Source organism: Triturus cristatus, chromosome 12 (assembly GCF_964204655.1).
Source record: "Triturus cristatus chromosome 12, aTriCri1.1, whole genome shotgun sequence".
NCBI classification, from domain to species: Eukaryota; Metazoa; Chordata; class Amphibia; order Caudata; family Salamandridae; genus Triturus; species Triturus cristatus.
Window position 1 is genome coordinate 302088046 of NC_140595.1, and position 882672 is coordinate 302970717.

At 47.1% G+C, this 882672-nt stretch overlaps 1 protein-coding gene and 1 long non-coding RNA gene across 8 annotated transcripts; one reads left to right on the forward strand and one right to left on the reverse strand.

The window, feature by feature from the left end:
* The first annotated feature begins 83220 nt into the window (after window positions 1-83220).
* Window positions 83221-849162, forward strand: LOC146775930 (receptor-interacting serine/threonine-protein kinase 2-like). 7 transcript variants are annotated; one of them, XR_014972009.1, is made up of 14 exons: window positions 83251-83503; window positions 471769-471934; window positions 511425-511578; window positions 537479-537634; window positions 541487-541635; window positions 649396-649445; window positions 659217-659384; window positions 662817-662902; window positions 665953-666024; window positions 680055-680223; window positions 695306-695497; window positions 757726-757787; window positions 769970-770121; window positions 846437-849162. XR_014972009.1 is itself a non-coding variant. In XM_085637723.1 (13 exons), the coding sequence occupies exons 3-13, from the start codon at window positions 471783-471785 to the stop codon at window positions 706830-706832; spliced, it is 1656 nt and encodes a 551-aa protein (XP_085493849.1). In that variant the 5' UTR covers window positions 83221-83503; window positions 150786-150873; window positions 471769-471782; the 3' UTR covers window positions 706833-709042. The 7 variants fall into 7 exon arrangements, 5 of the variants coding, with proteins under 5 accessions (XP_085493849.1, XP_085493851.1, XP_085493847.1 ...); XR_014972010.1 differs by lacking the exon at window positions 83251-83503 and adding an exon at window positions 409504-409602; XM_085637723.1 differs by lacking the exons at window positions 757726-757787; window positions 769970-770121; window positions 846437-849162 and adding exons at window positions 150786-150873; window positions 706525-709042 and having other exon boundaries at window positions 83221-83503.
* Window positions 716015-786871, reverse strand: LOC146775931 (uncharacterized). The gene is made up of 3 exons (XR_014972011.1): window positions 786824-786871; window positions 716198-716318; window positions 716015-716085 (listed from the first exon to the last, which is right to left on the reverse strand). It is a non-coding gene; the product is annotated as an uncharacterized LOC146775931 (long non-coding RNA).
* Window positions 849163-882672: the final 33510 nt, after the last annotated feature.

Genomic DNA, 882672 nt, shown 5'->3' on the forward strand with positions numbered 1-882672 from the left:
TTACTAGCATTGGCAAAGCCAATTGTGACTGGCAGTGTCGAGAGGTTGAGACGGAAGTGGGGGAGAGAATAGAACTAGGCACAAAGTGGCAGCAGTGCCCAGTGTCAGCAGAGGGAGGGAGAGAGGTAGGGAGAAGATCTAGAGCTATACATTCGCAGTAACAGCACAAATACTGAGGAGGACATGAGAGACCTGTGGGATAAGAAATGAAAAGGAAGAATCAGGACTTTAAATTCCGTCCAGTTCTAAAGGTCAAATGCCTACTGACCACAACAAGGAAAGAAAAAAATGGATTCTTCATGTCCACAGTGGAGTGAAAAGCAGCATAATCTTCATAATCAAGGGGTCGGGCAATTAAAAGAAAATGGAGGATGGCCATTGCTTCAAAAGCAGGGAATGGGAATAGAAATAGATAAAGACATCCAGACATGAGGAAGAGCCAGACCTAAAGTCCACTGTTGCCTATGTTTTAAACATGAGTTACAATTTTGTAAACCTTTTGGCTATCCCATTGCTAAGGGAAAAAAGGCAAAATGTCTGACCCTGCTAATATGATGTGTGCACACGTCACCAAAACCCAGCATGAATGCTTTTGATGGATACCTCTAACTGCAGATTTCTAACTTTTGAAATATCCCCCAGGCATCAGACTGAATTCGGAGAGTTTTCATAGGAATGCTCCTGTGTGCCACAAGGTTGTGCCATCCAACTCTTTATTGACTTCATACTGCCCTGGAAGTGACGCAATAGAGCGGCTTATAAACATCACCTTTGCCATTAGCGTCAGTTTGTTTCTTTCCATGCCTTTCAAAGCAGAACCGAAGCTCCACTTCTGAATTTGTCACTTTCCTGAGGATTTCTAAAGCTCCAGACAGTGCTAGGGGATAGTGCCCAACCCAAAACCCAGAGAGTTCAGGCTGTGCTGCGACTACAAGAAGCAGGTGAGGGTTACAAATCTGCACTTGGGTTCATCTTTGGAGCCTGGCCTTGACACAACTGAGTTGTACAATTAGATTAGTGCACGTTCATGCTCCCAAAGGCAATTCGAGACCAACAGGTAAAGCTGTATGTTGCTAAGAATAAGAAATAGGCGCTGCCTTTACATACATCCCGCTCCATGTCACGGGCCTGGACTCTGTACGGGACACAGGACTGTTCCTGCCACTGCGTGCACAAAGTTGTATAACAAGTCCAAGTCTTAAAGGAAAGTTAAAAAAGCGAAGCACCACTATCTCATCCTGCCACTATAACGCCAAGAAGTAGGTGTGAGGGTGTCAAGTTGTACATCACACTCCATTGAGGTTACCGGTCATGAAGTTGATTCCTCAGCTGCTCGTGACACCAGCCCTGCAGCAGATAGAGGCCTACAAAAATGGCATATTGCAGATATTCAGTAGTCTTCTGGCTTGGCCACCGGACCCAGTGATCCACAGAGACCTCCAGCTGAGTTACTACAAGTGGGTCATTCCCTTGTGTTGTATTTGTTACTTTTAAAGCGCAACTATCACTCCGTGGGAGTACCTTTGCCCTGAGCAGAATAGACGGGAAGTGCAGGATGGTGCTGCTGTCTCAGAATACTGGAGGGTTGGATAAGCGAGAAGCACAAAGAGTCCAGAGCTCCAAAGATCCGAGTTTTCAAGGATTTCCTGAAACAGGCTTCAGATTGGATGAGACTAAGATAACTGGGGAGTATAGCCCATGCTTTTACTCCAAAAACAGTTAGTAATCTACCCCCCTTAGTTTTAAATCTGAACGGTGTAGGTTTAGGAGATTAGCTGAGGAAGACCTAAGAGGGCATGTGGTGACATATGGCGTGAATCTTGATCTTAAGTATGCGAGTCCTGAGGCTCTGAAAGTGATGACGATTAACCTAAATAGCACTCTTTTGTGAATGGGTAGCCAGTGCAGTGTTTTAAAGCTGAGGAGCAACGTGGCAGTTTAAGCACTAGGCGGGCTGCCGCATGTCGAACGGTCTGAAGCTTTTTAAAGACTTCTTTATTGGCACCCACGTAAAGGCCATTACAGCATCTTGAGGTTATTAGGGCTGCAGTGACCATTTTTCTTGCTGTGGTTGGGAGAAGGTCAAAAAACCTTTTCAAGGATTTAATCAGCTGGAAACCCTTCCCAGCCACTGATAGTGCTTGAGGACGGAATGATAGTTGCGTTGAATTTTATCCCAAGATTGTTGACTAGTTCCACCGTTTTGAGGGGGGGTACTGGGTGGCCACCAGTGACTGGGGGTGAAAGTATTGGCCTTGCCTAGAAGCATGGTTTTTCTGTTTTGTGAGTTACACTTCAAGTGGTTTTGCTTCATCCAGTGTATGACCTCTGTGAGACCAAGTTGGAAATTTGGGAAACATCCTTTACCACGCAACCATTACAACGCGGTATGGTTACATCGTGGTTTTAACAACGCAAGTCGTTACACCAACTTGCACTGGAGGGCGCTGTAGGATAAGGAATAGTGTGAATTACTTTCCAACACCTTCCCTACTGTACGTAGACTGGAGTTGGAATAGTAATTCACACTATTCCTATGTCCAGCACCCTCCAACGCATGTCGATGTAACGACTTGCGTTGTTAAAACCGCGATGTAACATACCGCGTTGTAATGGTACGCGTTGTTACATCATACATCCTGGAAATTTTCTTCAGCATTGACAGCGATCGTCCGCATATGAGGTAGTATCGATTTTAAATGATGATATCCGTTCTAAGAGGGGGGCCATGTAGATGTTGAACAGCACTGGGCTTAATGTGGAACCCTGCGTAACACCTGTACGTAGTGGTTTCATGGCTGACTGGTAGTGACCAAGCATGGTTACTTGATGTCAGCCTGTCAATGATTTCAGCCAGGTCAGAACCAAATGGGAGATGCCATACGCTTTGAGGTGCTGTAACAAGATCTCATGAGAGATGGTGTCAAACGCAGCTGTCAAATCTAGCATTTCAGATTTCATTCAGGGCAAATGTAAGCCTCTCAGAGGTATGTAAAAGTGACGATTCTGTGGAGTGTAAAGGCCTGATACCTGATTGAGTCGGAAATAGCGTGTTAGTGTATTCCAGAAAAGTTATAAGTTGACTGACTATTTGTTCAGTGATTTTACTGAGACAAGGTAGTAGGGAGATAGGCCATAGTTTAGAAAGAGTGGTGGGGTCCGAAAATTGCTTTTTCTAGAGGGGGTTAACTTCCGTGATTTTTCCAGTCAAGGGGTACTTCAGCTAGTGAAAGTGAAGAGTTAATAATACTGTTGATGAATGGGTTCACAGTGTCAAAGATGGCGTGAAGGATCTTTGGGGGTCAAAGGGTGTTCCTGATTTGCAGGGAAGGATAGCTTGGCGAGATTGTTCCATATTAATCGTTTGAAAGGAGTGCAAGTAGTGCACCTTATTCTGGAATTCGGCTGCTAGTTCTGTGTTCGGGGAAGGTTTCCCCTTAAAATGGGTGTGGCTGTTTTGAATTCCCTGGCACCATCCGTCTCCTTAGGACATGCTACTGGGTTTATAATGACTCCTGTAGACTTCCACACTGGCCCCATGATCCGCACCAAGTCCAGACACCATTGCCAATCCCTTTGTCGGCTTGCGAACAGGTGTTTGCTCGAGCTTGACTGATGTCGCATATGAAATGACAAAAGCGCAACTAGTTGTCATGCAAACTGCCCCTAAACCTGTGTCCCTACCGTGTTGCAGCTACCAACAGAGGTGCCATTATATTTTAGATTCTAACTCTCAAGATATGGATGATCACGATGGTGAGATGGGGAGCTAAATCCTCCCCTCATTATACAGATGAGATCATATTCTTTGACTCACAAAACTCTGGTGGGCTTGACACCTCTCCAGAAACAAAGCTTGACTTGCCAATTCGGCCACCAATGGCGCAGGGTGCCTCATTCACAGTGGTGGTTTGGAGGACAACTGAAGTACTACAGTTACAGCTACTCTCCATTGACACCAAGACTAATGTTTTGACAGAAATTTGGCAGTCAGGATCTGCAGCATCTTAGCCCCTAATTCTGATTAATGATACCCTTACGGATATCCTGATGGTTACCTTGTCTAAACCATATATTCGTACCATGTGTTGGCTGCACATGATAGGCACTCTCCTGCCATCTAGTGTTGGACTCGGACTCTACAGCTTGTTTTTCTCAAGGAAATCTTTTATTGATGACATGACGTCATTTCCTCCTTTTTGAGAAAATGCACATGTTCAATGGCTCCATTGTTAAATTGATTTTTTTGTGCTGTCAGATTGCGCCCAGAGCTCTGTGCATTTTTGAAGCTGTTGCGACCTGTGGAAGAGTAACGGACTCGTAGCGTCTCCTACTGAAAGAATCCAGCACTGCCTCATCATCGTGCCATCTGATTCAAGTTTTGAATGACCGTTCTGATTCACCGTTTGGGTCGGCTTCAACTCAAGAGCCCCCTTGCACGTTCTGCTGAGAATGTTCAGCTCTGGGTGGTGAAAGGTAAAAAGACTTTTTCAGAAAGTGACCTTGATGCGGGGGCAAAATACGCCTACTGTGACCAAGACACCATCTGCAACCTCTGTTTGCCTGGGAGCACAACAAGCCGGACTGCGATGCCTGTGGCCTGTTAAAGAATAAGAACCTTATTCAACCGACGCCAACCTCATACCACGGAGATAGCAGCAGATGTTGAATTCTCTGCAGATAAAGAGCAGCAGCTTAAGATCGGCGAGGAGAAGGAAGAGTATGTTTCCATAGAGGGTGGTGTCAGCTTGTGCAGTCTGCACTGTGTCACTTCTGGTGACTCCGGGCCAACATGAGAAGGAAGACCAGGGCAAGTCATCGGTGTCCGCTGTAGAACTTTTGGAAAGACTTGTGGCATCATGATTGGGGCTATGGACAAAGACGACAACAAGGGCCTTGAGTACTGAAATGCTACCCCAACAACCCTCCTACCATGGCCTTGGTGCGCCACAGCCTTTGGGTTCTGGCCGACAAGAGTGTGTCTTGGAGCAGAGACACGACCGTGACTGCACTCTATCCCGATCGGGCTCCAAGCCGCAGTGGCAGACATGGAGGGGAGGGAGACAAAGCCCTCGCAACCGCTGCACCACTCTGTGGCAACAAAGCCATGGACACTTGCGCAGTCTATGGCGCGAACTAAACTTTCAACGCCACACCTTCCTTCGGGATCAACAGTTGTCACAGCTGACCAAACATACAGCGTTTACGGAGCATACAGTCAGACATGCCGACTCAGAAGAAACCATCAGCATCAATGGCATCGACCTCCCACGCTCCAGTAGAGCACAGGAAGAAAAAAGACTGATACGGACATGATGCCCAAGAAATGTAGAACCACAGCTACTACGGTATGGAGGGAAATTGTTTTGAAAACCTTCAAGAACTAATAGGGGAGGACAAATAAACGGAAAAAACTGGGTATTAAACTACCACAGCCTCTGTCAAAGAAGACGAGTATGGAGCATATGGCCACTAGTCCTATGAAACTTGACCTTACACCCCCCTCTTCATCCTAGATCACCATCATCCACACAATGCCTATGCTTATACAGGTAGCCCTAGTCATTATACTCATGACACTGACTCACAGGGAAGCCCTCCCCAAAGCCCAGTCCCTTGGGACGCATACGATGTAGTGCCACCGGACTACGACCTTGAGGTACCAGTCCCAGCTAAAGCCTCACTGCCTGACTATACTTCCTCCTATCATAGTGTCATTCAGTGTGCTGCTGAATACCATAAGACAGTGCAGACAGTGCTGCACGAAGGATAAACTCCTCAATCCTGCATAGGCATGCCTGGTTACGTACCTCCAGGTTCAAACCTGAGGTGCAAGAACACCTGCTTAATGTCGCATTTGATGGGGCGCTTTTCTTTGGGCTGGAAGTAGACTCCCAGTTGGAAAAAATAAAAAATGGAAGCAGAGACTACGAAATCCATGGAGGCACTGTGATCCACTGCACCACGTCAGCAGTCCTTTCGTATCTATCAGGGCAGAGGGACATCCAAAACTACCACCTCTGACACCCAGACATCTAAAGCAGCAGCAAACATATCGCCAGATGGGGGTAAAAGTTACTACAGAGGAGTGTTAGACTTGGCGTGTTTGGCTCCCGTTTTTGCTGGTTTAGTGTCTCTGTGCACTTTCTCGCTGCTGTTCAGTGTTAACCCCTTCAGTGCCCATGACGAGCTGGACTCGTCATGGGCTGCGGTGGCGCTGTGCCCATGACGAGTCCAGCTCGTCATGAACTCCGCCCGCTAATGCAAGGCGTGGCACTGGGCGGGGAAAGGGGCGGGCATGCAAGGGGTTAAAGTGCAAAACTCCTGTTGTTAATGGTTGTTTTGGATTGATGATTCCATGATTGGTTATTTGATTTACTAGTCAGTCCCTAGTACAGTGCACTGTGTGTGCCCAAGGCCTGTAAATCAAATGCTGCTAGTGGACTTGCAGCACTGGTTGTACCACCCACACAAGAAGCCCTTCAAAGGGAACTCGGGCCTGCCACTACAGTCTCTGTGTGCAGTCTAGTACTGCCATGTCGAATTGGCAAGTGCACCCACTTGCCAGGCCCTAACCTTCCCTCTTCTTACATGTGAGTCACTCCTAAGGCAGGCCCAATGTACCCCTGTGGGCAGTGTGCAGTGTATGTGAAAGCTAGGACATGCCCTTATGTGTGTGGCATGTCCTGATAGTGAAATACTGCCAATTCCTTTTTTCACTATTGAGAGGCTATCTGGCCCATAGGAAAGCATGAGAGTTAATTTATAACATCTTATAAACATAACTTCCCATTGGGACCAGATAGGAAAATAAAGTTTAGTATGCCTGAACTCCGAATCTAAAAATGCATCTTTTACATTCTGTTTGAAAATACCACTTTTAGAAAGTAGGTATTTTCTTGCTTAGCCATCCTGCGTGCCTCTGCTAGTATGTGTATTGACTGCTTGGCTTTGTAGAGACAGGGGCTGGGGATGTGCAGTGGCTCCAGAGAGTCTGGATGAGTCAGGGCTGGGCTGAATAGATCTGGGCTGCATTTAGAGTAGTGGGAGGAGATTTCCTTGCACCTGAATGGGCCAGGTCTGCTGTAGACCATGTTGTCTCCGCCTCCTGCTGGGAAGCTGGGCCAGAGAGGACCAAACTGGTTTGGATTAAGCACAGACTTTAGAAGACTGCCAAGAAAAAGAGCTGGAGATGCTGTGAGGAAGAACGACTACTTTGCTGAGTGCTTTGCTGTGTTGGTCTGCAGTGGCTGCTTCTGTCTTGGGCAGTGAAAGGACTGGACTGATCTTTCTGCTACTTCTTTGAGTTTCTCCAAGGACTTGAGATAGAGCTTGCCCCCTGTTCAAGAAGTCACAGGAACAGCAAAGACTTCAAGTTCTTCTGCCACCAGCACTGGGGACTGTGTGTTTTGTGCTTCAACAAAAGAAATGCAACCTGACAGTCAGTGAAGCTGCGTCCGGCTCCGTATCCTGTAGGCACCGCAGAGGGCACCGCCGCACTTTGCACCGCAACCCTGGTCTCACTGACGACACCACCTGACGCTGCCACCGAGCCCGTGCTTGCACTGTGACCTATGGGCACCACACTCCCCACTGCCTTGCTTCACGCCGTCGCCCTGGTATCCCTGATGATGATGCTCCAAGCCGACATAGATGCCGCTGCTTGCACCGTGGTTTGAGGGCACCACTCATAAGTTACACAACGCACCGTCCTCATCCCGCACCCCAGCCTTGGCCCGCCGGCACAATCGACTCCAGTTTGTTAGCCGACTACAGCACTTCCGCAACGACGACGCAGCTGCTTGCACCGTGACCTGCCAGCACCGCGAGGAGCACCGCATCACTCCACACCATAGCCCTGGTGTGTCCGACGCCGCTGGATGACCGTCACAGAGCCGCTGCCTGCACCTCGACCTGAGGAAATCTTACCGCAGACCCGATGCCTGCTGATGCTGGCACGCCAGCCTTCAACCACCAGGAGTTTGATATGCAACGTGTGTGACTTTAAAACCCGACGACTCCTGCACTGACCTCTGGAACAGACGCCTGCGGACGCCAGCCCTTCGGGGCTCATTGAGAGGTCACCGGCGCTCTACATTCCTAAAAGTACTGTTTTGTGGGTCTTGCCAACACGGTAGCTGGCCCCCAACGCCATGGTCAGCCAGAACTGTTTGAATTTGCTGTTCAGGACGCCGTGATAGCCCCAGACCGAGCTATCGACTTAAAGGAACTGTATTTCAAGTCTGTTTTGATTACTGAAGATTTCTGAGAACTGTATGGTGGATTTTTATCGTTTTTGGTCTTGTTTTGGAAATATAAAAATATTGGATATTTATCTAAACTGGTGTGGTGTCCTTTTGTAGTGTCTTCACTGTATTACTGTTGGTTATGTGCAAATGCTTTACACACTGCATCTAAGATAAGCCTGACTGCTCGTGCCAAGCTACCAAGGCAGTGAGCAGGGTTTATTTTAGAAGTGTAATTCCCTTATCCTGACTAGAAGGAAGGGTCCCTACTTAGACAAAGGTGCAAACCCTTGCCAACTAGAGAACCCCATTTCTAACAATGAGGCTTCGCGGGGGGGGGGGGATAGACCTGAGAGGCAGAGATACGGGAACTCCCGGGATGGGACCCTCCACCTCGAAACAATTACCCCCTACACATTACCCCTTGACACACAACACCTGTTGGGGGAAGTCTGCAACAGTTTCACCACCAGTGACCAGAAATAACTTCAGACCAGTGGGTACTTTGCATTGTCTGTCATGGGTACAGCTTAGAACGTACCTGCACAAACATTCCTGAAAAGGTGCCATAGAATCTTTTCCACACTATCATTTTGATAAGGGGGTATACTCCCTATTTTTTTTAATACCCATGAAAGGTGTGACACTTGGGTCGATACTTGAGCAATGCCCTCTTAATCGTTACAATGTGTCAGAGCACTTTCACATGGTGACATTACAGGATGTAATACCACAACTGCCAGAAGTCAACTTCATGACTGCGCTCTGCCTGAAGGATGCATCCTCTAATGTTCCAATTCACCCGGCACATCGCCGGTACCTTTGACTTGTGGTAAATGGATATCATTACCAGTTAAAAGTTCTGCAGTTTGAGAGTGATGGCAGCCCCAATAGTGTTTACCAAATGCCTAGCATTGGTGGCAGCCCACCTGAAAAGACACAACATTGATGTCTTCACGTATCTCGACAATTTGCTGATCAAGAGTTCAATGAGACAGAGGTACCTGTAGGATACACAGGCCACCATCAGGCTGTTATACAAATTAGGGTTCACAATAAATGCCACCAAATCACTTTTACAGCCTCTTCGGATTCAGCACTATCGGGGAACAATGCTCCATGCTGTATCAGCCACAGCACACACCAATGCCGGGTAGCGGACCTGGTATGCAAGATGCAGAAACAAGTCCACAACTAGGAACTCCACCCCTGAGCCCTCAACCTCTACTTCCAACAGGAGGGGGATATTTGATGTGGATCTGTTTGCCACCATAGAAAATGCAAAATGCCAAAGCTTCGCCTCAAGGTGCCACCATCCACAGTCCATGGGCAATGCTCTTTTGATGAAGTGGTCGGGTACATTTGCATATCCCCATCTCTCCCACCCATTCCCTGTCTTGCCAGGAAACTTGGACATCTCATTGGACATATCAAGATGAGTCTAGCAGCTCCCACCTGGGCGTGACAACCCTCTTAGAGTTGTCCCTAGTACCTCACGAGAGGCTCCCCAGCATCGCAAACTTTCTCACTCACAGCAAGCAGCGGCGGTGCGTCCATTGGGGTCGTTGCCCCCCCACCCCTGCCCGCAGCTCCCTCGGCGTCTCAGAACTTAGTTTACTTAAGTTCAGAGACGCCGAGGGTGGGGAGAACTGACAATGCATGTCAGTCAGCATGACGTCGGACCGTGGGCGGTCCGGCGTCATGTTGACTGACATGCATTGTTAGACAAGCCAGGGACAGGCAGCACAAGTGTGCATGAGTGGGCATGGTGAGCTAATTTTTAGCCCGTGCCCAGTCATGCGCACTTGTGTTTTCACTGCCTTGCGCATGCCCATTAGGAGCCCCTCTGTCTCCTAATGGGCAGGTGGTGGGCAATGCGTAAGCGGTGCCCTCAGCCAATCCAGGATTGGCTGAGGGGTTGCCACTCCAGTGCTGACCCTGTTTGAAGAGGGCAGAGGCACCAACGCGGACCAGGAGCAGAGGCGGTCAGGTAAGTTTTCGTTCCCTTGGCCCCCCGACCCCCCTCCTCCCCTCACAACCCCCCCTCGCGACTGCCTCCTCGCTCTTCGAAGAATGTTTTTGCGTGCATTGGAACATAAAATGCATACTGCGTGCGCGGCTCTGTATTCACAAACGTGGTCTTTTTAAACCATCCTGCTTTCGTTTTTTAATGATATAAGCAATGGGCATTAGGTCTCACTAGGCGCTATAGATAGATAGTTCATGATGTTCAATCGATTGTGAGATGTGCTCTGTCGTAAGTCACTGCTTGAGTCCAGTTCTCTTGCTGCTGGCAGCTGCCTCCCCCCTCCTTTGTTCCCCCTCTTCCCTCTTTGTCTCGCTCCTCCTCATGTAGTAAAAAACCAGTCTGAGACTTCAAGAAACAGGTATTACCTTCTCTTTCCTCCTTTCGTTTATTTGCTTCCTTGTGAAATGGATCCAAAAAAGAAAAACACTTGCTGGAGTGGAAACGTAGTCTTTTGCTGACATTTTTCAATTTCTAAGTGCAGCCTCAGGGTAGATTGAAATAAAACATTAAAAATATGAAAAATAACTAACTAAAGCAAGGTGGCCATATTGATTTATTCACACCTAAACACATTAGCACCACAGTACAGTGTTTGCCAGTGAAGCCCTACTTTTGTTGCCTCCTCGCTCTTTGAACAACCATGTTTTCCCTGGGTGGGAAAGCACACTATTCCTGGAGGTACTGAAATACCTGCTTGTTGGGTGCGTGCATTGGATAACAAAATGCATACTACGGCTCTGTATTCACAAACGTGGTCTTTTGAAACCATTCTGCTTTCGTTTTGTAATGATAAAAGCAATGGGCCTTAGGTCAGCTCCGTTACTCTCTCACGTTCCTTTCTGCACCCTCGTTCCCTTATGTAACTGTTTCCTACTCCTTCTATTCCCCGGTTAACTGACTTTTATCTCTTGCTCTGGGGGTGAAGGCCGATGATGAGAAATACGCCCCGGACCGCACGCCGGACCTTAAAAGAGTGGCAGCGCTAAGTGCCCACCACCTGCAATCACCAGTACATATTAGGCGCTATAGTAGAGTCTAGAGATAGTTCATCCGATTCTTGTGTGAGATGTACTCTGTCGTAACTACTTGTCATTTGCTATTACGGGGGAATGGAGGTGCGTAGACGGAGAAAGAGACTAGGGAGGAAGGGATACTGAGATGTAGGGAGGGATAGCAAGCAAGATGGATGTGACAGCAACAAGCTAGGAAGAGATAGCAAGAAAAAAGAGGAAGCAAGATAGGGAGAGAGGAGAGCATGGGGGGTTGTGAGACAATAGAAGGGGCAGCAAGAGACAGTCACCGGGCAGTGTCAGCAGCACCCAGCCAGTGACAGGAGGGGTGATGCTTAGATAGCGAAAGATAAAGGTAGGAAAGGATACTTAGATGATGGGAAAGTGAGAGTGTCACTGGAAGAGAGTGACTCCGATAGAGCAGCTTGCAGCCACTTAAAGGTGAAGGTGGTGAATTCTGGGAGAGAGATAGGTAAAGAGACTGTTCAGAGGCACTTTCACAATTGCTTTATTAACCTTCCTGCTTTCTCAAATTTGCTTGAAAATGCACCATTTTTCTTCTCTTTTTTCAAAATTTTCACGGGAAGAGAATCGCAACGAACGCCCCCTTATGGTGGTTCGGGCTCGCTCGCTACGCTCGCTCGCAACGGTGCAGTATACCAATCATTTTACGCCTCACCACTTTCAAATGTCACCAGCCGCCCCTGACAGCAAGAGCAGGGTCAGACATCCTAAACCCAAACTCAACATGGCTCCTGAAGTCGTAGAGTTTGGATACTTACAAATGCCTCCAGAGTGTATGGACATTTTAAGAGAGGCAAGACATCCAACCATGAGAGCTTTTTATGCAGCTAATTTGAAATGCTTTGTCCATTACTGTATAGCTGAGCACATTGACCCTTGTACGCCTACTGTACAACAGAAAGTGTGCTATTTGTTACACCTCCAAAAGTCACATCTACCATACACTTCCATACAACTGCGATTTGTGGCGATTGCGGCTTACCTGCAGAACAGCAAGCATCAGTCCCTTTTCCATATGCCAGTCATTAAGGCTTTCATGGAAGGGTTAAATGGAATAATTCCACCACTTGCACCACCGGTAGCCTTTGAAATTTCAATGTTCTTACAAGAATGATGTCCACACTCTTTCAACCACTGCATTCCTGTCCACTACAGTTCCTGTCTTGGAAAGGTTGCTTTCCTTGTAACTATCACCTCCCTAAGAAGAGTTAGCGAAGTACATGCGCTTACAGTAGCAGAACCTTATTTTCAGGTTTTTCAAAGTAAAGGCACGTCTACGAACAAACCCCAAATTTATTGCAAAGGTTGTTTCTCCTTTTGATATGAACCAAACACTTGATTTATCTGTTTTCTTTCCTAAGCCAGAGAGACTGTGGCAGAGAGTGCTTTATACACATAAAAGGGCATTCCTGTACTACAGTGATTGGACCACATCTTTTAGGAAAACTCAACAGCTTTTTGTTGCTTTCTCAAATCCAAGAAAGGGTAATGCCATTTCTAATGCGGGTATTGCACGGTGGATTGTGAAATGTATTCATATTTGCTACAATAAAGCCAAACAAACTTTCATCAGCAGTACCACACGCACACATGTTCTACTAGAAAGAAAGGTGCTTTAAGGGCTTTGTTAGGCAACATCCCATTAGCTGATATTTGTAAAGCAGCTACTTGACTCAATTGCCACACGTTCACTAAACACTATTGCATGGTTGTCCACGCAAGGCTGCAATATCTTGTGGGACTAACTGTCCTACAAATAATCAGGGATTTGTGAAGCGCACTACTTACCCGTAAGGGTCTCTCAAGGCACTGGTATGGAGGGGGGGGGGGGGGGGGGGGGGGATTTGAGCAGCTCAGTCTCATCCGAAGAGCCAGGACTTGAGGCTCTTCCGAATGCTTGAAGTGTAGGGGTATGTCTGATGCCGAGGGGGAGTTTGTTCCAGGTCTTGGCCTTGATGTAGGAGAAGGCTCTTCCTTCCGTTCTGGCTCTGTGGATGTGTGGGATTTCAGCCAGGGCAAGGTCGGTGGAGTGCAGGTTTCTCTTGGGAGATTCTTTTGTTGAGGTATTGTGGTCCGGTGTTGTGGAGGGATGAGTGAGCGGCTTAAAGGTCACTCTTTTTAACGGGAAGCCAGTGGAGGTCTCGTAGGTGCTAGGTGATGTGGTCTTGTCATGGGATGCCGAGGACGAGTCTGGCTGCGGTGTTATGGATAGTCTGGAGTTTGAGTAGAGATCCGTTGGTTCAGGCATAGAGGGTGTTCACGTAGTCGAGTCTGCTGGTTATGAGAGCATTGGTGATTGTGTTTCTGGAATCGGGGAATCCATTTGAAGGTCTTGTGTAGGATGCAGAGGGTGCTTAAACATGTGGAAGATACGGCATTGACCTCTGCATCATACTTGACCTAAGGAGTCTAGTATGCCGAGGTTGCAGGCGTTGTCCGTGGGTGTGGGAGGGCTGCTGAGGGCGGTGGGCCACCAGGTGTTGTACCATGCTGAGGTGGTGGATCCGAGGATGAGGACTGCTGTTTTCTCTGAGTTGAGCTTCAGGCAGCTGCTGCTCATCCAGTAAGCAACGTCTTTCATTCCTTCCTGGAAACTCTGTCTGGTTCCTTGGTGAGGGAGAGCATGAGCTGGCTGTCGTCGGCGTGGATACTATGCTGAGTCTGTGTTTTCTGTAGATGTTGAAGAGCATTGGGCTGAGCGAGGATCCTTGGGGTACTCCGCAGCTGATCTCTGTGGGTTCAGAGAGGAAGGGCAGGTGTCCAATTCTTTGGGTTCGGCCGATGAGGAAGGAGCAGATCCAGTCCAGTGCAGTACCCTGTATGCCGGCATTATGGAGTCTGATGGTTAGTGTGCGGCGGAAGATGGTGTTGAAGGCTGCTGAGGGATCTAGTAGAATGAGGGCAGCCGTGTGGCCTTGGTTGAAGGATGGTGTGGCTGTCATCCATGGTGGCTAGGAGGGTGGTCTCAGTGCTGTGGTTGCTGTGGAATCCGGGTTGAGAAGTGTTGAGGGTCGAGTTTGATTCGATGAAGTTTTTGAGCTGGTTGTTGATGAGCTGCTCTGTGACTTTGGCTGTGAAGGGGAGGAGAGAGATGGATCTGTAGTTCTTGAGGTCCGTTGGGTCTGCGGAGGGCTTCTTGAGGAGCGGCTTGACTTCTGCGCATTTCCAGTTGTCGGGGAATGTGCCTGATTCGAGGGTGCGGTTGATAGTTCGTTGTAGTTCGGGTGCTATAGCGGAGGCGGCTCTCTGGAAGATGTGCGGCAGGCAGGGGGTCAGTGGGGGCTCCTGAGTGTATGCTCGTCATGGTCTTAGCGTTGTCTTGTGTGGTGACAGGAGTCCAGGCGGTAATGGTAGGCTGGGTGTCGTTGCTGGTGGTGGGTATAGTGTCAGTGCCTTGGTTCAAACCACTGCACCATCTGATTCCTAGAGCCACTGTGAGGAGTACTGCTTTAGTGTGTTTGTAGAATGTGTATCTGCAACCAACATCTGCTACGAATGGAGTATGTTACTTACCTTGTAAGCATCTCTTTGTAGCGTGTAACGCTGCAGATTCACAAGCCCCCTCCCGCCTCCCTGGCAGGCATTTGCTGGTGTCAGATTTACGTGTTATATATTATACATGCAAATATGTACATTTGTTTTTAGTTTATTACACATCTGTTCATTCTTTTATATCTTCACTAGCACCATCCTCACCCACCATTATGAAGGGAAATAATTAACAATCCAACAATGAGGCCGTTGAACATGTGCATTCTCTCAAAGAGGAGGAGACTCAACGTAACTTCAGCAATAAAAGACTTCTTTGAGAAAAACAAGTTGTAGAGTCTGAGCCCAACACTAGATGGCAGGAGTGTGCATAGCATGTGAATCTACAGCACTACACGCTACGAATAGATGCTTACAAGGTAAATAATATACTCCTTTTGTCCGCCTGTCAACAGGTAGGTGTCTAGACATCATAGACAGACACCTGGAGACCCAGATTTTCTCAACAAGCATCCAAATTCAATGAGTCTTGTAGTCCAGGCCTCGACCAGTAGAGTGGATCCTAATTAATTCCTCTAAATAGGGACTTAAAAAGGATTTATGCTGTTGCCAGTTTTGCATTGTCTGTCAACACAATGTGTCTTTTTGGTTCTTTGGTCATTACATTCATGCCAGTGGGACATGGCCATTGAGATGTGCCAACAAGGTCTTCGGCTCTCTTTGGCCCAGATGATTCATGATGGGCCAGGCATGGCCAAATCTGTGATCCCCCTGAGGCGGGCATACCAAGGTTTGGCTTGGGAGGAAGGTTGGCACCAGTATGAGCCTTTGTCGATATGCCTGCATGAGGACCACTTGGTTCTCTAGTGATGTGCTGGCTTCCATGATGGATATTACCTTTGATGGGTACTGCCCTCTTAGGTGAAAAAATGGACTCTGCTGTGAAACACTTTAAAGATAGATGAACTACAGCACAATCATTGGGGCTTTTGGCTCCTAGAAAACTATTCCCATACCACATAAGAAAATGTAGCGACTACTCCAGAGGCCCTGTGTATAGACCAATACAGTCTTCACAACCAGTAATGCAGCAGGCAGCCCAGTCCTTTCAGTGCAACTGACACAGTCAACAAACAACGTGTGGGGCATCAGAGGCTCCAGTCTTTCAACTCCCTCTCCTGCTACACCAGCCAACAAACTGCTTGAGTTTGCACTTAATGGCTCATGCCCACCCAGTGGAAGACAGGATCGGACACTTCCTCCTGGTTTGGCATTCCATCACATCAAATAGATGAGACTTGCAAATTATTACAAATGGGTAAGCCAAACTTTTCTATTTTTCCCCCTCCTCCTCACCAGATACTCCCCCCACACCTGAATGGATTTAAGAGAAGCATCTGTCCAATCTCCTACAGGAGGTGCACTTGCTGCCCTCCAAAGGTGCAATAGGTGCAAAGATGCTATATAATAGGTACTGGACTCTGAGAAATGAAGAGTTGTTACTCTATTATCTAGTTCCGATAGGAGGGGGGCTTCTGGCTTATTTTGGACCTCTGTTGTCCCAATGTCTTCCTATGGAAGAACAGATTCAAGATGCTGACGTTACCCCAGATCCTCTCTTCTTTGGGCTTAGGCACCTTGGTGGTATCCCTGGACTTGCATGATCTGTATTTCCATATAACCGTACTGAAGTCCCTCAGGCATTACCTACAGTTCTAGGTGAACCAGGGTCATTTGGAGTTTACTGTGCTCCTCTTTGTCCTCACCAGTGCCCTTTAGGTGTCCACAAAAGTGATGGTGGTGGTCGCTGCCCACCTTCGGAGGTTGGGAGTTGCTGTTTTCCCATGCCTCGACAACTGGTTGCTGATGGCAGGCTTGCTGTAGTCCGTTGTAGACCACCTCTGGACAGTGGCGGAACTCTTTGACATTGTGGGGTTTCACCATAAATGAGCATAAGTATCACCTGAGTCCTTCTCAGAGGTTTCCATTCATTGGTATAATCCTCGATATGATTCAGGTCATGGCTTTCACTTCATAGCCACAAGTCAAGGACATTAGGGCTATGATCCTAATGTTTCTGGATCACTCCTAGATCTAAGTGAAGATGTTCCAAGGCTTCTTGGCCTCTGAGCCTTGTGCATCTTTGGCAACCACGCAAGGTGGCACATGTGAGCCTTACAATGAAATTGAAGTCCCAGTAGGCTCAGTACCAAGGCTGCCTGTCCGACAGCATCCACATCTTGGAGCGGGTAGCTCAAAGATCTGCATTGGTGTTGACTAACCATAGTTTTTCCTACCGCAGGCCACTCTTCCCAACCCACAAATTACATTGGTGACAGACACATCACTCTTGTGTTGAGGGAGTCGCCTGGAGGAGATGGAAATCAGATTAATCTAGTCTCCAGTGGAATGCCAGGTCCGCCTCAATATTCTGGAGCTGCATGCCATATGTCGGGCCCAGAGGGCCTTCCTGCCACCCATCAAGGGAGGCTAATGTAGGTTCTCACAGACCACACCAGTACTATGTAGTACTGCAGTTAGCATGGCAGAGTGGGGTCTTGGAGCCTGTGCCAGGGGGCTTTGGAACTGTGGAGGTGGCTGGAGTTCCAGGGCAACCTTTTGGTCGCATATCACCTGGTAGGGGTCCCTGAATGCCAGAGCAGACAAACTGCTCAGGTGTCCTCTTGCAGATCACAAGTGGTGGCTACATCCCTAAGTGGCACACGGTGTCTTCCACCATTAGGAGGCCATCAGTAGATCTTTTCTCTACTGCCGAAAACATGCAGTCTCAACTGTTTTGCATGCTAGAGTTTCCACATGTATACTTGTTAGGAGATTCAATCTTGTTACAATGGAACAAGGGACTCCTGTATGCCTTCACAACACTTCATCTTCTTCCCCGAGTTCTGACGAAGATCAGAATTGACTAGGCCTAAGTCATACTGGGCACTCCAGGCTGGGCCATGACAGGGTAGTACCTGGAATTCGGGAGCATGAGTCTCCAGGATACCACTCTGAGGACATCCTGTCTCAGCAATAGGCCAGGGTCCTTCCCCCGGGTCTACGTAATTTACACCTCAATGCATGAAAATTGACCATCTGTAATTGACTGCGTTTGATGTGCTCCCTGAGGCGGTGGATGTCCTCCATGCCGCCAGACCCCCATCCACAAAGCTCATTTATTTCGAGCTCTGGAACAAACCTGTGACCTGATGCAGTCCCGGAACTCAGACCCCTTACAGATTAAGCTGTTGAATGTTTTTTATCTGTGCTGTGTTTAGCCCAGCAAGGTCCTGCAGTGGGCACTATAAAAGGTTCAAAACAAAAGAAAGTATGTAGTTCCTTATAAGAGTCTTAAGCAGGAGAGGGAGCCAGGATAACTATTACTATGAACGTAGTCCAACTGATATTAAGGGGGGATAGGGAAATTCCCTTATTTGGAACTAGGGCCCTCACACACCCAGCCAGCTAGGTGTCATGCTTCATCATTGGGCCTGCTCCTCGTCGGGTCGGCGCTGCAATACCCGACGGGCACCCAATGTGGGGCTCTTTGGCGGAGAGCTTTTGTTCCACGCCGTATGGTGTAGTGGGGGTGAGGGGCCCAATGTGAGTAGATATAGTGATTAAGTGTGTGCAGTGATTAAAACAGGTAAGGGAATCCAATAAGAGACCTTTATTCAGATAGGATCCCTGCCTCATTAAAATGAAGGTCGAGTGGCGTATGTGTGACTGTGATAAATCAAGATATATACGCTCTACTCGTAATTATGCAGGTCAACATGTTTCTTGGCTTGCTCGTCAGGAGGATCGACTGGCAATTCTTCAGGACCAATTAACATACATCTGCACATCGTGGCGAGGTGGGTACACCTACCGCCCAAATAATCAGACAGTGGGAGAAGTGACCACAGCGATGGAGGACGACCTACAATTGTAGGAGTCAGACCTCAGCAGTTGCCGGCGGGTCAGAGGACACCTATCATGTAGTGTCCTGGTCAGCAAGGACTCCACCTGTGAGACCTACCCCTCTGCTGGTGAAACTTACTTACCGGACTGTTGATTCCTGATACACAAGAGTCGTTTTGGCAGGATTGCAAGTTGTTATACTCTAGCTGCAGACACACAGGAGACTCTATTTAGAGCTTGAACATATTGTTGGGAATGCGGAACCCATCGGGGTAATATTTTAACGTAGGCACCATCAGCCCCAGAAGGCGCACAGCGACTTGAAGCCCATGCAGGCCGAGACATTTGCCATTTAAAGGACTGCTCCCGACGTATCTGCATACTAACAGCCACAACCCGTGACCAAGGAGCATAGGAGCTCCGAAACGCGTAGGGTCGGCGATGAAATTCCGGATGTGTTCGCAGCTTGATTAATAAAGACTCTGATGTGAGGTTTGGAGTCTGCTTGCTTTCGTGTGCGCCTCTGTGCGTTGGGCAACTTTTGGATGAAAATATATATATATATATATATATATATATATATATATATATATATATATATATACACAAATCACAAAACAACACAATTTATAAGTTCCTTCTACCCACTTAATAGAAAATTGAACAGTGTTCGCATATTAAATAAAGGCAAACCACTGTGAGGTTGTCTTATATATGCACACAAGGTTATCACCCCTCTAAAGAGTTTAGTTCAAAATGTGCATTCAATCATAGAAAGTTTTGTCAATTACAGTTGGACTCCTCTTGTCAATAACTGTCGACGCAGACGCGTTTCAGCCTTCATTTAAATCTTGGCCTCCTCAGGGCAAGGGTGAGGAAACAAACTTGATGTACAAAGTCCAGATGCCCAGCAGTCAGAACAAAGTTCAACCCGTAAATAAATGTACAGGATGTATCACTTCACTGCCTACTTTAAATCCAATAATGACTGGTGGTACGCTAATTACTTTCTAAGTACCCACTGGAGGGCATACACTGCATTCCCACTCCTTCTGCCTCCACACGCGTGTAGTCACCAGTCTCTTAGCACTCTACCGGCACTGGACAATTTATCACTCTACCAGCGTTCTTTGCCCACCCCTCAAAAGAGAAGAGGCTCCAATGCCTGGGTTGTAAAAGAGTGCTAGAGTTTTGTATAGGGGTGGGCAGAACTCTCTCAGATCCCCTCCGCAGAGTCCCATAAAAACTCTACGAAATTCCAGTTTTTGCTCCAAGTGCTTCTAACACGCTGCAAAATCACGTTAGATGCTGCTGCTTCTTTGCTGCTGCTTGAGTAGATTTTCTACTCGAATGGCAGCTTTCTCACCACAAGCGGCAGCTTTCTCACTGTGAACGGTTGCCAATGCCTGCGTTGAGAAAATCTCGGTGGGTGCTGTCCTAGTGCCTGAAAATCACTTCAGGGGGGACACCAATTCTCACTTGCCAACTTGACGTTGGTGAGCCGCACGTGAGAAACTCCACTACGGAGCAGTTGGTGGAGTTTTGCTAGAACTGTGTAACACAGAGTGGACAAAACTCAGCGAATACTGCCAGCGGAGAGGAATTTATTACCCACCCCTACTTTCACATATATCGTACCAAAGATTGAGTGGACTATCTGCTTTTTGTGGGGTTCTCGAGAGCAACAAAGGGAAGGTGGTGCAGAAGAGGACCTTGTTAAGGTGGACAGTCCTCTGCATCAAGATCTGCTGTGCACTGGCCAACAATAAGCCCCTGGAAAGTCTCTCTGAGCCCATTACACCAGGGCTAAGGCTGATATCACTGTGTTGGCTTGAGGAATGCCTGTTGATGCTATCTGCCAAACTCCTACATGGGTGTCTGTGCAGAAGTTCACAAAGCACTATTTCCCTGCCAACCAGGTCCTTTGCAAAGGACAATTGCTGGTCACCCCCAACCCACCTTGAGGAGATGCTGTTATGGTTTATAGTTCATGAATAATCTCTGGATCCAGTCTGGGGAATGTTCCAAGAAAGAGAAATCTGCTGTTGGATAGAGTATCCACCAGCCAATCGTAGAGCAAAGACTTAAAAAAAAAATTGTGTAATAGTAAACGCATTCAGTAAAGAAAGGAGTGCCTGGCTGCAAAATGCAGCATTCAGACCCTCCAAAGTAGAAACAATTAAAAAAAAGGATAATTGGATGGGCGTGGAAAGTTGGGGTTAAGAGTCCACTCCAACAAGCAGTGGGGGAACAATGAAAGAAAGGAGGGGGGAGAGTCAGTGTTGTACTTAGTAAGGGGCAACAGATGACCTGGGTTGAAGATGGTGGGGAACGCAAGCAGGAAGAGGTCAGACGGGGAAAGACTCCTTTATGAGCGCAAAACTGAAAAGGCTCGTACCGTTGTTTAAGCACTTCTCAATTGTAACCTGTTCAAAAGCACTAGCACTTTGTTTTAGAACGGATAATCTGGTACTTTATCAGCCTGTGGCAAACTATATTCTGACTGCCTGGATTGTAATAAGAAGGCAACCTAAAGACCCCTCAAGCCTTTAAATAATTTTATCACCATCTCCCCCTACACAGGTGCTTTTTTAAATTTGAATTGATGCTGTATTACTAATGTAACTTCGGTGTGTATGTTCCAATGTATGAGTGTCTATGAGAGCACTCCATACTTTGATGTTTAGAAGGGCCGTTTTCTTTTCTCCTTTTAGTTAAACTAACTTGTTTCAGCTCAAAGTTTACTACCAACTGAATTGTAGTGATTTTAATGTTGTGATTTGTTTTTAAGGTCCATGTAAGTTTGGTCTTAATGTCGGTATATACATCATTGTACTGTCTTTACGGTTTCAAATGTCATGACATATATATGTTTTCAATAAACATACTGTAGAACATTGAATAAGTAATGAAATTGACGGGAAAGCTAACCGATATGACCAGAAATGGGTTGATCCAAAGCCCACTGTGAATATTCATATTCTACGCAATAGGTCTTTTGACAAAAGACGGCTAGAACCTGTCTATAGGAGACCTAAAGAGTACTCCCTAAGTATCAGGCATGTTTTTACATGAAATTATGACTGAAACCTAGAAACTGCCTTTCCAACCCCTAGTGTTGTCACAATAAATTTTCTATCCTGCCGCCTTTTTAGAAAATGGGGGTCATAGAACACCCATCACCCAAATGTAAACTCCCTGTGCCACCTTTTAGACGTGTGGAAGGGGCCAGCATTACAACAGCCCTTTTCCTCGTACAGAGAGTCGCTCCCATGTCTCTGCCGTGTACATGGAAAGCAATAAAGCAGCAGTAGGTTGTCCCATTATATCATGTGAAATCTCACCATAGGCCTTGTAACCTAATTTTCTTAAGTCTCTGTTTTCAAAAGTTACAGTCTAAATAAAGCATATGCAGAAGTTATTTCCCTTATTTATAAACAAAAATGTAATAACTGAAAAGTGCAAAGATCTATGTAAAATAAAATTTTGTAGTGGGTAGTCATACCTGGGCAATGCAAGCATACAAGTGAAGTAACATAATACAGTGACTTAAGTTATCCTAACTACTGATGCTATATTAACAGTGATACATACATTAGAATTTAAAGGCCTGTTTTCCATGTCGAACTTTTATGCATGAGATGTTTTTTCTCTCCCACTGCAGATGCTGTAACTTTCCAGAAGTCTTCTGTTAGTTAATGAATATGCATTTGTTAAGAATTAGACTACTGATAGTGAGTTTCTCATCAGGAGGAGAGGAGATGGCAGGAAATATTACTCATGGAAAGAACTGTCTGAACCGCAAGATGTGGACAAGTATCTTTTCATGGACTTGATTCTGTGCTCCGTTATGAAGACGTGAGAAACTAGGGAGTTTACCTGCTCCCAGGATTTTCTGAAATCCTATTGGATGCAGAGAACGAGGAGTGTGTCAATTGTTTCAACTTCAACTTTAGTAAATGTATAATAGAAAGTGTTCCTAGAGTAGGGACTCAGACTTTCTCTCTGCACTCTGGCTTCTAGCACTTGAGAGCACTCTGGACTCCTTTCCTGAGATCCATAGGATTACCTCTTGTCAGGAAAGAGTTCCCCCATTTGAGCCTTTATCCTTTTTATACGATGTCTACTGATTTATAGCTGAGAATACTTTCCAGATTAAGAATTTCTTTATTGCTTAAGTGCAAACGCTTTACGCTAATACATCATATTATCGCTTCAGAACTCTTCATTGGGATTCTGAACTGACCCCTTTTTTTTATCTTTGACTTAATTATGAAGTTGCCATCTTTATCCTGAATTTGGATTAGGGTAAGTCCTTAATGGAACACGCTTTCTGTATCATCTCTATTTTTTTTTTTCCATCTTTAGTGGTATGGTATTTTACCTTGTTTTGAAATATCGACTAATGGATTATTTGAACTTGTAATAATGATGACTAAAGACTAATATTTACTTAAGAAAACAAATTGAATTGTATTAGAATTGTCAATAAAACCCTTTAGCTCACACTAACCCTCTTATTTGATTATTTTGGAGCCCCAAATGGACTTCACTGTTCATGGTGTTTGATGGAGAAGATTGCTCCTTTTAGTTTCTCCTTGTTGACGAACAAAGGCCCATATGACTACTGGCGGGGGATCTTTAATTAATTCACACCCAAAGACTGAGATAGAAAGGTCCCAGCGCTGTCAAGTGGTAGCAGGAGGAAGCTTAATGTTGCATGAGATACAGGAGATGAAATAAATTGCCTAAGTTTAGAATTGACCATCTCCCTTAAGTCCAAAGCCTGGATTTGAAGACTGAAGGAGTTTGCAGTCCCGAAGATGGTTGCAGTAGTGGAGTTGTGAGCATCGCAATTGTTTTGTTGAGCTTTCAGTATTGTGTTGAAGTTATATGTCTTGTGTTTCGGTATAGTTTATGGTTTAGTTGTGCTTATGCGTTACGATGTGAATTAGTTGAATTATCGGACTCTGAGTAGTCCATGATCCAGAGATAAGCGAAGATAAGCTAGTTAAATAAGAAATATTGTGCTATTACTTGTCTGCTGAGGTTACGTGGTCTCAGTTCTTGAGGTAGTATAGGCTGCACAATTGCGATAGAGACTATAATAAATGTTTGTGAACGTACTAATAGTGATTCGTGTTACTAGAACCTATTGCACCAAGGGGAAACTATATCAGTCAAGGTGATTGCCTATTGGTCGAGAATTAGCCTTTGTGAATCTGTGAGAAAGTTGGAAGGTGTACTCCTAATTGTTTCATGTGTGAATTAACTACTTTGAATTCTTTAGTGGAGCAGACAAGAGTTGTTTGTTTATTGTGCTTGCTTAAAGTTGTGGAATTCCATGTATGTGAAAATTGGAAAGGAAAGTGAACTGCTGCGAGGAGTGAGAACTACGTCAGAGTGTGCAGCGCTGGGATAGGTCAATTGGTGCGAAGTGCCGTTCTGGGATTGGTTGGTGAATTATCAGGTGCTGTGATAGGCTCACGAAAAAGAAAATTGAGTTGGGGATCGGATGCGTATATTGATTTGTATGTGTTAGACGGCGACCTCAGAGGAGCCCGGGAAGGGAGTCCTGACTACCCTGAGACCCACCCTCAAGTATCGTAGCCGGGCACTGGCGGAAGACTCCTCAGGAGGAGAAGTCTCGTATCGAGGATCGTACTTCGGGCACCACACGACACAGAAACAACACACCGTGCGTTCTTAGGAACCAATCTTTATCAAGTAGGTTAGCACTGCAAATATGTACAAGGAGAGCGCGGGCTCAATGAGTCTCGGAAGGGATAGGGGGTAGCGGGACAGTCTTTGGCTCAAAAGTTCAAGGTAAGGAGGTACCCGGCGCACAGCTCACAATCCTCGAGCTGGGGGGTAGGTGGGTTGTCGTGGGGTCCGGCGGGACCAGTGGAGTCTGTGGAAGCCACGAGTCACTCAGCGGGCTCAGGTACAAGTTCGGAGGTCTTACGATCTTCAGGGAGCCGCGAGTCACTCAGCAGGGCTCAGGTACAAGTTCGGAGGTCTTACGATCTTCGGGGAGCCGCGAGTCACTCAGCAGGGCTCAGGTGCAAGTTCGGAGGTCTTACGATCTTCAGGGAGCCGCGAGTCACTCAGCAGGGCTCAGGTACAAGTTCGGAGGTCTTACGATCTTCAGGGAGCCGCGAGTCACTCAGCAGGGCTCAGGTAGTTCTAAGTTCCAGGAGCCGCGACCGCGTCAGCAGGCTCTCGTTGTTCCAGCGTCGAATCTGCCGGACAGTCCCAGAGCACCCCTTGTTATAGGTCGACCCCTCTTTGATGTCCGGGGTCTGTGCAGGCAGGGGTCTTGTCACCTGGGGGTCGCTTGTCGGGGATTTCTTGCCATTGTCTTTTGATCCCTTCAGGGCCGGGTCGGGAGGAGTCCCAGACACCCAGCAGGCGTGGAGCCAGCCTTCAGGGAGGCCGGAGGGCCGATCGAAACCCATCGTCCCAGGGGAGTTCAGAGGTGTGATAGAAACTGCTCCTCCCTCTCTCAACCCCTGGAAGCGTGATGTCCTCCAGCCGGAGTGGCGCCTCTAGGCCTGGGTCGCGCTGGGGCCGGGCGGCCATCTTGGTGCATGAAGTGGGCACGCGGGCCCGGGGTGGCCGGAAGGAGAGAGGCCATGGACGAGGGTGTCCGGGTTGAGTGCGTGTGTTCTGGTGGAAAGGCTTGGTGAGGCCGGGGGATTGGGGCCGCCGGCACCAGGTTAGGTGGTGTGGGGACCAGTAGAGCCATGTTACGAGGCCGGGTCCAACAGTATGGAACTTCAAACTGAACAAAAACAAGAAAAATTAATTGAATCGATATTTGTTTTTAATTGTTGAATTCCGTTTACCATGAAATGCTTTAAGGCCCTTAGAGAATTAATGAGAAGTGATGTGCCAGTTGCTGTTCGTGAGGGCGAAGGCTCCATCATAAGGTACACCAGATTGTCATATGGCGACAAATGTAGGGCTTCACACGTGTTTGGCTTTGGTAGTGGCACAAGATCTCTGAAAAAGAAGGCGCATTAAGGATTACACAATATGGTACCTTTGATTTAAAGATTATTGAAATTTAAGGGAAGAGCTGTATGAAATGAACCCGCCTCCTAGACCTATGCAGTATGAAGCATTACACGCTTGGGAGCACACTGCTTATACCAAGGAGAAACAAAGGTACCAGAATAGAGCATAGAGAGCAGTGCATCATTATGTGGATGCCAAATGGGGAAAAAAGAACAACAGAGAAGAAGGAAATGTGTAGTTGAGGGAGCTAGAATGTACCCAGCAATAATGACAGAAAAGTCTAAAAAGAATCAAAAGCCAGGAAATGAAGACGAGGAGTCCACAAGAAAAACTGATACTGATTCAGGGGATGACAGATGCTTTGTTCTCCTCATGTCCACCGCCATTTGTGGCTCCTGCATCAGGTTCAGAAAGTGCTACAACTGCTAGTGGTACAGTGGCTACAGCTCCTGCTGACCCGAATATAATTCAGATTGCAGGATCACACCCAACACTCTTGATTACAGCTGCAGCTGCTGAAGCAGCTACTACTTTAAATGCTCCAGGTCTTACAACTTCTGGTGTAACTGTTCCTGCACCAGTGTCACAAGTTGCATCAGCCCAGACATTAGCAATTCATGTTGCAACTGCACCAATCAATATTGCTCAGAATCTTGTTCCAGGAGCTGTAGGAGGATTTGCCGCAACCGGGTTATCCCGACATAACACAGATTGTTACCTTGACCCCACCCCAGTATTTTCATTTATTGAGAGGAGGAAGAAGGATTGTTTTGATAACCACAATTGCACAGAGAGAGACTGAACCATTTAATGATGGATTTGTTCCCCCATCGTTTGAAGAAACTTCTGATAATAAAGGAACAGGAGACATGGAGAGAGCACCCACTAGTCAAGAAAGGGCAAGACTACTGGATGTACCAAAATTGAAGGTGGAATTGGAAGACATTATTGGGGGATGTTTTGAAATTTCACATTTGAATCAATATCAGGAGAAAGAGCTGATAAACCTGAGCAAGGAAATCAAAAGATGTGCAGCTGCCACACACAATAAATTGGAATATGTGTCGTAATCCCGCAGTCTTTTTGTCCGCAGTGAATCACAACGCAGTCGTTATAACGACCGCTTTGTGATTCCGCATACCATTACTACTCAAGTCGTAACAACGACTTGAGGAGGGGGGCGCTGGATGTTGGAATAGTATAATTTACTATTCCAACTCCAGTCTGTGCGAACACTAGGGAAGGTGTTGGATTTTAAATCCAACACCCTCCCCCCCCCCCACAAGTCGTTGTTACAACTTGCGGAGTAATGGTATGCAGAATCACAACGCGGTCGTTGTAACGACCGCGTTGTGATTCCCAGCAGGCAAAAAGTTTAGCGGTAAACTTTGTTTACCAATACATTGACAGAAATTGCAGGTCAATGTGAGGTAGACCTCACTAGGAGTAGAAAGGTTTTAGAGCACCTTTAGATGATGAAGCAATTGTGACCATGTGATCCTCGGGAATGAGATTGCACATTGCTGAATTGGTGAAGTGACTTTGTAAATGTAATGACTTTGACAGATTGGAGAGCAAGTGGGCAAAGAACCAAGGGAAGAAAACGAAACAATCTGATACTACAGATAATAATGGTAAGTCACCACCAGTACCCCCCAGATGAACATCAGATTCTAACTTTCCCTTTTAGAGAGGTACCAGGTGGAGGATATGTTTCTAAACCATGGGTCTCTGTTCCATTAAATGAGGACAGTAAGTTCCTGTTCTCCTTTGTATTTAGAGATAGAGTATTGGCATGGTGCAGAGTTCCACAAGGGTATACCTAGAGCCCTTAAATCTTTAATCCAATCTTGAAAAATAATCTTTACACTTTATAACTGGCTAGCAATTCAGTTCTTGTATAGTACATGGATGACCTACTTGTGGAGTAAAGAACACAAGAAGCTTGTTAACAGGACACAATTGAGTTAGTGAATCATTCGGCTGAGAATGGAAATTTAGGGGTCCATTAGGATGTATGGCGGATCGCCACAGCCCGCATGGCGGTGGCGATCCACACTACATCCTTCCCCGCCCGCCACCCATTTCCCCCCGCTATATTAGTATGGCGGGGGGGACCCTGGCGGTCGGAAAGACCGTCTGCCGGTTTTCCGCCGGTAGGCAATCCGCCTGATTGCCTACCGGGTGGAAAAGCCAAGGAATATGGTGGCGGTGCCTTGCAGGCACCGCCATCCATATTTGGATGATGGCGGGGAATTGCCATTCCATGGCGGAGACTCCTCCATGGAAAGGCAGGCAGTTTTGGTGGCCCCCAGGGTGTTCGGGGGGTGGTGGGTGCACAGGGGGGGTACCTATGTCACCTTGTGCATGATAATGCTGGGAATGGAGGATGCCACTGCCGTGGTGGCATCCTAATTGCAGGTGCAGGACTGCCGCACCACTGGCGGCCGGTCCCAGCACCGCTAGGGTGGCGGGCGGACTTGGGCCTCATAGTGTCCAAGAGCAAGTTGTAGTACTGCCAAAAAGAGGTCCTGTATTTAGGACATATCATTGAAAAGGAAATTAGATGGATGTCAGAAGAGAGAATCACAGCAATTCTGAAAATGAATCCACCCAAAACACAGAGTGAGGTCAGTATGCTTTTGGGAATGGTGGGCTACTGTAGACAGTGTATACCCAATCCTTCTCTAGAGTCCACGTCTTTACTGTGGCTGATGCACAAGGATGTGGCTAATCTGTTTCCATGGGACGATACCTGATTACAGTAGAATGTTCGCTTTGTTATGCAGTGAGAGGGGGGCTGAGCTCTCTCAGTGCTTACTCAATTGCATGGAGACTCGAAGACCTGTGGCAAAGTTTTCAACTACTCTTGACCCTGTTGCTGCCTGACTGCCTAAAAGCAGTTAGTGTCAGTATTGGGAGAAGTGAGAGCATAGTTATGGGGCATCCTCTTACTGTGATGGTCCTTCATTCTGTCACTTGTACTATGACCCAATATTTGACAAACAGTAGACTTACAAAATACTGAATGTTCCGAAATATGCCCTGGAAGGTGGTTTATTTCTTTTATAAGGGTGCGCTACCTGGTCTGTACAGTTGATGAAGGCTTTTGCCAATTTTAAAAGTGGTAGAGAAAGGGTTCTGGATAGAAAAGGTGACCTACACCCCCTAATATGGTTACTTCAGGGTGGATTTGCTGCTGGGGCTAGAAGTGGGTTTGTGAGTGGTTGTATGGGTGTGTATGTCAGTGTGTTATGGGTCTCTGAGTGGGTCTCAACAAAATAGAGGGGGGGACCAGGAGCTAGTTATGGTCCAGTGACCGTGCAAAAATATAGTTGTTAAAAAAATTGTTTGGTAATTAATGTTTTGTATTTTAGTATTTATTTTATATGTATGTGTTGTATGTTTTTTTGTATAAGAATTGTTTGTATTTTTAATATATGTGTTGAATTTTTAGTAGTTATAAAAAAAGATTATTTGAATTTTGTTCCGTAGCGGTTGTGGGTTTATAGGGGAATAGGGTGGAAGTAATTTAATTCTATAAAATGTCTTGATTATTTTTTATTTATTATTGTTTGTTTAATTGAGATATTATAGTGTTTATTGTGTAAAGTAATTTATTATTAATTAATAATGGATTGTTAATTTAAATTAAAGAATTGGTAATTAATTATGGTAATTGTGTAATTCATTTTAGGGGTGTGTTGTGGTGGTTATAGGTGTTAAGGGTGGGGAGTAATTTATTTTTAATTGATTAATTAATAATTGGATGTTAATTAATTTTAATTAAATAATTGGTAATTAATTATGGTAATTGTGTAATTAACTTTAGGTGTTTGTTTTGGTGTGTATAGGAGTAAAAGGTGGGAAGTAATTTGTATTAAATTAATTAATATATAGTTAATGTTAATTATTTGATGTGTATTTTGGATAATTGTTTAATTTTTTGTCTGTTTTTACTTTTAAAGGGGTAAAAGGTGGGTATTAAATACATTTTAATTACTTTATTATTATTTGTTAAGAGTAATAGCTTTAATTTATAAATAAGTAATTGTGTTTTATTATTTTAGAGTTGAATTCAGGTGTGTGTTGTGGATATCATAGTGTTAAAGTGTCTGTAGTCAATTAATGATTATGAGTTTTTAATATTAATATTTTGTACATTCATTATAATGTTAGTTTTTAGAAAAATTGTATTAGAAATGTTGAAGTGTTTTGTTCTTGGTGTGGTGTTATAGGGTAAGAAATACAATAAATACATTTATTTATTAATTAATTTGTTTGTAAATATTTTCTAGTTTAAAAGAATTTTATTTTTTAAATGTATTTATTATGTGATATTGTATATTATTTTTAGTTTTTTTATATGTAATTATTATAATATTTGTAATTTTTATATATTTAATATATTTCATTTTCCATTTCTAAATATCATTTTTCATGACTTTTTAAATAATTTTAAATGTTTTTTTTTTGTTTTAACTGTTTGAGTTTGAATAGTGATTTGTGTCTCTTCGCTATCGAACACTTTCCCTACTGTTGCTCTCACTTGAGTGGGAAATGTAATTTTTACCCCTTCGCTATCCAACTCTTTCCCTACTGTTGCACTCACTAGAGTGGGAATAGTAATTTACACCCCTCCGCTATCCAACTCTTTCCCTACTGTTGCACTCACTGGAGTGGGAATAGTAATTTATACCCCTCCGCTATCCAACACATTCCCTACTGTTGCACTCTATGGAGGGGGAATAGTAATTTTTCCCCTTCACTACCCAACACTTTCCCTATTGTGGATCTCACTGGAGTGGGAATAGTAATTTTTACCCCTCCGCTATTCAACCCTTTCCCTACTGTTGCACTTAGTGGAGTTGGAATAGTAAATTCAATTATTTTGCTATCCAACACTTTCCCTACTGTTGCACTGATTGTAGTGAGAAATGTAAGTTTAAATATTTTCTAATTGTTTAATGTTTTACATTTTTGTAGGATTTTTTTTATATTTTAAATTATTGATATATATATTTGATTTGTATATAATATTTTTGGTTTAAAATAAATTGATAATAATAGTTTAATTATTTTAATGTAAATATATATGTATAAATTATTATGTTTGTGTGTTTTTTATTAAGTTTATTTGTTATACTTTGTTAAAATAAATATTACCTTTTTTGTTAAAACTAATATTAATATTTAATATATTTATTATATATTATTTTATGTATATATATATATATTTAAATCAATATTTTTTACACTGATCTTTTCATTTTATATTTTTGTACTTACCTGTGTAGGTATGGGAGCCGATATTTTTGTATTATATATTTTATTTTATATTTTTAACATTGATGTTTTTGTTTTCGATATTCTGTCAGTGAACCCCGACACAGCCATATGGATACTTATTCACCCATACAGCCCCTCTCAGATGCACTCACAAACCCATACAGCGATTCACCCACTCACTCATCCCTGCAGAGTCACAATCCCCCTCACCCACCCACACAGACACTCATACACCCATACAGGTACTCAGAAACCAATCAATAACCCATACAGCCACTCATGTACCTACTCACCAACCCATGCAGCCACTTACACACCAACTGACCAACTGACAGACTGATACAGATATTCACACAAATTAGGCACTCACCCATACATTCACTGAGACACGTATAATCACTTACTTATACAGTAAGTCACCCACCCTCAAATTATCCATACAGGCACTCATACACCCACTGATTCATCAATACACCTTGGTGTATATATATTTAACACTCATAAGCCTTTTAGAAATACCGTCACCGGATGATGTCATTGGTGATGTCATCAGTGATGTCATTTGAGATGTCATCAGTGATGTCACTGACCATGTCATGGATGATGTAATATGTGAGGTCATAGGCAGTGTATTTTTGGGGGCTCGGGTTATAGTTAGCTCAGCTAACTTTAACTGCTGAATTTCTCTGGTTTTGTATGAGTGAAATATCACCCTAACTATAATGTCCCCGTAACCTTTGGTTTTTCAGTCAATTTCTAAGGTTTTTTAAATGCTAATTCCTAACTATAACTTACCTGTAACCTTTGGTTCTTTCAATGAATTTCTATGATTTTTTAACTAGTAATCGTGTTTTCAGACTGGTAAAGAAAGGGGGTTGGGCCTCAAACCAGTTCTGAGGATTCCTGCTGTGTACTACTTACAGGAGGTGCCAGAAGGGCTTCTTGGCCCCCAAGTTCCCTCAGGAGTAAAGTGGACTTCATCCCTCAATCAGTAGTGCACCACGAGCTGCGTTGGCAGGGTAGTAGAGAAAGGGGGCATGCCCTCCGAACACTTCTTACCAATCCCACTGTATGGGACTTACTGGAGGTAACAGGAGGGGTAGTTGGCCCCTAAGGACGTCCTTGGGGCCCAACTACCCCTCCTGTTACCTCCAGTAAGTACCACACAGCGGAATTGCTGTGACATCGTAGGAGGCTACGTCCCCTTTCTCCACCACTCTGCAAACACGCCTCATGGCGCACTACTAGTAGGTGGATAAAGTCCCCTTGGCTAGTGAGGGTCCTTGGGGCCAACTACCTATCCTGCTGCCCAAACAAGTCCCACACAGTGGGCTTGCTGAAAGGTTTTTGGTGGTGACACCCTTTGTCCACCACTTTGCACACGCGCCTCCTGGCGCACGACTGGTTAGGGGATGAAGTCCCCTTGGCTCTTGAGGAACAAGTACTCCACTAGTTACCTCCAGAAAGCCCCACACAGTGGGTTTGCTGAAAGGATTTTGGTGGGCACACCCTCTTTCTCTTGAGGGTCCTTACATTTCTCAAAAACTACTGAACTGGTTTACACCAAATAAGCAAAAGGCACTTCCATGAACCGGCATCTACCTCCCTGTCAAATTTGGTGTAAGTCCATTCAGCGGTTCGGACTGTCAAAGTGGCTAAAAATTCCTATGGGAATTAACATTACAAATGCAACCTTATCTCTCCCTCCAAATTCTCAGTCCGCACTGCATGGATCACCCCCAAACTTTCCCAATCGAGAGTAGTACCCACTGTGACACTTTTTTGGCAAAATATCATAGTCAAACTACGCCAAAGTTATAGCCAAGTCAAAAAATGCTTTTCCTTTGGGAACTAGGTCCTAACTATGACTACCTACTGGCAATCGCCAGTAGGTAATACATACATATATATATATATATATATATATCTGTATATTTTTTTTTTAACCACAAAGAAATTTCGCTCGCACTCCAGGAGGTTTCTTTGAGGGTTTATTTAATCCAGTAGTTTACAACCATCACCAGTTACAAACCAACGCGTTTTGACCACATTGGTCTTGATCACGGTTAGCGGTGATCCACCTTTCGTGTCTCCAATTCAATTTCCATGATCTCCAGAATTAATCAATAAACATCCGTGAACCCGATATCCACCAATCATCAAAGAAAAATAACATCACTTAGATTAGACCACGAACAAGAAATATAGGGGACACTCATGGAAATTGAGTTAGAAACTTGTACGATGAATGTGTCGGCTTAAGTTAAACCATGAAATTTGTGATAAATATGTGTACATAAAAAATAAGAATACTGGCAATTAATTAATTGTTCAGATTAAGTTATACTCTGTTGTTTGTTTGTTTGTGTAGTGCGCTTTCAAATCCGTACAGTCTTTTCATTATTACTATGCTGCATCGTGCATGACGCTGTGGCTATATTTGCTCTAGAACTCAGAACCTGGTCATGTGACCAAGACCCTGAGAAAGGTCGAAATGCTTTGTTTTTGTGCCAATAAACCTTTAACTTTTTAAATCTCCATAATCTGAGTGGCTTGTTGTTTTCATTCAAATCAGCGTGAGGGAATACTGTTGCGATATATATATATATATATATATATATATAGATATATATATATATTATTTTTGTTTTATTTGTGAGTGGAATAGTAAATCTGAGCTCTCCAAAGTCCAACACTTTTCATGCTGTTGCTCAGGGGTGGAGAGAGAATAATACATTTGACCCATCCAATTCTAAATATGTTTTTTGATTTTTGTTATTAAACATTTCTTAACTTTTTTTGATTTTATTATTAATACACAGCCTGCAACACCACATAGTTTTCTTTATATGCCCTAAAGATTTGGGATGCATGAATGAATGAATGCATGAATGATGCACACCCAAGAGACATGCATAACCATTGTCAAAGCTAGTAAGTCAGGGGTTTAAGTGGCTATGCCGGAAAACAGGCATGAAAAAGTTATGTTTCCATAGACGTTGTTCTGGTGGTGGTATTTGTGGTGGTGGTAGTACTGGTGGTAATGGCATTAGTAGTGGTGGCAATATTGACAATAATGGTAGTGGCAATGGGATGTGCGGTGGTATGGTGGTATCGATATGGTAGTGGTATGGTTTCTGGCAGTGATATCAGTGGTGGGATATTGGTAGTCTGTGGTGATATTGCTGTTGTATTACTGGTGGTGGTCTTGGAACTGTTGGTAAGATATTGTTGCACAGAGTTTGGTGTTATTGTGGTGGTGCTATTGGTATTGTGGAGGCAGCATGGTATGGTGGTCAACGGTTTGTTGGTGGTACTATGCGTGGTATTATGGTGCATGGTATTTGTGGTGTATTGTTTTGGTGGTGGTCTTAGTTGAATTGGTTGTATAGCATTCATGTTAGTGGTGCAAATATTGGTAGTGCGGTATGGAATGCTTGAATCAATTTCAGACACTCGTCTCTATTCTGGCCACATCCTAGGGCATCTTTATTTTGCACCCCATGCTACATCAGTCTGGACCCGGCCATATGCAAATCATTTTTGACCCTCCTCCAATGGGAACTGTCCAGCCCGAACTGCCAGGCTAGGTCTTCCTTGAATCTGTATGCAAGCAACTCAAGACCGGTTTGCCCTTATTAAAGCTCATCTGTCTGGTATAACTTGGTTAGTATTGGTGTTGACATAGGTGGTGAATGTTATTGGTGGTGGTGTGATATTGAGATGGTGTTGCATTGGTGCCCACAGTTAATGAGTACAACACACACACACGCGCGCCAACTAGTTGTATTGTATCATAATTGCATTGATATAGAGTTTTTTCTACCGTTGATGAGGAGTAAAAGCGTTTTACAGAGAGTAGCATGCTTCTCCAGAGCCCATAGTTAGAGGTTATTTTAGTGGTAAATGGGTATTTGGTTTGGTCTTGTGCTGTCGGGGAAAGCATTCCATGCAATTACTTCAGTATCTTGTGGTAGATTAATTAACAAGGGTTTGATGTCCTCTTGAATAGGGTTGTGAGAAATGCAAATGATTACAGGGAAAAGTTGCAAGGATATGGTTAGCCCATTTCAAAGGACTGAGAGGCTGTGAACTGTGTAATGAGGTTTGGGCAAATAAGAAAAGCTTAGTATAACAGCAAGGAAAAAAGAGCAGGTGACTTCGAGTAGGACAAGAAGGAGAAGAACAGGCAAGAAAAAGAAGAAGAAGGCAGATAAGAAAAGGATATTTGAATAGGAAAGGAGAGGGAAACATTTTATAGTTGTCATTTGTATCTCACCAGTAAGGGTATTTTGGCGTGGTACCTGAAGTTCAATTATCCATGCAAGGTTTGAGGAATATTGGTTGAGGAGGCTTGTGGAAGTGCCATTCAGTTATAATCATGTAAGATATGGAGAGAAACAACATCATTTACATGTGAGATAATACTTTATTATGCACTTTTGATAAACAGTAGATTTGGTCCAAAAGTCTGTCCACTGATAGGATAAACTGTTTCAGTGTTTCACGTAAGGATAACAATAATACACTCAAAATCTCGTATCAAAACAGAACAGTATCTGCTAAGGAGCTGCAGCCTAGCTTTACCGACTTTAATAAAAGCCACTGTGGTCTTTAATATAGCCTGTTCAATGAGTCCTGGATGCCTGAACTTCTCAGAAGAACTCTGATCCTCTTGCTCGGTGCTAAACAGACAATTTATAAATGCTTAAGGGGTAAAAACATCTAGGTGACGATCACGATCCTGTAAAAACCGGGTACGAACCGTCGGACGGAGCATATTCTCCGTCCGACGCGTACCCGGTCGTCAAAATATACAACCATGGAATTACGATTCGCACGGAAACACCATTTCCGTACGAATCGTACAAAACCCCGACCGACGAAAATAAACATACAAATGCGATCCGGGAAAGCGCCGACGTGACGTCGGGACGCACGCAGCCTGCCATTCACGAACCAGGAATTACGATTCGCACCGACGTCATCCCGCACGGACAATATTTTCCGGCTGCCAAAAACTGCCGGGAAATCAGTACGACGCGAACAAGGAGTACCTGTACGCGACGGACAGACATGGACCCGAACCTACGTGTCATCCCGGCCCTCATAGCAGTCGACCTCCTCTACAGGTTCCGACGCAGACGCCGCAGAAGGTCAGAACAACAAAGGGAGGGGGAAAGGGGGGGGGGGGTGGCAGGACCAGGGGCAGGCCACAAAACCCCCACCAAAGTCACACAGCACACATGCCCTGGACATACCTGACCCTCAGGCCCTGGTCACTACGAGGGGGTGGGGGTGTGTCCAGCAAAGCCAGCGACGGCCACAACGGAAGTGCTTGACGACGCGAACCGGCAACACAACAATACAGGTACGTCCCGTACCCACGCCTTAAGAGCGTGGGTATGAGTCGTACCACGCCCACACCTACGTCACCCCAACAATGGCGGGACAGCTCGTACCCACGTGGCAAAGGCCTGGGTACGGCCCGCACAAGCATTCCACAGCTTGGGTACGGATATGTACGGACCGTACCCCCACCCGCGTATGCATGGAGCGTACCCCCCACCCCAACAGTGTAAGTACGACCCGTACCCTCACCCGCGTATGCATGGAGCGTACCCCCACCCGTATATGTACGACCCGTACCCTCACCCGCGTACGTATGGAGCGTACCCCCACCCCAACCGTGTATGTACGACCCGTACCCTCACCCGCGTACGTATGGAGCGTACCCCCATGCCAACAGTGTACGTACGGACCGTACCCCCACCCCGTATGCATGGAGCGTACCCCCCACCCCAACAGTGTAAGTACGACCCATACCCCACCCGCGTACGTATGGAGCGTACCCCCCATGCCAACAGTGTATGTACGTACCGTACCCCCACCCCAACAGTGTAAGTACGACCCGTACCCCACCCACGTACATATGGAGCGTACCCCCCACCCCAACAGTGTAAGTACGACCCGTACCCCCACCCGCGTATGCATGGAGCGTACCCCAACCCCAACAGTGTAAGTACGACCCGTACCCTCACCTGTGGACGTATGGAGCGTACCCCCCATGCCAACAGTGTACGTATGACCCGTACCCCCACCCGCGTATGCAAGGAGCATACCCCAACCCCAACAGTGTAAGTACGACCCGTACCCTCACCCGTGGACGTATGGAGCATACCCCCAACCCCAACAGTGTAAGTATGACCCGTACCCCCACCTCGTATGCATGGAGCGTACCCCAACAGTGTATGTACGTACCGTACCACCACCCCAACAGTGTAAGTACGACCCGTACCCCACCCACGTACGTATGGAGCGTACTCCCCCCCCCCCCAACAGTGTAAGTACGAACCGTACCCCCATGGAGCGAACCCACACATGTGTATGTTCTAAGCGTAGATATTGTTAAATAGGAGGGGTGTGTGCCTATCACTCCCAGCAGTGCCCAGACAGAGGAGGGGTGTGTGCAGAGTCCTCCCAGCAGTGCCCAGACACAGGAGGGGTGGGTGCAGAGTCCCCCCAGCAGTGCCCAGACACAGGAGGGGTGTGTGCAGAGTCCTCCCAGCAGTGCCCAGTGACAGGAGGGGTGGGTGCAGAGTCCTCCCAGCAGTGCCCAGACACAGGAGGGGTGGGTGTAGAGTCCCCCCCCAGCAGTGCCCAGACACAGGAGGGGTGGGTGCAGAGTCCTCCCAGCAGTGCCCAGCGACAGGAGGGGTGGGTGTAGAGTCCCCCCAGCAGTGCCCAGACGCAGGAGGGGTGGGTGCCTATCACTCCCAGCAGTGCCCAGACGCAGGAGGGGTGGGTGCCTATCACTCCCAGCAGTGCCCAGACAGAGGAGGGGTGTGTGCAGAGTCCTCCCAGCAGTGCCCAGACACAGGAGGGGTGTGTGCAGAGTCCTCCCAGCAGTGCCCAGACACAGGAGGGGTGGGTGTAGAGTCCCCCCAGCAGTGCCCAGACAGAGGAGGGGTGTGTGCAGAGTCCTCCCAGCAGTGCCCAGACACAGGAGGGGTGGGTGCCTATCACTCCCAGCAGTGCCCAGACAGAGGAGGGGTGTGTGCAGAGTCCTCCCAGCAGTGCCCAGAGACAGGAGGGGTGTGTGCAGAGTCCTCCCAGCAGTGCCCAGACGCAGGAGGGGTGGGTGCCTATCACTCCCAGCAGTGCCCAGACAGAGGAGGGGTGTGTGCAGAGTCCTCCCAGCAGTGCCCAGAGACAGGAGGGGTGTGTGCAGAGGCCTCACAGCAGTGCCCAGACACAGGAGGGGTGGGTGCAGAGTCCTCCCAGCAGTGCCCAGACACAGGAGGGGTGGGTGTAGAGTCCCCCCAGCAGTGCCCAGACACAGGAGGGGTGGGTGTAGAGTCCCCCCCAGCAGTGCCCAGACACAGGAGGGGTGGGTGCAGAGTCCTCCCAGCAGTGCCCAGCGGCAGGAGGGGTGGGTGTAGAGTCCCCCCAGCAGTGCCCAGACGCAGGAGGGGTGGGTGCCTATCACTCCCAGCAGTGCCCAGACGCAGGAGGGGTGGGTGCCTATCACTCCCAGCAGTGCCCAGACAGAGGAGGGGTGTGTGCAGAGTCCTCTCAGCAGTGCCCAGACACAGGAGGGGTGTGTGCAGAGTCCTCCCAGCAGTGCCCAGACACAGGAGGGGTGGGTGCAGAGTCCTCCCAGCAGTGCCCAGACACAGGAGGGGTGGGTGTAGAGTCCCCCCAGCAGTGCCCAGACAGAGGAGGGGTGTGTGCAGAGTCCTCCCAGCAGTGCCCAGACACAGGAGGGGTGGGTGCCTATCACTCCCAGCAGTGCCCAGACAGAGGAGGGGTGTGTGCAGAGTCCTCCCAGCAGTGCCCAGAGACAGGAGGGGTGTGTGCAGAGTCCTCCCAGCAGTGCCCAGACGCAGGAGGGGTGCGTGCCTATCACTCCCAGCAGTGCCCAGACAGAGGAGGGGTGTGTGCAGAGTCCTCCCAGCAGTGCCCAGAGACAGGAGGGGTGTGTGCAGAGGCCTCACAGCAGTGCCCAGACACAGGAGGGGTGGGTGCAGAGTCCTCCCAGCGGTGCCCAGACACAGGAGGGGTGGGTGTAGAGTCCCCCCAGCAGTGCCCAGACGCAGGAGGGGTGGGTGCCTATCACTCCCAGCAGTGCCCAAACGCAGGAGGGGTGGGTGCAGAGTCCTCCCAGCATTACCCATGGAAAAAAATAAGGGTGGAGTACCCACAGATCCAATTGCCACAATTGTCAGTCAGGTGCACAAAGACCCTGCAGTACATGTACCACATGTGTGCGAGGCTGGGAGTATACGCATGCATAGCGCCGAAAAGAAAACATGTCAGCATGAAGTCATGTCAATAGTCCACATACACAAGTACAATGACTACCAAGGATGCCACGAATGATGCAGGTGGAGACATCGCTCAGCATGCATGTGCAAAGTTGAAGGAGTCCGTCACACACCCAGCTAATGTTCACACAGCTCAGCGCTAAATATTGGGAACACCCTGCAGGGAAGATGTCCGGGTACACAGAGGAAGGAATACACCTTGGGACAATTTCACCATGCTGTAACTGCTTACATGAACAGAGAAACCTAGCTAACACTGTGTGATGGCACACAGATCCCAGGGTCCCCCCTATGACCAGCACACTACTACATTTCCCACACCCCCAACACATGAACACTACCCAAAACCATGTACCAGCCCCACCAACAGCAATACCAGCAAAGCAGTAGTGTTCCAAGAGGAAAAAAATAAATTGCTTTATTCAGCATGAACCAAAAAAGTCTTGTTTGTAGGAAGTTCAATATTTACAAAGCCCATAGGGCAGTCCAGAAGTCACAGCTGGATGGGGGACACAGTGGGATGCGTGTCCCCTAGCTTGCCTGCACAGTTAGATTCCGTCGTCTTCCACAGGGGTGAGGGCATCATGTGGGGGGGGGAAGAACCAGGCACTGCAGGGACAGGAGGGCGAAGGGTAGGCGTCGTGGGTGCAGGGATGGAGGACTCCACCACAGGGGTTGGGGCAGGGCCAAAGGCGGAGGCCAGGATCTCGCTGCACACCTTAGCAAGGTCCTCCAGGGAATCCCCTGCACCCGAAGGAACCACAGGCCCCAAGGAGGGGGGGTCAGAGGGATGGGTCGCAGCGCCACTGGGGGGGGGGTGTAGACAGGGGGGGGGGGAATCAACCACCCTGACCGGGGACTCCCTTGACCGCTTGCGGGGTGGTGTCACTGTGGGGCTCAGGGACAGAGCGGCCATGAAGGAGTCTTTGTGTGATATGTGGCCAGGAGAGCTGAGGGGAGGGGATTTGGAGGGAGTGGATTGGGTGGAATGCGGACTCCCACTCTGGCTGCGTGTCTTACGTTTGCCCCCCGACCCAGTGGGTGTGCCTACTTCACCCTGTGTGTGCGTGCCAGGAGGTGTGCGTATGACCTTCCCTGCTGGTGTGGTGCCTGTGTCTGTTGTGGTGTGTGCATGCGTACGTCTGGGTGTACGTGGGACAGGCATGGGAGTGGGAAGTGTGGATGGGGCAGGGGTAGGGGGTGGGACGTAGCGCTGCAGGAGACCCACTGCTGCAGTCAGTGTCGAGTCTATGGACCTCAGCAACTGCCGTTGGTCAGCCTGCGATGAAAAAATGCCCTCCAAGTATGCCTCCATGTTGTGCAGCACTTGGCTGTGGCCATGGAGGACATTAAGGATCGCAGCCTGACCAACCTGCAACTGCCGCTGGATGTCCACAGACTCGGCATTGGCGGCAGCAGTGGAGACAGGGGCAGGGGGTGCGGTGCATGGCAGGAAGGAGACATGTGGTGACCGTGGACGTTGGGAAGGGACACGAGCAAGTGGGAGGCGGCTGATGGCAATGGAGGGGGCGGGGTGCGATGTTGTGCCGCTGTCAGCTGGTGGTGCAGCCTCCGCCCACTCGGAGAGATCATCCTCAGACCCGTCCGCTTCATATTCGGTGGTGCCAGTGGACAGGTCCTCGGCCTCTCTCTCCTCCGCCTCTGTACCACTCAATGTGCCAGCCACGATGTCAACGCTGGCACTGGTGCTCGGTCCCTCCGCTCCGTCTGTGCTCATGTCTCCCTCCGTGTCCCCCGACGATGCTGTGGGCAAGGTGAAGAGACAGCAATTAATCACACACCTGTATACATATGTCACATGAGTCCAATCTACGTAGGTTACAGTGCATAGCCTGAAAAGTAAGACCAGTAACATCTACAAAACAAGGTACAGATGTAGGGCATGCAACACACAGTTGGTTGACCCACCATGCCAATGAAAATCCATGGAGAGCATGACACAATAGCAAATGACATGAAATGGAGTTTGACAGAGGAGCCAGGCCCTGGGGACAATCCAGCACTGCATCTGCACCACACAGCGTTGCCGACAATCGGGATGAGGAGGGACCAAATCCATGAGCTTGAGGCACATGCTGCATAGGTAATACTGAAAACATGCCCAACATGACTGGCTCACTGCACCTTTAGTGTATGTCCAGCCAAACATCACACACTGGCCAGAACTAGCAAGGAGATTTCAGGTTTTGACATGTAGGCTTGCCCCGCACCAACCACCCCCTACATGAGACAATCTGTTGAGACACAGGTGGCACGTACACCTCTTAGTCTGGGTGAAATACACAGGGGATGCATAAATGCAAGATTGGACGCCAAATACCCGAGGTGCGCCTGTCCAAATAATCATATACAAATGGCCAGCATCAGATGATTGTAACAAGACACACAGGCACTGGCCACTGTGACTATGAACAAGGAAAATCAGGTCAGGCTGTACAGTGGACACTTGTACTACATTTCACGTCAATATACATGGTGCCAGGGGACAATGGCACAGAGCACAACCTATGCTATAGACACTGAGAGTGTCCACGTTTTGTGATGACACACATGACACCTCGGAAAATATGCCCCAGGGGACAGTAGTGGCAACACAGCTCCATGGTCCTGAATGGGAATGACTGCAACACTCGCCACCATCCCTGCACTATGCGTATCGCACACTCATGCACATCATGTCACAGGCCACAACATAGGACATGTGCACTGTAAGGCATGACACTTGTGAGACTAACTCCCATGTCTGGACTCCGCATCAGTGCCAACTGACATGGAACCCACATGTACTGAACTGGACAGGGCACAGGCAAGGTCCCAAAACCGGTTACACACCACCCCCACACTTGATGCTACAGGCATAGTTCACGTGGAGAAAGTGCCAGCCTAGATAACCTTGTGAAGGAGTGACTACACACAGACCAGGGAACACATTGCAAGGAGGGGAAGGGAGGCAGGAGAGCACAGCTATACAGTGGGTAACTGGATCTGCACAGCACCTTTAAACCCTGGCAGTGTATCCATGCAACTGTGCACTTGCAAATGCTGGTGAAACACAACAAGCACACATGTACCTACCCCCTTCCTGCTGCTGCATCTCCTGTAAGCGCCTCTCCAAGTCTGGAAAGACCACCGGCAGCACACGCTTGTGGATGTGGCTCAGTCGGCGGCGCCCGCGGTTCTTATGGCTCTCAGGTGAGTCCCCCAGCAGGACCCGTGCGATCCTCCGCGTCCAGCACCGGATATCCTGCCAGCGTTTCCTCACCTGGGACAGCCGCCGCTTCCGACCATCCGCACTCCTCAGGGCGCTGACGGCGGTCAGCCATATCTGCTCCTTGGCAGAGGCGCCTACCTGTGAGGATGAACAAGTGACACTACATCAATACACCTGGCACATGTCACAGAGACACATATTAGAACACATTTGCTGTTTACAACAAGGCATAGTATGCATCCAACGCATTGCACCTTTGTCATAGGGACATGATCCTCTGGGGAAGGGCAAAAGCAGTACGTGCCATTGAAAGGACACAGGTGGAATGAGGGCAACTACACAATCAATGATCCAGGCTCACACTGTGCATCACAAGCTACACCAGGATAATGTGCAGCACCTCTAAGCAGTCACATGCCACAGGCCACTGACGCTACCGCAGCAGAGTACACAGACACACACAGGCACAGGACATTCACCTGCCATTGCCAAATGCAGCAACAAACCTCACTCTGCACATGTGCCACTAGACTGGGGGGGGCTCACAGGTGTGGGGCTGGCTCTGCACGTCAGACACACAGCACTGCTCCCTGCTCACATCACATGGCCAGGGTATATCCATCCCTCATGCAGCTGGGGTGCTACACTCCACATATGCACCCACCCACATGTCCAGGGTACGAACACATCATGTGGACACTCTCAGCACAGGTACACAGAACTAACACACATCTGTGGGTACAGTCACCTGTCACACTGGGCTGACCACATAATCACATGAGGACTGTAGAGGCAACATTCCCAGGAGGATAAGCCAGGCAGAATGTGGCATGCACCATGCAGTGATTGTCACAGTAAACACGATGCAAGTGAGGATGGCAGACATGCACCACTGCATGCTCTGGCTGGGAGACATCAGGCATTCCCCCCCTGGGACCCCCCCTACAGTACATAGCATGTGTGAGACACCTGGACACAATGCCAGAAGTCACAGTCACAAAAAAGGGACACAGTCTGTGCCAGTGGACTCTGCACTCACCTGATACCCTGAACGCCCATACAGCATGGGGTACTGTGGGAGGATCACATCCAGCAAAGCCAGGTTCTCCTCCAGGGTGAAGGGCTGTGACCTCTCCACAGACCTTGACATGGTTCCAGGGAATCAGTAGCAGCAGCTGGGTCGTGGAATCCAGAAATGTGCAGGCAAGTGCTCCCTCATGGGACCTGGCTGCCTTATATCTGCCTTGCTGGCCTGTTTCATGCACAGGAGTACAGAGTGATTGGTCACTCACATTTGCATCCTATGTTTCCTCCAATCCCTTCAAACCTAGCACAGTCAGTGGGTTCTTATTGTGTTTTTTTCTTCAGCATGATGTCAACCCCACAAACACATTGCAACAAAGTAGATTCTTTCCAACTGACTTCTGCTGTGCACCTTCCAGAATAAATTCAAACTTTCAACTTGGTCTCCATGACAACCAGCATGCATGTAGCCCTTAATACTTGTCCCTCATGTGTCCCCTATGTAATTTTGAGCTTCACACACAGGTACCCTAGGGCACCCCAAATGCATAGCAACGGCCCGTACAGGCGTGTGTACGGGCCATACCACTATGAGTACGCATACGCAAGAACACCCATAGTGGTACGGCCAGTACACGCGTGCGTACGTTCACTATCACTATGGGTGTCCTCGCGTATGGGTACTCGTAGTGGTACGGCCCGTACACACGCCTGTACGTTCACTATCACTATGGGTGTCCTCGCGTATGCGTACTCGTAGTGGTACGGCCCGTACACACGCCTGTACGTTCACTATCACTATGGGTGTCCTCGCGTATGCGTACTCGTAGTGGTATGGCCCGTACACACGCCTGTACGTTCACTATCACTATGGGTGTCCGCGCGTATGCGTACTCGTAGTGGTACGGCCCGAACACACGCCTGTATGCTCACTATCACTACGAGTACGCATACGCGAGGACACCCATAGTGATAGTGAGTGTACAGGCGTGTGTACGGGCCGTACCACTATGAGTACGCATACGCGAGGACACCCATAGTGATAGAGAGCGTACAGGCGTGTGTACGGGCCGTACCACTACGAGTACGCATACGCGAGGACACCCATAGTGATAGGGAGCGTACAGGCGTGTGTACGGGCCGTACCACTACGAGTACGCATACGCGAGGACACCCATAGTGATAGTGAGTGCACAGGCGTGTGTACGGGCCGTACCACTACGAGTACGCATACGCAAGGACACCCATAGTGATAGGGAGCGTACAGGCGTGTGTACGGGCCGTACCACTACGAGTACGCATACGCGAGGACACCCATAGTGATAGGGAGCGTACAGGCGTGTGTACGGGCCGTACCACTACGAGTACGCATACGCGAGGACACCCATAGTGATGGTGAGCGTACAGGCGTGTGTACGGTCCGTACCACCATGAGTACGCATACGCGAGAACACCCATAGTGGTACGGCCCGTACACACGCCTGTACGTTCACTATCACCATGGGTGTCCTCGCGTATGCGTACTCGTAGTGGTACGGCCCGTACACACGCCTGTACGCTCCCTATCACTATGGGTGTCCTCGCGTATGCGTACTCGTAGTGGTACGGCCCGTACACATGCCTGTACGTTCACTATCACCATGGGTGTCCTCGCGTATGCGTACTCGTAGTGGTACGGCCCGTACACACGCCTGTACACTCACTATCACTATGGGTGTCCTCGCGTATGCGTACTCATAGTGGTACGGACTGTACACATGCCTGTACGCTCACCATCACTATGGGTACACATACGGCAGCACTCCCATAGTGATACGGGAACGTACACAGGCCCTCTTAGCAGAAGTACGGTGGTTTTCACACATCACAGTGGTGACAGGCAGCACACAGGAAGGAATAGGGCTGACATACTTGTCCATGGATGGACATCAAGGCATTGTCTGGGCAGTACTACATGTGTGGGGCACAGGTGTGAAAGGCTGTGATGTGGCACATTACTCCTGAGTGGAGAAGGCACCAGATGTATGATGAGATGTGTACACATGTAATGTGTGACGGTGCAATGTGTGCCAGGCATGCCCTTGACTCCTTTGACATGTGTGCATGTCGTACTGCACACTTGGGATGAGCGTCACTGGCATGGCATGGACACCAACACACGGAAGTGTCCCCTGAGGCCCGGTACAGGGGTTACCACACCTGACATGTCACTACGCACGGTGCACGATGTGACTATGTCATGTATGTGTGGGGGGTTCCCATTAGGTTGAAGTTGGAGCTCCCTCAAAAGCTGCAGCCGTTGCAGCAACCAACATGTGTCTGTGTGTAGGTTGACATGGCACACTGTTCCGCACACCATGCCACATGTGGTATCGGATGTGAGGTGCGTATGTATGCATGGGACATGGAGTAGCGTAACAAGGACATGTCTGCATCCTCTCTATGAATGTGTGGTGAGTCATGACATGTACACCTTAATGGCAAGGTGTGTGGGCTGTCCTAGTGTAATGTCATGTGACCTGTGGCTCTAGTGTTCCGCTACCAGTCTCTGCAATCGACATCCTACTTCTGCTGATGTGTGGATGTATGTCACTCCTGTGTTGCGTCTGGCTGTTCACTTGCACTGGGACACAGCTAATCCCATGCCATGGCATGTGGAGGTTCACAATCTCCGTGTGTAGCTGGGTCTTGGTAGGAGTGTCACCTGGCAGCCATACGTGTCCAGGGCATGTGGCACATACCTGACTCCGTATGTAGCATATGTGTATAGACAGATTAACATGTGCTCAGTACAAAAAAATTGTTGTTGTGGTGCACTCACACTTCCTTGTCACTTCCAAATTACTGCAGAGCGCCGCCTCTTCCCCGACCAATTCCGGACTTGGCTGCCATGCGGGAGAATGACTGTATCCGGTGCTACCGCTTCCCCCAACCGTTGATTCTGGAGTTGACGGCGAGACTGGCACCACACCTGCAACCGCAGCACAGGTATCCTACGGCACTGACACCCAAGCTGAAGGTAATGGCAGCCCTACATTTTCTAGCCACGGGTACCTTTCAAAATACCATAGCTCATGTTGGTGGCATGTCCCAGAGCATGTTCTGCCGTGTGCTGCATGATTTCTTAGAGGCCATATTGATTCACCTGGATGACTTCATCCATTTTCCTACCCCAGAAATGTTGACTGGGGTCAAGCGTGGATTCTATGCCCTGGGAGGGATGCCCCATGTCATTGGGTCCATAGATGGGACACATGTGGCTTTGGTACCACCACAGGCACAGGAGGTAGCGTACCGGAATCGCAAGCACTACCACTCCATCAATGCCCTTGTGGTGTGTCTGCCCAACATGGTGATTTCACATGTCTGTGCTCGTTTTCCAGGATCAGCACACGATGCCTACATCATGAGGCGTAGCAGGGTGCCTGAAATGATGACGCAGCTGCGCAACGAACGAGCATGTGTTGTTGGTGGGTACACTCTGTCTGTCCTGTATTTTGCGTAGACTTCCAGCACGACCGCTTCTCCTGTCCTACTTATGTCCATGTGCTTTCCATGTAGGGGACGCTGGCTATCCCAACATGCCATGGCTGATCACACCTCTCCGCAACCCCATCACGCCGGCCCAGCTCCGCTACAACACCGCCCATGGCCGGACAAGGCGAGTGATAGAGAGGACGTTTGGCCTCCTGAAGAGCCGATTCCGATGCCTCCACAAGACCGGCGGCGCACTCCCATATGCCCCGGCGAAGGTCTGCAAAATCTTCATGGTCTGCTGCATGCTGCACAACATGGCAGTTGAGAAAGCTGTGCCACTCATCCTGGATCAAGATGACCAGGACCATCCACCCGTGGAGGACGAAGGGCTTGGCAATGGGGCTAGTGATGTGGAGGATGTGGAGCCGCAAGAGGACATCCGGACTCGGCTCATACGCGACTTCTTTGCTTAGTGGTGAGTACCAGTGTCTGAGTGTGCACGCATTGGTCCCCGTGTGGCATGTGTTGCGATGTGTGTCTCCACCTGCATGTATGGCATGTGAGTCAGAGGTGTGTGTGGATGTGTCACTGGAGTGATGGTGCCAGTGATGGGTGTATTTCCCCAGTCATAATTGTGACCTAGCATGTTGTCATCCATACATGTGTCGAGTACATGCACATGCAAGTGGCTGTGCTTTTTGTGGCTGACTTCTTGTGTGTCTCTCTTCCCCAGGTACTTGCGCATGCCGTCTGCTGCTTGCATTGTTGTGGCACTGCTATTCCTCATGGACACGTCATCGTGTGCTGACTCAGCGTTACAGGCACGGACACGTTTGGAAGTCTCCTTAGGGTAAGGGATGCATCAGGGGTGTATTGGGTGTGGCAGTTGTTCACGATGTATGCACACTGCCCCTGTCGATGTTTGGTTCCTCTGCAGACATGTTGCATCACCATGGTACACATTACATGCAGCTGTGTACACCTGAATAGATGGTCAGACTTGTTGACAGTCATCAGTGATGGGATTGTGGAATGTGATGATGGCATCAATGTGTGTAACACTGCCCTCGGACACATACGGTTTGCATTGGCTTGACATGGTGTGGGACTTCCACATCAGCGGATCAATGGTGTATGGCAGGCTCTCCGTGAGCAGCAGGGGGTGTTTAGCTGTTAGCCGACACTTGTGTGCCAGTTCCATGGCTATCACGCATTTGTGCTGCAGAAGGGGGGTGCCAGTGTTGGACCCACATGTTACTCCACATGAACTGTTCATGTGTACTTCGAGTTGCCTCTGCAATCCCAAATACATGACTAATAAAGGTGTCCCTATGCCTCCAAGGTGCCTCTTCTCAGTCAATGCTGGTGTGTTGCCACGGTGCATCCGGCATGTCTGGCATGGTTTTCCGTGATAGTGGCTATGTGTCTATGTGTAGAGTAGCAAGATGCAAGCTGTTTGTGTGGGATTAGACTGTGTATTGTGCATGATGTCCATGACTGTGTGGGTATTGTGACATGTGCCATCCCCATGCATCCAACGTTGGCCAGGCCACCATTCTCTGCATCCACCTGACTCAAGCTTGCAGGACATGTGTTAGAAAAGGTAGACGGACCGGGAGGGTCGGCCGGGGTCAGGAGGAGAGGTCTCCGGGGAGAACCGTCTCCAGCGATCGTACAGACAAGTAACTTCCCCCCCACAGACAGATACCACACACGGATAAGGTTCAGTGTTCTTTTATAAGCACTTCTTAAAGGTACGGTTGAATGGTACAAGGAGGTCTGGACTCAGGGGTCCCCTCGATTCGAGTCTCGCAAGGTAGGAAAGGGGGTAGCGGGACAGTCTGTTTACCAGTCAGGTAGTTCGGATGAGATGATGAGCTCACAATCCTCGAGCTTGGTGGTTAGGTGGTACGGGCCGCGGCAGCGCCAGCAGGCTCCGGTGATGATGGTCGTTACAACGGGCCGCGGCAGCGCCAGCAGGTCCCAGGAAGATGGTCGATGTACGGTCCGCGGCAGCGCCAGCAGGTCCCGGTGAAGATGGTTGTTACAACGGGCCGCGGCAGCGCCAGCAGGTCCCAGGAAGATGGTCGAGGTACGGTCCGCGGCAGCGCCAGCAGGTCCCGGTGAAGATGGTTGTTACAACGGGCCGCGGCAGCGCCAGCAGGTCCCAGGAAGATGGTCGAGGTACGGTCCGCGGCAGCGCCAGCAGGTCCCGGTGAAGATGGAGGTTGCAGAAGGCCGCGGCAGCGCCAGCAGGCAGAACGATGGATCACAAGAGCGGGCTACGGCAGCGCCAGTAGGCCGTCAAGGCTGAGTTCACTCGGTGTCTCTCGACTCCAGGATACAACTGCCTTCCTGCTCCGGAGCTGCCCCAGTTATAGGGCTGGTGCCCTTTGATGTCCGGACCCTCGCACTTGGAGGTCGGGGGGTCCGGGATGAAGGTGTCCAGACACCCAGCAGGGGGTGGAGCCAGTGCCTGGGGGAGCGGGGGGCGATCGGCACCTGGCGAGGGAGAGCCTTTGACACCTCGTTCTCCCATTGACCTGCCAAGTGATCCGCTCACCTCCTGGGTGGATGGTGGTGCCGGGATGTCGGGGCCGGCCAGGCCCGGGGTTGGGGTCGGGGTGAGGCCACGCGGCCGCGTGGTGCAGGGCCCAAGATGGAGGCTTGACCCGGCCGGGGAAGCCGGTGGGGCTAGACCCCGTGATGAGTAGTGGTCCGAGGGCAGAAGATCCGTCGGGAGACGGGGTACAGGTGCTTGTCGCGGGGGTATGCCTGGTGGGCCGGAGCTCGGGCCCTGTCGTGCGGGGAGGGAGCAAGCCCTCTGTGTGGCCTGTCCAACATGCGTCCCCCCAGCTGAAGGCGGGGAGAGTCACCCATCTTCTTGGGGACTCTCTCCGTCGAGGCGGAAAAAGCGGGACAGGCCATCCGCGTTGGCGTGGTCTTGGCCTGGTCGGTGCTCCACGGTGAAGTCCATTCCCTGCAGGGAAATGGACCAGCGCAAGAGTTTTGGGTTCTCCCCCCGCATCTGCATCAGCCATTGCAGGGGTCGATGGTCGGTTTGTACCCGGAAGTGGGTACCGAAGAGATAGGGTCGGAGCTTTTTGAGGGCCCACACTACTGCAAAGGCCTCCCTCTCGATGGTGCTCCAGCGCTGTTCTCGAGCCAGGAGGCGCCGACTGATGAAGGCCACCGGCTGGTCATGACCTTCGGGGTTCAACTGAGAGAGGACGGCCCCGATGCCGTGGTCGGAGGCGTCGGTCTGCACCACAAATTCCCGACTGTAATCGGGGGCCTGGAGCACAGGGGCGGTGCACAGGGCAGCCTTCAGCTTCTCGAAGGGCGCTTGACAATCAGGAGTCCATTCAATCCGCTTCGGGTGGTTCTTGGACGTGAGACCCGTGAGGGGCCCCACGATGCTGCCGTAGTTCTTCACGAACCGCCTGTAGTAGCCGGTGAGCCCCAAGAAGGCTCGGACCTCGGTCTGGGTGGCGGGGGGCTGCCAGGACTGGATGGCCGCAATCTTAAGTTGTAGGGGGGCCACCAGCCCGCTCCCCACTTGGTGCCCAAGGTAGGTCACAGACCCTTGGCCAATCTGGCACTTGCCGGCCTTAATGGTGAGGCCGGCCCGCTGGAGGGCTTGTAAGACCTCTTGGAGGTGACGGAGGTGGTCGGACCAGTGGCGGCTGTATACAGCGATATGTCCAGGTAGGCAGCACTGAACTCTTCGAGCCCCGCCAAGACCTGGTTCACAAGGCGTTGAAACGTGGCGGGGGCATTCTTCATGCCAAAGGGCATGACCTTGAATTGATAGTGGCCATCGGGGGTAGAGAAGGCTGACCGCTCCTGAGCCCTGGGTGTGAGGCCGATCTGCCAGTAGCCGGCTGTTAGGTCGAAGATACTAAGGTAGCGGGCGGCCCCCAGCCGGTCGATCAGCTCGTCTGCTCGGGGGATGGGATGAGCGTCGGTCCGGGTGACAGCGTTCAAGCCCCGGTAGTCGACGCAGAATCTCAGTTCAGGTGCGGTGCCGGGGGCAGCGGCTTTGGGAACCAATACAACCGGACTGGCCCAGGGACTGTCCGAGGGCTCGATGACCCCGATCGTGAGCATCTTGGCCACTTCCTCTTGTATGCAGGCCCGTACCCGATCTGGTACGCGGTAGGCCCGGTGTCGGACAGGGGGACTGTCCCCGGTGTCTACGTCGTGCAAACACCAAGGGGTGACCCCGGGGGTGAGGGAGAACAGGGCAGCGAATTGCATCAGGAGGTTCCGGCAGTCCTGGCGTTGCTCCGAAGTGAGGGCGTCAGAGAGCCGGACCCCGTCCACGGAGCCGTCGTTCTCCTGAGCCTTCAGAAGATCCGGGAGGGGTTCGGAGTCTTCCTCTGCCCCGCTGTCCGTAGCCATCAGGAGGCTGAGTTCTGAGCGCACAAAGTGTGGTTTGAGCCGGTTGGTGTGGAGGACCCGAAGGGGGTTCCGGGAGGTCCCCAGGTCGATGAGGTAAGTGACGGGGCTTTTGCGCTCGACCACTTTGAAGGGCCCCGTCCACTTATCTTGCAAGGCACATGGTTCGGTGGGGGACATCACCCATACCTGCTGACCAGGCTCGAATTCAACGGAGGAGGCGTTGTGATCATACCACCTCTTCATGTCCTCCTGGCTGGCCTCGAGGTTCACCTTGGCCATCTCCCTGAAGCGCCGGGTCTGGTTTCGTAGGGCCAGGATGTATTTGAAGACGTCTGGAGGGGTTGTTAGGGGGGCCATCTCCCAACCTTCCTTGACTAGGCTGAGGGGCCCTCGCACAGGGTGCCCGTACAGGAGTTCGAAAGGGCTAAAACCGAGGGACTTCTGGGGAACTTCCCGGTAGGCGAAGAGGAGGCACGGGAGTAGTACATCCCACTGGCGACGGAGGGGCTCTTCCAATCCCCCAATCATCCCCTTGAGAGTGCGGTTGAAACGCTCCACTAGTCCGTTCCCTTGGGGGTGATAGGGGGTCGTGAATCTGTAGGTGACCCCGCATTGTTGCCAGAGGGACTTCATGTATTTGGATATGAAATTTGTGCCTCGGTCGCTGACGACTTCTCTGGGGAAGCCTACCCGGGAGAAGATCCCCATGAGGGCCCGGCCAACCACCGGAGCTGTCACGGTCCGTAGGGGCACCGCCTCGGGGTAGCGGGTGGCATGGTCCACTAGCACTAAGATGAACCTGTGTCCTTGTGCCGTGCGGGGGTCCAGAGGCCCCACTATGTCTATCCCCACCCTCTCGAACGGGGTGGTGACCACAGGGAAGGGTTGCAGAGGGGCTTTCAGCTTCCGACCACTCTTCCCGCTGGCTTGGCATGTGGGGCAAGATCGGCAGTGGTTCAGGACGTCATTCCTCATTTTTGGCCAAAAAAAGTGAGTCACTAGGCGACTGTACGTTTTGTCCTGGCCCAGGTGTCCAGCCAGGGGGACATCGTGGGCTAAGTTGAGTAGAAAGTCTCTGAAGCGGAGAGGTACCACCAGAACCCGACCGGCCCCCAGCTCGGCGATTCGTTGCTCGCTGTAGAGCAGGTCGTTATCCCAGTAGACCCAGTGAGTTCCGGTGGCGTCCCCTGCGTTTTGGGCACTGGCTTGTTGGCGGAGTCCCTCGAGGGAGGGACAGGTCTTTTGTTCCTGGCGGAACTGTTCTTGGGTGGGCCCCCCTTCCTGACGCCACTGAGCCAGATCCGGAAGGTCCTGGGGTTGCGCGTCCTCTTCGGTCGTCGGGTCCGGGAGGCCGGCCTCGCCGTTGCCCTCTACTGGGGCGACCGGGGGCGGCGGTGCTGGCCATTCGGGTTCTTCTGATCGGGGGGCGGCACGGGCGGCCATGGACCGGGTGGTTATGCAGGCCCAGTCTGGGAGGCCCAGCATCCCCAGGTGCTCTCTTCTCTCGACGGTGGCCCACGGGGAACTCTCGAGATCATTCCCCAGGAGGCAGTCCACGGGGGCATCGTCCCGGACCGTCACTTTCAGCAGGCCGGAGACCCCTCCCCATTCGAATGGGACGCAGGCCATTTTACACATACTCTCAGAGTTATCTGCCGAGCGGACGGGGCAGAGAATGTTCGGCAGGATCTGCTCGGGCTTCACCAGGTGACAGCGGACGGCCGTCACACTGGCGCCGGTGTCACGCAGGGCCTCGGCCCTCTGTCCATTAATGGTCACCCACTGACCGTATTTCCTGGTGTTGGCGGGTAGGGGAGCCCGCGGGACCATGTCTCTTCCCCCTAAGCACGCCAGGACCATGGCGGCCGGTTCCCACCCTTGCTGGGCCGGCTCATACTCTTCGGGTTCCTCCGATAATCGCTCTTCCCCCAGGGCGGCGGCCGCTACCTGGCGGGGCTTGGGTGTTTGGTTTAGCGGGCAGCTCGGGTCATTGGCGTAGTGGCCTAGTCGCTGGCACCGGTGGCACGTGACGTTGGCTCGGAACCCGGGCCGCAACGGGGGGTTGCCCCGGCCGGCCGGGGGCGGGGTGCTGGCCACGGGTGTTGCTGGCAAGGCGTCTCTCCCTCGACCCTGGCCCCCTCCTCCTCCCCGAGGACGGTGCTGGCCTTGGCTGCTTCTGTTCTGGTCGTGTAGCCCTTTCCGGTTCACTCGGGTGCTTTCCCATCGGTCAGCTTCGGCGGCGAGCTGCCGGGGGTCAGTCAGCTTACTGTCGAGGAGGTGCTGCCTGAGCTCGACGAAACAGTTGTTTGACAGGTGCTCCCATACCATAAGGTTGAAGAGTTGGTCGTAGGTGGTGACCTGACTCCCCTTGATCCAACCCTCGAAGGCACGGCTGAAATAGTTCACATATTCTACCCAAGTTGTACCTGGGATCCGGGTGCAATCTCTGAACCTCTGGCGGTACATCTCGGGTGTGAGGCCGTAGCGGGTGAGGAGGGCAGCCTTCATGTGGTCGTAGGACGACATTTGGTGATCTGGGAGCTGCAGTAGGGCATCGCGACCCTCGTTGATAAACCTCCCCCAAAGTCCGGCTCCCCAATCACTCCGGTCGATCCGGTGGGAGGTCATGGCGATCTCATAGGCTTTAAACCATTGCTGTATGTCGTCTTCTCGGACATATTCGCGGACAACATCCTTGGGGATATGGACTTTTTTCTCAATTGGCCCCGGGGTGTGTGGTCGCTCAGGCACCCCCAGTTCCTTATTCTGTTTTCGCAGTTCTATCTCCGCTAGTCGGCGCTCGTGCTCGAGCGTTATTTTTTTCTCCTCCAGCTCTCTCTGTCTCTGCTTCTCTTCTCGTTCATCTCGGAGCCGCATGTGCTCGAGGTTGAGTTTCTGTTCAGCTAACTTGAGTTCCCCATCCATCTTGAGTCGTGCCATCTCCAACTCGTGTAATCTGATTCTGTCTCTTTCTCGGATCTCCTCCTGTGAGAGGCCCGTTCCCCGCTCCTCGGGAACCGTGGCGTTCCCCTCTGGTGTGATGCTGTTTTGGTCTGGTGCGACGCTGCTTTGGTCGGAGGGTCCTGCGACCCCAGTTTCTGTCCATGACTCAAGGGCGCGCTTTAGATCATCCTTGGTACTTAGGCCGGTGGTAGCAATGCCAAGTTCTATGCAAAATTGTCTCAGTTCGCGGTGGTTGTATTCCTCTAATTTCTCCATTTGGAATTTCTCGGTGGGGCTGCTATCTTTGGTCGACATCGTGTTTCTGTCGTGGGGTGAGCTACTCTCTGTACGATTACGCGTTGATTCGGATCGCGCCGCTGGCCACCAATGTTAGAAAAGGTAGACGGACCGGGAGGGTCGGCCGGGGTCAGGAGGAGAGGTCTCCGGGGAGAACCGTCTCCAGCGATCGTACAGACAAGTAACTTCCCCCCCACAGACAGATACCACACACGGATAAGGTTCAGTGTTCTTTTATAAGCACTTCTTAAAGGTACGGTTGAATGGTACAAGGAGGTCTGGACTCAGGGGTCCCCTCGATTCGAGTCTCGCAAGGTAGGAAAGGGGGTAGCGGGACAGTCTGTTTACCAGTCAGGTAGTTCGGATGAGATGATGAGCTCACAATCCTCGAGCTTGGTGGTTAGGTGGTACGGGCCGCGGCAGCGCCAGCAGGCTCCGGTGATGATGGTCGTTACAACGGGCCGCGGCAGCGCCAGCAGGTCCCAGGAAGATGGTCGATGTACGGTCCGCGGCAGCGCCAGCAGGTCCCGGTGAAGATGGTTGTTACAACGGGCCGCGGCAGCGCCAGCAGGTCCCAGGAAGATGGTCGAGGTACGGTCCGCGGCAGCGCCAGCAGGTCCCGGTGAAGATGGTTGTTACAACGGGCCGCGGCAGCGCCAGCAGGTCCCAGGAAGATGGTCGAGGTACGGTCCGCGGCAGCGCCAGCAGGTCCCGGTGAAGATGGAGGTTGCAGAAGGCCGCGGCAGCGCCAGCAGGCAGAACGATGGATCACAAGAGCGGGCTACGGCAGCGCCAGTAGGCCGTCAAGGCTGAGTTCACTCGGTGTCTCTCGACTCCAGGATACAACTGCCTTCCTGCTCCGGAGCTGCCCCAGTTATAGGGCTGGTGCCCTTTGATGTCCGGACCCTCGCACTTGGAGGTCGGGGGGTCCGGGATGAAGGTGTCCAGACACCCAGCAGGGGGTGGAGCCAGTGCCTGGGGGAGCGGGGGGCGATCGGCACCTGGCGAGGGAGAGCCTTTGACACCTCGTTCTCCCATTGACCTGCCAAGTGATCCGCTCACCTCCTGGGTGGATGGTGGTGCCGGGATGTCGGGGCCGGCCAGGCCCGGGGTTGGGGTCGGGGTGAGGCCACGCGGCCGCGTGGTGCAGGGCCCAAGATGGAGGCTTGACCCGGCCGGGGAAGCCGGTGGGGCTAGACCCCGTGATGAGTAGTGGTCCGAGGGCAGAAGATCCGTCGGGAGACGGGGTACAGGTGCTTGTCGCGGGGGTATGCCTGGTGGGCCGGAGCTCGGGCCCTGTCGTGCGGGGAGGGAGCAAGCCCTCTGTGTGGCCTGTCCAACAACATGGTTCTGCCACCTGTCTACACATACCTGGGTGCCCCCCAGGACACTCGACATGATCCCTGACCTCTGCGCATGACTGTTGCTGTACTCAATATGTCTGTCGGCACGGTTGTGCGGCCACCCCCTCAGCTGGTTGGGCCCATCACGGGTGTGTATGGTGCTCCATGTCTGTCTTGCCTAATACACTGTGACCCGTATGTCCTGTGCCAGACTCAGGCCCCAGGGTGTGGATGGTTGAAGTCAAAAGAGAACTCAGGCATGTTTAGACTTTACAAGACACATGTAAGGTAATAATGCAACCAGCAGGCATCTTCTCTTCATGGTGTGACTTTTTATTTTAGGGGGGGGGGGGGGTTTGACATGAGGAGCTTTCCGGGTGTGTGGAATCCAAAGTTCACTAGGGGAGTTGGTGTCCTTGCCATTAGAAATCCTCAGAGTCCATGCCACAGTCTTTGTCAACATTGGTCAGACAGTGACCAGCAAGGCCATGTGGCAGAGAATGTCTTTTGATGCTGTGCTGCTGTTGCTCCAGTGGGCCAGGTGCCAGGCCAGGTGTCCTGGGAGATGGTGCTGTAGCGCGGACCCTCACGTTCTTTTCCGTGGACGACCCGCCCTCCTGCGGGGACCCTCAGAAGCAGGCCGTGACGATGTTTGGGATGCTCCATCGGATGTTTCCTCCTCCTCCTCCTGATCCCTCCCTGTGGGTGGTGATGTTCTACGCCTTCTGGCACAGGGAGGGTTGCCCATGTTGTCGGCCATCCGACGGAGTGTACTGTGAATTCCCGTGAACACCGTCACGAGCTCAGCCTGTCTGTCCTCCATCCTCCGTTGGTGTTGCAGTAGACAGGCATGTTGCTCCGCATGTTGCTGGGCCTGCTGGGTCTTGATCTCATCGAGGGTCCCCTTCATATCGTTGAGGGTGGACACAACCTGGGCCATGCCCATGGTGTCCTGCCAGTATGTGTCCAGGATGTTTCGGACATGGGAAAATACCGGTTCCCCAGCCAACTGGTCAGGCTGGCGCCTCCGCCGTCCTCCACTCCCACCACCCCTGCCCACTTGCACCTGGCCTGCCCTTGTGGGCACATCGGGTCTCCGCGACCCCTGAGGGGTGGCATTGGCGTTGTCGCCTGCCTCCTCCTGGGTGCCCGGGACACCGTGTCCCTCCTGGCCAGCCTGGCTGCTTTGTGGTGGTGGGGCAGGGATCCTGGGTGTCTCCTGGGATGTGGCAGGAGTGGGGGTGGTGGTTGGCCCCGTTGTACCTGACGCAGGTGCTGCAGGTCGTTGGACACCAGAGGGGCCAGGTTGGTCGGGGTCGGGTTCGTCCACAGAGTGGTGAGAGTCGTCGCTGCCGGTGGCTCCTTCATCCCGCCGACCCGGGTCCTGTGAGTCTTCCCCCCCAGTGTTGGGGGGTGATCCACGACGTCGACCTGTGTGTGAGAGAGACAATGTTAATTTTGTTCCATGCAACATCCATGTTTCATTAGTTTCAAAGTTGGCACATTTCCTCTGGGAATTTGGATATGTCTTGCATTCCACTCACAGTGCACTTGTGCATGGGTATGCCCCTTGGGCACAGCTTTGGCGACTTTACCTATGTGTGGCACAGTCTTACTTGCTGCGTCAAGTGTGACTGCAGTCAGCAGTGGAGTGGGCAGGTGTGGCAAGCCGTGCATTGGCGCCTTCCGTGTGGCACTGTACGTGGGCACATGCAGTTGTTCCACACACTTATATGATGCAGGTAGCTGTCGTTGTGCTCGTGCACAGGTTGTGACATGGCCCTGTGTTTTGCCATGGAGGAGAGGGGGGGGGGCTGGCAGTGGCCACCCTTGTCTACATGCACGCAGTCCACCTGCTGACTGGCACACATTCCCACACACCACAAGGCTGATTTGCTCTCCCTGTGTCTCCATCCCTCTCTGTCCCCCTCTCCCTCCCTCTGTGTGTCAGCCTCCTCCCTCTGTCCGTCTTCCTTTGTCTCCCTCCCTCTCTGTCCCCCTCTCCCTCCCTCTGTGTGTCGGCCTCCTCCCTCTGTGTGTCTCCCTCCCTCTCTGTCCCCCTCTCCCTTCCTCTGTGTGTCAGCCTCCTCCCTCTGTCCGTCTCCCTGTGTCTCCCTCCGTCTCTGTCCCCCTCTCCCTCCCTCTGTGTGTCACCCTCTGTCACCTCAGCCCAGCTTACTGTGCACACACTGTTAGCAGATCTTTGAATGGGCCTTGGATTGTTGATGTGAGTTTGTTTCTGATCTCCAGGCACCCATTGGGTGTTGTGTCTGCTGTGGTGGTGTGTGCTGCCACTCTTTCACAGTGTTGGCTGTTCATTAGCTGCTGTCATGTGCAAGAACGTGCCTTCACCCCCATGTCTTAATGCAAGGCGTCCGCCATTTGCTGGCAAGTCTTTCCTGTGTGGGGACACACTGTTTGTCTGGCTGTGACCTAGGCCATATGGGCAGAGGGCATTGTTGTCTGCTTCTGAGTTGCACTATGTGATTTTTTGGGCCCACCCTCCCGCCATCCGGCTTACCGTGTCATGTGTTGGTGTCTTCTGTGGCCTGTGACTTGACATTGTCCAGCTGGGTGCATGGGGCATGGTGGCGCTAGTGGCATGTGCGTGTTCATGGAGTGTGGTTGAGTCATGCGATAGCTTGGGGTGGTTGCGTGCCTGTTTGTGAGTTTGGTTGTGGATGACGTTCCCCCCATGTGAGGTGCGTTGTTTGTGTACTCACCCGGGTCTCGGAGTCCTCCTAATCCGTCCACTGCCTCCACCGGCAGTATGGCCATCACCCTCTCCTCCCAGGGATGGTAGTGTACGGGTCTGCGGGACGGCCCTCCTGCAGTGACGTTGGCCTGGTTGTGTTCATCCGTCATCTTGGCTCGGACCCTCCTCCGCAGATCGTACCACCTGGCTTGGCATTCCTGCTTGTTCCTTCTGGTGTCCGCAACAGCATTCACAGCATCGACAATGGTCTGCCACATGGCTGTTTTTGCTGAAATGCTGGTCTGTCTGACCAATGTTCCAAAGAGGTGTGGCTCGACTCTGAGGATTTCATCGACAAGGACCTCCAACTCTCAGCTAGTGAACTTTGGATTCTTGTTAGTGGGCATGGTGAGGGGTGTGGATGGTGGGGGGGGGTGTGTGGATGGTTGTGGGTGTGTGGGTGTAGTTGTGCAGGTGTGTGTGTGAATGTGATGAGGCGGTGTTTGTGAAGGTGTGTGTGTGAAGGTGTGCAAGTGTAAGGTGTGGTAAAGGTTCTAGTATGGTGCTGTAGGTTGTCTGTGGGGTCTGGCAGCAGTGAGTCTGTTGCAAAGGCTCATGGTGTGTGTGTGTGGGCCCTTTTTATTGGTCCATTGGGGGGTGTGGCTGTGTTTGAACTTTGGGTGGGTGTGTTATAAGGAGTGGTGGTGTTTTGGGCCTCTGTTTGTATTTGGCAGTTGCAGGTCAGTGAATGTGTTGTTTTAGTGGTTGTTGGACATGTTTTGTGGCTTTGTGCCATTCGAATGGTGTATTCTTGTGTCGTTTTGGTTGGTCCTGGTTGTGTACGTGCGTTTTTAGCGTGTGTACGGTGTGTACATGGCCCATTTTGTTGTACAGTGCTGTCCTTGTGTGTGGCTTGGTACGACTCGTACATGCGGTTGTGATGTTGGGGCCTGGGGTGCGCTCCGTCCTTAGAATGTTGTGGTGGGGGTACGCTCCATGCATACGCGGGTGGGGGTACGACTCTAACGTACACGGGTGTAGATACACGGGGGTACGACACGAACGTAGAGGGGGGGTAGGACACTTACACTGGTGTAGATACACGGGGGGTACGACACGTACACGGGTGTACATACACGGGGGTATGACACGTACACGGGTGTACATACAGGGGGGGGTACGACACGTACAGGGGTGTACATACACGGGGGGTACGACACGTACACGGGTGTACATACACAGGGGGTACGACACATACAGGGGTGTACATACACGGGGGTACGACACGTACACGGGTGTACATACACGGGGGTACGACACGTACACGGGTGTACATTCACGGGGGTACGACACGTACACGGGTGTACATACAGGGGGGGTACGACACGTACAGGGGTGTACATACACGGGGGGTACGACACGTACACGGGTGTACATACACGGGGGTACAACACGTACAGGGGTGTACATACACGGGGGGTACGACACGTACACGGGTGTACATACACGGGGGTACGACACGTACAGGGGTGTACATACACGGGGGTACGACACGTACAGGGGTGTACATACACGGGGGTGTACATACACGGGGGGTGTACATACACGGGGGTACGACACGTACACGGGTGTACATACACGGGGGGTACGACACGTACACGGGTGTACATACACGGGGGTACGACACGTACACGGGTGTACATACACGGGGGGTACGACACGTACACGGGTGTACATACAGGGGGGGGTACGACACGTACAGGGGTGTACATACACGGGGGGTACGACACGTACACGGGTGTACATACAGGGCGGTACGACACGTACAGGGGTGTTGTACATACACGGGGGTACGACACGTACACGGGTGTACATACACGGGGGGTATGACACGTACACGGGTGTACATACAGGGGGGGTACGACACGTACAGGGGTGTACATACACGGGGGGTACGACACGTACACGGGTGTACATACACGGGGGGTACGACACGTACACGGGTGTACATACACGGGGGGTACGACACGTACACGGGTGTACATACATGGGTACGACACGTACAGGGGTGTACATACACAGGGGGTACGACACGTACACGGGTGTACATACACGGGGGTACGACACGTACAGGGGTGTACATACACGGGGGGTACGACACGTACAGGGGTGTACATACACGGGGGTGTACATACACAGGGGTGTACATACACGGGGGGTACGACACGTACACGGGTGTACATACACGGGGGGTACGACACGTACACGGGTGTACATACAGGGGGGGTACGACACGTACAGGGGTGTACATACAGGGGGGGTACGACACGTACAGGGGTGTACATACACGGGGGGTACGACACGTACACGGGTGTACATACACAGGGGGTACGACACGTACAGGGGTGTACATACACGGGGGGTACGACTTACACGGGGGGTACGACACGTACACGGGTGTACATACACGGGGGTACGACACGTACACGGGCGTACATACAGGGGGGGGTACGACACGTACAGGGGTGTACATACACGGGGGTACGACACGTACACGGGTGTACATACACGGGGGTACGACACGTACACGGGTGTACATTCACGGGGGTACGACACGTACACGGGTGTACATACAGGGGGGTACGACACGTACAGGGGTGTACATACACGGGGGTACGACACGTACACGGGTGTACATACACGGGGGGTACGACACGTACACGGGTGTACATACACGGGGGGGTACGACACGTACACGGGTGTACATACACGGGGGTACGACACGTACAGGGGTGTACATACACGGGGGGTACGACATGTACAGGGGTGTACATACACGGGGGTGTACATACACGGGGGTACGACACGTACACGGGTGTACATACACGGGGGTACGACACGTACACGGGTGTACATACAGGGGGGGTACGACACGTACAGGGGTGTACATACACGGGGGGTACGACACGTACACGGGTGTACATACACGGGGGTACGACACGTACACGGGTGTACATACACGGGGGTACGACACATACACGGGTGTACATACAGGGGGGTACGACACGTACAGGGGTGTACATACACGGGGGTACGACACGTACACGGGTGTACATACACGGGGGGTACAACACGTACACGGGTGTACATACACGGGGGTACGACACGTACAGGGGTGTACATACACGGGGGTACGACACGTACAGGGGTGTACATACACGGGGGTACGACACGTACAGGGGTGTACATACACGGGGGTGTACATACACGGGGGGTGTACATACACGGGGGGTACGACACGTACACGGGTGTACATACACGGGGGGTACGACACGTACACGGGTGTACATACACGCGGGTACGACACGGGTGTACATACACGGGGGGTACGACACGTACACGGGTGTACATACAGGGGGGGGTACGACACGTACAGGGGTGTACATACACGGGGGTACGACACGTACACGGGTGTACATACAGGGGGGTACGACACGTACAGGGGTGTACATACATGGGGGTACGACACGTACACGGGTGTACATACACGGGGGGTACGACACGTACATGGGTGTACATACAGGGGGGGTACGACACGTACAGGGGTGTACATACACGGGGGTACGACACGTACACGGGTGTACATACACGGGGGTACGACACGTACACGGGTGTACATACACGGGGGGTACGACACGTACACGGCTGTACATACATGGGTACGACACGTACAGGGGTGTACATACACAGGGGGTACGACACGTACACGGGTGTACATACACGGGGGTACGACACGTACAGGGGTGTACATACACGGGGGTACGACACGTACAGGGGTGTACATACACGGGGGTGTACATACACAGGGGTGTACATACACGGGGGTTACGACACGTACACGGGTGTACATACACGGGGGTACGACACGTACACGGGTGTACATACAGGGGGGGTACGACACGTACAGGGGTGTACATACACGGGGGTACGACACGTACACGGGTGTACATACACGGGGGGTACGACACGTACACGGGTGTACATACACGGGGGGTACGACACGTACACGGGTGTACATACAGGGGGGGTACGACACGTACAGGGGTGTACCTACACGGGGGGTACGACACGTACACGGGTGTACATACACGGGGGGTACGACACGTACACGGGTGTACATACACGGGGGGTACGACACGTACACAGGTGTACATACACGGGGGTACGACACGTACAGGGGTGTACATACACGGGGGTACGACACGTACAGGGGTGTACATACACGGGGGTGTACATACACGGGGGTGTACATACACGGGGGGTACGACACGTACAGGGGTGTACATACACAGGGGGTACGACACGTACACGGGTGTACATACACGGGGGTATGACACGTACACGGGTGTACATACACGGGGGGTACGACACGTACACGGGTGTACATACGGGGGGGGTACGACACGTACAGGGGTGTACATACACGGGGGGCACGACACGTACACGGGTGTACATACAGGGGGGTACGACACGTACAGGGGTGTACATACACGGGGGGTACGACATGTACAGGGGTGTACATACACGGGGGTGTACATACACGGGGGTACGACACGTACACGGGTGTACATACACGGGGGGTACGACACGTACACGGGTGTACATACAGGGGGGGTACGACACGTACAGGGGTGTACATACAAGGGGGGTACGACACGTACACGGGTGTACATACACGGGGGTACGACACGTACACGGGTGTACATACACGGGTGTACATACAGGGGGGTACGACACGTACAGGGGTGTACATACACGGGGGGTACGACACGTACACGGGTGTACATACACGGGGGGTACAACACGTACACGGGTGTACATACACGGGGGTACGACACGTACAGGGGTGTACATACACGGGGGTACGACACGTACAGGGGTGTACATACACGGGGGTGTACATACACGGGGGGTGTACATACACGGGGGGTACGACACGTACACGGGTGTACATACACGGGGGGTACGACACGTACACGGGTGTACATACACGGGGGTACGACACGGGTGTACATACACGGGGGGTACGACACGTACACGGGTGTACATACAGGGGGGGGTACGACACGTACAGGGGTGTACATACACGGGGGTACGACACGTACACGGGTGTACATACAGGGGGGTACGACACGTACAGGGGTGTACATGCATGGGGGTACGACACGTACACGGGTGTACATACACGGGGGGTACGACACGTACATGGGTGTACATACAGGGGGGGTACGACACGTACAGGGGTGTACATACACGGGGGTACGACACGTACACGGGTGTACATACACGGGGGTACGACACGTACACGGGTGTACATACACGGTGGGTACGACACGTACACGGGTGTACATACATGGGTACGACACGTACAGGGGTGTACATACACAGGGGGTACGACACGTACACGGGTGTACATACACGGGGGTACGACACGTACAGGGGTGTACATACACGGGGGGTACGACACGTACAGGGGTGTACATACACGGGGGTGTACATACACAGGGGTGTACATACACGGGGGTTACGACACGTACACGGGTGTACATACACGGGGGTACGACACGTACACGGGTGTACATACAGGGGGGGTACGACACGTACAGGGGTGTACATACACGGGGGTACGACACGTACATGGGTGTACATACACGGGGGGTACGACACGTACACGGGTGTACATACACGGGGGGGTACGACACGTACACGGGTGTACATACAGGGGGGGTACGACACGTACAGGGGTGTACCTACACGGGGGGTACGACACGTACACGGGTGTACATACACGGGGGGTACGACACGTACACGGGTGTACATACACGGGGGGTACGACACGTACACAGGTGTACATACACGGGGGTACGACACGTACAGGGGTGTACATACACGGGGGTACGACACGTACAGGGGTGTACATACACGGGGGTGTACATACACGGAGGTGTACATACACGGGGGTACGACACGTACAGGGGTGTACATACACAGGGGGTACGACACGTACACGGGTGTACATACACGGGGGTACGACACGTACACGGGTGTACATACACGGGGGGTACGACACGTACACGGGTGTACATACGGGGGGGGTACGACACGTACAGGGGTGTACATACACGGGGGGCACGACACGTACACGGGTGTACATACAGGGGGGTACGACACGTACAGGGGTGTACATACACGGGGGGTACGACACGTACACGGGTGTACATACACGGGGGTACGACACGTACACGGGTGTACATACAGGGGGGGGGTACGACACGTACAGGGGTGTACATACACGGGGGGTACGACACGTACACGGGTGTACATACACGGGGGGTACGACACGTACACGGGTGTACATACACGGGGGGTACGACACGTACAGGGGTGTACATACACGGGGGTACGACACATACACGGGGGTACGACACGTACAGGGGTGTACATACACGGGGGTACGACACGTACAGGGGTGTACATACACGGGGGTGTACATACACGGGGGGTGTACATACACGGGGGTACGACACGTACACGGGTGTACATACACGGGGGGTACGACACGTACACGGGTGTGCATACACGGGGGGTACGACACGTACACGGGTGTACATACAGGGGGGGGTACGACACGTACAGGGGTGTACATACACGGGGGGTACAACACGTACACGGGTGTACATACACGGGGGTACGACACGTACAGGGGTGTACATACACGGGGGGTACGACATGTACAGGGGTGTACATACACGGGGGTACGACACGTACAGGGGTGTACATACACGGGGGTGTACATACACGGGGGGTGTACATACACGGGGGTACGACACGTACAGGGGTGTACATACACGGGGGTACGACACGTACAGGGGTGTACATACACGGGGGTGTACATACACGGGGGGTGTACATACACGGGGGGTACGACACGTACACGGGTGTACATACACGGGGGGTACGACACGTACACGGGTGTACATACACGGGGGTACGACACGGGTGTACATACACGGGGGGGTACGACACGTACACGGGTGTACATACAGGGGGGGGTACGACACGTACAGGGGTGTACATACACGGGGGGTACGACACGTACACGGGTGTACATACAGGGGGGTACGACACGTACAGGGGTGTACATACATGGGGGTACGACACGTACACGGGTGTACATACACGGGGGGTACGACACTTACATGGGTGTACATACAGGGGGGTACGACACGTACAGGGGTGTACATACACGGGGGTACGACACGTACACGGGTGTACATACACGGGGGTACGACACGTACACGGGTGTACATACACGGGGGGTACGACACGTACACGGGTGTACATACATGGGTACGACACGTACAGGGGTATACATACACAGGGGGTACGACACGTACACGGGTGTACATACACGGGGGTACGACACGTACAGGGGTGTACATACACGGGGGGTACGACACGTACAGGGGTGTACATACACGGGGGTGTACATACACAGGGGTGTACATACACGGGGGTTACGACACGTACACGGGTGTACATACACGGGGGTACGACACGTACACGGGTGTACATACAGGGGGGTACGACACGTACAGGGGTGTACATACACGGGGGTACGACACGTACACAGGTGTACATACACGGGGGGTACGACACGTACACGGGTGTACATACACGGGGGGTACGACACGTACACGGGTGTACATACAGGGGGGGTACGACACGTACAGGGGTGTACCTACACGGGGGTACGACACGTACACGGGTGTACATACACGGGGGGTACGACACGTACACGGGTGTACATACACGGGGGGTACGACACGTACACAGGTGTACATACACGGGGGTACGACACGTACAGGGGTGTACATACACGGGGGTACGACACGTACAGGGGTGTACATACACGGGGGTGTACATACACGGGGGTGTACATACACGGGGGGTACGACACGTACAGGGGTGTACATACACAGGGGGTACGACACGTACACGGGTGTACATACACGGGGGTACGACACGTACACAGGTGTACATACACGGGGGGTACGACACGTACACGGGTGTACATACGGGGGGGTACGACACGTACAGGGGTGTACATACACGGGGGGCACGACACGTACACGGGTGTACATACAGGGGGGTACGACACGTACAGGGGTGTACATACACGGGGGGTACGACACGTACACGGGTGTACATACACGGGGGTACGACACGTACACGGGTGTACATACAGGGGGGGTACGACACGTACAGGGGTGTACATACACGGGGGTACGACACGTACACGGGGGTACGACACGTACAGGGGTGTACATACACGGGGGTACGACACGTACAGGGGTGTACATACACGGGGGTGTACATACACGGGGGGTGTACATACACGGGGGTACGACACGTACACGGGTGTACATACACGGGGGGTACGACACGTACACGGGTGTGCATACACGGGGGGTACGACACGTACACGGGTGTACATACAGGGGGGGGTACGACACGTACAGGGGTGTACATACACGGGGGTACGACACGTACACGGGTGTACATACACGGTGGTACGACACGTACAGGGGTGTACATACACGGGGGTACGACATGTACAGGGGTGTACATACACGGGGGGTGTACATACACGGGGGGTGTACATACACGGGGGTACGACTCGAACGTACGGGGGCTTGGGGGAGTGATGGGCGCGTATGCGGGCACATGTCTCCATGGTTGCTATGGGAGTTCGGTGCGGACGGTGTTTTTTCCATGCGGTTGTAACATCGGACGCACGGGATGGATCGTGATTCCGCGGTCGGACTTCACATTTCACATTTGTACGGTAAATCGTCCGTGGACGTGTCGGACACTTTTTCCGACCCGAGGACGTGTGGGGAATACTTCCCAATGCGATTCGTATGGACTTTTTGCCATGCGAATCGTAATTGGCAGTTTGTACGGCACTTGTACGATTCGTACGGTAAAAAGACCGGATACGAGTCGTGCGGGCTTTTTTTTTACCGGATCGTAATCGGCACCCTAGTCTTGTTCAGTACAGGGCTAAATAAATAGTCCAAATGAGATCATAATCAGCAGAAATCTTTACCCCCTAAATACTAAGGACCTTATTTATGAGCCCTTTACGCAGCTGTTGAGTCACTTTTTGTGATGCTGCCGAAGCTTAAAATATGTGCCACACTGCGCCATATTTAACAAAGTGACGCATCCAGGCAGCTGCGTCCCTTTGTAAACCCCTGTGCTACATTATACCTGCGACAGGTGTAATGTGTATAGGGTGGGCGTTCTGGGGCAGAAAATAAGTGTTACAGTGAAATCTAACTGCAACGCTTCCAGGACGCCACTACGCCAAATCCTTACATCTGCCTCACAGCAGGTGTAAGGACTGACGCAGGCCCTTTCACCATGTGAAAAGACACATTGCTGGAGTTGCGTCTGTTTTGAGACACACCCCAGCAATGCGCTACTTTCGCGCATACTAATACGGCAGGAATACTGACGTATCTGTAAATCATTGCGACATGGAGCGCCGTACAGTAAATACGGTGCATCCATGGTGTCGCAAGGAGGGCGCACTGAAAAGTGTTGCATCGCTCTTTTCACGCAGCGATGCAACACTTCTCATAAATGAGGCCCTAAACACCTGGATTGGCAGGCAAGTAGCTAGAAGGAACATTGCGAAGGAGCACCGGTATTGTATAATTCTTCAAACAGTACCTTGAATTGTGCTCCGAGGAACTAAATTGCTTCAGGATTCGAATGATGTTTCCAAATGAGAAAACGGAGGTATCAGTTCCGATTTTTTTCTTTTTTACAGGTATGATAAAATGTTCTTTGTAGCACACACAAGTTCGAAAGGGGACAATGGTCAGCCTTAGTGAGTGCCATGATCCACAGTGAAAGTATTTTAGAGGGACAGCTCGAAAGGAAGAGCTGCAGCAGGATGTGAGGGCAGAGGCTTGACAGATCTTGGACAAATGTATATGAATTCATGGAAATACCCGATATCTTCACATAAATTTTGCCATCTGCACTTAAGAAAAAATAGGTCTCTATGATGAGCATAGCGTAGCCTCTTTATTTTTTCAAGGAAGATGGCAATATTTGTGTGTGGCAAAACACACAAGATGATGGACGGAATGTTGCACATTGGCAAAACATTCACCCCCAGTCACAGATCTGGGTTTAATCCATCGTTATTTTGCTCACCACGCCACCCCAGTTCAGACATGGCCATATGCAAATCAGTCTTGACCCTGTGCCTCATGGGAACAGTCCAGCCCGAACTGCCAAGCCAATGTGCAACATTCCGTCCATCATCTTGTGTGTTTTGCTGTTCGCCCTATGTGGGAAGGGTATGCCAGACGTGGGTCCCATGCTCACTACGCCACTGGAGTCAAGCTATCCTGGCTGAAGAGGGGTGAAACCCCGAAACCGGTCTTTGGAAACTTAATTTCGGTCCAGGGAAGACATGGCTTGGCAGTTCGGGCTGGACTGTTCCCATGAGGCACAGGGTCAAGACTGATTTGCATATGGCCATATCTGAACTGGGGTGGCGTGGTGAGCAAAATAACGATGGATTAAACCCAGATCTGTGACTGGGGGTGAATGTTTTGCCAATGTGCAACATTCCATCCATCATCTTGTGTGTTTTAATATTTGTGTGTGACCAGGATGCTGGAATGGTTGCTGAATAGAAAGCCTGATAAATGACCAGCAATAAAGCTGGTGCTAAAATATTTTACAATTCATAATAAAACTTCATCGGGATACCATCATCACCTGTGGCATTTATTTTTAGATGGAAACAAGCACATTGCCTCAGTAAATTCTGCCAAGTTAACTTGTTTATAGAGATCAACGTGAGATTTCCCTCTGTTGTAGATTTGTTAAAAATATCTAGTAGGTCAAAGTGATTCAAGCACTAAAGTGTTTAAGGAGCGACCTGTCACCCTGAGGCAGAAAATGTCTGGTTTAAAATTCTGGACATATAATGCCAACTGCCCCCGTTTCTCAGGAATACATATCCCATTCACATTGGATCTTAGTATCCTAATTGAACCCAAAGGTGTCATACAGTCCAAATTGAAATTCTAAATTAGCTCTGTGAACGTAGCATTTAAAATTGATCATTTCAGTGTTTTCTGCAAAACGTATTCTTGAAAAGTGTGCTAGGTAACCGTTATTAAACTACCCCCTCATCCCAAACCCCTCCTACGAGTCCGCCCCTGTAGAACCCTGAAGCCCATGCAATCTTCATGCTGCAAGCGACCTGACAATTCTTGTCCCCAAACGCGCTACTCAATCCACGCGACGCAAGAGCGCATCCCTGAGAATAAAAGGCATAATACAAAAACAGCACAACAGAAGGAACCTGTTATATCCTGGCCAACTGTCGCTGGATGGAATCTGGAGCCCCACATTATGTTTCTCTAATAAAATCTACCTTAAACATCCTGCACGCGTGGCGGTCATGCTTAACCTGGAACATTATACAACCCTTGAATAAAAAAAAATAGTGAAATAAGGGTGTGATTTTTTTCCCCTCCGTTCCGCAACCCCCCGAACCAATGTCATGTACATTTATAATCAGGCCTCTAGCTTGCTTTGCCTGGTGTAAGGGGATTTTGGGAATTATTCCATGATCCAGAAAGATTATGTACCCGGTCTTTGGCCACCTGAGATGAAAGGTGAAGGTAAGTTCTTCCATCCATGATAACCTACAGTTTTGCTACATTTTGAAGCCAAACCTTTGTACCAAGCTTCTGCTATGGATCGAAAAATGTTTCGCTGACAACGAGTCTCTAGGATTCTTCACCATCTAGTGAACACTGAAATGGTATCTGCTGTGTCTGTGCTTGTTGGGTTGCAACCCTTTTAGTAACAGCTCTTGGAGCAGGAAATTCCTAATATAAGTTATGATGGGTTGGGGCTCTTTGTTATGGGGATTTATGTCAAGATGAAGTGATCCACATAGTTGTAGGTAACAAGTTTATTAACATTAGTTCCATATGACGTTAAAGGTGACACAGAGGGTAAGCCTAGGCCTACTTCCAAGGTACACCCAACTAGGAGAATGATGACTCTTGCTCAGTTTATCCTGGAGTGAGCTATCCCGACTGACCAATGTGAAACACATACAACAAACATTCCACCCCTTACGCGTTCTCAACACTGACATCACTCATGCAGGCACAGACAAAGGACTAAGGAAGAGAAAGGAAGGCAAGACACAATCATTTACTCTTAAGAGAAGTTGAAGTGCTACTCTGTTGAAGTCCCAGCAAGGAAGGTCGGTGAACGATTCAGACAACAATTTTGCAAAAAAAGTACCCTGACGATTGTCCACCTCTTTTACTTTGGGAATAGTTGACAGAGGTCCTTAAGATCCCTTATCTCTCTTTTGGAAGAGAAAATTGCTTCTGAGTGAGAGATTTGCAAAGTTTATGTCCATTTAGATGTCCTCGTAGATCACTTTGTCTTTCCTCTAATTCCTCCATCCTCTCAGCCATTTTATTACGTGAAGCGCCTAGAGAAGGCACTTGTTCAGGCAAGCAGATAAAATGTTTTTTGTGTGCTAGGCAGAGAGGTCTCACCTCTTTTTGTGTCACTGTGGTTTCATTAGTCATTTGTAGTGATACGTCTCGAACAAACTAGGAAATAGATTTAGCCTCTTTTTTTATAAACCAGTTGTATTGGTTTTAAAAGGAATACAGCAATACAATAAAAGAAAACCGTGAAATCCGGTCTAAGCCCCACTCCACCCCCACCCAACTACAGTTCGGTAATTGACACAGATGTCCCCACATCCCCAGGTGCAGTCCCCACCGAGGACGACAGGCCGTAGAACTCCCACCATTTTCCCCAGATTTTAAGGAATTTCCAAGGACAACTCCTGTCACTATAAATTGTTTCTTCTTGTTTAGCACACCAATACATGCCGGATCTACAGAATGTCAAACTGAGCGGCGTTGGCGATTTCCAGGATTTTGCAACGTCTCTTTTGGACACCAGACCCACCAGAGTCCTAGATTTATCCTCTTTAGGAGCAGAATACTAGACGTTAAACTTTCCACGTGGTATTCCTCTGCATCTAAGGACAAAGGAACCTCTAGCTAAAACAGAATTATCAAACGTGGGCTGCGTATCTAGTTTTAGGAATGAGATGTGTCCCTTACAAGCTTCTGTCTCAGGGCTGTGGACTTAGTGGGTAAGCGATGCTTGCACTGCCCCGAATGCAGATACAGATGCAGTTATAGACGGAGTTGTAGATTTAGCAAGGAACTATGGGGGAAAAGACAGAGCTAATGATTTGACCAAAGTGGTCACATCAACTGGTTATAACTGTAGTAGCAGTAGTTATAGTGGCAGTTGTGATGAGTAGAAAGTTACAGGGCATGGCCTTTAAGATACTGAGTAAGATCTCTGATTTGGGCTATACCTGTCAGTCAGCCTAGTAGCATTGACCAGAGTCTGAAGGGCTTTACCTCTGTTTTCATCTAGAATGATACCCCACCCCTGTCCTCATGTCAGTCAAGATATTAAAGAATTGGAATTCCAGAACGGAGAGTGCTCCAGTCTTGTGCCTCCCTTTGACTGACCTATCATGATGAGTCTGGCCCCTACCTCGGGATAGCAGATGTTGTGATCTTCCCCAAGAATCATTTGCCCTCATTTAGTTGAAGATCAAAGTCAGATGGTCCAGAAGAAGTAGCGCTATGCTGGGGCCTCTGTTTTCTCATTGTTTTTCTCAGCTTCCATGGTACCTTTCCTAGTATCTTGTTATAGCATGTTGGGTTGCAATTTCCAACCTTCGTCTCAGCTTCACTTCATCAGCACAAGTCCAGGTCAATGTCAGTGGGGGGGGGGGGGCATTGGTCATCATGCCGCTCACTCCTCAGTCCTCACCACTCATGCACACCCCTGCTTAACCTTGGCGATTGATCAAGAGGCTCCAGCATAGATGGGCCCACAAAGAGGCAAACAACAGGTATCCAGGTAGCAGATGGGAAGGTGAGAGGGTAGAGCAGAGTAACAAAGTGAGCTGGCTGGCTGTAGCAGCTAAATTAGATATTTCCAATAACCAGCAAAGTCCAGTAACAATGTCAGAGTAATTCAAATTCATCAAAATCAAACCTGTGAGTGCTCCAGAGGTTGACAGGACGGTCAGTGAGAAAGTTTGAATCAGTTTACAACGCTATTCAAACTGTAGCTGCTCCACAGGCCATGCTACGCCGTATTCAATGTCAACTTATGTCCAATCCCACATCGCGGATCAGTCACAGGTTAACCACAAGCTTGAGGCAAACCAGAAGGGCAGGATTTGGCGTTGAAGCTCAAGTGTAAGGGAGCTCGAGAGCTTCAAAGCTAGTGGCTGTCGCTGGCTTTCATGGTGGCCATCATGAAACCAATTGACCTTTCCACACCAAAGCTTCTGTCAAGTGGACATAGCTGCCGAACTTCATCTTGTGTATCTGATCTTTATGATGATGGGGCTCAGGGTGTTCATAATGATGGGTTGGGGATAGCTGGTTCTTAACCATTCTATTGAATTTCAGATAATTGTCAGTAGCTCTTATTTTTGCTGGAAGAGTTTCCCTGGTTTGGCAGCTGTACGAAGACAGTAGAGCCACTGATTCATTCTTCTTGCAAGGGGGAACAATTAAACATAGAGCTAGCCTGAGACATAAGTTCCTATTTTGGGAGTATTTGTTGATTTTCATCTGGCAGAATTTAGCTCCTTTGTAGTTTATTGCATTGTGAGTGATAAATAATAGTTTGAAAGAAGATCTTGCAACTGGTAGTCAATGGAGAGCCTTCAGGACATGGGAGATGTGTTTCTATATCTTTACAAGAAGCAGCAGTTGTACAGGTAATTTTTGAATTATCTGGAGTCTTTCCATAGTAGACAGTGAAAATCCATAATATAGTCCATTTGTCTAATCCAGTTTTGAATGTATGAGTAATTTTGTTGCCTGAAACTTCTGTAGAAACTCGATATGTGAAAAATTGTGATGAAGTGTCTTCATGGTGTGTAATACCAATTCAGTTTGTTCACTTCGGCACTCGCGGAGAGTACGAGGTCCATGAAAATCCTGAGATTTCATATCTTCTTAGATATTTTTGGTGGTGGATGTCCTAGTTTGTTCGGTGAGAGGAATAAACGATCGTCATATTTCCTTTCTCAACAAGTGAGTGCTTCAGTTTTGATGCATCCAATTTCAGATGGACCTCTCTCATCCAATGGTCTGTTTCTTTGAAACAGTTATTGAGTTTGGAGGTTCCTTTGTATTTAGGGTGTGCCAGTTTGAGTATTGTTTGTGTGTGTCCTCTGCATAAGTGTAGCAGGCAAGATTAACCCTGCTGGTTATCTCATGGTTTCATGCATATGTTGAAAAGGAGAGGTGAAATTATAGCTCCTTGGGAATTCCTTTTTTTGTGTTGTAAGGTGTTAATGAGAAGGGGGGCATATATATCATGTTAGCCCTGTACTGCAAATAAGAGGAAATCCAGGTGAGATTTATACCATCAATAATATTTTATTTTTTGAGTCTGAGAAGTAAGGTTTCAAGATGAATCATGTTGAAAACTGCCAGAAGGGAGCTGACCCAAAGCCCACTGTGTCTACTGTAAGCATTAGATCGGTCAACGCAGACCTACAAAGTAGAAAGCAGAGTTGGACTGCTCTATAGACCCTCTCTCTTAGTGGGCCTTGTTTCAGCTGCAGTGGCTGACACAACTGCAATAACTGCATGCCTGGATGTAAATTATGATGTATTTTATTCTGTCGGAGAGCGAGTGCAAGGTTGGTTGTGTTCAGACCAAAAGGAATTAGAAAGGACATTCTATGACAGGAAAAAATATAATGTGAAGAATATCATTAGCCACACTGGACCTTCACTTGTGCCATGAATAATCTCGGGGGAATCAATAATCAATAGACAATGCCAATGGCATACATCTTTTAAATATATTTAAGTTTATCAGACTTTACAGTCTGAATAATGTATGGCAAAGAAAAACACATAATTACCGAGAATAGAGTGGCAGTTTAAGTGAAAATATTTGTCACCCTAAAGCCAAGACAATTTAGGATTTTTCGAAGGAAAAACAGTATCCATTGCAGGTTTTTTTTATCTATCAAGCAGAATTTGGAATACGTAATGGATAAAGGAGGTTTTTGCGAATTTCAATACATTTAGGCAGTTTTTAAAAACAAAAATACAAGGGAGCGCTAGGTGGCGCCGGACCAGTATGGCCGCTTCGCGGTGAAGCTCCGGCCGTCGGACCCCACCAATCCTTCTTAGCCCATCCTAACCTGCCCTGGCCGGCTCCCTTTCGATTGTTCTGGTGCCCGGAGTCGCCCGGCTCCCCCTGAACTGACCTTGGGGCGAGTCTGCCCCCTCAGAGCTATGTGCGGAGTGGCTGCGTGTGCCCGACGTGCGGAGGCTGCTCTCCTGGTTCCCTGCCACGGGCGCGTGGCTACTCGAGCCCGCGGCGCCCACGAGGTGCTTAGGCCTGAGCGCCCAGGCGGCCGGGATGAGCTGCATCGGCGGATCCTGTGGGCCCCCCCCTCCGAGGTGACACCCGGGGCTTGTGCCCGACGACTGCCGTGAGGAGATGTGGGGGCTCCCCCGGGAGGCGAGGCCGTGCAGGGGGTCCGGTGGTGACGGCGACACTGGTGCAGTACCCGGCGGGCCGACCGGAGAAGTTGTGGGGGGCTGGATGTGGTGGGGAGGCCTTCCCCATCGGGCCGGAGGTCGGCGGTCTGGGGTTGGCTCCCTTCCTTCCCCCCCCACCTACCTTGCTGAACTTGCCCGGGCTGGCTGTGACCTGCTGCGACGTGGTGGTGGGTGAGGCGCCGCCTTGGAGACTCAGGCCGGCGGTCGGGGGGGGCTGACCATCCGTCTCCCTTCGCTCCCCCCCCTCACCCCCAGGCCCGAATTCATCGTCCTGTGTGAAGGGCTGAGCTACATCACTACAAGCTGGTGGAGTGCTATTTAGCGCAAGGGACTTTGTCCGATCTGCACGCCCTATCAACCCTCCGCCCCCACGCAGGGGTGCCCCGGCTCTGGGACTACGGGACCCGGCGGGCGCTTCCCTAGAATCGGCGCACGTTGGGGCCTCAGCGTTGGCAGTCTTGGTGGGGGCCCCATTTGCAGTGCCAGGGGACGCACCACTTCCCCCTGGGCCAACGGGATCGGAGGAGCTTGGTCGGAACCCGAGGCGCGACCTCCCACTGGCGCCAGTGCTGCTTGAGAGTGCATCCACACAGGCATTCTGTGTCCAGACCCTGGGAGGACCGCGGGCTGTGGTGGCATCGGACCCTCCAAGGGGAGGTCTGTGGTGCGGATGGCCATCCTGCGACCGCGGCTGGTGTGAGGAGACCTGGCCCCGACGGTGACGCCTGGGTGGCGCTCCTCCGGGAGGCACTTGGGGGTTGGTGATGAACAGCGGCTCCCGGGAGCTCATCGGCTGCCAGATTGGGCAGGCTGCGGAGCGCTACCCTACGAGGCTGGCGGAAGGTAGCCCTCTGACCGAGCGGAGGGTCCCATTGGCGTTTTCCCTGCCGCCTTTCGCCTCCCGAGTCCTGGCGGAGCGGTGGAGGTGGGTCCCGTGGTTCTTCGACTGGGTGCGGTGCCCCCGTGGCCCCAGGGGCTGCCGCCATGGGTAAGGACAGGGCGTCCAAACCGACACCCGCGGCCACCCAGACCAAGATTGACAAATTTACGACCTCTGAAAGGGGGCCGAGCCCCGCCGGGGAGGTGGCCCAAACCCCTGGCATGGATCTTGCTGCCATCCTGCAGGCCATCACGGCGTCTCGCTCCTCCCTGGAGGGTATGGTAGGAGAGGTGAAGGTTGACGTGGCCCTTATTCGGCAAGACCTACGCAACGCCACCACCCACATCTCTGAGGCCGAATCAAGAATCTCGACAGCTGAAGATGATATCCGCCAGCTGCAAGATCAAGTACGGGAGCTGACCACTCACTCTAAGGAACTGCATCGCCGGGTTGAAGATGCCGAAAACCGGGCCCGTCGCTGTAACCTTCGCCTGGTGGGCTTCCCGGAAGGGGCAGAGGCGAGCCGAGCGGACGACTTCTTGGAACGCTGGTTTAAATCTTGGATGCCGGCGGACAGCCTCTCGGCATGTTTTGTGGTGGAGAGGGCGAATCGGTCCCTGGCTCCCAGGCCCCCGGGGGCGCCCCCCCGTCCCTTTATCCTAAAGCTCCTTAACTACAGAGACAGAGATGCGATCCTCCGGGAGGCTCGACGCTCCGAGACCCTCAAGTATCAAAATCACACCATCATGATTTTCCCGGACTACACCCGAGAGGTCCAGGAGCTGCGGTGCTCTTACATGGAGGTAAAGCAGAAGATGCGATCCATGAGCCTCCAATATCAGCTGCAATTCCCAGCCCGCCTCCGAGTCATTTTCCAGCACAAGACTTTCTTCTTTGACACGCCACGAGTGGCCTGGACCTGGCTAACAGAGGAGTGCCCCCTGCACCGTCCTGGACAGAGGTCACCGGCGGGTGGGCAGGGGGGGCGGGAGGCGCCCCGATCATCGAGACCTCGGGGGCGGCGCCACCGCACGCTGCCCCGGAGGCGCAGTGGGGAAGAGGCGACTGTCACGCACTCCAGGGGGCGGCAGCACCGAGCGTCCGGGGCGTCCTTGGCCTCATCTGTGGCGCCTGCCATTCCTGCTGCTGCCAGGCGGCGGGCCGTCTCCCCCCGGCGGGCGGCCTCCGCGACCCGACCCGCCCCTCATGTGGACACTTCAGTTCTTTCCCGTAGCCCCGTCATCTGATTTTCCTCATCTGTTCTTGGTGGTCTGTCGGGGAGGGGAGGCTGGGACGTGATTCCTAGCCGAAGGAACTGGAGGTCGGGCCTCAGTGCTCCAATATGCTTAATGCTCTCGGCCAGGGCGGACGAATTAGGTGTGTTTTGATTTTCTAGGGGTCCACTGTCACTCAAGCCCGAGCGTTTTAGCTTGGTTGTTGTTACTAACTGCGACAGATGCTTCTGTTCTCGAAGTATAGGGTGGGGGGTGTGGGGTTGGGGTTGGGTTGGGGTTATTTTTTCCTCCTAGAGGGGTTCCTGTTGACAGAGGGTTCATTCCTCGTGGTTGTAATTCTAAGGCATCATGTAACGTTTGACCTGATCTCCTGTCCGACCGCTTCATGTTCCTCCTTTCAGAGGGCTCGCGCACCTACGCGCCCCTCGGCCCTGGTGGGGGAACGGGTCCCGCCGGGTGGGGGTTCCAGACACGCTTCCAGATTTACCCAATGCTTACGTGGCCACCTCCTCCTCATCCTGTCATGCATGCCCCTGATTGCCCCTATGGCGGACACGCCTGTGCCTAAGGCCGCCATGCGCGTGCTGTCCTGGAACGAAAACGGTCTGCTGGATCGTTTCAAACGTATGGCGGTCCTCAAAAATGCACAGCGTGCAGAGATTGATGTGCTCCTCTTTCAGGAGACCCACCTCTTAGGTAATAAATGTCCCTTTCTCGCCCGTTACGGCTATGATAGGGTCTGGCACTCGGGCTTTGCTAGGGGCTCCCGGGGGGTGGCTATCCTGCTCAAACGATCCTTTCCCTTTGTGCTGACCCAGGTTCACCTAGACCCCCAGGGAATGGCCGTCGCAGTTTGTGGCACTCTTGGGGGCCGGCCGCTCACTCTGCTGTCTCTCTATGCCACGCCGTCCCTGCTGCACACCGCCCTCTCCTACACCGCAGATCTACTCCCCAGACTTCCGGCGGGATCGCTTGTCCTTGGGGGAGACTTTAACGCTGTTTACACACCTCACCTGGACTCGACGGGTCCGATTTCCCTTACCAGAGCCGCTTGCGCGAAGCAACTATCGTGTTGGGCCGAGACCCAGGGCCTGTGCGACGTCTGGAGGATTTGGCACCCACGCAATCGCCAGTATACCCACACTTCGGCGGCGCACCATTCTCACGCCCGGATTGACCTACTCTTTGTCCCCTCTACCGAGTGTGCAGGGGTTCGCGACATCCGCATTCTGCCGAGGGGCCTCTCAGATCACTCGCCAGTGCTCCTCGCTTTTGGCCCGCCTCCCTTCACTGCTCACCCGACGTGGCGTCTGAACGCCTGGTTCCTTCAAGACAAAGCCTTTCGGAAGGTGGTGGAACGTGAGATTGGAGAATACTACTCTCACAACGTAGGCTCCGTCTCGTCTTCGGCTGTCCTCTGGGAGGCCGGTAAAGCGATTATCAGAGGGGCAGCTAAGGGGCATCTGCAACAACAGCGTCGACGACAACTCCAGCAGCTTACAGCGTGTGAAGCGCAGGCCCTGGAGCTTGAAGGGTGATGCCACTCGGGCGCGACGGCTGGCCTTTCTCCGAGAGGAGATACACATGCATTCTCTGGAGGCGGCGCGGACTCTTTGGCGTTCCTCGATGGCCCGAGTCTACGGATGGGGGGGGGGATAAGAACGGCACTCTGCTTCACGGGCTGGCTTCTTACCCTCGTGCAGGCCGGATTATTCCTGCCATCACAGACTCAGAGGGTGTGACCCACACGGTCTCGGTGGCTATAGCCCACACCATCGCTGATTACTACTCTCAGCTATACCAGGCGCGGGCTCCGGAGCTCTCTCTTGCTGAGCTGATGGGGGAAGGCGGGGCGGCCCTCGAGCGACTGGGGCGAGAGGCTTGTGAGACTTTGGACCTGCCCATTACCCTGCAGAAGGTTGTGACTGCAATCGGCCACTTGGCGCCTGGGAAAACCCCGGGCCCGGACGGCTTCCCGCAGGAATATTATGCCCATTTCCGTGAGACCCTGGCGCCGCGGCTTCTGGATCTTTTTGCGGAGGTGGTAGAGAAGGGCTCATTCCCGTGGGACACAGATACTGCCACTATAGTTGTCCTTCCGAAAACGCAGCCCCCGTCGCAGTCCTGCTCTGATTATAGGCCGATATCTCTCATTAACACCGAGCTTAAAGTGTACGCCACCATTCTTGCCCAGCGGCTGCGCCCGCTTCTCGTTTCGCTAGTCCACCCGGACCAATGCGGATTTATGCCGAACCGGGGAACGAGTAATAAAGTGGATAATGCCAAGGAATCGATACAAATACTATTCAAAACAGAGATAGTTTAGTTATCTCTTCTTAACCAAAGTATTATGGTGAACGAATCTAAATTTTAAAATCCAAGGTCAAAAGGTAATGCAGCACAATAATATATACACTGACAAATAAGTATCAAAAAACAATTGTCATTATTTATTTCTCATAATGTATATAAAGGAATTTTTTACATATATATACACACACATTTATATTCGACACCTTTTCTCTTGGCCCTACTAATCAAATAAGGATGCTTTAAACAATTTACCAAACCAGCATTCCTTTAAAAAGAAGATCACTCTCTTAAAGAGACTCAAAGGTTCATCCGTTTAACCATATATTTCTAGAGTACTCTTTGTATCTGTTTAAACATATTTGACTTCATATGGGTGTCTTCAGTTTGTATGTCGACGTGTTTCAGCCTGAACCTGGGAACGAGACACTGCCTGCGGTGCTTGCACCTGGCTCTGGCCCACCGGGAGCGCCTTTCCCCTTATCTGGCCCTTCTACTAGTGGACTTTGAGAGGGCCTTCGACTCGGTGGGCTGGGATTACCTTGGAGCTACCTTGGAGCGAATGGGGTTCGGCCCCCAGTTCCGCGCCATGGTTCGGGTTCTGTACGCGGACCCGCAGGCTCGGGTACTGGTTAATGGGACCTTGTCCCGCGCGTTTACCATAGGACGGAGGACTCGGCAGGGTTGCCCGCTCTCGCCCCTCCTCTTCGCCCTGGCGATGGAGCCCCTGGCTGCGCTGGTTTGGTCGGACCCTGCTCTCCATGGCTGGAGCTGGCCGGGTATGGTCCCCGATAAAATTGCTCTATATGCGGAAGATGTCCTTCTTTATCTCTCGGATCCGGCTGTCTCGGGGCCTCGGGTGCGCCGGACTCTCTGTCGGTTCGGGCAGGCGTCCGGTCTTAGCCTAAACTCCGGGAAATCTGTATTGGTTCCACTACACCCCTCGAGGGAATGTTTCGATTGGCAGTCGGACATCCCCATCCGGAGGCTATCCTTTAAATATTTGGGGATCTGGGTTACCCTACTCCCGGAACTTTGCTGGGCCCTTAACGTAGCCCCCGTGGTTAATAAGGCCAGATCCGACATGACAAAATGGCAATCACTCCCGTTGAACCCGCTGGGGAGGATCGCTCTTTATAAGATGATGATCCTCCCTAGGTTTTTATACATGCTGCAAAATACGCCCTGCTCCTTTCCCCGCCCTTGGTTTCGAGACCGAGACAAGACTGCGACCAAATTTCTCTGGGGTGGGGGGAGGCCCCGGTTGGCTTTAGACCGCTGCCGGGTTCCCTCTTATGATGGTGGCCTGAGCATGACAAATCTCTACCTGTACTATCTCGCGACGCGGCTGCTGGTGGTCCATGACTGGTTTTCGGGAGGCTGGGACGATCCGGCTTATAGACTGGAGGTGCGGCTCACCGGGTTCCCCTCTATTCAAGGCATGCTCTATGGAGCGTCAATCCCTTGGTCACTGCCGGAGGTCGTGCGGGCCCCCTTTTTGGCATGGCGTGCCGCCCTGCGGCACACCAGCTCGTCAAAGGTACTGACCCGGGTTACGCCACTCTGGCATGGCACGTGGCTGCGGGAGGTGTCGGGGCTTGACGGGTTCCGTGCCTGGGATCTTCTAGGGATCTCCTGTTTGGGAGATGTCTGGCGGGGGAGCCATATGTGCTCCTTCCAGGAGCTCCGGAGCCGGTTCTCTTTACATCCCACGCAATTCTATAGGTATCTCCAGCTACGCCACGTGATCCAGTCTCATGTACCCCTGGACTCCATACTCCCCGCCCATAGCCCGCCTGAGGCTCAGGTGATGCTGGGATGTTTGGGGAGGGGAGGCATATCCCGTATTTATCGGTCCCTGGTCAACAACACCCCGGTGGACTGGGACAGACTGAAGCAGCATTGGGAGGCCTGGGTGGGTCCCCTGGACGAACACGACGAGGGACGCCCTTATGGCTCCCAGGACGATCACCACATCGGCTAGACTGCGTCTTATTCAGCTTTACTATCTCCACACGGCTTACCTGACCCCGGAACGTCTGTTTCGAGCGGGCCTGTGCCAGGCGGCTTCCTGCGCTCGGTGCGGGGGGAGCCTGCCGACTTCTTTCATATGGTCTGGTCTTGCCCCCGCCTGGATAGCTTCTGGGCCGAGATTGAAACTGAACTAACTGAGGTCCTGGGGTGGGAGGTTCCCCATGACCCGCGACTAGCGCTGCTGGGGATCACGGATGGGCTGGATGGCTCCCGTAATGAGAAGTTCTTCCTAACTACGGCTATGGTGGTGGCCAAAAGGGATATCGCGGCCGCCTGGAAGCAGATGGACCCGCCCAGTGGGACTAAATGGAGGAGAGGGGTGGATTGGTGTGCTGCACAGGAACGGACATTGTACACGGCCCGGGGTTGCCCCGGGCTTCTAACCCACTGAATAATGAGCATCCCTCTGCACACCCCTGTTCCCGAATATAAAGCCAGGGGACCGCCAACACCTGTGCAGTGGCATTCCTCAGGACTTCCCTTGGCCCTACAATGTTATGTTGGGATGGGACATCCCATTTTGTAACTTTAGGGAGAGAACATGAGTGTAGCACCCTGTCACATATGGCTAAAGTGATTTGAACAACTACGCATGGGGAAGTGAATAAATAGGACCGGAGCCTCAACTTAGATGTCCACAAGTAAGAGGTGTTGGCTTGTTACTTATGTAAGTCCGTAGGGCCACGTTCTTACAACCTGACAAATTGGCAAAGAAGCGGGAAAACACCTGTGCACACTCGGCCTACCGTGCACTTCTTCCATTGTGGTAGCACCACCTGCTGGTCAGCGTGTCTTCCCAGTGTGGACTGTGCTCTTCACTCAATGTCTACAGTAGTCGAGCGGCTAGTAGAATGTTCGACTTCTTCAGTGGCCCCACTGCATGCGTGCATTGCCAGTCCTACAAGTATCACGTATCAGGCGTTAGACTAACGCATTACAGTGCGGTGGACGGCCACATCACTGCACTGAAATGCAAAGTCACGCATAAATGGGCTAGCGCCTTGCTGTTTGCCAAGCCGTAGTAGCGCTGATAATGCTGACCAAACGAAAGGAGTGGCAGCACTTGTGTCATGGGTGCCGCTCCCGCCAGGCTTGGCTTTAACTGCCGTAGTCGCTACTAACTTACTTGGCTGCAATTTATTAATTAATCATAATAAATGCCATAATGGATAAGATTTCCCGCCCGGCGTGGCATTCATTGTGACTGACGTCACGAGGCAGTACCTAAGTCGCGCGCCGTAGCACGTGCACGTTACGTCCTGCTGCCGCTGGCTGCGGTGAAGATGAGGAGGCCAGCATCATGGCTGAGCTGGTGCTGCTCGATGGTAAATTGAAATCAATGAGCCCGCGACTCGCGGGCCCCAGCGGCCGCAGGATCCCACGCTATGCAGCTCAGCTGTCCCTGCTGCTGTCTGATAGCCGGGCGGCTGGGGAACGTTTTTACCGCGGGAGGCGCAGCCCGCGACTCCGGAGACGGCCCGGGCGGCAGGCCTGGCTGTAAACAAGAATCGGCGTGGCTCACAAGTAAGTGTCTGTGAGACAGTGACAGACTCGGCACGTAAATGTTAATCTAATTTGCTTTAAATTAAGTGTTGCTGAGCGCGAACAGCTGCCTGCTGGTCAGTGTAGTTTTGCTCTATGTCACTGAGCACACGAGACCTGGGTTTGGCGCTGCAGCTTTTTTCTTATGTTGAAGTTGAGTTAGATGGTACTTACTGCTTTGTTAAAACTGCCCTCCCCATGCTCGGTGGCACTCCTCGGGCCATAAACGGTTCCCAAACGAGTTCGTACCTACACAGAGCTGCAGTGCTGGATGGCCAGCACCGTCAAGGATGAGGCCTGTCTGCAAGAGCTTTGAGGACACCCAGCCTATCTATGTAACAATCCTACGTGACTGCCACGAAAACAAGCATTGGCATAGCCAATAGGTCTCGCCTTTGGGACCTTATAAGTGTTTAGCCATGCAACACTTGATGTTGTTGCACCAAGGATATTGTGCTAGATAACTAAACACTTATAAGGTCCCAAAGGCGAGACCTATTGGCTATGCCAATGCTTGTTTGTTTTACTGCTGGGAATCGTGCCTCATGCATGGAGGTGATAACTGCTTATAATCTTGCATGGGGTGGCCACTAATGTAATCTTGATTTATCTGATTACTATTACAACACTAATGATAGTATTTGGGGATGATTTTCATTGAACATAGATAGCTCTTATGACAGAAAATGTTGGAGAATCCTGTCCTCTGCTAGCCTTCACAGCAGCAGTTGGACGTTACATCAATTACTCAATATAATTGGATTTGTTGCCGCAGATTGTGTGAAACCTTTGTGTGCGGAAAATGCAAAATTGATACAATATGCTGTACTGCAACACAAAAATAGATGTAGGGACCTTTAGAAAACGTCGCCCAAAAGTAAGAGGATTACCAGTTGACTACTTTCTGAAGTAGGAGAACCCATCAATAAAACGAAACAGCAGCACATCAGGTGAAGAAAATTGATATTCATTTATCTGCAAGGGATGACTTTTGCGGTAAACCTTACCTGTCAAACTTGACATCTTCACTGCTCCATGTCTTACTCTGAGTATTAACGTTTCAACTAAGAATGTTACAATTTGAACGTGAAACTCTGATGAACGTATCGCGTATGATGACGAAACCTTGCTGCAAGTTGGAAACAAACTCAGGTAGCCACACCTACCAAACACCAGTCTGGAAAACTGTTCTAGCCGTTTCACCACCTCCCAATAAACTCAGAGCCAACTAAAAATGCAACGCAAATTTCGCAGCACAAATAAAATCCACACTAACCCCCATGTTAAAACCACAAGAAAGTTGCCACAAGGCCTTCATTTTGGTAGCCGCTCGCAGCCCATGGCAACATTATATATGTAAAAAATAAACTGCATTGCCCATCACCAACAACCTACAATCAATTCATGAGCCCAGGATGCCGCAAGCTCTGGGGCACCGGCAAACTCTTGATCACAAACGGTCAGATATATTTACCAGAGGTTACAAACCGGCCTCTCCGTCTTCTTTTCCTCTGTATCCAGTGGAACACTGTAAACTACATAACGGCAATCGTCTTTTGGAAGCCTGTTGAAGTGCTTGAACGCATCGTCAACTTTATCACAATCGCTCACAAGCATCTCCTTTCCTTCGTCAAGGGTTACGGCACGTAGGTCTGGGCTTACTCGTAACATGATCGCCTTTTTCTTATTTGCATTGTCTTTTGTCGATGCTCCTCCATTCTTCACCTCATTGCGCGCGGCGATGACTGAATCATCTACAGAAATTCCGGAAGCCTACAAAAGTACAAACGTTGGTATTTTTTGGATACGGCAGAACTGTGCCCTGTCCCCACATGTCTTTTGATCTGTGCGATCCCTATAAGATCTCACCTATCAAAGCCCTTGGATTTCCAAAGGCTCCCTAATTTTTCGGAATTCCATAGAGGCGTAGCTAACGTCAGTTTACCGTCCCATCCCAAGTGTTTATTGGCCGCATGCCATATTTGAACTGCATGTGCAGTAGGGCCGGTCAACGGGAATCTGCCTGCCCTGGCATATCCATCGCATAACCGGGATCGTCCGGGTTGCAGTACATCCCGTGGTTAATCGCAGCCAGTTGGGCAGCCCAATAGTATTTCCTGATGTCAGGGAAACTAATCCCCCCCCCCCACCCCACCCCCCATCGTACCAGTTCAGGGTCAATTTGGTGAAGGCAATCCGGGGTCTGCCATCCCAAAGAAGTTTCCTCTGGAGGCTCTCAACCTCTTTAAATTAGGACCCCGGGACCGGATCTGTCGTGTTATGGAGCACGTACAAGAAACGTGGAAGTGCCATCATTTTAAAGAGGACCGCCCTCCCCAGCATAGAAAGAGGAAGGGACCTCCAACGTGCAACATCTGCTTTGAGTCGCTGCAAGGGTGGGTCCAGATTACAAGCAAAGCGCCGCCTTGGATCCAGGGACACATAAATCCCGAGGTATCAGAAGCCGTCAGTGGCGATTCTTATTGGGCAACCCGGCGGTATCGCCCGCGGTTCGGCTGCCAGCACATAAATTACAGACTTGGACCAATTAACTGTGTATCCGGAGTATCTACCAAATATAGCTAGGACGTCCAATAAGCAGATCAGTGACACCTTAGGAGTGGCAACGTAAAGCAGAACATCGTCCGCGTACAGGGAGATCTTGTCCTCCCAGTCATTGGTCCACCGCAACCCCCGAATAGATTGGTCTTGCCGAACCCAAGCTGCCAGCGGTTCGAGTGCCAGTGCAAAAAGAAGCAGCAACAGGGGCCAACCCTGACGCGTGCCTCTGCTCAGCTGGAAATCCTTGGACTTCCGGTTATTCACTACTACCCGGGCCATCGGATCAGAATATAAGAGACGGATCCAGCTGAGGAACACCGGGCCAAACCCGAATTTGCTCAATACTGCAAATAAATAAGGCCACTCAACCATGTCAAATGCCATGGTGGCATCCAACGAGACCAGGGCCGCCGCTTCCTGTATTGGCGACGCTCTACTCAGCACGCCGTGAAGGCGGCACAAGTTAAGGGCCGTATTGCGATGTGGCATAAAGCCCGATTGATCCGGGTGTACAAGAGTAGTGATCACCTTCCTTAATCTCGTGGCCAACAGCTTTGCCAGAATTTTAGGCTCCGCTTTCAGGAGCGATATAGGCCTGTAGGATCCGCGGTGTGTTTCAGGTTTACCCTCTTTACGTATGACGACGATATTGGCGACCCGCTGATCGTACGGAAGCGTTCCCTTATTTCTACTGTCCTCAAACATTGCACGGACGTATGGGGCGAGTTTATTCGCTGCCAACTTGTATAGTTCAACCGGGATACCGTTAGGACTCGTGGCCTTCCCGGAGCGCACCTCTCGGATCGCCTGCGCCACCTCCTCATCCGTCAATGGGGACTCCGTATATGCCCTGGTTTCATCCGAGATGATGGGGAGCTTTACGTTTTCCATCATTTCACTGTTGTCCTCTTCCGAATACGTCCCGGAGGCGCTATAGATCGTGCGGTAATAGTCAGCGAAAGCGATGGCCTGTGGCTCAGTAATAGGTTGCATATCCTCACCCTGTAGCTCGGGCACAAGACGCGAGGCCCATTCCCTCCTGTCCAGCCACGCTATCAGCTTCCCAGCCTTGTCCCCCAGTTCGGACACCCTGCTCTGGATCCTGCCGCACTGCGCCTGCGCCCTACTTTTAGCAATACTATTCAACTCTTCCTGCCTCAACTTCAACCGGTGGAGGCCATCTGGGGTCACTCCCTGAGCTATCTCTTCCTCTGACCTCAGCACCTCTTCCTCTGCTCGTACCAACTCGGCCTGCCCATCTCTCTTCTTCCCAGCTATGGCCGAGACCATCTCGCCCCTGATGACTCTTTTGTATGCCTCCCACAGGGTCTGCGCAGAGCCAACTGTGCCCCCGTTTTCTCGAAAGTAGGCTTCTGTGGCCTTAATGGCAGCTTTACGGATAATTGGATCAGTCAGATACCATGGGTTTATTGGGGCTATCTTGCCAGCTGCGAAGCTACCCATTCGAAGCCACACGGGGGAGTGACAGAGATACCTCGGCCCAAGTGACGGATCTCTTGAATGGTATGGGCCTGTGACTCCGGAACTAGGATGTAATCAATGCGTGACAGACTTTGATGCACGCTTGATACGTGTGTATATTGTGTCCCGTTGGGGTTGAGGGCACGCCACCCATCCACCATCCCCATTGTTTCCAGAAAGCCGGACAGCCACTTCTGAGAGGGCTGCAAGCCTCGCGGCGGGTGCCTGTCTACCTCCCCGGCCATCACCGCGTTGAAGTCTCCCCCCATTACTAGGTGCTGTGACTTTTAAGTGTTGCCTCAGCTGCCTGTCAGGCTGTCTTGCCCCAATTCAATACCCAGCTGTGCGCTGTCTGCCACCTCTAACTTGCATCATGGACGATCTGAAGTTCGCACTGAGCGTCTCCCTTTCACCACAAGGTAAGCTGGCTCGCGCTCATGCCCACCTATAATGTTTAGCATTTTATTTCTACTAGTGGGATGTACTGTTTAAAATGGAAATATTGGTATTTTGTAGCCTAAAATGCCTTTTTAATTAAGTTTGAAATATCATGTTGTAAAGGATCTAACACAGATCTAATCTGTCACGGGAAAGGGCCGTAAAAACTCCGTACTTTGCCAGATAGCCCTCTTTTTCTCATTTTCCCCCACCCCATGCTATCAGGGGCTACAAGAACCCAAGCTTTCCCCACCACAGTCAGACTCTTTACTACCCTTTCCATGCCATGGATGTTCTGCAGTGATCTCAGGGTTCTGCTAGCTCAAACTGATCACAGCGCTGTCATAATTCCTAAGATTCTGCTCTCTCCCTGACAGAATCTGGTCTTTCTTTTGTGTCTGGTGGTAGTGGTTAGAAGCAGGCACTCAAGGTCATGTGCATTGTCCATGCTGCTCGGTCTTTCCACCAGGGAGTTCGAATTCTTCTTTTCCACTCAGCATGCCCCTTGCCACCACTTTACTTCCGAAGTGCCGTTCTGTTTCTGGTGCTTTACAGCACTTTCACAGTTTCTCGTTGCTCAAATGGGTGTAATTACTGACATTTATATGTTTCCCCTTATTCATTGCTTGATTTTTAGGTCTCGCGCCTAGCGGTGCACTGCGTAGCGCGAGACATTTAGTAGGTGAAAAACGGGGAATCGAAGCTGACCTAGGAATCGCACATGCTCGTGCGTGTGCGATTCCTTTTGTGCTACTCGATTGGCCTTTGCGTGCGTCTTTTTATAAAAGTCTGCACGCAATTGGCCAAAGGCGGGCGCACTGCTCTGTCCATGGCCTATTGGTGTCTATTACGCGCTTGGTGCGCGTAATAGACACCAATAGGCCATGGCTCGCAGTGGCGCTTTCCCTGTCACTTGTTCTTTTCAGCAGCACACGCAGCAGTTTGCATCTCAGGGCAGACAATCGCGCCTTTTATTTCAACAATTAGCTATCACTTCAAGAGACGCGGCGCTGCCCGACAGGCACTTAAGAATGGTCTTGCAGGAAACGAACACTGAATTTTTTGGGACAAACTGAAAGAGAGGGGAAGAAAAAAAAATCGGAGCATAGAAATCACTGAAAATGCGTGTTCTAGTCAATTAGCCCATCTATCCTGCTTTATTCTCCGGAGCCAAACCAGACAAACCACAGAAGCAGTGTTCACACTTGTGGAAGATTAGTTTAAACTTTTTTTTTTTTTTTTTTAACCCCTTCCATGCCCATGACGGAACGGTTCCGTCATGAGCATCGGTTGCGCTGTGCTCATGACGGAACCGTTCCGTCATGGGCCCGCCCGCGCTCGAACCCTTCAGCACCGCGGGGGAATTCCCGCAGCGCTGAAGGGGTTAAGTCAGCCGCCTCAAAGGGAAACGGAGCTTGTTATAGGAAATGTCTGGGAGTTATTGAAACAAAAAGAAAATCACACCTCTCTTGTGTGTTTGTCAGTTTTTGGTTTTCCTGTCCAACCCCTCTTACCCTGAGCAAGGGTCCCCATTCAGAAAACACTTTGTTCCCTTTGAATTGGTGGCCGCGCTTCCTGGCCCGTGCCCAAGGTGTACCCGAGGTGCATGACAAGGAAGCGGCGCATGTATTTGCTCAACATAGTCGTTCGGGCCCGACCACAGGCTGTGACGCTTTATCTGGGCCCATGGCCGGGGAGCACAGACAAGGACGTGGGAGTGTGCGCATGCGCTGTGCCAAGAATCAAGTAAGCTAGAGGTTGTATGAAAGGCCCCTGTGGTGCACGGGGCCTTCATTCATGGGTACCCTGCTGAGCCTGTGAATCTATGATATGCCACCATCTCAGGGGCCACTCACGTAATTGTGAAGGCGGCCCATCTTTTATGCTTCAAGGGAGCATTTCAGGTTCATGAAGGTAAGGTGTTAAAGGGATGTGCATGCTCAGTAGAAAAGTAAATACTGAATTAAGACGTACAAATCTATTTGGTATATGGAACACTGGTTAATGCTGGGGAGTCAAAATCATCATAACGGAGTGGCAACCGGTTGGTTTAACTGTTCAAGAGAACGATTGAAGGGGCCATCCGATGAATGATGCCATAATATGTCTCAGAACCTCCTCAAACGAATACATATTCTAGAATGTTTATTAACTGTGATTTTTAAAGATGCAGGTCTTGGTAAAGACAACTGTTCTGTTCCTCCCACTGGCCAGTCTCTTTAATTACAAAGCCGGGTTAACGATGAATCCTTGTCAAGGAGCCATCATTATTCCACGCCATGGCATGGTGTCCATAAACCATCATGACCTGGCACCTTAGTCGTGGTGAACTATAGTTGACTGCATTGTTAATAGAAAGATGGTGCCTCTATGACATGTCATCAAGGATATTGTTTCCTGTCTTGGGCTTTCATGTGGCAACCTGCGTCATTCTGGATGGTGTGGCCTGCATTTGCTTCCTTTGACTTAATCAGAGTAACACGCCTATTACCAGTCATATGTGGTTGTAGTGCCCAGCGTCCATCATGACATGTAGTGGTCACCTTAACACATACACGCTTAGAGTTCCAGTTAGTGAGAAGAACACACCTCCACTGAATGGCCCTTTGTGTTGCCCTCCATGAGTAGAACCAGAGGTTTTAGTTCCTTCTCAAGCTCCCAGGCGTGCGCCTCACCAGAATGACCATCATTGTAAGTGCTTATTGGACACAGGTACACTTCCTCAGCAGAGTGAAGAGGGGTGTCTGGGATTTATTTAGAGTTCGGCCATTGACAACAATGTCCTTTTTTAATACAGTGGGTGGAGCCGCTGCGACTTTAGTGCAAATGTCCCGCATCTACCCAACTCTAAATGAGTCCCTCTGTTTTTTAAAGATTTAAAAACAAATGATTTTGAAAGGCGCTAAGCAATCATTTGACGGTTCAAATTATCTTCATTTGAGTCTTATTTTTACCGCAATATTTTAGAGGCAAAGTTGAATACCTCCAATCCTGAACCTCCTCTTCTCAATGAGACATACTTCCTGATTTTATCTGGATTTCATGGCTGCCTGTGAGTAACACTGCATCTCTTCTTTCTTTCAGTGCTGGATAAAAAACACTTTCACACTGGCAGTGCTACACTCAGAGCATTAATCAGCACACCTGATAAGCTGACCCTTACAGGCTGATCCTTGATATAAGAATGTACTTATGAATCCTCCCACAATGTGTGAAAACAAAAACTGTAAGCGCAGGACCGTGTCCTCAAACATGTTAAACGCACTGCCCCACACTGCACTTGATTTTCACATTTTCGACAATCAACTTTATTGATTTTAAGCTCAAACAAAGCAAAATTAACAGCACAAGACATTTGGACAATGCTACTAAGCACCACCACTGGTGTTAGCTGTGACTCTAGGCAAATAAATGGTTGAGAGCACATCCACGATGCATAAACAACACATTTGTGTAGATAAGTGAACTTTGGTTCGATTAGACCAGCTGATAGAACCATTTGCCCCAGATTTTATTGTATTTGGTTGAGCAGCCCCTGGCTTCGAATAAGGGTTTTTCCTTTGCGGCACACCAGTCCACTCCCCGGCTCCATCTGGCTATGCTGGGGGATTTAGCTTGCGCCCAGGTAGGTGCAATATCACTTTGGCCACCACAACTGCTGTCCCAAGGAAGAGCTTGTCTGATCAAGAACCGTCCGGGCCATCCACTACCCCCAGGATGAGACGCATGGGGTCATGGGGAACCTGCCAGCCCAGGACCTGTGTGAGTTCGGACTCTATAGCTGACCAATACAAGGCAAGATTAGGGCATGTCCAAATCATGTAGTAGAAGTCAGACGGGTCTTGGCCGCATCACGTGCAGTTTGGAGAGGGGCGAAACTCCGCCCTATGTAGGAGTTCTGGGGTGAGGTAGGCAGCATGCAAATAGTATGATTCAATTAGGCGAAGCCTGGCTGAAGTCGTGATCTGTTCATCATTTTAATGGTAAATGTCTTGATGTTTCAGCACAGTCTGGAATAATGTACCTGCAAATCTCCGAGGCACCTACAAACACAAATGTTCTAATTGTTTCATGCACAAAACCAATAATTACAAAAAAAAAAAAAGATTCCATTCAGTTACTAGTATAATGAAATAATTAACATTTTATGGTAATATGCATTGAGTCCAAATTCCTTTCTTCTGCAGTACTTTTTCTACAGCACAACCTCAAAAGAAATGCAAAACGCAAAGGTACTGAGTAGGATTTTTGACCAAGGCTTTGGCTTCCCTATCCCCCACCCTCTCCTTTCAAATTTTTTTTTTGAAAACATATTTTATTAATCGATTGCACAGGTGTTACAGGACCCTGAATATCGGGGTCGACGACAGATATGATTTTCACATTTTCAATCTCGTTGAACATACTTTATTTTACCAGTGTACAACAAAATAAAAGCAAACTTTAGAATACATGTTTTTATCTCTTCAAAATATTGCTTTACATTTAAAATTTGAGCTATAATGATCCACATTGTTGTATGGAACTGCATTTTAATTTTTATCTTTTTATCATGGAATAAACACCTTCATGCACGATGGACTCGATCCAAATCAGTATGCTCCATTGTCTATTATGCAGTCCTCATAATGTGGGTTTTCTAGCACAAGTTCCAAACTAGGGGTATTTGTCTCTTGCTCTTCTACAACTAAATTAAGAATGGTCTTGGTGTTTCCATTCTAAATTGGATGCCACCTTGGTGCTATTGATTTAAATTGGCAACAGTGAATGGTCTTCTGCTCATACGGGCTTCTTTATTAACTGTAAATTTCAGTACCTTCTAGTCCATTTCTTGTATTCGTTTCAATTGCTAAAGATCTTAAGTTACTGTGAGAAGTTGGCCTGGTATCTGCTGGTCACTAGTTAAAGTGGCCACCTTGCACCAGTACAATTTGACTCTTATGGTAGATAGGTTTAAGACAACCTTTTAAAGAAAGCTATCCTAGTGGTAGCTGTGGAGAGCAGCCTTCAGGCTAAGTCTCAGAGGAATGTTAAGCAGTTTGTTTTACCTTATAATCTCTTGAATCACTAAATGAAAGGACACCACACAGGTGTATATATATATATAAAATATATATGTATTTATTACTAGACACACTCTACTAATCTCTTTATGAGATTAGAAGTCAAGGACATATGCACCAATCAATGTTTCACAACAAATTAAGCACTTATATGGCTGGGGCCCTGGGGGGGGGGGGGGGGGGTACCAGACCATATACTAAAAAAGAGATCTAAGAAGAACGACTTGAGAAGGGAGAAGGCCTAAGGTCTTCAGAAGCGCTGGGGCATCACTAATCCACCCAAGGTAGGTAAGTAAAGGACCCACGGGAGACGCATGCAGTGTGAGAACACAGCCGCGGATCCCAATAGGCTTCAATGGAGCAAGTCGCGGTTGGAATTTTAAAGTTTGAGGATACTTCGGGAGAGTCTACAAGCAAGTCACTTACAGGGTAAGTAGTTCTAGAGCCAACACACACAGGAGCACCGGAGTACTCTAGTTACCTCACCCAGGGAAGCCGGATGCATAGGTGTCTTTTGGTGTCGGGTTGCGGCGTCGTTTTCAATGGGAGCCAAAGAAGATTTGCTGCTTGTGAAGACAGGAGAAGTGTCCGGTGGAATCCAAGGCTGGATTCAGAAGAAAGAAGACCTGAAAGCAGAGTAGACAGTGTTCAAAGTCACTTGCCAGTGACCCGGGGCCAAGAAGATAGTTGCCCACAGCAGTCGGGTGATTTCAGGTGATCACAGGTGTCTTGACTCTTCAGCCACGAAGTCCAGGAGGCGTTGACGACGACCAGGAGCTGGATTCGGAGTGTCCCACGAAGTCTGCAGCTTACTGAGGTGTCGGTAACCGGATTGGAGCCAACAAGCCTTGGCAAGAGCAAGTCTTGTGGAAAGTGAAGAAAGTCAGCGGTGCAGACCAGCAAGGTCTGAGGGACTCACCCAGCGAGGGTAAGTCAGGGCAGGCCTGGAGGAACCAGGGGAGCCCTTTGGTTCTGTAGAAAAGTCTTCTGGGACCCACAAGCCAACCGGCAAGGGATCGCGAAGACGCCTCAGGAGGATTCATTTCACAGGAGCCCAAGGTCACTCCGGACGATGTAGGCCACTGACTTTCGGCGGAAATCCTCCAGGAGACTTGGACCACACGTGGTCCAATGCACAAGTTCGTAGAACGTCGTGGAGGGATTGCACTCGACAATAGTGCACGGTACCCGGGTATTGCTGTTCCTCGTCACTCGTGGGGTCCACTCGCCTCAGTTTTGCTGGGGACTCACAGTGGCCGTCGAGAAGTCAGGAAATCCACTTCCGGGGCTGCAGGGACTTCGGACTTCGGCGGGAGCGGGAAAGTTTGCGACCGTTGATGCAAAGTTTTGGTGCCTGTCACTTCAAGGGAGATTCTTCAGTCTTCCACAGGTAGTGGAATGTCGAAGGTCCAGGATTCTTCGTCGGAGCGTCGTCCATGGATATCTAGTTTGCAATGGCAAGGGTTCCCTAACTTGTACTACAAGGAAGGGAGGGTCTAGCTCTATGACCACTCCTATGGAAGGGTGGCTACACCCACTTCCCTTTGTCCAGTTTCGCGCCAGAGCAGGGGCTAGTAGCCCCTGAACCGGTTTGAGCTGGCATATGCACAGAGGAGCCTACTGCTCCCCCAGTGCAAGACTTCAAAGCACTCTAGGAGTGCACCCACCCAGCCCAAATACACTAAATTCTGTCTGGAAGGTGGCTACACCTCCCTGTGACAGGATGCCTATTGTTGGGCCTCCTCCACTGCGAGTTTCGGTCAGCAGCAGGAGGGCAGCCCAGTGTCTGTGCTGGTGGCATCCATTTTGTGATGCCAGGGCTCTTCAGGATTCTACTGTGTTTCCACAGGGGGTACATGTCTATCCCTCTAGAAGGGTGGGATTTTACTCCCACACCAGTTACTGGTGTGGGGGTATGATTCCAAAGCGTTTGACACCAAACACAACATGTTTTGATGCAGCCATCCCAAAGTTAGCATTTACTGCTAGGTTATAATGCACTTAAGAGTATATGGTTTAACCGCATCCACAAACAGCTACAGAGAATGGACTCTGAGAGCTGCAGAGGGGCCCTGCTCAGGCAGAGGCACCCCCTCACATGGAAACAAAGCACCCTGACCTCAGGATTGTTAGGGCCTGCCTTAGGGGTGACTGATAGGTTTAGATGTGTGTGTATGGTGAGATTTAGGGAACCTATACCTCAGTGAGGAGTGCTAACATTTCCTCACCCAGGCTGCAGTAGCAGGCCTGTGGTGTCAAATTTACTCTGTTTCCCAGGGGTGGCCTAATACATGCTTCAGCCCCTGGTAGGCCTGTGAAGTACCTATGCCCTTGGTACCTAAGGTACCATATACCAGGGGCTCATAAGGTACCACAGTATCCAATCACTAGTGCATTTAATATGCACTCCAAGTTGTTTAGAGAGAGCAGAGAGGCTGGGGCCCTGATTAGCAGGGTCTCAGCCAGACTATAGCCAGAAACCAGTGTAAACATCAGAAAAAAAGTGGGGGCAACATAAGTGCAGATCCTACTCTCCTACAGTTACCTATTGCTTTGCATGTGGATCAAGTTCCTTTACTGCCGTCGCTAGATATCATTTTACATCCATTATTAGCTCTCCCTGCATCAAGGGTGTCATCCCTCATTTTGTAAAGGAGACGATTATCTTCCCACCCTTGTAAACAGTTGAGTTTGCATTACGCTATCTGGTCCACTGCCAAGCTTTCCGTTTCTGGCAAAGATTTTTCCAAGACACTGAGTGAGTCAGCTCCAAAGATATGTGGAGTGCTGAGTGACCCTCCACCCCCATCTGGGATCAAACCTCAGGGGTACACAATGGCCGCACTTGTGCCCGTTGGGAAGATGCGCCGAAGGCAGCAGCTCAGTCGTGCTTTACAAGCGTCCTCTGCACGTGGTGCCTCCCTCCCCACTCTGACTACTGCCATCCTTTTACTGCTTGCTAGTCGTGGGGAAGGTGTCCCTTGAGTCTCTACAGAGATATCTGCCGCTTTACGGTGTGCAGGAGAGAATATGGTTGTGTGCCTTTATTTGTAGCAGCATCTGGCTCTTGTACTATACCTCATCTTTTGATGACCTTATGTTCTGCTTATAGCCACCTCGTGCAACTAAGGCATGATAAATAAATTGAATTCAGAAAAGGTCCTTGGTATAGTAGAGGCACTCGGATTTTCAGGATCTTCTGTCGGAAGGCATGCAACACAGCGGAGCGTCGCAATATCACTGAAAGATTGATAAAGCCAACAGCTCACGTAACTGATATGTATTAGCTTTGCCAATGACTCCCCTCCTCTTTCCCGGGCTGCACCGCTGAGGCAGAGCTTGATGGCGGACGGCGTTTTTCTGATTGTATGGCTGCCCAGCGCTCTGAAGTGCAAGTTTGACCGGAGCGGAGCGGCTCTTTCCACCCTCGGTTTCGCGTCTGCAGCCATGGTGTGGTTTGCGTACGGTTTTGCGGAACGGTGTTGGAGAGGCCACTGGTTCACCTGAGACTCAGTGGTTTTCGTCCATCGGAACAGCTGCTCCTGGTGATTTGCAGTCCTATCTATGTTCAGGCAAGCAGAGTTGTGTGGACGGCGCTGAGTGGGGCTGGACGGCGATAGGAAGTGAAGCGGGCTGCACGTGCAGGGAGTACCGGTGGTGGGAAGGGAGCCACGGGAAGGATTGGGGTGCCGCTTGAGGCTCTAGTCTTTGTGGTTTCTTGGACGCTGCTGCTACACGCACGGGACCCGCTATGAGAAAGCCTCCCGGACTTTTACAACTCCTCAGCTGATCTGAGGCTTGCCTGGGTGTTCTGCGGGACTACGAGGACCAGGGGGCCAAGTAACATTGTCACCGGCCGCACCTGGGTCCTCTTCCCGCTCCACCCCTCTGTGGCCACGCCTCCTGCCTGAGAGGTATAACTTCAGTCTTCTCTTCCCGCAACGTGGGACGCGCGTGAAGACCGGGCCAAGACCGGGCCTGTTGTAGCCAGTTAGAGATCGGACTGGGCCCCCCCTTTTTGAACACACACCAGGCAAAGGAATCGCCAGGGGATAGGTCTGAGTTGTGCACATCATCTCTGACACGAATAGGTGGCCATGGCTGCAAGGGAAACTAGGAGCACTGCTGCAAGGTCTGGAGCCCAAACACTTTCTACTTTGGGGACTATGGACAACTTCATCATAAGGGCCAACTCTGTACTGGACAAAGAAATCACCACGCTAGAGAGGAGACTTTCACAGGGCTTAGCTGCATCGAAACGCTCCTCTCTGGGGGCTATTGCTAGTGCTTTATCGCCTATTCAGCAGGGTCTTCCGGTGAATGCCAGGGATTTGAGTTTAACACCTCCATTATTAGGGTTAGTTGGTGATGTTCAACCCTCAACTAACATTGTTATCCCTGACACACAAGGTGATTCCCAAAGCCCCCTCCTTGTCCCCTCCACCCAACCCCCACAGGGCCCTGTATTTAGGAATAAGACCCTAGAGGTAGGCCAACGCGAAGGTGCAATCAAGAAAAGGAAACAGTGCACCGAGGGTCTGGGGGGGAAAAAATCTAAAATCCCAAAACATGATAACCTCCAATCCTCAGGGAATATGAGCAAGGGACAAGGGAGGAACCCCCAGGTATTTAACACCAACCCAAGGGTAGAAGCTACTCCCCCACTGTCAAGCAGTCTCTCTGCAATTTCCAACGCTGACGGGGAAGTGCAATTGGGGGATAGAGACTTGAGCTCCACTATAGAATGCCTGATAGACTTCCTCGAAGCTAGATTAACACGGCTAGAGGCTAGACTAAGTGGTATTGAGGAGGGTATAAACGCTACTCGGCAAACCCTTATGGAATCTACCCAGGGGCTAGGTAAAGTAGAGGGCAGGTTGACTAGAATGGAGGATTTAATGAAAGATCTGGTAAAGGGTGTAGGGACACTGAAGGTACCGCAAAACAGCAGTGGTATCTGTTCAAAGTGCGCAGCTAGGGGAGATGTAGCTCCCGTAACATCATCCACCCACCCAACGAATCCATTCTATTCAGCCACTACTCTACCTACTACATCTGGTACCAACAATCTAGTCCCAAGTAATGACACACCACGGGGCATTCCAAACCCTTCCCCACCCCCCCCCCCCCCCCATCTATACCTCCCAGGGGGGACATTACCAACAAAATCTCTGTAATAGCTACCCCTGTTACCCAGATACAGGGACCTAATCTCCCGGTAAATCTGCCAAAGGGACCCAATCTATATCCTAGGGAGCAAGCCATGCAACCTTCAATGAAGATCCCTGATTCCAATTCCGCCAGGAGACCAGCCCATCTACCTCCAGGTGCCGCTCCTTATGTGGTAGTGCTTAGTGGTGTCCCTGAGCTTGCTGAGGGCTCCAATGAGACTCCCACTTCTATTAAAAATAAGACCATAGATTGGCTCAACAAATTTAGGCCCCTACCCCCGGGCATGCATAATGAGGTTATTTTGGCAAGGCGGGTTCCGTGGGTAGGAGAGTCAATCAAAAGGGGCACAGGGGACTGCGTCCTGGTTAATTTCAGAGACCCAAGAACAGTTGCCTACATCTGTAATTGGGTTGGGGGCTCACCACATACCACCATACAGACACTTCCCTTATCGGCCTTCTACCCTGACAAATTAGAGCGGTTTGCGGAGGGAGGCGACGAGGGTTGGTCATGGGTGGGCCCGAGAAAGTTGTACCAGGGGAGAAGAGTCTATCCCCAAGGGGAACCCCGGGGTATGAATAGATGGAACCAGCCAGCCTTGGGTCCGAATGGGGTCCCATTAACTCACTTTAATAGATTTGACTGCCTTGATGCTGTGGATTGACGGTATAATTCCAAAGGGGAGCACACTGTCTGTCCAACATTTGGGGGGGAGAGGAATACTGGGGTGGGTGGGTGCTCACCAAGAAAGGTCTCTTCGCCACGGGCTATCCTAGGCAGTGAACGCTCTGTCACTGGGGATTGGGCCCTCCCGGGGTCAGATCAAAGTATTCCTGCCGAGATTGCTACAAATACAGATAGGATTTCTAATGACCTCAGATCCTTATCTTGGAACATAGCGGGGTTACCCAATAAATTAGACTGTAGTGAATGGGCGGACTTCATTAAAAAATACGATATATGTATGTTCCAGGAGACATGGGCCAGAGAGAGTCACTGCTATGCTGGGTTTGCAACTTTTAATGTTTTAGCCACATGGGGAGGGAAGGGACGCCCGTCCGGTGGTCTGTCAATATGGGTTGGTTCTCATCTTGGCTGCAAGGCCGAGATTGTAGAAACCAACTCTCTGGATATTTTGTGTGTGGCCTTGTGTTGGCCCACTGGGATGGGTCTAACACTGGTAAATGTATATTCCAGACCGGTTGGAGTAGCGGGCATTTCAGGGACAATGGAGGACCTGGCTACATTTCTCGACTCTGTGTCTAGCTCAGTAACACTCTTTGTCGGAGGCGACTTTAACACTCAGTACGAACCACTCCCGGCTTATCTAGACGGGGTCAGTAGTGAGGAGGATGATCTCTGGGATATTCTAACTATTGCGGGTCCCCCGGTCAGGGCATGCTCACCACTTGTATCCCAAATAACAACTATGACCCTTGCAAACTCACTTAGAGCTTGCAACGGCAGGTTTAAAGGGGACATACCACCGCGACCAACTTTTAATAGACTAGGCCATGAGTCCCGGATAGATTGTATACTAACTAGATTACAGGATTGGAAACTAGTCAAAGAATTTAAAATAGTCCCCAGGCCGGATAGTGATCATAATGGCCTGTCCCTCTCCTTAGCAGCCGACGGATTCCTCAATGCTGTTGTGGTAGAAAACAGAGCATTGGTGACAAGTTTAATTATATCCAGTAATAGGCGAAGAATAAGGTGGGAAAAACTCTTGGAAAAACCAAATCGCATCCGGGCGATTTATGAGTTAGTGGCCCCAGCCCTCGAAAAGGTGGGAAGGCTTCTCCCACAATTGCCTTCGCCTTATGGATGCCGTTCTTTGGGGGATATTCATCTGACCCTGTGTAATAACCTTGCTGAGGTATTGAACCCGGTGGTTCGGGAGAGGAAAGCGAGGAGAGAAAGAGCCTCCTGGTTCAATGCCAGCTGCAGGAAAGCCAAGGCAGACCTTCTCCAGACACTCAAAAACAGGGAGGCCCATCTGGTTATTAGGGAAAAGCGGGCCGCTTATAAGGTCCTCCTTGAAAATGCCAAAATAGATTGGGACTGGGAGAACTGGTCAGAAATGACATCTGCTCTCAAAGTCAGAGATCCCAGGAAGTTCTGGCAAATAGTGAAACATGGCTCTGCTGAGCCTGCTCTGGCTATAGAGGCAAATAATGCGCCCGAAGCGTGGGAGGAACATTTTTCATCCCTCTATAGTGTAGCTGGGCTGGATCACCTGGGAACCGAGGCTGGAGAGATAGTGTCCCTAACCACTGGTAATTCCTCCATGATGGAAGATTTTAACTTGGAGGATTTGGAAATGCGACATGAGGTTAGAATCTGGGCCCCCTACTTCCTCGTACTTTTTAATGCCATTGTCCACGGTATGGCGGTTCCCTCTACTTGGCTGGGGGCAGAGATTGTCCCTATATTTAAAAGGGGTTCACCTCTGCTTCCAGCCAACTACAGACCGATCAGTCTGATAGACGTCCCCCAGAAGCTTTTCGCGAGGCTTCTGTTGGATCGACTTTCGGACTGGATCGAAGATAGGGAAATCTTGAGCCCCCTCCAGGCTGGGGTTCGACAAAAGGTCTCTACCATAGACCAGGTCTTCAGGCTGTCCCTCATATATTGGAAAACAATACAATTGGAGGGTGGCAGCCTCTATACTGTATTTGTGGACCTGAGGGCGGCCTTTGACCTGGTTCCACGTGGTAAGCTGTGGGAAGTGCTGGCTAGAGTGGGGGTACCAAGTGATCTATTGTCGATGATTATTCGACTTCACACCAACACCTATGCTCAAGTGAGGTGTGGTAAGCAGGGCGCCCTATCCAACAAGTTTCCCGTTGGCAGAGGGGTAAGACAGGGGTGCGTACTTGCACCGACCCTGTTCTGCCTCTTTGTCAATGGGGTCATTGACCACCTCAACGGGGTCCCTAATTCTGACGTCCCAAAGCTGGCAGGAAGGAGGGTTCCGGCAATTATGTTTGCGGATGATACCCTCCTCCTCTCCAAGTCTCCGATGGGAATCCAGCGTGTTCTGGATGGCTTTGTGGACTTCTGTAGAGAGCACGGACTGGAGATTAATACCACGAAGACCAAATTTATGGCCTTCAATCCCCCGCCTAGGTTCCACTGCATTCCCCGTATAGGGAACAATACGCTAGAACGGGTTAACACCTTTGAATATCTTGGTGTAACCCTCAATGAGAAAATGGGGTGGGGTCCGCATCAGGAGAAAGCAAAGCTAAAACTAGTACAACATGTGGGTGGGATATTAAGGCTGTTGGGGAAGAATAGGTCAACTCTTAAACCTATAGGCCCTCCGCTCCACATTTATAGGGCGCAAGCCAGAGGAGCCGTTATTTATGGCAGTGAATTATGGGGCCACAAAGTCTCGTCTTGCTTGGCAAAGGAGGAGAATAGGTTTCTCAGGTGCTTAGTAGCCCTCCCTCCAAGTACACCTTAAGTGCCACTAAGACTTGACTTAGGTATTAGACCCCTCGAAGAAGATCTGGCGCTCCGCCCTCTGATCTACTGGCATAGATTGTGGGCGGTGCCCGAATTGATCCATTATAGGCAGGGCTTGCAGGAAGTCCTTAGCCTTCCGAATTCGGGGAACATTGGTTGGCTCAAATTTGTAAGGAGTAGTCTGGTGGGTCTAGGCCTTGACACCCTATGGAATGATCCTCTAGATGCTTGCCCCAGGCTTCCAAAAAAGGCCCTCACTAAAATGTACTATGACTCGAAGGCTCCCACATTGCACCCCTGCACAACCCCTGGGACCCTCACGGAGCAATTTATTTGTATTAAAAATGCTTATAGCCTGGAACCAGCCCTGGACAATATACACCCAGTACTAATAAGGAAGCTGTATCTGCAATGGAGGCATGGGTCCCTGCCAATCCGTGCACTCACTAGTCACTGGATTGAGTCCGCACCTAGCACTTGCCCGGCATGCAGAGTAAGTGATGAAACTGAACTGCATATAATATTCTTTTGTCCGGGCTATAGTGAGGCGCGGAGAAAATGGATCATCCCCATTTGCAGGAACATGGGTTTTACTAGGTGTCATGAAGCCTTTAGAATCCTCAAGAGTGAAATGGCTGCCCATATTGTGTTTCCTGTGGCCACATTTCTGGGGGCTTTCTGGCATACAAGGAGACGGTACCTGAAAACGCTCACCTGATTCAATTTGTACTGGTTTAAACTGTATATGACTGTTGTAACGAGCGGCCATATAGATGTCCTGGTGTTCTAAATGTTTTAAATATTTTAAACCACTTTTTAACTAATTCTATGCATGTTTTTAAATATTTTTATAATAGTATAATTCTATGCATCTTTTATGGAGATATTCTCCGAAATAAAGTTTATTTGACTTGACTTGATATATTTTCTTAGCTGTTCGATTATGTGATATTGTTGGCAAATTACTTTATCTTATTTGTTTTAAAAAATAATTATCTCTGGGTTTTACTGTTTATTAGGCCAATGGATTGAAATTAATTTATTTATACTCTGTCCCTAATTTATGCTGCTACCTTGTTTTACTAATATTAATCATAACTTTGATCCTTTAACAGTGAAATCGTTATTGTCTTTGAAACACATTTTCCTCTGTCTGTATCTTCCTTTTTAACTTGTTCTAAATGTCTTCTGATGCATCATTTTATGGCTGATAGCCAGCCGAATAAAGATATTTTGACTGACTGATATCGATTACTGATCTGACCCACCAGACACTAGTCCAGAGGTGTACAAATGCAAACTTAATGGATCAATACTATATTGAAGAATGTCTATATGAGTCATATTCTCCTAAAGGAGTGTTTCATGGACGTTTTAACCCAGGGGCCATAGATTCCCCCAGAATCATGCTTTACACAACTTTTTAGGTCAAACCTGGAGTATGGCTTTGAAGCCCCACCAACTCTCCGCCAATATTTTTAATTGGCTTGTGTTATTGTCCTTCGTAAATGCTGGCTTCCGAGTCGTTATTAAGCTTGTTAGTCCCTACTTGGTAGCTCCTTGTCTGAATTTGCAACCTCCCGTGGCACCTGGCCCCTTTACTTCTGTTGCAACACGGTATGTGTTATTTAGTCTGTAAGCACTATTTTCTTTAATGGGTTTCTCGTACTGGAGGCACGACCTGCTTTCCTCGCCATGCGCACTTTGACTTTCAAGCAGCCCCAGACAATGGCGGCCACTTCTCTGAAGTGAAGTAGGTCTCGCATTTACAAGAGTTTGCGCTATTGCCATTGTAAATGACAATAGCTTAAACTCTCGTAAATGTGAGACCTGTTGCATTGCAAATGCTTGTTCTCTTGAGAAATTGTCACTCATAGTCATTCAAATGTTACTCATAATTACACTGAAATTATGAAAATGTCACACATTGCAATCTGAAACCTTGGCAGCTATGATCATTGGTTGGCACGTCACAGTCCTGCCAGGAGCACTGCAGCCACCCCCACTTACTCCGGCCGCCACAGGCTCCCCGCGTCCCCACCCTCGCTCTGAGGCCGCCAACAGCAATGCACTGCTGCAAGGTTCATGATGGTTTCTGTTCCAGGTCTACAACCTTTTGTCGTGGAGGGCTCCCCATAAGCACAGGCGGCTTGGTGGAAAGACTGGCTGGAGAGGCTTGAAACTTATTTTGCTGCAGTGAAACTTGACAATGACAGGAGACGTTCAATGCTTCTACATCTAGGGGGCTCCACCATTCACATACTGGGGCAGTTGGTGGTGGAAGACAGCTCATCATTCACATATAATACCCTGAAGCAAGCCCTCACTGGGCACTTCGAACCGCTAGTGAACCCTATTTACGAGCACTTACACACTACCTGACACTGGTGATGATATTCGGGTGCAGTATATACAGGGCTGCCTCTCAGTCAAGCTGAGGAAAAACATACTTCAGGTACCAGGGATGTCCATGGCTGACCTACTCTCAATGGGGCGGTCAGAGGAACTTTCGAGGGTGTGCGCTGTGCACATGGAGGCAGCTCTACAACGACAAGTAAAGGTTGAGCCTGTCGGAGAGGTGACACATGTGGGAGCAGAAAAGAAACCTGCTGCGTGTGCCATGGTGTGTTACATGTGTGGATGACCCTATCCCCTCGCAGGTCGTGCCCTTCCCAGGGAAAGAGGTGTTTTTATTGCAACAAACTAAATCATTTTGCTAAAGTATCCCGTTCATCAGCATCTCAAAAGTAACAAAAATCCATATCAATCAATGTTATGCAGACTCCGATCGTCCAAGATGATGATGAGACGGTACACATCATGCATGCAATGCAGCCAGGGGAGTACCCTCAATGACGCGTACCAAAGTGCACCATTCTGCTATAAGGTCACCAGATCCCTGCCCTGATCGGAGCTTCCGAAAATATTTTCGGTACAGTGAGTGTTACAAACTCTGTTGATGCAGCCAATTCTGCATCCCACTACCACCCAAGTGTATGTCTTTGGGTCGTTGACGCCGCTTCCATTGGCAGGGGTGTTCATGACAGAGATCTTGCATGAGTCACGGTCAGCATGGGCTAAGGTGTATGTTACAAAGAGTGCCTCTGGCACCCTGCTGAGGTGCTGGATGACGGAACAGCTACGCTTGGTGTTTGCCTTCAGTGTGCACCTGGGGAGCATAGACGATTTGTTTGCCGAGTTCTCACTGCTACTGAATTGCATTGGATGTCTGAAAGATCATTTTATACACCTCTACATCGATCAATCAAGCCAGCCGGTGGCACTAAGACATCACCGGGTGGCCTTCCATCTGTGCCCCAAGGTGGAGGATGAACTGAGAAAGCTAGAGCAAGTGGACATTATTGAGTGCATGGATGACCCCACACCCTGGGTGTCCCCGATTGTAGTTGCTTGTAAGCCTAAACAGTTGGGTGAGGTTAGAATCAGATTGGACATGCGTTTGCCCAACCTAACCATCTGGTGTGAGCGTCACCGGACACCCACCATAGAGGACATTGTTGCTGAAGTAAGTGGGTCGAGATGGTTTTCTAAGATGGACCTCAGAGCAGGCTACCATCAGCTGCTGTTGGCTCCGGAGACGGAGCCATTACAACATTTTCTACCCAGGTGGGTTTAAGGAGATACAAACGCCTCAGTTTCGGAGTGTCCAGCACAGCCAAAGTTTTTCAAGAAACTATCTGGAGAGTGTTGGCTGGACTGGAGGGGGTTATCAATGCCAGTGATGACATCCGAGTACACGTCCCAATTGTTAAAGAACATATTGACAGGGTGGAAGTGACAGTCAAGTGATTACTGGACAGTGGTCTCAACTTACATCGTGAGAAATGTGCCTTTCACGAGACGGAAATCCCTTTCTACGGCTACCGATTCCCTGAGACTGCGGTCATGCCTGATCCTGCAAAATTTCAAACCATTCAATCCGCTCCGGTGCCCTCCAGTATCACAGGTGTCCGCAGTTTCTTGGGGATGGTCACATACTGTGGCTGATTCATTCAAAATTCGACCACTTTCATGGCCCCACTTAGAGACTTCACCAAAACAAATGCTGTGTGGGGATGGGTGTCCACCAAGAGGAGGTGTTTCAAGCGACTAAAAATTCTCTATCTGCACACACCACTTGGGTTTATTTGGATCCTTGCAAGGATTCGGATTTGTTGGTTGATGCCAGCCTCATTGGACTGGGAGCAGTGTTATCTCAAAAACAAGATGATTGTGAGTGGGCTCCGGTGACGTATGCCAGTCATGCACTAACCGATACCAAACAGCGGAATTCTCATATTGAAAAAGAAGCCTTTGTGGTTCATTGGGAATGTCATCAAATGTGGGAACAGGATGCACACCTTTTCTTAAAGTTTTTCCAAAACTTGTTAACTGTTTCTTTCTTTGCGTGCAGACTGGTGAGTGCAATGCCCAAAAAGCACTCTTCGATCATAACACCATTACAATGGGGCGACTTCTCTCCCCAACCAATCGCACTGCTTAGTTATGCCTACCTAGGCAACATCTTCATAAACATATCCCTTTTTGTTCCAATTTTATACTTGTTCGTTTTACTTGTTATTCTTTTTTTCAATTTTTCTTATTTTCAACATCCCTTAAATTCCACACGCGGAAAGTGCTGGTTCCGAAGTTTCTGATGTTCCCACTGTGTCCATCTGGACCTCTTTGAAAGAACACGATTAGAGCATGCTTCATTCAGGGCAGCGTTTATTCACTAAAAACCCAATGCATTTCGTACATGAAAGCACTTCTTCAGTGGTCGCTACAATCAATAAAGAACAGTCATCAGTTAATACAATAACTATCACTACACACATTTTGCTTTATGCTCAACTGTTTCAATACATTATACCCAAACAGTCTTTTTTTAAAAAAAACGAAACCCCTCCTTTCTTTCAAACCAGCAACAGTTTACCCCTTACGCTCAAAACATGCCAATATCAAAACCCTCACTCCCTCCTGATTCTATCATTCACTCCCTTCATACTGGTACAGACCTCGTTCATCCCTGCTTCCTAACAGTCTCCATGCAGTGTATTTAGCTTAACAGCTCCCCTCCTCCCCTCTACTAACAAACCCTTTTCTAAACATACACCAAACATTGTGTAGCCTACCCATCAATCTCTTGTAACCCTCCACATCTTCCAATAAACATATCCTTGTTATTAGACCCACCATCGATCCATACGTTTGCCCTTATCAGCTTCTTCCCAGTACTTGGAAAATAGCATTTTCATTCCGCGTGTGTAATTTAAGCGATGTTGAAAATAAGAAAAATTGAAAAAAAGAATAACGAGTAAAACGAACGAGTTTAAAATTGGAACAAAAAGGATATGTTTATGAAGATGTTGCCTAGGTAGGCATAACTAAGCAGTGCGATTGGTTGGGGTGAGAAGTTGCCCCATTGTAATGGTGTCATTGGGGATGTCATTGGGGATGTCGCCATTTTCACTTATATCTGTATGGCCAAAAGTTTACCATTCACACGGACCAGAAACCCTTAATACCCCTTTTTAATGGATCATCTTCAAAACCACCTCCAAGGATTGAGAAGTGGATCCTCCAGTTACAAGAATACTGCTTCTCTGTAGTGTATTGACCAGGATCTAATAATCCAGCTGACTATTTATCCCGGCTTGCAAGATCGGCCATGTTCAGTGAGGCATCAGATGCGGTTAGTACTGGAATTGTTACGACATTTGCCCATTTCCCTGGATGATGTCCTAGCAGCGACGAAGTCCAATGACAGTCTCCAACTAGTTATTTTAGCGGTAGCATCAGGAAACTGGAGCATGCTCCCTCACAAGGTCCCATCGCACCGATGAATCTCATCTGACTTTGTCATTGTTACATAATGTCTGACACAAACTTGCTGTTGTCATGAAGGGTGTCTAATGAGAGGTCCTAGGTTAGTAAAATCTGCATTGTTTCAAAAACAGGTCGTAGATTTAGCTCACTCTGCCCATCAAGGGGTGGTAAAGGCGAATGTCCAGGCTATGAAGCAAGGCAAGGTTCCCTGGTTTGGATGACCGGGTTGAACGCACCGTGCGGGAATGTTCCATGTGTCAAGCTGCTGGTCCTGCTGGCCCACCTGCACCCCTCATTATGGAATCCATTCCATCCATTCACTGGTATAGAGCCAGTGTGGATTTTGGAAGTTTACCAGATGGTCGCCAAATGCTGGTGGTGATAGATGACTTTTCAAAATACCCTGAAGTGCAGATCCTAGAATCGACAACAGCATCCCAGACCATAGCCTGGCTAGAAAAAGTCATGGCCACTCATGGTCTGCTGAATGAGCTAAGGACAGTGTGATGGTTGCGACCATCTGACGGCGGCAGCGACCAATCCAATATGGCCGTCGCCGAGAAACCAGGAAGTGAAGTCAGCGGTCTAGCTGACTCGGGAAGACGGGCGGACGTGCCCACTACAAAGGACTGGTGGGAGGCGGAAGCGGTGTCAGGTGTGTCGGACTCAGATGTGAGAGAGGAGGACGCCACGCGACCAGGAGAAGAGGAAGAGTGTAGAGTGAATACCCCGGACCACAAGGAGGAAGAAGCCGACGTCGGTAGCAGAAGAGGAACAACGCGGGACCTGCCTACCGGTCGGGTGGAAGACGGGAAAGATAGCGACCGCTCGAGGAGCACTGCCCACAGGACCACTGTTCTCCCCAACGGCGAGGAGGCTGGTTCTCCCAACACCACGGCCCAGGAGGGTCGTGGGAGCAGGCAAGTGTCGAGCGCATGTACTATGCTAGTTAAGGGGCTGTGGGCACGCATAAAGGGCACCAGCGAATGAGCACAGTCGTTCCCTGCACACTAGGCACCTCACAAACAGTAGGGCTCTGGTGACGGTGCACACTTTCCCCTCCCTGTTTCTTGAGAGATAACAAAACAGATAGCCTGAGCCTTTCTTTCTCTTTATTTTTTAAAATCTTTTTTGGGTCCACGCTTGCCTGCCATTGTAAGAAGAAGGAACCTGGAGTACAGAGACCAGAGAAGCCTAAGTAGTGGATCCCACGAGCTACAAACCCTCCTTCCTATGCCTTTGCTATTTTTTTGTAAACTTTGAAAGGGTAGCCTCCACAGCCACGTGGCCACCAGAAAGATGGGGACAATACATTGCGCCATTGCTATCAGGGTAATTACAGGCCGCCTATCAAACTGCCAGCCCGGCCGGGGTCACTAGTTATGCGGACATAAAGGCCATCCTAGAACGTTTAGGTTGTGACCAGGAATACTATTGGTCCCGTTTCAGAAAGGAAAAATGGACTGTAGGTGATAATCCAAGGGCCCTCCTATTATCGAAAAAGGGATTTTGGGAATTGGTATGGGCATGGATCAAACAACACCCTAATCTATCAGTTACGGTAGCTGTGAACCTTGCTTGTGCATAGCACCGTTCTCCTGAGTGCAAAGCTCCTTCACATAGAACCCAAATGGGACCCCCAAAGATACAGAGCAAAATAACCACACCCTCCATAGAGCAGAGAGGTCAAGCCTTCTCACGGTCCCAACCCAAACTACCCCCTTCCGGTCTGGCCCCGCCTGGGCCACAGTGTTTTCACTGTGCCGAGTGGGGACACATAGCCCAACATTGCCTTTTCCGCCTTCCCCCTCAGGAGCCTATGGAGGTGGGGTACACTCGGGGGCGAGTAATGGTGACAGGAAAAACCCCAGAAAGGTACAGGAAAAGAATACACATAAACGGGAAACCGGTTCTAGCATTTTTAGACACAGGGTGTCATCATACAGTAGTCGATAGGACCCTAATACGTGAATCCCAAATAGTGGTAGATGAGTGTATACAAATAACTTGTGTTCATGGAGAAAAGAAGCTATACCCACTGGCCGAGGTTCTGTTAGATATAGAGGGTGAGTCACAATTAAGGAAGGTGGGTGTGGTACCAGACCTTCCTGAGTCTGTCCTGTTAGGAACAGACCTTCCTAGATTCCATGAATACTTAGACATACACTCCCTCCCCTCCTCCAGTGACATGGCTGAATAGCGCCCCTTTCCACAACAAAGAGATAGAGGGGGCGTCCCCTAAGGTGCCAAAAACACATAGGGAGAAACGAAGAGAACGGGCCATATATCTACAGATTAAGCCTGTCTTATCCACGCCGATCTTTGCCTCCTCAGAAACACCTCAAGTTTCCGAACAGCCCAAAGAGATGACCCCACGCTACAAAATGCATGGGAGCAGGTTCAGGAAGATCAACCGGATAAGGTAGGCCCCTTCTTTTGTGTGAAAAAGGGACTTCTATATAGGATATCACAAGAACGGGGTAACAGAAAGGAACAATTGCTAGTTCCACGTCCATTCAGAGAACAGGTGTTGTGTTTAGCTCACAGCCAGACTGGGGGTGGGCATTACGGTAAAGAGCACACCTTAAAATATTTATTGGCCAGGGGTATACCAGGAAGTAGCCAGGTACTGTGCTGCCTGCTCCCGTTGTCAGTTGGTTAATACCCCATCTATTCCCAAAGCCCCGCTCCAGTCCCTACCAATAATAGACATTCCATTCAAAAGAGTAGGGATGGACCTGGTGGGACCCCTAATCCCGTCTGCCCGGGGACACCAGTACATTTTAGTACTCGTAGATTACGCAACAAGATACCCAGAGGCTATACCCCTGTCTTCCACAACTACTACAGCAGTTGCCCATGCCATGGACACCTTCTTTTCTCGGTTGGGATTTCCCCATGAGTTGTTAACGGACCAGGGGACCCCGTTCATGTCCCGTTTAATGAAGCAGGTGTGTGCCATACTCAAAGTAAAGCAGATACGCACATCAGTCTACCATCCCCAAACAGACTGGTTGGTAGAGCGGTATAACCGCATGATAAAGACCATCTTAAGGAAGAGCATAGACAAGGCAGGAATGGATTGGGAATGACAACTACCCCTTGTCATGTTTGCTATCAGGACACATGAACAAAGATCAACGGGGTTTTCGCCTTTTGAGCTTCTGTTCGGAAGGCGTCCTAGAACTCTCCTAGACATGGCCGTAGAACAGTGGACAGAGGAAGAGGATGAAGGCAAACCACTGCTACAATATTCCGCTTCCCTGAAAGACACGTTGTCCTCCCTGTGGGAGGAAGTACATGTCAACATGGAAAGCGCACAAAACCGACAAAAACATCATTATGATCGTCATACTAAACTCAGGGAATTTAAACCCGGGGATCAGGTACCTTCTACCTAACTCCGAAAAAAAACTCCTAGCTACCTGGCAAGGCCCCTACAAAATACTGAGTAGAGTAACCCCTGTAACTTATAGAGTACACCAACGTTTCCCAAACAGTGGTCCGCGGACCCCCAGGGGTCCGCAGGACGGACTTGAGTGACTGCAGTCCTAGTGAAAAACGAAACGCCCATGCGCTCTCACAGCACAGAAGAGCTGTGAATGTTGGCGCAGGGGCGGCAAAACCATAATATAATCTGGCCAATCACCGTTCAGCTTTAGGTGCAAGCTGAAGGGTGATTGGTCTTTAGGCTTATTATTTTATTATTTACTTCTGCCATTACCAGACGTCGAGCTCGCACAGCAGTGCATGCGTTTTCTCTTGTGTTTGCGGCCAGCCCCAGAGCATTTTGCTACCATATGTCCCCTTTTGCCCTTAAAGCAGAGTGCAGCTGTGCCTCTTGTATCGAAGCTGAAGAGCATTCGAGCACCTCGAACCGGCAGGAGGGCTCTTCCTCTGGAACTGCATTTAGGTGTTTTATTTAAGTGCACGCATGCATATACAGTAAAAGTGCGCGCGCGTGCTTGTCTTTCCAGTTTTTTTTTTTTTTTTTTTTTTTTTTGAAAACCTTTATTGACAGTTCAATCAAGAACAAGTATGGGCCTACAACCCCCCGGGGCCGGCCGCTAAGCAATCAGAGCAAAAACAGGCAAGTGTAAACACAGGCAGCACTTCGGGGAGCAGAATCGTAATGCTAATACTGTGAACAAAGTAGGTAGGGCACCAGGAGAAAAAGGTTTTCATTTTATAATGAAACAAGGCAGAAGGATCAGGTGCCAGACAATTTTCAAACAGCAATTACAGGTATGCAGAGTAATAAACGTAAGCGATTTAAAGCAATCCATTAGGTCAATGGCGCAAACACAAGAACATCAGGATGGGGAAAAATGTCATAAGCAGTTGCGCCTGCAGTCCCACGCCAGAACTCCCGGAGAGCACCCCGGAAATTGTGGTACACACGGAGCGGCAACGAGTCATAGCAAAGGAGGTGTATCACGCTGATCCCAGAAAAGAAAAACAAAAAGAATCAGAGAAGAAAAAGGAGGCCATGGAAAAAGAGATAAAAGACTAAAGAATCCCCTCCCCCAACCCCCCACCCTGCACCTCTGCAGATGAGTACGGCCCCCCCCCCCCAGCAGTGTGCCTGTCACCCTGGAACCAGACCCGAAATATAGGAGAATAGGGAAAAAGAAGTAGGAAAAGAACCCCACCAGACGGGGGGGTAGAGAAAGTATTAATAAACTGGAGGAGGGCCTTCAAAACATACCCCCGGCTTCTCCCTCCCGCACGGTAAGTTTCCCCCAAAGTGAACAATAAACGGCACAAAATCTATCTTCTCAAAAATGGGGAGCATTATGCACCTATTATGCTGTTGGCTATGCCAGGAGAGCACGCAACCCCTGAGCCCGCCCGTCCACTAGATGACCACCCCTGAAGGATCAGCCTCATCCCTGACCACTCGTTGGGAGTCTGCCCATGCCTACCCCTCGACCCAGCACCATATCCGATGTTCCAAGGTAGAGGATTGTCCAAAAACGTCCGAGAAGTGACGCACACAGGTGGGGTGGAAGTCTCTGAGCATCAACACAGTCCGCAGCGTGGAGAAACAGGCTTCCCAGTGCTGCACAAGGATATGCACTGCACTCCAGGTCCAGGAAGGCAGAAGCAGCCAAAGCAGACAATAGTTGCTGGAGTTGTCTCTGGGTCGCAGGAGGGCACGTACGGGACGAGGCTACCACATCCCACTCAGGTCTAATGCCTCCGGGGCAGATCAAGTCCTCAGCTGGACGAACACACTGTAGCATACTGGCCGGAGTGTCCAGCCGTGCACTAACCTCAGGGGTGGCCGCCAAAGTGTCCTCCTGTGCGCAGTGTGGGTAGTCCCTGTGTACGTGCGGACAGGCGGGCCGCCACTGCCCCAACGCCGACGCCACACCGTCAAGCTTACTCCCCAAGACCCCGACACCATGAATCAAGGAGGAGTGAAGAGCACCAAGGGCCTCGAGGAGGTCGCTGTACCCCAGCACAGCTCTCTGCGATCGCGCCGCCACACTCCCGAAAGTCGCACTCTCACAATCCCGCTGCGGCCCAGCGGACAGGATGGTAGGCTTCATCGCAACAAGATGGCCGCCAAGTATGCCCGACCCTCACCGGGGCCGGGACCCCGGGACAAGCGTCTCGATGTCCACGTCGCCGGTGACCGGGTTCCGGGGGCAGGCGAAAAGTTATCCGTTGCGTGGTCACGGGCAACAGTCGTCCCCACTACGGACCAGCTCCCGTAAAAATTCGGGGGCGGCCCGCAATGATCAGGGCAGGATACGGGCGGCGGCCGGGCAGCTCACCATCAAAGGCAGGGGCAGCCACCGGAGGGTCTGAGAATTGCACCCCCGGGCATGCACTCGGTCCGCTACGCTTGACAGTAGAGACGACCCCGACGAAATGTAGGCCGAGTTTGGCACCGCTCCGGTGGACCGACTCCACCCAGTCACAACAGGCCGCTGTTGTTGAACTGCCACCCGGCCACGGCGTCCACTCGAGGTCCCGGCTCCAGGGCCGCACAGGCCGCAAAGTTCAAATGCACATTTCTCCAGCGATACCGCAGCCAGAAACCTCGGAGTCACACAGTCGGGTGCCTCTCTCCTTCAGAAACACGACCGCGTAGCACAGGTTAAGGATCTCGTGCAGGATATCCGTGCGGGATGCGGAGGTTCACGGAGCCGGGAGTCTACGCTGCCGTCCCGGTCGCCATCTTGGCTCCTCCCGTCTTTCCAGTTTTTATGTCAGCCTCCTGTAACGGCTGCCATTGTTTCAGATTGCCTATGTGTGACATTTTCAGAATTTCAATGAAGCGCACGCGTGATGCACCAAGAGCTTTTGGATGCAGTTTGTTACTTGTTGGTTCTGACCACTTCCGCGGTGGGTAGGCATGCTGCCAGTGCCTAGTACTTGCTGTTCTGAGCTCTCCCAGTCTCTTTGGTTTGCCAAAGCTGCCACCGATTTTGCCGCCACACTGCCTGCAACTACGCCTCCTTAACCTTAGGCTGCATGCAGCCCAGCACACACCACCCTCCCGCTATTTACAAATGCTGGTATTTATGGAGGAGCGCTGCTGGAGTGCTGGAGGCTAATCTGAGGCAGCAAGTATGGGGGAGCTTGCGGCTTACACAAACCTTTGTGACACTGACCCAGGGAATTTTGCTACCATATGTCCCCTTTTGCCCTGAAAGTGGAATTTCAACCGGCAGGTGGGCTCTTCTCCATCTGGAACTGCATGTGAGTGTTTTTTACAAGTATACGCCCGCATTTACAGTAAAAGCGCGTGTGTGCTTTAAAAATGTCTTTCCTTTTTATGTCGTCCTCATGTAAAATAGCTGCCAATGTTTCAGATTGCCCATGTGTGACGTTTTCATAATTTCAATGACATTTTGGGTGACATTCAAAGACTACAAGTGACACTTATTTGTGAGCAAAAATCAAGCAACTATAGAGCTGTTTATGTTTATTTTTGTCTCTGTGGCTGCTGCTGTGGAAAGACATGTGTATAGGTTATCGTTACTTGGCAGGTGGGTAAAAATGGATGCAGCCAGAATCAGCAGTAGGATTTTCGTGCTGCTGTCCAATTGCAAGCTTTCATACTCCGACATATCAAGCTCTTCTACTGTGTAGCCCTTGCGGATTGTTGTTGGCAGGGGACGGGGGCAGTGGGCCTCCTACCAGGAGAGGGTCATATCAGGTGCAACGCGCGGCCTCTCTGAAATATGCCTAAACTGCACTGCTCACCCCCGTGGTGGTAATATGTTGTTCTGCTGTCTGTGTCTTGTAAAAATTGCTTGGGGGTTCCCGGCCTCCTGTAGTGATTCAGTGGGCGTCCTCAGTAGTCAAAAGTTTGGGAACCACTGGAGTAGACGTCCCACATAAACAAAATGCGGGCCAAATATAACACGTAAATCTCCTTAAAGCCTGGGAGGAACCCATTACCGTAACCCCAGCCTCAGGAACCTCCATACATCACATCACCATAGCTAAACCTATAGAAGTGACCTTCACCCCACAAGGACGTAAAGAAGAGACCCACATACAGTTAGGACCCCAAGTGACGGAAGAACAGAGACACCAAATGTTATATCTCTGTGCTAAAAATTGCTCTGTCTTGTCAGGGACCCCAGGGAGAACAAATTTAGTGGAACACAACAGAATTACAAAAACAGCCCAACCAGTCAAGCTAAAGCCCCATCGCATCCCCGGGGCCAGGAGGCAGGCAGTGGATCGAGAAATACAAGACATGTTGGAGGCCGACATAATCGAGCCTTCTCATAGTGCTTGGTCATCCCCAGTCGTCCTTGTGCCAAAACCTGTTGGTAGCATTCGGTTTTGCATAGATTTCCGCCAGGTAAATTCTGTGTCAAAATTCGATGCCTACCCTATGTCAAGAGTGGACGATTTAATTGAACGTTTAGGAGAAGCCAGGGTGATGTCTACCATGAACCTAACAAAAGGCTATTGGCAAATCCCTTTAACCCCGGCAGCCAAAGAGAAAACTGTTTTCTCAACACCATCAGGCTTATGCCAGTTTAAAGTTCTGCCCTTTGGCCTCCATGGGGCCCCCGCTACTTTTCAGCGGTTGATGGATACCATATTAGCCCAGCATCAACGTTTTGCTGTTGCTTATCTAGATGACATTGTAGTGTACAGCCCCGACTGGGACACCCACCTAACCCATCTAGAAGCGGTGCTAAAACCATTAGAACAAGCAGGCCTTACACTCAATCCAAGGAAGACTACCTTCGGAACCAACCATATAGAGTACCTGGGTTATGATATCAGGGTAGGGTGTGTAAGACCACAAATTAACAAAATAGAGGCCATCTCAAAAATACCCCGACCCACCTGTAAGAAGGGTATCCGTTCCTTCCTTGGGTCGGTTGGCTATTATAGGAGATTCATACCGCGTTTCTCTGAAATCGCCAGTCCCCTCACCGATCTGCTTACAAAAACACACACAGGAAAAAACCTCCATTGGTTTGGTCCCCAAGAAGAAAGCTTCCAACGGCTGAAAAGAGCTCTGTGTACCGCCCCTGTCCTTGCCTGTCCTGACTTTCAGAAGACCTTAGTCCTCCAAACCGACGCCTCGGGAAGAGGCCTTGGGGCCGTACTATCCCAGCCAGATGAATCCGGAGATTTACGCCCCATCCTGTACCTCAGCAGAAAGCTATATCCCAGAGAAACCAAATATGCCACGATTGAAAAAGAGTGCCTTGCTCTTAAGTGGGCTGTGGAAGCCCTACAGTATTACCTTTTGGGACGCTCCTTCCTTTTACTGACCGACCATGCCCCTCTCACCTGGCTCTCATGCCACAAAGACTGACCCCAAGGTCTTAAGATGGTTTCTTTCCTTACAGCCCTTCACCTTTGAGGCCATACACATACGAGGGAAACTCCAAACGAATGTGGAATATCTCTCCCGGTTTCCTGTCCTTGAATGGCCCGACCGTCCATTCCTGGGGGTAAGGCAGTGTGATGGTTTGCGACCATCCGACGGCGGCGGCGACCAATCCAATATGGCCACCGCCTAGAAACCAGGAAGTGAAGTCAGCGGTCTAGCTGACTCGGGAAGACGGGTGGACGTGCCCGCTACAAAGGACTGGTGGGAGGCGGAAGCGGTGTCAGGTGTGTCAGACTCGGATGTGAGAGGAGGACGCCACACGACCAGGAGAAGAGTGGAGAGTGAATACCCCGGACCACGAGGAGGAAGAAACCAACGTCGGTAGCAGAAGAGGAACAACGCGGGACCTGCCTTCCGGTCGGGTGGAAGACGAGAAAGACAGTGACCGCTCGAGGAGAACTGCCCACGGGACCACTGTTCTCCCCAACGGCGAGGAGGCTGGGTCTCCCAACACCACGGCCCAGGAGGGTCATGGGAGCATGCAAGTGCAGAGCGCATGTACTATGCTAGTTAAGGGGCTGTGGGCACGCATAAAGGGCACCAGCGAATGAGCACAGACGTTCCCTGCACACTAGGCACCTCACAAACAGTAGGGCTCTGGTGACGGTGCACACTTTCCCCTCCCTGTTTCTTGAGATAACAAAACAGATAGCCTGAGCCTTTCTTTCTCTTTATTTTTTTAAATCTTTTTTGGGCCCACGCTTGCCTGCCATTGTAAGAAGAAGGAACCTGGAGTACAGAGACCAGAGAAGCCTAAGTAGTGGATCCCACGAGCTACAAACCCTCCTTCCTGTACCTTCCACAGACTGTTTTGTTTTATTCGATGTATGTGTGGATAACATACACGGAGCAATAAAGAAGGAGAGAATACATTACCTTAGTGTGTTAGGAATACTTACCAAGAGGGGGGGTGGGTGAGAAGCCCGCCTCATGGGAACCATAACAGACAGACAATGATCCCCCTTTTTCCTGCCAATAATTTGCCAAGAACGTGACCTCTAGACGGGTTCATCATCAGAAGATCACTCCCCGTTGGCCACAAGCGAGTGGGAAGGCAAAACGCTTTATGCAGACTTTGAATACAATTTTGCATTAGCTAATGGTCAGAACATGGAGGGTGCATTGTACTTTTTCCTCTGTGATTATCGTCTCACTCCGCATGCTACTATTGGATTGTCTCCCAGCACTTTATGCATAAACCGGATGGTAGGGGATACTACTCTTCGCGTTGAAGATACTTCTGCGATCCGTACCAAGGCTGCTGATGCATTACGCCAACGCGGTGCACAAAATGACCACACCTCAAGAAAGAGCTGGGCCTAGCACCAGGATCTCCAAACTGGTGGTTTGGTACTTGTAAAGAACAGACGTCCAGGAAGCAAGTTTATGGTACCATTTGAGATATAGCCATGGAGAGTGAGTGAGGTAAAAGGAACCATGGTCACCGCTCAAAAAAATGGTGAGACAATCACAAGAAACATATCGTTCTTTAAATTGTACAGGCAGCCTGATGCTGAACCAGAGGATGGTTGGGGTACTGCTCTAACGGATGAGGGTGGCAGTGACAAGAATCATGTCTGGGATTTTCAAGGTGGGGCCTCCATGGCATTCCCTTCACCTGATCAATGCGAGGACCTGTTCAAGCAGCCCAACTCCCCTGAATCCACAGGGACTGTCATGAGAGATGACAAAGGTGGAGGTGGATCTGAAAAACATGAGCCAAGTCACCCAGAGGCAAGGCATGGGAAGATATGACCTTCGCCGTCAAGGATTTTGTATTAAGTTAAGAATATTCCGTTATTCACTGTTAAGGTATCCTGTTACATCTGTGCACTCTGTAGCTCTTCATGCAATGGTGTTTTGATGTAGCCAGAGCATGGTTGTGCCTATAATTTCTATAGCTGTTTATTTCTAATGCAGGGTCTTACATGTTTTGTTTTTTATTTTGTGTTTGCATTTATTTTTTGTTCGTATGACTAAAGGAGGAATGTTACGTTGGGATCGGATATCCCATTTTGTAACTTGAGGGAAGAGACATGACTATAGCACCCCGTCACATATGGTTAAAGTGGTATGAGCCACTACGCACGGGGAAGTGAATAAATACGACCTGGGCCCTGAACTCAAAGTCCACAAGTACCAGTAAAAGGTGTCACCTCATTACTTATGCAAGTTGGTAGGGTCACGTTCTTACAACCCGACATACAACACCATTTGTGTTGGTAAGTTTGCTTTTGAAGAGGGAAGTGTGACTTTTGTCACGGGTGAAAAAGGAGGTGGCAAGTGCATCTACATAGATTTCGTTTACGGGTTTCAGTTGTGATGCCAGGCTTGCCCCTTGTGACCCTTAAGACTGCTTGTGAATACCCTGCCCTCAGAGATGACAAAAGCATTGTCAAGAGCAGAAGGTAAACAGCGCCCTGATAAGCATTCCGCAGCTCTCACTGGGACATTCCATTCAGCACTTTATACATTACTTCATAAAATGAAACGAACAAAAAAAAATCTTTATAAACTTTCTTCTATGCTTCATTATTGTGAATAAGAGAAAAACAAGCATTGGCAAAGCCAAAAAGTCTGCTCTTGGCAAGCTGGCTAGATGTATATTAGAAATAAAAAGAAAGTAAAAACCCATGCAGCCTTATCCTTGAAGTATGCATTTTACATTAAAAAATAATTGCATACGGTGTTAATAGAACTACATGATACCTTTCTAGCAGGGAAGTGTACTAACAATGGGTACAGAAAGCCCTTTTAGTTTTAAAGAACATCATCACAGGATGGCACAAAAATTGTACTATTGGCTCAGAATTCCTGTAAACTGAACACATAGTTTTAATACACAAGGATGACACCAAATAAAAAAGGATAAAGAACGGACAGAATAAAGATTGGAAAGAAAAGTAGTGGCAATCATCCCAGTCAATGAAGTGCCCTGTGTTTTTTAGGTGGTTGCACATATGTGATCAGGGAAATATCACCTTTCACAGAACTTGGCAGTTAATGGATGAAGGACACTACCCGCTGTTCCATGCTGTACCTACTTGTAGGTTGAAGCAAAATTTGAATGACTCGCACTGTCCAGTGGATGAAGGGATCTGACCCAAACACCCTTGATATATGCATATTTTTGTTGTTTTTATTAATGAACTTTTTCATCACGAGGGTGGCAAAACAGCTGAAGCTGTCACTAGCCCGCACATCCTAATGTGTTTGACGCAAGTATGATAGTTCCTTACAAGTGTAATGAAAAGGAATAAATCAAGCAATAACGTAGTTCATAATCATTATGTGGTTCATATTGATTACTACCAGTGTGCGTCACCACAATTGTTTTTTAAATCTGTTTTGTTGTGAGTCTCCCTGTAATTTATCAATGCATTTCTCTTCAAGTTTTGTAAGAGGCTTCGGTGACATCAGTTACTGTGATGTTATCAGGATAAAGGTCATATTGTCGTGTAGTTCCTTCAGAAAATATACAGGATCTGCGCGTTTAGACTACATACACTGTAGGATTGGTGTCAGAAGATCTCTGATCACTCCCAACAGGTATGTTGGCCCTTTTTGTACCAACTAGCTCTCAGTGCCACTAGACTCTCCTCTTACCAAGGAGAGAATAGTTCTTGAAACCATCAAACATGACAACCCTGAGGACAGTGGAAACAATATACAACCTTTCGCTCAGTCTCTCGTGCTTACTTAGTCTGTCTCAGAGAGATACACCAAATAGAACAGGCTGGGCATTTTCAATACCAAAAACAATGGTCCTTGACCAATTTGTTAATACAAGTGAGCCAAATGCTTCACTTAGTCAATTAATTTTATGATCTTGAGCTCAGAAACCAAAACTCTTTATAAAGGAAGGAGCTCACAATACTCAATATACAATTCAATCCAACAAAGAACAACATCCCACCTTGTTTAAATTATTATACATATTCATTTATTATTTAATAAGGCAGTACAAGGTTGCTCCAAGGGGAACGTGCGTCAAAGAAGAGTGATTAAAGGGTGAGTAGGTGAAACAAGGAATGGAAACATAGTGGTAAAGACATTCATTTAGTTTACAACAATGAGGATCGGTTGTAATTCACCGTCCAGTAGACCTGGTCACATTTCTCAATCACAGAAACATATTTTTATATTTCAAAAGACCCAACAAGTGGTCTAGCACGAAGGACTGTATGTGTGTCCCAGGTAATGAGGAGTAAGCGTCGACGTTTCGACCCGTCTTAAAGGCCTTTAGGAGATTTAGACCTTGACCGTGCGGATCTTCATCAGGACCAAGGGGGGGGGGGGGGGGGGCAACCTGACTGGGTGAAGATATTGATCAACCACCTAGAATGTTAAAACAAGGGGATGTAAGGATGTTGTCCTAATTAAAAACAAAACACTAAAAACACGTACGTCATAGTCAATCGTGTACCTGATTGAATTAAGAATTTCAATTCAATAGGGGTCACCAGGCTTCCAATGGATGGAGGACTGCGTGTCAAAGGTAGTTTTTCAGGCTGTAGGGGAGTTAATCCATGCTGTGGGGAATATCAAAGATGAAAGAATTCTAAGTATGGGCGGTGTAACCTACACGCACTATTACTGAAAGATTATGATGCCAGATACACCATCGGTGTAGAGTCACACAATATGTGTGCTTAATTAAACAAGTGACAAGAGCTAATGACAATGGACTAACGCTCATTAGTGTAGAGAGGAGCATATAGTCACACTGAACGCTAGCGCGTAATGTAAATAAACAATTTTTAGGAATTTACAGGCCAACCGATACTAATAACGTTAACGACATTCATTAGGTGAGTGGGAGAAACATCTTACCGCAACAGACGCTACTGTCTGGTTCGGGTCAGTCACTTGTATGAACGTGGCAACGAGGCGTATTGTTCACTCGAAGCTAAAAATAAATCGAATGATTGGGTTTGAAAAGAGCCTAGGAGTTAATTATATTAATCCCGGGGCTAAGAATGGAATTAATCTTACCAAGAGGCACAGTGTATGTGCTGGCTATTAGGGAGCGTCCGTCTCCGTCAAAGCTCCCGCTTGGTGTGAGCTTCGTCCGCGTCAGCGTACAATTACCGGGGCAACCGTCTACGTGTTAATGACGGTTACCGGGGAGTAGACAGAGTGGAAAGACTGACCGAAACTTACGGAAAGCCATGGAACTGGATACATAATTAATTATTGGATGGTGCAGTATTCAATAAATTCGGACAACATAGCCAAAAGGTAAATAAAAATTAAAAAATTACATGGAATTGTTATAATCATAGCATACTTAGTGAGAAGGAATACCACATATACTTATAAACAATCCATGTATCGGAGGACAACCACATATAGCAAATATGCGTGCAAACAGACAAAAATATGTAAACAATTAATTGACATATACATCAACATAAATTACAATAACAGTTGGTGCTCTACAGTTACAGACTAAGTGTTAGACCAGATTTGGTAAGCGGGACCATTATACCACAAGCTGCTGTGGCAGTCAGGATTGTTACAGGGTATCGAGAGTGAATAGCTGGCTAAATCAACAGTTCATAATGGAAACCTGTTTATTAATTTCCTCAAGTTCGTTAAGCCCTCTAGTTACAGTGTCTAGGGAATGGATCCATCTGCACTCACGTTTGTTCAGTATGTCTGAGAAGTTGCCCCCTCGAGGGTTTGGTTTTACCTTTTCCAATACCCACCACCTCAGGCTGTCAGCTTTGTGTTCGAACCTACCGAAGTGTTCCACCAAAGGAGCACCGGGTGTATTGCAACGGATACGACTGCAATGTTGCAGTATCCGACACTTCACTTTTTGGATAGTTTGGCCCACATACAGAAGTTCACATGGGCAAGCAATCACATAAATCACCCCAGATGTGTTACAGTTACTGTGTTCTTTAAGTGTGTGGGTTTGGTTGTTGTGTGTGAAGTGATTAATCGTTCTAGTCAGAACACAAGCTTTACATGAACCACATTTGTGGTGTCCCATAATGGGGGTACCCCATAAAGTGGTCTGTCCTGACATTTGATTAGTGGGTAGTAGGGATTTGATCAGGTAATCCCTGATATTTTTACCTTTTCTAAAGGCATGCAACGGGGTGGGTATACTGCCCAGTTCCTCCGCAACTAAGTACCAGTGCTGGTTAATGGCCTTTTTAATGACATTGCTCTTGGTGTTAAACGTTGTCACGCACACCAACCTTTCCTCATTGCTCTTTTCTTTAGATTTGGGAGTTAATAGGAATTCCCTGTGGTTATGCCAAGCCCGCTTCCGTGCCTTCTTCAAAAGCCTGATTGGGTAACCGCGGTCTATTAGTCTAGACAGTAGACCCGCAGATTCATCAAAAAAGTCTTCTTTTTTTGAACAGTTCCTCCGAATCCGGAGAAACTGTCCAAAGGGTAAATTGTCCCTAAGGTTCCGGGGGTGATGGCTTGAGTAACGTAATAGTGTGTTTCTTTCACTAACTTTCCTGAACAGTGTGGTGTATAATTTACCTGATTCAGGGTCACATTTAATAGTGATATCAAGAAAATCAATGCTTTCTCTGCTATAGTTCATGGTGAATTGAATATCTGGGGAACAAGTGTTTAGCCATTGGTGGAATTTTTTAAGATTCTCTTCTTCGCCTCGCCAGACAAATACAACATCGTCGATGTATCGACGCCATAGCTCTATGCAATTACTGTATGGATTTAGTTGGTTGAGGACATACCGATGTTCAAACTCACTCATGTAAATAATCGCCAAATTTGGAGCAAAGCTGGCCCCCATTGCCACGCTTTTCGTTTGTACAAAGAATTGGTCCAGGAAGGTAAAGTAATTTTGAGTCATAGCAATTTTTAGTAGATCCACAATGAATTCGGTAGGGACTTGGTGTGGTGCAGGTCTAGCATTAAGTACTAATTCAATGCACTGAAGGGCTGCCAGTTGTGGGATATTTGTGTAAAGGGCAGTTATGTCCATCGTCACTAGTAGATGGACATTCGGATCATAAGGGTATTCGTCCAACAGTTGTATCGTTTGCATGGTGTCCCTTAGATAGGTTGGGGTATGTTCCGCTATAGATTTTAGAAACACGTCAATGTACTTACATAGTGGTTCTAAAACTGAACCACAACCAGACACAATTGGCCTCCCTGGAGGATTTTGCATCCGTTTATGTATTTTAGGGAGGGTATAGATTGTGGGTAGTCTGGGGTGTTTGTTGTTTAAATAATCATGCTCCAACTTGTTTACATATCCGTTTTCCAGGGCAATTTTAGTAAGGCTGCTTATAGCCTTACTTATATCCTGTGTAGGGTCCTTACGTAATTTAACATAATTACCTTCAACAGTCAACTGGGAAATAATCTCTCTCTTGTAATCCTCGGTATTCTGTATAACAATGGCGCCACCCTTGTCAGCGGGTTTAATCACGATATTAAGATTACTTTTCAGTGTATCCAGGGCTGTGCGTTCTTGTTTACTTATATTGTATGGGACATATCGTCTATTAGATAGTATGGTGTCCACATCTTTCATTACAACTTGCTCATACGCTAAGAGTCTATGTGGCATCAGGGATGCCGGGGGGGTGAACTTAGAGGGTGGTCTCAGTCCACTGGCTGAAAAAGTAGGGTTACTTGGTGTTTTGAGGAAGTGGTATCTTAACCGTAACTTCCGGAAAAATTGGTGTAATTCGACTTTCAGGTTGAAATTGTTAGGCATATTGGTCGGGACAAAGGATAAACCCTTTTCAAGGATTCCTTGTTCATTTGGTGTAAGTAAATGGTCCGACAGATTAATAACAGGGTTATCATTTTTATGGATTACCATCTGTAATGCTGTCGTCGTGTTTGGATCTCGCCATGTGTTTCCTGTTGGAAGTGTGCCTGTCTCCTTGTTTGGCCTCTCCCTTGATTCCATGTCTGTCTGTTCCCCCTGGGTCTCCCCCAGGGGCGTCCCCGGCCTCGTTGGCCCCCCCATGGTTCCTCTGGTAAAAAAGGGGGCTGTTGAATGGACTGGTTAGGACCGGTCGTGGAGGGGCCTCCACTAGGTCCTGGGCGTTCAGTGTCACTCCCTGAACTACTGCCGAATGAGGAGCCAGAGAAGGTGGCGTATCTTCTGAAGCCGCTCCTGCCTCTACTTGAAAAGGTACCCTGCTGTTCCCTTATATAATAGCCTTCCTGTGTATAAGGGTAGGTGATCTTTTTATCATAGAACTTGATGTCCCTAGCCACTTTGTCCAGTTTAGTTGCCTGTGTGTATGTGTCAAATTCCTGAATAGTACGCTCTAGTCTTTCTAACGCTTCTTTAGCATTAACTAGAGCCCTGTCCTCAATAATCTCTTTTTTTAAATCAGTGATTTCCTTGGTTAGGCGTTGTACCTCTTCTACTGCTGTTTCTATCCCTAGCACCATCCAATGCCTTGAGCAGTTATTAGACACAAAGCTAAAATTCTCTTTAAATTTGGGATTGTCAAGAAAGATAGCGGGTTCATTTCTTACTTGGAGTCCCACAGGGATTACATTTGACTGAAGATATTTGGCCAGTGTGTGTCCATGTAATCTGGTCCTAATTAGTTTCTTCTCAAGACGTTCTAGTCTAGATATTTTTTCATTGAGTGTTAGATCAATCCCCGTACTGGCAATGCCTAGAAGGGTATTGCCTCCTTGTAACTGTAATAGTTTATCGATATAATCTTCACTGTTCGACAGTGTCTCCCTTTCCGACATAGTCCAGTTACTCAAGATTGGACACTTATTGGTATTGTGTGAATGATATGGACAAAACAATAATTTTAAACCAAATTTAGACAAATTAAACAAAGACACATAACAAATAAACAATTAAACCCTCGCAGGACTTGCCTGCACAAAGGTAGCCATTACAAAAATGGGGTAACCCATGGTTTGGGGACCTGGGTATAGACTTGATACCAAAAACAATGGTCCTTGACCAATTTGTTAATACAAGTGAGCCAAATGCTTCACTTAGTCAATTAATTTTATGATCTTGAGCTCAGAAACCAATTGATTGATCAATATCTTCACCCAGTCAGGTTGCCCCCCCCCCCCCCCCCCCCTTTGGTCCTGATGAAGATCCGCACGGTCAAGGTCTAAATCTCCTAAAGGCCTTTAAGACGGGTCGAAACGTCGACGCTTACTCCTTATTACCTGGGACACACATACAGTCCTTCGTGCTAGACCACTTGTTGGGTCTTTTGAAATATAAAAATATGTTTCTGTGATTGAGAAATGTGACCAGGTCTACTGGACGGTGAATTACAACCGATCCGCATTGTTGTAAACTAAATGAATGTCTTTACCACTATGTTTCCATTCCTTGTTTCACCTACTCACCCTTTAATCACTCTTCTTTGACGCACGTTCCCCTTGGAGCAACCTTGTACTGCCTTATTAAATAATAAATGAATATGTATAATTAAACAAGGTGGGATGTTGTTCTTTGTTGGATTGAATTGTATATTGAGTATTGTGAGCTCCTTCCTTTATAAAGAGTTTTGGTTTCTGAGCTCAAGATCATAAAATTAATTGACTACGTGAAGCATTTGGCTCACTTGTATTAACAAATTGGTCAAGGACCATTGTTTTTGGTATCAAGTCTATACCCAGGTCCCCAAACCATGGGTTACCCCATTTTTGTAATGGGCATTTTCAATAAGCATTTATTGAACAGTTATTCTGGTGTAGAATAGATGTGCTGCAACAACCATTATACAGTATAAGATATACATGATTAACAGTACTATAAATGTAAATGGATGGTATAATTCTACCATCTTACTAAAATCATAAATACAGTCCAGTATATAAACGCATGATAAAAGATGCATACTCCTGCGATGCCTCCCTAACTTGATATACCTAAATGTACCTAGCATGGGTGTAAGTGTTAAGCCAAGAATTCCTCTAGGATTTAGTCAACCCCATTACCTGAAATGTGAGACTGTGGAACCCTGTCCTGGTCTCGAGCTGATCACCCCGCGAGTGATGTTAGACCACTGCGTGCTGAGGTATTACCTGCAGGAACCGCCACGTTGCTGGTCAGTGTGTCGGCCTGGAAGTCTCTGTCTCCTCTGTCTATCTTAGCAAGATGTGATGTATATATACCCATGGGTCCTACCTTGCTGTATTACTGTGTCGGCCTAAGGATGACGTCGGGCATGAACTTTATACATAGATTTTATACAGGAGATAGTTGTCCTGCTGTGCTTCCGAGAATCCTCATGCATAATGTATGAGATTTCGAACTAGGGAAAACCCGCGTTCTGAATGCAGTGTAATATCTAGGTAAAAGGGCAGTCCCTGTAAACTGTGACAAGTATAATGTAAGGAGAGAATATAGGTGAAGGGCAATGAGTTTACAGAGGCTTATATTATGGTACCTATATGGAATATAACACCCACTCCTCTTCTGAATGGACGACATAGTTACATTCTAACCGTACTACAAGGTGCACTAGATACTTGTATGCAAAAATTAGTTAAAATTTTTTTAAAAAGTGTTAAGAAAAATATTAGAAATTGACACTTAAGCTATAGTTCTAATATGCCTGTAAGAATATACTGAGCTACTACAAGCATTTAGAAAGCCACACATGTGCAAAAGTAATGTCAATTTTGATATAGAGTTCTAATTTTCAGTTTTTATTTTCAAAAGCTGAATTTCTTCCCAGCACACGACGGGCCAAATGAGACAAATGTGTGTGTCCTGGCTGGTAGACGTAACATTCTCGTTGCTTGTTTCCGCAGTTGGCGGTCCCTGTAACACTTCGGAGTTTATGTTAATTGAGCACAGATGATTTTCCTTACTGACCACAGCCGGTGCTGGGGCAGCCTATGCGTCATCCAAGGCCTGGGTGTCAGAGGAGGAGCAGGTGCCTGTACCCACAGGTGCTGATACTACCTGCGGTGGCTCTAAGAATGCCGACATCAACGTGGGAATATGCACTGGACACTGCAGAACATGGGCCGTTATCGGGTCCAGTAAAGCATCAACGTCCGGTCGCGCATATGATGGGAGTGTCAGACAGAGATCCGACATGCATTCTTCTCCGCAAAACAGGCATCGGAGGACCGGTAAGATGCAGTCCATCCAGACTGGTCTAAACGACAAGAACCAAGAAGCACTTAGTTCCCTTGGGCGAGGTGTGCCTAGAAGTTGTACCATGCGATCACAGTATTTTTGCTCCAGGAGTACTGTTTCCATCTCCTTGGTGTCTGGGACATCCATTGCGTAGCAGAAACACAATAATCAGGATACCTGCTATTAAAAACAGGATTAGCGGCAGCCATCCACAAATACTTTCCAATATGGAGTTTATAAAGTTTAGGTTAACTCCGAGGACCGTCTGAAAGGTGCTTAACAGTCCAGAACCTATGTTCTTAAATAGGTGGACAATGCCTGTCGTATCTGACATGTTAAAGATACGGTTTACCATTTCTGCGAAATGGAAAGGGCAGTTTGTACGTATAAGTGCCTGTATCTCTGCTGAAGACCTTGCTACTTGGAGATCAAAAGTCTCTCGAGCTGCGGTTAGGGTCACGGACTTTTGTGTAAGCATGGCTTTCATTCTGCTCAAAGTTTCAAACCGTATTCGTGAAATATTTAATGAAGTCCATAGCGGCGCCTCCCTGAGTGTATGTGTTGGGGTAAACAATACTTGCATACAACAAGTAACCCTGGAACTCACAGTTACCAGATATGCAATGCCTGGATGCATCCCACAGCAACCTTGATTGTTCAGCATCAAGTAACTCCCATTTGAAAGTAGTCTGAATACACTGAGTCATCACGGCAGCTGGGGCACCCTCTAAGTGACAGGACAAGTTTGCTACTGAACCGTTACAGGCCCCATGAAGCATTATATCCTGGATATGAGTGATCCGCTTAAGGTATTCTCGCAGTTAGTACAGCTTAGAAACACTTCTTTTTCCCTACTCCGGCATCAAAATCTGTATTGCAATTTCCAAGATTCCTTGATGAATTTCCTACTCATTTCTTCATATCTGCCTGGCTGCGATTGTTCTATCAATCAGTCAAAGAATTTGTAGAGCGCACTACTCACCCGTGAGGGTCTCAAGGCGCGGGGAGGGAGCTGCTACTGCTCGAACAGCCAGGTCTTTAGTAGCCTCCTGAAGGTTAGTAGGTCTTGGGTCTGCCGTAGGAGGATGGGGAGGGTGTTCCATGTCTTGGCAGCGAGGTAGGAGAACGATCTGCCGCCGGAGGTCGCTCTTCGGATGCGGGGGATGGTGGCGAGGGTGCGGTTGGCGGAGTCGAGCTGGTGGTTCGGGGTGTAGAAGGTGAGTCGTCTGTTGAGGTATGCTGGTCCGGTGTCGTGGAGTGCCTTGTGTGTGTGCGTGAGGAGCTTGAAGGTGATCCTCTTGTTGATGGGCAGCCAGTGCTGGTCTCTCAGGTGGGGTGTGATGTGGCTGTGTCGAGGGATGTTGAGGATCAGGCGGTCCGAGGCGTTCTGTATGGGTTGCAGTTGTTTCAGCAGTTTGGCGGGGGCTCCCGTGTAGAGGGCGTTTCCGTAGTCCAGCCTGCTGCTGACGAGGGCCTGGGTGACCGTTTTTCTTGTGTCGGTGGGCATCCACCTGTAGATCTTGCGAAGCATGCGGAGGGTGTTGAAGCAGGAGGATGAGACGGCGTTGACTTGCTTGGTCATGGTGAGTGTTGAGTCGAGGACGAACCCCAGGTTGCGTGCGTGGTCGGTGGGCATTGGTGCTTCTCCCAGGGCGGTCGGCCACCAGGAGTCGTCCCAGGCTGAGGGGGTGGAGCCGAGGATGAGGACCTCCGCCTTGTCCGAGTTCAGCTTCAGACGGCTGTTCTTCATCCATTCGGCGACGGCTTTCATTCCTTCGTGGAGGTTAGTCTTGGCGGTGAGGGGGTCCTTGGTGAGGGAGAGGATCAGCTGTGTCGTGAGTGTCGGAGATGATGTTGAGGTCGTGCAGTCTGGCGATGTGGGCGAGCGGGCCATGTAGATGTTGAACAATGTCGGGCTGAGGGATGATCCTTGGGGTACATCGCAGATGATCTTGGAGGCTTCGGAACGGAGAGGGGGGATGCAGACGCTCTGGGTTCTGCCGGAGAGGAAGGAGGTGGTCCATTCCAGAGCCTTGTCTCGGATCCCTGCGTTGTGGAGGCGTGTGAGTAGGGTGCGGTGGCAGACCGTGTCGAAGGTGGCTGATAGGTCCAGGAGGATGAGGGCTGCGGTTCCGCCATTGTCCAGCAGGGCCCTGATGTCATCAGTGGCGGCGATGAGGGCAGTTTTGGTGCTGTGGTTGCTGCGGAACCCGGACTGGGACGGGTCCAGGATGTTGTTCTCCTCGAGGTAGCGGGTCAGCTGCTTGTTGACGGTTTTCTCGATGACCTTTGCCGGGAACTGGAGCAGGGAGATGGGCCGGAAGTTCTTAAGGTCCCTCGGATCTGCCTTGGGTTTCTTGAGCAAGGCGTTGTGTCGGGTTTCGCCATCCTTAAACCCCATTATGGACCCAGGCTCACCCCCGCAATCAGGCTCTCTCTCTCTTTCCCAGCTGCCAGACACCCACGCCAGTCCGGGATTCCCGACCCGACAATCCTCTTCAGTGGACTGGCCCTTTAATGTCGATGAAGAGGACGAAGAACACGCCCCTAAGGAGGAGGACGACGGCAATCACTGGCTGCTTAAAATGGAAGGGGCCGGCAAGCAGGTTGTCATCGACCGGAAGAAGGAAGGCGAAGAGATTTCACCGACCGGAGATGAAAGCAGAGCTTCTGCTGAGGAGTTCGGGATTTCCAAGGAAGGACAGGAGGACGCTGCACCCCGCCACGGCCCCGGAGGCTTTAACAGGTACGTGCCCATTCCGGGGGTTTGGGAGCGGGGAGGAGATACGAGGATCTGCGAGCAGGGCTGGGTCTCGTACTGGGTTGGGCTAGGCACTGTTCTGTGGAAGCCTATGGCCTGAGATGCCCGCTCTCCTTCCCTAGTGTCGGGTTCTTTCGCCTCGCCCTCATGCTATCGGGTGAACTCCCCTCACTACCCGTCCCTTAAACCATAGTGGCAACACTCGCCCTAATACCGGTTCCCTTTTCTTTTTTTTTTCATGTACCGCTCCTGGGGAGGATCTTACCTACAAGAGGAATCTGAGCGCCAAAGGTGGAAAAGTTAGAATGCCCTGACGATGACGCGAAGAGTATCGGAGGAAACACTAATTTCCCCAAGCTGACTTTGTTTATTTTGTATTACAAATAAAAGCTCGCAAGCAACAGACATTTGGTGCATGTGCTTTGGTGATCCTGCCGTATCATAACACGTTGATCTCGGCGTGCTTCCAGGTCTCCGGGAAGGTCGTGGTCTCGAAGGAGATGTTGATGGCCTTGCGGAGATGGGGTGCGATGGTTGCGCTGGCTTTGTTGAAGATGTGGTGTGGGCACGGGTCTGGCGGGGAGCCGGAGTGGATGGTGTTCATGATTTTGATGGTGTCGTTGTCATTGATGTTAGTCCAGGTGAGCAGGTGGTCATTGTGAGCAGTGGTCGTGGGGTCTGAGGTGTTGTGGTGATCTGGTTGTCGAAGCTGTCGTGGATGTATGTGATCTTGCCATGGAAGAAGGTGGCCAGGGATTTGCACAGGTCTTGCGATTGTGGGATGTCGTTGGTGTTGGAGCTGGGGTTGGAGAGTTCCTTCACGATGTTGAAGAGTTCTTTGCTGTTGTGTGCGTTGCTGTCGAGGCTGTCCTTGAAGGAGGTCCATTTGGCGGATCTGATGAGGTGATGGTGTTGGCGCATGGCGTTCTTGTGGGCTGCATAGTTCTCCGGTGTCTGTTTGCTGTGCCATGTCTTCTCTAGTCTTTGGCAGGTTTGGAGGTCCGTGCAGAACCAGCTGGCATTCTTGTTGGTGTGTCTGGTGGAGGGTTTCTTGATTGGGGCGAGGGTGTTGGCGCAGTCGTCGATCCATCGCCTGAGGTTGCTGGCAGCGGCGTCAGGGTTGGCGGGTGGACTTCGGGCGGTGTTTAGCTGGTCTTCAGTGATTTTGCTCCAGCAGCGGCAGGGGATCTGTTGGGTGTGGTGGTGTGTGGTGGGTTTCTGGAAGGTGAAGTGGATGCAGTGATGGTCGGTCCAGTGGAGTTCGGTGGTGTGGCTGAAGGAGACATGGGAAGACGTGGGAGCTTGCGGAGAAGATGGGATCAAGCGTGTGGCTGGCGGAGTGGGTGGGCGTTGTGACGAGCTGGCGGAGTCCGAGGTTGGTGAGGTTGTCGATCAGGGTGGTGGAGTTGGTGTCGTTGTTGTTCTCAAGGTGGAAGTTCAGGTCTCCGAGGAGGATGTAGTCTGTGGAGGTCATGGCGTTTGTGCTGACGAAGTTGGCGATTGAGTCGCTGAACTGAGGCCGGGGTCTGGGCGGTCTGTAGATCAGAGTTCCTATGAGGGTGGGGTTGGGATCAGTGTGGATCTGGAAGTGCAGGTGTTCAGCGGTGCTGAGGGTGTCGTCGGAGTTGGTCGAGACCTTGAGGGTGGACTTGTGGATGATGGCGATTACCCCTCCTATTCCGTTGGTGCGGTCTCTGCGGCAATATTAAAATTGAAATGATGTGACCGGAAGAGTTATGTGGCCATGGATTAACCATTCTGTGGACGGTGATTCTGCTACTGTGAAAGCTAATCTGTCCAGTTTTTCAATGCACAGCATTGTATACTTTGCTCCCCTCTGTGCCATTTCTTTCTCTTTTTCTGTCAGATTGTATGAGGAAAACAGAGACGTGCTGTTTATAAAACATCTTGGCACATAGAACGCAATTGTGATTGCCCGTGTTGTAGTATGGATAAGTCTTGTTATAGCATATCTATAGCAGATGATACAATGTTGCCCAGTAAATATATCCTGGATGTTAATATTATTAACCCATTATCAACCACTGCTAGAGTTTTCTCTCGATTAATTCGATCTATTTCTCGTAATCCTTCCGCGGCCTCCTGTTGTGAAATCTTTCAAATCTCATTGTAGACAGCATAATAGAAACGTTTGTGACGTGGTTTCCTAGGACCTAATAAAAATTTCCGTAGGTCCACATCCCCTGTAAGTAAGGATAAGTGTTGTTTCACCTGTGTGAGTGTTGAGGTTTGTAGCCAATCGAGACATAACTTCCCAACACTGTATGATGTCACTACCCCTGGGTGTTGTCTTAGTACATAACCTGGATCTGGCCTATTGATACTAAATCCTTCAGATTTACCCAAGAATCTTTCTTGACAGCTATTGGTGTCTACGGGTCAAACCAACCATTCCTTCCAATCGCGGTCTGATCTATTGTATTGTATGATGTCATCTATTGTAACCTCTTTTTGTGATGTTATGTTATCTTCAGTGTGTGATGGTGCTGAAACCCAAGGTGTGTTCAAATCTTTATTCCTTGCTAATCTAAGACAAATTGTTTGTTTCACTATTTCATTCAAAATCATTATTTGTTGAGGAATAAGGTATGCTCTAAATAGTGCCTCTGTTCCCTGGACCTGCCAGTCTCTAGTACCCCAGACAAATTTCAAGTCTATGGTGTCCTTCCAAAAGTCGAAACCTTGTTCAGACAGTGTGCTATAAAGGGAGCAGAATAAATCTGTTTGGTGTTTGTCAACCTATTTTTCTTTGCTGGTGTAGGTTCAACCATATAGTAATATGAGGCTGGGTATGAAGTGTTAAACCGTGAAAAATATGGACATTTTTGTGCAAATGTTTTTGAACTGCTTTTTGGCGGTGTCGGGCAATGTTCCCATTGGTGATATGTGAAAACATTCCAGATTTATGCAGAAAGTGATGACCATTTAAAAAAAAATAATGTTTAACACATTTTATTAAGCTTTGCAAATCTGTTATGTATATTACATGGAGCGGATTACATTTTCGGGTTTTTCACCTTCGTAAGGAAGTACACGTCTTTTCAATGTTCCAATCATAATATTACATTACAATATAGTGTCACGATATTCAGCATTTGTACCACCATCTCTAATGCAATTACATATCAAACACTATGTATATCAAGCATTAACAGTGTGTAAATTATCATTATAGAACTACCCACCCCCACTCCCCAATTACCAGCCCTATTAACATGAAACTAAAAAGAAACTCTGCAGCTGTGTTGTAAATAAAGTGATGACCATAATGTTGATCGCAATACATTTTTTTAAAGTCTGATGTGTCTAACATTTCATTATTAGAAAAAGCAGCAGATTTCTCTAAATCAGACAACATATTATTTACAGTGTCATAATCCCAATCATCGAAAAATATACTGGAGGTAATGATGTCACTCAATTATATTTTAAATAAATGTGGTATTTTTAAAAGTTCAGTCGGGCCAAATATATTGTAATCAAACTTGTCCCATCCTGTACCATAAGGTATAGGAACTGCTGTAATGTTCACTGACGATAGGTCTTTTCTTTCACAATGTGATGAGAGATGTCGTTTCAGAATTACATTCACTTTTTGTGCCGCCGAACTTTCTCGATGATAAGTTCCATTAATAAGCGTACTAAAGACAATTACTAGGCCTATCCAGAAAAGAAAGAAAAGTATTCCTGTAGATACCTAGAGTTTCACCCAAGGTGATGCCAGGTACGTTTTTTAAAGAAAGTTCATAAAATCTTAAAATTGCTGTAGACTATTCTTTTGGGCTGTCGTGTTTCTGGTTCGCTTAGATCTTACTAAAAGATGTCAAAGTCAATGAAATAGCCAGATGCAGTTCGATCAATTTTCAGTAGTAGATATCCGTGTGTGGTCGAATTGAAATTTGTCTTTCAGTTTTCTCACGTTGAACTTCAGTATCAAAAGGAACGAGTTCCATTGCATTGTTGCTTAGTCCTTCATTTTGTGCAGGTGACCCCTCAAACGTGATGATTCTTTCTGTTTGAACTTCTTGTATAGTTGTGATAGGAGGGTGTCTGTTACTCCGTTGTCCTCGTGGCCTACTACTCAGTATCGGCCACATAGTGTGATTTGATTAGGTCAATTGACACACATCGTTTCTCCTTTTTACCGGCAAGAGATGGCAGAAGTACTGTTCTTGTTCCTTCAACTTCCAGGACAGGTACAGGCTCTCTGTATGATGGTCCAAAATATTTTTTGTCTGCTATTTTCTCTCTGACCAGATCCCTGACTTTAGGGATCCAGACAGGTCTTGCCGTGGCACTTTTTACTTCCCCAGTGGCGTTCTTCTTTATGTTGACATTACTCTGTAGTGCCCTGGTTTCGTTCAGGTCCTGTAAAACAGCCAAACATTTATGGATGTCAAATGGTTTTTCATCTGCCACTGTGCCTTCACAATCAAGATCAGGTACCCACATTCTCGTCCCAAATAGGACCTCATAAGGAGTGACCCCCCCCTAGAGATCTTCTTAGCTGATTGTTTAAGGCCCTTTGGACTCCATACAGGTGTTTTACCCAATTCCCACCCGGGCCTAATACTCTAGCTGTTAAAGACTGCTTTAAGTCCCGGTTTTTCCTCTCCACAACCGAATTTCCCTCGGGATGGTACGGAGAGTGGTACCGCAATGCTACATCCGTAGCTTCCTTGTAAGCCCTAGAGCTAAATGCGGGGCCACAGTCCGAATGTAGTGACACCCATAGGAACCTAGAATCCACTGCAACCATGATATACTTGTAAGCTCGATCAGATTGTAAGGGGCCCAGTGGTCCAAATAAACACACGCGAGTGGTTTGTCTGATATTAGTAATGGTGTCTGTACTGGAGCCTTTCATCTGCTGGCAGATATCGTATTTCAAGACATAGTCCTTAGTCTGCTTTCTTAGTCCATGCCACCAGTGGCATTGTTTCAATAGAGAAACTGTTGCAGAAACCCCTGCATGTGCAGAGCCTATACCCTCGTGCTGCTACGATTAATCCTAACCTACGATCCATATTTGGTATTACTCTATCCCCCACTCCAGGAATTTGAGCAAATGAAATGTTTGCATCTAACTCGTAGGAGTACTTGAGAGGAAATCTTTTTGGTACTGCTGAGTTATTGCATGTGGCAATAATTGCAACCATTATCTCACAGTCTATCCTCGTTTTTGAACAAGTGATTGCAGCTACGGAAGTCGTGCGTACAGCCCCCTTTGCGGTTTCGTTAGCCAATGAATTCCCTTCCACGTGAACGCCATCACGTTGCTGACTCAGTGTGTGTATCACGTGAGCCCTTGGTAGTTTGTTTTTTAACTCCACTACCTGTTCCCATAGCATTTTGTGCCTAATTGTGCCACCTTTTGCATCTTTAAACCCATTCTGTCCAAAGTGATGTAAATATTCATTGTATGACTGTACACAGTAAAAAGAATCGCACACGATTAGTGTGGGGAATTCTCGATCCGTATTTACCAGTATTAGTGCTTTTAGTTCTGCCAGCTGCGCCATGCAGTCTCCAAGAGACTGTGTTTTTGTGCAATTCAGATTAAACTTTCCATCCTGCATACATCCTTTAACGATAGCACACACGGCGCTGTATTGCTGTTGTACCTGTATTCTACATCTGTTGCAGTGAGAGATTTAGCCCATTGTATCCATCTTGGATGTAAGGCTTTAGCGTTGGGAACGCTTGCCTTTGTCGCAGCCTCTAAGGCTGGATCCGGGGTACCGACTATTATACGTTTACAGGGCTCTTTCTTTAACTACAGCAGTCTGCACAGCTGTTAGTATTTCCTCAGTTGATGCAAAACGCATCTCAGCATTTGTGTACAATGCGATTTGTATGCTGTTGGTACTGTTTCACCTTCATTCTATGTTAAATAGGTGTACCCAGATTGACCCACAACTATTGGATCACCAGGTTGCGTACGTTTACGGGAGTTTTTAAGTGTTTTGAAGCTATCATGTCAGCTTGGTTTAACTCTTTCTGCTTATTCCAAAATGTATGTTCTGCCAAAGTTAAGGAATCACAGTATTGATTGTAAGTTTTTCAACGATTTTGGAGGTTGGTACAGCGCACACTTTTTTTAAAGAGTTAGCTGCCAGGCTTTTCCCTTCACTTGAAAGCTCATATCCTAGAAAAAGGACATTAAGGTGGGCTATTATTGATTTTTTTTTCAAAGTTGAATTTGTAGCCCTCAGAGGCAAATCCCCAAATTATGGTATTCACTCTGTTCAAGTGTTCCTCCAGGTCATCATCCGTTAGATAAATATCATCTACATAGGACAATGCCTCTTCATCCAAATTTTGAAGTAATTCAGTTGCTCTGGCTGAAAACAACTCCCGGCTGTTATACCCCTGGGGGAGTCAACAAAATTGCGGCTGAGACACTAGCGCTGAGAATGCTGTCAAATATCTGCTCTCAGGTGCCATATTTTGGCAAAAGAATCCATTTGAGATATCAATTGTTTTGTATTTTTTTCACACAATGTTATTCATTAATGCGGTACTGTGTGCATTTTGAACGGCAAACGTCTTCGTGTAAGTGTTTAAATGTCTGTAATGTAAAACTAAACGATATGAATTGTCTGGTTTTGATACTGGAAACAAACGGTTTTTCATTTGAGAGGTGCAAGTTTCAATCACTGTGGGCTTGGCTCTTTTTGGCTAAAGTTCCCTAAACTTCTTGCTTTTCCCCCTAGACCTTTTTTCTGACATGTGATGCCAACTTAGATGCTCTGGACACTTTGCCACTGCTAAACAGTGTCAAAGTGCAAGTGTTCCCTGTGTAAATTGTAATGGTGATTGGTTGTCCATTATTGGTACGTTTGCTTTACTAGTAAAGTCCCTAGTGAAGTGCACTATGTGTGCCAGGGCTAGTAATGCAAATGCTACTGGTGGGCCTGCAGCATTTATTGTGCCACCCACTCAAGTAGCCTTGGAAAGGGAACTCAGGCCTGCCATTGCAGGGCCTGCGCTCAGTTTCCTAAACTACCATGTTGTTCTGGTAAGTGCACGCGCTTACCAGACCTTGCCCTTCCCTTTCCATACACATCGGGCACCCCTATGGTAGGTCTAGGGTACCTCCTGGACAGGGTGCAGTGCATGTGAAAGGTGGGACATGTACCACGGTTGTAACATGTCCTGGCAGTGAAATAGTCTCAATTTCGTTTTCACTGCTGAAAGGCCATCTTGCCCATTAGACTAGAATGGGGAGGCTGTGTAATATGTTTTCCAGCCTATCCCCACAAAGGCTTAAGATGGAAAGGTGAAGTTTAGTATGCCTGAACTCACCCTTCATTAACACATCTTTTTATGAAGATGGTTTTTCCATTGTGTGTTTGTAAACCACTCTTTCAGAAGTGGCTCGGTTTTTGAGCTTTAAACATTTCTGTGTGTCTCTGCCTGGTTGTGGATTGACTGGCTGGATTTGAAAGCGATAGGATCTGGGGAATGTCTTAACCCGGTGGAGGAGGTGAGACAGCACAGGCTGACCTGCATCTGGTGTGTAGGAGGAGGAGTAGGCCTAGAGGTGAAGAGGCCTGGGTTGGTGCTATAAAACAATTGTCTCATCTCCTGCTGAGTGATTGAGAATCCAGACCCCCACTAATCAAAGGGAGGAGGTGTCACTGGTAGGGAGGCACCCAGAACTGGTTTGAGCAGGGGTCAGTGCCCCCTATAACACAAAGACTTCAAAGCCATTGAGGGGTATAACTATGCGAGCTGAAGACCCTGAACTTTGGAGAATGGCTTGATCAAGTGTGAACAAGACTGGAGCTACTTAGGGTATCAAGAGGAACCTTTGCCAAGGAAGAAACAACTGAAGAGACTGCTGGATAGGACTGCTCTTGCTGTGTGATCTGGGACTGGCATGCAGTTTGCTGTTTCAACTAAGGAAAGGCTGTAGGGACTTTGCTGTGTTCTGTGTCCTGAAGTAACTATCCCCAAGGTGCGCTGGCTCCCTGTTTGGAAACACAGGAACACAAAAGTTTCCAGAGAAGACTCTCAGATACGCCCTGGGTGTGTGTGCTCTGTCTAGCCTGAGTCCTTCGAGAGTATCGTCCTGTGAACGTGTGTACCGAGGAGCCAAGTAAGTGTCAGCGACGCTATGTGCGTTGCTTGGGGACAGCCTTAGACTTTCGTGTGGATTGGCCCGTGATCGTGCACACCAGAAGAGCGAGTGTGCCTCAGCAACGCTGTGCGCATGTGCTGTTCACAGCCTGAGACCCTCACTGGAGGTGCCCTGTGATCGGGGGCACCGGGAGATAAAGTGTGTCTCAAGCGATGTTGTGTGCGTGTACCTTCTACTGCCTGAGACCTGCGCAAGAGGTACCCTGTGATCGGGGGCACCGGAGGATAAAGTGTGTCTCAGCGACGCGGAGTGCGTTTTCTTTCTACTACCTGAGAACTGCGCAAGTTGTGCCTTGTGATCGTGGGTACAAGAATATCAAGTGTGTCTCAGCGACACCGCGTGTGTGTGTCGTGCGTAGCCTGAGACCCTCGTGAGGAGTTGTCTGGTTATCGTGCACCTGGAGTTCCCGTGAGTCTTGGTGACTCTGAGTGTGGTTGTAGTGTGCAGCCTGGGATCTTCCCATTGCCCGGAAAGTCAGAGATTGCATCGGAGGCCCAAGTCGCTGGACGAGGAGAGGAGAGTAGGTTCGCGCCCCCCATGTAACGTGTGTCGACTCCTAACGCAGGCTCGGCGGGATACGCTCTTGGTCTCTCTCTCTGTTCTGCAGCACGAGCCTCTGCTTTGACTCTGATTGAGGCCCGTGTGCCAAGAGAGTGGCAGCACCGGGGCGAGTGCGAAGCTGCATTTACTGTGTTCTATTTTACCCGTGTGGGGGGGGCAACTGTGTCCGGAGATTAACCGCAAGCCAGCACGAGTGGCGGAGAGACCTCCGGAGGCACCGTGAAGGGTATTGCATTACTTCTGCGTAGCGAAGTATCGGATGATTGAATAACGCATTGCTTTATTTCTGCACAACGGACTGCCTGTTTTGTCGTATTGCCCATTGTATTAGTTTGCCTAACAAATGCCTGATAGGTGTGTTACGCATTGCACTAGGTTTGCATAATGAACTGCCTGATAGATGTGTTACGCCTTGTCTTAATCCTGCATCACGATCTGCCGGATTGTCGTATTACACATTGCATTAGTGTTGCATACCGAACTGCCGGATATTTGAGTTCCGCATTGCATTAGTTTCGCATAACAAATTGCCTGATAACTGTATTATACGTTGCATTGCTTTTTCCTAACAAGAGTACCTGAAGGGGGACCGCACGCATTGCATTACGGGGGCATAGCAGTTTACAACGTTGTTGCTTTACGCATTGCATTACAGTGACAGTACTAATCTCCAGATTACCGTATTACGATCTGCATAATTCCTATGTTGTGAAGTACCTGACTGTGGCATATCGAACTGCATATTATGACATTAGGATTACATAGGATTGTTTAGTTTAGCTCAATAATAGGCCTGAGGAAACATTACGCCGACGCATATGTCGGTTTAGTATTGTGTGGTCGCATCGTATATCGTTTTATAAACATGTACTTGTTTTCTCTGAAACTCGTGTGGTGTCATCATTGGATTGCTGTGATCTTAATTGCAAATACTTTACACATTAAGCCTTGAAGATAAGCCTGGCTACTCGTGCCAAGCTACCAAGGGGATAGAGCGGGGGCTATCTGTGGAGGCGACCTGTCTTTTCCTTAATGTTGGGGCTCACGGGTCCCTGCTTGGCCTGCGGTACCTACCTCAGCCAATCCGGGATCTTGGGAATTCTAACAATCACCCTTTGATATTCAAGTTGATCTAAGATCTCCCTGACTTGTTTTTTAGCTTATTGCTTTATTGGATACTGACTTTGTGCAGTTGGAGTATTTTTTAGTGGAATAATGTGGTTGTTTGAATCCTCATCCCATCCAACATGGTTTTTATATAGTGCCGGGCATGGGCTACCGCCCTTTGTTATATTCCATATAGGTACCTGTTGTAATCTGGTAACATTGCAACCTTTCATCTATATTCTTCTCTACATTACATACATAACGGTTCTTAGGGACTGACCTTTTACCTAGATACAACACTGCATTCAGAACACAGGTTTTTCCCCTAGCTCGAATCTCATACATTATGCATGAGGCTTCTTGGAAGCACAGCAGGACTAACATCTCCTGTATAATATCTCTGTATACACTTCAGGGCGGATGTCATCCTTTAGGCCGACACAGTAACACAGCAAGGTAGGACCCCTGGGGAGACCTATGCGTTCAATACATCACGTCTTGCTTAGAAAGATAGAGGAAACTGAGCCTTCCGGCTGACACACAGACCATTGCTAGCTGGAGTGTCTGCATGCAGGAACCTCAATGTCTCTGGTCAAACATCCCTCCCAGGGTGTCCAACTCGAGACCAGGATGGGGTCCCATATTCCCTCATTCTCAGCTAATGGGGTTGACTAGATCCTAGAGAGATTCTTGGCATAACACCTACACAGATGATAGGTACATTTAGGTACATCTAGTTGAGTAAGAGTACGCATCTTTTATCATGCATTATATGTACTTGTATATATTCATGATTACCGCATTTGCCCTTGACTCTCTTGCCCCTGGATAGAGGGCTTTCTTGTTAGCTGACGCTCCCGCTGTCATCTTTGGTCACCCTCCCGCCGCCGCTGCTGGTCATCTTGCGGCTGCCCAGAGGAGGGAGACTACACTTCCCAGCCTGCCCTGCTTCCACCAGGAATTCGACACAGCTGACACCGCGCCCGGAGGCGCTTTAAATTCTAGGCAGCCCCGGAGGAGCGGGTTTAACCGCATTTGCCCTTGACTCTCTTGCCCCTGGATAGAGGGCTTTCTTGTTAGCTGACGCTCCCGCTGTCATCTATGGTCACCCTCCCGCCGCCGCTGCTGGTCATCTTGCGGCTTCCCAGAGGAGGGAGACTACACTTCCCAGCCTGCCCTGCTTCCACCAGGAATTCGACACAGCTCACACCGCGCCCGGAGGCGCTTTAAATTCCAGGCAGACTCCGCGTCGCGGAATCGCGCGCGGATTGTGCCGGGCAAAGGGCGGGCCCTCTGTGGCCCTCAGAGGCCAGAGGAGGCTGGGCTGGGCCTCCCCCCCCCCCCCCCCCCCTTCCCCCCTCGATCTGCAACCACGGCGAGGATGGACTGTTTGTACAAGACTCTAGTAAGCAAATCCACTTAAAGCTCTTCATTTGGCCTCCCTGATAATTGTTAAATGTATAATTACAGCTCTGTTTTAGACAGCACTATAGGCTAAGTGTGATCTGACTTGCAACCCATAATTGTTTAGCACGCATTATGACCTTGCCTGTCCCTAAAGAAAAGTCCTTGGTGGGAGGAGGAGTCAATCGAGGAACGTTAGACAATTATGTCATTAGGGCTACCACAGGAATATCGCACTTGCAGAGCGACGGGCCGAGAGACGCCATTCTGTTGAGCTTATTAGGAACAGACGTTCATCTCTGGGCCCGTTACAGCTAGCCATGTCACCGCATTGCAGCACGCTCTGCGAAAGCGAGAGTCTTGATGTTGCTTCTCTCTGTGACAATATACCGTTACTCCTCCGAGATAGAAACCCCCACCCGAGTCAAATAATGACTTGAGTATAAACCTTTCTGCTTCTTTTAGTAACACAATACCAGAGGCAAAAGTTCTGTCAGATACACTGTCACCAATTGTAGAGATTGTTAAAAAATCTAACACAATTCCGAAAACTCCTCGAGTACAGGGCCCACCACCGAAAAAAAGGAGAAAGAGGGGGAGTGGATTAAAGAGAAACAAGATCAATTTACCTAATTTTGGTAACTCTAAGAGCTCCTCATCTAATCCACCCACACTACCTACATCGGCTGTTCCATCACACTTCCCAATAATAGAAACATCGGGCACTGACCTAATGGGAAGTATTGAAAAACTGATTAGATCTCTCACATTGCCTTTACTAGAGAGACTAAAAAGAATAGCCCAACAATTGGGGAACTTAGAACAGGCAATTGGGGAAATTAAAGAGGGAACTAAGGATTTACTAAAGCCCCCGTTATTGCCCTTAACTATTGCATCAGCCCCAAACACCATTGTCCAAAAGGGAGCAAAATCCATGAGTCAAGTTAAATCAAAAACCCTGAACCCAATGTCCCCCCAAAAATCTCGGCAAAATGCAAAAATTTGAGAAAAAGAGGCTGAGGTAGGTGGGAAACCTAATTTTTCAGGAACTGCCCAAAAACCTAATGGCCATGAAGATTCTGCAAGGACATCCTTGCCTAAAAGGCATAATGTGGAACTGCCTCCGGTAGCGGCTCCGCTTGTGGTGGTCCTCACGGGAGTCCCAGTCCTAGAAGATGGGAAGAGAGAAGATCAAAGCCAGCTAAAAAATAAAGTCATATTTTGGCTTAGGCAGAACCGGCCTCTTTCTCCAAACGTAAATGGGGAAATTCTATACGTTAGGCGTCTTCCCTGGCTAGGACACAGAATAAAAGATATTATGGGGGATATTATTATAATAAATTTCAGAGATAAAAGGGCAGTTAAGACATGTTTTAAACTGGTTTCCCCTAAATGGCAGCAATGCAATCACAGCACGTGAATTGCCCTACTTTTACCCTAGAGCACTGATGACCTCTGAAATTAAATTGAGGCCCCCATTTCGAAATCAGGACGATTGCATTAGACCTTTACTCCAACATCAGGTCGTACACCCTAGGCCCCCCTTTAAACATCAAGTTGATTGCTTTAGGCACCCATCTCAACATCTGGACGAATGTTTTAGGCCTATATTTCTTCATCAGAAGGATCACTATAGACCCTTATATCAATATCAGAATGATGTTTTTGTGCCCTTACTTCAAAATCAGAATTACTGTTCTAGGCCCCCATCCCAGTCTCAGGTTGATCGCCTCAGCCCCTCACCTCAATATCAGAATGGTCACTTTAGGCCTCCATCTCAACATCAGGATGGCCGTTCTAGGTCCCTATTTCAATATCAGGATGACCGCTTCAGGCCCATATCCCAACATCAGGATGATTATTTCCTACCTCTCTATAATCGCTATGCGGCATTATCAGGTTTGGAGGGAGTGGACTGACTTGATTCTTGGGGTATAATAAAGGATGCTGCTGACAGTTCACAAAAGGTGCCTTCCACAAGCATAGAACTAAACACTAACTATACTATTCATGTCCCTTACGTCTCTCATCCAAGACGTAAACGGTCTCAGGTCACATTAACTGACCTGTGGGGCAAGTCCATAGCTCTGAATCAGGTCGAATCTATCCCTGTTTCTGAACAGGATCTAAATCCTAATCCTGTTACCGGATCCGTGTTAGATATGCAGGGACGTATAGGGGAGGAAAAAAAAACCCGTATTGCAGTTCTATTTTGAAACATAGCAGGCCAACGATCCAAGGTCACAAATGACGAATGGAGGGACTTTAGCTCTAAATTTGATATTATAGCGCTTCAAGAGACCTGGGCTATTGATGCGATACACATGGAGGGATTTAAAACTTATTTTACACCTGCCCAACCCTCCATTTCAGGTAGAGCGAAAGGAGGTCTAACAATTTATGTTTCAAACCTCCTCAATACAACGGAAGTAGTGCCCATAAATCTGGATTCTAATTTTCAGATTCTTAGGCTGAGTTTAAACAACAGGGACAGTTTCCTTATAGTGAACTTCTACAATAACCTTCCTGATGTCGAGGCAATGAATTTGGTATCCTTGATCCGGTCCATACTAATAACCAAAACAAGGAAGACAACTAATGAAGAGGTTACTATTTGGGGAGGGGATTTCAACCTGGGACCATGCCTTACTGGTAATAAGAATATCTGTGGTATCCAGGACGAATTTGAAAACCCCATTCCACACTTTAGACATTCCACCCTAGGTAATTATTTAAATGAAACCTTATTCGAGTTAGACCTGGTCCAGGCAAATACCCTGAATAATAAGAATTTAATATTTGCCCCTACTTTTCACGGGAGAGGATACCAAACAACTATAGATTACATCTTGGTCTCAAATGGTGAGAGGATTATAGATGCAGGATTCACTAGACACATAATTGTGCTAAGCGATCATTATCCTCTCAGCATTTCTCTGTCATTGTCCTATAAACCAAAGAGTGGCCTGGGTTCTATTTTATCACAAAATAATCTGGCATTAAGCAGATTAAATGGATATACGCTTAAATGGGGGAAAGTAGATCCTATGGAAATAACAAAGTTAGTGATAGCGAGGGCCTACCCCTCCATTATGAAATGCCTTACTCCAGATACTACACATACAGAAGTCATTGCCAACTTTGAATTGATCATTAAAGCGATCAATGAGGCTCTGTGGGTAGAAATAAAACATAAGTCAAAAAAGAGGAAGGGTTGGTTCAACCATGAGTGCATGGTTGCTTATTCTAATTTAAAAACTGCACTGAGAAAATTGGTGAGGATCCCACACGAGATAACATCATTAAGGAAAGCTTATAACTCTGCATTAAAAAACAGGAAAAAAGAACTAAAAAACCAACTCTGGGACCAACTCCATGAAACCTGCTCCCATAAAAACTCGACTGCTTTTTGGCAAGTGGTCAAGTCTCCCTTTTTAACTGACAATACTAATCATGCAAAGTTAGATTCAGCAATAGAAGAAAAGGAATGGGTTCTCCATTTTTCCAAGATTTTTTCAGTCGGTCTGGAGTCTGTTAAACCTCAGGACCCAAAACCTCAGAACTCTAATTCCCGGAACGTTTCAGATAGTGCCTATCCCATTGACCTACAGTTCTCATTGAAACAAACCGCCCAGGCTCTGAGTGCAAGCAAAAATGGGAAGGCACCGGGCCCAGATGGCGTCCCTATCGATTTTATTTAAAGCTCAAATGGACCTCTGGACCCCCCTTCTAACTAGAGTCCTGAACGCAACTTGTAATATAGGCTTACTGGTTTCATGGTCAAAATCCGTACTAGTTCCCATTTTTAAAAAAGGTGACCGGGAATCAGTAACCTACTATCGTCCAATCTCTCTCTTAGACTCCCTTGGAAAGGTGGCAGGTAGAGTCATTTTAGAGCAACTGCAAGATTGGGCGGATGATGGCAGGATTATTTCAGATTTACAGTACGGTTTTCGCCAGGGTCAGGTGGACCATGGAACAGGCCTTAAACCTCTCACTTCTGATAGATAAGTATGTTTACATTAAAGGAGGAGACCTGTACATGGTCTATGTGGATTTATCGTCCGCATTTGATTGCGTCTCCCACTCTTAAGCTTTGGACATTACTGGTTGACATGGGGGCTCCATTGAATTTGGTCAAGTTCATGAGGGAACTTTACTCAAATGCCGCTGCAAGAGTGCGTTATGGGGTGGGGGGGGAGTTGACGGAAGAGTTCCCAGTAGAAAAAGGGGTTCGGCAAGGGTGTGTCCTAGCCCCTTTCCTCTTTACACTGTATACTAATGGGCTGGAAAGAGAGATGATGAAGGGGTGCCAGGATCTTCCAATGGTGAACAATCGTCCAATACCTGCGCTCCTTTATGCAGACGATACCGTCATTTTAGCTCGTACCCCCGTGAACTTCAAAGGAATTTGGATAGATATTCCACATTTATGGCAGGCCTTGACCTGAAGATAAATATTAGTAAAACCTTTGTCATGAGGGCAAGTTCTGGCCACAAAAGCATAAGTAAAATGAGGGGTATCTATCTGAACCAAGAAAAAATAGCAACTACACAAAAATATTCCTATTTAGGCATAACAATAGATCACAAACTATCCTGGAAACCGGCTGTAGAAACGAGAACATTTATTTTCTTAAGAACATGTACAGCCCTTCTCAATTTTACCAGGAAGTTAGGAAATAGAGCTCCCCCTGAAATTATTGCAATCTATAAAGCGAAATGCTTATCTGTGGCTTTGTATGGGGCGGGTCTCTGGGGCTATGTGGGTATGGATAGCATTCAGAGAGTTGAAAATTCTTTTCTGAGGTTTCTTCTTGCAGTTCCTGGGAGTGCGGGCACCTTGGCTTGTCACATAGAGCTGGGTCTTGTACATGTGACTGACCTAGCCAAAGTTGAACCACTTTTATTATGGCGCAGGATTTGGACTTCGGATAAAGCAACCCTTACCCAGTCTATTCTATCCGACTGTCTAACCATGGACAATGTTTGTAGATCTAGGTGGTTGTGGTACATTGCGAGATTTTTTCACGACTTGGGTTGGGATAAATATTATCATAATCCCTCCTCAATACGTGAGGTTTCGAGGAAGGCCCTAAAAAAGAAAGGTCTCGCCCATCTTGAGGATCTGAGACTGATGAGTGAAGCCGCCAAACCTTCTGTTACCCACAGCTTAATGATACAATTGGTACCTACAATACAGCCGTACCTCACTTTTAATACCACAAGTTATGAGCGTTATCTATTGGTAAGATTTAGGATGAACTTCTTCCATCGAATGGTTGCATTTCCAGCGCGAAACAACTGGGCTAAAATGCTTTCTTGCTGTCCCTGTGATGACACTTCTTTACAATCGACTTTGCACACCATTTTTTTGTTGTAAATTCTATACTGAATCCAGGAAAAAATGGCTTATTCCGTTCCTGAGGCGTATTGGTTACAGACAATGTCGCCCAGCTTTACTTTTTTTACAGATGCTGGAGGGAGAGCAGCTGGTATTTATAGTAGTTAGCTTTCTTAAATGTATTGTTTGCCATCGTAGGAATTCAGATTAATATTGCACGGAGACCAGTTCTGAAATTTATTAATATAAATATGTAATGTCATTTTTAACTTTAATGGATTTAATATGCTGGTTGTGAATCGTCTAAACTAAGGATTAAATAGTTGGTTTGTATATGCCCTTTTCTGTTTTCTTGTAAAAGATTAGGTGGGGCCTCCATTTTTTTAAATTTTGTAAATATCACGTTTTTTATTGTACTTATGTATTTAGGTTCGGTATTTTTAATGTATGTTTTTATGTATGACTATCTTATTGTATGCTTTTATGATTTGCAATCAAAATCGAAATAAAGCAAGAATTGAATTGATTACTTCAGGATGGTAGAACTATACCATCCCTTTACTTTCGTAGTACTTCTAATCATATATCTTTGCTACTGTCTAATGGTTGTTGCAGCTCATCTATTCTACACTAGAGTAACAACTGTTCAATAAATTCTTATTGAAAATGCCCAGCCTGTTTATTCTGTGTATCTCTCTGAGACAAACTAAGTAAGCACGAGTGACTGAGTGAAAAGTAGTACATTGTTTCCATGATCTTGAGGGATCAGGGTTGTCATGCTCTGAGGTTGCTAGAATCTTTTCTCTCCTAGTGGCACTGTGAGCTAGCTGATACAGACAGGCTAACGTATCCGGTGGGGGTGCACGGAATCAGTCTGCCACCAGTCCCACAGTTTATCTATGTATGCAGATCCTGTATAGGTTTTATAGGAACTACCCGACACCACTCCTGCGCATATGTATATTTTAGATATTTGGGAACATGGTCGGAGAATGCTGGTAAAATTACTGTTTTTCCCCTAGGGCAATCCATGACGAATGCTGGCGGCCAATCTTGTTCAGCTAATAAAATGTCATAGCCAAACGGCAGGTTCTCCCAGAAGAGACCTCTAACTGTCCTGCATTTGTCCCCCTCCATTTGGAACATTGTTTTGTACAATTTATGTGGGACACTTACCCTAGTATCAGGCGTTTCCACCGTGATATAATCATTCAGGTCTGCTGTCACCAGAAATTCCATCAGGTTCTGGCGAGCTATTGTTACTTCTGCCGCACTGCCTAGCATTGTCAGAGCCCATTCAGTAGTCGAGTCCTCGGAATTCTGGGCATGTCTGATCTTTAAACCTGCAACCTTCTTCTATTTGAACTGTGGTTTTGGGTTGGCTTTATCTTCTTTTTTGGTAGTATATGAGCTTTCTGTTTGGCTCTGGACTTTGTACGCTCTTCTTTTCTGTCTGGCCGTCCTTCCCTCTCTGAGTTTTTCGATGAACCCTGAAAGGAACGAGAGGAACGTGTATCAGTATCCTGATACCTGTCAGGTTTCCTAATATTATCCCTATTCCTAAGGTTATACCTCCTTTCGGAGGGCTTCTGTGGAGGAGATCTATTTTCTTTAACTTTTTGTTTTTTGTTATTGTCCGACTTCTTTTTAGAAGAAGTAGGTGTCTGCTTGAAGGTCTCCTTGTCGGGATTACCCATCAGTTGTGGTTTTAACGCTTTTCCACCCAAACTGTCACTGCCTAATTCTGCATACGCAGTTTCAATTATTTTGAGTAGGCTGTGTTCCTTTTGTAAAGGACTGAACTCCCTTAGGCGTTGGCGGATAGCCACTGATGTTGCCTCCCTTTTAATATTTGCTAATATTATTTCTGATACCTGGGCATAGTTGCCCGGTAACTTCATCCCCAAGTTCGGGGCAGGCTCTGCTCTGTACTCATTTTGTATTTGTCTTAATATGTCTGGTATTACTGCTAATGACAGGATACCATGAGTTCTGGTATATATGACAGCGAAAACTGTACCCCACCAGGTACAATTCCCAATCTGTGGTGTTATCCCCATGGGCAAGCAGATTGTCAGCATTCTGTGTTTTTCATAAGGGCTAATATTCGGGAATACTGCTTCTAGCTGTGTTATTTTCTGAGCTATCCAGAATGGCATTTGTTTCCGTTTTGCGGGCATTTTACCCATTACTGCATGTAATGTTTGTGGTGTAATTTTAGTTGCTGTGTTTTGAACGTGAGCTGTATTTGTTGTTATCATCGCTGGCTGGACTGTAAGTGTCCTCATGACGTATTGCGTCATGTTTCTGTAAAGTTTTATTAGTTCTTTGTGAAGTATGAGTAAGTCTCCTCCTGGCATTGTTTCGATGTCAGGATGTGATGTGTAGGTTGCTAATATTGGCCGTGTTGTTCCTTCTCTTCCAAGCGTTCCGAGTCTTACTCTACCTCTTATGTGGGGTAGGGTGCCTTTAAACCAGTATAAGTGTTCCTGGTACGTGAGCGGAATCTCAATGTCGTCATACAGACAGTATTCCGCTGTTGCATCACCTTCTGTATAGAAGTGAAATGTTTTTGTTCTTGCTTTTGCTGCTTCGAATGTAACCCATGAATAAAATACCTCTGTTCTGTATGATTTGCGTGCCTCAATCACAAAGGATACTATGCCACCCCTAGGTGTTAGACCATGCGCAAGCAGTTTTAGGGTGACTGCAATTCTAATATTCTCTGCAATTTGAAATTGCATTTGCATCTTCCTCGTCATCTGTGAGGTGCAAGTTTTGCACAACTCCTCCCGCGTTATACGCATCTTCAGTCATTGTTTTAAGGAATAAGTATTTTCCAAGGTAACTAAGATAAGTTGTTTTGCACAATTTTAGGAACACTGTGTCCTTCAAGCTTGATTAACCAACAGCTAATAAATAAGATTTTTCACCTACTCAGCTGTGGTGGAGTTTAGCCTACCCACTCCAGACAATTCTTGTGTTTTGTGAGTAGCAATTTCTGAGAATAGCACGACTGAACTACTCAGACTCTACTGTTAAATAAGTACCCAACCAACTTTGGTGGCGCCATGTTGTGTAGTTCTTATAGAAAATATACAGGATCTGTACGTTTAGACAACATACACTGTAGGATTGGTGTCAGAAGAACTCTGATCACCCCCACCGGGTATGTTGGCCCTTTTTGTACCAACTAGCTCACAGTGCCACTGGAATCTCCTCTTACCAAGGAGATAATAGTTCTTGGCAACAATCGAACAGGACAACCCTGATCCCTCAGGACCGTGGAAACAATATACTACCTTTCGTTCAGTCTCTCGTGCTTACTTAGTCAGTCTCCGAGAGATACACCGAATAAAACAGGCTGGGCGTTTTCAATAAACATTTATTGAACAGTTGTTATTCTGGTGTAGAATAGATGTGCTGCAACAACCGTTAGACAGTATAAGATATAAATGATTAGCAGTACTATAAAGGTAAATGGATAGAATAATTCTACCATCTTCCTAAAATCATGAGTACAATCAAGTATATAAAACACTTGATAAAAGATGCGTACTCCTACCATGGCTCCTTAACTAGATGTACCTTGCATTGGTGTAGGTGTTAAGCCAAGAATTCCTCTAGGGTTTAGTCAACCCCATTACCTGAAATGTGAGACTGTGCGACCCTGTCCTGGTCTCAAGCTGATCACCCCGCGAGGGATGTTAGACCACTGCGAGCTGGAGTGTCTGCATGCAGGTGTGTCTCTGGTCCGTGTGTTAACCGGGAAATCTCTGTCTCCTCTGTCCATCTTAGCAAGCTGTGATGTATATATACCCATAGGTCTCCCCATGGGTCCTACCTTGCTGTATTACTGTGTCGGCCTAAGGATGATGTCTGGCATGAACTTTATACATCTATTTTTTTTTACAGGCGATGGTAGTCCTGCTGGGCTTCCGAGAATCCTCATGCGAACTAGGGAAAGCCGCGTTCTGACTGCAGTGTAATATCTTGGTAAAAGGTCAGTCCCTGTAAACTGTGACCAGTGAAATGTAGGGAGAGAATACAGGTGAAGGGTAATGAGTTTACCATGGCCTATATTATGGTACCTTTATGGAATATACCAATATGTCATCACTTTCTGGGATCCAGGGTCAAAGGTCACATTATGCCACTTCCTGTGATGTCAAGGGTATGCAGTGTCACTTCTCCTACCCCTGACTATTTTGGTGGACTATTGATGTGGATTCTGCACCAACAAAGAAATACATCAGGAATGGCATTAGTCTCCCACCATAACAAAGCATTCAAGTTAATTCCCAAAGAAGGATCAACAGCTGTGGTGTAACGCTTGCATGTGCAGAAATGAAAACATGAACACCAATGAATGGATTATCAAAAACTAACTCCCTGCCTTGGTGGGCTCATATTTATTATGGACCTGATGCATGACGCCAGGTTTAACCATGTCAAGAGCGTTCATAGGAGGGATAAGGTGAAACCTCAACTCATTTGTACTGAGGTGGTTTGCCTGAGGGACTCGCAGCACTACAATAGCCTACATGCAATACTCATGACATGCTAGTTTTTAACAATCAAACGGATGGGGGAATGTGGGTGGCGTTTGTACATATTAATGCTTTTTTAGGTCGAGCCTTGCAGCATGCATGCACTGCTCTACGAGGCATGCTGTATTCACTTCTAAGAGCTTTGACCATGCCCTCGCTGCTGATTGGTTAAAGTGTGTGTCCTTCTGAAAAGCTTGTATCTGTATGGTTGATTAGCATTATATGTCTCACCTTCTTGTGTCTTGCTCCTCCCCTAGAGTTTTGACCTATTACGATATCCTCACTGTGCAGTGCTTTTCCCTTTGTGTTTGCACACTTTTTGAAAATATTGCAGATTGCACATGCACTCTGCTCATGTTACACTGTCCGTACCCATACACTTCCCGCTCCATTTGTTCCACCCCTTCTCTCACACCTGCTTTCATGTCCTCCCATTCCCGCAAACTGTTGTTCCCTCTGCGCTACATCGTCATTCTTGGTTTGACAAAAATGCTGTTACAGCAAGCATGGCTGAAATCAGCATGCACGGACTGTGCACACATATAGCTATTACAAATACATTTATGTCATGTGAGTAGTGAATTAAGGCTTCCTAAAATAGAAGCAGTGCTTCTATAAAGGAAGTGCTCCCAGCTCACGGAGGGTCCCCAGGTGCACCATAGGAAACAATGCTCACCAAGCAGTACCGTTATTTCATTTTATACTGCGTGGCTTTTTAGTCATCACTGTGCTTCCATTGGGATTCTTCAGAATTGCAGTGTGCAGTACCTTATGTGGCCAATCGAGATCCCTTTGGAACTCCAGAGGAACACCTAGTAACAGCCTGTGGTACTGCATCCTTTTCACTCAAGCAGTGCCTATGTTGCAGAAGCAGTGCCTAATGCACACAAGCAGTGTTTGCACACAAGCAGGGTTCACTGCACGTGAATAGAGTTCCAAAGCTTACTGCACGCGAGCAGGGTGCATTCTTGGTACTTACTCTTAAAGTGTATCAAAACGGAAGAACAAGAAAACACGTGAGCTCTAGTATAGAAAGTCATGTGAGACACTGAGATTTCTGTTTTTTTGGGGGGGGCAGAATAGTTTGTTGAGATCAGTGGCAGGGGACCTGAGGCTGCTTGTGGTCCTGGTGCATCCTTTAATGAGCCTCTGATCTGCTGTGTGAAAGTAAGAATGTTAAAGACCTGGTGAACATCTGGTACCTCAGGTTCTGATGATTTTCAAACCCAACAAAGTGTTGCATTTTATAGCCAGTGTTTGCATATTTTGTGTTGTACTTCACACAGTGACTGTGGACATGATGCGTCGGTTTGCATCAGAAACTTTATTTGTGTATGGAGGTTGCAACATTTCTGGAGAGTACCTCAGCAGGCCTCAAATGTAACCTGTTATGCTGTTCATTGTGATAACAGTGAGAACTTTAGCATGAAGAGCAGAGATGGCCCTGCATGCCGTTCATCTATTTGTAGTCCACTCTGTAATGTAACAGACCATGCATCCTTTACCCAGCCACAGTTGGCGCCTCCAGCAGCCTGCCAACGTGCTCTTTTCTTTGGGAAAGACTCCCCTGCTCACTCAGGCACGCAGCGCCTGTTGGGCTCAAATGGCTTCAGCCCCAATCCCCCCCCCCCCCCCCATCCCCGGCGTGTGTGGCAGCCCAGACTGAGACAGCTTCCCAGGCACACAGACAGCCGCACCCGAGTACTTCTCGGGTCTTTAAAAGACCATTTACTTGTTAATGAGGCTTTGTTGTTTTGTGACCCCTTCTAGAGCCTCTACATCTCCACTCTGACTGTTACTGGTAGAATTCACCCCCCAAATTTTTTTCTTAGCCCCCCCCCTCCGAAATTTGGCTCTAGTTGCGCCTCTGCGCCCACTGTTGTTTTTGCTAACTGAGAGCCCCACCATGACTGCTGTCTTGCGTGGCCCATGTGTGGGAGAGAGTGCATCAAAGCGCTAAACTGCTAGCTCATTTGTTACATTAGTTCGCATTTGAGGAGGTTCGCAATTTTATGCTTTTTTTTGTTTTGTTTTTTAACTCATCACTATGCTTCCGATTGGATTCTTCAGGATTGCACGGTGTAGTACCTTATGTGGCAAATAAAGGTCCAGAAGAACACCTAGCAACAGCCTGTTGTACTGCATCCTTTTCCTGCTTCATGGATTTTCTTTTATTGCTTATGCTAGTGCTGGAAGTCCGAGACTCCCTTGTGTCCAGCGCAGTAGATCAGTTAGAAACCTATGCACCCGGGGGGGGCGTGGCTTGGACGGCAGAGCAGATGGCTGCCTAAGAAAGTCGCTCTGTCGGATCGGAGTTTTAAACAGTTAATCCGAGAGATCTACGCGAAGGAGAAACTTTCTAAGGGGTTTCAGGCGCATCGAAAACTACGAGCACTAACGAGGGCAGTAAATAAGAGGCCAGCAACCAGCCAATTGCTAAAAAATCGGCATAAACGAAAAGGAGGAAGGAGCATCACGATGGGCAGTAAAGATGGCGGATCATGGAGCGTGAAACTGAACACCCTTCGCATCTTCAAGGAAGCTGGATGGCGAGCTTGTAAATGTTGGAGAAAGCGCCTGCATAAGTCATCCAAAACAAGTAAGGCTTGTTAAACAGTCGAGTCAGCGTATGAGCCCTGCTATAACAGAGCGATTGCGTGGTGGAGAGAGAGACTGCAGCGGCGATAGAGAGCCCCCCAGACAGGCGCATGAACGAACAAGGTAGTGGACAACGTGGCGCATAATACCTAACGTACGGTGAGTCTGGGAAGCCCAGCACCCGCTTATGCATTGACATGGGGAGAAAGCATTGAAAATAAGAAAGCGAAAGCAGGTATGCACAAAATGGTGCGGACCCAGCGACCCGCAAGTAGTAAGACAAAAGAATCGAAAGCGGGAACTGCGAGTGGCAAAGAAGACGTCACAACAAATGAGGAATACGATGTGGGAGCACAGCGATGACCAACATACTCCGATTTCCCCCCCCCCCCCCGGTAGATATCTTGGGTGCCTGTAAGCAGTACGCAACCATGAAACAGCGAAGAGGTGCGGCGAGAAAAGACGGCGCTTAGAAGGGAGCGGTAGCGGGAACCTGCAGCAGCCGCGGTGGCAAAAGGAGGCAGTGCGGGACCAGGCTTGGGTGCAGGAGAACAAACGAGACGGCACAATAAAATCGCACACACCTAAGCTGCATGCCAGTCAAGCGAGATCTCGTAATTAGGGGGGTGAGTCTGTGATCAACAACAACTATATAGCGCAAGCCTGCCACAAACGAGAGGGTCATCGTGGAGGAGGAAAGAAGGTGAATGGTACGGCGAGCAGCTCGACAGGGGGTCTAACACTGAAGAGATGATGACGAGTGTCCTCACCTTTGCGCTCCCTTACGAATGGGCACGGAAACTCTTAACGATGCAGGCTCCTCTAAAAAACTCTCCCCACTAGCAGCAGACCTTCAATCCTGGAACTAAACAGAGAAGACAGGGGGTACCAAGATCTCCAGGTATTCTGCACTCCGCCTAACCACTGTGGTCGCTCAACATAGTGCAGAATAGTGTGCAACCCAGTGTGGGCACGGCTCAGAGACCCTAAAGGGGCAGGCCATCCAAAACGACCTGCTCCCGCCAGCCAGCGGTCCAGGGTCCACAACAGAGAAGAGAAGGGGTAACAAAACCTCAAGCAGGGTCTCTCTAATCAAATCAGTCTGCATTCCACCCATCAATTGCGGCTATCTCCTACTATCTACTGACGCTAAGTGAACACTTCTCAGGGAGGAGTGATAGAACCAACAATCTAGCAGACACCGAATGAAAATACAGAGCAAGAAAAGGAGTTTACAGGGTCTGACGTCCCCTCTTCTGAATAGCACCCAGTAGCAATAAGCAAGTAAGAGCGTCGCAAGCCCCACGTGGGGGAGCCACTAAACATCAGCCAAAAGGCAGAGAACAGGTAACCAAGAGCGGCCCAGCATCAGAACAATGTAACATCTAATCCCTCAGTGAGCCAACACAAATTTATTGTAAGTGCGTGATTCCCTTAGCCATAACCATGGCGGAACGAGAATCCAGACTACAACAGCAGCTGAAGAAGAACAAGGGAGATCCGATAATATCAGACTCACCCATTAAACAAAAGCCTGATATCAATATCACCCTGGAGATGATTTTGAAAAAATTAGCAGACGTCCATGACCTAGCCTAATCTACAAAGAACACCACTGATGCAATACAACTCGAGATCGTGGCAGCCGGAGCAGACCTACACACTGTCAACAACAGGCTCGCTGCAGATGAGCAGAGAATCAGCGACATTGAAGACGCTTCCCACAAATCAACACAGGAAACGAAGGTACTCATGAAAACCACCTTATCACTCCAGAAACAGACAGCGGAACTGGAAGACCTGAATCAGCGAGGGAACATCCTCATACTGGGTCTACCGGAGGGGAAAGAAGATCCAGCAGGCTCCTGTGTGACCTTTCTTGAGGATCTGATTCCCAAAATCACAAATTTAAAGTTTGACAAACCATTTGAGCTGGACAGAGCTCACAGAGTCCCCACTTTTAAGTCTGCTACAAGATACGCGGCCCGCCCTATCATCTGCAGACCGCTAAGGGCCCAACACACGGAGGCCATCTTCGACTTTGCTCGTAGAAACCACCAGATAACATGGAAAGGCAACAAGATCATCTTTATGCAGGATTGCTCAAAACCCACGGTCGACACCAGGAAAGGCTACCTTGCTGTGCGCGACATACTAAGGGCCAAAAACTTACAGTTCTCCTTTGTAGCTCCAGCCAAATTCAGGATAGTTGACTCCGGGAGGCAGCACTTCGTCAGCGACCCCAAGGACCTAGCGGCATACCTGGACGGCGCAACCGGGGTCCAGCAAAAGGAGAGCATCACCAGAACCGGCCTCCAGCTGAGCGCTGCTTACAGGTCCATTGTCAGGGGGCCATCCGGATCCGCAGCACTCTAAACACATCGACTACCTCCGAAGACCATCATACCTAAGACAGTTCATGCAACCTCTATCTACCTCAACGGACATTTCGGCTACCTCAGGGGGAGGGGCCCCAACGATAAACAATCCCCTACCTCGCAAGAGAGCCCAGCACCCGGCAGCAAAACTAACGAGCTACTTGCAACAGCAAGTCAACAACCTGGAGGCCCTCAACCACAAGATGATCCGTCGTATCCTTTTATATTTCAGACGTTATATATTTTTTTTCTTTTCTTTTTTTCCTTCAGACTATTTGAGGATATTTGCCGTTGAGCTCAGAAGATCAGAGTTTTTTCTATCAAGATACAGACTCAGGATACAGAGTCTAGCGAATTCTATAATCTCTCTTGGATATACACCTATATAAGCCACACGATAGCTACTCTCCGAGAGACGGGACGACGATCCTGTCGTTGCACGTCCAACATACGAGTTTGTGTAGTATGGAGGGAGGGAGGGGGGAACGGGGGTGGGGTGGTACCAGTACCACGGTCTCTTAGATGTTCTATACCTATCTTGTCTGCTTTCCTATCCTTTTTCACCACTTTAATCTCTATATCCTGGCGCGATCTGCCAGAGAGTTTATGTAGAAGTTCTGACACAGAAGCACACCCAAACATGCTAGGTACATTGTTCGCAGAGCACTGGGGAGACACCAAGACTGGTTTTTATGTACACTTGAATACAGCAGCCATGTTACACACTAGATGATGGCAGGGAGCAACACACTCAATCTAGCAGCAGACCTTGACATTGTGTCCCTTAATGTAATGGGCCTTAACCACCCCATTAAGCGCAGAAAGATCATAGACTACCTGGCCAAAACAAAAGGGGATATAATCTTACTACAAGAGACAAACTTTCCAGAGAAGATGCCAAGCTAGTGAGAGGTAATTGGATCTCACAGACGCCCTGTTCACCGGTCGTAAAAAAAAAAAAAGGGAGGTGTGATGACACTGGGATCCAAGAGATCCAACTTAACAATAGAATCACAATCCAACGATTGCGAGGGGAGGCTCCTGGTGACGCATCTGAGAAGGGGGGAGGAGTTAATCCATGTGGCTAATGTATACGGACCAAACACGGACGATCCGACATTCTGGGAGTAGGTGGCTCGGATGCTGGAGAGCTTCCCCCAAACTGATCTCATGGTGATGGCAGGGGACTTCAATATACCGTTAGACCACATAGTGGATAGACAATCCACCTGTTGTTTTCACCCGGCGAAATCACACGCAGCCCTTCGTAGTATCTGCTCCAAATACAATCTAAAAGATGCATGGCGCCTCCAACACCCGGACACAAGGGACTACACTTTCTACTCTAACCCTCACAATTCTTACACCAGGATAGACTACATATTAATATCTGGGTCCCATACACACCTAATCGAACATTCTGACATAGCCCCAAGGTTAGTGTCAGACCACTCATGTATCAGTCTAAAGTTGAGCGGTTGTCAAAACGAAGCCGTCCCCCGGAGATGGCGGTTTAAACAGTGAGGTGCTTTTAGACCCCGCGGACAAAAAAAAAGTTGAAGTAACTATAGTGGAATATCTCAGATTTAATGACTCCCCGGAAACCAGCCCCAATACTCTGTGGGATGCCCTGAAGGCGATGGTTAGGGGGTCAATAATTGACATTAAATCAAAAATAAACAAGAAAACAAACTCAAGAATAGAGCAGTTGGAGCGGGAGATTAAAAGTCTTGAATTATCCCATTCTAAGACCGTCAAGGATAATAGACTGCTAACTAGTTGAGGTACGAATACAATAAAATACCGAGTGAGAGGGCGGGGCTGTGGATCAATAAATACAAGGCCCTTAATCTGTGCGAGGCTAATAAGGCGGGAAAACTACTGGCCTCATACTTGAAGCACAAACTAAGCCAATTCACCGTCTCCTCCATCACTGACTCAAATAACAGAACCCACACAAAACACAAAGACATCCTTAAGACCTTTCAAGAGTTCTACCAGGAATTATACAAGAAAGATCAGAACCTCAATACAGAAGAATGTTCTAGATACCTCAATAGACTCGGCCTACCACAATTAAACACAGAGGAGATGCTCCGGCTAGGCCAAGAGATTAATCTCTCCGAAATCGAGCTGGCAGTCAAATCGCTGAAAGACAAAGCCCCGGGGCCAGACGGGTTCACTGCCGCCTTCTACAAGGTTTTCCTAAACCAATTGAAACCTGTTTTGAAACATGTATTTAATCTCGCTGCAGCCAATGGGGGGGGGGGGGGGGGGGGGGGTCTCCCATTCCATGTCAGAGGCTAACATTATAGTCATCCCCAAGGAAGGCAAAGACCACCTATCGCCAAAAAACTACAGACCCATATCCTTTATTAACGTGGACTGTAAAATATACACTAAAATACTGGCAGGCAGACTAAATTCCGCTCTCCCCAAGCTAATAAGCAGCTCACAGGTGGGCTTCTTACGCACACACATGTCCAATGACCATACACAACTTCTCTGCCATATCGTAGAGCCAAACTAGAACCAGCTGTGGCCATCACTTTAGACGCGGAGAAGGCCTTTGACAGAGTCTCCTGGGATTTCCTGGAACAGTGTATGCAGGCTTTCAGCCTAGGTAAGGGGTACATACGGATGGTGATGGCCATGTACCGGGCTTCATCATCCCGCATAGTGGTTAATGGGTCGTTCTCTGACCCTTTCACCTTACAACAGGGCACCAGACAAGGATGCCCACTGTCCCCTTCGCTTTTCCTTCTAGCACTAGAACCCCTCATTCAAGATATTAAACTAAACCAGAATATCAAGGGGGTAAATATCAATGACATTGAAATAAAAGTAGCCGCCTACGCTGACGATATTCTAATAGTAGCAGAACACCCGCAGTCCTCTATTGCTGGCCTGATGCACATGATAGCCGAATATTCAGGGCTCTCTGGGTATAAACTAAATAAGGACAAATCTGAATGTAAACCATTAAATATCCACTGCACGAGGGACAGTCTAGGAGGGTCGGGCCTATCCTGGCAAGCGGGCTACATCAAATACCTGGGCAGAAACTTTGGCAAAGACCTAATCGACACACTTCATCAGAACGAGAAAATATTGCTAGAGAAGATTAAGAAACTACTAGAATCATGGTCACCAAAATTCATAACATGGTGGGGTAGAATAGAAACCATCAAAATGATGATCACACCAATTGTCAACTATCTGATCAGTACGCTCCCACTTCTCCTCACAGACGACTTCCACAATAGATATTATGATCTCAGATATCCTATGGCGTGGAAAGAAAGCAAGGATTAGCATTAAAAAAAAATAAGACTGGAGAAAAAGCTGGGAGGAGTCAACCTTGCTGACTTCAAAACTTTCCTGTTAGCGTTTCTAGATAAACAAGGTTCTTACTGTGTAGCGCCGCCGGATGGCTACACACCGGTATGGCTGCAGGTGGAGAAAGCCTTACTAAACAATCTTGACCCCCCTCGCTCTCCTTACGACAAACAGATACCCCTACACCTCAAGGCCAATCTTTAAAAATACTAAAATAGCCCTACTAAAAGTAGATAAACAGCTAGAAAACAGCATTATTGGGTCGAAAAACGAGTCACTCTGGGTCAACAGCTGGATTCTACACAAAGGGAAAAGCATAACCCTGGAGCCTTGGATTGAGAAAGGGAACTGTTACCCCCTCCAGCTAGAAAACAAAGCCTACCCCATCACCTTCTCCGCCCTCAAAGAAAAACACAATCTAAATGGCATCGAATTTTATAACTTCCTAAAAATCAGATCAGCACTGTCCAAAACCAAATTTTCAGTCTCGCAACCATCAATCTTCCAGCTTGTATCCAAAATAAATAAGTTAGGTCACCAGGTCTCACACCTCTACAAACTCCTCCGCCCCAAATCCACCAAGCTTAACGACAAGACAGTCGCCTACTGGAACAACCAAAACAAAACCAATTTCAATGACCATGAGTGGGCCACAATGTGGGCATCAGCCTCACGTAATAAGATCTCCCCAGTGCTCTCACAAACTAAGTTCTGGTTGCTTCACAAGGCTTTCTGGACCCCGGTGCGATTACACTCACTAGGCCTCAGAGAGGAAGCAGTATGCTGGAACTGTAACAAAGAAAAAGGGGATATAGCACACCTTATCCTGTACTGCCCAGCTCTTAAAACATTCTGGGATGACATTTTTAGGTTCTTAAGTGAAATGTTTGTCTGCACTCTAAAAAAAAAAAAAAGAGTTCTCCACTATCACCACGGGTTTTATTAGCACTGAACTGAAGTCAGCAGATGACAGGGGCCTCTTGGACTTACTGCTGACAGCAGCGGTGAAAATGGTCCTCTCAAAATGGAAAGACACTTCTAAGACATCGTACAAAGGATGGTTCAACTGGATCACGCTGCTTAGGGGCGCAGACAACATGTCACTACAGAACTCACCCTGGAAACCGGCCTCCATAAGGATGTGGGGGTCCCTGGACACGTTCCTAGACTCTTTTGAGCCCCTATGAAAACGATGAAGGCCAAGAGAGGCGCTTCCGTCACCCCATGTGAAGTCCCATTCTAGCAAGACTATCAGGGGACCCTAAGGGTCCCATCCTCTGTCAGACGTACTGTGTAAGCAATTTAATTTTTGTGTGCCTGTCCTCAATCTCCTTTCACCCCCTTCTTCTCACCATCCTTTTCTTTATTCCTTTCCTTTTTTGACAGTAAAACAGGTAGGGAATGCATAGTGCCGTAAAGGCATGTAGGCAAAATACGATTCGATAAAAAGATGCAAACCCTGTTGCAGATTTATTAATGTGTACTTGTCTTAAAAATTTAACAATAAAAATTGTTGAAATACAAGAAAAAAGAAGCCTATGCACCCACTTTTTTCTGAATGCTCCTTTTGTTTGGTATAGCGACGCGTGCACCTATTTTCTAAATGATCACTCCACTGCAAACCAAAAAAAAGTAAAAAACATTGTCATTTAGAACCCCAATACCTCTAACCTTCACAAATGCGAGAACGGAGATGCAACTCTATGCAGTAACCACTAGAGGATGCTATTTGTTAAGTTGATTACAGGTTTTTGTCATCTGCTGCATACCAAGTGGTTACTCTAGTCTACAATGATCTATCGGGTTCTTTTCTTTTTCAAAGGATGGCTTTCAGTGATGCTGAAATTTGTTAGGTTGATACTGTCGGCAGTAGTGATGTAAATGTATTTTAATTTAAACTATTTTTACGTAAATGTGATGTTTCAGATGTTTAACCATGACCAAATAAATAGCGTGTGTTTATTTCTGGGCCTTTCACAAAATAACTTTTGCTTTCAAAGCATCAGAAGGCCCACTTTGTTTGTGGCAGGTGTTTCTGACTGCGTTTCTTCCTGCCCTGACTTGCTATTCACAAGATGGCGGTCCAGGACAGTAAAAAAGCACAATGTCCCTGATGACATGGGAGAAAACTCTTTGAAAGTTACAAAGAATTGATCCGTGGAAAGCCAGAATAAATCACAGTCCTCGGTTACTAGTTTAGGCTTCATTCAAATGCGTTGTATTTTGTTCTGCTCAATGTGCCACTCTAGAAAGGGAGAAATCATATGCAAATCAACCTGGGCCATGCTCCAACAAGAGCAGTGCAGGTGATAAATTGGCGGAGCTCCTGCCCCACCGCCCAAACTCGCAGTTCCCCACCTCACTTAGAGTTGGGGGACCATCTACGTTTGGGCCAGCAGAGCAGTGCTTAATTTGAGCCGGTGGTGGTTTCTGATGCTCCGCACTGGCATTTAATTGTCAACACTGGCACTTATGGCAGTCTGCCACATGATGGCCATGTTTGTCGCATTTAGAGAAAAGCATAACAATTGTTTATTAGTTCAGTATAAATTAAAAATGACTAATACCTGCCACCAAAGCCATTCTTGTAGCTTTGGAGGTCTGGAATAGTCAGAATTGTCACACTTGTAGGAGTGTGATGGTTAGTAGTTGTGTTTCTACTACAGTTTGCAACACTGGCAAGGGCAATGTGCAAGTGGAAGTGACCTCCTGAAGAGGATCCTGCCACTTATATCTTTACAAATTAAGCACTGCAGCAGAGCTTCAACTGGCTATGCCATTGGAAACATTTGCCCCAACAGTCCACCTACCACAGGACCACTAGGTCACATTGGCAGTCTCCTCCCTACTTATGACAGAGTAGCCATCATTGATTTCCCCTCCCATTCTGCTATGCAGGTCATGTCAGGCTCGGGCAGAGAAAACAAACAAATAATGCCCTTGATGCACAAGGAGAAAACACCCTGGCATAAGGGCGGTCTTTTGTTTCACTGCTCAGAGGTATAAACCCCCGTTTTATGCCTTTTGTTTCTTAAAAGCATCATAAAATGTTTAATGGGCTAAAAAACATATAAGACCTGCTCGTCTTTTCAGCTGTGTTTGCAGGGCATCCCCACATGGGATGTGGGAATCTCTACGTAGGGTGACTGGTCCGATCAGGAAGGTAAGCAGGCTGTCCACCAAACTTAAAACGAGCATTGGCAATGCCAATGGGTCTGGCTTTAGAGGAATGATGCATGGTAATGTTAAGCATTACACGTTAATAGCATGGGAATAGATATGTATTTCTGTGTTAGCAAAGAACTTCAGAATAAAATATTGGTGTCGGTTAACAGGTCAGGTGACTTTTGCACTATCAAGCCAGACCTTAAAATCCATGTAGGTTGATTACTGCCCTCCTCCCATCTGTGCTGCTGCCAGCAAAAAACAACATAATTTAGTTATCTGGGATGCATTAATAGCATTCCGTGCATTACTCTGTAAGTTCAAGCCTAGGCAGCTTGATATATATAAACAGAATGATCACAACTGCCTAGAGGACAAACACATTTTTGTGGAAGCAAACAACGTCTGCCCAATCAAAACATGTACTCTCAACATGTAGGCGGAGCCAAAGACCCTCTCTAGTGATGATCACATAATTGTCTGGCGACAATTGCATAGTCAAACCAGATCACATTGACCCTGCAAGTTTCATACAGATTAGGTCATATGCACATGTCACAAGTACATAGATTTGCTGATGAAGAGTCTGAAACATACAAGGGATCTCGTATAGACCAACAGTCTCAGACATGTAGTCCGAGAGAAACAGCCTGTCTCAAACACTTTCAGTCTTCCTGACACTCTCTCAAAGGCAGTAAATTTTACAGGAAAAGAATAAGGCAGACTGAATCCCGTACATGTGGAAACGGTTTCTCTGCATCACGCACACAAAACCACACTTTGGGGCTGATTACGATGGCGGACGGATTGGGACTGCCCGACATGCTGTAGGTGGTCCCATTGTAGGCATTACAATGCGACCGCCACCACGGCGGTTGCAATGCCTATATTTTGCATTGCAGTGGGTGCTGCTTACTGCAGCACCCGACGCAATGTAAAAACGAGACACTGCACATATCTCTACACTACGTAGCAGGCACCATGCAGTGCCTGACACGTGGTACAGGGATATGTAGGGGGCCACCATGGGTGTCCCCAACACCCAGAACCAAGAGCCAGGGGCGAAGGGTGGCCCGTTACAGGCCCACAATGTCCCTTTCAGCCATCGGTTTCATGGCGGGTAACCCGCCATGAAACGGCTGGCGGAAAGGGACATCGTAATCCCTACTGCGGTGCCTGGTAGGCACTGCCAGCATTGTAGGGACTACGAGCCCCTCCTCCGCACCGGCGGACTCAAGGAGCCCGGTGGATGCTTGGCGGTCGTTCTTTACGACCGCCACACGTCCGCCCGCCATCATAATATGGCAGGTGGAAAAGTTGGTTACAATGGCAGGGAGACCGCCACCGACATCCGCCATTGTAATCAGCCACATAGTCTCACTCAGTTTCATGCATGGATTGCCCCATATGTAGCTTAATACATATTCAGACAAGCAGATTCACACACACATATACATACAATTATGGTGCTATATAAACAGGGCTGGATTGGCTGTAGTGGGCACTGGGCATTTCCCCGGTGGGCCGCCAGGGTGGGGGCCGTTTTTGTTACCTGGCCGGTTTTGCCAGTCCCCTGTAACAAAAGCAGCTGCAAGATTTTAGACACGCAAACTGGGTGTGGCTAAAATACTAACTATTCTTAATGTTTTTTCACTCTTTCACCTTCCAGTAACTACATATACATACATATAAAACAACACATTGCTTAAATGAAAATTAATATGTCGATCAGTGGGAAATACAGTTTTGTACATTATGAAACCTCTATTAGTTAAGCCACTGCACCAAATCCTGGTTGATGCAATGTGAAATCGTGCCTTGTGTATGTTTAGTAGTACAAAGTCCCAGTCTGTGGCAGTAAGCACTGTGAACATGCAAGTCGTTATTTTAAACTTGCATTGCACACAGTATAAGACGGGCTGCTACAGAATGTGCAAAAAGGTTTAAGATAAAAAGTGTTTCCAAAATACAGATCTTTTGCAAGCAGTGCACACTTCACAGCTTAGCTTGTAGCTCCCTTACAATACCCCTCAAAAAGAATGAAGGTGTGTCATCGGGAAGCAATATTTTTGTTGGTAACCCTTTTAACAAGCATTTACAATGCAATAGGTCTCGCATTTACACAAGTTTGACCTTTTGGCTTTGTAAATGACAATGCCTTTAATTTATGTTTTGGTTTTTAAAACATAAATAAAAGGCATTGTCATTTACAATGTCAATAGCTTAAACTTGCGTAAATGTGAGACCTATTGCATTGCAAATGCTTGTTCTAGAGTGTTAATTCAGTGGACAAAAAAACACTTTGTTTGGGAGTCCAAGAATGTCGCTTCTTAAGCCCTCAGCTATCAATTGGGCTTTCATTTAACTCTGAATTTGAATGGAGCCGGCAGACCTTGCAAAATGGGGGTGACAAAATAATACTGAGGAGGTCGCCATAGTGTGGCAAGCCTATTGGGGTTACTCTTATCCTAAAGACCCTACTTGAGAACTGGGCAAGTCATCATACCGCAGCGGTGTGAGCTGCCTCGGAGACTCACAGAGACCTCCACCATTGTTGTGTTTGGCAATCTGTCAAAGAAAACCCCAACCACATCCAAACCCTTCAGCTATGTTCACAGTAGAACTACTGTACCAAAAGGGACTTTGCTGACTTCAAATATTTGTGGTGTTGGCAGGGGTACTATAGAAGCTGTCTTCACGCTTATCAGGTCAAGAAATCCTAATGGCATTCAAAAAGTTGACACAAATGAATCTATTCTCAGCTGTCATTTATTGAATTAAAGGGAAATTCCTGTTTTCTGATCACGATACTGACCCCTTGAAAGTTCTCTAAAAGTTACTTTGACATGAGCTCATTAAGTGGAGTGATCAACGATTGTCATGATGCAAGGGATTCAATCACCAACTCAATCCAGGATACTGCAAGAACCACCTGTGGGTGCAGAGGGCCTGGGACCACCCTATGAATCTGTGCAAATGGATCTGGAAATGGCAAAGATGCTAAGGGCTCTCTCTGGTAGCCCGTCATCCATGAGTGCAAAACATGGCCTCAAGAGCCCATTATTAGTCGCACACAGGTCTGACACCACACAAATCACGGATGAAGATTAGTTTGGTAGATCCACCCACGTGGGTAAGGAAGGGGTCTGATGGCAGAATATTCATGCTTCCAGGTGACGTGGTCAGTGAACCACGGGCACCGTAAGGGCAGGGGGCTCTGTCTATGCCCCACTTAGGTACATATTTCATAGTGCTGGTGCAGAGGTTCATGGGTGCCGCAGGAGCATGACGTGCCACGTCACATGCGCAGATAGGTTCTAACAATCTTGTGCCCATGTTTGCAAATGGTCATCAGAAACCCACCCACGACTGCAAAGGAGGCTTGCCTGGCCAACGCAGGAAAACCTTGTACCCTTGGCAGTGCCCGCGATAGTTAATGGGTGGAGGCTACGTAATATACTTTAACAAGGAGATTAGGATTTGGAGAACAAGATTCATATTTTTTTTTAACTTTATCATTGTCTGGTAAGCCACAGAAACATGCAAATAAACAACCCACTGGGTGGGCAAGATTGAGTAGTAAGAGTAGTGCATTAATGTATCCGGAAGAGCCATTAGAGGCAGTAACAGCGCTTAAGTGAGTCAATGAAATAAAGGAGAGGGTGAGATGGGGTGGTGGCGGTGACCTTGTCACATTTTAGAACGGTTATAACAGTATATGTGCGGATATGACAAATACAATAGGTGGCATAGACATAGTAGCCTCACAGGTCACTTGGGGCTCCAGAGACAGGAGGTAATTTCAGGGTGGCTGCCAAATGCCTTTAGGCCGAGCAGTGGGGGTTTGTAATACAGCATAGGTTTCACTGGTGGTATCACAACAGATCAGGCTGCTCAACCAAGCAGTAACGAGCGGGCAACATTTACTGTCCCAATGTAATGCAACCTTTCGCCTCACCAGCAGCAAAGCAATAGCAGTGAACTTAACAAGATTCATATGTAACCTAATTATGAATCACATGTGCGATAATTTATTGTTAATCTGCGAAGCCAATGGCAACTTTCAAAAGTGAAACCGTGCTCCAAGGAGTGAACTGAAACTCAAAGGCGTGACTTGAAGTTTCTGACATCAACCCCTGCTCAAAAAGAAATGGTCAGAATAAGTTAATTTTGTAGACAAGCAGAAAATGTATAAAATATGCTAGATCAGAGGGGATGCACCTGACCCCTCCCCTAATACATGCATACTGTGTATGGAAGGAGCATAGTCCCATTATGGCAACACACCCCACCCATCCCAAAACAGAGTATGCATGCATAAATAAATACACAAAACAACTTTTGTTTGGGAAAAATATTGCTGCCTATTCCATACAAAAGTATGCAATATGGTGGGTTATCTTACGGGCGATCCAAGGGCAGGCAGCTGTACCAACCTATGCTGCCCTGCCGCCTGATGAGCCAAGCACTGTGGAGAAACCAATCAGCGCTACCCTTATGGGGGTGATCCCCTTATTGGATCACGTGACACATTGGTCCCTTATTACTCACGCCCCTTTCAGGGCAGAGTGTAGCAAGGTAAACCCCCAGTTGTTCAGGCCCACAACCGCACGAAGGACTAACAGGGCGCCGACGTAGTTGTTCCAGGACCCGCCACATGAGGTTCCTGTGATTTGGCTCTGGCACCCCTATTGTGCTCTTGTAGAGGTAACCTTTCTGTACTCATATGCTTCCAGATCGCCCTGTAACTCCGCCACAGTTCTGGAGGTGGCCACAGTCGCCTAAAGAGCCCCCCACCAAAACAGTTCCTGTCTCACTGCAACCTGCAATTTCCCGGGCCTCCCTCATGTCCAGTAGGAACAAACGCAAGCCCACCTGTGCCAAATGCTCCCCAACTTTGTCAAATAACCTTTGGTGTTCGCCCGGCATGGCTCATGCCTGATGAAGCCAAAGCCCCTTGCTCTGCGAACTTGCGCATGGAGCGGTTTATTCTTCTCTGGGAATGTACCAAAACCTTGCATGAACTGCAAGAATGTGATGGCCTCCCAGGAGGGAGCTCTACTCTTAAACATCGCTATCTTCCTTCAAGCTGAAGTGGCTCCCACCTCCTGCAACCCGTAGTTGCAGTTCTTCTAGCCTTTCGTGCACCCTAACACCTGCTTCCCCAATTCATGGAACAGCAGCACACTTGCTTATAAGACTGCTTCCACAAGCAGCCTATATACTTGGCTATGCGGACTGGGCATTTCGTGCATCACTGAAGCGACCCGTAACCCGACCTGGGAGCAGAGTGCACCTACTTTGTTGAGGTTGACCAGACATGTGCACAGACCTCCTTGATTAATAAACCATGGCGAACAAGACTGTTTCTCGCATACCGCACACTATTGCAGTCACAACAACAATTTGGAGAGAACTTACGCCTACTACCAGACTTGCTTAACTAGCGCTCTATCACAGATACCAACATACCTAACCAGCTATGACCCCTGATGCTCTATAGGTCTTGCCCCCACTCTTTTTATGCATTTGCCTGCAATGTACCCTTCTGCCCTTGTATGGGCGGGAAAATACCTACAACATTGCGAAACCCACTGCACTCGCATTCTCAGGCAGTTCGGTGGGGTGGAGGGGTCCTTAGGATTGGTTCTGCTACATTGCCTGGCCTCCTAGCCCGCAAGCACCCTCGTCTGACAGCAGACTATCTGCTGTGTTGCCCATGCAATGTCCGCACTCTGGCGCAAGACGTCCCATTCTATACCTCTGCTAACAGACTACCTTCAGTGAGGCAAGGGTGAACGGTTGTATGTTATGCATCTGACCATAAGAACCTTGGTTTGCTTTAGCAGGGATCAAATTGTTGCATCTGTCACCCCCACAATAGTGGCATGTGCAGTTCTTTTGCATTCTACACTTCAGGGTGGGACTACATATCCCACGAGACCACGGAGTCGTGTGTATCTTACCAATGATCCTATTAAGATCTGAGGTTCCCAGTGTCAATTGGTGACTATCCAACTGGTGTGGATGGGTTGTTAACAATGCCTGGCAATAAGTGTACTACCTTTGACAAACCTCTCCTTACCGGCATCTATATCCATCTTACACATATTTACTGGTTTTTGCCACATGACACCCTTCTGGTTGGTGATAAGGAACCTCCTACCCCGCATAAGCTGACAGTCCCGTGTTGCCAATACACCACCTGTGTATCTTGAATCACCCTCCTGTATAATCCCCACAGAGTGTGGCAAGACCCATAATTTGCCTTCCCAAACAGAGAACCGAACAATGCCAGACTTGTGTTACAAACAGGTGAGTGTTCTAGATGTCCGTTCTTGAAATACAGGCTATGACAACTCCTGGGTGCCCTCACGCCGCGCTAAGATGCGTGCTAACCCATTCAACAGACTGCTCACTCGACGTCGTTACTGGACATTGCAGACAACCCTTTGCAAATAAGCCGATTTAAGAGTCATAAATGATTTCCTTGTCACTGTTGGCATGATCATTCTCGCTACTGAGGCTCATGAATAAGAATGCCGGGGAAAAGCAACTGTGCCACTCTTTTCGGCTCCCCCGCTGCATCGCACTCAGTCATGCATGCCGCAAGCACACAGAGGCAGGGCAGCCCGCCCCCAAGGCACTGCCCCTAGAATAATCGAACTCAATAACATTACTGAGGGTACGATCCCCACTATAGGGGGACATATTGGCTCATGTTGGCATCCGTCCAACACTGTGCTTATTCTGCACTGTGCACTAACCTTTCCCCATTACCATTTACGAGACAACCTGCTTGATTCCAGAAAGCCATTTTACCCTGAGGGCAAAGATTAAAACCTTAAACCTGATTGTGACTAGCTGGCACAGTAGACCATAATGCTGTGAAATTATGTAACAGCACCAGCTGGCTGATACCATGCTACAGGGATGCAGCTCCCTGCAACAGACCAGCACATAGGCGGCGAGCATGTCAGGAACCATGGCATCATACCTGTCCTGCACCCAGCGACAGGCTAACCAAAATATATACCAAGCGCAAGGCAGCAGGCGCACACAGCCCACCACTAGGAACGTTGCCCCTTCAGGGCACACAAGCAGGCCCACCCGGCGAGGGCATCGCCAGCATCACCAAACGACCTCAGAACCGGAGCGGCGCCCTTATACAAGTGCAAGCATGGTACCAAAAGCGAGGCCCAAGGTGCAGGGTAGCAATATCCTCTAGTGACCTAAATGCATGCGGCTGGCCCGTGGTGGGCTCCGTGTTTTCTGTGAAAACATGCTAAATCGATTCAACTAAAGGCTTCAACATGAGGCGCGGCAAAAGCATCGAGACAGCCTTTAAACGTAGACAACTCATGATACATCTTCGTCGGCAAATAGCTGGGCAATAGAGTCGCAGTGCCCTTTAGTGGCCTGGATGCACAGAAGCTGAGGCGCGGTGGGCTCCGTGCTAAAAGGCATTCTGAGAATGATCCCCGCTCTGTTCGTGCGAAACCGACATGCCACAGACTCTCTCAAGGCACGAGCACCCTATGGAAGCTGCCATCCTCCACCACCCGCAGCCACGGGTGCTTAGAATGGTGTGCAGCCCGACCAGTATCTGGCTGTTTCGTTCATTGCATCCAGGCATATAATATAGCAAGTAACATCATACCTCCAAGTCAGGACTGCTATCCTAGTCTATGGCTGCTAGTTGCATGACCAATAAGCAGCAACTCGAGATGGGCCGCAAACCTGACCTCAGCTAGAGCAGACCAGGGCCTTGACACGAGCTGGAACCCCCTAAACCCATCACCCCAGTTCGTCCGCTGTCCAGGTCACCCCGCGGCATGACCATGATGCAGCCGGAGGTGCCGAAAAAACCCGGGGCAAAGGTGATTAATTGCAGCACCAGTGTGTGGGCGGAGACACAACCCTGGTCTCACGCTTGCCCCATAACTGACATTTAAACGTGTTAAACAGCACTCGCTGTGAGGGCCGAATGAAAGAATCCGCTGTGACTTGCTCGTGCCTGAACGACCGTGTAACTAGCGGCGGTTCCACTGCCTGGAAAGAAGAACGATTAGAACGGAACATTCCACGGTGGCTTGGTATCACGCCGGCCCCCAACCCAGCTGGGCCCATCATCAACACTCACTGATTCAGCCGATTGCGCGGGCCGGTGGCCTCCGTCCGTCCTCCCGCTCGGTTCTTTGGCGATTTATCCGTAACCTTGGTGATAGAATGACAATGGTTATGTCCCCTTAAAGGTGTCGCCCGAGGCGCCCCCCTCTTTCTAGCGCACCATTGAATTAATTCTGAACCATGCCCCCTATCAACCCATGGTACCCCTACTCCCTACGTGCACACCCCACGTTGCTTGTCACTCCGAATACCTCTGTGAATCTGCTGCCCTGTCTTGCTGGTTGCCTTGCCTTCGGCAGAGGGCCTGCTCTCGCTGCCTTAATGATAATTCTGAGGGTGGCAAAGACAGTATATGTTGTTACACATTTGCAGCATCCTGGACATCTTCCAGTGTCATACACCGCAAGGCAGCACCACAGTAAACGTGTTTGACACAAAACTATGGGAGGTGGGACCACGAGACCACACTAGGCCGCCGTGTGCATGCACATAGGGTTGCAGTGGGGAGGGGGGTGTTCAAGGGTGCGCTACCTATTCGACACATTCATTTTAAATGACTTTTTTTTTTTTAAGACTGCAAGAACCTTTCTTTTTCTCTAATGAGAAAGAAGGTTCCAGTAAAATCTGGTGGCCAGATTAAGGAAGTATCTATAAGGCGCTTGTGTGTTGTGCATGAAGGGTGCCGTGTGCACGCACCTGGGTTGAAGGGGCGGGGGGATGAGTGAGCGCTGCCTACTCAAAACATTCTGCAGAAACGTGAGGTATCGCCAATTGGCCCACCCCGCTTGTCTTGCCCCAATGCCTCACGTTTACTCTCCGAGAACGAACCCTTAGTCTTACCCCGTATGTGCTATCATTGCCGCAGTGCAAAGCCAGGCAAAAGTCACTGAAATCATTCCATGCATCCCTTTACCGAAGGAACAAACACCATCAGTCTATCAGACCACATGTACTTTTTTTTTTTTTATTGGCCGAGAGCGCCAGACGTGCAGGGAGTGACCTAATTTGTAGTGTGGAGTGCCGTGTCTGATTTTATCAGCTTTATGTTTCCTGGTCCGTCCCACCCACCGGTGGGAACCTACATCAGGCATTACAACATATAGAAATCAGCAGACCCCTGTAATTGTTGCGTGTCGGGGGGGCGCGCAATGCCAGCTCACACACGCGCACACACCCTCGTGCTACAGACATTGCAAGGAATGACATAAAAATTGAATAACTACACTCCAAATTTGAAACGCAACACTAATTTCCAGATGTAATTCGCTGAGTGGCACAAACACAATGTATTTTGAGAGAGAATTTTACAGGAGCTGTAATAATTCCGCCTGGTGCCACCATTCTGTTTCTTGGCAGCGTGGCCTATATTCAGCAGACCTAAACATCTGGAATGTATGTCACACGAAACGAGAGCACGTCTTAGTATATATTGTGTATATTCATCTTTCACAATATATTTGCTATTCATCTTTTTGTGCATTAATCACTCGTTTAAATCTCCTAAGTAGTGCGTTGTTTTACATAGCAAAGTTATCATTGCTTACTCCTTTAATTGTCGGCAGAAACACCGGGGATCGAACACATCACCTTGAGAGTAAGAGTCTCAGACCTGAACCATTATGCTACAGTGACGCTGCTGGTGATGAATGCAGAAACGTCCATGCCGTCCCCTGCGCAAGCTCACGCAGACCCTGCAAGCTGCTGCCCGAATTTGCCCATCACACTCGTGTGTGTGTGCGTGTGTGTGTGCGCAATGCCTACTCATTAAAATCTAACCCAACGAAGGCAGGAACCCCGAAGCGGCAGAAATGTGGAAAATAAAAACCACAAGCATACGGATGTTCTACATAAGATAATTACTTGCAGACGGCAAGAACCTTCCTTTTGTCTCTAATGAGGAAGCAGGTTCCCGTAGAAACTGGTGGCCAGACTCGGGACGAATCTAGCAAGCGCTTGTGTGTTGTGCACGAGACTGTGCAATGCGATCGCAACATGTGCATGTAAACAAATCCGACCATAGTCAAGACGAACACTGTCGCGCTACGCTTTCCCCCCCACATTGCATGTCCCTTAAAAACGCTAATGGAGTAACATTGAGGCGCCAGCGCCGCAGGCAAGCGCCGCGACCGCTGCGGGAAACCGCACAGTGACCCGTCTGGTGCTAGTGGTGAGGGAGGAGGGTGCAAGCGCTAACTGCCGCTGGCCCGCTTGACCCGTCGCGGGGAGCCATGAGCCACTGCAACCGGTCTGTTGTTGGGGGGGGGGGGGAATAACGCTACCCACTGCAGGCCCGCTCGCCCGCCCCCGGGGGGGCCCATGTTCTACGTCTCCCCACATTGGAGCCTCTGCAGCCCCCTATCCGGGGGTGCAAACCAGGGCCACCGCGCGCCCTAAATTACAACGCCACTGTACAGGATGCCCTCCTGTAAGACCCCCCCAGACCTGACCGCGCTGTAGTAACGACGTCGTCGCGCTCTTCCGCTGTAGGAGGGATGGAGGGGGCTCTGTGACCCCACTTCGAGGGTGGGGGTGGGCACTATAACTTTGACCCTTCGAGTCATCTACTGTCGGCATCGGCATAACAGGGGAGGGAGGGGGTGGTGGCCGTGGGCCGTTGCTACGTCCCCCCGAGCCGTCCACCAAATGCCCCCCCGGAGGACACAACACCTCCCCACACGGGACTACCAACCTATGCTGGCCGAAATTATTGCTGCAGGCAAATACATGCCACCTTAGCCTGCGCCAGGCACACCCCATCGGGAGTCTAAGGAGGCTCATCCTGCTGTCTCTACTAGGGACGCCCGTGCGATGAGGGCAGATGCCAACACCCTTACATCCCGCCACCCCACTAGCTCCAGCCCGGCTCTTAGGCCTACCGCTGAATCGGACCGGCACATGCCGCACCTGCAGCAAGTTTTGGGACCGGGTGGGGGGGGGAGGGGGGACATCTGCTTGCACTCACCTTGCACACGCGACCTAGGATCAGGATAGGTGCCTGCAAGACCGATGGCACGACGCGACCCTCTGATCTGGATTTCCGCAGCACGACCAGCTGGCATGATCAGACGACGGCGTGTCCGGCGCAAAGAGGTCGCCAAGATGGCCGGGGGAGGCATAAATACTTCCCCACTTCCTCCGTGTGCCGGAAGTGACGCATCTGGTAAGGGGACTCCTCCTCGAGTCCCCCATTATTAGTGGGGGTGGGGGAAGTGCCCAAATGGGACTAAAGGGGCCCCCTGTTTAGGGTGGCCCCCTGCGGGGGCCGCGTGCAGCCGCAAGAATCTTGCTAAGCCATTCATTCTCTTCTAATAGGTTCTGACTAGCCCCGAGCAGAGTGCTCTCCTGTGCCACAGCAGCATTCCTACTTCCATCCCACTCTGAAATGTGATGCCTGCAGGCTACAGCACAGAGCCGCCGCCCCAAAGGGGGACCAGGCCTACCAATCGATCACCGACCTCGAATGTATACCCGCTCTCTCCCGTGACACCTGGGATAACTAGGAAGAGAGAGAGCAAATGCCCGGGGTGGTGAATGACACTCTTGCCACATCAATGGGATCGTTTATGACACGCTCCGCTGAGATCCTTAACATAAGATTATACACATTTACTATAGCATTCACATTATACAAATTTACTATTGTATTCACTAGTTTTACAGTGCTTCAACCCATGTTACCTGCAGTGGTAGAGCGCTTAATTTTTCTGGGTCCTTGCGTGACTATCTCACGCAGTCCAGGGTTTTGCTCTACATTCTGGGACTTCAAGCCTTGTAGTGTAAGCTTTTCCATTGTGATAAACAAGTCCCAGAATTCAAAGCAAAAACAGAATGAATGCGCTACTCCTACGTAGACCCGGAAAAATTAAGAGTTTTAAACCGCGCTCCGCAGAACTGCTGAAGGTTAACTATTGTGTTCTGGTTCAATAACGGGAAACACAAAAGATCGCAATACAACAGGAACAGTCAGCAAAGGGAGTGGCTCTGACTTCTTAAAATAGGTGAGGTTCCCGCTCCAACTAAGCGCGACCCCAATCCTGCCGGAGTCGGGTGCATGCACACAAAGTACAATCCCTCAGGGACACAGTAAAAAATATAATTTTGGATCCGTTCATTTTCTGCATTCTGAATTTCACAATCAATTCCATGAGAGAGGCAATCTTTTAGATACCGGTCATAAGTAGGAAAGTTCTGTAATGGGAGACACAGGAGTACCAGACAGACTACAAAGAGTAAAAGCAGCATGTAATAAAAAAGGCAGTCAAGGTGATGGGATGTTCTAGGTCATGATACACATTCCTTAAGTCTACAGGCACGGGGTTCTCAGAATTTTAGCACACCCATGTCTCGGGTGGTTAAGCTGAAATTAAAAGATGTGGTACAGTGACAGAACTAAGAACCTGACAAGCACTGGTGGAAAGCACCAGAGGGTATTTGACATACAGTCAAGCAGTCTGAAAGATTGTGTCTTACTGTATTAATCCAAGTTGGTAAGATATCTTGCACACAAAGGACACTGGGTGGCTCAAGTATCTGGCAGGTAAAGCAAGTTGCGGTGTCCATTAACTAGCAGAATAAATAAGCTGCCCAAAAAGGAGGTTCATAGCGTTGAAAGGCGAGGCGATGTGTCGGTGGAAAGAGCTGCACAGCGATGGGAGACAGCCTCTGTCTTAACTGTGTGATTACGGTGGACTGAGAGCCCCACCTACCCATCCATTGCCACGAGCTGAAATTGTCTAACTGATCAAAAGCATTTGCGGGTGAGGGTTGCTTGGAGCAACACGCATGCGCGCTCCAACCCAGTGCCTCACACCCTGTTGTTGTGGAATCGGCATGGAAGGGGTTTTGAGGCAGCATCGGCTGCCCTGAAAAGACCGGGATCGTAGTGTGTGCACGTAATAAAAGCCTAATAAAAGCAAGATGCGGGACCCTATTCTTAAGGCGTCCCGTATTGCAAACATAAATATATATATATTTGTTAAATTAACCCGCATTTTAAAAAGATCGCTGGCGCCATTACGGATGTGCCTTGCTATAAGAAAATAAAAACATACAATGTTCAAAGAAACAGAACGTTGTGGGATCCCGCATTTAAAAAAGACGCGCAGGGGCCATTACCGATGTGCCGCGTTATAAGGAAAAAAAACAATGTTAATACAGACAGCACGTCTTGCATGCTTCTGGAGCTAAATAAACCAGCGCGGTCCCGAAAGTGAAGAGGACCGCGCTGCAGCCAGAGCATGGGGATCTCTTGTCTTAATGGGGCCATGTGTTTCTAATTAGAAACACATGGCCCCATAAAGATAAGAAAGTGCTTTGCGACAGCAGCAAAGCAGGTGACCCAGTCCGGCTTGGAGGCGAAAGGGCGTCAACCAAAAGCCCTAATTTCCAATGGCAGGCACCGTTTAGCATAAACGGTGACGCCAGCCAATGGAAATGAGGGACGGGGCTTCAAGCCCTCTACTGAAACTCCTCATTCACAATAAATCTCGCCGAAGCGAGCAGCGCTTTGTGCTGCAACGCCACGCGAGACCTAAAAATGAATAAATGTGAGTTACCAGGAAGCTTCCAGTGATTCCATTAGTTAAAGCCAATGCCACTACAAGGCGCTCTTTACATTTGCAGATTGCGCATTTTTGCACATTTACACTTCTTTCAGGCAAGCAGGCACACTGCTAAGAAGGCTTGTTTAGCTGTCTGTCCTTCCCTCCGTTTCATAGCTCAGGAGGCTCCCTGAATGGCACTTTAGCTGAAGCTTTTCAACTCCCGGAATTAACCGGGACAGTTTACTTTTGACAACAAGTAGAGGAACTCTTTTGGTGAAATTAAAAAAAATAAGGGCACGCCGTGCCCCTCGGATCCCCCCCACTTCGACCACTGCACATGCTGTCACGTGTACAGTACGTAGCGGGTCTCGTGCATTCAGTGAGTCTTGTACACTGATAATTTTGCACAGTCTCACACAGGCACTTAGCCTCATAGGCAGCGAGTATAAGACATGCTGACTTTCATGTGCAGAGTCTACAAACGTCAGGGCGTGTCACAGAAAGATTGGACACAAAGATGCTGGTTTAATGCGTTTTTAATGAGCCATGTCTGATATCAGCGTTTTAAACTCTGAGTATTTTAAAACAGTTTGGTTTTTTGCATAGTATATCCATACCCTTTCGTTGACCTGCCAACCTTGTAATTATTTTCACCATATGATCCTACAGGGTAGGAGCAGGGCCGTAGCCAGAAGTATATGTTTCGAGGGATATGTCCCACAGTAGTGTCCACATATTAAATATGGGTACTGAGGGTGCATTCTATGCCAGGTATATGTAGGAAAAACAGTACAGTATGAACACTTTTTGATACTTTTTTCATTATTGGTGTAGTTCTATATAGAGGGGAATGATGTATACTATAAGACACTGGAAATTTCCTACAACCCACATTTAAATCCTGTCAATTAGAATGGATTTAAAATAGGGGTGTGTAACACTGCAGAGTTCGTTGACTTGCAACTTTGTGTATTTTCTAAACTTTTGAAGGTTTGTGAAATGGAAAGCTTATTTCTTAATAAAAATAAGTGGCCTTCGGCTGGGATCTTTCCCTACCCCACTTATCTCGGGTGCTGTACGTCCAGCTTCCACACTCAGCAGGGCCGGCTTTAGGGCAGTGCGACTGGTGCGGCCACACTGGGTGCTGACCTGTGGAGGGGCGCCGACCTCAGGGGGTGCGCTGTGTTTATCAATAGCTTATGATTGGAGAGATGAGGGGCACTTTTACCCGTTGGTAGTCAGAGAATCCGAAGAGGCGGTCATTGGGTGCCGGGGCGCCAAAAATGGTTGTCGCACCTGGTGCCACCAGCGCTAAAGCCGGCCCTGACACTCAGTACTTTTTGCTGGAGGAGGTTCTACCTTGGGCACTCAGGGGAGCATCACTCCTGGATGGCTCAAACAGATAAATCTCACATCGGACGACTTAGAATACTTCATCTGCAAGGCGATGTACCTAATCTTTCTCCTCTTTCTCTGTCCTACCCTCTCCTTTTCCAGAGCAGCTTTTCTCTGTTTTCTCCTTAGTTTTCAATTGTTTTTCTCTTTCTCTGACTAGCCCCCTTCTCTACGTCTCTCTCCTCACAATCTTCTCTACATGTCACTCTCCTCACAATATCCTCTTCATGTAGTCTTGTTATACTTCTTTGATATACCCAGTGAGTGTGTTAGGTGTAAGGTTCAGAGTGATTGATGGAAAAGAAAGGTGTTTGTAAGAGGCTCTGCAGGAAGTGAAAAGCATTTTAAACAATCCTGGTCATCAGTATGCAATGTAGGCGTGCAATTACAATGCATTCTACTTTTGAGGTGGTGGGTATGTAAATTTGTAAAATTGTCATTTAATATATTGTCCACAGCAACTGATGGCAAGGCAGTCCTCTCGCAAAGAGTAAAGCCTTTACTCTTTGCGAGCGGACTGCCGTGCCATAAGTTGCTGTGGACAATCCTGTTTTCGGGGTACATTCTTATCATGGATCTGTACCTCCATTTTTGACCATCATCCGGAGTATCTAACCTCTATTGACTGACCATTTGTTATTTACATACAGAGGCTTCAGCCTTTTAGAGCAAGATACCTTTGGGGCATTCAGCGGGTCTATTGGTAACCCGTGATTGACCAAGACTACCAGTTGCATACTTTATATAGTTTATTTAGATCAACGGGAAATCCACAGGACAACCTTAGGAAACTTCATACGCAGTTTGATGCACTTCTGTGCTCTATCGTTATTCGAATCTACTGTTGCCATATTCCCATACCGCCTTGACAAAGTCTGAGTACAGACGAAACACGTGTCGGCTAGATAGTGTGCTGGGAATCTTTTAAAAAGAACCAATAAAGACAAAGATCTGAAAATTGTTTAGCTTGGTTTGGACTGTCTGTTGGTTTTGAACAATACTGATTGAATTTAATTTTTCAAAATCAGTTGGACCAATATATGAATTTTGTTTGTGTTTTGAATTCATCCTAAACTAGTGTTGGACAGATTAATATACATAATGGTGTGCTGCAAAAAGCTTATATGTGTTTTAGATATTAAACGGTATTGCAAGTCCTGTAGCACCGCTCAGTAGAACAGTATTTTTGATCCACACTACTGATCTTTAGAGTGTGTGCAGACCTCTGCAGCGGGCACATTAACCTAACAAACCAACTATGCTCCTGTAAAGAAAATAAAGATCTTGAGAGGAGATACATTATTGCACTTGGCTATATTTCACACCCAGTCAGTGCCCCTGGAAAGGCTGAAAGCTGGAACAATGTTAGTCAAATGCAAGTTGTACATATTTTGTGGTGGCTCTGCCTCATTCCAACAGGCTAATCAAGGATAATCTGTTATAAGAATCTGGAGATTTCCTGATTGGACATTGCTTCTGGAAGGCTTCTAGGGTTGGGATTGTGACAGCCACTTATGTACCAGGAATAGGAAAGGTCATGAAATCTGCTGGCTTGAGGACCACATGACTTGATGTCCCGCACATTTATACAATCTTTCCACACTGCAATCTCTTGTTTGTCCTTCATTATACAAAAGGTGAGGGAGAGTTCAGCTAATGCCCGTTGAACTCTCGCCCTCTTAGCGGTGACTGCTAAGTAGTGTTTGCTTTGTGTCTGTCAGCTCTGATAGCTTCACGTGGAGATCGTTGGATACCTCGGAGTTGGTTAGTTGCAAAAAGGGTTGCACCTCTTTATCGTCACAATTCTGTCTGCTATTATAGCACAGAAGGTTGATTTGATCAAGTGAGGGAAGGAAAGGATGGGGACAGCGGGGAGGGAGACCTGTAAACATAAGCACACAATTTAGACAACTGTAACTATGCGTATTCTAACTACTGTGAATTATTCTAGGTAAATCGCTACATACATCTCTAGTACCTGTAAAAGAAAATAACACCGGATTTCATTATCATCATGAGTAGCTTAGGGTTCTTTCTCTTTCTTTAGTCATGGAATGCAGTCACCTTTCAAGACATAAAACGTAGGGCAGCGTAAGCATACTATAATGAGGGAATAACATATCAGTGCTTCAACAGAGGAGGGCGCATAACTCTCATACCCACCCTAGACTTCAGGGTGCTGTGCTTCACAGGGAGCTCCAAGCCTCTTTCTAATGCCCCCTGTTACTTAAAACACAAAAGGTGTATATATACTGAATAACACAGAACAAACAGATTCTCGCAGTGTAATGCCAGTAGTTGTGGGAAAATCTCAAAGGATAGGAATCAACTAAACATTCTTTGTGATTAGATATCTCTGCCGTTTCTCAACGTGGCTTCGGCATACTTTACAAATGTTAGCAGTATACATTTGCCGGTTCGAATCCTGGCTTTGGCTCTTAGTGCTTCCCCCAGAATCCCTGGTACACCAACTTCACCCTGTTCTTATAGTTAAGCGCACTCTACAATATTTGAGTTTGGGCCGTTTCTGTCACGGCTGTTATCTATCACTCAAATTCACGGCTGTTATCTATCACTCAAATCCCTCACTCATTAAGGTTCACCGTAACACTCCTTGTTACTGTAGTTCCAGCACACTAGAAGCAATGCTCGTTCTCCCCCAGCTATGTGATTAGTATGGTATCTCTCAATCCAATAAGCGCAACACCCACGCCATTCACTTCACCGCCGTGGGATGTTGTTAGCATTCAAATACCACCCTCACCCGAAATACCTTTAGGTAGCGTAGTTTTGGTGCATGTGCACCCTTACCCAACGCGGACCAAACTCGAGCAAGGGAACCGGAGCCCAGCGACAATCAGGATTCAAAAGGAATATCCGGCATAGTCTGGTTCCTCGGAACCTCCTTTACGGGCGTGTGACGCCGGAACAAGCGTCATGACGCCTCATGCGTGCCGCATTGCCCGCCGGGAAGTGTAGTTTCATGCCGACGGACGATGACGAGACGCGCTGACAACGTTCCTCACCGGCAATCGTAACAGTGTCATTAAAACTAGAGCGGTCCTTTCGGGAACTGCTATTGAAGGCATTGGATCCCTGAAGGAAGGATAACAGCTGAGAAACTGTTATTGTCCTTGCTGAGAAGTACTCCATCTGTCCTATTACAACTGTGGCTATCAGGCATAGTGTTACTGGTATTGCATCCGTAATTATACTAGCCCAGCTTGGAGGTACTGGTAATTTCCCCTTAAGACTTAAGAGCAGCCCTGTTAGAAAGTGCCCATAGCTCTTCCTCTTGCCATCAGTTTGATCATCGCTATTCAGACACCTGAAGCTGGGATGGGGGATTGATGCCTTAGCTCTATAATCCTTAGCCTATATGAGACCGATTAGAACAATTCTAAATGCTCAGTTATCCATGTAGTACTTTGTACCACTCTGTTTCTAAACACCCAGTGACCCAAATCTCAAAGTTGTTTGCGAATTTAAGTTCAACCTAAATGTGCAAATCTCTTGATTTATGTCAGCAGTGTATTAAAAAACCGTGCCTTTCCACTGGTTAATCGATTTACTGAAGCATAATATCACTCCAAGATGGCATAATGTTGTTCAGGAGTGTATCCTATGACAGGGGCAGGGAATTGGTGTTTGAGGATGTGGGTGCCAAGGAAATGTTTCAGCTCACTCATTTTTGAAAATGTACAAATGTTTTTGCAAACCATTCTCACTCTGACAAATAAGTTAGAGATTTACTTTTATAGAGGGCAGGAAACCATCATTTTCGAAGGTGGTCATGGGCATATAACGCCCCTCAAATCAGGTGGCATGTGGGATGTGGGCATGGGTTTCTTCAAGAGAAAATATATTTTCCTGGTGGAAAAAACACAACCATTAAAGGCAGTTGCAAATATAAGTTGCTTCTCATAAAAATGCAGACCAGTTTTTGAGTCAGTACTTTTTATTTTGGTTGGTGCCCAGCCAGAAGAGACTAGCACTTATGCATGGAGCCAATATGAAACTTATGCTGGACAGCACGACTAAGTCCTCAGGTGAGGCGCTGCCTGCCATGTCTTGGGAGGATTGAAAACCCAGCATGGATTTTGCGGATGTGGAGACCCTACACTCGAGCAGGAAACCTACTACTTGTAAGGGTCTTCAGGTTAGCATTCAACATGTAAGGAGTGGTGACACCGTGTGGCGCAAGTGACGCCTTCTAAGTTTACAAGTATTGAAGCCTTTGTGTTTAACTCATCAACTACTAAAGGATCAAACTTGATTTTTTAGCTCTTCTTTTGAGTTTGTGTGCTTTGTAACCATCATAGTAACCTCTTTTTCTTCTGCTGTGCTTTTAATTGTTTTTAATTCATGGGAACTGTGCTGCATCTAATGCTGAAATTGCCCATCTCTACCTATCCCAATGTTCGAGAGGTGACTAATAAAACAAAACCTCCAGCCCCACCAACACAACCACCTCCACCACATCTTCGACCCACCTCAGGATGCTAAACACTGCCTCCTGGTAGTCACGATTTTAAATCTCAAAAGTACACTGATGTAGTATGATGTATTCCTTTGTGTTCAAGTGGGAGCAGTTTAGTAACTCTTTGATTCTTATTATCTGATAGCAGGTGTAAAGTCTGGCAGATTTAACATTCAGAATAAATCGAAAGCCTCAGTTAAAAATAAGTCTTTGTTGTTTGATGTTCCTGTTTGCAGGAAGATTGAATCCTACAATTGATGGGTATTTGAAGGGGATGGTGTGAGCTGCACAATGTGGCACAAGAATGATCATGATTTTGGTGTAGATGAGGCCCATTTTGGCTCCTCCAAGATTTAATATCTGGTAGGCAGTCTGTCAATATGGAGGTATTACTCACAGCCTGCCGGATTGGGGATCCATATAGTGATTCCTTGTCCTTCTGTGCACGCTTGTAAGTAAAAGGAGGAACCTTTAGAACAATTAGGGCTCCTGGAAACATAGGGCACCCTGATATGTCAGCATTAGAAATGCTCCCAACATAATGCCACCTACAGATCAGTACTAAAGAGACGGTCAGCTTAAATTGGCTAATAGAGGTTTCTCTGGTTTCCATAAATACATCCCTTAATTCCTCACGCATGCTCCGTACTTAAGGAACCCTTACTTTACAGGGCACCATCTAAACTCTGGTGGAGTGGGGGGCATCTGACAATGGGGCAAAGGAGACCACATTATCGCAAAGAGGATCAATGACACCCCTAAAATTAAGGCTAAAAGACATCCTCATAAGTGTGTTTGAGAGAAAAAAAGCAACTCAACATTGACACTGGTTCAATTTGATCTGCCTCTCTGATGAGCCTTCCAAAGGTAACCTTGCATGTTAAGATGAAAGCAAAAGCGGCCTACATTGAATTATCGATTTGTAGGGTAGGGTTGCAGTGTAGTGTTGTGACAGTCACTTTTGTGTGACGATCAGGAAAGTTTACACCAGGTGGTTGCAGGAGTAATTCAGTAGGGATGAAAAGCTGGGGTAGTGCGTCAGGGCCTAAATCCAAGATGGAGTCTAGAAAAAGTAATAGGTGACCAACGATAAAAGTCACTCACAATTAGGGCTTTCTATGGAGAATGAACTTTGAGTTTCTAAATTGATGTTAAGCTTGTTGAGTGGCATCAACTTAACTTTGATATCAGAAACCCCTCACCAGGAGAATCTTGAAGAGAGTAGCTAAAGTGTCTACTGTTTGCAGGGATCTGAGTTGACACGAAAACGTAACCATGACACCCAGCGCTAGTGCCATTTGTTAAGGCACTTGAAGGACTGAGCTGGAATAGTCCAGCCCAGCTAGTTCCTGGCGTCCATTGGTCCATAGTGTGTGTCAGAAGGAAGCGTAGCAATGCACACTAGTCAAACAAGAGATAACCATAAATGTTATTGTGGACAGCAAGTGGACTGATGCAGCCTTGCCAAGTGCATACATCTGTGTTATACTAAAGCATAAAAGTAAAATCCCCACATCACTGGCAGGATAAGGGATTATCCCACAAAAGTGTGGCACAGGTCTCATGAGAGAAAGTGGAGATGACTCTGCATTGCCCGCTCTGTTGCTTGCAGGTTACAACTAGGTCTTGGGTTATGAAGCCAAAACTTGCAAGATGCTCCTTCTGCCTTCATTCACCTGCAGTATCGACCTGAAAACTGTGCTCACTCCGCTCCCCTTCTTTTTGCACAGTTTAGTAATTACAATTACTGGCAAAGGGCCCATGTACGTGGGCTGCCCACCTTCCAAAGTACCTTAGACAGCGATTGTCTTAACAACACTCATTCTTAACCTGCGGTCCTCAGACCCCTGGGGGTCTGTAACACCTACTCAGGGGGTCTGGGACTGCCTAGAAAAGGAAACAATATTAGCAGATTAAGAAAGTACAAATGCATCAAAAAGGAACATTTTAAATTTTAAAATGCTCTGTGTGATGGAATTTGAAATTAGAGGCTAAAAATTAAGTTGCTATCCTAACCTTGAATTGTGGGAGCAGTTCAAGTACAGAAAATTGAATCTAGTATGGATGATTTGCGGCCCATATTGAAGCACTGGTAAATGTCGACAAAAAGAGAACATGAATTTGGAGTTAAAAAGACAAAATGGTATGCTGAAGACCAGCATATAAATTTGTCTTTTAGAAAAAAACTCAATTTTGAAATGCTCCAACTTTCCCAATTACAATTTAAAGATGCTTTTGTTTGTGAAATAAGACATTTCATAATTTGCGTTTCTGATGTACACTTGTTTCTGTATTTTTCTGAAATGTTTTGAGGTTCAAAAGATAAATTGCTACGGTGGGGGGTCATGAATTCCAGTAGTGATGGGGGGGAGGGGGGGTGACTACAGAAGTCAACAGGTTAAGAACCGCTGCTTTAGAAAGCAGAGAGCCCAGTGGAACACGTTCAACCTTCCTGTCCCGCCCACAGATCATTCACTGGCCCAAGGAAGTTCAAGTCCTCAGCCAGAGCTCTGTAAATCTAATCACATAATAAATTGCAAATCAGTCCAAATCCAGAGATTAGCTTCTCTTCCAGATGGGAGAGACCTCGGACCTGGACCAGCTGAGAGTCCCTACCTCAGTTTACCAAACACCCTGTCTGGAGCTTTTGTTTCCACCTGGTACCTCCCATGCAGCTTGAATGTCTCAGGTTAAGAAATCAAGGAGATGCGTCTCCCGCTGATTTGCTGGCATGGTGAAAAGGGGAGTCAGTGGGCGTGAAACTTCAGTTTGATCAATGTTTTTTTATTATCTGATTTTGGACGATGGATACATGTTGTTGCCTGATGGCTCTTACTGTTCATTCCTGCCTAGGAGGCTGGTTGCGAAACAACTTGAGGCCAATGGTAAATGTAGTATATAGGGCCACAAAGATATGCAAAGCCTCAGGGTAAGGGCAAAAGGAGACATTCATGTTCTATTTCATTTGAATCACTAAAATGATGTCCATCCCTCCTACTTATTCACAAAACAAATGAGATGACAGCGAAAATGAAGTAGGCATTAAGTGATCTTAAGGGGAAGAGAATAAAAATCAAATCCTCACAAATCTTGAAAAACTCTTGTAATTCCGTAGTTTCATCCCTCGCCTCCTAGAGCAGTCTTTGACTTGTACATATAGCACAAGCCCACCATGTGACAGTAAGTCAGCAAGTGATCTAGTGCCAAAGCCAGGATGAAATTTATCCAGACAGGTGCATGTTGGCTTCCCCTTTGATTGGTTCGGAGAAACCGTGGAGAGATTTTAGATTCAATGTATGAGGCGGGCCGCATAGTGCGCTCCATAGCACCAGTAGTCAGTTACAAAGATAGCCAGCCCTACAGATGTTGTTGTTTCCAGAGCATTATATTGCACCAAAGGGCACAATTTAAGAAGGACATCTACTTTCTTTGATGTAAATGATTATTGTACTCTCAATAAAGTATCACTCAAAGTGCGACGAATTGTAAATTAGAGTGCCACACATAACACACTGAAAACATGGAAATGTCACTCTTAAGCAAACTGAAGATTTGAAGTTAAAGGCAGATAGCAAAGCAGAAAGAGGACTGAACCAGGACTGGAAATTATGCTCAGAGCTAGCTGGTAATCTCATAGACTAAGCATGAATAAAAACTGATACAGGCTGCTACGCCTGGTCTAACACAAAATACAGGTCACTGAATGAGACAAGCAAGCATAAGTCGCAGCAGAACTGCAGACCAAATCAGCCTTGGAAAATCCAGGACTGATAGCCTTATATTGTACTGGACACGCAATGGGTGGGCGAGCCGGATGCTCTGCAGGGATATTTTGGTGGTGGGTGGGGGAATTACTCTATCAAGCAAATTTGAAAACAGCCCACTCTGCATTATGACTCTGCCTTCTTCCCAGGAGCAGGATTCAACTGCAGCAGCAAGATTGCCCCATGTTGTAGCAGCTGATAACCCCATCACACCCCGGATACGGACACCGACTAATCTGATAAATGAACTGATGATACAGAAAGTGACTAAGTGGACTCCATGCGCAGCATCGTGCTGAGCCGAGCTTGCGACACAACGATATGACAGAAAAATGTGAGCTAGGCAGATAGAGAGCAGAAATATACTATGCACTATGAGCTAGGCTAGGCAGACAGAGAGCAGATATACACTCTACACTATGAGCTAGGCAGACCAAGAACAAAAACACACTATGCACTATGAGCTAGGCAGACAGAGAGCAGAAATACACTGCACTATGAGCTAGGCAGACAAAGAACAAAAATACACTCTGCACTATGAGCTAGGCAGACAAAGATTTGATCGATTGATTTGATTTGTGAATTTATAAAGCGCACGATTGCCCATGGGCGTCTTGGCGCTGTGTAGATGTAAAGCAGGATTCTACCGAGAATGATGTTCTAACAGGAGTTGAACAGCCAGGTTTGTACCTCTTTCCTGAATGCGAATAGAGATTGATTGTCTATTTTTGATTGAAATAGGTAGAAGGTTCCAGACCTTGGCTGCCTGTAGCAGGAAACTTCTCTCCCCAGCCCCCCCCCCCCCCCACCTGACTTGAATTTCGGCACCTGAATCCGTTTTGCTTGGCTAGATCTCAGGCTTCTGGACGGCTCATACTGTTTCAAGTGTGTTTTTAAAAAATTGGATCCTATCCCATGGAGGGCTTTGTAGGCCAGACAGACGGACTTGAATTTTATCCTTTTTTTTAATAGGTAGCCAATGGAGGGTTCCTAATCTGTGTGCAACTGGATCAAATCTGGGAATGTCCAGCCTAGCTGCAGCGTTTTGTAGGCGCTGTCGTTTTGCTAGATGCTGGGTCTGTATCCCAGCATATAAGGCATTCCCGTAATCTAGCCTAGATAAGGCCAATGCTGTTACTAACGTTTTACATGAATCTTGGGGAATGAACGGCAGTAGTTTTTTTTAATCATTTTGAGAATATACCATGTTGTGGAGGACAATTTATTTGTCTGAGCATTAAACGATAGTTTGTTATCCAGTATCACTCCTAGGTTTCTAACTTTGTTCACTGGGGATGGGCAGTCGCCTAAGCTGTCTAGCCACCATTCTGGGGACCGGATTTTTATGTCTGTCCCAAGCAGCATGATTTCGGTTTTATCACCGTTTAGTTTTAGGCGATTGCACTGCATCCAGTGATTAATCTGTCTCATGCAATTATTAAATTTGCCTGTTGTCTCTTCGACGTTGTTTGAGACTTATACCACAATTTGGGTGTCGTCTGCATAGGAGACTAGTAAGAAACCACAGTTCCTTATTATAGCCGCTAATGGTGCCACATAAATATTTAAAAGAGTGGGGTTTAAAGAAGACCCCTGGGGTACGCCGCATGGCGAGTTAAAAGGTTTGGATTTAGCCTCTTCTAGCTCCACTGTAAAAGTTCTATCAGACAAATATGAGGCTAGCAGCTTGAGTGCTGTCGCATGAACTCTGACTTTGGCTAGTCGGGTCAGGAGTGTATCATGGTCTACCGTGTCGAAGGCTGCTGATAGGTCTAATAGAATCAAGGCGGCCTTCCCTCCAGGGTCCAGTACACTCCTGAGTTCCTCTACAGCCATGAGCAGAGCTGTTTCCGTTCCATGTCCCTCTCGGAATCTGTACTGTGAGTAAATGGGGCATTCACAGCGGAAAGCAATTGTGACAATTGCTTGTTCATTCGTTTTTCCAGTACTTTTGCTGCAAAAGGAATTCTCGCAATTGGACTGTAATTCCCGGGTTCCTGCGCGTCCAGATTTGGTTTCTTCAAAAATGGCAGTACTGAGGCTGTTTTCCAGGCATCTGGGAAGCAGCTGGATTTTATTATCTGTGTAAAAACTAGTGCTAGTTGATCACTCAGTAGATCAGGAAACAGGTTCATCACCTTAGGTGGGCACGGGTCCGTTAGGCCCCCGGACTTAGTTGTCATTACCACCTGTGTAATCTGTTCCACAGATGGTGGCAGAAAGTGGAACCGAGAGTTGAAGATTCGGGGGGACGGTCCCTGTTTAGGTTCTGAGCATGACTGTGGGGAAATATACTTGTCGATCGTTTTAAAAGACTCCTAAACAGAAGTAACTTTGTCTACAAAGAATTGACCTAACCTGTTGCATAGTTCATTGCTACTGACTATCTGTTTATTAGTATTGAGTTTTGTTAATGTGTTTACCGTGATGAAAAGTTCCTTGCTGGAATTCTTGGCCTCATTTATTTTCCGTATAAAATAATTACTTTTTTCTTCTAAAATAAGTTTTTTGTAAGTTGTCAGGGAGGTTTTATATTCATCTTTCAGCTGTTCATAGTTAGTCCTCCATTTCCTTTCCGCCCTTCTACAATTTTGTTTTTGTGCCTTCAGTATGTCAGTGAACCATGGTTGTGATGGAGTTTTCCTCCTGGAGGTGATTTTCTTCAGCAGGACTACTAATTTGATGGCTGAATTTACCCAACTGAAAATTGGGTTGGCGGCTATGTTGCTGTCTAACTCTAGCTCAGGAATAGTCAAAGAGACAAAGAACAAAAACTCACTATGCACTATGAGCTAGGCAGACAAAGAGCAGACCTATACTGCGCACTTTGTTTCGAGGTTTCTAACAGATTTCTGGAATACAAAGCAGAAGCAGGCAGAATGGAACCGGCGTGAGAAGTATGGAGAGAATGAGTTTACGACAGCAATGCAGGCCATCATTGGTGAACCACAGCAAGTCACTGAGGTTAATGACTCCCCAAGGCACCATTGAAACCACAGGGATGTTAAGAATTTGTTTTTTCAAAGGTGTTGGCTAATAGGCTGTTGGTTTTAGGAATGCTTCAACCGAGCGATCATGGAATAATCCTACTCTCCAAAGTCTAACATAGCTCCCAGAGGCATTCATTCTCTGCTTTCTAAAATCATTTTTTTCTCCTTTAGAAAACTTGCACCAGTTAAAATATTGGGTGCAGAGTAGAAACATGTCTGTGCCTCAGGAGAAAGTAAGCATATCTGATGGATCAGTTCCTTGCTGGATCCTGCATGATGTGGATGTGGCATAAAAGCACTAGTTATCTCCGTTACTGGTTAGACTGGCGACCCCAGGGGTAGCTTATGCGGGAGCTGAGTAGCCAGTGTTACCAAGTCAGTAATATGGAAAGTTTAGGATTGGCAGTTTTACCCACCTAAAATACTGTCATGAAGAACAGATTCTCAGGAATGTACTTCTGTGCCTACAGTTCACTCATTGCATGAAACGCTTGTGAGCTGCTGTCCCGCCTGGATTGCTTCAACACTTCCTATTGAGGCGTGCCCAAAATGGATTTAAAAGGCTTCAAAGGATCCAGAATCAATCTGTTAGCGCACTCTTGACTCTCAGGAAATCAGACACACACCATGCCACCTAGTATCAGCTCCATTTTGAGCAGCAAGTCAGGTTTATGTTACAGGGGGACCATCTTCAAAGCTTACAGGAACAGCAGGGCGTTGAAACCATGGTCCAGCATTAGGTCCTCCTGGAACTTATTTCCAGTAGGTCAAGTGAGATAGCACCCTAAATTGAGATGCTAAACACAAATAGGTAGTACTATTGGAGTGCGCGTCAGCTGCAGTCTGGCTGGAATATTCCAGAACACTCTTACTTCTCACACTTAGACGCATCCCTGCAGGCTGTCAATCAAGTGGGCAAACTGCAGACACTATCACAATTGATGCAGACACAACCGTGTAATCTCATTCATCCTGAGCATGTTCCTCCCAATTTCCTGAGTACACACGAAGTGTCACTGCGCTAAGGCTCTCAAACAGGACATCTAGTCTGCGTGCACAGTTAAGGCATTTTTATCCGGTAGGGAAAGAAGTCCCTGCAATTGTTAATGCCAAATTTGTGGCTTCTTTGGTATATAGAGCAAAAATAAGAATTACATACCTTCCACGACACTTAGGACTCTGTCGCCTCACTTGGAATCCATTCTATTCTTCCAAGCATGCCAAAGTATTCCTATAGACATCAATACGATCGCTCACTTTGCCACACTTCAACCTCCACAAAGTTGCTCATCTCTATTGACTTCGATGGGATCACTTACCACAACACTGACTCGTCCTCTTGGTAGACTCAATAGATTGACAGTTATGCAAGCAATGCAGGCTCTGGAGGCCTGCTTAGCCCAGGATTGCAATTAGAAACTCTAGCTTTCTAACACTCTTCCTGTACATATGTAGGTTCCTCCTGTGCTTAATTTGAGCCAGTGGTTTCCGGTGCTTGGCACTGGCATTTAATTGTCAACACAAAGTGGCGCTGTCTGAGATTACCACAACAGTCAATTATTAATTTAATATACATTAAAAATGACTATTACCTATGGCCCAAGCCATTCCTATTTCTTTGGGGACCTGAAATAGTCCAAATTGTCACAATTTTAGGGGTGCAATGGTTCGTATTTGTGTCAATTCTGTCATTGGCAGCATGGCAGGGGCAATGTGTGGTGCAAGCTGCAATGGCCTCCTGACGAGGTCCCTGGCACGTATTTTTTTGTTTGTATTATTACAAATTAAGCACTTAGTTCCTCTCACCAAGACAGCAAAAAGGGAGTTGTAAAATGTTGCAGACCATGACGAAACCCTGTGCAATATCTGGATTCTTGTGATGGCTCACAGGAAGTTTCATTAGCAGCCACAGCACGGGGAAGCTTTAAAGAAACATTCAAGGGTCATGTTAAAACATTGCAGGTCGAAGGGTACACTCACTTGTGTTCTGTTGACGGTATGTTGACAGAATTCCTCAACATAGCATAGGCCCTCCCTCTGCCATCCCCAAGTACCACAGTATTATATCACACAAAAAGAAACATATTCTATTTGTGTTTTTCTTTTAGCTCTGATGGGAGATAAATCATAAAAGCTAAATTGCGTTAAGTTGCTATTAATGCAATAAAATTCCAGGTACGATAGTGGCCTACGGTAAAAGATGTTCTTAATGGGAAGTAATGTCGGAATGTGTTTTTTGAATGATGCATATTTAGAATAAACTCTTTATTTGTAATTCTGCCTTATCATTACCTTATTGCACTTTTATCCTCTCATTTTCGTAGCCCCTTAGTTCCACATCTACAGGGCTCACCGGTACACCATCCATAGCTGCCAAGTAGGTTTACGCCACGTGTCTATTTTGTGTAGTCTTGAGCTTTCATCTGTCAGCACTTCGGACAAGTGCTGTGTTGCAGGTTGAACCCATTACATTGAGACAAGTGTTGTGTTGCATGTTGCCCCATTAGATTGGCACAAGCACTGTGTTGCATGTGGCACTCATTACATTAGACGAGAGCTGTGTTGCATGTGGCACTCATTACATTGTACGATAACTGTGTTGCATGTGGCACTCATTACATTGGACGAGAACTGTGTTGCATGTTGCACCCATTACACTGGGACAAGCGCTGTGTTGCTTGTAGCACCCATTACACTGTGACAAGCCCTGTGTTGCATGTGACTCTAATTTAATTGGACGAGAGCTGTGTAGCATGTTGCACCCATTATCTTTGGACAAGTGCAGTGTCGTATGTAGCACCCATTACATTGGCACAAGCGCTGTGTTGCATGTGGCACTCTTACATTGGGACAAGCGCTGTGTTGCATGTGGCACTCTTACATTGGGACAAGCGCTGTGTTGCATGTAGCACCCATGACATCGGGACAAGTGCTGTGTTGCATGTTGCACCCATTACTTTGGGACAAGCGCTGTCGCATGTAGCACCCATTACATTGGGACGAGAGATCTGCCGCATGTTGCACCCATTACATTGGGACAAGTGCTGTGTTGCATGTTGCTCCCATTACATCCGAACAAGTGCTGTGTTGCTTGTAGCACCCATTACATTGGGACCTGGGTACTCGCAAACATTTCCCTGGGGGCTGCAAAGTACTCCCTCCTGGTAGGTCGCTCCCCCTCCACGCAGCTCCGACTGTGTGCCCCTGCTGCCGCTGCCGACTCGCTGGTAAGTGTCCTTTGGCTTCTGTGCCACTGCTCCCCCTCTCTGTGACCCATTTCTGTGCTCTGTGCCACTCGTTTTTTTCCCCCCTTTTGTGCCCCTTTGCCTGTGTGCCCCGTTTTTGGGCTCTTTGCCACTCGTTTCCCCCCCCTTTTTGTGCCCCTTTTGCCTTCTGTACCACTCATTTTCCCCTCTTGTTCCCCATTTTGCTTTCTGTTCCACTGCTTCCCCGCCGCTGTGCCACCTGCGGCCCCGCCCCCTGCCCACTCGCTGCTCCCGCCTCCCAGCTGCTCATCCCTCCCACCTCCCCATATATACCGGACGCTGCGCAGCTGACGCGCCGCTGGCATGCCACTGGCGCGCCTAAGGCAAGCCCGTCTGCGCCCGTCCGCGCCTGGACCACGCCCAGCGCCAGAACCCCTGGACCCCGCAAACGCCACGATACCAGACTCCGCTACGACGCCAGCACCCTCCATGCACTCAACGCCGGCCGAAACCACACCTGCTTCCAGGCCGCCCCGAAACGGACCCACGGACCCTTCTCCTGCCGCACCTGCAGCTTCACCTGCAACAGAACCACCAAACCTCCAAGGACAGGACCCAACCACCTACGCTGCATACTCCTCAACACCCGCTCCGCACGCAAACACGCCGTCGAGCTCTGGGATCTGCTCGACACCTCTGCCCCAGACGTGGCCTTCCTGACTGAGACCTGGTGGAACGACTCCTCGTCGCCCGACATCGCCATAGCCATCCCGGACCGCTACAAGATCACCCGCAGGGATCGCGCCAACGGAATCTGAGGAGGAATAGCCATCGTCCACAAGTCCACCCTCAACACCGCCGAACACCTGCACTTCCGGATCCACACCGACCCCAACACCACCCTCCGAGGAACACTCATCTACAGACCTCCCGGACCCCGGGCTCAGTTCAGCGACTCCTTCGCCGACCTTGCCAGCACCCACGCCCTCGCCTCCACGGACTACATCCTCCTCGGGGACCTGAACTTCCACCTCGAGAACAACAATGACGCCAACTCCGCCACCCTGATCGACAACCTCGGCTTCAGACAACTAGTCACCGCACCCACCCACGCCGCCAGCCACACGCTGGACCCCATCTTCTCCACAAGCACCCACGTCTCCTTCGACCACACCACCGAACTCCACTGGACCGACCACCGCTGCATCCATTTCACCTTCAAGAAACCAACCACGCACCACCGCACCCAACAGCTGCCTCCTGGCTGTTGGAGCAAAGTCACCGAAGACCGGCTGATCACCACCCTTGCCCAGAACCCACCCACCAACCCAGACGCTGCAGCCCGCAACCTCAAACAGTGGATCGACGACTGCGCCAACACCCTCACCCCGCTCAAGAAACCCTCCAACAACCACGCCAGCAAGAGAGCCACCTGGTTCACCAACAAGCTCCAGACCTCCAAACACGCATGCCGGAAACTGGAGAAGAAATGGCTCCACGAACGCACACCAGACAACCACGCAGCCCACAAGGACGCCACCCGCAGACATCACCACCTCATCAGATTAGCCAAGAGATCCTCCTTCAAAGACCGCCTGGATAACAACGCACACAACAGCAAAGAACTCTTCAGCATCGTAAAGGAACTCTCCAACCCCAGCGCCAACGCCAACGACATCCCGCCCTCACAAGAACTATGCGACTCACTAGCCACCTTCTTCCACCGCAAGATCGCTGACATCCACGACCGCTTCAACACCACGACCGCCCCGACTACACCAGACTCCACCTCCCCCGTGAACACCACCAGCACCAACCACCTGACACGAACTACATCCTCATCGGGGACCTGAACTTCCACCACTCAGGGTCCCCGTCAAACCCGTGCCCACACCACGTATTCAACAAAGCAGACGCAGCCATCGCACCCCAACTGCGGAAGGTCATCAACATCTCCTTTGAAACAGCGACATTCCCGGAAAGCTGGAAACACGCCGAAATCAACGCCCTCCTCAAGAATCCCAAGGCGGACCCCAAGGACCTCAAGAACTTCCGGCCCGTCTCCCTGCTCCCGTTCCCGGCAAAGGTCATCGGGAAAATCGTCAACATACAATCGGCCCGCCACCTCGAAGACAACAACATCTTGGACCCGTCCCAGTCTGGATTCAGATGAAACCACAGCACCGAGACAGCCCTCATCGCCGTCACAGACTACATCAGGCGCCAACTAGACAACGGCGAAACAGCCCTCATCCTCCTGGACCTGTCAGCCGCCTTCGACACGGTTTGCCATCGCACCCTAAAGACACACCTCCAAGAAGCCGGAATCCTAGAGAAGGCCCTCGACTGGACCACGTCCTTCCTCTCCGACAGAACCCAGAGCGTCCGCCTCCCACCCTCCGATCCGAAGCCACCGACATCATCTGCGGCGTCCCCCAGGGCTCATCCCTCAGCCCGACGCTGTTCAACGTCTACATGGCCCCCCTCGCACAAGTGGCCCGCCATCACGACCTCAGCATCATCTCCTACGCCGACGACACCCACCTCAACCTCTCCCTCACCAAGGACCCACACACCGCCAAAACCAACCTCCACGAGGGAATGAAGGCCGTCGCCGACTGGATGAGGAGCAGCCGTCTGAACCTGAACTCTGACAAGAAGGAGGCCCTCATCCTCGGACCCACCCCCACAGCCTGGGACAACTCCTGGTGGCCGACCACACTGGGAACAGCACCAACACCCACCGACCATGCACGCAACCTAGGATTCATCCTCGATTCCTCCCTCTCCATGTCTAAACAGGTCAACGCCGTCTCCTCCTCCTGCTACAACACCCTCCGCATGCTACGCAGGATCTACAAGTGGATCCCGACCGAAACAAGAAGAACGGTGACACAGGCCCTCGTCAGCAGCAGACTGGACTACGGCAACGCACTCTACGCAGGAATCCCAGCCAAACACCTACGACGACTACAGCGCATCCAAAACGCCTCCGCCCGACTGATCCTCAGCGTCCCCCGCTGCAGCCACATCACCCCCCACCTGAGAGACCTACACTGGCTCCCCGTCAACAAGAGGATCACCTTCAAGCTCCTCACCCACGCACACAAAGCACTCCACAACGCCGGACCAGCCTACCTGAACAGCAGACTCAGCTTCTACACCCCCACCCGCCAGCTCCGCTCCGCCAGCCTCTCCCTCGCCGCTGTCCCCCGCATCCAACGAACGACCTCCGGCGGCAGATCCTTCTCCTACTTCGCCGCCAAGACCTGGAACACCCTCCCTGCCCAACTACGGCAGACCCAAGACCTACTCGCCTTCAGAAGACTCCTCAAGACCTGGCTCTTCGAGCAGTAGCGGCACCCCTCTCCCCTCAGCGCCTTGAGACCCTCACGGGTAAGTAGCGCGCTCTACAAGTACTCTGATTGATTGACTGTCTCTGGCATGCCCGAGGGCCACACTGATGTCAGCAATGCGAGGGTTGGGTGATAAAACTTGGGCGTCTGGGGACGCGCATCAGATGTATAGTGTTGACAACGAACTGAGCCTTCACGTGATTTCTGTCTGCCGCCAATGCTCTAGTCTCATGTACCAAGAATTAAAGTCAAAGCATTGACTTCAAATGCAAAACGTTAAAGGGAAAGAGATATTCATCTGGTGGCTGAATTACAAAATGTGAAACCAGAAAACCTGGTTATCAGTCCTGGCTTCTCCACTTGACGATATTGTGTGATCCTAGGCAATTGGTTAATTTAACTTTGCCTTCTATTATTTCAATACCACATATGAGAGCTCCTTAAAATATATACGTTCAGGATCTGTGCTGTCCAAAACGTTCTCTTGTGTTTTATTTAATAAACTATAATGTTGTTCCAATTATATAACAACTAAGGCCACACACAAGGTGCACCTGACAAATGACTTGCCTCTTGGTTCACTAATGGCACTGTTTTCAGAATGGGGGCAGCATGAATGTTTCCAAGATCATGTTTGAAAACTATCACTGGTAATAAATGCCTCTCAATGCAGTGATAGAATCTGATCTACTAAGGTAAAACGCTCATGCATGTTAATAAAATGCACTTTTTTGAAGTTTTTAGAGTTTATTATGTTTTTACATGTTTAGTGCAAGATTTCTTTAACACTAAAGGTGTTTCTAAAGATAAGCTGTCTAGGACACCTTCTTTTCTTCTTTACCGTTACTTTAGGTAACGTGTAAATAAAGTATGTTTTTTCACAGCTTTCTGAATGTTCTTGCTCCTTGTCAAGTGAACAGCAGTCCAGTGCTGCTGTTCACCAGTGGGACGTAATTAAAGGTCAGGCCGCATGTGGCCGCCGGACTGTACTTTGAGTGTCCCTGCATTGGGACAAGCGCTGTGTTGCATGTTGCAAACATTACAGTGGGATAAGTGCTGTGTCGTATGTAGCACCCATTACATTGGGGCAAGTGCTCTGTCGTATGTAGCACTGATTACATAGGAACAAGTGCTCTGTCGTATGTAGCACTGATTACATTGGGACTAGCAGTGGGTGAATTTACGTTTTAGTTCAGTCAGCTGAAGCAAGTCCCAGTGCAAATCCTCACTTTTCAGACAATCTGCTTCTACCTACAATGGGCTAAGAAATTAGTCAAACTGTAATCAGTAATTATGCAGTGGGTATAGATATCTGCAAAATTAACAGTCCGCTTGCAAATTCTTGTAAGGTCTGTTCTGATTGGGTACGGGCCTAATTAATAAGGATTGGGATTTTTTGTCCATCACCAGACTTTGAGCAAGAGAGAGAACAAGCATTTACAATGCAATGGTCTTGGCATTGTTAAAGTTTGAGCTATTGGCATTGTTCATGACAATATTTTTGTTTATCTTTTTGTTTTTAAAACATTTAAAGAAACGGCATTGTTATTTACAATGTCAATAGCTTAATCACTCTCAAATGCGAGACCTATTGCATTTGCACCCACACACACAGCCACACACACAAAGCCACCCACACACACAGAGCCACCCACAGAGCCACTCACATAGAGCAACCCACACACAAATAGAGCCACCCACAGAGCCACCTACACACACACACACACACACACACACACACACACACACACACACACACACACACACACACACACGAAGTAGCCCACTGACCTATTTACATTATGTGTACTTTGTGATCTGCATGGTACATGTTCTTTGCTGCAGGCACATTAACCCTATGTGCTACCTTTCCAGGAGTCAAAACTTCCACTAGACAAAACTCCGATCTCTCTCTAGGAAGAACATTAAACACCAGAGTCATCATGACATTTTTATTGTTGCCGAAAATTGCTGGAGGCCTGGAAGGAGGCAGCAAGCGCTTTTAAAACCTTAATTTACTTGCAAACATAATGTCTCCCCCCAAAGTCAGCGCACGGTCACACCGGTTGCACTGCCCTAGAGCTGGCCCTTCTCAAGGGTCCTGTGACCTCAGTGACAGTCACTGTTGTTCTTGGCTGTGCTGCTTCATAGGCCTGCTAGCAAGACTGGAGGTGAACTTCAGTATGGATTGTGGTGGACAAACCTTGAAGGTTAACCGAGACTTGCCAGTGCTAGGGTCCACCTGCTGGTGCTAAGACACCAGCGCTTCTAAGGTCTAGCATGGGATTGTGCTCTCTCAGTAGAGTCGTCTGGTGGACTGGTTATTAAGGCTGAACCTGGTTCCCCATTTCCAAATTCAGCAGCTCTGGCCATAGTGCCACATCGTCTCCCCCACTGAACACCATACTGTCCCACTGAGGAAAAACTCACACCGCCTTCAACTACAACCCAATTGCTGCCGGCTATAAACACCTGGATGAGGCTCAATTTAAATGACGCAATAGACAAGAGCAATATGCGGCCTACAGAAAAAAGTAACATCATCCTGGAAAAAGCAAACACTCATAGGGGAATGCACAATTTAGCAAACCATGTGAAATGTAAGCAGGAACAACATTGTTACCTTAACGCTTTTACACTCACTATTCAGAAATCAGTGAGTGCTTTTGCCTGAAAGGGGCCTTGAATGGTCCCATTTCAATGTCCATTGCTGATATCCTTACAAAACGTTAGCAGTATGGTAAAAGACCACATCCCTGGGCGCAGAGCCGCAGTACACATTTTGTTTTCCAATCCACACTTTGCAGTACCTCCAGGATTGGTGCACTAGTTGCAAGCCCCGGGAAAACAAAGACAAGGAAAAAAAAAAAATAGCGCTTCACTGGCAAACTCTGTAAAAGTGGCGCTAATGTGTTTGGGTGTGAATAAAATCAATCTGGCCAGTTTGCTACCACTGTCTTACTTTATTTAGTCATTTTTCATATTTTTAACGTTTTATTCCAGATGCTGCACCTTAGAATTAAAATACGACATTTCCAGCAAAAATGATTTTCTTTTTTGGATCCATTTTCACAGGGGAGCAAATAAAAGAAAGTAGAGGAAAGAGAGTGAGAACCCCATCTTGAAGTCAAGGTTTTCAGTGAGAGAAGAACTGCCGAGCTAGCAGGAGAGAGGCCTCAGCTTGTACACAGAGCTGCTGTGCCTGAAAGTCGTCTTCGCAGGCATCCCGACAACTCAAAAGATGGCCCCACAACTCGGTGATCAGAGGCAGGCAACCTCGCACTGCCTTCGCCCTCCCCCTGCGCCCTGCTGGGTGTCACCCCATGTGAGGGTGTCACTCGGTGCGGTCTGCACCCCCCGCACCCCCATAGTGACGCCGCTGTGTCCAGGATCCGTGGGAGGGAAGGTAGAAGTTAGTTCAATAGTTTATAACATCCCGCGCCCAAGCTCTGCACGAAGCCTGCCCCACCACATCTCCCTGCTTCCTATTCCCTTGGGGAGGGAAAAACGGCGTCTCTGGGGTGATGTCACCGACCGTGCGGGGCCAGGCAGACCCAGGCAGGTAGATACACTTTTGCACAAACAGGAATTGCCTGTTCTCGGAGCTCCGACTGTCCCTACTTGTCACCGTCTCTGCCAGGTAAGGTGCTGGCGCCTGTGTTTATAGTCAGGGGAATTGTAACAACAAAGCACCGAGACGTGGGGGATCAAAGCTCTAGAAGACTTATGAGAGGGTGGGAGAGGACAAGTGAGGAAAAGGAACGAGGAGCTAGCGATGTGGAGGGCATGCCGTAGATTCAGGGAGAAGGTTGGAAGTGGGCAGGAGGGGAGATGGGGAAATGGGGGGAGTGGGGGGATTGGGCCAGGCGAGGGGGAGGAGACAGAAGGTGAGATTTGTGGTGACGGGGCGAGTGAGGTGGAGATAGGAGAGACGGGTGGGGGAGGCAGAATGAGGGAGACCGTAACAAGGAGGAGAGATAGAGAAACAGACAGGTGGGGGAGGGAGACAAATAGAAGGAATTGATAAAGGCGGCAGGGAGGTGGTCATTGGAAAAAAAGGCAGAAAGGGGCGATGCGGTCAAGAATGGAAGAGAGTGAGGGGCAGCGAAGCGAAGGAGCAAGTGTGAGAGATGAAACCGGGTGGAAGGCTCGAGCACTATGTAAATGACAAGAATGGAAGAGAGCGAGGGGCAGCGAAGCGAAGTAGCAAGTGTGAGAGACGAAACCGGGTGGAAGGCTCGAGCACTATGTAAATGACAAGAATGGAAGAGAGCGAGGGGCAGCGAAGCGAAGGAGCAAGTGTGAGAGACGAAACCGTGTGGAAGGCTCGAGCACTATGTAAATGAAAATAATACTGTTCTGTAGTGGCATACGGTTCTGAGCAGCAGCTACATTAGCACACACTGCAGCAAGGAAGAGGCGACCCCACGTCCCGCTCCGTTCCGACCGCGCACAAAATGGCCGAACCTTCCGACGATAAAAAAAAAAAAAAAAAAAAAAAAAAACGCCCACCACGCGTAAAAGGGGCAGGGAGTAAAAAATTAGAAAGAAGCGAAAAAACACGCCCCCGAATCCGAAAAAAAGACGGGGCTTGTAATGACGGACAAATCTCGTCTCCAATGGCTGACCAGCATTTAAGAGGCCAGCCAATGGAGAAGAGGGGCGGGTTCAAGCCCCACTTCTGAAAAACATTAAATCTCGCGAGCGAGACTGCGCAAGAGCAGCCTTCGCTAGCCGAGACCTAAAAAGGCATAAAAGGCATGAGGAAGGATTAAGAAAAAGATCACAAGTAGCAAAGGGAGAAAGCAGCGCTGGAAAGGGACCAGCAGGAGTAAGATAAAGAGACAGGTAGTCTACGGTGGTGGAATCACAACCTAAGAAAAACAGACATATTTTTCGTCATCAGATTTTGACCCAGAGAAAGAGAGACAGAAAGACAGAAAAGGAAGGAGAAGGTGAGCGAAGGAAAAACGATTGACAAATGGAGGAAGCAGAGATGAAAAAGATGGAAACGAAGTGGCTAGAGTGAGATAAAGAAAGAGGACTTGTAAGATGGTGGAATCAAGAAGAGACAGCCTCGGTATTCGACAAACCTGGCATTTGTCAGCACAGGCTGTAGGCAGTGGCGGCTCGCGGGGCAGTGGAGGGGCAGGGTGGGGGGGAGGGGGGTAGTGGAGTCCGACATCCCAGCGTCCAGAGTAAGGTAAGTAATTAAATAAATAAAACAATTTACCTTGCGCGTGCTGCTTCGCCGAGTTGGCGATGCAAGGCTCGCAAGGTAAATTGTTTCATTTATTTATTTACTTACCTTACTCCTGTCCGTCGTATGTCAGACTTCACTACCCCCCCCACCCTGCACCTCCCCCGCCTCACCCCCAAAACCCCGCAGCACTCCCTCGGCGAGCCGCCACTGGCTGTAGGTACCTAAGAAAAACTTTGGGCCCTTGCACTTATTTTTACCTTTTTTTTAATTGAACAATGATTTTATTTCGGAATACCTTAAAAATTGCAACTACAGTGGGTGGTTCTATCTTTAATCGTTTAGCTTAAGTATTCGAAGAGTACACACAGTCACTATGCAGTAGCACAGACCCAACAAGAGCCCATTTACACAGCACTCACTCTTTTCCCACCACCACACTTTAAGTGCTGCCACCCAATACTGGATAAGTAAGCGCACCATTCTGGCCTCCCACGCATGACATCATATTACTTTACACATAGGCTGCACTGTAAACACAGCATCCTTCCAACCATGTACTTCATCGCTGTGTGGCGTGCTGTGCATGTGACAGTGCGCTCCGGTGCCTCGCTAGGGGTAAGCGGCGCTATACACATGCAATTACATATGGAGTCGTCTGTGCCCAATCCACTCCTCATTTCACTGTTTATATTCCCTTGAGGAGCGTCAATCTGCTGCTCCTTCAGTTCTGCAAGATGCAAACATTATTCAATCTTTTTCAAAGGTGGAGGCACCAACATGCAGCACTGAATCCCCCGATATGACTTATTTTATAGCAGGATCCGAAAGAGGAAACGCCAGTTTCCTTGGTGGTTCAGTCCACATCACTTTTCAGCTGAGCTTCCGGCTCACTTGCATTACTGTAACTCGTGTACAGAAATAAACCAAGCCTGATACGTGGACACCACGAGTACCACACAGCAGCACGACTCCTCTCTGGAATCAAGAACCGGGGACATGTACTGCACATAGCAGACACAACAGTGCTCGTTAAGAGTCCTCTCCTGGTCCCCCATCCTAACTGATGGTCCCTGGCTGGCTGACTCTCCACCCATGTCTGGAGACGCGCTGCTAAAAATGATTACATTAAGTACAGTGAGATGGCGCCCAGTGCCAAGGATGCTCTAGACAAAAGCCAACTCGATTGGCTTAGCCAATGCTTGTATTTATCCACACTGGCATGAATGCAGCAAAAGAAGTATTCAAGTCAAACCTCAAAGTCCCAACTTCTCTGTGCTTCATATGCGCCTTTGGTTGCAAGTATTTACACAGACACCCTTTTCTGGGAACTAAGACTTCTTTTTCGTGATCAGACTTAAACTCAGAGCAAGACAGGAAAAGGCAGAAAAGGGAGCAAGAAAGTGGGAAATAAAGATTGGAAAACAGTGATAAAAAGAGATAGGAGGGATGAAAAAAGCCAGGTCTGGTGCCGGATGGGAACTATCTTCACCATTTTAAGGCTCTCCGTGCATTTAGGTGACCTCCTAGCCGTTCCATAAGGATTTGCCACAACCACAACTCCATTCAGTTAATTTACCCCATAATGCACGCCAGGGCGCATGACTTGGTACCCATTTTCCCTCTCACTGATTTTTAGGTCTCGCCTGACCCAGCGCATGCGCTGGTCTGGCGAGACTTATTGAGAGGGCTCCAAAAAGTGCTACCAGGCCAGCCTAGAGCTACAGTGCATGTGCGCGGGCGCGCGCGCCACTTTTACCGCGATTACTTTAACTTTCGCGGCTTTATGCTTGATCGCGATAGCGATCACTTTCGCGGCCGCACGGCCGCTTGACATAGCCAATAGGTCTCGCTGTTTTGGGACCTTATAAGCATTTAGTTATGCAACTGTTGCTTGTCTAAACACTTATAAGGTCCCAAAGGCGAGACCTATTGGCTATGCCAATGCTTGTTGACCTTGCAAATGATGCCTAAGATCAAAACGTCCAGTAGACAGTCTAGGTTCCCTCTTATTAACTAGGGTGTGCGGAATTCATATAATTTGCTTTTGCGTAACTATGCAAAATTCCACAAAAATTAAGTGAAATTATGCAAAATTGCGAAACTGTTATTTTGCGGGAATTCTTTTAGCAAAGATGCATTTCACGCTAAAAATTTGCACAAAATAACACAAGTGCTGGAATAACACAAACGTGACGGGAATTTCACATAACTAGCATAACGCAAAATTCACAAGATTGTGCAAGATTTCAATTAACCAAGTGGCAGTATTGCGGATTTACAACATTGTACCCAGGCCATTTTACTGGAAGCCCAGCCATCTGCTTTGTGCATATACACGAGTAGTCACTGATGTTGTGTTCTCACTGTGTGTCACTCGTGGTCCTGAGCACCATATTCGCATCTTCTTGAATATTGTATAGATTGTTGATGATTATAAATGTGTTTACTGACTAGCTTTTCTTTTTCATTGCATTGTCAATTTTGCTATCAAATCCTTTGCTTCTTTGCACATTAGACCAAGGGCCAGATCTAACACTTATTCACGCAGTACAGTGAAGCAGCCGCAAATGCTGTGCTGTGCTGCACTGTGTGAAAAGGAGAGAGGATGAGAGCGCCATGTTTACAGAAATATGGCCCTCTTCCCCCGTTCTCTAGCGCCAGCGTTGAAATCTGCTGCCGTGCGCCACAGAGACACCTTTGAATTGAATTGAATTGAATGTGGATTTGTAAAGCGCGATTGCTGCCCCAGGGGCGTCCAAGCGCTAGGTGTACATATGTGATCGTTGAGGAGGTAGTCAGGATCAGGGAGACTGTGTGAACAACAAGGTCTTCAGTTGTTTACGAAATGATAGCAGGTCAGGGTCAGAGCGAAGTTGCAGAGGGAGAGAATTCCATAGCTTGGAGGCATTTAGGGAGAACATCCTTCCTCCGGTTCTGGCTCTTTTAACTTTGGGCATTGAGGCCAAGAAGGCCTCCGTAGATCGGAGATTCCTGCTAGGGTGGTAATGGGTAACTAGACTGCCGCTAATTGCTGGGCTCTTGTTCCAGAAGGCTTGGTGGGAGATGCATAATGCCTTAAATGCAACTCTGTTTCACCGGGAGCCAATGCAGTCTTTTTAATCCGAGCCTGATTGACTGTCTGCGTGGGGTCTGTAGCAGGGTTCTAGCTGCACAGTTCTGTACCAGTTGAAGCTTCCGCAAGATAGATTCGGGGGAACCCAGGTAAAGGGCGTTATTGAAGTCTAACCGGGATTGAATCAGACCCTGTATTGCTACTTGTTTCGCTTCCATCGGCAGGAGGGGCAGGACTTTCCTCACTGTTCTAAGTAAGCCAAAACACGTGGCAGACAGCTTGGTGGCTTGGGTGGTGAACGAGAGATTTTTGTCTAACCAGACTCCCAAGCTTTTTACACTTTCCTTCGGGGTTGGTGGAGGACCTAAACAGGACGGCCAGAGGGAGATGAATGGCACTGGCGAAGATGGGCCCAAGAGCATAAGCTCCGTTTTGTCTCCGTTGAGCTTTAAAGATGAGGCTGTCATCTATTCCTTAACATTCTGTAGGCATTTCATAAGGCCTGTTGTTGTGTGCCTGTTACCCTCCTGCGCCAGAGACACCACTAGCTGGGTATCATCTGCGTATGATATGATCTTGATACCGAACTGTTGGACGACCCCAGCCAGTGGTTTCATATATATGTTGAACAACGCAGGGCTCAGAGAGGAACCTTGTGGCACCCCGCAGCTCAGTGATTTGCTGGCTGACACTGTGTCACCATCAAAGATTTGGAATGTTCTGTTGCTCAAGAAGGAATTGAGCCACTAAGTGCATTTCCTGTTATTCCGATCTTCGATAAACGGTTCAGCAGAGTGGAATAGCTGACCGTGTCGAAGGCCGCACTTAGGTCGAGGAGGATCACTGCCACTGAACCACCTTGGTCCAGTATCCTCCGTGACTCTCCGAAACCGCTAACAGTGCGGTTTCGGTTCCGTGCCTAGGTCTAAACCCTGTCTGAGAAACATCCAGTAACAAGTGGTTTTCAAGAAATTTTATTAACTGGATGTTTATGTGTTTCTCAAGAATTTTGCTTGCCCAGGGGAGCAGTGAGATTGGGCGGTAGTTGGCGTGGTCTTCCGGGTCTAAACTGGGCTTTTTAAGCAAAGCCCGTACCATGGCTCTTTTCCATCCTGTGGGCACAGTACATGCTGAAATTGAGGAGTTTAACAGCTCCAGTACCACGGGTAGGGTAACCTGGCTAGCCTGCATCATAACATCTGGTGGTGCTGGGTCGAGTGGAGAGCCAGATTTGATTTGCCGGGCCAGATGGTTAAGGGTATCCAGATCTAAGGGGAGAAAATGTTCTAGGGTAGGTTGGTCTGGGAGAGTTGTGTTTCAGTGGTGCCTGGACAGCTGTTATTGGAGTTACATCTACTGTTGGAAAGGAGGAGTAGATCTTGGTAACCTTTTTATGGAAAAAGTCCGCTAGCTCATTACATTGTGCTTGTGTTTTAGCTAAGGATGGAGCGGAGTTATTCACTTTTGTCAGGCTTTTTACCAAGTGGAAGATTTCCTTTGGTTTGGATTTGGCTTCCATAATTTTAGCCAAAAAATAGGCGGTTTGAGCCGTCCTAATCTCGTCTTTGTAAGCCTTGATTGCCTCCTTGTATTGGGACTTTTTCTCAGGTAGAAAGTCTAGGCGCCATGCTCTCTCATGTTTCCTACATAAGTGTTTTTTTGCTCTTAAGATATCTGAAAACCAGGGGGCTGATTTGTGCAGTCTTTTCGATATGGATTTCCGAAAAGGTAAGGTGGCGTCCAAAGATTTTGTGATCCAACCCTCATATTCCTGGTTTGCTATGTTGGGGTCTGTAGGGTGGGGTGGGCAGGTGGATTCTAAGTTGCTTATCCAAACCTTAGTGGGTAATTTCGCCCAGTTCCTTGTCAATTTGAGTTGGGGGGTGGACAGGGGGGTTTTATCGGTAAACCAGGTGAAAGGTATTAAGGAGTGATCAGTCCAAAGAAGGGCAATGGGTTGACTGACCAGCAGCTCCATGCAATTGCTAAAAATCGGGTCTAGTAGATGGCCCTTTTCATGAGTGGGGGCTGAGACGTGCTGAATTAATTGCAATGCTGCTAGGTCATCTATTAGTTCCAAAGCAGTGTGGTCTGTGGGGCTGTCAAAGTGAAAGTTAAGATCTCCCAGGAGAGTATGGTTGGCTGTTGACATGATGCGTTCGGCTATAATGTTCGGGAGAAGTCTATGGAACATTTTTGCCGGCTCTGGGGGGCGATATATCAGGGTGCCTGAGAAGGAAATATTTGAGGAGAAGTCGATAGTGAATGCTAGACTTTCACACTCGGGGATTGCTTCAGAGGTAGTACGACAACGATACTGACCCTTTAGTATGATAGCCAGGCCTCCTCCTCTCCCTTCCGACCGGTCTAGCCTGTGGATTTGATATCCAGGGGGTAGAGCTGTGACTAGGTACGGCTCAGAGTGGGAGGTGAGCCATGTCTCCGTCAGGAATATGGCGTCCGGTTTCCGCTCTTCTAACAGCAGGGCAATTTCCGTGCTGTGTTTCGGAAGGGACCTACAGTTGAACAGGTACATACAATATTTCTGGGTTGTGTCTGTCGGGATTTTGGTGTTGAAGGGATGTTTACAGGCCGGGCAGCGGGGAGGGAGTTTATCTGGTGGGAATCTGTGGGTGCAGCGTGCCACAGCTGCGGTACCGATGCTGTGGATATTCGCTGGACTATAGGTCCTTAGCTGGGAGGTATGGAGACCAGGGTTTATGGCCCCGGGTCCTGTATGGTCGCGGACGGGCGCAGACGGGCTTGCCTTTGGCGCGCCTTCTGCGCGCAAGCGGCGCGCCCACTGCGCGCGTCCGCTGCGCTGCCGTTGGTAGCACATCGCTTAAGGTGAGTGGGAGGGGGCGTGGCCGAGCATCAGTGGGCGTGTCCAGGAGCGAGGGGCTTCCCTGGAATGGCGCCAACACTGCAGAATGCGAAGTCTCAAGTTTTTCAAGGTACACGTTATCACATACAGAGTTTAAAAACAACTTAAATTGTTAAAAAGATCACCCGCTCCCGGCTTCCGCCTCAGGAGCACTATCTGTCACCAATACGCGCTGGGCAACGGCGCGATTTATATAGTGTGGGAGGGGGCGTGGCCGAGCATCAGTGGGCGTGTCCAGGAGCGAGGGGCTTCCCTGGAATGGCGCCAACACCGCAGAATGCGAAGTCTCAAGTTTTTCAAGGTACACGTTATCACATACAGAGTTTAAAAACAACTTAAAATTGTTAAAAAGATCACCCGCTCCCGGCTTCCGCCTCAGGAGCACTATCTGTCACCAATACGCGCTGGGCAACGGCGCGATTTATATAGTGTGGGAGGGGGCGTGGCCGAGCATCAGTGGGCGTGTCCAGGAGCGAGGGGCTTCCCTGGAATGGCGCCAACACCGCAGAATGCGAAGTATCAAGTTTTTCACGGTACATGTTATCACATACAGAGTTTAAAAACAACTTAAAATTGTTAAAAAGATCACCCGCTCCCGGCTTCCGCCTCAGGAGCACTATCTGTCATCTATGAGTCATAGTGCAAGGGTGTCTCTGAGAGTGTAGCATGGGTTTTGGCCTGGAAGGATAGCCTTCCACTACAAAATGCCACTCTTACACTAACTTTAACCCTTTTCTCTCTTTGTATGTGTGCTGTAAAGTGCAGCACAAGTACAAAGTCGGAAAAGGAAGGAGAAATGGAAGCTTTTCTCCTTACTTGCGCCTACTTCAAAAGGGCGCAGCTTTCTGGCGCTAAACCCTGTCTACTTTATTTAGTAAATAGGGTTTAGTGACCGAAACTTTGGGTGGTTGCATGGGAACGCCCATGCATCACCCATGGCCACCCCCCCCTCCACCTTGGCCCTAAGTAATCCTTGCGCTGCTCCATGTTACTTTAACGTTATTTCCTGTGCTGAACACATTTAGCGCTGGAAAGTAAATAGGAAAAAAAGATTTTGCGTGGGTTTGCGTCACTTTTGTGACGCAAACACGGCTTAAAATCTTAGTAAAGCTCCCCCGAGACTATAAAGAACCACTGTTATGAATGCACAAAGAGTGAGCTAGCGTTGCAGAAGGCGTAGGGTGGTGGAAGAAAGAGGCATGAGATACATTTACCACCAGGCCGCCTTGGCATTCAGCAGCACCGGCGATGGACTTCTAAGAAACAATTTGGACATACACTAATATTTGAGAAATGAACCACTGCACTTCCTTACTCCATGGAATATCCTGGGGATTCCCAGCACCGGGTTTTTAGAGAAAAGCAGAGACTGTATTTATGATTCCTACCAATCCCGGAAACACCATTACAAAAAAACATTGATCTACAAACCGAGTGCATTGTGTTGATTGTAGGTCACGCTGAAGGGTGGGAACACAAACGATGCTTGAACTTCTAGATAAAAAATCGCATAATTTCCTGTCTGTGCCCTTGAACGCCACTGGTTATCTTCCATGCTGTAAATTGTGGTACTGGCCCCTTAACAACGTTATCTTGCACACACACCCTCTTGTACATTCCAGGGTCCATGAAGCGAGCATTTCCAAGCTGGTCTCATCCAAGGGTCATCATTCAGTACTTCTGATTCTCACTCCATGGCTGTTGCTCTTACTATTTTATTATATTCATACACAGCTGTAAAAAAGCAATTATTTTTTAGCCTATCATCAAGTCATGACTGATGAGTCAGTGTTGTTGGACTTATAGGCTCGTTCAATTTATCATGTGATTTCCGGGTGACGCGGCATAGCGTGATGGTTTCAAGTATTAATGGTGATGTAAGGGACTGAAAGCACAGGCTGGGAGGTTCCAAGTGGCTGCTCATGTGCCCCTTTACCACAGAGTGTTGGCGATGGATATAACTTGTGAGTAAAAAGCTTTTACAAACAGCCCTGCTCAGAAATAGGAGCTCAGGCTGCATGTGGAGCAAAATCAAGATTTAAAAGAAAGTTGGAACTTTGTGAATGTTAGACCTGCCCTATTTAGCATTCGCGAGTTTAACTTAGCCGATCAGTAGCAGCCTCTTTTTATAAAGTAATTTTTATTGAGTTTTACAAAAACGAAACAAACAAAACATTTAGTGCACATCAGCATAACCTGAATTTAAAGGGCCCACAATTTCGTCTACTACTTGCTTCAACTCAGTCGGCAGTGTATATCTGCACACACTGAACTTTCTATTTTGGGGGAGGGCCAAGAGGCAGTTCAGTATTTGCTCGAACCCAGAGTTCCTTTGTAGTTGCACTCCTTCTCCATTAGTCTATTTCTGTTCTCGCACTTCATTACCGCCAATCATCTATCATTCAAATGTAGTAAAACCCGAATTACGCCATCTATAGCCCCCAAACTTTATGAAACTTACAAAAGCAGTGCGTGCTCTGTAGACTGCACTCTCCGCCCCGTGCACTGGTCTAGTCCTATGCACGATTTTTCCTGTGTTGGATAGAGTGCATTTCGCTATTCATGCGCTATCTCATTTGCCAACCTACTGATGGGCATTTCAGGTACGCACAAGATCCCACACTGTGGCATTAGCAGCCACTCATCTAGGCACTGAAGCCAGCATGTCCTTCACCCCTATGCAGTTCCATATGGCATGGACCAAAGTGCCCAAGCCCCTCCAACATTTCATGCAGCGATCATCTGTGTAACAAAGCGTCCAAGTACCTCCAACATTTCATGCAGCGACCATCTGAGGACCAAAGCATCCAAGCCCCTCCAACATTTGATGAAGCAATCATCTGTGGTCCAAAGCGTCCATGTCCCTCCAACATTTGATGTAGCAGTCATCTGTGGACCAAAGCGTCCAAGCCCCTCCAACATTTGATGTAGCAGTCATCTGTGGACCAAAGCGTCCAAGCCCCTCCAACATTTGATGCAGAAGTCATCTGTGGACCAAAGCGTCCAAGCCCCTCCAACATTTGATGCAGCGAACATCTGTGGACCAAAGCGTCCAAGCCCCTCCAACATTTGATGAAGCAATTATCTGTGGTCCAAAGCGTCCATGTCCCTCCAACATTTGATGCAGCAATCATCTGTGGACCAAAGCGTCCAAGCCCCTCCAACATTTGATGCAGCGATCATCTGTGTAGCAAAGTGCCCCAGCCTCTCCAACATTTGATCATCTGTGGACCAAAGTGCCCAAGTCCCTCCAACATTTGATGCGGAGATCACCTGAAATGACCCAGGTTCTCTGTAGCCCGATTCTGTGATAATATGCCCTAGGCTGGCCTTTACAGCTACATTTGGGGTGCATCAAGGCTGACTCCCAGTCTTTAACTTATAATGGTCCTATGTCCCTCTCCAATTTTCCCTAGGGTCCACTAAAGAGTCAAGCATGTTATTCAGTAGGGTTTTGTCGAAAGCTGATATGGATTCCTTCATGAGTAGTTCCTCCGGGACTCTCCTTTCCACCGGGCAGTTTCAGGCAGAGTATCCCAGTCCATTACGTTTATGGCTGCGGTTTCTCTGAGCTGTGTGTTTCGAAATTCCACCGTTGGAGAGAGCTCGTACTCTTTCCTTAGTTGTGGGATTGAAGTTCTCCTCTGCCTGCTATACCCCGAGCTTGGAGATATCCCCCTCTGATCAGCTATTTATAAAGTAAAAAGCATCCTTTATGTCCATATGAGAAGAAGAAGCATAAATAACACTCATTGCTACCTTTCAGTTTCCTTTGTGAACACTACGTAGAGTCCATGCTTATTTTGAGTCGTGGTTGCAGGTGGATTTATTTTTCATCATCAGACTTTGATCCAGAATAAGAGAGAAAACGGCAAAAAAGAGAGAAGGGAAGCAAAGAGAGACTAAAAAAGGGAGAAAACGGGAAACAGCAATGAAAAAGACCCTACAAGAGTGAGACTAAGCAGCAGAGGAAGTAAGTTAGTGGAAGAAAGAGACAAGAAGTAATATCAAGACTGTGTGCAGATTTGGTATTGGGCAACCCAGGCATTGGACAGTTGTGCTGGCTGTCATCTTAGATCATTTGGGCCCTGACTCCTATTCTTTTGCAAATTAAGTACTGTGTAGAGCACATACTCCAGAACCATTAGAGGGTGTTCTAAGCAGAAATGAGTCTACACTTGACAGTGTTCTCTCATTTCAAGCAGACACGCTCTTTTTCAGGGAAATATCTCAAGTGGCCAGTAATTGACCCTGAATTCTCAATATTGCAGGTGTCGGTAATTCGTGGGAGCGAAAGTGGGACATTACTTCTGATTGCGGATTACTGGACCCATTGGGATTAACAAGCTCCTTTTAAATGGCTAGTAATTTTTTTTAAGGCACAAAAAACATTAAGGTGCACTCAGTTACCTTTATAACAAGCGGTGTCGTATACTATCATTTGTATTATGCAATTATGGGTTCAATGAGATCAAAACAGTCAATAGTACCAAGGATCTAAGAAAATATAGTATCACATATGTATTATTCACAATATCAACATGTTACTTGTCTCCTGATTTTTCAAGTTGTTTGACATGGACTGGTAATAAAAGCTGAACCTATGCATTAAAGAACACATTATTTAAATAAATAACAACATGAGCATGCCCTTCAAGACTCAAAGTGTTGAACAGGTGAAAAAACATCCCATGGAAGGTGGCAAGTTTGTAAACGTAAGAGAGACTTCAAATGGATTTTAAGATCATCAAGTAAATTCCCATTTTTGAAGAAAAATGATCGCAAGTTATTGCTTTTCTGTAAACTTCATCTTTAATTTACTTGTATTTTACTCACACACAGCAGCTTAAATGACGTTCCTGTAGATAAACTTTAAGCAATTGATTTCAAGTTTGGTGGGTGGAGGCCACAAAGGCGGGGGGTGTTGGCCAGATTTTGACACGCCCACCATGTTGGCAGTTTATTTGTTGTTGCAGATTACTGTAATCTGCATACTGCAGTGTCTATGTGTGGAAAAACTCAGAGGCCGCTGTTCTTTTGGCCCTTATGACAATCTCATGACGGCTGGCTCAAGACTTGCCATGGCCCTGCTTTCATCACTCTTACCCTCCACACCTACCTCCTGAGAGTCTGCCCGCTTAACACTGAGCCCAAGAAACCTCTGGTGACTCCAGCCTCCATGACTCCAGCCACTGTTTCTCCCCTTTGAATCAGCACTTCTGCTGTTGTCACATGTTTCCGCTGCTTTGACCCTGAAACTTACGTTACCATTCCTGGATCGCTTGTGGCCACCAGAGACAGTTTGCAGGGACTCCCTGTTTCAGGATACACCATTACCGAAAGGAGGAGGTATATGAGACAAGCCCTCTTGCTCTATAAAGTGCTTTTTCACCAGCATGTACGCTGGATGTCAGAAGGTGCTTGCAGGGGCTTCCTGTCCCAGGATACACCAGTACTTAAAAGAGGAGCTAGAGGAGGTGGACCCCTCTGTTTGCCACGTGCTGTAACGCGCTATCGCACCACAGGCTGCGCCAGACCTAGGAGACAGATTGCACGGATTCCCTGTCCCAGGATACACCATTGCTGGAAGGAGGAAGCAAACTCCTCGGTTTGCCACACCTTATAGAGCACTTTCTTACCATGCACTGCAGACCTGACAACTTGTGAAACGTTTTCACTGTGTGAGGAGGGGCGGGGCATTGAAGGGATCGGGGCTTAGTGCAGAGTGCATCACTTTTAAATTCCCCACCTACCAGCCCTTCCTCTCCACCCACAAAAAAACCACCCCCAGCCAACACCAAAAATAAAGCAGCCGCTGATGTACTGGTGAGGTTTCACACCTCGTAATGGACATTGGCTGAGCAGAGCCTCCAAACAATCAGCTGGAAACAAGCTATCTGCAGGGGTTTACAGCTAATTGTATTCACAGTGTGTGATATCAACTCCTCACCAGCTGAAACTGTGATGGGAGCTGAAATCATGCGACACTAAATGGCACTGTGTGAGTTGAAGGTATGCAGCTACGTGGGACACCAAAGGCAGTTTGGAGGGACTCCCTGTCCCAGGATATACGACTGCTGAAAGAAGGATGCTGAGGAGGCAGACCCTTCTGTTTGCCAAGTGCTATAAAGCATTTTCACACCACCCACTGCGCGGGCTGTGCCTGGGCAAATGCCTGTTCTCGCCATTCATCGGTAGGAAGAGGCAGGGCAGGGCCGCCCCTCTTGGCTTCAGGTTGGACTGTTCTAACTGGCACTCTAAGTGGTTTTTATTGACTATAAATCTTCACTGATTAAGTGTCTGTTTTTCCTATTAAACTGGCTGCATATATTTACTGATTTATTCGGGTGACGTGGTTCGGTGCTCAGACAGGGAGTGGGAGAAGGTGCATGTTCTCCACACAGGCTGTGCAATACAGCCAGTGGAGAACATGCTTTGTGCGCATGATGGTTTGGCCGGCCTAAGATGGACGGCCAAACCGTCATGCGCACTTATTGTGCAGCAACCACTCCTCCTCCCTCTGGCGTAATGGCAGCCCAGCCCTAACCTGGCTGTAAGCTCAATACTAAAAATAAAATTATAATATCGTTCAGTTATTATCATTTATTTTTCCTTTGCACTGCTCTCGGAGCAATGTAATAGGTCTCACATTTTGGAGAGTTCAAGCTCTTGGCATTGTAAATGACAATGTCTTTAAGCTATGTGTTTTAGTTTGGAGTGGAGTGGATGTATGTGGTGTGGAGTGGAATTATGTGGGTTGTATCGAAATTGTTATTAATGGAATTGTGTGGAGGGAATTGTGTGGTGTTGAGTGTATTTGTGTAGTGGAATTGTGTGGCATGGGCAATAGATAGGGGTGAGAGCTGCACAGAATAGATAGAAAGGAAGATAGAGAGAGAGAGATAGGTAGTTTGTGTATGAAGTAGTGAATGGACTTGAGACAGAGGAGCAGAAAGAGTGTGAGACAGAGAGAAAGAAGGGAAGAGCATGCCACAGATCCTAAATAGGGAGGGTCTGTGTACGCAGAAGACACCATAAGAAGAGGGGGAGAGTGTGGGTTTGAGGGAGGAAAACCTTGAAAAAGCAGGGAAAAGAAACTGTGCTAAGTATGTGTGCAGTATAGAAAGGAGATAGGGAGTGTAAAGGAGAAGGGAGAAATAAGAGGGGGAAGTGGGATTTTGAGATGAGGGGGTAGTGGCAGTGTGAGGGAGAGAAGAGAGGGGCTGATGATGTGTGGGGGAGAGTTGACAGGGTTGGTGGAAGTGCAAGGGAGAGGTGTGTTGAATTAGAATTGTTTGTTGTGGAATTGTGTGGTGTGGTGTCAAGTAGTGTAGTGGAAATATATGGTATGTCAGTGACATACCTTTGAATGTTGTTTCTTAGAATGACTACTCATCTATGCTCAAAATGGCAACCATGTGTTTTCTACTGCTACTTATTTTTGTACTTTCACTTATAACCAAATTCCCTCATTGTGCAGGGAAGGACTTTATAGAGTAAAGCTTCTCTCCCTTCTTGAATGCATTTCCACCTACTTTTTGAGCACTGTCGAAAGGGCTGGGCCATGTGCCGTAACCATACTAGTGTGCCTATTATATAAGCATGGAGCTCTTACTTTAAAAGCGAAGATATAGACATCAAGAGGCCACACTCACAATAACACACTTGATCATGTAGCAGAAAATACTAATGGGTTGCTTACTACACAGGTGAGAAATACTTTGCATTGCAAATAGTAATGCATCAGTGTTGTATTACAGAACAAATTTGAAAATAAAAGCATTTACGTAGGTTACAGGTACAGTTTCTAATTTGTAACAGGCGCTTATGTTTATGAGAGAATGGGTGAACTGGAATGTACACATAGAAAGCTCTGCACTCTGTGAAAATACATTGTACACAATCCCATGAAAAACTGTGCATTTCACATCTGTATATGTTCCAGGGTTTTTAATGCTCTACGCCATCTGAGCTAACCTTTTCCCTCTAGTGAAGCACCATCTACAAACAACGGCACTCACAGCCCCTCCTCGCCCGCCCTAGTGCCGTTTGCAGGCAGACTTTGCAAGAAAAGCATGGCTTTACTCGTCATGGCTCCTTCACCATGATAACGGCCCTCCCTCCACCTGGGCTAACCGCAGACATATCTTGGGCTGTGCGTCTAGCTCCTTTACGACAGACTACACATCCATCACTGTTTACGGATGCTTCGCTGATTAGCGACATTGAAACTAGAATCAGCGGTGCCCAATCAGGGTATTAGTGATGGATGTTCAACTTTCTCGTGACTGGCTACTTCATTGCTAAACTCACAGTAACGAACTAAGACATACGAGATAAGAGCTATGTTTATCTTGCCTGTGTCCAATCATGGCATAGAGATAAGAGATGGCTGGAGACTCGTAGCGTCCAATCAAAACTAATATAGTCTGTCCACCATCAGTAATGGATAGTGCAATCCATCATATGCAGTGCACTATAACTGCAATTATATTTGTGAGGCGTTAAAATATGTATGATTCATTGTAACCCAAGCAGCAAAGAATAAAAACATAACACAGCGTGTTTCTCTAGCTTCCATTAACCCAGTGGTATAGCACACGCTAAACAGTGGCTTTGAGGGTGATTGTGAGAAGGTCTTTATAGATCAATACCCCATTGGCAGGCAGATAAGAGGCAACATTTGACACAGTGTTGATGAGGGAGTAGGTGACCATGTGTGCTGATGAAGAACAAGGCTGACCAGATGGAGACGAAGCGCGTTCACAAGGAAAGGCGGCAGCACTGAGGAGTTGATCAAGTGAAGCGTCAGGGACAGGGACACCTCACAGTAACAGTATGTAGGAAGATGTGGTATCCGATGGCACAAACTTAGCTGTGAAGAATGAACGAGGCACACAATTCAAATGTAGCCGCACGTACAAAGCCTGGTAGAGGAGCACATCAGAGCTGAAGGGCGACCGCCAGGAGGGTTCCAAGAGAGGCGATTAGGGCTCTCCCTCAAGGCCTTCTTTTGCATTCTTTTTCTTTGCAAGAAGACTTTGATGATGGGACTGGACTTTTAACAAGACCATGGCGTAATTTACAGGGACAAAACTCCATCTGTCAGATGCGGGCCCTCACCTGGTCGCAACAGAGCTCTGGCTCTTCCCCAGTTATCCCCTTCAAAATCAAGCAGTGCAGCCCACCGCACTCCCCGTCCCACATGCACGGATTGCTATCCAAAGTGAGCCGCAGGTTTCAGATCAGGGGCCTGTTGGACCGCCGTTTACCGGCCTTGTCCCTCAGCCGCATGAGCAACCCATGATATGCCAGGAATTCCCATTGCTGCTGTCCACCGCCTGCCGCCATCATACTCCAGGCACCTACAAGGAGTCTGTAAACACCACTCGAGCAGCTGGGACAATACCAGGACCAGTGACACTAGGCGGGTGCATCACAAACCTGCGTCTAACGTGACAAAGAGATGTCACAGAGCCCTGCAGGAAGGGTACGATGTAGTCAGTGTATGTGAACATGACGGCCATATTTGAATGATAGCATTTTTAATTTGTCCCGAGAAAACTACATATTCAGAAAAAACAAACTCACATTTTACGTTGCCAGACGTCATAATTAAAACCAAGCTAAAGCTTCTATTTTTATTAAACAAAATAACTTAAGAATGTAGTTTGTGTTACAGTATACCAATTGCATTCTAAATGTGATTGGAATATGTTTTATATTTTATTTAATCGGGACAATTATATTTGAATTACGAAATTCTGAAATGCTTGCCGCCTTTGGCAACAATTTAATTAAACGGTACTAGTTCTGTTCACTTTTAGCAACTGATCTTAGCCAAACCAAACACACTGATGCCTATGCGTATGGAGAAAGGAGTGGTGTAACATCTAGATCTTCCGACTTCGGAAATGGGGAACCGGGTTTGAGTCTCGATAAAAAAACAACAATTTAAATACATGATGATTGAGCGAAAGGGAATGTAGAATGCCGATAGAAATACGTTTATTAGCAGTACAAATAAACTCGTTGGGTGAAGAAAAGTCAACATTTCGAAAACACGGACAGAAACCAAATTTTAAAAAGTGCGCTTACACAAACCTACCTGCACAAAAAGGGCAAGCCTACAAGTAATAGGAGCGTGCTCCATGGGAGGGGTTTACACACAAAAGAGGGGGACATATAACCCACATTGACCACAGAGAAGCAAGCTTTTGTGAAGGACACACAAAGCAACAAATTAAAAGGAAGGGACCAGCTGTAAGCCTACAGAGTAGATACAGCATGTCTCGAAGATACAGCGCATGCACCGCCTAGTTGAGACCCAAACATGGTGTAGTGGAGGCAGCGTTTTAGATACATACATTGCTATGTTAGCATAAGCGCCTTAGATGTTAGAAACGCCATCTTGCCAGTTTTGCTGCTTTTGCACACGACACTGCAGATACATGTTATTATTTGAAAACTGCTTGCTTGCCTTTTCTTCACATGAGAACTGTCTGTTGTTCACATCCCTAGACGTGCACTACGACCTTGGTCTGAACATTGTGTGCAGAAACAGTCTGAGCCACCAAACAATGTATGTTTTTGAGTTAAGATTGATCGGCCCACGCTCTAGCCATAACACGCACACAGCTGCAAATATCTGAAAGTCGATGGCCTTTAATATTGCAGTTTGCATGCATTAGACACACATTCTAGAGAAGAACTTTTCCAGGCGCAGAGCAAAGCTGATCCTGTGATGTGATTCACCTAAGCTGATCTTTACGGTATGTGGTTCCCCATTCAAACCTAGAGACCTTCTATTAGTATAATAATACTAGCTTACTAGCGAAGGGAGGGTGGTTGTATTCCACTACCATTTGTAATATGATTTCTCCCTTCATTTTCTATGGTATTGTAACAATGCTGATGGTTTTAATTTTAATCATTTGTCTGCTTACGTTAACCAAAGTACTGCATCTTAGGACACGTAGTTTATAAAATAAACATTTTAAACTTTACCGTGTCTCTGATTACTCTTGTTGTGGACTGATATGAGAATAATAACGAACAGGTATTTCTGATTCCCACCATTCCTGAGAGTACTCTAAAGTCGCATGTTCTGGGTTGTCTAATCATTGGTAGCTTCTATATGGTATGAAGAGCGAATGACACACTAATGCTGGTCGGATAGGGGTTCTGGGTACTGAGGAGTTTTTGGTACACCGCAATTCACTGAGGTCCTGGTTCCCTGCGCATAGTTCTGTGCATGAGCAGAGTCCCTGCAACATGGCGCACCTAACGTGTGGTCTTCTGATTTGAAACGCCTTAGTAGTGCTTATATTCATCCACGACACCCTCACTCTTGTGTCCGGATAGCGGGAGTGACGGTTTTGACCTACCTATTAGTACGATAGGTTCACTCAAGCTTGTTAATTAAAAAGGTTTTTATATTTCTGAACCCTTGTGCTACTGTAATATCCATTGTTGTTCACCTCTGTGTCCTTATGGCGGTCGATATTGCAGCGCATAGCCGGACACCTCTGCGGCGTCATTTGACGCAGTTTGGGGTGCCGGACGATGGGATCGCCGTTATTTTTGTGAGGAGTGCCGATGCGTCTTATCCCTACGAGTTGTTTTACTCTTGGGTGACTATGCCGGCGGTGAATGCGGATGATGATACGTTTCACTCCTATACTCCCACGCGGCTCCCAGCAAACTATATGCCATATAGGACGCAAGAAATTCCTATTTCAGCTTGGCAGCATCGCATTTGGTGCAATTGCGCCCTTTCCCATGCGGTTACACCGGTTAGAATGGGCCCTTTGTCAATTCCAGGGGCCACTTGGCCGGTGCTGGCCGGATTTACACCTCATCCTCGTTATTTGAATGTTGCGGTGGATGAGTTGCGTGTCCTCCATACAGCCCTGTTTACTGTGTATCGGGCTTTAGTGCAATACGTTTCTCGCAATGTGCAGGTGGGGACACCTGCTTTTGCGGGACAGCCACCTGACCAGGCCGGGGTTGTTATTAGACCCGTCATGGTTAATTCGGTAATGGGCAAGCGCCCCCAGAATAAGGACGATTTGCCTTATTGGCGTGCTGAGAAATTTGACCAGCTGGAAGCAGAATTTCCGCACTCTACTCCTGTGGAGAAACACAGGATTCTCACCATTAGTTTGCAAAAAGACTTGGTCCCGGAGGTGTCCGATTGTGACTGGGGTAAGGTTTTTGCAGCGGTCTACTCGAAGTGCTTCGGCACCCCATCTATGGCCGTGCTTCCCTCCGTCATCAAACATGTTCAAGATCAACACGGTCCGGAGGCGGCGGTCGAGTTGGGAATGCGGCTTGTTTGTCGGTGTGCGCGATGTAGTTGCCACTCTCGTCCTTGGTAATCTCAAGGGAGATGCAATACACTTTCAAGTGGCTAATGGCTTAGCCCGCGTCGACAAACTCGATAAGCCCCGAGAATTGCCTAAAATTATTGCGGAAGCTTATAGAACTATTGGCCGGAGTAGTTTAGGGATTAAGCCGACTATTGTCATTCCTGATTTACAACAGCAAACTAAGGTGAGTTTGTCTGTCAAAGACGATAGTCCAACTTTTCCTAAACAAAATTGGCGAACAAAGAAACGGGGAAAGCAGCAACAGAAACAGGGGTCTCATCCTGCATCTCCGGTACAGGCGACTGGTGAACGCACATCCGATTTGCGCGATCGCTCTAGTATTAGGTCACCTGATAGATTTCAGGTTACTGAACAACGTTCTCCTCGTTCTTCACAGGAAACATCGGTCTCACAGTCCGGTGGCAGAGAACGTGGCAAAGGTCGGGGTGCCCAACAAGGACGTGAGCACCCCCGTCAGCCTGACGGTAAAGGCAAGCAGGATGATTTTGCACGTCAACGCCCCCCGTTTCAGAAGAAGAAAGTTGCTGTGCTATCAGCAAGGTATGCCACAGATAGTGAGAACGCAGCTTCGGAACCTAACATGGGCACTAACACTGCTCGACAGCGCAGCGGAGGTTACAGTAGTGCGGCAAGCACTGCGTCCATATCTGGAGGCGACAGCAACTGACACGTTCATTACTGTAGAAACTGCTGACACTAGAGTTTCTCCCCCTGACAGACTATGACATAGTTCTCTTAATTGAATGTGACATACAACGTACAATACAAGGGATTTTTTGGGATAATCTTACCTCTTCCTATGACATTCTCTTAGCAGAGGCGGACTGGCCCCTGGCTTTCATTTTGGATGCTCCAAGGGGGGAGGAGGTTATCCTCCCGTCCTTTGCGCACACTGTGCCAAAGGTTTGCCGAAGAGTGGGCTCAGGTGCTTGCTCCGGCGTTGTACCGTACTTGGGTTGGGTGGGATAAATTGTCTCCAAGCCATGAGATTCCTTTACGGTTCATGCCCCAGCCGCAGCACCAATATCTCATGCGCCGCAAAGCTAGATCTCACGTCGCAGAAATCTTCGAGCAATTGGAATATCAGGGTGTTATTGAAACATGTGTGTCACCAATGAATAATCCTTTATTCACTGTAACGAAGCCTGATGGGTTGTACCGTCTAGTTTTGGATTACCGGCATTTGAACTCTCATTGTCTGACGTGTGCTGTACAGAATACCCACAGTTCTGCCCTCGTTGATAGTCTCGTGCGTAAAAGGTTTAAGACCACACTTGACGTATCCAATGGCTTTTACAGCATTAGTAGTCAGTGGACAGCGTTTACTTCCGGCGGCAAACAAAAAACAGTTTAAGAGATTAGCCATGGGCTATAAAAACAGCCCTAGTGTCTTTGCCGCAAGTGTTGTCTCTCTGTTAGAGAGCATTGACCCTGATGCGTACTCGTATGTTGATGATATCTATCTCACAAACGACTAGTTGTGGTCGCATCTGTGTCGCGTTGATCGCATCATTGTTATGTTTGCAGACTTCGGTTACAAATTCAACTTTGCGAAGTCTCACATTGCAGAGTATACAGTGTTGTTTTTGGGCTACGAGCTCAACAATGAGGGTCGAGGGGGAGGAGCCAAGATGGCGACCGGGACGGCAGCGTAGACTCCCGGCTCCGTGAACCTCCGCATCCCGCACGGATATCCTGCAAGAGATCCTCAGTCTGCGCTATGCGATCGTGTTTGTGAATGAGAGTGGCACCCGATCGTGTGACTCCGAGGTTTCTGGCTGCGGTACCGCCGGAGAAATGTGCATTTGAACTTTGCGGCCCGTGCAGCCCTGGAGCCTGGACCTCGAGTGGACGCCTTGGCCGGGTGGCAGTTCAACAACAGCGGCCTGTGGTGACTGGGTGGAGTCGGTCCACCGGAGCGGTGCTAACCTCGGCCTGCATTTCGCCGTGGTCGCTCCCACTGCTAAGCGTAGCGGCCCGAGGGCATGCCCGGGGGTGCAATTCTCAGATTCCCCGGTGATTGCCCCTGCCTTTGACGGTGAGCTGCCCGGACGCCGCCCGTAGCTCGCCCTGATCCTTGCGGGCTGGCCCGTGGTGGGGACGACTGTTGCCCGTGACCACGCAACGGATACATTTTTGCCTGCCCCCGGAACCCTGTCTCCAGCGACGTGGACCTCGAGGCGCTTGTCCCTGGGTCCCGGCCCCAATACGGGTCGGGCCTCTCCGGCGGCCATCTTGTTGCGATGCAGCCTACCATCCTGTCCATTGGGTCGCAGCAGGACTGGGAGTGTGGGACTTTTGGGAGTGTGGCGGAGCGCTCGCGGAGAGCTGTGCTGGGGTACGGCGACCTCCTAGAGGCCCTTGGTGCCCTTCATTTCTCCTTGGTTCGTGGCGTCGGGGTCTTGAGGAGTAAGCTCGATGGTGTGGCATCAGCGTTGGGACAGTGGCGGCCTGCCTGTCCTCAGGTACACAGGGACTTCCCACACTGCACACAGGAGGACAATGTCGCGGCCACCCCTGCGATTAGTGCACAGCTGGACACTCCGGACAGTATGCTACCGTGTGATCGGCTGGCTGAGGGTTTGATCTGTTCCGGAGGTATTGGACCTGAGTGGGAGGTGGTGGCCTCGTCCCGTGCACGGCCTCCGGCGACCCAGGGACAATTCCAGCAACAGTTGTCTACTTTGGCTGATTCCGCCTTCCTGGACCTTGTGTGCAGTGCAGATCCTGGGGCAGCACTGGGAAAGACGTCCCTCCATGATGCGGACTGTGTTGGTACTCAGAGACTTCCACCCCACCTGTGTGCGTCGCTTCCCGGTCGTTTTTGGACACTTCTTTACCTGGGAACATCGGACATGGCGCTGGGTCGAGGGGTAGGCATGGGCAGAATTGCAAAGAGAGGTCAAGGATAAGGCTGATCCTTCGGGGGTGGTCATCTAGTAGACGGGCGGACTCAGGGGTTGCGTACTCTCATGACATAGCTATTAGCATATTAGGTGCATATATGCTCCCCATCTCTCTTTGATATGGTCGCTTTTGTGCTGCTTATTGTTTGCTGTGGGGAGACCTCACCGTGCGGGAGGGAGAAGCCGGGGGTATGTTTTGAAGGCCCTCCTCCAGTTTATTATACTTTCTCTACCCCCCCGTCTGGTGGGGTTCTTTTCTTACTCCTTTTTCCCTGTTTCTTCTATATTTCGGGTCTAGTTCCAGGGCGACAGGCACACTGCTGGGGGGGGGGGGCCATACTCATTTGCAGAGGTGCAGGGTGGGGGGTTGGGGGAGGGGATTCTTTAGTCTTTCATCTCTTTTTCCATGGCCTCCTTTTTCTTCTCTGCTTCTTCTTGTTTTTTCTTTTCTGGGATCAGCGTGGTACACCTCCTTTGTTGTGAATCGTTGCCTTTTCATCTGTGCCACAGTTTCCGGGGTGTTCTCCGGGCGTTAGGGCGGGGGCCTGCAGGCGCAATTGTTTATGATATTCTTCCCCATCCTGAATTTCCTGGGTCTGCGCCATTGATCCAATAGATTGCTGTTTATTGCTTACGTCTATTATTCTGCCTGCCTCTTATCGCTGTTGGGAAATTGTTTGGCACCTGATCCTACTGTCTCGTTCCATTATAAAATGAAAAACCCTTTTTCTCCTGGTGTCCTACCTGTGCTGCTCACTGGCCGGACTATACTAGCATGAAGATTCTGCTCTCCGAGGTGCCGCCTGTGTTCACATTTGATTTTTTATTGTTCTGATTGCTTAGCGGCCGGCCCCGGGGGGTTGTAGGCCCATACTTGTTATTGATTGAAATGTCAATAAAGGTTTTTCAAAAAAAAAAAAAAAAAACAAAAAAAAAAAAAACAATGAGGGTCGAGGGTTAGCTCCTCACTTTCTGGATAAGTGCGCATGCTTGCGTGCTCCTACAATACTGAAAAAATTACAGTCTTTGCTGGGCTTTCTGAATTTCGGTCGTACTTACATTCCCGATTATGCCCAGCGTATCAAGCCGCTATATTTCTTGGTACAACCTACTTTTTCCAAATCGAGCTGGCTGCCAGAGCATTCAGCTATTTTGCAATCTTTGCAGGCTGATCTTCTTGCTTCGAAATACTTACTGACACGTGATAACCACACTAACCTGGTAATAAGAATTGTGCCGGGCGCAGTGGGTTTCACGTACTTAACGTTCAATGAGGGCGACACCGTCCCCATTGCCTACAAATCACACCTGTACACTTCGGCTGAACTGCGCTTTTCCACAGTCGAAAAAGTTTTGACTGCAGTGCAGGTGGCGATTCTTAAAGAACGAGCACTGTCGCAAGGAAAACGCATGTTGGTGGTTACTCCATATCCTGCCCTAGAGGCAGTAACGCAGGGCAGTGTACCTAATTCTAAAGCTTTGCATCCACATTGGATACAATGGGCCACTTCTTTGACATCGCCAGATGTCACCTATATCTTTGATGCCTCATTACAGACTCAGGAGTACTTGCAGTATGAATTTGTTCATCCGGCTCCTCTGTCTTTGCGTCCGCTTGAAGATTACCCTTGTGTCATTTACACTGACGGTTCTGCGCAACCGGCGACGGGAATGAAGCATGCCTATTCAGCAGCCTGCGCAATTGTGGCGGGTACTTTCGTGAATGGAGAATTCAAGTCTGATGTCGTGCATATGCAGTCATTGGGTGATTGTACCGCACAGTTGGCAGAGCTTCGTGCTCTGGTGCTTGCACTGGAGTTTGCTGATCCTCGGGTTACTCTCGGGTCAGTCTTTTAACGGCAATCTGTTCTTTTGGTCTCAAAATGAATATCGTGATTCCAAAGGTAGCACAATCAAGCATAAAATGCTTTGGGTTTGAGTAGCAGAACTTAAACAGCATCTGCCTCTCGTGAATGTAATTCACACTCTTGGTCACCAGCGAGTTGGTGTCTACGCTGTCGGCAACAGCTTAGCTGACGAGGCAGCGAAAACAGCAGTGGCGACATATCTAGTAGCAGCAGTTACAAGATCCAAAAGTAAGATCGATGATGACATCTTGGCAGCTATAGCTGCTACAGAGAAGGGAAGTTATTACCCGAGAGGTTTCCCTTTTCGGTACCATTTACACTTAAGTCCTGATAACGTCCCGTATGTGAGAATTAACGATGTTGGTGACAGATTGATTCCCAACGCGGACTGCAGACCTTCCTTGATAACAGCGGCTCACGAGGGTATGGCCTCTGCCCATGCCGGCGTTTCAGCTACTGTTGCCCTCTTACAACAGCATTACTGGTCGCACGGGTTGTATAAACAGGCTCGCACTTATGTTCTTGATTGTGACATTTGCCAGAAGATTAAACCTTCGACTGCTGCGCGCCCACCACATAGTTGTACATATCTAATAAACCACTTGGGTGTGTTTATTTAGATCACTGCGTTCCTTTCTCCGCTGATACTGCGTATAAGTATATCTTAGTTGCAGTGGATTCGTGCACACGTTCTCTTTGGGTATGGCCACAAAGGAGTGCTGATGCTCGTACTGTCATAAGGGATTTGTGTGTCTTTGTGGGAATTTTTGCGTGTGGTAACTTTTATTCTAATCAGGGCCCTGCGTTCTCCTCTAAGGCGTTCAAAGAAGCCATGAAATCTTTGGGGGTCCAAGTCAAATTTTCGTCTCCATACCGGCCTGAGGGTAATAGTGTAGTGGAGGGAATGAACCGTGACTTAAAGCAATCCCTGACAGCCAGGGTTTTAGGCACTGGCCGGAACTGGTTAGCCCATCTGTATAACGTGCAACGTGCACTTAATAATCTCCCTAGAAGGTCTCTGGGTGGGCGGACCCCATACATGATGCTCTTTGGCATAAAAATGTTTGTCCCGGACCTTGATGGTCTAGACATGGCGGCGTCAGCCGCACCCTTTGACGTAGATGATCACTGTGCTGTATTGCAGAATCTACAATAGACCAGAGACAGTCTCGCAAAAGAACACTTGCCGTCCACATCTGATGCTGCGCTTCAGATTCCGGTAGTCAGTTGGCTACCTCGAGTTGGAGACCTGGTCCGTGAGAAGGTGGAGAACAAGGAGTTCGGCCCCTCTTATCGTGCCCCGGTTCCAGTGCTTGGCGTGCAAGGTACAAGAACAGTCATTTTACCTCCACTTCCTGGTCGCAAGGATAACCGGTACATCTCCATTGACAATGTCAAACTACAGCGAGTGGCCGATTCTTCTTAGTATGACTCCAGCGGTTTCTTGCCCTGCGATGCTGAGAAATTCTGTTTTGGCTCCGGCTTCTACCACCTTGCCAGATGTTGCCATCGAGATGCATACAGTTACTAATCCTTTGTTGCCACCACCGGCTGGTGGTCCACCTGAAGATACAGAGTATGCTTATCCCGCAGATGTATCATTGCCTGTTTTACAATCAACAGCAGTTAACCAGTCCCGTTTCTCCTTTGACACTAACTCTATGACCTCCAGTGCTCCATCGAAAGTTTCTATTTTTGCTCTTTGGTTTAAAAGACATTTTTTAATTCCCCCTTGCACTTACATTTGGCTGGTGCTCACATGCATTTTTTTGTATGTCCATTGGATTCGTGGTGGTATTTTTTCGTCTTATAAATGGACACTACCTGAAGGAAAGATCTACAATTAGACTAATTGATGGAACTTTGGACCCCCACACCTCATCACACATCATGAAGAGGGAACAGACTTTTGTGAATATTACTGCCTGGCCTGTGTTAGATGGGATTGTGTGGGATGCTGTTAAATTTTAAATTCATGGACCCACTGAGATTATTAATGTTCCGAATGTTCTTTGTGTTTCTATGGGTGATGTTGTAAAACAAAACATCCGCTCTGATGATCGGGACGTTCAGGCCATATAGGCATTATTTTCTGATTTGAAATATTATGCCGCCTTTAAAGCTGAAGATTTGTATTTAGACACTGCTAATTATGGGGGAACTGTTTTGCTATCAACATTATGGCAGTCATTTCCTACATAAGGCCAATACATGTCGAAATTTTGTAAATTATACGCAATGGGAACATTGTCCGATGCCAATTCAAGGCAGCTCCAACACACTGGTGAACAAATTTGCATATTGTACAGATTTCAGTGTTTCAAAACCTGCCGCCTTTTATTTTAAAGTGGCAGCGAAGGCTTCCTCGAAGCTTAGGCTGACACACACTAAATTATTGTATTCCAAATCCTTTATGGATGAATTGGCTATCGAGGAGTATGACCTGTGGAAAGCTACTATTGATCTTAAATCTGTTTGGGGGTCCCAAGAAATGGCAGGTGCAAGGGACTGAGGCTCTGCATCGTGCTTGCCTTATTCCAAACCACATGTTATTTTTGAATTCTACTATTTTTCAGACCACCTGCTTTGGATTGGCTACTTCTAAAAAGCTGAATTCTCCCTCTATTCCAGATCTGGGTGCTTATCCAAATTGGGATTATCATACAGATCTGTCCCTTGATGCGTTGCAGTCATACATTACTAATACATCCTTCAATATTTTCAAATTACATTCGGAAGGATGGTTAACTTGGCAGACAAGTTCAGATTCCTGTCAACATCGTTTTCTGGGTCTGCAACCTGGGTATACGCAGGTTCGCGTAGACCCCCGCTTTGAATCTTCCCATTCAGTAACTACCTACTCTGTAGGGAAGTTATGTCAGACCTGGCTGCAACATTCCACCTTGGCATCTGTTAAACTTAATTTATCTAAATTACATGACAAAATAGATCTGAATGATTTTGTTAAGGGTCCTGTAGGTGGCAGGTCCAAAAGATGGGTGTATGCTGTTTATAAGGAAGTTTGCAAATTATCGCAAAATGAAGCGGCTTGCAGATTGAGAGCCATTGATCAAGCCTATTTGGAAAAAGTACTAGCTGTTATCAATAATAGCATTAACACCCTTTCTTCCAGAATTTACACATTAGATAATATGGTTTCATCTGTTGTTGATATTGTGCAGGATGATATGTCTGTTTTGTATCATGGTCAAAATCAATTGCGTTCTATAATGCAGTTTGCATGGACTTTGCAAACATTAAAGGCTGGGAAAGTCCCCTGGGACTACATGAATACTTCGTCTTTATTCCTTCCCTTTAATCCTACTGCGAAACAACAATTCATGTCCATGAAAGATGCAACATACTCATTTCTACATATTGAAAAGTTAGAACCTTTGCCTTTCTCTGTGGCCGAATTGAACTCCGCTGTGTGGCTTATCCACGGATTAATCACATTACCATTTCCTTTGTTTAAGTTCAGTTCGTGCATGAAACATTATGCCCTAGGCAGGTATGAACCGTTGGGTACGGCTTTCCTGCATGAGGTTTGGTCACTTCCATTTACATATAGGTGCATGAGAGAAGGTAAAGAAGTTTATTTGAAGGGTGAGGAATGCACTTCCACACCTGATCAGTCTGTAGTCTGTAGGCACATCCAATTACATGGCACGTGCAATGTCCAGGCACCTAATTTAGCATGTGTCCTGAAAGGGATTCCAGTGCCAGCTATTACACCCTCTTTCACATTGCTAGCTAACGGTAGTTATTTACTTTTAAATAACGAGGCTTGCTGCGGGATGCTAGTGGGAATTCCCTACATTGTGACTGCATCACAGAGAGTAGTCTGCTGTAAAAATGTCCTTTTCCCACCCCTGCATGGGCGGCTGGATGTATCCATCTGGCCTTCCATTCCAATTCCATTCCAACCTTGAAAGCAAAGTTCAACAAGATGAGCAGAATAAGGGCTCTATTGTCTCAAAAAGAAGTCGCCCTGACTTCATCCCGTGAAACATTTGTCCTTCACGTAGCAAACACCCGCACAGAGGTGCATGCGCTTTTAAATACTGACCTCCCACTGCATTTCGGTGCCCTTATTCAAACTATATTTAATGCCTCGTCCACAACTGGCTTGGCGCATTTTTTCAAAATTGTGGGCTCCGGCCTCGTGACCGCCTTCCAAACTATTTTTGGTGTGATACCGGCATTTTTTAATTCAATTTTTTCCAGCGTCTTTGGCGGGCTCCCGTTGATTCTCGCCCTCACGGCTGGTGTGCTGTTGTTGGTCTGCTTACTGCGCAATGGCTGCACAATTTGTGTCACACGACAGCCTATCCAGGCTGCTCCATCTTCGTAACCGGATGCTTGAATATTATGGAACATTACCACTGGCAACCCTGAGTATAGCCTATGGATTGTCCTTCCGGTTTTCCTACTTTATTTGTGTGCAGCCTGTTTTTCATTGCCTAGATTGTCCTTTCGAATGGGCTCTGGATTTGTGCTTGTCAAACTCTGTGTCTCCTGCCCCCGATTATGATCGACTGATGAGTCCCTTAGTGGCTCATGAGTTGGACTGTTCTGGTGTCAGGATTATGGCCTGTGGAGCGGCACATGGAGTCCTAGGGAATTGGGACATCTTTACGGCAGCGTATGACTTCTTGGCAAGAAGTTATCTTGAAGAACACGCCAGTTGTCCTCTGATTGTGCTAGAGGCTCCAGTTGTCGAGGAACATGTATGTTCGTTTACCTTGTTAGACTGGATGGCGGAAACTTTTACAGAACATTCCAATGACTTCCTCTTGGAAGCTGTCGCTACTTACTGTGCTTACACGTTGATGGATTAACTTGGATGTCGTTCAACTTTCCTTGTACGACCCACACATTTTTTTTTTTTTTTTTGATTCGACATTTCGGCTCGCTGAGCCTTTGCAAGATGTTACGATTTTCCATTTCCTTTTTTTTCTCCTTCATTTTGGTTTTTTTTACCTTTTTTTTTTCAAACTTTCACTCCCCTTTATTTGGATTTCCAATACATGCACTTGGTTCCGCTCTGTTGAACTTGAACTCTGCGTTCTTTTAATTGTATCCCTAATAGTTCGTGGTCCGATCAAGGGAGGGTGTAGTGGAGGCAGCGTTTTAGATAAATACATTGCTATGTTAGCATAAGCGCCTTAGATGTTAGAAACGCCATCTTGCCAGTTTTGCTGCTTTTGCACACGACACTGCAGATACATGTTATTATTTGAAAACTGCTTGCTTGCCTTTTCTTCACATGAGAACTGTCTGTTGTTCACATCCCTAGACGTGCACTGCGACTTTGGTCTGAACATTGTGTGCAGAAACAATCTGAGCCACCAAACCATGTATGTTTTTGAGTTCAGGTTGATCGGCCCACGCTCTAGCCATAACACGCACACAGCTGCAAATATCTGAAAGTCGAGAGCCTTTAATATTGCAGTTTGCATGCATTAGACACACATTCTGGAGAAGAACTTTTCCAGGCGCAGAGCAAAGCTGATCCTGTGATGTGATTCACCTAAGCTGATCTTTACGGTATGGGGTTCCCCATTCAAACCTAGAGACCTTCTATTAGTATAATCTTACTAGCGAAGGGAGGATGGTTGTATTCCACTATCATTTGTAATATGATTTCTCCCTTCATTTTCTATGGTATTATAACAATGCTGATGGTTTTAATTTTAATCATTTGTCTGCTTATGTTAACCAAAGCATCTTAGGACATTTATAAAATAAACATTTTAAACTTTACTGTGTCTCTGATTACTCTTGTTGTGGACTGATATGAGAATAATAACGAACAGGTATTTCTGATTCCCACCTTTCCTGAGAGTACTCTAAAGTCGCATGTTGTGGGTTGTCTAATCATCGGTTGCTTCTATATGGTATGAAGAGCGAATGACACACTGATGCTGGTCGGATAGGGGTTCTGGGTACTGAGGTGAGTTTTTGGTACACCGCAATTCACTGAGGTCCTGGTTCCCTGCGCATAGGTCTGTGCATGAGCAGAATCCCTGCAACAATGGGAGAGTGGAAAGACGTAAATACCTGTCTGGGGCAGGCAAAGTTAAAAAACTGCATGACATGCAGCTGAAAATTGCACCTTAAATGAGCTAGACCGTCTTACTGAAGAAGATGAATGCCTTCTTAATGCATAGGGAGATAAACAACGCCCAAAAGGCATATTAACCTCTTCTGTGCCCATGACGAGATAGTCTCGTCATGGGCACAGCGCAACCGTGCTCCATGACGAGACTATCTCGTCATGAACCCCGCCCGCTAATGTAACGCCCGGCACAGGAGGGGGAAAGGGCGGGGCACTGAAGGGGTTAAGGCCCACCAAGCATTTTTTTAAGTAAGCTATATTCCATCAAGGTACCAAAATGTCAGAGGTTACAAATGTTCACCCACATTATACAGCCCCTAACCAGACTACAGGGACAATGACAAACACAACAGAGAAGGGTCCCATACTCCGCATGTTCATCTGGTCCCACATATAATTTGACTAAATAGGTATAAGCTGCTGACGAGTTATGAGGGCAGTGACACAGAGTTAGCAGCTCAAAACATGGTTTATAAGGAGGCACAGCCGCAGCTCGCAGGGGTGGTAGGATACCGTGAGAGCCCAGAAGAGAAAATTGATGGTATGAGAAAGAGAACTAAAGGGGAATTGTTCTGGCACTTACTAACACACTAACGGATAGTGAAACAGCAAGTAACCCTGTTTTAAAACTTTTCCCCAAGACTGAATCCACCCATAGGTACTCCGATGTGCAAATTTGTCCCACCCTCAAATGCCCAGGCTCTGCAAAAATTCTATGACAGAAAGGCTAGAGAATATAAATCAAAATTGCGAAACAAAACCCAATACTTTACAAACACTTATGATGATTGACCAGATGTATCCATAGCTAGAGTTTCCAACATGACTGAATGGGGAGGGATCTCCAATTGATAAGAATTTCTAATAGCATTACCAACAAGTCCTTCAGGAGGACGTAAAGTAGGGAAAAATATAAGCTCTACACGGTAGAGAAATGGGAATGACCAGAAAGAAACTACTTGGAACAAGGGTGGGGTTATGTATATGACAATCATTGCTTCACCCCTACTTGCATGTAATCTGTGAATCTTTGAAAACCAAAGCTATCTGCCATATTTTTTTTTTTTTTTTTTTTTTTTTTTAAAACTTTATTTGTGCATAGTAAAAGAACAAATACGGGCCTACAACCATCAGGCCGGCCACAATACGGTTGAGCACAGAGACAAACAATACATCCCCTGTGCGTCAAGGTCAAGATTAGCAACGATTCAGGATTCATACACTGGAGGGATCCTTGACACCGGGGGAAGGAGAAGTGAAGGTTAATTTTAAGGTTTTCAAAAAAAAAATTTTTATCGAGGAAAAAAAAGGCAGTAAAGGATAGAAACAAGGAGATTCGAGTCCGCAAGTCGGCTTCATACACTGGAGGGCAGCAGCATCATTAAAACAGCCATAGAAAATCTCATACAGTAAGGCGATGCAGTTAGATAACAGGATCATCACAGTAGTAAATACGCACCCCCTAAAAGCCGCCCCCACTCAATCCACCCCACACCCGGACCCCGAATCGAAACAAGTATAGCGCAGAGACATGAAAGAAAGAGGCCCATAGAACTAAAAAGAAACAGTAAATTACCCCCCCACCCTACACCAATGCGGAGGCTATGGCCTACCCCCCCCCCCAGCATAGTGCCTGTCGCCCAATGAACCCGAAATATAGACAAGAGAGAAAGTAGGAATAGAGTAAAGAAACTAAGAGAAGAAAGAAGAAAGGAGGTGGGGAGGAGCCCACGTATCCTCGGAGCGCCCGACACCACCGGCCAACCAATCCTCCACACACTGAAATCCCACTACACCCAAAGGCGGTCGTGTGAAGATAGCATGTAACACCAAGGCAAAGAAGGCAGACAGATCGCGACGAGTGCGCACAACATATGTAGACAATTCCAGTCCCAGTCCAGCCCGGCCGTGAAGCCATGATGATAGAGAGTAATCTAGCCCTGGCCCGATCGCGGGCGTACGATTAGACCCGCCCCCTCGTGAATGCCCCGCATCCCGAACAGACAAAGACAATATGGCCACTTGGGAGAAGATGGAGAAGTAGAGTCACAAAATGGCCGCCGATCATCTATGGAGGTCCCCTTGCACACCATATAAAATCCAGACCTGGCTTGTAAAGTACATGAGTTCCACATAAAAGGAGCCGTAGGCCACCGTGAACGGTTCCTCGAGGTCGCCAGGTGTAGTTCAGCTGGAAACTCCTGCGGGCACGGTGAGGCAGGCAACAACAAAGCAGGCAGCAATGACCGGGGAAACAAAGTGTCTGCCATTGAGCAGGAGAGCGATTGATCCTGAGCGCCGGGAAAGCCAAATGAAGACACCAGTGTAGCACCGTTATACCCAGTCGGTGCTTCCCCGCAGGAGGACCACAGCACTGGCAGACTCACGTCTTGTTGATCACAAACGGGGCGCTCACGGCCCGCAGCAGACAGTGTAGAGTCGAACCGCTCACTCAGCGTTTGCAAGCCGACACACAATTGCAGACGAAAGTCCCGCAGGGCAGCCAGAACGGAGCCGTATGTCAGCGGAAGCTGCGTCCCCACAACGGCAGCAATCCGGGACGGCACTGGGGAGCTGGAGTCTGGTAGAGGGAGGGCGAAGCGGGCAGCGGGCGAGACCGGAGCATCACCCCCCAGCAGCGAGCAGGCAATCAGCGCCATGTTTTACCGTTGAACGGTACCGTGGCCAGGGGGGGGATCGTGACAAGGAGGCAATTCCCAACAGGTCTGCGCCGCAACAGGTGAAAGCCAGCAGGCGCTTCCCCTCCCTCGGGCTCTCTTTGCAGCCGACTAGACCATAGAAGAAGGGGGTCTGCAGCCTTCCACAGCGTGGTCCACAGAGCGGGGTAGGAGACCCGCCACACCGGGGCTTACCCTCTAGCTCCAGCCCGTCAGGTGCAGGGTACAGGAGGTGTCCGGGCGTCTCTCTCCCGGCTCTTCTGGCGACCGTACGTGGCGTGAGGCGGGATCGGGACCTCGGGCTCAGATTTGCACCAGCGGGTCCGGTGACTGCAACGCTTCCAGAGGGCCGGCCGAGGCCACAGTAGAGCAAGGGTCCAGGGCGGAGAACAAAGGCACCAAGAACTCCGGCATCCGGGCGGGCTAAGACTTCGGGAAAGCGACGGCGCAGTCAGCGCGTCGTCGCACGCGTTGCACCTCGAAAATCGGCAAGGATAGGAATCAGGATGATAGTCCGAGGCCAAGGGCCGACGGAGCCGGGCGCTCAAGCGACTGCTCCGGTCGCCATCTTGGCTCCTCCTTGCTATCTGCCATATTAAACATGTTTGTAAATGTTGATCAGTAATTCAAGAGGATATACCACAGAATTGCGGTGCTCATTCTCCTCCGAGCCGAAAGATTACATCGAGCTAACTTTACCTAACTAAGCCTTAGCAGGTTGAGCTGATCACATTAGACCACTGCACCATCCGAGTAATGATCTAAAAATTGGATTTAGGAAGTCTTTACTATAAATGGAGAAAAGATATGATAAACTTGTGGAATATATTATGGATTAAAAATGGATTATTGGATGAAAAAAGGATTCCTCTATACATTCTTACTTTGCTGTGCGACGTGTGTTTGGAACGTAATGCATGCTCCACTTGTTTTGAAATCATGTAAAAGAACATACCATAACGCTAGTGTGGTCGTGGAGGAGGGAGATATATCCAGTTTTACAATAATGCAGATTTTAAGCAGTATGATCTGTTCCTCTTACTTATAAATTCCAAGGAATCTCATTGCATGTGAATTGTTAAATCACAATACATGTGTTGTAGATTTTACACATACTCAATTACACAAATCCCGATGTACACATACCTATGGGCTACTGCCACTTGTGTGTATTTGACAAATATTTACCGTTTGTGGGTGTGGTCCAGATTATTACCCTTGTAGCAATTTTTCTTTCTTCGAAAACAATGGCCTGTAAATGGCACAATGGATTCATAAGGTTTCTGGCAATCATCCGGTTTCTTTCCAGCTCATACATACATCAACCATAGCTTATTGTTTATGTAATCTTGCAGAAGTTTACTGTGAAACCATGTTCGGGGCATGAGCAAGCAGGGCCTGCTTGGGGGTGGGGGGTGGGGGAGTGTGGGGGGTGAGGTTGTTTGCCTCTGATGTCCCAGTGTCCATCCTCTTGTGGCTCATAATCTAAGTGAAATACATCCCCTTTAGCGCTTAACTCTCGGTGGTATCGATGGCAAGTAGTGACCGGCTTCTCAGGGAAGTAATGTGAGGGTTACTTGAGCTCATAACTCGTCAGTCTCACAACAGCATAATTAATGAATCTCCAAACCAGTGCTTTATTTTTCAAGAAAGAAAAGTATGTTAATGCGCACCAGAATGAAATATGACACACAAGCATAGACAAAGCACTATTTAGTGTCCTGAGCGCTAAACTCTGGCTGCGCCTCTATCCACTATCTCTTCCTGGCCCCCCCCTTCTGGTCTAGGCAGTTCTCCTCAGGGACTAAGGCAATAGTGTGATTAAGGCTCGTGTGTAGATCTCCACCTCTCTATTTTAGGCTCAGTCTCTCACAGTTGTAAGCGCAATTCATATTCAGTTTGTTTGCTCAGTTCTTACTACCCGCGTTGGATTAGTAATTTTGGCCAACTGCCGCACTTCGTTGCAGCGAGCCTGCCCCTTCCTTCCTCTGGGAAGCTGGCTGTCACTCAAATATCGGCTCTGGTTCCACAACAGTCCTAACTTCTTTGGATATAGAGGCCTTGAAACTAGAGCAACAAGTGGGTTTCTGGTGAAAGCAATGGTAGATTTGTAGCTACCATGTGCACTTTAGGAACCAGTCTGGATAGTTCTCTTTTTAAGTGTCCTTTTCAGGCGGCTTTCCAGGCACAGCCTTTGTGCACAGTAAAGCTTCTCTCAGCAGGGTAGTCTTCTGCCTGGAGCTCTCATTACAGAGGCACAAAGAGGTGTGAGATTGTTGCACCTGGCTGTCGTCAGCCAAACAAATAAATATCAGGGATAGAGAAAAGGCTGGTCCTTACCACAATAATAGTCGCATACAGCCTGATTTGGGATTTGTGTGCCAGTTAGAATCCGCCCCTCACTGTTTTTTGTGAGTGAAGCTTACATAGCAGTGGGGGGCGCTAGCGAGCCTGGAGCAAGATGGCTGCGCCGTAATGTATCTCTGCTGGTCGAGCTGTCTATCCGTTAATTATCCGAACATATTGGCGCCATCCGTGGCCACAAACGACTGCTACCTGCTATTGAAGTGCTGTGGACTGCACTGGTACAAAAATTGGCGCACTCCGCTTGCTCTGCCCCCAAGAATCCGAGTCTGTACTAGCGGCCCGCGCGGGAGCTAAAATGGCGGCTGATGGAGGATCCGACTAACGACTCCGCCGGGGGAAGGCCCTGCACTGCCTGGTAGTGGGCGATAAGCTGAAGTATTGCTGCGGGCCAGGTACTCACGTGAAGACGACTGCTGGTGGTTCCCCTGGGCCGTGAGGTGGTCGCTGTGTCGTGCCTCGTGGTGGCTGACGGCCCCGGCGACATACCTCCCAGGGCCGGGTGCCGCTGCTATCTGCCTGCTGCTGGGACCTGAGTTACAACAAACAAATGATGGACGGAATGCTGACAATGCAGACATTCTCCCCCAGTCAAGAGATCTGGGTTAAATCCATCGTTCTTTTGCCCACTACACCACCCCAGTTTAGACATGGCCATATGCAAATCAGTCTTGACCCTGTGCCTCATGGGAACAGTCCAGCCCGAACTGCCAAGCCATGTCTTCCCTGGACCGGAATCAAGCATCCTAGGACCGGTTTCTGGCTATCAGCCGTCATCAGCCAGGATAGCTTGACTCCAGTGGCGTAGTGAGCACGGGTCCCACGTCTGGGAATACCCATCCCACTTAGGGCGAAAAGCGTTACAACAAACAAATGATGGACGGAATGCTGACAATGCAGACATTCTCCCCCAGTCAAGAGATCTGGGTTAAATCCATCGTTCTTTTGCCCACTACACCACCCCAGTTTAGACATGGCCATATGCAAATCAGTCTTGACCCTGTGCCTCATGGGAACAGTCCAGCCCGAACTGCCAAGCCATGTCTTCCCTGGACCGGAATCAAGCATCCTAGGACCGGTTTCTGGCTATCAGCCGTCATCAGCCAGGATAGCTTGACTCCAGTGGCGTAGTGAGCACGGGTCCCACGTCTGGGAATACCCATCCCACTTAGGGCGAAAAGCGTTACAACAAACAAATGATGGACGGAATGCTGACAATGCAGACATTCTCCCCCAGTCAAGAGATCTGGGTTAAATCCATCGTTCTTTTGCCCACTACACCACCCCAGTTTAGACATGGCCATATGCAAATCAGTCTTGACCCTGTGCCTCATGGGAACAGTCCAGCCCGAACTGCCAAGCCATGTCTTCCCTGGACCGGAATCAAGCATCCTAGGACCGGTTTCTGGCTATCAGCCGTCATCAGCCAGGATAGCTTGACTCCAGTGGCGTAGTGAGCACGGGTCCCACGTCTGGGAATACCCATCCCACTTAGGGCGAAAAGCGTTACAACAAACAAATGATGGACGGAATGCTGACAATGCAGACATTCTCCCCCAGTCAAGAGATCTGGGTTAAATCCATCGTTCTTTTGCCCACTACACCACCCCAGTTTAGACATGGCCATATGCAAATCAGTCTTGACCCTGTGCCTCATGGGAACAGTCCAGCCCGAACTGCCAAGCCATGTCTTCCCTGGACCGGAATCAAGCATCCTAGGACCGGTTTCTGGCTATCAGCCGTCATCAGCCAGGATAGCTTGACTCCAGTGGCGTAGTGAGCACGGGTCCCACGTCTGGGAATACCCATCCCACTTAGGGCGAAAAGCGTTACAACAAACAAATGATGGACGGAATGCTGACAATGCAGACATTCTCCCCCAGTCAAGAGATCTGGGTTAAATCCATCGTTCTTTTGCCCACTACACCACCCCAGTTTAGACATGGCCATATGCAAATCAGTCTTGACCCTGTGCCTCATGGGAACAGTCCAGCCCGAACTGCCAAGCCATGTCTTCCCTGGACCGGAATCAAGCATCCTAGGACCGGTTTCTGGCTATCAGCCGTCATCAGCCAGGATAGCTTGACTCCAGTGGCGTAGTGAGCACGGGTCCCACGTCTGGGAATACCCATCCCACTTAGGGCGAAAAGCGTTACAACAAACAAATGATGGACGGAATGCTGACAATGCAGACATTCTCCCCCAGTCAAGAGATCTGGGTTAAATCCATCGTTCTTTTGCCCACTACACCACCCCAGTTTAGACATGGCCATATGCAAATCAGTCTTGACCCTGTGCCTCATGGGAACAGTCCAGCCCGAACTGCCAAGCCATGTCTTCCCTGGACCGGAATCAAGCATCCTAGGACCGGTTTCTGGCTATCAGCCGTCATCAGCCAGGATAGCTTGACTCCAGTGGCGTAGTGAGCACGGGTCCCACGTCTGGGAATACCCATCCCACTTAGGGCGAAAAGCGTTACAACAAACAAATGATGGACGGAATGCTGACAATGCAGACATTCTCCCCCAGTCAAGAGATCTGGGTTAAATCCATCGTTCTTTTGCCCACTACACCACCCCAGTTTAGACATGGCCATATGCAAATCAGTCTTGACCCTGTGCCTCATGGGAACAGTCCAGCCCGAACTGCCAAGCCATGTCTTCCCTGGACCGGAATCAAGCATCCTAGGACCGGTTTCTGGCTATCAGCCGTCATCAGCCAGGATAGCTTGACTCCAGTGGCGTAGTGAGCACGGGTCCCACGTCTGGGAATACCCATCCCACTTAGGGCGAAAAGCGTTACAACAAACAAATGATGGACGGAATGCTGACAATGCAGACATTCTCCCCCAGTCAAGAGATCTGGGTTAAATCCATCGTTCTTTTGCCCACTACACCACCCCAGTTTAGACATGGCCATATGCAAATCAGTCTTGACCCTGTGCCTCATGGGAACAGTCCAGCCCTAACTGCCAAGCCATGTCTTCCCTGGACCGGAATCAAGCATCCTAGGACCGGTTTCTGGCTATCAGCCGTCATCAGCCAGGATAGCTTGACTCCAGTGGCGTAGTGAGCACGTGTCCCACGTCTGGGAATACCCATCCCACTTAGGGCGAAAAGCGTTACAACAAACAAATGATGGATGGAATGCTGACAATGCAGACATTCTCCCCCAGTCAAGAGATCTGGGTTAAATCCATCGTTCTTTTGCCCACTACACCACCCCAGTTTAGACATGGCCATATGCAAATCAGTCTTGACCCTGTGCCTCATGGGAACAGTCCAGCCCGAACTGCCGCGGGACCCCTACGTTGGATGGCGCAGCGGGGATCTCGCCTGCAGACCTGAGTGGTGTTGAGGAGTCGGAAGCCCCCGTTGCGGTGAGTTCCTGGCTGGCCTGGCGGCGTCCTGGTGGGGCGGAGTGCTGGCTGCTGTAACGCGCTGGGAGCAGGCCGCCCGAGGAGGACTGCGCCGCTCTCTAGGCCCTGCTTACGGGGCTCCCTGCGGCCGCTGGCGAGGCCTTAGACGGCCGGAGGGGACCTAGAGGCATCTGAGTCCCGGCTGCGGCGAACACTGATGGGGAGCCTGGCTCCGGACACTGGTAAGTGAGCGCTGGTGGGGGCATCTGGGGCGCGTCTCACTCGTTGCGCGGCGGTGGACAGTGTGGCCTGGGGGACCCCCTGGACTTCTTGAGGCCTGCTGGAAGACGTATAGTGTACTTGGCCATCCAGGAGAGTGCACCCTGAGCAGAGCGACGATTGAGTTGCCCCTGTGGGGTTATGTGGCCCCTAGTGCAGTACCTGGGCAGTTGCTGATCGCTGATCGGGCCGGATGATCGCTGTCCTGATCGGGGTTGTGTAGGCTGGGTCACCATTACACCCTCTACTCCCTGATTCCTTGGGGGAAATTAGCTTGCTCAGGCACTGGCGCTTAGCTGTATCTCTGCCCTAGTGTATAGCGTGGCTGCAGGTGCTGATTGCTGGTTCCTTCTGCAACTGCTCTCCTTACCTGACTGTGGGAAACTACAGCATGGGTCGTACGGATAAACAGCAGAGTAAGCTTCAGTTTGAGGCTAAAACAAGTACCAAAGCTCCTACACCTGCCGCCCCTAGCTCGGAATCGGAGCCGGAGCAGGGACCGACTGCACAGCTGGAGCGCATGATGCTAAGTATGCAGCAAAGCCTCCAAACCATAGATGCAAAAATCGATGGTTTAAATCTCCGAATGGACAGTATGGCCTCGAGGCTAGATAAGCATGGTGCGCAAATTGCGGAGGCAGAAACCCGCATTTCAGCGGCGGAGGACCGGATGGAGGTGGTGGGTACCTCATGTGCCACTATGGAGAAAGTACTTGAAGTCATAAAGGCTAAAAGTGAGGATATTGAAGCTCGTTCCCGAAGGAATAACCTGCGCATTATTGGGGTGGCCGAAACTACCAACACTGGTCCCATGGAACTGTATGTTGAGTCGATGCTCACGGCACTGCTGGGCGCTGAACATTTTTCGAAGGTGTTTATCGTAGAGCGCGCTCACCGCTCCCTGGCCCCTAGACCCATCCCAGGAGCCCCGCCACGACCGATAATTGCCAGGCTCCTTAATTATATGGATAGATATGTGGCTCTCCGCCTGGCCAGGGAGAAGGGGAGGCTTGACTATCAGGGAATGAAAATAGAACCGTTCCCTGACTTCACCATAGCAGTGCAGCAGGCTCGACGTGAGTTTCAGGCTGTGAAGAAAAAGCTGCAATCTCTTCAAATTCCCTATGCTATGCTCTACCCGGCTCGCCTGAGGATACAGCACGATGGGAAGGTGCGGATCTTTACGACCCCAAAGGAGGCACTGCAATATGCCCGTTGGTTGGAGCGGCAGGAGTCGGCAGGCAGGAAAAATTGACATTCTGACTCAGATGACTGAATGTGAGGCTCTAGGTTATCCGGGCCACCTATTGCTATCCTGCCTGGCATTCTTCTGGCTCCTAACTCTGTATGTTGGCTAATGTGACATTTCCACTTTGTGTGTGCCATGCTTGATAGCTGCTGCTCGGGGGTGCTGGCATGGGGGCTTGTTTAGAATGCTATTCTACACCTAATGATAGTACCAGATAGATATGGTTACATTTTGCATTTTTGTGTAATCCACGAGGTGGGTGCCAATTTTCCTTTAGCTTGACCCACCCCGCCTATGCGGGGGGGCCCAGGAGCCTCTAGTGACGCCTGAAATGGGAATTCCCCGCAAAGTTTTGGGTATATGTTGGTGCCAGGTTGGCGCCTTTGTTGGGGCACTGTATTTTTTTGCTCTCAATCTATTATGTGTTAGGAAAATACGATTGTTCTGTTTTCGTTTGGTTCATGCAAGGGACTGTATGTGGCAATGTTTATTGGCCACAGTCGGGGGATGGGGTGGTTGGGGGATCTATGACTCAATGTGTTGGCTGGGTGCAGATTCTAATGTTGCATGCTATATGGTGCCGCGAATGTGGCTGTTGTCCAGTTGCCTTACTATGTCCCAGAGTACGCTGCTATGGTAGTTAACAACAGGTCAAACCTTACTTGGTTGAGCTGGAATGTCCGGGGACTTAACAATGCTAAGAAAGTGCGGCAGGTACTAGCCTATCTAGACAGGCATAATGTGCAGGTCGCACTGCTGCAGGAGACGCATCTCACGCAGCAGTCCGCCTCGAAGGTCGCCACTGGGTGGGCAGGTGTGAGGCTGGCTGCGTCCTACTCCTCGTACGCTCGGGGGGGGTCATGATACTGGTAAAAAAAAAAATTCCCTATACGCCTGTCCAGGTGGATGTCGATACAGAGGGCCGGTACATTATAGCTCAGGGTACGCTCTATAATACACCTTTAGCTATTGTTAATATATATGGTCCAAATACGTATGATCCCGCCTTTTTTGACACTCTGTGGGGTAAACTTTCCAGTATCTCCTGTGAGACCATTATTTGTGGCGGGGACTTCAATGTGGTGCTTGACCCTGCGCTGGACAGAAAAACAACAGTAGTATATCCCTCCCGAAGGGCCACCGGCGTAGTACGTGAGGGAATGAGATCATTGGGGCTTGTTGATATCTGGAGGCAGCGGCATCCTCAAGCTATGGAGGGAACATGTCATTCGTATGCGCTGCAGGCTTGGTCCCGTATTGACTATTGGCTGGGAACGCCGGATATTAGTAGTTGGGTTGTACAGATAAGGCATTTACCTAGAACATTGTCTGATCATTCTCCAGTGACTCTAGATATGATGCTGCCCTCTCGAATCCCACCTCCCTTCCAGTTGCGCTTACAGTCCTCCTCCCTTCTTGATCCGGTGTTTGCGGAAGGGGTTCGTAAGGCTATAGCGGATTACTTCGCAGTAAATACAGGGTCAGTTACGACTATGGGGGCATTATGGGAAGCCTTTAAGGTGACCATTCGGGGGGAATGTATAGGTTTGCAGGCTGGAGTCTTGAAGTCTCTCCGTCGCACCATGGGGGTACTGGAGAAGGAGCTGGGAGATCTGGAACATTTATATAGTGTCCGGCCTAGTCCGACCGTCTTGGCGCCAATAAAGGAATTTTTTTTAGCATATAATGACACTGCAGAGCAAGAGGTTAGGCATCTCTCCAGGCGCAGTAAGGTGCGCTATTACGGTGAGGGTGGACGGCCGGGGAGGACACTTGCTGCCCGCATCCTTGATCCGCATCGTAGGACACCGATCGTGCAGGTGATTAAGGTTGATGAAGACGTGCGGCATGATGCTGACGGTATTATGCGGGCGTTCTCTGACTATTACACTGAAATGTATGATCACCGGCCTACGGCTAGCCCTGATGAACTAGAACAATATCTAGATGATATCTCGCTGGTGTGGCTGTCGCGCAGACAGCAAGAGTTTCTGATGCACCGCCTAACACTGGGGGAAATACAAGATGCTATTAAAGCACTACCTGGTGGTAAGGCAGCTGGAACTGACGGGCTGCCAGCTGAATTTTATAAAGAGTATGCGGACCAGTTAGCACCATGTCTGCTACAGCTCTATGAGGAAGCCTACGAGACCCAATGTTTGCCACTGACCCTACGGGAGGCACTGGTGGTCGCCCTTTTGAAGCCTGACAAACCACCTGATCAATGCGACTCGTACCGCCCGTTGTCCCTAATAAACACTGATGGTAAAATACTGGCAAAGGTATTGGCCACGAGGCTCCAACTTCTCCTTCCGGTTATGGTGCTCCCGGACCAGTCGGGGTTCGTTCCCACTCGCTCCACGTCCCACAACTTACGTACCATATTCGCGGTCATGCATGTGTTAAAGCCCACACTTCCGGCAGTGGCAGTGCTACTTGACGCTGCAAAAGCGTTCGATTCTATAGCATGGTCCTATATGATTGCGGTCCTCCATCGTATGGGCGTCCCCGTTTGTGTTCACGAATTGGATTCGATTGTTGTATACTAAGCCGGAAGCCAGAGTTAGAATTAACGGTCACCTCTCTGACAAATTTACGATTCACCGGGGTACTCGGCAGGGATGCCCGCTGTCGCCCCTGCTATTTGCGCTTGTACTGGAGCCTCTGGCCTGCATAATACGGCAAAGGCACGCTGCGTCGGCATTGCTCTTTTTTCAGCGACCGCTTGCTGTCTCCATGTACGCGGATGACATGGTGCTGTATGTTCGTGAGCCAGCGCAGTATCTGGTGCCGCTTATTCGTGAATATATTCGGTTTGAACGCTTCTCTGGCCTTGGAATCAACTGGTCCAAGTCCACTGTATTGTCTCTCACTGATAGCACCCGGCCCTTCGATATGGAGTACCCGTTGGTGTGGGGTTCGGAGGCTGTTAAATATTTAGGAATATGGCTGCATAGGGATCGGCAGACGGTCATTCAAGCAAATTTTGGCACAGCTGTTACCAGACTGTAGGAGCAGGTGACTCGTTGGATTAAGCTGCCGTTCTCCTTTGCGGATCGCATAGCATTGGTGAAAATGATAGTGCTCCTGCGCTTTCTATATTACTTTTGTAACATCCCGGTGCGTCTTAACAACTTTTTTGGCTCTCTTCGATCCCTCTTGATCACACTGGCGTGGGGAGGGAAGAAACCCCGCCGTCGGTGGGAAAAGCTTACATTACCATATGACCAGGGTGGGTTTGCGGCGCCGGATTTCTATCTCTACTACCTCTGTGCACAGGCACAGTACGCCTATTACTGGCAGCATGACCCTGCATTCATCCCGCATGTGGCTGTGGAGGCGGGTGCAGTCCATCCTCTACCCCAGAAGGCAATGATTGTAAACACGCATACGGTATATGAGAAGGGAGAATTTGACACGGTGCAGACTACCTCAAGCGCCTGGCGGGCGTTGGGGCAGCGTGCGGGTAAATTACCGCTCTATGCTCCAAGCATGCCATTGCTCCATCACTCTGACCTCTCGGTAACCCAAGAGACTGGTACGCTGCAACACTGGCGGAGATGGGACTTGGCGTCATGGCGGACGTGTTCCCTGGGGGCCAGTTTATAACCTCAGTAGACCTGGCGGCCCGTGGTGAGGTCTCGGCCATGCAGCTCTTTGTGTATATTAGATTGCGCTCTGCCATGCGTGTGTTTAATCCACACTTCCCTTCTGAACCGCCGACTCTTGGGGCACTGCAGCTTTATACGGCCACCTCTAGAGCCCAGCTGGTGACAAGGCTCTATAAGGCGTCCCAGCGTGACAGGGTCTCTGTGGGGACTACGGCCCTGGACAATTGGAATATGGTGCTCCCGGAACCCCTCACGGAGGATGACTGGCTGGATGGCTGCAGTTTGACGGGCCGCTTGATGCCGAATGGCAACCTGCGCTTGGTGCATTTTAAGTATCTGCATCAGTACTATACACCGGCGCAGTTGTTTAAATTTGGGCTCCGACAGTCTGATGCGTGTAAGCGATGTGGTGCGTCTGGGGCAGGGTTTTATCATCTGGCATGGGAATGTCCTAAGATATGTGCTTATTGGGGTGAAGTTGTGAGAGTGCTCGGTCTGATGATTGAGGAGCTACTGGACTGTCCTCCACGGCTGTGTCTGCTGGGCGTTGGGACTAAGGTGCACCCTTCTAATAAAAAACTCGTATCCATTGCATTGCTCATGGCTAAGCGAAGAATCTCTCTCTGTTGGGAGAGCCGATTAGCTCCTACAGCAAAAATGTGGCTGCAAGACTTAGCATATTGCCGGGACCAGCTTACCTGCTATGCGGAGGAGCTGCCGGCAGCCTCGAGGCCACGGGACATCTGGAAACCACTTACATCCTATCTGTTGTCGATTACTGATGTTTGATGTCTAGACTGTAGTTGTTGTGCTGCCCTGTTCATCTTCACTCTGTAGGTTGCTGCCCGACTTTCTGGTCTTGTAATTCTAGGACTGATTGAGGACATGATTTTGCGACAATGTAAGTTCACTGCGGCACCGCTTATTGCTTTACTCATTGTATTGATGCCATGAATCTGCCAACTTGCATAATTTTGTATTGTATCTGAAATAAATGAATAAAGTTTTGAAGAAAAAAAAAAGCTTACATAGCAGTGAGGAAATAGTGCAAGGTGGCTTGCTTCCTTTAGTGTACCTACTTTATGAGGGACGTGTGCTGTTAATACGGGCAATAACACCAACAAATAGGCACTACAGGCTGTAGCTGTGCCTGGAAATGTCAGATGCAGTGGCAGTGTGGTTGTGTGCTGTGGCTGAGCATTGATGGTTGCACTGGCAATTGGAGGCTAGGACATGTTCCTGCAGATGTTGCACTGGGTACTGAAATCAGGGTGTGCATATTGATATGTTCTGCTCTATACAGCCTTAGCATTCCTCATTCCGTGAGAGAAGTTCTACGCGTTCGGTATCAATGTATAAGACTCTAAAATTTTAACATTATTTGTATCGTTTACTAAAGTATGTATTAGAAATAGTAGAGGATTTATACTTCCTAAATTCGCATTCAGATTATCATATAACGTCATTAACATTTTTCATATAATCGATTTGTTCCGAATTCCAGATGTTTAAAATATTGTGAGAAGGGAGCAGTGTTGTTGAACGCATAGTCATTCACTCGTTGAGCCTTGAGTATTTTTGGTTGTGATTCCATGTGACTGTATCTGGCATTTAATGTTTGCACATGGGTAGGTAATGGGTGCACTCTAAATATATTATGACACCATAATAGTTAAAATATTTTTCATAACGAAAATAGACATGTATGTAGTTTAGCAAATGTTGTGAAATTGTATTAATCTTGCAATTAGTGTAGGGTTCTTAACTCTAATAGTGTAATTCAGGTTGTGTCATTGGGGTCAAATGTCATGTGACATCACTTGCTGGATAGACATCAGGTCTTATGGTGTTACTTCCTGTGATGTCATGCGGTCAACTGGTGTGTGATGCCATTTCCGCTAACCCTGGTATTTTGGTGAATTAATATCCATGGGAAGTGATCGAATGAACCTATAATGATCAGCATGCTTTACAATATAGTGAAGGGAATAGACCTCAGATTTCTGGATTGCGAAATCCCAAATTCGCATTACTTTGACTAGTCACAAATAACCACATATGTGTTAAAATTGACAAGAAAAAGAAATGACTATAAGACCATAGTAAGAATCTGTTCAAATGTATGAGAATACCTAGATTGACGAAATACAAATCTCCATAGTTCACTTAGATCTGTTATACTCTCTGATGATAGTTGTTCAGATTGGAGGTTCTGGTGTCTGGGGTGTCCTTTAAATCCTTGATTTTGGGGAGTTAGGGAGCTAGTAGCCAATGGGTAGCTAGTCCCTGCAGCTAGTCCACCCCTAAGGTGCCCACATCCGGGGGTGCAGGTCACCTTTTCCAGCTAGAAGCCTCTATTCTGCCATTCCTAAAGATGATCGAAATCAAATTGTGGTGTACAGAGCAGGCTGCTCACCCTGGAGGTGTGGCTAGCCTTCTGGGGGTTGAGAAAGTACCAGCACGGCCTGCAGAAATACAATTACTTCTATTAAAATCTGGCTTATGGATAATTTGCACACAATGACCTCTATACGGGTTGACCGAGAAAAAAGAAGGGTGGTGTTACACATGGATGGAAGGTGTAGGAAAGTACCCTTTTTGTATGGTAATCGCCCACTCCCAATCTTTGCTCCAAATGCTGATGGTTATGACTCTGATAGTTCACTGAAGTCTGCTGCTGTGACCCCAGTGCCTATGCTCTCTCCCAAAACTGTTATGTTCAACTTGGTAATCCCAAATTGACAAAGACGTTACCCCCTTTATAAGTCCCTAGTATACGGTACCTGAGGTTCTCAGAGAATAGGTGGTAAAGTGGACCCCAGGGCTGTAGCATGGTTTTGTTCCACCCTGGGTAACCCAAGCAAACTGCTGACAGCAGGTCTGCCATTGCAGACTGCAAAAGTGGTGCAAACTACTCAAACTCGACTGGGCCCTCACCATGTTGCCAGGGTGAAATGCACTATCTTTAATATATGTCAGGCACCCCTAAGGTAGGCCTCCCCAGCCCAGGAGGCAAGGTCCAGTATATTAAAGGTGAGGACATATAAGTGCAAGCCTATATGTCCCTATAGTGGCGTTCCCCACTGGAAACTACTATGTGTGAGTAGTCCATACGATAAGATGGGCTGCCACCCCGACATTCTCGGGGATGACAGTTCCATTATGGTACTGCTAAAATATGTCATGTTTGGTATCAAACAATGTGTTGTCTCACCCATGCCACAAAGGTTGTGATCTGGGTGATGTGGCATGCACTCAGGTGGTGATCTTAGAGGTTGCCTCTGCTTCCTGTGCTCTGGCTGGGAAGCCCATGCTTTTCCCTGCCTGCTGCCACCAAGGCAGGATTTTGACCTCCTGACAGGCAGTGTGATCACTCCCAGGAGTCAGGAACAAAGGATGGGCATGAAGGAGGTCACGTCTCCCTCCTCCCAAGTAGGTTGGTAAAATATGCATCAGGGCTAACTCCCAGTGGAGGAAACAGCCCTCCCCCTGCCCTAGGCACAATTGCACCCAGACAGGTGGAAAATTAGCTATGCAAGGAGGTGTACACCCCTAGAAGGCTAGCCACACCGCCAGGGTGAGCAGCCTGGTCTGTATACCACAATTTGATTTCTGCCATCTTTAGGAATGTCAGAATCGAGGCTTCTGAGTAGAAAAGGTGGCCTACCCCAGGATTTTGGCACCTTAGGGGTGGACTAGCTACAGGGACTAGCTACCCATTGGCAACTAGCTCCCTCACCCCTAACTCCCCGAAATCTAGGATTTAAAGGACACTCCTGACATCAGAACCTCCAATCTGAACAACTAACCTCAAAGAAGGACCAAGAATAGACCTGTGTTGCCCGCAGTAGGACTTTGCATGATATTCTATTCATTTCGACGTCTAAATAATACAAAAATACACTTGATTTTTATAAATTGGTGTCGGATTTCTATTGAGTTATGTCCATTACTTATCGTCCATGTTGGTTCTCTTAAATGCTTAACACATGTTCCTCTGGTAAAGCCTAACTTCTCTTTGCCCCTTTACTAGGAACGAGCTAAGGATTTATTGGTGTGAATCCAAGGACCAACTTTAGGGTGTTGTGATAGTATTACATGGTGAGGTCTTACCCCCACACCACATAATACTCCACATTCCTGCAGAATGATTAGAAATGGAGACAAACATTTACAAAATGCTGATGCTGGTTGACAATTATTGTTGTAGTGGCTAACCGAAGCAAACTGATAGAACTAAAATCCCTTCTGGATCTGGATACTTACAAAACCGGTGAGCAGTTGTTTACATCTTTATCGGTGACATGGAGAGTACTGCATAACACTAAGCAGCAGCTACTCATGAAAAATTACTTCAGAAGGCATGACTGATAGACTACATTATCTTCGTAGTAGGATTTTTAAAAGCTTCTGTGAAATCGAGGGCCTGTATGGATGTGTAGATAGTGGATGTTTAAGGTTTTATCGGTTTAGCTGATATTGTGCATTGTTCCAACTGGAGGTCATGCTCTTGCGGTACTTTACATACGAAGGCCCCGAACAAATTAGGGTGGGGCTTTGATCTAAAATTGATGCTCAGTACCGTTGCATCCATCGGAGGAATCTGCGTTTGACATTATTGTCACAAGTTCAGATCTTGCGGGTCCCCTCGGCCGTTCCTCCTTCGAGGTCGATAAAATTAGTATCATTGAGTTGATTAGCAATAAACATATGTTATGTTATGCAGCGCCAAGGTACCCTTGTGGGTGAAAGGGCGCTTTACAAAAGCACGTTGTGTGTGTGTGTGTGTTTTTCTGATGTTTAACCAAACACCTTGCAAATGAGGCAGAAATGGCATGCTTTGGTATGCAAGTCTCTATTTCCACATGACATACAAGGACTGCACACCTAAGTCATACACTGTCAGTAGCTCTGAGAACCCCAAGGGCCGAACTGGAATCTCAAAGTTACCCTGGGAAATATTTTTACTCCAGGGTCATATTGCACCAACGATGAGGTCGATCCTCTTCAAGGGGGCAAATCCGGAACATTTGAACTTTTTAACGGGGTTAATTGGTTCAATTAACAGCACGGGTGTCCGAATATATTGATTAAAATTGATAGCTGTCAGAAGTTGTTCTGAATACCCCCCCAGAAGAAACTCCTGAACTATTTTTGTCCCCTTCACGTGAAATAGGCTCTTCTGCGCATTGGGGCAGTGCAGTTTCCCCTAATCTGCCTCTTCCATATTACCCCCTTTTTCTGCAGTGAAAAGAAATATTGCAGGCCTGTGGCACTGGTTAGTGGTAAAGGTGCGGGGTTTATCGTATCCACTCGTGCGTCATATTTTTCATTTGTATTCTCGGTGGCGGATGTGGTTTCACACTGTGGACACAAACACCCCTCATGCCGCAGGACCTGGTGTACCAGCGGAGGAGGCCGACTAGTTTGGGCAGGTTGTATGAAATGATGAAAATCCATTTTCAGTCAGCCAGTGCAGGTTTCTTAACTCTGAACCAGGTAAACTGGTTCCTACCTAACCGAGGGCCGCCCGGCAGTGTTGCCAGATTTTTAGACCCGTCCCAAGCCCAAAGCCGCTCAAATATAAGCCCAAAATAAGCCCAATCAGACCAGTTCCAGCCCAAAAACCAGCCCAAATTAGCAAGTCTCCAATTATGCACAAATTGTCATCAGAAACAATTTTAACGACAAATATAGATTCTATTCAATATACAGATGGTGGGAGGGTGTTAACTGGGCACCTGCCTTAATGCTATCAATTTTTAAGACCAGTTCTCACTGCGACTTCTAAGAGCCCCTGAGCTCCACTCTGCCTATTGCTTAAAGATTCAGCCCCCCCCCGAAATCAGCTCCAGTTCGAGCGGCAAACAGTGTGCGTCAGTGCGCGCCTTGGCATCAGCAACGTGGTGAAGCACGGAGTGTCAGATCCATGCCAGGACAGTGGTAAACAGACGCACGCGGTGCTGCCAGCAGGTGCGTGCGAGGTTGGGTGGCCCCTGCACGACCGTTTTCGAAGCTGGGCTGGCCTACGAACAACCGATGTGGTCAGTTTTGGTTTGGGTGTTAAAACACTCTCTTTACCTACGTCAACTTCCTGGCATCTATCAATATTCATCACTTCCTACAAATAGGGTGACAAACTGGCATGGGTGCAAATTCAGGACGGTGAGAGTAAAAATTCATGACAAAGGGTCAAAATTCAGGACAAAAATTCAGGACGGGAGGTCAAAATTCAGGACAAAACTTCGGGACAAAAGGTACGTTTTACAGACACATCAAAGGTGGTCGCGTAATAGTGTATAAGTAATTCCATCTATATCCAAACATTCATCCACTTGAAAACGTACGTATCTTTCCATCCATCATTTCACTCATCCATCCCTCCATCCACACTTTCACTCATCCATTCATCCACCCTTTCACCCTATCCATCTGTACACTCATCCATCCACTCTTCCACCCAACCATCTACTCATCCATCCAGCCATTTATCCACTCACCCATCCAGCCATCTTTTCACTTACTCATCCATCCACCCAGTTACTCATCCTACCACCCAGTCCCCTTTTAAGTCATCCATTCATCCTCCCTTTCTCTCTTCTTTGACCCGTTCACTTAGCCATCCTTCCTTTCTTCGATCCACCCATACTTCAACTCATCCACTCATGAATCCATCCATTGACCCTATCACTCATCCATCCATTCACTCATCCATCCATCCTTTCGCTCATTATCCATCTATTCACCCTTTCATTCATCTATTCACCCTTTCGCTAATCCATCCAGCCATCCACCCATCCCTTCACGTACTCACTCGCCCACCTTTTCCTCTTAATTATGAGCTGAGCCTTTGTCTGCAGAGTTGCAGACAGAAGAGGCCCATCAAGAATTTCGCCCTTGCTGTCTTCCTAAAGCAAGGGGTGGGGTGGGGGAGGGTTCACTATGCACCTGCACATAGGCAATCTGAAAAAGTGGAAGTCATGAGTAATGCTTGATGCACAGTACCAGGCCATGAGGGGATTGTGACATGGTGTTTCCAGGGCTTTAAGCGGGATGAAAAAACTGGGGGTCTCTCCAAGGGGCGTGTCTGATGTAATTAATGGTGTTGCTTAAAACAACTAAGCTAAAAATCTGTGCTTAGCATTGTGTGTCACCGGACTGGTATTTTGCCTCTTCTGTCATTGCATCCAGATATATATCAGAACAAGTAACGTTACACCTACAACAAGCCAGAACCATTTGGTTTGTTAATGGTTGTTAGTTTCATAAAATAAAAATGCAGCAACCATGGCTTAATTAAATATAATATTGAAACTGCACTTTTCTAAAATGATGAGACGGAAAGAATTCCCTGCCCCAATCTCCACTCTGTCTATTGCTCAGCACCCCCCCCAAAGAAAATTCTTACACCCCCCCCGCGAAATTTGGCTCTAGTTGCGCCTCTGACTCACTCACCTGAGGTCGGGGCGGGCGTCGAAGTCCGGACTCAGCAACTGGCCTGGGTGACCACCAGTGGACCACAGTGGGCGGCAGAAGCAGGGACACCACGTGGGTCCGACTCTAGTCCGACTCCTCATGATGATGATTGATGAGCTGTGGTGTCCTGCCATCCACCGTTGAGCCGAGCCGAAAGTAAGAGCCGATGTAACGAAAAAGTTATTAACCATTTGGATAACTAAATGCCAATGAATAGAGGGTACGACGGAGGCTAACAAAGGGGGATACGCGGGGCACAGGCCTAGGTCTTCACGACAGTGACACACGCCTGAGAGAGGTGCAAGCTGCTTGTTTCATACGTGACCGTCAGTCAGCCTGTCAGGCTGAGGTCACGCACCGTGACGCACACGCACGCAGGGGCGGGCCAAAAAAAGATTCCCAGGGCCGTCATTGGTAGCGTTTTCGCACGCTACTGGATTGACGGCCCTGGGTGACCCTCACATTGGCCTGCGTACTCACGCGACGGACTCCTCGTGGTCGGCGCCCGCCCAGGCCACAAAATTGCGCACAACCTTCCAAATCTAGCCCAAAAAGTAGCCCCCCGCCAGGCATGGTTTTTTCCCTCACAGCTGGGAAAAAAGTTGCCCAATTGTGCGGGAAATAGCCCAATCTGGCAACATTGCCGCCCGGGGGAAATGGTTCCTCCGCGGACCTCTGTCCTTAAGCAGGAGAGTGCTTCCGGTTACCCGGTAAGCACTCTTATGACGTCTTTCGTCGCTTTCCTTTGAAGGTTGTTCATGAGTAGCAAGGGTCATTGGGTCACCTTGGAGAATGTCCCACCCACCGGAACAATGTGCGTGTTGCTTTGCCTCACAATTATTGCTTAGGGGAACTGTACCCATTACTTTTAATTCATAATTAAGGCCCACAGTTATCCGATTTTACGGATTTGTATAGATAAGTACAAACAGAAAACAATCTATTTTCCTGTCTATTTTTAAATATGGAAAAATACAGGAAATAGGTTTTCAGCTGGATGATTATCACTGCTGTCAATCATGTTTGCTAGGTCAATAGCCGTGCAGAATGACAGGCAGGGAAGTTAAACAAGCATTGCGATAGCCAACAATAGGTCTCGCTTTTGGGACCTTATACGTTTTTAGCCATGCAACAGTTGATGTTATTGCACCAAGGATATTGTGCTGCATAACTAATTACATATAAGGTCCCAAAAGCGAGACCTATTGGCTATGCCAATGCTTGTTTATTGTTGTCTTGCATCCGTGGCAGAGTCCACCATGAAACAAATAGCCACACATTCTCTTACCTGCTCGGTTTCTCCTCGCAGCACGATCTGATAAGCAGCTGCAGGGGCCAGGAAAGGTGGATCAGGATAACCAAACATTTTTTCTCCAGTACTGAGTAGAAAAGTAAATATCCATGCAGCAGAACAGAAGTCAAAGGTTACCTGATGCCAAAGAAAGGATTTGTACCCTTCGCCATGTCCCTATTGTACCTGCACAAGTGGGCGGGGACAAAGCCCACCTTCCTAAAAGGAGATGCATGATTGGGGGTGCCTGTGAGAAAGAGCCCATGCCCAATAACGCAACTTCTAAAATAGGAACAAAAACAACGTTCAGAGGAACGTTTTAAATTAAAGTGGCCATTTTCTATTGGCCTTCATGCAGTCTCTACGAGGGCCAAGGTTCATGTTTGGGTGGGCCCGGCGCACCCTCTAGAACCGGGCCTGTGATTAAGGCTCCCAGTTTTCCATTGTTTGATTTTTTTTAAAGATAAATACATACAGAAAATGTGTTTCGTGTCTGTATTTATCAGACCTTGCCTAGTGACTCATGTATAGATGTTGGGTCTGCGAACAAACCGCTGCAGCCTCTGCAGGTAAGAGTGGTGGGCGGTGGGGCTGGGTGGGGGGATTTTGACTGATGACGTTGAGGGAAAATTAATCATTTATTTAATTTTCTCTCGCCGTCGTCTGTCAAAATCGCCCCACCGCCTTACCTACACGGCTGTCACTGCGAATAAATGCTATTGCTTGTCTATGCCACTGCTTGTCAATGCCAAATTTCCGGTGGATCCGTCCCTTACCATTTGACGTGATGTTTCAGTAAAATGTCTACCTCTTCGGTCTACCTCTTTGATTTTAATCTCCCACTGCGGAGAAACGATCACAACATGCAAACTTTTAGTTTTATTTCGGAAAACAGTGTGCCCAAGTCTAGTGCATAACCTCATTTTAAAAGTGTTTTGTGGCGTCTCAAAAGTAGTGCATCTTTATTTGGCAGCGAATTATTTAAAATGCGAAGGTTTTTTTAAGTTGGGAAAGGAGCGTTTTAAGCACATTACCATTCGCTCCTTATTAATCTGTGATGGAATTACACTTTCTACTGGTACAACCATTAGCGTTTTTTTTACGCTTTCTTTTGTAACAATGTTCATCTTCTCGCTTTGCGCAATAAACAGACTACGCTGATGTCTTTAAGCATAAAAGGCCACCCCGAGGGATGGGTGCGCCCGCTAATGACTCCCCCCCCCCCCCCCCACCCCTCCAAAGTACCGCCAACCCCCGCAGCCCGTCCTAAACTGGCACGCTTCGCCAACCCTACCCCCAACCCTAAAACTGCAGGGTGGGTGGGTATCCTTCTTCTCAAAAACCCCACCCGATGGTGCCGAGCGCAGGAAGAGGAAGTCGCCTTCCTCCCTTGTGCTCTTAGACCCATCCACTAACTCCACCCTCTGACCCTGCCTGGTCCTCCCCTGCGCGAAAGACCCCGGGGGAAGACTAGTCTGCGACTCTGCTTCCCCCGGGGCCCAGCATCTCGCAATAAACAGACCACGCTGATGTGTTTAAGTATAAAAGGCCATTTATTAGGACCAGGCTGCATAACAATAAACAATAACCAAAACAACATCACATCAATAACAAACCCCCACATCACTCTTCATCCCTTCACTCCTTTCACCCACTCCAAACTCACATTTCCTACCACTCCATGCCCCTTCCGTTCCTCATCCATTTCCACAAATCTCCTAGCATCCTCTCCAATATCATCTGGGATTCCACTCATGCCTCCATCTCCCCCACCTCGTTCACTCTTTCCCCCCCCCCCCCCCGAGGGATGGGTGCGCCCGCTAATGACTCCCCCCACACCTCCAAAGTACCGCCAACCAGGTAACCCCCTTTAGGGCGGTTACCTGCCCCCCCCCCCCCCCGGACTCGGACCATGCAGCTCACGTCCCCACCTACTCAAGCATCCCTGCGACACCAAATATCCTCATTCCAGAGCTTGCTGACCACATCTCTCATCTCCATCATATAATACGCATTTCCCAATCTTGAAAGATGCACTCCGTCATCCCTAAACAGTAGCGGTTCCTCCAGTCGCAGTCCAACGTGAGCAATAACCTGAATGTCCTTTTCCCCACAAAAAACTTGCATCGCTCTGTTAAGATTCCGTCGTGCTTTTTCAACACCCCCATGTTTGATGGCACCCCTCCATACTCTATTAGGAACAAATTCAGTCCAGGCAATGCAAGTCCCTGCCAGCCTGTGCTTCAAAACCTCCAAGTCTCTTTGCATCAGCTGTATGAGCTCCGAACCCGACAGCCGAACCAAATCGTTCTCTCCCAAATGGATGATCAGCAGATCAGGGCATCCTTTCTGTGAGACCATCTTCGTGAGCCAGGGCAATAGTGCCCCCCATCGGCTCCCCCCCACTTTTCCCCACCAGTGCATCTCATGAAGTTGTCCTTTGAGTCCCAGGTTAACATGTTGCTCCGCATACTTTGAAGCCCAATGAACGAAGGAATGCCCCACAATCCAAGTGATTTCTTGGCCCCAGGTCCACCCACGCAACCTACGGGAGAAAAATATGTTAGAAACACAGTTTAAACCAGCCACCCATTCCCCTGACGCCTAGCACCTGGCCCCCAAACTCCTCACTTCCGAACATACCGCTCACAGCACCGAGACTTCCACCTCCCAATCTGCCGAATCCTATCCCAGGACCAACCCAGCCGGGCCGCCGCTGTCGACGCCACAATGCGGAACGAGTGAGTCCCAAAACCTGCCGGCTCCAAACCTAGGCGCCTCAATGCCATACGCAGCACAGCCAACAACTGCCCCGCAGTCACCCTTGCACCTGACATGTGACAAAATCTCACCATTCACCACCTGCGTGAAAAGCACAAACGATCTCCATTCATCACCAGGCACACACCCCCACAACCATTCTCACACAACCAAACCCACTTACCCCGCCCCAACTGATCTGTTTTGGACTGACCCAACCAAATCCCCAGGTGCCCCTCATCCAAACTGATCTCATACCGTCTACCAGGCACTGCCCTCGTAACCAACAACTCTGATACCTGAAAAGCCCCAAAAAACATCCATATCATGCACAAACGGAAAATTCGGACCTCAAACTGATCATAACCACAAAGTGGCAGAACCTCAACCAACCTGACCAACAGTTCAAACGTAATCGCTTCCCGCAATACCCTTCCCCCCCATCCTCTCCCTGCCCCAACCTCTGAGCACCCTACTTACAATCACATCTTTCGTGGGGTCAAAACCAAAAAACAAGCAACAATAGAACGACACCCCTGCCAATTTCCCCGATAGTCATGGACGTCAGCCCCTTGTCAATGCAATACAAATTGCAACACTCCTTGTTCCAGTGCCGAGCGATCTCCAAAAGGCGAATCCCCGCACCAGCCCATAAATGATCCAAACTCAGCCCACGCCAGTCTGTAGCTCCGTCTGGTGGTATCAGCAGTAGAGTTCTCTACCAGGCCTATCACCTTCACGCCCCCAAGGCCCAGTTGCCGTCCGGCAGCTCGGTCTTGCACAGATCCACTCCTGGTGCCAATCGCCGGAACCACTGCCTTTGCGAACAAGACAAAGCATCCGCAATGTCATTATTCGCTCCAGGGACATGCTTGGCTCGCAAGACCACATTCAGTCTTAAACATTTCAACATGAAACTCCTCAGCAAGCGCTGCACTCTCAGATCCCTTGCCCTCTGTCGGTTGACCAACTCGACCACAGTCATGTTATCCACATGGAACAACACCGATCTGTTCTGAAACTCAGGTCCCCACACTTCCAGAGCCACCAACAAGGGAAAGAATTCTAGAAAGGCAGTGCTCCTCCCTTGCTTCACCCAGGGAGCCGGCCAGTCCTCAGTGCACCACCTGCCATCCCAGAAAATCCCAAAGCCAGCTGCCCCGGCTGCATCAGAGTAAATTTGAACTTGCAAAACCATCTTCTCGTCCACAAAGTCCAGGGACCACCCCATTGAAATCAGTCAAGAAGGTCAGCCAGGTCCTCAAATCCGCCCGTACCCCCATGGAGATCCGGACCCTCTGGTGTGGTAGAACTGCCCCAGACATGGCCATGCCGAGCCTCCTACAAAACGTCCGACAAGCCCGGACATCCAGCCCTGACCACCCTGCACGCAAAGTTCAAGAAACCCAGCAGCTGTTGCACCGCCCTCAACGCAATCCTCTTCTCACCGATCACCCACAAGAGGCATGCCTGTATCTCCGTCACTTTCGTGGCAGGGAGCCGAGCTGTCCACTGAATGGAATCCAGCTCATTGCCCAAGATTGTCACAGTACAGCACGGCCCACATGTCTTTTGGGGGGCCAAAGGGACTCCAAACTGCAGCGACATTTCCTGGAAACGTGACGGGGCCCTGCCACAATCCCCAGAGTGTGCGTTTCCTAGAAAGAAGAAGTCATCCAGATAGTGAGTGACATCCTGATGCCCACTAAGCTGCATAAAGGTCCACTGCAAGAATGTGCTAAACAGCTCGAACAGTGCACAGGAAATCGCACATCCCATGGGCAAAACCTTGACCACATAGATAGCCCCTCCGAACTGCATCCCCAGTAGAGAGAAATCCGTGGGGTGTTTAGGCAGCAGGCGGAAAGCCCACTTCACATCACATTTTGCCAGTTCCGCCCCCGGCCCACACACCCCCAAAAGGCGGATTGCATCACCCACCGACGCGTAAAGCACCCTTGAATCCGCCTCCGCAATGAAGTCGTTCACAGACTGACCTTCGGGCCAAGAAAGGTGATGTATCATGCGAAACTCACCCTCCTCCTTTTTCGGCACCACCCCCAGCGTGGAGATGATCAAATCATCTGTCGGCCAGTCATAAAATGGGCCCGCATTCCGCCCTTCATCCACCTCCTTCTGTAGATTGGCCGCCACCACACCCGGCAATTCCTTGGCAGATTTTAGATTGTCGGCCCACCTCCTCAACCTGGGACCTTGATAGCCCACCCGGAAGCCCTCAGTAAAACCCCACTGAATCTTCAAAGCTGCTTCCCTGTCCGGATAACAGGAGAGCCACGGGGCCATTGCCTCCACCTTAACCGGTGTAGGCGCCCTTCTGTCCAGCCTGACCCCTACCTTTCTCGTTTCTCCACTGCTCTGAAGGGGTGACCAGGGTAAGGCATAGTGTAAGGGCGTACTTCCCTCCACATTTGGAGCATTCATGCTTGAACTTGCACGGATACCGTGAACAGTAGCCCCTGTTATAGCTCCAACAGGCCCCGGTATTGTAACTGCCTGGCTTGGCGGCCTGACCTGCGCTACCTGTACTGGTGGCATTCCCCCCCGCCCCGCTTTGGGCGGGACGCGGCTGTAAAGACCGATACGTGACCGGCAAACTGCTAGCCGTGTGAGTCGACGCTGAGGAATGCATTGACGCCATCCACTGCATCCACAATTCCTGATCCACCTCCCCCAATGCTTGTCCAGATTCGCACTAACCCTAGCCCTAAACTCCTTGTCGTAACTTAGCCAGGCGAACCCCCCGAATTGCATTTGGGCCTTCCTGATAATGTCCATGTACTTCAGCAACGCTATGACCCTGTCCAGATGTTTCTCGCAGTATATGCTAGCGTAAATGAGAAACGCCGAAGTCCAGTTTTCCATGTTCACAGGGACCCTGGGCCGCCTAGTCAACTCCCATTCCTCCTCCTTCGAACCCTCCTTCGCCTGCACCTCCCTATGTAGCAACTTAAAAAATCCACATATTCGTGTTTCCAGATTCTACTCTTAATTTTGTCTGACAGATGCAATCCCAATGGCATGGCCAAGCCCATATAGGGCAACTTCTGCTGATGTTTGTCCTCCGACTTGTCCCCTTTGTCATCCTTTCCGTCCCCCTTGTCTGTCTGCACCCCCGCCGTAGACACTGACTTACTTCCTACCTGTTTATCCACCAGCGTGGGCCTGCCCTTCGGCACCCCACTAACCTCCCTCACTGATCCCTCTCCCACCCCTATTGACCTACACGCCTGCTTCCTACCCCCTTTTGGGCCCCCGTCCCAAGCTGCCCACCAAGACCCCTCACCTGCTAGCGATGAGTGCCGCTCTCTGGGATGTCCTCTGGAGGTGGAAGCCTTGGGTGTCTCCGCCTTCTCCTTCCCTGATGGTTGCCGCAGAACCTGCAATACACCAAGGTCTCTGTTGCTCTTCCCCCTACCCGGTCCATCATAGTCATCCCTCACCACCCCGTCCTCAAGCTCCTCACTCATCGTAATCCAACTCAGGCTCAGGCTCCAGCTCCACAGGCGCCCACAACACCTCTCTCACCGCTCTTTTCACACCCTTGCCACTCACTGCACTCGGCCCACCGCCCACCGCCACACACGACACCATGCTAGTCTGAGGGGCCAACTCCCTGCCAAGATCCACGCCACTCCCCCCCCCCCCCCCCCCCCCCCCCAGAACCACAGCCCCCTGCGCCCCGACCCACACCCCGCCGGTACCGGGGTAGATACCCTGGACCCCCTGGAGAGGTCAGTGGGAGCGTCCTCCCATTGCCCCATGTCCCCAACTGCCTCCCCAAGGCCCGCTCCAGTCACCCCTGTCTCCGCATGTGGCCCCCCCCACCCCCCTCCTCTACCAAGCCTGTCCCCACTGACACCTGCACTGCACTGGGCCCGCCCTCCCCCCGCCTCACCTGCTCTGCAAGGGTCACTGGACTGTGTTAGCAGCTCCCCAGTGATAGCCCCCGAGGTCGCCCCCCCCCCCCGCCCCGTGAATTCAAGTGGTGGGAATCGTAGTCGAGGAGGCAGGCTCTTCCGCCGGCCCCCGCGAGCAGTCACCGTGCGTTACTCGCCCCTCCTCCTGCCATGCGCGTTAGTCGCTGGCCGCAGCGGCTCCTCCTGGCATGCAATTACTGACGCCGCCACCCCTGCAGAAGCCGCCCGCGGAGCCCTTTCAAACCCCACCCATGCCTCCCCAAGCACACCGGGCTGGATGAGATCTTCCCGCCCGCGCGCCCCAGCACTAACAAGGCCCACCTCACCTCCTCGGCCGACGCGCCTGCCATAATGTCCCCGCCACCACGCAGCTCGAGATGCCCAGAAACCACCGATCTGTGGTTCACGCCGCTACGGACGGACTTTCTCTCCGCTCCAATACGACCTCACTCTCCTGACTGCCTCACTACTCCTTCGCAAAAACCCCACCCGATGGTGCCGAGCGCAGGAAGAGGAAGTCGCCTTCCTCCCCTGCGCTCTTATACCCACCCCCTGACCCTGCTTGGTCCTCCCCTGCGCGAAAGACCCCGGGGGAAGACTAGTCTGCGACTCTGCTTCCCCCGGGCCCAGCATTGCCTGTTTATTATTTCCCCATGTCAAAAAACGCTAAAACTTAAAAGCTTTTATTTCTGTTTTTACAATAATAAGATGTCCGTGTCTTTACTCTGTGTGTCTGCTGTCCTCGGCCACTGTAGAGAAACTCATAAAACATAAAAGCGTTTCATTCTAGTTCTGCAAACAGTGTGCCCGAGCCTAGTGCAGAACTATGTTTTTGTGGCATCTGAAAGGTAGCACGGCTTTCTTTCGCAAGTATTTATTTGTGTTATAAAGTGATTTTGGGAAGGGAGGGCTGTAACGGAGAGGGACCCGCAGAACAACAGGAAAGTATGGAATGGTGGGCCCCCATACCGTTCTCACCTCCTCTTGTTCCCCCACAGCAAAACGAGGAGCTTCCCTCTCCTACGAGTACGGGACGATTGAAAGGAGGAGACGAGCCCTTTAAGTGGAACAGTGACGTGTACAGGGACACACCCCTGTATGACGCAGCGGAACCCGGAACAACAAAAGGAGGAGAAACGAGACAGCGGAGGGACGGCGTTTCCTGGAGGAGCGGAGGTGAAGACTGGAGCATCGGAGGATTGGAGAGCGGAGCAGAGCGGAGTCGTGGAGGAGTGACCAGCGGAGGAGAAGAGTGGAGTCGTGGAGGAGTGACCAGCGGAGGAGAAGAGCGGAGTCGTGGAGGAGTGACCAGCGGAGGAGAAGAGCGGGGTACCCGGGACGAGAGCGAGGAGGCCGGTGGAAGATTCGGAGAGAAGGTCTGCAGCCGACCAGGAGGTCCAGGATCCCGCGCAGCGCCCAGCCACGTTCCCAGGGGAGGAGCGTGGCTAGGACAGGTACGGGACCGGGTAGCGGGTTGGATAAAGGGAGGGGAGAGCCCGTATACCTAGCCGCTGTACCTAACGCTTTGTATATAATCCCCTGCATCCCCCTCCCTTGTTGTGAAATACACACCAGCACAAAGAGCAGTGTTTGCAGTTTGGGCACGAGTGCACAGTTTAGGGTGTTTCCTCACTCCCTGGTCCCGGTCTCAGGCGGAACTTATACCGAAGGGTACCCTGACCGTTGTCCTTGTCTGTTTCTTTATCTTTTGGGGCCAGGACCTTCCCGGTGAGAAACTTATCCCCGACCCCCACGACGTCCCAAGAACGAGAGACCAAGATCCAAGGAGGGTTCGAAGACCCCAACCCCACCAGGAGCCACGGATCCCGCCGTGTGGCCCAGAGAAAGACTCACCAGTAGATTGAAAAAGAGATATATTTCAATAAAACCTCGTTTGCAACGTACCCGTGTTCCATCTGTCCCTGACCCACTGCCACAAGCGCCTAGGCATATTGTGCTTGAGTTGAGTGCACACACATTTTAAATAAGTTTTAGTGGCATCTCCAAGGCTGCCAACAGGGTCACCAAAGTCAGCAGACACAGAGGCATGCTGGGCTCTTGGGAGGTTGCACCACCACATCTTGAGCCCTGTATAAACAAAGAAGGCAGTCACATTTAACTTTCCCAATAGAGCATACTGAGACAACGCTTGCCTCATTCAACACAGCCCCTAAGGCGTGAACTCAAGCTGCCTTAAATCACCATGCCCACCTCCCTCAGCAGAGCCCATCTTGAAACTTCAAAGCAGTCAGAAATCCAACCGCCCGAAGCTTGAGTCATCTCAAGACTCGACTGCTCTTGCAGGAGATGCAGAAATAACTGTTGCATGCCAATCAACACTGTTTTAGCCAGTTTTAGGTTTTTTTTTTTTTTTTTTTTTGAAAAACCTTTATTAGTCCGTAACAGAGTACACAGCTTCTTGCCTACAACCATGTTACCAGGCCGGCAGCAACAACCTGCAGTTCAATAGACATATAGCACTTGTTAGACAGGAGCAATACATGAACACAGCATGTCGCCTACAACCCACATGGGCCGGCCGCGGAGTAATACATTTAAGCTGTTGATGGAGACATACATTGGCAATGATGACAGCAAGGAGTACTCGACCAGTGACTATGTGAGATTTTGTTTTTCATTTTATCATAACCAACTGTGAACTCCCATGAGAACTGTGCTCCCCCAGTGCGTGTCCACCATACTTAGTATGTGGCGTAAGGAACTGTCCAATGCAGGGCCATGATATGAGGTGTCCCCATTGCTGGGTACAGGCCATGCACGGTGTGATGTTGCTGCTGCACTGAACTGACCCAACCAATGACCTGGGAGGAGATATCCATGATGCAATTAGTAAACGTGAATTGGTGCTACACCCGACAATGCCACCTAGCATGCGCTGTGGTGGGGCAGACTGTATGGTGTCCCAAATCCGGGGAAATGTCTGCCTCACACTCCCCCCACCCATGCAGCCGGCGCATAGAATGCAATCATGCCAGCAAGTGTGTACCCCGTCCGGGCATACAGGGAGTGCCCCACATACCCCACGCGGGGAGGAAAGGAAGAAGAAAGGGGGTCGAGGAAATTAATCTGTCACCGTAGTCAATGAGGGAGGATCAGAACAAGGCGTGGTGGATGAGTTAACTCTCTCTACATTCCCGGTCCCGCCCCACTCAGAATCGCCCTCACTCCGAGCCCGCAGGAGGTAAGTGACGAGGGGCCCTCAGAGGTCCTTGGGCCGCGACTTGGGGGGCAAGAGGTCCGCGTACTGGTGAAGTCTTTCCTGCCATGTGGACATCGTGCTCAGCCAGACCTTGAATTTAGGCGCTCGCCCTCGTCCCCATCTGCACGCCACGTGTCGTTTTGCCAACAGAAGTCCCAAAGCAAAGAATTTCCGATGTGCCTTTAGTGCCGGATGCGACCGGCCCAGTAGGGCAAGCGCAAGGCAAGGCGCGGTGACCACCCCGATCATGTCGGATAGGGCCGCGAAGACCTCTTCCCAATAAGTGGCAACGGCTGGGCACGTCCAGGCCAGATGCAGGAAGTCAGCGCCCAATCTCCTGCACCTCACACAGCGGTCGTCATCTCTCAGTCCGAATCGACAGTTTGGCAGGGGTATAGTAGAGGCGGTGCAAAAATTTAAAAGGAACTAATCTAAGTCGCACGTTACCCGTCACTGCAGTGGTATGAGAACAACTCTCCTCCCACTGTTCGTCTGACATTGGGGCCCCCAGGTCACTGTCCCAGTCCGCCCGTGCTCTGAGGGAGGAGGGCGACGGAGCCGCCCGTGCATGGGCATACAACATGGAGACCACATGTTTCGGAGTGTCCGCCTGCAACAGAGCATGAAGAGGCGCCAAGACATCGGGCTCATCCGGGAAATTAGGTGTGACCGCCTTTATATTTTGCCGCAGCCGAACGTAAAGAAACGTTTCCATCACCGACGGGGAATTCTCGCCAAAAAAGTGCGCCGCAGTGCGGAAACTCCCCTGGTGATATAGGTCACCCCATGTGCAGATCGCGAGTCGTGTGAGCATTTTGCGACCAAGTTCCTCTCGGGCAACACTCAGTCTAGGGTCATGAGCTAGGACCATACGTGGAGAGTATAGGAATTTAACCTCCATATGTTCCGCAATGCGTTTCCAGGCCCTTACCGTGCAGTCAATCGTAGTGGGGTCACGATCTCCCATTCGGACCTCCGAATAAAGATATCCTGAAGGTTGCTCAGGCCTCATATACCCATCTTCCACCGCCAGGTGCGCCATAAAGGGTGGGGGGTGGAACCAATAGGCAGCAAAGTGTCCTTGGGGACAGTCGTAGTAGCGTTGAAAGTTAAGCACATCAAACCCTCCCTGGTGGTAAGGCAACATGAGGGTCCGCAGCCCGATTCTGGCCTGTTTCCCGCCCCAGACCAGACGCGACAATTGGGAGTTAAGGGCCCTGAAGAAATAGGGCCCCGGGCTATATGGTATGTTGGTAAAAAGGTATAGCAATTTGGGAAGAACCACCATCTTAATCAGGGAAATACGCCCTGCCATTGACAGCGGTAAATGGATCCATTTAGTGACATTCTCAGTAATTTTGTCTAGTGCCGTCCCGTAATTAGCCCTGATAAGGGATTCCCGATTTCTGGTCACTCTGATGCCCAGGTATTTAATCTCCTCTGATTCCCACACCAAGGGGTAGTCTAGCGGGAACTGTAGGGTCTTGTCCGTCAGGGGGAATAAGGCCGACTTCGCCCAGTTTATCTGAATCCCAGCTATGGCTCCGAATTTGGTTATTTCACGCAGCAACGGGTTCAGATTTTCTTGCGGCTTATGCACATAAAAGGTTATGTCATCCGCATATAGTGCAATAAGCAGTTGGCGCTCTGGGTAGATAAGAGAGCGATGGTTGTGGTGCTGCCGGAGTTTGGCCGCCAAGGGTTCAATCGCGATGGCGAACAGTACCGGAGAGAGGGGGCACCCCTGTCTGGTACCCCTGCGGATGACAAAAGGGGCAGAACGGGCACCATTGAGTAAGACAGCAGCCTGGGGTCTACAATACAACAGCCGGATCCAATTCAGGAAGCTGAAGGGAATGCCCATCCTCTCCAGCAGCGCCAAAAGGTAATCCCATTCCAGGGAATCAAACGCTTTAGTGGCGTCTAGGAAAACCGCAGCGGCCTCACACTGAGGGTTGATATCCTGCAGCACAGCCTGTAACGTGCGCAGATTGTGTGCAGTCGCCCGATTTGGGACAAACCCCGCCTGATCCGGAAGGACTAGGCGCTCCATCAGGAGATTAAGGCGCGTGGCCAGTACTTTTGCTAATATTTTAATATCCGCATTCAGCAAGGACAGAGGCCTGTACAAATCGCATTGTTCTGGTGGCTTCCCCGGTTTCAGCAGCGACGTGATAAGGGCTTCGCGCATTGTAGCTGATAGGGATCCCTCCTCTAGTGCGGTGTAGTATACGTGTTTCAGCACCGGGGCCAGGACGTGGATGAAAGCCTTGTAAAAGTCGATCGGTAACCCGTCCGATCCCAGTGCTTTGCCCGACGTCGTGGACATTATAGCTTCTTTTATTTCATCTAGTTCGATTTCGTGGTGGAGAAATTTCTGCTGAGAAGGGCCCAGCCAGGCTATGGCAGTATCGTCGAGATATTCCTGTAGGTTGATCGGTGTTGTCCTGTGTGTAGTGTAGAGTCTGGTGTAATGATCAGTGAGGACACGAAGCTGATCTGGGAAGTTGCGCTGCGGAACGCCTTGCTCGTCTAGCAGGGAGGCTACGTAATTTCGGTACCTAGGGGGGCGAGCAGCTGCGGCTAACTCCTTGCCGGGTCTATCCCCTTCACCGTATATCCGCGTGACAAACGGTTTCCCCAGGAACTTGCTTTCCTTATCCGCCGCTTCAGTATATTCGTTCATTTTCTCTCTGAGCTGCGCTGCCGCTACAGCCTCCCGCGGGTGCTGCGTCAGTTCGCCCTCCAAGCGACGTATCTCAGCCTCTAGTTTGCGCAGATCCCCGCGCAAGGATCTAAGGACCCCTCCCCCTTTAGCTATACACCAGCCTCTCACAGTAACTTTGAAGGCTTCCCATACCGTGGTAATGCTGGACACCGAATCTACATTGCATTAAAAAAACTCCCGCATGTCCTGCTCCAGTTCCGCCCTGAAGGCCGAATCCGTGTGATGCGCCGGGTTAAGGCGCCAGCTCATATAAGGGGATAACGCAACGGGGATGCGTAGTGAAAGGAGGACTGGTGAGTGGTCCGAGAATGTGCGGGCGAGATGAAGTGTCCGAGCCACCCATGGGGATAGACCCGCTGACAGAAATATGTAATCTATGCGTGCCCATGTGGAGTGCACCGCAGAGTAGTGAGTACCCTGTCGAAGCGAGGGGTGTGAATGCCTCCATGCATCGACCATGTGATGTTCATCAACTATGCCTGACAGTGTGCGTTGTGTCTGCGATGCCTGAGGGTGTGACCTGTCCGCAGCGGGCCGAAGCGCGGTATTAAAATCGCCCCCTATTATGACATGAGCAACTCCCAAGGTTTGGATCTTCCCCCACAGTGTAAGAAATGGACCCGGGTCATCCGTGTTGGGGCCATAGGAATAGGCAAAAAGTATCGTGTGTGAGTGCAGCTTCCCCCAAACCAAACAGTACCTGCCATCAGAGTCCACCTCAGTCCCCGCAGGTATAAATCCCACCCCCGTCGTACCAAAATCGCAACACCTCTAGCATAGTTCGAGTAGGATGAAAACGCTCTACATGAATCTCAGTGGGATGCAAATAAGGGGGACCCACCCGGTAAAAGATGCGTCTCTTGAAGCATGGCGATAGACACACCCTGCCTGTCCAGATACCCCAGGACCTGTCTCTTCTTCCTCGGGTTGTTCAACCCTCTAACGTTCCAGGATACAAGCTGGAATTGCATAGTAGGCCGAGGGTCAACTACGTCCCCCATTCACCTAGACACAGATATCCATGGCATACAATCATAGCATATAAAGACGTGTAGCACACAATGCCACTAACCAAACAAACTCCCCTAACAACCGCCGCCCCCTCCCAACTCCATGTACATGGTGCTGCTGAGTCAAAGATCTCTGAAACAAGTCGGAGTTGGCTCCCACCCACACCGGCAAACCCTACTAGCCAGGTACATAGCTCACACCCTGCCCCTCCCGCCCCAAACGATATCAACCCTAATAACAAAGAGGAAAAAACTAATGCCCCCCCCCCTACTAAGGGAGGGGGTGTATAGGGGTTCTCCCATCGGGGGACAATGACTAAGAGCGCCAAGCCTGCCCACCACCTCTCTACTTACACCCACTAGGAACCAGATATACTCCTAGTATCACAATGCGGGACAGAGGCGGGTGACCGGGCACATATTGTAAGACATATCAGTTCATCTGACATCCGATCTAAACATTATAAATGCCTCACCGGGATACACTGCTAGTTAGTCCAAGTACGCTCAGCAGCGGTGGTCGCTCAAGTCTGGGGCTCCATCCCGTCACGATCAGTCCTGCTGTGCCATCGGCGAGGACTTCCCAGAGCGCCTCCCTCCCGTTCCAGCACCGGCTACTTCCTTCTTATGATGCTTGAGGAAGTCTTCCACTTGCTGTGGGGTTTGAAAAAAATGCAGCCGGCCCTGATGAGAGATTTACAGCTTCGCGGGATAAAGCATGGCGTAGGGAAGCTCCAGGGTCTGCAGTTTCTTTTTTACCCCGGCGAACTTCCGTCTGGCTTCCTGTACCGAGGCAGTGAAATCGGGGAAAAAGGATAATGTGGCGTTCCCATACACCACTGTGCCAATCTCTCGCGCACGTCTCAGCACCGCATCCCTGTCTCTGTAGGTAAGGAAGCGCGCAATGACGGGTCGCGGCGGAGCACCCGGCGGGGGGCGGGCGGCCAAGGATCTATGGGCCCTTTCCACGATGAGGTGTGAGGAGAATGATTCCTTCCCAAACAGTTCGACGACAAGGTTCTCGATGAAGACCTCCATTTTCCCCGTGTTGGTGGACTCCGCAAGTCCCAGGACGCGGATGTTATTGCGACGGGACCTCGCTTCTAAATCCTCATTCTTGTCCGCAATGATTTTGAGGAGCCTGTCCATTTGGGTTACCTGCTTGTCGGTAGAAGTGGCACCGTCCTCCAGGGTAGAGATTCTTTCCTCCGTCTCCTTAATGCGAGTGTCGTGGTGCTCCAACTTAGCAACAACACTGTCCAATCGGGTATTGATGGTGTCTATTTTTGAGTCTATAGATGACAGGCTGTGCTTCATGCTCACTAATAGAGACTTCCATTCCTCGTCCTGGGCACTAGCGGCAGGCGGATCGCCCCCCGACTCCGACGCCGTCCCGGGATTCTTCTTTGTCTCGAACGGCAGCTTGGCCTGCCTAGCATCGCTGCGACCCATGGCCTGATTCGCTCCCTCCGGCGCTCCGACCCCTCCGGAAGCCCAGGCGGCGGGAGGAGCTCTCCAAAACCGGGGCAGGCTCAGACCAACCCGGAGACGCAGGTCACGGACGGCGGCGCGAGGGGTGGCGCTGCATTGCCCCCGTCTGTCGAGCGAGTGTAAGCAGGCAGTATCAGGCAGTTCCCGCCGAGCCCGACCTCTTTAGCACAAGGGCGACTTCACCTGCGCCAGGGCAACAGCGATCCCGTGCCGCAGGGCAAGGCACGCAGCAAGTTGGGCCCACTCCCCCTCCAGACGGCTCCGTCACGGAATCACGAGGCGGGCAGACCCATGACACCCCCGCCGTACTTCAGCACCCCCGCGTTGGGGGCCAGCCGCACCAGCAGCCGCGACGCGTCGTCCGGCCAGGGGCCGCAATAGGGAGATGGCCAGGAGGCAGGGGGAGGGAGGTCGCGTCCAGAGGCCCGGCCGGGCCCCGCCCGTCCACCTCCACAGTAATCCTAGGGAGAAGCCGCTCCTCCAATTCGCCCCGCACCTCCAGGGCTGTTGGCTCGCAGTGTGTCAAAACCTCGCCGGAGTTCCAGCTTAGGGAGGGTCGGCAGATGGCTCCCGAATCTCCGCCGGGCAGGCCGCACCACGCAGGGAGCTCCTCCCCTCCCCCACGCGGGCCGCAGGCAGCACGATAGCACCCCTCCGGGGCAGAGTGGACCAATTGAGGGGGAACTGCACACAGTCTGGTGGTACTTTCAGACGGCCACGTCAGCAGCGGGCAAATTTGGCAGCCTCCAGGCCCCCGCAGTACCTTTCAGCCAGCGCCGGGGCGGGACCGTCCGGATTGCCGGGCCGCGGCCGATCGCGCTCTCTCCTCCTCCCATGCACCAGGGCGAATCCTACCGTCGGGGGCTCCACAGGCTCTGTCCTCCCTGCAGTGTCTTCGCGCTTCCCACCGGCGCTCCGCTCACCGTCCGGGGCGATGCCCCCGCAACCTCGCCCAGGCCGCAAAAGCCTTGGAGTTTCTTGACGGGACGACGCTCCGCCCCCGCCGGCCTCACCACAACCGCTCTTCCCGCCCAGGAGTACATCCGCCGGTTTCCCCGCAGTTCGCCAGAGTATATCGGCACCGCTGCAATCCACGGATGTTCAGGCGTCCAGTGCAGGGCTCAGAAGTCAGGACAGAGTGATCAGGATGCCCTTAAGGATAGGAATAATGCCCGGTCGGGCGAGAGCCTTGCTACAGCGCGGCCATCTTGGCTTGGCGCCACCTAGCGCCCCCAGCCAGTTTTAGGTTTGTAAGATGACAGGAGTGAGAATGTGGCTAAACGGCCAGAGCGGCCGACTTTGAAGCTGGGGAACCAGGTTCCAGTTTGGCGGGAGGTTCAAACATCCTGTGATTCTGGGCAAATCACTTAATCTCCCCGTCCCTAAAAATGAATGTGTCCGACTGTAAAGCAACTTGTGCTCCTGTAAAGCACTCTGATACCTTCGGGTCGAGTTTGCAGCTAAATAAAACTGCACAAAACATTGTTTAATCTCCCATGAAGGCTGTTTCCTCAGCACTGCTGTAGACAGACAACAAGCATTCAACTCCACATAATTCAACACAACGCCACATAATTCCACAACACACAATTCAGCTCCACACCACACAAAATATTTACACTCCACATAACACCACTCAACAGTGAACACCACATAATTCAACTCACTCTAATTACACACTACTCAATACCACATAAATACACCCCACATAAATCAATTCTATGCCACATAACAACAATCCACATAAATATACTCCACACCATGCCACTTAATTCCACTCAACATAATTTCACTCAACACCACACTGTTCCATGCCACACTATTCCACTCCACACAAATACATTCCACACAACAAATTTAAACACCAAACCACATAGGGAGAGGTGTGGTGCAGCAGCTGCAGCGGCTACAGCGGCTGACTCCAGAGTGCGGGGCTCATGGTTCAATCGCCGGTGGCAGCTCGTTACCGTGTGACTCTGGGCAATAATCTCCCCAATGGCCCGAGTGCCTTGAGACCGTTGGGGGTGATTAGCTTGCGCTTTACAAATACCGGTTTTAAGATTTTCATTTTTATTATTCCACTCCACAACACAATTCCAGTTCATATTGCATCACATCCAATTCGCAACACATAAATCCTCATCATACCACAAAATTTAACAGTACACCACATAATTAAACTTCACTACATAACACTCCACAACACAAAATACAATTCCACATAATTACAATCCCACTCCGCATATTTCCAATACACTCAAAAATACATAATTACTACCCACAGATTACCACTGCACACTATGCCATATAATTCCACTACACGAATCCACTCCATACAATTCCACGCCACACAATGCCACAACTGACAATTCCAATCCAACCCACATAATACCACTACACACTACGTACATCCACTCTGCTCCATACACATAGGTAAGATACATGTACATCTCAAATAGCTCTAACTCTTTCTTTTTTTAAATTTATTTTAAAACCCAAATACACAGATATGGTGCTTAGCTCCAACCATTTCTTCTTTTTCGTCAGTAAAAAGGCAAAGCTATCCACACAGTTCCCCGGCACATAATTCAACACTACACACTTCCAATCCACACCACATATTCTACACCAACCACATCATACAACACAACTACACAACACACCACATACATCAAATCCACCCCACACAATTCTACATCATGCCACAAAATTCAAAAGCACACCACATAACACAAAATACCATTCCACATAATTACACTCCATAACACACAATCCCACTCCACATAGTTCCAGTACACTCAATACCACATAATTAAAATACAAAAGTAACAAACTAATCTAATCCACATAATTCCACTACATACCACATACATACACTCCATAACACTTAGGTAAGAGACATGGTCATTTGCAATGCCAATAGATCTAACTCAAACAATTCCAATGCTTGTTATGCGTGTCAGCTTAAATATGCCTTCCTATGACATGACTCAACACTTCCTGCTCAACGGTTAGCCCCAAAGCATTCTTTTAAGCACAAGCTTCAGCAGAATAAACACTGGCTCTATGCCCATTCAGGCCTTCTGCCTCATTTTGCTGGGCAAGAGAACAGAAGCGGTCTCAAAGGAGAAGGCTTATTTATTTGTAAATTATTTTGAACAGCGACTTTAAAGGCACAGCATCAAACTATCATGGATTTTTTGTGAAGTATTATGACTCGTAAAATAACAAAGTCCCTCACCCCCACATTTGTGTCCTCTGCTCTCAGGTCATGCAGTTAGAAAAGACAAGAATAATACTAGCCCTACATAGCAACAGAAATGCGTAGGTTTTTTTTTTCTGCTTGATCTATCCCAGAAGACATTTGCACCAAGTTTGTTTACAGAAGTTCAAGGCAGTTAGCTGAAGTACTCACACAGCATGCTAAGTAAAAGGCATACCTACAGTTCAATATGGCAGTCCCAGTTCCAAACAAAGAATTATCGGTCACTTTCTTTTTAAGTTCAAAAAGTGAGTTTATTGAGAGAAATTAAGGTAGTAATACAAAGGATATTATAACAACAAAAAATCACATAATATAAAGCCAACTCAAACTAAGAAGAAGAGAGAAATAAAAAAAAAGGTAAATAAATGTATGTCTGTTTAGCATAGCATTAAGAGAAACATAACAGTGACATGCAAATTGATCGGTGTGAATAAAAGAGATACAATTTATATCGAGATCATAATACAGAATGAAAATTTTTTATTTAATATAATATTAACATGAGAAAAGTCATGGAGGTTTAGAAACTTCTTGTTGCACGGGATTTAGGGACATGGAATGGCTTGTGTTAAAAGGATATATTTAGATTGGAAAGATGTAGGCAGGTCAAAAAAGACTACTAGCTTGTAAGAAAGACATAATCTCACCTTGTACATACAATTGATGTAACCAAATTAAACCTTGTTGCCTCCAGGATTTCCAATATAAAGGTTTGCAATGTATCAATATCATGTTGTTGTGCCTTATGGTGGAATTGAAAAGAGAATTCCAATCCATAAGGTCTGATGTTGAAGTAGGTTGTAGGATTTTGGATGTATGTTTAATTACAGGAGTGGATAGAGATTGTGGCTTGCGAGAGAAACATAGGTATGCTTGGAATGAAAAAGGGGAGATGAAAGATTGTTCAAGTTTAGCCCAGCGAGGACAAGTCACGAGAGACTCCGAGAACCATCTCGACACCTGACGAAGTAAGATAGACTTTTGGTATGTAGGGAAATCAGGGAAATTAACACCACCTTCCGACTTTGGGCGAATCAATTTTGATAAGGACATACGTGATTTTTTATTACTCCATAAAAATGAGGACAGAATAGTTAATTTACGTAAATATTTTTAAGGGAATAGAAACTGGAATATTGGAGATTGTATAAAGAATTATAGGGGATAACATCTTTATGGTATCTAAACGGCCCCACCAAGATATGTCTAGAGGTTGACACTTAGTGGTTAGAGAGGATAATCTCTGTATACAGTTCTCCATACAGCGTAACATTGTACCTGGAAAAGAAGGAGTAAACTGTAAGCCTAAGTACTTAATATGTTGGTGGCTCCATGCGAAACCTGAGATAGTAAAGTCAGCTTTGAAATTATATTTTGTTAAAGGTAAAATTTCACATTTGTCTTTATTCATTTTATATCCAGAGATAGCTGCAAAGGAATCAACCTCTTGTAGGAAAGCGGGGAGAGAGGACTGAGGTTGAGAAAGAAATAATTAAATATCATCTACATAAGCCGGCAATTTGATTTGGGTATCCTTAAAATCGAAACCATGGATATCCTTATTTTGACGTAGTCTTAACAAAAAAGGTTCTAAGGCTAAATTGAAAAGAAACAGGGATAGTGGACAGCCTTGTCGGACACCCCTACCTAAATTGAAATAAGAAGATGTACCACAATTTGCACACACTGCCGTTCGTGGACTGGAGTATCAAATTGATATTAAAGAAATAATTTTAGGTCCAAAGTCAAACCACTTGTGTGTGAAAAAGGTAGGACCTTCAATTCTATCAAATGCTTTTTCTGCAGCTAAAGCTATTGCTGCTAAGGAGTGTGGGACGTGAGAGGATTTGGACAGGATATAAAAAAATAAACGAGTATTTTCTGTGATGAGGCGTCCTTTGACCAATCCAGATTGTCCCTTTCCTAATAATTCAGGCAAGTGGGATTCCAAACATAAGGCCAGCGTTATGGAAACATTTTTGTAATCGATATTGACTAGGGAAATGGGTCTATAATTTTTACAATATCTTAGGTCTTTACCGTCTTTAGCAATAAGACAGATTAGGGCTTTAGGAAAAGGAGCCAAAAGATTCACCTGATTGCAAAAAAGTATTTAAGAGATTATGCAGTTTGGGAAGTAGTAAATGTGCGAAGTGTGTAAAAAACTCAATAGTGAATCCGTCTGGACCTGGAGCTTTATCTTTCTTGAGTGTTTGTAAAGCGGTAAGGAGTTCTTTTTGTGATAATTCAGATTCTAAGAGTGTAAGGTCCGGTCGTACATCAAAAGGTTGTTGAATCTCGGCTAGAAATTGAGAAATTTGATGTTCTGAGGGAGGAATTTCTGATGTATATAATGTTTTGTAAAATTGGAGAAACTCATTTAAAATATCATTACCTTTAAATTTCATTGTATGATGTTCATCCATAATAGATTCTATATTGAGTTTGTTATGCTTGACCTTCAAATAATTAGCTATTACTTTACCAGCTTTATTCTGACTTCCATAAAATTTAGCACCAGATTTTAATAAAGAAGTAGAAGCATTGTTAGTCGTTTCCTTATTAAACAGAAATTTAGTATTTATAAGTTCTGACAAGCAAACTTTCTTCTTGGAAGAATAATACGAATGCTCCAATCTCTTTATCCTAGCCAGAAGGGTTTTAGTGAGCTCCTGTGATTTTTTTTTTTAAAACGTTTTTTAGAAACCTACCCAACAATAAAATCTCTAGCTGTTGCTTTGAAAGTGTCCCACACCACATGAAACGGCAAGGTATCAGATTGATTCAGGAAAAAATATTAATTAAAGAAGGAGATAAAGGAGGATGTAAATGTTGAATCTAAAAGCAGAGCATTATTGAAACGCCTTTCCTAGATGTATTGGGTTTCTGTAAAATGTCCAGTTGGATGGTAGTAGGAGCAAGGTCGAATATTAGAATATATCCAATGTCCGACGCCATCAGCAATTGAGATATGTTATGTGATATAAAAAAATAATCTATTTAGTCACTGAGTATGATGTGCCAGAGAGTGAGAGGTGTATTCCCGTAATGTGGAATTACAAAGTCTCCAAGCATCTATAAGCTTGTGTTGTTTAATAGTTTATGTGAAAAGTATGAGTTTTATGAGAGATAAAGGAGACTGATGAATTACGATCCAAAAAGGATCAAAGACTTGATTGCAATCGCCTGTAAGAATAAAGTTGTAATCAATACAATGTGTAATTTGTTGAGCCAAGGATGTCCAAAAAGAGGAGTCCCCAGCAGTAGGTGCATAAATATTAAGTAAAGAGATCGGAGCATTCCCATCAGCAGTTTAACAAACAACCATCTACCATCTTTATCGGAACATTGTGATAGCAATTTAACAGGAAGTGATTTACGACAAAGAGTGAGAACTCCATTGTGTTTGCCATCACCTGGGGAAAAAAAGACCTCCCCCACCTAACCTCTCCTTAATTTTTATTGATTTATCAGCCGTTAAATGAGGTTCTTGTAGACCAGCTATATCTGCCCCCAATTTAACTAGATGTGTTGGAACTCTGTCTTTTAATAGGTGAATGTAAACCTCCGACATTCCACAAGACAAGTTTTAAGGACATAAGGCGAATATGAAGATAAATAAAGAACAACAATCAAAGCAAATCATTGGACAACATAGAGCATACCGAAGAACAAACCGACTATGTGCAAAGGGAAACAGACAAAGTGGGAAAATAAGGAAGGGAGAAATAAAAATCCAAGTGTACAAGGGACCTTTGAGATACGAAGAAACAACAAAAAAATGAATATCTGAATGAGAAAAGAGTAAGATAAAGATAGAGCGGAAGATAAAGAAAAAAATGTAAGAAAATTACAATGGTATAGAAAAAGAAACATACCTAGAAACTTACAAGTAATCCAAGACATATTAAAGGTGTGGGGAGGTGAGGCCACATGGAACAATGACGTGTCCAGACTCTATGTGGGAAGGCGGGAAAGAGAGCAGAACCAACGATTATTGAAACACAAGGGAAGTACAACACGGAGACATAACCTGTAGGGGAGAAAAAGGTGGTTAATTGATAAACAAAGATACTGAAAAAATAATGTCATCAACTATTTGTAAACAAAAAAAGTTATTAACAATTTAAAGCAAGTGTCAAAAACAAAGGCATGTCAAACCCTGAGGCATCTATGTGTTATGCGATGAGGAAATGTCCATGAAATCTGCGTGTTAAGAATTACGGAAGCTTTTCAGTTTCACTGGGTCTTCATATGTGCTAATCTTATTGTTGATGGTCACCTTAAACAGGCATGGGTGAAAGAGGCCATAACGTGTACCTATCGAACGAAGCTGCGGTCTCATTGTTAGGAACTCCTTGTGTCTATCCGTGGTGGGTTTTGAGTAATCCTGAGAGAAGAACAGGAAGTTACCTAACCATATAATGTGGTTGATTGCTCTGGCAGCTGATAGGATCTTGATCAAGTCAGTGTATTCCAGGAAAGCATAGGATTATCCCTCTCGGTTTCCTTACAGTGAATGAAGATGCTGCCAGTGCAGGGCCCAGTCGATTAGCCCTCTGAATGTTGAGATGAGTATCCTCTGGTAAATTCTGAACTTTTGGGAAAAAGGATTTGAAGAGAGTAATCGGATTTGTGCCCTCCAAGCCTTCGGGTAATCCATATATGCGAAGGTTGTTTCTTATATTCTTATTTTCAAGATTTTCAACCTGCTTTTGTAGTGCTGACACTTGATAATAGAGGAACACCGAGATTCATTATTTTGTTCCATTGTAGTGACTCTGTCTTCCAAGCTTGACCATCTATCAGTTAGGCTTTGCAATTTAGAATTAGTTTCCTCAACAAATGGGCGCAGGCCCTGATCTCTTCTAATAATAGATCCAACGAGACTGAAGAGGGTTGTTTAGGTGGAGAAGGAGGGTCTTTCTTCAAACGTTAACGCAACACTTTATTAACACCAGAAGCATTAGTAGTGACAGATGTCAAAGTCCCCTTAGGCGAAACATCACTTGAGTCTTCCATTGAAAGACAATTAGAAGGAAATTTGAAGCGAGTTGAAAACTTGCGTGCCAGGGGCGTTGATGGAGAGAACATCTTGGTTAATTTGCCCATGCACCTGAGCAAAGTTGTAACAACAAGTATAGCAACACCAGCAAATATAAAGTTCTTTATTTGACGTGTTGTTCACCAATGCAAAAATACCACCTCAACACACTGTAAATGAGTATATATTTGAAGAAAACATACCATTACAGATGCGTCAAGGAAGGCTGAAAACAATTCATTCCATAGCAGGCAGTCTCTTGTTGGTGTGGTCTTAATAATACATCACAAAATAGAAATGAAGTAGGGCAAAAGATTAGAAGGATTATAGTCTTCGTGCAGGAAAATGAGAAAAGCTGGTGTAAGCTTTGCGAGGCATGCCCAACCATTCAAATCCCGGTACACACCCAGGGGGCCCCCTGCCCATAGGGTTATTTAAACCACGCTGCCCAATGAGCGCCTTGTGATTTCCCAGGCTTACCGCTGCCTTCTCAATGTCCCTCCCCCGTTAGGAGTTTGTCGGGGGCCCCTTTCCGGTCCGGCTTCACCTCCCTGGCCCGCGTGCTTTCTGATCAAAAAATGACATCACGCCAGTCCCTGAACCTGTGTTGAAATGTATCATTCTCATACAAGAATTGCAAAATGAATCTAGTCATAGGCCTTAGCGTTTGAATGTCTGACCTTATTTCGCCCTGCTCCCTGACTGACACCTAGCTTAATTCCACTTCCCTCTGTTTCTCACATTAGCCCATTGCCACACAAGGTTGGTAAATCTTAAACTGTCTGCCCATTTTGAATAATTTCGCAGAGCTCCGAAGGCACCTTTATTTCACCGAGTACCATAGAATGCCCGCTGAAACAGAAACCAGTTTAATGAACTTTATTCTGTTTTTTTTCAGCTTACAAAACTTGTTTACTCAGTTTTTTATTCGAGTGTACTCATTGCGACTTGCATTGGTTTTTATTCACTTCAAATAAAGATTTGACAAAAGATTTCAGAAACCAGTTTATAATCCTCCCACCAGTGAAGAGGAACTTGCAGCGTGAGCCTCTGACAGCATTTCACCATTCCGTGGCACACCCAATGTCTGTGGTTTAGGGGATTTTGATGAACAGGCGCAAAACACGTGCAGCGACATTTCCTCTTCTCTTTTCTAGATCATCTCAAATATGCGGCAAACAACATGTCAATTTGGCAATAAAATATTTATAGAGTAGGAGGTTCGACTTGTATTCTATTATTTCATTCTTTCTGCAACTCCCTTCATAATTAAAATATTTTATATTCAAAGTTTTTTTTCTATTACATGTTGGTGAAAATCCATACATAGCATTTGATGCTTGAATCTCTAAAACCATCTTACTGTGATTTTAATTAACATAGAAGCCTATTAGGGACTTTTATTTCGCTCGAAAAATCAAAGTTCGTTATAGAATCCTGCACATCTCTAATCCCGCAGCCCTATCTAATCGAGGCTCTGAAAATAGAACTATAATATAGGTGTATGAGGTTTCGCTTCCGGCTGCTTCCAATAGCAGCCATCAGAGCCACCAGGGAAACTGATCATAAACACATGCAGATGCTGTTGGATGTGTGGAGGCAAGCAGGAGTCTAGATTGCATTTACTCTGGATTTTCCCAAGAATTAAAAATACCCTCATCATATTACTTAGGCCAATCTTCATACATTCGCACAATTTCAGAAGCTGTAAAATTATGTGGGCGATGTACTGGCAAAAGTATTGACACATTTAATAGAACTTGTACTGAGCAAATTAGAAGAAACTCTGATGGTGCACGTCCCGATCTGCAGTGGATCAGGATGGACCCGATGATGAAGCATGCTATCAAGGGGTAGCCCTGGTGGGTGAGGGTTTTACAAGAAAAACATTGTTTTTTTCTGATACAGGAGAGTTGTTAAATTATATTTACTGTGTTCTCTGTTTTTGATATAATACGTTTGATTAAAGAGGACGAACCCGGGACAATCCTCCTGCTCCCCCTCTTTTATTTGGATACGGTATCAGGAAAGAAGATTTACAGGCGTCCTATAGTAGCATGCAAGAATGCTTATGTTTAAATTATGAATAGTTAACTTGTAAATATTTATATAATCTATTTATTTTTAATGAATGATGTTCAACTTTAACTAAAACTATCTTTTTTTCTGGTTGTAACATTTATTGTGATGATTTTAAGTAATCATCAATACTTTTTTCATCATTATTATTATTTTGAAAATTAACAATTTGTGATGGGTTTGTAAATAATACAAACTTATACAAGCTCAGTATTGTCACATTTTGCACTAACAGATTAACTGTCAGCATTGTGACCTTAACTTTTCAATAAGTGAGTGGCGTGGCCAGGCAACATGGCCAACAGGACGTGAGCCCCTAAGCTCCCAGCCAGTCCATTGAATTAATCCTCTTTAATCCTGCAGAATCCTGTTTACAACTCGAAAAATGAAGCCGTCCCAGAGACACTGACATTGTGTGGTGCCTGAATCCTGCTGACTCCAGACGGGAGGCAGCTTTTGAGGGTCCAGGACTGAGCGAGTGGAGCCGGCCACGCTGGTGAAACGGTTGAGGCCTACGCCGCACGGCAAGTTGTAGAGCCACGGCCTCCCGTAGTGGACATCAATAGACGCCTGGCCCACACAACGGATCTGCCCATCAGTGAGAGGTCCACCAGTGGACGCTCCACTTGCCCCCGCAACTGCCCTTGGGCTCAACCAGTGGCAGACGAGGAGGTGAGGGAGCCCGCAGGGGTGATGCCACTGCCCAGAGTCTGCAGTGGGCATCGGTGCTTGAGGTGTGACCCGGGTCCCCACCCTGCCCGCAGCACGGCAATAGCAGCACCTGATTGGGCAGAGGCCACTGGTGCGGGAGTGCCGGCATTCTCCTGGGGATCAGTAGGCCTGCCATTTCCACCATGAAGGACACTGCGGCCCTTAGAGGAGCGGCCTCAAGGGTTGTGAGGCGACTATCCTGCTTCACCCGCAGCTAGCAGCCAGTGGGGGGGCCGAAGACGCTGCCAGTGGTGCCCCCTTTTGGTTGAATTACGGACTTGATGGTTCGGGGGCACACGGTGCTGTAACATGTCCTGCAAGCCAGTGGGGGCTTCCTGAGCTCTCGCCATCATTTTCACAAGCCCGTAGGTCACAAGCCTGCTAGTGGCCCTGGTGCAGCGTGCTGCGTGGGCGCTTCTGCTGCGGATTAGACTGCGGCCCTGAGGCAGACTGCCCCACATTCATAACAGTACAGCTCCAGGAACTATGCTACAACATTTGCCCCAGGATCACGGGCTAGGCTGGACTTGGTGGCACGGTCCTATGAGGAGCGGCGTGGGGTACTTGGCTGCACCCAAGGTTATCCTGTGGTAGCATTAATGCACCCCCCCGGATAGTGATTGGGAGCCTGATCCTGACGGTGCCTCCTGGCTGGACATCCCTGACTGGGTTCCAATCACGCCTCCTGTTTGGGCCAGGTGGGGACACTTGCACGTCTGCTCACTGACTCCCTACTGACTGCCAGGGTGTCAGTCGCCTGGGGGAGGGCCTTTCTTGCTGCCTTAGTGGCTCAGTGTGGTCGTGCGTGCGCCACCTGATGAACTGACTGTAGAGTTCCCATGGGGGCCCAGGTGCTGGCGCTTGTAAAAGCTTTTGCCAGGCACCGGAGATGTTGCCGGACACTGTTGCGGCCTGAACTCTGTAGGTGCGCCCTGGATCACTGGGTGCCCTCTCCCTCGAGCACGCATCAGGACATCCAGTAGCGTGCTCTGCTCCACTTTTGCCCCGAACAGGGCCTCCTCGTCCCATCCAGAGTGACACTACAAGGGTTGTGGTGATGACACCATTGTGGCGACCTGGACAGCGAGGAGCACTTCTGGTGTGAATATGGGGGTAGATGGTGATTTGGTGGAACCCCTCATAGAGTTGCGTGTTGGGTTGTCTTGACGACCCCGACAGCTGTGGATAGTCGGCTGCCCGGAGCTGGTGATTCTGCAGGAGTGTTGGTCGTTGCTTTGCGCTCCTGGCGGTATAGGTGGTGCGAGCTTTGTCTGTGGCCTGGAGGGTGGGAGACCACTCCTCTCGGTGCATCATGGGCAAGAACAAGCCAGCTCGCTCAAATCCAGCGAACACCATAACCCAATATACCACACCGCGACGCCACATCCAAAGAATAATGCCGCAAATAGGACCGAATGATGTGGGGGAAGCACTGAAGGGGGATGTAGAGCCCTCCCATGCTGATTTATTGTCTGCTATTCAAGGCATCAGAACTGCACTAGAACATGAAATGGAGGCAGTGTCGATTGATGTTAATCTGTTGCGTGCAGACCTGCATAAAGTTGCAGTCAAAGTCACAACAGTGGAGGGTAACATTGCAGACCTGCAGGGAGAGGTGGTTGCACTCAAACGTCAAATAGCCCAGATGACGAAGGGCACGAAGGAACTGGATCGACTAGCAAAGGATGCGAAACACCGCTCCCGGTGTAGTAACATCCGCGTCCTGGGGTTTCCAGAGAGAGTGGATGGGGCTCCACTGAAAAGATCCTGGAGGACTGGGTGTGCACTGAACTCAACTTGCCGAGCCTTTCTGAATACTTTGTGGTGGGAAGGGCGCAGAGAGCTTTGGTGCCACCTCTGCCACGGGGGCCTCCCTGTGGTCGCCGAATTCCTCCACTATCGTGACAGGATCTGCATCCTTAAAGCGGCCCGTGTAGGGCCAGCCCCACTCTTTGGCAAAAGTAAGAAAACCATCTATCTGGACTACACTAAGCAGATGCAGGAGCAGCACAAGTCCTTTCTTGGAGTCAATCAGAAATTGAGGGCACTCCAACTTCAGTACATGTACTGTACCCAGCAAAACTGAAGTTCCTAGCGCAAGAGAAGGCACATTTCTTCGACAATCCGATGAAGGTGTGGGAATGGTTAGAAATCCGAGGAGAGATGAGGCTTCCTCACTCTGGACAAAGCCAAAAACGAAACCGGGGTGTCGACATGCTGCCAGCGACAGAGGGAACTGAATCGAGGGCCTCAAGTTCTACGCTAGACTTCATGCCTGACACTCTGGTGGTTGCCCCGGTGGTGGGGAGTCCTGAGTAGGACAGTGGATACTGTTATCCTTCCGTTGTTATGATTGTGCGCCATGCTCACGGCTTGGGGTGAGACTGGTGGAGGACGCCTTTAGTGAAGCGGGACGCGTTTGCCGTTACGAAGATGATGCGATAAACATTAGTTGATGCCTTACCTTTTAGAAACACGACTACAAGCGCTGAATCTACTACACTTCATGCGCTACTGAGTACAAGTTTATAGCACACCAGAACATTTTTACCGGGTTGCATGTTTTCCAACCACTCTAAAACCCAACTTTGACGCACCGTCTGCAAGAGATTTATTGGTGCCATTAGAGGTTCTTTTAAGTCTCGTCTTATACACGATAAAATGGAAAGTCTACACTGATATTGTGTACTGCCGATCCTCTGAAATATTAGAGGCTTTCGAGGAATATTTTCATCCACTGCTCTAGAAATACTTTGTGAGCCTTGAAAAAGTCATTTTAAAAGACGAACCACGTGTCGGCTGTCTGCTTCTACAATACATACTTCGAGTCAACTGAATCAAGACTCTTAAAGATTTTCTACTTTGTGTTAAATTGCTATGAACATTTGCTCTATATTACTTATATTGTGCCAATGTGGGTTTATTAAAATCATTCTGACTACAAGGTGCAGTCATATACTTATAAGTGGCTGTGCTCTGTAATTTGTATATATCTATATTATGTATGGGGAAGTTTTCTTCATATAAGACAACACTGATTAATGGCACAGTGTTTTACATAGAGCACGCAAAAATAATTCTTTATCCCTGAAATACTGTGGGAAGATTTTTACGGAGGTCTTTCTTTGCCACTGCCATTTTTTCTAGACATGGGGCAGAGAATGACTACCTCCTGTGCTGCTGGGATGCCTGGCATCGTTGTGCTGCCCGCAGGAACATGATAGCCTGCAAATTTGAACATGCTGTGGGTGTCTGGACAAGGTACTGCCGCACTTGAAGGAGTATGACAGGCCAGGAAGCTGACCAGTGGAGTGAGTTCACCAGTATCTGTTGGACTGACTGGGATGCTGTGCCTACTAAAAGGCTATTGCGAATGAAATCAAACTATGAGTATAACAGACTGATTGTTATTCAATGTGAAGAAACAGTGGAACATTTGGGCCCGTGGACTATGTGTGAAGCAGTGCTGACAAATACTTCTGAAAATAAATACATTTCCCTTATACAGGATCCAAAGTCCCTTCTAAAGGGAAATATTACGTGTTTCTACAATTAAGGAGAAATTTCAATTTTTTCATGTAATGAGGGCTATGTCACTGAATGACAATCATTGGAATATACCACAGACGCTGTGTGAATACCAACGATTCAGGAATAAAGTTCTGCACCCAGAAAACAGCACAGTTATCTGATGTTTTAAGTTTATGCTATTTGTCAACATTTTACTGTGAACCACTTTTCTTGCACTACAAGGTGAAGATTGGGGATCTAGATAGTTAACTAAACTTACTAACCAAATGTGATCTTACTAGTTACTTTAAAAAAGCAAGGTCTAAAGTCTATATGAAGTGTCCTATGGTTAATGATGACCCTGGTCTCCTCATTCGCCTGTCGAGTGCGGACTGAGAAGGCCCAGCCACCAGCCTCTTAGGAAAGGAAGGCGCTACCACAGGATTTAGTGAGCCTGGGCAAAGAGATCTTGATGGTTCATGCGGTTGTACTAGTCATAGCATGTATATGTGCAACCTTGCAATATGAGTGATATGTACACTTCACAGTAGATACTGTGATAACACAAGATGCAGGGTACGACCATACCCTCGTCTTGACAGGATTGGAGAGGTTACACAGACTGAAGAAAGGTCGAAGAAAGAAGGCTTGTGATTATCTGGATCACCTTTAACCAAAACAAGTAAAGAAGTATATTCTCAATACCGCACAGACCCGTGCCGCATGAGTCAATCCAACATTGAGTAAATCATTGTTCCAAAGCCTTGTCAGTCTTGACCTATGTCCTATTGTGTTATGGTTTACCCATTGTGACTCCTATCGTGTCATCACTGCCCACCAGCCATACTTTAAATGTTTCTGCCAGAACATCCTAAGCATAGTCCATCAAGACGAGGATTTATCATAAGATATCAGAAGTGAGGATGAGCTGAACCAAAGACATCACATAGTTTGAAGACAAAATGTACAAAACAAACGAGCTATGAATGATACCACGTGAAAGAGGAATTGAACTTGAAGAGAAAGGCTGCAGTGGGACTGAATAAACCAAAACTGACCAAAATTGGTCTGCGGTGTGCCTTAAAACACTATTTGTGTCACCGTTCTTTGCGATTATTTTACATTTATTATAGTCTAAATCAGACTCTTAGTCCTTATAGGAAAGAGCCTAAAACGTGGAGGGTATTCAGAAAGGAGTAAGGGAGCCTAGCAGGAAGTGGACAACCCTAATGACCTCATCAAAACCATAACAGGATGTCTTATGTGCACTGGTGAATGGGGATCCGTATTCTGGCCACCAGATCTTGCAGGTGTTGGACGCAGGATTAAACCCTGGGACACTCTACAGGTCGTAGGAGACAGGATAGACTTCGAAAAATCTAGATGTACCACTTGGGTATTTTGTAAAATGAAGAAAGATTTGTTGATGAATTGATGGAACAGGTCAAATGTATTCTTCAGTACCTCATCATCAAACCTCATCAGTTCTCTTTCTACCACTATGCACCAGTTGGCAAGAGGCACCACATGCAAATGTTATAGGAAGAGAAACTACAGTACCTTGAAAGTAGGGAGGAAAAGGAAGGGAATGTGCCATCATAATGAACGTATGTTTGAGAAGAAATATTAAAATGTTGCAAAAATGTTACAAAGAACTGTTATATTCCCTAGTTCGGCCCATGTAGCGAGGCAGCTTATTCCTTACATTTGTGCTAGGAAATAACATTTCAGCTGTGACCTTTTGCACACATTTGCATGCACGACAATGTTGGATTAGTTTCTCTGAAACTACTTTGTTTTCACATCCAAATTTACACAACATTATCACGATACCTTGAACATCATGTACTAGGCCTCTCTACGCACTAGGTACAAAAGTCGTCCTATCTTCATCCACGAGGCAACAGTGCTATCCACATATTCATAACATCACCAGTCTAGTCCACACATCATGGAGGCTGCTTTTATTATAGATAATAGGCATCCTGATAGATTGGGAGAGGAGGCACTTCTGCTGACACCGAAGGACCCTGCATGATGAGTAATTGCCATGCACCGGTCTGACATTCCATGAGGGGTGTCTAACTGGAGACCAAGACGGGGTCCTTCACTCTCTCCTTTCAGGTAATGGGTTTGGATGGTCCCTAGGGGGGATTCGTGGCTCTAGGTACACTTAGCGTAGGGTCCTCATCGTAGGAGTACATTAGATTACCATACTGCATATATGCCTGCATATATTCATTGCTTCCGCACCATGGTAGAAATGTATCTACTATTTATTCTCTTGGTGCATGTAACCTCTTTTATTAGGTCTCGCCTGTCGAAAGCAGCGCATGCGCTGCCCTAGCCAGGAGAGCACCTTTTGGAATCAATTCTGCGAGGGCTCTCATGCACGTGTCTGCAATGGACAAAGATGGCTGCTCTCGCCATTTGGCCATTGCAAACAGCATGCGCGTGTCCGTGGACAGTCCCACGCCATTTTGTTGCCATAGCAACAAAATGCAGCTTTGCGTGTTTTTTTTGTTTTTTTTTTAATGTCAGTCCCCCCGGGTCACAAGCAGGCATCCACTTCTGTCTTTTTGCTGAGATCAGCTGTCCTCACAGAAGTGGATGCCTGCTTGTGCCCCGGGGGAACTGTGGCTGCTCTCGCCATTTGTCCATTGCAAACAGCATGCGCGTGTTCGTGGGACTGTGGACAGTCCCACGCCATTTTGTTGCCATAGCAACAAAATGCCGCTTTGCGTGTTTTCTTTTTTTTTTTTATGTCAGTCCCCCCGGGGCACAAGCAGGCATCCACTTCTGTCTTTTTGCTGAGATCAACTGTCCTCACAGAAGTGGATGCCTGCTTGTGCCCTGGGGGAACTGCAGAACAGCCGTTAGCATTTGCAATGCAATAGGTCTCTCATTTATGCGAGTTTGAGCTATTGACATTGCAAATGACAGTGCCTTTTATTTACGTTTCAAAAACGAAAACAAGAATAAAAGGCATTGCCATTTTCAATGTCAATAGCTCAAACTTGTGTAAATGCGAGACCTATTGCATTGCAAATGCTTGTTTGCTTCTGTCTCCTAATCATTGCATCACACATATTTTATGCAAGAATAACGTTGGTTCAATAAATAGTATTGAAAACGTCCCACTGTTTATTCTCTGTATATTTCTCTGAGAACAAGTGAGCACAAAGTGACTGAGCAAAAGATTCTGTACTGTTTCCTCGATTCGTGCGGAGTCAGGGTTGTCATGTTCAGTGGTTGCCAGAAACCGTTCGCACCCTGGTAGGTTAGGGAGGCTTACAGTGGCACTGTGAGCTAGCTAGTCTATAGGCCAATGCATCCTGCGGGGTGTCCTAAATCAGTCTAGGCACCAAGCCCTTAGTTTATGTTGTCTAATCAATGCGCAGATCCTATGGATTAGTAGGTACTACACGACAGAACATCGGGCCTGATTTAGAGTTTGACTGATTGGCCTGATTTAGAGTTTGACTGATTCATACTCCGTCACAAACATGATGGATAGCTCGCCTGCCTTAATACAAGTGTATTAGGATATAAGGCTCTTGTAATAAGGCGGGTGGGATATCCGTCAAGTTTGTAACAGAGTATGCAACTGCTTAACTCTAAATCAGGCCCATATACTGTAAATTGTTAGAATGTACATCACTGTGAGATTATAGATTGTAAAACAATTGCCAGAATGGACATTGACCCATAGGCTAATCCAGCATAGCTTCACATGTACTGATGGGCGATACCTACAAGGCAGCTTATGTTACAATTTGTATTGAAATGATATACAGTCTATTATGTACATTAAATATATGCACAAGATTGTTCTTAATGTAAGTAGTTCTGACTGACAGGCAAATGCAGTTAAAGTGATCTTCCGAAAATAAATCCAAAAGACAGTGAATGGACAAGGCGACAGGGACAGTGACAGGCAAACTGCATCTCCACAGACTTAACCATGTTCCTATATGAATGATTTGTAGAACTTATGTGACCTGTATTCTCCAGCCAGGTGCCTTTTGCTTACTACCACGAAGATTCTTTTGGCGGATACATCCACCTGAGGTACTCTGACGTTCTATGTCCTGAACAGACCCACGGATATATATTGCCATTTAAAATCGAAACATTATCAACTAGTTATAGGACTGAGCTATTGTTGTTCCGGAGAGCTCGCCTCTTTTTATTCCTCAACTGAAATTAGAATCGGCCTTCAGCATTTCTGTTATGCTGTCATGTATACTTCACCAACATTTCAGAGCCTTTCAGCAGCCAGACTGTCCAGTGAAAAAGCACCAGAATGGCAGCGACAGCACACATTGTAATCCAGTGCTAGCCGGTAACCCCGTTACTGGCCCCCACTTGATTAACACAGGACTCATAATGAGGACCTAGGAGTCCTCTTTGGACCTTACCTGAAACAATCAGAAAAAATCATGTCAAGCATCATTTGATTCTTGATGGATGGAGTGAGGAAGGAGTTTGAAATTAAATGAGGTGTGCCATTATTCTACCTGAAACTCCAGTCAATGCATTCCTTGCAGCAGTGTTTCACGTTAGAGTAATTACACGATACATGAGAAACTTAGAGGGGTCACCCAAGCATGGACACCCTCCCAAGGTGGAGAAGGGTCACTCAAGCATGGACACCCTCCCAAGGTGGAGAAGGGTCACTCAAGCATGGACACCCTCCCACAGTGGAGAGGGCACTCAAGCATGGACACCATCCCACAGTGGCAGCATGCACATGCTCCCATAGTGGCAGCATGGGCAACCTCCCACAGTGGAGGAAAGTTACTCAAGCATGGACACATTCCTACAGTGGAGAAAAGTTACTCAAGCATGGACACCCTCCCACAGTGGAAGCATGGACACCCTCCCACAGTGGAAAAGGTTCTCAAGCATTGGACACCCTCCTACAGTGGAAGCATGGGCAACCTCCCACAGTGGGGGAAAGTTACTCAAGCATGGACACATTCCTACAGTGGAGAAAAGTTACTCAAGCATGGACACCCTCCCACAGTGGAAGCATGGATACCCTCCCACAGTGGAAGCATGGATACCCTCCCACAGTGGAAGCATGGACACCCTCCCACAGTGGAGAAAGGTCACTGAAGCATGGACACCCTCCCACATTGGAAGCAAGAACACCCTCCCACAGTGGAAGCATGGACACCCTCCCACAGTGGAAGTATGGACACCCTCCCACAGTGGAGAGAGGTCACTCAAGCATGGACACTCTCCCACAGTGGACGCATGGACATCCTCCCACAGTGGCGAGAGGTCACTCAAGCATGGACACCCTCCCACAGTGGAGAGGTCACTCAAGGATGGACCCCCTCTCACAGTGGAGATAGATCACTGAAGCATGGACACCCTCCCTCAGTGGAAGCATGGACACCCTCCCACAGCGGAGAGCGGTCACTGAAGCATGGACATCCTCCCACAGTGGAGAGAGGTCACCCAAGCATGGACACCCTCTCACAGAGGAAGCATGGACACCCTCCCACAGAGGAGAGAGGTCACTAAAGCATGGACACCCTCCCACAGTGGACGCATGGACACCCTCCCACAGTGGAAGCATGGACACCCTCCCACAGTGGAAGCAAGGACACCCTCCCACAGTGGAGATAGGTCACTGAAGCATGGACACCCTCCCACAGTGGAAGCATGGACACCCTCCAACAGTGGCGAGGTCACTCAAGCATGGACACCCTCTCACAGCGGAAGCATGGACACCCTCCCACAGTGGAGAGAAGTCACCCAAGCATGGACACCCTCTCACAGTGGAAGCATGGACACCCTCCCACAGAGGAGAGAGGTCACTGAAGCATGGACACCCTCCCACAGTGAAAGCATGGACACCCTCCCTCAGTGGAAGCATGGACACCCTCCCACAGCGGAGAGAGGTCACTGAAGCATGGGCACCCTCCCACAGTGGAGAGAGGTCACTGAAGCATGGACACCCTCCCACAGTGGAGAGAGGTCACTAAAGCATGGACACCCCCTCGCAGTGGAAGCATGGACACCCTCCCACAGTGGAGAGAAGTCACCCAAGCATGGACACCCTCTCACAGTGGAAGCATGGACACCCTCTCACAGTGGAAGCATGGACACCCTCTCACAGTGGAAGCATGGACACCCTCTCACAGTGGAAGCATGGACACCCTCCCACAGTGGAAGCATGGACACCCTCCCACAGTGGAAGCATGGAAACCCTCCCACAGTGAAAGCATGGACACCCTCCTACAGTGGAAGCATGGACACCCTCCCATAGTGGAGAGAGGTCACTGAAGCATGGACACCCTCCCACAGTGGAGAGAGGTCACTCAAGAGTGGACGCTCTCCCACAGTGGACGCATGGACACCCTCCCACAGTGGAGAGAGGTCACTCAAGCATGGACACCCTCCCACAGTGGAGAGAGGTCACTCAAGCATGGACACCCTCCCACAGTGGAGAGAGGTCACTAAAGCATGGACACCCTCTCATAGTGGAAGCATGGACACCCTCCCACAGTGGAGAGAAGTCATCCAAGCATGGACACCCTCTCACAGTGGAAGCATGGACATCCTCCCACTGTAGAGAGAGGTCACTAAAGCATGGACACCCTCCCACAGTGGATGCATGGACACCCTCCCACAGTGGAAGCAAGGACACCCTCTAGCATGGCACCCTCCCACAGTAGAAGCATGGCACCCTCCCACAGTGCAAAGAGGTCACTCAAGCATGGGCACCCTCCCACAGTGGAGAGAGGTCACTCCAGCATGGACACCCTCCCACAGTGGGAGAATGGGCACCCTCCCACAGTAGAAGCATGGACACCCTCTCCCAGTGGAGAGAGGTCACTCAAGCATGGACACCCTCCCACAGTGGAGAGAGGTCACTCAAGCATGGACACCCTCCCATAGTGGAAGCATGGACACCCTCCCACTGTGGAGAGAGGTCACTAAAGCATGGACACCCTCCCACAGTGGACGCATGGACACCCTCCCACAGTGGAAGCAAGGACACCCTCTAGCATGGCACCCTCCCACAGTGGAAGCATGGCACCCTCCCACAGTGCAAAGAGGTCACTCAAGCATGGGCACCCTCCCACAGTGGAGAGAGATCACTCATGCATGGACACCCTCCCACAGTGGGAGCATGGGCACCCTCCCACAGTAGAAGCATGGACACCCTCTCCCAGTGGAGAGAGGTCACTCAAGCATGGACACCCTCCCAAAGTGGAGAGAGGTCACTCAAGCATGGACACCCTGATGATCATTTATAATTTTCATGTATAGTGTAGTTTTGTTGCAAAACATTTATATAAAAATGTAGAACACAAAAGGCTTTAGAAAGAGAAAACCTCTGGCCCTAAACTCGCATTTCCCATAATCTGCGTATGCATTTGTGAGTTCTTCTTAGTTTCTCTTTTATTTTTTTACTTCCGGATTCGGGGTGTGTGAGCCTCACTGCGATCGAGACAACTCAGCACTGACTTTAGGGGCTTTCTGCATTGTGATATCTGGCAATAAATAGCTCACCCAACTGGGATGAAATCTCGCAGAAAAATTGTGCAATTTTCCCGATGGATTGTTTCTCAAGTTTATTCCTGGACGTGGAGAAAGAAAAGAATGCATTTTAGTTGATAATTAACCACAGACTCGATTTCTAACTATGTTGTTGGGAAGTTAGTTCAGGTCTGGTCACCTGGTTATGTCCACTGCCAAAATAACAGATCTATATATGCAAAGACAAAAACACACTGAACCACAGCATGTGGTCTGACTAAAATTGCGTCATTTTACAGTCTCTTTTATATCACAAGGGGTCAATAACAGGTTAGAGTCAGTCAGAAACTGGCACTGTCAAGCTTCCTGGAAAATCTCAATGATTCACCGCTATAATCAAGAACAGACAAACAACAAGGCCGTCTCTGGGTATTGTGGCTCCATTGGTAATGGTTGATTGTGCCCGTCACTTTTGTTTTTAATGGCATGCAAAGTGCGTTGCTTACCTTCTTTCAAAATGTCCCCCGATTCCTTCCCTGCACACTGTTTCTGTCAATGGAAGAAAGAGCTTCTCTCACTACCAGCTTGATGTTGTCAGATACTGCAGGCCATTGGTGATGCCCGTGGATGCCAACACGCCCCTGAACACGCTCACAGCTACTGAGTGGGTGTATGAGTAATAAACATGATTTGTAGAAGTCAGATCCGACCAAAGCTCTGCACCTCAACCCTGACCAGCCTGATTCTAGCCTCTACTAGTTGTATACTTTGCACCACACATAGCTTAGCATATCCCTTTAAATCCTGACTTGCAGCTTCCTACTTCCTACATTTTTTAATATTTGGACATGCGCACTGTTGAGCATATTTCAATTCTGTTTTGGATAATCTCTTTATCTATTATAAGAATATGTAGATTGAGCTCTTTTATGATGCATCCGCCCTGGCCTGGAGCAGTGTGGCTACCCACACACCTCAGGGACCCACACACACTTTCCCACTGAACCTCCACTGTGACATGCACGCACTACTTTCTTTCCTAGGACAAGGATTGCCTACCATGCATCTCAATCCTGACCTTCAGTACAACTTGCTACTCCAGTACTGCAGCCCACGCACAGCTATACCAAAGCACTTCAAACCTAAATGGTGGCACCCACACTATTCCAGTAGTCAAAACAACGACCAGCTCTGCCAGTGCTGTTGTAGTTGTATCAAGGCACCTCAGACCTCACCTGCAACTTCCTTGCATTTTTACTACTGGGTCCCACGTGCAGTTCTTCTACAGCACCTTAATCTGAATGTGTAACATCTACTTTTCCAGTATTGAGACCCAAAGACAACACTGACCTCTGTTAAAATGGACCTCACTGCTGTCTGTAAATGCGCCTCCATATGTCTGCAACCTTTTGAGGACAACAGCCCTTCTATCTACGTGGCTGCAGCATCCTTAGTATTGCAAGAGCTCGGTCCTGCAAAATTCGATAACTATCATATGTTTCTGCTTGACTATTGCAGCCAGTACCTGCCATGTTTTCTTGCTCATGCTAACTCTGTTAACCGGAAGTGCCTGCCTCTTCTCTGAGACGAGAAGCACCCCTTGCAACTGAGGTGAGGATTCTAAATTTTCTCCAGTCCCAGTCTCTACGTGCTTGTATGGTAGTGAAACTCTAATGTGTGTGCTCTGTCTCGCTTCGGGGAACTCGATTCCACTGCTCAGGTGCTGGGGGATTTCTTGTTGTGACCCGCAGACTTTATTCTTAAATCATTTTTAGATTCAACTGAAACTAGACGCTGAAGTTTTCTTCCACAGTACACACAACTCTACCAATAAAAGCTTCATCCGACCTGCAACACGCCTTTTATTCCTACAATGGGAATACACAAACCTGGTAAGGCGCCTCTGTCCTTACCTTTAGCATCCCCTGTTCAGACAGAGGTGGAGTGGCCATTTATTGCACTGGGCAAATCCCACGGGGCTGGGGATCATTAAATCCACTTTTATAAAGTGGCAGGCTCCTCCTGCTAGGTCTGCAAGCACTTCACTTATCCACATTTCTGTGTCTTAGGTACCACAGTTTGGTCGGCCCATGCTGGCATGCTGGCAACTCGGCCTTTTGGCTCATCGGTTGCCCTAAGACATCACCAGGCAGCCTGAGCTGAAGCACCGTTCTCACTCGGTATCAATCAAGGTCTGTGTATTTTCTAAAAATACAATAATTAATTTGAATTAAAAAAAATCACATTCTGTGTAATGTTGAGCCCTCGCTTGGTGCCCACTACTCAGATGCCAGGGCTGGCACTGTCAGTCAGCAAGCAGCAGCTCACATGTCGCTGGGTGCTTCAGTTCTATGCCCAGGCTAGCTGCTCGATTGAAGCCACCAGTATGTACCAGTCAGCTGTTCCCTGGAGAACAGAGGATCATTGTGGGAGCGCTGCCTGGATGAAAGTGTGACAACAGGAGACGCCCACCCGAACAGACCATGTGGCAACTAGCATTTTAAATAATCTGGAATCTCTGAAAGAGAGGTAGGTCCTCTCTACATATCTTCTATGGGACTCTGCACTAACTCTACTGTAGTGTAGGGACAGGTAGATATGGCCCCGATGAATGCCTAAGACATTTTGGCTAAAAACTATAGGCAGGAACATGCTGGCATGATAATATTACCAATTAAGTGACGCATATAGGTCATTATAACCACATATGCCTCCTGATAATACTTGTTGGTGTGTTTTTTAACTTTGAAACTGGGTCTAAGTATTTTATTCAGAAAAAAAAATTACAAATTTAAGAACTCACCCAGTCATGTTCCCTCCTGAGGTTGAGTTCGCCTGTGGTAGTACCATCTTACTAGGGTGGGATGAGGTGGCAAATGATAAAGCATGTCACATTATATGAGTGAGCCTACCTCCTCCAATTCTTAGAATTGCCCTCTTTATGGGAGTTAGAGTGGTAGTAGGTAGCTGTGAAAACATTAGTGCATATTTGCTTGTGAACAACTGGTTTTAAGCAACAACAGGGTGAAACACCTATTCTCAATTGGCCTTTTATGGTATGTATGGGGAGAGGATGTGGTCTAATGGCTAGAGTGGTCGATCTCGAAGCTGGGGAACCGGGTTCGAGTCTCGGCAGGGCTGCTCAAAATCCTGTGTTTCTGGATAAATCTCTTAATCTCCTCGTGCCTAACAAAATGAATGTGTATGCCTGCAATGCAACTGGTGCTCATATAAAGCACTCTGATACCTTTGGTTCACGTTTGTGCTATATAAAACTCCCCAACCCCCCCCAAAAAAGTGATTAGTTCTACAGTAGTGCAACTCATTTATTACAAAATGCTGTTCACTAACCTAAGGGTGGAAACCTATGCATCTCCTATCTTTGCTGTGCTAAGATGTCTGCCATGGCGGCAGAGATCTCCACGCTGGTAAGACTAGGTTTTACTAGTAAATATGGGAGGAACAAGAAAGAGTGGCTGGAAAATGGGTAATACTTACTAAAAAATAGGAGGGTTTCAGGGATAAGTAAGGAGGGGTTTTGGGGTAGACAGGCTAGTTCAAACACCCGGTTACGCTCCGCGGCTACTGTAGAGTGCGGCACACTGCATATTTCAGCATGCATGGGACCTGCAGGCTCAGAGTGATGAACCACACTCCCCCAAAAGGTTGCCGGTGATGCATTGACAGCAGAGTAAGAACTGTTGTACATACACTGGGCCATTAGGTAAGAGAAGATATATACTCCACCTGTTGATTCTTGATAAATGGAGATGTTGAAACAAAAAGAGGTTTAAGATTCTTACTCCGCTCTGAGGACATCTATTCATTGCAGGTCTTTATGACAAGGAGCAATCAGGAAGTACTATTTATTTCTATGGGGCGGCATGCAAATAAATGGTCCTGCTTAAGTTTGTCAGACCAGTGAGTCACAAAGCTGTGGGGATTCTATCTTTGTTGTGCCCAATGCCCTATGCACTCCAGTTTTTTGTTTCTGTTTTCCGGCTTACTTGGCGATTGTCTTTAATTTGTGTTTGCTTCATTTTTATGTGTTTTGTATTGGTTATTTTTTTCTTATAGTATTTTCTTTGGTTGAGTATTTTTATGCTGTGCGCTTTTTCCTCTCTCAGGTACCATCTTTACATCTTGGCTCCTTTTCTTCTGATATTCTTTTGGGTACCATTACATATCATTACCTAGCATCTCCTTTCTGTCATTTAATCACTGATTACTATGGAGGAAAGCGCTGAGGTTGCTGGGGACGTTAGCCCCTATCATTCTTTCTCCATACTTCAGGGTAAGGTTTGAGAGGTCCGATCTGTCATTAACACATCCATCCCCTAAAGTGTAATCCAATTGCTAGTTACAGACTACACTTCTAAAGTAATCCCGCTCTAAAGGTGACAAAACAGAAGTACATTGACATTAGCCCATCCTTGAAGTTAGGCAAGTGCCACACATAGACACTCGCAGGTACTGCAACATACACTCATGGAAATTAAACGAGGCAAGGACTTACAGTAATACCCCACAGAAAAGAATGTTAAAAAAATGCATTGTATTGTGCCTCTCAATGTGTGTTTAAAAAAAAAAAAAATATGTATATATATCAAGCTCAGCTTTGCACCGTATATTTCGGATCACTCTCAGACGGATGCTTTTCCCGTGGTGGTGCCCCCATGTAATATCACGGCTCCAAACTCTCGCAATCTCCTTTGAAAAGAGTGTAGCACTCACGGGGAAAGTTTCACGCTGTTAATTTATTGCCACAACAACGCGTTTCGCAAACTCCTTCTTCAGTGTCTACCATCCGCACTGAGAGGAGCCATTTAAATCATGGTTTGTCATCCGACATAGACATAGAAAAGAGGTCTTTTGAGCCTGCAATCGATGCACCATCTTTGAGCGGTGAATCCGCCCACATATTAACACACAAACAAATCCTACTTAATATCATGAATTGGTCGGTGATATTTACAAATCTTCAATAGATTGAAATTGTTATGCACAATTGTATTGCTGACTCAAAGTAGATACTGTCAGAATTGACGTTTGCATATTGAGACCATGCTATGAACATCATTACACAATTCATGATTACGCCTTGAATCGGCATCTGCCGCTACAATCCTTGCATTCTATTGCCCCAACAGTTCATCAATATCTCGCCATGTATTGGCATATAGTTCTAGTCTATGTACATGCAAATTTAAAAAAGGAATATTACAGAATTTGGGATCGATTAAACAGAACATACTTAGTTACTTTCAATGTTTTATTTTCCCAGGTGCTCATATAACTCTTCCCCACTATTAAGGCCATTTGGTACCTTAGTTTGTAAGTCAATAATATAGCGGGATTCTAACCTCCGCAATGTCTGTACTCTGTCTCCCCCCCTGGGATCAATAGGTACATGATCTATACTGAAATATTGCAACAACTCCCTGTTGCTTTGGTGTTTAATGGAGAAGTGCCTGTCGACTGGATAGTTAAAGTCTTTATTTGTAATGGCGCGTAGATGTTCTAGGACACGTATCTTCACACTATGTATGGTACTGCCTATGTATCTGAGCCCACGTGGGCATATCAGACAGTAGACCGTATGTGTTGTGTGGCATGTCATTTGAACCTGTGGCTGCTGTGAGTGCACAGATTTCTGGGGCCATCTGTTCTTAATTAGCGTGGCCGCGCCTGCTTCTTTATCTTTGTTCACTCTCTCTCCCCTGCCTCTCTCACCCGCGCCCTCCCTTGTTAACCGTCTCCACCTAACCAAGTTTGAGGCCTGTTGATCACTGCCAATAATAATCACTTAACTCCCCGTGCCTACCCTGGTTTTATTTGTTTACATTAATTTTTATAACTTTACCGGTGCACATTATCAATTCACATTATAACAGGGGCTGCTCTCTACACACACCATATAAACAAGAGCTCTCTCCGAGCACATGCTGCCTCTCTTCTCAAGTTATAAGAAGGATGAAACTTAAGTCAGCCCTGCTTTAATTTGAACCTGTGACTGCTGTGTGCGGACAGATTTCTGGGGCCATCTGTTTTTGTGGCTTGTTGATCTCTGCCAATAACTGCTACATATCTAGCAGCTGCACTAAAAATAATGGTATTTTGTCAAAAGTATCTGTTAGCATGTATTTTAGTATAATACATTAAAACAGTGGCTACGCACACCATCTAAACAAGTGCTCTCTCCTAGCACATGCTGCCTCTCTTCTCAAGTTATAGGACAGATGAAACTTGGAGTCAGCCCTGATTTCATTTGAACCTGTAGCTGCTGCGTGTGCATAGATTTCTGGGGCCATCTACAATAACAACACAAGTGCACAATACTGAAACATATCAATATATGGATATTAGCAATGAACTTCTAATAGACTGGTTTATGATCAATTCAGATGTGGAAGACTTATCCGATGCACTTATGCCATATTTACCGCAGGCATGTGAAGTAATATTTTGCAATGGCATTATTACAAAAATATTAAAAGATATTGCAACAACACAGGAGGAGCCTAGCGCTTGACCAAGATGGCCGCGTGAGCTTAGAGCTCCCGAGACCCTCGCGCCCTCCGTCGACTATCCTGTCCCTAATCCTGATGGTATGCATGGCACCGTGTTGCTGAGTTGTCAGGGAGGCGATTGATGCTACCCGCGGTTGGATCGCCCATCGGGAACCGGACTTATGACTGGCGAAAGATTGCGGCCTAACTCCCGGAGATGCCAGGGGCTAGAGTTGGCAGGATGCCCGACTCCTAGTTGATCAACAACGGCCTGGTGAGGTGTGAACTGTCGGACGGAGGCCCTCGCTCTTTCACTTTCGGTTTCGTTTCCTTTGTCTGCCCGGACACTGTAGTGCTCTGGGTGGCTTTATAACCCCGGGGACGCTCGGTGGGCTACTTTGGCAGCACAAGGCGGACCTGCTCACTCTTTATACCTCTCTCTGAGAGGGGACGGTCTTCACTGCATTGGACTGCCTGGAGTCCATTATGTCGGGCAAGGCAGAAGGAGATCGGCTGAAGACTAAGTCCACCAGGCGGGGAACGTATTCCCAAGTCAACAGTATGGACCGCTACGCCCTCCTGAAGACATCGCCGAGTGGATCGAGCCAGGCGCCGGATGCCCAGAAGGAGGACTCGCCTGGGACACCGGAGCTCTCCCTGCAGGATATCATGGGCGCGCTTGATGGGATGTAGACCTCGATGGGGAGGCAATTCGAGGCCCTGGCGCATAAGGTGGACGCCATCCTGGTGGATGTCAACTTGATCCGCTCGGACCTGGGCAAGACAAACGAACGCGTTAAGGACCTGGACCACAGGACCACGGGCCTCACTGATGAGGTCGCGGATCTGCAGAACGAGGTCCGGAAGCTGAGGGCCGAGAGTGACCTCGCCGCCCGCCGGCTGGAGGACTTCGAGAGCCGGTCCAGGCGCAACAACGTGCGCGTCATCGGGGTCCCGGAGTCCTCGGATGAGGCTTCGGTGGACCTGCTTGTGGAAGATTTGGTCCTCAATCATCTGAAGCCTAAGGGCCTTGGAAAGTTTTTTGCGGTGGAAAGGGCCCATAGGGTGCCGGGCGGACGGCCCAAGGCGGGTGCCCCGCCGCGGCCGATTGTCGCCCGGCTCTTTCATTTTCGAGATCGGGACGCTATCCTGCAAGCTTCGAGGGTGACGGGCCCAGTTCCCTTCCAGAATGCGTCGGTGAATTTTTATCCGGACTTCACCCAGCAGGTGCAGAGACAGAGACAGAGCTTCCTGGGGGTGAAGCGAAGACTTCGGGAGCGGGACCTAAAGTATGCCATGCTTTTCCCCGCCAGACTACGGGTGGTGCATGAAGATCGGACATTCATTTTTGACTCTCCTGTTATGGCCGACGAATGGCTGGACGCTTTGCCCCGGCGACGGACCGGGGACGACACAGCTGAGCATGGAGACAGTGGCCGGGATGGACAGGGCTGATATCTCAAAGCCGGCCTGACTTGATTTGACCATATTTGAAGATTTGAACAGAGTGCAGTAACTGTGGAGGGTTGCGGGAGGACGAGGGGTGCTCTTTTCCTCCCTTAGGGTACTTTTTGTAGATTTTTGTTTTTGTAGGGCGACAGGCACACTGCAAGTTGGGGGAGCTTTTTAAGCTGCAGCAGGGGTGCAGGGTGGGGGGAGTTATGGGGAGTTTGAGTTTGTTGTTGGGGGGTTTATTTCTGCAAGGCATGATGATTATCCTCAGGGCTGTTCCATGGTGGCGCCTTGGGTGTGGGGTGGGCCTCTTTCCGTTTGAGGATAGGGGGTAGAGGCCTCAGTGTTATAAGCTGGAATGTTAATGGTTTGGGGGATCACATTAAGAGGGGGATAGTTTTGCAATTTCTGAAACGCTCAATGCCAGACGTTGTACTGCTGCAGGAGACGCATCTCATAGGCAATACGTGCTATGCCCTGAATAGGAAGGGGTATAAATTCATTGCACACTCGGGATTCTCTTCTGGGTCCAGGGGTGTGGGCATCCTCGTTAGAGCATCGCTGCCTTTTGAGGTGGACTCCACCATTGTTGACGATAGGGGGAGGTTTGTGGCGGTGGCGGGGCGGTGGGAAGGAAGGACTTTGGTTTTGGTTTCGGTTTATGTCCCGCCGGCCCTGCAGGCCGCCACATTTGCTGAATTGGGCAGGGCTTTGCTGACTCTCCCGGGGGGCATGCTGGTAGTGGGAGGGGATTTCAACGCTGTGGGTTCCGGACTGCTGGATAGATTCCCGCCCAGGGACACAGGGGGGGCTCAGAAATGGCTTCCAGACCTCCTAGACACGTTTGGCCTGATAGACTGCTGGAGGCTCCGGCACCCCACACAGAGTCAATACACGTTTCACTCCGGTGCGCATGGTAGCCTCTCCAGGATTGACTACCTGCTCACTCTGGCCGCACATGCCTCGTTGATATCCGAGGCGAGGCACATGGCACGTGGTATCTCTGATCACTCGCCAGTGTGGATCCGGCTGGATCTCGGTCGGGAGGGAGGAGGGAGGGTAGCCCCCATTAACCCATGGTATTTCCGAGACCCCAAGATGCGCAGCGCCCTGGTAAATAAGGTAGATAATTACTTTAAGGACAATCTGGGAACCGTGGACTCGGCGATCTCGCTGTGGGAAGCTTTTAAGACCGTGCTTCGGGGGGAGGCCCTCTCCCTGGTGGTGACTGCCAAGAATCGGAGGGATTGCGAAGTGCGGCAAGTGGAGGAGGAGATTGCGGCCCTTGAGGGGGATATGGAGGAGGAGGAGGTCACAGAGTCCTCATTGCATGAGCTTTGCTTGAAGCAGGCGGAGTATAGGGACCTGGTGACGGACGCCGCCAAGACCCTCAGCAGGGAACAACAGGGCCGTCTGTATGATGTTGGAGATAAGGCAGGGAAACTCCTGGCGTGGCTGGACAGGAAGGAACGGGTCAATAGAGTGGTGCCAGAGTTGATTGGAGAGGGGGGAGAGGCGATTGTGGAACCTGAAGGGATTGTGGAGTGTTTCGCGGAGTATTTTCATAGGGTTTATTCCTCTGTGTCGGACAGGCCGCCCGAAGACTCGTCTGATCTCCTCCGTGATATCGAGTTGCCCTGCCTCTCTGACATAGATAGGGACGATTTGGATGGCGACATCACGGTTGACGAGGTGGCGGGGGCGATTCGCGCGTTGAATTCGGGTAAGGCCTCTGGACCGAACGGACTGCCGATCGATCTGTACAAACTGTTCCCGGATAGGGTCGCCCCTCACCTGCGCGCCATGTTTTTGGAGGCGCGGGGAGATGGGATCCTTCCGTTGGATCAGCGCCTGGCGTCGATCGTGGTCATACACAAAGAGGGTAAACCCCGAGATAGATGCGCCTCCTATCGGCCCATTTCACTCCTCAACGCCGAGCCGAAAATTCTGGCCAAACTCCTGGCTACCCGTCTGATTAGGGTACTTGGCGATCTGGTCCACCCGGATCAATCTGGCTTTATCCCGCACCGAAACACAGCATTGAACCTTAGGCGTCTTCATGGCGTCATCGCCAGGGCGGGCACGCTGCGTGAACCGGCTGTCGTGGCATCTCTTGATGCCACGATGGCCTTTGACACGGTGGAGTGGGCATACTTATGGGCCGTGCTGGCCAAGTTTGGTTTCGGTCGCGGGTTTGTGAGTTGGGTCCGGTTGCTGTACGAGGGGCCACTAGCGAATGTTGTGGTGAATGGTCGGGCATCTACTCCGTTTCAGCTTGGTAGGGGTACTCGGCAGGGCTGCCCCCTGTCGCCTCTGTTGTTCGCCCTCGCCCTTGAACCGTTGGCTGCGTGGATACGTTGGCACCCGGATATACGGGGCCTTCGGTGGTCGCCTGATCACGAGGACCGTATTTCGCTTTATGCCGATGATATCCTGCTGTATCTTGCCTCACCAAAGAAGTCACTTATAGTGGTCTGTGACGTACTCGCATCGTTCGGTAGGAACTCGGGGCTGGTGATTAATTGGGGCAAATCGTACTTGTACGTTCTTAGTGGCGAGGTCCCACCGATCCCTAGAACATGTTCGATACAGGTTGCCCAGCAAGGTTTTGTGTATTTGGGGATTTTTATATCCATGGATCCTGTTGTGCGCTATGAGAGGAACCTGCTCCCCCCCTTGGCACGTTTGAGGCGAGATGTTGAAGGTTGGCGGAGGCTGCCGCTCTCCCTTGTTGGGCGTGCAGCCCTGTTCAAAATGATGTCTCTTCCCCGCTTCCTCTACGCCCTCCAGAACACCTTGGACTGGGTACCGGCCAAATACTTTCGGGAGGTCGAAGGCCTCCAAAGGACGTTGCTGTGGGACGGGCGGCCGCGAATAGCTATTTCAAAGTTGACGCTCCCATGGTACGATGGGGGCATTACGCTCCCAGACATCCGACGGTACTATTGGGCCACGCAGCTGAGCGCGATCAACCATGGGTTTTACGGCCCTGCCCTCAGCCCTGGGTATGCCATGGATAGGTGGCTGCTGCGCGGCGGCAACTACTACAGGGCGTTGTATTCGCGGTCCCTAGACTCGTCCCTCACGGGGCCCACAGGTGTGGCGGTGCGCGTATGGAAGATGGCGACCGACTCGCTGGGCTGGAAGGATAGGCTAACCCTCGCTACCCCACTGTTTGAATCGGAAAGGCTGGGAAGACTCTGGCATACGAAGGGCTTTGATAAGTGGGATCTGATAGGTATATCCAAGGTGGGGGGATGTGCTGCATAAGGGGAGGGTGAAGTCTTTCGAGGAGTTGCAGACTGAGTTTGAGCTAGGGCCTTCAGAGTATTTCAGGTATACCCAGCTGCGTCACGCCCTCCGATCAGTCCTCGTGGAGGGTGAGAAGGTGCCGGAGTCCTCTCCCCTTGAGGACCGAGTCCTTGATGGTCATATGCCCGAGAGCACGATTTCGCTCACATATAAGAAGTTGATAAACGTCCGGGCAGACTTGCTATTGGGGCTGAGAGAACAGTGGACCAGGGATGGCCTCGAGTTGGATAATGAGGACTGGCAGTCAGCGGTTTCTTTGCCTAAGGAGGTTGCGATCCCGTCGCGTCTGAGGCTGGTGCAGCTTAAAATACTGCACCGGGTGTATGTTACCGGGCCAAGGCTGGTCCACATGGGATTCTCGGAGGATGGCCTGTGCAGAAGGGGATGTGGTATGGTGGGTACTTTCCTGCACATTATTTGGGAATGTAGTGTCATTGTGGAGTTCTGGAGGAGAGTCCATGCAGTTATGGGGGAGGTGACGGGCATTGTGGTACAGCCGGAGGCGCGGTGTTGCCTCCTGAACGTCTGGGGGCCCACTGATCTCGATGAGGCGCAGACCCAATGGGTGACTCTGGGTAACATGGTAGCTAAAAGGGATATCGCGCGATTGTGGGGCTCCTCGGGACCCCCTACACTGACCGCGTGGAAGGAGAACATGGATTGGAGCATGTTTAGGGAGAAGACGGTCTACTGCTCTAGAGGTCGCCCCCGGAAGTGGCATGCCATCTGGGGGCGGTGGAACCAATACAGGGGGGGAATATGTCTTGCCCCGGACCTGGAACCTCCCGAGGCACAGCTTTCCCCCTGACCTACCTTCCAGCACAATTTGGTTTTGGTAACCGCTCTGGGCCTCTGCTGTTCCCCTTCTTCCTCCGCACACAGTCTTATACTTAGTAGATGAGTGGGGTCCTGCCTCCCCTGGGGGCTTTCGCCATGGGATTTCAATGTTCTGCCTTGCTGGGGTTTGTTGTGTGTTTTTTCTGTGTTTATTTAAAATTGGACCTTTGCATTATTCATCGTACTGTATCGGGGACACATTACTGTATTTAACTTGCAATGCTGCCGAACCTTCGGGCTGTCGGCTGAATAGCTGTGTCCTGCATTTCGAAATAAAGGTTTTAAAAAAAAAAAAAAAAAAAAAAAAAAGATATTGCAACAGAATGAATATATTTCTAAAACATGTATAAATGTACATCATAAATATTTTTTTCCCACTCCTCTTACTTTAACCCCTTGTGTGCCCCGCCCTTTCCACGCCCTCTGCCGGGCGTTTCATTAGCGGGCGGGGCTCATGACGAGATAGTCTCGTCATGGGCACAGCGCAACCGCGGCCCATGACGAGACCATCTCGTCATGGGCACTCAAGGGGTTAAAGTACTCAAAATGTTAACTGAAAATTCTTGCAATAAAGGTTAAACTAACAAACATTTGTCAGTTATTCCTGGACATACCATTGCCAATATCTTTGGTTACGTACTTATAAGGTGCCAAAAAAACACAACACATATTAGCAATGCCCATAGCTCAAAAATAACATCCAAACTACCAAGCTCTAATTGGGTGTGTTATGTATGCTAAAAAAAATATTACTGCACATTGCTCAGAAGGTACTTTTTGTATTTTTAGCCTTCAGGCTACTTTAGCATTAAAACTAATTGTAAAGCTGTTCCACATTTGCTTTTTAAGCAAAAAAGCTAGAACAAGGTTTTTCAGTAGCACACAATTCATTACTTTTTAGTAGTGTTTAGAAACATAGCTATGCTACAAAAACATTGCCATAGTCTTTCAGAACATAAAAGTATTAAGTTATGCAGCACAATATCCTTGGTGCAACAACATCAACTGTTGCATGGCTAAACACTTATAAGGTCCCAAAGGCGAGACCTATTGGCTATGCCAATGCTTGTTCACTGTGTTCTTGGTATACAGCAATTAATTTGGTAAAATCTAAAGAGTGAATAATGGATATCAAGTATCTCCGAAATGGGAAAAAAGTATGGAGTTTAGAATCAGTGGTTTTTTGCACATCTCCGAATTTGTGGGTACCCATAGTAGCATGTAAATTGGAGGGCATTTTTCAAAACGGCTTCTTTTGTACACACTGGCTTACATTTGGACGGCAGAAATGCATAGAAAGTCAAATTGGTAGTAACACGTGTTCTACTATTCTGTGTTTCCCAAAGTCTCCTCATATAAATGCTACCTTGCTTGTGTGGGTAGGCCTAGTGCCCATGACAGGAAACTGGCCAAAATTCACAGTTGACATATCACATTTTTCCAGTGAAAACTGACCCTTTTTTGCAATGTGACTAGCTGTGGATTTTGGACCCTAGCTCAGCCGGTACCTAGAGAAAACTAGCAAACCTGTACATTTTTGAAAACTAGACACCCAGGGAAATCCAGGATGGGGTGATGTGTGTGACTCTCACCATGTTCTGTAACCCAGAATCCCTTGCAAAAAAAACCTCACATTTTCCTCACATTTCTGTGATGGAAAGTTCTGGAATCTGCGAGAGCCACAAACTTCCAGCCACCCAGCAGTTCTCCAAGTCTCCCGATAAAAATGGTACCACACTTGTGTGGGTAGGCCAAGTGCCTGCGATAGGAAATGAAAAATTTCCTAGTAGGCACGAAGGAAAGTTTCAATTCTATTAAGGACTCGGAGGCGAGGATTATGCTCTGCTTTCTTTATTTTCCAGCACCAGCGGCTTTAACATTTATAACAAAAAACTCTCTTTCCCAGACACACAAGGGAAAGGGACAGTCCAAAGGTCATCCAATCAGTGTCCGCTCCTGTGATGAAGACCCAGGGACTGCTGGAATAGCTCCTCTTTCTTGACTGCGAACCATGTAACTGTTAACGCCGTCCATTAGTCCGTTTTAGCTGGTTCTGATCCTGAAAGAAGTGAAAGGGTAATAAATGAATCCACTCTTAACCCAAAATATCACCAGCAATCCAAGTGAGAGAACATCATCAGAATAATTACACTAAACACCCAGTACAAGAACGTGGTCAGTACTTATACCTTACGAAGTGTTGATCCGTAGGTTAGGGTGGGAAAATCCTCAGGAACTCCGGGTGGGAATAATCCTCTTCTCAAAGTCCTTAATAGAATTGAAACTTTCCTTCGTGTCTACTAGGAAATTTTTCATTCTATGGCAGGACCGGAGGCGAGGATTATGCCCGTTCAAAGCTTGTTCACCACCAGGGAAGCCATGTCAACGACTGGTTTAAAATAAAACCTTTTAACCATCAAATCCGATGATCAGTCAGCGGCATTGATGATATCCTCTAGGTGTGCCCCTAGGGAAAAAGCTTTGGAGACCATCGCTCCTCTCACAGAATGTGCACCGAAGTGCGAGACGTCAATGCCTGCTTCCCGCATGACCCATCTTATCCATCTTGCAATGGTGGGAGACACAGCCTTGAAGGGTTTCCTGAGCGAAATAAGTAATTGAGTTACTCCGTGGGGATGGTATTCACTTGTCTTGCCCTCATAGGCCTTAAGGCAATGCACCATACATAATTTTGGGTGATTGTCAAAAGCCGGATACGAGATACCCTAGAATCAGTTTTAGTGCGTCGTGAAATGTGGAAGGTAACCCCGAGAGGGGTAAAAACCCGGCCATGAAGGTCGAGGGCCCGCACGTCAGAGACTCTCCGACAAGAGACCAAGCATAGAAGCATGGCTAACTTCACTGAAAGCTCCTTGCGGGACAAATATCGGTTGGCCGACCAAGACTTGAAAAGATGTAACACTTTGTTCATATCCCACAACTGTGAGTATCTGGGCAAAGGAGGAAGGGACAAACGGATACCTCTCATTAATTTACAAACAAAAGGATGTTCACTCACGGCGTTGCCTTGCACCGGGTCATGCCCTGCTGAGATCGCTGATCTGTAAGAATTAATGGTACGGTAAGCTAAGCCGTCCGTGACCAAAGTAGCCAGGAAATTCAAGACAGGTACCACTTCGCACCCCACGGGATCTTGGTGTCGGTTAAGGCACCAACCCACCCATTGAGACTAAGCAGAACGGTATCGTTTGTTGGTGCCAGCGGCCCATGCTGCTGCCAAGATGTTCTGAGCGTCTTCTGCTAAGCTGCCGAGTCATGAGTGGCATGCGATTCTGAAGAACCAGCGTGTGAGGCTCCCCTCGGATATCCCTTAGAATCATCTGATCGAGGGGTAGGAGGATTGGAGAATCCTAAGAAAGTTTCAGTAGAACCGGAAACCACACTTGCGACCTCCAATATGGTGTGATCAGCACCACCCTCGCCCGTTGGCTGCAAGGCGCATAATCATGGCAAATGGGGGGGAAGGCATAGCCCATCTCCTGTGACCAATCCTGCCTGAAAGCGTCCGTGGCGGCCGCTAGGGGATCCGGCTTCCAGCTGTAAAACTTGGAAAGTTGATGGTCCAGGCTAGAGGCAAACAGATCCACGGAGAAGGGGCCCCAAAGAGCGTGGAGTCTCCGAAAGACTTTGGGATGTAATTGCCAAAGGCTTACATCCAACCATTCCTGAGAGCACTAATCCGCTACCACATTGGACTCTCTCGGTAGGTATTCCGCTGAGAGGAAGACACTGTTCTCCATACAAAAGGTCCACAACTCCTTGGCCAGGTCCGCAAGCACCTTGGACTTCATGCCCCCCAGGTGATTTATATATCGGACCGCAGACACAGTGTCCATCTTGAGGAGGACATGGCAACTGATCTTGTCTTTCGTCCAGCATTTGATGGCGAAAGAACCGGCCAGGAGTTCTAAGTAATTGATGTAAAGGCGCTGCTCGTCTGCGGACCATTTTCCTCCTGTAAAGGAGGCTCCGCAACGTGCCCCCCATCCGGACTTGCTGCCGTCCGATTCGGTCACGATGTCCGGTGCCGAGCTGAAAATGGATATCCCGTTCCAGGCCTCCATGTGGTCTAACCACCACAGCATTTCCATTCTCGCCTCGTCTGTGAGGGGAACTGACTGAGAGTACTGCAGGCCCTTCCTGAGGTGCATAGCTTTCAACCGCTGCAGGGCTCTGGAAAAATGGCCTGGATTGATGACGATAGTAGACCCACCACTCTGGCCACCCTGTCTGAGGGAGGTGATTGGTCGAGCCAGGGTGCGCCTGAGCTCCTGGCGAATCTTGGAGATCTTCCTGGAGGGAAGGCTCGGCGTCTTCTGGACCGAGTCTATAACGAAGCCGAGAACCGTCGTCTGTTGGGCAGGAGTTAAGAGGGATTTCTTTCCGTTGATGACAAAACCAAGATCTTGCAAAAGATTCACTGTCGTGCGGAGCTGCTCCGTAAGTAAGGTTGGGGATTGAGCCAAAAGGAGAATATCGTCGATGTAAACTACGAGGCGGAAGCCCCGGACTCCGAGGAACTCCACCACTGGTTTGAGAACCTTGGTGAAGCACCATGGGGCGGAGGAGAGGCCGAAAGGCAGAGTGGTAAACTCGTAGGCCTGTCCTTTCCACAGGAACTGAAGGAACCGACGATGAGGGAAAAAAAACTGGGACTGAGAGATAAGCGTCCTTCAGGTCGAGGCGTACCATCCAGTCGTTGGGACGCAGGAGATTGCGCAGCAAGTGTATTCCCTCCATTTTGAAATGGCGTTACACCAACCAGCTGTTGAACTCCTTCAAATTGATGACAGGGCGTTGCCCTCCGTCTGTTTTGTCTACTAAGAAGATATTGCTCACAAAACCGTCTGAGTGGAGGAAGGAGCGCACAATCGCTCCTTTGCGGAGAAGATCGCGAACCTCTTCGTCCACCAGAGCAGTCTGAGCGGTCGTGAACACTAGTGGCCGAGGTCGAAACTCCTGTTTTGGGTTCCCGTAAAATTCCTATGTGGAACCCTCTGATAGTCTGAAGGACCCATGAGTCTGAAGTAATGGCCTCCCAGTTGTGGGCGAACAAAGCCAGTCGGCCTCCCACCCGTAAATGGGGGTAAGGGGAAAGTCTCACCTTGTTGATTCTAGAAGTGGCCTCTGCCTCCCCCTCTAGCGCCTCTGCCGTTCTTTCTTGAGCGGAAGAACTTCTGTCTGGGCTGTTTGTTGGGTTTGCTGAAACCTTTGTTAGGAGCTTGCCATGACCGGCCCCGCCAAAAACCTTTGGTTGGAAGACTCTCTTGATTGAGGGCTGCGCCCTGTCTAGAGTGGTAAACGTGGCAACAAACTTCGTGAGCTCCTTCACGATGGGCTCCTCGATTTAAGCCCTCCATTGACAACTGCGCCTGCCTCCGAGGAGGCCAAGTCCCCTAGCTTCGGGTCCACCTTGAGGAGCAAAGAGCGTCTCCTCTCAGCTGAGAGTGCGCAGTTCGCATTCCCCCAAAAAACGATGGCCTGTTGTGCCCAACCTGAAATGGATTCTGGGGAGAGGTTGCCAGAGATCTTAGCTTCCTCAGCAAGGTCTAAAATTTTGGTGAGGGGGCCGCAGGCGTCCAGGAGTTTGTCTTGACAAGCTTTCCAGGACCTATCTATCCCCTTTTTGGGATCGCGGATGTATTTCTGTAGAAACGTGGTCATCCTGGGGTCAATCTCAGGGGTGATAGCTACTTTGCCCGGTAGAGCGGGGCGAGGACACTCCACCCGTAAACAGGCCCTAACCTCCTTCTCTAGGGGCTTTCTCATGCAGCTGGTGACTAACTGCGCCACTCGGTCGCTCGGGGACCAGACCGATGAGCGGGGGTGCACCAGGTCTTCGGGGACAAGCATGTCCGGAGACGCCTCCACTATATTTTGGGGAGGCTGCCAAGATCCAGAAGGGCCCGGTTCCTCTAGGGATTCCACAGGGGAATCCTCACCCTCGTCCTCTCCTTCCTCGGGGAAAAGGGGGGATCCCTCATCTAGAGGATCGGTCGGCGCCGTGGGAGGGCGCGCTAAAAAGGCCCGAGTAAGGCGCTCAAAAACTCCTACATCAACTGATGGTGTTGCTTTCCTCTTAGGAGGGCGCGTGGGGGGTTTGCGCTCGCCAGAAGCATAAGCATAGGCTACTTTCATCATGCGCCTTTCAAAGGGACCCATAGCCGCCGCAACAGCCTGGTGGATGGAGGCGTCCACCGCGTCGCAAAAGTAGTCATCTACCGGGAGAACCTGAAGGGTCTCTTCTTCCTGATAGTCTCCCTCCATGGCAGCAGTAGCTGACAGGGTAAGTAATAGACCGATTGGTCAAACTTTTGGTGAACCTGAAGTTCTAAATGTCAATGGGGAACATCCCAATTTATTTTGGCCTGCTGAAGCTAGGATTGACAGGTAACCAACCCGGGGCCCAACACCCACTGGCTAAAGGGGGCTGAGGAGAGCACCTGGGCCGGGTCCCCTGTTTTGGTGATGACAGCCTAAATTAAGAAAAGGGCTCACTGTGCCAAGGTTCCGACCCAGAGGGCATCAGGCTGCAAATTCTGACCCGTTTGTATATCGAGTGTCAGGCTCCAGGCGAGAGGGCTTTGCGCTCGGCGGGGAACGTAACTGACAGGAATTTCCTGACGGAAACGGCTCCCGTCGAGCAGTGAAGTGCGCGTCGCTCTTTTCCGGCGCCTTCTGGCGGCCGCGCGCGATACCGCAATCCCTTAGTGCAAAGCCGCGAAAGGAGCGATGAGAGACACTCCCGCGGCAGAGTGCCAACTAAAGCACTGAGACACGCTCGTATGAGCGCTACTACCACTAAAGTCAACAACACACTTTAGGCATACAAAACACCATAACAGTGATGAGTAATGGAAAGACAACTTAACTGCCGGTGAGCAGGAAAAGAAAGAGGAGCTATCCCAGCAGTCCCCTGGGCTTCATCACAGGAGCGGACGCTGATTGGATGACCTTTGGACAGTCCCTTTCCCTTGTGTGGCTGGGAAAGAGAGGTTTTTGTTATAAATGTTAAAGCTGCTGGTGCTGGAAAATAAAGAAAGCAGAGCATATTACTCGCCTCCGGTCCTGCCATAGAATGGCCCAAAATATACTGTGGATGCTTCAAAATTATCGATGAAAAAATAGCCTTGGTTTTGCAAGGAAGTCACCTGTGTTTTTGGTTCCAGACTCGGCGGGCATCTAGGGAAACTTACCAAACGGAGGCATTTCTGAAAACTAGACACCCAGGGGAGTCCAGGGAGGTGTGGCCTGCATTGATTCCCCAAAGTTTTCCTACCCAGAATCACCTGCAAACTAAATCTTTGCTAAAAAAACATATTTTCCTGTCATTTCTGAGTGGGAAAGTTGTGAGATCACCAGGCCAATACAAATTTCCTACCACCCAGTGTTCCTCCAGGTCGCCCGATTAAAAATGCTACCTCACTTGTGTGGGTGGGCGAAGACCCGCAACAGGGTAGGACCCAAAACGTATTTTGGAGACATCAAAATGATCTGTCACAAAACGACCTGCTTTAGCAAGGGGGTCACCTGCATGTTTGGTCCTGGACTCGGCGCCATCTAGGGAAATCTACCAAACCCAGACAGTTCTGAAAACTAGACACCCGGGAGAGTCAAGGAAGGTGTGGCTTGCATGGATCACCCAAAGTTTTCCTACCTAGAATCCCCTGCAAACTTCAAATTTAGCTACAAAAAAAATCACATTTTCCTTATACTTCTGTCTGGGATCAGTGGGCTGGCACACATTTCCTATTCCCCAGCATTCCCCTTGGCCTCCCGATAAAAATGATACCTCACTTGTGTGGGTGTCCAATGCAGAGTTAGCCTAAAAACGTATATAAAAAAAAATAGCGCTTAGAGCTTGCTGTGCTATCCCCTCAATCTTTGTTTTTGGCCCTTCCAAGTCCCAGGCCCTTGGCCCACCCACACAAGTGAGGTATCATTTTGCTCAGGAGACTGAGGGGAATGCTGGGTGGTAGGAAATATGTGCCGGTGAGGTGATCACACACAGAAATCTGAGAAAAATTAGATTTCTTTTTGCTAAATATGAGGTTTGCAGGGGATTCTGGATAAGAAAATGTTGGAGCATCTGTGTAAGCCACACATCCTTGGACTCCCCCTGGTGTCTAGTTTTCAGAAATGTCTGGGTTTGGTAGGTTTCCCTAGATGGCCGCCGAGCCCGGGACGAAAAACACTGGTGCTCCCTTGCAAAACCAGGTTGTTTTGTGATCAATTAGTTTTGGGCCCTTCCCTGTAGCAGGAACTTGGCCCTTCCACACAAGTGGGGTACCATTTTTATTGGGAGACCTGGGGGAACGCTGGGTGGTAGGAAATCTGTGTCAGCTCAGTGATTCCATATCTCTCCCACACAGAAATGTGAGGAAAATATGTTTTTTTAGCAAAAATGTAGTTTGCAGGGGATTCTGGGTAAGAAAACTTTGGGGAACGCAAGCCACACCTCCCTGGACCCCCTGGGGTGTCTAGTTTTCAGAAATGTCTGGGTAGGTTTCTGTAGATGGCCACCGAGGTCGGGACCAAAAACAAAGGTGCCCCTTTGTAAAACTAGTTTTTTTTTTTTGATAGATAATTTTGATGTCTCCACAATACGTTTTGGGCCCTTCCCTGTCGTGGGTACTTGACCCAGCCACACAAGTGAGGTAGAATTTTTATTGAGAGATGTCTTGGAATGCTGGGTGGGAGAAAATTTGTGTCGGCTTGGTGATCCCACAAATAGTTTTTTTAAATTTGAGGTTTGCAGGGAATACTGGGTAAGAAAACTTTGGAGCATCCATGCAAGCCACACATCCTTGGACTCCCCGAGGTGACTACTTTTCAGAAATGTCTGGATTTGGTTGTTTCCCTAGATGGTCGCCGAACCCGGGACCAAAAACGCAGGTCGTTTTGTGATAGATTATTTTGATGTCTCCGCAATACGTTTAGGGCCCTTCCTTGTCACAGGCACGTGACCCACCCACACAAGTGAGGTACCTTTTTTGTCAGGAGACCTGTGGGAACACTGGGTGGTAGGAAATTTGTGTCAGCCCAGGGATCCCACATCTTTCTCACACAGAATTGTGAGTAGAATGTGATGTTTTTAGCTTAATTTGTTGTTTGCAGGGGATTCTGGGTAAGAAACCATTGGGGGATCCATACAAGCCACACCTCACTGGACTCCACCGGATATATAGTTTTCAGAAATGTCTGGGTTTGGTAGGTTTCCCTAGATGGCCGCCAAGCCCGGGACCAAAAACTCAGGTGCCCCCCTTGCAAAGCAAGGTCGTTTTGTGATAGACAATTTTGATGTCTACACAATATGTTTAGGGCCCTTTCCTGTCACAGGCTCAGGCACGTGGCCCACCCATACAAGTGAGGTAACAAGTGAGATAACAATTTTATCGGGAGACCTGGGGGAACGCTGGATGGTATGAAATCAGCCCAGTGATCCCACAGCTTTCCCACACAGAAATGTTATGAAAATGTAAAATGATAGCTAAATGTTATGTTTGCAAGGGATTCGGGGTATAAAAACATTGAGGGATCCACACAAGCTACACCTCCCTGGACTCCCCGGGTGTGTGGTTTTCAGAAATATCTGGGATTGGTAGGTTTCCCTAGACGGTCGCCAAGCCCGGGACTAAAACGCAGTAGCCTCCTTTGCAAAAACAGGTTGTTTTGTTTCCAGGCTTGGCTGCCATCTAGGCAAACCTACCAAAACCAGACATTTATGAAAACTAGACACCTAAGGGTGTTCAGGGAGGTGTGGTTGGGTGGATCCCCCAAAGTTTTCTTACCCAGAGTCCCCTGCTAACGTCAAGTTTAGCTTAAAAAAATCAAATTTTCCTCACATTTTTGAGTGGGATCAGCAGGTCGACACAAATTTCCTACCACCCAACGTTCCCCTCTGTTTCTCGATAAAAACAATACCTCACTTGTGTAGGTGCCCAAAGCAGAGTCAGCCTAAAAACATATGAAATGAAAAACTGGGGGGAATCAAAGCGTGTCCATAAGGGCAGGTTTATTAATATATTTTTAGGCTGACTCTGCTTTGGGCACCCACACAAGTGAGGTATCCCTTTTATCGGGAGACCTGTGGATACGCTGGGTGGTAGGAAATTTGTGTCAGCTGGTGATCCCACATCTTTCCCACACAGAATTGTGAGTAGAATGTACTGTTTTTAGCTAAATGTAAGGTTTGCAGTGCAGTCTGGGTAAGAAAACACTGGGGATCCACACAAGCCACACAGCCAGCCAAGCAACAGTCTGCCCACACCACAGCCAATGCCAGTCCACGCACACTACCAGGCAAGCACTATCTATGCATACCGCCAGCCAAGCACCATCCAACGCACTCCGCCAGCCAAGCAAAAGTCCACACACACTGCCATCAAAATGCCAGTACACACACAGCCAGACAAACGGCAGTACATGCAAACCGTCAGCCGAACTGCGGTTCACACACACAAACTTTCCTTGCTACCTAGTGGTTTGTGCCCCCCTTGGGGGCAGATGAACCTAAATATATCGCGGATCTGCCCCCATGGGGGGCAGTAACTGCTAAAATGTGTGCCTAAAAAAAGGGGGAGTGACCCTTGACTATGGGGCCGCTCCCTGGCATGCCCATAAACATATCCCTAGTGCCTAGTGGCATTTCTGTCCCCACCCGGGTGGGAGATCGGATGTAATAATCACCATCTGCCCCCCGGGGGTCAAACAGACTGTGCCCATTTTATTGGGAGGGTAGGGGCATCGGCATGCCCATTCTGGGCAGCCCCACCCGACACAAAGTAAAAATAGTCCCTGGTGTCTAGTGAGCTTTCTGCCCCACCACCCAGGGGCCAGATCGGGCGAATTGCCCCATTTGCCCCCGGGAGGAGCAGAAAGACTGTGCCAATGTTTTGGGGGGGGGTGGGGGGCATTAGCATGTCCATTCTGGGAAGTCTCCACCCCTCTTTTATAAAAAAAAAAAAAAAATCTCTGGTGTCTAGTGGGCTTTCTGACCCCCGGGGGGGGGGCAGATCGAGAGTAATCACTCCCATCTGACTCTTTGGGGGCAGAAAGACTGTCCCTTTTGTGTTTGGGGGCGGGGGCATTGGCATGCCCATTTTAGGCAGCCCACCCCTATCATTCAAAACAATATAATCCCTGATTATGGGGGTAATAACCTCCATATGCCCCCCCCCCCCCAGGGGTGGCATAAAGACTTTTATTATTAGGGTCCTGGGTAGTGGGGACATTGGCATGCCCACTGTAGACTGCCCACACCCTTCTTTTATGAAATACAATACTCCCTGGTGCCTAGTGGGCTTTCTGTCTCCCCCCCCCCCCCGGGGGCAGATGGGGTCTAATACCCCATATGCACCCCGGGAGGGCAGAAGCCGGTCCCTTTTGTTTATGGGGGTGTGGGGGCATTAGCATGCCCATTTTGGGCAGCCCCCACCCCTAATGTTTAAAAAACAAAAAACCAATCTGGTGCCCTCAGGGTGAGCAGAAAGACTGAATATGCTCATTGAAATATTGGGGAGCAAAGGCCCTTGTCCAATGGTCCGCTTCCCCCTCACTTGTGTATAGTGGTGGATCCCTGGTTGGGGATCGCCCTCCTGCAGCGATCCCAAAGCAGGGATCCACTGTGGAAGGGTACCGTGGAAAGGGGCGATTCTCCCCTTTCCAACGATACTTCTCCTATGTGTTTCGCTGCTCGGAGGGCTAAGATAGACCCGCGAGCACCGAAGCAGTGAAAGTGAAATGAGCTGATTGGCTCATTTAACTTTCAATTTTAGTGTAGCGCCGATCGTTATCACACTGAAAAATAAAATGCCTCGGGAGGTTATGAATGGCATATACAAAAACGGTAATATGTGGGAACGGATAGAATCGTGACTCTGCTCATGAAAATATTAATTTCTCTTCCAAACAATTCAGCAGTATGGCTGCAATACTTATTAGTCAGTAACAGTCCATAGCGTAGGTAGTCCAGTACAGATACACACAGAAGGGAACAAAGAGCCCTCGAAAAACAATGCTGTGTATTACAATCTTGAATTAGTTAGACGCTATTATGCTGAATCTTACTCCTCCAAATCCAGAAAGTGGACACATTTCTGCCCATTTATTCAGGCCTCTTCAGGACAAGGGAAGAAGAAAAAGAACATGGAACACAGCTAAATAGTGTCAGACTGCACCCAGAAGTCCATTATCGCTCTCTCGATCAAATTAGGTGCCTCGTTGTCCGCCTCTTGGGGTGGACCTGGGTCGCCCACTGTAAGTCCGCCCAATGACCCTCAAGTGGGAAAACGCATGCTGCACAGGGGAAAAGTGTCAAGTTCGAGCTACAATCCTGCCCGTCTATCTTACTGGGTCCGCGGGAGTCCAAAGGAAAAACCTCTTGCTGGTGAATCGCATAGAGCTGGGAGGTTGGGGAAGCTCTTCCCAAGCTCCCAAGGCTCAAAACAAAGAAGGCAATCCCTCTGCCGTTTACAGAAGAGGGATTTGGTGGTTGTGTGCAGAGGACGGAATGGTTCCGTCCTCGGCACACAAGCACTGTGGCGCATGACGGAAACTATTCTGTCCTGCGCACCAAACTGGTTAAAAAATCAGGTTTTAGCTGTTAAAGAATTCAGGGGGTCGAAATTAATCTGGTTAAGCTCGGGCAAGGTACCATCATATGGGTACGGATGCCCACATTGTTACAGAACACCACACAATGGGAGGCGTAGCTATGCAATCAAGAGGTATTTATTGGTATTGGCCCACTGATACGGTCCACAAAGCAGGAGTGGGCTCCGAAGTCCATCTCGGATTGCGTCGTCTTCTCACGAGTGTTAACTTCCCCTTGTTCGTTCAGCTCTTCTTCTACGCTCTTCTCTGGTGTCGAGCTTCCCCTCGGGAAAAGCAAAAGGGAGAGGCTGTAAGTGTCTTTATTGCCTTCCGCCGCTCTGAACAATCCTGTAACATTCCCTGAAAGGCTGAATGATAGCTGGATAGGGACTCAACTTGTTGTTTCACTCAAAATAAGAAAAGACCAGGGGTGGCAGGCAGAAAGTAAAGCAAGCTAACTGAAAAAGGGGCGTGAGGTGAGTGTGGGGACTGTTAGCCTTTACGTGACTCCTACGTCGCTAGTTATCCGGCCCTGGGTTCCTCACCTCCCCCGGGCCGGTCCTGAACCTAGCCCAACCCCAGATGCTGCCCTTAAGGCCAACAAAAGGAATCTCTGTCCCTCCCTTCGCTATGCCGTACAGACCCTTCTACAGGCCAGTGAAGTAAGCGTGGGTGAAAACCCACCCACCCATTAAACGCCCAGTCGTTCGGGTCACTTGCCTGAAGCTGTGGGCTTTCAACAGAGTCACGGCGGCCTCGTCCGAAGCGCCTTCCTCTGGGGAAATGTCCACCACTTGCCCGCTGCTCTCTTCCTCACCTGTCGTCTGCTGCCTCAGCCCTCACTTCCTCGTCTCTCGTCCGTTCTGTGGCCACAGCATTCGTTCCTCCAGCTCCTGCTGCTTTGTTGTTCATCCCGCTTCTTCTCCCATGCCATCGAACGCCGTCTTCTCCACTGCTAGCGTACTTGAGGCCATCTCCGGGTCTGGCTGAGGGCCAGGGCTCTGCTCCTCCGTGGACGCAAAACACACCTCTGTGGTACCCCTGGGGCACCGGCAGTCATCCTCCGAGGGCACCTTGTCAGACAAATGTACACATTTTATTAGAGTTAAGAGTGATTAGAGGAACAACTTCCAGCTTTGCGAAGGCATTGATAAATTAGAAAATAAAGGGCCACATGTATCAATATTAGAAATCGTGATTACTTTATTGAGCTTTTCTGAGAATCGCAATTAGGTAATCGCTATTCCTAATGTATGAAACTCCATGAGTTTCATTTTACGATTCCAAGTGGGTCGCAAACCAACCTACCTCATGAATATTAATGAGGTAGGTCGCAATTTGCAACCTAATGGGAATCGCTAAAATTACGGGGATGGTGGACTGCTAACCCTGGTGAGTGAGGGGACTCAAGAGACATTTTTCCCTTCAAACTTTGTTTTTTTCTGACTCCAACTGAGCAAGAAAACTTTTTCTATAGCTAGGTTCTTTATTCCGACACTTAGGATATTTTTGGTTCATGATTGATACAGGAGGTTGGACCTAGCCTTTCTTTCCCTCTGTCTCCCCCCCCCCCCCCCCCTTTTCTGTTTTTTTTTTTCAGCAGACTACCATGTCTGTGATTGCTTTTCAATAAAGCAATATATTTTTTTTAATGCTGCCCAACTACCTTAAAGGAAAACGGGTTGGGTTTAAAAAAGAAAAAGTTTTCTTTTAATTTTTTTAAGAGTAGACAGTGGTCCAAAGGGGAAGTGGTACCTTGGGGACCCCTTACCATTTACAAATGGGTTACCAACTACTTGAAGTAGGTGGTAAAAAGCGAATGTTTTGCAACAGCATTTCGGTGACAAAACATTTCTACATACCGCTGCGATTCAGTATTGGAAAGGGACGCCCTGAACAAGTCCCTTCCTAATACTGAATCGGTATGTATTCCAAATTGCGATTCAGTAACATGTTACCGAATTGCAACTTGGAATTCATACATACCAAAATTATTTTACTGGTCACAAACGACACGATTCTGTGAATCGGGCCGTTTGCAACTGGTAAAATGCATGATACATGTGGCCCAAAAAGTCTTTAACCATTAAAAGTCTAATTAACCAGAATCATGAGAAAGTGAGAGTCTCACAAGCCTTGAGTATAAGAACAAGAAAGGGCCTGTAAGCCATAGAAAACCGCGAGTAGTCAATTGCACGTGGCACCAATGAGAAGAGCACCACAGATAAAACAAGACTCTTCCTTAAATGTAAACCTTCGAAAGTGTGTGTGTGTGTCAGTGTGTTTGTGTCAGTGTGCCAACCCTCTTACCATTATTATCCCGTGGACCTTTTTTGCCGACAGAGGTAAAGAGAGTTAGCATTTAATCAAACATTCTAATTAACAGGGACACCCATTTGGCTACACAATAAGGACCAGGAAACAGTGACCATAGTTAAGAAGGTTTATTACAAGTTAGCAGTCAGGTTAAAGTAAACAAATCTCAATAGAAATTCTGTAAAGATACAGAATAACAACTGGATAACCCAGCCTCCTAAAGAAGTTCAGGCATACTAGAATAAGGGAGACAAGAATTTCAGTCACAGCAATACAAAAGATCAGTAACAGAATTCGTTGCTCAGAGAAGAGTTTCTGTTTCTCTCTTCTATACATGGGTGAAGGCTCAAACCATCTATATTAAAAGTCTAAACTAGAGAGGATGGTTTCAAACCTAAAAGGATCTCCAGTTTGGGGAAATGCAGAAGATTAGGAAAATACGGGAAAGTACAGGAAGGTGTCCGCATTTTAGAAGATCGGTCAAGACTCTTCTTGGGACAGGGAATTGAGTGCTAGCTAAGGGTGAGTGAAGCATTCTGCTCCTCCGGCAGAGTGCGCAAAGTTTTGCCCACTTCGCGCTGCGCACAGAGTGCGGAGTTTCAAAATAATTTGCTAAGGGACGTGGAGTAGATTTATTTTCTCTCGCTCAGCTCGCCATTGGTAAGTTGGCGAGCACTCGCGAGAAATAATCGGGCACTAGACCTCCTCTCAGTGAGATTTTTCATTGCGAGCGGTCATGGCAGGTTGCGACCACTCTCATTGATAAATCTGCCATTCTTGTTGAGGACGCTGCTGCTCAAGTAGAATGTCTACTTAAGGGGCAGAAAGCAGCAGCATCCTCAGGCGCGATGCATAGTGCCATTAGCGATGATTCTAAAGCATGGAGCAAACTCCGGGTGCTAAAAATCAGTGTGAGCAGCGCAACTCAACAGACTTCGCTGCTGGCAGAACTCCGCTGAGTAAAACTCTGCAAACTCTGTCCAGGCTTAGTGCTAGCCTAAGCCACACTCGGCGAGTGTGAAAGGGGAAACATAGAGGTCTAAACCTCTCACAGTCTAAAGGAAATTAGTGTATCCTCAGACAGTGTGAACACCAGATATTACTGTGAAATTCTCCAAAGCAACACCCCTCTGTTTTCATCACCAGGGGCTCCATTGTCCTTTCCATTCTCACAACGTGAGCTGCAACATTCACCAAATATCCCAGGCCAAACCTGGGAACGATATTATCCTTGATTACCTGTGAGCCTTTGCAACATTAATAAATGGAAACTTTCAGTTGACGCTGTGCCGCTCCATGTTCCATGTCAAGGTCTTCTTCCCAGGCTCTCTCTATCGCTAATGCACTGTTTCACCTAATCCCAAACTAACAAACCAAGAGAATGTACCTGCAAGGAAAAGACACACAAGCAGAAAATAGAATGCAGCATTTCATACAGAAAGAAGTACGGGCCTAGTTATCACAAGTTTAATGTATTAAATCAGTGGTGCATATTTAATATATGTGTGCACATTCAACCACAAATAAATGTAAAATGTCATTACATTAGTTTCATAGTACACGTGTAGTGCTACATGCACTCATATGTATTGGGATCATATGATGACCTTTGACTACCAGTATTGTAATTAAATCTCTGTGTTTTAACTTACTCCATCTTAAATGTACAACATAATTTTTTGTGCACTTGCATTTTGACTTGTGATTTCATTTCTTATCTCCTTACAGCTTCAGAGTAGGATAGTTTACTTTCTCCTGAGCACAGAGCAAAACAGCCTGGCTTGAACGTGAGGATGTGTGTTTGAAAGCATGAGAGAAATGTGTGGAATGTGCTTTTCTGTCTGGGAGTCCAAACACCGTGGTTTGGCCGGCTTTTGCCTTGACCTTGGAACAGACCGGTTTGTTCAGTTTTGGTTTTGCAATGCATGCAGGGAGAGGGAACTTCTAGAAGTCTCCATCCGTGTTGGTAAAAAGTATTACAATTTCACGTTTTAGTAACACTTCTTTACTTGAACATGTAAAACTGGATTCTTTGGCTAAAGCTTCACATTTTAATAGGATCTCAGAAATAATCAAGAGTTGGCTCGCCTGAATCTTAAACCCAAGTTACTCACTAATTCATAGGACTGGTCTTAACCATATGGTAATTATCAGCTTCCTTGTTACATATTTTGGACAAATAACTAATGTATCTATTTTCATTTAAGCGCTCTTCATAGGAATTCAAAGAATCTAGACATTAGAAAAAGTGATCTTTCCTCAGATGCTCGGGATTTACAGTTTCTGGTTCTTTTAGCCTAGGTAGCTCCAATGTTGGTAAGTGCTTTTCTTACATACTCTTATGTGGCTCCATAATACATTTGACCAAGTTTCTAAGCTGACTTTCTGGTCTGGGAGACTTAGGGCACCGACTTTTGCATCCTGTCTCATTTTCTGATGCGGCCTATGTACTAATAGTTTACATCGTAAAATGCCTAAATGTTAATTAGGCAGCTCACTATTTGTGACCCCCCCCCTTCCAATGATTGACTACAAGCACAGGGATGGTGGCCAGTAAGGCACAGCAGGCTACCATCCCACTTTTTGTCTTCCCAAATGGAACACTTTCTTTTCAAAGCAGACCATTTTTAGGTCTCGCCTGACCCAGCGCATGCGCTGGTATGGCGAGACTTATTGAGAGGGCTCCAAAAAGTGCTACCAGGCCAGCCTAGAGCTACAGTGCATGTGCGCGGGCGCACGCGTCGCGCTTGACCGCGATTCCTTTCAGTTTCGCGGCCCCCCGGCTGCTTTGATGTTTGATCGCGGTCACTTTCACTTTCGCAGCCACACGGCCGCTTGGCATAGCCAATAGGTCTCGCTTTTGGGACCTTATAAGTAATTAGTTATGCAACTGTTGCATGGCTAAACACTTATAAGGTCCCAAAGGCGAGAACTATTGGCTATGCCAATGCTTGTCCTTAAAGCAAACGGTGCTGCTTTTTAAAAAAACGGTTTTCAGTTTGGGAACACTTTTGCAGGAGCAGTTAGTGGTCCCCTGGAACCCTGCATAATCCCCCCAGGGTCACCCTGACACTATCTACAAAGAGAAAAGTGTTCAAGGTAACACCTTCCCTTCTGCGAATCAATTACCACCTTCTTTGAGGTGTTGGTGACTGATAAACAGTTAGCGATCACAATTGTGGTTGCAAAGCATTGCTATATGCCACACCGAACTGCAATTAGGCGGGGACACCACTTTCATGCCCAAGTTAGTGTTTGCCAAAGTTATTTTCCCTGAGTCGGCATGACATCTTTTCATCGACTTTAAATCTGCATTCAACAGAGTTGACAGGGGGAAACTCTAGCAGAAACTCGCTCTCCTTAACATCTCGGGGAGCACGCTCAGGACCCTGCAAATCCTCCGCCATGAAACATGGGTCAGAATAAAAATTTGAGGTGGTTCACGCCTGTCTAGGCCTATAATCACTTCGCAAGGCCTTAAGCAAGGTTGCGTCCTTGCACCCACATCATTCAACTGTCTTTATCTGACCTAACCCCGGCTCTGAATGCTGCCAACTCCCCCCCCACCAAAATTGGGGGGTTTCCATCTCTCAAACTCACTGTATGAAGATGATTTGGTTCTTATCAGCAAAACCAGTGTCGGCTTGCAACGCCTTTTGGATGCCACATCTGCTTTTTCAATCAGAAATGGCTTGTGGATCAACAAGAAGAAAACAAAGACTCTTGTGGAAGGAGGTGCCAGAGCACAAAAACTGAAGTGGTTTCTGGAGCAGGAGAAACTGGGGTCAACCAAATGCTTCAAGTACCTAGGAGTCCACTTCAATGACGGCTGCAGATATATGACCCAGATGAATTAAATAAAGAAGAAAGGCATTGCACTATCATTCGCCCTTAGATCTGTATACACAAAACTAAAAGGACATGCACTCAAGCCTATTCCCCAAGTAGCCCAAGCAAAGATTCTACCAACCCTAGCCTATGGAAGTGAGGCTCTTAAAAGGCAGGACAGTTCGCCTCTTGACAGAACGCTTGTGAAGATCTATAGAACAATCTTTCAGCTTCTCTTTCACACATCACCAGCTCAAATAAGATTAGAATTTGGCATATGCAGGCAGGACCTTGCGATAAGCTGTCACAAGCTCAGGGCTGCAAAAGAAGGGACTCCACCATCTATAGACTGAACTAGAAATAAAGCAGAGGTCGGTGGGTAAGTGCTACCTGCCCCAAGCTCTGAGCACGTTTAGTTTAACAACCACTTGGGAACCAACTATCACCCATCAATAATTCAAAAGGGTGGCAAAAATCAACACAAACCAGTTTTCACAAATAGAAGACAAGGCCCGCCTTTCTCTCCGTAAACATGGCTGGATGACGTTGCACACCTACAAACTCCTGAAACCACAGTCCTATCTAAATGAACTTTACAATGACTGGTCAAAGGCACAATTCATGAAATTGAGGATGGGGATAATCCCGATCCTAATTTATTATCCAGTCTGGAAAAGGGCTGTTGACCAATGTGTCGGCTCTGCAAACAAAATAAGAGGCCTTAATACATGTACTGTGCGTGTGCCCCTCCCTTCTGGTGGACAGGAGGGAGCTGTTACGAAAAGGGTGGGTTTCCAGGTAGATAAGATCCTGCAGGGTAGCAGTGCTGGCCTGTCGCGACCCATCCACTATTATTCTAAACTGTTCTTTGGTGACATTTTTTGATCGTTTCTCAAAAAATGTTGAGGCCTCAGATCATGCAGCTGAAGGGCTTGGAGGCGATTAGGCTGTTAACACGCCTGGTACTGGACCCTTGAACGCACCTTTTGTCTTAATGTACTTTTTCTGAATGCACTTTTCTCTGAAACAGTGTTTAATAGGTGCAGGCTGACACCATTTGGCCAGGGCGCTTAGACGTCTAGATAGAGCACAAACCCCGGCAGCAGTGATAAAGAATACACTTTTAAATTATCTTAGTCACAGCATTTTACTCACACCTGCTTTTAATGTTTACAGCATAAGGTTATTTTTAAACATTCCAGCCAAATTAACGTCATTTTATTATTGATTCGACCTGCTCCCTCGCTAAGGTGCTAATATTTCCAGCTTTTTACGCATGTGTTTTACAATGTAATACCTCTTTAAATTATGTAATTTTGGATACAATGTGATTTTATTCATTTGAAACTTTGCAAGGGTTTTTTACTAGTCAAGCAATAAGGTTTACTTACTACAATAAAGGAACTTGTACAGCGAATGAGGACTGCCAGCAGACCACAAACTAAATATTTCGGTCTGTCTCTCACACTTCCTCATCTATCACCCCACCACAGTCTGCGTCCCATAACACGAAACCGCACCTCAGTGGTCATCCGGCATGGCATGGAAACCCTTCCTGCATAGGCTTAAAGCAAAGACCGCACACTTCGAACCACACACCAAATATGGTGTAGCATGCTAGCCGTGTGGAGAACCACTTCAGCGCCACATGCAGGTGTGGGAGTCGCTGTACCAATGCTACAACACAATACAATACTATAATTAAGAGACAAAAGGAGGGACTGACGAGGCCGTTTTCCACTCACAAGGGAATGGGAGGTCCAGTAGGAACAAGGGCCCCTAGTACAATAATAACAAAGGATGTTCCTATAGTTCCTCAAAGATAGAGTAATATCAACGCGAAGGCTGAGGTGGATTAATGCACCATATAGACCTTAAGGAAAATCCATATGTCGGATTTAAATGCCCTCACACACCCTTGCAGGTGTCATGCTTCATCATTTGGGCTGCTCCTCGCCGGGCCGGCGGTGCAATGCCTAGCGGGCTCCCTAAAAGGGGCACTTTAGCGGAGATCTTCTATCCGACTGCCGTATAGGTGAAGTGCGGGTGTGGGGCCTGGTTAATGTAGATATAGAGCAGTGAGATTAAAATAAGGTTAGGAGTGTCTGGTGAAAGTGAGTTTTATTCTGATGGCCTCCTATCTTAATTTAAAAACGTGTGTACATGGCACTTATACGAGTGTAATGTCTCCTGTTAAGGTGGCATGTAATTTACAAAAGTTGGTGAACATGTTTCTCGCTTGGAGTAGTTATACTCGCGATTCTTCAGGACCTTAATGGAAAAAAACTATCTACATTCAACAGCCTACTTAGGTTAGGGTTATGTCAATCTACGTATTTACGTCCAGACTAAATACCTGTTTGTGTCAGGAGCTACCTGAAAAGGAGAAAAGGTATGGTCAAACAAATATACAGGTGCTTTTGATAAAAACAATTGGTAAAGCCTTCAGTGTGACACACACTCTATAACTTGAATTAAAAGTGGTGCGGTGTCGCAACATACGTCACAGTTGTTAAAGAGCCGCAGTGGTGTATCCATCGGTGAGCTAAAGTGACTACTCACCGATGTGGAACATCTATAAAAAGCAGCACACATCCGTGCATGAGTGACTCACCCTAATCAGTCACTATCCTATCCAGTACCCAGGGCATAGGTACCCCAGAGGCCTCCCATGGGCTAAAGCATGTATTATGCCACTGTGAGGCGGCGACCTCCGTAGACCCCCTTCCCCTCCTACCGTTGCACCTGACATCGCACCAACCCGTCTTTCACAGGCAGGGAGAGAAAGAGTTAATCCCTGCCACTGCCTCTTGCTCACAGGGAGGAGTCCCGTCAGACGGATGCAGGAACCAATGGGACAACAGGAAGGCGGGACTAGTGGAGTACGAAAGCACCCCGGAAGAACAGCCCGGGGTGCCTGCACCAGAAGGAGGAGGAGAGTGGAATAGCGAGGAGAGGAGACAGACGGAGAACAAGAGTAACGAGGACTGCGGAAGACAACCAGAAGAGACGAGCAAGGAGACCAGCCCCGGCGCTTCTCACGGGAAGGAGGAAGAAGCAGAGCTCTGGTCCGAAGAGTGGTGTACACCCCGGTAGACGCTGACGAGCCGCCGCAACTCTGGAGGGTTGCGGCTCCCGCGGTACGTGACACGGGAAAGGGGGGAGGAAGAACGGGGTGGGTTATAGGAGGGCAGTTTTCTTTTTATTTTTCTTATTTCTGCCGCTTTCGTATCCTCCTCTGCCCCCCTGTGGTCTTGGCACGATCTGGCCGTTACCAGCCGGTCTTCCGAACGGACACAACGGGTGCATCCTACTGGGGTTAAGGGTTTACATTCCACAGAGAAACGAAACCAAATAACTTACCGCCCTTCTGTCTTTGTCTTTCCCGAGGCTGCTGGGGTGTGTATCCACTACAAGCCGGACCGCCAGTAAGAATCAACCCTGCGAACAACCCCACAGAGGAAAGGAAGTCTCCGAGGATATCCTGCTGATCAACAGACAGATTGCCTATAACTGTGTTTTTTGTTTTACTTTAATAAATCCTATCACCATTGATCCCCAAATTCGGCCTCCTCGGTTTTTCTTTCGCCCATACCTCTCACACATGGTGTCAGAAGTGGGATCTGAAAGCATGTAGGCCGCAATCCAGAAAATGGCGGAAGGACAAGAAAAGTTGGGCCGTGTGATGGAGAAGTTCCTGGCTGTGGTTGAGGAAGATAGAGAGAAACTCCATAAGTCCATAACAGAACAAAATCAGCCCCAAGAGGCCATCATGAAAAGGTTAGCCGACACAATGGGTCAATCAAGAAGTCACGCCACTTTGCCCTCGGTCGTCCTCCAAAAATATGTGAGCGGAGAGGACCCTGATTTTTTCTTTGCCAATTTCGAGAGAATGGCTAGGGCAGCGGGATGGGCTGTCGATAAATGGGGCCAATACCTGGGACCGTTATTAACAGGAGACCTACAAGCTGCGTATCAAGCTGCCAATCCCCTAGGTCTTACACCATATGAGGAGGTAAAGAAAACCATGTTGGAAAGACTCGGGATAGACGATGAGACCTGTCGTATATGGCTCCGACAAGTGAAAGAAGGCCCCCAAGAGACCCCTAGAACCCTGTCCTATCGAATACGGGATCTTGCTGATCGATGGTTAAAACCCTTGACGGCCACTAAAGAGGAAATCATGGAGAAAATGTATCTAGAACAACTTTTGTCCTCACTACACCCGCCCGTACAGAAGTGGGTACGACAACATACCAACCTGACTTTTGACCGAGCTGTAGAGATAGCAGGAGCATACAGTAGGGCACAAGACCTCCAACGAGGAAGAGATGAGCATTCCTGGAAACATGCTACTGGGGGACCCTCTAAAACCACTAAGCCAGTGGGCACCCGAAGACAGGATACCGTTACCCTCTTACCTGGTCCAGCACCTGCTCCTCTGAGACCCCAACCCCAATCAGGACCCCAATGTTTCTCCTGTGGAGGGTTTGGACACATAGCCAGGATGTGCCCCCAAAAAGAAGAGTTCGTGACAGGGAGCAGCGCACTCCTGCTTATTCAGATGATGACTGAAATTAAATCTCTAATGACTTAGGTGCTGCAGTGATATGCTCGCTGTCAATCGGGCATAAACTTGATGAGGGAAACAAACTGACCATGAGGTAGTTGTCACTGCGCACAATGCTGGGGGTAGCTAAGACCCTAGTTTGTTAGTCACCTTAGCTGGTGTAAAATGATCAAACAAATCAGTTGAGTTGAAAAGACATATATTAGTTCATATATGTAAAGTATAAGTACACATATACTTGTGGGTCATTTCATAAACACAAACTCATCATTTGTACTGTATACATAAGCAAGTACAATTGGATCAGTAAACAAACGCATTACATTTTGATTCATTAAATTGAATACATGAGAGAGTGAAGATGAGCCCAATGCATTTCGGGACAGGCACGTCCCTTCGTCAGGGGCAGTCTAAAAGCAAAGATAATGGTAAACATTACTGAGCTGAAACATTTTTGATACTCGGAGAAAACCATAAATTTGTGAATAAATAAACTGTTGGTCTCACTCTATTGGTGATTACCGCATGCCACTATGTATGGGAGTATAACAATGAAATTTGGAAAAGAACAAGTCGTAGAAACAACGTCACCAGGAAAAAAGGGAATACACCGTGGTGGTGGGAGTTAATTAATATCTTGCAAGAAATGTGGGGAAAAGGAAGATACAGGGATAAATCATAACGAGGTGGACTCACCTCATGTAATGAACAGTAAAGGATCTCGAATGAGAGTAGGAAACAAACCAGCCGATACGCTGTTACGAGAAAACACAACGGCGGGGAGTGAATGACAAAGGTAATGGTCCAAAGTGTAAACGAACTCAAAGAGGTAGTATAACCTCACTTACCCGCAACTGTGGTAGTGAAGGGCACGAAAATATTAAACTAAAAAAACAAGAGGTACATGGTTAAAAGATGAGGGGATAATGGGAGGATAATGCATAAACAAAGAGCGGAGCTACATAAATAATAGGAGGGAACAAGCCTGACAACTTACTTGGTTTTTCGAAAAGCAGTTGGAACGCGAACCGAGGTGGCAGTAAACGACCGGTATCTAGGTCGGTACTGAGAAGATCAGCAAGTCCCGTTTAATACAGCTAGAAACGGAAGTAAGGATGCAAAGCGTGACGTCCGGGTAAGCCTGAAAATGGAAACAGGACTGGCGAATGTCGCCATGTTGGAGAGATGAAAAAACTCAATCTGATGTCCGGGTCAGCTTGAAAATGGAAACGAGACTGGCGTATGTCGCCATGTTGAAGAGATGAAAGGAACACAATATGACGGTAAACACTAAAAGATAACGAAAAATCGTTATGCCCCAGATAACATGCAGGTGAACGGAAAAAATGATAACTTATAGATAGTATGAAGAGTAAAGTGAAAAAATGATGAAATGATAAAATAATAAAAACGAAAGATATGGGGTGAAACTATCTCAAACCGATGTGGGGCGACGGGGCCTAAACAAAAAAAGATAAGACAAATGGGTAAGCAAACGTACGGAAAAAGGAGAACAAATAAATAAGACTGTGCAGCTGGGATTGAAGACTGGCATACATAAATATCAGAATGAGAAAAAACGAACAGGGAACACCATGAGTTCTGGAAAAATAGGGTTAGTGTAGCTATAGTGGGGGAATAGTAGCTGCTAGGTAAAAGCAACCGGACAGGGAGATGTGATAAAGAGAGAATGTGGTAAGAGAAAAATAAGGTAAACGTAAAGATATGGGGGATAAAATAAAAAGAGGAAATTATGAGGGTTACTTAGAAAGGATTTTTATAAGAAACATGACATATCCAGACGATCCTTGAGACCAAACGGGGTCATGGTATGGTGTTTTTGAATCCAAAAAATTTCTTTGCATAGTAGCATGTTAGTGGCATCTACCCCTGGTCGAACATTAATTGTCTCGATGATTTGAAAACGAAGTTGTGAAATCGTGTGATTAGCCTCAGTCCAATGGGTTGCAAGACTTGACGTGGTGTTCTTATGTCTGATCCTGGATTTGTGTTCAGTTATGCGGGTTTTGATTTTACGCTCGGTCTTTCCTACGTATGCTTTTCCGCAAGGACATTTGATACAATAGATGACATTAGCTGTGTTGCAGTCACTGGTATGGTTAAGCTGTATCTTGGTTCCAGACGAAGGATGGGTGAGGATATTCCCTGTAATAACGTTGTTACAGTGAACACATGATAGACATCTTCTTGTCCCATGGTGTGTACTTGATTTCTTGGTGACTGCAGAAGGTTTCAAGAGCGAACGTAGATTTTGACCTCTGCTGTACGCAAACAAAGGTTTGCTTTGAAATAAATCATGAAAGTCCTCCTCTTGTTGGAGGAGTTCCCAACGAGAGTTGATAATGTTCTTGATTTTAGTGGATATGGTTGAAAATTTACTCACAAATACCAACCTTTGTTGGGGTATACGTGGTTGTTGTATGAGGAGTTCTTGACGTTGTTTACCCATGGCTTTTGTTAGACAATTAGTCAGCACTTCCTGGGGATAACCTCTTGCTAAAAAGCGTTTGGAAGTTTCAAGTAGTTCACAAAGGCAATTTTCAGTGTCCGAGCAAATTCTGCGTATCCTGATAAACTGGGATAGAGGCAAATTCCTGATGAGACCATAAGGATGGAAGCTAGAGAAGGCTAGTAGACTATTGCGGTCTGTGGGTTTGTGGTAAACGGTGGTCTTGAATTGATTGAAAGCTGTTTTGTCAACTTGAACATCGAGGTAATGTATGGTGTCTTCATGGATAAGATATGTAAGTTGAATATGTGGGTTAATGCTGTTGAGGGACTCAATCATTGTGTTGAATGAAGATATGGTGTCATTCCAAATGAGGAAGATGTCGTCGATGTAACGGTAATAGAGAATAATCTTGGACCACCAGGTGGGGTTGGCAATGATGTTGTCCTGTTCATATTGCGACATGTAGATATTGGCATATGCCGGCGCTCCGGAAAAACCCATCGATGTTCCAGTGAGTTGTGCATAGAATTGGTGTTGATATTCAAAGTAACTGTTATGCAGACAAAACTTGAGAAGTTGAAGAATGAGAATTTTCTCGTTGTCAATGTCTTCCATCTGAAGAAGAGCCCATTCTACCGCGTCAAGACCTGCTGCATGTGGAATCGAAGTGTAGAGAGCTGTGACATTGATTGTGCAGAGATAAATGGTGCATTGGGGATCAATCTCCACTTGTTGTAAAACCTGAAGAAAGTGGGTCGTATCCTTTAAGTATGTACACCATTTCTGAACAAACTGTTGTAAATAGTAATCCAGAAATTTCCCGACAGGGTCAAAAATGGAGCCACAGCCGGACACAATTGGGCGGAAAGGTGGATCATTAGGGTCCTTATGTATTTTTGGGATCATGTACAACTGAGGCCTTCGTGGGTTGGTGGTCATAAAGTTAAGACGTGTGGCGTCATTGATCCATTCATTGTCGCATGCTGTCTTGAGTAGTTTCTTGAGCATGTCTTGAAGTTCAGCTGTGGGATCACATGGAAGTAGCATGTACGTGTTGGTGTCTGAAACGTGTGATGATACTTTAATGTTGTAATACTCAGTGTCCATGACCACTATGGCCCCTCCCTTATCAGCTGGTTGCATGGTAATCAGTGAATTGTTTGCCAAATTCTGGATGATGTTACGATCGTACTTGGAGATATTACTGTAGTTCTTGGGTCGATAATTAAGTTTTTCAAGGTCTTTTTTGACTAAAGTCTCAAAAGTGTCCAATGTCTTATGTGAAGTTGGAGGCATAAATGTACTTTTAGGTTTAAATTGCTGCTGGGTTGGTTCACGTTCTTGATGGTCAGAAATCACGACATTGTTGAAAAACTGTTTCAATCGGATAGTGCGCATGAATTTAAAGAATTCACCCTGTGTCTGAAGGAAAGTGGTGTGGGATGTTGGTACAAATGACAGTCCACGTCCAAGAAGAGCCTTTTCTTGATTACTGAGTGTATATGACGAAATGTTAATCACTAGATTACTGTTTTCCCACTGCGTAAGGATTTTCCGCCTACTTCCTTTCCCTCTGCATGTTTTTCGTGTTGCATTTGTTTGGATTGGTCTGGAAGGGCCGGTGGACGCCCATGATCCATAGCTTGGGTTAAAAAAGTAGGGGGGGAAGATGTTGTGCCTGTTGGTGTGGTGGCAGTTGAAGTAGAGGGTCCAGCTTGTTGTGAAAGTATTACAGCTGATGCAGGTGTACGACCAACGGTGGTGTCTTTGTCTGAAACCAGACTCTCATCGGATGATGTAGGTGTTTTCTTGTTATCAAACCGTTTTCGGGTGTAGATTTCAGCCCAGCTGTACACCTCATTCAACTTGTAGTCAATCGTGTCACGCCTGTATTTGCGTAATTTTCCTTCTTGTAGTTCTCTTTCATATTTGTCAAGTTTCTGGTTAAGGACTTCTAGTTGCAGTTTCCAAGAATCAGTTTCCATACGTAACTGTAGCTCACTCTTGAGAGAATATATTTCCACCTCAAGATCTTTTATGGTTTTAGATAATTCCTCAATGATCAACAGTATTAGGTCCAAAGAGCATTTATTAAGAATAGCGTACCATTTATCCATGAAACTGGTGTTTAGATGAAAACGAAATAGCATAGGTTTAATAGCAAGGCGTAACCCTCTTGGTATCCTCTTTGCTTTGTGGTATTGAACAAGAGTTGACGCGTGCAGTTTTTGGTTAAGCTGTCTCCTTGTTATGAATTCAAGTTGACGTAGTTGCTGAGTAATGGATCCTCCATGAGTATCGGTAGTTTTCACTTCTTGGATAAGTGCGTAAATTTCAGTGGCTTCGTCCGAGGTATAGGCTTTGATATTTGCTCTATTGTCCGTGATGTTCGTGATAGTGTCAAAAGACATGTTTAGTGAATGGGTGCTGCTGCTGAGACAGAGCGATTAAATTCGTGACCGGGAGCAGCGCACTCCTGCTTATTCAGATGATGACTGAAATTAAATCTCTAATGACTTAGGTGCTGCAGTGATATGCTCGCTGTCAATCGGGCATAAAGTCGATGAGGGAAACAAACTGACCATGATGATGAATACAGGCCCCAGCTAGGCCCGCAAGACACAAGGGTTCGCTCTCCTGTAACGGAATCTATAAGGAAGTTGGCACGGAAACTGCAAAGTACAAAAACAACGTTTATTAACCCTTAAGGGTGGTCCTACAATCCACACAACACTCTTCAGTATTGCATGGAGTAGCACAAAGAACATTCGTACACAGTCCCCTTTTATACACAACAGAGGGGCTCATAAGTGGGTGGATACAACATGAGGCCGAAGAACATTACCATTTATGGTCATTCTCAATACTGAATCAATACATGGGCGGAGCCAACACACTCTTTGAGCCCGCGAAAACACATGGTCAAGCAAGGCTAATTATAACAGATGTGGTCAAGTCTGGGCATGCGCCAGACGGACAAGAGAGCTATTTATAAACTGTTACTAGGCAGATTACAGGAGCAACTAACACAGAGGTCGGACTCTCCTCGTGACGAACACATGGCAGCATGTCAATACAAAATGGAGTCCGGACTTCGGTCAACATAACGAAGAAAACATGATCTAAAGGGAAAGCATTAATGTCTTCAGTAAATGCTTAATCACATTCTGCCTTAATTTACAACAGACGACCCTTTCAGCATTTACTGAAGACATCCGGCTTCCAAGAATAATCATCATATATGTCAATTATCATCATTCCTTTAACCTCTTTAGCTAGACCCTTTTGGTGAGCAACATCGGCAACAGCTTTCTTATCTGGAATGCAGAATGAAATGCATACAGAACAGCACAATGGTCCACATTGAATACACATACAGAAAAGGAACAGAACTGCTATAATAATGCAGAGACCAGTTAAGACCTTCCATCCCCAGGCAGTAACCAACGCCCAAAACCATCCAGAAAAGGACCAAGTGCCGTTTTCTGTGTGGATTTCAGCTGCTATTTTATGCAGCTTGTTAATGGCGTTATAAACGGATGGCGTATGATCAGGGATGAACACACAGCAGCTACTTACAATAATTTTACAGGCTCCTCCTCGATCAGCTAGCATTACATCTAATACCATACGATTCTGCAATGCAACAATCCTAGTTATTTGTAACTCTTCCGTAAGATTCCCAAGAGCAGCAGCAGTCTGATTTGTCACAGCTTCTACCACTCTTGTCAATCTTCGGATCTTCCTACTATTCAAAGCAGCTCCAACAAAGAAAAACAGTCCTAGGTTAAAATCAATATACTGTTGCAAGCTGGTATCGGTTTGATCCACATCATCAATTGATAGAGTACGTTTATACCTATTTACAGTCACATTATTCAACAATTTCAAATCCTTATGATATGACGCAGGTGCTAAGAATACAGGAGGTAATAGGAATGATACATAGCATACCCCAGACCACCCAGCCGGCAAACGGTAATAACCTTTATTTCCACACACAAAGTAGGTATTATGGGACGCTAGGAAGGTACTGTTATTCAACCCGTCAATGTTCAATACGGTTATGCAATCACTGACACCAACAGGGATAAAACCCACACTCTGGACACACAAGTCCGCTTGAGCTTGTGCTACTTGGATTACGAATTTGTCCTTCCCCACAGTGTCTCTGGTGTTCGTGAAGATATAGGGAATGGATTCATTGTCCGGTCGGTACTCTTCCCATTCCCAAATTGTCCCATTTGCTTGTGGATATCCATTTTTGTCCTGATGACATTCTTTATTGAGTCTGAAAAGCAATCGTCCCACTGTCGGTTTCCGAGTGGCAAACAGCAAAGTGTACCATGCTCTACACGAGCCATTATGAGAGAAAGGAAGTGGTATGAATGGCGTACCTCCTTTCTTCTGATGGGCTGGCATCATCCCACATATCCAACAGTTCGTAGCGTTCGTAGCAACATGGGTGTGATGCAGCATCTGAATGAAAGTGTTATTCAAATAGGATTGTCGATGCTTCAACTCTTGATATGGCAATGTATAAAAGTAGTGCTCCGCAGGCACTGGAGTCGTCAACACAAGTGTCTTTCGAGCAGGAGTTGCCTCCTCCACAAACCATGTGGTTATCCCAACAATAGCTACGGTTAGCATGAACCCCAACGCACAAAGAATTTTCTTCTTCTCCATGTCAAAGGAAACAATACCCTGATATCTTCCTGAAACTAAAAAGGTCTGTCAGAACTCTTCCCCTTGGGCAGCGGTTGATTTCTTCACCAGCGGGCCAAGACGGGTGTCACTACACTAATGCAGGGCTGATCCCCCCCCCTTGCCTCATCGGCTCTCCGTTTCACTAACCCAAGGGCCGTTCTGACAGTATGTCCCGGTACTGGAAACCTCACTTCCTTGGTCGCAGATGATATCGCCTTCCTCCAGAAGTCGTGTGGTCCGGAAAGAGCTCCTCAGTGTCTCGTGGCTCAGCAGCACGGCCTGTCTCTGCTGCTAGGATTTCTCGTTGATCGGTCAGCACGGCAGACTCCACCAATCCGGGCGGTACCTTTCGACAGTGTAAGGAATGGATCCAATTCTTCCTGTTCGAGACTCGCACTGCCGTCCTTGTTGCAAGGAGGACTTGCTCAGGTCCGACCCATCTCGGCTCCAAACTGTTCGTTCTGTCGAAGACCTTCACCATGACATGATCCCCAGGCCGGAGACCATGTCCTTCGCCGGTAGACCGATCAGGGAGCGCCTCTCGGACCTGTTGATGAATAGAAACCAAATTATCCGTTAACTGTGCCAGATAATCGCTCATCATTACACAAGGTACATCACACACTGCCTTAGGCCTTGGTGGACCCCAAATATTCATTGGGCGTCCAAATACGATTTCATATGGCGTAAGGCCAGTTCGAGAGTGTGGCACCGACCTAATTGACAATAACGCCAGTGGCAGGGCGTCTGGCCAAGTCAAAGATGTTGAAGCTTGGATTTTGGCGATCTTAAGCTTCAGTGTACCATTATACTTCTCGACTAGTCCTGCAGACTGAGGGTGGAACACGGCGTGGAACTTCTGAGTGATGCCTAGGCCCTTCAAGACATACTTTATAACATCCGCTACAAAGTGAGGGCCATTATCACTCCACAGAAGTCTACAGACGCCGTATCGAGGAAAAAACTCTTTCAGCAATAGCTTCGCTGTAGTCATTGCAGTATTGTCTTTCGTAGGGTACGCCTCAACCCATTTACTGAAGGCGCAGACCACTACTAGAACATACTTCAAATTGTTACAGCGCTCAAGCTGGATGTAGTCCATCTGCAGAACCTCAAAGGGTGCAGTGGGCGTCGCAAATCCTCCTGCTGGAGTTCGAGTGCCTTTCCCTGGGTTATACTTCAGACAGATCATACAGGTCTGCACCACCCTCTTTGCTGTGCTAGCAATCTCTGGATGCTCCCAGACTTGGGTAAGCAATTTCACAATTGCGGAAGCTCCAACATGTGCTAGCCCATGTGCCATCTGAACCATAGGTTGTACGAAAGCCGTGGGTAACTTCCATCTATCCATCTGTTTATTTCTCCAACAACCCTCATCATCCAACTCTCCCTCGCTAGCCCATTGCTCCCGCTCTTTATCAGAAGCGGTCCTTTGCATTTCTCGCACTTCCTCCTTCGCATCACGCCATCTTTCCACCTGTGACTTTACTACATACATGGCAGCGCCGGGCTGCATCGCAGTCTCCCGTGCTACCCGGTCTGCTAACGCATTCCCTTCTCCAACTTTATCAACTACTTTCCTATGGGCACTACACTTAACAATGGCAATTTTCTTCGGGTATGTCAATGCGGTTAAGAGATTGTGGACTAACTCCCCATGCATTATCTGTACCCCATGTGACGTTAAGAACCCTCTCTCCTTCCAGAGTAGGCCGAAATCGTGCGCTACTCCGAAGGCATAGCGGCTATCTGTGTAAACATTCACACACAATCCTGTACTGAGCTCACATGCTCGTGTTAAGGCTATCAGTTCCGCTGCTTGAGCTGATTTCTGTGGTATGCGTGCTGTCTCCACTATCGTGTGTAATGTGGTAATTGCATACGCTGCTGAAGTCGTACCATCTGGTAGCTTCAGGCATGATCCGTCTACCCACAACTCTCCATCTACATCTGAAAAGGGCGTATCCTGGAGATCAATACGACCCTTTGTTTGTTCCTCAGTCACAAGAATACAGTCATGCGCTTTCTGTGCCTCAGGCTGGGTCTCGGGGTATGGCAACAATGTGGCCGGGTTTAATGTCACGCACCTCTTTAACGTAATATGAGGAGCCAAAAGCCTCAGCTCATATCCCGTTAAACGGGCACTGGTCAAATGCTGCGTCTTTGTTTGATTAAGCAGGGCATCCACAGCATGGGGAACTAACACCAACAATTTATGGGACAACACAATTCCTTCACTTTGGCGTATTGACACAGCTGTCGCCGCTACCGAGCGAAAACACCCTGGTAATGCTCGGGCGACAGGATCAAGCACAGCCGAAAAGTATGCACAAGGGCGCTGCTTGTCGCCGTGCATCTGTACTAAGACTGACAATGCACATCCATCTTTCTCATGCACATACAACGAAAAGGGTTTTGTATAATCAGGGGTCCCTAACACTGGTGCTGAACAAAGGGCCTGTCGCAGTTGCTGAAAAGCAGCATCACACTCATCTGACCAAGGGATTGGGATAGGCGTGTCTCTTGTCAAAAGAGCTAGTAATGGCTTAGCTATGTGTGAAAACCCCAATATCCACTGTCTACAAAAAGAAACCAGGCCCAAAAATGCACGCACATCCTTCTGCGTGGATGGTCTCGGTGTGTCCAAAATTACTTGGATACGATCTGGTGTGAGTGCACGCCCCTCCTTAGACAAAAGGTGACCTAAATAAGTCACCTTTGGTCTACAGAATTGCAATTTCTTCCTAGATACTTTATGATTGTGGGAGGCTAAAAAGGAAAGTAAGGATAGCGTGCTTTTCTCACACAACTCCAGGGTGTCAGCCGCCAACAAGATGTCGTCGACATATTGAATGAGGGCGACCCCCTCGAGTAAAACAAAGGAATCCAACTGTCGTTTCAAAGCCTGACTGTAAATACTAGGGCTTTCTGTATAGCCTTGGGGAATTCTACAAAAACGATAAGATCTATTGTTTAATGTGAACCCAAAAAGAAATCGGCTATCAGGGTGAATGGGAATGGAAAAGAAGGCATTCTTCAAATCAATCACTGAAAACATGGTCGCCGTAGGCGGGACCAAGGTAAGCAACGTCGAGATATCGGAAACCACCGGGTACTGAGGTATCACGATCTTGTTTACCTCCCTCAAATCAATTATGAACCGATAGACCTTTGCATCCGTGTCCTTTTTCAAAATTGGGAGAATCGGACTGTTACAGATATTATAGGGAACTTCTTCCACTACCCCTACTGCGATCAAATCTTGCACAATCTGTATGAGAGCTTCCTCGCCCTCCTGGGAAATACGATACTGCGGGAGGCGTGGTAACACCGCCCCCTCCTGGACACTAATGTGGACCGGAGGAATCACCATTTGTCCCACATCTGTGTCCGAAGTCGCCCATAAAGCTCGGGGGAGGGTAGCCAACAACGCATCCTCTGATATCGTACACATCCGCCCAGACCTGGGATAGTTGTCATTTAAGATCACCCTCACACCCTCAGGGGAGCAGCGGATTGTAGCCCTAAAGTACTTTAACATATCAAGGCCCATAATGTTATCCGGTGTATATGGAGCAAGCAGAAACGGACAGGGCGCAGAAAAAGAATCAACCTTAAATGTAAGGGGCTGTGAAAGAGGGCTTCGGGAGAGTGTACCGTCAAACCCTACCGATGTAACTATTGAGCCGGATGGGGGAGCCCCCGGAACCAAGTACCTAGACAATGCACTACGTGTCGCTCCTGTATCCACTAGGAACTGATCAGTAGAACCTAAAACCTCAGCCGATACATAAGGACCCGTCTGATCGACCGGCACCTCAACTGATTCGGACCCCCATCCAACGCATTCCTATGCATGCTGAGAATCATGATATCCCGATTGATCGATGTCCGATACATGATACTGGTGCTGGCGATCAAAAACATTTGAGCCATCTCGGTGCCGCCCGGCAGTATCGAAACGGACATTATCGTTAGAATTCCCTCTAAAGTTCGAGAAGCCCCCTCTACCTCTCGGGCCACCCGGAGTGTGCCCCTGACGCGAAGCACGCAACGCTGGGCAATCCCTGGCCCAATGGCCCAACTGCTTGCAGTACGCACACTGGTTCCTATTCAAATCAGATCGGCCCGAAGGGGGACCATAAGATCCGCCCCTTCCTCTATTATTATTACCCCGTCGGGGCGGGCCATATACTTGTGCTAACATCACCTTGGTTTTGAGATCTTTCGATTTCTTCTCCTCCTGGCCCTTCGCCTCGTGCTCCTGACGCTCATAATACTGAGCGATAGTCAGAAGGGCCGTCGGTGTCGCGGAGGACCAAGAACTTTCACTCGCTTTTAACCGGGCCGCAACTGCCGGTAGCAGATTAGCCACATATTTGTCCGCGAAAAGGTGGCGGCCCGTGTCGTCAGTAAGCGACTGGCCACTAAAATCATGAAACGTCTCCTCAAAGCGCGTAAAGAAGTCCGCAACTGACTCGTCAACTTTCTGTTTACATGCAGCTAACATATTCCAGTCAATCTTTTTAGGGGGGATAATCGTCTTCAACTTAGCCACAATAGCCGCAGGGAGATCTAAAATATTCTGGGGTGGTTTCTGTGCGGGCTTCCGTTCCCTATCCTCATCCTCAAGGTCGGACCACCGGGCCTTGAAGGCAACCGCATCATCTACCTTTCGGACAGAGCGCCACGTATCCGGCGGTAGGATAAGGCCAAAGAACAGGTCTATATCCGCTAAGGTCATAATGCAAGAATTCAAGGCCCCCTCGACTTCTTCATAGAAGGCCGCTGGATTCTTGCGGGGGTCAGGCAATGCATTCTTTAACGCCATAACATCGGCCCTATGCCATGGAGTATAAACCCAATTATATACGAAATATCCCCTTGCATCGGCGGAGTTAATATCCGAGCTAGTCCCTGCTCCCTTAGGAGGAACATACAAAGGCGCCGCCTCTCGCATTGGTTTAGCATGCACTATGTCATCCTTATCTGACTGGGAGGTAGATGGGTAGCCCCCTGCTGCAGACGAATCCGACTGCTTCTCCTCCTCCGTTTGTTGGCGTGCTTTCTCTCTAAGGGCCAGCACCTCGTCCCGCAAAGCGAACAGCCGCCGAGCCGCCTCAGGAGCCTTAGGGGGAGAAAAAACACCATTACGTAATGCTCCGGCATCCGAAGACACTTCGTCAGGCTCAAGGACACTAGAATATTTTCGGAAAGCAGCAATTACTTCATCCGCGAAATGAGACAGAAAATACACCCTCTCTCTATCTTGCCACGACCCCCAAGTATGGAACAACTCCTCCTTAGACATCTTGCCCTTAAGTGCACGGAGGGAAAGTTTCCGAAGCTCAGCCATATGCTTGGCCGATAACATGGACCGTGTGTCTACCTTACCCGAAGCCGGGCCAGAATCTTGCGGCCGCGGAGCGGATGCGCCAACATAAGGGGGCGGAGAGCGATCTAGTAAATAAAAATCATCATCAGGATTATTAAGGACAGGATAAAGTGGCTGACGAACAACATATTGACCCGAAACTTGGAGCCTACGCTCTTTCTCTTGTCTGTCCGTTTGCTCTTTGTCCTCCCGGCGCTTCGCCTCCTGTGCTCGCACATGATCATTCTTTCGTTGCTCCTTATCAAACAGCGCTTTCTCACGTTTCTCTCGCTCACGCACTTCCTTCACCCATAATCGCACACACTCAAACATATCCTGACGAGCACGTCGCTTACACATACACTGTTCCACATACTCAATTTTACGTATATCAAACGATCCATACAAAGGCCATCGCAACTCAGGATCCTTCTTCGTGTATTTCCTCCATAACGTGCTGTACATTATGGAAGAAAGACCATGCTTCACGTACATATCCCTATTAGGAGTCCCCTCTGGGGGAGCTGGAGCAGATTCCTCGAGGTTCAACCGGTTACCAAAACAGCAGCACCACTTACGGAGTGCGCTGAAAGCAGGCATGCTCAGAAATAATGCAAAATATGCAATATTATAAGGAAAAATGGCACTTAATCGTTGCGCCGTTCAAAGTTTACACAACTCTGGAGAAATCTCTCCACATTGCCTGCCTATATGTGTTGCAACGCATATATTTTCACAAAGACAAATTCAAAATATGACTAGTCATCATCAATCAAACTCAAATAGCCATCCCAGGCTTCAAAAACTCGGAGCAAGTACCGTACAACGGTTCTTACCAATCAAGAGTCCAGGTTCCAACTGCCAAGCTCCACAATCGCCCAAACGGCTCTCACGGCAGGACCGACAGAAGAGGTCTCAGTCGATGACCGGCGCCACCCAGACGGTCAGCTCGGAAGGGAAGGAAGAAAAACCTCGGGATGCCAGGGCTAAGACGCCGCTGGCAGTGATCACGTCCCCGGCCAAACTCCTCACCTTCGTCGCGACCAGTCCTTCGAGCATCCGAGTCGCCGATGAGCCCCACGTGACGGGCGCCAATTGATGAATACAGGCCCCAGCTAGGCCCGCAAGACACAAGGGTTCGCTCTCCTGTAACGGAATCTATAAGGAAGTTGGCACGGAAACTGCAAAGTACAAAAACAACGTTTATTAACCCTTAAGGGTGGTCCTACAATCCACACAACACTCTTCAGTATTGCATGGAGTAGCACAAAGAACATTCGTACACAGTCCCCTTTTATACACAACAGAGGGGCTCATAAGTGGGTGGATACAACATGAGGCCGAAGAACATTACCATTTATGGTCATTCTCAATACTGAATCAATACATGGGCGGAGCCAACACACTCTTTGAGCCCGCGAAAACACATGGTCAAGCAAGGCTAATTATAACAGATGTGGTCAAGTCTGGGCATGCGCCAGACGGACAAGAGAGCTATTTATAAACTGTTACTAGGCAGATTACAGGAGCAACTAACACAGAGGTCGGACTCTCCTCGTGACGAACACATGGCAGCATGTCAATACAAAATGGAGTCCGGACTTCGGTCAACATAACGAAGAAAACATGATCTAAAGGGAAAGCATTAATGTCTTCAGTAAATGCTTAATCACATTCTGCCTTAATTTACAACAATGAGGTAGTTGTCACTGCGCACAATGCTGGCGGTAGCTAAGACCCTAGTTTGTTAGTCACCTTAGCTGGTGTAAAATGATCAAACAAATCAGTTGAGTTGAAAAGACATATATTAGTTCATATATGTAAAGTATAAGTACACATATACTTGTGGGTCATTTCATAAACACAAACTCATCATTTGTACTGTATACATAAGCAAGTACAATTGGATCAGTAAACAAACGCATTACATTTTGATTCATTAAATAGAATACATGAGAGCCCATGGACATTGGTCTCACCCGTTCATACTACTGTAATCCGACGGAAAAGAGATCGCCTTACTACCGTACTGTAAGGGTCAACGGGGAACAACGACAAGCCCTGATGGACACTGGTTGCTTACAGAGCGTGATACAACCCTCCGCTGTTCTGGGAGGAGTAAGACATACCACTGGATTGGTAAACATACAGTGTGTGCATGGGGGTAAAAAGCATTATCCTACCACAGAAGTACAGATCCAACACGGTCCTGATTATAACCCAGTACCTTTAAAAGTAGGATTAATAGCCAATCTACCCGAGTCATTGGTGTTAGGCTCCGACTACCCCTATCTGTCTAAAGCTGTACCAGATATGTCGTCGGAACAGGAAGAATGGTGCCTAAGTGCTCCTTTCTCTACAGAAGACCGCTTGGTACCAACTCAAGAGAAACCCAAGAAGAGTGGGAAACAAAAGAAAAGAGAGAAAAGAGACTGGAATCGTGTCGCACTCACGCGGACCAAAGAGGATGCCATGTGGCAATATGACCGAGGATTCTTCTCGGCACAAAGAGAGGATCCAACCTTGAGGGAGGCTTTGAATAAGGCCACGGACGAAGAAGACCCTGATCACGTAGGTCCTCAGTTTATCACAAAAAAGGGGTTACTATACAGGAAGGGAGGAAAGAACCAACCCCTACAGCTGCTGGTCCCGCTATCCTATAGGGAAAAAGTAATGTTTCTGGCCCATAGACATCTCCTAGGTGGTCATTTTGGAGAAGAGAAGACCGAAAAAGCAATCTTGGACCATTTCTTCTGGCCTGGTATCTACCAACAAGTCCGGAGGTTTTGTAAGGAGTGCCCAATTTGTCAGAAACACAGTAGACATGCATCCCCCAGAGTACCTTTACGGCCCTTACCCATTATTAGCGAACCCTTTTCTCGTGTGGGTATGGACATTATAGGGCCCCTACTCCCCTCCAAGAGCGGCTGTAGATTTGTGTTAGTATTGGTGGATTACGCCACTCATTTCCCTGAAGCAGTCGCCCTACGTCATCCCAATGCTATACATATCGCTAAAGCTATAATCAATATTTTTTCTAGAGTCGGTTTCCCCTGAGAAATTATAACGGACCAGGGAACCCCTTTTATATCCAATCTGATGAAACAGGTCTGTCTTCAGCTAAACATTAAACAAATACGCACAGCTGCCTATCATCCGCAAACCGATGGGTTAGTAGAAAGGTATAATGCCACTCTTAAGAACACCCTGAAAAAGTTATTGGACTTGGAGGCTCGCCGGTGGGAGGACATGTTGCCCCTAGCCCTCTTTGCCATCCGGTGTAAACCACAGAAGTACTGGGTATTCCCCATTTGAGTTACTATATGGCCGTCCACCCCGTACCCTATTAGATATGGCAAGAGTGGAATGGGAGGATGTCCCAGAAGGGACTAAACCCCTCCATGAGTATGTCCTGAATCTGAAAACCCACTTACAGGAGATCCGTTCTATATGTAAAACACATATGGAACATGCCCAAGAAACGCAGAAACAACATAATGACAGAAACACCCGAGAAATATCCCTGAAGGTTGGCGAGTATGCCCTGCTTATGATCCCTTCCTCAGACCACAAACTTTTAGGGCAGTGGCAAGGACCTTTTCAAGTTGTTGAGAAGGTGACCCCTGTAACTTATCGACTTGAGATGGATCCCACCAGAAAAACCAATACTCAGGTCTTTGACATGAACTTGTTAAAGAAATGGGAAGGAGAGATACCTCACCCGGTAGGCCTGGTCAGAAACGCCCCCCCCCTCTTATTCAGTAAGTCTGGATCCCGATTTAACAGAGACCCAGATAAGCGCACTCCATGCAATGTTGGGACCGTTACAAGAAGTATTTTCCACTGTTCCTGGACATACCTCCCTGATTGAACATTCCAATAACACCATACCAAGGAAAAGAGTGAAATTACGCCCATATCGACTTCCAGAGTCCCGCAGGCAGGCTGTTGAGAGAGAGGTGCAACAGATGTTACATATGGGAGTCATAGAACCATCAACCAGGGAATGGAATTCTCCCATTGTCCTAGTGCCAAAGCCGGATGGATCCATCAGCTTTTGCATCGATTTCAGGGAGGTGAACAAAATTTCACAGTTCGATGCCTACCCCTTGCCACGGGTAGACGAAATGATAGAGAAGTTAGGCAAGGCTTGTTACATAAGTACGTTAGATCTCAGTAAAGGGTACTGGCAGGTGCCGCTAAGAAAACAAGACAGGGAGAAGACCGCTTTCTCCACCTCTGGAGGTTTATACCACTTTACTGTCCTACCCTTTGGGTTACACGGGGCCCCCGCCACATTTCAACGATTAATGAACATGGTACTGAGACCCTATGCTGACTTCGCAGCAGCGTATATTGACGATATCGTCATATATAGCCCAACGTGGGAACAACATCTTCACCATCTCACTACTGTTATCCAAACTCTAAAAGACAGTGGTCTAACCATTAACCCTGCCAAGAGCAAACTAGCAGCTAGGTCAGTGAAATATTTAGGATATCTTCCTGGGGAAGGCCTCATTAAACCCCAAAATGAAAAGGTACTTGCCATTGCCAATATTCCGTTCCCCAAGACAAAAAAAGATCTCCGAGCGTTCCTGGGTATATTGGGTTACTATAGAGGGTTTATCCCTGATTTCTCCCATAAGGCAGCTCCCTTGACAGATCTTTTACAGAAAAATGTAAACACCGAGAAGGTGTTACGCCATCTCTCGAGCCACCAGGTATCTGCTTTTCAAAGTCTAAAAACAGCTATCACTTCTAAACCGGTTTTGTTGAGTCCTGATTACAGTAAACCCTTCATCTTACAAACCGATGCGTCCAATCAGGGACTAGGTGCTGTATTATCCCAGATAGACGACCTGGGTCAGGAGAAACCCATATTGTACATCAGCAGAAAGCTCTTTCCCAGAGAAACCAAATACGCAGTAATAGAGAAGGAAGCTTTAGCGATAAAATGGGCCATAGACACCCTTCGTTATTATCTAGAAGGGAGGGAGTTCACTTTATATACAGACCATGCTCCCCTAGAATGGCTTTCGCGTAATAAAGGCCACAACGATAGAATCATGAGATGGTTCTTCGCCTTACAGCCTTTCCGATTTACCACTCTCCATCGCAAAGGGAAGGAACAATCCAATGCTGACTTTCTATCCCGTTATCCCCTCAAACCTTTTCTTGCTGGCAAGAAAGTTAGGGTAGGGGAATGTGAGGCGGCGACCTCCGTAGACCCCCTTCCCCTCCTACCGTTGCACCTGACTCCGCACCAACCCGTCTTTCACAGGCAGGGAGAGTTAGAGTTCATCCCTGCCACTGCCTCTTGCTCACAGGGAGGAGTCCCGTCAGACGGATGCAGGAACCAATGGGACAACAGGAAGGCGGGACTAGTGGAGTGCGAAAGCACCCCGGAAGAACAGCCCGGGGTGCCTGCACCAGAAGGAGGAGGAGAGTGGAATAGCGAGGAGAGGAGACAGACGGAGAACAAGAGTAACGAGGACTGCGGAAGACAACCAGAAGAGATGAGCGAGGAGACCAGCCCCGGCGCTTCTCACGGGAAGGAGGAAGAAGCAGAGCTCTGGTCCGAAGAGTGGTGGACACCCCGGTAGACGCTGACGAGCCGCCGCACCTCTGGAGGGTTGCGGCTCCCGCGGTACATGACACGGGAAAGGGGGGAGGAAGAACGGGGTGGGTGATAGGAGGGCAGGGTAATCGGGGCACTGTATATAGTACTTGCACGCACAACGTCTTTTCTTTACACTTCACAGTTAAAGCTCCAGTGTCTATGAATATCGAGCACCATTCTGCATTTTCCTTTCTTTTGAGCACGTGTCAACCTTCCTGGGGTACTCCCACCAAGTCCAAACAACCTTCATAAAACTGCTCTGTTTGAGCGTCCTGAGTCTTCGTTAGTTTTCTTTTTCTTTTTCTTATTTCTGCCGCTTTCGTATCCTCCTCTGCCCCCCTGTTGTCTTGGCACGATTTGGCCGTTACCAGCCGGTCTTCCGAACGGACACAACGGGTGCATCCTACTGCGGTGAAGGGTTCACATTCCACAGAGAAACGAAACCAAATAACTTACCGCCCTTCTGTCTTTGTCTTTCCCGAGGCTGCTGGGGAATGTATCCACTACAAGCCGGACCGCCAGTAAGAATCAACCCTGCGAACAACCCCACAGAGGAAAGGAAGTCTCCGAGGATATCCTGCTAATCAACAGACAGATTACCTATAACTGTGTTTTTTGTTTTACTTTAATAAATCCTATCCCCGAATTCGGCCTCCTCGGTTTTTCTTTCGCCCATCCCTCTCACAGCCACCCATGAGAGGCCATGCAAATTGGCACTACAGGCCTGCCATTGCAGCCTGTGTAAGTCGGTGCATGCACCACTTACTTAAGATATAGGTTTATTATATCTGTGGCTCACTACACTTAAAACCTATAAGTCACCCCTATAGCGGGCCTGTACAATCCTGAGGGCAGGGTGTGTGGTTCTCAATGAGAGGGTGCCCTTGCACGAGCAGGACACCCCTGCAGCCTACGGAGTCCATTCTCCCGGGTTGTCAGTGAAGCAGCCACATACATATATAGAGGGGTATTACGCGACCGCGTGATGATTAATCCTAAAACGGCTGAAACAAACCCTATCGTGTTTGGTGTCAAACATGTTGGAATCATACCCCAGTGTAGGAGGTATGATTCCACCCCTCAGAAACGTCCATCGCGGTGCCCCTGGTGTTCCCAGTACCAACCTTATCGTCCTTAACAGCAAAAAATGGTTGCTGCCGACCAGAGACATTTCTGCCCTCCTGCTGCCAAGCCAGGCTCAAGCAGGGGAAGGAAGAACAATAGGCATCCTGTCACAGGGAGGTGTGACCACCTCCCAGACAGGATTTAGTGTTTTAAGACTGGGTGGGTGCGCTTGCCAGCGACCAAAAGTCTGCATGAGGGGCACATTTGGTGTCCCTACGCATAGTCCAGTTCAAACCAGTCCTGGGAGCCATTGGCTCCCGCTCTGGTGTGAAACTGGACAAAGGACATGGGAGTAACCTCCCCCCTGTCCAGACCCTTCCCTGCGAGGGTCCCCTGAATCTTTCCAACCCTCTCCCATGGGTACTTAAGGGCTTCCCTGGCTGTAGGACCTTAGATTAGTCATGGACAAGATTCAGAACTGAAACCACTTCACTTCAACCGTCTGGACACTCTGGAATGAGCTGGACTTCGTTTGGGCCTGACTTCGTCTCTCTCTGTTTGCTGCATTGTCTGTGCTCGTGCACCATACAGGATCTGTGCAGGACCTGTGGAGCATCAAGGACAACTGCAAATAATCTCCATTGGAGGAAAGGAGTCACTCCCCTGCATTCGCAGGCACCTAATCACTGCTGACCGGTCCGCTGATCCTGAGCTCCTACAGACTCCGAATGGTCCAGCAACACAGGAGGTGAGTTTCTACGTCCCTCAAGGCCGAGATGCCCTCTTACAGAGTTTGAGGCCAGTATCCCTCGTAGGGGCTGCAAAACCCAAACCCCTGTGCTCTGCATTCATGTGCAAGTGCATGTGCTGTTGACAACTCTTTAACTAGTGCATTGGGCTCCGAGTAGCCCCAACCTCTGGCACCATTTCCTACCAAGATCTTCGATCTCCTCGCACTGAGTGCTCCGTGGCCTGTTTGGTAAAATTGCTCGAGGTCCTCTCGCGAATCCTGTGCCTTTGGCCTGTGGGTCCATTTGAGGGTTGACTTTGCTTTTCTTGGGCTCCCTTGGTTGCTCCAGGCTTGCCCTGACCCCTGTGTTTGGTGAGTCTCCTGGAGCTTGCTGATGTGAACCGTACTCTGCTTTGACTTCCTGTGTGGGTTGCTGTTTCCAAGGCTTGTTGGTGCTCCCGCTGGACACTGACCCCTCAGCACTCGACATCCTTTGTGGGACAGCTCACATCCAGCTCCTGCTTGTCCTCAACATCGCCTGGTCCCAGCAGCTGCAGAATCAAGAGCACCGTCATCTCACCTGAAGCACCGGACATCGGTGGGCATTTGCCTACTGAGCCCCTGGTCACTCCTAATTGACCCAGACTCTGTCCCCTCTGCTCTCATGTACTCCTCAACAAGAATCCACATTTGGATTCCAACTGACATTTTTCTCCTTACCAGCAGCGGCACTTTCTCGAAGTCCTCCATTAGGTTCGACGGCAGTTTCCGACACCACTTCATCCCCATGCACACAGCTTCCCTAGGTTATGTAACTTGGGTACTTCAGTTTCCATGGGTTGGGTGGCTCTCCAACCTCCTGTCTTCCACAGGGTTTCTTCGAAGTCCACTGGGAAGGGTCCCTAAACTTTAAAATTCCAACGCGACTTGCGCATAGACTTGTATGGAGCACGCAGTCGTGTTCTCACACTGCACACGTCCTCCGTGGGGTCCCTCTCGACATCGTCCTGACTTAAATCGTCGTTCTTATACCACCTTCCTAATATATGGTTTGGTCCCCCCCCCTCCCCCGGGGTCCACTGCTTATAGGTGCTATTTACTGACATTTCTGTGCTTAAGTATTGTGTGCTTTGTGATTGTCGCTGTGTAGGAGATACTGTGTCATACTAGATAGTGTTATATTAATAAATACATATTTTTATAACTACTGTGTGGTTCTCCTTCAATTTAAACAATACTATAAGGTTGCATTCAAGCAAAACAATCTGCTTTACATTCTTTCAAGACCAAGCCTGGAGGCTGCTCTCCACAGCTACCACTTGGATAGCTTTCTACGGTTATCTTGGAATGGTGCAAGGTGCCCACTTTAATTAGTGGACATCATATACCAGGCCAACTTCTCACAGTTAGCAAGGCATGCCTGACCAGAAAAGTATATTTGGCAATCATGTATTTGGTTGCATTTCTAAAATGGTAACAGAATTTAACTGCAATGTTTAAATATGTTTTGTGTTAAAATAAGTCAAGGTGTATTTCAACATTGCCAACATTTTTGGGAAAAATTCTGAGGGGGCTCTGTTGAACTTTACTTTTTCAGTGTGGGGCACAGCATTAAAAAGTTTGAAGACCACTGGTCTAGGGCATACAGTATGATAGCAAGACATGTTGAAACCCAAATTGTTCCAAGAGTGCGGCATTTCAAATAAAAGTGACATAAGTTATTTGAGGGAAAAGAGATGCACCGGAAGAAGGGCAGGGCGAATAAACTGATTGCATATGGGGATTATTGGATTTGTGCAGAAACGTGCAGAGACAAAAGGAGGTCATAGAAGTACCAACAAGGTTTTATTTTATTTAATAGCTTCCTTGTTTCTCGTTTATTTACTTTTATAGGGATTATAGGGAGCAGCTTTATGAATGACTTTCAACTGAAGCCAAAGATAATTTCTGTGTTGCCTGCTTGATTTCCGGATGTTGCCTTGTATTTTACATGGGGTGAAAAAATATAAAAAGTACCCATTATGATAATTTTAGTTCTCAGCGATGACCATTCAAAATACTGAGTGAAAAAACAAAAAAACTGGAAATACTTGTTCTATTAAGTTTGATCTCTTTAACAGCGCACACGCCATTGTCCAAAGGCATCAATGTGCTAGAGAAAAGACACAACACAATTGCTTATCAATGCTTTTGAAACAAAAAGGTTTTCAGCATACAGCGTAAAATCAAAGACAACGGTGCCTTTCATTCCTCCATTAGAAGAGCGCTCCAGAAGAGGAATACTAGAGAGGAAATGTGTCTTCATCCAATGTAGGTTTTGCGAAAGTGAAGTACTTGCAGGAGGAAGGAATCACTGCATCTGAATTTCTTGCCAGAGGCATACCGATTTAGTTGAGAGCTGACAATAGTTGGAGATGTACCACACAAAACTATAGAGGCAATGCAAGGCACTTTGAAATTGACTTGAATGTGGATTGAGTACCAGAGTAAGATCTCAAGATGTGGTTGGCTTTCCAAAGCATGGCGCCTCAAGAACTCTACAAGTAGTCAGTTTCTGGTTCACTTGGAGCTTTTGAATCAGGTAATTTGGTAGGCCCAAGTAGAGTGTGTTGAAAAAGAACAAGTCAGTATATCCAACGGGAGCAAATACAGCAACACACATTAGTCTTCTATGGTCAAATAATGAAGAATTTGTCTCAATCTCAAATGCTGCAGAGCACGGGTTGAAATGAGAAGTGAAATCTGGAGTGCATGGCTTGAGTCTGCATCAAAAATTATCCCCAAATTTCTGACTTTGTAGGCAGAGGCAGATCAGCCTCCCGTATTCTCAGTCCAGATATAATTAATGATGGTCACATTGCTTCACCTCAGCGATCATTAATGCTGTTTTATTGGAGTTCAATTTTAGCCATTTATCATCCATCCAGCCCCTAACTTGCAACAAGCAAGATTGCTTATGAAACCCTCCCTCTGCAGAAAGAAAGATGGCAAATTAGGTAGCATCAACTTTACTGCAAAACTTACATTTAGCGGAGAATGAAGTTCATCAAAGGTTCCATAGGGTGAGAGGTAATACTTAGCACTGTGGAACCCCAAAGTTTAAAGTATATGCGTTGTTGACATAAAGAGAGAATCACTGAATCTGAATTTCCTTTTAAAAAGAGAGCAGTCAGGGTGGTGCCGTGTCAGTAAAGCCTATTCTCAGAGAATAATCATAATGCAGAAGCCTTAAACATCGGTCTCTCTCAAGTTTCATCCTGGATGAATGTTTATTCGCCTAAAGCTAAATGGGGATATGATGGAGGTTCTGCTAGTGGGCAACCTCTACTCTCCTTTGAGGACTTCATCTATGGCCTGCGACCATGGACAATATTCCTACCTGTGATCATAAACGTAGGCACCTGGCTTGATGACAAGCTATTCATGAGCCATCAGATTAACAAGGTTGCTGCCACCTGCTTTGGCAGTCTTAAATGGCTCAGGAAACATCTTGTCTGTCTTCCTGTTTCAGCTAAGAGAACTGTAGTCCAGGCTTTGCTTATTTCCAGGATGGACTATATTAATATCCTTTACCTAGGTGTCTTAAAATCTTTGCTTCAGAGGCTTCAAATAGTGAAAAAAAAACACTGCACGTCTCCTACTTAACCCCCCTAAATTTCATTCCACAGCCAGCCTGCTTCATGACCTACACTGGCTGCCAATTGAACACCATGTACAATTCAAAGCTTTATGCTACATGCATAAATACCTTTCCAACTCTTGGCCTTTGTATGTGAGTTCTTTAGTATCTTTGTACTCACCCAAGCGCTCTTTGCCCTTAAGCAACCTCGAGTTGGCTGTGATTCTAAGAGTAAGGATATCCCGCCAAGGAGGTCAAGCATTTTGTTATCTGGGCCCTAAACTCTGGAATGCCCTGCCACTGACTTTGAGAGCCTGTCGTTCGTTCTCAGCCGTCCGTAAATTGCTAAAAACGTGGCTGTTCTAAATCCTCGGATAGGAAATTTGATCTGACACGTGTTACCATGATGAGCTTAGCGCTGAAAAACCTTTTTGAGGTATCTATGATCTTCATAAATTGTGTATAATAATAACAGTAATAATAATAAGGGTCAAAAAGCTTGGTAAATGGTATTAAATGTTGCTGAAAAATCTAAAAGGATCAATGAACCGAAAGAGTCTGCACCCACCTCTTCCTCAGATTATCTAGAGAAGCAGCAGGCAAAGCCTCCATGCTAAAATTAGTACCAAAACCTGATTGATGGCAGTCAAGACCCGACGGCTCGAAGAACTTTCATTAATGGACTGCGACATGATTCTAAAGAACATTTGCACAGACCAGAAGTAATGAAATTGGGCGAAAATTGGAGAATTCATCAATATTGGTTTTGGACTTCTTTAGTACAGGGATGACATGTTTAAATTATTCAGGAATCACAGTGAAGGTCAATGAGGGATTCGATATTTGTTTAATAAGTTATAGGATCACTAGGATGAGTTGCTTAAAGATGAATGTAGGACAAGTATTCCAAGGTGCTCCAGACTTTAAGCCAGCATGAGCAATTTTGTAAGTGATTCATGATAAGAACCCATAAATGTGGAAAATGTATCAACAGAGAACTATTCCTTACATCACTAGCTTTTTCATGTATAGTTTAAGCTGTCAAGTTTGAATTCTGATAAGTAGAAAGTGTATTGAATGTGCACTCTTAAACCTCCAATTAAATGAAACTCTCACCATTAAGCTTTTAGACACAAACATGTCATCCTGAAAAGGTAAAAACAAAATCCCTCTTGATTGCTAGCTGTTATCATTTGCACATGAAGTAGAGAGTAAAAGAAGCAAAGAAAGTCCTCGGGGTCAACAGTTTCATTTCATTCTTTGAAATCTAGAAGAGGAGTGTGGGGCTTTCACTAGTGCAACATGTTTTGTTAAGACAGATGTTAGGACTTCTCAGAGCTGAAGGACTTTTGCTATTTTAGGATGACTAAGAAAGATAATAAGGGATTCTGGGTTAGATAGGAACACGGCTGACCTACAGGTCCTAAGATCAGAAGGCCTGTAACCTTCCTCTAACCGCAGCTTCACACTTGCCTGGTACCAGCCCCGCTAGGGCGTGAGGCAGGAATTCTGCCAGCTTTTGTTTCCAGGAGCTTGCCTGCATTTGGGAGTACTCAGGAGGCAGAAAGATGACTTGGCACAGGAAAGTTTGCCTGAAATTGGCTTCTCCTTTGCAATAGGCAGTAGCCAAAATCTAATATTAGAAGTAAGCACTGCCACTTTGCACCAGGAGACCCTAATTAGATGGAGGACTCTAATCAGAGACCCTCACCACAAATCAGACGCATAGTAGGCAGTGTCTGTCCTACCTCCATGTTCTAATCAAAAGATGGAGGACAATAACTCTAGTCTTTCTGATGGTCCTCCTCATCTCAATGTAATATTGTCTGTGTTACCATATGATTGCTAATACCAATTCAGTAGCTGACCCATCGTCAACGGGAAAGGCATGTAATATTTGATAGAGAGTGTAGATCCTTAGAGGGCACAGATTCTGGTTACACCAGCCCGCTTAACTGAGCTCTAAGCACACAGTCCTGCAATGACCGAAGAGGTCTGCCAAACATTGATGGTTCTAGGGGACTGTAAAATGGCCAAAACTGCAGGACTCTAGGCACTCTACAAATGCTACTATACAGTCCCGGTTAAGTAGTAAAATGCAGTATTTGTAAAAGTGGTGGATATTCCGCTTCTGGCATTACTGGGGTATTCTAAGCCTCTCCCTAAGGCGCTAAGACGACTGGTGGACATGGCGACGCTACTGGCCAGAAGATGCGTTGCGATCTGCTGGCTTCGTGGTCCGTCGCCTACGATAGTTCAGTGGTCAAAAGATATGCTGTACTGTTGCACCCAGACTGAAACCTACAGTGAGCTATTACCCCCCGTAACAGATCGAAGAACTTTTGGGCCCTATATATGACGAGTAGGACGACCACAGTGGACATCGAATCCGAAGACGCTCGCCCTCCACGACGCTCTGCCTCCCCTTACCAGGAGTCCTCCCTCTAAGACCTCATCTGACACCTGCAGGCCCTACCGACCGCCCGACTTCGACCATAACCGCCTTGACAGGGGAGATGGGTTTTCCAACTGTTTGACGAGATGTCTCCTTTTTCTCTAACATGGCACCGCACTGTTTATTCCTGAATGTCTCATGATGCATATTTCATTCGAAATACGTCACTGTCTTTTGTTTGTTATGTAAAAAATTTAATAAACATATTAACAAACAAAAAAAGAGTGGTGGATATCAAAGAACTCCAAGTAACCAAATTACACTTTTCCTGTTGCCATAGGTTTGCTTAGGTATTCATGTTGCAGCCCCTTAACTTTCATTCTCAAGGTTAGCAAGAGTATCCTTAATTAAAATGTGTTAAATTTAACATGTTTCCTTTTTTCCATGTTTTTTTTTTCCATATTTATAAATAAATATTAGAGTACCGTGATTTCGACCTGTATCCTATTAAATGTACTCCTTTTTATTTTTTTAGACACTTTGACACTTGTTTTAACACAGCTTTTAGAAGAACCTCGAAAAGGTAAGCCTATAGAGTCACTGAAGAATCATTGGCTCACTTTTTAGATGTGCCAGTCAGGCTTGAGATTTCCTTTACCCAAGGGGCCCTCAGCAAATCTGGGCGCCAATGGGCGATGAGTACCAGGAGGGGAAATCACTGCAGAGGCAGCTGTACCCTAATGAATGGACAGGCAACACCTGTCCGCCATATCTTCTGTTGTATCTCACCTAAATATATCAGGTATCTAATGACAATTTCCAAATACAGAAAAATCACAAGAAACCTCTACATTCTAGCTCTGGTGCTAATCCCAATCTGGATGCGTACCCCTGACTCCCCCAAATCAGAGTTATGAGTTTGTGTCCATTATAGTCAGTGCAGGCTTTTGCCCACATGACGTTTGACACTTAAAATCTGACCCAAGTTGTGCAGGCAAGTAGTGCAATTTCTTTCAGGCTCCTGTGGGGTTTCACCGGTCTGGCTTAGTGATTCAAATGAGCAGATCTACTCTAGAAGTATCACTGCAAAGGTGTTCATGTTAAACTTCACAGAAACCGAGATGTTCATAAAGAGCAGCAAAGTTCAACATTGAACTTTTCGAGTAAGACTGTTTTATTGCTCAGCTGGGTTTCCCCATCAGGAGACGTCTGGATGAAGAAGTGTTTGCCCAGTGTTCGTGAATTAGGATAGTAGTTATCTCTATTAGTATAGCTCACAGTTTTTTCTTGGCAAAAAGCCTGTTCTTGGGAATTTAGAAAGCCATTTAATTCCAGGTGCACGTTTAGTGTAGTGACTTTGCACCCACAATTTGCAATACCTTGGTGTGTGGTAATTTTCAATTTTGCAATTACTGCACCATTCATTCCAAATGTCAAACCTCGGGTTGGAGGATAACACACTAAGGGGCCGATTATGATGCAGCCCCGAAAGGCTCCAACCGATGGTCGGAGCCTTTCTGGGCTGCATCTAGCCTTTACGGGCTGCATCACGGTTTACTTTCCGATGGCTGCATTACAATGCCGGCGGTCGGAAACTAACCTGGCCGGTCATTCCGGCTGGCTTCCGTCAGGCTCAAGGATACCGTCGTCCAGTCGGAGACCGGTCCGTAATTTCAAAGGGTTGTCTTTCCGCCCTTGGGATTATGATGCACTGTTTCCGGCAAGGTTTCCATGCCAGCCTTTCTGACATGGAAACCCTGTCAAAGTGTGTTTGGGGGCCCCTAGCAGGGGCACCGCCTCCAGTTGGGGCCAAGGGTGCTCCTATGGTGCCCCTCTGTTAATCCCTGAACCCCGTGGCAGGCACCTTGAGGGCCTATTTGACCATTTGGGCTTGCATGCCTTTTCGCCTCATAAGAATTTTACACTTTCAAGTTTCAGTTCACTTGTATTCAGTCAAAGTACTTTATGTTGGTAATTACAGGTATATCTGTTATCAGCAATCAACCAGAGAATTCTTCTACTCGTAGTGCATGGCTGCTATGTTGAATTGTTAGAGAGTACCTAATGCTTGATCCAAAAGGCCCTTTAATATCTCAAATGTATATAACGGGTGAGCCTTATCAGCCTAAGTCAATTGTGTTACTATTCGCCCAACTAGGCGATCCTTGCCAAACACAAGCACGCATGGGCAGTAATCAACTCTTACCAGCTGACCTCTCTTCCGCCATACCTAGCTTGTACACTTTCCCTGTACCTAAAACAGAGATTCCTGGCACTTAGAGTGGGTGAGTAGGACCCTTTGCAACATCTCCCCCTTTTGTGGCGCCCATCAGACGAGCTTGCGTGTAGAGGCTGTGGGGAATCAGTCGAGTTTCTGGAGCATGTTGTATGTGTCTGCCCAGCACTGATGGACCTGCGTAGATCAAAATTGAGGCCTGAGTGGAACAAACTGGGAGTCCGGTCCTGTAGGCAAGGCATCATCACAGCACTGAATCCGGAAAACACGGCCCTGAACATCAGCTTCACAATCTTTGTTCATCTTTGTTCATCTTGCATATAGTAAATCCAAGCAGCAATTGGTCACTCGGAAAATGTAGGTTCTGCATTAAAATGAGGAAACAGTCACTGGCAGACATAACAACTGTACATTTTTGAAGTAGTTTTTGCCGTATTTTAGTTCTCTGACTCAGTAACCTGGTGACTCATCTCAGTTTCACAAAATCGAATCACTTCCTAAGTCAACAGTACAACTTTGGGCTGATACTCCACCTGACCTAGTTTTATTTCATGTGCGACTTTAAATACATGTTCTATATTAAAAGACTGTGGGCCAGATGTACGACTATTTTTTGCGGTCCCAAAGGGGCATTTGGCCCATTTGGGATGGGACCGCAAAAAATGGATGCACAATGTACTAACCCTATTCGGCGAGTCGCTAATCTATTAGCGACTCACAAAATAGGGTTAGCGACTCGCTATTAGGAAGGGGAGTGCCAAGAGCGTCACTTCCCAATAGCGAGTGCAAATGCCATATATGAGTGTTTTGCAAAAAAACTTGCAGCAAGTAGGTAGTAAACCATTTGCAAACCGAAGCGGTCCCCAATGGGTGCGCAAATATTTTTCAAGAGCAGGCAGTGGTCCCGACCACTGCCTGCCCTTAAAAAATGAAACAGAAAAACGATGCATTTAAAAAAGAAACTGCTTTATTGACAAAGCAGTCCCAGACCTGGTGGTCTGCTGACCACAGCAGGCCACCATCCCTGGGAGTACTAGCCGTTCCCAATATTCATGTAGCCATTCCCAATATTCATGAGGCATGCAATTTGCGACCCCATTGGGAATCGCAAACAGTGTCTGAGACACTGTTGTACATTAAATTTTGCGACTCTCAAATTGTGACTCGCAATTTACGAGTCGCAAAATGTAATGGTCTTACATCTGGCCTCTAGTTCCTACAATAATAGTAGAACCTTGTTAATGGGACTATGAAACTCTAAGTTGTGAGGCTGAGGAAAAGATGTAACATCAACGTTTTGCTATTGATCACTGTAACTCTGAATTTTACATTAAAACTAGGGCAGCATAACATAGAGTAGACTAAATCCAATTTAGATCATCCATTTATTAATTTATGGACGAATCGTTGGATAACATGGTCCTAAGCATCTCAGCTGTTTAAAATGTCCTGACTTTTCACGAACTTGTACTCCCTCTTGCACCATGTTGCACTTATTCCCGTTTGGTGGCTATCTTCTTTTTAGAAGGGACTTTTACTTTTATTAAATGTAATTATTAATATAATTTCACTTTGTGCTAGCACACAAACGATGGCCACCTTGTTGCAGAAGAGAACTTGTATCTAATAACTTACTTTTATTGATTGTGATGGGAGCAGCTCAGTGGAAAACGTTTGAACAATTTTTTAGGTTCCTACAGAGATTGTAATGATTTAATCAAACAAAGTACTATTATTATAAACGTATCGATGCATAACCCAAGCCCCCTAGACCGTTCAAATTGAGTGGTTATAAAAAGTCTCGTGCCTAAGAAACTTGATGAAACAGTAATACCATACTACTATCTGATCCTTTTTTGGTGACCCTTATGAGGCTCCCATGCGATGCCAAATGGTCCTAGTGGATATCTATACAGGTCTACTGGTCTATTGATCCTTAGGCATAAGGGGGGGGGGCATGAGTTTTAAAGTGCTCTGGCATGAAGAAATAGACTAAAATAGGTGTACAGTACTTTTAATCTGATATTTAATAGTAATTCATGTGAAACTCCCAGTAGGAACCCATTAATTAATTAATTAAATACATAGCAGGGTTCACAGGTCTATTGATCACAACAAGACATTACAGAGAGTGAGTTGTTAAGTGCCTTGTGCTTAGGATACTCAATGAGGTTATGAGATGCTTTTAAGCTGATCTTTTTCTTTATGAAACTCGCATATTATACCTGTTGATCCTCATAGATACATAACCAGATCTACCGGTCTGATGATCTTAAGTCATAACTGAGCGTGAGGTGTTGGTTTCCCTCTTCCTAGATGGATAACTGCCAGGTCCAAAAATGTCAGTAATCTTGGCACAAGCTGCAGTTCCACCCCACACAGGCATTCGCCAAGGGCGGCCACGATTGTTCTTACACCCAGTCAACAAAGCATAGATGCAAAGGTTTTCTTCTGTGGGACAATAAGAACAGGCAGAGGCCAACTATATGTGGCAGTCATTCTGATCACCTTCCACACCCTCTGCAGCAAGCACAGCCGTCCATATTCTTCGAGGGTTGGAGAGACTTTAAGGGTATAAACAGAAATCAACATCTTACGAATTTGTTTTGTGTAGATTGTTTGAAGTTTGCAAACAAATATGGTTGCGGTGGCAGCAAAGTGAAGGATGTCAATAGTACCTGAACTCTTGATAGCTTTGTGTGAGCCTCTGGGATTTTCCTAAATGAGAGGCTCTTAGCAGCGGAATTAGCTAATCCTTCGATATGATTGTAATCTGGTCTTTTCTCATGATTCTCTCCTAGCTATATCTTTTAGGATTTTAACCAACTACAGTGTACCATTCTGGAATGAGTTTTGGGAAACTCTGTTAGCTCTTTTCATATCAAACTTCTGTGTCTCATCGATGCTCATTTATCACTCTCAAGCAGTAATTCATAAAATGTAGATCAGCAAGCACTGTCATATCTATTAGTCCGAACTCCAGCCTGAGTTAACACATCGGCAAGGAGAATATCACCCTAATTGTTCCTCAGTATAGTCTATCTAGGTCGGTATAAAGCTATGGGCTCCACATCGGAGACCCATATAAGAGGGGAGGGGCAAATTTGACTCCAAATATATACAGGATGAAGGTACCTTTTTGTCTCTTTAGCTTTTTAAGAATTTTCCTCAAACATTCATGCGCACTTTGCATGCTCTCCACTCAGGCTGCATTACAACCTGGGTGGAGAACATGCCCAGGTCTTCAGTCCCTGTCTGAGCCCCGACCAATAACAATGCTGCATTGCAGTATTGTGATTGGCTCAGAAGAGCCTGGCAGCCTGGGTGCTTCCTGTTCCGGTGGAGGGAGGGACGAGGAGGAGAGACGCGGAGAGGAGGAGAGTGGTATTTACTTTTTCTTTCCCCTTCCCGTCTGCCCTGTCGCACCACACGCCCCGCCCTCCACCCCTGATCTGTGGCAGCCGCCGCTGCCGTTGTCAAACTTTAAGATCACAGGAACAGCCCAGATCGTAAAGATGCTATCTAATCTCTCAATGACACGTTCTTGAGTGATAAATGAGAGATCTTTTTGGGGACTGGCAGTTGATAGCACTTGCACTTTAGCTTGATCGGGTGTCATGCCCTTATCAGAAAAGATATGGCCAAAGAATTTTAACTGTCTTGTGGAACTCACATTTCACGGCATTCAAAGTTAAACCAGCATCAGTGAGCAGCTGACACACTTGGGTGAGAGTGTTGTCATGCTCCTTCTGTGTATCTCCAAAATCCAATATTTCATCACTGTAATTGAAAGCATTTATGACAGGATGTATGATACGTTGAATGACATGGAATAGCTCTGCAGCTGATGACACAACAAAACTTAAGTCTCTTGTAACAGAACAGACCAACATGTGTAAAAAAGGTTGTAATGTACATTCAATTCTCCTCAAGTTCCATGATGATATCCTTTATTCAGATCCAGGCGAGAGAATACCTTCACACCATTCAATTATGTCACCATGTCAGCAATGTACAGACCTGGATTCGTTCTCTTTCAATCGCCTTGTTCGCTTGATGCATATCCACACAGATGCTTACAGCACCTTCGCCGTCCTTTTTGGGTACTAACACTATAAGAGAAACCCATACAGTTGGGCCAGTGGAATGCTCAATAATATTGTGCTTGAGTAAAGATTCAAGTTCTTTTTCTACAGCTTCCTGGAAGTGAAAGGCAATCCGTCGGTATCTTTGAGCAAAAGACAGATGTCCTTATTAATGTGTAATTGGACTTTCATAGTTATGAGTTTTCCCAACCCATGAAACAACAAAGAGAATTGACTTACTATTTCATGATGAGCATTCATGTTATAGTTCACATATATCAGTCCCATGTCAGCAGCTGTGCTCAAGATGAGTAAACGGGCACTTGACACCGTACCTTGTTGTACATGAATTTGGAGCTTGTACTTTTGTTTTCTTATGCTTCATCGCTGCTACAAATTAGCCTTGACTTTTGAGTGACGTCGATGCAGCCCACGTATACACTTGAATTTTCCATGGTGTAAGTCGGGCAAGAGAGACAGTTCATTATATTTCTCCTCAGAAATATTTATTGACGCACCACTATCAATAATGAAAGATATTGAACAACCATTGAATTTTAGTGTGATCTTCGAACAATGTTTGAATGACTTTGGTGCTTTGTTATGTCGATTTCTCTTAGACTGGTGTTTTTCCTCACAGGCGGCCAGTCCAACATATGCATGCTTCTCTGAGGTTAACATCGACATGGCACAACTATCTACTCTGCTTTCACTTCATATTGATATGGAGGAACTGTTTCACAAAGATTTAAATGTCAATCAACTTCGTGGTGTCGATTTGCCTCAGCTGATGTGGTCGCTTGGCCTTATGGGCGTGCGTCGAACGTCGTTTCTGTAGCATTCAGGCGGCAATTTTGTCTTCACGCCGTGCCACACTTATTTTCCTTTGCCTTGTACACCATTACAAGTGCTCCTTTCAACAGCCTTTGCAGATCTGCCCAATGGTGGTACATTTACCTTTGTGTGGAAATAAATATTTGCACCTGAAGCACAACTTCTTTTTTCTGTAGAGAATTCACTTGGTGTCCCTTGGCTGTGTGCTTTGGCTTATTTCTCACATTCATGACTGACTCACTCTGGGCACCTTCGACTTCCATGTCAGCAGCTTGTCAATCAGCACGCTCTTTAACCCTGGCAGCCATGAGAACTCATTCCAGACTCAGAGTTTTTCTCAGCATTTGTCATTTAAATGAATCTGACAAGCATCCGTCAAACACTTTGAGGGCTATAGTTCCCTCATCATTAAATTTGTTGAACTTAGTGTTTGATGAGCGTATCCAGTCTCTCAACAGAATTATCGTTGATCTCACTAGCTTTCTGTCGTTCTTGACTGAAGATGTGCCTTGCGTAATCTGCATTTGGCATTGGAATGAACTTGAGATTCAAGGCTGCTTTGATTTGACTGTATGTAGTTTTGTCAGCTCATAGCATTTTGTTCATTACTTCTTTTACACCTTCACCAGCAAGATTCTTAAGGTACTTTATAATCTTCTTGTTATCTGCTTCTTCAGTCACATCAATGAAATCATTAAATGCCTCTACCAAGCAGTCCATCTGTCACTAATATTGAACTCTGTGGCGGTATCGAATGTCGGTGGTGGTTTCAAGAGGGAGGCAGCATTGTAACCATTGGAAAAACTTACTGATGTGGAGAGTATAGTTCTTTCCTATGCTGCTTGGTGATCTTGTTAATGCAAACCCTCTCTGAGGCCTTGCAAATGTGCTGGCCTCTGGATCATCTTTGATAATGACAGGAAAAGGGACCCCTATCTTGTTCTCCATTGGAGAAGCAAACTGTCACAATTCCAATTGCTGTTCTCGGCTTTCTGCACTTCGGAATCCTTTGATGTTGCTCTGAGCCCCACTTGGCAGCTTTGATGGGGTGCCGCTAAGGATATGGATGGCTCTGTCAGCACAACCCTTGGTGCTTTCTTTGGGGTTACTCCCTCCAGCGCTGTAGTATGATGATTCTCTTTACTCAGTACTGGTAAGCAGAGTACTGTTTCTTGTATCACTTTGCCCTTCAGCATCTCTTTGTGCTTTCTGACACCTGGTTGATCTCTGCCTCACATTGCTTCTGTTTGCAGTGTTAATGTGCACTTTGTGGCTCTTTCAAACCTGGTTGCATCCACCTATAGCGTTATCACTCCGTATGGATGTATGGCTTTCAGTTGCACAGTAGTGCAGTACCTCTTTGTGCGGCCTTCCCAGCAGGTTCCCTGCCACTGATGTGTAAACTTCTCAGTGAAGCTTTCATTAACTTCAAATGCTTATGGAACTGGGGCTGCGCTTCGACTCCACATACACTAAATATTGAGTCCTCACTACGACGGAGGCACACGTGGCATGCAAGAGCAGTTTGCTGGACCAATATCAAGCTCTCTGGGAGAGCACTATCTTTGGATTACTTATTCCCTATCACGTCATCCCTTGACCAGGAACTCACCAATGACTACACAACACACAGAGCTTATTATAATTTGTCTTTATTCTTCTGCATGTAACCATGAACTCAACATTCTACACCTGCATTCACTTGACTGTGCTCTAATGTTTACATCACAGTTCTACAGAGTCCATCAGGAGCCACAAAGGTTCTGGTGTAGCACAAAATTGCCCACCCTTTAAACGTCACAAATACTTAATAGATAAATGACATGAAAGTGCATTTAGAACGTTTCTTGTGTGGTTCAATAATTAATGTATGGGGGTGTGGCTTGGCAGCCAGACATGGCGGACGTGTGCTAAGTGAGCTTCGTCCAGCCCACCGATCATCCGGCGACTATCCTTCCTTCCCCGTATGCTGTGTCCCCCAGCAGCGTATCCTATCCTGCCGCAGCGTCCCTGATATCGTCCCGAGGTTCATCCGGGAGCTAGCGGTGTCTGGAGGGAGCCGGGAGCGTGGTGCCCGGGAGCGGCCTAGCAGGCAGAAGAGGAGCCGGGGCGCTGTGGTTGGTACAACCGGCGCCGGCCCATAGCCGCACGACGCGGCGGAGGCACTTCGCCGCCAGCAGAGGTCCGAGCGAGCCGGAGCGGGTGCCAGGGGAGGCCCAGTGAATCTGCAGCAGCCCGGGGGCACGGACGTCGGCGGGGTCTCGGCGGCCTGTTCGGGCCGCGCGGGTAAGGAGCTGGATCTGGACCCGGTGACGGAGCGGGCGGCAGGCTTTGCTGGCGCTGGTCGTCCCGGCTTGCGGGTCCAGGTCGGAGGTGGCGCTTCCCCCCCCCCCCCACCCCTTAGCGGACATCACTCGTGTGGGGGACCGGCGGAGCAGTCGGCCCGCAGGGGTGGGACGCTGCCCGCGTGATCTTGGGCCCTACGGTGCTGAGGCCTGCCTCCCTGGTGGGGGCCTTGAGGTGGTGTGGCCCCCCCTATCTTTTTCTCCCCCCCCCCTCGGAACGCCCAGCAGTGGGGGGGATCGGCGGTGCAATCGGCCCGCGGGAAGAGGGGTGTGCGCTTTCTTCTGGGAGTGGGGGCTGGCGTGCCCATCACATCGGCGGTCGGGCGGACCGCGGGGACACGCCCGTGGATTTTGGGCCACCCTGGGCCTTCCGGCGACCGGGTAGGGGATCGGCGGCCAAGGCGGGCCGCGGGGAGTAGGGATCGGTTTCCTCCCCCCCCCCCTCTGCAGCACTGGGAGATGCGGGGCACTGGTGGCTCTTGAATCCGGCGGGGCCCTGGCGGTGACGGCCTGGTAGGGACATTGTGAGGCTCGGGGGTGCTGAGGCTCGCACATCAAAGAGGGGCGCTCTGTCCTTGCCGGAGGGGAGTGGAGGCTGGGCACCAGTGTCGCGTATGCGCCAGGAGGCGGAACTGTCGGCGAGCTCCCCCACTATGATCACGGAGACCGAGCGTTGATAGTGGCTCCATAGCCATATTGCGGTGGGGGGCTGCCGGAGTGGTAGGGCCCTCGAAGAGTGGTTGGACAAGGGGGAGCGGACGTGCTTAAGGTGCGAATCCCTTTCGGCGGCACAGTCGGGCCGCGGGAGCGTGTGGTATCCGCGCCTGGGCCTGGTCGGCCTCATCCTGGTGCGAGGCGGGGCCGCGAGCGCCGCCATGACGAGAGATAAAGGAGGGAGTGGATCGGGCAAGCAGGGCCCCATAGACAAGTTTACGGGCCCGTGAGTGGGGGCGTCCGGGGGCTCGGCCGGGGCCGTCCCGGATAATGCAGCCCTCCTTGCGGCCATCACCCAGTCCAGGGACATGCTGGACGCGAAGATAGGGGCGGTTGATGCAGACGTTATGCTGTTAAGGCAGGACCTGCGCTCGGCGGTGACCCGCATTACAGAGGCTGAATCCCGGATCTCCGGGGTGGAAGACGACGTTACCACGTTGAAGCAGAGGGTCGCTAAACTGGAAACTGCTCAGAAGGGACTTGCACTCCGCGTGGAAGATGCGGAAGGACGGGCACGACGCAACAACCTCCGGTTTGTTGGCTTTCCCGAGGGCTGCGAGGCGGGCAGCACAGAACGCTTCTTGTCGCAGTGGCTTGAGAGCTGGCTTCCCCCTGAGGCCATGTCCCGATACTTTGTGGTGGAACGGGCTCACAGAGCGCTAGTGCAGAAGCCACCGGTGGGGGCTCATCCGCGGCCCATCATAGCCAAGCTCTTGAACTACCTGGACCGGGATGCTATCCTAAAGCACGCTAGGGCACAGGACTCCCTGCACTACAACAATGCTCGCATCCTGATATTCCCGGATTACACGCGGCTGGTGCAGCAGCAGCGCCAATCTTTCACCGCGGCGAAGGCCCGCCTGCGGGAACTCAAACTTCCATATGCCTTGCTGTATCCGGCGCGTCTCCGGGTGGTGTTCCGCTCCCGCACCCACTTCTTTGATACCCCGGAGGAAGTGTTTAAATGGACGGATAAGACGTTGGGGGTGAGGCCTCATTCCCCGCCGGGTGGGAAGTCTGACTCGTCGTCGAGCGGGAGGGCGAGGAGGGGTCCTCAGGGGCTACACATGAAACGCAACAGGCGCTCTAGGTCCCGGAGGCGCTCCCGATCCAGTGGCGCCGCCCCCCGGGGGGACCCGGGGCCGGGGAGCCAGGCTCCCGAACCCTAATGTAGAATGTGGATGGGGCGACGTGGGGATGTTGTGACTGTCTGCATACGGATGGGTCTCCCAGCCAGGACACTGGGGATGGGGGATTTCCAGTACGGATATGGGCTGTGAGTTGGGGATCCATTGGTCAGGGCGGGCTACATTCCACTGTTGGGGATGGGGTCCGGTCTCACCGCGACAGATACTTCATGGTTCTTTGAGGTATGGGGTGGGGGGTTTGTTGGGATGGGGTTGTTTTAATTTTCAGATTGCACTTCCGGTAGATGCTAGTCTCTTACCTTTGCATTGTCGCGCTTCCCAACCTGCTAGGCTGAGGTCCATGTTCTATCATGACAGGCACGCCACAGGATAGCCACCTAAGGCCGGGAAGTCTCTGGATTATCAGTTGGAATGTAAGGGGGGCCCTTGATAAAATCAAGCGTGGGGCGTTACTCCACCAGGCGAAAAGGGCTGGGGCGGATGTCTTACTACTCCAGGAAACGCATCTCCTAGGGACAAAGGCCCTATGCTTGCAGAGGTATGGCTTTCGGCATGTCTTCCATTCTGGCTTCACACGGGGCTCGAGAGGGGTGGCGATTTTAATACACCGAAGGGTACCATATACACATATGTGACAGTGGGGCGATCCACAAGGGCGGTACCTGTTTATATGGGGCAGAGTTGGGGAGGATCACCTAACTCTGGGTAGTGTCTATGCGCCCCCTCCATTGCAGTGGAACCTGGTGGAGAGGCTGCACACCCTGCACGCAGATTTGCCGGATGGGTTATCGGTTGTGGGTGGGGACTGGAATGATGTGATGGACATGGCCAAAGACGGGTCTCGAACAGGGGGTAACCCCGGGACTGGCGCCCCCACGAAACTACACTCGCTAGTTATGGGACTGGACTGGATAGACGTGTGGAGGCGAAAACATGGCGATCAGCGGGGCTATACATACCTCTCTGCGGTGCACCACTCGCTATCCCGGATCAACTACATCTTTGTCCCACGGACGGAGGTGGATAGGGTGATGGCGGCGAAGATATTGCCCTGTGGCCTGTCGGATCACTCCCCGATATCCATTGAGATACGTATCGGTCGTGGTAGGCCACAGTTTCGTTGGAGATTGTCCACATGGACCCTGCATAATGCAGAATATGGGGCCCACATGAGTGAGGCAATTGCTGGGTATTTATCGGCCAATGAGGGATCGGTTGCTAGCGCCGCGAGTCTGTGGGAGGCTATGAAGCCCACCCTACTGGGAGTTGATATATCGTGGTGTGCGGCGGCCCGAAGACAGCGTAGGGAGGCATTGGTTCAAGCGGAGGCGACGATGGAGGAGCTCGAGCGTCGGTGCCATGGGGACGGGAGGGAGCGAACCGTGCGGCAACTGTTGTATGCGCAGCAGACATCGGCTGCCCTGTTGCTAGATGAGGCGCGGCAAGTCTGGCTGGCGACACGCAGCCGAGTGTATCAATGGGGGGACAAGTCTAGTAAGATGCTGCACCGTCTCTGTCAGGGCGCCTTCCATGCCCAGGAGCTGCCGGGTATTCGAGACTCGGCAGGGCGGCCGATCACGGATCCCCCAGTACAAACAACAATGGTCCTCAAATAGTTGGGGTATTGATTAGATAAATATAGTTCAGAATCGATACTATATTCCAGAAGTCCAGCCGGACAACCGATTTAATTATTCAAGATAAAGAATGCATACATATAAGAAAAAAATACACGTGGGACACAGTCCTGTGTCCAAATAGAGCAAAAACATTAACAAAACAAACCAGGCATTTCAGGCACGACAGAAAGTGGAGCTTATTAGAATATCCAGTGTTATAAGCTTTTACAAAGCAGCTAGTGCACTTTTTCAACACAATGGAATAACGTGCATGCTATTTTAGGGGGGGGGTCGACGACGTTTCGATCCTTTTAGAAGAGTACCAGGATCATCATCAGGACTTAGATGCGTACATGCCTGATTGTAAACGAAATTGCCTGTAATTGTGAGAGAGCAAAAACCATTCAATGACGGGGGCAACTGCGGTGAGGGCTCACAGTTGTGAGCTAAGGGGCGAATGCACGGTCGAGACGATCAGTGAATGTTCGCCGGTAGCAGATGGGTAGATCCGCTAGACGTGGGTTATCACTCGGTTCACTGTAACCCTCAGGACCTGGCTGGATCCCGTGCATTGTCACACCGCCTCCATCCTCAGCATCGCTTGGATTTTCCTTTTTTTTTAAATATTGGAATATCAACACCCACGTCTAGCGGATCTACCTATCTGCTGCCTGTACGCCCCGCGGGAATGCCTACCAAGTGCCACTATAGACCAGTTTCTTGCGGACCTACCTCCAATTGGGGTGTCCGACGAGGTGAGGGACCAGCTGGAGGCCCCTCTGACCGACGAGGAGCTGGGGGTGGCGTTGGGGGAGCTCAACCCGGGCAAGGCCCCGGGACCCAATGGGTTTCCCTGCGAATTCTTCCGCTGGTATCGCGCGCAAGTGGTCCTGTATTATCGGGCGGTGGTCGAGGAGGCCAGAGATAGGGGGGCACTCCCGGCGGACTGGCGACACACCGAAATTGTGGTTTTCCACAAGCCGGGTCGACCTCCGGACCAGCATGCCTCCTATCGCCCCATATCACTTTTAAATGTGGAGGCTAAAATATTGGCGAAAGCATTGGTGAACCGTCTCTTGCCACATATCACCACCTTAGTACATCCGGACCAGGCGGGATTCATGCCCCAGCGGGCAACCAGACATAACATACGTAGGGCGCAAGTGGCAGTAGCAGCCATACAAAAGACGGGACAGCCGGCGGCCTTGCTACTGGCGGACATGGATGGAGCGTTTGACTCCCTCAGCTGGGTTTATCTATTCGCATTGCTCCGTAGACTTAATCTGGGTCCCCGGTTTCTTTCGTACATAACGCTCCTCTACACGGGGCTCACAGCGGCGGTGCGAGTAGCGTGGGCGACTTCTCCTGCTTTCTCCATGGGACGTGGAACGAGGCAGGGGTGCCCCTTGTCCCCATATCTTTTCGCTCTTGCTATGGAGCCGCTGGCTAGGTGGATACGCATGGACGCGCAGGTACGGGGATTTGAATGGGCCATGGGCCTGTCCGATCGGATTGCGCTATATGCGGACGATGTTCTCCTTTTTCTTACGGACGTGAACAAGACTGGGCCGCTGCTTCTGCGCATCATGCAGGTTTTCGGGGAAACTTCAGGTTTATATATGAACCCTCGCAAGTCCACCTTGTGGGCGCTGGGTGAGCGCACAAAAATGGGTGCGTGGGCTTCCTTGGTCCAGTCGGCGGTGGGGGGACTGAAGTATTTGGGGGTGTTCTTGACGGCTGTACCGGCGGTTTCCTGGGAGCGCAATGTGGCCCCTGTATGGGAGCGCGTCCGCGCCGATATCAAAATCTGGTCTCGTATGCCTTTGACCTTGTATGGGCGGTCGGCAATATTTAAAATGGTGGCGCTCCCTCGGCTCCTATATCAGTTGCAGAACCACCCGTACAGGATTCAACCCGGTTGGTTCAGACAGGTGAACTCGGCGCTAGGGCAATTCCTGTGGGAGAGGGGTAAGGTGCGCGTGGCTATGCGGACGTGCTTCCTGTCCACCTACTGTGGAGGGCTGGCGACCTCGGATATTCTCTCATACTATCAAGCATCACATCTTCTAGTCCTTAACGAGTGGTGGTATGGGGACCGGGGAGACCCAGCGTATGCGCTAGAACGGCTGCTTATGGGACGCCACACGCTGCACACGCTCCTCTACTCGGCGTCATTGAGGGGCGCGCTGCCCCCGGTCACGCAGGTAGTTTTTCACATCTGGAGGCAGGCCTTGCGCCGTATGGGATGGTGGCGGACCTTGACGCGGGAGACTCCCCTGTGGCACAATGGGCGCTTACCCCAATTGGTGGCACTACAGGGCTTTAAGGGATGGGATGATGTTGGCATTTCCACGCTGGGGGATGTAATGAGAGGGACGACCCTTAAATCTTTCCATGAGCTACAGAGGGAGTTCCATATGCCTCATGAGCAATTTTTTAGATACCTCCAGCTCAGGGACGCCCTGTCGACCGAACTGGTGGGACTGGAATCGCTTCCCGACTTCAGCCCATTGGAGGCGAAAGTCATGGGGGATCTACCGGATAAAAAAATCTCCAGGATTTATCAATCCCTTGTGACACATAGCTCCTCCACACTGATCAAACTTCGGGGGGACTGGGAGGCGGATGTGGGTGCCCTGGAGGAGGAGGATTGGAGGGAGGCGCTGGCCGCCCCGCGGGGTGCTGCTATAGCCATGAAGCTCCGGTTGGTTCAATTTAAATACCTGCACCGGGTGTACTTTACGAGGGCGCGGCTGTGGCGGGCGGGACTGATTGCTTCCCCGGAGTGCCTGAGGTGTGGCAGGGAAGAGGGCACATTCTTTCACACTATATGGCAGTGCGCATCCCTTGATCGATTCTGGAGGGGAGTGTTGGCGTGTCTCTCGGAGGTGCTGGGGTGGGGGCTCCCCCGCTCGCCACGGCTGGCTCTACTTCATGTCATGGACGATATAGGGGGCAACATATACAAACGTCATCTTCTGTTTCTGGGACTCACCCTGGCCAAGCGAGATATTGCTAGGGAGTGGAAGGCAGCACGAGCCCCTTCCATGATGAGATGGAAAAACGGCCTGGACTTCTGTATGGGGCTGGAGCGGCCCGTGTTCGAGGCCAGGGGGTGCCCACGCAAGCACTATAAGATATGGAAAAAATGGGCAGATTACCGAGGAATCGAACTGGCACCCCCCGTAGAGAGGGAGATAGATCCATAGGGGCAGCTGTGCATGGACATTGGTGGTCATGGAGGAGTTGCGTAGGGGCGCGTGTGATGCGAGGGGAGTGCGGGATGGACCGAAGGGGGAGAGTAAGACTGGCTGTAGGAAGTGCGATCTTTGGGGGGTTGGGGGTAGGGGGGGCGTTGGGGTGGGATTTGGGGGGACTTAAAATACACAAGTGTCTCTTGCCTGTATGTACCTGTATGAAGAATATGGCAGATGTCTCTGGGTTACAGGGCTCTGCATGGTGATGGCTATATTAACACAATAAAATCTGTTGTTAAAAATATAATTAATGTATGTGTTGCACTTGACGTCATTATTAAAGAGTGTGTTCACTGTAGGATTAGAGGATACTCATATGTGTTTCACTATAACTGACTGATATGTTGTTTGAAGTCTTGATGAAATAAACCGTCCTTGCGGAGTAGATAATGTACTTACTATAAAGATGAAATTTGACTTTCACAATGTGTGTTTTAAAACCTTGGCTATCAAACTCGTTGGATGCACTTTAATATTAAGCGACAAGTGGGTGATAATGACAGTATATATACCTAGTCTTCCTTGTGTATGTGGCAGTCTCTATGATGACTTCCTTTGCCTGATGTTTGTATTTTTTAAGATCTTTCTTTTATGGTCATATTTGTATATGCCGAATAAAAATTATTATTATTACCTTGAATATTATTTATTGATTAGCAAACTAAATAGAATCATCCCAAAGTTTATGTAATGTGTGCATTAATGTTACACATACATTTCATTTAAATTTAGTTCCTAGCCCTACCTACACATGATTATTTTAAAAGATTTACTGTATGTTACATATACTGTGACTCTAATGCAGTAGAAACTTATATTAATTTGTGTTTAAATGTGCACAAGCATATTAAATGTGCACCATTGAGTTAATGTTTTAACTTGTCCTGACTAGGCCTGTATTTCATCATGCTGCACAAATACTGTTTTCCATTTTCTGCTAGTGTGACATTTCTTGCAGGTATTCACATGAATTGTTAGTTTGAGATTAGATACATTGCTTTACTAGAAATAGAAGGGAAAGCCTGAGAAGAAGACCTCCACGAAAGTACTTAAAGAGCCAGGGTGCCAGCTGAAAAGCCTACTCAGCAATGTTGCAATCTAACCTGTGCATGATAAGGAGATGTTGTTCCCATGTCCAGGGTGAGATATTTCCCTGACGTTGCAGTGTTTAACATGAGAAATAGACCAGAAGAATGGACCCTCTGATGATGCGTACAAAGAGGTGTTACCCAGAAGACTCTTGTTAGTTATAATTTAGGGGCTAATTCAGAGTCTGGCAGTCCATGGACCGCCAGACACACAGGGCGCGGCGGCAGTCTTTTGACTGCCCTATTACAGCTGGGGTGGTCAGGCCACCCTGGGACTGCCGTAACCGCCAGATATGAGAGATCCCTGGTGCTGGCGCCGTGATCTTAAGGCCACAATATGGTTGGCGGACCAGGTGGTCCCGCAGAGAGGAAACAAAGGGGGCCCTATAGGGCCCCTTGTTGCCTCTGGGCCTGAGGAGGCATGCAGGGGGGGCACATGTTGTGCCACCCTGTGTGCATGCACTCCAGTACCTGCACGGTGTGGACTACAGCAGTCGATGCCGTGCAGATACTGATTTTGATGTTCCCATTGCAGTGCCTAGTTCAAAGACACTGCCGTGGGAACACCAAAGAACCACCCACGAGACCAAGAAATAAACTCTTAATCTGGCAGGCGGTTCAATCACAGAGCTGGCGGAGCGGGCGGTCCCCCTCCCGCATTGCCAAACTCGTAATCAAGCCCTTAGTGTTCACGCCGTTTGAGATTCTGATTGTTTTTGACATCCCTTCGGAGACTTTTCCGTGAATGGTTAGAACATTTTGAGAGGTTCAGAGATCTAAGCTGACCTTTGATTCTTTCTTAAGTGTAGTTTAGGATAACGGTTAATTCCTGACCCTTAGACTCTTGACCGAGCTTCTGAAATGCTGACACCTTCCCTACTTATTTTTCCCCGCCTAGATCTTATTTCCTTTATAGAGATGCCTGATCTGATTTTGAGATTGTTTAGATTTTTAGAACCATCCTTTTAGCTGGAACTTTACTTTAGGTGATTTAAATGTATCCATGTATAGACAACAAAACTTGGAACTCTTCTCTGAGCATCAAATACTTCATTTAATCTTTTGTATTTCTGTGGCTGGTTTGCTTGTTTGCCTAATATTGATCAACCCCATTTTTTTTCCGTAGGTTGGGCCTGCCTGTTGCTATTTCGGACTTCTATCGCATGGTGGTAACAGTTGTGTATTATAACTTGATTTTAAATTGGTAATTTACCTTCTTAACCCTAGCTACTGATTCCTGGTCCTCCATTGTGTAGCCAAATGGTTTGCACTCTTAATTGAATTTGATTGATGTCAATGCTAACTCCCATCACCTCTCAGTCGAACAAAAAGGCCCATTGGAGGACCAATGGTAAGCAAGTGGGCCTAGAAAATGCTGTATCAAACCTGATAGCACGTCGGATGGTTCTCCACTGCTGTGAGGGAGATAGGGTGTCCTATTCTGAAATTGACCAAGTCCAGTTCAAACCCCAGAAGCCCATGGTTCGGTTGAAGGATTGATGGCCTTCCAAAGGTTTGGAACGTCTTGTAGCAGTGAAGGAGTGTGAGTATTAATAGGGTTGTGCGTTGCAATTGCTCATGCTTAGATTCGGTATTTTGCAGTGGCTATGTGGTGATGATATAAGTGGATGTGTGAATGTGGAGCTTAATGCAGAGAAGCTGGAGTGGTTATCGGGTCCCTCGTGGTCTAAGATCCCGGGATAAAAAGACGAAAGACAAGTTACAATGTAGAAGGCATTGGATGTAGTTGTCTGCTGTGTTGTGGCGCTGGTTGTGATACGTCATTGGTAGCATTATTGAGATAGGGACTTTATCTTTGTGTGATTGTGAGATGTGGTTGGAATAGTTGATCTCAGTGCACAGGGAAGAATTGTATCAATCCGACTGAGATCCCTCTGGTCGAGGTTTCACTTGAAGTGAATGTTAGAATAGATCAGAAAGTATTGTTCCGAATTGCCTCTTGTGTTTATGAATAATCTTTAATTTCTTAGAGGAGTAGACCAAGTTAATTGTTGAAACGGCTTGCACTTTTTGCATAAATTGCTTAAAGAATGCACTTGTGAAAACTGTAAAGAAGCGTGAGCAGGTAGTGAGTTTGACGGCACAGTCCTATTGGTTGAATACGTCATAGAGAGCTGCACTAGTATTGGTTGTGATCGCTGAACAGAGAATTGTGGATGGAGAATCATTTCCTGAGTTTAATGGTTTGTCATTTGTGAATATCGTATATTTTGATTGAAAATGAAATTCTTTAAAGCATTACAAAGCATAGTAAAGGGAGATGTGATTGTGCTCGTTAGAAAAGGAAAAACAGGAATCACCCGTAGGTCCACCAAGTCATATTTGGCGATAGATGTGGGTCTTCACACATGTGTTTGGCTCGCACATGGCATAAGCTCACTGAGAAGGTTGGTGCACTGACATTTCTTCATTATGGAACATTTAATTTGAGAATCATTGAACATTTAAGGAGGACGCAGTATGAAATGAAATCTACACAATATGAAGCACTTGATGCTTGGGAGCATACAGCCCATCTTAGAGAAAGAAAGATTTCAAGGAAGCCATACACACTTGTGCGGATGCTAGCTGGGATGTATAACATAAATCTTAGAGAACTGACATAATTGAGGGAGCTAGACTATATCCTGCATTAATGAGAGAAGAAGAATTGAAAGGTAAGCACAAGGATAAGAAAAAGAAGAAACAGGCGACACGGAGAACATAGCTGAGGACAGTGACAGCGACTTCAATGAGGATTTTATAACTGAATTACTGTTACCGTCCACCTCCATACAATGTCACCCAGACTGGTGGAATGGATAATGTACCTATGAGTGAGACTTTTGATGTGCCTACAGCACAATTCAATATGAACTCTGATCCGATGGGAGAGAATTCAGTAGGACAGCTCCTTTGACTTCACATGCTCTAAATGCCCCAGATTTATTGACTGTTCCTGTTACAATTGGTATTGTAGTTCCTTTGTTTAAACCTGGAGTAGCAGGGAATACTATACATACTTTGGCTGTTCCTACTGGAATGAATGCTATAGCTAGCAATCAGTGGGCTTGACAGTGAGACACACTCCTCAGAATCCTATGATTCTGACAGAAGGGAATACCCCAGGTGCAGTCAAGCTAATAGGGACCCGCAAGAAGCTGGCACAGGACTTGTTTGGCCTGAAGGACACGCATGATGAAAACCATCCACTCCGGATCTCCGACCGACCCATGCCCCCACCATGTCTTCAACAAGGCCGCCTCTACCATCGCACCCCACCTCCGAGACATCATCACCGCCTCCTTCGATACAGCCACCTTCCCGGAGAGCTGGAAGCACGCCGAGCTCAGCGCACTACTGAAGAAACCAACTGCGGACCCGACCGACCTCAAGAACTTCCGCCCTATCTCGCTCCTTCCATTCCCTGCCAAAGTCCTCGAGAAGGTCGTCAACAAGCAGCTGGCCGCCTTCCTCGAGGCGAACGGATCCCTCGACCCATCGCAATCTGGATTCAGAGCCAACCACAGCACCGAGACCGCCCTCATCGCAGCCACCGACGACATCCGAGCCCTGCTCGACAAAGGTGAAACAGCGGCACTCCTCCTCCTTGACCTCTCCGCAGCATTTGACACTGTCTGCCACCGCACCCTAGTCCAACGCCTCAACGACACCGGCATCCAGGGGATTGCTCTGGAATGGATCATCTCATACCTCTCCGGCAGAACACAGAGAGTACGCCTCCCTCCGTTCCGCTCTGAGGCCACCGAAGTCATCTGCGGCGTCCCGCAAGGATCATCGCTCAGCCCCACTCTCTTCAACATCTACATGAAACCCCTCGCTGCCATCGCACGCCAACACAACCTCAACATCATTTCCTACGCCGATGACACCCAGCTGATTCTCTCCCTCACCAGAGACCCCGACACCGCCAAAGCCGACCTACACGAAGGGATGAAAGATGTCGCCAAATGGATGAACATCAGCCGCCTGAAGTTGAACACGGACAAGACAGAAGTCCTCATCCTGGGACCGTCGCCCTCCGCATGGGACGACTCCTGGTGGCCCCCGGCCCTGGGCACCGCACCCAAGCCAACAGACCACGCACGCAACTTGGGCGTCATCCTGGACTCCTCCCTATCGATGACCAGACAAGTCAACGCCGTCTCCTCATCTTGCTTCCACAACCTCCGCATGCTCCGCAAGATTTTCAGATGGATCCCGACCGAGACCAGGAAGACTGTCACCCAGGCCCTCATCACCAGCAGACTAGACTACGGAAACACCCTCTACGCCGGTACAACAGCCAAGCTTCAGAAAAGACTTCAGCGTATCCAGAACGCCTCCGCCCGTCTCATCCTGGACGCCCCCCGACGCAGCCACATCTCGAGCCACCTGAGAGACCTGCACTGGCTCCCTGTCAACAAGAGGATCACGTTCAGACTCCTCACCCACGCACACAAATCCCTCCACGACCTGGGCCCAAGGTACCTCAATGACCGCCTGACCTTCTACACGCCCACCCGACAGCTACGATCCGCGAACCTCGCCCTCGCCGTCGTCCCTCGCATCCAGAGAGCCACCGCCGGAGGAAGATCCTTCTCCTACCTGGCGGCTAAGACATGGAACTCCCTGCCCGTCCACCTGCGGCTGACCCAGGACCACCTCGCCTTCAGGAAACAGCTCAAGACCTGGCTGTTCGAGCAGTAGCAGACCCCCTCCCCCAAGCGCCTTGAGACCCTTCCGGGTGAGTAGTGCGCGATTCAAATTCCTTGATTGATTGATTGATTGATAGAGTCAACAGTTGAGCTCGATTAACAAATATGAAACGTGTCCATTTGTATATCAGTTCAAAAGTTGCATTGTACACTACAATAAAGGCAACGTCATTGGAATTATGTGGGATAAAAAGACCAAATTTAGAAGCAGATTTGACTACATTATGCAACAAAATGCTGCTCATTATGTGATAATATCACTGTTAGACCTGTCAGCCTTAGGGTGGTCTTCCTGCAAACCTCTTGCCTGCTTGCTACCAATTTTGCTGACTTCGTTGTTGGCCTTAGGACTGTGCAATTCACCACTGCTAACCAGTGCTAAAGTGCTTGTGCTCACTCCCCATTACATGGTTTGATAGACATATACTTTATTAGCATTTAGCATACTCGTATGTTCGATGGAAAGATATATACCCAGGGCCTGTTTATTAAATGCTACCAGTGAGTCTGCAGCACTTATTGGGCTACCCACCTAAGTAGCACTCTAAAACTTGTCCCAGGCCAGCCATTGCAGCCTTAATACAGACACTGCCATGTCGACTTGCCATTTAAAACCCCTTGCTAAGCCTTACACTCCCCTTTTATTACATAAATGTCACCCCTAAGGTAAGCCTAAAGTAGCCCATAGGGCAGAGTGCTGTGTAAAGAAAAGGTAGGACATATACTTTTACGTTTTGCTTGTCCTGATAGAGAAAAACTCCCAAATTCGTTTTTCACTGCTGTGAGGCCTACCCCTTTTATAGGATAACATTTGGGATTCTACATCTCTATTTTCAAATCTGGTAACATCCTCATTCAAGCCTCTGAAAAACACCACACCATCTTTGAACACCATTACAGCACCTTATCCTACCTTCTATAGAAATTTCCCTCTAACCTCCCAATCACAGGTGGACCTCCTGCCCTCTCTCTCTCTCCTACTTCCATCCCTCCTCTCACTGACACTTCAACCGCCGTGGATGTCTCCGAATGCCAGACGCACAATTTTCCTCTCACGTCAATAACCGTCCCTCCTTCCGAGTCTACTGCAGCCCCCTCTGCCACCCAAACTCTCCCACCTCCTCTTGATTCTTTATCCTCCTTACTCTAATTCCCCCCTTTCATCTTCTCCTTCCTCCCAACTCCCTAAATTCGATCTCCTTTCGGCCCAACTACTGACTACAATTCCTCCCTCTCCTAACAACCCTCCCCCTTAACCAGGATGTCTGCCCTCCTCACTCTCCCCACGCACCCTAACCTCCCCTTGACTCTCAACAAGCTCCAGTGAATCTCCTTTCTGTCCTCCATCCCCTCCCTTCGTCAATCTACTGGAACACCCCTCTCCACCCCCCACCTGGGCTCCCACCCCACCCTCACCCCAGACCTCCCATCCAGACTATCTCGGAACACTCTCCTCTCCCCCCGACCTCCCTTTCCCCGTCCCTATCTCTCTTATAACACAGACACTTTTTTACATAGAACGCCATCTCGCTAACCTGTCGCATCACTCAGGAAAGACGTCCATTCCCTCTCCGCACTTAACAGCCCGACCTTTCTATTTCCCTGGGCTCTGTCCAAACCAACACCTCATTCAACCAACAATGTAAAACTATCCCCCTCTGTAACGATACAGATAGTACATCCCACGCCTGAAGCCATCTCCCCTCTCCTGATCTGTGTCCTCGGTCACTCTTTCCCCCATAACTCTCTGATTAAAGACCCTCCTGTCCCCCACGCATCCATCCCTGTGATCCTTGGAACTAACAGAAGGCCAACCTCCCCAGCTTCACCCAGGCTGCCTCCGCAACTTACCACTATCCATTCTATCCCCCCTCCCAAAACCAATCCTAAACCCCTTACCTGCATGCTGGTTAACTACCGCTCTGCTGCTTGTCATGCGATCGAAATATCGGAAACTATCCTTAGTGAAACCATTGACATCGCCTTTCTAACTGAAATTTGGCTCAATGATCTTCTTTCTCAATCCTCGCTTTCCAATTCTAAAAACCTCTTCCTCGGGGACTTAAACCTTTATTGGAACAAAAAGGATGATCCTATGGTTAACCTCCTGATTCTGACCCCACCAAACTTGAGAAAAAAAATAATGCTTCCTGGCATCACTTTCATCCAGTCACTGAGCGTGAAGTCCTCAACGTCATTGCCAGACTTAAACCATCCTCTCACTCCAGAGACCCTCTCCCTGCCAACCTTGTTCAAGATTTAAAATGCATCATTGCCCCTTTTTGGACCTCTATCATCAACTCCTTTGCCACGGACTGTGTCCCCGTTTCCCTCTAACTTGGACAAATCACTCCCATCCTCATAAATCCTGCTGCCGATTCTAATGACCTAAATAATCTTCGGCCTATCTCTAACCTTCCTCTTCTCGCTAAAGCCCTTGAAAAATGTGCCATGCGCCAATTAGACACACGCATTGACACATTCAATCTGTTGGACCCTTTTCAATCAGGTTTCAGAAAGGGCTGTAGTACGGAAACGGCCATGCTCAATATAATTGATGACATCCATCACTCCCTCGACAAGGACGAGTCCTCCCTTCTCATTCTCCTTGATCTCTCTGCTGCTTTTGAGACTGTGAACCACTCTACTTTACTTAACACCCTTAAAGATCGCTTTGGCCTCAACGGTTCAGTTCTCAAATGGTTCTCCTCCTTTCTCCAACACAGAACCCAGCAAATTAAAATTCACAACTGCCTTTCTAAACCAGTGCCTGTCTAGCTGGGTGTCCCCCAGGGCTCTATTCTCTCTCCCTCTCTTTTCAACCTCTTTATGGAACCCCTCACCCTTATTCTTAAGCATACAGGAATCAAGTATCACCTCTACACTGATGACACTCAACTTTATCACAAGATTCAATCCCGCTCTGACGTGCTACACTTCAATGACGCCTTGACTAAGATTCAATCCTGGTTCCACTACAAGCACCTCAAACTCAACCCAAAGAAAATTATTCTTTTCTCCCCTAAAAACAGCTCGCTCCCCATCCAATCCTGGATCTCGGACCTTACAGCTCTCAACTGCTCTCTCACCATATCCAATTCAGTTAAATCCCTCGGAATTAACATTGACCAAAACCTTTCTCTTATCTCCCACATAAAAAACTCTCCATCACCTCAAGAAATTAAAACTCTTCATTCCTGCTGATGACTTTAGATCAGCTGTCCAATCACTGGTCCTGTCTAAAATAGACTATGGTAACGCCATTCTCTCTGGAACACCTAAAGTCCATTTAGCCCCAATCAAATCTGTTCTTAACCTCGCTGTTAAGCTCATTACCGACCTCAAACGGTTCGATCACATCTCCCCTACCCTTAAAGCCCTCAATTGGCTTCCCATTGAAGGCAGATCTACCTACAAGACAGCTTGCATTACGCACAAAGCCCTGCATCAACACACCCCGCTGTACCTCGCAGATAAACTCCTCAAAGCGGGCTGCTCTTGAACACTGAGGAGCTCAAACACTCTCGTTCTTGTCCCTCCTCTGTTAATCAAGAAATCCACTCAATCACGCTCCTTCTCCGGAAATGCGCCTACCATCTGAATGCACTCCCTAAAGAACTTTGTTGCAACCCCTCCTACTTCAGCCTCAAAAAAGACCTCAAACTACACCTTCACGGCAAATTCTGGGGTCCTTAACCCCTTCTCTGGGCTCATAGCTCAACCCGGTTTCCTACTGTTTAGGATCCCCCCTTATGATATCCCGACGCCCTTTCTCCACCCCCTTTTCCACTTCTTACTTTTCTTCTCTCTCTATCTCACTAATCCCTTTCACAGGCCCTGCCTGACATACTTGGTATGTCCTCCCCCCCCCTCTCCCTCACAGCCTAACATCATTCTTACATCCCGCCCCCCTCTTCTCTATCCCCCCCCTTCTCCACGACAGCCTCTCTTCTCTTGACTTGCTGTTGACTATCGCAATTTGTTGTAACCAGATCGTATAAATTGAGCTGTTATCTATTGTTTTAATTGGACTTGAATGCTACCTTATTGTATTTTTTTTTGTTGCTATTTTTTATATCTACTCATTAGACCCATGTAAAGCGCTCTGATACCTTTGGGTCCAGCCAGCACTATATAAAACCTTTAAAATAAAATTAAAATAAATAAATAAATTCTTTATTACATTTAATAAGCTTTAATTTCTAATTGGGAGGCTGTAGATCTTTTTTTTTTTTTTTTTTTTTTAAAGTATTTATTGCAACCGTTACAAAAATTACATTCCATATACAAAGGATTGAAAGTACTTGCAGAGATGGAAATTTAAATTAGACCTTATTCATATATAAAAAAATCAGATATACAATAACTACATTTGAAAACAAACAGGCAATCACGGGGACCATTGAAACTATAACTAGACATAATATACTCATAAATTTCTGTTATTATTCCTCCAATTTTCAATCGGCTTCCAAACCATCTTGCCTAAGGCTCTCGCCTTTTTACCTTTACAGGCAAAAATAGCCTTCTCCTGGTTATACATAGCCAACAGCCTAGTTAACCAGACCTGGAAGTTGGGGGGATCTGAGTCCTTCCAACGGGCTGTTAGAATTATTCTATAAATCGCTGTCCCCAGGAACAAACACATTCCTTCTCTCTTTGTGTGACCGAGTGTGTTATCATAGCCCAGCATGTATAGAGTGGGGGATTCAGATATTAAATGCCCAAACACTTCCCGCCAAAAACCAGTTATCAAATTTCTTAGAGAAGTAAGTTTACTACATTCATAAAGCATGTGGAGTAGATGTGCCCCACTTTTTCCACACCTCGGGCATTCTGAATTTGCCCGTTTTCCCCAAGAGTAGAGCTTAGCTGGTGTAAAATAGAGATCATATATGGTCTTATATAACTGAGCTTTCAAGTTGGACGAAACAAATACTTTCATTGAAAGGTATAGGGACATATCGATGTCAACGTTGGGGTTATTTAAATTGCTTGACCATCTCTTTTCCGTGTTTTCCAGATCATCCTGGCAGTTTTCAATTAGAATTCCATACAACGTGCCAATCCTAGTTGTAGATTTGGCCAAACATGCAAATATAGGAATATTAATCAGAGAGATCAATACTCTTTAATTTTAAGATTGTATTAATCTGGATAAATTTAAATATATTGTTATCCGGGATATTGAATTTACCTTGCAGGGCTTGAAATCTATTAATATTGCATGGTAGCAAAAAATCCCCTATCGTTAGGACTCCCAGGTGTTCCCATCTTCTAGCCATACTGTCGTATATGTGAGTTGGTAAAGCTGTAGAGTGCCACAGAGAAATATACTTATTATATTTGGGTATATTAAGATGACGCATTATTTTCCTCCAGATACCCCAAGCACTAATTATGATCTTAAACTTAGTTTTCTTGTAGTAGGAGGGTTCCAACTGTTTTACTAGGAGACCGTGAGCCTTATCTCCTATGAGGAGCTCATAGATTGACGGTATATATTTATCCCCTATTTCTTCTTCGGGTATTTTAACGAAGAATAGCGTCGTCATCTGATGGATCATGGTGGCCCACAAATAAAATTTCAAATTCGGAACAGAAAGGCCCCCTCTCCTAATTGGTAAAGAAAGATAGCGGATTGACCTCCTTATTTTCCCATACCCCCAGATAAATCTAACCATCTGGGATTCCATGGCCTTAATGATTTTATCGTCTACTAGTAGCGGAATTGCACGAAATAAATATAAAACCCTGGGTAGTATATTCATTTTGAGGAAATTCCCTCTTCCAATAATTGAAAGATGTAGACTATCAATTCTTTTTAAGTCGTTCTTAATTTTTTGGAGAAGAGGGTCGTAGTTTATATTAATTATTTCCTCTATTTTTGAGGATATCCGAACTCCTAAGTAGATTGCACTATCAACTCTTCTTGGGTCAGCAAATTGGGTATTATGAGTACATATGACCATTGTTTTATCTCTATTTAGAGAGTATCCAGAGAAGCGGCCGAAGACTTGAGTAATTTGTTCAATTGTCGATAAGGCCTTAACAGGGTGAGATGTTATTATAGCCACGTCATCGGCATAAGCGAGGACTTTAGTGTCAAATGGGCCTATTGTAACGGGTTTGATAGACTCTGTTTTTAACAGTTTCAGAATTAGGGGATTTATATAAAGGGCGAAGAGAATCGGAGAACATGGGCACCCTTGACGAGTCCCTCGAGATATGTCTAGATACCCTGACTCGAGACCCATTGCCAGAACCCTCGCCTTTGGTGTAAAATACATAGCCTTGATGGATTTCATGAGACATGGACCGATTTTGTTTTGTTCGAGTACCGCCCATAAAAATGCCCATGAAACCCTATCGAAAGCTTTTTCCGCATCTAGGAGGATCATCGACATCCGGGCGCCCGAGACACCCACAGCCTCAAACAGAGCAATAGATATAATATAATTGATGACATCCATCACTCCCTCGACAAGGACGAGTCCTCCCTTCTCATTCTCCTTGATCTCTCTGCTGCTTTTGAGACTGTGAACCACTCTACTTTACTTAACACCCTTAAAGATCGCTTTGGCCTCAACGGTTCAGTTCTCAAATGGTTCTCCTCCTTTCTCCAACACAGAACCCAGCAAATTAAAATTCACAACTGCCTTTCTAAACCAGTGCCTGTCTAGCTGGGTGTCCCCCAGGGCTCTATTCTCTCTCCCTCTCTTTTCAACCTCTTTATGGAACCCCTCACCCTTATTCTTAAGCATACAGGAATCAAGTATCACCTCTACACTGATGACACTCAACTTTATCACAAGATTCAATCCCGCTCTGACGTGCTACACTTCAATGACGCCTTGACTAAGATTCAATCCTGGTTCCACTACAAGCACCTCAAACTCAACCCAAAGAAAATTATTCTTTTCTCCCCTAAAAACAGCTCGCTCCCCATCCAATCCTGGATCTCGGACCTTACAGCTCTCAACTGCTCTCTCACCATATCCAATTCAGTTAAATCCCTCGGAATTAACATTGACCAAAACCTTTCTCTTATCTCCCACATAAAAAACTCTCCATCACCTCAAGAAATTAAAACTCTTCATTCCTGCTGATGACTTTAGATCAGCTGTCCAATCACTGGTCCTGTCTAAAATAGATTATGGTAACGCCATTCTCTCTGGAACACCTAAAGTCCATTTAGCCCCAATCAAATCTGTTCTTAACCTCGCTGTTAAGCTCATTACCGACCTCAAACGGTTCGATCACATCTCCCCTACCCTTAAAGCCCTCAATTGGCTTCCCATTGAAGGCAGATCTACCTACAAGACAGCTTGCATTACGCACAAAGCCCTGCATCCACACACCCCGCTGTACTTCGCAGATAAACTCCTCAAAGCGGGCTGCTCTTGAACACTGAGGAGCTCAAACACTCTCGTTCTTGTCCCTCCTCTGTTAATCAAGAAATCCACTCAATCACGCTCCTTCTCCGGAAATGCGCCTACCATCTGAATGCACTCCCTAAAGAACTTTGTTGCAACCCCTCCTACTTCAGCCTCAAAAAAGACCTCAAACTACACCTTCACGGCAAATTCTGGGGTCCTTAACCCCTTCTCTGGGCTCATAGCTCAACCCGGTTTCCTACTGTTTAGGATCCCCCCTTATGATATCCCGACGCCCTTTCTCCACCCCCTTTTCCACTTCTTACTTTTCTTCTCTCTCTATCTCACTAATCCCTTTCACAGGCCCTGCCTGACATACTTGGTATGTCCTCCCCCCCCTCTCCCTCACAGCCTAACATCATTCTTACATCCCGCCCCCCTCTTCTCTATCCCCCCCTTCTCCACGACAGCCTCTCTTCTCTTGACTTGCTGTTGACTATCGCAATTTGTTGTAACCAGATCGTATAAATTGAGCTGTTATCTATTGTTTTAATTGGACTTGAATGCTACCTTATTGTATTTTTTTTTGTTGCTATTTTTTATATCTACTCATTAGACCCATGTAAAGCGCTCTGATACCTTTGGGTCCAGCCAGCACTATATAAAACCTTTAAAATAAAATTAAAATAAATAAATAAATTCTTTATTACATTTAATAAGCTTTAATTTCTAATTGGGAGGCTGTAGATCTATCATGTTTAGAACTCCCGTTTTTATGGTATTTATTTTTTTGACATTTCCATCTGTATTTATCCATATTTTTTTTGTGCTAATTTTATCTGAATATATCCATATTTATTTTGGATTTTGTGGAAAAATGAAGCTGAAATTAGTATATTTCCACGTTTATTTAACCAATAAATATGCACTCATGCTTAAATGCCTGCCAGATTTCAGTGATATGAACACCGGCAGAAGATAAATCAATACACTTATATGAAAATATGCACATTTCAGTATCAACCTTGTGCATATCTACTGGTGTTAAAGCCTCTATACTAAAATTCTTTTCTTTTTTAACTCCCTCACCTATCAATTCACACAGCTATTGGCCTGACAGTCATGGCAGACAGTATTTAGAATTACTCAAAAAGCAACCCAATTTCCGTTGTTATCCACATTTAAAAATAGATACAGACAAGAAAATAAATGTTTTCTGCCTTGATTTATCTGTAAAAATCAGTAAAAACGGAAAACTGGGAGCTTTAATCATGTTTAATACCTATGGAATTGTAATGAATGGCAAAGTCTGATTTATCATTACAATTTTGGATATGCCACTTTTAGAACGTTTACAAAACCGTGATGGAAGAAATGCTTGAATAAATCTCAGCCTGTTGTAATATTTTGCACACCATGCCACCTCAGTTTGGACCCAGCTATATATAAACCAGTCTTGATCCTGCTCCAATAGGAACAGTCAAGCCCAACTGCCAATCCAGGTCCTCACTGAACTGGGATACAAGTAACCCAAGACCAATTTTGCCCTAGTTATGGGGTCATTAGCCGGGTACAGCAGAAGTCTTCCCCACTTCAAAGGCACCACTGGGAATAAAAACTGAATCTCAGACCCTACCACTTCAGTACACTTCTGAACTGTGGATACCCTACAAAGAAGGACTGCTGTGCCACTAAAAGACTGCAACTCTGCTGGACTGCCACTCTGGATGAATTGCTTTCTTGCTGTGCTAGGTCCGGAAGTAGGGGACCAACATGGAGTCCCCAGGTCAAGAAGGGTACAGCGCCAATATGGGAAACTATTCCTTGTCCACTACGAAGCCCCCCCGGGCCACTCAGAGTATTATAGGTCTGGGACTGCTATGAGTTTTCCTTTCGGGGATCCTAAGTGAGAAATTTGGTGCCCTGTTCACCCATGTCAGATCTCTGCGAGTCATTCTCAGTCCCAGAGGATTCCAGGGTTCCCAGGCCAGGCCATGCCAGCAGTGCGACCCCATTCTCTTCCAGGGGATCCTCATCAATAGTCATAAGCACTGAATATTCCCGCCCATGTGCGGGGACCCCGGAAATAATAAAAATTATATATGAAGAACATATATATACAGCTCTGTATATGTATAAACATATATTATTTTTTCCCAAGCAAATGCAACCCCCATAGAAGGCTAAACAATGTAGATACAATTATCCAATAATGCACCATAGGTATAAAAATACACCTAAATCTCCTTTTTTTTTTTTAATGAGGTAACAAACTCATGATAAAGGAAAAAAGAACATTGTGCAAAACACAGATCCACCAAACATTGTTAGCCTGCAGGCTGCATTGCAATACAATATCATAGAGACTGAAAAGCCTTGTACAGGTAAAAACTGGCACCGTGCCTTTAAGGCAGCCCTGACTCCAATATCCCATCATGCCTCAGGGGTGACAGTTGGGTCAGTTGTTCTTTCCGGCTCCTTCTGTCAGGACCCTGGAATTCAGCTCTCTTCGTTTTGACTTTTCAGTCAAGAATTGTTACTTTTCTAATAATTTTTTGGGCTTTCTCTGGTTAAAGTCTGTCAGGGAAGCGTATACCTGTGTTTTCTGACTAAATTTAACAACTTTTTCTGTCAGAAAAATGCCTTCTTTATTCATGCCGTGTCCATCCTGTGGCAAAAAGAAGGCCTCTTCAGACACACACGAGGTGTGTATCGTCTGCCTACCAGATTCTCACTCTCCTGCATCCTGTCGTCACTGCAAGGACCTTTCAAAGAGGACTTTGAAAGAGAGAGAGAGAATTAGGCTTTATGGCCTTTCGGAGCGGTCGACGTCGAAGCAGCTGGTCCCTGTCTGTTCTCCATCTGCGTCGTGCTCGGCGTCAAACTCCAGCGGCGGGATCGTCGCTGAGAGGTGAGGAGTCCAGGGGGAGTCATGCTTCCAAACGAAAGTCCACGTCGACGCTCGATCCGGCGGCGAAGCGCATTTGTTCGTCGTCGGCAACTTCGACGTCAAGAAAACATCCTTCAACGTCGAAGGAGGCTCATCGCCGATCAACGTCGAGAAAACATCGTTCGACGTCAAGACATCGCTCAACGTCAAAATCGACACCAAGAGAGAAGTTGACGTCGCAGGAAGAGCACAGGCGTTCGACGTCGAAATCTACATTGACGTCGAGGCAAAGATCGGTGTCAAAAGATCCTGCAAGATCTTCGACGTCGAGACAGGATTCGCCGTCAAGGGAAAGACGATCTTCTTCGAAGGTGCTGACGACGTCGAGGCAAAGATCATCGTCGCAACATTCGACGTCGAGGCGGGTGCCTCGGTCGGAGTCGACGTCGAGGCGGGTGCCTCGGTCGGAGTCGACGTCGAGGCGGGTGCCTCCGTCGGAGTCGACGTCGAGGCGGGTGCCTCCGTCGGAGTCGGCGTCGAGGCGGGTGCCTCCGTCGGAGTCGGCGTCGAGGCGGGTGCCTCCGTCGGAGTCGGCGTCGAGGCGGGTGCCTCCGACGGAGTCGGCGTCGAGGCAGGCGTGTCCGCCGTCTAAGGTCTCCAGATCTTCGGAGAAGATGGGGACGTCGAGGCGAGATTCCCCGTTGGGTTCTAGACCTCCAGGCAGGACACATCGCCGGTGATCCATTCGGCGTCGAAGTCCAGGTCTCCGGTGATAGGCCTATCACCGTCGAGACGGTCCCCCGTAGTGGGATACCAGGAGACGTCACACATTCGTCTGACTCTTAAGAAAATATCAAGACGCAAATCTCCTCATAGGGTGATATATACCACATCGGAGCACGGTTCATCACGTCCGATCTCAATTTCACCTTCAGTCTCTCAAGGCTCAAGATCAAGATCCAGATCACCGGAGGTGTTGGGTTACTCTCCAGTTCCTCCAGTGGAGCATACATCTCAAGACGAGGGCCATGCTCCACCTCAGAGCCCCGTCGGGGAAATGCCTCCGAACACTTCCATGATTCAGGCAGTTAAGGATTCCTTAACAAGACTAAGGACTCTGGATCAACCATCAAGACCAGCAAGATCCCATTCTCGAGAAAGAGAATTGCAAGGGCGCTCACGCTCGCCCAGAAGGCGATCCAGGTCTACCTCTCATAGGAGAGAGTCAATCAGATCGGGGAGAAGGTGACGGAGGTCTCCTTCATCTTCCTTGTCAAGCCGTTCGTCCAGAAGGGATTACTCACCCACACTCACAGATACTCCACCATCTAGAGTGTCGCCAGTGGACGACATAACCACCTTTCAAGATGTGTTGTGCAGAGGGGCGACTAAGTTGAACATTCCCATGCCTGTTCAAGAAACCACCTCTTCTGTCATCTTTGAGACCCTTCATGAGAGAGCGGTGTCTCGTCCATTGTTGCCTTTAGTCCCTGGGTTGCTTAAACCAGTAATGGACATCTTCCTAACGCCAGCAACTATCAAATCTGATCCTCTATTTCTCAAGGCGGACCCTCCACTGGACTCTGTGATCACAGCTGCTGCCAGAAAAACTCACTCAGTGGTGTCATCATCCACAGTGCCGCCGGATAAGGACAGTAAATCGCAAGACTCTTGGGGGAGAAGAGTATGTGGCTCGGCGGCCTCGAGTCTGAAAGTGGCTAGTGCCTCAGCGCTTCTGGGGCGCTACGACAGATCACTATGGGATTCCCTGCAGCGATTTATAGAAAAAGTGCCTTCCGAAGACAGAAAGGACTTTGAAGAGATCCTACACGAGGGCAGCCTAGTTTCAAACCAAGTGATCAGCGCAGCAGCGGATGGAGCAACGTTGGCAGCGCACTCATATGCTCACAGGATTTCCGCCAGAAGATCCTCTTGGCTGAGGCTGACGGCCTTGAAACCTGAAGCACAGGCAAGAATTCTGAATCTGCCTTTCTCGGGTAGTTCGCTTTTCGGTTCTCATGCGGACGTCGAAATGGCTCGGATGAAGTCAGAACTCGAGACCATGAAAGCCGTGGGCCTAGAGAAACGGAAAGAATTCCGTCGCCGTAGGGGAACCGACGGGCGTAGCTACCAGCAGAGGGTCCAAACCCCTCACTGGCAGAAAAACCAAGATCAACAAGGGCAAAAGAAACCGCAATTTCAGTCCCGTAGATCATCCAGGGGACGTGGAAATAACCGCCAAGCCGGCGGTGGAAACAAGGCTCAAGGAAAGCAATGAGAGCCTGCTTCCTCCAATGCCGTCCACCGCTCCGGTGGGAGGAAGTATTGCAAACCATCTCCCAGAGTGGCAATCCATCACAAAGGACAAGTGGGTTCTGAATATACTGCGACATGGATACTCGCTTCGTTTCCGGAGCCCTCCTCCCTCGATCCACCCTGTACAATCATCTCAACACCTCAAGTTGTTAAGAGAAGAAGTAGCGACCCTTCTGCTCAAATCAGCAATAGAAAAAGTCCCCAGGGCGCAGAGAGGAAGAGGAGTCTACTCCAGATATTTTCTAATCCAAAAAAGAAATACAAAAGCAGAGTTCAGACCCATCTTGGACTTACGGACACTAAACAAGCATATCAAAAGAGAAAAGTTTCGCATGCTTGCGCTTCACCAGATATATACGCATCTCCGGCAAGGCGATTGGATCTGCTCGCTGGATCTGCAAGATGCGTACTTTCATGTTCCCATCGTACAGAGTCTTCGGAAATTCCTAAGGTTCGTGGTGGGGACCTCTCACTATCAATTCAAGGTCCTACCTTTTGGCCTGAAATCGGCCCCTCGAGTATTTACAAAATGCATGGCAGTAGTAGCGGCTGCACTGAGGCGCGCAGGAGTCTTCGTCTATCCCTATCTAGACGATTGGCTGATAAAAGGACCATCGCCTCAGAGTGTACACTCACAGCTGGAACGCTGCCTGAACCTGTGTCACAGATTGGGGCTCAGGGTGAACTTCAAGAAATCCAACTTCACACCAGCCCAAAGGATACACTACCTCGGTGCAACTATAGACTCCGCAGTAGGAAAAGTGTTTCCTTCGGAGGAGAGACGGTCATCCCTGATCCACAAAGGAAAGCAGTTTATGACCAACAAGCTGTCTACAGCGCGACAGATTTAGTCTCTGCTAGGGGCCATGGCATCCTGCATATTCCTGGTGCCCAATGCCAGGTTGAGGATGCGTCCTCTCCAACAAAATCTGGAGGACAAATGGGACCAAAGGAATTCACTGTGGGAGGAACCAGTCTGTCTTTCCTCAGCGGCCAGGCAGTCAATCAAGTGGTGGTTGAAGCCACTCAATCTACAGGTGGGGCTTCCTTTTCATCAAGAACCCCCATCTCAGACGCTGATCACCGACGCATCCCTGCAGGGTTGGGGTGCGCATCTGGGATCCCTACAGACTCGAGGACTGTGGTCCAGCAGCGAAAGGTTGTACCACATCAACATGCTAGATCTCAGGGTTGTCCACCTTGCCCTCAAAGCATTCCTGCCCGCTATCAGGACGAGTCCCATTCTAGTACAAACAGACAATACCACCACAATGTACTACCTGAACAAACAGGGGGGTACTCGATCCAGGACGCTCTCGCTGGAGGCTCAGTCCCTGTGGCACTGGAGCCTAGCAAGGAACATTTCAATAAAGGCGGTGCACCTGCCAGGAGAGCTCAACGTAAAAGCGGACTTGCTCAGTCGTCATTTTCAAGATCCACACAACTGGGTACTCTACGACGATGTGCTAGAGGGCATCTTCAAAGAGTGGGGACGTCCGCAAATAGATCTCTTCGCGGACGAACACAACGCGAAATGCCGAGGCTTCGCCTCAAGATACCATCGACCAGGATCCATAGGGAATGCCCTTTTGATCGATTGGTCAATGACATTTGTGTACGCCTTTCCGCCACTCCCTCTGATCCCCAAGGTGGTGACCAAGCTGCAACACTTGTCTGCCAAGATGATCCTCATAGCACCCGACTGGCCGAGGCAGTGGTGGTACACGGATCTCCTCCACATGTCGATCCGACCTCACAAGCGCCTGCCGTGCAGACCGGACTTGTTAACCAAGATGCAGGGGAAGATTTACCATCCCAGTCTTCCCTCGCTGAGCTTAACAGCATGGCTCCTGAAGTCCTCCAGTATGGCCATTTAAACCTTCCCCAGGAGTGTATGACCATACTGAAGGAGGCTAGGAGGCCTTCTACGAGACACTCTTATTTCTGTAAGTGGAAGAGGTTTTATGTATGGTGTATGCAACATCAGTATAACCCTAAAAAATGTCAGGAGGAAGTGATTTTGCCTTATCGCCTTCACTTAGTCAGAGTGGGGTTGAAATTTTCATCCATTAAAGTTCACCTAGCGGCCATTACAGCATATAGGCGCTCCCCTTCGCAGCAGTCATTCTTCAAGCTGCAGGTGGTTAAGGATTTTTTGCAGGGGCTCAAAAAGGTTTACCCCCCCAGTAAGGCCTCCCTCGCCTTCTTGGGAGCTGAACTTGGTTCTGTCAAAACTTATGAGTTCACCTTTCGAGCCCATACATAAAGCTACTTTGCAGCACCTTACGTGGAAAACAGCTTTTTTAATAGCTATCACTTCAGCACGTAGGGTGAGTGAAATACAGGCCCTCTGTTCTAAAGAGCCCTACACAATTTTTCATCTGAATAGGGTAGTGATGAGAACTCATCCATCTTTTACCAAAGATGGTGTCAGATTTTCATGTTAATCAGACTATCTCCTTACCTACCTTTTTTCCCAACCCCTCATCGCCAGCTGAGAGGGCGTTGCACTCTTTAGATGTTAAGCGTGTTCTAAAGTTCTACCTAGATAGGACTAAGGCTGTCAGGAAGGCTGACCACTTATTTGTTAACTATGGTGCTGTCCGCACAGGTTTTGCTGCATCTAAACGTTCCATTGCTAGGTGGATTGTGTCGGCCATTAAATTGGCTTATCAGCTGGCGCAGAAGCCACTGGTCGCTCGACCTAAAGCGCACTCCACAAGAGGAAAGGCGGCTACTGCTGCTTTTCTCAATAATGTCCCACTCTCCGAGATCTGCAAGGCAGCCACTTGGAGATCTGTTCACACATTTACGAGGCATTATTGTCTGGACTCGGACACCAGAGCAGACACTCAAGTAGGACAAGCCTCCTTGAGGAATCTGTTCAATAACTGAATTTGTCAAAGGTTTATTACTCCATGTATAGTGAAATTCTCGGTTGCCTGCAGGTGGAAGGTGGGCTTGCTATTCTATTCAGTGCTTATGACTATTGATGAGGATCCCCTGGAAGAGAAGGATAAGTTACTTACCTGTAATCCTAGTTCTCTTCCAGGGGTATCCTCATCAAAGTCATAAGCAACCCACCCGCCTCCCCAGGCAATTATGAGGAGTGTACGATTTAACATGGAGGAAATTTATCTTTGTGTGTAGGACTACAGTCCCGCAAAGAAGAACTGACCCAACTGTCACCCCTGAGGCATGATGGGATATTGGAGTCAGGGCTGCCTAAAAGGCACGGTGCCAGTTTTTACCTGTACAAGGCTTTTCAGTCTCTATGGTATTGTATTGCAATGCAGCCTGCAGGCTAACAATGTTTGGTGGATCTGTGTTTTGCACAGTGTTCTTTTTTCCTTTATCATGAGTTTGTTACCTCATTAAAAAAAAAAAAAAAAAAAAAAAAAGATTTAGGTGTATTTTTATACCTATGGTGCATTATTGGATAATTGTATCTACATTGTTTAGCCTTCTATGGGGGCTGCATTTGCTTGGGAAAAAATAATATATGTTTATACATATACAGAGCTGTATATATATGTTCTTCATATATAATTTTTATTATTTCCGGGGTCCCCGCACATGGGCGGGAATATTCAGTGCTTATGACTTTGATGAGGATACCCCTGGAAGAGAACTAGGATTACAGGTAAGTAACTTATCCTTCTCCTCCACAATCGGTGGAGATGTGCCCGATTCAGGGCCCCCGGGTCTTTCGCAACCCCCACCACTCTACTTCTGATCAAGTGAGATTCCTCAACTCCACTGCCCATCCCCAGGCTCTAAAGAAGTGAGCACGGGAGTCATGGACAACTTTCAAGGTGGCTGGAAACATCAGCCTATATTTGAAGTTCATGGCCCTCAACTTTTGTTTAACCTCGTTGAAAGATTTCCGCTTCTGCTGCACCAATCCCGAATAGTACAGAAATATCATGATGTGTGTGGATTGATGCATAAGGTCTACTGCCTCCCGTGCCTCAGGAGTATTGCACCTCGGTCTCTGAAATTAGGGGTCAGTGCTATCATGGGTCGCAGTTCAGCGCCCGGCAGAGGTCTGCGTCAGTGGGCATGCTCCAAGATGAACCAGGGGAAAGATTAGCTGAGACCCAAGATCGAAGCCAAGTTTTCAAGAATTTCAAAGAGTACGCATCTTTCGAGCCCTCCAGGAACCCCAAGAGCATAGGTTATTCCACCTAGCTCTATTTTCCTCATCCTCTGATCTGGCCTCAAGGTGTTTTGTCAAGAGCCTCAACTTTGAGACTGTGGTTTTAAGTGTGACTATTTCATCCTCCAGGATGGAGATTCTGCTTCGGCCTCAGTGACCGGGTCTGAGTAGAGTGACGTTCATTCTCAACCCTCCAAATCTCACTTCCACTGTTTTCCTTGAGGCCTGAATGGCCTGTAGGATGGCACCAGTATCCGTTTTATCTGTCGCGGGGTGCCCCATGGCCTGTTCTGATGAAGCCCCTTCAGTTGCAACCGGAGGGGTGGTTAATCTGTCTATTTTCAATTGGTCCTGTGTTATTGGGCTCCAGTGTGCTACGGTTGACGCCTGACCCGGGGACACTGACTCACTGGTCAGAGGTGGCAGGAGGCGCTGGCGGGCACAGTGCAGGAGGTTTACAGGCACCATGGAGAGGAGTCACTTGCTCTCCCTGTTCTCTGCTCTCCCAGGGCACAAGTCCTAAAAAAGAAGTGGGGGGACTCACCAAGTTAGGCAGAATGGGCGTGACATCACAGCGTGTGACATCACAGGAAGTGACATGCATGTTCAGTTGGTATAGCAGGAGTACACTTGAATATATTAAAAGATTTAACAAGTAATATTTTGATCAGTACTGAAGCCTGTGGCATACTAAACTTGGCACCAAGAAGAAAGCAGTAAACACATTGCAATAAAGATGCTAGAAACTTCAATTGTGAACTATAAAATGTATTAATCTATCCAAGATAGCACCATTGTTTACACCAACCCTTACGAACACTGATCAGTATGAGAAAAAAATGCAAGTTGCACACTGTATTTGATATTCCGAGCATGGCGGGGGGAAGAAAAGTCTGATGAGATGGGACACCAACAAGATTTATGTCAGCAGTGCAAGCTACTGCAGTCCTTTAAGAACAGTTCCAAAACACTACAAACTCCCTTCCAGTGTTGCCAGATTTTTAGAATACTCTCTAGCCCAAAGCAAACCAAAGGGAGCCCAATATTGCTACTCTAAAGGAGGAGCTTTGACACTGACATGCAAGCATTAAATGAAGATTGTTGCTAGACCATCTTAAAGAGGTGGTGGTACAAAGAATGTCTGCCCCTGCTAACTGCTTCTTTTGTCTGTAGCGAGTCCTCGCAGCAGCCCTGTCAAGTTTCTCAGGTCCATGAGTGGTGGTGCTCCAGTCCAAGGTTTTTGTTGGGGGATATTGACTTATAGTCTTGTTTATTCCATATAAAACAGGCCTACAAGTCCCAAAATTCAAAGACAAAACCTGAACTGGATCAGCACATCAGGCACACACCTGGTAAACTATGTCACAGGGAGCACCGGAAAATGGAGCAGTGCAAAGTAGCTTACCAAGGATGGTGCAAGCCAAGGAAATTGTCCCTGGGACAGTTGGGGTAGTACAATACAGTAATTATCAAGCATCAATGGGCCATTCAGAGCTTTGGGTTCTCGTGACACTGCGCCTTCTGCACCAATTGTAGCTACGCCCCTGGAAGTACCCCCTTTGTTATCCACATGACTTAGTCACCGTCAGGTGAGTAACAGGCTGTAACTCATCCCAAGAAATTCTATTTTACCTTTAGTGTTAAAACTTGCAAAACGTGCCTAACAGTAGCATTTGGTGCAATTGGCGGCACCAGTTCTGGCACTTAGACAGGCATTTCTCCAAAAGCCAACCTATCAAGATTTTCAAGTAGCTTGGAACCAGACTCCCAATTTCTTTAACCTCAGTAAGGCATTTTACCTCTATGTGTATTTCAATCAAACTGAGTAAATATGAATAGAATTTAACAAACTGATGGATGACTGGCCAGTGTGTTAATCCAGCAACACTTTCATGCATAACAGATCAAGGGTTCCAGTGCCAACAAAGTAATGCATTTTAAAATGGGTCATAGCGACAAGTTATCGCTGGGTGTGAACAGTTTATCATTAACCTGAGAATTGTGCATAGAAGCTTCTGCAAGTGCAGGTGAATAACAGAGGCGGGTTGTTGTGGAACACTGCATGGCAAAGCTGCTCTTTTAAGTGCTTCCGTCACACTTCAAACAGGGTGGCTCTGCACTGACTGAGAATGTTACCAACAATATTTTCCAGCTCAATATCCTGAAACTAGCACAAAGTAATTTAAAAAATATTCCAGTATTTGGTAACCCGAACAAATCAACATTTCCTTGCAGGTCACAAGTCCTAAAAAAAAAAAAAGAAGTGGGGGGGACTTACCAAGTCAGGCAGTATGCAAGTGACATCATGGCACATGACATCACAGTGCGTGACATCCTGGCGTGTAACATTGCGTGTGGCGTCACAGGAAGTGGCATCACAACCCATGACCTCATAGGAAGTGACATCAGATCTGAAGACCTCACATGTGTTTAGCAGGTCTATCATGAGTACATTTGAGCGTGTTACAATATTTATCAAATTAGATTTTGCATTGGGGTTGTGGCAAAATATTGATTTAACCCCGAGGCAAAATCTGGGCCTCAACTAATACATTTATTTTTTAAAACCCTGTCACAAAAAAAATTGACAACAAGGAGAAACGTGGCAGTAAATTTGTTCTGTTTGATTGGTTGCAATGTCTATATTTTAAAATATCTTATGGGGTTGAGGCACCTGCTGCAGAGATCTTTGTATGCCAGTTATATTTCAGGGAATAATAATGATAGTAAGATAACTCTGGAGGATAACGTATTTGCTGGACAGAGCTTTGTTTTGCCTAGTCCTAGTTTTTAATCAAATTAGCATAGAGGGTTAATATGTCTCCTGCAAAGCACATTGTGCAACATGCAGATGACAGATTTTTATTTTATGTAAATGGGTAAGAGGGTTACTGCTTTTAAGACAGAGATCCTTGTGTTACTTCCAGTACATACATTGTAATCCTTCAATATAGCACAGTGAGTGTAGGAGAGTAGGGTCTGCTATCCTATGGTCACCCCAAATGTTTGCTTTTTGCTTCACTGGTTTTTGACATATTGAGGCTGTGGGCCTGCCAATCAGACCCCCACCCTGCTGTTCTCTCTACTAAATTGACACTATGCACTATAGGTGCATAACCAATTGGAATTGGATCACCCTGTGAGCCCCTGTACCAGTGTACACTAGGTACCCAGGGCATTGGTGTATCTAAGGCCTACCAGGGGCTGAAGCATGTATTGTGCCACCCCTGGCCTGGCCTAGCAATTTGACACAACTGGCTGATCACTCAGCTGGGGTAAGTTGGTGTAACCACCTCTTACTTAGGTGTAATATACCTATACCTAACCTTAAATGGGACACATGTTAACCTATAAGTCACTTCTATGGCAGGCCTTAACAATCCTGAAGGCAGAGTGCTTGGTTCCATGTGAGATGGTGCTCTGGCATGAGCTGAGCCTGTCTGCAGTGGTCGGAACAACTTCCTTCTACCGTTTCCAGATATCGCCATACCATATACTCTTAAGTGCATTATGAACCTCGCGGTTAAATGCTATCTTTGGTTTGGCTTTATCAAAACATGTCGAGTAAGGTGTCATACGAATTGGAATACTAACCCCTCGCCAATTCTGGCGACGGGGTTAGCATTCCACCCTTCTAGAGGGACACGACATGTACAGTACCTGAAACCCGGGTAAAATCAGACATAGCCTCAGCTCCACAAAATGGACGCTGCCACCACAGACACAAGTCTGCCCTCCTGCTGCTGGGAGTCCTTCCAGCTTGGGAGACGTGGACAAAGGGTTTCCTGCCAGGGGAGGTGCGTGCACCACCCCAGACAGGATTTTGTGTATTGGTCAGGTAGGGCTTGAATGGAATCAGACATGCCTGAGGCTCACAAGGAGCCTCGGTGCATATGCCAGTTCAAACCGGTCCTGGGGCACACCAGCTCCAGACCTGGGGCGAGCTGGACAAAGGATTGGGGGTGTAACCACCCCCCTTCCTGGTCCCACCCTTAGGGAGGGACCTAGCAGGTAGTCCGGCCCCTAGAATCCGCTTAAAGGTAGGAGCTGTGTCCTAAGACTTCAGACATCCTGGAATCAACTTACTACAAAGAAGAAGACGGGAACTTCGACGCTCTGCTGCACAGAGGACAGAAGGAAATCTCCCCTATGGTCAGGGAGTGACCATCTTGCTAACGCAAGCACCATCCAGCAACTCGACGTCTGCTTTGCCGCCGCCTCCTGCCGGAGCCCGAGCCCAGAGACTGAAAAGACCTGGAACTCCAGACCTCTCACCGCCTGATCCACAGTCCCTGCAAAGAAGGAACCCGTGGAGGCACCGAGACATGTGGAGCCAGCCATCTTGAAAAGACACTCGACAAGCTGCAAGCGCGACAACAGAGGCTCCCTCCAAGTTGTGCTTTGGGTCCTGAGAAGCCCAACATCCGAGCAGCATCTGCACCAAAGGTGAGCCCTCCAGCATCTCCACGATCTGCGTGGGGCCCCTCTGCACTTTGCATCTCGACGCGCCTGCCCGGTCTCTGGCCCGTCGGCTAGTGGCCATTTTGGCGAACTAACTTGAAAACTACGACGCTGGTCTGGTTGCTCCAGACTGGCCCCTGCTTCCCTCCAAAGGAGCAGCCCCTCTGACCTTGCTGGTCAGAGTAAACAGCTTTCTTCACTTCCTACGACTCCTGCTTTTGCCAAGGCTTGTTTGCTTCCTGCGAGTCGCCGACACCGCCGACAGCGAGAGCCTGCGTGGGACAGCTCGTGAACCGACTCCTGGACGTCGTTGACCTTCAGGGACCACGTGGCTGCAGAGACAAGCTACACCTCTTCACCTGTTTGCACCCGACATCGCCTGGTACCTACCTGGTGCCACGCCGGTCACTGGCTAGTGACTGTGAACACTGTCCCCTCTGCTTTCAGGTCTTCTACAACTCCGATCCACCTTTGGATCCACTGCATCTCTTCTGGACCGACCACCTGCAGCATCTTTGTCATCAGGCTCCATTGAACAGATAGACGAAACCCGACGTACTTCGAGACCTATGCACCCGCTTCCTGTGGGTGAGGTAAAGCTGGCACTCCGGTGCCCAAGTGTAGAGAAACATCTCTAGTGTCTGTGTTTTAAGTCTTAAGTTCGTAGTCCATCCAGAAGACCCTTCTAGCAGTAACTTTTGAACTTTTACGCACCCATTGAAAACCTATGGGAGCCCGCGTGTAACTTTCCTCACTGCACACGCGACCCGTGGACCTCCTGGTCACTAACTGAATTTAGCTCCTTGTAGGCCCAGCGATTCTAGAGGCCCTAGGCCTTTTCCCTTTCCTATTCGTGGTACTTATACCACTATTTTAGTATATGGTTTGATCGGCCACCAGGGCCTATCCATATAAAGTGCAACTTCTGTATATTGTAATACTTTCTTGTTTAACGATTTGTGCTCCTGTGCTCATAAAGAGTCTAGGGGATACTTTGAGTAATAAATACATATATATTTTGAATATATATCTGTGTGGTGTCCTTTCATTGGTATAAAGGGGGGGTTACATATGGTAAAACAGCTTGCTTAACACGCTTTAACGAGTTTAGCCTCAAAGACTGCTTAGCCTACGCTACCACTAGGGCAGCTAGTCCGAAAAGGTTGACTTACAACCACACCATAAGGGTTGCTTGGCATGGTACAAGGTGGTCACTTTAATTAGTGAACAGCATATACCAGGCCAACTTCTCACAGTGAGGTATGAAGTATATATGGCTCTTACACTGTATAGCCATCACTGTATGATGTAACGCATCCTTTATATTGATGTACACACATTTGATTTATTGTTAGTGTATAATCTCTTAGGGCCCGGTTTATGAATCCGGTGGTCCAAGGACCGCCAGTATCGTGGTAGCGATTGTGGCAGTCTTGTGACTGCCACAATATGACCCCAGTCGTCCTGCCGCTGTGGGATGCCGAATTCGCCAGGAAACCACCTTTCCCTGTCGGTGCCCCGGCAGTCAAGAGGCATCAATATGCTTGACGAGACCAACCCGGTCCCACCAAGCATATTATGACTCATCACAACAACTGATTTTATGGAGGTCTTTTCTCCATGAAAACAGTGGCGGTGAGGAAAGAAAGGGCCCCTGCAGGGCCCCCTTGTGCCTCACGCCTTGTAGATGCACACAGAGTTGGCACATCTTTCGAGACCATGCCGTGCTGAAACTTCCTTTGACGTTTCCATTGCGGTGCCTATTTTATAGGCACTGCCGTGGGAACCCCAAAGCAAAAAATGCCCACCAATGACAAAGAAAAACTCATTATAGGGTGGGCGGTGCTCACACAGGTTGTGCAACAGTGGGGCGGTCCGGGCGCATTTTTATTTGTGTAAATAATGGGGCGACCAACACGTGACATTCTTAGAGTGTATGCATATCTCTTATGTACAGGAACTGAACAAAAGCATTTCTCTCTTAAGTACCTGTGAAGTGACAATATGTGAGCCTTTGTTTCCCCTCCATTGTATCTAGGTGTGAGGCTCCTGATAGCTCACAGCCAGGATACGCCAACAAAAAGAAGCCTACTGGCCCCTTAACTTCGCCTTTTGTTATGGGCGAAGCTGGATCTGATAAGCCTGTTCCCCGCCTGCTAGGAACAAAAGCAGTCAACGTACAGGTGCTGCTGAAATTGTCTCAGTGTCAGAACATTACACCGGGACGAGTTCAGCATATTTCTGTGAAATCCGGGAGAAGTAGGAAAGGAATGTGGCATTCCATTGAAGTGGCCATCTTTGCAGCAAGGTAGACGGCATCTACCATCTGGAAATAGTGGGGAGACAATGTCTGCCCTCGACTCGAGCCCTGTTCTCTCCTGACCCCCCTACCTAGATTTTACTAGCCTTAGCCTACGTCAACTGCACAGCCTGTCTGCTACTGCAGCAGCCCAATGTTCCCCTGTCCAGCCCACCCAAAGTAATTTGAAGACACTCAAGAAAAGTGCTCAGCTTGGCACACACACTCCCCAGGTACTTCTGGACTGCAAGTCTAGTCAGGTGAGTCACCCACACTCACTCTCTCTCTGCACTGACATTATCATTCAATCAATCAATAATAGCATTTAGAAAGTGCACGAAATACCCATGAGGATCTCAAGGCACTACGGGGGTGGAGGGAGAATGCTGCTACTGTTCGCAGTGCCATGACTTGAGGAGTCTTCTGAAGGTCAGTAGGTCTTGGGTGTAGGAGAGTAGGGTCTGCAATCCTATGATCACCCAGATTTTTTGCTTTTGCTTCATTGGTTTACGACATTCCCCGGCTGTGGGCCTGCCAATCAGACCCACAGCCTAGCTGTTCTCTCTCGAAATTAACCCACATGTACATTAGGTGCATCCACTAATTGGAACTGGGCCGCCTTATCAGTCCCTGTATCAGCATACCACAGGTATCCAGGGCATCGGTGTACCCAGGGCCTACCAGGGGCTGCAGCATGTATTATGCCACCCCTGGATGGCCGCCCAAATCTGACACAACTGGCTGCACGACAGCTGGGGCAAGGTGGTGTAATCACCCGTTGCTGTAGGTGTAGTATTCCTATACCTAACCCTAAAATAGACGCATGGATTCCTGTCAGTCACTCCTATGGCAGGCCTTATCAAAAGGCAGAGTGCTGGGAATCATGTGAGATGGTGCTCTGGCACGAGCTGAGCCCGTCGACGGCTTGCGGAACCAAATCCTAATAGCCGTTCCATGGTGACGCGGGCCAACTACCTTAAAGTGCATTATAATCCTCGCGGTTATTTGCTAACTTTGGCATCGCATCACCCAAACATGTCGAGTAAGGTGTCATACGAATTGGAATACGAACCCCTCGCCAGTTCTGGCAACGGGGTTAGCATTCCACCCTTCTAGAGGGACACGACATGGAAGTAACCTTGAACCCCGGTTAAAGTTGACTCAAGCCTCAGCATCACAAAATGGATGCTGCCACCAGACACAAGTCTGACCTCCTGCTGCTGGAAGACCTTCCAGCGAGGGGAGCTTGGACAAAGGGTTTCCTGTCGAGGGCGGTGTTAGCACCATCCCAGACAGGGTTTGTGTATTCCAGGTAGGCAGGGCTGAAAGGAAGGTGATTGCAAGTGGCACCCCGGTGCTCACTGTGCATAGCCCGGCTCAAACCAGTTTCGGGGGCACACCAGCCCCTGAGCTGGGGCGAAGCCGGACAAAGGATAGGGGTGTAACCACCCCCCTCCTGGTCCCACCCATAGGTAGGACCTAGTCACGGGCCAGCCCCTTTTTCCTAGAATAAAGGTGGGAGCGGGTCCCCTTCCCAAATTGGATAATTCTGAATCTTGAACTACTTTCCACGAAAGGAACTCTTGACTATTTCTGAAGACTCTCCCTTGTGGCTAAGGAGTAGCCACCCTGCACCAGCAGGCACCACCTAAGCGCTTGCGGTTTGCTGTACGTCTCTCCCCCGGATCAAGACTGCCCAGCTCGACGAGACCCGGGTTCCCTGCCATCTCTGACCTCTACCTACATCATCAGCCCAGCTGAGATTCGTAGGTGTGACGAGACCTGCGGGACCGGCCATCTTCAGAACGTGCACGACGCTTATCTAGCACGCCCACCGAGGGACCCTCGAGTGAGTGCACCTAGGGTTTGAGAAGCCCTAACCCTGAGCGGCTCCAGCACCGAAGTCTGCCTCCCCAGCATCCATGAGATCTGCGTGGGGGCCCTTCTGTCCTTGTTGCTCACCGTGTTGTCCGGCCACTCGCCGACCGGCTTGTGGCCCTCTTCACGACGCACCACGACAGACTTTCATCACTGGTCTGGTTGCTCCAGACTGGCTCTTGCTCCCCTTCAACAGAGGAGTACCTCGGACCCTCCTGGTCCACTCCCGACGCCATCTTGACTCCACCGCGTGGGTTTGCCACTGCCAAGACCTGCTGCCCCATTCCTGGGCCCAGCATCATCGACCGCAGACACCTTCGTGGGACAGCTCGCCCTCCATCCTGGTCGCCGCCGCGCCTCCTGGTCCGAGGAACAGCCGAGTCCGACGTCATCCACTCACCTGGTCGAGGTGACTTCAGCCGGTACCTTCCTGGTACCCACACGATCGCTGGCTAGCGGTTGAGAACTGAGTCCCCTCTGCTTTCAGGTTTTCTTCATCACCGATCCAGGCTTGGATCTCTCTGAACATCAACACTGGTCGCCTGCCAGCAACTTCTTCTTTCAGGCTCCTGAGACTACAACGAGGACTCCCGACATCTTGCTGAACCCCACGCAGCCGCAGCCTCTGGGCTAGGTAACTCGAGCATCTCGGTGCTCCATCGTAGGTTCACTCTACAAGTGTCCAGTTCCTTTTTCGTTTAGTCCCACTGATCGGATTCCTCCGGAATCAGTAACTTTAAACTATCTAACCTTTCCCATTCCACTTGCAGTGTAAATGGTTTCGTGCCCTTCGGGCATTTGTGTAAATTGTGCAACCAGAAGTATTTTCATAAGAGTTTTGTAGTGTGCTTAGCTCCCTGACTCATAAAGAGCCAGGGTAGTCTTGTTATAAATAAATATCCTTTATTTTCATAACAACTTGTGTGGTGTCCTTTCACTTGGCGTTCAAGGGGTATATGTGATGGTAAACAGCTGGCTTAACACGCCCTCTAGAGTTTAGCCTGAAGACTGCTCTTGTCCACGCTACTAGGATAGCTGGTCTATAAGGTTGACTTACAACCAATCATCAATAAGGGTCGTTTGGAATGATACACAGTGATCACTAGAATAGTGAGCACTACATATCAGGCCAACTTCTCACATTGGTGAGCAGCGGTTGGGATTTGAGCTTGCTGTTGTTTTACCACACACGTATCCTAAGAATATCAAGTTGAAAGATCACATAAGTACCCAGGTACATATAACTTAACTTAGAATACTCTGAGTTCTACTGAATCAGCTGTTATAGTGAAACAGGGACTAGCACACCCTGACTATAACTCTTAGCAAGGGATCAGTAGAGAAACACATAGTGTAGGTAGGTGCCTCACTTACACCTCACTAGAAAGCATGTCGGTCCACGGAGAGTCCGCAGAGACTCCCTTAGTGGTCATCGACCCTCCACAGGTCGTGTCACGATATGCAGCTCTTAGCTTCACGGAGATGAGACAGCTGTGTGCCTCCAGGAAGCTAAACCAGGGTTCTAACCCTACCATCGCATTTCTGATAGGTCTCTTAGAGACTTACGATGCTAGGAGGTCCTCTAACACAGGCCCCCCTAATGCTGATGGGAACATGCCTCCCTTAGAGGGAACCCTTGGTGACCCTGACCTCGACCTCAATGGTGAGGAGGAAGAGGAAGAAGAGTTAGAAGGGGACGAGGCAGACGGAGGTCCCGTAGTAGTCAGTAGGCTCACAAGGACCAACTTAAGCAGGCATGAGAATGGAACTGGGGGAGCCCCGGGCCCACGCTTAAGCAGGCTTAACCTTGGGAACGGACGAGTTAGGTCTCTCTCGAGAGGCTCTAACAGATCTGTTCGAACACATGTTTCTCAGGCATCTTCTCAGAGAGGGATGACGTCCCCGCAGAGAAGGGAGCACGAAGCGAAGATGAGGGAAGTCAATCTGAGGATCGAGCGGGAAGAACTTGCCCTCGCCAAAGAAAGACTTGCCTTGGCCCGAGAGCAGAAATTGAGTGGGTTAGATCCCACTGGTGGCAGCATTCTCATTAGAGAGAAAGACAGGGGTATAGACACTAGACACCTGAGTAAAATAGTGCCCCCCTTTAAGCAAGGGGACGACATCCACAAGTGGATAACTGCCTTGGAGAGGGCTTGCACTGTCCAGTGCGTCCCCCCAAGTCAGTTGGCAGCTATACTGTGGCTCTCCTTTGAAGGTAAAGGATGATACAAGCTCCTCACTACGAGAGCTGAGGATGCCAACAACTACCAAGTCCTGAAGAATACACTGATTGATGGGTTCGGCTTAACCACCGAGCAGTACCGGGTGCTGTTCAGGGACACCCCGAAAATTCAGTCTCCGGATTGGGCTGACTTTGTCGATTGTGCCACTAAGGCTTTAGAAGGTTGGTTGCTGGGTAGCAAGGTTTCTGATTATACAGGATTGTACAATCTTATCATGAGAGAACAGATTTTAAACAACTGTCAGAACCAATTGTTGCATCAGCACCTTGTCGACTCGGAGCTGACCTCTCCCCAAGAATTGGGAAAGAAGGCAGACAGATGGGTCAGAACAAGGGTCAAGCAGAACCAGACTCAGAACCAGGGTGGTCAGAAGAAAGCAGACCAAAAGGGTAGTAACAAGAACGAACAAAATGACCAGAAGTCTTCGACAGGCCCCCAACAAACCAAAGAGGGTGGGGGTCAGGCTTCACAGCAGAAAATGAAGACTCCAGAAGGCCAGTCAAAAAGGTGGTGCCAATACTGTAAAAGTAAGACTCACTGGTTTAGTGAGTGCACCAAGAAAGGAGGGCAAACTCCTGCCACTGCAGCCCCTAAGGCACCTGCACCCCCTAGTACAGTCAGCAGTGGTAGTGCGCCTCCCAAGGCATTAGTTGGGTTAACCTTGGGAACTGAGGGGAGTGACGACTTAGTTGGCACACTCACTCAGGCCGTCCTTGTCTGTACAGGGGATATGGATATGTCCCCTGATGCCAGTCCCAATACTTTGGGCAAATACAGGCAGACGCCTTTGATCAATTGAAAAGTGGCTCAGGCCTACAGGGACACTTGTGCCAGTGTCACCATGGTGACGCCTAACTTTGTGGACCCTGGACAGATCATGCTAGGTACCGATTACCTAGTGACCAATGCCAGCAATGTCACTACCAATCACAGTATGGCAGTTGTTGATTTCTCCTGGGGAGGGGTAAGTGGCCCGAAGAAAGTTGTGGTTAGTTCAGACCTCCCCGTAGAATGTCTGTTGGGCAATGATTTGGAAACGTCACAATGGTCAGAAGTGGAGCAGAGGACTCACATGGAAATGTTAGGCTTGCCAGCACATGTCCGTGCTGTGACCAGGTCACAAGCCAAAAGATGCCCCACTGAACAGGTGCTGGATCCTGGAAGAACGGACCAGACACCATCCAAGAAAAGGAGCAGTAAGGGTAAGGCCTCGCCTTCCCCCTTGCCCCAGGTCGTGGATCAAGTCTCTGAGGAGGCTGACCTTAAGGAACTGAGGGAAACTGAGCCACAAGAGCTTGAACCTGGTCAGGTTGAGTTTCTGGGCTCAGGGGGACCCTCTAGGGAAGACCTGGGGAAGGCACAGTTCGACTGCCCCTCACTTGAACCCCTCAGACAGCAGGCTGCTGCTGAGGCTGCAGGGAACGCCACAGGTACCCACAAAGTGTACTGGGACGATGGACTCCTGTACTCCGAGGCAAGAGACCCCAAGCCTGGCGCGACCAGGAGGCTGGTCGTCCCCTTGTCTCTGAGAGGTTTCCTCCTTACCTTGGCCCACGAGATTCCCCTTGCAGGTCACTTAGGCCAGAATAAGACTTGGGACAGAATTGTTCCACACTTTCACTGGCCCCACATGTCCGAAGATACGAAGGAGTTTTGCCGCTCCTGTGTCACTTGCCAAGCCAGTGGTAAGTCAGGTGGCACGACAAAGGCCCCCCTCATACCACTGCCGGTGGTGGGGGTACCCTTTGAACGAGTGGGGATCGACATTGTCGGACCAATGGAACCCCAGACAGCATCAGGGCACAAGTTTATACTGGTGGTGGTGGACCACGCCACCAGGTATCCTGAAGCTATTCCCCTTAGGACCACTACAGCACCTGTTGTGGCACGAGCCCTAGTTGGAGTGTTCTCCAGAGTGGGCTTCCCTAAGGAGGTCGTCTCCGACAGAGGTGCAAACTTCATGTCGGGATATCTGACTGCTATGTGGAAGGAGTGCGGTGTCAACTACAAATTCACCACACCCTATCACCCACAGTGCAATGGGCTTGTTGAGAGATTCAACAGGACCCTAAAAGGGATGATTCATGGGCTACCTGAAAAGCTTCGGCGGAGATGGGATGTCCTGATACCCTGCCTCTTGTTCGCCTACAGAGAGGTCCCGCAGAAGGGGGTTGGCTACAGCCCTTTTGAACTTCTGTTCGGACATCCTGTAAGGGGACCCCTTTGTTTGGTAAAGGAAGGATGGGAGAGACCTCTCAAAAAGCCGGCATCAAACATTGTGGACTATGTGCTCGGTCTCCGCTCACGGATGGCTGAGTACATGGAAAAGGCATCTAAAAACCTTGAGGCGAGCCAAGAATTACAAAAAGCTTTACACGACCAAAAGGCTGTCCTGACTGTGTATCAGCCTGGGCAGAAGGTGTGGGTGCTGGAGCCAGTGGCCCCAGCAGCACTCAAAGACAAATGGTCTGGGCCCCACACGATCATTGAGCAAAAGGGAGAGGTCACCTACTTGGTAGACCTGGGAACTCCCCGGAGCCCCCACCGGGTGCTCCATGTAAACAGGCTCAAGGCATATGTCGACAGGGAGGGCATGGGCTTGCTCATGGCCACAGATGAGGGACAGGAGGAGGAGAGTGACCCTCTCCCGGACCTGCTCTCTCAGAACCCTGACGATGGGTCAGTAGATGGTGTTGTCTTTTGTGGCAGCCTCTCTGGACATCAACAACAGGATTGTAAACAGGTTCTTCAATCCTTCCGACATATGTTCTCTCTGACACCCAGTCAGACCAATTGGTGTACCCATGAGGTCGACACTGGGGACAGTCTGCCCGTAAAGAGTAAAATCTATCGACAGCCTGATCATGTCAGAGACTGCATCAAGACTGAGGTGCAGAAAATGTTGGAGCTGGGAGTCATTGAGCCCTCGGACAGCCCCTGGGCTAGTCCAGTAGTTCTCGTACCAAAACCTCACACCCAGGGCGGTAAGAAAGAGATGAGGTTTTGCGTGGACTACAGAGGCCTCAATGCAGTCACTAAGACTGACGCCCACCCGATACCAAGAGCAGATGAACTTATAGACCGGTTGGCTTCGGCCAACTACTTAAGTACATTTGACCTGACAGCTGGGTATTGGCAAATCAGGTTAGCTGAGGAGGCCAAGCCCAAAACAGCATTTTCTACCCCGGGTGGGCATTATCAGTTCGTGGTAATGCCCTTTGGTTTGAAAAATGCACCTGCCACCTTCCAAAGGCTGGTGAATCAAGTTCTCACCGGGTTGGACGACTTCTGCGCGGCGTATCTGGACGATATCGCTGTCTTTAGCTCCACCTGGGAGGATCACCTGGTCCACCTGAGGAAAGTGTTAGAGGCTCTGCAGAAGGCAGGCCTCACTATCAAGGCCACTAAGTGCCAGATAGGGCAGACGCAGGTTGTATACCTGGGCCACCTGGTAGGTGGAGGCCAGGTTCAGCCATTGGAGAGCAAAATACAGGCCATCCAGGACTGGGCTCCTCCAACCACCCAGACTCAGGTTCGAGCTTTCTTGGGCCTGACTGGTTATTACCGGAAATTTGTCAGAAATTATGGATCCATTGTGACCCCGCTAAACGATCTGACAAGTAAGAAGATGCCAAAAAAAGTTCAGTGGACAGCCAGCTGTCAAAAGGCATTCGATGACCTAAAGCAGGCCATGTGCACAGCACCTATCCTTTAAGAGTCCAGACTACTCCAAAACATTCATTGTCCAAACAGACGCTTCGGAGTTGGGTGTGGGAGCTGTTCTATCTCAGCTGAATTTTGATGGTCATGACCAGCCCATAGCTTTCATTAGCAGGAGGCTGACCCCCAGAGAGAAGAATTGGTCAGCTATTGAGAGGGAGGCCTTTGCTGTGGTTTGGGCCCTGAAGAAGTTGAGGCCATACTTGTTTGGCACTCACTTCAAGATTCAGACCGACCATAAGCCCCTCTTGTGGCTAAATCAAATGAAGGGTGAAAACCCCAAACTACTTAGGTGGTCCATTTCCCTACAGGGGATGGACTTCACAGTGGAGCATAGACCTGGCACTGATCATGGCAATGCAGATGGGCTCTCCAGGTATTTCCACTTAGAGCAAGAAGACTCACCTGGTCAAGGTTAGCTTATTGTCCCAAAGTTTGGGGGGGGGGGGGGTCATGTAGGAGAGTAGGGTCTGCAATCCTATGATCACCCAGATTTTTTGCTTTTGCTTCATTGGTTTACGACTTTCCCCGGCTGTGGGCCTGCCAATCAGACCCACAGCCTAGCTGTTCTCTCTCGAAATTAACCCACATGTACATTAGGTGCATCCACTAATTGGAACTGGGCCGCCTAATCAGTCCCTGTATCAGCATACCACAGGTATCCAGGGCAGCGGTGTACCCAGGGCCTACCAGGGGCTGCAGCATGTATTATGCCACCCCTGGATGGCCGCCCAAATCTGACACAACTGGCTGCACGACAGCTGGGGCAAGGTGGTGTAATCACCCGTTGCTGTAGGTGTAGTATTCCTATACCTAACCCTAAAATGGACGCATGGATTCCTGTCAGTCACTCCTAAGGCAGGCCTTATCAATCCTGAAGGCAGAGTGCTGGGAATCATGTGAGATGGTGCTCTGGCGCGAGCTGAGCCCGTCGACGGCTTGCGGAACCAAATCCTAATAGCCGTTCCATGGTGACGCGGGCCAACTACCTTAAAGTGCATTATAATCCTCGCGGTTATTTGCTAACTTTGGCATCGCATCACCCAAACATGTCGAGTAAGGTGTCATACGAATTGGAATACGAACCCCTCGCCAGTTCTGGCGACGGGGTTAGCATTCCACCCTTCTAGAGGGACACGACATGGAAGTAACCTTGAACCCCGGTTAAAGTTGACTCAAGCCTCAGCATCACAAAATGGATGCTGCCACCAGACACAAGTCTGACCTCCTGCTGCTGGAAGACCTTCCAGCGAGGGGAGCTTGGACAAAGGGTTTCCTGTCGAGGGCGGTGTTAGCACCATCCCAGACAGGGTTTGTGTATCCCAGGTAGGCAGGGCTGAAAGGAAGGTGATTGCAAGTGGCACCCCGGTGCTCACTGTGCATAGCCCGGCTCAAACCAGTTTCGGGGGCACACCAGCCCCTGAGCTGGGGCGAAGCCGGACAAAGGATAGGGGTGTAACCACCCCCCTCCTGGTCCCACCCATAGGTAGGACCTAGTCACGGGCCAGCCCCTTTTTCCTAGAATAAAGGTGGGAGCGGGTCCCCTTCCCAAATTGGATAATTCTGAATCTTGAACTACTTTCCACGAAAGGAACTCTTGACTATTTCTGAAGACTCTCCCTTGTGGCTAAGGAGTAGCCACCCTGCACCAGCAGGCACCACCTAAGCGCTTGCGGTTTGCTGTACGTCTCTCCCCCGGATCAAGACTGCCCAGCTCGACGAGACCCGGGTTCCCTGCCATCTCTGACCTCTACCTACATCATCAGCCCAGCTGAGATTCGTAGGTGTGACGAGACCTGCGGGACCGGCCATCTTCAGAACCTGCACGACGCTTATCTAGCACGCCCACCGAGGGACCCTCGAGTGAGTGCACCTAGGGTTTGAGAAGCCCTAACCCTGAGCGGCTCCAGCACCGAAGTCTGCCTCCCCAGCATCCACGAGATCTGCGTGGGGGCCCTTCTGCTCCTTGTTGCTCACCGCGTTGTCCGGCCACTCGCCGACCGGCTTGTGGCCCTCTTCACGACGCACCACGACAGACTTTCATCACTGGTCTGGTTGCTCCAGACTGGCTCTTGCTCCCCTTCAACAGAGGAGTACCTCGGACCCTCCTGGTCCACTCCCGACGCCATCTTGACTCCACCGCGTGGGTTTGCCACTGCCAAGACCTGCTGCCCCATTCCTGGGCCCAGCATCATCGACAGCAGACACCTTCGTGGGACAGCTCGCCTTCCATCCTGGTCGCCGCCGCGCCTCCTGGTCCGAGGAACAGCCGAGTCCGACGTCATCCACTCACCTGGTCGAGGTGACTTCAGCCGGTACCTTCCTGGTACCCACACGATCGCTGGCTAGCGGTTGAGAACTGAGTCCCCTCTGCTTTCAGGTTTTCTTCATCACCGATCCAGGCTTGGATCTCTCTGAACATCAACACTGGTCGCCTGCCAGCAACTTCTTCTTTCAGGCTCCTGAGACTACAACGAGGACTCCAGACATCTTGCTGAACCCCACGCAGCCGCAGTTTCTGGGCTAGGTAACTCGAGCATCTCGGTGCTCCATCGTAGGTTCACTCTACAAGTGTCCAGTTCCTTTTTCGTTTAGTCCCACTGATCGGATTCCTCCGGAATCAGTAACTTTAAACTATCTAACCTTTCCCATTCCACTTGCAGTGTAAATGGTTTCGTGCCCTTCGGGCATTTGTGTAAATTGTGCAACCAGAAGTATTTTCATAAGAGTTTTGTAGTGTGCTTAGCTCCCTGACTCATAAAGAGCCAGGGTAGTCTTGTTATAAATAAATATCCTTTATTTTCATAACAACTTGTGTGGTGTCCTTTCACTTGGCGTTCAAGGGGTATATGTGATGGTAAACAGCTGGCTTAACACGCCCTCTAGAGTTTAGCCTGAAGACTGCTCTTGTCCACGCTACTAGGATAGCTGGTCTATAAGGTTGATTTACAACCAATCATCAATAAGGGTCATTTGGAATGATACACAGTGATCACTAGAATAGTGAGCACTACATATCAGGCCAACTTCTCACATTGGGTCTGCCGTAGGAGGATGGGGAGGGTGTTCCATGTCTTGGCGGCGAGGTGGGAGAATGATCTGCCGCCGGCGGTCACTCTTCGGATGTGGGGGACAGTGGCGAGGGTGCGGTCTGCGGAGCGGAGCGGAGCTGGCGGGTGGGGGTGTAGAAGCTGAGTCGGCTGTTGAGGTACGCTGGTCTAGTGTTGTGGAGTGCCTTGTGTGCGTGGGTGAGGAGCTTGAAGGTTATCCCCTTGTTGACAGGGAGCCAGTGCAGGTCTCTCAGATGTGGTGTGATGTGGCTGCGGCGAGGGATGTCGAGGATCAGGCGTGCGGTGGCGTTCTGGATGCGTTGGAGCCGTTTCAGGAGTTTGGCCGAGGCTCCTGCATAGAGGGCATTTCCGTAGTCTAGTCTGCTGCTGACGAGGGCCTGGGTAACCGTCCTAGTTTCGGTGGGGATCCACTTGTAGATCATGCGGAGCATGCGGAGGGTGTTGAAGCAGGAGGAGGAGACAGTGTTGACCTGCTTTGTCATGGAGAGGGACGAGTCGAGGATGACCCCTAGGTTGTGTGTGTGGTCGGTGGGTGTTGGAGTTGTTCCTATTGCAGTCGGCCACCAGGAGTCGTCCCAGGCCGAAGGGGTGGATCCGAGGATGAGGACCTTCGTCTTGTCCGATTTCAGCTTCAGTCGGCTGTTCCTCATCCATTCGGCGACGGCCTTCATTCCTTCGTTAGCTTGTCTGATCTCTTTAGCATGTGCATTAAACTACTAGGCCGCCATACCAATTAGTTACACTGATAACCAGAGGCATGGCAGATACACAGTTCCACATAGAGAATACATGTGTGGTACACACAGGAAGTTGTCAGGCTTGCAACGAAAGCTTCTGTTTTCACATATGTTAAAAAAAAAAAAAGAATTGCATAACGAAAATAGAAAGCCGATTAAAGGACCACTTCTCTACCCCTTGAATCAACATACTACATGTACCTTAGAGTTCATCTTTCATGTTTGTAAAGGGTGTGTGCTTTTACTTGCGAGAAAATGTCACTGTTAAGTGTCAAATTTGGTCACTTAATGTCACTCATAAGTGCCCTAAAATCATGGAAATGCCACACATAAGCAATCTTAAAACTTGGCAGCCATGACCCCCGGGGCAACTGGTCCAGGAACCAGTATCCGTGCCACATCCACGCGAGCGGGCCGGCCCGTTCTCCACGGCTCGCCACAGCGTGGACCACCCGCTTGAGTAGAGGCCGTCGCCCCAGGCTTCAGGCTGTCCCTGGGCAGTCTTCATGGCTTCCGGGCCACATCCACTGCACCGGATTCAGTAGGATTTAAAGGAGGTGCAATGAACTCCTCTAAAAAGCGCCGGCCGTGGCGTCCGCCCCCTGTCTGGGCAAATATGTCAACTTTATGTCCAAGTTTAACACCCAAATTCAGCAATAAGCATCGTAAAACAGACCCATCAACCTTTGCAAATGGCCTTCCAAAGCACTGCAATACGTGCAGCTGCGTTTTTAGTACCTTTTTAATATTTTTTTTTAAAGAAAATTTGGTCAAAATCTGCAGATTATGCAGCAGACGATGAATCATCTGGCAAACTTGTCAAATCCATAATTGTGCTGGAAACTCCCAAATGTCATAATTCCAGTGGCCCTGGATACAGGGCACAACACTGCTGCTGACTTCAGTGAATGAATTGACCCCAAAATAAATGCACGAGGCACTGGAAACACACTGCGAATAATGAACACCAAACCTCCTAGCTTTAAAGACATGCTGCGGAAACTCAAGAGTGATGTCGTAATCTAAAGGGAAGGAAATAAACGGCTGCAATGCGGTGAGGGGAGAGTTAAACTGAAAGGGGAATTTTATGCGAAGCAACCAATTAAATCAAGGAAAACAAGCCTGACTCACCCTAGCGTGGCCCTGCTGCCAGGGAGCCAGCCGTGGCACTGTCGCGAGTAAACGTGCACGCAGCAGCTCCAGACTTGAGGTAAGCCTGTAAACGCTTTTTTAAAGCAGACGTTTTAAGCTGATTCACTATAAACACGTTGTAGAAATGCCCGAGTAGCACAAGGCTACGGTGTGTGTTAGTTACAGGAATGACAGGCACATGACTCGAGAGTGAAAGTGAAAGAGATGTGAATGGGCGTTTTTTTAGCAGATCAACGGATTCTTTCCGTTTTCTGAAGTTCAGTGTTTTGTGAAATTTCAGGTATACAGGAGGTATTATTATGTGTTCCATAGTAACATTATCTCATAGAAAGGGTACCGGGATGAAATGATTTGATAAAAAAAGTTGAACCATGCAGTATCGTATTGCTGTCCCCTCATTTCTTTCACCTGATTTTTGTGTTTTTTTTCTCCTTTAGTCATATTGATTTTTTAAGTATGTTTTATGTGTGTTAGGCCATGTTATATCATGTTAGACGTGTTCGTATAGCTCTGCAACTCTCTTCAGCATGGCTTCGAACGCTAAATGATGGAGAAATCACGTGTATCCACTGTACCATACATACCGTTAATATAAACGTACGTAAAAAAAAAAGTCCTCTAGGCCATATTTAGAAATAATTAGGAATATTAGTGAATAATAAATTACTTTTCTATAGTGGGTGTAATATGACACAAACATTTGAACACTGTATTATGAAAAGATATTTGTGGAAGTGGTAATATATAACAGGACTATTTGTGGCTATTTAAGAAGACAGAGTGCAGTTGAGGTACAACGTTGCCATAACACTTCAATTCCAGGTTACTATAACATTGAAATAGCACAACAATAAAAAATATGCAACACATTATAACAAAAAAGGAAACAAACCAACAGCCCTATGAAAAAACAACACTAAGCAGCAATAGAATACAAAATACAACACTGCATGTCAACACAAGGCAGCAACACGAGAATAATACAAAAACACTAAACAACACAAATAACAAATTTACAAATGTGCTGTGTTGGGTGCCTTCATGTTTGTTTTGTTCAAGTGTTTCAGTGTGGTGTTATTGTGCTAGGTTGTGCTTCTGTTCTGCTTATTGTGTTGCCTTGTAGCACATTGTTGTTCTGGTCAAAAAGAGTGCTGGTATGTTATTGTGGCTTTTTCTGTTACTGTATTTATTGTGGTGGTGTATTGTGTAGTGTTATTTGGGGTTTTACACTGTGTTTTTGTTGTTCTGCTTTGTTGTGTCACTATTTTGTGATATGTTTTAGGTTATCTTGCTGTGTTGGTATGGTGATGTGATGTGTTGACTTTTTGTGCTGCATATTGTTGCACCGGTGCTATTTGGGCTGTTTTTGTGTTGTGTGTTTGGCTTGCAATGCTGGCTTGTATTGTTGTAATGGAGTTGTTATGTTGAGCACTTTTATGTTTTTGTGTGATGTCATTTTGCCTTGTGTTACCCTACTGTGCTGTATTGTATTTTAGAAACGTCAAATAAAAGGGGATGCAATTTTAGCCAAAAGCAGCACATGCCTTTCAAAATCCTGAGACAAACCACAATTTACCAATGTCTAAGGTTGTCACATACTGCTGCTCCAGCTCTTCAACTGTACAACGCACCAGTCGGGTCAAAACTGAGATAGGAGATAAGTTCTGGAACTGGCCTAGCGCCTTGAGACCCTCGCGGGTTTGCTTTACCAACCCTGATTGATTGAATACCCCGGGAAGCTATAAATTGGGGTCAAGGTGTGGTAGAGGGAAATGTATGGAGTCACGTGGGACAGAGCTTGAAAAAGTAGAGTCTGACGGTCAACTTTTACATTTATTTACAAAAATCTGCCGCAACGAAATTGCCAACAAGGACATATGTGTGTAAATCTGAGCTACATCACTTAATTGGTCACAAAGAGGCTGGATTTTAAAATATTTTACAGGGCAGCGATCACTTTGTGCCCAACAATTTTCATGAGATTATAATAGCAGTAAGATAACTCTAGTAGTCAACACAGTTCTGGGAGAGTTCTGTGTGTTTTTTCAGTCACAGTTTTGACTCATAATGTAGCACAAAGGGTTAATGTACCTGCTGCAAAGCATATTGTGCAACATGGAGATCACATATTTGAATTTTATTTAGGTAGGTAAGTGGTGTGCTGATTATGACATTCAGATAATTTCAATACTTCCAGTTCATAAGCTACAAGCCTTCAAAATAGCACAGTGATTTATTTACCTGCAAAAAGGAGCTTCATGCAAACTGCAAATAAGTGGTTAGGATCCTTATTGTGTTTTTCTTTTCCTGTTGTTATTCTAAGATTGCAATGAGGGCGATAAAGTCTTGTTAATACAGACAAGGTCAATAACTGTGTTTTATATCCTGATTCTGTGTTTCTCCCGACTATTGACTCTTAACATATAGGGCCTTATTACGATGTCAGGCGGACGCGGGAAAGGAACCGCCCCACCATAGGTCAGCGGTTCTGACATCCAAGTTTGGATGCGACCACCCATAGAAACATCCATTTTACAATGGAAGCTTGTGTGGCGGGCAGAAAAGGCCCCAGCACAATCTTCCATTGTAAAATGGATGTTTTCAAACATCCCTGTATTGTATTGCAGGCTTGTTTAGGGGGCACAATAGGTGCCCCCCAGGCCCCATTATGGAGGGCCAGGAGGGAAGGGGCCATGCTAGGGGTCCCCTTTGTTGCTTTTCGACAGCCTTTCCATGTCGGAAAGGCCAACATGGAATGGCTGTTGGAAACCAACATCTTAATCTCGACGGGGTAGCTGCCGTCATTAAGGGATTATGAAGTGTTTCTAATGCACCGACGCGCTCCTTGAGCCCGACGGTCCCTATGCCTGCTGCCTATGACCGCACGCATTGTAATGCGTCGATCGGAGTGCAGCAGCAGATGGTGGTCGGAACCGACGAGCCGTTGGGTGCAGTCGGACAGCCATTGTAATCAGGCCTATAATGTCTACAAGTATGAATGGTATGTGATTCCTATACCTTAGAACCCTCATTATCATATGTAACATTCCTGTACAGTGCTTTACAGACTTGTATGATTAGTTGTACCTCTGTAGGTGATGTAATACACTCTGACACCCTTTACTGGGATGAGTATCACTATGAAAGAATTAAATAAAATATTACTAAGTACTACACTAAGTCAATATTTGTGTAATTTCTCCTATAGACCGATAAATCTAGCATTTTTGCAGCGCAAGCACATCTCTTACATAGGAAGTTGAACAAAGTTAAACATCTGCCTCCAGTAGTTTCTCTTAAGTACTTGTAAAGTGAAAACGAGCTGTCCACCTTTGTTTCCTTCCATTGCAAGTCTAGGTGTTTGGTTCCAGATGGCTCCCACTCAGGATGATACTTGAACAAAAGTAGGGCTGATGGCTATTTATATCAGGCTTTTGTTTTTAGCCCAGCTGGATGTTAAAATATGAAAGATCCCTCACTGCCTGCAGGTTGCAGCTCTGAACGGAATACAGGCAACGTGCAGACGCTGCTGAATTATGTGCACAAATTATTCATGTTTCCCTGGGCCCAGAAATAGCTGCCGGAACTGGGATTCCGTGGCATTTCCCAACTTTCCAGGATTGGCAGAGGCATCTCCCTACCTTTCAGGATTGGTATAGGTATCTCCATACTTTCCAGGATTGGCAGAGGCAATTACTTAAATTACATTCAGAATAGGAAGATTAGGTTTATGGGTGGTTTTGGCTAAATAGTACTACTACAGTGGATACTGTTTAATTTGTGAATTATCCAAATATGTTCCCTGCTACTTTGAATAATCAGTGTATCTCGTCTTGACCTCAAAGTAAGATACATCTTCCACATTTTGCTCAGTTCGCACACGTTTTTTCAAAAAATTAAGCCAGTTTTCCTTAAAGGAAAACAGGATGTGTTTCTAAAACAAAAATAAAGTTTTCTTTTCATTATTTAATTGTAGCCAGTGGTCCGTTAGACTGCTGCCGGCTCTTAAAAAACATTTTGCATACATTCACAAATGGGAGGGGGTCCCCAAGGGACTCCTTCCCATTTGCGAATGGGTTACCACCAACTTCAAAATGTGAATGCTTTGCGACCGCATTTCGGTTGCAAAACATTATTACATACCACTGTGAGTCGCTATTAGGAAGGAACGCCCTTAACACGCCCCTTCCTAATATCGAATTGCTAACCCATTTTGCGATTCTGTAATAGGTTACTGAATCACAAAATGGGCCTTTGCACATTGAAAAATTATTTTTTCCTGTTGCAAACAGCCCTATTCTGTGAATTGGGCCATTTGCGACATGAAAAAAGCTACATGCATGTGACTCCTAGTTATCTAAGACCCTTTAATAGCATTACAATGTCACATATTCAGAGTCAGAAAGTCCTTTCTGCCCCAATTCACGTTTCACACTGACCAGCCCTTTACTCTTTTAGGGACCCCTTTAAATTATTTTCTCGAGGATCTAGGACAGTCAGTTGTGTCCAGTGGGAAATTAGTTGTAAATACATTAAAATGTTAATTCCTAGATTGAAAAGATTTGCAACTTCGGTGTGTTTTCTAAAACTAAATGTTGTTCTTTTATTCATAATGATACTATCCAATCAATCAATGAACATCTTGATCAAACTTGGAACAGCCAACAAGTGTTTTGAGCTAACCCTCTTTTTTAGGGTTGTAAATACATGTTAAAAACATCTAATAACAAATGATACACTCCAAGAGTTTCACCTCTCCTACACAATGTATAAACAATAACTATTAAGTACACTGTACAGTGAAATGAGAGGAAACCATCAAATTTTTGGCAATTCTCATTCTAGACGTAAAAAGGAGCCAGTTATTTATGTTTCCAGAATAGCTATAGCCCTGCGACTAAATCTAAATACATTTCCCATATTGCAACCCTGAAATCAACATTATTAGGTGAAATTGAACCACTTTGTTCAGTTATAACTCATCTACTATGAATCGGGAAGACCGTTTCTATCTATATATCAATAGTACTAAACCTATGGCGAAACAGAGCACGCACTTGGTAATCAAAGAATCAATCAATGGGACTACTTACATTTTATGAGTTCGTATTTGTAGATACGATGATGAACCTTTCTGAATTTTAAGATAATACATTCCCTTGTTATACAAAAAATAGCTATATAATCCATGTTAAAATTGATTTATTCTTAAATTATATGACTACTTTATTGCTGTCGCAAATTAGTGACATTGTCCACCTCCTATCCTACAGTTTAATTGTAATCAATGCAACTCAATTGCAAGTTTGAGTAACTAATATATTCATGTTGTATCCAATTATTGAGGTTCACTGACAAAATATTGGCTTTGAAAATACCCCTATACCAAAATATTGTGATCAAAATATCGATGTAAAAAATATCGTCATCCCAGCCTTAAAATGGCAAGTTCAAAAATATAGAAAAAAATATCATTGTCAGTATTGTTGCATTAAATATTGTGTTTTAAATATATATGAATTTAATTATATATTAAATAGTAACATTTATTTAATAAAAAAATTGATTTAATATATATTTCAACAAATAAAACAAATACACTGTAAAAAGAAGTTAGACACATTTTGATATATATTTACATATATCTGGTTAAAAACTATTAAACAAAAAATTTCAATTTATATTATGTCAGAATTTTTTAAATAATGTAATATAAAAAATAACTATTAACAAAGAAATACATATACACCAATTACGTAAAATATTTAAAAAACAACCATTTTAAATCAAATAAAAAAGTAAACAACTTACATTTCTTGCAGTGTTATAAAAATATTCTACCTATTAAAATCATGAATAATTATAAAGTTTATAAATATTATCATTTTAAATAAGCACAAACATACTATAAATTGTAACAATATAAAACATATGATATAATTTTATAATTAATACCTATACTATTCCCACAAAAATGTATACAAAAGTAAGCAAATTCTTCTGCTTAAGATGTATAAACTTTACCACTCCCACTTCACACAACGCAACAGTAGGAAAACTGTTACATCATACAGGGGTAAAATTGACTATTCCAACTCCAGTCAGTGGCACAGTGGGGAAAGTGTTGGATTATGGAGGGGTACATTTTACTATTCCCACTCCAGTCATGGACAGTAAGGAAAGTGTTGAATTGCGGATGCGTAAAATTTACTATTCTCACTCCAGTCAGTGCAACAGTACGAAAAGTGTTGGATTACGGAGGGGTAAAATTTACTATTCCTACTCCAATGAGTGCAACAGTAGGGAAAGTGTTGGATTGTGGAGGGGTCAAATTTACTTTTTCCACTCCAATGAGTGCAACAGTAGGTAAAGTGTTGGATGGAGATGGGGTAAAATGTACTATTCCCACTCCAGTCAGTGCAACATTAGAAACAAACCAATTCTGTTCAACACAATACAATTATTTTAGAAAAGAAAACAAATAAAAATATAAATATGTAAAAAAAAAAAGTATATATTTTATATTAAAAATAAAATAAATACGTATAACAATGTTGAATACACATCATAAATAACTACACATATCATTATAATTAAAATAAAAAATATCCTTCAAATAACTAATTTGATTTAAAAATTATTTATTAACAAAACAATTTATCAAATAATTTTATTTTAGTTACTTCCAACCATATATCCCTACATTACTCACAACCTGCTCTTAAAACGTAACTTTAAAAAACAAATTATTACACTATTAACATAAATATCAATAAGCTAAATATAATTAATTAAAAATGTATTATGACTAAATTATAATTAATTTTCTTCCCACAATATTCCCCCACAAAACACAGAACACACTCCTAAAATGTAACTTAATTACTCCATTAACATAATTACTTATCAATTTAATAAATAATATCAATTAAAAAATTTAATGAATTTACTTCCCACCCTAATACCCTACAAAACCCACACCTTAGATTTTAATGAAAAAATGTAATTACACAATTAACATAATTAATGATCAATGAAATAATTATCAATTAAAAATGTAATATTACTTATAATTAATTTACTTCCCAACCCGTACCCCTATAAACCCCACAACTTGCAGCTAAAATTAAAAATAATAATAAATAATTACACATCTATTAATATTTTTATGAATATTTATTTATTGATTTTCTTTAGAACATCCATACCGTCCATTTTCAGTCGGACTATACAACATCAAGTCACTGCCGTGCTAATATACAAAGCTGTGACGACTGTAGGAAGAGCGTGAACGTGATAATGCCACATAATACAGAGCTAGGACATACCTTGGAGTAATTGAGTGACTAATGTGGAAATGCATGCAAGCGGTACATATCAAGAAATATTACAACCAACAACCAAGAAAAAAAGGGGGGGACCATAATAATGTTCGACGTGTATCCATAGTGTTATGGTATCCATAGTGTTACGAGTGGGAGGTTAGGAACCAATGATGTGTATGCACAGGGTGTCCATGTAGGGTAGCAGCACTGGAGAATGACACAATTAACATATTTAACAAGTAAACAGGTAGGGGCTGATTACGATTAGTGTTGCAAAAAACCTCTGACCTCCGGTGTGGTCGCATACTCCAATTTCTCTATGCTGCTGTAAACCGTCATAGCACAAGCTCCCATAGAGAATTGGGAGATTGTGTTAATCCCTCTACACCGTGTGGCAGGCACCTCAAGGTGCCTGCCACACGGTGCAGGGATTACCAGGGGGCTCGGCCCCCAACCATAGGCCGTAAAGAGAAGGGGGCCCTGCTAGGAGCTCCCAATCTTGCTATCCTACAAGATTTCCATGTCGGAAAGCCCGGCATGGAAAGCCTGTCGGAAACCGAGCATCATAATCCCTACGGCGGAAACGCCGTCCATAGGGATTACTGTCCGTTCTACGACGGAGCCCGTCGGAATCCAACTGGAATGACTGGTCGATTTTTATTCCGACTGCTTAAATTGTAATGAGGCGGCTGTAATAGTATTCCGCGATGAGGCCCTTAATATTAATTATTTAGAATTAATTTACTTCCCACCCTGTACACATATAAATCCCACAACCTGCACACAAAAAAAAATAAAAACATATTTACAAAATTAACATAATTAGTTATCAATTCAAAAATACTATTAACTAATTATCATTTAATAACAATTAAATTACTTCACATCCTTTACCCCCATAAACCCCACACCACCTAAAATTTTAATTATATATTTTTTTAATTGCACAATTAACATTATTAATTACCAATAAAATAAATAATATTAAATAAAAACGAATGTATAATTTATTATAAATAAATTACTTCCCAACCTGTACCCCTATAAACCTACCACCTGCTACTGTACTAAAAATCGCAAAAAATAGCTACATTACATTTCACAACTACTAAAAATTTAACTATATTAAAAAGATAAACAATAATTAAAAAATTCACATCATTTACATTTATAATACAGTACATACCAATAATTAAAAAACTATATTATAAACCACTATATTTTTGTAAACAATACGAATGACTTCGATATTTTAAAAATCGGTGCTCCTTCCCTTAAAATGGATATTCTTAACAACAAAATTCTTGCAGACGATATTTCCATATCATGATATTCTGTAGTCGATATTTTGGTATGACGATATTTTAACTTCAATATTTTGTCTGAATACCAATTATTAACTCAACTTATTTTACGTTTACTGGATTCCAATTATAATCGTCCCAAGTAGCAGGAGAATTTATATATAAGAACATATTCACATCTTTATTCTAACTATTTGTGGGCCACAGCCCGTGGATCAAAGTTACTATTTGAAGGTATGCAGAACATACATTGTCTAGGTCTGGTCCATATGTAGCCTTTGGTATAATAATTGTTAATGTTCCTATTGGGTGCAAAAATTCGAAGTCTGAATCATAAAATATATAATGAGAGCTGATTATAGGCAATATCCAACAAGTTCCCTGTTCCAGATTGGCTGAGGTGGCCCCTGATGAAGACATTGTGTGGTTATGACAAAACTTTAAGTGCTATATGAGGCTTCCAGCAGTCAAAGTATTATACAGGGCATGGAGACCCACTTGGTAGTTTTTTCCAGGTGGGTCTTAAATAAAAAGCTATCCAGAAATCACTCCTGCAGATTTCAGAAAGAGACTGTACAGTTTTCAAGGGTCTTGAGTCAACTCTCTAGTACTCTTGCGGAAGTGTTCCAGGCAGCTCTAGGCAAAGAAGGCGCTATATGATGATGAAGCAAGATGCACAGTCCTGGACTGACCATTGGTATGTCCTTTTTAGTTCATTTGTATTGGTGCTAAGAACATGCTAGTAACCTTCAATTCCCTTTGAAACGCTGGATGTTCTAATATGCCTGGGTTCCTATTAGGCAGTGTAGTGTCTTTTTAAATGTTTCTATTCTGAGTGGTTTCATTTTGAGTGTAACTTTGTGAAACGTCGTTTAAAAATGCTCTTTACTTAATTCTTTGTACTTCCAGTCAATATATTTATGGTCGGAAAGTCTCTGCCTCACCAATTCACATTTTGCGCTGACCAGCTCTTTCCTCCACTACGAACCCCTTTTCAGTAATTTTCTCCAGGATCTAGGGCAGTCACGTGGTCACAGGGCAGACCACGGAGTAACTACCATTTACGACTAATATCCTTGGGCCTTGGCATCTTCTGCACTGTGCACTTTGTGATATATTGCTGTTTGGAGCTACAAAGAGAGAATGATCAAAACCATTTGGGCTTACTTTAAACGTGGGTAAAGATTTGCAAATTAAATATAATAGAACACAAAGTAAAAAAACTTAAGAAAGGTCACTGTTCAGTCAGGGTTATATATTTTGAAAAGTATAGGTCTTTGTTTAAAGCATGCAAATATATACATTATATATGAAATCAGAAAGTGGCAGCAACTTCAGGAATCAAAACACACCCCAAACATTATTGTAGCACTTACAGACCTTAGTGCTATTTCCATTTAACATAGTCAGGTGCACTACACTTTAGTTCTTACAAACTCATTCGGTGAGTTGCAGGTTCTAGAGAATCTGCCTCAGTGTTTCTTCAGGGCAATGTCCTAATATCACAGTGGTCCTGGGCCTAAACACAGTAGTTCGGTGGACCTCAGTAAATACTTTGACACCCATGCTAAACTCAACAACCCACCATCCGAAAGGTAATGTGGATCCCCACTGAAATTGGAAAGTAAGTGCTGGCTGGCATCAGGTGCACTTGACAGTGAGTCTGGTTACTGGACTGTCAAGTATGCTAGGGCTTAGTGTAACAAGGAGTTACCGGAGGCAATGTAGAAGAAGAGCTGAGTCTCTAACTGGTCTCCCAAACGTACTAGTTACCAAGGTCTCTAGGAAAAAGAATGCAACCTAAAAGTTCATATCTAAGAGTGTCAAAGTCTTTATAATTTTGTATATCAAAAAGATTCTAGCCTCAGTTATAATTTTGAGGTTTGGCAGAAAAGTAATGAGTACTGAAACAAACAATCACTTCAAATTATAATAAGTTGGAATTGTATGTCATGGAATAATTGATGCACCATTTCAGAATGTAATTCAGCCAGTTCTAGCTGGCAGAGCATTCCACAGATGTCTTTGGTGAAATGGGGTAAAACTGTTGGATTCAGGAATGGGCAGTACAAGACTCTACCATCTCAAATAACTTCTAAAACCATTTTTTTTACATAGCACACAATCACTCATACTACACAGTCTCTTTAAACATAAGACCTGATACTATGAACCAGTGCTTATCAGTGGCTTGCTATTGGGTGAATAGCCAGGTTTTTAAGAATGTTCTAAGAACGAGGTGATTGGAATCCATTTTCAGTTATTTTGGTACAGAGACGCAACAGAGGGCAACTGCAGCCTCTCACCACTTATTGTGCCTGGTGGTGACTTCCTTATTTGCCCTGGACTTTATCCTTATCTTCCCAACCCCTTTTTTGTGTTTCTTGAAAACTGTTCAATTTCAACTGGTTTTGTGAACAAACCATGTATCAGCACCAATGTGATTTTAGATCTATTAATTGTACCCCGGTATAAAGCGGTCTGAACTGCTATGAATAATTAGCCAACAATTGCTGTTATCCTACTTGAAATAATCTTCATAGTATGTGTTACATCCTCAGTTAAGTTAAGGTATCAGAAAATACAATCTGTATTTCCAGGTTCTTTTCTTTGCTTGGAAAGCATCTTCTAAATAGTTAATTCCCAAAGCATAATTTTTGAATGCCCTTCTGTGAAGTGGCACTTTGAATGTAGTGTGGAAATACATTGTAGAGACAGGAATAGGGAAAGGTCCTAAGAATGCTTAGGTATTAGGCACCTCCCAACTGCTTGTATTGTGTTCTTTCTTTGAGTCACTTTCTCTACACTCATGACATTCAAACATCTCTCTCTCAGTCTCAATATCTAAAACCAGCCAATGGAAATCTGATCTAATTCTTTGTTTGGTTTTGCTCACCCCTAGATGTCCTTCATTGATAAATCTATCCCTCATGCTCACAGGAGCAAGCAAACATTTGCCTCTGAATACCAATCCATTGTGAACAGAAAGTTCATTCCGGACCATCCAAAACGGGCACGTTTCTCCACTAAGTTTGTTTCCAACAGACCACCTATTCACAGTGTATGGAATAATGGACATCAAAATGTCATCCTTCTTTACTTCAGATTATATGCTTCCTCACTGATGGTCCCATCCATTACAACCCAAACACTCATCCCATATAGTATCATCCAAATTTTCACACTCACCATCTGTTACGAATCTGGACATGCAGTCCAAGCTGGACAAGTAGTGCAGTTTTGTACTCCTGGAACATACTCTGCTGAGACTGGGAATTCTTGTAGCTCCACAACCCACTTGCGAATCCTTGGCCAAAACACTATCCAGCCCTTTTGTCCAGAAAATCTCCCTTAGAGGTTTGTGGTCTGTTCCCACTGTGAAAGTTCTGCCCCATAAGAAATACTTTAGTTAGTTTATCGCACAGCACACTGCCAAGGCCTCTTTCTCAATTATGGAGTAATTGTGTTCGGCCCCTTTCAGTCACGTGATGCACACGCAATTGTGCCCATCTCATGATTATCAATCTAAAGTAGAACTGCCCCAACCCTTTGTTGCTGGCATCCATAACCATCTTGGTAAGCCTGTGTGTGTTGAAGGCATTTAGGTTGGCGACATTCTGTTATTCACTTTTTATGGTATCTAACTCCTTCTGATACTCATCACTCCAAATGAATTCCCTCCCTTTCCTGCACCTACTCCGCTTCACCAAAGTTTTACTGGCCATATTGTTTATGAATTTAAACCCTCTCAGGCAGTAATGGTATAGCCCAAATAGGAGATTTCAGTCTTGCCAAACAAAATATTTTCAACATTTAACATCAGGCCGACTTCCCTTAACTTGCGCAATATAGTAAAAACATTTCTATTGTGCTCCTCTAAATTGTTTCCATAAATGAGTACATTATCTTGGAAATATTGCATCCCTTCCAACTTTTCAAGTACTGAAACCATTAGCCTCTAGAACACCAAAGTTGCTGACACAAGGCCGAAAGGAATCGTCAAAAATGTGAATGCCCCCATAGGTGTTAAAAAAGCAGTAAGATGCTGTGAATGAGGATGTAATTTGATGTGATATACATATGCGAGATCTAGTGTAGTAAAACATTTTGCATCACAAATTGTAGACCTCATTTCCAAAATGTTTGGTAATTGAAATTTATCACATATAAACGAATGGCACCTGTCTGTTTCTTTGCCACCACTACAGGTGTTAACCACTCTGTGGCCTCCACTGGGTTATAATGCATTTTATCTTCAATCTCTTCAACTCCTTGTGTACATCCTACTGCACACTTTGAGGAATTTTCCTGACCCTGGCCGAGACTGACACATCCCTCGTCTGAATTTGATGTAATGAAGTTATTCCCTGATGCACCTCAGTTTTTTTAGAGAATACCCCCGGAAACTCACTTGCAATATCAGCACATCCCTTTGGTATTTGCCTGACTCGTACTTGAAGATGCGCATTGGGGTCTAAATAAATGCCCAACTCTTTCCTCTGAGGCCACCCCAGGATGTTATCACCCTTGTAAGCCACATATACTTGAGCCGGAATAATGCGCTCTCTATACTCCACAGTGCTTATAAAATAGCCTTGCATCTTTATTTCTTGACCTCCATTACCCCCTGGCCTGACATCCATACGGCAAAGACTTGTGTCAGGGACCTCTTTGCTAAAAACACCATCATCTATAATGTTAAGCCTCAAGCAAGACTGAAACAGCATATTACCTTCTACACTGTCCACTTTGATTATCTGCCAGATTGTTAGGTGCTTTGGTATTCACAATCCACAACACATTTAAATAATTTCTGTGTTTGACTTAAAATTCTTCACCACTCCACACAATTTCTTGGTGTTACATGCTAAATTGGTGCCGATAGTTGCAGGTGGTGGGTGTAGGAAGGTGGATATCTGACTATGGTTACCCCCAACATTTTGCCTAGTGTCTAGCTGGTTTTTCGACTTAGTTGGCCTGAGATCCTGCCATTCAGGGTCTCAGGCTGTCTGCTCTCTCTGTAAAATGGACTCCATGTACCCTAGGTACATAACCAATTGGTAAGGATCACCTTATTGGACCCTGTACAGTGTACCCTAGGTACCCAGGGCATAGGTGTACCCTAGGCCTCCCAGGGGCTGCAGCATGTATTATGCCACCCCTGGTCTGGCCTTCCAATCAGACACAACTGGCTGATCACTCAGCTGGGGCAAGGTTGTGTAATCACCCCTTGCTTAGATATAGTATACCTATATCTACCCTTATATATAGACACATGTGTACCTATCAGCCACTCCTATGGCAGGCCTTAACAATCCTGGAGTGCTTGGTAACATGTGAGATGGTGCTCTAGCATGAGCTGAGCCTGTCTGCAGCTTTCGGAACCATGTCCTTATAGCTGTTCTATGATATAGCCTACCATATACTCTTAAAGTGCCTTATAATCTTAAACGGTTATGGTAACTATGGTTGGGCTGTATCAAAACATGTCGTGTAAGGTGTCTAACACTTTGGAATAATACCCCCATACCATTTCTGGTGATGAGGATATTATTCCCCCCTTCTAGAGGGAGAGACATGTTAAAATCCTACTTTGCTGTGTAACCTCTGACCAAAGCCTCAGCATCACAAAATGGATGCTGCTGCCACAGACACAAGTCTGACCTCCTGCTGCTGGGAGTGATCCCAGCCAGGGAGGCCTGGACAATAGGTTTCCTGCTTGGGGAGGTGCTAGCACCTCCCCAGACAGCCTTTAGTGTATTGGGGCAGGGTGGGCTGAAAGGAATGAGACATGCCTGGGGCACACAAGGTGTTCCTTGCATAGTCCAGTTCAAACCGGCGCTGGGGCACTCCAGCCCCAGCTCTGGCGCGAAACTGGACAAAGGGAAGTGGGTGTAACCACCCCCTCCCAGGTCCCACACATAAGGCGTGACCTAGCAGGTATCCCAGCCCCCCAGATTAGTATAAGAGTGGGAGTTGGGCCTCAAGACTTTAGATTATCCTGAACCTGCAAAACTGAACAGAAACTCTGGACCTTCGACATTCGACGAAAGAAGAAGACTGAAGAATCTCCCTTGTAGCCAAGGAGTGGCTACCCTGTGCAAACAGGCACCATCAAGTGACTACCCTTTGCTTTGTGAAACGTTCGACGAGGAACCGACTGCAGAGCCCGACCAGAGCCTTGATTTCCAGACTTCTCCGACCCTCATCCACATCTGCAGCAGAGCTGAGATCCGTGGAGGCGACGAGCGACGTGGGACCGGCTACCTGGGAAAAGTGGCTAGTAACTTACAGCGCAGCTTCTGAGGTACCCTCGAAGTTGTGCACCGGGGATTGAGAAGCCCCAACCCCAAGCACCATCTGCACCGAAGACCAGCCCCCCACACTCCACGAGTCCTGCGTGGGGCCCTTCAGCATTTTCCTGCTTGCCGCGTCTGTCCGGTTGCTTGCCCGCTGGCTAGTGGCCTTTGTGACGACGCTCCCTGAAATCTTCTGCGCTGGTTTGGCTCCTCCAGACTGGCTCCCGCTTCTCTGCAAAGAAGAAGCACCCCAGACCTTCCTGGTCTGCACCAGAAGCAAGTCCCTTGTTCTTCGTGGGTTCCGCTTGCCAAGGCTTGGTGAGTCCTAGTCCAACTTCGACGCCGCCGACAGCAAGAGCCTTCGTGGGACAGCTCGCCTCCTGGTCCTGGTCGTCCTCGACGCTTCCTGGTCCTCCTGGCTGCAGCGACAAGCTTCACCTTCACCTGCAACTCTTCACGACATCGCCTGGTTCCTTCCTGGTTCCACGCGGTCACTGGCTAGTGACCTTGACTCTGTCCCCTCTGCTTGCAGGTTTCTTCTCTTCTTGATCCCAGGCTTGGGATCCACCGGACACTCTCTCCTGACTGCCTGTCAGCATCTTTCTTCAGGCACCCATAGGAGTCGACGACGAAAACGACGCATCTTCACCCCTATGCACCCGCAGCCTGTGGGCTAGGTAACTTGGGTACTCCGGTGCTCATCAGGATAGTGACTATCCTAGTGTCTAGTTTTCAAGTCTCAACTTCCTAGCTACTCCGGAAGTGTCCTAAATCTATCTATTTCTAAACTGTAACATTGCTATTGACTTTTACGCATTACGCGTGAGTGTTTCCACTCTGCACACGAATCCCGTGGGCCTCCCACTTCCTAACTAACGCTAGTGTAGTGTAGCCCCAGCGATTCCCTAGGCCTAGGCCTATTCTATTTCCGTGACAGTGGTTCTTATACCACTTATTTAGTATATGGTTTGCGTGGCCCCTAGGGCCTAACTGTATTACTTACCTGTGTGACTTACTGTATGCATTAATAAGACTGTGTTGTACTTACCTCTAAACTCATAAAGAGTGCTGAGGGTTTGCTTAGAATAAATACACTTTATTTTATATATATATCTGTTGTGGTGTCCTTTCATTTGGTATTCAAGGGATTATATATGGTATCACAGCTGGCTTCACATGCCATTCAGAGTTTAGCCTAAGACTGCTCTTGTCCATGCTACCACTAGGATAGCTGGTCTATAAGGTTGACTTTACAACCAATCACCATAAGGGTATTTGGACTGATATAAGGTGTACACTATAACTAGTGACATCATACATCAGGCCAACTTCTCACATTGGTGAGCAGCGGTTGGGATCTGAGCTTGCTGTTGTAATACCATTGTAATCTTGAGATACTAAATTGAAAGATCACACAGATATTGTCTAGGTACATATAACATAGTTTATAATACTTAAGTCCTACTGGACTTAGTAGTGGTAGGTTGAAGGGAGTAACACACCCTGACTACAACTACTAGAGAGGTTTAGTAGAAACAACTAGTGTAGGTAGGTGCACACACCACACCCTCACTAGATCATGCCTCTGGGAGAAGATCAAGTAGATGCTCTCTCAGGAGGGGCAGGTCTGCAGAAGACCCCCTCTAGGTATGATACCTTAACATTCCAGGAGATGAGACAATTGTGTACCTCCAGAGGAATAAAACAGGGTGCAAACCCTACCCTTAGACAGCTAGTGGAGCTTCTGGAGGCCTATGATGCTGAAAGAGCTGCCAGGGATGGTGCCATAGCTGTAGATAAGGGTCTACCCACCACAGATGAGTCAGATGGGACTTCAGAGGAAGAGGTAGACAGCCAGGGCCAAGTAGGAAGACTTAGCCAGGCTAACCTAAGTTTACATGGGAGTTTGCATGGGGTCCCCCCATACAGACCCCCAAGTAGGCTTTCACAGAGAAGCAGGAGGGACAGATCCCCTTGAAGGGAATCCATCCACTCCCATGTCTCTAGCATCTCTAATGCTTCCTCTCACAGGGGAATGACTTCACCTGAGAGAAAGGAGCATAAAGCCAGGATGAGGGAAGCTAATCTGAGGATTCAGAGGGAAGAAATTGCCCTTGCCAAAGAGAAGCTTGCTCTGGCTAGAGAGCAAAAATTGTGTGGGTCAGAACCCACTGGTGGCAGCAACATTCCTAGAGATAGGGATAGGTCTTATGACCATAGAAACCTAAGCAAGATAGTCCCCCCATATCAGAATGGGGATGACATCCACAAATGGATGACTGCTTTGGAGAGGGCCTGCAAAGTACAGCAGGTACCCCAAAGTCAGTGGGCAGCTATCTTGTGGCTCTCCTTTTCTGACAAAGGTAGAGACAAGCTCCTCACAGTCAGTGATGAGGATGCAAACAATTACAAAGTCCTGAAGAGTGCTCTGATAGATGGGTTTGGCTTAACCACTGAGCAATATAGGTTGTTGTTCAGAGACACCCAGAAGACACAGACACAGGACTGGTCTGATTTTGTGGATTGTGCCACTAAGGCTTTGGAAGGTTGGTTAACTGGCAGCAAGGTGCAGGACTATACAGGATTGTACAACTTGATTATGAGGGAGCAGATCCTTAGTAATTGTCAGAACCAGCTTCTCCATCAACACCTGGTAGACTCAGATTTGACCTCTCCCCAAGAATTGGGAAAGAGGGCAGATAAATGGGTCAGGACCAGGATTAGGCCTAAAAATCAGGGTGGTGACCAAAAGAAAGATACCACCAAGCCTCAAGAGAAGGGTGGGGATAAAGCAAAAGAGAAATCTTCCTCAGGGCCCCAAAACTCCACACAGGGTGGTGGGTCCCAAGCTCCCTCCTCTACCACAGTTAAAAAGCCTTACTGCCATGTGTGTAAAACACCTGGGCATTGGAAAACTGACAGCAGTTGTCCACAGGCTAAAAACAAAACTGTTCCTCCAACTACTCCTGTCACACCACCTATTACTGTCAGCAGTAATCCCCCAGGTGGTGGGAGTGCCCCCAAAAATTTGGTTGGGTTTTCTTGGGGAACACAGGGGGATCCTGGCTTAGCCAATTCCCCTACAGCAGCTACTCTTGTCTGTGATGGTGGCATGGGGTTTGCCAACTTCACTGCCTGTCCCAACACTTTGGGTAGGTACAGACAGGAACCCTACATCAATGGTAGAAAAGCTGAGGCCTACAGAGACACTGGAGCTAGCATCACTATGGTGGCCCATAGGCTAGTTCCCTCTGAGCAGCTTTTGCCTGGTTTCTCATACCAGGTAACTAACATTGATGGCAAACAGAACAGTCATCCCATGGCAGAGGTATGTCTCAGCTGGGGAGGTGTCACTGGCCCTAAAAGGGTGGCAGTGTCTCCAACCTTGCCTGTGGACTGCTTACTGGGGAATGACTTAGAACTCTCAGCTTGGGCTGGAGTTGAACAAGACACCCATTCTAAAATGGTAGGCCTTTCCGAAAAGGGTAGTGGGGTTGTGCCAGTCACAACCCCTGTCCAAGTAGCTTTCCTCCCTGAAAAGGTTGGAAGGGCAGTGGTAGCCACAGCCCAGGCACAGACAGACTTCCCTGTAGAAATTGGCAGAGCTGTGACAGTCACAGCTCAAACACAAACTGAGTGCCTTCCTGAAAAGGTTGGCAAGGCTGTAATGGTCTCAGCCCATACTCAGACTGATATAGGTGTAGTGAAGCCTGAAACTATGGATCACTCCACACAAACAGAGAGTAGTGGGGAGGAAGAAAAGTCTCCCTCCCCCCAGACATTAGGAAAAGGTCAGCCTCCTCAGGGATCTGACCTCACCCCTGGTGAAGGAACTGCCCCAGAGGTAGTCAGGCCTGGCCTGGCAGAGCCTCTGATGTCAGTGGCCCCTTCCAAGGTGGGACCCAGTCTGGTGCAGGTAGCCTGCCTCTCTCTACCCTGCCTCAGTCAGCCCAGGGCTGCAGAGGTCAGGGAGGCCAGTGGACCCCAAGAGGGCCCCTGTCCACAAGAACCCCCCCTTCAAAAGAATGAGGATTGCCTGGTTAGTTGCCCTAGCCAGGTGATGGGGAAAAACATTCCTGAGGGATCTCCTTCACAGGTAGTTAGGGACCTCCCCCAGAGGGATTCTGTTGGGCACAGGCAAACATGGGACCTTAGGGCCCCAAACCTGACCTGTCCCTCCAGTAAGCCCACAAAAGGGACCCAGCCTCCAGCTTTAGGTAGCCAGAGGCTGACCCTGAGAGCACAGTGCAACTCAGTTAGGGAAAGAAAGGCATCCATGGTGGAGGATGATTGGAGGAAGCTGAGGCCTCACTTTGGGGACACTCACTTCAGTACTCCATCTCAACACCAGCCTTTTACTTTGCCAAGACACACCAAAGGTAGAGATTCCCTATGGTGGAGACCCTATGATATCTTTAGGATGAGGGATTGCTTAGTGGACCATGAGACAGGGGGTAACCATGCCAGTGCTGGTTCTTCCTTATATGGCCACTCAGGCAATAGAGGCTTACCTTGTCAAGGCCAGCCTTATCTCCTTTCGTTTGGGGGGGGGTTGTGTAGGAAGGTGGATATCTGACTATGGTTACCCCCAACTTTTTGCCTAGTGTCTAGCTGGTTTTTCGACTTAGTTGGCCTGAGATCCTGCCATTCAGGGTCTCAGGCTGTCTGCTCTCTCTGTAAAATGGACTCCATGTACCCTAGGTACATAACCAATTGGTAAGGATCACCTTATTGGACCCTGTACAGTGTACCCTAGGTACCCAGGGCATAGGTGTACCCTAGGCCTCCCAGGGGCTGCAGCATGTATTATGCCACCCCTGGTCTGGCCTTCCAATCAGACACAACTGGCTGATCACTCAGCTGGGGCAAGGTCGTGTAATCACCCCTTGCTTAGGTGTAGTATTCCTATACCTACCTTATATATAGACACATGTGTACCTATCAGTCACTCCTATGGCAGGCCTTAACAATCCTGGAGGCAGAGTGCTTGGTAACATGTGAGATGGTGCTCTAGCATGAGCTGAGCCTGTCTGCAGCTTTCGGAACCATGTCCTTATAGCTGTTCTATGATATAGCCTACCATATACTCTTAAAGTGCCTTATAATCTTAAACGGTTATGGTAACTATGGTTGGGCTGTATCAAAACATGTCGTGTAAGGTGTCTAACACTTTGGAATAATACCCCCATACCATTTCTGGTGATGAGGATATTATTCCCCCCTTCTAGAGGGAGAGACATGTTAAAATCCTACTTTGCTGTGTAACCTCTGACCAAAGCCTCAGCATCACAAAATGGATGCTGCTGCCACAGACACAAGTCTGACCTCCTGCTGCTGGGAGTGATCCCAGCCAGGGAGGCCTGGACAATAGGTTTCCTGCTTGGGGAGGTGCTAGCACCTCCCCAGACAGCCTTTAGTGTATTGGGGCAGGGTGGGCTGAAAGGAATGAGACATGCCTGGGGCACACAAGGTGTTCCTTGCATAGTCCAGTTCAAACCGGCGCTGGGGCACTCCAGCCCCAGCTCTGGCGCGAAACTGGACAAAGGGAAGTGGGTGTAACCACCCCCTCCCAGGTCCCACCCATAAGGCGTGACCTAGCAGGTATCCCAGCCCCCCAGATTAGTATAAGAGTGGGAGTTGGGCCTCAAGACTTTAGATTATCCTGAACCTGCAAAACTGAACAGAAACTCTGGACCTTCGACATTCGACGAAAGAAGAAGACTGAAGAATCTCCCTTGTAGCCAAGGAGTGGCTACCCTGTGCAAACAGGCACCATCAAGTGACTACCCTTTGCTTTGTGAAACGTTCGACGAGGAACCGACTGCAGAGCCCGACCAGAGCCTTGATTTCCAGACTTCTCCGACCCTCATCCACATCTGCAGCAGAGCTGAGATCCGTGGAGGCGACGAGCGACGTGGGACCGGCTACCTGGGAAAAGTGGCTAGTAACTTACAGCGCAGCTTCTGAGGTACCCTCGAAGTTGTGCACCGGGGATTGAGAAGCCCCAACCCCAAGCACCATCTGCACCGAAGACCAGCCCCCCACACTCCACGAGTCCTGCGTGGGGCCCTTCAGCATTTTCCTGCTTGCCGCGTCTGTCCGGTTGCTTGCCCGCTGGCTAGTGGCCTTTGTGACGACGCTCCCTGAAATCTTCTGCGCTGGTTTGGCTCCTCCAGACTGGCTCCCGCTTCTCTGCAAAGAAGAAGCACCCCAGACCTTCCTGGTCTGCACCAGAAGCAAGTCCCTTGTTCTTCGTGGGTTCCGCTTGCCAAGGCTTGGTGAGTCCTAGTCCAACTTCGACGCCGCCGACAGCAAGAGCCTTCGTGGGACAGCTCGCCTCCTGGTCCTGGTCGTCCTCGACGCTTCCTGGTCCTCCTGGCTGCAGCGACAAGCTTCACCTTCACCTGCAACTCTTCACGACATCGCCTGGTTCCTTCCTGGTTCCACGTGGTCACTGGCTAGTGACCTTGACTCTGTCCCCTCTGCTTGCAGGTTTCTTCTCTTCTTGATCCCAGGCTTGGGATCCACCGGACACTCTCTCCTGACTGCCTGTCAGCATCTTTCTTCAGGCACCCATAGGAGTCGACGACGAAAACGACGCATCTTCACCCCTATGCACCCGCAGCCTGTGGGCTAGGTAACTTGGGTACTCCGGTGCTCATCAGGATAGTGACTATCCTAGTGTCTAGTTTTCAAGTCTCAACTTCCTAGCTACTCCGGAAGTGTCCTAAATCTATCTATTTCTAAACTGTAACATTGCTATTGACTTTTACGCATTACGCGTGAGTGTTTCCACTCTGCACACGAATCCCGTGGGCCTCCCACTTCCTAACTAACGCTAGTGTAGTGTAGCCCCAGCGATTCCCTAGGCCTAGGCCTATTCTATTTCCGTGACAGTGGTTCTTATACCACTTATTTAGTATATGGTTTGCGTGGCCCCTAGGGCCTAACTGTATTACTTACCTGTGTGACTTACTGTATGCATTAATAAGACTGTGTTGTACTTACCTCTAAACTCATAAAGAGTGCTGAGGGTTTGCTTAGAATAAATACACTTTATTTTATATATATATCTGTTGTGGTGTCCTTTCATTTGGTATTCAAGGGATTATATATGGTATCACAGCTGGCTTCACATGCCATTCAGAGTTTAGCCTAAGACTGCTCTTGTCCATGCTACCACTAGGATAGCTGGTCTATAAGGTTGACTTTACAACCAATCACCATAAGGGTATTTGGACTGATATAAGGTGTACACTATAACTAGTGACATCATACATCAGGCCAACTTCTCACAGTGGGCACCCATTTCTACCGCTAAATATAATAATTCTCCCCACTGTATATTGCACTGGAGTAAGAATAGTGACTCTAACCCATGCCACCAAAAACTTACACATTTCCCAATGTTGGTTGAAAGGGAGTTTGAATAGGATATATGACTCTGTTTCCTTGAAAATATATGCACGTTCCTCAATGTTTATTGGGTTGTTAAACTGGATTTACAGTAGTGCATGTAACCCCCAAAAATATGTATTCTCCCCAGTGTTTGTACAGCTGGTGTTAAAATAATTAATATGATCCCTTACCCACCCAAATACGGGCGCATTCTCCAATATTTGTGGAATTAGAGTTAGAGTAGAAAACCCTCTCCAATTTAAGCATTTCCCCAATGTTTGCTGGTCTGGAGTAAGAATAGTAAATGTAACCACCTGACCCTAATGTTTCTCACCTTCCTCAATCTTTGTTAGACTGGAGATAAATAAAGTAATATATGCCCGCCTCAAATATTTAAACTTTCCTGACGTTTGTTGGTTAGGAGGCAGATAGTAAATCTGACCCCCCATTTTCCCCAATGTTTTTTCGACTAGATTTAGAATAGAAAATCGACATTCCAGTTAATGCAATTTCACCAGTGTTTGCTGGACTGGAGTTAGAATAGTAAATATGGACACCAAAAAAAAAACATATGCACTATTCCTAATTATAAAATAATTTACATTATTGTTTGTTAAATACATTACTAATATCAAGAGTATTATTATGCCTGTGCATAAAAAAGGTTGCAAAAAAAACCCCGGCAACTATAGGCAAATTGCCCTCTTGGACATAGTTGGGGAAATGTTTGCAAGGAGTTTATTAGAGCATCTGTAGTTGTGGTCCTGTGACAAAAATATTAGCCCCTTTGAGCAGTCAGGTTTTAGACCTAATTTTCCGGTTGCAGATGACAGTGCTTTGTTTAAGATTGTTTTAGTTAATTAAGTAGTTGTAAAGAGTCAAACTGTGTACTCAGCTATTATTGACTACTTAACAGCCTTGTGGACACACTAACATGGTGTTGAAAATTGGTGACATTCGGTATACCAACGAACGTATTTTTTTTTTTTGCCGAGTTTTGTATAGCGCGAACATGACCCGAATCGGGTATCAGAGTGCTTTTACATAGCACCAGTTACGTTACATGAGGACACACATTCATTTTTGGTAGGCACGGGGAGATTAAGTGATTTGCCCAGAATCACAGGATGTTTAGCGTCACTGCCGAGACTCGAACCCAGTTCCCCAGGTTCTAGGTCGACCGCCCTAGCCGTTAGGCCAACACCTCTCCCCAATCTTTACTCAACTTAGTGCACAATTTTATTAGGGGGGAAACAAAGGTTTGTCACCATTTATCAAGACACAGAATGTACTGAAACAAGGTTGTCTATTAGTCCCACCGTTTGTTTTCTTTATATCTGTATTATTTACCAACACAATTTACGAATTTGAAGACTTTCCCACCAAAAATAGGATCCAAACCATTATACATCCTATTGTATGCTGATGATGTGGTTCTGTTTGACAGAACATGGATAGGCCCTCAACATGATTTGATGGCGTTGAATAACTGTTCCCAGAAGCATTTTTTAAAGACCAACACATCCGAAACAAACATTTTAGCATTTAGGGCAGTGTTTAAGATTTTGACTTCTGTGGATCCCCACTTAGGGCTCGATTACGATCCCGTTCGGAAGAGCTCCGAATTGGATTCGGGTTTGCCGAATTTGATTATGAACCCTTGTTTCTGACCAAATCGTACCCAGTTCTGAATGACCCATTATGATGCCTGGAAACCGTTAGGGCTGTCCGAATTGGTTCCAAAAGGCATTCTGACAGGTCGAGCCTTTCGGATCCGATTCGTTCAGCTCTATGGACACGGTTTCCGAGCGAGCAATTACAAAGACCGATTCAGGCAGACGTTCGAATTCGGTTTCCTGAAATCAAACGGCTGTCGAAATCTGTCTTTGGGGGCCTGTATCAGGTCCCCCTTCACCGGGCCCTCCAAATCTGTCCCGTGGGGGTACCCAAGGGACCCTCGTTTCCAACCATGCATAGTGTGGCAGGCACCATGGGCTGCTCGCCACAGGGTGCACGATTCTCCCCAACCACCCCTTTCTTCAATGGGAGCCTGTGTTCTCTTTCTTAACACAGGCTTCCATTGAAGTCAATGAGAGTCCGACTGATTTGTATCTGGAAGTATCCGGATGCATCCAAATTGCTCGGTCAGACTCTCCCGATCCGAGTCCGGAAAGCATTCCGGAACTGAATCGGTCAGAATGCTTTCTGGACGAGATCTTAATCGTACTGAAAGCTAAGGGCCCCCAACTAAGGGGCCGATTATAATGTTGGCCTCCAAACAGCTTTCGGTTCGTCTGAATCCGATTCGGAAGCCGTGTTTCTGGCACACTTGGAAACATTTCCGACCGACCGATTATGATGGTCGGAAACAGTTTGGACTGTCCGAACAGCATTCGCAGACACTGTGACGGTCTGAGCCGACTCGTGATCTCTACAGGCCACGTTTCCGACCGAGCGATTATGATGTTGAATTCGGACAGCCTTTCCGACTCGGTTTGTCCGACATGGATCGGCTGTCGGAGTCTGACTTTGGGGACCCGTAGCAGGTCCCTCTACACCCGAAGGTCTCCGGATGGGGTCCGGGGTACCCATGGGTCTCCTCTTTCCAACCATGCACAATGTGGCAGGCACCATGGGGTTCCCACCACAGGGTGGAAGGTTCTCCGTGCCCGCCCCTTTTTAGGTCTCACCTAGCGACACAGCGCATGCGGACGAGATCTATTGTTGTCGGTTTCTTGGCCGAAGGGGGACAGGACATGTGTACGTGTATGGAAGACAGGAGATGTGCACGTGTATGGCTCGCGGCGTTATCACAACGCCTGCTCGCACCATACACATGTCCTGTCCGGACACGGATGAGAGTGTTGAACGGTAAAGGTCAGCTGTGGGAGTGCGTGCACAAGCAGCGCATGGCTCCGCAAGTGTTGAGTTGGCCACACACATGAGTGCTTGCTTGTGGGCACTGGTGTGCCCGAGTTGTGTTTGGACGCCACTGTGGGAACGCCGTGTTTGTGCGTGCAAGGTGAAGATAACTGCCCAGGGTCACACAGTTTGGTGAAGCTGGGATTGAAACCACATTCTTTAAGGAAAGGGCTCGCAACTCTTTTTTGTCCGGCCCCCACAAAAGCTTCTCACTGGCCCGCTGACACTGGCCACCCCACCGGATGGATAATTGACCTACATTGGGCCCTTTTCACGTCACCTTAGATATTAACTGGTGAAGCTGAGCTTAAGGCCCAGTGACTGCAGCCCATTCCCCGTTAACTAGCAGGGCTCGGCAGATGTTTGTTTCGTTTGGGGTCGGTGGGAAGAGTGTCCACTGAAGACTGCTGGTGGGGAGTAAGTCATCTCTGTCCCTCTCCTGCGCAGGGCCAGGCCTGACCCCCGCCTCCGTGACCACCCACGCAGGCTGGGGATGCGCTGACCCCCAGCAACGGGGGTCTCCCGCGCACAGGCCCTGCGCCTGGTCCGGACATTGTTCTTTTGTTGTCCACATAAAGCCTGCTGAAAAGAGCAGCAATTCTTTGGCCGAGGCCTTTGATGGACACAATACATGTTCGTCCCTCCTCCTCCTTTCTCAGTCGAGGGATCTCATTTCACCTCAGATAACGAGAGTAGCAGCTTTTCACCAATGAATGAGTGGCTTCCAGGAAACGCGCTACTTCCTAAAAGAGAAGTGTGCACCCATTTATCATTCCTCACAGCAACCTATTTACCTTTCTTCATGTTCATTTCTCTTTCCCTTGGTCTTTCTCCGTGGAATTATTATCTCTGTCTAGCTTTCATGATGCTTTATTTTCCATACTATTACAATGTTCTTTCCCGTTCTTTGGCTTTTTTGCTCTCCGTGTTTCTTTTCCACTCAATCTGTTACTGCCAGTGTATCCCGGTCTTTTGCGTTTCTCTTCTCCTCTTTCATGTATTTCTTTCTGCTTTATCAGTGTGTCATGTCCTGCTTCCTTTTCTCTCTATATATTCCGATTCTCTTTCATTTGCAAGTCTTTTTTTCATCCCCTATGTGTTTCTGTTTCTCTTGTCCTACCCGTTTGTTTTTCTCTACTCACTTGAATTGTGTGTGTACATCTCTCCTCCTGTCTTCATTAGTATGCCCTAGCTTTTTAGAATTTTCCTCGTTTTACCCTACTTCATCTTATTGTATTTCTCTCTCACTCCTGGTCTCTCTCGGAATATTTCTTTCCGTCATCCCTCCCCTCTCCCACGCCTCCTTCCAGGAGTCCGTCGCTATTTGTGGTTAATATTTATGACATAACTTGTAAAGGCCAGAGAACAAATAAAATGGCTCTAACTGAAGAGTGCTTGTGGGGGAAATAACAGGATATGTGCTCGGTGGGCCACAAAATAATCTTCTAGTAAAGGAAATAGAGGCATGCCGAACCGCGGCCAAACAATGAGACACCATGAACTGTGAATTGTGCAATGTAATATAATTTATGATTAGGAGTTGAATTTCTTTCTTAGCTGTGCGGCCAGGCATCAAGTGAAGTGTCACTTGTTTTTGTTACTGTGCAGTTTGGGCCATACATGAGGTAGCTGTGCTTTACTCACTGCTAAGCAATAAATGCAGGTCAAAAGGGATGTTCACGTAAGTGAACACACGCAGACAGAACAAGCATTTGCAATGCAATAGGTCTCGCATTTATGCAAATTTGAGCTATTAACCTCTTCTGTGCCCATGACGAGATAGTCTCGTCATGGAGCACGGTCGCGCTGTGCCCATGACGAGACTATCTCGTCAGGAAACCCGCCCACTAAGGAAACGCCCGGCACAGGAGGGGGAAAGGGCGTGGCACCGAAGGGGTTAACATTGCAAATGACCATGCTTTTTATTTTTGTTTTCATTTTTACAACATAAATAAAAGGCATTGTCATTTACAATGCCAATAGCTCAAACTTGCGTAAATGCGAGACCTATTGCATTGCAAATGCTTGTTTCAATGGGAGCCTGTGTTGTCGGCCGAAACACAGGCTCCCATTGAAGTCAATGGGAGTCTGACCAAACAGTGTTCGTAAACATTGTCATCGGTCAGTCGGAAACCCCGAACCCGAATCGGTCAGAAACCATTCGAAAACCGAGTCGGTCGGAATGCTTTCCAACCGACATCGTAATCGGGCCCCTAAGTCATTATTGGAATCCGGAGACCGACTTAAGCAAATTCAATAATTTGACCCGCAAAACAATACTCAAAATTGCAGAAACAAGCATTCATCAAACAAATACACAAATGATTAAATATTTTATTTAAATCACAAACATAAAAAATAATCGAAATGTTCACTTTAGTGGGAAGGTTGGAGCCTTTTTCTAAATTTAATGGTGGTTGCCCATCATTCATACTATGTTCTGTTTGATGCACTTACACCTCTCCCACTAATCAATCTGATGATATTAACTTAATTTTAAGCCTTCAATTACAAATTCCTTCACTTTCACAGAATGTTTTGAATCTATATACAATTTAATAGTCTTTTAATAATATTTAATTTTATAAGCAGTCACGGACCCCCCTGGATAGACATCACAGACCCGAGGGGTCCCCTGACCACAGGTTAAGATCCACAGATTTAGGGGGAAAAAACAAAGTAAATTATACAATTGGACCTTGGGACAAGTAAAGCTTGAAGCAGTAAAAATATACACATATTTGGGTAAAATTAATGTAGAGCAACTTGAGTAATAAATTTCACTTTACCGAACTAAGGATTACGGCCCTGGCTCACTCTGGTGCCTTCATTAGTAATATAGCTCACTGAGGAGAAGACATTTTGATCATCTATAAAGTCTTTATAAAAAAAAAAAATATCCTTCCCTAAGTTATGCATAGAAACTAATCCAAATTAGAAACAGTATTTTTAAAATGTTAATGTAGGAAAGATTATACACAAATTTTGTGCTCTAAAATTAGCAATGCCTGCCTACGTATTGCGATTAGAACTTGGATTATCTGGGTAATCTATCCAAACCGTTTCTAAAGTCATAATCATCACTTTCTATATTGGATCCATATAAAATACAGATCATAAAAGTCTAGGATGTTCTCCATAACTAGTCAATAAATTAATGATTCAAACCATATCGAATAAAGGAAGCTGTTGAACAGCATATAAAAGGATCATAAAGTCTCTTTAAAAATGAAGTGCTACACGGCATTGTTTAAAATTAAAACGTCTTAAAATTGGAAGGATAAATCTTGTACGTTCTTCTTTGTAAAAACCACAGAATAAAACTATATGGAGGTCAGACTGCTTTGAAACCTTATCGCAGGGGCAAGGAGACCGATCAGAATGGCTGAACTTCTTTGGGGGAAAGCCCAACATCAGAGGGATTAAATTAATTCGGAACCTCATTAAGGTGTATCTGTGCTGTGGTATTTTAATGGTTCCTAAATAAGAATGCTCCCCCACTGGAATAGAAGGTATTTGTTGATAAAATGCAACTCATTTCTTTGCGCGGTTAACTTCATGATGGTCAAGGGCAGCCTTGTTTAGGTAGATATTCTTTAGTTCAAGCTTTGAGATCTTCCGGCATGCTCTAGGGTCATCAAACAATTCCCTTAGCCCAAGTGCGGTCTAGATTTAGAGAAGTGAAACAATGCCCTTGAAGAATCTGTCTTCCAGTTTTTGGAGTTGATCTGCAGGCACCATGCCCCACACACCTGCCCATAAGAGACGGCGGATACTGTCTTTGCTTGATAGATATTTTTGATTACTTTGAGAGGTTTAGATCCCAGCTTTTTGGCGAAGCCCAAGATTGCTCCCAGACTCCTCTCCATCAGTAAGGCCCTATTCTCTACCATGGTTGACCAAGATTGTTTTTTGTCAAACATAACCCCAAGGTATGAGAAGGACTCTGCCACCTCCAATTTTCGTGTGCCAATATGGAAGTGGGGTGTTCTTTTAAATGTAGGTGCCCCTGTTATTAGAATGAAGGATTTGGATTAATTAACCCTCAGGTCCAAAGAGGACATGAAGGCCGCATATTCCTTTATGAAGTACTGGAGGTCCAACCCTGTTCTGGTGATTAAGACTGCATCATCCACGTATACCAGTATTGGTACTTTAAGGTTATCAAAAACAGGAACATCTGGTGTTGACCCCCTAAGGGCTGCCTCAACTCCATTTGTGTAAATTGAGAACAAAAAAAGGGGCGAGGACGCACCCTTGTCTTACCCCTCTAGTGATCTGAAATGGGCGCGTACATACCCTGTTTTTGCCATAAGGGACAGAAGCTGTTGCACTGGCACACAGCTGGCGAATTAAATTTATTGTTGCCACCTTGATCCCATAGTCTCCATTAAATTCCATAATTTAGAATGAGTCGCAGAGTCGAATGCAGGAGTGAGGTCCATAAATGCCATACAAGTTAGGCCTCCCTTTGCTCTGGAATATTAATCTATTGTCAAGCTTCGATTGAGGCACTGGTCTATTGTGCCGCTCCCGTTGTGAAAACCATGCAGCACTTTGATCAATATATTCTTCTCCCTGGCCCACTCCTCCGTCCTGTGTAACAATAAATGGCCCATAAGCTTTGTGGTAGTATCCAGCAAAGAGATGGATCTGTAGTTGTCGGGGTTCTCTTTATCACCCTTTTTAAAAACCGATATAATTATGCTAGACTTCCACAATGCTAGGGGACCATTTCTTGCTATTGCATTAAGCACATTTGTTAGCAGGGGCGCCCACAGGTCCTGGTATACTAAGAAAAGATCGATGGGAACCCCATCTGGTCCCTGGGCCTTCCTGCCAATACATTTCCCTAGCCCAGATTTTATCTCATCAAGCGTAAATGTTAGGTTATCCGTCAAGGGAAGAGTCATGGGGGGTATTCTGAAGATACGCTATCTGCTGAGCCGAATACCTGCTCAAAAAAAGGCCACCCAAGCTTCTTTGCTCACATGGCTGCCCAACGTGGGATCCTCAGGATTTTTTAAAAGAGGCATGTTGATTACCTTCCAAACATCAATACTGCTTTTAGTGATAGCTGCGTTTTCTATGTTTTACCATGCCTCTTCCCTCAGGACTCTTTCCCTTGACTTACTTGCTTCTAAATAGTTTTCCAGAGGGACGAGATGAGGGCTCTGTTTTGCGGTCGTGCTGTAAGTGCTTTATGCAGTGCTTTTAAGGATTGTGTGCAAGTGTGAGCGAACAGTCGATTTGTTGGAGCCATAGTTTTCGATTTAGGGCGGGTCAGGGCCTTTTTAACTTCCATCAAGGAAGTCCACAAAATATGCTTAAGTCATAGGATGGCTATTCTGCATACTATGTGCTCATGAAGGATCCCTAAGAGCACATTTGTATGAGGATTTGGTAAGGGACCTTTGTAAGAGCAAATGATATTTACCTCAAATTTACAATTTGCAATAATATTAAATTGCTTGAAGTGTGGACCCTAAGCTGTTTGTAATTATGCCTGAAAACTCAAATTACAGGACTGAGTTACAATCTAGATGCAGAATATTGTGGAAAAATAAATTGTACAAAACATTTTTTGTAAACATACCATTTAGTCATGTCCAGCCTTTTCTTTTGTCTTTTGTCAAACGAAAAGTAAGGCGAATAATAATGATAATATATAGGAAAGCTGGTTCTGAAATGCTTGAGAGGTAGGGCAAACATGAGACTTTCTCAAATGCGATCTCTGTCATTGAGCAAACCAAGATTTGTTTCACATTTTGCAATTATGTCCGTCACTGTCTGATTACAAAGATGGTATCTAGGTCCAAACGTTTTGAAATATAATATTAATGTGTTTAATGCATTGATTAATCTTGTATTGAAACTTCTGAATGAGCAAATATGCTCTAATGGGTTCATGTTTTTTAAGAGCTTTTCAAAAATATTTGAAAGATGTACATTTTAGTACAATTGGATTAACAGATAGGTTTACTTTTTTAATCTATTTATTAATTGTTGTATTGTTGTTTTATATTGACATTTGTTATGGTCTAAATCAATTAAATTAAATCTTGAACTAATAATGTCATATTTGTTACTTAGCAAAAAATTATTTGTACTGGCATAAACCATAAATTGCAATTTATATATTATGTTTCCATAGATTTCCTGTAGTAAAATTAATTACATTTTTATGTATTTAAAAAAACGTTTTTTATAAAATATGGTGCTTGGACTTTGTCTCCTTTGACATATAACATATAAAAACAGGTGGTTTCATTTGTTTTGCATTTTTTAAATTAATATAACTTGTTTTTAATGTTTTATAGATTATATAATGTTATATATAACTATATGTTATATATAACTTTTCCCCAAATATGTAGTTTTTTTAAAATTAAATATATGCACTTTCTTATATGTTTGTGGGAAAGCCAAGCAAGAATATTGACCATGACCTGCAAAATAACTTAACAAACATCTTTCCATAAGAACATTAATAAAATTCATATTAATCTTATTTAAATTATACCTATTTGCTTAAATAGTTAAATGTGATTTAAACAAAATAATTTTTATAAATTAGTTATAGTAAGAAATATAAATAATATTAACCTCTAAAATACTATACAACTTCATATTTATTATTACTAAATAGAGGCTAAAATTGCACCCAAAAATAAAACTACTCATTGAATTAAAAAAAACAATTAATTTAAAAAGCTATATATCAATTAAGTGTATTACAAATCTAATACATGATTGAATTAATTATAATATATTTACAAAACTATTATGAATGTGAAAGTATTTCAAATTTATAAATAATTGTTTTAAAAGTACTACATCCAAAACCTTAAAAAAAGACACGTCTATACAAAACAAATAAAAATAGTAATGAAAATTAGAAATGTATATCTACTCAATACTAAGAAATTGTGATTAGCATGTTTTCAAATATTAATTCATATATTGTAAACCAAAATACCCACGCAGTCCCACAATAAATCCCTCACCGAATTTAGAGACCACAAACAATTTATGAATTAATTAATCATGAAAAGAATGAATATTTTTTCAATTATCGGAAATAATAAAAGCAATAAATATTATTTGATATATATTTTATAAAACACTCCTAACCCCCAAAAACCCCACATCCCAAAATAAATTAAAGAACTTAAAATAATGAAAAGTGTAAAAAATATTTACAAATTGAAAATTGAGCAATACAATGATAATTTGTTATAGATTAATATATGTTATGTATGTTAACACTACCCATCTACTTCTCCCATAAATACCATAAGCTAAAATAAAATGTACTATCAAAAATCAAAAGAAATAAAAAAAATGTATTGTACAATTATTTAAAATTGTTACAACATAGATCCATTTCTTTTTTCAAGGTAGGTATACTAGTTAAAATGTAAAAACATTGGGAGAGCAAGATCAATGTACTTTACAAATATGGCGGCCTTCATTTGCATTTACAACTTCATGATGTGCAAGAAACAGTGATCAAGTGCTAGTTTGGTTTAAAATCATAGAGCATTCTTGTATAACTAATAAAGACGTCTGTATATTCTTGATGTAGTGGCCATCAAACTAGCATGAATGCTGATTGTTTAGGACACTGGTAGCACTTCTTGAGTAGCTGGGGTTAGGCCTTCACACCTCCAGGGGTTGCTACTTATTTTAGGTCAGCTTCTACAATTTTCTATAATTTTACGAAGTGGCAAATCATTCTTATGCCCTTCAGGTCGAAGCAAGCTAGTATTGCTATCCTGCATGTGCTTCGCTCCTCTCTATGACTTCTCCTTAAATCTTTGTGGATGCATACTAGATGAATTAGGTCCTCTCTCACCATCCCACACAGTCTGCATGTTGCATTTTCAGTCGGTTTCAGCCATACTGACGTGTGATCAAGTGAGGGAAGGTTCCTAAAGAATGCCACTTGAACTTTTGTTTCAGATGGAAAGTGAAACCTTCCTCAAAATATGGTTGTGGTGATAGAGTTTGGTATTTCTGTATTAGCATCCAGGTGCGACGACGCTTTGAAAATGTGATCTTGTCTTCTTGCAGAGATTGTGCATCCATTAATTTGTTTTATGCGCCCTTAAAAATCTAGTATGTGCACGAAAGTTCCCAGAGAAGTTTGATTTTTAATTTAGCCAATGAGTTGTTACGAGTAGACGTTTGCTCGTGAGTTGTCTGCACTGTTGCTTATTTCCTGTCATAAGTGTTAGGGATTTTCCAATTGTGGTTTTTAGTCTATATCACATTTTCTCAAATACACACTACCTGGCTACAGTTTGTTTTGCAAGACCAGATTCAACCGGGGACGCATTTTTAAGGAGGGCAAAGATGTATCTGAAAGTTTTAGCTACTGTGAGGTTCAAGACCTTTGCATCCCCCCCCCCCTCCCCACACACAAAGTGCCTTGCTGCAATATGTCAGTGTAGGAAGCAATTTCGCAGACCTAACTTTCAGCATTTAGAGAAGAGAAGGCCCCTTCAGGGTTTTGTGACGTGCTTGGAATGTAGTCATCAATGCCAGTCCTTTTGTTGTTACTTGGTGTAATTGAGATGTGAAAAGGTCTGTCGAGTCAAATAGAACTCCAAGATACTTGTATTCCTACACTAATTCAACCATTGTTGTGGGTGTTTTTGTTTCTTGCCCACACATCCATCCCCTTCGTCATAGCCAGGTTTATTTCGATTCCATTTTCTTGAGAATACATAGCTAAGGAATTTATCAATCTTGGGAGGCCAACTTTGCTTTTGCTTATTAGGATTAAGTCATTTGCATATAGCAGATTAGATAGCTGGTATGTGCCTAGTTTTGGAGAATGGGAGTTTGCCCTGTTCAGTTGTGAAGTCATGTCTGCTAAGCAGAGATTAAGTAGTTTAGGTGCCAACACGCAACACTGCTTTGGACCTGTGTGCACTTTCATTTTACTTGATGAGCATGTCCCATCTTTAATTTTGATCCTTACTCAGGTGTTGGTGTACAACTGTTAAATGTGTTTTAGCAGCAGATGTGTTACGTTCCAGCTAGCTAGTGTGGCCAACAGCTCCTCTCACTGCACCCAGTGAAATGCGGCTTTAAAGTCTACAAACCGGAGCTATAGTTGTTAGTTTCCTCACCTGTTGGTCTGTAACGAGTGAGGGCGCTAGAATGTTCGTGGAAGTACCTACTCCTTGACTGAGGCCTGTTTGATTTATCAGTATTATCTCTTGTTCATTTGCCCAGGTTGACAGGTCTTTCAGCAGTAGATTGGCACACTATTTGGCCTTATTGTCCAACAGGAGATCAGTCTGTAGTTTTTTGGTTGTGCCTTGCCTCCTCCTTTGTAAATTGGATTCATCACGACCCTCTACATGAGTCCAGTATCACTTCTTTTTTAGGACAAAGTTGTAAACTGTAGTTAGTTGCTCTGCCCAGAACTCTGGATTTGTCTTGCAGATTACTTATGTTTCTCCATTTGACCCTGGTACTCCATCTCTACAGCCTCCCTTGATAGGTTTTAGGATTTTACTCACTGGATAAAGGCTGGTACTTAGAGCTCAACTGTGCACCTGCTCTGGGCTTTGGTGCACTGTGATCGCCTATTCTGTTTGTAGACTGGTTGCTTCTATACTCATTGACTGTCCATCTCTCCAGGTGTTACCTTGTTCTTGAGTGCACACATGTATGCTAAAGTGTTTTCTTAGGAACTTTACTCAGCCGTATTTTGGGATGTTTGAGGTGTTTAGGATGTTGGGGCTTTGGCCCATACTGCTGATTGTAACACAGAACTTCTTTGAGTTTACATTTCTGCATGACTGAAGCAACTTTGCCCAGGAGGAAGCTTCCTTCTGTTCCATTTCCTCCCGGATTAGTTTCCTATAGTTCCTGTAAGTGTTTTCTTAGATCTTTGTTTTGCAGGTTCTTTCGTAGGTATCTTCTTACTCTATTTAATTCTTCTTTGGCCAGTTGTCCTGATTTGATAGAACTTTGTTCGTTTTTACAAGGATCGTTTTTACGTCAGTAGTTATACTAGTTGAAACTGTTGACATTTTGATTAATTGCTCTAGGAAATCCTTCCAGTTCGGTAGCAGGGTGAGCTCTGTGTGCATCTGTTTTCTGCTGCTTTCTCTAGCAACGTTATTTTATTTTCAGACCAGTTTAGTTGTTTGTAATCTACTGTATAGGTTGTATGATAAATGGGGCTGCTGTACCCATAACACTTTTAGCGATCTGTAACTCTATTCTCTAGGGAAGGTGATCATGTTCACATATTTGTTGTACCAAGAATGTTGTTATGCACCTAAAAAGGGGTAAAGATGAAATTGTATAGTCTGTTATTGAATGTGTTGCATTTGAGTAGTGAGCTGTCCTCGAGGTGAGTCAGCTGGAAATCTATCATTCAGTTTTCTTAGACCCAGCTGGATTACGTCTGTTGCAAGGCATGTCCCTTTTTAATCAATTCGAGTTGTATAGTACCTTCCCATTGGTTGGCCATTCTGTTTGGTCTTGAATTACTTGTTGTTCATCTTCCAGTGATGTGTAGATTAGGTTCCTATTGACGTCCCCAGAGATTACAAAGTCAATTAAGTCCAGTTGTTTTTATAGATCAGCTAATAATGTTACTAATTTCTCTGTTAAAATGAATTTTGTATTCTGATTTGTTATGTTATGTTATGTTATGTTAATGGTTTTTGTACCGCGCACAGCTGCCCCAGCAAAGGATGTATGTATATGTTTATCAGTGCAAGACCAGCTTCATCTTCACGGTTCTAGTTTCACAATAGTACCACCCAAATTTCAGGGTCCTCAAGTGGCCTACTTTCATATTTAGGCTGAGTTGATGCAGTAACATAGGGTGACAAGCCTCTCTTTATACATCCTTTCCATTCCATTCCTGTTTGTGGGCTGGGTTTGTGAATTCTGTGAAACCTAAATTGGTATTGGTGTTATGAACCAAGTTTCATAAAGCAGAATTTTATGATACCCCTTCCAATATCTTGTTAAATCTATATTGTGTATTTTATTCGAGAGGCCTCCAATGTTCCATGAGCAGATTAGGAACTGGGTATGTATATTATTGGAGGCAGGTTCACATATGATCTTGTTTCAATTGCCGGGTTTTATTTGCAAAGCTGCTGGTAACCATCCCCAGTCCAAGTTGTTTTCACTATAATCATTGGATACGTTGTGAACCCCTTGTTGTGTTGAACATGTTGCTGTAATTGTTTTCCTTACTTCATTCCAGAGCACAGAGTAAACCATACTCCCTTTGGGACACATTAATTTCCCTTCGGGTGCTGGCCAGACTTCCAGAGGGTGCGTATAGCCATAGTCCGGTGTCTTGTAGTGGGTTAGTTTTAAAGCCAGTTGTTTGAGTTTTGTCCCCACTGTCAGGATTTTCCTAGCGACCCTTGCTCTAGCCAATGTCACTAAGTTAGCACTGTATTGTTTGCCTTCTTGTGGGGGCTGGAACTAAATTGTTTCAACATAGCTCGAAGATAACATGGAATGTACAGTCTAACTTCACTGTTCGAAAACTGTGTATGATATACGATGTGTGAAATATGAAAATGGCAATAAAAATATTTTAAAAAAAAAAAACATAGCTCGAAGATATGTTTATTGGTATTTCCTTTGATTTCAGTATGTCTTAGAATATTTACTCAGTTTAGCATGTGTGGCATCCCCATGACCAATATTCTGGAACTAGCTGAGTGTTCCTTCCTGGCCCTGCCTCCTGAGTCTCTTCTAATACCTAGTTATCCTGCACTATTTGACTGTTCGTTGTCCCTTGAGAGATTTCATGCTTATTGTGATGTTACTACCCTCCTTGGCATTCAGTGGAGGAAAGGGATGTTCTGTTTGATTTACCCTTTTATTATTGGAAGGAATAGTGGATCTCTCTGCAAGAAGAAAAGAAGTTCAACAAATCACAGGAGTCGATCTCTCTGCGAGATCCACTCCTGTGATTTGTTGAACTTCTTTGGACATTTCCTGCAAACATACTCCGTTCTTTTCTTCTTCACTGTTGCTATCCGTTCTAGGCCTTCTTTAAAGACTGAAACCATCGTTAGTGCCTGGTATTTAGCCACTATGGGATTAGATTTCTTATGTCTTGCTTTTCTTTGTCTTTTTTAATGCCGTTTTGTCAAGCCCTCAGTCTGGGTCTCCTGTGGTGGAATTGTACCTGAATTGTTTTGTGTGGTGGTTGCTGTTTTTAGGTTTGAAACTACTTTAGATTTGAGTTGTAAAGCGATGAGTATCTGCTTTTACGCAATGTAAACGTGATCCATTGTTTCCATTGACCAGTAACTGATCATTAGTTATGGCGGGTTTTCAAGCGTTTGCGCTTTTACTGATTCTTTGTACTCTGTGAATGGCTCTAACTCAGGATGGTGGGATGGCCCTTTTGGGCCTTTGTTTTTCTGCTGTGGTTGTAATTCCCTATTTGCATCTGGGTTCATTTCTATCAAGTGCTTATTCCCGCAAGCCTGGAAAGAGCTGGGCAGGTCTAATTTTACCTATGTGACTATTGTGTTTAGAACTACTGAAACGTTGCTGCGTTTATGTATAATTGGTGGGCATATACAGTTTGCTTCCTGAATCTTCGAGCTGCCCTGCACCCATTTTACCACGTTTCTCAGCTCACTCAGTTCGCTGTCTGTCCTGATACAGATACTGCCAACATGTTTAGCAAATCTACTTGCACGTCTAGTTTTTTAGATTGAGTAAGTGCATCCACCATTGATGGAAGCTTTTTAATAGAATTGCCCAAGTTTCTGCTACACTATGCTCTAGTTTTTGTGGGCCACTTGTGGTTGTATTCTTTGTTTATCATCTGCCTCTGTGGTTGTTGAGTCGCTTATCCGTACCTTCCTGTTTCTGTCTGTGGCAGGTGTTCCTTCCCACCCTATCAGACTTCTCCTCCTTCTTGAGTTAGTGTCCATATTCCTCGTCCTGCGTTCAACGATATTAGTAGTGGTTCCATGTGGTTGTAGCTGTCCTTCGTGACTGGAGCTCTTTGTGCTCTCCCTTTGTATGCTGCTAAGCACTGCTTACTAGCACTGCTGATTAGCTAGTTTCATAGACTGATCTCTGTGTAGTCTATTGGACCCAGGTGCCTTTGCATCCGACAACGGCGGGCTTCCCATATCCATGTAAGTTTGCTCTTTATAAGTTCTGGTTGAGGTATTTTGTGCGTGTTACAACTGCTCTGTGGTAGAGTTATAACTTCAGTTGGGTGACTGCCCACTCTCTTTGGGATCCCACAAGGTGTTGTAGATTGCCCCATCTTTATAGCTTGGTATATCATTTACACTTGAGGACATTGGTTGTGTGAGACCTGCTCTTTCATCTGCCTTTTGAGACAGTGATGGAAAAGATAAATCCATGTCCATCTTAAAACTGGCGTTTTGTGTAAGCTCTGATTGTTGTTTAAACATTTGCAGCAGTGAACAAGTTAGCTCTGTTTTTGGCTGCGTGACTGTTCCGTGCCATTCATGCTCAGACTTGTATCCTTATGCTGTCTTTTCCGTTTGGTTAGACTTAATTTTGGCATCGCTCTGGTACTTCCTGACCCCATCATGTTTGTTGATGGGGATTTAGTTCATGTAGAGCTGTTTTTGCTACAGGAGCTACAAGGATTTTCCATGGAGATACTTGAAATGACTCTTACACTTCCTTGCTCCTCTAACGGCCAGGCACTACCCTTCTGTGCTCTGTTCTCTTTTCATTCATATTCTGGCACAACTGCCGCCTCGTTCAGTCTTCTCCACCCCAATTGCTCCTTAATTGTTGTTGATGGAAGCGTGGGGTAGGATACTGTGGTGGGCTCTAGTGGATAATAATGACTGTTGCTGATGGGTCCACCTAGACCCCAGCTTGGTCATACCTGCAAATAAAAGTAGTAAGCCTGGGGTGATGGCTGTGGTTGCTGCTGCAAGTTCCTTGTTTTAAAGCATACTCAATCAATACACTCCCTTCTGCTCCTCTGGGCTACTCCTCTTCTCGGTTTCCAGCTTGTGGCCGGGTCTGCTGAATACCCCAGCTGTGCAGGGCGGGGATTGGATCATCCCTTGATAGCCCTTTACGAGCCTGCAGCACTTTCTGCTCCTCCAGGATGGAGAGGAGCAGGGGAACTCTCCACCCCACGAGCCATAGGAGATGGAATAGGCAACGGTCACAATCGCTGTGCTCGCGGCCGTGCCGTGCCGTTTCAGTCTCTAAATTAGCTGGTTTTGAGTTAGCCGAGGCTCAACCCTTTCGCTGTGGTACCTATCGCTCCATGGCATGCATCCCTCGCCACCCAAGCTTCCCCGTGATCCAGGGCTTCCAGGCACCACGCTAGACCGTGCTGCGCCTCCTTCTCCTTTGTGGTAGAAGCACTGATTGCGCTGGGTTTCCAGAGTCCGAACCAGAGCATCTGACCTCTGGACAAGCTTCTGCTTCCAGGTTCCAGCTGAATAGGTCTGAAACGTATTCTAAATAACTAATCTTTTAAACAAAGAATTAACAACTAAAAATGTAAAAATTTCAAATATTAATCAATTAATATTCATTTATAAATGATTAAAAACTGAACCCACCCACTCTTCCAGTGAGCACAGCAAACTGACAAAACAATCAGCCATTGCAATAGTTTTGTTATTTAAATAACTAAAAATGTAATTAAGTTAAAAATAATTAAAGAAATGAAGACATAAAACAACACATTAAAACAATATAATGAAAATGATGCAAATTATATTGTAAACTTCATATTATTGTAGCAAACTAAAAAAACAGATATATTTATGTTTGATATTATTGTCAACGATATTTTTCAAGCCATGGTATTTTGAACACAATATTATGGTCAGACAATATGTTAGTCAATATTATTGTCAAACACAGTTGTTGAAGTAGGTCCCCAGAGCAATAGCTAGAAGGTAAAAGATTTGGGTGATCACTTCACAGCGCGTCCTGCTTGACGCATTTTCCAGTCCAAGGCTTATTCTGTCAGCCTAACACATTCTGAGTATTGTAGTCTTTGTTCGTTTCTATTAAAATAATTGGATTGACATGCCTGAGAAAAAGGGTTTTTAGGTGAAAAATGCACAATTTGAAACAGTGTTCAGGATGGCATGGAGTAAGACGGTTACCTTCGAAAAGACTGGATTTAGGAAAGTGAGATACTCGATTATCAAGGGTGCTAAAATAGTCAAGGAGTCTTTAATGCCATGGATTGGCAAAGGTGCAATGGTTTGTATTTTCTTATGGTCAAATTGTGAGCATGCTGTGTACTTTCCCTAATATGATCTGGAGACCACCAGTGAAGCAGTTAGAAAGTTGTTTGCTTAAAATTGCCCCTTCAAGGATATTCTTGGGTGAGTGATATTTATAAAAATTTCTCATACTGTTGCGATTAAGATGGTTAATTCAGGAGAGCGCTAGGTGGCGCTAGCCAAGATGGCCGCGCCGAGGTAGAGCTCTGCGATGCCTGACCCCTCGCATCCGTTCTGATCCTGTTGCTGCTGTCCTGGGTGCACTCCGACCCCTGATATCTGCTGCGGAGCTGTAACCCCACCCTCGCTGCAACTTTGGGCCGTGTCCGAGCCTTGGGGGCTGAGTTCTGCCGCCTGAGAGCGGCACCGTTGCTGAGGCGCGTTTTCGGCCGGTTCTTCGGCCGGCAGCGCCTGCTACGAGCGCCCGCGGCGTCACACGTGTGACGTGGGCCGCCGTCTGCTGGCGACTGGACTGAGGCGGAGGACGCCCGCAGAGACGAACTTTGGCTTGGAGCGCGCTGCGGGTGAGTCGGTGGGGGGGGCGACGGCTTCTACGCGCCTCCCCGGACCACCCCGGCCCCGATCGGCGGGCGGGCCGGCCCGGGTGCTGAGAGCCTAAGTGACCGGGACCGGGCCCGGCTTGGTGATTCCCGCCTCCTTGCGCGTCGTAGCGCCTTGGCCTGTGGGCCGGTGTGCCCTTCTCTGCCCCTCCTGCCCTCCGCTCTGCTTGCCAGGTGGGGATTTGCTGCTGGCGGGGGGGGAAGCTTGGCCCTTCCTGGATCTCCCGACGGGGACGCTACGCTGGACTGTTCCGCCTGGTGCCATTTGTTCGACACTGCTGCTGAGGGGACCCCCCCCCCTCGCCCACGGAGCTGTGTCAGGGCTGGAAAGGGGCGCCCTGCGACATCTACGCCCCGGGAAGGATCGAGCTGTGGGTCCCGTGCTGGGGAATAGCGGAGCTCCGAGCTGCAGGACTGCCCCAACGGGCTGGGGCCGTGTGCGGCGCTGGTGTGGCCCGTGTGTGGCGCTGGTGTGGCCCGTGTGTCGCAGCTAGCCTGGGGGCCCTGGTTCGGGGGCTGAGCCGTGAGGACCCACCATGGGCAAAGAAAAAGGCCCGAGGCAGCCGGCGGCATCCCACCAAACGAAGATTGACCGCTACGCGACCCCCGACCCCCCGGGGGCCAGCGGGGGGGCAGCGCCCGCCCCCAACAACGACCTGGCCACCATCCTCCACGCAATCGATGCATCTCGCACCTCTCTGGAAGGGATGGTTGGGGAGGTGAAGGTTGACGTCGCGCTTCTGCGGCAGGATCTCCGCAACGCCACGGCCCGCATCACGGAGGCGGAATCGCGGATCTCCGCGACGGAGGACGACATCCATCAATTGCAGGACCAGGTCCGGGAGCTCACGACCCACTCCAAGGAACTGCACAGGCGGGCGGAGGATGCCGAAAATCGCGCCCGCCGCAACAACCTTCGCCTGGTGGGCTTTCCGGAGGGGATCGAGTCGGGCCGGGCCGACGACTTCCTAGAGGCCTGGTTTAAATCCTGGATGCCGGCGGGCAGCTTGTCTACCTGGTTCGTGGTGGAGAGGGCGCATCGATCGCTGGCGTCCAAGCCTCCGGTGGGGGCCCCCCCACGTCCCTTTATTCTTCGGATCCTTAACTTCCGGGACAGAGATGCCATTCTGCGGGAGGCTCGGGTGAGTGGCAAACTGGCATATAACAACCACACCATTATGATTTTCCCGGATTACACCCGGGAGGTCCAAGAGCAACGCCGCTCATATACGGAGGTGAAGCAAAAGCTGCGCTCCCTGGGCCTTCAGTACCAGCTCCAGTTCCCGGCCCGCCTCCGACTTGTCTTTCAGGGTAAGACGCTGTTCTTCGACACCCCCAGGGCGGCCTGGACATGGCTTAACGAGGAGAGGCCCCTGCGACAGCTGGACGGGGGGCAGTCCGTTGCGGGCCCCGGGTGCCCTGTGGTGGCTGGGTCCCAGCGGCCGCGGCGCGGGAAGCGCACACGCTCCCGGCAGCGGCGGGGCGCCGCCATCGCCAAGGTCCGGTCAGCGAGCGCTTCTGGCAGACCAATGAGAGACTCTTCCGCCTCTTCCGAAGCCTCCTCCCGGGCGGCCGGGGGATCCCGCCGCCGAGCATCGCCTGGGCCAGCCGGGTCTCCGACCCCCCTCATCACGCGCATTGACTCATCGGACCTTTCCCGTAGTCCCGCTATATGACTTTCCCCTTGTTTCTCGCAGCTGCGGGGAAGGTGACTGCCTTGCCCGAGGGCGGGGGTGGGGGGCTCCACCATATTATACCTCCCAGTACCAGCCCAGGTCAGAACAATGTCATCCGTACTTCAGGAGGGGTCCACTACGCTCTTTATACCCGAGCACCCGAGCTTGGGGTCTTGTGACTGTTAGTTTGGTTCGGGCGACAGATGCTTCTGGTTTCGAAGTGTAGGGTGGGGGGTGGGGGGTTGGGGTTTGGTGTTTGTTTGGGGTCTCTCTTTATGAGACTGTTTTGTTTAGGTTTGCATTGTTGTTCGCTGAGCCTCTCATACAGCGCTGCGCGGCGCCCGGCGTCGTATCCCTTCATCCCGCTCTTCCTGTGCACTCTACTGCCGCTCACCTTTAACCACCGTCCGACCACTTCCCCTGGTGGAGCCCAACGGCCCCTCCGGGGCTTGCGCGCCCCGCGCCCCATCCCGCTGGCGCCCGGGTCCCCGGGTGTCCCCCCGGCGCTCCCTGCCTGCCCCCTTCCCAGCGCGCTTCTTTCTCACTGCTGCCATGGCTGAGTTAGCTCCCAAAGCCCAGGTGCGCATCCTGTCCTGGAATGTGAATGGCCTGCTGGACCGACTTAAGCGCACTGTCGCTCTCAAATACGCCCAGCGCGTGGGCGCTGACGTGATCCTGCTTCAGGAAACCCACCTCCTTGGTGAGAACTGCCCCTTTCTGGCGCGCTTCGGATACGACCGGGTGTGGCACTCCGGGTTCTCGCGCGGGTCGCGTGGGGTTGCGGTCCTCCTGCGCCGTTCCTTTCCCTTCGTGTTGGCCCGGGTGGTCCACGACTCCCAGGGGAGGGGGGTTGCGGTTACCGGCACGCTTGAAGGCCGACCTCTCAGCCTCTTGTCACTCTATGTGCCGCCCACAGGGCTGTCCTCGGCCTTGGCTCTGGCTGCGTCCTGGCTCGCGTCTTTTCCGCCCGGCACTGTTGTCATTGGAGGGGATTTCAATGCCGTTTCGGCCCCACACCTCGACTCTTCGGGCCCGGTCTCGGACTCCCGCACGGCACGGGCGAGGCAGCTGGCCGGGTGGGCGGAAGCTCAGGGACTCTGCGACGCGTGGCGGCTCTGGCACCCACACGCGCAACAATACACACACACCTCAGCCGCCCACCACTCTCAGGCACGTATCGACGCGATCTTTGTCCCCCCGGCCGACTGCCCGGGTATCCAAGACGTCCGTATCCTTCCCCGGGGGATATCCGACCATTCACCGCTTTTATTGGGCTTGGGCCCCCCGCCTCACGGGGCTCGCCAAATGTGGCGCTTCAATGCATGGTTCCTGCAGGACAAAACGCTCCGTAAGGAGGTGGGATCCGCGCTGGCCCTCTATTTTGGCGATAATGACGGATCGGTCTCCTCGGCGGGCACCCTCTGGGAGGCCTGTAAGGCCACGGTTCGGGGGGTTGCCAAGGCGCAGGTGGTGAAACATCGCCAGACACAGCTGCAGCGGCTCACGGCCTGCGAGGCTCAGGCACTGCGTCTGGAACAATCGGTTTCTGACTCCGGGGATCCGGCCGAGGCCCGGCAGCTACGGCTCCTACGCGAGGAGATTCGTCAGCGGTCGCTTGACGCGGCTAAACTTCTCTGGCAATCCTCGGTGGCGCGGGTATATGGCTGGGGCGACAAAAATGGGGCGCTCCTGCACCGACTGGTCACTTATCCCAGGGCATCGCGCATCATCCCGGCGGTGACCGACTCGGGGGGCACGCTTCAGTCCTCGTCCGTGGCTATAGCAGACGCTTTCGCTCAGTACTATTCACAACTCTACCGGGCTAGAGCTTCGGATCTGCCTTTGGCGTCATTGCTCACCGCTGGTAATTTACGCCTTCCCCGGCTGCGGCCCAGTGATTGGGAGAGTCTGGAGGTTCCCATCTCTCCTGAAGAGATCGGAGACGCGATAGGGCGCACCTCCGCCGGGAAAACACCGGGTCCGGACGGGTTCCCACAGGAATTTTATGCCACTTACAAGGAACACTTGGTTCCGCGGCTGGGTGCCCTATATGCGGAGGCGATTGAAAGAGGTTCCTTCCCGCCGGAGGCCGACGTCGCCACGATTGTGGTCCTGCCTAAGTCCACTCCACCGCCCAGGGACAGGTCGGCCTACCGGCCGATCTCTCTGATCAATACCGATATCAAACTGTATGCGGCGGTTCTGGCCCAGCGCCTGCGGCCCCTCCTGTCGTGCCTGGTGCACCCGGATCAATGCGGCTTTATGCCGGATCGGGGCACCCGCCACTGCCTCCGCCGCCTCCACGTAGCTCTGGCACACCGCCATCGCATATCTCCCTACCTCACTCTCTTGCTCGCCGACTTCGAGAAAGCCTTCGATTCGGTGGGATGGCCCTACCTGTTCGACGTATTAGCCCATATGGGCTTCGGTCCCAAGTTTGTTGGGATGGTGCAGGTTCTGTACGCGCGCCCTCGCGCTAGAGTGTTGGTTAACGGGGCGCTGTCGAGAGCGTTCCCGATAGGTCGGGGCACGCGGCAGGGGTGCCCACTCTCACCCCTTCTTTTTGCGCTCGCAATGGAGCCCCTTGCTGCCCTAATCAGAGCTGACCCTCTCATTCGGGGATGGGAATGGCCGGGCCTTGAGGCGGACAAGATCGCCCTTTATGCGGACGACGTTCTGCTGTACCTTGGCGACCCAGCGCGTTCGGGCCCTCGAGCTCTCCATATCTTGGGCCGCTTCGCCCGCGCCTCTGGCCTCCGCCTCAATTCGCACAAGTCGTTCCTCGTACCCCTTCACCCCTCCCGGGAATGCTTCGACTGGCAGACCACGATTCCCCTCCGCCGGCTGTCCTTCAAGTATCTGGGCATCGGGGTCTCCCTCCTCCCGGAATTGAGCTGGGCGCTCAACGTGGCCCCTTTGGTCAAGAGAGCCAAGGCGGACCTTACTCGGTGGCATTCTCTCCCGCTGAACCCGCTGGGGAGAGTGGCGCTCTACAAAATGATGATCCTCCCCCGGTTTCTGTATATTTTGCAGAACACTCCGGTGTCCTTTCCGAGGTCGTGGTTTCGTGAGTTGGACGGGATGGCCACCAGGTTCCTCTGGGGTGGGAAGAGGCCACGGTTGGCCTTGCCGATCTGCCGCATCCCCACCTTTGATGGGGGGCTGGGCATGACCAACCTCTACCTTTACTATCTGGCCACCCGGCTTCTGGTCATTCATGACTGGTTTGGGGGGGGATGGTCCGATCCGGCCTACAGGGTGGAACTGGAGGCCTTGGGTCTCCCCAGTGTTCAGGACCGCATGTACGGCGCCCCGATTCCCACCTCCTGCCCCGATATCACCAAGGCGGTCTTCCTGGCTTGGCGGGCAGCACTCCGCCACACCGGGTGGACCGGGAAGCTGACGCGCGCCACCCCTCTCTGGCATGGGACATGGTTACGGGAGGTTGCGGGGTTGGAGGGTTTTGACCCGTGGGACTTGCTCGGCATCTCCCAGTTGGGAGATGTATGGCGGGGGGCGCGCATGTGCTCGTACTCGGAACTGCAGGCGCGTTTTTCTCTCCACCCATCCCAATTCTATAGGTACCTTCAATTGAGACACGCCATAAGGGCCCACACCCCGCTTGACATCCGGCTGCCGGACCATAGCCCCCCGGAGGCGCAGGTCCTGATGGGTAACCTAGGAAGGGGAGGCATATCCAGAATATATCGTTCCCTTGTTAACAATACCCCTGTGCCCCAGGAGAGTCTGAAGGAGCGCTGGGAGGAATGGGTGGGTCCTCTGGACGAGATCGATTGGCGGGAAGCCCTTATGGCTCCCAGGCTAGTGACGGCCTCCGCCAAACTTAGGCTCATTCAAATCTACTACCTGCACACGGCCTACCTTACACCAGCGCGCCTGCGCCGCGCGGGCCTCTCCACCGACGCAGCTTGCCCTCGCTGTAGCTTTGACCCGGCTGACTTCCTCCATATGGTATGGTCCTGCCCGGAACTGGAGGGGTATTGGCGTGGTATAGAGACTGACTTGACGGAGGTCCTGGGGTGGGAGGTACCGCACGACCCCAAACACATCCTACTGGGTATCACTGATGGCCTGGATGGCACACGCGCCGAAAAAGTGTTTCTCATGACTGCGTTAATGGTGGCAAAAAGGGACATTGCGGCAGCATGGAAACAGCCGCAGCCGCCTAGTCTGACCAGGTGGAGCGCGGGGGTGGACTGGTGTGCGGCGCAGGAGCGGACTCTTTACCAGGCTCGGGGCTGCCACAAAAAGTATCGCAGGGTTTGGGGGAAATGGTTAGGGAATGTATTGTGATTGGTAGGGTGGGGTGGGGCGAAAGGGGGGGGTGGTTCGGGGGTGGGGGGGCGGGGAAGGGGATTGATTCCCAGATGGGATTAATGTATAAGGTTGATCTGAAAGGCTCACTGTTTTTGTTGCACAAGAAAACAATAAAAACTTGTTTATCAAAAAGATGGTTAATTCAATTATTAAAAAATCGAAATCTGTAACCAGAATAGACATTTGGGAAAGGTTCTGTGAGTACAATACAGCTATTCTTCAAAGGGCAAATGTTTACAGAATGCCGCTTTTTGCCTTTGTCCTCTGGCATCTCTACACAGGCTTAATCATAAATAGATCTGACCAGTGCCCTAAGTGCTAAAGTAACAGCATTGGTATTTGGACACATATGATTAGGGCATGCCCATTTCAGAAAGAATACTGGTGGTTAATCTTCCAACACAAAGGCGTATGTTTAGGATGGGAAATGTCTCAGTAACTTTTTCCACAATTATTAGGGAGTTTTAGGCATATTATAACTTTTTCAACAGAAGAAGGTTAAGCGGTTGTTTGTTTCTATGCTAGTTGCTAGATCTATAATTACAGGTTTATGGAAAGCAAACAAACCACAAAATTTTGAAATATGGTTTAATATTAGAGAACAAGTTAGAAAAAAGACCTATACATTGGGAAATAAGCCCTTGTTTGTCTTTCAAAAGATTTAGGGCATGTTCTCACAATATAATATTATTTCAAAGGGAGCATGAATTGTGAGGCTTAATTAAGCACTTTAACCATGGATTTGAACCTTTAATCTGTTGCAGTTGCATTAAAGAAAGGAATCAAATGCGATAATTGTAAAGTGATATTTTTATTAATTACTTTTGGTAAAGAAATCATTTTTTATATCTACTTGAAGTGGAGGACTTTAGAATTTTTTTTGCTAATAAATTAATTAAAAATAAATCTGAATGTGACCCACAGCAAGAGAAAAAAAGGTCTCAAGGAAAGATATGGAAGCAGTGACAATGGGAGAAATTCGAGATGAAAATAACCTTCAAGAATGAGGTAACGAGATAGTAAGGTGCCGATTAGGATCCTGGAAAAAATTTCCCCAACCGAATTGAATCTGGACTTTTTTCCGTACAAATGGTAAAAGCACCGTACAAACTGCCAATTACGATTTGTATGGGAAAAAGTCCATACAAATCGCATTGGGAAAATTCCCCCACACGTCCTCGGGTCGGGAAAAGTCTCCGACAGGTCCCCGGACATTTTTACGTGCAAATGGGAAAACTGAAGTTCCAATGCGCAATTACGATCCGTCCCATCCGTCCGATTGTACAACTGTATGGAAAAAAGACCATCCGGAGCGAACTCCCATAGCAACCATGGAGATGTCCAAACAAGTGCCTGGTACGCGCCGTACCCGTACCCCCCCCCCCCCGCCCCCCGTATGTTCGCGCCGTACCCCCAGCCCCCCCCCGTGGATGGGCGCGCCGTACCCCCAGCCCCCCGTATGTACGGAGTGTACCCCCGTACCCCCCAGGCCCATATGTACGGAGCGTACCCCCACCCCCATATGTACGGTGCGGACCCCCATACGGGGGGCTGGGGGGTACGGAGGTACGCTCCGTACATACGGGGGGCTGGGGGGTACGCTCCGTACATGCGGGGGGCTGGGGGGTACGCTCCGTACATGCGGGGGGCTGGGGGGTACGGGGGTACGCTCCGTACATACGGGGGGCTGCGGGGTACGCTCCGTACACGCTGGGGGCTGGGGGGTATGGGGGTACGCTCCGTACATATGGGGGGCTGGGGGGTACGGGGGTACGCTCCGTACATATGGGGGGCTGGGGGGTACGCTCCGTACATATGGGGGGCTGGGGGGGTACGCTCCGTACATGCAGGGGGCTGGGGGGTATGGGGGTACGCTCCGTACATATGGGGGGCTGGGGGGTACGCTCCGTACATGCGGGGGGCTGGGGGGTACGGGGGTACGCTCCGTACATATGGGGGGCTGGGGGGTACGCTCCGTACATACGGGGGGCGGGGGGGGTACGGCGCGTACCGGGCCCCCTAATCAGCTCGCATCGCTGCGTACTTAGCTTTTCCGGCACTTTTTAGGTGCCGTAAAAATTTTCCCATCCGGACTGCAGTCGGTGCGAATCGTAATTGCTGGTACGTAAAAACATGCCTAACTCCGTCCAGACGTCACGTCCGCGGTGTCCCAGATCACATTTGTATGTATTTTTCTGTCGGTTGGTCTTTTTTCCGAATCGTACGGGACTGGTGTTTCCGAACGTATCGTAATTGCATGTTTGTAAAGTTTTACAACCCGGTACGAGTCGGACGGAGAAAAAGCTCCGACCCACGGTTTGTACCGGGTTTTTCCAGGATCGTAATCGGCCCCTAAGTGTACAGTGGTGGAAGGAAGAGGCATGAGTTGGAAACAAGACTAGGCAGGTTTTGTATTCAGCACCCCTGCCATTTGGCAGCACTGAGCTCCTAACAAAAAGTTAGGCCCCTGTACTTTTCTTTTTTGTCCCATTACTGCCACTGTTCTTTATTGATTACAAGTACAGGTTCAGAGTGGTATCTTGCTTTTGTCGCCCACTGTTTAAGGTTCAACTTTCGGTTGTGTTTGGATACTGGTGCCGATGTGAATATTGAATGGAACGTTGTCACTTAAATGTTCACTTCTGTAGATTTGGATCCACTCCAGCAGTCTGATAGGATACAAGCGAGAGACATGGGGAACCAAACCTGAAAGTAAACAAAACAGAGAAAGAAAAGCAAAGATAGGCGACAAAGGTTTCACAATAATCCTTTTATAAAGCAAACACAGAGCAATAGAAGGTGACATATATGATCGCGGACACGGAGTACAGACACAGGAATTGCCTCTATATTACTGTGTTATAAAGTGCGATCTTCGTGCTCGTGAAAAGTGCATACTTATGAGCACTGAATTCATTTTGGACAGCAGCGTGATCTTGTCACACTACCCTCTGGTGAAAACAAGCTGCTTCAATTGTAGTGTTTTGTATTGGTATTTACATAGGGTTTTAGCGTAGTGAAACTCCATTCCCTTTCACGTCTTGGCTTCTCTTGCACGACTAAAAGAAAATGGAATAGGATTTGGCACTCAATCCAGAGGAATTGGTAGATAAGGGACAAGTACTGACAAGTACTGACCAAGCAGGGTGTGAAATAGAAGCACTCTGCAGATGACAAGGGAGAAGCATGGTTCATTGAGTTGGTGAAAAGCATTGCAAAAACTGTGGGAGAAGCACTGGACAGAATGTGTGTGGGAGAACCATGGTTCATAGGGTTGGTGAGTATTGTATGGGGCAGAGAAGAAGTGTACCTAGACAAAGTGGGAAAAGGACATTTAAATGAGTTGGTGAGTATAATTGTACTGAGTGTGTGTGTAAGAGGTGCTATACAAACTTTGAGAGAGGCACAGTTACATTAGTTGGCCAGGCGAATTGTGCAGTGAAGGGGTTGAATAAGGGAAAATAGCTGATCTGGCGGTAATTGAGGGGTGAGTGAGAACTACGGCCTGAGGCAAGCAGTATGTAGGAGAGAAGCGCTGTGCAGATGGTGCGGAGAGGCACTGTTCAATGAGTTGATTAGAAGTATTGTACTTAAAAGTGTGATACGCACTGCACAGACTGTGTGTGGGAAAATATCTGTTCATTGATTTGCCTAGAAGCATTGTGTAGGAAAAAGCGCTACACAGACTGTGTGTAGGATAAACACTGTTCAATGAGTTGGTGAGAAGCGCTTTATAGACCTCATGAGAGCCACATGGTACTGATTTTGAGAATCACAGTGCAGATTAAAAAAAAAGTGGGAGAAGCATGGGTCATTTAATTGGTGAAAGGCACTGTGCAGACTGTGTGTGTAAGAAACACTGTTCAGTGAGTTGGTTAGAAGCATTTTACAGACTGTCTGGGAGACGTACTGAGCATTGCAGTGGCGGCTGGTATCTACGGGGAGCGGGGAGGAGGACCCGCATACGCATATATTAATGTGTAAAAAACTCACCTGAACCTACGTCCTTGGTACTCCGCTCCAGAACTCTTCTTAGGAACTTGATGCAGTGCAGGCACCAATCCTGATGCTGCTCTCATGTTGAGAGAGCAGCGGCCTGATTGGAGGGAGCGGCCTCAATCGCCTCTCCTGAGGACACTGAAGCTCTACACTTACTCTAACTCAGCTGTCTTAAGACAGCTGGGTTGTAGATTTCAAAGTGTGCATGTGTGGCTGGCCATCACAAGATGGCTGTCCAAAGGGACATGTGCACTTTGAAAAGAGCACAATCAGCCCACCCTCCTCCCTGCTGCTGTCATTCAGCAGCGGCCCACCCCGTCCTGACACTCCGTTCATGACGGGAGGATGAAAAATATAATGGTAATGGATTTCCATTTTATTTTTCTTCTTTGTGGGTAATATAAGTGGGGCGACGCTCCTCTGCTCGAACGGAGGATCTGTCCCTGGAGCATTGTACAGACTGTGTAGGAGAAGCACTGGACAGACTATGTGAAGGAGCAACACTGTTCAGTGAGTTGGTTAGAAGCATTGTACGGACTATGTGGAAAAGATATTGTGCAGGTACCAGAGCACGGAGTCAAATATCCAGATTTCCAGGTGATAGGCTTTTTTAGATGCCTGAGGAATAAAGACGAGTTAAAATCATCCAAAACTTCAATTTACAGTGTATCCTATTTGGCCACACAGTGCGGACTCAAAAGTCGATAATTGGGGTCTAAGTATATGTTTATTACAAGTGCAAAGCCAAGCTTATGTACACTAATCTCAGGAATATGTTATAAGAATTCAGAATCACTACTGGCAGCCCGAATCGTCAAACAAAGTTTAGTCTTAATAACATAAACATACAAGGAATTCAGTTATAGCAATACAGAAGATGAGGAACAAGATCTGGTGATCAGTATATAATTTGGGGTCCTCTTGTCTCTGCATGAGTAAATCTAAATTTCCTTAACTAAACCTGAAATAAGTGGTATGACGGGGAAACCCTAATTAGCTCCAATAAAGTAGGAAGGTGTCAGCATTGTGGAGCCTGCAGTAGAAATTCCCCCAAAATTTTGAGTATTGCATATCATAAAGCCACACTACAGAATTATACCAAAAAGGTCTGTAGCTCTCAGAGTCTAAAAAAAATCTGACTAAAACTAAGGTGTAACCACCAATTAAAACTCCACAGAACATTAGAGAATCCCACATTATGGTTCCGATTCCGATCCTGTGAAACCCGGGCACAAATGGTCGTACGGAGCGTTTGCTCCGTACGACTCGTACCCGGGAATTCCACCGTACAAACCAGCAAGTACGATTCGTACAGAAATACCATTTCCGTACAAATCGTAAAAAACACTGTGCGGCTAAAAAATACATACAATTCCGATCCTGGACAGCGCGTACGCGACGTCCGCATGGAGTCAGGCAGCGTGTTACAGACCAGCATGTACGATTCGTACCCACAGCACTCCGCTATATTTTTACGGGAGCCAAAAAGTGCCGGAAAAGCTAAGTACGCCACGATGCACAAGGAAAAGGTGGCCCGGTATGCGCCATACCCCCACCCCCGTATGTACGTGCCGTACCCCCAGCCCCCCGTATGTACGTGCCGTACCCCCAGCCCCCCGTATGTACACGCCGTACCCCCAGCCCCCGTATGTACGCGCCGTACACCCAGCCCCCCCGTATGTACGCGCCGTACCCCCAGCCCCCCCGTATGTACGCGCCGTACCCCCAGCCCCCCCGTATGTACGCGCCGTACCCCCAGCGCTACGCAGAGCTAATTTGATCTCACAGGCCAAATCTCATTGGATGTATGCAGTTTTGACGGTTGCATATATTCTGGATCAAAAATAAACTGTTGGGATTGTCCCCTTGGGAACCTTTGGCCACTAACCTAATCTGGTGAATTTCCCTTGCTTTGAAGAATTGCTGGCGGTCCGTTTTTATAAAGATCATATGCATAAACATTTTACAGTGTAACCTCACCCTACCATCCCTGTCTTCCACTCATTCAACCTGTCTTTCTGGGGAAGGGTCTAATTTCATTCCCCTCCTCCTTTTCAGTTCTGTTGTACTTATCAACTCTACCACCTCCCCATCCCATGACAATAGCTCTACCCTACTACTTCTTCACCACCCACCTCTCTCTAACTCACCCTAATCCTAAGCAAGTGTGGTGCTCCAGCCAACTGGAGAGGCCCTTGCAACAACAGCCTCTGGTACTGTGTACAACTATGGTTACAAGGATATAACTGTTGCCATGTTCTTGTTGTGTTACCACTCAACGCCCTCGAAGGAACTTGTACCCAGAATCATTACTACAGGAATACCTGTGCATAACATTTGCACTCTGAGGCTGATTATGAAGTTTGTGGATCCGACCCACCAACATCTGCCCCTGCGGTCTGCTCGCCGCATCATAATGCAGCGGGCAGAGGCATCAGGCGAATGGACAATCCTTGGCGCTGAAGACTGGCTCAAGGAGCCCATCTGTGAGTCGGAAAGAGCACATATTCCCTAAATGACTGTGGGATTATGTAGGTTTCCGACAGCCATTCCATTTCGGCCTTCCGACATGGAAAGGCTGTTGGAAAGCGACAATGGGCCCCCTTTTCCCCCGCCTTCCTCTGTGGGGTCTGGGGCCACCTATGGTGCCCCCCTTAACATCCTTGCACTGTGTGACAGGCATCGCATGCTGCCTGCCACACGATGCGGGGATGTTTAAAAACATCCATTCTACAATGTAAGCTTGTGTGGCAGGCCTTTTCCACCGCCTCACAAGCTTCCATTGTAGAATTAATGTTTCCAACTGCCCCATGGGCAGTCACATCCACATCAGGCGGTCGGAACCACCGGCCTATGGTCGGGCAGTTCATCGTAATCGGGCCCTCTGTGTTTAAAGTGTAGTATTTAGCTGCATGACAGGATAAGAGTACTTTTTAAATTCACTATTTAAAGGTTTTTATACACTTTATTGATTTCAAAGTTTACACTCCACACCACCATCCTGAATAAGTCTTGGGCTGTTCGACTTTACTACCATGAGAGTCAACTGCTAAAGTGGTGTTCTTGGCGCTCAGTTGTGAGTAATATAACTCCCCCGAACACCAGTGGTAAAAAGTCCTCCATTGGTACAGTTAGAGCCCATTAACCCCTGAATGCCCTGGAAACCCCAAAAGGCTTCGCACAGCTGGTGAACTTTGTGATTTACAAACATTCTAATTATATTATACTAGGGCTCCCGGTTTTAAGGTATTTATTGTTTTAAAATTTGTTATGTGTATTTGTAGAATGCACTATCACCCGCAAGGGTATCTTGGCACTGAGCAGGTGAGTGTGCCTAGCCATCTCTATGGTAGATTGGTTAATCGAAAAGATCATTTCCTTTTGTATTTATCCACATTTATATTTTGTCCCTCTTATTGTTAGTGATCCATAAATATTTTGTGTTTTGAGAATAAATGGAGTCGTAAACTAGTATGAAGTAGCAGAATATAATAAAACACCATACCCACATATAAATATTAGCATTATATCCAATATATGTGCCTGTATTTAAGGGAATCTCCTCTTGTTTTTTAACTTCCCATGCTGTCTATTTGCATGGAGAGTCATTCACAGGAAGCACAATTTTCAGTATTTTTCCACTTTTAACAATAAATACAGACATAAAGCAATGTGTGTTCTGTCTGTATGTATCTGTAAAAATCAGTAAAAACTGAAAACTTGGAGCCTTAGTTGCAAAATATCACCTTTTGCCATACTATGCATTATTAAGTCGGCAATTGAGGCCTTACAATGACATTCTGGAATCCTTCATTTTAGTTTGCACTTTCCCCATCCTTTTTTCTAACCTTTATTTAGTTTTATATTTCTACTCCTTTCCTACAATGATGGCACACAACTTTATCAATAAGTCACAAAGAGCACAACTTAGTACTATGCCCTTTATAACTGTCAGACTGCATTGGGTTCTTGAAAGGCCACATGTATACTGTCCATCAAGGCAAAATTTTCTACCAACCAACGTTGGGGAAAGCAACGGGGTCGGCAGAAGCATCACAGGGAGCCAGAGGGAAGCAACACAGAGGGCATGGGTGAGGAAAGGTAAGCAACAGGCAAGAGAGCAACATGGAACAAGCTTGGGAGAATCACACAGTCAAGGAGGTAACAGAGGAGTCTGGTGGTGGGGAGTAGAAGCAATGGGCAAGAGAGGATGACTTGAGTAGAGGGAAGCAACACGGATGACGGAGGAAGGCAATGGACCAGAGAGCAACATGGGGTGGGCGGTGAACAAGCACATCAGCAAGAAAACAACAGAAGGTAGAAGTACACTAACGCAAGCGCAACATGGAGGGGGGGAGAGAAACACACAGATGATAAAGAGCAACACCGTGTGCAGGGGGGCAGAAGTATGTGATGGAGGCAGATGGGTTAGCAGTAAAGAAAATAGTAGTGCTTGAAGAGCAACAGCGGAATGATGATAACCAGCCAATAAAAAGTGATAGTAGAGAGACAATGCTCCATGGGAGGGACAAGCAGAAGACTTACAATGTGGGAAACAAATAAGTAGCAGGCAAATGAGAGTGACAGAAAGGCAAACCAATAGTAAGCAATGGGTGAGCTCCAAGCCCCAGTATGTTCTTGGTAAGTCCACAATATGCCTCTCAACAGATAGGGCATGTGCTGGCTTCTAGGTGAGGCCTAGAAATGACTTTTGGGCTTCATTTACAAAATATGGCCAGCACATTCTAAAATGACTTGGTTCTAGTCCAAGGACATCCAACGTAGGTACCGGAGGTTTTAATCAGTGCTCGAATTTCAGGATATTCACGTGATAAATGTCTCTCTTTAAAAAGAAATGCTAACTCACTATTTTGCAAAACGTTTTCGCATCCTCAACATTAAGCTAGCTAGTGCCTTGTGCTGAATCAGAGCGGTGTGCTTTAACTACACAAATTCACACATTCATGCAACATACAATTTGCTTTGCAGTATTTGGTGATGGATGTGTGAAAGATTTTCAAAGGGGTAGGGGACAATTTGTGCAATATACATAGTGTTGTTTGTAGTCTGGAATATGCGGTTCATAGTACTGCACCAAGAACTGAAAATTGACTGTTATTGACCAAGCAGGGTTTGACTTCGTCTTTCTATGGAGCTTGGCTGCTATGTATATTTGAATGACTATCCACCAGGAACAGGAAGATTGTGATGGTTTACACGTGGTAGAGGTAGTTTTTATTATTGGTAGGAGTTAATTGTTCTTGTCAATGAGAGGGCGATGAAACATTCAGTGGTTCATAAGCTCAAACGCTGCAACTGCAGTGGGTGCATTTGTACATTGTAAAGCTGTGGAAATCTATGAAGTGATAAATGAAGCCCATTCTATATGTTTAGGGAGCTCCTTTGCATCATTGTGGCTTTTGATATCCCAGGGAAGACCTCTCTTCATAAAGCAAGCTTATTCAGCTTCTGCAATTAAACACCCAAAGCTGCGTACTCTTGCAGAACAGAAACATAGACAATGCTATCTGCCTGTGAAAGGCTTGTCAGTATATTCACCACATCTAGAAATAGACTTTCGGGAATGGGCAGGGCTTGTCTGTGCAAAGGAAGTCATTGCAAAACCAAGGCTGGGTCTCAGTTTCTCTAATTAGAGCTTCCAGGAAGCATTCATGTTGACCTCTGAGTAATGCACTACTCCAGGTCATACCACCAGATGTGGTACCGACTGTTCATATTGTCTCCCTATACTGCCTATATAGTTTAGGATGCAGTTCATATTGTCTCCCTATAGTGCCTATAAATCTTAGGTGCTAGGGGTTGAGCAACAGTTACTCAGTTCTGGTCAGTGCATCAAAACGTCATTTATTTTTTTTATTTTGAATTATTTGAGCACAGAAGCATTTTGCATAAGTCAATGTCAGGTTGAATACATATGCAGTGATGGTAGATGTTTGGCAAATTTGACAAGGGCAATGGAACTACATGTATGTGGCAGTTTGCTCATATATCACAAATGTGCAGAAATCAACCTGGATCGGGGGTGTTGTTCCACACAAGAAGTTTTTAGATGTTATGTTGCTCTACTACGAGGAGGTGAACTCTGAGTGCAGTCTTGAACTTATGGATGAAGGAGTCTGTTAAAAGCGAGTTCCAATGAGGAGCCGCAGTAAGGCGAAGGATCGGCCCTGGCTCGATGCGAGACCGGGAGGTTTGGAAGTGAACAATTGATTTTGATTGTTGGCCTCTAGTTATGTATTAACTCAATAACTACTGTAAATCTGCAGGACTCAGGACACTTATGTGTCATTAAAACTCTTCCTACAATATACATGGTATAGAATAATTTACCTTTATCAATCATGGTATATTGTGGTAAGGCTTTCAGTTCACTGCATACATTAATTACATTTTGCACAATAAGAAAGACATATTCCTGATAGGCAGAAGATTAAACTCTGAGTCCAAAGTTGACCGTACTAAAGTCAGTAAGACAGTCTCTCATAAGTCTGCCCATTCCCTTTACTTCATTGTGCCAGCCTGGTATCACTCATTGATGTGTCTCTTCAATCTACCGTTGGCACCTCTGGAAATGTGTGATATAATTGTGTAATGATGTTTGACGATGAATGTGGATTAGCAAAATGCCTACATGCCAATGTGGCGAACTCCGAGAGCAAAGACAACTGAGGCATTTGAATGGGGGAATCGAGGGAGGAAGTGAAGATCCCTTCAAGTACAATCAAATCCTAAGCTGTTTGAAGAACGGCTTCCACATTTTTCACCAGCATTGGCACGGCATTCAGAGGGCCAGATACCCTAATCTACGGAGGAAGGAGATACTGTCAGTGCCCTATATCTTATGACCAGTTGTAAAGCAATAATGTTGGAAAAAGTTATGAGATGGATGAGGTACCAGCTTGGTTCTAACTGAGGGTAGGCTCACAAGGTTAATAGCAATGGCTTAGGACCTGATTCACAAAGGTAAACCTACACTTTTGTGTAAGTTTAGGATTGTTTGCTACTCACAAAGGCCTTTTATTAGTAGTATCTTTACAACTGCAGATTCTATACACATAAAGAGATAGGACGGTCCTACTACTAGTAAAATATCTTTGTGAATAGCAAACAATCCTAAACTTGCCCGAAAACATTTGTTTACCTTTCTGTATCAGCCCCTTAGTTTAAATCCTCTCAAGTATCCTATAAACCCACCCCCTTAACATCACACTTACATCCTATTTTAGATATTATGCCTGGTGCTTAGAAAATACTTCTAGAGTCTGTGATCCCCTATTTAAGAATTAGCTCTGGAGTAAACTTTTCTTCACTGGGTAACAAACGCTTTCATAAGTGAAGAGACGGGGTCACACTAGACTTTACCCCATTGCAGCACATTTCAGATGTTAATGTTCTTTCAGCCACCGGTACCGAGCAGTGGTGGGCGCTGCATATCTAGGGTGGTAGGGCAAGCTAATGTGGAGGCAGGAGGGTTGGGTAATAATGTAAAATAAAAGAAGAATTGCCTTCCGCTCCGCTCCCGTTGACCCTCCCGACCGCCTTGTTGCTTCTCTTGTCCGGCCCGGATGTGGATGGGCCTCAGGGCACAGGCTCCCTCACCCAATCCAGACGCTGCTCTCATAGCATGAGAGCAGCACCAGGATTGGTCTGAGTGGCCTCGTTTGCTGCTCAGACAGTGCTCTTGGAGCCTGTGGTTTTTCTCCAACCTGGCTGTGCAACACAGCTGGATTGGAGAAACATAAGTGCACATGACTGTTTGGCCACGCTTAGACCGCCGGCCAAACAGTCATGCGCACTTATAAGTGCACACTACTTTTTCTCCCTGCCATGTCCGGCCCTGCTCTGCCCTATACCTATTGCGCGGTTCAGACAGCAATAAATAAAATGATAATAACATTGTGTTATCATTTTAATATGATCTGCTGGCTCTGGGCAGTGGGGCGATGCTACTCCACCATTACGGAGGAGCCGCCCCTGGTAGCAACCGATCTTTTGAGTTGACATTTGATCATTTACACGGTAAATAAATAAAGCAAGGAAATAGCCAAAGTCTTTTTTCCATTATTACACAAGTCTTGTTTTTGCAGGAAGCCATACTATCAGGCAGGCCTAATGAATACATGAGGTGTACACTGATATACAGAGCCCTGCATACTAGTAAAATGACCTGTGAGACACAGAGAAGTGTTATGTATTGCTTAAGAATGCAAACCTCAAATAAAGACTCAGTCATTGGATTCATTACCCCACAGCAGCACGCCTGACTTCTTCTGCCTTTCTTCCCTCCTTCTCCTGCAGAAAGAGTAGGCTAAATGGCACAGCAACAGTGGGTCGCATATATTTTAAAGATGCCCCAGAATCTGTGACCTTTGGGGCACAATCTTTTAAACTGTGAGCTCCAGCACTGATTTTGCCCACACCTTTTTAATGTCTACTGAACTGGAGCGAATACAATGGTCTGATTACAAGTTGGGTAATACATTTCATTCACATGCACACTCCTGTTTACATGGAATCACAATTCAGCAATTTAATGTTAAACACGGAACCCCAATAGTTTTTCCCTAATAAATTTCAACAGGTCAAACATCCCTGAAGAAAACTTTCAGTAACTTTACATACATACAGAAATCGGAGTGGAAAATCCCAGTTCCACATGCAATTCCTCCTTCTCTAGAGGAACTCAGAATAGAAAGTATTTACCGAACCACATAAATATTGCACTCGTCGGTATCTGAATTAACAGGGTGAATAAATAACTCACTCATTCCTGGTTCCCTTGTGATTAGAGCTTTAGATGTGTCCTCTGTGCTGTTCTGGTCAGATGGCACATGGGTCTTTGCCTAACCTGTTCAAAAGGCTCCTTCCTGTTTGTGATTTATGGCAGATTGCGGCTGTGGAATACTCCCCCTCTCCTTATATGGCTTGTTGCCCATGGTAAAATGCACATATCTCTTGCATGAAAATCAGTGTGGATAAGAAATCTTCCAGAAAATGTGCATGACTTTGGGTTAACTGATCTTCATCAGAATATCTATGGGATTCCAAGGCCTAATGTGGCTAGGATGTGGAAATGGCAATTGGGGGGCATGTGCACACATTTCAATGTATTTTGTAAATAGATAACAGTGGCCCTTGTGCATCCTTGATGAGTTGGGTCTTGAAATGTTCCAGGGTAGTCTTTTTCAGTGAATGCAACATAGCATGACTATAAAATAGTACCTTACCTTATTTTACTTTGACTTCCTGTTATTCTTTTTCTCCGATGACCTCATTGTATAATCCTGCTATGTGTAATTTTGAAAACCTAAAAACTTAAGTTGGTACAAAAGAACACTCGTACAGACTTACTCCTAAAACTGCAGCAGGTTGACATGTGTAACTCTCCTCTTTCATTTCTAAATGAATAATCCCCAAATAGTTCACAAAGGAAGCAGCTTGTTACTTAATACTTATCTGTGGTTAGTTACAGCTGACATGTGTTTCGCTCGTATATGTATTGACATGAACTTTTTCAGAGCAAGTACTGTCTTGATAATACATCAGGCAAGCAGGCCCAAGCACAGTGCAAGACCAATGTATCTTACTAGAACATGTGCAGTAATGTCGGTCAGATGTAGTCTAACAATGCAGTCAGCAAAAGCTGTACAATCTGCTTGTTTGCTTTGCCGGTTCTAACCTGGATTCCATTGACAGAATCACAAACATTTTTGCTGTGCATTTTCATGTTCTCGCTGGTAAGGTAAGGCAGTGCTTGGTGCAAACATCTTTTACCACTGTATTATGAAAGCAGTTTTCTGGAAATGGCAATGTGTGACAAATGTTTTTATTTATTTATTGTGTGGATCTTGTTGTGTTAGTGAAGTTTTCTGTTGTTTTTTGTGTTGCTGTCTTTTTTTGTTGTATTGCTGCAATGTCTGTTATGTTTTAATAAGTATTTATGTTGCTTTGTGCATGCTATTTTGTTATGTTGTTTACTTTACTTATGTCAATAAATGCTCAACTGCAGCGTTTCTTAACCTTTTAACTTCTTTGGAGCCCTACTGAATCATTGCTGGAATCAATTCTTGAAATAACTAGTTTATATCAAAATCAAATATAGAAAAAGTTTTCACATTTCCAATTTTCCTTCTTTATTTGTATATACTTTATAAATTTGAAAATATTAATTGTAATATTATTTTGATTTGTTAAACCATTGCCGATCCTCCTTACTTAGCCTCGCGGACCACCAAAGATGCTCTTACCACAAGTTAAGATCAACCGTTTACTACATTTATAGCCAAAAGCAGCATGTGCCTTTAATGTTCCAAAGACAAGCAACCATATAACCTGTCTTAAGTGGTGAGATAGTATAGTGCTGCTGTAATTCTTCAACTATTTAGAACAACAGTAAGCCCTAAACTTGTCTCTTAAATTAGCACTTGCAGTGTTCACTTTATATGATATGGCCCCAATTTTCAGACACTATTTCGGAAATTGCTCTGGTTTATGTTTTGTATCTAGTAGTACCAGTCCTCTCTGTTATGTCCATTAGGAGTAGTCCGGTATAACAGCTGCTATCTCAGCCTTTCACTACAACTGCCTTGCCCCAGTGGCCTCGAGAATCATGACACCAAGTCAGGAATAGCAATTAGCAATCTAGGACCCATGTTTCGCCGCTGGAGTTTGTACTTCATTTCCTCGCCTTGCCCCTCCGCAGCAAATACAAAGCAGTTGAGGGACTAACGATAGGGTAAGCGAGCAACCTTTTATGTCTTCTGAAGTTTAACGGGGCTATGATGTAATTTCTGCTACTCCATGCTTTTCAGTGAGTCCACCTCCATGCCATCCTCCTTCCAAACTGGTTCCACTTGGTGTCACTGATCAACAGAGAGTGTGATTTTCATTCTTGTATCTCAAAAAGCTATTTTCCAAGGCAGTGAAGTGTATTAGCCTCAACAGGCATACATTTTTATTTTGCAAAAATTGCTTTGAAAAACAATTCTTGCTACACAAGTTTCCTTCCAGTTACTGTCTTCTATATATAAATGTCCATGTTTTCTCACCCATATCTCCAACTGAATTTTCATTCAATTAGTGGTCTAACATGTACAACTTTTTCTTTGCTTTTCAGGCCAAAAAGCAGAAATGTCTGCCCCCCTTCCAGTAATTCCGCAAGAGTGTTTGGAACAGTTTCGCCTGATCACTACTGGCCGCGGATTTTGCATCAAAGCCTTTTTGCGACCTCAAGATGCCGAAGTCTCTCTGAAGCTGCTGACCAGACATACTGTGACAGAAAAGTAGGTGGAAGAGGATGGCTGGAGTGGGAAACATTGTTTACAACACATGCCATACATCGCATGCCATTACAAAGCGGTCGTTACAACGACCGCGTTGTTATATCACATACCATTACAATGCAAGTCGTTACAGCGACTTGCTGTAGGGGGCAGCAGGTGTTGGATTTAAAATCCAACACCTTCCCTACTGTTGCACAGACTGGAGTTGGAATAGTAAATTATACTATTCCAAAATCCAGCACTCACCCTACACCAAGTTGTTGTAATGACTTGCGTTGTAATGGTATGCGATGTAACAACGCGGTCGTTGTAATGACAGCGTTGTAATGGCATGCGATGTAGCGCATGCGTTGTAACGTGGCCTATTCGGCTGGAGTGAGTGTGCTGCACATTTACCAAAATTGGAAGGGCTAAAGAGACCAGCTGCAGTTCCTTGCGTGCTTTTGTGGTGTGTCTGTGTGAGGTCTTTCTTCTTGATAGATGTGTAGTTTCAGCTATATTTCTAGATGTTGTTGTCCCCATTCTTGTAAAAAATCATAACAATTATATTTACTGATCTAGAGATGAATTTGTACTCAAGGTATGTGGTTACAATGCAACATATTTCTGCTTTTTTCTCCTTTTACAAATAATTATTTGTTTCTAGTCCTTCCTCATTTAAGAAGGGAACAAGTTTTATTAAGTTAGAGCTGTCCTGTGCTCGGAGGCTAGTGGAAATGGAAAAAAATAGGTATTGCTCGGCAGTGAGCTTATGATAATTTGTTTAGAAACTTTGTTTAATCAACCTTTTCCATTGGCCTTTCATTTCTAAATGTTACTGTGCAAAGCATTTTTAAGTTTTCCGTACTCTTCTCTGTTTATTTTTCACTGGGATAGTTTCATGCCTGATTCTCCATAAGGGGATAGGGAAAATTAACTTGAGTGATCTCAATAAAACGGTTGTCTTTAGAGACCACATCCTCATGATAACTCTTAATTAAACTCAATGTAATGGATCTCAATAAAACAGTTCTCAATAAAATGATTATTGATTTCAATAAGCAGGTTAACTTTAAAGACTTAGGGCCTAATCTTGATCTTGGTGGATGGGATACTTTGTCAGAAACGTGATGGATATCCCGTCCGCTGTATTAAAAGTGCATTATATCATATGGCACCTGCAATACGACAGATAAGAAATTCGTCACATTTGTGATGGAGTATCCTATCCATCAAGATTTAAATCAGACCTTGCATCCTCATTAAAGCTCCTAGGTAGACTTCAACCACTTTATTGTGATATGGAAAAGGGCAGAGGAGAGAATTATGAGGACAGCTGTCAGAAACCCTTTCAGAGGGCCACAGGACGCATATGGGTGACTGGGCCCATCTGTGGTCGTTGCGGTCTTTTACTCCTGATATCCTGGGGCCCAACCTACAATGGATTCTGTTCAACTGAATCAAGTACACCTTCTGCACTTGACTCTCAGTGATAGCCCTGGTCGAGCAGTGGATGTAGATGCAGGTCAGTGAACACGACTCATGACTCAAAGTGCAAACAGTATGAACAATAAATCAATGTCCAGTCAAATACTTGCTGTTATACCAAGTATTTTTTTTTTTAACTCTGCACATGGAAAGGTATACAGCAACAGTATAATCCCCCTTGAGGTCAGGGCTCTAGTAGTTATTGGGCAAATCCCTGTCCCACAGTCCTTCAGGTAAGCTGGTAATATTCTCCATTCACTGGTGGCTGAGTCCGAAGAATGCTAACTATTAGGCTGTACTCAAGAGTTTCCTTTTGAACTCAGAATTTAGTAAAAAAGTGTCTATGGTGCTGCAGCATCTTTTGTAGCAAGTTGAGTCCCCTGGGGACCGACTGGCCCAGTTCACATCTTACCCGTTTTTGCAGCTTAGAAAAATTCAGCAGTGCAGCAGGTGCCCTCAGTGCGAGGACCCGCGAGTCCTGCTTGGTTCAAACACTTCGGGTTGCTCGTAGTGCACACGGCAGCAACTAGTGGCTGGGTTCTCTTTCCTGAGCGGCGCTGCCAGAGTCCTTCTCAGTTGTCAGAGCATCTACCACTTTGCGAATACGCGGTAAGTTATCTTAACCCAGCCGGAGGGGGTGATCCTCTACAGTTCCTGACTGGAGCCCAACAAGAGTGCGTTATCGTCTAGGTGTCCACAGTAGTCCTCAGTGGTCAGTCAGGTGCCGTTTCTTCACAGTGTGGATCCAACCCACTCAACATAGCCTCACTCTCTCCTTTGGGTAGCGACCAAATCCCTCTGCAATGTTGGCACCAAAAGCCCCTCTTGGCGTACGCGGTTGCTCCTTTACTTGACAGCATGGATGCAGTCTACCTTGCTGCAAGATCCCCGCCAAGATGGTTATGAGTCTTGCCGCTTCTGGCAGTAGTAACTTTACGGGTGTCCCCTCTGGCATACGGGGTCACCGCATCATAGCAGTACAGGTCTTTCTAGTCCCATTTGGTGCTTTTCTCATGGCTCAGTCTCTGAAAGCCCTCTCCTGGCATACGGGGATCACTGAGCTGACACTACACACAGGCAATGACCCGATCGGTGCACAGCCTCATTCCTCCCTCAAGGAATCCTCTCGAAGGGATCCCCACTGGACCTCGCTCCCACCAACGTTCTCCTCTTTCCCATAGGGCAGACTGGTCTTGGCAAGCTGGTAAGAAGCTGGTGATCCAGGCTCCAGGGTAGGTGATCTTGGTGTCGTGGGTGATGTCCCCTTACCCAGCAGGGAGACCAGCAGGCCTTTGCCCCCTGTCCTGGTTACAGGCAGAGGTTTTGTATGAGCTTCCCTTCAGCACACAGCCCTTCTGGCTGCTTGGCAGATGACCAAAATTCGGGGTCTCAACCTCCCCTTTTATAGACACCAGATGTGATTTAGAGTCTGAGTCTTTGAAGTTTTATTTTGGGGTTCTGCTTCTTTTGAAGGGTACATGTCTCTATTTCTTCTTTCCTCCTTAAAGGATGTCTGTCATAGCAGGCAAGTCTTTGAAGCCGAGTATCCCACAACACAATTCATGGGAGTGGCCAGATTTCGCGCCTGAATGTCGATCACAGTGATATGTGTATCAAGAGGTTAATCCCAGCCCCCACCCCTCCTCTTTATGATTTCCTTATCAGCTCCATCTCCTTTTCCGAGATGTGTTCATGCGCCTTCCTTGTGATCTATCAGTAAATCCAAGAGCAGTCTTTTGAAGTGTAAAGAAAGTCTCCTTTTCACTCCAGTGTGTGTCCCACGCAGCTCACAGGAATACAGGAATACAGCAATACTCAAATCTGTGAGGGGGAATTGCTCTCCTCCTAATTTCTTCACCGAAGAGGCCTGGGCTTCCCAAAATGGAACCCAGGGTCCTCCATGTAATGTGCTATTGCAGGCACACTTACTACTCATTGTACATTCACAAAACATAGTGCCACAGAATGCCCTTATCTCATATTACCCCTGTCGATGAGTTTCTCTTCAGGTTACAAACCACTACTAAAGCATATTTAAAGAGGTGTTATTGTTATTTTTACATGTTTTACTTTCTTTATCCATTAGAGAAACCCATTCCCAGAGTGCTTTTAACTGCATACGGCATGGCTCTGATCCGTCATCCCATACTGTTACACACTTGCTCTGACTGGGAACTGTAGACTATAGGTTAGTTACCCAGTGCATTGAATCCACTTCAGTCACTCGAGTGTAGAGACACATACTCGCGGGCGTAACCATCTTGCCTTCTTACTACAGATTGGAATTTATTCCCTGCCACTCCTGTGACGACTTATGCTCCAGTATCCCTTGTAAATATCTCCTCATTCATCCTATCTTTAAATGCTTTATTTCAGCCAAAGGCCATAAAAGGTTTAATATTAATACATAATTCATAAAATAATCTAAAATATATCCAGCCGTATGTTACATGATTTCCATAAAAAGATCAGACGATTATAATAAAACAATTTCATCCAATTAAAAGGTTTTTTGAAGTATATAAAAAGGGTACATGTCTAGTTATTTGTCCAATCCAAGGTGGGTCCCACAGTCACAGATATCTTAAACTTTCTTACATCACAGTTTTATCCCCATTCGCTTCCTTATTAGACCCACTATAAACAGGTATCTAGATGATGCAAATATAACGTGAGGTAGGGTGCTTGTTGTCAATACCCTCAGTGCCTCCTGGTGCTTTCTTAATCCCAGCGAGTTACATAGTGGTCAAATCCATTTGCTCCTTGCCCTGTCATATGCTGGGCAGAAAAACAGAACATGTGCAACATTTTCACTGTTATTTGTAGACCCTAAAGTGTGTCTAGTGCATAGAATACAGGAGCGATCTTCCTTGCCCCCCCCCCCCCCCCAATTTACTGGGTAACTCTTATTCTGTAGTATGTTGTATCTTAGCTTTAGGTACAAAATTCTTGCTAAATACGGTTGTACCTGATCAAGGAAATACTCTTGATTCGGGCTTGGCTTAATAGTAAGGAAATCAGTTGTTAACCTTCCTAATCTTGGATCGCAATGGAGTACATTCAATATGTATTGCCAGTAAATACCCTTCAGGTTGCCTCTACAGCTTGACATTAAACTGTGTGGGTTGGTCCAGTACAATTCAAGACCTAGTTCTATAAGCCATTTCCGGACAAATCTTAACCATGGGAAGGTAAGACATGTGTCAATAGCCAATAGTTCGCGGGCACCTTCTCTATATACTAGTGGTTCCGGCGTTGTCCATAGCCGTATCCAGTAGAGCAATGGGCGTAGGGTTGCAAGATGCCCTATACGCTTCAGGTTTAGGTCTTGGAATACTGGGACAAGTGGCGCTGATTGGGGTAACCTCAGTACTATCCTTGCAAATTTATTTTCCCCAATTATCAGTTGTTTAGTATCACTTGTATCCCTTAACTCTGATCCATACAATGCTGCTGACTGGACCTTACATATGTATATCTCAAGTGCTGGTGTCACAGATTTACTTGTAGCTGAGCTATGTTTATTGAAGTTTGCCGCCAAGCCTTGGGCTAACATTAAAGCTGAGTGGCTAATTTGCTGATTCCAGGCTAATTTTGTGTCCAGTAGTATACCCAAGTAAGTAAAATTAGTGGCATATTCTCTTCTCTGGTTACTCAGCACAAGGTTTTTTTTTAAGCCCTTTTGTGGGTTAATGGCCATGTTCTTGGTTTTATTTGCATTTATTTCTAGCCCTTTTCTATCCAATATCTATTAAAACAATTCAGCATATTTTGTAGCCCCTTCATGGTCTGTGATATCAGAATAGTGTTGTCTGCAAAGAGCAACGCCGGTACCAAACTCCCATTTAGCTTTGGTGGGTCATTTGCATGATCTTGTAAATAATCTACCACCTTGTTAATATAGAGGGAAAACAGGGTGGCACCAAGTACGCAACCCTGTCTCAGTCCTCTCTCTATTGGGATTGGCTTCGTAAGTTCCCCATTCATACTCTAGTGAACTCTAGCATAATTACCATTATGTGGGCACCTTGTTTTTCAAGTGACTCCCATAGTAAACTTCTGGGTACGAGGTCAAAAGCTGCTCTCGGATCGACAAATGCCACATAGATGTGCCCCTTCCTGATTTGAACAGATTTCCAAATAATACACAAGAGTCTAAAAACCTGGTCTGTTGTGCTAGCATCGGGCCTGAATCCTGCCTGATATGGGGTCAGTATGCTATTAGTCTCTATCTAATTGTTGAGCCTGTTCAGTAGCTGCCTGGCATACATTTTGTGTTGTACGTCTATCAGGCTAATTGGCCTGTAGTTCTCGGCTCTTTTCATCCTATCAATTGGGCAGGTTAGTTGAGCATCTGATTTAGCCAATTAAATATCACCCAAACAAGATTCAACCATCATACCAATAGATTCTGATTTTTTTTGACAAGTTTTCAGTGCACCACCAGGTCAGTTAAATACCCCAGATGCAAGTTTCTGCCCACCAGGACTCATGACAGTGATTGGAAATCTCCCCAGCATATGGTGCGTTCATCATCTCCTTTAACATCAAACTAACCACCAGTACCACTACCACAATAACAAAGACTGGCAAAACATTTTACAGAAAGATGAACCATTTCTATCAATAGCTAATCAAAGATTTCAATGCCTCTACATTGCAGAATCACTCAGATTTAAAGGCACTGAGAGCATTTAGCTGAATCTTGGTACAGAAATGTAATAAATTGAAGTATGCTACTGACAAACTCCACTTCCAGCACCACTGTAGTATTTACAAATCTGTCATGAAAAATACATCAAGCCTTTACTACTCATTTTAAATGGTCAAAGCAAGATGCTTATCTCAGGAACACCACAATGTCCTCTTTGAGGCCTACAACCCAGAATGCACCACAATAAAATATTGCGCACTCAAGCTGTGATGCCTTTGCAAACTGCCATGTTACTCAAGCCAAGTGACTACCGAAGCCAATACCACAGAATTAAGTTGTCTGTCAGCCTTTGTCAGACCACTAAACACAAAAAGGCTTTTACTGAAAAATAGTAGAACTTGTCTACCTTCAAGAAATCATCCCTAACCCATGTGATGGAACTGTGTTCCACTGTGGCAGAGGCTGTGACAAAGGAAACAAAGCTGCCCTGATCTCCATCTGGAAACACATGAAGATGAGAGTCAACAAAATGGAGATGCCGCTACATTATTTCTGGAACAGTCCGTCGCTTTTGATACATTCCTCCAACCCACCTTACCGTAGACGATACCTGCATGATAGTATCGCTCTCCTCTTCTCTTTTTCTCTGACAGATCAAGTATCATCTTGCTCCCACTGTACATGTCAACTCCCATTCTCATGGGCTATAGTGTGGCTAAGATTCCATCCTCCTCCTCTACTCTTCAATGTTGATCACTGCCTATTACTGGACCTTATCACAGCACTTAACATAACTACTCATATTTAGACTCTTGGCCTAGACCAGTACTCAAAAGTGGTGAATCAATGGATGCTAATGAACAATCTGAAATTGAATCCATCTACAGCTGAGATCGTCACCTACAGGAAATGGTGACATTACCACTCTTGTGGAACTTGGTCCTCCAATCACCCATTTTGTTTGGAATAATTAGCTTCTATTATTATAAAATCTGTTTATTAGCATTTTGTTAATATAGACACAGCATAAATCATAAATGGAACATCTCACAGGCAATGAGTCTGGTACTCGGAGGAGTCTCCGCCAATTGTGAATGCGGTGAACCACAGGATCTATCGCCACTACGATGTGTGGAGTAATGCAAACTGATAAGTGTCAGGGCCACCGCCCGCAGGTAAACAGATTCATGGAACAACAAAAAGGGGAAAAACAGGTTAAACAACAGAAGCCCAACAGAACAACAGCAGCAGGTTCGATCTTTGACCACACGACCCTCAGGATACCTCCCCCCAGTCAACCCCCTCCCCCGGCCCGGCACCCCATGCCCCGTTACATATCGTTCCATTAAGGGCAATTGTCATTGTCCGCACATCCGCCCGGCTCGGCTAAGACCTCCCCGCCAATCCCCAGAGTGGGTCTCCCAGTCTCGCCTCCCCTCCAGGAAGTGGCTCCGCAGTATGTGTCCCACAGAGTCCCAGGGCATCCCCATCCAGCTGCATCAGGGCCTGTAAGTGTACGTCCCATTGATTCGCTATGGGTGTGCGTCTGAGGCCTAACGTTTCCTCCCGCAAGAGAGCCGTACCCTCCGCCCCCGCCCACACCAGCAGGGAACTCCGCCACGCCTGCGCCCGGGGGGGCTCAGCCGCCTTCCAGCGCTTAGTGATTAACCGCTTCGCCACAATTAGGCCCAGGTCAAGGAAACGACAGGCAACCTTCGTGGGGGGAGTTCTACGAAACAAGTGTAACAGACAGGCCGGCCAGTCCCGCCGCGCCAGCGGACCGACGCAAGTACATAACGCTCCGTGCACCGTCCGCCAGTATGAGTCGAGCGCTGGACAGCTCCATAACATGTGCACCAGTCCAGCATCCAGAGCCTTGCAGCGTGGGCATTCAGCGTCCGCCCGGTGGAAATAGCGATTGATGGAGTCGGGAGTGAGATATGCTCTGTGCAGTATGAAGTACTGGATTTGGCGAAACCGCAGGTTCCTGGGGACCCGTGTGGGCCCCCATAGCGTATCCCTCCATTCCTTGTCGGTCATGGGGCGGTCCAGATCCACTTCCCATTTACCCCGCAACGGAGACCGGTCCGTCGCCACCTGCGTGCGCAAGGAGGCCGCGAACCAACGAATCATTTGACTGCCCCGACCCATGAAATGGAGGTACTGCATCATGAGATGTTGTGCCGGTTCCTCCTGAAGAGCACCTCACCGACTCGTCAGCGTCGCGATTAGCGACCGGTGACGGAGGAACTGACCGGCCGCTAACCCCGTCTCCTCCGCCAGTTGAGCGAACGGTATAAGCGCACCATCGTAGTAGAGGTCCCCCAGCGTACAGATGTCCGCCGCGTGCCAGTCCGCAAGCTCCGTCGAGCGCAATATCCCTCGACCGCTAGGTGAACCCTCAATCGGTATGGCAGGGGCGTATGGGGTATGCGACCGAGTCAAGTAGAGGGCACGCCGATAGCACCTACAGGCCACCGCCACTAGAAGGGGGCCCGGCTTGACCACTCTGGCCGTCGGGTGGAACAACGCGACAATATCCGTCAGGGGGAGTGGTGGCTCCATGGATGCCGTGTCATCCCTCTCCCTGTCGGCCAACCACCTGGCCACCCATTGCAGCTGTGCTGCTAGGTAATAGTGCGCAAAGCAGGGCATCGCGAGTCCCCCCTGACCCGTGGGGAGGTACAGCTTAGAGAGCGCCACTCTGTGGCGTGCGTTGCCCCATACAAAATCCCGAAGGGAGCGCTCCAAGGCGGCGAAGAAGGACGCTGGAATGTAGGTCGGCAGATTAGCAAAATAGTAGAGGAGTCTGGGCAGGGCTACCATTTTGACCAGTGCAATGCGGCCCGTGACCGCAAGGGGGAGGGTGCCCCAGAAGTGCATCTGGGCCCTGATCGCCGTCACCGCCCTGCCCAAGTTACCCTCCACCAAGTCAGCTGGTCGCCGATACACCTGGATGCCCAGGTAACGGAAGGTGTCCGGCTGCCACCGGACAGACACACCCCCCAACTGAAACCGGGGATCCAGCGCATCATCACAGAACGGGTAGAGACACGATTTGGCTGCGTTCACCCTTAACCCGGAAAGCGTTGCAAATTCCGTGAGAACCCGCTCAAGGTCCCCTGAAATATTCGCCACGTCCCGCACGAAGATCAAGAGGTCGTCTGCGTATAAGGAGACCTGTTGGGTGGTGTCGCCCATTGGAATGCCGTCCGTCAACACCCTCCGCAGGGTGGCCGCTAAGGGCTCTATGGCAAGCGCAAAAAGGAGGGGTGAGAGGGGGCACCCCTGCCTGGTACCTCGGCCAACCGAGATGGCCTCGGAAATATACGGGCCAGTTCTCACCCGGACCACAGGGTTCTTGTAGAGGAGCGCAGCCATTTGCAGAAACCCAAGGCCTAGTCCGTAATGCGATAGTGCTGCCACCAGATAGCCCCACTCCAGGCAATCGAAGGCTTTTTCGAGGTCTAACACTAGACAGCCCGCCCGTGGCCAATGCTGTGCACCGTGTGCGGCAACACGGAAGAACCGGCGGAGATTAAGCGAAGTGCTGCGCTTCGGCACGAACCCATTCTGGTCCCTGTGCACCAGCACAGACACAGTGGGGGCCAGCCGCTCCGCTAGGACCTTGGCCAGGATCTTGTAATCGGTGTTGAGGAGGGCAAGGGGGCGATAGGACCCGAGATTAGTAGGATCACGCCCCGGCTTGGGTAAAGAGATCAGGTAGGCCTCCCTCATGGAGGCGGGCAGGGTGGCCTCCTCAAGGGCTGAGATATAACGCATGCAGACGGGGCACCAGAGACTCCCGATATGCTTTGTAGTATTCTGCCGGGAGGCCATCCGGCCCAGGCGCCCTGCCAGAGGCCAGTGAGGCCACCGCGTCCCCTATCTCCTCCAGAGTGAGGGGACCCTCCAGTGTTTCCTGGTGGGCATCCGGAATTGTGGGGAGGCCGGCGGCCCCCAGAAACAGGTCAAGATCCTGTGCCTGCCGGCGCCCCACTGAGGTGTACAGGTCTTTGTAGTGTGCCGTGAGTATCTGGTGGATCTCCCGCTGCGTGTGCACCAGCGTACCGTCCAACCCGCGGATGGAGGCTATTGGCGCATAGCCCGATTCCTGTCAGATCAGCCAGGCCAGCAATCGCCCCGCCCTGTCCGATGTGGCGTGGACCCGTGCCGAATGGGCAGCGTAGTTGTGGCAGCGCAACCTCTCCAACAGCTCAGCATGGCGTGCCCGGAGCCGGGCCAGCCTAGTCGAGTCACGTCCACCACCCTCGCCATGACGTTCGCATGCCAGTAGCCGAGTTTCCAGGGCGGTGAGTAGCAACATAAGCTGCTTACGGATATTCCCTGTCGCCCCCAGGCAGTGTCCCCGCATGGCCGATTTGTGCGCGTCCCACTCTGTCAACGTGCTCTCCGCCGTGCCCTCATTGAGGTCAAATAACTGTTCGACCGCTGTGCCGAGCGAGGCCCGGAACTCCGCGTCCTCAAGAGCAGCCGGTTGCAAGCGCCAAGTGGGAATGGGGGGGTCTCCCCGGGTCCCAGCAGAGACGCAGTCTAAGAGGATTGTGGTCAGAATGAGTCCGGCCCAGGTAATCCGCCTGGATTATCAAAGGGTCCAGCGACGGAGAGCTCACCACCCTGTCGAGGCGGACGTGAAGATCATGTACCGCAGAATAATATGAATAGAGCCGGTCAGTGGGATGTAAGATGCGCCAGACGTCATGAAGGGCCCACCGCGACAACCAATCAGTAAGGTTCCTCGCGTTCGAGACTGCCTGTGTGCTACGGAGTGGCGGGTAGGATCTATCAAGGCTCGTGTCCAGCACGGCATTAAAGTCCCCACCTAGCAACCAGGGAAGACCCACATACGGGGTCAAGGCCACCGAGAGGCGATCAAGGAACGACGGTTGGTCAACGTTCGGGGCATAGACAGATCCTAGGAGCACAGGGTGCCCGTTGAGCCGCCCCCGCACCAGAGTGTATCGACCAGCAGGGTCAAGCACCATCTCGGAGCATGTGAAGGGTGTGCCTGCCCGTACCCAAACCAGTGTACCCCGAGCATGCGCGGAATATGTGGTCCCGAAAAGCTGTCCTCTCCACCGGGCGCGCAGCCTGTCCAGTTCCGGCCGTGTCATGTGCGTCTCTTGGAGAAGGGCCACCCCTATCTTGTGCCTCTGGAGATAGGCAAAAACAGAATATCGGCGGGCCGGTGTGTGCATGCCCCTAATGTTCCAAGTGACTATTGCAGTGTCAGCCATCGGTGTAGAGTGCGGACAACACTAGGCCCATCGGCCGAAGCGGGCCGGTCGGGGGAAGGGGGGGAAAATAAGACCAGGAGGACCGCTACCCAGACCGCCTGCTGCAAGAACATGATGTGTGAGGGAACTGCAGAACACTGCAGAATGTAAAGAGGCAAAAGTAAAGATAATGTTAACAAAAGGAACTCCATAACCGCAGGGGCGAACCCCAGAACCGGGCATTCGTCCAAACATGTAAGGCTCAATCGCCTGTGAACTACCAGATCAGAGATGGGTTTACGAGGGGCTAAAGAGCAATACCGTTGGTCTTGGCCTGCAAGAGCCCCATGTTACCCCCGTCAGGGCCTCGTGTGCCTGTAGGGCTGCCAATCGCCCAACCTCTCCCCAGAGGAGTGTGTGTAGAGATCGCCATCTCCCCGCTCCCTCGCAACCAGAACAAGCCCGAAACCCCAGCCCGTGTGCAAGGGGACCCGCGCTGCCCCTCCAGCCCCGCGACCCCCGCAGCACCCCAACCTGCTCACTCATGGAAGCATACAGGGCCCCAAAAGTCACAGTCCAGGGGACAACAGAGGCAGAAAGCTTCCCCCCCCCCCCCCCAAGAGTAGTTCGGAGCAACCCACCCAACACCCCGGGGTACCTGCAGTGGACACAGTGCAATCAAACAAGAGTTCACCCCAGAATGTCGGCTGTCTGGGGGGTCACCTCTGGCAACACCTGGTCTTCTGGAATCAGGATGGACGGGGAGGAGGACAGGTCAGTCTCAGTGTCACTGTGAATGCGAGCCGCCACGTCCCCCTGGCTGCTCACAGACCCCAGAGTGGCCACCGCCTCCAGAGCCTCCAGCCGCTCCACACGCATCCTCTCCGGACTCGGCGCCACCGGGGGACTCGGCCCCATCCCACCACGTCGGTCCCTCTGTCTCCGCCGTCTCAGCCTCTTCTCCCTACGCACCACAGGTCCCGGGCCCGCGGGCCGGGGGCCACCATGTTGGCCCGTTTCCTCCAGCCAGTCCCAGACATCGGACGGGGCATCGAAAAATCGTGTCTCATCTTTCGTGACCACCCGGAGGCGCGATGGGAACAGCAGCGAGTATTGGATGTGCAGTTCACGGAGCCGGTGCTTCACCTCCAGGTAGTTGCTCCTCCACTTCTGAACAGTCGCAGTGTAGTCCGGGAACAACATCACCAGGCCCCCCCCTATTGTAAGGGCACCCATCTTCCGCGTTTCCCGGAGGATCACGTCCCGGTCCCGGTAGTTGAGGAGGCGAAACAGGAAAGGACGCGGCCGGGCTCCAGGGACAGGCTTCCGCATCGGCACTCTGTGCGCCCGTTCCACCACAAACTGCGGGGAGAGCACTCCGGGGGGCAGGATGTCCCGCAACCAGTCCTCAACAAACTGCTCTGGTCGCCGCCCTTCCTCGCCCTCCACCAGGCCCACGACTCGTATGTTCTGGCGCCGAGAGCGGCCCTCCGCATCCTCCGCACGGTCCTCAAGGGTGTTAACGCGGTCGATCAGGTCCTGCAAGGTGGCAGAGTGATTGCGCACTATCGGCTGCACGTCCTGTAGCGCCTGGTTGTGACCGGCAACGGTGTCCGCCAGCCTGCGATGGTCGGCGTGGAGCAGGGTGAAGTCAACCGTGACTTTGTCGATCTGGGACTCCAGTGAGGTGCGGGTTTGTTCCAGCGTATTGCCCAGCCGGTCGACCGCTGCCAGCATGGCGTCCATTTTGGCCTCCAGGGTCGATGCAGGCGGCGCCACGGTCCCAGCAGGGCGCCCCGGCGTCGCGTCAGGGCCGCCGCCCTCAGTCTGGTCTCAGCCTGCTTGTTCCGAAGCCGCCCCATGGCCAGCTGCTGCGCCGATGGCATTCAGAGGGCTCAGTGGTGCACGAGGCCGATCGGGGCTCCAATTACCACCAGGCGCCGTTATCGAAGGGGGTCCAGTCCCACTGCCACGAGTCGGGCCAACGCCAGGGGTGTCAGGGCGCAGGGCAGCGCCGCCGGCGGGGGAGGTGCGCCGCGAGCTGTGGGCAACCAGTAGCCAAGGTCCCCCAGGCCGCACTTCGCCAGGTCCGCAGCAGCCACTCCCCCGCGTCCAGCAGCAGGCAAGCGGTCAGTCCCCCGGATGCCGCATCCCGATCCCGGCCTATCGGTGCGAGTAGTAGGGCCACAGCGCGGCCGCCAGGGTCGCCTCCGCCACCACAGTGATCCGCTTCGCCCCCAAGGGGCAGCAGTCGGGCGCTCGCCAGGGGCCCGTCCACAGCCTCACACCCAGAGAGGGGCCCTCCACACCAGGTCACTCACCGGGCCCCTGGGCGGCGCAGGCGTCATGTCCGCCTCCAGTGCCTCCGGCCGCTATGTCCTCCACCACCGTCCACCGCGGCAGGCTCCTGCTGACTTGGGGTGCTGGGACTGGCAGGATCACAGCGTATGTGGTCATCAGCACAGCGCAGGCGATTTAGCAGGTGTCAGACGCACCGTCACTCCAGGGGGTCACTCGCGGGTCCTCAGTCCTCCCGCCGACGGTCCGCACCTCGACGCGCGGCCCAGCCGCCTCGTGGCAGGCCGCGGCGTGGGGTGATGTTCGCGGCCGGACGCCGCTTCCAGCGCTCTCCGCACTGTTCACCGGTCAGGTCCCCCAAGGGGGCGGCACGCAGGCTGAGGCCGCCCCCGCCGCCACTGTTCGTCTCACCGGGCGCCGGGGCCCCACTGGCAGGAATAGGCAGCCCTGGCAGCCCCGCAGCACACTCCGGGCAGGAGAACCAAAGGAGAACGGCTCCGTTGCTCGGGAGCTTCACTCAGGCACAGCCATCTTGGCCGCGCGCTCTCTAGCGCCCCCCTTGGAATAATTAGCTTCTATAGGAGAATATGGGACTTAGGATCATATCAATTGGTTCTACAGCCCAAAGCAACCCAATACTGATATAAACAAACAGCTTCTTTTGTTTTTTTACACATAGTCCCTAATTCTGAGTTGAGCAGAGCCAGATTCCTCGTTTTACCAGGTTCAGGGCATTTTCCACCACGAGGTGGAATTTGTCTGTGGACATGGCCCTGAAATGTGCCAAAGGATCAGACAAATTGTTCTCTCCTTCTAGGGCGGAAAACTTGTGATTTTCGGCCACGGGAATGGTGGTGTAAGAGGATCGGCTGGGGGAGAAACTGATTGAAATCACTAAATCTGTCCCAGTATCTCCCCTTTTAATTACTGATCATCACATAATTAGGGCCTACATGCTGGATGTGGTGCATAGAAACACTTAAAAAAAAAAAAAAAAAAAGCTACAAAAATACTTTTCACCGTAACTGATCAAAACTCAATTGCCAACAGAAATAACTAGCAAAGAAGAACAGGTTGGTCCCTATATAATAGAAAAAACTTTTATAACGTTCAAGTTGAAACAGGATTATAGCTGTGTTAGATATTGTCTTTTTTTTTTTTTTATAAAGGAGGATTCGCTAAGGCAAAGGTAAACATTTTTTAAGCAACAGTTCATGTTTTTACAAGCTCTTGATCAGGCTCTGGCACAGTGTCATAGCCCACATTCCCAATTCCTTAAAAGTTACCTGAATGTGACACTTTCAGTAGGGGCCCATCTCAAGCTTTGTTAGCCAGTTTGGTATGCTTTTTTTTTTTTTTTTTAGAATTAATAATAATTTGGCTGCTCTGTTTTTTACTTTCTGGAGTTTCTTTATTTATTTTCTATACTATTTTGTTTGCGGTGCAATGAATTGGGTATTTAAGTAGCCCTGCTTAGGTAAAGCTAGTGAAAACGCAAGGTCTAGTGTTAGGACCTGAGTGAGAAATTGTAAGCATTTATCTAAAAATAGTAACTGTCAGTGGACTCTTTCTGAGATGGCATTGCTTTGTGATTTGAATGCTAGGTGTGAAATTCTAGATTAATAATTGTGGGGGAACCAAGTATTGAATTTCTCACAATTAGTAAACCACAATGTAATGAGAATACCTTGGCTTAATCTCTGGTAGCAATGTATTTGGTACATGGCATGTATGGGATTTAAGAAACAGTATCAGATTAGTCATTTAACTTACGCTGATGACCTTGCCATTTGTTCGCAAACACCAACAGGAGTTCAGAATCAGCTGAATGCTTTAAATAAATGTAATCAAATAAACGGCTCAACAGTTAACATTACAAAGACAAAAATCCTTTTATTTGGGAAGACAACGAGGAAACTTAACTGGGAGCTAGGCCAACAATTAATTGATTCTGTAGATACCCATTATTATCTAGGCTTTACACTCTATACAACACCTCTACACTTATAAACATTTGATCTAAATCATCCATGGTAACTAAAGCCTTAAAAATGTTTGCACAATTATATGGCAGTCCAGCAATTCGACAGTTTGAGCCTTGAATGCCAAACTTGTCCCTGATTTGACCTATGCATCCTTTGCACTCAATAAAAAGAGTCTTGGTAAACTGGAAACTATTTCTATACAAAATGTGATATCTGTATTCAGTCTTCGACCCTTCATTCGATAATCGCTTAGAGCTCTATCTTCCATCTATTACATTGTTTCATTCATCCCAATTAATTAACTATTTTTGTGAATGTGCTATCTCAAAATAATATTCGACGAAGGGCACAATCTATCAGGATCTCATAATACATTTTTCGATTCTTCCTCATTTTCAGTTACTGATTTTGTCGCTTCAATTAAAGAACATAATTTACTTTCAATTGAAGATCTACTGGAAATGTCAAAATCCAGTAGGAAACATGTAATCAGAAAAGGATTACTTGACTCATTTCCAATGCGGGACATGGTGGATGCGTCCTTTTGAAAGCATTCAGGGTCCTTCAGTAGTTCTACTTTCAGCCCAGACAGCAGTATATTAATTCCAACCTGGAGGTTGCAGTAAAACATTTTTAAGATTTAGTTTTTTTTATTTTCCTCTGAAACAGTCTGCGGCCTCCTGGAATGCACGTCTTCAACCAACATGCCCATTCTTTAATCCAGCAGATTAATCTTTAATACAGATTTTATGTATTTGCCCTGAGGTGTGCATTGTATACAGTAAACATATGCTATTGACCTTTAGGAAACTTGCTTCGTACAATAAAAGAAGCTACACAGGCATTCTTTTATCTGCAAACAATAATTTTATTGGGAACTTGACAACGTTTCTGGATATAGTCTGTATATGATAGACTTAAATCAGCAGACTACAGCTACCAGGAAGTTAGAGTTATGACCAATTAGGGCATGACAATTGCCTTTGAAAATGGTGTCAAGCATGGCTTATATCAAAACGTGTGGGTTCCCTCTCTTACTTCACATGCTTACGATCTGTCTTTATTTATTGTTTCCATTTTAACATTAATATAAGGAAATAATATGTATTTGTTTTGAGATTTTAAGTATTTGAGGCATTTATTCAAATTAATTTCTAAAATTGACACAATTGTAAAAATATTAGGTACTTGTTTAAGAACCTAATATTGTTCTTTGCCCAGAGGCACCGGAGACACTGAAGGAGCTGAGAAGGGCTGGGACACTGTGGACTGCCCCCAACAGTCTAGGCTGTTTCACCTGAGGCAACATCTGCCCCCTCACACCTGTGAGTGATTCCCCCTCCAGCCCCAATGCTGGTCCATGACTGACTGCTCGCCTTAGAAAGAGGACTACGGATGTATCTACGCCAGCCATCTTTGATTGGGCTGTGTTCCCATTCAGCCTTTCTTATCCCAGCGTGACCCACCCTGGTTAGGACAATTTTCCTAGGCATAATGAGGGAAATCCTGATCTCAGGGTGCACACAATAGTTGGTGGAAAGAGTTGGTGGTTTATTTTGTGCTTGCACCACTTAGGCGAACCGAGCTGACTTGTCCCACTCTACGTGTGATACTCCTGGACTGAGGAAGATTATAACTTCTGTTCACCAACTGACTTGTGACTCCAGCTTTTTTGTTTTTTGCCCTCCCCATTTGTGTTTTTGGCTGCCTCTGTCCTTTAGGAAGGGGAAAGTGTAAGGCTGTAACCAACCCACCTACACCACCAATGAGCACTTTTCTTTATGGGCTCCTTCAACTTGTTGTAGGTGTAATAAGTAAGAACATTGAACTTGTAGAACCACGTTTCTCTCTCACAACTGATTCACCAGCCCAAACTACTTGCCTTTCATTAAACTATTTGCCATCATCATCAGAGGCGCCTGTGCGATCAGTCCGCTTCCCTGCAGCTGGGGCTTTTTGTCACTGTGTCTGCACCTTGTGTATCAATGTCCTGCTTGCAAACCAGCTTTGCTTGCACACTAGCTAGGAGTCTTTCAGCGAAAACAAAGAGTCAACTGTCAGACCAAAGAGTAATTGGTTACCTTCTCTTGCTGGTCAGCAGGATTCTGCTGGATGTAGTGTGGCTCATTTTGTAGACACAGAAGGGTATTGTGTGGGAAAGTAACTGTCATCTTGGAGGCCAAGTTAAAATCCATTTACGACCTTTGGGTAGGTATTGAGGCTAAACTTTCTAAACTGAATTCAGTTGTATTCCCTCTCACTTCTGTCCCTTCCCAGACTGTTGAGCCTGGATTTGGAGGTGTAGCTTCTCCCAATTGTAACATGTGGTGGGTAGCCCTAGTTCTACATCCATCCCGCCTCTCGATGAAGGGGAACTGAGACCTATTCTCAACAATGCACATACTCCATTTCGATTGCACAGTGATGGCCCAGTGGGTGGGAGGGGATGGGCGATGGAGAATGGGGTAATTATGAAATTGACTCAGCAGGGACCATGCCTCCCCCTGAGGCATGTACATATGTTGGAGTGTGCTCAAACGTCCTGAGCTGGGCCCCAAATAGTATTGCATCTCCCACCCTGTTAAAAATCAAGGTCCTACACTGGCTCATCACTAATGTAGATTTTTCTTTTTCTGTTGTGTCTGATATTGTGATGGTTCGCAGGTAACAGAACCAAGGCATCCAACTATTGCCCAGGGGTTGTTGTTAAAGTGTGCCCAAATGTTGGTAAACCAGGGCACTATTAAACCCCTTTTATTGTGTTACTTTTATTGTCACCAGCAATCAAAGTCTTTGAATCCAGTGCATCATCCTAGGGTGTCCCCTTCTGTATTCCCACAGCAAATCACTTTTTGGCATTCAGTAGTTTCCCAGAGACTGATTGGCTTGTTCATGCCCATAAAACCCACATTTTTCTGCACCATCTACCTCCCATTGTTGTAAGTTGGTGATTAAGCTTCCAAAACTGATTGCTAGCAAATCCATTGTTACCCATCATCCTGGATCGCTGATGTTAAAATCTCTATTGATTTCTGGGATCCAGACTAGCCCATACGCTAATAACTTGCCAGCAATCACAGCTGTCTTAGCGGACCCTTCATTAGTCAATATAGACATAGCAGGGACACCGCCTGTCCCATTCCCAATGCACTTAAATACTACAACTATTCTAAATTGTGTCGCTGGGATTATGTCAAAATTAGAGGATTTGGAGTGGGGTCAATGTATTGACGGACAAAGGATTAGTCTTTTCCAGGCACATGGGCATTAGAAAATGTTTATAGACATGTATTTCAGCGCTACTGCATCCCTGCTGTAAGTTCAACAGTAGAGCGTCCATCAGGTGGTTTGCTTGTTTGGCTGAATTTTACTTTGATTTGTGTTGTAATGGAGTTGTCTTTTTTGTAGCCTGACATCCAAGGGCTGATAATAACCCCTTCCATAGGATTACCTCTTTCTAACTAGCATCTATAACAGGAGTTCCAGTGACCAGAGGAATCTCCAGCTATTCACTCTGTGGATGCGATCCACGCTTCACATATCAGGTCCGATTTTGTCATTGTTGCAGGTGACCTGAATTTAACCTATGAACCAAATAGCATTACCCAGGATTTGTGTTCTAATGAAGATGCATTGTTGAGTATTTCTGAGTTGACATCCACTGTGAGGAGGCACCTATTTAGCGTTGCCCTCCAAATTGTTGACCTAACTCTTACACACAGCATTAAGTGGCCGCCCCTTCTGCTGCCACTCCTGTTCCAACGTTCTTGAGAGGGATGTACTTCAGTCATAATGATTAAATTCTTCTTGACATCAAGATATGGAGATTTATGTGGTACATAGTAATGGTATGTAGTGGTGAGAGTGACCATAACTCACTGATTTTAACTGTCTGGGACTTGCTACCATGTGCCATGTTGACACCTATCCAGCCAACCGAAAACAAGCTGGCGGTGACTAACAACTGTAGGAATGCTGTATGCTCCTTTTCCAGAGCGGCACCTCTTTAGTACCCCTTTGGCTAGATCTTGAACTCAAATGTGTTCCAGAGCTGGCTGGATTAAGGCCTATATTCTTTTGGTTCATACATGGGCTATTAAGAGCAACAACCATATTGAGATACCCTTATAGATATCTTGAACTGACATAGTACTCAGAAAATCCACTGGTTGATTCATGTCAGAGTCCTTACGAGATTTGGAGTTATTGTAATGATCCTGCCTCTATTTCGACATTCAATGCAGGTGTGGTCAAATCAAGGTGCTGGGCACCATTTGGTATTGTAGTGAGTCATCTAGTTCCATGGGCAGCCATATAAAGTTTTTACTCTTGCATAAAAATATGCCTAGATGTCAAGAATTCTTAGGCTTCAATCGCCCTGCACATGCAAAATCCCTTTTTTGGGCAATTCGGGTTCTGCATTTTGACCATTGCTACTTTCACCTCAACATAGTCATTTTCGCAGGATGACTATTTGGTGTCCAGCATGCAGGCTTGCCGATGAGAACAAAAAAACATTTTATTATTTTTTGTGTAAGGTACCCTAAACCAAGATTTAGGTGGTTTGTGTCTATGTGTCATCTTTAGGATCTGACGGACCATGTAAATGTGCTTTAAATTTGCAAAAGTCATTCTACTGGGGTGAAAGCGATTGCAGTTTCAAAATTTCTGTATGCAGCATGGCTAATTAGACACAAAACAATAGCCACCTCACTTGTTAGCAATGGAATTTAGTGCTTTGCGGGCAAGCACAACTTATATTATTTTGGTCTCAATTTTGCTGATGATTATGGCTGTCTAGCAAGATGATATTGGCTTACTGTATTTTTTTCTTAATAGCACTATGAATAAATACTTTTTATGAAATGTTTAGTAATTTTATATGGATGACTTTTTTTTGTTGAGCTTGAATTTGTTTTAACTTGTTGCTCATTTATAGTATACGTTTTATTTTGTCAACGTATTTTATATTTTGTGTGATAGAATTTTGTAGGATGAGTTTTAAGTTTGTACCTGTCGATGAACTATTATGTTTAATCTGTCAAAATAAACAATGAAAGGTATACACATTTGAGTACAATAAGTACCATCACCAGGTTAGAAGTTAAATCTGCGAGTTGAATATTCCTTAACGCACATAATTCTTCATCTGCAACATAACAAATACACATTAATATTATGCGTTTAACTTCCGGAAATTGCCTTCACTTCCCCATCACTGGTAATACTAAAACAATATATGCAAATCAAGTGAAGTAAACTAAGTCTCTACGATCAGGTTTCTAATTCTAAAAGGAGGACTCTAGTATAGATGTCCTAAATATAAAAAAGATGGCTTCAATGTATAGTTTGTGTGCACACTAATAAGACTCTGGTATTGAGTTCATAATTATAAACAAGATCACTCTACTATACAGTTTGTAATCCAAACTAGATGATTCCACAATAGAGTTCACATAACATGATCTCTCCAGTAGAGTATTCATAATCCAAGATAAGATGTCTTCAGCACAGCGTTCAGATAATAGTTTAAATACTTCTATAAAATGGCTAGTATCCATTTGTATACCAAATCCTGTTTCACTTACTCCTGGCAAAAAGGGTTTCAGCTGCAGTAACTATTTAATCGATTGCATAGCAAGGAATGTCATGACAAATTAGGAACTTACTCAGTGGATCAAGATTTCCACCTCCACTGAAAATCTCGAGAGAGTCCTGTGGTATCCTTTGAAATGTAGACTATATTAGTTCCTATTATATTCTTTACGTAGATGTCACAACCAGAATGGCTCAATCCAGCTAGTGCCCACATTCTGCATTCACCTTTAATCTCCTTTGCAGCAGAGAACTCTAGTGCCTTTGAAGTTCAGAGGATTATGTCTCCACCTTTGACCAGCACACACAGATGAGCACTGACATGGATCCTGATAGAAACCAATTTGGTAAAATTACCAACCGGTCAATTCAATTCAATTCATCAACTTTATTCGATTTTAAATAAATTAGACCATAAAAGCACATCAAAACAAGATGCATGTAAAATACAATACAACAAAAGTCCCATTTCATTAAAAATCCATATTATAAAACAATTTAATTTCAAATCCGGTTACATATTCATCAGTACCTCATTTTGCTCACCCCCACTAAAATTCAATACATGCAATCGAAGATATGTGAACAGGAGAGTAAAAACCTCAAAACTGGGTCCGCCATACATTCCTATTCTACTCTCTTGTATTGTTACACATTTTGAAATTTCCCATATGAAGAGACAGATGATTTATCAACTCATATAATTTGATCCCTGTCCATTGTCATACAGAATTCTTTGTCATCATATTAAAAATGTTTTTCCCGGCATAAAAGACACTCAATGAAAAGGATGACATTCTTATATAAATATCAATGGTGGGCAAAGGCTGTAAAAAAGATACCCTGGACGGCATTGGGTGAACAGTAAGGGCTTTAGAAGGCTTAAAATTTAGTGTTTCCTCCACTTTTTGTAAAATTTACAAAAGAGTACAAAATGCATTGTACTCTGTGTCAAGGTACAATCACAAAGGCATTTACATAGATTTGAAGACCAGTCATTAGGTTCGGGGAAGCTAACCATGCAGTGTCCATTCTGAAGCATGTCAAAATCTATCTATGCTTTTGATTCGAGAAAACTCTCCGGTATTACTGCATATCATAGCTAGTTACGGTAAACTGATTCCTTAAAACAGAGGGCTTTAAAAATTGGGTAGATAACCTTATATTCTCTAAGTGCATTATACAATCGGTTTTTAAATCTTTTAAACTAATTTCTACTAAGGATTCAGAGTTGGTAAAATAGTCTGGATGCCCCAGATCCTGACAAAAACGCTGTATATATGTCAACCATGGCATGCTTGTGTATAGGGTTGATTTCAAACAATCCTCTATGATAGAGCAGTTTAGGGCTATATATTAAGATGTCCAGACTTTGTGCCACAGTAGAATAGGTTGTATCTTAAGTAAATCAGTGAGAAACTGTACTCCCAGCGCTGCATGGCACACGAACGTGGGACCACATTTAGGTGTGGCAAGCAAATACCTCAGAAACTCGTTTTCCGCAATTTGTAATGCCGTACAATTTGCCTGACACCTTCTAGTGTTTTACTGACACATTTAGCTTTATAAATTGTGAGCTTCTCTCGAGGGGGGTTTGAACCTAATCTGGTGGCAAATTTTTGTAGAGCCATACAGGCGCTTATAAATAATAATGCCCCAGTCTTAATGGCGTGTTTCCAAGTGCCATCCTTGTCAAATAAAATCCCCAGATACAAGAAGTTATTAGTGGATTCTATAATGGTATCCAGGATTTTAATGGCACGGCAATTACCAATTTTCCTGCTGCACTTCATTATGAATGTTTTAGTTTGATTCACTTTCAAATCGAGGTCCAGACTATAGACGACGAAATCATTAAGTACAGACTGCATCACAATAGGGTTGTGGGGCATTAAAACAATGTCATCCACGTAAAGGAGAGCAGGGACGGGGCGATGACATACCTGAGCGAGATCTTTGGTATGTAAGGTCAGAGCAGTACCTACATTATTTATACAAAGCGAAAAGAGAAAGGGTGAAAGAACACAGCCCTGTGTCGCCCCTATCTCTACACTGAAAGGCTGCGTACATTTGCCCCTAATCCCATATCTGACCCTGGCTTTTGTACCTGTGTACAAGTCCCTCAAAAAGGAGATGATCGAAGACTCCACTCCCATGTTGACCATAATTTCCCATAACTTTGAGTGATGGACGCAGCCAAAGGCGGAGGACAGGTCTACAAAACCCAGGTATAAATTCCCACCCTTGATGTTGGTATATTTCCCCAATACCATGCTCAAGTTTAGGCTCTTTTCTATAGTCCCAACTCCGGTACGAAACCCGTATTGGAGATCAGACAGAATATCCCTAGATTTAGCCCACTCTTGGAGCCTATTTAACATAATTCGGCCTGCTATCTTCACTATTGAGTCAAGCAATAAAATTGGCCTATAGCAGGCAGGGTTATATCGGTCACCTTTTTTATAGATTGATACTATTATAGATTCTCCCTAAGAGGGGAGAAAGTCTGAGTTACAACAAGCCCTTAAAACAACGGTTAAGATAGGTCCCCACAAAGCAGTATTGACCTTATACAAGTCTACAGCATTTATTGTGTTGTTGACTTCCTCTAAGCTAAACAGTGTAACACTGGTGGATTGTCTAAGAACCATATTGTCATTAGATGTAAATGCCTGGCCCGGGTCAGATTTGAGGATAGGTGCAGAATAAATGCTGGAGGACTGTTTAATCCAGTCACCCTTCGGTATTGCAATCACAATCCCTTGGCCAACATTCTCTCTCAGTGCTGCAGAGTTGACTGCCTTCAAAAATGCGTTATTATGGTTATTAGCATTTGCATTGCATAAGGCATCCCATGCCTCTTCTCTTAACCGTATTTTCTTTTGTTTCAACGTCTGTTGATAGGCGTGTCTACAGGACTGGACCTCAGCTCTGCACCTAGGAGTTTTGTGTAATGCCCCCTTAAGCCTCTTGTTAGCCTGGGTGCATGGTGGATTGAACCAACCACTTCTTCCTTTATTAGTTTTCGAGGTGGAGTGGAGGCTCTCCTTCACAGCCTGCATGATAGTCAAAAAGGCATTAATGATCTCCTTTGGTTGTGAAGTATCGTCTAAGCAGATCTCAAAGGCTTCCCCCATATTACAGATTCATTTTTTCAAAAACCCCTTAAGGGTGATCTGTTGCCTCCGCAGGTATTAGCCATTGAGAATAGCTAACTCGAGTTCTCCAGTATGAGCCAAACCGGGCCGATCAGTCTATTATAATGAAGATACATTGAATGGTTGAAAACAAGAATAAAATGACAGGAATTGGGAGAAAATAAATTGGAGATAAGTCTGTTTGACGAAAGTTGTCAAAAAAACACCCATAGGAACAATGTTAGACCATGTGCATTATCAAAACCATCTACCAGAGGCCACTATTGCATCTGGAACAAGAAAAGGTTACCAGTGAACTGTTCTACCTCAGAGAGGCCGAGAGGGCAGGACAAAGTAATTTACATTTCAGGCGGTACATTCCAATGCTTCAGATTTTCCTGGCACTACTAGTAGGCTTCTGCCGCAGCTCTAGGTGGGACATTGGCCTCTCTATCACTGCTTCATTGTGCAGCCAACAACCCAAATTTCTTCACATGTTGGATAACCTCCTTCTGGTCAGCGCTCAAGTGCCCACACAGATGGTGGAGGTTTGCTAATTTGTAATCACAATTTGGCAGTGGGAGGCAGGTTGATTTACTCACTCCAGTCTGGGCACCCACTTAGTTCCCACTGGTCTGCTGGTATTTCTTGCAAGGTGCCCTTCTTTAGCCTTCCCAGGACTCTGGTAGAATGTCATGACCTCAGTCCTCTTCCCAGCAGACACAGCAATGTGCCCTCTTCTTTACTTCTGCTGTCCCTTGTATTCTGAGGAGGTGGTGGTTCACTTGCCCAAACCAAGCTACGTGTTCAGTACTCCCTAGTCTTATCGAAAAGCAATCACAGGGTCTTTGCGGTGGGAATCTTTCAAAATGACAATAAACCAGCTCATTATGTGTGGTGCTGGGAAGTCCATCCGAGGGACTGTCGTATCAAAATGAGAGAAGTACACCAAATGTTCAGACCCCTTCCTGGTCTTTGTATTACTGTCTTCTGTTGCTGTGCAATTTCTTCTCCTATATTCAAACATCAGTGGCTGTGAATGACCTGTAATTAACTCTGTGTTTTCAAGCCAGCAAGCCAAGAAAATTCCCTTCCCTTAGGAATTTTTTTTCACACCGTACAATCCAAGCTAATCCCTGTAACGTCAGTGAAGAAGAGTAAGTCTAGTCAATCAAGTTTCAATAAAAAGTTTATTTGTAGCCTATTTTACGAAAATATATAATTACTGCTGAATTAGGTTTTTGTTAAACTTTGTAAGGGTGCAACGATGAAGTCTGTAGCAATTTCCTAAGCGGATTTGTGATAAATATGACTTTTATTCTCAAGTACGGTCTTACCACGGCAAGAGCTATTTTAGCATATGCAGTGGAATTAGTAGGTATGCCTCACTTTTGCACATTATGCACTTAAACCTTGTAGGCCTTGAGGTACAACCTACAGGTGGCTTAGCTAATGTCAAATGTAGCATGTTTTTTATATGCCCAAAAAGTTTCTTGTGACGTGGGGCTAGCCACTGCAGTTCAAAGCTGCAACGGCAGGCCTGAACAAATATTTTTAAAGTCAGTCATGTGGGTGGTATAAATATACACTGCAGCCAAAATGTGACATGTAACTTTTATTAACAAAAGGAGGAAAGAGAGATATTTTAAAAGGTATGAAGTTGGTTCGTCCGCCCAAACAGCAGTATGCACACAACAAAGTACAGGGCACCCACTGACGTTTTCTTTATTTGCGGAGAGTTCTGATTCAGAGCAAAGGTTGATATGTGATAATTTTGCCTCAAGCGACTGAGATTAACCTCGCTCGTATGTTTTCCTAAAAATGGACCGCTACCCTCACTCACTTCCAGTGGCATACTTCATCATCTGGTGCTTCCACATTACGACCATCCTGTTAGTGCATAGTGGGCCCCCGTAGGAGCTCTTAGCTGGGTTACAGATTAGGGTATTGTTGAGTATGGCCAAATGATGACTTAAAGATTTTTGCTCTAAAAGATGTGTACTGGAATATTCTTAACCCGTAACCCTCCCTATTGGCATGGGTGGTAGCTTAATAGATCCCGAAAATGTAAAATGCTTGAACAGTGATCACAATCAACTGTTTTTTTTTATTTTTCCTAACCCCCCACTCAGACCCATAGGTAAAAGCAGTGTCCTAATAGAGGTTGCGCAGTGCAGACCGCTAGCTTTGTGGTCAGCATGTTTCTGCCCACTATCAAGGCTCACAGACGGTCAGGTGTTTTCTTCTTTACTGATCCATACCCTATGCTCACCCTATTAAATCCTAATTGGGAAAGTGTCAAAAGTAATAGGGAAAGATAAGGGAAAAGGTACACCTGTATTTCAAGGTGAAGGAACAGGCTGTTGGGACCCCACTGGCCACGTGTAAGTCCAGGTGTATATATATGAGCCATGATATTCGCTAGAACATTTAGCCTGAAACATGTACACAAAAAAGTGACCTGTGAATAAATGTTTCCATCTACCTCGAACTAGGATTTGTGCACACTCCTGTAGAACTTGCAACCAGTTTGTCAGGCTGGCTATCCCTAAAGAGTGTTACATCAGGATAAAAAGACACTTAAAATGGATATTCACAAATAGATGGTTCTGATCACAATGTGGGACCTTTAAATGTTTAAGACAAGCAAAAATGTGGTACTCTCCCACATTCATTAAAAGCACTTTTTCTGAGAGGAACTATGATCAGAATCCTTGTAACTTGTGATCAGTCATATTATGACTAGGCATCTATGTAACAAAATGCATACACATTTGGTTAATGAACCCTGTATTCTGATTATGTCAAATATTCAGACCTAAAGTATTTATCGTTAAACCCCCAAGAAGGATGAGGATGACGGACAGCGAAATTAAGGTTCAACAATCCTATTACTAATTGACTCTTTGGTACTTTTATATTGAACAAGCACTTGCAATGCAAAAGGTCTCGCATTATTAAAAGTTTTAGCTATTGGCGTTGCACATTATAATGCAACCCCAATACCTCAAGCTTTCAGTAATGCGAGACCTATTGCATTGCAAATGCTTGTTATTACTTGCAGTTCATAAAGCGAGCAGTGAGCAGGCATCAAAGACTGCAAGTAAACTGCAGGCCATGGGTTGAAAAACGTATTTATTTTCCTCAGTCTTTTATGATAAGGCTACTAAAAAGGTATCTTTGGGTAGTAATAAGAGAACGCCAAGCACTATGCTACGTTTTAAATCCTGACTTTGTGTTTTCCCTTGCCATACAATCGTGGCTCCTAATCCCAAACATTGAAGCCGATGTGTGACTTCTAACCCTGGAAACCCTTATCGTCTTATGTATCACCCTGTACATTGATTTACATTACACAGTTGCATGATTTACTGTCAATGTATAATGTATACGTGTGATGTAAAGTGCTCTGACACCTTGCAGTGGGATGGTAAGCGCTATAAAAATATTAAATAAAACAAATTAGCGAGTGCCATTTAAATTGTTGTTCGTGTAAACACTGCATGTGACACTCTTACAGCGCATGCATAGCTCTTTCACAGGGGGTTGCACAAAGTCAGAAACCGGACTCCAAATGTCTTAAGTTTCTCTTAAGTACTCGTGAGGTGATAGCAAGCTGTGTGGGTTTGTTTCACAGGGTGCATTGGCACCTATGTGTAAGGCTGCAGATAGCTCCCAAACAGGACTGTACTGCAAAAAAAGAGGGCTGATGGCCCTTTAAATTGCCCTTCGTTTTGGGCCCAAGACAGAAGAGGTCGTAAAAAGCCACCTTATTGCCAGGCAGAGAACGTGCGGAGGCAGCTGAATTGTGTCTACTTGTTGGCAAATAACACCGAGACCATGTCAGCAAATTTCACTGGGGCCAAACGGATCCCCGATCTGGTTGACTAATCTCTGCTGGACCGGGGATCTGGTGGGTTCCGCCTTCATTCCAGCTCTGATGAACCTCCATAGTTGTTTAGAGATCCCTCTTCCCACCTACACATTCCCTCTGCAACTGAAGAGACCCCTCACACAAGCCCATTCTGCCCAGTTCTACCCTATGTACATGGCCTTTGGCATCTATTACATTTATTTTATTTATTTTGAAAGTTTTATATAGCGCTAGTTCGACCTGTGGTGTTCTTTCCTGTGAAGTTCGATGGTGTCCTTGTGTATGGAGTGTGTTTGGTGTTGTGGTCTGTGAATTACTATGACGTGCTATGTTTACGTCCCAATGATCGCTGAAATGTACTTTCCCATCCACGTAGTGTGTTTGTGTGCTTTTGGGAGGGTGTTGATAAGCTGTTCGGTCTGCATACAGCTGTGGCGTGTTCATTCAAGCTGTAAAGCCCACCACGCTGACAGCCCGAGGTTTGTTTGTGGCTTCTCGTCCTATGCGTGTTCCCTTGTGTAGCTGGGAGTGTCCGGTGCGGGCTGCTCAGCGCTAGAATAGAGCCTGCCAGATGAAACCCCATCCAGGCGGCGGATCTCCCCTCCCTGCTTCCCCCCCCTCGTACCATCCTGCTATGCTCTGCTACCTCAAATCACCACTGACAACTTCTGTTGGGTGCCTGAAAAGGTCGCAGTTTATTCATATCACAAAAACTTTATACAATTGTAACGCATTGTTCATGGTTATGTACATGTTGCATGGTTATTCTTTGCCCCTGCTTTATCAATCACCTGGGAGGGGAGGGAACCCTGCTTCCGGGTTTAGGCTTCAGCTTGCTACCGATTGGGCGGGTCTCCGTTTGGACCTGTCCGGGCCGCAAGTGCCGTCCCGCTCGCCCTGTGTCCTTACATGGGCCCTCCCTTCTCCCAGAGGCCCCTGCCGGCTGGCATCCCAAGGGCCTTTCTTGTGTATCTACTTTAATTTCTTGTGACTGGGTCCTTTGTTCTTGTCTCCTTCTGAGCCCCTGCCGTGAGGCATCCCAAGGGTCATGGGGAGAGCATTGTCTCTAATCCTTGTTGGCGGCGTGCCGCCCTTTTGGCTCCCTCAGCGCCCCTGCCGTGCGGCATCCCCAAGGCACTGCGAGAGCCTCTCATCTATCTTCTAATGGGTTCTCCCCTTTCTTTTGTTAATTTAGTCTGTCTAGCTCCGCTACCCTCCACCTTGCAGCTGCGACGCCCGACTCTTAGGTGTGGGTGGGTGGGATTCTTCTTTGTTCGCCCTTGGCCCGGGGGGGGGATTTGTGATCACTAGCCCGGTGACCCCCCTTTTATTCCCCCCCCCTGGCCCCTGAGCTCGACCCCTGATTGGGGGGGGGCTCGCTCGCGCCTCCGGGGCCAATCCTGGCCCCCGTCGGCCTAGCCTTTATTCAAATGCTTGAAAGGGGGTGGCCGGGGGAGGGGCGCCGCCCCCGGACGGCGTTTTGCCCGGGCCCCTATTGGGTCCGGCTTCGCCTACCCGGCCCGGGTTCTAACCCCATCCAGGCGGCGGATCTCCCCTCCCTGCTTCCCCCCCCTCGTACCATCCTGCTATGCTCTGCTACCTCAAATCACCACTGACAACTTCTGTTGGGTGCCTGAAAAGGTCGCAGTTTATTCATATCACAAAAACTTTCTACAATTGTAACGCATTGTTCATGGTTATGTACATGTTGCATGGTTATTCTTTGCCCCAGCTTTATCAATCACCTGGGAGGGGAGGGAACCCTGCTTCCGGGTTTAGGCTTCAGCTTGCTACCGATTGGGCGGGTCTCCGTTTGGACCTGTCCGGGCCGCAAGTGCCGTCCCGCTCGCCCTGTGTCCTTACATGGGCCCTCCCTTCTCCCAGAGGCCCCTGCCGGCTGGCATCCCAAGGGCCTTTCTTGTGTATCTACTTTAATTTCTTGTGACTGGGTCCTTTGTTCTTGTCTCCTTCTGAGCCCCTGCCGTGAGGCATCCCAAGGGTCATGGGGAGAGCATTGTCTCTAATCCTTGTTGGCGGCGTGCCGCCCTTTTGGCTCCCTCAGCGCCCCTGCCGTGCGGCATCCCCAAGGCACTGCGAGAGCCTCTCATCTATCTTCTAATGGGTTCTCCCCTTTCTTTTGTTAATTTAGTCTGTCTAGCTCCGCCATGCTCCCTATGGTTTCTCGATCAGAGGGAGCTCCCCCCTAGCCGACTCCTACCCCGCCTGACTGTCATAGGAAACCCCTCTGCTCCAGAACCCCCACAATGTTCAGCAGGAACATATCCATCCCCACCCCTGTGAGGTGAACTCCGTCTTCGCTGTGATACCCCGGGGATCTTAAGTTTATGAACCCATGACGTACGAAACCCCAGCCATTCGCCTTACATACTTTTGCCATGGTAATATTGAGTTTCTTCCTAGACTTTTCCACCGCCCCCAGGTCGATTGCCCCCCGCCAGGTGTTCCGCACTATGATTTCCGAAAAAATTATGTCCGCGGGGCGTGTCATTCGTGCTAGTGCTGTGAGGCCCTTCTGCATGTCTTCCAGGAGTGCCTTTCGCCCCATTGCTGCCAAGTCATTCCCGCCCAAGTGGACCACCACTGCATCTGGCTTGCTGCCCCGCTGTCGAGCCTCCCGCGCCATGGCCAGCAGCTCTCCCCATCTCATCCCGGGGCGCCCCCACCATTCTATGTCGGTGTCCCGTAGCCAGATGCCGCCAAAGTCCCGTCTAGCCGCTGCCCACCGCTGTGCCCGCGTAACGTACGAGTGCCCCACGATCCACACCTTCTTGCGTGCAGCGCCCGAGTCTAGAAGAGAGGAGGGGGAGGGGGGGGCCTTAGAATATTGCTGGGCGTATGTAACGCTTGTATGCGCCGGACGCCCACCGCCCTATCCCCTTAATAGCGCCCCCCCCCATGCCCAGCCCTGCCGCCGTCGTGGCCGCCCCAATCCTAAATGAGTGCGATCCATATTCCCGTGCGGGGAGACCCAAAGCTTCTAACGCCTTCCTCATTACTGCTATAAACTGAAAGCGGCTGAGGAAAGATCCATCTCTGTGTTGAAATAGCGGCCCCGTCGTTCCCTGCTTGCTTTCTAGGTGCCTCTTTAGTAGACATACCGGGCAATGCTCTGCATTGTCCGTGCAGTGCAGTCTGGTCCATACTCCCTTGCCCGTCTGGTCCGTCTTGGACCTTCTTAGCAGTATGTCCATGTGTCCATCCTGCATGACCACCCCTTCTCTTTGTATGCATGCTGCTCCTGCGTCCACCACTGAGGGGGCTACCACCTCGCTGACCCTATATGCCCCGAAGAATGCTACTGCAAAAGCTGCCCGGAACAGCTTGACTTCATGCCTCGAGGAGCATATCCCGGCCAGGGCCCCCAGCATCGCCTGAAGTAATCTGAAGTGGATGGGGCGCCTTGCGTCCTCTGGTGCCCGCTGTAACCTACCCCACCCTTTCATGGCCATGCGGCATTCAAATGCCCCTGTTTGGTCGGCCTGCCCTGCCAATTTCGTGTAATATGCTACCGCACTTAAATGCGCTTGTGCCCAGGATTTTGATTTCCCCTCCTTGAAGGCCCAGTCTATGAAATCCAGGATGTCCCTTTTCCCGGCCCATTGCCCCCTCTGTAGACCAGTTTTGGCCCTGAACGTTTCCCAGCACCTCCGTTCGTCTTTGGGGCCAGTGCATTCTCCAGCAACCATCTCCAACCGCTTCCACCCATGCCCACGCTTCCTCCGGCATCGGGGTCATCTTCATGTCTGCGCCCGGGGCCAGCTTCCTGAATCTTTCCCACTGGAAACGAGAAATAGCATCTGCCACTAAGTTTTCCACGCCCGGAATGTGCCTGGCCCTTATTGCAATGTTCCCTCTCAACTGGCAGCCCACTAACTTCCTCAGCAAGGCTGCTACTGCTGGGCAACGCGCCGCTCCTGTATTGATTGCCTGCACCACTGCGTGGTTGTCTGACCACAAAGTTATCTGTCTATTCGCTAGTTGGGGGGCCCAGATGTGGAAGGCTACCACTATGGGAAAAAGTTCTAGTAGTGATATGTTCGAGGTTAGCCCTGTTGCGTGCCAAGCCTCCGGCCATGCCCCTGCCGACCACGCCGTCCCCAGGAGGGCCCCGAAGCCGTACCCCCCTGCTGCATCAGTGTAGAGTTCTAACTCACTGGCAGGAGCCCAAGGGGCCCGCCAGCTCAGGGTGCCGTTGAAATCTGTTAAACTCTCCCATTGGACCAAGTCGTCCCACACTCCCTGTGTAATGCGAACCCTGTAGTGTCTCTGTGCCAAGCCCCTCGTAAGCCAGGCTATCCGCCGGGCAAATGCGCGCCCTGCGGGGATTACTCTCATGGCGAAATTCAGTTTCCCCAGTAGCTGTTGCAGCTCTCCCAGAGTCGCCTTCTTCTGTTGCCCCAATCTACGTATGTCGCTGAGCATGTCCGCTACCTTGTCGGTTGGCAGCTTGCATGTCCCTGCCACTGAGTCCAGTTCTATCCCCAGGAACGTTAGCTTCGTTGTGGGACCCTCGGTTTTCTCGTGGGCTAACGGGATGCGGAGCTCCTGCGTCAATGCCCTGAAACTAGTGAGGAGGTTGGCGCAGTCCTCCGTGTCTGCCCTACCCACGAACAAGAAGTCGTCCAGGTAGTGGACCGGCCCCCCTTTCGGCGTCTGCTGGCCCAGTTCCCACTCTAGGAAACTGCTAAAGGCTTCGAAATATGCACATGAGATTGAGCAGCCCATGGGGAGGCACTTATCGTAATAGTAGCCCCCCTCCAGTCTACAGCCCAACAAATGATAGCTGTCTGGGTGCACCGGTAGTAGTCTAAACGCTGATTCTATATCAGACTTGGCCATGAGGGCCCCCGCCCCTTCCTGTCTAACCAGGTCCACTGCATCGTCGACCGAGGCATAGGCCACCGAGCATGCTCCCTGTTCCAACCAGTCATTGACTGACTCCCCCTCCGGGTATGATAGGTGATGAATCAAGCGGAATTTGCCTGGCTCCTTCTTGGGGACTAATCCCAGCGGGGATATCACCATGTCCTCTAGCGGCGGAGTAGGGAAAGGGCCCGCCACCCGGCCCAACCCAACCTCCTTTTCCACCTTTTGCTTTGCTGCCTCTGGGTTGTCTTTGACTGACTTCAAATTATTGCTCTCCCGCGCCCCCCTAGGGCCGCAATATGGGATGGGGAAACCTCGCGTAAACCCTTCCGCCAATAATTTCCTGTCTGCTTGTTTGTGGTACCTGTTTAACATTTGCAATAGCCTGCCTGCTTTTATGGGTGTAGGGAGCGCCTGTCCTCCGCCCCCTTTTTCCCCGGCCCCCCCGTTGGGGCCTGCTTCTCATTTCTTTGGTTCTGCCTTTGGTTTCTCTGCTGCTTGCCCTGTGTGTCGCCGGCATCGTATCGCAGGGTGGTTCCCCCCGCATGACCCGCATTCATGCTTGAACTTGCATGCGGCCCCCCACCTGCACTCATCCTTGTCAAACTTCCAGCACGCCTTGTTGGACTTCGTGGCTGGTTGTCCCCTTCCCTTGGGATCCTTCCCGTACCCTTACTCCCGTAGGGGCGAAAATTAGTCTCTTTCACCCCCACCCCTTCCCTGGCTGCAACCATGTGTTTGGAATAGCCCTCCATGTCTTGGCAGTCCCAGCCTATCGTTGGCCATACCTGCATTTTTTCCCTGAAACCCTCATCGTACTGTAGCCATGCATTCCCTTGGAACTGCTGCTGCGCCTCGTGCACCTTCTGTTCATATAGGATCAGCGACGCTGCGCTCTGCCGGAATTTTTCAATAAAAACGCACGCTAATGTCCTAAAGGCTTTTAACCAGTTTTCTATGCTTCTGTCCACCCTGGGTTTCCTGGGGCCCCTCCTGTCTTCGTCTTTCCTGTCTTGTGTGGTGAGATCCAAGCCTGCCTGCCTCACCTCGAGCAGGGAAAATATGTCTATAAATTCCTTCCTCCAGATTCTCTCCTTTACCGGGAGTGGGATGAGGTTTGCCAGACCCAGTAACCTCGTTGTTGTGGGAGGGTCGCTTGGGGATGGGCGCATATACTCGCTTGCTGGCTTGCCCTCGCCTACCCCGGCTGTGGCTGCGCCCTCCCCCGTCATGGCCCCTGCGTGCCCCTGTTGCGCTTGCTCCGCCTCTGCCCCCTCTCCTTGGCTGCCCCCTGGGGGCTCCTCGTCCGCCCTCCCGGCTGCCTGTGGCCCTTGTTTGGCCGCTCTGTCCCCCGCAAGACTCCTTGTTGGCCCCCCTGCGGTCCAAGGTGCATTCCCCGGGAATGGGACCCCACTTCCTGGCCATTGCCACCAGGGCACCCAGGGTGGGGGTTGCATCGCCCCCCCCGGCCAGGCCTCCCCCAGGCCCGCGCCTGCTTGCCAGGGAGATTGCGTGTGCCACGGCCCCCTTACTGTCGCGCTGTGATCAATACCTGTCTCAGCCTGTGGCCCCTTTCTGCTTTGTGGCCCCAGCCCCCCTGGCTGCCCCCGAGCGCTGCGTGGTAGTCCATGCTTACCCAGGGTGCTCTTCGTAGGTCCCTCCTGCGGGGCCGCCGTGTTGGCCACAGACCCCTCGCCCTCGCTGCCATCGTCCGAGTCCGAGCTGCACACCTGTACCGCTGCTGGTTGGGTCTTCCTCCTGGATGCTTGAGACGGGGTTCCCTCGTTGTTTGCCCGTGTTTTGCTCCTGTGGGGGGGCGCCGTGTTGGCTGCAGACCCCCCCTTTTTTGCTCTCTTTGGTGGGGGTGGCGATGTGGAAACCTGGCCTTGTCGTCTCCCTTTCCCAGGGGGGGCTTCTTTGATCTGCTGTTCCATCCAGCTCATGCCCTTCAGCGCCACCAGTGCCCTTGCCTGTTCCAGCATGTCCAGTAGATCCTCGTCCAGATCGTCCTCCTTGCGCTTCCCTGTGTCTGGTTTCCTCGTGGCTGGCTGCTCCTGCAGTTCCCTGAAGCGGGCCGGGGGCTGCTTCTTCCTTCCTGTTGCCCCTTTCCTGCTTGCCATCCTCCGTCCCGGTTCTCCTCTCCTTTCGCGCTGAGGCAGCTTGTTTTTCAATCTGCCGCGTACTGCCCCTTTAAGGGGGCGCGCCCTTCACTAGCGCGCTCCCCTCCGCTGGGTGTAACTGACAAAGCGGAAACGTTTGCAAATCAACGTGTGGGCGGGAAGCTGCCTGGGATGTTGGGGGATGCCGTGCAGCTCGCGGCTGATGTTCGCCCTGTTTCCGCTGCTCCCGGGGCTCCCTCGGTGCCAGATGCCAGCCGCTGTGTCCTCTCCGTGGCCGTCGCTGCCTTTCCCCGCTGCCTGCGATGGGAGCGGCCCCGTTCCTCTGCTTTCCTGCTGGTGGGGACTCGTTGATCGGAGGCTGACGAAAGCTCGTGTCCGAAGCCCCCCGGGCCTCGGCGAAGCGTAGGCTGATTCTCTGCTGGATCCTCCGAATGTTCCACTCGCTTGGATTTTTAGGCGCCAAAAATCCGTTCGCCGCTGCCGGTCGCCTCCAGGTAAGCCCGCGCCGATTCTTCTTTGTTCGCCCTTGGCCCGGGGGGGGATTTGTGATCACTAGCCCGGTGACCCCCCCTTTTATTCCCCCCCCTGGCCCCTGAGCTCGACCCCTGATTGGGGGGGCTCGCTCGCGCCTCCGGGGCCATTCCTGGCCCCCGTCGGCCTAGCCTTTATTCAAATGCTTGAAAGGGGGTGGCCGGGGGAGGGGCGCCGCCCCCGGACGGCGTTTTGCCCGGGCCCCTATTGGGTCCGGCTTCGCCTACCCGGCCCGGGTTCTGAGATGTGCCTCGGAGGGGCAGGAGAACGTGTGAGGGAGAGAAGGAACTCGTGAGAGAAAGAGGGGGCAGAGAGAGGAGAAGGGTGCAGGGAGGGAGGGGCAGGGCAACGAGTGAGGGAGAGAAGGAACTTGTGAGAGAATGAGGGGGAAGAGAGAAGAGAAGAGGGCAGGGAGGGAGGGTCAGGGCAACGAGTGAGGGAGAGAAGGAACTTGTGAGAGAATGAGGGGGAAGAGAGAGGAGAAGAGGGCAGGGAGGGAGGGTCAGGGCAACAAGTGAGGGAGAGAAGGAACTGCTTAGAGAATGAGGGTGAGAGAGAGAGGAGAAGAGCGCAGGGAGGGAAGGGCAGGGCAACGAGTGAGGGAGGGAAGGGACTCGTGAGAGAATGAGGGGGCAGAGAGAGGAAAAGAGGGCAGGGAGGGAGGGGCAGGGTAATGAGTGAGGAAGAAAATGAACTTGTGAGATAATGAGGGAGACCGAGAGAGAAGAGATCAGGGGGGAGGGGCAGGACAACGAGTGAGGGAGAGAAGGGACTCGTGAGAGAATGAGGGGGGCAGAAGGAGGAAAAGAGGGCAGGTAGGGAGGGACAAGCGGGCCCAAAAATGCAGGCAGTAAGTCAGAGTGGGTCCAGGCTCTGTCCAGGGAGATGACGTCTTTCCTCCCAAGTACATGGGACGCAGCGCTATGGCTTCCAGGCGCTGTGATCAGCATCTTCGGTGATCCTTGCCCAAGACACAGATGTTCTGCACACATTTTACCCTTGCTTTTTCTCCTGAGCGAGTCTCGGTTGACGCTCCCTACATGCAGGTAACGGCCCACTGGCTTAAGTGCTCGCCGCTATCTCCTACTGTGACAAGTAAGTCGCCACTTCGAATCTCGGCAGGACCCACTCTTACATCCGATTGGTTGGGAGTGACTGTTTTTATCTAGAGCACATGGATGTATTAAAGCAAAGAAAACGTTATGGATGTAGTTATTGCCTAAATTATAGCGCCGTTCCAAGCCCCTGCAATGCAGAGGTCACTTTGCACCGGCAAGCTGACGTCAGAGGACCCTGCCTAGTTCATACTGTGCAGGGTTCAGCGTGTGCAGGGTTCAGCGACACCGGGTGAATTTAGGGAGATCAGAGTTTGGAATATGGTCCATAAATAAATAAATCAAACATTTATAAAAGGCAGCAACTCACCGATGAGCATCTCGAGGCGCTGCCTGGTGTATCTTTACGTTTCACCACAGGCGCAGAGACGGCTCCAGCAGCACCTCCCCAGCCCCTTCCGTGCTGAAATGAAACCAGTGGTGTGTGCGCACCACAGAGGACCGGGGGCGGGAATCGAAAGCAGTGGTGCGCGCGCACCACAGAGGAGCGGGGTCGAGGGAGTCTGTCGCCTGTGCCGCACTGATGCGCGTGATAGACACCGGTGGAAATGGGCGGAGATGCGCCCGCCTTTGCCCAATTGTGTGCCTTATTTTTGTAAAAAATCAGGCGAAACCCAATGGCAGCCGGCGAAAGCCTGATCACACGCACGAGCGTGTGAGCAGCTCTCAGAACCCCGTACAAGAGGTCTCGCACTGCGTGAGCAATGCTGCGCACTGCAACGCTAGGCACGAGACGTAAAAAGGACTTATCAGTTAGTTCCATTTTGTGAGAAAGGGGGCACTCTAAGCTGTGATTCGGTGCATGAAGTGCAATATAAAAGGAAGATTATTCAACTTCAATTCAGTGTTGCAGTGGTGCCTATTTTTGTTACAAGATAATGCTGATAATGGTATTGGCAGAGTGTTTGCATCATTTGCATCCAATGCTTTATTGAAAGTATCATAATAACACATTCAACAAACATTGGCAAAGGCAACAGGATGGGAAGAATTGCATTTTCAGTTATTAGCCAGAGCTTAAGACCTACTGACTGTTGCTCATGCTACTGGGTGTGCTGAATTTGTATTTCAACAGCAGCCTAGTGGCGGGATCATGGGAATTGCTGCATGCTTTGAATCTTATCAGAATCCTGGTAACTGAATGTGAATGTAAAATATGCAAAATGCGCTTCCTTCTAATGACAATTTTGGTGATTTCACAAAATATTGGGGGAAAAAAAATTGCGTGGACAAAAATTAATGTCAAGAATATCGAGGAGAAAAATATAATGAAGTTGAGTTTCTATGGGTAGGCAAACTTTACACTTAACTCCACATATATATACCGTGACAATATATGTATATCTTCAAGGTACTTTAATCGTGGAGTTAAGAATAGTAAATCTATACTTACCTTGTTGCACTTACCTTCTCCATAATGCGATCCTTATTATTTTTTACATGATATTCTGTCCACACGATCCTTGTTTCCTCCATATTCTGTCACACAACCGACAATTTTGAAAGAAATGGTTCGTTGGCATCCCTAGTAATTATTTTGTTGTGCTGTAAGGTGAACCAATGTATCTCACGCCAATAGGATTGCTTTTTGCATACAATGCATGTTTTAGACCAAGGAATGTGACACGTGAAAGTGAAATAGTCCCTCTGAATTTCAGTGGAAGTATCCACAAAGAGGAAGGAAACATCCAAACGGCTAAAAGCATGACGATGAGACTAAAATACTCATCGGGGCTGATGCAACATGTGGTTGACCATGCCCCACACATGCTGGCCCATATTTAGCATTGGCTGACCTAAAGCCTTGAACTTAGGAGGTTGGCTTTGCCACACCTAAAGATGGCACAGCTGTCATTGCAGCCACAGTCCGTGCAGGTAACAGCGCGGGGGGGAGGGTGTATTTCGAGGGACGATGCTGAGGGAAAATTAAATAAGTAAGTAATTTTCCCTTGTCATCGTCCATCGGAATCCCCCCACACTGCTACACTGCTGTAACCTGCACTGACCGAGGCTGCGTCATTGAAAAATTGACATCAATGATCATTGTGACGTGGGCTCTTTTTAACAAAATAGTGTGATTCTTTTCCACTTCGTTTTTGGGACAGAATCTCATACATCCTTTCTACATCTTTTTCTCTTCCCCAGTAGTCTTTCCCTGTGACTCTTCTCACCTTCTTCTCCCAATATTCCTTTTGTATCACTCTGCTCTCTCCTCTTTTATGTCCTCCAAGGTCAATATGCTGTTGGACATCTAACAGCAGTACCGCTATCAGCTTTTCATATGCAGGTCTGTGTGCTGCAAGTCTCCTTTGTATTTAAGTGCTTCTTTTTCCTGCAGATTTTCACCATGTAAGACAATTCTCATTATCGAGTTTAGTTGTCATTTCTGAATTTCAGCTGTGTAGATTAGCCACACGTGGTTTTGTCATTGACAATCCATTTTGATACCATAATCCAGTTAAAGTATACCCTTAAAATACAATCATTGCAATGTAATGATTCAAGCATCTTCATAGACTATAACGTACAAAATATCTGACTCCTTTCTCACTTGTATTTATTTTGATGTCATTATCTGGTTTCCTCACAGTGATTTGCAGGAGCTGCTGAAAGAAGTGGCAAGAGCTCGGTGTATTCAGCCCGAACGAGTCCTGCATGTGATCGGTTTCTACCAGTTCCAGGGATTGTGTGGACTCCTCACAAAATGGATGCCTGTTGGATCCCTGCACTCTCTCATACACCAGGTACACACATCATACCAAAAAGTAGCAAACCTCATGGTGTATTAACTTGCTGAGGTTGGGGCAAGGGCAGGAGGTGGGCTCATCGTTCTTTTGAATTGCATCGTATCAGATTGTTTGACCACACATAGAAGTGCAGAGGTTCTGTCTGAAGGATGGTGACTTGGAGTAAAATGTAACATCTTCACCAGTGATGTCATGTAGGTCAGTACAGTATGAATGCACCTACATCATATATATTCTGCTTACAGTTATATTTACATACAGTTTATTCCATAGAGTTTACAGGTTGCACTCCAGGGTTTCTACCTACAAGCCGCTCTTGTCCAAGCTCCCATTTTATCATTCATACCTTCCCATAGGCTCAGCCAGCCTGTAACGCTGTACCTGTTGACCGTTGTGTGCTTTCTACATGTCTCTTTCAGTTTGTGATATGCAACATTGTAAGCTCATTCGCTCTTACGCCTGATCAGGGGCTGGATGAAACAATGGTGAGATGAATGATATGGTGATGTTTTCATGCAAAAGCCTTGATGCTTTGGACACTGAAGCTCTCTACAGTAAGAGCATGCCATTATTCAGGGGCTCTAAAAAGCAACCTGTTATCACCCTATGGTGTGATTCTAGCACGTGAAACACCATGTTGAACTTGGCCTGCAGAGCAAACGGTTTATTTTAAAGCATAAAGTCAATCTTTTGTTCCAGGCAATAGTTATTTCCCTGCTCTAAGGGTTTGCCCATCCACTCCCAGATGAGGACCAATCCTTTCCGCTGTTCTCAATATATGTTGCAACCTTCCTCTATTCCTGTGGTGTGGGGGTGGATCTCTAGTCTCCTTGGCATTTCCCTCTCCACTGAAACCTGTGGTCTCCGCCTGCACTGCTGGTGCCTGTCTGTTTTCTCATCAAACCACCCTGTGCATTTCAGTTTCAATGTGTGTATCATTTTTCTGCTTCAGTCCTGCTCTGTGTGCTGCTGAGCAGAGCATCACTTCTGTTCCAAGTCTAGTCAAAATAAACTTTATTCGGCGGATTAGAGCCATAAAAGTGCAGCATAAAACAGCAAATCAGCATAAAGCATCATATAAATCCATTAGCAATTCATGTCTTAATGTGCTTAAAATCCATTAAAATATTGTGCAAAAGAAGGATAAAAAAACACTTTTGTGACTGTAATGTTACATTGAGTGATGATGAGCGTAAACATACTACCAACTTGTTCAGAGGGGTTAACTCTGCATCATCCTATTCCTATGTCTAATCACCCCCAATTAAGAAGTTTGCTTCCCCGACACAGATTATAGGAGAGCCTAGCATTTGTAGAAAAACCAGGGCTGGCCTTACTTGCACAAAATGTTGACCCCTTAACAGGGGAAGAATGTATTTTCTGCGCAGGGGTTCATAATGAGAGCAGAAGAACATAATAGGTAGAGTGTCTTGCTCTGAGAAGTTGTCACATGTACACGGATTTGCTGAGTCCGGTTTAAAATAGCCTTTAGGAAAGGCCAGTAACCAGGGAACGATGTTCAAACAAAATCTTGTTAGAACTAAAAGATGGTAAGCTTTATTTATGTATGTTAAATATGGTTGCATCTGCTGGCCCATGCTCAATGTGACATACTTTCTGACCGAAAGCTTAAATAGTTATTTTTCCTCCCTTAAATATTGGCATCTATCTAAGAACTTCAGTTTAACCGCTCTAATGGCAGGCTTGGTCAAGGGGGTAGGAGACATGAACAAGTCGGCACAGCCGAGGATCTCAGTCTGGTCTTTAATGTATTTGAGCCATGGAACATTTAATGTCTTCTTCAAGGCTAAACAATCCTAAATTATCAGTTGGTTTAAGTTTGGGGTCGATTGAGCCCAAATTCTCAGCCAGTGGAGAAGTGGAGCAACCGCGATCATGTCTGAAATATAGCCCACTCCCAACTCCTCATGTAGGTTAAAAATTGGGGTGGATGCCGGGACAGAAAGAAGTTTGCACAGGAAAATATTTTCTGCCCCTTGTATTTCTTTCACATCCTTAAAGCCCCAAATATATCTACCATAAGTGGTCATGGGGATGCACTTAGCATTATAGACCTTTAAAATCACAGGGAACGGCTTGGAGCCTATTCTTTTTGAGAAATCTAGGGTTGCTCCTGCTGCTCTAGCTAAAACGTTCTTTTTAAGTGTGCGTTGTACACACCACGAATACTGGTCGTCAAAGAGCACCCCTAGGTATGGGAAGGTAGACACTTCAGTCCCCTTACAGTAAAATTATGCCTTTGCTGTCCTCCTAGAGCCTATTGTCATGGCATGTGATTTTTTTAAATCCAGGGAGTCCATAAAATCTATTAAACAATTTAAAAGTAGTTGCAGCCCCCTAGCGGTTCTGGATACTAGAACCGCGTCGTCAGCATACAGGAGTGCTGGAATCAATTTGGTGCCGGCTCTTGGTATGTCTTTGCAGCAAGTTGCCAAGGAGTCCCCTAATTTCTTAATATAGAGGGTGAACAGCAGAGGGGCCAGTATGCATCCCTGCCGCACCCCTCTTTTTACCACCCAAGAGTCGGTCAGACTGCCGTCTTCGTTGAAGCGTACTGCGGCCGTAGTATTGTCATGGGCAGTAGCCAGGAGATCAGATCAGCATCTAGCCCCATTTCCTGAAGAATCACCCACAGCTTGGACCTGTTGACTAGATCAAAGGCCGAGGAGAGGTCCATGAAGGCCAAATGCAGATCCCCCTCCTCCCCCGGCGACAGTATACTTCCCTATCACCCAGGTGTAGGTTAAGGCACTGGTCCGAAGTCCCCCCTCCCCGGCCTAAACCCATACTGGAGGTCCGAGACGATGTTGGTGCTGTCAAGCCAGACTGTTATGTGCTCCAGGACTACTTTGCCCATGATTTTGGCCGAGGAATCAAGAAGCGAAATGGGCCTATAGCATGCTGGATCATCCCTGGCACCTTTTTTAAAAATGGGGATGATCACCGCCTTTGCCCATGACAAGGGAAAACCAGATGTACAGGCTGCATTAAAAACATGGGTTAAAATCATGGCCCAAACTTTTGGATCTGCCTTATAAAAGTCGGCCGGTACTCCATCGGGCCGGGCGCTTTTCCTCCTGAAGTTGTGATGATAGCTTTGTATACCTCATCTGTGTTAAAAACAAGCGGGCAACCTGCTAGTCCGGGAACGGTTTGTCCCACGGAGTTCTCAAGATTATCATCACTATAGATTTTGCCAAAGTGCTGGATACTTATCTCTGCGGGAACTAAACACTCTGTGCAGGAGTTGGGTGAATCATCAAAGAGAGGGCTATTGACAACAGACCAAAATTTGGAACTGTTTGCCAGCACGCTGACTTGGCTAAGCTCCTCCCAGGCAATCTCCCTCAGTTGTTTTTTCTCAGCCTGTACTTCAAGTTTGTATGCCTTTCTGCAATTTTTAACTAAAAGAAACCACCCTCAGTTTTTGCTTAAGAGCCTGCATAAGCTCCTTATGGGTAGTCATACAGGTTACCATCAAACCATCTTTTCAGCTTCAGGCGCCTTGCTCTAGTCGTGGTAGATAGGTTAGAGGCAACCCGTTTAGTGATTGACTCAAAGGCATCCAAGATAGAACTGGCATGAGATTCCTGATCTAAACACACCTTAAGCTCAAGTAGTATACAGATTATCCATTAAACTTTCAGGGGTGATCATGTCCCACCTCACTCTACGTGCTTGATCTTTAGGTTTGATGTTTATGTTGGTAAGTTAACTAGCAATCCTACCCTTAAAAGGGGCTCGTAAATAGAGATTCAGTGTCAAAGGGTTATGATTACTAAACAGATTCTGGGTAACACTTAAGTTTCCTACAGCAGATATTAGCGGGGAAGATACCAATATGTGGTCAATTACACTTTGACAGCCATGGCCAATATAGGTAGCTACAGGTACAGGCCTGTCTGATTGTTGTAGGCAGTTCAAGTTATGGGCTGATAGAATACCTTCTAAAAAGATACCAGACGGGGAATGTTCAAAATGGTTTTGCCCCTGCAGACCAACCTCCTCCTCTAACAATGCCGAACAGTTAAAAGGGCAAGTACGAGTGTTAAGTCTCCCAGGATTAGCGTATTATGGTAGCCTTCAGTGCTTTCCCCATAAGCCACTAAAAAGCCCCCCAATGCCATTAGGTGCTCAGTCTCATTAGTCCTCGTAAAAGAGTTGTAGAAATTGACCACAAGAAGTGTGGGTAGGTTCTTTCCTGTCAGTTCTACAGCTAACACATGGGGTGACCAGACATCAATCAAACTGGTGTTATTGGAAAGTTTAAGACTAAACAGCAAAATAAGACCCCCCCCCCCCCCCTCCACTGGCTCTGCCCATGCTTGACTTTATAGAGGGTTTCCAGAATGATATAAAGCCATCCAAAAAGAAGTGGTCAGTGGGCTCCCATGTTTCTTGTAATGTTATAATATGGTGGGTGGTCACAAAACGTAGCCAAGCAGTATCACCCTTTTTTTACCTTAGCCCAGCTATGTTCCATGAAAGAACTTTCAACCTAGCTTGATCAGTTATAGAGTCAATGGGACCAGATTTTACTCGGTTAGCCCATGTTGACTGTAATGGAGGGCAGGATGTGGTGGAAATATAGGGACCAGTATCAGAGTCGAGTATTTCCGCTTCCATTAAATGCTGAGAGTTTTCAATGTGGGCAGGTACCGCCGCGAGAGATGGTAGTCAATCTTGCGTATCCAGACCTGAGAGAGCTTCAAACCTATTCACGGAATAAACAGAAGGGGACGCATTAAAGCCTGGCCCATTGTGGGGTTTAGAAAAATAGCCAAGAGGTAAGGGGCAAATGTTAATATTTATAGGAGGTTCGAGCTCACGGGCGCGTGGTGCGGGCGTCGGCGGCTGTGACGGCCGCTAGGGAGCCTGGGACCTGTGGTGCTGTCCCGCTCCTTCCGTCCCCAGCAGTGGCAGCAAACTGCAAAGTTGCAGGGCTTCCCGTGCTGCGGGAGCCCTGTAATGCTTTTAAAGCGCCTCCGGGCGCGTGGTGCGGGCGTCGGCAGCTGTGTCGGCCGGTAGGGAGCCTGGGACCTGTGGTCCTGGCCCGCTCCTCCTGTCCCCAGCAGTGGCAGCAAACGGCAAAGTTGCAGTGCTTCTGTTCCATGGCCAGACACTATGGTTGCACACACTGTTTCTGGGCTGCTGAGGAAACTGGTGCGTGCACCGTTGTACGCTTCACTATCAACTATGCATATTGCGTCCGTTCCAACAATTCCATCTACAATACTGGAGGCTGGATACCAAACATGCACAGTGGTGATTCCACACATGCTCAGTTGATGAGTTACTCCTTTTTAGCTGTTTCCTCTCTGCTTTAGCACCTTTTTGGAGGGAAGTTCTTGTTGTCCACTAAAAAGACTCAAGTGTTTTCATTCCTAGCTCTGCAACTGTTGCTGAAAGTTGCCAAGGAGCCTATTGGTAATGGGCAAGGGCTGTTTCCTGACTTACCTCTGAAGTGTCTATTTCATGCTTGGTTTATTCCTGCTTTTTTTTAAACAATGCATGCCCTGCTCTGTATGTATATTCTGAGTGGAGCAGATAAGAACACCTCGAGAGTTCCTGCCTGTCATATCAGTAATGATGCATAAGATGCTGAAAGTTATAATTTAAGCCAGTGGTTCTTATCCTTTTGACATCTGTGGAACCCACTTAATAAGTACTGGAATCCTGGCACCACCACCGAATCGTTATTACAATCTGGGACCCCCACTGAGCCCTTATTGGAATCTGGGGACCTCATCCCAAACAATTTTAATGATTTGACCTGCAAAACAATGCACAAAATTATGGAAACAAGCATTCATCAAACAAATCAAAAAATATGAAAAATAAACATTTTAATGGGAAGGTTGGTGCATTTCTAAATTCATTTGAGGCCACCTATTGTCCATACTGCATTCTGTTTAATGCACATGCACTGCTCCCCGAATCATCATGAGGTTACCAACCTAATTTTGAGCCTCCTATTTCAAATCCTTCACATTTACAGGACGGGTTAACCTCTTTAGTGTTACAATTTTCTTCTTTATTTATATACACTTAATTCATCTATTAATATTATTTAATTCTCTAAGCTGTCCAGGACCCCTGAGTCGGTGTCGTGGACCAGGGGTCCCAAGAGCAAAGTTAAAGGACGGCTGGTGTAAGCATAACATTGTAAAAATTGATCTTGACAACTAGGAGATTATACAGGAACTTCCTCAAGGTTGAAATATGGTCTCATTTTGACAGGTCGAAGATCAGGATGACAGTAAAGTGTTGAGCTTGTTTAGGAACCTCTCAGTCCCTCATGAGTGCCCCAGTAATGCAGCCAATAATCCCCCTCCACCAGAAGTTATTGATAGCACTAGTAACAGTAAATCTGGAGGTAATGAGGGAGTTACCAACCGATTACAAATGGCACCCTGTTCGTCCCTCTAGAAATAAGCAATTCCCTGAGAAATTGGTAATTCCAGTCTAGAATCCTTGGTTATTCCTTATTTCCTCCCAGTATTTCAGACAGACACTCCACCTGCTGGTGGGTGGCATATAAAGTCTCTGGGTGAGAGACATGAGAACGCCTGCTTTACCACAGATCTCATACTTCTAATGGGACCTGTGACACCCATTACTTTTTCCACCTGAATTAAAAAGCCACATCTGAATGAGCCACACTCCTCCAGTGCTACCTCTACCCTCAGACATGAATTTGGCTTCTGGCCACCTGAAGCATACATCCTCACTCATACAGAGGCATACCAGTGTATAGCAATTGCCAGGTAAAAGTATTTTACACACAGTATACAGAGGGGAGTCCTTACTAGACAATGGTTGTGTGAAAAGAGAAAGTGTGAACTTGCTCCCTCAAAACGTATACGCTTACACCTACCAGGGATCCACGTCTCAAATAATCCAATCCCTAGAGACCACCCTTGTCTCGGTTCAACCCCACTGTATTGTTTCTGCAAAGATGCTGGCTTGGGAGAATCTTCTCAAAGGGGCGCTTCGTTCTTCTGTCTTGAATTTCAGTCCAGAGTAGCGATGCCAAGTGCATCTCATCTGAGGTGTGAGTTTCAATCGCAGTCTGATCTCATCAATGCCGCAAGGTGCTTGATGTTCACCCGCACAGTCCTCTGGCCGTCTGATTCAACTAAACTATTTCTTGTGGTATTGTTCTCCAAAGTGTTTTCCTTCCTTTGTCTCCATTCTGATTTAAGCTCCATCCCTGTACCTTTCCCTTTCCTGCATACCCCATAGCCTAACAAGGACACCTGAAAGCATGGAGTCTCTGAAAAGAAAGCAGTCCAATATTTAAAGTAATAGCATCACCAAGTGTCTAGCTGATCTGTGATCCACTAACTCCCTCTTTATTGAGCATCCTTGTTGATATGCCTGGTCTGCATCTCCCAGCACTGCTGTGTGCTGCAATCTTTGTTGGGTTCATGTGTGATCAGGGAAGCAAGGTCATCATCACTCCCATTAACTTTGAGAATCTCTGATGGGCTAGTGGTACCACCTTACTAGCTGAGTGTTTACTCCAGCAGTGTTGACGCTTCTTTACGGTCTGCCTCCATACTTTTGCTGAAAGCTAGTTTGCTTAGCTCTGTCTTTTAACTCTCGCTTCGAGGTGCCCCTGTCCTTTCTATATTGCTCTCTTTATTACTCTATATGCCTACTGCCCTCTCACTGAGGATATAAAAAAATCCCACAACATTGTTCTCATGCGCTTATTTGTGCTGCAGCTTGCCCCCGCTGTGTATTCACCCACAGGGGTGCAGGCTGTGTCTCCGATGGGCAGGGGTGAAGTCCTCCCTCCTCGAAACTCTGTTTGCATCCACCTCCAAGCTTCAGCCTCAATCTTTGGTGTGTGTTACATCTGATTAACTTGCTGGTCCTCCCTTCTGTATTCCTGATTTGGCTCTGCGTGCGATGCAGACCATGTCTGAGCAGAGGACTGGGTTGTAAGCCGGTATTTCCTTGACTCATAGAATAAGTCATGCTGTGCAGGACATAAAACGACCACACAATCACACTTTAAATAACATTTTAAGATGCTCAAACCCAGTAGCCTATGGCACTAGTAATACAGCAGCCGGGACATCGGCCACACTCTAAATAAGTATCCTGTCTGCCAAACTCTAAATAAGATCCAATATTTTTGGTTTGGGTATGTATTTTGGTTGAAAGTTCCTCTTTGGGTGAGGATTAGCCTTTTGATTGGTAGAGTCAACACTTGCTCTCTACCTTTATAGGCTGCATCCGCCATCTCCTTTGAAAGTATTTCTAGATCAGCAAAGGCTAGGATACACATGCTGCTGCCACCTTCATCGAAGCCTCACTAATTTGCAGTCGGTTCTTTTAAAAGATACAGATTGGATGAAAGGACGCTGCAATAAAAATGTGGTCTCTGTGGAAGTTTCACAGTTGTTCTGTAACAATAAAGTCAGGAGTAAGATACAGATACGCTCAGTAAAAGCTTGTGACGCTATAATCTCATGTTTGACAGCAGCGGTCCGTGTAGGTAAGTGCGGTGGGGATATCGACGGATGGCGGAATAGGAATTATATATTTATTTAGTTTCCCCTATTCGTCGTCTGTCAACTTTACCCCCCTCCCGCCCTGCCCCACTGAGCCACCACGCTTACCTGCACAGACCGCCACTGATATTTAATACTAGTCCTGGTCATCTGGCGACATCCTGGAATGCTTTGGTCTGAGTATTGTTACCGTATGCACTATGCAATGTAGTTTCCCTATGAGATGAATACATTCTTCTTGTCCTAGATTTGATGAACAGGACATTTAATTGTTATGAAATTTAACTGTACACAAAGATATTTTAAAGCATACAACTGCAATGGTGAATACTTAAAGCTCAAGTGAAACAATGAAATGCACTCGCCGGGTTGTTATTAGTAACATCTTTAGCAGGTCTGCCAGAGTTGTGTTATCTACATACACTTGGACTGGCTGAGAGTGACGCAGATGACATGGCATTTCTGGTTGGGCTGTTCCTTGTGGGGGTGTGACACAGAGATTTTGAGGTGGTCTTTTTTTTGGCAGTGGCATGCATGACTTAAAATATGGAACCTTTGGGCGGTCCAAGGGAAATACAGCATACGCACTTACTGCCTCTTCCTTTTCTACTGACCAACTACCTGATTGCCACCCCCATAGGGTTGATCATAGTATGGATGTAGGGGATTATCCAAAATAAATTATGTTTGGCGTGTCAACGTGTATAAATTATGAACCAGAGTGACTTATTATCTCCCATCCAATCCTCCCGCCCCACCACAGGGACGCATGTGTCCCTTTATTGCTGGTCTAGTTTAATTTCGGATTTTCCTTCTAATAATTAACAATTCGCACATGGGCCCAGATCCTGAATATAGGTGCCATTTACCGTACTTCATAAATAACGAAAACCTGGCAACCATTATCGGGTGCATCTACCTAACTCGGAATTTCGACTCATTGATAATCAGGGTTATATATATATCTTCAAGGGATTTTACAGGTTTGGTTATACACTGTGCTTATTTTGTGGACCTACACTACCTTTACGATTAAATCAAAACAAATAATACAAAATAAAAAAGATGTGAATCTACTGACTACCCGTGGGAACTTTTCAAGTTGAAGATTAATTTTAGCATTAATGTTTATTACTTTCTTTTTTCATTACTTTCTATACGGAAATAATTAATGTGTGCGACACAAAACAGCTGGAAACTCAACTGGGCCAAATGTTAAGACGTTCCACACACCAGCAGAGGCTCTGAAAATCTCACTATGGTGGATAGAAAGTCTGTACACAAATGCACACTGTAACATCCCATTGAGATGTCTTAACACACAGACTTAAATTGAGTTTAAAAAAGCAAAACCTGTTTTATACTCTGAGCAAAATAAAATTGATGACGGGGATCGTGGGAAAGGAGTGGATAAAAAAACATTACGGTTTTGATTATAGTTTTCTTTTCAGGAACGTCATTTCAATTTGTTTTGTAAATGATGCTCAATAACCCTTTTTTATAAACCTCTTTATACCGCATTTAGGGTCTTTATAAGTGTTGTAAAATATCAAATGTTATTACTCAGGTTAATGGAACACAGTGTACAGACCTTGAAGGGATGGAAGGCGGATCCTTCCTTGATGAACTTCCACAGATATGTAATATAGTGCTATCAGCTATGAGCTTATGAATATGGACTGAAAAGCAAGAAGCAACAGTGGGGCGCCCTGGCAGTCATTTTTGGGGACCAGAACAGGAAGGGGTGGGAGCACACTGCTTCACCTCCCAGCACAGTTCGCCCCTTAGCATTATGGTAAATGCAGTTCTTAGTACATGCTTACTTGAGATTTTACTGAAGTGTTCCACCAAAGTTGGTGCAGGTTAGTGCTGTAAATCTCTAGACACGTGTTTCTGGATTTTATCTGTCCTCAGTAGAGATAAAAACAAATTTTATATGGGGTTGCTGAGCAGGCTGCCACAACCCTTACAGATCTTAGTACCTCTTACAGGCGCACAGGTGCATCTCAACAAGCTTGTCAGCTCAATGGCTCAAGGGAGCCTTTTCAAAACAGAAAGGGGTGGGGGCACACTGCTTCACCTCCCAGCACAGTTCGCCCTTTAGCATTATGGTAAATGCAGTTCTTAGTACATGCTTACTTGAGATTTTACTGGAGCGTTCCACCAAAGTTGGTTGGGGACCAGCACTTATTTGTCCTCTTCAGACATTTCTCAAGAGCAAAATAGGAAAAAAACACATAAAGAAGGAAGAAGAAACGATGGGAACCTCGACATTGTTGGAAAAAGCAGGAACACACAAGAGAGGGATAAAGGACTAAGGAGTGTCTGTCAGTGGATTACCGAGGCCTGGGGTGGATTCAGTACTACGCATCCTTGGTATTCTGGGTGGCGGTGCCACCGCTGGCTTCTGAGCAGAGTTTTGGGCAGCAACACTCTTCTTTTACAGATTAAGCGCTGCATATCACCGACCTGAGCAGTTCATGTCATGGTGTGCAGTTAGGTTGAGCGTGTAGTGCTGTGTCCTGTCCGCTGCTAACAACATAGAGCCTATAGGCCACATATAAATATTTATATAAAGAAAATTCAAGGAACCTTTTGCTTGAGTGACCTTTGTTAAGAGTCTACACCAGAATGTATTTATACACATAAACGAGAATGCATAGTAAATAAAACGACCAGCATTGTCTCTCTCCCTAGAACAGGGAAGGGTCGAATACTACAAATATTCATTTGTAAACAGACTTCATCTTGATGTACAGTAGACGTGTCTGCAGGACAGTTGGTGCTCCTCTCAATGTTTACACCAGTGACCCACCCCCCACACACACAAGCACTTTTACACTCTGTGTCCCTTATCTCTCAGTTCCTCTGTCTCTCAGTCTCTCGCTCTCTCTCGCTCTCGCTCTCTCGCTGTCTCTCTCTCTCTTACTTTAACTACAGCTCCAAAACAATTCTCGAACCCTTTCACATAGGCTGGAGGCAGACCTAGAAACAGATACGTTACTGGCTGACTAATCCTTTTGTAGACTGTTGCAAACCAATATAAAACCTCTAATAGATAAATAACTTCAACATCACTGGTTTAGAGTTGGATAGCAATGGACGCGGATCCGTTGGTGGATTTACCTGCACAGTCGGAATGATATGGTGGTCGACATTCCACGCACAGGTTCCCCTCTCTATTTAGCATTTACTCCAGATATCTCTGGGTTTCCTCCTACCACCCAGCTCTAAACCCCTATATCAGATGCCAGATTGAGGCTGGTGTCCTCTTTGCGGGCCCAGACTAGTGGCATTGCTGTTAAACAGCCAATTCCTTCTACCAACATCCTAGATTCAAAGTTTGGAATGTGGTATCACGCACCCAATGCTTATTTCTTATGAGACAAAGGAGGGAGCGCCATTCCTCAAACACCTGAAATGTTCTCTCTATATGGTCGAGGTCCATGTGTCCCACTTGTACCAGACTGGCATACCCTCCGGGGCTTCCTATAGTGGGAGCCCTTCCCATATTGGCCGTTTCTGCTCCAGCACGCTGTTATTTGCTACTTTTGAGAGAAAGATTATGCCTTTCATACTCACTGTGTGAAGCATGAGCATGCTCACACAATACTTCTGTGGCTCAAATTCCTGCAGCGAGGCAAGGAGCACAACAGGGGACTCCATCCCCCGACATTCAACGCAGCAGGAGCCGCAACCAACGCGACGAGCGCCCGGAGGCGCATTTAAAAACATCCTAGGGCTCTCGCGGTGCGGGCCGTGGTGGGCGTGCCCAGGCCACGCCCGTCAGCGGCCAAAAGAGGCCGGGCTGGGCCACGTCCCTGAGAGGTGCTGCAAGCCTCCAAGATTTAGGACGCTATCTCTGCCTGCTCTGAGTCGGGGACTCTTTCTGCTGCCTGACACTCTGGTGGGCCTTTTATCTTTGCCACCTGCTAAGTTTCTTGAGGTTGGGGAGCCCGCCCCATTCGTACCAATACTCTCCCTACCTGGGGTCTGCACCCACCATCAAAGCTTGTGACTGGAGGCACCCAAAGACACCCTGCACTTTCTTCTCTTGATTACGGATCACCCGTATATGGACAAAGGTACTGTTTCAGCATAACATCAGACTGCTAATAAGTGACTGTAACCATTGCACAAAGTGACATAGTGTGTATAGTAACCCCTCCGCATAACACTTTCTGAGAGAAATAGTTCTATAATGGGGAAACGTAAGTGTAACGAGGAGGGCTCAAAGGTCGCCACAAAAACAAGCATTGACATAGCCAATAGGTCTCGCCTTTGGGACATGTTGCGTAACTAAATACTTATAAGGTCCCAAAGGCGAAACCTTTTGGCTATGCCAATGCTTGTTTCCAATGCTATCTCTTCCACTGAGAGGTGCGTGGAGGAAAATGACTCTTATATCTCCGGACAGTGAAATAATAAGCAGCGCAAATAGAAATGGGATTAAAGTGCTCTTTGTGGAGCCGGCTCCTATCTCTCTGATAGCAATCACAGCCAGAAAAGAATAATTCTCTTTCAGTGGCAGAACGAGATGTCTGCGCTGACTTTTCGAGGTACATTTTTCAGGTTATACATCAGCAGTGCTGTAGACAGACAAATGCCTTAGAAGAAAGGAAAAGAAAAAAATGAAGATTGAAGCACAGGAAAGAGCAAAACCAGGACAGAGTAAATCCCTCCCTAGAGAGGAGGGGCTCACTGTATACTTAGAGAATGGGTGGACGACATCCATATATCAACCTCTAAGTTTTCAAAGGAATGAAAGAAATGAACACATGGGTAGGTGGGGGAGGTGAAGTTAAGAAGTAGATGAGTTCTTTGGCTCCCTCGCGCTCCGATTTCAGCACACTTGAGACAGTCTGCTCTCACTGCTGAGCTCTAAAGATTAAGTAGCAACCTAGAGTGGGCAGAGCGGGCGTGTGCCCAGTTTCGACAGGAGAAAGGCTCGTGCATGGCATGGCACGCCGGGGCATACTCACCAAGGCCGAGTCCTGGCGCGAGGCTACAAAACAATGGTGCAATCCAGCAAAGAGGGTTTGAGCCGGCGCTACACACTGGGCGCTGGGGTAAAGAGCAACAGGTGCAGCCATGCGGCTGCTAAAGGAATGTGAGGTATGCAGCTGGCACCTGGCCGCGCTGCTGCTCGCTCCCGAGCTCCCTAGGCCAGAGGAGAGAGAAGGTGGGACATGCACCCACCTTTTGCCAATTGCGTGCTGTCTTTCTTAGAAAGACGCACGCAAAGACCAATAGCGAGTGAGCAAAAGAAAAAGCACACGCATGAGCGTGTGGTCTAAGTTGAAAGTCCTTACTGGAAGCCTCGCAGAGCCGCGCATGTGTGCTGGCTCAGGCGCGACCTAAAAAGGGCAAAGAAATGCAAAAAGGCTTCAAGTCCCAGGGAAGGGGGTGGGGGAGAAGGGGTGTTGGACCGAATAGATATTTTATTATTTATTTATAAAGTTTTATAAAGTGCGAACATGACCCTTGCGGGTATCAGAGTGCTGTACACACGGCGAGTACATGAATAAACTCTGTACAATAGAAGTCAACACAGTGGCCCCATAATGAGGACACAATCAAGATCAGGGACCTGGTAGTGGGCTACACTAGATCCAATTTTCCTAGGTGTAAAATATTTCCTGCAGCATTTAGCAAAACAAACAAAAGTGAACATGACACAACATAATATAATAATTGACAAACATGCGGGGAGAGGGCCCACAGGTATAAAACAATTAACAACCAAACCTAAAATCATGGAGAACAAAAGTTGGGATAAATGTATGGTCAGTCAGCAAGAGGACGTAAAAAGGGACACGATGCAGGATCACTCAGGAAAATCAGTTTGGCTTGTTTCTTGAAATAGGCAGTGGAAGGATTAGCTCTAATCTCAGTAGGCAGAGCGTTCCAGATTCTTGATGCCAGTCCGGAGAAAGCACCTTTGTACGTACTTTTCTTCTTGAAGCTGCAAAAGATCTGGTGTAATGTGGTCGTGTTTTTTGGAGCCTGTGATGAGCCTGGCCGAGGCGATGAGAGTAGCTCCGAGAGGGTCCAAGCTTGCTTTAGGCAACCCCGCAAGGGTCACCAGACCATATTCAAGGCGTGATATCAATAGGGATTGTACTGCAGGTTGTAAGTCTTTGGTCGGAAGGAAAGGTTTGATTTTCTTGAGGGGGTTAAGATGAAAGTTTGCACCCCTAGTACTGGCACTGATGTGAGCTTGCATGTTAAGTAATTTGTTTAAGGTAATGCCTAATGATTTAGCGGAATCAACCACGAGAGGGGTGCAGTTAAGGGCTGTGAGTTGCTTTAGCCAGTCCAGGGTAGGTGCAGAGTGATTGTGGGGGTCAATCAGCAGGAATTCAGTTTTGAGGATGTTTAACAGCAGATGGTTCTGGGCTAACCATTGTTGAGTTTGCGTGAGAGCCCCATTTAGAATTTTAATGTCATCAAGCAAGGAGATCTTCAGGTAAAGTTGCGTGGCATCCGCATACATGTGGTAGAGAATGTTAGACTGGTTTAGAATGACAGTGAGTGGTTCCATAATAAGGTTGAAGAGCGTGGGCGAGCGTGCGGATCCTTGCGGAACTCCAATCATGGCCTGGGTACTGGAAGCAAGGGGCTGGTTTAGTTTGATCCTTTGAGTGCAGTTGTGTAAGAAAGAGGTAAACCACTTTAGGACCGGACTCACTAAACCCATCCTCCGTTGTAGAAGATTAATCAGTGTTTCATGTTTGATGGTGTCGAAAGCAGAGGACAGGTCCAGCAGGATCAGAAGACAAGGGACATTCTGATCAAGAGATTTCAGCGCATCATCCAGAATGTGCGTTAGTGCAGTTTCAGTGCTATGCCCTGCTCTGAAACCAGATGGATAGAGCTCCAGAAGTTGAAATTTCTCTGTATGGTTGCAGAGTTACTTGTGGACGCATTTTTTGAGAAGTTTGGCTAATGTCATGATGTTAGTGATAGGTCTGAAACTGTTGGGATCAGATAGATCCGAGTTGGGCTTCTTAGGGATGGAAGTGACTTGCCCAATTTTGAGGCAAAAAGGTATGCTCCCCTACAGAAGAGATTCATGAATAATCCGCGACCACAGAGGTAGAATTGCCAAGTTAAGGTCTTTAAAAAAGTTAGCAGGAAGCGGATCATTGAAGTGGTTGGCCGGTTTTAGAGTTGCCATCTTGTGGCGTAATTCTGTGTAATATGGCTGGATAAAGGAATTCAAGGGGGAACCTCCGAGAGAAAAGGATACTGCAGAGGGAACTAACCACTCCTCTGGAGAAGTGGTGAGGATTGGGGCGGGGGCCATGGGAGTGACCAGTAGGAGCTCAAGTTCAATTTTCCTAGCTTTTTCTGAGAAGTGCACTGTGAATTCCTCCTCGCTAGGAAGTGGAGTCACGGAGGACAGGTTTGGTTTGGAAGTGTGGTTAGTTTGCTGTTTGATGATTTCAAATAGCATCTTGGGTCTGTTTGAGGTGCCGTCCAGTTGCACTCTGAAGTGGTCGGTTTTAGCGATGCTGATTTTTTTATTGTAAGCGCTTCTCATTTTCCTTAGCTGAAAGAGGCTGGTGGTGGAAGGGTCGTTTCTCCAGAATCTGTCTAAAAGCCTAAGTTTGTGGTGTTCGTCATTTAGGGAACCATTAAACTAAGGTTTTGATTGTTTGAGGGGAATTCTTTTAAGTTGTTTTGGCGCAATGGTGTCAAAGATATTTGTCATAGTACTAATGTAATGATCCGAAAGATCATCCAGGTTAGTCATGTTAGGTGGAGGCTGAAGTCTGTTCATGGTGATGGAAGTAAGAGCATTGATGTTTACGTCTCTCATGTTGCGAGACCATTGTTTCGCTTTAAGTGTTTGACCCTTTCTGCTAGTTGACTTTTCCAGTATGTGGAAGGCAATTTGATGATGACCCGACCAGTCGCAAGGTAGGATGTCCTTCAGTTGCATGAGATTGTCTCTAGCAATAATGAGGTCAAGGGTGGCGCCTTTGATGTGTGTGGGTCCCTTACAGAACTGAGAGAAGTTGAGATCTGCCAGGAAAGTCTTAAAGGAGTTGACTGAGAGATCATTGGTGTCATTCCAGTTGAGGTTAAAGTCTCCCAGGAAGATATGGTATGGCTGATCAGAACATGAGCTAATGAGCTCCATGATTTTCTCTATGAAGATCAAATTGTCACCAGGAGGATGGTAAATTGTGTGGAGCACAAAGACAATCTTGCCCTTATTCCACATTTCTGTCATTAGTAGTTCACAGGAAGATGGCGGAGCCTTCTGCAATTGCTTTACGGTTAGGCTGGAGTGATGAATGCAAGCAATCCCCCCCACCCCCTCCCGATTTTCCATGGACGATCACCTCGGATAATGGCATAGTCAGGCAGTACTAAATGTCCAGAACAGGGGAGGAGGCATCGTTGAGCCATGTTTCCGTGAGTATCAGTAAGTCAAGATCTTGCGCTAAGATGAGTGCCGAAATGTCAGCAGCATGTTTCACAGCTGATCTGTAATTAAGCAGCATAGCATTAATGTGAGGGGAGGTGTTAATCTCTTCAATATGAACAGTATTTATTTGTCGAAGATTTTCATTATTAACTGATCTAGAGTTAACCCTGGGTTCACTGTCAGGGTCAGTGGAAATAACTGGGATGTTGATAATGGAGCTAGAGAAGGTGACAGACCCCGAGCTACTATACGAGAATATAAGAGCGTGAATGTCTTCCTCCGACAGCTGAGGATGAAAGCTACGAGGTCTGTAGTGATGGTTGGACAGAGGCCTAGAGATCCACCTGGGACTAGATGTGGATCGGAAAAAGTATGCTTCATCCCCACCCCTGCATATTCTAGGAGTGTAGCAATGCCCATTCACAAGTGGAGGGTGTAGATTCCATATCCTCTCCATCTTCATGGAGAACTGTAGAAAGGACTGCATGAACTCTGACAATTAGGAGGTCAAGCTTGAGGTCAGCGAACTTCTCCAGGTAAGGCCCATTAAGGTACTCCTCCGCAGCCCTAGTAAAGGACGAAGGATGGGAGCCCGAAGCTTGTGGGTAACTGGACGGTACCGTGGGACCCTTACCGCAGTTACAAGGGGGGCTAGAGTTCCGCTCGATCGTGGGTTTGTCCTCAACCAAAGATGGACTATCAGCAAGAGATGAAGCAAGCGGGAGTTGTGCCAAACCCGGGTAGGGTTTTGTAGCCGGCATGTTGGTTTCAAGGCAGACAATAGGAGACGCACAGGAGGTAGACACGGGTGTCAAAGGGTAATGTGGAGAAGGACCCGCAGCTAGGTCCAGCACCCTGAAGGTGGTAGTGCCTGAAACTGGGGAAAGAGAGATAGGGTTATCATGGTTGGAGGTGTAGGGGGCGTGGTCTACAACTCTTTTCTTGTTGGTGCTAATGGGTCGACCAGTGTGTAGGGCCGGAGACACGACAATAGACGTCCGGTAGGGGAGAGGAAGAGAATTCCTAGGTGCAATCCCTGGGTGGCCATCACATAGATCGGGGCTCCCAGAGCCCAGTGGGGTAATAATCATAGTGTCCGTGATCGAGGAGTGCGTGCATTATTGATAGAATGTGAGGGCCTCCTCGATTCTCCAACACTCGTTGCGCAGCCACATGGTAGGCCTGCTCATAACATCTGCCAAGGGCGCATTCCATCAATATTTAATAAAGCAAAAGTAAAGAAGCTGTCTGCGTCAAAACTTTGCCACGTAGTGTCTAACAATGAGGCAACAGAGGTAGTAGAGGAGTAAGAGCCTATTGATAAACTCTCAGGTTTTCCCTGTAGTAATAGTTTTGCCCCCGTTATGGACAATAATGATGCCTTAGATAGACGCAATGACCTGATCAAAGAGGGTAATGAGGTGACATCAGTAAGTGCCACAATAGATCTTATACAGAGGGGGGGGGGGTCTACACTGTCTGATCAAGCAGAGTATGTCAACATAGAAGCAGCCCATGTCAAAGTAAGTCCCACCATGTACACTAGTTCCTTGAATAATCCGCTTGCAGGGCAGATAGCTAATTTAGTGGATGAAATTCGAGTACTTAAGGCAGCCGTGGGTAGCCTCTCAGAATCTTTCAGTAAAGTACTTAATGAAGTCCAATCAAAGTCTTAAGTCCCCCCCCCCATCTTAAAACATAAGCAGGACCCAAAAGACAGTCCTCATTTCCCACAGATGATAAATAAAGATAATTTCTCTGGGTGGAAGCAGATAATACACTCAACTAATGTTCCCCGGCTACCACCTGAGGCAAGTAGAGAGGTCGAGGCAACCCTAGTTAATAAAGCCATCCACTGGATCCGACAAGTGAGAGGGTGTCGATCCATAATGAGGGAGGACATCGTAAGGGTGAAAAGGTATTCATCAATAGGATCTGAAACAGATACCATTGCCCTCACACTAACACACCATGACTTAGTAGAAAACCTGGTAGCTTTTGATCTCCGGACCCAACATCTTTTTATCACTGCAATCAAGTTTAAATACAATTGCACTAATAAGATCAATGACCCACCCTGCAAACTCTCCAACGATCCCCAGTCTTTTAGGTCCACACTAGGCGAGGTAGATTGAAGGTGTCTCCCCCCCACCCTCTGCTGGTAGTCCTCAAGCCCCTAAAATTACTCAAGATATTGAGCATACTATACCTTGCCCCAATGGTATATTCCAAATGCCAACAAGCTTCGGCAACAGTAACGGGCATACATCAGATCATGCCTCAGGTCCATTAATTCCCACGGCTGGACAGAGGCTGGATACCGATGTAACAACTCGTAATCTTAGTCTAATATCCTGAAATATTGCCGGTCCGAGGCACAGGGGTGATGACCCTGATTGGAACAACTTTATAGAGGAATTTGATATCTGTGCCTTCCAGGAAACATGGGCCATAGAGCCTATCTACCATCCTGGATACCTCAATTTTAATGTTCCTGCAACCAAAGGAGTAAGAGGCCGGCCATCGGGGGGACTCACACTGTGGGTCGGACAGGATATCGGTTTAAAAATGTCCTCAAGACATCCAGTAACGACATTCTTGCAATTAGGCTTGTGTGTGACCAATATGGCCCCATAGACCTTTACGATGTGTATGCAAGAGGCCACAGTGGAGGGCGGAAATCTGACACTATTCTGGCATTAGGCGCTCTCTTAGAAACTCCCTCAGGGGCTACTCATGTAGTTATAGTTGGGGACCTAAACACAACATTCGAACCCTTTGATAACGAGGATAATGATGTGACAAGAGAGCAGGATAAACAGTGGGGCATTCCACTATTGGAACTTGCACCTATGAAACGCTGGGCTGAGTCCAAATGAAAGCTTTCTGCTTAGAACGTGTTTTTTGGGCAGCAAATGTTAGAACAGCTTTGGATAGACTTGGTGCAAACACATTCAACAGTGGACACCACGCTAGCCGTATTGACTATGTTCTTGTTAGTTTGAACTTATGGCATACTCTTGAGGACATGGTAGTGAAAGACCGCATGAAGAGTGATCATGAGCCACTGTGTTGGATAGTTAGCATACAACCTCTATCGTGGTCGGATCACTCTGCAATACACTGTCGCCTAAAGCTCCCTCTAACAACTAGGTGGCTTCGGGAAAGGTCAGGCATATCTAAATCACGCCCTTGGAAATTCATCCAAAAGAGTGATCTGGTAACTGCCCTGGAGAAGAACCCCCAGGAGGTGACCTCTGACTCTAACTCCTCAACCAGAAATGTTGAAAGCTGGCTTAGTTCAGCAGTAAACACGCTAGCCGCGAAAACCACTAAACACCCCCTTAACAAACGTGTTACTTCACCTTGGTATTCGACTGACCTCCGGCAAATAAAAGTAACCTGTCAACGTAGGGAGCGTATCTGGAGATCAGACTACAGTGCTGATCATAAAAAAGACTGTAATAGCACCTTAGAAGAATATAAGGCAGCCATAAAACACACCAAATCTGTCTACTTTACTGCAAAAATCCTGGAGGCGAAGAACTCCTCCAAGGAGTTGTTCAAAACTGTGACGGCACTATCAAAATGTCCGTGTGACAGAGTATTTTTGCTGGACCAAACTCTTGTGGAACAAATGGCCATTTGTTTTCAAAGCAAAGTTGAAACGGTATATGATGGGCTAGCTACTACAGTATGTGTCCCGGAAATTAACAGTGCAGACTCTTTGGATAACCTGACATCACTGCATAGGTTGTCACGTTTTTCCGCTCTGGAGGTGGATAAAGTTGCCAACCTGCTGCTACATACCAAGTAGGGCTCACCTCTGGACCCATGTCCCCCTCATATATTACTTCTGGTATCGGAAGAAGTAAGTTTTTCCTTGACCCCCCTACTAAATGAGATCATTAGTTCCGGGGAATTTCCATCTTCTTGGAAAAAGGCATGTATCAGGCCCATTCTAAAAAAGGCCTCCTTAGACCCCTCAGAGGCAAAACATTATCGCCCAATCTCCTGCCTTCCACTACCATCAAAAATCTTGGAGAAAGCAGCCATGAATCTAGAACTGACAGAATACCTGGATAACAATAACATTCTTGACTCCACTCAACATGGTTTCCGTTCCCGGCATTCTACTGAGTCAGCTTTAATCATGGCTACAGAAGAGATCCGTAAAGTGATGGACGGGGGAGGCAGAGCTGCACACATCCTGCTCGATCTGACCGCAGCTTTTGGTACCGTAAATCATGCGGTATTGCTGCAGCGACTGAGGGAAGCAGGTATTGAAGATGTGGCTCTGACACAACTTACATCATTCTTAACATCTCAAAAACAACTGATCCACTGGAATGGCCTGCAATCAGGAATCTTCCACCTCCCATGTGGAATCCCACAGGGTTCGGCCTTGTCTCAGACACTATTTAATTTATATGTCAGAACCCTGGCACAAGTAATTAAAGAACATGGCATTAAGTTGGTGTCGTACGCCGACGACACTCAACTAGTGGTATCGGTGGCACAAAGTGTGGGGCTAACAGCGGACAGGTTTCGTAATTGCCTCACAGATATGATGGCATGGATGAACTCAAACTTTTTAAAGATTAGCACCGAAAGAACGAGGTCCTAGAGTTTGGTCAACTATCATCAGTATGGAGCCAGGCCTGGTGGCTTCCTGAGGCTGGCAATTGTCCAGTCCCTGTGCCCAAGGCCAGGAACCTTGGATTTGTGCTTGACAAGGACCTCAAACTTGCCTCACAAATAAATCAAGTTTCCTCTGCATGCTTTTTCACATTAAAAGTCCTGCGGAAAATCTTGGCATTCATTCCTTTGTCAGGAAAACAGTGGTCGGAGCTCTGGTTTTGTCCAGAGTCGACTATTGCAATGCCCTGTATTTAGGGGTTGACAAGGGACAGATCACGAAACTTCAATCGCTTCAAAATGCAGTGGCACAGGTTCTGCTTGGGTTACTTAAATACCACCCCACGTCAGCGGTGATCAAGCAGCTACATTGGCTACCAGTCCATCGGAGAGTGAATTTTAAAGCCCTATGCCTATTGCATAAGGCTATATTTGGAGGAGGGGCTGTGGATATTCAAACCCTGTTTTCTCCATCCCAACGCTGTCTTAGGTCTGCCAACAAAGGATTGGTATGTGTTCCTAGAATAAAAAGAGCTAGATGGAGAGGAAAGGGTTTCTCTTACCAAGCATCCATCTTATGGAACTCCCTCCCCGTGACTATCCAGTTAGAATCCAACAGGTCCTTATTCAGGAAACTGATAAAACCCTGGCTCTTTTCAAGTTCTTAAAGATCCATTAGCTGCCTGCATCATACTCACCCAGCGCCGAGATGCCTCGGCAAAAGTGCGCTTTATAAGCTCTTCCTTCAGTCAGTCAGTGCTCTAGGTTTACAATTAGGGACACAAGGCCACAAGCACGGTATGATGCAGAACACACGACTAGCGGCCTTCAGCCAACAAATAACATGCGGAGAGTAAAATGGTCTATGATCTTAGAGCGCCCCGAAATTCTGTCATCCATTGCTAATGAGCTGGGAAAAACTGTAAATGTGATGGTGTCACTCAGTGATAATCAACAACTATCAAATGATTTTATCCAACTGCATGATACCTTATTTGTAAAAATTAGGTCGCACTTTCAAAGACCAATCCATACTAGAACAAGGGTATTAAAAGCAAAAGATCACTGGTATAACACCGGATGTAGACTTGCCCATGGGGTCCTCAGTAAGGCTTCAAGTCTGGAGATGTGGCCAGAGTGCGAGCTGCTAGGGCTATGTATAAGAAGGCCACTCTCTCTGCCAAGAAAGCCTGGGATGAGGATAGGTGGATGGAACTAAAACGTGCCTGCGGGACTAAAAACTCACAACAGCTCTGGCACTTGGTTAAATGGGGGAGTGGTGTAGTGGCTCCACCCCCACAAAACCACGTTGGTTCAAAAGTGTGGATTAGATATTTTTCTGCCCGATATGCAAGCGATGAGGCAGAGGCTTATGGCCCTGGCCTGACATACTTTTCTGCAAACGATAATGTATTTGATGAGGCAGATGTAGATGCGGCCCTAAATTCATTAACAGATGGTCAAGCCCCAGGGTTAGACTGTTTTCTTGCTGATATCTTTCTCCAGAACAGGCCTAAATGGTCCCAATATATACTTTATTAGCGAATGCTATTGCCCACGGCGCTCCCATCCCGGATACCTGGCGTGGGGGCCGAGATAATCCCTATTTACAAAAAAGGAGACAAATCGATGCCCGCCAACTATAGGCCAATAAGCCTTATAGATTCCATACAAAAGGTGGTAGCTCGGCTGTTGCTGGCCAAGATCCATGTATGGATGGAAGATAATTCTATCATCAGCCACCTTCAGGCCCGCTTTCGGGCTGATAGAAGCACAATTGATCAAGTCTTTCGCTTTGTCGCTCTCATTGGCGAACAGTAGTGCTTGGTAAGGGCAGCATGTATGCTGGATTTGTCGATTTGAAAACAGCTTTTGACCTAGTCCCACGGCTCAAACTATGGGAGGTACTGAAAGTAATGGGGATGCCTCAGGACCTACTCTCCCTTATAATCCGCCTTCACGAGGCAATTTTGCACAGATTTGTTGGGGTGCACAGGGTGTTAAGACAGATCCCTTCCCTGTGTGTAAGGGTGTCCAACAGGGTTGTGTGCTAGCCCCCACCCTTTTTTCTCTTTTTATCAATGGTGTGGCAAATTTTCTGGCTGCCACCAATATTGATGCTCCAATTTTAGCAGGTAGAAAGATTCAGATTTTAATGTTCGCAGACGATACTTTGATAATTTCTTAAACACCAAATGGCCTACAACTTGTTCTGCGGAAATGAGGAATCTTGTCACCTACGAGGCCTACAAATTAATGCAGATAAGACAAAGTTCATGACTTTTAACCAGCATCGCTCTTTCAAGGGCAGCATATTTATGGAAGGGTTCCCACTTGAGCAGGTTGACTCATTCACTTACTTAGGCACTAAAGCATAGACAGCTAGCGGGCATTTTAAGAAAGGAATTTAGAACTTCATATCTACAATATCAAGGTGATGAGCTCGGCACTATATGGTGCCGAGCTGTGGGGTTTAGGAAATCTTTCGCAGCTAACGGTTGCAGAAAATACATTCCTCCGAGCATTAACTAGTCTACCGCAAAGTACACCAATTGTTCCTTTAAGGAGTGATTTTGGCAGAAATGCTATAGCAGACCTCGCTAGACTCTGGCCAATTTTGTACTGGCGTAGGCTATGGAGTACGCCAGAACTGAAAGTATATGCTGAAGGTCTAAGGGACGTTATAGAAAAAGATCAATTCCATAAGATCAGCTGGCTGAGAAATCTTAAGGTTCTGTTTTATGGAATTGGCCGTGCTCCTCTGTGGGATAGCCCCAACGATTCTTTGTTTCAGACGTAGGACAAGCTCAAAGAAATATACTGGGAGCTGGTTGCATCTGAAGAGAGTAGGTGCCACGGTTCTACTTCACTCACAGGATTTTTCCTACAGATTAAATCTCACCCAAACCTTGAGCCATTCTGGGATGCTATCACAAAGCCACTGGATCGGAAACTCTACTCCCAATTTAGATTGGGGACCCTTCCTATAAAGTGTTTCACATCCAAATGGTCCACATTAAAGAGCAATAAATGTAATACATGTAGAGATCAGGTAGAAACCCTATCACATGCATTGTTTGTGTGTCCTGCATATGCAGCCCCGCGCAAAACGTGGCTATCGCAACCTGTAGGAATATGGGCACAAGATTGTGTAGCATAGCCCTCCGTATTCTTTGCACAGATCCATTACTTAGGTATGCCATTCCGGTAGCAAAGTTTCTAAAATGGATGTGGCTAATCCGTAAACAGCAAACCGTGTTTGAAAACTGATAATTGGTGCCCATCTACAACCTTGTATGCATATTAGGACAACTGCGAATAGTGGGTTCCAACATGCCTAATCGTGCTGCAAAAGTGATTCTCTAGGGCCCTTATGCATATACTGTTTTATGCACTTTTATCAATGAACTAAATGTCTGAATGTATTTAGTCTTTTGAAGATGGCTTTCTACCTTTTGTATAAGAATTTTTTTATTCATGTTTTACCTGTATACTGTTTTTAACTTTTTTCATTGCTATGCTTTTATTATATGTATTGTCGAATAAAGCAATTAATGATTGAATACTTCTGTGCTGTTTCAATTCAGTTCTGTCAGCACCAGCCAAACCTTAAGCTCCAGTCTATCTGCTTTGGACACAGACCACAATGAGACCAAATGCATCACCCATTTTGTAAAATCCCTTGGAACATACACAGGATTTCACCAGGTGAAGACATAAACAAATTTGGAGCATCTGCCAGACACCCCATGTAGCTACAGGCACTCATACTGACACCTACCAATGTCATATTTCAAGTAGGGACATGTCCAGCACCTCTAAACAGACGTTGCACCATCTTGTTTGTGCTCCTATGACTCTGTACCACAATCACTAAACTCCAAAGCTGCATCTTTGCTGCGGCGCCCAACCTCTACATCGGTTGCCCTGGGTAAGCTATAGAAACTGTGAGGTGTGAATTTACTTGACGGAGCAGTCCAGTGAATGATGTCACATCATTAAGCTAATGGACCTTCTACAGCCCTTATTGTTGTGGTAATAAATGATGTAATCTTTGATAAAAAGAACTATGCTTTTAATTATCACTGGATGACCTTTCAAAAGTATTGAATAGCTGTACAACAATGAAAAATGATGAGTGCATGGAATAGAAAATTTGTTCTGTGAACGTTGTTACCCCAAGAACTGCATTCAGCAACCCAAGAAGAACAAATTGGCATGCTTTTATGGAATCTGACGCTGAATGAAAATGTGTTATTTCTACATTTTCTAGCCTGATGTTTACCCAGAGCTGCCATTATGCGTGATCACAAGGATCCTCTCAGATGTGGCGGAGGGACTATGCCATCTGCACAGCCTTCGACCTCCGCTTCTCCACCAGGGCCTCAAACCATCAAATATCCTCCTGGATGCAACATATAGAGCCAAGGTAAGTCTGTGTTTTCGATCTTGTGTTGACATTAACTTGCAGGCATTAATCCCTTCCTCAGCCCTCTTCCCCTGAGGCAACTGACTGTTGTCCGGTCCTTGGCACATCCATGTAACATTGTAAACAATAATGTGAGTCGCAGGCAGACTTTCAAGTTGACACATTTCTCTGTAGTTTTCATTACTAGTTCTAGTTCTCAATAAAGTCGTAGTTGTTTTGCAGTGTTTTTACCAACCTACTTTGATTGTGCTTCATGGCTATATTAGCAAAAGTTTTGACTTTGTTGTTCCGCCATTCCTGGGTTTGCACGCATTGCTTCAGGCAGTGTACACTGTGGCAACTTTCTATGAGCTTTGGCAGCCTTTAAAGGCACATTGCTTTGCCTTTCTGCAAGATAATTACCTAGAATGAAGTATGTAACTTTCAATGATTTAAAGTTCTGTCACACCTGCTCTGATTGGTGAGAATGGATTATATATAAATTCTTAGCACCATCAACTGAGAGACCTTAGAAGGGGATCATGGAGGCCTCGGGCAGCAAAGAGAAACCCTACCCTGCCACTAACATTGTTTTCAACTTTCAATGCTTTGTGGGGAGTGGTTGCCCTTAAGGATACATTTGTTATTTTATTTCATTTGTCGAGATCTGCTTACGTGCAGCATCGCCTCTTCTGCTGGGCTCCAGCTTTCTTTCTTTATCCGTACACATGTCCAAAGTGTTTTTGTTTTAAAGTTACACCCTGTGCACCATTTGTGACTGGTCTAACACATTACAGACCTCGTTTTCCTTCCTTTGACCAATGAACATCCTTATGACAGTGATCAAATGTGCTGCAAACAAGGAGCCTGTTGTATGAAAAGGAAGGTCGCAAATAGTGGATGCAAATTGCATTCCTACTTTTTGCAATCTGTCATTTTGGGAAGTGACCTATATTACTAATAAGTTGTGTCATAAAACGTACAGTCTCAGGGTTTTGCAGAAAGACCCACCCAGTAATTATTTACTAGACAGGCTCCTATTTTTGACACCCTGTTATTGGCTACGAGCACAGGGATGGTGGCCTGCAAGAAAGAGCAGATCACTATCCCTGGTGTTCTCATTCCCATACGTGATTTTTTTAAGCAGCCAAAATAAAATGTTAATATTTAGGAAGTCGCCAGAGGCTACTATACATAATTCAAAATGTGGAAGCTGCTTCTCTTCTCTGATACAGTTGCCGCCTCCGGTGAGGTCTCATTAAGTGTTCAATAGTTTTCAACCACAATTGCAGTCACAAGCCATTGATATGTCATTACGAATAACCAATGCGAAAGGACGCTACTTTCACGCCCCTCCCAATTCTGATTCAAAATGACTCACAAACCCCGTTTCGTGATCAGGAAATGGCTTTCTGAATTACAAAGGAGTGTAGTACACCGTAAAAAACACATTTGATGGTCACATGGTCCTCCAGGCATTCAATCAGACGGGATATGCTTCTGAAAGGCTCTCCTGCTGAAGGAGTTGGTCCCATGAGCGCTGTCACTTTCCAGGCATTGTAACTACTTTAATGCATTTACTATTAAAGTAGTTACATTTTCTGACCATCTGGCTGAGCTCCTGAAAGTAACCGTGTTGGGTGTTGGTTGACTTTCCTTTTTTCGCCTGCAAACCCACTCTGATTTAGCTCCAAGGGTGGAAACAAACCAATGATTGATTAATGGCAGTTTGCAAAGGGAACTCGAGCACAAAGGTTCAATCAGTAAAACAATAGGCCCTTGGTCATCATCAGGACAAAAAGGGGTTTAGGTGAGCAAGAGCATCAATAGTACATAGAATTTTTTTCGTAATTCAGAAAAGAGACTGGAGGCCCAAGCGAATTGGGCATAGTCAAACAGGTGTAAGCTGTAGCCACCTGAGATCTGCCGGTGTCCGCTACTAGAAGGTGTCCGCATCAGTCGGGAAGCCACCAGAGAGACAGTAAACCCTGATTTTCATTTGTGATACAAAGTGGCATTGAGAAGTCTTGCCATAAAGGACAGATCAAAGTGTCAATATATATGGTCACTATAGTTGAGGTTAGCTGTGGTTTCTAAATTTCCTGTTAGATTCAGCAACTTTTTTCCCCACAGCATTATGGAAGATGTGCATTTTTGTTTTTTGATTCTGAAGTTTTTAGAATCAGGATTGAAGATGTGCATATAATTCTCCACGCTTTAAATCCAATCCCATGCTATATTTCAACAGTATTCTCCGTTCATGTTCTGAGCATTAACTGTATACAGATAGTCAACACAGTGTGTAGCATGATCTTATACTGAAACTGTTAGGTGCTTTATTAATGTCCCATTGGAAGGAGGTTCTTAAACTGGCAAATCTATGGAGTTGTTGCCAGAAACTTAGCCTTTTGATTGATTGTGACCATTAGAAAATCTAAACCCGGACACGAAACAAATTACACATGGCTACTAAAATTACAAAACTAAATTATCTGAATACAAAGACTGTCTTTGTGTGTATTATTTTGGATGACTTGAAAAATGACAAGTAGTCTGTGTTGCGTGTGTCTCCTTCCCTAAATAAAGGTTCCCATTGCAGTTATAGCTTCTTCTAAAACACATGACTTCGTTCAAGCATCCTTTTTTAAGCATTAATATCATGCGTAATTCACGTGGACAGTATAGGCTGAATTGCTATTTCCCTAGCCTATTACTGTAAACAATCCCTGATCATGAGTAGGTAGGCTGTTTTTACGAAGTTATTTTTTTAATGAAAATTTCAGTGGTTTGTGATAAACCAAAGCAAATTATATTTTATATTCTAGTGTTTACTCGAACCGCAACACATGATATTAACTGAGCTGCGTGAGGTGCATTCAGACTACAATATTATATATAATTTGCGTTATGAAGTAATCCTTGCTGCAGTCTGGGCGAAACGGCAACATATGCAAGATATGTTAGGCTTAGGTTATTTGAAAAATATTTAGTGCGGCCTAAATTTTGACTTTTAAGGAGCAGAGATGTTAAAACATTGTAAGATGATAGACTGAGTGGCACCTAGATGAACACAAATATGAGTCAACCCTGCCCAACCAGAACCTGTGACCTGCAGATCACACATTAGCCTCTGTAGCAAGTACATCACTACACCATCTTACCACCATTTGACCATTAAGTACCAATCAATCAGTCAATCAAAACAAGCTTTATTGGATGTAAAATATGAATCATATAAGCACATTTGATCACAAATTATTGCAAACAGTGAATCACATAAATATATATTTTTTTTTAAATAGGATAAGTATCATGTATTAAAAGTCAGGTTCATATTCCACATTATTTTCCTAAATTTCCATTAAGCACCAGCTGTCACAGAAGGCACTTCATTCTGCTACATTGTCCTACTGGGGTGGTAATCTGTGACCTCCAGAGTACACAGACATATCTGCAGCAGTTACAGAAACTCACTAAATGCCCTTACTGAGATGGGAATCTAGAACCTTTGAATTACCTACAGCAGTCGCAGTAATGCACTTCAGGATCTTTCTGGGATTATATGTGTGTTCTGGTGGTTACACAGAAATAGCTGCAGTACTAGCATAACCCGATGACCTACCTTACCAGAAAGGAGATCTTTGCTATTATATGGATATGTACTCTATTCTATTTTATTCAGGCAAGCAAAAGACAGAATGTATAAAATAGAGGTTGAGCAATGATTGGATAATCCCTGACCAAGAGTTCAGTTTTGTCTTTGTATGTGTGTTTCCATTAGTAGATCATCAGCAAAAATATATTGAAGTGTGGTTCCTAGAATGTCAGTGGTGCTTCGCAAACAAAGATCTTTCTTTCTATACCCAAATCTAGATTATGGATTATGGTCTAGCACACTGGCGAAAGCAGAACTTGAGATCAGTCTCGCTAACTTCCATCAATGCTGAGACCTCCGACTTGGTGTACATCTCTCCGGAGACACTCCGAGGAGATAGTCCCACAACTGCGGGTGATGTCTACAGGTAAGAAGTTTCACTGTAGTTTAAATATAGCACCGCAAAGGTTGCATGGAGTCATTTCACGTCGAACACTGTCAGGCTCATTTGAACCCATGCAGTAAAATTGGGGCTTAAACTTGCCTGTCTCGTCTCCAGTTAGGCTATGATCCCACTGAGGTTTTGACGTCAGATTTACACATAGGCCAAACATTGTGCATTTTTATGCATGCAGTGACCACCAGCTAGAAGCCATAGGTTTCTGTGACCATAGATCTCAAGGAAGGATCTTTTGGACTCAGCACTTAAGAGGTCTAGTGTTAAACCAATGCAAACACCATTTGCAGTTGATTCACTGGCGTAACGAAACTCGAGGGGGCCTCCCTGCAAGACACGTGGAGGGGCCCCCTCCGGGCTCAAACAGGAGCTCTGCAGCCCGAGTGCTGTGCTGAGGGGGCCCCCTGGAGCTTGGGGGCCCCCCGCACCGCGGGGGCTGCGGGGGCCTGTGTTACGCCCCTGAGTTGATTTAACACTGCATCACAGGACTAAGTGACCCTGTCAATATGAAGCTTACAGAGATGCATGTTGGCACCACAAACAGTAGATTTTAGGTTTCTGGGGTGTTTTATAAAGTGCAAAAATGATACAAGGGTATCAGAGCGCTGTACATATGATAGATAAACATAAATGAAGAGCTGATAGGTAAAAAGAACATCTAATAAAACAAATCACAACTTTTAAGAACCCCAGTAAGACATGGTATGTATTAAAAGAGTTACTAATAGACAATCTGCAATCTTTATGAGTCATTGGAATAGGTTCCCCAGAGTAGTTTTTCATTATTCTGCTTTGCGTCAGTTCCATTCCAGTAACCCGGGGACATTTTTTGTGTGGGTTCCACTGGGATGGATGCGCTTCAGTCCTGTATTGGTATTCTAGTCATTGTAGCGGCCAATGCATCCAGGACATGGACTCATCAAGATTTTTAAGAGAGGAACCTCTTCATTAGGATCTTTTTCACCTCTTTTTGAAGATGTGGGTCGATGGGTTAGACCGAACGTTGGGTGGTAAGGAGTTCCAAATCTTTGGCACCGAACCAGATAAGTACCGTGCGTAGGGTGTTTTCTTATTTAATCTGGGGGCTCTAGCCTGAGAGAGTTTGCGCTTTTGAGTGGTCGTAGGTGGGTCTGAGCAGCAGCAGGTGTATCATCTGCACCACACACATTAAATCTGAAGGGTCAGGATGGGTGAGTGTGGCAATTAACCCTGATGGCAATGCACCACCTTCCCTCTCTCAGACCTAGGTTTCTGATTCCTGGATCACTGTGGCTACTTGTAGGACTCCCACTTTCCAGACTATAACTAGGATAGTTCCTTTTTCTTATATTTCTTAGTGCTGCATGCATAAACAGAAAAGAGGGCTTCCCTTCCTCAAATTTATCTGAGAGCCAATCAACTTGATTTCTTCCTATATAGATGCAGTTGAATTTGGTAAAGATATTATGCGTTGTAATCGAGTGCCTGCAACAACATAAATATTTTAATAAATGAGTGCTTCCATCAGCATGAGTAATATTCATGCTTTTTGGGTAAGCATTGTGTAATACTTACTTGTCTTCTGGGTTGCTCTATAATGATGTTGAAATGACAAAACAGATTAAGCATTAATGATGCAAACATTAAATAATCTATGTAGCTTAAATAACACATTTAATAAAACAGTAAACACATTTAATAAATATTCATGACTCCACACTGGATACTTAAAATCTCCTATCTAAAATAAAATGAAATCTAAAATAAACTCTGCAGTTCTAGTTACAATAAACGTTTAAATAAATAGATGGCTCATCTTTACAATGCAGTTGGAATTGTGATGTCATTCAGTTTGTCAACAGTATTAATATATTGGTTTTGAAAACAAATGCCTGGTAGGGCCTCAGTGGCATTTCTTCTAAATAAGTTCAAGTGAAATTATGAATGCAGTTTCGATGCAACTTTTAAACAATTCGGAAAGCTTAGCTTTGTTTGTTTGTTGTACTAATTAAACATTCCCTTTCTTTCAAAATTCAAGGATTAATCTATTCAAATATATATTTCAGCTTAGAGCACATATAATATGCTGCCTTATAGCCCAGTTACTGCTTCACTAATGAAAATCAAATTAAGGCTCTAGCTGCGTATAAAAGGGGCATTTGGATGCCCTGCGTTTGACTAGGCAGTACGGTATTTTCACCCTCCTGAGGCGGATGCCGGGAGATCTCTCTATCACTTTATTTTGCATTTTAAAAATTGTATGTGCAATTTTGACTACTGCGTGATCTATTGCGTGATATTATAAGATGTTATCTCTATTTTGGTGACATCCGCTAAGACCATGTAGAGGCTTCCCCCCCCCCCCCTCGCTGCTTGGCCACTCTCAGCCGAGTATCGACGCTGAGAGACCGGGTTCGGGTGGCCGAGTCTTTGACGGCGGCCATATTGGGTGTGGGTTCTTGCTGGGACGCGCTCTAGCTGCGCATAAAAAAGGACGGTCCTGTCTCCGCGCAGCGGACGCGCCGTATCTGCGCCGGAATCGTGCCAGAGTCCACCCCGTCTGCGCCCGTCAGCGCTAAGGAGGCGCCTTACGCCAGGGTTAGTGTGCCTCATAAACCTGCCGGCGGCCCGTACATGAGAGAGGAGTTACTTAGTATTCGGCAGCCGTCCTTATTCTGTGAGTACTCTTCTCATGACCCGTTGTGTGGCCCCTTTCTGTGCCCTTGTGGCAATTTTGCCCTTAGCTCCCCTACCCCTATTAGAGCATTAAGTGAGCCCCCTCCCAAGGTATCCCCGCCCAGTGATCCTCCGGCTCCACGGGATCTTAAAATTTGGAATCTCAACGTTAGGTCACTGATCAAACATCATTCGGCAATCCATGACCTTATTGTAGTGGAGGCTCCTGATATTTTCTTCATGACCGAAACTTGGCTTCATGATGAGGCCGTTGTGGAACTGAATTTAGCAATCCCTCCAGAATACTCTATTTTCACTCATAATCGTAATTCCAGGGGTAGGGGTATTGCAGTGGTAGTTAAATCAGGCTACCCTTGTATTTGGAAGAAATTAGTTATGGATGGTTGCCAGAGTGCGCATTATTGTATTACGGTTAATCATCACCTTACCCTCTCTGGGCTTCTGATTTACAGGCCCCCTGGCAACGACATCGCCTTCAGAAAAGCTCTTCCAGAAATAGTGAGCTCTCTTGCGATAGGATCGGCCAATTTTACTGTCCTTGGTGATCTCAACCTCCACTTTGACCTTTGCCACACCCCTGTTATCAGTAGTACTCTTGCAGATTTAGAGGCATTGCAGTTAAGTCAGGTGGTCACCCACCCCACGCATGTGGGTGGACACATTCTGGACCCTATATTTACTAACCTGCCAGTGGCTAATGTTTTGCCGCCGATTCCGGTAGCTTGGTCAGATCATTTTTTAGTGGAATTGAACCTTGTGATCAGAAACCCCCCTTCTAAAAACTTAGATAGATCTGTTTTTAAACGTCCTTGGAAGAAACTTAAGCTTGAGGATTTTCATCGGGTACTTAGCGAATACCCGCTGGGCCCTTTTAACGACGTCGAATCTGGCTATGATCTCTTCTGTGAGTGGGTCACCCGGGCACTTGACTCTCTGATCCCTGCTACATGGAGTAAAAGACGGTCTTTTGAACCCAGTCCATGGTATGATAGTGCACTATTGCTCTTAAAAAAATCATGTAAACAAGCGGAAAGAGACTGGCGTAAATCTTATGCTGTTGAGAAAAAAATATTGTACCTCGCTAAAACAAAAACCTATCATAGAGCCATATGTAGAGCTCGTGCAGACTACTATTCCCAGGAGTTCAAACGCAGCCCTAATCCTGCGAAGCTGATTTTTAAAGTTCTTAAAGATCTAACCGCTAAAAGAGCTTCAGCAGCTGAGATATGCTCAGTGTCCCATTGTGATGAGCTTGCCACCTTTTTCCTGGAAAAGGTACATACTATCTATCGCTCTTTTCCTAATATCATCCCTCAGTGTGAGGACCTGAGGCGTAATTCTACTACAAATGTGGCTTTGGCCACACTTCCTGGAATCTCGGCGGTAGAGTTTGATAGGCTGGCGGCTAAAGTTAAATCCGGGTCCCCTGCCGACCCGCTTAGACCTGCGCAGCTCAGAGAACCACCTGCTTTGTTTCCCCCCTGTGCGCCAACTCATCAATCTTTCGCTATCTTCAGGGATAGTACCTACTCAGTGGAAACAAGCCTATGTCACTCCTATCTTGAAGAAACCCGCCTTGGACCCCCTTAAACTGGAGAACTATCGCCCGATTTCTCTTCTCCCATGGGCCGCCAAGGTTACGGAGGCTCATGCTAATGGAATCCTGACTCAACACCTTCAGACTGCTAATATCCTGGATTCCTCCCAGAATGGTTTTCGGGCAGGTCAGAGCACGGAGACTGCTCTCCTTGCGATGACGGAACATCTGCGCTCCGCGCTTGATTCCGGTCAAACTGCGGCACTGGTGTTACTCGACCTTAGTGCCGCGTTTGACACGGTCTCACACGCGATATTACTGCAGCGACTGGGTGAAGCAGGTGTCTCTGGCTTGGCACTTGAATGGTTTCGGTCATTTCTAGCAGGTCGCTCATTCCGGGTCGCTACACCTCCATTTGAGTCTAAACCCTATTTCATCGAGCAGGGAGTGCCTCAGGGGTCGGCACTTAGCCCCACGTTGTTCAATCTGTACGTGTAGCCGCTGGCTGTGGTAGCCAAGCAGTGGGGCCTGACTATGGTTTCCTATGCGGACGACACGCAGCTGGCGGTTGCACTTAATGGGGACTCCGACTCTGAGGCACTTAGCTTCAGGGAGGGTCTGACAGCAGTGGCCGGCTGGATGACGGCTAACTGCTTACAACTCAATGCCAAGAAAACGGAGGTCCTTATTGTTGGTAAGCTGAGCAACCTCTGGGGTGCTCAGTGGTGGCCCCCAGAGCTGGGTTCAGCCCCTATTCCGGTACCCGAGGTTAAAAACTTGGGTGTCTGGTTATACTCCGCCCTGAGTTTCTGTGGACACACTAAAAAAGTGGCTGCTACTTGCTTTGGTGTACTGCGTGGGCTTAGGCCAGCCCTGAAATTTTTTGACGCCCCCACTAGACAGCTGATAATTCAGGCCACCATACTCTCGCGGCTTGACTATGCGAGCTCGCTCCTGTTGGGGGCCAATCAGGCGGAAGTTATCCGGATGCAGCGCGTACAGAATGGGGCGGCCAGAGCCTTGGTGGGCTTACCTAGGTTTTGCTCTGCGAAGGAAACTATCCGGAAACTCCACTGGCTGCCCATGGCTCAAAGGATTGAGTTTAAGACTCTGTCTTTCCTTCAAGATTCTTAAGCTGTCATCCCCCCTGATTTTAGAGCATCTTCTCACCCCCTATGTCCCCTCTTGTTCTTTGAGGTCATTGGGTCAAAATCTAGCAGTAGTTCCACGGTTCAAACGCTGCAGAGCGGGAGGGCGTTCCTTCCGCTATCTGGCGGCTAGGCTTTGGAACTCATTACCAGCCCACATTCGCGCCCTGGATGATTTGCTTACGTTCAGGAGGGTTATTAAAACCTGAACAAAAAGAACCGTACGGCTGACCAATGTTGAGCACATCAAATCCAAAATCAATATACAAATTCTCAGTAGGTGCAAGAACACGTCCAGAGCGAGATGTACTTATGCTCTACTGGAAACCAGATATACAAACTTTTTTACAAAAGGACGGTGCACCAAAGAAAAGTCTTTTCAAATACACCAATTGTTGTTCTTTTATTCTTAGTCAACTTTTAAAGATATCAGACTCAGCCAACGCGTTTCGTTCTTTACGAACTTCGTCAGGGCTGTGAATAAATACAAATACAAACATATATATGTATAAAAACACATTATGTACAACATAAAACACAACAGACTACTACATTATTTCTATTACATAAAAATATGACGTTACTATACATTTCTATACAAATGATAAAAACTGAAGAAAAAACAAAAGAGAACCTATAACATGAATTTCACGTATAGAAATATCACAGACATTATTCAATATTCCGACATATTAGTCAAATATACATACAAAACAAGAGTTAAAACTTTCAAACCACCACATGTCTATCCTGCCTGAGTATATATATAATCCGATACCCAAGGAAGAAAATCCAGTTTAATATTTGTGTCAAAAAACCTCATCTGTAAATGACCTATTAGGTTTATGATGAAAAAAGTCTATTGTAAATACTAAATATCTGAGGTTAATATGATTACCACCCGTATTAAGAAAAGTTTCATGTGCCAATTCTTACCATAAATTTTGTTTTAGAAACGACCTCCAGAAATTTCAAAAGGTGGTCAACTTCCAATTTGTATGCTTGTTCATAAGAAATGTCATGTGACCTGGTAAGGGTGAATTGTGAAATTAATATAACCACTTTTGGGCATGACAGATTGGAATAAAAGGAAAAGCGCGAATAGCAAGATATTTCCATAGAAAAACGAGAATCATCTTACCTCTCCAAGTAGCTGAAAGGTGTATATATAGTTAGGATCCTATGTACACCACCGGTTAGTTCAACTAGAGATCGGACTCTTAGTTTAGTCCATAGATAGCGTAAAAAATGAATCAACACTGTTGTTGTGTATTTAAGACCGAAACGGAGAATATCATAAACACCCATTCTCAATCTCCTATCATATCACGAACACCCATTTTCAATCTCATATCATAACATTAATATTCTGACCCACTACTAACTGATTAACCATGTGAAAGTAGTCAGATACTATGCATTTATGAAAGTAAGAGGGGCTATTAATTGCGACAGCCAATCTCTCCCACCATGCGTTTTTCTACAACCTAAAAACCGATACTATCGTATAACATATTTGTCTGTTAGAAACAGCAAAGACAAAAAACCGGGTTCCTAGTATTTTTAACAGAGCGGTAACACGCAACATATTATAGACTAAAAGTATTTCTTTTTGCATTTTCCATCTTTATAAGATTCCTCTGATGTTATACTAAAAGGAAGAAAAGCCGTTGGTTATTACTAATAATAAATAAGCCGAGCAGAGTTGCTATGATCGAAATGTACAATGGATAGATTCACCCCATATTACCTCCAAGATGTCACCTAATTCCCTGCCATGAAGATCAAACTATGTCTGTAAGTCGACTAACAGCGGTACTTATCGCGTAAAAAGACATGACCCCGATAATTTGCACAGAGCACCTATCTCAACCGTTTAGCATAGGAATATTGCGTTAATGTTCTGTCCCCGATAATTTGCACACAACACCTGTATCATCCGTTTAGCATAGAAATATCGCGTTAGTGTTCTATCCTCCGTCCCAAAGATATCACGTTAGTTTTCAGTCCTCTAAGTAAACGACACAATTCTCGTTTTACCTTAGCAACGGGCGCTTCCTCGAGTTAGCGGCGAAACCATGCTTCATTGGTCGAGCCTCTTAAATAAGGCCACCCCTCATGTCACGTGTAATGTCTGTCCGTTGGGCAAAAATAAAACTCTTGCTTTTTGCTTCAACAGTTCGAGACAGTTTATGATTGAGAACTTTATAAACTGTAATACGACTTATGTGGTGTACGTTCTGGGGTGTAGATGCGGCATCATTTATGTCGGTAGTACCATCCGTAGCTTAAAACTCAGAATTCAGGAACATAGAAGGGCAATAAAAACTAATGACACCAGACATCCGATTACCAACCATTATGCCAGGGAACATCCCGAGGACATAAGCTTTTGGTTTCATGCTATCGAGCATGTTCCAACACCTAAGAGAGGTGGCAACAGGGATCTGTTGCTAAGACAGAAAGAATCCAAATGGATCTGTCGTCTGAGAGCAACCAGCCTGGGCCACAACACGGATGGGGAAATGCATTATTTACTATGAGTAATGATACCTGGGGGCTATAATGATTAATACACTGGGTCCCCTTAAAAGCTATCTGGAATTCTTATTTACCCTTGGAACATATAATACCCTTGTCAACAATGTACTATACATCTAGGGCAATGTGGTATATACTATTTATGTGGTTTTGATACCACATTACATTATATTCTGGCCAATATGAGTCTCTTCACACCTTCTTGTATCACTAGACTCGACTTCTCTCTATGGCTGCATCTTTCTTACTTCATATTCGAGCAAATCCTAGTACATACTGGCGGTCATCGTATCAAAAGTCTTCTTGGTATACCAACTCGCTTATTCTGTTCACATGCCTGTCCAATGAAGACCTTTTAAGAATGACCATATGCCTTTGTATATTCCGCTTATCTCTCTATTTTTGGCTGACACTTGGCTTTATTATGTCTGTTTTTCCCCTTCTTTTTAAGTGGTGTTCTTCCACCTATTGTAAAAGGAAAATGCATAGAAACATAAAATAATATGTACCGAACCCGGCTGGGTATGGTAGTAATGTTTCTAAACGGTACGTGTCTATTTAGACAAGCGATACACATTATCTCTCCTAAATTTTATTCCACAATGAACAATCCTCATATTGAATTCACAATTATTATTTATGAAATTGATTGTTTAAGCCGATTATCAGTCTATGGGTGGGCCCAATATTCCAACGTGTAATCGTTTTGAGGTACTCTCTTTATTGGATTTGTGTGATTGACAGAAGGATGGTATTCGTGGGGGGGACGAGTTATCCCCTGTTCAGGTTTCTCTAGTAGAAAATCAACCTCCCGCATCTTCTGTATGTACTAATGTTAGTCACCCGATTGTTGATAATTGCAAGGGGGGATCAATTAAAATGTTAACGTGGATTATTGCGGGCTTACGCTCCAAGAGAGACAATACACCCTGGATAAGTTTTCTGAATGATTATGACATTCTGGCATTTCAAGAGACCTGGGAAACCGAATGTGATTTCTGGTTAGACGGTTATACGTCTTATTTTGTTCCAGCAATAAAATCAGCATCTGGGAGGGCTATAGGGGGTTTAATGGTTTTGCTTTCGGTGAAGCTAAAAGGAACAGTTAGCAGGATAACTTGCCCACGAAATACTTTTCTTATATTGGAGTTTAAACTCGCCAATAATACAAAACTATTACTGATAAATTGCTATAATTCTCAGCAAGGGGATTCACCAAATGCTCACTTGTTATGGCTGGCTGACTTTTTAAAAACTTATACTTTGAAGCAAACCACTTTTTGTCATTATATTTTGTTAGGAGATTTTAATGTACATTTATGTAGTCATAATTGCTGCTTAAACGATATTGATGGGCCAGGTTTGACATCCCTTCAACATTTTGAGCATTCAAGTAAGGGGGAAGCCTTGGAAAAACTTCTATCCGAAAATCTGCTATTTGATCCAGGCTTCTATGATCAAAATTCACGGGTTCCCACCTTTATTGGAAGGGATAGTAACACAATAATTGACTACATATTTCTTTCTTCTGGTCTTTTAAAATATGTATGTTTTTATAATGCTATACAGTCTATTTTTAGCGACCATAATCCAGTGGTAATTGAATTGTTAGATGGTTTTTCCTTTCTAAATATTTTAACCCTACATACGACGGCCACTGAAGTTAAGGCAAAGGATCAGGGGAGGAGGCTAAACTGGTCTAAGGTAATTCCGGAGGAGTTTTTCAAATCAATCAGGCTCGAGGCGGCCCTGGATTTGGAAATCTGTGGTGACCAACACTCCACGGGGAAGAAAGTAATTTCCTCGTTTGAAGTTATCTGCTCCATAGTGGCAAAGGACCTAACCAGTAAGAGTAGACCAGCCCCCAAGAATGTAGTTGCTGGCTGGTTTGATCACAATTGTACCAAAGCTCATAATAATCTCAGAAAGGGCTTCAGGCTTGTCCGAGGAATAAAATCCTGGTGTCGCAGTTAAGAAGCGACTATAAAAAAGCACTGCTGGTCCGGAAAAAAGAAATTAAACAAAATGCATGGGCCGATCTTATGGATAAAGCAACCTTAAAAGATAGTGCGAAATTTTGGTCAATTATCAATACCCCTCTTTTTTCCAACATTAAAAATGGCATGTTGGAAACTAATATAGCAGAGGAGGACTGGTTGAGTCATTTTTAAAACATATATGGTAGCCACCTCGACTTAGAAACCTTTGCTGGGCTCGCCCTGGGTTCCACCATTATACCAGTCAGGTTTTACATAGGAGAGGTTATTAAAGCGATTGAAGACTCCGCAGGAAAGAAGGCTCCTGGCCCTGACGGAGTCCCCACCGATTTGTATAAGGCCAATCCGGTGTTTTGGGCCAATATACTAACTAACGTATTTAATACCTCGGCTAGTGTGGGTTTCCCTAAATCCTGGTCTCGTTCCATTATAATACCGGTGTTCAAGAAAGGCCAAAGGGCTGACCCTAGATGCTACAGGCCCATATCCCTGATAGACTCCTCCATAAAAATCCTGGGGAAGGTTATACTTGCTAGGATTACGAAGTGGGCCTCGGATAATAACATCCTGTCAGACGCACAATACGGTTTTAGAGTCGGCCGGAGCACGGAGGATCAGTGTTTGAACCTCCTATTAATAACAGCAAAATATACTAGGGCGGCCGGGGGCTCCATTTATTTGGGATTTATGGATTTGTCCACGGCCTTTGATCTTGTAAACAGGTCAAAGCTGTGGACAATGCTCCTGGAGAAGGGACTTGATCCACCACTTGTGTATTTCCTTTCAGAGCTACACAAAGATCTGAACGCATCGATAAGGATGTCGACTGATGGGAAGTGTACGTCTAGTTTTAAGTCCAGCAGAGGGGTTCGACAGGGATGCATTTTAGCTCCCATGTTGTTCACCTTATACATAAATGACTTGGAGCAAAACCTGCTGGCAGCAACGCAGGACATTCCGCGTATGGGAGGTACCCCGATTCCGGTCCTCCTATACGCGGATGATGCTGTCCTGCTTGGCCAGGACCCCCCTGGCACTGCAAAGACTGTTGGACTCATTTGGGGACTTTATGCATAACCTGGATTTGGTGGTTAACAACGGCAAATCACATGTTATGGCGTTAGGGCAAGCAAAAAATAAAGTTAAGCCTTTTTTCTGCAAGGGAGCTGAAATCTCAAGAGTGAAGGTATTCACTTACTTGGGAGTAGTCTTTGATGATAAAGGCTCATGGACCCCTCAGCTCTCAATAAAGGTAAACGCCGCGAGAAATTCATCTGCGGCAGTACTTGGGTTTGCAAAGAGGCTGGGAGGAAAGCCGACAGAGGCAATACTAACAGTCTATAAAGCTAAAACTATTTCCATTGTAAGGTATGGGGCGTCAATCTGGGGTTACATTAAACACGACGTGATCCAAACGGAGGAAAATAAATTTTTGCGCTCTCTCCTTGGCCTCCCTCAATCAACCGCTTCTTATTCAGTCCATTTGGAACTCGGGATTGGTTACATAGCAGATATGATCAAATTAGCCCCTCTGCTGCTATGGATTAAAATATGGCTAAACCCGAATCTTACTTTAAATCGTAAAATCCTAAAGGACTGTACTCGACTCGACAACATGAATAAAATTAAATGGTTGTCTAATATAGAGTCGTTATCTGCCTACATTGGGAGACCTGAAATCTTTTTTAACCCAGAAACTTTATGTAAGGCAGATCTTGAGTGGGTAAAAACTAATTTTAAGAAATTAAGGGAGGCCGAGCGGGAAGAAGATGAACATCGTAAACCCTCTGTTAGGGGACATGTCCTGGTATCCCAGTCTTCAGGGTTGTCATTTTACCTTACAATAGTTTCCAATCCTTTTCATAGATGGCTGTTGACCAAACTGCGGTTTAACCAAATACATATAGTACTATGGGATGTGGTTGGTTGGAATAGATTAGAAGATGTTGCCCCGTGCAAGTGTGACGACTTTTCTCCGCAAGACACTACGCACTTTATGCTCTTTTGCCCATTTTTTAAATACGCCAGGAAAAAGTATATTATTCCTTTGTTAAAAAGTAGGAATTTTACACAGTATAAGCCTGCTTTATTGTTTTTAAGCTTGCTCGAGTGTCCATTAATCATGTTTTGTGTTGCCAGCTTTTTAGTAGCAGCTGTCAGAGAAAGGAGGGTTAGATTAAAATTATTACAAGATGTGGACCCCATCTAACATTAGGTAACTGAACCTGCACGAAGTAATTAAGATGATTATGGTCGACCATTAAATTTTTTAACTGGAATGTTTTTATTTATATTTGTGATTTGTAAGATTTTATATATATACTTGTGTAGCACACTTTTATGATTTTAACTAATCGAATAAAGTGGTTTTGACTTGACTTGACTTGATTGTTTAATTTAAGACCGAGTTGAACCAGGTATGAAATTACACTGACATCATTTATTGTTATATGTTGTTTTTGCTCGCAAATGTCGCTTATTTATTATGAGAGGCGTCTACATTAGTCCTCTCGAATTAATCTTACCTCATACACCTTTTGTAAATAAAAAAAAAATGGGCTTCATTTTTAGCCTAGATAAAACGTTATACTCATTTGGTGATTAGAAAGCCCTATCGGTTTATCAAACCCGTACACCATTCCAAAATGGCGCCTATATATTCGGGAACTCGGTTTCAATATCGTAACATTATTCCAAATGCTTCCGGGTTCTCTCACGTGACATGAGGGGTGGCCTTATTTAAGAGGCTCGACCAATGAAGCATGGTTTCGCCGCTAACTCGAGGAAGCGCCCGTTGCTAAGGTAAAACGAGAATTGTGTCGTTTACTTAGAGGACTGAAAACTAACGTGATATCTTTGGGACGGAGGATAGAACACTAACGCGATATTTCTATGCTAAACGGATGATACAGGTGTTGTGTGCAAATTATCGGGGACAGAACATTAACGCAATATTCCTATGCTAAACGGTTGAGATAGGTGCTCTGTGCAAATTATCGGGGTCATGTCTTTTTACGCGATAAGTACCGCTGTTAGTCGACTTACAGACATAGTTTGATCTTCATGGCAGGGAATTAGGTGACATCTTGGAGGTAATATGGGGTGAATCTATCCATTGTACATTTCGATCATAGCAACTCTGCTCGGCTTATATATTATTAGTAATAACCGACGGCTTTTCTTCCTTTTAGTATAACATCAGAGGAATCTTATAAAGATGGAAAATGCAAAAAGAAATACTTTTAGTCTATAATATGTTGCGTGTTACCGCTCTGTTAAAAATACTAGGAACCCGGTTTTTTGTCTTTGCTGTTTCTAACAGACAAATATGTTATACGATAGTATCGGTTTTTAGGTTGTAGAAAAACGCATGGTGGGAGACATTGGCTGTCGCAATTAAAAGCCCCTCTTACTTTCATAAATGCATAGTATCTGACTACTTTCACATGGTTAATCCGTTAGTAGTGGGTCAGAATATTAATGTTATGATATGAGATTGAAAATGGGTGTTCGTGATATGATAGGAGATTGAGAATGGGTGTTTATGATATTCTCCGTTTCGTTTTTAGAAAAATGGAGCCCACACATTGGTCTTAAATATACAACAGTGTTGATTCATTTTTTACGCTATCTATGGACTAAACTAAGAGTCCGATCTCTAGTTGAACTAACCGGTGGTGTACATAGGATCCTAACTATATATACACCTTTCAGCTACTTGGAGAGGTAAGATGATTCTCGTTTTTCTATGGAAATATCTTGCTATTCGCGCTTTTCCTTTTATTCCAATCTGTCATGCCCAAAAGTGGTTATATTAATTTCACAATTCACCCTTACCAGGTCACATGACATTTCTTATGAACAAGCATACAAATTGGAAGTTGACCACCTTTTGAAATTTCTGGAGGTCGTTTCTAAAACACAATTTATGGTAAGAATTGGCACATGAAACTTTTCTTAATACGGGTGGTAATCATATTACCCTCAGATATTTAGTATTTACAATAGACTTTTTTCATCATAAACCTAATAGGTCATTTACAGATGAGGTTTTTTGACACATAAATATTAAACTGGATTTTCTGACGAAGTTCGTTAAGAACGAAACGCGTTGGCTGAGTCTGATATCTCTAAAAGTTGACTAAGAATAAAAGAACAACAATTGGAGTATTTGAAAAGACTTTTCTTTGGTGCACCGTCCTTTTGTAAAAAAGGGTTATTAAAACCTATCTTTTCCCCCCTGGATCTTAATTTACTGCATAGGACCTTCTTACCCTGCCCTGCTGCTTCTTTTTTCTGGTTTTTTCTTTCTCTCTGTTTTATGTATTTTCCTTCTGCCAGTCAGAGCGCCGGGACGCCCCTTTGCTGGGGCAGCTGTGCGCTATAGAAGAACAGTTAACATAACATAACATGACCTATTACATTGCCTGTAGGAGTGTTCAAGCTTGTTCTTTGCGAGGAACTGAAAACTCTTGTTTGGAAATGGGGTTTATGTTTATCCTGGGAGCTTCTGTTCTCCAAAACACTGATATAGGTCTTTCTTTAGCTTGGTCAGTAAACCCTTCTCTTCTTAATGGGAAAATAAACCACACTGAAGTGCCTGCTTCCTGTTTCCTTTATTGGAGAAGCTGTGTCTTTTCATTTTTCTTTCTCAGGACTGGTTTTAGAAACATCTTTGACTCTCCATGTCAGCATCTACCAAACGTCTGCCTCATCTATTCAGCCTTTTTCAGACTGTCCAGCCCCTCTCCTGATTCTCTTCTGCTGCCTCCACATCCAGCCTCCAACCCACACAGAGGGCTCACATCATGAGACATTCACTTCAGATCAGACCACTATAAGGATCTGAGGCATTCTCCGCAAGGCTGGCGAGCTTCTCGTGTGAATGGAAACGCCACATTCAAGACATGAGATACTCAGTAAATACTGAACTAATAATAATGATGTTGACACTTGCCTGTTCTCTAAATAAATTGTATGATCTAAACCTACATTTCAGATCTATCATAAATGTACCATTTAAATCACAGCTTGGTTACAGTGACATAGTAAGCACGATGGGTTGGAGTGCTAACCCGAGCGATTGCCGGTGGTTAGACTTATTGCAAGAAGCCTCCCATCACCTTTTATGTGTTTAATGTACCACCCTAAGTGCATGGGTATGCCCAGATGTGGGTCCCATGCTCACTGTGTCACTGGAAACAAGGTGTACCCGGCTGCTGAGCCCATAACTAGTACGAAGCCGGTCCTGGGTTGCTTGTGTTCAGGGAGTAACTGGCTTGGCGGTTCGGGTTGAACTGTTCTCATGAGGAACAGGGTCAAGACTTATTTGCATATGGCTGGGTCCAAACAGGGGTGGCATGTTGAAAAAAAGAACAATGGTTTGGAATGCTACCCCGAACTATTTCCAGTGGTTAGACTTATTGCAAGCAGCCTGCCATCACCTTTTGTGTGTTTCAAGTTCAGACTTAAGAATTAATCATTATATATGGGAATTCAGTGGCTCTCTATAAAGATGTCCATCACATCTGCTGTTATTTTGACAGTGCTTTTGTATATTTTGGTGCAGTGTGCTTTATAAAATATAAATAAATAGCAGGGCAAGTGCTCTGGATTGATGTTCAAGATCAGACGGGACATTCAATAGTAGTTTTCATTTTCAAATTCATATCTAAACAATAAACAAAAAAGGTAGCACCTCACGTAATCAATCCAATCAAAAAGAAAATGCCCAACAAGCTAAATTTTTCTACAGCATTTCTTTTCCTCTTCAATTAAAATTCAGTTTCAAAGTAAACTTCATCCCCAATTGCATGAGTTAAATGTTACATTCTGCAACCTATGTTCTATATTATAGTAATGGGCCAATTCATGGAACTGTAGACTACAGCTAACAAGTGTTTCACAGTGTGCAATGCCACTTTCGTAAGGCAAATCACTAATGTATTGAGAATTCTGAGAGGCGCTTTAACATAATCATAAATTATGAAGTTGACAGATTGGCTGGGACAGTGTAGAGGGACTCAGATTCCACTGTACTAGTGGAATTAGCGGGGCACTCAGCCTTACTACATCTGGGGCCCTATCACAGGTAGGGTGCACTTTTCCTTCAAATAGGAGCACCATGCACAAACAGAGAAAGTGAACCTTATTATGGTAAATGCGCTGCCCACAGGGTATCGCAAACTCACCCCCTACCTGGGGGGCTGCTGATTCAAGTGAAATATGGAGAGACTGCTTCAAAGCTGCTCTGTGTTTCACTATTCAGGCGGCAACTCACCTGCATTTTGAGGAGGGGAGGAAAATCCTCTCGCAGGCGGGTGCAAGGAGTAACTGCACTCTCCTGCCAGGAGATGTCTCGGGGACCCATAGGAACCCCATTTCCTCCTCCAGAGGGCTGTCAGAAGGGCATGCACTGACAGTGCACCAACTTTTTGTGCCTCACTTTGAACGCGCATGCTAAAAGCCTCTTTGCCTCTGTGCCCATGTCCATAATACAGTGTGGGCACAGAGGTAAAGAGAGTCCCTCATTTGTATGGAAAGAGGCCAAACAACGCCTGCGACCCATTCTGTATTAGCAAAGTGTCCTGGGGGCGCATCAAGCGGGTGCGCATGCTTGTAGGGGCCCCATGGCACTTTCTATAATGAGGCCACTGGTGGTTGGAATACTTACTGGCACCTTCCACGTATGATACTACCATTATTAAGAGAGATAACTCTTATCGATAATGGCGGTGGGACTAAAAAGAATGGCGGCCAGTGGCATGTGCTGATTGATTGCCTGGCAATTGAAGGACGGAGTGGATAGTTTACAAGAGAATATTGTCTATCATTTAAACTAGAATAGGGGTTCTCTCCACTCTGACTTCACCATAAGGGAAGCAAACAAAATTGCCCTCTGGGGCAGGCAATGTCTTTAGTGCATTTCAAGAGATGAATGCTAATGAAAAAGGTCCTGGACCTGAAGGGTAATATTTGAGCCAAACAGAGGTCCCTTGCTGACTATCTCATGATGCTGAAGGAGTGTCGGCTCATATGAAAGAGAGGTGCAGGAGTCCTATGAGAATCATTATTTGAAGTTGGATACAAAGTGATCTAACTAATCATCTTGTTTTGTAAAAGGAATGAAGTCAACATGCATAGCATCAATTAAGAGGCCTCTAGGACAGATGTTTCTGTAGATGACATGATTGCACTTGTATTCATGGACTACAACAAGTCCTTTTACCAGTCCTTCATTGGCTGGAGAAGGAAGTAATCAACTGCAGTATGTGAAGACATCCAGATCCAATGTGACCCTGCTGAACTTTCTAAGACATGTTTTGTGAAGGATGGTAAATGGCTGTTGGATTTATTTGTGGAGGTCAAGAAGGTGGTAAAACTGCCAGAAGAATTGAGGCAAGTTATGACAACGCTGCTAAACAAGGAGTGGAATCCCATAAAGAACATCCCTTCCATCCCCATTTTCCTGCTGAATATGATGTCAAAATCCCCTCTGAAAAGATTACTGTCTGTGATTACTGCTCTCGTATACCTGGATTAATCTTAACTCATGCCATGGAGCTTCAGAATAGAAAATGTGCATATTTGCCATGGCCGGTGTAGAGGAGTGGAAGACATACTGTATGTTTTGTCCTTCGATGCAGAGAAGGGGTGTGACTCCATCCAGAGGTCCTTTCTTCTCACCATCCTTGAGAACATCAGCTGTTAACCTGAATGTAGAGTGTGGATGGGTTTTCATTACACTGACCATGCATCTTCTCTGAAGATTAATGGGGTTTTCTCTGCAATCAAGCTCAGGAGAGGGACCAGATAGGGTTGCTCACTCTTCCTTGCTGTTATTTGCACTCGCCCTCAAGATCATTGTCTGCTGGGTCAAATGTTGTCTGCTCATCAAGGTCTTTGTTTGGGAAAGAAGCAACAATGAGAACCGTATTACACTTTATGGCAACCTAACAGTTAATGTAGTGGATCTCTGGCATTCTCTTTCTAGTCTGATGTGCATCCTTTTAGAACTGTACTACATTCCAGGTCCTGCATAAAGTAGTTAAAATGTCTTGTTGCAGATTGGTGAATACTAGCTTAGCCTGGTGCATAGATTGGGTTTATGAGTACAATGGAAAGGTTTTTCATGTGCAGGAATGTAAATCATGTGATGCCAAAGACAGATTCTAGAGCGTAATCTGCAAATATTGCTTGACAACTCCAGATGTAACGTCCGGTACTGTCAAACTGCATCTCCAATTCAAAATGGTTTCTCTCCTAAGGATTAATTATATTGGGCAAATTTTGCGCTGTATACATTAGGCGTTCTTTCAATCAGCATGCTGAGGAACTTATTGCTGGGTTGGGAAGCATTGCAGATATCCATAGCTTAGTGGATATGTATATGAGAGAGGTACCTTCCTCTCACATATCGGGTGTTATTGGGCCAAGAATTTAATGTATATCCCAGTTGAGGAACCCCTAGTTAAACTTTACAGATTTGCCATCAGCAACACCACTTGATAGTAACACCTAAACGGTGGTGGCAGGTATGCTGCAAAATCCCCACAGGCCAGTAAATGTATTATTAGGATTTGGAGGGAGCCATGGATATAGATGGCTGGAACAGTAGGTTGACCAAGGTGACGGTCAGGCAATGACGGAGGTAGCTGACTAGGAAGGTTTTAAAAGACAGGACGCCGTCTGGGGGACAAGTGTGGACGATGTGCTTTGAAGCTGTTTGATCAACTTAGGTCAAAATATGATCTGCATATGGGGAGATATTCAGGCGGCTGCAGGTTCAATGCATATTTCTCAGTACAAGCTTAACAGACCTACCTGATAATGCTGTCTTAAGGTGAGAATTTTGACCAACTTGCTATCGGACCGACATCCAATATTTACAAAACAACTGACTGTTTTGGTAACCTAAAAGAATAATGAGAGTGGGACCTTGAGGACCCAGATTATCCTGATTGGGAGGAGGCCTCCTATACCGGAGGGAAGTGGCCGTTCAGGCTAGCCTTCAACCAACTGAGATTTGGGTGAAATCTCATCCAAGAATCTCACTGAAGATTTTGTGTCAGGCCTATTGCAATAGTACTAGAGTTAATGGTATGGTGTTTTTGCAATAGGGTGGATGACACCTTTCTCCAAACCATAGGAATGGGATCACCATTGAATTCAGGTCTTCTGAAAGGGTGGACATTGAGCTTACCTCAATACTGGAGATAGATGGCTCTTTCACACAAGTCTTGGGTGACCTTCAACACTGGCTTTAAAACCATCATTTTGTAACACTTTGAGACCTGCAGGCTGCCTGTGGTACGCTCTCCTATGAGATTCTCCTGCAGGCTGACCAGGATGTTCGAGGTTAGGCCTTGCTATGGTTCATATCTTTCTCTACATGGTTATGCTGATACCTTCTGCTCTACCCGGCATAGTACAGTAATAGATTTTATATTAGCCTCAGCCATATTGGTAGGAGCGTTTAGCAATATAGATGTTGAATCCTCGGGCTTCAGTGACCATGCAGCTCTAACTTGGATTATGAAATGGCGAGGTATTCACAGTACTAACCTCTCGCATATAAAGCCAGTCATATAAAAAAAGAATGGGATAACACTTAAGTGGGAGGGCATTGATAAGACTGTCCTTATTCCCCAGGTTGTATCTAGTAGAATGAAGGAAATAGTTATTTGTTTAGACGCAAATCAGGACCCTCAGCCCACGATAGAGGCCTTTGAAAGTGTTACTAAATAGATTGGAGGCATGGGCTTTGGTAAATAACTTCCTAATCCAGGCACAATATGGATTTAGAAAAGGTAGAGGGATCCAAGATCAGTGCCTGAATCCGAGCTTGCTTATAGCGAAGTACACCCAAGCTAAGTAAGGCAATCTCTACCTGGCCTTTATGGACCTTAGCACAGCCTTCAACTGTGTATCTTACTCATATTTATGGAAGATAATGAGGGACACGGGGATAGATAATTGAATAATTAACTTCATAAGACAACTGTATGTGAGGAGTGAAGCTTGCGTAAGGTATGGCTCCCAGGGTGAATGCACCAGATGGTTCCGAGTTACAAGAGGTGTTCGCCAAGGGTGTGTTCTCGCCCCCTTTCTGTTCTCACTTTACACTAATGGGGTGGAGTTCCGAATGACTTAAATCTACTTCAGATGTACCCAGAATAAATAAGACGCGCATTCCAATTTCATTGTATGCAGATGATGCTGTGTTAATGGCACGCACAGGAAGATCACTTCAGAAATTGTTGAATAATTATGTGGAATTCATGAAAAGTCTGGACCTTCACACAAATGAATCTAAGTCATTTGTATTAATCACAGGAAAAAAGCAGAAACACCCCCCTGCTTTCTTTATTTTGAACCGTAAAGTGGCACAAACAGATCTATTCTCCTATTTAGGGGTCACCTTTGACTGCCGAGCATCTTGGGGGAACTTGGTGGTGAATCGAGAGATGTTGTTGGAAAAGAGTACTAATGCAATACGCTATTTATAAAAATAAATGGGAACAAGAAACCCAGCTATTGTAAAGAAAGTCTATGGGGCCAAATCTAGCGCAGTAGCAGCGTATGGTGCTGGAGTGTGGGGCCATGTTAAAGTAAAGGATCTACAAGTAATAGAGGATAGTTTTTTAAATCTATGTTGGGTCTCCCCAGTAGCTGTCCCACTTTCAAATTACATCATGAGCTAAATATCCCCTATATAACTGATGAGATCAAGGTAGCCCCTTTCCTTCTCTGGCACTCAGTATGGTCCAGAGATACTGTCCTGCTTTCCCAACAAATAAATAACTGATTGTTTAGCCATGGAACATACTGAGAATATTCTATGGTTAAAATACTTGAAAAATATCCTATACTCCTTAGACTCTGGGAGGTTGTTTGAGTCACCGGGAAATTGTGTATCTGTTTCAAAAAAGATTTTAAAAACTTGGTTTTTTGCCATTTCCAATGATGCGAGAATGAATACACTTTATAATAAACCTACTATAAGGGAATATTTGGAGGGCCCACTGCAGGTTGAAGGGATACCCTTCTTTTGGAGTTTGTTACAATCCCTCGGCACAGATTTGTTCTGTTACGATTCCGCCTAAATTATATCCTGTGTATGCTGGGCTACCTAGCTGGTATTTATTCCAGTAATGATCTCCCGTGCTGCCCTTGCGATAATTTCTCGCCACAAACTGATTTGCACATCTTCTTCTTTTGTAAATTTTATTGTAACCACCGTAAAAGGTTTTTAATTCCTCCTTTACGCAAATTAGATTTTAGACAATGTCGCCCTGTGTTGCACTTTTTACGAATGTTGTCTGATCCTTTAATCTGTTTTAGCGTCGCCTCATTTTTATGTGCGTCTCTGAGAACAAGGAAATTGACCAATTGCTGATATGAATTGTCTGTTTTTTTTAAGAAATGTTATCTGTGATGTACATTGGCGGCTGGTGACATTTGAAACTGGTGTGGCGTAAAATGATTGTCATACTGCACCGTTGCGTGCGAGGGTAGCGAGCGAGCTCGAACAGCCTAAGGGGGGATGCTAAAGCAGAGGAAAACCAGAAGTGGAGGCAGCAGTCACGGGCACAAGCTAGGCACCCTTCTGCTTAGGTGAGCAGGAAGAGTAACAGACTAGTTTATTTACTATCAAATGGGGAGCAGGCTCCCAGGAATTATAGGGAGACTTTCTGACGGTCCTCCACTAGAGGTCAGCAGTGTCTAATCAATGAGAACCGATAAGCCGCGTATAGATCATAGTGAGTTTGACAGGAGACAAAGATTCCCAGGTTCCTCCAATATAAACAAGTGAATGGTTAGTGTAAGCTCCCTTCACTCTAGAAAACCCCCTTAACCTGTATTTTCCTAGATCAACCATTAGAACCAGTCAGAGAACATTCCGGAAGAACCGACTTTGCAAGATAAGTGGCATGGATGACGGAACGGAAGGCAGACCCGGATCTGCATTGGTTCCCGCCTGAAAATCACATGTATGAGAGACTTCAACCCCAGAGGAGCTGCCCTAGCTGCGCAGTCTGAGAAGACCTTTCACACAGATGAGGTTAAGTGTACCTATGCGGATAAACTAAGGTACAAAGGAGCTAGAGTGTAGTGTTTTTATTGGAGAGCCGGATCAGCAGTTTCAGGACTTGTGAGATGTGTCCTGCTTTCTTTTTGCTTGTGATTGGCGGCGCTGCGGAGTTAAGCGCCACTTCTAAGGGCGGGAGTCTTGGTTTAGGAAGTCCAGTAGGGTGACCAGAATTGTAAAGCTAAACAAGCGGGAGCGGCAGGGAGTGTGTGCTGCAAAGTCACCTCTGTTGTTCTGCTTGCCTGAGGCATGGGAGAGATCGGGGAATTTACAATTTGGACTGTTGAACTGCATGAGAAGGGGGAGGGGCTAAAGTCAACATAGACAACGGGGGACTCGAACATAAATGAGAATGCAGCGATCAGGGAGTGGATGTCTAACAAAACACAAACAGTGCGACTCTGTGCGGTGGCAGTCATGCTGATTATAATATGAATATACTCCTTGGAAAATGCAAGGGCAGCATCTGTAAAGCGAGCGCAGTGATGAACGGTAGTTGTGTGCGCGTGCGTACACAAAGTGATCGCGGGGGAAAAATGCTACCGCCGGCCACAGCTTGCAGTGTATGTGCGCGAGTGGTGCGAGCGCAGCAGTAATCACGCCATATGGCGCCTATGCTCAAGCGTGCGCCCGCGCACATGCACTGCAAGATGTGGCCAGCGGTAGCATTTTTTGAAGCCCTTACTTAAAGTCTCGACAGACCAGCGCGAGCGCTGGGTCAGGCGAGACCTAAAAAGCAGTCTGTGTACTTTGTCACCAGAACCCCTACCGTGATGGAGCATACATATCACTGAAAAAATATAATTTTTCTCTCTCCCCACACTCTCACACACACACACACGCAAACACCACACGCACACACTGCACTTCGAAAATTAAAGAGTTTGAGGCATATGAGCTGCAGATCACACACTAGCATAGTAGATCGCCATCTGAGATAAGTGACTCCTCCCTTGGACAATAGTGCACATGGGCATCAACTCCATCGTTGGCTTATTTTCCGCCATTGGGTTCGGATGCAACTTTTCCGCTCCGGTTGGAAATCTCAATTCCAAGCTTCTCAAAGCGCATAAATTCCAGAAAAACCATCGAAACACCTTCATCTTCGACATCGATTTCATCGGTTCGATTCCGGACGTCGACGCGGGCCGCTGGGCCAATCCACGCCGTAAGGCCTACGGCTCATGGAAAGGACGCCTTTCAAAAAATGCCCCCAGTGTGGAGCAAAATTTCCATACAGTAACCATCACGAGGTCTGCAACCTGTGTCTATCACCTGAACACGACGAGTCCAGCTGTCCAGCCTGTGCATCCTTTCGATCCAACAAGACCATTCGAGATCGAAGGGCTAGAAGACACATCATGGCACAGAGACCAGCTCCGCAACAAGAGGACATCTTTGATGAAGGCCTCGATGTCCCAGAAGAAGATTCCGAGGAACTCGAAATCATCTCCGAGGCAGAGGACTCAGACGACCTCATCACTCCTGGGCAACGTGTGAGTACTACTGCCCCTGCCCCAACCCCTCCAAAACCAAAGGCAGTGGTTAAGACTTCGCCTGTTGGCCCCAGTCGAGACCGAAAGCATCCTTCAGAAGCCCTGCCTCCGGGCACGACTCCGAAGAAACAACACAAGCCTTCCGGTAGCTCGGGACCGAGCAAACCGCATGTCCTTGTCCCACCGGCACCTTCGGCACCGAAGCCAAAAGAACACGCGGTGCCGAAATCGGCTCCGAAGCCTTCCACCTCCAAATCGGCCCCGAAAACGCCAAGGCCCATAGATAAGCCGGCGTCGAAGGTTCCCAAGCCTAAAGATCCAGCTTCGCCTCCGAAACTAACATCGTCGGAACCGAAACAAATGGCTAAGGACTCCGATACACCTCCTAAAGCCAAAACCTACACAAATCAACCAAAACCTCGCTTGGAACCGAAAAAATCTGCACCGAAAACTGTTACCGAGGAACAAGAACTGTTTCACCCAGATCCCATCGATCCAAGGCAGAAAAAGATTTATATCAACCCAAAAACTGGACATGTCACCGCTGTGCCAAGTAAGAAACGAAAACTGGACACACCATCTGCTCCAGTTCCTGTACACAAGAAGAACATCGCCTATGCCCCCTTCATCTCCTATACTGCCTTCTAACCCACCTCCTCTGCCTACACCACCCTTATCTGTAACTTCTCCACCACATACACCGCCTCCGGATGATGATGATGATGATGACCTAGGGGTGGGGGTGATCCTAATGACCCGTTCACGGATCCAGATACCTCACCACTTGATGATTGGGGATTCCCTATCCCAACAGACCTGCCAGACCCACAGCCATATCCCTCAAAACCATCTCGCCCAGATGATCACCTGGGGTTTGGCCAATTATTAAATAGAGAAGCACTTTATCATGTCGTTACAATGCACTCCGACGCACCAGAAGAAGATTTCCTCTTAGATACTTTTGAACAATCTCAAAAGTCAGTGCAAATACTACCTATGATCAAAGGAGTCATTAAGCTTGCCCCTGAAGTATTTAACCTCTTTGGCGCTCATGACGAGTCTAGCTCGTCATGAGGCACAGTGGAGCTGTGCTCATGACGAGCTGGGCTCGTCATAACCGTTGCGGCCCGCCCACGCGCGGTTGATTCCCCGCCAATGGAAGCACACGAGCACAGCGCCACTGCCGCCGGGAGAATTACCCCCGCGTGGAAGGGGTTAAAGACCCCGTCCGTGCCAGGGTTCTTAACCCTAGAATAGAAAATAAATATAGGCCTGCCCCTGAAGATCCTACTTACATCAAAGAACAGTTGCCTTTGGATTTTTTGGTCGTTTCCAATGCTAGGAAACCCGCCAACACCCAGACCTCCGGAAATGCACCACCCCCGGACAAAGAATCCAAACTGCTAGAAGCTTCTGGCAAAAGAGTAGCAGCACAAGACGCTAATCACTGGCGTATTGCCAACACCCAAGCACTACTGGCACGATATGACAGGGCACACTTCGACCCGTTAAAAAATCTCTTACAACATCTGTCTGAACAGTATAAAACTCAGGCAGATGACCTTATCCAAGAGGGCAAGCTAATTTCAAATGCGTCAATTAAATGTGCACTTCACGCCGCAGACACTGCCTCTAGAGTAATTAACACCAGTGTGCTCCTTAGACGACATGCCTGGCTACGCATTTCAGGCTTTAAGCCAGAGGTACAAACTACCATACTCAGTCAACCATTCAACCAAGAACAGCTATTTGGGCCAGCTGTAGACACTGCCCTTGAAAAAATGAAAAAGGACACCGAGACTGCTAAGTCCATGGGAGCAATACAGTCTCCACAAACACATGGCTCCTTTCGGCGTTCCTCCTACAGAAGAGCCTCCAAAAATATGGGCGCAGACACCTCGTCTACATTCAAAGCCACTACACAAACATCCCCCAGTAGAGGATATTTTAGAGGCAGATACAGAGGGAACAACAACAAGGGACGCGTCGAGGTAATAACACTCACACCTCCCCTGCCACAAAACCGTGACTTTCCTCCGCTCCCCCCAAGACCATTCCACTCCAGTGGGGGGCAGAATAACACAGTTCCTACCTGTCTGGAACTCCATCACAACAGACAAGTGGATAAGACAAATTATCGAGTATGGTTACTGCCTGGAACCTACTGCTACCCCCCACACATACCACCCAAACAGCGTCCAATGTCCCCAGACCATCTTACGTTCCTCAAAAAAGAAGTTCTCTCACTGCTTCAAAAGCACGCAATAGAACCAGTCCCCTTAGAGCATCAAGGAACAGGGGTATACTCACTCTACTTCCTAATCCCCAAAAAAGACGGGACTCTAAGACCAATACTCGACCTCAGACCCCTAAATCTGTCTATACACTCAGATCATTTCCATATGATCACTCTTCAACAAGTGCTCCCACTGCTGCAACAAGGCGATTTCCTTGCCACACTAGATCTCAAGGACGCCTACTTCCACATTCTCATACATCCTGCTCACAGGAAGTATCTAAGGTTTGTGGTGGACGGACAACACTACCAGTTCACGGTCCTTCCATTCGGAGTAACTACCGTGCCCAGAGTATTCACAAAATGTCTTGCAGTAGTAGCAGCACATCTCAGAAGACAACAAATTCATGTCTTCCCGTATCTAGACGACTGGTTAATAAAAGCCAACTCATTAGAACAATGTGTTCTACACACTCACCAAACCATCCAACTATTACACAACTTGGGGTTCACTATCAACTATCCCAAGTCTCATCTCCAACCCTCTCATATACACCAATATCTAGGAGCTAACATAAACACCTCCACAGCCCTAGCATATCCCAGCCCAGCCAGGATAGCCAGTATACAAGCTCTTATCACAACATTTCAAAACCCACACTCTCTTCCAGCCAGAGTGTTCATGCAGCTCATAGGCATGATGGCATCTTGCATCTTCATTGTGCCTTATGCAAGACTTAAAATGCGTCCCTTACAGGAATGTCTAGCACGTCAGTGGAACCAGGCTCACGGACAACTCACAGATCTGGTGTTGGTGGACAGCCGCACACAACGCTCTCTACAGTGGTGGAACATAACAAACTTGTCCAAAGGGCGGCGGTTCCTAGAGCCTCTTCCACAGATAGTGCTGACAACAGATGCATCACTCACAGAATGGGGAGCCCATCTCCTCGGACACACCACTCAGGGCAAATGGACCACTCAACAGAAAGTGCTCCATATCAATTACCTAGAACTGCTAGCAGTATTCCTAGCACTAAAATCCTTCCAACTACAGGTACAGAACAAGGCTGTCCTCATCCGGACTGACAACATGACAGTCATGTATTGTATATAAAAACAAGGAGGCACACATTGTCTGCAGCTGTCCCACCTCGCACAGAACATTTGGAGATTGGCCATTCCTCAAAACATATATCTACTTGCAGAACACCTTCCAGGGGTTCACAATCAAATTGCCGATCTGTTAAGTCGACAAACACAACAGATCCACGAATGGGAACTACATCCCCAAGTTCTACTGCCCTTTTTCCAAAAATGGGGCCAACCAGACATAGATCTGTTCTCCACACACGAAAACGCAAAATGCCCAACCTTCGCCGCCAGGTTTCCCCACCCGGAGTCAAAGGGCAATGCGATATGGATGAACTGGTCAGGCAGATTTGCGTACGCTTTTCCACCTCTCCCACTCATTCCACTAGTAGTACGCAAGCTCAGGCAGCAGTCTCTCAAACTGATCCTAGTAGCTCCCACATGGGCACGCCAGCCGTGGTACACAACACTACTGGAACTCTCTAGTTCCACACCAAAAACTGCATCTCTCCCCGTCCTTAATAACCCAGAACCATGGAGAGATCAGACATCCAGATCCAGGTCAAATGAATCTGGCGATCTGGCTCCTGAAGTCCTAGAGTTTGGTTACCTTAACCTGCCACCAGACTGCATGAATGTTATAAAAGAAGCCAGAAGACCTACTACTGGAGCTTGCTATGCTGCAAAATGGAAAAGATTTGCCATTTACTGCACTAACAATTATATACACCCATGGATGCATCCATCCAGAACATCATGTGCTACTTACTACACTTGCAAAGATGTAATTTAGCACACTCCTCCATATGTCTCCACCTAGCAGCATTAGCAGCTTACTTACAAAATGGACAGCACTTGTCACTCTTTAGAGTCCCTGCGATCAAAGCCTTCATGGAAGGACTTAAAAGAATTATTCCTCCCAGATTACCACCCTCTCCAGTGTGGAATCTAAACATTGTCCTTACTAAGCTCATGGGACCCCCACTTGAACCTCTGCATAAATGCGAACTACAGTTCCTCACATGAAAAGTAGCTTTCCTTAAGGCAATCACATCCCTCAGAAGGGTAAGTGAAATCCAGGCTTTAACCATACAAAAACCATTCTTAAAATTACACCGTAGCAAAGTGGTTCTTAGGACAAATCCAAAATTCCTTCCAAACGTCATATCTCCTTTTCATCTTAACCAATCCGTAGAGTTACCAGTGTTCTTTCCAAACCCAGACTCTGTAGCGGAAAGAGCTCTTCATACCTTAGATGTTAAAAGAGCCCTTCTTTACTACATTGACAAAACCAAATCATTCCGCAAAACAAAACAATTGTTTGTAGCTTTCTCTCCACCACATAAGCACAACCTCAGTTCCAAATCTGGGATTGCTAGGTGGATAGTTAAATGTATCCAAATATGCTACCAGAAAGCTAAACGCACACTAACCGTTCCCCCTAGAGCGCATTCCACATGCAAAATAAGGGCTTCCATGGCATTCTTAGGGAACATTCCCTTAGAAGACATTTGTAAGGCAGCCACATGGTCTACAACACACACCTTCACTAAACACTATTGTGTTGACGTGCAAGCAAAGCAACAAGCTTCTGTGGGCCAAGCTGTCCTTAAACCTTTATTTCAAACTGCTGCAACCGATACAGGTGACCACCGCTAGTGGAGATACTGGTATATAGTCTATGCTAGTGTGTGATCTGCAGCTCATATGCCTCGAACGGAATATGCTACTTACAGTATGCATCTGTTCTTGGCATGTAGAGCTGCAGATCCACACACGCCCACCCACCTCCCCGGGACCTGTATCTGTTCCAGCATTATCTTACTTAGATATCACACATGGACATCTCTCTTCTACTAACTCCATCACTTCCCATCATGGCGAAAAACAATCTAACAATAGAGTTGATGCCCATGTGCAAGGGAGGAGTCACCTATCTCGTGACCACAAAGACTTCTTCCAAGACAACAACAACGTGCAAGCATCTGATCCCAACACCAGATGGCGATCTACTATGCTAGTGTGTGGATCTGCAGCTCTACATGCCAGGAACAGATGCATACTGGTAAGTAGCATATTCCTTTAACTAAATCATAATTGCAGAATAAAAACAATGCTCATTCGTAAACAAGATTGAGAAAGTGAACCACAGTGCACCATCTAAACCAGAGTGCCATAACCCTCTGACATCACAATATATGTCTTGTTTCCTATAACCCTGACACCACAATGTTCTGTTCCATGACCCATCACGCTTGGACAGCACAATGGTCTCTTCACATCACATGACTCTCCACCCTCTGACATCACTGGTGCAGGAACACGCTGGCCGGATTCAGTTTATCCACGTGAACATTGCCTTAGTTGCACGTTCTTATCTATTATATCCCTACAATTTTGGATGGCATTCCACTTTTTGTCCATGTCAAAATACTTCCATGCATAGAGACTCACATGGGACAGTGAGTATTGGCAAAGCAATGTTCTCCCCTTTCAATGCCATTACCTGGCCCTTTGCTTTGCCTGTGTTTTATTGGTAACGCTGTTCCGCATTTGGCAAAAACAAAAAAAATGCATGTTTGCTGATATGGAACAGCATCACCACAAACAAAAAAAGCTTATATAAGCTATATATGTGCACATGCGTCACCATCCATGCACACACTGCGTTATGATGCTTCGGCTATTTATTTTTTTTACTTTTAATTTACTTTTTCAAGATGGCAGATGCCAAGTTTGGAGTGGTGCAACATTTTTTTAAATAAGTGTGGAAGCGCACTAAAAGAAAAAGGAGTGACCTAGTAAAAAATTGCAGCTATCAGACCTTCAAAAAATGTTTTCATAAAAAGAAAAAGAAAAGAAAATGTGTTGTGAGGGAAAGGGAGCACAGGAGGCATTTGCAAAAGGGAGGGTGGGAAAGGAACAGGTAGTGGGGGAACAAGGGACACATTGATGACGAGCTGGAGAGACTAAGGCACAGAGAGAGAAAGAGAGGAAGATAGAGAGGGAATGGGAGAGACGTTAGTTAGGCTGTGAGGAAAGGGCCTCGGAAAGCAAAGGGTCCCATTTATATACCATGTGAGGAATAAAGAAAACATGGCTGGTAAGTGATATTTTAATTTAATTCTGTTATCTTTTAGCGCACAGATGCTTGTATCCATACAGAATTGAATATTGGCTCTGTAAAAGAACACACTCTTAATGCTCTCCTAAGTAATACTTTAGAAAATGCGTATGGCTCTATCAATGCCCTTGTAATAAAAGGCAGACGTCATATACGGTACTGTAATAGTGCTTTGAAGGAGAGACATTTTCCCAAAAAGATTTATCACTCGCCGAAAGCTTTGAGAATTATTAAATACCTTCTTACAGAGCACATAAAACAAAAGGCAGACACAATTTAAATTTATAACTTTAGGACTTGACTTTTCAAGCCATTATAGCTGTAAAGTTTTGAAGCATTAAACTGTAATTTTAATGAGTTACAGTTTAATGCTTCAAAACTTTACAGCTATAATTTAGTGATGCCCGTGTATCTTTTGTAGGAGCAATCCAAATTCCTTGCAATAATTCTGGCTGTACAAAAAGCCGTGGGCACAATATTAGCTTGGTAAATGGCAAAGCAAAGTTCTATGTTTCCAATGCCATTTAACATTTGTCAACCCTCTGAATAATGTTACATTATGATGTTAACAATTTCAAGCTTCTGTGTGCCCCCCTCCTCCAGTAAGCACAGCTTACATTTTTAGCATTTCACGGTAGCGTTTTTTTACCACAGTTTTGTTTTTTATTATCTGGTCGGCCTCATAACAGAAGGAGAATTCCTTCAGGTTTGTGCTCGCGACAAAGGTCATTTTCTCACAATATGACTTAAGGGAGGAAGTAGCCCACGAAGAGCGCTGTAACCCAGAAATATCTAATGAAATAAATCTACCCGCCAGCCCACTGCGAGCCTGATTGTGTTTTTGCAAACAGGATGTGGTGGGTAAAGCGCGGCTAGGCCCACTGCAGTAATTGGGGTCCGTGGGGTTGAGCACCCGCACCGAGCTGTGGGGCCTGCCAGCGCTTCTACGCCACGTATCCTGGGTGGTATTCAAGCAGCCCATTGACTGCTAGGTTTGGATTTACACACTGTTTGCAATTAGAAGTGTCATAATGACACTTTTAATTGCAGTGACACACGGCGGACGGCATGACACGACAGGCGGTGGGGGGTTGTGGAAATGGGGTTGTCGTGGAGGGGATGGGGGGAAGGCGGGAAGGGTTTAATTTAAAAAAAATCATTTTAAACTTACCGTCCTGCGCCACCTCAGCTTCCCGCCGTCCGGTCCTGCATTTTCCATGTCCGGCTGCAGCTTTACTCGCGATCATGAAAGGCAGCCTCCCTCCCTTCGCCAATCACAACGCTGCAATGGCAGCATTGTGATTGGTGAGGCACATCGGAGCGCGCCCCACCTGAGCCATTTTCTCACATAGAGAAAAAGAGAAAGTGGGGGGTCCTGCTCGTCGGTGGGGGGAGTGGCTTACCCACTGTTATGGGTAATGACTGTTTGGTTGGCCCCAGGGCCGACCAAACAGTCAGTACCCACAATAGTGGGCAAGCCACTTCCCCCTGCACTCGAGCAGGACCGGCCACCCCCAACCAGGAACTTCTGCTTTCTCGCCGTGCGAGAAGGCAGAAACATAAATGGTAGTTATTACCATTTATGTTTCTGCCTTCTCGCACTGCGAGAAAGCAGTGGGGCGACGCCCCCACGCCCCAACGGGGGAGCCACCACTGGTGATGTATGTCTGTAACTTTTATGATTAATATTGTATTAATCAAATAAAGTAACTTTGAATTTGACATGTAATTAGTGTTGAGGTTAGGAGAGTTGCAACAAATGCAGGCTAAATTTCAACCTTGTTTGACTACTGTTAATAAATGGATGAGGGTTTCTGACGTAGATAGGGACGACCTAGATGGTGATATAACGGTTGATGAAGTAGCGGGTGCTATTCGGGCGTTGAACTCGGGTAAGGCCTCCGGTCCGAATGGTTTGCCTATTGAATTGTACAAGCTTTGTCCGGATAAGGTCGCTCCTCACCTGCGCGCCATGTTCGTGGAGGCGCGGGTGAATGGGTCTCTGCCGCTTGATCAACGACTGGCAACCATAGTGGTGATACATAAGGACGGTAAGCCTCGGGACAAGTGTAGTTCCTATCGGCCGATATCGCTTCTTAATGCTGAGCCGAAAATCCTCGCTAAGATCCTGGCGAACCGCTTGGTCCGGGTGCTTGAGGATTTGATCCACCCGGACCAATCGGGCTTCATTCCGCATCGTAACACTGCATTAAACCTTAGGCGTCTCCATGGGGTGATTGCTAGGGCGGGCACGCTGCGGGAGCCGGCTATTGTGGCGTCTCTTGACGCCACGATGGCGTTTGATACGGTGGAGTGGGCATACCTGTGGGCTGTGCTAGCCAAGTTCGGCTTCGGGCCTGGTTTTGTGGACTGGGTGAGGTTGCTTTACGAGGGTCCCCTTGCTAGTGTTGTGGTAAACGGGAGGGCGTCCAAGCCGTTCAAGCTTGGGAGGGGCACCCGGCAGGGTTGCCCCCTGTCGCCTTTGTTGTTCGCCCTTGCTCTTGAACCGCTGGCGGCGTGGATACGATGGCATCCGAGTATACGTGGGCTTCGATGGTCGCCCGACCACGAGGACCGTATCTCACTTTACGCCGACGATATCCTATTATACCTCGCCTCGCCCCAGAAGTCTCTCATAGTGGTTTGCGACGTTTTGACTTCTTTTGGTAGGAACTCGGGCCTTGTTATCAATTGGGGAAAGTCATATCTGTATGTTTTGTGTGGCGATGTTCCGCCTGTCCCCCGAAACTGTTCGATCCAGATCGCCCAGCAGGGCTTCCGGTATCTAGGGATTTACATCTCCACTGACTCCATCTTGCGATATGAGAAGAATCTGCTCTCCCCCCTGGCGCGTCTGCGGCGGGATGCGGCGGGCTGGCGGCGGTTGCCGCTCTCCCTCCTCGAGCGCGCCGCGTTGTTTAAAATGATGTCTCTTCCCCGTTTACTCTATGCCTTGCAGAATACCCTTGAATGGGTCCCGACTAGTTACTTTCGAGAGGTCGAGAGCCTCCAGCGTTCGCTATTGTGGGACGGGCGGCCGCGCATAGCGATCGCTAAGTTGACGCTCCCGTGGTACGACGGTGGTATTGCGCTTCCGGACATTCGAAGATACTACTGGGCCACCCAGTTGTGCGCGATTAATCATGGCGTCTATGGCTCGGCATTGAGCCCCGGCTATGCCATGGATCGGTGGTTACTGCGTGGCGGTAATTACCACAGAGCTTTGTACTCGAAGTCGTTGGACTCATCCCTTACGGGGCCCACTGGGGTGGCGGTGCGGGTGTGGAAGTTGGCGACGGACTCCCTGGGTTGGGGGGGCAGGCTTACCCTCGCTACCCCGTTGTTTGATTCTGATATCCTGGGGAAGCTTTGGCATACAAAAGGGTTCGAGAAATGGGATTTGATCGGTATCTCCAGGGTCGGAGACTTGCTGGCTCAGGGCAGGGTGAAGTCCTTTGAGGAGCTGCAGAAGGAGTATGAGCTGGGGAGCACTGAGTTTTTCCGCTATGCCCAGGTGCGTCACGCCTTGCGGTCGGTCCTCGTAGAAGGTGAGAAGGTGCCTGAGTCCTCTCCGTTGGAGGACCGAATTCTGGATGGCCATATGCCGGAGAGCGCGATCTCTCTCATCTATAAGAAGCTGATTAATGTCCGGGCTGACCTTCTTCGGGGGTTGCGGGATCAATGGACTAGGGATGGCCTCGAACTGGATGACGAAGACTGGCAATATGCAGTTTCTTCTCCTAGGGAGGTTGCGATTCCGTCGCGTCTGCGGCTGGTGCAGCTCAAAATACTCCATCGAGTCTACGTGACAGGTCCTAGGTTGGTCCGTATGGGTTTCTCTGAGGAGGATTTATGTAAGCGAGGCTGCGGCATGGTGGGTACCTTCTTACATATCATTTGGGAATGCGCCGTGATCGTGGAGTTTTGGAGGCGAGTCCATGCAGTGATGGGGGAGGTGACGGGCATTGTCATGCAGCCGGAGGCGCGGTGTTGTCTCTTGAACGTCTGGGGTCCTACCGATCTTGATGACGCACAGACTCAGTGGGTGACCCTGGGGAACATGGTGGCTAAGCGGGACATCGCGCGCCTGTGGGGCTCTGCTGGGCCTCCTGCGCTGGCAGCGTGGAAGGAAAATATGGATTGGAGCATGCTCAGGGAAAAGACAGTGTATTGTGCTAGAGGGCGCCCACGGAAATGGCATGCAGTATGGGGGCGATGGAACCACTACAGGGGGGACATATGTCTGCCCCCTGATCCGGATCCGCCCGAGGAGCAACTTTCCCCTTGACATTCTTTCCGGCTATGTATTTATTGTTGATGACTGATTGCCTTTTATGAGTCTCTGCTTTCCCCCTCCCTCCTCTCATTATAGCGTTGTTTCTGGTGGACGAAATGGGACTAGCTCCCCCTGATGGGCACCCATCATGTGCATTCGAAGCTTATCGCCTTGCTAGTGTTTGGTTTGTGTTTGTGTTTATTTAAAACTGAACCTTTTCTGATTCTCCTTTCAGTGCAGTGCGAACGCTTTTCTGTGTTGCTCAACTTAAGCTGCCGAACCTCCGGGTTGTCGGCTGAATAGCTGTGTTCCGGATTTACTGAATAAAGGTTATTACAAAATAAATAAATAAACAAATAAATAAATAAATGGATGAGGGAAAACGGGCTGCAACTGAGCACTGATAAAACCAAAGGTTTTGTTAATTGGCAACAGCCCAGATATATCTGATCTAACTTGTGGAGGCCAAGTAATGTAGGATTTGCTTACGGCACACCCAACACAGTGAGAAATATAGGTGTTATATAAGATCCCAAATTGACAATGACTTCTTAGAAGAATAAATCCCCCTGGATCTCCGTTCCTTAAAATCCTGAGAGAAATCTTCCTGTTGCTTCAGGGTGACTGTTGAAAATTAGAGGTTCAGGCTGCTGTTCCTTCTCACCTGGAATACGGAAACTAGCTTTGACCTTAGTCTTCCCAAATATTCAAGCACTATAATGCAGACAATTCAGAACATGTCCGCAAGATTAATTTAGGTCTTACATAGGAAAGACTGTCTCACAACACCTCACTGACCTGCACTGGCTCCCTGTTATGAGCCATTTTGAATGGGGCTGCTCTCCCAAGCAAGAAGCGAGGTAGTTTCTGACCATGCAGGACATCTAATCTGAGGTTGTAAGATAGTATTTTCGTTTTGTTTAATATATTTTTATTCGGCAAATATAGCCATAAAAATACCACAATACAGCGTACAGTTAAAAATGCAAATTATACAAAAAGTGCAACCATAAAAACTGTATTAAACACAATAAAATCCTATTACAGCATATGGTAGGAGCAGTACCTTTCTATTAAAATTGCTCTTAATTCATAACCAAATAGGGAAAGGGTCACATATTCATTAAATATACATTTTAGCATGCATACGGACTTCCAGAGCTCCAAAATGACCTCAAGGGGTGGGTAAAATCACATTTCTGCCCCATAACCCATTTTAGATTATATTACCAATTCATTGAAAGACTCCTGTATTGCAGTTAAAAATCTTCCTATTGCACATGCCACATTTAAAAAAAAAAATCATATTTATCATCAAGCTGAGAGCTTGATCCCTATTATCAATTTTATAGGCAATAAGAAGAGGTTTTAAAAATTCCTTCCGTTCTTCTAGAAACCTCAAACAGTCCAGCAAAATATGTAGGCCACTGCAATTTACTTGTCGTCCACATGTACACAGACCCTGTTTATTAGTCATTGCAGTTTTTATCTTCCTATCTGCATTACATGGGTTCAGGCCAACTCTAAATTTCAAAAACACATTTCTAAGCTTAGGATTAGGCATGGTCTCGATATAGGGGAACATATGGTCATTAGTCCACCTGTTTACCAAGAACTGGGTGGACGATTTTCTCCCTAGGTAACATAAATCTTCTCGAGCCTTAGTGTTGATAATAGCACATAGCACCTGTTTTGGAATCTACTGCCCTGATTTCCATTGATCTGGTTCTAAAGAAAGTTTAGCACACAATTTATCTAACTTGGGATGCACAGTTATGTTCACTTTTCTCTATTTCTCTTCCACAAATGTTTGATATTTTAGGGGTCCCTTCTCTGTTCAGTCTCGGCCAGAAGTTCAATGTAGCTTGCATTCCCTATAAGTTCCAGGCTGTAAGTTGACATTCTACTCTCACCGCCTGTATCATAATTGATGGAGGGAGAGCAAGGAGCTGTTTCACACATTTACCTTCCTCTAAATTCGAATCTAATTTGCCACCTAAAAATAGAACCTCTGCACCATATTGGAATTGGTGGCGGACCATTGCATTGAAAGTTGATAGAACTGGCCGCAGGGAAGGGCCTCCATACTATTGCTTAAATTGTTTAAGGCCCCATACTGAGAAAAGAGCATTTGATTTTAATGACTGTATGTGATCCCTCCAATTTAACTTGCTGTCGAACCACATACCCAAGTATTTATATTTGTCCACCACTTCGACTCTGACCTCTGCCAGTTGCCAGTAAAAAGAACTCTTTCTTTTTCCCAGCACCATTATTCTAGTCTTTTCTAAATTGACCGTGAGGCGTTTCTTTAAACAATAATCGTAAAAAATGGGCAATTTATTTTTGCAAACCCAGCTCTGTCATGTCTGTTAGCACTAGATCGTCAGCGTATAGCAGACATGATATATAAGTCCCCCCCCATCTTAGGGCTTAAACCACCAGCCTTACTTGATATGTTTGGTAGGTCGGAAAAGAACAAAGATAATAACAGTGGGGCCAAGACACAACCCTGGCGCAATCCATTCTTTATCTGAATTTTCTTAGATTGTGTTCCAAGGGTATCCAAAATTACCCTGGCCCGATTCAGTGAGTGCATTTCCTGAATTAGTGAGTACTGTTTTATTGATTCCAAGCTTCACCAGCATATTCCACAGTAGTCTGCAATCTACTAAATCGAAGGCTGCTCGGAAATCGACAAAACAGAAAAAACTACCTCGCAATTCAGTTGTCTCTTTTGCCATTGCCCATAAACTAAGGCAATGGTCTATTGTTGAATGGCCCTGCTTTGAACCCACCTTGCTCAATCAGTATCAGATTGTACTGTTCTACCCAGGTCTTTAATACGCCTCACAATATCTTAGAGAATACTTTCTCCCCCACATCCAGCAGACTTACAAGGCGATAATTCTGGGGCTGTGTGGCGTCCTCTTTTTTATACATTGGTCTAACAATAGCCCCTTTCCAACTTTCTGGTAAAATTCCGGAAGTTAAAATATTTTGGAAGGTCACATTTAAAAAGCTTGCCCACCAGTCAGTGTTATTTTTTAATATAATTGCTGGTAGGTTATCTGCCCCTGCGGCTTTAGTTAGTTTTAACGATCGGATGGTTTCTCTTATATTTTGAAAAGAGAAGTACTGCTTTAATTCTTCCACATCATGGACCTTATTTCCAAGGTCTTATCCATCCTCTTACTATTATACAGGTTACTCATGGTTAACCCAATCATCTTCTCCCACTAAACACCGCATTTCCCCTTGTATGTTTCCCTTTCTTACCAATCACCAGAATAATCTTATATTGTTTGTGCTTATCACTTCTAACATTGTTTGGCAATTTTTGGACATATATTCTATTTTCCTTTCCTTCAACTTATTTTTATACACAGGTTTTGCCACACAGAGACTCTCCATTGTTTCCTTATCCTGTCTTTTTCTAAGCTGTCTTTCCCATGTTCATGCCCTCAATTTTAAGCTCCTACACTCATTATTCAACCAACCATTTGTGTTCTCTCTTTTCTTGGGTGCAGGCCCTGATTTTACATGCATCCGTAAACAATTTATCACCTGCTCAATTACCTGGTCGTACCATGTTAGGACTTTCTTTCTTTTCTCCAGATTACCAAAGGACGTATAATCAATCATCAGGTCATTGACCAATTTCAGGCAGTCCTCGGTGTTATGGGTGGTTATGCGTCGAGGGTATTCTATCTGTAGAGGGACCAATCTTTCTCTTTCTGACTCTTGTTCTATCCTAATTAATAGTTGTAGGGGCAATACCTCAAAAACAGTATTTGTCGATTATGGTCTAGGAAGATTAGGAAGTGGTTTTATTTAGAAGCCTACGTTTTGCACATAAAGCCCATTACAAGCAGAGACCCATATATTTGCCAACAAACTTTGTTGATTATTGCCCTCCACATAAGGCATGCTTGATAAACGTAGCCTGTTTGTAGCCTGTTCGTTTGTCAACATGCATGGGCCCTGAATGGGGTATTGTGCACTGGAGTGAAAGTATGTAGGCGGGCTCGCCTGGCCTCAATTCACTACTTTACAAGCCCCTAACGCCACTGAAGTGTCAGTTTTTCTGACGCTCCAGGGACGTTGCTCTCTACCCCATATTTAGAAAGTAGCATTAAGCCACTTAACGTGGCTTAATGCCACCTTGTAAATAAGCCCCATACTGCAGCAGTCTACTGCGGCAAAGGGGCGGTCAATGGGTGTTGCTGTGGGTGTTCCACTGCAACACCCATTGCTTTTTGACACTGCCCCATATTTACAAGGATGGGGCAGTGCCAAAAAGAAGGCCAGGTAAAACCTGGTCTTAGGATGGCGATATGAGGAGAAATTATTTATTTCTCCTCGTATTTTGCTATTTCTATGCAGCACACATAGAAACAGCAAATCACCTTTCAAGACTGTTTATGTACAGGAAGGTGTCCCTTCCTGCACATAAACAATCGCTCCTGCAGTACAGACACCCTTGAAACATGGTGCAAGGGTGCCTGCGCTAGGCAGCTTTTTTTAAGCCCGCGCTAGGGGAAACACAGGGGTGCGCCGTATTTTTGTAAATACGGCGCATCCCTGCATTTTAAAAATGTCGGAGTGCGACATTACCGATTGTGGCGTAACACCTCGCTCCGACATTTTCTTCTAAATATCCTTTTTTGTGTGTTGTGACTACGTACCTGATTTGGACCTCCCCCTGCAAGTTCACACTCCGATATGCCTATTGTATACTGTGTGTGCGTTTTAGTTGAAAACTATTTTAAGAAAAATAGAATGATTAGAAGGCCTTATCATTTCTGTTATGCTGAGTAGGCCCTTTGCTTCATGCAACCTGAAACGAGCATTGACAAAGTCAATAGCTCTTGCTTGGCAAACTAGTGTTATGGTTTTAATTAAAGGCCTGAGTCACAAAAGTAAAAGAAAAAAAATCATTACAACACCTAAACATGGCGGTTTACACTTGCAATAAAAATCTGAAATTTAAAAAAATATAGACATTGCATAAACCTTTTTATTAAAGATTATGGTTGCTTCTTAGCAGGCAATTGCACTTAGAAGCGGTATAGAACGCCTTTTCAGTTTTATTGCCTCGCTGGAAAATAAAATTGTATTGATGCAAAGAATGAGAACTACAGGCTTTGAATTACTGTAAGCTAAAGACATAGTGGCATATTTACACGGCCATTGCGCCACATGAAAGTCATTTTTAGCATCGTTCCTGTGGCGCAATGCCCTGCTCTGTATCAACAAAGTGGTGTTAAGCCACTTTGTAAATATGGTACCCTTTCATGCAGGTGTCTGTTTGAAAGGGGCTTGCAATGGGTGTTGTTGTGGGCGTTCCACCACAACACCCATTGCTTTTTGAAGCAGGCCCAGATTTACAAAGATCGGTATATCTGAACAGCACCAAAAGCTAAGGCCAGGCAAGAGCAGGCGTCAGAATTGCGAAACTAGGCGAAATACTTTTATTTCTCCTTGTCTTTGCTTTTTCTATGTGTGCTGTGTTCTGCAGCACACATATAAAGCGCAAAACGCCATAAACGATTGTTTATGTGCAGAAAGGTGCCCCTTCCTGCACATCAACAGTCCACAACAATCATTAAATAATGACGAATTGCTACATCTATGTGTGCTGCATTCCGCAGCATACATAGAAGTAACAAATCACCATTATTGATTGTTTATGTGCAGGAAGGGACACCATCTGGAGTAACGCAGCGCTGCGATCTGTGCTGCGTTGTGTTACTCCAGATTTATCAAACCGTGAGGGCCACGCAAAGTGGGCTTGCGTGTCTTGATAAATCTTACTTTAGTGCTGCGTCTCCCTTGCATGGCATAAGGGTGGCGTAACACATTGATAAATAGGCCCCACCCACAGTGTTTCCTCCTCGGAAATATTTTGGGGAGACTTGGGTCCCTATTCAAGCTTTTTTTGAGTCGCAGAGATGTGGACTCCTATCTGCCTTCCATCTTGTCAGTTCAAGGCATGCCAGCAGGTGCCTACTACTGCCCTCTAGCATTCCACCCAATAAGCATATCGCTAGGAGCAGTGCTTTAAATGGGCCGGTACTCACCGGTACTGAGTACTGGCACTTCTTAGATTTATCACTCGGAGTACCGGCACTTCTCTACTGCCGAGAAGAGTACCGGTACTCATGAAACGCTGGCGGCCTTTTTTTGATAGCTAAGGCACTTCTATAGACCTGCGCCGAGCCCAGCTGAACAATTAAGCGTGGGCTCATTTGCATACCATCTCGGTGTTCACAGACATCGAGGCAGCTCAGTGATAGCGTAATTAAGAAAGCCATGGGAGGTAACCAGGTTCAAATAGCTTTAAAGCGTACCGATTCTTTTGTTAAGTGTCTGCTTATGTTTGCTTGCCTGTGATTGTTGAGAAAAATGAGAGAACGGGGGGAGGGGGGGGAGACAATAGAGACACTCTTGGAAGTTATATTAGCGGAAATGTGTGGAATGTTTTGTTGGTGCATGTCTGCTTGTTTCTTTCTGTGTCACTCGAGAACAGCAAAAATGTATGTTGCACATTTTACAAAACAACGAAAAGTTGAAATATCGCCGCGTTTGGGTTTCCTGTTTTTTGTTATAAGTCAACAAACCTGCTTTGTTCATTGAAAGACATTTCCCATGTGTTTTGGTATGTGCTGCAAGTAGTATCGAAGTCAGTAAGTATCGGCATGTCTTGCCCTAAGCCCCGCCACCAAGCCCCGCCCACTCGCCACATTTAAATGAGTGCCTGCACTATTTTGCCCCCATTTAAAGCACTGGCTAGGAGGGTAAGGCCGATCCCACAGTATTAAGAACTTTCCTTTCCTATTTGTTAAGTTAAACAGACGTTTTCTTTCCCAGCTCCGTATCAGTCTCCCTCTTCTGTGCTTCTGGAGGCAGGCGCGCAACACCCATTGGGCTCACCGGGCTTCAGCCCCCCCCGTCATGTGCGTCAGCCCGGCTGAGATAGCCTCGCGGGCTGGCGTCCGTCTGATTGCAGCCGCACCCGAGTACTTAACAGGTCTTTAAAAGACCATTTACTCGTTAATGAGGCTTTTGTTGTGTGTTCACCCCTTCTTACAGCCACTCTCCCTATGGCTGGAAGACTTAGCCCCCCCGAAATCTTTTTCAGCCCCCCCCCCGAAATCTTTTTCAGCCCCCCCCGAAATTTTGCTCTAGTTGCCCGCCTGTCTGGAGGGGTCCACTAATGGTTTCCCGAATTGCCTACGATGCCAGGGGTGCCTGTAACGCCAGGTGATACACATGACGCCATTGTGCCTGCTTGGTAATGTAGCACTCTTCAGCCTGTGTGCTGTTGCTGCCACCTACCGTCCAACGCATGCCATGTCTCCTATTTACTGTAAATAGTGTGTTTTATATATTATGAATGAAGCCCCAGAGCATAAGGAAATATATATTTTTATTCGTACTGTAGGCTGGACAGACTTATTCTGTGAACACAACTCCAGGCAGTACATGGTCACTAAACCTCATGCGACATATTGACTGAAAAGGGATTGTACCCAGTACAACACAGAACTGCATCATAAGGCTAGTTAGTGTAAGTGGATGGAGTTCAAGATATTAACTCTATACTTACCCTATGATTTAGTGGGAGGTGAAGTAGTGGGTGTCATATTTTGAAGGTCAGCATTGTCAATCTTGCTATAGTGACCTCCAGCCTTCTGAGTTGACATCAGTACTTTACAAATAGTCATATTAATTCAAATTCAGACTCCGCATGGAAACTAAAAGATGGTGTGGTACTAACCATGTTTCATTTAAAGTGTCGCTGCCTCTTTTTATCCTAAGAAGAGCTTACTACTAAAAACCAGCCGTTGCTCGATGCTATTATCTCTGCAGTGCACGTTTTTAATATCTAAAACCGTCTTATTAAAATCCACCTTACACTCTGTTGATTTTAATTGCCACACTGCGAGTAAAACAAGAACTCCTCTCAATCTAACGCTCTATATTTGTTCTTCATTTATATATTTATACTTTATAAATGTAATGCACGTGATAAAGTGTTTTAATGAATGTCAGTTCGGCCACTTGGCTACTTCTATGCGGCAGGTGTTTAATGTGCCCATGCGTTTTTCGTCCCGGCTACCAATTCATTTACTTAATCCTCGTGAAGATCTGCTTACTATTGTTCTTTGACACTCTTTTTATTCTGGCCATGCCCAATCTTCTCCGTTCAGCTCAGCATGGCTGTGCTCACTTAATATTATCATATTCCAATCAGCAATCCAGTGGTCCTTAACCTGTTGCCCCGGAACCCCTGGGGGTCCGTGATCCCTACGCAGTGGGTCCGCGACTGCTTAGAAAATGAAATCATTTTAACAGAATAATGAAGTGTATGTAGATCAGTAGGCAAAATGAAAAATTACGTTTTAAAAGTTAAACAAATATGAAGGATTTTGCAATTGGAGGCTGAAAGTTAAGTTGGTGTCCTCAGATTGATTCCTAGGAGCAGTGCAAATGCATCAAACAGAATTTAGTTGAGTGTAGAAAGGCCCCAACCTCCCCATTAAATTGAAAACTTAGGGTTTTTTTCATTTGAGAGTTGAATAAAATATTTCATTTGTGTATTTGTTTTTTATGAATGCCTGTTGCTATATTTTTGTGTATTGTTGTGAGGGTCAGATGATCCAAATTGGTTAAGGCGAGGGGGGGGCAACCTTCCAGTAGTGACTCAGTGGAGGTTCCTGGATTCCAGTGATTCAGTGGGGGTCCCTGGAATCCAGTGATTACTCAGTGGGTGTCTACTGAAATCAAAACGTAAAGAACCACTGTTCTAAACTATAGAAAGCTGATATTCAAAAGAAGTACCTATGGTTAGAATTAATTTTATTCATGTATTGCCGAATCCCCATAACTAATCATAATAATAAATAAATCTTTATTCGGGAGCAAATGCAACCATAAAAGATACAATCTTACAGTAGAAAAAAACATCATTACAAATCCAATTAAAATATGAAGATAAAACGTCATTCATAGGCACTGGTGATTAAAAAAGGGTAAGAAAAAGCAGTGCTAAAACATAGTTGGCCATTTAATGGTCAATCAGGTCTAGATCATCTGGACCAGTAGGCGGCCCACAGGAAACTTGTCATTGCACAGAGCGTGAGTTCATACGGCAACCGCTGTAGATACATAACCGCCACTCTGGCTTGCCTAAACTTCAGGCTCCTTAAAAGGGGGTAAAGAAATAGCATTCTTGGGAGGGTAAAATATTTACACAGACGGACAAAATGTAACGTGTCCTGTGGAGTCCTAAAGTCGCAGCCACAGGGTCCTCTCGTCTTTGGGAGGACAAAACCAGACGGGGATGCCAAAAGGTGGTGGTGAAGGTTAAACCTAAAACGGGTGACTAAAATCCAATCAGTTGCACTAGAAAGGGTAGAGAGGTAATGTTCCCTCCCCTGGACTGTCTTTAACAAGGCATGCGCCCTCACTGTTGGTTTCCAGAGTTCGGTTTTTCATGGAGGGCAGAAGTATATTTGAAATATAGATCTTTTATAATGTTAAGACTCTGAGGCCTTACAGTGTCACATAAGAGGAAAAGATCTGGCCTACCTAGGGCAAAAAAAGACTCCTTTACATATCGTGTCCAGGGAATTTTGGAAGCATGCTCTAATGAAGGGCAGTCTGAGATAATCAGACAATGTAGGTCCTTGTTGTCCCTAGACCAAATTTTTACCCAACACAATAGAGGCTTAACTGTCACCTGGTTGGCAAAAAAAATAAATCACACCCAGCTCTTCGTGCACTACATAGGTGGGGGTACTTTGAGGGACCTGCAAGATCCGACGCAATAACTTGTATTGGGCGACCTGTAACTTATGTGTTGCAATATACCCCCATACTTCACTACCATGTAGCACCTTTGAGGTGCATATACACTGGTATAATTTTAAAATCACCTCTGGTAGCCAAAATCCCAATCTATAGGCATAGCTGGCGATGGTGCCTATAGATTTGTTCAGATCGCTCAGCTTGCCCTCTAATAATGTTTTCCAATTTAATTTTTCGTCAGACCCCGGGGGCCAACTTCGAAACTGTATGACTTTGTAAAGTTGACTGACCGGTCCAGTCTATCCATAAAAACAGCGAACCCGTCAATTAAAACCTGAAGTCTCAGTGCTGTACGAGCCATAAGCACTGTGTCGTCAGCATATAGTAAGACTGGCAAAGATCTCCTGCCGACTCTGGGGCAATCAGACTGTAAAACAAGGAGGGCAGCTTCTAAACCATTGATGTAAATGGTGAATAAAAAAGGCGCTAAAATTCAACCTTTGCGAACCCCCTGAGTGCAATTGAAGTGTTCAATGAGGCCCGCCCCCGAGAGGATCTTACTGCCGCTGTCGTGCGGGCGTGAAGGCTAGTAGGGATGCAATGGAGGGATCAGCGCCCAAAGTGGTCAATATGTCCCACAACTTCTTCCGGTTGACCCGATCAAAGGCGGACGTAAGGTCCATAAAAGCTCAAAACAACCCTCCCGGTTGGGCAACCGTGTATTTATTTATTAATAAGTAGAGATTGAGACATTGGTCGATAGTTGACTTGCCCGGGCAAAAGCCGAACTGGACCTCAGATATTGTTTAATTAGCGTCCACCCATGACAAGAGTCTAGTTAAAAGGACCTGACCCAACACCTTGACTATGGCATCAATAAGGGAAATAGGACGGTAACAGTGCGGGTTGTCTTTATTCCCCTTTTTAGAAATAGGAATAATGGTGGCAGTGGACCAGGAGGGTAACATCTCTTTCTTCGCTGCTACATTTAATACCAGTGTCAGGACCGGGGCACAAACTTCAATGTTGTCCTGGAAGAGATCTGGGGGGATCCCATCAGGGCTTGGTGCCTTGTTCTGAGACAAAGACTCAATGTCCATGTCAACTTCTCCAGCGAAAAGGTAACTGGTGTGACTGCCGGGCTAGGCGCAATATCCATATGAGACCCTTCAAGAAGGCCAAAATGATATACTCTATCGAAATGGGTGACCCACTGTTCTTGGGTGATATGATGACATAGGACAGATCTTGATGGCTCAGAGAAGCAGGGGGTATTAATCTGCTAAAAGAGTGTAGAATTTCTCAATTCGACAGCTTTGAGTAGATCAGCCCATGCCTGTTACTGTAGTTGATCCCTCCGTTCTTTCAGGGCCCCTTTATAGTTTCAACGGCAATTTGCCACCCATTCCCTGTCACGAGGCGAATGTTTCAGGGCTTTCTTCAGATGCCTTAGGGCCCAGGAGCACTCAGAGTCAAACCATGAAGGTTGAGCCGGGCGATGCTCAACCACAGGGGTTGATAATAGCCCAGAAACCAACTGAGCGATGGAGGCAAAAGAACTTAAAACCTCCTCACCAGGCGTTAAAAAGTCCAAGCAGGTAAGTATTTCCTGCTGGCAATCAGCAAAAAGGCTATGATTAAAAACCTTAGCATCTATGTGCGACCAGCATAAGTGCCTCCCCTGGTCAGTAGGGGTAAGGCTCCCTCGGGCTTTCATGGGCCCTCCGGTTGGTTCCCTACCCCCTCCATGGACAGGGTCAGAGGGTTATGGTCACTGTAGGGGCTATGTAAAATATTGAAGGAAACAAGAGGACAACCCATGCAAGCAGATACAAAAATGAAGGCCATAATTGTGTTGGATCCCCTTCCTTTATATGTCAGGGGTATATGAGGATTAGACCAGGTTATCAACTGATATATGGTAAAAACCAAACTGCGTGTGTAAGAAGATATTTATCTCCTCCCCTTCCGTGGTTAGCTCCAGCTGCAACTCCTCTGAAATCAGGCAAGGTAATCTGTTAGGTGACAGGTGTAAAGAATTTGGGCACGGGTGACAATTATAACCCCCTGCCAGGATAAGATTCACAATCCCGAGGCCCCCTCCTTTAATGAGTCTTAGGCACTACTTAAGGCTAAAGGATTAGAGGTCCGGCCCGGCCCCCTATTTGCGTTATAGAAATTAATTACTACCATGGGGAGAGCTCTCCCAATGTGCAATTTTACGCCCTGGAACACATGGAAGTCCCACTTCATGATCTGCATGAAGTCCCAGCACTCGAGAGCTACAAAAACAATAAGACCACCCCCTCGCTCTGCCCGCACTAGAGCCCATCGCTGGGCAGAAGATGGTCTTGTACCCCTCTAGAAAAAAATATTCTTGGATTCCCATGTCTCTTGCAAACAAATAATGTTAAATGACTTAATAAACTGTAACCACCTTTCGTCTGTGAACTTGAAGGATAAGCCTGCTACATTCCAAGAGATGAGTCTTAAGTCCTTCCCGGATCTGTTGGTGAAGCCCTCAGTGGAAGTTATGGTGGAGGGTGACGAATATGGGGCTCCCGTGGACTGTGAGTTGCTCGGGGGGTGCACTAAAATTGAGGGATGTGAAGGAGGATGGATTGGTTTTAATGGGGATAAATCCCTGACATTCTCCATGCTCTTAGGTAATAAGCCCAGTTGGCCCGAATGAGTGCGTTTCTCTTCTGCCTTAAGGAGTCAGTCCAGATCATTAAGATCCGCGTGTGGAGCGTAACGATTTGATAGCGACTGATGGGCCCCCGCTCTGTTAACTATGCACCCACTGCCAAGATGCTGTTCTACACTAGAGGGGCCCATAGGGGGCCTATAAAAAACGCTCCGTGTTAGTGGTTTTATGCAGGTACCTGGGGGTACAATTTAGATACTCCACACAAAGTTTTTCGTGGCAATTCACAATATCTAACACTGATAATAATACAATCGTCCCCTAATATTTTCCTAGCGGGCCCTATCTATGAGTCAGTCCGAGCGATCAAGATGTCTTTGTAGTCCCAACCAGTATAACTTGCGTGTATACTTAACCAGTGTGAGACTTTATTAATCAGTTGGTCAGTGGTTTCCAGATTGTGTGGTGAGCCCAGGAACCCCTGTCAAAATGACAGTGTAAGGGGAGCACGCTGGGGTACAGTAATCACTGGGAGAGGAGAGTCAGTGATCATCTGACCACCAGTACAAGCTACGCCTGCCACATTAGGAGCCAAGGGAAGAAATTTGGTAGGGGCTGGTCCTTCGATGTTAAAGTGGTGGTTACATACCCTGAAAAGGTATTCTGACGTGGTACGGCCTGGGACCTGAGGTAACCAGTACCACGCTGACTACTACTACTACAACTAAGGAGATTGATGGAAGGCGCATCAGTAGTTGTAACTTGGGCCTGCGGGGTTAAGGAATAAGGAATTTTGTCTGTGAGGCTCAAGTTTGTCCATTTTACTTGACAGATCCCTGGAAACTGCCTCCAAGTTGTTGAGTCTGACCCAAAGAGGGGCCAGTAAGGGTGGCTGTAATTTTTTGTAGTACAGGAGCCATGTGGGCCGCCATATCCTCAGGGCTGTTTCTCTCATACATGCCTGCAGACCCCTTCCGTGTGGTTGAAACTTCATCTGTCTTTTTAGCCTTTCGTTTCCGTTTGGGGGCTCATCACATCAGTATTTGGGGAGGAAAGAAGAAGGGGCGTAGATGTCGAAGGGCCAGTGGAGAGGGCCACAGCCAGGGCAGGATTAAGTGGGGAACCCAGAGAGATTGGATTGGAGGCGACTATGTCCAAACCCTGAACAATAGGAGCAGTCATCGATGAGACATCTGTGGGCAAAGACCTGGAGCTTCCACATCCACTGAGAGTCGCCTTTCAGCCCAGTCAATTTCTTTGGAAATGGTCCCCCACTGCTTTTGACAAGAACATGTCAATGGTTGAGCGGGATTGGCCCATGAGTCTCGTAGTGGGTAGGGCATTCCTCTTCTCTATGATGGCAAAAATTACAGTATAGAAGTTTTTACAAGGCCCCATGGAAACGGCCACAAGCCCACTGTAATAGGATAAAAGAGCAGCAAAGTAGTTACTTACTACGCATGTATCCTGGACCTCCCTAGATGCGAGCTGGTGCTGCGAATGCTAGCCTGGAGGTTGAAACGCTGATCTGAACACGAAGGTCGACTAACTAAGAGGTTAGGCCGAGCCTCGGCCAGCCACGTCCCACGCAGCAGGAACGCCCCCGCTGTTGAAAAGGCTCCTCCGGGCGCAGGCAGGTATGCTGGCGGCTTCCCAGTCTCAAATGAAGCTGTGGCCTGTAGTTCTGCAGCAAGCAAAGCGCAACTAGTAGCATTCTTCCATGGTGCTCTACGCTGTATTGCATTGTATTTTCATTTCCATTGATCTAGCAGTTCATACCCCTGGCAAGGCTTTCAAGTGTATTAGAGGATGAGGAGTACTTAGGTATAAGAATGTTGAATTGCAGTGTGGCCTATGGGGGAAGTGCTTTGGAGCTTTTGTCCTGATATCGGTCACTGCACCTAAGTGAGTAATGGAGTGAACAGAAGTGAGTAATAGAACACAAACTTTAAATGAACTTATTGTGTTTGGTTGCACAGGTGTGAATTATGAGTGTGGTTTGCGTGCGAGATAGTTGCTCATGGGGTCATGGCTACCATACGTGAGGGTGGATAGGTTTTGATTCTTGATTGGGAATAGTCTGGGATCATCTAATGTCCACACTTGTCTTGTGAGCAACAGAATCTGTTTAGTGGTCATTGTGATTCTTTTATTTATTTTATTCATGTATTTATATGATCCAGTCTACACTCTAAATGATCTGTAGGCAGCTAGCCTAAAAAAGAATAAAACAATAAGAAAAGGTTATAAGTCTCTATTCAGAAATGAGAGCCTTGAAAAAGCAAATTGGGTTTTCACTGCTCTTATACCATCACAACAAAAACATTCATGAAGGCTCTGCTTCCTAAAAGCAAATGAGTCTCCAATACACCTGTAAGAAAAAAACAAAGACCCCTAGTGGATATACATGTATTCAGAAAGGATCTGAAATAAATGACAAAAACACTGCGCACAGATAACCAGACAACCTCCAAATACACTAAGGGCCAGATGTACAACCAATTTTTGCGCTCGCAAATGGCAAGTCGGCCCGTTTACAACCACAAAATAGGTCTGCCCTATGTACGAACCCTATTTTGCGAGTCCGTAACCTATTACTGACTCGCAAAATAGGGTTTGGGACTCGCAATTAGAGGGACGTGCCGAAGGCATCCTTTCCTAATAGTGACTCGCACTTCAATGTAAGATTGTTTTACGGACGTAAAACACTCGCAGTTTACCACCCATTTCAAATAGGTGGTAACCCACTCGCAAACAGGACCCATGGACCACTGGTTACTCTTAAAAAGTGAAACAGTAACGTTTCATTTTTCTGTTTTTTGAATGCATTCCGTTTTCCTTTAAGGAAAACGGGCTACATTAAAAAAAACTGCTCTATTTAAAAAGCAGTCACAGACCTGGTTGTCTGCTGACCCCACCATCCCTGAGAGTGCTAGCCATTCCTAATGGAGGCGCAAATTGCACCTGCCTCATGAATATTAATGAGGCAGGCAATTTGCGACCCCCCCCATTAGGAATCGCAGAGTGTCTGAGACACTGTTGTACATTCCTATTTGCAAGACGCAAAACAACGCAATTTGCGACTCGCAAATTGGTAGGGTTGGACATCTGGCCCTAAATGTCAACTGCACTTCACATGGAAAAAACAAATAAATATTTATAAATAATTTCTTAACAAAATTGTGAAGAATTGACAACTGAAAAATCCCCGTTATAACAGTTTAAATAAAAATCTTCCTTCGTTTACAAGCACTTTAATATCCTTTTACTACCTTCAGAAAATAGTGTGTTATTGATATTAACCTTTTATGGGACACCAATATATGACTTGAAATTGAGGATGGGTAGCTGTTAACATGGAGTTATTTTATGTCCAGGGCTTTCGAGTGACCGTATGTTACCTATGATGTCACACAGATCTACTAATCGAAAAATATTCCTGTTGTTGACAGCTACCCATCTACAACTCCACCAAATTCATTTTTCTGATTTGTTTAACTGACAACAGGCATCTGTTAACCCAGCCAAAATGAATGCATGTTCTCTATTGAAGCCGTTAAATGATTTTCTGTTTTGCTGCGAAATCTTATTTGAGCATGAGTCAGCATGTGCAGTTGAATCATTAGTTTTCTGAAGATGTTCCTGAAATTTTACATCTTTATTTGTATTTCTAACCCAGGGCACATGATCTGAAGTTTTCCATTGTTCATCAACTTTATTCGGTCAAATGACCATAAAAGCACAATGAAAAAAAAGTTAAGAAAGTATGCTGTTGATTTTAATAGATATGCTAAATCAGACTTTAATTTCGTCACTGTTTTTAATGTCGTTCTTGTTAGCCATTCACACATTTAACTGTACAAGTGGGTGTCTTAAAGACTCGCCTCCTTTTTACTACCTCAGCACTATTCATTAGTACACACAACCACTGTTCCAAGACCCTTATGATAAAGAACAAACAACTGCACAAGCTCATAATGAGCTACCATTCTTCATTTCAAACTTGCATTATAAATATATTTTCATGTTTTATGTAAGTTCATTCCCTCTTGCCAAATACCTTCTCATTATTGATGTATATAAATCCTTTAGCAAGTCTGCTGCATCAGATGGGGGCAAAGATGTTCATGTATGTGAATGACACACTACTCCTTTGTCACCAAAAATCATGACAGACTCAATTTTTTTCAACCAACTTGATCACTCTGGATTGGAGGTCAGCAAATTATCGCAAATTATCTGAAACTTGACCCCACTAATACAGAGGTGCTTGTGACATTCCCCCAAATAACCATAGATGACCGTTATTCGTGTGCCCCCAGGCCCCTGTGTCTGCCAGTGTATGTATTCTACATATAGACATTGATTCCGACAGTGGTCTGACGACCCATGTTTCAACAATCACTAACACTTGTTTCTTTCGATTATACACACAGCTTTAATCAGGCACTTCCTTAAAAAAGACCTCAGGTCAGATCCTAGTGGTCAATGCTTTGATTCAATTTAGAATTACCCTTGGAAATACTATTTTCTTATCTGCTCCAAAGAAACTGATCTCTCATTTCCACTTAATACAATATACAGCCAAACGTCTTTGATGAGCCAATCTTATAGACTCTGAGGAACCCTCACTGTTTACCAGTTCTCAAGGGTATTGTGTCTTCAAGGTGATAACTATCGTCCACAAAGCTATACAAGCACTCCATTGTTCCTTGCAAAAAAAGTGCCTGGTACAATCTGTCAAAACTACTATTTTCAGACCTAACGTTTCGCCTACAGCCATCTAGAGTTCGTAATGCAATAAAGATAGCTTTTTCCTTTGCAGCTACTAGAACTTGAAATCTCCTTCCCCTTAAAATCCATAGTCAATCTTATTTTACCTTCTTTAGGAAATCCCTTAGGACATAACTTTTTAACCAGTAAATTGGATTCATTGTGCTCTTTCTGCCGTTTCTGTCTCACAGGACCAAGATAGATCTGGTGTATGATGTGCTCTATAAATCCCCTAACCAAAGCCATTGCTATTTAACTGTATGGGCCAAAATATCAAATACGATCAGAAATTTCCTCTCTTAGTTTAGTTTCTGTGTTTGAAACAAATGTATGACTTCCTTGACTTCACACATCCTTCCACGAGTACTAGCACACATAAACATATACTCTTTCAAAAACATAGCTTAGGCATATTTTCAACTCATAACTGGAATGCATCAATGCAATGGAACAGCTTTTCCCGTTCCTCCACAGCAAACGTTTCCCCTCGTATTTTGTTGATGTACCCTCCCATTCCCCGTCCGATTTGTTCCTGCCATTTTACAGTCTTTAACAGTTTTCCCTACCTGTAAGCAGTTCACCAATAACAGTCAACTTACAAGTTTGGGGTTGTTCATCTAATTTTGCTGCCGTACACCTACATCCCACCCTTGTTAGCTGATTTGCTCATGAATACAATTATACCATATTTGAGTCATTTTGTGCTTAGAAAGATCCATTTAGAAATCAAAATTCTATTTTTATATGAATCACAGACTCAAATTTTCAGTGCAAATAGATTTGTGAATTACCACTTTTTTGTTCTAAGACGACCCATTGATCAGATGTGATAGAATTACACTTGTCTATCTCAAAAATTCTACTCTCAATTGCCTGTCCAACATCATTTACTATGGTATTTCCATCTGAGTAAAGCTTACTCTGTTTGCATTACTTGCTACTGTATTACTGCAAACTTACTATACCTGCCTCATAAATCTCAAACACTCCTGCATAACCGTTCCTTGCAGTCTAACAAGGTCTAACCTTCTTTAGCCTGTCTATTCACCCCACAGTACATTTGCATAAAATCATGCTAATGATCACTCTAATTTGCTTAATCTAACCCAAAGAAACTAAAGGATGTAACAGTTTACTGAGAGCACAGACTAATCCCTGTAACCAATAGTTACTAATAACCACTGGATTAACAACTAACATTAGGTTTCGAAGTAGCTTAGTACCTGGCATAAAGCACTTTGTTTCATCAGGTGTAGTAATGCTATATAAATTATATTACAATTCAAAATACTATGTTCGAGGCATATGAGCTGCAGATTGTACACTTTGCATAGATCGCCATCTGGTGTTGGGCCCGGATGTTTGCAGTTTGTTTTTGTTCTTTGGACAGTCTTTGGAAGTCACGAGTTCGGTGACTCCTCCTTCGGTCCGTACTGCGCATGGGCTTCGGCTCCATCCTCAGATTGTTTTTTTCCGCCATCGGGCTCGGATGTGATACTTCGTGCTCCGGCTTCGAACTTTTCCGGTTCCAGCCTCGATGGAAAATCCTCGTTCATCGAGTTTCTTCATCTTCTTCATCTCTCGTAGAGGCACTTTCTCGATTCCACACATCGGCACCGGCCTTCGGGCCCTCCTCGACTCCGGTCCCGGCCGATGGAAAGGACTCCGTTCAAAAAGTGCCCAAAATGTGGGTCTAAATTTCCCCACACCGACCTCCATCAGGTGTGTAACCTTTGCCTCTCTCCAGAACACGAGGCCAGAGACTGCCCCGCTTGCAAGTCTTTTCGATCAAAAAAGACCATCCGGGATCGTAGAGCTCGACGCACCATGGCGCACTCATCGACCGCGGCTCCACCGGACATCTTCAGAGACGACACCGGAGCTTCGGGGCAACAACACACCGAGCAGGAGGAAGACATCGTCAGCGCTTCCGAGGCCGACGACTCTGACCGGGAGGACATCACACCGGCGCAGAGGGTCGTGAGTACTCTACCCCCTCCCACCCCCGCGCCCATATCCAAAGAGACTCAGGTTACACCTTCGCCTCCGGGCCTAGGGAAAACCAAACATGCAGCTTCTATCACCCCACCTTCGGGCCCGGTGTCGAAGCATCACAAGTCTCACGGCAGCTCGGGCTCGAGCCAGTCTACTCCTGGTGCCGATAAACACCGTTCGGCACCGAAGAAAGTGACGCCCAGCTCGACTCCGAAGCCACCGGTGCCGAAGCCTGGACTCTCGGTGCCGACGAAACACAAGCATAAATCCCTCGGCACCGACACTCCTGCGTCGAAGCCTACCTCGACGCCGAAAAAAACGGAGGTTCCAAAAAAGCATGGTGCAGAGAAACCACCCAAGTCTTCTGCTCCGAAAACATCGGCGCCAGTGGACGATTCAGCGCCAACGGAACTTTTCACACCTGATCCTTCTCAAAAAACCTTATCAAAGGATCCAAAGACTGGGCTATTGATTTTGTCTATCAAGAAAAGACGTCTTGACACACCAGCTCCTCCTCCACCGCCCAAACGGAAGGACTCTGCCACATCTCCTCTCAGAGTGCCCTCCCCACCACCTCCTCCACCTCCTCCACCTCTTCCACCTCCTCTCCCTCCCAGGTCTCCGCCACCCTTGCCTCATCACTCCCCCACCCCGTCCCCAGAACCGGATTACGGGGATCCAGATTATGATCCAGCGGACGCCCCCGATGGACCCCACACCCCCAGGGACCCCAGACCCATGGGAGGATTACCAAAACCCTGACATACCAGATGTGCCTCAAGATGACCTCTACCCATCCAGGCCATCTCCCCCGGAGGACTCACTAGGGTTTCACCACTTAGTGCAGAGAGCAGCACACTATCATGGGGTGGAACTACATAGCGAACCAGTGGAAGACGACTTCTTACTGGATACATTTGATATTCAGGATAAATCCACAGCCATTTTGCCCATGCTTAAGGGCGTTACCAAACATGCTGCAGAGGTGTTCAAAGACCCTGTCAGGGCCAGGGTCTTAAACCCCAGAATAGAAAAAAAGTACAAAGTACAAAGCATCACCCACAGATCCTACATACATTAAAGGCCCTGCTCCTTTAGATTCCTTGGTTGTGTCCACCGCTAGAAAGCGGTCCAACTCCCAGTCCTCAGGTGAGGCCCCACCGCCAGATAAGGAATCAAAACTCTTAGATGCGTCTGGTAAACGCACTGCCTCGCAAGCCGCAAACATCTGGCGCATTGCGAATACACAGGCGCTACTTGCGCGTTATGACAGAGCACACTACGATGAGCTTGAGGCTCTTATGCAACACCTCCCTGAGAAACACAAACGTAAAGCTCATGACCTAATACAGGAGGGAAAGCTCATTACTAACACCTCCATTAAATGTGCCCTCGATGCAGCGGACACTGCTTCTAGAGCTATAAATACTAGTGTCCTGCTTCACCGTCATGCCTGGCTCAGGATCTCAGGGTTTAAGCCGGAAGTCCAGGCATCCATACTAAATCACCCCTTTGACCAACAACACCTATTTGGGCCAAAGGTGGACGAAGCATTAGAAAAAATGAAAAAGGACACGGACACAGCAAAGTCTATGGGGGCATTACAATCCCAAACCCCTAGACGCTCCTTTCGACGCTCGTCCTTTCGTAGCACAGGCAGAGGCTACTCCACCGATAGCGCCTCTACCTCCTACAAGTCCCCTCCTCAAAATACCTTCTCAAAGGGCTACCAAAGAGGTGGATACAGGGGCAACAACAATAAGGGCAGGGGCAAAACCAACACCACCCGTTCTGCCACACCGCCCGCACAATGACTTCCCCTCGCTCCCCCCAGACCATCCCACTCCGGTCGGGGGCAGACTACGACACTTTATTCACGCCTGGGAGTCCATAACATCGGACAAATGGGTGACCCAAATTATTCGGTCAGGGTACTGTCTCGAGCTAACATCTACCCCACCCAATATCCCACCAAGGCACCGTCCAATGTCACGGGAACATTCCACACTGCTCAAACAGGAGGTGATCTCCCTCCTCCAAAAACACGCTATAGAGCAGGTCCCCGTCAATCAGCAAAATTTAGGGGTCTACTCTCTGTATTTTCTAATACCGAAAAAAGACGGGACCCTGCGGCCCATTCTGGACCTCCGGCCTCTAAATGCATACATACATTCAGACCATTTCCACATGGTCACCCTACAACAAGTCCTCCCACTCCTCTGTCAGGGAGACTTTCTCACTACCTTGGATCTGAAAGACGCATACTTTCATATTCCAATACACCCTTCTCACAGGAAGTACCTCAGGTTTGTGGTGGACGGTCAGCATTACCAATTCACGGTTCTCCCCTTCGGGGTCACCACCGCACCACGGGTGTTTACCAAATGCCTAGCGGTCGTAGCAGCACACCTCAGACGTCAACATATTCACGTCTTCCCTTACTTAGACGACTGGCTGATAAAAGCCGCGTCCTACGACCAATGTGTGCAACATACAAACAGCACCATCCAACTGCTCCACCAGCTAGGCTTCACGGTGAACTACCAAAAGTCCCACCTCATACCATCTCACACAAAGCAATATCTCGGGGCCACTATAGACACCTCCAAAGGTATAGCCTATCCCAATTCAGCCAGGATCGCAAGCATACAAGCCTTGCGCCAAACGTTCATTGCTCAGCACTCTATCCCAGCAAGAGTGTTCATGAAGCTAATAGGGATGATGGCATCTTGCATTTTCATAGTGCCCCATGCAAGACTCCACATGCGTCCACTCCAAGGGTGCCTAGCACGACAGTGGAACCAGGCCCAGGGACAGCTGACGGATCTGGTGTTGGTGGACGGCCGCACCCATCACTCTCTGCAGTGGTGGAACACCACAAACCTTTCCAAAGGGCGGCCGTTCCTGGACCCGGTTCCTCAGGTGATCCTAACAGCGGACGCATCGCTCTCCGGCTGGGGAGCGCACCTCCTACACCTCACAATGCAAGGTCTATGGACGCCACAGCAAAAATCGCTCCACATCAACCATCTGGAGCTATTGGCGATCTTTCTAGCCCTAAAATCCTTTCAGAAACACATTTCAGCCAAAGCAGTCCTCATTCGCACAGACAATATGACTGCAATGTATTATATTCAAAAACAGGGGGGGACATACTCTCCCCAGCTCTCCCGCTTAGCACAGAGCATATGGAGATGGGCAATTCCACAAAACATCTTTCTCCTGGCACAGCACGTCCCAGGCATACAAAACACCATGGCAGATCTACTCCGCAGACAAACGCAACAAATACACGAATGGGAACTGCATCCACAAGTCCTTCGCCCATTCTTCCACAAGTGGGGCATCCTCAGATAGACCTCTTCGCCACCCACGAAAACAAAAAATGCCCAAGCTTCGCCGCCAGATACCCACACCCATTGTCCAAAGGCAATGCGATATGGATGAACTGGTCAGGCAGATTTGCATACGCCTTTCCACCTCTCCCACTAATTCCATTAGTGGTCAGGAAACTGCAACAGCACTCCCTGACGCTCATTCTGGTAGCCCCAACATGGGCCAGGCAGCTGTGGTACACCACACTATTACAGCTATCAGTGGTACCACATCAAAAACTGCACCTGTCCCCATGCCTCCTTACTCAGAACCATGGAGAAATCAGCTCAGCTCAACCTTGCGATCTGGCTCCTGAAATCTTAGAATTTGGGTACCTTAACCTTCCCCCTGACTGCATGAATATTATCAAGGAAGCCAGACGTCCTACCACTCGAGCATGTTATGCCGCAAAGTGGAAGAGATTTGTTGTTTACTGCCGTAACAATGCAATCAACCCTTTAGATGCATCCATACAACACATTATATGCTATCTACTCCATCTTCAAAGGTGTAACCTGGCATATTCTTCCATACGCCTACACCTAGCAGCGATTGCTGCTTACCTGCAAAACAGACAGCATTTATCACTGTTCAGGGTGCCCGCTATTAAAGCCTTTATGGAAGGCCTTAAACGCATAATTCCACCCAGGGCAACACCTTCTCCAGTATGGAATCTAAATGTAGTTCTTACAAGGCTAATGGTTCCGCCCTTCGACCCACTGCATAAATGTGAGCTACAGTTCCTCACCTGGAAAACAGCTTTTCTAGTAGCTATCACTTCCCTTAGAAGGGTTAGTGAAATACAAGCGTTCACTATACAGGAACCCTTCTTACAAATACATCACAGCAAAGTGATACTTCGTACGAATCCAAAATTTCTGCCCACGGTCATTTCCCCCTTCCATCTCAATCAATCGGTGGAATTACCTGTTTTTTTCTCGCAACCTCAATCAGTTGCGGAAAGGGCTCTACATACACTTGATGTTAAGAGGGCTTTACTGTACCACATACAAAGAACGCAACCTTTCAGGAAGACTAAACAATTGTTTGTCTCCTTCTCTCCACCGCATAAAGGCAACCCCATCTCTAAATCAGGGATAGCTAGGTGGATTGTAAAGTGCATACAAATTTGCTATCAAAAGGCAAAAAGAACATTATTTGTTCCACCTAAAGCCCACTCTACAAGAAAGTTAGGGGCTTCTATGGCTTTTCTAGGGAACATACCCTTAGATGACATCTGCAAAGCAGCCACATGGTCAACACCGCACACCTTCACAAAACATTACTGTGTAGACGTGCACTCCAAGCAACAAGCTAGTGTGGGCCAGGCTGTACTAAAGACACTATTTCAAACCGCTGCAACGGATACCGGTGGTCGCCGCTAAGGTTGGGTACTGCTATATAATCTATGCAAAGTGTACAATCTGCAGCTCATATGCCTCGAACGGAATATGCTACTTACCAGTATGCATCTGTTCTTGGCATGTAGAGCTGCAGAGTTGTACACGCCCACCCGCCTCCCCGGCTACCTGTATCCGTTCCAGTCTATCTTATTTAGATACAACACACATGGGTTTCTCACTGTTATTACTACGCTCCATCATTTCCCTGCTGGCGAAAAACAATCTGAGGATGGAGCCGAAGCCCATGCGCAGTACGGACCGAAGGAGGAGTCACCGAACTCGTGACTTCCAAAGACTGTCCAAAGAACAAAAACAAACTGCAAACATCCGGGCCCAACACCAGATGGCGATCTATGCAAAGTGTACAACTCTGCAGCTCTACATGCCAAGAACAGATGCATACTGGTAAGTAGCATATTCCTTCCCCTGGGGGGGACTAAAGCTAGTTATTCTATAGGTATAAAATAAACAGGCAATCTAGTTCCCTCTCTCTTAAAACACGTAAAACATGTCTCTAAAATGTATTGCTTTAATATTACCAGTAGACTGAATTTTGTATGTTATATAGGACTTATATAGTTCAAAATTGATATACAAAATTAACAGGTGTATATGATATATACACAATAGCCCGTCACATAACTATGAAAGCTGCACATTACATAGAAAATCTCATTATATTATATCACAAAGGCAGTCTCACAATGTTAAATTGAATAATAAATTATTTATTAACAATAAAGGTGATGGTTATAGAAATCTTCACTGTGATTAATGCTTGTACAGTAGAAAGCCACAGCTGGTCTCAAAATCTTTAGAAAACACTTTAATGCACCTATTGACTGGGAGCCTATTGACTAGGAGCCTTGCTATATTGAATAACACACTGTCGCTATGTTTTACAACCAAAGCACTTAACGTTCAATACGTCCAGCACAAAGCCATCTTTAACAATGGGTAATGAAGTCTATTGACATATGGGATACAACTTATGAAAATATTGTTTATTATTTATTGACTATATTTATTATTTCGATTCAGTTAGTTATTTGGAGCCTAGTTGTAGCTGGGTGGTAATGGAAAACCTCCCCTTTCTGGTAGAAAGTGGTAAACGTATAGCAGCATCCACTGGCAGAATTAGTTTTGCTAAATATCAATAGTATGGTGAAGGACATTTTGTTGGGTGATTCTCCTCCATATTTAGTTATTGTCCAGAAATGTGAGGATGATCTGTTGTTATTTAAGCCTTGGAGTGAAATTCTACCGTGACAACTCCTGCATCAAATATTTAGAAATAATTTGTCGTCTTGCATGTCTTAAATGAGATACATTCAACCTCCTCTAAATACCTTTTGATATATTTTACACAAAAGGTGTACAAATGTTTCTTATTATACAGAAATAAAACAATGTTATGATCTTTGGTAGTCATAACTTTCTAAGACAAACTTACTTGAATGACATGAAACTGAAAAAATAAGAATGTAATGCATTTTAATCACTAATGACTCAAGAGTTAATAACATAGATGCAACGATAAACGATTCTTGTGTGAAAACGGAGAGTAAATAATAATTCACTATCCACAGCTTGTTATTAGTCCAGGCTTATTTTCGACAAACACATCAATATAATGATAACGTTTTAAAATAATGCAGAGCCCAAGTTTTCTTGCAGTATGGAATGAAAGTTGTTTCTAAAAGCAATCATGTTTTACATGCAAATTAAACATTTTACTTATATTAAGTATGTGAAAACCACACAGTTCGAGGCATGTGAGCTGTAGATCACATGCTTTGCATTTCCCGCCATCTAGTGTGGGTCCGGATGTTTGCACTTTGTTTTTGTTCGAAGAAGTCTTTTCCAGTCACGAGGTCGGTGACTCCTCCTTTCGGTGATAGTGCGCAAGAGCATCGGCTCCATTGTTAGATTGTTTTTTACCGCCATCAGGTTCGGATGTGAATTGCTACGCTCCGGTTCGGTACTGTTTCTCGGGTTCCCTTCGCCACGCAATCCACTACCCTCGGCGGTATTGTCTCTCTATCGCGTTTCCCATTCTCTGCGTATCGTTTCAACTCAAAGATCTTCGATTGGAAAACTCGTGGAGGGCCGTTGGGCCTACCCACGCCGGGCTTGTCGATGGAACGGACTCCATTCAAGCTCTGTCCCGGGTGTCACGCTAAGTTTCCGCGCACCGACCTGCACGAAGTGTGCAACGTCGGTTTGTCCCCGGAATACGATGAAAAAGACTGCAACTCGTGGCGATCGTTTAGATCAAAGAAGACTCTTCGTGACCGTCGGGCTCGACGTCACGAGATGCAAAACCAAGGCAGCTCCATACCGGACATCTTCGGCTAAGATTCCGACCGTGAAGAATCACAAGCTCAAGGAGCCGAGGAAGAAGAACACATCCCTGTGTTCGAAGCCGACTCCGACATGGAAGAAGAGGAGCAAGTTACACTGCGTCAGCGTACCGTGAGTACAGAAATCCCCTTGTCCCAACAACACAAGACAAAAAAGGCACCAGTCCTTCCTCTGTCTGCGGGCCAAGGTTGGCACCGACAAAAAGTTTCGAGCACCCCGCCCGCGGGCCCGGCGCCGAAACACAAAGAGAAGACTTCCAGCTCAAGACGGATTAGGGCCCATACCGGTGCCAAACCGAAATCCTCGGCGCCGAAATCCAAGCATGTCCTGGTCCACGTTCCATCTTTGTTGAAGACTAAATCTTCGGTACAGAAGAGTCCGGAGCCGAAACTTTCGACCCCGAAAACGACAAGTATGGATAAAAAGACAACACTAAAAGAACCTCGGTCCGAAATTCCTCCTTCGAATCTGAAACAGAAAGAGCTGGTTATTAACCCAGATACTGGAAATATTCATGCCAAACTGCCTGAAAAAAGGAAACTTAGCCAACAAGATGAGCACCACATGCACCTGAAGAAAAGGAATGTGGGTACTAATCCTTAACCACCTTATGTTCCACCTCCTTCACCTACTAATCCTCTACTACTTATCACACCCACTAATTCACCACCGCCACTATCAACTGACCCACAGGATGAAGGGGATGAGGATAGGCCACAAGATGTCGACCCATGGGAGGATTATGACACTGACCCACACACAGATACTGACCCGGACTTATACCCATCCAGGCCATCACCACCTGACGACAATATAGGCTACATTGAGCTTCTTAACAGGGCTACCCATTACCATGGGGTAGAACTACATAAGGAGGTTTTAAAGGAGTACTTCTTATTGAGACCCTTAATTACTCTAAAAAAAAAATACATACACTGCCAATGCTTAAGGGGATGCTTAAACATGTAGATGAGGATTTCAACGATTCTGTAAGGGTAAGAATCATCACGCCCAGGGTTGAAAAGAAATATAAACCAGCACATACTGACCAGGCCTACATCAAGGGTCAGCTGCCCTTAGACTCTCTTGTGGTTTCTAATGCTCGCAAGAGAGCTAACTCACAGACCACAGGTGAGGCCCCTCCTCCTGACAAGGAGTCCAAGTTAATTGATGCCTCTGGCAAAAGGGTAGCCTAACAAGCAGCTAATCACTGGCGCATTGCCAATGCTCAGGCTTTGTTGGCCAGATATGATGGGGCTCATTACGATTAGTTAAAAAAACATATGCAATTTCTACCTGATGAGCATAAATCTAAAGCAAATGATCTTGTCCAGGAGGGCAAACTTATCACCAATACCTCCATGAAGTGCACCCTAGATGCAGCAGACACAGCAGTGCGTGCAATAAACACCAGCGTACTGCTACACAGACATGCATGGTTGATAGTTTCAGGGTTCAAACATGAGGTACAGGCCTCCATTCTCAACCAGCCATTTGACAAGGAACACCTCTTTGGTCCAGCAGTTGACATCGCACTGGAAAAGATGACGAAAGACACTGAAGGCGCAAAGTCCATGGGGGCTTTGCAGTTACCTGTGAATGGGGTTCCTTTCGACGCTCCTTTGACAGGGTTGGCTCCAAAAATATTTCCACATAAAATCCCTCCTCCTCTTACAAGGGCAACAACCAGTCGCCCTCATCAAAAGCTTTTTTCCTAGGAGGTTTTAGAGGAAACAATGGTAAGGGAAGAGGCAGAGGCAACTCCACACGCACTTCCCCCACAAACAGCAAGCAGTGACTTCCTTCTGCTACCCCCGATCATTCCACTTCTGTCGGGGGACGTCTCTCCCAGTTTCTCCCTGTCTGGAATTCAATCACCTCAGACAAATGGGTTTTACAAATTATCCAATATGGTTACTGCCTGGAACTTACAGACACTCTCCCAAACATTCCTCTAAGATCACACACAGTGTCACAGTATCATCTTACCCTTCTAAAGCAAGAAGTTCTCTCTCTGCTAGAGAAAGGGGCTATAGAACCAGTTCCATTAAAATATCAAGGGGGCGGGGTATACTCCCTTTACTTCTTGATTCTCAAGGACGACTCTCTCAGGCCTATACTAGTCCTCAGAGAACTAAATCTATACATTCAGTCAGACCACTTTCACATGGTCACACTCCAGCAAGTGCTCCCGTTCCTTCAACAAGGCAACTTTCTGTCCACTCTGAACTTAATGGACGCCTATTTCCATATCATAATACATCCTGCTCAGCACAGGTACCTTAGGTTCCTAATAGCAAGACAGCACTATCAGTTCAAAGTGCTCCCATTCGGAGTAACTACCGCACCCAGAATTTTCACCAAGTGCCTGGTAGTAGTCGCAGCTCATCTTCGAAGACAACACATTCACGGCTAACCATATTTGGACGACTGGCTCATAAAAGCCAGCATGCAAGAAAGCTGTGCAGTTGCTTCACAATCTTGTATTCATAGTAAACCTGTCCAAGTCCCATCTATAGCCATCCAACACACAGGAGTACCTGAGAGCCACAATAAATACACAAAAGGCTTTGGTCTACCCCAATCCAGCCAGAACCTGCAACATGCAGACTCTACTCGGTCAGTTTCGGCCTCAACACTCATTGCCAGCTCGAGTGTTCATGCAGTTACTAGGGATGATAGCGTCTTGCATACTTGTAGTCCCTTACGCAGGACTTCACATGTGTCCCCTTCAGGAGTGCTTAGCACGTCAGTGGAACCAGGCTCAGGGTCTGTTATCAGATCTTGTGTTGGTGGACAGCCGCACCCATCGCTCTCTGCAGTGGTGGAATACACAAAACCTATCAAAAGGGCAGCCCTTCATCGACCCGGTTCCACAGATAGTGCTAACAGGAGACGCATCGCTCACTGGTTGGGGAGCTCATCTCCAGATGCATACAATTCAGGGCATGTGGACCCTGCATCAAAAGCAGTTTCACATAAATCATCTAGAGCTTCTAGCGATTTTTCTAGCGCTCAAAGTGTTTCAAGTTCATCTAGAAGGCAAAGCTGTCCAGATCCCTACAGACAACATGACAGCAATGTACTACATACAAAAACAGGGGGGACACACTCTCCAGCTGTCACAACTAGCACAGAACATCTGGAGATGGGCCATATGTCACAAAATGTATCTCCTTGCAGAACACCTTCCAGGAGTAAACAATCAGATTGCAGATCTGCTCAGTCGTCAAAGGCAACAGATCCTCAAATGGGAACTCCACTCTCAAGTTCTCCTCTCATTCTTCCAAATGTGGAGTTTTTCCAGACATAGATCTATTCACCACAAACCTAAACGCAAAATGCCCAAGCTTTGCATCCAGACATCCACACCCATTGTCCAAGAGCAATGGAATATGGATGGATTGGTCAGGGGTATTTGCCTACGCTTTTCCACCTTTAACACTCATTCCATTAGTGGTTCGGAAGCTCAGACAGGCATCCCTGACACTGATCCTAGTTGCTCCCACATGAACTCGACAACCCTGGTTCACAACCCTGTTGGAGCTCTCAGTAGTTCCTCATCAAAAACTACACCTCACGTCCAATCTTCTCACTCAGAACCGTGGAGAGATAAGACATCCAGATCCCAGTGATCTCAACCTTGGGATCAATCACCTGAAATTTAAGAGTTTGGCTACCTTAATCTTCCGCCAGACTGCATGAACATTAGGTTAGGCATCCTACCACAAGAGCATGCTATGCAGCAAGGGGGAAGCAATTTGTAATATACTGCAATAACAATCAAATCAATCCGCTAGACTCTTCAGTTCAAAACATTATTTGCTATTTACTACACCTGCAGCGTTCCAACTGAGCGTACTCTTCCATACGCTTACATCTTGCTGCAATAGCTGCATACCTACAGAACAGACATCTGTCTCTCTTTAGAGTGCCTGTCATAAAAGCCTTTACGGAGGGACTTAAAAGAATAATTCCTTCTAGACTTCCACCTGCTCCAGTATGGGATCTCAACATTGTCCTCACCAGACTAATGGGTCCACCCTTTGAGCCATTGCATAGATGTGAACTGCAGTTTCTTACTTGGAAAGTAGCTTTCCTCTTAGCTATCACATCACTGGGGAGAGTGGGTGAGCTTCAGGCACTAAGCATAGAATAACCATTCTTACAAGTACACCAAAACAAAGTGATTCTTCGCACTAACCCAAAATTCTTACCAAAGGTCATTTCTGCCTTTCATATCAGCCAATGTGTTGAGTAACCTGTGTTCATCCCTCAACCAGATTATGTAGAAGAATGTGCTCTGCACACTTTAGATGTGAAAAGAGCACTCCTCTATTATGTTGAAAGGACCAAACCTTTCCGCAACACAAAACAACTATTTGTCGCTTTTGCTCCACCACATAAAGGCAATCCAATATCAAAATCAGGCATTGCAAGGTGGATAGTCAATTGCATCCAGACATGCTATGCAAAAGCCAAATGAATACTAACAATTCCCCTTAGAGCACACTCCAAATGCAAACTAGTTGCTTCTATGGCATTCTTAGGGAATATACCCATAGATGACATCTGCAAAGCTGCAACATTCACAAAACAGTATTGTGTAGATGTGTTAGTAAGACATCAAGCTAGTGTGGGCCAAGCAGATTTACACACACTATTTCAGCCAACTGCAACAGCTAGAGGTTAGCCACTGCTTTGGGAGATAACTGCTGTATAGTCTATGCAAAGCATGTGATCTACAGCTCACATGCCTCAAATGGAAAATGCTAATTACCCAGAATGCATCTGTTCTTGGCATGTAGAGCTGTAGATTCACATGCACCCACCCGCCTCCCCGGGTACCTATACCTGTTGCAGTAATATCTTACTTGGATACATATTGTGAGAAGTTGGCCTGGCATATGCTGTCCCCTAGTTATAGGGGACACCTTGTACCAGTCCAATTCGACTCTTATGGTGATAGGTTAAAGACAACCTTTAAAGAAAGCTATCCTAGTGGTAGCTGTGGAGAGCAGCCTTCAGGCTAAGTCTTGAAGGAGTGTTAAGCTTATTGTTTTACCATAGATAACCTCTTGAATAACCAAATGAAAGAGTAGTCCACACAGGTATATATATAAAATATATGTATTCATTCTAGGAATAACCCCACTAGTCTCTATGAGGCTAGAGGTGAAGATACAATTCAAACAAGCATTGATAGTTACAATAAATAGCACTGGAATCACAGGGCCCCAGGGGGGGACCAAACCATATATCAAAAAAGTGGTATAAGAACCACGACAATTCTACAGACAATGCCTAGGGCATTTAGGGTCGCTGGCCCCTTGTGAAACCACCCAAGGTAGTGAGGAAGGGGACCCACAGGAGACACGTGCAGTGGCTAAAGCTACTGTCGGGATCTCTATTAAAGCCTATGGAGAATGTCGCGGTTGAATTTTACAAGTTTAAAAACACTTCTAGCAGGAGTTCAAGTTCAAGAATTTAGAGTTAAGCTTTTGAAGGGCCCACACCCACGAGAGTACCGAGAGTACCGAGGTACCACTGTTACCTGCCCCAGGGAAGGTCGTTTTCGATGTCGGGTCGCAGGCTGATTTTCAATGGCAAAACGTGAAGAACTGCTGCTAGCCAAAAGCGTTGTCGTGAAGAATGAAAATGTAGATCTTGTAGAGAAGGACCTGAAAGCAGAGGGGACAGAGACTGGGTCACGCCACAGTGACCAGGGGGCTCAAGAGAAGGAGCCCTTCAATGTCGGGTGCTTCCAGGTGGAAGAGGTGTAGCTTGGATCGTCAGCCACGGGGTCCAGGAGGCATCAAGGAAGGCCACCTTCTGGAGGGCAACTGTCCCACGAAGGATGAGGGTCGCTGCGGTGTTAGTGTCCGGATTGGATCCACTAAGCCTTGGCAACCGCAACCCACGCAAGAAACACAAAACTGCTACTGGTGCAGACCCACGAGGTCTGAGCGAGGTCTCCAGCGAGGAGACTGAAGAGCAGGCCTGGAGCAACCAGGGGAACTCTTGGAATCGAAGATTGACCTCCGCTAGGGCCCACAAGTCGAGAGACAAGGGACCGTGGGAGGCAGCAATTTGGTGTGCGTAAAGATGCGCCCACGGCTCGCCGGAGCGGGCTAGGGCGTCGGTCTTTGGCACAGATGATGCTGAGAGGTTGGCTCAATAATGGGATAAAGCACAACTTCCCCACTCGTCGGGGTCGGGTGCTGTGCAAGAGGTGGCCGGTGTCCTGGGGTATTGGGGATCTCGGCACCCACGAGGTCCACGGTGCTGAGTTTGCTGTGCACACTCACTGGCCTCTGGGATGCTTGGAAACCCACCTCAAGGTAGGAAAGAGTCGTCGATATCCATAGGAGCAGCGAGGTTCCAACCGGGTCACTTGCAGTGTTTCAGGTGCCTGCCAAGCAGGGGGGTAACTCCTTTACCCCAAGGGAGATTTCTTCAGGTAGCTGTGCGGCAGCAAGTCGAAGTTCAAGTCTGTGAAGTTCAAGAATAATCTGAGGCTCTGGGGACCCTGTATTCACCTTTATCCAAAAATTAGGGGAGTGTCCAGATCAGAGCCCACCAATGAGAGTTCAGGCGGGAAAGGGTGGCTACACCCTCTCCCCTTTGTGTGGTTTCCCGCCTGGGCAGGGTACAGGATGCCCCTGAACCGGTTTGAGGCGGTGTATGCAGAAGTAGGCACTGGAGAAGCCTATGTGCAAGTCTGAAAGACATCCTATGGTGCACCCACCCAGTTCCAATCCACATAGTCTGTCTGGGGAGGTGGGAGCACCTCCCTGCAACAAGATCCCTATTGTCCAGCTGCCGTGGCTTGAGTTCTGTCCAGCAACTAGCAGCCAGAGTCGTGTGGGTGGCGGGTAGCATCCATTTTGTACTACGTGTGCATTTTTAATTTGGTGTCTAAATTCTGCCCTTTTTCCCATATCGCCCCTCTAGCATGGGGGAATCATGCCCTCAGTCCCATGGCTGGATTGGGGGTATGATTCCTACATGTTTGACACCAAACATGATATGGTTCTGTGTAGCCATTCTCAAGTTATCACGCTATCGCGATTTACTTATAATGCGGTTAGGAGTATATGGTATGGCTACACTACAAACAACCCAGCAATGGTTTTACGAAGGTTGCAGAGGGGCCCTACTCGGGTAGGGGTCCCCCCTCACACATATCTCAGCACCCTGCCTTGTAGGATTAGCAAGGCCTGCTTTAGGGGTGACCTATGAGGATATATGTGTTGTATTAAGTGGGATACAGGATACCTATATCCCTGTAAGGAGTGAAAGCACCACCTTACCCAGACTACAGTAGTGGTCTGGTGGTGTCATTTGGTATGGCTGTCCCAGGGGTGGCACAATAAGTGCTGCAGCCCCTGGTAGGCCTCTGAGGAACCCATGCCCTGGGTACCATCTACAAGGGGCTGACAGGGTGTCCTCAGTATCCAATTGGTATGTACCTAGGGTACTCACATCAGTTTTAGGGAGGAAGCAGATAGGCTGGGGTCCTGGTTAGCAGGATCCCAGCCAGACTAGTCAAAAACCATTCAAATACCAGGCAAAAAGTTGGGGGCAACCATATAGTCAGATTCCACCTTCCTACACATATATACATGGACATCTCTTACTACTCTTACTAACTCCATTATCATCCTCTGTGGCAAACAATCTAACAATGAAGCCGATGCCCATGCGCACTATCACCGAAAGGAGGAGTCACCTACCTTGTGACTGGAAAATACTTTTTCGAACAAAAACAAAGTGCAAACACCCGGACCCAACGCTAGATGGCGGGCTATGCAAAACATGTGAATCTACAGCTCTACATGCCAAGAACAGATGCATACTGGGTAAGTAGCATTTTCTTTTTTCTTCTTTCTCTTTTTTAGCCCAATTTATTTTTCCTAAGGACAAAAGCTTTACCCTACACACACAGAACATTTCGGATGTGTACTTCCCAGGGCCCAATTTACAAAGCATGGTTTGAAAATGTACTCTTGGTTAAGTGTACATTTGCATTTCATTTCTGACTATCATGGAATGCACAGACTATTCCAGAACTCACAGATTCCAGTAATATTTATTGAATTATTTGTAAATTGCATTTTACTCCAATGCATAACTGTGCTGTCATACTAATAATTATGAATGTATGCTTGCAAATTTGAGTTTCGTCATTCACAAAGTTAAGTTTGTAGTTGTACATTTTGTTATACCCATCACAAAGTGGGTCGGGCACAAATAACTTTGTGAATTGGGTCTGACCATATTGAAATATTTTTGTGGGGAGTAATTCTACCAGTGTTTTTGAATTTCGGCATACCTTTTGTGGGTAGGTCATAAATTTTTCCTGTGTCCAAATAGTGCTTAATTTGTACCGGTGGTTGCAGTAAGAGGGCACCGGCACTCATTTTTAAGGATCTAGACTTATTCTTCCTCATCATACTATAACCTAGAGTAAGATAGATAAATGGCAGAAAATAGAGAAGGAATTGAAATATGAAAAACAGTGACAAAGGAGTGAAAACAACCCAAAAAACAGAAAGATAAAAAACAGTATGTGAAGGATGGTGGAAGAAAGAGACAGGAGGTGGAATTCAACTAGACAGCCATGGCACGCAACGGTCCAAGCATTTGGCAGCAGTGGCTCCTAAGAAAACCTTTGGGCCCTTGCACTTAAGTTCATTTGAAGAATAAATAAGCACTATACCAACCTCCTCCCGCTGCCACCAGTAACTCTCCTCACCTTTGACAGCAGCTTTTGCGTCCCTACTGTAGGAGTTCCTAAAATCTGCTTTAATGTTGAATTTATCGTCTTGGTAAGAAGGGACATGAAGAAGACATGTGGAGTATCTTCGGTGCTGGAGATCACTCTTTGTGGATTACTTACGGTGCTCAAGACCCTTGTATATCTGTGAAGCAGTTGGTCTACAGAACATCCTAGGTACACCTCACCAGCGTTTATGCAGAATGAACCCACCATTTTACATTATGTCACTGGCTATAAATGGTAATTCTAAAATTCCACTTATCCTAATTTTGTGAATCAAAATGTGTAATTTAGAAAAGTCTGCAGTGTTTAATTTGTGCTGTCGGTTTTAAGTGGTGGGTAGTGGCCCTCCTGTTTGGGGACCAGGACTTTTTTTCATTATCAGGCATTGCTCTGGGTCTGGATCAAGAGAAAGAAAGGCAGAAAATTTGAAAAACAAGAAGATCGAGAAAAACTGACAAAGGGCAAAAGCAGGAAGTGAGATGAAGAGACAGGAAGTGTTTGGTGATGGAAGAAAGAGGCATGAAGTGGAGTCCAGACTAGGCAGCAGCAGCTGCCAATGGATGTTAGAAAACCTCTGGGCTCCTTCACTTATATTTTATCAAACTAGGCACAGGAATAGTGCTTTGTAGATTTTGTGCCCCAGGCCAGAGCCATATTATCAAAATGAACTGAGGGCGCTTTTTGTGCCCCAGAGTATTGTGGTAACAGAGAAGAGGCCGCAGATGCTTTTCTTGCCCTTACCATACTACAGATTGTGACGGCACACATGTAGCCCCAGCGCAACCTTAAAGGGGGGGGTGCAAAAAAGGAAACACACTGCCGGTGGGGCAGAAGCTGTCAGGAGACATTCTGTGACAGTGCCCCACAAAGAGGTGATGTGAAGTCTCTGTGGCCCTCAAGGAAAGGAAAGAACCCATCCCCCAGACATCCCCCATGTAGGCAGGTGCAGTCATTCACCTCACCCGCCTGCAAGGGGATCTCTGCCCCACTTCCTAATGCCGGATCGGTTGCTGCCTGTCTAATGAAAGGCAGATCGGTGGATTCAGTCAGCAGGCCCTCCTTTCACTAACCAATGGAGTCCTTTGTTTCTAATGAATGGTATGTGACTGCTCCTAGGCATCCCACTGATGTGGAGATGGCACTGTGTTTATCTTGTCCTGAAGTCGTGTGAAATGAGAAGAATGTGCACTGCGGTCGCCATGTTTTAACCGGGCACATAAACAGGAAACCTATTTATTAAAGCCTTAAAGCCTGGAGTGAAGTATGTGCAGCTCTCCCATTGGATTACCGATTAACACTAACTTGGCCTTTCTTTAAATAGCTGCGTTCTGTCTGTGGTTAATCATGTGAGAGGACAAGCTGGAACATTGTTTTCTCACCACTTCAGCCCGTTCAAGTTAATATCATCATTAATTTACTCTCAGATTTATTTTCAGACTGTTAGCTCTGATAATTTTTTTAATGGGGTTGCACAGTTCAAGAAAGCAAAACAACTAAGTTTACTAACTACTTTAAGTGACTTTCAGTGAGCAGCAGGGCTCATTAGGCGACTTGCGCTGAGAGCTTGAACGGTCAAAGAAAAATTGCTTGAGCGTGTTTTAGAAAATGTGCGTTGGATATTAGTGAATGTAACTAATAATGATATGTGAACCTGAAATAAAATCTGTTTCCTGTAAACGACTTTTCTTTTTTTAGGTAATTTGCAATCATTGCAAAGAGGTTGCAAGTTGCACTGTCTATTTAGTCTCATGATCTCTATGGATGTCTCAGGGGTACCGCAGGGATCGAGTCCAGTCTGACTCTCTTTAATGCCTATATGGCTCCACTGATTAAGCTGATATCGCCCTTTAATATTGATACCATCTAATATGCGGATGATACGCAGCTTATCTTGGTGCTGGAGAATAACACCACACAGGCAGACGAAAATCTCCGCAAATGCCTTACTGCAACTTTCAGCTGGATGAATGCAAACCACCTTAAGTGTAATTCTGAAAAAACGGAAATTCTAGCCCTAGGCCAAGAACACTTTTTTTCACCCAAATGTTGGTGGCCAGCAAACACCACCCCTTCTCCAAACACAGTAAATGTGGTCAGGAATTTGGGAATTAAATTTGACACCACTCTGTCATTCAAACAGCAATCCCTGGCAGTTGCTGGAACTTGCTTCCATATTATAAAAACTCTAAAGACATTTTTTGACCTGATTCCCTTTTCAGCAAGGCAAACAGTGGCCCATAGCCCTTATTACATCGAAGCTAGACTACTGTAAAATAGTCTCTATGTAGGGACTAAAAAGTCAGTCCTGCATAGGCTACAAATGGTTCAGCATGCTGCAGCTCGACTAGTACTGAGGTGGCCCAGGAAGTCATCTGCATTGGCGGCTCTAAATACACTTCACTGGCTGCCAATTCACAAACGCGTTCTTTTTAAGGTCCTCCTCATTACTTTTAGGGCTTTCCACTCCCTGGGCCCTCAATATCTTCACACCCGCTTTAAGCGATACATTCCTTCCCGAAGTTTAAGATCATCAAAGGCCAATCTGCTAAAAATACCAGCTTTCAGATTGGCAACGAGGGGAGGAAAATCACTCACAGTGTTAGGCTCAATGGCATGGAACAAACTTCCTCCACAGCTTCACCAGATTACATCTGAGTTCCATTTCAGGAAAGTCCCAAAAAAAAACTGGATTTTCAGCTCATCTGACTCTCTTTGCAAAACTCTGATCTGAGGTCCCGCTCAGACTATTAGCAGTCAACCAGATTTCTGAGTTCCCATCTCTGGTTTCCGTTTAGCGCCATGATGCTCCTTGGAGTGACAGTTTGCGCCCTACAAATGGATTATTACATTACATTACATTACATTATCTCTATCTAATTTTGTTCATTTGCCTCTTTAGCAGTGCTTAATTTGAGCTGGTGCTTTCCGGTGCTCAGCACCGGCACATAAGTGCCAACACCGGTGCTTATGACAGTCTCCCAAATGCTGGCGCTGACTGTCTAATTTACAAATGAGTACAACAGTTGTTTATTAAATCAGTATACATTTAAAATGGCTAATACCTGCCACTCAAGCCATTCTTATAGCTCTGGGGCCTGGAATAGTCTGAAGTGTCACATTTGTTGGAATGTGATGCTTAGTAGTTGTGTTGGTGCTCTCTGTGGCAGAGATGGCAGGGGCAATGGGTAGTGCAAGTTGCAGAGGCCTTTTGGTGAGGGTCCTGGCATTTATGTTTTTTTACAAACTAGGCACTGCTCCGTAGAATTCCTTCCTCAGAATGGCTGCAAAAACTGATTTAAAACTGCTTGCCTCTCCAGGTCTCTGCACTAGCTGTACCTTTTTAAAAGGATCTTCATGAAATTCCTCTCAGGAAATGATACATTGATCTTTATAGGTCTGTTGTAGGAAGTCACAGAGGGTAGGCTGTGGTGTGAGGTGGGGGATATACTCTCGATATGACATGTAATTGAGGTTCCCAACCTCCCCATACCGGGTGCTCCTCAGAGGGGAACCATTTTAAGTAAGAGAATCATTACTGTCTAACTGTAGGGAAGCCTGAGTGGCAAGACAGATCCCCAGAGAAAATGCCTGGTGTGTGTCTCTAACAAAATATTAAGCCAATTGTTTAAAAAAAAAAAAAATAACCAAAGAACCTTTGAAACCCGCACCAAATTAGGTAAAAAAGATAAATATTTCATTTGAAAAGGAGAAAGATAAATGGCCATGCAACCTCTTGTCACATGTTTCTAGATTGTTTAAGTACACCTCTTTGCCTTGTAGCATCACACTAGCCCACATACAACAAGATAGCGGTGTCTGCATCCCTGATGCAGGGGTTTAACAAGTACTTAATTTGTAAAAAAAAAAAGAAAAAAATAAGTGCCGAGGCCCTTGTCAAGAGGTCACTGCAGCTTGGAACGAACCATTGCCCCTGCCAGCGTTGCCAATGACAGTACTAACACAACTACTGCCATCACTGACATACAATTGTGACAACTCTGTCAGGCCGCCAAAGCTATAAGATTGCATAGGGCAGCAGGTACCCATCATTCTTAATGCATATTGACTTAATAAACAACTTTTGTTGTGCTAATCTCTGAATGAAACAAACAACTCCACCATGTGGCAGACTGTCATAAGTGCCGGTGTTGGCAATTAAGTGCCAGTGCAGAGCACTGCGACCGACTGGCTCAGATTAAGCACTGGGTTTAAGGGAGGCCTCCGCAGCCCCTACAGTGTGGGGGATGGGTAACACCTAATGTCAGTGGGGACCCCGAGTAGTCCTAGTTTACCGGCTCCAAAGAACTACAAACATTATCTCAGTGAGGCCTCTGGTGTGGCTGTAGCAGGGGTGGAAAATGTGACGGTATAAGGGTTTTCACCACAGCCCTAGTTATTAAGAAAAAACAAAAAAACGTAGCGTAGATTTCAGTCTAACAAAGCAGGACTCAAATGCACTTGTTCACCTAAATGAAGGAGAGATAGAAGGCCGAAGTGAAAGTGGGAGAGACAGAGGTTGACGCAGGATAGGTAGAGAAAGAGTTGAGAGAATGGGCGAGATAGAGTTGAAGGCAGGACTAATTTGTACTGATGAGTGAAGGTGGGCATCTCCAGCACTCATTTCAGGGGACCAAAAAACTATTTGGCACATTCTATAGTATACTGCTCCCGATCTCCAAATCAGCAAGAGAAATCAAATTGTCAATCCCTCCTTTGTGTTCACTTAGGGCATTGAAACAGAAGAGGGACCACCAATACAGTGATCATTCACCATTCATTGTATTGGCAGCTCCTCTATTTCAACAAACCATAATGGGAGTAGAAGCCTGCCTCCAATATTGTGGGCAACTGCACTGTTTAACAAATTAAGCAATGGGTGGAGATAAGCAGCAAACCTGAAGAGAGAGAGAGTAAACTAATACTGGAGATGAAGGTCCACAGAAACTTAAGATATATAGAGGCAAGTGCAAGACTGGTTAGTTACAGATGTGAACGGACGAGAAGGAGAGGAGTGAGGGAGTCCTGTAAAAGTTTGAGAATGACAGATAAAAATCTCATTGTGAATGACAATTGAAAGAGATGGATGTAATAAAAGGACATAGATGGAGTTAAGAGGGTAACTGGAAAAGGGAGGAGAAGAGGATGAAGTGGAGTAAAACTGAATGATGCTAATGATGCAGCGGAAGCGTTGGGGGATTTTCGTCAGCTCACTTATCCACACCAACCACTATATACTAATCGGAAACGTAACTCTAATGACGGGCCCATAAGTCATTATCAGTCAGTTAGTAATATCAAAGGTCCTCCAATGAATCTTTGGTAGAGCTTAAAGGGACTAAATAATGACAGACGGAATGCTATTTCTCCGCGAGGACCTACAATGAAGAAATAAGCTAAACATTTGTCTTTATAAACATGTCCAAATAACTCAGTATCTCAGTAATGAAGACAAACACTATTCGTATCTATTAGTTTTTCTTATTTCATAAAATTAATGGTCAATCACAAATACAAATCAGAATGTCATTCATGAAACATCAGAATATCAGGTATAGAGGAGTAAGAGAGGGAGAGAAAAAACATCTGCGAAACACAGCTCAATTATGAAAATGAATCACTAATGCACAGCATGCAATTAGTCTGAAAAGCTAACCCCACGCCCGTTAGGGTATTGCGAGAGGAGCATCGCCAGCCGATGATGTGCAAAGTCTCTAGGAAAGTCTCTTAGGATTTGCAGGATTCGCCAGCCAGAGAATCAGGAATCAGCACGGCATTCAGCAAACCACGAACGCAGGGTCAGGTCACCATTCTTGTGAACGAGCCGAGGAACACTTTACTGCAGGAATCTTTATAGTACGTGTGAGAAGTTGGCCTGCCATATGCTGTCCACTAGTTATAGGGGACACCTTGCACCAGTCCAATTCGACTCTTAAGGTGATAGGTTAAAAGACAACCTTTAAAGAAAGCTATCCTAGTGGTAGCTGTGGAGAGCAGCCTTCAGGCTAAGTCTTGAAGGAGTGTTAAGCTTATTGTTTTACCATGGATAACCTCTTGAATGACCAACTGAAAGAGTAGTCCACAAAGGTATATATTCAAAATATATGTATTTATTCCAAGAACAAATCCCACTAGTCTCTTGAAAGGCTGGAGGTAAAGATACAATTCAATAGAGCATTTATAATCACAATAACTAGCACTGGAATCACAAGGCCCCAGGGGGGGACCAAACCATATATTAAAAAAGTGGTAGAAGAACCACGACAGTTCTGCAGACAGTGCCTAGGGCACTTAGGATCGCTGGCCCCTTACGAAACCACCCAAGGTAGTGAGGAAGGGGACCCACGGGAAGCGTGTGCAGTGGTGAAACTAGTCGGGTTCCCTGTTAAACCTTATGGGAAATGTCGCCTGTGGAAATTGCAGGAATCTAGACACTTCAAGCAGGAGTTCAAGTTCAGGAGTTTTAAGTTAAGCTCTCGGAGGGCCCACACCCACGATAGTACCGAGGTACCACTGTTACCTGCCCCAGGGAAGCCGGGTGCATAGGTCGTTTTCGGTGTTGAGTCGATGTCTCGTTTTCTATGGAAAAACGTGAAGAACTGCTGCTTGCGAGAAGCGTTGTCGATGTCGTGCAGGTTGAAGATGTAGATCTTGAAGGAAAGGACCTGAAAGCAGAGGGGACAGAGTCTGGGTCACTAGCCAGTGACCAGGGGCCTCAGGAGAAATGTCAGGTGCTTCCAGGTCGAAGACGGGTAACTTGGATCAGCAGCCACGAGGTCCAAGAGGCATCAAGGAAGACCAGCTGCTGGAGGGCAACTGTCCCACGAAGGATGAAGGCCGCTGCGGTGTTAGTGTCCGGATTGGATCCACTAAGCCTTGGCAACTGCAACCCTCGCCAGGATAAAGAAACAGCTACGGTGCAGACCCACGAGGTCTGAGCGAGGTCTCCAGTGGGGAGACTGTAGAGCAGGCCTGGAGCAACTAGGGGAGCCCTTGAAAGTGCAGATTGACCTCCGCCAGGGCCCACCAGTCGAGAGACAAGGGACCGCGGGAGGCAGCAATTTGGAGTGCGTAAAGATGCGCCCACGGGTCGCCGGAGCGGGCTGGTGCGTCGTTCTTTGGCACAGGTGATGCTGAGAGGTTGGCTCAATGATGGGCCAAAGCACAACTTCCCAGCTCATCGGGTTCGTGTGCTGGGCAAGAGGTGGCCGGTGTCCTGGGGTATTGGGTATCTCGGCACCCACGGGGTCCACGGTGCTCAGCGTTGCTGTGCACACTCACTGGCCTCTGGGATGCTTGGGAACCCACCTCAGGGTAGGCAGCAGCCTTCGATGTCCGTAGGAGCTGTGGAATGCCAACCGGGTCACTTGCAGTATTTCAGGTGCCTGCCAAGCAGGGGGGTAACTCCTTTACCCCAAGGGAGATTTCTTCCGTCAGCTGAGCGGCAGCTCGTCGAAGTTTCAAGTCTTTGAAGCAGAGTTCTCGTCCAAGATTAATCTGAGGCTCTGGGGACCCTGCACCCACCTTTATCCAGGGATTAGGGGAGTGTCTAAATCAGAGCCCACCAATGGGAGTTCAGGCGGGAAAGGGTGGCTACACCCTCTCCCCTTTGTGTGTTTCCCACCAGGGCAGGGGACAGGATGCCCCTGAACCGGTCTGAGGCGGTGTATGCAGAAGTAGGCACTGGAGAAGCCTACCTGCAAGTCTGAAAGGCATCCTAAGGTGCACCCACCCAGTTCCAATCCACATAGTCTGTCTGGGGAGGTGGGGACACCTCCCTGCAACAAGATCCCTATTGTCCTGCTGCCGTGGCTGGAGTTCTGCCCAGCAACAGGCAGCCAGAATCGTGTGGGTGGCGGGTAGCATCCATTTTGTACTACGTGCGCTCTTTTAAATTGGTGTCTAAAATCTGCCGCTTTTACCATATCACCCCTCTAGCAGGGGGAATCATGCCCTTTCTCCCATGACTGGATTGGGGGTATGATTCCAAGATGTTTGACACCAAACACGACATGGTTCTGTGCAGCCATTCTCAAGTTAGCATCCTATCGCGATTGATTATAATGCGCTTAAGAGTATATGGTATGGCTGCACTACAAACAACCTTGTATTCGTTTTAACGAAAGTTGCAGAGGGGCCCTACTCAGGTAGGGGTTCCCCCTCACACATATCTCAGCACCCTGCCTTGTAGGATTAGCAAGGCCTGCCTTAGGGGTGACTTATGAGGATATATGTGTTGTATTTAAGTGGGACACAGGATACCTATATCCCTGTAAGGGGTGCAAGCACCGCCTTACCCACACTACAGTAGTGGTCTGGTGGTGTCAGTTTGTATGGCTGTCCCAGGGGTGGCACAATGAGTGCTTTAGCCCCTGGTAGGCCTCTGAGGGACCCATGCCCTGGGTACCTAGGGTACCATCTACAAGGGGCTCATAGGGTATCCTCAGTATTCAATTGGTATGTACTTAGGGTACTCGCATCAGTTTAGAGAAGAAGCAGATAGGCTGGGGTCCTGGATAGCAGGGCCACAGCCAGGTCAGAACATCAGCAAAAAGTTGGGGGCAACTATGCAGTCGATGTCAATCTCCTACAGTACGCTAGTTCCTTTCTTCTGTTAATATGTTGCATTCTCTCTCTTCAATAAGTCTCTCTATTGGTTATTCATGATGGTGTGATAGTCTACTGACAGTGACTTTACTACTGTTTTCTAAACATGCTTTGTCTAAATATTGTATAATTTCCAAGAAGAGAAAAAGAACCTGGCTATAAATGTATTTAAACTTTTAAATAGTTACATTCATGTCATCTACAACCCTCGCCTAGACAGGAAAAACTCTAAAAGACTTATTCACAAACAGGCAAAATATCTGTACTCTAAGGAAGCATTTGTAACAATTGAAGGACAGGAACACAGAAAAGCACATCCTCTAACAATTCTAAGGCCTACATTATTTTAGCAAAACAGAGAATAATTTCTAAAACCCTACACTACTTTCATGAAGAATAAAGCTTTTTCTTTTGTCGTTTATTTTTCTGCAGCTAGGAAGACAGAATAACATTCAGTTAGCATTATTCTCATTACTTTGGATAACAAAATCAAATTGTCTTGCCTTGTGCACATTTCACGTGTTGTACACTCTTGTATTATACGTTAGTAAATCCCCTCATGTTATTAAAGCATACATTTGGGTGAATTACATCAAGCAGAGTTTATTTACAAAAATGGTGCTCCATCAATCCGTCATCTGATGGTATCCCGAACCATCACAATAACCCTTATCAGATTACTATCTGATAACATAATTTTAGAATGCAGAGTCCATTGTTCGCGTCTCTTTTAAACTAACACCCTCTAAATCTTTCATGACACTATAATAAACACCCTTTCGATCCTCCATTTCTATTTCTTCTCTCTTCCTTTTTCTTGCCCTTCGTTTAGCATCTTTAGTTTTATTTTTGCAACATTTATAAAGCAAAAATACCATTAGTACCCCAGTAGCAACAGCAACTATTGTTGTTAGTATCCTCCCTAATAAGCTGTTACCAAATGTTGAAAAACAATTACTTATAGGAGAGAAACCCTTTTCGGACCCGCAAGATATCGCAGACGCGTTCGCGGCATATTATCGCGGGGTGTATAGTACAGCGGGTACGTTTACAGAGGCGGACAATAGGGAGATGATCAGAGATATCCAGTTACCCATCTTATCAGGCGAAAATAGAGACTAATTGGAATCCCCGTTCACAGATGATGAGGTGGCACAAGCCATCAGAGGAATACATTCCGGGAAAGCCTCGGGGCCCAATGGCATTCCTATAGAGCTTTATAAATTGAGGTCCAATAGAATCACTCCATTTCTTCGTTCTAATTGAAGAAAGCAAGGAGAGGGGGCAACTTCCCTATGATCAGCGGGTGGCCAACATAGTGGTTATATACATGGAAGGCAAGCCCAAGACAAGCTGCTCGTCATATAGACCTATCTCGTTGCTAAACGTAGAACCCAAAGTCCTGGCAAATCTGCTGGCAACAAGATTGGCTAAAGTCATCACCACCTTGATCCATTCAGATAAGTCGGGCTTTATGCCACATTGAAATACAGCCCTCAATCTGCGACGGCTGCACAGAGTTCAGGGTAGGACTCCAACAATTCAGGAGCCGGCGGCGTTGGTATCATTGGACACCAATATGGCATTCGATATGGTCGAGTGGCCCTATCTTTTCGCAGTGTTGGACAAACTGGGTTTCGGCCTGGAATTCACGGACTGGATACGCCTCCTGTATTCTACTCCGATGGCCCGAGTGGTAGTGAACAACCGCAGGTCCCCGATTTCCATCTGAGAAGGGGCATCAGACAGGGTTGTCCCCTGTCCCCACTCCTTTTTGCCCTGGCCTTGGAGCCAATGGCAGCGTGGGTCCGACAGGACCATTCTATACGTGGACTGCAATGGTCATTGGAATGGGAAGACAAAATCTCACTTTATGCAGATGACATTCTGCTCTATCTCATTAACCCGAGGGTGTCCCAGACCTGTTTTTTGGACGTGTTGGCGATTTTCGGGAGGCATAATTGGTCCAAATCGGTGCTCTATGTCCTTAGGGGTGACCCGCCGGTCGTTCCAGACACTTGCCCAATACAGATTGCGCATGAAGGCTTTAGGTACCTTGGCATCTACATAACACTGGACCCGAAACTCTGCTACACTAACAATCTGAGCCCTCCTTGTCGAAATTTAGGAATGACGTGGCGCGCTGGAAAGCTCTCCCGCTCTCTATGCTGGGCAGAGCGGTACTTTTTAAAATGAAGGTTCTGCCCCGGTTTTTATACGCGCTCCAGAGCGCGATGGATCCGGTCCCTGCGTCTTACTTTAGGGAAATAGAGGCCCTTCCGAGGCAGCTGCTTTGCGATGGTAAACCCTGCATAGCGTTTTCTAAACTCACACTCCCCTGGTATGATGGGGGAATAGGATTGCCCGACTTAAGGAAATATTACTGGGCTTCCCAGTTGGCGGCTGTTAATCACTGGATATACGGGCGGCCAAATGACCCTGGATTCGCTATGGACCGATGGCAGCTACCGGGAGGAGACTATACCAGAGCACTATATGCCGGGCCCCGCAGATTTCCACTTACAGTGCCCACGGCACATGCTGTCCAGGTGTGGCATGTGGTTAACAGACACCTTAAATGGGAAGGGAAGTTCACACTGGCCACCCCGCTTTGGAGCTCAGAGAGGTTGGGAAGTCTCTGGAAGTCCAAGGGGTTTGATAAGTGGGACCTTATAGGGATCACGCACATAAGAGACATTTGGAAGGAGGGCACAATACACAAATTTGACTCCCTTAAGTTGCAGTATAAATTGAACGATAGTGAGCACTTTCGTTACCTTCAGGTCCGACATGCATTGCTTACACACATCCCCAGGGGCACAACGCTCACAGACGCTTCTCCCCTAGAGGACAGGGTGTTAGACGGCCATCTTCCTGAGAAAACCATCTCTCTGATTTATAAGAAACTGATAAATAACATGGAGGATCCGTTAATTAACATACGACACCACTGGAATGACGACGGTCTAGAGCTAGACGATTGAGGACTGGCAGGTGGCGGTCTCTTCCCCGCGAGTGGTGGCAATCCAGATGAGGCTGAGACTGGTGCAACTTACGATACTTCACAGGTCATATGACACAGGGCCCTGCCTGGTCCGGATGGGTCGTTCAGAGAGTGGAGAGTGCAGAAGGGGATGTGGGGAACTAGGGACATTCACTCATATACTGTGGCACTGCCAAAGCATACAAGCGTATTGGGGAGAGATACCCCACACGCTGAGGGCGGTCCTGGGGATAGACTTGCAGCCAGAGGCCCGCAGGTGCATCCTGAATGTCTGGGAGCCCACAGACCTGAACATGCATAAAACACAATGGGCAAAGTTGGCATTCATGATAGCGAAGCATAATATTGCCCAGCTGTGGGGGGATAGCCAGTCACCCCGGATTGAGAAATGGGCAGAAGACCTGGACTGGTGTATGTTTCGGGAGAGGTCAGGCCAGGGGGTGCCCAGGGAAGTGGGGCGGGGTCTGGGAGGCTTGGAATCACTATAGGGGAGATATCTGTGCCCCACCAGCCCGTCAAGAAGAAGCTGAAGTGCGCGAGTCCCCTTGATCCACCAACTTCTACAACTGTGTAATATTTTCAAATGTATGGAATGTCATTGAGAAACATTGGGAATCTATGAGTATGTCACTGGATGTGTTTCTTTGTTGGCTGAACTGTTTAATAAAAAGTAATTTTTTTAAAAAAAAGAAGAGAAACCCTTATCAACTTTCTCTCAAGCACCAGCAACCTTCAGTTTTGCTAAATCATCATGCAAATGAGTAATGTTGCTGATATATCCCTCTAGATCTCTACTCTTATCTGGAATATATGTGCAACATTGTTGAATTTTCAGCATACTACAGACTCTGCCCTCTTTTGCCAATAATACATCTAGGGCAAGTCTATTTTTTAAAACAATGGTCCTCATAGCAACCATTTCTGTGTCAATCATTAAAAATCCACCAGCAGTATCCATTGATCGACCAACCACTGTAGACAATTTTCTATTCTTTTGTGAATTTAGAATCTCCTCAACTGAAGGTATCAATGCTCCAAAAATATCTCCCACAATTTCTGCAGCACTCAAACCCCTTTTACTCTGTTAAACTTTTTTCATTGGTTCCATGTTTATCACCAACGTGGTAAATCTTTGGAATGACTATACCCATATAGCAACACCCATACCAATGTGGTGGCAACCTATAGTAGGCATTTTTCCCACACACATAATAGATTCCAGGAAATACAGGATCAGTACCACCTCTTAATCCCCAGCCCCCTGCTAGAAGGAAAGTATGTTCACATTCACTGGAACCAATGATATGATTAATATAGTCAGTCTAGCAAAGCATTCCCCTATGAGGCCAATCCAGAGTAATTGCAGCATAAGTCTCACCCTGCTTGTAATTACTGTCTTTATGTGCCCGTGGTGGTTCTCTACTTTTCTGCTCTGTAGCTCTTTGTTTAAAATTCCTATGTCTATCTTCTACTGTATTAATTAATTCTATTTCTACATTATGCAATTTACAAGTCAGATTATTTCGATGTGCATATACTGTCTATTGTTTTAGTAGAATGGAAAAAATCTCACATGTACTCGGCATTCCTAGCACTATACACTATATTCATATTCTTTCCAATAGGAACTTCTGAAAATACTAAGTTGTAATTTGAGTAAAGATATTGAAACATCTCCTTGCCATAAAATAAATTTGTAAGTAATCCACATGAAATACCATGTTAGGGGAAGGTGATGGTAAGTCACCCCCTCAGACGCAGATGTAGGTAACTGCATGCACACAACAATCTCTCGCATCCATTGTATCCACGTATTCATACAAAAGTTTAGTAAAGACATTTAGTGAAAAATCATTGATTGATTTGTCTAAGTGTAGAACACTACCAGTTAATTCCTTAATATTAGTCTCTGGATCTTCTTTCAGATCACTTTTAGTATTCATTTTTTATTAGTATCATTCACTACATTAAAAAACATAACATATGGTACTACAGATGTAAATACCAACCATGCAAACATTGTTAACATAACACATGCAAGACAAACATTAAGACATCTTTGCCTAAACATGCCTTTATTCCGTTTCCCAGTCTCAATTCTAGTTCTATCCATTCTAAAGAATCAAAAATTAGTCAAGAATTTCAAAAATGGAATACAAAATTACTAAACTAAATGTTGCACGACTAGTAAATTACTAAACTAAATTTTGCTAGACTAGTTTTAGGCTATTCACCCCACACCTTTTAGAGCCTGCAGCTCTCCTTCAATTCTTTTCCTTCAGCTTTTGCTTCTCCTTCAGCTTTTGCTTCTAGAACCTTTCAGAGTTCATTTATTTTTATAAACCTCCTCTCTCTCTTTTTTGCACCCTTTTCAGAAAAACAATTCACTTAGGGTGGCTGTAGGAGCAACTGCTTTTTGAGCAAAATTCAAGAAATTCTTTTTCCGAATCATTTGTTGAAGTAGTCACCACATATGTTCATTTAGGTGCTGTGTACTTTTTATTTGGTACTTTAATTCTTTTTGTTCTTCGCACTTGCTCTTCTTCCTGTTCCATCTCACTTTGTTCAGATTGACTAGATATCTCAATTACCCTTTCTGGAACCTTTTTATTTAGAATGTATTTGACTCGTTTTTATTCCTTTCGGCCACTTGTCTCCTTTCTTTGTTCTTTTTCCATTTTCATTGTCAATGTCAATTGCAATTGATTCAGTCTTTTCTTTTGATGAATCCCTTTTCCTTTTTTCTTTGTTGTTGCTTATAGGGATCACTTTGTTCTAAGCATTGACAATTACAGCATCATTTTAATCAGTCCCAGTAACTTGTGCCCACTCTTCCTGATTCTCAACTCGCCCTGGAACATTTCTTTGTTCTCGTGGTTCTTCTACAGCAAGTTCTTCACTTTCAGATGGACTTGGGACTCTTCTGGTGTGACTTTCTTGTATCCAATTCAACAAGCCTCCACACTTAACAGCAGTCGTCATAACCAGTATTACTTGATAGGGACTATGCCATCATGGTTCTAGGCAAGACTTCCTCACATGGTTTTTCACAAGCACCCAGTCCTCTGGGCATAGGTCATGTCCCTGTTCTTTCTGTGTTGTTGTTGCAACTTCTTCAACCTGGTGAGACACCGAACGTACCACGTCAGCCAATCCTTTGCAATAATCCAGTACCAAATCATCAGTAATGTTCATTAATTGATTTGCTGGGTACTGTCGGCTGTCTCATAGCCCTGCCCATCACAATTTCTTGTGGGGACAGTCCTGTTCTTTTGTGTGAGATACTTCTTTAGCTCATCAACACCAATGGCAGTGCATCAGGCCATTTCAGTGTTGTGGATGCACAAACCTTAGCCAATCTAGATTTTTTTGTGCCGTTCATCTGTTCAGCCGCACCTGAAGCCTCAGGTCGGTAGGCACAGTGCAACTTCTACTCTATTTGTAATGCTGCACAAATCATCCAAATTATTTCATTATTGAAGTGCGTTCCCCTATCAGATTCCAAAGAGACTGGGAAACCGATTCTAGGTATTATCTCTCTAAGAAGCAATTTAGCAACTGTTAAACTATCATTGCGTCTTGTTGGATATGCCTCAACCCAACGAGAAAACAGACAAACAACTTCAAGAACGTATTTTAGTCCCTGGCAAGGAGGCATCTCGATAAAATCAAGTTGCATCCTTGTAAATGACCTGCAGCTTTGCCAATCCGTCCCATACTAACCACTGTTTCCCTCCATGCATTTTGTTGCTGACAAACAATACATCTTTGACAGAGACTTTCTGCAATAACCCTGAATTTAGGGTTAAACCACGCTTGGCGAAACAATCCTATCATATCATTGCATCTCTACCTATGTGTGTGGGACCTTGGTAGACCCTTTCTATCTGTGATAACAGACTGTCTGGCATTACTGGTCTCCCATCTGTGTAGGTCCACATTTCATCCTCTGATCTGCATACACATCCTGAGTTTATCCATCCATTTTTCTCTGAATCACTTGCTTCATCCTGCAGTTCTCTCACCTCATCCCAAGTTTCAACAGATGAGAACATCAACCTGCATCCTGTTTGGCCAATTTGTTCACTTTGTTCCACGTTAATTGAATATGTATTTAAAGCACAAAATTGTGCAATCCCATCAGAATATTTGTTACCCAGTGTGATATACTCGCAACCGGACCTATGTGCTGATCATTTCACCACCCCAATTTGTTTCGGCAATTGTAGTGCCATCAGTAGATCTTTTACACACTCTCCATTTCGTATTGGTGAACCCGAAGAGGTCAAATATCCACTTTGAGACCACAGCTGCCCAAAATCGTAGACCACCCCAAAGCCATACTGGCTACCAGTGTATATTGTTACTCTCATTCGTCTTGCTAAGCAACATGCTCTAGTAAGAGCCACTAGCTCAGCCACTTGTGCAGAACTCACTCTCTTCAACCATGATGCTTCAATCACGTTTGTCACTGTGAAAATTGTATAAGTAGCTCTCAAACATCCTTCTGAATCTCTTAGGCACGATCAATCCGCAAACAAAAATACATCAGGCTCAGTCAGTGGAGTATCTTTGATATCAGGCCTTGGTTTGGTACACAACTCCGTCACATCCAGGCAATCATGATCAACTTCATCCAAAACCACTTCACAGCCTGGTGTTGGTAACAATGTAGCTGGATTCAAAGACGTACATCTTGCTATTGTTACATTCTCAGCTCCCAATATCACTTGTATGTAGTTTAACTGACTGCTTGTAAGATGCTGTGTGCGAGTTCGTGTTAACAAAATCTCAACTGAATGTGGCACATACACTTTCAAAGCATGTACCATTACAATCAACTCACTCTGTTCAAGACTCACACAAGTAGCAGCAACAGCATTTAAACATCCCGGTAAGGCTGCAGCGACTGGATCCAATGTGGCAGAAAAATATGCCACGAGCCTTCGTGCTGTTCCGTGAGTATGAGTTAGAGCTGACAGTACCCAACCATCACGTTCATTGCAGAACAATTCAAACTCTTCGTCAAAATATGGAATTCCTAATACTGGGGCTCGACATAAGGTGTCTCGCAACTCCCAAAAAATGTTCATGCCTTCCACATCTAAATGTATTGTATCTGTCACATCTTTGTGTGTCAATCTCTGTAATGGTTTGGCGATCAGTGAAAAATTAATCCACTGCTGCAATATCCAACCATTCCCAAACACATTCGAACTTCTTTCTGTATTTTTGGCGGATTCATTCGCATAATAGCATTGATCCGATCTTGAGAAACGTTCCGAATTCCCTTTTCAATTATATGGCCTAGACAAAGAACTTCTTTTTTACAGAATTGTAATTTTGCCGGTGACACCTTATGCCCAGCTACTGCCTAATGGTTCAGTAGAGCAATTGTATCTGTCACACAGTCTTCTCTTGTTTTCAATGTCACCAAAAGGTCATCGATATATTGAACCAGAACTGAGTCTTGAGACATTACCGATGACTCCAAATATTTCTTCAATATCTGATTGAAGATTGTGGGGCTTTCTGTGTACCCTTGAGGAATTCCACACCATGCCAAAACACAGTTCCCAAACCAGAATGCAAATAAATATTGGCTATCTGGATATAAGGGTATTGAGAAAAATGTTGAAACAGATTGATTACCGAGAACTACTCTGCATCACATGGGATTTGATATAGGATCACATCTGGGTTCGGTACAAATTGACTACAAGGTATAACAATTTTGGTCACCTTTCTCAGGTCCTGTACAATCCTATATTTCCCATTCAGTTTGCGAATTCCCATTATAGGTGAATTGCATGGACTTCTTTAATATTCCTTGCTCAATCAGCATTTTAATCACAGATGTTAACACCTGCAATTGTCTCAGGACTCATTTTGTATTGTGGTGTTTTTGGAAATTCTGCATCTGGCTTTACTGTTATTTGAATCGGTGCAACTCCTTTCATCAATCCAATATCTTTTCATGACAAATCGCACACATGAGACAACACTGTATCTCTCAACTCAACAGGCAAATCATTTGCTGTAAACAATGCATTCACTTCTATTCCCTGTCTTGACATTTTGAAAATCACATGCTCGTACTTCGTGTGAAATGCTATTCCATCTGGAGTACAATAAAAGGAACAGTTCATTTTACACAATAAGTCCCTTCCTGACAAATAAACCGGACTAGTGTCACACACAACAAACTTGTGTAGTTCTTGGAAATTGCCTATTTGAATCTTCATCGGTTTTGTCACTGGTGTTTTAATTAATTTGTTCGCAACTCCTACAACTTGGATACTTTCCCCAGAGAGGGGTAGGTTTGGGATTTCCACAGTTCACACAGTGGAACGGGTAGCACAAATATCTGTGAGGAATGTAATGGCGTTACCATCAACCTTGCCATCCACATAGGGACCTGACTGATCTACCTCTAGAGATGCCCCAAGAACTCACTCCTCCTCCCCCCCCCCCCCCCCCCCCCCCCCCCACCCCCAGGCACCATCATTGTGATGTATCTGAATCATTTTCTTCTTACTTCATCAAATATTGTGAAGCCACCTGCACATTTGAATTCACTTGACCATTGGTATGAAAACCCACATTTTAATTGTACCTTTGTATTTGACCATTCACATCCTGATTTGGCATTGGAGGTTGTGGTATTTGCAAACCATCTCCTCTATTATTTGATACCTTCATTTGTAAATTCTGATTTTTGCATCTGACTCATCTGTGCTTGATTCCTCTGTGCCTGATTCATCGTCACCTGATAACCCTGATTCTGATTCTGCATTTGTATTTGGTCAAAATCTTCTGCTTGTCCTGTATTATTTGACTGACTCTTACACTTGCGTTGCCAGTGTCCAAATTTACCGCAAATATGACCAGGATACTTCTTTTTCAATTCTTCTTTACCTTTGAAATTATCTCTACCTCTTCCTTGACCCATCGGGATCATTTGCGTCACAGTATTGCCATTTGAAACTACACCTTTCATTCCAGTAGTAGTCTGACCATTTCCCTGATAATCATCTGATGAATCAACACTCAAATAACCCCCCTTCTGTGCTGCTTTCACCAGAGCCAACATTAATTTCTCCTTCAATTTTCTGTGTCTCATCTCTGTCATCTCCACAATATTTTGCATAACAAAGTATTTCGTCGATCGATTTACTCTGCCAACAAATCAAATGCTGCTGAATCATGGCACTTATTTCAGGTCTCAATCCATACACAAGTCTCTCATATCTTTCTCTGTGATATTTTCTATACCACTGTACTGTTTAAATACTTGAAGCCTCTCATAATATGTGTGCACTGATTCTTTCAATTCTTGAGTAGTTCTATCTATTTTCACCCAATCTGTTTCTTTCGGAGAAATCTTCCCCTTCAAATATGTAATGACCTGATTATATTTTTTCATAACTTTTTCTGAAGGTGCTCCTGTTTTTGGATCTCTTAGATACTCTTTTCGGTCAATCGACAGCAGTTTTATACTCAATCCACAAATCTGCTAGGACTTCAATATCAAAAAGACCTTCCAAATCAACCCAAAGAACTTTTGAAACTTTCACAAATCTTTCTACTTGTCTGTACCATTCAATAGGCTTTTCGCTCAACCTAGTGAAATCATTCGCAAATGACAATATGTCCTGTCTTGACCATGGAACGTGCACAAAACCACCTCCTGGTACCTCTCTCATTGGGTATGTTGTAACCGCATCCTCTGGTACTGCCTCTTTTTCTGCTCTCACACTGGATACAATGGCAAAGCAGCTTTCGCTGACACACTCACTTCAGCCTTCTTTTTTGCCCATCTGTCTTAACTCTCCCAAACGTCTTAATGTGGAAATCAATTCTGTAATCTGTAATCGTCTCCCAGATACATTTGAGTTCTCCAAATCTTTGTCTTTTCAATATCAACTCCATACATTTGTGCAACTTCAGCAAAAGTCTCATGCAAGCTTCTTGCTTTTCTCGTAATGTTTTTCCACAAGAATAACAACTCATCTTCCTGATATTTACTCAGTCTTTCTGGACTAATTGTACCTGCAATCATTTCTTCCAAATCTCCTTTCAATTTATTCACATCTATGTATGCATCTTTATTTTGACCACTACAACCAGGAGCTATCTCTCTAATCCAATCATCTCATTCTTCTGGCGATGGACCTAATGATCTCTGTACATTTTCACTTATTGACCTATTAGGTGTCTGTATATTCATTCTTCTCTTAACTTGCATCAATCTCTTTGGGTCAAGATTTATAGTTCGTTTTGGTGTCTCATTCCTTTCGGAAACATCAGTCAATTGTTACACCTGTCCTACACTCACATTTATTTTTATTTGTTTCTGTATGTGAAAATTCATTACTCCTTCCTGGAACAGTTAAGGCATGTACTCGAGTGAGTTCTTGCCAATCATTATACACTGGAACTATTGGACCGATTGTCACTGGAACTGACAAAATATCTGGGTTCGTTATCGATTTCATCCTCACTACTTCTTCTCTATTTACACTCTGAATCTGACTCACAACCTCAGGTGATCTGTTTATTGCTTCTTCAATTTGAATTAAAGAGGCGTTTGGTGAAACAATCAAAACGCTTGTATTTGTAATTGTATTAATCTGTTCTTCTTGATAAGGCGAAGGTCTGTTCATCAGTGATTCATTTGGGAAATTTTCATCAAACTCATCTATACTATTATTTATATTAGTATCCTTCTCTTGTGACTCAATGTTTTTCTTTTTCTCTTTATTTATGCCTCCTTCAGTCGACTCAATCTCTCTAACTGGAAACATCCTAGTTCCTTCAACAGTGTCTCTCCTCCACAGTTTTTTCTGAGCATCCCATTTTGCTTCTGAATACCTACTCAGTGTTTTGTATCTATTCTGTTGTCTGTCTCCCTCTCTTTTATATGCTTCGTAATCCCACTCTTCAAGAGCTTCATACTGCATAGATCTTGGATTTGGACTTAAATTATTCATTCATCTTCTTACATTTTCTAAAATGTTAGTATTACATTTGCTTGAAATGCCACATTACCATCTTGTTCTGTATATTTCATCCAATTTTCTACCCAAGTACAAGTATGGTATTCCCTTTCTATCGCCATAAATGATGCCGGCATTCCTTTAGGAGCTATAGAAACTCTTCTAATTACTATTGGCTGATCTTTACTAAAGAATGTTTTCAACAATTTATTTATCTTCATGTTATCTTTTTAAATCTGTAAAGTCCGTATTAGTAAACTGCCTTCCGTATTGTGTTTCTCTGCTTCCAATCAATGTTATTTTACGCTGTCCAATTTCAGCGCGACTCACACCAACTAACCTATAGCAGTGCGGCACTTTTGGTGACGTTTACTCACCACTGACCAATACCAGCACGGCTTTTTGTTACGTCAGTTTTACACCTTCTACTGACCCTCCCTTTACAAAGTCAGTGTCAATGTCTTTTCAAATCTTTGACAACAATAACGAATACATAAACACAGCTTGTCTGTGCCACTAAAAGAAATACAAAAGTATTTTCATGTACTCTAAGAAATTTCTACACTCCAGCACAATCTCGACCAGCGCAATTATGCCCTCTTACAAATGCATAATTCTCTGGACTTCCACAGTTGTGCCTCTGAAGTGACCCAAATAAATCTCCACTACTTCATTCAGCAAAAGTTCTCTGTGCAGTAACTGTCAGTTCAACAACCACCTAGTACCACATCAACAGCAGACAACACACATAAAGCTTATTGTATGCCACACTAAGACAGCCCTTAGGCTTATTCTGAGATCTCAGGCCTATGAGCGACCCGATAATTCCATTGAGATTCAACAAACCTCAACGTGACATAAAGGTACAAACTCACATATATCATAAATCTGTTTTAAATCTGTCCTGTCTTCAAACTCCACCTCTTCATTACCTAGTATTTTAGTCTAAACTAACCACCCGATGCAACTACCAAAAACTGATGCAGCGAATGCTTTGGGGGATTTTTGTCAGTTCACCTATACACACCAACCACTATATACTAATCAGAAAGGTAACTCTAATGATGGGCCCATAAGCCATTATCACTCCGTTAACAATATCAAAGGTTCTTTGATGAATCTTTGGTAGAACTAAAAGGGACTAAATAATGAAAGTCGGAATGCTATTTCTCCACGAGGACCTACAATTAAGAAATACGTGAAACATTTGTCATTATAAACATGTCCAAATTACTCAGTATCTCAGTAATGAAGACAAATACTGTGACCTCGGGAGATACAGCCCACTCAGCTAGACCACTGGCGATGCTCCTTGATGAGATCCGCCAGATCTCCCTGGATTCGGCGAAGATGCTCTGGCGCTCCTCCGTGGCACGTGTCTACGGATGGGGCGATAAAAATGGTAAGCTGCTTCATAATCTGGTCTCCTACCCGAGAGTTGATAGAATTATTACTGAAATCCGGGACGCTGCTGGCACCCACCACTATACCTCGGTGGCTATCGCCCAAGCCTTCGCGGGCTACTATTCTCAGCTTTATTCTGCCCGCCCCCCTGGGGCCTCCCTAGCCTACCTGCTGAATGGAACCAGTGCCCATCTCCCTTGCTTACCCCAGACCGCCTCGGTGGACCTTGATCTTCCCCTCACTCCTGAGGAGATCTAAGGCGCTATCTCCCTCCTCACCTCTGGGAAGATGCCAGGGCCCAATGGTTTTCCGCAGGAATATTATGCGACTAACCGCGATGTATTGGTCCCTCATCTGGTCGACCTCTTTCAACATGTGGTAGAGATGGGCTCTTTTCCCCCTGAGACTGATGTAGCCACCGTAGTGGTTATTCCAAAAACCCAACCACCTTACCCTTCCGATATCTCTCATCAACACTGAAATGAAAATCTTCACTACTGTGTTGGCGCAGCGTCTTCGCCCCTTGCTGCATGAGCTGATCCATCTGGACCAGTGCGGTTTCATGCCCGCTCGTGACACTCTGTACTGTAAACGGCACCTCCAACTTGCCCTAGCCCATCGCCACCTGCTCACCCCTTAATTGGCCCTGCTGCTAATAGACTGTGAGAAGGCCTTTGATACGGTGGATTGGGGCTACTTGGAGGATGTACTGGCCACGATTGGCTTCGGCCCCCACTTCCGACGCCTCATCCGAGTCCTAAGGCAAGGGTCCTGACCAACGGCGCCTTCGCAGAAGCATTCCCCATCCACAGAGGCACCCGTCAGGGATGCCCTCTCTCGCCGCTTTTATTCGTGCTGGCGTGCCTCATATGCAGTGACCCTCAAATCCGAGGGTGGTCCTGGGTCCCCCACCAGATTGACAAAATTGCCCTCTACGCGGACGATGTTCTGCTTTTCCTGGCTGACCCGGAGACCACCGGCCTGCGCTGTCTGGAGGTGCTTCGGACCTTTGAGACAGCCTCGGGTCTGCGCCTAAACCCGGCAAAATGCACCTTGGTTCCCCTCCACCCCTCGAGGGCCTGCTTTGATTGGCAGTCCTCTATCCCCCTGCGGAGACAATCATTTAAATATCTGTGGATTTGGATAACCTTACTTCCCGAATTAGAGTGGGCTCTTAACCTCACGCCCCTGGTCACGGAAGCCAAATCCGACCTTAAGCGTTGGCAGTCCCTCCCGCTTCACCCCCTGGGCAGAGGCGCACTTTTTAAAATGATGATCCTCCCCCGTTTTTTATACATCCTTCAAAATATCACTTTCCATCTCCCGGGTAGCTGGTTCCATGAGTTTGACGGGGTACTTACCAAGTTTCTGTGGGGGAATGGGAGACCACGTATGGCCTTGACCCGCTGTCGGAAACCACCTTTTGATGGGGGTATGGGGGTGACCAACCTGCACCTCTACTACCTGGCCGCCCCAATCATTGTCATCCATGACTGGTTTGCTGGAGGCTGGTCTGATCCTGCTTACGGGACTGAGCTCAGAACTATGGACTTCCCACAGATTTTATCCTACCTGTACGGGACCCCTATTCCGCTGACCTTCCACCAATCACCAGAGCGGTCCTAACAGCCTAGCGCTCTGCTTTGCTTCACACGCTATGGGATAGGAAACTCATTCGACACGTGCCTTTGTGGCATGGTACATGGCGGCGAGACGTTTCGGCTCTCCCAGGATTCCAACAATGGGATCGGATAGGGATTACACTCCTTGGGGATGTCTGGGTAGGAGGTCACATTCAGGCCTTCTCTGACCTGCAACAACGCTACTCCCTTCTCCCTACTCAATTCTACAAATATTTGCAACTTCGTCACGCCCTTACTACACATGTCCCACCTGGCACCTCAATCCCTGAATTTAATCCGTTGGAGGCTCAGATCATGATGGGCAATCTGGGTAAAGGGGGAGTGTCGCTCCCTAGTGAATAATGGCCCTATCACCTTAGATGCGCTACGAGCCCGCTGGGAGGGATGGGTGGGTCCCCTTCAGGAGGCAGATTGGTGAGACGCCCTGATGGCTCCCGAAACTCTGACGTCCTCCTCTAAACTACGCCTCATCCAGCTGTACTACCTCCACACTGCATATCTTACCCCCGCATGCCTACACAGGGCGGGTCTACGCTCCTCACCGGATTGCACACGTTACAGCCAGTCCCGACCGATTTTTTTCCACATGGTCTGGCAATACTCCGTTCTCACCTCCTTCTGGGCGGGTATAGAAACTGAACTCACATACACTCTTGGGTGTCGGGTCCCACACGATCCCATCCGTCTCCTCCTAGGGGTATTTGATGGCTTGGACGGTTCTCGAGCCGACAAGTGTTTCTTGGGCACGGCACTGGCGGTGGCCAAACGAGACATAGCGGCGGCGTGGTCACAGGCAAAGCCTCCAACTGTACGTAAATGGTGCCGGGGGTGGACTGGTGCGTGGCCCAAAAGGAACCTCTCTTTGAAGCCCGGGGCAGCCCTTAAAAGTTTGAAAAGGTATGGGGCAAATGGCTAAACATACTGGGTTGACCTTTACGCTGATTTCCTGCTTGATTTGTTGCTTTATTTCCTCGTACAAGGGCCTTCAAGGGCCTTGTATTTCGAATGACCCCCCTACTATCTGTTGATGATGGACGTTGATGTATCGTCCACCTTTTCGCTGTCTTCCTGTGTTTTTGTTCTTATAAATGCCAATAAAATTGATTATCAAAAAAATAAAGACAAACACTATTCTTTTTTATTAGTTTTTCTTGGCATTTCATAACATAAGTGGTCAAGCACAAATACAAATTAGAATGCCATTATCTGGTTCATAAAGATACAGAATAGATCCACAATAATCATAACTGTTCATTCATGAAACATCAGAATATCAGGTATAGAGGAGTAAGAGAGAGAGAAAAAAACATCAGCGAAACACAGTTCACTTACGAAAATGAATCACTAATGCACAGCGTGCAATTAGTCAGAAAAGCTAACCCCACGCCCGTTAGGGTATTGCGAGAGGAGCATCGCCAGCCGATGATGTGCAAAGTCTCTAGGAAAGTCTCAGGATTTGCAGGATTCACCAGCCAGAGAATCAGGAATCAGCACGGCATTCAGCAAACCACGAACGCAGGTTCAGGTCACCAATCTTGTGAACGAGCCGAGGAACACTTTACTACAGGAATCTTTATAGTACGCTAGTTCCTTTCTTCGGTTAATATGTTGCATTCTCTCTCTTCTGCAAGCCTCTCTATTGCTTATTCACATGGTGTGAAAGTTTACTGACAGTGACTTTACTACTATCTTCTAAACACTCTTTGTCTACATATTGTATAATTTCCAAGAGAGGAAGAAGAAAAGAACCTGGCTACAAATGTATTTAAACATTGAAATAGTTATATTCATGTCATCTACAAACTTTGCCTAGACAGGAAAAACTCTAAAAGACTTATTCAGAAACAGGCAAAATATCTGTACTCTAAGGAAGCATTTGTAACATTTGAAGGACTGGAGCACGGAAAAGCACATCCTCTAACAATTCTAAGGCCTACATTATTTTAGCAAAACAGAGAATAATTTCTAAAAACCTACACTACTTTCACGAAGAATAAAGCTTTTTCTTTTGCCGTTTATTTTTCTGCAGTTAGGAAGACAGAATAACATTCAGTCAGCATTATTCTCATTACTTTTGCTAAGAAAATCAAACTGTCTTGCCTTGTGCACATTTCACGTGTTGTACATGTTAGTACTTCCACTCATGTTATTAAAGCATGTATTTGGGTGAATTACATCGAGTAGATCTTATTTACAAAAATCATGCTCCATCACTAATGAGAATGAAAGAAGCAGATTGCAACAGTGGAGGTGATGGGGGGGCATAAATATGTTGTTGAGAGTAGAAGTGGTGAACGAATGAGTAAATGAATGATAAGAGGAGAAAAATTAATTGGGGAATGAGAGCTATAATTGCAAACCTAGTAATCTGGGGTAGCCATGGAAAAGTGGAAGAGATAACTGTGGCAGATAGAAAGGACTGGTCACAAGGGGTACTGCTGTGTTGTAAACGTATGTTTCAACAACTGAAAGGTGGCTGTTTTTGCATACTGTCAGCTATGATATGCATACAGCCCTATTCCTTAGTCCTGAGATCTTTGTGTTGCCAAGTATTTCTCCTTTCTAAGCACTTTAAAGCATATGCTTCACTATGGAGCTTGGTCCACCTCTCTCAAACAGATATTGAACATGTTTCCACTTTAGAATCAATAATTTTTATTATTGCGTGGCCGCAAAGAAGCAAATACACAGCTTAGCTGCCTACATCAGAGCGCCGGCAGAGCGAAAACTACTTAGAATGACACAGCGTTTAGGTCTACATCCCTGAGGACGACCTCGCGATGATGTCAGGCCATAGTTAGTCAGTAAGGCGCCAAGCGAGATTGCCACTTTTATAATAAATAGTAACAAAGAAACAAACCCCCTTCCCTCAACCCTCCCCCACCCTCCCTCCGCATCAGTTCGAATCTAGTAAGGCCAGTTCATTCTTGTCGCCGACCATTGGTCAGACAACTAGGAAGTCAATTCATGGATGCACCAGGCGGTTCCAGAGGAATGAGACACAAAACTTGCAGATACTGCGGTCACGTGACTTCTCTCATATCTTTGGTAAGAATCTGCAAAAAAAGAGCCCACAGTTTTGTGAAGTCCTTGCCTTTCCCATCTACACTCAGCGATAACCGCTCCATTGCTTAGAGTTGCCAAAGCTTCTGAATCCAATCTCGGGAGTCTGGCATCGTCAGCGATCGCCCAACGTGCTAGGAGCACCCGTCGCGCTGCCAACAATGCCATGGCTATTTGCTTACCCTTCAGTGATTTCAGCGTAACAAATGTAGGATGGGGACACCTAACAAGGTGTGCTCGGGAGTACGTGGCAGAGTAATCTGAAATGCTGCAGCAATGTCATCAATGATTGCTGTCCAATAGCGCACCAGTTTGGGTCAGCGCCAAAGTAAATGCACCCTTGTGCCAACATGACCACACCCCCACCATCAGAGGTCTGACTTAGAGCTGTCCCAACTCTTAACGCGCACTGGAGTATAATACCAATGAGTAACCACCTTATAGGCAGATTCCGCCCTTGCCGTGTTGGAGGCAGTATGGTGCGTTCTGTAAAAAATGTGTTCCCACTCTTTGTGCGATAAGGGCCTCCCTCGGTCAGTTTTCCATCTGACTTGCGCTTTTGTGCGGTGTCTCTTCGCTGGAGTAGTGATCATGGCATAAAGTTCAAAGATGAGTTTACTATCGCCTTTTTTACACCCCAGCCATTTTTCAAAGGACATCAGGGGGCTAGACATTAGAGCGAAATTCTCCGGCCGCGTAACCCAATGTACGACCTGCGAATAATGGAAGACATCGGACTCAGGCAAATCATAATCCCTACGCAGCTGGGGAAAGGTAATCACGCCCCTGAAGTCAAACAGGGCACCCACCCTTTTGCAAACCCCTCCCGCCACCGTTGAAAAATCTGGGATGCGCATCCTGGCTGAAAGTCGGGGTTCTCTACGATGGGGGACAGAGGGGAAGGGAAAGTAGTCCACCCTTTCGGGCCCGCTAATCGGTCCCAAACTTTCACAGTCAGGGAGGTAACCGGAGAGGAGTACAGCCTCCACGCTCTATGCCGGTGCGGAAGCCACAGTTCCCGCCATATGTTCTAACCCGCTACCGTCTGGTCCATAAAATTCCAGTGCTTGCTGGATAGAGGTCTGTTCCATTCCGTGATGAAACGGAGACATGTTGCCTGATAATAGGCGCTCACCATCGGGAAGCCGAGCCCTCCCTGCGCTTTCGGGGAAGTCACATGCGCAAATGCGAGACGTGGTTTCTTATTGTCCCATAAGAACTTATTAAGAAGTCCCTGCAGTTTGCAAAGCGCACCTGTTGGCGGGCTCAAAGAAAGCATTTGGAAGATGTAGAGGATGCGCGGTAACACCGTCATCTTCACTGCCGCCAACCTGCCATACCACGCCAGTTTGAGACGCGACCAGGCTGCCAGTGCCTTGGTCGTCTGCTCCAACAACAGGGAGTAATTAAGAGTGGCCGTCCTAGCAATGGAAGAGGTCAGACGAATGCCCAGGTAGGTAATATCCGTGAACACCCACTGGAATTCAAAATCTTGTTGGAGATCCTATATCTCAGTCTCTGGAATAGAAAGATTGAGGGTTTAGCGATTTTGTGAGGTTGACCTTAAACCCCGCTACATTTCCAAAGGTAGAGAGCTCTTTAGTCAAGTACCGCAGTGTCGTTTGGGGTTGTGTGAGTGAGAGGATGACATCATCAGCGTACATACTAATTTTATGAACATCAGCTCCAAACTTCAGGCCCGCAATGTCAGGGTTGGAACGGACGCGTTGAGCAAAAGGCTCCATGTAGAACGCAAATAAGAGAGGGGACAAGGGGCGACTTGCAGCCGTTGACCCTCACCGCCGCCCTGGGGGAGGCGTAGAAACAACGAACCCAACGGATGAAATTAACTCCAAATCCGAATGTACGTAGCACCGCGAATAAATACTTACAATCGACCCGATCAAAAGCCTTCTCCGCATCTATAGAGAGCAGAAAGGCCGGAGTATGTGATCGATGAATAAGATCAATGAGGTGCAATAGTCTCTTAGTATTATCCCCCCCTGCCTCATCGGGATAAAGCCGATGTTATCCATGAGGGGATTAAGTCGGGAGGCTAACACACCCGCAAACAACTTTGTGTCAATATTAAGGAGCGAGATCGGTCAGTACGATCCACACTCCTCTGGATCTTTCCTGGGTTTTAGAATTACAGAGATTGCCGCCTCAGACATGGAAGGCGTCACCTCCCCAGTGTCTAGGAAAGAATTAAAAAGCTTTGTTAAAAAGGGGGCCAGCTCCACACAAAATAGCTTGTAGAACAGGGCTGAAAAGCCATCGGGCCCAGAGACTTAGCCACTTTGAGCTGCGCTATTGCCGATATCACCTCTTCGAGACGAATAGGGGAGTCCAAATCGTCAACCGATGGTTTGAGTAAGGGGGTGATATTACAGGAGGCCAAATATTCCCCTGGGTCATGCAAAGGGATGTCCTCCTTCGAATAAAGGCGTTGGTAAAACTGACAAAGTATCGGCAATCAGGGCATCCGTGGTATGTTCTACTGCATTCTGACCCCGTATGGCAGGGATTGCGGTCATCTGTGCCTGCGCCCGTAATCTATGAGCGAGCATCCTCCCAGATTTATCCCCACTGAGGTAGAATTTGTGCCGGAGCCGTAGGAGCGCATGCTCGGCCCTATCCAGATCCAGATGTTTCAGCATACGGCGCCGCGTTTCCAATTCCCTCCACACACTCGGGGCCCCCGTGCGCTTGTGAACTGCCTCTAATTCACCAACCTCCTTTTCTAGCTCAGCTCGCTTTCTTTTATGAAGTTGTGCGAAAGATGCCGCAACCATGATAAACTCCCCCCGTACTACTAGCTTCAAGGCCTCCCAAACTGACGCGAGGGGTGCGTCACCCTGATCATTCTCTGCGATGTAATGTTTTATAATGTCCCGAATCTGTTGAATGACGTCGCCCGAGTGAAGGAGGGAATCACGAAGGCGCCAGCCTGGAGGAGTAGAACGCACGCAGGAAGTTGGACTGAAATGAGGGCATCGAGGAGTAATATCCGCAATGCACAAGTGAGGGAAAAGAGATGAAGAGGCTAGAAAGTGGTCAAGACGCGCATATGTTTTGTGTGCCGCTGAAAAGTATGTGTAGTCGCGCTCCTTCGGGTGCTGCATTCGCCACACATCACACATTCCGCAATCAGAGAGCCATTGTTTCCCAGCTCGGGACAATGCCCTAGTCTGTTTGGATCGCTGCACTGACCTATCCAACTCCGGACCCATCACCACATTTAGGTCTCGCCCAATCAGAAGCGCCGAATCAGGAGATGCAAGAGTCTCCGACAGGGCTAAGCGCAAAAAGGGTTCTTGTCGCTCATTTGGGGCATATAAGGACCCAAGCGTAAAATGCATATCTCCCCGTTGCACCCTGACTGCCAAGAAACGACCCTTCAGTTCTGCTACCGTAGAAACTAATTTGTATTGTGAACGTGCACTAAAGAGGATCACCACCCCATTTTGTTTGGACTGGCCCGAAGACCAAAACTGTTGTGGGAAGTGCCTATCCCTCATACACTTGGTGTCTTTAGGCAAAAGGTGGGTTTCTTGTAGCAAACAAATATCCCCCCAGCATTTTCTAAAAGGGAGAGTATTGCCAACCGCTTGACAGGACTATTCAGCCCCCGTACATTCAAGCTGACAATGTTCAGGTCCCTACTCATCGGCACAGTGAAGGAGGGAATATCCATGTACCGACCCCATACCACCGGGATCAACTCTAATGAAGGTCATTCCCCCAAACCTCCCCTATCACGTTTGTGAACTGATGCGGAGCCCCAAAAGAACACCCCAAAATATCCCCTGTCAACAGCATGAAAAAAGCTTGAAAAAGACATAACAGAAAGAAAACAAGAAAACATGACAAAAGTTTGATGTAGTGATCAATATCCACTATCACACTGATGGCAAGGGGAAGGCAACACCGTGTACTGTCGAGGGCCCCCCTCCCTCCGGCGGCAATAGTAGTATTCAGAGGAATGCCAAGCACTTCAAGGTGTCGCGGGGGTGTCTGTAACCTGTGCAACCGAAGAGAGGGCTTCTTCTCTTTCCAGCTTCCTAGCAGCCATGTCAGGGGCAGGGCTCGGCATCTTCCCCCCAACTCGCTGCCAGTCAGAGAAGCGACGTCGTCTGCGGGTGAGCGGTGAAGTATCTTCTGCCTCGAATGGGGGCCCCTCCAATCCCAACTTGTCATACGCCTCCGCAAGGGATCGGATTTGAAGCAATTTGCCTTGATGCTTGAAGATGAGGCAGAACGGATGGCCCCCGGAGTAAGGTGATTGGTAATAGGTTTAAAGTCTCTGCATTTAAGCAGTGTGGAAGCCGCTAAGTCTTGATAAAGCCTAGGCTGGTGGCCGCGGAATTGCACTGGGTGGAGATCTCTAGCCCTGCGCAGGATACTCTCCTTCAGTTGGAAATTATGTACACAGACGAGTATGTCTGGAGGGGGGCCTTAGCACTACACGGAAGGCCTACACGGTGGACACGGTCCATTTGTATCTCTCGCACCCCGTCATCCCCAAGAATCTGCAGGAATAAGGCTTGAACATAGGCACGGAGATCATCACCCTCACCCTTCCACTTAACCGCCCGGATCCGGATGTTATTACGCCTGGAGTGATTCTCCAAGTCCTCCGCTTGGGCTTGCAATTCTATGTTCTGCTCCCGGAGGCGCAGCATCTCCTGCTGCAGCTGATGGAGATCATCCTCCCTGCTTAGGTCGTGCTCCTCCAACGTCGCCACTCTGTCCCCAATTCCATCAACATCACGCCGAAATTCACGCAGATCCGCAGAAAGCTGTGAACGGAGGTCCTGAATGTCCTCCTTGATAGTGTTGAAGAGCTCGATCATAAAGGCCTTAGTCGCCGGTGCATCCCCCTCATCCACCAGTGCCAATCCAGCGGCAGTTTGTGGAGCGGCGTGTCCTGCTGTTTTCTGTAGAAGATCTTTCAGAGGCTTGTCTCTCTTTCCCCTGGTCAGTGACATAGTGATCACAGGCGAACGCCGCGGGACATTCACGTGCCCCTTTCCACGAAGACGGGTAGCAGGCCAGAACACACACGACCACCAAGACCACTGCAACAAGTCCAACGACCTTCTTCAGTATACTGCGGCGCGCAGGAGGGCACACCCCCGCAGCTCCTCACCACCGGCCTGCTCTACTTACACACTCCCTGCTGTCCGCCGGTCCCGGGCAGCACCGCTCACCCCCAGCAGCACGCCCACCGGTCTGTCAGTGGAGGATTGACACGGGGAGTATTGTGAAGCAGCAAGCAGCCAGGTCCAGAGGCCTGCACAGGAGACAGCACCCCCGAAGAGCTAGGGCCACAAGAACTACCACCTCACTACCAGCGCCTTCAGGGACCAGCACCGGCAGGAGGACAGGGCGCTGCAGCCACCTAGTCACTGATGCACAGCCTGCCCCGCGACCTCTGACACAACAAGGGAGCAGCAGATAGGGTCCACCCGGGCAATGACTCGCTGCACACACGTGCTATTGTCCAGTGGGAGGCATAGGTGTATCATCAGGCACTCAATGCACCATCAAAAGCATTGGCTTCTGAGTTCAGGAGAGAGGTGGCAATAAAAGTGCTCATGGGAACATGCATAAATCACCATGCAGGCTGACACCAACAGACATTCCCCTTCCTGGGGACAGGCTTCCCGGCTGCGCCACTCCCGTTAAACCCAGCCGCTACTGTGAGACCAGCGCGCAGCACAGGCAACGCTACAGCACTCCCCCTTTATGCTCCCAGGCACCAGCAGTAGCCACGACCGGGCCGCCTCACCATCTGCCGATCAGCGGACTGAGCCTTGCCTCCGTATCGAGCGCTCCACACTCCCAGCTCGCCGCCTCTCACCTGTGGGTCTCCTGAGGGATTGCCGCTACAATCACGCTGCCGCTCTCAGCCGCCTCACAAGCTCAGGACCCCTCGTGACGATCCGGGATTCGGGGCAGGAACTTTCCCGCAGCCCGGGTACAGGCCCTTGGTACGAGGCTCTGCCGGCCGCCATCTTCTGGGAAGATCGAGTGGGTCGTCCCCGGGCCTCCTTAAAATGGCGCCGCCTCCGGATCGCGTCCCACCGCGATTATGCCAATTCTGCCCCCAGCCGGTGCAGCAAGAGTCACAGCGGGGGGTACCTGCGAGCGCCCCGTAGAGCTCCAGCGCCGGCAGCCCCAGGGAGCAAGGCTGTCTACTCCTCAGCTCAGCGGCCCGACCGGCTGGCCGGCTCCCCCCAGGCCGCAGCTACACCGGGGCCGGGAAAGCTCCGATCTGCAGGAAAAGGCTCCAGAATCTCAAACGGAGCCCGCCACCGAGTCCAGGACACCGTCGCTATGCAGCGCATCCGCCGGTAAGTGCAGATGGGTACCAGAACGAACGATAAAACAAAGCTAAGTCGTGGTGGCGCCGGAGGCATAGGGACCCGCGTCCTATCTCGCCGCCATCTTAGCCACGCCCCCCCATGTTTCCACTTTACAGGTACTCCTTTCACTTCTCCAAAGAGACGTCATGCATTTTGAAAGAGCGTGTGCTAATTTTGCCACATAAAGCATCAGCATTCCCCATGTGGCAGAATTTGGGGAATTTTGCCATAAAACCTCAAAAGAAATTCTTGAGATTACACTGCAATTTAAATTTCAGTGTGGCCAATGTTGTTGTACATAACTTGCATGGAAATGTGTGCTGTGGTAGTGCAGCGTGTCATGCCGATAACTGCAACCCAGGGGCGTAACGTTTTACAGTCACTAACCACCGACCCCTGAGTAGGCCCAGGCATGATAAGCAGCTAGGTGGCCCTTAGGATTTTACAAACTAAACCAGCCTCCCTCTGGTTTTTGCAGTTTCAAGATTTTACATGATTTTCTGGTTTTAAAGAAGGTGTAATATTCCTATATAATCAGGGCCTGTTTAATATGTGGGAAATGTTTTATGCTTTGAGAGTTTTAATATATGATTATTTTTTATTTAAATGCTACTATTTTTAATTAGATTATACTCGTTTTTAGTTAATGAATGTTTTACCTTTTGATTGCCTGTATGTTAAAAGTTATTTTATGTATCTCTTTATGGTATCACAGAAACCAAAATAAAGAGTAATATAATGATGATAAGCAGCCAGAGCACACTTCAGTAGTACCGCTAATACACTGAGCATCACTGTATGAATTGAGCAGGAACCTTGATTTAGTGTTTAACACATTGACCGTTATGTTAAGAGTAGCACATATGACATTTTGAACAGCATACTGACATATTTGAAAAGCATGCATACATATTGTTAGTACTCTGTAATCTTTTTATCGTGTGTATAAATTTGTCGACATTCAAATAAAATATTAGCACATTTGCTACTGTTATACTAGGCTATGAAATTCTGATGATAGTTTATTTTCTGCTTTACACATTGTGATGGCCTAAGGACTACAAGAGGACAGTAATGGGCACACAATCAGAAATACTGCATCTTCTGTGGTACAAATCTTTATTTTTTATGCATCCAGTGTTTTTATTGGCTACCCAATTTTCTGAAAGAAACCGATGTGATTTGTTGATACAGCGAAATATAGCTTATGGGTGCAGTGGCCCACACTGATATAATGACACGCCATGAGCCCCTCCTCCGAACAATCTGTAACACCTAAGAATTATTAGAGATTGCTTTTCTTAAATTATGTGGTATAGAGCACAGTTGGGCACTATTTTTTTCTAGATGTTCTTGAAAAGGGAGCCATCTCTGCCCCATTCCTTTGATGGGACGGGTGCTTACTCATTAGGACATGGTTATAGGATTTATTCCTCAACTACACATTGGATCACCTTTAAGCAATCCCTATTTTGGCACACTAGGCAACCAAGGTAGCGCTAGCTACTGTGATCTACCAAGGATCACTGAATTTGGGGAATTGCCCAAACCCAAGTCTCCTGCGACCTTTACTACAAGGAAAATCTCCCGCCAAACAGAAAGTGTTTCTTTACCAGTTACACATGGGCCCACCACACAGGGTGAACCATGGCTCTGTGAAAAGTAAAATACAGATTGAAGATGGAAGGAAACCCAGTTTTCATTCATTTCTGCACACCCCTCACAAAGGAAGCCCCTGAAGATATTATTCTTAATAGAGGTCTTGATATAAGTTTTTGTAATGATCAGTACCTAAACCTCCATTTTGTATATCAGTAATACCAAAAACATTTCTGATATGGAAATGATTTACTTACCTGTCTCAGAGATGGCAAAATCAGTTACAGGAACACGGGCCGATTGTCCTTATGGACATCACTCGGGGCTCCACTTTCCTTATTTTCTGCCATATTTTTATTACACTAATAGTGAATAATAATACATTATTCTCTATTAGTGTAATAAAAATGATGTACAGTTAGCTGGAAGATAACTCTCCCTGTCAGCTGAGGTAAGCAAAAAATGTTTTCAAATGTATATTGTGTGCGTGTTTGCAGGTGAGATTGTGTTTATATGTGAGACAGTGCGTGTATGCGTGTGTGAGTGTGTGTGTATGTGTAAGCATGTGTGTGTGAGTGAAAGTAAACTTCAAATGGGGTGTGATTTCGCCTCCACTACCCCAGGCATTTTAGTGAATTGACGTCCATGAAATTACTACTGGAATCAGGTGTGGTGTTTCCAATTTCCACAATAATTCTGCAATCCCGGTATCTCTCAGAATACATCCTGAAATTACACAAACCTGTGGTATCTTTAATTTTGGCGGCAGTAATACTCTTAGGATATTTGAGCAAACTTGCATTGGAGGTCATGAGTCACACGTTGTTACTGTAACATTGTCAGAATATTCCAAATACATCATTATTTGTATGTCCCTCCCTTCTCTTGCATAGATTTCCATTATGCGCTGCCAAGACAATATGGGAGCATCTGCTATTTTATGCCCGCACCTCCTTGCCATTAAGAAATTAAGTGTGTTTTACATTCTGGAGAGCAGCCAAATTTCTGTAGGCTCTATGAATAGCAACAGTCTCACACAGCAAACTGTCTCTGTCCTATTTGGCTGAGCACACTATCTGGCTGAGAAAAGATGAAACATTCTAGCGACATTTTCAGAGAAATATGTTGTTTTTAGCTATATATGTACTCATCTGTGTCAATGTTTGGCAACAAAACGCATGAGTCGGATTCCCAAAACCGATGAAAATATGCTAATCAGCTGGTTTTAGACTAGAACTCTGACACATGATCTGACCAAGCCCTAATGCATGGAATGTGCCCAGGCCACGCATAAGCTCCAAATGTGCTCCAAGCAGCAGTCTGCTTAGTGAAAGCTTCTCTGCTTTCAAGGACTGGGTTACTGCTGCAGATCACACCTGAAAAGTCCAGCTCGTGGCTTCTCGCAGATGCCATTTTAGCTCACAGCTTTCTTAGAACATGCGGGCTTATCCTGTTTTCCAAGAATTGCCTCCCACAGCACTACTAGACGAGCAGAGAGGGCTTGGAGGAAAACCTATGGGGCTGATCTAAAAGCTGCATACGCCAAGTCCGTTAAGCTCTACCATCGAGCTATCTGCCGAGCCCGTGCGGCTTTTTATGCCATCGAATTCCGGAACAGTCCGAATCCGTCAAAAGCTATCTTTAAGGCCGTAAAAGATCTTACAGTGAAGCGGACTACCTCTACGACCGTGAGCTCCCTTTCCCATTGTGAATCCCTTGCATCTTACTTCTTGGGGAAGGTCCAAGCTATATATAGGACATTCCCTAGCATGGGGTTCACTGAGGAAAGTATAAATGGGGTCCATCATCAGACTACACTGCTTGTTTTCCCCCCCCTTACCTTGGATGGTTTTGACAAACTTGCGTTGCAAGTCAAATCTGGGTCCCCATCCGATCCAGTAAGGCCTGCTCTCTTCCGAGATCAAGCTTTTATGGGGCGTACAGCCGTATGCTCCCTTGTCAACCTCTCCTTGGAAACGGGAACTGTTCCATCTAAGTGGAAACAAGCTGTGGTGTCCCCGATCATCAAAAAGCCCACCCTGGACCCTTCCAAGCCTGAGAGCTATCGCCCCATCTCGTTGTTACCCTGGCCAGCCAAGATCACGGAGGCCCACGTCAACCTGGCCCTGTCTGAACATCTGACTCGGACCAATGCCCTCGACCCCACACAAAACGGATTCCGTGCTGGGCACAGTACGGAAACTGCGCTACTTGTGATGGTGGAACATCTCCGGGCAAGGTTGGATGCTGGTCAAACGGCGGCGCTTATTTTGTTAGATCTTAGCGCCGCCTTTGATACGGTAGACCACAGCATCCTCCTGCGTCGGCTCGAGGAGACTGGCATTGGCGGTCTGGTGTTGCAATGGTTCCGCTCCTTTTTAGATGACCGCTCCTTCTGTGTTGCCATCCCTCCCTTCAAGTCCAACTACCAACCACTGGCCATGGGGGTTCCGCAAGGGTCCTCGCTGAGTCCCACGTTGTTTAATCTTTACGTGAGACCGCTGGCGGATGTCGCTAGGCAGTGGGGCCTTACTTTGGTCTCATATGCTAACGACACTCAGCTGGCGGTTACTCTCAGTGGGGATGCGGAGATTGAGGCCCCCAGGTTTCAGTCCGGACTGAAGGCGGTGGCTAGTTGGCTGACAGGCAACTGCCTTCAGCTAAACGCCACTAAAACAGAGGTGATGGTCGTCGGGAAGGGAGTGGAGCTGTGGGGTGACCACTGGTGGCCCTCAGAGTTGGGACCTACTCCGATCCCGGTATCGGAAGTGAAAAATCTGGGGGTATGGCTGGATGCGGGCCTCTCCTTTGTAGGCCATACTAAAAGAACCGCGGCCTGTTGTTTTGGTCTCCTGAGGGGCTTGAGACCTGTTCTCAAGTTCTTTGACGCCCCGACCAGGCAGCTGGTGATCCAGGCTACTATCATCTCCCGCCTGGATTACGCCAGCTCTCTCCTGGCCGGGGCTAACCAGGCTGAACTAACCCGCTTACAACGGGTTCAGAATGCTGCGGCGAGGGCGATTGTTGGCTTGCCCAGATTCTGCTCAGTTACAGGTGTCCTTCGCTCCCTACACTGGCTTCCGGTTAGGAAGCGCATCCTCTTCAAGGTATTGTGCCTTGCTTTTAAAATCTTGCGAGGTACAGGCCCGGAAATCCTGTCGAGTTGTCTGTCTTTCTATGTCCCTGCCCGTAGCCTTCGCTCTCAGGGTCTGGCCCTTGCGGTGGTTCCCAGATTTAGGCTTAGCTGCATGGGAGGCCGCTCGTTTAGGGTAATGGCTGCGTCAGCATGGAACTCCTTGCCTGTTGAAATCCGCGTGCTGGAGGACCTTCTGACCTTTCGGAGGGCTATAAAAACCTTCTTGTTTTAGCTGTCTCTTAGTATCTGTTTTTAGCCTGTGGTTGTGTTACGTGCTACCTTGTCTCTGCGCCAGGACGCTCCTTGGCTGGAGTATCTGTGCGCACAATAAATAGTCGTAACATAACATAACATAACATAACATACTAGGGAACAAGACACATTGTGTTTGTAGCAAAGGCCTGATCTGATTTTGATTTTGATGTGAATATGACTCTCTGCACAGTTTTAAGTCACCATACACCTACCTGGAAGTCATAATTTAAAGCTAAACTGCAGTGCCATAATTGATCCATTTACTTTCTTTTCTCCTCAGCTTTGGGATGACAAGTTGGGAGGCATTAAGCCGAAAGAAGCCTTATGAAGGTAATGCTGTTTTGTGAATGGATTTGTATGTCTTGAATCTTTTCAGCTGGGTGCTGCTTTTCTTTAGGTTCCTGTTTGTTACCCCCTGAGGAGGGCCCTCGCACTGCTTCACATCATAAACAGTCTGTTCATTTAACATTTATTCTCATCGACTTATGTTACACAAGAAGGCACAAGCAGGGCCGAAGAGGAAAACGCCCTGACAAAAATGTTCCAACCGGCTCGACACTGAAGCAGGCATTGACTAGAGTGGGGCCACAGAGACATGATTAGGTCTTGGGAGCCCAATCTGCACATATATCAAATCAAACAGTATTTGTATAGTGCTACATTTACCTGTGAGGCATGCAGCCTACCGGGAAAATGGCAGAGCTGCAGAACGGCCAGGTAACCAGTTTAGTTCACAAAGCTGCTCCTTGAACCGAAGTTGTATTTAATTTTCTTATTTATGTTTGTAGAATCAGATTGCTGTCTTGAAACTGGCTAAGTGCACCACAGCACGATTGGTGGCAAAGGAATTAGTATCTCATGTTGTGAAGCAGACTCGGGAAGCCATCAGTGAGGTTATCACAGTGCGACAAGTTTTTAAGTCTATTCATAAAGCTGTCAGCATTTCCAACATTAGTTTATATGGCTGCCAGGAGACAAATGGGTTTGCAGGAGCTGGAAGCATGCTTGGATCCTAGATACTCCTCCTTTGGGGGCCGTCTCCTGTTTGCACATCACAGAACTAGTGCAGATCCTCCTAATATATTAGGAGACTTTCAGTGTTTTGCAGAATAGTGTAATAATTGAATCTGATAGACGTCTAGCCGCAGATTCCTTAACTTAGAATATCCCCAGGCATCAGACTGGATCCGGAAAATTATCCGCAGCAGCACCTCTGCGCGCCGGGGGGCAGCGCCGCCCGGCTCCGCCCTGACGTCGTCTACAGACAGGACGTCAGCTGAGCCATATATGCCCCTCACGCTGACGTCGTCTTCTTCTTTTCCGCGTCCCAGCGCGGATCCTGGAAAACCAGCCTGATTTTTGGGCCTTTTCGACACCCACAGGTGTCGTGGGAACAGTGTGCAATGCCTTCCGGCTTTAAGGTTTGTGAAGCCGGTGCGCGTCAGATGTCTGGCACTGACCCGCACCTCATCTGTATGTGGTGCCTCGGCGTGCACCACGACTCCAAGGACTGTGACGCCTGTCAGAGGATGAAACCGAAGTCCTTGAGGGAGCGTCGCATGAAATTGCTGGCCGCACGGATGTCCTCTCGGGATCGGGCTCGTTCCCGAGGTCGCTCCCGCGACCGCCGTGCAACAACAGGTAGGCGTAAGCACAGGCGTCGCTTACGGAGATCTTCACCTAATGTTCTTGCCGCCGCCGCCCATTCCTCTCGCACTGTGCCGGGTAAGGGTGCACGGTAGCCTCATCCTCAGTATCCAAACTTTCCGGGTGTTGGGGCAACGCGTGCCCAAATGGAGGCTTATACAAAGGCACTACAGGCTGGCTTTGAGTCGCCCCTTCTCCCTGGTGTGCCTTTGAGTCCCACAGAGGTAGCAGGCACTCATGCCGGGTCTTCGTCTGCGGATGTTTCCCCGGCTGTGTGCGTCGACCCCAATTCCGGAGCCGACGCAACGCCACCGAGTCAGGACCCAGAGCACAGCCCTCCCCATCTGTCAGCGCATAGCCCTGTGCGGCTTCCTGCGCCGACGGAGGCGGCGACGCCAGGGTCGACGCCGGGTACTACACCAGGCTCGCCGCTGGCCCAGGCATCTCGTGCTCCCTCCAGGCAGGTTGCACTGGGATCGACGTCGGTCGGCCTCCCGGTTGCGTCCTCTGTGGAGTTCGTCGACATCCAGGTGACTATGATACAGCGTCGATAGATTCCGCTTCCCTTGGTTGTTGCTCCCCCGACTCCTCAGGCGGCGATAGGTCTCCAACACGGCATCTGTTAACGCCAGTACTACCATTTACGCCTCCTCATTTGGAACCTGATGCTTCCCTGGACTCCCCGGATCAAGGAGCCAGGGTGCAAGTACCCTGTGTTGCCTGGCCTTCGGGTCAGTCTCCGGCTCCTCCACTCCTCGTGTAGTGGCAGGATTAGCCTTCAACCGTCTCCTACTGACGGTTTGTATTCACCTACACGGATGGCAACTGAATCTAGTGCTGTCTTCACGCGCGCTATTCATGGGGCGGGTGCTGTACTCGGCTTTCAGCCTTCTGTTGTGCCTCTACTTTTTGATCCTTTATTGGATCTGCTCTATTTGGAGCCTATTGAAGTAGAACATCTGCTGCCCTTCGAGGACTCTCTACTTGACATCCTGCGTGGCACATGGTCAAGACCCTCTTCTGGTGACCCTGTTGATCGGGCTATTGCTTGTAGGCACCGCCCTGCTCCGGGTGATCCTCTTTGTCTGTCTCTTCACCCAACAGCTCAGGGCCTGGTTGTTCAGGTGGCTTTTGATTTACAGTCTTCACCCTCTTTGCCATTGTTACCTCCCACCAGGGAGTCTAGGTGGCTGAATGATTGTGGTCGCCGGCTTTTCGCCTCTGCCAGCGCAAGCGTCCGGTCTTTAAATACAGCCTGTGTGTTTGCACATGCATCCACCGCTCTTTGGTACTCAGTTGCAAACCTTCTCCCTTCTGTTTCAGAAGGGCCATGGGCAGAATTGCTTACTCTTCTGCTGCATGGCAGGAGCATGGCACAATTCTCCCTTCGGCCTTCCCTTGATGCAACTGACTCTGGGACGGGTCCTTGCTCGCGCTGTGGCTTTACACCGCCATGCTTGGCTGCGCGACAGTCGCTTCCCTGATCATATTCAGGATGCCCTCAGAGATCTGTCGTTCAATGGGGTGGATCTTTTTGACCGCCACGTGTATTCGGCGGTCTCCCGTCTCTTGTCCGGGCTGCCATAAATCTTGGTGTCCTTTTACAGCACCCAACCTAATGTACTGGTTAGTTTTAGTGCCGGTTACTGTTCCTGGCTGGTTAGCCATTTCTATGTTTGTTCAGTACAGCCGTTTGGCTGCTTCTCTTGTTTTTCAGTCCTCCGACTCTGTGCTTAGCCCAAGAGGATACCCCTACCGGGGATTAGCCTTACCCTATGTGGGGTATTTGCTGGCATTACGTTCTGCCTTTACCTTGGTACGCTCCTATGGAGTCTACCCGTGGACATCCTGCTGGGTGCCACTTGTTTATTCCTACAGTGATCCTTGTACCGCATTGCTCTATTGCATGTCTGGGTTGGTCCGTCTGTGGTGCATCGGAACCTGGCATAGGTTCCATGCCGTGCGGTGTCTATCTCGCACGCCTTGCGGGACACCTTGTTGTCGCAGCTTTTTCACAACTGACACCCTATTTGCCGCTGTGCGGCTTGCTTATTGGTGCAATTTGGACGAACAGCCCCTTCTGGGCTTGTCCTCCAAGGTAGTGGATTAGCAGATGTTCTCTGCTGTGCGTGGTCATGGCCTCCTTCTGGCCACTTATTCTACAGCGGTTTCCATAATCCCTGCTGTTTCCGTACGGGGGTTTCCACGCTTTTGCTTGGGTACATGCTGTGCACTCTCAAAGGGGCGTGTTCTCCTTGGAATACTCGCTTCTTTGGGTCCGGAACCTTTACATTTGTCCTCACTTTTTCCACTGTCGTGACTAGTTTTTTCCCCTACTCTGTCTTGCAGGGGACTGTTGTTCCTCTCGGACAAGGGGCATGGTTTACTTATTGACATTGTTCTACTCAGTTTCCACATGACAGCGAGTCATTTCAGCATACTCTAGACTCTTGTTGGGTCACGTTTTCATGGTTTTAACGTTTTTCCTCCTGCTCTATATCTGCTCTGTGTTCTTACCAGGCGGATCTGTGCAGGCTCTTTTATTCATGCAGTGTCTGTGGTTCTTGGCCCGGTTTTGCTTGTTCCGCCAGCTCTTAAGCAGTGTCCGGCTTGTTTGGTGCCCCTTTTTGGGGCCGTTGCCTTCTTGCTGTTGTGTGCTTTTGGGCTGCTCACGCTCTGCTTCAGGAGGTCCTTGCTTACTTTGTGTGGTTCCAGCATCCACACGGTATGCTTAGCTACCTTCTGGTAGGCTTAGGTGCCTTCCAGGCTTCGCTCTTATTCGTTGAGGCTTGACTGCTTGTCATCCGCCACAGCCGGTAGGGTTCAGTCGCAGACCCGCCTCCTCCATGGGTATGGCTTTGGTATCTATTCTAAGTTAAGGAATCTGCAGCTAGACGTCTCTATCAGATGAACGAGTTACTTACCTTCGGTAACGATGTATCTGGTAGAGACATAGTCTAGCCGCAGATTCCTTAACGCCCGCCCGTCCTACCTGTTCTGCGAGGACCTTTTCAGGTTGGGGCGTTCTATACTCGCCTCCCTTAGGGTGGCTTGCCCTTTTGCAAAGTGATATTCTCTCACTCCAACACATACTGCTTCGTTCTGTTTCTCTGCTCCATTCCGCCCATTCTCAAGATTAGGCGATATGTTTTGTACGGTGTGAAATCTATTCACGCTTTTTCCCGCCATCCCGCTCTCCCCTTCTCCATTGCCTTGTGGTCTTTGCCACCCCTGCGGCCTTTTACTTCAGATCTATTGGCTCTGTACATTTAGGGGTCTTGTATTGGGGTTGCAACGTCTCTTTCTGGTGACGTCTTGTGGTGACCTCTCCTTAATCTTGTGTTCCGGACTTGTTCTCCTTCACGGTTTTAATTTCTGGATGCGGACTTTCTATCCTCTTCCAGGCTGTTTTTCCACATCCTTGTCTCCCTTTAACGTTGATTGCGCCTTCGCTCTTGCGGTGTGGCTCTTCAGAGCACTGCTCTGTCTCACCTGTCATTTTTTTCTATTTATTTCATCATTTTTGCACATTGTTCCCATGTTCTCACAGTTTTTTGGTGATGGCTCTGCGTTCTGACGCGGGAACGTTTCTCCGACGAAAACTGATGGCAGCGCTCCGGGAGGGGCATATATGGCTCCGCTGACGTCATATCCATGGCGGACTTCAGGGCGGAGCCTGGTGGTGCTGCCCCCCGGCACACAGAGTTGCAGCTGCGTAAAATTTTCCGGATCCAATCTGACGTCTGGGGATATTCTAAGTTAAGGAATCTGTGGCTAGACTATGTTTCTACCAGATACATTGTTACCGAAGGTAAGTAACTCGTTCATTACTATGTTTAACACTCTTGTTCCTGTACAATTCCTAGTCAGTTGGCCACTACAGTAACAATAAAGCAAGCACTGATTACAAATCACAATGGAAAGCAGTCAGTGCTGGGATACCGCTAACAAGAAGGTTGTGTTGCTTTGCATCAACTAATTAAGCGTGTCAGCTCATCCTGTTGGGGATAGAGTTCCAAATACAGAGACAGAAAGAGCACAGGGCCTCATCTTGATGGCGGTGGGACCGCCACCGTCAGGCCATTGGTCCCACCACCATCCGACACCTCTTGATCGCCCGCCACATTACAATGGCGGGCGATGGTAGGCGGTCGGAGAGACCGACTGCCACGGATCTGACAGGCTCAAGAAGCCCGTGGGTGGGACTTGTATCCCTACAACAGTGGTGTTGCCTGCTCAGGCACCGTCGTAGGGATTACAATGTCCCTTTCCACTGGCCGCTTCATGGCGGTTAACCTGCCATGAAAAGGCAGGCAGAAAGGGACTTTGGGAGCCCCTAGCAGGCCTCTTCCCCTCTTGCTCTCGACCTTGGGTTCTAGTGCCCCCCTACACATCTCTGCACCATGTGGCAGGCACCGCAGGGATATGCAAAATGTGTATTTTCTGTACTGCAGCATGTGCTTGCAGCCTGCGGCACACGCCAGAATACAAAACATACACATTGCGACCGCCTTCAAGGCGGTCACATTGTAATCCCAATGGCGGGTCCGCCAGCAGCTAGTCCTGTAGTCCCATCCCCGATAGGATGCGACCACCATCATAATCTACAGAGTTAGTCTTACAAATCATTATTGGAAAAATCTAACTTGAACCTCCCATATAAAAGGGTTCATTTAAATGCTGGCAAGGAAAATAAGGTAAACCAACACAACTCAATGTCTTTTTATTTTAATTGAGGGACAAGGTTTAAGCAATACGGTAAAACTCAAAGAAAGTGTATAACTTCTCCACCAGAATGTAGGTTCGCTTACCCCTTACTCCTATTAGGTACAGAGATTGGGCCTGGGTGGTGAATTCCACTCCGTTCGCAGAGTTTGCGGAGCTTTACCCGCTGCGCGGAGGACATGTAGTTCCATAGTGTTCATTCCTCTCTCGCAAACATCAAGTTGGCAAGCGAGGAAAATCCACCTCCCGGCAAAATTTCTCAATGCAGGTGCTCGGATTTCTCAATGCGGGTGGTTATGGATGGTCGCAACCACTTGCGTTGAGAAACCTTTTGTTCGTGTTAAGAAAGCTGCCGCTCGAGTAGAAAATCTACTTAAGCAGCAGCAAAGCAGCAACGCCCTCTTGCGCTCGCCTGGTGCCATTTGTGCTGATTTTACAGCGCAGGACTAACACCCGGCAATGAAAATCAACGCAAAATGATCAAACGCACTCTGCTGCTTGAAGAACTCCACGTAGCGCGGCAGAGTTTTTTGGTCTACGCAGAACTCAGCGAGCCCCACCCAGGCCTAATAGAGATTGTCTGAGAGCTTTACTGACCATCCAGATTATCAGTATATTTATTCAATGCCTACTTCACAGACTTTCAGGCTGAAATTTGGAAATGTACTGTACTCATTTAGGCTTACACCGACATTTTCAAGAGATCTCAGTCCTACCTGGAAATTTGAACAAATGTTGGGAATTCTACACCATTTTTGCAGAAAGAGGTCCTGGTTCAAAGGGGGAGCAACCAGCAGGGATCCCTAAGGGCAGCACACTGTTTGCTGCTGAGCTGAGCTAAACAGAATCTCATCTGCCCCAGCGGCGTTGCAGATAGTGCGAATCTCTACATAAAGCATAGGAACCACAAATGTAGCGTAATTTGACATTAACCAATTTAAAGCAGTTGTCCCATATTGCCACACTCTAAAATTCATCTTTGAGTTTTTTAAGAGCAAGTTTAATGCAAACAATTTTAGTCACTCTGGAACTATCACATTATGGAGTTAATCTTTTTTTAGTAGATGCATGTGCATGATCGGTATTTGACACAGTTGAGGTATTTGCACATTGACAGGTTGACACTTCAGCTGTAGTGGTAAAGCAGGTGCAAACACTGTTTGCACTGATTTAGCACATTCAGCAATTATGAGTTAAGCTCAAATTGCACTCATTAGGTTCTTACAAGGTTTTCACCACCATATTCTACATGGGCCTATTTTACAAATAGGGTGCATTTTCTTTGAAATAGGTGTACTGGGCGCAGGCAGGGAAATTGTGCCCTATTATGATGAATACACTTCCCTGAGGGCAGCCGCATACTTCCCGGGGGGCAGCACTTTCAAGTGAAATCCAGAGCAGCTGCTTCATAACTGCTCTGTGTTTCATAGTGCAGGCGGCAACCCACCTGCACTTTGAAGATCCCTTTGCAGCAGGTGCAGTAAGTGAATATACCCACCTGCTGGGGGATGTGTGGGCAATCTATAGGACCTCCTTTCACCCCTCAAGAGGGCTGCCTTCAGGGGGTGCACAGTCAGTGCATCTCCTAAGGGCATTCTTGCCTCTATGCCTGCGTCTGTAGTACGGCGCAGGCATAGAGGCAAAGAGATTCCCTCAATTGCATGGGGGAACTTCACATGCAAATGAGGGAATGTCCTCTCACAATAGCGCTAGCTCTACATGTGCACCAGCTCTATCAGTATTAAGATCGGGCCATCTGTGGCTCCTTATGTAATACCAGAGTGCCCTGAGGGCACAAAAAGGGGTGCGCTCACACCTGTAGCGCTCGTAGGGCACTTTCCGTAATATGACCCATGGTTGTAATTTCCCAGGCAAAGCTGTGTGTAAAGAGTAACCGCTCCCCTAAAATAGGGGCAGTTACTATTTGCACACATTATTGCTTATGCATGTTTAACATAACTACAAATATCACCATTACCCTAGTGCAAATGTTATTAATGCCGGATATTTGTACTTCTCTGTAAATTACATCATTCAAATACTTCTGTGAATCAGGTCCTCAGTTTTTTTTGCTCCAGGATCAATGATCCTAACTTGGTCCACCAACGAAGAAATCCTTAATCTGAACTTTATTTTATTTACTTTTTTCATTGGGAACTTTTAGCAAGCGTGAAACAAGACCTCAAGAAATGTACAAAATGTAGAGGTTTAGAAACGATCCCATGGCTACATATAACAAAAATAAATCTTAAGTATTTTTCCATCAATAAAGCTGATAATAATACCAAAGTATTTCTGTTGCTCAAGGAAGGTATAATCTTTGGGAATTGGTCTATAGATCATCAGCCAGAGCAACTGGGTTGGACATTATTCTATAATGTGATTTCAGTGGAACTAAGAACAATAACAGGATAGTGTGTGTTATTGTGGATTATTCTGGAAAGAAGTGGTTTTGTCTTGTAAGAACAGGATGGATAATTTGGACGTTATAGTCCCATGAATGAAGTTACAAAGTGGTTGAAAGTCCCAATATGCCATAATGACTGTTACAATATATATATTAACTGTGAAGCCTGCACACTCTGCAGTCTTTGGTGTGAAGGCCCCACAGTTCCGAATTACAGAAGCTGCTGCCTGGCCGCACCATTATGCTGAGTCGCTGTTCAAACGCATTCCAAAGTGGATGTATTATGCTTTAATAGGGAGCGTTTCTCCACACACATCAGTGACTTCTTAATCGGACTAATACGTGTTTCCATTAGACAGCATGCCAGACTGAGCTGCCATCCACGGGTGGGATAAGTGTAGATCAAGCAAGAGCTGGCCTCTTTTTTGGTGCTGCTCTTGTCAAGAGAGTTTTCTAGAGGGCATGAAGGGTCTTCGGGACTACATCCACCCTTGTAGGAACACCTGTGTCCCCCATTAAGGTTGCACATCCTGCTGAAGTAGTAGATGAGGCCACTGCTCTGTCCATATGCACAGAGTAGTCTAGAGCTTAGCCAGTGTGTGCAAGGCCACACAGCCTGGTAAAGCAGGATGGGGTCAAGGTGACTTACCCCTTAAACACTCAGTCAAATAACACTTATGGCAGAGAGTGCCTTTTCATGTTATATAAATAAGACTAAAAGACCTTAAGGCAGACAGCACTGTGCATCTGGAGATCCCTTTGCCTTCCGTGACCTCTGTTCCACCTAGAACCAGAGACACCGCTTTTGAAGGATCACTACCATATCTGAATCTGTTTCTTTTCTACCTGTCTACATGAAGTTGTCTCAATGCCTCATCAGGCTGAGAAGTGAAATGTCCCGATGAGACCCAGTCCCATTATGGACTCTTAAGGCCAGATTTAGATTTCGGGGTACGGTTTACTCTGTCACAACAGTGATGCATATCCAGTTTGCCGAAGTCGAAATCCCCTAGGAAATGATGGCATTTAGATTTCGGCAGACGGGTTGCTCCGTCACAACGGTGATGTATATCCCGTCCGCCGAAATCAAAATCCCATAGGAAATTATGGCATTTAGATTTCGACGGACAGGATATATGTCACAGTTGAAATCTAAATCAGGCCCTTAATGATCACAAATAATCCCCATGTCAATAATGTTTGCAGTAATATACTGATATTATGCAATTCTAAGCTCCCATTTTCCTAAAAGAACTGACCAATCTTTGTTCATCATAATGTTATCCCTTAAAAAACATACATTTCCCACCATTACGTTTTAGGCAAGACAACAATGCTGAAGGTTCTAACAGGAGTCAGCAACGGACTCCGCCCCGGAACTGATGAAGAGTTTATCGCCATACCAAGCACCATCCCCCAGCGACACAGTCTGGTGCAGCTCATCAATCTGTGTTGGCACAGCGACCCGGATATTAGGCCTGCTATCACTGGTAAGTCAAGAAACATATCGACATTAAAAGTCATAAAACACTACTTCGTCATATTGTCTTTAGACATTAAGAAATGCAGCATTTGGCATACCGTATGTTTAGTACATATTAAGTCACCTTCTCCTTCATGTGTAATAGTAGCCTGTGGGTTTGCAAGATCTGGGCTGACACCGGTCCTCCTGTTGTCATCTTTTGATAGTGCTTTGATTGCGGTCCAATGCACTTTAGAAATACTAAAATAGAAAATAGAAAAGTTATGAGTTGCTGCTATGCATTGTTGCTGTCAAAAACCTCCTTATTCTGTAAACAGAGATGGGCATTCGAGGCACAATCGACCAGTGCTACGATTGTTATGCTTCTACATTTGCCATTTCATATATCACACTGAGTAGAGGCATATCAATCAGTTACTGTCCTGGAAGAGTCTTGGGCTTCCAGCGGTTTTACAGACAGAAAATCCTTACACTATGTATAAAAATGAAGGGCCTCATATATGAAAATGCAACACTTCTCACGGCGCCCTCCTTGCGACACCATTGATGCACCGTATTTACTGGACGGCGCTCCCTGTCTCAAGATTTGACAGATGCGTCAGGAATCCTGATGTATCTGTCTGCACAAAACTCACGCATTGCTGGAGTTGTCTCATAAGCATGGCGCAACTCCAACAATGCATGGGGGAGGCCTATACCCATTTCACTGCGTCACCCTTACGCCTGCTATGAGGCAGGCGTAAGGTTTTGACACAGTGGCGTCCTAGAAGCACCACTTCTACGAGGTTTTTTTGCGGGGGAACACCCACCCTGCATTCATTATACCTGACGCAGGTATATTGTGGCGCAGGGGTTTACAAAGTGACGCATCTGCCTAGATGCATCACTTTGTAAATATGGAGCAACGTGGCGCCTTATTAAACCTGACGGTGCGTCAACAGAGTGACGGACCAGAGGCATAAAAGGGCTTATAAATAAGTCCCGAAATCATTATGACAATGAAAAGCTACAGAATTTATGACTGGTCCATTCTATACTCGTTTGGGTTGAACCATGCCTATGTGTTCTTGCATTTTCTTCCTACCCGCAACCATCCTCTTTTTCTACTTCGCATTCCATTTTAAAACGTTTGACTCCTGTCCCCCTCCTCTTTCTGGCTGGCTGCTCTGAGCTTTCTAGACTGCGGGCTCATTCCTACCATACTTTCTACAGAGTATGCAACAAGATTGCACAATCTCCGATTACTTTTAAACTTGTTTTCCAGAAGTCTTGTTTTCTCAAAAACCAGACGACCCACCCAGAACTGCCTTCCTTTGTGGCAATGCTTTCAAAAATCTCATTATAATATTTTATTGGAGTTCTAGCTCATTATTTTACAAGTGTCTTGGACGTTTGACCACATTGACTGCTTTTTGTTTCTTTTTTAAATTCATTACCGATTGCATGCGATTTCTAAATTTGTGTTTTTAACCTTCAGTGCACTGCTATTTGAGTTGCTGTCCCAAGTTGTGGTGTTGAATAACTTGTTTCAACAAACAAATGCAAATATTTTTCTCTAAGGCCGTAGCAGTGAACAAAATCGTTAATATATCTTTCCTCGTGAGGTTACAGAGTTCGAAATATTAGTCTTCCGTGTTCAGATCCAAAGACTTGTTACCTTTCATACTTGACCTTCGTGGAATTTTAAAATAACATTTTTACTGTCTTTAGAATGTAATTTACAGAAGGGTACTTATCCTGTTCTGACTTTCCTACTGACTACTCAAACATTGTTGAGCACCAATCACGGCTCCTTAAGGCCTCTTTTTTTAACCAAAGATTCCTATAAAAGCCAAGTTCACTTTTAAACAGTCTGATGCCATGAATAACAAGTTCTTTTGTGCTGAGGTTGCCCACACTGATTCATCTAAAACCCGCAGCACCATTGTAGGGAGGGATGCCCAGCTCACCATCAGACTCCTCATTCTAAATGCCAGATTGCACAGTGTGAAGAATAAGCAGACAGCCCTCTGTCTCTGCAGATGTTATTTGTGGAATAAAACCTCACAAAACAAAAACAGCTTTTGTTCTATGCTCCATCTCTTAAGTTATTCCCTGTGAAGAGCTCTTTACACAACAGTTGCTTCATGAGCAAATTGCAATGTTATCCTCCTCTTCAGACATATCTGTAAGTGTGCTGTTTTGAGACTGAAAGTAAATTACTTGAAGTTCTTGTGATGTTGGATCCATATACTTTTAATCTCTAGTAGATGTTTCTCTAATTTTTGTATTTCTTTTTCTTTTTTTTTTCCGCGTTTTACAAAACTGTGATACCACTCCCATTTCTTTCTGTTCATTGACAACCATTAGTCGGCTGGCATGCAAATGCGCAGTCTTCTCTGTACATATAGGATTGTCTCAGATTCCTACTCCGTTATGTAAAATTCTGCGCTTTACTTTGGGTATTGTGTTCAGCTCACCGATACTCTCCACGAGTTTCTTTACACTCGACCCACTTATTGCTGACTCTGCTTTATTTATGGCCACAGCCAATGTCTTTCATCATCACTCTGGCAACATAAGCCTCTACAACCTCCTCTGAAAATTGATGGGAGTAGTAAATGTTATGCCTCTGCACAATAAGGCACAGTGAGGTATAAAAGTGTGACTTTAAGCTCTTCTTTGACACCAGTCCTTCTCCCCTTTGGGTGAACGTGATCAAGGTGTTGAGTTCCTTCGTTTCCCAGTACATTCTAGAGCAAGGCCTGTTTCCGAACTGCTGAACATAGATTCTCCTACATTGGCACTAAGGACATTTCAAAGCTGATGATCCACCAATTCCATTTCACTTGCATATTCATAAAGGCGCTAGGAAACGGACACACTACTTATTTAAAAAGATAAAAGATAGTTCAAGGTGGCACGCCCTCCATAGTGTAAATGGCACACATATGTATGGAGAACGTGTGTGGTGAACATGGTCAACAGCCCTTTAGCCAAACAGACCTCAATTGCGAAAATTGATTTTATTTCATGTTCTGCGTAATCAAGACTCAAACTATGGGGGCTGCTAAAGGTAACTTCCCGTTCTCTTCCATGTACATTATTGAGAGTAAATTAAGACTGTATATCATTTTTTAAAAAACTTTCTGCATACTTGCATTCAGTAAAACCCTGGACTCTTGAGGATATTGAATGCAGTGTCCCAAAAAACTACTGAAAAGGTTTGATGGAGTTTGTCAGGAGGGGGCAAAGTCAAAGCAAAACTTCTCTCATAGTTAGGATCTTGGCTGTGCATGAACATGGAAGCCACTATTGCCAAATATTTGGTATGTGTAATACTTTCTAACTACTGTAACTGTTGTGAAGAGGATGTGTTTTGATGAAACATGCGTTTTTAAGATTCAAGAGGACCACTTATCAGCATGTCCTGCATTTAAAATCTGTTTTTCTTACCTAGAGTGTGTGTATGCGCTGCAAAGAATCTTGGATAGTTTTCCCAAAGAAATGGTTTCCAGTGCAGTGTATAATCTGATGCAAGCAAAGGTAGGTGATATGCATATGTAGTTATGCAGTTCGCTAATTCATGTGCAGTCAGACTGGTTTGCAGGGAGCACGCTTATAAATAATTATAATAGCAGTGGTGTATTTATAATTTCTCTGATTTACTTCTATGAAGTTGTCCTTGCAACTGTGAAGTGGGTGCCTGAAGCCCTTGTGCAAGGAGAAATCATGTGTACTGATTCAAAATGATAGAAGCTAGGGAGCAGCCTTTCCAGAGTATATTGGTATTTACACACTGAAAGACAGCATAGGAGTGCATAATTGAGTTTGGCTGGGATTGGATTGATACTTTGAACTTCCTTAATTTTATGGCTGGAGGAAATAGGACAGGATGGAAATATGCCTGTGGCTAGAGGAAAGAGGCCATGGCGGAAATAAATATGGAACCCAAGATAGGGCAAACAAATGTGACATGCTACTTATACCATGTACAATCATGCAGTTTTGATGCAGAGGAAGTCTTTTGTCAGAGCCTTCTTCCACTATAAAATCTGGTCACAAAAACTTCAAAACGAGGACAAATCTGTTTGTATGACTAACAAGAGCCACATCTCATAGAGGATTTTATTTTGAAAGAGAAAGTAAAAGACAAAAGACACACATTATATTTTTTTATGAATCGGGAAGAAAAGTGTCGCCGTAAACTGTTACGTCCCAAACAGTACTAAAGGATTTGTGAGAGGCCCATTTTGGCTGCGTCCTTCTTCGAAGAAGAGGCAGGCGCAACCAAGAAAATTAGAAGTCTTAACTTGTATGTAAGGTAAGAGATACTGGAATAAGACTTTGGCCTCTTCTGTGCCGAAAACTAAGGGCAGGGAAACTGGGACAGATGTATATCCTAATAAGTCCGGCTACACATCCACAAGAGGAGCCGTTTAAGAAACGTACATGGATCATCTAGCAGAATGGAGGCAGTAAAAGGAGACCATTCAGCTCTTACCAATAGGTTCTTCCTTCCTAGATAGCCTCACTTTTTCCACTGTGCAAGGGCAATTTCTGATTGTGCCTTAAGGTGGCAGAAGTACTTGGAAGCTTGAGAGGGTGACAGAAGATATGTGTATGTGTGACGGCAGAAGTGATTTGATTTCAGTATGGGTAATCTGATGCCAAGTGCTGTTTCCTCATTCGGGCTTGATCCCTAGTTGTCCCCAGTCCTGCTTCCCTGTACCAGATCTTCGATAATGTTGAACCATGGATGAATAGATTATGCCATACTCAATGCCCCTCCGGGTTGGTGCTTCTAGAGCCTATTTCATGATGGTCACAGCGGAGCCGAAGGCATTCAAATATATTAATAAACCCCATTCCACCTACTGCCAACAACGGAGCCCATTACTTGGTTACCTACTATAAAACCTCAATGTATCTCTCTACCTCGCAGCTAACAACATCGAGAGCCACTACTGGTAGCAGCAGTAGTGGTGGTGCGGGGAAAGGGGGTTTAAATATATATATATTTTTTTAAATAAGCTTACCTGCCAGCTGCCGCTTCTCCCCCGTCCTCCTCTTCTACAATCGACGTAGGAAGCACCCAGGCTTTTAGATTCACCTAGCCAATCACTACACTGCTGATAGCAGCGTGATGATTGGTCTGAGCGCCGTGGTTCGGCGCTCATATGGGGACTGGAAGCCTGGGCATATTCTCCACCCAGTTGTGAACATGTCAAGTGTGCATGACGGTTTGGCAGGCCCAAGATGACTCTCCAAACGGTAATGCGCACTTAGAGAGTGCCCATCCTCCCCCAGATCTGTGGGCAGTCCAGCCCGCCCCGCCTCTAGAGAGGAGTACTAAAAAAATTAAATGATAATAACATGCCGTAATTATTATTTTACTTATCCTGTGGAGCGACGCTCCTCCGCCTTAACAGAGGAGCCTCCCCTGGTCACTACATAAGGAATACCATCCTTTTACTGGCCACAGTAAAGCCTATTCCATAACTGCCCACTGTAGAACATGGTTCTCAAAGTTTTGCTTAGAAATACTTCGAGGTTCCAAAGATCTCTTGGTTCTTGATGCAATATTTCAGGAGCCAGAAATAAAATATAATATCAGAACACAAAAAGGCTAATAATTTAAATGCGTGAGACGAGACACCTCTTAAACCATAAGTGGTGGTGAGCCTTTTCGGAATCAATGTTTTGTAAAGTGGGAGCCTCCTTTTCAATGGGTGATTACGAATGGGCCTGAAAAGTGTGAGTTATTTACCACACCTGACAAATTCCAACAGATCAAGGTTTGGAATTTACTGGGTGTGGTGAATACCTCCTAATCCGACTTTTTCTCTGGAATGAGAGGAAGTATATGTAGAATTCTCCACTGAATTTTGAATGTATCGGAATTGAGCGCATGTTTCTACTCTGTAAATTTTGGCGGGTTTAACCTGTCAGAATTTAACCAGGGAAAATTGCTGGGAAGTGGTGTTTATTCCAAACCTTAGAATTTTAATTCCTACTCAAACTCCTGTTTAAAAAGTAATTTGACCACGCATACTTGTAATGAAGGCCAAAGTCTCTTAATTTCGGGCTACACTCTGTGTTTCTGAAGATAAATTAACTTTCAAAACTATGGTATGCCAATTTGTGCCATCAGAAAAAATTTAAAACAGCTCATTGTATTAAGCTACTTGCTCAAGTTCCAATAGAGTGACCATCACATTCCACGTCCTCACAGACACTTTTTGCAGTCCCTAACTTGTTACATGCAAATCACTGCTTTTCGCTGTGTTGGTCTAATTAGTTCAATAGTCAGTTCTGTGGATGCAAACCAAAACTACAATATCCAGAATGCATTAGGTTGCCACACCAAAGAGGCATTTGGAAGTAGTGAACACGCTAACGTGGAATGAGGGGGTCAACCTAGGACCAGACATGTTGCTGCTTTGTGGTAATCATTCGAATGTGCTGTACAAAATATTAACCTTTTTAATTCTGAAGCACGTTTAATGAACCACTCACCCTTAACAGACTTTTCTATTAATTGTTTGTTTTCTCCATGAATGAGTTGTGAATTTATTAACTTGTTTGTCTTCTAGGACAAAGCAGTGAATGCCTGCAAAGCCTCAGCAGACCCTCACTCTGTGCAGATTGATATCCATAATTTAGCAGTGAGTCTTTTTTGTAAGAACGATTGTTGTTGCCTTTAATTCATAAGCCTTTGTTTGCTTAGATGATTAACGTATTTCTTGTGTCAAATGAGATCTTAAAGGATGTCAGTGCCTATATGCATGGATGCTACTGCTTACTTAAATGACACCATAGATATACATATACATACAATTTACAGTTAAAATAAATGACATCATGGGTGATACCACATGTCATTACATTTCACATAGCTGTTGACATGTCACTTAAATCTATTTTATAATGCTCTGTGTGGGAAGCAAGTCTCCCAGAGCAATTGTTCTTTGTTTGTTTTAGTCTACGTGAAACGAAGACTTACTGTGGCCCCTTTGTCTATAAATATAATTGTTGGCGCTGTGGAGATATGCAGCTCCAGCAGTGTGTGTTGTATGTAAACTATTGTGTGATTGTACAGTGTACTGCGAGAGGATGCTTCTGCCCTTCTGTGAAACAAACGCAAGGAATATTCTGTTTCATGTGCAGGAGTGTGCTACTGTGTATACGTAGTTTTTCAGAGTAAAGAGCTGAGCTCAGCAGATCCATACCACATTGTGTGTTTTTTTAGTTATGCATAAGGACATACTTCAGTCACTCCTGTAACTGGCTACGTTGACAACTTATGTTGTATTGGAGCAACATTGGCGCAAAGTCTACAGTCAGGAGAGAAAATTACTTGCAGGACATTGGTCTCTATGACTGGTGAGTAGAGTTTGGAGTCGAAGGAAGTCTGTGTGCCTACAGTATGGTGAAGAGAATCACAGCAGGTATCTGCACCAGTTCAGCAGACACACTTCAACCGTCCAGTTTCACTGCCGGAACCCAGCTACCGCTTCAGTCACCTTTGCCATTGACCCTGTACAACGCTCCGTTGGCTTTTTTGTTAGGTTAGCGCTATGATACATAGATACATACATGCAGGCATTCATAAGTACGTATACACGTCTGGTCAGACGAGTCCTTCTGTACTGCCTGATTGCTCTATAGGCCAATCCAACCCTATCAACGTTCCGTGTTTATTTAAATTTGGAATCTTTTTTTAATAACCACTTGCAGTGTTGGACTTGCATGTTGGGCACTTTGTCGCTCTGAGTCTGCCTTGTTGACAGGTCGCCTAACCAGTCTTTCCTCCCTTTACACAGGCAAGCCGCTCAAGAAATACAAACGTTGTGTACACCCTCTTCACAATGGGTGTTTTTCCATTCACCTTCACTTAAATGCCATGATGAGATCTTTTAGACATCTTGCTCTACCCACACTAGATTACAAGGGAGATTCTTTCTCAGAAATTCATATATACACTGTTAATGCCACAGACTGACTTTTATCCGGAATCCTCTCACAATGCATTCACTCAAAGTGATTGCTGCCCATGTCACACACAGCAGATACATGTCTTTATGTAATGCCTTCAGTTTTAGACACAGTAAAATTACTAACTGTAATCATGCACTAGGCCTACAGTTATGTAGGTTTGAGAGAAAGATTGATGAGAGGCAGCTCACACAATCTGTAAGTTACAGTGCACACAAAGTAAAGTTCTTTCCGCAGACGTTGTGAGTTTAGTTGTGAATCTTTATTTTCAAATAGTCCTTTGTACACATGTAGAAAACAGCCAACGCATTTCACCTTACACAAGGGCTTCTTCAGGGCAAAGGTAAAGTGGCCAGATTCATGTATCAGATTGTAAAATCCATCAGTAGGTGTTATTGCGAAAGGTCCCAGTTTAGTGGACGTTGTTTCCACACATGAGGCCTAAAATCATTAATGAGTACCCACGTATCCTCAGTCCAATAGGAATGAACATCGTCCACGATGGCGAAGAGCTAGGTCTTAAAGGAATTGTTAAGCCTTCAGTGTAACCGGGCAGAGAACTAGTATCATTCCGCGTGTGTAGTCGGAAGACATGTCCGGCAGCAGCAGCAGTAGCCTTTAAGACCTAGCACTTTGTGTGGAAACAACGTCTGTTATGCATATTGAGCTGAGACCTTGCACCACACTAACCTCCCCTACTGTCACATCCCAGGCCCTGAATGCACGTCCCTTGCCCCATTAGAAGTGGAGCTGTTGCCTTTGTTCCCTCATTACATTGATCCAAAAGAGGAGCAGGCCAGGGTTCTTGTTCCCCTGTGAAGTTGATCCAAATTTCTGAGTCCAGCGCAAAGCAAGATATGTGCTTACAGCGGACAGTTATCTGCTGTATGACAATAAAACTAGCCGTAACTTCATGCCCTTAACAACATTATTGTCAAAAATAGATTGATTTACGAACAATGAGTGTTAAAAACGTTAAGGCTAGGCATGTCTGCGATTTAGTTCCTCTCATTTCAAGTTTAACTTAATCTTGCTTTCCTCGAGAGTTAGCTATTTAATCATGTTGTGTTTTTTGTATCTTTTCTGTGCATACCTTGAACCGTGTCAGGTGTTTATGAGGGGCTTTGATTGAGAGCTTGCACACTGAAGCCAAAGCAAAATGCCTGTCAGTGGGTTGGCCTCTGGTCATGTATTCCAGTTGTAATTACAGCTCTGTGAAAATGTGTGTGAAGGGGGTGCAAAGATGGCAAAATATTTACAGGGCAAACGCAAAAGGAAACAAATCGTTTAAATGTGATTGAGTGCAGTGTATGTTTGGAAGTGATGTAGTGAGGTAGATGCGAGGAAGTGCATTCGGGGAAGAGTGAAAAGAGGGTGCTGAAGAGAAAATACAGGTGGTTGAAGATGTGCAGATGGACGAGATGTGCAGAGAAAAAGGACAGACATATCTAACATAAAGCACACATAACTGAAGGACAAAACTCCTTCCACAGGCCTCAATACTATTGAAATTTCAGAACTGAAACATTTTGAAGGTATTTATAACAAATCCTTGTTGTTATTCATTTATCTTAAACAGCTAACAACCATTGACAAAGTCAATCGTATTGACAGGTTTTAGGTGTAGATCAGTTGTTGTGTTATATATCTTGATGCAATTACATCTCAGAGAGAACCAAAATACCAGTCAGGTAGCACACTGTAGGAATCACAGAAATGTATTTTACTTGTTCCCTTTTAGAGGGCCCCCACATTTTTCATCCCACTTAAAAACCTGCCTTCACATATTTGATCTACTGAGCTACTGATTGCAGTCAGCAACTGTGGGTCCTAACCGACGCCTGGTTAGAGCATTTTCTTCCGAAGTTGATGCTGCATGCAGTATAAGGCACTGGCAGGCACACGCTTTAAAAGGCTGAAGTTGTTGCGTTGTACAATTTGCAGATTACAGTAACTGTTGAACAAATTAATGCAGTAAGATGCACTACAGTTTTTAATGTGTTTAAAATTTCAAGACTATTCGTTCCCACTGCTTTAAAAGCCTTGCTTTAGACCCAGTCTGGACCCCACGTTTGTACATTAGGCTTGCTTGCGTCGCCCACTGCATAAAAGTCATACCAAACTTTTACGCCAACCACTTTCAAATGTTACCAGTCACCACCGATATGTACGGCTCTGGGTTGTAAAACAACTCCTTTATTTTGCGCATATTATACAAGAAGTCTGTCTTTTGCTACACTTATGGGTTTTAGGCGTAGTACAAGGACTAGAGTGTGGTGAACTTGCTTTCTTCCTGTTCCTGTAATATCTTGATTGTGGAACCCACTTTACAACTCCAGCATTTGTTCTGTTGTTCCTAACTCATGTATGCAATGGAATTAAGCACACAAACAATCACACAGAATGAATTCATTTTGTAATTCAATACTTTTAAGTCACAACACAGGCTATTCATATTGTCGGGATCGGAATTTGATGAATCCAGTGCAATCTCTTATCTTCACTACTAGAAATGAACCCCTACCTAGCTTGGAGCGTGAAATAATACCCCACGGCGAAAAGAGGGAGAAAGAGAGGAAAGGACACCACTCGCAGGTGTGTGTGTATGTATGAGTATTTTTTGGCGTGCGTGCAGTGAATCGGTCTGTGTGTATTTGCTTGTGAGAGTCCATATGTAGGGGTGAGTGTGAGTATATGTGTGGCCCACCCCACCCTTTAGGGACATTAGTGGTCGTCACTGGTCAGGCCTCTTAAAAATTGATACAAGAGCATGAAACCAGTTCTATGTGTCTGGTATTGGTAGTTTAAACATACACAACAGAATGAAGAAAAAGCACAAAACTGCACTGTAAGTTTCTATCCCATACAACTGGAAATCTTAGAACCTACCACTCATCCCACCTCAGACGTTCTGAGGAGCATCCAGGCCAACCAGGATTCCTCCTAACTACTCTAGGAGGAAGAACGGAGTTCAGCATTGAGGACAGGAAAGGCCCTCGAGATGATCTAGTGAGAGCTAGAGCTCCCTGCTAAGTGAGGACACCAGCTGCTGCCTCTTCCACTGTGTTTCCGCCCTCTTATCCAGAACACTTCAAAAACACCTCAGGGCCCCCGCTGCGCGGGTGCCACTCGCAGGGAGACTTACTTGTTGTCTACGGGGGCGATAGCGCAAAGGACTGCGAGGACCAGCAGCCCTCCAACTCACAGCTGCTGCCTCTTCCACTGTGTCTCCGCCCTCTTATCCAGAACACTTCAAAAACGCCTCGCGGCCCCGCTGCGCGGGTGCCACTCGCAGGGAGACATACTTGTTGTCTACTGGGGCGATAGCGCAAAGGACTGCGAGGACCACCAGCCCTCCAACTTACAGCTGCTGCCTCTTCCACTGTGTCTCCGCCCTCTTATCCAGAACACTTCAAAAACGCCTCGCGGCCCCCGATGCGCGGGAGCCACTCGCAGGGAGACTTACTTGTTGTCTACTGGGGCGATAGCGCAAAGGTCTGCGAGGACCAGCAGCCCTCCAACTTACAGCTGCTGCCTCTTCCACTGTGTCTCCGCCCTCTTATCCAGAACACTTCAAAAACGCCTCGCGGCCCCCGATGTGCGGGAGCCACTCGCAGGGAGACTTACTTGTTGTCTACTGGGGCGATAGCGCAAAGGTCTGCGAGGACCAGCAGCCCTCCAACTCACAGCTGCTGCCTCTTCCACTGTGTCTCCGCCCTCTTATCCAGAACACTTCAAAAACGCCGCGCGGGCGCCACTCGCAGGGAGACTTACTTGTTGTCTACTGGGGCGATAGCGCAAAGGACTGCGAGGACCAGCAGTCCTCCAACTCACAGCTGCTGCCTCTTCCACTGTGTCTCCGCCCCACAACCTAGGTTGACTATCACGTGTGCATAGTAACGCAGCGCGGGACGCAGCGCGGGCGAAGCCCGGGCCAAGGGCGGGTCCGTTCTAGCCTGTTACAGACCGTTTAATACCGGACCGGGCCATTTCTCTTGGTTGTGTGCAGCATTTTCTCTTGGCCATCTTTTTCTGACCTTGTAGCCCCAGGGGTCCATTGACATAACTCATATAGAAAATGTCGACTAGGGAGACTAGAAGCAAAGCCCATTCGTCCAGTATATCAATGGCGGGTACTCTGGATTGCTTCTTGCTGAGAGCTAATTCTTTGATTTCAAATGAGATCACTATCCTGGAAAGGCGTCTCTCGTAGGGCATTGACAATGCTAAAAGATCGTCTCTTGGTCATATAGCTAATGCAAGAACACCTGATAGGCATATTACGCTGTCTGAGTCTGCATCGCTTAATGATTGTTTAGAGGCAACTATGTCACAGGACCCTGCGTGTCCCCTTGGTGATAATACTGACCCTCTCATTCTTTCTAATAGTCCTAACCCTGTGCCTGTATCTAATCGATCGCTCGCTAGGGGACCAGAAATTATTCGTAAGCAAGCCCGAGCCAACAGGGAGGGGGCCGTATCTAAACGGAAGCGGGGAGTGCAGGCTGTGGGTGGTAAAAAGTCAAGGGTAGCTGCTGCATCCCACACAAATTCCTTGGGAGGGGCAAAAGCTAAGGTGACTCTCACTGCAGCAAATGATCCTGACATTCCATCGGCCATTCTTTCTACACAGAGCTCCCCGGTAGATTACCCTCCTAATATGATCAATAGTGATATTACCCAGGTAAGGGTAGACCCTCAAATTCAAGTTCTCGAAGGTCTCCTGAAATCTCTTTTGAACCCCTTTTTTGCCAGACTTAATCAAATAGATTTTAGGCTGGCAAATATAGAAAGGGCTATTGAGCCTAGGTCAGAACTGCCACATAGCCTGCTGACTACGGGAAGGGGCAGGGCTGTTCCTGTATTAACCGAGAGTCTACCCAATTCTGCTTCTTCAGAAAGTATCTTAGACCCGGCAAACCCCCCTCCCCGCACACAGGCTGTTTCAAAAGTGAATAAGCACTTCGTCCCTCCCTCTATTCTTAAGGTGGCGGATAAGCCCATTGTGGACATAGAGCAAGAAATCCAGGAGGCTAATGATTTAAGGAAGGATCAAATACTAAACCTCCCTCCGGAAGCAGCGCCACTGGTAGTTGTCCTAGCTGGAGTTCCCAAACTTTCTAACACAAGAGAAGAATCATTTCCTTCATTAAAGAACAAAGTTGTTAGTTGGCTAAACAAGCACAGACCCCTTCCCCCAAAATTTTCTGGTGAGATTATGATGGTCAGAAGAGTTGCATGGCTGGGATTATCTAAGAAAAGCATCAGTGGAGACTGTGTTGTTGTAAATTTTAGGGATCCTGGAGCAGTTTCTTTTATTCTCAGATGCCCCTATTTAGAGGAAGACTCCCTAATTCTGACTCTTCCATTGGCTTTTTTCTACCCTCCACACGACAGGCATTTCGATGAGGTTCCGCAAGTAGGGTGGACGAGGGCGGGTGCTAGAAGCCACTTGAGAGGGGCCACGAATAATTTCCACCATCTAAGCACGACTTTGCACCCTCAGGATTATAATAGGTTTAGTTGTCTGAGTGAGATAGACTGACTAACTACTAACCCTGACCCACCCAGCCAGTTGCTGGTTGGTGTCATGGATACTATGAAAACCATCAACACTGACCCTAGAGTTACATTAGCGAGTAAGGGTGGTACTGAGGGGTTGGATGTCCCCAAGAGAATATTAACTAGAGTCTCTCCTCCCAAAACATTCTTAGGCGAATGCAATGGGATCCCCGATAACGGTCTGCGGGTTGGAAATCCAACAATCATTGAACCTATTGTGGACCCATTCCCGGAAGTCCCACCTCTCCCTCCACCACTGACAATATTGTCGTGGAACCTAGCAGGGATTGGTAATAAACTAATGTGCCCCGAATGGGGCCTGTTTATAGACAAGAACGATATATGCCTTTTTCAAGAAACCTGGGCAAGGGACGAACATCACCGGAGTGGCTTAGTTTCATTTTCGATCCCAGCCAGGTGGGGGGCAGGGGTAGACCATCTGGGGGATTGACAATTTGGGTCCGTACCCACCTGGGTTGTCAGGCCATGGTTGTGGACACGACATCCCACGATGTGCAGTGTGTGATTCTGGTATGGCCTAATGATTTTCGCCTCGCTCTGATTAATGTCTATTCCAGACCGGTGAATATCACAGCGGAGTCTGCCACTATTGACAAGCTCTCTACATTTTTAAATACTGTTCCCCAAGGCTCTACCCTCCTAATAGGACGAGATTTTAATTGCCATTTCGAACCGCTCCCGGGTTTGATAGATGGTGATATCCAGGAGGAGGATGACTACTGGGCAATACCCCCAGTCGTGGGTATGCCACCTAGGTCATGGACCCCTCTTGCGGTTCAAATTACGGCTCTAACTCTAAAGTTCTCGATTAGGGCATGCAACGGCCGTTTTAAATCAGACGTCCCTACCAAGTGCACTTTCAACAAACCGGGCAGAGAGTCTAGGCTGGATTATATATTTTTTGAGAGTTGTGCTTGGGGAATGGTCGTAGATTTTAGGGTAGAATCAAGAGAAGATAGTGACCATAACCCACTGATTCTTCAGTTGCTATCCCCGGGGAACTTTGTTGCCCCATGTATTGAGAATAAGGACTCAGATACAGGTTGCCATTTATCCAGTAATAGGCGCAGGGTGAGGTGGGAAAAACTAGTTAACCACCCCGTGTTATTACCTGAACTTTATGAGAAGGTAATCCCGGTTCTGGAAGCCGTAGGTTCCCTACCATTGCATGATCCCACTCCAGAAATGTATAAAAAATTTGAGGAGTTAAATTTGGAGCTAAATGCTATTTTGGCTAATGTTTTAAATCCTATAGTGCCTAAAGATAGTAGGAGCCGTAACACACCCACTTGGTATAATACTGCTTGTAGGAAATTAAAAACAGAACTCCTTGAACCTGTTAAGTCTAATAATAATAAGGCGCTAATTAGACAAAAACGTTGGGAATATAAGCAACTAATTGACCATGCTAAGTCTGAGTGGGATAGCGACAATTGGGATAATTTAATTGAGGCACTCAAAACAAAAGATTCTCGTAAGTTTTGGCAACTTGTTAATACGGGCTCGTCTAAACCTTTACCAGCGATAGCTCCCAACATCGCTGTTAGTGTTTGGGAAGGCCATTTTTCCTCCCTTTATGGTAGTGATCCGCCCACTAATGGCATGGCTCAGGAGCTAAAATCGGTCAAATTTACAACTGTTCATCATGGGGATGATTTTGGGGAACAGGAAGTTTTTGATATTCTTTCTAGTCTTCCTGCCGGTAAAGCGCCTGGCTTGGATAAACTTCCTGGTGACCTCTTTAAAAATGAACCGATGGTTTGGGCTCCTTACCTGACGGCGTTATTCAATGCAGTACAGAAGGGCATGGCAATACCCAGCACTTGGTTGGGAGCGGAAATAGTTCCAATCTTTAAGAAGGGCTCCCCTTTACTCCCGGTTAATTATAGGCCTATAAGCCTTATAGATGTCCCCCAAAAAATGTTTGCAAGGCTGATTCTAGAGCGCCTTAGGGATTGGATAGAGGAGTTCTCTATTCTGAGTCCCTATCAGGCAGGGTTTAGGAAGAATGTCTCAACTATGGACCAAATCTTCCGCCTTACGATGTTATTCTGGAAAGTTGTAAAAGTGGAGGGCGGTTCCTTGTACACTGTATTCGTGGATTTACGTGCGGCCTTCAATTTGGTTCCTAGATCAAAATTGTGGTCTGTACTATTTCAATTGGGCATCCCTGTCTCCTTATTAAACGTGATAATTTGACTACATAAGGGAAATTTTGCGCAAGTAAGGTGTGGGAAGAATGGGGCTTTAACATCCAGATTCTCCGTTGACAAGGGATTCAGACAGGGGTGTGTGTTGGCTCCAACCCTTTTCTGCCTCTATGTCAACGGAGCCTTCTCACATCTAAATAAGGTCATTGACAACGACGCCCCTAAACTTGCTGGTAATGGGGTCCCAGCGATAATGTTCGCAGACGACACTCTGCTACTCTCCGATGGGTTTACAGCGAGTGCTGGATGGCTTTGAGCTGTTCTGTTTGGAACAGGGGTTAGAAATAAACACCCTTAAAACCAAATTTATGATCTTTAATCCACCAACCACGACACGCCCAAATCCGTGTATAGGGGGAATCCCATTGGAAAGGGTCCATACTTTTGAGTATTTGGGGCTCACTTTAAATGAAACAATGACGTGGGCCCCACATCAAACGAAGGCCCAACTGAAATTAGTCCAAGCAACTGGGGGGATTATGAAACTTTTTAATAGATCAAGCGCAAAGCCGACTGGTCCACCCCTTGAAATATACAAACTACAGGCAAGGGGTGGAGTAGTCTATGGAGCTGAACTCTGGGGAACTAAATGTCGCCCGGAGATCTTATCTATAGAAACTAAGTTCCTAAGGCAATCGCTAGCCCTTCCTTCTAGTACTCCCTTACTTCCATTGAGACTTGATCTGGGCCGTTAGACCCATAGATGGAGTTCTTGGTCTCAAACCTTTAACATTCTGGCGGAGGATCTGGACCACTCCAGAGCTCCAGGTGTATAGAAATGAACTCATTGAAGTTTTGAGTCTACCCAATGTAGGGAAACATCCTTGGCTTAGCTATGTGAAGAAAGAACTAGGAGCTTTAGGTCTTCCACAACTTTGGTCAGACCCGGCCACAACATGTTTTAGTGTCTCCCGCAAGCATCTTATTAACTCTTATTATGAATCCAAACTAGCAGTTCTTATTTGTAAATCTCAATCTCTTATTTTAACACATACTTTCTTAAATTTTAAAGACTTCTATCACTTTGAGGAGGCTTTGAGTGAGATTAGACCCCACTTTGCTAGAAAACTCTATTTACAGTGGAGATACGGCACAGTAAGAGCTTTTACTAGCAAATGGTTGCCACTATCCCCTAAAAATTGTCCTGGCTGCGACGCAGATCAAGAAACTGAATTACACATATTATTTTTCTGTCCCGCCTATAAAAAGTCCAGGAAGTGTTGGATTGTGCCTGTTTGTAGGAATTTGGGGTTTATGCTCTGTATGCATGCCTATCGAGTACTTAAAACAGACTTATCTACCCCAATAGTTTTTGCCGTATCATCATTTCTCGCATCAATGTGGAGGAAAAGAAGATTTTGTGTAACCACTGTTTAAAGTTTTATGCACCTAGTCTGTTTCAATAATGTCCCCAGTTCGGCTTTTAGTTCATAGTTCCCACGGAGGTATTTTGTACTGACTACTACTATTGACATGTGCACAGGCATTGGTTATTCCTGGTTGTTGGAAGTTTATGGTTTTTGTTCTTTTTTTTTTTTATTTTATTTTTATGGTGTGTATATATATGTTTTAATATTTGTGTATTTTTTGTGAAATTGTATGTACTTTTATGACCATTGGTCGAAATAAAGATTGAGAAGAAGAAGAATATGAATATAGCCTCAAGTTTTTGTAGTTTTTGTATCTTCTTTAATCAGATGATAAATAATAGTCCGTGTGTGTGTGTGTGTGTGTGTGTGTGTGTGTGTGTGTGTGTGTGCGTGTGTGTGTGTGTGTATATATATATATTCACTGAAAAAACCATAGGTTTCACACATGTTATAGTTAGCGGAAATTTTACTGATAAAAAACCAATGAAATTCCCCCGTTATAGTTAGTGCAGGCAACTATAACTCACGCGACCGCAATCCTCTGCTGATGCTAATAATGTATTTAGACACTTATTTGCCCATGTCTTCTTCCATACATTTTTAGCTATACATATATTACAAATATTTTTTTTTCATAAAGACACCTATGTCATCAGCAGAAGATTGCGGTCGCGTGAGTTATAGTTGCCTGCACTAACTATAACGGGGGAATTTCATTGGTTTTTTATCAGTAAAATTTCCGCTAACTATAACATGTGTGAAACCTATGGTTTTTTCAGTGAATTTGCAAGGTTTTTTAAATGCTAATTCCTAACTATAACGTGTGTGAAACCTATGGTTTTTTCAGTGAATTTGTACGGTTTTTTAAATGCTAAGTTACTTTACGCCATTCGTGGCGTGCGCGCCCACTTAACGCAGTTCGTTCCGTGCGCGCACGGTAAGCACGCGGTGCGCTTCGCGCACCGCGCGCCCACTTTACGCAGTTAGTGCCGTGCACGCACGGTGGGCGCGCGGTGCGCTATGCGCACCGCGTGCCCACGTTACGCTAGATGGGCCATGTACGCACGATGCGCTTTGCGCACCGTGCGCACATGGAGGACATATGATGCACTTCGTTTTGAAAGGTAATATTTTAATTTTTCGTAATTTTTATAAGCCATGCACAAATGGTGCCCTTCGGGCACCATTTGCACACGGGGTGGACAGAGTGTGGATAATTTTTTTTTTTTTTTAAATATTATATGTTTATCTCATCTGTTTAAAGCCATGCACAATTGTTGGCCTTCGGCCACCAATTGCACACGGGGTGGGGAGAGTGTGGATAATTTTTTGTTTTATATAATTTTTTAACATACGCGTACGGTAAGTGTAATCGGCGAAATTAGCGAGAAAAAAAAAATTCCGTTTTTGGCCTTGGGGGATCTTTGGGGACTCCCTCAACATGGCTATGTGTGTGGGAGCTGTCTAAACAGCCCCTTTACATGTTTTTGTGCTTTGTATTTTCATCATCACTCTCAGTGCGAGAGAGAAAATGGCGGCCGCCGCTTCCTGGTTTCGGCCGATTCGAATGTTTACTAAGATCTAAGAGCCAATCAGAATCGCGCTCGCGCACGCCACCGTACGCGTACGGTAAGCGTACCGTAAGCGCACCGTAAGCTGGCTCAGATATATATATTGATTTAAAGGCTATTTTCTCAGAATCTACTGAACAGATTTACACCAAACCTACAAAAGGCACTTCCTTGACCTGAGGACTACCTCTCTGCCAAATTTCAAGTAATTCTGTTCAGCCGTTCGGGCTGTAGCCCTGTCTAAAGGTCCTATGGAAAAATACATGGGAAAAACGCGTTTTGGGACCCCCCTTTTATCTCAGCCCCCGCTTGACGAATCCCCCCGAGACTTTCAGGGTAGGAGCGGAGCGTAGCGCCCCACCTATTTTGAAAAATTCGCGAGGATTCATCGACCGGCGCCAAAGTTATTCAAAATAGAATGTTGCGGATTTCCTATGGAAACGTGGTCCTAACTATAACTACCTACTGGCGACCGCCAGTAGGTGATATATATATATATATATATATATATATATATATATAGCAGTTATGAGATGCAGATGCAAGTATGGCAGTGTTAGAAATGCAGCAGTTTTTGTGAACATTACAGGACGGAGAATCATTATTAATTGTTGAAAAGGTGGCACTGTGTGTCCATCTAGTAATTTTTCAAAAGTTCACATATGTTTTTAGAGTTACTGCAGAAATTATTAATGTTATTTGTTTGTCAAATTCTATGCATTTAATGTAATTTAATGAGAAGCGAGGCCACCCAGCGTGTATAGCACACATACTCCAAAGTCCTTATTCACAGTGCACATTGGTACTAAAAAGTAATGGCTTGAAAATGGGGATACATTTCAGGCATTAGTAGTTTGATTTTCAATTTGTTTTGCATGATTTCGATCTCCCGGGGTGGCAGGTTTACATATTCCCACAAGGCAGTGATAGTTGAAAGTCATTAATATTAAGGTTCATCCACCAGAGTATTGGAGGTTTCCAGACAAAAATGGCTCTATCCACTTAAGGAAGTGCCATGTTTTGAAGAAACATTTTTGTGAGAAATCTGCCAGTATTAGTGCTGGGGGAGATATCACCAGTATATGCAGAGATATCCCCAAAGCAGAGTACACTGATAGTGTCCACCACATAGCAGTCTCTCTAAAAATATGGGAGTATGTCCGAGTTTGCTGAGTGCACCATTCCTATCATTTTCGGAAGATCACCCACCATTTCTATTGCCAGCTTTCATTGAGTCCTTGACAGACAACAATCTGCCTAAAATGGGCTGCTGTTCCCAAACAACAGACAGAGTTACTTCGATGGTGAAGCCAGTGCTGTCTCTGTTGGCAGCATGTCTACCACATAGGCAACCCTAAATAATGCAGTAATACCTCTGGAGATGCAAACACTAAATTCACCATTTTGTTTCTGGGCTTGCCTTCCCAGTTCCCTTCAAAAACAGGCTCTTGGTGCTAATGCTTCCTATTTTTTCAGTCCGCAATTGATTAATTTTGAAAGAATTATAAGCCAACTAGGAAAGAATTTATGAACAAATGAATTGTCAAAGTTATAGTCATGACCTTAAAATTCCTCTTTATGTAAACATGCCATTAATATTACCAAAAGAATATGAATATGCCCACAGATCCCCTGAAGAATGACAGGCAAAAGGGAGTCACCTCATTTTATCTCAAAGTTCAGGTACTTTACCCAGCAATGGGTCTTTTTGAATTATAAGAGACATAAAATATTGTCTGGGTATAAAATGATTCACATTCAAACCAGTAACAATTTGTATGAGTTGGCAAAAGTCAGTGTGCTGCTAAATGGATGGTGATTTATTATTCCGGCAAAAGGAATGGTGACAACCGCCACACATTTTTACCATGACGATTCTGACTTCAGAAACTCACGACGACACATTGAGGAATCAATATTGTAAAAAGTGGATTTTAATTTAGAAATGTGTTCTTTTTGATTAAAGATCTCCTATGGCCAGGCAAGCAGCAAGGTGATGCTCAAGCCAAAACCAGAATTCCGGGGTCGAAGCATGACCGTCATACCTTTGGTTGACCAAGAATACAGAATACTTGAAAATGAAATCTCATTGGGGAGGACAAGTAATTTATTTCCGCAGACTGAAAAGAGACACGGTAAGAAGAGATTCTGAACAATGTACAAAGGCTTCAAATATTGCAGCCTTTAGGAAGCAATGATTGGAGAACCCTATCCCAAACACATTTAACCAATAGCAGGCTATATGTAGAGCATTAGTCTAGGGATGGGCATTGGCAAAGGGAGCTACTAAATCTTGATTCCTGGTGGAGATATCAAACGTAGCAGTAGGGTGAAGGAGGATTTGAGGGGGAAACATGGAGGAAGAGGGAGATGGAAGGTGTAGCATATGGATTGGAGGGTATGGTCTACAACTGAAGTTGAAGAGTAGAGTTTAGTCCAAGTACAGTTTGAATAAATGGTTTGGTTCTTAGTTGTTTGGGTAACAAGTTTCATAAACAGCTTGCAATTTTACTATATACATTGGCCATCTCTGTGACATTTGTGCTTTTTGGGCTTCACCACCACAGGTGGGCACTCCTGTTCTCTAGGGTTCGTGGTTCTACAAATGTTAGATTCATCTGAGGCACCATTCCCAAAATGTGGGCCCTGGTGCTGTTGTAGTAGCAGTAAAACTGAGGGGTTAATGGTTTGTAGGTTTCAGCCCATAAACCTTTATCGGAGAGGCAACCAGTCCTCTCTTTTATCAGCCCACCCAGGATATTGCGGAATTAGTCAATTTAGAGGCACAAAAACAGGAATTTAGCAGCACAAAAACTGAAATTTGAAACAGCAAATTTTCTTTTTCTCTAAAGACCGAGTTCTTTCTTATATATTTTTTTATTATTGCCTCCAGCGGGTCCCGCCGCATGCTTACAAGTGGCTGGCCAGAATTCTGTCTTTTTTTTTTTTTTTTTTTTTTTTTTTTTTTTTTGAAAACCTTTATTTCGAAATTCAGGACACAGCTATTCAGCCGACAGCCCGAAGGTTTGGCAGCATTGCAAGTTAGATACAGTAATGTGTCCCGGATACAGTACGATGAGTAATGCAAAGGTCCAATTTTAAATAAACACAGAAAAAACACACAACAAACCCCAGCAAGGCAGAACATTGAATTCCCATGGCGAAAGCCCCCAGGGGAGGCAGGACCCCACTCATCTACTAAGTATAAGACTGTGTGCGGAGGAAGAAGGGGAACAGCAGAGGCCCAGAACGGGTACCAAAACCAAACTGTGCTGGAAGGTAGGTCAGGGGGAAAGCTGTTCCTCGGGAGGTTCCAGATCCGGGGCAAGACATATTCCCCCCCTGTATTGGTTCCACCGCCCCCAGATGGCATGCCACTTCCGGGGGCGACCTCTAGAGCAGTAGACCGTCTTCTCCCTAAACATGCTCCAATCCATGTTCTCCTTCCACGCGGTCAGTGTAGGGGGTCCCGAGGAGCCCCATAATCGCGCGATATCCCTTTTAGCTACCATGTTACCCAGAGTCACCCATTGGGTCTGTGCCTCATCGAGATCAGTGGGCCCCCAAACGTTCAGGAGGCAACACCGCGCCTCCGGCTGTACCACAATGCCCGTCACCTCCCCCATAACTGCATGGACTCTCCTCCAGAACTCCACAATGACACCACATTCCCAAATGATGTGCAGGAAAGTACCCACCATACCACATCCCCTTCTGCACAGGCCATCCTCCGAGAATCCCATGTGGACCAGCCTTGGCCCCGTAACATACACCCGGTGCAGTATTTTAAGCTGCACCAGCCTCAGACGCGACGGGATCGCAACCTCCTTAGGCGAAGAAACCGCTGACTGCCAGTCCTCATTATCCAACTCGAGGCCATCCCTGGTCCACTGTTCTCTCAGCCCCAATAGCAAGTCTGCCCGGACGTTTATCAACTTCTTATATATGAGCGAAATCGTGCTCTCGGGCATATGACCATCAAGGACTCGGTCCTCAAGGGGAGAGGACTCCGGCACCTTCTCACCCTCCACTAGGACTGATCGGAGGGCGTGACGCAGCTGGATATACCTAAAATACTCTGAAGGCCCTAGCTCAAACTCAGTCTGCAACTCCTCGAAAGACTTCACCCTCCCCTTATGCAGCACATCCCCCACCTTGGATATACCTATCAGATCCCACTTATCAAAGCCCTTCGTATGCCAGAGTCTTCCCAACCTTTCCGATTCAAACAATGGGGTAGCGAGGGTTAGCCTATCCTTCCAGCCCAGCGAGTCGGTCGCCATCTTCCATACGCGCACCGCCACACCTGTGGGCCCCGTGAGGGACGAGTCTAGGGACCGCGAATACAACGCCCTGTAGTAGTTGCCGCCGCGCAGCAGTCACCTATCCATGGCATACCCAGGGCTGAGGGCAGGGCCGTAAAACCCATGGTTGATCGCGCTCAACTGCGTGGCCCAATAGTACCGTCGGATGTCTGGGAGCGCAATGCCCCCATCGTACCATGGGAGCGTCAACTTTGAAATAGCTATTCGCGGCCGCCCATCCCACAGCAACGTCCTTTGGAGGCCTTCGACCTCCCGAAAGTATTTGGCCGGTACCCAGTCCAAGGTGTTCTGGAGGGCGTAGATGAAGCGGGGAAGAGACATCATTTTGAACAGGGCCGCACGCCCAACAAGGGAGAGCGGCAGCCTCCGCCAACCTTCAACATCTCTCCTCAAGCGTGCCAAGGGGGGGAGCAGGTTCCTCTCATAGCGCACAACAGGATCCATGGATATAAAAATCCCCAAATACACAAAACCTTGCTGGGCAACCTGTATCGAACATGTTCTAGGGATCGGTGGGACCTCGCCACTAAGAACGTACAAGTATGATTTGCCCCAATTAATCACAAGCCCCGAGTTCCTACCGAACGATGCGAGTACGTCACAGACCACTATAAGTGACTTCTTTGGTGAGGCAAGATACAGCAGGATATCGTCGGCATAAAGCGAAATACGGTCCTCGTGATCAGGCGACCACCGAAGGCCCCGTATATCCGGGTGCCAACGTATCCACGCAGCCAACGGTTCAAGGGCGAGGGCGAACAACAGAGGCGACAGGGGGCAGCCCTGCCGAGTACCCCTTCCAAGCTGAAACGGAGCAGATGCCCGACCATTCACCACAACATTCGCTAGTGGCCCCTTGTACAGCAACCGGACCCAACTCACAAACCCGCGACCGAAACCAAACTTGGCCAGCACGGCCCATAAATATGCCCACTTCACCGTGTCAAAGGCCATCGTGGCATCGAGAGATGCCACAACAGCCGGTTCACGCAGCGTGCCCGCCCTGGCGATGACGCCATGAAGACGCCTAAGGTTCAATGCTGTGTTTCGGTGCGGGATAAAGCCAGATTGATCCGGGTGGACCAGATCGCCAAGTACCCTAATCAGACGGGTAGCCAGGAGTTTGGCCAGAATTTTCGGCTCAGCGTTGAGGAGTGAAATGGGCCGATAGGAGGCGCATCTATCTCGGGGTTTACCCTCTTTGTGTATGACCACGATCGACGCCAGCCGCTGATCCAACGGAAGGATCCCATCTCCCCGCGCCTCCAAAAACATGGCGCGCAGGTGAGGGGCGACCCTATCCGGGAACAGTTTGTACAGATCGATCGGCAGTCCGTTCGGTCCAGAGGCCTTACCCGAATTCAACGCGCGAATCGCCCCCGCCACCTCGTCAACCGTGATGTCGCCATCCAAATCGTCCCTATCTATGTCAGAGAGGCAGGGCAACTCGATATCACGGAGGAGATCAGACGAGTCTTCGGGCGGCCTGTCCGACACAGAGGAATAAACCCTATGAAAATACTCCGCGAAACACTCCACAATCCCCTTCAGGCTCCACAATCGCCTCTCCCCCCTCTCCAATCAACTCTGGCACCACTCTATTGACCCGTTCCTTCCTGTCCAGCCACGCCAGGAGTTTCCCTGCCTTATCTCCAACATCATACAGACGGCCCTGTTGTTCCCTGCTGAGGGTCTTGGCGGCGTCCGTCACCAGGTCCCTATACTCCGCCTGCTTCAAGCAAAGCTCATGCAATGAGGACTCTGTGACCTCCTCCTCCATATCCCCCTCAAGGGCCGCAATCTCCTCCTCCACTTGCCGCACTTCACAATCCCTCCGATTCTTGGCAGTCACCACCAGGGAGAGGGCCTCCCCCCGAAGCACGGTCTTAAAAGCTTCCCACAGCGAGATCGCCGAGTCCACGGATCCCAGATTGTCCTTAAAGTAATTATCTACCTTCTTTACCAGGGCGCTGCGCATCTTGGAGTCTCGGAAATACCAAGGGTTAATGGGGGCCATCCTCCCTCCCGACCGAGATCCAGCCGGATCCACACTGGCGAGTGATCAGAGATACCACGTGCCATGTGCCTCGCCTCGGATATCAACGAGGCATGTGCGGCCAGAGTGAGCAGGTAGTCAATCCTGGAGAGGCTACCATGCGCCCCGGAGTGAAACGTGTATTGACTCTGTGTGGGGTGCCGGAGCCTCCAGCAGTCTATCAGGCCAAACGTGTCTAGGAGGTCTGGAAGCCATTTCTGTGCCCCCCCTGTGTCCCTGGGCGGGTATCTATCCAGCAGTCCGGAACCCACAGCGTTGAAATCCCCTCCCACTACCAGCATGCCCCCCGGGAGAGTCAGCAAAGCCCTGCCCAATTCAGCAAATGTGGCGGCCTGCAGGGCCGGCGGGACATAAACCGAAACCAAAACCAAAGTCCTTCCTTCCCACCGCCCCGCCACCGCCACAAACCTCCCCCTATCGTCAACAATGGTGGAGTCCACCTCAAAAGGCAGCGATGCTCTAACGAGGATGCCCACACCCCTGGACCCAGAAGAGAATCCCGAGTGTGCAATGAATTTATACCCCTTCCTATTCAGGGCATAGCACGTATTGCCTATGAGGTGCGTCTCCTGCAGCAGTACAACGTCTGGCATTGAGCGTTTCAGAAATTGCAAAACAATCCCCCTCTTAATGCGATCCCCCAAACCATTAACATTCCAGCTTATAACACTTAGTCCTCTACCCCCCATCCTCAAACGGAAAGAGGCCCATCCCACACCCGAGGCGCCACCATGGAACAGCCCTGAGGATAATCATCATGCCTTGCAGAAATAAACCCCCCAAGAACAAACTCAAACTCCCCATAACTCCCCCCACCCTGCACCCCTGCTGCAGCTTAAAAAGCCCCCCCAACTTGCAGTGTGCCTGTCGCCCTACAAAAACAAAAATCTACAAAAAGTACCCTAAGGGAGGAAAAGAGCACCCCTCGTCCTCCCGCAACCCTCCACAGTTACTGCACTCTGTTCAAATCTTCAAATATGGTCAAATCAAGTCAGGCCGGCTTTGAGTTATCAGCTCTGTCCATCCCGGCCACTGTCTCCATGCTCAGCTGTGTCGTCCCCGGTCCGTCGCCGGGGCAAAGCGTCCAGCCATTCGTCGGCCATAACAGGAGAGTCAAAAAAGAATGTCCGATCTTCATGCACCACCCGTAGTCTGGCGGGGAAAAGCATGGCATACTTTAGGTCCCGCTCCCGAAGCCTTCGCTTCACCCCCAGGAAGCTCTGTCGCTGTCTCTGCACCTGCTGGGTAAAGTCCGGATAAAAATTCACCGACGCATTCTGGAAGGGGACTGGGCCCGTCACCCTCGAAGCTTGCAGGATAGCGTCCCGATCTCGAAAATGAAAGAGCCGGGCGACAATCGGCCGCGGCGGGGCACCCGCCTTGGGCCGTCCGCCCGGCACCCTATGGGCCCTTTCCACCGCAAAAAACTTTCCAAGGCCCTTAGGCTTCAGATGATTGAGAACCAAATCTTCCACAAGCAGGTCCGCCGAAGCCTCATCCGATGACTCCGGGACCCCGATTACGCGCACGTTGTTACGCCTGGACCGGCTCTCGAAGTCCTCCAACCGGCGGGCGGCGAGGTCACTCTCGGCCCTCAGCTTCCGGACCTCGTTCTGCAGATCCGCAACCTCATCAGTGAGGCCCGTGGTCTTATGGTCCCGGTCCTTAACGCGTTCGTTTGTCTTGCCCAGGTCCGAGCGGATCAAGTTGACATCCACCAGGATGGCGTCCACCTTATGCGCCAGGGCCTCGAATTGCCTCCCCATCGAGGTCTGCATCCCATCAAGCGCGCCCATGACATCCTGCAGGGAGAGCTCCGGGGTCCCAGGCGAGTCCTCCTTCTGGGCATCCGGCGCCTGGCTCGATCCACTCGGCGATGTCTTCAGGAGGGCGTAGCGGTCCATACTGTTGACTTGGGAATACGTTCCCCGCCTGGTGGACTTAGTCTTCAGCCGATCTCCTTCTGCCTTGCCCGACATAATGGACTCCAGGCAGTCCAATGCAGTGAGGACCGTCCCCTCTCAGAGAGAGGTATAAAGAGTGAGCAGGTCCGCCTTGTTCTGCCAAACTAGCCCACCGAGCGTCCCTGGGGTTATAGAGCCACCCAGAGCACTACAGTGTCCGGGCAGACAAAGGGAACGAAACCGAAAGTGAAAGAGCGAGGGCCTCCGTCCGACAGTTCACACCTCACCAGGCCGTTGTTGATCAACTAGGAGTCGGGCATCCTGCCAACTCTAGCCCCTGGCATCTCCGGGAGTTAGGCCGCAATCTTTCGCCAGTCATAAGTCCGGTTCCCGATGGGCGATCCGACCGCGGGTAGCATCAATCGCCTCCCTGACAACTCAGCAACACGGTGCCATGCATACCATCAGGATTAGAGACAGGATAGTCGACGGAGGGCGCGAGGGTCTCGGGAGCTCTAAGCTCACGCGGCCATCTTGGTCAAGCGCTAGGCTCCTCCCCAGAATTCTGTCTTTTTAAAAAAAAGAATTGTATAGTGCCTATGCAGGTCCTGCCCCATGCCCACGGGCGGCAGGGCTGAATTCTTTCTTTTTTTAGAAAAAATAAATAGTACCCCAGCGGGTCCTGCCACATACCTACGGGCGGCGCCCCAAATTCTTTCTTTGTTTTTAAATAGTGCCCCTGCAATCACACTATCCACTTCCAGACTGTGGATGGTGGGAGTGCTGAGGGCAGGGGAAGAGGAGCAGAGAAACTGCATATCTTGCTGGGCCAGAACAAAGCTTACTTGCCATTTGGTGTCCCTCTCCGAGCAGCAGCAGTGTTCTCCAGGCACCTTCAGGCAGAGGGATGCAACGCAGCAGGTGCGTAAACAAACACTTCTCCTGCTCACTGACTCCCTCCTTTTATTTGAGTCAGTGGTCAACGCTGGGACAATAAAAGGGATTTCGCAGGTACTTTTGTAAAAAGTGCAGCCTTTTTACAAAACTGCTGATTTCACAATTTTTTTGCAAATCGTGAAATCCTAAAGGGTCTGTTTTATGTCTATGACAGTTATTACCTATGGTCCGGCTGTCCATGGGGCGTCTATGAAGCAATGGCCTCAGTTAGTAATGCAGTCTTCTCGAGGCACAACTCTGCAAATGCAGATTGAGCAAGGAGAGCTAGCAGAGCACATAGTTCACTCTTCACAGTACCAAGTTCAGACCATGTACACCTTGTCGCTGTGCACAAATTTGGGAAGGCCAGAAATTCATTGTTCACAAGCCTGCCCAAATCTGCAGGTGTAACAATACCACACTGCATATATGTAGGCTATGAAGTCTTTAATAATCACAATAGGTAGTAAAGGTGGTAAAATCTTTCTCAGCGTCTAAACATTGGAGCACTTAACAACAAATGGCGCATCAAAACTCCTCCTGAATCCTATCAGCACAACTGTTTTGCCTAAATGTAGCTGTCCACTGGTGCACTAGGAAGTGAAATGGAAAACATACATGAACAATGTGCTCTAACTGGCAGTACAGATAGAAAATGTTAATAACTTACAGTCCCATACAGGTCCATGTCTTACAGAATGTGGACACCCTGGCGGTACGGACATGAGTCTGTTAAGGAAGTATTCTTTTCTTTTTTTTATAATGGGTCTGTTATGGGCTGTGATTTTATGGTGGTTGTGGTTATTATGCTCACATTGCATGGGAGAATTATAAGCTAGTGGTAGTATTGTTGCAGGTAAATGGAGGCAAAGATCAAGCTTGGAACAATTATGTATTGGTATGGGACACTGGTTACTGAAGTCACTTGAAAATTACCACTCAGTCAATCAATCAAGTCGTAGTGGAGAGGTGTGGCTCACTAGTTAGAGGCGGCAGACCCGTAAGCAGAGAATCGGCCAGGGACCAGGGTTCAATTCCCGACGCGGCAGGGTCGTGGACCAGGGTCAAAACGGACTCGATAATTCTCGCCTCGGTACCTACTCTAACCAGGAACACACTCGGCAACTCTGGGCATTAAGCTTGCCTCATCTCTACAACGGCCCCCCACAGACGCCGGGGATGCCTGGTTTCACCTTGGAGATACCCAGAAAGGGACCATCTCACAGGGATAGCCAGGACGGGTTCCCCAGCGGTCTACAGGGCCGGGACGCCCCGTTGCTGGGGCAGCTGTGCGCTTTACAAGTCTACAACATTTACATTTACATTTACATTTGTAGAGCATGCTCTAGTCACCCAAGAGGGTATTCAGACACTTGCTGTGGGTCTTCAGTCAAAGAGACAGTTCATGAGCCCTTTACTGAAATCGGTCAACGATGGCGAGATGCCGAGGGACAAGGTGTTTCAGGTTTTGGCAGCGAGATAGGAGTAAGCGCATCCTCCGGCGCTGTAGGGACATATGCGGGGATCTGTGCGAGGGTGAGGTATGCGAAGAGGAGGTTTCTGGGGGAGTCGTTGAAAGTGAAGGCAGTGGTTCATGTAGGTGGGTCCTTATTCGTGGAGGGATTTGTAGATGTGGGTCAGGAGCTTGAAGTGGTATCTCTTCTGGACCCAGAGTCAGTGGAGATCTTTCAGGTGCTGGATAATGTGGGTTCTCTTGGGCAGGTTGAGAATCCGTCTAGTGGCTGGATTCTGGATCGTCTGGAGTCTTTGCATGAGGTCGGTGATGGTGCCTGCATAGAGTATGTTGTTGTAGTTCAGTCTGTTGGTGATGAGGGCCTGTGTTACCATCTTCCTGCTGCTGGTGGAGAGCCACTTGAAGAGCCTGCGGAGCGCGTGGAAGCAGGCTGAGGGGACAGCGTTGACCTGGCGTTTGATGGAGAGTTTGCTGTTGAGGATGATGCTGAGTTTGCCGGCATGGTCTTTTGGCGTGGGGGTGAGTCTGAGTTCCGACGGCCACCAGGAGTCTTTCCAGAGGGCGGTGTGTTTGCCGAAGATGAAAATTTCGGTCTTGTCCATGTTGAGCTTCAGGCAGTTTTACTTCATCCAGGCTGAGATATTCTTCATACTGTTGTGAAAGTTTGTCTTCATCAAGGTGGGGTCGGCTGAGAGCGAGAAGATGAGCTGGGTATTGTTGGCGTATGAGATGATACTGATGTTGTGCAATCTGACAATGTCTGCGAGTGGTGTCATGTCACTGATTGGACAGTGTGGAGATCTAGCAAATTTGCTTGTGCTTGCTGTTGGTACTAACCTTAATTAGGGCCCTTTGCGGCGAGATGGGGTACTTAGGGACCAATTACAAATATTTGGCCATTGAGCTCAACCTCTCTTTGTAACTGGCTAGGAACCCTATCCTTTTATCACCAATGCTTTCCGGACAATGAGCCTTAAAATACGTTGTTCCCCTCTTGCATTTCCCAAAGATTATTTGTATTGTAACCTTTTGCTTTAGAAAATAGAATTTAATTGTTATCAGGCTTTTGCTAATGTGACTAATCCTAGTGTGCAGTAAAATACACAGTTTTGCCCTCACGTTTTAATATTTTACTTGGAGGAGAATCCGCTCCTAAACACTATGTGAAGTTGTCCTGAAGACCCTATAATGCCTGATCAAGATTTCTTCCATTTTCTTTCAATAGTTCAAGATTAACGGTACAAAATGATAGCTATGTTATATGTATCAGTGAATTTATAGTGCTTTGATAGGTGGTACTTCATATTATAACTGGTTTCACATGAAATCATCAGTAGTTGCATCTGCCTCAAATTTATCATGTTGTAATTACTAAACCGATTCAAAACTTTATTCAGTGTTGAAAAATGTCATCTCTTTTGCTATCTCCTCTAAACTTCTTCATGCCACCCTGGGAACAAGCAAGCATCCTACTGCCTACCTAAAATGGAAAAAATAACCCCTTCCCCTAAAGAGTTCCTTAAAAGGACCACATCAACCTAGATAGCGCCTGCTTTGTCATCTGGGAGGTAATACACCTTGTTTCTTGTCATTGAATTATACTTCGTACTTACTTTTAAAGTGACATCTGGGACTTTGACATTTCTGCTTTCTCTCTCTCCTCCCCTTCAACCTGTTGCTATTGGGATAGAATTTAGTTTTTAGTTGGGCTGGCGGCTTTACTCAATCAAAGGCACCACACAAGTTGATAAAGAAGGACCCTTTCCAACATCTCCTATGCAGTTTCCCCAATTGTAACAGTGATCACCCCTGATGGACAGCTCCCATACCTCCTGGGAAGCCAGTCCAATTTATTAGCAAATTCTAACTACCCAATCAAATCTTCAAATATCTGCCACATTTGCTTTACAAAAGGTAATTTCCTAGTCTAGGACCGAAATCGTTCAATTACATACTTGGATGTTAAGGGTCCTAATTTTAAAGAAAAAAGTTATAGTGCCCCTGCTAAGAATCATCAAAGAGGAAAGCAATCACAATGACACACCTATCCCGCACTCTCCTTTCTCGACTAGATGTTATAATTTTTGTTTGTTTTTTTGCAGTATTTTGCTCATTGTTATTAGTCTCCTCAAAGGGGTGTGTCCTGTTTATTATCACTTCATTTTTAATTTCAGTACAAATCTCAATGTACAGCAGCTATTGTACGACAGTATGAAAATTTCCTTTGGCCGACAAAGTCATAAATTCTAGCCTTCCGAAGTGGCAATTGCTACCCATATGCTTTAACGGTTTACCAAAGAAGACTGTATTGTCCGCCTTAACCTTTATGTATACTGCCCTCATGCTGTCTTAAGTTCACATTACTCTGCTTCATTGCAAGGAAACAGGCTTTTTGCATTTTTTCAGATTTCCCCCCACTTTTTGCCCCCATTTGGATTACTATCTGCGGGTTTTTCGACTCAGAGGGTGCCCTGAGGCCTGCTAACCAGACCTTAGTGCCAGTGTTCTTATCAGTTACTAAATATATGTTTAATTTTTGGCATGTCCTACTGTTATGCAAATAGTGAACTATATGCCCAGTTGCAACCCTCAGCTTCTCCACCATTTGATATTTGTTAACCCTTCAGGTCCTATTTATTGGCACAAACATCTGCGAGTTCACAAACTGATCCTGCGTCTTCTTTGGACACGGAAGAAAATGAGTAGTGAGGAAACCATAGATAAATGTATGTTAGACTAAGAGGGACAATAACAGATGTTGACAATTTCTTTTTGCCTACTATGTACTAATCGGACCATAATTGCATTGTTGTGTTTATTGAGAAAATATAAATAACGATTTTATAAAACTAAATATACCAGGGTACCAAGATCATGTAAGACTGTCCACCCAGAGCTGCAGCACTGTTTGTGACAAATGACAAAATGGCTCCCATCCTGCTACTGCCGACTAGAGGGGAAGTTGTCACACTGCCAGTTCCACTTTGCCATTACCAATAATTGCATAGCAACCACTTCCCTTAATATATGTAAATCTCCCCTAAGGAAGGCCTATAGAGCCCTAATGCAGGGAGCTGTATATTAATAAGTAGGACACGTATTTTATATGTCTTGGCGTCAAAACCCCTAAAGTTGTCATTTTGCTTGCAAAAGTAAGTAGCCCCATTAGCTAACACAGGGTTACTGAGGTAGTTCAGTGAGGTGGTAGAAAGGGTGGTCGAGAATGTGTGTAAAAAGGAGCAGCTATATTGGAGCAGTGTCCTTACTGTAGGATGAAAAGCAGTCCTAGTAGAGAAGCATCAATGGAAACGGATCGGATTACTAGTAAATCTTGTTTCCAGAGTAAGCAGTCCCATGTGGTCTGTGGGAGAAGCGTCCTTTGGAAGTCTGTTAATCCGCCTCAGCCTGGCTAACTTCTGAATGGGACTACCTACCTAGGTACTGTACAGTATCAAATTAATTGCGAAATTAAACCGGACCTGAAACCCAGATCAAATTTTATGTCACTATTAAAGTGAAGAAACTTTTAGAAAGTTACCATTCTGTGACCCAGCAGGTCCAGTTGCCCCAAATGGGCTCTGGCCCACAGACCGCTTCTGCCCCCATGGGGAGTAGTGTGACTGACTCCCAGGCTTGGACACAGTAGCAGCCCACTGCAGGGAGAGGCACACTAGAATCTTTGGTCTGGTTGGAAATCACCCAGAAAAACCCTGGAGGTACGTTTGGTTGTCTTTTCAAGGACTACATCCATCAAATGTCGGCTAGTGAGCTATGGGCCCTCAACCCCAGCCGGGTAGCATTCAAAATTGCCATCAAAAAATGTGTGAGAATAAGTTCTCTCATAATGGATAAGGCACTCTTTACCAAACGTAGTCATGCTTGGGCTCTTGTAAATTCTTACAGACGGCTAGCCCCTGCAACTTATCTGTCTTGCACATATTCACTCTACTTAAAACGTAGCTTTATGGCAATCAGGATGGGTGACTGGCGTTTTTTGCAAGATCTGCCCCCCTGGCGACGTATGGCGGAGAATGTAATCTGCAGAGGGTGCGGCAAGACAGCAGAAACCCTCTTACATGTAGTTTGTCTTTGTCCAGCTTTTAATTCCCAACGCAGGTGCAAACTTAAAGCAGAGTGGAATAGGATGGGTGTTCGGACATGTAGGCAAGCCATTATTGTGGCTCTGAACCCTGAAAACAAAGACTTAAACCTGGGTTTAATAACTTTTATTCAACAAGTATATCGTAACTTTATGCAAAACAGGATTTGTTAATAAAAAATTTAGAGAAGAAGAAATGAAATGTCTATCATGCTCTGCAAAGTGATAGATCAACACATCTAATCCCATTCCACAGAACACTGCCTTGTTTTTAATATGTATGTTGTATTTTTATAGTCCGCGTAACATATAACAGTGTATCGTATCTTAAAACAGTTGGTTTTCTTTTTTAACTGTGAATTTTGTAAATTCTTTTAAAGATATCTGTGTTATATCTAAATAAAGATTATTATTATTATTAGGTGTTACCTCCCCCTTGCAGGAAGCCACTCAGGGTGTTAGCACAAAAGACGAGCTTCAAAAGCGAAGTCTCCTTTGGTGGGCAAATGGCGATAACAGTCCTGAGGGGCTTCCCTTTGTTTGAGTAGACAGCCTGGAGACCGAGACAGAGAGGGAAGACCAGTGTCAAAACCGGTTTTTAAGTGGGCGTGTAGCCCTTAGATGGCGACAACTCTAGGCTGGGCTACCAAGCTAATCACAGTTGAGAAAAGGTTCAGACATCTTGAGAGTGGCCAGAATAGTGCATTCTGTGATTGCCGGATGCCACACATCACTGGAAAGTTGTCACCAAGAGGGAGGGGACTTGGTAGCCCATGGCTAGTGACCACATTGTCCCCTCATGGCCCTTTCCTGGGATAAATATGGCACCCCTGTCCTCAGATCATATCGGTACAAGGACAGAAGAAGGACTACCCTGTAGCCCCTTGGACCGCACAAAGAGAAGCTGCACCGTCTGATGGACTGCACCTGCTGCACCTTGGGCTAGTGAAGTTAGGACTGCACCTGTGGCTCCTGGCTCGGGTCAAAGTCGCTCCCTAGTCCCAGACCGAAGCAGTGACTCCAAGGGTCAGTTGGCTGGCCACCTGGAACAACACCAGGGACATTGAAGAAGCCCAAACCACCAAGTTGCTAGCCACCATAGAAGATTTGCTGCTACCTGATGCTAGGCACCCAAAGAGACCGATCCTCAATGGCCAAAATTTGCACCCAAGTCAACCAGACCTGGAAGTGCTGTCAGAGTCCAGATTAGTCGCCCAAGAGGACACTAGGCCCCACTAAATGATTTTGCTGTGAACGGAAACTGGTAGCCCAGCTGCAGCTGGCCTTCTACAGTCTTGAAGCGGACTTTGTGGGACCCCGACTTCTGTGGCCAAAGTCACCCAACAAGACCCATGGGCCGAGAAATCACCACAAAGACATCCCTGTTGACCTCACAGCAACCGTAGCATCCTTGATAATTTTTTCATCCTGTATCCTCAGCATCAGGACCACTCCATTATTGTCTATGGTGGTTGGACTGTAAAGGCTGTAACTGAACTGGAAAATGCTCTGGTGGCTGGGTTACTGTCCAAATCTTCCCCATTAGCCCCCAGACCTTCTTCCCATCGGATTTGGTCACCCAAACCAGAACGGAGTAGCCGAATTAACTGTTGCAAACTTTTGAAAAGTTTGCAAACTTTAAATTGACCAATGCTTGTTTGTGGTTGAACTACAAAATGATAAAACCTTTAAAAATCTGCATCTCTGGAACCGTCTGGTGGATTTTGCTCATCCAGGACTCTACAAATTCCTAACACTATAATCTATTTTTGTAAATTGATGTTGTGTTTCTTTTGTGTTGTGTGGCTTTCTTATTTCGTTGTTGGGTACTTTTAAATGCTTTAAACTAACCTCCTGTGTGCAAGCCCTGCTGCCTGAAGCCATAGCTACCCTGGGTTGAGCTTAAGGTTGTTCAAATGAGCCTGACTGGACCCAAGACAGTGTTTGTGAGTGTATTCCACTGTAAGGCTAAACAGCCATTACATATATTACACCCAAATCCTCACAATCATCATCATGCTGTTAGTGTCTCAAACGGAATTCCTGTTTAACAATTCTACTCGAATTATGGAATTTTAAGGATCTTTTCTAAAATTACTTCTGCACTACCAGCCAAATTTGAAACTATGTTGTGGATTAATGCCCTGAATATTTGCTAACTTGCTTGGTTGAATTTAACCAAAATTAGAGCATTAGATGTCACACCTATATCTTCAGACGTTTGGGCAGCTGTTTTATGAAGTATCCCCCTTAATTGAAACAACCTAGGGAGGCTATAACCTCCACAGGTTTCTCCAATTTTGCAGGTTGTCTGCTTTGTCATTGTCACTGTACCATCAACATATAGGCATCAGTATGTTATGTAATATTGTGTGTACGTTTCTCAGGCTATTGGGCTTATACATTTTTTGTTCCTGTTCTAGGTAGTTCAGTGCCTTGCAGTCGAGGGCCAGCACTACAGGCGTCTTTTTCCACTCCTCCTACTAGCATTTGTAGGACAGGCCACGCGGAAGCAGTTACATGTGGGAGGAGCACAGGGACTGCCGAGCTTCCTGGGTCCAGGCGTATGGTTCAACAAAACGGTTCAAGCAATCAGCACTCGGAGACTTCTACAGGTCAGTCTTAAACCAGCTGTTCATAAAAGTACGCTGCCAAGATGAACGGCCACCTTTGTGTTTGAGGTGCCTAGGATAAGGAAAGGCACCTGATGTTGTTACCACACTGGATTTAGAGACACATATGCAGGTTCTTTACTGAGAATCTCATTTTGCCTTGAACATATATTTATCAAATAGTTAGTAAATAGAAAAAAAAACAAGGAGTCAGTCAAACATGAGTGGAAATAAGAAAAGCATAGATGTCATTTCGATTGGCGACTTCGACCTGACACTCTGGAAGACCAAGTGTTCCGTGCTACTATAGGATCGGCCATCGACGACTACTTTAGGACTAACACTAATACAGCATCATCGCTGCTGGTTGAGTGGGATGCCTTTAAGCCGGTAGTCAGGGGGCGCTGCATAGGGGAGGTGGTGGGAATGCGCAAAGTGCTGCTGCAGGACGTGCTTAAGGCAGAACAGGCAGTGCTTGAGTCTGAGAGGGAGCGTCCGGAACGCCAGGCGGAGTTGCTGGAAGCTCGGGAAGAACTAGCAGTGCAAATAGAGAGGCTGCGATGCTTTGATTTTAAGGCCTACTCGGACAAGGCGTTTGTGGAACGCGATAAGGCTGGGGCATTGCTAGCCTGGTTGGCCAATCCGGCGCACAGGGGGACAATGATACTGGAATTGAGAGACCAAGGGGATGAGGTGCTGTACTCCCAAAAGGGCATCAACGACTGTTTCCTACAGTATTATACCGGAGTAGGTTTGGTACCTGGACTCCCGGGTGACGAGGAGTTTCTAGAGCAGGCTGGACTGTCCGCAGCGCCATAAAGCATATGGCCAGAAACAAAACGCCGGGCACTGATGGGCTTCCCGTTAAATTTTATGCAGCCTACGTAGACGTATTGACTCCCTGTTTGGTGCCGCTCTACAATAAGGCACGGCAGGAAGGTGCCCTAACTGCCTCCACCCGTGAGGCCCTTATCGTCCCCCTCCTCAAGCCAGGCAGGCCTGCCTGGGACCGCACTTCGTATAGGCCTTTAGCGATGCTTAATCTTGACTACAAGATTTTAAGCCGAATTCTAGCCAGTCGTTTGATGCCCCATATGACGAGCCTGATCCACACGGATCAAGCTGGTTTTATTCCTTCTAGAAATACCGCGATTAATGTGCGCCGTCTTCTGCGTATTTTGGGGTTCGACTCATATGACAAAGATGAGGCCTGCATTTTTGCGATCGATATTGAAAAGGCATTTGATAGCCTGGAGTGGCCCTATCTTTTTAACGTCCTGCGGGAATTTGGTTTGGGTGACTGCTTTGTACAGTGAACGCAGATGCTCTACAGTGCTTCCACTGCCAGAGTGAGGACGGGGGGCCTGATTTCTGCTGCCTTCACAGTTGCTCGGGGGACGAGGCATGGGTGCCCGTTGTCCCCTTTACTGTTTGCTCGGGCGATGGAGCCCATGGCTGCCCACGCCCGGTCGGGGCAGTACTTCCCGGGACTTTTGGTTGAGGGGCGAATGCAGCATATAGCATTATATGCGGACGATCTCCTCATGTTCCTGCCAGACGCTGGAGATGCTCTGCGGGGTGCGAGGGCCCTAATGGAGACCTTGGGGAGGGTGGCAGGACTCCGGGTGAATTGGACAAAGTCGTGCTTGTTTCCTGTTAGACCTGACAGGGTAGACCGTCCGAGTGCAGGAGACGTTCCGTGGGAAGGTCGGTGTTTGCCGTACTTGGGGACTCAAATCTATCATGATCCAGGAGATCTTATAGAGAGTAACGTGGGGCGGGCGGTGAGCGGAGCAAGGGACTACTTTTCTTTTGGGGGGACCCTTCCTCTTTCGGTTGCGGGCCGGGTGGCATTGGTGAAGATGGTCGTACTGCCCTGGTTTCTTTTAGGCCTGGGCTAAAATTCCATTCCGTCGCGGAAATTGCGATAATTTGACATTTTGGCGTTCCACGGAGAGCGCGAAAATGTCAAAATTTCCGCAATCCGCATTTTACCGGAAATGTTTTGCTTGCTCGCGCTGTAAAATAATACATTCTCGTGTGCGTGCGATCGCCTTACCTGAATCCCCGCGTTCGCTGACAAGTTTTCCCGATCCGGTCGCGTTCTCCATGAGATGTTGGATTGTTGGTAGCCATTTGCGCTGTCTCGGGACAGTTTGCGCCCGCAGTGACGTCATTCGTCGCGCGATCACGTCTTAATTCATGCGATCATGCACCGCGAGACAAGTGAAAACAAGATGGCCGCGCCCGCGAGCAACCACATGGGTAAGTTGGCAAGCCGCGACCATGCAGAAAATACCGCGAACGGGCGGGGATAAAACTTCCGCATCTTTGCGATATTTCCGCGTGTTTGCGGAGATTTTTAACATTTTCGCGATAATTTGCAAAAGTGAATTTCGCAAATTCCGCCCAACCCATAGTTTCTTTATTATTTTGAGACACTTCCTGTTTGGATTCCAGTTAAAATTTTTGCCCAGCTTAACACTTTGATTACGGGCTTTATTTGGGGAACTGGGAGACGGAGAGTAGCCCTGACCACTCTCCAGAGGCCCAGGGAGGAGGGAGGCCTTGCGCTACCTGACTTGGAGGCCTATTACCATGCTGCACAGCTTCAATGGTTTACGAAGTGGGTGGCGGGCCATATCCGGTGCCCGGAGGAACAGAGGAACAAGATGGGTCGGACCCGAACTGGCATCACTTTTCCTGCGTGTTGTTATGGGTCCCGCTGAGAGGTGTCTTACTGCGGCCGGATTTACGTGCAGTGAGCCAGTGTTGGACACGTTTGGCCAGGAGGACACATGTCAAGACTCCGTATGCGCCCGAGATCCCGCTGCGGATGTGTGAGGCGCTGCCCCACAGGGGGACTGGAGTCAATTGTTGGCCTGGGAGGAGGCAGGGGTTATGGCGCTCGGGGACCTCTATGAGGACGGTAACCTTCTAACTTTTATTGATCTTAGAGAACGACATGATCTCCCGCGAGGGGACTTTCTCTTCCACGCGGCTTTGACGGCGGCTGTCAGAAAGCACTGGGGAGGGGGACTATTGGAGCCAGCTACGTCTCTCGCATGTCAATATGTGGTGATGGCCGCGGGAACCTTTAAAGCGGTGACCTGTCTATACCGCCGAATCACCCGTGATCTGCGGCAGCCCCTGACGGCGTTGCGCCTCAAGTGGGAGGCAGGTCTGGGGGAGCCCATTGCAGACAGACCTTGGGAGATGAGTGTAGAACGGCCGTGAAATGCTCTTGGAATGCGCGCTTCCAGCTCATTCAGTTCTATGTTTTTCATAGGGCCTACCTCACACCTGGTAAGATTGCTGAATATTATATTTTGGGGTGGATGCCACTTGTCCCCGGTGTGCCCAGGTTGGGGCAAGTTTTCTCCACATGTTTTGGGAATGTCCGTGGGTGGGAGACTTCTGGAGAGGGGTGATGGCTGTCCTGCTGGCTGTGACGCAGAGGGAGATATCTGTTACTCCGGGGGTCTGCTTGTTACATTGGTTCCCCCACACAGCAAAAACTAAGATTACCAGCAGGTTCATTGACCTAGGGTTGGTCTTAGCTAAGAGAGATATTACTTCCCACTGGAAAGCGAGGCAGGGGCCTAACCTAGTGCTATGGAATAAAGAGTTAGTGAAGTGGGCAGAAATCGAGGGGAACTATAGGCTCTGCATGGCTCAGCGTAATGGGACTGAAGTCCTTGGAAATGGCCCGGGCATAGGTGGCACTCCTGGACCTGGTCAAACACCCTGCTTTGGATGAGGAGGATGCACTGGAGGGGAGGGGCGTGGAGGGGGCCCCTTGAACGACCTTCCTGCCTGTGGGAGTATGATGAGCACTGCGATCCCTATGAGTGTAGCGGGAGGCTTCCCCCTGGGTCTCAGGCACCTGTGCTACCCGGACCTTCGAGGGAGGGAGACTGATAGGTGGTGCGGGAGATTTGACTGCCTTCTGGCTGCTGTTGTATCTGGCGACATGCTTGGGTGGGTGGTTGGGGTAGAGGGGCTTTGTTGGGGGTGTTAGGTGTGGGAGGGGAGGGAGGTGATCAGGAGTTCTTCTTGTAGCTTCACACATCGGACTGCATCAACCCTGTTGACGGGCTGAGCTGCAGCACCAGTATCTGGGGGGGCTGGGTATGACATTGTGCCTTGATTGTCATATTATCTATAGTACTGTATGCTGACTTTCTCCCCTTTCATCTCGGGGACCACAGACTTGAATGTATGTGCTCTGAAACTCAATAAAATTCTGTTTTAAAAAACAAAATAGGTGTAATTTCGAATAGCATGCTTTTAAAGATGATATATTAACAATGAATAGGTCAATAACCACATTCTTGTGTCTTCTTGCCAAAATGTCCAATACAAAGACAAGTAATTGCATTAAAAACATTTGTGATCCATATTCAAGAATTGTCAGGCTTATGCCAGGGAAATCTATGATTCTCATACATCTCCATCTCTAAGATTCACATAATTCCAATGGGCCAGTAATCCTTCTTAAGAAATGACAAATTCCGCTGATACCTCAAACTCGACAGCATTTGCATTGAACCGCAGGTTATTTGTAATGGGATTATCACGCCATTCGCTTTTTTATGTTGGAGTATTGCAGTAGAGGGGTCTTGGGATCCTAATGTTCCAATAATGTTTTATGGTACTTCTGTAATTATCCGCAGTGAGGGCATGATCCTCATCCCTCATAAAATGGATGGATTCCAAATTTTTTGGTAGAGTGGGCATAATTAAATAGAAATTGGGAATAAACAGTTTAATACATGTAATTTATATATTTAGGTTTTAAAAAATAATCACCATTTTCATACACACTTATATCCAGGAAAAATGACTTGTAAAGAGGCCGATGACTTGATGATGAAAAACATTTATTTGTGCTTGTTTCTTTGTATGTGTGGCAAAGTAGCCCAAAGCAGAACAGCCAACACATATTTCGTCCTGTCACAGCAGACAAGCCTGGGGCCTTTTCAAGGCTGAAAAATACCATTCATAGATACAAACTGAAATGACAATTACTTAAACATAAGTGAAAATAAAATAAAGATTAAAATGTAGTTAGACAATGTAAATGCCAGGGTACTGCTGCACAATCAGTTTGAAGTGAAGCCTGTTTATACCCCAAAAAATGAAACCGCACTGCAAACCTAGGTGCCTCGCGGAGTCCACGGACGAAGGGCTTGTTATGCGGTGAGTGGATGTTCTGTGTCTTTCGTGCGCAGGTGGCAGCCGCGGCACCGGAGGCGGATTGTGCCCTCGCATCCCTGATCTCTGCCTACCCTGCAGTCAATCCTGCGTGGCACTGAGGGACTACCCCCACGCTCCTGGCCTCTTCTATGAGACGGGCTGCTTTGGGCTGAGTGATTCGAGGGGAATCCAGAGCCTTTATGTACCCTCCGCTTTTGGTAAATCAGCACCCCTGGCCCTACTGACCACATGGCTCATGCCTACTGTCCATGAGGTCTACCCCCAAGATTGCTGATAAGGGTCTTCTCGCTGGCTGGTGGTGAACCGCCCCTACGCTGCGGACCCTTGCCTGACCACTGAATTATCTATGATGCTGCTCACTGCTTACCCAGTTTGGAGTGCCTGAGCCATACGCATCCATCTCATCGACGTACTTAGCCTTCTGCTAGACTCTTGCGCATATCAGCTGCTCTCCTAGGGGATATTGGCAGACTGGAGATTGTGTCACCTTTTCATCCTACACAGGACGTAGTATTGACTGAGTGCAGCAGATATATAATGGGGGCAGTGACACCAAACAACGACAACTCTCTTTTGACCCCGCTAGAACCCGAGGTGAGGTGGCACTGAGATCCCCATGGAGAACGCAACTGGTTCATCTACGACTGAGGCCCCATTCTGAAGGGCCTCGGCACTCCTGGCTGAATTGAATTTGGGGTTTAAATCTACAGATTCCCATTTGGATGCACTTGCTGCCCGCCTGGATGGTATGCATGAACGTATGGATGGCCATGAAACGCGCCTAGATGTTGGAGACCAACGTGTCTCCTACATTGTAGACACCAGTGCTATCACACTTAAATGCCTTCAGAAGGTGGAAAAGCTCCTTAAAGCATTGGCTGCTAATTTTGGAAGGGCGCTCTCGACGAAATAATATCCGCATCGCTGGAGTTGCAGGTCAACCAACACTGGCCACATGAACACTTATGTGGAAAATCTACTTTGTGAATTGTTCGGTGAGGAATCGTTTTCCTCTGTGTTTGCGGGTGAGGGCCCACAGATCCACGGGGACTAGAACAGTCCCGGGTGCGCAGCCCCGCCTCATCATCGCAAGGCTGCTTAACTTCCATGACTGTGGCACAGCACTCCGCCTTGCCCGTGAAAGCAGGCCGCTGCAATATCACAGCATATCCTTTTTTCCTGACTTCACTCTCTTAGTGCATAAGTGCTGCCGCATGCATGCTTCAGAGGGCAAATGTGCGCTATGCAATGCTATACCCAGCCCGCCTATGTGTCCAGGTGGACGGCAAGCAGCACACCATCGATAATCCTGCAGACGTCGTCACCTTCTGTAAACAGCATGGCATTGGGATCAGGACACCAGCCGGCGGATCGCCAACCTCTGCACCAACACAGGCCGCAGAGGACCCAAAGTTCTATCTCCGTTGTTGACAAAAACTATGGCGAGCTTGGAGCACTCTGACCTCTGTTCTGGGACTCTTTTCTGACTAGCCTCTCCTGCCGGGAACACTGACTTGTCACTAACTGCTCCATCAGTCGGCAGGTTGTTCTACACTGTGTTCAGATTAAATTCCATTGGCATTCTTCTTAGTGTTGTTTTGCACCTTGGAGATTTCCACTCTACTGATTTTTCCTTTTTTTCTGGGATATTGACGAGTTTCGCCTGCTACTGCCTGTTTGTGATTTAGTGGTGGGGGGTGGGGATCTTGTTTTTCATAAGGTTCTATTGCGTTTTCTTTCTTTTACAAGGGCTTCACTATGATACACGCCATACATTTCTTTCATTCTGATGCACGTGGACTAATGCTCATTTACCTGGTTATATATGGCCCCAAGGGATAGAGGTACTGGGACACTAGCCTTGTGATGCGTGATGTGGAATGTGAGGGGTTTAACGAACTGGCGCAAAAGGAGGCAGGTTTTGGCATATCTCTCCAGACATTAGATCCAGTTGACTTTTTTACGAGAGACCCAATGCACCCTAACCGCCTTCAGTCGATATGCATACACCTGGGGGCATCACCGATTAAACCCAGACTGTCTACTCATGGGCGGAGACTTTAATCTAATCCTTTCCCCCCTCTCAAGATACCACTGGCACGGGCCTGGTGTCCAAACCTCATGTGACACAGGCGTTTGCCGCTATCCTGAAATCCTACCATCTTACTGATGCTTGGTACTCCAGACATCCCCAAGACAGGGGCTAAACCTTTTACTCATGCATATTGTCCTGTATTGACCACTGGTACCCCATCCCGACCTGCTACTTATGACTACTGAAGTTGACCATTAACCACACACCCTGTCTGATCACTCCCCGATCTTGCTGACCCTACAGCTCCAGGCTGCAACGTCCTCCATGATGGCCTGGCACTTCCCAACTAATGCCTTACACAATGAGGTGTTTCGAGTTGAGGTCCGCGACGCAATTACAGAGTATTTCAAGCTGAATACAGGAACTGTTGAACGCCACTCAATCCTTTAAGGCCTATGTTAGGGGGATTTGCTTTGCCAAACATGTGGGAGTGCTTCGCTGAACCCAGCTCTTCACCAGAACTACATAGACGCACTGTGTTGCTGTATGAGTTCCAGGACCTGGCTCATCGTGAAGTACTGTACCTGAGCAAATTTTGGAAAGCACAGCTCTATGAGGAGGGTTAGTGGCCTGGGTGTACGATGGCCAATCTACTCCGACCGGCATATCAGAGCTTCTATATCACTTGTCTACAGCATGACAGTTTGCTCGATACAGATAGTACTAGCATATCATCTGCCTTCCTTTCCCTATTACACTCCGTTATACATGTCCCGCTATACGGCTAACAATGATACACTTGCCAGTTACCTAGCGGAAGTGGCGATGGTATAGTTGGACGGGACTCACCGGAAATTTCTGACCAAGCCCATTTCTTATGAAGTGATTTCGCAAGCTATAGATGCCCTAGGTGGCGCTCGTACCACTGGGATTGACGGTTTCAAAGGCGACTTCTATAAAGCCTACAAGCAGCTGCTGGTTCCTCACTTGCTAGAAGTATACGCGGAATCTTTTGAGCAAGGTTTTCTCCACCCTCACACTTTGAGAGGCCGTGGTAACCCTCTTACTTAAGCCTGGCAAGTCACCACAATTATGCGCACCCTACAGGCCCCTTTCACTTTTGAACCATGACAGGATACTTGCTAAGGTCCGTGCCACATGACTCTCCCTACTCATGGGAAGTAGAATTTCTCCTTTACAATCCGGTTTTGTCCCAAATCGTTCCAATTTACACACAGTCTTTGCTGTTATTAACCAGATCACTCCTGATCTCACCGCTTTTCTTGAGTGGCCGTTTCTGCATGCCACTTTGTGCAAGCTGGGTAGAACCAAAAGATTTTGTGATCTTATTCAGCTGCCCTACGCGGAACCATCGGCCAGTCTTAGAATTAATGGTACATTGACTAAACAATTTGCATTGACACGAGGCACCAGACACCCTGTCACCTTTACTCTTCATAATCGCAATGGACTCCCTGGTTCGCCATTTTCAGGAAAAGCACTTGACTTGCGGACTAAGGTTTAATTGAGGCACTCTATTGGCCTCTATATGCCGACAATAATATGCTATTCATTGGGATCCCAAAACTAAACTTTCTTCTCTCCTCTGTGAGATCGTCCGATTTGGGGGGTGTTCTGGACTCACTATTAACTGGGGTAAATCAGAAATGTTCCCATTGACTGATGCCACGGTGCCTTGTTCTCTCAAGTTCTGCCTACAATGGAGCACTGGCTCCCCGAAATACCTGGGAATATATCTGCACAGGAGCAGTCCAGAAGTCATTCGCTTGAACTATGGCTCTGCAATGGATCAACTGTCCTCCCAAATTGACCACTGGACTAAGCTCCCTCTCTCCATTGCCAGCAGAATCGCCATTATAGAAATGGTAGTGTTACCCCTTTTTTTATATCTCTTTATCAACATTCCTATAGCCTTTAATACCAGCATTTTGCTACCCTGCAAAGCATGCTCATACGACTGATTTGGGCAGGCAAACATCAGAGAATTAGCTGGCATACGCTGACTCTACCTTACGCCCATGGGGGTTTTGGAGTCCCGGATTTTTATTTATACTATCTCATAGCCCAGACACACTTTGTGTACTATTGGTACCACCCTGATGCATGCTTGAAATATCTAAACCCGGAATGGACTCAGGCCGGTCCACTCGCACTCCCCACGATCATACCACTTGGTTTGGCCAGGAACCCATCGTACATACAGACGTTACCCACGACATTTTGGGCCTGGACCAGACTCCAGAGCTATATGAGCTTTCATTTCTTATACTCCCCTCATATCCCCCTACCTAACAACCCTTGGCTGTCGGTGACCGGGGAATTGCTAACGCGGCGGGCACTGTCTGCATGTCAGCTCCATCTACAGGATGACCTTTTCAGCAATGCCTCTTTGTGCTTTGTGTCTTTCTATGACTGAAGGCCATAATGTGACCTATATGGACAGGTTTAATTTGCATCGCCTGCATAGCACTATCTGCACCGCTCTTTCCTATTTTCCTGCTGAACTGGCAGACTTCCCACCATTGACTATTATTATCACGGCCCCGGACAGTTTGCGCTTAGTCTCCCCTCAGTACAGCACTTCTATCTGCTTAAAACTCATTGGGGTGGAAAGAGCTAGAGCCGCATGGGGGGGGGAAATCTAGGAAACGCTACATGAGACACAATATGGTATTATTGCTGCGAACAGACTCGTATGGTCTCCAGTAACCATAGACATAAGCTGCTACTTTTCAAGTATTTGCACCGCGCATATGCTAGCCCACATTCCGTGGCTAAGATTTACCCACTAGATCACATTTCTGCCCCCAGATGTGTGGCTGAGCATGCTGATTTTGCCCACTTGGCTTGAAACTGTGCACCGATTCTAGCTTATTGGGAGGCTATGTTTTCCACCAATCTCTCATGATAGATCTTCCTCTTAATCCGTCCCCTCTCATGGCCCAATTGGGCTATGTTAAACCGATAACCGTAGGGTCAGGCGCTATACTGCCCTTACATTACCTTTGGCTAAACATCAGGTGTCCCTGCACTGGTGTACCACCATTGTCCCGACGGTAGACGCTTGGATCGAGATTTGATATACTGCGACACTACAAGTGAAATGTATGCCTCGCTGCAACTGCCCTCCCTAGATCCAAGAATATATGGCAAACCCTGAAAGACATTCTCTTGCATAGCAACACTATCACTGACGATACCGACAAGGACTGACTCACAAACAGCTTTGGGGACTGATGTACGAACAGTTGCACACACATGTAGACAGGAGAGCCCACCGCTCCGTCTTATGTTGTACATTTCCTTATTCACCATCTATACATCTCTTTGTGCCGCTTTATATCCTTATGATGGCACTGTGTAAATATCTACATGTTGCATGTATTGGCTAGTACGATATTTTCATTTTCTTTTTTATATAATGGAAGGCCCTTGTACGTTTCTTTCTTTATTTTTGTAGTCTGTTGTATCACACACCTCTGTGATTATTGGCAAAACTCCATAAATAAAGTTATAAAAACAAATAATTATCCCTACTCTACCAAACAATATGGAATAAACACTTTTTTATGTTGCTTGGGGTACTGACTTGATTTTAGAAAATGGAATGGGCTGGTTGTCAGATAATGTAGATCCCTGAAACAAGGAATAGACTTTTACATGCCCATTATCCATAGTGTTTGTAGCTATATCAGTGGTTTCCATCTCAAGGGTCTCTTCATCTAACATCCATCTGTTGTCTATCCTGTAATAGGTCTATGCTGCCGAGGAAGCTGTTGCCAGATCCTCGCCAGTCGACGAGAGACTATTCTGACTTGCATGACGGAGGGCTGTCTCAACAATATCCTTGATATTCTACAATCCCAGCGGGTGTTGGCAAAAGCGGACTACGAACTGATCACCTCCTACCCAACCTTAACAGGACGTGCTCGGGCCATGCTCGACATTTGCCTCTGCATTGGGGAAAGTGTTGCCCACATTGTTGTGACAGTCCTTCTGTCAAACAAATGCTGTCCCCTCATCAGCAAGCAGCTACAGCTCAGCCTAGAGTTGTGGAATTGATGGGCTCAACCTAGACATGTGTCACAATGCACATGCTCTTCCACGTGGATTTGTCTCTTCTTCTGAGCAAAGATATATTTGACCTACATTGATGGACCAAAGAAAAGTTATCGAGTTATTATCAAATGTTCACAGCATCTCACACCTCAGTTGTGTCTGCAATAATAATCTTCGCAGGGCACTGACAGGATTGTGACTCTCTTATGTTTACATCGTGTCATAAGAATATTAACTACTTTTAGGGATATAAATAGATTCATTCTCAAGGCAAATTGAGAATTATTTCAGTGTTTTTTATGGGAAATGGCCCTCTCTGAAGGGTTATCCCAAACTTGGCCTTCATCCTCCTCTTTTTGCTGTATCTTATTGTTGGCTTAGGACTCTGAGCACTTTACCACTGTTAACCAGTGCTAAAGTGCATGTGCTTCTCCCCTAATCAAGGTGACATTGGTATATACCTGATTGGCATATTTAGTTTAGTTAGAAGTCCCTTGTAAAGTAGTATACCATATACCCAGGGCCTGTAAATTAAATGCTACTAGTGGGCCTGCAGCACTCATTGTACCACCCACAAAAGTGGCCTTTCAAACTTGTCTTAGGCCTGCCATTGCATGGTCTGTGTGTGCAGTTGTACTGCCACTTCGACTTGGCATTTAAAACCACTTGCCAAGCCTTAAACTCCCCTGTTACTACACATAAGTCACCCCTAAGGTAGGCCCTAGGTAGCCCGAAAGGGCAGGGTTCTGTGTAACTAAAAGATAGGATATGTACTTTTAAGTTTTACATGTCCTTGTAGTGACAAACAGCTAAATTTGTTTTTCACTACGGAAAAGCCTACTCCTCTCATAGGCTAGCATTTGGGAATTCCTCAAAACACTTTTAAGCTGTAATTCCTGATAAGAAAGAAGTAGCTGCATAATGTTTCATATCTTTGGAATGGAAATTATAAATCCTCCTTACTGGTAAAGTTGAATATAACATTACTGTTTTAGAAATGCCACTTCTAGAAAGTGGCCATTTCTCTGCTCTGTGTGCCTTACAGTCTGTCTCCAGTACATGTCTGGGGTGGGTGTCAGCTACCTTATGTGCATTCCCTCTAGACAGCCACAAACACAGGAAGAGTGAGTGTGACAGAGAATTCATCATCATATCTGCATTCTGATAGATCTTCCAGGCAGGAAAAGAGGGGGGAGCTGACACTTATACATGAATAGGCTGTGTCCTGTTTCCCTCACAAAGGGCTGATTACCCCCTATTGATAGTCTGGAGCCAAGGCTGGGGAGAAAGGGCATGTGTGCCCTTCAAAGACCCTTCTTTGAAGTCACCCCCACTTCAAAGGCACATTTGGGTATAAGTGCTGGGGCTATGCCCTACCAAATCAGTACACTTCTGGACCTGTGAAGAACTCTGCCACGAGTAAGAACTGCTATGCTACAAGAATTGCCACTCTACTTGACCAGCTGTTCCAAGGAACTGCTTCCGGCAGTGCTGAGCTGCCCTGCTGATCAATAAGCTGCTGAGGATAAAGAATGGACCCATCTCACTTGAACCCGGAGTGACTCCAAGGACTTGCTGGCTTGCCTTCTGTTTTTTGAAGTCTCAGGCTTATAAAATACTTCTTGAAACTCTGCTGGTACTGCTGGACTCTGTCATCTGTGAGTCTTTTCCTTGCCTGAGGTGTCCACTCCAGCCCTCGGCCTCAGAAGTGGGTTCTGCAGCTGATTTGCTACAAAATCGACGCATCATTACCATTGTGCTGATCGGAACCAATGCAGTGTCCTTTGATGCCGACACATTGTCAATTCTAAGACTTCCCTGCTCAGCTCAACAACGCGGGACCCGACTGCAAGGTTCGACGATGCAGCGCCGATCCTAGGTCCCGACTGCAGGGCTCCACTTTGATGCAGCGAACCGACTGCGTGAATCAGAATCAACGCATCGTACTCTCGACGACGATGCTTTACTCCATCCAAGGTACTTTGTCAATGAGACCTGTTTGAGTCCTGTAGCGGGCAGGTTCTGCATCGCTGTCTGTCTGAACTTTGGATTCACCCCAATTTAGCACAACCTCAAGCATCCTTTTAGCATTATTGACTTCTAAGCACTATTTTTTGTTTACTCTTTAAAAATTCATAATTCCGGTTCCCGTTCATGGATTCTTGTTGTTTTGGTCTTGGTTTACTCAGATAAATATTCTCTATTTTTCTAAACCTGTGTTGAGTCTTTTTGTGGTGTTTTCATTGTGTTACTTTGAGCCTTTTTCAATGCTCCCTGATTGGCCTTTTTGATTTTACTACTAAATGATGTATTTCTCTAGAGAAGCCACATCTGCACCAGCAGGAATTAAGTCGGAGCTGGCCATTTTAGAATCCTACACAGTGCAGCAGCTGAAAGATTTCTGCAAAGACTTTCAAGTGTCTACAAGCTTCTTCACCAGGAAGGTGGAGCTACAGAAGGCTTTGAGGGCCTGTGTGGAGACCCAGGTTGCAGGGTATGACATCCCAGATGAGGAGCAGGAGATCCCTGAGGAGGAGGGGAGTGATTTTGGAGTCTGAAATGGCTCTGGAACTGCCTGTGGACTGAGCCAACAACGTGCCAAGAGCAGAAGTGGTTTCCAGATCAGAGAGGGGTGTTTCCTCCGGGAACCTGTCCCCAGAGCTGGCAGACATGAGGGAAGAAAGAAAACTAAAATTGGAGCTTGCGAAGTTGGAGCAGGCTCGTGAAGAAAGGAGGCTGTACATGGAGGAAAGGAATCTTACCCAGGAGCTCAACCTCAAAGAGGTGGGCATAACAGCCCTATAAGTGGGGTCTAGCAACAGCAATGGTGGCAGTATACCTGCAATGTCCACTGGTGAGTCCAGAGTCAGGATCCCAAAGGATTTGGTGCCTAGTTATGAGGCGGGGGATGACCTAGACAAATAGTTTGCAGCCGATGAAGTGGCTCTGAGAGCGCACAAGGTCCCAGAGGAACTCTACAGGGGTGGTCAATGTGGCTTTGGGGGGGAAAAGTAGTCCCTTGGGGTAGGTCATAGAACATGCCATGATCTCCCTCAGCTGGGAGAAAGATTAAGAGGGTGAGTTGATGATCCCTGAGGGTGGAAGTCATCAATTCCACCGGGTGGTAGTGAACGGGTCCAACCACTGCTCTGAGGGATACTGGGGCTAGCAGGACCATGGTTGTGGAAGAGCTATCTCCTCAGAGCAGTACACCAGCGAGGTGTGTAGAATGACTCAAGCCCATCGGCAGGACTTTTTCCACCCTATGGCCCTGTTTTCCCTAGAGTGGGGTGGGGAGATGACCCAGAGAAGGGTCATAGTAAGTCCCCACATGCACATTGACTGTATTCTGGGGAATTAGTGGCCTGCAGTGTCAGGAGAACTGGGAGGGGCGGCTGCCACAGGTGCCCTGACAGTTCAGTTTTTTGGGGGTACCACTGCCAAATAGAGGGTACAGAACCCAAGAAGTATGTGCAGGGGAGGAAGGACTCGCCCCTGAAACCTGCCCAGCCCTAGAGTTCAGACCCTAGGTTGGAGAACCAGTTGCGGTATACCACCCCTGAACTGGTGGGAGGTGAAATGGACAAAGGGTGCCATACACCTGGGGCTAATGCCCCCACTCTCAGAAACCACAGAGGACAGAGACCCCTGGATGGCCTAGGGCAGTGCTTCCTAAACTGCGCCGCAGCACCCCGGTGGGCCGCTAGAAAATGCCAGGGGCGCTACACTCATGTTGGGAATGTGGGAAAGGTAGCAGGTTCTGAATAAGATTTTTGCAATGTGCAAAGTTTGTAGATTACGCAATTGCGGTGCCGAGTAACCCATTTGGGAACGTCATGGGGGGAATTACGAAAGCCCCCCTGTCAGCTTCTACTCTGGAGCATGGTTTGGCCCGGCCCCAGTGTGTAGCATGCTTCAAAAGGCCTAAGCTTATGCGGGGCCAGGTGCAATCAGGACACAGTGGTGCCGAGCGTTATTGCTGCCCGTGTTCTGCAGCGACTCTAGGCCACTCTCATTACAAGTAGGTTCAGAAGAAAGGGAATGTGAAATTTACGATCAGGTAATCATGTGAGATTCCCCCAAACTGTACACACCATCATCTTTAGCTATATACAGTTAAACAAACTCTTTGTTGTCATTTAAAATGTAAACAAAAGAGAATCTGGGAAGTAAATCAACCATTATTATTTTTATACAGCTCCGAAAGTCACAGAACCACTGGATTTTGCCGGTTTGCCGCTGTCATCTCTGAGCCTCTGCCTTATGATTGCGAAGTCACTGAAACCCAGTTTTGGAAAACACCCTACTCTCACACACAGCTCTAGTACGGGCACCTCCCAGCAGGCACTAATGAGCAATGAATGAGTGTGAAAAACATAGCACCATGTCCCATTTGCACACAAACACCGCAGCTTAGGACGCCTGCCTCCCAGCAGGCTTACACTCTGCACCACCCACCCTTCCCAGCCCTCTGCTAATATAACGCAGCTGCCCATGGGTGCATCGTATGCACAAGAGCTCGAGCACCAGAGAGGCCGACCAAAAGCACACAGGGAGGCAGTCTCACCGGTGGCAGCGTCACACCGAAAGGTGTATCACATGTGGTAGCAGGACAGATGGGGAGGACCTCACAGATGGCGGGATCACCATTGGGGAGTCTCACATAAGAAAGGGGCATAAAGGAAGGGGATATCTCAAATGTTTAAGTAGTGCACGGGGGGGTTGTGACATCTGGTAGTGACACAGAGAGGAATGGTTCTTCTGACTTCAGGGATAAGGGTGCATTTGAGCACCTTCAGGGACTCACTAGGATTTGCATCAAAGCACCTTCAGGGACATGGTAGTCGTGCATTCAAGTTCTTTGTAATCAAAGACAGTGGGTACCTCTGACTACTTCCTTATGGGCCATGGTGGTGCATCATTAGGGATAAAGCGGGGCATCTAGGTGCCTTTGGAAGAGTGATGGGCCCCTAAGCATGTTCAGGGACAAAGAGCTGAGTCAAAACATCTTAGGTACACTTCAGAGCTCCGTTGTGCTCGAGCTAGGTTTGTGCTCCAAAAATACGAACACATACATACAGACAGAAATATGCATCAGAAATATGCATCAAAACAGATAGAGGGAAAAGAAGGTGAATAGCAGCACTAACGGAATCAGGAAGATCATGGCACAGGCACAGTGAGATAAACACTGGCACCTGAAGACGCAGGAATGTTTCTATGCACTTACATAGATGGATACGTATTACTAAACTATGTAATTCACAGCACCTCGAGAACAAGTCTGTGAGCCCGAGCCTATTGAAATGTAAGCATCTTGAGGGACCAGGGGGTGAATCCAAGCATCTGAGCACTGAATGAGTGTGAAAAGTACAGCGGCGTATGCCATTCACACACAAACATCGCAGCTCTAGCGTGGCTGCGTCCCAGCAGGCACTAATGAGCAATGAATGAGTATGAAAAGCACAGTGTTGTGTCCCACTCACACACAAACACCGCAGCTCTACGGCGGCTGTTTCCAGTAGACACTAATTCTAATGAGCACTGAATGAGTGGCAAAAAAGTACACCACCATATGTGTTAATTCAGTGAATAATGCAACAAGTCCCTTCCCTTTGAAAGGCACGGTTAACAAGTAATAGGAAGTTCATTCGTCCTGTGGAAAGCATGGGAGTATACACTGCACTGTAGCGACATTTAGCGCCACAAGAAGTCATTTTAAATGACACACAGGTACAGGCATAAAATACATATGGCAACTGACATGGAAATATATAGTGATCTAAAGAATAGTTCAGCTCTTATTAATGGCCATGTAATATGGGACAGATTGTTTTCGTATGTTTTTCTTTTTAGCATTCTATTGTGGTACCTGAAAGGTATTGTTAGAATGTTTTTATTTAATTCCAGGAGTCAGCTGCAGGTGTATGAACTATGCGGTTATACACAAGAAATAAACTAACATTTCTGTGCTTCTCTTAGCTTTGTGACTGGGTCATATTCCACATTCATTACAGTTGGAAGTGCAAGTCCATTGCTGAACAAATAGGCCAGGTCATTGGGGAAGGCCGGATCGACTTATTATTCCGAGGGGCCTGTGGACAGGACCCAAAAGAAGCCTGGAGATACCCTGAGCTAAGGAAAAGAAGACAAGGAGCTTAACGGACAGAAAGACCTTTATCATATATTTTGTTTGATTAATTTCCCTCCTTTCTTCACATCTCCGCCTGAATAGTTAAGACGACTGGAACTGATTGGCATCTTTATGATTAACAATGAAGAGCTTTTTAATACCGAGTTCAAGTTAGTCTGAGCAAAGTTCTTCTGACAAAAAAAGAGGACGTGAAACAAAAAAACACGTACAGAAAGTACGACGACGGGTATCTAGATTATAGTTTCATGTGTGTACAGGTTGATAATGAGGAGCGTCCTCAATGTGTAATCTCTCTAAAGGTTTTTACTCTAGAATCCATGCTTCCAAGTAAACTAAAGCGTCATCTTGAAAGTCTTCACCCAAATGTGGTCAGAAAGTCAAGGGAATTCATTATAAGAAAAGTTACAGAAGCCAAACTACAAAAATCAACTTTCACAAAACAAGCCAAAGTTAATTGTAACTCCCTTCTGTCTTCTTATAAAGTGGCCTATCATGTTGCACTGTGTAAAAAGAGACACAATTGCAAAAGGGCTGATTTTGCCTGCTGCTGTTGATATGGTCACAATCATGCTCGGTGAAGATGCTGGTAAACAGCTGCTAAAAGTGCCTCTTTCTAATAATACTATTAGCCAGAGGACAAATGATATGGCTGTAGATATTAACGATCAGCTCCTCTGTAATTTAAAAGGCAAAGGTTTGTGTACTTCAGTTGAACGATGCTACAGACAACCAAAAAGACACCTATCTTATATCAGGTTTGTTAACGAAAAAAAAATATTCATAATTTGTTGTTCTGTAAAGAAATGAAATGTGGAACTCCAGGTGAAGACTTGTTTGTAGTTGTGGACGATTTTAAGGTACAGAATCAGATTGACTGGGAGAGATGTATTGGAGTTTGTGCAGATGAAGGTCACTAAATGGCAGGAAGCTACCAAGGACTTCAAGCTCACATAAAGTTTAAAGCACCTGATGCTGTTTGGATACATTGTATAATACACAGAGAATCACTGGCAGCAGGGGACCTCAGTGAGGGACTGCATGTTATTCCGAAAATGGTCATCAATGAGATGCATTTTATTAAAACAAGACCAATGAAAGCAAGATTTGTCGCTAAACTGTGTGATGACATGGGTGCCTAACACTCATGCCTCTTGTTCTACAGCAGTTCTCGATGGTTGTCTCTCTGTAACTCCCTGCTTAGAGTGTATGAGCTGAGGAACGAAATGTACTCCTATCTGAACATTGTTTTGCTGACAAATGTATTGATGCAGACTTTCTAATACAAATGGCTTTTCTTTCTGATCTTTTTAAAAAACTGAACTCCCTGAACAAGTCCTTGCAAGGCAATAATACTAACATCTTCCAACTCTCAGACAAAGTTTCAAGCTTTAAGAAGAAAGTGATCCTTTGGAGAAGCATTGTAAGCAAAGGTGACTATAAATATTTTCCTTCATTGGACCCGTTTCTGCAAGACAATGACATGGCGTTAAAGGAGGAACTGAGGACCGTCTTTGTTCTGTATTTGTCACAACTGTGTTTTTATCTTCACAAATATTTCCCAAAGGATGAAGTGGAGCCAATAAAAAGGGGGAGAGACCCTTTCAATGCATTTCAACAACGAGGATGCAGAACTGCTCATTGACATTTCAAGTAACTCAACATTGAAAGTAAGGTTCCAGTCTCATTCACTGCTTGAGTTTTGGTGCCAAACTGAAGATGGATACACAGTGATAAGCAAGAGAGCCCAGCATGTTTAGATCCCGTTTCCTACTTCTTACTTTTGTGGATCTAGTTTCTCAGCAGTTGCAGTGATAAAGTCAAAATATAGGGCAAAAATTAACCTTGAAAAATAAATTAATGTTGCTGTCTCAAACCTCACGCCAAGATTTGAGGAGCTATTTAAGGGAAAAAAGCACATCCATCTCACTAGGATTTAAAAAATATATTTAAGCCTTCTTCTACATTTTTTACATTTGGACTCCATGGTTTTTCCTGTCAATTAAAAAACATATTTTCTACAGAGGTTTTTTTACTTTTGTAGTGTGGTTAATCTTACATGTGTTAAAAGAAAAGGTTTTTAAGTCATGGAAACATTTCTGCCAATTCATATTTTATTTTTTCTGACTTAACTAATTAAAGTTTTTTATTAAATGACTGCTCTAATTTTTATTTTGGTACAAATATAATTATATTATATTCATTGGCTTCATCCCAATTATTTTCAGGGAGAAAAATGTAAGTACTTCCTAGTCCAGGTTTAAATACCCCCCACCCGAAAAAAAAGTGACATAATGGGGAAACGTGGCCAATAGGTCAAGGGAGCCGCAGGTCAAAAAAGTTTGGGAACCACTGCCATAGGCTGATGTAAGTCATCCAGTGTTTTAAGTGGCATGAACTTAATGACAAAGCACAACATCTTAAAAGCAATTTTGTCAACAGGAAGCCAAAGAAACTGTGTTCTGGCAGAAGACGTACGGTCGCATTTTCGTAGATAAACAGCCAGAAGCGCAACTGCATTTCAGAGTAATAGCAAAATGCGCCATTTTTTTATTATAAGATGAAAACTTGGAAAATTTGCAAGTATTATGTATAAATCTGCGCAACAGTGCACTGTTTTGTCACGTAAAAACAATTTAGTGGGATTCTCACATCAAAGGCCACAAATCCAAAGCATTTGCAAAGTGCCTAAACCATGGGTATCAAGATGCTAGAATACCAACTATCTTATCGGCAGAGTCAGACTGGCTTTTAGGGCAATCAGGCAATGCTTGGGGGGGGCTGGTCTGATAGGTCCGTGTGTGGGCAGGTTTTTGGGAGGTCTGCTGGGCAAGTTTTCAATATTGATTTTTCAGATATTACCAGAAACATTGCTGTAGCATGCGCAAATGCATGCAGTGTCTCATATCTTGCAAAACACATAGACAACGTAGTATTACAAATTCCAAACTGCCCTATTTGCAAATGTGGGCCACTTACTTTGCTTTCTGATTCACTTTTGGGGGCCACTTTTATTTTGATTCTATTTTTTTGTCCCAATCCGACCCTGCGTATCAGTCATGGAGGAGCTAAGTCTTCCGTCCTTCGTTCAAGGATTTCAGGTCCCTAATAAGACACACAGAGAGGCAGGATGACATACATTTTATGAAAGTGAAATTAGTGCATAGCAAACATGTTTGTAGAATTGATTCTATTTTTTAACTGAAAAGAGGGTTACCCATCTTTGCCCAAGTGACAATCGACAAGTCCACTGGCATTATCGTGGCCACCTCACTCCAGGTACAACTTTTCCATTCCAGCCTCTTGGCCCACAAATCATTGCTATCAGGTTTGTTATTCTGCTTAGTTAAATGGAAAAAAAACAAGATTACAATACCAAGAATGCATTGGGTTATTACATGAAAGGCCAGGACTGGTAACAATGTCAGAGGAGACATGGAGTGAGGTTAACAGGAAATGTTCAAAACTCTTGATGCTGTTCACAAGCAAAGAACAAGGCTACGCTCACCAGGCGGCGTTTCTATTCCTTACATTTTTATTTCATTTTATTTTACATTTACTGCATTTCATGAAAAGGAATATAAAGTAGGGTTGCCAAAAGAAAAATGCCAGCCATGCGTTGTTTAAAGAGCCTGCAAAGACTTTGTCTTGACACTAAATAGGGTTATAAATAAAAAAGTATGTATAATTTGTAATGTTCCCTTTAATTGTGTCAAGGATAATTCTGGCAGCCCTAGAGCACAATTAAAAGTGCTTTCTATTTATATTTGCTGTTCAAAGTATGCACATATAAATGCTGAAAACATGGCATCAGGTGATACTTATTTCTCCAGTATTGGGGTGTCTTTCATAGATTCACATGCTTGAATATTCCCCGTCGTCGCAGTGGGAGTCCCACGGTAAATAATATAGCAATATATACAGTAATAATATATACGTAATCATATAAAACAGAGATATAAGTAGGTGATAAGCATCAAGAATGTCCCTATATGAAATCTCCACAGAGATACATGGAGAGAGAAAAAGACATTCGCAGTCTATCTCTGTCATTATGTTGGTCCAAACTACGGCCAATCAGGCGCCAGCTCCTCTCTAGAACCTTCTCCTCAGAGCTCCTCACCTCAGATTTTCTACCGCACGGCGTCAGCATCGAATTCGTAGACGGCGGTCCCGTCGACGTTATCGTCGTCGACGATGAGTATCAGTACAATAAAAACTGTGTCATCAGTGTTGCCTATTGCATCGTCGTCGACGAAGAAGGAAAAGATCTCGTCGACGCTAACATCGTCGTCGAAAACTGCAAAATCTGCCTCGTCGACGCTTACGTCGTCGATTGATTCGTCGACGAGTGCTCCGTCGACGAAGAAAATGAAGACCTCGACGTCATCCCCGTCGACAACAACTCCATCGACGACAGTCCCGTCGACGATGGCCCCGTCGACGTTGGTTCCGTCGACGTTGGTTCTGTCGACGATTCCGTCTGCGAAGATGTCGACAGTGGCCCCTGTACTTCCGATCCCGTCTACGGCAGTCTCGTTGATGAAGATAAAGATTAAAAAGGTCTCAAAATCGTCTTTGACACCAGCAACGACAATTTCCGCGCAGAGGTCAGTAGATACACAAAGTTCTTCCGCGCCTTCAACGACTACTTCGTCCTTTGCCTCTGTACCTTTGTTGCCATTGCCACCAAGTAGCCAACAGGATATGGTAAATGAGGTCATACCCTTGGATGATTCTCAACTTCCTTCACCTTTGTTCGCAACTGATTCCGATCAAGATTCAGGAGAAGGTCTACCTGAATCTTTCGGTACAGCACACAGTCCATCGGATTTGATAATAAAATGCCAGGAGGAAAGTGATGATGAGGATGAACAGTTTTATCAGGAAGAAATTCCTATGGAAGAACAGACTGCGACGTTACCCTTGTCGCTTATTACAAATCTTCAACTCATGTGGATGATTATAATCGGCGTTTTCCTCTATCACCACACGAGTCTATAGTTCCTGCTGTTCCAGTGGTTCCAACACCTGTGTCGGCGCCAGTGCCAGTTATAACGCCTTCAGTTCCGCTGATACAATCATCAGCTCTGACATTGACTCATTATGACAATGAAGACGAAGTTCCTCAAGACAAGGAAGATGGTGAGATCCTGGATGATGGTGGCGATGGTAATGATGATGATGATGATATGGCGGAGTGGGATGACTACCATGCCCAAACACCATCTCCCTCTCCAATGGTACCAGGAGACTCACCACCAGTTGACATTTCAAGTTTTCACCAGTTGATGGATAGAGCCGCCCAACGGTTCAGATTAACTACGGAACATAAAGAAGAGGATTGTTTTCTGTATGATTTTAAAAATCAACCTTTCAAGCAGACGCATACAATCCCTATTATTGAGTTTATTTGGGATGAAGGTAAAAAGATAATGAAAACACCAAATAGCCTTCCGGCACAGTTACCTAGGTTGGAGAAGAAGTATAAGCCGCCAGTAGGAGCTCCAGCGTGCCTCACTGGTCAGTCAAAACCAGATTCGGTAATCACACAAGCAGCGCAACGTCTGGCTAGAAACCCTGTATCTACAATCACTGCACCACCTGATCGTGATGGACGTCGCTTGGATGCCATTGGGCGAAAATTTTCACCGATGGCTTCCACCACTGTAAGAGCGGCCAATGCCTTAGCCATTTTAGGTCATTACGACCGGCAACTATGGGCGGATATATCGGCTTTAGTTGAAATGCTACCTGAGGCATCTAAGACTGAAGCTGTGAAGATACTTCAAGAGGGACAGAGAACATCTGAAGAAATAATTGACTGTGCAGTTGACATCGCTTGTACAGGTTTCCGTCAACTCGCTGGAGCAGCGGCATTGCGCAGGCAAGGTTGGTTGCGCTCGACATCTTTTCGCCAGGAGGTGCAGGCGAAAATATTGGATATGGCATACGACGGAGAATCTTTATTCAGAGATCATGTGGATGAAGCTCTCCAATCGATCAAAAAAGATACTGTGAAGGGTAGTATGGAGGGGGTTGGAAGGAGACACCGTGACTCTTCAAATGGGCTGAATAATCGGTTTTATTGAATGTAAACGCCGCTCTCTCCAAGTGTCCCGGATGTTGTAGGGTCGTCTGGCTTGTGGAAGTTCTGGTCAAGGATTCCTCCTCCGGGGCAGTCTCCTCGTCAGTTGCCAAGGAAAGAAACACACAGGTATACAAAGGTAAGTAGGCTTGAAGGGGGCGTAGGAGAATTGAGGGGGAAAAGGTTGTGAGGGGTCACCGGGGCTACCACCGTCTGCCGTGTCTCACTTAATCAAAAAAAACGAGAGGTTCCTAGGTACAGAGGTGTGGCTGTGGGGTGAAGACTGCTAACAAAAGAACACCCAACACTCAGGCTCCCCGCGTCTCCGTGACCTCCCTCACACCAATCACCCCGTCCCTCCCCGTGATTGTGAAAGGCTCAGGATACGATCACGTACCTTTCCCAGCCACGCTCCTCCAGGAACGTGGCGGGGCGAGTGGCGTATCTGTTGGCCTCCTGGCTCCGTCGACGGCGCACCTCGGCTTCCGCTGTATCCTTCGGTCGTGTTCTCTCGATCTCCGCTGCTCTCTCGCTCCTGTCGTGTCTCCTTCTCTCCGCTCTCGCTGCTTCCTCCGGCTTTCGCATTCTCCTCCTCTTCCGGGTTCCCCTTACGAGGGAGCGGGGCTCCTGATTGGGCGGCGGCCTCTGACGTGATTCCTGCAGACTCCTCCCACAGGGATTCCCCGGTTGCGTTAAAGGGACCGTAAGAGTCCTGTGGCCGGGGCGGAAAGGAACAGTCAAGTATCTCTCCAGCTCGTTCGTCCACAGCAGTGACCCCGTGACAATTCCCTCCCCCAGGTGTACCCCGATCGGGGGAACAAGGGAATCGGGAAAGGAAATCGGCATTACCCTGGTTCACCCCTTTCCGATGTCGGATGTCTATTTGATAAGGCTGTAGGGCGAGGAACCATCAGAGGATTCTGTCATTATGGCCATGATTCCTTTGTAGCCAGGTAAGGGGAGCATGATCCGTATAAAGGATAAAGGATCTGCCTTCCAAATAATATCGGAGTTTTTCAACCCCCCATTTGACCGCGAGGCACTCTTTTTCTATGGTTGAGTAAGCTTGCTACCTAGGAAACCGTTTTCTGCTGAGGAAAAGAAGGGGGCGTTCGTGACCGTCGGGGTCTTGTTGAGAGAGAACCACCCCGATCCCAATACCTGAGGCATCTGTCTGTAGGATAAAGGTTTTGCTGAAGTCCGGGGTCACTAGTACAGGGGAGGTTGTTAGGGCATCCTTCAAGGCTTGAAACGCAAGGGCTTCTTGGTCGGAAGGGGCTTGCAACCTGGGCGAGGTGTGTGTTTTGCGTAGCAGGTCAGTGAGAGGGCCCGCTATGGTAGCGAACTGGGCTATGAATCTTCGATAATACCCCACCAACCCTAAAAATGCCCTCAAGTCCCTTTTAGTCTTTGGATAGGGAACGGACTGTATGGCGGCCACTTTCTCGGTTTGGGGTGCTATATGTCCCTCCCCCAGGAGATACCCTAAATAGCGGACCTTCTGAAAGGCTACCCTGGTTTTCTTCGCATTGACGTGCAACCCTGACCGTCTAAGGCTGTCCAGGATGCTCCCTAAGTGTCTCATGTGTTCCTCCCAGGTCTTGCTGTAGACCACAATGTCATCGAGATAAGCCCCTGAATATTTTAGGTGAGGGGCCAGGAGCGTATCCATGGCTCGTTGAAAGGTGGCGGGAGCCCCATGCAACCCAAAGGGAAGGACTGTGAAGTGGTAGTGGCCGAAAGGGGTGGAGAACGCTGTCTTTTCCTGGTCTGCGGTGGCCAAAGGGATCTGCCAGTAACCCTTGGTGAGGTCGATAGTGGTTATGTACCGGACCTCACCAAGGCGTTCTATGAGTTCATCCACCTGGGGAAGAGGATAGGCGTCTTGTTTGGATACCCTGTTCACGGCCCGAAAGTCAATACAAAACCGGATGCTGCCATCCGGTTTGGGTACAAGCACAACGGGGGGAACACCAATTACTATGTGAGGGAACGATAACCCCTGATACCAACATCCTGGAGACCTCCTCCTGAAAGGCGGCTCGTCGGGCCTCAGGAATTCGGTAAGGTTTTTGTTTAACCACAACCCCTGGGGGTGTGGAGATGGAATGCTCGGCTAGGAGGGTCCTACCGTGTTGATCAGAAAATATGTCTGAGAAGCTCATAAGCAGAGACTGTATCTCTCTGGTTTGGGTAGCGTTGAGATCAAGATTGATAGGAGTCTCTAGGGTAGTATGAGAGGGAGAGGAGACCATAGACACCGTATGAGCCCCTGAAGGAGGGGGTCCCAACCACTTCTTCAGCAAGTTAATATGGAACATTTGGGTCCTCTTTCCTCTCATCTGTAGGATATACGTAGTTTTCCCTATCTTTCTTATAATCTTGAAAGGTCCTTGCCACTCTTTTTTTAACTTGTGGGTGGAGGTGGGTAAGAGTACCAGTGCCCAGTCACCTATATCCAACTCCCTCCACTTCGTGCCTCGGTCATAAAATGTTTTCTGTTTGTCCTGTGCTACCGACAACTGTGTATGGGCCAAGGTTCGCAGTTTATGTAGCCGGCTCTGTAACTGTCGAGTTTAATCCAGTAGGGTTTCGGCCTCTTGCAGCCCCTCCCGTTCCCAACTGTCTTTAGTGATCTCAAGTAATGTTCGAGGTTTACGCCCAAACAATAATTCAAAGGAAGAGGTCCCTAAACTGGATTGTTTTTGGCTACGGAGTACAAAGAGGGCCAAGGGGAGCAGTTGGTCCCAGTGCCGTCCATCCCCAGACAGAAGCTTCTTTAAGGTAAGTTTAAGACTACCATTGTATCGTTCGACTAGCCCATCTGTCTGGGGGTGATACACAGAGGTGGTGATATGTTTAATGCGTAACTGGTCACAGACTTTTTTCATTAAACGGGACACGAATGGGGTGCCTTGATCAGTGATGATCTCTCGAGGAAACCCCATGCGAGAGAAAACTTCTACGAGTCGTTGTGCGATGGCACTGGAGGTTGCGGCACGAAGTGGGAAGGCCTCCGGGTACCTGGTGGCATAGTCAATCAACACCAGAGCATACTGGTGACCCCTAGCGGACTTGGGCAAGGGTCCTATAAGGTCCATACCCAAGCGGTCGAAGGGAGTCCCAATAATGGGTAGGGGATTTAAGGGAACGGGAGGGGGAATATAGGGATTGCGTTTCTGGCATATTTGGCATTCCTGACAGTACTTCTGTATTTGAGCGTACACCCCTGGCCCAAAAAAATGTTGTAAAATGGCCTGACCTGTCTTTTCTGCTCCGGAATGCCCCGCCAAGAGATGAGCATGGGCAAATAACAGAATTTGATCTCTGAACCCTACGGGAACCAACAGTTGGGGAACGGCGTCAGGTTTGGCTAGTCGGTAGAGGAGACCATTTTGTTCTATGAAGATAGGATAGGTACGAGTCCCTGGATCCTGATGGTCTCGGGCTTTTTGCCACGCATGCGTGAGACTTGCATCATTTAACTGGGCCATCCGAAAGTGATTGTCTCTAGCCCAGGGTTCAGGCGTAAGACACACGTTGAATTTGTTTGGGTTTATGGCAGCCTGTAAAAGGGGAGTAAAGGACGGGGTGTCAATCCCTATAATTAGTGATTCGGGGAGATCTTCCACCACCCCCGCCACTACCTCTGACTGTATACGGGCATCGACCCCAAGGGTAATCCTAGCCAAAGGGTATTTATTCTCTCACGTCCCCATGTATACATCGGATATGTACTGTCTTCCCTGGTAAAAGCCAAGAAGGTGCTATCAGTTCCCGCTTTATGACAGAATGCCTGCATACTGAGTCAAGAAGAGCCCTTACCCTCCTGCCATTGAGAGACACACTTACGTAGAATATGGGCCCGGTTTCCTGGGCGAATAGGACAGAGCGGGGTGCATAGCTGATATCCATGGGTTCGTCTTCTTTCTCTCTTTTCTTGCGACAGAACCGTGCAATGTGGCCCCACTCTCCACAGTCGTAACATTGGGGGGACGAGTAAGCAGGGTTCTCGGGTCGGGAGATACGGGGTCGGTTTCCCTCGGGTGGAGGTCGTAAGGCCCTTCTTTCAGGTTTCACAGGGCCCGGATGACGGGTGTGTTTCTCTGGTTCTTTCATCGGTGGTCGACCCTGGGCCCTGGCGTAAGCAGTCGCCATTTCAATGGCTTGTTCCAATGACAGACCGGCGTGTTGTTTTAACCACCGTTGAGTGGCATATGGGAGGGCCTCCAGAAACTGTTCTAAATAGATTTTGTTCATGACCTCGTCCATATTGGCCTCATGAGGTTTCAGCCAGAGGTCAGCGGCTCCCTTGAGTCTGAAGAACAAGGTTTTTGGCAGGTCTCCCGGTGCTCCTCGCTCTTGTCTGAACTTTAGGCGGTGTGTCTCGTCGTCTACACCCAAGCGATCCAGCACATATTGTTTTACCACCGTATAGGTGGATGTCCCGTCTTGGTTTATTGTCTGGTATGCTGCCTGGGCTTCTCCCGTTAGGAGGGGGGCGAGATAAAAAGGCCAACGTTCTCCCGGCCAGGCACTGGCCCTCGCGGCTCTTTCAAAATAAAAATAAAACGCCAAGGGGTCGTCTCCCGGTACGAACTTCTGGAGGGGAACCACTGTTCCAGGGGGGTTTCTTGCCCTTCCCTGCCCCAACGTGACCAGGAGTTGGGCATGTCCCTCGGCTAATTTCAATAAACTGTCAGCTTGGTTCTGAATTGCTGAAGTAAAGACCTCCGCCTCTGCCTGACTGGAGGATTTTTCCACTGCCCACTCAAGTTTAGCCTGGCCCTCCTTCATCTGATGGATGAGGGCCTCCATCCTGTTTCGGATGCTGGTTCCCCAAGGCTCCTATCTGGCTCGCCACTTGTGAAGGGTGGTATGGAGGGGGTTGGAAGGAGACACCGTGACTCTTCAAATGGGCTGAATAATCGGTTTTATTGAATGTAAACGCCGCTCTCTCCAAGTGTCCCGGATGTTGTAGGGTCGTCTGGCTTGTGGAAATCCTGGTCAAGGATTCCTCCTCCGGGGCCGTCTCCTCGTCAGTTGCCAAGGAAAGAAACACACAGGGATACAAAGGTAAGTAGGCTTGAAGGGGGCGTAGGAGAATTAAGGGGGAAAAGGTTGTGAGGGGTCACCGGGGCTACCACCGTCTGCCGTGTCTCACTTAATCAAAAAAAACGAGAGGTTCCTAGGTACAGAGGTGTGGCTGTGGGGTGAAGACTGCTAACAAAAGAACACCCAACACTCAGGCTCCCCGCATCTCCGTGACCTCCCTCACACCAATCACCCCGTCACTCCCCGTGATTGTGAAAGGCTCAGGATACGATCACGTACCTTTCCCAGCCACGCTCCTCCAGGAACGTGGCGGGGCGAGTGGCGTATCTGTTGGCCTCCTGGCTCCGTCGACGGCGCACCTCGGCTTCCGCTGTATCCTTCGGTCGTGTTCTCTCGATCTCCGCTGCTCTCTCGCTCCTGTCGTGTCTCCTTCTCTCCGCTATCGCTGCTTCCTCCGGCTTTCGCGTTCTCCTCCTCTTCCGGGTTCCCCTTACGAGGGAGCGGGGCTCCTGATTGGGCGGCGGCCTCTGACGTGATTCCTGCAGACTCCTCCCACAGGGATTCCCCGGTTGCGTTAAAGGGACCGTAAGAGTCCTGTGGCCGGGGCGGAAAGGAACAGTCAAGTATCTCTCCAGCTCGTTCGTCCACAGCAGTGACCCCGTGACAATTCCCTCCCCCAGGTGTACCCCGATCGGGGGAACAAGGGAATCGGGAAAGGAAATCGGCATTACCCTGGTTCACCCCTTTCCGATGTCGGATGTCTATTTGATAAGGCTGTAGGGCGAGGAACCATCGGAGGATTCTGTCATTATGGCCATGATTCCTTTGTAGCCAGGTAAGGGGAGCATGATCCGTATAAAGGATAAAGGGTCTGCCTTCCAAATAATATCGGAGTTTTTCAACCCCCCATTTGACCGCGAGGCACTCTTTTTCTATGGTTGAGTAGGCTTGCTCCCTAGGAAACAGTTTTCTGCTGAGGAAAAGAAGGGAGCGTTCGTGACCGTCGGGGTCTTGTTGAGAGAGAACCACCCCGATCCCAATACCTGAGGCATCTGTCTGTAGGATAAAGGTTTTGCTGAAGTCCGGGGTCACTAGTACAGGGGAGGTTGTTAGGGCATCCTTCAAGGCTTGAAACGCAAGGGCTTCTTGGTCGGAAGGGGCTTGCAACCTGGGCGAGGTGTGTGTTTTGCGTAGCAGGTCAGTGAGAGGGCCCGCTATGGTAGCGAACTGGGCTATGAATCTTCGATAATACCCCACCAACCCTAAAAATGCCCTCAAGTCCCTTTTAGTCTTTGGATAGGGAACGGACTGTATGGCGGCCACTTTCTCGGTTTGGGGTGCTATATGTCCCTCCCCCAGGAGATACCCTAAATAGCGGACCTTCTGAAAGGCTACCCTGGTTTTCTTCGCATTGACGCGCAACCCTGACCGTCTAAGGCTGTCCAGGATGCTCCCTAAGTGTCTCATGTGTTCCTCCCAGGTCTTGCTGTAGACCACAATGTCATCGAGATAAGCCCCTGAATATTTTAGGTGAGGGGCCAGGAGCGTATCCATGGCTCGTTGAAAGGTGGCGGGAGCCCCATGCAACCCAAAGGGAAGGACTGTGAAGTGGTAGTGGCCGGAAGGGGTGGAGAACGCTGTCTTTTCCTGGTCTGCGGTGGCCTAAGGGATCTGCCAGTAACCCTTGGTGAGGTCGATAGTGGTTATGTACCGGGCCTCACCAAGGCGTTCTATGAGTTCATCCACCCGGGGAAGAGGATAGGCGTCTTGTTTGGATACCCTGTTCACGGCCCGAAAGTCAATACAAAACCGGATGCTGCCATCCGGTTTGGGTACAAGCACAACGGGGGGAACACCAATTACTATGTGAGGGAACGATAACCCCTGATACCAACATCCTGGAGACCTCCTCCTGAAAGGCGGCTCGTCGGGCCTCAGGAATTCGGTAAGGTTTTTGTTTAACCACAACCCCTGGGGGTGTGGAGATGGAATGCTCGGCTAGGAGGGTCCTACCGGGTTGATCAGAAAATATGTCTGAGAAGCTCATAAGCAGAGACTGTATCTCTCTGGTTTGGGTAGCGTTGAGATCAAGATTGATAGGAGTCTCTAGGGTAGTATGAGAGGGAGAGGAGACCCTAGACACCGTATGAGCCCCTGAAGGAGGGGGTCCCAACCACTTCTTCAGCAAGTTAATATGGAACATTTGGGTCCTCTTTCCTCTCATCTGTAGGATATACGTAGTTTTCCCTATCTTTCTTATAATCTTGAAAGGTCCTTGCCACTCTTTTCTTAACTTGTGGGTGGAGGTGGGTAAGAGTACCAGTGCCCAGTCACCTATATCCAACTCCCTCCACTTCGTGCCTCGGTCATAAAATGTTTTCTGTTTGTCCTGTGCTACCGACAACTGTGTATGGGCCAAGGTTCGCAGTTTATGTAGCCGGCTCTGTAACTGTCGAGTGTAATCCAGTAGGGTTTCGGCCTCTTGCAGCCCCTCCCGTTCCCAACTGTCTTTAGTGATCTCAAGTAATGTTCGAGGTTTACGCCCAAACAATAATTCAAAGGAAGAGGTCCCTAAACTGGATTGTTTTTGGCTACGGAGTACAAAGAGGGCCAAGGGGAGCAGTTGGTCCCAGTGCTGTCCATCCCCAGACAGAAGCTTCTTTAAGGTAAGTTTAAGACTACCATTGTATCGTTCGACTAGCCCATCTGTCTGGGGGTGATACACAGAGGTGGTGATATGTTTAATGCGTAACTGGTCACAGACTTTTTTCATTAAACGGGACACGAATGGGGTGCCTTGATCAGTGATGATCTCTCGAGGAAACCCCATGCGAGAGAAAACTTCTACGAGTCGTTGTGCGATGGCACTGGAGGTTGCGGCACGAAGTGGGAAGGCCTCCGGGTACCTGGTGGCATAGTCAATCAACACCAGAGCATACTGGTGACCCCTAGCGGACTTGGGCAAGGGTCCTATAAGGTCCATACCCAAGCGGTCGAAGGGAGTCCCAATAATGGGTAGGGGATTTAAGGGAACGGGAGGGGGAATATAGGGATTGCGTTTCTGGCATATTTGGCATTCCTGACAGTACTTCTGTATTTGAGCGTACACCCCTGGCCAAAACAAATGTTGTAAAATGGCCTGACCTGTCTTTTCTGCTCCGGAATGCCCCGCCAAGAGATGAGCATGGGCAAATAACAGAATTTGATCTCTGAACCCTACGGGAACCAACAGTTGGGGAACGGCGTCAGGTTTGGCTAGTCGGTAGAGGAGACAATTTTGTTCTATGAAGGTAGGATAGGTACGAGTCCCTGGATCCTGATGGTCTCGGGCTTTTTGCCACGCATGCGTGAGACTTGCATCATTTAACTGGGCCATCCGAAAGTGATTGTCTCTAGCCCAGGGTTCAGGCGTAAGACACACGTTGAATTTGTTTGGGTTTATGGCAGCCTGTAAAAGGGGAGTAAAGGACGGGGTGTCAATCCCTATAATTAGTGATTCGGGGAGATCTTCCACCACCCCCACCACTACCTCTGACTGTATACGGGCATCGACCCCAAGGGTAATCCTAGCCAAAGGGTATTTATTCTCTCACGTCCCCATGTATACATCCGATATGTATTGTCTTCCCTGGTAAAAGCCAAGAAGGTGCTATCAGTTCCCGCTTTATGACAGAATGCCTGCATACTGAGTCAAGAAGAGCCCTTACCCTCCTGCCATTGAGAGACACACTTACGTAGAATATGGGCCCGGTTTCCTGGGCGAATAGGACAGAGCGGGGTGCATAGCTGATATCCATGGGTTCGTCTTCTTTCTCTCTTTTCTTGCGACAGAACCGTGCAATGTGGCCCCACTCTCCACAGTCGTAACATTGGGGGGACGAGTAAGCAGGGTTCTCGGGTCGGGAGATACGGGGTCGGTTTCCCTCGGGTGGAGGTCGTAAGGCCCTTCTTTCAGGTTTCACAGGGCCCGGAGGACGGGTGTGTTTCTCTGGTTCTTTCATCGGTGGTCGACCCTGGGCCCTGGCGTAAGCAGTCGCCATTTCAATGGCTTGTTCCAATGACAGACCGGCGTGTTGTTTTAACCACCGTTGAGTGGCATATGGGAGGGCCTCCAGAAACTGTTCTAAATAGATTTTGTTCATGACCTCGTCCATATTGGCCTCATGAGGTTTCAGCCAGAGGTCAGCGTCTCCCTTGAGTCTGAAGAACAAGGTTTTTGGCAGGTCTCCCGGTGCTCCTCGCTCTTGTCTGAACTTTAGGCGGTGTGTCTCGTCGTCTACACCCAAGCGATCCAGCACATATTGTTTTACCACCGTATAGGTGGATGTCCCGTCTTGGTTTATTGTCTGGTATGCTGCCTGGGCTTCTCCCGTTAGGAGGGGGGCGAGATAAAAAGGCCAACGTTCTCCCGGCCAGGCACTGGCCCTCGCGGCTCTTTCAAAATAAAAATAAAACGCCAAGGGGTCGTCTCCCGGTACGAACTTCTGGAGGGGAACCACTGTTCCAGGGGGGTTTCTTGCCCTTCCCTGCTCCAACGTGACCAGGAGTTGGGCATGTCCCTCGGCTAATTTCAATAAACTGTCAGCTTGGTTCTGAATTGCTGAAGTAAAGACCTCCGCCTCTGCCTGACTGGAGGATTTTTCCACTGCCCACTCAAGTTTAGCCTGGCCCTCCTTCATCTGATGGATGAGGGCCTCCATCCTGTTTCGGATGCTGGTTCCCCAAGGCTCCTATCTGGCTCGCCACTTGTGAAGGGTGGTATGGAGGGGGTTGGAAGGAGACACCGTGACTCTTCAAATGGGCTGAATAATCGGTTTTATTGAATGTAAACGCCGCTCTCTCCAAGTGTCCCGGATGTTGTAGGGTCGTCTGGCTTGTGGAAATCCTGGTCAAGGATTCCTCCTCTGGGGCCGTCTCCTCGTGGGTTGCCAAGGAAAGAAACACACAGGGATACAAAGGTAAGTAGGCTTGAAGGGGGCGTAGGAGAATTGAGGGGGAAAAGGTTGTGAGGGGTCACCGGGGCTACCACCGTCTGCCGTGTCTCACTTAATCAAAAAAAACGAGAGGTTCCTAGGTACAGAGGTGTGGCTGTGGGGTGAAGACTGCTAACAAAAGAACACCCAACACTCAGGCTCCCCGCATCTCCGTGACCTCCCTCACACCAATCACCCCGTCCCTCCCCGTGATTGTGAAAGGCTCAGGATACGATCATGTACCTTTCCCAGCCACGCTCCTCCAGGAACGTGGCGGGGCGAGTGGCGTATCTGTTGGCCTCCTGGCTCCGTCGACGGCGCACCTCGGCTTCCGCTGTATCCTTCGGTCGTGTTCTCTCGATCTCCGCTGCTCTCTCGCTCCTGTCGTGTCTCCTTCTCTCCGCTCTCGCTGCTTCCTCCGGCTTTCGCGTTCTCCTCCTCTTCCGGGTTCCCCTTACGAGGGAGCGGGGCTCCTGATTGGGCGGCGGCCTCTGACGTGATTCCTGCAGACTCCTCCCACAGGGATTCCCCGGTTGCGTTAAAGGGACCGTAAGAGTCCTGTGGCCGGGGCGGAAAGGAACAGTCAAGTATCTCTCCAGCTCGTTCGTCCACAGCAGTGACCCCGTGACAGATACAGAAACTGCTCGCTCTCTAGGTACGCTGCAATTTAGGAAACAGCCCTTTCGGGGTGCACGCGGACGCGGCACCTCCTCTAATTTTCGGAGAGGAAGCAATCAATATCGACCATACAACCAGGGTTCCAATCGTTATACCTACAATCAACAGCAATCCTCTCGGCAGCAGTCTTCCAAGACTTTCAGAGGGAAATCCTCGTACAGAGGTTCCACTCCTAAAAGACAATGACTTACATCAGTCCCAGAAAATTGGAGGTCGAATATCACTGTGCTGTTCTCAATGGTCCTCCATAACAAAGGACCGTTGGGTTCTGGACATTGTAGAAAAAGGTCACACGTTGGAGTTCATCGAATTTCCCCCACCCACGCCACCTACCGGACCACCGTCGGCTCATTTCAAAGAATTTTTTCATGAAGTTCAACTTTTAATACGCAAAGGAGCCATAGAGGTAGTACCAAGATCTCAAAGAGGGAGAGGATTTTATTCCCGATTCTTCCTTATCACCAAGAAGAACGGGGAATGGAGGGCAATACTAGATATAAGGGCTCTCAACAAATATTTAAAGAAACAATCCTTTCGTATGTTAACGCTTGTAGAGATCTTGCGACTACTCTCAAAGGGAGATTTCATGGCAACAATCGACCTCCAAGACGCATATTTTCATATCCCCATACTACATCGACATCGGAAATTTCTACGCTTTCGAGTCGGTCAAAAGGATTTCCAGTTCAAGGTATTACCTTTCGGACTCCGATCAGCCCCTCGAGTGTTTACGAAAGTGCTCGCTCCTGTGGTAGCTTTCTTACGTCTCCAGGGTGTTCAAATCTTCCCATACCTGGACGACTGTCTCCTAAAATCGCAATCGGAAACTCAACTTCTACGCGACACACGTCTTTGTCAAGAGGTGTTTCGCTCCTTGGGACTATCCATAAAGTCCCAACTACTCCCATCTCATCACAAGGAATTTCTAGGAGCAACATTGGATACAGTGTCAACAAAGGCGTTTCTCTCCCAAGACCGTCTACAAAGGATTCTTCGATTGGTGTCCCTTATACGATCAAAAAGGTCCGTTTCTGTAAGACTATTAAAGTCATTTATAGGGATGGCGTCATCGTGTATTGCTTTGATCCCTCATTGCAGATTAAAGACACACCCCATCCAAGAAGAACTAGACATCCAATGGCGTCAAGTTACTGGCTCGTTCAACGACGTTGTAAACGTCACAGACCGTATGAATTCGGCACTCAAATGGTGGACACAGCCATCAAATCTAACAAAAGGAATTTCATTTCTGTCGGTAGTACCAGACATGACAATAACAACAGACGCCTCTCTAGAAGGATGGGGTGCTCATCTGGAGGATTTGTCAATAAAGGGGAAGTGGACGATATGTCAAAAAACCTGGCACATCAACAGGTTGGAGCTCTTGGCTATATTTCTAGCTCTCAAGTCGTTCCTTCCTTTAATCCAAGGAGAAACAGTCCTAATACAGACGGACAATACAACCTGCATGCACTACATCAACAAGCAGGGCGGAACAAAATCTCCGAAACTGTCTCGACTAGCTCAGTCGATCTGGGACTTGTCTCTCGACCATCGCATCACGATTGCAGCAGTTCATCTACCGGGGGTATCCAATATTCTGGCGGATTCCCTGAGCAGATCCTCCTCATCGACCCACGAATGGGAGTGTGAGGGATGGTGGGACGATATCACGACTATGACGCCATGGAAGTACACCGGGCAGAACTTGCGACCCAAGTCCAGTCATAAAAAAGGCGCAGACAATACCGGACTACGATACCCATACTCCTCTCATGTTTATCCACAGACGGGAGGTAAGGACCCGGAAGAGGGCGGGGTTAACCCCGGAAGGGTAAATCAACACCCAATGAAAGCTGAAGAGGAAGAGACGCCGTGGTCTCGGACCAGAGGCGGGAGTGTAGACGGAACTCGGGACGAGCAAAACGAAGAGAACGACTTTGAAGCAAAGAAGGCAGGAAGAGCGGACGCGAACGAGGATACCCGGGAGGAAGACGGAGAAGACGCTGAGCCGGAGGACCAGTGGTGCGAAGATTGGTGGTGCCCTCCGGAGGATGCTGGGGAGCGGCCGCAACTCAGGGAGAGTTGCGGCGGGGCCGTTGAGTGAAAGCGTCACAAGGGTTTAAGGGTTAAGGGTTGAGGGGCTAAGTCTGAGGCGGAAGGTACCGTACGGGGTCTGATATCCTGTACCTAAGGGGCCCTGTGTTCGCCTTGTTATGCTCTAACGACCCCGTGGACTGCTGACTCCTCACCCCGTGCACCTAGTCATTGCGCCTTGCCCGTTAGAAACAGGAACAGAGAAATAGTGAGACGACTCCTGATAGTGAACGTACTTTTGTTAAATATCCCATTTCCCTTCACGATCCTTCCCCTGATAGACCCGAGCAAACAAACACTCCGTGGTGTGGTGACGGTACTACTAACAAACGAAATATCATCTGCCTAACTGACGGTTCCCTCTTTTCCCTCCTATGAGCCTCCGTGAAGACTACCGCGACACTGACGAAGGAACACCTGGCACGTCACGCTCTACAGATCCATCAGGCTCGGCTGCAGCACTCATAGGAGGAGAACCACAAGAGGCAATACCATCCCGAACTGTCTTGTCCAAGAATCAAAATAAAACTCCTTCTTTTGGCAAATACAATCAGCCTCCTCGCCTGTTTATCAAGCCTGCCCTCCCACAGGGAGCTACATCAACCAACTCTAGAGATGATATTTCGACGATGGGGTCGTCCACAGCTGGATCTCTTTGCCACACCAGAGAACCGGAAATGCCGAAATTATGCAAGCTGGCATCCCCATCAAGGGTCACAGGGCAATGCCCTTTTGATGAACTGGTACAATCTGTTTGCCTACGCTTTTCCCCCAATCCCTATCGTACCTCGTGTCCTGTGGAAGATGCGGAGGCAGCCCTGCCATCTACTTCTCATAGCCCCACGATGGCCTCGACAGGCATGGTTCTCGGAATTACTCCTACTTTCCCAATGTGAACCCATCCTTCTACATCCTCGTGCAGATCTACTTACAATGAGCAAGGGGCAAGTTTGTCATCCGAATCCCTCATCACTGAGCTTATCAGCTTGGAACCTGAGCACTGTGAATTTGCCCATCTAGATATTCCACAGGACTGTAGAGACATCTTGGCTCAGGCGAGGGCTCCTTCTACGGTGAAAACGTACAAACTAAAGTGGAGGAGATTCTGCCATTGGTGTGCATCTACTGGGGTTCATCCAATTCACTCTACACCAGAACAACTGCTATCGTTCTTCTTACAATTGGCTAAATCCGGACTTTCTCTTGCAACCTTGAGAGTTCTTCTGGCGGCAATTTCTCGTTTCCGTCAGGATGGTTCAACTTCCCTTTGCTCTTCGAGGATAATGCATCAATTCTTCAAAGGGTTGTTTCGTAAATTCCCACCTGTTAGACGCCCTCCTCCATTGTGGCACCTTAACATCGTGTTGGCACAATTAATGAGACCACCGTTCGAGCCAATACACAAGGTCGATTTGAAGTATCTGACATGTAAGGTGGCTCTGCTTCTAGCACTAACGTCTTCACGTCGCGTCAGTGACATCCACGCTTTTACAATAAATCCTCCTTTCCTACAGTTCAAACCAGATTCTGTAGTACTGCGCACTAATCCAACATTCTTGCCTAAAGTGCCTTCAGACTTCCATATTAACGAACCAGTGATCTTAAAGACTTTCTTTGCCAATCCTCAAACTCCTGCGGAGCAACAATTACATTCCCTGGATGTGAAACGATGTTTAAAGTTCTACATCAGCAGAACAGCTTCTTTTCAAAGATCGGATCAGCCCTTCATAGCTTATGGGCGTTTTCACAAGGGACGTCCAGTTACAAAACCAACAATTGCACGTTGGGTGTCAGCAGCCATCGTCTTCTGCCATCAAAAGGCGAACAAGCCTTTGCAGTCACCAGTGAGGGCTCACTCCACTAGAGCAATGTCATCCTCAACCGCCTTATTTGCTGGAGTGCCTTTACATTAAATCTGCAGAGCAGATACATGGTCGAGCAGACATACTTTTACAAGACACTACTGTTTGGCGGCTTTAAACGAAGAGGATGCTGCAGTTGGGCAGGCAGTGCTTCGCAATCTTTTTAAATAAGGTGAGCCTCTTCCTTCCCTCCTCCATATTGTTTCCATTTACCTTTGAATAGTGGCTCATTTGCACTTGTATAGATATTGAATGATATCAATATATAAGCATGTTGATTGTCATTACGTTTTCAGTTTAATATGATTATGGAAACAATGCTAATTGTTACTGCTATCTATTCTATATTCAAGCATGTGAATCTATGAAAGACACCCCAATACTGGAGAAGAACAATTGTTACTTACCTGTAAACAGGTGGTTCTCCAGTATTGGTGTCTTTCATAGATTCACATGCGACCCTCCCTCCTCCCTTCAGAGGCTCTCTTCTCCTCATAAACTCTAAAGTCACTCTAGTGCTACGAAAATCTGAGGTGAGGAGCTCTGAGGAGAAGGTTCTAGAGAGGAGCTGGCGCCTGATTGGCCGTAGTTTGGACCAACATAATGACAGAGATAGACTGCGAATGTCTTTTTCTCTCTCCATGTATCTCTGTGGAGATTTCATATAGGGACATTCTTGATGCTTATCACCTACTTATATCTCTGTTTTATATGATTACGTATATATTATTACTGTATATATTGCTATATTATTTACCGTGGGACTCCCACTCCGACGACGGGGAATATTCAAGCATGTGAATCTATGAAAGACACCAATACTGGAGAACCACCTGTTTACAGGTAAGTAACAATTGTTCTTTTGTACCGTCTAGGACATCAAAATAATGAGCTGGCAACCCTAATCATAAGACTGGAAGTTTGCTGCAGGATCAGCATAATATTTATTTCCTCCACCCTCGATCCCTGATTGTCATAATAGCAATAGTTTAACTTATGTCTGAAACCCAACGCCACCATCAATAACATGCTGAGTCACTCCAAGTGTTTGGGAATGCACCCTGTATTCAGACCACTCACTCCTCATTCTAGCTCTTCACTTTCATGCTCACCTTGCGATCACAATGCACTCACGCTGATCACCATGCACTCAAACCATTCACCATGCACTCACTGCGATCACTCCGCACTCACAATGCAATTTTGATGTTCACTCTGTACCTCACCCTGCAGTCACACGAGCACACTACTCACCCTGCACTCATGTGACGCTTCACTCACTTCCCCCTCACTGCTCAATCTGCAATCTCACTCAAACAATCCCATCAGTAACCATGCATTCATTTGTCCCACTCTGCACTTACATCTGCACCCACATATATATGGTCACCTCAAGCACCCTGCAGCCACTCCTACCCTACTTTCACACTGTCGCATTACTCACCGTGCGCTCACATGGGCACTCCCGCCACCCACACAGTGCAGAGGGTTAATGTGCCTGCTACAAAGAATGTGTACCATGCAGCTCAAAGAACTGAGTGTGAGTAAACTATGAGTAGCACTATAAAAAAATGAAATGTTTGTCAGAAAGGTGCTATAGAGAGATGTTGGTGAGTGATAGTAAGGGTATTCATGGAGAAGGTGAAAATGAGGGAGGGGGCACCCAAAAAGACTGTTGAACTGTGTGCGACCAGTGCTAGGGCCAGCCCTTGCTGGGAGTGTAAGCCCCCCCCCCCCCCCCGAAGTTTGGGTATAGTTGCGCCCCTTGCTGACTAAATTCCCCATTCTGTATGCTGTAGTGGATGGAGGAAACATGTGAATGACACAACAACAGGTCGTCAATGGCTAAAGAGGGCTGTCTGAAACACAGGTAAGTATATATAGAGTTCATTTTAGTAAAATCAAAAGGTCTTGGCTAAAGCCACAACTAATAAAGTTCTGAACAGTGAACAGATTATGTCTAATTTGTTAAAGCTGATAAGCAAAGATGAGTTTCAACAGTGTCTTTATCAGAAACAATGAAATACATAGTAGGTAAAAACTTTTCCTCGATATCAAAAGTAAGAGTCGCATCCAGATGTGGTATACTCAATCACTGGGTGGAATGCATAGTGGTGGAAAGGGAAGAAGTGCATTCCTAATAAGGAGATGGAAGAAACTGCTCCAGCTTGTGAGTCAAGACTTTGCAGATAAAGAAAGGAAATTCTCCGTCTGTCCCCATGTTGAAAGGTTAGATTGAAAACGGGAACAATACCTAGCTCACCGGAACCCTTCTTTTTTTTAAATTTGAGTTTAAGAAAAACAAGAAGAAAAACACAGCATTGTAATAAATACAACAAATCCTTTTTAACATAAAGGTTGTATGGAAAACAAGATATATGAGGAATATGAGTATCAAGCTGTATTCAAAGAAGAATATTTAGTATAAACCACAGGGGGAGGGGGGAGAGAAACAATATGTAATTAATTTATAATTTAGGAATAAAAGGCAAGAATAATAAATGATTAAACACTGTAAGCATAACAATAAGTAAAGCTTAAATATCAAGGTCAAAATATAAGAGTACAAATATCTTCTAATCATCTAAGAAAAAGACAGGCAAAGAGTGAAATTAAGGTGGTTTCCAAACATCATCTTATACAGTAATAACTTTAACAATAGAAGAGGCAGATAAGGATAAATACGCGGTTAATGGAAGCCATAAGAGATCTTTTTTAATCGCTAGAGAAATAGGGGAAACATAATTAGTATCCAGTCTATGATGAAAACACACAGCGTTCCACCAGGACCTAAAAGTAACTTTATCTGCTTGTTTCCAATTTGAGGTTATTAAATGAAAAGCAACAGCTAACAATAGGTTTAACAATTTATTTATTTATTTATTTATTTATTTTTTTGAAACCGTTTATTGCAGTTTGAAAAGTTACAGGTATGGGCCTACAACCACACGGCCGGCCGCTAGAGCATCAAAAACATATTACATGCATACAGCAAAAAGTCTCACAGCGGTGCAAAGTAGGAAAACAGGAGTAATCAATGGTGCAGGCCTCACGGCTCCATGCCCACAGTACGGTTCCATTTTCTTAAAGCAAAACAACATAAACAAACCACAACCGCAAGGCAACCCTCGATCCAAAGTGACAACACGTGCTCCATAAGTGGGGGATCCAAACCAGCAGCAAAACTCTGAAGAGGGGGACGGGAGTAGATCAGGGACTGGGGGACCGCGCGCCCACGGCCAAGGGAGGGGGGCCATCTAGGGAGACGGAGCCGGCGAGGCAGCCGGTAGCAGCGGCGGCTCACAAATACCCCCGCGGTAGGCGTTCCAGGGGCCCCAGAGTTTCATCCACGCCCCAGGCTTACCCCTCGCCACATACACCACCTTTTCACGAAACATACACCAATCCATATGCTCTTTCCAGGCCGACACCGCAGGGGGCCTCTGGGATCCGCACAATTGAGCAATATCACGCTTAGCTATCATGTATCCCAGAGTCACCCACCGCGTCTGCGGTACCGAATAGTCATTAGGTTCCCAGACATTCAGCAAGCATCTCCTCGCTTCAGGCAGTAGCGCGACACGCGTAACCACTCGCAGAACCCCATGCACACCACGCCAGAATCGCTCCACCTTCGGGCACTCCCACAGTATATGCATGAAAGTCGCCAACGCGCCACAGCCACGCTTACACATTCCGTCACCGGCAAAACCCATACGTAGAAGCCTTGGCCCCGTCACGTAGACCCGGTGAAGGATCTTGAGCTGGACGAAACGAAGGCGAGCCGGGATGGCCACCTCTTTCGGAGAGGCCACCGCGGAAATCCAATCCTCGTCGTCCAGCTCCAGCCCGTCGGCAACCCAAGCCTCGCGGAGACTAGTCAGCAGGCACGATCTATCGTTAATCAATTTTTTGTATATGAGGGAGATCGTGCTGTCCGGGACATGGCCATCTAGCACTCTGTCCTCCAGGGGGGAAGACTCCGGAATGGATGCAACATCCGGGAAGACGGAGCCCAGCGCATGGCGGACCTGTAGGTACCGAAAGTACTCACTGCCCTGCAGCTGAAACTCCGCCTGCAGCGTCTCAAAAGTTTTGAATCCCCCCCTCGTCCAGAGATCTCCCACCGTGCTGATTCCGATCGTGTCCCACTTCTCGAAGCCCTTCGACGTCCACAGGGAGCCCAACCTCTCAGATGCATACAGCGGAGACGCCCGGGTCAAACGGTCCTTCCACCCCATAGCTGCATTAGCCGCGTGCCAGACACGCACCATGACACGCGTCGGTCCCGTCAGACGGGAGTCGGGCGCGCCAGAGTAGAGCGCGCGATTGTAATCGCCACCGGGTAGGAGCATCTTGTCCATCTCAAATGCCGGATTCAGGGCGGGCCCGTAAAGGCCATGATTAATTGCAGCTAGTTGGGAGGCCCAGTAATACCGTTTAATGTCCGGAAGGGCGACCCCTCCATCGTACCACGGGAGCGTCAGTTTAGCCAGAGCAATACGCGGCCTCCCGTCCCAGAACAGGCGCCGCTGGAGGCCCTCCACCTCACGAAAGTAACGTGCCGGGACCAAGTCCATGGTATTCTGGAGGGCGTAGAGGAAGCGCGGCAGGGACATCATTTTAAATAAGGCCGCTCGGCCGAGCGGCGAGAGCGGCAGACGCCGCCAGCGCACCACGTCCTCCCTCAAACGCTGGAGGGGGGGCAGCAAGTTCCGCTCATAGCGGGCCTCCGGGTCAAGAGTAATATATATACCCAGGTACCGGAAACCCTGGGAGGCAATCTGGATCGGACAGTCCCGTGGCAGGACCGGAGCCTCCCCGGAAAGCACATAGACACAGGATTTCGCCCAGTTGATGACCAGGCCTGAGTTACGACCGAAGGAGCGCAAAACATCAACCAGGACGATCAATGATTTGCGCGGGGAGGCGAGATACAAAAGGATATCGTCAGCATAGAGGGACACGCGGTCCTCATGCTCGGGGGTCCAGCGGAGGCCACGGATAGAAGGGTGCCACCGCAGCCACTCCGCCAGGGGCTCCAGGGCCAGGGCGAACAGAAGAGGCGACAGGGGACAACCCTGTCGCGTGCCCCGCCCCAGCGCGAATGGGGCCGATACTTGCCCATTCACCACCACCTGCGCCAACGGGCCCGAATATAGCAATTTAACCCAGCTGACGAAACCCGGGCCGAACCCAAACTTCGCCAGCATCGCCCAAATATATGGCCATTCAAGCGTATCAAACGCCATGGTGGCGTCCAAGGACGCCAAGATGGCCGGCTCCCGCAAAAATGGGACACGCGCGAGCACCCCGTGTAAGCGCCGCAGATTGAGCGCCGTGTTGCGGTGTGGTATAAAGCCCGATTGGTCTTGGTGGACCAAATCGCCCACCACTCCAACCAACCGGTTGGCCAACACCTTGGCAAGGATTTTGGGCTCCGCGTTCAAAAGCGAAATCGGCCTATAGGATGTGACTCGTTCACGGGGCTTCCCCTCCTTGTGGATCACCACAATTGTAGCCAGACGCTGGTCCAGCGGGAGGGAGCCCTGCGAGTGGGCCGCAAGGAACATCGCGCGCAGGTGGGGCGCCAACACATCCGGGCGTAGCTTGTATAGCTCAATGGGAATACCATTGGGGCCCATGGCCTTGCCGGATGCAACCGAGCGAATAGCCGAGGCAATTTCGTCCGAGGTGGGAGGGGCGTCCAGCGAGTCCCTATCCTCCACCGTAAGGGAGGGCAGTGCGATGTCCCGAAGCAAGGCATGGGAATCTTCCTCCGAGCAGGGAGAAACCGGGGAGTAAACTTCGCGGAAGTAATCCGCGAAGCAGGAGACAATGGCTTCCGGCTCGGTGACACACACACCATCCACGCTCTCAATCAAAGGCACCACGCGGCTCGCTCTCTCCCTCTTATCCAACCACGCAATCAATTTGCCAGCCTTGTCACCCACATCATACAATCGCCCCTGCTGCTCTCTACTGAGGCCCCTGGCCGCCTCCGTGACGAGGGCCCGATAGGCCGCCTGCTTTAAATGCAAAACATGCAACTTGGCGTCTGTTACCCCGCTCCCCAGGTCACCCTCCAGTTCTGCAATCTCGGCCTCAACCCGGGTCACCTCCTCCCGCTCGCGCCGAGGTTTAACAATTTAAAACTCGCTGTTGACTGAGGCCATTGGGGCGACAGAGTTCCTAGGAATATGTTTATTAGAGAAAAGGGTACATTAACATTGAAAATGTTCCTAATTTGGGACCATACCAATTGCCAAAATTGGTGAATAGGGGGCACTCAAATAAAATGTGTTTTAAATCAGCAGTAGGACAAGGACAACCAACAAGTAGAGGACATATCCAATGAGAAAGATGCTAGGGTCACTGGAGAGAATAACACCCGCTGATGAACAAAACATAGGGTTTGTGTGGTGTTAGCAGCTCGTGAGGTTTTATGAAGCCTATATCACAACTTATCCCACCAAGTACTAGTTAGCCAACATTGCAGTAAGTTTTTTTCCCAAGCCAATTCAGTCTTTGATCTGAGTCTATTCGGGGGTAATTGTAAGGATTTGTATATAGTGGATGCAGAGGGGGAAGTATCTAATATTTGAGAAAGGTTTATGCAATTTGCAGTGAGGTTGGACGTATTTGGTAAAGTAAGAAGATATTGATTGAGGGCGGGACATAGAAGATCATATTGCGATCTAAAGAAAGCTGGTAAAGAAAATTTTGTTTAGAGATCAGTAAAAGAAAGGGGTTGATCATCAAGCTGGAAGAAGTTGGGAGATCCAGCTCAGGCCCTTAGATCGCCAATTTTTCCAGTATATAGAATGGTTTTTAATTTGTAATGATTTATTATGCCAAATTGATTGTTGTTGATAAGAGTTAGTTAAGTGATACAATGTCCGTAAGAGAGGAACTAAGAGCCAGATGTACGACTGTGGAAATAGCGTCTTGCAAATTGCTAGTTATTTGCGACTCGTAATTTGCGAGGCGCTATTTCCAATGTACAGCAGTGTATTTCACACTGTTAGCAATTCACAATGGGGTCGCAAATTTAGAGGCTCTCGCAATTTGCGACCCCATTGGGAATGGCAGGCCCTCCCAGGTATGGTGGCCTGCTGGGCTCAGCAGACCACCATGTCTGGGACTGCTTTTAAATAAAAAAAATTTTATGCAGACCGGTTTTCCTTAAAGGAAAACGGGATGCATTTAAAAAAAAAAAAAAAAAATGTTTTAAGGGCAGGCAGGGGTCCCTGGGACCCCTGCCTGCCCTTAAAAAATATTTTCCGTTGCATTTGCAAAGGGGAAGGGGTCCCCTTCCCTTTTGCGAGTGCATTACCACCCTCTTGAAGAGGGTGGTAATTTGCGAGTATTTTACGGATGCAAAACCTTCTTACATAGGGTTGCGCTCGCTATTAGGAAGGGAACGCCCCTTCCTAATATTGAGTTGCAAAACCCTATTCTGTGAGTCACAAAAAATTGTGAGTCGCAAAATAGGATTTGAACATTCCCCATACTATATTTGCATGCACAAATGGGTTCGCAAACCCTTTTGGGGGTGCAAAAATGGTCGTACAACTGGCCCCATGAGTTTACTGGAGTGAGAAATGACAGGAGAACGTAAAGATGAAATAGTAGAAGTAAAAGCGAGGATTTCCTGAAAATCGAAGAGGTAATAAGAAATTTCAGCTTGTTTTAGGGATAAAGCAGAGCGATAAGTTTTGATATCGGGAAACCTAAGACCTCCAATACATTTATCTTTTTTTAAAGAAGACAAAGCTATACGAGGGGGTTTGCCTTTCCAAATAAATTTTGTTAGGAGAAAATCAATTTTCTTAAAATAGTACCCAGGAATGTGAACCGGAATCATGGAGATAATATATAATATCAGAGGAGTGAGCATCATTTTAATCAAGTTCATTCGGCCCCCACCAAGAAAGAAAAAGAGGATGCCAACACGTAATGGTATCATTTAATGTTTCAGTAATGTGGTCGAAATTTAGTTTGAAAGTTTCAGGGATTGTCGGAGCAAACCACAAGCCCAGATATTTTATTTTAGAGGATTGCCATGAGAAACCAGTGTGGGCAAAAATATGTTTTTGGCATAAAACATTTAAAGGCAAAACTTCACATTTATCAATATTAAGTTGATATCTTGAAAGCTGAGAGAATGTGGTTACTTGTTGAAGAAAAGGGGGGAGAGATGTTGCAGGGTTAGAACAATATAAGAGAATGTCATCAGCTAGACTGACATTTTAACCTGATGAGCACCATATTGGATACCTGAAATAAGAGTATCTTGCCTAATTTTAGTTAAATAGGGTTCCAGCTCTATGACGAATAATAGGGGGGGGGGACCCTTGTCGTACCCCTCTAAGCAATGGAAGATAATCTGAGGCGTTACCATTAACGAAGATTGAGGCTTTAGGACCTGAATATAATAGAGAAATTAAAGCAATCAACTTAGATGGAAATCCTGCCCAACCAACCCTATCAAAAGCTTTTTCTACATCCAAAGCAATAGAAGCAATAGGGTGATTTAAAGATGAGGCCTTGCTGAGGATGTTGAAAAAGACTCAAGAATTGTCAGAGGCTAATCTTCCCTTAACAAAGCCAGACTCTTCAGGGCCTATCAGACCAGGTAGAATGGGGTTGATGCGTAGTGTAAAAATCTTATAGTCAGTGTTGACTAAGGAGATGGGACGGTAGTTCTTGCAGAGAGAGTGGTCTTTATCATATTTTGGGATTAAGCCAATCAAGGCTTCTTGGAATGTTCCCTGCGAGATACCTCTATCAGTTAAAGATTTAAATAAAAGTAAAAGATTGGGTAAAAGGAGTTTTGCCAAGTGATCAACAAAAATTCAATAGTGAAGCCATCAGGCCTGGGAGGCTTTCTTCTTCATAACTCCGAAACTGCATGGGAGATTTCTGCTAAGGAAACATCGATTCCCCAGGAATCAAAGTCAAAGTGATGGGAGGAAGGGGAAGCAATGGGCTGGAAATGAGTAGAAAGATCAGACTGTTCTGGTTGTTCTTCAGGAGAGTAGAGATTTTTATAAAAGGAAACAAATTCATTTAAGATATCATTATCCTTAAAAAGAGGAGTTCCCGTGGGACCTTGTAAAGATTCTATTCTAGTTCAGTATTTTTTCACTTTCAAATAATTAGCTAGCAATTTCACCTTTTTATTTGGATCCCCATAATAGCGAGTACTACTTTTCAATAAAAAAGAGGAGGTAGCGTTTGTATATAATCTATTAAATGTAAATTTAGCATCAATTCGATTTTTCAGGGAAGACTCATTATTGGATTGATAGTATGTGTATTCGGACTGTTTAATTTTATTGAGTAATTGAGTAGACTGTGCCTCTAAGGATTTTTTCTTTCGTGATACGAAATCTATTATAAAGTCCCTGGCGGCTGCTTTAAAGGAATCCCAAACCATTATGAAAGGGGATTCTGGGGTTGTATTGATAGCAAAAAATTCTGAGGCAAAGAAACTGAATTGTTGACTGAATTTAGGGTCTAAAAGTAGTGAATTGGGGCGTGGCCAAGATGGCGGGGTGAGCGGACGCTTCCTCCCGTAGCTCCTCCGGCCCGGCCAAGCTTGAGCCCTTTTCTTATGCTTTTCTCCCCCCGCTGAGGCTCGGCGTGGGAGAGGAGCGTGGCGGAGCACCAGGGGCGCACGTTGTTGCCGTTTTGGTTCGGATCGCCTCGGGGGAAGCCCCCCAAAAGTCCGATCGAGTTTAAGGAGCGACGGAGGGCCTGAGGGGCGGAGCGCATTGGAGTGCTGTCCGGGCGCCTCGGCTGGGCCTGGTGCTGAAAGTTGCGATCTGGAGGGAATCTGGCTCGACGGAGGTTGAAGGAGCCTTGCAGGAGGGGACCCGACGGTGCGGAAGGACTAGGACGGGCGCCTTGGCACTCGGACTGGTGTCGGCGACACTTCGCACTGCGGGGGCCCCTAACCCTTAGCCGAGGTACGACGGACTCTCTGATGGAGTCGGACCACCTGGGCCCCTGTGTGTGACAGACTGAAGCCGGCGGTGGAACCTATTTGACTGTTGTGCGTTTTGGGAGCCCCGGTGGTGCCGCCGGGCCTGGTCGTTCTGCCCTGCTCCGCCCTGCCGCCATCTTGTCCCCGAGGGAGCAGTGGTGGTGGCCTTCGCCGGAGCCCTTGCTGCTGGATGTATGTGACCCCCGCTGCTGCTGGGCTGACTTTCTGGGGGATGTGCTGATGAGACCCCGCCACTGTGGCTCCCGTTGCTGCCTCGAATGGGCTCCCGCGGCTGACGGTGACCGGGCTGGGCCGCCATTTTGTCACCTGTGACGCAGCGACTCTGCCTGTGGGGGGACACCCACGTCGAGCGCTTGCCAGCGGCTGGGCATCCCTGGGGCGGCTGGACCTGTGCCCGACCGCGGTGCTGGCGATGTCTGGAAAAGGCGGCCCGAAGAAGGGGGACCGCACCCTGCCGGACATGCTTGGCAGGGCCCAGCAACTGCGGGACAGAACACAGCCCTCGCCGGGGTCCTCCCGGGCCCCGGCGGATGTGACTGGGGGGGAGCCACCCGTCACGAGGACCTTTATGGAGGAACTGTTTAGCTCCCTCAGGGAGTACTTCCAGACACTGAAGCGGGAGGTGGCCAGTGAGGTCCGGGAAGTGCGCAGGGAAGTGGAGGGCCTTGGCGAGCGAGTTGACACGGTGGAGACGGAGGCCCACCACCGAGCGGAGGAGATAGTCCATCTTCAACAGGACGTTCTCCGCCTCCGGGAGCAGTGTGTGGAGCTCCAGGCCCATTCTGAGGACCTGGAGAACAGATCTCGGAGGAACAACATTCGAGTGCGTGGTGTGCCGACTGCGGACGAGGGGTCCGATCTGGGAGGCTACCTGCGGGCCTTGTTCCGAGAGATCCTGGGGGAAGCTGCGGACTTCCCCATCAGCATTGATAGGGCGCATAGGGTCGGCCGGCAGCGCCAGTCATCGGCACCTCCACCGGACATTCTGGCCTTCCTGCCCGACTTCCCACTGAAGGAGCGCATCATGGCTGAGGCCCGCAGGAAACAGCCCCTGACTTTCCGGGATCGGCCGGTGGCGCTTTACCAGGACCTCTCCGCCATCACGCTGCAGAAACGCAGGTCCTTTAGGATTGCCACTGACTTTTTGCGTGAACACGAGACGCCGTACTCTTGGGGTCATCCCTTCCGCCTGATTTTTCGGTGGAACGGGGTGCTACACCAGCTTCGCTCCTTGCAAGACATTTGTGGTGTCCTGGGGCTCACGGCGGCGGAGGAGGAAGGAGCTACACCGTCGTGGAGGTCTTCGGAGAGACGGAACCGGCGGAGGTCGACGAGGCGGCGCTCAGCGGCCAGCACAGGGCGTCCTGACTCCCCTACCATCAGGGCGGACATGGCCGACGCTCTGAGGGCGGCGGCCGGGGACTCGACCGGCTCCTCTGGCGTGGCCTTGACGGCCAAACACTCACTCCAGGGGGAGATGCCTTTAGCTTCTTTACATGCTTGGTACGGGGCGGGGGGGTCGGGGGGGAGCGGATGGAGGTGAGTGGCTGGACGTCCACTTCGTTTCTTTCTACGGACTTGCCCGTCTTGGGGCTTGACTGGGACAATGGGGTGTTTGAGTTTGCGGGTGGCTAGTTGCCAGGGTTGTGTTTTGGGTGGGGGGGGGTTGTTTTGGGGTTGGGGAGGTCCCGTCCGATGTTGTCCATGCCCACCTTGTTCTGGCTTGTCCTGCGCGGCTGCCCCGCGCGCCCCACCCGCTGATCCCCTGCCCATTGCACGGCGCTCCCGATCCCCGAGAGGAATGTCGGGCCTAAAGGTAGTGACCCTTAACGTTCAGGGTCTGAATAACCCCGTGAAGCGCAGAGCGATCCTATCTTTGCTGGAGGGGACGCAGGCGGACATTTGCCTTTTGCAGGAGACCCACTTATTGCCCCGGGATTGCCATAGGCTGCGCTCTGCTAAGTTCCCTACCCAGTTTTTTTCCTCGGCAGCGAACAAGACGGCGGGGGTAGCCATTCTTCTAGCGAGCTCCTTTCGGGGGGAGGTTTTGTATAAGTGTGCTGAACAGAAGGGGAGGCTTCTTGCGTATCGCATGCGCTTAGGAGGCATTGCGTTTACGGTCGGCTCCGTTTATAGCCCTAACGACCACCAAGAGCGCTTCCTAGATTCCGTGTTGGTGGATGTCACTGCTTCTCCTGACCGCTACGTTATTTTGGGGGGAGACCTTAATATTGTCTTCGATTCTGTGATGGACAGATCGGCGCAGCGCTTCCCGCAGACGGGGGAACTGTCCCAGGCTGTAAAGGCCCGGATTGCGGAAATGGACTTGCACGACCTCTGGCGCTCCATGCACCCCACGGATAGGGACTACTCTTACTTTTCGCACGCACACCGAACCTACTCACGGCTGGACTACCTTCTGGTGAGTGGACCGCTGCGTGCCGCTGCCACGGCGGCGGACATCGGGGTCCTGACCCTGTCTGACCATTCCCCAGTCACCGGCGTTTTCCAGTGGCCGGCGGCCTCCCCCTCTCGGGGGGTGTGGCGCCTCCGGGATACCCTTTTACACAAAAAGTCGGTGGTGCAGCGCATTGGGGAGGTCATACAAGACTACCTCACTCACAATAGCAACACCGACACTTCGCAGGCGACACAGTGGGCGGCATTGAAGGCAGTCCTCCGGGGGGAATTTATCTCTATCTCCGCAGCCGAAAATAGGGAGCGGCAACGGAAGAGGGACGAGCTGACAGCTCAGGTTCGGGAGCTTGAGCAGGTCCACCGCCGTACGGGGGCGCCAAGGGTGTGGAGGCAGTTAAAGGCAGCGAGGAAGCTCCTGTCGGCACTGGATCTTGACAGGGCGGAGTATGCAGCCTTGCGCTTGAAACATGCCTACTACACTGGGGGGGACAAATGTGGCAGGCTCCTAGCACACCGGCTCCGGGTCACGCAACAGCGCAGCGTTGTGAGAGAACTGGTGGACACGGACGGGGGGGTCGTCTCTGGGGACGCGGAGGTAGCGGAATCTTTCCGCGGCTTCTACGAGGCGCTGTATGCTGAAGAGCCCTCCTCGCCACGGGATGCCGAAGGCTATTTGGAGTCGGTGACCCTTCCGGTGCTGGATCTGGTTCAGGCGGACCACCTGGAGCGGGATATCCACGTTGAAGAAGTGATTTCCGCTATTGCGCGGCTGAAGCATGGTAAGGCCCCGGGCCCGGACGGGTACACGTCTCTGTTTTACAAGACTTTCTGCACGGCTGTGGCCCCTGTCCTTACTCGGCTATTTAATTCCTTTTCCGAACCGGGAGCCATCCCACCGGATCTCCTGAGGGCGACGGTCGCGGTAATCCCGAAACCTGGGAAGGACCGGGCCCTCTGCGTTTCGTATCGACCCATCTCGCTTTTAAATGTCGACCTCAAGTTGTACACAGGGATTCTACCGTCCAGGCTGGGTCCACACCTCCCCGGATTGGTGGAGGCGGACCAGGCTGGCTTCGTACCAGGCAGACAGACGGTTGACAACACCAAGCGGGTGACGCATGTTCTGGAGAAGGCCTCGCGGATCCCGGGGGAGCGGATGTTGCTGTCTGTTGATGCGGAGAAGGCCTTCGACAGAGTTCACTGGCCGTATCTCGAGCTGGTCCTCAAGAAATTGGGAATCGGTGATAAGTTCCGCACCATGGTATTCAACTGTTATAAGCATCCTTCAGCGTCGGTGCGGGTCAACGGGTGTAGCTCCGGTGGATTTGCTATCGAACGCGGCACGCGGCAGGGCTGCCCCCTCTCGCCGCTTTTGTTTGCCCTCTACATGGAGCCGTTTGCTCAGAGGATTCGCAATAACCCGGATGCTGCTGGGGTCCGGATGGGCCAGTATGTCCACACTGTCAGTCTCTACGCGGACGATGTCCTGTTGACCTTGGACGACCCTAGGAGGTCGCTGCCTGCTTGCCTCCGGGAACTGGACGCCTTTGCATGTGTGGCCGGTTTCAAAATGAATATGAGCAAGTCGATGGCGTTAGACGTGTCCCTGGCTGCGGATACCAGGAGGGACCTTCAGCGGCTCTTCCCCATGCAGTGGTCCTCGTCCACGGTGCCATACCTGGGGATTCTGCTGGCGCCCACATTGCCGGAGATGGTTACGGCCAATTATGCTTCCCTCAGTAGGAAGATCAAGGAGGAGCTTGGTCGCTGGAGCAAGGGCCTACTGTCCTGGCTGGGGCGAATCGCGGCGGTTAAGATGACGGTGTTGCCCCAGATACTGTATCTTTTTCGGGCCCTACCTCTCCAGCCCCCGGTGGGCTGGATACATCAAATGCAGGCGGACATCTCCCGCTTTGTCTGGCAGGGCCGCAAGCCCCGAATGAAGAGGGTCCTCTCCACGCTTGCTCCGGAGGCGGGGGGTCTCGGTATTCCGGACCTCCGTAAGTACTTTCAGGCGGCACAGCTGCGATATCTGGTGGAATGGAGCAGGTGGGAGTCCGACAAACACTGGCTCTTTCAAGACCAGGCAGTGGCGGGCCGCACCTTACAAGAGGTTCCATTCTTGCGCCGCGCGCATCGCCCCCCTAATCTTTACGCTTCTTTTGTCACGCGGGTCCCCCTGCGGGTGTGGGATGCAGTCTGTGAGGCTCGGGGCCTCACCACCTTTCCTTCGCCGCTCACGCCCATAGTGGGCAACCCGGACTTCTCCCCAGGGATGGAGCCGGGGGTTTTCTCCCACTGGGTGCAGGCAGGCTGCAGGGCACTTTTCCAGATCTATGGCCCGGAGGGAGTGGTTCCTTTTCAGCAACTCCGCCAGGAGTTCGGCCTGACGGAGCTGGACAGATTGCGCTACATGCAGGTTCGGCATTGGGCCCTCCAGCCCCAGGTGCGTGCCACCGCCGCCCGTCAAATTACACCGTATGAGAGGTGGCTGGCTACTCGGACCTCCGACGCCAAGCTAATTACCGATCTGTACAAGTACCTACAACCCCCGCCGTTTCACTATTACAACCCGGGGAGGGAGCGCTGGCACAGGGAATTGGGTAGGACACTCAGCCACAAGGAATGGGACAAAATTGCGTATCGGGCGTGGCACTCTGCATACCACACGGGCCTTACGGAGACCTTTACTAAGGTGTCCACATATTGGTACTACACCCCGGAGAGACTGTATGAAATGCATAAACACACTGACAAGGGGTGCTGGCGGGGCTGCGGGCAGGAAGGTACCCTCTCACACATTCTTTGGGATTGCCCAGCGCTGACCGCCTACTGGAAGGAAGTTTTGGACGAGGTGGATAAGCACTTTGGGATAGAGCTGCCGCGCCTCCCGGCGTATGTCCTGCTGGGCCTCCCCAATGACCTAATGTACCCACTGAAGTCCCGCAGGGGTAGGCAGATCGCGATTGCGCTGGGGTCTGCGGTTCAGAACATTCTAATCCACTGGCGCACCGCCACCGTCCCCTCCATTACGGGTTGGTTGCATAGGCTTTGGCATGTGCTGGGGATGGAGAAGCTGTCGCTTACGGTTGCGGGGGAGATAGACCAATTTGAAGAGCTGTGGCAACCCTTTCTAGCGCTGCTGTCCACTGAATTCCGGGAGCTCACCTGCCCGAGGTATCTTAGGCTTCTTAGGTTGACGCCGCCGGTGACCCCAGCGGACTAGTTCACATGTGAGACGGGGGCCTCCCGGGGGTGGGGGGGGGGTGCGGGGCTTCTTGGTGAGGATTAATCTGGTGCGGGACCATAGGACGGGGGGAGTGGGGTGTTGTTTTTTCGTTACTGGGGGGATGGGGGATGGGGAGGGGGGGATTGTGCTTTGTTGAGTTGCTGCTGGCTTTCATTGCTTAGATTTGGGGTGTCGGATATGCATGCGGGGATTCCACAGATTGCATTTCTAGCCTTGCATTTACTGTGTTTTTCCCCTGGCCCACCAAGGTATCCATTGCTAACCCTCTGGAGTTGCACCCTTTTTCTTTGATTGTATTCTATGTATCCTAACCTCCTATCCCCCTCCCCCATGGTTTGTTTTGTTTCAATAAAAACGTTTTAAACATAAAAGTAGTGAATTATTAAAGCGCCATCTACCTGAACGCTGGGAAAAAGGGATAAGGTCTATATCAACATATGCTGGGGCATGGTCTGAGACTAGAATTGATCCAATTTCATAACGAATAGCATGCTGAGCCAAAGACTTGCTTAGGAAAAGATCATCTATACAGGATTGTGAGTGGTGTGGAGCTGAATAGAAACTATATTCCCGAAGGTCTGGATGGCATAATCGCCATATATCAACTAAAGACTTGCATCGTATTGTGGAAGTAAATTGTGAGTGCACTATAGAGGGAACAAATTTCACTGTTGAATGTCTATCTAATATGGGATCATGAATTTGGTTACAATCTCTGTCAAATATAATGTAGTCATCATCATATAAAAGCAGTTTGTCAGATTTTTGTTCAGAAAACCTTATCAACAGATGTGGGACCATATACATTAAAAATACCTATAGGTATCTTATCTACAAGTAACTTAACAATAACCCATCGACCTTCAATATCAGATTCTTGATGAACAACTGATGCATGCAATTTTTTATGGCATAAAATCAGAACTTCATTCTTCTTACTTAAAGCAGGTGAATTAAACCCATTGCCTATCCAACATATCTTCAACCTGAAAGCTTCGGATTCGGAAAGATGCGATTCCTGATATAATGCAATATCAGTTTTTAATTTACCTAGATGGGATAACACCTGTTGCCTTTTAATAGGGTTACCTAGCCCATTAATATTCCATGTAGTAACCCAGAATGTAACGTAATAATAAGAACATGAACAATCAGTAAGCTTACAATATTGAAAATGAAGTAAGACTAAAACAGAAATTAGGAAAAAGAGTGAAAGAAATAAGATGTTTGTGTATAGAGAAGAAGCATGAAAGAAGGAGTGATAAAGTAGAAAATAGGAAGAAGAAAATAGTGGAAAGGGACCGTGGAGGAAAATGCAAGGAACGAGGAGATATAACAGGGAACAAAAAGACAGTACCAGTCATACAAATGAAGACTGATGAACATACCTATAAAACACAAGACGGAATGGGGGATAGTAACACCAGAAGACAACGACGACCGCACTCGAATTTCACCCGATGGCAGGGCAACTTTGGAAGGGTAAGGATTAACACATATAGGAGACCATATGAATGACAGGAAGCGGAAAAAAAATACACCTTTGTTAGGAAGTAAAGGGACATTATGAATAAAATACTTTTATAAAAGAGGGAAAAGAGACAAAAGACTAGTGCATGAACATCATACAAAATCAAAATAAGAGTGATACAACAATCATAGAATTACATAGATAAGGAGACAGCCCTGTAAGACAAAACAAAATAACATTCAGGTAGATTTTGAGGTGTCCGTGACATCTGCTCCATGATGCTGAAGAAATTCCTGTAATGCAGCCGAATCCTCAAAAGTGGTAGTCTTCTTGTAGGTAACCTTGAAGAGACACGGATGGATTAGGCCATATCTGGCGTTTATAAATCTTGGCTGAGGTCGTAGATCAAGGAATATTTTCCGATGGTTCACAGTCACTTTGGCTACATCCTGAGAAAAATATAGTCGATGGCCCTCCCAATTAATTCATTTTTTGGACTTGACAACCGACAAGACTTGAAGGAGGTCGGTATATAGAAGGAAGAACATGATGACTCCACGTGGTTTTGCTGAGACCTTGGGACCAAGTCTATTGGATGGTAAGTGAAGTAGAAGCAGACATATCCAGAAGCTTGGGCAAAAAAGTCTGAAAATAAACAGTTGGATTGGAACCTTCAATATTTTCGGGGAAACCATAAATGCGAAGGTTGTCCTGCGATTTTCCAAATCTTCAGTATTTTTTTAAGAAGAGATATTTCTGATTCTAGATAAGAGATACATGTCCAAGTAGATTGTAGAGCTTCTGTTTTTTGTTCCACAACTAGTACCCGTGATTCCAGTGAAGGCCATTTGTTGTCCAAATGTTGCAGAGTCTTATTAGTTTCCTCCATGAAAGGTTTCAAGGCACGAATTTCTGCAAGAATGAATTCCATGAATACTGAGGTAGAGTCCACTGGAGATGGAGGGTCCTTTTTTGGATGCTTGGTGAATACCACAGATAACCTGCTTGAAAGCTGCGTTTTTAGGTCTCGCCTTGCTATCACGTAAGCGATCGCAAAGCGAGACTATTGTAAGGGGGTTTGAAAAGTGCTCCCAAAAAGCGGATTGCTTGGCTAGCACGCGCACAATCACGCACATCGTGCCGCCATGCAATCCGCTTTTTGGGAGCACTTCAAAGGGTCCACTCCCCCGCCTGGAATGCGCTCCCCCGCCCCCAATCGCGCGCGCGCGCCACGCTCCGCCGGGCTTGTCTGCATTCAAATGTACTCGCATTAAAACACGCCTGCTGGATTGACTGTTGCCATGATTCATTTAGCTCCTTCGCGACAGGCCAGCATACCGCAGTAGTGCTCAGAAGCTTCAAGAACAAGTCGTCAGTGTGGCATCCTCAAATAATGGCATGCTCCTTTCAAGTATATAAAGGTTTAGCGAATATGTAGAGAGAGATATATTTCTTTGCGCAAATACTAGCGAGTACGCATTTTCTACTTCACAGCACTGTGAAAAATGAACCTCTCCTTTACCGACCTAAAGAATGAAGGTCTGGTTTGCACAGCTCGGATTTTAACCTGTGCACATTGGTTATGGTGCTTTTTACAGACAGACGCCGTCCGGTCCGCCTCAGCCTGCCAGCAATTCTCACTCAAAGTACGGCCCCTCCGGGTGGCTCACACAGAACTCCGCCCTCTTCTTCCTAATGCTGCTATGTCCAATCTCACGCTCACCGTCTCCCCTGAAAGCGCCTCCTCCCTGTACCGCCCACCTCATCTCAACAGACCGCAGCCGGTATTCTGTATCTGCTTGCTTCAGGGTTTCGTTCTCCGATCTTCACCTGTCTTGCCTATTCCCTCTCCTCCCTACTGTTTCTAGCAGTTTTCAACTCACTCTGTCAGTGCGTCTTACTTTCTCCATGTGGCCACAATTTTTTCTTTCCGCAGCGACTCTTCGCTTCTTGCCTCATCGTGTCTCACCCTCCCATTTCTTCTAATCCGCTGCCATATACATTTGCTCCGCCCTGTGGTCCACCTCTGTCTCTCTCGTCACCTTTCACCGTTACCTGTGCCCCACCCCCTCGCCTGCACACAGTGCGCTTGCGCCTTACAATTGAGTGTGATAACAACTGTACCGCCGCACCAGAAACGAATTTGGGTAAAAAACTTCGCTGACCTAAAATTGTGATATTTATCAGCCTTAAAAATTTTAGAAAGAGGCACAAGGTGAGTTAGTTGCAAAGGACCAGCTTGCTGCCTGATACTTGAGTTTACTGCGGGTCAGTCGGGGATATATAAAGATGCAAGAAATCCGAAACAAAACCGATACAGCATAACATGGCTGCTGTGTGATGAAGTCGCCTGTTAAACTTTGAGCTTCAGTACTTACCATAACAACCGAATTTCAGTGAACCATTAAAGAAGGGGAAGTATATCTAGGTGATATATAGAATACATTTTTACTAGCTCTGGTGCAGTCTATCTTTCCAAGCCCATCGGTTGGGAGTCTGAGGAAGATGTTTCTTTTGTCTGATCTGATAGCTGATCTTTCAAAATCCACTTTTGGGGAAGCGCTTCAGCCCACTGGAGCGTGCACTGGCGACGGGCGTGCGGTTACGCGCACAATGACGAGCAGAGGCGCCATATGGCTTTCCTCTCTCGTCATGGTGCGCGCACACCACTCGCCAGCCAGCCAGCCTGCTTTCACTTTTGCGCCTCAATGCTCCTAACCTCCCCCCCCCCCCAAGCGCGCGCGCCACGCTCCGCTGGGCTTGTTTTAAAGTTCGTTGTTATATTCCAGATAGCTGCTTCTCCACTTCCAGGAAAGGTTCTCGATTACCTTTCATTCGTTATATTGATTAAGCCATAGCGTGCATAAAATGAACGATTCCCAAACACCTCTTTATAAATTAACAAAACCCATTAAAAGCGGCTACACCAGGGGCATTTTCAAGGCATTTGCGCTTGCATATATAGTTCGCATATCAGAACCAGGCGTATTGGCTTTGCCAATGTTTGTTTGTGGTAAGTGTGAGCACCACGCAACATGTAAACACCTGGGGTAGATCGTGCGCTTACTAATAGTTAAATGGTTAATTATCGTGGTTTAAGCAGGCACTTTTTTTGCTTCCTTAGTCCAGAGAAGGGGTGGGGGCTAACATGGGGCGCGGTCTGGGGAGATAAGACATCGGGGACGCTTGCGGGAACTAAAGGCTCGATCAGTACATCAGCATCTGCATTCTTCTAGCAGTCGGCGGCCTGGGTTGAGCGCAGCTGCTTCCCGGAGAGATAGGGGTCTGTTTATTTCTTTGGAGATATGGCGCACTTCCGCTGTTCAAGCTGTGAATGGGATACTTGCCCGCTCTGGTCCTCCCTCATTCCTCGTGCGTCACGTACAGAAACAACGATTAGACGATGTTGCTGTATAATATTTGCCAAATGGAAGACTATTCGTGCACAGACGTCAGACTTTCAGTATACCCGCTTGGAACTCTTCTATATTTGCACCGTGCCTTTGTTTGATGTCTGCACGTTTCATGTGTCAACTGATATTTTCAGGGACACTATCGCACGCAGGTGATGAAGAGTAAGCACTGGCAAAGTCAATAGGTCTCGCCATTTTCGCTTATTGGCTTTGCGAGTGTGTTTTTTGCCGATGCTGTGCAGCATCGGTGGAAAAAAGACAAGAATTTGCAATGCAATAGGTCTCGCATTATAAAAGTGTGAGCAGCTGGCATTGCTAATAATAATGCACCACTAGCTATTGGCTTTGGAAATGATAAATAAATGCCATTATGTGTTTGTTTTATAAAATAGATTAAAAAAGGCATTGTCATGAACAATGCCAATAGCTTAAACTTTTGCAAATGCGAGACCTATTGCATTGCAAATGCTTGTTAGACTGGCGCCTGGTGTGGGCTCAGCCATATGAGAAGGATTGTCCTCCATGTCGTTGTGGGTAGAGTCTGAGTCATTGTACGCAGTATGTTTGGTGGAAGCTGGAAGTTTAAGGTTTCTTAATCTCCCCATATAAAAGAGAAGAGGTATTGTAAAGCACTGCATAAGTTACAAGTGTGAGGTAAAGCCTCTGAAAAATGTAAAATAAGTTGAGTCACAAAGTGAGGAGAGGAAGAACACCACTCCAGAAGGGTGGAGCACACCGAAATATATGAAAAAACGCAGGGTCGAATTCTTTATCCAGTATTATTACTGTAAATACAAAAAAACAATGTGTAATACCCATAAAATGAAGATTATCGATTATTATTAATAAACCATCACAAATTGAAGAGACGTATCCACAAAAAAATTAATCAACAGGAGTGAAAAGGATTACACTAAATATAAGTCATTGTAAATAACATGCCAACAGGAGAAAAAACAAGTTAACGGTGTAGAGGTGAAAAAATAATCCAAATAGGGTTGTTTAAGAAAGCAGGGGCTCAATACTGTGAGGAACGACTATTTCACTAGAAGAAGGGACGCGCTCGCCTTCCAAATTGGCGGGCGTGACTTCAGAGTGTGGAAAAATCCCCCGGGGCTATTTTGGCCCTAAATTCGCTGCAGCATTGTTTGTCAAGGGTTCCAGTGACTCACCATTATCAGAAGGAGAGACGCTGTGAATCTCGTCCCTCTGTGAGTGCTGGAACGGTCTCAATATGTGATGAGGATTCCCCGGTCCGACGGAACTTCAGGGAGTCAATCCAATTCAATAAAATCTTTATTCGATCTCTTTAACAGAGACTATAAAAGCACAAACTCATTTACTACACAGTATAGACAATATTATATATCAGTTATAACTATTAAAATCTTGATAAGCTTTAGTTATCCTAAAGCCAGAGGCGCCTCATATATCTGCCTTTATTTCATGATTGGAATAATTAACTAATTAAATCCTCAAACCACCCCTGACATTTTCTCTTTCTCACACAAGCCCACAAAAAGGTGGCTACAGAGAAACAAACAATGGGGTCAGAAAGAGACTTTAAAAAGTACAATGCCACCCTACATTGAGTAAAATTGTAACGCCTTAAAATTGGGAGAATAAAAGCTTCTCTTTCAGTTTGATACAGCTTGCAAAGCAGTACTAGGTGAAGGTCCGACTGGGACGAATGTTTATCGCACGGACATGGAATTAGCTCTGAGTGTTTAAATTTCTTCTCCGGGTACGCTATCAGCAGAGGAATAAGGTTTAAACGGAAGCGCAATAGGATGTATCTATGCTGTGCGATGGGGATACTAGATTTCGGGGAGTCACGCCAGCTTAGATCGGCGGCGAAACCACCACTCCAACAAAAACCCTTCTAATTGTCACTTTTGCAAACTTTCCTGCCACAATATTAGGCAAGTTGAAGGTCTGCTGTAGCAGCCTTATTTTACTTTATGTTTAATGCTTCAGGGCTAAAGCGGCTGTGCTGAGTCAGCACTTAATGCCCAAATGCATGTTCCCAGCAAGCATGCCCCAGATTTAACTTTGACTTTGTCCTGGTCCAGTGCGAACGGATAGCTGTGAGTGGCACTTTAAGCTTTTTGGCACTAGAATGCATATTTTCTTATTTTAACTTTAGGAATTCATATCTCTTGTTCCCTACATTAGATTGTTGTCGTTTTGATGTTATTTTTAAGATACGAATATTCTCTATTTGTATAAATTGGTGTTGGACTTTTATAGTGTGGTGCCATTTACCTATTTACTGTTTTGGTGATATAAAGGGGCCTGTTAGGATGGCGGGCGGACTTCCGTCCTCCCGCCACCCTAGCGGTGCTGGGACCAGCCGCCAGTGGTGCAGCGGTCCCGCACCGGCAATTGGAATGCCACCGCCACAGTGGCGGTGGCATCCCCCATTGACATCATTGTGGTGGGCAGTGCACACAGCACCGCCCGCCACAATGCTGTTGCTGCACCTTGTGCATTTGCCTGCACAACGTGGCAGACACCGCGCGGTGCCTGCCACGTTGTGCATGCAAATGCAGGGGGGTACCCTAGGTACCTCCCATGTGCACCCCCACCCCTCCAACACCCCGGGGGCCCGCAATGGGCCCCCTCAGTCATGCACCGCATGCCTTTCCATGGCGGCAATGCCGCCATGGAAAGGCACTAATCCGCCTGTATGCTAATATGGATGGCAGTGTCCTCTAGACACCGCCACCATATCCAGCCCCTTTTCCGCCTGGTGGACTGGTCGACCGGCGGACGGTCTTTCCGTCCGCCGGGGTCCCCCCCGCCATAGTAATATGGCAGGGGGGGAATGGGTGGCGGGTGGTGTATAATGTCGGGCGGATCGCCACCGCCGTATGGGCGGTAGCAATCCGCCCGACATTATAATAGACCCCAAAATGTTTTACACACCTGGCTCCTAAGTTAAGACTGACTGCTTGTCTGCCAAGCTACCAAGGGTTGAGCATGGATTCATTTATTGAGACTTGACTGGGCCTTATTAGTAATGGTTGTATTATCACTAGCCGAAGGTGCATACCTCCACCTACTAATAACCCACTATCCTACACAAGGGTCAGTATTTCCAGGTTACTGATCTGGAGGAAGTGTTACAACACATCTGGAAGAACCTGTCCTGTCCAGCATCTTCTCCTGATAATGAAGTGCAGGACTTCTTATTAGTATACCACCAGAAAGAACCTGAGAAGCTTCATTAGCATTACACAGTCTGGAAGCTTCTTGTTAAAGAATGGAATGAGGTGGAATAGTTTTAATTTTATGAGACTCCTTGTTGGCAGCTATCCCCTTTTAAGATTTAATGAACAATTTTAAGCAAATGTTAAAGCTTATTTCTAATTTAAAGGATTATTATTTCATAGACCTAGTATTTCATAAGATGTTCTGCCTTTCAGATCCAGTGAACAAGAAGCGTGAAGTGGCCCTCCCGCATATCTTCGCAGCCTCCAATGTTGCAGTAAGCACTAACATCATTCAATCTCTTTTAATAGATTTCCAGACCCTGTTGGGCAAACATCCTGTCTGTAATGGAACAACAGGTTCATTTTGTAGCTGATATATACTATGATTTATTACGTGCACTTGCTGCAGCTTTAGGTTCAGCGATTTTGACCCGCAGACATTTGTGGATGAGATCCTGGAAGGCAGACTCCTGTCAGAAATCTCTCCTAATGCACATCCCATTTTCATGAAATGCGTTATTCAGTCATCAACTGGAAGATATGATCAAAAAGTCCTCAGTGGACCAGATACTGATGGTTTCTGTTAATGCCTAGTTTAAGGAGCAGGGTTTTAATGCAGAGGGCTTTTGGTCTAGCTTCCTTTAAGGTCTGTAACTAACCCTTTTGAACCTTTTGATTTTGGGGTTGTGGTTAAGGCCTGCCTTCTGCCGACAAGTCCCAGCTGGTACCTCAATCTTCTTCCACAACCTCCACAAACAAACCCTGACTATTCATGCATGGGATCTTCAAAAGATGTTCTTGTCTGTGGCTGTTTGAAGGACTTTGCACGGGTGTGGAATGACCTAATTTCAGATTCCTGGTGTTGCAGATAGTAAATCAAAGCTACGTGATTCATTCTCCAGCATTCTGTGCAGATGTGAATCTGTACTTTGCCCATCTCATGCTCAAGATTATTACCTTGCTGTCAATTCCTCTACTGCTAATTCAGAGCAACTTTCTGGCATTATTGAATTTAAACAATGCATTCCTGCATGACCTGATGCACCCAGAGGTTTCTATGTTTCTGTGTTTTAATCAACAGTATCAATACGCAGGCCTCCCTTTCGGCCTGTCTTCATCCCTAAGGGTATTCATGAAAGTCTTATCTCCATTGATGGTGTTAGTGCATTTCAAGGGAAGCAGTTTATATCTCTATCTGACTGATTGGCTAATCTCTGCATCTCCTTGCTCTTTGGCTTCAAAGGATGTCCAGGAGACCTGTCAATTCATCCAGAACTGTGTTTGTGAATACAGAGCAATATCATCTTGTGATCACCCTGAGACTTCAGTTTATTGGTGCATTATTCCAAACTGACCTAGGCTGATTTTTAAAACTAAGCAGGAAAGGAGAAACTGGTCCATTATTTATCAGCTCTACTTCTAAGAAGCAACCAACAGCCAGGGAGTTGAAAGTGGTGCAGTGAGTAATGGAATCAACCTTGTGTGGTGCTGAGGGTGTGGGCTAGCCATTAAACATGGCGGAGACGTATTCAGTAGGATTATACACTTAGTCCATTACATCCATCTACATCAGCCCGGTAAGCCTGACAGGATCAACTGGACAGATGATAAGGGATGAACTAGGAGTGAGCGGCATGCAGCAAACCACGATCTAGACTCGAGCAGCCCTGTAACAGTAAACTACAGGTGACCCGCATGGCACCCACCCAGCCTGATATATGTCTGTGGCCAAGCAGAACCTTATCTGACTGAAACTGACATTGTAGCCAGCATAACACAGCACCAGCGGCTGATTGGGTTGGCAGCAATGGAGCACGCCCTGAGTGACTGGTGGTAGGTCAGAGAGTGTAGTGGTGAGGTATGGATCTTGTGAGAGGGAGCAGGATGAGTAGTGACCTCAAGCAGGAGCCCAGGAGTGAGTACAGTCAGGATACACACTGCTGGAGGGCCACACACTTTGAGGTGGAGAACAAGGCGGGCAGTTGGTGGTTGCAGGTTGCTTGTAAGGACATGGTGTGGCGGCCTAACTCTGTAGCGGAGCAAGGACATAGGAGGAGCAAGAGACGCACCTTCTCTGTAGTGGAGCAACGAAGGACACCTGGTGGTCAGAGAGGCAAGCCAGCTTTTAAAGGTGAGGGTTGGCACTGCCTGTCTTCCGTAATGAGACCCTCCTTGTAGACAGAATACTGCACAAATCAGAGCAGAGTAGAGTGAGCCCGAGAGGGCCAGTCATGCAAGGGGCAATTCCACTGGAATTAAGTGGATCAAATTCTGCCAGGAAGACGGAGTAGAGGTCCCTAGGAGCTGCAAGAACAGAACAGTGCTGAATACAAATAAACTATTGAATGCAGCCCTGAACTGGCACAGCCGACTCCCTGCAGGAGAGAATACTAGCACAAGATCACTGATGAGTCAAGGACATAGTAATCTATTTAATAATTGACTGCATGTGGGTACACACTGATTGCCTGGTCTGATGGAGCTGACTTGTGGATACACGAAGCGGTAGAACATTAATAATAACGAGCAAACCACCTATAAAAGTGCCCTGTTATGGATTCTGCCCCCTCATATAAAGGTTACTGTTATCACCAAGGCTACCAGTAAGGACATCAGGCTCTGTGTGGACCTCAGGGACCTTAACCAGAACATATGGGTAGACAGGCACCCCCTTCCACGCATTCATGAGGTGCTTACCCTCATTAATGGTGCGAGTTGTTTCAGCGTTCTCGACTTATCCTCTGCCTATCACCAGGTGGAGCTTCATCCCATCCTCGTCGCCAGTGTTATAATAAAGACCAATTCAAGGTAAAACGGTAACTCTTCTTTAATGGTCCTTACACCACCACAGGATCCAGCATAATCAAAGGAAGGGTGCAATGGAATGTTGGTGACAGGGAGAGGGAAGAACCAAGGGAGGAGGAAGGAGGGGGGGGGAAAGGAACGTACCAAGTGGTGATTACAACAGTTACATAACAACTTGGGTAAAAAAGGGATATGAAATCAGAAGTCGGCACCACTGGATCTATATAGCTGTGCATGCTGATCTGAGCAGGGCTATGAGTGATAGGATACTTTGTTCCTCCACCGGGCATCAGGCAGGCCTTGAAGGAGAGCAATTGATCAGTATCTACTTGTAAGACAAGAGTATGGTAGGAACAACGGTCTGCCCAACGATCAGCTGGGAAAACCCAGAGACACTAAGCCCAGACCTAGAGTCAAGGAGCTCAGGCAGGAGAAGGGAACACAGAAAGCTGTGTCCAGGACTTCCCTGGATGGTGGCACTCCCTCTGGGCTACAACAGGGAACACAGGTGCAGCCCTTGAAGCAAAAATTTACACAGGTATAACTGACCTCAACTTACGTAGTGGCCAATAGAAATTGAGAAACTGCGTCCAACAGAATGACACCATATTGGACGACTTGCTTTCTCGCACTACAGATATTTAAAAAAGCAGTTGCACAGCCTAAAAGATAGAATGTGTTTGCTGGGGGAGAGAGTGGAGGACACAGTAAATCATGCATGTCAAAATAATTTCCACATCACAGGCATGCCTGAAAATATAGAGGGCTCAGACACTACTTGCTTGATAGAATCGTGCCTGCAAAAAGATATAGCATCACAAGGCCTATTGGTCCATTACACTGTGGAAGGCGCTCAGCATGTCCAAGCTAGGAAGAGCCTGATTTTAGCTTTTTTTCCAGACATGATAGTCCTTCAAACATCCACTGTCTTCCTTCCCAAGGTTCTTTCTATATTCTATTCTCAGGATTTAGTTCCTCTCTCCTTTTTATCCCGGGTCAACTTCTGAGATTCAACAGGGTTTGCATTTACTGGATCTGAGGAGAGACTTATCTATCTATGTTAAAAGGACTGCCACCCTTGGGAAATTAATTTTCTGTTTGTGACTTTTGGCTTCACTGGACAAGGTAGACAAACTTCTTACTCGACTCTAAACAAACGGATACGCTTTACAATTAACTCAGACTACAAATCTAAAGGGGTTCAATTGTTGGGGTACACTCTGCAATGGCTGTTTACTTCACAGGCAGCATTCAAAGGAACTTTCTTGAAGGATATATGCAAGATTGCTATGTGCACCACTAATCACACATTTGTCACATTCACTGATGTAACGAAACTTGAGGGGGCCCCCCTGCAAGGAACGTGGAGGGGGCCCCTCCAGACTTAATTAGGGGTTCCCCAGCCAGAGTACTATGCTGTGGGGGCCCCCTGGAACTTGGGGTCCCCCCTGCTCCGCGGGGGCTGTGGGAGTCTGTGTTACGCCACTGGTCACACTATCACTTACAGGTGGAGGGTTTCTCAGTTGAATCTGCAATTCACATTTTGAATGCTGTTGATTCTTGTTTTTTTATTATTATTAGTAGTAGTAGTAGTAGTAGAAGTAGTAGTAGTATTAATTTTGTGTTAATTAAACTCTGCATCCATATTTGCAGTCTAAAGTTTACTGTGACAACTTAACTTGCCTAGTTCTTCTTTGCACAATCCTAAAGATCCCACCCTCCACTCCATGTCAGTTGTTACTGGGTTGGGCAAGCGTGGAGAAGCTTGCTAACAACAGAAAGTCTATACTAACTCTTCTCGTAGGGAGGTATTGTAATATCATTAGAATTTTGAATAATCATACAATTCTCTTAAGTTATGGTTCTTTCTGATTTATTTTACCAGACTCATTGTCTTAACATTCATAATACAGATTAATCAACAACACTATACGGCCTTTTCCTAAGATTATTACAACCATCATAGCTTTATTACACTTTCAGCCAACAGGTGTTTCGCGTCCATACAGGCCCCTTCTTCAGGGCTTATCTTAATTAGCGGTGTATATTATATAATGGTTAGCGTTGTTGTCTGATTGTCTTGAGAATATGGATGCCTATAACAACTTTGCAGTCCCCTATTCCTCATTTCTTATAAAAAGGCTGGGTCACTTCATCAGTAGCAAAACATGTAAGTCCTTCTAATCCTTCCATAGCACAACATATGTCCCCAGTTATACATGGATAAATAGTCCGCTGGTTATACTGCTATACTGTGGACGTTGCTTCAAAAACAACTCCCAAGGTTTCTACTAATATCAGTATGTGAAGTCTCAATCAGTCTCATTACAAGTTGCCACACACCGGAATAACCACCAACTGCCCTCCCCAGTGTTGCCGCATACCCAGACAAACTCAAACTGAAAGTTCATTGGGGATTTTTATATAAAGCAACTGATTTTTTAAATCACCACCGGATAGAGCTTTGGGCCCCGGCGCTCAGTCTTTTGCAAATTAAGCACTACAAACATTGATACTTTAGTAGTGAGCCTGCACCTTTAATGTGACGGATCACAACTCACAAAGATTGCTGCATTTAGCTGGTGACCTTACAAGACCAGCCTGACATCTTGATTAAATAATACTTGAAAATTATTTACCACGCCTTTCCCTGGAAGAAGCACACTGTTGGACCTATTCATCTTATCCTCCCATATTCTCCTTGCCCTCTGCCACGGGGGTGCTTAATTATCGTTAATTTACACTACCAGCCAAGCTCCATGCCCACAACTCATCTTTTCACCTACCTGCCAAAGCTTCAGGACCTAGCAGTGTTCATTTTTATTTCTGGAACTTTCTTTGCTAGACCCTTCGAGAAAGGAGCTCCAACCACTGCACCCTGGTTACAGACAAATTCTCTTTCATGCTCTTCATATCGTTCCTTACTTCTCTCAACGAGATCAGTCAAACATTTTTAAACTTTTTCGATTTTCTTCTAAATGACTAGCAAATATGAGCTACTTTCCAAGATTCAATTTCAACAAGCCAGGGCATCAATCCTCGTATCTCATCCCACCTTTACTGATCCAGTGCACGTGCAATTCATAACAAATCCCTCCTGTTGGCCACACTATTTAGTTTCAACCAGCTTGCTTCATTAGGGAATGCCCAGATATCCACCTATGTGCAGCTAAATGCATGCTAATTTGTTTACCTCTGTGTTAAGAAGGAAAGAGGTGGTAGAAAGGATAAGAGGGAAGCGTTCAGCTGAGAAAATAGAGACCTCTCTAAATATGGTTGACAATTGATTTTTGCCATTGTTTTGCACATACAATATATCACCTAAACCTATATAACTCACATGTTCTCACTTTTTCAGCTATTTCCCCATAAAACCTTATGGTTGCCACCTCCCTTAACTCCCCTAGATAAATGAGCTGAAGATTAATTCTCAAGTCCCACACTTTTCAAATGTTCCCTCATCATCATCAGTCTCTGACCATAGTCAGTCATTCATCCATGATTTATTTTTTTGTAATGCAAGGCCTGCCTCTGTGCCTATATAGCCAGCATTTGCTTAAATGCAATGCACAACCTCTGCGGGTCAATGGGAGCAGATCCCTGTAAATCATGAATCCTAGTTACACGACTTTGCCCCAACTTCACTTGTCTGTCTGATATCTGTCATGTCAGTCTCTAACCTGGGAACCCCTGTGCTCCACAGCAACTCCATGTTAGGAACCTCAACACCTTGTGTCTCATCTGCTGTTAACCCAAGAGAGAACTCAATATTGGGGCTAGTTGAGGAATAGTTTTTCCTGCGGCTATGTCATTATGAATACATCAATTTCTTCATCTCCATGCCCTCCCAGTGTATTTCTGCTTCTGAGGTGTTCATGAATTATCCCCATCAATAGTGAATGCAGGAAGAGCTAGCTAACTGATCCAGGTCATGCATGCAGAGATTTTGCCCACCGCTGCTCTCCCAGCTTCCGCCTCCGGTGGGAGGTTCACAGGGTGAGCTCCCGCCGGAGTCCCCCATCCGATACAAACCTGCAGGCAAATTGTCCAGTGGAGCAACGGCGGACCTCTAGTTCCACACCTCACGCCAGTTCCATTTAGTGATTTTGCTGCATAGCCAACCCCAATGCCAGCCGTTGTGTGACATTACTGTGCTCCAGATCAAAAAGTTACTTTTTGTGATATGGGGGTGCGCAGATCATAAGGTCCAATAGCCAAGTAATGATGTGTAAAATCAATTTCTTTATTCCAAATTCTTAAAATTCAGCAAACTGAGACACTCAGCCAACGCGTTTCATTCCCATACTGGGAACTTCATCAGGGCAATGAAAAGTGACGACTGGAATGTACCCTCTCACAATAGCCAGTGTAGGTGTTTCGTAGTACCATGAAGTGTGGATTCTCCCATAGTCAATAAGCGTCCATACATATGCCTTATAGACAGTTGGTTTCTCAAAAAGGTTTAACTTGTAGCGGTCCCATGTATTGCCCTGGAACCAAACAGAGAGATAGCTGGTATATTAATTCCTGCCAAAGGAAATCTGGACGCTGTAACGGTAGTTCTCTTTCTCCTTGTGTGGACGTCTCAATCCCGCCAGCAGTACAAATGGACGGGGCTCCTCCCCCAGCTGATTGGTAACACCCTATCCTGCAGGCAATAAGGGCCCGGGCAGCACTGGAACCCCCCAGTGCTTAGTGCTGTGACCAGAGCAATGAACAGTGTTGGTTTTTGCAGTCCGCGGCTGATGGCCACAGAGATGCATGCGGCCCCCAAGATGGGGGAGTAGGGCTGTGACTAGCAGCCGAGTGAGACATATCGGCACCGGAGACCTGCTCCTGAGAGAGGCCTGGAGCCTGACACTAGCGGCAGGAGCGATTGAGTAGCTTGAGAGCCCCCCCCCCCTCCCGATATGCCTCAAGGACATTCCCTGTGGTGTGGAGGTCGTAACCCAGTGGCGGCGTGGATGCTTGAGCCTCGCAGGGGCCTGACTTTGTGACATAGACCCGCCTGCCCCTACGGTCATTACCAGCTCAGGGATCCCTCCAGGCCCTAGACCACCGCCCGCGAGTACTGGCTGAATTAGCACCACAAGAACCCCAGCAATGACGAGATGAGTATGCTCTGTAAATATGTAATATATAATTGTCCAACCCTAATAGCTTCAACTCATCTTAAAATATAATCTTGAGTGAATTTGCAAGTTACATAATTGTAACTCTAACCACTAGTATCTGTAGTAGACGTATGTACTTACTATCATGCTTATGTGATTTTAGAGTTTATCTGTTTGTATCTTTTATGTAATTCTTGTACTCTGAAGACCTTATGTTATGTAACTATTGTAAAGTGCTCTGACACCTTCGAGTAACATTTGCACTATATAAAAACGCATAAATAAATAAACACGTGAGCCAGCACATCTAGTAAGCCAGCATACTGCCAGCGCCATCTTGCTATCTACGCCAGAAGCTAGACTAACTCTCACCCTGCTAGTGCCTGTGCCCACCACCTCACCACACGGTTCCATGTACTTGGGCGCCCCTTGCTTCAGTGGTGTCTGTGGATTTGGTGAGAGTGCCCTAGAGATAGGCCAAGGATGCGTAGAATAGGAGCGGCACACAGAACACATGAGAGAAGCCATTGCACTTGCTGTCCAGCCCTTCCCCGTGCTCTCATTATGAGGAGAAAGTATTTGAGGCCGTTTTCGTTCTCCTCAGGGAATTAACCTATCAGCCATCTCACAAAGTGCTTGTTTTCCATCTCCACAGAAAAAAATATTATCTTTGAATTTTGGCTCATCTCCAACTACACCAACGTTACTTTATCATTGTGTAAGGGGGAATAGGATGCATTTGTTTTTGCATTTAATATTTCCCTTTCTGAGAGGCGCTTTTTATTTGGGTAGCTGAAAGAGAACACAAACACACCTCTCTAAATGAGTGCATCTAAGTTTTCAGGTGTTTATATATGTTGCTCATCCAATGTTTAACCATATGCCCGTATTATAATATGCCGGAGTTGCTTCTCAATGGTTGATAGTACTTAGGTTTTATGTTATTATTTACACATTGTTTTTGCAGTCAAATATTCAAGGCTTGTAGATCATTCCGTTTTTTACAGGCCCTGAAATTGTAAAAACATTACTTATTTAAAGGAGAGAATGAAAAATATTACAAGTATCAAATAAGGCTTTCCTCTCACCAAGGACACTTGCCAGTATTAGCCTAGCTGATGATTGTGCCTCTAAAATTCACATGATTCTCCTCAGGTTAGTGATATAACAGGCCAGAGCAGGCACTCGGTCGGTGCCTGGCCAAATGTCTGTTAGTTCAGCTTACTTCGCATTTATCAGTTCATCGCTTGGCATTTGTGATCTCTCACGGTTTGTCATTTTTACCCTTCTTGGTTTCCCACATCTGATTTTCTCTGAACCCCTCGTACTCTATCTTGTGTATTTTGTTTACTGTTTTATGTCCGCTAAATCCTTTTGCTCCCTTACCGCTGTGTGCTCCAGAGGCGCCTTGGTGCTCTCCATTATTATTATTATTAAATATTTATAGAGCGCGACAGCTACTTCCAACGGAAGTGTCCCGGCGCTAATGTCCTACAGGCGCATGAGATTAAGCAGAGAGCGGCCTGAGCCAATCTCTAAGGTAGTCTGAATAGCCAGGTCTTCAAAGCCTTTCTGAACGGGAGTTCCTTGTCAATGAGTCTGAGATCATTAGGTAGATTGTTCCATAACATGGCCGTTTTCACGGAAAACGCACGTCCACCTGTCCTCGACTTTCTGAACCTAGGGATAATCAAAAGATTTTGTTTGCTGGATCTAAGCGTTCTTGGTGGAAGATATTTCTGCAGTCTCTGTTTCAGATACCGAGGACCTACCCCTCTAGAGGCTTTATGAGCCAACACGATGGCTTTAAACTGCACTCTTTTCGCTACTGGCAGCAAATGTGATACCGTAGAGGCACATTCCTCAAAAGTCTGGCTGCGGCGTTTTGGATACGCTGCAGCCTTCTCATCAGGAAATCTGGGAGGCCAATGTACAAACTGTTAGCATAGTCAAGTTGGGAAATGATGACGGCATGTACCACTGCCTTCCTACAGTTCATAGGAAGGAAACGTAAAAATCTTCGTAGTGTCTTCAATCTCCAAAAACACAAAGAGGAGATATGCGTGATTTGTGCCTTGCCAGACAGTTGGAAGTCAAATCTGACCCCTAAGTTGCTTGCCACCGGTACCGGTATCGGGGGTGGATTCAATTCTACTGGCCACCACAACTCCGTCCGTGGAGGGGTAGGTTGATTGAAAAATAAGACCTCAGTCTTATCAGTGTTTAATTTAAGACAATTTTCGGTCATCCAGGTAGAGATGTTTAGTAGGCATTGTTTAAAATTAATGAAAGTTGTGTCATCATGTTCCTTGAAAGAGAAGATTAGCTGTGTGTCGTCTGCATAGGAGACAACTCGCACACCCCATTTCTCAATGATTGCAGCAAGGGGCGCAAGATAAACATTAAAGAGCGTCGGACTGAGTGCCGAGCCCTGTGGCACCCCCTGCGCCAAGAATCTGGAGTTAGAAACATGTGGGTGTAAAACCACCTGTTGAGACCTGCTTTCCAGGAAAGATTGAAACAAATTCAACACGGTCCCCGCCACTCCTATTCCAAGTAGTCTGTTTAGGAGGATTTTGTGGGAGACCGTGTCAAACGCTGCCGATAAATCCAATAATACCAGCATAGCACAGCTACCCTGATCAAGGGTTTCACGAATGGATTCAGAAACTTCCAGTAGGGCGGTTTCCGTACTGTAACCGGCCCTAAATCCTGATTGTGAGTCATGTAAGTGATTGTTCAATTCTAGGAAGTCTGAGAATTGTCTCTGGACTTCCTTTTCCAGGACTTTTGCGGGGGCTGGCAATAGGGAAATAGGCCTGAAATGTTTCAGCTCCGAGGGGTCTGCATCCTCTTTTTTCAGGATGGGGCGGACCAATGCCTTTTTCCAATCAGATGGGAAAATACCAGTTTCTAAAGAGGAATTCCATAAAGCATTCAAGGTGTCATTCAGAAGAGGTGCTAAAAGTTTAAAGATTCTGGCCGGACACGGGTCAAGGGGAGAGCCGGACTTGATTTTCATAAGTTCCGTCAGAGAGGCTGCCTTCTCAAATCTGCGGAAAGTTGACCAGTTATCTACTGTACTGATCGGAGGTATCACCTGATTTTCAGTTGAGGGAAAGGTGGAATAGATGGTCAGAATTTTATCCATCTCAGCAGCACCTCCATGGCATGTGCATCAGCTCCTGCGGCAACTTCCACCAGCATACTGCTGGATTGGCATGCTGCCTTACTCTTTTCCCACACTCCATTCGGCTCCAGGCGTGGTTCGTGGTAGGACTAGGGCGCGTCACAGTGTGTCCCCAACAATCAATAGATGTCAAGGCAGTGATTATGAGATGATCCTATGCTGCTGTTGGTGCCATTCTGAACCAGAGTCTTCAGTGTCTCTTCCCATCCTCCATCTTCTAAATGATGTAATATTATTCAGTACCTTGGTTGTAACAGGCGGGAAACTGGGATTGTTGGCTTTGTTCTGTTTGGGGAATTACACTATTAATCTTGGGGCAGCTGCCCCGTTTGAGCGGAGGGGTGTTGCTCCACTGAAATGCCCCAAGAGGCGAAAAATAAAATGGTAATAAAGTTAATTCATTACCCCTTCATTTTCCAACACCCCGTCCTGAACAGAGCATCAGGGCGTGGCTGATGCTGACTGGCAGCAGCAGAGAGTGCAGGCTACTTTCAGTTTAAAGTGCGCATATATGTTTTTGACCGTCCGTCTTGCGATAGGCAGCCACACATCCGCACTCTAGACCTTTCTAACAGCTGGGTTAGACAAAGCAAAAGCCTCCAGTGTTCTTCTGGGCACTGATAGAGGTAGCTCCCACCAATCCTGGAACTGCTCTCATGCTGATGAGAGTAGCATAAGGATTGGCTTGGGAGTGTGGAGCCTGCCTGCCTCGAGGAGAGAAGATTATTGAAGAGGACGTCACGCTCACAGGTAAGTGGTTTTAATTATTTTTTTAAATGTTTAATGTCCCGTCCGCACAACCACCCTCGGGGCATGCCAGCCATCACTGCTGACAGTACTATCTAGATGTACGTTTTTGTTTTTCCTTCATGTTCTTTTAGCTAACCAAATGTGTGGATGTCCTGCAGTGCCATTTGAAAGTCTTTCTTTGGCTATTGCTTAGAGGAGGCAACTGCAGATGAAATTTGCTGTTAATTTACAATGGATCTCATTATTTCTTTTAGTGCTGCTCTCTTAATTTGTGAATTTTCAGACATAATTTATTGGCGTCTGACTGTCTCTCATTATTGTGCATCTGGTGCCAATCTTGCAAGGCATATATCTTTTCCCTTTTTGTCTCCTGGTGAGGTCAGTATATTTCGTATGTATACTGCGGTCTTACACATCATGTTGACTACCAAGTTTTTTGGTGTATTATTTTTCTTGCCCATTGATGCAGCAAAGCCTTCATTTCATTTTTTGGCAATGCGTCAGAACAGAAGAGGTCTTCAATGGATTATGGTCTTCACATCTGATATCTGGATCTACTGTGGCAGCACAATATCAGTTCTGGCTTTAATCTTTGCAGGCAGCACTAGCACAGAAGGCAGCTCTATGCCGCTTGCCCTTATTGTGACAGAAGAACCTAGGTGCATGCCTGGGGAGATGATGAAGAAAGCAACTGAAGATCAGAACACTGGTGGTGCCTTTCCATCCCTAAGGGCCTTCCTCTTCTTGAAGGTAAGATTCCTCCAGGTTCCCTGTCTGGGTTGACATAAGCTTGCATGGATCACTGCTTGTAGATCTCCAGCAAGAGGTACAGAGAGACACACCTAGGGTTCCTTCTCTGCAGCAGGAGACCAATCAATAGACAACAACAGCATCAGTCACGCCCACTTGGAGGGCCTGGGTAATCAAAGCCCCTCCTCTTGTGTGTGCACGTGTAAAGACATACCAGTGGAAACAACTGTATGCTTTCTATTAGTTTGCCCACTTTATTGGACCCCGAGGAAGGACTGTATCCTCTGTTTAAAAATTGTATTGCAGAACGTGTAACTGATCCCATTGAACTGTATTACTCTATGGATAGTCCTTTTGCTGTTGCAAACTTGATCTCAGCAATTGATTTTCCCATTATTTCTTCAAGATTTATCGGACAACCTTTGTATGCACTTGTCCATTATAAATATTTCTTACTTTAATTGCCCCTGAGAGAACATTTATGAATTTCATGAATTGTGTTGCCTTATGTTAGTTCAACTCGTGGTGAATATCTGAGTTTTTCTATTTGTCTATGAGTGTATGATGGCTTGTAACAATTTTTTGTAAAATCCAAAAACTAATTTGATGATGACTCTATAGCTCTTTGAAACAAAATAATATAAACAAGTAGAATGTATGATATGCACAAAAACGCCTTGCTCCTTCTGTGATGAAAGGTATGGCCCAAAGCGTTGTTCCAGAGCTTATGCTCTATGATTCAGCATCTCTTTTGCCTAGTTTGTCTGCAGCCCAAGTTCAAAGCAGAAAGCTCAGTTGGTTGGGGCCAACATGGCTGCAACAGGATCAAGCCCTTTAAAACCCACCGCCCGAAAGTAAATTAGAAGGGAAAAGGAATTCCAAGCAAGCTGAAAATGGACAATGGGTGACCTAAAAAACTAGACCGTGTTCTTCATAGGTTTTTTTACTTGGCCTCTTTCCTAAGAGAGATGGGGAACACAACATGAACAAGAGATGTTTAATGGCAAACCATTGGCCACAGAAGTGACATTTGTCAGTGGTTCACAAATCCACGGAATGAGCTGCCCAGCCAGACAAACTAGCTTCATTCAGAGATTGTTGAGCAGCAGACAGCTCAGCTCAATATGGACTGCAGCCCGAAACAAAACAAGGGTGAAACTCCTTTACGAATCTGGCGCATTGACTCCACAGGCGCCGCCAAGGACATGAGACCTGCATATCCTATCTTTAACCTTTCTAGAAGCTCCAATTATTGAGGTTCTTGCTTAAAATGTTGGTAGCTATTCTTCTCTCAAGAATATAATCATAACACAGAAAACGTACATGGATGTAGCACGCAACCTCTTTTTCTGATCAATTGACTCATAACATGGGTTAAAGATACATTCAGCACTGATCTGGCAGAAACCCATCTGACAGATCAAGTACATATTTAAATTCATTAGCTAGTAAGGAGAACTTCTCTTTCATCTTAATTTCTTACTAATAGTTCATGACATAAGTTTTTCACTTGAATTTTCTTTATTGAAAAAATATCTAAAAAGTATTTGTTCTTCTTCACACTAATATATATCTAACATTAATAAAATAGTTTCAGTGTACACAAAGCTTAAACTATCCCACATGAAAGAGTTAATTCATAGAGTTCAAAATATTTGAATTCATTCAGGTCCAAAAACTCAATTATTAAAAGACAAGTACAGCCATAGTCAAACGCATGTTTCACAGTGAGCTGACCGCTTCATCAGGGCTCAGATGAAAAGGATAGTCCTGGATACCAATTATAAAAATGTCAGATCTCATTGCAAGTCAATCATATTTAAGGCCATTATTCCTTTGATTTATAACTGTCCTTACTGTTAACTTTTTCCAAATTTCAATCACTGTTCATTCAGAATTATCAAACTGTAACCATATTCAGCTTATTACATATTCAATGCCATAACCTCCAATGGTGCCTTAGACTGGCACACATCGTCTCTTCCAGATTCCTGTCACTATACCAACAACACTTACATGGATGTAACATGAAACCTCTTTCTGATCAGGTGCTGGGACTGTGAAAGCTACACATAGATGGAAGCAGGGCAAGAGGAAGTGAGTAAGTAGAGGGTCACAGGGTGTGTGAGATGCTCTTGAATCTAATTTTAGCCTAACTTATACAATATATCACTGTGGAATGTCTACAGTTGAATCTTTGTTTGATGGGTAACAGGGAAGGCTGGCCCATGAGAGAGGAGGAACCATCCTCTATATGCATTGGAAGAATCCACGGCAAGGGTGTTTTTTCTGATGTGGAGCAGCGTCATTTTGATTCCACCCCGAGATACTGTAGGAGTGCATCATAATCATATTTTGTATGATTAATGCTACGAAGAGAAGATGGAGTATTGTGTATTTAAAGTACTCCACAAGAAAACAAATGCGATTTATAAACTGTGTGCCTAGAAATTTGACTGATAAAATATTAATATATAAGTGTTGCAGAAATTTCTAAGAGAAAGCTAAGTTTATAAGGTGCAGCATGTGAAGCTGATGACATAGTCTATGTGCAGAATAATGTTCAGACATTTACACATGTTTGGCGGCAGTCTCAAACTTGACGAATGTGTGACTACAGGAGCATGCCTCCCACAAGAGGTGCATGAGTCCAGAACAACCCAAAATCAGGGTCCTCTAGTAGGATTCTACTTACAGTAAGCCACAATGACTAAAAAAAGTGTGTAACTGGAAAAGGGTAACTAACTATGCAGGTATTTAATAAAGATTCAAAATTGCAAATATTGGATCCCTCCTAACTTTGCAAAAAAGAAGTGTCATTTATGAATAGCCCTAATTGAGTACAAAAACATTCCCGGGGGCATATCAAGGTCTTTGCGGTGCTTTAAATGAGCCGGTACTATCCGGTACTGAGTACCAGAAACACATGTCTAGAGATAACAGCACTACCTGCACCAACTTTGGTGAAAAACTTCTGCAACATTGAAGGAAGCGTCTTGCATTTACCAGAATGCAATGGGGTGAACTGTGCTGGAATGAGAGGCAGTGTTCTTCCTTCCCTCTTGTGTTTAATTGGCTCCCTTGAGCCAAAAAGCTTAAGAGCCCACCTGGGATTCACCTGTGTGCTTGTGGAGTGGTACTGTGACCTGTGAAGACTTGAGCAGCATTTCAGCAAGCCCAGATGAGTTGTCTCTGTTCTCTACTACTTCTTCTCTCAACTGATGAAGGGCTAAACCCAGAAACATGTGTCTAAAGATAACAGCATTGTAAGGCGGGCAGGGACTCGGGCAAGCCGCCAGTATGTCGGTTGCCCCGGGCACCGCGCACAAGAGTGACATTGCGCCCCGACCTCCCCCGAACCCCGCATGTGATTGGCTGTGCATGCATTGACTGGAAGCAATTACAACTGCTTCCGGTTCATGCGTCCGGCCGATGTCTTGCAAGCCGGTCAGAACCGACTTGCCCGACGCTGCACATTAAAAGGCTGGGGAGCAGAGCGAACGGTCTCTTTTCGCCGCTCCCCAGCCTGCAGATCACAAGATGGGTCAGGGCCTCAGTCGGAGGCCCCAACGATTCTTTTTTCTTTTTTATTTCCCCACTGCAGGTATCGTCAAGTGTGGAGAGTGTGGCAGCGATCGGCTGGATTCTCCCATCGGCGGGGGCAGCGCTTCAGCAACCGGAGCGCGCGGGGAGTGCTCCGCTTCTTTTTGCCCGCAATTTCTTTCTTCGATTGGTGGGAAACAGTACAGCGATCGGCTGGTGTTTTCCTGGAGGCAGGGGCAGCACTCTGTGACCGGGGCATTACTGGAAGTGCTCCTGTAGTTTCCCCGCAATTTTCTTTATTGTCTCCCCACTGCAGGGACTGCGCAGGGAGCATCGGCTGGCAGATTTGGTTATCGGGTACTGAGGTTCTAGCAGCCACTCTTCGGTTCCAAGATTGTGTGCGCTGAGGACGTAGGGATTTTTCGCCTTGGGGCAGTACTGGCAGGCCTGCATTTCCATCGTTGCCGGGAGCCACGCGGGTTTGAGAATACTCACCCAACCTACTAGACTAGCTGGTGGGCATGGCTCTGTAAGCGTGGGTGCTGTGGCCGGCCAGGGGGCTGCTACTTCTACGAGGTAAGGGTCTGGGCAGTGTCCCAGACTGGAGCACAGTGGGCTGTGGTGTGTGTGCAATTGTTGGAGTTGATTCTTAGGGGGAGTGTTTTGTGCCCTAATCAACCGGTTACTATATTGGTGCACTGCGTATTGTGGGGCCCTGGTTCCAGCTATTAGGTTGCTGTTTTATTGTGCTTCAGTGCATTGGGGTGTGTATAAAAATGGCCTTTAAGGTGAAGCGGAACAAGCAGCGTTCACGCATGGATAGTTTTATGGAGACAATGGTGCATAAAATGGGGGCAATGGACTCCATGATGAAGAACATTGATGATATGGGCCAGGCTTTAGCTGCTTTAAGGGATAAGATAGATGGCCAAGGGTGGGCAGAAGGTAGACCCAGGTGAGCTGGGGTGGCCCCTAAGGCAGCTTTGCCCCCAGTGCCTAAAATGACTATACCTAAGAAAGATGGGGCACCTCCGCCTAGGGAAGGGGATGGGACGGATGGGGCCACAGCCCCTGAGGGGGTAGTGCCCCGGTCGGTGGAGCCCATACCGGTCCCACAGGCCACCGGTGGTCAGCCTAATATGGGTGGGGGGAGATCAGCCTGCAAACGGGGGCAGGAGGTCCGGCGGGGGGTCAACCAAGTACACCGGGTGCGCCTCTCCCCACTGACGGGCAGCCGGGAGCAACGGGGGCACCCCACAGGCCCCACTGGTCCCCATGACGGAGGGCCCATCCGGGGGCACTCCGGTCCAGCCCGATTTGGTATCTAGTCTGTCAGCAGTACTCCCTTGGCTAGAAAAAGTGGGTAACTGGTCCCCGGCAGTGGGGGTGTCCGGTAGCGAGGAGAACGCATTGGAGAAGGCCAGACAGATAGTGGTGAAGTTGGATGGGGGTAAGCCTGGAGACGGGCTGGCTGTACCAGAGGGGGGTGCGATGGGGGCGAGTACAGGGCCAATGGGGGGTGGAAGAGTCCCGCCCGCAGCAACCATGCCATCAGATGCAGCAGCAACAAAGCTGGCAGAGACTGCGCCATCCGGTATGCCGCAGACCTTGCCACCTTTGGGTTTAGGTGAAGTTCGCTCCGTTAGAGAGCAATTAGGGCAACATGTGTCTCAAGAAACTAAAGCAAAGATTTGGAAGGGCGCTTAAGTGAATATGTGTTCCCTGCTCCTAAATGAGACTGAAAGGGAGGAGGCCAAAAAGAATAAGGAATGGACGCACCCAAGAGAGTGGGCTAATATTTTGTTGAAGTATAGGGTCTAGGAGACGTTGGTAAATTGGATCAAAGGTTTTACTGTTTTTACGTCAATATTGCGTGAGCGTTTCCCAGATCTTTGCTCAGAGATGGCTTGCTACCAGAATATAATTACTTGTGCGCATGACACTTAAGGTGGTACTGGATGGAAAGATTATGACAAGGATTTTAGAAGAGCTAAGGCATCTGACCTGGCACTGGGCTGGAATCAGATTGACATGATCATATACCTAACACATTTCAGAGGTGGTCCCCAGGACACCACCTGGGGTCAGTCTCAAGACACATCTCAGGGGCAGTCCTTTCGTGCCGGCCCCCCAGGCAGCTTGGGGGCAGGGGAAAAAGTAAGGGGGCGTGTTGGGATTTCAACAGGCACTCGTGTACCAGAACAAATGGCACACGTAAATTCAAACATGCATGTTCTTTCTGTGGCAACTCCTCGCACCCAGAGTCCAAATGCTTTAAGAAAGCAAAGGACAAGGGAGGCAAGAAGCAGGATTGAGAGTGTGTCCCGCGGTAAGGCCAGGTCTCCCATTATAACAAGTGCTTTGATACCATGGTTGAACAGTTACAATTGCCCCAAGTCTGCTAGAATTTTACTGGAAGGTTTCAGGGACGGCTCCAGGATCCCCGCATCTGGTTACGTGGAGGTGTCGCAGTGCCAGAATCAGCTATCGGTCAGGGCTAATGAAGGGGTGGCGGCAGCAAAAATTGAGAAGGAAGTTTGGTTGGGCAGAGTAGCTGGGCCATTTGAGGACCTCCCAATGCAAGATTTGTTCTGCTCTCCATTGGTAGTGGTTTCCAAAAAAGAGCAAGGGGAATTCCGACTGATTCATAATCTCTCGGCCCCCAGAGGCGTGTCACTGAACGATACCATTGACGATGACCTATGCAGTGTCAAGTACCCTTCCTTTGATCAAGCAGTTGAGTTGCTCAGGGGGTTGGGGCGGGGCGCATTGTTTTGCCAAATCAGATATTGAGTCAGCTTTCCGCCTGCTGCCAGTGCACGCACTCGATTTTAACCTGTTGGGTTTCCAATTCCAGGAGAAGTATTATGTGGACAAATGTATGCCTATGGGATGTTCGGTATCTTGCACCTCTTTTGAGAAATTATGATCTTTTTTGGAATGGGTTTTCAGGCGAGTGACGGGGCACCAGTGGGTATTACACTACCTAGATGACTTCCTATTCTTGGGGGCACCAGAATCTCAAGATTGCAGGTGGGCATTGCAGCAGTTCTGCACACTCATGCGAGACATCGTCGTGCCTTTGGCACAGGGCAAGACTGCGGGGCCAAGCACTGAGATTGAATTCCTGTGGATAGAGTTGGATTCAGTACAGGAAGTGTCACGGCTACCTCTGGAAAAAATCACAGATTTTGGGGCTGCCTTGCAGCATTGCTTTACAAAGGAGAAGGTTACACTACATCGTTTACAGCAGGTCGTGGGGCAATTGAATTTTGCTCTGAGAATAATTCCAATGGCACAGCCTTTTTCGCACACCATCGCACAGGCTATGTCAGGACTCAGGGAGAAGCACCATCACACCAGACTGTCCAGTGAGGTCAGGCAGGACATGCAAATCTGGAAGGCATTCCTGCGTGACTTTAATGGTAGGGTTGTGTGGCCCAGTCCCCCCAGGTCCAGCCCAGAGATAGGGTTGATGACTGACGCAGCAGGTAGCGAGGATTTTGGCGCTATTCTAGGTCCAGCATGAGTTTCCCAATGCTGGCCAGCGTGGTGGGAGGACACAGGGCTTACAGGTAACATAAGCATGTTTGACCTGTTCCCCATCTTGGTGGCATTGTCCGTCTGGCCAGAACAACTGAGGAACCAATCTGTGGTATTCTGGTCCGATAACATGGCTGTCGTGGAATGTATCAATAATCAAAATGCAAAGTGTAAGATGAACTTGCGCCTACCAAAGGAGATAACACTGCTGTGCATGAGAATGAATCTGTTGTTTAGAGCCAAACATGTGCCAGGAGTATTAAACCATGCAGCTGATGCGCTCTCTCGCTTTAAGATGCCGGTATTCAGGTCTCATCACCCAGAGGCGGCAGAGAAACCAACGCCTTTCCCAGAACAGCTTGGCATCTTGGTGCCCCCAGTTATCAGACCTCGTGGCAGCTAGCTCAGCACCCAGGACCAGGAGGGCATACGAAGGGGCGTTTGGGGCTTACTACTATTTCTTGGGGGACAGTTGGGAGAAAAAATGGAACGACACTGGGTCTGCCGTTTCCTATTTGAGAACTATGAGAGACGAGGGGCGCTCAGTGGCATCAGCAAGGCGACGAATTGCAGCCATTTCCTTTTTCGCGAAAGCTAGGGAAAAGGGGTATCCCACTGGCACTTTTATAGTGCGGAAAGCTTTGAGAGCGTGGCAACGCCTACAGGGGGGGCAGCCGGACGTAAAAAGACCCATAGAAATACAGACATCTGCCATATTGATGGATGCTGTGCACCAAGTGTGTACTTCAGCTGGGGAAGCACTTTTGTTTCAAGCTCCTTTTTGTTTAGCGTTCTATGGCGCTTTCAGGATAGGGGAGTTGGTAGCAAAAAATAAAATGAATTGGCAGGGGGGGCTTCAGTTGGGGCGCGTGCAGATTCAGGGGGACTCCTTTATTGATATCAATACCCAGGTCCAAAACTGATCAGGAAGGCAGAGGTGAAGAGGGTAGTCTTGCGTAGGGCTAAAGGAAACACTTGCTTCCCCATCGCCAGGTTGGAGACATTCCTGGCATAACGTCCTAGGGGCGCGGGTGGCCATTACTTGTGCACGCAGACGGGACCCCGCTCACTATTTTCCAGTTTAAGGGGGTCATGGGCCTAGTCATGCAGAAAGCCGGTTTAGATCCAGGCCGTTTTGGGACCCACTCCTTTAGGATAGGGGCCGCCACCGAAGCGGTGGCCAGGGGATTTACTGGGAGTGAGGTGCAAAGGATTGGTAGGTGGTCCTCGAATTGTTATAAATGCTATGTGCGCCTACACATGCTCTAGGGGTGTCAAAGATAATGCATTGACGGTTGGTTTTCTTTCATCCTGTCACGCAGGGGGAAGCCTGCATCAGTCCACCATCCACCAAAGGCTGTGACATCCTGTCAGGCAGGAGGACAACAGTCAATAATTCATCGACGCACAGCGCACGTTACAGACCAGGTTCACGCCTGGGAATAGGCAGAACAGGTTGTGTGGATAATCGGCCATTCTTATGTAAGGAGGTTGCAAAAGTTCTTTTTTACAGGTACCTATGAGGTCAGGGCACGGCAGGCAGGTGCAAAAATCTCTTTTTACGGGTAGGTTGGTCTGCATTTTAGTCAATTCAGGGACCTGGTGACGCGCGCTGGTCAAAAATCAGGGCCCCCTGCGGTTTGTATATTGCATTTAGGGGGTAACAACCTGGGGCGGAGGGGCGTAATAGAGACCCTGCTTACTGAAGTAGGGTGGTTGGCAAAGAGATGCCCCGAGGCAATGATAGTGTGGTCACACATGATTCCTAGACTCGAGTGGAGAGGGGGTGAGTCTGTGTGGGCCTTGAATCCTTCGGTTAAGAGGATTAACAACAAGATGGAGAAGTTATTCAGGACCCCGAAGCTTAGATCAATAAGACACTGGTGCATCCGAGGGGAGCAGTTCTTTCTGCAGGATGGTGTTTATCTCTCAAGTCGAGGTAATCAGGTATTCATGGAGAATATACTGGCGCGGTTAGAGGGCGCAAGGCATAACCTTCTACTAGGCAGAGGGGGAGGCCAGATAGTCTGGCAACTATACTGGCCTGTGACTGTGAGGTCATGATTGGTGAGCATAGTTTTAGGTCCTTAGCGGGCATCAACATTGTCAAATGGGGACGCCTGAGGGGGAGACAGAGGGTCTCTCATGGAACTCCAGGGCCAGTTACGGCCGGTAGACTGGAGGGGTGCTGGGGGAAGGAAAGTCTTGCTTCCAGTAGGCTGGTTGGCCAATCCCCGCACACACATGCGCTCCAGGGCGCAAGGATGCATGACTGCAGCACCCCTTTCATGGAGTTAACGTTGAGGGCGTAGGGGGGGCCCGGGGAGGTATCCATCCGGTAAGCTGGGCCCCCTGCGCAAGGTCACTTCGGTAGGAGGTTGGGACCTAGCTTGATCGGGATCTGGGGCCGCCAGTCATTGACCTTGCCGTAGACTTTAACAGGGATACGCAGAAAGAGAATATCTTCATCGCTTAGCTTACGATAAGAGTGGCTACGTACTAGAAGCATGTTAAGATTAGCCAATTAACATCTTGTACCTATCAATGTATTGGACTTTCTGCGTATTGTACATAATGTAAATAATAATAATTTCAATGTTTGATTATTTTATGTAATAAAACACGGCCGGGTTGTTACGACCCCTAATCCAAACAGTTATGGTGTTTGCATTGTTTGCCTTGGGGTGGAAAGGGGGGCGGTGAGCCCCACGGGAGCCGGGAGGGTCCCCACCCCAAGGATCTTTGGTTGGATAAGGGGAGGGAGATTTAGGCAGTGCCAGACCATATTGTAAGGCGGGCACGGAGTCGGGCATGCTGCCAGTATGGCAGTCGCGCCGGGCCCCCGCACCCGGGGGAGGTGGGGCGCGCCGCGCCCAAGAGTGACGTGGCGCCCTGACCTCCCCCGAGCCCCGCACGTGATTGGCTGTGCATGCATGGACCGGAAGCAATTACAAGTGCTTCCAGTTCATGCTTCTCGCCGACGTCAGGCAAGCCGGTCAAAACCGGCTTGCCCGACGCAGCACGTTATATGGCTGGGGAGCAGAGCCGGATGGTCTCTCTTTTCACCACTCCCCAGCCTGCAGATCACAAGACGGGTCAAGGCCTCAGTCGGAGGCCTCAATGATTCTTTTTCCCCACCCACCATCCCCTAAGGCAGATATATTGTGTGATCAGTATGTTTTTCTATTTTCAGGAGGAGTAATGTAATTGAGTCTACTTGACTGATGTGTTGTCGTAATGTTGGAATAAAAGTGTTTTCTTTTCTTAACTAAATTGTTTTAATTTTCAGGAAAGTTATTTTGTATGTGTTTCCCTTGGTCAGGAGCTAAGGTCCTGATTGGTGAGCATAGTTTTTGGTCCTTAGTGGGCATCACCATTGTCAATTAGGGACGCCCGAGGGGGAGACAGAGGGTCTCTCATGGAACTCCAGGGGCAGTTACTGCCCATATAATTATTGCCCTGCCTCTTGTTTCTGATCCAGAATCGCCAATGCCAACCGGGGAGAGCGAGACCTTCCTGGGACTGTGGTTAGATAATTGGTACTGCAACCCTCCGGCTGCGAAACCTGGCATCTCTCTCTTAATGCCGCTGCCTACAACAAGTACAGATCATCGGACACTGTAAGAACTTTCTGATTTCCTTCTGCTCCGTCAGGGAACCTGTAGGAAACCCCTTACCCATCACTGGTATGCGAAAAGGACACCCAATCCTGGGCATAACCCCCTGCACTAATAAACGGTTTTCACTCAAGAATTATTTAGACTCATAACAATTTTCCAAATGAAGTGCTAGATTTCCTTTCCCCTCTGGATCCAGCAGAAGCAGGAATCCTGCCTTCAGCCTTTCAACAACCCCATGTTGGTTGCCAGCAGCCAGATAGTACACTCATTGCGTCACCGGCTGTCATTTGCCACTCGGGGGGCAGCCGACTGCTTCACTGCCATGAGCAGTCTGTGTGCAGCATCCCTGGTCGACTGCTGTCACTGCAGGAGTCTCGAGTCATATAATCACGCTCAGACTCCAAGATGGCACCTTCTGCACTAAGTGCTCCATCTGGCTGGGTCTTTTTTTGTTGCAGATTTATATAGCGCAAACTCGACCCAAAGGTTTTGGAGCGCTTTACATGACCACCAGTTACCGTACACAAGGACACAATCATTTTTTGGTAGGCACGGAGAGATTAAATGATTTGTCCAGAATCACAGGATGTTGAGCCGACACCGAGGCTCGAACCCGGTTCCCCAGCTCCAAAGTCAGCAGCTCTGGCCATTAGTCTTGCACTAACCGCTCTGAGAGAGGGCAGTTAACAATGGGTTAACACTCGGGTGTGGCCTATGATGGCTACATCTGCCTTCTGCTCCAACATTCCAACGTTTCTTTTAAAACAGTTTATTCTCATTTGGGACCATGTTCTAATGGTATTAGTGTCCTCCTCCCTCGCGCTATACCATTAATAAAAAAGTCTCCCATAGCAAAGTCTCACTTGTTGCCTTTTCATTTTATAGTGCCAAGAGACCTTGGGGTGTATGTGCAAGAAACAGTTAACATAGCATGCCTTCGCCTACAACTTGGGGCTATAACTTGGGGGGGCTTTAATGACCAATCACTAGGCTATAATGTTGTTATTGTCAATGGGGGTCTCACATAATATACAATCATCATGCAATAAATCATTTTAATAGTGACAGAAGTGTATTAAATTATGGTTAATCTGGGGACCTACAATCTATTTTATTGTCATACCATGTGAGTGCACTTGATCTCGAAAGAAATAAAATCTTCAAATGTAAATAAAAATGAAATATTATCTTTCATTGGAGTAGTGGGGTTTGTGTAAGTGTCTTAATCATAATGATTCACATTAATGGACACAGACGTACTGGTGGTGGTAATGACGCCAAGAAATTGCATGTATGCTAAAAGGTTGATAACTACAAGAAAAGGGTGTGTTTGTTTTCCCTTATTATCCCCACATCCTGTTTGGCTATTTCTTCAGGGTTGTTGTACAGTTCGTTAAACACAAATGGGGCTGCTTCTAGTAAGGTGACCTACAGGTGCTTAGAAGTGAGTAGTCAATGTGGACATCTCACAAAAAGTGAAGGACTGGCCTCACACCCCACCTGGTGTCATGCTTCATCATTGGCCGTCCTCTAAAAACTTGGTTTGATAGAGGGCGGGCATACACCTGACGACGGGGATGCACTTCTAAACTAAGTGGGGGCCTGTGAGTGGTGAAAGTGATTGATTTAAAAACCATTACAGTTGTTAAAAAAACTAATTTTAATAAACTATGCAACTGTATGGAATTAAAAGTGCACAGTGACCTGGGGAATTAATTATCCCCTCACCACGATACGTATGGTCAACATGTTTCTGCCTTGTGTCCCCTCAGGGTACGCGGCATTCATCAACATCAGGTGTATGCCCGCCCTCTATCAAACCAAGTTTTTAGAGGGCGAGGACGACCAATGATGAAGTATGACACCAGGTTGTGTGTGAGGCCAGTCCTTCACTTTTTGTGAGATGTCCACATTGACTACTCACTTCTAAGCACCTGTAGGTCACCTTACTAGGAGCAGTCCCATTTGTGTTTAACATTATGTGTTGGAGGCTGGCTAGCTCCTAGCGCCCTGTGCCTCTAGTTCCCTCCCCCGGCTAGTGTGGTTTACTTGGTGTACAGTTCACCTCGTCCCAACCTTTCAAGGTATACTCTTGATATACTTAAGCCATGGTATACTAAGCGCGTGATCAAGGGACATACACTCTTTTAAAATCGTCTGGCTCAATGTTAATTCCTTGCTCAACCAAGTTTTTATCCAGAAAGTTAGGGGACGGAGTGCCAGAATATCGCTGTACAACCATATTGGATAAGCCACGAGGAACACCCACAAGACACTTCAAGAAGTTGTTCTCCGTTACCTGGAGAACGTCTGTAGTGACGTGCCCCCGTATTTCGCTTCCATAGGAAGCTGTCGCTACACTCTTGACTTGGTAAATCTTCATCAGTGCTGCATTAGGTCTGTTTCCCATCTTAGAAGCAAAGTTCAAGATGGCCGCATTCACTCGCACCAGATCCCCCTTCTTTCTTTGTTTGAGTGGGCCCCATTTCACCTGGGCATCCAATATGACCCCCAGGTATGAGAAGACGCCTGTGCGGGGTACCTTAGCCAAACCTACCCTGAACTGGAAAGATTTTTTTGGGGCGTATCCCCACTTGCATGACAAAGGATTTCAAGTCGTTGACAGATAAATCTCGATCCGAAATAAAAGCGGAAAAGGCATCAAATAGGGTTTGTAACCCCCTGGCAGTCCTGGATATAAGGACTGCATCGTCCGCATAGAGTACTACAGGTAGACCATGTGGTGCCTACACGCGGATAATCAACCCCTGTTGATAAAAGGGCTTTATCTAAATCATTAATATAAAAATTATATTTTCGATTTGTACAAAAGCAGTGACAAACAAAGTGAAAAAGAATCCTGTTTGTCTAGACTTGGGGCCACTTGGCCAGTCAAATGAATAAAAGCGCCTCGTGTCACACAAGAGCAGGGGGGCTGGCAGGCGAGTGCCTGTGTTTCTTCTGTGAATCCAACGGTGGATTGATGTTCTCGCTGCGTGTGAAAAACGTCAATAATTCACTTGTGCCAGTCAAGAAGCGCTCGGGTGCTCTCCCCGAGCGAATCGATCGTCTGTATAGGACCGCCCACAGCTACGGGATGATGGATAGCGATGCAACCCCAGCAGCAGGCGCTCAAGATGGCGCCGGTCACAGCTGGAGAATTCACTAGCCTTTCAAGCTCTCTGTTAGTGTCATAGCGTAAGGATGTCACGGGCCATAGTTCAAGCACGGAAAATTACCCCTTTAACTGCTAATGGGGTAGTAAAATGTAGAAATTATCAGCGTTCAATGGGCCGCTCAAGGCTCCGGATCCTTCCTGGTAAAAATTAAATTCTTTACTGCACACAGCAAGCAAGAGCTGCAACCAGGCCTGCCTTTTCTCCAGTACGTTTCGGGAGCTTTTAAGGCGAGTAAAAATGTTTTTAAAAAAAATACCTAACCACCAAACGGTTTTGCTCCTGTGTTACCTAAAAAGCCATTCATTGGCACTTTGCCCAGTTCTAAATCGATGCTAACCGTGGATGTGGCTTAACGGCCAGAGCTGCGGACGTAGGCACTGGGGAACCAGATTCGAGTCTCGGCGTGAGCTCGACATCCTGTGATTCTGGGCAAATCACGTAATCTCCCCCTACAAATCAAAATGGACGTGTCCTTGTGGCATGTAAACGGTGCTCATGAGGAGCGCACCAATACCTTCGGGTCGAGTTGGCGCTTTATAAAATTGTTTTTAAAAAATGTACGCAACTGCAAAACGGAGTTAGGGATGTAAACATGTACTGGCGCCACCATGTGGTCAAATTTAAAGCAAAAATATACGGCTTACTTTCTAAATAAAATATAGAGTTGTTTGTGCGTGTCGATTTTATTTATTCAAACGTAAACATTACAAATTAGACTTTAAGGATTCCTAATATTGTTTTAAAAAACTACGTGCGCTTGTAAGTGTATATAATAGCCAATATGAGAAAACACACTATTGGCACACGCAGTACATGTTTACTAGAGAGTATTTCAGTCGATTGGCTGCTGCCTCAGACGGGGAGAGGCATGCGATTGTGGCAAAGCGTCAGCCATGTCCGCGCGCAGTATACATTCCTTAGCTTTCCCAGAAACAATTCTTTCTACTTCAGTTATTTTGCTAAGCAGCCAATGTCTGGCTTGCAAGTGTTGGCCAGAAGTGTCTGCTGACACCCCGCCCTGCCCCCCAGAACTGGTTTTGCTAGTAAACCGTGAAATACTAGAAGCAGAACCAGGGCCGGCCCTAAATCGACCCCAGGACAGCGTCCTGGGCACTAAGAAAGTGTGGAGTTTGTTCTTTGGGCGGGAGTCGTTGCGATGTGAGGGCAGGAGGTGTGAGGGGCAGGGGGTTGAGCACTATGCTGAGCCACATTAAGGGCTAATTACATGGGGGTATATTAACAAGGAACAGGGAAAATTAACCCTAAGGGCACTTAGCGTTAATTTTTTTTTAACGTCCGCTATCGCTGGATAATATCGCCTGGTTATCGCGTTATTAACAACGCTAACCGCCTAGGCAATAAAAAATCCAGCGATAGCGGCATTTTGGGAGGTTATTGCTGGTAATGCAGCGATAAAACTACAAGGATAGGGATATCCTTGTTGATAGCCCATGGTGGATTTAGCCATGTAATCCACCTCCCATTGGATTACATGGCTAAGTCTGAAAATTAGCAGACGTAAAAAAGCAGCGTTAACTGTGGTTAGCGCTGCTTTTTTTCATCTCTAACAGGTTTAGCGTGAAGCTTGATAATAGGAGAAATATTATTTTGCTTTGGAACGCCCACTTTGCATCTCATTAGAAATGCAAAGGGAAGCGTAGTGAAAAAGGGTGCTAACATGCGATTTTGCATGTTAGCACCCTGTTGTTGATAGGGAATGTTTTTATCTCCGCTTCTTTGGCTTTTAAAGCCAAAAAAGCGGAGATAAAGCCCTTGTTAATATGCCCCAAAGTCTTTAACAGACCCCATTGAGACCGAGTGGGACGGACGAGCTGCTGTTCGCGTGACATTAAGGCAGGCAGCTCCCTGCTGCGCCCTCCTTACTTCCCTACTTCTGACCAGGTGACTGTCACTCGCTTTCCATACCCAGGTGATGCTTGGCACAGTATGATCTCCCTGCATCTCATGGACATTTTTTGTTTTCAGAAAATAAAAATCTTTGCATTAAGTACGGCAGCCGCCCGGCAAAAGTAAGTGTCTTCAGAGGAGTGACTGCAGCGTCGGTTCCACTGAAGAAAGCGCTGTCTGCCTTGTGGGGATGTCTGAATAAGGTGAGCGTCCCTCTGCTTTAAAACAGCCCCTGTGAGCTCATCCTGAAGGATAAATAACATCTTCAGATACAATACCGTCCACTCCTCAGCTGTGCTCCTGAGGTCACCATGTCATGCTTCCACGCATGGCCTGTGGCCTCTGTGCTCAGCCTGTGTTGTGGATATGAAGACAGAAAAGGCAGGTATAGTCCCTCCAAGCAGCGGTGCAGCCAGTGTGGCAGGGCCCTAGTGCAAGGGAGGACCTGCTTTTTGGATTGCAAAAATACATCAATACGCAGGGTTCAGGGAGCCCATCAGGCCTCTGGACCCCGGTGCCACTGCACCTGTTCACCAATGGAAGGTACGCCCCTGCCTCAGTAGGCTTTTATGTGCAGAAGTAACGAGCCACCAGGATGTGACAGTCGCCACAGAATCAGTCACCCACATACAAACACGTCCTTGCTGGATTGTTGCCTAGGGATACATTCCAATCTAAAGGATGCTGGAGGGTAGATTATTTTGCATAATGCACAATTTATCCAAAGTCATCCAAAAATATAACACTCTATGAGGGACCTCGCTGTCAAAGATTGCTGACCGCACTTGTTTTTATCTTACTAGACGGGAACTATTGTTCGCGCATGAGGCTCAATTCTGCTGATAGGCTGTCCCACTAAAATATTAAAATGTAATCTTAGCTCCCATTTTTAATGTATTTTATTCTCACCTGACTGGAATATTCGTGCAGTAAGTGGGCCTAGCTCTCTCTTCCCATGCTTCTGGCATTATGTTCTAATTCCTTGCCTGAGTCCCGCCTGGCGGCTTCGACGGGATCACCTGCTTTACTGCGCCAGAATGTTAACCAAAAAGTGGCCATTCTGGCTCGGTGACGTATGTTTTTTTGCAGACGTGAAAACGGCACACAATCTCGGGTATTTCTTTGCGACGGTAAGCGTCAGGAATAATATAATAACAGCCTAAATGAATATAGAAACATCGATTGACGTCGTGGGCATCTGACGGAAACCTGTTTTACGCGAAGGCTCCCTGGAGCTTGCAACGCGCCATACCACGCACATTGAAATAAATCAAAACGTCCAAACACGTGACGCATTCTAATTCCACTGCTGATATTTGTTTTTGTTTTTGCAGACGTTAGTCACAGGATGATCCGGGTTTACAGGTCAATCCGGTAGTTTGTCTCTTGTCTTGTTTGGGATCCTCCCCTCTTGTTTACGTCAGTTGATTAAGTCTCCTGACCATTACCTCAGTTAAGCAAACGCCACACAGGGCGGCTGCTTGAGCACCTATGCAGGCGTCGACATTGGTATTTATTAGCGTCTCTCAAGTGTAATAAAGTGTTAAATGTAACCTCATTAATCGGGACACCCTCCGCGCTGCAGCCCCCTCCCCTCCAACCATGTAAACAAGCACTGGCACCTCAGACGCAAACAGTTCACACCCTCCCTCCACAGCTGCGAGAGGGCTTCTTGGCGGGCTGATCGACGCTTACAACAAACGTATTTATAGAGCGGAGGTATGCATGACATCTGAGGGGTAGGTAAATCCAGCTATAATCAGCGAGCGCAAATACACCCAGGCGTGTTAACATCCCTGCCATGGATGTACTGCCGGTTTGCATCCGATTTACATCTGTGTGAATCTAGGCACACAGTATCTTTGCCTGTCTGTGTTAAAAGGGCGCTATAGGGTAATAACAAGCACACAGTTTTAAGCAAGCAGAACCTGGTGGTACCAGCCCATGAAAAACCAGGAGGGGGTGAAAGTTGCCTTAATATCTTGTATAAATACGGGGGGGGGGGTATGGGGTGAAACACTCCCCAATAGTTTCCCAGTCTAGTCGTGGCCTGCCAATGACAGCCAGATCAGCCAAGAAAATATGTGCCAAGTAAGTCATGCGGCAAACTTCATGTACATATAATATGATAAAGTCACTTAAAATTAAACAAAATTGTATTGCTTTAACACATAAAAGCGTTTTACCTTGGTACTTCAGATTATATCTGCATTGAGAGGCATTTATGAATGTGATACTTTCAAAACATGAATTTAGAAATATTCAGGGTCAGCCTAGCCTATAGAGCAAGCAGGCAGTCAGGGGCGTAGTTTCAGGGGACCCCCGCCCCTTGTATTATTTCCTATTCGGGTCTTGGCCTGACAATCACTATCGGGCCAGCCAACAGAAGATATGCCAACTAGACCATGCAACAAACATGCACAAATATAATAAAGTTGCTTCAAATTTGAAAACCGTGTATTTCTTTAACATGAAGCGTTTCACCTTTGTACTTCAGATTATATCTCTGCATTGTGGGACATTTATCAAAGTGATATTTTTAAAACATGAATTTCGAAAAATTGAGGCTTGGACTGTGCTATAGGACATTCAGGCAGTGCCCGATGGGGTGGTCTGACTGGTTACTGAGTGGGCCGTTTTTTTGGGCTGGTTGTGGGCCAGTTTATGGCCTGCTTGACCAGATTTTACTGTCGATTCCCCCGATATTAAAACAAGCATTGCCTGAAGGAAGCTTACCATTCACTCTTCCATACCTTGCAAAACACATATACAGCGTCTATTTCCACAATTTAAAAATTTCCCAAATATTCAAACAAGAACCACATTTTTAGCATTCTAAATCACTAATGGGGGCTACTTTTATTTTGGTACTCGGGTCTATATTCTGTCCCAGTTCAACCCTGGCAATATTCATGCCTCCCCCCATCCTTACCATTGATCCACTTGCTAAATCTGAGCTAAGTCACACGTCATGAGTGACCAAAATGTGGCCTAGGTTCTTATTCTAAATGGAGCAACATTATAGTTGTTTCAATTAAATACAAGATTTTTGTACAGCACACTTCCTAAGCACAAGAATTTGAAAGTACTCTAGAAGTGATAATGAAGAAAAAGGAGGCAGAGTGAAATAATATATTGGCCTAGGATCACACAATTTGTTCAAGCATGGAAGCTGAGATTGATTCTAGAATTTCAGTTTTTTTCCCACTGTGCAATTCAGCTACTAGATTGGAATCTCTTTCTCTTGACAGTTTTACATCAAAGGTTACTGCTTTGTTGGTAATTCTTGGCACATGAGCTTTAAACATGGGGGAAGACTGATGTCACATGAATCATTTCTTTTTGGGATCAAGGGCTCAAGGGGACCTCAAGATGAGCCAGGCATCTGGCTTGAGCTGTCAATGGCTTACTAACCTAACTCTGGGTCTAGGATGCGAGTGTGGCCTACAAAGATACAAGTAATGCGCAGGCAGGTCAGAAGGCAGTGATCCAGGGCCGTAGCCATTTGGGGGGGGGGGGGGGTGTATTTGAGGGCCAGGCCAACCCACAAGAATCTTTGGCTCTTCAAACGACTGACGCACCTGGCACAGTATAGAGGTGAATGAGCAATAAAATGCAGTTACATTTATTTATTTTCTTGTTACATTTGCTGTCTGTTCCAAGACAGGTTAAATAAATGTCACTGTCTTCTGACAAATTGATGCTCATTCTTTTATGCTGGAGATTTTTGTTTTTTCTTCCTTTGACTGCAAAGTGAGAGGGTTTTCTAACGTGAACTATGTGACAATCTCTCTGTGGTACATACAGGCCCACGGGAAATAGGCAGCAGTGAAAGCCTAAATTATGCAGCAATATTAACTATAATATGTGGCAACAAAACACAAACTATTCAGTTGAATCTGGCACATTTTTTAATAGTATCACTTAATTATTCAGTCAAGTCAAGTCAAATAAGCTTTAATTCGGTTTGTATAAATACAACCATATAAGCTGAACAAAGTAATATACAATAAAAATATCATGACGCATAATCCAACAAAACCAAGGACAGATAGTTATTCCTATACCAGCCCTAACACTTGCACTGAACGGTGAGACATAGATAAAAAATACATCCATATATATACATGTTTAAAAATAGATAAAATCAATTATATATCATTATAGCATAAGTAAAAATGCTCGAGAAGCATTAGTTTCCAACGAAATTAGTAATTCATGATTAATGATTCTACCTCGCAATAACAAGGTGCTTATGCATAAGTTGTAGTAGGCCTAAACATTGTAATATTGAGTCATTAAAACGGATTTTGTCAATAGTTATCACCATATAAGTGAAGGAGACCCTTGACACGATAAAGTGACATGCATCTACCTAGTAATAGTAAAATTACTAATACATAAACAGTTATAAGCTATATAAAGCGCAATTTCGCATCCATAAAACATTTGTTTCCTCCACAATAAATGGCAACATCTTGTGCTGATGGAGTAAACTAAGTATATGTGCGAAAATAGATTGCTGTCATAAAGTGACTTGTGCATAGCAAGATAGGATCATCTCATATTAATAAAGTGACTTAGGCATATATGTAAAATAGATTACTATCATAAAGTGACTTATGCATAACTATAACATCGTAGCAAGGTACAGTTGACATTAATCCAATAATTATAGATTTCCTAGCAGCTCTGCATTTCACAATGTATAGTGCTACATGGAAGCAAATGTCCAAGCTCTGGAGGGAACAGAGTAGATTCATGGCATCTGCAGTTAAACGGATGTTATATTTTAAAAGGATCGGTTTCAAATAAAATTTCCTCAAAAATGTATAAAATTTACAAAATAACAAAAAATGGCAACAACTTTGTTTGGAAATATTGTCACACGGGCATTCTGCACTAGAACCTACCCCAATCACAGGGAAGGATACGAGATGGTGTGCGATGCCCAACCTTAAACGTACGAGAACAAATCGGTGCGATTTCCTGGTCACTTCCACCAAATATGACTGAAGGCCTTTTTTAAGATTAAGCTGCCTATAAAATACAGAGGTCTTTTGGGTCTGAATCAACTTGTTCCTTTCTTCTGTTTTGTAAAGAAGGAATGTGTCTTTAATTTCCTTCTTAGAAAGTAATATTACATAGTCTGAATCTTTAGAGATCTTGATTCCGAATAAGGTATTATACCAGAAGATAATGTAATTCAGCCACTGAATACGGGAATGAAGGTCCAGCTTAAGACAGTCCTTGATTACAGACTGTGTAAACTCAGTTTCCTTTTTGTTCCATATTGAACGCCATAATAGTAAAGGGCGTAAGGCAGCCAAATCTGATAAATAGTTAAGGCCAGTTTCTTGGTGTATTAAATCAGATGAGGCTGCAACTGGGACACATAACAGACGTTTAAGGAAGATATTTTCGTTTAATTGCAATTGGGCCATAGAAGAATGGCCCCATAGACCAGCTCCATATAGGGCCGAAGAAACACATCTTGCGTTATATATGGTTACCATATCTTTTATACTGTGGTCCCCTATTTTTGAGGCAAAACGGAAGATACCATTAGAGTTTCTAGTCATTTTGTGGCCAATATTTCCTTGCTCATTAGTCCATTTACCATTAGCATCAAAACTGTTGCCTAAATAACAGAAGGTCTCAACTGCTTGAATCTTCGAGCCTTCTAGAAAAAAGGACCGTGATGATTTGGATTTTTTCCCACATATCATGGTAAATGTCTTTAATTTATTGATCAACAATTTCCTGTCATTAATAAAATCAATAAAAACATCAATTAAACGTTGTAAACCCAGAGGGGTGCGTGAAATTAGGACGGCATCGTCCGCATACAACAATACAGACACAACAGTATTATCTATTTTAGGGGCATCAGCAGGGGTTTTATTTAAAACCTCGGCGATTTGATTTATAAAAAGGGAAAATAAAAGGGGAGCCAATACACACCCCTGTCTGATACCTCTTCGCACTGTGAAAAAAGGGGTTCGCTCTCCCATGGGTCCATAGCGTACACTGCATGAAAGTTTCTCATATATCCTGGCTAGAAAAAACACAATCTCCTTTGGGGCCCCTAGTTCAAGTAATACTGACCAAAGGAGCGAATGGTCCACTAGGTCGAACGCGCTACTCAAATCAGCGAAACATAAAAACAGATTTCCCCCTTTTACCACTGTGTATTTATTAATAAGTAATTCCAGATTAACGCATTGTTCTATGGTCCCAATGCCCTTCCTAAAACCATATTGAACTGGGGTCAATATATTGGATTCTTCGGCCCATATTTCCAATCTTTTCTAATTATTCAGTCATTTTTAGGTCTCGCTGAGTCAGCGCGCATGCGCTGCTCAGAGAGACTTTAGTAAGTGAGGGCTTCAAAAAATGCTACAGCCGGCTACAACTTGCAGTGCATGTGCACGGGCGCGCGCAAGCTGTGGTCGGCGGTAGCATTTTTTCCCCCAGCTTTTTAGCCAGCTTGCTAGAACGCGCAACAAGCACGCGCGCTTGCGTGCGCATCCCTTGCGTGTTTTAGCGCGTCATCGCGATTACTTTCGCTTTCACAGAGATCGTGATCGCGATGACATTCGTGGCCAATGCTTGTTGTTTTTTGCACCTTTGCTGCAACTTAATCTCCTCGTGTCGCTCCCTCGCTGCTCCTACAACACTGCTTTTGTATGTTATTTTTGTTTTGCAGCATTATAAAGCGTAAACTCGGCCCAAAGGAATCAGAGTGCTTTACATGACCACCAGCTGCTGTACAAGCAGACACATTTGATTTTCAGGCACGGGAGATTAAATTATTTGCGGATAATCACAGGATGCTTGTTTATCTTCCATTGTGGTTTGCTTGTGTCGTTCCCAGCATTGACTAAACTTAGTTTCTTTTTTACTGCGCAGAAAGCCCCTTGTTGACCGACTCACAAGCTTTAAAATGCTGTTGAATGTTGTTTCATGGCCAAAAGTGTTTTTTTAACCTAACTCCTGACACGTTGCACTTGACTGGTGGTTTTGTATTCTTTGTGTTTGTTTGTAGAGCATTGCCACCCACCCTGCTTGGTTTTCACTGCAGCATGTGTTGGGACACTTAAGATGCAAACAGCCCTCTATTTTGCAGCATGCCTGAGGAATTGCTTCCCTTCCCTGTCACTAAACCGTAATGTGTATGTTCCCTTATTCTGTACCAAGTTTCATGTCGTGAAAATGTGGTGAAAGGGGTCTGGCTCAATCCACTGCGAGGGTTCTCTACAGGGGCTGGAATCCTCTTCCTCTTGGAGAAATTCATGGATGAAGATCACTCCTGGTTTACTCGATTCCACAATGGTACTGGCAACATATTCATAGGCCTTGAGACACATGCCCCCCAGATGGTTGTCTTTTTCCAGCTGTACCAGGGTAATAGAATAAAAAGACATCTGTGCAGCACTGAAACAATTGCTTATCAGCCTATATGTAATTCAATTTCTTTCTTGCACCTTTCCTCATATCTTTCGTCCCATTCCCAGAGGCTGGTATACCTTTACAAGGGACTGTAGAAAAAAGTAGGGGAGATGAGACTAAACTCTAACCCAACCTAGGTTTCTCGCTCGCAGCTGCATGTTCAAAACCCACTGGAATATGTAGTTTGACTCGTTGAATCTTTAGGCTGTTTGAAGCTATTGTAAAGTGAAGGTCCGTTCCTATAGTTTAAGATTATCTGTCAGCATGAAGAGTCTGTCTAGGACTGCATATTAGTCCTCCATGGTCAAGTGGTCATATGCGAATATCATGAGATTGGGCTCGATATCCAGAATCTTTCCACAATATATAATGTGTGTTTAGGTTGCCCCTCGTCGAATCCTATCTTAAAGCAGCATAAAATATATGCCATTATGTAGTTTGGAAGGGATCTGCAGTAAACATGCTGTGGGATGGATTTTCAATGATTGCTTCAGTCCTCATGTTAATTGCCACTCTATAGTGCTTGGTGGAAATATGCAATGATGCCCAAATGGTAGCCTTTCAGGTTTTATCTGTGATATCTCCAGTGGAGGCTGATTTGTGTATGATGGATATGACATTAATGTCTCGGGCACCAGTTTTCTTAGCAGAATGGTAACGTAATGCTGTGCATCTCACAGCTTGTCTAAACTGACTTTTCTATAGCAATCTCACTGCAATAGTGGCCAATAGCAACAAGATGCTTGCAGGATTTTCTCCGAGGGCTTTTGCTAATGCAAGTGGAAGATCCTACAGACATGTTATTTGCATGGCACAATTCCACAACTAACAATTCCAATACAACCCACATAATTCCACCACATACATTCACTCCAATTCATAAGACATAGGTAAGAGACATTTACAATGCCAATAGCTCTAACTCTTTCTTTTTTTAACACCCAAACACACGTCTGGTGTCTGGAGCTTAGCTCCTACCTATTAATTCTTTTTTATCACCAAATAGACAAAGCTATCTACACAGTTCCACACCACACACTTCAACGCCACACATTTCCAATCCAAACCACATAATTCGACACCAAACCACATAATACAACTGAACAACACAATTACACAACACACCGCATACATCCAATACACACAGTTCTACATAATGCCAAAAAATTCAACAGCATACTGCATAATTAAACTCCACTACATACCACTCCACAACACAAAATACCATTCAGCACAACTACACTCCATAACGCACAATCCCACTCCACATAATTACAGTACACTCAATACAACATATTACTAGCCACATAATTCCACAGTATACCATGCCACATAATTCAACTATACAAATCCACTCCACACCAAACAATTCCATGCCACACAATTACACAACTAATTAATCCACATATTCCACTTTACACCACAAACATACACTCCATGACACATAGGTAAAAGACATTGCCATATACAATGCTAATAGCTCTACCTCAAACAAATGCGAGACCGGTTGCATTTCCAATGCTTGTTAACGTTAGCACTGTGTGGGCAAAGATATCGCTTTATTAATACCAGTTCCACATACAAATACCACTCGCGGTAAGTACAGGGCTGTAGCCACGGGGGCGGGGGGGGCCATTGAGGGCCGGGCCAGCCCATAAGATTCTTTGCTTTTCTGACAACCGAGGCACCTGGCACAGTATAGAGGTTAGGGAGTTCAGAAGGTGAATGAGCAAGAAAAATGTATTTACATTTTGGGGTTTTTCTTGTTACATTTGCTGCTTGTTCCAAGACAGGTTAATTGCTGTCATTTTTCACTTTTTAGCACTGTCTGGGCAAAGGTTTGACAGTATTAGTACCAGTTCCACATTCAAATACCACTCGCTGAAAGTAACTGAAAAGTGACTGTTCAACCTTTGCTAAGGACCTTCCTCTGCACGTGTTGCAGCATTTGTAGTAACTTTTGATCTGAGATAGAAACAAAGTGTTTTTTGTTAAAATCTGCAAATTATGCAGCAGATGATGGATTTTGTGGCAAATTAGGTGAATTCATAATTATCCGGAGAAGACCGCATCAGCAGAATCGCATACCTACGCAGCCACAGAATCGCATGATTCCAGTGGCCTTGTGCACAGGAAGTTTGAAACAAATATTGCAGGGTGTCAATTTGTTTCTAATTCATAAAAAAATGAAATGCCTGCACATGAACTATACTAATATTTCAATATTTACCATCAGTTTCAAAAGTACTAATGAAGCACATTTTGCTTTGTAATTCTGAAGTAATGGAAACAAAGATTTTAATAGTCATAACAAATCTTGTTTATGCACAAGTGATAAATATTGAATTGTATTGCGCATTGTATAGCGCTTACTAACCATACATATGGCTCTGAAGCAGTTTACCTACATGGGCAGCAAGCAACACCAAATAGGGTGGTATGTGGTTAGAAGGGTATTGTCTTTGATTTGTGATCCAATATGGGAACTGTTTCCATGATGTGTGTGATGACCGCCGAAGTTTATTATCATGTTATGGAAGACAGCACATAGCATTGTGATGGATAATGAGGTGTGAGAAAGTCGCACAATTTGTGATTTTTCAGTATGCTGGTAGCTTTGAACAGCTCTGTGGGTCCCAATATAGTATTTCTTATGATTTTAGTATGCTTAGTTGGTTACTGCACTGGCTTGTCCATTCAGGAAGTTTGGGGCAGATTTGTGTACATTTCACGCACCACAGCAAAACATCATGCTGTACTGTTCTGTATGAAAGACAGGTAGGACAAATACACCATTTTTACAAAGCTATGATGCATTTCTGCTTTCTCCTAACATTGGTGCACAGTGTAAGCCTAGCGTCAATGCAGGCACCCTTGCGTCATGGTGCAAGGGTGCCTGCATTTCAGGCAGGATTATTGTTGTGCAGGAAGGGACAACTTCCTGCACAAACACAATCCATAGAATCATATTCCTCTTTTTATGTCTGCTGCACAATTCAGCACACATAGAATGAGGAAGTAACAAGAAGAAATAAATACATTTCTCCTGTATTGGATCTTTCATAGATTCACATGCTTGAATCATTCTCCGTTATCAAAGTGGGAGTCCCATGGTACCATCACAAAACAGTACATAATATTTGTTAGAAAAACACTCCCACACTGGAAGGGTGGTGGTGGTCTTCCGGACACACGGTGGTAGCTTGGCTCGAGTGGTCAGGAATCAGGCTCCGTGCTAAGCATACGACATACCCATACAATAACCATGCGTGCATCCGTTCCAAAAACGACTCTACACCGTAAAAATTATGAAAATATCTTTCTTTATCTTCTTTTTCTCTTAGTTGCTGATTAGATAAATAATACACAATCACAATATACAAAGCTTTTTAAATAGTGCAGGTCAAATAAATACTGGCTTAATGATTCAATAAATAGGGGTGATCATAAATAATGAAGGCATAAATATAAGTGCAATACATACAGGCAATTAAATATTCTGAGGCAATAAATACTGTAAACCAATAAATATTGTGCATCAATAAATACTGTGGACCAATAAATACAGTGAAGCAATAAATAGGTTAAATACAATAAATACAGTGCCCCTAATAAATACTTAAAAGCTGACAGTGACACTCATAGAATCAGATCCCGTTTGAATTCCTAAGGGCTGATTTGGCCCAGGCACAGCTTGTGGGGATGTGGAAGGCTTGAGGGTGTCTACTCCCTGGCTTGGACAAGGCTGAGGCCTAAACTGAGGTAGATCAAGGGGGGAATACCAGAGACCTGGCTCTCTCCCTCCACACAACCCCTCTAGATTAGTCCCAGCTCACCCCTGGCACAGTCAGGTTGGTTCCAGCACCTCCCTAGCCCCTTAGAGCAGTCTCTCAGGTCTCCACAGGGCCTTAGGCGCCCTCTACTCCACTTACTGCCCTTTTTCTGATGCTCCGACACCGCTGGAGTCGTGTCGACGCCGTGAGGCGGTTCCGGTTCGATGTCGACGGCCTCGGCACAATGTCAGTTCCTGACGCCGCCGGTAGGCGGTTCCGGATCGATGTCGGCGGCCTCGGCTCGATCTCGACCTCCGATTCGATGGCGTCGGGCAGTCTTTACTCGATGTCGACTTCGGGCGGCTCCGGTCCGATGGCGACCTCGGATTCGATGACGTCGGCCGGCCTTGACTCGATGTCGACTTCCGGCGGCTCCGGAGTGCGATCCTCACTCCCGACCTCCGGTGCTCCTCTCCTTAGGTTTCCGGCGACTCCGGAGTGCGACCTCCACTCCCGACCTCCGGCACGATTCACCTCGGTCTCCGGCGACTCCGGAGGGCGGACTTCACTCCTCCGATGACGCCGCTCACTCGACCTCGGGTGACTTCCTCCTCGACCTCTGGTATTCCTCACGACCTCTGACGGCGCCCTCTCTCGACCTCTGGCGGCTCCGGGTACGACGTCCGCTTACCAGTCGGCGCCGCTTCTCCACCTCGGGCTCCCGGTCTCAGGCTACTCGACGTCGGACTCCAGGGAAACCAGTTTCCAGGTCAGGATCTTGCTGTTCTCTGTTTCTAAGGCCTGTTCCTGCTGTCCAGGTCCTTAGGATGGTTTTTCTGGCTTCTTCCCACACAGGGCTCCAGGCTGGGCTCAGTCAGTAGGGACTAGTATCAAGGGTGGGTTTATGGACCCCACTCCAGGCACAAGTTTCCACCCCTGCTGCTTCACTCCTTCCTCCTTCAAGTTTCTGCTGCTCACTCTTCACCAGTCAGGTGCCAACTGCCAGCTCCAACTGCCAACTCTCTCTCTTAGCTTCCCAACATTCTAAACCGCCTCCAACTGTCACAGGGTTCTGGAATGTTCTGGAAGGTGCTAGCAGGTTCCAGTGGATGCTGGTGATGTCACAGGTGGCCACCATTTTGTGCTCCAGGCCCTCAGACAGAAGTTTCAGGGGTAGGTAAAATGGCTCCCTGAATCTGCAGCAACACTAAAAAGTCTGGTGGTTCCCAAAAAGGAAAAATTGAAACAGGGTTTGAGGCAAAAGTGGGACAAAAGAAATAATGATGAGGAGGGACCACCCAAAGGGCTGACAGGTCTAACACGCGTCCCCCCCAGCTGAAAGTGGGGAGAGCTACCCAACCCCTTGGGAGTTCTCATCACTAAGGCGGAAATACCTTGAGAGACCGTCTGCATTGGCGTGGTCCACTCCAGGCCGATGTTCCACCTGAAAGTCCATTCCCTGTAGGGAAATAGACCACCTCAACAACTTGGGATTCTCCCCCTTCATTTGCATCAGCCAACGAAGGGGTCTGTGGTCGGTCTGAACCAGGAAGTGCGAGCCAAACAAGTATGGCCGCAACTTCTTCAGAGCCCATACCACTGCAAAGGCTTCACGCTCTATTGCACTCCACTTCTGTTCCCTGGGAAGTAGTCTCCGGGATAGGAAGACCACGGGTTGATCCAGACCCTCTTCGTTGAGTTGCGATAACACTGCCCCAATGCCATGTTCTGATGCATCTGTCTGGACAATGAACTCCTTGGAAAAGTCTGGGGCCCTTAAGACCGGGGCCTCGCACATGGCTTTCTTCAATCTCACAAAGGCTTGCTGACAAGCCTCCGTCCAGACTACCCGTCGAGGTTGTTTCTTGGACGTGAGCTCCGTGAGGGGGGCTACGATGGTACCGTACCCCTTCACGAAGCGGCGGTAGTATCCCGTGAGGCCCAAAAATGCTCGGACCTCAGTCTGTGTCTTGGGGGGTTCCCAGGCCATGATGGCCTCGATCTTCGCCTGGAGGGGTTGCACCGCTCCCCTACCCACCAAGTGCCCAAGGTACACTACCGACCCCTGCCCGATCTGGCACTTGCTGGCCTTGATCGTCAATCCAGCTTGTCTCAGGGCCTGGAGAACAGCTTGCAGGTGACGCAAGTGATCCTCCCAGCTGTTACTGAAGACGGCTATGTCATCCAGATAAGCAGCAGAGAAACTCTCCATTCCGGTGAGGATCTGGTTTACCAGGCGCTGAAACGTGGCAGGTGCGTTCTTGAGCCCAAAGGGCATCACACAGAACTGGTAGTGACCATTGGGCGTGGAGAAGGCTGACCTTTCCCTTGCTCCATCAGTCAAAGAGATCTGCCAGTACCCAGAAGTAAGGTCAAAGGTACTTAGATATTGGGCAGCTCCCAGCCGGTCAATCAATTCATCCGCCCTAGGGATCGGATGAGCATCAGTTTTGGTCACTGAATTCAGTCCCCGATAGTCCACACAGAACCTCAGTTCTGGTTGGGCACCCGGTGGTGCAGCTTTTGGTACTAACACCACCGGACTGGACCAGGGGCTGCTAGAAGGTTCGATCACTCCTAGCTCCAGCATCTTAGTGACTTCACTATGAATGCTGGCCTTCACCTTGTCTGACATCCGGTAGATCTTGGACTTCACAGGTGGGCTGTCTCCTGTGTCCACGTCATGGACGCACAGGTGAGTCCTACCCGGGACAAGGGAGAACAACGAGGAGTACTGCCCCAGGACCTGGCGACAGTCCTCCTGCTGTTCAGGAGTTAGAGATGGGGAGAGAATCGCTCCCTCCACCGACCCATCCTTCTCTTGAGACGCAAACAGATCAGGGAGAGGCTCGCTTTCCACGTCCTCTCCTCCGTCAGTCACCATCATCAAGATGACTTCGGGCCTCTCGTGGTGGGGTTTGAGGCGGTTGGCATGCAGCACCCGCAGGGGCTGACGAGGGGTCTTCAGGTCCACCAAGTAGGTAGCCTTACCCTTCTTCTCCAACACCTCAAAGGGTCCTGACCAGCGATCCTGGAGGGCACTAAGCTCTCCTGGTTCGATCACCCACACCTTCTGGCCAGGCTCCAACTCCACCGGGTGAGCATTGTGGTCATACCACGCCTTCATTACTGCTTGGCTGGCTTCCAAGTTGTCAGAAGCTTGCTTCCACAACTTAGCCATTTGGCCCCGGAAGGCCAGCATGTAGCTCACCACATCCTGGGGAAGTTTTCTGGGAGTTCTTTCCCATCCGTCTCTCACCAGGTTGAGAGGTCCACGTACAGGGTGCCCATACAGAAGCTCGAAGGGGCTGAAGCCCACTCTCTTCTGTGGCACTTCCCTGTAGGAAAAAAGTAAACAGGGTAGGAGGACGTCCCATTTCCTCCGCAGGCTTTCAGGCAGACTTCTGATCATGCCCTTCAAGGTTTTGTTAAACCTCTCCACCAGATCATTTGTCTGGGGGTGGTAAGGAGTGGTGAACCGGTATGTCACTCCACACTCCTTCCACATGGCCCGCATGTACGCTGACATGAAGTTGGTCCCCCTGTCGGACACAACTTCCTTGGGAAAACCCACTCGGGTAAAGATTCCCATCAGGGCCCTAGCCACAACAGGTGCTGTTATGGTCCTCAGAGGTATTGCCTCTGGGTACCGTGTGGCATGATCCACCAGAACCAGGATAAACCTGTGACCAGCTGTAGTCGGCGGATCTAATGGACCCACAATGTCGATGCCCACCCTTTCAAAGGGGGTGCTAACGACAGGAAGTGGTTCCAGGGGAGCTTTCAGCTTCACCCCTGTTTTCCCACTGGCTTGGCAAGACACACATGTCCGGCAGTAGGTATCGGACGACACTTTCATCTGAGGCCAATAAAAGTGTGGGACAAGACGGGCGAAGGTCTTGTCTTGCCCCAGGTGTCCTGCCAATGGTATCTCGTGAGCCAACTCCAGAAGGAAGGCTCGATAACGTTGAGGGACTACCAAGGCTCGTGACGATCCGTGTAGGGGTGCCTTGGGTTCACTGTAGAGGAGGCCATCCTCCCAGTAAACACTGTAGTTCCCTTCAACGTTCCCTGCTGCCTGGGCTTCGGCCTGTCGCCTCAGCCCCTCAAGGGTAGGGCACTCCCTCTGGCCCTGGCAGAATTCCTCCCTGGACGGGCCTCCCTCCACGTGCCACTCGGCCGGGATGGGTAGGTCCTCCAGTTTGGTAACGTCCCCCACCGCAGACTCCTGGTCCACCACCTCCGGTGGCCTATCCGTCCTACGGGGTGGGGACGCCGAGGCAGGCTCCTCCTGTCCTCGGTTCTTCCCTTGACTGGCAGCTGGCTGGGCCTTTGTTCCAGGCTCCAGCCGAAATGAACTCCCTCTTCGGGTAGTCGCGGACCTTGTGCTAACACAGGCCCAGTCAGGTGTACCCAGCATCTCAGTGTGAGTCCGGTATTCCACCTCCTTCCAAGCGTTGTGCTCCATGTCATTCCCCAGCAGACAATCGACTGGCACGGCAGGGCTTACGGCAACTCGAAGTGAACCTGCAACCCCCCCCCCATTCAAAGGGAACCTCGGCCACTGGATAGTGGCCTGTTCTGCCGTCAGCCATCGCGGCTGGGTGGAGTACATCGGGAATTACCTGCTCTGGAGACACCAGTTGGCTACGCACCATAGTCATACTGGCTCCTGTGTCTCTCAGAGCCTCCCCTCTTTGGCCGTTGATGGTGACCCACTGCCCATACTTTGCGGTATTTGCGGGCACCTGGATCTTAGGAACCATCTCCCGTTCTCCCAGGGACACTAAAGTGACACCCGCCCACTCCCTTCCCTTAGTTAAGGGCATCTCCTCCCCGAGCACTACACTAGCTACTCCGGGGGTCTTTCCTCCAGTGGGAGGGGGTGGTCGTTTCAAGCACTTCGGATCTCCTTTATAGTGTCCAACGCCACCGCACTCATAGCAATGGACAACCCTTGGCTGCTGACTCTGGCCAGGATTAGGGTTTCTGGGTGGGTTAGCCCTAGGGGTGAATCCTGTTCCCTTCCCTTGGAAGTTACTTTGGGGGCCTTTGGAGAACTCCTTTTTCTTTTCCCCTCCCTCTTTCTTCTGGGGGGCGCCCTGTCCGGCCTTTTGAGTATCCCCTCCAGTCCCCCTTGTGGACACCCGGGTACTAGCCCAAATGTCCGCCTCCTCAGCAAGCTTCCGGGGACTGGTCAGCTTGCTATCCACCAGGTGTTGCCGCAGTTCAGGGAAACATTTCTCGAGCAGGTGTTCCTTCAGTACTAGGTCAAACAACCCCTCGTAGTTCCTCACTTCACTGCCCTGAATCCAACCCTCAAGTGCCTTCTTTGCATAGTCCAGGAAGTCCACCCAATTCTGTGTGCCCAGTTTGTGACTACCCCTGAACTTCTGTCTGTACTCTTCGGGTGTTAGTCCAAACTTCCTTATGAGCGCCAGTTTCATGGTGGGGTAGTGGGTCTGCTCATCCTCTTCGAGGGCCAATAAAGCATCCCTACCAGCTGGAGGCATGTACTTGTACAATCCCCCTCCCCAGTACTTCTCTGGAACCCCATGGGCCCTCAACGAGACCTCATAGGCCGCTAGCCACTTGGCGATGTCGTCACCCGCCCCATAGCTAGCTACTATGTCCTTTGGCAGGTAGGGTTTAGGTTCCCTGGTGATCTCTTGGGTTTGGCTGCCACCATTAGGAACAGGTTGTGCCCCGATTCTCAGGATCTGAAGATCTATTTCTTTCAGTCGTAATTCATGGGCCATCCTCTGCTCCTCCTTCTCCTTCTCCAGCCTTGCTAAGTCCCATGTGAGCTGTCTTTTCTCCCTCCGGTCTGTTAACTCCACTTCAGACAAGCCACCGCTAGAGGCACTGCTGCCCTTCCTGGAAATGGTTCTGGGCCCCGCTGACAGGTTCCCCACCTCAGGTTGGTACATCTCAGCCCCCTCGGGGTCAGGCTCTCTATCCCTGTCCTCCTCCTCAGCCTTGCTTTCTCGGCGTGCCTCCCCCCAAGCCCTTAAGCTGGTTTGGAGTGCACCCTTCTTTGCTCCTGGGGGACAATACACCCCCTCCCGCTGGCAAAACTCCCTGAGTTGGGCCACAGTGTACGTTTCTAAATTCTCCAGTACAAACTCCATCTTTCCCACTCAGGTCAGAGGACAGTTATTTGCAGTAACAATGCAGGGGGGTACCTTTAATAATACCTCCTCCCACCACCAGAGTAAATTTGGAAAAAACAAAAACCCACAATTAGGAAGGCCGCTTTGAGAAAACTCCCGGTGTAGGCCTATGGACTACCCACAGTTATTGTTGAGTATACGTAGGCACAGCTCTATCCCACCACTGAACACCAAGTATGTTAGAAAAACACTCCCACACTGGAAGGGTGGTGGTGGTCTTCCGGACACACGGTGGTAGCTTGGCTCGAGTGGTCAGGAATCAGGCTCCGTGCTAAGCATACGACATACCCATACAATAACCATGCGTGCATCCGTTCCAAAAACGACTCTACACCGTAAAAATTATGAAAATATCTTTCTTTATCTTCTTTTTCTCTTAGTTGCTGATTAGATAAATAATACACAATCACAATATACAAAGCTTTTTAAATAGTGCAGGTCAAATAAATACTGGCTTAATGATTCAATAAATAGGGGTGATCATAAATAATGAAGGCATAAATATAAGTGCAATACATACAGGCAATTAAATATTCTGAGGCAATAAATACTGTAAACCAATAAATATTGTGCATCAATAAATACTGTGGACCAATAAATACAGTGAAGCAATAAATAGGTTAAATACAATAAATACAGTGCCCCTAATAAATACTTAAAAGCTGACAGTGACACTCATAGAATCAGATCCCGTTTGAATTCCTAAGGGCTGATTTGGCCCAGGCACAGCTTGTGGGGATGTGGAAGGCTTGAGGGTGTCTACTCCCTGGCTTGGACAAGGCTGAGGCCTAAACTGAGGTAGATCAAGGGGGGAATACCAGAGACCTGGCTCTCTCCCTCCACACAACCCCTCTAGATTAGTCCCAGCTCACCCCTGGCACAGTCAGGTTGGTTCCAGCACCTCCCTAGCCCATTAGAGCAGTCTCTCAGGTCTCCACAGGGCCTTAGGCGCCCTCTACTCCACTTACTGCCCTTTTTCTGATGCTCCGACAACGCTGGAGTCGTGTCGACGCCGTGAGGCGGTTCCGGTTCGATGTCGACGGCCTCGGCACAATGTCAGTTCCTGACGACGCCGGTAGGCGGTTCCGGATCGATGTCGGCGGCCTCGGCTCGATCTCGACCTCCGATTCGATGGTGTCGGGCAGTCTTTACTCGATGTCGACTTCGGGCGGCTCCGGTCCGATGGCGACCTCGGATTCGATGACGTCGGCCGGCCTTGACTCGATGTCGACTTCCGGCGGCCTAGGAGTGCGATCCTCACTCCCGACCTCCGGTGCTCCTCTCCTTAGGTTTCCGGCGACTCCGGAGTGCGACCTCCACTCCCGACCTCCGGCACGATTCTCTCAGGTTCCGGCGACTCCGGAGTGCGATCTCCACTCCCGACCTCCGGCACGCTTCACCTCGGTCTCCGGCGACTCCGGAGGGCGGACTTCACTCCTCCGATGACGCCGCTCACTCGACCTCGGGTGACTTCCTCCTCGACCTCTGGTATTCCTCACGACCTCTGACGGCGCCCTCTCTCGACCTCTGGCGGCTCCGGTTACGACGTCCGCTTACCAGTCGGCGCCGCTTCTCCACCTCGGGCTCCCGGTCTCAGGCTACTCGACGTCGGACTCCAGGGAAACCAGTTTCCAGGTCAGGATCTTGCTGTTCTCTGTTTCTAAGGCCTGTTCCTGCTGTCCAGGTCCTTAGGATGGTTTTTCTGGCTTCTTCCCACACAGGGCTCCAGGCTGGGCTCAGTCAGTAGGGACTAGTATCAAGGGTGGGTTTATGGACCCCACTCCAGGCACAAGATTCCACCCCTGCTGCTTCACTCCTTCCTCCTTCAAGTTTCTGCTGCTCACTCTTCACCAGTCAGGTGCCAACTGCCAGCTCCAACTGCCAACTCTCTCTCTTAGCTTCCCAACATTCTAAACCGCCTCCAACTGTCACAGGGTTCTGGAATGTTCTGGAAGGTGCTAGCAGGTTCCAGTGGATGCTGGTGATGTCACAGGTGGCCACCATTTTGTGCTCCAGGCCCTCAGACAGAAGTTTCAGGGGTAGGTAAAATGGCTCCCTGAATCTGCAGCAACACTAAAAAGTCTGGTGGTTCCCAAAAAGGAAAAATTGAAACAGGGTTTGAGGCAAAAGTGGGACAAAAGAAATAATGATGAGGAGGGACCACCCAAAGGGCTGACAGGTCTAACAATATTACCCTAGCGTATAATGGCAATGAAACATTCACTTTAATACATTATCCATATCATTTAAAAGAAATCAAACTCCAGCCAATCAGGTGACAGCACCCCACACTTCCCACAGAGGCTGATTCCCTCAGATTTTCAATCACTAGTGTGAAAGGTAATCCCATAACAATAAGGGAAGCCAACTGGCAAGCTGGGTTCAATCCCACCCACAATTAAATGATAAGAACACAGTGGGTTGTGGTAGTTTTTTAGAACGCCAGCTTGTAACAAAACCCCCAGGGAGGAAGGAAATTTATTTTTGGTACCAAGCTTTGTTAGAGGAAGTTGATAGTGAATTCAACCTAGCTATGGAACTGTGGGGCGGTTCTTTACCTGCACAGGATTATGTTCAACTATGGATGAATTCTTGTAAGACCTTACATAAAGTTGTGAAACCAGCTTGGTTGAAAAGAAACCACCTGTTTACCATTCACAGGGCCTACTTCACCCCTTATAAACTGTCAAAAGTCACCAAAGGACCACCAGTGAGTTGCAAGAAATGCAGTCAGGTTGCTGCTACCGACATCCACATGTTTAAGGAGTGCCCATCTCTGGCTGTCTTCTGGAGAAGTGTGGGTGATTTTCTAACAAATACTTTGGGTTGCCCTATTAACATAGATTTACCCCTGATCATATTTGGCTTTGCAGAAAAAGTTACTGGCCCTGCGGGAGATTTGCTCTTCTATGATATTTTATTAGCTAGGAGGCAAATTTGTATAAAATGGACGGAAACATCTCCTCCCACCTTTTCCGACTGGCAGTCTTCAATCTTGGCGGTTTCCAAATTGGATCTTGCCAGATCAGGCAGTAATAAGAGGAGAGCATTTTGGAACCTTTTGCAATCAAGACGGTGCTCAGAGTCGCCGTAGTGACGTTTTTTTTCTTTTTTTTTCTCCCTCTGAGTCCTATGATTAAGCCATTAACTCTCTTCAGGCTAAGGTGGGGAGTGCCACATTCTATGGCAAGCTCTCTGACGGAAGTCATCTGGCTCTTAGAGCTTGGCAGAGGAGGTATCTCAGTGGTTACTTCATTGATGCCCAAGATGTTCTGGTACTAGTAGGCGGGTCCCCCTCTTTAACAACCTACGCCTCCCAGCTGTCTGGGGGTGAGTACAAACATCTTGTGTGTGATTTGAAGTGGGATAGTTGGCGAATGAGGACAAAAATAAATAAATAAATAAATAAGGGAAGCCTCTAAGGGAAGGAGGTTGTGTCACATGTGAATCCATGAAAGATAAAAATACCGAAGAACCACAGTTACAGGTAAGTAACTTATGTTCTTCTCCAGTATTGGATCTTTCATAGATTCACATGGTTGAATCAGAATAACAAGCAGTTACAGAATTTGTAAAATCTTTATGCTAATAGCACAAACAGCGGATGGTGGGTATAAACATGTATACAGAGAAATATTCATATTACTTTTTTTATTGGGAGAAGTATGGGAACGTGGGTGGTAGGAATTTTATGAACCCTCACAAATTCCAGAATTTTTCTTCACAGAATTATGAGGATAAGCTGTGATTTAGCCAGAGTTTGGAATTTGCAGGCCATTACGGATAAGAAAAAGTATCATAATCAACACAAACTATTCCACCCCAGACTTCCATAAGTATCTTGTTTTAAAAAGTGTTTGGGCCTGGAAGATTTCTGTATGTGCCGACCGAGTCCTGGCCTAAATACCACAGCTCGCCAGAATTGGTAAATTTGCAAAGCAAAATCTTGATCCTTCCTTGTATCTTAGGGGCCTTAGGGAGCCTTTCATTTTATGAGTGATTGCTCAGTCACAAAAGTGGGGTCCTACTATTATTGGGAGAAGTGTAGTAACACTTGGTGGTCGGACACTTGTGGATCCCTGCAGATTCCATTAGCGTGAAATGTGTTTACATTTGTTTTGCTGTGCAACATCAGTGTACACAGCATGCTGCGTAATACAGCGACACAAAAATCAAACTTGGGACTCATGGGAAGCATTTCCCCCCACGTACCAACTTTGAGTTTGGAAAAGAAAACAATTCTCGTGTTGTTTTCGAGAAACATTTTCTTTCCCAGTACTGTGGATGGCCCATTGAAGCACCCCGCACTGTGAAAGGAGTGTTCTGGATATCAACGGTTCATCTGTCCCAAAGCAGTTAAAAGCCACCAAATGTATGCAGCCTGATGTCGTGTCCAACAAGAATTGACAACAAGCTGTGGGGTATGATGGCCACAATGCATTAACTTCTTTGTTCCATGATCATAGGGGACTTCTCCAGTTACAGGCGGCCCACAGGATGGTGGGCTTCTGAAATTGGGGAATAGCGGGAAGCAGAGTGGTAAAAAAAGGTGGCAGATGTTGCGAATAGCCAGGCTCAGCTAAGAGAAAGTCTCAGTTGTTATACATGATCTATGGAGAAGAGGGCTAGAGAGAGAATAAAAAATATTGAGAAGTACAAAGAAAATAGAAGAGAAAATAGATAGGAGAGGTTCTAGAAAAGGAGAGAAGATTAAGAGAACAAAAGGAGAGTACATAGAAAAAGCAAGAGAGAGCAGGATAGACAGGAATGGGAAGATAGATGCAGCAGCAAACAGAAAAGGACGGCTGGGAAAAGGTTGAGAGAGGCAGCCGAGGTAGAGATTGGGAGTAAATAGAGAAAGTAAGAGAGAGCTTAATGGACCGAAATGAAAGCTAGGTAGATTTAGACAAATGGTGATTGGTGATTTTAAGTAGAATTTATAAGCTTATCATGTTTTGGCCAATACACCTGGCCCAATGTGATTTTAAAGTACGATTTTGCACTTTACTTTCTAAAGGTGATCTTAGTGGAAGATAGACAAATCGCCTTCCATAGTGGTCTTTAAAATCCTAATTAGGTTTAACCATGGTTACTTGATCCACATTGCCTTTTGCAAATTGATAAACAATGGCACCCTCTTCATATTTGTTACTATGAGCTCTTTGTGAGAAGTGCTGACGCCTTCTCTTTTACTACTTATGAGCCATTTGCTGGTATAGTCGCTGAAAAGTACAACCTACTTGCTGAAAAGCTAAAGTTCTGTTATGGAGATGATTTGGCTTTCTAGTGTACATAAAATATGGCAGTGAAAATATGCCATTAAATATGGCAATCTCTTAGTTGTTTCATAACATGAAGTTTGACTTTTATCTGCTCCTGTAGTGATGGCAAACAATCCCCTGGCAAGTAAATATTTTCAATTTCTAGTACACATGGCAGGCTTCCATGCCTAAAAAACACATTGCTGCCACTCATCCTATTTTAGAACTTTACATCCTTCTACTTTAAATCCCACCTAATTCACAGGATGTAATGTTGGATTGTGAAAAATTGATTGAATGTGCTTTAAAATGTACCTCAAAAATCCACATATTCCGTCACATAGAATCACACTGTGTGCACCCTGAATATCAACAGCAGAATATCTATGATAGAATATCGAATCAAACATATCGACATGCAAGTAATTATAGTTTTTCTCTTCCTTACGCCAAATATATACCTACCTACGCCATATATATATATTTTATATATATGTATATAATATATATATATATGTGTATATATATATATATATATATATAACCTACTGGCGGTCGCCAGTAGATAGTCATAGTTGGGACCTATTTTCCATAGGAAATCTGCAACATTCTATTCCCAATAACTTTGGCGCCGATTGATGAATCTTCGCGAAAGTTTCAAAACTTTTGTCCAGCTCCGGTCCGCTCCTATCCTGAAAGTCTCGGGATGATTTGTGTAGCGGGGTCTGAGAAAAAAGGGGGGGTCCCAAAACGTGTTTTCCCTGTGCAATTTCCCCTAGGACCTTTAGCCGCAGCTACAGCCCGAACTGCTGAACGGAATTACACCAAATTTGGCAAATAAGTAGTTCTCAGTTCAGACTCGTGCCTTTTGCTTAAATGGTGTCAATCTGTTCAGTAGTTACTGAGAAAATTACAGTTAAAAGTACATTTATATCTATGGCCGCGCTGGATCCGCGCACCCTGAGTGCACCCTCCTGATCACGCGCTGAATGCTAATTGACTGTCAAGTGGTTGTCAACATTCGAAACCAGGAACTGTTGGCAGCCATTTTGTGCCTCGGTAGAAGCGAGGCTGAAGAAGTCTGTGGAATAAGTGTGCAAAAAGTATAAAGGGGGCAGGGTAGAAATACCCTGACCCTCTAGACCTTCTCAGGGGGTCCCAGAAGGACTCCCAGGGCCCCCCCAATTTGTTTCTTTTTTATAAAACCGCAAAGTGCGCGCAGGGTGCGCGGATCCTGCCGTAAAAAAAAGAAATAAATAAAACGGAAAATAAATAAATAAAACTGAGCCTTTTTTACAATTAGCCCCCGGGTTGGCCAAATCCCGGGGGCAAAATTATTACATTCAGAGGGGCCCCCCAGCATAGTTTAGTGCCCAACCAGTTTTATATGTAGCCCAATGTGTGCCCTCTCCTAAAATGTAATTCTATTCCACAGTGTTGTTAGATGTTAGTATTAACCAATATATGATCGTTTACTGACCTCAGAAGGATCGAATATGGAAGGCAATATCTAGAGCGCTGCGGAAATCCTGTCTGTATTACCTACAGTGTACACGGCCTCCGTGCACTATTAACAGGCAGACAGGACATCCACCATTTTATGGAGGGTGCCCAGCCTGGATATAAAATAGGCACATGCTATCTAATCAAGGGGATCCCCCAGCCTTTCAGGGGCCCCCATTCAGCCAAGGTCAATGAATACCTGTGAGATACCTGAGACTCAGTGGCCCTTGTCACATTCTGCAAGGGTCCCCATTACTTTGCGTTATGCCACTGTGTCCAAAATCCACCAAACTCTCAATAAGGCCCTGAACCGGCCTTGCCCCGATGACCTTGAGATCACTGCCAACACCTGGGGCGAGCCTTAACTAACCAAGCCGTCCAGTCAGCCTTCTCACATAGGATGTTCTGTGATGTGGAAATTCCTGGCTATTTGTGTGACGCTGTCATGCGTAGAGGACAAAAGTCACAGTTTAAATTCAGGGCACAACAAACATACAGCTTGATGGCACAATTTTTAAGATGGGCACAGGATACAAAGTGCGGCAAAACACGATCCTTCTTTGCTCAGTCGCAACATACATTTGTACAACACTCCCTCAGAGGAAGTTCCAGATTAGCAAATAGGCAAAGTCGACACCGGCCAAAGGCCCCACTCCTTTTAGGGTCACTGCGACAACGGCTCAAAATACAACTTAAAGTACATAAACCAGAGACATCAAATTCACATAACAGTTTGTCTCTTAAAAGATAATTTTCTGGCAGCTATCAGTTTGTAAAAAAATCCGGTATATTGAGTTTTAGGAGATAATTTGCGGGGGTGACATTTTGACTGCTTATGGGTCTCCACAGGGTTTAAGACAGCATTGCCTAGAGGGGAAGTCAAGTTCTCAAAACGGCACTGCTTGCCCAATACCCCTGACAGGTGCACCTCAAGGATTTTGGGGGCCCCGGGTAAAAAGTATTTTGGGGGCCCCCATTCGGAACAGCTTTGAATTTATGATCAAGTATCAGCTCTTTCATGCCCTTTTTGCCAGGTCAGTGTCAGTGCACATGCACACTTGTCAAATTTCTACATATGTTTACATCTAATACTCTGGGTTAGTGATGTGTGTTTTTAATATTTTAAGACAGCAGCAGCTCACTCATATTACTGCAAGTAATGTCTGTGACACGGCAATTCCTTATATCTGACGTCCTGTTGGATATAAAAAAAACTTTTTATGGATGGTGCATGAAACACAAAAACACTTTCTCTGCAAAATGTCTGTATAAACTCTAACACATCACCCACATTAAACATAAATTAAAGAAAACGATATTTAAAACAATCTATTTAAGAATTATTAAAGGTCATCAGGGCAAGACTTCCTGCAAAACAGAGCTGGCTCTATCATGAGGCCCCCTGAAAGACTTTGCCCATGCCTTGGAACGTCTCTGACCCCTGAATCGTCAGGAGGCATGCCTGCGCATGTCCCAACCTTTCTGCCTGCTTGTGTATTTATATGCCTTAGGAAAGGAGTGCTGGCATGCCTGTCTCTGGTTTCTATTTTCGTACCAGCCAGACACAAGTGCTCGTAAATGACACAAAACAGAGAAAGCCTCTGTCAAGAGAGAACATCATTTTTTTTGTTTGTGTATGTAACTGGGCGTGCCTCACACAGGTGTCACATTGGAAGATGGTAATATTAGGAAATAATTCTTCTCAGAACGCATTGCTCTATCGCCGTTCTGTCGTGGTATTTAGCCTACTTTCTGTGTGGAATAAAGACCATTGAGACTGCTTCTAAAGCCACCTCTTCATTGCAGGTGCTTTCTACACCAAATGTACCGTGCTTCCTTCCTTCCTTCATCAAATGAGAATCAAGGTTGAACAGTCATTAGACAACCTTAAGATATTGTACTTTTTAGAAAAGCCACTGAGATGCTATACATGCATCTTATCAAGATCCCTGTGAGAAAACAATTTGGCACAAATTATGATGCCTCCTGCAAAAAGGCAAAAGATGATGCTAACAAGAAAGGTGAAATTAAGAACTTGAAGTTTTCTCTTGGAACATTTTTTATCTCCACTATAATATCTGATCCATATTCCATACTATATATTAGATCATTTGATGTAATTTGCTTGCATAGGATGTACTTTACAGGCTCAATGGAAGACCTCACATTTTTCTTGAAGTGAAAAACCATAATCTCTTTGGCATAGAACCAAATAGGACCTAATGACATTTGTCAAGGATGCATTTGGCTACAAAGGAAAGAAAATATAGCTGTAAATAATAATGTAGAGGTGACTAGGATCCCATACATTGTGAAATTGGAGATCAGTTAATAATAAATGCCTTTAAACCTCTGCTATCTGACGGACAATTCAAGTGCTGAGGGGGAACTTATACCACATTTTGTATGGAAATATGATGGTTTCACATAAACTGCCATAGGTAAATTCAGCTCTAAAGTAATCAAAAGAAGAAATGACTTTAAAGCTAGATGATGTTACTAGTGAATCATATGAAATTACCACTGCTTTATACGTGAATAAAAAAAAATAAAGAAACCCTGTAGAGTTTTATCTAAATGATGGTTGGCATGTTGATGCATAAGCTAAACAGACGATTTAAATTAGATCAATCAGCGAAGAACACAGTTTGCTCTCGGAATAATAGTTATAAATTAGATTGGGTTTGGTGGCGGCAGGACCATAGACATTTTGTCTTGAGTTCAAAGCAGGTATTTCATCAATGAGTGATCCCTATCCACGTTTATTGAAACTAGAATAGTTTTAGACCACCACCATTACTGCCAAGACTAAAGGCGACTTCTTAAGTTATTAAAAAAAGCACAAGAAATATATTTTTCTGAGAGAAGTACCCTTTGAGGAACTGGTATATTGGATATTGTAATTCTAAAACACTACAGGTAGGCTTTGAGGAAATAATCGTACAAAAAGTGGTAAACTGAAAGCTAGTTTTTTAATGCAGAGTGTTTAAAACTCAATAATGTACTGAAGGTAAAGCAGAAGCAACCTTCAGGTATTTAAACTGCTACATGCTAAGATGTCAAGTAAGAGTGTTAAAGGAAACCTATGCAAGACAAATTGAGGAAATGAAAGAAAGGTGAAAGGTAGAACATTGAAATCACTAATCATTGAGATGCTGTTGAACAAGAATGTAAGTCTTTCTGAAGAATGTTTTTGGATGGACCACTTTCTGTTGGAAAGCAAAATACAGTGAATATAGGTTGACCAGTTTGGGTGGCTTACTATGATAAGAACATTTTATTACAAAGAAGATGGAGACCTGGGCAGGTTGTAATTTATTTCTCAGTGATCTGCAGCTATGGGCTGGGCTCCTGAAAGCAATGAGTAAACCAATTTTAAAATAAACTATTCTTCACCCTAGTCTACAGGTTACACTGTTTTGGCAAACGTAAGTCTTTCAGATCTCTCATCACCTTTAAAACATCAGATAACATCTTTGGTAGTTCGGAATTTACTGTCACCTTGAAGCCTGGTCACACGAAAACAAACATCTACCTAGGCCTGAAAAGTGTTTGGACTACTGAAACCTGGCATTTAACAATGCTTATTAGCAAATACAATAAAGGTTAAAAGACAGCATTACCAATCACGAAGAAAGGGTAGGCAGAAGCCAAAATGTTGCGGTGGAAATATATTTTTTGTTCTTCAGTGAATTATGTGAGGCTTTGGGACAAGGCACCACAGTGTTAGGAAACGTACCAAAGAGAGTAGGTGGAGGACTAGGCAGTAGAGACTACAGTCATGGAAGACAATAGTCTCCATGGTCTGGTCTGAAACGTGCTACCCCAGACACCTGAGGACCAGTAGTTGATGTCCATGTCAAACAAGCATTTACAATGCAGTGGTCTCGACATTGTTAAAGTTAGAGCTATTGGCATTGCTCATGACATTATTTTTGTTTGTTTTTGTTTTTAAAACATTTAAAGAAACGGCATTGTTATTTACAATGTCAATAGCTTAATCACTCTCAAATGCGAGACCTATTGCATTTGCACCCACACACAGAGCCACATACATAGAGCAAACCACACACAAATAGATCCACCCACAGAGCCACCTACACACACACACACGCAGTAGCCCACTGACCTATTTACATTATGTGCACTTTGTGATCTGCATGGTACATGTTCTTTGCTGCAGGCATATTAACCCTATGTGCTACCTTACAGTTTTACAGAGATATAATCTGAAGTGAAACGCTTCCACTGGTTAAAGAAGCACATTTTTTAACATTGAAGACACCATATCATATTCCAACATGATCTACATGTCAAATATTCTAAGGCTCGGCTCCTGCACTAGCTTAAAGCAGAGCCAGGCCCCTAGCTCTGCCCCCCATGTTAATTTGTTGGCTCGCCGCCTTTAATTCCCAGGAGTGACCAGAGGTGTATTCTTAAAAGTGCTCCAGGATTTTTCACCATTTTGCGATCTATATAGAGACATCATTCCTTGTAGTGAGGGGGGGGGGGGGTCATTCACATGAGTAAGAGGAGAATCACATCTCAGCAGACATGAACAGCAGAACATCCTTCACATTTCCCAGAAGTAAGTGGCGAACATTCTCAGCAGTCCTACACCCTTCCAGGAAGTGTGTAAAGGAGCAGTTTTAGGACTGAGGAAAGAATTCTATGCTTTGCGCCTCACAAATTGTATAAAAGCGCTAGAAGTGAACAAGGACACATTCACCACCAATACCAAAACTGAGCAGAGGAGCATTCCTTCCGCATAATTCTTACACGTGGGAAAGAGCGGAGAAGCATTCTACAGTACTCCATCCCAAGTGCTGCACTCTATTACACCCTGAACCAACGCCAAGAGACGAAGCAATTTGGAAACTAGGCGCTATACAAAAACGGCGTAAAGCAGCTCAACACGGACCGTGAGGCTGAGCGGATTCTACCCTGTTACCAGGAGTGGGCGGAGGCGATGCGTGCGAGACCGAGCCGAGGAGGACGGGCACTGGGGAAGAGGGCGGGGGCGGAGGGAGACGGAAGAAGGATGGAAAAATAGATAGAATGGGTTTATAAAGTAATGTTAAAGGACTGAAGCGTCGACAACCTGTCCGGACCAGGAAATATGGGCCTCGAAAGAGTGCATGACCAACGGGCGAGCGACACCCGCAATCTGAGGTTTCTCGTCCTCTCAATCATTCCAGCGTTCTCGATCCGCTCTCACTCCTTCCTACATCCTTTTATAATCTCTTTCCTTCCGAATTTGGGCAACGAAGGCAGGCCTTGGGTGTGTAGAGAGGATGCAGCTTTCTAGGTAGGCGGTTGAGCATTGTCGCACAGGGTTCCACAGGCACTAAAGCCGGCGCTGTGTGTGTCGAAGGTGCTGTACAAAACACTGCTGGGGCAGCTGAAGCAGCAGAGCAGAAGCGGACACTGTATTTTCCTTCTCTAAGAAGGAAAAGACAGAGTCCTGTTACTTCTCTGCCGCCCGTGAACCATGTGAAATGCAAGCAGGAACAACATTGTTACCTTAACGCTTTTACTCATGGGACTTGAAACGCCGATCCAGCAACAAGGAAGAGGCGACCCCACGTCCCGCTCCGACCGTGCACAAATACTCGAATCTTCCGAGGCTAAAAAAAAAAAAAAAAACGCCCACCACATGTAAAAGGGGCGGAAAGGGGCGGGGCTTCAAAAAAGCGAAAGAATAGAAAAAACACGCCCACCAATCCGAAAAAGACGGGGCTTGTTTGGAGAGACAAAGCTCTTCTCCAATGGCTGACCAGCATTTAAGAGGCCAGCCAATGGAGAAGAGGGAAAAAAAGGGGCGGGTTAAAGCCCCACTCCTAAAACATTAAATCTCGCGAGCGAGACTGCGCAAGCGCAGCCTTCGCAAGCCGAGACCTAAAAAGGCAGAGCTCTATAAACTGTTCATGGCCGCTGACAACTGTGTCTGGCAATATTAGTTATTCCAACTTTTCCGCTTGATGTTCTAGTTTCCACCGATAATTCTTTTACCTCATCTTTGTTGTTTTTCTGCTTTATCGGTTCCCTCAGTTTTCCTCCTCCCTAATCCTTTTACTGACCCTTGTTTTGTCCTGGACTGACTTTGGTATTCGACTCAGATATGGTTTATCATCAACTCACAAGTTCCACTGGGATTAGGTTTTGATAACTACTAACCTACCTTTTGTACTTGGCTTCAGATTCCCCCTTTTTAGTGTGACAACTATGATTTTAGCTGTCTGTAGAAAGGTGTCCAGCTCATCTTCAGTTCTCAGGCAGGTTTCCCAGTTTGCCTGGGGGCTAATTACAGTGATGCCTCCTCTCACAACAGGTAAGATGCATCACACTTTTGTTGTCATACTTACCTATTGTAGAACTCCACTTTCATTACTTAATACTCACTGTCTTCTATTTCCTCCTCTCTTGCCATCGAGTCCCAGTGTGCCTCTGCAATGCTGTGCAATCCTGTATTGTGTGCCCTCGGCCTGGTCGCCCCCACTCCTCCCGCCTGCTCCTTACCTGCTGGGCCTCCTGCTGCCGCCTGCCGCCTGAGCCACCACAGGGCCGCCGAGCGCCGCCCCAGCCGCCACAGGGCCGCCGAGCGCCGCCCCAGCCGCCACCGAGCCCCCAGGTTCCCGCCGCTTCCCACGAGACCCTGCCCCCCCGCCCGCCGATTGGATCCCGCGCTCCCCGCCTCCCCGCAGACCCTCCCTCCCGGCTCCCCTCTTATGACGCCCCCAGAGCGACCGCGCAGCGGACGCGTGCAGCGGACGCGCGCAGCGGGAGCACCGAATGAGCGCCGAAGGTGCGCCAAAGGTAAGCCCGTCTGCGCCCGTCCGCGCCTGGACCGCACCCAGCGCCAGAACCCCTGGCCCCCGCAGAGGCCACCCCACCCGCCGGACTTACGATGCCGCCACCCTCAACGCACTCAACACCGGCCGAACCCCCGGGTGCTACCGAGCCACTCCGAGACGCACCCACGGACCCTTCAGCTGCCGCACCTGCAAGTTCACCTGCATCCGGACCCGCCCCACACCAGCACCCGCCAAGCCGAACACCCGCAGCAACCACCTCAAGTGCATCCTGCTCAACACCCGCTCCGTTCACAGACACGCCGTTCAACTCTGGAACCTCCTCGACACCACAGCTCCCGACGTTGCCTTCCTCACGGAAACCTGGATGAACGACTCCTCAGCGCCCGCCATCGCCATCCCAGAGGGCTACAAGATCATCCGGAGAGACCGCGACAACCAGACTGGAGGAGGCATCGCCATCATCCACAGGGACACCATCCGTATCTCGACCAACGCCGACAACACCCTGACAACCGCCGAACACCTGCACTTCCAGATCCACACCGACCCCAAGACCACCCTCAGAGGCACCCTGATCTACCGACCCCCGGGACCACGCACTCAATTCAGCGAAGACATCGCCGACTTCATCAGCCCGCACGCCCTCCCCTCTGCCGACTACATCCTCCTCGGGGACATCAACTTCCACCTGGAGAACAACAACGACCGCAACACCACCACCCTGCTTGACAACCTCGCCACCCTCGGACTCAAGCAGCTGGTGACCACCCCCACCCACCTCGCCGGACACACACTCGACGCCGTCTTCTCGTCCAGCGAAGACATCTCCTTCAGCCACGCCACAGGACTCCACTGGACGGACCACAGCTGCATCCACTTCACCTTCAAAAGAACCACGGTCCACCACCACCAGCAACAGGCTGCACGAAGAAGCTGGAACAAGATCACAGCCGAACAACTCACCGCATCCCTGAGCCAGCACCCTCCCGCCAGCTCACCGAACCCCAGCCAAGCCGCCGACAACCTCACGAAATGGATCTCCACCTGCGCGGACGAGCTCGCCCCCCTGAGGACCCCACCCAGCAGACCCGGAAGCAAGAAGGCCCCGTGGTTCACCGACGAACTCAAGAGCTCCAAGAAGAACTGCCGAGCCCTCGAGAAAGCCTGGAGAAGAGACCCAACGCCGGACAACATGACTACCCTCAAGCTTGCCACCCGAATGCACCATCAACTGATCCACGCCACCAAGAAAACAGCATTCAAGGACCGGCTGGACAACAACGCACACAACAGCAAGGAATTCTTCAACATCGTCAGAGAGCTCTCCAACCCCAACGCCGGAACCAACGACATCACCCCATCGCAAGACCTCTGCAACTCCCTCGCCTCCTACTTCCACAACAAGATCGCTGACATACACAACAGCTTCAGAACACAACCAACGCTCCCCACGACCAAACCAACGCCCCCCACCACCACCTTCAACGCCTGGACACCGATCAACCTCGAAGACACCATCAGCACGATGAACTCCATCCACTCCGGATCCCCAACCGACCCCTGCCCTCACCACATCTTCAACAAGGCCGACGCTGTCATCGCACCCCACCTGCGGGACATCATCAACACCTCCCTCGACACCGCCACCTTCCCTGAGAGCTGGAAGCACGCCAAACTCAGCGCTCTACTAAAGAAACCAACGGCGGACCCCACCGAACTCAAGAACTACTGCCCCATCTCGCTCCTCCCGTTTCCAGCCAAAGTCATCGAGAAGACCATCAACAAGCAACTGGCAGCCTTCCTCGAGACGACTGGTTCCCTCGACCCTTCCCAGTCAGGCTTCCGGGCCAACCACAGCACCGAGACCGCCCTCATCGCCGCCACCGACGACATCCGAACCCTGCTGGACAACGGAGAAACAGCGGCCCTCATACTCCTGGACCTCTCCGCGGCCTTCGACACTGTCTGCCACCGCACCCTAGTGCAGCGCCTCAGCAACGTCGGGATCGAGGAGAAGGCACTGGAATGGATCATCTCCTTCCTCACCGGAAGGACACAGAGTCCGCCTGCCCCCGTTCAGATCAGACGCCACGGAAGTCATCTGCGGCGTCCCTCAGGGCTCCTCGCTCAGCCCCACCCTCTTCAATGTCTACATGAGCCCCCTTGCAGCCATCGCACGCCAACACAACCTGAACATCATCTCCTACGCCGATGACACCCAGCTGATCCTCTCCCTGACCAACGACCCCGTCACCGCCAGAGCCAACGTGGCCGAATGGATGACGACCAGCCGCCTGAAACTGAACACAGACAAGACGGAAGTCCTCATCCTGGGCTCCTCACCCTCCGCCTGGGACGACTCCTGGTGGCCCCCCGCCCTGGGCAACGCACCCAAACCGACAGACCACGCACGCAACCTGGGCTTCATCCTGGACTCCTCCCTCTCCATGACCAGACAAGTCAACGCCGTCTCCTCGTCCTGTTTCAACATCCTGCGCATGCTACGTAAGATCTTCCGGTGGATCCCCACCGAGACCAGGAAAACGGTCACCCAGGCCCTCGTCACCAGTCGACTGGACTACGGCAACGCCCTCTACGCCGGTACCACCGCCAAGCTCCAGAAGAGACTCCAGCGGATCCAGAACGCCTCGGCGAGACTCATCCTCGACGTCCCCAGACGAACTCACATCTCCAGACACCTGAGAGACCTGCACTGGCTCCCGATCAACAAAAGAATCACCTTCTGGCTCCTCACCCACGCACACAAAGCCCTACACAACCAAGGCCCGACCTACCTCAACAGCCGCCTCAACTTCTACGCTCCCAAACGCCACCTCCGCTCGACCAGTCACGCCCTCGCAGCCGTCCCCCGCATCCACAGAGCGACAACAGGAGGAAGATCCTTCTCCCACCTGGCCGCCAAGACTTGTAACGCCCTCCCCACCGACCTACGCCTGACCCAAGACCACCTCTCCTACAGGAAGAAGCTCAAGACCTGGCTGTTCGAGCAGTAGCGGACCCCCCCCCCTAGCGCCTTGAGACCCTCCGGGTGAGTAGTGCGCTTTATAAATGCCTATGATTGATTGATTGATTTCAGAGACCCCCAGTCCAGCTCTTATAAAAACCATCCTTCTGGAAATGAGTATCATACTATATCTCTCTTGCTGATCCCTCAACCCTTGCTTCCCCTTTTCAAAACAGGTACTCCCTACTTTCCTGTCCTGTGATACAAGGAGGCATAAGGGGGGAAGGCGGGATTACCCTCACTATCCTTCGAGCCACAATACAAGCCTTGTGACAGTTTAGCAGATCTCATAGCATGTATACCAAGATGGGTCCTTTTTGTTAGGCATATTTAAAGTCAGACTTCGAGTTTGGCAGATGGGTCCTCCATCACAAATGTGATCGATATCCCGTCTGCGTTATTACAAGTGTCATGGGATATAAAACACTTGTAATCACTTTTATGGGCTATCTGTCATGTTTGTGACTGAGCAACCCGTCCACAAAACTCAAATCAGGCCTTTAATCAGTTATGAGGAGGCAAATCAATACAGCACCCTTCCGGCAGAAATCCCGCCTCAAAGGGCCTAATTCCACCCCAAGTGATTCGGATGTAGTGGAACAAGATTTCTTAATTCCTTTTTTTCTACAACCACGATTGTTGCACCTCAATGATTTTGAGTTCACTACAGAACAAATCAAAGTGACTGTTATTGTTTTATACTTGAGTAACAATGCATTATCATCAGCAGTGCCCTTAATCTTGAACACACGTATCTGGCTTTCAGATTTCTGACATTTGTACAACAATTGACAGTAATTTTTGGCCAGAAACAGACCCAACTAGCTACTCATATTGGACTATTGACACTTCGTCAATGGTCAAGGGGTATCATTGCATAGGGGGCGTGGCCAGGCACCGAAGATGGCGGACGCGTCTTGCTAACGCTCCGTACCTCATCCCCTGGTTATCCTGCGCATCCTGCCTCTAGAGGGCTCTATTCGGCCCCAGTGCACATCTACCATGGCGGGCTGTGACTGTGTTGTCGGAGAAGAGTTGTCCGGGACCTGAACTCACTCTGCGACGGCCCTGGGCGTTGCGGCCTGCCGCGCTAGGAAGATCTGGGCCTGGTAGCGTAGTGTGGGGGCTGCCGGTGCAGCGTTGGAGTAAGGCCTGCACCACTGAGGTAGGCCTGCAAGAGGCACTTGGGGTGCCTTCTGGTGGCGGTGGGGGGTCATGGGGGTCGGTCGGGCCTGGAGCCCCCTACGTGATCGCAGTGCGGCTGCTCCTGCGGGCCAGACAGCTGGTGTGAGTCACGGGGGCTGGTCGGGCCTAGGGCTTCTGCAGAGGTTACTTACGGGGGGGACCCCACTGCCTGGGCGCGACCGGCAGCCCCTGCAGATTTCCTGGCATTGCGGCACCCGTGTGAGGTGGGGGTCCACGGGGGTCGGTCGGGCCTAGGTGCTTTCATCTGCACGTGGCTGAGACTGAGTGGCTGTGCTTGCTGTGGCTCTGGTGAGGTGGTCGCACTTGTATCCTGCTGCCACTGGACTTAAAATTGGCGCACAGTGTCATCCTTCCTGCTGCGGTGGTAATTGTCTGCTGTGTCGGTAGTGGGCCTTTCCGGGACCTGGCCTTCTGGTGCAGTGGCTGGTGCGGACCGCACTAGAGCTGCTGGGTGCGGCCTGCTCCACTGAGGTGGGCCTGCAGGGGACACTTGGGGTGCCTTCTGGTGGCGGTGGGGGACCACGGGAGTCGATCGGGCCTAGGGGCCCCCTGCCTGATCACAGCACGGCTGCTCCTGCGGCCAGGCGGCCGGTGTGAGTCACGGGGGCCGGCCGGGCCTAGGGCTCCTGCGGAGGTTACTTGCGGGGGGAGATCCCTCTACCTGCTGCGGCCCCTGCAGGTTTCCTGGCATTTCGGCGCCTGTGTGAGGTGGGGGTCCACGGGGGTCGGTCGGTCTGCACAAGGCTGGGACTGAGTGGCTGCACTTAATGTGGCTCTGGAGAGGTGGTCGTGTTTGTACCCTGCTGCCCTTGGAATTAATATTGGCGCACAGTGTCGCCCTTCCGGCTGCAGCGGTCGTTGTCTACTGTGCCGATGGTGACACTGTTCAGGATCGAGTCGGCGGCGGGTGCGGACCGCGGCGCTCTCCTGTGAAGGGATATTCTGCTGACAGTGGCCTGGGGGGCAACGGGTTCCGGAGATTCACCACCCGTACCACCCGGATTCCACTCCTTGGCGGTGCGTTTCTTATGACCAGGTGGGCACGTGAGACTGACCGAGGGGGCTAGCTTTGTTGCCCGTCGGACATGGGGCCACGCATTGGACTGGGATTGCGGGCTCCTCCTTACCGCGAGTTGGGTCCCCCACTCTACTGTCTGCGGAGGTCCTTCTCTGTGACTCGGGCACCCAGAGCGGAGAGTGGAATACACTGCGCTACACTTGACCTCTGAGGTGCACGTCTACTGGTGGGCTGAGGAGCAGTGGGGTCCAACACACGTCATTCCCATTAAAACCTCATATTCTCCTGCTCCCCATCTGGCAGAGTGTTGGTAGTGGCAACCAACTGTGTATTATCAGGGGTGGGGACATCTCACCTATCCCGCTTTACTGACTATCGACCGGGATGTCGCCCGGCAGACACATATACTCTTCCCAGGACTGACTTGGGAGTTCCTCAGCTGAGACTGCTGTGGGGGGGCCTAATCGTCTGGAAGAATCCTGGGCTCGCTGGCAGCACAAGGGTGCGCATTGTTGACTAAGGTGAAGTTATGCTGTGAAAAGTCGATCCTAGTCGCAGACGAGGCCTCTGAGTTGGAGGAAGCACGGAGACTTGTCAGCCCAGCCTTGCTTCCTATCAGGAGCGCTCAGCAGATCGTCATATGCCGCTTGCGCAACAACCCCTCTCGCGATGCGCCTCCTGGGGGCCAGGCTGAGACATCACTCACGACCCCCATGGCAACGATGGAGATGAACCCGCCTGACATTGCCACCAAACTAGACTCTGTACTGGCGACAGTGAAGCGCATCGGCAACGCCCTGCACCTGACCCGCACATCCTTGGAAGGCCGCATGGACACTATTATCTCGGACTTCACACTTCTCCGGGCCGACCAACACAAACTCTCGGACCGAGTTCGTGATGCGGAGGACACACTGGCAGACCTCCGACCCAGATCCCAGAACTGCTCCTCTGCACTTCAAGATCTACTGGATCGGGTTTGCACCCTGGAGGACAAGGTGGATGACGTGGAGGGTCGATCATGCCAAAATAATGTACGCGTAGTCAATCTTCCAGAGGGAGTGGAGGGGCGGGTCCCGGAGACCTTCACGGAGGCCTGGATAAAGGAGCTCATGCCCTCCGGATCGCTCTCCCCACAGTTCGTAGTAGAGCGAGCCCACCGAATACCTGCCCGCAGGCCCCTTCCTGGGGCGCGCCCTCGCCCCTTCCTGTTTAGAGTCATGAACTTCAGGGACAGAGACGCTATTCTGCGGGAACTGGGCAAACATCCCGGCCTTAAGGTGCAAAACGTATCCGTTTCTCTCTTTCCTGATTGCACGGCTCAGGTGCAGAGGAGGCGAGCCACCTTCACAGCAGTAAAACAGCTCCGAGATCTGGACCTCCGCTACTCCTTTCTCTTCCCGGCCCGCCTGCGAGTTATCAGAGAAGGCTCTACGAAATACTTTGACTCCCCCACTGAGGCATGGGAATGGCTCGAGGATCAGGGGTTGGCGACGGCGCCCAAATCATCTAATGAGTCCCGGCCCCGTGACCGCCCCGTGGAGGTAGATGCAGAGGGGGAAAGGCCAGGGGTGTGAGACATACAGTGACCATCCCCAGTCCCGACCAAATCAGATTGGAACGTCAGGGGGCCCTGCGGGCGACGGCGGCCCTCCGGCCCTCCAGATCTCCATCCCCGGCCGACTCTGCTGCCTCTCCGCTTTGGTCCGGAGCCCCTAAAACCATGCCGGAATGGTCCTTGGACACAGATTTTCCCCCACACCGGGGCGTCACCACACAAACCGCAGATGGCATTATCTGATGTTAACTTTGCATTCCTGTTGGACTGTCGCACTACTTCAGGTCTTGTTTGTTTCATTCTAGCAGTTGTACGATGCTCCCCCTTTTCCCACACGCTCCCTTGGGGCGTCTGGCAGGGACAGGCCTTACATTGTTTATTTCCTCTTTCAGGTCCTCTTTTCCTCCGAGGCCCGGGCATTAGTTGTCTTGGGCCTTATATGCGTGCTAGAGCACCATGGTAACTCAGGACGTGTTTCTTCTTGTACCACCCCCCCCCCCCCCCCTTTGTTTGAGATGCTCTACCTCCTGTTTATTGGCGATAACTGAAGGGGAAGGTCTCTACATAGACTACTCTTACTCGCTGGTCTAAGTTTCCCCCACAGTCGTACAACGACGATAGTTCCATAGCCATGTCTTGGAATGATTGTCTGGGCAGTTCCTCACGTTGGGGTTCCGCTCTTTTCCTGTTGCAAAGTTTCATATTACCCCACTTTCTTATTTTTCTTCCCCTGTACGAGTCGCCGCCCCTACAGACTTGCCGCCTCGCCGTCCTCTCCGTCCAAGGGAGTCCTTCACACAGGGAGCCCTACAGTGCCCGGGTTGGGCACACTGACCTTAATAGCCTCAATGACCGACCTTAACTTCCTAACTTGGAATGTTAAGGGCATCCAGACACCTTCTAAGCGCTATGCCATCTATGCCTATTTACAGCGCCACAAGACGAGTGTTGCACTTTTACAGGAAACGCACCTAGCAGCCGTTGAAGCCACACGCTTGCGCCGGCATTGGCGTGGTCAGATATAGAGCACCAATTACTCGTCCGTGGCTAGAGAGGTGATGATATGGGTGGGAAGAAAAGGAAGTTCTGACGGACCCAATGGGGCGGTACGTCCTGATCAGCGGCAGACTGAACAGCCAACCGATTCTGCTGGGCTCCTTATAGGCTCCCAACGTTGCTCAGGGCACCTTTTTGAATTATCGGTCAGAGATATTGCTTCGATGGAGGGACGTCCCGTGGCTCCTGGACAGGGATTTTGATGCAGTACTTGATGTTTCCCTTGACTGTTCCTTTCCCCCCCCTTACTAGTACTACGGCTTCCTCCAACACTCTCCTTTTAAATACATGGCTTGGGCACTGGGCCCTTTCAGATGTTTGGAGGGAACGTCATCCTTGCTCCAGGGTATACTCCTTCTATTCCCCAGTCCATAAGCTACACGTACGCCTCGACCGAATACTAGTATCTGCAGCCCTCCTCCCCTTGATACAAGTGACGGATTACCTTGGTCTGACACACTCTGATCATAACCCCTTGTTGATGCGCCACCCCCACCATTTCCGACCTGGCGCCTGCAGACTGCAGCCCTGGAAGACCCCTTCTTCCGAAGCTCGCTGGAGACAGCAATAGCTAACTATTTTGCGATTAATCCCGCTCGACAGACTCGATCCTCACTGAATGGGAGGCCTTTAAGGTGGTGGTTAGGGGCCATTGTCTGGGACAGACTTGGAGTATTCGCAGGCAGTTAGACACCTCATTGACCCACATTGAGGGACGGTTACTCCTACTCGAGTCGCAAGTTGTCACCAACCCGGCAAGACTGCGACATCTTGATGCTGCCCATACCGAACGCACGACACTCCTAGACCGCCTGCGCTGCCATAACTATTTAGCACACTCGATCCGCTCCCACTCTGCCGCGGACAAAGCCGGGAGACTACTGGCCTATTTGATTAGACAGGAACATCCCCAGCGCCCCATACATTACTTACTTGACGACCTCGGTCGGGAGCATAGCACCCAGAGAGACATTCACGCGCTGATGACTGAGCACTACACTTGTCTGTATGACACCCTACTGACAGGTATCACCCATGACGTGGGATCCTTCCTGGACACAAGGGAGTTATCCACTCTAACGGTGGACCAGTCCATGGAGCTGGACTCCCCTATAGTGGAAGACGAAGTGCGGGACGCGTTGCGTGCCTTGTCCTCGGGTAAAACTCCAGGGCCGGACGGTTTTCCAACTGAACTTTTCAAAGCCTACGCTGAACATTTAGTACCGCAGCTACACTCGATGTTTCTGGAGGCAATCTCGGAAGGGACCTTACCCGACTCCAAGCGTACCGCTAATGTGGTGTGTCTGTTGAAACCTGGTAAGGACCCCACATCGCCTGGTTCCTACCGACCGATTGTTATATTAAATTCGGATTATAAAATCCTAGCAAAGGTCCTGGCCAACCGACTGGCTCCGTTAGTCCCTGATCTGGTACATTATGACCAGAATGGCTTTGTTCCACAGCGTAAGATGGCCCTGAACCTGCGCCGCTACTTTCGAGAGGTGGAATATGCCCCAACCGCCTGGCCGCGTTCCGGTTGCATGGTATTAGAGCTCGAGAAGGCCTTCGACTTGCTGGCCTGGAACTTCCTATTTGCTGCCCTGGTTAGTTTTGGAGTCGGCCCCTACTTCCTCAGCTTAGTCCAACTGTTATATTGTAATCCGTCGGTTCGGGTTCGGACGGGCCCATATATTTCCTATTCGAGTATGCTGATGACATGTTAATATATGCCAGGGATCTTCATGATATTCCCCCTTCCCTTGAACGAGCCCTTAGCCTTTTTGCGTGAGCCTCTGGGCTGAGAGTCAACCCGAAAAAGTCCATACTCTCCCTGTTCCAGGGGGATATTCTGGATCCAGGCTACACACTCGGGGGGACACCGGTGGCCTAGTGCACTGACCCTTTTCGTTACTTAGGTGTTCGGGTTTAACGCGCCAAAGCCGACCTCTTTGACGGAAATGTTGTCCGGGCTACCACGGCGATTCGATCTCAGTGGGATTTCTGGAAGACTCTCCCATTGGCAATCTCTGGTAGAGTCGCACTGGTTAAAATGGTGGTTCTTCCCCACCTCCTTTATTATTTTGCCACACTACCCCTCATCATCTCCCCCTCTTCTTTAAGCAGTGGGAAAGAGTAGTACGAGATTTTTATGGGGGACTTCACGCCATAGAGTGTCCACGGGAAAGCTTTATCTGCCTGCTGAGCTGGGCGGACTCGCGGTGCCCAATTTTGAGCATTACTACCTGGCCTCCCAGCTGCAATGGGTCGCCAGGTGGATGTCCTCCTGTTATCTACTAGACACGGCCTCTCTGCAACACCCTCTACTACTAAAAACCCTACTCCAGATTTTCCATCTCTTCTCCACACTTAGACCCCCAGATATTTTCCTCCCCACTGTAGCACACAAATACTTTCGCAGGTGCCTTTTCCTCACCAGAGCCACCATTCCGTACACACCGGCCATCCCATTTTTGGGAACTCCACGGGGGGACACCTACACGACGGCAGCGGGATTACATCACTGGACCTGGGAGGGGATACAAGATGTGGGGGACCTCTTTCAAGAAGGCGCTCTTATTCCATTCCAGGACCTCATAGTAGGGGAAAATATACCTCCTGGGCAGTTCCTAATACACAGAACACTCATAGCCTCATTAGCATCCAAATGGGGTGCACTCGCCCAGGAGCCCCCCATACACCATACTTTGCAGTACCTGCACGTGGTGGAGAGAGGGAGACACCTCATGCGCTGGTTCGCATCCTCACTTCGACAACACACGGAAACAGACCTCACTCGCCTTCGGCTTCTCTGGGAGAAGGCCCTGGGTAGAGCGTTTACCAATAGGGAATGGATAGCTGCCCGTAGCGGTCCGGCCCGCATCCCACGGAATCAACGATTCCGACAGATACAATTTTTCATACTGAATCAAGCCTACCTTACCCAAGCCCAAATAAACAGGTACTTCCTCCGCATAGATGTGGCTTGCCCCCGCTGCCGGCAATTGGATGCCGACTTGATACATATGCTATGGGGATGCTCAGTCCTGACTGACTACTGGCACACCGTGACAACTACGCTCATAAGCTGCACAGCCCGCACCATTCCCCCGACCTGGGAGGCCCATGTACTGCACCTCTTCAGCAGAAACAAGAAATATAGAGCTGCCACACGGTTTCTAGACCTAGGCCTAATAACAGCCAAACGCCTGATCACCAAGCGCTGGAAATCCCCCTTACCACCTCACCCTCTTGCTTGGCACCGATCCTTATCCAACTGGGCGAGGGCGGAGGGTGCGGTGCTGCGCAGAGAGGACCTGCTTGGCATTCGTATGTTCCCTCTGGCACCTCAATGGGATGCGATGGTCTCCAAGCTTTCGGAGACAGACACAGACACGGGATCCCTGCCTACATCACTGAGGACTATTATTCAGGGTGCCCCCCACACTGACGCAACTCCGGACTAACACAGACACCCAGGCTGCCACTGCCCTTCTGCCACAAAACTCCGCTGCCACTGAGTCTTAGAGGTGTTTGAGTTCCTCCAGCGAATTTAGCTATGGCGACAGGTCTTGCGCGACTCTATCCTACCCTTCATTCGTTTTCATTGCCCTCATTTTGTTGTGCCCTACGTCCCCGGTTACGTTTGAACTGCACTGCTCCTGCATTACTCGCACATTACTCGATGCTGTGATTTGTCAGCACCACTCTGTCTTTCTTGGGATATTGTCACAAGCTTTGATGTAATTAATGCGCACTGAATTTTCATCGTCATGTAGTTATTAACCCGACTGTACCCTGTCGCTGGCAATCGATTTTCTTTCCCCCCTTTTACCATCTGTTGCGTGAGTGATGCCCTACCTATGTGTCTTGCTGTTTACGTTCTTCGCATACTACCCAATGCCGTATCTTGTCAGCACAACTCCGCCTTTCTTGGAACATTGCCGCAAGCTTTGATGTAATTAATATACCCTGAATTTTCATTGCCATGTTGTAATCAGACAAAGTGTACCTAGCCGCTGGCAATTCATTTTCTCCCCCCCCTCCCTTTTTTTTCTCATCTGTTACATGAGTGCTATTCTGACTGTATGTTTTATTGACCAATGTGCAAACAAAAAGGTTAATAAAAAAGATTTAAACAAAAAGAGGTATCATTGCATATGTTAGTCAGTACCAGCAGTTTGTGGCAGAGGCAGCCTAGACAGATGAATCTGTTGCTGCCACATTTTACTATGGTCTATGATAAAAATTAAAGGAGGCTCTATCTATGGCGGTAAACTGGACTATTACTTCAGTGGCACTGACAGAAGTATTGTGACAGACTGATTTGGGGAAACAATAAAAATGCCAAGAAAGACCCTTTCATCCCAGAAGGGTATTCGTAAAGGACATTGTGTAAGAGGCAGAAGACACCATGAAGTCCCCTGAAGAACCAATGGAGGTGGGAAATATAACAAGCATTGGTAATGCATCGGTTTTGCCTATATGGTTAATAAAAAGCTGTTTTAATCAATCATCGTCCAGAAGAAGGAAAGGAAAGAGCTCTCTGGCAAGTAACACAGGAGTGGAGAGGATGTGGCACAGCGGCCAGTGCTGCTGACTCGAGAGCAGGGGATGCTGGCTCAAGTCTCAGCAGCTCAACATCCTGTGATCCTGGGCAAATCACTTAATCTCTCTGGGTGATTGTTGCTATATAAATCTGCTGAAAGACGAAAAAGCAAAAAAGGCAAAACTTCATGAAAAAATTGTTCCACCAAATCGGATCTTAACAGTATTTCGGCTACGGGAAACTGATAAGAGAAGCAGATCAGGATCAAGCATTGGTAAATGCAAGAAAATATGCTACAGCCAATAGAAATTGAGGAAAAATAAGTAGCACACACAGGAACCAATGAAAAGCCAGGAAAGAGAGGGGACGAGGTGTAAGCTTCCTTTAAGTTTAAATTAAAAACAACAGATTTCACAACCACAGGGCAAGCGCTGTGTAGGCTAACCCTAAAAATGTCTCATTTAGAGAGAGAAAAAAACGAAGACACTGCGTGTGTGGGTATGATTCAGTGCCCTATTTAGATTGTAAGACTTGTTTGGCGGTACATAGTGCCAGGGTAATAGCGCTTCCTCTCCTTGACTTCAATGGGTACATTAGTGGGTTGGGGAGGCCTAACCGGATGTAACTTGGGAAGTGGTGCAGGTCGGTGGTGAACATTTAATAAATGTCCGCAAGCACTTCTGTCCAGTAGCGGTGTAGTTTAGGGCAGTGACATAGCAGGTGTATGAGAGTGCCTGATGCACCACAGTAGCACCAACATCGAACGTCGTACCCCCTTCTCCACCGCGCCACATGTGCGGGTGTGAAATACAAATAGTGAGTACGCATCAGGAGAGTTTCTCTGTTGGACGCGCTGTAGGTGGACGGTCAGGTTCACTGCAGAATGTCCAATCATTCTTGGTCGGAGCATTTTCGTTCACACTCCATATCAGAGAGGAGGCTCTTGTCATCCCACCGAGACAGGAGCCATCGTTCGAAGGGAGTGAGTGGTCTTCTCACATGAGGATGCACCTGCGGGAGCATCACCCAGTGGCGAATCGCAATATACTGCTAATACTCTAGATTGGGCAATCCGGAATTTCTTTGCAGCTGTGCGCAATCTATGAGGCCTTGGACATCAAAGAGGTCCCCAATCCTCTTACACTTGGCCTCCTGGCAACTGAGGAAGGACACGCTAGGTGGAAATCCACATTCCCTATAATGGGCGTGAGAGGGGAGAGGGAAGAGGAAAGCTAGGCCGGCACACTCAACTTATCCCACACTCCATTGACGCTTGAATCACAGGGAGACATATACCCCCAGCGGTTAATGTTTTCTCAGGAGCCACTGGATTTTCCAAATGTGGACGCCCACCACTGGTTGGTCCAATGGACACCAATGTTTCTCCGTGGTCAGACGCTGCCATTCCACCAGAAAGTGTGGTTGCACCGCCTGGCAGTATTTCAGCAAACATGGAATGCCCAATCCCCCTTTCTCTATAGGCAAATACGAGCGATTCTTGTTCATGCGTGCACACTTGCCACCCTAAACAAAGGTCTCTATGAGCCATTGCAATTTTTGCAGACTGTGTTGCGGGTGCAATAGTGATAACATCTGCATGAGATACAGGATTTTGGGGAGTCGGGACATCTTGATTGAACCATGGAGCAGGCCTCTACAAGCAGAGCCTCATATTTGTAAGGCTCTATTTTATCCAGCGTGGAAAGAGTTGAATCCCCAAGTACGGAATCCTTTGTGTCGCCCAGGTGAAGGGAAACAACACCGCCAGGGAGGCCCGTTCCACCCGTAGAATGTTTCGGATGAGGGCTAGTAACTTGCAGGGGTTTACCTTAAATCCTGAGGCTCGCCCATACCATTCAAGTTCTTTGAGGGTCAGTAACCGCTAAAAGCACGCCATCGGCATAGAGTGTAACTTTGTGGGTTTGCCCTCCCATGTGGATACCCCCAATATCCATGTGTTTCCGTAGGCGTTCTGTGAGTGGTTGCATGTATAGAGCAAAGAGGAGCGGTGAAAGGGGCAACCCTGCTGCATCCCTCTAGAGATAGGGAAGGGGCGTGGCAACACCCCACTTCAAATGCCTTTAAAACGTTTTAATTTTTGATTAGTACCTTGAAGTGACCCAAAAATACAAATGTACTTTTTGAGAAAAAAAACAGGAACACGTCCACCGTTTTGAGCACTAATAATTATCACTCACATTTAAAGTTTAACATTTATAGTTTTTCATTACCAGGTCAGACTCTGTTTTTTAAACACTTTTGTATATGACAGTAACTTTATAACACTATAAACATTAACATTTGAAAAACCAGTCCATACCAACAAGGACCCTGATTACAAGCAGGTAGTGGCTCACAATTACCTACACTGGGATCATTCATTCTGGCTGATAATTCTACTCCCACACGACACAATTACAACTTTTCCAGCCAGTAGCTGGGGCTAACATGCTGGGCATCTTATTACCAACACCTTGACTGCATGTGTATTTCTGATTCAGGGTCCATTTCAGGTACTTATTTTTCATCATTAGACTTTGAGCCAGCAATAGAATGAGAAAGGCATAAGAGGTAGAAAGGAGGAGAAGGATAAATATAGGAAATACAATGAGAGAAAGCAGAGATGAAGAAGAAAAGGCAATAGGAAAGGTTGGTTGAAGAAATAAGCATTTATTGGAATTAAGATTAGCTAGTCTTGGTATTTGGCAACACGGCCAATGGTGGCTTTATAAGAAAAACGTGAGGCTCATGCACTTTTTTGTGTAACAAATTAAGGACTGCGCAAAACCTATAAACCTTTGGATCCCAAAATATGTTCTGAAACAAATAGTTAAAAAAAATATTGAACCCTACTAAATGAATAATATAAAACAAAAGACAAATATACAAATGTCAACGCTGTCGTGTTTAACCATTTCATGTGACATTATCAATGTTTTGCATTCAATAGAAGGAAACATGCACAGTTTCACAAAGCCAAAAATGTACTTTGCATCTCTAGTACAAAAGTTTGTTAACCACAGAAGAAAAACAAAATAGTTTCACTACAAGTCTTTGTAAAATGCAGAGCTGTGACTCAAATACATTCAGCACAGACACTGTAAATCTGAACATGTAAGCCAGAATACCTGATATACTTTCTATACGTTTATTTTCACAGCTAGGAAATTAACAACCTTAACGGGCAAGCTCAAAAACATTTCTTCCCTCATTTCTGATATATGCCTAAACACAGCACATAGCAAATGTTTAATTTTACAACACTAACACAGTAATTATGTATGAAACATACCACACGGATTGATAATTATTAACCATATCGTATCTGCATGTTAACAAACAAAAAAATATATATTCTTCAACATTGCTTAGTTTCACTTTTGCTGCACAAGCTAACCAATCTAGGGCCATATGTATCAAAGGTTTTTTCCCATTCTGTGTCTATGGGAAAATGTGTTCATACATACGGCCCCCAGTCACTTGTTCACAATATTACATCAAAATTATGTTTAAAAAAACATAGAAATTCACTGAAAAAGCAAAGGTTAAAGTGACGGTAAAAAAAATCATACGTTGCTTTAACCCCTTCGCTTCTAGGCCTCCCCCTATGCTAAGCCTTTTTTTGGCTATTTGGGGCAGTTTGCACGTTTTGTCCACATAAGATATCCACGCCAAATTTGCGTCCTTTCTTCCAACATCCTGAGGATTCTAAATATACCAAGGGTTTGTGGATTCCCCTAGACCGAGAAATTAGCCAAAAAGTTTGTTTTTGGGGGTAAAAATGTGGTGCAAAAGAAAGCGTCAGGTTTTTTTCTCAACAAATAGAATCAAGGAAGGGCTTGCGGTGCTAAAATCCCCATCTTTCAGGAACAGGCAGACTTTTGACAGAAACCCAACATTTTCTACATGGTTTTGCCATTTTACTGGGACACAGTCCATTTTTCCTATTTTTTATGCTTTCAACCTCCTTCCAGTTAGTGGTAGAAATGGGTGCTAAACCCCACAATGGATCCAGAACTTCTATATATTTCTGAAAAGTAGACAACATTTTAAATTCAGCAAGAGCCAGTTTGTGTTGATCCTTCAAGGTTTTCCTATAGAAAGTAACAGTTGAAATAAAATAAATATTGAAATTCAGTTGAACAAAACAGCCATTTGTGCCTACATTTTCAATTATAACTTCTTCTGAGTATGGCAGAGTTTTCAAAGCAATATACCTTTATGTCTGCTGGACTCCTTTGCTTGCAGGCATGTATGAGACTTGTAGTTCACTAAGAACCCAAGGTACCCAGAGCCAATAACTGAGCTGCACCTTGCAATGATTTTTCATTGTGTACCGGGTATACTTCAATTAATTCAGTAAAATATAAGAGTGAAAAATGGGTATCAAAGAAACCTACGTATTTCCGAAATGGGACAACATATGGAGGTTAGAAGCAATGGTTATTTGCATAGCTCCGAATTTGTCGGTGCACATACTAACAGGTGAAATAGAGGGCATTTTTCAAAATGAGGCCTTTTTTACACACTGTCTTGCATGTGGAAGGCAGAAATGCATTTAAAGTAACTTGATAATAACACTTCTTCTACTATTCTGTGTTTCCCTAAATCTCCAGATAAAAATGGTACCTTACTTGTGTGGGTAGGCCGAGTGCCCGAACAGTAAACTGCCCAAAACGCAACGTGGACACATCACATTTTTCCACTGAAAACTGACCCCTTTTTAGGTCTCGCCTGGCTATCGCGTAAGCGATCGCCCAGCGAGACTTATGTAGGGGCTTCAGAAAATGCTTCCAAAGGCTTCCCAGGCAGATCGGGTGGCGGTTACATGCACAACCACGCGCATTCCATTTGCCACCAGCTACTTCCTGCGCGTGCGCCGCCTCACGCATTCAGAGAGATTTAGTAAGGGGCACAAGACCTTAGGAATGCGGTTTATGGCCAGTGCATGTGAGGCATTCAAGCGCGAAGCTGGCATCTGGCATTGGACTTGAAAGCAGCAGACTGCTTTTGCCAGCGTGCGCTCGGCCTCACTTCCTGCATCCCCTCTTACAACAATTAACTTTCCTTATAACTCACACCCCATATGCTCCTTCCCTCCCACCCTTCCTTTGATGTCCGCTTTTCTTGTTGTTTACAAACCACGCCGCACACTACCGCACGCCACACACTGCTGCATTACACACTCCTGCACGCCGCACACTGCTGCATGCCTCACACTGCTACACGAAACACTGCTGCACACCTCACACTGCTGCACGCCTCACACTGCTGCACGCCACACACTGCTGCACGCCACACACTGCTGCACGCCACACACTGCTGCACGCCTCACACTGCTGCACGCCTCACACTGCTGCACGCCTCAAACTGCTGCATGCCGCTGCACGCCATACACTGCTGCACACTGCTGCATTACTCACTGCTGCATGCTGCACGACACTGCTGCACGCAGCACACTGCTGCACGCAGCACACTGCTGCACGCCGCACACTGCTGCACGCCGCACACTGCTGCATGCTGCACACTGCTGCACGCCGCACACTGCTGCACGCCGCTGCACGCCACACAGTGCTGCATGCCTCACACTGCTACACGAAACACTGCTGCACGCCGCACACTGCTGCACGCCGCACACTGCTGCACGCCACACACTGCTGCACGCCACACACTGCTGCACGCCGCACACTGCTGCACGCCGCACACTGCTGCACGCCACACACTGCTGCACGCCACATACTGCTGCACGCCGCACACTGCTGCACGCCGCACACTGCTGCACGCCACACACTGCTGCACGCCGCACACTACTGCACTCCACACACTGCTTTTATGCGAGTTTATGCTACTGACATTGTAAATGACAATGCCTTTTATTTGTTTTAAAACCAAAACCTAAATAAAAGGCATTGTAATTTTACAATGCCAATAGCTCAAACTCTTATAAATGCGAGACCTATTGCATTGCAAATGCTTGTTAACAATGTGCCTAGCTGTGGATTTTGTATCCTAGCTCAGTCGGCACCTAGGGAAACCTAGCAAACCTACACATTTTAGAAAACTAGACACCCAGGGAACTCTAGGATGGAGTGACTTGGCTCTCACCAGGATCTGTTACCCAGAATCCCTTGCAAACCTTAAACTTTGTAAAAAAAAAAAAGAAATGTTCCTCCCATTTCTGTCATTGAAAGTTCTGGAATCTGTGAGGAGCCACAAACTTCGACCCACCCAGCATTCCTCCAAGTCTCCTGATAAAAATAGTACCTCACTTGTGTGGGTGGGCCTAGTGCCCAAAACACTACGTCAACACATAACATTTTTCCAGTAAAAAGTGGCCCATTTTTTGCAATGTGACTAGCAGTGGATTTTGGACCCTAGCTCAGCCGGCACATCGGGAAACCTAGAAAACCTGTACATTGTTGAAAACTAGTCACCCAAATCAATCCAGAATGGGGTGACTAGTGTGGCTCTCACCAGCATCTGTTACTCAGAATCGCTTGCAAACCTCAAACCTTGGGGAAAAAAACTTCCACCCACCCAGCATTCCACCAAGTTTCCCTATAAAAATGGTACCTTACTTGTGTGGGTCAGCCTAGTGCCGCAACAGGCAAAGGCTCAAAACCTATTTTGGAAACATCAAAATTAACTATGACAAAACTACCTGGTTTTGCATGGGTGTGACCTGTGTTTTTGGTCCCGGGCTCAGCAGCCATATAGGGAAACCGACCAAACCCAGACATTTCTGAAAACTAGTCACCTGGGGGAGTCCAGGGAGGTGTGGCTTGCATGGATCCCCCAACATTTTCTTATCCAGAATCCTCAGCAATCCTCAAATTCAGCTAAAGAAATCACGTTTTCCTCACATTTCTGTGTGGTAAAGTTGTGAGAGCACAGTGCCGGCAGAAATTTCCTACCACTCAGCGTTTTTCCAGGTCTCCTGATAAAAATGCTACCTCACTTGTGTGGGTAGGCCGAGTGCCCGAACAGGAAACTGCCCAAAACGCAACGTGGACACATCACATTTTTCCACTGAAAACTGACCCCTTTTTAGGTCTCGCCTGGCTATCGCGTAAGCGATCCCCCAGCGAGACTTATGTAGGGGCTTCAGAAAATGCTCCCAAAGGCTTCCCAGGCAGATCGGGTGGCGGTTACATGCACAACCACGCGCATTCCATTTGCCACCAGCTACTTCCTGCGCGTGCGCCGCCTCACGCATTCAGAGAGATTTAGTAAGGGGCACAAGACCTTAGGAATGCGGTTTATGGCCAGTGCATGTGAGGCATTCAAGCGCGAAGCTGGCATCTGGCATTGGACTTGAAAGCAGCAGACTGCTTTTGCCAGCGTGCGCTCGGCCTCACTTCCTGCATCCCCTCTTACAACAATTAACTTTCCTTATAACTCACACCCCATATGCTCCTTCCCTCCCACCCTTCCTTTGATGTCCGCTTTTCTTGTTGTTTACAAACCACGCCGCACACTACCGCACGCCACACACTGCTGCATTACACACTCCTGCACGCCGCACACTGCTGCATGCCTCACACTGCTACACGAAACACTGCTGCACACCTCACACTGCTGCACGCCTCACACTGCTGCACGCCACACACTGCTGCACGCCACACACTGCTGCACGCCACACACTGCTGCACGCCCCACACTGCTGCACGCCTCACACTGCTGCACGCCTCACACTGCTGCACGCCTCAAACTGCTGCATGCCGCTGCACGCCATACACTGCTGCACGCCATACACTGCTGCACACTGCTGCATTACTCACTGCTGCATGCTGCACGACACTGCTGCACGCAGCACACTGCTGCACGCAGCACACTGCTGCACGCCGCACACTGCTGCATGCTGCACACTGCTGCACGCCGCACACTGCTGCACGCCGCTGCACGCCACACAGTGCTGCATGCCTCACACTGCTACACGAAACACTGCTGCACGCCGCACACTGCTGCACGCCACACACTGCTGCACGCCACACACTGCTGCACGCCGCACACTGCTGCACGCCGCACACTGCTGCACGCCACACACTGCTGCACGCCACATACTGCTGCACGCCACACACTGCTGCACGCCGCACACTGCTGCACGCCGCACACTGCTGCACGCCGCACACTGCTGCACGCCACACACTGCTGCACGCCGCACACTACTGCACTCCACACACTGCTTTTATGCGAGTTTATGCTACTGACATTGTAAATGACAATGCCTTTTATTTGTTTTAAAACAAAAACCTAAATAAAAGGCATTGTAATTTTACAATGCCAATAGCTCAAACTCTTATAAATGCGAGACCTATTGCATTGCAAATGCTTGTTAACAATGTGCCTAGCTGTGGATTTTGTATCCTAGCTCAGTCGGCACCTAGGGAAACCTAGCAAACCTACACATTTTGGAAAACTAGACACCCAGGGAACTCTAGGATGGAGTGACTTGGCTCTCACCAGGATCTGTTACCCAGAATCCCTTGCAAACCTTAAACTTTGTAAAAAAAAAAAAAAATGTTCCTCCCATTTCTGTCATTGAAAGTTCTGCAATCTGTGAGGAGCCACAAACTTCGACCCACCCAGCATTCCTCCAAGTCTCCTGATAAAAATAGTACCTCACTTGTGTGGGTGGGCCTAGTGCCCAAAACACTACGTCAACACATAACATTTTTCCAGTAAAAAGTGGCCCATTTTTTGCAATGTGACTAGCAGTGGATTTTGGACCCTAGCTCAGCCGGCACATCGGGAAACCTAGAAAACCTGTACATTGTTGAAAACTAGTCACCCAAATCAATCCAGAATGGGGTGACTAGTGTGGCTCTCACCAGCATCTGTTACTCAGAATCGCTTGCAAACCTCAAACCTTGGGGAAAAAAACTTCCACCCACCCAGCATTCCACCAAGTTTCCCTATAAAAATGGTACCTTACTTGTGTGGGTCAGCCTAGTGCCGCAACAGGCAAAGGCTCAAAACCTATTTTGGAAACATCAAAATTAACTATGACAAAACTACCTGGTTTTGCATGGGTGTGACCTGTGTTTTTGGTCCCGGGCTCAGCAGCCATATAGGGAAACCGACCAAACCCAGACATTTCTGAAAACTAGTCACCTGGGGGAGTCCAGGGAGGTGTGGCTTGCATGGATCCCCCAACATTTTCTTATCCAGAATCCTCAGCAATCCTCAAATTCAGCTAAAGAAATCACGTTTTCCTCACATTTCTGTGTGGTAAAGTTGTGAGAGCACAGTGCCGGCAGAAATTTCCTACCACTCAGCGTTTTTCCAGGTCTCCTGATAAAAATGCTACCTCACTTGTGTGGGTGGACCAAGTGCCCATGACAGGGAAGGGCTCAAAATGTATTGTGGAGGCATCAAAATTATCGATCACAAAACGACCTGGTTTTGCCAGGGAGTCACCTGAGTTTTTGGTCCTTGGCTCGGCGGCCATCTAGGGAAACCTACCAAAGCCAGATATTTCTGAAAACTAGACATCCAGGGAAGTCCAAAGATGTGTGGCTTGCATGGATCCCCCAACTTTGTCTTCCCCAGAATACCCTACAGACCTCAAATTTAGCTATGAAATCTAATTTTTCTCACATTTCTGGGTGGAAACACAGCGCCGGCACCAATTTCCTGAAATTCAACAGTTAGTTATTTAAGTTACTATAATGCACCCCCTTACAATGCACTATTTATGACCTCACATATTACAACACTCATGACATGTTTTATGACATCATTGATAACATCAGTGATGGCAACTGGAATTACATCATTGAGGACAACACTGCATGGCGGGCGGAAGTTAGGACCACATTTACATAGAGATTGTTTGGGGGGGTCTGCTACTTTTGCGTCATTTGATGAATCTTCTCAAACCAATCTAAAAAAAAACCATTTGTCTACCTCAGCTCCTTCCTAGAAAGTTTTGTGTGATCCATGAAGTGGAGACCGAGAAAAAATGTGGGGGTCCCAAAACCAAATTTCCTCATTCAATTTCTATAGGGATTTTTGGAACGCGCTATAGCTAAAATGGCTGAACGGAATTGTACCAAATTTGGCAGGAAACTAGATCTTGGTCCGGAAAGCGTGCTTTTGTGATTTGTTGTAAATCTGTCCAGTAGTTTTGGAGAAATTAAGGTTAATAAATATTTGTATATCTAAACGGTTGGATTCGCAAGAGTACGTGATAATTCTGCTGTCACGTGAAATGAAAAATAGCACTATCTGATTGTCGAGGGATTTTTTTCCTGTCAGTATATATTATTCTGCCAGTATTCCCAAGTCCCAGTATGTTTCCTCGAGGAATCAAAACAACGTACACTCCAACGGTTAGGAAATAACAAGAATTATTCACAGCATAGATCAAGATTTTTGGCAGTGCATGAAAACGAAACACCCAACGCATTTCTGCGCTCCAGCACCTTGGTCACGGATGGGATAAACATGTTTTTCTTTGGTTTAAGTCACCCGGCATGCAAATAAAGAACATGAAGGATGGACTGGCACGTCCTAACAATACATATGCGAGGTGGCGGCAATAACTAAGTACCTATGTAGAGTAACATAGGAGGAATGAAAGCAGCCATTGGCAAAAAATCTCCTCACTCTGGCCACATTAATTGATTCATATCACTATTCAGATATATGACAATGTTCTGTCATATTATTGATGTCACTGACTATGTCATGAGTGATGTAATATGTGAGGTCATAAGCAGTGCATTGCAGAGGCATAAGTTACAGTTAGCTCAGTTAACAATAACTGCTGAATTTCTATGGTTTTGTGTGTGTAAACTCTGAACCTAGCTATAACGTCCCTTTAATCTTAGTTTTTTTAGTGTAGTTCTAGGTTTTTTTAATGCTATCTCCTAACTGTAACGTCCCTGTAATCCTTTTTTTGTGTGTGAATTTCTATGGTCTTGTAGTGGTATTTCTAACTATAACGTCCATGTACTTTTTTTGGTATTAGTGAATTTGTACCGTTTTTTAATCATATTTCCAAACTTCAATGCATGTTTATAACCTTTGTTTTTTTGACGGAATTTCTATATATTCCTTAAAAAAAAGAATATCAATAAAACACACCAAACTATAACATTACTTTAAACTTACATTTTTTAAGAAATTTTAATCGAGAACCATTTCAGGTAAAACAAAAACGTTATAAAAAAATTAAATTGCATAAGTTTAATTATTTTAAATACAAAATATTATGTTTTATGGGCTTTTTGGATTTAAGGATCTGTTGTGAACCCCCCCCCATGCATACTTCATGTTTCATGGGGAATCTGGATCCATTCCCAACCAAAAGCACCCATTTAATACAAACCTATCCTACTGCAATTTAAATAATTGTATCACTGTGTCTGTGTGGGTTTGTGTGTTGCTGTGTAAAGATACTGTGTGGGTGAGTGAAGGGCTATATGGATGTGTGAGTGATTGCATGGCTGTGTGAGTGGGTATGTGTGTAACTGTATGGGTGAGTGAGTGGGTGTGTGAGTACCTGTATGGGTGAGGGAGTGGGTGTGTGAGTGCCTGTATGGATGAGTGAGTGGGTGTGCAAGTAGCTGTATGTGTGAGTGAGTGGTTCTGTGGGTCTGTGAGTAGGTATCTGAGTGGTTGGTTGTAAGGATGGGTGAATGGGTGTCTGAGTGGCTGTATGGGTATGTGAGTCAGTGTGTGAGTGGCTGTTTGGGTGTGTGAGTGGCTGTAAGGCTAAGTGATAGATGTGTGTATATATATATATATATATATATATATCTCCTTTACAAACCTCCGAGCAAGGAGCCCCCAACCCTTCAGGGTGGCCTCTCAGCAACAGGCATGGAGAACCCTGTCAATTCACTACAGGTGAGCACAGAAAACAGAGGCCCATTCACAGAGTTGGTTCCTTTATTCAAAGTAAAATGCACCGTCAGCTTCTCTTTCCCTACATGTTTCGGCGCTCTACCTTGATCACGGGAAGAAGCCACAGCCAAGTGCTTACGTGCATGCATTTTTATAAAAAGTCTTGGGTCACATGACTGGTAAAAAATACATCTCCCACAATGCATAGGGAATTTCAGTTACATGCTGGTATTTTACTGAAAGTTCTCATTTAAAAGGCACAGTTCCCTATTTGCTCTTTTCATCCTCCGTTGCATTTTAATGTAATTATTATCCTAATGGAACCCAGTCATGGCAGTATATAATTACCAGCAAGATGTTCGAGTGCTTGGACATCTTTGAAAAAAAGGTTCTTTCTCTGGAACGATCGGTGTAGGAAGTACTCCTCACTGAATCCCTTCCAGCGCTGCTGTCTCTTTTCGCTGTGTAGCATAACCTGGGAGGCGAAATAGCAGTGTTTGGGTCATGCTCCATAATTGAATCCTTTACAAACCTCCGAGCAAGGAGCCCCCAACCCTTCAGGGTGGCCTCTCAGCAACAGGCATGGAGAACCCTGTCAATTCACTACAGGTGAGCACAGAAAACAGAGGCCCATTCCCAGAGTTGGTTCCTTTATTCAAAGTAAAATGCACCGTCGGCATCTCTTTCCCTACATGTTTCGGCGCTCTGCCTTGATCACGGGAAGAAGCCACAGCCAAGTGCTTACGTGCATGCATTTTTATAAAAAGTCTTGGGTCACATGACTGGAAAAAAATACATCTCCCACAATGCGTAGGGAATTTCAGTTACATGCTAGCATTTTACTGAAAGTTCTCATTTAAAAGGCACAGTTCCCAATTTGCTCTTTTCATCCTCCAATGCATTTTAATGTAATTAATATATATATATATTATATATATATAGTCACTGAAAAAAGCAAAGGTTACATGGACATTATAGTTAGTCTCAGATTTCACTCATACAAAACCAGTGAAATTCAGCTGTTATAGTTAGCTGAGCTAACTATAACTTATGTCCTCACAATGTACTGCTTATGACCTCACATATTACATCACTCATGACATGGTCATTGACATCACTGATGATATCTCAAATGACATCGCTGATGACATCTAAAATGACATCACTGATGACAGCATCCAGTGAGTGTATTTTGTAAGAGTTTCTGAGTGTGAAAAATAATACCCAAGTTAACTTTGTATACTAGGTGCACTACTAATGAGTGATACTACTTCTAACATATATTATATGAATGGCTGTATGACTGTGTGAATCTGTGTGTGAGTGGGTGTCTAGTGTCTTTATGGGTGTATGAGTGTGTGTGTGTGGCTGTATGGGTGCATAAGTGGGTGTGTGAGTAGCTGTGTGGATGTATGATTGGCTCTATGGGTGGGTGGGTGGATGTGAGTGGCTGTATGGATGGGTGAGTGGATGTGTGAGTGACTGTATGGGTGAGTATATAATCCTAACAATGGTTCAAGAAGCAATTTTGTTTCAAATTACACAATACATATATTCTCTTCCAATTGGCAAACAACACAATCAAAATATTTTTTTAAAAACTAAAGAGAAAGAAAAAAGGAAGAATACCCAATGCAAAAAATAATTTATACAAAATAATGACCAATTTATTACATATTCTAAAACAATTAGAACAGTTACGATCAATACAGTGTGCTGGTATACAAACAATAAATATTACAAACCAGACAGGTGGCAAACGAAACAATACACGTTACAAGAGGGAACAACATAAACAAAATTGATGTGTCCTTCGTTAGTTTTATGGCCACATAAGCGCCGACGGCGTTTCGACCACTGTATAATTACACAGTCATCATCAGGACAAAAGGTTCCATTGAGCGTTAAATATTTCTATATAATATAAAATACATATGAAAAAAGTTGCATATGGGTTACATGTGTTAAAAAGTAGGCTACTTCCATAAGAAAAGCATACTAAAGAAGAAATTAAGAGTGGAAATTAATAAAATAGCAGTGGGAAAAAGCCAAATGATATGAGATAAATGCAAGAAATATCCCACAGGAATAGAAGAGAGCATTAGTGATATCTTGGAGGTTCGCTTGTACAAACACAAGTACATAAGGTTGGCCTGTTCTTTTAGACAGGTGAAGTTTGTTTGATTATTCTAATTTTGGTGAAGGTATTTTTTCTTTTTGGGGCACTGGGTATGGACAATTGAGTACTGCTCTCTTCTATTTCTGTGGGATATTGCTTGCATTTATCTCATATCATTTGGCTTTTTACCACATCTATTTTATTAATTTCCACTCTTAATTTCTGAGCATATGTGAGAGTGTTTGTATGAATTTGTTAATGGGTCTGTAAGTGGTTGTGTGGGGGGTGTGTGTGAGTGCTTGTATGGGTGAGTGAGTGGCTGTGTTGAGAGACTGTATGGGTGAGTGAGTGAGTGTGTGAGAGGTTGTATAGGTTAATAAGTGGGTGTGTGAGTAGCTGTATGGGTGAGTGTGTGGCTATATGAGTGGTACTTCAGGATTGAGGGTATTCACCTTTTGAGGGATCTCCTTCAACTCAATGACTGGATGGTGCACCTCAACCTCAAGGACGCCTATCTGACCATCCTGATTTTTCATCCCCATCGCCGATTCCTCCAGTTTCAATGGAAGGGACGGACCTTCAAGTTCACCACTCTTCCATCTGGCCTGTCATCCGTCCGTGATGTTTTAGCAAAGTAATGCGCCCGTAAATGGTAATGGTAGAATTCCTTAGGTATCTGGATATTTGCCTCATCATCTATTTAGACAATGTTCTCCTGGTGGATCAATGCCTCCAGAATCTCTTGGAGCATCTACAGATGGCAGTCACCCTATTGGAGTCTCTCTGCTTCATCATCAACCAACAGAAGTCGGTCCTTATGCCCACCCAGTCTCTGGTATTCCTGGTTTTGTGGTGAACAGGCACAAACTGCGTCGGATGGCAGTCAGACCATCCACCTCCCTACGTCATATAGCGAGGGTGGTGGGACTGCTGTCATCCTCCATCCAGGCCATCTTCCGGGGGCACCCCCATTACCGTGCCCTACAACTGCTCAAGGCTTTTCACCTCCAGAGAGCGCTCAAATACTCCCAAGTGGTGGTCCCATTAACAAAGTAAGCCCGGGAGGAGATATAGTGGTGGCATGCCCACATGGAGGCATGGAACAGCCGTTCAATACTCAGCTTTCTCCCGTACCTAGTCATAGAATCCGACGCTAGCTGGATGGGCTGGGATGCAAGGTGTGGGGCATGATCCACCGGCGGGAGATGGTTCTCTCACGAAAAATCTATGCTAATCAATTGCCTTGAATTACTGCTAGGTTCTTTTGTGGTCCAGTGTTAGACCAAGGACCAAGCGAAATGCTGTGTCCTGCTCAAGATGGGCAACGTAGCGGCGGTGTACTATATACACCATCTAGGGCATTCTTGATCCAAGGTCTGTATTGGACCTGGCCAGCAATTTCTGGGATTACTGCCTCATGAATCAGGTCTCAGTGACAGAGGAATACCTCCTGTGTATATCCAACCAAGTAGCCGATTGGCATTCCTGACAAATGACGGACATAAGTCTTTGGCAGTTGCACCCGTCAGTCTTCCAGTCCCATTATGCCAAATGGGGCCTGTTCTCAGTGGACCTCTTTGTGTCACCTCTTGACCATCAACTTCCCAGGTACTTTAGTTGGCGGCTGAACCCTGAGTTATGGATGCTTTTCTTTAGGACTGGCATCCGGAGCAGGGTATGCTTTACCCCATTTGTGATAATAATGCTGCTCTCTGCCCAGGTATGGAGAAAGCGGGCAGACATGGTGTTAGTGACTATGATTTGGAGATTGCAAGTCTGATATTGGGTTCTACTGGAACTTTCTTGGGATTTTTAAATGCCTCTACCCCTCTTTCTGGATCTCCTCCGTGATCCAGAGGGGAATTGCCCTCATCTGGTGTTGGAGAGGTCTCTACCTCCTACAGCATGGAGGACTAGAGGAAACGCTGGAAGGTTCTAGGGCTTTCGAACCATGCTGTGTCTCTTCTTTCTAAGGCATGGGCTGACAGTACCATCAAACGGTATAGACCGGCATAGGCTCGATGATTGGGCCGGTGTCACCAACGACACCTGGATCCGGTGGGGGCAAACATTGTCCAGATCTTGAATTTTCTCACTTTCTTGGCCTTGGAGGGTCTGGCCTAAAAGTTCCATCAACACCTTCTAGTTGGCGATATCAGAAGGTCATACACCAGTGGGTGATCATCTGGTGGGGAGCAATCCTTGGAGAAAAAGCTTAGGCGGGCATCCGATTATAACTTCCTCGGAACCTAGGTATTTAGCGCTATGGGACGTCAACAAGGTCATCAATCTTTTCTTGTCATGGCAGTCCAATAAGTATCTTTCAATGAAGGAGATAGCTGCCAAATTGGCTACCCTGTTATGATTGTTTTCATGTCGAAGGGTCTCGGATGTCAGAGCACTGGACATTACGGGTAGAGTATTTACCCTAGATGGGGTCACTTTCTATGTTTCACGACATACAAAATGTAATTCACATGTGGTTTCTGACCTTACTTTTCCCAATTCCCCAAAACTGTGTGCTGTGTGGTGTCTAAAAAGGTATGAGACTATGACGGTTGATATCCACCCACATGGTGAAAGACAATTCTTGATTGCCCTCAGGAAGCCGTATAAGGTGGTCTCCTCACCCACCGATGCTAGATGGGTTTGATAGGCTATGCATGAGCTGACATTGATACTAAAATATTTGCTGCATACTCTGTTAGAGCAGCCATAGCTTCAAAAGCGTTCTCTCTCTTGGGACTCACCTGGAAGATATCCTCAATGCAGCGAACTGGTCTTCAGACTCTACTTTTAAGAGGTTTTACTTTAGGCCAGTCCCTGGCATTGTGTCGCTGGTAGTGGAGAAGCTTTAAACCAGCTTAATCCTCAACCCCGGTCCTGACATAGAAAAAATATTTCCTAACTATCGTAACAGAAAGTTTCAATTCTATCAAGGACGCGAAGGCGAGGCTTAACACACCCGTTATTGCATGTAGTTACACCCACCCTGGATGAGACAGTCGTCGTTAAGGTGGGTATAATTGTGCTTTCAAGTTGGTAGCATAGATTTATATGTGATTGATATATAAGACTCTGATGCTTACTTAAGGATTTCATATAACATGTTATGAAGTTGCAGGTATGGGATTTTCATTTGCATATGTTTATTTTCATTCAAGATCTGATGAGTCTAACCAGGAATGAAGATGACTTTTCTCAGTTTCGGTCGCAGGAAGAAACAGAAGGCAGAAAAAGGAACAAAGGACTATCAAGGGGTCCTGGACACTGTTGATTAAACATTGATTTAATGTTAAATGTTGACTTTTTCCCAGGGTTCATGGGAAATTAAATCTTTGTTGTTTCTTTACATTGCTGCTGTATAACAAAAAGTGAAGGAAAGTACAGCTTAATCCTCGTCTCCGCTTCCTTAATAGAATTGAAACCTTCTGTTACGATAGCTATATATATTTCTTCGCGTTAAAAAAAAATACAGATTCACTGAAAAATACAACAAAGGTTACAGGTACATTGTACTTAGGTGTACGTTTTACCCACGCATACCCTGGACGGGATATTCTCCAACTTCAGTAACCTCCACTTTAGGTGCCTTCTCCCATTAGCCTGGTCCGATCATTGCGCAGTTAAGTTTGATATACGGCTAGACATTCCTGGCAAGGAAGCCGTTAATCGAAAGAACTATATAAAAATCCGAGCCTGGAATAAGCTGAAGGAAGTCCCATTTAACAAAATGCTATCGTCTCCAACAGATTGTGTGCTGGATGACGTGGACAGTGCTTGCCAACACTATACGGGTTGGTTGCAGCGGGCTTGTGACAGTTTAGCACCGACCAAAGAACTGCGACCGAAGAGAGCACAGCCTTCGGCCCCCTGGTACTCACAGGAATTGAGAACTCAAAAGGCCATCTGCAAGAAACTTGAACGTGCGTGGAGGAGAAATTATAATGAGGCTGAGCGGAAAGCGTATAGATCCAGCCTTCATACCTACAAACAGATAATTGCTTCTGCTAAACAAATATATTTTGCTGCTCAGATTTCAGAATCTAAAAACTCAGCAAAAGAACTGTTCAAGACTGTCAAACTGTTGGCCAAGCCCTGTCCAACCTAGCCAACAACTCTGTGAGGAGCTGGCCAACTTTTTTCTGACTAAGGTAGAACGCATTTTCGAGCTCTTTAACAAGGGATGTAATGACACTCTGGAGTTGTGGATGGAAAGCCCAGGGCCTGAGCTTGTTGCTGGCCCAATTTTCGATAAATTTCGGACCATTCCTATTTTAGATACTCAAACTGGCATGAGGGAAATCAACTCTGGCTCCCCTTTTGATCCCTGTCCCAGTAGAGTGGCAAAACTCGCGTCAGGCCCGATTGGAGTGAAGCCTACGAGCATATTTAACCTCATGTTCGAAACCGGCCGATTTCCTAGGCAATGGAAACTTGCTTTCATCCTACCACTCCTAAAAAAACCTAACCTGCCTTCAGATGACCCCAATAGCTTCCGCCCGATTGCCAGACTCCCCCTTCCGGCTAAACTGGTTGAAAAATCCATGAACAAGCAACTTAGTCTCTTCCTAGCCGAAACTCAAGCATTCGACCCCACACAATACGGATTCAGGCCAGGTCATAGTACAGAATCTGCCTTGATCAAAGCTACGGAAGAAATCAGAGAGGCGGTGGACCAGGGAGGGAAAGCAGCGCTGATCCTGCTTGACCTGTCGGCAGCTTTCGACACCGTCCACCACTCTTATTACTTATTAGATCTTTTCTCACAGACAGGAAACAAGTGGTCACCTTGGGGGAATTCCATTCTAAACCTTTTTCCACACCCTGTGGCGTCCCTCAGGGGTCATCACTTAGCCCCACGCTATTCAATATTTATGTGAGCGCTCTGGCCCCTGTGATCAGCGCTTATGGATTTGGGATCACTTCTTACGCAGATGATACCCAAATCGTGGTCTCTTTGACACCAGAGGGTGAGTTAGACACGGAAAAGTGCCTACAGGACTGTATGCTAGCAGTGGGGAGCTGGATGGCGATGAATTGCCTCAAACTAAATTCAGATAAAACAGAGGTTATTCTGTTCGGAAATATTACTAATTTCTGGACCCCTGCCTGCTGGCCGGACTCTCTTGGCACGCTTCCAGTCCCGGTCGTCAAAGCAAAAAACCTCGGCATAATCCTGGACGATAGATTGACCTTGGACTCTCACATTAAAGAGGTGACTTCCAAAACCATGTATACCATTAGGATGCTGAGGAAAGTGCTACCTCTGCTTCCCTTGGACAGTAGACACACAGTGGTCAGGGGGCTGGTACTTGCCAGATTGGATTACTGTAACGGTCTGTATTTAAATGCGCAAAGTAGAGCATTGAGCAAACTTCAGATTCTACAGAATGCTGCTGTCCGCCTCCTCACGGGCGCTTCGAGATTTGCCTCTGCGTCCGCAGGAAGAAAAACCCTGCATTGGTTACCAGTCAATAGCCGCATTCAGTTCAAGGCCCTGACCCTGACCTTTAAGGCTCTGCATGGCCTAGGCCCAGATTTCTTAAAGAATAGATTACACTGGTATGTGCCAGGCAGAAACCTACGTTCTAAAGAAGCCAATCTGGCGCAGGTCCCGCGCATCAGGAAAGCTCGCTGGGGAGGCAGAAGTTTTGTCTACGGGGCTGCCAAGGCCTGGAACGAACTTCCTTTGTACCTTAGGTCGGCAACGGACTTGCTGTCTTTTAGAAGGGAACTCAAGACTTGGCTGTTCCGTAATGAATAATTCCGATCTCCTCTTCCATCTGCCTCGACTCAGCTTCCTCAGGATCTTGCTAGACAGCGCCAGGACGCTTCCGGGTAATTGTCGCGCTATATAAAAACCAATCACATAACATAACAAAACCATAGAAATTCAGCAGCTATAGTTATACTTATCTAAAGAAACTATAACTCGTGCCGTTAAGTAACTTTAGGCCACAAGTTTTAGTATCTTAACATAATTCTAACTATAACTGCTGAAAATCTATGGTTTTGTGGGGGTAAAACGTAAACCTAAGTATGACGTCCATGTAACATTTGTTTTTTTCAGTGAAAATATATATATATATATATATATATATTTGCTGCTGGAATATCAATAAACCATGCTTATTGAAACTGAGCCCAGGCGGTCCTTTTTTGGGTTTGACGCTACACCGTAAACAGAAAAAGGACTGGTATGTGTGTATATATATATATATATATATATATATATATATATATAGAGAGAGAGAGTCCTCGTAAACTTTCCGATCCCACCAAGGGCATAAATACGAGCGGAGACCCAATTTTGTGCAAAATACGTTTATTTTATCTCGCATGTAGTCCGCCATATATATATCCGCAGTCACAAAGTTTCACCCTCTGCCGCACCACTCGTCCCGGGTGCATTCCCAGCGGTGGTGAGCTGCAATATCAAAGTATGTCCATTAAAGAAGGCGTTGTGCCGAAACGTGTCTGTCAGTGCTTTGTGACTTACTGATTAAAGCACTTTGCAAAAAAAAAGCCTACCCGCGAGTGCATCTGTTACTGACTTGTCAGAGGGATAGTTGGAAGCAGAAGCGAGGAGGCCGTATTGTTGTAAATTAAGGCAGAATGTGATTAAGCATTTACTGAAAACATTAGTGTTTCCCTTTTATCGTGTTTTCCTCATTATGTTGGCCGAAGTCTGGACTCCATTTTGTATTGACATGCTGCCATGTGTTCGCCACGAGGAGAGTCCGACCTCTGTGTTAGTTGCTCTTGTAATCTGCCTAGCAACAGGTTATAAATAGCTCTTCCTTGTCCGTCTGGCGCATGCCCATACTTGACCACATCTGTTATAATTAGCTTTGCTTGACCATGTGTTTTCGCGGGCCCAAGGAGTGTGTTAGCTCCGCCCATGTATTGATTCGGTATCGAGAATGACCATAAATGGTAATGTTCTTCAACTCTGTGGTATCCACCCACTCATGAGCCCCTTTGCTGTGTATAAAAGGGGACTGTGTATGCAAGTTCTTTGTGCTACTCCTTGCAATACTGAAGAGTGTTGTGTGGATTGTAGGACCACCCTTAAGGGTTAATAAACGTTGTTTTTGTACTTTGCAGTTTCCGTGCCAACTTCCTTATAGATTTCGTTACAGAAGAGCGAACCCTTGTCTCTTGCGGGCCTAGCTGGGGCTTGTATTCATCAATTGGCGCCCGTCACGTGGGGCTCATCGGCGACTCGGATGCTCGAAGGACTGGTCGCGACGAAGGTGAGGAGTTTGGCCGGGGACGTGATCACTGCCAGCGGCGTCTTAGCCTTGGCATCCCGAGGTTTTTCTTCCTTCCCTTCCGAGCTGACCGTCTGGGTGACGCCGGTCATCGACTGAGACCTCTTCTGTCGGTCCTGCCGTGAGAGCCGTTTGGGCGATTGTGGAGCTTGGCAGTTGGAACCTGGACTCTTGATTGGTAAGAACCGTTGTACGGTACTTGCTCCGAGTTTTGAAGCCTGGTCTGGCTATTTGAGTTTGATTGATGGTGACTAGTCATATTTTGAATTTGTCTTTGTGAAAATATATGCGTTGCAACACATATAGGCAGGTAATGTGGAGAAATTTCTCCGGAGCTGTGTAAACTTTGAACGGCGCAACGATTAAGTGCCATTTTTCTTGATAATACTGCATATTTTGCATTATTCCTAGCATGCCTGCTTTTAGCGCACTTCGTAAGTGGTGCTGCTGTCTTGGGAACCGGTTGAACCTCGAGGAATCTGCTCCAGCTCCCCCAGAGGGGACTCCTAATAGGGATATGTACGTGAAGCATGGTCTTTCTTCCATAATGTACAGCACGTTATGGAGGAAATATACTAGGAAGGATCCTGAGTTGCGATGGCCTTTGTATGGATCGTTTGATATACGTAAGATTGAGTATGTGGAGCAGTGTATGTGTAAGCGACGTGCTCGTCAGGATATGTTTGAGTGTGTGCGATTATGGGTGAAGGAAGTGCGTGAGCGAGAGAAACGTGAGAAAGCGCTGTTTGATAAGGAGCAGCGAAAGAATGATCATATGCGAGCGCAGGAAGCGAAGCGTCGGGAGGACAAAGAGCAAACGGACAGACAAGAGAAAGAGCGTAGGCTACAAGTTTCGGGTCAATATGTTGTTCGTCAGCCGCTTTATCCTGTCCTTAATAATCCTGATGACGATTTTTATTTACTAGATCGCTCTCCGCCCCCTTATGTTGGCGCATCTGCTCCACGGCCGCAAGATTCTGGCCCGGCTCCGGGTAAGGTCGACACACGGTCCATGTTATCGGCCGAGCATATGGCTGAGCTTCGGAAACTTTCCCTCCGTGCACTTAAGGGCAAGATGTCTATGGATGAGTTGTTCCATGCTTGGGGGTCGTGGCAAGATAGAGAGAGGGTGTATTTTCTGTCTCATTTTTCAGAAGAAGTAATTGCAGCTTTCCGAAAATATTCTAGTGTCCTTGAGCCTGACGACGTGTCTTCGGATGCCGGAGCATTACGTAATGGTGTTTTTTCTCCCCCTAAGGCTTCTGAGGCGGCTCGGCGGCTGTTCGCTTTGCGGGACGAGGTACTGGCCCTTAGAGAGAAAGCACGTCAACAAACGGAGGAGGAGAAGCAGTCGGATTCGTCTGCAGCAGGGGACCACCCATCCGCCTCCCAGTCAGATAAGGATGACATAGTGCATGTTAAACCAATGCGAGAGGCGGCGCCTTTGTATGTTCCTCCTAAGGGAGCGGGGACTAGCTCGGATGTTAACTCCGCTGATGCCAGGGGATATTTTGTATATAATTGGGTTTATACTCCATGGCATAGGGCCGATGTTATGGCATTAAAGAATGCATTGCCTGACCCCCGCAAGAATCCAGCGGCCTTCTATGAAGAAGTCGAGGGGGCCTTGAATTCTTGCATTATGACCTTGGCGGATATAGACCTGTTCTTTGGCCTTATCCTACCGCCGGATACGTGGCGCTCTGTCCGGAAGGTAGATGATGCGGTTGCCTTCAAAGCCCGGTGGTCTGACCTTGAGGATGAGGATAGGGAACGGAAGCCCGCACAGAAACCACCCCAGAATATTCTAGATCTCCCTGCGGCTATTGTGGCTAAGTTGAAGACGATTATCCCCCCTAAAAAGATTGACTGGAATATGTTAGCAGCATGTAAACAGAAAGTTGACGAGTCAGTCGCGGACTTCTTTACGCGTTTTGAGGAAACGTTCCATGATTTTAGTGGCCAGTCGCTTACTGACGACACGGGCCGCCACCTTTTTGCGGACAAATATGTGGCTAACCTGCTACCGGCAGTTGCGGCCCGGTTAAAAGCGAGTGAGAGTTCTTGGTCCTCCGCGACACCGACGGCCCTTCTGACCATCGCCCAGTATTATGAGCGTCAGGAGCACGAGGCGAAGGGCCAGGAGGAGAAGAAATCGAAAGATCTTAAAACCAAAGTGATGTTAGCACAAGTATATGGCCCGCCCCGCCGGGGTAATAATAATAGAGGAAGGGGTGGATCTTATGGTCCCCCTTCGGGCCGATCTGATTTGAATAGGAACCAGTGTGCGTATTGCAAACAATTGGGCCATTGGGCCAGGGATTGCCCAGCGTTGCGTGCTTCGCGTCAGGGGCACACTCCGGGTGGCCCGAGAGGTAGAGGGGGCTTCTCGAACTTTAGAGGGAATTCCAACGATAATGTCCGTTTCGATACTGCTGGACAGCACCGAGATAGCTCAAATGTTTTTGATCGCCAGCATCAGTATCATGTATCGGACATCGATCGATCGGGATATCATGATTCTCAGCATGCATAGGAATGCGTAGGATGGGGGTCCGAATCAGTTGAGGTGCCGGTCGATCAGACGGGTCCTTATGTATCGGCTGAGGTTTTAGGTTCTACTGATCAGTTCCTAGTGGATACAGGAGCGACACGTAGTGCATTGTCTAGGTACTTGGTTCCGGGGGCTCCCCCATCCGGCTCGATAGTTACATCGGTAGGGTTTGACGGTACACTCTCCCGAAGCCCTCTTTCACAGCCCCTTGCATTTAAAGTTGATTGTTTTTCTGCGCCTTGTCCGTTTCTGCTTGCTCCGTACACACCGGATAACATTATGGGCCTTGATATGTTAAAGTACTTTAGGGCTACAATCCGCTGCTCCCCTGAGGGTGTGAGGGTGATCTTAAATGACAACTACCCCCGGTCTGGGCGGATGTGTACGATATCAGAGGATGCGTTGTTGGCTACCCTCCCCCGAGCTTTATGGGCGACTTCGGACACAGATGTGGGACAAATGGTGATTCCTCCGGTCCACATTAGTGTCCAGGAGGGGGCGGTGCTACCACGCCTCCCGCAGTATCGTATTTCCCAGGAGGGCGAGGAGGCTCTCATACAGATTGTGCAAGATTTGATCGCGGTAGGAGTAGTGGAAGAAGTTCCCTATAATATCTGTAACAGTCCGATTCTCCCTATTCTGAAAAAGGACACGGATGCAAAGGTCTATCGGTTTATAATTGATTTGAGGGAGGTGAACAAGATCGTGATACCTCAGTATCCGGTGGTTTCCGATATCACGACGTTGCTTACCTTGGTCCCGCCTACGGCGACCATGTTCTCAGTGATTGATTTGAAAAATGCCTTCTTTTCTATTCCCATTCACCCTGATAGCCGATTTCTTTTTGGGTTCACATTAAACAATAGATCTTATCGTTTTTGTAGAATTCCCCAAGGCTATACAGAAAGCCCTAGTATTTATAGTCAGGCTTTGAAGCGACAGTTGGATTCCTTTGCCTTACTCGAGGGGGTCGCCCTCATTCAATATGTCGATGACATCTTGTTGGCGGCTGACACCCTGGAGTTGTGCGAGAAAAGCACGATAGCCTTACTTTCCTTTTTAGCATCCCACAATCATAAGGTCTCTAGGAAGAAATTGCAATTCTGTAGACCAAAGGTGACTTATTTGGGTCACCTTTTGTCTAAGGAGGGGCGTGCACTCACACCAGATCGTATCCAAGTAATTTTGGACACACCAAGGCCATCCACGCAGAAGGATGTGCGTGCATTTTTGGGCCTTGTTTCTTTTTGTAGACAGTGGATATTGGGGTTTTCACACATAGCTAAGCCATTACTAGCGCTCTTGACAAAAGACACGCCCATCCCGATCCCCTGGTCAGATGAGTGTGACGCTGCTTTTCAGCAATTGAGACAGGCCCTTTGTTCGGCACCAGTGTTAGGGACCCCTGATTATGCAAAACCCTTTTCGTTGTATGTGCATGAGAAAGATGGATGTGCATTATCAGTCTTAGTGCAGATGCACGGCGATAAGCAGCGCCCTTGTGCATACTTTTCGGCTGTACTTGATCCTGTCGCCCGAGCATTGCCAGGGTGTTTTCGCTCGGTTGCAGCGACAGCTGTGTCAATACGGCAGAGTGAAGGAATTGTATTGTCCCATAAACTGTTGGTGTTAGTTCCCCACGCTGTTGATGCCCTGCTTAATCAAACAAAGACGCAGCATTTGACCAGTGCCCGTTTAACGGGATATGAGTTGACGCTTTTAGCTCCTCACATTACGTTAAAAAGGTGCGTGACATTAAACCCGGCCACATTGTTGCCATACCCCGAGACCCAGCCTGAGGCACAGAAAGCGCATGATTGTATTCTTGTGACTGAGGAACAAACAAAGGGTCGTATTGATCTCCAGGATACGCCCTTTTCAGATGTAGATGGAGAACTGTGGGTGGATGGATCATGCCTGAAGCTACCAGATGGTACGACTTCAGCAGCGTATGCAATTACCACACTGCAAACAATAGTGGAGACAGCACGCATACCACAGAAATCAGCTCAAGCAGCGGAACTGATAGCGTTAACACGAGCGTGTGAGCTCAGTACAGGATTGTGTGTGAATGTTTACACAGACAGCCGCTATGCCTTCGGAGTAGCGCACGATTTCGGCCTACTCTGGAAGGAGAGAGGGTTTCTAACGTCACATGGGGTGCAGATAATGCATGGGGAGTTAGTCCACAATCTTTTAACTGCATTGACATACCCAAAGAAAATTGCCATTGTCAAGTGTAGTGCCCATAGGAAAGTAGTTGATAAGGTTGGAGAAGGGAATGCGTTAGCGGATCGAGTAGCACGGGAGACTGCGATGCAGCCCGGTACTACTGCCATGTACGTAGTGAAGTCACAGGTGGAGAGATGGCATGATGCGAAGGAGGAAGTGCGAGAAATACAAAAGACCGCTTCTGACAAAGAGCGGGAACAATGGGCTAGCGAAGGAGAACTGGATGACGAGGGTTGCTGGAGAAATAAGCAGATGGATAGATGGAAATTACCCACGGCTTTTGTACAACCTATGGTCCAGATGGCACATGGGCTAGCACATGTTGGAGCTTCCGCAATTGTGAAATTGCTTACCCAAGTCTGGGAGCATCCAGAGATTGCTAGCACGGCAAAGAGGGTGGTGCAGACCTGTATGATCTGTCTGAAGTATAACCCAGGGAAAGGCACGCGAACTCCAGCAGGAGGATTTGCGACACCCACTGCACCCTTTGAGGTTCTGCAGATGGATTACATCCAGCTTGAGCGCTGTAACAATTTGAAGTATGTTCTAGTAGTGGTTTGCGCCTTCAGTAAATGGGTTGAGGCGTACCCTGCGAAAGACAATACTGCAATGACTACAGCGAAGCTATTGCTGAAAGAGTTTTTCCCCCGATACGGCGTCTGTAGACTTCTGTGGAGTGATAATGGCCCTCACTTTGTAGCAGATGTTATAAAGTATGTCTTGAAGGGCCTAGGCATCACCCAGAAGTTCCACGCCGTGTTCCACCCTCAGTCTGCAGGACTAGTCGAGAAGTATAATGGTACACTGAAGCTTAAGATCGCCAAAATTCAAGCTTCAACATCTTTGACTTGGCCAGACGCCTTGCCACTGGCGTTATTGTCAATTAGGTCGGTGCCACACTCTCGAACCGGCCTTACACCCTATGAGATTGTATTTGGACGCCCAATGAATATTTGGGGTCCACCAAGGCCTAAGGCTGTGTATGATGTACCTTGTGTGATGATGAGTGATTATCTGGCACAGTTAACGGATAACTTGGTTTCTATTCATCAACAGGTCCGAGAGGCGCTCCCTGATCGGTCTACCGGTGAAGGACATGGTCTCCGGCCTGGGGATCATGTCATGGTGAAGGTCTTCGACAGAACGAATAGTTTGGAGCCGAGATGGGTCGGACCTGAGCAAGTTCTTCTTGCAACGAGGACGGCAGTGCGAGTCTCGAACAGGAAGAATTGGATCCATTCCTTGCACTGTCGAAAGGTACCGCCCGGATTGGTGGAATCTGCTGTGCTGACCGATCAACGAGACATCTTAGCAGCAGAGACAGGCCGTGCTGCAGAGCCAAACGACGCTGAGGAGCTCTTTCCGGACCATACGACTTCTGGAGGAAGGCGATATCATCTGCGACCAAGGAAGTGAGGTTTCCAGTACCGGGACATACTGTCAGAACGGCCCTTGGGTTAGTGAAACGGAGAGCCGATGAGGCAAGGGGGGGGGATCAGCCCTGCATTAGTGTAGCGACACCCGTCTTGGCCCGCTGGTGAAGAAATCAACCGCTGCCCAAGGGGAAGAGTTCTGACAGACTTTTAGTTTCAGGAAGATATTAGGGTATTGTTTCCTTTGACATGGAGAAGAAGAAAATTTTTTGTGCGTTGGGGTTCATGCTAACAGTAGCTATCGTTGGTATAACCACATGGTTTGTGGAGGAGGCAACTCCTGCCCGAGAGACACTTGTGTTGACGACTCCAGCGCCTGCGGAGCACTACTTTTACACATTGCCATATCAAGAGTTGAAGCATCGACAATCCTATTTGAATAACACTTTCATTCAGATGCTGCATCACACCCACGTCGCTACAAATGCTACGAACTGTTGGATATGTGGGATGATGCCAGCCCATCAGAAGAAAGGAGGTACGCCATTCATACCACTTCCTTTCTCTCATAATGGCTCTTGTAGAGCATGGTACACTCTGTTGTTTGCCACTCGAAAACCGACAGTGGGACGACTGCTTTTCAGACTTAATAAAGAATGCCATCAGGACAAGAATGGATATCCACAAGCGAATGGGACAATTTGGGAATGGGAAGAATACCGACCGGACAATGAATCCATCCCCTATATCTTCACGAACACCAGAGACACTGTGGGGAAGGATAAGTTTGTAATTCAAGTAGCACAAGCCCAAGCGGACCTGTGTGTCCAGAGTGTGGGTTTTATCCCTGTTGGTGTCAGTGATTGTATAACTGTGTTAAACATTGATGGGTTAAACAACAGCACCTTCCTAGCATCCCATAATACCTACTTTGTATGTGGAAATAAAGGTTATTACCGTTTGCCGGCTGGGTGGTCTGGGGTATGCTATGTATCATTCCTATTACCTCCTGTATTTTTAGCACCCGCGTCATATCACAAGGATTTAAAACTGTTGAATAATGTGACTGTAAATAGATATAAACGTACTCTATCAATTGACGAGGTGGATCAAACAGATACCAATTTGCAACAGTATATTGATTTTAATTTAGGATTGTTCTTCTTTGTTGGAGCCGCTTTGAATAGTAGGAAGATCCGAAGATTAACAAGAGTGGTAGAAGCTGTGACTAATCAGACTGCTGCTGCTCTTGGGAATCTTACGGAAGAATTACAGATTACCAGAATTGTTGCATTGCAGAACCGTATGGTATTGGATGTAATGCTAGCTGATCGAGGAGGAGCCTGTAAAATTATTGGAAGTAGCTGCTGTGTGTTCATCCCTGATCATACGCCATCCGTTTATAACGCCATTAATAAGCTGCATAAAATAGCAGCTGAAATCCACGCAGAAAATGGCACTTGGTCCTTTTCTGGATGGTTTTGGGCGTTGGTTACTGCCTGGGGTTGGAAGGTTCTAACTGGTCTCTGTATTATTATAGCAATTTTGTTCTTTCTCTGTATGTGTATTCAATGTGGACCATTGTGCTGTTCCGTATGCATTTCATTCTGCATTCCAGATAAGAAAGCTATTGCCGATGTTGCCCGCCAGAAGGGTCTAGCTAAAGAGGTTAAAGGAATGATGATAATTGACATATACGATGATTATTCTTGGAAGCCAGATGTCTTCAGTAAATGCTGAAAGGGTCGTCTGTTGTAAATTAAGGCAGAATGTGATTAAGCATTTACTGAAAACATTAGTGTTTCCCTTTTATCGTGTTTTCCTCATTATGTTGGCCGAAGTCTGGACTCCATTTTGTATTGACATGCTGCCATGTGTTCGCCACGAGGAGAGTCCGACCTCTGTGTTAGTTGCTCTTGTAATCTGCCTAGCAACAGGTTATAAATAGCTCTTCCTTGTCCGTCTGGCGCATGCCCAGACTTGACCACATCTGTTATAATTAGCTTTGCTTGACCATGTGTTTTCGCGGGCCCAAGGAGTGTGTTAGCTCCGCCCATGTATTGATTCGGTATCGAGAATGACCATAAATGGTAATGTTCTTCAACTCTGTGGTATCCACCCACTCATGAGCCCCTTTGCTGTGTATAAAAGGGGACTGTGTATGCAAGTTCTTTGTGCTACTCCTTGCAATACTGAAGAGTGTTGTGTGGATTGTAGGACCACCCTTAAGGGTTAATAAACGTTGTTTTTGTACTTTGCAGTTTCCGTGCCAACTTCCTTATAGATTTCGTTACAGAAGAGCGAACCCTTGTCTCTTGCGGGCCTAGCTGGGGCTTGTATTCATCAGTATGTGTTCAATAGTGGTGTTTATTGCAAGTATATGTCACAGTCTGAAAAACACAAGACAACTCTGTTTGAGTAAATGGTACGTAGTTGAAAGGGTTCAGAATGATAGATGGCAGGGAGTAGGCAGTCTTCCCAGGTCTTGGATGAACTTGATGAAGGTGTTTCCTTTCTTTGACGGCCGAGAAACCTATTACGGGTTTCTAGAGGTCCACTGGGTTCCCGGAATAGAATCCCAAAAAATAAAAAAAGATAAGTAGGGGTTAATATCGGGCTCTACTTTGAATGGGAATACCTTCACCATGCCATGTGAAAAATATTTAAAAAATAGGAATGCGTGGTTTTATAAGGGAGGTCAGGTGAAGGGGAGTGCGTAGGGTATACGTGAAAACGTGAGGCAAGACAGGCTAGGTGCAGTATTGGTGGCCAAAAACCGGGGTGCCAACAGAAAGTGTTTTTAAACCTGTCAACCCCCTACCGCCTTTACAGCTCCCCTGCCCCGTTTTACGTACCGCTAGGAGCCACAACTCTCCTGAGTTGTGGCGGCTCGTACGTCGTCCGGGATCCACCACTCTTCGGTCCACGTCTTGAGGGCGTCCTCTTCTGTTTCTCCTGCTCCGGCGTTGGCGTTGCTCCTGGACAGCTTCTCAGTCTCTCGATCCTCTGGTTCCGGGGTCTCCTCCGCTGGCACGCCTATCGTTGTGTCTCTTCCCTTTTTCTGCTGGCCCCAGCCTTCTACCGACGTTCCTGATTGGCCTATACGGCTTCCCGTCCCGCCTTCCTGATGCCCGATCACTTCCGGGATAGTTCTGACGTTCTGTGGGAGGAGGGAAGAGGCATCCATTAGAGATGTCGTGCCGGGGAAGTTTTTCTCTTTGCTAAGGTAACGGCTAAATGACGGACATTGTGAAAGTCTTCCATTATTAGCGGGTTCACCCCCGGAGACTCCCTCACATGACCGCTTTACTTATTCGTCGGAAACATATTTACATATATATCGAAAACATTAAACTGTTGATTTTATATATATATATATATATATACATATATATAGTTCATAGTTTAATGTTAAAAAGAGTTACTATCATTGCGCAATTTAAATATTAAATTAAATTCAAGTTTTAAACTTTTGTTAAATAATAAAAAATTAATTTAAATTAATTCTACACATAACATGTACCAAAATGAAATACATAGTAAATAAAAAATGAAAATGTTACGGTGGATGGGAATTTTCTTTAATTTATTTTTGTAAGAAATATTGCTTATAAATTAAATAAATATGTGTAAATAATTATTTGAAGCATGTTTAATTTAATGAGTTAATGTGCTGTAATATGTTATTAGTTATAATTTATAATAAATGTTTTACATTTTACATTTGGATTTTACATTCAAATACTTTTAAATATGTATTTAAAGAATAATGAACTTTAGTAATTTTCCTTATAATATTTGATAGGGAGATGTCTGTCACAGTGGTGGAGATCTCCACCTATATGTGAAAAGTTACTAGCAGTAACTTTAAACTCATAATTTCTGTTGTAGGAGGCTATACAGGGGGTAGAGACATACAAGTCTACACTCATGTACAAATCTACACCCCTGAAAAGGTAAATGGCAAAAAAGTTTACAGTGGTAATTTTACAAGTGAGTACATTTACACATGTAAATTTACATTTGTGAATAGACTCCAGTTTTTGTATTACTTATGTAAGCTGCAGTGCTGAACACTACGATCTACTAAAAAATGCACAGGATGCATAGTGAAAAACACTTTTAAAATTAAAAAATGCAAGCATTCTGTCACTGAACATTGTGCCTCTGCTGCTGTGTCGTAAAGCACTTTGCATGTAAAGGTGTAATGCTTTTCCAGGGACATACATAAAATACAAATCTTAATATAACAGGTGTTAGAAAATGGACACTATTACTGTGTTAAGGCCAATGCTTTCATTTCACTATGATAGAATTCCCCCCAATGTTTATCATTGTTTTTTATTTTATTTTAACTATTTATTTTTTTCTTTCCACAATTGCTGTGTATATTTCATTTTGTCCTCTCTACCAACTTATTGTAAAGCGCTCTGATATCCTTCGGGATCTTGTTCGTGCTATATAAAACTTTATAAATAAATAGGTACATATGCATCTTTTGTGAGGGTCAGTAGGGATCGGAACCAATAAAGAAGATGAGGTTGCTTCACCATAACTGGCAAATTCCATAGCTGAGGTAGACAGTTGTCATATTTTCATCACAGGTGGATTCCCTACAGCAAACCACATTTTCTGGAGCTCCACAAAGGGTGTGAAAAAGTCATTACCAGTCTTTCTTGGTGCATTGCAAAATTTGTGGTAGGGATATTTGTTCTGGTGCACAGGCAGTGACGCACGGAACAAAGCACTGAGGAAGCGTTATCACATTGTCACTGAGCAGTACAGGAAGGTAGTGACATGGGCAATGTCCATGTTTTGGTATGCTCCCCTTTGTTGCCCTTTCCTGCATCTATCTCGATCCATTAACAAAGCTGTCAATTTCAAAAGGAAAGACAATAAAATCCTCAAGAACCTATGGGAAAGTGTTCCGAGGCTAGAAGAGGAAATACTGTAAAAAAATATGTTAATGTAGGGCTGGAAAGCTCCTGTGAGTAATTGCATTCACAGAGAAATAAGCCAAACATATCATATCGTAGAGATACAGGACCCAAAAAAATAGTGTGTCTGGAAGGCAAAGCTACAAAGCAAGTATTCAAGCAATATTCTGAAATGGTGTATGCCTCATGGTCAGCTGGACAAGCAGCAATTTGAGGGTTTCATGAAGGACAGGCCTAGGAAAGCGCAGGAAGAAGCTAGTAAGAATATGTTGGAGTTTTTTTAATGAGGGTATTGGCAACTGCAGCTTACTCTAAACCTGTCGGTCACTACAATCCTGGTAATCCCCCCAAAAAATAAGCCACAAGATGGCTGTGTCTTCTTTCAGCAAATCTCCCTTATAAATATTGCAGCTGACCTACTTGGAAAATACAGGCAAATGAGGTGTTGTAAGTAATTGAGTCATTGAGACCAAATCAGTTCTGCTTTATTCCACACAGGTGAACTAGGCAGAACTTAGGGTGACTATAAAATGGAGTGTAGAAAAACACAGTGACACAGAGGCTGGCGGATATCTCTCATTGGGAAAAAGGCCTCACCCTGCTTTCCTCCGCGTACCTAAACAAGCATTCGCAATGCCAATATGTATGGTTATAATGTGCTGCACCATGAACCCTTACAGGTGCACTGCTCAGCTGCACTCAAAATACACACTGCACACCCTGCACTCACAATTCCCACCACTCACCCCGCACTCACAATACACGGTGCTCATCCTGAACTCAAAACACACCAACCACTCGTCCTGTACTCACAGTACCTACACTACTCATCATGCACTAACAATACAAGCTTCTACCTGCACTCATGTCACGATTCTTACACTTACAATATACACTGTTTACCCTGCAATCACAAGGTACACACTCCTTGCCCAAGGCGCACATGCACACACATCACCCTGGGCTCACAATAATGATTGCTCTCTTCACTCAAAATACACACATTACTCAGCCTGCACTCAAAAGGCACATCTCTCTCCCAGCACATAATACACATTATTCTCCATGCACTCACAATGGCACACCAATCTCTCTGCACTCGCAATAAACACTGTGTAGTATCCTGCTCATGTTAATGTTCTGTGACTCTAACGCAAAGGAAATCCCATTGAGGCTACAACCAGAAGAAAATGAGATGATGGTTCTCACATTTCGTATAATAGTGAGCGCAAATAATTTTTATTGAGGCTACATGCTGGAGGAAAATTTGGGATGATTGGTATCATGTCATCTTTTACACACGTGTCTGCTCCTCAGTCAACCAGGGTGTGTGCTATTGTTGGGAAATCTCAACACACTCTGCCATCAGCTTATTGTTCAAATTATCGCTGATGTGTTCTATGCAAATTACTAGGCCTGGGCTAAAATTCCGTTCCACTCGCGGAAATTGCGATAATTTGACATTTTCGCGTTCCGCGGAAAGCGCGAAAATGTCAAAATTTCCGCAATCCGCATCATACCGGTAATTTTTTTCTTGCTCGCGCTGTAAAAAAATACATTCTCGCGCGCGATCGCCATACCTGAATCCCTGCGTTCGCCGACAAGTTTTCCCGATCCGGTCGCGTTCTCCACGAGATGTTGGATTGTTGGTAGCCATTTGCGCTGTCTCGCGACAGTTCGCGCCCGCATTAATGTCATTTGTCGCGCGATCATGTCTTTCTTCTCGCGATCATGCACCGCAAGAGTATGAGAAGATTGAGATCTCGAACACGTCATTCTCCACCGCGAGCGAGAGCGTGAGGACGCGGGCACGTCATATCGAACGCGAAAAGGAGCAAGAGACCCCGAACACGTCATATCCAATGCGACAGGGAGCGAGAGAACGTGATCAAGTCATTTTGGACACGCCATCGACATCCGGCGGAAGTAATGTGAAGCTCGAGAACTCGAACATGTAAAATTTTCAATTTGGAGAAGAATATCAGCTCTAGCAGCATGAAACCTTCTGCAAATGATGATTTGGATTAAAACAACTCCTCAGATTGACGTTTGGCTGTCCTTTTTTGTGCAAGGAGTCCTTTTTAGGTCTCGCCTGGCTATCGCGTAAGCGATCGCTCAGCGAGACTTATGTAGGGGCTTCAGAAAATGCTCCCAAAGGCTTCCCAGGCGGATCGGGTGGCGGTTACACGCACAACCACGCGCATTCCATTTGCCACCAGCTACTTCCTGCGCATGCGCCGCCTCACGCATTCAGAGAGATTTAGTAAGGGGCACAAGACCTTAGGAATGCGGTTTATGGCCAGTGCATGTGAGGCATTCAAGCGCGAAGCTGGCATCTGGCATCGGACTTGAAAGCAGCAGACTGCTTTCGCCAGCGCGCGCTCGGCCTCACTTCCTGCATCCCCTCTTACAACAATTAACTTTCGTTATAAATCACTCCCCATATGCTCGTTCCCTCCCACCCTTCCTTTGATGTCCTCTTTTCTTGTTTACAAACCATGCCGCACACTGCTGCACTCCACACACTGCTGCACGCCGCACACTGCTGCACGCCGCACACTACTGCACGCCACACACTGCTGCATTACACACTGCTGCACGCCGCACACTGCTGCATGCCTCGCACTGCTACACAAAACACTGCTGCACGCCTCACACTGCTGCACGGCTGTAACGGAGACGGCAGAACCACAAAGGAAGACTGGTGGACATATGTACCATTTTCACCCCCTCTTATCCCCTTATCGCAGGAAGACTGGTATCCGGCTCCCGATACCTCGACGTGGATTCAAGGTGACGGCCAGGTTCCCTTTAATTGGGCGGAGGATACAACACCGGACACGCCCCCTGAGGACGTCCCAAGGACGCAGCGTCAAAAGCACAAGACTCCATGAAGTGGACGGACGGCGATTCCCGGAGGAGTGCAGTAGGAGAGCGGAGCAGCGGAGAGGAGACGAGCGGAGCGGCGGAAGGAAGAATGAGGAGGAATGAAGGCGAGGATTCAGGACCAAACAAAGAAGACCAGACCAGACCAGGAGAAGACTCGGGACACCACGCAGCGCCCCGCCACGTTCCCAGGGGAGGAGCGTGGCTAGGACAGGTACGAGACCGCGTAGCGGGCTGGGTGGGGATACGGGAACCGAAGCCTTCCTAGACAGTACTACACCCTTCTACTGGTGGCAGAGAAACGTGTTTCTTTAGGAGTATTTCCTTTCTTCCCTACCCCTATTTGTTTTTTCCTCACGTTATCAGGGGAAGTCACTTGTTGCACTGCTGGGTCCAGTACAAAGGGAGGTGGGCGAACACTGTGCACTATTAGGGGTCTCCTCACTCCCGGTCCTAGGGTCAGGCGTTGTCGTGCTAAATCCGCACCACTGACCACATTCTTTTTCCTTGCTTTTGGGGCCTCCCACGTTCCCGGAGAACACGGACGTCAGGAAAGTGTCGCCCGACGACCCGGAATCCCAAACACTCGTGGAGGAAGACTCCCCGTCACCCCGCACCACGGACCCGGCCGCATTTGCCCGCGAAAGACTGATCAGTAGAAAAAAGAAAAGCTATATACCAATAAAACCCCGTTTAACAAAAAGAAGTGTGTCGTCTGTCCCTGACCAGTCATTACAACGGCACACACTGCTGCACGGCACACACTGCTGCACGCCACACACTGCTGCACGCCACACACTGCTGCACGCCACACACTGCTGCACGCCTCACACTGCTGCACGCCTCACACTGCTGCACACCGCACACTGCTGCACGCCTCACACTGCTGCACGCCGCACACTGCTGCACGCCGCACACTGCTGCACGCCGCACACTACCGCACGCCACACACTGCTGTGCACACTGCGGCATTGCACACTGCTGCATTACACACTGCTGCACGCCGAGACACTACTGCACGCCGCACACTGCTGCACGCCTCACTCTGCTGCACGCCGCACACTGCTGCACGCCGCACACTGCTGCACGCCACACACTGCTGCACGCCGCACACTGCTGCACGCCGCACAAAGCTGCACGCCGCACACTGCTGCATGCCGCTGCACGCCGCACACTGCTGCACGCCGCACACTGTTGCATACCGCTGCACGCCGCACACTGCTGCACGCCGCACACTGCTGCACGCCGCTGCACGCCACACAGTGCTGCATGCCTCACACTGCTACACGAAACACTGCTGCACGCCACACACTGCTGCACGCCTCACACTGCTGCACGTGTCACAATGCTGCACGCCACACACTGCTGCACGCCGCACACTGCTACACGCCACACACTGCTGCACGCCACACACTGCTGCACGCCACACACTGCTGCACGCCGCACACTGCTGCACGCCGCACACTGCTGCACGCCACACACTGCTGCACGCCGCGCAATGCTACACGAAACACTGCTGCACGCCACACACTGCTGCACGGCACACACTGCTGCACGCCGCACACTGCTGCACGCCGCACACTGCTGCACACCACACACTGCTGCACACTGCTGCATTACTCACTGCTGCATGCTGCACGACACTGCTGCACGCAGCACACTGCTGCACGCCGCTGCATGCCACACAGTGCTGCATGCCTCACACTGCTACACAAAACACTGCTGCACGCCACACACTGCTGCACGCCGCACACTGCTGCACGCCTCACACTGCTGCACGCCACACACTGCTGCACTCCACACACTGCTTTTATGCGAGTTTATGCTACCGACATTGTAAATGACAATGCCTTTTATTTGTTTTAAAACCAAAACATAAATAAAAGGCATTGTAATTTTACAATGCCAATAGCTCAAACTCTTATAAATGCGAGACCTATTGCATTGCAAATGCTTGTTTAAAAAGGTGGGGAGAGGGAGGAAGTGCCACAGAATCTCCAACTTCCTGTTCCTGTCCAGCAGGCTCCTCCCAGTGCTTTGTCCTTCTCCTGCTCATTCTGCCTTTGGATTTTGAGCTGGAAAGATCACTCTTTTTGTCTGCTGCATCATTGTAATTGGATTTGAGGATATTTTAATTGGATATTTTACAAGTAAGTGGTTGTTGTGTCTGTTTGATTGGGGGCATTGCAGTTGTTGTAACTACAATTTATTTTTGGTAACTATCATTCCTTTTTTTGTAAATGTTGTGGGTAGTAGTAGTCAGTAGTAGGCCTGAGCTAGTCATGGCCTCATGGGTGTGTGCATCATGAAGCAACTGTTCCTTTGGTGTTTTTTGTTATCTATTTCATTTTTTCAAGCATCATTTAGGGCCTGGATGGCATTGGATTGAGTTGGGAAATGTGTTTTTTTGGGGTGGGCTTTCTGTTGTTGGGTCTAGCCTTGTGGCTGGTGGCCCTTTTGAAGCCTAGGTTTGTAAGCTTGTCTAGCCTTGTCTGCCAACAACAGGCCTGCTTTCATCCAGTAGGCTCAGAGCAGGTAGCCACAGCTGTATTAATCAAGTGTTTCTGTGTGGTCTGTTGAATTTAGACATCGTTTAGGGCATGGATGGCATTGGATTGAGTTGGGAAGTGTGTTTTTTTAGGGTGGGCTTTCTTGATGTGTTGGGCCTGGCCATGTGGCTGGTGGCCATTTTGAAGCCTAGGCCTGCCAGCTTGTCTGGCCTTGTCTGCCAACAGGCCTGCTTTCATCCAGTAGGATCAGAGCAGATAGCCACAGCTTTATTAATCAAGTGTTTCTGTGTGGTCTGTTGAATTTAGACATAATTGAGGGCATGGATGGCATTGGATTGAGTTGGGGAAGTGTGTTTTTTTGGGGTGGGCTTTCTGATGTTGTTGGGCCTGGCCATGTGGCTGGTGGCCATTTTGAAGCCTAGGCCTGCAAGCGTGTCTGGCCTTGTCTGCCAACAACAGTCCTGCTTTCATCCAGTAGGCTCAGATGCTGAGCAGGTAGCCACAGCTGTATTAATCAAGTGTTTCTGTGTGGTCTGTTGAATGTACACATCATTTAGGGCATGGATGGCATTGGATTGAGTTGGGAAGTGTGTTTTTTTGGAGTGGGCTTTCTGATGTTGTTGGGCCAGGCCATGTGGCTGGTGGCCATTTTGAAGCCTAGGCCTGCAAGCCTGTCTGGCCTTGTCTGCCAACAGGCCTGCTTTCATCCAGTAGGATCAGAGCAGGTAGCCACAGCTTTATTAATCAAGTGTTTCTGTTTGGTCTGTTGAATTTAAACATCATTTAGGGCATGGATGCCATTGGATTGAGTTGGGAAGTGTGTTTTTTGGGGGTGGGCTTTCTGATGTTGTTGGGCCTGGCCATGTGGCTGGTGGCCATTTTGAAGCCTAGGCCTGCAAGCTTGTTGTCTCTTGTCTGGCCTTGTTGTCTGCCAACAAGCCTGCTTTCATCCAGTAGGATCAGAGCAGGTAGCCATAGCTGTATTAATCAAGTGTTTCTGTGTGGTCTGTTGAATTTAGACATCATTTAGGGCATGGATGGTATTGGATTGAGTTGGCAAGTGTGTTTTTTTGGGGTGGGCTTTCTGCTGTTGGTTGTCTTAAAGACATGCTTTTGTTGTGTGTGTCTGGTGTGTGTTGGTGTGACCTTTTTGGGGCCTGTGAATTTTCGTATTTGCATTTTGTTGCATTAAAAAGGCAGAGCAGTGTGCTTTAGCATGCATCCTTTGCCTGGCTTTTATAGGCCTTTTGTCAGCTCCTGGTGTTTCCCAGGCCCCCTGCTTGTTTGTGATTTGTGAGTATCCATGTGGCTGGTGGCCTTTTTTTGTGTTGGGAGTTCTTAGTATCCTGCTTTTGCCATATAGGCCTGCATGGTTTTCCTATTGGCTTACTGCTTACATCCATCCACCCCCTTTGCCAGCAGCAGCTCCATGGATGTTGAGATGCTCAAATAATTTAATGGCAAATAGGGTCCACCCCACTTCCATTACATTTTTAATTTGGTGGTTCTTATTATCTTTCCTATCCTTCCTGAGAGTGTAGTGTGTGACTATACACAGTAGTATAACATAGTCCTTGTTGAAAAAAAGTCAGAAATGGCTAGACTATATCTTTTGTTTGCACTAGTACAGTAGTAAATAACTGAACCACAACAACAAATGCAACATTTCACTTATGTTCTTCTCCTGGCTTATTTGCTTTTAGGTGCACAAAAAGCCAGAGGAGGAGGTGTCATCATCATCACCCGTTGTACTGCCAGGCAGACAGAAGTCCTGCTGCGCATCAAGTCCACGTGTGACCAAAACTTGTTGTGCATCTGTGTCCTGCCTGACATCTGAAGATGGCACCAAAGAAAGGTACCAGGTCCAGTACCAAGAAAGTTGCCGGTGAGAAGAAGGAACAGAAAAAGGAAGTGCCATTAACCACGACTGGTGTGCCGGCCAATATTTTTTTTGGCACCAAAAAAGTTACGCCTGCAGCAGCGTTGTCCGGGAACCAAGCTGGGAGCAGCACCTCAGCACCAGCGGTCCAACCCCACCAACCTAGGCCCAAGGCCTTGAGTGTCGCAGAGGTAGCCAGTCTACTAACGAGCAGCAATGTTGAAATGTCATTATCGCAAAGTAGTACACAATCAACGCAGGCGGAACCTCAGCAGATAAGTGTGCAGCCGCAACAAGAACAGCAGCAGCCGCAACAAGAACAGCAGCAGCCGCAACAAGAACAGCAGCAGCCGCAACAAGAACAGCAGCAGCCGCAACAAGAACAGCAGCAGTCGCAACAACAGCCCACCATAGTAGCTGTTGCTCCTGACGTAGGGGCATTTCAGGAAATCGAGCTTCCTGCAGACAAAGTGGAGCAAACCACTGTTTCGGAAGATCTATTGTCTTCCAGACCACCAGCAGGGAAAAGGAGGCTTAGTCCATCATCTTCTTCTTCAAGCCCCACTTCTGATGATCGTGATGCCACTTGGCAGCCACCAGCTCAGTCTGAGAGTGATGCACTCCACAAGACAATGCTTCTGAAAAGGAAGGTCCCAGAAAAACTTAGAGTTATGGAGGTAGATGTAGAAGAGGGGGGTGATGTTGATGAAGACGAGCCAGTCATCACGCACATCACTCCCGCCCCAAAGGGTTTGGAGACCAACATTCTCACCCTATCCAGAAAGGCTGCTACTGAGCGGGATGTAGCCCGGATATCACCAACACAGGTTACACCACCACTACCTCCAGCTGCCATATTTTCCAAGGCCCGACAGGGACCTACATCCAGCTCAACCATCTCAGTAGGTAGTGGTAGTAAAAGTCACAGTGTAGCTGCACAGGGTCACCTTCCAAGCACACCCTCCAGTTCATCTGGTATTGAAAGTGGCACATCCAGCAGTGCCAGAAAGTTCTCCTTCCCAGTTTGGGACTTCTTTTCTGTTAGCACCAAGGAGGAGAACGTTGCTATATGCTAATTTGTCGACAAGGTGTTCAGCGGGGTAAGCTTGGTACAAACTATGGTACCGGAGGCCAAGCAAATCATCTCAGAATACACCACACTATCGTGTGGGAGAATCACCTACTTCAGTTAAAAGAAAGTGGAACAACTCAACCCATTGAAGTTGGTCAGGCAGAATCAGGGGGAGATATTATTGCGGTGGAAGGTGAAGAAGAGGGAGGCATTTCTAGCCCTGTCCCCAGTAGTGTAGTGGTACCGCCCACATCCTCCTCAGTAACATCTGAGTGGCACCGCAGTAAGAGCCATAATCAGAGTCAGGCTGAGACACCAAGACGACCGAGTACCGCAATGAGCCAAACTGTCGTTGAGCCTAAGTGAGTTAATGAAAACAACAGCACCACAAAGGAAAGTAATCCAGCCTACCATTGAGAGCATGCTTAGGTTGGAGGGGCATTTCCAACGCAACCACCCAACGGCACGGTTGTACAATGCGAAGCTGGCTAAAATGTTAGCGCTGGACCTTCTCCCTTTTTCATTTGTGGAAGGGGTGGGTTTCCTTGAATTTGTGTCAGCCATCTGCCCTAAATGGAAGGTTCCCAGCCGGTCCTATTTCACAAGAATTGCTGTTCTGGCACTACATCATGATGTGCTGGAATTGGTTGGACAAGCTTTGCAGCAGAGTGCTGTTCACAATATCCTCCTGACAACAGACATGTGGACCAGTTGCCAAGCCACAGATTACATGTGCATCACTGCACACTGGGTCTCTTTTGTGGGGGTTAGAGATAAGCTATCTGAACAAGGTGCTGTTGACACAGCTGCGATTTTTAAAGGTACTTGGAAACATGCAACTGTAGCCATGTTCGCCATGGAGAAATCTCATACTGCTGTAAACATTTTGCAAGAGTTTCGCAGCAAGGTTTTGAATGGCTGCGCCCAAGAGGGCTTAGTATTGGTTTTGTTGCCACAGACAATGGCAGTAATGTACTTAAGGCCATGGATCTTGGTTCCTAATTCAGGGTCCTGTGTTTGGCGCTCTGCATAAACATTATAGTTCAAGACTTTCTGAAAAAAGAACCCATAGTCAGCAACTTACTGGCCATCTGCCGAAGAATATGCACTCATTTCAGCCATTCTTTTAAAGCTCCGAAGCAACTGAGGATCATTCAACGTGAATATAGGATGCCAGTCAAAGCACTCATCCAGGAGGTGGCAACACGTTGGAACTCAACGTACTACATGCTTGATCGTCTGAGCAGTACAGGCCACACAATGAATATGTCTGGCAAAGAGGGGGTGCTACTGGTAAAGGCATTACCCTTCAGATGGAGCAATGGGGCCTAGTTAAATGCCTGACTGAGATGCTTCATCCTTTTGAGGTCTTCACACGTGAAGTCAGCAAGGAGGACTGTACAATGGGCCAAGCTATCCCATTATTGCAAATGCTAGAGCATCAGCTGAATAAGGTGTCTGAATCATGCAAAGGTGTAGAGGACAAAAAGGAGCCTATGACTTGGTGGAGAGCTTAGCCCGTCGCTTAGCTGAAAATACAAGGATAGAAAATAAAATTTTGTCACAAGAACATTACATTTGTGCCACAATTCTGGATCCACGGGCAAAATTTGGACTGAAGACATTCTTTCCTTTTTCAGAGATTGATGTTGCCCGCTACAAAACTTGTATAGCTGAGGCAGCGAGTAAGTTGGAAAATGAACGGCTGCTAATTAAAAGCCCGCAAGATCAACCCACAAGAAGTACTGCAGCAGGGCATGCAGCATCAAGTGCAATTTCGGAGGCTGAGGGCAGTGCGTTTGGATCACAACACTCACCATCACTATCGACAACAGCAACAATAACTGGATCATTAGGCCCAGTAGAATCGTTAGACGATTGGTATGTACAGTTAGGCATTAATAAGCACAGTGCTGATGCACAGAGAAAAGAGCCCGAAAGCTTACCAGCAGCACCCCTGAACATTGAGCGGATGGTCCAGGCCTATCTGGACGATCCAACAGGTGTACATTGATCAAAACCCATTGCAGTATTGGTATAGGAAGAGGTCTGAATGGCCACTGCTCAGCAGGCTGGCGATAAGCTATCTGGCTTGCCCTGTCGCAAGTGTCTCTTCCGAACGTGTTTTCAGTGCTGCTGGTTCCATTGTAACAGTGAGAAGGACCAGTCTCTCGCCCAAAAACGTGGAGAGGTTAACAATGATCAAACTGAATCCGTACTTCATATCACCGAATTATACAATACATGAAGCAAGGGAGGAAGATGAGGACAGCGGCTCAGGTGACGGAAGTAGTGTGTCACATGATTACCTACTACTGGCTGAACCCCCAGAGTTTGAGGACGAGCTATACTTCCCTGACAATTGGGCTTGCACTTACTGTCTTCCTCCCTTTTTTTCCCCTTTATTTGTGTGTCTGTCGTTCAGGTTACAAACTTGTGAATCACAACAAATCCATTACCACCGTTTTCCACTCTTCTTATTTAATATACAAGTTTCAGGTGTCTGCAATTTGACAGTACAGTCCTCCGAATCCTGCTCCTCCGCTCCATCATACTGAATCTCCCGCCTAAATCCATTGCCCTCATGAATGATGATTGGATGATGGAAAATAGAAGAAAAAATAAAAACTTTCCTAGTCTCGCCAAAAGAAGTGGAGCATGAATCAGATGACTACTATAGCTATCCTCCTTTCAGAGCCGAGAGAGACTGCCCATTAACTGAAAATGAGATGGAACAGGTAATGATTGATGCCATGCATTGGACGCAGAGTCGCAGACTGAGTGATTTTGTTGTTGTTTGTTGTGCATGAAGTTATGTCATTGTGCACTAATCATCTTTCTACAGTACACACTAAACGTAACTCAAGGTGAATTTTCCCCTCTTGCAAATAAGAAATGTGTACTTCTCCTGCAGCTTGATACATTGCTTTTAATTGAGTACAGGAAGGGGACTCAATCTGCGCACTGAGTATGATTGACAACAGCACCGTCCATGATGATGATGGCGAAAAAGACGGCCCGTTAACGTAAGATGAGAAGGAACAGGTAATGACAATTAATGGCATGCATTGGACACCTGACTCTGAGCGATTGGTGTTTGTGTTTTTGTTGTTTGTTTGTTGTGCACGAAGTGAGGTCAAAGTGTACTAGTAGTCTTACTGTACACACTAAAGAGTGACTCAAGTCAATAATATTTCTACTCTTGTTGTGTAATAATAAAATTTTACTTCTACTGCAGGCCGATCTTCACAGTCAGTGTGTACAAGTATCGGAGATGATTGATGGAATAATAACAAGTCAGGAGGACGTTTCATGAGTGGCATAAAAGCCTAAAGGTAAACACGTCAACAACAACCACAGCAGACCCAAATGTCTGTGTTGAAGTGGAGTCGAGTGTAGCGGTGGGATGACTGCGGTGCATTGATTTACTAACTTAAATTGTAAAATGCTTGGAATGGATATGTGCTTTGCCTTTGTCCAACTCGGAAAAAAAAAAAGTACTCTAAACGTAGGATGCGCTAAGCAACGTGCCGTCAGGCCTGTCACTGTGGGCCTGCTCTCTCTTGTTGTCGTTGAAGGTCAATGCTGGAAACAGACTAGAGTAGAGATGATGCATACATGCCGCCTCGGAAAGTGTTCTTGTTGCACTACACCATAACTTGTGCATTTGTTTCAACTTTGTTTCTCAATATCCCCTTTGGGAAAACATTACAATGCACACTTACCTTACCAATAAATCTACATTTTTTTCCAGCCGGGCAGTGGCGAGTGGCGACACCCAAGATTGATGGACGAGAGGACCAAGAGGAATGCCGAGATGCAAATCCAGTCCACATTTTTGAACAGGATAACTCAGTAACAGTATCAACTTTCATCTTCTTTTAAATAATTTGATTCATTTTTTTGTCTACAATCTTTACAACAGTGTGTTCTTGTTGTTGTTATTATCCTCATTAGCTATGCTCTCTGTTTATGATTCATCCCTCAATATTTAAAATTTCTATTTGCTATCTGTAAAAGTATTAAGGCCGGAACAACAGAACAAGAAGTGTATGTAATCCGGGTCTCCTTATCAATCATCATCATGCATGCATTTCCTTTTTCTCCCTTAACATACGGATATGGAAGTCTTCAAAGATTGTCGTTTGTTTGTCCATGCATACTGTTTTTCACTGTCAAACCTTTCCCCAAACCCCCTTCCCATCCATTCAACAAACCCTAACCCTCTTCCCCCGGGCTGTGTGACTTATTGTCGAGGTGTGACTAAATTAAATGTACACCAATACTTAATCACACGCTTACTGGGGCGGATGTGGCGAAAGCAGCAGTACTTCAATTTCAAGCAGAGCGATGATCTTCTGCTTGCCCACCCATGAGTAGTATCTTTTAGAGGTGATTTTATTTAACAAAGGAACATATACCTCAGCATTAATTGCCGGCATTGATTGGATTTGTTGTCATTCCTCATACACAGCACTAACTGTTACGCTATAGGCCTAGTCAAGTGACTCGACACAACTATAGTTTGTAACTCTGTCTAGTAGGCTATCCCCACCATGTTTTGTTGTAAAATATTTTTGCATATTATTGTTGCTCGGTAAGTTCTGTACTGTACTTTATTCTACTAATCCTCGAACAGTCTCTCAAAGGCGGCTGACTGTCTCATTTTCTTTTTTTGCAAATGCTGCTGCCCTGCCAGTGTCTACTACTACTACTACTATACTACCACCCCAATCATGGCATGTTAGAAAAAGGAAACCATCTTCACCATGCAGCCATTGCTGTGCCTAAGTTAAACATCAAGCAAAGGTAAGAGAAGTTTGGGGGAGGCATAATTAATAATGGACATGTTTTCAATGAATTCAATTTCACACACCCCTTTGAGTCCAGATAAAGAATGCATAGACTAGAAGAGAGACTGAAAGTACTAGTAGGACAACTCAATCAGTGAGGGGTGTCGCATCTATCTGTTTGTGTCTTACACAGTCAGCCAATTATTTAAATCAAACACTGGCTATGGGCGGGCCTGCACCAGCAAGGAAACAGTGTGATGTAAAACAGTAACCCCACCTACAAAACATTAACAACATTGCATGTAACGTAGAAAAATAGATGTAATTGACCCTAACAAAAATAAACTAAAAACCCACAAAAGCTGACCCACCCCCTTCCCAAACCCCAACCAATGTCCGTAAGAAAGCCCATAAAATAGTCCAAAACCCCAATGCCCAATTCCCACCCACCCAAACAAGAATTAAAAAAGGGGCAGTAGACAGGGACTAATGTGTGGGGCGGGATTGTAGGAGGACACGCATCTGCTCCTCTAGACGGGCGACGCGGCGTCTGAGGGCATGGCAGTTGCAGCCACAGTGGGGGGGGGGCACCAGAGATGGTATTGCGGTGGCGGTGGGCAGCTGCCAGACGGTGGCGCCGTACCGCTGGAGGGCGGTGGCTGGGGCCCGGGGCACTGGAGGGGGCTTGAAGTGCTGCTGCAGTCTCCTCCTCTGCCAAGACCACCAGCCGCCGATATTCCTGCTGGATTCCCTCCAGCTTCCGGCGCCGTGCCTTGGTGGCGAACTCCTTCCGATTAACTTTGGAAGGAGTAGCTGTGTATCAAAAACAAGACAATTGTAAAATATACTCTTAGAAAAACAGTAAGACAAGTTAATTATACACATAGTGGCATGGTAGCACTATAAAGCACAGTACATAACATTTTAAATCTCGCCCGTCCTTCTTCCTTCCACCCGTCTTTCACTTTTTAGTTGAACACCAGGTGATCTGATCTGACTTTTAGTCTTCTCCATAAAACTTTCAAAGCGGAGTTGAAATCAGATAGAAGAGGCCATTGGTTACCCAATACTCCCGCCCCTATGCCAATTAAAGGGTTTCTTCACTCTTCAAACATTCACAACAACTCTTACTTACTTAGGACATCGGATTGCGGGCGGACTTTGTCCACCCGCCATCCTCATGCTAAAAAGGGTGGGGGTCCCGTGGGGATAATTAGGATGCACCCACCACAGTGGCGGGCGCATCCCGTTTTTTTTACATTGTGGTGGGCGGTGCCGAAAGCAATGCTAAAAATACATGTTGTGCTTTTCCAAGTACAACGTGACAGGCCCCGCGCGGATCCTGCCACGTTGTGCTTTGAAAGGCAGGGGGTACCATTGCATAGGTACCCTCCATGGGGGCCCACAAGCATACTCCGCATGCCTTTCCGTGGCGTCCGGCAATGCCGCCACTTAAAGGCATTCTAAAATGCAGATTATATGGCTGGCGGTGTGTTCAGACACTGCCACCATATTGAACCCTTTTCCACCCGGTCGACATGTGGGGGGTCTTTTCTACAGGGACGGCGGGAGGTTTGCCCCTGCGGGGTCAGCGGTGACTACCGCCGGCCCGGCGGGGGCAATCCGCCCGCCATCCTAATGGGGCCCTAAGTCTCAACAGTACAGTATACATACAGTACACCCTTGCAGTGAGTGTAGTGTCAACAATAGTTAAGGATTATGAATCTAACTTATCACCGCCCGCCACTGGTACTGGCACTCCCCCTACCGCTCCATCGTCGGTATCGGCAACTGCCGCATCCTCTCCCTCCGCGTCGCCTTCGCTGGCCCCGGCAATGGTGGTCGTGGTCGGTAGTGCGCCTAGAAAACATTACACATTTTTTAGGCGTCATATACACCTCCCCCTATTAGTCAGTAGCAAGATTGAAAAATGAGTTAATAGTATATAACATACATCACTAGTACAAATCAGGTAGTAGTAGAGTAGACACTAATAGTTATATATGGTCCCCCCTAGGGTCATTCTAGCCTTTGCTTAGTTAGCCCGAGCCATGCAACCATTTTACCTTTGTGTCTTTTATTTTTGCACATGTGACGTTACCTTGCAGCTTGTTGTATAAGACACCTTTGAGCCCACATGACTTCACACTGCTACTGTCTACGCGCTGCGTACAAGCGGTCAACCAAAACATTAACAAGCCACTTTTTTATGAAGTACTGGTGTACTGTTAGTCCATATTGCTTATCCATAAATGCTACACTTTTTGGCACGGCTGAGAAATGCTTGCAAGTTGCAATATACTAACGTGCACCATTTCATTTTTCGCATTACAGACGGAAGATTCCCTTATACGAACCAGAGCTTTGCAGAGCTTATGATGCAACAACTACCAGTACTAATCAATCAATCAATCAAAGACATTTCTAGAGCGCGCTACATACCCGTAGGGTCTCAAGGCGCTGGGGGGGGGGGTGCCGCTACTGCTCGAACAGCCAGGTCTTCAGCTTCTTCCTGAAGGAGAGGTGGTCTTGGGTCAGGCGCAGGTCGGTCGGGAGGGAGTTCCAGGTCTTGGCGGCCAGGTAGGAGAAGGACCTTCCTCCTGTAGTCGCTCTTCGGATGCGGGGGACGGCGGCGAGGGCGTGGCTGGCAGATCGGAGGTGGCGTTTGGGAGCGTAGAAGTTGACTCGGCTGTTGAGGTAGCTCGGGCCTTGGTCGTGTAGGGCTTTGTGTGCGTGGGTGAGGAGGCGGAAGGTGACTCTCTTGCTGACGGGGAGCCAGTGGAGGTCTCTCAGATGTCCGGAGATGTGGCTGGTTCGTGGGATGTCGAGGATGAGTCTGGCTGAGGCGTTTTGGATCCGCTGGAGTCTCTTCTGGAGCTTGGCGGTTGTGCCGGCGTAGAGGGCGTTGCCGTAGTCCAGTCGGCTGGTGACGAGGGCCTAGGTTCTTCTAAGGTGAGGGGTCCCTTCACTCAGAGATCCTAATTTATAAATTTATATAAACTAATTTCCTAGGGGATGGTGGTGCTTCCACCACTGTTCAGTTATCATGATTTAATTCCCAATTGTAAGTAAGTGTAACAATGTTTATTGTTTTAATGTTATTGATTTTCCTGTTGGTGCTGCATTATATAATAGAACAATGTACAGAGCTTCTCAATTCAAAATAAACATTTTGAACTTACATAGACTTGGTGGTATTTGGTGTGTACTTACACAAGTGAGCAAATTAAAGGAAGGGTGTGCATGTGCATTGCTTCCACGACTGAGAGGTTGGGTGTGTTATGTTCTACTTGTTGGGTATCTTGAGGGGAAGGGTTCGGAGACCTAATAGTTATGTCAAGACACTACTATAGTCGGGCAGGGGATTGTGGTGGGTTCTGAATTTCTGATTGAGGTGTGTAAGGAAGATCCAACCTACCATCACCAACATCCTATTTTCTTGTGCAAAGGTCTGTATGTGCAAAATCCCTACAACAGTAGTAGTATGTCCTATCATATCAAAATAGTAATAAATCTGGTTGGGCATTTGTTGGTGTGAATTGTCAAAGCCTCAAGATTAACAAAGACTCAAGATCAATAAGACTAGAAGTAGTACAAGAGGACGACCCAAAGGACTGGACTCAATGGCTGGAGCTACTGGTGAATCTGAGTTTTATTTACAACATTTCAAATAAAGAGTGGCCAACTGGGCAAGCTTAGCTACTACAGTACAGACAGACTGATAGTAGTAGTAGTACAGAGAGTCATCATAGCAGAGGCAGGGATAACAAGATTTTCGAAACCGTACAGATCGAAGGATAATTGTTGGTAAAAAATAGCATTGGGAAACTGAAACAATAGTTCGTGAAAAATATGGTGCAGTAAAAGTTATGGAATAAGAATTATTATTAAAAACAAGAAGACTTACTAGGGCCAGCAGAGGAGCCCTCGTTGGTGTCCTCCTGGTGGTGGTGTTCTCCCGCCGACTGCCCACTCCCTGTCTGGTTGCCCCTGGGTGCTGAACAGGAAAGATATAAGAAAGAGACAAACATTGATGGATGGTGTCAAACAAATAAAATATTTTTAAAGAACGGTCAAAAAACACTTATGTAAACAACAATTGCAATAACTAAATTGACCGATCTCATCTGGTCAACAAGTAGTATCGGGGGATTCGCGGATCGACTACTTACTATTTATCAACAGTAATCCAGTCTTCCATTCTGATTCCAGAATACTAACTAAGCCTAAGTACGACATACCACCCGACCTAGCCTACCTATTCCAGGCGTGCCAATTGTACATTAAGTATGCATTTCCACTTCTTTTAGTCCTCAACAATGCATATGGTCAAATGGAGGACACATGACTACATTTTTTGCATACACCAAATTTTGGGTTGATTGATTCATGCTGATGTTCTGCTAGTGCTAAGCCAATTACCACCACTCATTGAACAAACTAGAAAAGGTTCTAATAAAGACTGGCGTACTAGCAGCACGTGACGTAACTGAGGGGGCATCACGCATACCACTAAAAAATTACAAACTCATACAAAGTACCTAAACCTAAGTATCAATCCGCCCCTATCTCTTAGTGACAGGACAAAGTAAGGACTAGAGTCACTATAGCATTACGTAACTTAATTTCTCTAAAATAAACTCTTACAGAATCAAGCTAAGCGAGCGCAAACGCAAAGTTGCAAACAAGTAAGATTAGTAGTAGCGCAGAGGAGCACCTGTGTCATAACAATCACAGAAGACTTTTAAATGTAATTAACCTGGAATGTAAGCAGCAACATTCTAGCTGGTTGGAAGAAAAAAAGATATTCGCAATATATAACACAGAGCAGAAGAACAGACACAAAGTAGTAATAATTAAATAGTTACTCACCAAGACCCGGGACCTCCACTCCTAGCAGGTCCAGCAGGTCCTGCTCACGGTCCAGGATGTCGGACCACCGGTTTGTCAACTGTGCCTGGGTGCGCCGGACCCCAGAGCAGCGCAACACTGCCCTGCGCACCTTCCCCCACTGCTGTCGATGCTCCCGGAGCCCGTACCCGGACCCAGGCCTGCCACCTGCTCCCAGGGTTGAGGGGAGGTGGCGCTGCACAAAGAAAATGAGTGCAGCCAACTCCACCTCCCCAAATAAGGTCCATACCTGCACCCCTTGTGGGCGCCGCCTTCCACAAGGAAGGCGGTCGCGGCTCTGGCTGCGGCGAATCCTACCCTTTGACATGGTTCTGGGGATGAGAGACGGGGCGGGAAAGAAAAGGTAATAAAATTTAAAAAGTAAGTAAAGGAAATAAATAGCAGGCAATAGAAAGAGTGAAAAAGTAGCTAAAAAACAAAAAAAAATAGACAAAAACCAAAAATATAGAAGCAGGAAAACAGAGAAATAATAAATAGAAAAGATTAAAAAAAAGTGGCTTCAAACAAAGGATTGGAAAGATGCAGGGAGGATTGAAAATCAGGCCCCGGAACCATGCAATAGAGTGAAAAACAAGATGGCCATGTCCATTGCGACCACGTGCGCAAGTTCGCGCGATATTTTTTCCCCCGAGCACGCAAAAAGCGCGAGCATGCATTGCGCGACCCGGAACAGGAAGTAAGCATCACGGGTGGGCAAGACAAGTGAAAACAAGATGGCCACGCCCGTGAGCAACCGCATGGGTAAGTTGGCGAGCCGCGATCACGCAAAAATACCCTGAACAGGCGGGAAAAAAAATTTCTGTGTCTTCACGATATTTCCGGCGTGTTTGCGGAGATTTTTAAAATTTTCGCGATAGTTTGCGAAAATGAATTTCGCAAATTCCGCCCACCCCTACAAATTACCCCCGTGTGGCAGGTTCATTTATGCCATCTACATTATGTGAGTTAAACTGCTCTTGTTGGATATTCAGCCTAAAGCTGGTCATCTGAGGTGAGACATTTTCTGTCCACTATTAATCTCTTCCGCTGAGACCGGCCAGGAGTTTGGCTGTTTAACCGCTGCCTTGCGGTTTAAAAAAAAGGAGCTAGAAGACGGCAAAAGCGCGCGCTCATATACCTCACATTGATGTTACGGGGTGTCGTTGACTTGACGTCTTCTTTGCTATGCAGCTTCTCCAGCTGCTTCTAGACGCCTTTCAACATAGACGCACCGCGACTTGTACGTGCCGCCATGTTTTTTTGCTGGAAGCCACGGAGCTCTGACAATCTGTGTGACGAAAGTATTTTCACGTCTTTGCTGCATACTGTGTGGTGGTAAACAGAGAAGAACACAAAGAGGGCAGTTGTTGCCGCTGTGATGTGTTGTTTGAACTGTCTCCTTCTACAAAAAAAGTTGGTTTGTACCTTTTTTACTTCTCTTCGGCAGCTGCTTGGAAGAAATGGGTATCAACCCTGATTCTTGTTTCTGTCAGTTTTTGGTGTCACACACACCAATATCGACAAGGGTCAAGCTTACCTGCTTACGAACTTAGGCGTGTCACACAGGATTGCGGTGACACGCACACCCTAAACTTTGACTGTCAGCTTTTGTTATAGTTCTTCCATTTTTAAGCCTATTATGTAGTGGGCTGTGATTAACAGTATACTTTGTATGTTTGCTATTTGTGCCATGTCACGAAGGTATTTGGTGATATCCTCATCATACGTCAAATGCTTGTGACATTTAGCACTAAGAGCTTCTGTGTTTAATGTCATCCTCTGCCTTACTGCTCACACATCCTGCAATGGGATTGTTCTAAGGGATCTGGTTCCACATTACTTCTCATTTCTGGTTTTTGGGTATACACCTTCTTCATCAGGAACTGGCTGCATGGTTCATTTTGCCTGTTTTTACATTACACGTTACGCTTGTGTCAGAATTAAGGTAGCGATTATTGTTTAGTCACATTCATCGCTCCAATCTTCTAATGTACATAATTATGAAACTACCTTTTTTTATAAAGAAGTACAGAAATAGCGAAGGCATGCGAGCGCCACTCTATGGCAACACGCATTTATTAAACACGACACAGAAGGTATAAGAAGTACAAGTAATATATTTTCAAGGTAGTTTCATAATTATGTACATTAGAAGATAGGAGCGATGAATGTGACTAAACAATAATCGCTACCTTAATTGTGACACAAGTAGAATGAAGATGACTGTAGTTCATCAAGATGCTATTCCCAAACTAGCCATGAAAGGGAGAATGTTTTATTTGTTTGTGATGTATATTCGTAAAAGATATACTTTATTTGCATTTTATGTCCAAGGTGATCCAGGTGATAAATACACGGACACTAAAAGGACATGCTTTAAATGCAATTTTTGTATCCACTTTATTTTTGGGTACTTAATGGATGCAATATAGAGCGGGGCCTTATTGACTGGAGCTGGAGGCGGGTCTGGTGAGGTCTAGTCCTCGTATTTTACGGGTGAGCACCTGAATTTCTCATACCATTGTAAAGAATTTTTCATACCATTGTAAAGATTTTTCTATAAATATAAAGCTGCAATTTTGACTAAGAGATTTAGATGCATTATTACTCAAGTTGCAATCTTATTGTTTTTCAGATGTCCTATACATCTTCTAAATACTGAGGATCAGAATAATGACTACAAGGGTAAAATAAATCCCATCAGTATGTATATTTATTTTTGATACTCAAGAAAAAGTATTGCAGTTGCGAAGAATTGGTTGTAGCGAGGTCCTGAAGAAAGCGGGGAGAGTTATCCCATTGGCTGAGACATGTCGACCATATATAAGCAGGGAATTACTTGAACTGCTTTTTTCTCCTGCACTGCTTTTACGTAGGAATGCAACTGAGATCATTGAAAGAAGAGACTTCCTTTCTTCTCTTGCTAATCCTATTTTAATCACACATTTCTCTACTTTTTGCACTGCATTTTTCCATTTGGAATATTTTGAAAGGTTT

What these genes read in the sequence shown, in the direction of transcription:
- LOC146775930 (XM_085637721.1), top strand. Translation starts at nt 83,365, where the DNA reads ATGCAGCTCAGCTGTCCCTGCTGCTGTCTGATAGCCGGGCGGCTGGGG. An exon ending in TATTAGGCCTGCTATCACTG is followed by an intron (nt 659,385 to 662,816) that starts GTAAGTCAAGAA and finishes TTTCTTACCTAG; the next exon opens with AGTGTGTGTATGCGCTGCAA. An exon ending in GCAGACTGAAAAGAGACACG is followed by an intron (nt 680,224 to 695,305) that starts GTAAGAAGAGAT and finishes TTCCTGTTCTAG; the next exon opens with GTAGTTCAGTGCCTTGCAGT.